This window comes from Anas acuta, chromosome 7 (genome assembly GCF_963932015.1).
Source record: "Anas acuta chromosome 7, bAnaAcu1.1, whole genome shotgun sequence".
Taxonomy (NCBI): Eukaryota; Metazoa; Chordata; class Aves; order Anseriformes; family Anatidae; genus Anas; species Anas acuta.
The window spans coordinates 24,810,072-25,631,393 of record NC_088985.1 but is presented as its reverse complement, the minus strand read 5'-3'; the positions used below and the strand labels follow the sequence as shown (position 1 = coordinate 25,631,393).

General features: G+C 48.8%; 31 protein-coding genes and 4 long non-coding RNA genes across 88 annotated transcripts; 18 read left to right on the top strand and 17 right to left on the bottom strand.

Moving 5' to 3' along the window:
• Window positions 1-2,253: 2,253 nt before the first annotated feature.
• NEURL1 (neuralized E3 ubiquitin protein ligase 1) lies at window positions 2,254-150,517 on the bottom strand. 8 transcript variants are annotated; one of them, XM_068688386.1, is made up of 6 exons: window positions 150,173-150,517; window positions 61,744-61,985; window positions 57,750-58,071; window positions 18,723-19,403; window positions 4,989-5,135; window positions 2,254-3,673 (listed from the first exon to the last, which is right to left on the bottom strand). In XM_068688386.1, exons 1-6 carry the CDS (start codon window positions 150,255-150,257, stop codon window positions 3,432-3,434), a joined length of 1,719 nt encoding a protein of 572 aa, XP_068544487.1. In that variant the 5' UTR covers window positions 150,258-150,517; the 3' UTR covers window positions 2,254-3,431. The 8 variants fall into 8 exon arrangements, with proteins under 8 accessions (XP_068544487.1, XP_068544492.1, XP_068544491.1 ...); XM_068688391.1 differs by lacking the exon at window positions 150,173-150,517 and adding an exon at window positions 127,917-127,977; XM_068688390.1 differs by lacking the exon at window positions 150,173-150,517 and adding an exon at window positions 127,804-127,944.
• Window positions 150,518-150,987: 470 nt separating this feature from the next.
• On the bottom strand, window positions 150,988-163,829 carry LOC137859666 (uncharacterized). Its single transcript, XR_011098443.1, has 4 exons — window positions 163,027-163,829; window positions 160,253-160,409; window positions 155,813-159,227; window positions 150,988-155,260 (listed from the first exon to the last, which is right to left on the bottom strand). It is a non-coding gene; the product is annotated as an uncharacterized lncRNA (long non-coding RNA).
• Window positions 163,830-167,119: 3,290 nt separating this feature from the next.
• CALHM3 (calcium homeostasis modulator 3) lies at window positions 167,120-169,863 on the top strand. Its single transcript, XM_068688958.1, has 3 exons — window positions 167,120-167,611; window positions 168,382-168,637; window positions 169,326-169,863. Exons 1-3 carry the CDS (start codon window positions 167,325-167,327, stop codon window positions 169,770-169,772), a joined length of 990 nt encoding a protein of 329 aa, XP_068545059.1. The 5' UTR covers window positions 167,120-167,324; the 3' UTR covers window positions 169,773-169,863.
• A 7,616-nt stretch (window positions 169,864-177,479) lies between these two features.
• On the top strand, window positions 177,480-180,319 carry CALHM1 (calcium homeostasis modulator 1). The gene is made up of 2 exons (XM_068689329.1): window positions 177,480-178,398; window positions 179,325-180,319. The coding sequence occupies exons 1-2, from the start codon at window positions 177,850-177,852 to the stop codon at window positions 179,802-179,804; spliced, it is 1,029 nt and encodes a 342-aa protein (XP_068545430.1). The 5' UTR covers window positions 177,480-177,849; the 3' UTR covers window positions 179,805-180,319.
• A 1,944-nt stretch (window positions 180,320-182,263) lies between these two features.
• On the top strand, window positions 182,264-188,063 carry CALHM2 (calcium homeostasis modulator family member 2). The gene is made up of 3 exons (XM_068688366.1): window positions 182,264-183,047; window positions 185,092-186,066; window positions 186,146-188,063. The coding sequence occupies exons 2-3, from the start codon at window positions 185,524-185,526 to the stop codon at window positions 186,560-186,562; spliced, it is 960 nt and encodes a 319-aa protein (XP_068544467.1). The 5' UTR covers window positions 182,264-183,047; window positions 185,092-185,523; the 3' UTR covers window positions 186,563-188,063.
• A 2,037-nt stretch (window positions 188,064-190,100) lies between these two features.
• Window positions 190,101-213,690, bottom strand: PDCD11 (programmed cell death 11). 2 transcript variants are annotated; one of them, XM_068688364.1, is made up of 36 exons: window positions 213,606-213,690; window positions 212,611-212,728; window positions 211,923-212,054; window positions 211,578-211,745; window positions 210,537-210,698; window positions 209,782-209,905; window positions 209,239-209,420; window positions 208,586-208,693; window positions 207,898-208,104; window positions 207,451-207,575; window positions 206,781-206,841; window positions 206,259-206,405; window positions 205,881-206,132; window positions 205,438-205,581; window positions 204,629-204,829; window positions 203,880-204,050; window positions 203,273-203,492; window positions 202,430-202,579; window positions 201,292-201,407; window positions 200,291-200,811; window positions 199,747-199,809; window positions 199,185-199,281; window positions 198,587-198,676; window positions 198,161-198,263; window positions 197,446-197,623; window positions 196,681-196,737; window positions 195,986-196,108; window positions 195,584-195,706; window positions 195,166-195,373; window positions 194,690-194,812; window positions 194,224-194,370; window positions 193,015-193,265; window positions 192,205-192,373; window positions 191,799-191,952; window positions 191,123-191,288; window positions 190,101-190,527 (listed from the first exon to the last, which is right to left on the bottom strand). In XM_068688364.1, exons 2-36 carry the CDS (start codon window positions 212,716-212,718, stop codon window positions 190,356-190,358), a joined length of 5,523 nt encoding a protein of 1,840 aa, XP_068544465.1. In that variant the 5' UTR covers window positions 212,719-212,728; window positions 213,606-213,690; the 3' UTR covers window positions 190,101-190,355. The 2 variants fall into 2 exon arrangements, with proteins under 2 accessions (XP_068544465.1, XP_068544464.1); XM_068688363.1 differs by having other exon boundaries at window positions 213,549-213,678.
• Window positions 213,619-216,256, top strand: ATP5MK (ATP synthase membrane subunit k). 3 transcript variants are annotated; one of them, XM_068688371.1, is made up of 5 exons: window positions 213,657-213,756; window positions 214,358-214,391; window positions 214,974-215,071; window positions 215,164-215,259; window positions 216,142-216,256. In XM_068688371.1, the coding sequence occupies exons 3-4, from the start codon at window positions 214,985-214,987 to the stop codon at window positions 215,254-215,256; spliced, it is 180 nt and encodes a 59-aa protein (XP_068544472.1). In that variant the 5' UTR covers window positions 213,657-213,756; window positions 214,358-214,391; window positions 214,974-214,984; the 3' UTR covers window positions 215,257-215,259; window positions 216,142-216,256. The 3 variants fall into 3 exon arrangements, with proteins under 3 accessions (XP_068544470.1, XP_068544472.1, XP_068544469.1); XM_068688368.1 differs by having other exon boundaries at window positions 213,660-213,756; window positions 214,358-214,395; XM_068688369.1 differs by lacking the exon at window positions 214,358-214,391 and having other exon boundaries at window positions 213,619-213,756.
• A 1,473-nt stretch (window positions 216,257-217,729) lies between these two features.
• TAF5 (TATA-box binding protein associated factor 5) lies at window positions 217,730-228,441 on the bottom strand. The gene is made up of 11 exons (XM_068688365.1): window positions 227,791-228,441; window positions 226,363-226,600; window positions 224,942-225,257; window positions 224,117-224,280; window positions 223,518-223,653; window positions 222,894-223,014; window positions 221,731-221,860; window positions 220,852-221,016; window positions 220,264-220,441; window positions 219,938-220,115; window positions 217,730-219,608 (listed from the first exon to the last, which is right to left on the bottom strand). Exons 1-11 carry the CDS (start codon window positions 228,329-228,331, stop codon window positions 219,391-219,393), a joined length of 2,385 nt encoding a protein of 794 aa, XP_068544466.1. The 5' UTR covers window positions 228,332-228,441; the 3' UTR covers window positions 217,730-219,390.
• Window positions 228,442-228,487: 46 nt separating this feature from the next.
• PCGF6 (polycomb group ring finger 6) lies at window positions 228,488-248,323 on the top strand. 2 transcript variants are annotated; one of them, XM_068688367.1, is made up of 10 exons: window positions 228,488-228,876; window positions 229,605-229,704; window positions 230,238-230,334; window positions 230,918-230,973; window positions 232,012-232,071; window positions 232,667-232,775; window positions 236,988-237,015; window positions 240,290-240,388; window positions 243,512-243,598; window positions 247,261-248,323. In XM_068688367.1, the coding sequence occupies exons 1-10, from the start codon at window positions 228,562-228,564 to the stop codon at window positions 247,315-247,317; spliced, it is 1,008 nt and encodes a 335-aa protein (XP_068544468.1). In that variant the 5' UTR covers window positions 228,488-228,561; the 3' UTR covers window positions 247,318-248,323. The 2 variants fall into 2 exon arrangements, 1 of the variants encoding a protein (XP_068544468.1); XR_011098247.1 differs by lacking the exon at window positions 236,988-237,015 and having other exon boundaries at window positions 228,497-228,876; window positions 247,261-247,312.
• A 6,681-nt stretch (window positions 248,324-255,004) lies between these two features.
• On the bottom strand, window positions 255,005-259,873 carry INA (internexin neuronal intermediate filament protein alpha). Its single transcript, XM_068688948.1, has 3 exons — window positions 258,923-259,873; window positions 256,843-256,967; window positions 255,005-256,290 (listed from the first exon to the last, which is right to left on the bottom strand). The coding sequence occupies exons 1-3, from the start codon at window positions 259,802-259,804 to the stop codon at window positions 256,017-256,019; spliced, it is 1,281 nt and encodes a 426-aa protein (XP_068545049.1). The 5' UTR covers window positions 259,805-259,873; the 3' UTR covers window positions 255,005-256,016.
• Window positions 259,874-263,747: 3,874 nt separating this feature from the next.
• On the top strand, window positions 263,748-320,805 carry NT5C2 (5'-nucleotidase, cytosolic II). 5 transcript variants are annotated; one of them, XM_068688358.1, is made up of 18 exons: window positions 263,748-263,857; window positions 282,089-282,211; window positions 292,899-292,972; window positions 307,430-307,547; window positions 308,903-308,998; window positions 310,290-310,381; window positions 310,558-310,615; window positions 312,015-312,108; window positions 313,083-313,136; window positions 314,300-314,383; window positions 315,008-315,049; window positions 315,985-316,092; window positions 316,383-316,449; window positions 317,089-317,259; window positions 317,900-317,951; window positions 318,203-318,263; window positions 318,798-318,974; window positions 319,158-320,805. In XM_068688358.1, exons 2-18 carry the CDS (start codon window positions 282,111-282,113, stop codon window positions 319,407-319,409), a joined length of 1,701 nt encoding a protein of 566 aa, XP_068544459.1. In that variant the 5' UTR covers window positions 263,748-263,857; window positions 282,089-282,110; the 3' UTR covers window positions 319,410-320,805. The 5 variants fall into 5 exon arrangements, with proteins under 5 accessions (XP_068544459.1, XP_068544460.1, XP_068544462.1 ...); XM_068688359.1 differs by lacking the exons at window positions 263,748-263,857; window positions 282,089-282,211 and adding an exon at window positions 290,610-290,707; XM_068688361.1 differs by lacking the exons at window positions 263,748-263,857; window positions 282,089-282,211 and adding an exon at window positions 291,362-291,534.
• Window positions 320,806-324,750: 3,945 nt separating this feature from the next.
• CNNM2 (cyclin and CBS domain divalent metal cation transport mediator 2) lies at window positions 324,751-435,997 on the bottom strand. Of its 7 annotated transcripts, none has more exons than XM_068688352.1 (8): window positions 434,115-435,992; window positions 347,665-347,808; window positions 342,376-342,513; window positions 340,114-340,283; window positions 336,757-336,850; window positions 334,215-334,280; window positions 330,336-330,520; window positions 324,751-328,783 (listed from the first exon to the last, which is right to left on the bottom strand). In XM_068688352.1, exons 1-8 carry the CDS (start codon window positions 435,772-435,774, stop codon window positions 328,574-328,576), a joined length of 2,667 nt encoding a protein of 888 aa, XP_068544453.1. In that variant the 5' UTR covers window positions 435,775-435,992; the 3' UTR covers window positions 324,751-328,573. The 7 variants fall into 7 exon arrangements, 6 of the variants coding, with proteins under 6 accessions (XP_068544453.1, XP_068544454.1, XP_068544455.1 ...); XM_068688354.1 differs by lacking the exon at window positions 324,751-328,783 and adding an exon at window positions 334,084-334,115 and having other exon boundaries at window positions 330,342-330,520; window positions 434,115-435,994; XM_068688353.1 differs by lacking the exon at window positions 334,215-334,280.
• A 2,234-nt stretch (window positions 435,998-438,231) lies between these two features.
• Window positions 438,232-441,999, bottom strand: AS3MT (arsenite methyltransferase). Its single transcript, XM_068688347.1, has 11 exons — window positions 441,933-441,999; window positions 441,511-441,596; window positions 440,900-441,027; window positions 440,663-440,813; window positions 440,440-440,576; window positions 440,146-440,215; window positions 439,984-440,065; window positions 439,766-439,897; window positions 439,524-439,666; window positions 439,030-439,164; window positions 438,232-438,452 (listed from the first exon to the last, which is right to left on the bottom strand). Coding segments are annotated over exons 1-11 (1,164 nt in total). The 5' UTR covers window positions 441,934-441,999; the 3' UTR covers window positions 438,232-438,353.
• A 1,078-nt stretch (window positions 442,000-443,077) lies between these two features.
• BORCS7 (BLOC-1 related complex subunit 7) lies at window positions 443,078-444,898 on the bottom strand. 2 transcript variants are annotated; one of them, XM_068688348.1, is made up of 5 exons: window positions 444,712-444,898; window positions 444,364-444,426; window positions 444,168-444,211; window positions 443,985-444,005; window positions 443,078-443,602 (listed from the first exon to the last, which is right to left on the bottom strand). In XM_068688348.1, exons 1-5 carry the CDS (start codon window positions 444,850-444,852, stop codon window positions 443,551-443,553), a joined length of 321 nt encoding a protein of 106 aa, XP_068544449.1. In that variant the 5' UTR covers window positions 444,853-444,898; the 3' UTR covers window positions 443,078-443,550. The 2 variants fall into 2 exon arrangements, with proteins under 2 accessions (XP_068544449.1, XP_068544451.1); XM_068688350.1 differs by having other exon boundaries at window positions 444,739-444,898.
• A 1,503-nt stretch (window positions 444,899-446,401) lies between these two features.
• CYP17A1 (cytochrome P450 family 17 subfamily A member 1) lies at window positions 446,402-448,988 on the top strand. The gene is made up of 8 exons (XM_068688340.1): window positions 446,402-446,746; window positions 446,844-446,982; window positions 447,162-447,391; window positions 447,497-447,583; window positions 447,661-447,870; window positions 448,063-448,232; window positions 448,303-448,406; window positions 448,603-448,988. Exons 1-8 carry the CDS (start codon window positions 446,417-446,419, stop codon window positions 448,869-448,871), a joined length of 1,539 nt encoding a protein of 512 aa, XP_068544441.1. The 5' UTR covers window positions 446,402-446,416; the 3' UTR covers window positions 448,872-448,988.
• Window positions 448,989-451,780: 2,792 nt separating this feature from the next.
• Window positions 451,781-505,485, bottom strand: WBP1L (WW domain binding protein 1 like). 6 transcript variants are annotated; one of them, XM_068688342.1, is made up of 4 exons: window positions 505,318-505,463; window positions 465,707-465,809; window positions 455,150-455,311; window positions 451,781-454,145 (listed from the first exon to the last, which is right to left on the bottom strand). In XM_068688342.1, the coding sequence occupies exons 1-4, from the start codon at window positions 505,402-505,404 to the stop codon at window positions 453,403-453,405; spliced, it is 1,095 nt and encodes a 364-aa protein (XP_068544443.1). In that variant the 5' UTR covers window positions 505,405-505,463; the 3' UTR covers window positions 451,781-453,402. The 6 variants fall into 6 exon arrangements, with proteins under 6 accessions (XP_068544443.1, XP_068544444.1, XP_068544445.1 ...); XM_068688343.1 differs by lacking the exon at window positions 505,318-505,463 and adding an exon at window positions 474,940-475,194; XM_068688344.1 differs by lacking the exon at window positions 465,707-465,809 and having other exon boundaries at window positions 505,318-505,485.
• A 2,164-nt stretch (window positions 505,486-507,649) lies between these two features.
• On the bottom strand, window positions 507,650-511,232 carry SFXN2 (sideroflexin 2). Of its 2 annotated transcripts, XM_068688335.1 has the most exons (11): window positions 510,535-511,229; window positions 510,238-510,408; window positions 510,043-510,141; window positions 509,813-509,888; window positions 509,579-509,664; window positions 509,203-509,263; window positions 509,045-509,111; window positions 508,859-508,908; window positions 508,738-508,787; window positions 508,531-508,578; window positions 507,650-508,394 (listed from the first exon to the last, which is right to left on the bottom strand). In XM_068688335.1, exons 1-11 carry the CDS (start codon window positions 510,702-510,704, stop codon window positions 508,295-508,297), a joined length of 978 nt encoding a protein of 325 aa, XP_068544436.1. In that variant the 5' UTR covers window positions 510,705-511,229; the 3' UTR covers window positions 507,650-508,294. The 2 variants fall into 2 exon arrangements, with proteins under 2 accessions (XP_068544436.1, XP_068544437.1); XM_068688336.1 differs by lacking the exon at window positions 509,579-509,664 and having other exon boundaries at window positions 510,535-511,232.
• Window positions 511,233-511,730: 498 nt separating this feature from the next.
• ARL3 (ARF like GTPase 3) lies at window positions 511,731-535,067 on the top strand. 2 transcript variants are annotated; one of them, XM_068688339.1, is made up of 6 exons: window positions 511,731-511,867; window positions 518,906-519,049; window positions 520,046-520,162; window positions 524,374-524,424; window positions 526,403-526,588; window positions 534,759-535,067. In XM_068688339.1, exons 1-6 carry the CDS (start codon window positions 511,865-511,867, stop codon window positions 534,804-534,806), a joined length of 549 nt encoding a protein of 182 aa, XP_068544440.1. In that variant the 5' UTR covers window positions 511,731-511,864; the 3' UTR covers window positions 534,807-535,067. The 2 variants fall into 2 exon arrangements, with proteins under 2 accessions (XP_068544440.1, XP_068544439.1); XM_068688338.1 differs by lacking the exon at window positions 534,759-535,067 and adding an exon at window positions 532,161-533,171.
• Window positions 517,016-532,163, bottom strand: LOC137859353 (uncharacterized). 2 transcript variants are annotated; one of them, XR_011098244.1, is made up of 4 exons: window positions 528,693-532,163; window positions 528,032-528,096; window positions 522,535-522,775; window positions 517,016-521,079 (listed from the first exon to the last, which is right to left on the bottom strand). It is a non-coding gene; the product is annotated as an uncharacterized lncRNA (long non-coding RNA). The 2 variants fall into 2 exon arrangements; XR_011098243.1 differs by having other exon boundaries at window positions 522,732-522,775.
• Window positions 535,068-544,195: 9,128 nt separating the features above from the next.
• On the bottom strand, window positions 544,196-566,698 carry TRIM8 (tripartite motif containing 8). The gene is made up of 7 exons (XM_068688334.1): window positions 565,393-566,698; window positions 564,390-565,040; window positions 547,777-547,872; window positions 547,331-547,564; window positions 546,904-546,935; window positions 546,508-546,623; window positions 544,196-545,799 (listed from the first exon to the last, which is right to left on the bottom strand). The coding sequence occupies exons 2-7, from the start codon at window positions 564,957-564,959 to the stop codon at window positions 545,192-545,194; spliced, it is 1,656 nt and encodes a 551-aa protein (XP_068544435.1). The 5' UTR covers window positions 564,960-565,040; window positions 565,393-566,698; the 3' UTR covers window positions 544,196-545,191.
• Window positions 566,699-574,488: 7,790 nt separating this feature from the next.
• On the bottom strand, window positions 574,489-657,002 carry SUFU (SUFU negative regulator of hedgehog signaling). Of its 3 annotated transcripts, none has more exons than XM_068688331.1 (12): window positions 656,684-657,000; window positions 654,350-654,484; window positions 637,062-637,198; window positions 617,508-617,650; window positions 614,908-614,993; window positions 612,885-612,957; window positions 608,250-608,406; window positions 606,626-606,737; window positions 595,577-595,711; window positions 593,958-594,096; window positions 581,436-581,504; window positions 574,489-578,832 (listed from the first exon to the last, which is right to left on the bottom strand). In XM_068688331.1, the coding sequence occupies exons 1-12, from the start codon at window positions 656,869-656,871 to the stop codon at window positions 578,743-578,745; spliced, it is 1,464 nt and encodes a 487-aa protein (XP_068544432.1). In that variant the 5' UTR covers window positions 656,872-657,000; the 3' UTR covers window positions 574,489-578,742. The 3 variants fall into 3 exon arrangements, with proteins under 3 accessions (XP_068544432.1, XP_068544433.1, XP_068544434.1); XM_068688332.1 differs by having other exon boundaries at window positions 608,250-608,403; window positions 656,684-656,999; XM_068688333.1 differs by lacking the exons at window positions 574,489-578,832; window positions 581,436-581,504; window positions 593,958-594,096; window positions 595,577-595,711 and adding an exon at window positions 597,706-597,925 and having other exon boundaries at window positions 656,684-657,002.
• Window positions 657,003-658,238: 1,236 nt separating this feature from the next.
• ACTR1A (actin related protein 1A) lies at window positions 658,239-672,371 on the top strand. Its single transcript, XM_068688329.1, has 11 exons — window positions 658,239-658,397; window positions 662,676-662,740; window positions 663,626-663,701; window positions 664,491-664,616; window positions 665,399-665,523; window positions 665,834-666,050; window positions 667,302-667,394; window positions 668,293-668,467; window positions 669,080-669,141; window positions 669,487-669,527; window positions 670,137-672,371. Exons 1-11 carry the CDS (start codon window positions 658,350-658,352, stop codon window positions 670,237-670,239), a joined length of 1,131 nt encoding a protein of 376 aa, XP_068544430.1. The 5' UTR covers window positions 658,239-658,349; the 3' UTR covers window positions 670,240-672,371.
• Window positions 672,372-672,929: 558 nt separating this feature from the next.
• On the bottom strand, window positions 672,930-681,874 carry MFSD13A (major facilitator superfamily domain containing 13A). Of its 4 annotated transcripts, none has more exons than XM_068688325.1 (9): window positions 681,322-681,874; window positions 679,127-679,395; window positions 678,673-678,752; window positions 677,440-677,889; window positions 677,172-677,307; window positions 676,456-676,573; window positions 674,707-674,878; window positions 674,210-674,425; window positions 672,930-674,070 (listed from the first exon to the last, which is right to left on the bottom strand). In XM_068688325.1, the coding sequence occupies exons 2-9, from the start codon at window positions 679,289-679,291 to the stop codon at window positions 673,833-673,835; spliced, it is 1,575 nt and encodes a 524-aa protein (XP_068544426.1). In that variant the 5' UTR covers window positions 679,292-679,395; window positions 681,322-681,874; the 3' UTR covers window positions 672,930-673,832. The 4 variants fall into 4 exon arrangements, with proteins under 4 accessions (XP_068544426.1, XP_068544427.1, XP_068544428.1 ...); XM_068688326.1 differs by having other exon boundaries at window positions 674,210-674,403; window positions 681,322-681,470; XM_068688327.1 differs by lacking the exon at window positions 677,172-677,307 and adding an exon at window positions 675,569-675,665 and having other exon boundaries at window positions 681,322-681,470.
• Window positions 681,875-684,112: 2,238 nt separating this feature from the next.
• On the top strand, window positions 684,113-688,048 carry C7H10orf95 (chromosome 7 C10orf95 homolog). The gene is made up of 2 exons (XM_068688330.1): window positions 684,113-684,136; window positions 686,174-688,048. Exon 2 carries the CDS (start codon window positions 686,236-686,238, stop codon window positions 686,890-686,892), a length of 657 nt encoding a protein of 218 aa, XP_068544431.1. The 5' UTR covers window positions 684,113-684,136; window positions 686,174-686,235; the 3' UTR covers window positions 686,893-688,048.
• A 13,832-nt stretch (window positions 688,049-701,880) lies between these two features.
• On the top strand, window positions 701,881-732,704 carry SLF2 (SMC5-SMC6 complex localization factor 2). 2 transcript variants are annotated; one of them, XM_068688309.1, is made up of 20 exons: window positions 701,881-702,094; window positions 707,326-707,369; window positions 707,863-708,566; window positions 709,571-709,628; window positions 710,618-711,768; window positions 714,072-714,154; window positions 715,080-715,190; window positions 715,461-715,628; window positions 717,203-717,305; window positions 718,671-718,746; window positions 720,517-720,658; window positions 721,082-721,190; window positions 722,284-722,460; window positions 723,050-723,147; window positions 723,855-723,942; window positions 724,426-724,545; window positions 725,018-725,095; window positions 727,250-727,336; window positions 728,731-728,799; window positions 729,934-732,704. In XM_068688309.1, exons 1-20 carry the CDS (start codon window positions 702,090-702,092, stop codon window positions 729,967-729,969), a joined length of 3,507 nt encoding a protein of 1,168 aa, XP_068544410.1. In that variant the 5' UTR covers window positions 701,881-702,089; the 3' UTR covers window positions 729,970-732,704. The 2 variants fall into 2 exon arrangements, with proteins under 2 accessions (XP_068544410.1, XP_068544408.1); XM_068688307.1 differs by lacking the exon at window positions 701,881-702,094 and adding an exon at window positions 703,620-703,832.
• Window positions 732,705-734,587: 1,883 nt separating this feature from the next.
• SEMA4G (semaphorin 4G) lies at window positions 734,588-752,398 on the top strand. 10 transcript variants are annotated; one of them, XR_011098240.1, is made up of 17 exons: window positions 742,126-745,079; window positions 746,505-746,709; window positions 746,884-747,032; window positions 747,149-747,211; window positions 747,296-747,394; window positions 748,030-748,123; window positions 748,237-748,350; window positions 748,523-748,689; window positions 748,822-748,991; window positions 749,077-749,221; window positions 749,320-749,542; window positions 749,621-749,736; window positions 749,824-749,975; window positions 750,060-750,121; window positions 750,223-751,549; window positions 751,651-751,735; window positions 751,815-752,398. XR_011098240.1 is itself a non-coding variant. In XM_068688313.1 (15 exons), exons 2-15 carry the CDS (start codon window positions 746,589-746,591, stop codon window positions 751,098-751,100), a joined length of 2,553 nt encoding a protein of 850 aa, XP_068544414.1. In that variant the 5' UTR covers window positions 734,588-734,725; window positions 746,505-746,588; the 3' UTR covers window positions 751,101-752,398. The 10 variants fall into 10 exon arrangements, 5 of the variants coding, with proteins under 5 accessions (XP_068544414.1, XP_068544412.1, XP_068544413.1 ...); XR_011098239.1 differs by having other exon boundaries at window positions 751,633-751,735; XR_011098238.1 differs by having other exon boundaries at window positions 751,651-752,398.
• A 1-nt stretch (window position 752,399) lies between these two features.
• Window positions 752,400-753,955, bottom strand: MRPL43 (mitochondrial ribosomal protein L43). Its single transcript, XM_068688324.1, has 3 exons — window positions 753,817-753,955; window positions 753,608-753,714; window positions 752,400-752,656 (listed from the first exon to the last, which is right to left on the bottom strand). The coding sequence occupies exons 1-3, from the start codon at window positions 753,945-753,947 to the stop codon at window positions 752,439-752,441; spliced, it is 456 nt and encodes a 151-aa protein (XP_068544425.1). The 5' UTR covers window positions 753,948-753,955; the 3' UTR covers window positions 752,400-752,438.
• On the top strand, window positions 753,946-757,189 carry TWNK (twinkle mtDNA helicase). Its single transcript, XM_068688317.1, has 5 exons — window positions 753,946-755,302; window positions 755,533-755,773; window positions 755,964-756,071; window positions 756,194-756,335; window positions 756,458-757,189. The coding sequence occupies exons 1-5, from the start codon at window positions 753,946-753,948 to the stop codon at window positions 756,710-756,712; spliced, it is 2,103 nt and encodes a 700-aa protein (XP_068544418.1). The 3' UTR covers window positions 756,713-757,189.
• On the top strand, window positions 756,919-762,962 carry LZTS2 (leucine zipper tumor suppressor 2). The gene is made up of 7 exons (XM_068688778.1): window positions 756,919-756,942; window positions 757,637-757,747; window positions 758,167-758,217; window positions 759,176-759,652; window positions 760,028-760,597; window positions 760,901-761,170; window positions 761,276-762,962. Exons 1-7 carry the CDS (start codon window positions 756,919-756,921, stop codon window positions 761,945-761,947), a joined length of 2,175 nt encoding a protein of 724 aa, XP_068544879.1. The 3' UTR covers window positions 761,948-762,962.
• Window positions 762,822-769,659, bottom strand: PDZD7 (PDZ domain containing 7). Of its 2 annotated transcripts, XM_068688315.1 has the most exons (17): window positions 769,304-769,659; window positions 768,433-768,806; window positions 768,200-768,340; window positions 767,827-768,001; window positions 767,379-767,555; window positions 767,093-767,240; window positions 766,828-766,888; window positions 765,944-766,369; window positions 765,647-765,850; window positions 765,458-765,499; window positions 765,061-765,218; window positions 764,876-764,967; window positions 764,689-764,780; window positions 764,535-764,606; window positions 763,824-764,288; window positions 763,447-763,547; window positions 762,822-763,338 (listed from the first exon to the last, which is right to left on the bottom strand). In XM_068688315.1, exons 2-17 carry the CDS (start codon window positions 768,617-768,619, stop codon window positions 763,189-763,191), a joined length of 2,691 nt encoding a protein of 896 aa, XP_068544416.1. In that variant the 5' UTR covers window positions 768,620-768,806; window positions 769,304-769,659; the 3' UTR covers window positions 762,822-763,188. The 2 variants fall into 2 exon arrangements, with proteins under 2 accessions (XP_068544416.1, XP_068544417.1); XM_068688316.1 differs by lacking the exon at window positions 765,458-765,499.
• Window positions 769,660-770,179: 520 nt separating this feature from the next.
• Window positions 770,180-777,158, top strand: SFXN3 (sideroflexin 3). Of its 2 annotated transcripts, XM_068688318.1 has the most exons (11): window positions 770,182-770,315; window positions 770,528-770,694; window positions 770,778-770,948; window positions 771,059-771,157; window positions 771,264-771,339; window positions 771,512-771,597; window positions 771,739-771,866; window positions 771,947-771,996; window positions 772,113-772,162; window positions 772,480-772,527; window positions 772,668-773,596. In XM_068688318.1, the coding sequence occupies exons 2-11, from the start codon at window positions 770,531-770,533 to the stop codon at window positions 772,762-772,764; spliced, it is 969 nt and encodes a 322-aa protein (XP_068544419.1). In that variant the 5' UTR covers window positions 770,182-770,315; window positions 770,528-770,530; the 3' UTR covers window positions 772,765-773,596. The 2 variants fall into 2 exon arrangements, with proteins under 2 accessions (XP_068544420.1, XP_068544419.1); XM_068688319.1 differs by lacking the exons at window positions 772,480-772,527; window positions 772,668-773,596 and adding an exon at window positions 777,021-777,158 and having other exon boundaries at window positions 770,180-770,315.
• KAZALD1 (Kazal type serine peptidase inhibitor domain 1) lies at window positions 777,041-782,071 on the top strand. Of its 3 annotated transcripts, none has more exons than XM_068688322.1 (5): window positions 777,041-777,181; window positions 778,826-779,426; window positions 780,215-780,375; window positions 781,011-781,158; window positions 781,287-782,071. In XM_068688322.1, exons 2-5 carry the CDS (start codon window positions 778,925-778,927, stop codon window positions 781,370-781,372), a joined length of 897 nt encoding a protein of 298 aa, XP_068544423.1. In that variant the 5' UTR covers window positions 777,041-777,181; window positions 778,826-778,924; the 3' UTR covers window positions 781,373-782,071. The 3 variants fall into 3 exon arrangements, with proteins under 3 accessions (XP_068544423.1, XP_068544422.1, XP_068544424.1); XM_068688321.1 differs by lacking the exon at window positions 777,041-777,181 and adding an exon at window positions 777,220-777,780; XM_068688323.1 differs by lacking the exon at window positions 777,041-777,181 and adding an exon at window positions 778,038-778,465.
• A 21,012-nt stretch (window positions 782,072-803,083) lies between these two features.
• TLX1 (T cell leukemia homeobox 1) lies at window positions 803,084-810,239 on the top strand. Of its 2 annotated transcripts, none has more exons than XM_068688533.1 (3): window positions 803,084-803,893; window positions 805,469-805,706; window positions 809,107-810,239. In XM_068688533.1, the coding sequence occupies exons 1-3, from the start codon at window positions 803,425-803,427 to the stop codon at window positions 809,327-809,329; spliced, it is 930 nt and encodes a 309-aa protein (XP_068544634.1). In that variant the 5' UTR covers window positions 803,084-803,424; the 3' UTR covers window positions 809,330-810,239. The 2 variants fall into 2 exon arrangements, with proteins under 2 accessions (XP_068544634.1, XP_068544635.1); XM_068688534.1 differs by having other exon boundaries at window positions 803,085-803,893; window positions 805,505-805,706.
• A 1,664-nt stretch (window positions 810,240-811,903) lies between these two features.
• On the bottom strand, window positions 811,904-813,063 carry LOC137859470 (uncharacterized). The gene is made up of 2 exons (XR_011098312.1): window positions 812,480-813,063; window positions 811,904-812,398 (listed from the first exon to the last, which is right to left on the bottom strand). It is a non-coding gene; the product is annotated as an uncharacterized lncRNA (long non-coding RNA).
• Window positions 812,565-819,789, top strand: LOC137859469 (uncharacterized). 4 transcript variants are annotated; one of them, XR_011098311.1, is made up of 4 exons: window positions 812,565-812,701; window positions 813,690-813,770; window positions 816,391-816,420; window positions 817,296-819,789. It is a non-coding gene; the product is annotated as an uncharacterized lncRNA (long non-coding RNA). The 4 variants fall into 4 exon arrangements; XR_011098308.1 differs by lacking the exon at window positions 812,565-812,701 and adding an exon at window positions 813,103-813,289; XR_011098310.1 differs by lacking the exon at window positions 812,565-812,701 and adding an exon at window positions 813,351-813,398.
• Window positions 819,790-821,322: the final 1,533 nt, after the last annotated feature.

The window sequence follows — 821,322 nt, the reverse complement described above, 5'->3', positions numbered from 1 at the left end:
TGGGCACCCCAGCTCTCTGAAGGCTGCAAGGAATTACCAGGGCAGCACCCAGTCCTGGGTGCATTAAGGTACAAACATATGCATGAGGAGCATGCCTGGACCCTGTGCCTTCTCTTGTGTGTGTGTAGGGTTGGAAGGGTTTTTCTAGGCCAATGCAACAAAGATATTACTCTAACATACACCCTTGTGTATTGTAACCCACTATTAATTTTTCCCTTCATTCCCCATTTTTCTCTGAGATCCACCATCAGAGCTATGCTGTACCCAGCCTAGTTCCTCTGATCCCACGCGTGTGTAGTTGTGAAAAGGAGCAAAACTTAGGGATATGGTTTAGTGGGTACTGTTAGTGTTAGGTTAGAGGTTGGACTCGATGATCTAGAGGTCTCTTCCAACCTAGAGATTCTGTGATTCTGTGTGATTCTGTGAAAATCAACCCTTTAAAAAATAAAGATTAAGTGCAGTGGTGGGCGCGGAACACCAGGTGGCGATGGTGCACCAGTTCTGCCACTCCTGGACCACTTTTGGGAGCATCCTCCCCCTCTTCCTCCTCCTTCCTCCTCCTCGTCCTCCTGGGCTCAGGCCCCACAAGCCGCCGGCCAGAGGAAGCCCTGGGGATGGATGGCCGCACCTGAAGCATGAGGAGGGCTGCAGGAGGTCACAAGGAAGCAGTTTTCATGCCACCATTGCTCTTGCCTCAGCCTCTTCTTGCCTGCCTATCGCATTTTGCCACGCTTGCTGAAGTGGCAAATACTCAGTCACTCATGCTGCTGCAGGATGCCTAAATCAACTTTATTCACAATCACAGTTATCCAATTTTTCACAATTAGTTATTCTTCTCTTTAAACAGAACACAAAACATTTTAAAGTAAAGCGATGAAATGCAAATGACACAAGAACACAGAGGTACGTGGGAACCTACACAATTCAAACAAAAACAAAAGGTTAGGACTGTTGTTCTTACTGTTACTGCTTTTGCTGTTTTTTCTCCCTGGAGAGAGCCTTGCTCTCCTACCTGCTCACAACTGGAGGCCAGCTGATGCTGGGAGCAGGACCGAACCCCAATTTTTGAGCTTGGATGCTGGGGGAGCTTTCAGCTTCTGCTAACTCCTAGAGTTTGGTCCACAGTAAAACAAACACAGTTATATATTAAAACACTCTGAATTCAGAAGGTGAAAAGGGAATTCACACCACTGCACTGATACCCATGGATGGAGTTTCTTGAAAAATAAAATGTACCCATTGGCTTGCCCTGCACAGGAGGGAACCGGTCCCAGTGATGTGGTAAAGGCTTGGGAGGCTGCTTATTGCACGTTTCCCTACATCCACTATTCCACGGACATGTTCCTACCCATCGGGTTTTCCCTCTCTGAAATTTTTGCACTGGTGTTTGTATAACTACTGAAACAGGCTCCCCATGCCCGCCAGTCACTGTGCTGTCCTGGAGGCTGGCTCCATGCCCACAAACTGGCTGTGCTCCTGCCATGGCATCGGTCACCCTTCACCCTTTCCTCCCACTCCTCACTGAGGGGTCCAAGCGCAGGAGCCAGGGTGCTCCAGGGCTTCTGACAGCCAGCCCAGAGCACAGGGCTGAGCCCCTGGGTTAGGGGTGGACATGAGAAGTGTGCAAAGAAATAACATAAATCCCTGTAACCAGGGTATCAGCGTTCAAGTCACGGACTGCCCACCAGGCGGGCAGGGGGTGGCTGCAGGTCCCTGCAGTAGGCTGCAGTGATGGCGGTGCCTTTAGAGAAAGGCTCTAAGATGCGCCCTCCAGCTCTCAGCATCTTCGTTGACTTCTTCAAGGGGACAGAGCAAGGCCATGTTTTCCAGGTGCTCTCAGGAGCAGCCCCCTGCGGGTAGGTGCTCCTTCACCCACTCCACTGCACTCAGGGCTGTGGGTAGCCATGCCAGGAGAAGGCTCAGCAGGACGGGCATAACCCCGTGCCCTTCCCCAGCCTGGCCTGGTGGGCAACCCCTCTCTGGGCCCAGGTGCCTCCTCTTCCTCCCACACAGCCCTGGAGGCGCCAAGATGGGGCCAGAGGGCAGACAGAGAGCACCAGCTACAGCAGAGCTGCCCTGGCTGGACCCAAGGCCCGGCAGCTCTAGGCCAGGCCAGCGGCCATGGTGGTGTGGTGGTTGTCATGGCAACCATGGGGGCCGCCATTACAGGCACCCACAGTGGGGTTCCCAGCTGGGGCAGGGGGGTTGTTTAAATAAACCAAAGCAAACTAAACCCCTCAAGCTATAATATTCTTTTTCCCCTTCTAACACCTAAGGACAGCCATGTCCTGCCGGCGGGCTGGCTGTTGAAGGGCTGGCTAAGTACCACCTGGCTGTTTTTGTCTTAAAGCACAGTGATAAAGTTACCAGTAAATGAGACCCGCAGACATGTGGTTTATACATTCGTCCCCAGTGGGGTTGTTTTTTTGTGTGTGTTTCTGGATTTGTTTGTTTTGTGTGTTGTTTTTTTTTTTCTTCTTTTTTTTTCTTTTTTCTTTTTTTTTTTTTCTCCCTTAGAAGTGTTGTCTGGATGGTAAAGGGAGGAAAGGCGAGGGAGGTGCATCTCCCTCTCCTGCAGGCCATGGGGCAGAGATGCTGCTGGATCCCTTGTGCTGCATGGCGACCATTTGGGACAAGCCAGCTCGGTGGTGATGGGGTGTGAGAGATGCTTGTCATGCAACAGGATGGTGACAGGAGGTGGCGGGATGCTGCTGGGAGGGAGGGTGGCCCATGTTGGCTGCCAAACCCACCGTGAACGCCTCCGCTGGGGAACAGCAGGACAGTGCTCAAGGTACTGCCATGGTACTGTTCTCCTCCCCGTGTCCATAGGGAGAGTTTTGCTTCAAAAGTTCCAGGTCTTTTTCTGCGCTGGCTCCAGGCCTTCCACTGCAAATGTGCTCACTGCATCTCCCTTGCTGGGTCAATATTTGCCTCACTCCACACTTTCTAATGGGCTTCCTATGGACAGGTTAGTTGTACACAGAACCACATCATTGCTTATTTCTTCTCTTCTGCCAAGGTGTCCTCTGCACACACTGTGTCTTCAGGAGGCGAGGTGCAGCACTGAACCTTTTACCACTTGCTCTTCCTGCTAAACATGGGAGATTCCCCTCCGCTGTGTATGGTGTAGAAAAGGGATGATTGCTCCAGCTGTTGTTTGTTTTGTTTTGTTGAGATAAAATTTAAAATCTGTAGGAGAGAGTAGTCCATTGTGATTTCTCTGATGCACTGGAGTTCAGTCCCAGGGCTTGCTTGGAGGGTAGAAGAGCAGCATCTAAGCTGGTGTCATCTGTTGTCCATGGAAGTGGGGATCAGGGTGGTGGTGGGTGATGGTTTTTGAATCTCCCAGGTGATGAATAGAGACCGAGACCTGTGTTATTTCACAGACTCCTCTCCACCTCCCTAGTCCCACCACAGCATCTGCTGCTGCTCTAAGCGCTGCGGTATGTTTTGATGATATCTTTGATGGCTCGTCTGCAAATGGGACAGCAAGCATTGGCCATCTTCTTGAGCTTCAGCCCACAGGAATAGCAGAGACACATGTGTCCACAGGAGTAAATGACCGTGTCTACCATGTTCTCATAGCAGATGGCGCATTCGTCTCCCCAGGGCCCTGAGATGGATGGGGAGATGGGTGACTCAGGCAAGCTGACAGGAGAGTTGGGAGCTGTGCCTGAAACACAAAGAACAGGGTCACTCATACTGCTTAAAAGGTTTTTTGACACCCTGAAGCCAGCTGCAGAGGGAGGAACCACAGCCTAGAAGAAATAGATGCTTGAGGTTCAGGGGTCCTTTCTGTGATCTGCTGGCCCAGTCGCTGAGACCTGGTTCACATGCCAAGGCTCAGGGCAGCAGAGAGGCAGCATCTGCTGGGATCTGCCACCCACATAAAACAAACCAGGAGACAGCAGTTTCCAAGCAGCAGGGACAAAGAGCAGTTTCACATTTTCAAACCTCTGTCTAAATATTAACAAAGGAGGAAAAATTAGAAGGGCTAGATCAAGCCATCTGCTTTGATGGTGGCACATGGTGGCAGCAGCTCCCAAGACAAGCAGTACTTCATCTTTAAGTCTGATATAGGGATCTGGGTTTACGGTGCCTGGCTACAAATCACCCCATCCACGTGGCAGATCCTCCGGCAGAGGGGTGAGGTAGTGCTTACATGGACTGCATTTAGCTCAGATAGGGCACACTGCTACAAGAGCTGCAAGAGGCTGCAGTAATTATGCTTATAGTACACACCTGTGAGAAAGCCTCCCCATGAAGCCTGATGAGGTAGCAAGATAATGAATTTTTTTTATATTCTCCCCCCAAAAAGACATTAAAAATATTAATATTTGCTGTCACAAGTTATTAGGCCTGACACTAAAAGTACCTTTGTGCCTTCAAAGAACAACAACCCTGGTTAGGACAATGGTGACAAGGATTTGGTAAATTATACAGCTGTGGGATCATGCAGGTCCCTGGGGCGTTAGAAATGCTGCAAAACATCCTATCATTTGTACCGCATGTATATTTTCTCTAAGTCCTACTGGAATTCATTGGTATGTTAGAAATATCTGCCTTTTTCTGAAAGGGATAATGTTGGTGTGTGGAGAGGGAAAGGGAGTAGGATTAGGCATTTTCAGAGCTCAAATCAAGTTAGCATGCAACGTGTCACTGCCACACAGCGCTCCGGGAGGAGCTGTGCGTCACAGGGCCGTGAACATAACAGAAACTTTGCTGCCTCCCCTGGGACTTTTCATGATGAAAAGGGTTGGAGAAATATTGCTGTCTGGGCATCTAAGCGGCTTTCACGTAAGAAGACTGAAAATAGACTTTGCAGAGGCTCTCCCTTCCTCCCCAAGGGAGCTGACAAGAGCCTCTGTTGATCACTGTGTTTTTAAAGCCCTTCTGGGAGACAAGACTGAGACCATGAAGGGAGGCAGAGCAGGAGTGGGCAGGGGGAGGCAGAGGAAAGGAGGACAGAGAAACCTTACCACACTTACCACTGATAGAGCTGCAGAGCGGGCCAGAGCCACATGTCGATAGTATGGGGTCAGAGACACCACTGCAGAGGATGGTTGGGGAATTGGGTGTTGACGTGGGTGAGCTTGGTGTGGATGGCCCCAGCCGCTCGGTTAGTATGGTGGAACCTGCACCATGAGAAAAGAAACCAACAATTACTTTTAAAGATCAGGTCTGTCAAGGCCTGAGGATGTGTGGCTGGGGATGAAGCTCTCAATGCTAATCAGGACTCACGTCTTATCAGCTTGAAATCTAGGGAAGAGATCAAGAAAAAAAAATATTTACACACCTTTTCAAATGCTAGCAGCTGGCCCAGAAATCCCACAGCCCCTGAAATTAGCTGCTGTTCCTTTAGCCACCATAACCCTTTGTTTCTGCCCTTTAATGTGTCTCAGATCATTAAGTGCAGTTATTTTCCTTATGGTCTCATGCTCATATGCGCCCTCAGCACTATATCCAGTGATGGGCTTGTAGCCAGTAGAGGACAAAGCCTGCAGCAGGGTGGGCTAGGCTCCAGCACGAGAACATATCACCTTGTCAAAGCACTTTACGCTAACCCAGAGTAAAATACATCCCCGGCTCTGATGAATTCATGCTAAGTCACCCAAGGACTTCCTAGACACAAACATGAGGGTTTACTGATCAGGAAAACGGATCTGTTAATTGCTCTGCCTCTTCTCTAGGGTGGCCTCTGTCAGAAGAGGGGATAGCAGGTGAGGGCAGAAATGTGGGTAGAAATGGCTGCAGGCCAGCCAAGAGACAAGCAACCCAAATGCATTTGAATCTTGGATGATCAAGGACATCCCCCTCAAATCAGCAATGTTTTATCCCTGTATGCCTGATTGTGACGGCTCAGGCTTGCAGAGATCCTTGACATCCTTCCTACATGTCCCCAGCTCTGCTGACTCCTGCTCTCAGTGCTCACCATCAGCTCTGGGTTACTGTGCTGTTTGCCAGAGAAGCCAACTCTGCCCCCCAGCCTGCTTTGCATCCTCCCTTCTCCTTCTGTTAGAATAACAAGCATCTTAAAACCCTTCCCAGAAGGAAGAAAAAAAAAAAAAAAAAAAAAAAAGGAATGCTTAAAATTCTGGCTGCTGCAAAGGTTTTTGTAGGAGATTCATTGTTAACGACACAGCCTGGGCTTCAATAACACAGTGGTGAGACAGCAGCACACACGTGCATGAACCGAGATATGGTTTCTTGGTGGCAAGAACGAGTTTTGTCTGCAGTTTTAAAGTTTCTCCCTGCCAGCTGAGAAGCTGGGGTAACTCCAAATCAGCGCTAAAACACCACGGCTTCTCCGTGTGGCCTTATAAGGAGCCCAGAGACACGGAGGGCTTGGAGCCGCAGTGTCCTTGATGGGTCGGGAGTTACTCCCCAGAGAAAAAGCAACAGTAGAAGGCCAGAAAAACCCTGTTTTTCCTCCTGTAGATCAGGCCTTTCTGTTCCTATCTGCAGGGAGACTAGCAAGCCAGTGAGGACCAAATCCAGGAAGTGGGGACTCCAAGTGTCAGCTCTGGATTGTGTAAAAAAGCAAAAGCACAGATGCTAGATCCTCCTGCCCTTTGCAGCACACCAAGACCAAGTAGTGCAGGTGTGGCACAGGGACCAGGAGGTCAGCAGTGAGCACGTTTGGGTTAAAATCTGTTCTGAGGTCTGCATGTGGGAGAATAAACAATGTGCTTCAGCCTTCAGTCCCTCAGTTTCGCCATTCTTCAAATCAGGAGCACTTTGCTCACAGGCACAATCTGCAGGAGAATTAACCTTTGTAAAAGGCTTTGGGACTCTCACACTTGAGATGCTGCAGAGCAGCACCTCCTTTTTTGCAGGGACGGGAGCTGAGGCTGAAGCTTGGCTCAGTAAATATGCAAAATGATGCAGCCTCTAATGACAGCCACTAGCAATGTCTCTTCTCCTCCAATCTGACAGATGACCGTAGCAGAAAACTTGCCCTGTGGGTAACACATGCTGTAAACAGGCCCAGCAGGGGCACGGATTTCAGCTCACTCACTGCACACAGAACAAACGCGAAGGCTGAGCAGCTGAACAAGTTTTCCAAGCCTTCCCTCTCCTCCCTGCAGCCCGGAGACATTTCTTCCATTCAGCTGACACACAGCATGTTGCATCTCCAACACCAACCTGGTCGTTTCATTAAATGCAAAATAAGGCCTATTAAGAGCACTTTTTCCTGGGCTGATTGGGGAATTTGGAGGCGCCCCAGGTTTCACGGATACGAACTGATGAAGCCTGCTGGCACCGGTGCAAACGGCCTTTCGGCAGTGCAAGGAGAGTTTGTCAGTGCAGGATCTGCAGTCTGCTCCTGCTGAGCGGCAGGGCTGCCTCCCAGCATGGCCCTGCCCAAGGCCCAAGGGCCAGCACACCCCTTCCCAGCTCCTTCTCCGAATGCAAGGCACAGTTTTTGACTTTTCTCCAGTGTAAGTATAGAGCTTTGTTTAGAACAATCTGAGTTCCCTACCAGACAAGACACGCTTCTCCCTTGGTGACAGGATAATCAACATAAGACAAGTTCCTCACGCTGCTAATATATTGCTGGATGGTGTGCAGACACCATGACAAGGAGCACGGAATGAGATCATGTGCGGGGTGGAATGAGTGTGGCCAGCCTGGCTTAACTAAAACCAGATACATGTGCTCAAGGCCAAACACGCTCACTGTGTGCACAGCTCCTACCAAAAGCTAGCTTTCAATCCATGATTTTTATAAAAACCTAAATAAATCTTGTTAGATACTGATTTTAAAACCTTCTACCTCTCTGTAAAGCCCCCAGCTAACTCGTCTCTGCTGCTAACTTGCCTCGTGCTTGATCTCAAACATGCTGAACACACCAGAATCACCTTTTTTCATTTTGAATCAATTCCATTTGGTGTTTTATCTTTGCAGCACTAACATTAGGAACATCCAATGCAGCTTGACTCTTTCTCTGCAATTCTGTGTCATCGCTGTGGGAGAGGTGTAAATAAGCGAACCTGTACGTCCACCCACAAAAGGAAAGAGAGTATTATATTTTCAGTAGAAGAGAGTATGAACATGGAGTGTGCAGACAGCCTCATGTGGGGAAAGGCTGCTAGTACGCTCGTGGTTTTTAACTCAAAATGGTCTTGCCAAACCAGAACTAGAGTCAGAAAGGAAAGGGAAGGTATTCAATAGGATGAAATGAGAACTGTAACACTTAAGCAGAGATAATCAGCCACCAAAATACAGGCCAGGGAATTGGACCATTCAATTGGAAATACAGCTGTCCTAAAAAAAAGGGTCTGGGGATTGCTGGAGGTCACCAGATAACCATAAAGCAACAATGCCATCCTGTTATGGAAAGGTGACACCAATCCAGGGTCATACAAGGGTGGTTAAGCTCTGGAGCTGGGGCCTGAAGGCACTGTGGTATCCCTGTCCCTGGAAACACTCAAAACTCAACTGGTCATGGTCTTGTGCTCACTTGGCACTTAGCCCTACTAATGAGCCCGAGGTTGGACTAGATAATTCCCAGGGGTCCCATGTGACCTAAAATGTTGTATGATTCTATGATTTCAAGATGATAACAGCTTTCGCAGGCTGCTAAAATGAGGGAAGAAACAATCTGTTCTCCGTGAAAGTTCTGCTGAAGACAAGAAATCCTGGCATTCCTAAAGCATAAGCTGAATGTTAAGGCACTTGGGTTGGACATTATATAGACAGTGAAAGCACTGTAAAGCAATCAGCCTTCCCAGAGAGATTACGGCACCTCCAGCATTGGAGTCCTTAAAGAAAAGTAAGGTGAGGTAGGTCAACTCTTGGGATACAATCCAGTATTGATGGTTTTTGTGAGAGTAGTTATCTGTATCCATAACTGCCCTTTTATAGAAGGTCTTAAAAGTGACTAAAATGCAGCAGCTGTGGCCCCCGGAGATGCTGTTGGCTGGCTTTGTCTATTGTGGTGAGCAGGGTGGTTTCCCAGAACATTGCATTCCGCTCTCTGGGGATACCCCCTGGGGCTGTCCCAGCTTTTAAAAATACATCTTTTTGCTCATCTCTTAATTGCAGCTGTCTAGGGAAAGCTGTGCCACCGAAGTTTTTAAGTTGGCAAACGGGACAGATACAATGGCAATATTCCCTAAAAATACACAAAATTTGCCAATTAACATTCCCCCCTGAACTCTCTCATTTATAAGGATATTATTTGTACATTTCTTTCTCATAACAAAGTTCTAAGAATAGCACTTATTACTGTGTAGGCCCCAAAGAGAATATCAGAAAACAACCACAACAGCAAAACCAGGTGGGCAGTAGCAATGTGCTGCCGGTATTCTCCTTCTGAACGTGCTCAGGGACATTTGCTACGCTGCAAGGAAATACCCAGGGCACTTCTGTGACCTGGAGCAGGGATTAGCTGCCTCGAATCTGTTCGGCAGCTCTCCCAACCCACTGCTCGCAAGCCGTACTTGCAGACTTCCAGGCTCCAACTGCAGCTGGGATGGTGAGAACAGATCAGTAATACCAGTAGGTTGCTTCCTTATTACTGCTGTCTTCGGAAGAATGACTGAGTGCCATTTCAAGGTGTTCATAACGCACGTCTTCATCTGGGATCTGTTCCTGAGAGAAGAGATAGAAGGGCAAGGCCCTTCATGGGACTCATATAATGACAACAGGCTGAGCGCCAGCCTATTATGAAAAACATCTATCAGTCAGCGAAAGGTGCCCAGGAGTTTTGGGGGATTTGAACGGAGTATTTCTCATGCTGTCTCAGATGGGGAGAAGTGTTCATGATCATAAGGAGACAAAAGTAAGACTACCCATTTTACTAAATCTCTGTCTTCCTCTCTTATTCCTTTCCCCCTCATAATTAAATTCGATGTTACATAGTCCCACGGCACTTTTTCAGATCTGAACCCAGAAGGTCTGCAAGCACAATGTTTCTTTTGGAGCACTGGGGCTGTACTCATGGAAGTCTTGCAGACACCAGGCTCCACAGGCTGAAAATCTCTGCTGCTTTGAAGTGGAAATGCAGTATTGCAGAGCCTGGAGACTTTGCTTTCAGGAAAGAAAGAAGCAAACCAACAGGACAAGCCCAGGGTTTGCTGGCTACCAACAGGAATGAACCGTGTGACTTCTGTCCCCAGAAGGGTTTCTGGCAACAGCAGATGCCTGTGGCAAGCACCATCTCGGGTGGTTTCATTCAGTTCCTGCTAATTGCATTACCTGTCCAGGCTGTTAATGACTATTTCACAAGTATTATAAAAATAATGTATACCCACTGCCTGCACTCCAAGGCTAGCCTTTGAACTCACCCAACTTAAACTTCGTTTTTCCTGGCTCACAGGGTGCTGCCGGTGAATGACCACTGCTGTCCAGCTTTAACGGGCCTTCCCCACCCATACCCATCACAAGGACTATGCCAGGATCTTAAGTAAATGTGCCTGAAGGAAAAAATAGGGGAGCATCCTGCCATGGTTTCTAAGAAAGATAAAGTCTTGTGCACCATACTTGCACATGTTGAGCCCCTTTCTGAACACATCTGTTGCATAAATACAACAGCTAATAAAGACCAGATAATTACCAATAGTAATCACAGACTTTCAATGTTGTGCCACACATCTGCAGGTTCCAGAGCTTCCAGCACACAGTGGAAATGACTAGATGAGAGGCTGAAATCTGGCTGCAGCTTTCAATTGGCACTTTTAAAGGGGCACAAGAGAGCCATGCACTCTTCATACATTTTACCCAGTGAGCACTGGGCACTTGACAGTCCCATTCATTTAGCTGCCTTACACAACTCCCAATTTGATTTCTATTTGTTGGGAACCAGATTTTTAAGCCTGTCAGCTAAAATAATTTCCCTATCTCAAAATCTGTGCAATATCTGTTCTCATGTTTAACACTCTGCGTGTATCAGGGCCATTGATTTTGTTATCTCGATGGGATCAAGGCTCTTTGAAAAATCTGGCACAAAAATCTGTGGGTACTGAGCTCACGTAAACAGCTGACTATGGAGATCTGTCCCATAAAACATGTGCTCCCACGCTGTTAGCGAGCTGCGAGGTTACAGAGACTGGATACTCAAGCAATGTAATCCTGTAAAGTGTCATGTCTTCACTTAATTTTACTTGCTACAGATCTTTGGCCTTATAGTGACCCCTAGTACGTGACCACCATTTGCAAGACTCTTGTAGGACCTCAGTTTCAGTCCTTACTATTTTTTAATGAGAAGTCTCATAGTTTTCTGCTCCTGGATGTAGCCTGTGTGGAACTTTCTCACTTCGTTTTTTTCCTCTGTTCATCTTTCCATTACAGAAAAAAAATGAGTAGATACATACCTGTATTTGTTAGAGAATGCAGACTTCGGTGGAATTACACAGCTGTTTTGCATATTACGAGAGCAAAAGCCAATACTGAAGATGCAGTCAGGAACCTGGAACTGTACACCAATGTGCCTTCCCTTGACCTTGCAATCTCGTGGCAGGACACAGAGTACTGAGATCTCCTGGGTTCCTTCCCCTGTCTTCTCTCAGGAAGAGAGACAAGGTTTCTCTTGATATTTGCCAGACAGATCTCTCACTTGTCCCCGATACCAGAAAACTTGGTATTCCTTCAGTGGTACATCCACAGAAAGGCGGGCCTTATAAAGACAAGCTTTGCAAGGGCGAAATCCTTCTACATTATATTTCAGTAACTGGCTTTCAACTAATGCAAATGCTCCATCAGCTGTAGAGAGAGCTGCAAATACCAACCACGGTTTTAGCGAGCTTGCCTCAGTGCTAAAATAACAGCTGTTCCCTCAGCACGCTCTCTGTTCCAAAGGACAGCCATGTAAATTTATGCATATTATCACATTTTCTTGCCTCCAGTCAAGGCTGCAGGAGAGCTATTCTGTCCCACGGGGCCACCCAGGTCTTGCACAAGAGGGCTTTTTGAATACGTCGTAGTAAAACAAAGGAACAAAGCACCTGTAGCTGCATGGGCACATGGTAGTTAAAGATCAACAATAATGCTAGGGAAGGATGTAATCATATCCATCACTTCTGAATGCTATAAAACACATGTATTTACACAGCCAGTTGTTATGTTCCCACGGTGATGGGAACAATACAGCATTGACCAGCAGCCAGAGCTTCCTTCCCCTTGGGCTCACTGTTTGTGGCCAACCATGCTCTCAGAGCCCGGGCTCTGTGCTGCAGTCCATCTCTACCTCTCAGGTGACTGACATCAGCTGGTGATCCATGGGGAGTTTTGCATTCAGTATTTCCTGGGCGATTTTAGTTCTGACCAGAACAATACTGCATTTCTGACCAGAACAATGCTACATTTTGTCCTTTGCAAGGCCGTGAAAACACGAGGAATTTTGCATTGTGCTACAGAAATGTCCAGAAAAAAAGGTCAAAAAGCAGCCTGGCAGATTCTGCATGCAAAACCACGAGGCTTGTGTTTGCAGATGGGTGTCAGACTTAACCACGGTTTGGGGAAGCACAAGTTAGATCCAAATCACACGTAGAACAGTTCAGACTTCCCTGTGGATCAGAAAAAGGAATGTGCTTTACAGCTTCACTAGAGTGTTGCTGTCTGCTGTGTCCAGAAGGGCAGCAGGGCACCAGCACAGCCATTATTTGCTGTGCAGTTAAGCAGGAGAAATGAAAGCTCCAGATGCTACAGCCCAGAATGCTGTCTGAAGCCAAAGAGCACATGGCAGACTGACAGGCCAGCTGGTGTCCCTCCTGACCCAAAGGGTGAAGTTCAGTGGTTTATCAGCACTTCATCCCGAAAAGTCCTGTGGGCATGGACACCGTGCGATGAGCATCTAGCTGAAGCGAAGTGAAAGAGCCTCGAAGAGGGCTCCATCTCACTTTCTAGACCAACAAAGCACCCAGACAGATGCTTGGACCAACAAGAGGTCAAAACTGAGCCTGGATTAAGTAGCTGAAATGTATGAAAAATGAGAATTGGAGCTTACATCTTGTTTAAGAAAATAAAAAGCCCTCTAAAAGAGCACAGGTATTAATTACTCGGACCAAAAAGGCTCCTGTTCATAAACGGTGTCTTTTCCAGCCTCATCTCAAAAAGGCCCTTGGGCTCAGGATAACTGGGAAACTACAGCAAAAGTGGTTCTGTGAGCACAAGGAAAACTGCTGCCTAACCCAGCTGCTCCGGCACTGTGCTCTGCCCGGAGGGACGTGTATAAATAGGGTGGCAGATACATACAGGAGACAAATACTTCCACTTTTCTTGGCCAGCACTGCTCCGAATTTCCATGGGACGCACTGCTGGATGAAAGGGGTTTGACAAAGAAGGAAAAGCAAGAGCTTAGTCTGCTATGTCACTCTCTCGGTAGCCAGAAAAACTAACACTTGTCAGTGCTGGCTCAAAAAATAGGCAGATTTTATCTCCTGACAGATGAGCTGTAATTCAGAGAGACCTGTACATGATCCCTTATCCTGTACATTCACTGTAGGCAGGCAAAGGCGTTATGAGATAAGGGATATCTGTACATCACTTTTTATGAACATCTCATTGCATGCAGGGATAGTTTATGATCCTAGTTGTGATAATCGCTTTTACTCTTACAGAGGGAAGTGTAGAGGGGCGAGACATTCGCATGCCCTGGGGCTGTCACTTGGAGGAGATCTGTTTGCTTTACCCAGCCTCTGCCCAGATGCTGCCTGATAGCTCAGCACACGGGCTAAAGCTCACTGCCTTACCCATGGCAGGAGTGGGTCCCTGTGTCACAAGTGACAAGATCTTTAGCTGGCACAAGCCCCAGGCAGGCACTAACTCTGACATTGCTGACACTGGCCCCAGGAGACAAGCATCTGACTGCATCCAACGCCCCAGGACCGTGCTGTTTTCCAAGAGACAAGTTGTAAGCACCCTGTCCACTCTCACAGTACAGTTTCCCTTTGTGCTAATTCTCCTTCAAAGCCTTAAATAGAAAACTGGACGTGAATGGAGAGATCTACACAGGGCTAGAATCGAGTTGTGGGCACTGTAATACTCCTGTGCAGCTCTTACAACTTAACATTAGCAATATATACTTCACTTGCAAAGACAAAAACAACAGGAAGGTTTGTAAAGAGGCATCTATTAATACAAGTGGACTTCTTCTGAAGAGGCACCGATTATTAACTCTCTTCCCCCATTTTTCATGTGCTTCTGCAGTGTCCTCCTGAAGCCCCTTATTTCCATTTTGCTGGCTGCTGCTGCAGGGAATCCCAAGGACCCAAGGATTCACAGTTGGTCTGTCCTGGTCAGCTCTTGCCCCCTGCCCCTTCCCTGCTCTGAGCCCACTGACAAAGTTCAGCAAAGTCTGAAAGGAGGATGGAAACCTCAGCAACAACTGATTTCTACATATCTTGCACTGGGTGGCCAAGCATGAGCTCCAACTCAATGTGCACTGTAAAGGAGGCAGGAGAGCTTAGCCCATGCACACTCTGCATTTACACAGCATGGATGTGAATACACGGACCCACACCTAATGCAGGCTCTTGGCCAGCATGAGGAGACATCCAGGGAGCTGTAAAATTGAGCAGCTGTTGCAGAGGGGCTGGAGTTATTGAAGTGTGTATGCAGACAGGACGCAGATAAGCTGGCAACTCAGCTTCATCAGTACAGCTGCTGATGGAACATATTATTTCACTGCTCAAAGGAAAACTTCAACATTACTGGAAAGGATGAGATTCACAAAGGAAACCACACACACAGACACACGCAAAAATATAAAGGAGAAGAAGGATGGTGTTTTACATTCTGGTGATTCACTCTGAGACACAAGAAAATGAAAGAATCTCCCCAACCATTTGGCTCCCCAAATACTAAATATATAAACTTGTTGCTGTGATAGCTCCTCCAGACATGAGTCATACATTTCAAACCCTTATGGGGTCGATCAATTTAACTTCATAAATGAATTACACCACCAAAACCAGACCAATGTATCCAGACTGGCTCGTTTCAGTCTTTCAAAGCTGTTGCTAAAACTGTGTGAGAGTCCAAACGCTTACCAGCAAGAGCTGAAAACAGTAAATCAACTTTAATAGGCTGTTTTTGTCTACTGTACAGGAACAATGCCTGAAAACAAAAAACAAAACAAAACAAAACAAAAAAAAACACCACCCAAACCAGAACTAACAGAATTCCTGAAGGATGTGCAAAATCTGTTTCATTTCTACATGCCTGATGATCTGGGTTTCAGTTTGGTTGTCCTACATATATAACCCACAGAATTTCTGAATCAAGACCAGCACTTTACATCTAAAATATTTAGAAATGCTTCCAATACTGACAAAAAGATCTATTGCCTCCCTCAATAGCTCATTCCTGTTGCTAATTACCCTCAGTTATGTCTAATTTAAATGCGTCCCTTCATTTGCCAGCAGCTTGATATTCTTATGCTAGTATCTGCTACATTAATGCACCCCCCCTTTCATTTATCTTCCCTCCATGTGGTAAAGTTGTCTTTTAACCTTTTCTTTGCAATAACATTGACATCCTCCTGCCTCCCTTTGAAGATGTCTGTGGTCTCTCACCATGCTATAGTGGTGCTTGGGTTTCATTTATTTTCCTTGTGGTAGGGAGGCAAAGAGAAAAAAAAAATATTTCCAACATCATCTTCATTTTCTGCTTTTTTATTTCTCCTGCAGCAAACACGCTGCCAGCATAAGATGGCAGGCTGATAAGATTGAAACAAAAGTCAGAATTCTTTACTATCAAACCAACTTCACACTGCCCTGCTCTCCTACAGAGTGCTGTAAGACCATCAGCCTGGGTAGAGGTGGTGTCCCCTGGTATTTAGATTAGGAAATGTTGTACCAATGCCATGGAACAGCTGCTGGTAGCAAACATCAGCTTCCACAGTAAAGACACTATCCAGGAGAGCCCTGAGCTTGGTCCTTCTCTGGATCAGGACCAAATAACTAATCTCAGGTTGTGAATTGTATTATCCAGTGAAATACCGTGAGCCTTCCTTGATTTTGTTCCCCAAATCAAAAATAAACCTTCTCTAGATTCAAGGGTGGTGGTGTTGCTTTCCACATTCTCCATCCTCCCAGAAAAGCAGAAAAGATGAAGAAGCAGAAAGAACAACTTTCATTTGCTGTGTTTTATGGTTCACTGTGTGTGTGATGTTCTTTTAATACTGCATAACAGTGCTTTGATTATTCCAATAATGGCATGCCCCCAGAAGAAGAATGACATCTGCTATGTAAGATAGGTTTGGTACAATTATGCTTCTTGCAGTATTTCTGTCTCATTTCTTTCAAGGACATGGAACTTCACGTTTTCCATTAAAGCTAGAAAAGATGACTATAAACATGTCTTTTCCTGTGATATAAAGCTCAAACTACAAAAGATAGATCACACAAAATTATTCCTGTTTGCATTCTGAAGACGGAGCTTGTCATTAAAAAGATGAACACTTTATATTCTTCTTACATTTTCTAATATTATAATGACAGATATTATGGCAAGTGCCATAATCTGTTCCACTGCTGTGCAAACATTGCACATCACCTCCCTAATAGCACTGCAAAAGCTAGAGATGGAAGTTCATTATTTTCTTTGCCTTCTATCAGGGTATTGATGATCTATATAATTACTGCAGGTGCAGAGATGCGCGGTGGTGAGACAGCACCAGCACAATTTTCCAGGCAGCAGCACTGTACTGATACTGGGAAAGTACTGCTTCCAGCATTATTATACTGGACAAAAATAGGTCTGAAAAGCTTGGTTTGTATTTTAGCACTTGTTAAAGATTACAGGCAAGCTCCTGTTTTATAGTTTTTAACTGGGAGACAGCAGCTTGCTGCCCAAGCTGACGTAGCTAAAGCTGTATGCCCTGCAAGGTCCTACCCTTACCTTGAGCAAGGCAAGGTCAGCAGGTTCAGTTCTCTTCATTTACATCTCATGTAAGAACAATAACCCATTTTCAGCTTCTCCTCCAGTGACAGAGGCCAGGAAGTCTGTTATGTGTATACAAATACAGTTAGTGTGGAGTTTTCCAGCTCAGCAGATTTCCACTCGAAAACATGGATTTATCTAAAACATCTACTGGGAGTGTACCAGTTTGGGCAGAACTCATGAGCAGGTAGGGAGGACACCCACGGGGACTGGGAGATAACTTGCTCAGCAGGAGGTTTGCCCAGGATGCAGGACACCCACTTGGGCACCACTCAAGTCAGTGCTCTGTTGAATTCTCTATGAGGGCATCTGATCTTCTGGTGAGACACATCCTCTCTGACCCATTTCATACAAACAAGCTATTCACTCTGTGCAAAAGCGCCAGAATTTGTGATCTCATATGAAAGGGAGTACTGGTCGATGACTTAGTTTTACCAGAAGCCCATTGACCTGAGGATGTTTTCCTTCTTACATATAAAGAAGCATTTAATCTTCCTGCTTGGACTGGGATCTGTTTGACTTCACCTACCATTATCAAAATTATGTGTTGGTGGACAGCAGAGCTAGCCATGGATTACATACAGTACCCTCCACAAATGTAATCAGGTTGAATTATCAGGGATTGAGTCCTGGGCTCCTGGAAATAAATCGTAGTATTACATTTGTCATCTGTGATCCTTTAATAGCCACAAAACACTGACAGCAAAGGCCTATGGTCAACTTTAAGCAAATTGTTTAGGGCACTTCGGACTGTGGTTAATGTGAACTGGACCCTGCAGACAGATATGTGTGTTCGTAACAATATATCTTCAAAGACTCTCCAAAAATCCTAAGAAAAGAGGTGTTGGTTGGGTTTTAGTTGGTTGGGTTTTTCTTATTGGGTAAAAAGGGTATTTTAATAGTGAGGATTTGAAGCAAAAAGGAACATATGTGTACTTAAATGTCTATAACAGTATAAACAAGAAAGGAGCTCTTTCAAATAATCTCCAGTTAGCATGGGGCCAGGAATTACATCATGTTCTCAGAAACCATCAATTACTTTCTGACAGCAGAACCATGATAAGGTCCAAATTCAAGGTCAACCACAACCTACACTTGTGGTCTTGTGAAGATGCTTGCCCAATATCCACACACAAAGTGGATCAGTCACTTTTATCTTTCTTTTTCTTTTTTCTTTTTTTTTTCTGAATCTCTCCCTCATCCCACAGGAGTTGGGGGGGGGGGAGCAAATGCCGTGTGGTGCTTGGCTGCCTGCTGGGTTAAACCACAACAAGAAGGAAACCTCTCTCCTGTTGTGCTGGTCAGTGCCACACTCTCTAAACCTTTGGCATTACAAAGTATGGGGTTTCCTTTCTGCCTTCCAGCCTGCCTCTCACGTATGAGCCTGGGGAAAGCAATGTGACTGCTTTTGGGGAATTAGACTTGCCAGAAAGCTAATGCACAGAAAAGGGAATCCGTTCTCATTTTTCTTGCTGGCTATGCCCTAGATTAGCTCGTCCCAAAGCACCTCTCCTCCCCCTTCTCCCAGGTCAATGGTGAGTCATTGGTACTCAGTGGAGGTTTCTGTGGCTTAATTCATTGTCAGAAAAAAAAGGTTTGAGACTGTCAGATGAAAGATACTACAGAAGTGGAAAGAGGTATGTCTTGTAACTCTGCAGCCATGCACTACGTACATTCCTTTATTTTATTTTCCCTTGAAAAAAAAAATAAAAAATTATACCTGATGCTAGAGTAGGGAGGGAGCTTTTTCATTCATTCCCACCACCCCTCCCCACAGCATGTCCCACCTTGCTGTTTGTGCACGAGGCTTTGGGAAAGGCAGGGGTCAGACATACCCAACAAACGGATCTGTATGACGGCACCGTGTAAACCAAAGAACATCCAGAGGGGCTGGGAAGAGTCCACGCAGACCTGCATGCCGGTGCTGGCACCGTTGTGACTCAGGTGCAGCTCGCCGTCCGAATTCACCATAAATCCCAAGATGTCTCCGCTCTGGAGGGGCACCAGGACCCGGCAGACAGCCCAGAACTCCTTCCGATCGACCAGGGACTCGGGGTTATAGGGGAGGTCGCTGGGGCGCAGGGTGCTGGGGTCGCAGGACGTCACCCCATAGGACAGCGTCCCCGTGCGTGCGGAGTTGGACTTGTTAATCTTGACGAAAATGGTCTCGTTGATCCGAAGGGGTCTGCTGGTGAAAACCAAAGTCCTCTCATCCCGGGCGTGTTCCAGGCGGGCCACGGTTTGGTCATCGAGGATTTTGACGTGGGCTCCCCGGAGGTGGTGGAAGCGGAGGTCGCTCTCGAGCTGGGAAGGGAGGAGGTGGGAGTGCTGGGAGTTGAGGGAGTTCTGTGGGATGGGGCACGTGGTGGCCGTCATGTGCAGGCTCTCCTCCTGCAGGTTGAGGTCGCACAGGCTGACCGAGAGGCGGGCGTCCTCCGTCTCCTGCCGCAGCGAGGGCCGGCGGATGGCGGTGAAGGAGCGGGGCCGCAGGCAGTCGGGAGGAATGATTTCGCTGTCTGCGGGGAAGGGCAGGAGAAAACAAAAGAGGTGTCACTGCAGAGAGAACGAAAAGGGCCCGGGAGTTTGCAAATCGGTTTGATTCAGATGTTTAAAAGGGAAAATCAGAGACCTGCTGCCATTAATACATTTTCCCCTTTAAAAAATGGGAGCGGAGTGCCATAAAAAGTATCTGCAATCGATTGCTGTTCTTGTGCTCTCCACACCAGCACCACCATTTTCAGCCTCTGAGTAGGCGGACTCAAAATCGATGGAAAGAATTGACCAGGGGACGATCTCCTTGGAGAGGGGAAGCGGAGTGTAAATATATGAAATACACCCCGAACGTGCCAATCAATACTCATGCAGGCTCTGAGTTTTTGTGCCCTGTTCATTGTCTACAGTAATTCTCATAGATCTAGGAAATGAATTTCTAACTAGATATTTTTTGCTTTGAAACAAATGCTATGTTCAGTTCTAATTTATTTATCATCATACAAAATTTAATTTGTATTCCTGCATATAATTAATCATTAGTGGTCTGGTCCTTACTGCAAACCAGTACAGATATGGATTTCACAGTGTAGAACTTGGGCATATGCTGCTTTCTATAAATAACACACAATCATTTATTATCTCCAAGACAAACAATTAAAAATCAAACCCATAGGCATATAACAAAGAAAGATGACGCTTACGTATTCGTACCCATCAGTGGAAACAGAATTGAACCTTATCCTCTTTGTTGGCCTCACCTGCTGTTTCAAGAGCTAATCATCAATTTATTCAATTCTTTTTCCAGGAAACATAATCACCTGCCTTTAATGCTTAAATTACTTTTATTTAACATATTCTTAGCTACACTGTTACCATAGAAATTTCAAAGAGCAATATACTGAGGAAAAAAAAAAAAGAAAAAGAAAAAAAAAAAAAAACATTACTTGAATAGATTATAAAAGTAAGCTGAGATAATGCAAAGATTTATACATATGCTTAACTTTCTGTGCTGCACGAAGCCTATCAGCATCAAGAGACTATTCTCTGTAAGAAAGCTGAGCATACGGAGAATTCTCTGCAAAAATTACAATAAGCTATGACCCATATCGACTATTTCCCCACAGGAGCTATGCCTGCCCCAAGCCTGAAGACTGTGTTGTAGCTTCAAGCCAGGCTCCAAATGACATGAGGTGGGAACACCCCATACAACGCAATCCCCTGACAGCGGCACAAAGCAACACTGCCTGATCCCAGCCCAGGATCTTGTGCAAACATGGCACAAGGTGGAACAACAAGAAGAGGAAGAGGAGCAGAGACTCAGTCCTATCCCACGGGTGAGACCCTTGCAGGGGACACCTCTTCCAGCCACGTCTCCTTGGGATTTTCTTTTATGATAACAAAAGAGCAGGAATCCAGGTTATTTCAGGATTTTCCCCATGGGGTGAGCCCTCTCCTGGTACACCAGAGTAGTGGTTCTGCCCTGGTGTGCCAAAACAAAATGCCAGTTTCTGAATAACCAACATCTCCCGCGATGGGTGAGGTCTGACTAACAGCCGTTCCTGCCCATCTCTTCTGGGAGCCCTGACAAGAGCACACCCACACACAATTTGGCTTCAGCAGAGATCTTTGCTTTGCTTAAACTGGATTATTCCAGGCTTCTCTTTAAATAATCTGCTATTACAAGGGAAGCACAGTCTCAAAATAAAAAAGGGCTTTGTTTCTCATATTTGATTTTCCCCAAACTGATATTTCAGCTTCTCTTCCCAAAAGTTAATTAAAGAAAAAAGAGGAATAAATAAAATCAAAAATTACCCCAAGTAATTTAGAAACAGGTTGCACTAATGCTTTGTAATATATGGGCTCGCATTTGCATTGCAAGTGCCCCTACTGGATAGAATTAGATTTATTTTGCCTTCTTTTGGCTGGAAATCCACAGAGGAGAACAAATTAATACTGGCAGCTGATGACGATCCTTTGGTGTAGGTGAATGGGTAGAGACCTTTCTGAATAGGAACAGAAGGTCCTTTCTATTTTATTCCCTGTAACTATGCATGTGCAGCCTGGCTGACAACTGTGATGTGTGGGTAGCTTGCAGCCAGGGTTTTGAAACAGCTTGTTTTCCACCAGGATGCTTGCATTTCCCTTTGGCTGCTGGACAAAATATCTCTTTCTATCTGAAAAGAGGTTAAGAGAGATGAAGTTCTTCCGCAGCCAAGACACATGGCAGTGATAGCAAACCAGGGTTACGCTTCCAACTGTTTTACTTAAACCCATCAGTAGCTCAGATGCCTAGCCACATAAGGGATAAGATGTCTCAAGCATATGGGATTGACTGTGAGACTTAGTTCATTAATGTTTGCAAATATCCATGGAAAAAAAGGATTGCAGTTTACTGGCATTTGAAGTAAGTTTGTGAAAATTTTGAGATGACTCTCAAGAGATGCTGGCCTGCTCCAGGGCTCTGTTTTTTTCACAAATCACAAGATAGCCAGCCAAAGAAGAAAAACAATCCCATCGCATATGAAGTAAAACGAAGCGGGATTCATCTTTTGGGGTGGCAGATAAGTTGGAAGAGATGTGGGATGCCACTTATCCAGAATGAGTGATAACAGCCAAGGGCTACGAAAGAGCAATCCTGGTGAAATGTGAAACAAATGGGGTGACTTTGAGCAGTTTCTTTCCCCAAAGGAACCCAGAAACAAGTTGTTTTCTTCCCCCAAAGCTTCATTTACCACTTTGCTAACACAGACCCAGCTGCTCAACTGACTTTTAATGCCTACAAAGGAGGGACTCTCCATCTAAGTGTGTTCAGGAACATTTCTATATGCAGAGACAAACCAAAAGCACAATCAAAAAGACAGAATGACTTTATGTGATGAGACTGTTCAATACGAAAAGGGTCCCAGGGCCACCACCACATGCAGCTTGGCACAGGCTGGCTGCCCAGAGAGGTTTTGTTGACTTCTGCATCAGTCCAGTTCTGATGCCGATGTTGTATTCATAGACTTAAATTTCCAGTAGTGATATAACCTTAGCCAAAGCAGAAAGGATTTCCACTAAATACAAATTTTCTGCTCCTCAGTTCAAGAACCTGAGGCACATTGAATTTTTGCAAAGGAGGCCTGACTTCACAAATTGCTTTGTATCTTCTTCTGGCTTTGTTTAAAAACAAAAAAAAAATGAGTAGGAGTAATTTATTTAGCAAAGTAGAGATGAAGGGCACTTAAGCAGTTCAGCAGTCTTCTGTTTTCTCCCCCTCTTTAGCGATGTATATCTACAAAATTTATATTCTCAGCAGCTGGTTCCTTGCATACTAAATTAACTTGAGGTATCTTCCTCAGATGAGAGGCTTCAAAGCTCTCCGTTTTCCTGTTCAGAGGGCACGGAGGAGCCTCCTGCTTTCTGCAGGCTCACAGTGACTGCAGCAACACTTTAAAACAGAGGTTACGAGGTGCTGGTGAACAGCCAGATGCAGCTGGAATCGCTGCAACCAGATCAGAAGTGTGTCACTACCGCCTTTTATTTGAACCGCTGCCAAGTGTTGACTTCTTAAGACCATCTATTTCCTTAAACATGTGTAATAAAAGTAATATATATTTATTACAGTTATCACATGCATGCGTGTTTACTGTATCGATGTGCACATTCAAACACAAATGCATTTCTAGTCACCAGCATGCACAAATCACCTCAGCCCTACACAAACCCAAAGGGGATGTACTGCCATCAGGCTGTCAAATCATTATTTCCTTCTTTTCCTTTTCAGTATTGTTTGTTACTGCCTGAAGAGTTGACTTTCCAAGGTCATGAGCAGCAGGGATTCACACACCTGTAGAGGATTTGAGAAGGCAGACTGAACTTGGCACCCACACACATGCTCGCACGTACTGGAAACTCCAGATTTAACTGCTAGCTCTAGGGAAGCTGACCTCCTCCTCTCCATGAGTTTTCTGAGACTGGAGCAAGCCTCCAGCCTCACATAAACTGAGTGGGCTGCAGCCACCCTCCAGAATGAGCTAGAGAAGACCTAACATAAATAAATCAAACTTGAGACTTATGACTAAAACAAAACACACACACACATACACACACACACACAAAAAAAAAAAAAAAAAAAAAAAAAAAAAAAAAAAAAAAAAAAAAAACAAGAAACCAACAACCAAAGCCTTAAGATTTTGGGAATCAGGCTGATAACCTGATAATGTAAGAACCCATCCCATTTCTCATGATCTTTCCTCCCAGGAGAGAGAGATGGATGCTGAGAACACAAATAACAACCTAAGGATTCCTTGTGTCTGGAGGAAATTTCTGTCCTCTGCTACTAAGTAGGATAAGAAACTGGTAAGGTCAGAACCTTGCTGGCATGTTCCTCTCCGTCCAATGTACATCCCCATGTCCTTTCCTTCCTTCTGTTCTTTGCTTTACTTCTTCACAAGTGCATTTCTCTTCTTTCGAGCCTTCATTTCACTGGGTAATATTATTTTTAATGTGTACTGGTGCTCACTATGTATTTTCCATGACCAAAGAACCTCACAGGTGCTAAGCTACACAAAGACAGCCTATAGTCAGTGGCACCTACAGGAATGGACTGTGTAAATGTACAACTGCAGGAGTTATACCGTAGCACTCCCACCATGCTGGAGCAGCTCCATTCCTACTCGGGAGCTCAAAGGAAGGCTGCTTTCCCCACTATCTGTGCTATCTGTCACACGGGGTTATGCAGGGAGGATAACGGGGCTTCCAGCACCATCTCCTCCATGGTCCACAGCAGACTTGTGCAGCCAACTGCACATCTGGCAACGCTTTGCCATTGAAGGGGATGTCTCTGAAATATGAGGCAGATGTATTGGGCTGTAAAATAATATCACCCTCAAATGCAATCGGGACACGAAGCAAACCTATGCTCCTGGAAACCCTTCACCACACACAGCCCCGTGTTCCCCATCGTGGGAGTGTGGGTATTAAACCTGACCGCAGTCCTTGCTGCCTTGCTGAGCCAGTCATTTCGAGCTGATGCATGCTGCTGGGAACCACCACGCTTCAGCCCAGAAGTAGCCAGAGGAATTTCTATACATCGTTTATGGCTCCATTTATTATGAGCTCTAAGGCAGCTGAGGACTGAAAACTCAGCAAAATGGAAACAAATTATATTCTCACGAATCCCGCAAAAATGAAGGATGAAGATCATTGTGACCTGGGGGCAAGGAGCAATACTGTCTCCCAAATCCTTTTGGCTGCCAGCTTCTCCAGCATGTGTACAGCACCCAGTCCACAGCACCACCTCGACTGGAAAGAAGAAGAGCAGCCCTGACTGGATCTTGGAAGAGGAGTGCTGCCGTGTGGCCCTGGGTTCAAATTTCACCCAAATTAAGGGGCAAATGGAAGCTGATCTGCTGCAGCCTGCTGCACTCTCAGTGTCTGAGATGTCCTCACTACCAGAGGATGCTCTTGCTCTAGGCTATCTCAGGCTCTGCCACGTGTATCATAACTGTTTTACTGCACCAGGACGAGCTAAGCAAACAGGAGAGTGAAAATCACCCTTACTTAAAATAAACATGGAGGAAAAACTGAGAAGTGAAGAAAGCCGAGGCCACGCTCATGGTCATTAAGAGACAAAGCTCCACTCACAGAGCACGTCCAAAGTGCTCTTGCCTGCTGGCAGCGTGTCAGAGCAGACACTTGTAAAACTATTTGTTTTTCTGCAAGTTTGTAGCTCCATGTGAGGTCTGGGGAGGAGGCTGGGCTCTGCTGCGCTCAGCGTAACGCTGCCGAGACCCGCACGCCCGAGTGGATGCTGCTGCTGGGATGCTGCACACAGGTCTCCCCCTCCCCTCCCTGCTTGTTACTGTTAAATCCTGAATTTATATGATCCGAGACCACTCCATTGTGTTTACTTCTCATAAACCATCAGGCGCCAGAATGCAGCTTCTCGGATCATGCAGTGAAGCCACTTTCAAGAATTATTGTAGCATGTGGGAGGCAAATGTTTAAAATCTCTCAAAGGAATGATTCAGACTAAAAACCTCCTTTGCCATATACTTAGGAATTCACTTCTACAAAGTACATTTCCCTTTATGAACAACCGAGAAATCAAACGACCCAAGTTATTGCCTCAGATCAACCATTCCTTCTCCTTGCAAAACACCCACATAGAATCAAGGACATCAGTTAAATAAACACCTACTTATACAATACCTGCACATGTGCCTGTCTATTTCGTTGATAGTATAAATAGCCCGTTTCAAATAAAGCTGCTTCCTTCTGCTCTCATTGCTTTGGCTCCTCTCTTTTTTTTGCATGATTACAGGAATATATGCAAAGCTACAGCCAACAGATGATTTCACTTGTAGCAGCTATACGTGTACGATGCCCAGGGTGCTCTTTAAGAGACAGCAAAATCTGCTCTGGGGCAAACAGCATCGAAGATCAGGACCCAGCTGCTGAGCTCTGCAGCAGAAGATGCTCCTCACCGCATGAACAGAGGAGAGATATAAACGGTGAGTGGGATGCAGAAAGAATGAATGTTCTTATTTTATAGACTGGAAACTGTGGGATGGGGACAGTCCAAGGGGACAGTCAATTTCTCCAGCAGAGTTCTTGATTGAAACCTCTTGGGGTTCAGCCCAAGGCACAACGAAACCACCCCATTTCCCACGTTGCACCCTCTCATTTCCCACCTCTTCACTCAATGCTTTATTCTCTACCTGCTTCTCCTCTGCTTCCATCTGCAGGTTCCTCCCGTCACCTCAAAACTCAACCTCCTTGGGGCCCCTCATCCATTACGGGATCCCAATGGTCAGTATGGAAGCTGCTGTCCAATAATTCCTTCTTCGTCAACACACCACCTTGACTTCACTGCATGGTCAGTGGAGAGCAAACGTGTTTTTTATGTGCGTTCCCATGGTTAATGTGGGAGTTAAGGGTTACATGCAAATTCTGGCTTCCTGCTTGTTGCAATTTGGAAGCCGAGCTAACTGATACAGCAGCCATTTTCATTGCAGGAAGGAGAGCTATGTAAATCAGCTGAGCCCATTTATTTGCCCACAACCAACACAATCCAAACTAGCTTTCTGAAAAGACAGGCAGTTTTCTTGCCAATACAGCTGAAAACATCAGAGAGAATTACTGCTGTAACCAAGGGGCAGACATCAAAGTCCACTCCAAGGGTTACAAAGAAACCAAAGCTGGAGTTCATCTGTGGGAGAAGTCGTTCATGATTATGCAAAAATTGTCACCAGATTTTAAAACTGGTCTGCAAAAGAAGCCAGACCACTGACCCTGTGAAGCCAACTGCAAGGCTATGAACATCTTCTGCTTTCACAGAAATTATTGGAAATCAACACTGCTTGATTAGCACCTCACTGGACTGGCCTTTGCTTTGTGTTCCTGTTTGTTTGGATCAAAATCAACATTTCTTTCCAGGCATTTTGGGAGAGATTGAGCACTAAAGCTGTTTGGTTTGCATGGTTCAGTTTTGGAGATGTGATAAAAATGGGATGGAAGAGAAAAACTTTGCCATTTCATTGTTACCAGCTCCTAGATATTTGATTAAATCCTTGTGCAAATCTGGTGATTCCTGTGGCTGTTAGCACCAAATCCTGCTTTTGAGGGAGTGGTGCCTTTGTACCATTAGGTACATCAGGTGTCCTGCCTAAGGACATGTGTCCTAAGGATACAAATAGCCTTCCTTCACTTACCAGGATTATCACAGATTTCTTGTCATGAATGGTCAGTGCTGTACTCAGAGTACAGATGAAATATCACAGCAAAACAAATCAGAAACAAACAAACAAAACAAACAAGCAAAGAAAGAAAGAGAAAAAAAAAAAAAAAAAACAACAAAAACAAACAAACAAACAACAAAAAAAAAAGAAAAAAAAAAAAAAACAAAAAAAAAAACAGTTTTTAAAAGAGGGAAAGGAATGTGTGCTTACGTACTGCAAGCCTCTGAGTTGGAATATCCAGAAAGAAAATAATACAAAACCCTGACTTTAAGAGAACTGCAGATGTTTTTAAGCCAGAGTGAACAACTGTGCCTTCCAGGCCAGCTTAGTAATTGAATTGATCATCTGCATATTTTTTAATAACGTCTAAGGAATGAAAGCATACAATTTTGTACATGGATAGACTATAGTTTAAGGTACAAAGGTTGAGTACTGACTTATAAATCATAGTTTTGGGACATGTGCTATGTAACAAAGTGCTCTGAACCAGTCTGGTTCATAACAAACATTCATGCAATTCTGCATAACATCTGTAAGCATGTCAAATTGATTTGAACATATGAAATGGCACAAAAAAACATAACTAGCCTCATAGAATTAAAATAAATTACTGTTTTCCTTAGCAAATATGAATGTTTTGAAAGAGCCTGACAGCAGATTATGAAGAACAAACTTCCATACGCGTGTTATGGCTGTGGATTTGTTTTCTTTTCCACAAAAGCTGATGCTCAGAGTCTGCAGGGTGCTGGCAGCCTCTGTGTTACAAACAACACATTTTGTTTTTTGTCCAGGAAGGCTTTTCACTATGGGTAAACTCATCTTCCCCAGCCAGCGGTCACGCAGACAGGCAGATGTCCTCAGGTTAAGGACGTGCTTAAGCGCTGCCACAGCCACCTCTGGATGTTGGCACCTCCTTGTCTGGTTCCCTTTAATGTGTTCATGGGTTTTCCATTTGATGTTTCCTAATTCCTCATGAAGTCATAGAGAGAAGGTTTCAACAGAAATCAAGTGACTTGGTTTTGTGGAGACCAGTTAATCCCCATCATTCCCTCCTTAATCTATCTCCCACTCACACGCTCTCTGAATTTTTCTCCCACCCCCAATGAAAGGATTTCTATCTCCATTCCCCCAGACCTGCTGGACTCCATGATCAGGTATTATTATTCCTGGTACAAACCACAGAAAAGCAATCAGCACTTCTAGGATCATAGCTGCACTATTTTTAATCTCAGTCCTGCCCCCCTCTGTACAGCGTCTCACCTTTTCTTTACATGTCCTCTTATTCTTTCTACCACTGGAAAATCTTTTACTACTTGTTTTAATTACCTGTGCAAGGCCTAATTCTCCATGGAGTCTGACAATTGTCGCTTCATCTGAAGCTTCCTGATCTTTGAATGTGAATTCCTCTTTAGAAAAGTTCTTTTTTTTTTTTTTTTCTTCTTCTTTATTTTCTTTCTCTGTTTTCTTTCTTTATTGCTTTCTCATTAAAGCAATAATTACAATTCCTGGTTGTCTAATAACTTTACAGGGCCCTCTTTTCACACCCAGTGGCTCCACCAGCACTATCATCCCTTTTACTCTCCTTGTCTCCTAAAAATGTTGACCCTCTTTTATCATACCTGTTGAAGTAAGACAGTAGCCCAGCATTACATGCAGAGCTAACCCCACAGCTTTACTTTTTACCATTTACTGTCTCAGATTGCTATGGGCCCTCCAACAACTCTATTTCTAATGCTCTTTGCATTACTGTGAGAATGTTTCCATAGCATCTCGGTGCTCACAGCCAATTTCCAAGCTACATCAGACACATCCCTTTACCCCCTGAATCATCTGACAGCAATTTTCTTCCAAACAAGTGCTTTCTCCCTCCTTCCCATCCATCATCCTCCCTCCTGTGGTATTTATGTACCCTGCATTTATCCTTTTTCACCTGCTTTCATTTCCCCCTGTGTTTTCCTGCCAGGAGTGGAGATGATGAGTACTTCCCGAACTCCTCACCACATGTCCCAGCGAGAGGCTCCTACCACTGCTGACAGCTTTACAGCCAGCCGAGCAGCCAATGCAGCAACAACCCCCTTGTCCCTGCCACAGCCTCCTCAAGGTCCAGCATCTCACTCAGCATCACTGCTCATTGACCTGAAATACACCACTAGGTCTTCCCCACTCCCTTAGGAATCAGAGAAATGCTGCTAGTGATCACCTGTGCCCATAAAGTGCCTCTTCTGGGGCTTGTTGCAGTCCCTTTTGGTCTGCTAAAGGCACTGATAAATGATGAATGGTCTGGGCATCAGAGGGATTTTGCCTCCTTGCAATTACCTAACGAACAGAACCTAAGAATACAACATTTTCTAGTGAAGACACAACCTGTGAAGGGCAGTGATAACACTTTATATTTCAGTCCAATGTCTGAAGAAAAATTAGATTGAAAAGATACAGCATTTCAGGATAACCTGAAACAAAGCACTCAGTTTATCTCACTTCCTTTTATCAAAGCAAATGACTATTGAACCAAGAGCTACTGCAGTTGATTTCTGGGGCTTATTTAGAAATTGCTCTGGCAATTCTCAAGATTAAAATGTTATTTCAAGGCTCAAAATGGAAATACATCATTTTGAAAATAATGAAAGAAAGCAGCTACAGTTTGCCAAAATTGTTTCAATTTTTTTAGCAATGACTAATTAAGTTTACAGAACATCTCTCCTCCTCCATGCTGGTTCCTCACCTAAAGATCCAACAATTACATTTCTGAAAGAATGCACATAATGCTATTTGTCCATAATATTTTCTTTGTCTTGATTCCCAATATCCACTTCTTGGAGAATTTCTACCCCAGAATCTCATATGAAGAAGCTCTCAAAAAATGTCTGACTTGTTTTACACATGTACAAAATGGCACTGCAGCTATTACACCTCATCTACTCCACTCCTATTCCAGAGCTTCTGTGGTCTGCAAGAACCATTCTCCTGGTGATGCACAGGAACAGTAAATCAAGGCTTTCTTTGATGAGCTTGGTCTAAAATAACACAACTATTGCAGTCAGCACCAGTTCAGAAAAGTTCAGCACCTGTTTAGGTCTATTCCATTTCACAACAGCACTTAATCTAAACAAATATTTATATCCCACTGAATACAACAGGACATACACACGAGTGCATTAGTAGTCTCAAATCAACATATTTTTCTGCACTAGGGCTACACAGGGAAAGATTTAAAAACTACGTTCCCTGACAAAAAAAAAAAAAAAAAGTTCTTATGGCAAACTCCAGTCTCCACCATTGTCCCATTGCATGCTGCTGGAGGAGTAAGCAGCAAAGGAGATTTCCTAAAATAGTAGCCCTGAATCAGTCATTTTAGCTGTCACAGATGGATGAAATTAGGAGGGAGAGTTGATGCTCAATTCTGCCAAGGTATGCAATTGGAAAGTTCATCTCTTCCATAAATTCTTTATGTATTCAGTCATGACAAATGCCCATTAGGCTTTTGATTTCTTTACAAATTATTTTGATGCCCTGAACTAAAGAAACTATGCATCTTGTTACCAGAGTCTCACCTAACTCCTGAAGCAGAGGTGAATTCTGCTCTCACTTACCCCAGGGAAAGCTTCAACACCTTGGCCTTGATTTAAATGCACAGATGATAGGACGTGGCCTCAAAAGGTTCAGACAGAACAACAGGAGGCTTTTCTGAAGCTGCAAGTTGAAAGTATAAATAAGACTAAGCCAGAGGGCTGCAGTCTGGCTGTCAATCAGGGCAGTGTGACCTTGCTGAAGCCAAGGGATTTGCATGAACAGAGTCCATCTGACGTGCACTGCCTGATGCTGAATTCAGCTGCAGCCCCAGCAGACAAACCCTCCTCAGCCCCCTGAGGAAGGGGGCCTGGCCTGAGGACTCGGGTGCCAGAAGTTTCTGCTCTTTCCACATCCCACCTTCCTACAGCACTGCTTTTCTTCCTCTTCCTCCTCCCTTCCTCACCTGGTGCTATAAGCTTAAAAAACTCTGGTCCTGCTGGGATCCTGGAGTTGGAGCCAGCCTGGAATGACTCCAACAGTCCTGTGCTGGACTGTCAGATTTGAGTCATGCACAGACGCAGGGGAAAAAACCCTCCTGGGGTCATTTCACAGCTTCCTCAGAAAAACACCGCACCAGCTATAAACATACCACCTTAGAGACACCTGACTTTACAACTGGTTTGTGCTATTACTGATCCGTGGGGCCTGTGAAGGAGGGGCCAGGGGTGGTGAAGACACAGGCACCTAAAAATGCCGTGATTTTTTTTTTTTTTGGCTCTCTTGCTTTTCTACAGGGTGATTTTCCTTTCCTTTTTGACCTCTTGTTAAATTACCATGGCAGGTACCTTCCTCTGTCATTTCTCAGCAGCTGCCTTTTGCCACATGATGCCCCATTGTGCTGTCAGTGCATTTTCACTAGGATTTAACATTTCAGCTGATGCCGAAGGTCACCCTCTCTGACTGACGTATGCTCTAAACCTCTTCCTTACCTGCTGCTAATGCATTGTTTTTGCAGCTATTTGCCTAGGACTGGGTACCCGTGTTCATTCACGCACTTTCAGGTTTCGAACTGTTAAACTCCTACATCTTTATTGTCATCCTTTGTTATTCCATGATGCTGTACTTCTCTAATTTGGGAAATTGTTGATCAACCCTCTATTTTTTGACAGTTTGTAAAGGGTGATATTTAGCTCCAGAATGTCATGAACAATCCTTGTTTTGGAGATTAGACTGAACTGAGTATAGTCAGCAATAGAAGAGTCAATACACCAATATCACAGGCAAGTACCCAGCTGAGATCTACATGGGCTAAAGAGATGGTAACCAGTACAGGGATGCAAGGATTTTTCACCCCATTAATAGACTAAATTTCTCTACAGCTTCTGCGGCAAACTTTAAAGCAGTATTTGGTGACAATGTTATTGTGAACTTCTCTGCATGTACTCTGAATTGTTGTAGGGAACTATCAAATCCTTGCTACATAATAATAAAAATTGCTGGGCTTGACTGAAATGTCTTCGCCAGCGCCAGTGATGTCTTGTTCAGTCTGAGGAATCTGGGATGGATCCCAGAGCCGCTTATCAGAGAAAAATGGTCCCTCTCACCACTCTGCTCAGTGCACTCCAACCATTCCGGGTGCTATAATAGCACTGACTTTTAAAATGTGTGCTTGTTTTTTCATTTTCAACAGAGAAAATGGTCTTTTTTACCACGCACTGACACAGCTCATCAGAGCAAAAGTCTGGATAATTCGCATTTGCATCCATTTTTGACTGCCAAAGGATGGCACAGGGAATGCACATCGCCAAAATCCGTACCTTTTGTAAAAGCTGGAAGAGAGGAAAAAGCAGATGATGTACTCAAATCTAGCATTACCATAACATCTAAATCAAAGAAAGAAGGATTACTACAGGCTGGATTTCTATTCTATGACTCTTTTTCATAACAAAACAAGAATTAAAAAAGAGGAGTGCCATGACTTTCTCCCAGAAGAAGGCCCAGGATGTGTGCAGGCTGGGCCCACCACGCCATGCGTGCTCTGCTCAGGCTGGAGCCGTGCTACCGGCCCCGCTTTGCTCTTTACAGGAGACACAAAACACACGGACAGCCGTTGCCATAGCTACCCCTTTACGTCCTCGTGTCAAGTTTCCCCGAGCACAGAAATATTATTTATAAGGTGGCTTAGGTGTGCTTTGCGCCTGGCAGTTAAAAATGGCAGGTCCCATCCCAGGGGAGCTCGCGGCCCGAATTAGACATAACACAGCGAGAGGGCACGATAAACACGGCACGGGGAGAAGAGGGTCGGGGAGGGACAGCGAGCTGCTGCGTGTGCACCCTGTCAGGCCTTTATTCTCCACATTAAGCCACGTTACAGCTCTGCATCCCTCTGCAGTTTTACTGCAGTGTCCTGGCGGCCAGCTGTGAATGCCCAGCCATGGCAGGGCCCGACCCGTGGCCTCCCCAGGCAAGGCCCCAGCCTCCATCCCGGAGCTGAGCTGAGTCCTCCCTGCGCTCCGCTAGGGCGCAGTGGTGCACAGGCACCGACCGACCTTGGTGCTGGCCTGGGGAGCAGGCTTAGAAACCTAAAACTTAGGTAGACTCCAAGTTACTGCAGCCTTCCCTTCCCTTCCCTTCCTCCCACATGCTGTAAATGCGTTACTAGGGGTGGGCCAGATTGCCAGCACCAGAGAACAGAAAGTGCCTCCACCTGCCGGCTTGTCAACAGCCACCATGGGGCATCCCAAGCCCTTCCATCTCACCTGGTGAGGCCAAGTTCACCCAGCTGTGGCTTGTGCTTGCTTCATGCTGTCTGCGTGTATGCTAACCTGGTGAGAAGATATCCAAAACCTGCAGATTAGAAGGCACCATCCTCCAGCTCTGTCTGGAGGAGGTCACCTCTACACCCACGCCTCCTGCTGACTGCCGGTCATGCCCCAGTGCCCAGGTTTGGAAGACGAGTCTCAGCTGCAGCAGGGTGTTGGCGTGGCCCTTCCCAGAGGCACCAGAGCTACAGCATGCTTCACAGTCCATTTGAAATCAGCCATCCCAAGTAACCTTCAGAGTCTATTTTCTCCACCTCTCAGCCCTCCGGGAAACCCTCTTCTCTCCAGAAATCTGACATTTCTTCATCCCAGCTTGTTTTCCAGGTCAGCAGCCTCATTCCCCAGCACTCCCAGTCATTCAGCATGGGTGTTTTCAATGCTGTCACTGTCTCTGTGCCTTTGCTATCCTGCTGAGTGCTCCTACTCCATGGGTGTCTGGAAGCAGAGCTCCTGGAGATGACTCCTTTGACAGCAGCTCCATGCTTGCTCAGAGGATGCTCCACCACTGCTGTCTGTACCTGCCATGCGTCCCAAAGCCATCCCAAGCACACATATTGCCAGCCTCAGAAATCAGCAGGATGGGAATGATTCAAGGGACAGATGGAAGTAAGCTGTGCAGTTAAATTCAAAGTTTGGGCAGTCTAGTGGCATTTTGAAAAGGATTGGGATGGCACCAGGCAAAAATGTTATTTGGCCCTAAATTAACTAGATGTAACACTGGATCCTGGGCAAACCTTGTTGTGTTGGGACATCTGACTCTGTCCTGCTGCAGACAAGTATTAAGAAAAGGGACACTTTTCCTCCATAATGAACAAAAACCCTATGAGTGCCTGCACCCAAGCACCTCCCAGTGCCAAAGCTGCATTTCAGCCCCAGACAGAAAGCCCAGTGCAGGCTGCTGGCTGAGGTGAGGATGGTTTCTGCCTTGCTGCAGCTCAGCAGCACCAGATTTCTCCTGTGCACGAGGAGGGACGGCACTCACAACTATTCGGCTGTTTCTGATATTTTACACTGAAAATATGTTGCTATGGAGAGCGCGGGGCAGGAATGTGCAGCCACTACAACGCATGCTGGCAGAAGCAGCCCACAGCTTCTGCTGATATTTGCAGGCCCTCTGCTGCCATCCCCATCAAGGCTGAAAATAGACCTAGCACTCAAATGAAGCATCCGTAATCCTTCATTTCTTCCCATTCCTCCCTGAGGCACAGAGACTTTTCACAAAAAAACATACCGAGCATCCCACGTGCACCCTGACATCACATCGCCGGTTTCTAATTCCTCACTGCGCACGTGCCTTGAAAAGGAAATTCCTCCAGCTCCATTTTAATTCCATGTCCTATTTGTGTCTGGAAAGCAGGTCCCCCTCCTGAGTCACCCCCTGCCAGTAATCACAGGTGCTGCTCAGTCCTCATCACCTTCAGCCACAACATAAAGCCCATTCCTTGTGCTTGCCCACCTTGTTGCCCTGCTAGCTCCACTGCATCTGATCTCCCTCATTTAAACCTGACCTTAGCAAAGGTCACTCAGCTGCAGGAAGCAATCTGCAAATACACATTTGGCACAGGAGAAACCTCTCTGCACTACTAAGTCTCAGCCTTTGCAGTTTCCAAAATGCTTGGGCCAGATCCTGAATGATGCTGAGCATTTCTGCTCTCCCTGACTTGATGAGATTTGAGAGAGCTCAGCAGAGGCAGCGCAGACCTGAGCCCCCAGCACCATGAATGAAGAACAACTTCGGGGTTTTTCTTTCCTGCGAATTTTTAAATATGTGATACCCTGTTTGTTTTCTTTCTCATATTCTGAGGGACTGATAAATCCTCAACCACACCATAAACGGCCAGCCATCAGCCCTTGATTTCTAAAAATGTATTTGTATTAAGCTAAGAATTTATTTACAGTGGCCATAAACATCCTCCCAACATCTGGCAGCTGGGAGAGAGACTTGGAACTCACAAATTTACTTACATTGTAAACCACTTTCTAATAAATAAATAAGCTCTTAATATCTCACCCACAAGAAGAGGCACATGGTGTACAGCACTATATTTGGGGTCCTTCAGAGGTGAAGGATTCAGCAGATGAATTTCTCTGAGGATCTTTCTTTAGACAGTGCATGCTTATGCCCAAATGAATCGTGAGCTGAAAATCTTTATTTTGACATCAGCTTCAAATTCTCACATTGGTTTGGATGCTGGGAAAGGGGCTGCTTGGTTCATGTTTTGCCTGAACCAGTGCCAAATTCTGCAAATTCTGATCAAAGGGGCAGGAGAGAGCACTTAAAAAAAAAAAAAAAAAAAAAAAGCCAAGTAAATGCGTGCTGATCCTTTAGTAGTCACCCTCATGGGATGGACTGCTGAGCTTATGAGCTGGCTGCTGGGGTGAGAATGCCATCAGCTGCCATGCCAGGGATGAGCTGTGGTCGCTAGGGCCCACGAGGGGTGGTGAGAGCATTTAAGGTGATGCAGATGCAGTTTTCGACTTCTGTAAAATCCAGCTCAGTGCCCATGAGGATAAGTGGCTGGCTCAAAGCAACCCTGGACTAAAACCAATGTTGCCAGATCAAGCCTGATCCAAAATTTATGCTTTGGAAAAAAATAACAATAGCCTTGTACAAAATCTGAGGCAAAGGTGGACTGTTTCCACATCCTTCACTTATATAAAAATAAAAAATAAACTCTCCCCTAATTTTAACCTTTGCTGGTTCACTGCAAAGTTTAACTAGCAAACAGGAAGAAAAATGCTCCACTCATCCTCCCTGCTGCAGACATAGAAGACAGGAAGGAATTAATCAATTATTAAAGTCAGTTTTGTTTTAATCGTGTGAAATTATACTCACGGACAGCTAGAGGCCTGAATGAAGAATTGTAAAATAGGAGCCCCAGTGTAACCAGGTGCTACTGTATCATAGGTGCTCTGTGGCCAAGCTTCCTATGAGGGTTTTCACAATTTGTCTACAATTAGAAATACCTTCGGAGATCTTTGACTAATTGCAGAGGAAATAAAATAATAATAATAATAATAATAAAACTCCCTCTCCTATCCCCTGAATTCCCCATCTGCCCCACTGGGAAAGATGAAACTGGACCCACATTCCCCCTTCACCGTTGAGTCCCCCACCACGGGCACTTGGCACCTTCTCTGTAGGTAGCATGGCCAAGCCCAAGCACAGACATGATTCTGTCTGAGGGGTTGGGGCAGAAGGAAGTGGGTGGTAAAGGTGCTGGTAGTGACCCCAGCTGGCAATAAAAACATAACCAGAAGCAAAATAGCCTCTCCAATGCCCCCGGTTCCTGTGTGTCGTCTCCCCCACGTGTCCCTTGTGTGGTCAGTGCAGAAGCTCTGCAGAAACATTTCTCAAACACAGTGAGCTACGTCCTGCTACATATTTTTGTATAGCTAGTATTTTCCATCCAGCAAGGGACTATTCCAGTAAAATTAGGCAGAATCTCTCTGTTTTCTTAAGTAAGATAAATGAAAGGCAAATACTCGCTGTTGTTCTTCAACAGAAAAGCATGTGATTTTGCATGTAGTTACCGAAATCCTTGAGGCAGCACAGACTGCTTGCTGTTGATCAGACAGATCTGGGGTGGGGTTGAATGAAAGAGCAGCTCTGTGCTTTCAGGAGTAATGGTCTAAATTCACCCCTGTTGTAACACTGCTCCACTCACCCCAAACACGAATTCAGCCCTACAGTTTTGAAAGCGTGCATGGACGGCATGAATAAATCTCATCACCGAGACTTTCCTACCACTCCTGCTGAATATCCATTCCTATTAGTCGATGTCAGGCCCTGGGCAACATGAAAAATTGCAGAAATCCATCCTGGCTGTCAGTGGAAATCAAAGGTCAGTCTCAAAAACCAAAAGGCTCCTTCGAGCTTTGGAAGGCATTCATATTTCCAGAGTACAAAGTGCAATTGTCAAAGCTCCGCACGTTCATGTGAAACAGGAAGGAAAAATCAGACCCCGACACCAGTACGGGACAATGGGACCCCGGGGAAGCACTGGAGGAATGGAGCTTTTCCTGGGAAGCTGTTTGTCAAAATGTTAAAATACGATCTATTTACACAATAGATTGGAAAGTGCTAACAGCCAACACCATGTTAGAGGACAGGATTTCAGATTAGAAACACTGGCCTAGTTAAATAGTGAGTGTGTCCTAAACTAATTTATGGATTCTCCAAACAGAGCGAAAATGCTATTCTCTGTCCTGACCTGTTTTGGTGGGGTTGCCACCTCTGTTTTCACCATTAAGATTCCCTCCCCTCCACACCCACGTCCATCTGCCTCCTCCTGGTCCCCTTCTCCCACCTCTTGTTCTTCGTGCTGCCAGCCCTGCCCAAAGCTTCCCCACCACCACTCTCCCAACACATCTGCAGCCCCCAGTGCAGCTATGAACAGGCCGTGCTGTGATAAGCTCGAGAACAAGACAGAAAGTCAGGCTCCCTTGCTTCTATTCCCATCCCGTCTGCTCCACAGAGGGATGCCATTTCATCCCCGTGACCCGTGACTCGAGTCCTCCTCTTGTGAGCAGCTCATGATGCTCTGAATGTCCCCAGCAGGTCTGTGGGGAGGGAGGTCCCAGGGCCTGCGATTACAGGTCCAGCGCTGCCTTGTTAAATGTTGAAACTTCTCAGGTGTTAAAAGGGAGAAAGGGCCCTTTTAAGTGTTTCTTTGGTGAGCAGATGGCCAGCAGCTGAACTTCTCGTGGAAATCTGTACAGTTTTAAGTGGGAAACACAGCCCAAGAGACTTTAAATAAATCTGTTGTATGCTGGTGTGAGAGAAGTATACAATCCATCCTGTCCTTGCTGTTACCACCACGTGGTTCAGCAGCCTTCTGTGTGGCTGAGCCTTCCCTGTCAGCTGCAGGAGGCTTTCTGCCGTGCTCCTAATCCTTGGAGGACACCTGGGATCAGGTCTCCCTTCCCAGCCCTCTGCTTTGGTCATATTTGTCACCTCCATCCAGTATCTAAGGAAAATCATCAGAGACTTCATGTCTGATGACTCAGTTTTTCAGACCTGAGTCTCTGCTTTTGGTCTGCACACACAGAGGTATCTCCTGAGAGAAGCACAAAGCACAGCTTGGCCAGAGCACTGGCTTAAATACATTTCAGATCAGTTAAGATGATGCTGACAGACAGAAAGGAGACGCTTGGGCTTCTGTTTACTCATCTGCTACCACAATCAGAGGAAGGAACTCTATCTTTGGTTTCATTATGTATCATGCCATAAGCTCCTTTCAGGCTTCACATGCAGTAAGATGGGGCAGTTTTTCCAAATTGCTGTGTCCATGCTTCAACCCACATAGAAAAATGCAGAAACATTTCAGGATACTTGGAGCATTGCTTTCAGAATACCTTAATAAAAGCATATCTGAGGAAATTGTCCTGGTAACAAGGGCAAAGAAGAAAGCTCTTTTGTATCTGTCAAGACTGTTAGTTTGGTTATGAGAGTCTCCTAAATTTAGCTTGAAATTCAGCTCTGCTCCATAAAGCAGTCAGCATCTCCTCTGTGCTGGAGACCGAGCATGGAGGAGCAAACCCTGAATAACTGTTGTGGGAACAAGCCAATACAAAGTAGCTCTGCATTCTGTAATTCCACTAAAATAACTGAACACATCAAGAAGTATTCTGGTTTTCAAGGGAATTGCCACACTTTCCCCTACACAGAAGCTGCATCCTGGGCTTGTTGTGCAATGCAGAGGAGCGCAGGGCCAGAGGAACACTCCCATGACAACAGAAACAACAACAAATTCACTCTTCTCCTTCACTCAGACCTGTCAAGTACTGTGAACACATAACCTGTAGGAGCTAAATACATTCCTTTGCAGTTTTCTCAACTTTCAGTACGCGTAACCCTTATTTTTCAGAAGGATGCCTCTGAGCAGCTGAGAGCTGCTTCAGGCTGCAGCCCTTCTTCCCAGATGCTGTGCCCAGGTGGACAGCTTGCTCTCACTGCTCCCCTACGCTTTTCAACAATTTCTCCCTGCTGTCTGCATGTGATCTGCGGTCCTAAGTGAATTTCCTTTTTCAGCGAGACACATTCTGTTATTTCAGTATAGCACTGTCTAGACAACTGAAAAAGTGCGAACAATTTAATGGATTACTCTCCCCCTGCTTTTCATGAAAACGTTGAAAGTCTGGAAGATTTCTGGTCCCTGTGCAGTCTGGTTTGTTTTCTGTCGTTTGGTTGTATGATTATTGGTGGGGGGGTGGGGAAAGGAGGGCGGGTTGTTGTTTTTTTATACCCAGAGCTGTAAACAGTTATAAAGAGAAGCTCAAAAAAAATGTTATTATTTCCATTTAGTGAGAAGGCTGTCCCACCATCAAGTTTTCTACAAGATTCAGTAATTTATCTTTATTCAGACAGTTCTGTGAATAAAATGGTTACTGTCCTAGCAGATAGAAAGCAGACACCATCCTGCCTCCCCTTGTAAAGCAACCGACACTCCTTGGGAACAAGCAACCACTGTTATTAAACACAAGAGAACAGTCCCCTTCACCCCTCTGAATTCCATCCAGCCTCATCATTTCCTAAAAACCAAGAAAAAAGATGACACTGCAAAATGTCTTACATAAATTTTCCTGTCCCAGGAGCCTCCACAGCCAATCCAAAGGGTCAAAGTACTTAAAGAAACCAGATTCTTTTGGGATTTCCAGCTCCCACTTCCAGATCTCAGTGATTAAACTGAAGGCAGCCAGCATCACCCTTGACCCGTTCCCACCTCTGCAGCAAGCCTGTTGGGGTGACTGACCCTTTCTCGGGAGCTCTCCAATGCTTTCTGGAGAACCGTGGATAGGGAAAAACCCATCAGCAGCAACAGCATGGCAGTAACTGTGATCTATTCCTTTTTTATTATTTTTTTCTCTTGTTTTTGAAGAACATAAATTTTCTAACTTTTTCCCAGTGCAAACTGGACAATGCAAGTAAAACTTCTCCATATCTGCATGAAGATGAGACAAGGGAGGAAACCCATGTGCATCACCAGGCCTTGAAGCCACTGGCAAACCAGTGTCTGAAACCTGGCTCAGTGCTGGCCAGGGACCTGGCCAGGGCCCTCCACCTCAGCAGGAGCCATCCCAAGAAACATTTATAGTGATCATTTACACAGAACTTCTCCCTGTTTCTACCAGAAATGAAGAGCTGCTGAAAAAAAAGATTTTTGGTGCCTCTGGACATTCCCAATTAAGCTCATTAGCTCCCACACTGCACTTAGCTTGTATGTTATCCAAACGCGTGCAGCAAGGCCTAATCCTGACGAATAGCCGGGCAGCTATTAAAATTGTTTGCCTTCAACAACAAAACGGAAATGTGAGGGCTTGACGCTTGAGCTAGCATTTAAAATGGGCCCAGGTAATCAAAACACCGGATCAGAGAGTGCTGGGGGCTGTGGAGGAGCTGAAACTCATTTCAACTGCACACTTCTAGTTTATTACAGCAAACAATTCCCACCAACAATAAATGAAACTAGCCCCAGCTCCTTGTGGAGACTGGGTGTACCTGATCACACAGGTCCACACCGGCTGCTTTAACTCTTTCTGGCCAGCAGTGCTTCTTGTGCAAGCCAATACCGTCTGTCAGACTTTCAGTCATGTCACCTTGGGATGCCTCTTGGGAAGGACCGAAGATACCTGAGATGCCAGCATCCTAGATACTGACTTCTCTCTGTCCAGGCAGCAAACACCCAGCACAAATTTAGAGCAACAAACAGCACAAAAACAACTCCGGTACCTGGAGAGGCCGTGGGTCCTGCCTGCTGCTCCCATCCCCAGCTGCTCTGGCACCTGGGCAGGTGGGGACAGGCCTATGATGATGATACCTGTGACCACACGAAGAATGAGGAGGGGTGGAGGGGAGGTGGCAGAGCTTTGTGGCTGCCCCACAGAGCTGCTCCCCGAGCACGCCGTGTGGGGCCGGCCGTGGGACGAGCAGCTTGGGCAAGCCAAGCGGGTGCCTGAGCCATGCGCCTCTGTGTGCTCCTGCCCAAAAACACCCTGCCAGGAAAAACAGGCCTAAGGCACGCCAGCTGATGAATGCCTCATGAGGAACGAAAACACAGCCCGGGCATTTCAAGTAAGTAAACTGGACGTTGGTGTGCATAGAGGCAGGCTTGCTGCATGAGGAAAGCTGAGCCCAACTGGGCTGGTTTCCTGAGCGGGCTGAGAGCAAGCTAAACCAGACTCCTTTCCAAGCCACATCCCTACAAGGAAGCCTGCATTAAAAAAAATGAAAAGGGAAGAAGAAACCGTATTCTGAGCTTAACCAATGCTGTGCACGCTTCACCAATTATACATAGTCTGAAAAATGCAGTAGTGGGCTAAACCAGGCCGCAGAGGCGGAAGATCAGCATTGCTCCTTTGTGGCAGCCCCAGGTAGCTGTGCAGGGGACACACATGGTAGCTGCCACCAAAACCGAATGGGGAAAACCTTGCTTCCATAATCACATCCATGTAAAATGATTTGGTAACAAGTCCAGCACGTGATAACAGTCCAGCTTTCACACGTTCAATAAAAAATAACAGCCATGTTAAATGCCCAGAACACCTACATTTCAGACAACCTGTTGTTGTGTGTGTGATACAAGGAAAGCAGCAGTGCTGCAGGGACCCAGACCACAGGTAATCCAGGTGTTAACTGAGAGCAAAGGGATAACTGCCTTATGCGGCCAAGCCACTGCAGGTAGAACTGTCAACACTTGCAGAGATCTGATATATTTTGGCTTATGGCATGTGAGCTGTGACTCAGATTTCACTTTGGAATGAAAGATGATGCAAAGATGCATTAAATACTTCTGTTTCACCTTATTTAACCTTCTCTGGCTGCATCAGGCCAGCTAAGGGTGCCCAAGAGAAACAAAAGCAGAGCACTGCGTGGGACTCTAAGGGATACATTAGGAAATCACAGAATCACAGAATTTCTAGGTTGGAAGAGACCTCAAGATCATCGAGTCCAACCTCTGACCTAACACTAACAGTCCCCACTAAACCATATCCCTAAGCTCTACATCTAAACGTCTTTTGAAGACTTCCAGGGATGGTGACTCCACCACCTCCCTGGGCAGCCCGTTCCAGTACCTAACAACCCTTTCAGTAAAGAAATTCTTCCTAACATCTAACCTAAAACTCCCCTGGCGTAACTTTAGCCCATTCCCCCTCGTCCTGTCACCAGGCACATGGGAGAACAGGCCAACCCCCACCTCGCTACAGCCTCCAAAAAATCTGAGGGCTCACAGCATAACCCATCAGGCTGCAGGGCATCAGTACATGTGGTTTGGTACCCTGTGCCACTTTTGGGGGTGAAGCTCCTCTCCTTCCAGCTATGGGTGGCATGCGACACACCACACCTTGGAGAGAGCCCCCAAAATCACAGACTCACCCTCAAAAGCCCCAGGCCAGATGTAAAGAGGAGAAGAGGACTTTTCCCTGCTCTGGTTTCCCACGGTGCAGCTGCAAGGATGCCTGCCCAAGGCAGCCCCACACCACAGCCCCTCATGGGCTGGGCACGCTGTAGTTGCTGGGAGCACGCAGCAGGAGCCAAGCGTGAGCTTCACATTCAATGAGACCTGACACATCCCACCAAGCTCTGCAGGCAAAGAAAGCGCCTTGGACCACCAAGCCAGAGACAGCCTCAGCTGTGCCCAGCCCCAGCACACTGGGGGCATGTGGGATTCAGTGTTTGGATCATCTCACAGCAGGCTGGCAGGGGCCCAGCAGCGCAAGCATCATCCCATTTGCACGAGCACGGCACTGGCTTGCCGTGCACTTTTACCCTTCGCATGGGGGCGGGCTGCGTGCACAGGGACATTCTTCACTTGTCACCCCCAGGCTTAGGCTGTTTCTGTCTTCGCCGTTACCCAAAGGTGAGGAGGAGTTGAAAAACATTACACTGACAGCGCTGGAGGAGTTGCGGATGTAGGGCTTTCCGCTACGCGCCAAGCAAGCCCACTGGAATGGTTTGGACGCGATAGGTAAACAGTGTCGGGCTCGCTCAGCGGGGAGACATTTGTATTTAGATGTTATAGATAAGTGGTGCATATTTGAGACATCTGAAAGTTATTATTCCAGGCAGTTTCTAAACAGAGAATCGCAGTTGCGTAGCCCCTTAACTCCGAGCTGACAGGCAGGATAATGATTTAAATTATTGTTAAACATAGGCTCTGTTTTAAGTGGATGGAATTCAACAGCATGGTAGGTTTGGGGGAAGAGGGGTGTATTGCAAAACACAACATTTCCAGTTGCTGCAATGCTTAGCCACGGGAGCTTCTCCGCCAACACCAAGCATCACTTTTCACACTAAGAAAATGGTGTGAAGATCCTCAAAAGGCAACACCATCCAGCTATCTTCTGGATCATTACTGCTCCCTCTAATTGCAACGACTTTGATTAAGCAAAATGCCATTTTCAAAGCAAAACATTAAAAAAAAAACTTTCACAGGCTGTGATACAGAGTTCAGCAGTGAACTGTAATCATTTTTTATAATGCTTTTGAATTACAAGCGATTTATGCTTCCTTGAGCTTAATAAGGCTCTGTTTATTATGCTATCACTTTTTTTTAATGAAGAGTATACTGATTTGCTCTTCATTAGAAGCACAATTACTGTATTATATTAAATCAGAGTATAACATTTGTTTCATCCATAAAGAGTTGTTTTCCAACATTTTAATGTATTGCTGATATCTCAGCCCCCCACTCCTCCCATACACCATCCAAGCTGTGAGCCAGCCCAGCAGACGCTGCAACCAGGGCAGGCTTTTTGCCCCCACCATGGGCTGCTTTCTGCCACACCAAAGGTTAAGTGTGACAGCACACACTGGCTCCGTATTGCAGCCCGTATGCCGGCAAAGGTCCAGCAAAAACAAACCGGTCTCTTATGTGGGAAGGAGAAAGAGAAGAAAGAATTAATTTCTTGCTTATTCAGCATCTGCTTGTCTCTCTGTCACAAGCGTGCTCCCAGGCAGTATCTCCAACCACTGCATTCTCATTTCCCAAGTGGGTAATTCACAATAATGCAGGCCAGAGGGTCTCATCTCTGCCTGTAGCCTAAAGACACAATTGGGCCTTAAAAAAGCAATCGCACCTTGTCACTTAAGGGAAATTATATGGATGATTAATAATAGATGAGCCTCAGAAAGGCCACCCTTTCTGCGCATACCACCATCTTATCCTAATTATCCTCATCAATAATGCCCAGAATTGTTTGGAAATTTTAGGGGAAATTGAGTTCGCTCGGCTAAGTGTTAATAACTGCTGTGCCTAGCAGGGTAGGAGCACCACAGCAGTGCCTGTGACACATGAGGGGACCAGTAATTCAGAGGAATGGAAACCCACAGTCCCCTGCAAGGAAGAAAAACATCATTGCCACTCTGCAGCAAGCAGACACATCCATAGTTTGTCCCAGGAAGGTTAGAAATCTGAACCTGAACTAGGAGCTGAATCCCTTACCACTAAAATTAAGGATGGATCTTTGTCCATTACTGTTAATATTAGTTATCATTCTGATATACTTACACCAGAGTGTAAAGGCTCAGGAATCTGTTGCTTAGTTGCTGAACAATTAAATCCTAAAACACATTCTTCCCTCACAAAAATAATGATCCTGACTTTGTGCATTTTTCTCACCTCGTTTAATGTGGGAAAACAAAACAAAACAGAACAATAACCAGAGCTTGGTAGGAAACAGGCAAAACACCCAACTGGGTATTAAAGCTACTACTACCCCATTTGAAGAACCCAAGAGAATCACAAAAGGGAACTGCAGCGATCAATGGAGAACGTGGAAACAATTCCTCAGTCCTCAAGAATTTGTGCCTTGACAAACCCACAGGGCGTGCTCAGGGCTTTCGCCTCCTGTGAGCAGGGAGAAGCAAGGCCTGTCCCTTCCTGCTGCCCTTTGGCTGCTGCTCAATGGCCAGCAAGCACCAGGAGAGCTACAAAGGCAAGTGGAAGCAGGATTTCCCTGTATTTGCCTCCAGAGGCAGAGGCTCTGTGTAGGGAAAGGGAAGTCTCACACCTCCAAACACCTCCTGGCCACAGCACAGCCCAACACGGAGTAAACGGACAGCAGCCCACACCACCAGTGGGCAGCCAACATGGTCCTGGACTCAAGGCTTAATATTTGAGAGGCACACATGCATTGGAGAGAATAAATTGTAAAAATTCCAACGATAAAGAGAGTATTTCCCACATATTTTCTGTTCTGGCCTACTTTTGGTAACTCCAGATAAGCTACTCATTTAAGGAGCTGAACCCAAAAGGATTCAAAACCAATCTGAGGAGTTTCAGCACAGCACATTTCAGCAGATGATCCCAGCATGATACAGCTGCTTTGAAAACCCATCATTACGAAATTTGCATGTCCTTGCAAGAGCTGATAAAGACATGCTTCCTTCCCAGTTGCGACCCAAGATTTCTAGGTCTCCAGAGACATAAATCCTACTAGTTTCTGTATTCATCATCATGCTGGAGAGCAAGCATAGACACAGCTACCTGATGGTGGGAAGCTGCAACACTAAAACTGGTCTGCGATATTTATTTTTCTTACCTTGTTTTCCACCTGTGACATTAAATAACAAAACAACAGGCAGATCTCAGAACAAAATTGCAGCACCCTCGATGGCTTGGCTCTGCAGGATTCAGAAAAAAGGATATTAAATATGGAGACAGGCTTGCAATCAGCCTTTCTGAGGAAATAATAACCTGGGAAATTCTGACTCATGCTGATTTGTGATCAAGGACTGTGACTGAGATACCAAAAAAAGGAATTGAATCAGATTTTCATGGCTGTGTCAGAATGAATTAATTCTCATCATATAACTGGAAAAGATTTAACATCGTTGAAGGATTTTTAGAATGACAGCAGGATATGGAGGCTGTGGCAAAGAAGAAAACATGATTACTGGGCTGGAGAGACTGACAGCGAGCAAAGATAAAAAGAAACTACATATACCATAAAATAATAGCTTGGTCAAGTAGCTGCTAACAGGAACATCCTCGGGAGGGGATGGTGGTTGTGATCATCTGGCACTGGTGGCTGCAAATATGTCTCAGACAATGCTTATACCTGAATAGTGGAAGTTTTCAGGGAGTGAAGAAGTTGTCTTCCTGGGACACTTTGAGAAGCTGCTGTCATTCACCACTGGTTTTCATCCTTCTGTTAAAGCCAGGCAGAGACTGCTGCCATGGTTGGTTCAATGGTGTCATTTACCCTCATGCCAGTTTCAAAGTTGGGCCAGGATTTTTCATCCTTGCTTCTGTGGTTGCCACAAAACTTTTAAAGTTAACCAAATATCAGCTAAGCTCACTCTGAATCTATGTCAAATCAGGCTATTTGAACTCTAAACACTTGCCTGTAGAAATGATGCAGGTAGGCATAACTAGTTCTTTCTAAAGCCATGCTTGTAATTGATTTGCATTAATTTTCCACTGTTCCCATTTGTAACTAAACCCTCTGCAGAAAAACACTGAACTCAGTACACATATCTTAAAGGTTTTTGTTGTTGTTTTCTCCTCGACTGATTGCTGTAGAGATGCTACTAAGTAGAAGATTAGATTAAAGTGCAGCTTGATAGACGGGAGTTCATCTGGCAGCAAATTCCACAGACAAAGCCTAAGGAGTGTGAAATCCCCACTGCAAACTATTGACCAACAAAAGATTCTACTCTCTCCTCACAGAGCCTACTCACCTTCATCTAAATCACCCCCTTGATAGATCTGTCAATGTTCACTAGCAGAAGACTTCTATAATAAATTAACTAGATGATAAAGAGGGTTTTTGCACAAAGAGGAATAGGTGCTATCAAGAGCAGAACAGAAAGCCACCAATCTAATTTGGGATGTAAGAGACATCTGACTCAGATATTTCCCCATGGGTTGTTTTAATCCTGTCTCTTAATGATTCCTTTTATAGGGAGTGTGTCAGTAGTATGTACTTGACTCGATAAAAGAGCTGACTTATCTGCAAGGAACATGCCGGGCATCCAAAGTGGCCCATGCAAAGTGGCTGAAACACTCCTAACACCCCAGAGCAAATAGCATCAAATATGCTGTCGAGGAAAAGGAGAAAAGAAGAAGAAGAAAAAAAAAAAAAAGCCTCTGGGTTATAATTGCCATCACAAAGTCAAAGCAAAACAGTGATTTACACATGTAACTTCACACTAGTAAGGAAACCAGGCAAGGCAGGGATGGTATCCTGGTCATGGAGCTGTTTTTCCCATCCCTGCCAATATATCCTGATCCTGCTTTGCCAAGCCTGCTCTTCCTTCCTTGCTTTCAGCCAGCAGTTCACCCGTTTCCATGCTTTTATCTTCTTGCCCTCCTCCTGCTTCTGGACCCTGTCTAAACCTCCCTGCACAGAAGCTATCCGTGTTTTCCAAGAACAGCAAGCACTGCTGGGAGGCAGCCTCTCCACCTCTTCTCAGGCTGCTGCAGTACGTCCCAGCCTCCCCCACTCACGCTCACCTCTCTCCTCCTGAAAGAGTCTTTACTTCTCAGGCCATAAAAACCATTAAGCACAGAGCCTGATCCCGGTATAACCATTGATTACTGATTAACCACAGATCACTGGTTTTAACCTAGCAAACCCTGCACAGAACCCAGTAACAAGCAGATGGCGAAGAAAAAGATCCAGCAGGGCTCTTAAGCACATAGCTATCTTTAGGAATGTGAATTAACAGACTTACTCAAGCATATACTTAATTTCTGGCACGCCGGACACAGACACATATGTGTAAAAGGTGGGGAAGTATTTAATGTTCCTGTTGAATTCAGGTCCTGCAGCCTGTGCAGTCTTCTGAGCAAATGAGAAGGGGTTGGGAACTGCACACATTTAAAACCTGCTATTTTACTTCCCTCTTGAATTTCTCCTCCATCAGCTTTCATCCATTAGCCTGCCAACACAGAGCACTCTGCCTCACCATTTGATTGTTATTTAGGCTCTTTGGAGCTCATCCGTTTCACATGGAGCGTTTATCCTTTCAGTCACACATTCAAAACCGAAGCACTAGAAATTATAATACGAATAGTCATAATAGTGATTGTGGCCTATGAACAAATTATTTATGTATTTCTCTTGAGTAAGCCAATTAGGCTGAGCTGAAAATGCCAGTCCCTGCAGCTCCACAGTGAAATTCTCCATCAGTTCAGTTTTCCTTCCAACTGTTTCTAGCACTGACCTTCAGCATGAGGCCAATTTCCTTCCACCTGGCCAAGCGGTGTTACAGTCAAGACCTACAGCCTCTACCGTGTTGGGAATGGAGCGATAAAAAAAAAGTGTTTTGACAAATGCAGCGCCAAGACTCATCTCAAGCAGGAGCACACTCCAGTGTACGTAGCCATTGAATAAGATCTAGTTAGAACCAACCAAGCTACAAATAGGAACAGAAAGCAACAGGACTGGTGTTCTCGTCAGAAAGATGCTTTCACTCAAACCATGCTGGGATAACAGAGCGGTCTGCCGATGCCTGCGGAAGGCTCAGGAGGATGATGGTTGCTGCCTACAAATGCTGAGGAGATCAAAGAAAAACAACCAGGTAAACGCCACTGCAGAATGAGGAGGAAATGTAAGAGTCTATAGGAATACATTGATCAAATCATCATTAGAATCCCAGATCAGGTCAGCTGAGATCATGGTACTGAGGGTATGCAGAGAAAGGCAGGATGCTCTGCATTAAAAATTTCAGGGGCTTCAGTTCTCTCCATGCAAGATGCACAGTGTTTATTGGCATGGTACCAGCATGGCAATAGGATTACTGGATTCTAAAGGCTTTTTCCCTAGAGCAGTCTTTATCCTCTTAAAAGAAGATAGAGCAATTAAACATTTTTTTTTTTCCCTGAAGAGAATTAATTGTCTGTGAAGGGTCACACCAGTGGCCAGATGCATCACAAGAGATTTTCATCTTCTTAAACTCACCAGCAACAGCCAGTGGTACAAGGCTTGATTCAGTGGCCAACAATCTGATTTATCAGACTTAGCTCTAGCTACAGACTAAAAAATTACCAGTTCCAAGTAAGTTTAATTTTAAATTCTAATAGGAGCAGATGGAATGGGAATTTCTTTTGAAATATTTCAGTAAAGCCCTTTAAGATCAAAGTGACATTGATGAACCAGAATCAAAACCTGTAAGTGACTAGATATACTGTTCTAGCCTATGTGTACGGAAATGCTTTTTATAAGTTATGCATCATTCTGCCAACACCCTGCTATAATACCCATGGCAGTACAAGGAAGCACTTACCTAGCACATCTTAGTATAAGAGATGTTATTTTCAACAAACGACACAACATACTGAAAAAATATAGTAGTGCCAGAAGAACATATTACGATAATGTAATAAAAATAGTGTGGTAGAAGACTGCAAGGTACAGATTACCCTAAATGTCTGAGCAGGACAAAGGAGCCCAGTGTCTCTCTGAGAACAGCACTTTGCAAGATCACCTGCAGCCTAGGCAGAACTAATGTAACCTCTGCATTGAAATTGGAAGTAAATTTAATGCAGGTAGAGAATCTTAGGCTCTGTCTGTTTGCACAGAGCAAAGGAGACTTGTGGTGAAGAACACACACGCTTGGGCCAGCACAGGGATCTGTTCTCCATGCACATTCCCAGACCTTCCAGCCCCAGAGCACTGGCACTGCCTACCCTGGAAGCTCCACTGAAAATTTCACTGTTAAGAAATTCTTTCATTTGACTCAACACATCCTTCATCTAGAAAACTCCAAAACTTGCACTGCATTGTTTGTACAGAGGCAGTCACATGAATTGCATTTCATACACATGAGGAAAGGGTCACATCCAGCTGCTGAACAGAGAGGCTGTTTTTAATTCATACCTATGAAATCCCAGCTAATTTCTTTGGAATAAGTAAACAAATGGGTCATTCTAGCCCATCTAGCCTTACTGGCATGATGATTTAATGTGAACTTGGTGTCTAAGGCCAGTTACTTGCAATGCGTATCGGGTACACTTAACAGATAACTTTTAGGGGGAAGAAAGCACCATAATTTAGCAATGGTTACTTTGAGAGAGTGGTTTACTGAGTTTAACGCTGTGGCACCAGGCACTGTGTACTCAGCTGGGCATTGCTGCATCAGCCCTTTGGTGCTGGAAGGGCAGCTTGCTGCTCAACGCTTCCTCCTGCCATCAGGGCACTTTGCCCTTGACATGAGGATGCAGAACCAAGTTGTTAATGAAAGAGCTGGGTCTCCACAAGCAGATGACACCCCTTGCACTTTTGCCATCATTCAGACACCTGTGAACAGTTACACTCGCACAGACCCCTGGAGGCTCTTTAGTCCTGACAAGGGTACTTGGAAGGAGAAGCCCTGGCTTGAATCAGCACAAGTTCCTCCAGTCCAAAACTCCTTTGTTTTCTTTGGGACAGGCCAGGCAAGGTCTGGAGGAGCTTCTGTTGCTTGGTGTTTGGCCAAAGAGAAGTGATGAGTAAGTAAAAACCAGAGGCGAGGTTCTGCTCACAGCGTAAAACCAGAGCAACTCTACAAAGTGGCTGCAATCTGGTAAGACTGGTCAAAATGGCTGGTAGCACAGAGCAGATCAGATTAAGGGTAAGGAGTTCCAGACTGAGCCCAACAACAGTTCTGCTTAAGCAGCCTGGGAAAACAAATGGAAGCTTTGGAGTATAATGCAAGCTCATTTTTAGCTCTGTTGCTGATACAGATGGAAAAGCAGATTTAATTTTATTAAAGGTGTCAAACTTTTTTTTAATAACTCAGACACCTAGAGGGATAATAAAATCACATCCTCTGTACGGTGAATTGCATGTTCAGCAGCTGTGATACCAATTAGATACTGAAATGATGAAGTACTTTCTCATGCCAGTGGAGACATACAGTACAGAGCCAGTGTTTAGTTTTATCATATAAGCAATGTTTAGCCATCATCTGTCATACAGACTTAGGGGAAAGGGCCTCCTCAGCTGGAACAGCTGGAATTGCAAGATTAGCTCAATAAATTGTTTTTCTTCTACCAGATCATCTATCAGTTTATATACATAACTCACCTCTAGCTTCAACTGCCTTCACTGGAGAAAACGCACACTTTCTGTCAAGCTCTAGCTTTATGAACAAAGAGGAGTTTGCCTTCAGCTTTCAAAGACAGGGGTTTGTGAGGTTTAAACTATTTTGCTGAGTATTTTTGAGGAAGGTATTCAGAAAGATGCAAAGATTAATTCCCTGTGCAAGTACGTTCTCTCTACCTTTCTTTTTAAAGACTCCTCTCACTTCCACAATTGCAATAGAAACCACATCAGACAAACTAAGGAAAATGCAATTATACGCCACGTAAGTAACAATCAGGAGAATGCATTTTCTTTTTTTTTTTTTTTTTTAAGTTATTTTAACCTAATGGTTTAAATCAAAATACTAAAACCTCTGCTAATGTAAGTAATTCTTTGAAATCTTTCCCAAGAGCACACACTGCTCCATTCGCAGCGTGTTCTTATTCTCTAAGGCCCTGCCTATTCTGGAAACTTCTACAACAAACAAGAGCTGTGTAATAAATTCTGCATATATTCAATTATTCCAGTAGTTTATACCTCTAGTGGACGTAAAATAAGGTCAAAGCACTTTTAATTGGAATCACTGTTTCCAGACTACAGCTTCCATACTTCTGCTAAAAAATAACAACACTTAGCAAAGCCGAGATGAACTTCTCATTGAAAACCAGAATATTTACCTCCTTAAAGCAACAGCCAAATCAATCATGAGAACAGATATTTAACATGAAGATATCTTTAAAAAAAAAAAAAAAGAAAGAAAAAAAAAAGAAAAGAAAAAGAAAAAAAACACTCAAGAGCTTATCTTTGCAGTGTCATTATCTGACTACAGCACCCACATACCCATGGTGTAAACACCACTTAAAATTGTCAGTTTTCCCTGAGCTTTTATGGGTACAATGGAAAATATTATTATATAGCCTTTCTTGCCTGTGTTAGGAACAATATTTCAGCTTAGCAGAACTAAAGGAACTTGACAAAGCACAGAATTTATTTTCCACTGATCCTGCTGTCTTGTTACAGTCTTCATTTTTCTCAGTCTGGACAGTAATAGCCAGGCTAATCCCTCTCCCGTTTATTTCTACCCCGGTTCAATTGCAGTTTCTCCTGACACCAATGTGAATACAATTTCTGGTGGAGTACATATCACCGATAGACTGTTATGTGCCAGATTTGGTCCTTTCTGTTCCCATTTATTAACGTTTCAGCTCCCTGAGCAGTCCCGCTAAGGAAGAGGCAGTTTGGGCCAAAGCAACAGGTACACCCTTGCGCAACAGCGATAAGACAGATGTAATTCACCACTTCATCGAGACCCAGGCAAGTCCAAAGCACTGACCCCTCGGAGGCCGTGTTTGCCTTGGCGCCTGGCTGTCCCAGCTTGCTCAGAGGTTGCCGTCCAAGCGCAGAGCCTGAGCTCCCCGGGGCTGCCAAGGCACGTGGCAGGAGCACGGCGCGCAGGGGCCATGTCACGCAGGACCCTGGGGAGATGCCAGCGCAGGCTGATGTGCCCAAATTCTCTGCTGTTTACCATCAAAAGAGAAGAGAAGGAAAAAAAAAAGTCGCTGCCATGATGAACTCGGGCTTGTTTGGAAGGGCTGTCCCCGGCAGCCTCATTGTCATAAGCAAGACAGACGGACCTGGAGGACAGAGAAACCTCCAAATACCTTTGGGTTAGCCGTAACTTTCAGTACCTATCGCATCTAGAAAAAATATATCCCTCCAGAGATGCCAAGGCAAAGCAGGGATTGATTAAAACGGCAAGAGATGAGTTATTTATTAAGCTGTTTTCACATTTTTAGCAATGTTAGAGAGCTTCCTGCAGCTGCCATAGAGACAACAGCTACAGACAATAAAACTTTATGAGCAATTTAAATTCTCTCTCCCCTTAGGAGATGCGGAAAAACAATGACAACTGACTGTTTGCAGGTTGCATATATCTTGCCTTCATTAAGTAGGACTCTGTTTAAACACATATTATTCTTTTCCATCAGATTGTCACAGACTTCCACAGAGAGGGTAAATAGTTTATAGCTTCCACTTTCAACAATGCACTGTAAAAATACACTGCAGTCAGATTTGATTATCCAATTTCATTTAGTGCGAGCCACTCTCAGCACATCAGCGTGCTTATTTGCATGTTTCAGAATAGCAACAGAAATGGATTACCATGGGCAATGGAAAATAAGTTTTTGCACATGGAAAATAAAATAGTAATAACCACATTGTAAAATTACAGATGCATGTGATAAATCAGTTTTAGCCTCAGTCTTATACCATTCACACCTGAAATTTGTGCATAAATCCACCTCATTTGAGACTTATTTAATGTTTTTTCTAAAGGTGCCCTGGAGCTCAAGATTCAATTTAGCTAAGAACTGACATGGGTAAAGAAAGAAAAACATGTTCCCTTCCTTCCCTACAAAATGTGCAATTTCCTTGTCAACTGTGCACTAGCTTGAGTCTCAAGATAGGTAAATTTCCATGCATGATTGGTTCACATTTTGACTTTTGTCACTTTGCAAGCACAAAGTGATAAAAAGCTAGGAAGGAAATATGGAGAAAGAAAAGATCTCTTAAATATCTAATGTAATATACAGCACTGTCAGTTAATTCTAACAGAATCTGTATATATATTTGTGATTGACATATATATTTATACTCTGTCTACTTCAGAAGAATTTAATATATGTACTTTTTAAATTTTCCTGGTTTGCAAGGTCTTGCTAGACTACCACTTATTTTATATTTACAAGAGGTGGTGAAGCTTTGCTTTCAACAGGTGCCTTTCAGTGTGCCAACCTAAACAAAATTACCTGTGATTTTCCAACTCGTAGCTAGTAAAGACCAAGAGGACTTTGAAATACTGCCTGAATGAAAATACAGATGGATGAGAGAAAAGAGTGAACAAAAAAATAAACAGGAAAGGTCCCTGCACTGAATCCATAGAAAGAACACATGAACATTTCTTAGCCTATGCCAAGCTTACTAGGCAAGTTCTGGGAAGAAGCAGGCTAACATGAGACAACACCATTTGGTTCCCATGAGCTGCCATCCTTCTTCCAAGGCTCTGAAGACCCCAGGAGTTAACAGCTGGCCCCTTCCTTGTCTTTTTTAATGCTTTATTTTAGCAGTGAGGCAGCAGACTGCTTATATCCCATTTTTCTCGGACTCTTTTTAAAGTGTGAATGAGCATGTGTGTATGTTGGAGTGATAACATAAGGCTAAGGCACATTTCTAGTAAATATTACTTTAAATTATCCTGGAATGTAAAAGTGCACTTGTGCAAAACTAGCTGCCCAAAAAGGGAAGCAAAGCTGTAAACCATCCTGCCTGCAAGCTGGGCATGTCGGCAGGAGAGTGTCACTGTATAAGGGTATGTTTACAGGTCACTTCAGCCTGCATCTATGCACCCTATAGCACTGAACCTCCATGCACTTGACTGCAACCACCTCTCCTATGTGGGCACTTACATTGTGGCAGGAAAGCAGCCAGGACCTTGTGGTTATAGGAGCACCAGCTTCCCGAATGAATTTAAGACATTTCTTCTGTAAAACGTGGGTAGAGGTGAGGAAAACAAGGAGTAGCCTCCCACATGACTGACCACATGGTGAACTTCATCACCAAAGCCACCTTCAAAGTAGATTTAAGCTGGTCTCACATTTAGACTTGTTCCAGCAGTGACAGCCAAGACATGGCCCAAACTCAGTTCCTTGATCTCCCTTTGGCTGAAATTCGGTGAACCATGCAAGCCATTTTTACCTGTTTCAGAACAAAATCAAGCAGGCAAAGAAGGCTCCAGCAAAGAGATTACCTCTCACAGCCTTTTATCCCCCTTTTTCCCAGGTTTGCCTGTATTAAATCTGTAATACAAGAGCAGTCTCACTGGACTTGGTCATTGCCACGCTTTACCGCATCCCTAATTTTGGCCGGGACTATTATTGTAATGCAGATAAGAAAAACAAAGTTTTGGAAGTTGACTTTTGGGGACGTAAATGAGTTTCCCTGCAGAGTGGGATCTTGCAGTGACTGCTACACATCTTTCTCTGGGACAAGTCTGATTTTGGAAGTGAGGTTACGTATTGGGAGTGGGGAGGGAATAATTCTGCAATAAACAGAAAGACAACCACCACAAATGGTAAAGCTTTTGGTCAGATTCCTGGGTGAAGCACACATAAAATCAAGTGGAGGCAGTGCAGAGGTGCAGTGTGACACTGCAACCCTACAGTCTTTAGGAAAACAAAGAGGCTCAAGAACAAGGAACACATCAAGGGGGACAGGAGGCAATAAATCATTGAACTGGAATCTGAAATGCTGGGCTGTTCTGTTCAACGTACCACTCCAGCATCTCCAGCCTCCATCACATGCCCTGCATGCCATAACGGTCTGAATTTGACCATATGTTTGTAGCTAAGCTATGAAATTCATTTGTCAAGTCCCAGGAGTTTTTGGCAAGTTGTCCCATACTATATGTGTGGTCTACTACACTAACACATGCATGCAAAGCTTTGCAGCGGGTATGTCTATATGATCCAGAGGCAATGGAGCTGATGAATTCAGTGCTCTGATTTTTAGTGCTCTGTAACAATGAATGGAGATAGAGAGGACTCAAGCCTAAGATGTTTCGGCACAGTTGCTAGGACTAAAGCCTGCTGAAGGCTGCTGGAACATGCTATAAATATGTATCTGAGCTCCACGCCAACTGTGTAAACTCAGAAGCTGCTTGCTTCATTCAGAGTTTATACCCACCAGAGCTGCAGCGAGAGTTCAGAGCCTGTTAAAATAGAGGCAAAACAGTGGCTGGCAAGAGTCACATTTTCCTTGTGAAAAGGGATGTGGAAGATGCTAGGACAATGCAGGGGTGGATGACAGATAGGAAATCATTTCTCGGGTGTTTTGAAAGGAAACACATAATCCAGAGTTATGGGCCCTCATTAATCAGGCAGAGGAGTCCTGAGGTGCCAAATATCGCAAGAGCAGCCCAGAGAACTTTGAGTCATTCGTAAGCTCTTCCTAACTGAATCCTTAATGTGACATTTGCCCAAATTCTAGATCCCAGCTCAAATATCACCTTCTTGGCCTAAGAATGGTTGCCTAGTGGCTCTGACACAAGCTGATTCACAACAGAAGATAAATCTTTCTACTCCTAAAAGAAAGCAAAAAGCTGTCGAGAAATCCCTACATTCCTCTGCCTTGTGCAATCTGGGGCCAATAGTTTTTGCAACAAGATGACAGTCCCATTTCTTCATGTCCTGAACCAACATGCCTCTTAGAGGCTGTGTAGGTTGCTATGGGCAGCCCTGCCACCATATTTCTTAGTACCAGTGCAGAAAGGATGCAGAACTGCCAAAATAAGGCTTCATTAAAGTCCATTATATATCATAAAGTTGAGAGGTTTTGTTGTTTAAGAAGTTAGCAGGCTGCATGAAAGAGAAACCAGAATCTCCCTCAACCTAGCAGGATCATCTAATTAAATTCAGCTCATGGTAGATAGCAGCTACCATCTAATATTTTTCTAAAGTCAAAACCACACCTGTGAAGCTGCTGTTACATGAGTGAAATGCTGTGATTTGCCTCCCAGCAACACCACAAAGCCAACTAGGAGACTGCATGCTGACACCTCTGGTCCCCATCAGCCTAGCAGACCATTAAGTTGGGTCCTTGGAGACTCTTTTCAGTTTAAGATGTATAAACTCAGATACCCCAAACCTTGCCAAGACTGCATGCCTGGGGTTACACTGAGTCCTCAGGATTGCCAACAACCTTTATTTCAGCTGAGGATGGCAGAATGCACAGATACTCAGCACTCCCCATCCTCCAACCCCAACTGCATTTCCAATCCTCTGGCTCCAGAGGATGAATGTAACTCCTCTATGAAAATAACCTCCTGGCAAAACCAGCCATGGTTTCTCCCAGGTAATCTGGATGATATCCATGTTTTAAATCTGTCCACTAACCCAGCCAGAAAACCGCAATAGCACCATCTAGGCAGGAATTACCCATAAAACAAAAAATGCTTTTCCCCACTTTGGCACAGGGAAAGCATGTCAGACAAAAAGAAAGTTTTGCAAGGTATGTGCCACACTCCAGAAGATGCTCGGATAGAGCGTAGTTGGCACAACATCTCTGAGCAGAAATCCACTTACTTACAGATGGCTGCCAGTGATGCACTGTTACCATCGTTTCCCCCCTCCCTGTGGTGAGGTATCTATGTGCTAAGCTTCAAACACCCACTGGGGTGGTGAGATGCTGGAGGGAGAATGAAGATGTCATCCCTGGGCACAAACCCAGCTCATGCAGTACTCACCTAGGAGCTGCACCCCGCGGGTCAGCCCGTAGACGTCGATCAAGGCCCAGAGGGGCTCTGCCGTCCTCACCCCACTGAAGAACAGCATCGCGGCAGAGTCGTTCACCCGATAGAAAACCCGTCCTTTCTTGTCCACCCAGAAGGCGATGATGTTCCCCTCGTTGGCAAACTCTTCAGGCAGAGCCTTGGCCCAGAAACCAGTTTGGGAAACCAAGTCAGGGCACGCGTACTTCGGCAGGGTGTCAGGGTTAATCCTTGATGGATCCTTAGAAGTAAACCCGATTCGAAGAGCCCCACTCCAGCAACACTGTTTTTTAGTGATCTGCAAAAAACAACAGCAGCAATAACAGCATTTGGCACTCAGACTTCTATTTACACGCTCCAGGCTCCATGCCATCAAATATCAAAGGCCACCGTGCAGATAAACCCACCAGATTTAGGAAACCTTTTACCCAAACATTGCTGCAGATATCTCATCTGCAAGTAGCAATACTGCACACTTAGGATATAATGCACATATTTTAAAAAAATTTGCATCAAATCTATGGGGAGAGATGAAATGTAATTACAGCTGCATGATGACTCACTTCTATTTCGAGGGTAATTCCTTTTGGCCTAAGAAATGTCCTCTTGCAAAATGTGCCAAAAAAATGGCCATAAGAGCTTTCATCTCAGCTGAGGCAGCACCTGCAGCAGCAGAGCTCTTCCCCCCTGGTTTTTGGATGATGGGGTTTCTCAGGACCTGAGGGAAAAGCACTGGCTCCAGAATCACAGTCACCACCATAGGGTTTTCTGGGTTTCCAGGCCAAGCTAAAGACAATCTCACCCCTCTTTAGCTTGTCAGATTGGATGAAATCACAGCTTTGCAGCAGAGAACTTGTGTGTGGAAAAGCACAATTTAAAGTATTTAACAATATTTAATAAACAGTTAGGGGACAATGATAGATGTTGTATTATAAGTGATGAAAACCTATTCATTTCAGCCACGAGCGGTGTTTTTCAAGATATGTGATGCTCACCTATACTCACCCTCCTGCTCCCCATCGTTGTGTGGTTACTTAATGTGTTTGAAAAGCACACTAGAAACATTGGCTAATAAATTTTGGGATGCTGCATGAGTCATACCCACCCTTCTGCACCTCAGAAAGAGCAGAGCAAAGGCTCAGAGATGCCTCCAGAGCCATCAACTGCTTCTGACCTGAACTGGGCTCTGGGCTGAATAGGACGGGCAGGGAATGGGCAGTGGGTCCTAAGCACATACAGCATACCAGGAACACCACTCAGGAACAAAATTGCCTTTTCCTTGCAGAAGGGGGTGATCTCCAGGGTGGCAGCAGGGCCCCACATGGACACCATGCTCGCAGAGATTTTTTTCTCTCATATGGTTGCTCATTATGACCTTGCTGGGAACTGCTCCTCTCAAAAGCACACAGCCCATCAGCATCCAGACTATGAAATGAAAACCTAAGAATGCTGAATCCAATCCTTCTGCAGGGCCAGGATAGTCACTGCCTGTCAGCTGATGCATAATTAGCGTGTTTATTTGTGCACTAAACCTGCAGCGCCCAGGCAGCCTCAAGCAGTTTCAGTATTTGCTGCAGGACAAGAGCAGAAACAGGAATAGGTACCACAGAGCAGATGTCTCACACAACTTGCTGCCTTACTGTAATTTCTCCTTGTGTCCAAGTGCTGATGGCTCGGGTGATTGGCAACGCCAGAGGCTAGGCTGCCCAGGACTGCTGGATTTTGTCCTCAAAAGCCTGGCAGCAGCTCCTCATATACCAGTGTGGGAGCCAGCAGTGCAGGATTTTCACCAAGGGATTCTCTGAGACATTTTCTTTGGATTTCTGAATACTTCTGTAATAACATTTGTAAATATTGCATTTTTTCTTTCGCATGTTCCTCTCCAAGGCAAATCTGGAACACGTGCCCTTGCGAGCACAACAATCTCACCACAAGGACATTGCTGAAAGCCTACAGATTTCTGCTTTATTAAAGTGTCAGAGAAAACACCTCAGGGCTTCAGGAAAAAAAAGTTACCAACCGACAGACAGTTTCTCACTTGAGTGAGTGCTGCTCTTTACCCCTCCTCAACCCAGCCAAGCACCTAAACTGTTTACACAAAACAGCATCAGACACTCAGAGCTGCCCTCTGGCCCGGGAATGACACTCCGGCTTGCAGGACAGGCACTGGGGTGGCACTAGAAAGGGCCGAAGCAGATTTGCTCTTTTATATCCCTGGTTGGGCTGGGATGGGATCACACGTGTTCCCAGGGGAAGGGGGGTGGATGGGGGCATGCATGTGCCAAAACAGGGAATATGCACGCACTCCAAGAAGCGGCCAGGATTATTTATTGTAGCAAATTTACTGCAAGCCCTAAAAGCTTTTGGGACTGAGATAAATATGGCCTCATTGTTATTCGTACAATTTACTCTTTCACAGTCTCTTGCCAATACTTTACAGCAATCACAGGCTGCATGAAGTAAATATTCATATGGTAATCTAGGCTGCACATGTTCCATGTATTAATCAGCACCTATAAACAGTTCTCAATACAGTCTGACCACAGGCAAACTAATATCCAAATTAAAATCTAGTATAAAGCCTGCCAAGAATTAGACACAGCTGGACAAAGGATACACAGTTTTGCTAAAAAAGGCAATGGTTAATGATGGACCAGATTCTCTCTTCAGCAGCCACTGCTAGTAGAAAGGCTTGGGAGGTCCCCTGGGTACCAGAAGGGGAGGAAAAGATGCACTCCATACCCAAACTGCTAAGCTATAGCTGCTTCTACAGACTCAGGCTCCCACTAAAGCGTTGGAAGGGACCCCCACTCCCTAGCAGTACCCTGAATTACATGGAAGAAACCAAACTGGGGCATGCATCTCAGAGGCAGAGAAAGAGGAAATCTTCCTGAACCCCATATGGTTCTGGCAGCTTGATGGGATTCCCAAAGCTGCAAAGAAATCTCAGAATAAACCTCAATAATCCGAATGAGGCCTCCTGACCTCTTTCCCCTAGTTTTCCGAAGGGAGTTTGGATTTTATAAGACCTGAACAACTAAGTTAGTGGCTGGTCTTTAGCTGGTAAGAAACACGAAATGTTTAAGATCCCGTATTCCACAGGCACACGTAACAATAAGGCTTATGGACTTATCAGAAAACAGAGGCATTTTCACATTTCTATCCATCCCTAGGGTACAAGTTCTGCTGAAGCCTGCTGATCACTCCCAGGAGGCCTTCCCAGTAGATTCAGCAGGAGCCCTGCTCATAAACCCCTCATGCAGAGATGAAACATTTGCATGCATATTCTTCACATATGTTATGCAAACTAAAATCCTAAAATATACAGTAATAAACAACTGAATTTCCTGAGATAGTTACATTGTTTCAGAATGAGAAAGAAATAATCCAGAACCTTTGCCTAAACCACTAAGCCCACTCAAACCTTTGATAGTGTTTTCAAAAAGGAAATGTTGCTTTCATCTCCTCCCAAATCATTTCTTGCAGTTGTTTGTCCAAACGGCTAGCCAACATGGAAGAAATCCCATTAGGCAATGTGAGGGAGTCCTGCTGTGTTTCCAGCCTGAATGGAACCAGTAAGAACTCCACAGGAGACGAAGCAAACCTAGAGGGGGGATTTTCTGCCTATGGGCCTGAGCCTGAAATTGCCCTACACTTTTAAAAGGAAGCATCTTCCTCCTTTCTTGCTCCTTTGCTGGCTCTAAGGGAAGAGGCAGGGAAGCCTAGCACGCTGCCATAGATCCCAGCACATTGGGATCTCTAGCAATTTTTTTCAGTTTCTATAGGGGTCTGTACTAATGGGTCTGAGAACGATGGTGACAAAAGCAGAAAGATTATAGATATTTAAGGCCAACATCTGACTACTGTGCTTTGTGTGGAGGGGTTAAATATCTGCTGTGAGCACCTGGTATACCCCAACAGTCATTCACAGTAGCTACCATGCCAATAAGGGAAGGTATCGACCACTCACCTTAAGCCTGACTTGTTCATAAATAATGATGGGCCTGTTGCTGAAGGTAATGGCATTGCAGAAGCTAGACTGGCGTTTCACTGCCTTCTGTGTCGTGTCCATGATGATCTGGGATCCCTTCGTGTGGGGGTGGAAAAGCAGAGGGCTGACGGTCAGAGTCCCACACTGTGGGATGGGAAGGCAGTGCTTCTGCTTGTGGTGGCATCGGTGGGAGGAAGCTGGAAAGGAGCCACCTATGGAATCTGAAAGCAGGATGAGGAAAAGTGAGGTTTAAAATCCACTGTAATAAGTAAAACAAAAAACTCTCAATGAAAAAATGGGGGGAGAAGGGGGAGAGAAGGTTGTAAAGCCAAATGAAAGTCAGTCAATCCTGTCTCTGTAAACTACTAGAGGTTTCTAGAGCACCTTGAACTACAAAAGACTATTAGGACATCAAAGGTCCCCATCCGGGCAACCTGATGGTACAGGGCATGACATGGAGAACGCAGCTCAGCTCCTGAAATCAGAGGCCATTTTGAGGCCATACATCAGAGCACAAGACAAGAATCAGCTCCAAAACTGGACCAAAGCATGTATGATGTTTGTGTATCAAAGCTGTCCCAGTCAGATGAAGTCTTCCCTTTCTGGAGGACTCCCACCCAACTTGACCATTTCTCCCACTCCTCCTTTGCAACAGCAGCTCCATCAATCCTTGTGCCCATTTGCCTTTGCGTGCTGTCCTATCCGCTCTCGCTAAGTGCCAGCTCAGACACATAAATTCCTAACTCATACCTGAGCACTACTCAGTGATAACCCACCTGGATTTCTCCACCCACCTACACTCCTCTCTCCTCCAGCGATGGGAGCCTCAGCTGAGATCCCACTCGTCATGAAGGCACTTAGCAGCACACCATGACATGGCAAGGAAAGTGGAGAGGGAGTGAAGGTGTAAAGCAGGGAGGAGATTACGTCTTTAACCAAGAGAGTCAGTGCACAACTGACATATTCACGACAGCAGCTTTGTTCATGAATGACAGGATTCATGAGTTTTTTTTTCAATAGGGAGCCTGAAGCAGTTCAAGCACAAAACAATCATTATACTGAACAAAAGTCGTCTGCTTCCTTTTCCTTGTGTGCACAAACAGAGTGCATTATGCACGTATGTTTGGGAAGAGATGCTCATAGATTTGGAAATAGAGTACCAACAGAGTAATGAATTATTCCATGATAGACTCAGGGATGCAATGAAAGCAATGTGACCTTAACGCTGTGTCACTTTGCTTGTGCATGACTAAACACCGGTTTAAAATTCTATTCCTCTAATGCACAAACTACATAAACTAATTATATACATTCTTCATGCAAATTCATTGCTGACACTTATGTCTTTATATAGCTACTATAAAATAATGCTTACACCTCTAATGTAATTCTTGGGAGGTAGAAATGTAGAGCCTGAACCTTATTCCTCCTAGCTTTTAGGGCAGCCTGTAACTATGTGACATTGCAATGGTTCATCATCACAGCAAGTCTAAATAAGTAACAGCAGAACTCAGAATGCTGATTTCTGATGAGAACATTTTAACGCAACTTCAACATCAGCCTCTTCAGCTTTCTGCTCTCATCCTCTTGCTGTTCTGCTTCTCAATGCTATCCCTCCAGAACAGAGCAAAGAGGCCAGACAAGTGGTTTTACCTTGAAAAATTCTCATCAATGCTGTAAGGGAGAGATGAACCAGCTGGAAGTGATTTGATGCTAAAAATTGTGTAGAATATAAGACATCTTCCTGTTTCTCACAAGAGAAGCAAACACCAAATATACATTCAATTCAAGCTAAACTTGCATCCAGACCTGAATTTTGTAGCTCCAACTTTTTGCTAGCAGCCACTTACCAAAACAAACTTGTGAAGCATAAAGGCACAGACATTTTAACTTGTTTGCATATCTCTGCTCTAATTTTACTGGATAATTTGGCTGTGATTATAACAACTGCTGCATCTCTCCCTAGGATGTGGCACCCTTTTAAAACATGGTAATGAAGTGACAAAAACTGCTCACAGCTTTCAAAACACGCTCTGATAACAACACTACATATGTCCAGAGCATCTGCTGGAGCTGTGTTACGGAGCCTTAGGGTCCTGTCTGCCCCCACGGGAAAGATGTTAGAGGAATGCTTATTTTTTGTGACAGTCTGGCACTGCTGAGTGAGAATGGGTCAAACTCACCCTAGGCCAGTGCCTGCAGGAGAAGTGCCCCTGTGCATACAGCTGAAACTCAGGGTGACTACATCCTATGGGAAGGAAAGAAATCACTCAGGGAAGGGCTTCCTCAGGTGGAAAATGCAAATGGGGAGAAGACCCACATGCTGTCACTCAGCAATGACTCTCACTTGAGGAACACAGTTGGATAAGGACAGGAAACTATCTTAATTTAAAAAAAAAAAAGTCTTTATTTAAAACCAAAAATATTTGGGTTTTACTTTCACCTAACAAACGTTTGGAGAAGTTACAAAGCAATGGGCCAAATAGGATAGATGCCTTTGCTCAGTTCTTCAGGACAGTATGCCCACTCCAAAAGGAGGATACACCATGCAAGTTCAGACAGGTGGTAACACAAACACCAAAGACTGGACTTAAGAAAGGAAAGGGACACTTCTGAAACACAATATGGTGATACATCACTGTCCTTGCTTGGCCAGCTAAAAATAAATCATCTGCTGAAAATTTTTTTCAAACTGAACTTGACCTGGACTCCAGTCTTCTCCCATTCACTTATTTAAATTACTACACATTTCAACATCCTTAGCTTTTGCTGCTAGGAATATTGGTACAACACATCTGAGGCCTTTGCAGTAGGTGTTTTTCTTCATCTTCATAGAAAAGAATTGAGTGAAGCTCACAAACCTGGAGTCTCAGCTGGCAAAACAGGCAAAAGTCCTTCTGGCATCAAGAAATCATGTGAGATTCCATTAGCTGGAAGCCTAATCCTCCTCCTCCACAGCCTGACTTATCAGTCACTTACAAAGGAGAAGCGAAGTAATAGCTTCTAATAAAGTTTGCAAACAAACAAGAAGGCTCGAATCCAAAAGCATGTTCAAGGGCACCACAGGTTTCCCATGCAACGACACAGCTGTAAAATAGCCAGGCAAAAAAACTTCCTCCTGACAAGCGGGAGTTGTAACAACGTGCCATGATCATGCAAACAACTGTTATCTTGTGACAACAGTCACAAGAGCCAAGGCATGCCTGAAAAAAGCCCCAGTGTCAAAGTGCTGCAAATCTAGAGAAGCCCCATGGGTCCCCATACAGGTTTCCAGGTTTCACGTTGTGGGTCACAGAGATCAGCATCTGCTCACTCTCATGGTTTTAAGGACCGGACAGGCTTTAATTTTCAATTCATGCTCAACAACAGATGCTGGTTGTGCCATTTCCTTCAGTACTGGAAACCACAACATGAAGCACTCCAAACTGTTCTGCCTTCAGATGCCTAAGTGCATCCTTTCTGGAGCCCAGGCTGTTTGAGAAAGCGGAATATTGGCCCACAAGTGGCACGCTTCTCCCTTCATGTGTGCTAGCTCCAGGATCTCAAGGCCTGAGCAAAATCCACAAGCCTTATAAAAGGCAGCACTGGGGCACTGGATGTTCTCAGATTAGAAAATGTGTCCCAAAGCCTGTTAGGGGTTTTCACTAGAAGCATTCATGCTCTGCAAAAATGAGACAGTCTTAAAGGCTTGGATTTCTTAAATGCTGAAAAAAAAAAAAAAAAAAAAAAAAAAAAAAAAAATGACTGGAGTTCATTTTTAACAAATACATCTTTTCCAGTTGAAAAAAAAATCTTGACAGGCACATATCAGAATATTGTCAAAACTCATTTCAGAGTGGAAACTAACTGCAAGGTGTTTAAGATTAACTTATTTAAGCGTGTAATATGATTGGCACTCAGAACTGAGTGAAAGAGAAAAGACAACTTGAAACCAGAGCCCTGGGACTGACATGAAATACAAGTGGGAATGACAAATCCCTATGTACCTGGGAAAGAGGAAAAGAGAGGCATAAGGGTTGGTGACAGAGGCATGCCTGTCTTGCAGTCCAGTGAGAGTGAGAAGAGTGGACAGGGCAAAACACCACACCAAGAATCATAGAATCCTTTAGGTTGGAAAAGACTTAAAGATCATCAAGTCCAATCATCAACCTCACCTACCAAGTCACATAGCTAAACCATGCCCATTAGGGCCACATCCACATCTCTCAAAAACCTTCAGGAATGGGGAAACCCCCACTTCCCTGGACAGCCCCCTCCAAGGCTTGACCATCTCCTCCATGAAAAAAAATTTTTAAAAAGAGAAAAGTGTTTCAATACTGTGACTTTAAAGGGAGATGACAAAGTTAGTTTTATTGCCAGGTGGCTGTACCATATCTGTATTTTACTGAATGAATTTTGTGCAGGAAGAAAAGGAAAAGGAAGAACCACTGTGGAGAATGCAAGGGACACAATTCCCTGGGGACATGAGCAAGGTGCAGCAGGAAAGCCCTAGCCCTGAAAGTATCTGCACAGTCTCTCCAAAGGCATATTAATAAAGATCAAAAGGAGAAAAACCACAATGAACTCCTTGTGCTAGGCTTTGCAAATGTATTCGTAAAAGCACTTTTCAAGATACGGTTTACTAAAAATAAACATTAGCTCAACACCATGGGAAACTGAAAGGGGTTGCAAACCTTGTTTTCCTCGCGTGCAGCCTGACCCTGTGCATGTGCACAGGAGAGAAGGAACTGTAAATAAGTGCAAATGAAGAAAGCTTTTTTTTCCATTGCCTTCTCTTGAAGGAATAAGTAATCACGCATCTCCAGGCTATAACCAACTCTCCCTATGCCTGTTATGATGATAATGGCCTTATTATATCACTGTCACCAGGTCAGCTACTGATCTTGGCATTACAAGATGACCAAGACAAACAACTTTGCTCTTCCACAAAGACCACAGCTTTGCAGGAGTTAAGGCATGCAATGATAAGAATGCAAAGGGTTAATTCTTTAAGAGGAGCATTAAAATGCTTAAAAGGGGAGCATTAAAGCCAGACAACCTGAACTTATACAGCATCTTCAGTTAAACTTCAGAGAATTAGGGACTTATCTACAAGGTGGATTTGAGCCAGCAGGTCAGATCTAGCACTCCCATCCAAGACTACAAAACTAGTCAAAGCCAAAACATAACTTATTTTCATCTGTGCTATTTTAGCAGTGATGAGATGTATCAAGAGAGTAGGTCCGCACATAGTGTAAGATTTTCCACTTAAACTGCAAACTGTGAGACAAGAGACAGGTGCGGACAGACAACATGTACATGAAAGGAAATAATACCAGCTAGGGTGGGGCTTGGAGATGTGCTATTTTTTAATTATTTTTTCTTTTAAGCAACCTCAGTGGAACCCATTGAACAACAACTGCATGGCTACAACCTGAATCTTGGATGCAAGACTTTATGAGGGCTTGCTTCAAGGTTATAAGTTTTAGCAAGAGTCAGGAGAGTGGCAATTTTTATGGAGATTAAAAAAAAAAAAAAAAGGTCAAAGAGCTTAGGAAAGATAAAAGTGCTCCGATTCAGTTCTATTAAGCCCATATTGTTTGGAATATTTTATTTAAAAAGCAAAAATAAAAATAAAATCCTAGTGCAAAAATTTAGGTTGGCCAGAGAAGACTTAGGTACTACAGAGGAGCAGTAAATCTGTTAATTGTCTGTAGGAAAGTTTCCAAACTAATGTTTGTGGTTGAAATTACCCAGAGAAAGATAAAGATGATGCTCCTGGGCAGAGCCTAGTGGAACCTCTCCTGGATGTGTAAAGGAAGGCGAGGACGACCCTTGAAATGCAGGAGAGACAGGCAGGGAGGAGGCAGGACGGAGCTGGGAAGCAACCTCAGGAGTAATAACCCAGTTGATGGCACCACAAGTGTTTAGCAAAGCCAAGTACCATGAGGATGGCTCATTATGCCCTTTTTTTTTTTTTGTGAAGAAAATATGAGAAGAGAGCTGCGAGAATACAGAAGTATTTCTATATGCATATAAGGCTGCTTAGAAGAAAACCCTTACCAGGAGAATTAATTTTTAAACTTGCCACCTTCAGTAATGCTACCGTGTAATCATTAACAATTTCTTGGCACCTAATAAGGCACTCTTTACTCAGCATCTCGCACAGTCACTTGGAACAATTCAGCCACCCCCATTACCACGAGCTCCAGCACCGTGCTGCTTTCTGTGGGTGCAGCTGCCTTTGCAGGCCCCCTTCTTGCCCTCTCCCCAAGCCCCCTCAGAGCAGAAATGCGCTGAGCACATAAGACCAGCAGGCACTAAGTCAGCAGCACGTGCTCCTGTTGGCTGTGTGAGGAGAAAGATGGGCTGAGCAGCCCCCTGGAAAGAAAGAAAAAGAGAAAGGAAAAGCAGAAAGAAAGAAAAAAGGGGAAAGGAGATGGAAAGGAGCCAGCGAGTGCAACGGTGCAAGTCCCTCCATCAGCAGCAACCACGCTATTTCCCAGAAGCTCCACTGATTCTTGCAAGCAGGAGCAACTTGGGTGTGTTATCTAATTATTTATTCTGGGGAGGAACTATGGACTTCTGACTTCATCCTCCTTGTCTCAAAGAAAAGTAGATACACTGTTGGCCATAAAATTATAAGATTACATATACTTAATAAAATAATCCCAGAGTTATCTTTGCTCCGCTGTTCCAATGCATTAATGAAGTAACTACTTGTCAAAGCTCCTTTTCCAAAAAACATTAACATCATGGGCCACCTTGGACAATCCAGTGTCATTTCCAATCTAACTTAATTCCATTTATTAATTTTCTTAGTATAGAGCAGAGCTATGCACGGAGCACTCTACACCTGTATTAACACTAGAGATCCTCCTAATTTATAATAATATAAACCAAGCCAAAGTAGATATTATACACATTTAACTAAGAATGGTGCTGCAAGATTAGGGCCACCAGCATCTCTGCCTGTCTCTCTAACCTCACAGGAGTGCACATCCTCTGATGGCAAGGACAAGTTCAGCTTCTGCTTTCATCCATGCTCTTCCACGGGACCGCCAGGAAGCAACACACTGGTTCCTTACGTGCTGTCCCCAGGCAGTACGTCTGCTCACTTGTGGGCTAGACAGGCTCCAGAGATGATTTCCCTGTTGTTCTGGTTGAGAAAACAACGTTTTGCCCTGCTGGCAGCAGCAGTGCCAGCTCCTTGGGGAGCACATGGGCAGCTACTTGCTCAGCTTTTCCCCCAGAAAAGCTCTGGGGTCAGGAGATTTTTGTGTCCCACCTGGAGGTGGCCAGCATGCTGCTGCCCAGGGAACTGCTAAATGCAGTCTCCTGGTATAACAAGTTTCAGCCGAGGTTCTAACCCACTGACTGGTTGTCTTAGATGTAGCTTCTAATGGTCCCAGACACATATCTGACCATCGCTGATATCCTGGCAGGCCCTGAGATCCTGTGCAAATTCCCTGGAGTCACGTTACCCTGCAGGCATAGCCAGAAGGCACTCATCCCAACAACAAACATCGCATCGGTTTTAAACCAAAACATCTTTCCCAGTCCAATATTTCCACCCTAGCATAAGGTGCTTTTTCCCTATCCCTCCTGCAATGCTGGGCACAGCTGTGATGAACGGCGAAGCTGCTGCCCAGAGGTAGCTGTGCTCCGCTGCACAGCCCACAGCACGGCCATGCCTGGAGGGTTAATGACAGTTCACGCTGGAAAGAAGTAGCTGCATAAAAGCAGAGCCCAACTGCAAATATTTTATGGCCATGTAGTATTTCCACGGACTACAAATCAATGTAAAAGATGTTTTCTTCAAGGGGCCTCATATAGACTGTGTTTTTAAAATGCATTCCCTCTGCTAAATATAAATCAGTAAGAGTTTTTGTTCTTCCAAAAGATTAACTAGCCTCAGTATTTTGGGATCTAATTCTGGAATACTTGTAGATGTGCCAGCATTCTCTTCCAATTTAAATAGTTTAATGGAAAGTCTATCCTGGGCACACTTTCCATGTACGGTGTAATAGCTTGGAAGCCCAAATATTGAGAGTTCACCACAAAATGAGGTGACCCGTAAAGGTTAAACTTAGATATTTCTCAGGACAAGAAAGAAGGTGAGGACAATAGAGATCAGGGAAAAAAAATAATAATAATAAAAAGCAAACCTGCAAACCTAAGAGTATTAGAGACAAGAAAATGGGTATGCAGAACCAAAATCCAAAAGAAAGTAGTGTAACCTCCCAAATAGTGCAAAGAAAATGCAAGTTGGAGAAGCTGTTATTCTAAACTCATCTCCTTGAATTAGCTTTGAATCATACCTGTATGAAATCGAGAATGTTCCTCTAGACTAAAGATGCTGAACTAGGCCCACAGCAGGCCACTCACACCCCATATTTACAATATAAGGAGCTGCATTAGGTTGATTTTCTTTAAACACTCCCTCTGTCACCAGTAAAAAGACACAGGGTCTCAAGTTGGTAATGAAGAGCATCTCTGAATTATCTTCTTGTCTGGATCATCAACTGGGGAGGATTCTCTCCCACTTCTCTACCTCATCCCAGCATATAAGACTACACATTAGGGATGCAGAAGGTGTTGGCCAGAAACCTCCTGCTGTTTCTGACCTCTCATCTCTTAAGCGTTCTGTTTAGAAAAGCTCCCTAATCACAGACCACTTTGCACTAAGACAAAAATCACAAACACCCTCCTACCTTGCGCTCTACAAAAATCATGGCTCTGCCGTGTGTCCCTGGAATAAAACAAGTGAACAATAAGACACTGGAATAGCACAGGCTCCCCAAAATAGGACAAAAATACAGGAATATTTCTGCAGACACAGCATTTGCAGGATGGTGGTATGGGTGCTGGGCATTTAAAGCTTGCATTCATAGCTGCAAGGCACAGAACAAAGGCTGCTGGAAGGATGGATGTCTCTAGAAAGAGCCTGGATAACACTTCAAGACATGGATAGCACCATTCACCTCAGAGCAAACTCTACACTTGCACTAATTGAAATATCCCCAAGGTTATAGAGATTTAAGCTTCAAATACCATCAGCTCCTCAAAGCCACGAAATGTTCAGACACCAACGGGCTAGATGAGCTTAGATCAGCAATCAGCAAAGAGCTCTTCCTCAAGAGCTGACAAGCTCAATCACATTGGGGATTCAGGATCTTAACGTACTTTGTGCCAACCCAAATACCCATCTCTGGGCACAGCAAGGGTATGCCCAGCACCAACCCGATGCACTTCTGCCTTACAGCAGCATATATGAGTAAAGCATAATATTTCTTTCAATCCAGAAACACTGACGACAACTTTGGACTGAAGTTGTGAAACCTCCAGTGGCTTTGTTGCCTCTTCCGTATTTTGCTGCTTGAATTTATTGCAAGTGTCACGTGTGAAGGCCCTCACTTTAATTTAGTATCTGGTTGGTCAGGATATATAATCCAGAGACTGTTTTTTACTTCTCTTCTTTCCCAGCTGGACAGCCTAGATTATGTTTATCATTCAGTACCACATACCATGAAGTTTTAAGCCGTAATGCCATTTCTAAAGAATCTCAGGAAGCAGTTTTTCTCTCATACATGACATTTACATTTGGAGCGTGCCTTCTTTCTCAATGTAAACCATCAATTTAGATCCACTTTGAGGTACCGTAAAGTTGGGTCATTTTGTGTTAGTCTTCTTTAAAAATGCAGCGCGCTGGGGTCATGCTTATTTCACATTCTTCCTCCTGAAGTTCGCTGCCGTAATTTGCAGGGTCCTTTGAGAGCATGCCTGCTGGAAGCAGCTCCTTACACCCTCCGTATTTAAAACTTAACAAGCACTTCTAAAATGCTGTGATTATTTTTCCAAGCCCAAGCAGTACTTCACACTAAGTACTTCCCTTCCGCTGCTTTCAGAGCACGTCTCCTTTGCTGGTGGCTGCCCACAAGCATGTGTGAAACAGCTCAGGTCCAAACCCAAGAGCCAGTGCTCCCCTTCCCATGGAGGGGACACCGCAAGGTGACAGCACAGCCAAAGGACAGTGCCCAGCTCCATGATGGAGATCTTCCACCCCTCAATGGAAACACCAGGAATTTCCTGACTGCCATCGTGTCTGTCCGAGGACAACAATGACTTGTTTTTATGACATGGAGCATTTGAATCTTTTGCAAAACCCTGCTGGTGGTGATGTTGTAATACTCAGACCATTGCTTTTTCCTTCCTGCAGTTTGGTACTGGTAGATGTGCTGTCACCCACTACATCTTCTGTCTTCTTTGGTATGTTTTTGTTCCTCTCTGATCAACTGAAAATTCACTTTTTCAGTGCAAGAAGATTACACTGCTTATTTTGCCATTTGTTGGTACAGTCTTAAAACTATTTACATCTACACCAGTTAACCGAATTGCAAGGATTTTCATCCAATATAAAGTGCAAAGCAATCCTACAGGGAAGCCCTATAAGTATATAATTACCAAGGGTCTTCTGGTTTCTTCATTCGCAAAGAAAAATTGCACTTACAAAGAAAAATTGCACTTGAATTTTTGTTTTTGACATGCTGTCTGGCTAATCCCAGAAGATATTGATCCCAATGACTTTATTCCTCATTACATTTGGCAGTACGTAAACCCTTAAAGTGTAGAGTTACTAAGAGCTAACGACTTAGCAGGTACGTGAAAATGTGACTTTACTATTTGGCCATGTTTAACAACCTCATAAATGTTTCAGGATTACAGGAACAATGTACTTCCTTGAATTCCTCCTCCACCATTTCTGTATTGAAATCCTCCCGCCTTCTCCTTCCCACCTCTCCCTCTCCGTCTGCCATTCCTCTGTGAGAACTCACAGACCAGATGACCTTCACCTCTGCTTTGCCATTCCTTCTCCAAAAGATCTTCCTCCTCCTCCTTTCTCATAAGTACTCAGCCACTTCCATCACTGACCTCAACTTACTCAGCACATTTCTGTCACACCTTTACTCTTTTTCAGCTCTTATGCTCTCCTGTCTTGTTCTCCTCTAACCAGACATGCTTCACTTCTCATTTAAAACAAAAACAACAACAAAAAAAACTACCCCTCTCCTAAAACAAAACAGATCTTAATGAGTAGCCAAGGCTCCTCGGCCCCAAAAAGTTAGAACCAGATTTTCTTATTTGGTGGCACCCACTATTTATCCCATAAGGTATTTCTGCAAAGTAACTTGCAGTGGGCAGTAAGTGAGGTTATGGAGTTTGTCATCAGCAGCGGATTTTTGATACAATTCACTTCAAGCGCACTGCTGTGATTAAAACACAGGAGCTCCAAGCCTGACTTCCACAGTCAAACTAAAAAACTTGCAGCCCACCCAGCAGAGTTGGAAGGAGAACACAGAAACAAAGGTGCCAGCCCATGGCAGGACTCTGGCAACCTCCTGCCTCACAAATAGATATTATTACCAAGAACATTTGCCCAGACCAGAAAGGTCTCCAGTAGCACTAGAAGTGCTAGCCACCACACACAATTAAAATATTATTTTTCCAGGCAAGTAATTTAAGTACTGCTGCAGCAAAAACAGAAGAAAGGGCAACATTTCTCCCTTTACACAAGAATTTGGCCATCCACTGGCACATTCCTTCGTTAATCTGCAAATTCTGTGCAGAATTATTGACTTTCCCGCTCTCATTTGGCTCTACAGAACATCACTTGCACCAGTTTAAACACCCTCTACCAGTAATTAACTCTGTTTTTTTTATTTTGTTTTGTGTTTTTTTTTTTTTTTTTCAAATCAGCATCTGAATCCAATCCTTTGAATTCAAACATGAACCTTCAACGGCCAGCCTAGGAATAAAGTTACCGTTTATTTTAACAAAAGACAAACAGCATCCCTGGCGCTGATTACAAAGAAAAAGCATGAATACTATTCCATCATCCTTCCTACCAATTCCCATGCCAGACCCATGAAGTTATTACTTAACGCTTTGCTATAAATAACTGCTGGAGTAGTCCATACAGGAACTTGGTTTCCTTAGTGTCTGCTGCAACAGGTCACCCGGTAAATGGCCAAGGGTCTTGCATTCATATAGCTTTCGGAAGAGCATGCAGAGATGCTTTATGTGATCCTACCTGCTATCCAACCCTTCTTGCTGAATATCACAAACTGAAAGAAGAGGTGGGTCTTGCCACACCCTGTTTACAGTCTGGACGTATGAAAAGAAGCCAGTAAATTGGAGTAAAAGAGCACAGAGTGTACCTTGGGGAAAAAGGAAAAAACTTTGTAATCTATCAGGATGAGTTCCGTTCAATACCCATGGCCAATGTGATTCCTCACACCAGAAGACAGCAGGGAGGTAATTCCACCCCTCTTCTGTCACCCTAACAGCAGAGGAAAGAGCTCCAGTTCTCTCTGATTTATGTAGGCAAAAGTATACTTCAGACTAGAAAATCAAGGCCTGCGTATTAAAAGCCCTCACAGAGTTTCCATAAATATTAATGACTATTTTCTTATGATTTGTGCAGCAGAGTCAACTTCTCAAGTTTTTTTGTAGAGGAGGTTACCCCAAAATTTCTTGTGAGAGGGTGCCAAGGAAGTTCTACCACTTCTAGCTTGAAGTTGTGTTAACATCAACACATGCAAACTATGCAGAAGACAACCTTTCAGCAATGCAATATTCAGCAATTTCATACTGCTGCAGGCTTGCTCACACGGTCACGTCTTATTCAGATGACCAGTCATCATCTACCAAAGTTGGGTACCTTACAGTAGGAGACTTGGGAGGAACATTATGAAGATGACTGCATTTCTAAATAGCTGAAGGAAGAGAAAAGTGAGTGTTGGAAAGGCAAGCCAGCTTGGGAAAAAAGAAGGTGTGTTTTTTTGGTTTTTTGTTTTTTTTAATTTGTGTAAAAGGGCATTTTTGCATACTGGGTTACAGGTAAGAATGGAAGGAGGAAGAAATGCAATGTCACGCAATTCAGTGCATTGTTCCTGATGTAGCCACGGTTGTGGCGTGACTGCCTTGAAGGTCTGCATGAACAAGAAACAAGCCTAGAGGACTCAAGGGGCTGTATTCTCTTGGTGGAAAGACACCTACACTATTTCAGAAGAGCAAGGAGCAATTAAGTGCAGAGGTAAATTCATTCATCCATTTTCCTTGCTCTTTGTAGCTTGAGAATTTGTGGAAAATTCTTTAAGTCCTCGTCCTGCTAAGGGGCATTTTTTTCTGACAACAAAGACCATTTAATTATTTTTTTTTCTAGTATATAATTGCTCCTGATTTTGTAAGCCACAGCCTTAAATTCTGATTTAATAAGGAGCACACTGCACCCCTGACAGATATCCCTTCCTGCTAGCATGCAGAGACTTGCAGAGCTGTTGAACTGGAGTCTACAAATCTGGACTCCTGGGCCATGAAGCATTTCTCTGCTGAGTTTCTCTGCACCCAAAAGCATATCTCAACACATACTGTAAGTACTGTATATAGAGTAAAACCACAATATTTGTCATCAAATTGAAGTTGCACAAATCTAAAACTGCTACCAACCTCTATTTTTTCCCCAGATTGTTCACTTCAAAATTACTTCTCTGGAGTGGTGAAGCTATTCAAGGTAACTTGCCTGTATTTACACTTTATTACAGCTTCCCACACGCTACTATACACCTCCCCCTGCAACAACTGAGCAGCAGAACCAGGCATGCATGTGTCACAGAAGTACTGCTTCTGGCATGCACAAAGGACCTAATGGACCTAACTTCAACAAGCACAGATTTCCCAAAGTGGAAAGGATTGGAAGATGGACATATAGCCAATGAAACACAAAAGATACCAGTTATATGCTAACTTCTCAAACTACTACAAGAAATTACCTGTACACTGTGTGCTGAGCGCAGCTTCAGACTTATGGATGAGGCATGACCTTTGGAGTCCCCAAAGAGCAGCTTTGCTGTATGAGGGTTCAGAGAGGGAAGGTCTCTGAAACTGTGGGATAGCTGATAAACGGGTAAAGAGAACACAGGTAGACACTTTACAGATAAAGGGATAGAAACATCTTCCAGGAAATGGCTGGGGTTACCTGACCTTTGGCGAAGAGCCTTTTAAAACTGCAGTCATCTCTTGCAGACATACTGAATGTTTTTTGCACCCTTTCAAATCCATTTGGAGAACATTCAGATATTTCTCTGCATTTTATCCTTTCTACCATGGGAACAGATAGCCTGAAAGCTTTATCCTTTGCCAATGCACATCTGCCTAGGAAGGATACAGGAAGCTGGAATCAACGCATCTCTATACCCTATTTCAGGGGACTTGGGATTGTCCTTAACATCAGTTTATATAGGTATAAATCCACCTTAAGCAGGGCCATGGGGATCTGCAATTACAGCTTGCAGATCTTTGTGTTCACCATCTTAATTCCTAAATTTAGTAGGAATTGCACCTTTATCAGTGTCAAGTGGGAAACTCATAAGAGCCTCTAACCCCCGTTTCACAGCAGGATCAGATCTTTTGCAAGCAGAAACACCCCAGGTGTAAGATATAGTAGTGGGGAATAAAAATGTCTGACCTCTGCTGCTCCAGCAGGTGGACCTGGTGAACTAAGAGGTGGTCTTTCTGCCTTCTTTCCCCAAAACAGAAGATTTCAGGAATTAATTTCTAAAATAGGACAAGATTTTCTACTGCATTCCAAAAACAGTCTTACCCACTTTCCCACCTAAGCCTGACTGCTATAAGCCATGCTCAAAGTAGCAGAGGTCAAGGAGAATTAGGTCATTTTCTAGTCAATAAACATGCAAATTACAAGGCATAAAATACTGACACATGATACCTAGATACTGAATCAACTACCCTTGCTCAAGCACTGGACAGGAAGGAGCCAGGTTGTCCAGAAATCTCATCACAGTCATGCCACTTGATCAAGGTCTCTTCAGGCAATTTTTCAAAGCCTCTGAGGGATTGAAAGTTGGACAGCAACTCCTACCATATTGCAGATCTTACAGTGTGAGATGGACCAGCACCCATCAGGGCTCCCGAACTTGTATGTCCTATAAATAAATAGCTTTACTCAGAACTGGAATACAAAAAAAAAAAAAAAAAAAAAAAAACACAGCCATAGTGATGGTCTCTTTCCCTTTGGAGATAAAAAAAAAAAAAATCTGAGGGCAGCATTGAAGTAATTTGTGATAAGCAGAAAATAAATTAAGCAATTTTCATTCCTTTTCCAAGTTATATGAAATTGACAGAATCAGTAATGCCTTTGTAAAAGTAATTAGATACTTAAGACTCTCTTTTATATTTGATAATCTGATTCTGTTTGGTGTGCAAAGACAGAAGTCATTTTGATCCCAGATGTTTCAGCACAATATGGGTGTCCCTAAATTTCCATCTTCCAGAGAGACTCTTTTTTTAATTTCAGTCTCTTTGTAAGCTGCTATTTTTAACCTTTGAAAATACCAGTTCTTAACAATCTTTATGTCTCCAGTCCTTCATCCAACAGGCCTAGAGAAAAGGTTTTATTTAAAGTACTTTTAGTTGAGTCAGTGAATATTAGATATAGACAGACCAAAGCTGAAGCTGTAGCTTCCAAAAATCTCCCTCTAAAAGCCTTTTCCCTTCTGTCTCTTACTCCACAAATGCCAAAGCCAAAAAACATTTGTCTGCCTGTCTTCTGACCAAAAGCATGATCTGTGCAGCAGAAACTGAAGTCCAGAATTTACTTCATTCCAAAACCGCATCTCCAATGCCCTTGCCTCCAAGGTGCCATTTGAATGGTTCTCTAACATTTAGCTTTTCCAAATAAGAAAAAATAAAATTATGAAGACATTCTCCTCAAGCAAAAGATGTTTACCAGAAGAAATCTTCTTTACTTTAAAGCAGCAACCAACCCACAGCGTGTACCACGTTTACACCAGAGCTGTGACAAATGCCTGTTGAGCTGCAGCACTTAAACCACTTGCATTTTAAACAGCAGTTTGTCAAGTGATGTTAATTATTTGGGAGGTCTATGCTCCTAGAAACATAAACATTTCTTTTTATACTGATCACATTTTTTTTTTCCATGAGGTGCTTCCAGCAGAGACTGAAATTAAAATGGCTTCTTTGTGAGCCACGGTGTGGTTTATGGCTCAATTCTCCCTCTGTGCTTGCAAGCAAAGGGTAGCATCACACTGAGGCTCTGCACAGTCCCCTCCTCATCCTTGCTTTGGTGTTGGCAACCTCTCAGCAGGTGGGGGAGCTCCTCCAACCCCACCCACTCTCCTCAAGGTTATGCAGTTTCCTCCTGGCTGGTAACACAGACCTGCAATAGCCTGAGGATCACTTGAACTTCGCAAGGCAGGCCAAGGGCTCAGTTGCTAGGAAGCACCGCAGAGAACAGAAGAGGAACAGGCTCTTGCAAGAGGCTGAGTCAAAGCAAACCTCCAGTCCTGGCAAGGTGCAACTCAATCACAAGCACCTGCTGCTCCCCAACCACCTGCTGGTTCAACCGGTGCTGCTTCCAAGGTTGCGGTCTCAGCTTGGCTTAAGCAGAGCTAAGACACTACAAGCCTCTCAGTTTCCTGAAAACCAAATTTTTAATCCTGCCCTGGTATCTCACAGCAGGTCCTGCTTTCACTGAGAAGCCTACCAGACAAAATGTTCCAATGCTGTACCCACACGGTGCCACTTGGCTGCACAGGCAAGGTGAATCACCAGGAAGATATGCAGCTGCTGTCCCTGCTTCTCAGATGGAAACCCCTTGGCTGAGAAGAGAGTTTGTTTGCTGAAGATGGCCTAGTGAAGTGCAGCCAAGCAGCCTGACTCCCAGGGCCAGGCTGGCCCATACACCCCATTGCCTGTGGCTCGTTCCTGAGACCAGCAGAGAAAAGGGAGCAGCAGCATCCTCTATGGATTCACAGAAACTGCTGCCTCCCAGCTGAAGTGAAAGCTGAACTCTGCTTCCCCAAACCCACACCAAGACTGACCTGTTTTGAGTGGCACCCACTGGCTATGTCAACCAGAGAAGACTTCATGCAATTGCAAGCAGCACACCAGAGCAAAACCTGCAGTGAGACTAAAAGTGGAGTTTTCAGAAGCCACAGTGAGCAATCTGCATGTTGGCTCTGGGCACTTTCTCTCTCAGGCCCCATGTGCTTTGATCCAGAAAAATTTCTCTTCAAAGGTAGTCAAAGATGGGAACAGCCATCTGCTACCTAGGCAAATTTTATAAAGAGGTCACCAAACATCTTTCCTGTTTGGTCAAGTGTTGGGTCCTTTTTTCTCCAGACTTCATCAACAAAGTCTGCTGTGAGCAACTTGAGTTCCCCAGGGGCTAAAGCAGTGTGCCCGTGTGGGTCCCCACACCTAGAGCAGCCTCTGGGCAGGACTGCTGTGTGAGGTACACCATAAGGTGGGACAACTCAGACCCAAGGGACTCTGTGGTACTTGACCCCCGATGCATCCCCTCCGTATGAGCATTCATTTACTATACCAGTGTAGGCAGAAAAGGCTGTAAACCAAACCATCAAAGAGGAACTGATTTTAATAGCAAGGGGCCTTGGTTTATCTCTAAGGCTTCTATTAATAGAGATTTTTATCTTGAGGAAAAGGACAAGAACTCCAGATTTCTGCCAACATGGGCTGTTGCAAGGGAGCCAAGCAGGAGTACACAATTTACATTCTATATCATGTTCATTAATGTATATAGCTTTTATTATGTCCCCTTTTTACTACTATCCCTTTTTCTTTAAAATAAAATTGCTATCAGCCTTTACAAAGGGAAAATGCATTCATGCATCTGATCAATTATTGTGGCTCTCTCAGCCCCCCACTTTCGCTGTGCTGTCAGACCCACCATAAGTCTCAGATAAACCAAAGGACTCAGCTCCCCAGCCCCATCAACTGCAGTCATCTTGAATGTTATTTTTAATGCCAATGAAGTACAGCATCCCTTCAAGAGAAAATCAAGGACAGAGTCAAGGAACAGAAATACCACTGAGACCAACTTGACAAGAGCTACAGAGTAGAAGGCTCTGACTCATCTCAGACCAGCTTCACTCAGATAAATACATCATCAAAGCAAAATGCTGTGATTTAGAGGGGGTATAGATGGGAAAGGAAAAAAAAAAAAAAAAAAGCAGACAGCAGCAACACTAATAGGGATCAGCCCTACAGCAAGATACCATCATACAGAGGGCTGCAGCATATGCTCTGATCATGGGCACAAGGACCACAAGGCTTGCAGCTGGCAGGCATGCTCCTCGTTTAGCCTCTGGGAGACAAGATCTCTCCTGACCTCCACCTCCACTCCCTGCTGTGCCTTCAGTAATCCCTGCTGATTCTCTAGGGCAATCCATCAGGATCAATTCTTTGCTTTCCCTTCACTTTTCAAGAAGCTTCCATTCCTCAATGATTAATCTTTTTTAGACTGATCTCAATTCCATCCTCAACATGTATGGACATCATTAATGTAACTTTTTTTAAAAAAAAAAAAAAAAAGTAAGTCTATCAATTTTGAGATTATATGACTAGAGACCACCTCTTCTTAATTCCTTCTTGATGTCAACAATGGTAATTGTGTTTGTTTCACAGATTTATTTTATACCATTAACAGTATGAATCGCCTGGCACTGGGAGTACTTGTTTTGATTAGGCATGCAGATGATTCCCTGGGACTTGTCAGGGGATCTGACAAACCTTCCTGAAGAGACACCTGCTACCTCTAGATTAATTGAATGATAGCTAAATATATCATCCATAATTCTCAACAAAAGAGAAATTAAGTGAGGAACAGGTGAAAACAGATCAGAGGTAAGAACGGTTCCCTGCAGGGAGGGAGAGGGCCTGTCAAAGAGGAGACAAATAAGACAACCGAATCTGAAAAATAACAAAACATGCAGTCCGTAGGTCCTACCACAGCAGAGCATCAAGAGGACATGGAGAAATGAACAGGGAAAATGCCAGGAAAGCAAAGGACGAAATTAGAACGGGGATGCTCTTTGCTCTCATCACTTATACCAAGACCCCTACAGTCAAATATAGCCACAACTAATGAAAAACTCATTTGCCTTTCACAACAAATAGCACTGTTTTGAAGCATAAGTGTGGTTGCCCATAAAATCTCTCTATATGGAGGTACTCCACACTTCATTTTCAAAAGCATTGTCAGCAGTCAATACTATCAGCCACCTAAGGACACTCGAAGGTGACCTGCAGGTCAGAGGCACAAACTGAAATAATCTCTGGGAGCCCCACTTTCAGCAAATGCCAGCACTGCTTTGGCACCCTGCCCAGGGTCTTCTGCACCAGTTAATCCAACCCTGAGCAGGATTAACTTCTCACACACACACACACACACTTGCTTTCAGAGCTATATAGCAATCTTGCTGAAAGCAGGGCGAGTTTAGAAAGAGCCTCTTCTCCTCAGTCCCGTTTTGGTTATCAACGAGTGACTGCCTGCAGGTTTTAGGAAACGTTAACCCCCTAGTGAGGGGAACCAGTTTTCAATCATTCCATCACATCTGGGAGCTTGATAAAATGCCCCCAAAATCCAGACAGTAATTTAAAGATAAGAATACAAAGTAACATTGGTATGCAAAGAAATCTCACTAAATTGGTGTTGTCAGGTCTTCATTTTTCATTCATTTCTTATTTCTTCTGGGACATTTGCAGTTTTAATTAGGTGAAAGCAGCTGGCAATTATTAAACTTGAAGGTGTGTACAATAGTATGCACTGGGGTACAATTCTGTTTAATGATATTAACTGCATGGGTGAAATGTGGTATTGGGTGAAATTGTGGTTGTTGCAGTATAGGCACTGAACAGAGTGGGAAACAAAGCATGGGGCTGGTTCCAGCACTTGCCTATGGATATACCATTCACTACACTACAAGGAATTAAGAGAAAAGCTAAAAATAGAGCTCTATTGTGCACAGAAAGAATAAATGAAGTTACATACAGTAGCTATTTTGTATTAGGGAAACAGCCTCCACCCTCTGCTGTTCCCCAAAGCCCTACAGCAGCTGCTCAGCCATGCTTGCTGGGGCTGGCAGCTTCCAGCAAACCCCAAATATCCTAAAACTCCTATTGAGGTGAGCAAGCAATACCCATGGATTGTTCTTCATGGGAACAAACTGCAGATGAAGGACAATACCAGTGCTTCACACCTATTTTGCACAGGAATAAATGAAATGCCTGGTGCAGGAAGGACCATGGCAAATAAGATCCCATTGAAATTTCCCACTGGGAAATGATTCCAGATAGTTACCCAAATGTCCTTATCACCATGCAGTGCGGATGGAGTGCTGTTACACCACAGCTCCCACTTCCTTCTCCTGCATGAAAAACACAGCACACAGCTGTGGCTGTATTGGACACTAACTAGCACCTATACACTGAAAAAGGTGAGGGGAAAATTTGGCCATACGTAATACTTACACCTGTGTATGCATCAGACAGAGACACACGAGCCATTATTTGTATTGCATCCACGAGTTACAGAGCATCATCCACTTAAGAAGCTTAAAAATTTACCTGTTCAAGCCAAAAATTACATCTGTCAGTCACTGCTCCTTCCCAGGCAAAAAGCTGATGCGTTCTCACCAGAGACTTTGTTGTAATTACGCTGATGCCATATAATTACAGTTTGGGAAATGCGACAAGATACTTTTTTTCCCTGCCCCGTGTAAAAATTATTCCACTGCAAAACACTGATGAATGCATGTGACATCTGAGTAATTAAAACAAAAATAAAACAAAGCCCTGCAATGAGGGACTTATTAGTGACAATGTCTTGTAGGAAGGGAGGTTATTGAGCAAATGTGCATGCATGCACAGACACACATCCTCGGCACATGAATTAATCCACTGTGTACCCTCTAGCTTGTCAAAAGCCTTCTGAAGGGATGCGTACGTGTTAATCGCTAACCCCTGCACGTATACACACACTGAATTCCTCTCCCAGTACAGTGCAGCAGCTTCCTTGGCTAAAGTGCAACTTTTTGTCAGTTTGGTTCTGAGTGAATGAGGAGGAAAAAAACAAAAAGCTCAGAGTGTTTTTTCCCAGACAAGATCTCCTGGATCTGGCCCCTTAAAATTAAGAATTGGGTCTTCAGGAAATAGCATCTCACTCATAAGGAGGAATTAAAAGCTGACGCAGCAGGTAACGGTTGAATCAAACGGATAACAAGAACATACTTATGAGTTATGCATCTATTGGAGATGCTTTATGCATGATTAGTTAGCAAGTACTGTTTAACATAAATATTTAGTTAAGTCTGCCTATGCTGTAGGAACACTATAGCACACAGTCATTCTTGAAGAAACTAGCCTCAGATGAACCACGAGCAATCATATTAACATTTCCTGTTTAAAATATTGCTAAAGTAAACACCACATGTATAGATGTTCTTTTTAACATACCCTGTAAACATCCTGTCCATCAAGACTGTGTTACCACTCAACTTCCTATTCTGACTTCTTGCATGGAGAGCACTGGAAATCCCCCCAGGGACTTCTGCACACAGGTTAGGAAGGGGCAGGAGGAGCAGGCACCATCACGATGCCAGTGAGAACATGGGCACGCAGACAGAAATTGCATGAGGATGCTTGAACAACGCACATCATTTCATGGAGAAGGAGGAGTGGCAGTTCCCAACACTTGAAGCCATTGGATGTCCCCTTTCAAAACTAACGGTGCTGCCTTTCAAGCATGCTGGGGTTGGTTTGTTCATGAGAAATGGAGTCAGAGGCAGGTTTCTCCTGGGAAAGCAGCTACTGCCCCTTGGTTAATTGGTTAAAGCTCATTTCCAGCCTCAGTCCATGTTGGAAACTTCCTTTGGGTGTGACTCAGGACATGTTCAGTGCCCAACTCTTATCAGGACACAGTAGCAGGGCTCTCCTCTGCTGACACTGTACCTGTGGGAGAGCAGCTCTGCCACCCAAAGCCCCCTGCAGCCAGGCAGGAGCTGCCTGCCCACACAAGTGTGCATGTACCCCCCCATCAGCTCAGACAGGACCACTCACAAAAGCCCCTCACAGAAGAGCAAATCCCAGGATATCCAGCATCACCTGCCACTGACCGCATGTCACACAGGTTTTAAACATCACCAGCCCGATTTGATGCTTTTTGAGAGGATGCCACCCTCACCAGCCAATATATCAGTTCACTTTTCCATCCCCACCATAGTCAGGGTGGGCAGCCCCAGGGCAGGCAGGGACCCTGTGCTCCAGCCCAGGAACGCTGCTCAGGAGCTGGCAGCTGCCCCACCAGTGGCAGAGCCCCACACAGCCCAGCAGCATGGTTTCACCCTGCCCAATCTGATTTACAGCGAGGTTGAGTTACTGAGGTGCTTGTGAAAATCCCAGCCCATCCTTGCAACACAGAGAGGTCACCAGAAATACCTGGAAGAGGTGAATTTGGACTTTACCAATGGTTTCTAAAAACAAGGGGTGTTAACCCCAAGGGCTGTCAATACAGCTCCCTTTTGGTATCGTTACATTCAGTTTCAATTATCTTTCAGATAAATGGATAAGGTTTTTGTTCTCTTTTCCAGCTATTTTGGGACACATCTGAAATAGAAATATTCAGCAGAAATAAGGAACTGGAGGAACAGTAGCCACAGACAAACCACAAGTCCAGATGCAATCTATTTTCATCAAATGTGATTTGCTGCATGACTTTTTATTATTATTTTAAAATACACTATGCATCCATTTTTTAAAAGCATCATTGTGCTTGACACCACAGTGTCTCACCTCTGATTGTAACAGCCTGTAGCCCCTCTGTGTGGAGAGGAAAATTTGACAGAGTTGATTACCCATGTCTCCTCATCACTTTCCATCTCCCAACAAAATAAAAGAGAACCACACTCGCTGGAGTAGCATCGCTGAAAGGCAGAAGTTGCAGGATTAGCGTGCAGTGGGCTGCTGGCTGCAGACAGGAGAAAGCCCCAGCAGGAATACCAGGTCCCTGGCACACACAGGGAACACATACAGCTATTATTCTTTCCCAGACAGGTTTTTCATTCCCATTCAAATAATGTTTCAAAGAGGAAAAGCAACCTATAAAGACGACAGCCAAAGATGTGCCTTTTTTTTTTTTCCTTAAATGTTGACCCAACAGTGCTCTTATTCTGTATGTAATGCTTGTGTTGTGACATTACAGGAGAAGTAAGAAGGTCAGACTACAGATGAAATTTCAGGACACAGATGATGAACAAATTAACATCTCTATAAGGATGTGCTTGCTAAATACCATTAGGGAAAAGTCATCTGCCCCTTAACTACGTCCATTTGCTCCTTAAACTGCAGAGTTTGGACTTGCTGGAAAATACAACAAGAACTAGGACCATAATATGAATAGTCACAGCCTCAGCATACACCTCCTGAACCTCATTTCAAAGAAAGCACGTGAGATAGTCCAAGCTTACATGATGCTTTCTATCTGTTTCCTATCTGTGTTTACTATAGCAATAAGGAAGTTTGCCTGCAAACACATCCAAACTGCACGGAACACGCAGCACATCTTTAAGCGGAACATTGCAGCGCGATCAGCACGTTCAAGCAGCACAACATTCCCACCGACACGCTTAGGGCATGAGATTTGTGCAGACACAGAGGCGGTTAGCATCACACACTGCCTGGAGATCCCAATTTTGCTGCAGCACCGGCCTGGGCAGGATACTCGGGTCCTTGTGCAGCCCTCCCGCACATCGCTTTGCATTACCCAGCCGACACCAAGCGGTGCTTGATAACCTCAGCTTAGCCCAAAAGCAGCCAGCTCAGCCCCGCGTCCATCCCAAACCCTACCGGCGTGACACCAGAGAGCGGAGAACCCGCTGCTAGGATGCAGCCACGGATGGAGAGGAGAAACGAGGTGACAGCTCCACCAGCCTCCCCCCGCCAGATGCGGCCACCCCACGCCCCCACTCCCCACCCGTGCCGCGACCCCTCGCCCTCCACCCTTGCCCCCCACCCGGCCTTTTCGGGCTCCTGTCCCCCCTTCCCCTTACCGTGAGGCGCCCCGCGGGTCACCTGGCCCCCCATATGGCCTCAGGCAGCAGCGGGGCAGGGGCTCATTGCACCCCCCCCCCAGCTCTGCTCCGCCAGCCCCCGGCCCGCCCGGCAGCCGCCTGCCCCTCGCCGCTTTCCTCCACCCGCTGCCGGCCCTAGGAGCCAGGAGCTGTCCTTTCTATTTACATAAGGAGGAGGAGACTTCGCGTCTTCCTGAAATAGCTGCCGACGCCGGGGAGATCGGGTGCGGCCCCCCCACCGCCCACGGCCCCCAGCATCCCCCCTCCGGGGCTCTCAGCATCCCATGGGGGCTCTCAGCATCCCCCGGCCGGGGGCTGTCAGCATCCCATGGGGGCTTCCAGCATCCCACGGGGGCTCTTCGCATCCCCGCCGGGGGGCTCTCAGCATCCCACAGGGGCTCTTCAGCACCCCCCCGCCCTGCTCCAGCCCCCTTTTCATCCAGCCGAGGGGGGGGAAGAAGGTGCGGGGCCGGCAGCCGCCGCGGTACCCGGCTCCCAGGCAACGCGCAGAACAAAGCCCGAGGCGCTGCCAACTTCGCTCACGACGTTAAGGACTTCATTTAGAAATATCAAACGGCTCCGGCCATTTGAAACTTGCTTTGGTATCCTAGGGAGGAAAGTGGAATGGCAAAAAAAAAAAAAAAAATAATAATAATAATCAAAAATCGAAATAAAAAAAAAAATAAGAGGAAAAGAATTATTACCAGACATCACTGCACCAGAGTCTTCAAACGGCCTCTGCTGGTTAATTATTAGTTATTTAAAAGCAAAGAAGAAGTGCTTGAAATGCAGACGGGTACGCCACGGACTGTAATAATAAAAACATTACCCCCCGTCAACTCTTTTGTGCGAGGCTTGCATGCTCCGTCCAGATACAGTGCTTGCTGCTCTCCAGCCCATTGCCTCTGCTGCCGGATAAGGGCCAGCAGCACTAAAAGCAGGGGGATGCCGAGGGTGGTCGGGGAGGTGCACGGGGAACCGCAGCCAGGCTTGGCCCCTCGCTTGCTCCCTTTACACCACGGTTCATGCAGGAGCCAGCTCCCTCCTGTCCATCTCCAGCACCGCATGCCCCTGCCCGCACGCATCTCTCTGCATCAGTCCTGTCCACGAGCCTAAGGGTAAATTAGCACAGCAGGCATCGTGCTGCCACAGCCGGCCGTGGTGTGTCCAAGCTGGCTTGTTGAAAAACTAGTTCATGCATCTTTATGGCATGCCGCAGTCGCTCTTCGCTCTGCAAAGGAGTGAGACCCAAAGTTATGCAGCCACAAGCACAGCTCTGCCTCCCAACTCTTACCATGGTGCTGGGCAAATCCTGCCATCCCACTGCCTCGACTCTCCCACCGGGAAACTGGGAAATAAGATTTCTCTCACCTATGTTGTAAGGTTATTGCTTAGGATGGCTGGGTGCTGAGGGACTCAGCACTTCTGAAAAGAGGAAGGGGGAAAAAAAAAAAAAGCAATGCAGAAAAGCTCAAGCCAAAGAAGCACAGTCAGGGTGTTTGCACTAACACTGCGTGCGTGAGGAAGGCTGTGCCCAGCGTTTCAAACCTGCCAGAGGAGCATCTCCAAGCCCCCGAGCAGCAGCCAGCACCACCGCCAGCACCCAGCTCCCTCCTGCCCCGCCGAGGAGACTCACGCCGGGACCCCAGAGCCAAGCAGCAGCTTTCCCCAGGATGAGCGGCGCACAGGCAGCGCTCAGCTCCTCCCTGCCCAAACTCACACTCTGCAGAGCTTACGGCAGCTTCTTGGCAGAAGACTTTTTTTCCTTTTAATTCCTCCCCTCCCGGACGATGCTGCATTTACAGCAGCAGCAAGAGCACCGCAGCGCGGCCCGCGCACCCCGAGCAATGCAGGGCATCTCTCGCATCGTGCCAACCCAGGGCACCCTGCTCTGCTCCCACACCACCAGGGACCTGCAGCCACCACAAGGACATCACTGGTTTTGTCCCTTGGCGGGCAGCCCTGACAGCAAAGGGACCTCTGGGTGTTGACACCACAACCAAGGCATTTCACCCCAAGGAATGAAGATTTACTCCAATAGCCAGCCCCAATTTTTCTCTCTTGCTCTCTCAGCTCTGCTTTCCATCCTTACCTTAATCTTCCTGCAGCTCTGTGAATAATTGACTTTTTGGTTCACTGCCTCAACCAAGAGATTGCTAGAAAAAAAAATATCATTTCGTGTTGGCCCAAAACTGAATGCTTTGTATGTCTTGCTGAACAAAATGTTTCTTTAACTCAAAACGAAGCATTTAATTTTGGAGTTATTTTTACCTCATTTTTTTCAAGTTACGGTCATTGAATCCAGCTCTGAAATGATGTCTTGAAGAAAACATTAAGCACTTTGTTCTGAGTATACCAAAAGGAAAAGTTTGAACTGTTATCTTTTCAGATTATTTTACTGTTTGCGACTTATTGGCTTTGTTTGTTTGTCTGAGGGAGAGGGCCGGGAGGGCAAGATGCCAGAATGAGTCATCCAGTTTGGCAGAAAATTGTAAACGGTTTCATTTGATTGAAAAATTGCCTTTTTTTTTTTTTTTTTTTTTTTGAAAAAACAGTACCCCTTTTCCCCAACTTCCCCCAGTGCTGTGGAACAGCTCCTGTGGGATGCAGCCCCCAGAGCCACAGCAGTGCAAGTCTGCCCCGTTCTAGCTCCTGAAGGATTACTTGCTATATGGCAAAGCTTTCCCACATGGCCACATCACGCTGGAACTTATCTTTGATTCGGGCTTATCAGCTCCAAATCCCTTTCAGATCTTGCCCTTTCCCAAATTTCTCTTCTGTCCTTCAGGCTTCTGTTTTTTCTCTGGACAAAGAAAACCTATCTACAACCCCATTCCCAATTACAATTCTCCATGCCGATACCCTCTAGGTGCCCTTGGGTTATTTCTCTGCCCTTGCCAATCCCTGCAAGGCCTCCCATTGTGGCATCAAGTATATAAAAAAAATAATCAATACCTCCATTTGTGCTCCCTTCTAAATTATTGACAAAGGTATTAAGGCTGGACCCAACAGAAACCCAGCCCCTAAATCCATTCCCGTTCATGAACTGCGTCCAGCAAACTGGGGCCAAACAGCACTGCTGCTATCCAAGCAGGGATCTGCTACAGGAGCACTTTGAGGCAGCATCCAAACTTGCTAAATATATTTATTAACCAGAAGATCAGAATGCTGAGGCTGCAGATGACTTCTGTAGACAGATACGCAGTCATCAGTCCCCCTTGTTAGACTAAAGCCTTGGATTTTTCTGAGCCAGCCTTAAGCAAGACAATAGGGCACCTCTCCCACAGCCCCAGGAAAAATACCCAGCCCTGGGCAGCAGCTTTGGGTAGAAAAGGCAACGGGTAATGAGCAGCTGCTTTGCTTCCCTGTGTCCTGGTCAGCAAGGCAGGAGCAGGCTGGCAGTCAGCAAGGAGAACACCAGGGACCCACCAAGGTCTGGGAAAGGACATCTCAAAATAGCTGTGGTGTCTGATGACCTTTTGTTGTGTGGACCAAAACCACCTCACTCTTCCTTTGTGCTCGCTGCATCGCTCAGCCTGCCCCTCTCCTGATGGGAGTTTTGCGCCCACTTTAATGGTGATGGCACCAAGATTTCTCCAAGAAATGGCCCAAAGAGTTTCCCTGAAAATCAGTATGGAGGAAAGCAGGCAACTGTGGAAATCAGTCTGATATTTGCCAGGGACAAGGAACCTTCTCTTAATGACTTCAGTGTTTGAGAAGTTAACATCAGTTTCTCTATTACCACTTGCACTCGGTGTTACGGTAACAAACTGATTGACTAAAAGTTGTCCTTTTTCACTCAATACAGTAGCTCTCTGCAACCACCTGGAGATGATGTAGGAAGATAAGAATTTAGGGTTCAGAAGAACGTTCTCAGGTCTTTTTTCTAGCATAAGCTCCTGACTGCTGTTACAGCAGGGACTTCACCTGTACAGAAAGCAGACTTCATTTGGGAACCTCTGACACTAACTCCAGAAGAAAAACTATGTTCTCAGCAGGAAAGCATCCAAGAGAAAGTGTCTCACTAGCATGTGCTAGCACACAAAAAACAGTGACCAGAACTGGGAAATCTTACATTCTAAGCCTCCTCTTAACATGAATTTATTGCCCATAATGGAGAGGGCTTAGACCAAAGATGCATATCTGCTTTCCATTCTTTATCTGTAATGCAAAATACACAGATCTTGACCTAGCAAAAGATTTGCTGACTAGCTGATGCTTATTTGAAAACATGATGAGTTGTGTAATTGAGTATTACCCTGGATTAAAGTCTAATCTCAATGTTTGTGTCACATGAAATTCAAAACCCAAGCCAAAATTCTCGAAAGTGAAACCAGGATTGACACCTACAACCTATGGCACAGTGACCATTAACCCAGGCACTCGGTTACCCCGGGACAATTCACTGCAGGCACAGAAGGATGGAGGATTTAGGGACAGGGAAGTCTTTAGGCTGAGCATTCACCTCACACTTGCACTCAGCGTAAAAGAGACATCAACGCCATTTGCTTTGGTGACAGGAACCACACAGGCACAGCAGTAAAGGCTGCTGCTCGGTAGGGCGATGAAGACATCAGCGAGGCATTTGAATGGATGTCCACAATGTGGGTTGGTTCAATGAAAGAGACACGGTGGCAGGAGAGCCCAGCCAACCCCTGCCTGCTCGGCATTTTCTCATAATCCCTGTGCCACCATCTGCAGGAGTGGTAGAAGGGAAAAGTACTAGAAAGAGGCATGAGGCTGAGCAGGGAAAAGGATTTCCAAGGCAAGGAATTGAGCAAACCCCAGGCTGGGTTGTGTAGTATCTCACCATCATGCAAATGCTCAAAAAGCCCCACTGGATGCAGCTTTTATCTTCAAAGCCAAAAGCATCTCCCTCCTCACATATTTTTGCACTTTCAACAGATAATGTAGTTTAGAAATCTGCACAGAATATTGTAAGTTAGCAAAATTTGGAAATGATAAAAATGATAAAATTAATGTAAGATGCACCTTGCATTAAAGCATTGCATTGGGCTCAACGGCACTTCTGAAAAGCAACTTTTAGATAATACAGAAAAGCTGTGCACACTCTGGGGCAATATCATCTGGAATTTGCCAGAAGTCTATTCCCTGAGGGAAACATGCTGTACATGACACCTACTGCATTTTTGAACGCTTCTAGTCCTCACATCTATTTATAAACCAAATTAATAAAATAGTCTCTCTCTCTCTCTCATTGCAGATTAGCTCTTCATCCACAACACTTCTTCAAAAAGAGTTTTAGACCTATCTAGGTGTAATGAAGTATGAAGATAAAAGCAATCACCTCACCAGAAGAAACATATTAATCTAAAAAAGACACAAAGAAAGATTGGTCTATACCTTTCACGCTAATGGCTTTTGCTTTGAGAGAAAGCGTATGAAACTTCAGTTTCCTTTCTAGGTCTACCATCAAGCAAAGATTTTTCTTAATTCCCCCTTGAACACCTTCATTTTGACTCCACCCATAGAGGCAGCATAATAGCAGCAAGACAGTACTGAGAAATCGCATTTCAGTCCCAGTCCTATGTCTATCAAATGTTTGGAAACTTAGAACAACGACGTTCCATATGATACGGCACTGCAATAAGCTTTTAGCAACAAAAGCAGAGCACTGCTCCACACAGATCTACAGGGAATACTTGTGCACTACACATACATTTACATCACATAAAGTAGCTCATTCGCACTTTATCACAGGCAATATCGAAACTCTACACTGAAAAACAGAATTACCTGCAGAAGTCATAGCATTTTTATGGTGCATGTTGAGCAAACACACCATTTGTTTTCACAACATTCCTGGAAGAAGTGCTGCCTCTGCCTGAGCTACAGAAGTGTATTCTGACTTTTGAGGGGAAAAAAAAGGGATACGGGGATCTGTAAGCAACAGGATAGTTTGCCCTGACCACCTTAATTCCATACCCTCTGCTTGGTGCCCTGGAAAGAGCACAGGCAGGAGCTCTGCGAAGTGCTCTGCAAAGCAAACAGCTCCAAGAGGTAAGTAAGGTAATCAGAAAGCACTGGCACCAGGGTGAAAGTGAAGGTTAGACAGACTGCTTCCATCGGGCACGTGCTCACTTTAGAGAGCTTGACTTTGTAACCTTGATAATGTTCCCTTGGCGTCAAAGTGTAATTTCCAAGATTTTTCTTAGCGAATACAGGTTACAGGATAGGACAACCTCGGTGCTTTGTGCCCCACCCTTTCTGAAAAACGCCTCTCACACACGCAGATGTTTGTGACCAAACCAAAGCACTTTATGTTTGTGATGTAAATATTAACCCAGCAGAGAAACACCTTTTTATTACCTGAACTCCCTACCCTGCTAAAAGTCCTTTGGAGAGGACAGGAAAGCACAGTGGAGTTCAAAACAAACTCTGGGATTACCAGAGAGGTGAGATGCCACATCTCCATGAGACCATGTCCCCACCACACACCCCCAGCACTAAGCTTCAGGCTGGGATTACAGTGGAAGGTCCCAGATCCCCTCCCAGGACTGGATCCCTTCTCACCAAAACCTCCCTGCCCCCTGCTGCAGGGCTGTCCTGTACGAAGCAGGATTTATTTGGATTTATTTTCGAACTTTGCCCTTACAGGGCTGCTTTTGCGAGTTCTTTTGCATTAGACTTCAAGGAGCCAAAGGAGATGAAGGTTAAATACTCTAAGGGCAAATTGAACAGCAAGGGTGAGTTCTTCAGCCCAAGCAAGATGAATCTTGTGGGTGTAAAAATGAAACAAGCCACGTAATGCCTTACATGCACATTGCCCCTTCCCTCTGTTCATCTCCTGCTTATCTCTTCTCTGGACTCTTCTCCCTTACCTGATGCCACTGACCTACACCCCTCCAACCCATTCTCATCGTAGCTTTTCAAGTTGTATTTGAAGTTTATCCTTCCTCCGTTATTGTACCTTTTTCATTTAAATAATAAGAGAAAGGAGTTAAATCATGTTTTGCACGTAACTCAAATCTCTCAAAAGCACCACAAATGACCATAAGCCAGATGCAGTGGGTAGCTACTATTGGAATTTAAGAAAAAAAAAAGCGTTGGTTCTTCATCTCAGGAAAAAATGATTCTATCAGGACAAAATCAGAGCTTTTCTTTTATCAAATGACATTTCTTTAGGGCCTAATTCAAAGCACACAGCGGATAAACAGAAATTGTAAGTACACTACTGAGTAGAGCAATGGTCATGTTCCCCTCCAGCCAACTCAATCCAACATCCCTATTTCCACCAGTAAGATGCAAGATTCATAAAATTACCAAACGCAGAAAAACATCTGTATGCTTCAGATCTAAAACATGCTAATATATTCATCACTACAGCATCTAGACTGAGTGTCTCTGACCTACCACAGCTTCTTCTGATCTGCTGCAAACTTTTGCAAACCAAAACAACTCTGACTGCCATTACTTTCTCTCCCTCCCATGCGCTATGCCTTCAGTCCAAAGGTCTTTTTCACTTCTTCCCTCCCTCCCTCCCCCATTCTTTGCCTCAGCATCCTCGTCTGTGCCGCCCACACACTTGGAGAGCAGAGAGCAGACCAATCTGGCAGGCTCAAATAACAAAAAAAAAAAAAAAAGGAAAGAAAAAATAATAGTAAGATGTTTTCTGGCCTACAAGTCTCCTTTTCTCTGTGTTTTTATCTGGAGGGAACAGTCAAATCTCTTTTCCTTTCACCAGGAACCAAGTGGAACAGCAATGGCTCCCAAGGTCTCATGTTCTTGCAAATCAGCCCAGAGAAAAACAAGGAGGAGGGGGGGGGGGAAGACTGGCATTTCTCCCCAACACACAGGCACCTTTGAACAATAACATTAAGCTTATTTTTAATCGTGTCTCCTTCCAGCACCAAGCACCAGTTAAAAATATCCATTTTTTTTACAACGTGGGGTTTGATTAGCCAATATTCTTGTCTGCTTTTCTTGAAAAGGCTGAGGACAAACTCTGCTGCCTGGAGGCTCGTTACCCAGCCAGGCATTTACTGGCACCGTGGGGACCGCTGAGCTGGCCGGGCACACACACGTGCCCACACACGTGGCACAAGGAGGGGTCCAGAAGGACACACACCTCCACGTAAAGCTCTGCAACCACATTGGCAGAACAGACCCAGTACAGCCCCAATCTTGCAATCTCATCAGCATATGCAAAAATCCACTCCGACATAAAGCATCTAATGACACTAATGGCACACAGCACGGCGATACAGTCCAGGCATGTGGAAATAATCACAGGCCCAGAACCCAGAATGACTGATTTTTTCCCATTCAACATATGTTTTACTTAGATGTCTGCATCTTCCCACCCTTCTCAGTCTCCCAAGCTTATTTGTTTTTGGTGGAACACAGGCAGATATCTTTAATACCAGAATGTTATGTTAAATCACACCTATCTGAGAAAGAAAAAATGGATAGCCTGGAATATAAACAAGAGATTTTATGAAATTCACACATTCCTAACAATAGCCAGAATCTGACCCCAGTACATTTGGTCACTGAACAGGCAAAATACATCTGAACTCTGTTCAGCCCAAGGCTCTAAAAATAATATTTGGGATTTCTACACAAAATTAGAACAGAAGAAGTTGAGTTTCAGTTGAGACATAAATAGTGTTTATTAGGACCACAGCGTACGTTCCACAAGATTCAAAGACTCTATAGCTATTCTGCGCAGTTATTAGTTTTCTTAAGGTGACCTGTGAGCCATACCCCAGGCTAGTAAAATCAGCAATGACCTCAGCATTTACCACATCACTCTAAACAAAGCATCTCTCCCATCCTATCAAGCCAACTTAACTGAGCTGTTTTTATGTCCCAGAGGTGTTTTATCTGGAAAAAAATAAATAATAATTTTACCTGCCTAGTTACATGTCAGCTATGGTGACTTTTGTTGCTTTAGCTTTTTGTAGCCGCAAAGACCAAATGTCCATTTTCAAAGTCTTTATCAACACAGTTAAAGCAACAGAGCCATCGTAATGCAGACAGAGTATTTCAGTAGCTAGACTGCTCTGTTGAAAGCAAATGTTCACAGGTCTCTTTGGAAGTGTAAAAACAGCCACTCTTTTTGCCATGTTTCTGACCTGTCAAGGCAGAAGTAGACGTTTTCATATGTTAGCTCCTGCCTTGTAGCTTCAAGAAGCAATATGAAAGCTTTACTGGAAATTGTACCCTTGCCCACAGGAGACTGTTGCTCCTTCCCAGGGAATCCCCACTTGACTCACACCCAACCTTTACCTTCAAGGAAGAAACAGGGAGGGTTGGTGCTCAGCACTCCCCTCCTTCCACCAGATCCTTATCAAATTACACCATGACTCATTGCTGATCCACAAATTTACTGGCATTTCCAAGACCTCATTTGAGGTCTGACAATGGTCTCACTCACGCTTTAGGACTATTCCCCCTGCAGCAGCAGTGACTTTGGAGGACAGGAGAGAGCATCTACTGTTACTATAGAGCATCTTAGAAATACAAATCTTTCTGTCCTAGATTAAGACAGGAACACTAGATGTGGGACATGAAAAGATTTAGTATCTCCTCGCATCCAGTGTTAACAGGACACATCTGTATTGTGAGGTTTATCATCTCCCCAGACAGAAGTCTTTGCTACAAGACAAACCCCGGTGCCACCTGTCAAGGCAGAAGACTATTTAACAGAATAGGTGTGAGATTTGGGCAACCCATACCACAGCAATTTCCCCATGAACCAGCTGCTCTTGAGAGGGTGGGTGTAAAGCAAACTAGCCCAGAGCAGAGGGGTTGAAACTAGATGATCTTTAAGGTCCTTTTCAACCCAGGCCATTCTATGATTCTACATGTCTGGCTGCTCAGACCACAGGGCCTACTTTCTAGTCACTTCTTTTGGATATTTTTCAACCAAAGATCAGTAACTTGTACTTCATTCCCCACAGCCCCTACTTCATATTCCTGCTTTGTAAATCTGTGAAACACCGGACAGTCTGGCCTCAAAACTCAGGCAACACAGGAAAGCATATTTATTCGATAGCTTGTTTGACCTTCTAGCAAACAGCAGCAGGGCCTACTGCAGCTGGGATGGGCCTTTCTCTGGGTAAGACCTAGTCTGAGCTAATGCTTGTCTGGATTTAGACAACTTGAGTGGAGGAAGGACACTTGGAAGACATTGCAATTTTAGTGGGAGAGTTGTGCAAAGACGCACAAAAATATTTAAAGGAGATGGGCACAATAAAGAGGAAAGACATTTTTGCTGGCTCATGAAAATGAAACATATGCAGGGCTTAATCTGCCACCAGTGAAATCAATGAGGATTTTGCCAGTGAAGCAAAACAAAAGCAGAAATGGAAACAACATCTGACAATTGCTATGTTAGACCCATACAAATTGCTACAGTTAATAGCCTATGAGCTGGATAAATAATGTACCATAGGCAGTGGATGATTTTAAACCTCCATTTTCCAGTACAAGAGTGTCATGATCTTGAGAATTTTGGAGCTTGTAAAGGCTGCTTATGCTGAGTCATATTTGGAAAGATTTTCCACTTGGATAATCATGCTAAGTCTATAGAGACAACAAACAAATAACATGTGAGAGGGAAAAAAAAAAAACAAACAAAAATACAACAGAGATTAAGGTTTAAGCTCAGGAGTAGAAAAGAATTTGGATAAAATTGTTTGTAAATAATTTATCGTTCAAGTAATCCCTAAACTTCTTTGTATGTAAAGGAAAGTATTTCTGCTAATCATTACTTTTTGGGAATTGATTATATAAACCTAGGTTGCCAATTCATTATCCAGTAATAAATAAAAAGCATCTGATTTCGTACCTTTAAGATTATAATGACACAGCTGCAGAGGGGTCAATATGGAGAGAATGGCATTGAGGAATTAATCTCTCTATGAGCACAAAACACGTAATGAAGATAAGGCAGAACAGAAAAACAGGACTTGGACCTCAACATCAAAACCCAGGGATTCTCAGTAGATTATTCATGCAGGCAGCAGAACCACACCGGGAGAGGGAAGAAGAATGGCAGGAGGAACCATGCAGAAAGAAACGATGCAGCAGCACAAAAGCAGGAAGGGAAACAAGAAATAAAAATAAAAGTCACGTGGGACACTTCAGAAAGCTCTCATCTCCCACCTAGCTAGCAAATAGGGGGTCATTTTTTCCAAAGCTCAGCAAGCTGAATACCAACCAGACCAGCAAACACCAAAAGCAGAAACTTGGAAACATGGCCCTGCATGTCCCACTCCAACCTCTCAAAAGCAAAGTTTCTGTCCAATGTGTTTTAGGCACACAGATTCTTACTGAGAAAAGGTCTGTGCGTTTCACATGAGTGTGAGCTAGCCTGCATCACACATGGGTCCTTCTGGCTTTTCACACCTCGTGGCTGGCAGTGACGGCTGTCTGTCTGTCCCATGCACAGACCCAGCTCTGGGACGCAGTGTCAGAGACCTCACTTTTAGGACTGCAGTTTTGTAGGTACAAAACCACCAGGAGTGCAGCTCCTCTCCCAGGCTCCTGCAGGAGGGAGGCAGCTGAGAACCCCTCTCTGCTGATAGCAGGGACAATAGCTGATGCAGAGATCGGCCAGTCAAGAGAAGGAAGATGAGCTATAAAACAGCAAATATTTTCCAATATTCCCATAGTAAACACATATTGAAGGAACCGAGTAATAGGAACAAGGTGCCATCTCCCCACCTCCCAGGGCACTTGCTCAGACACTGCCAGCGATGTGCCACCTGATGGCCTTTACCCACACGGCTGTTACATCACCACTCGCAGCTCCATCCCAGAGAAATCCCTCCAGAGTCAAAGACTGGATGGGCTGTGAAATCCCAATTATGCAATTACATTGCTAATTTCTCCACAACTGAACAATTTACACTCCCAACTCTTCGACAGGCCTGTACTGCCACTCACTCACTGTCCTAACATACAGGCTGAGGTCTTCAAGGCTTTGGGTTTTTCAGCTGGATCATTTTCCACTGACCCCAAACAATCAGCATTTGGGTAAGTAACAGAGCAGTATAAAGCCACTACAGCTAGATCCAATACTAGCAGTTCAGGGCAGTCAAATCCGGGTTTAGGTCCTTTTCTGGGAATCACGTGTCTTAGGGTTGTTCCCACAGTTTATAACCCTTGGGAAGCAACAGGCTCTAATACCATTGTTACCTAAATATTATCTGCATAGCAGATGTTGTGTGTGCACACTATCCCTCAAGCCTTTGCCATCTGTTTCTTACCTAATAAGTCAGGTGTTCAGTCTTTTTTATTACTATTATTTTATTCAAATGAATAAAATGTGGGGGTTTCTTCTTCAGTTGTTCTCTTCACTTACTTTCTCAGTAAGAAACAGAGTTAAAAGTTTCTGAAAACACTTCTGAAGCATTAAGTGTAATGATTTCCCTTTAGCCATGTATGAAAAAAGTCACACGGGGTATGTGTTTTTTCAAGAGGGTAAATTGGCAGCATGCATAATGCAGCCTGACACCACCTGGCTCCTTCTCCCTTTTTAAATAAGCACAAAGTAATATGAAGAGGCATCACAGAGGCAGAGAGCCCTGACACCAGGCAAGGTGTGTGGGAGGAACAGTAATGCTGGATGAATGCTAACATCTAAACAGGGCCAGCAAAAGCCAGGGACGTGACAGACAGGCTGGACCCTGAGTCCTTTGAGGACATCCGACTGCCATCCCCAGCCAGCTGTGGGTCAGAGCCCAGATGAGACAGGTACCAGTGCCAGACCCACAGAACCAGGACACCACGGTGCTGAAGAACTGCCCGCTGCTCTGCCCCTCTTCCTGCCAAGCAGCAGTTTAATGGACCATTGCTGGTAATGGACCAGCTCTGACATTTGGCAAGTTCCTCGTTACCAGCCCCAGAGAAATGGCAACCACTGCAAATCTTGTGCAGTTCAAGTTCAGCATGTTTTCTGACTTTTTTTTTTTGCGGACAGGAAGCTTCGCTGATGGAGCAAATTCTTTTTATATTTCTTCACATTCAGAGAGTATTTATAGGATTATTTTTTTTTTAATATCATTTTAAATCTACTTCAAAGCTAAAAGATGCAAAATCAAAGAGTGCTAATTCCTCTCCTCATTGCCCAAGCCTTACAATGTGGGAATATCACAGTTCTCCCTCAATTAGACCTCAGTAAATAGCCTTGGAGTGTTCTGACAAACACCAGTTGTAAATATAAACCCACCATATGTGGAAATAAGTTTTATTCACCACTGATAAATGCTCAGACAAGCAAGACTGCACTAATAGGAATGTTTAGAGAAAGTATATTATTCATCCCAAGACAGAGCTGCAATCACCCAACCAGTAAGCAGAAATACTACCATGAAGAGATGTCATGCTGGGGAGGCGAGCAATGAATGAACACTCTTGATTACTAAGTCAGAAGCAATTAATTGCTTAACCAAGAGCAGCCATCAAATTTCAGATAAACACACAAACATCTCAGATACACCTCGTGCAATTAAGGAACAGGACAACTCCACCTGTTGCCTGCACACAGGGCACCCAGCTGGAGCGGCCGCTGCAGCCCATGGGGACCCCACGTGGGTGACAATTCTGCGAGGCCATGACCGTGCTGGCCTTCACCCCGGTCAGTGAAATTGCAGTTTAATCAGTGAGTTATTACCTATGATGTGAAAGTGGAACCGGATCAAAAGCGAAAACAAAAGCAAAAGCTTTTGACCTTTTACACGGGTGACTCAGATGCCAACACACTACCTTCAGCATCCAGAAGGACCCTGCAGAATGACTCAACGCCAATAAAAGTATTATAAAAACAGCTGGAACCCTTTGTTAAGGGTTATAGGATTTGCGTTATTCCCAGTCCGCAGAAGATAATACATCTACCACAACACCAGTTCAAACAGCACCTCACTGATTTCACTGTTTGCACTATCATGTTGACAACATATGACTAATGCACTTCCTCGCCTGGAGGCTTCAAACAGAAGGTCTCTTAGAGGACACAGCCTGCTCTGGTGGTTGCCAGAGCCAGGCCAAGACTGTGGATGGAGGCCAAGACCTCACAGATCCTCCATCACTCCTCTCCCCACACGGGGCAGAATCCCCTCACATGCACACTTTCTCCTCCTATCCCCAAACCAGCCTCTGCTCACCTGCTGCGACTCTGAGGGTGGGACAGAGACGCACAAGATCATTCCTAGCACTGCCCTATCCAAATGGGAGCTGAAGAAAAGCCCTGGAGGCAAAGGCTTTGTCCTCCGAACGCAAGGACAGGTGGCAGTAGGGTGTCACACCCAGGAGCCCATGCCTGTCTGGGATGCCTGGGTGGATAAGTTTTCCTGGCTCAAAATGCACGTTACCCTGCTCAAATAATGAGCAAGTAGTTTCCTGTCTTTAAGCACAACAGCCTTGCAACACCCCACTGGACCCATTGCCAAATGATCTCCCAAGTGTCACAAAGCAGGCAGCCATCTACTTCTGAGGGGATAATCAGGGAAAAGAAAAAAAAAGTCTAAGGAGAAAACACGAGGCACATGGCTGCTCTGCACCCAGCTTGCAGACGTCACAGCTGCTACTTCTATAATCACCTGCAGATGAAAGGAACAGGTAATGGTGGTCATGACTACTCTACATCTCACTTCTGTCCCCCATCCCTAGAAAGTTTATAAAAAAAAATCTCAAGTTACATGATTTGTCACAGAGAAAAGAGTGGCCACAAAGACTGCTCACCAGTGGGAAATGGGGCATGGGATATGGAGAGCCCATAGAAAGGAAAGGAAAACGTTGTTCAGAAGTCCTCATAACCCTTATGTGAGGCCATGGACGCAGAGAGCTTCCAAAACAGAGGACAAAAAGGTGGGATCTTTGTGGGAGAAAGAGGGACATAGCCACTGTACATGCAATGCACTTGGTTTACAGAGGCAAAAATGTGCAAACCTAGTATGTAAACAAAGATCAAGAGGGTATTAGGTTTATTGACACCCTTCCTTTCACTGTTAACATTGCTGCAATCTGACCTCAGGCTTCTGGAAAGAGCCTGACAGAGCAAACTTCCACTGTGCAGCCTGCCAAGCAGAGGGTAGCATCCGCAAGCAGACTGCAGGAAGTATCCCATTGCCTAAGTGGAGGATGCAGAAAGGCCACCCTCAGCACTGCCCAGCCTAGCAAGATTTTCGTCTCTCAAACATCTCTCACATGGTCTAGTTCAGGTTTCCCAAATATACCCTAGCGTAAAACCACATGAGCAATTCTCATTTTGAGCAGCCCCTGGATGACACTGCAAGACAGCATAGCGAGCCTACTTGCAGATGCACAGGCTGTAGGGTGATGCCCTGTTGTGTCCAGGAGACCAGCCTTAAGCTCTAAATCCTGCAGATGCTGAATCCTACAGAGCTGGGCTCTTACATGAGATTTAAAAGCTCATGGGAGGAAAAAGAAAACCAGAGCAATAAAAAAGAACATTTCCACTTTGCTTTTGGAGTGAGTTTTGTGACTGATCTCTGGGATCTCGTTCCCTGTACCTCTGGGGGTGAGTACCTCCATCACAGATAGTCTCTAGCCCAGGAGCTTCATTTGGTAAAAGAGCAGTAAGTTAGAGAGGCAGAACAGGGAGATAGCACCTGTGGAAAACACCTGCCCTATTCCTACAACCAGAATAGAGCCAAGCCATCCTCTGAACTAAGAGTTATTTCACACACTTTCATAGAAAAGAGAACGTGTGCCAGAGAGAAACACAGTTGTGTGTTTTGTTAGATCCCACAGGTGCTAAATGTTTCACAGCTTAAGAGACCAAGGTACTCAGCACCTTACAAATATATATATGCACTTCTGGAGTTGGAAGTTAATCAGTACAAAAATCCATAGTTACAGCACTACACATAACTTTGTCCTAAATTTATTCACTATTGCTTACAGCATCCACCGTGAGAAGAGCAGGGCTGCAGAATTAATATCAGCCATAAATACATATAAGGGAATATCTGATCCAGCCCCAGCAGAACCCAAGGGAAGGGACTGTCAGTGCTGTTACTGCAGCCTTCGTCACCTTTCCCATCTGCCAAAAACCTCTGCTATATCTTGCATCTACATGACTTCTCCTATGTGATATCAGTCCTTCAAAGCTTCCAAGATCCCTGCACATCAGGTGAGCAGAGCCCTGCAGCAGGACACAGGCAATACACTTTTTCAAAAAGAGATGTTACTGGTAAATTGTAAAATACTCACTAAATGTGAGACAGTGAACATCACCCTTGATGATCCTAAAGGCTTTCTTTCAATCCTCTGGGTGACACAGAATGGTTTTGTTTGGTTTCCAGACAGTCTTTAAGCTTAAAGATATGAGTATGAAATCTGGTCATGGTTGGTTGCACTGCTGTAACAACCCTGGCAATCTTCAGGCCTGCTCATAATGAGGATAATCAAAGGGAATTTGAGCAATGTTTAACCCCTAAGGAAACATCTGAACCGCCCATTGGATTTCAGAGTTTAGTGGTTATTAATCAAAGAGTTTCAAAGCGTTTTGCTTTGAAATCCCTTCTCCCATCAGATCATCCAGATCTATTTTTGAATCTTACTGCCTCTTTTATCAGTGACTTTTCCTAAGTATGCAAAACTGAAAAAAAATAAAAAAAACTAACAGAACCTGAAAGACAGACTTTTAGGTTATGTGCCATAAAACAGAAAAGACTATCCCAACACAACAGGATGAGCAGCCTTTCTGCAAGCAGTCTCTAACACAAGCCTACTTGGGCATCTTGCAGCAAAACATAGCAGGCATTTCCACTTTGCATTAGGTTAGCTGACCTTTCAGGATTATTATTTTTTTTTTATCATTGCATTTCAGCAGCAGCTTTCCCAAATGGTCTTCAGCACTCATTTACTTCTCATTTCAGAATTAGAAAAAGACTTCCAGTGCTGCCACAGTCAAAAAGCAAGAGGTAGGCTCTCTCTCAGCTGCTTTTAGCAGTGCTGGATGCACCGGTCACTTGACATATGCTAATCCAGGGATTTCTAAAGTTGCCTGTGTCAATGTGACACAGAACTGTTTTCTTGTATTATTCCAAGAAACCAGAAAAGACCATCTCAAATCAGATCAGGGCACCTTCCATTTCAGAGGTGACTTGCCCATTTTAACAAAAGGATCACATTAAGTTGCTGTCCCTGAGCCTACCAGGCTACATGCTGGGGTGAATGTGGAGGGGGAGACGGGGAACGCTATGTCTTTGTGCCATTATATAAATGTCTGGTAACAACAATGGCTAAAAAAGGCTGAGAATTTAACTGACTTGGCATCTTAGTGAATTCACTGGAAATACTTTTAATATTTTTTTTTCCCTAATAGATAGCCTGAAGATATGCAGAGACTGGAAAGTGCATTCAAGATGCTGAATCTGATGTTGCTGTCTATTTATGTCAGTGCAATTTCCAAATCAAAATACTGAAGCAAATGGTCTTCCCCAGGGAACAGACGTTTGAATGCAGTGAGGGGGATCAATTTAAGAACATAGATAGAACTGAAACATTTTCACTATTTTGAGGCTTTGGCCACCTCTAGCAGAGATACATTGTGACTCACAGAGGGGAGATGACTTCATCAGAGACAAGGATAAAAAATTTCCCTTTTCTCCATCAGTGGACTTGTGGAATTTAGGAGACTGTCTTTCCCAGGGAGACACTGCCTTGCACAACAAGTCAGCAGCTGGTATTTTTAAAAGAAGCAGTAGTGTTCTCCAAGCCAGTTGCATACAGAGGACAAAGTCCCTCCAACTCTTCTGCTTCTTCAAAAAACTATTTGTCCTCTTGTATTTAGTTCCAATATAGGTTTGCATGTGCCTCCTTACTCCCTCCCCAGTGACACAGTTTGTATAAAAGACTTGAGAAAACAAGAAAACAGCATGTTCACTGGTTGCTGCAACATGAGTATTTCCTACTTGCTTCTTACAAGTTCACTGCCTTTGCACCTAAATATGTTATTTACCATTTACATTTCAGCAACATCTTGGAGATCAAAGTAGGACAAAGGCATCATCTTGCCAGGCTCTGTACAGTTACTGGTAGGCAATCCCCGTCCCTTGGGGCACATCACCATAACAAACACAACATTACAGGGTAATGCTGACCCAGAGCACACACTTGAATTCCTAAGCTATGTGGTGGTTTACTGCTACTGTGTGTAAAGCAATGTTTTAGTTTACACTGTACAAACAGCTTTTATTTACCCATGCAAGAGAATGACAAAGACTATGGCAGCCTAGCAACTTCAGCAGAAGATAGCTTCAGATGTAAATTAATAATTGTGGTTTTAAGAACAGTTTTCCTTTCCACCTTTGTGATCTAGCTCTTAGCAAGATTAGAAAATACAACTCAAAAGAGTTGAGCTTTATTTCCAGCTCTGGCAATGGTTTTCTGACCTTGAATGCCTGTTTCTAGTTGCTAAATTTACAAAATAGAGATGATAAATTTCCTCTACTTTGGATAGATTTGGAGATCTTCAAATGACAAGTGCTATATAAAAAGAGTATAAGTTTCTGCCAGCATACTACTTAATAGATGGCCTCTTAGACAGCAAAGCAGCACCCAGAGTAAGCAATGCCTGAGCAAGTCATAAGCCCTCTTCAACCAAGAACAAAGAACTTATCTTTTAGATGAGTCAAAGAGCCCAGGGCTCTTAGGGAAGGATTTCCTTATCTGCTCCATTTTTTATTTATTTTTTTTAACCCCAAAGTCTTGGGGAGTGGGGGTCCATCAGTAAATACTTCATTGAGAGATATTGATGGCTGCTTTTGTCACTGATGCTCTGGCTCAGCACAGCTCTCGTATTTTCTCCATTGTCATTTCTGAAATTAAGGCAGAGACCAGTTTGCCAGTAAGCTGTCTCTGTAACCAAGTCCTCACAGCTTTTCCAACAATACTGATTTAATTGCTGTGTCTACAGCAGAACAAAGTCTGTTCTTGTACAATAAATGAAAGCGGACTGTAAACTGAAACTGGACACAAGGCTTTAAATTACATGTAAATTCTCACTGAGGTTATAAAAGGGCCACTTGAATATGAAACAGATAGTGAACAAATCCTGGAATAAGCTTTTAAAGAGAAAGGAATCCAGGCCAAATGGAAACACACTAAGTATAATTTATAATGAGCAATGTGTAAAAAGCTATCCAAATCATGGACCTCAAAATGAGAATAAACAGTGATCTTCCAATAGGGACAAGTACAGATAAGCTAAGTATCTGCTAAAAGGCTGAACTTTGAGTAACCCTTGTAGGATCAGCTTGTAACACCCAAAGTCACCACCACGTTTCAGTACTGGCTGAAAAGGACTATAGCAAAAATAGTGCACACTTCTGTATGGCTAACGTGGAATTCAGTACCTGTCATCACATACAACAGAAAGCAACTACTGCAGTGCAATAAGTTATGTAAAAAAGACACACAAACCAATTGTCTTGTCCACAGCATGCACAGCTGATCTTGCAAGAACCAATCTGCCCCAAAAGATGGAATATTGCCTGCAGCCACTTAACTACTGCAATAAAGAATATAATGAACAAAAAAAACCTGATCCTCATGTTGAGCATGCATCATGTATTCATCGCCATCGTGATCTGCACAGGCAGAGAAGGTCAGCATGATCACTCTGAAATGTGGGATGCATCAGGTGTAAGTATCTTAGAGTACTACACAGAGCAGAAAACCAAAGAGAATGAATGCCTCTTACATGTTTCTATACACCTGAAAGTGCTTTCACAGTTGTTAAGGCTCTTCAACAGGTCTCTTCACCACTACCTGGTGGAAATCAAGAACAGTGCCAAACCATTCAAGTGGCACAACAAATACTGTAAGGAGACTCTCAGGACACTGACAGACACCAGTAAAGAAAGCAGTCTGAGTGACTGGAGAAATGCAGCCCCCAGGTGGAGCAGGGAGACCCCAGGTAAGGTGCGAGTTGTTCAACCATCATGGTTATTTTCAGACTGATGACAGCTGTTGCTGATGACAGTAGCTATTGCTTGGTCTCTGACTACAATTAGCTTAGGTGATGGGTTTAGTTCTTCAGTAGGATAGTCCCTTAAAATATAGCCATGAAGTGACAACTTTAACATGGAAACCTTCCTCTACAAAGCTCTGGGAACAATAACCATCATCCAGCATTTTATGCCTGCAATGAGGTGAGTCAAGCATTTCCCGAGCATCGGTGACAATGTCTGACCAGCAAGCAGTCATTATCCACACCCCAGGAATGAGGAAATGTACAAACTAGAAATTTGACCAAACATCATACTGGAATCAATCACCTCTCACCAAAGAGAATAGTCAGCACCACAGATAAACTATCTAAGGCAACAGTGCTCTTGCTGTGGTCCATCACTCCAAGCCACTTTTTTACTAGCTTTCTATCAGAAAACAAAAAGGTGAACCCTAGACAGCTGAAAAAACATGATGTCACATGATTGCCCATTACTACCACTAAGCTCAGCAGCAGAACTTGGCCAGCTCAACAAGTATCTTGCCAGGTACTTGAGTTTCCAACAGAGATGCTGCAGTTTCTTCCAAAAATGTTGCCTTCTTAAACAAAGTGGACAGATTGTTGTGGAGATTCTAAGAGAATGTCAATCTGCTAAATGTCAGAAAGATTTTGACTAAACTAGGAAGAAAAATAGTCAGGAATTGCAGCTACATAATTAGTAACAAATCTTTAATTCTGCATGTTTGGATAACAAGGCTGATTTAGAATCAATTGCTGAAGTGGGACAGCCAAGAGGACAGATTCAGATCTTCTTTACACCAGTAGAAATGCAGGGAAACACCACTGAAGCCAAAAAGTATGTAATGCTGCAGCAGTCCTGTGCCTTATAGTTTGTTAAAAGCTCATTCAATGCAAGCACTGCCTTATTATTTTTCCTTACTTATCTTTTTACCTATTCATGAAATGGACCCAAGCCCAGAAATGCTGGGGTTCCTCAAAGTCAGGGGCTGAGCCAGGAGCAGGTCCAAAGGTGGGCGAGCTTCCTAAGTCAAATGCTTGTTTCAATACCTGAAAGCTCAGACCGCAGACTTCTTTCCTTCATGCAATTTCTTTTCATAAAGACCAGTTACATTGGTGACAAATACCAGTCAGAGAAAAATACCCTCCGAGGGCACCTTGTTCTTGCTGGAATGACTGAATAACAGAGCCACACTTCCACGGCAGGCATTGGCCTTCCACCAGGTTGCTAGGACACAGTTTAGAAGAAGGCTTGTCCAAAACGCGTACAATTCTTCAAACTTACAAAAGAGCAAACTAATCACAACCTGTATCTGGAATTTGCTTTGTGAACTGACATCTTCCTTCTTACATGTCATTTGTATAAACTGTAGAAGTTGACTGATCCCACAGTGTCAAATGTCTTTCGAGCTAAAAATGCCTCCGGTGTCCCTGCTGCTTTATCAATTGAACCTTGAGTCACAAGGGCTGAGTGAGGGTGGTACACATCACTGCAGAAAAGCCACTGTTTAATTGGACTAAAAAAAAATTATTTTTCTTCCTGATGTTGTTACTACCAGCAACTTTAGAACCTGCTATCACCATCTCTTACAAAGGAAGCAAGGCCAGAAATTTTTGCCTCTTTTCTGACGTCAGGAAAGGTCTTTTACAACATATGAACCAAAATGGTGAAGTAGTTAAAAAATAAGCCAGAAAACAATGGAATAGAGCTAATATCAGCCATTTTAGACACACAAAAATGCGTTACAGAAACAGTTTCAAACCTTTTCATAATCTCCTTGTGAGGACTTCAACATGATAGTCTTGGATGAGTCAGTGGGATATTTGCCCAAGTAAAAACCTCAAGACTGTACCCTCCAAAATTATTTTCACCAAAATCCAGAGAACTTGGCAGCCTTGATGTACTCCCACAATGTATTTTGTGTCATTCCAAGGATGAATTTTGGCTTACCAAAATTCTTTGGCTAATTAAAACAAGGACAAAAATCCTGGTGTCTATCAAACTGAAAGGAAAACAACAATCTCAGAGCCATTTGTCCTCACAGTAATTTCACTGTTATGCTACAAAGATCAAGGTGCCATATGGCATTCAGACATGGCCTTCACCACTCCTCATAGCAGTTAATAAGATCGGTTTGGGAGGAATGTTCAAAAAACAGATTTTGGTGGTTGAATATGGTACAAGGAGATGGGGGAAGGAAGAGAGTGGCAGGCACTGGATAAGAAAAACAACGGAATGGAGCTTGGGTTTGGGGTACAGATTTGGGGTACTTTGAGCGTTCCAGCACAAAATATTTTTTCCAAGGTCACAAAGTTTATGGCAGGGGAGTGGTTGCAGGCATCTGACCACCATCCCAACCCCAGCCATTCTCCTTCATCACGCTATTTTCAATCCAGCCATGGGGAAATACTTAAGCTGTGCCGTCGCAAAGAAAAGTGAGAAGAGCAATTGTCCCTGGAAGAAGACAGAGGGAGCTGCAAAGTATTCCTTGTGCCAGGTCAGTTCACAACACATCCATCACTAGGCTTTTCCTGTACTATCTCACTCATTCCTTACCCCCATAGTGCCATCCCTTTTTATTTTTGCACGTTATTTCACAATCGTGTAATATATGTAAATGCTACAAACGGCACTCAACATCTCTACCACCCACAGTCTCCAAGGACCTGGAAGCAAAGAGAACCTCTTAGCTGTACTCAAAGATCTTGCTGTATGAGGCTTGTTGTCATCCCAGCCCTTATAGCACACCTGGCAGCTCGGCTGTTTTTATGGTGGCTTTTCACAGCAGCATTTTCTCAGAGCAAAGCAGCTCACAGAGCCAGTGACAGAAGCTGAGGCCACCTGGCCCAGAGCTGTGCCTAATGTCACAAAGGGGATTTTACTGAGGCTGTCCTTAAGAGGATTAGGGAATCATCTACTTGCAGAGAACAGTCGCATCTGCCGCTCCTGCACAAGTCGCTCTTATCTGCTCTCACAAAGCTCATTTCTGCCCAGTCCTGACTCGTTCCCATATTGCAACACAGCACAGATGCTCACAAAGAACAGGGGCTGGATACAGGTGGAGGGTGAGCAACAGATCAGGTGTATTCAGATAGTTCAGTAATTGGCTTCATCCATTGCACTACACTTTAAATAGCACCACTCAGTAAACAAACAAATAGGCCTAATTTTGGGGGGCTGGATATTCACAGCAGGCTGGATATCACTGAGTAGTCAAACTCCTGGGGCTTCAGAGGGGATTGAAGAGGACTGTGGAGTGTTCAAAACCTGTGAACATTTGTCTAATTATCTAGAAGCTTAAATGAGTTAAACAAACCTTAAAGCTCAGCTCTGAAGTGTTTTTCCTAATACACATCCTATCTCAGAGACAGAGAAATAATTATGTCACACAGAGGTATGAAATTGCACCAACCTGGTACATCTAAAATGAAGAGGAAAGGAAAACAAGTCCACTAAGACAGGACCTAAAACCTGATGAGCTACTCTCAGCTACTTGAACATGACAATATATGCAGCCGAGTCAACTTCATTTTTCCTCTTTTGTGTTAGCAAGAGGTAAGATCAACAAGGTGTCTATAAGTTGTTTTTATAACTTTTACAGATAGGGGCTTTTTCATTGTTTAGGCTTTATTGCTGGAGTTACAATTTAGACGTCAGCCTCTTGAAAGAAATCCAGGATTGCCCAGTTAGCCCCTACACAAACCAATCCTAATCTTGTAATACAATATTCCTCCACAGGATTGAACGCCCTTTCACCCCCACAGTGGTCCCACCAGGTCAGGATGAAGCCACCGTGCTCTTGCTTGTGCCACTGGCAGCATCACAGTGTACCTGATGCATGGATTAATGAGGGTTTCTGTCTGTCAGAACTCCATCTGTCCTCACCAGGAGGACCAACCTGGATGCCTAGAGCACAAGGAGCTGAGCCTGGTGGATGCTGTCTGACTTGTCACTAATACCTCCCTTAAAACAGGCTTCTCCTGCAGTAACAACTCCTAACACCTACCTATGCTAATCTCTGGAAGTTTCTCCCAAATATTTGACTAAAATGCTCCAACAGTGATTGCCCGTATCCTACTCGAGAAGGAGGGCAGGGGATAGCTTTGCTCTGCCGCAGCCTTCTCAAAGGCCTTCACCTCCCTTCACCTCCCCAAGGAAATGAAGCCACTTCCTTCAAATATTCTCATTGGAAACTGCTCCCACATCCTCATTGTTCTTGTTTATCTCCTCTGGGCTCTATTAAGTTTTTACATCTTCCCCAAAGCATGCAGGACAGAACCGGACACGCTGTCATAGCCTGTCCAACAAGGGGGTTTCCATCACTTCCCTTGGGAAAAAAACTTCCTTCTCCTGCAGCAGGACCACGCCGCTTCTTGCTGAGCTTGCCTCACAGATCCACATCACACTAACTTATCTGCACCCACAAATTCTTCTTTTCAAGAACAGCATCATTCTACTGTCTTTACTGAGCCACATCTGCCAGTTTATGATCAAGATCCTAGGGAGTAAAAGTGCTTCCAGATCTGCTCTACTGGTAAAACTTACTGCAGTCACCTGTCTGCAGATTTCACTCAAAAATTGCTTCCTTTAAATAACTACATGAACTTACCCTCCTTCGGATATCAAGCCACTACAAAACCACAACTAGGCATTTTTCAGATTATCTTCTTTTCAAATATAGCCATTGATACAGTTGTTAATTATCAGGTTTTTATGTGCACTCAAGAAATCAGTTTCCTGAAAATCATCTCTTCGATGTCTCTAGCAGTCACACCTTGTATCTTTGCTTTAGAGCTTATCTGTTCAGGGCAAGATCAATATCATAGGCAGAGGGCTGCTGCACGCACCTGATCGATTGAGAGATTTTTCTTTGGCCAGTTCATCGCTTTTAAAATGATTTATCGCACCTCAAATAAGAACAAATATTCCTTTAACGTCACTCTTGACACTAATTCTAAAGGCTGCTCTTAGTGGCTTTCTTAGATAGCCACTAATGAAAAGCAGCAGCTTCTTGAACTGGATGGAGTCCAGCTTCTGCACAAGGTTTCATAAAGGAATTAGGAATTGCTGTGCTAGGTTAGGTCGTTGATCCAGTTAAAGGTTTGAAGGCATGGGCACATAACCAGTTACTTAACTAATTACCCTTCCCTCCCCCCAGCAAGCAAGTCACACTAATTGGTAATGTCCAAGCTCTCAGCCTGCTGAAACGTGCAGTAAAACACTATAGCTTCCCTCATCACGGAGGTAAATCTATTCCTGGGGGAAGGTTTGTTAACAGCATCCATTTCTGAAGCATCACAGCACGAACAGCCTGCCTTAAGTGGCAACTTAATTATCACACAAAGGATAATCAATATAGAGAGATCAAGACAAGTAGGTTACTTCACCAAATAACTTGAGTATTTGAAGACTCTCCAGAACAAGAAGCAAAGCATAAGGAAAGTTATTCCTGACTAGCTATTTCAGAGCAAACCCAATGCTGTCAGATGCAGCACTGTTCTGTGCACTCCTGGTGCAGCAGTGAGGAAACACAAGCCACGTGCTTGGCTCCTCACATCTGCAGCGGGGATCACAGATGCTATCAGGTTGCAAAGTCATCTGGGGAGAGGGGAGAGCCAGTGCTGTTGCAGCAGAGTCCAGTAAGGACAAGGGAGATCCCCATGGGGGACAGATGCCTGGCTGGCAGCTGTTTTGGGAAGACAGGAGCTGCAGCAGTGAGCACCTGACCCTGCAGTGCCATCAGCAACAAGCTCCCACGCAACATTTTGTAAGGCTCAAATGTTCAACTGAAGCTAAGGCACAATTTGAACATTCTCCTTCTGAGATCTTCAGTAAGGGAAGAAATGCCACAGCAGATCTCATCTTCACATGGAATGAGGAGTTAAAGAGTAAAAATAGTAGCAGCCAGGTGCCCTCCTTCATCAACTTGATTGCATTCAGCATGTGAAACACAGTAAGTTCAAAACAGTAATTACAGGATAATACAGATGATAAAAGACCCAACTCCCCAAAATGAAAGCAATTACAAGCAAAATTAGCTGGGAAAGTATTATTGGAAAAGTATGACTGACGGAGATGTTTTGCCAGATGTCAGAAAAGTGACAATTAAAAAAAAAGACTGCTTTAAAAAGTCTTGATTCAGAAAATAAGTGAAATCAGTTAAAGTCCAAAGTTACATGAAAATGTGGCAAGATGAATTTGACAGAATTAAGTAATTCATAAGCCAGGAATCATCTTACAAACTGATTGAGAACAACAGACATCCATCAGTCAAGTCCATCAGCAGGTGGAAGCAGCTGAACCACCAGGAAGAAAGCAGCAGCAGCGAGGGCACAGTAATTAAATTCTACTGAGCAAACACCTCTATTTAGGAGAAAGCCCAGGTAGCCATATCATCTCTTGGTGGACAGGTGCTTAGCCAGGCATGTCACGCTAAAAGGGCCACAGCGCATTAAGTGAAATGGTAGAAGACACTAATTAGAAAATCTAATCAGGGGGAAGAATAAATAAGTAAGGAAGAGGTGCTGGCAGAACACAGCAGGAAAGCAGACTCCAAGGATACAAGCTTGGTACATCCTGAAGAAAAAAACCCTAATAAATAAATTTCATGGAGAAGAGAAACCTGCCCATTTGAAAAATACTGTTAAGTGATAATGAAAAGTAAATTTGATATGGTGTGAAAGAGGCAGTGTGAACAACCGAGTCATTGCAGAAGACTGGGATTATTACAGTCAGATTATGGGTGATACATGATGATTACTCCTGAAATGCTGTATGCTCAATACAGCAATTTCCAGACCATTTCAGTGGAAGATAATTATTTAATAGGTAGAATTGTTGCTGAAAGTCAACTGAGGCAGGCTGAACCTACACCATCCAGCTAACCATCTCCCACCCAAGATTAAGTCCTGACGGGTCACACATAGTATTTCAGATTCCACAGACCTGGGATTAAATACAGACATTTTTCAACACGGTGAACATTTTAGCTTTCCACTGGTCTTTCCTCTTGAAAATTAGAGTAACACTTGTTAGAGAACAGTATCGCTGCAGTTTGAGTTCACAAGCCATTAAACTGAAGCACCGTTCTCTGGCTGCACTCTAATTGCTACGCAGAAAACATTTCAGGATGCAGATTGAAATATTAAGAGACTTTTAAAGTGTGTTCAAACAATAAAAGCAAGCAATGATTTTAGCATGTGTTACACAACATTAAAAGACAATTCAGAGCCTGGTTGCAGAGGGAAACCCAGCTTTAGCTAGTAAGGAGCGATTTTGCCTTATGCCACAACTGCTATTCACAGAAATGCTCAAAATTCCTTCACCTTAAATACAGATAAACTCAAATATCCAAAAGCATCTTTTTCCACAATTTCTTATGACAATACAAGCTTCCCACTCTTCACCTATCCTGCATAACCCATACTTGATTGAAAGAGAAGATCTCTGGGACAAAACAGATAGCTTCTCTGCCCTTTAAACCAACTCCTGCTATCCTGAGCCTACAACATGAATTGAGGTCACTTGAGTAAATTCCAGAGATGCATCTACTAGGAAGTCACTAAGGACACAAACTCGATTCTCCACTTGGCTACAATGAAGTTTCGTGTTAAACTGTGACTGTATCTGAGCATCACCCATTATTCAGAAGAATGAGCAGCAAATGAGAACAAGTGACGATGGCTATTCGTATGTCTAATTTTCAGTGACAATGACAGCAATTACTGTATGTTAGCTCAAAAGGATAAAAATATCTGCAAGAATGGGAACAAACTGCAGATAGGTCATTGCCTGCTGCAGCCATCAGATAATCACAGAAGTAAGAAACAAGCAGAATATAAAAAATATAGCAAATCCATACACATCACTGAAGAGAGAGAAGTGCTGCAAGACACCTTAATTAGAGAAGAATCAACAAAAATAATTCCTGTTTGAGAAAGGCCCATACTTACATCAACATCACATTTTTGTAGGGAAGCAAGGACACGGGGCTTAAATCAGCAACACATGATTTAAGAAAAAGTTATCTTTCCCAAACAAAAATTAGCAGGGAAGAAACCAGAGGAGCTTATGTCCCAAATGTCCAATAACTACACAATCAAAAAATAAAGCCAGGCAGCACACACCCACATTACCTAGAAGTATCCAGAATTAATTAGAACAGAACCCATTTTCCTTGTTTTTAGTGGAATGCACAAATAAAACATTTGGTTGTGATTACAAAAATTAGTGATGTCTACTCAAATTCCTTCTTTCCTGCAAGAAAAGAACTTTACAGCTGAGCTCTGCCCTGGCTGAAAAGGTTGTTCTGTCTTCTTACCTTCTGCCCTTCCCATGCCTTCAGCCCAGAGGTCTTATGGCCAGATGTGATCCCAAAAAAACACTACAACAACTGCACTAGTGTGTATTAGCAGCACTGCAGAGCACGCACTGCCCAGGCTGCATCTCACCGCGCTGCTCCCCTGCCACATCTCAGGTTTGTCAGATAATTGTAAAACACAAGAGTACACAATTCTTCTGCTGCTTTATGAACACAAAACAGCTTAAATACAATCACAGTGACTCTGATTGCTCTTCTGTTTATACTGTGCTAGCCTGTCCCAGTGTAGGAATTAAACAATTAATGATAAAACAAATTAAGCCACTCCTAGCCAGGGGATACATACTTTCTGGGTGCCGGTCAAAAACACAGCATCTGTGCACCTAAAACACATTTCCCGACAGATCTGTGTGCTGGGGCTGTGCAGCTCCCATTCCTTTACAGCAGAAGACCAACAGATGGAAGTCATATCAGCAGTCACCCTCTTGGCTGCCCAGCTTCATTACCTACAACGTTTAAGGTTTCTGGACAGAGTGAACAATGTATTTTATTGCTATCTCAAAATCCAAGCTCTGTGGCCCAGTTTCAATCTTGTTTACACAAAAACGAATCAGGATTTCCTTCAGAGAAGTCAGTGGCGTTTTAGGCAGGCATCAGAATCAGGCACTAAGGGAGCGAATATGTTTCAATAAAGGGAGACAGCCACAAGAGGACAGGTACACGGGCACCTGAGGGATGTTCAAAGCAGAAGGCATAACTGCAGGGCAGGTGCTTGATAATTTCAGTATTGATAATACCGAGAAGTTTGTTGTGGGAAGCAAGTGGTTCGTTTTGTGAGGCTTCACCAGTCTCACAACAGTGAGAAAGTGATTCAGGAAACATTCTTCCTTTTGGCAGAGGAGATACAGAGCCAGAGATACTCCAGCAGGACAGGTCCTGTAAGAGAGCTGAAGACAATGCAGGAATCTGGGCAGCCTGCCCACCTGTGTGCAACTCACCCGGGGGATGCTGCGCACCCCTGCCCACGATGCTGCTGCTGCACTTTGCTCCAGAAGTGCTCCGCTTCTGAGCAACAAGGGGTGAAATACTTTTTGCCAAAGCGAAGTCTACTGAGATTTCTAATGAAGAAGGATCTGGTAAAAGTCTCTTAAAAATGATCAAAATGATGAAGTATTTAATAATGCCTTATTATCTTCTGCCAGAAATTATGGTTTGTTTCTTTACTGTGGAAGAAGAAAATCGATTGTGTTAGCACCGCCATAAGCAGCCTTACAGATAACACCACTGCACTCAAGAAGTCACCCAGCTGTAGGCTTTACAATGAAAACATGCCCTGAAGGGTAACAGCAATTGCTCTTGCTAAAATCATAAAATCTGCCAGCTAAAACATCAGATGATAAACTAGACTTGAAAGCATTATCGAGGCAATGCTGGGTGCAGTCACGGCACTGTGCATGCAGTGCTGCTTCCCCTTTGCTCGCCAGGAGGGCGACTGTCCAGCCAGAGCTCCTCTCCAAAACCTTTGTTCCTGATGTTCACAAGGCTCAGTTAGCCTGCTGGGGGCAGCTTTCTGGGCACACACAGCACCCCAGCTCATGAGCTGGGCAGAATCCAGCCCTCATGCTGATATATGATATCACAAGCATTTAATTCTTCCCACCACGAACTGAAGGCCGGTGCCACGGAAAGTATTCTCCACTGAGGACTGCCTACACACTCCTCATCCCAGCAATGCCATTTTAAATAGAGCTAATGAACATCCTCAAGGTGCTTAATATCTATCCAGTGACTAACCACCCTGCCTCTTCAGGGAGAGAGTAAATCATGGCCAGAGACACATCTGGCTCTCCTGGACTGGTCCTGGGTTGGGCCAAGCAGGGAACACACAACGCAGCCGTCAGACACGAAACCAGCCCTCTGCAGATGAGACCTTGCACACCAACGAGACTGAAATTACAGACAGCAACGTGCAAAGCCATGTCCCAACCCGAGCAGCTGCAGAGCACTATCTGATCCATTTCACGTTCGCCTCCTGACAGCCCCAGGGCTCCCAGCAGATAACATGTCTCACGCAAGGGCAGCACGCGAGAGCTCAGCTCCGCACGTCTGCGCTTCCAGCTCCCCGAACACCGTATGCATGGTAGATCTCACACTCGATATCATGCTCTGAGAATGTATCCTCTCTGCAGCGCTGGCTGTTTTCAAGTCAGAATTGCTTTTCTAAAGTCACTTTTACATACCAAAAACATTTTTTTGCGTATGATTCAGAAACATGCTATAGTAATAGAGGGGAGACAGGGAGTCTGCCCAGCTCTGCTCAGCTTTATCTCTACCAGCTGCTGCACAAAGCACAAGCAATTCAGGAATCATGGCAAAAACATTTTTCTAAACAGTCCTATGGTCTATGGAGAGGGACGGAAGTTTATTACCATCCATGACTCACTCCCTGTTGAAGCTTTTTCCTGGATGAACTGCGTTCTGCACTATTATGTTCCAGTAACAATAAATTAATAATAGGCAAGGGAATTCATAGTTCGCCTCACAAAAATGTAACCAAAGCAAGGAAAATATGGAATATGCTATAGAGATTAAGGGAAATATTTCATTCCTTCCCCCTCCAGTGTGTAAGAATTACAGCCCTTCATAACAAATTTCAGTCTTTGTCACAAGACTTGTACAGACACGAAGCATGGAAAATGAACCGTGTTTACACCAAATGTAAAACATTTTTTCCACCATCGGTTCATATAGTAAGCACAGAAAATTTGCTTTCCCCAGTACAGCCTAAAAGTCAAAAGAGATCTCAGGATATCGGGGTCAGCTCCTGATCCTACTAACCTTCCTCTGCGATCCCTGACCAATCACTTCACCTCCCTCTGCCTAGAATTTAGCAATAAACCTTCCACCTCAGCAGTGAGTGGTGAACATGTTCTCTCTTAATGATTTTAGATCCATGTTTGGATATAGGGAGAAGGGAGATGCCAGCTTAAACCCATTGACATTAACTAACCAGGTTCCTATTTCAAGCTGACTTCACATTTGCATTCAAAGCCAGGTTCATTCACCTGGCCCTCATGTCATTAGCTTTGAATTTCATGCTATACATTACAGCTTCCTCACCATTAGGCTATAAGCTTTTTGTTTTGTTTTAAACTATAAAGCAGGGTGGGAAACTCCACAGAGTAACTCCCACTTTGCAAAAATACAACCTATTTTTACCACCTGGCTCATACTGAGCTAATGTGGAAACTATAGAGTTTTCTACTGCACTAAGAAGGAACTTCTGTTCGCAGAAAAGGTTTTCAAATCCGGAAAAGATTCTTTAAGTTTCAACCCCTTCCATATCTGAGAACCAAAAACAAGGCTTCCCTCAAAACTGACTTGATTTTGTCTCTTCCGTCCACACCATTTATCCATTTTATCATCTGTTCCTACCAGGATCCTAACCGTACGTCAACATAGCCATGAGCATGTGCATGCCCTCCCACTCTTCTTGAAGGAGTCCTTACTTCACAGGTTCAGCCCCAGGAGCATCCGTCCTCCAGATTCTGCCAACCACGGAGTGACCCAGGAGAGCATCTCCCATTCAGTCTGTGCAGGCAGAGATACGTCTATTTACTGGCACTGAGGTATGACACACATGCAGCCTATTTACAGGAATGATCAAGATTCAATCAAAACTTCAAAATATGCCAGATGTCAGGCACTGTGTTTACAGAGAGAGCAAAGTGATTCAAAAGGCATCTGTAATTACTGTTCTCTCTGCAAGTGGGAGTTTTAAAGGGAAAGGTGGGTGTAAAGGGGGAATAAACTCATGGTTCTGACTGTCAATTAAGAGCCTTAGTACAGAAAGCTTAAAAAAGGAGCAAATTTACAAAAGCTCATCCCACACGTCTGAGTAAGCAGGCAGAAGTGAAGAGCTTGGCTGCTCCAAAATGGTGTGGGAGTGCGTATTCTGACCAGGACCAGGATGCTCCTGCTCCACCTGTAGCATCTTAATTCACGCAAGAAGAAATCTCAGTGGCAAAAGGGCCAAAATCCCAGACCAGCAGCTACAGCACTCACGGCAATGCTCAGAGGTACCCTAACTAACTCAAGAGAGAGGGAGCTGGTTCCTCTGGGCCTTATCCAGTTCCTGCCACGTGAACTTGGCCTAACTCTCTTGTAGTACGTGGAATTCAAATATGCACTTAAACACTTTGTTAAACAAGGATGGATTGATGAACCAGATCCAGAATTTATAAAGCACCTTGAACAGGAATACAAGTTATTACAGTGACTCCTTGGAAAAAAATGCTGCGTGAAAAGGAAATATTTCTTCATGGTTATACAGATTTCCATCATCTTAAAATCATCATTAGGACTTGAGAAGTATCTGTGAAAAAATTCAGATGGCATGAAAGTAATATAGACAGTACTTAACCCTCCATTTATGGAAATTTGGTTAGATGACTATGAAATGATAAATATCTACCTATAAAAGCAGATTTATGTTCCAACTTTACGAACAAATTCAATAGAGACAGCTGCATCAAAACCAAGCGCATTGATACTGCAAGCACTCTTGGGAGGACAGCACAGAATTTGGGATCTGGGCTCAGCAGTGCTTTTGCAAACTAAAAAAGAAAAAATATTGGCTCTTTCAGTGATGAACGCATATCCAAGTATCATCATGTCTTAAGCGTGCTTAGCATCTGTCATACCAAATATTAGCTTGCAATGCAGTTCCAGCAAACAGAACCAATAAAGGTGTTTTGGGGGTGGAAGATATTGGATAAAGAGCACTGCCTCCAGAAGCAACGGTGCAAAAAAGGCTCTCATACTAGGAGGGAAGGGAGTATGACAGTGTTGCAGGAGAGTGTAAAGAAATAGCTCAGGGACAATATTTAAAAGTTAGAAGTAGAAATGAAATACACATTTAATTTTCTTTCTGCTCTTGTCAAAGGTAAATAGTAATCAGCTCTCCAAAATCACATCAGTTGAACATGTCACCGTTCGAGCTGAGCTCACCAAAACCAAACTCCTAGCAGGAGCTAAAAAAAAAAAAAAAAAATCACTTCCCCTGTTTGCTGAGGACCAGGGAAGTCATTTCTGACCACAAAAAACTGTTGGTTTAAGAGGCTTACAAGTTTGCACCACCACCAAGCTACTGAAAATCTTACGCCAGTAGAGAAAGAGCATAAATTAAGAAAAATATAATACACAAACAGGTCATTTTGTGCCCCTTTCTGCAAGATTAAGACCACCACGTCCAGACAGAGCAGCATAGCAGTGAGGTGAGGATCCCACATCGTAGTTACCCCACATCAGAGGTGTGAAAAGGGACAAAAGCTCATCTAGGAAAGCACACACGGAGGATTTTTGCCCTGTAGAAGGAAAGCAAAAAATCACATCCATGGAAGTGACATGGAAAAGTTTGCCTCCACACAGATTTTACTTTCTTTTGCATGGCATCCTTGTACATCCTATGCACAGCCGACAGACAGTGCAGGATGGGACTCGTCCCACTGTCTGTGGCTGCTCCAGGTGCCCTGGGCCAGCCCCATGAGGAAGCCCAAGAGCAGCCCCTGCACCCTGAGGGTCCCCGGCAGCCCCGTGAATGCAATGCCTGCGAGTCCAAATAAGGGAACTTGTTGCAAACTCCCCTCGAGCTGCCTGGTTCTGGCTGGTTTATGTTAGGGAGACAAGACTAAACAGACCTTCATATTTGCAGAATTAACCACTAAAAATGAAAAATTGGTTGTTTGTTTCCAGAGTGCAGATGAAGGAGAGCCCTGCGGCCTCTTCTGGAAACCGCGCCGCGGCGAACCCAGCGCTGGGTTATCTCGTTTTTCTTAAGAGGCTTTGGGACAGTTTCAGCAAGGGATAACCACAAGCAAGTCCCAAGGAGGGACCAGCTCCAGTCCCACCTTGGTGTAACTGCACCAACTCACTTTTTAATTGGGCTAACATTTGGCCCCAAAGTTTCTATTTCCCCACTATTGTTGCAGTGCAGAAGTCAGATTTTTTTTTTTAATTAATTTATTAAATGTCAGATTAGGAGAAGTTTCAGTGCTTTGCAGCAAAACTTACACCACACTTCCTGTTTCTTTTAATTGCTGCTGTGAATTTAAATAGAAGCAGGCTACTTCCTTCCCGCATTGTTTAAATTGCCTTCCTATTTAGTGTAACAAAGCTTGAAGTGGGCAATTTTATGCCATCCCTCATGGGCAGATTCAGCCTTGCTCTGCGTTCCAAGCCACCTGGACGCTGTATGAGCTCAGCTTAAGGTTACCTGCCTCTCAGCAGAGCTTTATTTGCTCAGGTTCGGTGTAGACAAACTGAACCCCCTCAGCCCGCGTGCGGACATCTGCTCACATCCCAGCTGGCAGGATCTGGGTGCCACGTGGTTAACCCTCCTTTCACTTTCCCATCTCTAAAGAGCCACGACCTGTTTACTCAAACCTGGTAAACAAGATAAGCCTCGACGTGGCAAGAAATATGGAAAACAGAGACATGCTGCTAGGGCTGTGACATTTAGTTAGAAGCAGAATTTCCATACGGTGCTTGTGGTTAAACAAAAAGAGAGAGATAGGGGAGAAACAAGGAAAAGTCCACCAGTGCTAAACCCTGTTGTTCAGCAACACTCAGAGAAACTCCATCCCCAGCTGCTCCTGCATAAAATATGTCTAAATCCTATCAGTCCCATGAATGCTGTAATCCACAAAAATTAAGGTATTGAGAAGCCTAATGCTTCCCAAAATGCAGAGCAGGGGGCTGCCAGCTCCCCAGCCCCACACGGGGAACGCTGGGGGGCTGCACCAGGCAGAGGACCACCGTAACCAACAAGCAAGGACACAGCCAGGAGGCAGCCCAGCTAGGGACTGATTTCCCTGTTAGTGCTGTGCACTGCCAGCTCCCCGGAGATCCGTACAGAAACCACCACATCAGTATAAAGCAATTAAAAATAGACCGGATGAGCGCTGAGCAGCAGCAGGCAGCTGCAGGCGAGAGCGGCAGCAAGGAGCTTGGAAAGGCCCAAGCTGCTGCTCAGCCTCCTTCCAGGAGCCCAACTTAATGGTTTCAAAGCACACACCAGCACACCCCATTTCTGGTGGTGTTTAGCTGAACCGCACATCTAAGTGTCTCATTAGAGAAACAAATTGACTTTTTGACTGTAATGTGCCTATTTTGCATTGAAAAGCCTGTGGTACAAACACACAGTGACGTTAATGGTGCAGGCAGGGCTGTGAGCGCAGCTACTTACCTGGCTGTGAACCAGCCCCCTGCACTGCCAAATTAAAAGCAGAAATGGAGATGGGAAAGATGCCTTTTTCCCCACTAGTCACACATGCACCTTGCACAGACATTGTCTGATATGGGAGCACAGACACACCAAAAAAAAAATTTAAATGCAACCAACCTCTTCCCAGGAGGCTTCCCATGCAGCTCCCACTGCACACAGGCACAAGTTCCCACGAATTCTTCACCTTTATAATCAGTTCTGCTAATCTGGTCAGGAGCTGAGAAAACTATTGAAATCTATCAGTTTGCTGTTCTGCGTGCTTAGCTTCATGAGAGACAACTGACAAGAAAACATGGGTTTGAAAGGAGTCAAGTGAAAGTACACGAACAAAAAGCAGGGGCTGGGATCACCCATCTGTCTCTGCCAGGAGCTCGCTTTCTCCTCTGAATTACATCTGTATGAGACAGGATCTAATCTCAGTGCAGAAATTTGTCTAGATTTGTGCTTGCTTTTACTGTAATTTAATTTTAAAGGTCAAATGCTGGTCTTTGCTGCAAATCTGGAGCAGCACCACTGACGGATGGCATGACTTCCAGCTGCATCTGCATCTCACAGAAGAATCTGGTCCAATAGGTACAGGGACCTCACGTCCAATGTAAGGTGATGTGTAAAACATAGGGTGCAGGCAGTCTGCTGCATAATCTCCATGGAGTACATGAATAGTTAACGCAAGTAACACTATGACTCAGTCTATTCAAGTATCAGGTTCTCGGTTACCTGAATGCAAGCAAAACATGACGACAATATACGCGTATTGTCTCCCGAAACAAGGCAAATGCCAGGCTGATTTCAGCCTCCTCTCATCTCATGTTGATCAGTACTCACTGAATTTTGTGTTTGCCAGCTGAGGCAGTTAAAGTACAATTCCTCAAAGGGATGTGAACTGCTCCTACAGGTAGCTGCAGAGTATCACTTGGCGAGCACGCAGAGAACACCTCCAACTCTGAGCTGCTTCCCACCGGGCAGACAAAGCTCCAGCTCCTCCACTTTACAACCATATACAGTTCTCATGTATTCAACCACACCAGGAAAATTCACACAGAACACAAGGTAGAAGAAGCTGAGTGCGTATGTATAGAGATAGGTACATGAATACTTATCCACATGCATGCACAGCTTGATTTCAGTAGGAAACTTTCCCTCTACACACTGATGTGGTTTTCAAGTCTGCAGTATCACTTGGCTCTGATGTACCAGGCTCAGGGCTCACCTGGCCCTGCTCTGCAGGCAGCTGGGGCTCACTCTGCACACATTTGGGGCAAGGCCGGAGAAGGGGGACTGGAAGGGGGTTATCACCATGAGATACTGCCTGCCAGATCCTGCTGTGACCACTACTCCTGATTTACTGGCTACTTTTTTCCCCTCCATTTTACAAGCCATTGTTTAATCAGAAGTAATTTGAAGGAGCTTGAGTTCTGTAACGAGAAAAAAAAAACCTCTGAAATTGTTACACCCAAAAGAGGGAAACGTGTATGTGCTAAAATTCTTGTATTCCCCTACAGAACCTTTTAATAGGCAACAAAATTGTGGCCTCAGGAACACATTCTTAAGACTGCTAAATGCTCTGAGTGCGAACCAATCCTCCTTGGCTGTTTGGGGCAAAAATCATCTCAGGCATTTTGCAGCATCTCTCACGAGAGGCCCAGTTCATCCTGGGGCCAGCTGGGGGGATGTCAGTGCTGAAAGGACCAGCTGCAGATCCCAGCCAGACAAAATGCACCCGCTGCCCCCTGTGTGTGCGGCAACAGTGACAGCTGGCGGACACGGGGAGAAAGCCCCACGCATCAGCAGCCCACTGGTGCATGTCCTCCACCTCTGGTTAGTCTCAGCTGAACCCAAGAGCCTTGGAGTGAGGAGCCACAACAGACACCGTGTCCACAAGTTGCTGCTCCTTCAGTGGAAAGCACCCAGGACCAAGCCTTCCCTGCTGGCTCAGGCAGCCCTTTCGCCCTCGTGTATTAATCAGCAGGGCTGTACACCCTCCCTCTTATGAGACCTTGGACAGTTATCCTCTCCTTATGCAGCACAGAGCAGGAATTGGAAAGAGTTATTAGCACAATCAGTGTGTTATTCACTGCCTCTGTTTGCTTTCCACCCCTCCTGCTGCCTGCAAGACTTGCCTGCATTTGCACATTCTTTGTGGGCATGAATGGGATGCTTAAGGCACAAAGTCTGGCTTAGTAAACTTCAAGTTGCCAGCTCTGGACTCATATTATAGGGGAACATGTGCAAGGTGACGCCGAAGAAGTTACCAGCAGTGCTGGACACAAGTCCCTGAGGTACGGAAAAATCCAGAGGCAACAAGCACCTTTGGGAGCAGCCAGCTCCAGACCAGCAGGGCCATGGTCCGCAGGGGGGTGGCACTGGTTCACCCCAAGATGCTGAGGCAGAGCCTAAAACTTGCTTCTTATAGGGATAAGATTGCTTCTTGATGTTGTCCATTATTTTGTCTCACATCGAGTAGGGAACAGGCTGTACTTTTTGCTTCTGATTCACAAATACTATATCCCCTCTTCCCACTATTGGTGACTCAGAAAAGTGACTCATTCACCTCTAGATAGTTTTATTTTCCCCACATCTGATATGAAAAAAAAAAAAAAATCTCCTATGTTGGCCCCTTGTGGAGCAGAAATAGTCTTTTCTTCTATTCATCAGCCTTTGCTTACAATACAGAGATTAAAACAGATCATTTCCAACTCCAGACACCAACTCATGGCTCCGGCTGCAGTAAGGGAGGAGCCGTGCCCTGGCCTCAGCTGCGTTGATCTCCCCACTAGAGGCTGCTGAAGCAAAAGCAACAACGGTTCTGCTCCACGCAGGGTGGCCCTGAGCTTCCCAACACACCTGCAAGCAAAGGCAGAGCCCTAGAAATAAGCACAGAAAGATGGTGGGAAAGAAGGCATGTTATGTGGGGATGTCTTGTTTTAATTACAATTTAATTTACAAAGAGGCTTTGCAGTGAGTTGCAGATTCAGAGGAGCTGCAGCCCAGCCAGGCTGTTGGGTGAAGGAGGGTGGGAGAAGGCACCAACACCCTCGCATACATGCTGCCATCTGGGAGGAGAGGGGAAGAGGAAGATCATGCCATCCCTCAGGACATTTTCTGCTGCACAAAGCACATTCATTGTCCTATTGACAAGGACAGAGAAATGTGATTAATTTGAAAGCACTGGAAGCAAAGCAAGATGGCTGAGCAGGAATTCAGAGAGGAGAACAGCATTAAACCCTCGTGAAGAGCCCAACAGTATCAACATCCACTGGATTTCCTGGCTATTGCTCTGTGAAGATTGCAAGATCCACAGCTCCCCCCTGCTCTCAGATCAAGGACAAGGAAATCTACAGACTGAAGAGATCTCAGGAATAGAGGAGGTGGAGGGGGAGACCGCCAACCTACCCAGGAACATCCTTGCCCATAAAATAAGTCCACAGCACATTGTCAGCAAGGCCTAAACACAGATTTTCCATACTGCACCAAAGACCTTTGGAGCAGCCAGCAATAACTGCTCTGTACATCTTGAGCCACCCGTGTCAAGGAATGGAGGAGCAAGGTGTACCACAACCACTCCTCCTTTTTGCTGTAACTGCTGGCTATATCCCAGAACAGCAAAGAGACCAAATCTGAGCCTGGTCAATTCAGAAAAATTTTTGCCACTAAATCTATGGGAAGCGAGACCACATCCCGCAAATCCTTGGCCTGTTCATCAGCAGCAGCCCCTTGAATCACCAATGCTTTCTGGGTGCTAAAGAAAAGCACAAGCTGTTAGATGGACCTCAGAAGAAACTGGAGAAGAAAGAGGACAAAGGATGTTTGTAACCAAGTAACAGGGGGACACACCAAAGGCAGGGCAGTGCACAACCTCCTTGAATGACTGTACAGTGATTTTCTGCCACAGACCTCAGTTTTTCACCACATTAGCCAGGAAAACTCAAACCCCTGCAAGGTTAGCATTGGTCCCCCATCTTCACACCATCACTGAGACCTCAGTGTGGAGAAACCTTACTGTACCAGACAAGGACCAGGTTACAGGATCAGAGTAATTCCTTCATGCTCAAAACTATTAATTTTTCTACTAGACAAGGATTCTCCCTAGACTGAATTTATTACACAAAAGCTAAATCAATAAGTTGGTTGTTACAAGGCCTGTGACTTCTCTAGCAGTGATGTCTCAAGGTTTACCTGCTTTTACAAGCCTTCCCCTTTTATTTCATCCTTGCTACATCCCAGTGAACATGTTAAATGCCTTCCTGTCTTGTGCTTACACCCATCAGATACAATACAAGCATATCTACTTATTTAGTCTTTGCTTGGCAAAACTACTCAGATTCAGCTTTTTTAATCTTTGTTCTTACATCAATCTCCTCAGTCCCATTACTTGTTCTCCTTGGAATTTATCAATCTTTCTAGTAAGCAGGTGCCCAGAATTAACTGCAAGAGAGAAAGTGCAAGCAATTGAGAAAGAGCAGCAAATCATTGTACAATAAAAGCTGTAACAAGGACCTTAGCCATGTGCCACATGGCTGGAAGTGACAGGAAGCTGAAGTGGTTGTGGGATAATGAAAATGAGAAAGCAGGGTGCATGCACCTGCATTCATGACCTTGTCAAGTCACACCTCATACCTTCATCCTCCTCTCCACAGTCACACCCACAGCTCTCCTTATCAACAAATGCTTGTGCAAAGGGAGAAAAGGCTGTATTGTTTGATGTACAGCATACCCTCAGAGGATGCTTCTGTTGAACATTGTCATTTAAGATAAAAAATTGTTCAAAAAACAAACACACACCTATTACTCTGCCTTCAGCTGAGAGGTGGAGTAACTGTTTCCTGCAGGAGGAGACCAGTCTTCAGGAAATCAGAGCAATGCCTCACAGCAGAAGACAGATGTGAAGTCACCATTTCTGGATGCTCTTAGCAAAGCAATTCTTCAGAACACACACAGCTGAACATGAACAGTACCCACAGCCCCAGATGCAAAGCTGCAGAGCAATTTTTACTTTAAGGATCCCATTTTATTGCTAACTGAAAGAAACCAGTACCCTCAGGGTTAACATCACCATTCCTATTTCCCAAGGACAGGCTATACTGTGGATTTCATTATTCCAACCCCGTTTTAAGTTGTAGATCTCCCCTCAAGTCCAGCATCAGAATATTAAATATCAACAAGCTTGTGTTTACTAGTATTCTTTCATTGTGCTAAGTGTTGAATGGATAAGTCTTTATGCAAATAAAAAAAAAAAAAAAAAAAAGGAAAAAGAGGTACAAGAAATAGAGATTGTGTTTCCAGCAATGCACATCTGATTAGTTAACAACTCAGAGGAAAAATATATTTCCCCACTGAATAACAGCTACCACTTTCTTTGGTATCCTAAATTTAGAAACTGATTTTTATCACCCAAGACTGCAAGATTTATTAGCAGAGTCAGTACAGCTGGTACCCAACAGCAGGCCAGTTGGCACTCCGGGAAAACTCAGAGCGGGGTCCAAACTCGTAGGGGCTGAGCCTCGTCTCTGCTTGCAAACTTGGATGAAATCCCAGCCAAAGAGACAATACAGCAGCAGGCATCAGCGGAGAAGCTCCAAGCAAACTTAAACACAAGAATTGGCCATCAGAGAGACTCTGTGAGGTTCATCCTCTGTTATCATATGAGAACATAAACCCCATTCCAGGACTTGGGGAAAGAAGGAACAATATAACACTGAATAGTCATTAAAATTAAGCGTGCCCAGTGGCTTTGCTCTCCAGGAGACTGAGTCACAAGTCTGAAACTTCTGTGATTTCACATTTCATGAAGACATAAGTGTGTGATACAGAGTTCGTTGCTACCTTTTAACTTCCAGGCTCCAAAAGAGCTGCCAGAGAGCATTATTTTTAATGCACTCTCACACAGGGAATAATGTTTCCAAGAAAGCTGCCAAACATAGCAAAGGTTTGCCCTTTCCTTTTCCAACACTTTCTTAGAAAGCTGCAAATAACATTACCTTACTTAAGTTGCTATTCTAAATAATTTTCTTTTGTTTTAAAAGCGACAAAAGAAAGAACAAGCTTGAACTTCTGAGCACTTTAAGCTGTTGCTTTTGACAGAGAACTAAATAAAGCTTGATGGACAAGCCACAAAACGAGATAGAAGAATTTTTCAAGAAGGATGCACATTCACCAAGGCAGAGCTTGCGCTCCCCAAGCCCTCTTTACTGCACCAAACCACATAGGCCATAATCCTAAATGGGGCCTCTAGTTTACTGTAAGAACAACTCCAACAACGCTGGTTATTACCACTTGGAAAGCCAAAGCCTGGTCCTGTTCAAGGAAATGAGAGCAGAGGAGCCTTTATGCTCCCTTCTTTGTCCCAAGAAGCATTATTTGAGTAAAAATACAGCTGATCTGGGCTATACATCAGGACTGCACATTTGCAATTAAAAGCAGAGCTCCCAACATCTGCCTGTTGCTTGAGGCAGACCCCTCCTGAGCTACTCATACAAGAACACCAGTGTCTACCTGGGAAAGAACAATGCACGCTACCTTGGCTGCAGCCAGAAGAAGCAAATACAGAGCAAACACACAAGTGGAAGGCAGCATTTCCCACTGGTTGCTGCACGGTGAGGGCAGCCAGGTCTCACAGCTTCAGCTCTCACCTCTGGCTCCCAGATGCTGCCAGGGAATCTCCTCATCCTCCTGCTTTCAGACTGGGTGGGAAGGGATGAAGGGTGTGGGGTGGCATTAATATGCAGATGGGAGGAGATGACTCAGCAGCCCCTTCCAATCAATTCCAATGATTTCCACCCAAAGCAAATTAATTCCAAGTTTTTAATGCTGGAGAAGAGCAGGAAAGCACAGCAATGAAACCCCTGTTTCCTACCTGGGCAGATGCAAACCTTTTCATTCAGTACTCTGTGCTTAGCCAAGGTTATCACCTATCTCTGGCTTCTCTTGGTCATTAAGTAAGAAAAACACACAATCCATAATGTTGCCCAGGGCAGCAGAGGTCTCAACACTAGCAAATGCTATTAATGTAGCAAAGGAGAAACAGATTGCCTGGGTTGATATTCCAGACTTTCCTGATTGTTAGAGAGAAACAATCCCCACACTAAATGAGGGAAGGAGGCTGCTGTTTTCAAATTGAAAGGCATCAGGAACAAAGGTTTGGGATACAGAAACAGGGGATTTTAAGAAGGCTTAAAACATACCCGAAGGTGTGCAGATGGGTGCTGGTCTCTGGGACTGAATGTCACCCAATGACAGCCTCTGCAACCCTGACAAATGGCAGCAAGGAGCCTTCTCTGCTATTACATTTTTCTCTTCAAGACAGATACTATCACTACATTAGTCAAGCTAGGGCTGGACTGTCAGAGCTTTTTTATTATTATTTACCAGAATGGTTATCAGCCAGATTTGTACTATTAAATTCCTGCTTCATAGAATTACTTTAATACCCAGGAAGAGCACTATTAAGGAATGCTGTTGTTTGCCAGCTTGCCTTTGCTTATCTCTTTGACAAGGCTCCTTCTGCACTGGCTGCCCTGCAGGAGGCTACAGAAGTCAAGTTGTACCCTGGGTCTCATCCTGCAGGCTGCCACAGCCCTGCTCTCCTGAGCCAGGCTCTAGCTTTTTACACCACTTTTTTTTTTTTTTTTTTTTTTTAAACCTAAACAATTCAATGCAGAACATAAGTTTAAAAACAGAAAAGCTTAATTTTTCCAGCAACCGTTTTGTTCCCTACAATAGCTCACACGCAAGTCCTTTGAGCTGACTTCATGGAAGCACTTCAATTTTCTTTGCAGAATGCTAATATGGCCCTTGCAAGCAATCGATTGAAGCTTACAGAGGCGGCACAATCAGGCCTCTGTAGCGAGGCCCACAGATGACGAAGAAGCAAATGCGCTGAGCCTTGCAACCAGCCCATTCCTCCCCAAACTGAGCTGCCTTGCTCAGCTTCCATGCAAGGCAGGACACCCCGTCCTGTGATGCAGATATGTGGATGGAAGCGATATGGCAAGTCTGCCTCATTGAATTCATCTGCTGAATTCATGACAGACGGTCTCTTGGTTCAGAAAAATGTGAAAATCACAGCCCTGGGAGACCAGCCCTCAGGTGATTCTGTGATTCTGTGAACTTGCAAGGGACAGCACTGCAAATCAGTGCAGGTATGGTCATACCGGCTGGCATAGAGCTGCCACCGAGAGTGAAGGAGGTGTCAGCAGGAGGAGAATCTAAATTGCACAAGAACTCATCAGATCAAGCCGACAAGCTGGTCAAATGACAAACCACACACTGAGTTCAAAGACACCTCCAGTTTTCTGAACGATCCCTCCAGTGGAGTTAAATTTTCAGCAAAGGCACATGGATTGATCCTTCCAAAAGGAGGAAATTGGGAAGGGAGGAAACAGTGGCCTGCAGCAGGCCCCAGATTGATCAGCCCAACCTGCCTTGGATCTCACAGTGAGTCGCAAATTTGGGTCTAAGCGCTGGCAGCAGGAATCAGGAGCTGCCTGCTCTTTCCTGCCACTCAGTTCTGGTTCGAATTAGTCCCCAATAACAATAATACAACTCCACATCTCTGCTTCCTTTATCTCTCTACGTGGGCACCGTGAGGCACAGAGAGGTGAATGCCTCGGTGTCTGCGTGGGAGAGCTGGGAACATCAAGTAGAGGGATTTATCTCCAGTAAGCCCTGCTGTGACTAGCAGACCGTGCCGTCCTCCATTAACAAGCAGATTTCTGCAGTGCTCAAATTATATTTTCCTACAGAGACTGCTGCAAAGGAGACGATGGGGAGAGAAAGTGCCAGGTGCTCCTCAGAACTGCCCCAGCATCACAAACATCTCAGCCTGGTGTATGAAGCAGCGAACCACTTCCCACTCCCCCCACTTCACCTGCATGTGGTGTGTCTGGCTGCCCCCAAAAAACAGCAAGAAAACTGCCTGGGACCCCACGTTGCTGGCTGTAGAGGCACAGCCATTAGCCAAATACATTGCTTAATTTAATATTTGTTTCCAGCCACCAGGGATTTCCTGAGGTTAGATGCTGTTTAATGAAGCCAGAGGGCAGCCAGTCAGCACCTGCCCCACAAAGTTTAAAAGCCATCTTAAAGTAATTAATAATAATAACTGTAGCAAAGTAATACTGCAAACCATGTTTCCAACACACTTTCCCACATTCCTCTTTTTTTCCCTCATTTCTGGGATGTTACCACCTGTATGAACACCAAGACCAGCACACGACTGTGCTTCCCAGCCACACAGGGGCAGCCCTTTGCAGTAGCAATTCCAAATTTTTTTCCATAATCCAGTGAGTTTTTTAATCTAGAGGTCATTATTAGATAGACTGACATATCCACCCATCCCAAAGGCCCTCCATCCACTACAAGAAACATCATGAAGTGCATCCAGCAGAGCTTTGCTGTCATGTCTGCCCAGGGCAGTACAACACCCACCTGCACAGCAGAAAAGCTACGGGAAGCAATTTCTTAGGGTCCAGTTGGGCTTGCACAGGTCTTTTTACACTCAAGAGTATAGTGAGGAATAGCTTTGAGCCAGTAATTTGAATACACTGCTACAAATGTTATCCAAACTATATTTTCCTATTTACAGGCTTCCACCCATCTGTCAGCAGCCCACGCTAGCATTTTGGGGGACTGGTATTTAAAGCGTGCTAGTACTGGCAGCAACGCTTTTCTGGGTTCATGCGGGAGCTTTAGGCACCACGGGGACATGGGGATCATTCCCACTATTTCACTGCTTTCTGAATAATCCCTGGAAGCTGCCACCAGGCTGGGGAGAGACTCAGAGAGAGAACAGCTTCTGCTGGAAAATCAGCCCTGTTTTGCATGGTGCTTTGCAGTTTATTTCCTATGTATGTACCAGCCCACCCCAGCCCAGCAAGGAAGCCTAAATGCCACAGCACAAGCTCCCTGGCTGCAGATGCTTCTGATGTTGATTCAGAGTAACCCTGTGCGGGGAATGGCACAAGTCTAATGACCCACTGCAAGAGATTTTGATTTTTTAAGAGGATAATTCACTGTATCTGTTCAGCTAAACAGAGAGCCCTGTGTCATAATAAAGCTGTCATGATGTTCTGGAAATATGGTCTCACTGGAGAAACACATTGTAATTTTATATCCAGCTATTTAAGAAGACGATGCCAAGCCCTGAGTGACAGACACTTTGATGAAACAACACATGAATTAAACATAATTATACTAGAAAAACACTAAAACAACTAATCATCAAGACCCCCGTGCTGTGCTGCGAGTGGTGACATTTGCATTGGCACAGGGCATTCCCATCCAGAGAGCTCCGGATCCCCTGTGACTACCAGCAATTAAATTGTCCCCAGTGCAGTTGGAAGAGTCGGCATCCCACCGTGGCCCACAGGAACCCTGGCATCCGCCTTCATATGTGGGCAGAGGTCTTCTCCACCTCGTCTCCCCCTGCTAACGATGCTGCATGTGCCAGCCAGGTTCCTCCTGCAGGTCAGACCCCGGATCTGCAGTCACCATGCCAGCGGAAAAGACTCAGCCTATTTCCCCTCATAAAATTAAGAAGTAATTTTACGTAGGCCTGCCTGCTATAAACCTGTCTCCATATGTAATGGTTTCCCCATGTGTATTAAATCAAGAGAAGAGAATCCAACTGCATTTAGGAAACCTGTTTTTTTCTCGGTTTCCACACAAACTGGATCTCAGAACCATTCTTTATGTCAAACAGCAGGCAACTGTCTCATAGACTTCATCAGACAGGGCTGGTAACTAACTTAAAAATGGCAGATGGAAGCATTAAATATTTATTGGACAGGAGTGCATTGATTTTGGAAATTAACACTTTGCAAATTACTTCTGTGTAAACAGTAATTAAACAGTCGGGTTTTGGTCCAGTCCAGGTTCTGAGTAAGCTGCAACTCTTTTTGTAAAACATATGTATACATTAAAAAAACGCTAAAGTGAGATGAACCAACACTTCTTTACCACTTCCCATCTGCACGCACCACATTGCTCTGCAACCATGAATTAAAATTAATTAAAACTTTTGAATGATTTTCTGCTTAAAATTGGAACGGTGGGAGCCCTTGTGGCTGGTGTGCACGTTGAACTTGTGCTGAGCAAGGGTCAGTGATAAGTTGCTTTAAAAGACCAAGGGCTTTGGTTACCTTTGTTTACCTATTCCCAGTGCTACTAACACTGGGACTGAACTGGTGACAACAGTGGGACTGAGGTGGTGCTTGTAAAAGAAGGAAAACATTAAAAATAAAAAATAAAAATAAATAAATTGATGCAGACAGGTCCCTTGCAGGCTCCATGTTTCTCCACCTGTAAATGGCATAAAGCTGCAGTTTGCTGATAAAGTCTCCAGGTCTTCAGTTTCTCCAGTGGGAATAGGTTTGCTCAAGAGGTATTGCAGTTTTATTCCCTTATGCAGAATATTAATCTCCCACTTGTGCTATTGCGCTATCCGTAATGAGATTCACGCTGTCTTTTCTTTAATACAATTTTTTAAAAACAAAATATGTTTTAACTCTGCTTTAAGAGGAGCTGCACTTCCAGAACCACAGGTCTCCCTACCAGACACTGCCTGTTATCCTTTCCAGGACTCTTTCCACACTCCCTTGCACCTACACACTCAGGACCTCAGGAAGGCAAGCATTCCCTATTCATGAAAGCACTCCCAACACACATGTGCTTCAAAACCCTGCAGAAAGGAGCACCCCCTGCATGGGGACAGGGAGCATGTGGAACCCACAGCACCACCAAAACGAGGTGCTGGGAGAAGAGGAGACACCAGAGGCTCCTCCATCACCTCACAGCCTGGCAAGGACAGGGTGCTGCTGAGAGCACAGGAGAGGTTACCCAGGTGCAGGACAGCAGCGATGCTCTGTCAGGGGTCTGGATGGGACATGGATGTGCCGGCAGGGCTGTGCTCATTTTATTGCCTGCGCGTGCACACAGGCTTGTTCTGTTTGTTTTTCCCCCTCTTTCTGCCATTACAAGGCACAGATTGGATTCATGTCCCCAAGAGCTCCTATAGCTCATGAGTTTGCAGAAGAAGATGAAGAGAACAAGGCTGCCAGGGGACTTTAATGAGGACTGCTTCTGTTCTCATGGTGCAGTTAAGAGTCACATAATGAAACAGAGGCTGGTTTGTTTGTTTTTTAATGAGCTCTATTTATATTTGACTTTAACTATCCTCATTCATTTTCTCTGAATCAAACCTCTACTGCTGAAGTCTTGTGCATCAGGGTTAATAAAGGGCGGCTATAATCTGATTTACTGCATACTTCCAAACACTAACATACTCACAGGAGGTGCTGATAGTTTACAGCAGCAACGCTCAAAGCTGAAGAATTGATAGCAAAATTGAACATAACATCTCAGCTGTCTCACAGAAAGCTGAAATAATCCCACAGACTTGTCTGGAGGCATTTTTCTTCCATGTCTTTATAACACCAAGGCTGAGGCTGCTGCTAAAGCTAGCTTTGTGGTTTGCAAACTAGAAGCGGGTGAAAGGCAAGTGTCTTACCCTACAGACTTTGTCTGGCTGGTAGGGACACCTGAGTTTCAAGACATCAGAGAGAGAGGAAAACCACAGGAATCACACATGAACCAAGGGATGTGAGATCCTTAGGCTTTTTACCTTCAGCAGCTCAAAAGTGACTAAATCAATCAATCAGCCAAGGGGGTTTGTGCCTTTCTCCCTGTGTAGAGGATTAAAACAAAAACCAGCAGTACCATTCTCTCTACTTCTTCCCCTCCTTAAAACAGACAAAACACTGTTGACAAAATAGCTAGAAATCCAAAATTGAGGTTGCCTTCTCCAAGGAAGGAATTTAGCCCCTATCTCCATATTTAAGCTTTTAAACAAACACGGCCTCCTTCAAGAGGAGCAGCTGTGTAATTAAGCCAATTTTGGGATGAACAGTATGAATCAAGAGGCAAATACTATCCTAATTATATACATTAATATTCTGTTGAGAAGATGCTTGCCGAAGAGATAATTCCTGTTATTGCACGAGGAAGGCCACTAAAAATATAAAAATAACAGACAGGGGTGCCAGCGAGAGAAGAGACACTGCGGACGCCTGCACGGCCGTGAAAGCAGCTCCAGCTGCAGAGGAAGCACACAGCAAGTGCTAATAAACCCATCCGAGCAAGCAGAGAGTTGCCAAAAGTCATCTGTTGTCAGAGGTGAATGCTGAATGAGAGACTTCTGTGTCCATGCCAGGGTCACCCCGGGAGGGAGTTTTGGCTGCAATCGCTTCTGTTTGTTTTTCGGTGAAAAAGGGAGAAAGGAGCGTATTCACAGGAACAGAGGAGTCAGGGCTGGGGGTCAGGAGGGGGCTGGTAGAGAGGAGGCTTGTGTGCTGGATTGGGTGCCTTGATATATCCAGTTCCCATCCTAAGACCACCCCGACTGCCGGCAGGAGGATGAGGGGCAGCGTCCGACCCAGGGGCTGTGAGGGGGAGGGAGTGGTGCAGGACGGGAGACATCCATCAGGCCCCAGCAGGGACACAGGGGTGGAGCAGCCCCAGGAGTATCAAGAAAGAAAATAAAAAAATAAAATAAAATTGTTAGTTCGTTTTCCTATCCCAATTTGGTTTAAAAAATGATGCCTACATACAACAGGTGGCAGAAACACAGCAATGTGGCTGTCCTGGAGGGAAACACAGCTGTGCACACAGCAGCCGGAGGGACAGTTTGAGGGCTGAGCTCCCATTTAGCTGTCATTTGTCCAGGTCCCCTGTCCTACTAAGCCATGGGCCACAGTGGTGAGGAGAAGCTGCTCCTCTACTGCAGAACAACTTGCATGCAGAGCCAAACTTCACCTCCAAAGCAGTTCCAAACCTCACTGCAGGAAGGTTATCGTGCTGCACTTGGTATCCAAAAAAACTCACCAGTGCTGCTCTAACCTTTGAGAACATCACCTGCTTGGGTTTGACAGCATGAGGTAAAGACGTGTTTCAGACTTTGCTTCTTGTCACGCACAAGGCCAACAGCCCCAGCACCTTCCCCTCGGAGGTGGAGGAGACCTGAGGGCCCCCCTCTCACGAACAAACGTTTGATTGTTCATCATCGGAACAGCAGATTGCTAATCATCTGAACACGGAGGACCAAGGTCCCATTAATTAGCACTGACATTTAGAGTAGAGGCCACGAGATAAGAGCCATATGAAGATGGATGAATTCCAAGAGGATTTGGGAGGGAAAAAAAAAAAGGGCTGTGGGGGATGGTTGGTGTTTGGTTTTCTTTTTAAATTCTCCTTGTAAAGAGAGGCTATTGACATTTCAATTCCCTTTACATCAGAAGAGGAGAAATTGCAGTCAGCCTGTTGCCACGAATCTAAATCGCAAGGTGCTGTACACTGCTGAAATGAACCCCCTTGGCCTAACCAGTCCCTGGGACCTGTAATTGCATACAAACCTGATGGTCACTGTTCAGAAAGTGTTTGGCTGCAAGGGTCTGGCTTAGCTTTGGTTCCAAGGGTCTCCCCAAAAGTGCAGAAGTCCACCAGATGTCTACCTCTACTGAAGCAGGGTCAAGGTCATGATAAAATAAAACAATCTGCTCTCAGACTTTCATCCCAAACCTGAATAAACCTCTTTTGATGCCGTTGTAGACTTGGCTCCGTCCACCACTGTCCTTCACGTGCTGACATTACCAGGATTCCTTGGATAAGATCCTCAGACATCAACAAGTGGGATTAAAATAAAGATCAGTGTAAAACAAAAGCATTGGCAGAACTTTTGTCTGGTTTCTCAGTTTTGAGCCATCGGGTCATATTGGTTATGTACCTTTCAGCTTTTCTGTGTAAACGAGAAGTATACAGAAGGGAAGGATGGGGAAGGGAAGCATTGTCAAACGAAAGCTAGGATTCTTGTGCAATCCCTGCAGTTTCCCTCATGAAAAAATAAATAAATAATATATATATATATTTATATTACATGAGAACTAGAAAAGCTGACACCATTCACAACTCTTTCTATATAGAAAAGTTTCCTCTGCCAACATCAGAGCACTGTTTCTGAGTACTAAGTTACCCCACTTCTCATCTTCATCCCTACTGCACTGCTGCTTCCTAGGAAAAGGTCTTCAAAATTCAACAGAAAAAAAAAAAAAAATCTGGTTTTGGAGAGGCAATGCACTGACAGTGATAGTGGGGTAGGGGAAGTGACACGGCAGAAGGGGAGCAGCTCCTGTGCTTGGTCCCAGCCCAGAAGCAGATCCCCTACCACCACACTGAGTGAAGATATCAGGGTCACCCTCACACTAAGCGCTGGGGTCTCCTTCCCTCTCCCCTTTCTATCCTGTAGGTTCAAAACTCACCAAGACATGAGGATGCCATTAGGCATTAATACCTGCAACCTGCATCCCTTGGAGAGCAAGGAGAACAGTGTGTGCCTGTCCCTGAGAGGTGCCATCAGTGGCAGGGACAGCACCTTCCTTTTATTTAACACATTATTTAAAACAATTCAGATAACCCAGTCACCACCGGTGTGCTTTTCCAAAGAACAAAACGTAAAATGCTAACAAGAGCTCCTACCCTCCAAACTGCTTTCCTCTCCTCTTTTGCCTTCCTGCTAATCGTGGTGTCTGGGGCTATAAAAAGGCACAGGACAAGAGCAGGACTCTCATTCTGATCTGCTTCCGTGTTTGTAACCATCGCTTATCTAATGACACTTAGGAAGTGTTACCAAGGAGACTATTTGCATCCTGCATGATGTTGCTAAAGCAACACTGCTAAATTAGATGCAGAGCTCTTAGCCTTCACCTAATGTATTTGCATTGCTATGAAAATTAAATAGTCACAGGCTTAAACTATATTTGGGTTATTCACTCATCTGAGCACCTGAAAATAGTCCCACGGCAGCAGCTACGGAGTTCCCCCTTAAATCTAGCACATCTAGGTCTCCATCTCGTACATGTATTTCTAGCTCACGTGTCAATGTGACCTGCAGACAAAGCAAGACATCTTTTTTTTTTCATACTGTAACCTTCCTACACAGGACATGGTTTCCTTATATGTTTTTTGGCTTTTATTTGAATACTCCAGGATATTTTAGCTGTCATAAATTATTTCAGCATCGTATTATTTGGTGGAGCACAGTAAAAGGCAATTTGTAAGTAGCAGTTACTAATATTAATTTCTGAGGCACAAGATGGCCTCAGAGGCACTGGAAATGCAACAACTTCTGTGAAGTTTAAGGGTCACCTTGTTCAGCCTCACCCTGCATCTTGATTCAGCCATAAATTGTCACCATTCAGGGGCTTCAAGATGGCCTATGGGAAGTTGAAAAGGCTAAATAATGGCTAAAAAGGGTAAAATGCTCATTAAGGAGGTGATAAGATAATAAAATAATTAAAAAAAAAAAAAACTGTAAAGAATTATATACAAGCTATGAACAAAAATTAAAGGTCAGAGTCTATTTTAGGTGAAGTTACAGAATAAATCAAGCAAAACAACACTACTGGCAATACTACAGAATAAATTAAATGGAGAAAGACTACTGGTAGGAGGAGAGTGAGCAGAGAACCAGGAGGTGTCTTTGCAATGGTTTCCAAGGCAAGTAACAGCTTCTCTACAGTTTGGACATTTATCAACATGCTAAAAAAACATAATTAAGATAATCCCCTCTCCATGTTAATGTAGAAATATGGACAACTGGTAGGAGCTTTACAGCAAAAATTAAAATTGCATAGCACTATATTATATTCACTTGGGCTTATACAATAAATATAATTTAATCATATTCTTTATGATACCACATTAATGTCACAAAAAACATACTGGTTACTCAAGTATTCTGGTGTAAACCTAGAGCAGTGTATTACCCCTGCAGCTTTCTATTCTGATGCTCTGAGTAATATACCTTGGACAAGCATACATAAAAATAAAATACCACCCCACCAATACCTAGCTGGCCCTCTCCATCACTACTTAATATGTTTATTCCAAAAATAGCTCCTTCTTTTAACACTTTCTAATTTAACAGATAAAATCGGGCAAGGACATAAATCCTTGGCATCAAATTCAATCAGATCCCTGAATCAGAGCAAAAGCACCCTGCTCCAGCTCTGCTTCACCACATAATGTGGTTTGGGTGCCTCTTATTAATCAATCCTTACTTCAGCCCAGAAGCAGTACTAAAAAGCACACCTGGGAGCATTTTACTATATATATATATATATAAAACCTCTGTTCCAACAGCTGATTTGATCTGCCTGCAGAATCTAATTGCTAGGAAGGTAACTCTGCTCCCTGGTAAATAGGCTACAGTTCAAGAGTGCCTGCGCCCAGAAAGCATTGCAGATGCCACTGTTACTGATTGCTTATGCCTATGAATTTAGCTGAAATAGAATCTGGGGTGGGTGGAATAACCCAAAGAGTTTGCTAGCAATACTGGGCCTCAGTTCAGGCAGGTAGAGTCAGGGACATTCTTTGGCTTGTTTGCCTTTAGCAATATTTAAGGATGATTTTCAGATTTTCTGCAAGAGGCAGAAGTGCCCACCACAGGGAGTCAGCTGAAGACGACTGCCTTCTTGCAGAAGGATGCTGTGCTGACCAGGGAGTGGAGTGGGTGATGTAGGTACGTGGAGGTGAATGCCTGTTTGGCTGCATCAGTGGGCTGGGAGTACAGGTGGAAGCTCTCAAGTCCCAGCTCTTCCCTGGGAGACAAAACTGGATCCTGACCCTGGATTACAAGAGCTCTACAGGAACTGATGGATGTAGGACTGCTGTGTCCTACACAGCTGATTAACTGAGTCTTCCTGTCACTGAATTGTTGTGGAAAATAAAAACAAATCATGTTAACTCCCTAAAAATCAGCTTGGGAATCATCCCTTGTCCTATTTTTGGACAAGGGGACGGCACAAGATTTCTTTCCTCCTCCCAGCAACAGCTGCAGGGAGGCTCAATTCCTCAAGTTTCATCATTGCTTTTAGCTGCTTCATGAGAAGGCGTTGATAGAGGCATAGAAGAGGACTTCTGTAGTTGACCATGGCTGTGAAGCATGTGTGTGTCAACCACTATGCTCCACCACGCTGCCTGGATGTGCTCCATCGGCCCCAACCTGGTCCAGCTGGGTGCTGGAGGCTGAGAGCCTCCCTCAGGCTGTGTGGTGTGGAAGCACTGGGGTTTGAACAAGCATTCAAAGCCTTCATGCTCCCCTCATACAGCAAAAAGTGGATGATTTGAGTCTTTTTTAAAGATTTAAAACAGCCATACTCCCTCCCACCTCTTCATGGCTGCTATAAGGTTGTGTCACTTGATGTAAGCTGAGGAGGCAATCCAGAGTCTCCTGTGGAAAAGGATTATTTGTGTCCACACTCAAAGGCTACAGAAGGTTGTTTTCAGCTGCTCCTGCCCAGGAGAAGCATCCCAAGGACTCAGCTCTCCTTGCTGCCTACAGGTGCCCCACATGCGATGGGCTAGGGAGGGCTCCAAAGAAGGGTCAGAAATGGGCATTTGCATCCCCAGCAGGGCAGGGAAGTGGGAAGAAGGGAGCTATCATCCCTCCTCCAGCCACCTCTGTCTTCTCCCATGGGAAAAAAAAAAAGTTCAAAAGGAACAGGAGGTTTTCTCTGCACTAGCTATGCCCCTGTGAAATTTTCTAGCATCGTCCTGTTGGTTTTGGATCAGGTCCAAAACCTCTATGGACAGAGTCTGTGCTGTGTGAGTGTCTGGGTTATTCATTAGGGAAGGGTTCTCTCTGCAGCCCACCACGTGGAGCACCTTCTTATAAAATACTCACTCTGTGTTGAGCCAGTGGAGCTGGCAAGAAGTTCTCACCGCACCCTGAGAAATGCCGCCGGACTCCAAATTATTGCTTCCCTGGTCTCAGTTCCTACGTGGCCTTATCTAAACTATGTCATAAATCTTCAGGGTTTTATCTGAACTCTCCTCCTGCTTGTGACATGCTGTACTTGTGAATAATGTTGTCTCCATAAGAATTACAAGGGGCAGAGCAATAATGCTCCGGCAGAAGCAAGTGAAGCAGTGGGAAAATAGCTAAAAGCTACTCTGCACTGTTTCCCTATTTGTAATCTTCTGTCATATTCTGAGTTGGAAGATTAGATAACGAGACTATTTATAGTGGCATTGCTGGGTGTGTATCACAAAACCTTTATTGTAAGACCATGGCAAGAATGAAATTTTAATTTTGCCTGCCACTTCCCTGTGTCACAGCTTCATTTGCAGCAAAACATTAGGGTTGTGGTTTTTCTTTTCTTTCACAGCGGGGTTATTAATAATAGATGTCACATTAACATTTCCAAATTGGGAGTTTACCCTCAGTCTCTGTTCCCACCCATCACTCGGCAATTTTTCCTCCTGGGCTTCACATTGGGATGACAACTGGGGACTGACTCTATCTGCTCAGCCACCAAACACACGGAGCGTGGGCGAGAGCACCAGAGCTCACTCCATTCATCACGACATGTCCCACCTGCAGGAGCTCTCTGCTTGAAACCTCCAGCTGATTTTTAATCTGTCTGCTAAGTCCACCAGTGCATGACAATCCAGTCTGAGAACAACCACCCAAAGCAAATGCACCGTGTACCAGACCATCCGTAGAGGCTGTTAGGCATCCAGCTTAGGTGAGAACTTTCTGCTGCAACGAATGCAGGACAGATTGCAAGTGGAGGAGTAAAGCTCTTGATGCCTGTCCTCATTGCTTGGCATCTCTACTCTAAACAAAAGGTATTCGCAGATTTAAATAGTGAGCAGTTTTTGCATTTTTATTTTATTTTATGCCTATTAAGGGATCCAATCACTGAAGAGCTCTACTATTAAAACAAATACAATAAATGACACACCAAGATAGCAATGGGAATGTAGAAATCCAGAACATTACCCAGGCCCTTCATAATGTATTTGCAGAATATTTTATAAATAATTTAAATTACTTCTCCCATTTTTGTATTTCCTGAAATGCTGAAACATAACTGACTGGTGAGGCACAATTTTTCTTTTCCATTTTCTATCACATGCTCAGGTGACTCACTCACATAATACACAGATTCTGTTTGAACTCTTCCAGTTGCATCCCGTCTTCTAAAGGGAGTCAATATGTCTGTGGGAAACCATCTCTTCCCTTCCTACCTAGTAAATACTTGTTAAATACAAAGTAAACATTTATCATTGACAAAAATGATCCAGTGAGATATATATATTTTAAAATGCAGTTCCACCAATTGCTCAAATAAAAGAAATCATCCATAGTAATATCAATACAATTAAATGCTAAATTAAGCAGCTATCACGTAAGGAGGAGATTTGAACTGACCTTCTGATGAACAGTTGAAATCTGGATAGCAAATAAGCTCTGAATCTACTTCTGCTTAGCTTATCTGGCAAAAGCCTGTCCAGCAGCAAGTTAAGAGTCTAATACTAATCTTTACATTAGATGGTGTTGATGAGCAGCAGAGCACAAAACATAGTCACGGCTCCATCCAAGTAGCAGTTAAAGGGAAATCAAGCAGAGCTTATGCCTAACAGAGGATAAAAGATGATCAGTGGGGTTTTTAAATCATGTGTTGGCATATGGGAAGTCAACATAAATTAGAATGAATCAAGCATAACATGATTATATTTCTTCTAAACAAGGGTCAAGGTGTGAGCTCCAGCTTTCAAGTAGGGTGAAGCCAGAAAGATGTCCAGACAGACGCTGCTCACAAAGACTTTCATGCTCCCATTCCGCTCCATAAGTAACACCCCAAAAGTGCCCCTGATTAATTCCTCTGAGACAAAGGATCCCACATTTCCACCTCTGCACAGCATCCTGCAGACCCTTGTCTCTTCAAAAACCAGGCTCCTTCCTTCATACCCCATTAGGATGAAACTTCTTCTCAAAGCATAACCCAAAATGCCTGTGCTGGCACATTAGAAATTTCTGTTCCTACAGTGCTTTGATTTATTTGCCTTTTAGCAAATTCAAATACAATATTTTCAATGACTATAAATATGTTTTTCAGATAAGAATTCTTCTCACTTGCCTGAGAAAATGTTATAAAACTTAATGGATTTAAGCGCTGAGACCTTTCTTTCACAGAGAAACTCAATTTACCAAACCCAATTCCATTACTATTAAAAAATCACCCTTTCAGGAAAGGTGTGACTGTTGCTGAGAAGAAAGGCCCTTGTTGGCAGCACCCTTCTCTCAATTTTGGGAAATGGACCTACAACCCCTTCTGAATCCCCTATTTCAATATGAAAGGAAATGCTCAAAACCTGCCAAACCTGACCCATTTGTTGGTCCCATCTAAAAGACTTTCAAAGCATTTTGTTTGAAAGCAAATTCAACTTTTTCATTTACCCAAACTGAACAGTTTTTTAAAGACACTCCCAAGAGTAGAACCATTTCCACTGGGTCAGTGAAATTTTTCATCAACTTTCTTCCGCTTTGATTATACACACAACTGCTTCCCGGAATATTCTCCTAGCCTGGTTGGGAAAATAGGCAGCAGTGGTTTCTGGAGTCACACGGGAAGTTTTAATTACACATGATGGGTTGCTTCTTGTATTCCTCCATGAGACAAGCCAAAGGGAGCACAAAGGGGAAAGCATGAAGGCAAAGGCAGACTTCGGTTGGATAGCAGACACTTGCAGCCATAGCTCATGGCCAACCCACAGACCTCTGTTTCATCACGAGTAGTTGGCAATGGGCAGCTACAGAGCTCCCCAGCCATTGCTTTGCTGAAAAGGCTGTAATGCATTTAGAAAATAATGTGGGAGCTGCCAGTCTTCTCACGTCCTGGTGCTAAACAGTGTGTGTGTTCTGGCCATACCATAAAATGATGAGCTCAACAGTCAACAGGGAATCCCTGCATATGCCCGTGCACATGTGTAAGCCCACACATGCAGGAACATCTGGAAGTGTCAGTGTTACCAGCATGAAACCCAAATACTGAATATGAAGGAACAAAGAGAGGAGGGAGACTTTGCAAGCAATGCCAGTACTTTGGAATTTATTTTGGCTAAAATTTTAATATTAGTTTTCCAAAAGTATTTACACAATACACGAAGCACAATTAAAAAAATAAAATTAAATAAAAAATCTGCATGGTATTTTATCTTTCAGGCTGGCTGAGAACTATTAACATTTACTTTCTAGAATTTTGCATAAAAATAGCCCTGAGGTTTGACCTGATCATCTTCTGGGAGCCAAGAATCCTTCCCCATGCTTCAGCAAAGAGATGAACCGAGTGGGACGAACAGAATTGTATACATATAATACTACCATGGCATCCTCTGCTCTATAATTTTAGAATGCAACTCTATTTTAATCGTGTTACTGGAAGGTCAAATAACCAGTAATATAAACATGAACTAGAATCTTATATACAACTTGCTTTTACCAGCTAGAGATGCCCAAGAATAAGCGGAGATGAAAAGCTGCCCTGGCTTGGTTTTAGCGACATAGTTGCATCAACCTAAGACCTTCATATGGGGAATTATCCACATGCCTACCCTCCTCCCCAGCTGCACTGCTGGCAGTACCCTACCCAGTTAGGTTACAAGGCAGCTCAGGTTCATGTACACGTGTTTCAGTCACAGCAGAAGCTTTAACATTGCCAGGCTCTGTGTTTCTGTTAAAATTCAGCTCTTGTCTCCAAAACTACTTCGGGATTTGTCAATTTGTGGCACAGAACCAAGCACCTCTACAGCGCTGTGATTAAAGTCAGAAACAACTTGGGGATTTGTCAGTTTGCAACCCGGCACTGAGCACCTGCGTGGTGCAGTGATCCACGTTAATCGCAGATCAACCATGGATGGACACTGGAGGATGGAGACGCTACCGAAACACAGGTGTTGCAGACCCCACTCTTCAGGACAGTTCAGGAAAATTTCTAGAGAGCCTAAACCAGAGCATATGTGGATCCCCACCCTGAAATAAGTAGCCACTGTGAAGTTACACACCGTAAGTAAAATGACATGTACTTGTGTACTTGCCACGGGCAACAATTTGAGCGATGCAGAAGTAGCTGGTTCCTGCAATTATCCTAGCAGCAGTAGGTAAGAACAGCTGCCAAATCTGAAATCTTCCAAGCCTCTGCATTAGAACCTTCCCCAGATACAGGGATATCCACAAAAGCTGATATTTCAGTAGTCTAGGAAACAAAACAAAGCGGGGGCTGCTTATACTCTTTGTCACTCGGGGGGGGTCAAAGTAAGCAAAGAGAACCTGTTTTCTCTTACTCACAAAAGCCCTCAAATGCAAAAACACCTTTATTTGTCCAAACCCTGGGGTGCAGGAGACACAGTCTCATCCATGAAAGATGTGGTGGGAGTTTGCACAGGGACCTTGTCACAGTCCCTGCTGTCTCCCGGATAAAGCCTGGATGTTCTGTTCTGTGCACGACTCTGATGCTGCCGTGGTGATGAACCACTCTGTAAACACACAGGCAGGGATATTCACAAAAAAAAAACAGGATGGATCCAGTTAGAGACCAGCCAACATCAGAGAAGGTTGTCCCTGCAGCCATCAATACAATCGCTGAACATCCCAGCTCCATCTGTCACTGGTGTGGAGAAATGTTGAGCTCTCATCTCAGCATTATCATTATCAGCTGATTATGGGTAGCCTTAGGAAGACCCCCTTGGAAAGCCCACACGAGCAGGGTGAGTGTGTAGGCTTTGTATGCAGGAAACTTCAGAGGATTCCTCTTTCATGACCTCCTCCAATGTCATGTAAAATTGGACCCATTTTTGCACTCATAACATCCACTATTAATGAGCTCTGAGAGCTACCAGCCACTGCAGATGGCTACAGGCTCCATCTGCTCAAAGGGAACTACCAACTTCACCTGATGTCCTCCTAGTTCCTGTACTGGAAGAGACAGCAGAGTGTGGAGCTCTGCCCCTTCTCTGCATGCCAGCCAGGACTTTTAAATCTCTATCATTTACCACCCCAGCTGTCCCTTTTTCCAGAGGTAAGAGTCCCAGTTTATTCAATCATTCCTTACATTAAATTATTTCAGACCTTTGATCGTCACCCTTGTTGCCCTGCTCCGAACCTTTTCCAGATTTCTTGTACCTTTTTTAAGATGGTGGAAAGGGAAGAACCAGAACTACAGGCAACATCCAGATTTATACAATTATATAATCGTATCAATCTATTTTTTGTATAAATTGTATACATCTCTATTTTCTTCTCTTTGGGTTCCCTTATGATTTCTACTATTTCATTTGCTTTTTTAACTACTACTGAGCCTTTGACTAACATTTTCAGCTCAATCACCTCACTGCTGTTTTGCTTCCTACTGTTTTCAGACGCGGCCTTTCTTGCCCTTGTGAAATACAGAGAGTCCCTGTTGGCAAAGCACCACACCGTTTCCTGGGAAATTTCCAACTGCATTTCCAAGCTGCACCATTACCTGCTTCACCAACAGGCCTCTGTACCTTATGGAAGGGACAATTGGAAAGAAAAAGTAAAGTCAATAAATTGCTGTGTTTGGAGCATTGGGCGATTTTAGACAGCTTAAATTTCAATACATCAAAGTTCAGTAACTTGGGGAAAAAAATCCAGTGGTTGGGAGAAGGTCACATACACCTGGAAACCTCATGCAGGATGAGCTTTACACCTATGACCCAGACAGACTGACAGTTCAGAGGGAAATCAAACCCCAGGACAGAACAGAAGCAGAAAAGCAGGGAGCCAGAGGCAACTTTCAGAGCCTGTGATGGTGAAACTTCTGACTCCCTAAGGCTGGAAGAAAATGAAATGATAGTTCAAGGAACCAGTTATGACAGCAGTGGGAGCCGAGGCTATCCCACAGCACCATGGTTGGCATTCTCCCTGATGCCCTGCTTGCACCCCAATTTCTAATCCCCTCGTTCACCAGCTGCTGATGTTCTTTTCCTCCCCACTTAGTTTTATCCAGCAAGTACAAGAAATGGAGCTGGCAGCACAATATTCTTTCCTGTCAACAACATAAAATTATTGAAATGCCTCCACCATCCAGATTCCTATCTCCCGCATTCATTTCAGAGGCTCATAAAATACCAGTGAAAGGAGAAAAATGTCCGACACATTTATGAGTCAATGGGACATGTAAAATTTGGAATGGCAACTGCAAAAATGCCGGCAAAGACTACAGAATCATGTAAGATGTGTAGTGATGACTGGTATCCCCAGGGGCTAAGGAAGGAGGGAAGCTCCCATCTCCATGATGCTGTGCTGCACAGCAGTTGTGTGTTTGGAGGCTCACAGACAGAAGGGCAGGGTCCCAGCTTTCATCAAACCACTGCTGGCCCTGACTTCAGCTTTCCAAGCAAAAGAAGAGACTCAGAAGAACTGTCCTGCCAAGGTAACAGCCTGCTTCTCATGGTACTTTAGAGATATAAGCCCCTAATTGTCCCAGAGATCACACACACCCACAAGCAAGAGCTATCTGTCTGAACGAGCAGCAAGCACAGCACACCCTTTCAGCAGGGGCTGTAGAAACACCCAGTCCAGCATGACTCAGATCTCCACAGGAGCCTCCAGATGCCACTGCAACACAAACAATAACGAATAACCCATGAGTAATCACCCACTGCTGAGAAGAGGATCCCTGACTACCTCGGGCTGTCTCTAATGTAGTGCATGCATTCTTTTGCATAAATATCATAACCTGTCAGAAGAACGACGGGAAGAAATCCTGCTCGCTGTCACTCCCCATGGAAAACAGCCTTCCAAGGCAAGAGGAGGATCAAAAAAGAGCAGCAAACCTGCCTAGGATGCTCAAGGAAAGGGTTTAAGAGAGGAGACAGTATGACTTCTTAGCTTCTACAGCATAATATTGATCTGTGGTCCACATAAACTGCTAAGCCTTCTTGCAGCTGAGGACATGGAGATAAGCGAGGATAAAGAGCTGCTTGCCCACAGAGCCCAGGAGATGGAATTTGGGTCCACCTGTGGTCCACCACCAGGTTTACCTCTGGTCCAAGAGCCAGCAAAAAACACATTCCTAGCATCCAAGACCAGCAAATCTGGGAACAACACAGCAGGCCTGGTGGGGTACACAGCCCACAGATCACAGCAGGAAGAGTTAAACGGATCTAGCAAGGCTGAGCAATAGCTAAGGAAGCAGTGCAACAGCTACAGATGTGTGGAAGTGGTAACACTAGGCAAGGAGGGCAGTTTACAGCTACAGCAGGATTACAAAGGAGAATTAAGAGACACCTTGCTCGACAGCAGTCCCAAACCATATTTCAGAGAGGGTGGACAGCAAAAATTTCCTGGAGTTTATCTGGCTGCAACGTAAGGAGATTGTTCCCAGATAATCACAATCTTTTGCTCATTAGGAAAGTACACAATGGATCACCTTCTGTCACCCCAGGGAAACAGCCATGTCCGGATTATGGGAAGTGAAAAACTCTCAGGAATACTGAAAATAATCTCACCTCAACCTCCCCATCGTTATGCCATCGAATGACAAACTCCTTTCAGCCACTGGCCATGGCCTCAAGATTAACAGCCACATCAAGACTGTGGCATCTGAGCAGCTGAGGACTCAAATGTCTTCTGTTTTCGCTGACTTTAGTTTTCACCGTCTCCAAACTGGCCAAAGCCTTCAGGCACAACTGTGACACTAATATCAGGGGTGACACAGTGTTTTGGTGTAGGTAACACCAAAGTCCTGGCATCCAGCAGTTTCTAGTGAACAGAAACAGAGGTTTCTAAGGCTGGACAGATCAGATTTTAAAGTGTTGTCTAGCTCTGAAAGCAGCAATAAAATCATCTGCCTGGGGTTCCAGATTTACTCTCACCAGCACCTTCAGTGGAGACCTGCCTATTCCAGCTACCTGGTCTTAAAACTGAAGCTGAAATCCAAGAACCCAGCTGGGTGCTGTCCTTCTTACACACAGACACCAAAAGCACAGCAAGTACTCTGCCAGCCATGCCAGTCTTCAATGATATTTCTGTGCCTTCAATGTCACCCAAAGTATCTTAGGATCTTCTGAAGATGTGCTTAATTAATGATGAACATTTTTAGCAAGATTAGCAAGAAAGGAAAAGTATAAAAACTTTCAGTACATGTGGGAAGCAGATCTATGGAGGTTTTACTTCTTACACAGCAGGGATAAATTTGTAAGGTTCAGGGACTGGCTTCAGAGTCCCCAGACCACCAATAGCAGTCAGAGCTTCTTCTTGAGCAAAGATGAGTCTAAATCACCCCTGGCACCAGGCTAGGGGAGTACTCGATGGTGGCTGAATTATCAAAGCTCAGTGTCCCTCTCACCGAGCCAGGCACCAAGGGAAGAAGAACTGGGGACCTTCAATTAAAATACACTTTACAAAATGTTAAATGGCAGATTTGTAACAAAACTGTGTGACATTCATACTTTTACTGCGGTGCCTCCAGAGCATTTTACAGGAACCTGTCAGATCCAATCAGACTTGTTTATTCTGCATTTAAATGTAGGACCTGAGGCAGTTCGGTTTCAAAAAAGACAGAAAAGGCACATATTGTCCCTGGCAGTCGCTTGGTTTTTACAACAAAGACAATATCTTGTTAACTCTTTACTCCAAATCAAAATGATGTCAGTGCTACAGTCTGAGAACATTTCTACTTGCTGCCTTGGCACAGGTAGGAATTTCATTAAAATGGAAATTAAAGGAGGAACAAAACAAACAAAAGTGCCATCAGCCTCCCTCCCCCCAGATCAGGTGATTCATACCGAGCATCCTGGAAATCTCACGTAAGCCACTGGTAATGGATTAAGTGGCAGTGTCCCTTCTGGCTCCAGTTTATAAATTCTTATCTGCTTAAGGTTGCTCCAGAAAGATTTCTAGCTGACAGCATGATTCTCAGAGATAAATCCTCCCTGGCAGTTTACAGTCGCACACCAGCTACTACAGCATGTCATACACCTTCTTGTTTGCATTGACAGAGCTGATGGTTCACCATCTAGGGCTCAGCACCCTCCTTGCAAGTCTGATTTTAAGCACGGCCATTGTCTGGGCCGAGTTTCTGACTGACTTTGTCCATGACAGAGCAGCAAGCATCCGTAATGCCTCCTTGCATGGCCATTAACAGCCATGGTATGACCACCCTCAGTTCATGCAACTGTTCCAAATCATCCGAGCACAGAGGTGGAAGGGAAGTATAATGCAAGTATTAGAAAATCCTTCAGAAGAGCAACCAGTTGCCTAGCTCCTTATTAACCCTTTCCACTCCCCTATCCTATGGTTTAAAAGCTCAGTAAAAACCAGGGTGAATACCAACATCCCCATCTCCCATGCTGCTGGCTGCAAATCCTGCAACACGGATGAAGCTGCAACAAGTTTTGATCTCCTGAAACGGCTGCAGGGACAGCACCTGCCCTCGATCCCTGCTCACGGAGGGATGGCCGACATCCTCTGCTTAACAAAGAGGTACCCAGGTAGCAGCGAACACATACGGCGTGTGCTGCTGCCCAAGGAAATCCCTCTCCAGAATGACAGGTTATTTTCTGCTACCAGCCTCCCAGCCCAGAGGGGCAAAAAAGGGCAGGGGCAGAGGAGACTTTGGCAGTCGCTCCTGCTCGCCTTACAGAAGCCATCCCCATCTGGTTTGGTCCTGCCAGCGCCCAGGGATTTCAGAAAGGGGATTTCATCCTCACGAGGAGGAGAATAACCACGTAAGCTGCTCAGGGTGCCCCAAACACCCCCTGCCCTCCTCCAGACAGGGCTGTCAGCCCCACGCACACAGACACATGCCCGTGGCACCCAGAAAAGATGCCAAAGCGAAGCGTTCCCTGCCAGAGAAGCACCTGGGGGAGGCACTTTAGCTCTCCGACTCCTCCGACGGGCTGTCCCCTCGCTCCCCTGGGGTGCCAGCACGGGACCGTGCCACCCCACAGCACCCAGGGGACCCAACGCGTCCCAAAGAGGAGCCCGGGGTGCCCACCCCAGGTCGGGGCGCTCCGGGAGCCCTACCTTTCAGGTGATGGTGGCGGGCGCGGTGCAGCCGGCCCTGGCCGCCGCGGGGCAGCGCAGGGATGCTGGAGAAGCGGCTGCCCATGGCAGCATCCGAGCCCCGAGCCGAGCCGAGCCGGGCCGGGCCGGGAGGGCACCGCGCGGGGTCTCTCCCGGGGAGCAGCGGCGGCGGAGCGGGCTGGGATGGGATGAGGTCGGATGGGATGGGGTCGGATGGGAGGTTTTGGGGGGGGTTTAAGGGGGTGGCAGCTCACCGGCCGCCCTCCCAGCCCCGCTCCCAGCCGGCCCCATAGCCCCGCGCTGCCGCCGCCCTCCGCGGGGCCGCGCCGGCTCCGCTCGGCTCCGCGGCGGCTCGGTACGGCGGGGCGGGGCGGCGGCACCGAGACCCCCCCGCCGCGCCCCGTCGCTATGGAGACAGATGTTCTGCCCCCCCCCTTTCCTCTTGACCCCCCCCTTACGGCGGGCAGGGGGTGGGGGCGCCGCTGGAGCGACAGGTGGGGGGACGCGGGGACCCCCACGGCTCAGCTGCGGTGCAGGGAGTGGGGTGGCCGGGGTCTTGGCAGCGAGCCGGCATCTCCCCGTATCTCCCCAGTACCCCCTCAAATCTCCCAGGCATCCCCCAGTATCCCTTCACATCCCCCTAGCATCCTCCAGCATCCCTTGACATCCCCCAGACACCCCCTCAGCATCCCTTGACATCCCCCCAGCACTCATCCATCTCCCCAGCATCCCCCCCTTGCACCCAGCAGCACCAGTCTCCCCTTGGAGCACGACACTTGAGCTGATGTATGAGGCATGGACATCTCAGGGCCAGTGCCATTAATTCCTGCCCCAGCCCCCCAAAAAGCCACCTCGTGCAGCCATGCGCCACCACCTCCCTTGCACCTGCAAGGTGTGGAGATGCTCCACAAAAGCAGCTGGGACTGTATGGGGCAGTTCAGGAGGTATCACATTAAAATAAATCCCCACAGGATGCTGGTCTACTGTGTATTTGTATTAACTTTTCTTCAAGAGACTCCAGGTTCTGGAGATGCACACACCTGCAGGCTTCATCTGGGGTTTCAGCGAATGTTGAAGACTGAGAACAGCTTCAGTTCAGCTATGTCAGGGCTCCAAAATGTCATCTTCTTTCCTTCTGTTGAATGAAATGTCTAATGCTCAGCTTCTTTCTAAGAGGTGGTTTTGTCCATCTATCTATTTACCTCCCCTCTGCTTCTTCCTAGTAAATACAAGAAAAGCTCTTTCTGGTCAGGGACCACGCGTGAACATTTTTCACATTGAAAACAGCTATTGCCATGATTTCCCCACCCAAAAAGCCAAAGGATCCCCTGTTCTCTGAAAACACTTGAACTGCTGCTCAGACACAAGCTTGTCGATGGTGGGTGTTGCTGGTGTGTTGGGTCCTGCTCCAGCCCCGTGGTAAATCCACCAGCAGGCAGCTCATGAGCAGAGGTGGGACAGAGACTGTGAGACTGAGTCACATCTTTATTTATATCCTTTGTGAACACTACTTCAAGACAGCTCATCACAGCGAGCTCACAAAGAAGCACAAGACTGGAATGGGCATTAGACGGGCAACTCCAGCTCCTGCCCCCTCGCCACACAATGCCTTCCATCCTGCTGAATCAAACCGTCTGCAACCAACAACAAAAAAATCCCAATTCTTTCTCATTTCCTTTTTTTCTATTCTCCCTCTGTGCCTGTCCTTAGATTGTAAGAGGTCTTGAGTAAGGACTTACACTTTTCTGGAAATCATGTTCTATATGGTAGAAAGAAGCGTCATCGTAAGGCAAATTATAACAGAAAGGTGCTTCTTCTCCTTGGATAAAAGAGATCATGAAAAAATTATTTCTCTTTCCCCGAGTTCTTAACTGTAGGCATGGTGGGCATCCAAATAGCAGCACAGGGAACATCTCTGTGCATCCACCCATTAAACCACAGGCACTCACGCATGCATCATGCCCGCTAACTGCGCTGTGTGATACCTCGCTGCATGCTGGGCTCACTCCCAGAAGAACCAAGTGCCTTTCACTTCCACCAAATCCGAGTTGTAGGCATCAGGCACCAATTTAATCCTGGGACCATGGCAAGAATATTAAATTATACCACACATGGCTTGTAGATTACGTCCTCAGCCAGGTCCCTGCTGCCCCTGGGGAGCCGAGGTAAAACACAATTCCATCAGTGGAAGCAGGAAGCCGTATGGATCTGCCTTAGCAACGTGCTCAGCTTCTCTGAGGGATGGGCTTCGCCTCGCCTCACACCACAGGCTGTCATTAACACTGTGGGGAGGAATGCAAAACAGCACCAGGCTTTTGCTGTGATCGTATCTTGGTTCACTTTATCAAAGGGTATTTGGATTTGCTCATAGCTCTGCTTGGATAAGGAATAGGAAGGAGGGGCTGGTGCTGTCCTTGCCAACTTGTGTCAGCTCTTCCCGCAGAAAATGTTGAGCAGGGTGAGAAATATGCTCTGTGATCACAGGGGCCCTTGACAGACAAAACAGGATCATACTGATTCTGGGTTTTTGCTTTTTTTCTTGTGCTTCAGCAACAGGGAACATTGAAACAGCCTGCCAGAACTGCAGGACTTCCATGCCCGTGAGTCAGGATACCGATTGTTTCTTAGTACCAGTAATATTGACTGAACTGACTAATTAGGGACATATAATTTCTTTGTACTGGTCCTGTCAAGGAGTGGGGAGGGTCTGGTGGAGCAACAGCACTGTGTGATAGAGCAGGGTGAGCTCGCACTACGTTATAATTCCCTTCCACCTCCCGTACCTGTGCATAGGCAGCTGACCACTGATCTGCAATCCATGCCGAGAAGTCTGTCAGGACAATGAAATCAGTCCATGAACTTCACCTGAAGTGAGCATCAGCTCTGGGAGAGGTGCACACATCGTGATTATCATGGTGAAAGAACACGAGGGGAAAGCCACGGCGCAGTCACATCTGCGCATGAGACAGCCTCTGCTGCCTTAAGTCACGACAACACCCATGAGTTCTCTACCCAAAAGCCGAGTGCAAGGATGAGCTCCAGCTGTTCAGCTCGGGCATACGTCAAAGGGGAGAGAGGCTGGATGTGGAGGAGGATTAGTGAGACGGCTCGAGGGTAGCATCTACTGTCACATGCAAAGAGAGCTCGCTGGAGAAGGATGGCCAGGCTGTCAGATTTGGTACCCAGGCACAATTTCAGACTATGAAAAAGGCAAGATCAGATGAAAGCACTTGCATATAAGGACTCTGGGTGTTTTGAAGAGATTTCTAACTCCGGAGTGCTGTACAGCAATGAGGAAAATGTAGTTAAAAATTCCCTTTGCAAAGCCTGTGTTTGTGCCTTCTAGGCTCATCACCCCTCAAGGGACTGCACACAAAACCAGGCAACCACAAACAAGGAGTAATTATGAAGAATCACATGAGCAGGAGTGCACACGAAGCCATAGCCAGAAAACAACAGATTACACAGCAGCATCCTGCACTGTCTTGGAAGATATATTCAGAAATATTACCTTAAAGCGAAGGGGCTGATGGTGCAAATCTCCATCGGCATTTATAAAATGCTCAGTCTAAGACAGCAGTCAGCAAAAGGACATCATGACAGGTGATCTTCCAATTTGGCATTCCTTCCCTGAGACAGCTAAATCTGAGGTCACCTCTCTCACAAGAAAAGTAGATTATTTTTTTTTTTTTTATGAGTGAGATAGGGAAAAAGTTTCAATATTTCATGACACACTGGCTCTACAGTGTGTAGACTAGGAAAACATGTTTCGCACAGCCAGCTTAATGCTTCAGATTAGTTCTGTTTGTTTTCTGACCTTTACATTAGCAGCTCTCCCATTCGTCAGCACAGGACCTGCACAGGAGCAGAAGCTGCTGTCTGACCTTGAAGACAAGATGCAGAAACACAAGTAGTACTTAACACAATATGTTGGTGCCTCATGTATACACAGACATCCATCCTGGAAGCCACAGGAAAAATCATTCTCCTGGGCTGATGCTTATGTGGCCCTGCAGGATCTGCTTCCTAACAGCATCAGACTTCTGGAGTTGCTTTTCAGAGTCCCAGCTCCATCCTGCAGGACCACAGGCCTTAGTTAACCCTGACTGCCAGCATCCCCCAGCATGTCAGAGTGCCCCTTTTTCCATTTCTGTACAAATCAGCCCACTTGCAGCCTCTGGCCTATTTCCAGCCCTGCACTGTGCAGTTCTTCATGTCTCTTGCCCCACAGGCTCTGGCAAAGCCTGCCCTAACCCTGCTTGGCTCTCATCCCCATCTCATCCCCAAAGCCAAATGGTACCGCATGGTTGCCAGAAAGGGAGAACTTTCAGAAGACGTAAAGAAGCACAGGGAGACAGCATGAAATTTTCTTATTTACTTCTCTGTTCCCTTAGCCTTCCTACATTCCTCCCCTTCATGTCTCCTCTGCAGCTGCTAGGTTGAGATTAACCACCTAATAAATTTTCCGTCAAGCAGCTTCATGAAGTGTCTTCACAGCAGTGTCTATTTAGAAGGCATTTTCCATAAAAGTAAGCAAAGTTCTTTCATTTCCCATATTAAAAACAAAAAAAAGTAATGCAATCCCCTGTTGCAATGCCCTATAAACCTTCCCCAACAGTCAGTGTGTGTCTGTGTGGGGACCACTGCTGACCACAGTATCCGGCATCATCTTGCTCCAGTGTAACAGAGGGCATGAAACTCCATCCTGTGACTCCTGCGCTGGAGTGCACTAGATTTTCAAGATCTGTGCTCTGACCTGAAAGCACAGTGTGACAGCAGAGAACTCAGGCTCTAGAGAAGTTACTGCTACAACTGTTGGCCTCCCAATCAAAAACGTGTGCCTGCTTTCCAGCTCTAAGTCTGTTGACTTGAACTTTCATGCCTTGCCCCACCTAGTGTCTTCGTGTGACAGGTGAAGGAGCCCCATCCTCTCACAAATCTCCCCACGCAGGTTTTCATGGAACCAGATCAAGTCGGCTGCAGAGATGCCTTTATCTTATCTTTTCATTTTCCATTTCTTTCACTTGGTAATTTTATTCTCTCTGAAGCTGCTTGTGTGAAAAGCTTCATACAAACCCAATAACTGCACTACATGACAAAACAAGGAAAATAGCAGAAGAGAACTGCTTCCTTTGGACAATTGCTTCATTTGGGAAGTTTCATTTAATGAAGAAAGTCAGTTTGGTTATGGGATGGCAGTCATGGTAAGGGTCTGGTCCCTGTATTGACAAGCAGAACCCAAAGACTTTTGCATTTTTAAGCCATTTGCAAAAGCATTGCTTATGTTTGCTATGAACTAGGCTCAAAATTAATGTGCTGAAGATAATTATTGACCAAGTAGAATAAATAGGATGGTTAGAAAATATGTATTTCTCCCACACTTACTGCTTATACTTTTTGAGCTCTGGCATGCACGTCTCACCTATAGCCTTGTAAGACTTACCTAAGGAGATTTTAACTCACCTTTCATTCAGACTTCTTGTGCTCCCCACAATGGGGAGTTTGGCAGGGCCTGCTGAACCCCACATATGTATTAGAACAAGCCCAGGGCTGCTTCTTCCCACAGAGGAAAGCTCCCAGGAGCAGAGAATAACCATACTGCAACACATTTGTCCCATATCCCAGAAGCCCAGATTTTACCACTAAGCTGGGGCTTACATGAAAGCCCTGTGCTGAGCAGAAGTTATTTCCAGGGGAATCAGCTCCTCCCTCTTTAAAGGGTCCTTTGATCTACAAGAGAAATCTAACAGGATTTTAGCATAGTTAATAATCAGGTCTTTGATCTTCCCTTTGGAGTTTCACTGTCAGCCAGACCGAACCCCCACTTCCAGCAGCATGAAGTAGAGATCCCTCCTGGCACATTAAGGTGAATTTACCAGCTCCACAGATTTACCGGCATTGCAGGGTAGTGGTTGTTTGTTTTTTTTTTTTCCCCTCTCTCTCTCTCTTCTTTTTGTGCCCATTCACTTTACTTTTGGGTAACTTCTCCCTCAACATTTCTCTTTGATTAATAGACCTTCCCGTCAGTCTCTCTTTGATGTCCTGGTCTAGACGATGGATATTTCTGATGTGGCAAACAAGCTGTTGTGGAAGAACAGAGTTTGAGGGATATTTGCCTTTTAAAAGGAGATCCCTAATTCTTTGCAGATCTGAATGGTTTTTCTGTTAAAACAGGAACAAATCGAGACTTTGATGACAGATGCCAGTGCCAACCTCATACCTCCTTCCTATTTCTGCATCTAAATATTTGCTTTTAATTAGATTTACTGCCCAAATTAACAGTGGAGGTGCTCAGATTTCTAATTGGGTCATTTCTAGCCAACTTTACATCATGCTGAGAAGTCAGCCTCCTCAGGGAGTACTGGAAAAAAACAAACCTTTACTAAATATGGTCAGTTAGAAAAAGGGCAAGTGCCTTAAGGGTTACGTCTAAATGTGCTTGACATCCTCAATGCCTAAAAATGTGGTCTGGATTATCAAAGGAAGAACTCTGACATACTACTCAATACTCAGTTGCCAAGGTATTAAGGTCTTGACCCTACATGATGTTTTGCCTACAGGTGGAGTTATTTTATGGTAGTATTTCCTAGCCATATTGCACATGATGTTTTTACATCTTTTTGGTCCAGATCCTTCCCATCACAGCACATTCCTCACTGAATGGGCTGCCAACAGTCCCTGGCCCCACTCCTAGCATAGTGATGGACAATGGGCCAACCTAATCCTATTCTTATCCAGACCCCTCAGCCTTTCCCCATTGGGTTCTTGGACAGCAGTATAGTTTCACAGCCTCAGAGGGTTAAAAGTTCCAAATAAACTTCAAGCAATGTGAAAGATCTGGATTTTTACTTCCAATTCCTCTACAGTCTGCAGAGCCCCAGGCAGCGAACAGCTCCACAAAACCACCATGCACCATGTCAAAAGCTGTGCTGAACAGACAAACTAGACTCACCCTTAGACAGATCTTAGAAGCAGGATGCACCCAGTACTTCTCCTTCTGACCAGCTTCCATCCAAGCTGTCCAGCCCTTGTGTAGTTCCTGAAGCTGAGCACCACCTTCAGAGGTCCCCAGACAGGGCTGACCATGCTGCTTATTAATTCCCTAATGGCCTCTGTGGGGATTCCTCAGCCAACTTCACTGATTTTGGCTGGATCTGAAAAAGGTGACCTGGAAATAACAGCAGTTATTTTTTTCATCCCCATCTACAGAGGCTGTAGTGCTGGTGGCACTGGATGTGCAGCTTGCTGGTAGCATCTGAAGTCAGATTTTCTTCTTTGCTCTGACTCAAACGGTAGGAACCAGCCAGAAACTCAGAAATGTCAAGTTTAGTATCATATAGCCCCTTTGATACACAAAGACAATTTGTAGTGCATTCATGACGGAAGCACTTTTCACCAGGAAATTATTGGGGACTGCTGAATTCAGCAAAACGGGTGCAACTATTTTTTTTTTTTACAAGGGTACAACACTGTCCCAGCAGTGAAGGCTAACCCCACAGGCAAATGTCAGCCTTAATTTTGGCTTGACAGCCAGGAAGAGCTAGCATGCATTTCAAAACTAATCTCAAAATGCACATCTAAACCAAGGAAGAACAGAGGAGAAGCACAAGTCCCCAGCAGGGCTTATTTGAATAATCTTGCTGACAGATCTGTTCTTTTCTCAAAATTTCCAGTCTGCACAAAGGATCACAATATGAAATCAGATACTGTCACTGGGTTCTGATAAACGTGAACATAAGGACTAAACACTGCCTTCCTGTATGAATAAATACTTCATTTCTAACTGCACCACTCGCATTGTTCACGCTGTCACTAAAATCCTGCAGGCGGCATTATAGCCTTGTGACTGAGCATTATCCATCATTATTCACTTCACGAACAGATATAGATTTGCAGTTCTCACTTACTGATGAACATATTCCTGACATTATTATCTCTTCTAAAAGTCTCTGCATGAGTTATGCCTGCTAGATTCAAAAGGCAATTTTGCTTCTCTGCCTAAGAATTAGTGCCAAGATTTTCACTGTCTCAAACATATTTAGAAAACAAATCCCCTTTAATTTTAAAGTTGCAAGTGAAGGAGAAGCTGCCACACTATTAAACTAAATTTTACAATGTTTAAACGACTGTCTGTTAAAAACTTGCAACTCTCTTCCAATCTGAATTTGCTGAGTTGCAAGTTCTGTGCCAGTGGAGCTCATTAGATGTTCTTCAGTTTGATCCAGCAGCCAAAGAAGATACTTACAAATTATCGTTCCTTGATTCAACCTTCTTCTCCACAAACTGAACAGGTCAAGGTCCTAGTTACAGGCTTGCTAGCAGTTAAGGCAAACTGCCAAGATAAGGGCCTTGCTTCTATATAATTCTTACAGTTCTTACCTTTACTTTCTCCATCTTTGCAATAGTCAAATCCCTGTAGATTGGAATCTAGCCTCATTTTGGGAAGGAATTTTAGAGCAAGAGCTGGGGTTACAATGCTTCTATCTGCTTCCAGAGTGCACTTTTAGCTAACAGAGGAAGCAGGCAATGAAACGGTGATTATGCCAGATGCAGAGATTGAGAGTTTGATAATCTGAATAATCCAAAATACAGCCCCTGCCTTGCACTTATATGGCTAATCGTTCTGCTCTGCTGCTCAGGTCAGAAAGCCACGGCTCAGAGCCAGCAATCAGAGTGAAGTCAGCTCAGAGTGTTGCTTGTAACCCGCAGCAGCAACACCGGTTTATGGTTGTTTCATGGCCACCGTTTACTGGCTTGGTTCCCCAAAATCAGTTTAAACCACACAGTGATGACTTACTCACAATGAGCAAGGGTAGCTCTTGGCAACAAATGCAGGAGACCAGATGGGAGGAAGAAGCTGGAAAAGCGAAGGTAAATACCAGAAAGCGTGCGGGGGCACCGAACGGGCTGAGCTGAAGGTGCTGCTCCATGGCTGGAAAATCAGCTGCAAGAAAAGTGCTTGTCCATGAGCTGCTGAGGGACCCTGGCTGAGACCTCATGTATTTTCTGTGGTGTCACTACAGCATGGTATTCTGCAGAGCAGGGCTGCCATCAACTAAAGAAAAAGGCAAATATCATGAAGTTTAAAGACAAGAAGTGGCACAAAGGGACAAGTGGCACTACAGAGAAGGAAGGGGAAGAGGCAGGGGGTGTTTGCCCACACAAGGTCCTGATGAAGGGAGAAAGATACATTAACAACAACATATTTAACGCTGAATGTGGTACCAAAATCAAGACACTAAGCTCCTTGGGAGGTTTAACACTGGACAGTTCAGGGGTATTCAGAGCTCTTGGAAAAGGCCCATACTCAGAGCATTGTTACTGCAGATGGAGCCTGATGGAGCAGAGGGTGGCAATTAGGAAGCCACAGGATCCTATCATCCTTGACGGCATGATACTAGCTATTTGCTTCAAAAAGGCAGGAGTTGTTGGACAGAGATAGGAGGTTACCAAAGGGAGAGTGAGGAGATTATTACCCTCTGCAGAATACCAGGCACAGCATGTAATTATTGCCTGTGGAACCACAAGGATCTGGCTTGAGGCAGAGAATATGGGAAATTGCAGTGTGCCCTACAAGACCGTTACTCTGTTGAGTCCATGTCTATCAGTATTCAGTAGGGTTAGGAACTGCAGCCCATAGTTTTGTCTTCCAAAGGTATTTTGTACTCTGCACTGAGGATCAGGACTGAAGGGGGCAGAGTTTGTTTTGTGAAGAAGCAGCTGTCTCTGGGGATTGGGATGGTTGTTTGACTTTCCCCACCCACAGTTTCTGAAACTACCTGGTGCTTTGGATGAAGTTTGTTTTCTTGGGATTGCTTCTTCTAGAAACATGCGTGAATTATTCCTCACAATTGCATACACAGGGACAGTGAGCAGGGACATGCCAGAGGCCAGTCATGCAGCAGTGAACCCGCAGCAACCTGCAGCCACCTCTTCCTCCCATCTTCCCTCTGATAAGCTGTCAGAGCTTGAGCTCTGAAGCTTTTAAGCCCAAAAGTAGGGTCCAAAGTCAGAGCCTGACAGGGAGAAGAAAAAAAATGGGCAGAGAAAGAAATACTGTGCCTTTGAGCCTGAGCATACTTATCTCCCTAGGATTTGTTGGTTTCTTGTTTATCATGGCCAAGTGTAGATGAGATCTGCCCCGAGGATCATTCACAAGTCACTTGTCATCACAGACGATCTGCTGTTGGTGGAGGGGAGAGACCCCCCTGAGAAGTTAAGGCAGGCTGTTATTTTCCTGGGAGAAAGACAAAATTGCTATAATCAGATAACAGCACTTGTGTTCACCACATTCTGGAGACACCCAGCACTCTATAAATAACATAAATATACACAGAGAAGAAGATTAATGATGTGAGAAGGTGGCTTATGTACACAGAGAAAGTCAAGACAAGACAGCCTCGTGCAACAAGACTCTAATTTCGCCAGCAGATGAATTGCAGCTACTCAGAAGCAGCAGTTTTACATGCCCTGGGATGTGTATTTTAGCTCCAGTGCCCTAGCTCCTGCAGGTGAATGAAACAACATTTTTATATTGAAGTGAGGATTTTACTTAGGAACAGAAACCCACTACTACTCTGCAGAAGAACGGATGCCCAGACAACCTAACATGTGGGCTGTTACCTGAGCCCCAGATCCTTGGAAAAAGCTTTTTTTTTTTGAGCAGATAAGGAGATATGCTACGAGAGAAATTTCTGATATTTGCCTGGATGATTAAGATGTCCTCTTCACAGCTTCTAAACCATCCTACTCTTGCTAATCCTGAACAAAACGTCTGAAAAAATAGCTCTTCTCCAGCAGTCAGAGCTAGGCTGAGCCAAAGGAACCTGTAAGACAAGAGAGATTTCTTATCTGGAAGAAAAGGCTTTTAGAAACACAGCAGCAGCTCGGGGCAGAGGATGCCCGTGCCGGCAGCGCCCCGGCCCGGCTGTAAGCACTGCAGCCACTTGGTAAGGGCCAGAGTGGTTGGTGAAGGTTGGGACTAAGGGCTCCTGATGAGAAACAGCCGCTCCATCTCTGTAGAGAAATGCCGTAATGAGCTGAGCTTTCTGTTTGTGGCTCGCTCTGAGGCCAGGCTGGAGCTAGCACTGGAGCCTGAAGGAAATTTGAGGCAGAGAAAGAACCCAAACCCAGACCCCAAACAGACTACTACCCCTCTGTGTGATGGCTCATGCCTTAGCAAGGCACATATCATGCCTCACCACCTGCACAGCCTACTCTCGTAGAGGTGGGTTATTGTAACTATCACTGCAGGCAAGAGTGAGTAACTACACAGGGCACTGGAAAAGCACATCTCCCTGCTCACCCCACCACGAACCACGGACACAGGATGAACTTTTACCCCTGTGGAGAGGGATCAGATTTTCCTGCAGCAAGAAGCAGTCTGTAGTGTTTTGGTTCTGATGTCTCGATGCATATCCCATTTTTCTCAGGAAACTCCACCTCCTGTTCTGTGGTTCACAGCGCAGAGGAGTGGAGACCATCACCTTTAGCAGCACCCAGCCCTGCCAGCGGGATCGCTTCCCTCTCAGCTACCAGAACAACCTCTGCAGTTTATTCACAGCACATAAGAAGTATTTAACACTGCTGTACCACTATTTAAGCCCAGAAAAGATTTACAAATCTTTCAAGATTTTTAGCTTCGTAAATCTTTGTACTTGAGATACACATAAAATGAGCTCAAATGTACCTAGTGACTACCACGCTTATGCTTCAATCTCTAACACCATACTGATGGCACCAACGGTCAGGCAGTTGTGTCACTGAGTGACAACACAGCAGGGACAGCAATGCTGATGTTCCTGGCCCTGCTGATGAGTGTTGGCCCCATTCTGGGATGCTCAGTGCTCCCAAAACATCCCCCTCTTGCCTCGGAGTATGATCGGACAGACCGATGGATGGCCAAGAGGAGTGTAGGATCCCTGCTGCATGCTGAGCTCAGGCCACACAGCACTCACTCCTTTTCAACATGTTGGTACTGATGGGTACTGCCTGCCCCATAAACCCAGACATTGCTCCATGTTGAACAACAAAAAAAAAAGTTTCTACAGCTCTTAGAGCCTTTGCTCCAATCCCTTCCATCCTCCCTGCTCTTGTTCCTCTGGCTGCAAACAGGCACAGCTCCCCGTTTATAAAGCTCCTCCCTCAGAGCCCAAAGCCTGACTCAAAACCACAGTCAACTTTTTTTAAGGCCACAGTTAAGTATTTTTTCTTGTGAAAAAGAATTGTGAAATTTCCCAATGAAACTTTGTCTTTACAAATGTCTTCCATTCTTAACATGTGATAGAAATACTGTATCACTCCTAACAAAAGGTCTGTCACATTATTCAGTTCCTCATGAACTCGTACATCATTATTTGTGGATATTGGAGGTATCAGAATCAAGCCTGATCGCAGCCAGTACAGGTGGAGTCATGTTATAGCAACTTACCCATAGCCACAGTAGACTTTTAAGAAATCTGTGCTGTGGCTCACATCTTGTAAACACAAGGGGCTTATGTGGTCATACAGTTGGGTTGCCACCCAAGTCATTGGTAACTGATAACAGAAAGTGGTTCATATTTGATCTCTCATCTGCATTGCCAGCATGGAACGATTTGTATGGAATTAACCTCCAAATTTTGTTTTGGTATTTTATAAAACCATATTCTCCAGGGTTAAATCAGGCAAGATTTTATAATTTTATTGGCATTTTAATGTAACAGTCAGGAAAAGAATAAGAGCAAACCGGCATGGGATGTGAGCACTGGCAGCCAAAGCCCATACCTCAAGAGATCTCACATCCACCGACCAAGAGATCCTCCAGAGACTGGAAAGAAATACAGCTGCAGAATCAGCTTTTAGCCATGACTTACCAGAGGATCCTTGGTGAATTAACACTGTAGAGGCAGAGCTGCTGACTTAGAAGGCACAAATCCAGCTACTGAAGATCTTGCCTGAAGCAGTGACACCAGTCCAGGTTCACGTCAGCCCTTGAGAGCTGCCCAAGCTTGAGGTTACCACACTGAACTGGGCTCCCTCACCCGAGCCCCATTTCCTCCTGAACACCTCAGTGGTTTCTGTGACACCTCTGCGCACCGAAGACAAACTGCTTTATCAAGAAAAGTTTGTTATCAGTGGTTTTCAGCCTGCAAACTTCAGGCTCCCCAGGGCCAGAGCCTAATTTTAAGAGTCTGAGAAAAATAACAAGGAAAGCTAGTTAAATGTCAGCAGCCTTAAATCTGCTATCTGGAGTTTGCACCTCCCTTAGAAGATGTGCAAGTGTTATCAGATCAGAGAAGTCTGAAAATCACTGAGCCAGGATATTAAGCGATCAGCCTGATTCCCTAATTCTCTGCCTTATTCCCTAATTCACTCCCAAGACGAGAAGAGACTCCATCTAAAATGATCTCGCCGCAGCATCGGTTCGAAGCCAAGCAGATAAATGGACCTGCAAAACACTCTCTCAGTCAGAAACTGCGTGAATTAGGTCAAGGTTGGGATAATGCAGAGATCAGGAAACAGGGCTTTCACATAAGCCAGAGAGCTAAGCTTTAATGGCCAGGAGAGCAATATATAATGAGCTCTTAAGAAGAAAAGCACAAAACTAAGCCATGTATTTCCTCACTGGCACTCAGCTGCATGTTGGTGCTTTAACGAAGTTACGAGGCAGAGCACAGGAGCATCCAATCTCCAGAGAACGTTATTAGTGAAGACAAACTACATTTCACAATGCTGCCATTATTTTTCTAGCATCTCGTTAATCATTTAATGGTCATTACTCGTTATTTGCTTAACCTGGGGAGAGTACTCAGCTCTGCAGAAATACTCAGATGTGGATGCTCCCTGCCCCATGGAGCTAACAGTGCCCTAGTTTGTCTCTGCTGCCAGTGAGCTTGCACATTATTTGGAAGGAGAAAACACTGCCTATAGCCTTCTTCATGTGCAGCTGCAATGGAAGGTGGTTTCTTCCATGATAAATCCAAGATGCTGAAAGATTTCCAGGCAGTGAGGGGTAAAGTCCCCTGCCAGCTTTGCATTTATTCTGTTTGCCTGGAGGAAGAAGGCAGTGATGCAGCTCTGCTGTCCCCAGAGACAGGACCAGAGTCCTCCTGCAGCGACTGGGAGCACCCAGCTGCCCTTGCACCCCAGAGGTGCAGTAGGTTGCATGTGCACATGGGTGCAGAAACACAGGGAGGCCAAGGAGAGGAGCAGTCTCTGGATGCCTGCTGCTCCTGGCTGCACAGCACTTGCTGTAACACAGTGCTCACTGGAGGTGGCATCCCTGCCTGGCAAGTAATGAGCCAAGAAATTAGGAAGGAAGAGATGTTTGGAGCTAAATTGATTTCACAGCCATCTCCTGCAGACAGGTCCTTTGCTCCTGGTTTGTCCCAGGGTAACTACAGGGCTGGCAGCAGTAGCACAAAAAGGAGCAGGGGGATAATTTGGGCTCCTGGCACACTGGTGGGGAGGGACCCCTGCTCTTATTGGGAACAGTCACAACCATGCCCCCCAGATGGGTGACAGGTTTGCTGTACATTTTCAGATCAGTTGCACAACCCCCCTTTATTAACAGAGGAAAATAAGTCCCTTTTTTTTCCCCTTACATCAGCCCAGGAGCAGCTGACCATTCCATGCAGCAGTTTTCTAAAAATATTTTGCCTGAGGCAGACATTCAGGACAGAAAAAAATCAGTCCATGTAATTAAATAATTTGACAAAGTTATAAACAACTGCCAGTGGCTTCTAATGAGGTAACTCAGCACCTCCCACACCACAAGTGCTGGTGCCAAAGGCCTTTTTCCAGCAGAGCAAGCTTTGGGTGAAGTGTCTGCTCCCCATGTACCAGCTCAGTCCCAGAGCAGAACAGGGACCCCAAAGCATGCACAAATCCGACTGCATCATCCTGCTGAGTTTGTCCTACTTGAAATGAACAACATGAATTTTGGTGGTGAGATTATCCTCTTTCCTCAAACAAGAAGTCTGTGATGGAGTAAAAGAGCTTTCATCTATATGATGAGGATTTCCCATGCCTGTACCCCCCATCCTCTCTATCATCTCAGGTAAAAAGCCCAGGCCTGCTATTTTACAACCACAAAGGAATAGGGAAATGTGTCCTTGTCCCTTCCCCACTGCTCTGATGTGATATGCTGCTACGTCAAAACCCATATGTGCCCATAAAGGGTGCACCGAGCAACAGCAGCTCCCAGTGTGGTCTTGGAGATCAGCTGCCAAGGAGCAGCTGCCTAACTCAGAGGACGGTGCCCGAGTCAAATGAGCAAGAGGGATAGTCAAATGTGCTTGGGTTTGGAAATCAGTTCGTACATTTGTCCATGTTTAGCAACTTACTTACCTCCAGGGTTCTTTCTCTCTCACCCCAGGAAGCTCCTTTTGCAACAAGTGGAGGAATATTCCCTCCTATGATTCAGCAACCCCATGTCTCAGCTCAGAGTTACTGGCAAGACCCCAGATCACAGCAGTGCACAATAATTGCCATGAGGCATCCTGTATGGACCTCTGACATCCAGGCCAGGAGATCGTATTCTGGAGAAGTAAAAATTCCTTGTTACTTGTGGTGCCCAGAGAATGCTTCCTACTCTTATATCTTATTGTCCTGAGTTGTAGGGACCTATTTAGTCTTTCCTATGTTTTTGCCAGAAAAGCTATAAATCCAAAATAATTTCTTTAAAGTAATTGTTCTAGAGAAAGGGCACAGAACTTTCCCAACGCATCAGCACATAAATGTAAGCCATTAAATGAGAAATCCAACAAGCACTAAAGCATTTTGGAAACTGGACAGGCTGCTTCCTGGCTAAAAATCACCTGCAGAGTTCAGCGAGGGGTCCTGATGCCGTATGATGGCAAAAATGCAAACAGTGGCTGATTAGCCACGGGTTTTTACTGCTGATGGATGCACTTTAACAATCAATTCCATTCGCTAGTCAAGGACAACACAAATATGATGGCTGGTGCAACTGCATTTCATTACAGTAATTGTGCAAGTTGCTGTTTAGATTGGAGGAGACGACACGGTGACCCCATGAGTCAGCACACATTGCACAACACTCTGCGTGCCCACGAGCATCTACATTGAGGTACCAACCCTCCCTATAGGTGTGATCCCACTGAGGCAGCCTGCCCCACAACAGGAGCAGTGGGATAAGAGGGATAAATGAGCTCACTTGGAGCTTTCTCATGCTTTTTCCATGATAGCTGCTGTGATTGCACTGTGCTCTCTGACAGCAAGTGAGAAGGAGCCCCTCCACATACAACCTGCCCTGTGCAGCTCATGCTGGCTGCAGGATTTCCAGTGCACACTGAGCCAAAATGCACATCCAGTGCCAACGATGCCTTTTCACTGGCAGGCAGAGCCACACAACCCACAGCAGCACAAGCAGTGGCTTTAGAAGCAAACACATGAGTTCTCCCTCCATAAAACCCTCTCTTACACAAAATGGCATCTTTTGACATTCACCAGCTTCATGACAAGCATCTTATATGGGAAATATGAGCTGCCACAATGCAAGGGTCTCAAATGTGGAGGCAGGTGTGCTGCAAATGCACAAATGGTACAAAACCTTTGCCATGAGGTGACGTTCCAGGCTTGGAAAACTGTTAATCCTCACAGCCTCTACACTGCAAGGTTGGGCCTTTCAGCCTATTTTCATTTATGGAAATCTGAGCTGGAGATGATAGTGTGGGCTCAAAGCCAAGCGTGCACTCCCTGCCTGCTCAGGGCTGGGGATCTGCTTGGCCAAAAAGAGACAGGGAGGCAGAGGTTGCACAGATGAGCAAGTTGGACTCTCCTGGTTTCTACCAGATGATGAATTTCTTGATGGGGAAAGGACAGCTCCCAGTCACCTGCTGACAGCTCACCACTGTGAGTGAGCAGCCCTGGGAAAGGAGGGAGGGACCAGTGCTACTGGAGGCTGTCACTGGCTGACACGTGGGACAGCCATGAAAATGAGAAACAGGGCAGAAAAGACAACCCCCAGAGGCTGTATCCATCTGCTCACCTAGAAAAGCTACCAACAGGGCGAGAGACAGACCTGTGAAAGCTGCGTGCCCTCTTCCATCTTCATCATCCCCAGGCAGCAGAAAGGGGGAGGAAAGGAGACAGACTGTGCTGGGCAGCCCAGGGACTTCCCAGGAGGAGAATTAGCCAAAAGAGCACGATGGATCGCTTCCGGATGATCTTCCAGTACTTCCAGTCCAACTCGGAGTCTGTAATGAATGGAATCTGTGGGCTGTTAGCCCTGGCCAGTATAAAGATTTACACCTGCTTTGACTTCAGCTGCCCCTGCCTGCACCGGTACAACATGGCCTATGGCTTGGGGATCCTGTTCGTGCCCCCAGTTGCCTTCTTCCTCTGTGGCCTCATCCTCAACAGACAGTCCCTGGTGATGCTGGACGAGTGGAGGCGGCCGCAGGGGCGCAGGAGGAAGGACCCGGCTGTCATCAGGTGGGGTTTGCAGCAGGAGTGGTGTCCCCCCTCCCATTTATCCTGTCTCTCTCTGTATCTTTGATCCTCTCGGTCACTTGTTTTCCTCTGAACTCGGTTCCCAACACCATACCCCACAAGCCCAGGCTCTGGGGCACTGTCAGTGCTTCCCAGGTGGCCACAGCAGGGAGCTCCACAGCCCCATCCCCAGAAAAGAAGGGCAGGAACATCTCAAAACAAGCAGCTACATTTACGCTGCCACCCTGGGAAACTGCAGTGCTGCCTGACCCTTTTGTGCACACAGGGGTTTTCTCAACGGGCTTAAATGTGCAAAAAGATGAGGTGTTTGAATGTGCAGGAAGTGTGGCATTTCCATCACAGTTTTCTTTATCAACAGCACTGTGATTTCCCTCCCCTCAACTAAGTTATTACAGACTTGCACTGGTAAAAGGGGGAGGAGAATCAGCTTCACCCTGTGGCAGACAAACCTTTACCCAGAGCACAGGTTGGCACACAGCAGGGTGAGAAAGGTCTCTGAGAAAAGGATTTTCCAAGTAAAAAAAATAAATAAATAAAAGCCCTGTTGTGCACTGGACCAGACCTCACACTGGGGATCAGCCCCAGCAGAGAGACCCCAGAGCAGAAGAGATGCCAGCTGGAGTGGTGTGGGGGAAAGTCGTGCATCTGCTCTGGGAGGGCTGCAGAGCCCAGAGAGCCTGTGTCCATCAAGGCTCTGGGCAAGGAGAAGGCTCCCCACACACCTCCCCTCCCATGTCTCCCCCCTGCTCCAGGTACATGTGCTCCTCCATCATGCAGCGAGCCATGGTCGCCCCAGCCGTCTGGATCGTGGTCGCCCTCCTGGATGGCAAGTGCCTGATCTGTGCCTTCAGCAGCTCTGTGGATCCTGAGAAGTTCCCAGGCTTCACCAATTCCACCGCAGAGCAAGCGCAGGAGCTGCTTGCCAAGGTGCCCTGCAAGGAGGATGAGCTGGAGGAGAGCAGCACGTCCCGCAGGGCAGTGTCCAGGTACCTGCGCTGCTGGTCCCAGGTGGGTGGCTGCCAGCACAGCCCTGTGTCCTTGAGATGCTCAGCGCAGGCATTTGCTGATCCCATCCTTCTTTGATTTGGCATAGCCTCACCACGGTCCTGCTGGGAGCAAGACTGCTCTTTGCTGTCCTAATCCTAATTGGATTTTGCTTCTAGAAGAGCCAGCAACTTCTAAACCCAGATAGCAAGAAGCAGTTGTAAGGAGTATTGGGTTTGCTAAGGCCCTATCTGTTCAGGGTCAGAAGACCTTTCTAACCTTGCAGGCAGGACCTGCTGCTTCAAGGACAGTGAAAGCTGAGAGAGATGAAAGCTGTTTGCTCAGGAACAATGAGAGAATGAGACATCTGAAACTGGTGTAGGTGGCAGGTGAATGTCCTGGAGATTAGTATGTGCCCATCAGGGGAGCACCAAAGTCCCCTTCATACATGGTGCTCCCATGCTCAGAGCAAATGCTCCAGACCCACTTTGCAAAGAGTTATTCTGCTGAGCTGCTGATGCACAGATAAATATCATATCCACCTCCCCAGCACTCGCATCCTGAGTGCAGTTTGGGGTGCTGGATTGAAGGGACAGACTGGGGACAGCAGTCTAGATCTGCAGCCACACAGACTCCCTGTCTCAGTGTTACAGCCTGTGCTGCCTTCATGCTGTTGCTGATCCTGTTCCTCTGCTTGTTTCTAATCACACAGGCCCTCGGCTGGAGCATTTTGTTGATGCTCATCATAGCAGCTTTCCTTGCCCGCTGGCTCAGGCCTTGCTTCAACCAGGCTGCCCTCCTGCAGACCCGTCACTGGAGCAACTACATTGACATTGAGCAGAAGATTTTTGAGGAAACCTGCTGTGAGCACAGCCGGCTCTTTGCTCACAAATGCATCCTCCACTTCTTTGAAAGCATGCGGGAAGAGATCAGGCAGCACAGCTTTGACTTGCCTAAGGAGGAAGAGGAAGATCTTCTACGAGGTATCACACACCAGGATCAGGTGAACAAACTTCTGAAAGCATGGTACTATGAGAAACCTCCCTTGGATGTGAGCCAAGCAACCCAGAGACATCACCTGGGGAGAGAGAGATCCCCTCCACCCTGGACAGGCAGTCCCCATGCCCAGTCCAAATTCTCCCAACACACCAATGTGTAAAGGTTTTGGTCCCAAAGATAATAAAGCCTTATGTCTACCCAGAGCAGTGCCCAGAAGATGGATGACCGTGGTGCCTGTATCTTCCTCCAGAACCCCAACCCCAAAGGCTGGGCTCCGGGGCATCCACCAAGATTGCCCAGCTGAACTAGTGAGGCTCAGCTACGAGGATCCCAATATCCCAGACTCAGTCACCATTCTGGACATTTCTTATCCGAGGGCTCTGCATAGCACTTGTGTCATCTTTGAGTTTGCAGCTCCTTACAGCTGTGATAAAACCATTCTGCCTTGAGGAGGAATTTAACCAAGGCAACAAAATGTGGCTGCATATGCAAACTGGCTGGAGCACAAGTTCCAGGAGCAACAACAGATTTGTGTGTTCCTTGCACTAGCTGTTCCTTCACCTCCTCTTCACATACAAAGACAAACGTGTCTTTCTTTCACGCTCCTTCAGGAGTAAACAAGCCAGGATAGATTAAAGTCTCTTTCTTCAGGTCAATAAGATCCCTGCCTTTGGTTTCAGTGAGAATTCAGGTCCTAACAACTCAAGTGTCTTCCAGATGGTGTTTCTTCTGGGTAGGATAATTTCATTTCCCTTTTGAAGACTTACCAGCATGTAGTAACAAAAGCAAAAGGCAAAAAACGGTACCTGAGGCACAGGCTACTTTTCAGCCTGCAGCAGACTATAGGTATGATATCATCCTTTAATATCGTATCTATATATCATGATATCATATCAGGAAACATAGAAAACTGCCTGTTGCTTCTCAGGTTTAAAGTTTTCCTTTAAAAGGTGTATACAAAGGTGTAATCAGCTGTTTGAGTACAATTCTCACATATACATGAGCATTTTCCTCTCCCCTTCCCAACTTGGAGTGCAACACTTTTCATCATACTGTTATAAATTCCAAGTCAACTTAGCTTTATGAGATTTATGGGGTTAATAAAAGGCAAATAAAGAGCACTGGGTGCGCGGGGAGTCTGGGCTCCTCCAACATGCACACACATTACATCAGGTCGCTGCTTTTTATGCTCCTAGGCTAATACACATTCATTACTACTTCTAGAAAAGGCAGGGTTATTATAATTAGTTCCCAGATTCCAAACCCTCCCACTGATGCATGCGTATCAGTCCCCAGTGGTCCCTCTGGGGGTCTCTCGTGCTGAAGGCTTGTAGTCTTCCTCCCAGGCTTTGTCCTTGTCCTTCTCCTTTGTCCATCTCGGCCAGATATCAGGCATTGCCTCTAACTCTATCCAAGAAAGAGAGAGAAGCACACCTTTCTACTCTGTCAGCTACTGGCAGACCTAGAGAGAAAAAAAATAAGTTGTTAATTAAAAAGTAATGTTGTTTTAAGGCATTTCACAAAAAACGTAACATTTGGTAGAAACCAGACAACAAATGAAAGGGAAGAAGAAATAGTAGAAGGTACTTGCATGGCCTTAATTTACACTGCAATGGACAACAACGACAACCTGCAATGATTTACAAATGCCTTACACCATTCACCCTTGAGACAGAAAAAGGGGTTCCCATATGATATAAGGGGAGTGCAATCCCTCTCAAAATACGAGAGCCTGGGGGACGCTACTGAGTACTGAAGATGTTAAGGCTAGGCAGCACCAAACTCAGAGAAGGGAGGCTGAGTCTCTCTGGCTGTTCACGTAACAGACAAGAGCCTCAGCTTTTAGCCCTAAGCAACGACTCGTAGTGCCAGGTGGGGAACTAGTTCTTAAGACAGGGACCATTTCAGCATTTTAAAGCTACAGAAAGGCTTGAAGGCTCTGTGGAATCATGTTCCTGGCGCAAAAATCTGGGGACCAGGACTGGGCAAGTGGGGTGCAAGTGTGTTGGGGAGCAGGCTCTCTGGGCTGATTAACAGGGCTTTAAACTAGGTTTGATGGGGGAAAGGTGACAGAGAAGGGCTGGGGGAAGTGGTCATTACTGTCACCGTTGAAGACAGGGAAAGACTTCTGAGCTCTCCCATAGGATTGTCTGAGAGCTCCTCAGAGAAGGTAGCGTTCCCAATCCCCCGTCCAGTATCTTCTTCTTGCATCCCCCCAGGGGTAACCGTACCTGCTGCTTCCCTAAAGTGCCCGTACATCAATGCATGGAGAAAGGGAAATAAACAAGATGAGCTCGAGATCTGTGTTCAGTCGCAGGGCCACGATCTTGTTGCAATCACTGAGAGGTGGTGGGACAGCTCGCATGACTGGAACGCAATCATGGAGAGCTACGTCCTCTTTAGGAGAGACAGGCTGGGGAAGCGAGGGGGTGGGGTTGCCCTTATGTGAGGGAGCAATTAGAGTGTACCCAGCTCCAGCCGGGGGAGAGTAATGGACAGGTGGAGAGCTTGTGAGTAAAAAGGACTGGGGACCAGGACTTTATTCTTCTGTAAGATAAATATCTCCAGTCGAATTAATGGATCACAGTTTTGAAAAAGCAGATCGGTTAAATCATTGTTTATAAAATTTAGGTACCTCAAGGGACTGTTAGATGAAGGACATAGCATATGTATCATCTCTGATCCTGCTACTGTCAAGGCTTCAATGTTCATGTCTGCAAATATCCCGTACAGGTCGTTCTGTGAAAAGGACAGATCTGTGACTAAAATGTTCTTCAGTGTCAGTGCTTTCATGGAAGTACCCAAATATCTGAAGTTATATTTTCCAATGTCCGACAATTGCTTAAAACTGTTGATATTGAAATATTCAATGGATGATTGCCATACAGTCTGAAGAAGTTCAAGAAAAATAGTCCAGTCCACTGACACATTTGTCAGTGTCAGATTTTGTAGCCTGGAGCCTTTTCTGAAATCAGGCAACAAAATTATTAGTTTTTTTACATTGCTATTAGTGATTTGTGACAATGACAGGCTTTCTGTAGTGTTTTCTATTACAACCCAATTGTAATCAACTTTGGACCGCTGATGATGTTTATGCAACAGTGTGTGAGGAATGTTTCAACAATTCGTGTCCATAAAGAACAATTCTGTTTGAATCCTGTCTGCCTCTGGGCCCTGCACTGGCAATTTAATTCTTGAACCACAGATGCAGTGTGTCCCAGTCTCCCCCTCATTCTAGTCAATTTATCACGTCTTCAGAAAACACTCCTTAAATTTATGAACCTGTTTGCTTTTGTTATTCCGGACTTCTATTTCTAACAGTTACAGCCTTTTTTCCCGTCTTCTTCGAGATTAACTTAACACTGCTATAGATGTGTCCGTGAATGGCTGGGGAAGAATGTTTTAATTACTCGTGAAGCGTCAAATAAGAAAGCTGTTTGTGTTTGATGTCTGGGAGTTTCAGAACAACTGATAAAAACTAGTGACTGTTATGGGATACTATGTGGATCTTTGGTATCTGGCTAGGAGGCCAAGAGATTAAGAGAAAGGAAAAAGAAGCTGAAGGACGGCTGGGAGACAAGACCTGCAGAAAATGTTCTATAAACTTGGAATTGTGCTGAGTGAGTACAAAGGTGAGAGGAAGACTACGAGCCTTCAGCATGAAGGCTGCCCTAGAGACCCCCAGAGGAGACTGATGCGCATGCTGTGTCTTCAACGGCTGGTTTTACGCATCGGCTAGGCACCCAGATTGCACCTGTAGGGGAAGAAACACAAGCGTAACTGCGCCCCAGGTAGATCACTTCAGCAGGGCCTAGCCATTGCCCTGTTTTCATGTCTCTGTATAACACCTTCATGCATGGTGGCTTAGAAGTTTCTGCCCCGGCATGGTGACGTACTATAGTGGGCTCAGTGCTGTCCCCAAACACACATAAATGGTTAAGTACAAAGAGAGCCTTTCCTATTCTTTCTTTTACGTCTTCAATGTCTCTGAACTTTTCTAAGTATTGTTTCATTGTTCCATTTGCCCTTTCCACTATCGCCTGTCCTGTGGAGGAGTGTGGGATGCCAGTAACATGATTGATATTCCATAATTGCATAAATCGTTTCAGTGGCCCACTATTATAAGCTGGACCATTGTCAGTCTTGATAGTGCTAGGTACCCCAAACACAGCAAAACAACTAGTGAGGTGACGCCGCACATCCCAAGCCTTTTCCCCGGGTTGTTGCAGTAGCCCATATCATGTGGCTAGAGGTATCTATCGTTACATGCAAGTATTTTAACCGTCCCAAGGCTGTAACAGGAGTGACATCCATTTGCCACACTTCATTAGCTTTCAACCCTCTTGGGTTAACTCCACACCCGGGTCCCATTCCTAAATTATGATAACTACATATGGGACAAGCCTTCACAATTGCTTGAGCGTCAGCATTAGGCAAATTGTAGGCTCGAGCTAGTCCCTTCGCGTTCTGGTGAAATATGGAATGAGCTTCTCGAGCTCGGCAAAATGGTGATAGTGGAGCTTCAGTGACTGCAGCAGCAACTAATCAGTCGGCTCGGGCATTGCCTTCTCTGAGCCCTTGTTCCCATTGATGACTGCGAATATGAATCACTGCATACGGCTTACTTCTCTGTGCGATTGCAAGCTGCAAACTTGTCAATAGTTGAACCAGTCGTCCATTCTGCACTTCTCGCAAACTTGAGTCCTCAATGCAATTGGCTATGCCTACTACACAAAGAGAGTCAGATACAACACTCAACGGAACATCCTTCCATTTTACAAACACCCATACTACTGTGGACAGTTCTAGTGTCTGTAATGAATCCTCTTTCTGAGCTTGCAAAATCTGATGTTGCCAGCCATGCTCATCCTTCCATGTCACTGCAGCAGTTCTGGAGCACTTCCCGGCATCTGTAAAGACTGTTATTGCATCTGCAACTGGTTGGGGTGATCGCTTTGGTCTACTTATCCAGCCCTGGTTTTTCATCCAGGACAAGACAGGAGATTGTAATGGTTTTGCTATTAACATGGTTCCATCATGCAATAGAGCAGTTTGCAGTTCCTCAGAATTTTGTATATACCATTCCAGATCACTTGACTTCATGGGTAACCATATGGTGTTAGGAGGGGTCCCGTCTACTTGCAAGGTTCTACTTCGTCCCTTTTTAATTAATTCTGCTCATGTGGTGATTTTTTCTTGAATTGTTCGTCGTGGCCACAACGGAGGAGCTAGCCATTCTAATACCACCGTATCTCCCTGCTTCTCCCCCGTTTTTATTTTTTCCTGAGCGACTCTGCGCCCCAGCGACTCTGCGCCCCAGCGACTCTGCGCCCCAGCGACTCTGGGTCCCTTCCATCTCGGGATATTCTATGATTCTAGGATAATCCTTGCATCACCTATCTGGCCATTTCCATCCTCAGTTTCAACACCGTTTGAACGTAACCCCTGAGCTTCTAAGGCCAATCACTTCCTTATCTGCCTCTATCCAGAGTGTGTTGTAGATATTTAGTCTCAGCTGTGGAACATGTTTGGCTGATATTGTTGCTTGGGTGCACTAAACTTCTTACTGCAAACCCCGTGATATATTGCTCTCACTTCCCTCCACTCCATTCCCCATTTCTCAACCCCATCAAGACCTTTTCTTATTTTCACAACAAAACCAGCTCTGGCTGGACCCCTGAGCAGCCCTGGATGAGCTCAGAGAGAACAAAGCTCCACAAAATCTGTCTTCATCCCCACTCCTTGGTCTCTGTTCCAGGAGTGATCCTGGGTGCCTCCACAATGTCCTTTCCTGAATGAGTTCACTCACATCATCTTGTTGCAGGGTCCTTTTGTCCAGACCACCCCAGAAACACCCTAAGTTATGTGCGCAGCACCCACTGGGACAAGCACAAAGGTCTTCAAATGCTCTTTACCTCTAGGGAGGTGTTGCTTTTGTGTGTGTGTGTGTGCGCGCTTTCCTTCGAAATCAGCATCGCACTTTGAATTTTAACTCTGGTTTACTGTTGCCAGACATAACCCTACAAATCTCAGCCTGAGATTCGGTTTGGACTCACCACTCCACTCTAGTCAAATCAGCTATTTTCCTAACCCAGCTCGGACCAGAGGTCTGCAGCTCCTCTTTGCATGCTGCTTTCCATGTTCTCAGGTTTTAAATCACCCCAGAGTGGCTGCAAAATACAAAATGCAAAAAAGGGCGTGAGGAACAATTTGTTAACTATATCAGGAAGGAGAAAGGGAGAGGGTCATTCACAAGCTTCAGCAGCTCTTGATTTCTCAGGGCTGCCCTGATGCCCAGCACACAGATACATCTGTCAGGGTCCCTCACCTACCAGGAGCCCATGAAACAGCAGGGCTGTTGAAACAGCCATGAAACACAAGGACAACTTTCCCAGTCTTTCACGGACACTGTTTTGAATCCCACTGACTTGTTTGCTTCTATGAGGATTGCCATCATTGTACACCAGACAGCCTCAGACCCCTCATTCATCCTTAAAGAAAGGCAGAGTTTTCCTGGAGATCAAAAACCTCTCTGCTTTTTACAAGGTTGATTCATGCAGGCTTTGATGTGAACTGCCCTTCAAAAAGCCACTCGACAGGTGAACAGAGAAGCCAGCTTGAGTTCTTAGCTAGCAATACAATAAGCCTCATCTATTTTCATACAGCCAAATCTCTTTCTGTTTGATGAGATCATGCAATTAACCTCTTCACAGCAGGCAGAGCTAAGACCGACCAGGTGTTTTCAGCATGCTTTGTGCTCACCTCTGTGGTGGCCTCTCAGGGAGGATTTAGCATCATCTACCCTATCCCTGGCAAGGGGAGACATCAGAAACTGCACTGACTAATGGTCAAAACACCTGGACTGGCTTCCTACCTCTGCTACTGATGCCCTACAAAGCTGTGGGGAAATGCATGGCCTTTTTTCTAGAGTCCGAGTATTTCCCCATTTTTTGGCCATCTTGAGAGAACAGCCTAGTGCTTCAAGCTTCAAAGTGCTTTGTGAAATGGGAACAGAGTTGCAGGACAGCAGCAGCAACAAAATCCACTTCTTTTTGGGTTGTGCTGTGGGAGCTAAGCCCAACCCAACCACAGCTATCACATCTCATCAGTGCACTCAAGCCCTTCAGAAAAGTTCATTGAAAGTTAGTGTAAATAATAAATTTAATGGGGGAAAAAAAAATGAATTTCAGAGCTGTGCTAGGCAGGGAGCACTTCCTGAGAAATCAAGGGCACCCTGGGTTTGGATGTCTTCACAGGACCAACCTGTGGAGCAGGGAATATTCTCTGTGCCCTGTCCCTGCAGCTTTGTTTCTTTCTCTGACTGTTTTTCTGTAGCACCAGAGCCAGGAAACACACCGTGTGCCTCTGGATGACACCAGACCATGTGAGCCAAGGCTTGAAGGATACTTTAGCCAGCCCTGAGGGCAGAGGGTTGTGACAACCAAGGAGCTGCAAGTGTCAGCTTGCAAGTCTGGCTGAAATGTGCAGGTCTGCAGGAGGGAGGGGAGCTGCTAAGAGTCATTGACAGTACACACACTGCACCAAGAGCTTTATTCCTCCTTCCTCTGCCTTTTCTTTTCTCTTCCCTTCCCATTGCAGAGCAAAAAACAGACAAAAGCAATTTCCCAGTGAAGCAGTGCAGGCACAGAGCAGGGCCTGGCAGACACAAGACACTTGCATTAGATAACTCCTGGGGTGATGCAGGCGTGGAGGGGGGAAGCTGTGGAGCCCCATTTTCCGTATGTGCCAGCAGAGCAGAGGTGGGGCATCCTGCCTGCTGCAGGGAGGAGCACCCAGCTGCCCCGCTGCATTTGCAAACAGGATCACGGAGCCCTGCCAGCAACTCCCCTTCCTGCCAGGCCACAGATTGCTCAGGGCAGAGCACAGCTCTGGCAGCACCTGCATCCGACAGCCAAGGAGACCGGTGACCAGGAGACAGCAGAAATGAGGATGTGGAGAAACAGAGAGAGGTTTAGCAAACCAGAAACAATGCAGGCCTCATGGGAACAAAGAAGAGCAAGAGAAAGCAAGCCCTGAAGTTGGGCAAGCAGCAAAATGAGCAGGAAAAAAAACTGTTGAGCTTTCTGCTTTAAATATTGGGGATGTCAAAGCATGTAGGTGAATAACTGAGCTGCAAGGAGACTTGCTGGCACCAAGTCTTTGCAGAGGGGAACTGAAAGAATGAAGTAAAGCAAAGACGTGGCTTGGACCCCAGTGGGAGAAGAAATCACTTCAAGATGGACAAGTTTCGGATGATCTTCCAGTTCCTCCAGTCCAACCAGGAGTCCTTCATGAACGGCATCTGTGGGATCATGGCCCTCGCCAGCGCCCAGCTGTACTCAGCCTTCGATTTCAACTGCCCCTGCCTGCCGCGCTACAACCTGGCCTACGGGCTGGGCGTCCTCCTGGTGCCCCCCCTCATCCTGTTCCTGCTGGGCTTCGTGCTGAACAACAACGTGTCCATGCTGGCGGAGGAGTGGAGGCGGCCCCGGGGCCGGCGGGGGAAGGACGGGGCCGTGCTGCGCTACATGTTCTGCTCCATGGCGCAGCGAGCCATGATCGCCCCGGCCGTCTGGGTGTCGGTGACGCTGCTGGATGGGAAGTGCATCACGTGCGCCTTCTGCACCTCGCTGCCCGTGGGGGCCCTGGGCAACGCCAGCCACCCCGGGCTCTCCCTGGAGGAGATGAAGAGGGTCTTGGCCCGCATCCCCTGCAAGGAGATTTACGATGGGCAGGAGCTCATCGCCAATGAAGTGGCCGTCAGGTACCTGCGGTGCATCTCGCAGGTAAGAGGTGTTGGGACCATGCCCTGGCTGGTGGTTTAGGGTTAGGCACCGCCAGCCTTAGCTTTTCCCTCGAGGGAGTTGAAATAAAGCTGCAGGAGGAGGGACGGGCAGTTTTGCGGGGGTATGAGTTGTTCATACTCAGCCCCATTCACACTGATAATTCAGTCCCTCCTCTTCCACGTGTCATGCTTACGGGTGCTCACAGCAGCCAGAGCTGTTTAGGGCAAGTTCAGGGGTTGACGTGGTCGTTACTCCGTGGCTGTCACCCGCTCTCGTAACCCACCAGTCACCCGTGGCTGCTCTGGCTGCTTGTTATAACTTGTGGAAGCGATGGGCTGATAACCATCTATGCCGCTTGCTGCTTGCTGTGAAACAGCTGGCATGTGTTTATTAACCTCACCAGGCAGCAACAAATGAAGAAGTGCCACTAACTCCTTGTCCTGTGCTTAATTCTTCCCAAGCCCTGCCTCTGGCCACAGTTGGAGACAGGATGGTCCAACCCACTCTGACCACTCATCCTGCTTAAAAGCTCCTTTCCCTGCCCCCCTTAGGGAATATAGGAATAAATTATCCCCATTTTCAGAACAGAAATGGAGTCATAGGGTCTTCTCCCAGACACAGGAAGATTTCCCTGGGCAGACCCTAATTCCCAGCTGCCGGGAAGCTCTAGGAGCTGCATCACAGGGGGTGCTGCCTGGACAGACCCCAGCCAGGTAGATGTTCAGTGGGGTCACCTCATGAGCCATGAGCATAGATTGGGGCTGGCTCTGCCCTCTTCTGTCCCTCCCTGTCACATCCCACTATCAGGGCATCCCATTACCACTGATCCCAGTGAGCACAAATGTCACAGAAGTCCAACAGCTTGGGAAAAGGGGGTGTTTGTGGTCTGCCCATGATGGGTCCAGTCTCACCCCTCACCCCTGCAGGCCCTGGGCTGGTGCTTCATGCTGCTGATGACCACGCTGGCTTTCTTGGTCAGATCCCTCCGGCCCTGCTTCACCCAAGCTGCCTTCCTGAAGAGCAGGTACTGGTCCCACTACATCGACATCGAGCGCAAGCTGTTTGACGAGACCTGCACCGAGCACGCCAGGAGCTTTGCCAAGGTCTGCATCCAGCAGTTCTTCCAGGGCATGAGCACGGACATGGAGACTGCTCACTGCCACCTGCCCAAAAAAAAACCCACGGATGATGGGGAAGCTTCCGAGAAGCTCTTGGGCATCACTGACCAGGGTACCATGAACACGGCCCTGAAAAGCTGGCACAGGTGTAAGCCCCCGTTGCACCTCCACCCAGATGCCCCATCCCGTGGCAATGGCTGGGCTGGGGAAGGGCAGCCCCCCCTGCAGCCCCCCCCAGAGCCCCCAGCACCTCGGAAGGAAATGGCTGCCTACTACAGCCGCGTGTGAGCGGAGGCAGAGCCGCACTTTTGGGAGAGGGGCTGCAAGGGGATGTGCATCCAAAGGGCAGTGCTGGCACCCAGGTGATCCCATCTGCTCCCCAAATGCAGTTCTACATCCTGGGTAATGGAGGCAAGGAGCTTTGGGCTGCCCGAGGCTGTGATGGAGAAGTCCTTGGGCTGCCAGTGGGCATGACATTGTGTGTCCCATGCCACAGGTTTGTGTGGTGGCAGTTGCTGAGGTGGATGATGCCAGATGTGCAAAACTTCCCTTCTTTTACCACGTGCACCTACAAGCCTGTGATAGAGCTGGAGCAGGGACAGCTCCTTGCAATGCTGGGCAGCACTCTTGGATTCGGGCACTATTAAAAATTCCTCCATAGGGAATCAAGCTGGGATGGCCCTCTCACTCTGAGACATGAAACCCCAAAAGTCTCCCCATTACCATCTCTATTTTACTATCCCCTCCAGACACATACAGTTTCCATGCCGTGAGGAACTTTAAAATAAATTTGACCCAAAAAATGAACTAGTAAAGGGGTATCCCACACTGCATTACCCATGATAACAGTGCAGTCGGGTGTCATGGGTACAATTCAAGGAGGGGGCTGCCAAGACAAGGAGAGCAGCCATCGCTCAGCAGCACAGAGGGTAGGTGCCAGGCTGACCCCCTGCCATGGATTTTCTGCAGGACGATCAGCCCATCCTTGTAGCTTTACCTGGATTCCCCCCGGCACACAGCCCGGATGTTTGTTTAAGGAGCCAGCAACAAATAAATAATTCAGGCTTGCCGTTCCAGCTCTGCGCTTAGGCACGAGGAGTCATAAAGGCTGTTTACAAAAGCTGTTGGGTTTCTTTATTTGAATACAATGACAAGGACCTGAGGTGGCACGCGGAGGCTGGCAGCGAGCTGGCCGCGGCCTGTGGTGGAGCTGGGGTGGCCGCGTTGGCTGTGGGGAGGCAACACTGTCCCTGTGCAACACCGTGTGGGTGCTGATTTCCCTAAAACCTGGAGATCACGGGGCACAGGCCCTCAAGGTGACTATGGAAATCTCCACGTTCCCTGATGGCCCTGATTTCATTAGCAGCGTGCAGGAAAACCCCTTTTGCAAATACGAATTTCACCCCTGCCGCGTCCCTTTCTAAACGCTCATCCCCTTGAAATTTTTCCTACTGCGTTCTTGTTCAAACCGACCCATTATGGCTCACCGGTTACTGAGGTGACTGTCTTGCACATAAACCTTAATTACTGGTGTGCTACTCCACAGAGGCTGTGGGGAGAGGAGAACAAAGGACAAAAATGACAATGAAATTCTCCAAGCCGCTCTGCGGGAGCAAGAACGAGCCCATAGTCAAGGGCAGGCTGAATCTGGCTGACTCCCAGGAGAAAGGAGCATGACACAGATTTATCATTAATCTTCACACCCCAAACTTTAATTAAGGCACCTGCCCAGAAATTAATAGGCACAAAACCTGATTTACAAAGCAAAGGAGATTAAAAGATAAAGGTGGTTTCCACTCCTACTATTTGCAGCTCAGCGCTGTTAATGGCTCACTCCACATCCCACCACAGTGGTGATTAGAATATGGGGCTGGCAGGCTCCACAGCAGATCCATCAAGATACCAAGGCATTCGTGTGCATGTGCAAAGAGAAGCTTTTGGAGTTTTAATCTAGATTTTGAAATTATAGCCCTGCCCCACACAGTGACTGGCAGAGTACCCACAGCGCAGGCAGCGTGTCCTCTTTGTGTTGGCACTTTGTCCTGGCAGCTTCCCTGGATTTGGGGGATGTATTTCATTACTGTTGGGAGCAGACACCTCACTGGGGGACCCAGTACGGCCTCTGTGGTCTCAACTGGGCTGTGGTCCCAGAGTGCAGGGCCTGGTTGGCAGCAGGGCCCCAAGCAGAGATGTGGGACTGCCACAGGGTGCAGCACATCCCAACACCACCGAGCTGCAAAAAAAACCTCCTGGGGCTGGGCAAGCGTTGAGAGGTCAGGTCTGGAGCCAAACCCACATCTGGGGTAGGGAAGAGGACTCAGGGCAAAAATTGCAGCTGGACTGCAGACATCAGGCTTGGCTCGGGTTTGCTTTAGGCAGAGGGAACATGGGTGTTGCTGAAGGTTTTCTTGGGCTAAATACATCCTCTGGGGAGGGCTGAGCTTAACCCTGGGGACATGGTGACAAGGATGCTGCCAAAAGAGAATGGGAGAGCCTCTGGCCACCGAGACAGGCTGGAGCTGGAGGACAAACAGCAGAGAGGAGGGAGAGACGCTAGGAGAAAGTGTGGCGTCCTCCACTGCCTTCCAGGCATCAGACTGCAGAGGAAGTGGAAAGCGGAAAAGCAGAGGGGGCAGGAATGCGTTGTGCTTGCCAAATTGTGGGCTGCACCCAGCCCCCCCATCCCGTCCCGGCTTGCCCCAGACCCAAACCATGGCACTGCATGGCAGCCATCACTCCCCTCTGCTCGCCCCATGAGAGTGGGTCTGTCCCGAGCAGCAGGAAACGAAACCCGATGGAGCTCGTGATGCCGGTTTCCTGCTTCTCCCGAAAACCCAGCCAGACTGGCATCTTCCCCGCTGGCTCAGCCAGCTCTCGGGCACGAAAGCAGCAGTTCCTGTCCCTTCTCCTGGGACCAAGGGCTTCTTCTCCCGTGCTGCCCCTGCCTGCTTAGCTCAAATCCCACCCTCAGTACCAGTGGATCCATCCAGCATCCCCTGAGGAGCATGGGGGCTGCATCCAGCCTCCAGGCTGGGGGCTTCGGAGTTTCCCCTTCATGCTCCAGCAAGGCATCCATCACTCCTGTCCTCCAGGCAGACCCGGTTCCCTCCACAGCCAGCATCTGCACAGCTGTGTGGCAGATCTGGAAAAGGACGAAGTGATTTTTCCAGTGACTCATTCTCGGTCTTTCCTTTTTTTTTTTTTTTTCGTTTTAAAGGCACATCCTCAGCCTTGCACCCAGCAGAAGCCAAATGCCTGCTCATTGCCCCACCCAAGCACAGGGCCCGAGAACAACCCCCGCCCTCCTCCCAAAAGCTGACAGCCGAGGGCACGTTGCAGACTGAAAAAGGAAGCTGCCGAACTCCAACGCTGTTTTTACCCACTTTCACTTTGTCCATCAGCCTGGCCAAAGCTGGACCCCCCCTGCTGCACAACCTCCCTCGCTGCTGGGAAAGCCCCGCACCCGGAGCCCGCGCAAAAACCAGGCAAGTTGCTGAGAAAGCTCCAGAACTGATTTCAACAGCCTTCCAAGTAAGTGACTTCATTTTTTACTTGCTTTCATGGATGCTTCAGGGAAAGGCTAACACAGATTGCTAAACAACGATCTGCTGAAAACATCTCTTCCCTTCCAATCCTACCCCTCCCTCTCCTAGCCAGGCAGCTTAAGCCAAAATCAAAGGAAGGTAGCCCCCGCACCCCCCAGAAAAACAATTCTTTGCCAGCTCCTCTTAATTTTGCTTTGCCTGGTGCCAGACTCTGGCAGGGAGGTTGCAAGGCCTTGTTTATCAGTGGTAGTTGCTGCTCTCCCTAATAATAGGCCTTTGAACCCTACGTGCCAGTGCAAGTTTGTAGGTTCGGTGCCCTGCTGCAAAGGCTGCACACCATGAAGCATGGCAACCCGAGCTGCAGGCCTGATGTGCTGTCATGTGGCTGTAGTTTTGGGCTGGTCTGGCTCCTTTAATGCAGGAGTTTTGCATATGGAAAGCTGGGAAGATGCAGGAAGAAATTAAGTGCCTTGGCTGCTTATGCTTGAGCTGGGTGATAGCATGGCTTTAAGGGGATTGCCATGGGTTAGACAGAGCGGGGAAACAAGGCTAAATTTCTAGCTCAGTTTCCTTTTGCTTCCCTGTGGAGGAACCAAGCAAAACAGGCTTTGGGGGGGGGGGGGGGGGGGGGAAGTGGGGTGGTTGGGCAGAAGATGCACTAGAGCACAAGATGTAGTTAAAGCACAATGCCTGAGCAAGCATTGTAAAAGAGGCTGTGGGAAACATTTGTCTCATCTGCACCAATGCCCCCATAGCCTTTTCTCTGCAGGTGGGGCTGGCCCAGGGCCACCTTGCCCTGTGCATGCTGAGGGGGAGATGCAAGCATCAGGGTAGCTGTGTGGGGGTCAGGGCTGTCCAGGAGCTCTCTGCAAGGATGTGCACCGATGCTGGCACTGGAGGATGTTAGTCAGGCACCCAGGTCCCTCCTGCATCCAGCAAGCCACAGTGGCAGCAGTTCCCCTGAAGTCCAAGGGTTTCGTCACAGGGTGAGGGCTTTCCCAGCAAGCGAGGCAGTTGAGGCTTCCTGAGATAAAACCACACAAGTGTGCACCGTAGATACGAAGTAAACCAAGAAATTAAACACAGTTTGCACAGCTTGGTTACCACAGGAGAGGAGGAAGGGGCATCACTGCACAGCTCAGGTGCACTCCCCAATTATTACCCTGTCCTTCAAAAAAAATCAAATAAAAATCAGGATATGTACTTTCCCAGACTTGATCCTCACTCAGCACCAGTCCTACCCAGTATAACCAGTGTTGTACTGAGAGAAGTGCTGGAGGAAGACACACAGCACGGTGCATTGCTGGCACCGAGGTGTCAAGGGACAACTGTAGGCTGGTGGAAAGAGGCTGAGCCGGGCCTGTAGGCCAGAAGGGCACGTACAGTTATGTCAGCCAACTGTGGGAGAGAAAGATCACCCTACCACACCCAGTAGTAGCAACAACTCCTAGGTAATTGTAGGCCAAGCTGTATCTGCATGTGATGTTTGCATCTTGGATCATCATGATAAGATTTGCTTTCCCAGAAAGTAACGTCCTTAGCTGGCACCAGCAGTGCCCTCAGCACCTCCTTGCTCCGTTCCTGAGTCTCACACTAGGGGAATAGGGCTGCAGTATTTTGGGGCTGCCACTATGGGCAGGACAAGGGAAATCACATGCAGGGCAGCAGGACACCATCCTAAAGCAGGGTCTCAGTCCCAAGCTGCTTCCTTCCCACTCCCCCCCCCTTCTGCTGCCTCATCCTCCACACCCCATCTCCCTGCACCCAAACCTGCCAGACAAACTACCAGCACCCTGAGGCCCACCTCCTGCTGCCTCCCTGACGTACCTTAGGCTATTACTAACTACTAACTCATCACATTGTAGGGGAGGGGGGCAAATCCCACAGTGCTCACAAGGGAGCACAGCATTGGCATGCTGTGTGTGTGTGCCTGAGCTGAAGCGTGAGTCAGGAGCAATGCTGGGGCCACATCCCAGCCCCAGTGCTCCAGTCCAGTTTCCCCAGTAACACAGCATCCTCCTTCATTGCAGGCTTGGGAAATCGAGCATCCAGTGGTAACTCCACTGGTAAATCACTTCTGTGGGAGGTGACTAAAGCCAGAGAAAAGACAACGAACGTGTGAACAACAGGGGAAGAAACAACTGTCCCCTTGCTAATCTTTGCTGCAGAAATATTTTTGGAGAATTTAGTAGGAAACTGAAGAGTCTGAGTTTTCCCTTCTTGCTTAGGCTGAATCCCTCTTCAACCCATTTTGAAGCATCCCTAACATTAGCAGCCAAGGGCTTGGGGCACCAGCTGGATGGAACAGCAGTGAAGGTGGTGTGTTCCCAGAACAGCCCCGTGCATGTCAGCAGGCCCAACGCCACTTCACCCCGCATCGTTGTGCCCCTTGGTGCTGGGACAAGAGCCAGCACGACCCCCTGCTGCTCCAGGCACCTCTCAGGCCCCAGCCCTAGGACGAGATGGCCGCCCTCGTCGCCGAAAACTTCCGCTTCCTCTCCTTGTTCTTCAAGAGCAAAGATGTGATGATCTTCAACGGCCTGGTGGCCCTGGGCACAGTGGGTAGCGAGGAGCTCTTCTCCGTCGTTGCCTTCAACTGTCCCTGCTCCCCAGCCCGTAACTACATCTACGGGCTGGCTGCCATCGGTGTCCCAGCTCTGGCCCTCTTCCTCATCGGCGTCATCTGGAACAACCACACCTGGAACCTAGTGGCTGAGTGCCACAAGCGTGGCACCAAGAATTTCTCCACTGCCGCCACTTTCCTCCTCTTTGGCTCCATCATGGGCCGGGCGGCTGTGGCACCCGTCACCTGGTCGGTCATCTCGCTGCTGCGGGGGGAGGCTTACATCTGTGCCCTCAGCGAGTTTGTCAAGCCATCCTCCCTGGACAAGTTCCCGGCTGAGTACGGAGCTGAGATGCTGGCAAGGTTCCCCTGTAAAGACATACCATCGAACCTCACCAAGTTCAGGGATGAGGTGACACGGAGGCTGAGATACGAGTCCCAGGTAGGCATGCTGGGGAGAGAGCTGCATGGAGCGGGTAAGACTGCCTTGATACATCCTAACACAGCTTCTCTATTCTCAGCTCTTTGGCTGGCTGCTCATCGGGATCGTCGCAGTCCTGGTTTTCCTCACCAAGTGCCTGAAACACTGCTGTTCGCCACTGAGCTACCGGCAGGAGGCCTACTGGTCCCAGTACCGCGCCAACGAGGACAAGCTCTTTCGCCGCACAGCTGAGGTCCACTCCAGGATCCTGGCAGCCAACAACGTGAAGCATTTCTTTGGTTTTGTGGCGTTGGACAAGGAGGAGAAGGAGTTGGTGCAGGAGTTCCCGGTGGAAGGTGTCCAGCCAAGCCCCCAGTGGAACGCCATCACGGGTGTCTACATCTACCGGGAGAACAAGGGCTTCCCCCTCTACAGCCGGCTCCACAAATGGGCCAAAGGTGTGGAAGGGAATGGGCCAACGCCAGAGGGCCATGAAATGCTCTTTTTGGCTTCTTAACACAGACAGGCGCTGGGAGCAGTTCCCCAGACTGCCTGAGAGGCCTATCAGTATCGGTGTGCAGCTGATGGATTCACTGGGAATATTGCTCCCAGCAGGATTATTTTTCTCAGAAGGTAAAAAGGGATCAACAGCCTCAAGGTAGAGGCCGATAAGCAATACAGTGAACTCAGGAACCCCTCCTCTGGAGAAAACCATCTTGCCAATGATCCCAGAGATACAAGGTGAGCAAACAGCAGATGCACACCTTACCTCCAGGCTGGTGGTGAGCCCTGCCGCCTAATCACCAGCAGAAACCTCAGGGAGCAAGAGGTGGGACCATTTCTAACTGTGACTACTGCAGTCCCACCCATCTTACCCCCAACCCCAGCAGGGCTAGCCCTAGCCTTCCCACACACCCACCTTCTTACGCCATTCTGCAGTGCCTGTTATACAGAAAGGTCATGGAGTGCTTTACAGACTTCCCAGAGCAGGACAAGAGGGAAGCAGTGGGTAAATACCTGTGGCAGGAGGGATGCAGTAACAGCTGGGAAGGAGTGGGTCAGTAATACAGCAGCACACCAAATAATCAAGAGACTAAGGCAGGAGGAATCAGCAATGTTCCTGGTATTCAGAAAGACAGCGTAATTACAAAGCTGAAATTTGGGTAGGACACCAAACTCTTTGTCCTTATTGAAGTGCCTAGCAATCTCTAATGAGCCCAAAGGGTTGCAGCCATGAGTTTATAACTCTGAAGATGGCACCGTCAGCAGAATAGCTTTCAGGTAAGCTGGCTGGGTAGAAGAGCAGTACTCGCAGTGAATCACAGCACTGTCTGCAGCTCATCGCATTGCTCACCCATCACTGGATGAGAGTCCTGCTTGTTTGTGTTGATGAGTTGCAGCAAGACCCCGGCCAGAATTAGTTATATACATATAATTATATATACACACATACACGCACACTGAGTAATTATACTTAGCTGTACTAATGGAGCATCTTTCTTCCAAGGTAAAGGGGCAAGAAGCTTGCCTGCCAAAATACATTACATAAACTTACCTGCTGCATTGACACCGTAGCCCTACGGTGACAGGAGACAGTGGGAATGGGATAGGGGGGCACAGCCATCTCCCTACTCTTCCACCACTGAACTTCCTTAAAAACTCCTTTCACTACTTTAAATGGTCCCTGCAGCAGACTCTCTTTTAGGGATTTAACTGTACTGAGAGAGATGTACCAAAGAGGTATAATATTACTGCCATTGCTGTGATGTTGTGCTGACTTTGGCCTACAGGCTATTCTTATGGTACTGCCATCCCTTTTCACCCTGTACACCTAACGGTTAAGAATTGGCAGGAGTCTGGTTTTTCTACTTGGACTGTTCCATCATAGATGCAACTTCCATTTACATTGTGCCTTTTACTGAAAAGCCTTGAACTGTTCAAAAACACAACTCAAACCCACTGAACTCAGAGGGGCTTAAGCACAAAGAGATTTGAAATAAACTATTAAACTAGTTATTTTTCATTGCCTTCTGATTTTTTTTTCTCCTCAGAGGGGCACAAAAGGCATATTTTAGTATTCTCTTTGAACCTAAAAACTGGGTATTTTTTCTATTAAACATCCACATCTCTTCCAGTTTCTAGATAGAAACACCGCTTTTTAGTTTTTCCTGGATTAAGTATTGCAGATTTTGTACGTCAGAACACACGACTGCAGCAAGGAAAACATATTTAGATATCTCTTTGCAAATATGTCCCCTTGCAAGGAATAGCTGGGAGGTATTCCCTCACTGAAAGGGAGGGCTATGCCTCTTAATGGATGATTCGTCCCAGGACCCCTGCTCAGCTTCTCCACATGTTTGCCTTGCATTTGTGGGAAGACCCAGCTCCCAACTGCACCATCAACTAATCTGCAGGAACGATCATATGCAAGTTAAACAAAACTGCATTAATGTGAGATGAAAGAGTTAATTTGCATTTCTCCTCATTGGCCCTCAGGTACAAACATGCATACACGCATGCCACCCCCACACGCAGGTCAGGAGATGCGAGGTAACTTGCTGAAACAGTCGCATGTGTCTATTCCTCCTCATTTACTTCTCCCACCTCTCCTTTGTGATAGTCCTAGTTTTTCCTTTGAACCACCTCCACTGCCACTTCCTCCTCCTCCCCTTCTCTCCTTTGAAGGAGGGGGACAAGACATATAATGCTTGTGAAATAATTTGTTTATCCTAAGAACACAGCATAAGCACAGCACACCCTTCGCTCTGCTTGCTTTTCTCTCCTCACCATTAACTCCAGCTGTTTTCCATGTGTTGGGATGGGCCAGAGCCTTGTCCTCCCTCTTCTTGGAGAGGTTTATTTACTGGGATGCTGACAGTGAGGAGTAGAACAAGCCCCTGCAGTCAGAAATACTTGTTTGCAATTGGTAAGGATTTTTTCCTCCCTTCTTCTGCAACCCTGAGCAGTTCCTGATAACACAGTCCTGGGCTTCTGGCCCACCAGTACCCTCATGAATATTCCTCCCTGCTAAGGCAGTCACTCGTTCTCCTCCAGTGACAACGCTGAGGTGAGGTCAGCACAAGGAAGAAAGTATTGAAGGAGGAAAGGAGTCAGGGCAAGAGCTACCAATTTGTGGGAAAGGCTGGGAGCAAAGGAAGGGGTGGGGAGCACAGCCTTGATTAGCTTCCACAAAAAATATTCCAAGTAGGATATTAAACCTGCACAGCTTTTTACCCCAGTGCAAGCAACCAGAATACCAAGAGGGAAGTTGAGCTGCCTGTTTTCCTGGCATGCCATATCACACAACCTGTGAGCTCACACACTCTCTGCTTTTCTTGCACAGGCTGACAGCAATGCCTACAGGTTGTCAGCTAGGGCATACTTCCCAGCAGCAAGCTGTGCTTAAACTGGGCTCCTCTAGTGCACAGAATTACACACAGGTCTTTCATTTACCCTGCTGACAACTGTAGAGACAATAATAGCCCCAGTAATCATAAAGTAATAATACCTCAAAGGGATCTTGGTTTCTATTGCAATGCTTATTTACGTGTTCTATTATGTAACTAATCCAACCACACAAAAAAATAAATAAATACCAGTACTGCAGCTGTGCTGTTAATTTAAGAAAAGCAGCAGCTGCTAACTAGATGTTGCAAGAAAGCAGCCTCCTCCCCCAGAAGGGCACTGAGCATGAGAATATGTACAGTACCCTGCTCTCCCTGGAGGTAAGCAGTAAAATAACTTGTTTCTAGATCCCAGTGGATTTGGGAATGAATTAGGTGCATAATCATTCAGCCTTGCCAACAATGGGCATTCAGAGATGTAGAAGGGTTTGATCCTGGATAAGTCTGGTTTCGAGTTCAGAGTACCTACAATGAGTAAGTTTAGTCTTTTGAATTTGGCCACCCACTTACTAGCATTTGCATTGAATAATCACCTGCTTGCATCCCCTGCTTTTTCCCTCACCTTCAGTTCTCCATCTATAAAATATGTGGATGATCACATACCCATCTTACCAGAGAGTTACAAGAACAAGGACAAAGGCACCAACACTATTGGTTATAAAACAGTCTCTACTTAAAAAACTGTCTTCAAAGTCATCAAGAGACACAGATTTGTAACATCCAGACAAAGCTGCAAACATTCATCAGATCTTTTCCTTAGATTGATTGATCTTTCAGTTTGGTTTGGTCATAGATCAATACTGTCCAGAAATCCACTGTCCATGGACATCCACAATGGAACTCCACAACTCTCAGTTCCCACTTCGCATGGAGAGCCGAGCCTCTCTGCTTTTACTTGTACTGTATTTAGGCGTCAGCAAGGGAACTCTTTGCCTCTACATATTCTAGCGCAGCTGTTTTAACAGCCAAGATAGTTTCTTCTGTGCCATATTTCTTCTCATAATCCAGGTAGCGTTTAAAGAAGAATTTCATCTTCTTTGGTGCCAGGTTCAGGTGTATGACCTTCTCAAAGATGTCCCTGCAAAAAATCAAAGTGATTCAGGTCACTGTGTTGGTGACAGCACTCAACACAAGTCCTGCCCCTGCACTCAGGGGAGACATTCAATCAGCTGCTTGAAAGATTCATGAGAACTGGTGAAAACCTTAAGGTAGAAGCCTTCTGTTTGCTTGCAGAACTCTAACATTGCCGGTCAGCTTAAGCTATGGTCTTGTCATTGTATTTGACCCTACATTCATATAGTGGCCACAGCTGGATCTATAGTGTGGGAAATTGAACTTCCTTCTGTCAAATCTTGTCAAAAAGTGACCATTCTCCTCAGTTTTATGTTATAAAACATGGAAGGGATGAACGTCAGTGCAAGTCCTCCAGTTTTTGTCATGCACCCCTTACAAATCAACTATTGTCTGCCTTGTAGATCTCCTTGCAGTCACCCCAGTCCTGGGGAAGGCAAGCCTTTCCACACGCCCCAGTTTTCTTTCTCTAGGTGATACAAATCCACCTTTGCTCTGGGAGGCCCTCAACATCATCATGCTGCAAAGTACCTCTACTCTTTTCAAATATTGCTCTAAACACCACACTCTGCCCGTCCCCAGCCTGCTGTAGCACAACTCACCGCACTTCCTTCTGGCTGCCATGTTTGATCATGATGTCCATGTAGATAGACCAGATGTCTGTCCGCTTGGGGTAGCTGTTGAGGGTGCTATCGAAGAGGGCTTTGGCATGTTCTGTGTCCCCAAAACGGAACTCCAGTTGTGCAAACCTTGAAATAACATCCACATCTGGAAAAAGCAATGACATGTTAGAGGTTCACAGCAGCCCTCTTCCCTATGAAGAGGCACAAATGAGTTATAAATATGCAGAACAGGCAAGCACAGAGACAGCACCAATCTCTACCCAGAGATAAATGACTTGTTGTAAAGCAGTTCTGGTCCAAGGTGGAAGATCACAGTGGAGGAAGGGTCACGGTTCACTTCCCATTTCATCTCTCCATGGATGACAGAAGTTTATATGTATATTCAAAATTAATCTTGATGTCTGCAAGACTCAAAAGTTCTCTTGGTTTTGGTTGCTTTATATTATACATATACCCTTAATATCCAGGCTGACATTTCCCCTCCCCTTACAGTGAAGAGCACCATGTTGAGCACCCACTGGCTGCAGTTTTCACTTACTACACTATCACAGAGATATTGCAAAGCAGTATTGGAAATATTGCTCAGCAATATTGCAAAAATGGTGCAGATCCATCAATGCATAGTCTGAATTATGGATATGGAAGGGGTGCTTACGTTCTTTAGTGGGCAGAGCCTTGAGAGCACGCTCCAAAAGCCTGTGTGTAGCCTCAGTCTGGCCTTGCTTCAGGAGGAAAGAGGCGTATTTCAGCCACACTGATTTCTCCTGACGGAAACGCCTCAGCATTGTGTGGTACAATTCTTCTGCTTGCTGGAAGGACAAAGTTGGGTTAGATCACACAGATTCATAATAAAGCCCTGCAGCTCTAAACTCTTGCTCCCAACCCAGGCATCTCCAAACATCTGTGAGAGGCAAGTATCAGTAGTTCCTGTTCTGCCATCAACCATAACTGTTAATCCCAGTTAGGAACAGGACAGGCCTAATGCCTGGCAGCTGGAAGCTTACACAGCCAGGATTGGTAGCTTAATGGTGTGACTGAATGGGATGCTTGCACTATCTTACCTTGTACTTCTCAGAATTGGCATAGATGTCACACAAATGCTGGAAGACTTTCAGAGGCTCATTGTATTGAACAGCTCTCTCAAAGACCTTCATCAGTGTCTCCTCGGTACCATACATGTTCTCCAAGTTCAGCAGAGCAACCCAGACGTTCAGCTTCTCTTGTTCTTCCCTTGAAGCAGACAAACAAGAACATTTAGGCTTTTACCAGCCTTCATCAGCTTTTTGCAAACCACCTAAAGACTCGCTGACTTGTAGCCTGTTACTGAGACAAGGGAGGGGAGCATACCCCTTCACTGAAACAGCACTCCTGGAACAGAGCACAGCAGTTGACACTAGAACTTTTGATCACTGTTGTTTGTAATTAAAAACCACAAAGGTGATTCAGGAAAGCACAATATACTTAATCATGCTGTGGAGATGCTTTAATACCCAAGGGTGTAGCCCTATGAAAAGGGCAACAAGAGCTTCACAGTTTATTTCGTGTTTTCATTTAAGGACATTACTGACAGTGCTCGGCTCTTCCCAACCCTTCCAACTGCTCAGAGGTAAGCCCATGTGCTCAGTGATACCCTGGGGAGTTACTGTGACCACAAGCTGCAGCAAGCCAGCTGCAGGCCAAGTGTGGTGACTCAAGCCAGACCTTCAAAGGGGCAGCTCACGATTGCCACCATTTAATTATTTTGAGCTCACTTAAACAGACTTTTCCACTTCACATGCACACGCACCAACGGTGCTACCAAGATTCTTCTCCCATCACCATGAACCCACCATTACCCTGTGGGGCAAAGAAAGGCAGAACCCCATTCTTACCTGAAGCAAATTGTTTTAAGCGCTCTCTCTGCCACAGCTCTGGCCTTCTCAATCTCAGTAGCCTGGAGGTGGAAAGCCATGTACTGCAGCCAGAGGATGGAGCTGTCGGGACTGCTCAGCACCAGGCGGTCAAAATCATCTGCTGACTGGGGCTGACGACTAGGATCCATCAGAGCTGCCTCTAATTTGCAAAGCTCTTTCTCCTTTTTCTGCTTCTCCAGCTCTTTCTCCTTCTTTGTTTGTTTCTTCGGCTAAAAGAGCAAGAACAGAGGATTGGGGAATCACTTCATGTGACAACATGCAGAGTCTGCACATGTACAGTTCATACCTCCAAAAGGAAGAGCACAACAGGAAATCTGGTTTCATTACCGAAATACATTGAGAGTCAAAAGTACTTTGTTAGCCTTGCATCCCAACTGCAGTAACTGCAGTATTCACACTTCACAACCACCCATGCTTTTATTCTTCCATCTCAACCCTTTAGGCCAGTGTTCACCACCCCCTTACACTCTAGAGAACCACAATACATAGGGAGAAACTGTGCAAGACTAGGGCATGTTGCTGGATCTAGGGTGACTGATATCTAGACTGAGAATAGACAATGGTAGAGTTCTCTACACAAGGCAGCTATCCCCTGGGCAAAGTATTGGCCATACACAGCCTCTACAGAGTTGAGTTTTGAGGGAGAGGGGAAATCCTGAAAAGCAGACAGAGCATTTCGTGAGTTCATTTCCAGTTTTGCTGGATTGCTCACACTAGAACAATTTAAAAATAAAAAAATAAAAATCACAGTATAGAAGAATATTTTTGGTGCTTTTTCTAGGAAAACTGTAATTTGAAAATGTTTTTCTGAATATATTCCAAATTTAAAGGAGAGTAAAAACAGATGAAATAAAATACAAATATTTTAATTTCATGTAAGTGTTTGACCCTACGTACTTGTATTTATTTTGTAGTATGCCAACAGGAGAAACCCTGTTTTGATGCACCCATACTAAAATAAGGCCTTTTCTCTTCTGCTTCAAAGATTATCTGCTGCTAAACCCCAGGGTCAGAGTAGTTAAGGAAGCTCTGTATTAGCTGTCAGGGATAGTCCCTTGGGTTAAGAGGCTTTGCTATAGGGCACACAGACATGCAAATATCAAGACAACACTTTATGGCCACCATGTGGCGGCTTCTATGCAGGCAGTACTAGTACACGGACGGCACCTTCGACTGTGGATTCTCCTCCTCATCCTCGCTCTCCGAGCTTTCTTCCTTCTGATTCAGTACAGCCATATCCACCGCTTTCATGTCCTCATCCCAGGTGAAGCCTGTGGATACCTGCAGCCTGGGAGCTTCACTGCGTTTCCTTATCTGCTTGAAGGAAAGGTTTTAAATCTGATTATTATTTTTTATTTTTTTAAACAGAGACCAGACACAGATGCTGTTTGTTTGAGACTTCTCTTCAGACAGTATTATTGACTTCTCATGCTTGCAAACAGCCCATCAGAAAAACATTTAACTCTGGTCACCTCAAACCCCATCCACCTTGCACCATTCACAGCTGACAAACACCAGTCTGCATCGCTCCTATCTGGGAGGATGATGCTTACTGTCATCCCAGTCAGAACTGATACATCTCAATAGGGCTGCGAAGTCATGTCCAACTCATGCTCTCCTCCAAGCTTCTCACCTTAGATTTATTTTCAGCTGCCTCTTCCTCCTGGTCACCATCCTCCTCTTCCCGGTAATATACCTCAATTCCACTGTCATTTTCATCTGTTGGACAGACCTTCCTTTTTTTTGGCTTTGCCTCCTGCAACAAGAGGAAACAAGTCCAGAGTGAAGGGCAACAGCTGAAATAAGTATTTAAAACAATTCTGAATGCACACTATGCTCTCATACGATGGACACAACAGAATAAACACACTCTTACCTACATACGCTGGCAAGACCAACAGGACAGGTCACACAGGCAACACAGTCAGGCTGCTTATTCAGTTAATTCCAACCCAAAAGGATCAGTTCCTGAACTTGCTGATCTCCAATGTAATTTAATCTTTTTTCCTATTTGAATTCCCGTGCCTGATCCCAGGGGCTAGTTCCAGTCACTTACATTATTTAGACCAATCAAACCCTCCAGCAAATCCTGAGTAATCACACCTGTACCTGCTCAATTTCAGAACTCCTTCTCCTCCGTTTTGTCTTCAGTTTACGCTCTTCTTTTTTTTCCTTGTCTTCTTCTCTTTTCTGTTCTTCTCTTTTCTCTTCCTCTGCACTATAGCGTGGCAAGCCCAGGGATTCAGGCAAGACACTTGGCATCCCAGTGTCTTCAGGCAGGAGAGACAGCTCAACATGATTTTCTTTTTTATTTACACTTCAGTTCATTGCCAGGAAAAAGAGAACCAAAACAAATAAATAAGTAGATAGATAAATAAAAATAAAGAGCCTTTACAATGACTGCAAGTACATGAACTTGTTCCAAAAAATCTTCCTACCATTTACCATTATCCTCTTTCCATCCCCACCTCTCCCCTCATCTCCCTTCTGCTAACTGACTGCCCCTTTTTAAGAACCTTGGACTTACCCAAGGACCTTGGCAGTGAGAAACTTTCCTTCAGGCAGGTATTTCTCATATAAGGAGTGTTTCTGTACATAGTAAATGGAAACATTCTGGAACAGGATTCGGCCCTGAAGAGATGCAGACAAGCTGAAAAGAGGAAAAAAAAAATAAGTAGTCCATAGCAGAGGAAGAGAAAAAAGTCACAATGACTGTATCTGTGGCACCATCAGTTCTACAGAGCCACACAAGTTTTCCATACTTTAGTTTCCCAAGCTCAAGAAAGAAGCAATGACATTTTGATTCCCAGGATGAAATCTATTTTGCAACACAGAACTACACCAGACAGTCCCCTAAACAAAATCCCAGTCTTCTATATCCAAAGTTTGCCAGGATCCTTTACTTCCCGGTATAATTTTTGTTACTCACCCAAAGAATACACCTGATGGAGTGACTGATTTGACGTAGCCTCTTACTAGCTGGCCTTTTTTAACATCCTTAGTAGACATTATTTCAGGATCCTCCACTTTGCTGCTGTTCCTTGGGTTTAGCCTAAAGGAAAAGAGAGGTTAGAAAGTAAAGCACTCATTCACCAAGGGATACCACATTCTGCTCTGGATATGAAAAAAAATAAATCAGTATTAACAGCAGCCCCCATTTGTTTCTAAGATACTTCATTCCAACATGATTTATGCATTTTTGTTGTATAGAGCAGACAATACATGAGGCTGTTTTAAAGGACATTTAAGACAGTCTGCTTTTAACTCAAAACGGTCCAAATTCAGCTGAATACTGAAAATAAAGTGTTTGAATTGCAAACTCACTGCAGGAACTTTGTTTCTTCACAAACAACAACAACAAGAAATGCTGTCAAATCAAGTTGAGAAATGATGCCAAACAAAAATTCTATCTGAAAACTCTTGATCAGCTCTACATTAAGTGTCGGGCTTTCCAGACTTGTTGATGCACTAGAAAAATAATTCTTGTAGGAACAAGTCTTATCATTTACAGATAAAAAATAAAATCTAGTCCTTGTCTTTTGAACACTTCACAATGAACAGTGAAATCCAGTAGCGGTTGGACAATCTTTTCCATTGCTGACAGTCTGGAGGGAAGACACCTACCTGGATTGCCGAAGAGATAACTGGATTTTGCCATTCTCGTTGGCGAGGATGTAACACCTGCATAGCAAAGTAAGGGGGTTAAACAGAAAGCTTTTATACCTACTGAATAAAGCCACAAGTGGAAAACAGGTATTTTCACCAGCAGAACAAAGCTCTAGAGGAAACAAACCACACAAACCAGCTTGACAGAAAGGATCATGACACCAGGTGAAGGGCTTTTTGGAACAAGTCTACTTGTTGTACCTCTATTACCAGTACAAAAGAATTGGAGATTGCTACAGCCGAACCACTTGGTTTGTTGCACCCTCCAGCATTCCCATCAAGTCTGTGTAGTAGGGAAATGCAATTACACGTACATTACAAATGTAACGACAACTGACTTGCCAAATAGAACCACAGCAGAGATGGGATAACTGATGTCTCTCAGTCCCAACAGCACCTTAGCTAAGAGAGTATTTCCTCTCAAAAGGCAGCCCAAGAAGGCAGCCAAAATAAGCATTCATACATGGAAAGTACAAGGCTGTTTCAGCCAAATATTTAAAAAGCCTTCTTTTGCCTTCTCTTCTAGAGGCAAAACAACAGTATGCTTTAGCATTCATAAACCTCAGTTTCTTGAGATTGAAATACATTTGACCCAGAAAGTCAGTGTTACTTCATAGCCACAGGCAGAACCTTACAGGTCTGACATCAGTGAAAAGACTGCCACCAGAGAGGGATCTATTTCTAAGCCTTGCTACTTGAAGAAACAACAAGAAAGTTACTGACCTGACAACCTTGCCAACTTTGAAGTCACTCAGAGGATTCTCTGTGTACTTATCACTCAGGTGAAAGATACTGACTTTGCCAGTCTTCCCACCTGGAAGCGTGATGGTCAAACCAACGTGAGGAATCATCTTTGCTATCACACCTACAGTGATGGTACCCTGCTGCAGTGACGGAATTCCTGGAAAGAAGAAAAAAAAAAAAAAAAAAATCAAAGGAGGGAGAAGGCTTCATAACACCCCAAAAGCATGCAACCAAGGCAACAAAGATACTGAGCCAATGAAGCTGATTTTGATGATTTTAGTTACTTAGTCACATATCAAACCCACAAGCTTTTGGCAAGGTACAGTCTGTGTGTTGTTTACAGTAACATTTGCCTTGATAGCACAGAAGTTCCTTAATTGCACAGTTCTAAGATACAGGATAACTGATACATGTTCCACTTTATGTTTGAGATCAGAAGGTAATATATTCATAAAGGCTCAAAGGAAGACTTCAGTCTGAGACAGTAGGCAAGCAATTCTTTAGACTAAAGGTCTGAGCTCTATCACTTTACACACTGCTACATCTGGGTGAGTGTCCCAGGCATTAGTTCTGTCCTACAAGAGGTACAGCTTGGCTCTGGAGTGCAATAGCTTTCCTGGAGAGGTCAGTGCAGACTCTCCTCTAAGAAAAGGATCGTATGCAGGCAGCTCCTGCTGTTAGGGCTCCACTATACCTATGAGTGACAAGAAGAGGTTTGTCTCAGGGACACCCGTTCCAGTCACTGTAGCAGACAAGGCTTGTCCATTTTTGAAGTTCTTTTCTGGATGTTTTAAGACCTGAAAGGAAAAACAGACCTCAGCTTATTACTAGAAAAGGAGCATTGCACAATACTGACTGCTATACTCTCCCACAAAGCTTTACACTTTCTAAATGTATCTTAGATGTGTACCCTTGACAGATAGCTCAGCCTTCCTACAATGGCTCTGTTATCCTGGACTGAACTAGCTCGAGGCACAGTATTTGCTTATCAGTGAAGGGCACGATGCCTAGAGCAGAGCACTAGGCTTGAGTTCACATGGATGTCAGAAGTGTCTCTGGCCATTACTTGCAGCCACATGCATAGAAAAACGTGTGTAGTTTACCTATAATCACCTCTTACCTTGGTGCTCGGAGACAGCATCAGATGAGGGACTCTTCCTCGAATATCAGGGGAGACTTCTACCTCCAGCCAATTTTTGAGGACATTGTACTGAGAAGACACAAAACAGACAAAAAGAAAAACAGTGTAAGACCTTGTGGAAAAAACTCTTCCCCAGTGGGCTTACTAATTTTTAAGGCTAGAAATGATCACTACAGCCTCTGCTCTCACACCAGACAAAAACAGTGATTTCAGTTCTATTCTTGTACATATAATGCTTCCGTGATTCACAGGCAAGCACACAGAGGGGGTCATAGTGAGCATACTTGGTGCAGGTGGCATACATGATATCTCAAAGCCATTTTGCTAGAGCACAGGGTGGGAAGCCTGTTTGTTGACAGTAGATGTACATCTAAGAGTTTCCATCAGCTTGACCCTCTCAAGAATAGAAAATGTGCCTTTCCTCTATTCTCCCTATAAGAGGCTGCGCTTTGCATGGGCCACTCTCATGGTTAATGAAGAATTGGTAGTTTGTTTACAGGTTTAAGCTAAAGCCTGTGGGGTCACCTTCAATTGCTGTCTCCTCCTAGCACACATTTTAGGAATCCTCCGACCTCACCTTCTTCACAAAACAGGTGACTGTCTGTCCAACATTGTAGAGTTCAGGTTTCTTGTGGGTGCCATCTTTCAATGTTTCAGCTTTCCCTTCTATTTCACTGTTTGCAATAGAAAGAAAGAGGACATCAATAAGAATATTTGGTCCTAGCAATACAGACAGGAATTAGAAACCCAGGAGACTGCGATGAGTCAATGTTACTGTGACAATGTGTTTGGGATATACATCCCCATCCCCTCCCCTGCTGCATCCTTCCCCAGGGAATTAATCCTTCCCTGGGTTTAAGGAAGGAATCCTGCCAACATGAAGGGGCATTCCAGGGTCCAGACTGGCAGCACCTCAAGCCAAAAGAATGTTCAAAGGAAGTCATTCGCTAGGAGAGCACCGTGATCTATAGTAGTATTCAGATCCAAGTTAAGGTAAAAAAAGGAGCATGAGGCCTTGCTACACCTGCAACTCCTTACTTATGGTCAGCTCCTTCAAAAAAGGGAGGAACAAGGCAGAGAAGTTACATGAATACAAGGTCTGTGAAACATCTGCGAACAGCTCAGAGGCCAATGCTCACCTTGGTCGAATGCTGAGCTCCGGAATAGACCGTGTGAAGTGTGGATGGGTGATGGGCAGATACCTAAAGAACAGGAAGATGATCAAAGTTTCCCATGACCTCACCAGCCCCCAGCCACATGTAATCCCTCTGCATTGACAAAAAACAGTGAAAGTTCCCTAAAACTACCAAGCCTTCCTGTTTTAGCCCTTTCTAGCACTATTTCAGTGGCAATTTAGGTATCCAAAGTACTGCAGCCAATTTACTGTCTGGAGACAGATTCCGCTTGCATTTAAGGTTTCCACTGAACCATAAAAGATTGCAAGAAATATGTCTAATCTACACTCCAGATAAATACATTGACATAGGTAGAGAGAGTTAATTCACCGAAACATGGATTTGGAATACAACAAAGGAACAGATTTTCTCAAGGTCTCAACTACTCCAGCAATGGTAACTGCAACAGCATCTGGTGACAGACAGAACAGCCTAGATCATTTGAATTAAGTGACTGTGCAACTTCTCACATTTCCCAAAAAGCAGTATTATATGCTTATATTCCCACCTGTGAGTATTCACATCTCTGCCTCCAATGACCCGGGCAGTCACCTTCTGTCCAGCTTTCAGAGTGTGTGTTGGAAAAGAGTCTATGGGCACTTCATCCAGAATCCGGGATGCATGGATTGAACCTGTCAACTTGTCATCAATAGCAACTGTGACATGGGTTGGTTTGACGGATTTAACAGTACCAGTGACAATATCCCCCACAGAAAGAGAGTGTGTCACAGCAGCAGCAAGCATCTCTTCTAAGGTTGTCTCGGATTCTTTCCGGACCCTTACAAAAACATTCTTCTTTGCCGGGTCTTGTACTGCTAACACGACTCCATGGTCATTCACCTTCACCATTTTTAGGGTTGCATAGATTGTCTGTCCCACCTTCAGTTTTTCTGAGTCAAAGCGGAAGGTATCATTGAAGTGAGAGGCTATGGGGATAGCTGCCAGCTGGCCTGTTTCCAGAGACACAATGGCGAACTCTTCTGCTATGTGCTGCACAATGGCAGAGTGCTGGGAGTTCTCTTTGAGTTGCTAGACAGAAAAGAAGATAGTGACTTCCCTCAGGTGAGATTCTGATCCCCTTTGCTTTACCTCATAAAATCACAGAATGATTTGAATTTGGAGGGACTTTTAAAGAACATCTAGTTCACATCTAGGTTGCTCAGGGCCTCATCTAACCTGGTCTTGAACACCACCTCCACAGACAGGGCATCCACAACCTCTCTGGGCAACCTGCTCCAGTTTCTCACCACCCTCTGACTGAAGAATTTCCTCCTAATCTCTAATCTAAATCTCCCCTCTTCTAGTTTAAAAACATTCCTCCTTGCCCCATCATTATCTGATTTAGCAAAGAATGGCTCTCTAACCTTTTTGTAAGACAACTTTAAGTAGTGAGAGGCCATAATGAGGTCTAAAGCTCTAAAGGAAGAAACAGCCCGCCCCATCAAAATTCAACCCCCTGGACTTCGATACCTGAACAGAAACACACAAGTCTTAGAACTGAACACATACTTGCTTGGGTCTTTGCTTTAACAGTTCTTCTCGAAGAGAAACATAAACCTTGGATGTGAGGACATCCACATGAAGAACCAATCCCTTTGTCTTCTCACCAGGAGCAATACTTTTATCTACAAATGAGAACAAAGATTACATCATGATGACAGTGAAGAATTTTGAGCTACTGAGCTAGTGGCACATGACAGATAAATGGTTCAGGTTTAATTCTTAAGAACTGCAGTGGTAAAGAGACTGCTTAGTTGCTAATTTTAACTAAGTTACTTGAGCTAAGTTAGATGTATTATGTATCTGGTACTAAGTTAAGAAGAGAACAGATTCTTCCAACATTAATGGTAAGGAGGAAAAAAAAGGGTTTTTTATTTGGAAAAATGAGTCCGATACTTTTATGGAAGAACTAAATTGACTTTTACAAAAGATGCAGCTCTGAATAACATTGACAAGAGACGGACTAAACACAATTTCCAAGTAAGACAGGTTTTGCAAGAGATTACAACTTTTGCAGAAAAGTCTATTTGCTGATGATGAAGCAAAAACTCTTCTGAATGTAGAAATGCTGGGTTACCATTCCTGCTGAACTTGAGATTGGTTTAATTGATTTATTCATTATCTCTGCATGTGTTTGTTGGGTTCTGTGTAATAGGCCGTTTCACTGCTTTAATCACTGAATCACAAAATACTGAAATTGCAGCCCTATTTTAAATTTACATTGATTTAGAAGAAAAATTAACAGCAATTTCATATGGAGAATTGTCCAAAGAACGCACTGCCAGAGAAAGTAAAAAAAGACAGTAAGCTGGGGCTTGTATGAGTATTTATCTCTATACTTTTTCTATGTACATAGACAAAGACTTCAAAGCACTAACTAAACCTTACAAGATGCTTGAGATATGAGGCAGGATTAGGTATGTCTTACAAACTAGTTAACAGAGGCACAGGGAGGCTTAAGCAATGCATTCCAAATGATGCAAATGGATCAGCGAGACATCAGAAAACTGAACTACCTCTTTGAGCCTGTCCCTACTCTGAGCAGATTCCTCCCGTGTTGATTCCTCATCAGAATTCATTTCGTGATGGAGGTTTCACACTACAAGAGCAAAAGCCAAAGCACGTAGTCAAATAAAAGATGCCCTACCTCCCAAATGATAGCGAGTGGCTGTTACAGTCAAGCCTTTCACACAGCTGCCACTGAACAGTGCTGAGCCATCCTCCTTCACATCCTGCACAACCAGCTGCAGCTCCTTCCCGGGCATCAATTCACAAAGGCTTCGGGCTATGCCAGACTCTTTTAGAAAAAGGGAAGAGGTTTGACAAGTTAGTTTTACCCGTGCCATTTCTTAGCATAATAAAGTTTTCACATTTTCCCAAGAGAACATGAACAAGCATTTACATCCACATCTATCAAGGAAAACACAGTTTAGGCCCCTGAATCTGTAAAGATACAAAGAAGTAAGTTCTATGACTTAATCTAAGTAGAAACATTTGTGACTGGGCAACTGTTATACTGGAAAACATTCTCTCTAGGAAGAGGAGCACACAGCACTGAATATAGTAAAAGGTGAAAGCAAACAGGAATTAATACTAAAAAGTACAAAACAGATCCATCACTTCACGATCATAGGAAACAAAACATGAAACATTACTGCATATAGGGACCCTAAACAGGCAGTCAGAACTTGATTTTAAAAAAGTGAGATATCCAGTATTCCCAATAGTAATAAAACTCCATTTTAGAAAACATTTGCTGAAGGACTTCTTCAGCAAACCTGTAATACAAGTAGAAAAATCCATTTGCACAAACTCATATGAGTACTAGGTTTGGGCTGTCACAAAATTCGAGTGCCAGCATAGTTATCCTAGTGCTGAAGCTAGTTGAGGCACCACTATAGCTTCCAGTTGAGCAGATCCTAGCTAAGACTCAGAACAGTTTAAAAAACCTCTCCGTGAAAAAAATCAGGCATTCCATGCAATCTTTTACCTCTTCTTTTCAATAAGTTTCTGATTTCCTTCACCTCCTTGAAATATTGATTCAGTAGGGAAAAGCTCTCTGCAGCTGGATTGCCTGAGCTGCACTCTGACACCTTCAGATTAAGGAGCACACGCTGCTTCTCCTCATCAGTGCTCATCACCTTCGCGATCACAGTCTGTCCCACCACAAAGTGGTCCTTGGTGTCTGTCACAAACTTGTCACTCATGCTCTGTGCAGAGATAACAAAGAGGTAAGGATTATTGAGCACAGACGCTAATTATCAGCCACCTGCAGGGCTCTTGAGAAGGGTTTTCTTAAAAACACAAAAAATTAACCAAATTAAGAGAAAGCTGTCAATTAAAATGAATTACTGAAGTTGCATGAAATGTCACATGAAATCCCTGATTAAATGAAGTCCTTTTCTTCATTTTGTAAGTGAATAAAAACAAGATTAAAACACAAGATTAAAAGCAGTTTTTATCCCACTGAGGGAGTCTGTATAAATGCAGGACCCTCCCAAAACTACTGTTCCCTCCAACCTTGCTTAAAAAACATTTCAGCCTTTTTTGCTGATTATACATGCTGTTTTCCAAAGTCAAGTGAATGCATGACTTACCACTTTGGGTGCCAGTCCTGTCACACCAAAAGGGAACTCCACAAACACTCCAAAGTGCATAACATTCCTCACGTAACCAGTCAACAGCATCCCAGGCTGGATTTCAGAGAAATTTCTCACAACTTGCTCCTCCTGTACAGCAGAAATCACCGCAGACTTCCTGCACAAGATCTGAACAAACAGTTAGGAAAACTGGGAAAAGATGAATGAAAGGAGCCTGATACCAATCAAATCACTTGGTGATGCTAGCCATTGATCTACAGCACTTCTGGAAGCTTAGGCAGTAATCCTACAATATCAGTTACAATCTTGCTGCCCCTATAGTAAAATTTAGTGATAAATGCCTCTTAAGCTACTCAGCATTAAAGATGTATGTTTCACACCAGCTGAAGTGAAATTTTCTTAATATTTCAGTTCTGCCTTTCTGCTATAAGGGGAGCAATTTTTTTTTGCTATGGTTGTGATGTGATCAACACTGATGCCCAGAAGCTGGTTGGGAATCTCAGTGATTTCACAACCAAATGCTGGTCTTAGTGGAATGCTAAGCAGCAGCCGAGCTTCACTTAACACAAACTATAATGACTCTTTGAAACATAGATAACGTGACAGGCACTTACACTCCAACACATTAACTAGTTTGTTGCAGATACTCTGGATTCCTGACAAACACCACATACGTCTTTCCTTTCCCCCACCCCTTTCTTCTCTTCCACCTGCCACATTTGACTGCTGGAGATGACAAAGGATACAATACGGTCCCCCTTGTCACTTAGGCACATAACTCTGGGCAAGACATCTCCCTCTTGAAGACAATGCCACAGGAGCTTGCAGTTAGCAACAAAGTCAGAGAGGTACACTGTGGGAAGCGAGGCTATCACATTGCCTTCGTCTTCTAGGATAGAAACCTCTAGCCCATTCTCTTTCTTCTTCAAGACTTTCACATCAACCATCTGGAAAAACAAAAAGTAAGATGGTATAAAACCCGGGTTACCAAATGCTGTGCTCCAGGGGCTCTGACACAGCCTCCCAGCTATATAAGGAAAAATCTGACATCAACAGGGCTGAGCCTCAGAAGCACGCCAACACTGACAGTAAAATAAGAGTAATTCTCAGCTCCTAGAGAAGCCAAACGCTAGAAACATTCTTTTGGTTATTACTTTCAATTTGAAGGCTGAAGGGTGCAGGGTGTTGGAAACTGTTCATTCCAAAGACAAGAAGGAAGGAAAGGACATTTCAAAAACATTTCACTGAAGTTATTTTTCCAGAGAGGAGAAGCAGCTGCTTTTGGGGTTAACATCAATCAGCAGCATCCAGAAGAAAGAGGACTTCACCTTGGAATAGAAGCGTTAATTAGTACCTCCTATAAAACTGTCCTGGGACTCCTTTATCCTGACAACATAGATCTTGTTTTTGATCTGGCCACACAATAAGAAATGCACATTTAGAGCTAGTTCCTGACCTCCAATAGCTTTTCTTGAAGCAGAGATGCTCAAAGCAATACAAATTTTTTGGTAAAACAATTAGAGACAAAGACAGGAACAGTCATTTAATTCAATACCTCTCCTATTTGATATTTCACTTCCTGTTTCTTCTTTGGAGTATGTTCACTTTTGCCCTCAGGTGCAGACGTGCTTGACAACTTGAAGGACAGCAAGAGCCTTTCCTGCTCGGGCTCACACTTTAAAACCATTACTTTAACAACCTGAAACAAAAAAGATAAAACAAAAGTTTAAATAGGCCTCCTTGGTGTACTAACACCTACAAAATGAGATGGGAAAATGCACACACACAAAAAAAAAAAAAAACCACAGCTCTGAAATACTCAAAGAGCTGTCCCTTTCACATGCTCCATTTAAACAGATGAAACTATTACTTGAAGTGAAAGATGAGTATCTCTTGATGCAGTTGACTCCTCCAGAAAATATTCACATTACAGCTGACTCAACTACAGATTTCTCTTTTACATTCATTTACAAGGCATGGCATAGATACGTTAATTACCTGGCCTTCCTGGAAGACTTTATCAGGACAAGATATGGGCTCCGCACTCAACTCATTCTTTGGTACCAGACCTTTGACATCATTGTAGAACTTCACAATGCAGCCAAACTCCCTTGCGCACACCACAAAGCCATGTGTGATCAGACCTGGTTCTGCATCTTCATATTTGGAGAGGATTGGAAGTTTTGATTGAATAAGAGTTTTCTTTAGAGTAAGGAATAGCTTCTTTTCTGCAGGATTGCACTCTAGCACCTACAAGAGTAGAGTACAAAAGTGTTTAAAAAACGTATTTGCCATTGTCTAATCTATCCAGCTGCTATTTTCAGAACAAAATATGGCAATTTAAAGCAGCTGAAGACCCTTTCTGGCAGCTCTCACCCGACACTTGACTTCATCTCCTATGTTGTACTTCTTCTCAGGCTGCTTCAGGATTACATCAGCAAGATGCAAGGATGGCACAAGCCCTTTAATTCCATCAGTCACTTTCACCTGCATCCCAATAGGTTTCAGAGCCAACACTCTGCCCTAGAACCCAAAAGATAGAAAAGGATCAGTACATTCCACAAGAACAGCAGACTGCATAGACAGGAAACAGCCAAGACACTGTACCACATCCCATCATGAAATTTGACAGTGCTCCATAAAATCTCAGTGTAACCCACACTACACCCAATTAATCTGACCTATTAACCATTACATATTGTATAAGTTTATTTTACAACCTATCTTCCCTAAACGTAGGCTACTTCTGTAAATCCTACAAGGCAAGGTCTTCCTTCTCGCTTTCCTGTCACGAGTCTGAATCAGAAGTTGAATAAACATATCAAGCAGAAGAAATGCGTATTAGCTAGATCAGTTCTTTAATTACTGCATCATAGTGTCAGTCCCCCAAGAGCTCACCTGCACCACATCCCCTGTGTGAATATCCTGGTACTGCAGAAAACGAGCTCCAATAACTTGACTAGGAAAGAGACACAGTAAGAGACGACCAGTCAGTCAACTTGAAGAGAACCCAGGATAAGAGAAACAATCCCCTTTACACTGTGTCCCAAATACCCATTATCCCATGCATACCCAGCACTTTACAACACCAGAATTCTGTGTTTTACTGCCAGCAGCAATTCTGTGTTTTACTCCCAGCACAGCTCTCTGTACAAAATTTAGGGAGGTTTACCAGGTTCCAATCCAGGTAACAGCCACTACACATGGCTCCAAGAAAGGGGAACCCCACTGTCTTCACCACTTAAAGCCACAGATGGAAACACTAAGATAGAGGAGCAAAATGGACTGGGACTTGGAAGAACAAGGTTCAGTTTCCTTTTCAGTCAATCTTCTGACATGATCTCAGCAAAATTATTTTAGCCTCAGCCCACCAACCATATAGGTGGTGACCCTATGGCTAGGGTAGGATACATGAGATATCTAGACAACCTGACATGAGACAATACAGATAGAGGCCAAAAAACCCAAATGGCAAGTTCCAGTTCAGCAAAGCAATGTAGTATCTTCCACACTGACCAAACCCTTCTAATTCTTCAATCAGTTTCTTAGAAGAGTCTATGGCACTTACTACTTCAGAGATAAAATACACATCTCGTCCATCAGGCTGTAGTCAATGATACGACATTTATGTTTACATCCTGCCTTAAATGCTGCAGGTTTAAAGGATTTCCTGTTTTTCGACAGATGTTTCAACTAGAAAAAAAAAATAGCTATTTAGTGTCTGGAAAAGGAAGCACTTACAAATAAACTTAAGGAAGACCTTACACTGAAGTAGTAGCAGCTGACAAAATAACTTCTCTAACACACCCTTTGTGCAACAGGTTGCATCAGTCTTCAAACAACTCAGCTACGCTCCAACCCAAATAGGAGAGGCTAGATTTAGTCAACACCTTACAGATTTTGGTTTTTTAGTCTCACAAAGAACATTAAGGGGAGGAAGTAAAACCTTGTCCTAGCTTTCTTTCCCAAGAAGCTGGTATCTATGAAGGAGTTTCCTCCCTGCCCTGGTACTTACCCGTGCAAATGCATGAGTGCCATCATCAAGCTCAAAGATGGCACCAAACTGCTTGTAGAAAGCCTTCACCGTTGACTCCTCCACCACTGCCCCTATGCGATCATTGGAGAGTTGGTTTGGGGATCCTCCAGGATTGAGGAACGACTGCCGCAGAGTGAGCCGCACCACCTTGGAGGTGGGGTGAACAGAGAGGATACAGGCTTTCACCTAGGAGAAGGTAATATTTGTTAAATACCAGTTCACATACAAAACAGAAGAAAGTCATACAATTCATGGCTTTTTTAGACCTGCTTGATGCCTGAACTCTGCTCACAGGAACGCTTTCCCATATTGCTGCCACAACAATCATCTCAGTTTTTACAGCTTACAGATCAAGAGGTTTTTGCTTCCATCTGTTTATGGGCTAGTTCCCTCAATGCAATGAGGGAGACAACTGCACAAGTCATTTGCCACCATCCGCAAGTCTCTCATGCTTCCCAAACAAGTCTTCCATTACCCCTGGAATGGCTTTGCTTTTTACAGCTCTAAAGTAGCCATGATGGTAATTCAAATAAAGAACACAACTATCATCACTAAGATTTCAGAGATGATTCCACTGAAAAATATCCATTATCTTCTCCAGCAGTATTTTGGGGAAGGATGTTGTAAGCAACATACCAATTCTATTTGTGTTTCACTTTCTCCTTACCACTTGATTTGGAGAATAGTTCATGGATTTATCTGGGTCCACGTGCATGAAATCCACAATGCCAGTGAAGGAAGACAGAAAGGTCAGACTGATCCCCAGTGGATCTACCTAGAGAGGGGAAAGAAATTACACACAAAGATGTCAAGAAAAAAGAAAAATAAGTTGATTAGTTTTCATGTAGCTCAGAAAGTGAGTGCAGTTCACACACTTCACAAAAAGCCACCGTAAGTGCTAAACAACAAGCACATCAAAAGAGACAGGAAAACTCCTAACAACTTTGTTTTCTGTATTGATTTGTAGAAGTAATCCTTTAGTTTTTCGCTGCTATCACATTTATTCTGAAGACTACTGCTACAGTGTTGAATACTAGCCAAAGACCATAGAAGCATAAAATGGAATCTGTTCTATGCTAAGGTTCATCACCATCTCCAGGCTGAAGCCTTTACACTCATAGCATCAGAACCATAGCAAAGATCAGACCTTAGGTGGACCCAGCGGGAGTGCCTAGCTGAAAAAAGCGTTTGCCTTTCTCATGGAATTGAGCCGAAACTAAGTTTTCCAGGGTACAAAACCTCAATCTTCATTTTACCTGTATCCCTATCTTCAGGAAGGCTCAACAACTAAAGAGAAAACCAACAAAAAGAAGAGCTTACCTTCTGCACTTTAGCTTTCACCACCAGCCCTGGCAGTAAATTAGAGAGCGTCCAGTTCTGTTGCTCTGTTGCAAGGGATGCAGCAACCTCTGATCGGTCAACAGACAAACGGACAATTCTTCCCTCATTCTTTACTTGCTCGATGACACAGTTCAGGTTCTGACCTATTTTCAAGTCAGGCCCTACAAACACAAGCCACAGCATAAAAACCCCTCCAGGAACATTAAGGGATCGTCTTTTGCCTATAGTTTTCTCCAAAGCTTTTTCAGAGCTGCTTTTATTGTTAAGAAGTCTGAACTGCTTTCAGTCAAAGTCTATTGCCAGCAAAGATGGGTGGGCTTGGAGCAGAAACATGGTCTGGCAGAAAACAGGTTGAAACCTAACAGTTTGCTGCCCACCAGCCGAAAACCTGCTGTTTTCAACAACTCAGAGACTCCACCATGACACTGAGGTGCACTAACAGGACGCCTATAACCAGCTTTAATGTCTGGAATCCTCTACATCCATTTTAACCCCAGAAACTCCTCTTGTACTACTACTTACCTCTCTTGACTGCTTTGATGTAATTTTGGGCTTTCTGACGAGGCAGAAAAGCATGAGTCCCATTGACTCCGATATCAATGAGGTAGCCATGGTCTTCTGCACTAGACACAAAGCCAGAGAGCAGCTGTTGGGAGGAAAGCACTGCAGTTCAGTAATGTGAAGAAACAGCTGAGTCTGCACAGAATACACATATAGCAAGATATTTACCACCCGTGTACTCACTTGGTACAGAGATCAGAAGGAACACAACATTCCTTCCTACTTGCAAGCTCATCTGACAGCAAGGTCTCAACTGTACCCTTGTCTAGCTACGCATGTACAGAGTTAATAAACCCATTGGTTAAAAAAAAAAGTGGGATAAAAAATAACAGGCGCTCTAATTGCAGGCAGATGCCTGCAACCATAAAGCTGGAAACAAACAACAAAAGCACCTCTGCAAGACAGGTTGGTAAATACTACTCTCTGCATAAATAACTAAGAATCCTATGTAGAAAGAAGTAATTAAATAATTTTTCCAAATTCAAACAGTATCAGGTGAATAATCAGGTGAACGGATTTCATGCGTGACACCCTTCAGGCCAGTAGCCAAGAACCAATATTGCCCTCTCCTCCCAGGTCTATTCCACTGATAGCAGCAGCTCCGTGTTCTGCTCTGATACCATGCAAGGACAAACTGAAGCATTACCCCCCACCATGCACTGTTCAAGAGGCACCTCCAAAGCCTAGAGAGGCTGTGGCAGACCCAGAACACTTACCATGCCTGATGTTAGTGCTGAAGCATTCAGACCCCTATTGACATTTTTGGGGTTGATTGACAACTTGATGCTCCGACGTCCATCAGCACTTTTCTCAACACTGGTCACAATGCATCTGACCAGCATCCCTGGAGAATACATGTCCAAGAGAGAATGCAAGTCCTGCAAGATGATCATAACAGTAAGAATGCATACAAATCCAACAATATTACATAGTACAAGAAGGCCAGAATTTGTTACTGAAGTAGCTTTAGAAACCAAAATCCTATAGGAAAACACTTGCTCTCCACCAAGACTACAATAAAAGGCAGGAAATACCACAAACACGAAAATCTCAATATAGAGGCAGGGATGAACCCTCACATTAGCAAGTCTGGTAAGCTTTGCTTAAAAAAAGGAATCCTATGCAGGATGGAGTTAGAAGGTTGCAGCTCAGCACCAAGCCAGAAACCTTCACCTCACCACCCTCTTTAGCAAAGGAAAACATCACCACTGAAAGGCTAGCACCTTGCATGTCCCACATGCCACAAGCTCAGAGAATTTATGGAGTGCTGATAGCAGAGACATGGTAACATTTTACCCCATCCTCTTTCTTTTCAGCAATCAGCAATATCAGGAAATCGCAAAGGCTGTTTGGGAAAGCTGGGTCCACAGTCAGCCTATATTAGCATTATGCAGCAATACATTGTATGCAGAAACACAATGAAATTGTAAGGACCACACTATTCACCAAGTCCTTTGAAAGGGATTTGCATCCTCAGATCATCTTCTGAACACTTTGATTACTTCCTCCCTTAACCACATACAGCCAAGGGTCAGTATTTAGCTACAGCAGCAAAAAGTACAAATCTCTCCAACCTCAACGTGCTGTCTATGAACTTCACAAACTATTTAACCAAGACTAAGCGATCGTAGATAATCAAACTGAAGTCAGCCAGTGAGACACCAGGAAACAAGGTCCTAAGCAAGGTCTCAGTGTTGATTCTGGGGTATTATTAATACTTCCCGGACGCAAATCACAGCCCTGACCCAAAGTCTCACCTCCAGGACTTCCCCTTGGGCCACCTGCTTGCTCAGCATTTTGCTGTAGGCATCGCTGATCTGTGTGACTGGCACAAATCCTGTAAGTCCATTGGGCAAGCTGATGACGAGCTCAAAGTCACTGACCTCTTTGATACAACCAAGGAGCAGCATCCCCTCACAAAGGTGCTGGGAAAACAAAAATAGTACACAGTGGGTATCTTGGCAAGTCAGTGAATAGCAGTGCAGTAGACACATTTCTGTCCTGAACTGCTGTTGTATTTTACAGATTTAATGAGGGAGAGCATGTTTTTTAACAAGTCTAAGAGAGGAGAGACACACAGAATAGAACATTTATCCACAAACCTCAATTGTGAGTGGTTCAATATTCATAGTATTGTCTTTAACACCAGCTTTTCTGTCTGCCTTGAACTTTTTCCGCTTTCCGAGATCCTCCTGATTCCTTTTTCTTTTCTGGGATTGTTCTTCATGGCGAACCTAATTTAGATTATAAGCAGAGACGAAAACAACAAAAGTAGAGAAAATGAACACTGTGGTAAGGCAAGACTCCACTGCCAGGAATAATGTTAGAGGAAAATGCTAGATCAGAGAAAAGAGGAAATGAGCTTGCTGATACATCTAAATGCAAGTCCTCCAAAATATCTCCTTTTGGGCTGAGATTGTGAATTTTGGGAGCAGAAAGAAGTGGCAAAATTGAACTGCACCACACTTCACTGCACAGAGGGAGAAAGACCAAGCTTACTCTATATCTACTGTCTCTTCCAATCCAAACTATTACATGATTCTTAGTACCTCAGGATCAGATGCTTGTGGAATATTTAAAAGCTAAATTCTGAACAATAATTTTGATTGAACTTTTTGTCATACTATTCAACAAGTATCACACCTTTAGAATACTAGATGCAACAGGAATGCAGCAGTTATCTCTTTCTGGAAGTCCCTTTAGTCTACTATAGAAGCAAGGGATAAGAAGGATCACAAGTCATTTTCTGAGCTCTGAGGAGAGTTAATCAAGAACATGGAAACAACGTACGTCAAACAAGTTGTCCTGTTCTGTCGTTGGTTTGGGTGCTTTTCCCTTTTTCTCTGTGGGTTTTTTCTGGATGCCCCCTCGGGGGAAGTTTTCTTCTATGGATGCCATGCTTGCACTTCTGTAGGACAAAAGACAAAACAGAAGGTAAACACATAGCTCTTAAATTTGTTCCTCACAAACATGCTGAAGAGGCTTAAGCATGAATTACCCAGAAACTAAGCAAGAAAACAGATAGCTGCTTTTGAGTTAGTCACTGAGGGAAAAAAAAGCCACTCAGGTGAGAATGTATTTAACATCTGACTATCATAGAAACATAGAATATCCCACCTTGAGTACACCCCAAGTATTGCAAGGGGCCACCTGAACACGTGCATCCCAAACACTTCTTACTTACCTCCCAATTCTACAAAACTGAAGCATCAAGTGTTTAAGACACTTAGAAGAACTATTTTTAGAACAGTATTCTTAGAAGAATGGTTACAAGTATAAGAAAAAATGCTCTAACCGTGTGAGTTTCCTGAACAGATCTTTGCTGCAATCAGCAGACAAGATACAACTACCAGCACGAGTCATCACGTAGAAAGCTTGGATTTTAGCGATGAATAAGTTTGGATTTAAGCAGTAAATCTGGATTTAAGCGGGAAATTTAGATTACTTTTTTTTTTATACCATGCTTAACGGTTAATATAATTTTAAGCATCTTTAGGGTGAACTATAAGCTTACTTCTATACATATTTAATAAACGTACTTAACCTCACTGGATCTTAAGAAATAAAGATCGCTTTGCTTACTGTCTCGACTCACATTTTCTTACTTTGCCCAACACCACCCTCACAAAAAATCACCATTACAGCACCGAGTACCCAAACTTAAAGCACTCCGCGAGACACGCAAACCCCCTTTAACCTCAAAATCGCGGCGTAACACCACAACTCACCACAGCACGCTCCCTCCGAGCCCACACCGGGCGACCAGCACCGAGCCGTACCCGCACCTCTCCCTCACCTCCCGTCACCGGCGGCCGCCGCCATGCCCGGCCCCACCACACGCGTTCAGCCCCGCGACGGAAGCAGGCAGAGGGGCAGGAAGCCGCCGCCATTTTGTGGGAGGGCGCTGAGGAAGGGCAGAGCGCGGCGGCGGCCCAGGTAGCGGGGCGGCCGCGGGGTGAGGGGGGGCGGCTCGGTGAAGGGCGGCGGGCGGGGGTCGCTGTCTCTTTCTGCTGGCTTCGTGATGCTTGGAGGGATTGCGGCTGGGTGAGGTGCTCGGCCTCGGGTGGTTCGTGAGGTGCCCGCGACCTTCGGCCGCTGTGGTGGTGCCTTCCCGGTGCCGGGAGCGTTCCCCCGGTCAGCCGCGCTGCTCTGAGGCTGCCAAGCGGGGCCGGCTCCGTGAGGGGTCGGTGAGGGCCGGGCTGTCCCCGTCAAGGGCACCGGGCTCTTCCCAAAGGCCGGGCTGTGCTGTGGGGGCCGCGCTCTGAGCCGCCCTGGGAAGGGCACGGTGGTTTTTGCAGGGTTCCGAGTCGGTTTGGCTTAAAAAAATAGATGGTTTTGGCTTTCCGAGTCATCCACTGCGAATATTTCGAGATTAAGGGGCTGTTTCTGTGAGTTTTCTTTGCTGTTTTATAATTAACCGAGCTGCAGGCAAGCATACCTGATTACACAGCAGGGATGTTGGATCAGGTTGGCATAAGGAGCGTGTTAATGAACACAGAGCCGGCTGCAGCAGTTTTTTGTATCCCTCTTTTACCAGGGTACTGGTGGCGACAGCATCTCTGCATAATCAGGCAGGTAACCCTGTGGCATGTGTGCTTCCTTTGAGCTGAGTTAGAAAGTAAACAATAAACATTTGTCCTAATTATAAATCTTCCTCAAACATACAAAAAGCATACCATTAAAAAATCATTATCCTCTAAACATTGAAAAGAATTTATTTTTTTTTGTCATAAGGATGATCAAATACTGGAACAGATTCCCCAGAGTATTTGTGGAGGCTCTGTCTCTAGAGGTGCTCAAAACCTAACTGGGAAGTTCACAAGCAACCTGCTGTAGCTGCCCCTTTGAGCAGGTTGGGGTTGGGTTTTGGCATCTCCAGAGGTGCCAGCCTCAACCATTCACTGATTCTGCAAGTATGTCACTCTATGCACGCCAGGCTTGTGTGTTGATTGACTTCTTAAAGTAGGTCTGAAACTTTCATCTAGATGCAGACAAAATGCAAAGGCATGCCCTCACGTGCTTAGTGGTTTTACTGTACCTGTGAAAGTACTTCCGAGGTTTTGTAGTTGGCTCAATTGGCTTGCCAGTATTTTTTGTATTGATCTTGTCCAACTGACCGTAAAACTTGCTAACTTTCCTATATCGCTTATTAGGACGAGCAACCATGGCTGGCCATGACTCGGGATCTCAACACCAGTTCACTGGATTTCAGAAGTACTTCAATTCCTATACCATGGTGGGCAGGAGGAATGTACGTATTGCATAAATTAACTTTTGTGGGCTAGTCTAATGGTGTTTTCTGAGTTTTAGATTGAAAGTAACCATAACTATTATGTTTTTCAGTACGTTATAGCAACATACACAGGCGTTGCAATGCTCATCTTATATTTCAAGCTTAGATCTAAAAAGAAGACTCCTGCTGTGGCAGATAAGTAAATGGTAAGTGGCAGATGTTCATCCAGAGCCAAAATGATTCAATGCCAGCCCAGGAAGAAAGAGTGACAAAGAAGTTGGTAGTAACAAACATAATTAGAGGGGAAAAAAACAGGCATGTGAACTTTTGTACTTACAGTTTTAAATCTCAACTAAACTATGGCATCATTGTATTTTGGGGCATTCTAAACGAAGTAGGTTGTTATAGGGGTATACAGAAATTAAGGGTTATCAGTATTCTTTCTGTTCTAGCATGGCAAACAGGGTTAGGGACCTCAAGTAGGGAGGAAGGGTAAGCAAGGAAGGAGGAATGGATAGATGTTGCATCAGGTGTATCAGGGATTGCCTGCAAGTAAGTAGTAGGTTCCTCAGATCTATACATTTAGTGTAAAAATGGGGATAACTGATGCTTTGTTAGATATTAAAATAATAAAATAATACTTGTATTACAGAATTCCAGGAAGAGACCAATGCATTCTGTTAAAACCTCTCTTTGAACAGATTAAAGGAGCACTATACAGTGAAACTATATATGCCTTGCAAACCTGGATAGGCAAGGACAATATGAAAGTTTTTGAGCTTGTTCTTACATAGCAACAACCAAGTGTTTCAAAAGTCTGTAGTCTACTTTCAGATACATATCCACTGAAATGGCATTTGGGGAAAAAAAAACAATGAGTTGTCCTCATAGGCTGCAAACGGGGCAGAAAACAATAAGCTTCTGGTTATTCTCACTGCTCTATGTAAAAGGGGCATCAGCCGTTTCTTCGTGTTTGTGTTGAAATTTGCCTGCTCTTATGTAGAAGTGTTGGGGCTTGGGAAAGGGGTGATGCTCAGTTAGGAAGCCTTGCATAGCGGTGCTACGTCTGACCTCTCTTCTCTTGGCAGGTTGCTGGCACGTCTGAACCTTCGTTCTGTTTCAATGTAATGGAAGGTGATGTCCTATTCTGGCTAATAAAATATAAACAATTACTTTATTGAAAATATGAAATGGTAAAACGAAGCGGAAATGTACTTTTTTTTTTCCTCTATCAGAAATAGTTATTTGTAGTGGAGACGGAATACCTGATTCTTTTTGTGACTTTTAACTCTTTTGCTGTTATAACACATCCCAAAATGAGCACCTGGTAGTGTTAGTCTTACACTTGGTAGTCTTAGGAAAGATCTCAGCCGTCATGACCGTATCACCAAGCACAGAGCTTACAGATGAGCAGAGCATCTCTGTGCTTCCAAGTGTTATGGTAGGTGGAACACGTGGTCTGCAGATTCTTGCTTGTCCCGGTTGCTTCCATTTTTTGTGTTCCCACCTAGTGGCTTACATGAAAACCATTGTTTTTTCAATAATGTTAATACAGTGCAAAATAGAATGGCTTCTGCCTCTGTTGTCCATGATTTACCTAGAGCCTTTTTGAGTGAAAACCTTGAAACATAGACTGATCCAATCCTAGTATACATGTGTTGTTTTTTTTTTCCTTAAAGTGTATAAAAAGGACTTGATGGCATGGAGGTGTTACATCTCTTTAGATCATGAGATTGAATTTAGTGCAGTACTGGAACACTCGTTTGAGAGTATTTTGTCTTGTTCTTGTGAGCCATCTTAGTCAAGGAGTCAGGAAGGGGAGTGGGAGGAATTGGGGGACCAGAACAGTGAAGTACAGGGGTTGTTTACTAATTACAGTATTTGAGCTTTTTCTGTTACTGGCCTGTTTTAAAGAGGTAACTGCAGCATGAAAATAGCTTGCTTTTTGCTGATACCAAACTGTTACAACCCTAGGTGTTCACAATAGTAACTTAAGTAGTTCAGTACTATTTCTTGTCTGAACACAGTATCTCAATGAGATTTTCCTACCAGTTAGGTATGTACAGCCCTCTTATCCCATCTTTCTATCCCCCAATATTCAGTAAAATTCAGTTTAGTTTTCACACTAATGCTGACATGAATGTGATTATGCAGCACCATGCCACTTGGAAGGCTGCCAGCAGCGGGGGTTGAACCTAGGACTTTTGATTCTCAAGCATGCTGCAGATATAATTCATAAATGTAGGGCAACATGAGATAGGCACACTTGCTTGGAAAAAAAAGAGAACGTAATTCAGAGATATTGCACAAGGTTCTTGTGCTCTCCCACTCTCATTAGTGTATTCTTAAAGTCATTTATACGTGCTGGCCCACCCTTCTGAATAAAATCTAGTGTCCTAATAGGAATAAATCTGTCTTATGTTTACACCAACTGCCTCTGCTCTATACAGCTTTCCTGATTGGTGGTGGTAACTGTAATACACGTAATTAGCTAGAATGTATCATCTGCCACTTGAACTAAGTTTACATTGAACAGTTGGTCATCAACTACAGCACTTCTGAACTACTTTCTCTCAGGACAGTACTAACACGTATAAGCAGCCTTCTTGCTTCCACTGCAACCATCAGGGGAAGAAAATTATCTTCTCAGAACATACAGTCTACTGACACAAACTGTGTGGTTTTAGTATTTATTATACTATCAAAAGTATAAAACTGTACAAAATACAAAGGCAGAATGTGGCAGTGTTTTCTTTAAGCTGACAAATCTGTACATGCTTTCAGGTAACTTGCTTGATTCACCGTAATTAAATCCAACGGGTTGCATTGGGTGCTAGGAAATTTTGAGGTACCATCCCGCAAAAAAAAAAAAAAAAAAAAACCACCACACCTCAATAATTTAGCTTTAAAGAAAATACTTTGTCTTTTAAAGAAAACTTCCAGGTGAATTTCCTAATGAATTTTACACCCTTTATCTTGACGTTTAATGCCTCTAATGCACCTTTACTCCAAGGGTTAGAGTCAGAGAAAGGATGATAAGAGGTAGTTCTCCATTTATGTTACCTTAGAAATGTCAAATCTTGTTTTTCACATTTTCACTAGACTCAGCCATTATACAAGGGTCCATTCCCTTACTGTAAGTAAAAGGGAACACAAAACCTATTTCCTGGTATAGAGTTTGTAAGATTAACAACAAAAAAAGGAGGGGAAGGGCTTTCTTTTGGTAGTGATGTTCCTGTTCAAAGACCCAAAAAGTTCTATCCCCCAGTGCTTTGCATGTTTTGCTTTTCCTTAGAAACAAAGCTCTCAGCTTTACTGGTTGTCCAGCAAGGCTTACTGGGGTGGTTTTTTGGGTGGAAAGTAGCAGCAGCAGCAGCTGAGCTAGCCTTTCAGAGCTGATAATCACACTTAGAACTGGTTACGCTGCTTGTTCTGCAATGTTTCGATGCCTTGTCCACTAGTTTTACAGTTTGAAATAGTAAACCATATGGAGAAAGGATGCAGGTTTTTGAAGCTCTTTGAGATCTAGTATGACAGGAATGAATCATTGCCCTGTTGTTAAAAGCAGGCAAACCATTTCGGCTGTTAACAATCCCTTCTCCCCAACCCCTCTCTAATGTGTTCACACTGTATTTCTGGTTGCTCATCACAGCAGAAGCAAGCTACCTGTGAAAACAGAATAACAAGATCTGCATTTCTGATACCTCAGAAAAGCACACGAGTTTGAAATCTTTTCAGGACTTGGTACTTGGATGCATAAAATCCATATGTAACTTCTCCACAGTTCCCTACAAGCTTCTGCCTGTTGGGCCTATTTTTTTCAATGCCCTATTTGTTGCTGTGATACTCTCACTAAACCTGTTGCCCAGCCCAGGCTATAGTGAATTAAACTACATTCTTTTCTGAATAGTTTTTACCTGTGCTTGAGACTGATTAAACATTTGCCAACTGTAAGTTAAGTGCTTTAAAAAAAAATCATTTGAGAACACATACCAAGGCTGTTGACTTCCCAAAAGTTTCAGCAGAGCTCAATACCATCTCTGAGAGGAGACAGCCATTTTCATATACATACATATATTTTTTTTTTTTATCAAAAGCACCATGAAACAATTCCTTCCTTTAAAGCCACAATGATGTCCTGTCAATCTCCAGCATTTTCAAACTGTGGATAAATAAGAAAGCAGAACTCAGAAGACGCTGCTTGAGTTAGTTTACATAGTTTTGTTTTTCCTGCAACAGACGGGTGAGGTCCACCTGTATAAGACATTCCTCCTTGTCTCACATCCTGAGGTCGCTACTGCAACAACTTGGCACAGCCAGTCTTACAGCTTCTGCATTTACTGTGAACTGTAGGCTCCTGCAGCTAGTAGCAAGTTTCTGCGGGTAAAATGAAGGTGTACAACTGGGGTTGATTTGGTCATATATGTACCTAGTAATAAGTCCTGTGAGTTTTCAGGCAAGTTTATATGTCCAGTGGCAGTAGTGAAGTCGTCAGTTTCTAAATCTTCAAATGCTTTCACAGCATCCCACAGCCGAACTGTGTTATCCATTGAACCTTTAAAAAAAAAAAATTAAAGTCTTTTCTTTTATGTACATAAAAAAGTTAAAAGACAGCAAGTCAGTACAACAGGAAAACACGCAGCTCAAAAAGCAGGTTTACTCTAAACTGAATACTTAATGCCCTCAACCAAGGAAAACATGCTCTCATCCAAGGAAACAGTTGTAACAAGCCTTGATCATAGTGAATGCACGTTACAGTTCTCACAATTGCAGCCTTGGTCCAGCCACTTCTTGTCTGCCTTAGATTTATTTCTGACTCTAGTTTCCTCCCCCTGCACTACACACGGACCCAACCTTCACTCTCATCTAACTTGGTAATTTTACCTGATGCTAAGATTTCCCCATCTCTACTGAATCGAAGCGCATAGATAGTGTCAGTGTGCCCTTTCAATTCTCCAACCATCAAGCCATGTCCAATATCCCACAGCAAAACTCTGCCATCTGTTGCTCCAGTAGCCAGGAATCGTCCATTAGGAGAAAATGCCAACGAATGAATTGGTCCCTAAAACAGACATTAGGGGGGAGGAAAGCCAAATTAGTTAAGCCTCATCATTTTCAACCAGTCAAGCTGTATTCATTCCAAATGCTACTCTTCAGAATCCCACCACAGAAATAAAGTCACTTCCACACAACGAGTGATGGGCCTTTACCTTATGTCCAGTGAATATTCTTACACAATTCCCATTTAGAACATCCCAGAGCCGTACAGTCCTGTCTGCTGAGCCAGTGGCAATGTAGTTAGAATTGGGATGAAATCGGGTACATGTGACATCAGCAAGATGGCCAGCAAATATTCGTAAAGGCTGGTAGTGATCTGTTGCCCACAATCTGGAAAAGAAAAGCTTTATTAATATAGAGAGCCATAATAACATTTAGAATCTATTGCACAATGATGAACAAAAGGATGTAATTAAGCAGTGGTTTCTTACTGAGCAGTTTACTGAATTAGCAGGATCTGTTCTGGAGAAGTACACTTTTCAGAAGGGAGAAATAAAGCATATTCTGTCATGGTTAGTTAACCATGAGAGAATATTTGTAACAGCCAAATAAGAGGACATTATTTCTGACGTGTTGACTAGGAAAAAATAAATCAAAACATTTATTTAGCCTCTTAATTCACATGAAATAAATTTTATTTCTTTTTATAGGTTAAGCTGGAGTATATCAGCTAATCACTTTCAGGGTTAATTCACCACAAAACTGACCCTGACAAGTAAAGAACTCATCTAGTTTCTTACCTAGCCACTCTGTCATGTCCCCCTGACACAAAGTAATACCCATAAGGCGAGAACTGTGTATCCCATACTGGATAATTGTGTCCTTTATATCCCACCAAACATGTGAACGTTTGGAGACTCCACAATCTGACTGTGCCATCCTCGGAACAGGACAACAGATAGTTCCTGTAACAGAACAAAGTATAGAATGTTGCATGTGAAACTTACAGACTGTATAACCATTGCATGAACTCTGTAAGAACTCTACAATAAGAAAAGCTGGGCACTGGGCAGCTGCTCTTCAGCGTGTCACACATAAATGAGCATTTTGGTGAGGTAAACAACAGTAAACAAGAAGAATCCAGCCCTATACCCTTATGCCCAAAAGAGAGATATTTGAATGTTGATGACTAAGTCTGATGATATAGCAATAAAGGGAGGGGAAAGCTAGTCTTTGCTCAGGAACTCAATTTATGTAGAGAGAAAGAAAAAAAAAAGCAGTAAATTGTTACACTACGTTACTTTAAAAAAATCTTAATATAATTCATGATATAACTAAATGACAAGGTTCCCTGCAAGAAAATTCATACCATGTTCACCTTCTCAATTCATAACTACAGATTCTATATTCACATTCCACACAAAGTTTACTTCTCAACTCTGTTTTTGTGATGGCTGTCTCATGTAGCCACTTGCACAGGAGCTATATTTTGGACATTTAAACCTCCTCTATACTGTCCAGACTCTCATAATTACATAATGTTCTTTAATCTCTTATTTTAAAGAATATAAGAGAATTGCTTTAACCTGGAGAAAGCCGGATTAAGAAGCGTTTGCATCTCAGAGCATACAATTAAGACTCAAGCCAAGTAAGCTAGTTAGCTTGTAAACTTATTTTACCTATCAGGACTGAAGCTGGTGCCATAGACAGGTCCACTGTGACCATACAAAATCTTCAACTCACTGGCTGTTTTCTCATCCATGATCCTCTCCAGGACATCGTCTGATTCTTTGTCAATTAGACTGAGGTCTGCAATATTTCAAAGTTCTCATATAATAAATGCCAGAAGTTCAAAGACAAATGCCATGAAAACAAATAGTATTTTATCTAAGAGAGTCAAGTACATTGTGAACAGGACAAAGCACCTTGGATTTGCTAATTTTTAAATATACAATGCCATTTACAACACTTTTACTGTTGTAAAAGGTGAAAATAACGTTTTACACAAGTAATCACTCTCTCAAGTCTTCACTAAGAGATAAACTAATCCTAATGGGTGCTGTTTTTCATACATGCAGTGTTCAGCCTTGAGACACACTTCATAAGATGCCATATTTTTGTGTCTTTTCCCAGAAAATTAATATACTACAAACATGCTTTTCAAGCAGTTTTGACAGCTGCACACCACAAAAAACTTAAAACAACTTTCAATCTGTAGGCTACCTTTTGCTGAACATCACAAACACATTTCAGTTAAATACCAAGACTAAGAACCGTTCCCTTTGTATCTAGCTTCTAACACAACACACTGCAACATACAGAGCAGAATTAAAGCAGCCTGGTTTCACGAATTTGCCAAGGTGTTGCGGTACACGATATTTTCCTTCATCCTTCTCGAAGTCCCACCCTTTAACTTTCTTCAGGGTACCTCTATTTTCTTCCCTAGATCCCCTGAACCCAATTGTCTCGTATACCCTATAGTTACCAGCCAGTCAAGAGCAAGATGGCTATTTCCACACTATTTACTGCTAGTTCAAACTGTGCTGACTACCTAGCAGCAAGTGTACACACCCAGATTTCTCATACCTTTAAAAATATATACATTTCTAATGGCAATACATAATGGTAATACATAGATGCAATCTCATAATTCTCATAAGATGCAATTTCTAATGGTAATACATAAGATGCAATCACACATCTGTGCACATACTGTTTCTTCAAACTGACAACATCCAACTGCTGAAAACAACTCTCCTGACATAATGTCTTTCTCTGTTCACAGAAAACACAGGCATCACAAACAATACATGCTCATTTCAAGTGTTTTGGTTTTAATTACCTGCTGCAGCTTTCACACTACGTAGCTTTTTCGGAGTTACAGACCACACTCTTACTGTAGAGTCAGCAAAGCCTCCTACAATCATGCTAGAGTCATCTGTAATATCCACTGCAGTTAGACCCTATACACAAAATAGCCATTTATGTTGTTTGTATCCTTCAAAATGCATTTAAAATATTAATAAATCATAAATACTAATAAAAAATAACTCTAGTTAATTTCAAAAATAAGAAAAGAGATTACTCTGGGATAAACTGGACAAAAATATACGTGTATTTGAAATAAACAGATAAAAAATCTTGCACCATAAAGGCATATAAGCGAAGCACAATTAATGCTGACAAAGCTGTACTTCTTTCCAGTATTTTGGTGCAAAATATCTACTGTATTCTGTGGAATACACTTAGGACCACATAGGAAAAGTGGAAAAAGAACTATGGCAATATCAGAACAAATCCAAGGAATGTGGAAATGAAATAATTTATTAAACTACGTTACACTTTCCAATGCTTATTCCAAATATTCTGATAAGCCCTGTCAACTCTGTTAAATCTTCTTTCGTAATAAAGGTGTTTATCATTTTGATTCCCTCTTTCATTTTACCCAACGTCTTCTTTTACCAACCTGGTAAGCATTAAGGAATGTGTAGAAGCAGATGGAGGGCAGGCACTCTGGGCCAAGACGCACACGTCTGGCAGCTTCCTTCACATTCATTACTTTATCCAGTTTGTCAGAGTCTTTCAGTTCAGGCAGAGGAATTCTACAAGCACACATTTTTACGAACTAAAAGCACCTTCCAGATTGTCAGTTTAAACAGAGAAAGAAGAACCTTCCCATGCAACCCTATACTTCAATACTCAAATAGAAAAAAAAATAATTTGGAAAAATAAAAGACTATGTAAAAGATTATCTGATGAGAAAAAGAGGTAATAACTTTACGAATTCCAGACAGGCAGTGGAACAAGATAAGTAATGAGTATGACCTGAAAAGATTAGCAGGCAATCAAATAAAATTTTATCAAGGAAAATCTAGATCAACTTGAAGGGCCAAGGCAGAGGGTTTTATGCTAAGCTTTCCATAACCTCCCTTGGAAATCTTATGGCTAAAGCTGGCTACAGTTGAAATGGCCAAAGAGCTAAAAATGTCATGTAACCAGCGATGCAGACTTGGCATGACAAGACTGGATTTAAGAAGACTTCTCTACACATCATTCCCTTGGTACCTGTTTTGGGGAGGAGCATTAGGGTCTTGTTTTTTACTTTTTGATCCTACACTATCTTTTTTAGGTTTTTTCTTCTTTGGTTTTCCTTCCTCGTTTTCTCCTTCTTCATCTTCATCATCCAAAGGCACATCAAACTCTGGTTCTTTCAGTAAGCCAAAGAACACCTGCAAGCCAATAAGATAGGTATGATGCAAAACTGTAACTGCTGTTCTTACTGAAAACTGATTTTTGAAATGGAAACTCTTTAATGCTATAGTCAAACAGTAGAGCTGCCCCTTTAAAACTGGTACGTCTAATATTACTGCATACACTACTGTTAGCCTGGAACAAGTGTAGCGCATGTTCTCCTGTTTTACCCAACAACTGATCTGGAGAACTCTAAATTCTCCCCTTACCTCCCATAAAGCAAAGTCCCTACAGCTCATATATTTTGTCCAGTACTGTGACATTACACTATCAAGATCTACTTGAACAGTCCTTGCAGTAACAACTGGCGGTAAGAATTACTGCTGTTGTACAAGAGGAAGCCAAAGACACAGGTGTCCACGTTAAAACTACAGAGTGATTCAGGAGTTTAAGTCCAGGTCAGTGAACAGAATACAAAGTTGTCTCTCACAGGGATTCAGCAGTTTCTTCTACATGACACATTTTGATCTCTCTACTGGGGCCAACAGCTATTTGTACAGTTCTTTTCCTTTTTTCTGTTCATGTTGTCTTTTAAGATCTCAAGTGAGAATAGTCAGTCTAGACTAAGTAAGGTATCTTCCTGAAAAACTACTCCAGAATCGTTCTGATAATAAAAGCGCAACAATCCTTCCCTCCTACCTTTGCTTTATTTGCCTCTCGTTTTGCCTCCCCAGCCAAGCTTCCAACCATGGCATCTATCTGTTGTTTACTTCGAGGCATTCCATCAAATATATCAATGTAGAGATGTTCCTGAACAATGTTCCAGATCTGATTGTTCTGCTTTTCCTGCAGATGCCTCTTCAAGAGTTGGTAAGAGTCCCGGGAAATACGCAGCACAAACTTGCTCGTTCGGAAATCCAGCATGGTCTCGTTACCTTTCATATGTTCTTTTTTGGTTAAACTAGATAATACCCGGAGGTCATCCTGGTAATAACACTCCTGATCCCCATGAAATCTACAGAAAAAAAATAACACATGATAGGAGATGATGTTCTTGTAATAAGTCTTGCAAGTGCATATTTATTTACATCACTTTAACATGAAACATATATAAGTACCACTTGGAAGCTACTAACTATATATGGGATTATTTTTCTAATAAAATCAATTTAATCTGGGGGGGAATACATTAGTGACTTAACTGTAAACAGCAAAAGTATTCAACAGGAGAATCTCAGTGAAATGTAAATGCACGAAGGGTTGCCTGAAGTAAATAGTTACACTAACATGTTTATTTACGTAAATGAAACCCAAATTTTCGGTATAACAAAGTAAAAGGCATCTCTTATGTAAGACTACCTGGATGCACTTAAGAGTTGATTCGTTATATAAATATGTACATTTACCACTGCATATGTTTCTCACTCTCCACTCACGTTATCTAACAGCTGCTGTTTATCTAGAGAAAACAAGCTTTCCATTTTTATTCAAATCATGTTATAAAATACTCGCAGCAGGAAACAGCTATTTGCAGAACTCTTTTTGCTGACTGTACTTCGGGAAGAAAAAGTTACCCTTTTGAGTTGAAGTATTTCATAATCAGTCTGAACCCAGAAAGCAGACTGAACTTAAGTTTCTCCTCAAGCGATAAAGAAATGAAACACAGTAAAAGCACAGAAAACGGTAATTAGCTATAAATTAATTCTTTTAATCCTATTAGAAGAATTTCAATGTAGATACTATGACATCAGCAAACATAACACACATTGCTTTGTCATCTCAGTGCAATTTTACACTGCTAGAAAATGAGCCCACAATCTTTCCCTAAAGTAGCATCTTCTCCTCATTGATACGTTGAAACCAGGTGCCCACCAGATCACCATAAAGACTGCTCAAAATCTGCATGGGTAGAGTTCAAATGTAGTTTGCACAACTTTCTGACATGGGAGGTTGGGAAAGGATTAAGAACAATTACAGTAATCCACAGAATCATTAGGTCAGGTTTCAAATCCCTTCAGCATTACAGAATAATGCGTACATAAACACACACACCTTAAGCTCAGACTTAATAAAAGAAGCGAACACCAAATAACACACATAAACAAATGAAAATAAGTTACCTTTCAAAAAAAGACTTTGCCTCACTCTCGTGCTGGTTGTAGACCAACTCCAAGTACATGTGCACAAAGAGAGGATAGAACAGCTGAGACAATTCAGCTCGATGACAGTCCAGCGAGCACTCAATGAAGTTTTTTAATCCACTGTAGTACTCCTCGTACAGCGTGGGGTCCCCCTGCTGATTGTAGGCGGATAATACTGCGCTCACATCTGGCTGATCTTCCACAACACCTCCTCCAACTGCAAAAGCATTTAACAACACCTTGTAAGACCACCTGACAGAGCCAGCAAATATACAGAGGCTGACAACAGTTCTGCCAAGGTGGGGCACTTGAGCAAAACTGAACATTAAGTCTTGTGCTTGTTCAGCCATACATTGAAATGATACAATTGAGAGGACAGCAGTATGTTCACTACAGTCCATCAGCCTGTTCTCCAAGCACCCTTTGCTATTTTTTGTGTTTTCCCTGCCAACAGTTGCCTATAAGGTATTTAACGTAGTGCCTAATCCATCTAAGCTAAGTGGAAAGATGCCACCATCATCACCAGAATCAGCTACCTTTACAGCAAAGGCTAGAAACTGTCAAATGAGGAGCTGAACCTTTCCAAGCCTGTAAAATACATCCACTATAACTGTTTTGTTTCTAGTAACCAAACAAACAGAGTTTGTCAAGTGAACAAGAACACCACAGAACAGGGCGATGATTTTTTGTCACTTGCTAATGCTCCATAGCAGTCATTAAACATGTTCATTGTTTTGTATTAAAGAAAAAAATAAAGTTGACTTCATACTGTACACTTACTTGAACTCAGATATATAAGTTCCCAAAACATTTTCAATATTATACAAAGCTGCCCTACGAAACACCTTGACTAAAAGTACTTAGACTTAAATTATCTGCATGACATTTCAAACAGCTGTATATGAGAAACATTTAAAGCCTCCTCTATAATTATGTTATGGCTCTTTCTGTAAAATGCAGCCTGTACGTCAGGACTCTGGTCTTATCCCTGCAGCCACATCCTGGACCATCACCTCGAACTACAAAGGAAACGTTTATCCTCTTGCAATGCTGTTAGCTATCAGGACGCACAGACAACGGGAAGCATCCTTTCCTTTGACAGTGCTCCCTGTAAGCAAGAGATCCCCTACCCTTGGTCCCTTCCTCCAGGAGGAGCACCCTGAGAGATCCCAGTCTCTTCCCAAGTTGTGTGGGAGACTGATGGACCCAAGGGGAAACAGGGCTGCCCGCTGATGATGAAGCCTAACCCCCGGGGAGTGCCACCCTATGGGATGCACAGCCTGACCCCTCACCTTGCACCCTAGAATAAAGAGCCCCGGAGGCTGCAAGAGCCGAGGGCACCCCAAATCCCCAAGGGGCCCCTGCAGACTGGGGCAGCACCTCCCGCATCTCCCCCTCGGGCCTCACCTTTCCCCGGCGGCACGGTGGCCGCTGCCGCCACCCCGGGGCTGGCAGAGGCGACGGTGGCGACGCTGCCTCCTATGGAGATGGCGGCGGCGGCGGTGACCCGGTTGAGCAGCGCCTCGCTGCCGCCCGCATCCCCCTCGCCTCCGGCCGTTCCCAAAAGCCCGGCTCCGGCGGGGCTGAGGGCAGCGGCTCCCAGGTCGTCGCCGAGCAGGCGAGCTTCCCGGCGGAGGATCTCCTCGGACTCGCGCAGGTTGCTCCTCCGCAGGAACTGCAGCACGGCCACCAGCGTCTGCCGGTCCAGCGCCGCGGGGGAAGCGGCCGGGCCCGGTGCCGCAGCCTTAGCAGCAGCGGCGGCCGCCGCCTCCCCGCCGTTTCCCGCCGGCTCCCCCTCAGCCGCCGGAGCCGGAGGAGCGGCGGGGGTTGTGGCGGAGGAGGCGGCGGCGGCCGGGGGAGCGGCGGCGGGGGGCTGCGGCGGCGTCCCCGCCTCAGGGTCGGGCTTCCCCGCCGCCACCTCCGGCGGCTCCTCAGCTACCGCCGCCATCTTGCATCGCCCCCCATTCGCCGCCGGCAAAGCGCGGACGCTTTTGCGACAGTCCGGGCAAAGGGCCGGGCGCTCGCCGCTTCGCTTTGCGACGGCGCCGGAGGTGCTTTACGGCGGCGGCGAGGCGAAGCGCTGTGTGTGGGGGAGCCTGGAGGACTACAACTCCCAGCATCCCCCGCGCGCCGCCAGCCGCCGGCCCCGCGGTTGCCCCCCGGTGCCCGCCCCGAGCGATGGAGGCGGAGGCGGACGCCGGCTCCGTGCTCTCGGGCGGGGAGGGGGCGGCGGCGGCGGCAGCGGGGCCCGCCGAGGAGGAGCGGGAGATGGAGGGAGCCCCCAGCTGCTCGGGGTCGCGCCCCGTCCCCTTCGAGTTCGAGCGGAGCCGCTCCGAGTCCAGCGGCGACGACGAGGAGGAGGAGGAGGAGGACGACGAGGACGATGAGGAGGAGGAGGAGGAGGAGGAGATGGAGGAAGAGGAGCTCGAGGGGGAACCCGGGGCGCGCTTCGGGACGGACGACGGCGAGCTCGACTCGGACGACGACCGGGAGGTAGCGGGGGGGCGGCCGTGAGGCGCCCAACGGCTGTAACGGCCGCAACGGCCGCGTCGCGCGGCAGGGCCCGGCTCCCGGCGTGCCCCGCGCCGCTGGCGGGCGCGTGCGGCTCGAGGCGGGAGCGCTGAGGGGGGAGGGAGGGGAAGGGGGGGGGGAAGGTGCCTGGTGGCCTCAGGGACAGCTCCCGGGGCTAAACCAGCGCTGAAGCTGGGCTCTGGGGAGGTAACAGGCTTCTGGCAGGGAAATTCCTTACGTATAGTCCGCGTAAATGCACCTCGTAGCCAGAATTTGGAGCCCCAAAGCTCTCTTCCACGCGCTTTCCGAGTAACGGTTTTGTTTGCCACCAGTGTTCGCTTCGAGCTTGCTGATGGTGTGATGTTTGCTGACAGAGTTTATTCAGAATCGTTTTTCCCCCAAAAAAAGTTGGTTTGTGGTTTGCTTTTAAGCGGTTCGTTAAATAAATAGGATCGTTAAATAAATTGGATTCATAAAATAAACTGGATCACCATTCCCAAAAAAAAAAAAGATCGATTCTGAAAACTAGGCAAAAGTCTTCAGAAAACAGCTTTATACGACAAACGATTGATCTCTTAGGAAACCCATTTCTGTAATTTTTTCTGTAACTTTTTCATGGTTCAAGGAGGTGATATTTCAGAAGCTGCAAATGCGTGACTTCACATCTTAGCCTCTATATTTAAACTCTTATCAACTCTTTTTGCTTGTAGCGGATGATCAACCTGGCAGAGTTGACCCCTTACATCCTCTGTTCCATCTGCAAAGGTTACTTTATCGATGCTACAACTATTACAGAGTGTCTGCACACCTGTGAGTACCAGTGCTTCCATTCTAAGAATCTAGATGCAAATTCAGACAAGAATCAGGTGTTCAGGTGTTCTGGCTTCACAAAGGTAATTTGCTACTGATAGTGAGTGTTTGTTGTGTTTATTCTCGTTGTGTATTTCCATGAGGAAAATGCATTTGTGGATATGTCAAGCATCAGAAAATCATGAAGTCAGCTTAGTTACCCAAACTGAGAGGGAAGAAGGGAATATTGTATAGAGAATGAGGAAGTCCAAGTAAAACAAAAACAGAACAACTACATACCTTATGTTTTTAAGCAGGCTCTAATAATTTGCAACATGTATCAGACTTAATAATGAGGATTATAATCCACAAATACCCAGGAGTACAGTATGCCATATGGGCTGCTGTTTACTTAAGTTTGATAGAGTCATTGAAAGACTTTGTTTTGTCTCTGACAAACCTTGTTGACAAGTCTAAATGTAGTTGTTTCTCTTGCTTAAACAGTTAGCGTTGTATAATGGACACATGACTTAATGGATTTCTTTTCTTTACAGTCTGTAAAAGCTGCATAGTGAGACATTTCTACTATAGCAACAGATGTCCAAAATGCAATATAGTTGTACATCAGACACAGCCCCTTTATAATATCAGGTAATAAGTTGGTTCCTCTTTTGTAGGTGTAACTTCAGTCAAGTTTTGCTGTTTGCTTTTAAATGTTTCATTCTCGGTGCCTGTACAGTGCTTTCCTATGTCAAATGAAGGAAGAGTTACAAGAGAGATATTGTGTTCTTTGTTTATGTAAGCTTAATAGCAAATGTAAAATTATTCAGTTCCTTGTTTTTTGAAAATTCTTTCCCTTTCTAGGGTTTGTTTACCCTTCCACCCTGGCTATTTTTATATGTTTGCACGGTGTTACAGATCATTGAGGTTTTAGCTATTTGTTTTGATTGTCTTTTAGACAAAGCTTTTGTTGGCATGGTTTAGTTTTTAACTACGAAAATGGAGTTTTGGTTTCTTGAGCAATTCTTGAAGGTTTTTTTTTGTTTTTTTTTTTAACTTAATGGCTTCTTTAGAAGCTCTGTTGTCAGGACATGAATTAAAGCAGGTAGAGTTGCTGCTATGTTGCTTTTATGTATGTCATATTTCAACAATATGTTTGGTGGTTTTCTCCCAATTTGGGGTAATACAGAATGTTTTGCATTAAAGACACTCTTATTTTTATTCTCTTTGATAGGCTGGACCGGCAGCTACAAGACATAGTCTATAAATTAGTTGTCAATTTAGAGGAAAGTAAGTCCATTTCTTTATTGCCATCTAGAGTTTCAAAGCATGAGCAGAAAGAACAGTTGTTTGAAGTCTCATTTTTAACTCTTAGCTCCTTAAACTAATTCCATAACATTTGATTTTAAATCTAAATTATCTATGCAAACTTGCATCTTTCTGACCACAAACTACTGTTATGCATAGCCGTATATACCCCGGACAGGTGAATATGTGTAGAATGAAACATGGTATGCAACAGTGTTCTGGAAGGTTTATTTTTAATTACTACAATGAAAGAGCAGTGATGTTGCAGTTAGCTTTGTTAATAAATTCCTATTCCAGGTTTAGTTGTCTGCAAGATAATAGGCATTGTATTTTTAAAACAACAACTCTGGTTTTTGTGTTTTTCCCTGAAAAACACCAAAACAGGAAAAAGCATCCATTCTGATGATGGACCCAGCAGTCACTGTGCTGAAGATGTTTTGTTTTGCTCTCTAATGCAACACAGGTGTTATTGTGTACAAATACACATCCAGATGTTTTGTAGTCATGCTTTGTATTTTTGTATAAATAAAACAACATTCCATCTAATCAATACTTCATTTGTCTCAGCTGAGGAAAAAAGTTGCTGGGACTGACTGATTCTCTCAAATGCTTTTTTTTCTCCCCACTTCTTTTTTTTTTTCTGATTTATTAGGTGTGTTCACTGTCACATGTCCATTATGCTAGGGTGGACTGAATGAAATACACATGTTTAGTGGACTATATACACGGGCTATAGATATGAAAGTAAGAGTAATGACAGCCAGAAGGATACTTCTTTGTGCAGTTATTTCAGTATGGTTTTTGTCCAACTTAGCCATTTTTTTTTTTCCATTTTTTACTAACAAAATCTGAGTCCAGGTATTTCCAGTAGCCCAGCTTTGTATGGAATATTAGGGATAATGCAGGTCTGTAGGCACTTGAAAAGCATTTCAGCTCTGATGAATGGAAACTGTATGGATGTTCTCAGCATCTGAAATAGCATTCTAATCTTTTCCGTATTGTTTTGGCTTCTTTTCTCAGGAGAAAAAAAGCAAATGCATGACTTTTATAAAGAAAGAGGATTAGAAGTGCCCAAACCAGGTGAGCTTTAATCATTTAGAGGACACTGTTAAGGAAATATTTACTATCCCACTTATCTTAGCTTTCCTTCAAATATTAACTCACAACTAAAGAAAACAGGCAGTAATGAAAGTATGAGATTCTTGGTTTTCATAGTTCTCAAATTACACAAATAGAAGATGAAATGAGCAACGCTTAAACACAGATTGTGGTTGGGTATTTTTACGGAGTATATTTCACCTACACCCAGGAAAATATATTTAAAGTACCAGCAGTTTGTATTTTCTAGCCCTTAATAAACATTGGAAGTGAAGAAGGTGGAAAAATAAGAACTTGAACATCCATAGACAGATTATCTGAGGGATTATCTTAGTTATTTTTGTCTTACTGTCAAATAAACCTCTGTTTGGAGAGATGCTGAGCTGAAAGCTAATACAACGCTGGTTCAAATACCCAGGATGAAAAGTATAAACAGCTGATTTGGAAAAAAAAAAATTAGGATGAATTTCATGGGCGCTTTTTCCCCATGAGCTCATCGGTTTTGGTTGGCGCACATTAGTGTCTTATGCTGTTTTTATTTCAAGTTGTTTGCATTTTGGCTATTTGAATATTTTAGCTGTCCCACAGCCAGTTCCAGCGAGCAGAGGAAGACCTCGAAAAGTTCTGGGCTCTGTGTTCCGGATCCCACCAGAGCTTGACATCTCAATACTTCTGGAATTCATCGGGTGAGTTGGGGGCAAATGTAAGAGCAAGTGGCTGATACAAGAGCTTTTAGTTTTGAGTGTGTACTTCTTCTATCTTGAATGGCAAGTGGGGGGCTGGTTTTAGCTTACTGTGCAACAGTGACTGCCATCTACCAATACCTTAGATGAGGCAGGTAAGGTTAAATATTTAAGGTGCCTTCTTATGAAAATAGATATCTAAAAAGTGTAGAGCTTTAAAACTTAGATGTATTCCTTTTATTTTCAATAAAGTAGTGTAGTCTCAGTAAATTGAATAATACCTGTCTCTTGTGCTTCCTAAATCCCTGTAGGTGGCAGTATCGTTAATAATGACTATACTAGGACTTGCTCGTGCAACTAGGGGGCTGCAACCGTACATGATGACATGCTTTTATTAGCCATAAAAAACACGTATTCTGTTGACTCCACGCCAGAAAGGGTTGTAGCCCTTCTGAACTGGGGAAAAGGAAGCAAGGAGACATCTCTGAAATTGGCATAGTATTAATGTATTGGCATAGTATTAGTGTTTTGGGCACTACAGTACAGTTCCTTCAGGATACAACACACAGACACGAGTGACCAGACTACTCTACTCCTAGTTACAAAATATAGTGTCTGCCTGATGCTCTGTGTCTAGGAGAGTCTTTTTTTTTCTGCTTTGCTGAGCAATATAGGTCACTCATTGCAGTCAGGTTTTTACCGTAGCCATTGTGCTACTCCAGTAGAAACACATTCTTGATGTACTTATTAACTTCTAACATTTAGGGCTAAGGGACTTCTCTGACAAGGTGCTAGAAACTTGAGACCTACAAGGAGTTTGTCAAATGCAATTGATGGTTTGATAATTCATAAGCAGCAAGTTTTATCTGACCAAAACAAGCTAGGAAACCCAAGCAGCAAGAGCAGTAATTCCCTAAATGGTATAAATGGGACTAACAATGCTATTATTAAGTTTGCCTGACAGTTTCCAAGGCTTTATTGATTTATACTGAAGCTTCTGTATTGGGCATCGCCTTTTAGCCATAGCTTGGAGGGGCTGAGGGAGGGAATTCCAGCCCAAACATTTGAGCTGTTTTCAGGAACACGGTAAGCAGAAGTTGTATTGCTTTGCTCACATGCAGATTTACATGGCAGCGATTGAGAAATAACATAGATTAAAAGCTTTAACTGTGCAGAGGAAGTGGCTTGACTCTTGTGCAGCACATACCCCTCTATGCAGACTGCCTCTGTCTTTAGCCTGACTGCACAAAATGTTTGGAAAGCTCATTACATAATTATTGCAAGCTAATTTGCACAAGTGATGGAAAATGAAGGCCTCACAAACTGGGAAGCTATGAGCAAAGCACATCAGCTTGATTTGACTTCATGTCCTAGCTCTTTTGCATCTTATATCCAATTTTTCTGCTGCCTGGAGGTGGGGTGGCTTATTTTAGGTGTGGTTAACCGTTATGTGGCTTCCTTATTTCTTTAAATTGATAAGACAGGAGATTGTAGAAAGGGCTTACAGCTAAACATCTAGGGAAGAATTCCTGCCTGTGCCATGAAAAATGCTTGCGACTCCACATAATTGACTTCTGTGGTAGTTTCCTGTATGCCTGACTTGCAGGGGTGCTTCGTGCTCACAAATGCAGCTTAAAGCTGTGGGAGTCATGACTAGAACAGTAGTATGAAGTGTTCTGCAGTCAAATCCAGTTTTAGATGTCTCAAACTGAGCACGTGCCATCCTTGGTTACTTTTTGACACAGTCTGTCTCAGGTTCCTCTTTTTAAACAAGGTATTCTATTGCTCCTCTGCTGCGTAGGATGGTGTGGGAATACATTCAGACATTGGAATAAGTGAGACTAGGAGGAAATTAATGCTTTCACGTTACGAGCAGGATTGTAAGTAAAGCAAAGTCACGTATTGAACAAGGAGAGGAAAGCAAAGACACAGCTATTCAATGTGTATTGTCTAGAGAACATTAAAAGATCATTTTTAATTGTATTTATAACGGCTTTTCTTCTTCAATTAATGTTGCATGAGCCTCATCATATATTTAATGCAGGCTCTCAGTGGTCTTGGTGCTCAGGCATGATTTGTTACCTTGGTTAAAATGTGATGAGACGGATGTAGGCAGACATAACTTAAAATGTTTGGACTGAAATTTCAGTAGAAAATAACAAATCTAATGCCATTTACCCTACGCTTGTGTTGGGCCAGGAATATACATGTGGTTATTTTATTGCCTCAGCTGTGGCTGTACCTCAGGTTAGCATCTAGACAGGAGTAGGAGGGATGCTCATTCAGGGACCTGTGGCAGGTACTGCTGGGCTGGCCCACCAGGTGGCAGAAGGAGCATGCTTACACCAATATTGCTGTGTCTGAGTGATTCCTTGCCAGTTGCAATGTAAAAACGACTTTAATAACTGAAATTAGATTTTATTCCAAGTATGTCCCTTTCAGGTTGGAACACTGTTTCTTGATCGCTCTATAGAAAGCTTCCTTAGATTATCTTGACTGCAGGATTAGATACAGTTTGAATTCAGTGTGGCAAAGTACTTCGATTTAGATCTCTGCTGTGAAAGGCAACCACTTACTCCCCCTGTGGTCCTGGGTGATTCTCAGCAGGTACAGTTTTTTTTTGTTTTTTTGTTTTTTTTTCTTTCAGAGCAAGAGAAAGTAGCCAGACACTTTAGATCTCAAAACTAATTAAACATGTACGTGCCTGCGTGTGGAACAAGATGGCTTTTGAATCTGTGTTGTATTTATTTTTTTCCAGTAGTTTTATTTCAAGCTTCCATTCTAGTGCTAGCAGCAAAGCAATCATGAATGTGCAAATAACATCTGTAGCATGTGAGACTGTCCACTGTGTTTTCGTTATTTGTATGGAAGGAAGCACAGAAGGATTGGAACAAAAAAACGATGATGGCTTGACATCTGTGGCAATTTATTTTTGAAACATTTTTTAGCCTTTGATCTTATCTTATACCTTATCTTTAAGGGTTAATCTGTTTTCTTCAAAGGTCAAAATCAAGCAGTTTATCTTGGCAATGAGATGTTAAGAAAGCTCTTTGTATAAAGAAAACTCAGAATAGATTGGGCAATCCAGCAGAAATTCTTACTTTGAAAGTTGATGTTGTCTGTATTATGTCTTTAGAGTATAGTAAGTAGTCTCCTGTGGCAGTGGAACTATATCAAAGAAAATGACAGCAGGAGTGGAAAGGCTTGTATGTTTGCTTCATAGTAAATTTAAATTTCACTTCAGTGGCAGAAATTGGTGATAGTTTTTAAGTCTGTCTGATGGTTAGTATGTATTTAGAGGTGGAGTTATCTAATTACAGTAACTTGAAGTGCCATGCTTATGTGTGGTCCGCACAAGCATTACAAGTGCTTGCTATGCAAGCAAATGGTCAGTAGAAATATAGTTAATTTATAGTGCTATTTGATTTTTGCCTTTTCCAATGCAGTGAAATACTGCAATTTAACCTTGCTATGCACATACTTGCTAAAGTAATACAAGAGTAAGTCATGTGCTGTGCTTAATTCATTGAGAATTTGATATGCTGCCCTACAGGATGGGGGTGTGGAGCCTAGATAACAGTCACATGCTCAGGCTGTGTATATCAATGAACCTCTATTGAAGGCAGGTAGGAATTTGGTCATTTGCCACCCTGTGTGTGTTTTACCTTCCAGAGAAGCAACTGCTGCTTTTCTGAGTTCCTAGATTGCATTACCATTAATCCTGTGATTATAAATAGTCTGGAAGGCCAACCACTGGCCCAGAAAGCCTCTTTAGTGGTTGGGCATGTTCTGTCAGCAGCTTTTATGTACTGTCTGTTAAAGTTGCAAACATCAAGGATAATGAAGTGTGGATGTTTAAACAGTATCAATATTACAGCCTGTTCCCATGAAAACTAATGTTATTGTGTGTAAAAAGAGCTTTAGGATGGGTTGATTTATTTTCCATTTCATGTAGACAAACTTTAAAGTCATAAACAGCTGAATTCACAAAAAGAAATGGGGAACCAAATAAAGGCTTGGTGGGAAAGATACATATAACTTCAGTGTAATATTGTTTTATATACTAGTTTAATGAAAGGAAAAGTCTGATTCAAAAATAAGCTTGGTATGTCAGACTATTAAATCAGGAAGTCATTATTGTAAGAAAGCTTGAGGGTGTTACTAACTGTTAACCTTAGCAATATTGATTGTGTTTACTCTTCTCTTGTTTTTCAGAGCTAACGAAGGCACAGGGAATTTTAAGGTGCAGATGTGATTTGAATATTTCTCTTATGCCACTATTCTCTTACCGCTTATTTTCACTTCAGAAATACGTGTAACCTGAATGTATTTAATTTAGTTTCTTTGGTTTTCTTACATTGAGTGCAGCCTGAACTTTCACCAGCATAGCATAAATGAATAATCCTGCATTAGAGTGCACGTCAAGCCTATCAATGCTACAGAGTAGGAGAATGCTTCCAAGGCTAGGAAACAAAAATTTTGTTGGGAGAATGATGTTGATGAAACTTCCCCTGGATGATTCTAGGTTGTTATTTTTGCATCTCCTTCTAAAAGGTACATTAGTATGGCTTTTCTTAGAATCCTGAACAATGGTATAGTCATTCTCATACAAAACTGTTTTTGAAGAAGATTGCCTAATTGCAGTGAAAAGCTCACCTAGGTTATTCAGAGGCAGCATTACCCAAAGCACAAAAATGGTCTAATTTGTGATATGATTGAAATTTAAACAAGAAAAATGATGCAAGTTTTGTGGACAGTATGATGCACTTCCTTAGTCTGCAGCAAATTTATTCTTTTCTACATCCCTTCACTAACAAAATTAGTTGTCTGAATGGTGGTCATTCTGCTAAACAACAAATAGCATTCCCAGTCCTCGCTAAAGAATGTCTCTTCTTCCAGGATAGATCATATGACTGAGCTGAATTGGTGTTTAAAAAAAAAAAAAAGAAAAAGCTGTAGATTAACTGCACATTGTGTACTGCCATAATTATTTCATAGGCTGTAATTAGAGATGTGCACAGTATCTCATTCCACTGTTTTGGCTAAACATTTAGAAAAAGATTCTATTCAGGAGCAAGAAGGAGATATAATTAAAAATTATACAGTGTATGTTGCATTTTATCTTTCATTGTATCAATTGTAGGAATCAAAAGATAGAATAGCACAGAATATAAGAGCATTTTACTGGTATTGTTAGCAGCAAAACTCCAATTTTACTGTTGAAGAATTTGATCAAAAAGTGTGTTACTAATGGAAATATGGATTGTCCTCATTCCATTTTTTAATCAATTTCCTTTGTTTTCAGCTGAGTTGATCTTTAAATAAGGATATTCTCAGGCACAAATCTGAAATACTGGGTATGACTGCAGTTACTCCTGCTCTCTTTAATACTAATCACGTTTGTTATTATCAGAGCTTAGCAAGCAATTTCAAACTCTCAAAGAAATAATATTTAATATTCACAAAGAGTTTAAATGTAGGTTCAATTTCATAAATAGAAATTAATCTGTAGAAGGGGAACAATGTTCCTGAAAATGTACCTGGATAATTTTCTTCACCTGTTATACCCCTGCACCCATGCAGCATTTTGTTACTCTTTTTTTCTCATTACCTGTCATGCTACTGTTTGATGTTTTTGTATTTTTTAATCTTTTTACCCTTATATCACCTGCCATACTTCCTGGATCTTATTTGCCCTTCTCTCTGGTTTGTTTTTCATCCTGTTCATTTTGGACCCAACAAGAATAACTGTAGGGCAATTTAACCATTTTATTAACTTATGTTTTTTGATATTAATGCTTGTGTCAGATACTTATTTTGCTGGATAGTCTTAAGTGCATGCCATTCCTACAGGAATAGTTTTGCCTTTAAAAAAAATACTTGATCTAACATCATTAAGGAGTGTTTGTGACTCAGAAAAGTGATTTTGTGTCTTTCCCTTTTAAGCCATGGTGTACCTCCATTCACTTTAACTCCAGTGTTCTGAAGATGTAGAAGGAGAAAAGCTGCCCACCTTTACTCACAGTGAATAGCTCTATACTGCTTATAATTCTACTGTCCATAGACTGAAGTGCCATTCTGCCTTTGTGCATATTTAGATTCCTGTATGATTTTTAAGAAATACTGCATCTTCTAACTAATATTCATTCTGCAGTATTTTCAAATTCCTTATTGCATGTTAACTTCCTGCGTCAGTGTATTTCTTCCCTACATTTTGTCTGTATTTTCATGCCTTTTTTTGTATTTTATGGTCAAGAGGTTTACTCATCAGCCTTCCAAATCCCTCTTATGCATTTTCACAAAACATACCCTGATCCTTTTTTAGCGTTATTCTTTCCTTAATTATTTATCAGCCATATCTTTCTGAACTACACATTGAACTTCATATATGAAGGGTTTCCTTTTTGTCTTTTTTTTTTCTCCTGGGGGTGGGAGGAGAGAACAGGTTATAAGGCTTTTGGCTATAAACCATGATTTATATACGCAGCAAGCATAAATCCAGCATCATCAAGTTTGCGTTAGCTTAGGTCAGGTCTGACTGGCATTTCTAGCTCTTATACGTGAAAAAATTAAACTATTGTTCCAAAAACAAAGTTACCACATATCTTAATTTGTGATTGGATTCAAGGGTAGTCTTTGACCCCCTTCCCATCTACCTTTTTTTCAAATTAAAAGAATATGATGAACCTGGATAGTAAATCACAGCTGTTCAGAAGTTAACGTAAAAATCCAATTAATTGACACAAAAGGGAATCCATTTATTACTCTGAACTCAGTTATCTGCTCTGCCTTTGTGCCTGTTTGCTTAGCTGCCTGTATCAGTAGTCAGCTGTTTTAAAATTTTATCCACAGAGAAGAAACCCATTAAAATTGTGGAGGCTGACATAATAAATGTCATCTTGTTGCCGTCCTTGCTATGAAAGTATTTAGAAATTATGCAAAATGGTTTCAGACCAGTCTTGCCCTTGTGTTCAGCATAGTAGTTTATTTTAATTGATTCTAGAATGTCACGGACTGTTAAATCTATTCTAGCCCGAGTCATAATACTTCCAGCATGTCAAGGAACTTGAGATTCTTTGGTTACAAAATGATACAGTTTACCTATTTGAATTCATGTTTGATGCACAAGCCTGATTTGTGGAAAAGAAGCAAATTTTAGGAAGTCTCTTGTGCTTCTGAGTAATTGCTTTCTGGGACTGAAGGGGAGCAGAGTTCTTAAAAAGCTGCGTAATACCAATTTCTGTGCTGAATTTAAAGGAAATCTTATTCTCCACTACTTCAATAGTAAAATAGGACTGAAGTCAATAGGTGGTTATTTTTTGTTTAAAATAGCAGGAAGTTTGAACATGAAGTCTGTTAATACATATTTAGTGTCTTCTGTATGAGGTAATCTGGAAGTATATCAAAGAAAGGTCCAAAACTTAAGCTGTCTTCAGCAGTTACTGGGCCTTCAGTCAGGTTTGGAGTTTGCCAGGGATGATGGCTGAAAATGTACATCTTGCATTTATTCTTTACAGCCTTTGGAGAAGAAGTTTGTGCGTGTTTCAGGAGAGGCAACAATTGGACATGTGGAGAAGTTCCTCAGAAGAAAAATGGATCTGGACCCTGCTTGTCAGGTATGCCACTTGTAATGGCACGTATGAGTTTGCTGTGATCAATGTAATGCCTATGTTTCTGTTGCTCATTGGAGTGTAGAAGTAACATTAGGGTTTTTGAGTAAGTATTCTGTTGAAGTGTTGTGATCCTCAAGGAAGAGCTCTCCCACCTAATTTGCAACGTGTTTTAAGTTCTCATTATTATTTGCCAAGAGTTTCTAAAGTGCCATGTAAGATTTCAGCAGACAAAATTCAAAATCTTTCAAAATCAAGCTATACCTGTGTTCTGGATGTCTTTCAGATTTTGTGATCTTGAGATCGCCTACTAGAGGTAACTTGAGAATTTTTTTTTCCTGTTAGTTACTTTCTGCTTGGACTTCGCCACTTTGCAACTCACTGTTAGTGAGTAAATGTTACTGTGTCTTAGTTGATAATTTCATAGACTTCCTTTCAAAAAAATTATTTTTGAGTAATTTTTAGACCCTGAAACAGATGGTTTCTGGTACCTTTTGAAAAGAAAATCACAGCTAAGGGAAATGAAAAGCTTTGCTAGCTTTTGAATAACTAGCCCAGATACTCATGCTAACCTCCAGAATGTTTTCTTTGTCCTTCCCTGGATAATATGGGTTGGCATAGAAACTATTGATTTGAGATCTAGTGCTTTCTAGGCCAGACTTCCCCTTGGGATTAATCTTATGAGGAATGTCCCTTATATGACAGCTTTCCATTTTAACTTCAGCTTACTTGGTAAGCATTAACTTACAGTTGCCTGTTATCATGTTTGTTACATAAATAGCTCAGTAAATGTCCCTTCATGAAAATAATTGCCATAATGGAAAGGCTGCTTTATTTTAATACGAATTTTAAAAGCCGTGACCGAGTTATTAAGAGGATACACCTTCAATTTTCCTTTCAACAAAAGGTGAAGTTATATTTCCCACTGTCTCACTAGGAGTCAGTATTAGTTGGCTTCAAATTTACCAGCCAGTCAAGACTATAGTAGATCTATACCACTTTTGTTGCTGGTGCATCCTTCATAATAGAATATATTAATTCTTTTTAAGGCACAAGGATTGCTGTGAGACATACATTTTGCAACTGTTTTCCATGCTGAACTAGGATTTTTTTTTCATTGTATATTTTAATATTTTTGTCCTAGCAGAATGAACTCTAGCATAACAGTTACCTAGCAGAAATTCTGCCTTAGGTGCTAGAATTTGATGATTAGACATTTGGCATTCTGAGCACTATGAGGAGGTGAATGAGAGAAAATGCCAAATTTATTAGAAGGCACTGATGTTTAATGACTACTATTTGAAACTGGAGCAGCAGGAGGATGAGCAGTGGGATATTTTTGAAACAAGACTTCTCATTCTGTTTGGAAAGCTCATCAGCAGTTGCCCTTATGTCTGTTTATATTGTATATTGGAGTTGGGTAAATAGATTATTTGTTCTATTTTTATAGAAAATATAAAGTGTGCCTGTATGCACACTAAGTACCAGTGAGAACAAAATTGAATTTTCAGTACTTTACGGTACAAAAATTACATAAGTAGTCTTATGAAACAGAAGTAATTGAACTCATCACTGGAAAGCAAAGCAGATATGTCTGTCCTTCTAGAGTAATAAATCTAGAAGCTAGAATGCAAGGGAAACAGGAAAAATAACTTTAACCAGCTTTCAAAAACAAAAAGATAGGTTTCTTAAAAAGACAAAATGTTGATGTTAAATATATATACGTATATATGGATCAATATCTAATCAATTTTTAATGTTATATCGAGGATTTTTCTTGCTGCTTCCTCCTAGAATCTAAAAGGAGAAGTAATATGCAATTTACATCTTTTACATCTTCTGCACATTTTGGAACTATTATTTAAGATTAAGTCTAGCATGGCTGGAGTATTCTGCATTATTCTCACGCTATATAGATGAAGTAAATAAGCCTGTTCTGAGTCTCTAAGGATTAGAATTCTTGTGTTCCAGTTTCTGAGAATAATAACCTGCCAGCGTGAGCAGACCTAAATCTTTTCATGAAGAACAGGAGAAAGATAGTGGGTCAGAATGCAGAAGAGCATAAATACAGACAAATTGCAGTGAAGCACAAAATACATCCTATCGTGGAGGACTATGTAAGAGAAACCATGGAAGAGTACATGTAATGATACTGCAGTCTGCTTCCTGACTAGTGTAGTGGCAAAGCATAACCCTGCTCGTTGCTGAAAGCCGTGGAACAGCATGTTGTCAGTGCTCTTAATTCTGAGGTTTGGTCATTGTAATTCAGGTGACAGCCCTCTGGTTTCCACATCTAGGAATTGCTGATAAGGAGAATATAACCGAGCTGCAGTTGTGAGAGAGACAGTGCTGTGTTAGCTGCTCTAACAAGGAAGCTTATTTTTCATAATAGTCGAGGCATTCAGAATACCTCAGTCTAAATCTATTTTTTCCCAAAGTAACAGTCTTTGTGGGCCGGTCCTTACAGAAGTGCCACCTCCAGAATTGCAGTCATCACTGACATAGTTTAGCTGCAGTAGAGGACATTACTTAGAATTGCAGAGTACACCCTTCACTGGCATCACAGAAGTATTGATTGCATTTTGAAGGACTGTGTGAAAAGTATTTGCTGACAGAGGCATACAGTGACCTTATTCTTTTTTATTCAAACCCTTCCTCCAAGCAGTCTTGTTAAGCAGAGTTATTCATACATTTTCTCACTCACGGTAAGAGTGAGGGAAGCACTGGCTCATTTCTTGCCAGTAGCACTGACAACTTGCCCTTTTTTTGCAGCTGATGAATGACTGAGGATGTTTGTGGGATCATTTTAATATGTAATCTAAATTCCCATTGAATCCATCACAGCTATTCCTAAACAGTTTTTTAGTGGAAATGCCCAACTGGGGCTGAACCAAACCGTCTTCTCTGATCCAAAAGTGAGCCCCAATTTGGGGAGTGCATTTGGGCTGTGCATGCTAAACACATTTGAACAGCAAAGGTAAAGATGCCTATAGCATCAAAAACACTAGAATTCAACTCTTTCAAACAATGTTGGGTTTACTTTATGAAATATCAAATGTAAAGGGCTTAGATGCTATTTTGCTAGTCTAAGGGTAGATTGAACTTGACCGTTTCTGTGGGCTTTCACAGGTAGACATAATATGTGGTGATCACCTACTAGAACACTACCAGACGCTGAGGGAAATCCGGCAAGTCATAGGAGAGAGTGCTGTACAGGTACGTATGGCAGCTGGGGCTTTGTGCTAAGTTTTCTGTTTTAAATTAGAATATTTTTTAAACTATTAGGTAACACTAACTTGTCTGAAGAAATCACTTAGAAAATCTTTTCAGCTTATGCAAAATGTTCTTTATGTTTTGGTTTGGTTTTTGAGTACAGTCACTGTTAGAGGAGAAAATTACCTGTTTTGAGTTGCTTTTTTTTCCATTTGCAAGTTCATTCATGTCAGCAATTGCTCTTTTTGCTGAGGAAAAGTGGGTTCAGAAAAGCAGATAAGTTTCAGTTTGTCAAAGAATGCATGTTCAAATTTATGCCTTTGGCAGTATTTACATTGGAAGAGTTTCTCAGAATTCAGTGCAGCATAACATACGTTGTGATTTGTTTTTCTGGGCTGTGATCACTGTAATGTTTTAGGTGGTTTTAGTCCTAAATAGTTATTAAATGCTCATAGTGGTTTTGATTTTTGGGTTTGTCTTTTTTGCATACTAAGCAGCAATGTGTAATGCTGTCTCAGAGCATGACTGAACTAAAAGGTACAAGGTAGTGGGATTTACCTGGTCAGAATTATTATGTGCCTTCCTGACAAGTGTTGGAAGATTAAATGTTCAACCTTCTTCAAGGTTTTCTGATTTTTTCCCAGTTTTGGGACTACAGTTTGGTAAAATAAGTATTCCTAATACAGACCCCATAGTAACTTATTTGTATTGCTGTAATTGGAGTGAATAGGTAACTGTTCTTAGTGGTTGAATATAAATGACTAACATGATAATTTTTGAGTACTTGATAGAAGGCTTTAAAAAAAATCTTGTTTTACTTCACACGTCTGTTTTTAATCATGTTAAGTGCACTTATGTTCAGCAAGTACAGTTTTACAATAAATTTGTTATAGCCTCGTAGATTTAAAGATACTTTAAGGTTTATGAAACGGGGTTTGTTGGTTGAGCCTTTCTAATTAGCTTGAAATGTGATTTTTAACTCTAGTTAGGGAAGAAAAATACAAATGTTACTGCACAGAATTAATGTGAAAAGAAGTAACTGCTTAATTTTTAAAACTAAAGCTTCGGAAACTTACTGCAAGGAGTAAATTTCCTGCAAAGACTGACAGAAATTTCTGAAAGGCTCAATTTTGCTACCATGCGTTGAGATCTGCCTGTGATCAAGAGTTTCCTCAAGTAGCTGAGGAAGGAAGCTTGTAGTTAATTACGCAGGCATATAATTTCTTCCCTGCATTACCTTCGTCCCCTCTGCTGCACAAATGCAACATGAGCCAAGCTGCTGGTTATTTTCTTCTGTCTGAAATTGTCCTTTTCAAGGCTCTGCGTCACTGATGGATATAATGAGCTCACACATGGGAAAAGCTAAAGAGAGTAGCTTCTTTTATGTCCCTGGCCCTTGGCACAGAGGTCTTGCAGATTATACTGCTCTCTTTGTAACTCTCACCTTTTTGTAACCCAATCTCATTGTGTTTTTTTAGTGTCTCCTGAGCTAGGCAGTAAGAGCTGTGATCTGATTTAATTAGCTTGACCCTTTAGTGCGCATCTGGTATGAAAGTGCTTTACTCTTTGCTGTGGGGATATTGAATTTGGAAAGTGGGGTGCTTCTTGTCACTGCTGCTCTTAAAACATCAAAAAGTGCATATGCTATGATTTTTCTGTCATTCAGCTTATATTAGTTTATATTAGGGTTTAACAGGCAGGATTTTTTCAATTTTAGGACAGGTCTACAAGTTTCTGGGGGGTTGCTGTAAGAAGGGTTTGTACTTTTTTTTTTTTTTTTTTTTTACTTTGGGCACATATGAGTTATTCTGATTTGAGATCTGTAATAAGCCTCATTTTCAGATTGGATTTCCTTTTCGGAATAGTATCTAGAAAAAATAGCTGGACAGACATAAAAATGTATAATATCTAAAAAGAGGCCAATTACAGAGTAAGCCATAGCAGTACTGGGTTAAGTCTCAGCAATTAAGTAATTGCATTGGCTTGGCCTTTGGTTTAAGAAGGATATATCCTGTGTAAATAGCTAACTTCTTGAAATGTCCTATTGCCAAATACGTCCATTTGAAAGCTCATTGATCAAAGAATACGTTGTAGCATTTTTTCTTCAAAATCTTTATTTTCTTTAAGCAACTTTTTCATAGAGGAAAATTGTTTTGATCACAGTTCTCTGAAAGGAATTTTGAATGTGCTTTATTTTTTTTCTATGGAAATAGCCAGCAGGCACAATGAGTATAAATACGGCTTTGTGGAGGTATAGCAACATACTCTGTGCCAAGAGGTTGGTAAGTAACTTCAAAGGACTTGTTTCACCTAACAAGAAGTGAAGACAAGTATCTCCTATCAACACTTTGTAGTGTAGTCATCCCACTTTGTTAGGCATAGAGTAAATGTTGTTTTTGACACTTCATATAAAAGAATACTTTGACCCATTTTTCTGCATTTTAATCCCTTTGAATCATTGGACTCAACGATATCAGTCATATGATCAAGACTGGAGATCAGAACAAAGCGTTTGGATTTTATTTCCCTTGGATTTGACTTGCAGATGCCAAAGTTTATGGATTTGAAAGTGACTGAGCAAGTCACTATAAAGTTTGTGGGTTTTTTAAATGCAGCCCTTCACACAGAACTGTGTAACTTCTGCGGAACATATCTCAGGTCCTAATGCTAATGGATAAAACATCAAAACCGAAATACGGTAGAAATTCTAACGTGTCAGCTGTGATTAATGTATTTCTATCTTCAAAAGAAAACACTTACTAAAGCCTGTCCATATAAATAGGTCTAACGTGACAAGTCAGATTCCCAGGGGATCAGTAGCAGGAACAGGTTTCAGAGGTGAAAGCAGACTAACTGCTAGACCTTTCACCAGCTGTGCGTGTGAATTAAGTGATATGAGTAAGACATTAATGAGTCAGGAAGTATCCCGTCTCACAGGTGAAAGGTTCTTTTGTTAACTTCAGTAGAAGCATGGGGATTTAAGAAGTGTTTAGTTGTGCATCTAGAATTAGGAAGAAATGGGAAGCTGGCACCATAAGTTCTCTAACTATTTCTGCATAAGGAAAAAACTGACAATTATATTTAACGTGTTACTGACATGTTCAAGACTCTGGCTAACTTGCAGAGATGTAAACAGTGCTTTCTTATTTAAAAATAAAAAGTTTAACTTTTGATATGATCTGTTATATTGTCTTTCTATCTTAGTTATCCCAGTTGCTAAAGGTAATAGAGCTGCAAAAAGGTAGAGCCACCAGTGAATTTAATAAAATTAACATTAAAAGTTGGAATCTGAATTCCATTCTCAGGCAACTATGTGTTTCCTCCCTCTTTTCCTGCATTCTCTTTCTGTGTCTTTTTGACTTTCAGTGTCCTGAGTTAATGACCAGATTTTGGCAGCTCCTTCTAGAGCTATTTAAGTGATTTATTCTGCCTCATAGTATCATGTGGAAAGCAATATAAGTTGTAAAGGGAGCCTATTATATGAAAATGAGACAATTCCATTATAACACTTAAAAATTGCATTCCTCTTATGGAAGGGGAATGCTCTGAAATGAGTGAGGTTGAAGCTGCAGTTCTGCTATGCAAGTGTCATACCGGGCTGTGATGGAAATGCCTTGTGGAGAAGGTAAAGTGATATGATAACAGTTTATCTCTCTTCTCTCTAGGATGGCTTACTTGTACTGCACTATGGCCTCGTGGTGTCTCCGCTAAATGTAACCTAGATTGCTAATACATCAGAAGGTGAAAGAATGCAAAGTCCTCAAGCTTCTTCACTGCTGTTTCTAACCAAAGAAGGCCATCGTGTTTTCTGTGACAGGAAGCAAGTAAAAGGAACCACTGCTAACTGCTGTATGCTTGTAATTTAACATCGGACTTTATCACTGTTTTAAAAAAAAAAAAAAGCTTCTGTAGGTACAGCTGTGGATGTTGCTATGCTATGCTTTGTGTTAAAAATGACTGTCTTAAAATTTCACTCAGCTCAGGGACTTTAAACGCTCAGAGTTGCTGCATTTCTTTAAATACTTCCTAAAACCACAAGAACTCATGGGGTTAGCAGCCCTTTTCCTCTAAGCTATGGGATTTGCTTACTTTCTAAGTGTCTAGCTAGAATAGTGCTCTCAGGGATGATCTTCAGTGGGCAGTATAATGTATTCTGGGGAAGAGACAGTCATTTGGTAGAAAAAAAGTGAATGGTGATCATTTGTCTTCAGACGTGATTTAGGGAGAAGGGAACTCTTGGAATACAGACCAAAATAGGTAGAAAATAATGTATCACAAACATTTTTTCCAGAAGTAGCATTAAATTTACTTGTTTTTCTTGAAGAAAAACAATTTTGTTTGCACTGGAGATAAATTTGCTAGTAGCTTGACTTATACCAAATGGCGGATCGTGCATCTCCACTCTTAATGGAGATGAGCTGGCTGTAAGCTGTTTAAACTATGCATGGAAAAGAAAATGTAGCACCTCTTTCTACCTGCTTGCTGTATTTACAGTAATCACTGTCAGCTTGATTCTGCTGTCACGTAAAATCTGTCAAATGACTTGACTAGCAAAAACACAGGTTCTTTAATTTTAGCACCCATCTTTCTAGCAGCAGTGAAAAAATAGTAGCTTTTTCCACGCCTTCTAATGTGTATTAGTGCAGACCAGGTTTGAGTATGTTAAATAACATAATACGTGCCTATTACTACTACCAGATTCCCAGAAGACAATAGATCTTTTTTTTTTTTAAAAAAAAAAAAAAATGTAAAAATGCTAGGGTTTTGTGATAATTATATCTCAAGTTCTGTGTAAGATTTCCATTGTTTCTTGTGCAGCATTAAGGATCAGAGCTTTGTATGTTACAGTCTTGCTGTGCTCTCAGTCATAAACATGGGAGAGATCTGTGAAAGCTGCTGTTAGGTACCATGCTCCCTTGATGGTCAATGTAGTGAAGGGGGTGGAGATCCCTTTGTAAGGCATTTCAGAGTGCCTAAGCTAGCTCAAAAGCATTTGCTCCCTGTCATATTCACTGCTATGCTGTCAACCTAGGAATACTGGGATCTTTTGTCTAAAAAAAGCGTTCATGAATCCTTCCTCAGGTCTTTTCAATAAATGTTCAGTTTTGCCTGTGAAGATGACACCATAAGATAAAGTCTTAGTGGAAGTAATTCCCGTGATGCTTCTAAAAAAATTAACAAACATTTATAACTATGGTTTCCTATTTTACTTTCAAAGTTTGTACAAACTTAGTGTTTAAAATGCAGCAGAAAATGGGATTATTTTGTAAACACTTTGTGAGTTGTGTTGATAAGAGATTATATATTGTAACAGTAAAATAAAGTTTATTTTAGCCAATTTTAAATTGAGCTCTTGTATTTCCATTCCGTGCTACCTTTGTCAGCCTCAAAATTGTAGCAATTTAATATTGAAACTGCTGGATGTTCTCTGGGGTTGTTAGAATCACAAACTTCAGTTTAATGGTGAAAGGTGATTTAATACCAGAATCTCCAATTGATTTTTCAACACAGATACAAGGCCTATGTAGTTACAAGACTTTTTTGTGCTTAATACAGACATCTCTTTGCCAAAGCCACTAAATTATTTTTGTTCATGTTTCTGGTTGTTGTTAAGTCCCCTGTGAACCAGGCCTTTCTCTGCCATTCTGATCGTCCTGGCTTTATACAAGGTATCTGGCTTGACAATACTGTCTCTTCTTGTTTCATCACTACTTACGGTTTTGTTTATATATAGCTCTGTGCTTAAAAAAAATAGCAGTATAGTCACATTTTACATTGCAAATTCTCTCCTACTCCTGGCTTGAACTTCATGCCTACCGAAGGGCTTGTTTCCAGAGCTAACCAGCTGTATAAAAGCTGATAGGATTATTGTAGAAGGACATAAATTTGAATTAACTAACTTGTGCATAGCTTCAGGATGACAACATTGCCACTGCCTCTGAGGTGAATGTCAGTCTCTGTTTTAATAAATAAAAACTAATGGCTGATCAACTAGGTAAACTGTCTGCTAAATTGGTAGTTACTGTTTCTGAAATATCTTTGCTGTTTATCTGGGGGGTAAATCACATGCTAGTAAAAATGCAGATGATCAAGACTCCCTTTTGCACTCTTCCAGTGGCTTAATGAGAGGTCAACTGAAGCTTCGATGCAATTTTGTTACCCAGGATGTTTTGTTATGAGCCCTTAGTGACCTCTTTTATTTCACATTTATTCACTTCTTTTCTTCCTCAGTTGCCTTCAGAAAGCATATTCTTAGCTTAGCCTTCTGGCTGAACATCCTGCTTTCTTCTACCCTAGAGCATTCCCTAAAGGTGCTGATGCTCTATCTGCTCTCCAGCTCCTGCTGCACCCCCTGGGGCTCTGCTTGGCACATCAGCATGCAGCGGGGGTGACCTTTGGCAGTTGCCAAGGCTGAAATGTGGGCTGTGCAGTTTCCCGCATAAAGATAATCAGCCTGCTTGCTTTAAAATGTGCCAATCTTCTTTCAGCTCTCCTGCTGCTGTTTATTTCTGTTGGTCTCCTTTTAACCTTGGCTTTCCTCCAGTCACTTCTGGTTCTGATGATAGAAGAGCTGTAACAGCAGACCGTCTATGGGATGGCATCTCTGTCCTCATGGGAGATGAGCCAGCTTCACACTCAGGAAGCGAGAGGAAGGTGTGTTTGGACTTGTTAGTTTACAAACAGTATATCATTTCCTCACTTAATAACTCTGGTTTCATTTTCTGGTTACCTACTTATCAATGGCATGACTAAGACAGAACTTAATTAAATACTATTTGTACTGCAGCATAATTCTGAGTTGCCTTATAGATCTAACTCCCAAAAAGAGAAGAACATGAGCCCTAGTGTCGGGAGTTCTCAGAAATGCAGAATCAAGCTACCATCAAGTCATGAGTCATGTTGGTTATGTTCTGGGTTTTGTTTTATGTAGATTGAGTGTAACAAGATATGGTTCAAGAGACTAGTGAAATGTGCAGCAGAGCTGTCCTTAAAATGGAGGTGCACTGCGATGGCAATGTATAAAATAGTATTTTCTGAATGCTGCTATTGTACCCAGCCTTGATCTGTATTACCACCAGACAGAGGCACACAAGCCAGGAGAGCCCTTAACACTTACTTCCATAAATGTGAAACAACTGATGAGCTTCACTGAAAAATCCCTCAAGCTGTCTGATGCTATTCTGTTGAGTTTCTTTTCAAGGAATCATCCAGCTCTTATGTGCAGTGATTTATGTTAACGTGTGATATCAATTGCTAGCAAATCAAAATTATGCCCCAGGCTTTTTTCTGGCTTTTCTTCAGTGTGGTGTGCCACATTTTGCAATCTGTGCTCCATCCAGACACTGAGTGGGGATTCGCTCCTGCAGTTGAGAGAGGAACTATTTATTAACAGACGTAGGAGGTTTTTGTGTATTATCTTTTGTTTTAAAGGGAAGGTAAGTTGTCCACATGAATCTTCCAATGTGCTGCGTGTTTAATAGAGAGGGGACACCAGGGACCAGACTAAGTATTTAAGTACTTTAAAATATACTTGTTCTGCTGGGATAGATACTTGCTGGGAGATGGAGAGAATGTTGCAAACCACGTTCTCATCACTTTTGCTTCTATTTGTTTTTCTACCTCCTTTTATGTAACACTAACCAATTCAGCACAAAGAGAAGCAAGGTGATGGTAAGTTGAATTTTGCCCATGTTATTGTTGAATGAGCTAACAGATCCTTATGTTTGCTGAGGTTTCAGAAAATTGCCATAGATGCAAGTTTAATCACTGAACAGGTCAAATTTTGTTTTTGAGCCATGAATGGTAATCCTATCTGAGGTGAAATGTGATAGTGATTGGTTGCCCTGCAGCTGCAAAATTCTTGCTGAAACTGTATCACCATTTTTACTGGAGTTTGATGTAATATAATGATATATTTGTGTTAAAGCAACAGTGATCTGTTGGGAAAAAAAATGGAAAAAAGCTTATATTTTCTTTTCGCTTGATGAAATAATCTATTTCAAAATGAAATTGTAAGATGTCTGTTTTCTTCCAAGGGAAACAGTAACAGTAGAAAAGTGGGTGGTGGGGATTTGGCAGAGATTATGGAAGAAAATAGTGTGTTCCTGGGGGAGGTGCTTTGGAACCCTTCTCGCACGGTGCTGGGAGGCAACCAGTCATTCCAAGATGCCACGGTGTGCTCAGAGCTGGCTGCTTGCAGTGTGCTTTTCTGTAGGTGGTGATGACGGAAGGTGCTATGTTATATAAAGGACCGGTGTGTCCTTCCCTGTCTACAGCTGGGACCGAAAGGTAAGAATTCCCTGAGCTAGAAGCCTAATGACCTTGGCAAGAACCTGCAACCTACAACTTCCTCCGGGGACGTGAGAGAACATTTTGCCTGCTGCTGGCAGTAACAGATGCTTTATGTGCCATGACCTACAGACCAAAAATGGTGCTGGTTGAACCTGCATGAGGAAGCTTGTGAGGGGGTAAGCTGAGCTCTGGGACGCCAGCATTCTCTCTTCATTTCTCTCCCTGACTTGCTGTATGACCTTGAACAGAACTCCTCACTTCTCGGCTGTGTCCATCTAGTGCAATAACTTCTGTAAAGCACACAGAGCACTATGAATGGAAAAAAACCTCCATGCAACCACTGGGTATGGAAGGGTGGGTGATTAGCAGGGTACTACTGAGGGTCCCCTTCATTAATGTGAGTATAACAGGACTGGTAACAGTACCTGTTACTAAAACATGAGGACTGCTCCTTCTTGGTGTTATGGTGGACACAGCTGAGCTGTCAGTTCTGAGTTGTCTCTTTGTGGTGAATACTGCCTTAACAAGGATATAAATGTTTGCTGTAGAATTGCAGGGCCCCCTCTGTTTTAGCTGGGTGAATTGCAGGGTTTAGGATGAAGACCCCTGCGCAGGCTGGAGAATTGTCTTCCCTCCCGACCCCATAATTGCAGACCTTATATCTGCAAATGTTTTTTGTTCGTCTGGAGTCCCCTGGCATGAAATGGGATAAATAGGCATTAAAGCACCCATGTTGGAACACATCCCTGAAGTGCAGCGCACTACAGCATGCTCAGTTTTGGGACTGCCAGCTGTTCTGCTGTGGCAAGAGGGCATTTTCCACCTCTTTTCCCCTTCTACCCTAATCCTGCTTGGACTGGGACTCCAAGGGTCAGATTCTCTCACCACCCCAAGCAGTGCCCTGTCTGCTTGTTATGCTGTTTGCCAAGTGATCCTTATTCCCATATGCCTGCAAAGAGTCACATGAATGAGAAGGGTTGCATGAATGAGTTTGCAGTGCTCATACTATTTCAGTATAAACTTTAATGTGAAGTGTCAGTTTCCACTGATGTGTGGACATTTGATCGCTCAGGTGCATGTTTGACTGCTGGCATTAGGGCTGTACATGGGTTACTCGCTCGAGGATGAAGCTCTTCTTGGGGAGGTCTCTGCTAAGAGCTGGCAAGAAGACAACTGGACGGATCCAGCCTAAGGAGCAGGAAGAGGTTTTGCCCTGAATTGCCTATTGATTCCTTCTCCCTGAATAACAGGGTCCTTCCCAAGTCTGGAACTGGAGATGTTTTCCTTTGGCAGGAATGCAAACATTTGGGGGGTGTTTCTTTGGCTGCTTTTTCCTTGGCTTACTTCTTAATGAGTTCCAGCATCTGGACAAGTGTCAATAGCAAAACTGTGCAGTGACTCCCAGCCTTTAAGGAACTGTGTATCTCAGCACAGTTATTGGAGGAACCTCCGGGGGTGCCAAAGGACTATTGGGTCTGGGATCATGAAGGAAACCATCACGTCCATCACTGGAGCAGCAGGAACATGACCCAGGCTGCAAGGACTCATCCTCATGGCAACAAAATGAGCAGTCAGGCAGCCACAGAAGAGCACGGCTGCATGGGCCAGCACCTCCACACAGGAAAAAAAAAACAGAGGTAGCTCACACCCCTGGATGGGAGCTGGTTTTCTCCCCACTGTAAAGATGAAGGGAAGGCAGCGTGATGGAGGAATGGCCGCTCCCTGCTTCTTCCCGGGTTGGTGGTGCAGTGTCTGCAGCTGCCTTTTAGCTGGGAGGTCGCAGCTCTGCAGAGGTATAAATCTTTAAGCAGCTGAAGCGTGACTCTCTCCTTTCCTCTGGCAGCCTCAGTGTTTAACCCAGTAAGAAAGACGAGGCCGTGACAGAGGACACACTGCCCTGTCCAGCCTAGTGCAGCACCAAACCCTGCAGCCTTCCCCGAGCTCTGGAAATGCAGGAAATCTCTGGAGAGGTCCCTTACAAAGAGCTGTGTCTCATTCCAAAAAAACACATCCTCTGCCAGCTCCTTTGTTCTCCTGTGTGAATGCAGCCCCTCCAGATCATTATCACTGAAGTAAAATCCCAGCTTCGTTAGGAGCAACCAGCTGAGCAGGCAGGAAGCGTGACCAAGGCTTGCGCTGGGAATAAAGGACATGTCGGGCTGTTGTTACTCAAGGGACAGAAACAAAGCAGTGCTGGAGGGTATCTGAGGTTCGCAATGTATTACGTCAGCTGCACAGTCCCATCTGCCTGATCTTCCCCAAATGCCTGCTCTGAGAGAAACGCCGCAGGTTTGCCTCAGTCACGGGGAGCAGCCATGTTGTGGTGGGCCGCAGGCGGGCTGGTGACTGTCACACCATGTCCCCAGGATCCTAGGACAGGTTGTGGTGGGGTAGTAGGGAGAGGAAGACCATAGGACATCATTTTGGGGCAGGCCACCAGCACAGGGGATGCATGCCCTCCTGTGCTGCCAGCTACAGGGTTCTGCTGATGGCCCCATTGCTGCTCTCACAGGGACGTGCCACCACCATGTCACCTCACAACTTGTGGGGCATGCGGGGACTCCTCAGGCAGAGCGTGGGCATCTTCTGAGGATAAGCCAGCTCCACAGCCACTGCTGCCTGATGGAGTTACTCGGGAGGGAGGTGCCCCCAGGCATAGACCACTTCACCTTCACTGGGAGGTGCCAACACAGCCCCGTTTTAACCCCTGAGCATGTGGAGGAGGCACGGCAGCCATCTTGAGATGACCACCACAGCCTTGGAGTTCATTTTATGGACAAACGAGGACCACCTCAGCCACGCAAGGCCTTGCTGCCTGACTGGGCAGCCATGAGCTCTCCCACAAGGCAGGGGCATCGCCGTGGGCACCTGGGGGTGAGGCCCAAATGTGCCCCACTGCCCCCAGCAGGGCCAGCCCTGCCTGCAGCCCCAGGAGCAGTGTTGCAGCTGTCCCCAGTTCTCTGGGGTTTTTACCCTGCCAAAAAGTTTGTTCTTGTCTGCAGGCCCTCATAAAAGCCAGGCTGACCCAGTCCATGGGAATCATCATGGACAGGACGCAGGTGAAGATGGTGCAGGACACAGCGTGGAGTCGCAGGAAAAAAAGACAGAAGAGCTCGGTTTGGTTCACATGACTATTTCTTTCTTTTTAATTATTAACTTGTGCCTTACAATAGAAGAGGAAAGAGTGTGAGCAAACGATTTGCTGGTTCCAGGAACTACTCTGGCACCACCGAGAGGACAGTAAGGTCTCGTGATGGCAACCTCGCCAGGGCACCGACACACAGCACACGCGGTCTCCGGCTCTTGCAAAAGCGATCGCTGGCAATTTTTAAGGCATTGAAGGAAACCTACGGTTGTAAATCCTACATCAGATTTGGCACACGTCGGAAGGCTGGAGCGGAGGCGTGGATGTGATGTTTGGCAGAGCGAGCGGTGGGGCGGGCGCTGCCTCGCCAGAGCCACCGCGGTGCCAAGCTCTCCCTGCCGCTCGTGGGGCTTTTTGGGGCTGGCACCAGGGGCTCGGCAGCACCAGTGGTGTGCCCGACGTGCTGGCTCCTGACCAACAAACCCTGCACACGTGGCTGGACTAACACTACTGAGAAACAGACAGTCATCAGGACACACACACGAAAAAAATGTTCCTTATCATTTAAAATGTTAAGTGGCTCCAAGACCAGAAGCGAGGTGTGTTTATGGCTATTTCTGTGCTTCTGGGATTAAAAGTGGATGGCTACAGCTCAAGGAAGAGGAAACACTTTAGCTATACATGGATTTGGATAGTAAGTGAAGGTCTGTAGCCTTAACCCTAATTGTAGTTGAGTTTCATTGCCCTTGCCACCCCCTCCCCAAATTGCAGCTCGGGCAGCGGGATCCCCTCGCTCCCCACCATAAGTCCCCGTGCACAAAACCCACCAGCATGCACCCAGCGACCTGCAGAGCATGGCCGCACCTGATTTGAGAGGGAGAAATGTGCCAAGCTCGGCCTTCGCTTTGCAGGGAGTATAGGGGGCTGCTGAGCCCCATCCCCGTGGGGTGCAGGTCTTTGGCACAGCCTGGTTCTCCAGGAGCAATTAAAAGGCCGAGTGGAGACTGCTCCCCCTCAAATGCAAAAGGGACAGGGTCCCCACCATTACATTTTTGCATTTGCAACGATTCCTCCACGCAGGTTTAATCTCTCTGTTTTCTTGGCAGCGGTTGTGGTCCCGTCAAGCATTCCAGCCCGACCAGATGATATCTTGGAGGTCGCTTTAACAACCTCTCCTTGCTCCTCTTTCTTGAAGGATGGAGTGGAGGAACGAAAGCCTTGGGGCTGAAAGGAGTAAGTGGGGTTGGGGAAAGGGTTCAGTGCTGAAAGGCCCACACTTCCTGTGCTGAAGAGGGTCTCCTCTCCCTCCAGCAGCTTCCTGCAATCACAGCAGAAGGGAAGGGGTTAGGCTGGGGACACGTCACAAGAATGGTACTGGGATGGAGATGGTTTGGATGGAAACAGACCCAGGTCTGATTTCAACATGTGCCAGGCTTGGCTGGACCTGAAGCTTGGGCACGAAGCACCAGCCGCACCTGAGGATATGACAAGCCTGAGCACTTCCCACCATCACCCAAGCCTGTGGTGGAAACTGGCTCTGACCACGCTGTGAGCTACCTGTTTCTGCAGTACCAGGGAGGGGCAGGAAAAGGCCCCTTCTCCCAGTATTTGTCCCCTGGGTGCAGTACAGAGTTGAGCACTGTGGAGCTGGTTCAAAATAATATGCTTCTGCCAATCATTTTTGGAGCACTTGTGAGACCAGCTCCCTCCTCTCCCTTCAGAAACTCCAGGAGAATAAAACTCTGAAGGACAGAGGGATGCAGCCTTTTGCACTGAGCAGAATTTTGCAATGGGGACATGTACTGGTCCCATTAAACACCACTGCCTAGTGGAGCAGTGGTTTTGAGGATTGGGGCTGGAGCAACCCTACCTGTAGGCAGCTATCTCGATATCCAGGGCCATCTTGACGTTCAGCAGGTCTTGGTACTCCCTCAGGTGCCGGGCCATCTCGGTTTTGGTGTTGCGCAGGTCATCCTCCAGCTGCCCGATGGTGTCCTGCAGGGAGGCAAAGGCAAGGGTGCTTGGGGCTGAGTTTTGATGATTTTTTATTATTTTTTTTTCCTGTGGGTTTTCCACTCTGCACATCCCAACCAGCAGCTTATGATCACAAAATCTCACACTAACCAGGATGTAAAAGCAGGCAGAGCACCAGGTGTAGCTTGTGCGTGTGAGCAGTGGGGTGGCTTTAAACATCGATGGTTTTCTATATTTTCCTGTCTGTGAGATGGGGGGTCAGTGGGGGAGCCCAGTCTGGCAGGGACAAGGCAGGCACTGCAGAGGGATAGGATTTTGCAGGTTTAAACACCATCAAAGCAGGTATGGGTTTTTATGGGACCAAACAGGGTGCTGGGGATGCAAAGGGTGGCCTGGGGAAGGGCTGCAGTTGGTGCTCAGGGTTGGGACACTGGGATGGGGCGGTGTCCATGGGCCCCAGTCCCTGTTTTTTATTTCATTTTTTACCCCAGATACACTCAAATATCTAAGCCTAGGGGCTGCTGGCCTGAAAGCAGTAAAACCCCCTCCTACAGGGGATCCTCCCAGCCCAAATGGTTCCCTGTCACAGCCGCCAGGGCGTGGGCAATGAGTAAGCAGTTTGTAGCAGCCCTGCCTGCAAAGCCCTGCAGTGGCCACTGCGAACATCAGCTCCCCAGCGCCCACTCCCACAGCCAGCCCTTTCCCTTGCCTCCTGCTCTGCTGTTGCAGTGAACAAGCATCGTCCTGCCATGCCATCCCCACCCTGTCCCCATCCTTGTCCCTGCCTTCCCCCTCCTTGGTGTCCTGCTTCACCTCCCTCCTATCCTCTTTGAATAGCCTAAGAATACAATAAGGTGACACATCCCTGCTTAAATAGTTGATGAAAAAAAAAAAAAAAAGAAAGAAAAAAAAGATGAATTTTCACTTTTAAGATAGACTTCCATCCTTCTCCATCAGTTTCAAGGTAATTATTTAGCTCCCACTCAGGCACATTGTTCAGCAGACTGCCAAGTATTACCACACACAGCAGATCCTGAGAGTCACGTAGTGGGGAGCTGATGTTCTGCAGCTACATCAGTCTGGATTATGGTGCTGTTTAATCCAGCTGCATTATTTTTTTTTCCAATTGATCTGTTCCTGGAATCCCTCTTTTCACATGGCATCAAGGCTATTTAAGAAGATTATTATGTGTAATCCTGTCGTCCACTACAGGAAACATTGCCTGCTTCCACAATATTTGTTGAGGACCCCAACTACTCAGCAAGAGTGCAAGCAGCTTGGATCTACAGCCCTAGCTTCCTAGACAGCTTGGCAAAATCTGGCCTCCATGACAAGGCATTACTTGGCTGTGAAACAGCAGCGGCCTTTGGGTGTGACGTAAGGCAGTCGTTTCATTATTTAGAGGGAAATGGCTTGATTTAGAAAAGATCTCTTGGTATCCATATAAGAGAGCGCTCTCTGGATTTAGTTTATTTTAAATCAAGGATGCTCTCCCTGTTAGCAAGAAAATGTGGTAGTAGTGTTTTAATGGAGTAAGAGAGATGGAGCACGTGGTGTCTGCCGCACGTCTTTCCAAGGGCGTACGAGATGCTGGGATCTGGCTGCAAATTCAGCCTTCGTGTTTGCAGAGCTCCGATTTCTGCAGCGCTGGTGCCAAGGGCCAGGCCAGGAGGCGAGGGGCCAAGCCTGAGCAGACGGCTTCGAGGAATCACCCACGGCGCTGGGCAACGCGTGGGCAACTCCAGGGCTGATTTTAGGGACGGGGTGGGAAGGGGGCCATGCATCAAGCTGTGAGACCTGCGGGAAAGGGGTCGTGCAGGGGTGTCCCAGCCCTCTCTGTCCCCCTCCCAAGGGGCAAGGGGCTGTTCTCGGTCCTTAGGGTGGTGAATAAGGAAGGGGTGGATGAGGATGCTGGGGTGGGAGGGGGATGAAGGCTGCAGGATGCTGCCGGGGGAGGAGGGCGGCACCCATCTCACCTGCAGCCCGGCTGCCTCGGCGCTGTGGCGCTCCTCCAGCTCCTGCAGCTGCCTCTCCAGGGACTCGTGGGCTCCCCGCAGGCTCTCCATCTCCACGGCTCGGGCTTGCAGCTGCCGGCGGCACTCGCCCACCTCCCGGCGGCTGGCCCGGACGGCTTCCTGGCTGCGAGCCGCTCTCTCGTGGAGCCCCGCACAGCGAGCCCGGTACCAGTCCTCGGCCGCCTGCAGGTTGCGGGCCGGCAGCGCCTCGTACTGGGCTCGCAGCTCCCGCAGAGCCGCCGCCAGCTCGGGCCGGCCGGCAGCACCGGGAGCCGGGGGCTGGGGAGCGGCTGCCCGCAGCTCAGCCCCGAGCCGTGCCAGCTGCTCGCCGTGAGCCCTCCGCAGCTCCTCCAGCTCCTCCCGCAGAGCCTGGGCTCTCCTCTCCAGGTCGCAGCGAGCTCGGGCAGCCCCCTCGGCCGCCCGCTGCCGGGCTCGCAGCGCCTGCTCCGCCTCGGCGCGGCCCCGGGCTTCTTCCTCGCAGCGAGCCCGCAAGCGCTGCGTCTCCTCGGCCAGCCGGGCTCGCTCCAGAGCCGCCTGAGCCCTTTCTCCGTGAGCTTCCTCCAAACGGGCTCGCAAAGCCCGCAGCTCCCCGCCCAGAGCCTGCCCCAGCCGCCGGGGCTCCGGGGGTCGGCGGCGCAGCTCCGCCAGCTCGGCGGCCAGCGCCCGGTTGCGCTCCTCCAGCGCCCGCACACGCTCGATGTAGCCGGCGAAGCGCTCGTTGAGGTCCCGGAGCTGCTCCTTCTCGTTAGGGCGAGGCATCGCCACCGGCACCGGGGGCTGGGGGAGGAGGAGGCGGCGGGAGGAGGCGGCCGGGGCCGGGGGCTCGCTGCTGGCCGAGCTCATGGCACGGAGAGGAGGGAGCTGTCCGCTGTGCTGAACGAAAGGAGGAGGGAGAGAAGGAGGGAGGGAGGGAGGGGGAGAGAGGGAGAGGGAGGGAAAAGGGAGGGGCGAGGGAGGGCGCGGGGAGGGAGAGAAGGACGGAGGGAGGGGGGTGGGATGGAGGAAAGGGTGGAGGGATGGGGAAAAGGATGGAGGGAGGGGTGGGAGGATGGAGAATAGGATGGAGGGACAGATGGAGGGATGGAGAAAAGGGTGGAGGGATGGAGGGATGGGGAAAAGGATGAAGAAAAGGATGGAGGGACAGGTGGAGGGATAGAGAAAAGTACAGAGGGATAGAGGGATGGGGAAAAGGATGGGGAAAAGGATGAAGAAAAGGGTGGAGGGATGGGGAGGGGTGGAGGGATGGAGAAGAGGATGGAGGGAGGGAGGGAGGGAAGGATGGAGAATAGGATTTAGGGACAGATGGAGGAATGGAGAAAAGGATGGAGGGATGGGGGAGGGATACAGGTAGGGATGGAGAAAAGGATGGGGAAAAGGATGAAGAAAAGGATGGAGGGATGGGGGACAGATACAGGGAGAGATGGAGGGATGGAGAAGAGGACGGAGGAAGGGATAGAAGGACAGAGAAAAGGATGTAGGGATGGAGACAAGGATGGAGGGAGAGAGGGAAGGATAGAGTGTCCTTTAAGGTCCCTTCCAGACCAACCCATTCTGTAATCCTGTGATCCAAGCCTTCACGTCAAGGGTCTGCAGCCTTCCCAGTCCCTCAGCACCAGCCTGGCCCAGGCTGCCCGGCTCACACTGCTGCTGCAGAAATCCTCCCTGTGCTCTGGGTTGTTTCTTTTCAGATCTTTCACACACTTCTCACACGCAAAGTGTGTTTAACCACTTCCTCAACACCTGTTGCTTTGCATTACTATATCCTAAGCGAGGTTTCTGCTACCAGCAGTAACTGATCGAGGAACTGGGAAGTCACCAGCTCTGCTTAGTTATGTGGCATCGTTTTGATGGCTTTGCTGAGGTGATTAGTACTGATTATGAAAGTGGCTTTGGTTCCGTCTTGTCTTGGACTGGGATGCACAGAGTAAAGGCCATGAGGCTGGAACCCTTTCCCTCTGAATGGATGAGGTTTTCTGGAGCTGGAAGGAGCCAGACTGCTTGAAACAGGTGGGACCTGAGCCAGCTGCCAGCGTGACTGCTGGCTCAGGAGTGCTGACTGTGAAGCTGAATTTATTGACTCAAAGGAATTTGAGTCAATAAATGATAGTAACCACTACTCTTGTGCAGAAAAGGAGTGCAGCTGCAGCCCATTAGAGCACTGCTTCTTTCAGAGTAAAAGGGTGGCTGAGACTTTGGGATCCACCCCTGCATGAGCTGCCAGTTGAGCCTAAACCCATCCCAGGTGGTTGGCACCCAAACTGAACCCCTTTGTGAGCCCCTTTAGCACCTGGCACAGGTCTCAGGGGCTGTCTTGGCCAACAAACCTGGGAGCTGCACATCTTCGATGAGGGGGAGAGCAGCAGCGTGGCCATGTCTTTGAGAAGGAGCTGTGTCCTGGCAGACTGGGAGGATGTCCTTAGATGACACAGACCCAATCCCCAAAACTTGCTGAAAGAAAGAGGAAGGGAGAGGGGTATCATTGCAATGTTTTGTGTGGTTCTGTACATCACGTGTTGTTTAATGCACAGAGAAAGGCCTTGAGAATCCAATTCTTTGGCAAAAGGGGTGTGTATGCACTTTAGACTCCAGCAAGTGCAAGTGCAAACCTACGGCAAGCTGTAGGCAGCAGGAGGATATCTTAAAACTATGTGACTTTGCACAGCGCCCACCTGCTGATGGGGCTCATTGAACAATTTATCTCAGGAGCTGCATTTAGCCTGGGGTTGTGATTAAAAGGAAAGAGCTGTCCTTTCAGCTGTGCACACACAGCAAATGGGATACACATCTTCTGTCCAGTTTCCAGCACACTCCATTAAACTCATGCTCTGGGTACGTGTTTTACCACCTGGCTCCACGGCAGCAGTGGGCTGGGAGGAAAATGCTGCCCAGCTGCTGAACTGAGGGAAAGTGAGGGAAGCAGTCAGATCCAAAGTGTCTGTCGGGAGTCTGCTGCCAGACCTCCCAGCACAGGCAGCTCTGGCCCCTTTTGGGAGGGAGAAACAAAGATTTATTTACTGAATCATGCAGACACAAAACCACTAATGCAAATGTAAAAATAGCTGTACTGCCTCCCTCAGTAGGGAGCTGTACTGCCTCCCTGCCTACTCCAGTAACTCAGGAGTTTGTCTGGGGCAGTGGGAGATTTTTAGGGAAAGAGCAGAGAAGCAGCACAGATGTTTCCTTGGTGCAGCTTCTCCAGCTCTGTGGCTTTGGAGCTCCCCGAGCAGTGGTCACGTCCCTGTGTTTGCCATCCCTTATCTAATCAGCATAAGGTCATGTCCTGGATGCCACCATGCTTTGTAATCCGCAGTTGGATAATAGGCCTTGTGAAAAAACATCATCTTTGCACTTCAAAGTTGCTGCCAACTGATTTCATTTAATGCCCCTGGTTTTGAGACAGTGACACTGCTGCAAAAGTTTGTTCCTGCTGCCTCACCCACCCCATCTACGATTTTGCAGATCTCTGCCTTATCCTCCTTGGTCTCTTTTCTAGGCTGGAAGATTTTAATCTATTTAATTTCCCTTCATAAGAAAATAATTTAAAGATTTTATCAGTCTTGCTGGCTTCGGCACATCTCCAGTGGGTACGTGTTGGAAAGACACAGCCCCACACCCTGCAGGATGGCACAGCCACAAGGATGTGTGGAAATGAGCTCCCAAATCGAGCAGGACACATCTCCAGGTAAAGCCACTCACTTTAGTGCCCAGACGAGGCACCCCAAGATAAACCCAGGACACACAGAGGTGCGAGACTGTGGCTCAGTGTGCACAATGCCCACAGGCTGAGCTTCCCACCCGTGTGACACCCCCCTTGCTGTTGCTATGTGACAACTGAACTTTTGGCTTTAGTTAAAATTAATGGTGAATGTTCCAGGCTTGTGCCGTCAGGAGGATCCCTTCCAGCCCCATTTTGGACAGGATGATGGAGTCTGGAGGCCGTGTGAGGGCCATGAGGCCTGCATCCAACCCCGCAGCACGAGGGTGGCTCGATGCTGTAGTGCAGAGGGCAGGCCGAGGGGAAGTGTCCCTGGGGGGACAAGGGGAGCAGGGCTGGAAAAGAAATGGTGGAGGAGGGAGGTGTGTGGGAGCTGGATGTGGGAGGGGAGAGCGACATCAGTGTGGGCTGCTGAAACCTGTGGCCCCGCAGGGACACCCTGATGCCATTTTGGTGGCACCAAGGTGGCCAGGACCCTGCTGTGGCTCAAGGAGGACAGCTGGAAAGGAGGGCTGCTCTTCTTCTCCTTTCATTTTCCTCCTTTCTTTGAGATCTTTTCCAACCTGAATGATTCCGAGTCTATTTAGGGCCGTGGTTCAGTGTGTGACATTGGTGGCAGGGGGGCGGTTGGACCAGATGGTCTTGGAGGTCTCTTCCAACCTGGCAGCAACTTTGAAGCGCAAAGATGATGTTTTTTGTTTTTTTTTTCACAAGGCCTATTATCCAACTGCAGATTACACATCATGGTGGCATCCAGGACACGACCTTAACCACTTAGTCTGTGGCTCTGTGAAAACGGGGGGCTCGCGCTGCCTGCCAAACACCCCCTCACCTCCCCCCAACCCACTCCACAACCACGCTCAGCCCAAATTAGCCAATAACTCCTTTATTTCAACCAAAACCCGGGCTCCTTCAGCCAGATGAAGGAAAACACGGGCAGCGGGGGGGGGGGGGGGGGACGACAGAGGGATCCTCTTTGCGGCTGTGGCGCCGCTCGGCACTTTGCCGACGCTCCCTTGCGTCCCTCCAGCGGCCTCGCACTTTCTCCTCGCTCCCTAGCGCCGGCCGCGGGGAGGGAGGGGGAGGAGGGGCGGGGCTTGGGGCCGCGCCTGCGCAGTGCCGCCGGCGGGGCGCTGCGGCAGTTGGTGCGGGGCACTTCTGGCTGAGCGCGGCGCGGAGGGGAGGTGAGCGCGGGCCCGGGCGCGCGGGGGCAGTGCGCGCGCTCGCGGGGCGGGGGTTGCGCGCGTGCGCGCGCCGGGCGCGTGGCGGCAGCGACCGTTGGAGGGGACCGTTAGGGAAAGGGGGGGGTGGGGGGGAGTAAAGGGGGGGGGGCGCTCCCCTCAGCCGGGGCTTGGGGGGCTATGGCCGCGGCCCGGCGTGAGGAGAAATTGGCAGCGGGGGGCGTGTGGAGCTCCCGCTGCTCGCCCCCGGGCTTTCTCCGTCAGGCAGGGCAGGGGAGGACGCCGGTAGCCCCCCGATGTTGCCTCACGGTGCCCCTCACGGTCCCCCCCCCCCCCTCTTCCCTCCCAAGTTCCCTTCCCTGTCAGCGCTGTGGTGTTTCGGGTGCTCTCGGTCTGCCTGTGTCAGGCTGGGGGTGAAAGGCAGGAGCCAGGCACCAAATAACAGTTAAAAAAAAAAAATCGACACACAACGCCTTTCCTCTCGTTTGCTTATGCCTTTCTTTAAAAAAAAAATCCTCCCTTTTGGTGCCAAAAACGCTGTTGCAAAATACGTGACGGAAACAATCCTACACGGGTTTCTGATAGACTGCGTGACTGAGCAGGGCAGCGCAGTTTCTTGTAGCGCAGGCTGGTTTTAAACATTCCTGGAGCCAGCGAGATGATGAAATCCCCAAGTTTTACTCCAGCTCTAGCTCTCAGAAGGCTGCCAGGCTGGATGCTGAAGGTCCTCTCACTCATGGTTTTGGAAACCTTCCTCCCAAGGCACGATGATTACTTTTTAAAGAAGTTTCGTTATTTATTTATTTATAGCTCTGGAAGATTTACCGTTGAACCTCAAAGATCGCGATATGCTTTTTAAGTGACTACAGAAAAACATCTCCTCCTTACCTGTATCGGGTCAGTGTAACATCTCGCCACCAGCCAAAACGTGGTGTCGATCCGTACACCGCTTTGCTTTGGGAGGAAGGAAAATGTATAAAAATCAGTGAACGAATTGAAAATAGGAAGGGTTGCAGGTCTTTGCAGGTGCTGCGCGGCTTTACTGAAAACCAGAATCAAAACTCAGAAGTGCATTTCGACCTCCGGTTCGCGAGCTGAGTTTGTGGTTCCAGCAACGAGGAAAAAACGTAACGTTTCGCTTGCAAGCTCATCCGCTTAGCTGCGGAAGTCTGTCACAGCCCTTGTCAACCTAAACGTATTTGAGAGTGGAGCTGCTGTTTAAAATAATCTATTGCCATTAGTCCTGACTCCAAAAGATCATTCAGGAACTTGCTGGTTTGATTAACAGCAGTTGGAGTTTGTTCAAGCATGGACGTCGTTTCATTATATAGTACAATACAACCTTTACTCTGTATAGCTTCATTCAAGCAAATTGTATTGCAAAATGCACCGCCGAATTACATCTAAAACGCTCCATTGAATGAAGTACAATTGCAGAGATAAATGGGAGAAAAATTGTAAGAACGGGAGAAATGTTTTCAGCTGAGGTTTGAAATTTAGAGCCCATTAGTGTGTTTGCTTTGGTAGCGTTAGCGTTATATACACTGTTTCTAGGATATACGCTAGCAAAATTCAGATGCAAGCTGAAATTTTCCCAGGCAAATTTCGAGTTTATAGGCAATTTTTAATAACAAAAATACCTTTGGTTGTTACTCTTTGTCATGTTTGATTCCTGATATAGCTATGAAATGGAAGTTTATAAAACCTTTTTAAAACATGATTTATCCTAGGCTTTTCGTATTTAGCTTCAAGGGGAATGTTTATGAAAAAACAGAAAGCTTAGTTTGGTGTTTACTGGTAAGCACCGTGGTATTGTACTCATCAGGGAAACATGGAAAGGAATGTTGTATTTCTTCCAGAAAACTACAGGTATGTTATTTTTGCATCTAAAGTAGAAGGGAAGCAAGCTATTAAAATACGGGGTTTAACCGATGTTCATTGGAAAAGCAGATAGGTTTATATGCTCACCTCATACCCGGTATTTGCAGGTCAGCTCAATAAAATAATGCTTCACTTAAAAAATGACACGGTTAGTTTGCAGGGAGCTGTTATCTGGGGATGGCCCAGGGCTGGCCACGGTTCCTTGGGGCACATGGAGGCGATCCACAGCCTTTGAGTCCCATGTGCTCTACGGGCACTGAGAGCCCCTTCTGTTGTATAAATTTGAAATGGGGGAGCGCTGTGGGATCGGGGTGATCCAATACAGTGCAACCAGTCGCTCACCACTGCTGGTCAGTCCTACAGAGTCCCTAGGACCTGCGGCAGCATTGCCACGCTGAAGCTGCTTGGCCTGGGGAAGGTGCATTAATGGGCTCCAGCCAGGCTGCAGTGGAAAGTTGTCATAGGAACTGGCTTGCTGTTTGGCAGGGCCGTGCCTTGTCTTCACTCGTTTGAAAGCACACCTCTGTAACTAATCACCTCGGGATAAGAACCGCTCGTATGCTGTCCAGCACAAAGCCATGAAGAGGGCCAGGCACTTCGGCTCTGCCCCAAGGGAAGCTGAGGACAGCGCTGTGCGTCAACAGAGGACAGCCTGGGCGATGATGTACCTTGGGATGAGTTCCCCATGCCTGCTCTGCACCGTGCCCTTACATCGGGGTGGCTCGCAAACACTGGCTGTCCTGGTATAAACCAGCTGTGGCTTTTTTAGCAGTGAGAATAATAGGACAGAAAACCAAACAGAGCGTGCCCGGGAGTGGAAGCTTTGTCTCGCTCTTTGGGATGCGTTCGGGATGAGACACGTTACTAAGTCAGCGCATGGGAATTCTTCACTTACTGTCTGTATGGCATCTATTTTATAAATTGTATTTATTATGTCGGCAGCACAAACATCATTTGACAATGATACTTGATATGGCCGTGGTGTGAGTCTCTAAACGTTGGCTATTCCGTGCTCAAGCATATCTTATTGTTTGAGTATTTGCAAAGTGCACATTCATATAAATATTTCTTGCTGTAAAACGTCTGTTTTATGCTACTAAAGAAGTTATTATTATGTGTCATGGCTATGATGCATGTAGCAGTCATCTGTATTTTGCTTTTTTAATCACGACTCGTTAGCTGGAATGGTTCCTAAAACCTTGGACTGTGTACTCTGCATAGACAGCATGTATAACATGACTCTGCTTTCTTAACACAACCGCAGAGACAATCCAGTGTGCACAATAAATAGAACTTAATGTACAGTAAATAGATGTGAAGCAACATCTGGAAAATATTGCGCAGGTATTGAAGGTAGCCACTGTAAGCAATTGGCAATCCAAACCTGGCTGCGTAAGGGTAGTTATTAAGTCTCATTCACGTGTTTGCAGGGCTAAAAAGGTGCTTGGGAGGCCTGGCTGTGCAAAGCTACAGTAGGGAAAATCTTTTTTTTTTTTTTTATATGACAGCGTGAGATTGAGAAAGGAGCCTGAATGATTCAGCCTGAAAACCCACAGCAGTCTGTGTCTGCTGCTGACTGCTGCATCTGCCCGCTCCCTCGGTGTGTAACGGCAGCGTGTGCACCTTGCTGTAAGGTCAGGAGCACATTTGCCCCGACTTCCTGGACGCCTGGGTCCCCACGTGGAGGAGCAGTGAGTGGCTGTGTGCCAGCCCTCACAGGCCTGTCACTTTTTTTCAAGTCTGCTACGAGGCTAAGCTTGTTGCTCACTGGTGACCTTAGCTTAGCATCCTCCAGGCACGAATACCTGCTGCTGGATTTACCAGCACCTCCAGCCCTCTTTCGGTAGTTTCAACAGAGAGAGAGTTCAGACCGATCTGGGGAGGTTGGAAACCCTGCTGTGCTTATCTATAGGCTGCCTTCTGTTAACATGTAAGCAAAGGAAGCGAGCTGGTTCTTACCTTGTGCGTCTCACCGGGTAAAACTGCTTTACATTCTGCAAAGGTGTGAGCACATGAACTGTGGAGAGCAGGAGTCGCAGTGATGGTGGTACATGAGCGATCTGTTGGTTTCTTTTTGGAAGATAAAGGAGGTGTGGGCACAGCTTCTGTAGGTGGATGGAAGAAGAAGGGGAGGCCCAAGCAGAAGTGATTCTCCTGGGATTTGAAGGTGGCACTGAGGTGTGAAGTGAGTTAGTAGAGACAGATGTGTGGGGACTATGTGCCCTAACACTGCTTGTTTTGTACTCAAACTGTAAATATGAAGACTGTTTCGGTGTCCAAAATTCCCATTCTGTCTCATCCTACCACTTCTGATTTATTTAAAAACAGAGGTTCCTTGAAGTCATTACGCAGTCCAAACTCAGCTTAATTAAGTTAGAGAATATTCACCGCTCCCAGCTCTTTGCAAACAAAGGCGTACTGTTTTGCATATATGCTTACTACCAGATTATCGTGAAACCTTACTTGGCACAATTGGTTCAGCGGAAAGGAGAAAACAGAGACTTCCTGCACGGCTTTCTGCGGGAGGCTCCCAAGCAGAATGGTTTCCCACTGTTTATTTAAGAACAGCCCTTTGGATTAACTGGCTTTGACCCAGGCCTTGTACTTCTCCGTGTTATCATTGGCATAACACACGAAACACTTAAGATGCGTTATAGCTGGAGTTTCAGGAAGCAAATCCTCGCCGAACCCTCCGTGAAGGTACACTTCCAAAAAATACTTTCCAACCCGGGTGGTCCAGACCTGCAGTTGCGGAGGGCGGCTGTGGGTTGAGACACCTTCGGGGCGGTTGCCCCTTTTTTGGGGCAGATTGCCCCTATTTTGGGGCGAGCTGCTGCCTTTCCCCGGGCAGCAGCTGCTGCCGGCACTGCTGCAGTAGCCCCAGCTGCATCCCAGCTGTGTTTTGGAGCCGGGAGGGAGCGGGTCTGCTGCTCTAACGGGTATTCCTTAGTGCCTGGAGAACAGGAGCTGTGGGTGGCAGTCAGCTCGTACGTTACTGTTTGGACCGGGTGCCTCTTGGCTTTTGCATCAAGCATAGCACATCTGGCTGTGGAATTCGTCAAGAGAAACTTTCTAATCAGGTTCTAAAATAACCTAGAACAGCAGGTAAATTGGAAGGGGAGAAGACGGATGGGTTAGTACAAAGCATAGCAAAATCTCTAGACCAGCTGGATTCAGCTGGTGTTTGGGTCAGTTCAGTTGGTGATGAGTTGTACGTAGGCATGCACAGAAATAATTAGGAACATGGGGTCAGAGAAGAGCATGTGAATGTTCTGCCCTCAAGAAAGCCAAGGAAGCTCTGAGTGAGATGTATGCCAGTGCTTTGTAAACATAACATGGTGATTACCACTAATAACATCAAAGGGTAAGGGCTAGTAAGCTAAACTGCAGGTAATTTGGGAAGTTGGTAAGTGAAACCAGTTGCAATTAATAATAATAATAATAACATTTTTACATGTTGGTTTCCTTTCTTTTTTCCATCTCCCTCTGAGGTGGTTTTTATCCTTTTTTTTTTTCTTTTTCTCCAGTGGAAGATCTGTATGCATTGGCAAAGGTATTTCAAATGTTGCTTTCTGAAGTTTCCAGCTCACCTTTTTGGACATTGCAGAGCAATTCAGCTCAAGCCTATGCAAAGACAGGTGCCTATAGAAGTCACAGGAAATGTTTGCAAGAGTTGGTCCTGAGCGTTTTGGATAAATCCCGTCCTTTCTGACATCCCATGCAGTATTCACTGAGACCCTTTAGGAACAGATACCCATAGCAGCTGCATAATTGCTTCTTGTTCATTTCTTGTTCATTTCCACTTTTTTAACCTCATTCTCTGTATGTGCTTTTCGATCAGGATGAGCTCAGTCCGTGAAGAAATCTGATGAGATGAACGTGAATTCCAGGTGCTCTGAGCACCTGTTAGCTACAGGCTGACCCTGGAGACTGCTCCTCCGGGTCAGTTCTAGTAGCTGCCATCGTTGTAATCCAAGCAGCTGAGTGAAGCTGGAAGGAGGAATTTAACATAGAAGCAAGCCAGACTGGTAAATCACCCGTTCATTTTGCTGTCTGGAAACTGAGGCAGGAGTCAGATTTCACTTGCCACTTCACGTTGCAAGCATCAGTCAGTTGGTGTACCGGTGATCTGAATTTTGGGGAAAAAACGATAACAACGAGCATTTGCTAACTAAATCTGTAAGTGGTTCAAGTAAGTAGACATAAAATCCCTCTGCTCCATTCTTCAAAATGCCCTCTCTACTCGAGCAGTGACTGGCGTACCAGAAGATCTTCTGCTAAGTCCTTTTTAGTCAATAATGTGAATTTAACTTACCCGTACCATTAATCACTTGGTGACTGCAGGCATGCTGGGCAGAATGAGTGGCTCACGTGTTCTGGTGTTTCTTAATATCCTCTGCAGAGTAGTGTTGAAATGGAATGGTTTTACAGAGCGTGAGGATGTTAAAAAAATGCTAGGGCTGGAATCAGGAGCAGATGTGTGTGATGTTTTTGAGCAAATTGTATACAAATTGGCAAGAGCTTTCCTTGCTGTGATCTGAGCTGAAATATACATATGTAGCCTTCAAGAATTTGGGGATTTCTATTAGTTCTGATCCAGAGCAGTAACACTGTGGCCTTTCTAAGAGTTTATTAAAAGCATGTGATCTAACCATTCCTATGTTTTTTCACCTCGAATAATACATTAGGTAGGTTCTTAACTCTTCTTTTACACGTATTGTAACTTCTCTTGCAGAATTACACTTGGCAGTTTTACAAACCAAGGCCAAAAAAATCTGCTTGCTAGGCTTGAGCAATCAGGAGGGAAAGGATGATGAAAAACCAACAATGTTTTACTCATCTACCACTCGTTTTTCCTCACAGCCATGCAGCGGGTAGATATTAACAAAGACAGTAATAAAAAGCACTTTCAGGCCTCATAAATCGAAGTGTTCTGGTGGGGTCAAGAACAAATATTGGCAAGGTTAGGGCATGCAGAGAAGTGTCCTCCAAAAGACCCGTGTTGTGATGTTCAGGGCCAGGCTGAGGTTTTTCTAAGTGCTGTTAGGAAGGAGTTAGGAGGAGGCATTTCTGTGGCCACGCTGGAGGCTCGGTGCTGGCTGGGCACGTGGTCGGCTTGTTTTTAGCAACTACAGTAGGTGAGGTAACGTTCTCAGTGACTTGGGGTTGTCACGCTCCTCTGCCTGGGACTGAGTGCTTTAAAGGTGTCTCAGGATGCAGGGGATTCTGGCTGCTCGCTCATCTGCAGCAGGAGCACCCGGCTGTGCTGTTGAATGAGTCTTCAACTCCGCACTAACGAGACACTTCAGGTTCCCCGAAGAGAGAAGCCGTGGCCAAAGGCAAGGTTTGGTGTCGGGAGCTCTCGGTTCTGATCTCGGGATAACGAGGACCTGCTGACAGTGCTGTCTTAGTTCTTTTTTAATGCTCTCTCACCCTTCAGGCTGGAAGGCTGCTTCCAGGTCACAGCTGCAGCAGTGGATCTGTCATTTCATCTGTGTCCTCCCTCAGCACAGTCTGTGTTGGGACTAGCACAGGGAGAACATCTTGTGTGCCCTCCTCAGCTCCTGTCAGGGCACAACCTCCTGCGTCAGCAGGATTGATTTAAAATACTAAAAAGCAGTGAACTGAAGGGCCCATGGAAAGCTGACGGTTTTCCCCAAACAAGCTTCGTGCTTTGTGTTGTACTTGGAAAGGGTTGCAAAAAGTTTCTGAAGAAAAGAGGTCGATCTGTTGGAAACGGTATAATGTAGGCCTTTGGTATCAGTTGATAAAGCCGAGACAGTTAGGTTATCAAAGGGAAGCCAGAGTCAGCAAAAGCTCCAAGTCATCAGAGGTTGATGTTCTTAGTTTATTCAGTTCTTTTTCTGATGAATTGAGTCACGTAGGCTGCATAAGAAGTGCTGCAGGGATAAGCCGTCTTTTGGAAGAGCGTGGGGTGCTGCAGAGAAGGTGTTCGTCAAATTAATTTACTCAAAGAGTTTCCTGCAACGGTGCCTCAGTACTACACATCTGTCAAGATTAAATGAGATCTGGGGGCCGATAAGGTGTAGGTGGGGACACTATTGTGCCCTAAGGACAGGTTTGTAATTTCATTTGTAATCAGGCAGACTATAATTACTGTGTTTGCCTCTGATTAAAAAAACAGGTCAGGAAAGGAACGAGTCGATCTGTCTGTATGCAGAAGGGAAGTTCGCACAGCCCTGAGCGCTTTGAAACACCCACAGGCTTCACGGTACCTGGGTTTCATCCCCGTGCCCGCTCGGTCGGCACGTCTGTCTGCAGGGCTTTCTTCTCGTAGGCAGAAAGCTGCTGCGTGGGACTGCTCACCAAGAGCAGGGGCAGGAAAGACAGAGGGAGAAGGGTGGCTGCTAGCTGGGAGCAACATAGGGAAGGTGAGTGTTGCCCTTCTGGCCTGGGTGAACGTTTCAGGACGGTGTTAGGGCCAGCCCAGGGGTGACGTGGGTGAGCTGAGCCTGGGTGCACAAGGTTCTTGCCTTTCCTACCTGGATCAGCATCAAGGAAGGCTTTGTGGAAGAGAGGTGGGTAACCATTATTTAAGGGCAAAAGTAGGAACCCCATGAAATCTTTCATGCTTCTGGAGCACGATATGCTAGGAGAACTGAGAATCAAGACCTTCTTTACTAAATTATTTCTGTATTTATCTTCACAGTGCCCTTTGTAGCCAAGGAGTGTCATTATTTTGCACTCCGCATGTTTGTGGCCCGGTTTTATATCTGAACTCTGTGGCCATCCTGGGTATTAAGGCTTTCTCTCCTTTGCCCCCTTCAGTTCTGTGGTTCTCCACTCATCCTTCTTTTGGAAAAACAGGCTCATTTGTCAATGATGTGACTGCTCGGCCTGTTATTGATAGGTAAGACTCAAAAGGAAGAGAGACCAAGTAAATACATGCATATTTGGTAAGCTTTTCCTTAAAGAAGGTGGGGAGGCAGGGGATGATGCTGCAAAAGAAAACTCCTAGCAGGAAAAAAAAAAAAAGTTCTCACTGGTTTTGACTGAGCAGCTCTCAGAATTACCAGATCATCTTCAGCTGTTGATCTCAGTGTTTATTTTCAGCAGCTTTCTTAGGAAGGAGGAGTCCGTGTTCCCTCGTTAAAGTACGCTGGCTGCTTTACTCAGCAGCACGTCCCTTGGCTAGCGCTGCATCCAGATGCCCGTGGGACTGGTGTGGACTGGCCAGCTGGCTGCACCTGGGCTGAGCAGGGACAGCTTTCAGCAAGGGGAGGTAGGAACTGGCCCCTCCAACCTGCAGAGATGGCTCAGCTGCAGATTCTGCTGTCACATCTCTTTATGCAGCCTGCAAGCCTGGAGAGAGGTCCCATCCACCGTCGAATAGGTTTCAAGTGTCTTTTAAAAAATCATCCTTATTTTTCCTTTAACTTCCCTTTAACTTTTTAACTTTCAGGGACCACGATCTTCAGAGAAAATAATTTTTTTTTTTTTTTTTTTTAACCGGTAAGCACTGATGGTAAGGAAAGCCAATAAAATGTTGTCCTCCCTACCTTCCGTGTTCAGAAGATAAAGAGGGCTTTGGGTTGTTTGCGTTATCCAAGCTGACCCACTTGCATGCTTCCTGGATGACTGTGTGCCAGATCGGAGCTGCGCATCTCAAATACTTTGTCGCTTACCACCACGCTCCTGGAAGGGCCCGTTAAGTCTGCCTTTGCGTCCTGTAGCACAGCGGAATCCAATGAAAGGCGTCATTGTTGTGAAATACCGTGGATCCGCTGCCAAAGGAGCTACTGTTGTATAATCCCTAATAGCAGGTTAGAGTGGCAGCAGTTCCTTGGTTGGAAATCAGAATGCGGAGGGATGGCTTTCCAGTTTGCTCTCCGGGGATGACACGTTGCATCTTGTTCGCTCTCTGCAAGTTACAAACTCGTACAGAGGTGTTCAGCTGGTGGCACGTCCTTACGCAGCTCTGAACACCAAGGGTGTTACTTGGAGGTAAAAGCATTGCTAACAAATCCAAAGATTAACGCCTAAAGAGGTTTTAGTTTGTTCTGAAGCAAAGCAGCAGGGGTGGAATAGAAAAGTTTATGCTGGCTTTCCGTTCTGATTTGCAGAATTCGGTGTGTTCATTTCCATGCTGACATTTCTGCCTTTTGTGCTGTTCGTGTTAACCTGCAGCCCAGCCAGCACTGTTGTGCTTCGTCTTTGTAGCAATGGAATTAGTATCTGCAGATACCAAACATCACATTCCTATTCTAGTGGGCATTTGCATCAAAGCTTACCCCCTGGTTTGCAGCTAAAGCAAACACGTGTGAATTCTTAAATGTTTTCTTTAGAGTGGACTGTATCACAGCAGAGATCAAATTCACCCCTACTTTTTAATCTTTTAAGACCTTGTGTAAGTAGAGCAATTGCTTACGGGAAAAACAGGATGAGCAAAGTATTTGAAGTATCTTATGGGTTTCTTACTGGAATTTAACAGCTGGAAACAAGAAGCAGTGAGAACATTATGTTATTAGCCAGGTTCGTGCTTGCTTTTGGCAGGTGGTCAATTGGACAGCAGTTGGGGAATCCTGCAGCAGAGGTTGCTGCAGGCTGCGGTGCTCTTTTCCTGCAGAAAACCTTTCCTAAAGGAAGTGAGTTTCTTCCATTCTTCTCTCCAAGACTGTTTGTGCCTCAGCCTGTTATTCACTGGTATGTCATTTATAAGGTGAGGAAAAGTCACCCGAGGCACAATACTCTGCTTGACTGACCTACTGTGACTTTCTTTTTGGCATTATTTCTTGCCTCCGTGAAAAAAGGCTGATTTGAACGTCCTCTCCCCTTCATTTAGAGCCCAACAGTGACAGAAAAAACTACCTCAAAATTTTGTTTTGCTACTGATTATCCTCCCTGTTAATACTTCGTGTGGATTTATTTAATTTCCAGTCACAGGCTCATGTCCTGTCATCGCTGGACTGAAGAGCCCTTCCTGTGTTCAAACGCTTCCAGGCTATTTCAGATCACCTGCAGAGCAGCTCTCCGCAAACTGGCAAGCTTCCACTCCAGGCTTTACTCTCTCTCATAGCTTTATTCCTTCCTCAATATAATCAGTATTTCTCTTGAATGGGGACAGGTGACCGAAGAGAGTTCTCCAGCAGCATTCGGAGCAGCGGCAGACAGGCACATAGAGTCCTGCCTGGTGGCCTTGTACATGCAAGGATCAGATTTGACCTGCGGTCACAGCATTTCTGTGAGAGCTCATGTTTGCTGATTATTCTCTGTGGCATGGCTCTTGCTCTTCTGGATCGAGTCTCGCATTCCTTAAGGATGGTCTGCCTTCTTTTTTCTAGCGGTGGGACGGTGCTGGCCACGTTGGGCTTAGAGAAATGGGGTATCAGCACTCCCCCTGACAAACTGCTTGTGTAACAGGCAGCATTTTGGAAGTGACTTAACTAAAATGGCAGTTCTGCGGGAGATATTGAGAAGCACGAGCTCTGTAGAAGCTGGAAAACTTTCTCATTAGCTGACTGGAGAATTTGTGGTTTCTATTTTAAGGCAGTAAACTCAATTACAGATGATTGAGGAGAAGAGATGGTCTCTTGGTACTCAGAGAGGGTCAGATTTGAGGTTTGCTCCTTGCAGAGTTGCACCGTGGATTTCAGAGTGTTTTTCCAAACTCCTTTTTAACCATCCATGAAATTGATGATAATTAAGTCATATTTAATATTTTAAATAACTAGTGCTCCTTGGAGTTCCTACCTGAACAGAACTCCTTGGATAGAAATGGAGGATCACCCTAAAAAACTTCGAGTTCATCTGATCTGTGTTTTTTTAGGGCATCTAATGCATTTTCAGGTCCAGGATTACTGCTACATCTCTAGGCATCGTACAGCCACTCTGTGGATATGATTGTCGGTAGAAATGATAAAAATACCCATAAGCAGAGCTTTGTTAAATATATTTTATCTCTTTGTTGTTATATAACCATTTCTTTAACATCTGGCTTCATCACACAGATAAAATTCAGCCTGAAATTAAATCAAACCCTATCATAAGCCACTCGAGTAGCATTCTGCCTTCTTGTACCTTACCCATGCAGAAATAACCCAGGAGATACTGTCATCTCTCAGACTATCCTCAGATAAGTGTGTGTCTGGAAATACTTTACCAATTTGACTAAAAGCTCTCTCTTGGAAACGCAGCTTCGCTGAGGCCAGCTCTGTGGTGGGGCCCAAGGGAAGCAGATACCCCTGCCAGAGCCAGCGTCTGAAAGGGCAAGCTGGGGGTGGAAGGACCAGCACAATCCTCCGAGCAAGGACTGTGGTATGAGGCTAACATGATATAATATATCTTTGTATGAACCACAGGTGGGATCTGCTGTGAATTCACTACATGCATCTGTAGGTATCGTTAACAGGTCCTTAACAGCAGGTCTCTACCTCTTTAATATCCTGTCCTGGCCGTACAGAATTATCCTGCTTAAAGCCAACTTCAAGGATAATTATCTGGAGTTCAGATACACTTTGATGTTTCTTTTGGAAATAATTTAGTGTTCTGATAGGAGAGAATATTTTGTCCTCTCCTGCCATCATGGACCTAAAGTCACTACATCGAAGAGGTGGCCACCCAGAAGTGGAAGTTCTTCGAATGAAGAACTTACCTTTAGGCACAGAGAGGAAAAAAAGGGGAATTTTCTGGTTTAGATCATTTACAGACATCTCTACTTATATTTGGAAACCAGGGGCTTTCCAGTATTGCCAGACGTTTCAAGTTGAGGACATATTAATTTTCCAAAAGCATCACTAATTGAAAACACCTTTTGGAAGCAATTTGCCACTGGCTGCTAAGCAGCAGTGCTGGCAGTAGCACAGAGAGGTTTGAACTGTCGTCTGGGGCTAGGAGGGAGAGGAAGGAGCTGTGTGTGTGAGCTCCCAGCTCAGGCTGGTGCGTGGGGCTGCGGATCAGAGGCAGACCAGAGCATCATTTGGCATTCATGCCATCCCTGCAGCTTGGAGCACGTCAGAAGTCTGCTGCTTTGGGACCCTTGCTGTGTGCAGGTACACGTAATTCCCCAAAATTTGTAGATGTGAACTAGCTACATAGTGTTATCGATACCTCGACTGAGATCAATTTGTTTTTTATCTTCTAATTCTTTGTTAATTTAATCCACCATTGCCATTTTCACTGCGTTTCCCATTTCCAAGGTTTGGCATCAGGTAAAGCTGACGTAGCCTGAAATACATCCAGTTAATTATTTTAGGGTTCCTGGGGAGATTTTATCAGACTGGCTCGTTAAAAATGTTCATGTCTGTTGTGTATTGTTTAATACTCCCTTTGTTTGCAAAATGAATGGGAAGCACTTTGTCTCATTAAGGGTTTAATGCCGGCCTGGCATTATCATCCTTTTTATTAAATGCAAACTAGAAATATCTCATGAAGAATTCCACCCCTTCTGCAATATTCCTCCTCTCTTGCCTATAATGCTTCTGCTCTGCTGGTAGGATTTTTCTCATTCCTGGTACGCTTTTAAAAACCACCTTTACATTGTCCTTAGCTCTCCAAAAGCTCTCCACCAAATTTTGCAAATTGCTTTGTCACAAGCCTTTTTTTTCCCCTTTTTTTATGTTGTACTGGCAGGAGCCAAAGAAGCGGTTTATCCTATTGTCCAGAGCTTGGTTTGTCGGCTCTCCTGGACCCTGATCACCCTGACTTCTGTGCATCTGGGACCTGGTGGCTCTGGGTTATCGGAAACATTAAAGTACATGCTGGGGAGTCCTCCACCCATTTCTCTGTATTGTTCTTCCTAAGCAGAGCGTGAGTTGAGATTTTGGTACATGGCTCGCATGAATAGCTCCCCTGGGTTTCAGAACCGCCACCTACTGGATTGGTTTCTTCTCCTGAGCTGGCATTTTTAGTTCTAGAAGTTCTTTGTTACCTTGCCTCCTCGCAGCCCCGGGACGCCTTGGTAGTTTGCCACGTGCTGCAGTGTGTTTGTGATGCCCTGAGCTGGAGCTCGGGGAGCATTTGAGGTTGTTCCCTCCCCTGTGCTGCCGGCTGGGCCTCCGAATGCTCTGCACCTCCCTGGCTGCCCCAAATCTCTTGGAGGACATGCAGGAAGGACCCCTCAGGCAGGTGAGGTGCAGGGAAGAGTGCAATAAACCGATTCATCACCTCTGGGGAGAGCTCCCGCATGGCACACGCAGAGTGGAGAGACACAGCAAACACAATTCATTCACTCCCCCCTTGCTGGGACCCCCCAAGCCACCTGGGACAAAGCAATTTTGCAGCAAGGGTTAAGGAACAACTGAGAGCTTGGCAAGGGCATCAGGAGGTCTGGGCATCACTGCCTTGGCTGGACGCAAAGCCTTTAGGTACCAAACCTTAGGTGTGATTATTTCTGTCCCCATCCACTGTGCCCACGCACATGTACGTGTGTGGGTCGTGCTGGCAAGGATTCCCGAGGCAGAATGTGTGAGGAGAGGGCAGATCGGTGCCTTGGGACTGGTTATAGCCGTGGGTTTGGTTTCTGCTGTACGAGCTCTTGGACGGTATCCTGGAAAAAAGTGGGATTGTCACTGCTGTGTTGTTTATCCCTACGTTTTAGTGTACGCCTCTGATTTGGCATTGCATCATCAAAGTGTTAAAAACACACTCAGAAAAAAAATACTGGCAGCGCATTTTACCTGAACACGAGGTATTAGCAGATGCAGAAATTTCTAGCTGGCCAAGAAAAGATGAGAAAAATAACTAGTAAAACTCTTGAAGGGGAATGCTTCTGAGCACGTTATCTTACGTGTATGAGTGTCTGAAAAACATACACTAGGGTAAATACCTTATCCATATAATAAACAAGTGAATTCATTACAGAATGTATGTTAAAAATGTCATGTTCTTCTGGGCAGAAGCATGTGTGCTGCATTGTAGCTCGGAGTTTTGAAATACTTCTTCAAAATGAGCCCTGCGCCCTAAGTGCTATCAGATGTTTAATTAAGACGGCACTAGCGAGGCGCATGGTTGCAATAAATTACGGGGAGGTGTTCTGACATGCTTCATCCGTGTAAAGATTTCTATTTTTACGTGAAGCTATTTACAGATTATTGATCTCAAAAATAGATTTGTAACTAAAGAAAGATGCATCGGATTTCAGTTGCTCGGAGTTGAGAATCTTGCCTGGCTGGCTGCCTGCTCTCTTAGATGTTTATTCCAGTGGCTTACAAGTGGCCGTAGTGAATCAGCCCTTCTTATTTTTCTCTGTGTTTGGCACCGCGGCGAAGAGGAATATTTGCATTCAGGGATCAGGTCCCATGTCTCATGCCCGCTCAGGTAGGCTCCTTGTACCTCCGAAGCACCGGAAGAATTTCATTCAAGTCAGTGCAACTTGCGTGAGTAAGGTTTCTGGGTGGGGAAGAGGCCTCACAATACCTTTTGTGAGTTGTTAGTGTTTTATTTCGGAGCAGGAAGCTGTTGCTGGAGTGCCAGTGGAGCCTGCTAAGCCACGAGAGTGCCTTTGAGTTTACGTAACCCAAAACTTCAGCATTAGACTCTTTTATTTTAGGCTATGCGGACATTAAAACAACAGTTTTAATAAATAAATCCGCAAAGCTTGAAGGCAGAGGTAATATCTTTTAATAGAGCAACTGATAGAGTTTGGAAATTTAGACAAGCTCGTATGCCTAAGAGCTTGTCTATTTTTTCCAGCCATACCAGTTGGTCTAATAAAAGACATTGCCTCTGTCTACAAACCTTGTCCTCCCTTTGAACCCTCTTCATCACAGCGACAGCAAAATACTGCTGGAACACTAAAATAATTTGGGCCTTTCTTGCTTAGCTATGGAAACTCAGATTTTTGTGGTTTCCTCAAGGCTCCCATTTTTGATTCCAAGCACGCGCCGCACGCTGTCTGATATCTCCTGTGGTGGAAAAGGGTTTCTTCACACGAGGCCCAGACTGCTTCACCGACTCCTCATTTTAGAAAAGATGCTCTGAAAGGTAACCTGCTAAGGTTCTGGATTTTAGGATGCTTTGCAAGGTGCTGCTGGGGAACTATCGGATGTCTGGCACGGATGGACGTCAGGTGCAGTCCTGTCCCAGTGTCTGTGCACCAATCTCTGCCTAATGTGCTGTGATGGGAAGCAGACGAGGTGGGAAGCAGCTAGCATGACGGAGAGGCTCTGCCTTTGGCTGTGGGTGTAAATCTTCAAATTTTGAGATGTGTGGGACTGGGTAAGGCGCCTAGTGGAGCCCTGCTACGTGGTGTGGAGCTGTGCTCAGGCTTCTTTCAGCGAGTAGACTGAGATCCAGATCTCTGTAAGGGTCTCATGCCCAACCATGCTGCATTTTTTTCAGAGCTGTTTAGCTTTCCATGTAGAGGCCTCAAACGTGTGTGTCTTTTGGATGTGAATCCCCAGCTCAAAGTCAGTAGCTTTCCAACAGCTCCAGGTCAGACCAGGGTGCTGATGATCGGGACCATCCTGAAACACAGTTCACAGCTTAGCCCATTTTCCACCCCTGCCGACACAAACCCTTTCTGAGGCTGCACTCTTGGGGTCACGGCAGACCCCTGCTTTGCCTCATGCACTTCCCTGGAGCCTGTCCTCATGCACAACATCGCTTCCCAAATCCTCTCCTCCAGCAGGGCCACTGCAGCCCGTTGTGCCCCTGCTGGGCTGTGCCGCAGGCGCAGTGCCCGGCCTTTCAAGTGGAACAGGTTGGTGCTTGCAGCCTGCTTTCCACCTGCCTTTGGGCATGGCTTGCATAGCTGGTAATTACTGGGAAGCCCTTAGTGGCCTGCGCCCCGGCTATTTTAAAAGCTGCTTCTCCCTGCATGCCCTGTTGTGGAAGTTGCCCCACGGCCCTCCGGCTGCGGTGACCTCCTGTCCTGGGGTGCCGCAGGGAACCGGCCGTGGAGAGCTCTCAGCTGAGGAATTCAGCCCCTTGGGCTGCCTGCCAGGGCCTAAATTTGGTGACCTTTAGGATGTGGCATCAGATGCGTTTGTAAACGTTGGTTCTAGTAACTGGGAGACGAGCAGAGAATGCAGGGGGAGGGAGGAACATATTCTTTACAGCCAAGCTATTTGCCTTCTGTTTGATTTTTATGACCAACAAATAGTAGGCAAGTGCACTGACAGATGCTCTAGCAATCACAACTGTTGGTCTTTAATCAAATCTAAAACTAAAAACTGATAGAGATTTCCTCTAGGAGAGTGAGAGCGTGGTGACTACTGACAATAATTTGGACACACGCTGTGCTCTCATCTCCGCAGAAATCACCTTGTTCCCCTCTGTAGGACGAGGGCAGTCATCTTTTAAAGGTGTCTAGAAATGGTATCATTCCCAGTGTAGCCTGTGGGTGGTTTTGTTTCTTCTAAGGAAGAGCAAACAAGGCAAGCCCTGCGGTCTGGCAGTTGCGTGGGTTGCACAGGACCGCAGTTTTCATGCTGTACCTAATTTGGGATAACTTTGGGACTCATCTCCCACCCCGCTCTCTGCCCTGGCTCTGATGGTCTTGTGGACGGCTGAGTGGAGCTGACTGTTTGCTTTGCTTGTGTGGTGTTGGTGGCTGAGGATTTGGGCTGCTCGGTCTCACCGTGGGGCTGCTTAATCCCAAGACCCCATGGCAGGGGCACAGCAGGACATGTGTCGGGATGGATGGGAAGAGCAGGACTTCCCAGTGCACCAGTGGGAGAGGAACCCCACCGAGCAATGCCTCACTGCAGGGCCTTCCTGCAGCGAAACACTGCCTCCTGCTTTAGTTTTCACAACTGGTTCTCGTGAAGGGGTGCGGGCGTTGGTGAAGATCCGCTGGTGAATGCAGCGTTGCAGCAGGTTCTTGCTCTGCCTGAATGGGGCTGAGCTGCAGAGATAATCTACTTCCCTTCCGATTGCTCCTGCTCGTTTGGCATCAGTCCAAAGCATTGTCTTTGCCTAGAGATCAGAGAAACAAAGCCAGAGACAAGGCTCTTTGTTTTTACCGTGGTACATGTGGCAAGGTCGGTCACAGTGGGGTTTGTAGGGATTTCCTTGCCTGGTTTATCTCATGTGTAAAGGGTAGGCTGTCCATCAGCTCTCCCTCCTGGATATTAGCAACTCGAAGGTAAAGAAAATGCCTTTTCAGCAAGGAAAACAAGGGCCCTGTTTCAAAATGCATTTTCGCCATGATGGATAGGAATGTCGTAGCAGTTCCAGCCATGTGGAAAAGCCCTCCCTGCTCTGGGTTGACTCCCTCTCTCACCTCATATCTCAGGGGAAGGCATCTTGCTTGACCTGCAAACACAGCTCATCCCACTGGGCACTTTGCAAGACTTCCTGAGTAGCGTTGTGTCTCAGCACCAGGAAACAGATAACTTGCTGGTGAAACAGATCTTGAACTTGAGCAAGCTTTTCTCTTCTGACTCTTTCAGAAATAAATAAGTGTTTAAAGATGACAACCTCATGGAGCGACCGACTCCAGAATGCAGCAGATCTCCCTGCAAACATGGATGGGCATGCTCTGAAAAAGTACCGCCGGGAAGCCTATCACCGGTAAGTCTTGCGTGTAACTCCACAGCTAAACAGCTGAGAGAGAGGGAAATAAACTACACACAAAGAACACATTTCTTGTTGTTTCTTACTTGCTGGTACAAAACAGAAAGGTCATTCCTTGCAAAAGTGTTGGAAAATATTTTAAAAGATAGTACAGTATTTGCCTGCAGGAATGAAAAACAGGAGAGTCGAGGTACGTGTGCCAGAGCAAGTGAGGGTGTGCTTGCTTAATGCAGTTGAAAGCTTCTATCCCAAAATTTAACTTGAGATTAAACTTTGAAGTAAAGAAATACTAGGTGGCAGAAGCGTTATAGTAATTATTGCACTACAATCTGAGAGAGCATGAGCCTAGACACTGGAATGCACACCAAAAAATAAGAAGAAATTAAATGGGAGCAGCAATTAAGTGTTTGAGAGTTGTATCTATCATGGTTAATTGTGTGCACCACACTAGCACATAAGTAGCATGTAAGATCTCAGCCTCCTTTTCCCTGGTAGGTGTGCCTAAAACTACCTTTGCTGTGAAAAAATTTACAGTCTGAATAAACAAGATTGCAGAATAAAAGAAATGTTATCGCTGCCATTTTATCGTTTTGGAATCAAAGTACAGAGACGAGATTGTTTTCACAAGCTCATGTGTTTGGTTGAGCCAAGCATTCAGCCCACATCTCCCAAGGCCCATGGCCTCAAGCATAAGACGGCTGCCGTCTGCGTTCTCATCAGATGTCTGGGCCGTTGTGGCATTAGAAACAACGGGACCTAGTAATTGTCTGTGTTCTGTTTTTGGGAGGCGTATCTTCAAAGTTGGGCTTGTTTCATTTGAGAAGTCAGGCATTATGATAATCAGAGCATATTCATCAGGAGCTGGGGAGATGCAAGTCTGATACAGAAATAGAAAAAGTCAACTTTCCGAACCTCACGCTTAAATGCCGTGTTGCATTTGTGATTCATACACGGTGGTATTTCTGAGGAAGTGTTTTCGAAGTGTTAGATATCTCTGATTCTCCAAATGGGTTCTAATTAGAGAAAAACGCCTTAGCATCATATGATAGGCCAGGTTGTGCCAGTTGCACAGGCTAAGGCTAAGTAATGGATCCTGTGGTACATTTCTGAAGCTTTCCAGTTTCCAGTGAATAATGTTTGGGCGCATGTCTTAAGTGGTGACATTATTTGAGTCTCTCTGTGTCAGCTGGTTTGTCAAGATATGAAAACTCCTAATGAATGCAGCTATAAATAGCATGTAAAGGGAGATTATACCATTCCCTGGCAAAAATCTTAACCTTGTTGCAGTCATTGATAGGTTTCCCTTTGTGTCATAATTTTACCTAGGGATTTAGTAGCATTTCTCCTGATTTGGATTGATGTGAATTAAGTCAGAGTATGGCCTTTTTATTTATTTCCTAAATATTTTTATTCTAGTTAAGTGCTGACAGTCTGCTAAATGTAGTACAAAGTCCAAGGGAAGCAGTACTTGTCCTTAAGAGCTCACTCACACATTGAAGTCTTCATCAAGTCCTCATCCCTTACTCATGTAAGAAATCTTTACTTTCCCCATGGTAAATGACAATGCATTCATATAAAGGAGGGTTTCCCAAGAGGAGCTGAGATCTGATAGTCTGAAATCAGCCTCTTTCACAGTTTCAATATACTGTCATAGCACATAGAAATGTCTTATTCAAAACAGATTGAGCAGAAATGTTGCTCGCTCTTCAGATTCTAATGGAAAGCACAACATTCGAAATACATTAAGGGGAGGCACATTTTCATTTTGAAATCACTATCCTCTTTAAAAGAGGGAGGGGAGGGATCAAGAGAGAGAGAATGAGAGAACCTGATGCCAAGACTGTAGTATAAATCTGGGCTATTAATGGCTTTGGTGTACCAGTTTCATGGGAGTTATTTTGATAATCCAGTATTGTAAGAATCTGAAACAACCTCATTCCAGAGGCAGTGCTGTCAGATTTCTATTTCTGGTATTTTTTGTGATCTTAGTGTTAATAAATGTATTGTTACATAGATTCATAAAACGTTTTGTGTATGACTAGTAAATATTTCAGTTTTGTTGTCAGACCTGCATTAGTTTGTTAGATTTTGTAAAGTACCAGTGGCTGGAATCCTGTGAGTGTTTGAATCCTTCCTTTCTCTTCCTCTTTCTTTCTCTCTGTTTCTCTTTCAGTCTCTGTTTGTCTTTCTCTCTCCTTTTTCTTCTTATCCTAGCAGCTAAAAAAAAACAACCTTGAAAGCATGAATCCAAAATGACTTAGGAACACAAACAAACAAAAGAGATAATTGAATTTAAAGCTATTGAAGGTTAAAAAATAAATAAATTAAGCTGGTCTCAGTGATTTTGGAAGGCTGGAAGGGCTTCCAAATGTGGCAGTGCCACATTTACGGATAAGCATAACTGGGGCTAGCTTTTGATACCAGTGATGGAGGCCCACTTGGGCTCAAAGTCATTCATTGGGATTTTCTAGCTGCTGCTAGTAATGCTTGGTTTTCTGAAGTGTGAAATTGTAAAAAATTGTGTCGTTGTTTGTTTACTTCATGCTTACTTAAATACCAGTGGAGATACTTAAACCAAATCAATTTTGCTTTCAGGTTCTCATGAAGTAGAGCAGATTTGATATGCTTGAATTATAAGTGTTGAAGCAGCATAAAATACAGGGAAAAGTTTCCAGTGAAAGCAAAATAATTTACCTTATAGAAAATCCTCTCATAGGCATTGAACTTCTGAAAAACTTTTAAAAAATGAGCTCTGAAAATGCCGTTCTAGTTACCATATTTTATTGTGGTTGTTCAAACCGGGAATCTGTTTTTTTTTATGTGTTGCACTTCTTACTATATCATACCTGATGGATGGATGCTCAACACTGTTGGCACAAATCCCAGTTGAGACTGGTTCAGCTGGTGTAGTGACTCAGAGGATGGTGACTATTATCAGAATCACGTCTGAATGCCATAGGCATGAATGTTCAAAATCAATATTTAGAGCTGCCTTCCTCCCCAGGTTTATTCTCGGTGTTTGGATCAATTTGTATAGCTGCTTAAGAAATGAGAGTGTTGAGGTTCTTGAGGAGGTAAAGAGCTTGAGAACACGAATGTGAGTGCTGTGCTGTAGAGTTCAAGGACTACATAAGCAAAAAGAAGAATTAGAAGAATCTTTAGGGGAGGAGAAGCGGTGGTTTAGTCTTGCCAGGGTATTTCTGATCACTTAACTAAGACTTGAAGTTGGCCGGTGTTACTCTCATCCACAAACCTAGTTATACAACACTGCTGGCGCCTGCGGGAGGTGAGGTCTAAAGATGAATTAATATACAAGCTCCATGTTATTCATTCTCTAGAAGAGGTCATTGGTAAGAGGATACCACATCGCTGCACTATTGGCAACATACATTTTAATTGGGAAATAAAAGGGATGCGTGGCTGGTAGGTGGCTTTTCCTACGTGTGTGTGGCTGTGAGGCCACCTCCCTCGTGCAGGGCTTGTTGACTTTTCCGGGTAGAGGATAATCAGTAGGTCATTTGTTCTGGAGGAGTACTGTCATTTAACCTGATTGTAATTAGGCAAGAACTAGGTTGACTCCGAGCCACCAAATTGCCCTAGTGTCTATTTTTTAACTCGGAGTGAGCACTTCTAGGCACCCTCTGGATTATCTCACATAGCTCTTTAGGGTTTAAATAGCAACCACATCTAGTTAAAGCAAATAATGGAAAAAGTTGGTGTGCCATCCACTCTTGTTACTGACAGTTACCAAGATCCAGGAAACAGGTATTTGCATTTACTTTTATTCCGTGGTTTTGGCTTAACAGGGCAGCGAGGCTGTGATGGCCTTTTTGTTAAGCATGTAGACTTGGGGATGCTTTTGCCATTTTGCATCAAAGTAATTTGAGACTTCTCATCCCGAACGTGGGGTTTCTGCTGTTGTTTTAGTTTTGTTTTCTCGCAGTGATGTTTACTTGCTGGCTCAGGGGATGTGGCATCATCATTTCTAATCCTAATTCTGCTGCAGACTGCTCGTAGGCTCTCAGATATGTTGCTTCATATTTACATGCTTCAGTTTGCTTTTAAAGCATCTTCTGGTGGTAATATGAGTTAAGTGATTTAAGCTGTTAATGGACTCCGAGATCCTGGCTAAAAAACAGCGGTATATACTTTAGTAACAACAAAGCAAAAGGATTAGAAATTGGTTGGTTTGCTTTCTAGGCTTAAATATGTATTTAAGGTACATTTTAGTTTGTTGGAATTTGTAAACTCGGGGATATTCACTGCAGATCTTGTTTCTTCATTTTACTGATGCTGGATCATCAGTGATTGCAAACAGCTGGAAATGTTATCGAGACTAGGGTAAGAGGCTTGAAACTTTATCCATTTGGGTAGCTATATATAAAGTCTCTTCATAATACCAGTTGATTCAGGTGGCGAATGAGAAAAAATCGTGGTTACTGGTCTGAAAATGCTGCGTACCTCTCTGATCAGACGTTCTGGTAGGTGATGTATTTCCATCCGACTTCAAATGCCGCAGCTCTGTAGGCAATGCCGGCTGCGGTCTGTCCTCATATGTCTTGGTGCAGCCTCTGGGGGCTCGTGCAGGGCATGTGCGGAGCTGTGGGCAGCATGTGCCTCTATTTATTTTGCTGTAGTGCTTTGGACATCGGAGGGAGGAGGGAGAGGGGGTGTTAAGGCGGCAGAATGGGCGAGCTTATGAGAAAGCAGAACACTTGCCAAATTAATAATAAAGAAATTGCATTGAAAATGTCCCCTGATCCCCAGCTTTAATAGCTTCACGGAGCAGACGGGTGTTATTTTGGGATGGAATCCATATGTGAGCTTCTTGGCACTTTGCTGTTGCCTGGGAAGAAAACCCAAACAATGGAAATAGAAATGGCCAAGGCTATCTCCTTCCATCTGATTCCTGCTGAATTTCAGAGGGAAGCGGTCATAGTCGTGTTTCTGGATACGGCCTCATCAGACTCTTAAGCTGCAGTCGTAACCTGATTTTCCACTCTTATGTCAGTAAAATTGTGCAAGGACGGTTAGTTAGCGTTGAGAAATTGCCAGGCAGTATGTTGGAAATGTTACTAGAAGTGGCCATGAAACTTTGATGTCCTTTTTCTCTGTCCCTTATCTGATGCTGTTTCATCTGCCTAACTAAATCTCAGGCCCAAACACTGGTTCTTAATCCAATTACTGACTTGTCAGAATATTCTTCTTCGGTTTAAGGAGGAATAAAATAAAACTCTGAAGATCTAACATAAATAAAATAACCCCAAATGCTATGATAAATAATAATATATGGAACGGTCAGTACCTGCATAAAGAGGCAAGACTCAGCAAAAGAATGATTCCATCATTTTTAGTAGTTTAAAGCACTTTATTTTTTTATCCCGCTAAGACAGGCAACAAAAAACATTCAACAACCGAAGTTTTGATATGTCTTAGTGTCCTTCTCAAGGTAACTAACCAAGTTTGCTCCAGGTGGGTGAAGTCAGTGAGGGATTCATCCGAGTTGCCTGCTGCTGGTGGAGGACACGTGCGATCAGAACCACAGTGTCACGCAGTGGGACGTCTCCTCTAACCACACGTCTGGGGACTAACTGGTAACAGGGAACATCCAGTTGTCATAACAGTGGTGTGAGAATTTCTTATTTTTTTACATTATTAGCCTTTTTAAAGAGGCTGTGGAGAACTTGGTTATGGGAGGCTATTAAAAGCTAATCCATTTTAGTTCCCTCTTGTTTCTTTTTAACTCTTCTTGCTTATTAAAACACGGAAGTTGTCCATAAAGTGAAGATTAACCAAAGTGCCTAAACTTTGAGGAAGCAGGAATCGGAGCCTTCTGGCTAGTCCCCGTTTCATGGCTGGCTCGAGGCCAACTGTCCACCACGATCTTTTTTTTTTTTTTTTTAAGCACAAATGTAAATCAAGCGTAGCCAGCTCCCGTTGCATTTGCTCTTCCCCTCAGCACTGCTGCGAGTTTTCTTTTGTATTTATTTAATTTCCAGTGAAAAGCACTTCCCTGACAAAGAATGCTTTTTGCTGCGAGGTCTCTGGACACATTTCGAAAATCCCTGTGAAGTGCTCTGCTCCAGAAACCTTGCCTATGAGCCATGTGCCAAAGGTCCTCCATAGTTGTATAATTTTGGTGCATTTTGTTTATTTTGTTGCTCACGTTACCAGCCTACATGTATTATGCATGGAAATTGCATTTGGGGCACGGCAGGCGTTTGAGATTCTGCCCCAACAAAATAAAAACATTTCTCCCTCTCCGCATGTGCTCCTCTCCTGTGTTACTTGAGAAGGGCTGGGATTTAGGTTCCTGCCTCGGAATTGATTGACAAGAACAGTAACAAAACCGAGATCAGTTCGCTTGGAAAAATATAAAGGGCTGTGAATTGCAGCACTGAGGAGATCAGGGCTCTGTGACTCCCTTTATGCGAGCTCAGCAGTTCCTTCTTCTTTGCCGTACAACGCATTTTTCTCTTATTCAGCACAATTCTTAGAGCTTAAAAGAAAATAAATACTGTCATCACTGAGAGCCTTCTGCTATGGCCAAGCTGCAGAGTTTAATATTTGAGAAAGAGCTCGGGGAGCAAATTAGCCTCACGGTTTCCCTTAGATAGCTCCTGAAGTTGGTTTTTTCTAAAGGTGCAGGTCTGCCAGGTTCAAGCTTCTGTCTCCTGCCACATTAAAACTCACTTTTTAATTGGGAAAGGACAGGTGAAGGCAAGAGAAAAGCAGTGCCCTGGAGGAGGAGATGCTCTGCATGCCCAAAGGTGTGGAGCTGAGGAGCTGGGCCCACCAGGGGCTGCAGGAGGCGTTTCCATGCCGTGCCCCCGGCTGGTTTTGTCGTGTTGCCCGGTGCTGTTAAGTGGTCAGATCGGCTTAATTTTTAACTCCGCTGCTCCTAGTTAAAATGATTGCTTTCTGAATGGAAAAGAACAAAACCAAGGGAAGCGAAAGTGTGATTTCCGATGGTGACGAGTGGAAAAATGATTCCTTAAAACTTCCTTGCTGTGAATTTTAGTTTTCGTTCTTAGTTTTCTTCCTATTCTGACTCTTGCCCTAGACCTTTTATTAATATGCAGGCTTTAGGAGCTCCTGTCACTTCTCTCTATACCAGATTTCCTGTGGAAATGTGACATTTTTAGCCGATGGACACGTCAGAGCGGTGTTCCCAAAATCAGGCTGAGCCTCCCTTCGGGTGGGATCCAAGCCCAGCTCTGAAACAGAGGGGGCCAGGCTACAGCTTCTGAGAAGCACCTTTCCCTTCTCAGAAACTTTCTTGGTTTAATTTCAACTTTTATCTCTAGTTTCTAGGGTTCTGTAGATATTTACTACTTCGGGTAAGCCCCCAGAATTAAGCTAAGCCGGTCAGCTTCTGGGAGCAAATATTTGTAAGTATCTCCTCAGCCCCGTGTTTCTGGAGGGCTCCATGCACGGAAGATATCTTCCTTTATCAAGATTTAAAACTGAGGTCCTGAGCACCTACAGGTAACCAAATACCTGCCTGGGCCCACACCAGATAAGTGACATTGCTTCCAATTGCCGTGCCCCGGTTTAGCCTGCCATTTAATCTGCCTTTGCCAAGTTTAAATCGATTCAAGCGTTCTCATTTCCTGTCCTGAACACGTTGTGCAATAGCCCTGGTTATTTTTTTGTTGGTTTTTTTTTAAAATATTTGCTCAGTTTCACTCTAGCACTGGTGGGTGAAGTAATTGCCCTGTCAAATCACTCGCTGGATGCCTTGAAGTCTGCCAGGCCCCGCGGACTGCCGGGGCATGATGAGACCTTGCCACATACAGTTTCTAGGTCACAGGCAATATTTACAAGTTGATGGAGAAAGAGCAATCTTCCCCAGCTGTTACCAAGACGGGGCTGGTATAGTAATTTTCATCTTTTAGTCATAAGACCTGTCCTGGAATAAAAACATGCTAATGGATGTTGTTTGTTTCATCACCTTCAGGAAACTTTTCCAGATCTTCAGTATCAACATGTGCAGTTGTTTTTATTTTTATTTTTATTTTTATTTTCTTAACTCCCAGGGTTCAGCCTGCAAATAAGCTGAGAGTAAAGTGATGCAAAAATGTCCGATGCTCAGAGATCTTTCCGTGGTTTTGGTCAGTTTGGTGTCGTCATCATCTAAACATAGGCACGCTGGACTGGAAGCGATCTCTTGGGTCACAGCTCCCTTGTTTTCGCCTTTCCCAGGCACCGCCGTATTACCCTTTTTATAAGCGCATTCAGCTCCGTCTTAGCAGGGCTTGTTTTTTGTCCTCATTTGGGAAACCGTTCCCAAATGTTGCAATTCTGAGTCGCTCTCCAGGCTCCTGAGCTTCTTGAAATTGCCTTTCCTATTCCTGGCCCATTCAGAGGGGGGACAGGCAGCCTGGGCGTTTTGCTTTGACGGAAAACTATGCTCCAGGGGCTGAGCCTAAAGGAAAGAACAAAATTGGACTCCCCAGGTTGGACAAAAAATGTTGCTAGCATTTCCCAGAGGTAGGTTATTCCTTCTTCGATTTCTCTTTTTGAAACAAACTGCACAAGCAGTAGATCAGAAACAATGTGCTGGAATTAGATAATAAATAGTGCTTCCTGGCATCAGCAGCAAGAGAATGTAATCATCTTCATTAGACAAAGTACGGGACTGCGTTTAGTGCTAAATAAGATTTGGTGCTGGCTGCTTCTAAATCAGAGCAATCGAGACGTTAAGACAAACAATCACTGATTCAAACTGCAGATTCGGATAACTTGCTCCACCTACTCAAAAGCCAGCGATTTCAAGAGTGAATTTTAGTGATTTATGAGCTCATCTCTCATTTCCAAAAGGCTTTTCTTTACCGGTTTGCAGTTTGTTTGTTGTTTCCCCCCCCCCCCCCCCCCATAATTTAGTCTTGTTTAGGTAATCCATAAATCTATCAGAAAAGATAGTCATCGCTAACCTCCCTGGCCCCTCGGTGACAAGCCCCATTGTCGGAGGCAGGCAGCTTGCCAGGAAACTGTGACTCCCAGAGAGAGTGTGCAAGGTTAGGGGTAAAGCAGCCTATTGCCAGAGAAACTATTCCAAGTGGATTTGTGTGGAACAACAACGATATCCAGTGACTAGTTAAATTAGCCACAGATGTGTTTTCTATAGCACTGTCCAAGAAGATATACAGTGCTTTAAGGCTCGCTTCAGGCACGATGATCATCTGAAGTCAAATCAGATCCAAGCAAAACTGCATCTGTACTAGGCAAGCTTTTAAGGAATTGTGTAACATGATTCAGGCTGGTAGATGAATCAGACTGCTGCAAACTAAACAAGGAGCACATCGGTGAGAGATGAGGTAAGACGGCTCGCAGAGGAGCGTGAGAGTTAGATGGGAGCAGTTTGCTGCTAAAACCCGAGCTTCAGCAGCCTGGCACGGGCGGTGGAAGGGGCACGGCGTGCCGGCCACCTGCCCCCGAGCACGGCCGGGGCTTTCTGTGGGCTTTGCAGAATATCCGAGGACTTGGTTTTGCACTTACCGTCTCCATTGCTCGTGCCCCTCCGTGTCACTCCTCCTCCAAGGAAGCCTCGCTGATTTGGGTTTCTAATTACCCTGCCGAGAGCAATGGGGATACTCAATATTTGCAGAATTTCCACGTGCTGAAATCGGGGTACAGGTGGAGGCTCTGGGACTCCTGCCTTTTCTCACACAAGGGGATTTTTGCCTCGGCGTCACGGCTCGAGCAGGACGAGGGATTTCTGGCCGAGCTCAGCATTGAGAAGCTCAGCTCCTGTCCCGCAGCTGAGCTCGTGGCTGTGCCGTTGGGATTCGGATTCTCAGGGTTCAGATAGGACAGGCGGTGGGAGAAGCCCCCCAGAATTACAGACCTGCTGCAGGGTTTAAAGTTCGGAGGAAACATAAGCAGCTTAGTTCCTGCAGTAGTTGGAGCAGGCTTTTGTTGGATTCCCTGACCTATTTCTTTGCTGTGTTATTTACTTGGACTAAATTGAATATAGCGTATTAAAATGTTGTAATCAGAAAGGGCCTGGCAGCATGCAGCTTACATTCTCATTGCAATAAGCATTAACAATAAAAATGGAATTAACAGAATAGTATTTTATTTTTTTTGTGGGGGAGTTGCAGTTTTTAGTACAAAAAAATAGCATTTTTCATAATAGAAATAATTTGTTTCTATGGGTGAAAACGTCTTTGTTTTTCAGAGCTGTATTAAATGTTTATTAATGATATTGATGTAAATGTGGTAATGGGTCTTTCCTTGGAGTTTCTAGATATAATTCCAAAGAGTATTCAAATGCTGAGTTTATTCACAGAAATGTGTATTTTTTTCCTTTCCTTGGTATCTCTATGTAATATTTTGTTTTAATCAGGCGAATTGCATTGCTTTCCATCCTCTGCTTCCACTTGAACTCTGAATTCTGCTTCAGGAGCTTTTACACTTCTATTCTTAGGAATTTTTGCAGGTCACATGCAAAGCCATGTGTGTGCATGCATGCGTGGATGTCTTTAGACAGCATACCAATAATTAGAATAACCCTGCAAAAGTGATGGCTTTGCTTCAGGAGCACCCAGGGCAAAAACAGAAATTTTCCTCTGTTTTCAGGTATATTCTGATTTTAAGCTAAGAGGCAGAATACCTTTGTTCTAAAATATGATTATGTTAAAAATGCTCATACCTATTTCTGTTTCTTCTTCCCTGACAGGGTCTTTGTAAACAGAAGTTTAGCCATGGAAAAGATAAAGTGCTTTGGGTTTGATATGGATTATACGCTTGCCGGTGAGTATCTTCTTGATTTCTTTCTCACTGACTTAGTTTGGAATATTGCCTCTTGTTGAGAGAAAACCAGTAACTGGTTGGGCTACTCCAGTTAGCAGGTGCTTCCTCTGCTAGCAGATATGTTACTCGCTGTTCATTGCGCTTTCATGTCAGGTGTTTCTCTTTATTTTTGTTATCTGGAAGTTGTATTCGGTCATAAACCACACCGCTCTAGTACAGTTTCAAGGAAACTGAAGCTTAAAAAGTATGATTACTTCCTTAAATCCCACTGTGCTTTGATATTGCCCCTGACTAAAGCTTGGCTTTGAATAACAAGGTGATTTTTTTTTCCCTTTGTGCATATAAAGGGGCTACACCTTTAGCCAACAGGTCTTCTTGTGTCCTGGGAGGGTCAGTTTTGAATAGGTTTTCCTCTTCCCCACTCTTCACTTGGCCACATCAGTGACTCCTTTGTGAGAAGCAGCGAGGCAGGGGGAGCATTGTGAGTCAGCTGAACAAGTTATTCAGAAAGCTCTGCCCATTCTTCATGGCAGATAGTCTTTGGGAGGTTGCATAAGACCTTTTAGTTTCACAAAATTTTCTGCATGACTTCTCCATTTTTCAAATACTCGGCAAGCAAGTTCTCTGAGACTTTGGCTGGAGGAGGGGTAAAGTTACAGTTTTCTATGTAATCAAACTTACATGATGCTGTGTATTTTAAGGAAGGAAAAGATTAAAAGCCCACTTCCACTTTCTGAGGCTGTAGTGCCAGGCAGGCTGTAACTGAAGGTGTCACATACAATTCTACCTTCTTTTTCACTGCCACTTCCAAGGTTGTGGATAGAAAATTTCTATTGCTCTTGATATTTCCACTTAGAGTTGTGAATATAAACTAAGAAATGTGAAGTAGAGCACCAAGGTCACCTAATAATAGGTTAATGCAGTGTATCAAGTACGGTCATCTGTTCGTTGTGACCACTGAGAAGAAATGAGAGATGCTATGGACAGCCTGAGGGGTCAGTGGCTAAGCAAAGGTCAGGAAAGACTCCGCGTGCTCATGGTTCAACACAACTCTACAAAAAACAATGTTGGAGTTTGTGGCAGGTAATTGCAGTTTATATTTCCATCACTTTCTTCTTTTAAGTAGTTATGAATGAGGTGCCAGTTATCTATGTAAAAGGGTTGGTTATTCACCACCTTATTTACAAATCTGTTTCAAGTGCCTGCCACTTTTTAAGTCATAAAATGCATCGTAGTTAATCTGTGTTGGATCTGACTGCAGGCACATGCTTTATGTGTTGTTATTTCCCAGCTGTGACAGCCTTGTGGCTGGGCTCTTAGGGCTTTTAAGGAGTGCAAAACAGTTCAAGAACAAATGCTTAAAAAAAAAAAAAAAAAAAAAACAAAAAGTTGTGGGTTTCACTTTTGTAACAGAAGCACAACTTCCTTGCCTTTCACAACTGACGGCATTTCCAAGGACTCGGGTGATCCCAGAAAGGCTGGCATGGAACAAGAAGCGTGTTGCTAACTGACAGAAGGAGAATTTCAGCACTATCCTCACTCCTCCGACTGTTCATTTTACTCAAGTGTTGCATGTTCCTGTAAACACAGAGCGAATGTGTTGTTATCCACAAAATGACTCTTCGTTTGATGAGAGGGAAAATGTGAGTGTTTCAGGCAGGCTTACACAGTTCCCTGGGACGTGGAAATGTGGGGCTCCCAAGGCTGTAAGGTCGTGGTGATACCACTAAGCAGGCAAAGTTGGTGCATTCATGAGAATTGAGTGACAGGGTGTGGTGCAGGAAAAGAAATGAGATGGGGTCTGAGCAGAAGGCTGGGAATCTGGACTGCTCTTGGGTAAGCTGCTGGCCTATGACTTTTCCCGTGGTACAACAGGATAATAGTTGCAGATCATTTCACAGGGAGTTGTAAGAATGTAATTAGGCTGGAAAGCCTTTTGCAGATGGAAAGTGTTATGCCTGGTAAGTACTATTTCTGTTTTTTTTTGAATCATCTGGGAACTAACAATTACCTGTTCATCATCTTATTGTCTCACAGTCATCCTTTCTTCTCCATGGGGGTTTTTGTTATTTGACCATAATTTGCTATATGTAACTGTGGCACACAAGAAAAAAATATTTATTCATTGCAGATACTTTAAAGAACACAATGTTAAAGTATTGCTATAATTATTTGGGAAATGATAAGAAATAGGACAAGTGAGGTATTACATTAACATGTTGTAGTGTATTCGTAAGACCCTATCATGTTTTCTGTCTGGGCAAGTTATCCCTTGCACACTCTTTCACATGGACATTTCACAAATCTGGACATTTCTGTCCAGATTTGAAAAATTATCTGTCTGTCTGTCTATCTATCTATGTGATACGTATAGATATATGTGTCTATATCTGTATCTATATACATAGATAGATGTATAAAGATAGTTTATCTGCAGTTCAACATCTGGAAATGGTGTCTGCATACCAGATGATGCATGGTGAGCAGATGTCTTTTGGAGGCTGTTCAAGACTCGTGTAAATAGACCAAGGAGGAAGGATGGGAGCACCTCCAGTGTCATCAGTTCCTCATCTAGTTTTCTGCATTTGTACTTTCAGATGTCACTTTTCTGTGAAGTTGTTTGAAAGTATGCTACAATCTTCATGTTCAGTGGTTGAAGGCAGGCAGAGCCATTTGCCCTGCCCAAAATTGTGCCACATCCTTTCCCCACTCTCTGTCATGATCTTTCACATCATCTATAAATTGGTAACATTCATCTCATAGCTGACAGTCAAATGTTTTGACAGCTAAGGAGCAGGGTGATTTTTGTTTTAACACCCTGAATTGCCCATCTCATGAAGAGGAAGCGGTGGTGTCAGTAAGTACCGAGTCCCCTTGCTCTCGTTCTTCTTCCCAAATCTCTGGCCACAGGTAGCACCAAAGGACTTATTTAGGAGGCGGTTCAGTAACAGAGAAGTCACAATCACTTGACTCATCTTGAAGTGCAGAAGCTTGAGACAATTTTGTTCTTGTACTTTCTGATTTTAAGGGGACAAACCTGCTCACAATAGCACTGTTTTCTGTGTAGAATAATTTTGGCACATGGCATTTCCATTTGCAAGCGTATCGTAACACCTCCTTACACACATGCTGCAGTGACCATGCATTCCACTCCTTGCATGAGAATGTCAGCTTGCCAACTGACAGCAGGTTGGATATCATCGTGTTACATTGCCCATAAAATACGATTCCAGACGTTTGTTTTATAGGGTAGTATTTCTTAACCTTATTATTAAATTAAAGGACTACTTATCTTGAAAATGAACATTGCAAGGCTGCCTGCTACAGCACTGCCACAGTGATTTGGTTTGCTCCCAAGTCAAAAGTAGGCTAAGCTTTGGATTCTTCTTAATAACTTTTATATTCTCTCATTGTGTTTGTCTCTTTCCTTGCATAGGGTTGAGAAATACTGTTAATAGAGGCGGATTAGGCAAACAATCCTTTTTTCTTGAAGAAAAGAGCCCGAAGGTTTTAGCCTTCTCTTCTGAGAAATTATGGACATTAAATTGCTGATTTTTTACCCTCTGTGGTTACAGCTAGAATTAATTTGGCTGCTAAGAGCTCAAAATAAAATGAAGGCAAGTTGAGATGTCTCTTTCAGGTTTTAGAATCCTCCTTTTCCCTTCAAGGACTGCTGTTGTGTTCTCATGGAGTGAATGAGGTCTCCTACACGTCTGGAAACTTCCAAGACCCCCTGAGTCGTTGTGCTTTGTTGGACAAGGAGCTGTCTGTCACCCTCCTATTCAGTCTGCTTGTTTTGCTTGTGGTGGTGAATCACAACTGATACGTAATGTTTTAAGCTAGGTGTTACTGAGAGGGGAGTGGAAGGAACGAGAAGAACAGCAGGGTTTTCCTGGGACATGTGCATGTTGCCAAATAGCTGCTGCTTTGGATCTTGGAGGGCTTCAGTGAAGCCCTTCAATGTGAGGGTCCTTTTGTAGCACCTTTTTGTCTGTTAAACAGTAGTTTCTTTTATTATCTGAATGATTCACCTTTGCTTATTCATCCTGATGGACTCAAAGACCAGTAGCCAGTAACACTTCCCGTCTGCTTTCGTGTTTTGCTGGTACTGTCAAAATTACCCATGCTTTGGTAAATGACAGTGCTGCACGTACTCCAAAAGCTTCACAGCCCTCTCGTTTGTGTTTACTGAGAACTGAGGGGATAAAGATGAAGGTATGCCTCTGGAGTCCCTAACACAACACTCACCTAAGACTAGGGGTTGGTGTGGCCCTTTGGAAAAACAACTGAGAGGGTCAGCTTTCAGAGAGGGTTTTGTTTGGCTGCTTCCTTCTCAGGGTGAGCTACAATCGTAATTGTTAGGTCTGGCTCCAGTAATGCATGAGGCATTACCAGGACTTACATGGGACAGGTTGCACAATGAGGTTATGGGCAGAGAGATGTCCCTTGACAGGCACAGGACATCAGCAGCGAGGCTTTCAAATGGGCTGTAATTTCACACCAGGCCATGGGCAGATGGAGAGGGAGTTAGTAAGAATTGCAAGCTGGACTGTGCTTGGAAACATTCTTCTGTGAGCACCGTCCTTCTCCAAAAGTTACAGCCAGGCTGCAAGTTTTGACTTCCATCTCTGAGGTAGGTGAGGTCTGAAATCAGTAAGCAGGATGCTTGCCTTTGGAAGGCTTAAATCACTGCTGCGTCCATGTTCTCCAGCTACCAGTAATAAAATCATCACTAGCGGCTGCAAACTGTTTCAATAAAAACGAAGGGGAAATGAAGCTTGAAAAATACTGGCTTTATTGTGTGCAAATATGATTAATACAGCATAATCTGATTGGAATATAGCTTGTGTCCTAGAAACACTGCCAACGTAATGCCAAGATTTGGTGCACTGCAAACATTTTATGGCCAAATTGCTTTTGCTTTCAGCTGCAGCGTGTCCCTTCTGAGCACATGGGAAAAGACAAGGGAGAGACAGCTTCACTCAGAGTTTGTGGCTGCCTCTCCAACTCACTCCAAAACACAACGTGTATAAACAGGTTTGGCCCCTTCCTCAAGTAGGCGTTTGTGCCTAAGCCATCCATGCAGTTGGGGGGAGAGGGAAGCTTTATACACCCACGTGTTATTTCTGAAACATTTGTCTTTACCTGCTGGCTCGGGAAAAGATGTACTGAGACAGGCGGCAGCGCTGGCTTGTTGCTGCATGTGAGCTGGGAGACGAGGTGGCAGTGAGCTGAGAACTGGTTCTTCAGTGTATCTGCTGTGGGTACGTCAGTCAGGTTGTATCACTTCTCCGTGTTCTGGTTTCCAAAAGTGAGCAGTGGGATTAAAAAATTTGTACCGTGGATAAGATTTTCTGGATTACACGGATGAAAAGCAAAGCAGAAACGTGGGAGTTTTATACGTGAAAGGTTGAAGCGAGCACTCACCAAAGCTGCTGAGTTCGTAACGTAAGCAACTACAAAGACATGTTTGTCCTTCTGCTCAGATGTTGTTAGGGAATGTTTATTGGTAACTCAAACACAAATGTCCTAACGGGGCTCTTAGCTTAGGTTAAAGGTTTGTCTTCGGTTTCATCACAGTGTAAGGACTCCAAACTTTGAGGTTCTTTTGAGGTGACGCTGAGCAGTTCTGCTTTTATCCCGCGTCTCTGGATAATGCAGCTCCTTGTGCCGCGTGGAAGCAGCTCGGTGGCTGGAGAGAGGAACTGGTAGGTTTGACAACAGCAGCATTCAAGCTGTCCCAGCAGAACTTGAGAGATGCTTTGACTCGTGCACATCTGCTGTCTACATTTTCGCGTTTGCACGTTTCAAGTTGAACAGGTGCAGATTTTGCAAATTTCCGAGGCTGTTTTGGCCATTAACGTTTTCAAGCTGAAGGCAGATGGAGAAGCCGAGCTGTTCCTAGCATGCTTTGAGCTGGATGGTTTTTCACATACCAGCGCAGTGCTGGAGTGGCTGCTGTCCCTGCTCCATTTGGGTGGCTCAAACTCAGGGGTTCAGCCATTCCAAGCTGTGTGCTGCAGCAAACCAAAGGCTGGAGCTGTGGTTTTTCAGGGTGCTGGCAGTGGGGACGAGGAGAGGAAGAAGCACGTGTCGCTTGCTCCATCCCAGTAAATCACCAGCTGACAAACCATTAATCTGCTGCCCGGGAATTCTTGAAGAATTGGAGCGTTAAACAGAAGCTGTGGGAAGAACAAGTCCTCGCAGCGTCAGGAGGGTTTTAAAAGCTGCCACACTCTGCTCTCTGGCTGTCGGGAACACGGGAATAACGCTAGCTGGGTCAACAGTTCATGTCTTTGCCAGGCAGATGGAAATGTGGAGGTATTTTCAATCTAATAGATGCCCTTATCTAGTAATCTTAATGCCACAATACAAGTGCTATTAGGTTGCAAATGCCCCTGTGATGAAGCCGATAGCTTGCTCTGTAGGAGGAACCAAAGCAGAGAGGACAGAAGGATTTAACCCTGAGATCACATGTGCTGTTGCTTTGTGAATGCCTTCATTTAGTGGACTGCAGAAAAGCTCATGGACGTGGCTTATTAACAGGCATTCGGGCTGCAGATATGCCCAGGTGCACGCTGTTAAACAAATGAGATGTGTAGCTTTTGAGGACCCCTCTTTTAATAGTATATGATGAGACAATGAACCTGGCAGAGCTGGGGGAGAATGGAAGACTTCTGACTTCATCACTCCTCCGTCAACCAGAAGCTTTCTTCCCTTCTGCTTTAAAAATCGGAAGTCCAAAGGGGAGGTGACCGAGGTCATTAACAGAAACAATATGGAGAGAAATAACAAGCGAGATCTGTTTGGATGCTGATACACCCGAATAATGCCTTAGATTGAAAATATGAATGGCTGCTGTGCCTTTAAGTCGTTTTATTTCTAGATGCTACCAAATTACGTCTCAACGCGAAGCCCAGACAACTATTTCTTCCCCGTTCAGGAAGTCTTTATTGAAGAAGTAAGCCCGTATTTTGGCACGGTGGTTTGTTTCCATGGAAATGGAGGGCGATTTCCATTACGGGATTATGACTCCCAGCGGCTGCATCTGAGAGAGGTAAATTCTGAAGGGCACTTGTTAAGCACAAAAAAAGATCCTCTTGTGTCGGGGAAACCGTAAAACATCCCCATAAAAGAACAGGTGACTGTGTAGTCATCTTTAAAATATTATTCCAGAGCAAAGGAATGTTACGGCAACTATTAAAAGAGACAAACTGAACTTTCTTTGAAATGCAGAGTCCGTCTGAATTGCTTCTCTCAACATGCAGAATGTCACCTCAGTGCTGCTGTTGTTACCTCCAGCCATGCATTTTTATTCAGTAGAAGAAATCTTGCCAACGTTAAGCTCTGTTTTGCCAGCCTCTGAGGCATATCCAAACAGCCCAAATCTTTGTTACATCGAAGGCAAACAAAATGCAGCAGCAGGGAGCTAAAAATATCTGGCATTTACCAACGAGAGCACTAATAAGCCTGCTTTGAAAAGAGTTAAAGCTGATGATACTTGGCAACACTTTTTTTTTAATATTAAATAAGTAGAAAGGCAGCACTAAAAACAACCAGAAGTGAACACATCCAGCAGTCCAGAGCCAAGCTGAGTGTACAGTGCTGTGTCAGTCCTCGGAACAGCAACAAATCCAGCCTTTGCAGATGCTTTGGGCACGCAGAGTGGGAGCAGAGGAGCTGATACAGCTCCAGGTCCGAGGTTTTAGAGCCGAAAGCTGTGTGCACATGGGGATGTTTGCAGGAGCGTTAGAGGGAAGGAATTTTCCAGCACTCCTAGGCTGCAGAGTGGGTGCTCGGCTGCTTTTTTGGGCACTGCTGCAGCTGGGGACTGCAGTCTTTGTTCCTTATAGGTGTGTGCCGGTTCCCTCCCAGAAACCAGAACTGGGCACTGGCAGGGAAAGGTGCTGGGGAGCTGCTGAAGCTCAGATGCACCAAAAAATTTGGATTTTTTCAGCCTCCGATGATTAGTGATTCTTGCCTTGCTTCCTGTTATCGGATTCACTGTCAAAAACATCTGTGGCTGCAAGAGGCTCAGTGCAGAACTTGGCTGTTCATGCACAGCAGAGCAGCTCGTGTGTTAGGCGTATGAAAATACCCCAGGACACACCTGGAGGCTTTGTCCAGGCCTTGTTTGCTGATTGCCTCAAATACGGAATTTGCAGTGAAATAGGAAAAATTTAATTTTAAATTAAGTAGTGAAGTGTGCTTAAAGCTCAGCTTTGTCCTGCTGGCAGAACAGTTGTGCGCTTGAAAAGGTTTCTTTGGATAAATGAAAATTATTGATCGGTGAGGCAGCAATTTCCTCTCGGCTCAGATTGAAAAATTGACTGAACGCAAAGAAACAAAACATACCATTGCCACCCGTTTTGTTTGTTCGGTGCAATGAAAACCCAAACAGAGGCTGAAATACTACAATTTTGTTTTGCATATTACAGTGTGGTTTTATTTATGGTCTAGCAGTTAAAATCAAAAGTGAAGGTTGCAGAAGACTGGCTTCTATTCCTGGCTGTTTTTCAACTTGTTTTGACCTTAGACAGATCCCTTATGGTCACAGTTCAGCCAAGTCCATAAACAAAAGTGATTCACCATGTTCCTAACTTAAAACATCTGAGTAGTCCCGTGGGGTTTCTCGCTGTTACAACCAGGCACGTTTACTGCTTTGTCAGTCTGTTTGCAGGCTCCGAGCTCCCAGGTCAGCACAGCACAAACGTGAGCGACTCCACTGCTCCCAGCACAGCGAGACGCAGAGCAGGAACATCTTCACACGCTGTGCTGGGCAAAGGTGACTCGAGACCAGTGCTCTACACAGCCGAGGCTTTCTGCAGCAGTGTCTGTGCTTCTCTGCATTTGGTGAGGATGCTGAGGGGCGAAACGCCTGCATCTGCTGTGGCAGGAGCAATGCCGTGCGCTCAGACTTGGTGTTTCGGTGCCAACACCTGAGCACATCTACCCTGGGTAGAGGAGACCCCACCACACAGAAACTGATTAGCATAAATCCTGTTCTTTTCTAATTATGTATGAAAAATGGCATTACTCTGTGATGGATTATGAAGATAATAGATTCCCTGAAAGGGGTTTGGTGTATAAATTAAGATCATTACCTGGTTACTTCTGGGGAGCCTCAGACCTATGTCTGAGACAGGCTTTCCTCAAACCGTGGCAGTATGTAAAATGTCTGTCCAACACCCATTAATCCGTTTAATTGGGATTGTTGCTTCAGTGGGGTTTACTTTCTAATGAAATCCCCTGTCCCAAACACCCTTGGGGCTGGTTGCTCACTGTTCCCTCAGGATTCTTGATCAGAGCAGCAGGAGGTCTGGTGCTTTGGTGAAACAATCAGAGGTCTGGTGGTCGTGGAGGGGTGACTGTGCCACAGACATCCTGGTGGTAGCTGGCACCAAGTGCCCAGCTTCAGGGCTGCGTGCAGAGAAAACAGAAAAAGGTCACGGAGTGGAGAGCTGTGGGGATAGATCTGTCCCGGTCTGGACCACGGAAAAGTGCAGAAACCTGGCTACTGCTGCCCACCTGGCCGTGTAGGTCCTAACTGCCAGATTTGCATGCCTCGGTCCCTGGGGAATAAGCAGCAACTGAAACCACCTGTTTCTAGTTATTTCACTTTCAGTTCTTCAGGACTGCACACCAAGTAATTGGGCTGCATTTCCTGTGCTTCGGAGATGAGGCTAAACCCTTCACGTTATCTGTCCACCTTTTGGCTTATCTATCTTTGTGTGCTCTCCGGAGAACCCAGGTAATGGGTAAAATTCTTGAAGATTTGGCTGAAACAGCACAGAAGTGCATGGGTCTTGTACCTTTAGCGCCTGTTCTCTCCCATGATCCATGAGCAGCTTGTAAGAAGGGTTAACAAGCCCTGGAAGAAACCATGTTAAATCTTCAATGAGAAGCTGCCCTGCCTGAATTGGAAACTTGTGTGTGGGGAGGAGGAAGAAGGAAAGAAATGGGCAGCCCTTGAAGGCCTTCCTCCTCCCCACAGCTTGAACAGAGCCATCAAACCCACTACAACCTTCCCCAGCTATGCGTTTTAAAACAAATAGGCTTTAAATGCTTATTTTCAGAGAAGCCTTCCAGGAGGTCTGCATACTTCTGGGGGTCATTTTGTAACAACTCTCCAACTCACTCAGCTTGCGTTTAGCACAAATGTGATCTCAGAGGTATTTGCCATCACTCTGCATCCCTGCAAGTTGCAGAAAAGGTCTTCTTACTGTGTGTGCTTGCAGACAGGCTCTGTATTTGAGGCTCTCGCAGGAAGCACCTTCAGATGTAGGGCAAAATTCTCTTCTCAAGTTCCTGGAGTAGCTCCTGACTCGGTCTCCTGAGCCTCCTGCACTGACACGTGCAGGCGTTGCGTGCCACGAAACCAAGTGCAGGAGTAATCCGTCACCAACAGAGGGATGGACAATAACGGCAGAGCGCCAGGAGGAGCACCAGAGCCTTTCTTGAGTCTTGGTCTGTGCCCGAGAGAAATTGAAGGGTTTGTGTCACTTGGGCAATGCACGTGTAGCCTCTTCCTCCTAATTACCACTGAGCTAATTACCACTGAGCTAAGGCTGCTTTGTGGATACAGGGACAGAATTTTGCCTGCAGGACGCACGATTACCAACTGTGCCTCCTCTATAAATCAGCTGTAAGTATATTTGGAATCGCTGCCAGGCCGACTTCCGAGCTTACCAGAGGACAGAGCTCCAGCAGACACCGTCCCGCATGGCACAGAGCTGTTGCAGTTTTAAAATCAGTCTGATTTTTTTCTTTAACAGGGGAGCCCAGTGTAACTCCGTCAAGACTGGAGTGACACTCGGAATCTGCATCTGCCTCATGTGAGTTCAAACCCTGGCAGCAGCGTTTTGCATAAGCTGGAGCCTCTGCAGAGATTTTTTTTTTCCTCCTTTTCAGGAGGGCTATGAGATTGTGACTGTGTGTGTGTTGGCAGCACAGGTAAAAACAACCACAGAGGTGCATGAGAATTGCAAACCTTACCGCACACCCCCTGCTCCTTGCAGCTCGGCTCCCCACCTAGCACGTCCCGTGTCAGGGATGCCTGCACCCCTCACAGCCCAAAGGCTTGCGACGCTCACTCCCGGGTGCTGCTTTTTAACTTTCAGTAGTGTCATTCAAAGGCAAGTGACAGTGGTAAGGGGAAGCTGAAGTGCTGTCAGCTGGCTCCTGGTTTTTAAAGGCTCGGTTGTTTTCCTTGGAGCCTGGTTACGTAATCCACAAGCACAGGGTGCCGATTGCCCTGAGCTGCTGAAGCATCTGTCTGTGCTGAAACACAGATTATTAAAATAACTTCTCCTTTGGAGCCAGGGACTTGGCACGGTGGCAGAGACACGGCCATCAAGCAGTAAGACAGCAAAAAAAATCGGAGTGAGTTGCAACACACGCTTCGATTTCGGTCTCCTCCCGTGTGCGCTGGGCTGAGGGAAGAGGCGAGGGCACGGGGGTGGCTGTGGGCTCGTGGCTCTGCCTGGCCCTCTTGTCCCAGAGGTGGGGGAGCTCCAAGCTGGGCTCTTCTCTTCTTTTTCTCCAAGGATGCCTGCAAATGAGCACGATATTAAAATACACTTTTCATCCAGGATAAACCATCTATTAATACACACAGCTGGGGCATCTCCCCCGACTGTACCTCTGTCATTGCAGCGCTGTTAGCCTGTTCCTGCCTGGTCTCGGGGAGGTGGATCGTTTGTTTGCCTGGAAGCTCGTGTTACTGAAACAGGCGTTCGCGAGGCTTACGAGAAATGTCAGTGGGCTGTGGCTCGAAGCAGCTGGGGCAGCGTGTGCCGCAGGGTAGGTGCTGGCAAGGTGGGCTTGGTGAGCTCTCAGCCCGTTCCCAGCCACGTGTCTGATTAAAGGAAGGTTTGTCTTGGGCAGTGGGTATGGTGGTAACTGGAGAACGTTTATTGCCCCTTTCCAGTCTCCAGGAGCCAGCGTCTCTGTTTAGCTGGTGTGATGGGGAGAAAGCTTTCGTTTTCCAGGTATTGTGGTGTGTGATGGGAAAAAAAAGGAAGGGACCTGAGGTATGAATGAGCTAATGGCTTAGTGTTGTTCAAGGAGGAGTCAGGGAAATAAAATGTACAGCTTGAGAGGCAAAGGGGAGTAACTACCTCCCCCAGACAGAAAAAAATCAGAGTAACCATGTTGCAGTGCTGCTTCAACAGAGCTGGGGTGATGAGGGCTGAGACAAATACCCGCTCAGCCTTTTCCCTGCTGGTGTTTTGCCTTGTTTCTCTAGGCTCAGGAGAGTTGGAAAGAGGTTTGTAGTGGTAAATCTAAGACTGAGAGCGAAATACAGAAAGGAAAAAGTTGAGTGAGGGCATTCTGTGAGCATCCCCACATCCCCCATGGCTCTTCCTGGTGGAGCATCACCAAGGTGCCCAGGCTGGTGAGCAGAAAGCCCCGTGGTTTCCCTGGAAGGGTTCTGCTGGAGCTGTTCACAAACCACTTCTGGTTGTCCAGGGGAGGTGCCAGCAGTGCACCCGCAGGTTTTGTATGTCCGAGAGCATCACCGTGGCTGGTGAGTTGAGAAAGGGCAGGGTTTGGGGCAGAGATGCTGTGTTTGGGAGGGATATTTTACGCATAAATGGGTCAAAGTCCTAGGAAGCTGATGGGGAGTGCAGCAGCTGCACGGACAGGATGGAGAACCAGCTTCACATCTTGGGGAGCTCTGCAGTGCTCTGCCCCCCCAGAGAGCACACACGGGTGGATGTGTGCGTTGCTCTTCTCCCTGGGAAGTGCCATTGCTGCCCTGCATCAAAGGAACTCATTTTTCCAGATGATGCTCCGGTGTCACCCTCACAATGTTCATCACCTGACTGCCTTTTGCTCCCTCCAACTCCAGCTCACTCCCCAGGATTGCCTTGTCAGTCACTGCTTTCTTCGTTAGCTGTGGTTTTTGATTGCTTCTTCCTATCTGTAGCTCAATCAACCCTTCCTTTCCTGAAGGACAGACAGGGCTACGTGCGCTGAATGTGCTATCATGTTATCGATGTTTGCCACTGGTATAATAATGCCCGAAGACCTTCATAACTGCTCGATTGCTTTTAGTTATCAGCTCAAGAAGATTACAGGTTTGCTTTTTACATTTGGACGGCGTTTCATTTAATGGGAAAAATTAACTCCCAGAATTCTGGTGCTTTTTGGATCGTTAAAGATAGGAGAGCCCTCTCGCCTGGTTACCGTGAGCTGAGTCTTTTGCCTGTCCCATTTCTTCTACAGTCCTTCCCTTTTTAGTATTTTTGTAGTGTTTTACAGATCTGTTTTCTCCTCTCAGACTGAGCTTCTGTGTTCCGCAGTGTTTATCCAGCAGTGATTACCTGGGCAGTACAGACAGTGAGTGTTCATATGTATGTCGTGATGCCCCCAGATGTGCTAGCTATCTCAGGGAAAGCAGTCTGTCTTCTAAACAGCTTTCTTACACCTCTTTATATTTTACTCAGCTAAATTTGAAACACTCAAGTGTTGAGGCAGCCGGGCCCATTGAACCCCCAGCAACCTTCCCTGATGTCCAGGGCTGTATTTGACCTCGTTACATCTTAGGACCGAGTTCAGACAGCGACGTGCAGCAAATGTCAGCACACAGCCACAGAAACACACCCATTTCCTTCTAAATGTTCATGTAATGATCCAATTAAGTAGTGATATTTCCAGTGCACGGGAAGGCCGTTTGCAGGAAGAAGACGGCCCCGAAGGCAGGAGCGGTTTGTTCGAGCAAGTCCATTTGTTTTGCATTGTGTGTGGCACAGAGGAGCAGCTCCTCTGCAATGTGGCAGCAGTAAGGCTGCTTAAAAGAGTAGCATTTTGATGCACAAGGGTAATAGCTAACAGATTTTTACAGGACCATATGGTATTATTAACAAACAAATCGTATGTTAACTTGACAGCTCTACCTTCGAGCTAACTCGGTCTGCAGCAAACATAAATTCCCCCGAGATGAAATCTGGAGACAATACTAATCTTTGGGATCGTATCCAGAGCTGTAACAGTAGCACAGCAGCAATGAATTTCAGGCTTTCTCACCACGAATCCGTGCGCTCCCAGGATTTATTGGTTTCCTCGCCAGCGTTGAGAAAGCACAGCAAAACAAAACCCGAGCCGAGCAGGTGGAAGAGGGAGGGAGCCTTCATGCAGCTGCCTAACAGCACTGCAGGGAGAGGGGCTGCAGTCTGACATCACTTCTCCTGATGCAGAGAGCTGCCACAGGCCGATGGGGGCTTCACCTGCTGCTCTGTGGGGCTGGCACCCCGCTGTGGTCCCCGTCCTGGAGCAGAGCAAACGCCTCTGCAGCTCCGGCCCCGACCGAGGTGGCCGAGGGCAGGAGCACCGAAGGGAGAGCGTGATGTGGAGGAGGGAGGAGGGCGAACGGGGACATTACTTTTAACTGCCTTCTTGTTTAACCCCCTAGCTGTTTTCAAATTTTCTAACTGGAATCTCATCTTGGTACAGTGTATAAATCCCCTGAATACGAATCTCTTGGATTTGACCTGACCGTAGAAAGATTAGTTTCCATTGGATACCCTCATGAGCTGCTCAATTTTGTGTATGATCCTGCATTCCCTACCAGGTAAATGACTAACAGATACCAACCCAGCCTGCTCGAGGCCTTGAATATTTGTTCTGTAAAGTTCCTAGGTGACACGTGAGGCCAGGTTTTCCGAATTTTGCCTTTGGAGTCCTTGCTACGAAGGAGGCCGAGGGCAGGGAACGAGGCCTGCTGAAGTCATGGCCCAAAAATAACCTTTCAAAGCAAAAACAGCCGAGACACAATGGGACCGGGAGCTAAATCAAAGTCAAGGCCTGGGGAGAAAGAGCCACTAATGTCCACGAGGCCGCTAGAAAGTCTCAGAACATTTTTCTCTAATGCTTTTAATTAATATGGTTTCCTCTGGTGTCGTCAAACCAGACACACCAGAGTCCTGGTACACAAGACATCCTGAAAATTAAGCTGGCTGTAAGCAGCAATGAAAGCAGGGCCAATCCAGTTCACACGTCTAGATGAATCAAATGCCAAAAGCAAATTAATGGTGCAAAGTTTTTGAGTTCTTGCATTTTGCCTTTTCATAGCAGCAATAAAAAGCACATTGCTTGCTTTAAACACGGCTTTTGATCTAAGCCTGTACCTTTAAGTCTTTTCCACTTGTGCCTTTGCTGGATTTTGCTTTCTTGGCTCCTTTGGAGCTCCTTTACAAAAGACTGGACCAGAGGCTTTGTGCTCCACTTTGCAGTCTGGCAGCCTCCTTCCTTCCCTGCTCTCAGCCTCATTTACCCTGAGACTTGCTGTGTGCTCCCACGCCTGTAAGAACGTGGTTAGCCCTTCACAAACCTGGGATGAAGACACCGTTAAATCCACCCTCCTCATCCCAGGGAGGAGACAGAAGGGATGTCTCTGGGGGAAGGCCTCTTTCTCCAGGTGCAAACTATTAGATGAGCAAGACAGAGTTTTGCTGGACTTGAAAAAATACCTGAAGCATTTTGTGCAGTATTTACGTGCCCCATCTGGCTCCGTGTGTGACAGAGAGATGAAAAGGAGGGGAGAAATTCTCTTATCCCAGCTTTTTTGCAGGGCTTTCAGTGACCGCAAACACAGGTGTCAGATTCATGACCCTGCAGAAGAGGTCCCTGTCTTCCCTGGTAAATACACAGCTAAGCCACTGCTGGGTTAAACGTCTCCACTTTCAAGTCCACGGAGAGCAGATCAGCTCTACCTTTTAACCTGTCGGTGCAGGGCTGTGTTGTCCCGTACCTGCAGCAGGTAAAAGGTACAGCAAGCACCCCAGCTGCACAAAAACAGCAACTCTGGTCTGGTGCCCCATGCCAAGTAAGCAAGCTGCTCTAGAGCTGATTTGGGAAGAACTGCTATTGAAATGGTCACTGCTTAAAATGCTCGCTCCTTCATGTCTTTAATCACTTTCTTAACAGAGGCCTGGTGTTTGATACCCACTATGGAAACCTGCTGAAAGTTGATGCCTATGGAAACCTCCTGGTGTGTGCACATGGCTTTAATTTCCTCAGAGGGTGAGTGCTGCTCTTGGCTGTTCTTTTTGACTTCCTATGCTCTTTTGTGTCACTGGTCCTTGGGGAACCCATTGTGTAAGGAGTTGCGAAGACTTCGGATGCTGTGCTGGTGGTGTCTTACAGATCTGGGATTTACTGGGGTTGTATTGAGGGTCCCAGACACAACAACAGCCCAGGGTGTTGCTAGAGAACAGTTCTGGGCCAGCACAGGTACATCCGTAGAGTGCTGGGAAGGGAAGAAAATGTGCCAAGGGGAAATAGGGGGATTTTTATTCGTCCTGGCATGGTTTGACATCAGCAGCTTGTCAGTTAAGACAGCCCTTGAGCAAGGGTTTTGGGGAGCAGGTAGGACCTACACCAGGTGAGACCATTCAGCTCCACAGCCATGGCTAAGAAAGCTCGAGGGCCTGAACTTGTTTAAGGAAGGAACGAGCTCGCTCTACCCCTTTTTGTTTCTGACCTCAGAAACAGAATTGGTGCATTGCGTGCAATTTCCTGAAGCCTTCCCTGGCTGCCTGCATTCCTCCTGCCCCAGAGAAGGTGCTTTAGGAGGCGGAGGGGACCGCAGTGCTGCGTGCCTGATGTGTCCCAGCAAATCCCCTCCGCTCCCTGATGTGAGGGGGATGGATGCAAGGCTCAGGGGCCCCAAGGTGACAAGCCTTGTCATTGCAGCCCTGTGAGTCCCTGCAGCAGGAAGCCAAAATTTAGAAAAAAAGCCCTTACATACGCTCTCGAGTTCCTCCTTGAGTCACAGGAGATCTTCAGAAGCTCCAGAAATGGAGGAAACAAGAATAACTGAGCGACTTTAGTCATCGCCACCCTGCTGATTAATTGCAGAGGGCCCCAGGCAAGCCTCCCTCAGCGCAGCCCTGCGTTCCGCTGCATAGAGCTGCTGGGGGGGTGCTAAACAATGCATAGAAAGCGGGGGAAAGTTTAAGATAAGCAAACAATGAAAGTGCAGATGATGTAAGGCATACCCACAGCCGGCAGCACGGGGCTTAAGGTCGAGTCGTGGCCTCCCGACCACTCTGTTACCCTGTGAGGGCTCGGCTCATTTGCTGACTCAGCAGTGAGGGCTTTGTGCCTGGCTCTGCTGGAGCCAGCACAGTGAAGGCAACACACGGTGGGTGCAGCTTTGCTCTCACACCACTAAAAAACACATGGCAAAGCAGGGTGTTGATCAAAGCACAGCGGACTGCAGTTAATGGACCCTGCTGCACGCATATTGTGCAGGGCAGCATATCGTATCCTCTGTAGTTTTTTCATCCTTCCCCACTTTATCTGTTCTCAGGCCTGAAACACGGGAACAATACCCAAACAAATTTATCCAGAGGGATGACACGGACAGGTTTTACATTCTGAACACGTTGTTCAATCTACCAGGTGAGTCCCGTGTGACTGTTTCTGTATCCTTGAAGCCAGTAAAGCTTTGCTGATGTCTTACTCAACTGTTTGGATTTTTTTTTTCAATATTTTTTTTTCGTTCAGGCACAGTGCCCAGAGTTAGCTTGATACATGGTGTTATCCTTGTTTTAAAATCTTGCTTTGTTTCTTTGCAGAGACCTACCTTTTGGCTTGCCTAGTGGATTTCTTTACTAACTGTGACCGGTACACTAGGTATGTGTCCCCTCTGCTTAGATGAGCTGAACATACAGTAAGATTGTTGTTATAAAATGCAATACAGCACAATACAGATGCAACTGCTGTTAATATCAGTGGAGGCCTTTCAAGTGGTTTCAGTGGGGTTCAGGCCTCTTATTCTTTTGATATTAAGAGAATTTAGTGCCGATGAGATGCAGTGTGTACAACAGAGACTTGTTACAAGGCTCGCCTTCATAAGGCATACCCGTGTCACTCTACTTACTGCCTGACACCGGTTTTTGGGGTAGCTCCTAAGACCACGTATATATTAAAAGGGGATTACAGCCAGCAGACAGCTCATTTTCTACCTGTGTCCTTTGGATCCATGTTTGAACCGAAAGGCCAAATTTCCTCAGCCAGTTACCACAAGTTCCTCATGTCATAATCAAGGATTTAGTTCAATCAAAAGTGAAATATTCAGACACAGTGTAGTTTAGAAGTCTGTTGGTACAACACAAGTATTTTCCTAGCTTTCAAATAAGCATGAGCATAAACAAGCTGTGGTTTGAAGTGGCAAGTCTGAGTGCTGCTGTGCTTCTGACTCGTGGTAGGTGATCTCTGCATATTGTGTGCCTGGAAGGTAAAGGTTGAATGGGATTTTACCTGGGAGCAGAAGAATTGTTTATACCAGCAGTCCATCAGGTGATGCGTCCTATCTCAGGATAAGCATTGATTAGATGTATATATAGTATATTAATCATACAGTAGATGACTTCTCTCATAATAAATACAGCTCTGTTTAATCCTCCTTGATACCTTCTGATGGAAACTCTCAGCCTCCATGGTGTCTTGCAGAGGAAACTTCTCATGTTAACTCAGACTTTTTAACAAGCCAGCAGTTCCTCCAGTCAGCACTATTACATTTAGTTGACTTCTGTGGCACACTGTTTTTTGCTGTTACAAAGTGGGAGAAAAAGCAGCACTCTGCTTACTTTCTCTGTACCATTTTTCTTTTGTTAAACACTGCAAACTGCACACTCCCAGTCTTCCACTCTGTTAAAGTGAAAATGGTTCGTGCATTTAATTACACTTTTTTCTTCTTTCATTACTGTGAGGGAGAAATAAGAGTTGCAGTCGTAGAAAGCTGTAGTCCTGCTGTGAAGTCACAGGCCAGTAGTTAGAAGCTCACATCCTAAAATTTTAATAAAGCATTATTGAGTAGTATGCAGATCCTGTTAAAAAAACTCTGGTTGTACCCTCTTTCAAGCCTGAGCTGCAGTAAAGGAGTCGATAAGAAACCATTATGGTAAGATAAAAATGCAAGCTTCAAACAGCATTTTGAATCCTCTCTCTCCTTGGCATGTTCCTGGCTCCCACACCACTTGTTTCTCTCCTGCTCCAACTGTCCACTACAACCTCTCCTTTCTCCCCACAGCTGTGAAACAGGGTTTAAAGATGGAGACCTCTTCATGTCCTTCAGGAGCATGTTCCAAGATGTCAGAGATGCTGTTGACTGGGTTCATTACAAGGTGATTGCAAGAACTTGAGACATCTGTAGTCATAAATGAGTCAGAGGGACTGGTTTGTAACTCTTTAGTTAAAATGTTAATCCAATTTTGGGCAAGAGCCCTGCTTTGCCACCTAGTGAGCAAATAATAAATAGCAGTTTTATGTGAGTAAGTCGAGATCTCTGGCACTGGAGGGTATCTGTGCTGCCTTCCTATTCCTTTCATCGTGCCCAGATTCTGTTTCCTTACTGTAATTTGTGGGTTTTAGAACATGGTGCCACTTGAACTTACAGCCCACAACTTGAACGTTGTTGTAATTTTTCAAAATAACAATTTTTCTGTAACTAGATTATATCAGTATTATCGTATGTTGTCTGAAAGGCACCTGCATGAAACAGAATTCATCAGAGAGGAATTCACCTTTTCAGCACACTTGTGCAGAAATTTAGAATATAGATTTTGGGAGCACTAACACCTCATTAAAGACCCGATTTTGTTGTTCTTCCTCAACCAAGAGGTCTGTTGGGGTGGGATGGAGAGCTGTCACAGGAGAATTGTGCTCACAGTTGTACTTGTGGGGGTTGTTTTGAGTCATGCAGACGTCGGGAATCTATTCTTCTTTCCTTATGCAGTGTTGTGTGATACATGTTGGAGGTGGCCTTTGAGTAAAGCATTATGGTCAGTGGTGGAGACAGGTCGTTGACTGTCTTGTTTGGTATGGCAAATCTATTTTTTGTTTGTTTCTATTGTATTCCCTTCTGAAAGGGTTAAAATGCTGTTGAAGTGGATTATTTACCATGGTGAGGGAATCGATGGATCACAGAGTTTGTGATGGTCCCTGCTACTCAAAGCCTCTCATCTCTAGAGTCACTGGTTCAGATTCGCCCTGGTTTGTACTTTCACAGCATTTTGAAGTGTGAAAGTTGGCATTGCTTTGATGTCTCTTACATCATATGTTTCCGTCACCTCACTGGGCTCTGTTGTTTCTATTTCAGGGATCGCTCAAGGAAAAGACCCTTGAGAATCTGGAAAAGTACGTGGTGAAAGATGTAAGTGCGAAGTTCCTTTACTTGTGCTACGTGACACTCTGTACTGAGTGAGCAGGCAAGAAATAAATACGCTGATTTGCTTTACTAAGTCACAGAACAGATAACGCTGTGACTTCTATTGTAATAACCAACGACAAAGTGGAAAGTTCGGATGCAGCCTTTATTCTGAGCCAGTGATCCACGTGATTCCGTATTCACGCGCGCGTTTTTACGTAAAATATAACAGGCAGAGGAAACGTTAGCTGGGACACAGGTGAATATGCTGGCAAGGCTGCTGTTGTTTCTTTTGACGGTGAAAGCAGCTGTGTTCCCTGCCCGTGTTTTCTCTGCCTAGGCAATCCTCTGCTGCAGACCTCGTTTTAAAAAGTAACAGAGGAGCATCTTTTAGACAGAAGCACTCCTTAGCCATCCAGCAAAAGCGTCACACACGTTTTATAATGAAGCTTTGAGGGAAAGATCCTGAAAGTCTCAGCAGTACCCAGTCTCCTGAAACTCAAAAATGTGTGCTCAGCACATCTAGCTGAATGAGCTCCTGCGGTTCCCTTACTCTTGCCCTCTCTGCAGTGCTCAGGGCCCCTCTGGGCCCGTTATGTTATAATTATTCTTTAGTTTAAAAGATCTCTGTGGGCTCCTCCTGTGGTGGTAGCATATCACTTCCAAGCACTTAACCTTGTTCCCAGTTACATGCCTGCAAAATTCTTAGGAAACCGTCCTGTGAGGTAATCAGCCGCTCTGGAAACAGTCTGAGATTTATGATTCAATAAAAATAGCTCCAGGAATAAATTCTCCCTAGTTTGAGGTCAGAATTACAATATACTTCAACTTGTGGCTTGTGCGAGCTCAGATTTCACCTGCCTCTGGGCCTGTTTCAGGACGGGACTTGGAGCTGGAGGGGGGCTGCAGAGTGCTGGCAGCAGCACGGGGTGCCTGGCACTGGCATGGCAAAGGCAGCACAGCCCTGCTGAGCCATTTCCCTCCCCTGAGCCGTGCTCTGGAGGCATTACGTGGACCAGCAGCTTTCCCGGCTCTCTGGCCAGCGCAAAACCTGTGGGTTTCTGTGCTTGTTGATTTGATTTGCCTTGTTTCATCTGGTGGGATCGTAGCTGAGCAGTGTTTTGCCTCTGATGTATCTCTGTCTGACTCCTCTGCCCCCTGCCTTGCAGGGGAAGCTGCCACTGCTGCTCAGCCGCATGAATGAGGTCGGCAAGGTGTTCCTGGTCACAAACAGCGACTACAAGTACACAGATGTAAGTGCTGCTTGGATTGGGGTGTTGGGATGTAAGGGAATAACCTAAAGCCAGCTATTCATTGTGTGGGTTGTGGGAGGACATCTGGCAGGGAATCGGGTGCTTTCTGAGCTAGGATGGTCTGGTGGTGAATGCAGATTAGGTCTTGAGACTTGTCTTTTAGAGCCCTGCTTCCGTTGCTGACCTAGCATGGGCTTTAAAATGCAAGACTTCTTTTGCAAGTGAGACAGTTGTGAGTGCAGAGAGGTCACCTAACCCGTGATCCTGGAGAGCTCCAAGAGCCACTGAGGGAAGTGCTGTTGGCATCAAGGGTGTTCCCTAGACCCCTGGCAAATGTCAGGATGCTGCAGCGCTGGTAAACCAAAGAATTATGGCATTATAAAGCACTGCATCTGAAGCAATGTGCAGATTCCTGAGACAAATACATTCTTTGAGTATAAAAATGTCTGTTTTAACTCCCTTCACTGTAAGGTCCATCCGTTCATTTTGTCAATAAACCTTATGCTGACTTTCCTACAAATCCTGAAAACAAAATTCTGTAGCCTGAAAAGCTAAAAGCAGAGCTGTATGTTTTTATAAGCTGCATAAGACCACGTCTTTGAATGTTTTCTTTCTGTCTTTCAGAAAATTATGACTTACTTGTTTGACTTTCCGCATGGACCAAAGGTATGTGATTTCTGGACCGCAGTTCCAATAGGAATTGATGTGCCTAATTATCTGTGTAGCTGGAAAGCTTTTTAATCCTGCTTCATCAGCTGCATGGGATTAGTTGCTTTAATCTGGTTAAAATACGCTTGCTGTTTAGTGTCCTATCTGAATAGGATCAAAGCAAATACAATATAACAGAGAAAGGAGGCATCATCTGGTCTCAAACAATAATCTGCATTAATGATAACATTATTTCAGTGGTAACGCATTTTAACTGTGGCATTTTACAGCTGGATTTCTTACTGACCTTGCACAATATTTTAGATGTTGTAAAAAAAAAAAATAATGATGGAAAGGAGTTTTATAAAACAGCAGAAACATTTCAGGCCTGATTGTGCCTCAACTACGGTAGTTCCAAAAGTACGTTAAGCGTTTCCTGGTTTTCTGAGGTAATACTCAGCCCTGCAACTTTTGGAGAGAGGCTTATGAGCTGAAGTTCTACTGCTTTCTGAGCGTCTCATGGGGAGACCATCTCATACTCAAAAGAATTATTTCCACGCTGTGCTTTGAAGATAGAAGACTACGGGAAAAAAATTCAGAACATGGAAAATCACAACTGATAGCTGCAAAAACTCCTTGCTGTGGTCTTGATATCAGAAGGATATCAGTGGAAGCGTGGAGCAAAAAAGACTCATGAATGCCCAGTGTCGTTTCTCACACTGTGTCCTCAGTCTTCACTGCTAGCTGGGTTGGGCTGGGTTTGCCACAAAAGGGGGGTGCTTTAGGGGATGGCAACCCAATGGCTTGCCACAGAGGCAAGAACGGGGGGAATCAGAGCCTTTGATGGACCAGCAGTGTAATAGGATTGTGGCTGGGGGCAGTGACGCTCCAGTTAAATTCCCTGTGGTTGTTTGTGTTGTGCGTGATTCTGAGTTTTGTTTTTGCCTTTGCAGCCTGGGAGTGCCCATCGGCCATGGCAGTCCTACTTCGACCTGATCCTGGTGGATGCCCGAAAACCCCTCTTCTTTGGGGAGGGCACCGTGTTGCGGCAGGTGGACACGGTGAGCAGCACACGGAGGGTACCTCTGTGGCTGGAAGGGCTCGTGCGGGGTCTGTGAGTGGGAACGGGATGGACTTGCCCTAGAAATGTTGGGCTGGCTTCTCTGTGGTTCCCAAGCAACCTGCTTTCCCTAAGGTACTGCGGGTGTCAGTAGGGAACAAAGGTGGAAAACCACCACTAGGCTGCCTGGGAGCAAGAAAGAGAGGGAGAAACACAAAATAAAGAAGTGGTAGGACACAAAAGACCCAGAGCACCAGCTGTTCCTCACTAAGGCACTATCTCCTTCCCCAGGTGACCGGGAAGCTGAAGATTGGTACCTACACTGGCCCACTGCAGCATGGCATCGTGTACTCTGGAGGTGAGGCAAGAACACGTCCTGTGAAATGGCTCTGCCGTGCCCTAGTGGCCTTCATCCGCTCACGCTGGGTGCTGTGCCAGGCGTTAGGCGAGGCTGTTTCCCAAAACACACTGTGCTGTGTGCCTTTTGCATACTGCACCAGAAACTCTATCACCACTGCTCCACAGAGCAGAGAAGTGGACCCGTTCCTCTAGTGCCCTTTTCTTCCTTGCCAGGGAGGGTCTGGGAAATGCCTCTGCAGGGCTTGTAGTGGGGAAAGCTGCAGCTGGCCCAGCGCGGCGTGCCCAGCTGTCCTCACTGTGCTGCCATCACGCAGCTCCTGGCGCAGGAAGGGCAGCAGATGGATGCTCAGGGCTGTCCGTGATGCCCAGGGCTCCATCACTGTCACAAAGGGTGGGAGGCAGCACGGCCCCTCTGCTGCTGGATATCCCTGTAAGGGCAAAACTGCCCTGGGTGCACTCCCGTGTGGGTGGGCAGTGTGCCTGTGCTGCCAGGGCCCAGCAGGGTGTTACACTTACAGCACTGGAGGTTTCTGGAAGGAAAATGGACTGGCTGCAACCCTAACCCTGGCCCTCTGAAATGAGCCACGCATTTTTGTCTGGCTCCCTGATCTGAGTCACTCTGTTCTTCATCTCTCAGGCTCCTCAGACACAGTCTGCGACCTGCTGGGGGCCAAAGGGAAGGATATTTTGTACATCGGAGACCACATCTTTGGGGACATCCTCAAATCCAAGAAGCGCCAGGGCTGGAGGACCTTCCTGGTGATCCCCGAGCTGGCACAGGAGCTGCACGTCTGGACTGACAAAAGCGGTCAGCAGCCGGGCAGGGGAGCGCAGAGGAGAGAGAGATCACCCCAGCTCGCCGCCTCTCTCCCACACCCGTCTGTCCCCTCGGCCTTCTCCTGGGGGTGGGGTGGTGGTGGCAGGAGCTGGGCAGCTCCCAGTGAGCTGCCAATGGGGTCCCAGGCCTTTCCCATGCCTCTGGCCCATCAGCAGCCAAGCCTTGGCTGGGGGAGAAGCTGCTGCTGGGTGGGGTTGAGCTGTTCCTCATCCATAACCCGGCCCCCAGAACTCCTCTCCCTCTGCCCGTGCTGAGCGAGACACCCAGGTTATTGTCCCTGCAGTGCCTGAGCCCTAACAGCTCTCCCATCCGCAGGGAATCCCTGCTCAGCAGCTGTTTCCTTTTCCTTCCTCCCACTTTCTCTGCTGCCATAGCACCGCGTGCTTCCCATCCTCCAGCACCACCGCTTTTCTCCCGGGTTTGCCCTTCGATGTGCAGGTAGCTCTGGGGGTTGTGCAGGTTGCCCCGTGGCTAGTTGGAAGGTTTCTGTGCGGGCTGGGAATGTTCAACCTCAGAAACGAAAGCAGCAAGGGGCAGGATGGCGGGCGTGCTTGCAGCCCTTCAGCGATTTAAACTTACCTTTTTCCCCTTTCTTTTCCGGATTATCCAGCCCTTTTTGAAGAGCTGCAGAGCCTGGACATTTTCTTGGCCGAGCTATACAAGTGAGTGCTCAACCACTGACAACTTTTTCCTGCTGCCTCTCCCAGCCTAGCGACAGCTAAGGAGCGGCTGTGACAAACCCTTGGGGTTGGGTTGGCGGCGCTGCTGCCGGGGCTTTGGCTCAGGCCTGGGTTCTTCCCGTGAGACCAACCTCCCCCTCCAGACCAGCCTCCCTCCCCCGAGCCCCCATCCCACAACATCTGGTTCTGAAAGGCTTTTCACACCGTGTATTTACCTTCTCGCCTGTAACTAGGCATCTGGACAGTAGCAGCAATGAACGCCCTGACATCAGCTCCATCCAGAGACGCATTAAGGTACCAACCATAAAAATCCCTTTTCATCCTTTTGGATCCTAAAAGGGCTCGACAACCCGACCCACTGCTCAGCCCTGAAATGCTTTGCTCTGCCTTCGGGTGGGCACGGCAGGCTTGGCAAAGCCATTCCGTCTGTGGACGCAAACGGAGGAGCTCCCCAGCTCACTGGTGTCACTGGCACTCCTGAAAGGCAGCCTGGTCTGGAACGTGGTCTCCTTCCTCGTGTACGTAGCACCAGCTGACGGTGCTCAGTGCCGCAGAGCGGGGTGAAGAGAAAAACAGGCGTGGAGGGGCCGTAGCCTCTGGTCCAGCCAGCCCTGCCTACGGGGTCACAGCCTGGGGCAGGGGCTGGCTCTGATTCCGCGTCTCCCTCCCCTCTGGTAGCTGGGGCCGTGCTCTTGGGCCTCGGGATGCGAGCACGGGAAGCCTCGCAGGAGATCCTTGCCGATCTCACCTAGCCCCCAGCCCTCTGTGTTGCCGTGGGGCTGCGCTGCCGCGTGCCCGGCCGGGATCTAACCTGCCCTTTGCTCGTAGAAAGTGACCCACGACATGGACATGTGCTACGGGATGATGGGCAGCCTGTTCCGCAGCGGCTCCCGGCAGACGCTGTTTGCCAGCCAGGTGATGCGCTACGCCGACCTCTACGCGGCCTCCTTCATCAACCTCCTCTACTACCCCTTCAGCTACCTCTTCAGAGCCGCGCACGTCCTGGTGAGTGGCAGAATCAGGGGATCCCTGCAGCCTCTGCCTGGCTTCCACGAGCCAGGGGAAGGCACCTGGAGGGCCGGGTGGGCCCAGAAAGCAAGTTCTGCGGTTTGCTCTCTGGCTGTCTTCAGGGAGGTGCCCTAGGACAGGGCCTCCCCTCACCATCTCTTCTCTCTCCTCCGGGTGTAGATGCCACACGAGTCCACGGTCGAGCACACGCACGTTGACATCAACGAGAAGGAGTCACCGATGGCCACGCGCAATCGCACCTCAGTGGATTTTAAAGATTCCGACTACAAGCGGCACCAACTCACCCGCTCCATCAGCGAGATCAAACCGCCCAACCTCTTCCCCCAGGCACCTCAGGAAATCACACACTGCCACGATGAAGATGACGATGAGGAAGAGGAGGAGGAGGAAGAAGAGGAGGAAGAGGAATAAGAAGGAAAAAGCAAAGCATCTCTGAAGACAAACCGTGACTCTAGCAGTGATCAGGAGCAGATTCCTATGTGGGGGCCCTTGGGGTGATGGGTTTGGGGGGGTGTGATTCTTGCAAAAGGCACATTTTGAAAGTGTCCGGAAAACTTTTAACAAATTAACACTAATCAGGAGGAGACCCTTGTTTTCAGTTTTGCAGACGGTTCAAAAAGCCGAAGGATTCTGCCTGGGTGGTGCATTCAGATCGGACTGCCTGCCTGTGCTGTAATGCTGCTCCCGTTTCCTTTGGGGATGCTGCATGGTTTTTCCCTCTCCCACGATGTGTTCCATTTGATTTTCATTTGAACGGTGTCCTGTAAACGGTTTTTGCCATTTGTTACATTCACTGTGAAGGAGGAAGGGATGTGCTGGGCCCTGCAGGAGACAAAACGATCCAAATCCTCCTGCCCCTGGGGTTGCTGCCCTTACCTCTCTTCTTCTGTGTTACAACCACCACCCTCCTGCTGGCCGCGGCGCTGCCGTGGCTTCCAGCTCTGCGTTCACCCTCTGCTTGGTGTGAGTTTCTCCATGTAAGTGGTTCGATTCCTCCGTCCGTCACAGCGGTGGGATTCCAGCTCTCACTTGCACAGCTGCAGCTGTACACGTTCCGGCTTGTAGGCGCTTGTTATCCCCTCCCCGTGTTTCAGAGCTTTCTTTCATCGTTGGCATGTGATGCATGACTTCCAGCGCGTCCCTCCAGCAGCTGAGCCGCACACTGTCCTCAACTCCTTCTGTAGTTTCACCAGGAAATATTAACCCAGCAGCTCGCAGCTTTAGCCTTACCTTAGCTACGTTAGCTTGTTTTCCTCACTGCCTGTTACCGACCTTCCTGTCTGCTCAGCTTTAAGAAGGCGAAGCATCCCAAAGACAAAACCAGCCACCATCTGGAGCGAAAGGGCCTGTTTTTAGGGTGCTGCGGGCCTAAGCCAGGAGTGAGCACATGCCGCAGGGCCAGCCCCGCGGTGCGAGCCAGGACGCTCCTGTCCCGCAGGCTTTGCCTTTGAGCTGGCACGGAGCACGCAGGAGCTCAGCACAGGGAGCCCTGAGCCAGCCCGGGGACGCTGCGGGGACAGGGCAGCTCCCGGTGGCTTTCCTCTGTGTCCTGGGTGCCGCCTCCCTTGCTCCAGCCTGCGCCGTTCGCGTCTGAAGGGATTACAGCAGGGGCCCTCTTGTAACGAATTCGACTGTTGTTTCAGTACCATAAATGCATTTAATCTTTTTCTTTCTTTTCTTTTTTTTTTTTTTTCCATTTTAAAGTACCTTAGGAGAAAATAAACAAAGTACACACCACCATCTGAGCAGGAAATGCTGCTGCTGAAGTGGCAGTTTTCAAGTCAATAAATCTTGATGTTTCTAAGAAGCGTTGGGCGCTTTGTGGCGCGCCGAGGGCTGCGCGGGGGGTGGCAGGGAGAGCTGGGAGGGGGCTGCAGGGAGGGGAGGGGAAAAAAAAACACCACAAACCTCCCTGGGAAGTGGCAGCAAGCCTGGCTGTAGGAGTTGCTCTGGTTGAGCAGGAAGGAAGGGGGAAATAAGGTCGGTGTTACCCCCATCAGCTGTGCAGGGGTGGGTGGGAGGGCGTGCAGACCTGATTAAACACAGAGGAACCTGGGGACAATCAGTGCTGGCACAGCAGGGGCACCAGCTGGGCAGCAGCACACAGCCAAGGGCTGCTGCTACCCCCATGGGGACAGCACTGGGGCCGGCACGCTGCTGTCACCCAGGCGTCCCCAGCACTGGGGCCATGAGAGCCACCACCAAAGGGGATTTGGTACCCAGAGCCCAACCAGAAAAGCAGCGAAATGTGGCCACAGAGAGTGGCCAGAAGTTAAGAGCCCGTAACACTTCAGTGATTGCTCACAGCCCCAAACCCAGCACTGGATGCCCGGCCCCTTGCAGTGAGCAGCCTCAGCTGAGCCAACTCAGCCCCCTGGCCCAGCTGCAGGAGGGGTTTGCAGGAGCCGTTCCCCAGCCCTCTGGCCAAGGGCCATGCTGGGATTTGCTAAGTTTATCCGTCCTTTCGCCAAGTAGAGCCGCCCAAATTTTTCAAGCTCTAGCTCAGCAGCTGGGAGGCTGCGGGAAGGGCGGTGTGGGGGGCTCCGCGCATTCCTCCTGCCTCCACGGTCCCACAAATAGCTCGCTGCCCGGCTCCCGGCGAGGACTCGGCAGCAATGGAAAATATTTGCCCCTCGCTCACTGGTGGGAAAGCAGCAGGCAGAGCCCGGCGAGAACCAACCGTGCTGTATGGCGAGCAGGGTGTAAGGAAGGGCTGTGCATTAGTGGAAGAAGGAGGCCAGCGTCCTTGAGGGAGCACTTCAGGAAGGACATCAGCTGCTTGCCACTGCCACCACCTCCCCAGCTCCCGGCCACCACCAAGGGCCCCCTGACCGCACAAGTCACACCCACCAGCGCAAAGAGCAAGCCCTGGCTCTGCGGGGAACGGGGTCCGGCCTCGCCGTGGCTCTCGACAACTGCAGAGGAGGCAAAAGGTCTGCGGAGAGCTGGGTCCACGGTCAGCGGCATCAGCCCCACCACCCGCATGCCGAAAGCCGTCCCTTGGAAAGGAGGGGGGAGCGTGGAGGAGGGAAAAATGCATAAACTGGAATGTCCAACAGAAAAAAAAATCATTTATCTAAAAAGAATAGAAATAAACAAAATGCTTTTCAACAAAATCACAAAATATACAGATAAATCTGGTACAAAATAAATAGGAAAGATTGGAAATCTACAACAAAATTCGAATAATTATAAAATCCGTTCGTATGACAATCAGGATATGAAACGTACACGCTGCATTCACGAGCTCGCCTGTGCTTACTCGGGATTATGTACACAGAAGGAAATACTGCAGTCGGAACACTACAACGCGGGCACCCCGGCGTCATGTACAATATGATACAACGGGCAGGGACCGGGGTGGTGGGCGACAGACACAGGGCAGGGACCTCGGGTGGGCGGCTGAGGGGGGCCAGACGCAGCGCCGCGGGTGAGCGCGAAGCTGGGAGCAGAGAGGGACACAAAGGGTGAGTGGATGGAGCCAGGAGGAGCTGCACAGCCCGGGCACAGGTTTTTGGGAAGGCCCTGATGGAGGAGAAAGGTTTGGGTTCGGAGCCCACCGGTTGCAGAGACCCGCAGGGCTGTGCTCTCGAGTATCTGAGTTTTCAGCCTCAATGCGTTTGGCAGCCGGGTGTCTGCCCGGTGATTCGGTTTCTGAGCTTTGATCTCCAGCTGCATGTGCTGGAAAAAAACACGTGTGAGAGGCTCCGAGGCCCCCGGCAGGGCTGGTAACACACCCTGTGCTTGGGAGCTCTGTGAACACAGCCGGGTCACAGCGCTGCTGGTCCCGCTGGGTTTCCACTCTCCCAGTTCCAGGTTCTAGGTTCCAGGTTCTCCCAGTTCTAGGTTGGGGAACGCAGGCACGTGCCCACGCTGATCTTTGGAGAAAACCAGGTGGTTTCCTTCAGTATTGGCACTTCCAACTAAAGGCCTATGGTGCAGGCTACTCGTCTGACACCCAGAAGTTTCTCACTTGAATTTGGAAGGATTTGGTACAACGGAGCTCACCAGAGGTTAACGCCTTCCTTTCATAAAGCTCCGTGGCCTCCAGACAGCTGAAATGTGACGCTAGACTGTGCCGCCAAGCCCTAATGCTGGGACGAGCCTTTCCTCCCCAACAAACCCTGCTCCTCAGCCAACTCCTAACCTGCCTCCAGGAGGAGGAAAGACAAAAAAGCCGAGACACCTCTTGAGCATGGAGCCACCTGCAGCCTCTGCCCATCTCAGGCACTTTTTGGCTCCCAACAGCAAAACCTGAAGCCAGGCTCTACAACGGGCTCTGCACCTCTTGTTCAGATGCAGCCAGACCCTTCGTACCTGATCTTGGTGCAGAACCATTTTGGTCTGACCTGAGGCTAAGAAAAACGTCGTCACTTTGAGAGTTTGGTGCTACCGACCTGTGAAACCCCCTCTGCCACCTGTACCGTGCCACGGGATGGAGGCAGCTTGCCAGCATCCCTTTTCCTTCCCTTCTTTTCCCTTCCCTCAGCTCAGCGCTGGGACAACCTGGCAGCCCAGGCTTTCTCCTGGGGAATGCAGCAGCCTCCCCAGGTCAGCAGCCAGCCCCTAACAGAACAGCAAGAAGGCAAACCAGACCGAAACGCTGCACCGCACCGTTTGGCACCTGCATCAACAGCATCCCCTCGCTCGGACACCGCCTCGAGGACGTGGCTGTGAGGCTACAGGCAGAGGAACACACCCAGCACAAAGCCAGGCTCCGGGACTACAGCAAGACACTGAGCAGGACTGGGGGGCTCTGTGGGAAGCGTCCAACTCCCCCATGCCATGGAGCCACGGGAACGAGGCCGCAGGGACTGCAGCAACGAGACCTGCACCCCTCAGACCAGCTGTGAGAGGAGGGCAGGGGTGGGGGCAGCTTCCCAGCCCACAGTGCAGAGCTCGTCCCCGCTGCTGGCCAGGTCAGGATGAAGGCTGCTCTCTCCTCTGTGCCGTGAGAAGATGCCTGGTGGCAGTCACGCTCGTTCAGCTTCTCATTCCGTTGCTGGGACAGAACAACCCTCGGTATCCAGGGGCCGGGCGCTTCTTTGGGTCTGTTTAGAGCCCCGCTGTGAAGCCAGGGCAGCGGGACATGCAGCAAGCCCGTGCCCGTGGCACACCGAGCCTCTCAGCACCTGCTGGGTTCCTGCTCTGCGCGTGGCCGAGGCCGGTCAGACACCTTGCGGCATTGCTCCCCTCCCGCCAGCCCTGCTTTTCTCCTGGCAATCCAGACCCTGGGTAACTCGACAACTGGTACTGGTTTTAAAACCCCAGACGTGTGTATGAGCAGATAAACCACGTACATCTTTCACGTGGGAACCATTTCTAGCGATAGCCTCGTTCAGCACGAGGGCGATGCGTGTCCCAGCTGCTCCCGGAGGACGTGGCCGTGCTCCCCGCGGTGCAGGGTACTTACACGGGATGTTCGCGAGGAGACGGCGCTGCTCCTTGCCATCTGCACCCACAGCCCTGGGCTGGGCTCCACGGAGATCACAGGAAGCACCCCACTGCCCCTCGCACGCAGCTGCCTCTTTGGTTTTCTTCCCTCTGAGCTGAACTGAGCCAGAGCCCGACGCTGGCAGTGCCAAAACGGCGTCCCAGCCTGAGCTGGGCCCTGAAGGCTGAGGAGCAGCAAGGGGCGACGTCCGCAGGTCATCACGGGCGGCTCGCCCTGCTCCCCCCGGGCTGCCTCCAGGTCTGGGGTGAGCGCACAGGGCACGTCCTGAGACCCCTGCTCCTGCCAGCTCCACCTGCACAAAAAGGCACTTAAAGAAAAAGAAGAAAAAAATATACAATAATAACCCTGCGGTGAGGATGGAAGGAAAAAGGAACGGACCTGGAGCAGCTGACCCCTCTTCAAACGATCCCAAGACCTCGCCCCAGCCATGTCCCTAGGCACAGAGTTCCCAGCTCCTGCTGCCCCGTGCAGGTCCCGGTGTCAGACGGGGCCTGCAGCAGGACGTGTGTGTGTGTCGGGGGGCAAAAAGGGGGTGAAAGGAGCATGGCTACAGCTGGGAGCAGGAGAGGAAAGCACGGGGAAGACCCACACCACAGGGCGCAGCATGTCCTGCCCTGCTGGCACCCTGTCTCCTCTCCTCACCCCGCTGGGACGCCCCGTCCCGAGCTCCTGTGCTTTGAGGGAGGAGACGGAGGGGACGGACAGACAGCGCTCGGTCAGCTTCGGGGTCTGCAGAGGGGACGAGGCTGCTTTGCTAAGCCCACCCGAGCCCCTCTCCGCTCAGCTAGCGTGCTCCGTAGCATCTCCACGTCACCAGAGCCAGTCTCGTTTGGAGAAAGATTCTCATTGGAAAGCAAGAACATTCCTTCACTCTTTACAAAGATTTGGCAATACACAGAATTTAAAAAAAAATAATAATAATAATAAATCATAGTTACAACAGATTCGGGTTCATTTCATTTAAAGGAAATTCAACCAACAGGAGTGTAAAAGTTATAATTCACAGTTGTGCATTGAAGATACTAGTGTTTAAAACGTCACTTTCAAAGAACTCTTGTGCAAAATTGTATTGACAGTAGAAACCATGGCTAGGTGCCCTCCCCAGGCCGTCGGGCCGCCGGCCGCCCCCCTGCCCGCGCCGGGAGGCCGAGGGGGCCGGGGAAGGCGGCGGGCAGCGGGGGCCGACACGGGAAGATGCAGTATCCTTTCTACGAGTCAAAGCCTTGCCAAGGTCTGAGGTCAAGTCCAACGGCTCCCAAAGCCCCCCGCTGGTGCCCCGCGCCACCCTGATGCTGCGGGGACGTGGCACGGATCCGAGCCCACCTGAAAGCCAGCGGCGAGCCAGGGGAAGCGGCCCCCCCAGCACGGGCACGGCCTCAGAGCCCGGGGCGTTTCCACCTCTGCCTCTGCAAACACCGTCCGGAGCCTCAGCAGCCATCCTGAGCTGGGCGCGGGGCTCCTCTGTGTGTGCTGGCTCCCGGCACCAGGGCAGGGAGCCCCTGGCATCTGTTAAACAGTAAAACTGCAAATACCCTGAGAACAGGGAGACGGGACGCTTCCCCTCCGCGGAGAGGACCAAGCCTTGCTCTTCAAGCTAATTAATAGTAGCAGCTCCTAACCCCTCTGGGGCAGGTACGTGTTTTCCATCTGAAACACATCCATAAACAACTCTTTTTCTGGCAATCGTTTCGCTTCCCATTACTGGATCCATACGAATGAGGACAAACAGTCATGCACAAAATCGCCTGGAAATTTTGGAACAGTGCAGCACGGGCAGAAGCAGGAGGTATTTGCTTTGGGATCACATGGCTTTGGTTGGAAAAATTTGGCTTTTTTTTTTTTATTATTATTATTTAATGGAAACAGACACTAAAACAAATCCATCACCTGCCGTAAGAAGCAGAAGTCAGATCTAGCGAGCAGCCTCGTCCCCGAGGGGGAGCTGCCTTGGCTTGAGCCTTCCCTCCTGCAGCAGGTTTGACAACACAGATACTGCATCTCGCGTTCACCACCGCGTCAGACACTTCCGACAAACTTTTACATTCATCAGCGCTGGATGAACAGCGCTCAGACAGGGACAAACGCTGCGACATCTCCCCGCTTCGCCTTGGGAGAAAGGTGCAATACCCACGGCTCGCTGGGAAGGAGCCAGCCCTGAGCTCTGGGTGCAGGCAGAGCACGACTGGAGTCTAAGAAGATGTTTTTGGATGGGAAAAGTTAATAAAATTTAATGCAGGAGTCGAGTTTAGGGGCCCTGGTTTGTTCCCAAAGCTGCCGGCCCTGATCTCCCGCAGCGGGTATTGCACCTTTCCAGGCAGCAGGCAGCGAGCCAGACGGCGGGCACCGAGGGTGGGGACGTGTTAGGGTGCCTTCCCTGACCAGAGCGGGGCAGGCACGCAGGCACAGAGCTCTGGCAGTTGCTTTTGGGGCTGGGGGCTTCTCTGGGGGTCAGCTGAGGTGACCTGGGTGCACAGAAGGGAAGGGAAATGCTGCGTAACCCACGATGCCCGAGTCAGCGCTCTCTCCTTGTATCACATTTTGTTTGAGACGGCACTGGGAGGGGGGACAATTGGGAGGGGGGAGCATTTTTGTTGTTTGTTTTTTTTTTTTTCTTTTGAGGATTTAAAATCCATCTGTGGGAGCGGGGAATGTGTGATGCACAACTGCCACGGGGTGCCTCTCACATCCACCCCATCCGCACGCAGGTTTTTGGGGTGGAGGAATTGGTGTCTGCTGCCCAGCACGAGGCAGCTGGGCGGGAGGCTCTCTGCTCTGCTACCACGGTAATCCCTCAAATGGCTGTTAAAAGGGGCAAGAGAGAAGGAAATGCACTGAATCCGCTCAAAGGAAGGAATGTGGCTGGGAAGAGCCCGGAAACAAACCTCTCCGAATCCCTGAAGTGCAAAACACTCGCGTCTGGAAAGTTTGGTCAGTTCTTGGAGAGGGCAGGATGGTCCCAGCTCCTCGGCGGAGCCCATCCTTGCGCTGGCAGAGGTTTGCCGTCACCTGGAGGATGTACTTTGGGCATGACTGTAGCAGCATCTTTTGTGTTAATACTAGAGATCTCACGGGGGTGGGGGGAGAGGGGCCGTTCCGTGTTATTTAACAAAGACTGCACAGCTGCTCTGGGTAATGGTGCACAGACCACTACAGCATGCAAGTGCTTAAAAGCTCGTTGTTGTCAGGTGCACACAGGACTTCACAATGCAACCGTCAGGAACTCCAAGGAAAAACCACCCCCTTAGGTCAGCACGGAAAATGACACCTGCCTTTCATTTTCGCCAGACTTGCAGTTTTGCTAATTAACTCCTGCCCCCCAGAATCATCTTCAACACCCACAAAGGTTTTGGAGGTTACAAAACGGCAAGTGTTAACAATGCTTTTGTCCGTTTTACAAAGAAACCTTCAGAAATTTGAGGGATCGTTAAATACCAAAATAATCGCTCCTCCTTCCCTGAAACTTAACTGGGAGAATGTAATAATACTCATCCCTTGACCCTCCAGGTGGCTGAAACCAGAGTTTCCTTGAAGCTTACTCATTCTTAGGACACAAATACATACAAGTACCAGTTACTAACTTCTTCAACAGGGCAACAAAAAGGACCAGAGAGGGGTGAAAAGAGGCCTAAGGACTTTGGAGCCAATTCACAAAATCACAACAGAGCCTATCTGAGGCTGGGGAGGGACAGAAACAATTTAAAACTCTGCAAAATACTTTTTAAAAACATGATCTCTCTTGAAAAAATAACCGGAGCAGCTTTTAAACTTCTCCATATGTGTTTGAGGAGGAAAAAACCCAACAAGGATCAAAAATACAGATAAAAAATAAACATGATTCTGCTTTGCAGGAAGTATGTTCATTGTTCTCAAGGGTGGCTCACCATTCCCAAAGTACACTTGGGGCTTTAGTCTCTCTCTGTCTTGCTCTTTGCTCCTTTCTTCCCGTTTCTTCCTCTTCTGCTCCCAGAACGGACGCACAAGTCTTTGGTCTCAGAACACTGGATGCAGCACAGTGTCGCAAGCACATACTAACGGTGTTCACACTCGGGGAGGAGGCAGGAAGGAGCGAGGGCTGGTCCTGCTGAGGAGATGGGATGGGTGGGTTGTGGGAGGTCAGCTCCTAGATGGCTCCTTCACTGTGCATACTGTGGTTGGGCTTGTTGTGAGTCACACAGTTCTGTTCGTTCAGCAGGTTTGCTGTCTCGTCCGGCAAACCGTCATGCAGCTCCGTAAGAGTCAGTTCGATTTTAGTGTTTTCACTGTCCGAGGACTGAGGTGTTTTGTCCATCCGGGATGCCATCAGGGCATTTTGGTACTGCTGTCTGGAGATCTGCTCCGAGCACGGAAGGAAGGAACGAAAAGAGCCAGTCATATTTTGTGTCTCTGCTGGACATGGAAGGAAAATGAGGTACCTTGCACACTTCAACCCCGGTTTACCTGGCATCAACTCCACTGCTATAAAACATCCCTGTGCAGAGATTTTTTAAATCAGACCTCCATTTCCTTCTAACCATGCACAATTTTAGGGCCCAAACCAGAGTTCAGTCTTTTTCCCTGCTTCAGTGAGCTCTGGGAGAGGTTCTAAAAGTCCTCACAGAGCTAGAAGGCAAGAGCATTGCTGCCCTTGTCTAGGGCAGAAAATGCAGCAGGAGCTAGTTCCTTATTCTGATACATAAGGGCATTTGATTCTAGAAAAGACTGGGGTCTCCACAGAGTCTAGACCTAAATAGCAACCCATAAAGTTTTCCCCTTCCTGCACTTAGCAGGGCAGTCATGGCAGGAGCTGGCCTAGAGCACAGAGCATTTTGATGCTGCCTGTGGGGCACCAGGTGTGAGGATGTCATAGTCCCATACTGCTGGATATGGTGGTACGGGGGAGCAAGATTTGAGAAAATCAAGTTTTGGTAGCAACAGAGCAGAGGGACTGGAAATAGAGAGACTCAGAGGGGTCAAATCACTACTGAACCACTGCATTTGTCAAGTTTTCAATCAGAGACTGTACTTTCCTTTTAAAATTTGGTTACCTGTAGGTGTGGAACAATTGATTTAGCATTCTAGTATTTCCATTCCACAATTTCAATATTGAATTAACTTTGACAGGAGTTGAGTTCATAAATCATATGGGTTGCACACAAAGAAAATTTGAGTGTGCACTTAATTTAAGAAAAGCATCAAGGTCAATTTCTGGCCATGGGACGTCAGCTTCCCTCGACTCCCAGCTGGGCTGGAACTGCTGCCAGCATTTGCTGCTCCTCAGCTCAGCTACATTTCCTTATCCCACAGGACTTGCACACATTTCAGCGTGGGATGCACCATGCTGGGGGACAGAGCTGTATCCGTGCAGCCACTCACTGGTAGTGAGACATGAGCCTAACATCAAGTTAAGATAAAGATGAATGTCCAAGACATCTCTGAGCAGAAGGATGACAAGTTAGAAAGTAAGATCAAGAACCCCAAACTAAAACCAAAATCAAAAGTGAATGAATACTGCAATGAACACAAAATGTCTCGTCCTTTAGAAAAGGATGCTGTCAGATCTCCATTCGGATGGCTCCAAAGGCTTCACAAGCTACGTCTTTCAGGACTAAAAGCAGAGAGGGTATTTTCTACTATCTCTCCCCAGGGGACCTGAAATCCAGAAATTTGTGTGACCAATCTACTTACAGGCCTAAATAAGAGGAACACTGAAGACAAATCATCGGACAGCAGAGACTGAAAAAAAGTACTTTAAAATGATTTTCTAGTGGCTGTTTTCATAAACCTATTTACTCACAGAGCTACAAAGCAATCTAGAGGGACCTCCTTTCCCCAGGCTCTCCATCCCATCAGCCCAGCCCAGCCCCCCGCATTTTTTCCTGGGGCTTTATTATTTTTTTTCCTACCTTGACAAACTGAATGTCTGTGAGTGCTTTCACTGAGTAGTCCGGGACGTACACTTGGAGGAAAGACGCATTCAGCTGGTTGTTGCTGCTCCCTAACGTCGGTGTCACTGCGTCGATGCGATCACTTCGGTTTAAAGAGTCTGAGTGATTCAAGCCACAGGGCCGAGGTGGAGACTTGTTTTCGGCTGAGAAATGGGCAAGAGCAAAAGACATCTTAAATCAAGCAGAACACATTCGAAGCCACCAGTTTCAAAGGGACATCATTAATCGCAAAGTAACACAGAGCATCTGCAAATACTTAACCTACTCTTACGTAGACATGCAGCTAAACAACAAAATGACCCTGAAAAAGAGCATATTTTGAATCCAGAGCTGGTAGCCAACATCATGAGTAGGATTTAAACAAACCTGGTTTGGTTTGTGCTACGGTGGATGTGCCCTGTGCACACTTGGTCACAGTGCTCCTGCCAATGGAAGAGGCAAACTCCCAAGGCTCCATTCAGGAGCTCTTGATAGTCAGACCGTGCTTAAGAGATTTTTTTTTCTTAATGGTTTATAGTTGTAACTCCACACCAGACCTTTCATCCACAGTCAGTCCCTGCTAACCCTTAGCCCATTTTATTATATGTGGTACCTGCAAATACCGCCTTGTTTCCTGGGTTAGAACAGTCATTTTTAAAAATATCAGAGTGATAGAGTCTTCAGTGGACTGGAGGACAGTCCACGTGATGATTGCTTCAGCAATGTTCCCTCCTGTACCCCCTGATGCTTGAAGGGAGAAAGACTCCATGAAGGGGAGCAAGCTCCACATGGTGCACACCAGCCAGCAAAACAGGGAAAACAGTCCATGCTACACAGAAAAATCTGCGTCCAGGAGAGGCATGGACAGGAAAGGAGTAAACTAGAGACACTACTTCCCGTCACTGGCCTTTAAGCACTGTAGGGTTTCACTTGAAAATCTTGCAGCTACCCCTTAAGAATGCGATGGGTCACAGTTCCTCCCATGTAAACGTGCTTTCAGCAAGCCACAGGCATTTTGCACCCCTAGCTTCCACCCACACAGTGACTCAGATGACAGGAGGACATGCAGAAATGCATCCTAAAAGAGATCCCAAGCATGTCTGCAGATGGGCTTCTCCCTGGGTGCACGTACAAAGATCAAAGAACGCTTTGGGACTGGTGAATTTTTGGATCTTACTGAAGTTATATTTCATCCATCCAGACCAAACAGTAACTCCATGGCATCTGTGCTACTCCCCACACGATCTCCGTTCTCAGCTGAGGCATCATTTTCACATAATCTGAAGATACAAAGCCTCTGAGCAAATCAACAACATCCTTGTAAGTTTTTCAAATTTTATGATTTTTAAATATATAAAGTGGTCTAAAAAAAGCTCACTAAAATTCAATCCTACCTTTGCCATTTAATCACCATGAACATACCTCTCTTGCCAAAATGACATAGCCTGTTCCACATCTTTACATCTAGGCTTCCCTAAACCTAATGCTTTAGATGCTTCTAGATACATGACTGTGGATTACCAGCCCTATTTTTTTATTTCCCACTTGCAATGCCACTGACGTCTTCTTTCCTCCTATTTTAGAAAAGGGAATGGAAAAATACAGGTTCTGAGAGCTTGGCAAATTTTCTGCCACTTCTGCACTACGAGGAATTAGTGCAGGTCCCTATGGTAACACCAAGCAGAGGCTTAGAGGGAAGCACTCAGAGCCCTGCAAGGTTTTCCTCAGTACCCTCTTGCCATCTTGAAAGCCACAATGGGCTGCAGGAACTGCTGCCAGGAGCCAAACCTCTGTCTGCACATGGGGCTTGGTGCTCTAAGCCTTTCCGAAGAACAAGCATGAAGATTGAACGAATTTGTCCTGTCTTTCCCACCTGTGTACACAAAATCTGGCTGTATGTGACGGGAGCAGCATCACTGCTGTTTGGGATAAAGGTTTCCATCTGGAACAGCTTTCCACTGGCCTGACTCCGCTTTGCCCTCTGCTTTCACCAGGTGTCTCACAGTACGCTACTAATAAAAAGCTAAGGACAGAGAGCTTCGTGACAAAGCAGATTAAAATAAATGGACAAAAGGACAGAACAAAGAAATATGACTGCTAAAAATAAGAGGGAAAGGACGTTGCTTCTGGAGCCACGTACAAGTCGGTGGGGAGAAGTTACTGCAGAAGGGAGGACACGAAGGGCAGATGACAGAGGGAGCAGCAGGCAGGCCCGTGTTGGCAGAACAGCGCCCTGCCAGATTTTTTCTACCCCAGTTTTCCTCACCTTTATACACTTGTGATTAAGAGCGCAAACCACAAGACAAATATCAAGACAACCATATTACCCATTTAGGATTTAATAAGAGGTTCCTTTTTAGAAGGACCCAGCAGAAGGCCTGGGTTTCATCAGAACTGGCACGACATTGTCATAGTGACCAGGCTCTATCAGTTCCTTTCAAAGGAGATTCTTCCCATTTTTATTTTCCATTACTGATTTTTTTTTTTTGATTGGGACAAAAAGCTAGGAAAATATGCTTGGCATTTATATTGGGAACAATTTGCATGTGCAAGGTATACACTTATTTGGAAACAGAAAAAAGAAAAAAAAAAAAGAAGACCTGGCAAAACAAAAGAACCAAGCTAAAAAAGATAATCAAAGCCACAGAGCTTAAAAGAAAGCCATCAGGTACTTTAATTAAAGAAAGATTATATTTCTCCCCTTTCTTTTAAGTTTAGCAGCAGGAAACTTTAAAAGGGCAGGAAAAAATCCCCTGCAGGGCAACAACCTGTAGTTTGTTTGGAAAGTGCATGAGACTAATTTAAGGACTGATGGTGAAATACAATTTCAAAACTGAAAAAAAAAAGAAGACAGAAAAAATACAGGAAGCAGATGGTGAAAGTTTATGAATTGCATGATATGTACTGACGTTTAGATGTTTCACTTAAATATGCATATCATTATCTTGTTTGCTTTTAGGTCCAGGGAAAGACACATTTCATCTGAAAAAGAAAACTTCAAAGGGAAGAAACATGTTCAGGGTGGCCCAGATTATTTTAGGATTCTGCCGTTCCTACGCACTCTCCTGGTGGGTCTCCATCTTTCTCAACTGCTCTGTGCATGCAGTGTCTGCAAAGCTCGGTTCTTGACCTTTCCCAATTTCCAACTTCTCAGCCACATCTCAGAGCTCATTTTGGCCCAATTTGCTCTCTCCTTGGTCTCCACTCTCCAAAGGGATTTTGCTGTCAATCAACTTGTCATTCAGCGAGGAAAGGTCTTGAGCAAAATGGGAACCAAAACCCACAGGAGCTCCCTCAGCCTTACTGCACATTCCATTGCAAATCCATCCACTCAGTAAATCTCTGTACCAATTCACAGCATTAACCTCATTGAAAGAAAATGTAAAGCTTCTGAGCACTTGAAATGGCCAGACTGTATTCAAACCATAGAGCTAGCCCGTATGAGAATATCAGAATTCTCTCATTAAAGGACTTCTCCTTTTAAGGCAGTTTAAACATTCTCCTCTGCCAAATGCATTTTCTTCAGGAAATTTTTAAGTTCTTAAATCTCAGCTTGGGAGAGGATACCTTTTTTTAAAATCTTCCTTCTACCAGTTGACATACAAGAAACAAGAACAAGTGCACATTACCAAATACATTTTTCTTAAATGTGTTTTCAGCTCTTCCCATCTGGATGACTCCTTCACGTTGCTACCAGTTATCACAAATGACAGTTCAGGATACCTACCTGCGAGGCATAATTCTGTGCTGGACTTCTCCCTAACGAGCAAAGGGGTCAGATAAATACAGACTGCAGCTGACTTTTTATGGCATCAGGGCAGTCACAAGAATGGTGAAAATAGAAGCATGCGGATTTACCTGGAGAACCTGCTGCTAACAACTCTGTTCTGCTGACAACAAAGGTACGAGACAGGGACAAGGGAACTAGAAGAGGGAGAGAAAAAGGATGAGATCACGACCAGAAAGGCGGCAGCTATCCACACTCGACAGGGGAGGGAGCCAGTTCACACACTGAAGAACTAAAACCAAAAGTGCAAATCAACTGTGGAAAAGTAAAGGGTTAAAATAAACAACAACAACAACAACAACAAAACAAAAAAGACAATCAAACAGTTTTAGGAATGAACCAAAGAACAAGCCTGTGGAATTACAGTGAACAACTTTCACGTGATAGTTTGAATGGTCATCCAGTACGGAATGGTCCAACAAGGTACACTCATTTTTAAAATAGTTCAAAAGGAGCGGTGGTGCCCACTCCAGCCTGGAAGGCAAAGAGTTAAAACAACCAGAAAGCTTTCAAGGGTGCAGTTCCTCATTGGAATAAAATAAAAATAGAAATAAAACCAAAGGGCACTCCAAGTTTTCGGTAACAAGTCAAGCAAGTTTGTGATTCTCCAAGCTCATCCCTACCAGAATGGGTCAAGTACTGCTTGTCATGTCTGTAATCCCTCCCCAGCTGTAGTTAATGAAAGCTTCGCTGATTTGTTGTTCAATTTTTTGAAAACATGCCTTAATCTCCTCTAACTGGCTTCATATTCCAGGTGGGGAGAGCAGGCACATGACATCTCATCAGAAGATGGGGAAGAACGGTTTTCCCTTGTTCTCTAAGGGTTTATGCTCTAAATGAGCTTTCGTGTCTACTTAGAGCAACAAGAACTACTTTAATTTTACAAACTCATCCTAACAGAAGTCTCTTGATGCTTCAAGACATCATAAAGCAATTTCTCTCAAATCTGGGGAAAAAAAAGAAAAAAGAAAAAAAAAAAAACAGCAAAAGGATGGGTTTGCTACTGGTAAAAGCCAATCAACCACACATGAGCAAATCCAAGGTTGGCCAAGTTTAATTTAAAAAAAATGTACATGCTTTAGTTTGACAAAACCAATCCAAGATGGATTTCAGGGCAGAGGCATGAACGGGGAAGCCATTTGATCTCACAGGACTTGGGGCAACTGGCATGGTTGCAGGGAGGGTTAGCAACATGAGAAGGAAACACAAGAACATTCAAACTGAACAACGCCGGCAAAAAAAAAGAGATGCCACAAATGATTTCCGAGCTTAGGTCTGGGAGGAGAGAAGTGGTCGTGCCTAAGCCAGCTCTGTTTGGCCCATATTGTAAAACCTGAGCTTCGATGGCAAAGAAAGAGCAATGTGACCCGGAGGTACACACATACATGTTACATATGATTCATCGTGAAGACTGCTGCTACTGTACAGGTAAAATCCACCCAATGGTCTGCACGCTTCCAAATCTGTCAAGCCTCAGAAGATACAAGTGAGATTGATTAAAGCTCACGTAATTAAGGAAGAATTACTCTTTCTTTAGCTCCTAACAGAGAGCCAGTAGAGGATTGGTAAAATGGCAACACAGAGCTACCAGCTGCTCCTCAGACTTCCATGGGAACTGCTGATGTTTGTTGAGTTTAATATGGTTAAATTCATAACCTACAAAGCAAGTTTCATTCCAAAGCCCATTCCCTGGTGTGCATATACATAGGTACACATACAGAGAGTTCCCAAGCTGCCTCTCAAGTGGAACATGAATCTGCTGTGCCTCTACACAGAAGTGATTTCTGCATGAGAACTTCTCCTTGAGGTGACAGGGTGAGCAGATGGCCTATGCCAGCACTAAGGCCCCAGTTCTTCTACCAGGGCTGGGGATGCCAAACCAAGATCTCTGTGATCTAAAAGGTGATGCTGCTGGCACTGAAATGCATGACCAGGTATGGCAGCGAGTGCAAAGGGACAGCAGGATGACACCCACTGGAGCACTGAAGCATGCTCCTGGATGATTATAAGGCAGCTCCCTGATGTGTCTGTGAGATGCTGGGTTGTGCAGCTACTGTTTGTGCACTAGGAATTCACTCATGTCTCAGCCTCAGCTGCCAGCTCTCCCCATTGCTGATCTCCCAGTTACATCTCTGCACAAGCTACGGGAACAATCTCTTTTCCTTGTTCCACTGCCCTCGTTTCCCTCAAAAGGCCTTTAGAACCAACACTGGGTAAAGCAAACCATATTGAAACCAGCAGGTTGTTTGTATGCTACACCACTAGATGTCCCTCTGCTACTAATTATTTATTCTCATTAATTCAATCCCTGCTATGCTACAGTGAGAAGCAATACAAAGCTCCCAGCCAGGACCAAACACCTCCCTCGCTAACGCCGCTGTGTGCATCCTCTGGGAGCCTGAGGGCTCAGCTTTCAGAGTCAGCACGGCCACGACTGTCAGTGCCTCCTGGAGATGCTGTGCCAATAGTTTTGCTAGCAAGGAGCTTATCGTTTGCATTGGCCCCGCAGGACACCGTGGGGGATGCCCTGCGCAGCCCCCTCCTGCCACACACACGGCAGCAGGTAGGCTTGTGCACGAGTGCATTCCAGAAGCAGAAGGTAAGAGGACATACCTGGCGATGCTGTGAGGGCCATCACCCCATAGTAGGAAAAAGCACCAGCTTCAAACTTCATCCCCTCCTTCCCAGCCTCCACTTCCACCTTCCCCTGTTAAAGGAAAAGGAGAGAGAGCTGCAATTAAAAGGGTCTGGAGGCACAAGACCAGACTTGAGCCCCAACAGCTAGTTTGCCCTGACGTTACTAAGCCATGTCATGGTCCCTGCAGTTTGTAAGGATGCCTGAAAAGGGATAGACCCTGGGGGCAAAACACTTGTTCCCTGGGTGGTTCTGCAGAGGAGCAGGGCCCCCATGGCAGCTCAGGGTGTACTACTGACGTGCTTCAAGGGCTGCCAGGCTGCATGTCCCCAGTGCGAGTTAAAAAATACTCCCCCAATATCACAACAGGCTTACATGGGTGACCACAGTCATCTGGGGTCTTGAGACACCTACACATTTGGGGCCGTGGCTCACACTCACAGGAAGCCCCCTCTAACACAAACACAGGAAACGGAGACGGGAGACAACGCACGAGGAGGCCGTCTACTTTCACCACTGAGATTCCCACAGAAACAAAGCCCTTATTCCTGAAGCAGCACTCCTGGGGCTATTTTAGTTTTGTTGGTTTCTGGCCGTTCTACACATTCCAGTGCCCTTAAATTGCAATCCTGTTCTTTTGCAGAGTCTTGTCTAGAAGGACCCTCAGTGCTTCCCAAGCTATACACCACCATCCTACCAGGCTATGCACCCATTTCTGATGTGGTCTGCACCAAACATTTAACATCACGTGCTAGTATCACACAAAAGAGTCTAGAACAGAAGCTACACTATCAAATGTAGCTGTAAACATCACAATTATTTGGTATGTAACTAGGAAGAAATAATTGCCTTCTTAGTGGGACCTGGCTTTCACCTCCATCTTTACTGATACTGTACTGAGAGTTACAGTACAGAACTGCAGGAAGAAGAGATCTCAAGTACCTTTTCAGGCTGAACTACACCAAGGTTGGGTTTTCAGGCAAACAGCCTGCAATGCTTTCCCTCTGGTGAGGCTGGAAAGGGCAGACTTGATACTTGTACTAAGTGAATCGAGCATCAGATCTACACAATCAGATGAAAGTAAGTCCAAAAGATTTTATTTCTATGTGTTTATTGTCTTAAACGTTATTTAAACTATTTAAACATGCCTTTAATTTTACAGCACTGTACTGATGCAGAAAATCATGCAAATGAAATCAGCCTGCATAACACCTGATACTAAGTCAGTTTTCCCAACCATCCCAGATCAGAAAGAACATAAAATCGATCTAACAGGAAGAGAGAGCCTATCTCACAAATCCACTTTCCCCTGCTACCACAAATAACCTCTTCATATAATCCCTTTGAAAATCAATTTCACTCCACAACACCAATAGGTAGCTTATTTGTTCATTATAAGCTTTCCAGTAGGTACAACTTGGTCACCCAGGCCAAGACTGGTTTATAAACGGGGCTCCCAACCTACTTGTCGCTGCTAGTTATTTCCCAGCCAAGGCCAGGTCTTCAAAACACATACACAAGAAACGCACGTGGGCTTTGATCTTCACATACAGCCAGTCTGGGTTAGTAGCTAAACAAATACAAGCTAGTAGCTAGCAGCAAGAGTGTAGCTTCAGTTCCAGCACTGCTGCTCTGTCAGCACACACGGCACTTCCCAGAGGTGGCCGTAAGAAGGTAAGGCATGCCTGGCATAGTCACAGCAGCTGGAAAACTGAGAACTCCCCACATATGCAGTCTGATGTGAGCTGCCCTGTTTAAACACATGCATCCACGGTTTCTATTTCTCCCCTGCTTAATGCCCTGACATGAATTTTGAAAGAACAGAATGACAGAAACAAATCTCAAACTGCTACAGAAGAACTTCTCAGTAGCTAAAGAAAAACTCGCATAAGGTGACCTTCCAACTAAAACAGTAACTCTACAGAGATTAAGTTGGTGAATTTAATGCACAGAACATGTTTTTGTTCGTGTATGCTTTTACTGTGAAAGGTATTCTTGGTAGCTCCAGGCCAGAGAATCTGCCCAAAACCAGATATTTTAAGTAACAAAAGCAGAGTATTGATCCTCTTCATCCCTGCAGAACCAATGTTACCATTTTTATAGTGTGCATCTACCACAAAACTCACTTTTCCAAATGCATTATAGACTTAGCACACTGTTTTCACTAAATATTTATTGACTGGAGAGTAGCTCAGAAAGAACCAATTGTTCTTTTAGATTGCACATGTCCTCCACTCACAGCTTTGCAGCATTACCTCATCCAGAAGCATTATCTTGCCTCTGGAGTATTTTAGATTGCAACAACTCAGCACGTAAGAAAGAGCAGTTAAAGAGCTACCAGTGGCTCCTCAAACACTTAAAAAAGAAAAACAAAAAACAACCTAATTCTTTTCTAAAATAGAGGCATGTTGAATCCACAATACCATGTTCCAGTGCTTTCTTCATTGTTTATCACTAATGATGTTTGATCCCCCTGACACCCACTCCTTTTTTTTTTTTTTTTTAAAGGCAAAGGGGAGGGAGATTTCAAGCCCTGTGTTACAACTTCAGCTACAATGCCTATGTTTGTAAACCAAAACTCATTTCAGTTGTCCAGGATAGACACATAAGCACCTTTCCGGCAAAACGTTCCTGCTCAAACAGTGCTAGAATGTTCCTGCCAAGTAACAGACCCTAGGAGATAATCAGCACTGAAAGTGAACCTGTAGTGGACAGAAAGCAGTCCTTCCACACCCTCTAGGGCGGCAATCTAAAAATCACCCAAATGCAACTTTCTCGGGGTAGGGCAAGAGCTGAGGTGGCAGGGTGCCCAGGGAACTGCAGGGGCTGTGGCAGGAGGTGGCAGGGGTTCAGTAGATGGCGCAATGGCCCCACTAAAACCTGCATTTAGCACACCACCAAAGGTGCAGGCTTCAAAATTGCATGGAAAAACGCCATCTTTCCGAACTGTCAAACTCCCCATGCCTCCTTCTGCAAACCAAAGAATGCATTTGTGAAGCATCCTGGCCAAGCTCCTACTGACATGACATTTTTTGTACCCCTGTTTTCCAAGCAATGCTAGCTGTACACAGGGATTCTTTTGCACTGCTGATCCTAGTAATACCTAAAGCATAAATAACTTCAATCAGATGATGCAGTGGGAAGCACTGTCTGCCCATCACAGCAGAGTGAGCTCTTCAAGTTGTTAAGCTCATAAAGGAGACTGGAGCAGTTACCACAAACCATAGCTCCAAACCTATGGTTGGAAGAAGATAAAATTCAACAAGAGAGGTAGCAAAAGCAGTGTGTCAGGAGATGCATGATACTGCACATAGCAACATAATCACATGTCTGACCTGTAAAATGAGAATGAAGTAGTCGACAGGCTTGTTTCGCTGGTAGAGGTAGTGTTCTGGGGCTTTCTTGTTCTTCTCGTCGTATTTCAGCTCCTGGATGACGTTGGGATGTTTTAGCAGCCTGAGAAGGATCTTCTCTGACATCTGGGATGGACCAAAGGCTTCTACTTCTATAACAAAAGATACAACCTGGCATTACACTTCATATGCCTGGCAAGAAGTTAGCAATACTCGTTAATAAGCATTTGCCTATAAAAGACACACGGATGCAGAGAGATCCATTACGGAATTGCAGGCTTCCTGTCTTTTGAGACTGTTAGATTTGTAAGGGGGAAAAAACAGGAACGCCTCAACCTTCATTACTGCAGTATTTTTCAAAACAACCAAAAACCATGTCCATCTGAAATGGAAAAGAAAAAAGAAAGGCAGTCTTGCCCACTTGAGAGTGAAATCACAGTCGAATAGGCTCATTGGAGAGTTGTAAATGGGAAGAGCTTTACAACTGGGGCACAGAGAACCTTTGAATGCACTTTTTCTTTCCTCAGAAGGTATTAAGTTACTGCATTTTTTGCACTCTATAAAAAAAAATCAGAGTTTGGGGCCTAGAAAGTTGCTCTAGATAGATGCTCTACATAAATCAAAGACAATTTGAGCTGCCAGGGTTCACATGGGAAGAGTTACTCAAAGTGAGACACAGTGCAGGTCAGTTCAAACCACGTGGGATTAATACCTGACACACAGAACACATTCCCTATCCACTTGCTCTTCAGTCATCAGTGTTCCCAACAGCAGCTGCTTGAGGTGAAAAAGCTTATCCTTGTGTGAGAGAGTTAGGCCAGGGATGTCGAGATAGACACATGCAAATTGATAAGCTCTCCTAACACCTTTCAGAACAGGACCGTTAATGACCCAGCACCTTTCATCTGCTCCAGATACTATTCTCAAATTAGAACAGAGAAACCAAAATTGTAGCTTTCATCTTACTTAGCAGTGGCTTCACTGCCAGATATAAGCTACAAAATCCTTTCATCCACAAAACAAGCAGAGACGCAGCACTGTAAGACTATGTCTGTTGAGAAGGTGTTTAGGGAACTCCACCAAGTCTTGTACAACTAGGTGAACAACGCTTTGCTTGCTGTTAAATCCGCATCTTCCCGTTGAACTGTTTCCTTTCACCAAGGACATGCTCACATGCACATGAGCCGCAGGAGTCCAAGCCTTTTAAGGATTTACTGTCCCTCAGCTGAGGTGTGAAAACCGATCACGCACGTGTTTCTTTTAAGTCGCAGAGGCAAAATAAAGCACGAAGGCGGACTGGGAGCATCTAGGCAGGCAGTCACTGGGTCTTAGGAGGGGAAGTACTGCTTTCCAGCATGAGCTGGCCAGCTTGAGACAGAATGAATTTCAATCCATCAATATATGTCGAATATAGCAGTGAAAGACGCCCGTCTGAAAGGCCTGCACATGAGAAGTCTTTATATGTCAAAGAGAGACAACGTGAGCAATAGGAAGGTATGTTTTCCATAAGCTCTCCTGTTAACAGGTCTCATCTCTGAGGTGAAGGGACCACCTTTACGACGGAAGGCAATGTCAGCTGCAAGAAACCATTCAAGCCCCTGGCCTCTCTGCCAGACTGCCCACCCAAGGGCTAAAGCATCAAGGTGATCTGGGATGGAGACAACTGTCCTCTGAAACCTGGAGCCATCAACGGAGGTCACACAAGCCAGCAAGAAAATCCATTTTTAAAAGTACAGTTCGACTGCCTGTGCAGCCTGCATTAAATGTGTCGGGATTGTTTTTCACTTCGAGTCAAAAAGTCTCATGGAACAGGTTTACACCTTCCTGCAAAAAGTCCAGCATCTCTTTCTGGATGAAGTGCCAGAGTGCAATTACAGTCAGCTGGCCAGTGGTATCGAGTCGTCTGTGGTTTGTTCCCTGAGCTCTTCCTAATGGGGTGCACTTGCTAGTCGTTAATCTGACGGACTCTAGACATGCAGTGCGGCACTTGGCATTCATCCTTACCTTTCAGACCAATTTAAAGTTACTGGTCCACCCCTGGTAAATGTCTCAGAGGGTTCATGCCGACACTGAACACAGGAGAGGAGAGAATTTAAAAAGAAAAACACAACAGTGGCATTATTTGTCACCCCACCATCCAGCCTCCCTTCCCGCCTGCACTGTCCCACCCACCTCACCGGCCTTTGCTGACAAACTGCCTCCGAGGCTCTGGCATGATGGTGAAAACAGATAATCCACACTTGCCTGTTGCCAGGAAGCGGTGCATTGCCAGGAGGAGCTGCGGTGATATTTTAACCTTCATCTCGCTGTCTGTCTGCTTGAAGGCAGAGAAGTCCTGCTTCCTGTCCCGATGAGCTACTTTCTTTTTCGTCTTGTTATCAGCTGGGGAAGGGAGGGTGAGAGAAGAAAGGAAGGAAGCGATTTCTGTTAGAATGGGGTCCAACACGAACTGTGCTGGATGGAGTCAGCCAGGACAGCCACCCAGAGCAAACTGTGCAGACAGACCCCTCTGCAGTACCCGTGCAAAGCCCTGCTCATTGATACACCTTAAAAAAAAACAGAAATAATCGGTGACCTGTGCTGCGGGCTCAGATCCAGGAACCCACAATCTCTGTCACTTCACTGTGAGAGAAGTGTCTGCTTGCAAGCATCTAAATGCAGAGCAGCTCTGCATCTTGTGCACGGTGTGGGGGCAATTCTAGGTGGGCAGGAGGGGTCCCTCTCAGTGTTACTAACAATGGAAAAGTGGTGTTCAATAAGAGCAGCTGCGATAAATACCTTCTTTTTTTATTTTTATATACACTCCTTAGAAGAAAAGAATCTTTTACTTTTTTTCTGAAAAGCTCGGAGAATGCTATTTCTTGCAGTGCTGCACCTGAGATGCTGTCTCACAAGGAGCTGTGTCATTGCCCTCTTCAGTGACTTCACCAGAAGTACAGGCAGGGAAATGTCTCTTCAGCAGGGCACTATTCCTGTATTCCTTTATTTCTTCTGTCAGTGAGCCCTCCCACAGCAAGCTTCACGCTGCATTTCTGGTACCCAAATACAGCACCAGCATCACATCACGGGAGGATGCCTTAAACCTTTCTATCTTTCAGTCGCCAGGGTAAGAGACCCAGGCTCTTCATCAATTGATGGGGGATTTCAATTCCTCCCATGGTTTCCTTGGCAGCCTGTCCAAAAACCTTCTCCCAAGAAAAACGCTACACAGTGAGAGCAAAGGCACCAAGTCTGCATATTTTTGTGAGGAATAGTCTTAAATGTTCTTTGCTATTCAGATAATTTCCGAGCTTCTTGTAAGAAACAGAAACCCAGGACTAATTAAATCTGTAACCAGGTATTTCCTGTCCTTTCTACACCGAGATGGAGATGTGGGCACTTAAATTATCTTGGCAGACCTAAGCAATCTCTGCTTTTAAAGTGACGTGATGTTGTTTGGTTCTGCAACATGAACAACGTGCCATGTGAGGGATACCCTCAGCATAATCCTAGGTGAGATACCAACAAGTACTGTAGCTGTCTTCAGGAGGTTCTGGAAATATTTAGATTTGCCTGTAAATCCAAAGCAGCAAGGCTGACCGTGAGTTCCTGGGCTGTAGGGGAGAACTCAAGAAGAGGATAGGTCCAAATACAAGTAATGTTGTCATCCCTCTTGCCATATTCCTGATGCAGGACAACAATTGCATTTATTTTTTTGAAGGAGCCAGCCCAGTATGGAAGACAGCTACAGAACAGGGAGTTCTAACCTCAGATCACCCGTTCAGCTGACGGGCACTGCAAATGCACCTGGACAACTTGCAGGGAAGAGTTATTGCTGTCTTTGTGTGTTCCTTTTTGTCCTGTTCTCTTTAGGGTCTGTATTAATCAGCGTAGACACCTGCAGTGAGCTCCAGACAAGAGAATGAGGACAAAAATCTATCTTCAAATGGACGCATGGTTCTGTTGGCACATAAGGACTGTACAATAACCAAACAGCAAGGACAGGGACTAGCAACTTTGATATTTGCAGCTCTCTGATTCTCCAGGAACAATACAAATCCCAGAGGCCCAGACTCACTGACCGTGTGCCCACAGTAAGCAGCGGGATGCCCGGCCCAGGGCAGTGGGAGGTGGATGCCAGAGCCTTGCTCAGCACCCCCACATCCCCTTCTCCCTCCTCCCCCAGGTGATGCACACACCCAGGCTGACAGTCTGTGCCCCACACACTGCGCAGTTCTTTCTAAGCCTGTGGGTTTGTTTAATTTTAAAAGAAAGGCTTAGGAATTAATGAAGCTAGTTTTGCTAGTTCTTTTGGTCTCGAGCTGGGAAAATTAGGTTGCCCGGTGTCTCATGCGTGTTTTGGCAACCGTCAGAAACTCAGCATGACTAAACCTGAAGCTCTAAAACAACCTAAAATAGCTTCTTGTAAGGATGCTGCTCCTCCAGCCTACCAGCGCTAGACCACAGGTTAGCAAGTCCACAAGCCTTCTGGCCAACAGCATAAAAACACCTCTTTCTGGAAGGTGGTAACAGCCTGGGTGTGTCGAAAGATTAGATTCCAGCTGCAAAAAGCTCTGCTCTCCTGGCGCAGGACACTGCCAATATCTGCAGGTCCTGCCAGGCAAATCAGGGTTGCATAACCTTCTGTGTTGCTACGGTTTCACTGGATGACAGTGGAAATACTTATGAGGGCAAACAGTTTTTTAGTCCTGTAGCTCTGTGGTTTACACGGGAGAGAGATGCAGGGTTTACTAGCACATATATTTACCATACCTGTTTTGAGAGCTGTTTGGAAATGGGAATGTTAGGGTAAGATGTGGTCTTTCCCTCAGGGAAGTGACTAGCCAAGGCTAATTCATTTGTAGAAAAGCCCTGGGTTTTAGATTGTGTCCTCTCGGCCTCTGAGAAGCTTGGGGAATGCACCCCTACGAGAGCTGGGGCCAGAGGAGCACAGCACACGTTCCTGTAGTGCATCAAACGCTCCAACTTTCCAGTACCAAGAGCAAAACACTCTGACAGCTCTTCTCTGTGACACTGGCTGAGACATTTCCAGAGCCCACCTGTATCACAACTAAAACCCCTTGTCTGCACCCCATCAGCATTCCCACTACGGAGTCACACACCCTGAAGCACTCAGCCCATGCAGATGTTGATAGATCAAATATATTTAACACTGCCTCTTGCTCCCAACATCTCTGCAAGCCATAAGGCAGAGCAGAGCAGAGCAATGTGAAATAATGCCATGTGCCTACTGGGTGCACAGCCCTTGAGAAACTCAGCTGCAGAGCTTCAGCAGCTTTTAACAAAAACTGTAAATTTACAATTGCTTCTGCCCTGACACAGCTGAAATGCATTTTCACAGAAACAGCAGAAAGGCACAGCTCCAACACCAAGGTCAGCCATTTCATCAATCTCCAGTTTCCATCAAAGCACAACAAAACAGGTTTAAAGCTTCAGAACAAAGGCATAACAACACTGCCAAATTTTGTCATAAGGTCTGCTTTTAAGCAAACCTTACTTCTTAGCATAGAGCAAATCCTAAGGCTTTAAGTTCTGAGCAAGCTGGCCTTATAATGAACAGCACCAGAGACCTCAGATACTAGAGGGGGTTACTAGCACTGACACACTGATATCAAGATCAAAAAGAAGCTACCTTAACATATCATGGGCAATAAGCTACCTTCAGCAAGCCAAAAGCATGTTCCAATCACTACACCAATTGGAAGTGGTTACAGCATACCAATCTGCTTGAATCCAAAACCTATCACATTTTCTCCTAGCTTCTCTGCATTTCTGTTCTCTCCCTTACCATTCCAGTTTCCTTTGATCTAAACAGCGGAATGAATTCCAGTGCTTCATACTGGAATCAGAAGGTCATCTTAATGGTACGCAGCAGGAGCCACCCCTCAAAATTTCCTGCATCCTCCAGGAAGCCTAGGAAGTTAAGCTTCCCTCCTAATCTGAACTAGGGATTTTCTATACTAAAACCTTCCCAGGAAGGACAGTTTCCAATGCACCAGCTCTATTTTCTTCATCTAGGAAGTCTTCAGATAGTAAAATTAAATTATCATTTCCTTGCCCTCCAACATGCTTTTAATGGTCAATGCTTTTTTCTTTTCCCAGGGAACAACACAGCATGATCTATACAGTTCCTCTTAACAAACAAGAAAAAGAAACCACGCCACTTTTTAGATTACAAAAGAAAGTCTGAATTCACCCTGTAAAGGCATTATGTTGTAACTGATTAGCCCAGCAGTTAAGTTGTGGCAGTATGAAGAAGATCAATACTAACTGGACTTCTGTGATTTGCATAGTAATTAGACCATTTAGTGCAGTGTAAAACAAAACTGTGATTTACATGAACCTTTGGGCACATAAATTCTGGTAAAATACTGACCAGCTATGGAAAGTAGTTCAGGCAAAACCAATCTATTAGGAAAAGCAGAAGTAGGTCTATCCTACAGAGCAAAGTGCTCATTTGGCTTTTGGCTTGGAAGGAGGATAGAAGACTGCCTGCTTTGGCCTGAAAAAGATGCTGTAGAAACATTCAGATCCCTTTCAGGAGAAAAGAAAAAGAAAGCAAAGGTCAGCTAAACAGTGTGAAAGATATTTAAAATGACCATTCCTATTATTTCTGTCACAATAGAATCTAGAGACATCCTTCTGCTACACTTGAACACAAAGTAAAAAATAGCATCTGCCAGCAAGCGATCGAAGCACAGATAAGACAGATGAAGAATGACAGAAAGGAAGTTCCATGTACACAGGCCAGATTGTGCAGATGGGAGCAGGAGCAAAGACAGTTTAGGTAACTGGTCAAGGACCAGAAAAACTGAAGTGAGGGAAAAAAAAGTCCCAGGTAATGTTCAATCTGTACCATCATTTGCCTTAACTTATGTTAACACTAAGGAAGGAAGGAGCTGTACTGTGCAATAAAAATTAAAAAAAAAAAAAAAAAGAGTCATTTAGGACTTGCTGATTTTTAGCCCTGAAGAGGCTTTTCCATTCTTAGGATCTCTCTGAATGAAGTGACAGAGATTGACTCTAAAGAGTCTCCATTCCTGAGGTATTCATCCATTCCTGAGTCTCCAACCCTGAGGTATGGATATCTGCCTGGTTTCTTTCTAAAATGCAGTGAGTACATAGACTACAGGCCCTTGAGGTGGAGAGAGGCTAGGGGAAAGTGTGGGAGGTTATGAGTGCTGGAACAAAGAGCTTTAAACTAGGCCACTGTGGTGGAGAACAGCTAACCGGAGAGACCAGGATGTTGCACATCTAAGTCTTCTAGATGGAATGATCAAATAAAGAAAGCTGTCCTATTTCTAAATTAATACAGCTTAAAGGGGTGAGGTGCCCATGCTGTGAAAACAAAAATCACTTCGACTATCTGAGGGATTTGCAGGTTATTTGTCCACTGATATTTTAAACCAGCAACTTATGTCTCTACAACATTTTGTATCTCATCAACAGTTATAAGACACAGCTGCTGCTGGATTGAGTCTTCCCTCTCCTCTGGGAAAAAAAAAAAAAAAAAGTATAAATATTTCTACTCACTGTATAGGTCTGTTTCATCCAGAATCTCAGATTTGATGATCTCTTCAATCACATCTTCTAAAGTGACAATTCCCAGGACTTCATAAAAAGGATCCCCTTCTCCTTCATTGTTTACTCTTTGTACTATGGCCAGGTGAGATTTGCCTGCAAGGAGACAGATCAGCAATTTAGACATTTAGAAATTCCTGAAAGACCAGAAATTACAGCAGAATTATATACAACAGGTACAAATAAAAAGACAGAAAGGCTGGTGTCGCACCTCATAAAAAAGCTACAAAATTTAAGAGACACTTAATATCACGACTTGATTTCCCTCTAAGAAATATATTCCTGGATCACATAATTCCAACTAGCACACTAAAGAACAGTCAAAAATATCAGTGTTCTCCTTCTAATTTCTTTCCCCAGTGAAACCATTGCCCTGGCTTTGCATTCATTATACTGTTTTGTTGTTTGTTGATGGCTTTTTCACTTCTTGTGTCCTGCACTGGCAGAGGAAGGTCTGGCTGGAGTCCTCCTTTGCAGGGAGCTCCCATGGATGCTCCTGAAGCCTACAAACAGCAGCAACAATGGCCACATCACAGAAGCCTGTGAACAGGGTTAAGCTGGGGAGAGGAGCTCAAGCCATAAATTCATGTTTTCTTCCTTCCTCCTGCAAAAAAGAATTTATTTAGACATGCTCCAGGCAGAAGGGGACTTGTTTAGGAATGAATGGATTAATGAATGGATTAATTAAAATATCCAAAGCAGCAGTGTCTGATTAACAAAGAGAAAAGCTAAGCTAAGATATACTGGTGGCTCTAAAAATCCTTAAGCTGTGCATCATTCACCATGCATTTCCTAACTCCTAAAGTCCTTTCTGCACGGGAATAAGCAAGTACCCTTTGAATAATCAATCACCCTTTGAATTTGCTTTGACATCGGGGTTGCCAGCATCCCGAGCTGCCACCCAAAGTCGGTCCTTTGTAAAGGTGCCCAAAAAGACACCGAGATCTCTGCATTCAAAGGGTTCCCCAAATGCACACAGCATTTGGAAGCACAAACACAGATCTCAAGGTGCTTTGTGAGCTGTTGAGAGGTAAGCGGCACTGTCTCACGTTCTTCTTTGCTGATCTCAAAACTGATAGTTATCCCCATCTGGGGAAGACAACCAAAATAGTTCAACTTTGCTCAGACCCCTTTATAGGCAATAATGTCTGCATGTTTTAAGCTTCAGATTATTAGACTAACAAGCATTCGAACTATTCCAAGCCAGACTTACTCATGCTTGAAGAATGAAAATATCCTGAACAAATTAGACGAGGGAGGAAAACTTATCAACTACTGATATAAACATTGCATCAGGTCAAGTCAATTCACTTTGGTAAGTTTTTCACATCTGCTTTCCCAGGGACCAAACATAAGCAGTTAAAAACAAATTCTTGGTGAATGCTGTCTGTCGAAAGTTAAATTCTTTTGCTATTCCCAGCTTGTGATCATTTAAAAGGAATTTTCCAAAGCAGGGTCTAATATTAGACTCAAAATGAAGTTTCCATTCCACTTAGGCGATATTCTCACCAAAGTAACTACTGCATAATCTGATTGTCTTGGAGCTACTCGTTTAGATGCAGATGGACATACTTTAAATACCAACTCCACAGCACTGCTGAGTCTTATCTTGAAGAGACCTTATTCTACAGTGAATTAATAGAAAGATGATTTGTGATTTTAAAGGATCAACAATCGTATTGTACTGAAAGGCTTTCGCTGTGCCAGTTTTATTTCTTTGCATTCCTTGTAAGACTTCCAGCTCTTTTTACTGCTCAATGAACAGCATTAAATAAAAGTGACTTCATAAAAGGATGAAAGATTTACGTATTATTATCCTTGCTCTTCCCCTGTAATGTATTACTCCAATTATATCTGTTCAATCTCACAATGTTCAGGAAGTGTGGAACAGAAATGCCAACATGGACAAAACAGATTGTAATTTGTTTCCCAGTGCCTGCTCAGGTATCAGTACATTTGCTTTCAAGCCAAAAGACACAACTCCTTCCAGAATTATATCCATCACAGAGCAGAACAGCTCATTTGCACCCGCTCATTCAGGTGCTGTTCACCATTCTCCACCAGTGAGCACTAAGAGTGCTCAAATCCACTTGAGTGGATAAAATAAAAAAGAAGCCTTCCTCGAACAAAACAACGCTATTAACTCAGTGTTTCAGCTTTGATTGAAATCATCAAATTACAGCCTTTTCTTCCACTTCTGTACTTCCTGGGATAAAGCTGAATGTAGCTGGTAAAATTTTACATTTTGAAAAGAAGTCTTACTAATAGTGGAGTCCTGGAAAAATCCACAAGCAATGGGTCAAATCTACAGCAACAGGACAGGGAAGGAACTGAAATGAAAAAGGATAGGAATGTTTTTTTCTGGTTCTGCCATAATCTGTGATTTTTATGTTTCTGATTTATCACCCAAAGTATGCAACCTGGTCTAGTGGACGGTGTCCCTGCCCAAGGCAGGAGGGTCAGAATTAGAGGATCTTTAAGGTCCCTTCCAACCCAAACCATTCTGTGCTTCTATGACTGAAACTTTTAATAGTTTCAGACGTCAATGAAATCTTTGGTGTGCAGCATTGATCTTCAGCTTGATCCTCACTACTAAAATTACATGGTGCAGGGCTTATCTGTCAAAAATGCGTACCTTATCCAAATGCAGACTGATGCTAACCTTCTTTCCCTCCTGACTACCAAGTTTTCCTCTTCCTGACTTTCAAGAATTCATCACTTTGCAGGGGTCAGATGAATTTCAACCAATCTAACTGGGCTGCCTTTTGTTCTCAATCTCTCTCTGCATTTGCTTCAGTACCCCTGCAGTCACTTGATGAAGCAGGCCAAATCTGAAAACTACATTTCTTGGGTCTCTGTAAGTTAATTTTGATCCAGATATTTGCCAGAAATCATTAGAGAGCGGAATAAGCTGGTGCTGGTGACAGAGGTGGCAGGAAGATGAGTTCCCATACTGGCTGCTCAGTGTCAGGCTGGCTTCAGGCTGCTGTGTGGCTGCCTGCAAAATATCCTGCAAGTATGGGAACAATTGAGGTGGAAAAGGCTAAAGGAAAAGCCAAAGGAGAGCAAAGGCTTCTTTAAAAATCATTTTAAAAGCACAACTCAGCATGTGCCCAACTTTAAAAGTGGTCTGTAAGTAAAATAATTACTCCTCTGAGTATTTTAAATAGAAATTGGCTACAGCTTTATTCGAAGACTTTATTAGGCCACTGGTATTTGTCATACCATTTTATTCGATTGAAAAAGCAAGGTTTCAGCTCTGTTTTCCACTGCTAAGGACTTCTGATACATATCCAAAAAGGAGTTGAGCAAAGCATACACCCAGGTAAGGAAACCTGGACTGTTTGTATTATTAATAGGGCTTTACACACAGAACATATTAAACAGAGAGAGCAAGCGTGCATGGAAAATAAACAATTATTTTCTATACCTCACTGATTTTCTGGCCACTGTCTCTAATCACACTGTATCTGTGACATTAATCTTTCTTTAAGCACTCGTTTTAAGTGTTGATTCAGTGGGAGTCAGCAGGCAGGCAGCTGTGCAGCACTGCCAGCTCTGATGAAAAAGGCAGAACTGACCTGAGTGACGTGTACCAAGCAGCACGAGGAGGCAACTGCAGGAAATGCTCTGACCCAGAACTCCTCTGTGGCCACAGGCAGGCAGCATTTGCTTCAGCCTCAGCTTCCCCCACTTACTGTAGCAGCTGGTAATGTGAGCAACAGCCTATGGAGCTTGTACATGTGCACAGCACCAATTATAAATTGTGACAAATGCTCATCTCTCAGTCATCTCATCATCTCACCTAGCATGAGCTCAAGAGAGTCTATGTGATTGACTGGCCACACAGACCACCATGGGAAGAAATGCTTGAAAAAATGATCCTCTCACAATACCTTGACCATTCCTTGAAAGAGAAATGGAAAAAAAAAAAATAAAAAACAAACAACAACAACAACAACAACAACAAAAAAAAAAAAAAAAAAAAAAAAAAAAAAAAAAAACAAGATTCTGTGATGCTGAGGTACTTATATGTTTAGAGAAAGGACCTTAAGAATATTGTTCATGTTCTGGCAGATGAATAGAGCTGTACCACTTCCCCACGGACACCCAAGCTGAAGAAATGGGCTGACAGGAAACCTCTGAAGTTTAACACATGCAAATGCAAAGTCATGAGCCTGGGACAAAACAAGTGTTGAGTGGCACTGGAAACTGACTGGATGGGTCTGCAGAAAAGGACTCAGTGGTGTTGCAGACAAGCTACAGAAGTCAGAAGTGCACTTTTGTGCCAACCAAAGCCCAATGCATAATGCCTGTGTAAGCACACTTCTGGCTAGCAGGTCAAGGGAAGGGATTATTCCCTTCTATTTGGCATTTGTGAGACCATACCTGGATTACTGGATCCAGTCTGGGATTTTCCAGTACTGGAAAGACACTGGCAAATGGAAGCAATTCCAGTGGATGGACACTGAGGTGGTCAGGGGCTGGGGCACACAGTGCACAAGAAGGGCAAGGAGAGCTGCGCTGGTTTCATCTTGCAAAGAGACGGCTAAAAGGGAGATCTTAGAAGTCTTCACAGACTTCACGGTATGCTATAGAAAGGACAAAACTAGATTATTCTTGGAGCTTGATACCAATGGGACAAGAGATAATGGACATGTTGCCAAAATGCAAACTCTTGTTGTTCCCTACGAGGATGGTCAGAGGCCCAGAGGCACTGTGAGATCTCTGTCTTTAGAGGCATTCAAAACTCAGTGACCTGACCCAACTTCAAAAATGGCCTGCTCTGAACAGGAGATTGTACCCGATGACGTCCAGAAGACCTTTCCTAAATTATCCTGTGATCCTAAGAGACATTGAAGCTAGGCATAATTGAAATCTCAGCTCCATTCATTTCTGACTTTTAATTCCTGTATTTCGGCTTAGGAACCCAAATGATGCATAATTTTCCATGCGTAAGGGTGAGACGTAAAGACAGCGAGTATGCTTTACTGATCTGGAATGATACGATATGGTCTTGTTTGTGATACAAGAAATAACAAAACAATGCTGCTGGCCAGACTATGCTGCAGAAATGTAATACTGCTGCCACAGCTTTAAATTGAAAGAGTGATCTCTCCAACCCATGGTAGGTCTTTATAAAACAGAAGATCCCTGCAAGTCCTGTTGTATTAAAGCTAGAATCAGACTAGTAAATTTGTGTTAAAAGCAGTAATCTGAGTCCATTTGCTGTTGGCGAGTCCTCTGGAACGTTAAGCTGTAACCTGTGTAATACAGCTGCAATTACACGGAGAAAAAAAAATCCCAGGAGGTGTTTAGTTGCCCTTGAATTTGCTAACTAACAATCTGTGCTGCTAAAACACCTCACAGCTTATTCTCATGCGACTGTCTTGCTTTCAACTGATTTCAACAAAGGTAAACAATGTGGTCTGTCGGTGAGATTCACAGGTTCAACAACGCATTATGCAAAACAATCAATTTTAAAACGTGTTGTATAATTTAACCATTAAAAACAACTCCCTCTAGAATAGCACTGGCTTGCAAGCAATTATACCCAAATAACAAGTGTTCTCCTAAATCTCTTTTCTGCAGCACAGTTCAAGGGCATTAAATCTCTTTTCTATTAGCTGAAATTTGCATTCATGCTGTTTGCTTTTGCACTTTGATTATTTTCAATGGGGAAACGGGATTGCTGCTTTCCCCCCGTCCTCTGTTATGTCCCGGTGCATGTTGTCTTTAGGTTCACAATGCAGAATCAGGAGAAAAACAAAACTTCTGCACAAACATGATCTACATTTAAAATGGACTTTTTAGATCCAGCCTTTTTCAGCAACAAAACACATTTTTTTAATATACATTTGGGAAGGGAAGCCAGTAACTAACGTTCATTTAATGTAGCCGCATGAAACTCATCCAGACCCTCCAGGAAACGAGTGAAAGTACTAGCGGTACCACAGGGAATATGGTGATTCTTCGCCTTTAAACTGGAAAGCTTACAGTCTCACACAAACATTAACTAGAAACCGCAGAAGCCTTCACAGGAAAATCAAAAAGTAGCACTTTAAATGGATTCTTTGTGTTAAAAGCCTGAATGCCCGTTTTAGTGGGAGGACAGCAAAAAAAAAAAAAAAAGGAAAAATTAAGGAGAGTTTCAGAATGACTTCCTGACAGTGAATTGTATTTGTAAAGAATACTTTCCCAAGGGAAACGGCAGCAGCTCGGTTACTTGCAACTCTGAAAATGAGACTGGACAATGCTCCTAGAAAGGACTCGGTAATTCGCTGCCCCGTGGCAGATGGAAGAGGAGATGAGCTAACATTTTCCATCTCTAGCAGCCTATCACCCGGTATACGCTCTCTAACTCAAGGGCTGCTGCCTACCCTGCCATTTGTTTTGGTCAGCCCTCGGTGAGAAGTGCACTGCCCAACTTGATTTACTTGGCAGCTTTTACAGGAAAAGCACAGCTCTAGAAAGTTGTTACCTGTTGCAGCTTTAAATGCAACTCAAATGCACCAGGCAATAAACTTGGATTAGAAGCAGAGAAGTCACCTACTAAACACAGGTCCATGAGTAAAAGAAATCAGCAGGCAACCAGAAATAACTTGAGAGCAAGAAGAAAGGTCATTTAAACTCAGAGCTCTGCTATCGAAGTGGAAATCTTAGGGAAGAATCTAGAGAAGTGAGGACATTTAGGGGAAACTATTACCAGGTGCAGGCAGGCAGCAAGACTGAAACTAAAGAGTGAAGAGGAATAGGTTCAAGCCCCCTGAACATGAGCACTGATCCCCTGGTGTGCCAGTGCTTCCCAGTCATGCAGTCCTTATCCAGCAGGGAATTTAGGCTGAATATGGCTGGGATTGGCAGTAACACCTGATTTCAGTATGGTAAATGGACAAATACAAGTTGCTTCCTAACACTGGAGGCTAATGTCCTACAGAAGTATCTATTAGACGTTAAGTGGGAGAGGAAGAGATTGAAAACATCAGGGTTGAGAGAGGAAATTCTCTCAAAACAAAGCCTTTTTGACATCCTTCTGAGGTTCTTACCAGAGGCGGTGGTATCGGGACACAGGTGGGCTGAGAAGAGAACCAGGCTGGAAGTTTAAAAAACAAGTCAAGGGAGTGCAGCAAACAACGTTGAGAAAAGAGGCGGCAACACTGAGAAGGGAAAATATTGAGTCTGAAGACAGACCTATCTATCTCTATTTTGGCTAACACAGAAGAAAAAAATATGCAGATAAAACGTAAGGAAAGCAAATAGAACACTTGAGTCATCCTTGGTCATGGTTCAAGTCTTCCACAATAGATTCAGAAGATGCTGAAGTGTGACACACTGATGTGATTGCCCCTGTGCTTCCACTTCCCAAGGCAAGTAATGACCTTTTGGAAAGAAGCATAAGAAATGCATCTCTTTACTGACTGGCATCTTCACAGCATGGCGAACAAGGATTTTTCTTACTGTTCAAGGACCCATGGAAAAGATCCGTGCTAATTTTATTACTTCCCTGCTCGTTCAAGATTGTCCCCACCAATTTCAGCATTCCTTCAGGGCTGAAGAGCAGGCACCAGCCAGCAAAAATGCAGCCAGCAGAGGGAGCGCAAAACCTTGGGTTTGCTCCATGCAGAGCTGCGGGTCCTCCTGAGAACTGAGTCCAGCAGAGAGCAGGTGGAGAGGAGAGGTCCTGGACTCCAACAGCGGTGGGGCCAGGGTGCTGGTGTGCTGCTGGGTCTGGGCAGATCTTCTCTGGGAGATGGATACTTCAGGCTGGGACTCCACAGCAACGACTGGTATGTGCTATGGCCTGTTCAGTGTCTCCTTCTGGAGCTTTGTGTTGTGGCTACGAGCCCACTCTGCCTTCCCACCACTCCCTACTTGAGGGGGGACAACGTGTTGAGCCCCTAGGATCATCCTTGAGGAGGATTCAGGAGAGAAATTGTCACCTTGTTAGTGTCCTCCATCACTCCAACCTGTCCAACAGGCTGCTTCCGCTACCCAACCTTTAATCCATGGAAGAAAAACAAGAATGTCAAGAGATGTTTTATGTGCAACAAAAATAGAAGTTGGCCCAGAGCGGCGATGAACTCGAATGTTCAGGTAACCAAAACATGACACCAACAGAAACAATAGCCTGCTCTGTATCATCCCAGCCAAAAATCCTAGTACAAAAATCCTCCCTATAATCCTGCCTCCCTCGATTCCTAGAACAAACAGAGCTTAATTTGGGATTTTGGCATCTACACCATGGGATTTTAAATCCTGCAAAGGTAAAGTACTAGAAGGCACAACAGAAACATGCTTGGACATTAGGAGGAGGTTAGCTGAGGCCAGCGTGCTTACATAAGGACCCAAACAGTGCTGAGAGCAAAGCGTACGAGCTGAAAAGGAAGAGCAGCATCTTGGGACTGTGGGTCATCATAGGAACCGGAGGCTGGATATATTTATATATATTTATTACCATCATCAGCTTCTGTGGTTTACTTTTAGCTCACTATTTAGGACATAAATTAAAACAGGTTCTTGGGTTCCCAACAACTTAATCATTAATATTCCATTTTAATGACCTGTTTTACTTCAGGCCATTTATACCACATGCAGTTTGCAATTCCAGCAGCTTGAAACCCCAACCGGTCGATGGCACTGTCAGATTTTTCAAGCTCAGTGCACGGCTTTCTAATTTACATTGAGGCATCAGCCAGGGGAAGCTTAACGATAAGCCCCCCCGTTAACTTCCTGAATCGGTGACAGCATCTCCTGCCCAGTGGGATTCACACAACCTCAGAACCACGTCCGTGCCTGTGCTTTCAGGGGGAGCGAAGCTGCGGCATAAACGTGCCTGTAAACACAACCAGCATCAGTGACCTTGACTTCGCACGGGTGCAGAACCAGGGCCACGTGAGCTGCTGCTCTCTGACGCTGCACATTTATTTCTCTGAAATGTAATGCAGGATGCCCCGAGTCCATATACTGTGCTGTGGCAACTGCCATTAAAGAAAGACTTCAAATTGCTTCAGCAGAAAATGAGGGGTACGCCAGCAACCCAAAGACACAAGCTCCCACAAGCTTTCTGTTTGGGTCAGATCCAGGCTCAGATACCACGAGATGAAACGATGCAAGAAAGGCTGGGCAGAACAAGGTCTCACACTGTGAGATGGGTGGAATGTCTTCTGGCTGAAAAGTGGCTGTTGGGGCTTTTTAAAGACTTTACAAGACAGGCTCGGAGTCTCAGAGAACCTCAACTGAGAGAACATTTCCAACCCCAACCTCCTGAACTCACCAACAGCATCTTTATTTGGCTGCAGTGCAATTTTAACTAACAGCATGGAGCAGAGCACTGCTGCCTCCTGGATCCACACCTCTTTATTGGCAGCTTGTATAGATCCACAGTTACGGACACTGGGAAAAGAAATCACTGAAAGCACCCAAAGACATGCTGAAGCTGCCTGACACCACAGCAAACAGACAGAATAAGAGCACCTCTTCATTTCAGAGCTGGGCATTGACAAAGGGAGGGGAAACAGATTTTCAATTTTCCTAAGAATTAAATAGATTTTATCTTGCTGATGTGTTATTTCAAAAGTCTATCATGCAAAGTGGCCAAATGAAGTAGGATGTGTAGATCAACTGCTGACTCACTCTCTCCAGGAAAAGGAAAGATTCCAGCAAACCACCTTGTTTGAAAGAGTGACAACACTGATGGTACGTTTGAACGCATTATTAATATTTTTGAAGAACAGATGTAGAATAACTGGCTTTGTTCCTAGGTGGAGGATTTTCAAATGAACTAGTAATACACCATCTTTCCATCCAGATATGGCAATGGTATTTGTTTCAAAAATGGTATTACTGGGTCAGATTTTAGATACAGGGAAAGACAGACCTCAAAGATCAGTCTGTGGCAAGTACACTGAATACTTCTAATTACTGAATTTATAAAGCAATTTTTTAAAATTTGCATTTGTGAACAATGAAGTAATTAGTATTTTTGTAGGCCAGCCTGCACATCTCTTTGGTAAGTTGAGTTTTCCCAGAGCTCTTAAGTAGGAAGAAAACCTCACAGATAAGACAGCAAAGCCTTGCACCTTGAGCAACAGCCACTGGAGAGAACTGGAGATAAGGTGAAGAGGTAGCCTGTCCCTTGGGCAACAAGACGCTGGAGATAAATGAAGAGGAGAAGAAGAGTCCAGAGCAGCAGGTGGTGAACTTGTGAACCTGCCACAGCTTGTTTTGCTGTGATGAAGAGCTCCTTTATTCCAGAAAATTAAGGTTCAACAGGATGTATCTAAATAGTGAAGAAAATCAATTTGGAACAACGACTACGATCTATAATTAGCAACCAACAGTAGCTGTCTTTTGTACATTTACTTTACAACTCTTTTAAGCAACTCGTTGATATGTTCCAGGTGAATTTGTGTCCAAATTCTACTGAAATATTTTGCTACAATATTTATCACAGTTTTCCTAGCCTAATGACAGACAGTAAGCATGACATTTGAGAAAGCAAGAAGATGATAAAAAGAATTAGTGGAAAGGCTGCTCATTGTTTTATTTTGAAATTCAGGCCAAAACGACTTCAAAGATGGCACATAAATCAGGGTAGCTCAGCCACTTTCCAAATGCTGGGTGTGGATGACAGGGGATGACATGCAGTTCACACCTCCATTACAGCATCATTCAAGTTCTTCTTGGCTAATATTTACCATAAAGAGGAGAGATATGATGACCTATTTTGTTTTCTGTGTCAGGATGATGTTTTAGTGACGTAACAGGAATACTGCCAGGATGGTATTTCTTTCATGATCTGCCTGATGAGCCTAGAGAAGTGGCAGTGCAACTCATCCCATGTTTTCTTTGGTATTCTGCAGAGGTCTGTATCATTATTTTATTCTCATCCAAAATGAATCTGAACATACTTGGTCCCAAACAACCTAATCATTTGGCTTTAATATCTCTCATTTCTAGGACTTCATTTATTTTGACAATTTTACTCCAGAACAAGCTACAGCTAAGTCCATGATCCTAGGGTCTCAGCTGGGAAACATTGACCTGATGCACCCAGCTCCTTTTACAAATCTCTGATGAGAGCTACAGTAAAGCACAACTCCACGAGCTGGGGAAACAACCTCAATTACCACGGTTGAAGCCAGTTCTCTTGCTTTCTTGGGCAGAGGGGGGATTGAAACTCAAGCAGCCCATTCAGCTTTGCCCACACATCTGTGCCCATGCTACGAGCACCCAGGAGCGTACGATACCAGTATCCCCACATCCCTAAAATGTTGGGCCATGGAAAGGGCCTCAGAGCAACGGTGTCCCGTTGTCGTGACTTCTGCCTTGGATTTGTTTGTTTTCAGCTAGGATTAGGCTGAATTCTTCTACATCCCAATAAACACTGAAGTAAAGCAGCTCTAACTTCTGCTAGAGGAGATATGGGCAATTAGGTCACGCAACGTACATACGCACACTTCACTGCTATTTTCCATGACCGCTTGTAAATCCAAACATTCTGGGTATGCCCATACAAAAACATCAACATAAACCCCAACCAGAAAACCAGTCTACTATACTCCAAGGACTTGCCCTGAAATCTACAGTATAAACAACAGTATTTATCTAGCATATTAACAATAGCAGAACGGATGTGTGTTGCTCTATGTGCCTCACAGAAGACGAGCCAAGTACTGGGGCATGAGAGATGGAAAAGATGAAATTCAGAGCCTTTTTTTTTTGTTTTTAATTTTGAAACACATGGGTCTAACTTTTCAGATCCACACTGCAATACTCTTGCCTGTCCTCCTGCATCCCCTCCTTGGGCCTGCAGTATCCTGGCTCCTTCCTTCATCCTCTGCCTCGCCAGGCAGCTACAGGAGGGGTGACGCAGTCTTCATCATGGGCTGAGCTCTCCTCATCCTACCTCAAAGGGAGCAACGGGAGAAGTTTCCTCTCCTACCCCTACACCACATTTTTACGAAACTTATGGAAACACAGCATTTCCAACTTTTCAAAATCCATGCCTTCCAGAGTTACGGAAGGCTGGGACAGGTAAGGAGAAAAAATAAAGAACAAAATGACTGACACAGTGCAGTCACAAGGTTTGTTTCACGACATCTTAAAAATGAACCAAAACAAAAACGAACTTCAAAATATCGATATAATTTCCACCTACAGGAAAGAGATCACCATCCCTTCATGACCCATGGCGCTGCGGGTGCTGCCGAGGTTCCTCACAGGCCTCGTTGGAGTCCATGCGTGCCCGGCACGCTGCTGTCCCTACAAGGGTTAGGCAAACAGGCCAGCAGAGCCCGGCGCAAAGGAAATGCATCTGGAGTTCAGGGCACGGCTATCGCTTGGCTATTTCTGTAGCGCCAGCATCTAAAAAAAGACCCCGTTCACACAAGTAGCTATTTTACCTTACTGTCCCACAAGAACTAAATGCATTTTTTCCGATGACACTTTCCCACCATAAAATACACGGCAAAATGTGACAAATATTTTGAAATATTCCTATGAAAGCATGTTGCTTATATATAGAAACATGAGTATATATGGAAACATACAAAATGATGTGGTTATATATAGATGTCTCCTCACTGTATAACTAATATTAGTTCGTGGAATTGGAAGTCACACGCGACAAAAAAATGAATTAGAGTTCCAGTGAGCTTTGCCATAAAGCAGACAAAGCAGCAAAACCCACTTAGATTTATGATAATCTTAGTACAAATTGCTGAATGGTGAATTCCCTTGAGAACTTCTCTGACACAAGAAATACTCAAAAAATAAACAAAGCAGGAGACGAGTCCAAGAGGCTCGCTGAAGAGACATTTATTCCACATCTTTTTTGCTCCTCCACTACAGCAAAATCTCTGAGAGGAACCACAAGTCAGAGGCCCAGAGGTCTTCTTGGGCCCTAAAGCTTGTTTTGTGGTTAACAAAAGACCATCAGCTTCATAAGGTCCTTAGCAATTAAAACTGTTTTGGTGGAAACGTTTCAAGTATCTACTACCACTACTACCCTTGTGAGAGTATTCCACACTATAATGCCTCTTTTAATATAAAGAAATACACTTTGGTAGTCACACGAAGGTCCTAAAAGTTCTTCATAAGACTTATTTCCATGAGTCTGAAGGGTTTTAATTTTACTTCCTGATTTCTCCTCCACGGTTTGGTGTCCCAAACACCATGTTTTTGCATTAGACCAGAATATTAAGGTTAAATTGATTTATCTGTTTCAGTGTTTAAGCTGAGGGAAATAAAACAAGTGAAAATACATGACAGAATTTTGTTTCAAAGGACAAAATTTAAATATGTTTTCCATGCCCTCAGAGAATCAGTAAAATGGATAAGGAATACACTCCTTCCCCTACTTTTATTAAGCAAACAACTCTCCAATCCCATATCATCTCTTCTGTTCAAGCACTATTCTAAACCATGAGTCTCAATTCACAGTATCTATACTATAGTCCTTAAAACTGTCACAGAAGCCTATTTTAACATCTAGCCAAACAGCTCTGCTTGACTGCTTTCATCAATGAGTACAGAATCTTGATTTTGGTAAAATTTATTTTTCAGCAACAAAGGTCTGGTACCTTTGTAGCAGTTTCACAGTAAATGCCAACAAAAATAATCCTTGGATGATCTGGACAATAAATAACTTTTTTTTTTTTAAAAAACAATAAATCTACTGGAATAACAGCATTCCCAGCCCTGTGTCCCAGTGACACAACTTTGAGAAGCATAATGGAATCTACCAAAGAAAGCAACCAAAAATAACGTCCAGAAAGTGGTCTGAGTGAGGAAAAACACAGTGGCACTGTTCATAGAGCTTTAGTGGAGATCCTCACGTGATAGGGGTGTGTAGAAAAAGCGGCAGATAGTTCAAGAAATTAAGATGTACTATTATTCTCAGGAACGAAAATTTGCCTCCTCTCAATCTTCAAAGGCTGGATACATCTCACCTGCTTGCCTCCATGGCAACTGGATTCTCTTCTTATCAAAAAGCTCCTGATATTATGCTCTTGTCTTCTCTCCCTCACTGAACTGTGCTACTCTGGCTGCATCAAATATCCAGAAATTCAAACAGGACCAAGGATGAATAAATTCAATTGTACAACTGAAACAGTGAAATCTCAAAGACTTCTTATAAAAGCTTTACCCACTTCACAACCTTCTTGCTGGCTGAAAATTAACAACTCTTGAATAGGTTCAGTTGCATAATACAAGAGAAGTTTGCCACAATGTGATCTAGAACAGGACTAGATCTTGTTCTAGATCCTAGGACAAGGAACTCCAAACCCACCCAGCCTCAAAGAAACACCCAGTTCTTTCATGACAACAAGTGATCAGGAGCTCAGATCTATTATTCATGTAGATGATGACATGTCTGGCAGAACAACAGCTCTTGGCAGAACAGCAAAATATTTATTCAGTGTAATAACTCAAAGGAAATGATTTGCCAAATTGACTGCAACAATAGGCTTCAACCTTTTTCAATTTGTGGACTGCTAAAAATGCTCAGTGGGAATGCAGAGCTCTGCACAGACAAGCAGTCTACTGACAACAGACTTATTGTTTTTAGGATACCTTTTACTGAGATGTCAGAAATAGTCCTTGGACACAAGCTAAAAAAACGTCCAGACCATGCTATTTTCTGGAAGTGTTTCATCCAAATATTAAGCAATCTTCCTTACCGTATAAAATACCAAGACTTAAAAGCCTGAAATCAAACTGTTACAGCTCTCTGCAAAATGAAGATCTTCTTACCAGTGACATCAGCGAGAGCAATCTGTTTACTTGCCACATATGGAGACCAACCACCACATAGAGTGGTTAAATGGCAGAACTCAGCAGCACCACTAAGTCTTCTCTCAATCCCGGTGTGTCGCTGGGAGCACCTTTCCCACACAAACATCAGGGAGGCTGGAAGCCCCTAAATGCTGTTCTGAAAAAACACTGTGCATTAAAACAGGCTCCTGCAGAAACTGTTGTTTTGCCTACAGATTGATGGTCCAGTTAACGTGACAAGACAGCTGGTGAGAGCTCCATTCCCAGAGAGGCTCAGCGCATGTGCACCCAGCTACCCTACCATCAGCATAGCTGCTGATTCAAAGATCAAAAGTATTTGGGGTTGCTTTTGTTGCCACAGTCACATATTCCCTTGGCACAGGAGACCTCAAGCCTGGGACCACTCGTGACGGGTGTATTATGGAGCAGAGTGCCCAAGGGTTCCTCTGGGCAGAAAGCAAGAGTGGATGCAACCCTGGGATGGACCCCGAATGCCGAATCCCACACCGTTGTATTGCTAAGGAAGAGCTGAAGCTGCAATCAGTGGTTGGCGACAGTGGTTTTTTTAAAGGCAGCATTTAGAGACTTATCAACAGAAGCAAAATACAGGGAGGGGAGAAGAGAAGGAACGGGAGGAACTCTGGGAACTGCAAATGGGATTCATGTTATTTCCACTGTGGTAGCAGTTGAATCAGTGCTCAAACCACCAGCCTGCCCCAGCACATCAGACTACCCAGCAATTTGCCTGGTCCTTTAAGGTAATCCACAGTAAGAGCCACAGCAATGTGGGGCTGAGAGAGGCCTGTGAACCCCAGCCTCGCTAGGGGCAAGAGAGAGAGCACAGGTCCACGAGGGGAGCAGGAGGTGGGAGTGATGGCAGGATCTGGCCTGAAGCAGTAGGACTGCCTCAGGCACTGAAATGTCTCATCAGATTCGCTGTTTCAGTAAATAAAAACATCAGCAAGCTGGCCTGGTCTTCGGGCCCTTATGAAATGGCTGTCACAGCTGAGGTGAGCTGAGGGGAACGCTCTGCAGATAAAGCTAGGGGAGATTTCAAGTGCGAAAGGAGCAGCGTGACACAGCTCATGGCAGAAAGTGAGGCTGAGGTTGACATTGCTCTAGATGTGCAGGAATGGGGCATTTAAAAGCACACAAGAACAAAAAGGCAGCTCCTGCCCGCCCTGCCTCTCTCTGCATTGGTGAGAGCACAGTTTCTGCCCTCAGTATGGTGCCTTAACTTCCTTGCTGAATTTCAAAGCAGCATCACCCTCTGCCCTCACACCTCTTGCTTTAACGCCACGCTACGAAACACCCTTTCTAAAACCAAACCTGAGAACAGCTCCTCGTCCCCTTGGAAGCAGACAGGTTTTCCAACCACAAGGGCTACTGAAACTTAATGAGCAGAGGGGGACTGAGAGAAGATGGTGGTGTTTCTGGAGCTAGGTTGAAAATGGCAGAGGGAAGCACAAACAGTGGGAAAATAACTTAAGAAAGAGATTTCACTGATCTGACAGGAGAAAAAGGCATTTTAGAGCAGTCTACTGTTCTCAGAGGACATAGGCAATATCTTGAAACGTTTAAGGGCTGGTGACTGAATGAAAATGCTCAGACCTAAGGGAGAAAGAAGAGCAGAAAAACACAAGTACAAGTGAAATGATCAGAAGTGCTGACAGCAGTGTACGAGTTATACCAGAGGAGGAGCACAGCAAGTACCAAGGAGGAAGGCAAGAGCACGCTAAGACAAGAAGGTACAGCTGCTGAGAGGGGCGACTTCTGCTACCCCTCTGCTTGCCTCAAGAAGCAGACGAATTACTCCAGAAACAAGAGGGGGTTGTGTACAGAAATGTCATACAAGTGAGTTGCCCAGTGGGTTACACCAAGCAGTTCGTGAGAAAGTCTCCCGAACCCTGTGAACAATGAAAGCAGCCCTTTTTCCATCCATCTCTCCCAGAGTATTTAAAGATTTGAATTTTCCCATATCATTTTTGGTTCGTCTCTTCTCTATAAATAGAGGAGCAGCAGTGCATCCATCTCTTCTTCATCTTTTTTGGTGGTCTAGCGTTGCACACAGGCTGGAATGTTTTTCTAGTAAACGATAAGCGATGGGAAACAAGTTGAAGACAAAGGATGAGAGACCTTGAGCTCGGACAAATAGGAGAGACGGGAGCCTTCTTGTCTTTCCCAAGAGGCAGGTATCTTTTCTCTGGACCAAAGGGTTTTGTTTTGGAAACAAACGCATCTATTTCTGTCACTTCCTTTAGACATGCAGTCTTCATGGGGCTGATAGCAAGACTGACTACAGTGTCTGAGAATGACAGTTTGGCCCCCAAAAGAAAGCATTTCTAACCTAAATATGAAACCCGAAGGAAACACACCCCTGCTGCTAAGCGCACGTCTCAGTGGACTAACGCTGTGATCTATGCTCTGCTCCCAGAGCCTTTACTTTAGGCCAAAGTCTAATAATCGAGTTAGCACTTTGTGAGGAGAGCTAAAGCCCCTGGGGTTTGTGCTGAGCGGCCGGCCGGTGGAGAGGCTGAACTGGACATCAGCAGGTGGCCTGGCTGCCATGGGAAAAAACAAGAGTGCTTTGGGCAGTCGGGGAGCTGAGCGAGGAGCTGCAGGAACGCCTGCGCTCTCCCCCGACCCATGGGAGGTCAGCCACATCACTCGAGAAAAACAAAAACATGAGCAGAAGAGAAAGGGTGAGCTATGGCAGAGGGAGAAAATGCCAAGACCAGGCAGCATGGGCTTAGAAACCGCTTCACAAGTCAACGAGGGTTGAATGCAGCTCAGGTACCTCAAGCTGTGGCCCTGATGTACCACTGCAGCCGTGAACAGGACTAGCAACGGGACTGCACCAACACGGCGACATCTCCATTAATTGGGGACGAAGTCGGGTGAGCGGCAGGGAGGGGAAACTAATGAGTTCCAGAAGATCACGGTCCTCCATCTCTGCTTAAAAATAGGAACTGCGGTCAGGGGTTTTAGACAGAGAGAGTCAAACCTCAGCATTTGGATCCAGATTTTGAAACCACGAAAGGTCAGAGTTAATTGAGTGTTGGTCATTCAGAGGTCCTGGGACAACTTAAAAATCAACAGAGTGCTGTAAAGTCTTATTCAAGTCAGGCTCCTCTCTCGCATCCAAAAGAAGCAACGATATCCTTGAAAACAACAGCCCAGACCAGCTTTGTTCATGGCTTACCTACTCGATACTTCCCGTAGGGGACGGGAACAAAATGCCAACTAGCAGCAGGGTCACGCAGAGCCTGGGTGCAAGGGCCTCAAGAGAAACAGCTTTCAAAATAGGCCGCAGTGGGCAGGTTCTTGCAGAGCTGGCAGGGCCGCTGACTCTGGGATAGCCTAATCCACTAACAGGTAAATCCCCTCCACGAAACATTCCTTCCTGTCTGAAAAGACTTATTTGGCAACCAAAGCCCCCTGCTTTAGAGCGAGAGCTGGAGAGGAATGTGACCTGTGGCTCCCGATGGGAGAACGCCCCAGCACATGGAGTACCGAGACCGAAAGCCGCCCAAGCCTGAGCACGTGGACCTTTCCATTCAACTGTCCCGACTCCACATATGAGATCATGGCTTGGCAGGCAGGACGTCAGGCGCTGAAATTTGGGGCCTGAAGAGCTGTTTAGATGCATGAGGGACTATCTCTCCAGACAGCTGGATCCCCAGAGAGGAAGAACTCTGTCTGGTGGTTTTGGCAAACGTCATGCCAAGCGTAACGGTTCAGCCTGCTAACTCTGGTGAGGACAAAGCAGAAGGGAACTCAATGGCCTAAAACAAAAGGCAAGTGAGGGAATTCTGCTTTGGACCCTACTTCAGCATGCCCCTAGACACTGCTCATGCATGGAGCAAATGCCCATGCTGGGTCTTCAGGGAAAGAGAAGGCATCACAGCTGTGTTACTAGGAGCTGGCCTACCCTGAGATCTGAAGCCTCCTAGCTCATCAATCCCTTCTGTTCAGATTTTGCTCTACAAGCTGCAAGTCCTAGCTACCACCACTAGGATGGCAAATCAAACAGCTCGAATTGCACTAATTGAAATTGCTGAGCAAGAGGAACAGATCCTCTCTCTTCTTTCATGTCAGAGCAGCCAAAGTCTGGCACATATACTAAAAAAAAAACGTAAACTAGAAAATGCTAGAAAATCCCACAAGGGCAAGTCTTTTTTTGCCACAGTTTACCCCAGATAATGCACAGAGAAGCCTCATTTTACGTTTTTAACATTTCTTTCATTTCTCCTAACCGGGGAAGGTTTTGAATGCAAGCATAAGACACACTGCACTTTAGCCACACTGCTGTTCTTGTACAGAGATGCTTTACTCCCTGCCCAGATAAAGATTCACAGTGGTAAAGTGACCGTAGACTGGTGTGGCATGAGCTCTGCGTGGTCATTCATTCATCACCCCCACTCATACCAGAATGGCATCGACTCAAAAGGCAGCTGTGTACACATCCATCTCGCCAGAAGTGCTGGCCAGTCACCGTGGTTTTATTTACGTGGAGTGATGGAACAGCCTCTTACCAATGCAAATGCACAGCAAAAGTAGTCACTGGACCTGCTGCAGCTTCTCAAGTGTGCAGAGATAAGCTTCGTTATCAGTCAGTGTAAGAGCCAACTGTTTTCCTGAAAGAATCGTCAGTCACACAATTCCACATCTCATTTCTTAGTAGGTGGCAACGTGTTTCTCCCCACCCCAACAAACGACATTTCTCAAGTGCTGAAAAAGCCAAAGCATAGGAAGTTTTAGGTTCTGCATCATCTAGGAAAAAAGATCACTGCTTTGACCCACCATTAAAATAGGTATGGAAATGTTGGGGGAGGGAGAAGACATGACAAAAAAGGAATTTGATTTATGATTTATAAATCATAAAAATACGAGAAGGACCCATGGGTAGGAATACACACAAATACTTACAAACCAGCCATATTTCAAATTGATGACTTCTCTTTACACATACCAGAATTAGATGCTATTTTTGCATCACTGTTCCTCCAAAGAAGGACATGTGGTAAGCATGCAGTTAACCATTACCAATAATTTCCTGTATTATTTTAGTATCTGGGAGCACCAGACATGTAGCAGTACCCCAAGCTACCAGATGCTTGGGCACTACTCCAAAGAGTTTCTAATCTAACACTGGAGAGACATGATGCATTCAGATGCATAAAGAATTACCAAGGGACAACACTCAGCAAGGCAGGTGGGGGCTCAGCACAACTTCTGCAGTCCTGTGGCAAAGGCGAGATTTCAGAAAGAAGACGAAGGAAAGCAATGAAACACACTCATATACTGAAGGAACGATTAAAAGAGGGCAAAATGTCAAGAAGGTGAATGTTTCTGAAACATAAATGATGATGAAAACCGTCTCTGGGAAGCAATCCATTTTTCTTTTGCCCACAAAGTCCTTTCCTCACAATCTGAAGGGTGAAGAAGACACTACTCTCAACTGCTTGCAACTGCTGTGGTCACTTGCTGAACGAAAATGTGGTGCTCACCCATCCCTGCAGAAGGCACAGCATGCAGTAAAATGCAGTTTGTGGCCAGCAGAACGTGCAACTGCTCCTTCCACGGGAGGTTGGAATAACCAGACCCTGACAGGATAAATCACCAGTCCTTACGTCTGTACAAAAACAGAGGTGGCTGGAATTTGCTCTGCTCTTTGCAGGAAGATGTTCTCTCTGTCTTGTTCTCTCACAGGCAGAAGAAACAACTAGGGCACATTTAGGACTCTCTAGCTTATGGGTACCTACAGCCGTCAGAATTGGTGACTAGAGCAAGGTGATCAGAGGAAAGCCCAAGCTATTGAGACAGTTAGACCCCTTGGAGACTCAATTCAATCCACTGTCACTGGATTTGGTTTGGTTTTCCTGCTAAATTTTCAGGGGGAAGAAATCCACATTTTGGGCTGTAAGCACATTCAACGGCTAATGAGAAATCAGCTCACCGTGGTTCACTTGTTTCTAATAGGATTGCGCGTACCGCTCCTGTCTTTTCCTCCCCACTTTGGGGAGCTGGGGCCGCACAGGAATTTCCTCTTCTTATAATCCCTCTCTGGAAATGATCAGTACTGCTTGTCACAAGCCTATCATGTGGGGAAAAACAAGGCACAGAGGAGGTACAACACCACCACCCCCCCCACATACACGGCAAAAAAAAGCCATAACAGTACTCTTTGAAGAGGGGTGAAGGGAGATGGTGGTTAAGTGGGCTCTATTTGAAGGCTTGCAAGTTGTTTCTTTGCTTTTATTGTTGGCAATAGCCAGGCTAAATCCTAGATCTGTTCACGGTAAAGAACACATCTAAGTGACAAAAATAGCCACGCTGTACCAAAGGGAAAGAGGAAGAAAGAGAAATTTAACAAAGGAAAGAAACATCAAGCGAATAAAACCAGGAACTCATTCAGCTAGCTGCTCCACCAAAAATAAGGCATTACCTGTTAAAGTGAGATGGTGAAAGGAAGCTTCCCGTCTGTGTGAGACAGCACAATAGACTATCACAAACACACATTCCCTTTAGGAGAATTAGAGAGTAACAGAGATTTTTAAGCAAGAGTACGTGTGCGTGTAAATTTGCTTTCCAAATCCAATTTCCCTTCCAATCCTCTCATAGCTTCTCATCAGCAATTTTCTATTTCTACTATGAAGGGCTCTAGCGTAATTATGCTCAGTTACTGAAAGCCTCTTTACTCTAATCCTCTTCTTAGCCTCAAAGTAACAGCATCAACTGATACCTGTGAGCTTAGCTTCCACCATGGGACACACACCAGAGCTCACAGCACAGAAAAAAAACCTTCATGACGTACCCGCCTACTCCAGCTCCCTCTGTTCACCTTTCCAGTGCTAAGTACCAGACCTTGTCGCAGAGCCAGACAAAATTGTCAAGGTCAAAATTTGTAATTTTGGTATTTTAAAGTTCCAAGGAGAAAATGGATGCAAAACCACTACTTATCACGAGAACATGTACTGCTCAGGGGGGTTGTTTGTTTGTTTGCTTGGTTTGTTTGTTTTTTAAACTACTTTAAAAATTCAGAGGAAACGACTTGTCACAAGACTGGTGGGAAGGGGGTGCTGAAGAGGGGGCACTGTGCTCTTTGTTCATTTTGGCATGGACATTGAAACCAGGCCTTAATATGGATAATTACGGGGTAGAATGAACTCTTCCCCGATGAGTTTTCTTCAAGCATCAAGCTAAAAGCAAACTTGAAGTATAAATGATTCCGATTCAAGCAATGAAACAGAGGCCAGCAAAAGTTATAAGCTTCTTGGACCTCCTTTTGAGAGGTATTAGAGCTCCTGAATGAATGCAGTTTTCCCTTTAATTCAGAGCGCTGCAGGTTTTTCAGCCCAGCTGTTTAACCCCTGCAACGCACGGTGACCTTTTCATTTTCCATTGCTCTTGCAGTTTTCCAGCAGTTTGAGCTCATTTGGGCTAATCACCTCAACATGGAGCTGCAAATGGAAAATGTTGCCGGTAAGTTGTTCCATTCACAGCCATTTAGCCTTGCACTGCTTGCGTCAGGGTGTGCTACCTGTTTTCCCCGTCTCCTTAGGCGGCGAGGCTCCGGACCTCGGGGCCGTTCAGCTCCCAGCGGTCACACAGGCTCCCGAAAAGATGTGGGTGACCTTCCAGCAGAGGACTCCACCCTGTGCATGTGCCCCTTCACCTTGCAGCCTGTCCCATGCTGATCCCCCGGTGAGACACCCCGTGCCACAAGGCAGGGGAACGCACTCCCTGACCCACCGCGATCCTACACGCCTCGAATCCCATTAGGGAGAAACGGCGGTCGCTCCAGAGCGGCGACTGACACCGAGTTTCCACTGTAAACCCAAGCTGACCCTTTCCTGACCCTGCCTGCTAAAAAGCACTAATTTATAAAACATCCCATCAACAAGGAAATTGGTAGGTCTGATTTGGTGAAGGAGAAGAAAACGCACTTTCCCATGCAGATCCCAAGTCAACTTGAAAGCTGGCTTTAAAAAAAAACAGAATACATGCAATCAAGTATCTAATTGTGGGTTTGGCCCCAACTTTGAGAGATATGTCATGAAAAAACAGTATCACTGATGTCCTAAACTAGCATTTCTAAGCCCTTTATTTTAACTAAGGCAAAAAAAAACAAAGCCACCACAGCAAGGCTTGCCTACCCGTGACTGCTCAATACCAAGATTTCAGTAATGCAAAGTTTTGAGTTAACAGTATTACAGGAGCCTATGCCAGAGAAGTAATTTCTGGGTAATCTCAAGTATCAAGAGAGCAACTGAAAATTTTAGGTTTTTTCCCCTGGAAGTTTACAGTCTTCCTCTTTCCCCAGTGAAACCAAATCAAAGCATGAGTAGACTTCCATCGACAGAAAGAGCTCTCCATTCCTACTCAAAGAGCTCCCACCTACTGTCTGGTCACCTTTACTGAGGGACAACAACATCTCATGACAACAAAACGTGCCAGCTCAGTACAGGTCTGGTGGGCAAAGGGCAGGAATCAAGTGTGCCTCTGTATCAAAGCTCCATGTGCCCTGGTCAGGAGTTTGGAGGGCTTCCCTGAAAAGTACTTCTTGTTAATAGTAAATCTGCGCGATACAGGTACTATGAGATGTGTGTTTTTAGAACCTAATATGCAAAGACAATAAACTACAAAAGTTAAAAAATATGTGACACCTTGTCTGGGAAGTACTGTCTTAACCTTCCTTGATATTGTCAAAAGAGAAGCTCTGTACGTGGTTGCAAAGCAATTCTTCATTTCCTCTGCTGCAGATGATCTCAGCTTACATTCTTCTTTATTTAGCATCTTCTATATTTGTCCCAGCAGCACCAGGTGGAAACTTTCTTCCGTGGATTATTACAGACCTCAAATATTTCCCCACGGCCCTCAGATGCCCACTCAGCACAAACCTGCAAGGTGACTCCAAGCACTGAGCGGGCTGCGTTCAGGCTCAGCAACAGCAGCACTGCCACCGCCGGTACCACCAGCACAGCATGGCCACTTGGGGGACATTTGGTACATAACCCCATGTGCTAATCTGTGACTAGTGGATACAGAGGGGCTCCCAGAGGAGTTATTTTCCCTTGCTAGTTCTCACTGGCACCCAGGCAGCACAGCTATCTCTTTGCATATCATCCAGCGTATCATTTATATCATCCGTGCAAAGGATTTGTTAGCAAAATCCCAAGTGTTCAGAACATTCAGTCTCATTTATCAGCTCTTCAGCTCCTGGCCTCTTTTTGTTTTTAGCTCAGTTTGCTGTTGGACTTTTAAGTAAAGGGTATCCTGGGGTAATGAGTAACACCAAGCACTAGCTGCGGATATGAGTGGGGTTTATTCCCACTAAAACCCAAGCGTGGATGTGGTGTAATGGCTGAGTGGGGAGCAGTGGGACATACTCTGTACTATCCCATTACTATCCCATATACCTACACAGCCACTCCAGTTTATGCCTTTCTGTGCTCCTTTAACTAGTTCCCTACAGATGGCACTGTACCACCACCCAAAATACCCCTTCAGGAAAAAAACAAACTTAAAACAACTTAAAAGAGCTCATGCTGAGCCACCAAGAGGGGCCAGGTGATCGGCAATGTTCCTGCCTTCTCATCCAGATGGTTTCTTGGGTATAAAACAGGGAGAGAGCACAAGGTTTTGTACATCCAGCCTTCTCTACCACAGACCAGGATGGGAGCTACTGGGAAGATGGGTCCTAATATATACAAATCCTTGCTCTGCATTTTCCTGAAGCATTTGGTCTTTGTTAGTTCTGAAGATGGGACACAGATTGAACAGACCTTGGGTATGACCTTGTCTGGCAATTCCTATGGGAGGCAACTGAGAAACCTCTCAAGAAGCCAGCATGCGTCCAAAGATTTACACACGGGGCTGCGATGTCAGTAATTGGATGAGTGCAATAAAGTCTGCAGATTCCTTTTCCTCAGTCATGTGTGGTATTTCTATTACTTTCTCTGTGACTGTTTTACATCCAATAAAAACACACTGAACAGAAAATACAGTAGTAGAAGTTACCCTTTGCTCTTGGTAAGGAGAATAATTCATTGGTTTGGCACTTCCCAAGGCATGCGTGAAGGGAAAAAGCACTTGGCTCAAACAGGCTCATAATTATTAGCAGCAAATTCAATCTATGGTGCGTTTCACCAGCTGCTTCTTAATTTCATTGCTCTCAGATGCACAGATTTGTGATGAGCACTTCATCATAGCATCCCATGACTACTGAAATCTTTTTGCTCTTGATTGGTGAAACTTTGTCCTTAGATGCATGTACAGACTGTCCAAACAGAATAATTATGGCCAAGGCATTTGAAGTGTTGAGCTTAAGACCTTTAGAGAAAAATGAATTTCAGAAAGTAGTGGAGGAAAACCCTTTCAGACTTCTCTACCTAGTTAAATATCAAAGCATCACAGGCACTTAAGCACTCTTGAAAATCTCAGCTTACATCCTCCTATTAGTATTGCTCTCAATATTTGCATAAAAAGAAGCAGATTCCTGAACAGTGCCCGGCTAGGTTGTGCAACAGGTTATTATAGAGTAGAAATAGGAACGTTATCTACTGGAACTACAGAAGAAAATGAGGATCAAAATGAGATTAGCACGTGGTTAGGATTAACAGAAATGCCTAAAAATTACAATCAGGATTTCAGTTTCAATAGCAGGAAAGAATATCTCTATCAGCATTGTGCCTGCAACGTCAGCACTGGCTAAAGTTCTGATCCTGTACTCAGAGGAAAATGAGATAAAAAGTGCCCACTCTACCCCCACAGCTCTGAGATTATCCTTGCTCAGAAATAACCCTGCTCAGTTTTAAAGATCTAAAAACATCACAACCTAGTAAGGTATAAAACTAGATTTACATCCCCTGGTATTCTGGTAGTAACATTACAGCCTACCACTGCCTTCAAAAGGTTTCAGCAACACGAGTCAGGGTAGAAGGAAGTAAAAGCAGATGAATGACCCTGCCGGACTTAAGAGCTGATATTAATAAGATGGTAATTTCTGTGGTTTCATTCACCACAAAGAGCTATGCAACTACAGAGCTCAGCACAGCTTTCTCTGTATCACAAGCAGACAGTTTCAATCAGGTAGAATGTATTTTTTTTTCTTTTTAATTGAGAGAAATTAAAGAAACTCTTTCCTTTGAGCCACTGCACTTAAGCAAGCAATACTGTGCGTATAAAATACAAAAATCCATTTAATTTAAATTCCCCAAATATGTTGTAGTTGAATGTTTTGCAGCACCTAGATTCTCTGCCCAGCTCTGTCTTACCTCCTTTTGTTTGCCCCAATTTTATCCCAGTTTTTACAGATCAACAGAACTGGGATATTATGTGGTTTTATGCCTATGCTGTAATCTAAGTCCCCCCATTTAAAAACAAAACAAAAGTAGCAAAAACAAAACAAAATAACCCAATGCATTAATCTTAATGATAGACTCTTTGCACATAGAAGATTATACCTTTCTAACCCAAAGGAAATTTAGTCCATTTTCAGATTATTTAGCCATTTTTCAGAGTACTACATAGACATTACTATTTCCCTTTCTTCATATGATCCATTCCAGATCTGCCAGACCTAATGAAACATGACTCTGTGGAAAACCAGGCACGTTTCCATATAACACCTTCCCACACTTCTTGCCTCTGGTATTTTCTATTTCATTTCCCCTCCCGCTCCCTTACAGCGCTTTCCGATCTATATTCCCAATCAATATTCTCAGGTCATTCTTAAATCCTTCAGCAACGGGCAAGGAACAGCACATGCCGTGGCTGGCTCGGAAATGTGTGCACTGATCTGACAGCCGATAAGATGAGCTCCCAGGCCATGGAGCAAAACAAATTGATTGGATGCATAATGAAGTGGATGGTGCTGCCTTCACTCCAAGGGAACACTAAGTTTTTGTGTGCGGGTATTTTTTTTTTTTTTCCCGACGTACTCCTCGCCTCAAATTTCCCCAAACACGTATACAAATTTTACGTTTTGTAGCCCTTTTTCACCTGCCAATTTTGATAAAACAAAGTTTCACGAGTTATTGGACAGAAGCTGATAAAGGAGGGGAAAGGGATGAGATCAGCAGAGTGCCTTTCTGCAGGAAATTGGACTAAAAGCACTGATAAAGATATCAGGTGAACTCAAAGCCTATGAAAACAAAAAAGCAACACTTTATTCAGACAATCAGAATCATATCATGACACCCACTGCCACATACCTCTCTAAGAACAAAGATTTATTAAGAATCACAAGATAGGATGGATGCTCACGTGCCCAGGCAGAATGCCCAATGTTAGGCAGAGGCAATGCAAACAGTAATTCAAGAACCCCCTACTTCAGAGGTGTATTTATCACATATCTCTACCTCTTAAAAGGCTCTTGCACCTGTCTTAAAAGGGTTTTTAGGATTAATTACAGATGACAGTATACTCACCTAGGCAGGATGCTGGCTAAAAATGCAAGGTTGTTCCTACCTAGGAATTTATGGGCAGGTGATAAATCAGAAGTGAGAGTATTTCCCAGCTTCTCCTTGGTAGGAGCGGTAGGACCTTACCCTGTTCCTCCACTCTGCTCTTAACCACTGCTTGTGATCAGCTTTTCCTTCTCCAACGTATCCAAATTCAGTGTCGGTCAACAGCTGCTTTTCAACCCAAATCCGTAATGCCTGAACCAAATGCCCACCAGGGAACACTAAATGAGCCCTGTCTTCCTAAGCATTTAATCACAATTGTCACAAGCGAATAAGCAGCCGAGCATAGCGCTAATGATGTTGTGTTTGTCTGGGAGGTTTAACTGGGTATGCAGCTCACCCCTTAACTAAAAGGAATTAATTTCCACTCCCTGTTTTCTAAGGTAATAACATCGCTGTAAAGACTGATTTATTTACAGCTAATAACTTCTCACATAGCAGCAGGATTGCAAAAGCTATTCTGTGGCATTCACAGCAGACAAATTGTTTTACGATCCCTTTTATAAGCACCATCAAGCACCATCTTGCTGTGCTCTTGTTCCTGTGACTGGCTGGCGTGCCAGTCCAGACCTGACAGCTGTAATGGTGAAGAAACCTTCCTCCCACTTCCACTATAAATCCAGTCGTAGACAGTTCACCCCAACTTGTTCTAGTCCTGTCCTTCACCTTAGGTAGCTCTTCTCCCTTTCTCACGCTTAGCCTTCTTTACACAGAACAAATATATTGACTCTTAGCCTTTGTTTAGCTGGACTAAACAAGGCAAGTTGCAGGGTCTACACACTGACCGCAGCCTAAAGATGCACCCTCCCAGACAAAGCGCAGGTGGCACTGGGATTTGCCGAGCAGCAGCACCATCACAGGTTAAGCCTGAACTCTCCTCTGAAACTGGGCTGCTTCTAAGTATCTCTAAGTATGTACCATGCCAAAATCCTAATTCTCTACCATGCCTATCTTTCCAGTAACTCCAGAGTTCAACTCTCTCAGCTCCGATGTACCGCTGCACTGAGACCCACGTTTCTTTGGTTTCTGGCTGCTCTGCCATAGCCTGGTAAAATGGGAGCTGCACACTCTAGGGGACATCTCCACATTCCTGCATGGTTGGAGCCCAGCACCTCAGGATACTCTCGATCTTTCCTCAATTGATTTAATCTGACGGCTTGTAAGATACAACCACAAAGATCGGCACCTCTGTCAAGATTCTGTTTTTTCCTGCTCGCGATTAGAGATAAGGAAACTTCACTTACAACCTCCCTTCATTGAGAAAACTGATCGCTTAGTCTTTACCTCTGAATCTTACATAGCTGCATTAGGATTCCCTTTCATCCCACTGCAATTTGCTGCTTGTGAGCAACTCTGTGAAATCCCCCTGACACCACCCAGCAATGGGCCTAGCTAGTGCAGGCTGCCAGGGGCAGACCTCAGATGCAGCAAGAGGAGCCACGCTTAAAACCTTTTAATCTTCTGGTACCAAGGGAACTTTCAGTGAGCAATTACACATTTTTGTTAGTGGTTTGGATATTTTGGCTGTGAATCCCTATAAAATTCCTGAGTGAAAACCATAAGGTCCTGGCCATTTGGTACTGCTCACATTGTCCACTTGTTCTAGACCTTCATGAAGGAAAAATATGGTGTGACAACCTCCACTTTCTTTCAGAGAAACTCAAGATCTTATTGACACTTCCCCATGCCCCTATTATTTTCTCTGAATGTTCCTTTTATATATCCTAATCATCTACCAACCAAATCATACTTAGACTTGAGTTTCTCCACTGAGACACAGAATTTCCTTCACAGGGATGCCAGGTGCACACTTATGCATCAAGTCCTCAGCTCAGGAGCTGGACTTGATGAACCTTGTGGGTCCCTTCCAAGCCAGGATAGTCTATGATTTAATTCTGTGATTCTGTTATGTCCCCACAGTCACCTCATGTGAGTCTAATTTTTACTGAAGAAAAAGCACTTCAGCTTTAGGTGAAGTTATCTAAGGAAAAGGTGTGATAGGGAGCAGAAGTCAGTTCCAGAAATCTGGGCAAACAAACAACATATGTGCATGACCCATCACCATCTAATACACCAGCTCAGCTCTTCCAAGATGTTCAAGAGTGACATGTCCCACTGCTGAAGACACAGCATAACACGTACTGACACTTCGATTGTCTCCCACAGGGCTGTATCATTGCAGAAGCTGCAAGAGTTTGCGCCTATCTTTGATCCAACAGCCCTCATCCTTTAGCTCTGATGGCCAGGATTTGTGTTTTAAAATTCAGAAGGATCATGCAGTGACAGGTGTCGATGAAGGCAATGCCATTTAATGAGAAACAAGAATGCTGTGCGTTAGCTTTCCTGGCAAGAGGAGCTGAGACTGGCCGCAGGGACACTCCTCCACATGGCTTCCACCCACCCAGGCCCTTGCCACAGGCTCCTGCTGTACTGGCACTGAGGGCTGGCGGGCGACATTGGGAACTGCTCATGCTTATAAATAATCATTATAGAGGGAGATCTTTTTAACCTAGTTCTACTCACTGTACAGCTCCACAGAGGATAATATTGGCACAAAAGAGCACAACAAGTTAGTGGGGCAGGCTTCCTATGTCACTCATAGTCAAAAGAGGCATTCTGATGAAAGGTAGGAGCTCCAGCGTCCAAGTGTAAGACTTGGGTCATCATCTCCTACCCCAAAAATAGGTGAAGTAGATTCAAAACAGCATCTTTATTCCCTCAAAGGCTCTAGATAAAGGGATCGGGGTAGGGTGACACTTGCATGCCCTCTAGACCATTATTCAGGCACAGAATAATTAAGGTTGGTTATCTGCATGTTGACTACACAGCAGCCTCCAGCCCCCACCTTTTGTGCCAAAAGCTGACAGCACCATTACAGAATACATCCCTGCATGGATATTTGAAATGTACATCCTGAACCCATAATAAATCATACGGAAACTTTCAGCACACCTTCCCTGCGCCCCATAAATAGAAACCCATGCAATCCGTTTCATACCTTAGGAAGTAAAGCATTAGGTGGTTCAAAGGGAGCCTGAGGAACACAATGAACACGTTTCAGGAAGACAGCACTTTCTGGAATAATTTTAATTAACCTTGCATTACACTTTTCCCTTCCAGAACGCCTTAAAGATTCAAACAGCTCATGAAGTCCAATAATGCATTTGGCATTGATCTTCTTACTCAAAAGAGCTTTTACAGAATGCTTTCTGCTCTGCTAAAGCTGAGTTAAGACCTTAATTTTAGCAGTGAGGGCCCTACTGCAGCTCTGAAAGATATTTTTACTTCACTGAGGTTTCTTTAAAAAGAATTTATCTCTACTAACCTCGGGCTTTTTATTTCTTTGTAAGAACTCTTAATAATATTGAGAGGAGAAATAAATTAACAACATTGCCCACTAAAAGGATTTTCCAGGTGAGTACACTCTAACTCCAGTTGCAGGAGGTTTATGAAAATACATTTATGGAAGGATGCTTACATCTCATGATTTTTCTTTCTCCCTTTGATATCCTTCCAACTCCACCTAGAGAAAGAAACCGGACAATAGTCTAACAGTCCTTCCCAACTGACAGAGGCTTTGCTCGCAGAGCTGTCTCCTCGGATCCAAAGGGAACCTCGAAGTATAAAAGCTCTGCCCTTTACCCCCTTCCACCCCTAAAGGGGAAGGAGTTTCAAGCAGGGCCCATACAACAGGTGGGCAACAGAACAGCACCAAGCAGAACAAGAAAAGGCACCAGAGGTAAAGGTCCAGAGAAAAGGTCCAGAACATTTATCTTTACAGGCTGCCTTTTATAGACATAATTTGTTGAGCTGTCAGAAAAACAAGTGCTTTAGTGAAGCTTAACAACTTCAAATTCTGTCCCAGCAGGGCTGTCAAACCACGCATGTAGCCTGAAGATGTTACGATGACAAGTTCATGCAACTTTGCAGGAATTTCCTAATTACAGGACCCTGTTTTAAATTAACTTTAATCCCATTTTATTGGCTAATGTTTTCATACTGCTGACGGGATCTGTCATTTTCATACATCTGGGGAATATTACAGATTTTCTGGAAAGCTATGCTAGCAGTTGCCTTCTACTTCTCTCCCCATTTATATTACAAAAATAAGGAATTTCAATAGAATGGCAAGGGTTTGGAGTTGCAGATTTTTCAGTGAAATTGAAAAAGGAGTTTTCATCACTGAATTTGAGTTATTAGTTGTGCAACATTTCCAAAACACCTAAACAAGGATATCAGTGAGATTGTAATCCAATGTTACAATACAGGCTTTCAGCAGTAAGCATTCTTATCAGCGTGGTTTTCAGTGCCATCTTCAGTCATGAATGATGTTCCAAAATCTTTCAAGTCTTTGTTTCACTGAAAATAAGATATAAAGATGGGACCGTTTTTGCACATAAGCTACGCTGACTCACTACACAGGTATACATTTGAAAGAAATCAAGCACTCCCCGCAAGCCCATCAGTGTTTTGGATCCAGCCATCTCAATAGAAAAAAACAGGCATGGGATCAGTAAAATTCTCCTCAAGTTGGAATGGAGAGAAAGGCCTGACACTGTTTCAATAATATGAATGTCATTTTTTTTCCTGCTAATATAATATCCTTTGCCTAGTTAAATATATGCAACAGACCACAGGAATTGGTGCTTATTTGGCCATTTTGTTACATCAGTCTTCCATGTCAAAATCCCACTATGTACTTACTTGCAATGAGTTTAATTAGATGATTACAAAGGACCGCGCTACAGCGGTTAAAGAAGCTATGTTCCCAGCGCTGGAAGTCCCCGGCTCCTCAGCTGGGACACAGTAACTGACCCCTACGCATTCCTCCTCCGTTACAAAGCAGAGCAGAATGGGTCTGACAGCACACAGAAAAAGGAATAGGAGAAGAACTTGGGCCTGCAGGCGTGTTGCTTTGGGTCACACCAGGAAAGAAAAGAAAATAAGAGCACTGATGCTTTTGTCTCTGGGTACTTTAACTTCTTTTTCAGCATGTAAACTGAACAGTTTTGAATGGAGAGGCAGCAGATAAAGAGCAAAGAAAAGAGCTTACGGGTTTCTTAAAGGTGAGGAGAGAACTGCATATGTGACAGCAGAACTGCAGTCCTTATAGGCCTCCTACTGAACAGTGTCATTTATTCAATATCTAGCAAGGAAAAACGGGGTTCTGCTTAAACATCAACTTCTGTGGAATAACCAAGCCACCAGAGGCTGTTATAACACATTATTCTAACCCCAAGCACCCCAAATTTACAAGCTGAGACTCCAGAAGATAAAACAGGTTTGTTTTATCCAAAAGATAAAACAGGATAAAGAAGGGATGCCTAAGAACATCAGCATGGCTTTTTGCTTTGAGGTCATCTGGGTGTCATATTGTCAGTATCACATCTGGATGTCTACAGTTAAGAAGGCTAAAGTCTCTCATGGGCAAGATGTAAGCGTGCATTGAGCAAAAATATTCCTCAAAGTCCCACACATTACAATCACATGCTCTCCAATCACTCTCCAACATTCCTCTCTAGCTAGCTGAAAACCAAAACACGCAGAAAGCAGGCACAACAGTACGAAACAGCAGTTTCCATGTGCACCCTCCCACGGGAGCCCTTGGAACAGCAAAGGGGAAAAGTTAACAAAAGAGGTTGTCTAGAAAGGTCTCCTCAGAGAGCTAGGACAAATACTTAGAAAAGTAAATGAGCCTGAAAAGCATTTCCCTGAAGTTTTTCAGGTTGTGACAAAGAGAGAGACCTGAAAATAAGGACATCTTACAAAACATCTTGTTCCCCTTTTGCTCTCCAATTCAGGCAGAACTGGATTTTAGCAGACACCCCGTGAATTGTGACAATTTGAGATTAATACTTCATACTGTTTGAAAGCTGGGATTTCAGAACTTCTTTCAGAGACTATAAAGCAGGGGTTTCTGGCTTCCGCAGTTCACAAGGCATCAGCCTCTATAATCAGATTGGAGTTCAGATGGGGGAATGAAGATATGCAACTTAAAATTCCTGTTAAGAGCTCCAGGAATTGAAACTCCATCTTCCTCAAACTGAAGAAACACAGATAAAACTCTTCAATAGAAAACAAGTTGCTCTGCTACAGACACATATTTGCTTCTAGGCGGGGTGGCATAAAAACCCCTTGATCTTTAAAACTACTGGCAGCCCCTCCGGCTGTGGTTTCACATTTAGCAGCAGGGACAACCATGCTAAGCAGCCCTGCCCCATCCCAGTCTCCTGGGTTGGTTTCTTTCCTGACACCACCGTTTGGGCATGCTGGTTCAATGATAACACCATCTACATTTGTTTAAGGAATAAGCTAACCATATATTATTCCTCCCATTTTTTTCTTGTGTTATGAAACAGTAGTTTTTATTTAAACATACATACAATTTGTATCAAACTAGTTAGAGAGAAAGTGAACCCAAATTTACAAGCAAAAGATGACAGCATTTAAGGTTATTTTAATAATCTGTTTTAACTATATTGAATACAGTTTTTAAATGAGTAAATTCATCTGAACATGATTTGCATTTCAAAACAACTCAATCAAGAAGGAGGTATTGTCTGCAGTGAAGGAAGTGAACTTGTCTGAAGCATATGATAATCAGCTCTTAGAACTAGCTGATATCATCATCTCACTCCTGCTCTTTTATTCATGGATAGAGTTATCTTACTTTTTTTTACCCCGCTTTTTCAATTCACAATTTATTTCATTTGGCCATTAAAATTCAGAAACAGAGATACACAGCCTCTCCATATTCCTCTGCATACCCACTTATAACGTTATGGTCATCAGAAGTTACTTTACCACTTCAAAGAAATTCTGTTTTTGAGCAGAGAACCACTCACCTCTGCGAATTCAGTGGATGATTTAGATCTTCAGCAGGAGGTATAGAGACCTCACATCATTCAGCAGTCTAAGATAGCTACCGCTACTTGAACACGTGAATATGTATCACAAACACAAATCCTACTTAAGAACAACATCAAAGATATTTTTTTTTTTAAATATATTTACACAGCCTGCTCTGAAGGCAACACAAATATTCTTTAATGAAAAATTGCTTCATATAGAAAAGTCCATCAGAACAACACTACAGGCAGCCAGGCAGCTACAGACCTGGCATATATCTTGGCAGGGGTCAGCAACCCTGACACTACTGCGTGTTGGTAAAGCTCCTTAGTTTGATCCCTCTACTCTAGAAAATCTGCCAGGTTCTTGCATAATTCCCCCTTCTCTCCCAAGCAAGTTGCCCTCATTCTCACTTCCTTGGTTAATTTTACGTCAGCCTCTGGGAGAAACAATGGTGAAACACCAGTGGGCCACAGCTCACTGCCATCACTACTCCAAAGTGCCCGCCAATTAGCATTTGGCAAAAAGTTCAGACCTGGACCAAATCCTTTGATTAATGCAATCTTCTAAGGTACAAAGAAATAGTAAAGCTGTCCAGGATGCTCCTCTAAGGCTTGCAGAAAGAAATAAAAGTGCCTGTCTTCTACAGGTCTCTCACTGGAATTGAGAACTCCAAGTTCAAACACAACATACACTGTTCATATAGGAAGGGTCACTTCTGAACTTAGGATTTCAGCTGCAATGCCCTAATGTGTACTTTACCAGAAGCTTCTGCATCATGCTACCTCTACACAGAACATGTTAGTTATTACAGCAAGGAAATATATCAAAGAGTGATGCTTCTTCATCAGCCAAAAGAATAGTTGCACCATGCCATTCCTCAAGGCCTTGGTGCATTAGTCTGTAAGGTGGAAGAGAGTGGTAACTTACAATGAATTGATTTTTAGCATGCTAAATAAATCTTTAATTCTCCATGAAGACATAGTCAGTGTACATACAAGATCATGTACTCTGTGTACATACACACAAAAAGATGGATACAACTGCTGGGCAGACACAGTGCCTGATGCAATTCAGCGTCCATCTGGATTGAGATGAGGGAAAAAGCAGGCCCAACAATACGCTGCTGCAGAGGGCATAGGATGCACGGTACTCACAGACTTACAGACATCCATAGCCCACTTCCGAGAAAGAACAGAGGTAATGCATAATGGTGATGCAAAGAAGGTGGCAATGATTTACAACACTGCTGAAAACATCTACGTTTGAGAGAGAGATGAGAAGATAGCATTCAACACGTCTGGTCGCTCTTCAGCAGAGGTTTTGGGGAATGAGGCAGACATTTGTTTAACTCCTCAAAGGCTATGTTCCTGTGGGTGAAAAGGAAGGACAGAAAAGGTTCGGTTTCAACTCTGTCTACCTTGAAAGCATGCTTAATGCCTTTCTGCTAGTCTCTGCTCATAAAACTGAAATGAAGAGTCTTGGTAGGGCCAAAAGGTGGCAGAGCACTGCAGGAACATAGCAGAAATAGTGCAATACCTAGTACTGATATACAGTACTGACTCCTGGGAGATTTTCAGTTTTGTTTTGTTAAAAAAAAATGTATTTTTTTTTCCCTTGCATCAACAGAGATGGTCATACCTCACAGTTCAACTTTTCCATAATCCCAGAGAAGCTCTGACTCAAGGAATCGGCTTTCCCTGTTCCCAGAGGGCTGGGGACAAGCAGCACAGTGCTCCCCACAGCCAGGCGGATCGCAGGAAGCAGGACTCTGGCTACAAAGACTGGAATGTGCAATTCCATGAGGTTTTTGGGAAATGAAGTGGGGAGTGGACGTCAGTCATAGTTAAAATTCCCAAACAGATGAGCTCTGCAGGATTACAGTGACTCAAAGCTGGTTTCGTACTAGCAATCGTTGTAAAAAATGAAGAGGGACAGTCCGGCAATTAGATCAAAGGGCAGGAATCCAGGGATCTGAGCTCTGTTCCTGCTTTACAACTGGTTTATCATCATCCTGGGCAACTGTCTTCTACTCCAGACCCATGCTTTTCCTCCTGTTCCATGCAGTGATGCCAATTTATCTTAGCACAGACTGAGCAGCATTCACCAAGCTTTTGTGAGAAGTTCCAGGAAACACAAAAAGCTTTGGTGTATCTTCAGAGTACCTAAGTGATTGCAAGCTGATAGCCTATCCAAGTGACATTTGTACTTGGCCAATGAACGTTGTCACACCTAACATTAAGAAGCTGTCACCCCCACTGCCACTGCATTATTGACTGCTGGGACTCTCCTGAGATAAAGGGATGGGGCACAGAAACTAATCAGAAAAGTTATGCCTGAGGGTCATTAGTAATAGAATAGGAGAGTAAGCACAATCAGTGTTTCTTTTGCTACTTAAATATGTTAATCTTCTAGATGTATTGATTTCAGGAGAGCCAGCAAGCTCCCCCTCCATGACAAACACACACATTCCCTTTTTCACTTTATAAGGGTTTTAAACATACAAAACAGAACACAGGAACATATTCCAATTAACAAGGATATTACTAGAGGAAAGGAGGAAGATTAAATCCAAGCAGTATGCTGGACAAATACTATTATTAGCAATGCTCACACACCAAGTCCTTGAAAGCTTCAACTAAGTAAGACACAGAGCAAAGGAGAGAATCACTCAGCACCTCACAGGAGCATAGGGCAGCTTACAACATGGTGCCCACGAGGGCCTGCAAACAGGTTAGGGAAAGCTGTATCCCCACCGGAATCACCATTCCTTTTAATCAGCTGAGCGCTGTAATAAGATTAGAGATGATTGGGTTGAGTAGTAGGATTAAACCCATCCAGTAATCCCCAGAATTTACTATTCACAGCTCAAATGCATTAGCCCTTCAGAGCAGAAAGGGCTTCATCCTCCTCCTAAAAGATGCAGCAGTCAGAAGAGGTACGAGATATTTGGTAAAGGAAAGTGATCTCTAACACTGTTAAACGCACACCATTGATTCCTGCCTCCAGAGCATGTCTCAGCTTCACAGCCCAGCTGGGCTGTTTATTAGCAAGCAGCCCCATCCTACCAGGACTCTGCACAGAAAAACAGCGAGTTTCTGCCTCAGACCTATCAAAACTAACCAGAAGAGGCTGTTATTGAGAGGGGAAGCTGTCCATACAGGAAAGTAAGGCTATCACGAACAGGTCACATATTTATTGTGCAATTTTTTTGGCCCACACATGTTTAAAGATTCCTTAAAGGATGAGGGTAAAAAAACAGAAAAACAGGCTGAGCATACAGAAAAAAAAAACTAGCTGCAGTCTCTGAAAAGGGGTGATGAGGTACCATCTGATGTAGCAAGCTGTCCAAAATAATTCTGTGTTACAGCAGGGCGGTAGGTGGGCAAGACAAATACCAAAGCTTGGAGCAGCGGTAAGAAGCAACTGTGTAGATATGTAGAAATATTTTATAAATATGAAAACTTGTTTGTGAGCTGGGGAATAACTGAGTAGTTACATGGTCAGTGAACCAGCAAAATGTGATGAACCAAAACAGCTACCAAGAACACCTTCGGGCTTTTCTTCTAGCCCTTATAAAATCCCTTCCAGTTACTTCACTAGACTATTTATCCTGAATAGGAGAAGGTTGAGCATCTTTTTGGGATGCCGTCCAAGCAAATATTTCCTGCAGGCAATAACCTGCTCTCTATCCCCTCTCTTACCAGCCACTTATCAGACTGTGGACTCACTTCCACGGTAAACTGAATCTTCTTCAATCCTCCCATTACAAAAATTCACTGTATATTCAAAATATCAGAGAGCATCACGCTACCTGGAGCAGAAGAAATATGCAGGATCCCTCAAAATAGCTATTTTAGCTATTTTTATTTTTGTAACAAGATTGATTTTTTCTGCCAATTAAGGCTTAAGATGTACAATGCTGACTGAAAAATCCTACCCGTTTAATATGATCAAAAAGATACCCAGAGAGAGTTCCACGTACCAGCATTCAGCACTGCCAAATTTCCTTCATTTTCTCAGAATACCATGCTACGTTTTAGGCCTGAAGAGTCCTCAGAAGGCAGGTTACTACCAGAACAGTTTAAAGCACATTTCCAAGAAACCCGCCTGGTCTGCTCTTAGCCCTTTAATAACAGAGCCTTCCCTTAACGCAATCAGCTTTTATTTGGCTGGTGTATTGAGTGGGTGACCACTGACCTAAGGGTCTTTCTAAGGACATCAACGGAGTATGAAATTTCAGAAACTGGCAGCGCACTTTCCTCTGCTTGAGTCCCTGAGGCTGAACTGAGGCAGTCTGGGGCCATTTTGTGTTCTGAAGACGGAGAAAGCAGGGCCTCTAACGTAGTTATTGCTGAGGTATATCAGTAAATGCAATTAGTGTGCAGGCTTTTTCCCTTAAGTTAAGGGTTTGTCTAAGTGTTAAAGGTGCCTCCAACACTGCTCTTACTGAAAGATCAGACGAAGAGCCCAGAGCAGCAGGAGAATTGCTTCCTGGGCTGGGTCAGTGGGCAGGCTCAGCTCCATTCCAGCACCACTCACCGGCCTCAGGCACCCAGATCTATCAGCGTTCTTTTTAGAACTGCTTTACAAAAAGCACTTTGAGCCCTATGAAACACTCAGTGGAAATTCTGCTTCCATGTTTTCCCTTTCCTCTTGAAAGCTCAAGGATGAGCAACTTCCCCAAAGCCTCAGCAGGTGGGATCGCAACCCAAACAGCCTCCAGCTCGGACAAGTTTCTACCACACCAGTGCCTTAACTTCAGTCAGTAAGGTGCAGACCCAGGACCAAATGATTACATAGCCTTTTCACATTATGGTCATTGGGGCATAATTAGGGACATCTATAGAGAATGCAGACTGCCAGGCTGAAGAGTTCAGGTGTCTGCATCAGCACCTCCTCCTGGGGCACACGCTCCTACTCCCCTAACAGGGCAGTAGGCCCACGGTTGTGCTATTCCTCCAGAGGCCAGCCAAGTGCAGCCCTGGGCATAATCACAGAGCCCATCACATCCTGAGAAGGGCACAAAGGCGTTCAAACGTACATTCTTGCACAAAGCAAGCCCGAGCACCTCTAATGAGGGAGGAATTCAAAACATGACACGTTATCACACTGTACGGTTACAGAGACCGTCACAGGACGGCTACACAACACCACAGAGAAATGGAAACTGCTAACCCTGAAGTATAAGGTGCTGTTCCTATCAATTATGCATTCCAGGGAGGTTGACAATAGCAATTGCACACTCGGATATTCACCAGATCGAGCTTTAAACACAGTGCTCTCCTCTTGACATCCCACGCAGCTGCCATTATGTTGACGGCCCTCCAAGCCTTTTCAAGACAATTCTGAACTCCCATACCCAAATGAAGGTAAAACAGCAGCAGAACATGGCCTGGCCTGTCTTTCCAGGCTGTCTTTCCCTGCATGCATAATCTCAACCCCAGGGACCTGTCACTACAGAGAGCACAGCATCTCCCCTACCAGGGAAGGGGCCAAGCCGTGGCACCAGGCATACCTGAGCACTGGAGGATCACCATTCTGCCAGCCTGGATCTCACAGCTTCCGTAACCCCTCCTGATCCCTGCATCTGCACTCTGACCAGCAGCATTTGGTCAGATGCACTAAGACAACAAGGAGTGAGATTTAATAAATAAATAAATAAATAAATAAATAAATAAATAAAAGACTTTTCAAATTGCATCTCAGTAACATTTAGAAGTTTTCTTTCCACCTAGTCTAAGACCTTAATTATGTTGCTATCTGTGTTGTTTATCTTCTATATTTCATTCAGACTGAAGTGATTTGGTTTTTGCATGACAAAAACAAACGGCACCAGATAAAATAGAGGGCCTTTGACAGCAAGGATCATTTTTATTTGGCAGCTTGGAAACCGCAGCACAGAACCCATGCAACTAACTCCAATGCTAGGAAGCTTCAAGCAGAGGTTGGAATGGGCTCCTGACTCTCAGCTAACCACCATCACAATACATAGAAAGTAATTAGTTGGAAACTAAGGCACAGTAAATGTTAAAAAATAAATAAATAAATCAACACTCCTTTTCGATTCAGAGGCCCACCTGTAGGCAGGGCACCCTCACCACAGGCTTCAGGCTGGCTCCAGCAGGGAAGCCAGGTGGGTGCTGCACCCTCTGGGACACTGCAGAGCTCCCAAAACAAGGCACCAGTCACCCTGGAAAGAAACTGGCTGCTGGCTCGTCTTCTGCTCCCCTCCAGAGGGACTCAGCAGATGCAGAACATTCATCTTCGGAGGCTTACAGGACCAGGCCACAAACCTTAAGGCAACAGGAAGCTGAGGAATTTCTTTCCACCCTTTTCCCTCTGTAACAGTGTTTTTATTTCTCGTTGAGCTCTCCCTCCCTGAAAGCTGCAAGCTATTCAAACTGAGAAGGGGCTGTGGCTGCAAGCCACGACTTACAGCTGATTAATACAGGAGCAAGGGAAAACATTTTGGCCACCAGGTCTTTGTCAGCACGTCTGATGGCAAACTGCAAACTGTCACCAACGGAGCGGGGAAGAAAAGCAAGCAGCCTTCCAAGACAGCACTGCTGTTCTCTGCATTGCTGAAGAGAAGACCATCTGTAGGGAGGATGGGGGAGATGTGGAGTGTTCTTCTTCCCAGCAAAATCCAACAAGGGCTGCTGCAGCTCCTGCACACAGGTTTCTACTTAAGAGTTTACTTATCCTGAGCTTACTCAGCAGAAGGGATGCAGAGCCACAACCCCAGAACAGTTCTAGACAGTAAAGCAAAACTGAATTTCCTCCAGAGGGCCACTACATTTGCTGGAGAGATTTTTTTCCAAGATGAGCTAGCAGTGAGGTCAGATCCTCCCCCCAGAAAGTTAACAAGCTCCAGCAATCCCATGGCCTCCCCCTCAAACAGAGTTCCTCTCTGCAGAGGAGGGGAAGAACTGGACAAGGGACACATTCATCCCAGCCTACTTCTAACCTACTTCTCCAGGAAATGGAATGACCAGAATGAGGAGTTTGGTCACAATCCAATCTATATATATTTTCATAAGGCTAGTCACTGAAACCAATCTGCTTCAGACATCTTTGGAGCTTGGTATTCTCACTAAAACATCCTGCGTGCAGGACTTCAGGCACGGCGAGGTCACATTCAGAGGTTAGCTTGGTTATAGGCGTATGACCCTGCACACAAAATGAGGAGAGCACAGATGCATGCCGATACTGAAAGGTAAGCTGTGGTGAGCTGTGAACTGCCTGAAAAATGGTCCCATGGTCCAACGCTGACTCAGGAACAGCCCAAGAGATAACAGAACTTATCAGGTCCAAAGCAAGTTTTCCCACCGAAACACGACCTAGCTTGTGCAGAGGCCAAGCATCTTCTTTCATTTACATGCATCTGAGACCTCAGTTTTGCTTTCAGTGCCCATGTTCCTCTGACACTAGGAGAAGCTTACATAATGCTTGGAGGCGCTGCCAGAGGATGAAATAACATCCTGGCTGCAGAATTACTATAAAGAACACATTCAAAATCCAAAGGTAAGGCAAAATCTGCTCAACAGAGGTCAAAGCACCCTGAGATCATCCATACAACTCAGTGACAATGTTAGAGAAGGTAAGCAATAATGGCACAAAGAGCACAGCACACAAGAATTACCTTGTGCACAGACATCTAGACGGAAATAGGGTACTGTTTCTTCAGAATACCCAGATAAAACATTCAGTGTCAACTTTCACAAGAACAGTGTTTCCAGATAGAAGAGGAGACGCAATTTGGGCTGCCCTGGCTATACTTACCCCTGGGAAAAGAATACACAGCAGAAGAGAACAGCAAGAGCTTTCTTGGTTTTAAAGCTACCAGCCATCACCCTGGAAATACACAGATGGTGCCAAGAGACAAATACACCTGGTAACACCCACAAGATGGGTCACTCCCTCAAGATGGGAAGCAGAAGATGATCCTTTTGAGACCCAAACCAACAGCTGAACATTAAACTTGACAGAATGTAACCCTCACTTTGAAGTGCATCCAAAACCAATGTAAAAACACCGAATCTTGAGGAAAAGAGGCAGTAAGATCTAAGACAAGGGGAAAATCACAGAAGCATAGAATGGCTCAGACAGGGATATCACCCACCCTGGTTGCCCAGGGCCTTGTCCATGCTGGAATCACTAGCATTCCCTGCCTGCAGCTAAGAGACAATCCCTATAATGCTATTTCAGTCATCAATCTGATATGCTGCAAGAAAAATCAATTGGGTGCATTCGAAGAGCATGTCTAAAGCAGAACACAGGCTGCAGCACAGAGACAACGCAATGTAGGACAGATCTACAAGACCCTGCAGCTTATTCGCCCAAGTACAGGAGTAGAATAACACAAGAAGATTGGATGCGCTAGCTTCAGGCCCAAGGCAGTCATGAAAATATCTGCACTGGGCTCGCCTACATTTTGGGGTTTTAAGATTAGCCCAAGGAAAGTCAGCTCAGCTCTGTCTGTAACTGCTGGTATAAAAATAGCCCATCTTCTGTCAAACAATGCACAGCTAAACCTTGTTGTGTTTGACTGCCCCCAACTATTGCGTTACGTCCATGGCTTCTGTGCTTTAAGGCACAGTAAGTACTGAAGTCCTCCAGGAAGACATTGAAAAGAAATCATGGCTTATCAGGATGAAGATTTTTTAACTTAAGGCATACGATTAACTAACACTAACTTTATTAAAAAATCTGGAAAAAAAAAATAAAAAAGGAGGGAGAAGAAGAAGGAAACAAGCAAGTCCACATTCAAAGGTAATAAAATAGATTAACAAGGCAGTCCAAGCTGTCCAGTACAGAAGTGTACAACAGCAGATACTATGTAAGCTGCAGGCTAAGACAGCTCTGTCACTTTGTATTACATCTGAATCCTGCCTTCCTAAATGCTTTCCTAAAGTAGCCCTTTTTTTCTGGTGTTTTTTAAACAAACTGTTTTGTAATTATGGCTATAGAAACAGTTGCAATGCAGAGAATTAAGCTGATCTCACCAGAGCATCATCAGGTAAACTGTGCTCTTGCTCTTTAAACAATATAACAGCCTTCCTACACTCTGAGTTTAGTCTCAGAGACAAAATAAACAGCGTTTGTTAAACATCTTAAAGACTCATCATTTTCAGGGGAAATTCCTCACAGGGGGAAAATATGCATCACTAGCAAATAGAAGGGACTAGTTTATTATAAAAATAATCAACAACAACAAAAACCACCCCTTTAATGCCTGCCCCTACCTGAGGTCAGCAATGACAAAGAGAAAATGATTTAAGTAGGCAAATACAATTTCAATCTTCTCTCTGAACTCATCCTTTGAGCATCCTCACCTCCCAGTGCTGTCCAAAATTTCCCTAATCAACTTATTTGATTGCTCTACCATCACTTTTTCCTAATACACAGCTTGAATGTTCGTGAGTGGCATTTTAAGCCTTTTACTGCTTGCCTAAGGAAGATAAATATAGGGACACCCCGTTCCTCTGGCACAGCTATTTCAAGGTGCAGTCTGCCATTTAGAGCTTCCTCTGCTGCTTCAGGCTTCCATTATACGCTGTTCCTTATTCTGTCCTGGACAGAGTGCCACTGTTCTGCACTGTCAAACAACCTTCACGGTACAGCCTATATCAGTGAGAACAAAAAAAGAAAGAAAGAAGGATTCAAACGTGGTAAGAACAAGGAACAGGAAACTGACACAAACAGCCTTTTCCTATGGTCAGCCGGTGACTCGGTTTTGCTGGTTCAGTTTCTCCCCGATCATGTTCTTTGCTTGCACTGTACCATCAGGATGAGCAGTTCAAATGAATAACCACCTCCAGACTCATTATGGCTTCTGCAGGTCTGTAAAAGTCAGTGACGTGGAAAAAGTAACAAAGAAAGCATTGCTCAGGCTCTTTTCCAGCAGAAAAGGTAAGGAACATGAACTGGTAGCAAGGTCAAAAGCATCAAGGTGGGAAATAACCTTGTGCACTCATGGTGTGGATGAGACTGTCTTGGCATAGCATTTACCTTTATCACTCAGTATAAAACTTAAAAGAGAAGAGGAGGGATTCAAGGAAATCAACTGAAGGCTACTAACTACAAGGAAGCTGCTTCTGTTTCAGAAAGGCCCAGAGCCACGGGTACCTGGAGGCAGAAAGGGTGCAATGGGGATGTACACACCCCTGCACATGTGTACAGGACTTCAGCATATCCTTATGGAGAAAAACAGAAATGCAGAGAAACAATCTGAACCATGAAAACCTTTAAACATGAATAGGATATAAACCTATCTGCTGATAGAAGGCAAATGTAGACTTCCACCTTAAAAATAACTGTTTTTAAACAAAAATAATCACGGTTGCAACAGAACAGTTGTATCTTAGAGAGGTTACACACTTAAAGCCATTGGAAACTCAAGGCAAACAAGCAGCAGGAGCAGTTTCACACCAGCAGAGGGTTTTTATCTCGTTCACAGCAAGACATCTCTTGGTGCTCCAAGCCCATCGGATGCAAACCAGCAGCTCCTGATGCAGGGTGCAGCCATCCCTATTAAAGCAACAACAGCAAAGGTACTTCTGCCCAAGCCACCAGGTTTTCTGCATTTAATTAACAAGTTGAAAGTGTCTGAAGGCAGCTTTTATTTTCAATGGCAGATGAAGATGAGGAGAGAGAAGAGGAGGAGATATCAATGATCAAAGAACACAGCCAGAAGCCTGGCATCAATAATTATAACCAGCATGGGACACGTCACATCAGGGTGCTCCCACATCATGCAGAGCACAGTGTAAAGAGCAAAAACAGGTCCCCTGAGAGACCATACCCAGCTCAGCTTCGGAATTAGAAGCTGTGGCAGCTTCCTCTTGTACAGCAGGTGTGACAGCACACATGCTGCCACAATGGTTTGAAGCCCCCAGTAGTAAGGCACACCAAGAACAGCATTAGCAGCTGCAGATGTGCAACATTTGGCTGGAGCAAAGCTTGAGAAAACAGCTAACAAAACACTGTGCAGGGTTTGAGGAGGCTGATAGGGAAATAGAGCTGTACTAGAGACTGCATCCTGCTTCTGGGATCTGTGGCTTTCTCTCCAACCTCATTTCCCATGCAGTGTTTATGATGAAAAGGTGTCAAGCTATTACAAAAGCTAAAATCACAGAGGTCTTTCATGATCAAATACCAAGCAAGCTGGCCAGCAGAATTAAGAGCGAATTCTTCCGTTGCAGTACCGGGACCTCTGCAGGGATGCCGGGAACTTGCAGGGAGTCTGGCAGCAGTTCAGACTTGATATAAGCTACATAAAACAATGCTAGTAAGACTATTAAAAAGGCTAACATACACATTGACAGAACGGCTGTGGGCTGTTGCACACAATAGCAGCACAGCACTGGCTTTTCCCATGCCTAGATACTTGACACTATGTCACTAGCACCCATCCTTAAGTTGCCCTCACACCCTGGCTCTTCTCCAGCCCCTCTCCCAGCTCAGGACAGTAGATTTGCAGAAAGTTAACCCTGAAGAGAAAGTGAATAGCTCACTTTAGGTTTAATATCTCAGACTTAGTCATGCAGGGACCACCTGCATGGAAGAGAAAGTGGGACCCTGCATGGGAAGGATGGGGCTCTGGTAGGACCATCTCACCTTGCCTTACAACTTTGATTTGGTGGGAAACCACGGCCCAAGTCACGGGTTTGGCCTGGCACTGCTCTAGGAGCTCTCAGATGGAACAGCCACACAAGGTCAAAGCAAGAAGCCCAGCATGCTCTTTGCAGCAACGGTTAAGAGCAAACAGCCTGGGAAGGTCTTACCTCTAACTGACACCCCCCAGAACCTATCTGCAATTTAGGCACTTTCCAAGGAAAAGGTGACATCCTGGCAAAGTGGGTACCATGCAGGACTTCTGCACCTTCAAGAAGCCTGGCTAGAGCTCTCCTGTGATTCCTTTTCTTGCCGCAGGGCTTCTTTGTGGCAGCCCTTAGCCAGCTGGTTCTCCCCTCCCTCACCACAGCTTCCCCACCCCGGCGGCGTAGTACACTTGGAACAGCATTCCCTGAGGCAGTGGGCCTGAACCTTTCACAAAACACTTTGTACGTTTGGTCACCACCTTGAACACTATGTGCAGATTGAAGTATTTTATAGGAGCGTTAACACTCACTGCCTTTTAATACTGAGCAGAGTAGGCTACGCATACAAAGCGAGCAGAACTAGTAAATCAAATCTGCCTGCGAGTTTAAAGATTGAGTAAACAGAGCCATATATTTCCACTCACCATTACAGACCCCAGGTTGACCCGCTCTGCCTGGACTACTTGCAGCCCTAGCACAGGATCGCAAACACAATTTTTGGATAACTTGATCCAAAAGGAACATGTGCTGCTTGTTTTAATTTTAAGCAAATAGATTTTGAAAGAACTGAAGTCACTTGCCTTGGTCCTACACAAAACAAGAGTTTCTTGGCAGAAGAATAGGAATGGGCACAAGTTCTGCTGGAAGAGACCCTGCTGGAATTTGAAGGTGCCACAGACCAACAGGCAGGTACTGCCATGGGAACTCTGCACCCGGAGGAGTTTTCCACAGCTTTCTGAGAAAGGAGGAAGAAAAATGTCATAGGAAAGTTACCCTATAATGGAACAAGAAACATGCTGCTGCTTAGAATGGTTGTGAATCGTATATAAATCTGATGCCAAAGTGGAGCTTATTATGCTAGCCAGTATATCAAAATGTCTTTAATTTTAATTATCCAGCTATCCTTACTGAGACTTTTCCACTCTGCTTTTCATAATCTGCCCTTGATGTCCGGGCCAGTACATGTGTAAGTATGCAACAGATTTTTAAGCATCTCACTTGCCCTGGGATTCTGATTAGTTTTGCAAAACAGACTTCCCTGCTGTGCAAGAAAAGCCTAAAGTCTGTGCTAAGTAATGTGGTCCCCAATTCAAAGTTATTGAGTTCAGATGAGGGTTGCTGTAATGCAGACATAAAAATCCAAGTCACCTACATTAGAGACTACTCAAACTGGTAGTTTAATGGAGTACTCGCATCATTATTCACATCATGCATGTGGATTGCTTCAGAACAAGCTCATTTTAAGCACCAGAAAAAAAAAAAAAAAAAAACACAAAAAAAACCATCTAAAATATGCAAAAAGGGAAACTGTGTTTAAATGCATTTAGTATTTTGGTTTTTGTAACAAGCAATAACAAAAAGCTACAGCACGACTTATTGGTTGAACAAGTTTCTTCTGTTAGGAAGGAATAATCAAGAGCATCCTAGTTAACAGCATCCTAAACAGCAGTCCACACCCATGCATCCTACATCTCTCTCTTATTTGGAAAGATAATTTTGCACTAGCATAACAGATAAAGGCCTCTCTCTAAATATTAGAGAGAATAAAAAGTTGCACAACAAAAACATAACAAGAGCCCAAACTCCTGCCCACTGCGGGTTTTCAAACATGTTAAGACTGACTGTAGTACTGTAAAAAAAGTTTTGTGCAAAGATGCATTCTGACTTGTACTGATATTAATGGCAATTACAACACAGCATCTAACATAGAAAACAGATCTTGGCAATTCACACCCTAGGATTCTTTAGTCTTCCACAAAAGACAACAGAATCGGTGTTCGATAAATCAAACTAAAAAAAATTTTTGAAGTATTTTGCTAATTAAAAAAGACAATGCTTTTCTGCATTCAAACAGGCAGTCGGATGCCTTCAGCAGGTGAATACTGAGCCATGTCAGATTTAGGCAACTGTAATAATTGCTTCAGAGGGGACAGAGTTTAAAGCTTAAATTACTCTGAATTCACTTAAGGAAAACTGAGTTCCATACATCTGCATGCTATTTTCAGTTCTTAAAGCAATGGGTATGTTCTGTTTAATGATGTATGAGCAGCAGGCTCCAGGAGTCCTGCAATTCACCGAACTGCACTCTAGGTTTCACATAAAAAGAGTTTTTAGTTTTCAGCTCAAGAATATTGTGACTGGGAAAGAAAACTCAATGTTCATTAGTTTAATGACATTCTGGAGCCAAATATACTGTCAGCTGTTATGTAATCTTCCCTTTTGATTTCCCAAGGCAAGATGACATGTGCAGCCTGCCAAAGACAAACTTTCATATTACTTAACAGCTGGAATAATGCGTGTGACATGGATTGAAGGCAAAAGAGTAAATTAGCTTTTAAATGAAAAATAATAATGGAATAAAAGTTAACAATGGTCTCTGCCCGGCAGGGAAGTGTTGAGTTCTCCATGCTGAGTCACCACAGAAAAGGTCAACAAGCAGAGCCCCCTCTCAACCAACTGAGCACCAAGGCATTCTTGCCTTAATTACATGTGAACCGAATCAAGTTGAACAAATCTTTATGAGACCTCAACTCTTCTACAGAAAAAGGAAACTGTGAACTTGGTGCAAAACCAGCCTCTAGCGATTTAACATTATGCGTCTTCATCTAGAAACATCCAAGGCTGTTGGGGCATGTTTGTGGCGTTCACTCACAGTGATGTCTGGTTGCACGTATGGGGACCTTCAAATCCCTGGCAGATCAGTGTGATACTTTGAAAGCCCTCTTGTCTAGCTCTGCAGACTGTTCCTGCATGCTGTTTTGCTGGGGGACGTGTCCTATGACACATTCACACTGAAAAACATTAACATCGCCTAAAGACATCAGATCGAGTATGTGCCTCAAGACATCAAATCAAGTATATCCGAGTTTATTGCAAAACAGATTAGAGAATGACAGGATGCAAAACTCTGTCAGCACATAAAAATTTAACTTTTGAAATCAATTAGAAGCTGTCAGGCTCACTTGGCCAAGCCAGACAATACTATGGAAGATGATGAAAGTTGACAAGAGGTACATTTCCAGGGATTTCAGTTTTTAAACTTTTAAATATCTTGCTGTTCTTAACAAAGTCATCCTCATAAAGTTGCAGACCTCCAAAGAACGATGGAGAAGGACCTGTGCACTTACCATGGCACTGATGTACCGAACACTTCTGTGGGTTTCTCAGGTTGCTCTGTCATTACTGAATTTGGGTACCACTATTAACAGGAAACATTGTGCAAATTGGTCTCCCAGGTTGTTGGTGACTTCAGATTAAAGTGAATAAACCCACTTAATTCGGGATGTAATTTTTTTCAGAACACTGGAGACTCATTAACCAGTAGTGCAGTAATGAACATTTGTGCCGTAACTTGTCGCCTAGGCAACAAGGGACCGTATTTATCAAGCGTGAAATTAGCATTAGAAAGTAGCTCCTATGGAAATTAAGCAGAAGCTATTGTAGCACTGTAGCTTCTCAACAAAACTTGAACTGTTGTGAGCCCTCCCTCCCCCGAAAAAGGCAATTACTGGGGTGAAGAGGGGAAAAATCTTTCCTCCATTGCAGAGGTGAGTCAGCAGTAGTTCCTATTGAAGTCCCTACAGTCAGTCACGTAAATTCAGCAGGAGAAATTCATTACTAATTCTGTAAGAACTCACCAGAATTTAAACAGTAAGTGTAGGTCAAACTGAAGACCTAGAGTAGAAGGCCAGGAAGGGACTCAGCTTTTGCATATTAGGACAATATTTTATTTGTTTTATCTTCTTAATTTTTCTCAGAACCTATTCCTACCTGAAGTTCAACATCTACCTTGCTTGAAGGTTTATCTGCAGCTATTCTAACAAGAGGATTAAGCGTTGCAGCTAGTGAGATGGCAACTCTTAGCTCTTTTCCAATGCCAAAGCCCTGCACGCAACAGCCATTTCTCCATTAAAACACAAGAAATAGATGACAAATTTGCCCTGCTGACAAATTTCGTGGTCTATCTGTAGCCCAAGAGCCTCAACAAAAGCCTAAAACCACATCACCTGCAAAGTGACAGGCCCCACGTTGTCTCAACTTCATTCCATCTCGTTCTTCATCCCATTATTTTCATTGTCCCTTCAAAGTCAATGCCATAGATGAAGAGCTCCAGCTCCCTGTGAGCACTGCAGAGTGCCCCAGCCTCTAACTCTTCCCCCATTTTGCCCCTTCAACCTTTCCTAAGCATGCTTGGTTTCAATACTCAGTGCCTTCCATGATCCTGGATGACTCTGGGTCATGTCCAAATGGCTGAACTACTTGTCTGTTTGCATTTGTACTGCTGCCTGCCCAATGTGTGAAGCAGGCTTCAGAAAATGGAATGGGGTTACTTAAAAGTTAAAATTAAAAAAAAAAAAGTCAGTAGCATCTAAACCCAATTGGCAGAAGAGTTAATTTTGCTAAGCCAGAGCTGCTAATTAGGCCTGATGAGATTAAAGAGCAAGATTCATCAGAATATAGCAGCCCCAGTGGGAAAGCTATGCCCCATAAGCATCTTCTCATTTTTAACCTGCTTGAAAAAAAAAAAAAAAGAAAAAAAAAATGAAAAGCCCCATACACCCAAAGATACAAAACCCCCAAGAAGACAGCACAAAGGAACAGTCTACAGAGCTATACAAGATGTCTTTCAAAGCATCACACTGATCTGCCAGGGGTTTGAAAGTCCCCATACTTGCAACCAGACATCACTGTGAATGAATGCTGCGCACCCCAACAGTCCTAGATAAGGACACCTAACGTTAAATTGTACCCCCTCTTCTCCTTTCTTAGGAAAGATATTGTGGCTGTCCCTCTCTGTACAGGTAGAAGCCAGAATGATATGAATTTGGTAGGAGTAAGAATCTCACTTTTCTCTACCAGGTCTGACTTGCAGTAGCAGATAAACATCTGGATTAAATGTCTTTAGGAATGTTATTTCAGGTTTCAGGAAGACTTAGTATCATCAGGTGAACAAAACAAAATGCAACCTACAACAGTGCTGAAGTTCAGGTAAAAGGGCCTTCTTGTTTTACAAACAGCCAAGAAGTCTCTAAGAGAGAGACTCCCTGTATATAGCCCAAAAGTAAGACTGGCTTTAAGTCACATCAAACATTTGTAGAATCAGAGAATGGGTTGGGTTGGAAGAGACCTTAAAGGTCATCTAGCTCCAACCCCCCTGCCACAGGTAGGTTTGTTTTTTTTTCAAGAAACAAAGTATGATCACATAGATAGCCACGCAAATGAAATACTGTCACAGATGTGGCCCCAAGGGTCACAGAGGTGAGAAAATTATGATGCATGTCATGCACAAAGATTTATGGTATCCTCAGGAACGGCGACATGAGCAATAAGCTACAAGCAAGGTAGGTGCACGTTCATAGCTCATTAACTATGCCGCGGTAGCTGCCTGCATGGAAACTCTTACCTAGTAGCACACGAGGCAGCCAGCTCCAGTTGTACCGAAGGGTCAAGCCCTGCTGCAATGAGCGTGTTATTTATGGACGGCGTTAGCTGCCTGTGTAGGCCTGCCACGTAGAAACAAAAGCCAACATTGCTTTTAGTGAAGCAGCTCCGGGTAGCAAACATCGTAACGTAAGCAAGATCAAAGTTTTCATCCAGTTCCGCAACCATTTGGCATCAGTGAGAGATGTGCCAGATATTCCTTTTCAAAGGAGGCAGCAGCAAAATGAGCACTTTTCCTACAGACTTTCTTGTTTAAGGAAATGCCAAGAGATGGAGCAGTCGCAGGCAAGATAATTGTCCACAGATGGCAAGCACAGAGGAGGACACAAGAAACAACATGACAGACTGCAGTCAGAAAGGAGACTGATGATTAGGGCAGGTTAAAGATGCATCTGAGAGGACAGAAGTAGCTTTTACTCCTCCAACCAGTGGTAAGAGCAAACGCAGGTTCAAATGCGTGTGGTAGGCTAGTCACTGGCTTGAGGATGAAACCAAGGTTTTGACTTCAAGACCTACAGGGCTTTAAACCATCATCCTGGAGATATTTCTATTGGGATACTGCTCATTTCCACCTTGCTGTTAGGGAACAAGCTGAGCTGAAACCTGCCAATGAACTCACCCTTCAGCACCATCATTTTCATCTCTGGTCTGTAGCCATCAGAAGTCTTGCTGCCTGTCACAGCCTTAACGCTGAATTTATGTCAGACATGAAATATTTTCCAAGTAAAGCAATCCCTTATACCCACATTCCACCATCATGTATGCAATACAGCAATCAGAGCTATTCACAGCAAAGTTTGACCTCATTCACATTGTGGAGGGAGAAAAATGATTTAAAACACTTTGAAATTCTAATTGTCCCTTCCAGTAAGTACTGAAGGCATGAGTACAACCTCCCTGACAGCTAACTGGAGGAGGATCAGCCTTACAACCAACACAGCAGTGGCACAGACACACCATGTAACAGCCAATTTACAAGCCAAGAAAGTAAGGACAGGGTGCGTGGGACTAGGTGGTCTCTTCAGCACAATGCTCATCAGTTCTAGACACCCAGGTCTGAGTTTGCTTGCTTCTAATACTGATGACAAAGACCTTTCCCATCTTTTGATAACCAAGACTAATATCTTGTCAGCAGCCCAAGGAAATAAAAATATGCAAAGCAGGACACTGCTGCTTTTTACGAGACTAAGAGATCTTGCTCAAGAACTGGACAACTGATGCTATACATAAACTTCACAATACAAAGTCAAGGTCACCCATGTGGGTATTGCTGTTTCATCTCACTGAGCAAATTCTCTATCTGAAAAAAAAAAAAAATTAGTCCAGATGGATACCAGAGGGGCAAACAGGCAGCCAACAGAGAAATAAGTTGTCTCTTTTTGTTGTAATATTGCGAGCTCTAATTCACAATCCCTTCTTTAAATACAACATTGAGAGCTTGGTTTAACCAGACATACGTACATACTTTTTTGCAAGTTCATAGATCAAATACTTTTTGGATAGGTACTGTATGCTTTTGTCCAGAAGGCTATTGGAGAGGCAGCCACCGGCCAACACAAGTCAGACATCACCTCCATACAGATGGCAATGGTTGAATGAGGTTACAGAACTTCAGAAAAATAAAATAGAAGTGAAGCTTATAATTTCATTCAGTTACAGCAACAACCATGCCCACGAGGACCACCAAGAACAAGAACAAATGAAGACAAGGAGCACTCCAAGAACATTCTGCCAAGATTTGCTCCATGGGGCTGACATCTTAATTTTTCTTTCTTTCTAATGGCAGTAGTGTTTTATGACCTATTTTCACATGACCCAACCAGAGTAGCTATACACAAGCTTCACAGCAGAAATAATTCTTAGCTACTGTACTGAAAAGGCTTAATTTGATTCTGAGATCTAAACCAGAACTTCATTAACTGACAAAAAGACACCAGTAAAACCCAACAAGTATTAAAATAGGTTTCAATTTTGATGCATTTCTTCCTCTTCAATAGTGTCACACTGAAATCAATACACTCATTAGAGAAAACAATAAAAATCAGCCTGGGCTCCATCACACTGTGAAGAACCATTAATCTAACCGCCTGCGATCAAGAATGGCAGCAGTAAGCTTATCTTTATTTTCAGGAAACATTAACTTAATTATGAAACATATCTCGGCTTAATTTATAATCCTAGTTGGCTATCTATACCTAGATTAGATAGGGCAGATACCTTTCATCATCAACAACTCTCCATCAGTTTCCTTCCGGGTCCATGCACCCCGTCACACTGTTTATAAAAAATCAGCCCCATTTCAAACAGCCACCTCGTAATCAGACATTCAAAAAAAAAAAAATGCACGTTCTTCATTTATGAGGTATCTAAAGCAGCAACGCTGCTGAGAAGAGTGTGCTGAGGGCCAGGAGGCAGTGCTAGAAGCAGAGCCACGTTCCCAATACCAGGTAATCGCTCTCCTCATTTAGGTCAGGGGAATCATCTCAGCCACATATTGTCAGCTTGCTATTTTTGTCTAGACGAGCTTTCACACTGAGCAAAGAGACTATGCTTCTGTGCTTCCTGGTTATTTGTTATTTACTTATCCAAATAATCTTTACAAAGACAATGCCAATTCCAACACTTAAAACCTTACACTGGTCGGACCATCTGTTTCTTGACTTGGAAGGGGAGGAGAGAAGACTATGAATAAAAGCACCTTCCCCCATCCTTTTATATGAATCCAAAGCAGACAAAAATGCTGAGGCCTTAACCTTGCAATGAAAAAAATTGTATTTTGCTGCATTTATCATACAGCTTCTGTTTCCTCCTACGTGCTGCTATAAAGCACATTTAAAGCAAGAAAATTAGCGATAATGAAAATATCTCAAGAATTTGCCCAAGAAAATTACTTTTCAAAAGCCAACTTATTACTTCTACGGAATTTATTTGTCATTTTTGTTTGTTTTGTAGTTAAACAGGTTCTGGAAAAGCTCTAAGTAAAAACCAGGAGAAGAGCAAGTGGAAGAGAAGAAGGAACCTGCAGGGAAAAACAAGCAAGCCTAACAACAGGGAAAGGTTTGGAGGAGCACAAGACAATTGCTGTCTGGCACAAACCAAGTTTCTGATGGCCTGCACACAAAGCAGGGTCTAAGAGGAAGATGTCCCTCTTCTCATGAAAGGACAGCCCGTGACCAGAGAATTACGAAGTTACCTGTTTCAGGCTGGGGCTCCACCTTCTCCTTCTTGTTGATAAATCCAGCAGTCAGGAGCTATCCATCCCACAGGGTCAGAGCACATTTCTGCAGCAGAAATCCAGACTTCCCACCATTTCCAGCAGACCTCCAACCTGGGGCCATATTATCCACCCCGCTGAATTTCAAAGCCACAAGAGGCTGTTAGGAGCCTCCCAAAATTGCTGGTAATATTGAGGATCCTGTTTCTTTGAGTGATCAACAAGCTCTTCCCACACAGAAGAGTGAAAACTAAGCTCAGCTGAGTTAAAAGGAAGATTTGCTATCAACTACGATAGAAAGAGAATTTCATTTTGTTTCTCAGTCTGGTACTGCTGCTTTCGAAAAAGAAATATAATCAGGAAAAACTGTTCTCTCTAAGCTGCCTCTCCCCATCCCTGAAAACAGGAATCAAATAAATTCAAAGCATGTTTATTAGAAGATCTTAAAAGGACGGCCTTTTGCAAATTGGGCTCTGAGGCCTTGCTTCCACCTGTTCAAACCACCCTATTTAAAGCCGACCGCTTACAAAGCGAACGACTGGACCCGTTTTCCCCCAGTTTCACAGACTGCAATGCAGGAGCTCAATAGCATCTAGGAGGTTAAAAACATGTTTTCCATACACTTCTCTGCAACAACAATGAGGGCAGTGCAGAGCTAACCCAGGGCTGAACAGCAAAACAGTCATATCTGCAAACGTGCACATTCTTGGCTACAGCTGTTTACAGGTTTGTGATTCATAATTAATACCCCCAGTGAAAACAACTACTCGTGTCTGAAAGCCCTAAAGCCACACCGAGCTAATTACTAATAAAAGCCCCACAGTCTCCCTTAAGCTGTGGGAATGTAACCGGGCACAGCAAATAGTGCCACAGCGAGTAAAGTTTCAACACTCTGGGAGCTCTTTGATAAAAACCATCTAGTTTCCCTCTTCCCCTTTCCTTCCTCCACAAAAACAAAACACCTGGTTCCCTAACACAACACGTGAGAACGAATATGAAGAGACAGCCCAAGCAGGAATAACAAAAACTAAAAACACCCAGCCAAAAATTCAAGGCAGAACTAGAGAGCTTCAGTGCAATCACAACCTGTACTCAGGCTCAGGAAGAAAGGATGACGGACTGTGTGCAGTTGAAGTCTGTTTTTTTGGTAGCAAAGAGGCCGTCCTGGTAGCAAAGAAGCATAACGCAGACCTCCAGACATGCTTTTCCTCAGCTTCTCTTCTACTTATAACTGAAAATGCAGTTTGGTTTCTAAGGATCGGTATGGATAAGAGTTTCAACTCACTGTTTGCAGAGAATAATATCTTTGCAATACCTCTGACTAGAGGTACTTGTTGTGAAACTGGGAATAACGGTGCCAGGACAATGCTCTGTTACCATCAGATCTTGAAGATCATCTTCATTTTCCTGCTGGCTTATGTGTAACCACTGCCAAGCAGTGAATGCTACGCTGGGAAGCAGCACTGCTCCTGAGGGCTCGGAGGGGATCCAGTACCACCACACAGAGTTTCTTGGGTGGGTGAAGAAAAGGAGGAAGCAGCAGCCTTAATTCCTTGAAAAAAAATAAAATTAAAAAAAAAATAAAGTGATTCACAAGACTGAGTGTTTGGACATGCAACAGGAAGAACAGACCAGATGTGATTAATGAGTATTCACGGAGCTGTTTCCGTTTAAACAACAGGTCCTGTTGTTAAGTAGGTTGAGTGACTTTCAGAAATCCTCTTATTTATAGAAAAATACCTTATTTTTGACATTTAAGAAGCTAATCTTGTCCACTGTAGCATTAGGACTTTTTGATTTTCTTTTAATCAGGAAGTGTTTTGTGAACTGGGTTGTCAAAACTGCTACGCTTAAGACAAATCACGGCCACTGCAGTTCTGACTGAAAGGTATCCTAGTGTAATAACCCTATGTCTGAGACCAGATCTGACCCTCTACAGAAGGAAGAGCTCATGGGAATGTAGAACAAAGAGAAGGTAGGACTCTCTTGTCTAGGACGTCTTGTTGCTACATTCTCTCCTGCTTAACATTTAAGTATCCACACAAGCCTGTTGCTCATTAACCAATGAAAAACAGAAAAGAAAGGGTTGCTCATTTCCCAAGAATGAAAGAATATCCAGCTTCGCAAGTGTAAAGTCAATGACCCCTCTTCAGCAAACAAGGATGCCCGCAGCAGAAGGCAACAAAGCATTTTGACGCAGCTCCCACACCGACTGCATTTAGACGCCACGTGTGGGAAGTCATACATCCAAAATCATCAGGGTGGAGATTCATCACCTCCTTTCTCTTGTGCACAATCTTACAATAAGATCAGTATTGACTTTGCTTTCAAGTCAGACAAAAATTCAGACCATCTCCGGGCTCCTAAGCAACCGTGGCCACAACAGCCAGTCTCCTAGCTGCCGGGAACACAGGCCACTCCTGTGCACAGGCTTTTGTCACAGCAGCTCTTCAGCCTGGCTGGAAAAGAAGGTGAGGAGTTCTTGCTGTACTTCAGGGGCCAGAAAGGCAGCTAAAAAAGTGTCTTTTGTGATGTGGGATATCAAAGCAGGATTAATTTGCAAGTTACCACAGCAGAATATGATCCAGCTCACAACCCCAGCCCACTCCAAAACACATGCACAACTGGCAAACTCTCTCCAAGAGGTTTGAAAGAGCTGAAGTCTGGAACCAGTGAGAATCTTCCAAAATCCCTGCTCCAGAGTGCTGCAAATAGATCGAGTCTTAACACATTCCTCAGCACTGACCTTCCCACTGAAGCCTCACAGCAATTCTCTGCTGCAGAGAAGCTGTGAAATCACCCAGAGAGCATCCTACTGAGAGAAGCATACCAGGTTTCACCCTCCCTCACCTCCCTACCCAAAACGAGTTTGCAGGCAGTGCTTCCCTGTGCAGCAGTGAGGCCACAAAGAAACCTTATAGGGTAAAGAAAAGGAATAAATAGTTAAAGAGGGTCAGTTTCCCCTACTCATCCCTTATCAATAGTCAAGCTGTAAGTTAAGGAGAGGCATCCTTAACCTGCGGGGTTAACTGCTAGGCCTCCTCCATCCTGAACTCTAGTAATTATCACGTGAACTCATTCTTTCACATCCCAGACACCAAGCAGCAGTCACCGCTCAAATTAAGGCTGCTTTGCTTTTCATGGCCAAATCATCACCTTGCTCTGCTTGAGGGATTTCACCTGAAGGAGGTGAACAAGTCTGACAAACTGGTGACACTGCTACAGACAAAACACAGAGGAACACAAATCAACAAAAAATCCTTATTATCCTTAAGTACGTTCAGCTATAGTTAGACTATTTTTCCTCAGATTAACTTCACTACTTAGCATATTTTATAATAGGAATAATTATTGGTTGATGAGGACCTTGAAGGCTATCTATCAAGTTCAATGTATTTGGCAGAAAAAAAAAATGTGGACTCTACTTAAGAAGCCTGATTTTTCAGCAGCACCCACCAAAAATTAAGGCATACGTTGCGTGCTGTACTTTATTCCCAGACTGAAGAACAGAAGTGGGAGTCACGTCACATTATTTTGGGGATGAAGTTTGCAGAGCAAGAGCATCTTCTTCACTCCTTACAGGAGGTCTGAGTGGCTGTGCAAGCGTGGGGGCAGAAGCTAGCCCTGTCAGATCCATGGGTAGGCTGGCTGTTTGCACATACAATTCCATGAAAATCCTTCAGCATGAGTGGCCCCCTCCTACCACACCCCAAATTCAGTGCCAATAACCGAATTCATGCAAGCTGTTTTACAGCACAGGAACTGTACATTCTCCATCCTTTCCTGCCTTCAATAAGCAGGTGTCTTCCAAGTAATTCCCCAGCTCCTGCAACCTGCATTTTCACTCACTGTTCCATCCTTTATTAAGGATTAAAGGTGAATTCAAAACCTGCAATATTTATTAACACTTCCAATTAGGCCTATCTTGGAGTTTTGCCAGTGTCCTAGGTAAGCAACCTGACTCAAACTCTGAATTCCTCTGTTTTAAGCAGAATCTTTTTTATTTATAGCCACTATATCAATTTTATCTGATGATTTACAGAAATCACGTCTGAGTCATCTCTGTGGAACTCAAACTCAGCATCTATGTTATCAGCTTTGATGTTGCAAAATAAGGAGGGTTGAATTAGTAGGGTCAGCACTAGCAAAGGAGACTACAAAGATGCTTTCTAGCATGGGAACAATTTCATAGGTGCATTTATGCCTAACAAAGTATAAAGTTGCATCATTTTATAGCCACTGAAGAATTTCTAGCAACGATGAGTCAAAGAACGATTGCCCTGAAGGAACAGGATTCCAAGTATTTGCCATTACAGAAGAACAAGCACTTTATTCCTCATCAGCAGCCTTTCACTCAAGTTCAGGTAGTTTCTCAACTTTTCTCACATGCATTAACAGCTGTGAAAAAGGCAAGTTGTTTTTTAAGCTTTCACATTGCCACACAGTTAAGTCATACAGAAACTACTTGCACTGTGCAGGACGCAAACATGCAAAATGCACTTCATCCTCACTCAGAGCTCTGTAGGGTCTAAGGAAACAGCGTTAACTTGCATCGTTATCACTAATTATACACTGAATCCAATAACCTGGAACACTGGTGGTTGGATTTTTTCCAGGAGAGCTTTGCAAATAGGAAAAAAACAGAAGTAGTGTCCCCTCACAGCAACAGATGGTACAGTACCACAACCATTTCAATGGGCAGCTGCAAGTTTAAACAAAGCATCCTTGTCTTGACACCAGTATTTTGTCATCCAGGACAACCCAACCTTGAGGTGCATCATTCATGCTGCCTGTATCTGAGCCCAAAGGCCTTTCCCAGCAGCATCTCTGCACAGCTCTGATTACTACACAACGTAGTAGTAACTAACAACTTCCATCTTCTCTGCACAGAGATCTCTCTTGATCTGTTTCCAAGTGAGGCACATTCCACCACAAAACAGGGGACACATGCTCCGCCGGGCAATTTCAGCTGGGGATCCCTAGATGGCCAGCTAGCCCCAGTTAACCAAGAAACACTTCAAAAGCTGCTTTTGTGTTAGATCTAACAGAGTTTAATGAATTTTAGAGCACACCTATTCAAAGTAGAGAAGGAGCCGTTTGTTGGGAGGTCTAGGTCATGCACATCTTTTAATTTCAGGTATGACCAAGTGATTGCAAAGGCATCGGCAGTCTCAGCCTGCGTGGACCACCGCAGAGGAGAACGAAGCCATGCAAGGCCAGGGCTGCTTAGATCTCTCCAGCAGAAGAAAGGTGTGTCAACAAAACTCCACAGCCACAGGGACAGCTGACAAGGACAAGAAGTGCAAGAATGGACACCAGATCTCCACGGACTGTCAGGAGAAGATAGTCAGATCTAGACAAACAGCCTCCAGACTACACCCAGGTCAGCGCTACCCAGCAGGAGCCAAGGAAGGTTGAGACACTGAGATAATCTCACCCCTGCCTTAAAAGGAATGGAATTAATGACCACCAGCATGAAGACCATAGCTTTGTGAGAGGTCAGACATGATTCCTGCCAAGCAAAGGACCCTGTCCTCTAAGAGACATCAACATCATCACATGAAGCTTCCCAACCATCTCTCTGCTGTAAAAAGCCCCAGTTCCCACGGGGTTCTCAACTCAAATAAAAGTCATACATGGAATGACATCTCCAGTCTCCTCTGGAAGGTCAGCTGAACTGGCCACCAACATGAAGAAAGAAGAGGACACTATCCTCAGTGTCACTGCTTGGCCCAGCAACCCTAGAAGGACCTAGCTCCTTCTCAGCAACGCAAGAAGGAAACATTTCTCTAACCCCCAAAATAGTCTTCATGCTGAGACCACACAGACAGCAGCGCAGACTAAAATAAAGGACAGGAAAATGCAGCTTCTCATTTCACCTTAAATCACGTTGTTCTAAAAAAAAAAAAAAAAAAAAAAAAACTTATTTGGATTTTGCATGTAGTTTTCCAGCTATGTAATTATCTGAACTCACAGCAGCTGCTGCTGAACCTGCAGGCTTGAGAGCTGAGAACGCACCCACCTGAAGGACATCCTTGACTTCCAGGGCTGTTTGCCACCGTACTGTGCCCTTTGCAGCATGACTTATGACGCTTACTGGATATGTGCCTATTCAGAAAAAGGTTTTGCTTACCCAACAAAGCACCTTTATAAAAATAACCTGAAGGGCAACAAACGAGTTGGATTCCTTTGAACCAGCAGATGCTGGTTCTGCACGCAGTGCGTGATCCCTACAGATCTCCATGCTAAGAGCAACAGCAGAGAGCACACGCTATATTTTTCATAGACAAGAAGAACTTAAAGTCAAAAATTACTATTAATTGTTATTACGTACCAGAACTGGATGAAGCACTAGGTTGAGAATCTCTGAAGAAACTACAATAGAACCAATACATAACCCAACCATCAAGTCTAGTTATTTATCTTTAAAACCCACATTTTCAGTAGCTGCATGTATTCCCTAGCCTGTAAAAACCGACAAGTTCCTCAGGATAACAGGTTCTGTCTATTTTAGATAAAGGTTTATCAAACTAGATCGTGTCTGCGTCCTCATAGGATATCTCCTGACCTCTCCCAATCTACCTTCTCCAGAACTTTGACACCCTAAGTAAAAAGCATGCTTCGCGTCTGGTTGAATTTAGAAGTCCAGAGGTCCTACCCTGGCAAGTATCTGAAGAAAAATGCCTCTTCAGACCAGAGAGACTGCAGGGAAGGAAAACAGTTCCCAAGCTCAGTGGTAGTGATGGGATGCAGAGGTTAATTCCACCCTGAGTCTTTCTGTCAGCTAAATTCAGACTGCAAAAACGACACGTAGTGAGAGAAGTCAGGGCTGAAAGGAGACATAACACAGAGGAAAACTCTAGAAGTAGATGGTCTTCAAGGTCCCTTCCTACCCAAACCATTTTATGATACTATGATTCGTCCCCCACTGTCAGGATTCAAGATGATTTTGATGTAGGAAGTGCCTTTTGTTACAAGTTGCGGAAGTCACCTAGAAATCCCCAAGGCTCTAACTACACAATTGCAATACAAGCCATTTGGAGGATTAAGGCAGGCAAATATACAAAGGGATTTTTAGAGCTCATACTGTAAGAGCCTCCTTTTGCAAGCATCCAGAAGCACAGCACCTAAATAACTCGTATAAAGCCTCCATCACTGTGTGAACAAACCCAGCTTATCTTAGTTTCAGCCACGAGCTCTACTTGGCTATGAATTCCCATGCTTCAGTATGCAGACTGCCTAAATTAAAAAAGAACCAAAGTCTGTTTCTTTCGTCAGTTTCTAATTAATGACTACAGATAAAACAGATGGAGAGCAGGTTTTATCTTCATGCTGTGTTGGCCCCCCTCTGGTGAAGGCAACACAAGAAAATTCCTTTGACAAGCTAACCAAACAGACAGGGTTACCAGGAGTTGCACTAGGATCTCTTTCCACTGGGGTATCTTCAACTGGAAGAGAAGGACCAAGCACCACCGAAGCTGGCCAGAACACCAGCCCAACGCACACCGTGGTCTTCTGCTCACGGACTGATGAGCCCACATCCCATTTCAGCAACTGTGCTGGCTTTCAAATGCCTCAGAACAGACATCTGCTAAGAATCTGGCAAAGTGGAAGCTCTTTTAATTAGACTTCATGTTGAGCAAAGTCACTTCGCTGATGTCTCCGTTTTCAATTTAGTGGAGGTAGCAGACCTTGGGCTTGCTGCACTGCTGGCTATTGCTCTTCTGGCAGTGAAGGGATCACTAAATAGATGTCAGTCTTTAACACCTTTCTGCCTCACTGTAGGCATGTATTCATTTTCACCTGAGAAAAAAAAAATCTATACAAAAACTGGTGCCAAAAATAAATAAAAAATAAAAAAAAAATCACCAACAGGTAAGGCCTACCACCTCAACCCCACCCCAAGTGCTTTATAAAAATCTATAGATTGTCCCTTTCCAGACAGGAAAAGAGAGCCCCACTATCCAACTGGAATTAATAACGTAGTGTGGCACCGAACAAGGCAGCTTGCTCCAGGATGAAGTATTTTGTAGGTTGCAGAAGTTCTGTCAATAGAAGACATCCTTAACTCAGTAGGCTTAACAGATCACTGATGGATGAAGCCTTTGCACGTCATTTCTTCTAAAACATTTTCAGCTTAATAAATTATCCCCTGTGCTGTGCAAAACATCTTTTTGAGAAACCCAGTGCAGTGCATCAACTTTAAGGTACCAACATTTTTATGACTCAGCTGTAGTTTCAGTATTACAAATTAGACACCTGCAGGCATAAACAGCAGCGTTCTTGCCATCTACAGAAGTTACTGCTAATTAGGAGTTTTTATGAGTAGTTATTCAAGGCAGTTACTCCAACTGTCTGCGTTTAGCTCCTACTTTCTTGTAACCCAAGGTTTTATGTAGTAATATTCTAGATTGTGCCTTTCTTTGAGACCTTCAGGATGTTTCAGTCATTTCATGATGCAACTGCACTATTGTCCACCATAAGAAAAGCAAGAAGTTGTTTGTGAAGAGCATTTTCTCCTTCTTAAATAGCAGTAGCAGAGCTTTCCCTGAAAATGTGGTGCCTTTATTGGCATACCAGACTACCAGAGACAACCAAAAAACTCACTTGTTGAAACCCTGGTCTTACACATCCACCACACTAAGTTTCTTTCCTAAACGTGCACGGATTGCTTCCATGCTGTTTAAAATTCCATACTGCTTCCATTATCCCTATTTAAAATTCATTGCAAGTCTTCTTAGATTGCATTACTCTTTCTACAACACAACATTTGATAGATTAAAATGATTGCTATCTCATTTCCCTCTCCTCGAGGGATGGTGCATATGCCAGTTTCACACAACAGTTTTAATAATTCATCTAACCGTACAATGTTGTACTTTTCATGTTAGAAAACACGAGAAAACACTTGTGTTGATAGAGGAAAAAAGCACTTTTCCAGAAGAGATTCTCTGTAAACAGAACACACATCGCTGAGCCAAATCTTCTTCGCAAGCACCTTAAAGCCTAAGACAGCTACATCGCTCGTCTGCCTGCAGAATTCTAAAAAGCAGAGACCAGAAGAGTAAAAAGCAACTAGAAATCTTTTAGTGAAGCAATAAACTCACAACATACTCTTAGGACATCTGAATTCCTGTGCTAGGACTTCCAAAGGCAGAATTATTTAAGCCATTAGTGTGGGGGGTGAAAAAGAACTAACCTCACTGTGCCATTTGTCTAATCCTGAACCTTCGGAGTACAGGGTACTGACTGTTTTGGCATGTTATCTCCCAAGAGGAAAAGCAAAGGGAGGAAAATTGATTTGCTCTGTCATGCACAATGAAGCAACTGCTCATCTCAGGCAGTCGCATTCTATTATGCTCTTGCTATCGAAGTGTAATGCTGCATTTGCAGGACAAAGACAACCCTCGTGCACTACTTTAAGGAGCTCAGAGACTCAGAGTCTTTGGTCGTATGTTTAAGTGTCCAATTTAAGCCATGAAAAGACAATACAGAAGGCAATTAAAGCATTTTGGAAATCGAAAAGCATCTCCTCTCTAATCAAAGGCAGATTAAAGTGATGTTTCAGGGCCAGACTACAACGTCTAAAAGTTTGCCTTTGAAGAGGACAAAGTAAGGACAATCCAGAGCTCAGGAGGAATGCAGGGGTCAGACTACACCGTTCCAGCCTGACATCTGCATCTTCAGCAGCCACCACTGACTCAAGATGACTTTGGGAGGTGCAAAAGGTTTTGCCAAACACATTCACTGGTGATTCAGCCCATGGCTTTCCTGACCCTTCTGGGACATGACTGCCATCCACCCCAGCGATGCATGCCCCTGAAGCTGCAGGGACAGGGCCCAAGCTCCTCAGCAGCAAAGGCTTTAGGACACACAGATGACCTTCACAAGCCACACATGAACCTAGCAGTTGCAGCACACGGATTGCCAGATCAGATCGGTTTGTTTCTAGCACAGCCACACACACTGCTTCCAACCAGCCTCCGACCAGGCAAGTAACATTTCTCTTAATTTTAAGCAAAGTGATATAAAATATTTGCAATGACTTCAAGTCCTCCCATCATCTATCTGCAAGGAAAAACCCTAATGAATTTGCCACGTTGCTGTCATGAAGAGGAAAGCTGGGGCAAGGAGTGCTCTGCCATGCTCACCTGGCTTTAGCACTTTGCTTAAAATTAAGGCCTCTGCTCTGCCTAGCCCTTGACCTACAAGCCCTTAATTCCCTAAATTGGGACAGCCAGCCTGGAGTTAACAATGCCTTTGGCCAGCACAGAGACAGCTTTGGCTGTTACATCTCCCCATTCTAAAATATTTCCATGACATTACTCAGTTATTTCTGCTCCTAGCCATGAAAATAAATACGAGGCTGATCTCATTAAAATCTCCCCAAGCCTTTGATGTAATTTTAATATATTACCACACTGCTGTTCCTACAGCTCTCTTGGGCTGAAGTGACACAGTTTTCCGACTGCTCTACCCAAAGCAGGCTGTAACGCAGGTTGACGTGACTCAGCTTCTCCCTCCGCGCAGCTTGGCTGGGAGGGGAAACAAAGCAGGGAGATTTTTTGGGGGATGTTTTAATTCCCGATGCAGGCAGCCTTCCCTGCTTAACATTCACTACTACATCGTCTCCTGGGGAATAAGAGCTGCAGGTGCCTTCCTGAAGAGGTGCGAGCTGGTGATGCAAGAGCTGAAGCCCTGCTGCTGAGCTGCTCTTTGCCAGCTTTGCACAGTGCCCTCCTGCTGCCAGCCCTCTCACACCCCCTGCAGTTCTCAAAAGCATCACAGTCACCCTCTTCCCTCAGAGGAGAGGCATGGGACCACAGCAAGGTATGAATAGCAATGCTATTTGCCATTTAAAGGTAACACAGTTGGAACTAACCATCCCCTCTTGCTTCAGCTGAAGGCAAATATGATGCTGAATGAACACTGTGGCTCTCAGCCTCTCCAATTCAGTCAGTTTTTGCTTTCTGCTTTGCATGCTCTGAAACACAGCATGTCCACAGTTGATTTTTCAGAAAACTTCCAACATAAGAAAACAATTAAAAACTCTGCTGGGATTTAACTGCTCCGAAGTTGCAGTTCTCACCTGTCTCTTGCAAAACATCTATCTTAAAATTACCATCTCTCTTCAAAATGAAGGCATGCTACCGACAATGCCTAGGCCACCCTATATCCCATCAGGAAGTTCAGGTGAAAACCATGCTAGAGCACAAAATACAGTTATGGGATGGCAAAGAATAATAAAAATCATAGGAAAATACCAGTGGTGAAGCAACAACTTTCAGAGATGGAAAAAAGGTCAGAAAAAGCTGACTAGCATGCAAGCTTACAAAGTCACACATTGCAGTGCCACCCAGAAAGTGTGAGTTTTGGCAAAAAAGTACATTTACAGAACTGGTCTGACAGACTAAACAGCATCACAATGCACATTTTTCTTCTCCAGATACAAGTGAGAAATGCTGTGTCTGTTCAGTTCACTTGATGTCCCATCTTGCCAGGCAGTCCAGTGGTTGTCACCACGGGACACTGCATCCCTCTAATTCTACCTACCCTGTGGCCTGTTCTTCAGCTAAGCTGCCTCAGTTTCTTTTTCTTCAAGGAAAATGATTAATATTGCATGACCATAATTCCTGGCTCCCCGTCTTGCAGCTTTGTACAGTCAATCTTTGCAGCAGTTCAATATCGATGCTGTTTCTGATCACCAGTCCGTGTGAAGGGCAGCTTAGTTGGTTATCTGTCCCACATTTTTCAAAGAATTTGGGATTATTTCCTTAGGCTTCTGTTCTGTGATTGGAAGCAGTAAAGCCTCCGAATCATCAAGATAGAAAAAGATTCTAGCCCTGAGAAGCGGTAACCACATTCCTTTATTCCTTTTGGTTTCTGTGAATAAGTAGTCAGCAGAAAGTTGAGTTTAGGTAGAAGAGCTTTATACAATGCCTTCGACACACAGCCCAGTAATGCAAATTTTAGCCCTGATATGAGATCTCAGAAAGGTTTTGTTTAGACACAGGCCTCTTCAAGCGGTGGTCACATCATCTGAAGGAAATTATGAGCCAGTAGAGGGTCTTCAGACTCAAGACACCGTTCACCCTCACTTCTGAACCAAGTACTCTAGACAAATACCCAGGCCCTTACGAATGTATTTTCCTACTTAGAATTGTGGCAGTGATCCCCTCATAATATTTTTTTCTTAAATAAAAAAAAAATACAGAAAATAACTTTGTACAAACAGCATGAATCAGAACAAAGTACCCACTTACACTTCTCAGCCTTTTCAGTCTGCTCAAAAGCATTCAGCAGGCTTTCTCTGGACCACACTCCCAACGCTTTCTCAGGCTTTAGCCTCTTGTTATTTCTCCTGCCATGCCCTCCACCTTACTCCTCTCCCCTGCTTTTCTGCTCCAACTGAGAGACAAATACTCACAAAAATAACCAATGAAATCTATATTCTGCATGTTGTAAGCAGAGACGTGATATTGTGGAGAGGAATCTGTTTGCCATTTCTCTTGGATTCAGAAAAATGTCCTTCCTTTCATCACTCCACCCCAGCCCCCTAAATGATCCTACAAGGCTGGTCAAGAAGAACTGTACAGAAAATTTTGCAGGCAAGAAGGTTCATCCAGCAGCACCGAGGTGAAAAAGCTGCAAATGAGTCACATTTTGCAAACCTAGGCTCTCTGCTCCTGGTAGGCAGAGGAGCATCTTCCACACAGCAGTGAAACTGGAAACCTAAAGCAAGGAGAAACAGCCGAGCAGCGGCCCTAGGACAGGAGGGCAAGAGCTCATTAACATCTCTGATAACGACCCTCTGAGGTGCAGGATGGGAACAAGTCGTTACTCCCTACCTGCCCTATTCCACATCTCCCCACCCAAGGAGCTGATTAACCCTCCCTTGGAAAGGCAGAAATCCCCGCAAGGCAGGGAACGAGCTGGGGGAGGGACAAGTGAGGAAAAACCAGGTGGGTAGAGCCAAGCGGCCTACACGCGACTGAGCTGAAGGTACAAGTTTTAATTTTGCTTCCACGGATTTTAACAGCAGCGAGAGCCAGGGCTTACTCAATTGGGATTCCTAAAAATAGCACTTGCCTAAGTAACCACACAGGACCACATGGGGCTCTATTTTCCTTAACTAGCTTTTGATCTAATGGAATTCTTCAGTTAAGTAAAAGAAGAAACAGGGTCTTTGTGGTGAAAGCACATGACCAGGCGTTAGGAGAACTTGCTGCTGCTCTAAACTGCTACAGATCTGGCATTTAGTTTTCCACGCAGCACAATGTAGCTCCAATTATGCTTCCACCTGAGTCCAAAACCTGTGACTACACATCAAAGCGGATGCGCCCATGCCAGCTTCGCTCCTTCCAGCGAGCGAGCCAGCTGCAGCTTGCATGGAGCTCTGGCTAAATAATACCTATCCACAAGGCAGACAGGCACCCAAACAATTATCCTGGTCGCACTCCGCACTGCCATAGCTATGCTGGTTGCAGCAGAGCTGATGTACAAGCCTTGTGTGCATCTGAGCATATTGCATTTATCCTTCTACAACCTCTTGTAGTGCTGAGCTTCGTACTTGCCTCAAAGTGCGTATCAGCTTCCTTACAGAGGTACAGCACAGGTCACGAAGTACGGGTAAGATGTTCCTCCATCCTCTAAAGGTGTTATTTCGCTGCAGTATTTGAGCAAAGTTATTGCACTCAGCATGAGAAAGCAGAGCAGCCGCTCGGTGAGGTTGGAAAGTGCAAGAGCGGAGCGGAAGCGACACGCTGGTATTTCAAACAGTCAACAAACAAGTAACCTGGTAAGACCTCTGAGACCTTGACCAGGATAGACAGGCTCTGCCCTGCCCGAACCGGCTGCTCTCCCGGGTTTGCAGAACCCCACCACTTTCCCACAGCAGGGAGAGGCTGAGCCTCTTCCTTCCACCCTGCGACCTGCTGGCTGAGCCTGGGGTGCTCCCCAAAAGCTGCCACAGCCCTGCAGCAGGGGCTGGGAGTCTCCACCAGAGCAGTTTAAGCAGAAGAGACCGGACAGCAAGGCAGGAGCTGGAGGAGACCGCAGCACCAAGTTAACCCCATCTGTGGCTGACGGGAAAGCGAGCCAAGGCTAGCACAAAAGCAGGAGACACTTCAGCAGCCACGCTGCAAAGACGGGGCATGACACACCTGACAATACACTTAAACAATGCAAAACATCCTTTCCAACGCCTGCAGCAAATCAGCTCATATCCTAAAGATCTAACACACACGGGCCCACAAGCGCTTGCCAAGTTGTCAACATGGCCTTTGATATCGAAAAGCTTTGAAAGCCCTGCCTTAAAGGCCAACACTTGTTTCTCCACCCATATTTGAAATGCAAGATGCCTGAAAGCTATAGAACTATTTTAACATTGAACATGCAGGAGTCCACACCGCAGAGCAGACACGTTCACTGGGAACTGCAGTTGGAAAACTAACAAGTCCCCTACTGCTACAATAACCCTAGCTGCGTAACGCAAGGCTTGCCAGCGATCGCAGGAAACTCAAGTGTTTCTAGCGCTTTCTGTGATCTCCGTTAAGTGACCAGCCCAAGGAGCACCTTATTTACGCTTGCATTAAGTGCTAGAATATCGAGGGATGCAGGGCAGGAAGGATAAATTACTTTTTTTTTTTTTAAATAAGAAGAAACTTCACTCAAGTTGTACACCAAATTGAGGCCTTGTAAGTTTGTTTTCTTCAGATGGACAGGGGGAAAAAAAGTCAGTAGAAAGTTATTTCCCTGTATGTCAACCAAAAACCCGAGCATCCCACCTTGCAGCTCATGCGTGACAGCTAGCAGACGGGCACTTCATGCATTTTTTTTTTTAATCTAGATATAATCCACTCTCTGTTATACCCTGAAGAAGAAATATAAGGGAAATGTCATAATAGTCATTTTCCAAAGTCAGAGGACACCATCTTTAACCCCACGCTTTTCATGCTCCCAGCTGGCCGTGCTGTGTCCTGGCTCCTCCCGGGAGGACCCCACAACGTGCCACAAGCCACTGGCTCCTACCAGGATGAGGCCCTGGGCTGCCATCCCTCAAATTTACAGCCCCAGAGCAGAGCCATGATTTCACTCCATTCACCAACTGCTCAGAACTCCCTTCTCCACCGACACGCACAAAACAGTCCCAGTACATGTGCCAGTAGGAGCCCAGGCTTCCCCCTTCGGCACAGCAATCTGGGAGCTGTAAGACATGCATTAAGGCTGGTCTGATCCAGACTTTTACAAGCTTTACATTTCACACTGATGTTATCAGCTAGTAAATCACACGCACTGCAGGCAGAAGAATTTTTTTATACACTTTCCTTATATGAGCTCCTCAGAACTGAGCGTTGTGTGTACCTTAATCGTTTCCTGTCAGTCATCTTTCCAATTAAGATCTGCTCCTTCCTTCCTCCCTAATTTTTCCAGTATGTTACACAAAATTTAGCTGCTGACATGTTCCAACAGGGACAAGAGGAATGATCAGGAGAGATTAGAGCATGCCATGCATCAGCCAACTCCTCAAACAACCGACAAAAGCAACGCCGAGCATCTTCAAAAGGAAAGGATTACAGAGATGGCAGCTCTCTTACGATGGTTGGTCCCACTTGTCAGTTGTCAGAAGTGTTTTAGGATTGCATTTAAAAGAAAAGGCAATGAAATCCCCAAGCACAAGAGAACCGCCCCTAGATAACACTTCCATTTATTTTTTTTTTGTTAATTCAAATCTAATCAAGGCTTCTTGTAGGGTCATCTTTAAAGCCTATCAAATGGAACTACGTGAGCTCTATTTCTGGTTAAGCAGGGCCAGGATCACGAACAAAGCTAACACAAAGACAAAGCAAACAGTGCCCTATGGATTACTTTTGTAGGAATATTCATTACCATTAGCATCCCAGCTGTTTTTGCAGTCCTTGGGCACAGGAGTTTGTCAAAGGCTTCAGATCAAGAGCCTGTCATACGTATCTCTACATTGAGTGTGCTATTTTAGGAGAGCAGCACCTACCAACCAACTCCAGATGAACAGCAAATGAACCATCCACTTGAACCACAAACAGAGTAGCTAGTGGTAGGTTTTGTTTTGAAAGAAAGATGCTACTGATTAGACATCAGCAAGAAGTCAAGTCGCAAGGCATTAACTAGTATGCTCTCCTCTCGTTTTCCCACCAGCAACAGGATTCACAGATCCAAGTTTTATTGCTCAATAGCCACAGTTTCTGCCAAAAATCACAAGGGAGCCAGGGGGAGGGGATGGCAAATATGAAATGGGACAACAGCTGTCAAGGTAATTTGATAGCAGTGATGGCTTCTTGAACCAGTGGACACTCTTGAGAATGTGAGCCAAGGCCTCCAGGCATCCACAGAAAAGCCAAGTAAGATAAAGAGCTCGGTGAGAGAGCTGATACAGATGTCTGAGACGGAAGAAAGAACAAAGAAAGCCAAGGCCATCTAACTTCTAAGAACTTCAGTTTTCCAAACAACAACAACAAAAAATCAGTGCGAGCGTCCAAATCAGCCCTTCCAGCCATGAAGACAAACCATCTTTTGTTTGAAAAATGTTTGCAAGTTTTCCCAGTGCCCTTTCCAAAAACACCCCCAAGCTAATAACATCCAAACAGAAAACAGGAGTGACAAATGAACTGACAGATTAAGGGATCAATTTAATATTCTTCTGTAGCTTCAAGTCTAGCTGGGCTTCTACTACCAGCTTCTACTACCTGCACTGAGGCTCACACAAATTAAACTTATATCCTGCAAATCAGTTCCTAAAAGACCAGTGTCCACGCTCAGAATTTTCCTTGCTGCATGCATAACACAAGAAACATCCAAAGGAAATAGTTATCGCTGGAAAGCCTGACAAGTTCCACACTTTTAGTTTAGCCGCTCTGCTAAATGAACCATCACTTCGGCAATGAGTCACATCCTTCGCTGGAACAGCAAGGAGAAAGCTGATTTGCCCGTGTCTGTGGCACCTGTTTTATTGACATTAAATGGATCACTGAGATACACCAAAAGCACAAACAGCAAACCAGGGGCATGTTAGCTGTGGCAAGAGCAAGAGCAAGATCAGATACTTCAGTCCTTATTCGAATCAGTAGGTTTTATTTGTTTTCCCTGATTTTCTATCAGAGCTTTTATTTTCTGTATTTATGCTTTAACCTTCTCCCATGCATTGAACAACTGCAGTTCTCTCACTTTCCCTCCCTCTGGATTTCCCCTACCTTACCCCCATGCTCAGCCTTGTCTCAGTCTCGTAGGGAGTTACAATAGCTGGAAAAGAAAATAGATGCAAACAGAAGTGTTCATTGCTTTGTTCAGTATTACTATCAGCAGTCACTTGCTAAAGATGTCCAAGACACCGAGACATTATCACTGTCAAGACACATCCATGTGTCCACAATGCAGATAGACCCTTCACAATGTACTCAGCATTTGTACGGACATGAATGCAGTCAGCTACCTATGTTAAAAACAGTTTATTCTGATGGAGAAATGCTGCACATGGCTATTGGCTTCAAGAATTGCAAAGCTTTTTTAAACTAAAACACAAAAAAACAAACAGCAGTAATCTTAGGTTTCTAGTTTTAAATCAAACTAGAAACCTAATTTAATGTTCAATTTCTCCCCTAATAAGATCTTCAAACATCATTCCCAAGCATTGCAGCGTCCTTAGCTGACCCTGGAGGGACATCTACCACTATTTTTGTGAGCAGTCACTAAACTCAACCAACTTCACCACCCCAGGAGCTTCTGCCTTAAGTGCTGGTCCTGCAGAGGGGACGTCAGACGTGGGAACAAGCGGGTGGCTTCTGCAGGCTCCTGACCCTCACCCGTGCAGATGAGCAGACGAAGGGAATGCCCAGAATGACTGACTTGAAGCCAAACAGGTTCAACAGCCCTTCCCCACCTGAGGCAGCAGGTGATTTGCTTGGTATGTCACAGGTAAAAATGTGCCTGAGTGGGGGCAAGGGCAATGACCGAGTGCCACTTCAACAGGTTAGCAGCTCCGGGGTTGCGACACTCCCATCTCGACCTCGGGCGTCCTTCAGAGGCCGTTCGACCTACCCCACTTCACGCCCTTCATCTCCCTCTTCCAACACAGGGTTAGGAATTCAGATTCTCAGCTCCTCCATCCCATTCCTACCTTCCACATCAAAGGAAACCCAGACGCAGGATGGAGCTAGACAGAGCAACACGATCCCAGCCACGGCAAGGCTTCTTGCTAGCACAACACAATGGTGCCCTTGATTACGAGTCCAACACTGAGCTTCTGTTCTAACAGACACTTTAATCAGGCATGGAAGTCATTAACGGAAGCACGGAGAGACACAGCGATAAGGATATCAACAGGACACAGACTCCTTTAGCTGTGTCATGTACACGAGGCCAGCCTCGACCTTGAGGTATGCGTGGGCCCAGCACAACCACCCCAGAAGTGGCAGAACCTAGTCTCTGTAACGTACCCAAAAAAAGCAGGAGGGTGCCATGCACAGTGTTAACATGGACAACCCTAGAGCACGGCTGCACTATCAAGAGATCTCAACTACCCCTAACAGCTGACAAACAGCAGGCTGGGGGGCTGCTGTTTCCCTATGTCACAACAGCATACACAGAATGAGGGGAAAAGCCCTGTTCAGCCACCCCTTTCATCCCAAATTTCACCAGCAGCGAGGCCAGACTTGGATCTATGTCACAGCACCCCTCTTACCCAGACCGCTCAGGACTCCTTCAAAAGGATGGCAATTAAGAGCACTAATTGCCACAAGAGCAACCAACCTGCCCATGGTACAAAACCATCTTTTCAGCTGGAACAGGCAAAGCTGAGACTTTCTTTCTCCTGGGAGAGCCAAGGTTTTTAGTTTTACTTTGGTTACAACCTTGTCACTTCTAAGAAGGGAGAACTACTTGCACAGCCCTCAAGAGTGGAAATGTAAGCAATAACAACAGGCTTGACACTTAAACACTTGCCCACTAAGGTTTTCAGCCCAGCAAAACAGAAAAACATTTAGCGCACAATCCATCATAAACTGGATGTTACTTTAAAGCTGTCTGAAAACAAAAGCCAAGACACACGGGATAAAAGGGATAAATGGTGCCTCTGACACAGCAAGAAAACAAACAGACTAAAAACTTCTGGGTCAGTAAGGGGTTAGAAATCACTCAACAATGAACTTTACAGCAGTAATTTTAGTACCCATAAAGCTACACAGAATAAACCATTAACTACTAGGACATTCACCTTAACTCCTTGTCTAGTGGATGGCCTCATGTCACCTGTAGAGTCTCCTTGGCTCTCCCTGATTCTCTCCACCTTGTGCCATGCAGTGCCAGGAGTTCTGAGCACTGATTTTCAGAAAGGAGAAAGAAAATACTGAAGATATTGACAGACAAAGACCTCAGGGCGAGAGAAACAAAAATCTGGGTCATTACAGGGACTGTGTCTACAGAAAGTTGCAATCATCACAAAAGAAAGCTATTACATGAAGATTAAACCCAATTCCTATTATGTATCTAAAATTACAGGGGAAAAGCAGAAACAGACTGGCTCCCATTAAACCATTCAGAAGATACAATGAAAGGGAACAAAAATTAGTCCTCGCTCTAGAGCAAAATAACTGAGGCACAAAGGGAAGGCAGCACAGTCTGTATGCACTGCTCATCTCCTGAATTTCCTTGTGCTGTCCAAACACTTCCCCTTCAAGGGCAAGGCGCTCTTGGCTGCACTCCTCTAACACGCTACCAAAGAGGGTAACATGAATGTGAAACACATGCTGATGGCAAACACCATGAACCTTGGCAAAATGGAGAGGTCTGCTTCTCATCCCAGGTGAAGGCAGCACAAATTCTTGCTCTGTAAGAAGACTCTTCCCCATCAGCCCCACCACCCGCTCCCTCGAGCAAACACCATCCCAAAAGTTTGTTTAGCCATTATGCACTCATGTAGCTTATGGACTCACGGTCTCTCCACACGATCCCTGCCAACTCTCTGTCAATTCGCTCGGAGCATAGTTATGCCCTTGATTTCCTTGAGTCATCTTCTGCTTTGGAGGAAACAGGAATAGGAAAAACAAAAGCTAATGCATGCATTAGCTGAAGTCGTTATGAGGTTAAAAAAAAAAAATGTTTCTATCTGTAAAAACTCTTGCAGGTAAATGTATCTTTAGGTTTTTTGTGTCCTGACCACCCCCAAGCCCACAGAAAACACAGAGATGAGAATTTCTCTCATTAGACTTGCTCATGAGCATTACGACAGAAAGAGCTCTCCCTGCTCCAAGAACTCCACGCTGCCTCTAGCTGCGGCAACACTTGTTTAAGCACAGTACACGCTCACTCCTCGCTCCAAGTGCTAGCTGCAGTGCTGGAGAGCACGGTTAAGATTGACCACATTTGTTAAAGGAATCTCTTCAGTTTAGAGCGTTTATTTCCCTCCTGAAAGAATGCTCACATTGAGGCTTCCTCCACAAGCTGGCCGGACACTTGTTTTAGTACTGCTTAGAGGTAATACACGGTGGCCCATGTTCAGTATAAATGCCACCCATGTGCCCAGGCCCAGCAGCTGCCTCACACTGGCCCTGGGCTCAATATCCTCCACCTGAAGCACTTCTCTGAGCACCCAGCTCTTCCCACTAGGCAGGAGGCAGATGCAAGTAGAAGGCGGGGTTCCTGGACGCAGCCTCCAATACCTCTAAGTGATTTTTCAGGATTATTTTGACAGAGGAAAAAGAAGGAGTAAACTGACTGCAGAGCACTGTCAATATAAACTTGGAAAATAAAAGATTTTGTTCATTTCTCTGTTCTAACTTCAGATTAAGATATTCAGAAACAGTTATTAGTTCCAGGATGGCTGCATATCTATCTTTAAATATATATATATATATATATATATATACATACATACACACACATATATGTATACTGACTGATCTGTCTTCAAAGCTCCATAGTCTTCACTGCAAAATGGTCAGGAATACAGCTAGACAAGTTCCCCCTTTCTGAATATTTTCCTTGGAACTTTTGGGTTGGAGCCTGCGCATTGCGTGGGGCTGCGAGGGCTATTACTCTTGGAAGCTATTCTCCCAAATTCTTTCCTTTACTGGAAGATGTGAGGTTGATGATTTACAAAGAAGAAACATATTAAGGCCTCTTACCACTGGACCACGTTCAAACAGCATGCAAGTAACAAATCCAAACCCAGCTTTCAGGCCAGGAGTCAGAAAAGCGCCTTCAACGCTCAAATGTATGTGCATCTTCCCCCCTCCCCACCCCCTTGCCCAGCCTCTCTCTCACACACATAAAAGAGAAAGCTTGTTCAAAGTTTACAGCAAAAACTGGAAAATTCAAAACAGCTGTTCTGGAAAGCAAGAAAAACATTAAGAGAATAGAGCCGCTGACATCAGAGCTCTCCTGGTAGCCATCTCATCCTATACACAGCAGGTGTGCTCCTGCAGAGAGGAGGAGAAGAGATCGGGATTCCCATCTGTGATGCATCACAGAGCACAGGGAATCCTTCAGCCCCACCTTTAACCCCAGGGGCATTGGGGAAAGCAGGAAAAAAGCTACTGTGTTCGCTCCACATTGGCTGCGCACCCAACTGCACTGACAGGTTCAACCCTATGATTGGCATGAAGCAACAGATTGCTGTAGATCTTGGAGGCTGCATCCATTAGGAAGGTAATTAAGGCTTTTCACTGCCCCAGCTGCCTTCCTCAAACTCTAACCTCGGGGGATTCCCACGTTGGGAAGCCTCAGCCTGCCTTCACCCCCCAGCAGGGCTGCCCACGGGGCAAGCTGTGCAACTCCTTGGGTTCCAGGTTCTCCTTGGAGCCTGCTGGCAGTACAACACGAGATGGATTAAACCAGTAAGCTACTGGGAAAGCGTTTCCACATTGGTGATCGTAAGCTCCCACACACACCCCTTGGTCCTTCGTAAAATGAACGGAAAGACCTACAAAACTGTCAGTCGTAAATTATGACAGAGAAGACGACTTTATCTCTCGATCATATGGAAAAGGAATAAAACTTGGGATCTTGTGATCCATGTAATGGTCACATGAAAACATATGATACAAGAAAGCTTTTAACCTTGTCATTGCTCCTGCAAATCAGCACTCAAACGTCTAGTAGCTGATGGAGGGTCTAAAGTACTGCACAGGATTTTCAGTAAGAGAAACAAAGATATTGACAGGGATCTTGATTTCTCTGGGAGAAACCCCATCCATGTAGTTTTGGAGGAATGCTTTCACTAAGAAGGAAAAACACTCCCAGCAGACTGAAGTCCTAGAATTCAGCCGTGCAGTTATAGTGTTTTCAACCCTAACCACCCCGAAAGGCTCTTGGCAAACTAGAATACCAAGAAGAAGATAAAAGTTATTTTCCAGGACGGCAGGGAACCAACATGCAGCAGCGGTCAACTCACGCCTGTAGAGCAGCATAAATCCCATACAGCTACAGCAGTGCAGCCCATACTGCGAGCTACTCACACAACCTCTACCCTGGCCCCTGGTGAGGGATTTATTCCTTATTCCTCCCCTCTGCTGGAGGAAAGCAAGACCTTGTCAGAAAGTCTTCATAAACCTGCTCTCTTCAGAGAGGCTTCTCCACCCACCCTCTGCCCATCACGCTATGTCAACACGAACACACCCAATTAAAAGCCAAAAGCCGAAGTTTTACCTGCACACATACCTCACTTACAGGGGGAAAACAAAACAACAAATTCACCCAGCAAAACGTATCGGACTAATTTACCCATCTGAGAGCAAAAACAACTTCGTGACGTCCCTTAGAGCTCAAGTCAGAGCTACTGAACAGCTCACAACTCAGGCCTATTCAACTAGCACAGATTTAACCAAAGGCTCTTACTGGATGCCCTAGTACTAAATTAAGGCCCGTCTGCACTTGCTGTGCACAGGAATTGTAGCTAAGTGCTGTACTTGCTTCAAACGGAAAGATGTCCCAGGCTAGATAGGAAGAACTAAGCCTGCAGCTTGCCTAAACCCCACAGCCACACCTACTCTCGGTGCCAGATTATAAATTTTTATCAAGAACAAGTTCACACCGGCAGAAGATTTTCTTCCCTTTTTTTTTTTTTTTTGTAGGAGACTGGAAATCGCTGACAAGCGATTCACAAGCAATAAAAGGGGGCAACCCGCTCATCCCTGTCCTCACGTAACCGCTGCATGGGAAGGGGGCTGCAGGTTTTCAGGGCTGCACTTTGAACACCCCCCCCCCCGAGCAAAGGGCAGGCAGGAGGTGGAGTACTGGACGGAAACCAGACATGGCAAGATCATTCTTAAAACTGTTTGCTGGCAGCAGAGTATCCAGCTGAGCGGCAGAGTCAGCATTTCATTGCTCTGATGACCCACGGACGAGTAGGGGAAAAAAAAAAAAAAAAAAAGCTTTGTTCACCTCCATAAAGATCAACTGTCGTGGATGGCTCCGTCATATCACTGCAAGAGATTATACCGCCATAAAAGCTCACTATAAAAGAACAACTTTCATTCACGCCTCTTGGGGATGAGAACCTCAAGCAAGGAATTGCCCAGCCTTGATGAGACGGCTCACCCTGCAGAGAGCAGTGTTACGACACCGCTCTCGTTTGAAGAGCGGATCCCTTCAGGACTGCCAGCGAGAAGAGTGGTGCAATCCCAACGGAAAGCATCACAGAACAAAACTACACCGATCTTTTGTATTAAATGTATGTGCTCATCTTCTGGCCCCAGCTCCTCTGGCTGGAGCAAAGCTCCCGCTTGGTTAATCAGTAACGGCAGGAGAAGCAGGTTAGCTTACAGCTCCAGGCCTCGGTAATCGCCAGGTTTCAGCTCCCAGGTTGACAGGCATCACACTCTTCCCTTCAAAAGACAATTCCTCCATGAGAAGGGCTGCTGTTTCAAATTTAAACTCTGAAATTCCTCCACCCAACCATGTTTACAAGCAAAATGCTTCAACACAAAGGGACAACAAAGTCCCATTCACACAAGCTTTCCTAGCTCTGAGGTTTCTGCTCAATCTAGGCCTTGGGTATTTGAAGACAGCTCCGTTACAAGACAAGTTGCTTCTCTTGAATACATTTACTAGACCTCTCAAGCTGATATCATCACTGGTAGGTAGAGAGCAAGATTGACTCATGTCTTTAAACCACAAAGATAACCACAAACGCCCATGTAAGAATCCTAATTTCCAACACGCCAGCCAAGCCAACCAAAGAAACCTCTCTTGCTTTTACAGGTTGTGTGCTGACACACAGTCACCAAAGGCAGACAATCCTTATGACGTCCCACAGACAACGCAGAAGTGTGGAAAATCCTGAAAAATCACTCTTCTGTTCAGTGGAAATTGGCTGCCTACCAGAAGTCTGCAAGGCTCCCAGGCAGCTTTAAGACAAAACATGAGAACAATGGCTTGAAGGTCTCCAAGGGCCCCTACTCATGACTCTCCAAGAACAGAAAGCTAGCACAGACAGGATCATAAATAGGAGAGAGTACTTCTGAGTAGAGAAGGACAAAAAAATAAAAAAAATAAAGTGGGAGAGCTTGTAGAGGCAAGCTTGGAAAGAATCGAAGCCTCAACATTACTGGGGGCCAGGAATGGAAAGATGAGCTGCCCAAGCCATTGTGTTAATGCAGCTCTGCTGGCAAGATGAAGCACCAGCCAGATCCTCTCCAAGCACAACAGCCTTTGGTCTGAGAGAGGGATCTCTACCTTCTCTGCTGTCCTCTTGCAACCTTGTGTTCCCAGCTGGACTGCTTAATGGGGACCTGATTCCTCCAAGTTCACTTTGTGAAAGATGCTGTATGGTTAAGAGCCCTTGAGTCATCACACTGCTGATTTTCTTTCAGGTGCTATAGGAAATCTTTCAGTTTCTCTGTCTAAACATATGCTTTTAATTTCTAAATTTTAATTTCTAATTTCTAAATTTTTAATTTTTAAATTTTTAATTTTTAAATTCTAAATAATACGCTTTGAGGATTCAGATCTTCATTACTCCATGTTGTACAAGATTTAGAACCCAAAGGAACTTCTCAACTTACCTGTCCCAAGCCATCTATTTCTCTTCCCTACACCCACCTCTCAATAAGAAGACCTATACTAAGGTGACCAGGCCAACTCTACCCCTTCGAGTTCCTTAACAGCTTCCCTTCATGCCCTTCTCACAGCTGTCTTGTATGCCACCACACTCGGCCCTAGTTTATTCTCAGAATGGCTTCTTCTGCCAGCAGCTACTGGGCCATGCTGATTCCTAGGCCAAGAGAAAAGGCAGATTCCACCTGAGGAAAGCTACTGACAGATTTATACATCTCACTTCAACGATAGGTAATCACGGAAAAAGTAAAACAAAAAGCATCACTAGATGGTCCCGAAATGACTCAGTGCCCGTGGCAGGAGCCAGGCTGGATCCACTGGCTGATCTGAGATTTTTTGCCATGTGCTGTTCACTATAGCTCATTAGCACCAAGTATTTGCACTCCTGTTTGTAGCTGGTAAGCTGTATTTGAGGATCTGGTCAAATTAACAGGAGTACCAGGTCACGCTCACCAGGGTACGGTTCAGAGTACTGCAGTACCTTGTGTTGAGGGTTAGTTTTCCAAGCTCCATCAGTGAAACTGGGAGAGACTCAACATTAGAAGTGCAATTGGTAGAGGCACGTGAGCGAATGAAAAAGAGTTCTTCTTAAATATTAACAGAAAAAGCAATGTAGGATGAGATACAGACTCATTCAACACACTGCTCAGCCTCTCCGTTCATTCTAGACCCATTTTATAGTGCCTAGGCAGCTGTAAAACTGACTTACAACTCTTAATATTAAGCATACTTTGTGAAGTGTTTGGAAGAGGTGAGGTGACTAACTCCCTCCTTTACTCTATTGCCAGCTAGAGCGATACTACAGCCTGCAAAATAAACCTGTTGTTGAGTTGCTTTGCTGCTGAGCTCTCCTGCAATCACACATGCTAATGGCTCAATATTTAGGCATCAGAACAGATTTGAAACATGAAATAAAAAAGAACAATGGGCCTAATACATGAGGTTAACAAAAGGATGATTTTGTCCCAAATATTTGCTTTGGCACGGGGCACTGAAGAGGCTGATAAGAGTATCTCAAGCTCACTTATTCAATTACATCGCTATCCAGAGGTCTTGAACAGGCAGTCTGCGATCACATAATTAGAAACTGCATAATAATGCTCCCATACTAGTGTCAAATAATGGTTGTGCAGACAGCTTCCGCTGTAATATTTACTAGCTTTGGCTGAACAGCAAAATAGCAATAGCGTTTCCACAGTTCCCAGCATTTTCCAGAGATGACGATCAGAACCGCAACCTTTAGATCCATCTCCTTCTGCCACTCACATTACAAAGCAACTGATGGGAGATACCACGCTATTGCTGCTCGCCCACACACAAGAGCTGACAAAGGTTCAGTGTTGATTAGACACGCTCACAGAAAGAAACAAACACCTAAGACGACTTATTAAAGACAATATCTTTAGTTTCAGAAGCTCTTGAATTGCAGCTTGATGAGATCACCAAGCTTCCAGGGGGAACAAAACACATTTCCTCTTTTCTAGCACTCTTTGTCACTGGTTTTACACCCTTGTAGTTGACTGATGTACGCAGAGCGTTCTGCTCCTCAGTACCTCACGTTGGCAGAGAAATACTGAAAAAATCAAAAAAATCTCAGCCCTGGAAGAAAACTGCACTGGTTACACTACCTGATCACTTCACTGTACTACTGAATTTGCTCAGAAGTCAACATTTTGCCTCTTCTCTCCATATTCGGCTTCAAAACTGGCCAGGAAATGCTGCTGACAGCACAGACTGACCTGAAATTTGTAGCTGTGCCTATCACAGAGAGCCTTTATAGACAGAAAGCAGATAGGAACCTGGCTCGCTTGCGGAATTCACCCCGGTGGGTGCAGGAGTTTGCTAACTTGGAGAACACTGGGGGAAATGGCAACAGCTTGTCTTTGTTGACTAATGAGACTCTAATCATGAGCTAAAAAGCAATCAAAGAATGATGCCAAGCACACGTGTCAAATTCAGACCTGTACTGCTCTGAACACTTAGGGCACTGAATTTGCTTACTCCTCTCCGTGATCCACATCTCATTCTGCCCTTAGCAGCAGAACAGAGCCTCCAGCTGGGCTCCTCACCAAGGCCAGGCTGACACAGCACTGCTGCTCTCCAGCACCATCTCTCCTTCTCCTAGGCCCACAAAAGCATCGCAGCAGTGAGCCCCAGGAGAGCCGGAGCTGCCCTTGAACGCATCCCCCAGGAACAAACCTACAGGCACATTGTGCTATGCCTTCTGTATCTTGGTGGCAAATTCCCTAATAATTGCCCTATTCTCTTCACACAAGAAGTCTCCGTGTGGGACCTCAACACCTTTATCTTTACGTGAATTCTCCTAAAAGGATCCGAAGAGATGCCTTTTTTTAGCCAAGCGGCCTTGAAAGCAATATTGTTTTCCAAGAAGGAGTTTTACATGCCTTTGATAATTCCAGAAGGGATTTATGTAGTTTCTTCCAGTTCCTTGTAATGCTGCAGTCACAGCCTAAACAGAAAAACAGCTTCAGAGACAAACAACCTGTTAGACGAACCAGAAAACAAGCATTCAGATGCGTTAAATGAAGTTTACTTATTGGAAGCTTGGACTCAGATTCAGCAGGATGGGAACCTATAAAACCTGAAAGAGACCAGGAAAGAAGTGAGCTGCAAGTCTGGGTTGGAGTTGCAGCAGAAAGGTAAGCGACCTAATAGCAGAAAGAGAGCTCAGCCCAGAATAACAGCAGTGCAGAGCTTTGGATTTGTGGGCTACCAGTCACTCGCTGTCCCTCCCCTCAGAAGTAAGAGTTTCAGGTTCCTGGGCCATGGTTTTCCTGGGAGTGGGAGGAAGAACTAGAAAAGAAATAAGACCCTGAGAAAAAAAATTGGTCTATGTCCTTACTAAACAAATACATTCTTAAAGACAGACAACAAAAATCAACAGAGCATGCAGAAAAGATCCTCAAGTTAAATCTGACAAGGTTTTAGGGAAGAAAAATCTTTTAAGGTTCAGTCGGCAATAATTTTAATAAGGAATCCAGGAATTGTCTCAAGGCTGCCATGTGATTCAGAAAATAAGAGCTCAGGACCGCTGCACACAGTTTCCATGACTTCTCTGTACTAGGTTATTAACTCTGATCTTTACTATAACGTAATACTAGAGACAGATACAAATAAGATCAAAACATACAAGTCAAAGATCTCCTAGTACGGATAAGGAAGACTCTGACTGAGAAACTGCCTCACTACAAGGCTGTCCAGGCCACCAGGAAAGCAGCCGTATGATGACTGGTAAAAAGAGGGCCAATCTTAGAATATTAGTATTAGAAATCAACGCTTTGCAAGCTGGATTCTTCTAACTCTGGCATTCGGAGAGCTTCAAATAGAAAATTTTGGATTTAGGATAACACATGCAGAGGTCCAGCACTGAAAAACACTCCAAACAAGTGCCAAAGACCTAGGAAAACTGTCAAGATAACAACAGCAACAACACAACACTTACCAGCAAGGGAAAAGATACCAGATGAGACAGCCCATAGCTTCTTTCCAAAAAATGACTTTGATGCTCATTCACTCCCTGCTGCACCTTAGGAGCCAGGACAGTAATTGATCCTGGAAGAGCTGTCGCCTTGCTCCCCTTCACAGCAACAGCCAGCAAGAGGTTATTTCAAACAAGACACATCTTTGCAAAGTCGGGCAGGTCATTTCCCTGACTTGTGGAACGGGTACCCTGTACTTCCCTGCATTAAACTGGGGTTGAACAGATTGGATTCAAGTAAGCTGAATGCCCAGTCTGCACAGCTAGCTGGCAAATGGAGTTGAGGTCTGTTGACAGAAATAGAAAGCTACTCCACTTTCAGAAGTTTTTATTTATTTTAAAATAAACAAGGCTTTTTAGGAGAGAAGCTTTTTAGCAGGCTGCTTCAGAAGTCATGTTTATTCATACTTCAAGAGATTAGAGCAACACGGGAACGGGAATGTGCTGCAGCTCTCTTAAAATTAAGTTTCTTGCCTGGCAGCATAGAGGTGAAGCATATATTCATTTTGCAACTGTGGGCAAAGAACATTAATAATAAAGCTCACCACCAAATCCTCCAGCTGCCCAGCCTAAGCAAGTACAAAACTACCAGTTTCATCTGCCACAGCACCAGAAGGACGCGTATCCTGCCATGCTTGGCTTTTCATCTCTTCCCTGGTAGGCTCCAATTTATGTTAACTCCTAAACTTCTTAAAAAATAATAATAAAAAAAAAAAGCCTCTTTCCTTGAACAGATTAAAGCCTTTAACTGACAGCAGCACTATCACACGAGCTGCTCGCTGCAACGAACAGGGTTGTAGCCACCTGGGTGGGAGAAAGGCAGGAGAGAGTTTTGGAGCAAGCCTACCGTGGTGGAAGGTCAATGTGGTGGGAAAGGGGCGATTAAAAACCCTAAGCTTATTTATTTTCAGCACTTTACCAGAGAACAACATGCAATTTGATTCTCACCCTTAATTTGTACATTCTCACGGGAATTTGGCAAGGTTGCCGTGCAGAAAGGAGTTTGAAGAACTCTTGCAAAAGACAGCGCGCTATGCCAGATCAAGCAAGCTATCAGTTATTTACATTCATTTCAAAGGACAAAGGAAGCTATTTATTTCCACCCTATCTGCATGTTTAAAGAAAAACCAGTTAAGACGGAACTAGTCCTAACACCAGGGCTTGTCAATGCACAGCAACCAGCACGGCCGTCCTGGAGTAAATATGAGGCACGATCAAACTATCCCAAATTAATCCACTACTACAGGGACTGCTCCAGAACGCAGTGGTTGCAGCAGGGCACACGTTCCCATTAGGAAGTCATCCTAAACTTGTGCTGCTGGGAATTTACCTGGTGCAGGCAAGAGAAGTCCTCTGGCTATCAGCAAAAGCTACCTCTGGTGTGTACCTTCCAAGCAACCCCAAAGAATTAAGGAGCCTATTTTAGGCATGAATTTCAGAAAGTGCAAAGAGGCCTATTTGGCTTTGCCACACTTGCAGGATTAAAATGCCTGATTCTCCCAGCTATTAAATAAAAGGGCTCCTATTTTTAAACACACAGGAGTGTTTCACCTCCCTTCAGACACATTGCTACACACAAAGCTAGAAAAAAAAAAAAAAACCAGAGGTCCAGCTGCAGGTTAAGAACCCTGCCACGCTACCTGGAGTCAGAGTAACAGAGGGAAAAGAACTCCAGGCCTGCACACCCAGCAGAACCCACCTTAACCAGCCAGCAGTTAAGTGACATAATTGAGTTTCCCAGATCCGAGCTGCAGATTTTGCAGCACAGAAACCACAGGCAAGGCTCTCCCACATCTCCTGTTCAACAGCTCTGAACCAGAGTAAGATTTCCCCATCACCACACTGAGGCAGAAAGAACTAAACAGAGCAGCTGCTGCTCTGGTCAGCAAAAAGCAGAGTGTGTTCACCTTCCATCTGTGAAAGAAAAGTGAGAATACCAACGGAATAGCCCTCTGAATCCCCTAAACTGAGTTAAGCAGGCGGAAACAGATCAAATGCCATGCTGCCAAAGCTCAGTGTGGGGACCAACCAGTACCTGGAAATCTAAATGGAAAATTAAATGTTACCTAGAAAAAACGTTCACCAATTTACAAAGTTATCTTCAAGAGAATTCTGCATTTGATAAAAGGCTAACTTAACTTTTCCTCGTTAGCCTACCTGTGGTACCAATGCAGCTATGAACATCTCTTTCAGTCAGATCATCTCTCAGAGACAGAACCGCCTGACAGCACGTTGCTCTGAGCTCCCATGGTTATGATCAGTCTGTGGCGCTCACTTTACCTTCAGTTAAGCAGCATGATGGTCTGCAAGTACCTAATTGATTTGGAATTTCACTTACTATTTCCTTTAAAGCACTTTTTTGCACAGAGCATACTGCCTGCATCATTATTTGGCTCGCAGAGAGGAATAGATTCAAAAAGGGAAAAAAAAGTTGTGTTGTTTTTTCCTCATAAGCAAAGGATTATAATGAGAATTAACGCATATCTGTCAGAACACCTCCCACAATTCAGATGGAAAGCCCCCATCCAGTTCTGAAGCAATGAATACACACTAGAGCAGAGATGTAGATGGGCTCACGTGTTTGCACAGCTGAGCCTGTGGTCCTTGGGGCAGAGGAAAGCCTAGGTAAAAAGGCCCGTAACCCCAACGTGCCACCCAGACAGGTGCATTCAAACACATTTTAAGACCTTGGAACTATTTCTGGGTTCCCAGATCAAAGCATCAATCAGGATAACTGTAACACGAGCACAGGGCTGAAGTCAGCCAGCCAAGCGGATGAATGGAGTGTGAACGCCGTGTTTATCTCAGCACGTGTGTGCGCACTAAGCCGGAAAGATAGGAGTGACCTACACCAGCAGCCCACCCGCTCCTCTCCTCGCTGTCAGGCCAGCTGAAAAAGCACAGGGAGGACTGAGCCAAGTAACGGGCGCGTATTCATGTCAGCAGTTCCCACTATAATGTGCAGATGAGTGGAAAAAAGAAAAAAACAAAAAGCAGCCTTGCTTGGCACGATGCCCACACACACAGCCCGGTAGTGGGGAAAAGAGGCAGGGGGCACAGACCATCACCCAGCCACGGGTCAGCTTTCTGGGTCAAGGAGCTGGAGGATGCCTAAATTCAGGCTCCTCTGTTCCGAGTGCACCTTCCCAAAGCCTCTGTGAGGGGAAACAGCGAGGGATCCCCTCAGAGCCCCCTCACCAGGGGTGCTCCCCACCACCCCCCGGGCCCTGCCATCATCCCACCTTTCTTGAACTCCTCCAGCATGGCGTCGAGCTTGGTGTCGTTGAAGACAAAGTGCAGCGGGTGGTTGTAGAACCGGGTGATGGTCTTGAGGGGCGTGCAGTCGTCAGGGTCCACAAAAGCCAGGTCCTTAACGAAGAGCAGGTCCACGATGTTGGAGCGGTCACCCTCGAAAACGGGGATGCGGGTGTAGCCGCTCTCCATGATCTCGGACATGGTGTTGAAGTCGAGCACGGCCTCGGCAGCGATCATGAAGCAGTCCCGGAGCGGAGTCATCACGTCCTCCACCGTCTTGGTGCGCAGCTCCAGGGCTCCTTGGATGATGTTGAGCTCCTCCTTGACCAGATCGTTGTACGGGTCGGTGACCCGCAGCATCTCCAACAGCTTCTCCCGGTTATAGACGGTGCCGATCTCCTGGCCCAGGACGCAGTCCAGCAGTTTGCTGACAGGGTAGGAGGCCGGGAAGGTCATCATCATGAAAAACTTGGTGAGGAAGATGGTGTTGGCGCCCACGGCCAGGCCGTGCCGGGAGCAGATGGCCTGCGGCACGATCTCGCCGAAAATAACGATGCCGATGGTGGAGACCACCACGGCCACCAGCCCGGAGCCGGCAATGTCGTCCAGCAGGATGGTCAGCGTGGTGTTGACCAGGACGTTGCCCAGCAGGAGGGAGCACAGCAGGTAGTTGCCCTGACGGCGCACGGGCTCGATGCGCTTGGCGTAGTTCTTCTCCTTGTCCGTGCCGCAGTTCTGCACGATGCGCAGCTCCATGGGGTCCAGCGCCATGAGGCCCAGGTTGAGGCCGCTGAACATGCCCGAGAGGCAGAGCAGGAGCGAGATGAAGATCACCTGCAGCCAGAAGGGCAGCAGGAACTTCTTCTCCTCCCCGACGATCATCTTGGTGTCCTCTCCGTCGTGGTAGATCCAGGTGGTCTCCCCCCAGGGCGGGGGGCCGGCGGGTCCCTCGGCACCCACCAACCCACCGGCGGCCCCGGGCCCTAGGGCGGCGGCAGCAGGGGCCGAGACGGAGGTGCAGAGATAATAGGACTTGCTCTTCTCCGTCTTACGCAGGGGCTTGATCTCGATCTCGATGATGCCCGACGTGCGCCGGTTGAGCACGATGTGCGGCAGGATGATGATGTCCGACGTGCGGATGCCGCAGCGCTGCGGGGCTCCACCGCCTCCTCCTCCTCCTCCAACACCACCACCACCTCCACCTCCTCCTCCAGCCGAGGAGCCCATTCCTCCTCCTCCTCCTCTCCCCACCACCGCCGCCGCTCCCCCGCCGTCTCCAGCCAGCGTCGCCCGGCCTCCTCCCCGCCGCCTCTCGTGCTCGGTGAAGGCGATGCGCGACCAGGTCTCGTTGTTGATGTTCTGCCCGTACACCCGCAGCTTCACCCGCGTCCTCTCGCTCACCCGCAGCGCTCCCCCCTCCATGAAGGAGACGTCGTCCGTGTCCTCCAGCCGCAGCCCGATGATCACCGTCTCCTCCGCCGAGGAGGATGAGGATGATGAGGAGGAAGAGGCAGGCGGAGCAGCGGCGGAGGCGGCGGGCGGGCGGCCCATGCGGCAGCAGCAGCCCAGCAGCAGCAGCAGCAGCAGCGGCGCTCCCCGCGCCCCCCGGCCGCCCCCCGCCATGTTCCCCCCGGGCAGCGCGGCCATCTTTAGTCAGGGCTCGGCGGCGGGGCCGCCGCCGCCCCTCATCGCCCGCGGCCGTGCCCCGCTTGGCACCGGTGGCGGTGCTGGCGGCGGTGCTGGCGGCAGGCGGGGCGCGGCTGCCCGCGGGACCCGACGGGCGGCGACTGCCGGAGCCGGGCCGAGCCGAGCGCCGCCTTGGTGGAGCCGCGCGGCGCTCCCCGCCCCGCTCCGCCCCGCTCCGCCTCACCCGGGCGGGGCCGCGACTAACGGCCGCCAACGGCCGGCCGGTAACCGTTGAGGGGGCGGGGCCGCCCGCGCGCCCCTCCGCCAATCGCCGCCCGCCGCCGGCCCCCCCCCGCGGCGCGTGACTGAGGGGCGGGGCCGGCCCCGGGGTGAGGGCCAATAGGGGAGGGGGTGGGGGGAGAGGGGGCGGGGCTAAGAGGGGGCGCGACCAATGGCGGGGCGGGGATGGGAGAGGGGATGGGGGGGGGGGGGGGGCTGGAGCGGGATGGGGACGGGGATGGGGAACGGGACCGGGACCGGCTCCGTGTCCCCCCCCCGGTCACAGCCCCGGGCCCGTGAGCGGTGTCGCAGCGCCCCCTGGCGGCCGTGTGGGGCACACACAGGGCAAAGGGCCGGCCCCGGGAGCAGGGGGAGTGTGAAGGGGGAAGCAACAAAATCTGAAAAAATAAAATAAAATAAAATAAAATAAAATAAAATAAAATAAAATAAAATAAAATAAAATAAAATAAAATAAAACAAAACATAAATTTATATAAATTATATAATATTTTATATAAAAATTATATAAACTAATTTTATTTTATTATAAATAAAATAAATTTTATTAATTAAATTTATTAATTTATTAAATATATTAATTTAATTAAATTATTCATTAAATGATAAATAATAATTAATAATTAATTAATTAAAATTTAAAATGAAAAATAATTGATAAATAATTAATTTATTAAAGATATTAATTTATTAAATATTTTATTTAAAATAAAATAAAGTTACGAAATGAAATGAAACGAAATGAAATACAATAATAAAAATAAATAAATAAAATGTTAAAATAAAATAAAGTAATAAAATAAAACAAAAATAATAAATAATAAGAAATACAAAATTTTAAAAAGAAAAAATAATTGCAAATAAAAAGAAACAAAATAATAAAGTAAAACACAAACAGCGTTGTGTGGTTTTTCTAGTCCAAAAAGACAAAAATAAATGAAATGAAAATAATATAGTATTAAAATAAAGTAGTAATTCGATATAAAGTAATAAAGTAAAACCAAGAATAATTTTAAAAGAAACAAAATAATAAAATAAAACACAAACGACATTGTATTTTTTTTTCTAGTCAAAAAAGTCAAAAATAAATAAAATGAAAGAAAAAAAATAAATACAAAATGTAAAAAAATAAAATAAAATAAAATAAAATAAAATAAAATAAAATAAAATAAAAAGAAAAAATAATATTTTTTTTTAATAAACAAAATAAAATAATAAAATAGCACACACACGAGGAGTTACAGTTTTCCAAGCACGCCGCTCTGCGGCCCTAAACCCAGCCACTTGCAAGTTCCTTGCACTGCATCCTGCAGGTTCCTGGTCCCATCTGAACCCAAACGGCAGGCTGGCGAGGTGACTTTCCAGGAAACCACATTTATGGGCATTATTTATGGGTTCAAGCCCCAGACTGGGGATTCATCGCTCCCCTATTTCGCTCCTGGCAGAGATCAGGGCGAGCAGTGCGGGGCACTTAGGAAATCCCTTCTGTGACTGGGAACTGCCCTTACAGGCCTCTAAACTTGTAAAAACCCCAAGGATCTCCCTTGATGGGGATCTTCCTTGACGGCCTGATGGGGACAAGATGATGTTCAGCTGGCAGGGAGGGGATTTTGGTCCCTCCTGGACGATCAGGGCAGGAGGAGGGATGGAAATGTTCCCTCATTTCCCAGCTCATCCAGGACGGGGACATGGTGTTGGGGCAGGTGGGACGTGGGACACGTGTGGGGTGTGGGACCCTGCAGCCACAGTGTGGGATTTCCAAAACCGCCGCATTTCCCTGCAAAACCCTGCAGGTGCAAGGCCTGCACAGCACGCAGGGCTTCCCACTAGATGGAGTCCGGGGGAAAAATAAACCTCAGCAGCGCTGCATGGGGAAAGGGGGAAGAAATCCCAATCCCGGGGACAGGCTGTGGGGCCGCCCTGGGCATGAGGGGCGGTTTCGGGAAAAGCTACGGGATGGGGTGTGCGTGCAGGGGGTTTCGGGGGGCTCAGAGCAGAGCTGGACTGGTGCATGGGGTACACACTGCAGGGTGCTGAGAAATCCCATATGAGGGGCCCCACAGCTCCCATCCCACAGCTCCCATCCCTGTCCGTGTGTCCCACAGGGAGCGAGGGGACCCCCAGGGTGCTCCCCATCCCCACCGTGCTCATACCGAGCCCTAAAAGCACAGCACCCCGCAGTCTCCAACCCCACAGGGTTTCATCTCGGCCTTTTATTTCTATGTTTTCCTCTGGTGATAACCCCACATGATGTGGGCCGCAGCCCCCTGCCCCGCTGGCACCCGGCGGGATGGGGACATCGCTCAGCAGCATCCCCGGGGCCCGCAGGTGGCAGCGGGACCGCAGGCAGGAGCCGGGGCCGCCAGCTTCTCCAGCAGCTGGAAGGGGTCGCAGATCTTCTCCTGTAGGGCAGAGGAGAAGCCGATTTAGGATCAGGCCGCAGGGAAACACGAGGCCCGCCGTGGAAGCAGCGTTTCCCCACCACTCGCTCCCTGCCGCCATCGGGATCAGCCTGGTGGCTTTTCCCTGCCCTAAGGAGGGTGCTGAGAGCTTCTGGGGGGGGTTTCACTCTGCTTTTTTATCTGAGAAATGCCTTCTGCTTGGACGGGGACCCAAAAACCCAGCGCAAGGCTGTGCTCCAGGGACGCGCAGCTGCAGGGCTTTATCTCCCTGGCCTACTGATGACCCCTGCTGGCCCGTGTGGAAGGATGGCCGTGAGGATGAGGAGGGAGGCTGCCAGCAGAGAGATAAAAGTGTTTCGGGCTGTGGGGTCAGGGCCCAAAGCTCACAGCAGCAGCGAGGAGCAGCTGGGGTGGTCGCTGCGCCCCAAAGCAGGGAGGAGCTGTCCCCATGCAGACCCCAGGGCTGCCCAGCCACCAGCTCCAACACCCCAACTGGGCACGTACAGGGGTAAAGGGACCTAGCAAGGGACAGCAGCGTCCCCAGCCCCAAATCCAGCACGGGGCTGCTGCTACCAACCTTCACCCTCCTGCCACAGCAGCCCTGGGGTGTGGCGGCATCGGCCCCGGCGGCTCGGATGAGGAATTCCTCCGCAAACCTGGAGCTGCGCAGCACCGCGGCCGTCTCGGCATCCACATCCACCGCCTCGCCTTCCTGGGGACACGGTGACAGGCACAGGGCTGGGACACACGGACCAGGGTCCCCCAGCTGCCCGGTCAGATATGTGGGGGCTGAAAGCAGGGCCAAAGCCCAAAGCCTGGAGGAACACCCACAGGGAGCAAGCAGCGGGCTCCAAACCACCTGGTGAAGCCACCAGGGATGTCCCACTCCCATCTCCACAACGCACAGCTCTGGTTCCCTCTCCCTGCCCTATTTGCAGCTCTTCTGGCTTATATGGCCCCCATCCACCACCTCATCCCCTAAACCACACTGCATCAGTGCTGCCCCATCCCCAGTCCTTCAGGCCGGGTCTGCTCACCACCCCCAGAAGCCCAAAATGCACCTCCCCGTACCTTGAAGGTGAAGTTGGCATCAAACACCAGCTCTCGCTCGTGCCCCACGATCCCACCGTTGTAGATGACCTGGCCCGGCCCGGCACGGCTGCTCCCCGGCACCTTGAAGAGCCGAAATGTGGCGGAGACGAAGCGGCAGTCCCCTAAAAAAAGAGAGCCCAGCGGGCCAGGCGCTGAGCACAGGGTCCCAGCACCTCTCCCTGAGACCAAATGGAGCCACTGCTCCCTGTCAGGACCCTCACCGACAACACCCTCCAGCTCCTTGTCCCCGATGGTGATGGGGCTGGCGGTGACCAGGCGCGGGGGGCTGAAGCCCACCTCCTCGGCGATGCTGTAGAGGTCTCCCCAAAACAGGGCTCCCGCCAGGCACTCCCCTGCCACGACAGCACGCACACGGGTGACACAAGGCAACAAGGTGCTCCCCGTCCCGTGTCACCCTATATCCAGGAGCCCTACGCACCCCACAGCACCCTGTGCTTCCTCACGGCCTCGCTCAGGCGCTGGCTGGCGTAGACGTCGCTGAAGTACATCTCTCCGCCGGGCTGGAAGGCAGTGGGGCAAAATGGGCTGGGAAATGGAGCAACGGCCCCCAAAGTGGCCCCAACCCCGCTCTGCTTCCCACCTTCAGCACGCGATAGGCCTCCCGCAGCACGGCCCTCTTGTCGGGGGCGAGGTTGATCACGCAGTTGGAGCTGGAGAGGAGAAGACCAAGGCTCATTTGCACCATCACCTCCTACACTCAGCACCGCCGGCTGCTGCACAGCCTGAACTTAGTGCAGGGTTCAACCACAAAAAGGGCAGTCCCCACACTCCCAGGTCCCAGCCCAGATCCTTCTTGGGTTTTTCCCTTTCCTCACACGTGGCTGAAGCAAGAAACCTGGTGGGATGTGGGTGCAGACCCCCGCAGGGTACCTACATGACAATATCGTAGCTCTCATCAGCCAGCCCGGCATCACCCAGCTTCTCCATGTAGCCCTGGAGGAAGTCCACGTTGGGCTTTTGGTAGCCAAACTTCTCCATGTGATACGCGATGTGCTTCCTCGCCACCTCCACCTGGGAGGAGGAAAGGAACGAACATGGGGGGGGGGGGGACACGGAGAGGGGACAAAGCAAGCCCAGGGGTTGTCCCCACACCCTACCTGGCCCTGGGTCATGTCGATGCCGGTGACGTGGCCCCGCTCCCCGACCAGCTGGCTCAGCAGGTAGCAGTCCCTGCCGCTGCCGCTGCCCAGGTCCAGGACCCGGCATGCCGCCAGGCACTCAGGGACAACCAAACCGCAGCCATAGTACCTTTTTTTTGGGGGGGGGGGTTACCACGCTGGCTCCTCTGCAGCCCACGGGGAGGTGGCAGCAGGAGGAACTCGCCCGGAGCTCACCTGGCCACCACCTCCTCGTGGACGCGTTCCAGAGCATCTCTGATGGCCTTGGGGACCGGCCTGGCCGAGGTGACGCACGCGTTGGTTTTCAGGTCCTCCGACTTCTGCAGCTCTTTGCCGTAGTAATCCTGAGGTGGGAAGGACACGGGGCACCCAACTGCAGCGAGCTGGGCCACGGTGACTCCATGGGGTCACAAAACACGGGATCACACCCGTGCTCACCTTATACACACCCCCAGTGCCCTCTGGCACCGCACCCAGCTAAAAATCAGGCTAAATACCCACCCTGCTTGGCTTCCCCTGCTCGTATACACACACATCTTTGCACAGGAGGGGATTTAATTGCTGTTTGCAATATTTTTTCAGGCCATGGATGCTGTTTCCCTGACTGACGGGGGTGCATGCAGAGAAACACAGGCTCGCTCCGCTCCCTCCCCATCCCCACAGGGAAATGAGCAAAGCGCCTGCTCCGAAACCCCGCTGGCAGCAGCCAAATGCCCTTAGCACCCTCACCCCGGTCCCCAAATGAGCTTTGTCCCCTGACTGGCGGGTGTCCTGGCACTGCCTGGGCTCGGCGCTCCCTCCCCGGCCGCCCCGCTCGCCCCCCTCACCTGCACCTCGCGGTGGATCTGGTCCTGGGGGATCTGTTCGCGGGGGATCTGTTTGTGGGGGATCTGCTCCCCACACGGCGCGGCCACTGCAGCAACGGGGGCACAGGGTTGGTGCCGACGCCATCACCATGGGCACCACGCCAAACCCTTCCCCAAGGCCCTCACCCCCCTCCCCAAAATACAGGAACGCTTTTAGTCCCTCTAGCAACCCCCGAGGAGACCCCAACCCAAACCCTAATGGGAAAAGCACCCCGTGCCAACATCCCCCCCACCAAAACACCCTGACCCTGCCTGTCCTGGAGGGACTACCCCCAAGGACGTCCCTGTAGGGTGAATCCCAACCCTCTTCGGGGTCCCATGGGGTCCCCCCACAGGGCCCTGGCACCCTAGAGCCGGAGCCCCGGGGTGCCTGGGTGCCTTACTGCCTCCGGCTACGGCTCGGCCACGCTCCGCCCCGGCGCCCTGCGCCGCCCCAGGCCTGGCTTCCGCCCGACACCAGCTCCTGCCAGGCCTGAGATTTGGGTAAAAAACCCGGGTGCACGGCCACGCTTGCTACCAGAACCCACGGGGTCACCTCACACCCACAGCCTCAGCCTTTGGGTACCCCCACCCTGCTGCGTCCCGTCCCCCCGTCCCACCTCCTGCTCGCCCCAAACGCAGGGAGACCCCCGTGGGATGCCCCAGCCCCTGCAGAGGACGGGAGCTCGCAGGGGAAAAAGCTGCCTCCTTCTCCAGAAGCTGGGGGAAAAGCTTCTCTCCCCAAACACAGCTGTGAGGCCACGGATTAGGAACCCCCCCCAGGGCACAAACGGACCCCGGTGCCCCATCCTTTAGGCATCACAGCCCCTGCTATCAAGGTAAGCAGGCACGGGAGGTGAAAAGATTAGACTTAGAAGCTGAAACCCAAGCCTTAATAACAAAGCAAATCATTTCAGCTCTTTATGCACACAAGCAAGTGCTTCCAGCGTGCTCCAAGTGCTCTGGGTACGTGACTGATGAAAAACAAGACACAATATTTATAGCCCGGACCCCATCTCACTGCCCAGGAAGCAAACGGGAGCCCAGTCACCAAGTCATCGCCACGGAGCCGTGCAGAGCTGACTACACCGGCTCCTGATTTTCTTTTGCATCTCCCTGCCTGCTTCCCAGCTGTGTCTCTGGACACCTTCCCAACCAGATACAGCCACCCAGCACTTCCAAGGCTGCTTAATCAAAAGCTGGAGCAGCAACCCAGCACAGGAATGTGGTTGAAGGCCGAAGGCAGTACAGATGGGTTGGCAAAGGGATGGCGTTCCAAGCTCTGGCTTAGTGGAAAATAAGATAACCTCAGAGCGGGATGCTCGCCAAGGCATGTCCAGCTGGAGCAGGGACAGAGGTGTCTGTGCAGAATCACGCTTCCCAAAATTCAGGTCTTGGACGGGCACCTCAGCCCACTCTGAAGCACCTCACCCACCCAGCCACTCACAGCTCCCACTGATTAACGTGCCCTAAATAAATGGCAGCGACCATCTGTGCCTAAATAAGGACCCGTGTCAAACTTCAGGCACCTGTATTTAAAACCCACATCTCTAGTTTGTACGTTTATTGGGAGGGGGGGAGCTGTTTTGTATGAAAACTCCGGCTGTGTGATTGCTGGTTGTTGGCAGGCACCAGCAGCATTATTCCATCACCTTACAGGAGACGGATGCTGAGCAGAGCTTAGACGGGAAATAAAATCATCCCGCTCCGGCTGTGAGAAACATTGGACAGCCGAACATCTCACGTGAAACACGGGAAGTAAGCGAACACAGGGATCATTGGGGGAAGGGAACTTTCTGCTAAGATGGTTTCAGTCACACGTGGGGAAGCAGGAGAGCGTTCTGGAGATAGAGACGTGGATGGGATCGTGTGAGAGGGGCCCACACGCTCAGAAATGTGTGCTCTGCACGTATCCCAGCGGGCATCCAGCACCATCCAGACACAGTCCTGAGCCCCGGAGGGGACAGGATGCCTGGCTGCCCTCCGTGCCAGTCGAGAAGTCCTCGTGCCTTCAGCTTCGCTTCATTTCAGCAAGTGACTCAGCTGGTCCCGCAGGTTCGATGACTGCTCGACACTGGGGACAAAACAAGAAGAGGCTGACAGTGAGATCTGATCCCCAGGGAGCACCCAAGGGACGGGAAGAGAAATCCCGGGGTTCCCCACCCCACCTCCCCGTGCCCACAAGGCAAACCGCACTTCGTGTACTCGTGCACATTAAGGAAAGAACCAGAAGTTTTCAATAAAATCATCCCTTCACCCAAGATCTCATCTCTTTGCAGTACTGACCTTCAGAGCAGTGGAACGCTATCTTGCTGGGCCAGCATGTTTCAAAAGCAGCTGCAAAAACCTTCCAGCTGCTTCTCTCCCCCACACACCCCATTACTCTTTCCTTTCCCCATCAATCTCTACGTGCTGTTTCCCACGTCCTCTTGGCATTCCCTCCGCTAGGTACTCACTTCTTCTGGATTGCTTCCTGCCTAGATGAGAAAAGGAGAGGAAAGAGCGTTAGAAAAGCACAAATTGCAGCAACACCACTCGATGGTGATGAAAAGGGACTCAAACAAGGGCTCAGGAGCCCAAAACCCTCACGTGTGTCTGGATTAAGCACCCCGCAGAGCAGGCGGTGCCCCCCTACTTACTGGTACTGCAGGTGCGTGGTTATTATGGCCATTTTCCTCAGGCTCTGTGGAAAACAAGAACAAGAACGAACGTTTGGCTCGGCAGCAGCTCTGCTCCCCCCGCCACGCGCAGATCTCTCATTTTGGGGCTCCGGGAGCGCGTCCGGCCCCCGTCCCCAAAACCCTTTCCCCTATTTCCCAGCAGATTTGTGCTTACGTCCTCCGAGTGCAGGATGGCGTCCTCCTGCAGCACCATGTTCCTCGCAGCCTGCCCCAGGAGCTACAAGACAAGAACAGCGTTACCAGACCCAACCCCAAACCCCAACCCCAAATCCAACCCCAAACCCCCCCCAAAGGGCCAGGAGCTGCCCTCGGGACTACAACTCCCAGCATGCCCCGCGCCCCGCACGCACCTCTCAGCACGCCCCCCCTGCTGCCTACAACTCCCATCATGCCCCGCGCCCCGCACCGCCGCACCACCCGCAGCCCCTCCGCCTTTCCCCGGGGGCCCCGCGGCCGCGTTGCATGCTGGGACTTGTAGTCCGCCTGCCCGCCCGCCGCTCACCTCGGCGCTGCGGGAGCCCTTCAGCACCTGCTTGGTGAGGGCGATGACGTCAGTGCCGCAGCTCGTCACCTTCTCGGTCAGCAGCCCCTTCACCGAGTGCCCGAACCGCGCCTGCGCCTCCGCCGCGCCGCCCGCCGCCATCTTGCCCGCCGCACGCCCCGCCTGCGCCGCGCCGCTACGGGCAGCGCTGAGGGACAAAAGAGGCGGGAAGGCGAAGGGCGGGGGGTGCCCAGTGCTGCCCAGTACTGCCTGGGGCTGACCAGTACTGACCAGTACTGACCAGTTCTAACCAGTCCTACATCATATTGCACAGTGCTGCCCAGTATTGCCCAGTGCTGCCCAGTACTAACCAGTTCAAGCCAGTCCTACACCACATTTCATATTACCCAGTACTGCCCAGTATTAACCAGTTTAAACCACCCCTGCACCATATTACCCAGTACTGCCCAGTACGAACCAGTACTCACCAGTTTTGCACCATATTACCCAGTGCTGCCCAGTTCAAACCACCTCTGAACCATATTACTCAGTAGTGCCCAGTACTAACCAGTTCAAGCCAGTCCTGCACCACATTTCATATTACCCAGTACTGCCCAGTATTAACCAGTTTAAACCACCCCTGCACCATATTACCCAGTACTAACCAGTACTAACCAGTACTAGCCAGTTCTGCACCACATTGCACAGTGCTGCCCAGTATTGCTCAGTGCTGCCCAGTATTAACCAGTTCAAACCAGTCCTGAACCATATTACCCAGTGCTCCCCAGTACTAACCAGTTCTAACCAGTCCTACACCATATTGCCCAGTGCTGCCCAGTATTGCCCAGTGCTGCCCAGTACTAACCAATTCAAACCAGTCCTGCACCACATTTCATATTACCCAGTAGTGCCCAGTATTAACCAGTTTAAACCACCCCTGCACCAGTGCTCCCCAGTACTAACCAGTTCTAACCAGTCCTACACCATATTGCCCAGTGCTGCCCAGTACTAACCAGTTCAAGCCAGTCCTGCACCATATTTCATATTTCCCAGTACTGCCCAGCATTAACCAGTTCAAACCACCCCTACACCATATTACCCAGTACTGCCCAGTACTAACCAGTACTCACCAGTTTTGCACCATATTACCCAGTGCTGCCCAGTTCAAACCACCTCTGAACCATATTACTCAGTAGTGCCCAGTACGAACCAGTTCTAACCAGTCCTACACCACATTACCCAGTGCTGCCCAGTACTAACCAGTTCAAGCCAGTCCTGCAACATATTTCATATTACCCAGTACTGCCCAGTATTAACCAGTTAAAACCACCCCTGAACCATATTACCCAGTACTAACCAGTACTCACCAGTCCTGCACCATATTGGCCAGTGCTGCCCAGTACTAACCAGTTCAAACCACTCCTTCACCACATTGCCCAATTCTTCCCAGTGCTGCCCAGTGCTGCCCAGTGCCCCAGCCCCTCAGACACCAGGAGGGTCTCACAGCCCCCAGCCCACCCCAGTCCCTGCACCCAGAGGAGCCCCCAGGGCCTCCCCCCATCCTCCCAGCCCCTCCGCCCTGTCCCCAGCTGCGGAGCTGGCCCGCTGCCCGTCACGGCCGGCCGCCATCCCCCCGATAAGCAGCCGAGCCCGTCCCAGGGTCAAGGGGACTCTGCTGGGCGGGTATAAATTTTCGGGGGCCGCACAGCCTCACAGCTGCCCCACCATGCTGCCGCTGGCCGCCCTGCTGCTGTGCCTGGCCCTGCTGTGCGCCTGGGGGCTGGCACGCCGCCGGGGTCCCATGGGGACGGGGACGGGGATGGGGACGGGGACGGGGCGGCTGCGGAGCCTGCCAGCCCTGCCACTGGTGGGGAGCCTGCTGCAGCTGGCCGGGCACCCCCAGCTCCACCTGCGGCTCTGGAGCCTGCAGGGCCGCTACGGCAGCCTCTACGGGCTCTGGATGGGCTCCCACTACGTGGTGGTGGTCAACAGCTACCAGCACGCCCGCGAGGTGCTGCTGAAGAAGGGGAAGGCTTTCGCCGGACGGCCCCGCACCGTGAGTCTGAAGGGGATGGGTTTGGGGGACCCCCCTGCTGCAGGGTGAGGATGCTGCGGGGCTGCCTGCCTGACCCTAAAGCTGTGTACCCTGTAAGGTGACCACGGACCTGCTGTCCCGGGGGGGCAAGGACATCGCCTTCGCCAGCTACAGCCCCCTCTGGAAGTTCCAGCGCAAGCTGGTGCACGCCGCCCTCTCCATGTTCGGGGAAGGCTCGGTCGCCCTCGAGAAGATCAGTGAGTGTCCCCCGCCACCCCGCTATCATATATGTGTGTGTTTTCTGTCCTTATTGCCTCTCTGCTCCATCCCTGCTGCCTAAACCCCTGCTGGAGGTGCCTCCTGACACCCCCTTGGCCACCCCCGGGGCTCACTGTCCCCTCTCCTGCCTCTCCTTCCCCCCCCAAAAAAAAAATAGTCTGCCAGGAGGCTGCGTCCCTGTGTGAGACGCTCAGCGCCGCGCAGGACGCAGCCCTGGACATGGCCCCGGAGCTCACGAGGGCCGTCACCAACGTGGTCTGCTCCCTCTGCTTCAACTCCTCCTACCGCCGCGGGGACCCCGAGTTCGAGGCCATGCTGGAGTACAGCCAGGGCATCGTGGACACCGTGGCCAAGGAGAGCTTGGTGGATATCTTCCCCTGGCTGCAGGTGAGCGGGGACACGGGAGCTGCGTGGTCTTCTCCTGAGGGAGGAGAGGAAGGAGCTGGAGGTTGAGCTGGAGCTCTGTGCTGTAACGGGGCTTTTCTCCCCCAGATCTTCCCCAACAAGGACTTGGCCCTGCTGAAGAAATGCCTCAAGGTCAGGGATGAGCTGCTCCAGCAGAAGTTCACCGAACACAAGGTGCCCAAGTGGCTGGGACAGGGGGCTGCGGGGTGCTGGAGCTGAGCTGGGGGGGGCTCAGCTGTGTCCCCTGGCAGGAAACCTTCTGTGGGGACACCGTGAGGGACCTCATGGATGCCCTCCTGCAAGTGAGGCTCAGCGCCGAGAACAACAGCCCGCCGGCAGCAGGGCTGGAGCTGACGGACGACCACCTCCTCATGACGGTGGGGGACATCTTCGGGGCTGGCGTGGAGACCACCACGACCGTGCTCAAATGGACCGTGCTCTACCTGCTCCACTACCCTGAGGTGAGGTCCGTGCCCCGCGGGTCTCCCTCCTGCACCAGGGGCATCGCAGGGGGCTTTGGGGAAGGATAATGCCAAGAGAGATGTCAGGCTCTTGGAGTTAGGGGTATCAAGCTGTGAGGAGCACTTTGCTTCTGCCCCCATCACCTGCTGGTGGTGCTGGGTGCTCACACCCAGCCCTTGCTCCCCTCCCAGGTCCAGAGGAAGATCCAGGAGGAGATGGACCAGAAAATCGGCCTGGCCCGTCACCCCCACCTCAGCGACCGCCCGCTGCTGCCCTACCTGGAGGCCACCATCAGCGAAGTGCTGCGCATCCGGCCCGTGTCCCCCCTGCTCATCCCTCACGTGTCCCTCACCGACACCAGGTGAGACCACCGGGGTGTGGGCGGTGGCGGCAGGCAGGAGCGGCCCCCTCACGCCGTGTTCTCCCCGCAGCATCGGGGAGTACGCCATCCCCAAGGGCGCCAGGGTCATCATCAACCTCTGGTCCGTGCACCACGACGAGAAGGAGTGGGACAAGCCCGAGGAGTTCAACCCCGGTGGGTTTTGTGCCCTGTGGTGTGGGGACAAAGAAGGAAAGGGGCCAGGAGGTCGGGTCCTGCTTCTCCCCAGATGGGGAGCTCGCACCCGCCTTGTCCTGCTGCTGGTGGGAGAGACACGTAGGGGCTGAATTTGGGCAAGTGTCAGGCAGAAAGGGACCGATCCCTTTAGAGGATCCCATTATTCCCCTTGCAGGACGCTTCCTGGACGAGCAGGGCCAGCACATCCACTCGCCCTCACCCAGCTACCTGCCCTTCGGGGCCGGGATCCGCGTGTGCCTGGGCGAAGTCCTGGCCAAGATGGAGCTGTTCCTCTTCCTGGCCTGGGTGCTGCAGAGGTTCACGCTCGAGTGCCCCCCGGACCAGCCCCTGCCCTCGCTGGAGGGCAAGTTCGGCGTCGTGCTGCAGGTGCAGAAGTTTCGGGTGAAGGCCAGGCTGCGGGAGGCCTGGAGGGCGGCCTCGTGACGGGGACACCCGTGTGATGGTGGGGTGGGATGGGGTGGGGTGGGTGGATGCCACAGAGCCTCCACCCTGCTTGTCTCGTGGATGCCAGGCTGCCTGAATAAAGCTGTTCCCAACCCAGCACGGCTCCAGCTGCTTTTTGGGCAGGTGACAGAGGGCACAAGCAGGTGGGAAGGTGCCCGAGATGTGTGGCAGCCCCAAAACCTCTTATGTGTGCTGGGCTGAGATGCCACAGCCCCTCTGCGTGGCTGCTGGGGGGTGAAGGTCTCCCCAGCTCCATCCCTGAGCCGGGGACAGCGTGCTCCCTCTGGCTGGGACCTGCTTCATGCAGGGAAAAGAAGGAAACAGCTTAAATATTCCTGCTGCTTTAGCTCCTGCCTGGCTCCCTCTGTGCACACATACAGGAGCGTGTGCCCATGTCTGCACACCCCTGTACTCACCAGCGTGTGCAGGCACACGAAAGCACAGGGATGTGTTTAATGCCCCCCACACATGTTTTTATGTCCATACACACACGGATGTGCACGCACAGCCCCTCCCAGCTGGGACGTCAGCTGCCATAAAACGCCCCGCCAGGGAGGGCAGTGTGCAATTAGGTTTCTGCTCCTCGCTTGCCTGACCCTTTTTAATATTTAACCAGGCGGCAACACGGCTGCGCGACCCCTCCCCAGCCCTGCACACCTCCACGCTCCCTCCCTCTCCGTTTCCCCCCGAGATTTAACTCTGAATCATGGGGCTGGTGTTCACAGCCGGACAGCTGCACGGGGCTGCTGTGTTTGAACACACGGGTCCAAGCCCCCAGACCCCACCAGGCAGCTTCAGTTCAGCTGGTGGCAGCCGAATTCTCCTGCCACGAGAAATGGGGGGTCCTGAAACCCAAAACGTGCCAATCCTTGGTGCCTCGGTGCCCAGGACGAGCCCTCTGGTTTCATTCAGATTGGGATCCAGTGACCCCAAACCGGGGGCTGGCTGTGGGAGGGCCGGGGGTGACCTCGGCAGCAGCCGCTGCTTTCCCTGCCAAAATAACCCTGCTGATGTAACCACCCGGGTCGCATTGCGTCTCTGCCCTCCGTCTGGGGCTGCCTGGGACGTTTGCATGGGGGAAAAACAGGCTGGGAGTGCGCTCTGCATCCATGGGGCTCGGGAGGCAGCTACGTGGGGCTACGGGGAAGCAGCGTGTCCCGTCTCCTCCTGCTCCTTACAGCCTGCGAGGGAGGAATCGATGGCAGGAATTGATGGCAGGAAGGCGGCTTTCCCACAGCTTGCCCTGAGCACCATGAGGAGGTGGCTGTCCCTGGCCAAAAACAAACTGAGAAATGAAAACAAACCGAGAAGCAACCCCGCAGCCCCCCCGGCACGCAGCGCATGGCTCAGGCAGCCCCGCTGCGGGGCACGATTCCCATCTGATAACAGAGCCGGGCTGTGAGGGAGGTGGGAAACAGCTCTGAGGAAGAAAAGGGAACGGTCATGGCCTTCCCGGGATGTCCCAGCCGGGACGTGAGGAGGAGGAGGAGGATGGGATCCTTCAGGGGCCGGGAGGCAGGAAGCTCCACAGGCCAGGCGCCGGCCTCTGACGCACATCCCGGGGCAGAGCCCGGCGCAGGCCGTGGCTGGCGTCACCGGCAGCCGCTTGGCGGAGGCCATACGTGCTCCTTCTGCCTCCGAGGAGGCTCGTCCCGGCCTCCTGCCCTGTGGCCATGGGCAAGGCAGAGGCTCGGCTGCACCACGGCTTTCCCGGCCCCGTTCTGGGCAGGTGAGCCTGCCCTCCTCTTCTGGTCGTAGGGTTACACAAACACAGGCATTTCCCACCTCTGGCTAGGAAGACATAATGTACATAAACAGAAGGAAAAATACAAAGCCTCATACTCGTTGAGGGGACCTCAGATTTTTGCTTTCTTCCACCTGTCCTGTCCCCATGCCACCTGCCTGACACCTGGGTCTGAAAACCTGAAGCACTGAGAGCACCACGCTCACAGTCCTGCACACGCCAGCTTTCTGCCACAAGAGCAACAGAGGTGTAGGAAAAAAATAAATAAAACAGACATGGCCTGTGGGCTGTTTGCTTCTTTCTGGTCTTTAAAAGCCTGAAGAAAATGGAGACGTCCCAGAACGGGCACACCACTGCTTGTTCCTGATTAGAAACACCCACTGGCACTCACCTCGGTGTCCAGAGGACTGCGGCTTCTCCTGCCCTTAGCGAGAAGGCAGGAAGGCAAACACGGCGATTTTTGTCTTCTGGTAACAGGAACATTGGCAGAAGTTCTCCCACCGGCTCAGGGCCATTCCCAGGATTTATAGCAGGAAAATCCCATACTGTAAGGACTGATGTGTTTTTTTTTTTTTCCAGCTTCCTCCATGATGCGAGGAACAAACCTCAGTGCCAATACGTGGAGAATTTCTAGGGGTGGCAGCGAGGATCTTTAATTTTAATTCTCTTCTCAAAAGTGTGAGCAGAGCTGCAAGCAGCCAGTCCCTACCTGGCTTTATGGTGAGCCAGCCCACCCCAGGGGTACGCTCCAGCTCTGTTATCCTCACAGGAGGCATCCAGAAACAAAGTTCCCTGAATCCAGACCAGAGTCTTTAATTCTTATGACCACCCTAATACATGTACACCTACTGAAGTGCTGTTTTGATGGAAGAGAAAAGCTACAAGGGGCAGAAGAGGAAAGTTCTCCTACAAGTTGCCCTTTTTTTAAAGTCAGAAGTGTTTTTTTTTTGTTGTTTGTTTGTTTTTTAAGTTAGAAGTGTGAGTTTTACCTTCAAGCATGTAAAACACTGAAATAAGCACCACTTATCTTGCTCCATCATCTGTATTCAGGTCAGTTCTACGTACCTCCAGTTAAAAAAAGCATCCACCAACTAAAGAAATCTTTTTCTTAACTCAAAAAATGATACACATACACGCAGGCAAGTTATCAGAAAAGACATTATATTTTGGTTTCCACCTCATTTGAAACTGATTTTGGTTTTCAATCAATCAAATCTGAGTATGACTGAGTTCAGTTTTCAATTTTTTTTTTCCCCATAACAGTAATGATCTGGACGACCATAATTATAAAAGGGACGGGGAGAAAACCCAAGAACAAGATACACAGTCTGAATTGTGCTCTCTTCCACACGAGCACTCCAGGGAATGTTAGTTTCAGCTCTTACTTTTTTTTTTTTCCCTTCGGGTTGTTACTAACAAAATCTCTACCGTTTATTAAAGCAAAGCTACAGTAAATTTTCTTGCAGTCTTACAGCAGGTTTTCATATTACCAGTAGGACTCGCATGCATGGATTGCAGTCACACACACACGCTCACAGACATTATACAGTAGCCAGTTGCCACCATAAAAAGAAAAAAAAAAAAAAAAGAAAAAGAAAACAGACATTCATTTCCTGTAAGTGGTCAACATCAGAATCGCACCAAACTTTTGGATTTAAAAAAAAAAAAAAAAATACTGCACAGGTCTTCCACATCTACATGGTAAAGTCATCCCTTCGCAATGGACGGAGCTCTCGTCTCCATTTGTTCAACATGCATCGCTGAAGCTTGAAGGCACGCTGGCCAAAGAGAGCCCTGTTCTTTTTTTTTTTTTTTTTTTTTTGTCATCTTAACTCAAGTGTGCTGCTCTCGGGGTGCAAAATAAGGAAAAAATAAAGCCAAGCCCTTTTGCAGCACACCAGGAAAAGGTCATTCGGAGACCACAGTACTTGGCAGGCAGCCCAGCTGCCCTGATTCTACTTCTAACTGTGCTCTTGGAGGCATTGAACAAATACACTTGTCTTTGAAAATGACATATAAAGGCAAATTTCTGCAAACCCTTTCTTTTCAGACTGCTCGTGGTAGACTAACACTCCTGGAAGAAACTGGTCCTTCAGTTACCAGCTTCAAGTGGGAAATTTCCTACCTGCTGTCTTAAACACTGAAGCACCAGAGATTATAGGGCTGATGTGTCGAGGCGTTCATCAGCTTTGGGAAAGTTTAACACACACACACACACGAAAAAAAAAAAAAAAGTTAAAATGAAAAGAAATCCACAATGCCTCAAGAGCACTATATCAAACCAGAACTCTTGGGCTACTGACTGCCGGCACTGTCAGAAGCTGCTGGCTTCTGGGAAGACACCTGGAGGTTGAAGCCTTATGGTGATTTCGTATCCTCCCAGGGTGAGATTTGCTGAGCTTTACTGATTGCGAGACAAAGCAGTGTTCTGGAAAACTAAAACCAACAAACTCATAATAACCATCACCAAAATCACCATTGGGAAAGTTCAATTTGTTAGAAGGTCTCATTGAGAAACGTCACCCCCTGCCTCACAGAGCAGGATGGACATGATTAACAAAACCCAGAGCAACCCGTCCCCCACAAGCTGGGCCTTCGGGACTAGTCCCCGAATTACACCGGAGGGGAGGAAAACTAAAAAAAAAACGGTTGTATATCACCTTTTCCTCCTCTTAAAGTTTTAATCTGCTTATTTCACTTTTATTTCTTTGTGTTGTTGTTTGTTTTTTATTTTTTACCCCCGATTCTCCCTTCCACTCTGCCACCTTAGCTGGGGGAGTTATTGGTACGAGAGTTTGGAGAGTCCTGCTCATTTATTGTGTTCAAGAGTACACACACCGGCTGCCGGGGCAGGTGGTGGTGGCTGTGTTCACGGTGCTGCTCTTCCGCGGCATTAAAAAGCCCTTCCTCCTCGTCCCCGTGCGGGCGGCCGCTGCAGCTGTCGCAGAAGTCCAGGGGCCCATCCAGAGCATCGTCGATGAGCCCGTCGAACTCCTTGAGGTCGTCGTCGTGGTGGCCCCGGTTGCATACGCAGACCTCGATGCCCGAGTCGCCCGTGAAGCGGCGCTGCCTGCCCGGCGTCTTGTCCTTGGCGTCGGGGATGGCGCTGCTCTGCTCTAAGCTCTCAGAGCTGTAGCCTTTTAGCAGTTCCTCCTTGCACTCTGTATCCTTTTCGGGACTGGCCCTCTCCACTAGCTCAGCTCCCGTGCTGGTGCCACCACCGGGCTCCACGCTCTGCATTTTGGCAACTGCTCGCTCGACCAGCGCGGCGGTGGAAGGCTCGGGGTCCCCGAGGCCGGGGGACCCGGTGTTGTCAGTACTGCTGTTATTGCCGCCGGGTGCTGCCGAGCTGCTCTGTGCTGGCTGCAGGGTTCTTGGCGTGTCTGGGATTGTGCTACTGCTGCCTGCTGGGACGCACTGCTGGTGTAAGGCACTGTATGGCGGTGGCGGGGTTGGCGGTCGGTTCACCACTTCCTCGTAGGGAGGTAGTAAATAATTTGGCAGAAACCCTGAAAGCGGGAGGCAAGGAGAAGTTATTTCGCGAGCAGCTTATCTCGGGAAACTCGTTATTAACCTAGGTCGGTGGGTTGGTTGTCATCTAGCAGCACCTCGCCACCAAACAGCTCAATGGGCTTCACAAAATTAAGCCAAAAATTAAACCAAAAGAGATGTTCTGTGCTTTACAGAAGCAGCGATTGCAGCACAGGAGGGCACAGTTACAGGAGGAGATGGACACAGCTGGGAACAGCAGCCAGACCTTATGGCTCTCAGGTCTACCAGGCAAACCTAACCGTACCCCAAATGGCCCCACAAACCACACCAAGGCGTGGCCTGTGTTGGCTGGAGGGAAGAGCCTAGGAGATAACCTGCCAGCCCTCTCCAACACTGGCTTCTCAGCTGAGTTTCCACTCTCAAGAGCAAAGATTTCATCTCACAAAGATTTGTGTGAATATGAAGAGACACAACTGGTTACAAGAAACTCAGCATCGGGGCTCATGGTTGTTGTTTCAGTGGTGGATTCAGTTTTTCTGGTCTGGTCAGAATAAACTGTCAGTACCAGCAAGAGAAGTGAGTTTGTTGTACTTACAGACCCTCAGATCTAAGAAAGATTTTATTTATTTCATAACAGGCAACAAAACAGCCTATATAGACAGAACGGACTTAAATAATGGAAACCTTCAGAGATAGCACTGTAGTTTTCCATGCGTAATTGTGTATCCCTGGGGCTGGGGAGGAAAAAGCTGCTGGGGCAAGAGTTGAATGAGAAAAGCACGTCTGCACATGCAATTTGACAACCTGTATAGGAAACTCAGCTGTGGCACCTCCAGTCAAAGGCTGAGGCTCCCCACTGCAGCACAGCACAGCAGGGCACTACGGTCACGAATCGATGGTGCTTTCCCATCACCTCCATCCTCCACAAGCCCCGGTGAGGCAGCAGAGCTGTCCCCCACCTCCCGCTGAGCCCAAGCACTGCTCCCCACGGCCTCTAGGATAAGCGATGCGAGGTACGTACGTAAATAGAAGGGCAGGGCTGAGTAGTTGTGGGCTTCCCGGTAAGCGATCAGGTTGATCTCATGTTGCCGCTGCTGCGCCTGCAGCCGGTGCTTGGTGCGTCGGTGGTGGCAAACACAACAGCAGCTGAGAATGATGATGATGGTCCACACCAGCCAAAACCCTGCAGGGGGGGAGAGCGAGACATTAGCCAGGGCGCAAGAGCCACGTCCAACCCTGAAAAACATATAAACGTGATGGGGAAGATCCCTAGGAAGCGTAGATCTGAACCCTGTGCCGCTCTACAGGCAGAAATACACGGATTGGGAGGTTCTGCACGTGCACACCTGCATAAGGGACTGCTGCTCTGGGAGCCTGCGCTGATTTGGGTGATTTTGTGCATGTTTTGGTGCAACATGGAGCACGCTTGCTAGTCACAGCTCTGGAGGAGAACAAAATAACGGAGCTGTGGCTCCCCCGCCCCCAAAACCCATCCAATCCCACCCCTTGGAAATCACTTCTTTTGGCAAGAAACATAAACAGATCTGTGAATAGCATTGAATTTGACTCCCACAGCCACTTCGGTTTGAAAATAATAATCAAGACACAAAAGACACTCTGCAGATTGACCACAGAAGAAGAGAAAAACCCCAAGCACTACGTTGGGCTTTTGTTTGCGCTGCCCTTTAATTTCTAGCCCAAACCCTTCATTGTTATGTTTAACAAAAACATGCTCTTTTTACATCGACGTCTCAAAATATTTTTAAAACTTATTTTTGCATTCAATGCCTTAAATTACCCGAAATTAAATTAATCCAGCCCCCCCACACCGAATCCTCAAGAAACCCAACTTCTGCTCTGTTTGTGGCCGCGGCGGGTTTCTGCGCGCTGCCACAGGACACGCAGTGCTCTTTAAAAGGGAATTTAACATGAGCGCTGCCTGAATTTCCTCCAGTCCTGCTACAATGCCAAGTAACTCTCCCCCCCCATGCTCTTTAAAGCTCCCTTCCCGCTCGCATGCATTAGAAACATGGCTCAGAGAGATATCAAAGAGCTGCACCGCTTACGCCAGGTTAGGGTTTTGCCTCCCGCAACTGCAGCCCGCAGCCCTCGCTGGCTCAGAGGCATCTGTAACCTTTATCATTTTTGAGCTTGATTTTCGCAGCTAAAAATACCAGGAGAGTTCCTCCTTTATAAACACGAGGCCTGGCAAGCGCTCCTCAGCAGAGATCGCAACACAATTTTTTCTCTTGGTGAGACTTCTGCCGTTCCTTATTAATCCCAAACACACAAAATCAGTGCAAAAAAAAAAACAAACAAAAAAACATTTTCAAGGGGGTCATTGTGCCCTGTGGTATCAACCTGCTTTTTTCTCCCCAATAAAAACCTCTGGCCTGGCTTCCCACCACCTTGTTTTCAGCATCCCCTTCGGAGTCAGAATTGTTTTCTCTGCTCAGAGCTGGGTGGGGAAAGGTGAACAGTTTAGGAATCTCAGGAATGAGAGGAACACGGCTCTGTCTCAGGACAAAGTGCAATCGAGCCGTATCGCTGCTCTCGGAGCCGTGTGCAGGTGAGCTGGATGTGCTGCGCCGTGCCTTGCAGCGTTTTGAGCAGGGACTCGCACCTCCCTGTGTCGTAATCCAAATTCTCCCTGCATTTTGGCAGAGCAAATCGAAATCTCGCTCTCGCCTTGCACAACCTGTTTCTCTAACAAGCTAGACTCTATCTTGTACCCAAATTTATCAAAACTCGCTATCAAATAAAGGTCTTGCATGCTCCTTTTTTATTTGTCTACTGCCCTCCAGGCACCCTCTTGTTCCTAAAAAAGTCTTTTTATACGAGTTACAGGGATCCTTCAAAGCCAGGCGTTCGCAGTCACCGTCTCGCAGTTTGAAAACTCCAATACATTTTATTTTTTTGGGGAGGGAAGAAGGTTCCTTGGCCCGTGCTTGCTGAGGAAGCAAGAACAACTCCTCAAAACCAGGTCACTCGCACAGCACGCCGCCGTGCGCCGAGGCAGGCCCGCAGCTCATCTTCCAGTGCTCCCTATTTTCGGAGAGCGATCCGTGATCGTCCGCTCAACAACAATGGAAAATTACGCCCGGCTATCCAGGGATTTTAGCTAGTTATGAAAACAGATGCTTTTTAACACGTTTTTTCATGTCCTTTCCCAAGGACTCTGGAGGCCGTGGTAGCGGGCAGCACTTAGTTAGTTAAGCTGTCCTGGAGAAGCGCCACTGTTAAGCAATCTCAGCTGTAGCCGCCGAATTTTTCTGCAGGGAATAACTGCTCCCACCCAAGCCTGCATCCAGTGGATTAAAAAACTATTTCTTTAGAAATCTCCTCGACCCAGTCCAAAGAAATCCCGAAGTGCTTTGCAGACAAACTGACGGACAAGCTCAGGGTAGGGGTCAAAGCAAGCTCAGCCATCGCCGAGAAGACAGGCAGCAGCTCTGTAAACAACGGGCAGGAACAGCACACAGCACTTTGGGCTAATAAATTAATGCTGGATCCTACTGAAACCGCAGGTGGCATTTTTAAGTAAACAGCCCATAATTTTATCATAATTTACTGGGTTGCAGTCTGGTCATGGGGCCAGGAGCAACACCTCCATGCTGGTGCCAAGGGTCTCCGGGCATGCTCGCGACCACAAACGGACGGGACCTGGTGTTTTTCATGTGAATTTCCAGAAAAAGAACCCACTAATACCACGCTATTGCCTGGTTTCATTAACCACGGATGCTTCCTGGAGCTTCTAGGAATTACTCAACTCCTGACTCAGCACGAGCCCCGGGCTTTGCCTGGGGGATCGCAGGGGACCGGTGCTGCGTGCCCACCACAGCCGCTTGCTCCACCTGGCTCCTGGCTTCTTCTCCAAGGGCTTTGTCCCCGCCTTGCCACGCAGCAGCACTGGGAAGCTGCTCACCTGCTCGAGTCTGGTTGTAGGTCTGGGTGCAAGCCCAGCGTGGTGCCGGGAGCCCGCAGAAGGCCCCATAACGTGCCCTCGCCAGGAGGCTGGGCACAGCTGCGGAACCCAAAACCTGCAGAAGCCCAGCAAATAGACAGTCCAGTCATTTATTTGAACTCCAGCTGCACATAAAGGCCCAGTGTAAATATTATGTCTGAAAGTATGGAGGGAACAGCGAAGATGTCCAGGGCCGAGCTGTGCATTCGCACACCTGGTGCTGCTCGCCTTCCAACTGAGCAGCAGGGAGGGAAGCGGAGCAGAGCGCTGGCCCACGCAGCTCATTTGGCAAGAGGGGAAGGAGGGGAACTGCAAATCCATCCAAAGACAACACGACATGAGCAGGGAACGTGGAGGCTGAGCGCTGTAACGGTACACGCTAACACCTGGCCCGTGGCAAAAGCAGGCACCGGCTCTGCTCCGTGCCGAAAACGGGTGAGATGTGCAGAGGCAGCAGAAGTCTGGCATCAAAAGGTCTCCAAAAGCCAACTAAAACTGGGCTTCCAGTTGCTTTCGTTGTCCCAAAAAGCTTTCCCTGTGCTCTTCAGCACGCGTCTCCTGCCCATATGGACAGGAGCTGGGTTCAGCTGCACCGTGCTGAGCTGTCGCTGCGGCCACTGGAAGAGGAGGAAATGTTGGGAGGCAGAACCAGGTCTGGCAGTAATTGTCCCATTCGAGAGAGAAGCTCCAGGGGGCATTTCCCACTGCCAATCTGTTTGCGACCACAGGAATCAAAAGCTCACTGAGATCAGAGGGGGAGACTGACAGGCAGAGAGAAAAAAGGGTCTTTGGGGAAAGAACTGCTGCTGGTGGACACCATGGACAGAAGCGATGTTTGGAGCTGAACACTCCAGGATTGTGAGATTTCAAGGCAATTTCAGGCTCGCCCTTGGTTTATGGAAGAGTCAGAGGCTGAAATGCTCTGCAGTCCAAAAAAGGCTGAGAAGTGCTGAGTTCTGAGAAGCGCTGCTGTATTTTCTGTCAAATTCACTGGTGATGCCAATGGGTTGGTAATGATGCAAGCAAAGAGGGACTCAGACACAGCCAAGGAGTTGACTTTTGCCAAGAGATTTCCCTGCCAGAGCATCAAAAGCTTTCATAAAAATAAAACAGAAGAACCAAGCTCTTACCAGCATCACACAGGCTCGGGGAAAAGCTGCAAGCTCTACGTGAGCACCAAGCTCCGAGGATCCAAACAGGAGCTGCAGGAGGACCTGCAAAGATAATTGCCTCCCAGGGAAGTCCTCTCTCACATCTCTCCCATCAGAGGTCACGCACTGGAGATGTTTTCTACCAGCCATGACAGAATGTGCCAGCCTTAGAGCTTCAAGAAAACCTGAGGCACTGATCAGTTTTGCCCAAATTTAAGAATAATTAAGAATAAACCACCTCGAGGGTAAGAAACAGAGCGATCTCTCCCTGTGAAAAGTGGGGAGCAGTGTTCAGCCCGATGCCGAGGAGGACATGTACTGTGCTTGCTGCCTGGGATGCTGCCATCAGCAGTCCCGTCGAGGGAAGCTCCTTTTATCCTGTGCAAAATGGAAAACATGTTTTCTGGAGCGTTCCAAGGGTAGGAACAGAGAAATCTGCCCTCAAGTTCACGGTAAACTTGGGCAAATGCCATTGCTCTATTGGCAGGAAGTCCCCTCAAAGGGAGCCAAAATATACTGCAAAGTGTTTTTGTGTCTGCCTGACAAGCATCTGGGTAATAGCTTTGGCTTCACGAGAGCTGGTTCTAAACAGCAGAAGAAGTGGGACAGTTTCATTGACTAAAATGCGATCTCCCAAATAGCGGCCTCACAGTTGGCCATGCCTGGAAAAAGAAATCGTCTCTCCCAGGGCCAACGCTATCATCAAAACCAGGAGAGAGATTTAATTGGTACCACAACGCGGATGCACTTGGGTTTTATAGTGTCCTTGGCACGGACACCGTGTCGTCTCCTGCCTCTTCAACACGAGCCCGCGTGAGTCAACGCTGCTGCTCAGGAATGCGAGACGAGGATCCAGGCCATGGGCCTAGGAACATTTTAAAGAAAAAGAAGGCTGCTGAACGACCAGGTCCCTCCAAGCCTGTCTCTTCCATACCTCCTGCCAGCACGAAGTCGCCTGCAACTGTGCTTTGAGGTGGTTTTCAGGGAGCCAGCGCAGGTTGAAACTCATCTGGCCCAACCAAATAGCAGCGAGAGAACGACCGTGACTGTCAGTGACAGCTTTGTGTCAATTTAAGTCAGCAGAACTGCAGCCCCAGCCCGATCACACTGCGGGAAAGAGTTATTGAACTGCAGTGGTAAAAGGAAAAAGCTGAAGGCGACATCTCCAGCTCCTGCTCACTGGCTCCCGGACTGGTGACTCGTGACAGAAGGTGACGGACATCAACTGCAGCTGGTTTCTAGCTTTCTGAAGAGTGGCCAGTGTACACAGTACATCCACTGCTGTGAGATAAGATGGAAAAAAATGTGTTTCAGAAAAATCCTCTGCAATGAGAGTCAAAGCAGTAAATCCACAGACTGTTGATATGCTTCTTCTCCTGGGGAAGAGTGCCTTTGAAGAACAATTGTTCCTGGGCTCCAGAAGACTTTTTTTTTTTTTAACCAATCAATTCTGCTGTAAGAGATGTACCCCATCAAGACCTTTATGTTGGTAAAATGCACGTTAAATATTGGTCTAACATATACCAGAGAGAAACATCCAGTTGAGGCCGTGTCCAGTTAACCTGGGACCAAGATGTGGAATAAGTGATGGATCTGGGGATTTAGTGAGGAGCTGAGCTGCAGGTGCAGAAGACGGGGTGAAAGAGCAGGGGTTGGCTGTCTTGCCTTTTCTTGCTTTTTAGCAGGTAGATGTAGCCCACATGGGGTGCAGGTCAGGATCTACACAGTGAGACTGTGCAAGAGAGATTGCCTTCTTTGTGTAGGAGAACATCACCACCCCAAAACCAGCCTAAGTTGATTTTGCTGTGCGAATGAGGCTACAGAAGTACAAGAAAACAACTCCCCACTAACCCCAATTTATCATCAGTTTCCACATAGTTGTGACATTTGTTTTGTTTGCCAGGCTTCGTAACAGCAGGGTCATCGCTGAAGCACCAGCTGAGGAGTAACAGCAGCCAGAGGTGAAGTTTTGTACACCTGAGAAAGAGAAAGCAAGCACAACCATGCAGGAGGCTGCGAGAAAGGTAAGGAACTGGGCAAATCCCCCTCCAAAAAAAAAAGAGGACTCGGTTAAAGCGAAGGATAAGATAACACGGGGTGAGAAAGAAAACATGGGACCGACGTGTTATTTGACTGAGGGCTTTGGAGACTGCAGCAAAGTCTTTGGAAATGAATTCCTGTTATAAAGCTGACCTGGAACATGTACGTGTTACAGCAGTTGCTAGAGCTTTAGCAACTAACCGGATTCCTGCCAAAATTTTCTGGCAGCACGTTTTTTGGGGAAAAGAACTGTCTAGAGATTCCAAGGGGAAGCGTGCAGAGATGAGCAAAACGTTCAAAATCAGCAAAAACATCAACTGTGCTGCCTGCAAACAGATTTTTTCCCGTACAACCCTTCCACTAAGGCCCAAATAGCCAAGACAGTTTTTGTCTTTCAGAAACAGAGGGGCTCAGTGTCACCGCTGAAGCAGCCAAAATGAAGCAGGATCTGGTACATCTGACATCTGAATCCCCACGCTGGTTTGTTGTGCAGTACTTTAATGCTCTGACTTTGAGGGGCTGCAGCTGAGACCGTCTGCGTGCTGTGACCAGCTGCCTGTCTCCATGCTCTGCGATTCCTGAAGCCCCGCATGCTATCCTTCCAACCGCAGCATATAAAATACTTTCTGCAGCTTCGCTCGCTGTGTTGAGTGCCTCAGGAGCTGTCTAATTTCACACTGCTCCTCATCAGGGCAAGGGGGAGACAAGGATGGATGTCAGGAGATCTGGACTGGGTTCTCAAAACACATTACAGGCTTAAACTTTGGAAAATCCAGAACTCCTGAGCCTTAATTCCTAACCGACAAAACGCAGGTAACTGCCTGCCTTCGTTATTTTCTTTCTTCTAGTTTGAAAAGTGGCATTTGGGAACATTTAAGCAATAAAACACCCATCACGCCTGCACCAAGGTCAACATCAGAAAACTCCAGCAAATCACAAGCACATCATAACAGACCTGAATAAAAAACTGTTGGCGAGCAAAACCCAGGGGCTGCTGCTATTCTCTCACAACCTCCCCCTTGAGCACTGTGACCTCTCTGGGGAGCCCAAGGAGATTGTTAGACTTAAACATGGAACCAGCTCAGCCACCATCCATCCAGACAGCTTCCCCTACGTGGGGAGATGCAGCAGTGAAGCTTCTCCTCCCCTTCTGCTTTTCAAAACCCTACTCCATAAAAATTAAGAGACATACTGCAATATCCTGCCCTCTCCCCCCATGTTAACAGCTAGCCACCTTCAGCTAAGAACTAATCGAACCTTTATATAGCTATGAGACCTATATATAAAAACCTGGATATAGTTTTATTATTTGGCAACATGGCACTGTATTTTTATATTTTTTTTTAATAAGAGATGGGTGGGGAATCTGAACCAAGCTGTTATCTAATTTTAAACACAGGCTGTCCACCTGCTTGGCATATCATGTTCTCCATTCCTCCACTCCACCCCTTAACAAAATAATACCTTGATTTTGCATCCCATTCCATTACCCTCAAGGACTGGTTTATAATTACTGTAACCTTACTTGCTGTCTAGAAATGTTGAGGTCAGCCGTTTTCAAAGACAAAACTTCCCTCAAATTCTTAAATGGGGGAAAACGATCCTTTTTATGGGAAATCCTCCAAGTGGCCACAAGACAGGATCACGTTTCAAAAGGCATACCCAACAAAGACAGACCAGCTTTCTTTTCCATTTCAAATGCCACCCTCCTCTGCTTCTTGTCCCCACTAAGCTGTGGTGGTAAAAAAATAAAAATAAAAAATCAGGATTGAATTCAACAGGACAAGGAAGAAGGCCAGTTTTCAGGCACACAGTAGTCCTGGTGGTCAGAGAAGTTTCTGGGAGGAGTAGAAACTTCTGAAAAGTTACTCCAGTACATGCATACGTTGGTTAAAGTCAAATCCTAAGAGAAGCATGAAGCCATACTGAAAAGTTCCAATTTAACTGTTCATTAACCAAAATTTATTATTAACCTTTAAAAAGCTAATCTATTCCCTAGCGTGTAAAGCTGTTGCTCGCCACACCATCAGTTCACTACTGTTAGTGAGTCTATTTACATAAATTATCGCCTCTGTTCACCTCAAAGGTCTCAGGGGTGCCTCAGCACACATACATACCCGAGATACTCAACAATCCCTGGAGCAGCAGAGCAGTTCTGCAGCTGTGGTCGCACGCTCTAGAACATGAGTTTTCATTTAAAAGGACACACTCCCGCCCGCACCTCCACCCCCCACCCCAGAAACCTCCTCCTAGCACACATAATGGCAAGGCAAGCTTTGAAAACATTAACCAACTGTAAATCAATGCTAGGCATTTGCCCAAATTTGCAGCAAGCCTGCAAGAATAGGTCTCGAGTTTGCACCGTTCCCTTCATCTCAGTGCGGTGTATGATGCTCTTCACTACGCGGGAGGAATGTGAATCTCAGTGCAGAAACCCACCTCCCCGGAGGAGCCGTTCGTCAGTGTGTGCCATTAATATGTTTACTCCACGCTCTCAAAGCAACTCGTGTGCTTGCCCTAGAGAGCAGCCCGAAACGCTCTCCCCTCCCTGTAATAAAATCTGTTTTTATCTTCCAAAACCTTCCATGATGCAGCCAGGCACTGCCAAATCTAGAAGTCCGTGCCATGCAGTTACAGCGAAAAGCAAAATCGTTTCATTAGAAAGGCAGGGGGCTATTGTTCTGCCTCTATTGTTTGCATGCAATTCAATTACGCCTCGTTCAAGGCGTCCATGGGAGAAACATGGTGACTGCAGCAAGCATCAGTGTGCAGCTGTACTCCACGCTGTTGCTCAATTTAGATCCTGTTTGCCACAGAGCCTATAAGCCCCTGGATACATGCCTCCTTCCTCTGCATTCCCACCCACACAACTCCAAAGCAGGGCCTGACCTTCCCCGCTCTGCTTTCTCCATGCAGCCCCATTTGGTCCGAACAAATTCCAGCCATCCGCCCTGAGCCCCATGCTCCGAGGAGGCCGCACGTTCGGGCCTGTGCCTCGGCCTAGGGTCCCCGGAGCTCCACACCCCATCCTGAATCGTTTCTGCTGCTGTGTGGAGACTTCTGAACATAAACCTGCTGTTTGGAGACTTCTGAACATAAACCTGCTAAAAAAGGCCCACAGTGTGTTCAGCTCTTACCACTTGCACTGCCACAGCCAGGCACTACTGGCCTGACTCCTAACACCTTCTCAAGAAGTCCCTTAGAGCCCTGTTTAATTTACAACCATGTCCTCCATGCTTCGCTGGTTATACTCTGGAAAGTAAAAGTGTATTTCCAGACTAAAGGATGGAGCATCAGCTATTCCTGTCCTTGGATCCAGGTAAAGTGACACTCTTCGTGTGTATAATACATTTCCACACAGACGTTTCTTTGAGAAAGTGAAACTGTCGGCACCACAGAGGGATTAAGTAGATAGCACAGTTACGTAAAGCTACGAGATACCGTGGGGTGTGGTAGGAAAATGTCACCAGTCTCTAATGTGAGGGTGCAATGTTCAGAGTTCCACATTTCCAAATTTCTGGAGCACAGATGCCGCCTTAGGTTTGGTTCCTGGCAGTACCACAGCATGTCAAGATCAATGTTCAACCCTTTATGGTTCCTACTTGGGAAAGGAAGACACTGTCCACCCAGGCACAACTCAAAGTCCACCTTTGAACTTCAGCATTTCTTATTTTCCTATCCCTTCGGCTGCTTTATCACAGTTTTGCTGACCTGCTTTGACCTGCCTGCTGCCCTCTGAAGAAACTTGGAAGGTACAGTCACTTAACCATTCACTAGAAACATGGGTAGTTTTAAATGCCAGATTTCACAAAAATGCCCAGGAGATAAGAAAGGCAATGGGGCAGTGAATGCTCCTCACAGCCCACAGTACTCAGCTCCTGGCAGCCCCCAAATTTGCCCAAGACCCCCTCTACCCAAGGAGCTGGCTGCCAACACAGTGCTTCCTTAAGAGAATAGACATCCCAGCCCCGCTCCTCGAGAGGACAGCTTTAAAAAGATAAATCAGATGTAAACTGTCATTCTAGCAAAGAACTAAAACAATAAGATGAAAGACACTGAATTAATTCCGTTTGAGTGTGTCAAACTCAAGAGTTGTGCTTGTTGGCATTGTCCCTCAAGTGTGGTTTCTCACTCGCATACAATGCTATTTTGAGTACCCTCAGTACTGTCCAAACCAGAAACAAGACCAAACAACAAATTTCCAGTCATGAATGTGGTAAGACAGCCCATTACTCCTCAAAAAGCAGGCAGTGCCCATTGTAACAACAATATTTCCCTCGCTGTATCAGGTCAACGCCGGTTTGCGTTGCTGCTAAATGCATGACAAGGGCTGAACACAACACCCCACCAGACACAAGCCAGACCTGTAGTACGACAGCCATGCAGATCAGGAAGGGAAGCCATACAAAACAGAAGGACTTACACCAGAGTTCATAGTAGTAGTTGCAACACTGGGATTGTCCACAACAGTGGCCCGTTTCACATATGTAACTTTGATTGTTGACACCCATGCAGGTTTCCTTGTCCTAAAATTAAACAGACACACTTTTAAGATGTTTTGTCAGTATCTTCTGTAAATGTAGTCTTTTTTTTTTACCCGACAATCTGCAAGCAATTTAAGATTCACAAGTTACGGTCCTGGGAAATTTTAAAATACATAAAGAGATTAAAATACAACTAGGGACCACCAAAGAATATATTCCATAAATGACAGTTTTGAAGAAAACCCCATATCTCCAAACTCATGAGTTACATTGCTTTAGCACCTAGGCAGCGCTGCTTTCTTATCATCCCTTTCCTTTTCCATTAAAAGTTATCATGTTTTGGGAGCCAGGCATTCTCTTAAAGACAAGATATCATTTGTTTCACATTTTACACAATATCGCTGCATTACTGGGGCTTCACGCCAAGTGAAAAAAATGCATTCATAAACAGAACATTATAACTTGAGAAAAGACTGCTTGGATTCATTTAGATCTCAGTGATAATTACAGTATGTTCCTGCAAGATTCCAATCTAAAATGATTCCTTCATAATTAGCCATGTGCTTTATATAAGATCAGCATTCCTGTAAAACTTCTTCCTGGAACAGTGAAGTAGTCCAGGAGCAGAGCCAAATCAGCTGTACTGTATCACCCAGCAGGTCCTCAGGACACTTAAGATGGAAAAGGCGGCTGGTGTGAAGTCTCAGTCCCCCCCAGGAGTCCAGGGTTTCCTGCTAGTCTGAAAACATGGGTGGGACAACGTACAGAACATGAGAAAACAGAAGTCTTTTACAGGCTGTGGTGTGTACGTCTCTAAGAGGCGTTGGGGCAACCTGGAAGTCAGAAGACTGTACACCACCTCTTGGAAAACAAACAGACCTTAATAAAATACACTGATGATGCATGCAAACCTGTAACAAAATCTAAAATTATCACTTTTTTTTCCACTTAAAATGTCTTACGAATAATGCAAAGAAAGCATGGGGAAGTTGATGCTAACGATGTGTTGACATAATTCATTTTGTAAGTACCATCTTTCAAATAAAGATCAATAAATAAATAAGTACAGCCCAACAAAACCCAACCAGCTAGGATGAGCAGCAAACCCAAGGAGAGCAGGCTCTAGGACTGCACATCTGTGGGTCCCAACGCTTGCTGAACTGCACTGTTTCTGCGTTGCATGTGAGTGCAACACAGCCCCACTTCGCATAAACCTCTACATAGTCACCACGTGTGCAGAACAAAGTCTCTTTCAAACTATGGATCAGACAACTGAGCAAGGGATGAAAGGCAGAAGTTTCGATGCAGAAGAGTCCCACACTAAGTTCAGGCAAAATTAACCTACAAAGATGAGCCCGAAGTGCAGGTTGAGTCTCAAACCAGAATTTGTTCACATTTCATAACCAAAACAACTACAGCTTCCTGACCTCTGTGACAAAATAACTTTTGGAAGGGCTTTGATATCGTGTGGACACAGTTTAGCAAACATAATTCTGCTTAAGATAAACCACTTCCCCTTCCACTACAGGCACCATGAGGTTCCCAAAAGCCTCTAAAAATCATTAGTGGGCTATCCTACACCTCACCGCAGACACAGCAAGGTGGTACCTGCTTCCCATTTCCAAGAGAACACCACTTTGCTGGACAAAACAGCCAGATTGCTTTGCTGCACGTAGCTAAAGTAAACATTTCACATTCTCATCTTAAAACACTGCACATCAACAGAAGAAACAACATTTTCCTATAGACTAAGGAGCAGTTTTCCATCTCTAATTACAGTGTCTGATAGCAACTTTTAGCAGACGCTGCTGAGCTAGCGCAGCATTTTCTGCTTCAGGAACACTGCTCATTCCAAAAACTGTAATTTGAAGCAGGAAAAGAACTAGGAGCAGGACACATCTCTTCTCTCATATGTTCTTATTAGTTTATTTACACTTTTCCTCACTTTTATTGGCTTTGCAGAGTTAAAGCGACTGATGAACGGGATAGATTTTGGCTCTCACATCAACAGAATTGAGAAATTAAGATCCCATTGCAAAATTGCCATCCTGTTGATAATGCACAAGCCAAAAACCCACCAGCTGAGGTCTGCGGTTGTGACATAAGAAGATCAATGTGACATGTTGAACTAGCAAATGAGTCACGTGGAGCTGGAGAGAGAACAGAGTCCCACAGTGCCATTTCAGGATCTCCTCCGCATCACAACACTGAGCTGTCCTTGACCACCTGTGTTTATTCCCCCCAAAAAAATTTGTTCCATTCAGCGTTGCCTGCTCCAAAAGGATAGCAATAAGGAACACATTGGTCTTTTGGCAGCAGCAACCTACATCAGCTTCAACATTGCTATAATCTTCCTGCTTCAGAACTTGCAGCATTCCTGGTTTCAGAGGCTCTCCTGCTTTTGGAGATCCAGTCTCAAGCAACATCCTGCTTTCCCATCCAAATTAAAATTCAAGACTGTGGTGTAAACTTACTGCCTGGAGCTTCTCTAATGCGCAAGCACCTGTACCTTTGAACAGGCTCGCAGTTTGCTCTTAGCACCATGCAGTTCAAAAAGCCCAAGCTGTCAAAGCTCCTGTGGTGCAGGGCCACCAGCTTTGCTCCTCAAAGCCCAGGTAGAATGCGGGACTGGATGCCCTGTGCCAGGCATAGCAGGAGGGATGGGAATTCCCATAAGGATGGGAAGCTCCTCTTCGTGTAGCCCTCTGCCAGCCCAGCCACCGACAGGTTCTGGGAACGTGGAGCCGTCAGACCCCGTTCCACGTGTCAGACCCAGAGCTGTCACCCTTGTTTCCAAATAGTTTCACAGAATCAAGGAATAATTTAGTTTGGAAAAAATCCCAGCAGATCAGGTGGTCCAAGCCCTGGCTCAGAGCACAGCTGCCTCCGATGTTAGGTTACTCAACTCAGCATGGGGAAAAAGATAAAAGGTAAAAGGCACCCAATCTTCAGGAAGAACAAAAATTCCAACACAAGGAGAGCACTGCTCTGGGTTGCATTACAGGTGTCTCCCTTCCTCTTCCTCTCTGAGGTCAAGAACCATTTCTGCAAAATCTGAGCCACTGTACGTTTTTGTCCACTGTTTCACAAGCCAAGGAAGAGGTAATGCTCTGCTATCAGGCCATGATACAGGATGCACCATTTTTTGTTAGGAAGCTCCTACTTTCTGCCGAGCACTTGGATTAGGGTTCAATTTCTAATTAAATCCTACCCCGCATACTTCTTATCATCAGTGTAACATTATTTTTACTTCCTTCTCCCATTCATTCCTTGTATCATATGCTTCCAATCTAACTACTTAAGACATATCAGCAATGCACTTATCTCCAGTCTAAATGTCTCCTGGAAACAATATCACAAAGGTTTGTGCTTCCTCTTTCACACCAACAGCCACAGACAAGGCACAGGATTGAAACAGTAGAATTATAGATAACAAATATATATATGGGAAAGAAAACTAGAAGCAAAGTTGGAGCATTCGCAGTTTATTGACCTGCCTTCATCTCTAGTTCCCATTGAACAGCACTTTTAATGATCATTTTAAATCTCTCTTAGCAGCATGGAGTTTGTATTGAAGTACCACAAAGAGGTTTCGTTGTTTTTTTTAGGGTAGTCTTAGGAAAACAACAGAGGGGGAGGGTTTCTTCCCGAAAGTGTTTTCCTCCCCAATAGCCAGTGGCTATTGCATTCCGAGGCAGGCTTCCCTGCTGAAGGACAGCCTTGTTTTCTGGCTGTCCAGGCAAGCACATCCCTCCCCGCCAGCCTTTGTTGGGCTAACTGCAGACGCCTCCAGACAGGATTACTAAGCAGCTCTACCCGGCTCTGTTCTCAGTGTTCGGCTCCATTAGAGCAGAGTTTTCCTGTTTCACAACGAAGAGGCCCGAACACGCCATCCGTTATCTCCCTCCTGCAAAGCCTTGGAGATTTCCAGCTCATTTCAAGGAGCTGGCTTTGTCCTGTGAAGCAGCACGTAGCCTGGGCTCTGTGTACATCGCTGCCTCCTTGGCATTATCGCCAAGCTGACACAGATCTGGGAAACTGGACTCGCTGGATCCCCGATGCACACTCAAAGGCAAGAGCTTTCACAAGATGGCTCTGCAGTCCCAGAGGCTGTTTCATCCCCCTCTCCAATCTAACAGAGGCCACTTGTTAAATCTCGAGCAGGCTCACTCTAAAGAAGCTCATTGAGATGTGAAGACCTCATCTTGCTGTGCTTGGAGAGTCTCTTAGTACTCTAGACATGTTTTCCCTATTCTGGATTAGTTTTCCCTTGTCATACACAAATTTTGTAAAGCAGCTTCCTTTGAATGCAAAAAAAAAAGAGTTTTTACTTATTTTTTGTTGTTGATAAATTGGCATTTGTGATAAACCCACAACCATGCTGGCAACTCTGCCAGCAGCACGCTTTTGCTGTCAAGTGCTTTTACAAATAATCCTTAAAATATCCAGCAGTGGTGGGTATAAGAGAACTCAAGGCAGTGGCATATGTTGTCAAGCCCAAAGCTACAGCAAACGTCAGTGCCAGGGATAAAAGCCAGTTACTTTCTCCACCTTCCAGTTTCGTGTTGGACCTCTGCTGGAAGTCTACGTGACAAACTAAAGGTCAAAACCTGGGGCACCATCATGACAGGAGGCATTCGTGGAAGCCTGTACGTTGGCTGAACTGCCCCTCAACGCAAGGAAGGACGTCATCAGACCTCCTTAGCCTACTTTTGGACAGGTTTTCAGACCTAAGTGGTTGGGTTTAATGGCCATAGCTGTTAGGATTTCTTGCCTCTGAAGCCAATATAGGAAATGGAGAGAAAGAAGAACTGATTGACAATGGAGGATTATTACAATAAAAGGATCGAGAGACTTCAAAATGGACTTTCCTACTTTTAAAAGCCAGCAGCTAACCTGGTAACGCTGTTGCTATGTCAAAAAGGAGAAAGATGAAGATGAGCAGATTCCAGACCACTGTGGCTATTTTCCAAGCTGAAAATTAATACGTGCAACCGCAGCAACAAACACCGCAGCCCACGCTCACAAGTGCATAGTTGGCAGTGAACCACCTACAAAAGATGACTCCTCAGCTGGCACTAACCAGGTAACTCAAACCAGCAGTGGCTGATACCGCTGAGATCTAATAACCTTTTTAGCTTTTTGCTCTGTCTCTTCTTTCCAGAGAAATCCAGCCCCCGTTACCTTAAATATGAGCACCTTGCATGTGCGTGGCCTGTGTGTGTCACTCATCCATCCATCCCAGCCTTGGTGACATCCAGACACCCTGGAAAATACTTGGAAATGCGACTTGCATTTGCTGGCAGCGGGCTGCATGCTATTGCTCCCTTCAATAGGGCAGCCAGATTTTTAGACCTACTCTAATACCCTGCCCTCTCCAAGCTTCAATACAGCGTTTGTGCAGCACTACACAGCAAATTACTGTTTGGACTGAAAAAGGTGAGGATTAGTAATGGAGTGCCAGGGGTGAGTAAAGAATGGAGTAGCAGGCCCAGGAACAGAGGGACATGGTGAAAAGACCAGCAGTGGGAAGGAGACCGCCAGGCTGGCATCTGCCCGAGGGCAAGGTGCTGCTGGATTTAACAGGATTCGGGCTCAACCTCTGACCGCTCTGGTTTCACGGCTCCCACAGGGGACTTTGGTAGTAAGCATCTATTTAAAAACAAAGTCCTGACCTAGTTATGTCACTAATCTCACTACACACAGGCAGCAGACCCTTGCTTTCAGTACCTAGCTGCACCCACAACCACCAAGCAGGAGGGATTCAAACATGTGATGCGATCCTCAGAATAGCATGTAAAACCTAGGTATTTTTTTAGTAACTCACAATCACTATTTGAACCATATAAATTCTTTAAGCACGCAGTTACAAAATGGAAGTGACTACCAGTATCTTAAATATACGTGTTAGAAACAGCAGGAAAAACAATTTGATACTGCTGAGGTGCCACTTGGCTTTTTACTCAAGCTCACGTATCAGACTTCCACTAGTGTTTGTTAGCCAGGCCCATCGGGGACAGCTCACAAGAAACACAAAGCTACTTGAGACGATGAGCATCTCTGTCAGATAAGAGACAGCAGGGGTAAGGTTAAAGCCGCTGCTGGAAATATTAGGCCAGAATGCCAAATCTTGTCATAGGGTTTACCATAATTCGTGGCCAACAGTTACTAACCCGTATTTATCTTGGGGAAAATAAAATAAAATAAATCTCCAGGTGCTCTCAGGGAAGTACAGCAGGCAGGATGGCAGCAAGGAGTGGTAAGGCCCCAATCAAGGCCACACCAGCAGCCCCCCAGCCTCCTCCCTGGCTCCGTGGTCATCACACAGCATCCAAACCCCCTACATTTGGTGGTCCCTTGGAATATAAATCAGCAGCTATCTAGGCAAGCGCTGTGCCTTAGATGGGACAAATTGAACAAAAGCACACGAAGAGGATGAAATTGGCTTCAATCACCACACATTACAGGAACCTGGGGGCTCAGCCCCCCAGCACCACAGCGGATAAATTCCTGCCAGCCTGCCTTACGGCAGACAACTGGGGCCAGGAAATAAACGAAGCCAGGACATTTCTTCCTAAGACACCCTACTCAAATTTTGTTTTCCTGAAGTTAAAAAGAAACGTGTTAAATACAAACATCCAAATACCCCAAGTAAAATAAAAGGGAGAGCAGTTATGCCTCTGAGCTGTCCCGGGCACAATAAAGATCTCCAAAACGGGAATTCTAATCCACAGCACTTATTACTTCGCTAATGCTAGCGTCAGGGGAATTATATTTAAATCGCCGTGATTAATCAGCCACAGCAGGCCCATCTTCACCCACAGAGGATGCAGAACCTCTGAGGTTTTATTAACCCTTACCTAAGGAACAAATCGGTTATCTGCATCCATTTATCTCGGAGAAATCACCAGCCATCTTCAAAGGAGCACGGCTTCCCTATATATTACAGCCACACCGGGGTACTTCAAAAAAGAGCCGGTTTCATTTTTGTTTGTAGCAAGTTTCACTTTCGGACGGCACCAAGGGCCTTATTTGCGCTGTATGGGCCACGTGAAAGTGTTTACTTCCTCGGCACCTTGCTAGAAGCTTCCCAGCGGCAGCCCTGGCCCTGTGGTGTGCAGGACCCGCTTCCAGGAAATGACGGCTGCGGGGAGGCCGCACTGCGCTCGGTTGTTTTAAAACCCAAACAGCTGGCAGCACCCGAAACCTCCAGCACTAAGAATTGAGAAATCAGAAGCGGAAGAGTTAAAGAGTCAAACACTTCAGCCTTCCTTCCCTTGCTCTTTAATGTTTCTGCCACCAAGCACAGATGGACGCGGCCAAGCTTCCACCTGCGACCCTCAGAGCTCCAAAATGAGGGGACGCACGTGGATGGGTGTCGGGGAGCAGCACCCCTAGTGCTGAGCAGGGAAAGGGGAAGAAAGGCAGCCCGGACACCCGAGTGTTTACAGTCCGAGGGCAAACACCAGAGACAATAGAGGCGGATGCGTGACGAGATGTTCCTGAATTCCTCCCACGCTTTTAATTAAATAGCGCTGCTCGCTAACTACTCTTTTGTTCCCCCCTTTTACAAGTGGGAAATTTCTTAATACTATCCGCACGCAGGACACCATCCCAAATACCTGCTTTTTGAAGTCTAAAAATGATTAAAGCTAACATTCAAGCGGCTTGTTTCCACCCTATCCTCCATCAGCGGATAAAAATAGTCGAGAGCTTTGCTCAACTGCTCTTGAGGCAACACCTTTTTTTCTGCTTCCTGTAAATGCCTCTGTATCTGTGCTGAAAAGTCACAAGCAGAGAAAAAAAGCACCGTCCAGCCCACCGAGATAAACAGACGGTCTCGGTCTGAGCAAGTGAAACAGAAGCACACCTCACTGCCAGCTTTACACCTTACGCAGCCCCTCAGTTGTGCCAAACCCCTCTCTAAAACAAAAAGACCCGTTCAGAGAAAGAAACTTTAGAGGAAAACATGCCCGTGCAACTCGAACATAAAGCCAGCTGTGCCTCAGTGCGAGTTGAGAGTTACCTGAAGTTGTTTAGCTTTTGTGCCCGAACCTCCCTCCTCGGTTCCTCCTGGGTTTTTAGGGAAAGTCTCTGTGCCCTGAGTGCTAACAAGCGAACTATTATTACAGCTACTGCGTTCAATTACAGAAGGTCATTGTGCTAGAGGTAGTTTCTTATGTAAAAGTGTTTTCAAATCAGCAGGGTGGGGGGAGCTGCATTTCACCAAAACCTGAACTGATAAGGACAGAGACAGAACTGTTTACTCAGCACTGTTAAGTCATTTTCCCTGCATTTCTACATGACACCGAGTAGGTAGTTTAAACATGCCACAGCCAGATCTTGAGAGTTTAACGCCACGTTAGAAACTGCAGGCAGCACTCTGATATCATGCAGTATCTATTTACTGTGGATTACAGATCCCAGCAGCACCGGAGAGAGTTTACAGTTAAGATTCCCCTACGGACGTGCCTCCCAGACCAAAAAAAGGTTTTGCTCTCCCCGAGCCTAAGAACAAATAGTTGGCACTCTCCTCCAGCAGGGAGCAGCTGGGCAGTTGCTACCGTTTCTCACTCCACTCCCCACGGCCAGCCATTACATTACCCCAAGTTTCTTGCTCGAGCTGAAATCCCCCGGAAAAATTAAAAAGTCACCAAACTGGGGGGCATGGCAAGTTGCCGTTTTCTGTTTGGTGACCTTTGTAGGAGAAAGAGAGAGAAAGAGAGGAAAAAATACATGCCTATTTTTTTGTTTGTTTGTTTAATGCTCAAAATACTGGTTCAATAAAATGGTTCAAAGTTTGATGTGAGTTTTTAGACATGGTATATACATAATTCAATTCTAAGGAATGTGGAAAGTACCCCTAAAGACTAACCAAACAAAACCAGCACAGGAGCACAACACAAAGAGAAACCCTGCCGGCAGTCCTACCCCACCACGACCAAAACAAGAGTTTCTTTCCCCAAACGGCAGCTTCGCTCCTTCCTTGCTAACCAGAGCGCAGCCCTCACACAACCGCACTCCCCAGTCAAATGCCACGGCTGGGGAAGTGCCGTGTGTAGGGTTCTGCTCTGGGACAACTGGAAATCGTTTCCTTATGCGAGGGGGGGGATAAAATAAAAGCGAGTCACGTCCTCAAGCAAGCAGCGCCCACCGCACCGAAGCCGGTTACCTGTCTGAGACCCAAGAGGAAAGGCATTCTGCAGGCTCATCCTCTGCACCCGCGCATGGGAACGCAGGAATTTAAAGCCCCACAGCAAGCATTTCCTCATCTGCTGCGGGAGCCCGCGCCTCCGATCCTATTTAAACCAGGGCTTCCTCGGCTGGGAATGCTATGTAAACAGGGTCCTGGGACACGGCACGCACTCTGGCTCCCCCTCCTCCTCCTCCCACTCCCCGTGACATATCTCAGACGCAGCCGAGCCGGGGTGTTTGCAAGAGGGAAATGACATCAGGTCGGGCGCTTCTGAAAAAAAAAAAATAGCAGAAATAAAAAAAAAAAATAAAAAAGAAACCTTAAGGCAGCTGCCGGTTACCAGCAGGCAGCTCGCTGCGCACAGAAGCGGCGCTGCCGGTGTGGGACGCTGGCAGCGAGCCGTGGCCAAGCAGGGGCTGCTGCTCCCCGCTAGCTGGATGCTTCGAGCAGAGGAGAAGCTATTAAAATCGTCTGTGAGAGCCAACAGGTCCTCAGTGATTATTAAATCTCGCCAAGCAAAAAAATAGCTTTCTCCTCAAAAACAGATTAAACACCCCAATTTGCTGCTGCGTGCTGCACGGCAAGGCGAGCAGGCAGCGGGTTTTGTCTGAGCATCTCCAGATACCAGGGACCTGGATGGACGGACCCAAAGCACTGCACAAAGGCTGCTAAAAGCGAGGGCAGCAGTTCCCTTGCTTTTGGCAGGGCCGGGATCGGGCCCCTACAGTGTGAGACAGGTGACGGGAAGACATCTTAATCCCCCTCTCCCCAGGGAAAACACGACCGGCCCCGACGGCCGGTTTCTAATTCTACTCGAGCTCATTTCACATTTTCGTGCCAAGGGGCAATTAAGCCTTATAAACAAATTCATCATCTGGTGCACAGGATGGCATTTCTTGTTTGTCCTCTCCCAAGCAAGGAGTACAGCAAGTTCCACGCCGGGGTAGGGGATGACACTGCAGAAGGTAATCTAAATTTAACTCCTTTTCCTACCTACACTCTGAAAGTTCAGCAACCTCTTTTTTTTTCGTGCTTCTCTTTAATCAGCAGCTGTTCTCGTCTGTCCTGCAGGGACCGGGGCACCGCCACCATTCCCATGTGCCGCAGCAGCAACGCCGTGGATGTTTAGCAAGGGGGGAAACTCCCCTTGCTTTTGGCTGCTTCAGCTTTTGGAGCTCAATACATTAAAATATTTGACAAGGGCAAGGAGTGTGTTTTTTGTTTTTTTCATAGAGAGTTCATTGAATCCCTTTTTTAGTAGAAGTTTTAACAATAACTTCAGAGAGAGAGCAAGACAGCAAGAGGCACAAACCGCATACAATTCTTACAAATGCTAATTTGCAACAGCAAAAAAAAGAGGAAAAAACAGAACAGAAAATCCCCAAACAACCAGTTTGCAGCAGCGTCAGAGACTGCACCCATTTTCCACACCAAAACTCAGTGACCACTGCCACCACCACCACCTCCCAGCCAGGCCCTGGGTTGTTTCCTAAATGAGGACCCCATGGTGGGGGACCCCTACACAACCAGGCTGCAAGGCTGGAATAATTATTCCCTATTTTCACACCACTTTAAAGCTACCATATAAACTTGCTGTCGAAGGTGAGCACGTCTCTGTTTTTCCTAAGAGAAAATAGGCACGTAAGTAATTTCCTGAAGGACACAAAACATCAGCATTAACTATCACCAGGCAATGGGATTTTCCAGCTTTTGTGCCTCTGGATCAAACAAACTCTCAACCTTTGCTTTTCCAATTCTATGGACAAACACCAATGATATAAAAGGGCAGCTTTCTGTTTTAGTAATCTGTTCTGTGGCCTCACACTGTCCTTTGAAATATCCGATTTTGGCTGCTGCTATACAGAGCCCTGGACTAGACAGATCTGAGGGCTGAGCCAGTGCAGCAATTTGTGAATCCCTACTGTCAGAAGGGATCTAACTTTAACAACCTGCCTCTCCTCCAGCACGTACTCAAAAAGCAAAGCTTCATTCCAGACTGAAGACAGGTCGTGAGGGACTATCAAAGGCAGTAACTCGGTGGAAAAGCCAAAACATCCTGATTTGTGTGAATTCAGTGATTCTGAAAAAAAAAAATGACACAAAAAATGCGGCTTGCAAATAGGCATTTCCACATCTGACTGCAGCAGCCACCCTCTCTCGAAGTCCCTGATTGACAGCAGCCAGCGATGTGCTCCACAAAATCTGCGGTAGGTGACTATGGAAAAAGCCCTGGAGAGAAATAAAAAGCAAAACAAAACCAAACCTCCCCAGCCCCAGCAGTTGCACAAGTTAGCTCATACCCTTTTGATATCCTAATCAACCCAGTCTTTTCAAAACACTCAGGTTCTTCTCATCTTTGCAATTGTTTTGGATATTTCAAATGGTATCATTTTAACCCCCACCTTTTTTCTACTTTTTTTTTTTTTTTTTTAATCCATAAGTCCTAGCTCCAATGGCAATGAGTTTCACAGACAGTGGTTATAAACAAATAATTCCTTTCATCAGTAGTGAATTCACCACCTTCTAATTTGACTTTCATGTTATTACCAGGTGGGAACAGAAGTCCCCATCCATCTCCTCACCCATTCATTAGTCTGTACGTGTTAGCTATCTTCTTGTAAGAGATATCCATCTTCCTAGTCCTCTTAGTGTAAAATCTTTTCCCAAAGCCTTCAGCTGCTCATTGCCTGTTTCCAAAACCCTTCTAATTTTCTATTGCCCTCTGCTTGGGAGCGAGCAGAGCTGAAATAATTGTTCTTTTAATGAGAGCAGCAGCAGCTTTAAATCAGGCTCAGCATGGGTTTCACTTCCTTTACGTGAACCTGGAGTTTAACATCTGCAGGGCCGTGCCTATGATGTCTTGTGTAACTATCCAAGATGTGAGAAACAGAGCAAACAAGTTCTTCTCTGTGAATAAATCACTTGAGAGCTCTGAAAAATCAGGGCTAAAGTCAGGACAGATTACAGGATCAACATTATTTTGAATATCTGCTTGTTTAGGCAGCCACCAACCATCCTTGTTCAGCACATCAGCGTGGATCCCACTGCAGGTTATAGGTGAGCAAGTTCTTGGTTTAATTTTTTTTGAAGCAGATGCAATAAAGACCCCTTGCTTTATCTGACACTAGTTCTGCTCTCCTGAATATGCCACCTGCACCAGACACAACGTGCAAAAGACACTGCTCGACTTGTGATCTCAGATACTAGCATGCTACTGAAGCAGACGATGGAATTTGTTTGGCCCATTTTACAGCTGCTCTGATGTTTGATGGGACAGGCTCACGAGTGGGTTCAGTAACCCAGCAAGATCCGTTCCCCATTTTGATACCCCCGAGGAGACAGCTTGACCTTTAGATGATCCAGATATGACAACATGATTGGAACAAAAATGAAGCCACGCAGCTCAAATCTGTCAGGCCTGAAGCACAACGCTAGTCCCAGTGGCTCCGTTATTGGAGTCCTAGGCAGGAACAGGTTTTGAGCACTAAATATGGGTGGTCTGTAATACCCCATAAACTGCAATACCATTGTTCTGGAAAAAAAATGAATACTGCAGCTATATATATATATATGTAGGTTAACCCTGAAGTCAGAACAACTGTTATCTAAAAAGTCCTCCATTTACCCCAGGATGCTGTTATTTTCACGTTGGTAACAGGAGCATCCCTTGAGCATCAGCTATCCATTTTCATTAGTCAGCCCGTAGCCTTGGGTGCTAGAACCGAGACTACACAAATCTGTCAGGCACAAACAAAATGTGAAAGGAGCAACCTGAACGGGGGTGACTTTATCTTTGTCTGTCCTGAAGATGGCTTTGCAAGTAAAGAAAAAAGGGAGAGAAAAATATAGGAAGGCATAAAAGCAGATCCCTGCTTCTCTTATGGTAAGACAACATCCAGGAATAACCAAGCTCAATCTGCCCTGGCAGAATTTGCTCTAATGGGGTTTGTTTGCTAGCAGAAGTGGCATAAGATGTTTGGAAATCGTCTGTGCTGGATCAGCAGCGCAATGCTAGACCACTAGTGCAACTTCTGGTAGACCACTTGCCTACTTGTTACCGCCTCCTGAAAAGCAAAGGACCCCTTACCATCCTGACAGTATCCATACAAAAACACAACTTTCCGGCACCAGGAACAGATGCACTGGGTTCCTGTAACTCGCAGCATTGGTGCTGCCTACACACATCATCATCAAGAAATTCCAGAGGAACAGGCCAGTCTGATACTTCCCCAGCACCTAGAGGATCTTCTCTATTGCTCAAGGAATACAAATAAACCTTTCAGACCCTTTGGGTCTAGTACCACTGAACTACTTCAGAGGTGGTTAAAGCAGGTCCCCCTATTAATATGCAGCCAACTACAAAACAAGGATGCAGAAGTCACTCGTGTTTAATGTTTCTCAGACCAAAACGCCTTCCTCGTTGCTAGAGAGAACAAAGAGTAACTCCAGCAAAAGGCATTTTACATGTGGAAACTGACTTGTGAGCCAGTGCCACAGCTGGATCAATGAATTTCAATGTGCAATGAAGCTCAAGGGCTTGCAGTGGTCCCAGCCTGTCCTTGGGCAGGTCCTCCTTCCCTGCAGCCTGCTGCTGCTGCTGTCAGCTCCATGGTTTTGAAGCACAAGATGCTTTTGCAGGCAACTCAGTCTAGATAAGCAAATGGGGACGGTGTTTCAACCTCACTGCTGTCACCTGTGCTTTGTCTCCAAGTAACTGGTTAACCAGGGAGGTAGGGACCAAGCACTTCAAAACATGCTCAGTGCTGCGGGGAGCCCCAGTGTCTATAATTCATGCTCGATTCTGGTTGAATCTTGCACAGCAATTGTCAGACGAGCAGATAATTGCAAATACACACCACGTCCTCCACCTGAAAGCCAGGAGTGAGCCCTGAACCAAAGGAGGAGGCACTGCATAGGAAACCACCACCCACAGGCACCTGGTATTTTTGCTTGTCCTCCTCTTCAATTTTTGTACGTGGGTGAAGAAATACCAACAGTAAAGCACCTTCCTTTGCATTTTTGTAAAGCATGCAATCGCTCCTCTGAGGCTGCTTTCAGCATTAAGCTATCATGAGGAAGACAGCCAGGAAAGGGCAAGAGGAGCCCCCTCCAACACCCATCTGACAGAAGACAAAAGCAGGCCGCATCCAGGCTGCTCCAGACTCTCCTACCAGCTCTGCTGTTCCACTGATCACAGAATTATAAAGTCATTAAGGCTGGAAAGGACCTCCAAGATCACCTGGTCCAACCATCCCCTTACCACCAATGTCACTCACTAACCCACGTCCCCAGACACCACGTCCAACCTTTCCTTGAACACCCCCAAGGACGGTGACTCCACCACCTCCCTGGGCAACCCGTCCCAACGCCTGGCTGCTCTTGCTGAGAAGAAATTTCTCATTTCCAACCTGAACCTCCCCTGGTGCAACTTGAGGCCATTCCCTGCAGTCCCATCACTAGTTATCTGCGAGAAGAGGCCAACCCCCACCCACCTTTTATTTTCTATTTTCATCAACTTCTTCTAAATTACACTGAATAATTTGGCATTTTGGAAACGACACACCGTACTCTGTAATGTCACATCATTTCAAGGTATCATATCTAGTGGTAACATCACTACTGAAAACAGTTATATAAAAAACCCCAAGCCCCTTCTCCAAGACCAAAATGAGTTTTGTTAACCATAGCTTGACGTTTTCAGCACTCGGTGTTGTTGTTTCCCACTGCTTTTTGCTCAAGGAGGAGAAAATGGCAGCCACAGGTCCGGCACGCTTTTCTGCACAGCAGCAGAGCTGCGACCATGCAGTGGCTTTTGTAATACAAAAGGCTGTTTGTGTGATCTTGTGCTACCCCTGTTTCAACACCCAGGCCTGCCATGCAAGCCCAGAGGCCTTAAAAAGCTTTAAAGGCCTCAGCCCCTGAGGCAGGGGGGACAGAAGAGCTGGAATGGCCCCGTTCAGAGACGACACCACCTGCAGTCAGCGGAGACAGGGCCAGTTCGGCCCCTTCGGCCTGCCCAGCTTTCGGGCACCGATGCCAGGCTTCGGTTTTAGTCTGGAGCGGGTAGTGAAGTCAGGGGAAAGCCGCCTCTCCTTTCTCAGAGAGGGGTGGGGGGAGATCAGCTGTTAAAACATTTGACGAGACTGTCTCAGCAGGGCCAGCGTGCCCGGGGTGGCGCAGGGACACTCGCCAGGCTCCTTGCTTGTTGGCAGCATGGCTCTTATTTTCCTTCTGCCCGTGTGTGCAAACAGGGCCTTTGGTGGCGGATCAAGGGGAGATGATCCGCTCCAGACGGGGCCGAAGGCAACGTGTGCAGACGGTAACAGGATCCCCCAAATGTGGGATCAAGGCGTCTGTTCTCGTTTTAGAGCCTTGTACCATGCGGGTACCAAAAATACAGCCCGCGTGTGGCCTTTGGTCACATCCTCACAGCAGACAGCATTGTCCCGAAGCTGTCAATGCGCTTGCTTACCAGCACAACCTTGGAGATGGAGATCTGAAGATGCCCTGCTCTTAGAAGAGCTATTAGTTTGTTTTTTTTTTCCTCCAAATGACAGCAACTTGCTATTTTTAGTGCTCATCTCATATGCCTGCTTGGCATTTCCCTTGGGCCTTACCCTCGTTTCACACCGTTGATGCCAGCTCCCACGAAGCATGGTTTTGGTGCCAGAGGGGCTGGTGCCAAGTCTGCCTGTCTTGATGCCAAAATGGCAGCTGGCTTTATTGTTGAGATAGGATTTGCCAAAACTAACGGCGCTAGTGCTAGGGTGACTGGCATTGATTTCAAGGTTATTTTCTTCTTTGCTCTTCTCTTGCCTCTAGACTTCATTGGGATAATACTGCTCCAAATGACCCTCTGGGGTCCTAGGAGATGAATTTTTCATCAGGGTCTAAGGCAATTATGCCAGCAGACAGTCTTAATGCATGAGTCTTCAATAAGGAGGATACATACATGCACAGAGCAATTATCTGGGATGCAGCGCTGCCACTGCTGGGTCCAGTTACAACAGACACAAGCCCCCTTTCTCCACCTGCAAACACGTTTAAAATAACCTATCACAAAAACTGATGATAAGGAGGGTTACGTGGCATTTCACCGCCACAATACACCTCAGACAGAAGTCTGGAGCAGGAGAAGAGAGGCAGGGATCAGCCAAATTGTATTATATCCGCATGGGCACGAAGACAAAACCCACAAAAGGTCATGGCCTTCTGCCCCTCCTGCCTCTCACAAGTGCCACTCTGCAAAACGCTCAGATAAAATCCAGGCTTACATGAGGGATAGGTGCATTGACATGGGAAACACCCACACGAATGCAACTACTTAATTACATGCTGCCTCTATTATAAGTGCACAGACGCATGTAATTTGACGTGATGGCATCCCTTCAAATTAGGAAGTATTTGCATGTTAATCTACGCTATTTTTCTTATTAATCTAAAAAAAAAATATTCATAAATGTTGGTGTCAAATGGGCACCTGGTTGCATAAAGATGCTCAGGTATTCCTTCAGGCATGATGCATTTAGTTAGCCTGACAAGAAGCACGTAAGTGGTTAAATGGCTTTGTCATGCAAGACTTTGCTGGGATATCTGACATTTCATCCAGCCTGGTCAGATCTTTCTGAAGTTCACTGGTCTTTTCTGAGCTCAAGTTTGCATCTTGAACAAATTTAAAAAAGCCCCCCAAATCCCAGCAGTCTTGTTTTCCTCAGCTGGTTTTACAAGAAAGAGGTTCTTTTATTGAGTTCTGAGAATTAAGTTTCTGTTTCCAGCAGAGCACCATTGCTACATGGCTTGTGTCCTTCTGTGAAAGGAATGGATTTTCTGGGAAATCCTTTAGGAAAAAGAGACATCAGCAGCTGCCTCGTTCCCAGCACCCTGCTGGATATTACGGTTCAATAATGTTACGCTGCAGAGCAATATTGCATAGGTTACGCTGAGGCAAGGAAATGTCCTCAAACTGCCCTACATATGTGCAGCTGGAGCATTTTTCCACTGTTATCCCTGGACTTTACCCCCCAAACTGTGCCGTGGCACCTACATCCCCATCGATCGGTGGGTTCTGGGTCACACACAAGGCTGGTTTTGTGGTATGCAGCACTTGGCTAAACCTGTTGTTTGGGGCTTCTTCCTCTTAGAAAATACATGTAGATCCTAATAGAGTACCCCTGATTAGGAGCCTGCCAATTAATCCAGTGGGTTATGCAGTTTTACATGCTTTCTGTTAGCTAGTAGAAAACTAAATTCATCTGAACTGCCTCGTGCCAGCAGAGGCTCGGAGCTTTTGGTTAAACCCCGGTACAAAAGCAAGAGAAGTCTTTCCACCTGGCATGGCCTGACTAGCAAAAAGACAGGAGGGCTAGGTCTGCTCTTCCAAAAACAAAGAGCACTAAAGATTGTGTACATGCATCTTCGTACAACCAAAGCAAAGAATGGAAGGAAACCACAAGTTTAACTATTAAGAAAGCTCAATACCACAAGCATCTGAAAGATCACAGCACAACAGCGTTAAAGGCACCGCTTTTAAATCACTAGACAAAACACGGAGAGTGCTATCAGATCTTAACCTCTTCTGTTAGAAACTTTTAAATGTACAACTTCAGGGAAAAACCACTTCAGAAAGCCTCATCTTAAATACAAGCTCATCTCCTCCAGCTTGAATTCCTGTATTGTTAGGAGCTCTCTGAGTGCCTGGAAGAGAAACATGAATTCTCATCTTTTCTAAAAGGAGGAATAAACAAAAATTGAGGAATAAATAAACCAACACAGTATATATTTAAGTACAGATTCCAGCTGTCAGTGAAACAGCAGGAAACATCAACACCTTTGAGCCTAATCTCTCCCCTGCTGTAGTACCGATTCTGCTTTGGCTCACATCGTTACAAGGAAGAGAACGAAAAGCTCCCCAAAAGCCCACATGCTTTGTTGCTCTGCCAAGCGTAGCAGAGAGATTTGGGGATCCCCTCACACAGGAAAGCCTTCAGAAAGCATGATCTACACAAAGCAGTGAGCTCACGGATGTAGGTTTCCAGGTACAAGCTTGGTTCATTCAAACACACAAGGAGAAAAAAAAAAAAAAATCAATGCCTCCCATCACCAGCTCCTCACTCAGCCATTTTCCTGGCTGCATAACGGGGAGAGTGCCAGAAAGTTGAGATTACAACAACAGGACTCTAAGCACAGCTAATTGTTGTGCTTTGTGTGCCTAGCAGTACCGCACCACCGGTTACCCAAATGTTTCCTGCAGCCGGCCCGGGACAGCCCCCGTTATGCAAGGGGCAGCGGCTCGGAGGAAGCGATGCCCGCGTGTCGCGTTTCAGCATGGGCCGCGGCATTACGCAGTTTGCACTTCGCTCAAGCATTAAAAGCACCGGTGGCACCCAGAACCGCTGCCAGTTTCTAAATTCCAGCGACATACCTGCAAGCCAGGCAGCTCTCCCATTCCAAGGGCAGATACCTCGCTGTCTTGCTCCCCACCTTCACGGTCTCTGCAGCATTTCTCCTTCGGTATATGGACAACGCGCGTTCCCCTTGCATGCATAAGCATGCTTTATTTAATAAAGCTCAATGCCCAATAATTACAAACTCATTTCGGCCTTATCTCAGGAAGAAACGCCGATCAGCATAACCTGCCTTTATGGGTATTATCTTATCCCAATTGCTGTAATTTCCATTAGTGGTTGTTATTCCGCTGGCAGATAAGGCGAGCGCTCCCCCGGCTGCAGCGGAGCCGGAGGAGGACAGGGTGACCCACGCTGCCCTACCTCGTTCACACATTTCCCTGCAGCAAGGTTGCAGGCTGGGGGAAAAGCAACGGGCGAGTGGATTTGCCTCGCTGAAGTCTGGCTGCCAGGCACACATTTGCTCTAGATCAAAATACCAGCGGCCTCTTGCTCTTGCAACCATTGTTTTCTTTCGAGTTCTCACATAGCGCAAACTAAACAGCCCAGATGTATCCGTGTTAAAAAAAAAAAAACAAAAAACAAAACAAAACAGCGCAAAACCCAGCCAAACAAACAAACAAAAAAAAATAATGGGGATTTTTCTTTTGTAGAAGAACTACAATTGCTAATTGGTACTAATTAGCAGGAGTAGAACAACACAGAAAATCTTGAAACAAAAACAACATAAGTGTCAGAAGACAGCTAATTTCTTCTCCAAAGGTATGTGTCACCCTCATCACCCAGAAAGCTCAAAGACCTGTGGGTGACTGTAGAGCTAAGAAACTGTAAGGTGAGGGAATCTTTTCAGTTTTTAGAATTATTCACTCCCAGCACAGTATCCCTACATCAGTATTTATTTTTCCCCTGGAGCAGGTAATGTGGGCAGCAGGAATTCTGAACATCTCTTTTGGAAAATCAGGACCAACCTTCCTTTCCTGGAAGCGAACGAGAAAGTTCTCCAACCTATTTCACTGCAAACAGACCCACAGTGTGTAAAATCATCCCATCACTGAACGAAACATCTTCCAGGCAACAATACATCCCAAAGAGGCATAAAAACAGCTCAGGGAGGGACAGCAACATTTGTGAGCAGGATTTAATTACAATCCGGCCATCAAACTGTCCTCCTTTCAGCACTTGTTCCTTAACACAGGCGTCACACGTCAGGGCTGTTCAGAAAGAAAAGATGCAATCCCAGAGGCATTGGGCTGGAAAGGCTTCTCAGTAAGTCACCCAGTCAATCAAACCACTCTGGGAAGGGCTCACTGCACCTAAACCGCCAGCATTTGCTAACCCACAACTCAGGAGGCTGCAGTCAGCTGGGGTGCTACTGCCTCGAGAGGCAATGCCATCTCGTGCTGCACACTCTTTAGAAGTTAGGATGTTCTCCCCATTAACATTTATCCAGGCCTTTGTGCAAGATAAGGCAGCAGATCTCTGCTAAGGCAATTCCTTCTTCTCCACTAAGAAGTGGACACCTGATTGCGGTCATCTTCTTAAAACCTACCTCACCTGGAAAATTGCTCCAATCCCCTCTAAGCTGCTTTCAGAAGACAAAAGCAGCCTTTTTTCAAAGGCCACGGGGATTAAATCTTTGTTTCACCCTTTTCAGTCTCCGACTTAACCACTTCTCAAAATGTGGGATCCAAAACTGCATACGTCACTTATTTGTACAGAATACTACAACAGCCCTACGTAGGACAATTCTATTACTACATCATAATATATATATATATATATTTTTAATTATTATTATTTTTTTTGCATTAGCTTTGCTCTATTTCTGATTCATTTTCTCTCTACTTGCCTTTCTCTGCACGTTTCCTTACTGCTTTTGGTGCCAGGCTTCACATCATTACTCCAAGTTCTTCTCCCACCATCATAAAGGCATGCAAGCCTCCAGCTTCATCTCAAGCACTTTGTGTCCCAAACTGTTGGCACAGAGATGGAACAGACCTCTCCAGGACCTGTCACCTTTACAGACTATTTGTTAGCATGTAATGAACCCACTGTATGTAATTTAACCTCAAAGACAGATCTCTACACAGCACCCCATAAGCCACACAGTCCCTCAGTCAGGTTGGGCTGTGAAACATCCACTGAATCAAACAAATTACAGATTTATTTTTTCCCCCCATGAGGTTGTTCCTGATAAAGCCCCACTGCTTATTTCCTGTTGCCTTACAGATGCTTATAAAATCTTCACCAATTTATTCTACTACTTCCTGTAGCCTGGAAGAAAGCTACTGAGTTCAGAACTGGCTATGTCTACATCTGTAAGTGCTCAACAGTAAATTTCACGAGGCCCCAATGATTTCACATTTTTCTAGCTTTTTCTTCTATATTCTCTTCCTTTGCTTTTGGCCCCTTTATACTTCATAATTTTAATCTGTGTAGGATTACAGCTAGGAGCTTGTGTGTTTTCTGGATTTCCCCCCACACCCAAAGGACCAAAAGAGCAAAACCTCTCAGTCTCTACACCAGTTACTGAGTTACTGTTTCAGTTACTGTTTATCCACCTTCCTCATTAAACTCTAGATTAATACTTTCCTTTTTTTTTTTTTCACCTTCAGCTTTTAACACCAGATTTGCAGAACATTTTCTTAAGCCTTTGGGTGCTCCTTGCTAGCTGCAATATAATTGTTAGACCAAAATTGAGCTATATGAACAGCAAAGTCTTCATCGTTTTGGGAGACTGATTTTAGTAAATTGCTCTCACATCAGCAAAAAATAATGCCTCCAACAATAAATATCAAGATCCCTTTGAAAAATCGGATGTTAAGACTACTTAAAATGTATACCTCATTCGTGCAATTAATTCAGCATAAACCAAGAGCACGACTACCTTTTAAAGTGTCAGCAGCCAGCAGGCTATTTCCTGAAGCCTGACCTCATGCTGAGTTGAAGTCACCATGAGGAAAAATAAGCGACCGTCAAAAAACATCCCCAAATTGTGAGGAAATTCGAGCAAAGTTCCACTCAAAAAAAAAATATATATAAAGCAATGTTTTGGAAATGCAGAAGCTCATTAGTGAAATGGGACTTGTATCTGCCAAAGTGAGCCAGCAGCACCAGTGGTTCGGTGCGTCTACCAAGCACCAGAAGAGGCCCTTACAGATGCTTAAATGGACTCAGTTTGGAACCCAGATCAATAGCAGAGGTGAATCAAGCAGCTTTGCTATCGATCAAGCCCGCTGGACCGGGTTCAGCTCCCTACACGCAGTTACTGCACAGCTGAAGCGTGCACTCGGAGGCTTTGGGCTATTATTGTGTCTCACAGGCACACAGCTCTGAACGCTCAGCCCCTCTGCACTTCTTCTTTCAAGGCAGGCTGGAGGAAGTGCAACCCTGCTGCTTCCTCATTAGTGCAAAGCACTGCTGCCAAATTGTCTGCAACGACACTTTAAGTGTCGTTGTGTCGGGATAACTCTGGCAGAGTTATCCCACTTTAAGTGGGATAACTCTGCCAGAGCCATCCTGCCAGCTCCATAAATCCCGGTATTCTGCAAATTAACAGGGCAATCTGAAATAAGATTCCTTTCTGAAGGACAAGCTGGTGGTTTATAGGTTTTGTTTTATTTCAGGGCATGCCCTAGATGGATTAACAGCACAAGCACATAAACTGTTGATGGGCCACTGCAGATGCCAAGCATTCAGTGAAGGCAGGAGATGCTAATGCCAGCTAATGACAGGACCATTTTCACAAGACAGTCCCTGCAGTCCTAGTTTTTATATAGATTGTGCCTGGCACAAATCAGCCACTTTTTCACAGAAGATTTATTCTCAGGAAAAAAAAAATTACACAAAAAAAAATTTACATCTCTCTTAGAGACGCTAGTCTCTTCAAGACGGGTCAATATTTATTACACCCCTCCTTAAAAGAAGTCTTACCAGGAAACAGAAACGAAAGGACACCTTTCAGTGGCACAGGTTCAGACATTCTGTCAAGATCTGAATGCTTTTGCCATGTTTTTCATCAACGCAGCACAAGACTCAAAAGCATTACTGAAAATGAAGATGCGTGTAAATGTACCAAATTGGAGTCAGAAAGATTTTCTGAACCTTAATCGACTTTTATAGCTAGCAAGATATGGAAATCTGACAATTAAAGAGGCAATGTATTTCCCCAATACCCAATGTATTTCCCCCCCACACACACACTTATACGCTGAGAACTGCATCAAAACTTGTTTTTGTAAGAATTTCTTCCCGAGACAGTTGGGCTTTAGTGATCTAGGAAGTGGTGGATAAGCCTCTTGAACTGAAAATGTTTTTGGTGTGCTTCTCATTTCTCCCCAGGGAATCTTAAGCTTCAGAGGAATATTACCATGCGGCATTTAAAATATTTTGTGGACTGTTTATAACCTAATGACTCCAAAATGTGGCCTCAAATGCCGTCCTACCACGAGTTAGCTGCGTTCAGCAATTCGAGCAGAGCAGCAGAGCCTCTCCGGCAGCCCACTGCCACCACTCTCCCATTTGTTTTGCTCAAGCAGTTTCACACAACGCAGTTATCTCACACCGGTATCAGTAAAACGCTGCCCAGAATCAAGCCAATATAAAACCCAAGGTTGTATTTTTAACTCGTAGAGTTATTTCCAAGGACTAGTATTTGGAAACGTTTGTTCACAGGTACAGCCAAAGCTGAAAAAAAAAATTCAGCTTCAGGTCTTACTTAAAAGTTCCTTAACCATTAAACCCAGCATTTACCTGGGAAACAAATTTGGAAAGAAACACTTTAATCCTTCACAAAAAAAATACAAAAGCAAAATTCATATGGCTCCCACTGGGTACACTTATAAATCAAGGCACCTTTCTGGAAGCTCCATATTTATAAGCTGAAGGAAAATAAACCATCTCTTACGGCTTCACAATTGGAATTTAAAAAGCAAGGAGCTGCAGGAGTTAAGGTTTTCATCCCAATGTTAGTTTAGCCAGTTATACATCCCGACAGCTTAAAAAATATATATTTAAGAAGGAAAGTGTTACAATCTGTGAAGTCAATACTTGTGTTAAAAATACTCATGGAAAAATCAAGCTGTTTGCTTTCCAGAAGCCGCTATTTGGTCTTTTCTACTCTTTCAAATTAGAAGAGGCCTTTGCAGAATTATAAATAAAGCACAAAGTGCCACGTGACTTTCCCATATGTAGTTTTTCAACAGCCAAGTGATTTCCCTTCTCCCATCCCCACTGTTTGCATACCACGGCGGGGTTTGCCAAGTCTCAACTTGAGAATTTTGTAGCCAAATTTGTAAAACCAAGGAAATAAAGATTTTGCTAATATCCTTTGATCAGAGAGTAAGAAAGGTTAAACCATGGAGAGAAGCAAGACAAAAAAAGAAAAGTCTTATGTTTTGCCATCAATTTACAAGGGATGTCACTGGATCAGTACAGAAGATGTGGGAAATGGTGAGAATGCCAATATTAGCTTCTCTGAGCTTTTAAGGGTGGTATATTTAGCCTTCCCACTTCTCCGCATGTTCAGAGACACAAAATGCTCTTCACCCACTGAACAAACAAGCAGACCTAAGCCAAAAAAGTGGAAAAGCTGGGTTAAGAGAGCATCTCAGTTTTATCCCACTAGGTCTGCTGGCAGACACAGTGTACAGAAGGGATTTTCCAGTCTGCTGCCTTTCTGGTTGCCTTCATTCCCACCACAACGTCTGAATATTTGAAAGCCCAATTTCCAAACGGCTCCCATGCCGTGCATCACATCCAGGAAACTCGTGGAGGTGACCTGAAACCGAGCCTCCAGCTTTCTGAGGGGTGAAACCTCCGGCCACATCTACAAGGAGCGACGTGGCAGGGAATTCCGAGCTGGGAGGAGGCAGCAGGCAAGGCTGAAGAGCACAAAGTGGGGCAACAAAAAGGATCACGGCCCAGAGGAACGAGCAGGGGACAAAGCACAGAACTGGCCTTCACCTGAACAAGTAGGGCAGTCTAACAAGGAAGACAAGAAAGTCACCAGCTACATAACATTAAGACTACCATGTTAGACAATGCCCCAAAGCAGGACTTAGAGACACATTCTTCCCAGGACACCAAAGTATCTCTTTTCCAGTCTGAGCTGCAGCACAACATTCATTCCTACTGACCTCACTTTTCCCCTTGGATGAGAAACACACCCAGGAGGCTATCTTGATCAATGCAATCTCCAAAAGTCCTTCACCTCATGGACGAGAGCAAATCTCACAGCGTGACAGAAACCGACTCAGGGTCGGTGTGACATTCTCATGTTTTATTTAACCTATTTCAAGTTTTACCAATATCTAAATATTCCTTTGATACCAGGAGTGAAAAAGCCTTGGTGGTGGGCTGGTGACCCCCAGCCTGCGTCGTGAGAGCCTAGCACCACGACGTGTATTAAGACACTGCACTCACACCAAAGGGGGTTGAAAATGCTGCTCAACCCTAACGAGAGAAGGTGTTTTCTGGTCCTACATACGGCCTGAGAAGCGAGAGGAAAGAGGTTCTTTGTTCTCTGCAGCCTCCTTCAGTTGTGTTGACGCCTGCATGCCTCCTAAGTCACGGTCACTTCCTGTTGACAGAAACGTCCTTCTGCAAGCTATTTCATCTGTTTTCAAAAAGACAGACAGCATTTTTTAACATTAGCCATTTCTTCCTGTAAGACAAATGATGGCCTTCATGTAACACACGATCAGGACTCCAAACGACTTGTGGTCCATCTCCAAATTACTCTGAACTTTGCGTTTGGCAAAGTCTCGCTATTTTCTGTTCCTTTTGTTTTCCATCGGCAGAATAAGAATAGCATTTATCATATCAGACACAGAGGCAGAGTCATTAACATTTGAAGATAGTATCTATTATTTTACGCTGTGCAAACGACCGGACATGTTTTTTCATGTTAGTTCAGTGTCTGCATACGTATTAAAAAGCACCAGGATTCATACCTAAGTAAAAGATCACAGGTTTCAGAATTGGACACTGCAAGACTTAATGATTGGTCCATAGTGAGGGAAAACAGATAAAGTCATCATCCCATTTGTGAAAACTAGTAATTGTAGATGACAACTGTATTTTCAGGGCCAATCTTCAGGCAATTAGCAGAGAAAACTGGGCAACTTCCTTTAATTTATCCCCATTCTAGGCCAAGGATCAGAAAAAAATCATAATAATAGTTAAAAAAAATAAAAATCAAGATAACTTTTTTTTTTTTTACTCCACAACAGCAAGGAGACTGGAAGCATAACTCACCCTAATAACTTTCTGTAAAGGGAGGATTTCATTGTTAACTATGGTAAACACCAGATTTATATTTTCCCTTGCAACCTGCCAATCTTGCCATGACTCAGAAAAAGTTTCCTTTGTACTTCAGCAGCTCTCCATTTTCAGTCTCCAGCAAAAAAAAGACGGATAATAATTTAGGAAGATTTCTAGCTGTGCACTGTTTTGGGTTGCAATCACAGCTACAGGCCAAAAAATAGACTTAAAATATAGACAGGAGTTGTTTAGTGGTATTCCTTTGCTAAGCCAGAACCTTAACACTGCATTTATTAAGCAAATCAGCATTTAAAAGAGGCAGAAAGCTCAAGGCTTCTCAGATACTTGATGGGAACAGAACATTTTAAGTGGGAAATAATAAATATAATCCCACTTGTCTCCAAAATAGCCAGGGAGATGGTAGCAATAAGTGGCATCAGGAGTGAAAATAAATGACCTCGTAATGTCTCCCAAATTTCCAGGCACTCAGAACTCCGTGTGAACAAAGACTGACATCTCCCTCCCCACCCCTTGCAGAGTACACAGATATAAAAATATATTTAAAAGGCAGCACAGAAATCTCAGTCAAAAAATGCCACAGTGATAACTCAGGTGGTATTTTTTTATTATTGTTTTTTTTTTTTTTCCTCCTGTCTCCATGCCTCATAAATACTTTTTGTACCTCCAAGCACTGAGGAAAGTCACCAGGGATTTCCCACGGCAGCAGATGCACGGGAAGCCAACTCGGATCCCAATTTCTCAACTTAGGAGGACAAAGAAAGAGAGCGCTTGTACCGGCTTTAACATCTGTTTTCTTCGCATCTTCAAGTCTCTGCTAACAGATTCTAACAACCAGGGCACCAGAAGTCATACTTCAGCATCTTCAACTTCTTTCCTGAAGGACTCCAGCTACTGACTGCAAAGCTGTGAGGGTCCACACAACTGAACTGTCTCAGGCCCTGCAGTCGGGAGAATGTACAGTCCAGTGAGTTATAAGCATTAAATTTCACCCGAAACTGAAGCCTGCATCCCCCTGACTAGAAACCAGACGTTAAAGGCAAGGTTTAAATATGAAATTTCACACAAGGATTTTGATGTGAATTCTGGAAGAAACAAGGAAAAACCCAAGCAACCAACCAACCTTTTTTTTTTTTTTTTTTGGTGAAGAGCAGCTGCCCTGAAGAATTTGAAAAGCCCTTTGTCCAGAACTATTTGTTACCATCCCAAATGCTCTCCCTGCATTTCAACATCAAATCATCTCTCTCTCCAAGATCTGTTTCTTCCTGTTTTCTTCAAAGGCTGTCGCAATTCAGAAGTCATAGGAAAGCACACCAACAATACCAGACTTGACTAATGCATACTTTTTTCTACCAAATGAGGTCTCTTTTCTGCTTTGCACCCTATGCACTGAGCCACACACTCCTCTGGGAAGATGCTGCTTTTATTTCTGCTAAAGCACTGGGAACCACATGCAGGTTTATGCAAGCCACATACAACCATATATAAAAGCCCAACAGGAACTTTTGCTATAGAAAAATCTGCTTCTAGTCTTCACTTTCCACTCGAACCCTTAATTCTGAGTAGCAAACGTTGTTTTTAGTTTAAGCAACTACGCATAAGTCTTGATGAAAGGTGTCAGGGGTATAAAAATATCCATTACCACTCTGGACTAGATTTGAACCGGTGACCTAATGATGTGACACTCGATAGTTCTTTAACAGTCCTGTGATCACAGAGATTTGCATCAGCAAATACTTAAATCCCAGGAGATGATACTTCCTGGGGATAAAAATGCTAGATAAATGAGATCTTCAGAAATACGAGCTTCTAGATTTGTGCAACTCCAAAAAGCAACAAAACGCAAAGAACGGTCACCAGATTCCCATGAGTTTCTGGAAGATCCTCGTACTGCGTGGATACAAGCACACAACTTTGTGCCAGAAGTCACAACTCACAAAGCTCAGCTTTCATTACTAGACAGAGGTAGACAGAAAGAAGTCCAAGAAAGGCATCCCTCTTGTCTTTAGCAACACACCAAAAAAATCAAGGCACGTTTTGGATCAAAATGCACAAACAACCCCACTTGGAGTCAACGATTAAAAACTAATATTGGCACCATCTGTCCATCAACTGCATCGTACCAGATACCCAGAGCTTGGCATCTAGCATCAACCCCTCCAGAACCACTCAGGCTCTTTTATTTATTTATTTTTTAACCCAGGAACCTGGCACCAGCACCCTGGGGCTGTGCCAGCAGAGGTGGGTGCAGCTCCCGGCGAGGCACACACGTGTTTCTCACCTGGTTTCGCAGAGGCACTGGCTGAAAGCAGCCATCAAGTTTCCTCTCGAGGTGAAGCATCCTGTGGTATTTTATTAGGCTGCAAGAAAATTTCGCCGTGGTGCATCTGCTGGAGAGGCAGACCGCCCGAAAGCGCAATCAACGCTTCCCATCAGAGGGAAGGAACATCCTGCTCAACATTTTTAAAGTGCTGCACGTGCACAGGTGCTCCATTTCATTGGAGAGCCTCCACACAAATAAATTTCCCGATCAATAGCGGTATCTTCAATCTCCCTGATGAAAAATAATACTCCCCTGAATAGCCACCCACCCCCCTCCCCGCACACGTGAGTAAACTCAGCCACGAGTGCGACCATTACTACAAAAAGCCTCTCGAGAAAAAGCACCCGCACGGCTCTCTGCCTGCCTGGGGGATGCGAGTCCTTTGCTAGCTTTGTTTATAAGCTACAGATGTACTTCAGATGCCCTACACTCGCCCGTTCAGCCACCCCAGACACACCAGCCAAAAGCCCTTGGCCATCCATGTGAAGACGGTCACGTTCTCGGTTTGTACCCAAGAGGCACGCAATTTGGGGTTTGCCCAGAAAAGCTGCTTATCATTGTTAATTTTAACAACACCATACGTATAATTAAAAGTTTTTTTTAAAAAAGAAAGAAAAACGCAACATAAATTACAAAGACAGAAGCCATAAATCTTCCAAAAGCATCAAAAAAAGATCACAGCGAAGCCTTTAAGGGTAAGGAACCTGGTTTCATAAACACACTCCCGATTAACCCTTCCGAACAGATAGGATCTCTGCTGTTGCTGAGCACGTCTGCCAGAGCTTGCCAAGGAAAGCATGAGCAAGCAGCTTCAAAGGCAGAATGACGTACCTATGGCAGTAAACCCTAATCCTGGCTGTGGAAACCACGCAATTGAAGTTAGTCATAGAAAATGGGATTAGAAACTCTAAAACAAAACAAGGGGCTGGAGGAACCAGCAGCCGTCCCAAGATCCTGCTGAAAACCTTGAACAAGTTTTAAACAACTGTTCTCAGGGATGGTGAAGAGAATAAGACTAAGGATCTCTCACAGGAAACCTTCAGAGGATGAGGGTAAGGACCAGGTCAGGCTAAAACCTTACACATCAGCCCTGCACGGATGCTTGGCAAGGAGAGAGGCTGCCAGCAAACAACCCTACTGCCTCCTCCAGGAATTCAAGGGCATGGACCCCTAGCAAAAAGCCTGTGTGACCTGCGGTGGCACACACACCACGTGCAGGGACAGAGGGTGAGTTTTGGAAGCTATCTGGGAAGTACAGCAATCCTCTTTCCACAGGTGATAATGTCATACAGACACATGCACCCAAAAATGCTGCAGCTGCTCAAGTGACCACCTTTGCTGGCACCCTATAAAGCAAGAGCAGTAATGCAGAAGTTGGGATTTCTGAGGAATCCTCCAAGGAGACACAGGCACCGTGACTTTCAGAAGCTCCCCATGTTTCTCGCACACTAACATCCTGGACAACAACGCTGGATATTTCCCGAAGACCAGACCTAACACAAATTACAAGTTTACACAGCCTGCATGAAATTCACGTTTCAAAGAATATGTTTTTATTTTAGGATGAGCTGATTTCCTAGCTCAAGACAATCTTTAAAAAATAAACCATGTCTGCACATAGGGTCAGGATGAGATCCTAAAACATGAGATCCTAAAACAATCATTTGTTTGAAGGAGCTTCCCTGGCCCTCTCACTGCCACAGAAGCTTCATCTGCAAGTACCAAGTACTCAATTCCTGATTATTTCATAAGTCAAAATCAAGAGAACACAGACTTGCATCAGGAAAAGGAAGGCAGGGGAAGGAACAAAGACAAGCAAGGAGAGAAAATAATGCCGTGAGAAAACAAAAAAAAAAAAAAAGGAAAAAAATAAAAGGCAGACTGTCATGATCTAAGTGTTGATGAAATCTGCTCCTGGTCGATATGCAACGTGGCCATAAGGTACTCAGTCTGATGACAGAGGGCATTTTCTCCCTTTGATCATTCTCCAGTGTCACTGGAAACCCACCGGGGCTTGAGGAGGTATCAGGTCTTTGAGAGATGGGTATCTAACCTAGCACACAGACCACGAATGGAAGCAGAAGTGCCTCCTCCCCTCCTCCCAGGACTATCACTTGCATTTAATGGAGCCGGAGTGGTCGGATTTCAGCAAGCTCCCCCACTTTCTGCCCAGACATCAGGCTCCTTTTTCCTTTAGAAAGGCCTCGGTGAGATCCCTCTCACCAAAAGGGGAAGGAAACAGGGAAATATCCTCGGTGCCACAGCTCACACGCAGGTCCTCACGCTGCTCAAATTCATGGTGAGAGCAGGATGGCCGCGTTATCTCCCATTTATCACTGACATTTCCATGCAAGTCTTTTCTCCTTCGCAGCCTGGCAGATTCCAGCCAAGCCCCACAGAAGGGTGACCTTGCAGCAACGAGAAACCATACAATAATACCAGGTAGTTCCCAAAATCCAAGGTCGTAGCAGTTTCAAGCAAGGCGTATGAGTGGAAAAGACTGGGAGCACTTGAGGACCACCCTAAAAAAAAACTCAAAGGTAAGCAGACCTGCACATGGACCCAGAGAAACTACAGGAATTCTGTCTCCACCAGCTGCAGGATCCTGATATCAAAGGGCAGAGACTCTTCCCTATACTTGGTCAAAAAAAATTGAAAGAAAAGGAAGTTAGGGCATTTCACACTCAGTCTCCTGAAAGATGAAAGCAAAAAGGGGATTTTTTTTGTGTAAGTTCTTGCTTAGAAGTTCAAAAAAAAAAGTCCTCTTAGCTTTCTTTTTGTTTAGGCAGAGACTTTTGTATTTCCAGTGTTGCGAAACAGAAGACAGAAGAAAACAAATCTACTTTGCCTACACAGCAGTGCCAACCAGGAAAAAAAAAAGCCACAAAAGCTTGTATAAATACGTGCATGTCCCTAAAACAGATGCACCTATCAAAGCACTGTTTAAAGTTGTTTCAAGTTGAGAGCCTACCTGAACTTTGTGTTTGCTGTCGAGAACAATTTTACTCAGAGTAATAACCCGAGCTGAAACCAAGTAAGAAATAATCAACTCGGTTTTAATTGGTTTCAAGAAAGGCGATTTGCAAACGCTCCCCATAGCCAGCTATTGAATCCCCGAGTTGACAGAGCCCAGAAGGCACTGTGATGAGTGACTTAAGTGGAGGCACCCTACACCCACCAGCATTCCTGCTGAATGAATGTGAAATCGGCAAGAATTGCTTTTATTTATCTTACTAGAAGCGTTTCTTGGAAGGTCTGGAAAAATTTATTTCAGCTGGATTTTTCAGCTGAGAACAAAGTTGCATTTATTATAATTACGCACTCCCCGACGCGGCCGGCCTCGCTGAGAAAGAACATTAAATTCAGCTGCACACGAACTCACGGAAGTGACCTTTTGAATGAAAATGCTGCAACAAGAGACTTGTAGAGCATTCTCACCAAATAATACCCTACTGTCTGCAGCTTGCAGATTAGTGCTCAGACCACTGATTTCAGCTGCTACTTACACAGGCACAAGTCCACACGAGGTCAATCAGCTGAGAATAAATCATGTTTGCTGTCGACTACAACATGGAGAGCTGTACTTGGGAAACTTGCTCAGTCTCTGGTCCAATTTGCTTTTCTGAACTTTTTTTTTTAAGCATCATGCAGCAGCATAACCTTGCAAGGCACTTGAAAGAGGTCTCTTCTGCAGGACACCCACTACCTAATTTAAATAAGAGGATCAAAGGTGTTATTGACACACGCAGCACCACCTCTCACTTTGATGAGAGCAATGAATGCAAGGAGGAACACCCACCACCAGGCAGCATTGCCCTGCTCGCTCTCTTCAGAAGGACAGGAGGGTGATCCAAAAGCCCAAGCAGGTGAGGATGGAGGCACGTTAGCCCTAAAGAGCTAGGAAATCAACCCAGGAGGTTCGTTTCATCACCTAAGTGAAAGCAGCAATGTGAAATGGCAAGCAGTGCTTGTTTGGACACGGAGAACTTTCTTTCTGGTGTGCAAATATGAAGCATCCTCCTCAAGTGCAGCAGATCGTCTTACTCTTCAAAGAAAGGTTGGGCATTATGAAACGCAACCCATCCTCTGCAGAACGTGGAGCAGATGCCTGAGCCTTCCCAGCAGCCGGCTTGCTGGGCAGTCAAATTCCCTGCTGCCAAAGAAAGCAAGGCAAGCCCACGTGCTGACGTCCACATCTCAGGGGCATTTGGAAGCCGCTCTGCCTGCCTGCTTCGTGGTTCACGGGGCTAGAAAAGAAACCGCCCTGTTCCGAGCATCCGAGGATTTTTCGAGCCGAAATTCACCATTAAACAGTCTGTGTCAGTCCTGCAGCAAGCACGTGCCATTGGTGAGGTGTACAAAAGCTTGACCCTCGTTGTGTCTTCGCACGTTGATTATTTACAGTAATGCCTCCCAGACAAATGGAAGAACAGGCCCCACTCAGGCAGGGCAGAAGCCAAGAACCATAAAACCGTGTCTGAACAATTAGGTAAAGTTTGACCACACTACTCGAGGCTATTGAAAACCTCTAGACCAAAACCTTGCAGGAGAAAACCAGGAGTTTCTTGGTTACCAATTAATAATTTAAACCTGAAGACTCCCCATCTAGGCCTCCAGCTGAAGAGGAAAACTGTGCACTATTTATACACCAGGTAACACACAATTTCCTCGTGTTTTGACACACACAAAAAAACCCCGCAGCTCATAGTACATTCACCATCTAAAATGATAGCATTAAGATGAAAAATATGAACTTGTTTGCTTAATATCAAATGATACGCCAGGGTCAGAGTTGAAGAGTTCTTGCAAAAAGCAGCAGGGTACCAAAGAAAGGACACAGAGGCACACCGTGGCTTTTAAAAATCGTTATTTTTGATAATATTTTAAAATTCACCATCAAAAAAACCCTGCCAGCAACTAAACCCAAGGCATTTCCTTAAAAAAATAATAATAAATCTATTTTTCCCCTCATCTTCCCCCTTTCCACTAAACCATCAATACACTTTATTGTCAAGAGCTCTCCCCACCAGCCAACATGCAAAATGCCTGCTGTTGGGGCAGGAAAAAGGTAACAAACAGTGTAGGACCCATAAGTGAACGAGTTAATGGGTTGAACTGGGGAAAAGTGGTATTATTAATGCCTATTTCTTTCATTGAAGATGTTGGTTAGAAGTATAAACAAGCTTTACCTTGCACCCTGTCCTGCAGGAAAGGGAAGTGCCGTGAGAAGAACTGTTGGCAGGCAGTGCCTGTGCGAGAGAAGAGCTAGAGATAAGAGCTCTCACAAACAAAATTTAGGGTCATTCATTTAAGAGTCTGTCCCAACTTGTAAAATGCCGCGAGAGCTTACGGTTTCCTACGAAGAGCAATGAAACTATGAGGAGCAAAATCACTCCAGACTTTCCTGAAGTCATCTTTTAATGCAAGGACGGTCTTCAGACTTCGCAGTAAAGGGACACAAGGGCACAAAACAGGTCGGAGGAGAAGAAAACTCCCCACTTATTTCCACAGCCTAACCATTCTCCGGTGGTTTAATACAATCACATACTCTGGAAAGACCTGGGAAGGACAGAGGTACAAGGACAGGGCACGACAGCCAGAAAATCTGTAAAATAACAAGCCACAAACATGAGAGGTTTAATAATCAAGCAGATGAGATGTAAAAGATTCCTACCGGATCCTACAAAAGAGGAACAGAACAATGAGACACACACACAAAAAAAAGACAATACAGCCAAAAAAAGGGAGAAATGAATTAGGAGATAACTCTTGTTTTTGACACTGCAATTTAAGACAGGCTTTGTCTGAGTCCAAGTGCTAAGTGTCAGTAAACGCAGACAATCAGCAGTGACAGATGTCTGCAAGCCTGTTTTATCGGAGCTTCAGATCACAGGAGACTGGAGAGTCAAATGAAAGCTGTTTGGGAAGTTTGCTTCAGCTACAAAGACAGAAGTCAAAATGACAAGGTAATTTGAAGACAACACAATGCACACGCAACCCTCCTCCTCCTCCTCTTCATCCTTCGCTGTTTGCAAAGCCATCCGCGACCCAACTGAGGAGACAACGGGTGACAAAAGGACCAATTCATCACACAGAGAGCCAGACATGAGTCATAACCTTCACACGCAGCCAGGTAGCTGTATTAAACGCTTCCCAAGCACAGAGCAAAGGTCCTTCTGACTGTATCTGAAGAAAAGACTTCCCTCCCCGCAAGAAGGGGGGGGGCACTTTTGGTAGCTTTCCCCATGCGATCACAGCGATTGATCCACAGGAAGGGATGAAAGCAGCTCAATGCCATGGCCTTGAAGATGCTGCAGTCTTAAAAGTTTTGCCCAGTCTCTACAATATCCCCGTATAATGCCCACCACCCCTTCCAGCCCTTCCCCTGGGGATGACCCCAGCCAGTGTTCAACCCTCTCATTCCACACTGGTCGCTCCCAATTCCTATTTCAGCCAGCTGGGACTGATTTGCTGCCCCCAGACAGTGCAAATACTGTCCCCAAGACCCTTTTATGCAAGATAACAGCCTGAATTTCTGCTGGAGGCAGAAGACGTGCAGCTCCTGTGGCCGCCTGTTGGCCATCACTGGCCACCTGGGATTTAAAGAGGATCCCACATAGGGAAAAAGTTGATTTTTCATTCAACTACCAGCGTGGCATTAACAAATAAGAGCTTACTACAAAGAGTCAGGACACAGGTGAAAAGCACAAATCAGTTCTGCTTATTAAAAAGCCTCTGAAACATCTGCTGGCATGGCATTAATGTCTGAGTTTCCTCCTGCTTCCAACAGGCAACGCTCGACACCTCTCACACAGGGAAAGCTCAAGACGGCTGGCGAGATTCCTGGCAAAACACGCTCTTCATAACTGTCTCTACGGCTTATCATCCTCTTCCCCCTTCAATTTGCTGTTCAGCCAGCAGGAGACAAAAAAAGGAAAAATTAAAGCAGTTCTGTAACCACTGGAGCTCCATAAAGCCGACCTCCCGTCAGGTTGTTCCGCAAGGCTGATTGACTTTGCAGCCCAGCCAACTGTGAGCGCTGACTGAAGCTTTTCCAGAAGCTAGAGCATGTATCAAGCCAGTCAATCACCAGTTCCCAAATTTCCTAGTGCTTAATAAGCTGGCAAGGGTAGCTTGTCACTCAGCAATGACTCCCTGTTTTCTTAAGACTTCTTCAAGTCTACCTGTTTTCAGAAGTTGTCTTGAAATCTTGGGCTTCTTTGAGGTCTCTGTCAAATTCAGTTGAAGTTGGACAATGGCTTCAAAATTAATTAATAGGGAGGCAGGTACATGACCTCCTTCTGTGGACTTGTCTTTGCATCAGAATCCACAGTTTTTGTGGGTAAAGTCACTCGCCACACCACAACAGGACATTGGCATTGCAAAACAAGAGGAGGATGGAAGGATCTGTGACCTCTCCATGAAGTCGTCCAGAGGCACCATCCAACGCCCCGTGCTGAATTCCTTCCAGCTCAGAAGCAAGGACCAAAGCCTTGCCATCAGGACATCTGCAGCGAGCGTCTCTGCCCTGCCGTGACTGATGGTCCTGCTGAGATTGTCTGTCACCAGCCCTGACTCAAAGACTGCTTTTGGGATGTCTCCAACACGTTGTGTCCTTTCTCCTGTGCTGCAAAACCAGGGCCACAACCCCGTCAGGACCAGTTTGCCCAGGCATTTTGGATTAGCAAACCCACCGAGACAAAGGCAGGACGGGAACGTGTCCAGCCATAAGGTCACCAGCTAAATGCATTAAAAAATTGAGGAGATTCTCATGCAGCTAAGCAGAAAGGGCAAATTCTTACCTCGTGCCCTGCAAAACAGTGCAGTGCAGGTTAGAGGAACTCCGGGATGCGCTCGGCAAGGACAGCTTTGCACAGGCACAGCCACGACCAAAGGGCACAGCACAGACACAGAGAGACAAAAGTCAGCTTCAACATCACGATGGTTTAGTAGAGAAGAGCAGCACCACTGAGGACAGCATCCCTGGGAGCCCGGGGGATGCCATCTGCTGGACGCTGCCGCTATCCAGGCGGGGTGACCCGGTCCGACCCTGCCTCGCCGGGAGGCTGGAAAAATCCCCTGGCAGACAAAACTTTCCGAGTTCCCCCACAGCTCAGCACAGCTCCACAGAAGCTGCCCGGGTTTATTCTGTAGGGGTTGTTTGGTTTTTGTTAATTGGAGGGCGGCGAGGAAACTCTCGGAGTGGCGATTACAGGGCCCAGGCACAGAGTCACTTCAACCACCCCGATGAAAATTGCCACACTCGTACCCAGGAGGCACCCGACACTTCAGACCGGGCTTTTTTTCCATCTGCTGCACAGCTGCAAGGAGAAATCCTTACAGAGCTGTGTGCCATTGTGAGGGCCATTCACCAGGGGAAGAATTTGAATCAGTGGGAAAGTGTGCTCTGCAGATGGGACACTGGAGTTCGTGGTGGTACGAGCAGTCCTGAATCCCATCCGCACAGTTATCCCGAGGTTCTGCTCCGAATGAGTACAGGACGTACTTTGATCTCTGCTGCCTCCTGCCAAAACTGTGGAAATTGGCAAGCCAAAACCCAAGAATCCCAAAGATACCACGGCAGACCATATACATGCCTACGGCCGTACGAGCAGCTCTCCTCCTGGAGGACCCACGGCGTTTCAGGAAGCGTGGAAGTGCAGCTGCAACTAATTACCTATACCTTCATCAAAAAAAAAAAAGGTTTATATTTAGAGATGAATCCAAGTTGTGGGTGATTGCACCTCCACTGCTCACAAACTACCTGAAGTGATGCTCCCAAGGGCAGCCATGCTCTTGGACGAAGCACGACAACCCCGTGTCGGTGCCATCGGAGGTGTGGTGACAGCAAGAGCACAGCCCTGAGGGACACTGCGACGGCCACGCCAAGTCCTTCCTCAAAGCTCGGACCCGTCCCCTCCGTCACCAGCAATGAATCATCCCTTGAGCCGCAGCACTGGGAGCAAACTCTTTAATTTGGGGTGAAGTGGGCCTTTAAGAGCTTGCTTCCATCAGATTTTTGGCTCCAAACCACCTTATTAGAGACAGCCGGATTCCTCGGACTTGTCACATAGTTAACATGCACTTAAATCTCTTGTTTTTAGAGAAAACAACAGTAGAGAAAACTATGTGATAATTAAGCTGCTTGCAGTGGGAAGCAGGCAGACAGTCAAGGCAGTCAAATAACCTTTAGTCTGCCCTGCAGGGACATACTACAATAGAATAATGATTAATGTTAAAAGTTTTTCATTACAAAAATCGATCTGGCTTGTTTTTATAAGATACTCAGTTCTTCTTGTCCCTCTCCCTCAAGCTGAGGGGACAGCACACAGCCCAGGTGTGCAGTTAAGGCCACACAAGCAGAGTCACAAATGAACACGGAGAGGTTCCTTCTTCCTGCGACACTTCCCCCGACTTTATTTTTGTTATACGATTGCAAAATATCTTCCTTCATCTCCATAGAGGTGCTTCGACGTCTGTTAACAGAGTTCTGTGCTCTCATTACAAATGCAATTGCACTGAACACTCACAGACACAGTTACAGCTTCAGCTTGGACTCGGGATGGTGCTGAGCTAATTATTTTCCCTCTCCTCCACCCGAAACAAGCCTGAATGCAAAGAAAGGTCTTTCAAGATCCGAGGCAGCCTGGACTTATTTTAACCTGCAAAATCAGACCCTCTCGCACAGTACAGCATGTTCTCGGGAATGTTTGTTCAGTGCGGCTAGGCGGCACAGCTCCACCTCCCGAATTATTTAGAGGACACATTTCCTGCAGCACCTCCCAGCCTTAGCCCACCAGGTCTGCAGGGCAGGATTTGGAGGCGAGGCACAGACCCCAAAACAACACGCCCTGCCCAGAAGAAGCAAGCAGGGCATGGCGAGGGGCTGAAACGTGTGTGGAAGCAGAGGGCAAGAGCCAAACCCTGCCAGGGGTTCAGCTAAAAACCCAGGAATTGGCGCAGAGAAGCCCAGCACTGCCCCATCTCCACCAGCCCATCAGCTCCAAGGAAATCACACTCCGAGGCAACACCAAAGCAGACCAAGTTTTCCTTCGTGCTCATTTCCAAGCTCCCACATTACCGCTGTCTTTTTTTTTTTTTTTTGAGTGGGTTGCTGTCAATCTGTAGCACGCTGCGAGATAATATCAGCCTTTTGACAGACAGAGTCTACAGCGAGGGCTAAAATAAACCGCGTGAGTTTTATATAGGCAAACTACGAAAAGAAAAGGAGGAAAAGGCGCATCCACGTCGAAGTGCTCTCCAGCAAACACAGGCTGCCAAAGCTCTTCTCCCCCCCCACCATGCACTGTACCACCCAAGGCTGGCTATTTTAGGATTATTTCCCGGTGCACTGATTGGAGAGGGGGCCTACAAGTCATACATGCAACTAGTCCACAAGCAAGCTCACTATGTGAACGCTTCCCGTTCCCCCTGCTTTTTCTCATCCTCCTTTTCTACCTCCTATTCCTTGCCTCCACCTGGCCCCTTGACTAAGCTGTACGGGGCAGGGAGCTCCTTTCATTCAGTCTTCAAAGCAGGTCCAGTATTTTTATTAGCATGTGTAGGGGCGAAGACTTTCACACCTTTTCTGCAGGCAACTGGGATGCCATAATACCATGTGCTTATATTCATTTAATTTCTGGACCTTGGCTTGATGATGAAACGAAGCAAGCACTAAGGCTTCCATCAGTTTGGGGCAGTGGAGACCAACATGGGAAATACGGTCTTGCACCTGGCTCCCTAGGGCAGCAATGGCCAAATCACAGCCTCAGTGCAACCCAAGGGAATTGGGGACAACTGGGGACAATTGGGGATGGCACTGCCACCACCACCCAGATGTTAAAGCCCATCTGTTGCTTCCAGCACCCTAAAATTTAGAAGGAGGCTCGCAGGGGTGGTGACATCCATGGCCATCACCCAGCTCCTCACCTCCACCTGCCGCAGAAGCATCAGGAAGTTTCTGCGGGGGCTCCTTGCAGGAGGGATGCTCCCTCCCTGCATCCCCGCGACATTAAACACCCAAAAACCCACAGCCCCTGGGACCCCCCAGGGACCAGCACCCCACTGCTCAGACCCTCCGCGAGCACCAAACACCGCTCACAGCCCCTTAACACACCACCACGACACACCAGAGCCCACCACACTCAACCTATACCCTACAGGGGGTACCAAAAAGCCCCAGCCCCCTGCCCCAGGACCCCCCCCAGCACCCCCGGGCGCTGCCCCCCGCTGCTCCCGAGCCCCCCTCTGTGTGCTCCCAGCCCCCTGCCCCTCACCGGGAGGCACCGTGCGGGGCACAGCAGCCCCCAGCCCGCCCCCCCCGGTCACGCCGTGTCCCCCCCTTACCTGTGCGGGCTCCACGCTGGCCGGCAGCCCCCGGGGCAGGGCCTGGAAGAGCAGCAGGGCCATGGCGGCGCGGAGCCTCCCCGCCATCCCCCCCCACCATCCCCCCCCACCCCCCGCCGCCCCCCGCCCGACTGCGGCCCGGGACGGCAGCGCAGGGGGTACCCCCCCCGTCCCCGCTCCCGGCCCCGGCCCCGCCCCGCCCAAGCCGCTCGCTGATTGGGTGGGAGGAGAGAGGCGCGGGAGGGGATTGGTGAAGGGAGGTGTCAATCAGAGGAAGGGGCATGAGGGGAGGGGGCTGAGCGCTGGGAGCTGCCATCTTGAGTGTGGCGCGCAGGGGAGGGAATGGGAGGGGGGTGCGGTGGGCGCCATGTTGGGAGTGGCGGAACTGGAGGGAGAAGGGTGTGGGGGCTGCGCCCCGGCCCTGCGCCCCAGTGTGGCACCCTGAGGTGCTCCCTGGCACCCCGGGGCGCTCGTCCCCATCCAGTGACCCTGTCCTTGTCTGTCCTCCTCCACGTAACACACACACACAGCCCCAAAGCCCAGCAGCCCCATTAGAGCCTGGGTTTCAGCAGGCGATGCGTGTGGGGAGGGGGCTAACATGGCCCCAGCAGCACTGGGGTGGAGGCGAAGCACCCCAAAAACAGGGCATGTGCTGCTACAGCCCACAGGCAGCAGCAAACAAACCTTGGGTCGGGGCCTGAGGATGTGGCAGTGAAGCACAAGGCAGTTTTTGCACCTCAGTGGGGCGGCCACAGCCGCCCCCCCAGCCCTACAAGCCTCCTTCCAGCAGTGCCCAAGCGTCCTGTGTGGGGCTGAGCCAGCCAGGGCTGGGCAGAAATCCCTTATCCCCCAAAATCCAGCAGCAGGGGTGAGGGCTGTTGGCAATTATTGACCCCTGGAGGAGCCACCTTGGGAGAAGAGAAGCATGAGGAGGAGATGTCCTACACAGTCCTGTCCCAGCACAGCCCCGAGTCCCCCAGGGGCAGCCGGGGAGATGGGGGTGTCTCTTTTTGGGGATCACAGCTCTTGGGCAGCGATGGAGGCTTCCTACACCACCACTCCCTGCGTGCCAGGCAGCCGCCACAGGGGATTGGCACGATTGATGTTTATCAGATGCTCAGATAACACGCTCAGAAAAACCAGGGGGAAAAAAAAAAAAATAAAAATCAATTTAGCAGCTTATCTCCTACCCCTGGGATCTTTCAATCAGGGCGATACTCGGGGCACACCTAACCCTGCTCACCCGGCTGGCGTGGGCTGGCAGGAGCTAACCCAGCGCACACGCACCCTGTTTGCTCCTCTCCTCCACCAGCTTTTGGGACCGATGGCTCATCGAGGCAGACCCCAGGCTCTCACGACTCCCCAGACATCTTTGGTCTGGCTGTTCATCGAAGCTGAAGCACTGACGTTTTGGCCACGTACAGTTCTTAAGGGAGCTTGATTCCCGTTCCCATCCAGCCCTGAAATTACAGGCAGGGAGAAGGAGGCGAGCACGGGGAGCATGGGACAAGCCCGGGTTGGGTGTGACTCATTGCTGGAGCCTAATTAACGCCCGCAGCTCTTCACAAACAAGGATGAACCTAGCCCTGACTCCTGGCAGTGAGGTTTCTTTCCTGTTGCAGCAGGGGAACACGGAGGCAGAGCTGGCCAGAGCCTCAGCAGGCAGCAGCAGCTCTTCAGAGGGTGCCTGCTGCTCTACAAGCACCGCTGTGTCCCTCAGCGTGCCAGAGGCACCTCGAACCCAAATCCATCCCAAGCTGCTGCACGTGCCTTTCCAAAAGTGCCCACAGACATTTGGGGTGTAGGGCAAGAGCAACCTGAATTAAGGAGCCCAGCAGAGACGTCTCCCCGTGGCTTCTTCCCTCTCCAAACAGGAGTGACATCTGTTTTGTTTCACGTGCTTATCTATTTTTTTTTTTAATTGTGCAATAACAAGAGATCTAATAATGACCGGGCAACAGATAAACAAATGTGAACACATCTCCCCGCCTCTTGCTGCCCTATTATTTTAGAGCTTTTGTGCAGTCATCTAGCTGTTGCTCTATGTGTTGATGTTATCCTCCCCTGCAGACTGAGCAGCATCAAACCTGCTTTGGATAGGGCTTGGCCCTTCCAGAAGTGTATTTTGGGTTCTGCTGCTTTCTCTGCAGGAGCAGAGTGGCTAATGCCAGATCCTGTGTCCCTTTGGGGATGTGAATCCCTCAGCTGGAGGGATTGGGGCAGACCATCCACTGGGCCCACACCTTTCCCCCTTGAGACAAGCACAACCCACGTACCAGCCCCATTCATGGACCCACGAACCCAAAGACCACCCAGAATGAGAGCCAGCAGCTGTTTTAAAAATCACCGTGTTTTATTTGCCAACCCTCCCCTCTGTCAGTTGCAGCGTTGCCTGTTCAGAGCCTGAGCTCACACCATGATGGCTTCGTGACCCCTGTGTCTCCTTCCCCCTGCGCAAGGGGGAACCAGAATCGAGTGTCCCCCAGGTCCTTGGTCCCACCGTGGGGACAGGGAGACACAGGACAACAGCCAGCTTTTGCGCTCAGAGGAACGGGTAATTACAAAAAATTAGAGCTTAAAAAGAATCAGCAATTTCTCTTTGGGATCGTGACAATCGCAAAGTGAATAAAATCGGAACCTGAGAGTGAGGAAGGCAAGGTCCAAGCACTGGTCCTGGGACTTGGTCCGCTCCCCGTGCAGAGGGGACAGGTCCCTGACAGCCTGCTGAGGGGGGATCCAGCTCTTGGGAAGAGGCCCCCGCAGTGGTTTAAGGCAGCAATGCGGTTTTGGGGGGGGGAGAAGGGATGTCCCCAATGGGGAAACAGCTGGCAGCAGATGGGGGGAGGCTCTGGACCAGCCGACCCCAGCTCCATCCCCCAGGCTGGGCTGACGGGGTCAGATCATGCCTCCGAGCCCTGCTCAGGGGATGTGGGGCTGGGGTCCAGAGGGACGTGGTGGCTCCCGAAGCAGCCTCCGTTCACAGCCCCTTGTTGAAGTAGACGTATGGCACTTTGTCCCCGTGCTTGGCCACAATGCTGTCCCGCAGCTCTGTCTCCAGGCTAGCCAGCGCGAGGGAGCTGCGAGGGAAGGGGGCAGAGAGTGAAACCCGCCATCCTGCCCCCATACCCATCACAGCCCTCTCGGGATGGGGAGAGGAGAGCGAGGGGAGGAGGAAGGCTCCCGAGCTGACGGGGAAAGCAGTGGGACAGGTACCATCTCTGCGGGAACAGGGCACAGGCAGCCGGCACCATGAACACGAGGCTGCGGAAAGAGATGAGGGTGTCAGTGCTGGGGGCTGCAACCCCACAGCCGGGGTCTCAGCCCAGGAAGGGCTGCTCACACCCCATTATTCCCAATAACGGGAGAAAACATTGGGAAGTCTTTTTCCGGGGTGACTTTGTGGGTTTTTGGGATACTCACAACCCCCCGCAGAGCAGCACCTGCAGCGGCGCGTGGAGAACCCGAATGCGCTGCAAGGGAAGAGCGGGGTCAGGGCCCTGCCGGCCGCTGTGGCCCCGACCCCGGAGCAGCACGGGCTCACCTGCATGAAGGGAAACTTCTCCAGCCGCTCCATGATGATGGGCAGGATAACTAGGTGCCGAGACAAGAGGGGAGGGGAAGAGCTGAGGGACCCCGGCCACCCCGCAGAGCCCCAGCAGCACCGGTTGTGCTGGGGGCAGCAGGGTTTGGGGTCACAGCGTGGATCTGGCCCCCATCCCGCACTCACTCATGCCCGGAGCTGCCATGGTGATCCTGGAGACCACGACCTGCACGATGCCCTTCACCGCCGCCCTCTGCAAGCGAGAGCGGCCAGCTCAGCCCCACCACAGTGCCTGCGCCCCCAAAACCTGCCCCATCCACCCCGCACAGCCCCACAGCGCTCACCCTGGAGCGTCCCAGCTCGTTGTTGTCCTCGTCCGTCACCGTGACCCCGTTGATGATCTCCCTGAGGGGACAGGGAGCGGGGTGGCCCTGGGGCTCTGCCACCCCTGGCCGATGCTGCCACCTTCAGGGCACGGCCTGGCTGTCACCGGGACCCCACACCCTCAGGAAGCACCCCCCAAAATCCCACACAACACCAGGACACCGCAGACCCACAGTCACCTGCAGAAGGGCTTTGGGTCCGGGACATCTCCCAGCAGAGCCCCAAAGGGCCACCCTCACCCCCAGACCTCCCTCCTGCTTCGGTCACAGCCGAGCCACCCCCTCGGGGTGCTGAATATGGGGATGGGGGCGACCCACTGGGGTCGGACACACTCACTGCTGCCTCATCATCGGGATGTTCACGCAGTTGGCGGCGGCCACGGCTGCGAACGGGACCCAGCGGGCGAGCAAAGGGGGGGCTCGCTGCGGGAGAGGGGATGGCGTCAGCACGGGGGGCAGGATGACACCAAACCTCTTGGGGCTGGGGGCGAGGGAAATCGCCCAGTGCTGGGGATGGGGGTCTCATTGGGAAGGGGGCTTGGAGGAGGGTCCCTTCCCTGTTCCCACGTACCTTGGTGTAGAGGTTGAGCCCCACCGCGGTGGCCAGGGCCGTACCCGTGGCCGTGACGTAGGCCACTCCGATTTGCCTGGGTGGAGGTTTGCAAAGAAAGGAGAGAAAATAAAAATAAAAATAAATAAGCCACCAACTTTGACACCTTGACCCTGCTCCTTCGGTCCCCAAGGGTCATTTTTTTTTTTGGGGGGGGGGGCATCCCATGGGTATGGGGGGGGCACGCTTACGCCAGCGAGATGGGGGAGGCGGCGTTGCGGTTGGTGTAGTTGACGATGGCGTTGAAGGATTGGTTCACCCACTGCCAGAAAACCACGGCCGGCACCGTCCTGCGGGGGAAAAGAGGCCGGGAGGAAACCGAGGCACCGCAACCCGACCCAGGATGGGGACGGGAGGGTCCCTAACCGGGGCAGGAGGGGTCTCACCGGTAGAACTGGAGCATGCAGCCGGTGAGGGCCATGCCCCCCGGCACCTGGAAGGACATCCTGCCGATGAGGTTCATCTTCTCGCCGCTGTCGGGGTGGAAGGCCGAGTCGTAGAGCTTCTTGGCGTACAGCAGCTGCTCCCGGCTGCTGCCCGGCGGCACCACCCCGGCCCTGCCAAACCCACAGCTCGGCAAGGGGCTCCCCAAAACCCCGAGCATCCCCGATGGGATGCCCGCAGCGTCCCTATGGGGTGTTTTTTTTTTTTTTGGGGGGTCTGGCAAAGGAGGGGGTGTCCACCTGCAGCTCGCCACCACCTCCCGTGCCCGGTCCAGCTCCCGTTCGGGCACCAAAGCCGTGCGCGGGTCAGTGATGGTGAGGAAGTGCCGGAGGCGCCCCATAAACGTGCTCTGGTCCCATCGTGGGGCGTCGATGTCGAAGCCAAGGGGGACGGCGGGCGTTTCGGCCATTTCGGCGCCGAGCTGGGGACGGGGTCAGGCAGCTGGGGAAGGTGGCACCGTGACACCGCGCCGGGTTTATGTTTAACAATAGGGATGGACTTTCAGCGGCCCCGAGCCCCGGTGGTGCCCTCCCGCAGCGCTGCGGCCGTGCCACCGCCATGGCCCCCATGCGGGGGTCCCCTTCACTTATGGGATCACCCCGCAAATACGCGGTTCCCTCCCTAATCATTGGGTCCCTCCCCAATCATGGGGTGCCCCCCTTCAATTATAGGGTCCCTCCCAAATCATGGGGTCCCCCCCAGTCATGGGGGTCCCCCCAATCATGGGCTCCTCCTTAATTATGTCCCTCCCCAAATTATGGGTCCCCCCCAGTTACAGGGTCCTCTCCCTTATCATTGGGTCCCTCCCCAGTTGTGGGGTGTCCCCCTCAATTATAGGGTCCCTCCCAAATCATGGGGTCTCCCCAAATCATGGGGGTCCTCCCTAATCATGGCTCCCCCCAAATTATGGGGTCCCCCCCAATTATGGGGTCTCCCCCAATTCATGGGATCTCCCCCCAATTCCTGGGGTCTCCCCCCAATTCCTGGGGTCCCCCCCAAACCATGAGCTCCCCCTCCTTGTCACCACCCCCCAGCAGAGCTCCCCGACCCCAAAACCTCCCAACCACCCCCCGCTGTGCCTTTCCCCCCTCCAACACCCCCCAAAACCCCCCAAAACGCCCCAAAACGCTTCCAGCCCCCCCTCTACACCCCCCCATCCTCCCGGGAGCGCGCTGCGCGCCCCCGCACTCCCCCTTTCCCTCTGCACATCCCCCCCCCAGGGGGTCTCCGGCCCCCTAAGCCCCCCTTTTATTGGTGCGCGCCCCCGCGGTGCGCGCCCCCGCGCCTCCCCCCCCCCCTCCCCACGTGACCTTTACCTGCGCGGCCCCCAGCCCCCTTGGCGCGCGCCGCGCCGCGTGGCCGCCCTCAGCCAATCAGGAGCGGGCCCAGCGGCCGCGCCCCCCCCGCGGCGATTTGGGGGCGTGGCCTGTTGGGGGGCGTGGCTAAACGAAGCCCCGCCCACTCCTCCTCTCCCGCCCCTCCCAGGCGGGAAGGCGGTGACGTCATGACGCACGGCGGCGGCGTGTGCGTGACGCAGTTGCCCATGGTAACGCCGGAGCCGCGCGGAGGATGGTGAGCGGCGCCTCACGGCCCGGCCCCGGCAGGAGGCCCGGGGGGGGAGGCCCCGGCCTCACCGGGAGCTCCTCGGGGGTTCTGGGGGCCGGCCCCGGGGAGATCGGGGCTGGGGGGGGTGGGTTTGTGTGGGGTTGGGGGCGGTGGTGGGGCCTAAGGGGGGGTGGGGCCTGAGGCGGGGGAGTGGGGCCTGAGGGGGGGAGTGGGGCCTGAGGGGGTTAATGGGGCCTATGGGGGGAGTTGATGGGGCCTGAAGGAGTTAGTGGGGTCTGGGGGGGGTTAATGGGGCCTTGGGGGGTAAATGGGGTCTGGGGGGGGGGTTGGTGGGGCCTGAGGGAATTAGTGGGGTCTGGGGGGGGTTTAATGGGGCTGGGGGGGGGTAATGGGGTCTTGGGGGGGTTGTTGGGGCCTAAGGGGTTTAATGGGGCCTGTGGGGGGTGGGGGGCGTCCTGTCAGCGCTGCCGCCGCAAGGGGGATGGGTTTGGTGCCGTGAGGTGTCTGACAGGAGCTGGGGGGGGTGAAGGGAGGGCTGGGGGGCCTGGGTGCTGCCTAGGGTTTGTTAAGGGCAGTAATCGACGCTGGGGGTAGGTGGGGGGTGAGGGGCGGTGTGGTTTGAGTCGAGGTGGGGTGGTGGGGTGGTGGTAATGGTCTGGGTTGGGGTGTCAGAGAGGGACAGGGGGTGCTGGAGGAGTCTGGGGGTGCCGGGTGGGTGGGTGAGGACCAGCAGCAGGGCTGTGGTGGTGGGGAGCTGCTGCACGTGCAGAGAGCACAGGCAGAAGGAAACGGCAGCAGGGATGGAGCTGCCCCGAGGACAAAGCAGCGTGCTAGTCCAGGAGCCCGCTGGGTGCGTGCGCAGGAGGAGGCGTGAGTGAGAGCGGCAGAGGCAGCTCCATGTCCTCACGGGGTTAATTCTGGCTGCGTCCCCACCTGCTGGGCCGCAGAGAGAGAGAGGGAGATAAGGTCTGCGGGATCTGCTCTATTTTAGATCAGTTGATGATGGAGCGTGTCCCGCCAGGCACCAAAGCTGTCACAGGATGGACATCTGCTGTGGAGATGAAGGCAGCTGCCTCCAGCAGCGCCGTGCTTTGTGGGACACATTTGGCCCGCAGCTGCTGCTAGCCAAATCTGCTCTTCTGCCGTGTGATGTCCCGATAAACTGGTGTCGGCTGGGATCTGGCTGCTCTTATCTGAGGGCTTTGTGTGTGGAGAGGGTGGGCTGGGTGTTTTCCAGCGCCTGTGTTATTTGATGCGGCGTTTTAATGCCTCTTTGTCTGTTTTCCAGTTCTGGGAGTTGTTTGTCGGATTGCAGCCTCACAGACGGGGTGGGTGGCACTTTGGGGTGCCCGATGGACTGGCTGTGCTGGGCAGAGGACCGGGGAGCTCTGTGCTGGCTCTCTGGTGCCTCAATTTTCCCTAAAACTGAACGACCATTAGTGGTAGAAACCCTCTGAAACACCAGAAAATAGAACTGGAGCAGCCCGGGGCTGTGGGTCAGCAGTCAGAACTGATGCAGCCAGCTTGGTGTAACAACTTGCTGCTTGTCATCCGAGCGTGCAGCTGCCCCGAGCGTCTTTCTGGCCTGTTGTCGTTGCACTGGTAGGCGCTGAACCCCCCCCCCTCGATGGCTGCGTGCTCTGACTCCAGTGACAAGGGGGTTAACGCCAAGTTTTGCATGAGTTCGGTGCTCATCCAAGTGAGCAGATACAGAGGGGAAGCGTCTTGTTGTGCAGAGCACATCGGTAGCTCTCACAGCCATGGGGCAGCAGTGGCAGGAGGTCACAGGTGGAGCGCAGAGGGCAGGACGTGCCGGGGGCCGACCTGTGTTCTTCTCAAACTGTTGGCCGAAGCTGGCGTCGTTGTGTCAAAACCGGGGCTGTCAAAGCACGGCCCTGCTGTACCGCTGAGTCGTGAGGTGTCTAGAGAACGCCAGGCAGGTCTCGTGGAGAGGCTGAGGTAGATGAGGAGTCAGGCACCTTCCTCGTGGCCCTGAGCTCCTGTTTCTAGCACAAGTGGCGTTGCAGGGACTGGATGAGGCTGTCAAGTGCTGAAAGCACCAGAGCAGAGGCGAAGGGTGGTGGCATCGTCTGGTGGTGGGCATTAGCTCCTTGCAACCTGCTCAGAGCGTTTGATTTTAATTACGGGAGGCGAATTCCTGCTGCTCCTGGTTAATACACCAAAACAGAGTGCACGGAGAACTATGTTAGTGGGTTGGAGCTGGAAGAGCTCCGTAGGTGACCTGCCTCCACCGAGCGTGAGATTTCGGAGGAGAAAAGGAAGTCTGCGCTGAATGACACCATATGGTGGAGACATGCAGCAAGCAAATGGCTCGGTTGGGAGTTCTGCCAGAGGAAGAAGGATTGAATCAACCGCGCTCAATAGATTAATTTACTCCGGTTGTATTTTGAGAAAGGCTGGGTGATTTTATGACCATTAGTGACATTCGCAGCGCCGCAGCCGAAGATAAAGGTAATCAGACGTCATTCTTCAAGGCCCCAGCTAATCAGCGCCGTTGTCAGAGCGGGCTCTTCTCCTCCAGTTCCCTGCGCTCAGAGGCGCATGCGGGACACCAAATGTAGCCTCAAATATCCCCGGGTATCGGGCTCGGGCGCGTGGCTGCTGCGTGAGTGCCTGAAGGCAGCGCTTGCTTGTCTTTTATCTCGCTGTTTAAACTCAGGGAGCTGCCGCCACAGAGCTGGTGGCGGGCCGGGGCTGTGCTGTGCACGCAGGGCGAGATGTGTCCCCGCTCCACGGAGATACGGGTGAGGGGAGAGATAACAGGAATACGAGGAGGAGAACGCCAGGCAGGTTGGAACTTGGCCCGTTCGCTGCCTGAACCTCCTCGAGGGCTGTAGGTGTGGCAGAGGAGACTCAAGAGGTGGTTTTAGGGCTGTTTTGTGAAGTTTCTCCCACGGGCTGAGGCGGTGCTGTCAGCTGGAGGGGGACAGCAGGACGCGGGGACTGCGGGGTGAGACGTGTCCATGGGGCAGGCCGAGCAGCAGGGCTTTGCAGCCGCACCGCCTCTCGGGGAGTTGATTTGATTCCGGCTAAATATCCCCGTCTGCTAGATAAGCAGCCGCTGGTGACTGAGGGCGGTTTTGTTTTAAATTCATTATCTGAGCTTTGTGGCTAATAAAGTCGAGCAGAACGCAGTTACTTCCCTCTCCTAATAGGAATCAACTGTGCTGGGCCGTGGCTTGCGGGCCGTGCTTTCTCCGTGCCCTGCGTATCCAGCCCTCGGTACAAGGGGAAATTGTTCTTTCCATTCCGGCCGCGTACTGCCGATCTGATACAATATTTAACCAGATTATCTCAATGCTCTGTTTGTCCCAAACCAATTTTTGTGTTGGCCTATAAAGTGAATCTTCCTTTCAGCGGCTTCTGTGGTGCAGGATGTAGTTACATGCATCAACTAGTTCAAAAGGCCCATCCACAGCCTGGATTTAAAGCTGAATAAACCCACAAAACCCTTAGCTAGGCCTATAAATGTCACCGTATCTTTATATATGCCTGTACTTTTTTCTTTTTTTCCGAGAGAACGGGATTACTGCGTGCAGCTATAACTGGAAGCCCTTTGATAATTCAGTGGGTATTTTAAACCTAGCAATGATACGCTTTCATAAAACCGCACATCGCTGTTTTCTGAGGGATGCTAATAAGATGGTTAGCCTTTCTTTCATGTTCAACGTGTTTATGAGTGCACTTACCCATTTAGCTGCATCTCCGAATTTAATGCCCCGCTCTGATTTCACAGTAATTGGCAGGAGCCTTTTTTTTTTTTCCTTTTTTCCTTTCTGTGTGTCCCCGCTCGCTGTCTGGAAAATGCGCTCTCCTCCTCTCTGACCCCATCAGTCTGTCTCCTGGTGGTGCCATAAAGCAAACCCTCTCCACCGCGGATAATGATGTTTATAAACAAGCCGATCTGATAGCAAACACGCAGTTTGCTTAACCCCGAGGGGACCGAGTGGCGGCTGCCGGCCGCCTGTGCCCGGCCTTGGGTTCCTCCGCGCGCCTGCCCCTCTCCAAAGGCTGCACGCGCTGCCACGCTGTGCCGCTCGTTATCTCAGCAGCATCTGCAGTTCCCTCCTCTCTTACAGATGCCGCAGTCTGCTTAGTTTTGGGCAAGTGATGCTGCCCGTAGCCTCCTGCCAGCCGGCTCTACAGCGACCAGCAGGAGACACATCCCGCTCCTCACCCTGCTCCTCACCCTCCAGACCATCCTCCCTGCTCGCTTCAGGCTCCATCCCAGCACCCAGCCGTGTGTCTGCTAGCTGTGCTGCCTCAAAGGCCTCGATCCAACTTAGTTTTGGCGTTGTGTTTGCAAGCAGAGGAGCTAATCCATCAGCGTGTGTGCAGGGAGGGTTGCTTGTCCCACACAGCGGCTGCGTGCAGCGGGGAACTCAGCTGGGTTATTTGTTTCCACTCTGCCGAGCTGTCAGGAAATGCTTTCTGTCTTCCTAGCTAGCATGCTCGTAAGACCAATTAAAAAAATAATAACAAATACGTTAGAAACTGGTCTGTGAGCAGCTTTCCTTAATCTTAAATTTTCACTAGAGGGAGAAGGCAGGGTAGGAGTTTTCGGTTATATTTACCGAATAGTAACGAGCGTAGTGCCAAGGCAGTTATTTGGCTGGTGATTTAAATTGTGTATACAAAGCATGTAACCTACGCTGGCAGCTACTGAAATGCAGTCCACTTCTATATTGGCTTGCTTGTCTTCCAGCCTTTTAAATCAGCTTACTTTATACCTTAGAGAATACTTTTATTTCTATATATATCCTCGCGCCGATTGGCTACCCCAGATAATCCTGTGATCAGCCGTGCAGCGGTGTCACTCGAGTCGAATGTGGAGCGATGCTGATCGTTTTCTCGTAGGCTGTCATACTGGCCCAGAAATAGCATCCGTCTACAATGGGAGAAGCTCGATTAACATTTGCAGCAGTTCCTCTTCCCGGCCCCTGAGAATTGCTCCCTGGTAGATAGGCGACGCTTCCGAATGCGTTTCTCTGCGCTCGCTATTTTGGAGTTGGATCCCGAAACGTACCGGCTCCTAATCCTGCTCTGCTCTGGGATGCGCTCCTCTGCTCTTAGCAAGTGGTGCTGCGGAGAGGATTAGCATTTCAACAACTGCTTTTTTTAACAGCGAGCAATAAACTAAAATAATAGGGCCTGATTCAGGGCCCTCCGCAGTTGGCAGCGGTGCTCGAGCTGGTATGTGCTGGCTTTGGGTCAGCCCTGTAAGAATGGGGACTTCACAGCCTTTCAAGGAGGGGGAACGTGTGAATTTTAGAGTTCCTGCTCTCGTGGGGTCTGTCCACACCGAGCCGCGCTCCGTGGGTTTACGAGCCAACAAACACAGCCGTAAATTTGCCAGCAGGTGAAAAAGCAAATGCGCGTTGCTTGCCAGGCAGTTAAAACTTGTGTTTTTTAATGGTGTCAAGGGCATTTAGGACACGCACGGTAACAGGCAGGCGTTAGGGGCGTTCCTGTCTCGGCCTTTCCCCTGCCCTCAGCCCCGTGGAGCTCAGCCCGGCGGCAGGAGCCAGGCGCTGTGGCCGCGGGAAGGAGCTGCAGGGCTGCGAGGAGCTGCGGCAGCTGGCTGTGCCCGACACGGTGCTTCAAATCCATCAGCCACGGGCCCGGCGGCGGGAGCCAGCTGTGAGCACCCTCGGGCTCTTCGACTAACGGTGATTTGGGGGTTTACTGTGCCCAAACCCCGTGGGCATGGGGTCTCTGCCAAGCAGGGCCTGTTCCTAATTAACGCCTCTGGAGCTGGGCCTGCCTTCCCAGGTTTTTACCAGCCTGCTTCTGATAGAGGGGATGCAGGCTGAGGGTAAGATTTCAGTTTTGTTGTTATGATTCCCTGCGTGAGCTCGGAATTTCTGACCCTCAGCTCGACACGGGGTGTTTTAAAAGCGCAGGCACGATGGCAGTCACGCAGCTCTCTGCAAATACCCTTCAAATCCAATTTTAATAAGTTCCTCCTCTTCTCCTTCTTTCACATCATGCGTTTGGAGCTGTGTCTGGTCGTTAAATGGATAGCCAGTAAATTACTCCCCAATCAGAAATGCTTAGATGCCAGAATTAAACCTAGTTTGCATTTGAATCTCAGCATATCCTTGCTCTGCACTATCAAAAGCTGTGGCATCGTGATCCATCAGGCTGTGTCCTTTCCAAAATGCTCCGTGCCACCTTTGCACTGAGCAGGCTCCAACAGTCCTTGGCTCCCAGTCGGAGCATTTAGAGTTGTGACAGCGTCCGTGCACCGCAGATTCGGGTGGAATTGGGGTGATTTGTGCCTCTTGGCTGCACGCTGGGATCCTGAGCGCTCCCCCGGCCGTCGCAGGGAGGTCTCGGAGCGGCGGCACCGACAAAAGCTCGGGTGCGCTGCCGTAACGTGCCCGGCTGTAAATGAGCTGACCTGCATATTCCGTTTCCTAATCCTGAGTGCTACTGGCAGCTCCGAGAGCTGAGCCTGGCTAATGACTGCAATCCACTGTGCTTTTCTTAGCGAGGACGTGTGGTGATCTGAGATAGTTGTGAAGTGCTACATCCTGAGAAGCAGAACTGCACGTGCCCCATGGGTCTGGCGTGTTTTAGGCAGATAAACGGGGGTTGAGATGATCAGGGAGTTACTATGAAAAGAACCCATGTCAGGTACGCAGTAACCTACAGCTAACTAGGAGAGAGATTAAATTAATGGGGTTTTCCCTCTGATAAAGATAACGCAGAGCTTGCAAGGACTTGGTTTGCAGCTTCTACACACGATATCCTCGGGCGCTGTCTTCCTGGCACGGGCAGTGCCAAGCAGCTGCGTGACGTGAGCGGTGCAGCCCAGGGTGCACCCCACTGGGTGACATTTGTGCTGGCTGAGACCTTGCTGCTGGTCCTTGGGATGAAGGAAAATTGGGAAGAGGAAAGGGTTCAAGCTGTCCTGGAATCCACCGCCATACAGAACCTGTTTTGAGGGAAGGGGGACACGACGTGGTGGGAGGAGAGAGTCAGAGGGAAAATAACAGCTGGTCTCTCTTGCTGGTTTAGGGTTTACTCTCAATCCTGCGTAAACTGAAAAGCACCCCAGAACAGGAGGTACGGCTCCTCCTCTTGGGACTGGATAATGCAGGCAAGACCACACTCCTGAAACAGCTGGCATCGGAGGACATCAGCCACATCACACCAACGCAGGTGAGGAAGGCCTTTCCCTGCCCAAGGCAGTTTTTACGGTCCCACTTGCTTCCCAAAACTATACAAACCGGAGTCTGGCGCCCCATTAAGTTTCTGAGTTGTCTAAGAGTAGGCTCCACACCAACCAGGACCACGTTTGTCCACACCAAACCCCGGCCGTGTGCAGGGGATGCTGTAACGTTGGGCGTGTCCCCATCTCCCTGCATCTTTCCCCCATCCAGCTCCAAGCAGCCTGCCTATTCCATCGCTCCCTCTCTGATGCCTTTGGCCCCCTTTCTTTGAGCTCGGGGCTGAGGAGAGGGCCGGCACCCATCAGAAGAGCTGCAGCACTGCTCCTGTGTCGACCAGAGGAGGTTGCTAGAGAGCTGTGGGAGATGCTTCCCCCACCCCATAGCTGCCTCGCAAAGCTCCCGGCTCCAACACCCCGCTTCCAAGCCCCAGTCCCCTGGGTGGTGTGGCAGCACGTTGCCAGCCCACGCCACATCCTGTTTTTCTACTTGAATGCCCTTTCAATCGGTGCTGTAATTGATGAAATGGACCCTTCAGACATGCAGCTGTTGCTCCTTTAAGCCTGGCATTCGCTGCGTCGTGTCGAATTGAGCTGAGACCTCTGGCTTCGTGTTAGCCAGGGCTCTACTCAGCTTTCACAGGCTCGGTCCTGCTTCTCACAGCGCCCTTGTTTTTCTCCTTATCTGCAGCTCTCCCACCTCTTCCTGCACCCACCCTGCTGAGCCTTCCCGGGGCACTAACTGCATCCTATGTTTCCGTAGCCATGACAGCATCAACCCTTGACCCAGGAGCACAGGCGAGCTGATGGCTTGGCGTCTGCCTTCGCTTTTCGGTGCCTCTCCTGCAGCCGATCCATCTTTGGGGCTGCCTGGCCCACCTCGCTGCACGTTGCAGGCCCGGGATATATAAGGTGTTAACATCTGCCTGTGAACGTGATCCAGCCATTCAGGTTTATGCTCTATGTGGCTTTGTTTCTGCTCTTTCCAGGGCTTCAACATCAAAAGCGTACAGTCCCAGGGCTTCAAGCTGAACGTATGGGACATAGGCGGACAGAGGAGGATCAGGCCGTACTGGAGGAACTATTTTGAAAACACTGATATCCTTGTGAGTATTGGCTGCGCTTGAATGCTGTGTTCATGCAATGGCTTTCCAAGATCTCGGCCAGAAATTCAGGAACAAGCACTGTAATGTCCCAGGCCTCAGCAACACCATTGCCATTGTAACAGGAGTTATTCTGAGGAAAATGGCAAGATTGGTTGGGTGCAGTAAGAAAAATACAGTGATGTTTGGAGAAATCATTCAGTTGTATGTTTTTGCTTTCACAGGATGGGGCTGGTCAGAGCTAGCCCGTTCCTTTCCTCTCATCTCAGGCTCTTTCACGTGAAGGAACATTAATAACTTGTAGCGTGCCCATCTATAGCTCCTTTCACTGGAGGCTCCCAAGGCTTGTCATGGGTATTAGTGACACAGCTGGAGAAACTGAGGCACGGAGGAATTCAGTGTCACGTCTGGCATCAGATAGGAAGGCTTCTGGTTGAGGGGCATAGAGAGACCCTTTGTCTTTTCCTTCGGTCCTTTAATCACTAGACTGTCCTTTAATGTTTTTGATGACTTAGCTGCAATTACTTTACAATTTGCTGCAGTTTACTACAATTGTAATTACACCACAGGTCTGTGCCAGAGCCCTGGGACCCTCCGAGTGAGTTCTGACTAGTTTCAAAGAGCACCTCTAAAACTCAGCCACACATGCAGCGGGCTGGGGGCTCCAGGCCCACCCTCCTGCTGAGCAGCATTGCCAGTGGGAGCAGAGAAAAGGCTGCTCTGAGCAAGGCCTGCAGGCTCCCATGGGAAAGCAGGAAGCTCTCTCTGAAAGACGCCCTTCCTCCCTTCTGTCACACACACTCACCAACGTGCTGGGAGCTTCAGTGCGCTTCCACGGAAGGATCAGTGCTGCTAGGAACTAGGAACAGGACCCTTTGCTCCAAGGCTCGTGTCTGGAAGGGCCGGGCAGTACCTGCAGGCTTAGAAAACATTGTCCAAACAAAGCTGTTATTTAATTGGGACTAAAAAGTCCCCAGCAGCCTCTCTGCAGATTCCCCTTTTTCAGCGTTAATTTCTAATCTGATGTCTGAGGTCAACCACCGTGGCATAAACCCAGGCAGTTGCTTTTGCAAAGAGCCATGGTGCGATCTTCCCAGGGGGAAGCTCTGTGTCTGAAAAACCAGCAGGACAAACGTCCCGTACCCCTCTGTGGCCGTCAGGAAGGGGAGCACGGCATGGCTGTGAGGCGATCAGGCCCACTGAGTCCAGGCTCTGCAGCTGCGTGCGGTGGGGAGGCCGTAGGTTTGCAAATCAAAGTCAACACCGCAAAGCAGCAGCTAGGGGATCTTTGTCTCTGCTACAGCAGTTGCTCAGGCTGCAGAGACTGCGCAACTGCAAAACACTATCTGGGAGTCTGCTGGCAAAAAACAATGAGCTGGGCTGTGGGCTTCCCCTCTTCCCAAGGTGCGCTGCATGGGAGAAATAAATATAAATTTTAGGGCTGGAGGAGATGAAAGCAGTTGTGTTCCCAACCTCCTCCCTTCCCAGCTAAAGCAATGCACAGAGAAAACCTTTCTTTTCATACAAGTAAGAAAATAGGTAGAAGCCAAGTCAGTTTGGGGGAAGGAGCAGAGTGAATTCAGAGAGGGAATGAGTGGTGTGCGTGTGGACCTGAGCTCTCCCGCCTGCATTCCCTGATGGCCAGCTAGCAGCTAGTCCCAGGCTGGGAGCTGTCTGCATGTTAGTGCAGTGCTTTGCCACGTCCATACACATCAAAACCGGGATAGCAGCTAAAAGGATGGGACTGAGCTCTCCTGCCAGCCCTCACACCCCTTACAACTGGTAATTTATCCCCTCTGTCAAACCTGGTGCAGGTCACACCTCTGTAAATTGAGCTACCTTATCCCTCATAGTATTTCCTCATCCAGCCCCGCTGCTTGCAATTTCTCCTCAGCCCACTTGCTCCGGGTTTTGTTTTGGCCTGTCGCTCAAAGGAGGCACCCAACATTACAGGAATTTATTTCTCAAGCTCCAGTACAATGTACTCAAGGGCTGTTCAAACTGGTGAACCGTGCTACAAAACACTACAGCCAGAAACAGGATCTTGTGTGGGCCAGGCTGTAGAAGGAAGATAGAAATAAGATACGCCACAGTTCCCAGGACCCCCTGCTTCTGTCTTCTCCTAAACTATATCGCACAAAGCAGAAGGGACCCTCTAAAGGGTATTAAAAAGCAGGAAGTGATTGCAAATTCAAATCCATGCAGGTGCCTTTGAATGAGAGCTCGGTCTTGCATCACACACCTGTGATATTTGGAAGCTTAACCCAGGCAAATAAGGTGTGGATATCTGGCTGATTGCATATTCAGACAGGCACCTGCAGCTATTTGGCACAGTGCTCTCTGGTTTGGAAGTAGGCACTCCGCACATACTTCACCTTCTCCATGCTGTGCTTCTGTGGCTTTCGCCCTGAGCGCTGTTGTCTCCAATTCTTATCTCGCGAGATAGCTCCCTCGCAAGGAACGGAGAGAAAGCCTGCCTGGGACTCGGGGCTCTTCCTTGCCAGTGAGAGAAGCACCGTAACAGGGGAGGTGCCACCTCCCAGACGAGAAGCAGCGCGCTGTGAACACTCACGTGAGCAGCCCATCCGTGTGTCGCTGAGCTTCCCCCGAGACGTCCTGCAGGAGGAAAGATGACAGTCAAGTTTCACAACCGCCAGCCTGCAGCTTCTCCCTTTCTTTTGGCTTGTGCTTCCTGCCCCGAACGGGATGCCCGGGGAGGACGGGTGCAGCTGATGCAGTATTGCTGAACGTATTTGGGATCAGGCTGCGGGGAGAGGCTGTCACACATGCCCGTGGGCCTTTTCCCCTCACGTGGCACGTGCGCTGCTGTCACATCCCCGTGCAGCTGCGTCCAGCCCCGCCGCGTATCCCCCAGCCTCTGTCAGCACGCATCAGCCTGCCCTTGGGAGGACAACAGACCCCGAGCAATCAGCAGAGGACCGCGAGGCTGCTGGTTGTCCTCCTCCTCGAGCCTGGCATGCAGATTCTCCCGATGTGCGTTCGGTCCTGTTCTAAACAAGCCCAGCACTGCTCATTAAGGGAGTGACTGCAGTTTGCTGCTAGAGGTCTTCCCTTCCCCCAACTATTTGGTCAAAAATATCCTGGAAGCGTGGAGTCTTAACGCTGAGACTGCCTGCGAGGATGCCATTTATCTTGATGGCGGGGTGCTGTGCTCATCTATTCCCTCAAAACCAGGCTGACACTTGCTCCCTGTAAGCCACCAGAGCATGCATATGACATGCTAACGTCTTCAGTCAGCGCTGATGGAGAATGGCAGGGACTGGAAGCAAAAGGCTCAGTGTTTGTCACCAGTCCTGGCCCTGTCTGCTGCCCCAGCATCCTTCTCCTTCAAAAACCTTCCCAAATAATAAAAAAGGGGTGCCAGGTGGTTCTTGCTTGGGTGTTATATTGAGGTTCCCCAATTTCTTTAAATGTGCATGCTGATCTGCAGTAATATTGCTGCAGGAAGGGAGGGAGGATGGCCAGACTTACTAATTACTCGTCTAGGAGGACCTTCAAGGAGCTTTTTAGCCTGTGCAGACTGAGAGCTGCCTCTGCTGGGAAGCTCTTTGCATTTACAGAAGGAACTCAGCACATGGAATGCCGCTCGGAGGCGGTGGAGACCCCCTGCCAAGGCAGGGAGCCCGCAGGCTGGAGAACCACCCTTCTGCCCACCCTTCTGTCTGGCTGGGACCTCCTCGTGGGCTGTGCGATGTGGTGCCCAGCTCCGAGGGGGTGGTAGGACTATGTGGTCACACTTGGTGAGCCAGCTGCTCCCTGTCTCCTCCACCACCCCAGCAAACAAGCTGGCAGCTGAAGACGGAGTCTTGCAAGCAGGATCCAGCCATCATCCCTGCCCACCTGTTCCAGGAGGTTGCAGGAGGAGAGAAACTCACTGTCCCCAATATATTCCTGCTTCCTCTGTCCCCTGAGTGCCATTAATAGATACCAGGGAGGCAGCAAGAGCATTCCCAGTACTGCCACCAGCTCCTTTCTGATCCCAACCACGTGGCTGTCCGCTCCCCCTGGCTTTTCAAAAGGTGGTTCCTCTCCTCTCCGAACGTCACCAAGTTTTGTCAACATTTGCTATGTAAATAATATCAAGCATCTTTATGCCCCGAAGCATAATTATTAGGTTCAACTCATTTAAGCACACGCTAGTGTGGAAGAACACCATCTGGGAAAAGTAACTTTTCCCCTCCTTTCTTTTTCAGATCTATGTCATCGACAGCGCGGATAGGAAGAGGTTTGAAGAAACGGGTCAGGTGAGCTTCTTATGCCCAGCTTCCTTTGAAGTAACGGAGCGCTTCTGAGTGCCCCTTGCTCACAAAAGTTAGGAGGATGATTTTGTTGTTTATGAGGGAAATTTGCATTTCAAGAGAGACTTGCCTTTCAACATCAATGCAGATCATTTTGGTAGATGGGAAGCAAGGAACATAGGTAGCCTAATTCTGTTTAAATAGAACGGTTTTCATTAAAGTTATACAATAATAGCAAATGGAGCCCAATACTGAAAGCAAAAACTTCTCTAAGTCCTTTAAACCTTGCCAAACCAAGACCCTGAGGAATCTTATTTTCTTATTTACAAAGTTGAAATGGAAATCATATTGACTTGATTGTCTCTTGGATGTAATTGAAAAAAAAAGAAAAACAGGAACTTTGTAACTAGAACTGGCTAGAAAATCTGATTTCCGTTTTGCAAAGTTTTGATGTTTTATAACACTTTGTGTTTTAGGATGGAACAAAAATAGGACTTTTGTAAAATTCAGAAAGTGACAGCGTCCCGAAATAGCTTGCAACAGATTCACCCCCTTGAAACGGGAAAGTCAGAAATGAGAGATTTAGGTTAAAGCCCTCTGTTTGCCCGATTTGAAGGAGGCACTTGATCTTTTGTCTCTCAATTCTCAAGGGCACACCCTAACAGCAGGACTGTTGGTTACTCTAGGGGTGGGGGGAACTCTCCCTCCTGTTGGTGCTGTTTCATTTTATATCAGCAATTAAATATTCATTAGGCAGACGAGAGGAAGCAGAAGCTTAGAGCACTTGCCTGAGTCAGGCGGATTCAGCCTGGACCCCTCACATTTCCACAAACAGTTTGGTTTCAATAAATCAGACGTGTCAGATGAAAGACCTATTTTGTTGAAAAATTCCCAGCCAACTCTGTTTATAACTCCATTCTCTTGTCCTGTTTTCCAAACCAAACATTGCTTTTGGGGGGGGATGGAGTCAGATTACCACTGCAGTTCAGCATCTCCCCGGCTGCACTCATTTAATTCAAAAGTTTCTAGTCAGGGGGATGAAAGACGTGAGGACAGTATCTGAAAGTGAGACCCTTCCAGCTAAATAAGGAGCCCACAGAAATCTCATCTACTCATCTGTCTGCAACGCCAGCAGTCCCTCCAGGTTCAAGTTCTGCTGGGCTTGCCATATGTTCACATGGGGAAGTGACTTGAGACTGTGCTCGTTTCGCATGAGGCCATTGCACAACCCTAGACATGAAGTATTTCAGCCATCGTTGATCTACTGCAGATTCAGATTTGAGTTATTAAAAGACTCTCTTTAAGTCACCCACTTTTAAATGAACAAACCCATTTCTCAGGATGCCACCCAATGTGTGCTGCACATATGGAGCCAAACTCCAGCAAATAAAGCTGATCTAGCTTGTCTCCAGCTAGCCAATGCTTTCAAAAGCATTGCCACTTTCTTGTGGGATTTCCATTTCTGGGAGAGGAAGAAAAAAAAAAAAAAGAAAAAGAAAAAGTCCTCTGCCACTCAAATTGCAGCTTATGGTACTTGGAACAAAACCCCGAAACTCATTATTAGCGAAGATATCAGGGCTTGTGTCAGCGGCTGCTCAGGTACAAATGCCAGTCAGGCAGTAACTTAAAACAAATTCCTCATACTGCCAATTTACATGTTTTTTGCTGTTTCATCAGTTTTGGTCTCTGAGGAGCAGAGCCTGGTAAAACACAGAGTTGTAGCCTTTAAGGCAACTGCTAATTTCAGACTAAGATGAAGATTTTTGTAACCTGTAATTGGAAGAAATAGCTTTTGAACCTTGGGCACAGATGATTGTATACATTTTTGCTCTCTTATAATAAGATCTAAGTTTCACTGGAACACGCTCTTCCAACATTTGCCCTAAATATATTTCTAATTAGAGACAACCACTGGTGGTTGAAGGTTTTCTTCCCTTCCCTCTCTCTGTCTTCCCCCCACCCTACTCCCTTGTAAATGATATAGGAGCTGGCTGAGCTTTTGGATGAAGAAAAGCTTAGTGGAGTCCCCGTGCTCATATTCGCTAACAAGCAGGATTTGCTGACGGCTGCCCCTGCTTCAGAGATTGCCGAGGGACTGAACCTACACACAATCCGTGACAGAGTCTGGCAGATCCAGTCTTGTTCGGCTCTTTCTGGAGAGGGAGTACAGGTGAGGCTCTGGAGAAGGCTTGCTGTGCCAGCAGGCCATCTGCAAGAGAGAGAGCTCCTTGTCTGTTGATCTGCAGGGTGGGGCTGGACCGGCTGCATCGCGAAAGAGGGTCAGAGCAGCCAAACCCGTGCTGTGCACAGCACAGGGGGCACATCTCTCCTCGGGGGGCGCATATCTCATCGCCCGTGCGAAGGGGAGGGGGAGCTACGGGCCCTTGGGATCTCTCCATCCCTAGGAAAGGGGAGCCAGCGCCTCCCCACCACCCAGGACCCCTTGGCCGGGCCAAATGAAGACATTGATTTATTGGAAAGAGACTGCTGTCAGGTTAATCATTTTCACAAAACAAATCGCCTTTTACTATTAACCCCTTTGACTGTTACAAGTGTGCACTTTAGAAATCTGATTTACCTCCACGGCTAATGTCATTTGGCGTTTTGCTCAACCCAGGCGCCAGAGAGAAAGCGATCAATTTTTCTGGCCCAGAGAAACACAAGAGCTGCACATGGGGCAAAGACCGCTTCTGTCTAATGGCAGCGTGTGGGGCAGCAAAAACCTGCACTGGGGGCTGAGCTGTGTTCCTGTGCCACGCTGTAATAGCTGAGTCTTGTGCTGCTGTGCTGTAGCCAGTTCCTGCAGTATAGTAGCTCTTTGTAATGTAAATGGGACCTGGGTTTGTTTATTTCACTCTTAGGCTTTCCTGAATTAATGAAATATTTGCAGTGCTCCCAATCCGAGCAGGCAGGATTACTCCCTTCACTGATACTTAAAGAAACAGAATCGTCAAGATATTTATCTTCATTGCAAATTCAGTAAAACCCTATTTGCAGATGCTACAGAGATATTCAGGATAGTCAGATCTCAAGCTGAGTAGGAAAAGTCGCAGAAGAAGCCCACAACGCTGAGTGGGCAGTAAAACGGCAGATGAAATTCAGTGTTGACAAGTGCAAAATGATGCACAAGAGGAACAACAACCCTAACTATACACTTACAGTGATGGACTCTAAATTAGCTGCCATTACTCAGAGAGCAGATCATTGGGAACAGCGGCTTAGTGCTCATCAAAGGCCAAAAAGGAAAATCAAATGCTAGGGAATTACCAGAAACCAAACGAGAAACTTTCCAGAAAACATCTCTTATGTAGCAGAATAAAAGCATAGTGGCCTCAGCCTTGAACGTGACATTCCTTTCTGCCTCTGTTCCCATCTAAAAAGACTTTTGTAGTAGTAGAATCCGAGTCAAAGAAGAAGTTGGGTTAAAGGGTCTTCAGGACATCTTCAAACCAACCTCCTCCTTAAAGCAGGGATACCTACAAGTGTAGGGGAGGTTGCTGAAGGCCTTGTCCAACCAGGAAATAAATATCTCCAAGCAGGGAGATTCCCCAGCCTCTCTACGTAACCTCGCCCAATACTTAACTACCCTCATCAGGAAAAATTGTCCACATACCTGCTCAGAAGTACGAGAGATTTGAGGATCTTCTTTTGAGGATGATCAGCAGTACCGAGTGGCGTCTGTAAACAGGGAGAATAAAAGGATTAGGACTTGCAGCTTGGAAGGGAGAGGACAGGGTGGGAATGTCTTCAGAATTTGTAAATAAGGCTTAAAAATGGCAGGTAGGCTGTACGCTATTTTTCACATTGCTAGAGAAAGGGTGTCTGATGAACTAATCAGACAACCTTTTAATAGGAGTAAAAACTGCTTCTTTGCTTGCTGCATAATTGAATTGTGGATCTCATCGGCACTGAACATTGAGGAGACCAAAGGTGTCAGTTGGTTCAGAAAAATACTAAGCAATTTCTAAAGAAGTTATCTGAGAAACATCTGCAGATAGCTGCTGTTCACCAAGATCTGGAGATAGCTTTTTAATGAGAAACAGCTTGGGCCCTGGACTGGGAGGGAAGAACAGAGCAAGGGAGACCTTGTTCCTACACGTCCTTTCCCTTGGCATCCCAAAAGGCCATGCCGGCCTGGAGGGACCCCTGGCCTGACCCACTGCAGCAGCTCTGCTTTGAAATTCTTAACCCAGCATTTAGACCTAAACGCAGCAGATGGCGTCCTTCAAAGAGCCTCTGTTCAGTTAGCTGAGGTACAAATTGTTGTCACCAACCTTGTGGAAAGCTCCAGCTCTGTAATCTTGATTTTGAAGTGGTGGTCTTCAAGGGAAATACATTCCTCAGTGGCAGCATATGTTCAAGTCCAAAGAAATGTGATCAAGATCAAGAAAGCGAGGCTGCAGTTCAAAGGGCTGCAGACGAGTGCAGGTTACCTCCTTCCTTCCTCCAGACCCTCCCCTACTTTATGTAAGCCCAAGCCAGCTCCCCAGCTGTAGGGAGGCAGTAGAATGAAAATTCAGGGAGGTGGAGGAACTAACTGATAGGTAACAGCATTTCCTGATGATGAGCTTTGACAACAGCCTCCTTCCCAAAGCGATCCGCGGGCTCTCTGAAGTGCCCTGCCACTTATTTGTTGTTGGGTCCTTCTTTCTGTGCCCTGTCCTTGAAGTGCAGTCTCTCTCTACACACTCAGCTGAGTAAAATACACAGCCCAATGCCCTCCACAAGAAAAATTATATCCATTTCTGTTCTTACTTCCAGAAAACAGAAGGCAAGAGCTAAATAAAAGCATTTGCAGCCATATATACTTTGCTTATCATGCCTATCTAGACAAATTAATTTAGATGCAGGCTAGATAACATCCTGTTTCGCTGTCCCCAGTCTCCCTGCCCTAAATACTGCAGCTTATTCCATAAATGATTGTTGCAGAAAGGTCAGGTAAGTTACAAACTCTCTGCAGATTATAGAAAAAACAGCCCTTACATTTCTCTTCTGCTGGAACTCCAGCCCTGTCAAATCAGGCAGCGAGGCTGCCAAGCTCTCCCTCTGCTCGCAGAGTCATTGAACAAAATGTTCTGTGGGATGGCTTTTAAACTAAAGGATTTTAGGTGCAACTGGATCAGCCCAGGAAGAAACAACATCTTCATCCCTTGAACTCTCAGGAGAGGTTAACACACTCAAAATTTAGGGCAATCAAAGAAAAAAAAGTGTTTAAAGAGTGAGATTAAGAAAGAAGGCTTTGAGGATCGCGGCACACGATAGCAGTGGCTCAGAAAGGGAGCTCTCTGTGTAGTTAAATCTCAGGTCACTGCTTTAAGGACTTGTTTGGGAAATGACAATGAGTGGCAGAAAAGGCAACGAAAATGGGGAAGCATCAGGTATTCAGAACGAAAGCCGAGCAGCGAGCTCACTAACCAGGGCTGCTGACGGAATACGTGAGCTAGAGCAAAATCGGAGACATCACTGAAGGATTTTGCAAGTAAGAGTAGTGGCATATCTAGTACCGAGCACACGCACGAACAGAGTTCAGAGGGGAAGATTTTTTGTGATAGCTTGAAGGAAGAGCAATGAGGAAAGATAAATAACGCCAACAGATGAAGGAGAAATAGTTTGAAGGTCATTTAATTAGTTTAGCTGCTAGCACCATGGTGTATAGAATTGGGTAGTTAAGACTGGGGATTTCAAGGTTAATGAGATTAGATTATGGTTAATAGAATGATATAAATTTAGAGAATTTAACTATTGTTTGAAATAGGTTATTTAATAAAACTGTTAATTAAGGAGGGAACCCATATTGTCATTTTCTCTTCTAAAACCAACCGTTGGGGACTAGGGGAAAAGGGCCCAGCAACATCCTGGGCAGGCTCAGAAGAGAGGTGACTGGGTTAACTGGAAATCCTGCGCAGAGCTTTCCCCCGTAGAAGCCAGCTGCTGTCCCCCACTATGCCAGCTGAAGACTTCATTACCTCCTGACTGAAACCACAGGCAGCACTTTTCTTCTTAATCAGACTTCAGAGCTAGTTAGGAGAGCAGGAAAGCAGCATCCCGTTCCCACTTACACTGAGACCCTTGCAAACAAGCGAGAGAGGCGATTGCTGATGCTAGCAGAGAGACACAAGAGAGCTCTTGCCTCACAGCAGCTCTCCGCTGCCACGTAGGCTCTCTTGGGGTTGTGCTCTCCGACCAGATCTCCAGTTGTAGTCCTTGGCGTGCAAAAGCTCAGCACGTTCCACCCCGGCCAGCCAGGGTGGGGTGAAAGCAGAAAGGACTCTGCTTCGCTGCCTGCCCTCTTGCTGGAGGTGCTACTTAGGGGCCAGGGCGTGGATTAAACATGAGTCAAGCCTTTGGAGCGCTCCGCAGCTCGTTTCTTGTTTGAAGCCAGCCCCCGATCAAGGCAGCAGGAGCTCGGCCTGCCCTGAGGAATCATCCTCCAGAACGATGCTGCAGCATATTGTGTCCAGAGTCTCCCAAGCATAATGGCCCCCCGGAGACCATTAAAAGCCAGTGGAGATGAGAGTAGCCACTAAACTTCTCTAATTTATGCCAGAGCTGCTCTGGCCCAAAGGACTGTAGGAAAGGCTGAGCCGCTTTCTCCTCCCTTCCTCTTTCAACCTAGACAAGAAGGGAGCCCGAGCCCTGCGTCGTGCTGGGGCTGCCATTCGGTGCTTTCACAGGGACGAGATCGAGCACAGGGCTCCCAACCATCATCTGTGTTGTATCCTCTGAGCTCAGGTTTGTCTTAAAGATGTCTTAGCCACAGCAGGCTAGCCAGAGTTCCTCCACATCTTAACAAGGTTCCGGGGCTACTTGTAAATGTGATTTAAAACCAATTTTGACGACTGCAGCTCTCCTGGGGCAGGCAGAGCCAGTTGATGAGGAGGAAAAGCAGCGATATTTCCAGATTACAGGGCAGAGTCTTGTGATTTTTAAGCAGGGTAAGAAGAGAGTCTACAAAGCTGCATCGGGGATACAAGGTCTCAGAGGACAAAAGAAAAGCTTGCACCCAGGCAAAAAAAACAATGGCTGATGTACTTGTGGGAGCCTGTAAAAGCCTGCCTGTGCGATGACTGGAGGTACAAAGAAATGACAGATAATGAAGGCACAGTCCTAGCTGTGCAGAGAGAGAAGAAAGTGACAGTTAAAATAACATACACCAAAAATGCTAGAGATGGAGAATTTTGCACTCGCCTGACCCAATTTATTATGGCAGACGGAGGATTACATGAAAGGATTAAGCTTTGCTGTCCTTAAGGTCACGTTCGGGGTCACAAGTCTGTGGCCTTGCCTGATCCCTGGCTTACAGGGGAGCAGAAATCGGGAGGCTTTTTCCGGGGTGGAAGGGACTGGTTCCCGGTGTTTGAAGTCAGATTACTTCACTCCCACAGCCGCAGAGCTGATAATGCAGAGAATAAGCAAGCAGCGGGCTAATCCCGAGCAGGACTTGGTATTTCTCCCGGGGGAGGCTCTACCAGCTCTCTCCCGAAGGGTGCACGGTACAACTCCCCTGGCGCGGGAGCAGATGCGACTGCAGCGAGGCGGGGTTGTGCCAGGCAGCGTTTCTCTGCGAGGAGCATTATCTCCTTCCCTGGAGTTCTCTCTCTTTGCTTTGGTAAAGTTTACTAGCTGCTTGTTAAGGAGCTAAGAGAGCTGAAGCTGAAAGATCTGAAATCTTTCCCTGGCTAAGTTTTCCCATGGTTGACTTGAGGCTGGAATACTAATACCGTATCCGTCTCCATCCTCAGAATACCTGCCAACATTTCTGTGTCTCAACAAAGCAGCCCAAGGACATCTATCAAGATCTAAATGTTACTGTAGGGATTGTACTTTCTGCACAGAGCCATCTTTTAAGCATGCAGATATAGGGACAGAACGGATAGGGACAAAGGATGACAGCAGTTGACTCCTTGTGGGTTTGACTCTTTCAAGCATCGTTTCCTCCTTCCTGTGTGCTTCCCCCACAGCAGCTCTTTGTGTTTATAGCAGCTCCTCTGGATTTCTCTGCCTTACCAGCCCCCTGTCCAGCCTCACACCTTAGGTAGAAAAACTGCAGACATACCTTCTGGTTTCTTTTGCCTTCCACCGCATTCGCTGTTCTCCAAAGCATTTGGGGACGCTGCAGAGGACGTGCACCCCGACAAAGGTGCACCAGGAGCCACAGAGGCAGCTGCAGCGTGGCTGAGGACGAGCAGAGCATCTCACACACACCCCTCTGATACATCACACTTAGAGCTGGACACATTTTTCTCTTTATCACTGCCAGGCAGGGAGATATTTACAATTAAATGCGATTTTTCCTGCCAATTAACTCATGTCAGAAGAGAGTTTTAACATCGATTCCTGCTTTAAAAGTTCGGTGACCTACTTACGTATTTCAAGCCCGTTTGGAGTTCACCTTTCCTCGTGCGTTTTGCTATGTCATTCTTTTGCCCTCGTTACATGCTTGATGCAGCCAGGCTCCCAGCCATGGTAAATCCCATCATAAACTCTGCTTTATGACCCTCACCGCACTGGTGCTAAAACGCTCTGCCTTTCCCCTTCCCCAGCTCCCTAATGGCAGCGGGCAGAGTTTTAATCACCGTGAATTCAGGTTGTGGTCAGATTAGGTAGGAGATAGGATGCGTGTTTGTTGTTTCGCAGTGATGTATTGTTTCTGGGATTACTGTGCTGAATAGCAGAGGGTGTCAGCTGATATTTATTACTTTAAGCTGTCTCAGCTGTTCTGGTTCAGCAAATAAACCTACATTCAAAATGAATGAGGAGCTCTGCTTGCCTTGTATGCCATGATGTGTGCAAATGTGATTATTGCTTCCGAGGCAGGGGAAGCTGGAATCATTGTGGGAGCATTTTCGGTTATTTATTTATTTTTACTCTTTGCAGGCAATCATGCAGATTTCTAAAGCACACAATCAAGCCAAAGGCTTGACACCTCTCCTCCTCGCCCCATTGTTAAGCCCTGGCATTCCACACGCTGGGAACCGCTCGCTCCCTCTCCCTCTAAAGTGATAAGCTTTAAACCGCGCTATTGATTGCTTAAGGCATTACATGTTTTACACCTAGGTTATCAGTGTTATTGAAAGGGGAAGACACAAAGCTACTGGGCCTTAAAATGAATCTACCTCTCTTCTTTTCCCATTTGCTCTGAGGATTTCAGACAATTTGTTTTACACCGATCTCTGCCGCGGAGATAAATAAATGAAACTGGAGACATCAGCCCTCCCCAAGGTTAGAGTTAGAAGTGTTATTAGTCCTGGGCCTCCTGTGCACCCCAGCACAAACTGGGCTCGCTGATTCTTTATTTAACGCAGCAACGAGGGCTAATTTCAAAAGTTGCTGCTCCCCTTCAGATAAGAAGTGTCACATAGCACAACAATCAAGGCAAATTGGTATTTGCAAGCGAGAACCTGCTTCTGATTAAGCCCTGGGGACTCCCTCCCTCCCTCTCTCTCTCTCTCTCATTACTTTTCAGCTCCCCTCTGACGTGGCCACCCCCTTTCTGGCTGAGTGGGGGCAATGTGGAGGCACGGTGGCGGGGCTGGGCTCACCCAAAATGATCCCAAACTGACCGCTGAGCATAACACAGTCATCTCACAGCAGCTAGTGACAAGAGCAGGCAAAATGTGGCTTTGCCCTTCAGTAGCACATCCCCTTGTGGGACCTCAGCAAAAACTCACGCTCGGTTCTTCACAGCAGAAGGGCTGCCCTACAGCTTGCAGCGCTCAGAGAGGCTGCACACATTTTTACAGAAGCACCCTAACGAGTGTATCAACATCCCCAAACTTGACCACCTCTATTCGCACTGAAACCCGGTGGGATCCCCCAGCGCCTGTTTTCCGTGAGGGCCCCGCGGCACAGGGAGCAGAGCCCACATCCAGTTATTTCGGGGGCTTTTCGCCCATCCGAGTGGATGTGATTTGACCAGGGGCGTGCAGGAAGCTTGCAGCTGAGCAGAGATCAGAGCCCTGTTAGAGCTGGCCGTGTAACCAACAGCCTGGAGTGCCCGCTCTCCGAGATAAGGTGACGTGCCCAAGGTTACACAAATCATCCGAACCTGGAAGCGAGCCTCGGTCTGCTGCTGACATACCTTAACTGCAAAGTGATCCTTCCTTGGAGGGACGCAGGGACATGATGAGGCGGTGATGCTTTTTATGGGCAGAAGAAGGATTTAATGAGCCCTCTGTGCGACACCCAGCGAGCGCCGAAGCGCTCGGCTTTCCCCCGCCGCGTTTTTGGGGCGCAGAGGGCAGGCGTGGGGTAGCTGAGGAGGCAGAGCACGGAGTCGGGTGGGACTGGGGGATTCCTGTTCCCTTCGCTCGACTAACACTGCCTTTCTCTGTCTAAAGGACGGCATGAATTGGGCGTGCAAAAATGTCAATGCTAAGAAGAAATAAAGCGGTCTGAGCTGCATGGAAATGGAGGAGCGGTGGGAGCAGAATTCTAGCCCGAAAACACTAATTTGCTGCTTTCTGACCAAATGTTTTTCCATCTGTGCACAGCTACAGCTGTTAAAAGAAAAAAAAAAAAAAAAAAAAAAGAGGAAAGGAAAAAAAAAGGGAACAACATTGGTTAAAACCTACTGCTGGATTTGGAACTTGACCTGCTCTTTAGTACCATTTTTTACCCCAATAAAGGAATGATATATTTCCTCCCTATGCATAAATAGTATTAAATGTCTGCTTAGCAAGCCAGTTTGTAAGCAGAGGCAAGGCTGTGATTCAGTGCGAGGCCGAGGGAGCGGCGAGTTGCTGTAGCTGCTTAAACGCATCCGACCTGCCCTGTGCGTGCAGCCTTGCGGTCGCTGAGGACACGCTCAGGTGGCAGTCACAGCTTTTCCTCGGCGACAGATAAAACGCGGTTTTGTTACCGATTGTGGGTAGTTTCTTTAAAAAAAAAAAGGAAAAAAAAAAAGCTGCTCAGAAGTCATTTGTGTAATGAGGGTAGAAGACTTCCACATATTCCTAGAGCCATAAAAGAGGAGTTTGATCCTAACGAGACGCTGTTGCATTGCGACGCTGCCGTGGAAGGAGGAGGAAGGTTATGTGTGTATAATTGAAGCTCTTTACAATTGGAATAATGCGGGATGAGCGTGCCTAGGGCTTTTCTCACAGCTGAAGGAGAATTTAGCCCAGCGTTTCACCTTGAGCCAGCAAAAAACGTGGTTCCTGCGTTCAGTAAGCTCCATATGTGAGATTAGTCTCGATGCCGAACAATCCCTGTTGATTTTCCTTTGATGTTAAGGCAACTCCGCAGCAAAATGCAATTAAGGCCGTGATTACTTTCTCGAATGAGATACCGGGTCCCAGGCTTCCTTTCTGAAAATGTGCAAAATATCTTCTCCTACCCCTCCCCTGCCTCGGCAGGCCCCGCTGAGCCCTCCGGGGAGCAGGCAGGGGACTGCCCCTGCGCGGGGGCTGCCGGCCCAGCCCGCTGCCAGCTGCACATCATCCTGCTGCAGGGCCACGAGCCTGGGAACGGCAGATGGGAAGCGCTCTTTGAAACGAGGATTCATTCTTCCCTCAACTGCCTTTCCGCCCAAAGGATGCAGTTGCCGAGATGGGAAAGCGAACGCTATTTTTTTTTTTATTTTTTATTTTTTCCCACCTCCTCGTCCTCCCCGGCCCCAGCTGACAGCGGGCAGGGAGTCATCGGCGCGCCAAAGCAGCCGTGTCCTGCGTGGAGCGAGCCCGGCGACTCCTGGGCCGCTTTCGAAGGCACAGATGGTGAAATAATCCCGCTGCCCTGCTTGCCAGCTTTGTTTGCTGCCTGCCTGCGAAAGGCCAGAGAGCGGCTGGGGGCTGCCTTACCCCTGCCACCCCGCGCAGCCGGGGCGAGCCGTGTGGAGGGCAGCATGTGGCTTCACCACGCGCCAGCGGCTTGCCTCATGGCTCCAGGCTGACACCCCTGGAGCTCCCAGCTCTTTGCTCCTCCCTTCCCTTGGCCATCTCCAGCTCAGAAACATCTGCACCGTGCTCCTGGCCGCCTCCGTGGTAGGGCCCTGCAGCTTCAAATCACCCCGGGCTGCCTCCAGGTCCCCCCCCGTGTGGCAGGGTGCGTGCAGAGGCGGTTCAGGGGTTGAGCTGCGTGGAGTTCAGCTGTCTTTGCCGTGGCTGGGGGCAGAGGGACAGCTGGGACAGCAACTGCTTTAGCAATCCGAGTTTAATCTGCCTGCGTCCGTGAGTCAGCACCCTGGGAGTGCATCTGGCTCCAGCGCCGAGGCAGGACGTGCATACGGAGTGAGGCAGCCGGGCTGCAAAAAAAAAGAAAAAAAAAAAAAAAAAGATGACTGGGAGGGGGAAAAGAGCAGGCTCGAGCTGTTGGGCAATAGCCCGTGACACAGAGAAGTGACACACTTCCAGCTTTGCGTGGCTGGAGTGAGGAGTCATGGGGAAAGATGCTCATTTAAACACAGCAACTGTGTTGGCTTACGGGGAAGCCCAGGAATCCGAGCCCCGCGTGTTCCCGGAGCTGCTCGGCCAAAGGAGGAGAAATGCATCCTAGGGTGCATACAAAAGGTCGCCTTCCCCCCCTATGAACGCATTTCCCTGGTGCAAGCGCTGTAAAGAAGTGCAGCCCTTTCTCCAAGGCATGATTTGCGCTGGCAGAGTGACAGCGCAGTGTGGCAGATCCTCCCCAGCTCCGGATTTGCCCTCCCTGCGTGCGAGGTGCTCAGTGAAATGCTCCGGCATCTGTCCCCCAGCCCCGTCAGGGCAAAGCAAGCTCCCCCCAGGGAAGGAGAGGCTCCTTTTATCCCCCAAGGGAGCTCAGGTGGGTGCTCCCCAGCTCTCTCCTTCCCTAAGCAGTGACAAACCGACCCCGTGACACCCAGCCCGTGCCACGGTTATCCTCCTGGAGCCAAAATGCAAAACATTTTTCTTTTTAGGCTCCCATCAGTTGAGCTTAGAAACGCGTGTAAAAAAAAAAATACATTTGTAGAGCAAATTTCTTCTTGCTCCAGTTTGGAAGGAAAAACTCTCCTTACTGAACTCAGGACCCAGAAGTGTTTGCTGGCTCATGCGCTGTGCTCGCATGGGGCTGCACGGGGCGGTTCCTCGCCTCTGTGCCACATTTGTCTGCCCAGGAGGGCGAAAATGCCCCCGGCTTCAATAAATCCCCCTGCAGCAGTGCTCTTTGTGCTGTCCCCTCGCTCTGTGCATCCAGCTGGTGAAAATGTAAAGGGGTTTGAGATTCCCTTCCCCTGCTCCTTGCCTGGACGCTGCCCGCTGTGCCCCGTGCAGGGCTCCCGTCCCGCAGCACGGAGAGCAATCCCTGCCCCTCGGCCAGCCCTCCGCATCCCCTTGGGTCGGTGCTAATCGCCCGAGGAGGCTTTGTCCTTCCAACTCGGTCTCCTTCGCCCTCTTTTAAGGAAGATTGGAGGGAAGCAAAGCATCTCATTGGTATGGGGGGGGAGCCCCGCCACGCATGGCATCGATTCATGGGTTTTTAAAGCCAGAAGGGACCATTACGCTCCTCTCTCCTGACCTCCCGCATAACACAGCCCATTAAATTCCACCCGGCGAGGCTCACGGCGAGCTCGGTGCCTCGCGCTTGAATTAGAGCAGCTCCGCGAGCGGGACGCCTGGCCGTGATTTAAAGGCTCCGAGTGACAGCCCAAACCCAACCCCGGGCCTTGAGGAGTTTGTCGCACGGGGTGAATTCCCTTCCCCACGGGGAGGTTGTCTCGCTTCACTTTCACATCATTAAATCTGGAGGTACCTTTGTGATGGATTAAAGGCGCCTCTCCTGCCCGCTCCTGTCCTCGGGAGGGGAAAGAGGATGGAGAAGGGAAATTTTCCAAGGGCACGTGAGGAAATAGGGGGTCACCTCCCTGCTCCAGCAGCCCTGACTCTGCCCCAAGTCAGGTTTGCTGGAGAATTTCTCCCCTTGCCCTTGGAGAAGGTTGCCCAAAGCCTCATGCACCATCTCCCCAAACCCCGATACCGCTTCTTGCGCGTTCAAGGCTATTTCCCTGCCAAAAACACAACAAATCAGAGACTTTTTTTAAATTACTGAGTGTGCTGTGATGAGCCCAGCCCCGGCAGCCTCGTTCCCTGCCCCACGGGGCACCAGCGGGCTCTGCTGCAAAAGCCAAAGCTCGCCGCTGTCTCCTCCCGGCGCATTCTCTGCTCCGGCCGGGCCCACGCAAGCTCTTTCTTTTATGTTCCCTTTTTTTTGACTTTCACCAAAAAGGGGTGTTTGCAATATCTGGTCATGTCGGTACTCTGTGTACGGTTTAGCTGTCTTTGTCAAACAAAAAAATAAAGATATTAAAATTTAGTAGAAAGACGAGCGGTGTCTCGGGGTGCTCCTTTCCCGTCGCCTGGCCCCTTGTCCCAGCGGCGCTTCTCCCCCTGCCTCCTCCTCCCGGACAAGTTTTGGAGCAGGGCCCTTTTCCCCCGGCTTTCCACTTGTCCCAAAGCACCGCGAAAGCTTCAAGAGGAGCTTGCCGGCTCCAAAATCGTTTTGTAGGTTAAAAAAAAAGCGTGTCATGAACGCCATTCCCTGCTGATCAGGCAGGGAAATTAAAGGGGGGAAAAAGAAAAGCGGAGAACGATTTGGTTTTGCTGCAACGTCGCTGAGGTGGAGGCAGTTCTGAGGGGGAAGCGGATTCTGGTTTTGTTTCTTTCCAACTAATTTGACTCATTACTGTTCCTGCAAAGCCAGCGAGAAGCTTTTAGAGCCCTGTGAAACATCAGCTCCTTCCCTGCATGGCCAGGATGCTTGCAAGGCCATCGGAGCGATTGGAAAAAATAAAAAAACATTATAGATGGTCACACTTAATTTCTTTTCTCTCTTTTTTTTTTTTTTTAATTTTTAATTTTTTTTTAAGGCATGCTTTATACCGATTCCCGCTATATATATTTTTTATTATTTTTTTTTTTTTCCAAGCAAAGTAGGAAACACTTTTTCATCTCGTTTGCCTAACGGATTGGATGCGAAAAATATTTCCCTGGCAAGCGAACACCCCGAGAGTTGTTGGGCTTGTCAGGCTGTTATGGATCGGCCCCCGCGGCCCCCTGCCCCCGGAGCCGCCGCGTTTCCCCTCTCCTGTTGCTGCTCCCGGTGGCCCAGGCCGTGATTTATGGCGCGGCTGCGTGCGGCTGTGACCTTGCATGCGGCTGCTGGAGCGAGCCGCCGCTCCATCCCCGCACCAGCCCCGCTTTCACGTGGCCGGGATGAATTTAGGGCTCCCGAAAGGACGCGGAGCCGAGTGGGTTGGATGCGGGGAGAGGAGAGGGGGGGCATGATGATGATGATGATAATAATAATAATCCGCTGCCCGAAGGAGAGGCAAACGGGGATTTTTGTTCCTCTCTGGCCGCTGTTGCCCGCTTGTTTAGGGCCTCGTGCACCCAGCAGGAGCGCCTCTGGGATGCGGGGCTGGAGGTCTCATCGTCCTCCCGGCCCCTCCGCCAGCACCCTGGGGCAGCCACCCTCAATTAAGGGGAATTTTTTTTTTTAAATTATTTTATTCTAAGTGGAAACAAGCTCAGACCGGAGCTTCGCGATTGGCTCCTGGCTAAATTGCAGCTCCGGGCTCAGTTGGCTGAACTGGGGCTTGTTGGATTTTTTTTTTATTATTTTTATTTTTTATTGCAATCTGTTCGCTTATTTCCCTTTCCAGGGGTGATTGGAAGTAAAAACTCCCGTAAATCTGCAGCCGGGCTGGGGGGCGGCTTTGTGGGACCTCCCCACGCCGTTCCCATGTAGCTGGTTGAACGAGGTGAGCATCTCCATCCCTTTTAATGGGGGAAAAATATAAAAAAAAAGACAATTCCCGTCTGAGGAGGACAGGCTGGAAGGAGAGCTCGTCCGCGCCGTGCCGTGCCCTCCCCACGGGACAGCGCCGTGCAGCCCCGAATAAATAATCCTAAAAGGCAGGGGAGCTGTCAGGTGGGTTAGGCCCCGAGCCTGATCTGCATGAGGAGCTGGCAGGAACGCCCTGCAGATAAATCATCCGGATGAGAGGTATTTTTAAATACAACTTGTCCTTGCTGCTCAGCTCCGCAACCTTTATTTTTGTGCTGCTGGCGGAGCCGAGCCCCTGCCTCCTCGGGGTGCCGAGGGGGATGGATTTGGGGTCTGCAGCTGGGCCCAAACCCCCAATTTTGGCTGTCACCCTGTGGGGCCAGGCGGCTCGGGGTGGCTGAGGCAGCTGTCCCGGCCTGGCTCCTTCCCCCCCTGTGCCAGACACGAGGATTTAGACGAGTTTTGATCCCGTTTTTACAGCCGGCACCTGTGGGACCAGCACCAGGCCGGGATGTCCGGGGGGGGTCCCAAACCACAGCTGGGCAAACTGAGGCACGGGGGGACAGCTGGGGACCGGGCACCCTGCGAGGGACAGGGGCCCTTTGGGTCCCCGGGGAGGGCAGGCTGGGTCTCCCGTGCACGGATCACCCCGAATTCGGGCCCTCAGAGCTGCTGAATCAGGCGCAGGGAGCGCGGCACAGCTGGTGCGGGCGGGGGGGCCGGGGGGGCCGCAGTTGCTCCTGACACTTTTGCCTCTGAATGTGATGCTAAAACTCCCTTTCCCGATTAGCGCTGATCCCTCTGCCTCCAAAACAGTTGGCCCTAATGAACATACGGCCCAACAGCTGTAAGCGGTTATACATATGCATGGATATATATATTTATCCCCCCCCCCTTCCCCTCCCCGCAGCCCCTCCATATATACTGGAGATCACAGCTGTTGCCATTCTTCCTCGCCATGCAGATCAGACGCTCTCTCTCTTTGGAGTCTTACTTGACCTATTTTGCAGGCGCAAGATTTTTTGTGATGATGATTTCCCCAGTTGGTGCTTTTGATTCCGCCTGAAACATCTTGATTGAAGGCAAACAATGGCAGCTCCGGCAGCCGGCAGCGCCCCGCACCCCACGCGCCGCCCGGCAGCCGCCACGCGACGGCTCCGGGGACGCTCCCCCGGGGGTGGCCGCTGCCTCCCATCCCGTCCCTTCCCCGTTGCCCACCGAGCCCCCGTCCCCTGCCACCTCCGGGACATCCCCTGCTCGGGCCCAAAATCTCAATAAATGAGGGGATTTCCCTGTAGGGACGTTCTCAGGGGGGATGTGGGTGCCCCAGCTGGGGGCTGCGATGCTCTGAGCACCCCATGGGTGATGGGGACCTTCCCGTCCCCTTCCCCACGGGGTCCCTGTCTCTGCTCACTGCTCATTGTAGGGTTTTGGGACCAGCAGGAGCTCCCCAGCCGAGGAGGAAAGGAGAAGGGAGCTAGAAATAAGTTTTTAGGGACAGAAGGCCGCGCTGGATGGCCCCATCCTGGGCACGGGGAGGCTGCGGGGTCACTGCAGCTGGGGCAGGGCTCTGAGCCCGTCCCCGTCCCTCCGGCACCAGATGTGATGTGGGCAGCGGGGGCCAAATTTTGGGAGCAGAAAACTTCATCCATCGGGACCTGCCGCGAAATGGGGCACCAAAAGCAGCACGGGGCCCTCACATGGCTCGAGGAGCACCCCTCTGCCCGGTCCCAACCCTACAGCAGCCCCTCCGTGATGTGAGGGGGAGAGAGCGACCTCCAAAATTCACTTTCCTTAAAAAAAAAAATCCCAAACCAGCGACGAGCCGACGGTGCTTCATCTTATGCAGCGAGTCTCTTCATTTATTCATTACGAGATAATACCCAAATCTGGCTAATTAATATTCCTGCATCTTTTCCAAGGGCTGATGAGGTATCTTAAACATCTCGCCGAGATGGGCTTTCATATTTATAAGGTTGATGCGCAAACCTAAATTGACGGCAGCTAAATATACTCCTCATGTTTAAGCATGGGGCTGCGATCCTGGGGAGGGGGGGTCCTGGGGAGCGCACCCCGGCCCCAAACGGGACCCCAAAGTGGGGGTTGCCAGCCCAAAAAGGCTCCTCAGGGATGGGGTGTGACACTGGGATGTTTTTCTGCGGGAGATTTCCCGGTCTAATGGCAGTGGAGCCGGTGGAGATTTGGGGTCTGAGCTCCCCGCCCCGGGGGTGGTGCAGGTGCCGGAGCGAGGAGCGCGGGGTCGCGCTGAAATCCTTCTGCGGGGTTAAAAATAGGACCTGGTGGCGAAGCGGGAGCCTGGTTTGCATCTCCCTCATTATGCTGATTGCTTATTTACCTCTATGCAAATGGTGCAAGGAGCAGCGGCTCCTCCACCTGGGGACCCTTTGGCTCAGAGGAGCCCCAGCCCCGCCGGGTAAGTCCCTAAAACGCCGGAGGAGCAGGACCCCAACCCTATTACTTCCTGGGACTGCCACCCCGTCTGTGGGATCATGCTGAGGATGAAGCATCCACCCCGTGATGCGCTTGGTGCCCAAGCACACTGATGGCACCGGCATCGCCCCGTGCCGCCAGCTGTGCGTGTCCGGCCCCAGCTGTTCCCCATCAGCCTGCCCCCACCCGCCCGCGCCGCCGGGCCCCGAGATCCTTTTTCCACGCGGCCCCATGTCCTTCATCAGGCACCAATTTGGTCCGGCCCAGCTGCTCGTTTTTCTTTCCGCCCCGTGACATGTTTTCACCCGGCTCCTAATCCGTCTCCTTCCATTCACAGCTCGAGCTGTTTATGGATGGGCCCCCGCTCGCCCCCTCCTCCTCCTCTCCCCCTTCGGACCGAGCCATCCATCAACAAAACCCCAAAAACCTTCGGGTTTCCCCTCCTGACAGCCCTACAACTCCTCAGCCCACCCCAGCGAGGCCATCGTGTCCCTGCGTGCCACCGGAGCGATGCTGTGGGACCGGGTGCTCGTGTCCCCCTCGGGGCCGGGGGACAGCACCGGGGCCCCAAAACGGGCACCTGTGGTTGTGGGGTGCTCCCCATGACGAGGCACGGGCCAGGTGGGGACGTGTCCGATGGAAATGGGGTCGGTACCACAGGGGACAGCTCTCATCTCTCTCGGCCCCGCTTCTCCTCTGTTTTTGGCTCTCCTGTGGCCACCTCCCCAGTCGCCACTGAGCGGTGAGGGGGAAGCAGCACGGAGGGGATCCAAACCAGAGCGAAAAGGAGGACATTTGGCAACCGAAAACCCAAAAACCAAACAAGCCCAAACCTGAAGAGAATGACGGAAAACCCCTACCGGCTCCCCAAAGCTGCTCTTTGACCATTTTTCCCCAGATTAGGAGCTCGCCCCTTGCGGTCCCAGCCAAAGGCTTCCTCCTCGCCCTTCCCCGCCCCGGCCTGGGGCGCTGCCAGCGGGGACAAGGCCTCGGGGACCAGGTTGGGCACCGTCCCCGTCCCCATCCCACAATGGGGATTGTTCTGGAGGCCGTGGGCAGGATGCGGCCCGGCCGGCCCCACGCCTGACTCACATCCTCGCGGGCTGGGAGGGAGCCCATGGAGTCACCTCTCCGGCATCCCCCAGGGGACACCAACCCCACAAGGGCTGGGACGCGGCACCGGCGCTGCTGGCAGCCACCCCGAGACTCTTTGGGGTCCCCAAAACCGCAGATGCTGCCGGCGGCCCCGTCCAGCCTCCCACACGTCCCCCAGAGCCGGCCAAACCCGAGGCCTCCTCCGAGCTCGGTGGAAAGGTTTGGGCAGGAAGGAGCCTGGCGTCGCCGAGCCCGCGGCGTAAATCACCGCCTCCATGTCCCGACGGGGCCGTGTGCCCCCACGCTGCCTTCGGGGCTCCTCCGCGGAGGGTTTCAGCCCCAAATAAGAGCAGGGGAGGCCGCCAGCTCTGCGTCACGATATCTCTGTCCCCCCTTGGCCACCCCGTCCCCAAAGTGCCCCCCAGGCTTGGGGGGCAGCCTCCTGCCAGAGCTCCCGTTCGCGGGGAAGAGCCGCAGCCGAGCGAGGCGTTTGCACTAAGTGATCACATTTATTTGAATATTTTTTTTCTTTTTTTTTTCTTTTTTTTTTTTTTTTTTCTGTGTGTGTTCTAAAATTGGTTACAGAATAAATACCTGTGCCTTATAGCAGGAAGTCCACTTTTTTTTTTATACAAAGTGCTTGTTACAGGAAGTTGCATCAGCGATACGTTGGGGGGGGGGTTGCATTTCGGCAACGCTTCCCCTCCTGAAAACTAGAACAGATTTTTTTTATTTATTTATTCGTTTTTTTTTTTTAAAGTTTCTTTTCCCTTTTCTTTTTTTTTTTTTTTTTTTTTTTGTGCATTAAATTTCCTGCCATTGTGTATTTACAAATCTCTGAAAGAAGGAAAAAAAAAATGCCAATATGCATGAGAAGTGGCCTTTTAACACAAAAAAATCAGCCTTTAAAAAAAAAAAAAAAGTAACAAACCCAAAATCTACACGTATCATTTCATACTGAATCAATGATAGATTTTTTTTTTTTTCTTTTTAAAAAGGGGAAGAGAGGGGCTGGGGAAAGGGGGAAAACTGAACCAAACCAAAAAAATGAACTCAGAGGAGTTGAAACGGAGAAGGTGCAATTGTCCCTTCTGAAGTTTTCCGAAGCCAGAGAGTAGCAAGTAGGAGCGTGACGCACAGAACCAGACGCCCGACTGAAATCCCCATCGATTTCTTCCGTGTAATTTCTCCCTCGTCTTTTCCCAGCGAGGGACAGGAAGGACTTTCCAAAATTAAATTAAAAAAAAAATTAAAAGGAAAAAAAAAAAAAAAAACATTATTATTTTGTTTTAAAGCGGAAAGGGAAAAAAAAAAAAAAAGAGATGAGAAGAGAACAACCCTCCCCAAAATCCTGGAGAGGCACGAGGCGGGAAGGAAACCGGGTTTGATTGGAAAGAAAAGAAAACAAAACAAAGCCCAAACAAAGCAGACTCCTCTCTCTCCGAGCGCGCCATCAACCAGGCCTCTCCGGAGAGTGTGGCTGTTAACTGGTGACGTAGTGTTTGGCCGACGGCTGGCCGTAGACCCGATAGAAATCCTGCCGCCCGTGCTGCTGGGACGCGTCAATCCATTCCCGCACCGCAAGTCCCGGCAGCGACTGGGGCACGGCGGGCGCGGGCGGCAGCGGGTGCGAGTACTCCTGCGAGGAGACCGTCCAGGGGAAGTGCCCCGAGCGCGGGTAGGGCTGGTGCCCGCCGTGGTTGGACACCGAGGAACAGTAACAGTTGTCCACCGAGCAGACGAGGATTTTGCGCCCGCCGTACTGGGAGAGCACGGACTGCTGAGATGAGGTGGTGTTGGGGTAGTGAGATGGGTTGAAGACGGAGCCCGAGTGCACCGGCTGCGGGCCGCTGGGAAGTCCAACAATGTGCTGCGTGGAGCTACAAGGCACCATGGCTTGTGCGGACTGCCCCTCGCCGGCCGAAGCGCCCTGGCTCATGTACTGGCTCGCCACAGTCCCGGACGATGGCTCGAGGAAGCTGCCCTCGGGGAAGGCGGTGGAGTGCTTGCGCTTCTCCGCGCCGGAGTTGCTGACGGTGCAGGGGTACATGGGGATGCTCTGCAGGAAGGGGACGGGGGTGCTCAGGGGACCTGCGGGGGGAACAGGAGAGCAGGAGCACGTCAGGTTTCGTCCCGATGGCCCCAGGGACGATCTGCTGCGTGTCCCAGCCCTGTGCACCGTGGCACAGCTCCTTGCCAGGCGTGGGGCGGACATGGGGTGTCCCAGCCACCAGCCCGAAGCTGCACTGAAGCCCCAAGACCCGTGTCCTGGCCCTGCACGAGCTGAAAGTCCCCAGGCTGCCCTGCTGCTGGTGAACAGGGCGCTCACCCACATGCAGGTGAATTTGGGGACCTCGCCAGCAGGTTCAGGCTGGCCCCAGGTGCCACTCTCTAAGCACGTGCACAGGCTGAGCCCCACGCACAGCTCGGTCCCAGTCCCAGGATGAGCAGAACCCCAAATCCCCTGAGAACAGAGGACCACGAAGCCTCCACGGGATGTGATCAGCTCCCAGGCACGGGATGGGGGCTGTGGGACCACATCGGTCCCTGTTTGTCCCTGCCCGTGGTGTGACCCTGGTGTCCTCCTACAAATCTTTCTGCCCGTGGCCAGCTTTTGCTGTGTCACCCCCAAAAACATCCACTTCACAGCATCTCCCTGTCCTAAACCTGGCTGCAGAGGGGCTCCAGGGGGTCCCTGCACCCCGACGGCCCTCCCCACCCCCTCGCACTGGGACCCACGCAGGAGGCAGCGAGGGCCTGTCCCCTGTCCCCCCCCCGCACCCCCTTGGCTTCACCCACCTTCCAGCAGCTTCCTGAGCTGCTTCTCCTTCTTGGCGATCTCGTTCAGGAAGAGCTTGGAGTTGAGGTGCCCGATTTTGGGCGGAGGCAGGCTGCCACCTGTACAGTTCTGGGTCCTGTTGGGGACCGGGGGCGGAGAGGAGAGGTGAGGGACAGAACGCACGCAGGGGAGGGTTTGGATCCCCCCCGGGCTCCTTCCCACACACCCTCCAAGGCCAAATCCCTTCCCCAGGGAGGCAGCAGGGACCTGCCCCCATCCACCACCACCCGCACCCTTCCCCAGCAGCTCAGGGCAGCCCCGCAGCCCCCCGGCAGCTCCAGCATCCCCAGCCCTGCTCCACCTCCACCCCGCAACATTCCCCTTCCCCCCCAAACACGCTCGCCCTCTGTGCTTACCTGTCCATTAAGATTTTCACAGACTTGGTGTTCTAGGAGGGGAAGGAGAAGCCTTGGTCAGTGAGGACAGGCCCTGCCCCGGCACCAACCTCCCCTTCTGGGTCCCCCCCACAGCACCCAGGGCTGTGCCTGCCTCCAAACCCCGCAGTGCCAGGATGGGGCAGCCCCCCAAAAGCTGCCCCAGACCACCCCACTCTCCCTGTCTCATGCCTCCTGCTGCCCTCCCTGTCCTAAATGAGCCCCAAATCCAGCAGGACACTGAACCCCAAACCCCTCTGTCCCCACAGCCCAGGCTGCTCCATCCCATTGTGTCCTCGTCCACCCCTCCTCGCCCTGACCCCTCAGGAGCCGAGGTGGTGCTGTCCCCTGCTCCTCGCCGTGCCCCACGCCGTCCCCAAACCCTCGTGGATGCGTCGGCAGGGCTCACCTTCATGAAGTTGATGTCCTCGGTTTTGTCGAACATGACCTGGACGGAGCTGAGGAGCTTCTTGGCCTCCTGCATGCGCTCGTTGAGGTGCAGGACCTGGGCGGCGTTCTCGTTGCAGAACTTGGCCTGGGCCTTGTCCAGGATCTCCATGGTCTTCCGCAAGTCCTCGTCCAAGATCTGGTGCATCTTCTCGTACTGCAGGCGCACCTCGTCCTTCAGCTGGCTCACCTTCTCCTGGGGGGCAGGAGCAGGCTCAGCCCCTTGGCACCTCCGTGGTGCCCCTGGGTCCTTCCCCAGCTGCCACAAGCTGCAGAAACCCTCCCTGTCCCCATCCCATCCCCACCCCGGAGCCACCCAAGCCCCACAACCGGCTCCTCCACGCCAAGCAGCTCCAGCCCCGCTGCCCACCCCAAAACCCCAACCCCGCCAGGGTGAGCTCCCCTCACCTCCACCAGCCGCTTGTCCGACTCCAGCTTGTAGAGCTGCTCCTCGATGTCCTGCTCCCGCTCCTCCAGGCGGTCCTGCTGCTTCATCAGCATCTTCTGCAGGGCACGGAGAGGGCGGCACGTCAGAGGCGAACCCAGTGGCCCCACGCAGCCCTGGGCACCTCGGGGGACGCGTGGAGGGGCTCTCACCTCCTGCCACGGGTCCCTTCTCCTGTCCCTGCCGGCGTCACCGCCATGGGGAGGGACGGAGAGAGGTGGCACCGAGCCCGTGTTTCCCCCCCCAGGCCTGAGAGGCTCTCGACGGCGGGGGCGAGCCGGGAAGGAACAGGCAGCGCGGATGAATTTCGAGGGGATTATTGCTATTATAAACCGCCGCTCAGGGATTTATAATCAAGTAATTAATTCCTGGACTAGGCGGGAGGGGGAGGGGGGGTGCAGAGGCACTGCTGGGATTAATTGCAGCGCAGGGAAAGGCTGTCACCTCCGACTCCGCTCGGGAGCAGGAATTTGAAGCCTTCTCCCTCCTGTTGTTTTGCTTCAGGTCTCAGGCACCTCCAGCCCCGGCGCTGCTGCTGCGCTCGGCAGCTGGGTCAGCCCCACACAGAGCAATCGCCCTAAAAGCAGCTCCCAGCACTAATAATAACGAGGAGCTAAAAAAAAAACACACAACACCATCTTCCCACTCACAGCCGCGCTCCACATGTGTGCACGGTGCCCACACACGCACGGAGGACACGCGGACAGAGCACACACCCCCCCAAAACGGGGCCCGGGAGACGTGCTTGTCCAAAAAAAAAATAAAATAGGGCTGAAAACATGGCACAGGAGCTCCAGCAGGAGCTGTGGGTGGCGGGTCCTTGATTTTGGTGGCCAACACATCCTCTGTGGGCACCATCCTCTGCACCGAGCCGTCCTCTACGCCTCCCTCCCTGCTCCGAGAGCCTCGCCGTCTCCACACCCACAGCCAGCACCACCCTACAACACCCCCTGGACACGAGATCACAAATCTATACACAACTTCATAGCTCAAGTTCACTCAGTAGCCTCCCACAGCTGGAAAAAGTGACCGAAATCCAACCTAAAGCCGTAGAAACCTAAGAGGTTTCCAACAGAGGACATGCAGCGTGTTGTGTTTTTTTTTTTCCTATCTCACACTTGAATCACTCTCTTGATTTTAGGGTGATTTAAAACCATACGTGCCTGAGATTGCCGCGGGATGGGAGGGCTTCTCACCCACGGCAACTGAAACCTTAACAAGACACTCGGGTACGAGCTGCCCCTGCTGGCTCCGAGGAGCGAAATCTCATTGTCTCTGCAGCACAGGCTGAATTCCTTAGGTATTTTGAAAAGGAAAATATATCCCTTTCCCTTCCATCCCCTCCCAAATCTGGTATTTCTGAAGTCATGAACTCCTCCTCCTCCTCCAGGATCAGGATTTCTCAGGGTAATTTCTCATATTTCATGCATGACCTTGGTGCTGGGAGAGCTGCGGCTCTCTCCGCGCACGCTCTTCGCGCGAGCCCTTCCCAGGCTCCGTGATCGCAGTTTGTCTCCTGAGGTGCTGGGACTGCACCAAAGGGGCCCCCAAACGCCCTATATCGAGCAGCAGGAGCAAAGCTGCAGGAGATGCGAGCACGGGAGGGTGGTCGGAGGCCTTCCAGCTGCGGGGTTTGGAGGGGAACCTCAGCCCCCAGAAGGATCAGCCCCAAAACCCCAGAAGGATCCAGCCCCAAATCCGCAGCTATCTCCCACCACAGTTGTAGATGGGGTCCCCCAGCACAGGGGAGCGTTGTATGGCAATGTCAGCAGAGTGGATGCCAGCTAATCTGACAAATCATTAATAAATTAATCTGCGGCCGGGGTAATTGGCTCTTCTGCCCCAGTCCCAGAGAGATGGCGCTAATTGCTGGACACCGGCTTACCCTGCTGGAATTAAACATAAGGAAATAGAGAGGAAACGGGGGATGATCCTCCTCCACCCATCCTCTCCTTATGACCCCATCCCGGTGCTGGCAGTGGGAAAAAGTGGGAAAGCAAAACCCCACAGCCCTCGTGCCCTAAAGAAACCTGGACGAAGTTTATCCAGGATGGCATAAAGGCCATGCTGCCGCCCGCCAGCCCTCCCTGACCCCCCAGATCCATTGGGGCTTTCACAAACTCCCTCAAAAAGCCCCACAATGTGGAGGGGAAGCCCGGCTGGCCCGAGGCAGCCCCTGCAGCTGGGGAGCTGGGTGCTGGGCTCCCCACATCCCTCCTTCTTCCCCCGGCCGTGGTGAATGGGGACATTGTCTGCGGCGGCCGGAAAGCCAGGACGGAGGGAGCTGGGAGGCTGGGGAGGAAGGGCGAGGAGGAGGAAGGTGGGCCAGGCAGCGGAGGAGCCCTGAAGGGCAGATGCCTTTCTCGGGAACGGCTCCAGACACCTGCAGCTGGGCCCAGGGCCCCGCATCAAGGGCGCTCATTGAGGCCGGCGTCCCGGCGCGGAGCCGGGGGGCTGCAGCCGGGCCCCAGGTCACAGCCGCTGAATGCTAATGCGGCCAGCGGCCCCGGGGTGGGGATGCCAGAGCCAATTTTCGCCTCCCCTGGCTGATTTGCTGCTCCTCGGCCCTGCTCTGCCGGCAGTCTGCCCACAGACCCCACACACCCCCGGCACCACCACCCCGTACGGCTCCCGCTGCCAGGCCCGGGCAGGAGCAGCTCTCGACCCCCCCCTTGCTCTGCTTGCAGGAGGCCGATCGGCTTGCAGAGACAGGAAGGAAACGTTTGCTGCTCGGGGTTTCATCTTGCACGCCTTTACAGTAACCACCAGGCCGGGGGGGGGGGCTCAGGACGGAGCTTGAGGCCTTCCCCCCAGGCAGAAACCAGGCTGCGGCAGGCCCCATTGCTCCCAGAACAGCCCCAAAAGGGGTGCTGGGGCTGAGCAGCTGCTTGCCCGGGGTGGCCTGGCCCTTCCCAGCCCTTCCTAAACCATCACAGGTGGTGAGAGCCATTTTTTGGACCCCCACGAAGCCAGCCCATGCCACGGGGCCTCCCCTCCATGCCAGCAGCACCTCAGCACCAGGAAAGCTCAGGGCGCTGAGGTATCCTACAAAGTTTTGGGGCTTGGATCTGGATCCCAGCGCTCTCAACAAGTGTTTCCAGCCCTCTGAGACCTCGGACTGACACCAACACCTGGAGGACATCTGGGCCCTGCTGACAAACATGGCCATCGGGCCCTCGTGTGCTTCCTCCCCGCCAAAAATAAAAGCTGGGCCTTGCAGCCAGGCTGCCGGCCTCAAAACCCCAAGTTGAGGTGCTCCAGAGCACCGGGACCCTGCGGTCTGTGGGGGGAGAGATGGGTTTGTACCCCTGGGAGGGGCTGGGGGAAGGTGTCCTGCCCCAGGCAAAGCCCTTCCTCCAGCCCTCAGCCCCGGGGAGGGCTGTGGGGACGGGGAGGACCCCGATCACCGGGCTTCACAGTTTTTCAGAGCCTAAGGAACCGCATAAAAAGTCCTGCCCCTTCCGCGTGCTGTGCTTGCAGCTCCTTGAAAGCTGCTCTCAATTTCCGTGTGAGCTACAGGAGCCCTCCTTAACCTTCTTTTCTCCTTCCTCAGTCCCCGGTCTCGTCGAGCTGCTCCTTCCTCGTCGTGAATCCAGTTGAAAAATTAACTCGGGGAGAAAAGCAGCCTGCTTGCAGCCTTCACCTCCCCAAACCCAGTCTCACCATGCTCCTGAGTCCGGGCACGGAGGGGCGTTGGGTCAGCACCATACCTCGGACACATCACAACGCCCTGCTCCTCGCACGAGCCCTCTTCCACCACCCCTGAGTCGTTCCTTCCATAATCCCCATGCAAAAATAAACAGCCTTTGGCAGCACCCCCAGTCCTGCCTTGATCCGCCGGCGTCCCAGCTGCTGGATCCCAAAAATCTCCCAAACCTGCTGCGTTTGGTCCCAGCCAGCGGTCCCCAGGCTGTGGCAGGGAGGACACCTCACCTCCCAGAGCAGCCATCCCCTAAAAACCTACTCCCATCGCCCGGCGGCCAACCTGCCCCCATCTGCAGCCCCTGTGTGGTTGAGAAAGCCTCGCTCCCTCTTCCAAATAAACATCTTGGATTCGAGCTCCAGCTGGCCTGCGTGATCTCAGAGCCTTCTCCCCGCAGGGGTGAAACGCAGCCAGGCTCTCCCACCCTCTCGCCGAAGGCTGAGCCGCCTCTCCCCTGCCCAAAGACCTCTCTGCTCGGGGCTCAGCCCCGCCACGGCGAGACCCCAGCCCCCAGCGGCAGCCCCCTGCCCTTCCTCACGTCCCACCAGCTCAGCGGGGTGGGCAGGGGCTGATTTCTGCTCCCCGGGAGCCAGCCCGAGGACACAGACCCTCGAGAAGGTGATCGAGGGCACCCCGATGCCAGCTACGTGCAGAGGTGACAAGAAGAACTCCCCGCTTTGATTTAAAGGCAGCAATTTTTTTTTTCCCCCCCTCCCATCCAATCTAGTTAAACTTCCAACTGCTCAAGGCTATTTTAATTTGTACTGGGAAGTTAAATCAACACAAACAAGGGCAGAACGGGTTTACACGCACCTCTATTACCGGCTAGCACAGCTCCATTTCTCTAGGCAGCTTTTTTTTTTTCCTACTAAAGATAAGGGGGGGCCTTGCTGGTGCACCTCCGACTGACAAATGGAGCCTGAAAGTGACTCGGGAGTCAACGCCTCCCCGCAAGTCAAGGTGACTTCTGCGCCAATCGGCTGGATTCAAAGAGCTTTGCAAAAATGCAGATCAACTAACAAGATTTATAAAACCTGTTAGGGGCTTAGAGGCCGCTTAATTCTCCGAGGTGCCGAGGAAAAGTGCCTGACTTGCACGGGAATGGGTAGGGCTTGCGGAGGTGGCTCCCTCAACCTTTGGGTTGCTTCAAGGAAAGGGATTCAGTTTCTCCTGGGAAGCAGGGTTTAACAGGAGACTCAAAGCCCTGGCTCCTCCATCACTCACCCTACAGAGAAAAAAACAAAGTCCTGCTGCTGCCTGCAGCCCCCACCAACATTTACCCCAAAGCCGCAGCAGAAATCTGCTGCTCCAGCTAAGTGGCGACAGAAACCACCCCGAAAAACACGAGACTTGGAGATTCGGGGCAAAAACCGTGGGGAAAAAAAAGGAGAGAAAGCAAACTAAAAGCCCCTCATGGTTTAGGACCGAGGATGCTCGAGGAGCAGGGCACCACCGAGCTTCGTGGGGAGCCGGCACCGCGACCGCGCCGCCGCCTGCTCGCAGGGAAGCCGCTGGGTTTTCTCCCTCGCCCATTTCATTTTTTTTTTAATTTATTTATTTATTTTTATTTTTTTTTTCCCCTTTGCGAGGCGGCTGTTGAGAATCTGAAAGCCCGGATTATAATCTTTATGAATCCCATAGTTAGAGCGTGCTGAACAGCAGCCCAGCAACACCAGATGTTCAAACAAAGCTGCCAACCGACAGCTGTCTGCAGCTTGCAGCGTGTTTTTACTTTAAAATGCAAAATGATACCAATCTATATTAAAAGAGAGACGTTCGGAGCCGTGCGATAGCAGCTGAAGCCGCGGATATTGCTCTTTCTTGCAGGGTGTGGCAACAGAAGGAAAGAGCTCAGAAACTTACTGCTTAAGCTGCCCTCCCAGCCCCCCCCCCCCCCCAAAAAAAAAAAAATCCTGGCCCCTTTCCTAATGGGAACGAGCCTCACGTTACTGCTTGAGTGCCGTGAATGTACCAGTGCGTGTCCAAACAAGCCAGGAAAAAGAAAAATGCAGCATGAACAAACACCGTCTGACGGAGGGTGCCAGAACGAATCTGGGCGCTGCAGAGCCCGCACCTGGCCCCGAGCGGCGCAAAGGGGACGCAGGGAGCTCCTGCCTCGGCCACCAGCCCTGCCCAGCACGTGTTGGGGGGACAAACGCGGAGCCTGGCCGGCTTCTGGAGCAGGAGCAGCTCCGAGGAGCAGGCACGAGGTGTTACACCCTGCGACAGAGCCACAGCCAGGGGTTTGGCCTTGCTGTCGCAACCTCAGCCCTTTGGGAGCCACCAAATTTTGGAGGTGGGGAGTGCTGAGCGGGCTGGGCACGGCACGGTGCTCGCTGCTCAAAGAAATGGAGCAGAGGGCCCTGGCTCAGCCAAACGTGCCGTCCCGCATCCCCCACCAGCCGCGCTCACAGGAAATCCTTGGGATCGGTCCCAGCGCCGCCTCATTGTGCCGCGAGCGGCCGCAGCATGAATGAATCACGGCGCCTCGCCGTGACACCCAGCTCCCAGCAACGGCCTCGCCACCAAAATATTTACGTTGCAAATGAGTTCAGAATGGGACCGAATCCCCTCCCCGGCTCGGTGACACAAAAAGGCCAGTCTGCCTTTGCACCAAGCAAGCCGCTGGCTGGAGGATGAGGGCGCAGGGGGCCAGGACCCGGTGCTTTGGGGGCGCCGGACCCGAACCCAGCTCTGTAACAGCAAAACCCAGGTGGGAACTACGAGTCCCACAGCTCCCTGCTCCTGCCGGAGCCCAGGAGCCACGAGGGAGCATGCTGGGACCTGTAGTTTGCCGCCAGCCGCGCGCCGTAAACACGTCTGGAATCAAACAGCCGCCAGGCCCCCAGCTCGTGGCGCGACGCCAGCAGCGGCTCCTCGCCGGCAGGCGCTCGGCGCGTTCCCAGGCGCTGCACGAGCCCCTTCCCGAGGGGAGCAGGGCACCCAAAAACCTGCAATCCCCTCGCAGATGGTGCCGGGGGAGCCCCGGGAGAGGCGAGCCCCTCTGCTCGCGCTCCCAGGGCTTCGTTTCGCTCCTGGTGCTCGCCGGCAGCAGGCATTACTTCACACCACGGCCGGGCTTCCTGGCGGGGAGGAAAGGGAAGAGGAGCCCGGGGCAAAGGCAGCCGGCACCTCCAGCTCCCGGGGCAGCTCCAGGAGGAGGGCACGGCCCCTTCTCTCATCGCCCTCGCGCTCGGGAAGGAAACCTCCCATTTCCTAGCCCGCCCCGCCGAGCCGCAACGGAGCGCGTACCCCTCGCGGGATGCACAGGAAAAGAAAAAAAAAAAAAAAAAAAAAAAGGGGGCTGGAGTTTGTTTTAATTCGCTCTTGCAAATAAATCAATTCCACCTTCTCCATCTGTGGTTGTGGCTGCTGCTCGCCGTGGGAAGGTGCCCGGCTCTGGCTCCCACGGGAATGGCCCCAACGCCAGCGCCCGAAAACCGGCGCGACCGCGCGCCCCGGCTGCCCATCGCCTGCCCACGGGTGGCGACAGGCTTGTGGTACCAGTTTAATAGATAAAAACAGGTAAAACAATGCATTCGAGGAGTCATTCAATAACGCCGAGCTTCCCAAATGGCTCTCTCCAATCCCCTCCTCAAAACCAGGCGGTACCCACAGCACCAGAGCAGCCTCCTGCTTCGCCACGGCCGCTGCGGCCCCAAATCCAAATCCAGCCCCAAAAGCCTGGCTGGCTTTATTTTTGTCCACCCCGCATCCCCAGCGGCGTGGGGAAGGTGACGGGGCAGTGTGGGAGACCTGAGGACCTGCTCCACATCAGGGGGACATCACCGATGGTGTGGGGTTCGGCTGCAACCCCTGCCGTGGTCCTTTAATGTGCTGACTGGTGCTCCTCAGAGGACGCCTGTCATTGGTTTTTAATCTCGCCTGATTACGGGCCAGCCTTTGACATTATTGATCCCTGGCCCCCGAGGTGTCATTTATCTTCCAGCTCTGCTGGCACACGGGAGCCCGGCAGCTCGGAACCCGGCCGGCTCCATCCTTCCAGGGGGCGAGCACCCGCTCAGCTCCTCGGTGCTGCCGATCTGTCTGAGCCACGTTTAAAGCCCCGTTTCCATCCCTGAACGCGATGAATTTTGCTGGCTGCCCTTCTCTCCACGTCAAATGCTGCAGAATGGGGTGCAGCGGGCAGCCAGGGCCCAGCAGAGCCCAGCAGAGCGGGGCTCAGCGCACAGCACAGCTTTCCTCGGGGAAATCTGAGGGCAGCGGGACCTGGCATTTGATCTCCCGACTCAAACCTCCAGCTCCTCGGGTCTCCGGCAGCTCAGCAGCGTTTTATCAGGCTTGGCAGCCCGAGGTGCCTCCAGCGCCCGCCGCTTCCCTCTTTCGCTTCCATTATCCTCTTTCAGAGGGGGACATGGCGCGGCACAAAGGTTAAGGACGTGCCGAGGGCCACGCGGGACGGGGCAGCGCCGGGGACGGGGGAGCCATTTCCAGCCGTGACCACGCTGCCATTTTCTACAGCAGCAGGACCAGCTCCTTGTCCCCACGGAGAAATCAGCAGCCTCCTGGGCTCCCTGGGGGCTTCTCCTCACCTTCCTGCACCCCTCACACCCCCGGCTTCCTCCATCACCCGCCCGGGCTGGCAGGAGGCCCCAGCCTCCACCTTTCAGCAAAAAACACAACATTTCCCTCAAATTTCTGCCACGTTACCGGGGGCAGCACCAAGGCTGTCTCCTCGGATGCTTCTCGCCTGTCTCTCCAGCAGAGCCGGGCCTTGCCTTTTGGGAAGAAGGAACATTTCCCGAGGAAGGCGCAGACAAGGGCTTTGCTTGCGCTTGTCGCCTCGGTGTTATTTATTAGATTACTGCAAAAGCACCTTGATGGATGGAGCTCAGCGCCGTGCGCACTGACAGAGAGCGGTAGCCACGAGCCAACCTTGGGGAGGACCAAGGGCAGAAGCGTTTGGGTGGGGGCAGCTCGCCGGGGATGCTGCACCACCCCCAGCAGGGCCAGCCGTCAGCAAAACCAGCCTGAGCTTCTGCTGCTGGCCCCCAGGAGAGCCCCCAGCTCAGTTTCTCTCCCTCAGGTGGCACCCCTGTCCCTCTGCCCAGACGCTGGGTTGCTGCAGAGATCGCGCTGACCTTTTCCTCCCCCGGCGTTAAATAAAATGCCACGAAGCCCCAGGCTGGAGGGCGAGCCGTGGCTGCGCCTGCCGGGCTCACATCCTCGGTGGGTGATGGGTTTGGAGAGGAGCGGTCCCTGCAGGACACACACACAGCATTGTTTCCAGCCCCCTGCCCCAAAAATAACCCCAAAAGGCGCCCCGATTGCCCTGCTGGGGCAGATCCTGCCCCCCAACCCTCCAACAAACCCAGCTCCGCCACAAGCAGGGCTCGCTGACCCCCAGCCACACCGCACAGGGGAGCTGCAGGAATTCCCTCCCGGATCCAGCCACCCCCCTCACCAAGAGGGATCTGCCACGACCCCCGAGGGCAGGCGGGGAAGGGGGGGAGGCACTTTGTCACTTTGTCCTCCCCCCAAAAAGGGACCGCGCTGGGGACGGAGACCTCGCGGCGCATTTATTCCGCTCCATCCACCCGCCAGCCGCGCGTCGAGGGGCTTTTGCCGGCGGAGCCTGGTGCACCAGGACCCGAGAACAAAGGGAGGCACCCGCACCCCCATCCCTTTGTCTGAGCGCTGAGGAGTTTCACCTGCAGGGAAAGCCAGCTCCCACCCCAAAGAGCCGGCGGGGAGAGGGACGCGGCCCCCTGCCCGCGGGAGGACCAGCAGCCACCTCCCTCTGCTTCCCAAAGGCGTCACCGCCGGGTCCAGGAGCCCAAAACATTGCCATTAGGCTACGGGGGGATTTTCTGCCCCTTTTCCCCAAGCTCCAGCTCTGGGATGGAGCTTCGAGGTCACCCAGGGAGGCGAGCAGGAGCCAGGGGGACACCAAGCGAGCAGGGGACGCTGCGCGCAGGGGTGGGTGGAGGGAGGAGAGGGCAGCTCAGCCCTCCCCGAGCCCCGCGTCCCCCCGTCGGCCGGCCTGACAGCGTTTGCTCATATTTCAGAGAGACACAGCCATCCGGAACGGCACTCCCTGCCAGCTGCCTCATCTGGAGCCATCCCCAGCTCCCTTCCAACCCGCGCCGCAGACGGGCCCCCCCAGAACAGCCGCAGAGCGAGGAACCGAGATGGGAAAGGTAAGGGGAGAGAAACAAAAAACACTGAAAAGGGGGGAAAAGGCTGAGAAATTAAATCATTTTGTGATTTTTTTTTTTTGTTATCCTCTAGGCCTGGTGCACCAGCTCGCTCTGTGAGCATGGTGGGCAGAAGCCACCGCCGCCGAGCGCTGCCCCGAGCAGCGTTGCTCGTGTTACCATCACAAGCAAATCACAAGGAGCACGATCCCCTGGCGAGAAGGGGCCGAAGCCGTCCTTATCAGGAAGGATCCGGCACCGGGAAGCGCTTCCCGGAGTTCATCTGGAGGACAGATGTACAGCCTCTCGCGTGCGTCCCGCGTCTCGTGCTCGCGCATCACCACCCAGCCCCGCCGATCTGGGACCAGGCTTCTCCTCCGGCTCCCAACCTCGCTGCCTTCAGCCCTGCTGGGAGAATTAGGGCCGGCTGGCCCCGCTCTTCCTCTTGTGGAGGAAAGGGAAGAGGAGGACACCCTGCACCAGCCCTGCCTCCACGGAGCCATCATCCCCCAACTCCGACCTGCTGCGAAACGCCCCGAGCTGACCAAGTCACCCGAGACTCGGGCAGAGCCACAGCATTTTATCTTCTTAAAAGACCAAAAAAAAAAAAAAAAAAAAAAAGCGAGGCCAGACCAGATTCCGCCCCAGAGCCTGCGTGGCAAAGCAGAATCTTGCTCCAAGTGTTTATTTATAAAGCTGTACGTACATGTACGTTTGAATCCTGACAGAATTAATTCTGGCATCCAGCTAATTCAAAGCATTCCTCCCCCATCACACTACTGTTGCAGGCCAGCCCAGCACAGAAGCTGATTATAAAATGCTGCACTAGCCAGGCATTTCTGCAAAGGCTTGTGCTATTGAGCATTCAGTCTTTCCTTGCTTGGCTATTTCATTGTTTCGGTGTCGCTCCCTCCTCTCTTGCCCTGTGTTTCCTGGTTACTTTTGTCCCTGCTCTGGAAGCACTGCTGCTCTCAGCCCCATTTCAGTGTCAGGTTTAAAAAAATAAAAAAAAATTACGTGAAATTAAAGAGCAGGCGAGAAAAAATTACCCCCGCGTGGCAGGATTTCCAGCAAACAGACAGGTAATAAGCAAAAATAGGGCAGCTGCAGAGCTGCGGGCGGACCTGGGGGCAGAAAACCCACCGCCTGCCTCCGGAGCACGGCTCAGAAATCCCTGTGTGGTCAGAGGCTGTCCTCCCGAACAGAGCGCAGAGAGGTCAGGGCAGGCAGCAATGTAAGAGCCTCTTTATTCTTGGGCAGTTGCACGAAGCTGATCGCTTGTGCCCTTTGTGAGCCATGGAAATGTGCCTCCTCCGCCCGCCCCTCCGCCACCCCGCAGCTCTGCCCTGCTCGCAAAGGGGGCAGAGGCCCAGCGGCGGCGGCTCCGGGGGAGCCACGGGAGGGGAGGAGATGGGAAGAAGGTCCTGAGGCTCAAATCTTCCTCCTAGGACTCACCCGGGGCTAAGGAGTAGGGTGGGGGTGTCACACTGAGGTCTTTTCACCTTCTCCATCTCCACCACACCGGTGGGCGCGAGGAGAGCGGCGCGCCCCACACCTGCAGCCCCATGGCACTGACACGAATATCACGGGTTAGATTTAGGCTAAATCAGGGTCTGGGCTGAGCAGGAGGCTCACCGCCAGCCAAAGCTGGGTCTGAACCTCCTGGCTGGGAGACCAGAGCCAAGCCACCGGGCTGCCCGCGTCCTCCAGCTCCGCTCTCACTTCTCCGCGCAGGTCTAGAGCAACCTGATGGGGCTAAGGGGAAGGGAAACGCACAAGCCCAGCAGGAAAGCAGCAGGGAAAAGCCTTTAATCCAGACCCTGGGGAAGGAGGCAGCTGTTCCAGCTCAGCCGAAGAGCTGGGACCATGAGGACCCCACCGCTGATGGGCCAGATGGGTTCCCACCACGGCGGCTGGGCACCCCGCGGGCTCCGGAGCAGCACAGGTTGCTGTCGGCTGGACTTAAATTCCCTGCTGCCCCCACAGCAAAGCACGAAGAAGCTTGAGAGATGAACGGCACGCTGCTAGGAAGCCGGCTAGGTGGGTGCTGGGAACGCCAGCAGTGCCCAAGGCCCGAGAAGTCACTGCTCATCAGGGCAGCTTGACCAAGCGACGGAGTCCCAGGGCGCAACCATCAGTCCCGTTTAGGAGCCTGGCGCTGGGACGAGGCCCCTGGGCAGGAGCTGGGGACACGGGGAGGGAGAGACGGGGGCTGAGCTGACAGGGGAGGAGGCTGGGGGGGCAGGTTTGGCCCTGGGGGGGCTGCAGAGGCTCAGGTGGAGGGCGCAGGGAGGGTCTGTGCTGCTCCAGCGTCTCAGGACCTCCCACCAAAGCAGTGCAGGGAGCAGGGACACCCCAAGAGCTTGGCGGGGAACGCCTGCCAGGCACCAGCCCACACCATCGACAAGTCACGAGAGCGAAATTAACGCCTGAGAACTCGGGCACCCGCGCTCACAAGGCCTCCAGCGCGCTGCGTGCCGCGCTCCCCATAAACAAGTCATCTGGAAAATAAGGAAGCCTGTAAAAATCCAGCCCGTCGCGAGCCACCAAACCTGTTTCGGAGTAAAACAACCCCCAGCAGCTCGAGCCAGCAGCCTGCCAGTGGGGACGACCCCGGTGCCGGGGTTCCCCAGGTCCCAGCTTCGCAGCTCTGGCACGGAGAGCAGCATGGGGATGGGGATGGGGCACCCTCCTCAAACGGGAAGGGGTCTCTGGTGTCTGAGCCATCCACCAAGGGAAAGCCGGTGGTGTTTTGGGGAACACCAAGTGCTCACCACCCTGTTCTTCATAAAACACCTAAGCAGAGCTTATCCAGGGGCTAAGGAAGGGAACCCCGACCCGCTGAGCACCCAGGAGCCCGGTCCCTGTCCCCAGGACTTGTGCAGGGCCAGCTCTGCTGCCACCCGCCTGCAGGAGGCTCCCGAAGGTCTTCCCGCAGGTTGCGGCACCCCAGCGCTCTCCCCCTCTTCATTCAGAAATGCTGGGGGATTTTCAGAAGGCAGAGGAATTTTCTCATGACTTCCACACGGTGCTGTAAGCGAGGTCGGAGAGAAAGCCGCCCCTGTTCCCTGCAACAAAACCCACGCAGGGGCAGAGCCTCTAACTTAACCCCTTTTCCACTGGTAGCACCTTCAGCTCAAATTGTTCTCCTGGGACATCCTCGAGCAAGCTCTGATGTCCCCAGCCTCAATCAACCACGTCCCATACACAGCTGGGGCAAACGTGGCAATACCCAGCAAAGGTTTGGGCGAGCCCCCTTCTCCCATCGCTCCTTGGCTGCTGCCTTCTCACCTCTGCTTCAGCCCCAGGCACGCGTTTTTTTCCCCATTCTGGGGTGAACGAACAAAAATTAGGCAACGCAACTACTTCAGCCTGCATGAACTTTCGGTTTGAACCCTGGAAGTGGGTTTCCCCGTGCATGGGAAGAGCAGGTGGGAGGCACCCGGCTCTGACAGCAGAGGCAGAGACGGAAGGAGAAAATGTCTCGTTTTGAGACCTTGACACAAAACAAAACGTCAAGAAGCAAAAAAAAAAAAAAAAAAAAAAAAAAAGAGGGTGGGTTGTTGGCTTTTTTTTTTTTTTCCTCTCTTCTTTAAGCGCTACAAAAACAGGAAACAAAGGAGAAAACATCTCACAGGGGGGAAGGGGAGGTAAGCGTTTTATACGCCCACGAAAGAAAGATTAACCACATATTTTATTTACTGTTTGTATTATGGTTGCACCTTCGGGTTCACCCAGCTGTGAGCCAGGGCTCTGCGGGTTTGCGCGGAGAACCCGGTGCTGAGAGGTCCCTCTCCCCCAAAAACGACCCCAGCAGCAGCCCCTGGAGCAGGGAGCCGAAGCAGGGCCAGCCTCCTCCTCCCTCCCACGCCGCCCCGCTCTCCGGCTTTCACCCAGCAACTGCTCAGTGGCCCAAATCACCAGCTGAGAAAGCAGCGGTTCTGCCCCCGGAGGGTTTGGGGCCTCTTTTCCCCTGCCACGACACCCTCCCAGGTGGGCTGGAGGAACACGGGGAAGAGGAGGGCAGTTTATTTGGGGAGCTCTCGCGGGCTCCTGCCTTTCGGGGCCGCCTCCGCCACTGGGTCCGTCTCACGCCCCAGACAGCGGGCGGAGGACGAGGCTCCGAGCCTCCCAACTTTTGACTCATTTCTCAATTAAAACCTTCCCGGAGGAGAGCCACAGAGGCACACGCACGGAACAAATCGCTCACGGCCGCCCGGTCCCAGGGCCTCCCCCCGGATCTTTCCAGCCCTGCCTCTCTCGGATGCTCGGAGAGCGCATCCGCCGGCGGCGTGGGGCGAGCCAGCAGCTGGGAATCCCGTGCCCGACCCCAGCATGTGGGAAGCCGTCAGCGGCCGAGCGCACGCAGGATGGGACACGCAAGTGGCCTAATTCGGGAGCCGACGCAGCCGCATTCCTGGCCGGGACCGGCTCACGTGGCTCGCTGAGGATTTCCATCAGGGACCTGCCCAGGGCCACACAGCGAGCACGGGGCAGAGCCAGGAGCTCGCCAGCTCTTCATCCAGGGGCTCTGCACGGTTTGTGGGGATGCTGCTTGACCTGCAGGCCCCTTTGGTTGCCCCGTTGCCCAGCTCCGGGCTGCCCCAGCCTCTGAGCACCCAACGGCACGCCCGGAGAGACAAGATTATCAAGGCAGGGACGGGAAATTAAGATAACAGGGCGATGGAGGTACTACGGGATTTTGCCAAGGTCACACAAGAAGCCTGCGGCCCTGCCACATGGGCACCTTCAGCGCCTGGCCATCCATCCTAAAATCTCACAGCGGGGCCAAAACTCAGCCTGGCCGGCGGCAGCGTTGCGCCAGGTCGTTAGGAGCATGAATCTGCAAGGAGCAGCGAGCATCCAGCCGTAACTACAGCCACAACAACAACAGGGAAAAAAAAAAAAGAGAAAAAAACGCAGAGAGAGTGGGAATAGATGAGATCAAAGCGTCCTGGAAAAGGACCTGGAAAAACACTCTGGGTCCCTGCCTAAAGCTCCCGGGAAACACACGCACCAGCAGCCCCGGCCCGGCCCCGCGCAGTCCTCCCGGGGTGGCTCCTCCACCCTGGCAGGGGGAGGCAAAAAATGACTTCCTATAAATAGCAGCAGCAAAGCGCTTCTCAAAAAGCCTGCCTCGGGTCTTCCCCCTTCCCAGCGCGTTGTGGCGGAGCTGCTGGCACCTCCGCGGAGGTCTCTCTGGTTTTCCCCCAAAAAACCTGGAGAGGAAAATAACCTTCCTGTTAGCTCACGCTGGCTGCTCTCCGCGCACAGCCGCCTCCCCCCCTCGCAGGCCTGGCCATCCAATTGGAAAGTAATTATCCTGCAATTTTTATTTATGACTCTCTCTCTCTTTTTTTTTTTTTTTTTTTATTGCTAAATGGTGACTCATTTTGGCAACATTAAAATACACAGGAAATCGTCCCCATTTTACAGTAATCACCATTCAATTCATTGTTAAATATTTATTCGGCAGACGAGCGCCGGGGCCTCTCTGGAAGGGTCGAGGCAGCGGGTGGGCAGCGCGGCGGGGAGGCACCGGGGGGGGGTGGCACCGGGGTTGTCCCCGGGGCCTTGTGGTGCCCACCGGCAACGCCGGGGTCCGGAGGCAGGGTGAAAGCTGCTGCCAGATGGCGAGGCAGCCTCACTTTCCCCCAAATCCAGCGCTGCTGGAGGGACGGGGGCCGGCGAAAACGCAGCGTTTGGCCCAAACCCAGCCCCGAACCCCGACAGGAGCAAGGAGCCCCGAATCTCCCCGATCTGCCCCAAATCGCCGGCATGAAGCTCTCCTGGCTCCGGCCTTACGGAGAGGGAGGGGAAGGCCGACATGGCCTCAGGGGGAGACGAGGAGGACGGTGGGAAGAGCCGGGCTTTGACATTCACCAGCCTTACAAAGCACAGGGCCTGCGTCCCCGCCGCGCGGCGGCTTTGTCACCCCCCGAGCCGACAACCCCAACCCCATTTCAGGGCGCCTCAGATTCGGGACGGAGCCCACCTCGCCCCCAACTCCCCCGGCACCGCCACACGGCTCCATCCACCGCCGGATTTTAACGGGTTTCACCACACGGCCGCCAGCTGACCCTGAAGCGCAGCGGGGCCAAAACGGGGAGATTCCACCCCAAAACGCCCTCTCCTCAGCACCGGGACCTCCACCCTGCCCCATACACCGAGGGGACCCCCACGGATGGCCCAGTCCCCGTCCTGTCCCCTCCCCGCCGCGCCCCGGCGTCGCCGCAATCTAACATGTCTGCTCCTGCCGACTTCCTCCTGCCTGCCCCAGCGCCGCCGAGGGCACCACGTCAAAGGGCCGGGGAAGGAGGACGGGGTTTGGGTAGGCCCTACACAAACACGGGCCTGTCGGGAAACAAATAGGGCACGGCACAGAGCAGCGGGTCCAGGAGGAGGAGGAGGAGGAGGAGGAGGAGGAGGAGAGGCAGGCTGCTGCTGCGGGGCGCATCCTCAGCAGGGGTCTGCTGGAGGCTCCTTTCCTCGGTGGTGGCAGGGACCATCCTTGCCCCATCCCAAGCGGGTCTCATGGTGGGACACGCTCGGGAGAAGGACGGTGACACCAGCCAGCCCTCGAAGGCGGCGTCCAACACCCCGCCACGTGCATCCCACCCCCCCGCAGCATCTCCGCGCGGATGACGATGGCCAACCTCCATCCCAAAAGTGGATGGAGGGCAAGGGTCCACGATCAAGGAGGGACCTGACCTACCCGGATCTCATTGCGGCGGATCTCCACGTCGCAGACCGAGTGTCCCTGGTGGGCCCCGCTGTAGTAGCAGCAGAACTGGCAGACGGCCACCTGCTCGGCTTCGCAGTGGTACAGGCGGTAGGCGTTGTGCTGGGGGCAGCTCCAGGCCCGAACGTCGTCCGCCTCCACCAGGAGGTGCCCACGGGCCGTGGAGGGCTGCTGCAGGTGGGTTTGGACGTGGGACTGGCAGCACGGAGCCTCGCACCTCAAGCAGATCTTCTGGGCGGGCAGCGGAGGGCCCCGGCGGCAGAAGACGCAGTGCAAGACGGAGGGGGGCTTCTCCAGGTTGAGGGAGTTGAACTTCTCCACGATGTTGGTGAGCTTCAGGTTCTTCTCCAGGTTGGGTTTCTGGTTGTACGCCTGGTTGCACTCCGGACACCGCACCAAGCCCGACTCCTTGGCCCACGCCTCCCCGATGCAGCCCCGGCAGAAGTTGTGCTTGCAGGGCAGCTGGACGGGCTCCACGAAGACGTGCAGGCAGATGGGGCAGATGAGCTCCTCTTCGAAACAGTTCTTCCAGTTCTCGGCCATCTCTGCCGGCGGATTTTGGCCACTCTCCCCCCGCTGAAGCTCTCAGTTTGGTCTACAGATGGACGCCGGGGTCTCTCCTCCCTGCAACAGGAAGTCTCGGGGTGAATCGCCGGGCTCCCCCCCTCCTCTTCCCCAGCACGCACAATAAATAAAATAAAATAATTAAAAAAAAAACCTCAACGGATGGCGAAAATCGGGGAATAAAAAACGAGAGCCACGGGGCAGCACTCTAGGAATCTCAAGCACGAAAAGACGGTATCTGTGTCATTTCATTAAAAAAATAAAAAAAAAGCACGGCAAACGGTTAAAAAAAAAAAAAAGGAGAAAAAAAAAAAAAACAAGGCGTGATACTGTAGGATTTACAACCCCAAGTCTTAACAACCCCCAACAGCAATTTGTCTCTTTTTATCCCCGAGGGCGAATCGAAACTTACCGAAGGTTGAAAAAAATCCATACAAAATCCAGCAGCAGGGTCCAAGTGCCATATAAACCTCCTAAATTTAGCGCTCCGGATTTGATTTTTCTTTTCTTAGGCTTGCAACCGACATTCAATATTTTAAAGGGACTTTTGTCCCCCACCAACCTGGCTAGCAGCTGAGAGCCCAGACTCGCTCTGATTTTTTTTTTCCTGTATTTCTCCTCCCTCTCTCCCTGATGGGAGTTGAGAATCGGAGTCTTTTAAAGGAAACAGATCAAAGGGTTAAGCTCCAAAAGGGGAAAAGGAGGAAGATTAAAAATAATTGTTGAAAAAAAATATAAAATAATAATAATAATAACAACAACAGCGGCGATGACGACGGTGAAAAAAGGAACGAAATCTCTCCGCGGCCCCAGAGGTTTGCTTCTCACCCGGCAGAGCGGCGAAAAAATAAAAAAAAGGAAGAGGAAAAAAAAAAAAGACAAGAAAAAAAAGAAAAAAAAAAGAGAAAAAAAAAAAAAACCCTCTCGCCTGCTTCAAAATTGTGAGGTCTTGAATGGGAGAGCTGAGAGGGAAGCCAGGCCAATCATTCAGACGAGATTCCAGCCCCGAGCCCAAAGCAACCCTCCCAGCCTCTGCCTCCGTTCATAAATAGGAATGAGAAAAGAAAATGGGTTTCGCAAAGGGAGGGGAGGGGAGGGAGGGGAAGGGAAAAGAGGGAGGGAGGGAGGGAGGGAGGGAGGGGGGGGGGGGGGGGAGAGCCCCAGCGCCGCCAACCCCAAATCAACCTGCTCCGGGTTCTCACCGGGGGCTGGGGGAGGAAAAATGTTAAAAAAAATAAAAAATAATTTAAAAAAAAAAAAGGAGGGGGGGGCTCCAGCCTAGCCCGCTCTCATCGCAGCCCCCCCAGCTCCGGAGCCGCCCCCGGAGGGAGCCAACAAAGGGGCCTGGAGGGGGGGGGGGGGGGGAGGTTGCGGCTGCCCAGGCTCTACCGGGGGGGTGGGTGGGGGGGAGAAAATAATTAAAAAAAAAAAAAAAAGGATTAAAAAATAATAATAATAAAAAAAAGCCCCAAGCGCAGACCCACCCGCGGCAGCACTCCGCCTCCTCCTCTTGTAGCCGAGCGGGGGGGGCTCAGCCCCGCTGCACCCCCCCCCCCCCTCCCCAAAAAAAAACCTCCTCCTCCCTCTCTCCCCGGTGTCCCCCCGATGCCGCTCCCGGTGCCCGGTGCCCGGGGGGGGCCGCTCAGAGCCCCCCGCCCCCGCCGCCTCCGGCCATCTTGGGCTGGCCCCGGGCCTCCCTCCGCCCACGCCCGGCCTCCCAACGCCCTGAGCCCCCCCCCCGGGGCCGGGAGCCGGGGCTGGGGGCTCGGGGGTCGGGGCTGGGGGCTCCGGGAGTGGGGGGGGGGGGAAGAGAGACGCGGCGCGGAGCTCAGCCCCGCAGGGGGGGGGCGGCCATGGGGGGGGGGGGCGATGCGGGAGTGGGGCCGGAGTGGGGTTGGGGTGGATCCGGAGTGGATCCGGAGTGGATCCGGAGTCGCCCCCCCCCTCCCCGCCCCGCTTCCCCGGTAGGCGTCAGGCGGCTCCGCCCCGCTGCCGGGACGCGGCTCCGAGCGGCCACCGGGGGGGGGGGGGGAGGGGGTGGGATTGGGGTGGGGATTTGGGGTGGGATGGGGGTGGGATTGGGGATGGGGATGGGGATGGGGTGGGATTGGGGTGGGGGGGATATGGGGTGGGGGAGATATGGGGTGGCGTGGGATTGGGATGGGATGGGGATGGGGATGGGGATGGGGGGGGAATTGGGATGGGGATGGGGTGAGGATGGGGGGGAAATGGGGATGGGATGGGGATAGGATGGGGATGGGGTGGGATTGGGTGGGGATGAGGATAGGAGTGCAATGGGGACAGGGATGGGGATGGGGATACAGATGGGGATACAGATGGGATGGGGTAGGGTGGGATGGGGATGGGATGGGGATATGGGTAGGATGGGGATTGGGGTAGGATGGGGATACAGATGGGGTGGGGATGGGGATATGGGATAGGGTGGGATGGGATGGGGATGGGGGTAGGGATGGGGATTGGGATACAGATGGGGATAAAGATGGGATGGGGAAGGGTGGGATGGGGATACGGGTAGGGTGGGGATGGGATTGGGGTAGGATGGGGATACAGATGGGGTGGGATGGGGATGGGATGCAGAGAGAAATGGGGATTGGGATGGGGATGGGATGGGGATAGGATACAGGAGGGATGGGGTGGGATGGGGATAGGGTGGGATAGGGTGAGATGGGGATGGGGATACAGGTGGGATGGGAACGGGGATGGAGATACAGATGGGGTAGGGTGGGGTGGGGATGGGATGGAGACAGGAATGGAGATGGGGATGGGGGAGCAGATGGGGTGAGGGCAGGGATGCAGCTGGGATGGGGAGGGAGATCCTGATGGGATGGGGATACTGATGGGATGGGGATGGGGATGGGATGGGGATGGGGACACAGCCGTGGGCAGCAGCTGACCCAAGGGAGGAAAGCTCCTCAGGGCCTGGCCTTGTGCTTGTGAGGTGGAGGCCACCACTGAGCTGCACGCCCCCAGCTCCACGCTCACCCCACAGACACTGCTGGTAACCTGTGGGACATCCTCACCTGACTGCGGCCCCACAGGCCATCACTGCCCCCATCTCTGGGATTCTCAGGGCGCCAGAGAGGGAAAGCAGCTCACACCTGGGCCACCTCTGGGTGCCAAAAGTGCCCTCCTGGCTCCCCCGAGACCTGCTGTAATTTCCCATGGGACCAGGCACGTTCACTCCCAGTGTCCGTTTGTCCTGTAGGGCCGTCCCAAAACCAGCTGCCCCAGCCCCTCCCGGGGGGCTCGGCGCCCCTCGGCCAGGCACAGAGGTGTCTGTGTTAGCAGCTCGGCCACCAAATGTTCCCGCAGCTGTTTCGCGGGACGCTGCGGAGCCAGCCCCTGCCAAATGTGCTGGGGGGGGGAAAGCAGGCCGCTGGGGTAAATCCGCTTCGCACCAAGGAGGGGGGCACAAATGGCCCCAAAACGGAGAGTCTGCACCAAAAGCTGCCCAAAAGCTGCGTCCGCAATGGGGCAACGAGGGGGTAAAGGCTCAGAGAGCAGCTTCAGCATTCAGGATTTGTAGGAATGGGGCTGGAAATGGGGTGGGCTGGAAATGGGGTGGGCTGGAAATGGGGTGCGCTGGAAATGGGGTGGCTTCCCCAGGGCTGGGATCAGAGGGGAGCCGGATGGCTGCTGGGGACAGGGTGTGGGGATGTCCTCGTCCCCCCTAGGGGGAAAAATCCTCCCCCAAATCCTCCCTGCTCGATGGATGGGGGCTCAGAGCACGGAGCCTCACCCTGGGGCAAATTCAGGGCAAAATGGCCAACTCCGGCTGGAACAACCAAACCTGAGGGGCGACCCCTTGCTTGCCCAGCCCAGCCATCGGTGTCACCGCCACCACCCTGATGGCAGTGCCAGGGCGATGCTGGTCCAGCCTCGGGTGCCCTGGGGGGGCTTTGGGGAGCAGGGGGGGGGCCGGTGCTGCTCCCCTGCCCGGTGGGGTTTCTTTCTATGCAAATGCCTGCGAGCAGCTGCCCTGCCGAGTGACTCATTTCCTGCTCTTGTGTCACATTCTGGTCAGGCCAGTTTGGCAAAAGCCTTTTTTTTTTTTTTTCTTTTTCTTTTTTTTCTTTTTTTTTTTTTTTTTCTCCTTCTCTTCCCCCCCACCGCAGAGGGCCGGGATGTGCATTCGCTCAGCCCCTGGCAGGATGAGGCAGGATTTTCAGGAAACTGCGTCAAAGCCACAAACCTCCAAAAAAAAAAAAAAAGAAAAAAAAAAAAAAGCCAAACAACAACAACAAAAAAAAAGAAAAACAGGACGATTTTCTTTTTCTTTTTTTCTTTTTTTTTTTTTTTTCTTCCTTCTTTGAGAGCGAGGGAGTCTGGCAGCCACACGGGCTCCTCCTCGCTTCCCCGGGACGGGGACGGGACAGAAAGCTGCAGAAATCCACTGGGGGGCAGAGGGAAAATGAGGGAAAATCCTGCCCAAATTTTACCCCTTGCTGCAAGCGGGACAGGTGCTGCCACAGCCGGGCTGCCGGTGTCTGGATGCGTCTCTTGGGATGCTTTGGGGTCGACCCCACAAACGCAGGGATTTTTGGAGAGCGCTGGCTCGGTCCCCTAGGGACTGTGACCTGCCCTACGTGGGGACACAGCTCTGGGGCCTGGAGGTGGCCACAGGAGGAGGATGGCAGGAGCGGGGTGGGATGGCTCCTGCCCGGCTCGAGGCGAACCCTTCGCAGTCTTTGCCCCGGAGCGCTTCCCAGCCTTCCTCTTCCTTTTCTGCATGCTCCGTGCAGCGAAAGCAGGCTGCAGCCAAGTGCCCCAGCACCACATGCATGCTAAAAAGCCCCCCGCCGGGCAGCTGCCGAGCTCGCTTTGAACCGAGAAGTCTTCCTAGGGCTGGGACCTGCTGCTGGAAAACCCACAGCCCCTGCTCGGCACAGCCGGGGAAACTGAGGCAGGGAACGGGGACGGCCCCAGACCCCAAAGCCGAAGGGGTTTTGCTTGCCATGGGACGGGCACCGCGGCATCAGCGGCGTAAATTTAGGTCAGGAAGCATTGCTAATAAAATGTCAATCCCGGTTGTGTAATGGCAGCAATTACGGGGTTAGGTCTCGTTAGGACAGCAGGAAGGAAAAACAGGGTCCGTCCGAGGGTAGTAGGAGTGCGAGGGCAAACAAAAAGGAGGGTCCTGTTGACAGAGGGATGGAGCTGCCGCGGCGTCGGAGGCGTTTCCTTCCCGGCCCCGTGCATCGGAGGCCCGGGGCTCGCTTCCAGTCCCGCTCTCCCCTCGCTCTGCTCCTTCCCCCGGGGCTCAGATCAGGGGTTTGGCCCCCCCAGGTCCCCCTCCAGCTCCCACCTGCTCCCAACGGGGCACGGGAAATTCGGGAGGCTCCCGGTGTGCCAGGGGTTTGGGGCGCCCCGCGGCCACGGTTAGCTTTTAACCACGAGCAGGGGGAAAGGGAAGTCTTGAGGCACCCACGAACATAAAAAGGAGTCGGACGTTCCGTTGGGTTCCACTGACGGCTTATAAATGATTACTGCATGTTTTAATAAATGGTTAATCAAGTGTTAGAGTCCAAACAAGTTGATGGGTTGCTTATTACCACGGTTTATAACCTTTTATGAATGCCTGCTGTCGATGTGCTTATAAACATCCACGCCACGTACTTCTCGTGTCTTGACATGTTGGTCACATCTGTTGGGAGGTGGTTAACTCTCGAGCTGCTCGCTGATGGCAGCCCAACGGGGGTGCTGGTGGCCACCGAGAGCCACACGAGTGCCCAAATCCCCCCTCATCCCCATCACATTGTGCCAAAAAAAGGGGCAGCGGGGACGGTGGTGGGGATGGCCCCCCCGGTTCGGAGCGAGCCAGACACATCCGAATCCTAAATAAGTCAGCAGTGTTTTGTTGTTTTTTTTTTTTTTTTTGTATTTTTTTTTCTCCCCTCGTGTGTGCGTTTTTTGCCGCGAGGACGAACAATTAAGGGAAGTAAGTGGTGGATTCTTCATCGCTTCAAGTCCCCAAATGAAGACAGGATGTCTTGCTGGAACGCGTGCTCGAATCAAAAACACAAGTTATTGGGCTCCATGCGAGAGTAATTGGGTGAAATTCTCTGGCCTGCGAATGCAGGAGGTCAAACGGGATGATTTAATGGTCTCTTCTGGCCTGAAAATCCGCAGAAACATCCTTGGCCGTAGCTGCTAATTCTGCGGGTAGCGCATCTAAAGCCCCCCTCACGTCACAGCGCCAGGAACGAAAGAAAGCCCTCAATAAGCTGAATAACAAGGAAACAATTTCAAATAAAAGCGTCCCCGAAATCTCCTTTTAAGGCAATGACTGGGATTCCCACCGCTGATCGTGCTCCTGACGCCTCGCAGCATTGTCGGGCCGCCACCACCGCCGCGGGCAGGCTGCCACGCCGCCCCACAGCCCCCGGGGATGAGCCCCCGCGGCGCTCCACGTCCCCCATGCCCGCGAGACCCTCTTTTATTTTTTATTTTTTTAAATTTTCCCTGCTGGTTCCCCTTTTGCTGGACGCTTCGGATCATTTTGGGGTTAACCCCAGCCCTCCCTCACCTGCTCCAGGGGTGTGTGCAGCTCAGCGTTCGCTCCGGTGTTTTTTTAGCAGCCGGATTCGGGCGTTTGACTGATGGGGAACATCCCACCCGGCACCGGGAGCTGCGCTTCCCTCCTCGGGTTGACCTCAGAGCTGGTTTTTTAATACCCTCTTTGTGCGTTTTCCTCCAGGATGGGTGGTCAGGAGCACGCGTGGATTTCCAGGGGCGCACCGAGCTCGCTGGGTGCCTGCCCAGTCCCTCTGGAGAGCTCCCCCGGTGCCGCCGTGCACCTGCCTCACCCGTGCACCCAAAACCAGCCGCCTGTGGGCCCACGGGGAACCTGTGGTGAGCGGCGTGCCCGGCTCGTCTCCAACCCATCGCTGTTTGCAAACAGAGCTAACCAAAGCACGCGTCCCAGCCTCGCGGCTCTGGGGCTTCCACCAGGCTTCCCCTGCTCGCTCTTCAGGTCTCGGGCACGCAGGTGAGGCTGAGGAATCGCCCTCACTCGAGCCTTTCCCATCTGGGGAGCTCTCCTTGCTGGGATCCCGAATATCTGCCCCTGCTTTTGCTCCCCTGTGGCCACCAGCGGCACCTCCAGCAGCGTCCCCGTGGTGCTGCCTGCCCCCAGCGGGTCATTTGTGGCCGGTGTGGAAAGTCTGAGGACATGGGGATGATGGGAAAGTGCATTAAAAATACTTTTCCCCTCGGATGAAAAACCAAAACCTCGCCACGGTGTTTTGGGAAGCTGCTGCAGCCAGAAGCGGTGGCTGCTGCCTGGAAGGTGCCCGCCGGGACGGCCTCTCCGCGCGTGGCAACCTCCTTTTTGGGGTGCCAGAGCTTTGGGGCCACCACCGAGCTCCTGATGCCTCCTCCCAGGGCAAGGAGCATCCCCGAAATGCTCTCGGCACAGGGGCAGTGCCCACGCTGAGGCTTCGAGCAGGGGCTGCTGCTGAGCTCTGCCTCCCACGTGGTGATTCCCAGGGATGTGCTCCAGCATCTCTCCAAGGAAACCCCCCTGAAGTCACCGGCTGTGGGACCGCACCAGCCGTCCCCATCCCCTCGGGACCCTCTCAGTCAAGGTCCCCAGGTGCTGCTGATCACTTTTTGGATGGGAAATGAGCCCCGGCCCTCCCTCCGCACCGTAAAAAAAAAAAAAAGAAGAGTGAGAGAGAAATAAACAAACAAATCCCTTCCCTCTCCTGGCTTGGCATCTGCTCGCAGCCCTTCCATTATTAATTAGAGGAGCTGCCGGCGTTATTAGCAACAAACCGCTCCTAATGAAGTTCAGAGCCGCAGATCCAGGAGGGGCTCCCAGACACCGCTTTTCAGAAACCTTAATTAAATTCACCGCCCCAAGGTGCGTTCGGCTGGGGCGGAGGCAGCGCGGCGAGGCCAGCTCCAGGCACGGGGCTGGGTGTAGGGGTGCCGGCCGGGGTCCCCCTGCGGATTTGGGGCTGTGCTGGGCCTCTGCCGGCTCTCCCTGTCCCCGGATTTATGTCCTGGGTCTGCCCTCGCGGCCGCTTATCTCCCCGCGCAGCCTTGATGTGTTTGAATGATTAACCGGGCGCCGGCAGCACTGCCCGGCCCCGCTGTCCTTGCTGGGATGTCCCAGAGGGGCTGCGGACGCTTCGAGGCCTGGGAAGCCGATGGCATGCGGGGTTTGGGGCGAGGGAACCTGCTGCAGGCTGCTCCTCGCTCCCCTAACCCTGAATCCAGGCTGCCCCTTCGATGTAGGAAGGCTGAGACAACATCCCCGAACGCACACCCCTTCCCTCCACCCCCTGACATTCCCCCCATCCCCTCTCTGCCCTTAAAGGGATTTATTGAGGAGCACAAAAAGGCTGCGGGACCGTCCCTCGGGCACCGACCCCGCAGAGAAGGACACGGACAAGTATGCAAATACCTTTAATGCACTTCGGATACACGGGAGGAAAAAAAAAAAAGGTTTAGTGATTCACAAAAATATTACAAAAGTCACGTGCAGGCGAAACACACCCAGCACCGCAATAACAATGTAGGAATTTACATTAGAAACTAATATAAAATATTTAAAAACCTCTGCTAGTTTAGCTTTCCATTTGTTTTTTTGTCTTTTATATATATAAAAAAAAAAAAGGGGGTGGGGGGACAATCGCACACGCACACCAGGAGCTGCGGGGAGCTTCGCCGCCGGGCTGGGGGCTGCCCCGGATCCCCCCGGCCAGTTTGCCTTTGCAAAATTCTGCAGGAACCCCCCCAAAAACGCAACCCAACCCATGAGCAGCACAACCCGCATCCCGCATGGATGTAGGGAAGAGCCTGGGCTGGAAGGAGAAGGGATTTGAAGGGCTAAAAACCCTGCACTCGCTTTGGAGCCCCGGAGTGGCCACGAGGGGAGGGCAAAAGGGGGCACCGAGCCCCAGCTGCGCCCCAGGAACCCGCGCGGAGCTCCCGCAGCCTCGTGTTTCTGTAGGACCTACCGCCCCTGTACCCTGTGTGGGGTTTCTGTAGGACCTCCAGCGGGGTCCCTCCCACCCGCTCCACGCGTGCGGCGCGGTGTTTCCGGAGCCGCTCTGCTCCTCGCAGTTGGGCCCCGGGGACAGGAACAAAGGAGCCATTTTCAGCTCCAGCCTCGCCGGGAGAGGAGGGGAGAGGGCGAGAGAGAAACAGGGCAGTGTTTGCAGGACACAACGAGCGGCAGGAAATCTCCCTCCAGCTCTCGGAGGTCCCCCTCTGCCCCGCTCCTCTCCTCTCGCTTCTTCCCCTCCTGCGAAGAGGGGAGACGGCAGCGCGGGGAGCAGCGCAGAGGAGCCATGCCCACGGAGCGCCGTGCTGGGGTTTTAGGGCCCGGCAGCAGTTTTAGGGGAACTGCAGAGGTGGCGAGGCACGGCACGAGGCAGGGCGCCTGCCCGCGAGGCGCGGGGCCGAGCTTGAGACACGTTTGCAACCCTTTGGCTTACCCTCCGCTTGAAATTTTGGACTCGTGTCGAACACAAGGCTATTCCTTTCTTTCTTTCTTTCTTTTTTTTTTTAAGGGAAAGAGAACAAGCAGGCACTGCACAACAGAGAAAAAAAAAATGTTACAAAAATAGTAGGTCGCTACAGAGCTCGTTAAAAACCACAACGGTCCCAGAGACCTAAATTCAGCTTTAAAATCTCGGGACGTGAACCCCCCCCATCCCTCCCCAGAGCTTGTTTGGGATTTGGGCTGGCTCTGGGGCAAGCCTGCTTCGATCCATGGGGACAGACACACGGAAAGGGGCTCCCGGCTGCCCGACAGCTCCTCTGCCCTTGCAGCGTCGCTCACGGGGAGAATTAAGGCACAATATACACTCGTTTGGGGGCAGCCGCGAAAAGGATGAAGCCTCCGGGGTGCGGAAGGGCTGTCGGTGCTGGCACGGGGCCCCCACCTCGTTTGGGGTCCCTGATTTCATCCAGCATGCCCTGGCTAGGGGAAAATGGGATGTGGAAGGGCGGCTTCCAGCCTGAAGGGCTTCTCCCCACCTGATGTGGTGCTGCCTTGCCATGGCCAAACACCCGAGCAGCCAAGCCCCCGAGCAGCCCCGTCCTCCAAACAGCAGCCCTACAAAGCACACAACCAGCCAAAAACTTTGTGGTGAAGCACCCTGCACCCCCCTCAGCTCCTCTCACAGCCTCGAGACCCCGCAAGGGCCCTGAACGAGCCCTGGCTGTGGGTTTAGGGGGGGGGCTGTGGGTTCTGGGGGGGCTGCCAGCCTGATCCCAGCACAAAACCTCTCTTTAATCACGAGCCGAGAAGGAAAGTAGTCCTGGCTTTTGGGATTTCTCTCGTTTCAGGGCTGCGGTCACACGTTGGACTTTTCAAGGCATCGCGGGGCTGCCATAAGGCTCCTGCTGGTTGGAAATGCCCCTGCCTACCTGCACCGCGAGGCTTCTCCAGGAGAGAGAAAACCTGGAGCCACTGATTTCAAGCCCAGATCGCTATCTCTAGACAACAGACGCCTCGCAGGTTTGGGGTTTCTATAATCCTGCACAATCTAGAGCAAAATCAGCACCAAGCAGACCTGCACGAGATCTCAGCAGGTTTGGGCTAGAAAATACCGCGGCGTTTATTAGCGCTGCTGCGTTTCCCTTGTCAAAACTATTCCGCTCACTAAAGCACAGCTTTCCTTGCCATTTCCTTCACACGCAGACACGTCCTCCTGCCCCGAGATGAAAACATCCAGCCTCGAGATCTCTTTTACTTGCCAACGAGTGAGGCTCCGGCAGGGTCGCAGACCTGAAGCCGATCAGGGGAGGGATGTCCTGTGGGTGTGCAGCTCTTCCAACACCGAGCACCACGCCACTTTCTGATTCCCGATGAGTGCTGAGAGGCAGCAGCGTGACCTTGGAGCTTCAGGGTTGACTTTCACCGGTTTCTCTCCTAGAGTTGGCCTCACGGTAAGACAGAGACTTCTATTTTAGCAGTTATTTGTCTGAGAGTTTTCCCCTTAGCTAAGTAGGAGGATTTCCACTTCCTTCCCCTCCAACCTTCCCCTCAATTGTTATCTGGCTACCGGCACAGATCTGCGAGAAAGCGTCACAGAAACGGGGATTTCTGGCACGCCACCTGCTCCTAACTCAAATACCCAGAGCTATCCAGAAATACGTGGCACGGAACAGAAACACACAGACACGAGGATACCGGGTGGGTTTTCGAACGCGTTCTTGGTGTGCTCCCTCTGAAGTCAATGAGAACCCAACCCGGAGAGCAAATACGACGAGGGAAACATGACCATAAGCCAGGCAGAACTGGAGCACGAGGCAGCCCGAAGGAGCAGCAGCGATTGACCTTCCGAACGTCCCTTCTGCGCTACGACGTGGATTGGAGGCTCCTTTTAACGAGGGCCAGCATCTGGAAACGAGGAGGAGCAGCCAGCAGCGTGGCAGCGAGCCAGCTCTGCTGCAGGCACCCCCAGCAAACCCCGTCCCGGCGCAGTCCGCGGGCTACTGCTGCCGGATGGCTTTGGGACAACGCTGTAGCCGCTGCCCTTGCTCCGTTCCTGATGAACAATCGTCTGTTTGTTCATTATCTGGCGACGGGACACTCGGGTGCATTGCTCTGGAGGCTGGACCGGCCAATTTTCATGCTGCTCCCGAGCCCACGGTGTCCCCTGGATACGCATCGAGTGCAGGATCGGCTCTGTGCGGGGCAGGAGAAGGAAAACTGGCCAGGAGATCCCGGGGATGAACGCAGGCTGCCACGGCACACGCAGCGCTCTGGCTGGCACACGCAGCTCTCCGAAAGTTTGTTCTTTCGCAGCAGGATTTGAGGATGATCCGCTGAGTTCAGACTAAATGACAACCTCATTTACATGTAAATTGCTTTCGTAGCTTTGCAGAAGGGAAGGTTCTGCCGAGCAGTGTTGGCCCCTGCATTTGGCCTGCCTTAAATTATAATATAACAACAATTATAATAATACAAACACTACTTTGTACACAAAGCACGCCCTCCCCTGCAAACCCTGGCATGCTTCGGTAGGTCCTGCAGCCCTCTAGTCAATAATCACCCTCTCTGCACAGAGAGACACCGAGTGACTTGCCTGAGGCCACAGAGGAATTCTGCAGCAAGTCCGAGGAAAGCTTTGCGGCTCCTAGCTCTGCTTCTTGACCAGCCTCAAATATATGCAAAAAGACATCAAAGCTGACTGTGCCAGGAAGAAATTAACTCCGAAAACAAACAGAAAACCAACCCTGGGGTACCGGGAGGCCTCCTGGACTTTGCTGTTTGATCAGGGGAGGTAAAGTGTTAAAAGCTTTTGTTCTACTTGCACTGAGATCACACGACAGTTGCGCATACAGCGGGAAGAAGGAACGGCCAAGTCAGCTTGTCGGCAGAAAGGGGTGGAAGAGAAAGCTGCACCTCCCCTGCCGAGGAGTGAAGAGTTGCCACCGAAAGACAACGGGCAGGGAAGGGCCGGGGGAATACGTCAGGGACAACCTGCAGCAGCAGCGGGGGGTAAAGCCGCAGTGCTTCGCTTCAGCACATCCACAGCGGCCGGCCTTGCAATGAGGAGGAGACGCAACGTGATGGTGCAAAGACTGCATCCTCTGCACAACACCTTGTGCTCCGAGGGGGAGGCCACGGGGAGCTAGAGGACAAGGTCTTTTCAAACCGATCCCGATGCTCTACAGTCCAAATCCACGCAACAGGAGGGACACCAGCCGCAACAAGAGCAGCTGCAGCAAGGCTGAAGGGGAAAATGGAGCTGTGCTAGAGCCCAATCCTGCTGGAACGAGAATAGTTGGATTTAGTGAGGCTGAGTCTGCCTTTGCTATGCCAGGGCAGCGGAGATCTCCGTTTCATATGCTTTCAAGCAGCCCTCTGGATCCTGCAGAGCTGCCTAAGTTACCCCTGTGAACAAACGGTCCTTTCTAGCTTCTCAAATTCTGTACAATAGCAAGGAAAAAGTACTTGACAGTATCTCTTTAAAGATAAACACACTGTAAACAGGAGATCTCCCCCGCCCCGGTAGCTTTCTTCCTCCTGCCTGTGCAAAACCAGAGGTTGCGACCTTCCCTGGGGTTCAGGCACAAGGACAGGATGCGCGAGAATAAAGTTGCCTCTGTTTGCAGCGATACCATAGCTAATAGCACCAAGACCAACACTTAAAACATGCCTAATTTGAGGGCAGGGAGGATCTGGGTTTGTTTTTCTTGACTGAACTAGAAAGTTCATCTTTAAATCTGTTCAGCTTCAAGCATGTGAGCTTTTGGCCTCCTTTAAACAGGGGAAATACCATTCCGTTTCTGAAAAGAAAAAAAAAAAATAGCACATGGAAGAACAGTTCTGCAGTCAGTAAAAGTTTGGCTAACAAAAGGACTCCAGAGTCACGTAAAGAACATTTAATCCATGGATTATAGGCTCGCACCTGGCAGAATGCATGTGTAAATACAGGCGTGCAGAGCGTCTACACCCTGGGCTAAGGCAGAGGGGAGTTCTGTAGCTAGGAGAGAGAGAAAGGGTTCTTACTACTAATTTTCATAGTTAAATATTTCTCACTCGCACTCACACATACGCAGGCTGTTCCCAGAGAGCTCAGCCTTGGGAAGGATAAAGGAAAGGGCTCAGTTCGGTCTGGGCTGGTGCTGAGGAGCTCCTCTTCTGTTTGCAGTGGTTGTGCAGCAAACTCTTTTATTTGCAGGCAGAGTTTTTACTGCATTAATTATCCTGTGAGTCACTGGGTAATGGACAGTAACTTGGCTCTCCCAGTCGTTAGGAGGGTGTAATTCAGCTCTAATGCAGCGGGTTGTCGAACACAGCATCTGGCAAGATGGAGACTTTCAGTTTCTTTTCGGGCCAGCTGTACTCCTTTGGAAGTTTAAACTGTTAAGACAACACAGAGAGCCGGTTAACATATATCCCTGCAACCTCATCCCCAGGAAAAAAAAACAAGCTCGTTACAAAGGCAGGCAGCCCCACGTTACTATTATTATTTAAAACAAGAGGCCACTAGGAAAACATTTCCCCATCAGTATGTTTTGGACAGCAGTGGACATTAGATAATGTGGCCTGTGCCTCGGCTGCCAAAGTAAAGTCAGGAGATTTCAGCCCCAGCATTGTTTGTTTCATCGGATGGATTCCGGAGGCTTTCTGCTCCCCTCCCCATCTCCCCTCCCTGATCGCACCGAAAAATCCCAAATCTCTCCCTTCCCACCTGACTGTGTCCCTTTCCCTCCAGGACCAAGGAGACCCTGTCGCAACCACGTGCATTCACACAGAGCTCTCCAAAACAGCGAGGGGGTGTGGGAGGGAGGGAGGTGGACCTGAACCATCACAGGGGCCATCCCCAGGCATTAACATCCCCACAAGGGTTAACGTGGTCCGGGGTTGACAAGTGCTGTCCCGGAGCAAGACAAGCTCCCCCTCGGTGTCACTTCAAATTTTGTTCTGGCTGCTGAGCCGGCAAAGACACGCCTGAGAGTGCAAGCAGGCCAAAAAAATGCAAACGGGATAGATGTGGAGCTAGGAAAGGCTTCAAACCCTTACGTGGCAGCAGGGCAGCTGGTTATCTGCTGTTCTTTTTGAGGCTTTTGCAGGCTACAGATCTGCCCTGGCCATGGCTGGCTGACAACCACTCCTGGGCCAGCATTTCAGGCAACCCCACTGCTTGGATTGATGGTCCTGAGCACATCGGGGATACTCCTAGGGCTCTCCCAGGGAGGAATCTCGCTGGGATCCCACACCACCAGCAACAAACAGACCTGGAGGCAGCTGCTTCAGGACCACACAGCGATCCTCTCCTGTGTGAGCCCTTCTGATGGGGCTCCGTACATCCCAGAGCTGGTGCAAGAGAAAAAAGACCTGCAAACGGTCCGCCTTTGTCCCATTAGTTGTCTTTTTTCCCATAAAAGCCCCACTCTGAAGGACATTAGCCCGCTCAGGGGCTTGGCAGGATCATTCAGGACAACGGCTACCACAAACTCCTACTTTGTCTCCTCTAGGGAGCATAAATACACGTCCCACACAGCCCAGGGGATCCTTCTGAGTTCAAGGGCTAGGGTACACACAAAATAAGCCGAAGCTACCCAAACAGCTAATTTCACTTAACACGGGCAGCTCGTGATGCAGCGGAGGAAAGACTTTCCTCACAGCGCCGACGGGGCTTCATTCAACCACACGAATCTCAGCAGGAACCAGCCAGGGCTGCTGAGGAATGCGTGAAGTTGGCCCAAAGTGGGATCCTGCAACTTACAAATCCTTGGAGGGACCTAGATGCTGAAAGATCACATTTCATCCCCAGCATTTTTATTTTTATTTTTTTTTTCCTTTTTGTAAACAGCGGCGGTTCCAGAGTGCTCCTCTCGGAGAAGCCATCCTTTGCCTTTGTTTGTTTTTCGTTTTTTAATTTAGCAAAGTCCCAGCAGCTTGGAGGCGAGCGGCCGGCTGCCCTGCCAGGAGCTGCCATGCCCAGCGCCTTCGCCTCTCAGCGGAGCCGTGCGGAGCCTTAACTGCAGACCAAGAGCTCCCGGGCTTCCATGTCACCGGCAAAAATGAGCTTTGGATTAGCTTTAACTGGATAAAAGCTGGCCTGAAAGTCCCTGCCCGGCCAGCAGCGTGCTCCCCTCGCTCACGCAGCGAAGAACACCCTGGCATTAAATCAGCTCCGGATTAAATAATTAGAGCCCTGAGATTTTTTCCTTAGGGGGAGGGGAGCGGGGCGAGGGATGGGAGGGCTGCTCTGCAAGCCAAGGAAAGTTTCTTTAGAGTCTGCAGGGAGCTGTAAAAAATGGGATTAAAAATATTACATGTCATTTCTGCCACCGCTCTTTGAAGTCAGGCAGAATATTTATATGGCATGCATGGGAGACAGGGTGTTAAATGTTCCCCAGGAAGAGATCACATGGCAAGGGGAAGTTTAGCACCGCACAGCAAAGCTTTCTAAAGCTCCCTGGGCTGCTGCTGCAACGCTTCCAGGCTGGTGATGGTCTTTTGCACATTGTGCACCGGCTTACAGGGGCGGCAGGTGAAGGCCAAGCAGCAGACGTGAAAAACTCCCCCGTCTGCTCCCCAGAGTGGAAAAAGGAGGCCCCTAGGACAGATTGTTCGGCAGAAAATGTGCTGCCACCGCTTCCAGCCTTCCTGAGAGGGGGAGAGGAGGTGTGTTGGGGGCTGCTGATGAGGATGTTGTTATCCACAGCACGGAGACAAACCCTGAGACCCAGCCCTGGGGCTGCACCGCCTCGATTTGGGGTGCTCAGATACCGAGCTGGGAACGGTGCTGGTGGAAAGGATGCTCAGCACCTCCCTGAACACCCACAGCTGCCCTGCACTTCTTGCAATCCCTTCTCGCAGTGCCTTCCTTAGCCCAGGGCAGATGTGAAGGTCTAGCAAAGCCTCGAGCCTCCAGGGCAGGGCTGGATCAAAGCGAGCTGCGGCGCTGCTCTCTGGGGCAGTGCACGGGGGATGCAGGAACGAGGCAGCCTTACCTCCTCCGGAGAATTCAGATCTTCTAAATCTTCCAGCATTCTCTCTACAAACTCTTCTGTCAATAGGATCTGCAAAGGAAAAGACAGCACTTTATGCCTTTGTACGCCTGGTTTTAGCTAATTGCCCAGCAGCAGAGCAACTTTTACACTTGAGCAGACCGGACCAGCTGACTCCTTCCCCACGTCCTTCGTTCCTGCAACACAAAGGTTTGAGGGCAGGAGCTCCTAACTTTGCCTCTTGCCTCAACCGCTGCAAAAAAAAATGTTAAAATTATAAGGCAATCTTTTTTGACCCTCAATTATCTTCCTAAGTCTAAAATTAGAGGCTCAGCTTTAGACAGACGGAGTGGGGAAGGAGGAAAAGGGGTCAAGATAACAACTGCTGGAGAGGCAGTGGGAGACAGAGCTGCTTTCATCTGATTCCTTGAAGTGCAGCTCACAGCTGAATTAGCAAACAGCAGTGCAGTGAGAGCCCGAAACCTGTGCAGAGCCAGAGCTCTGGGCAGGCGGAGGGCTCTGTCTGGCACACCGTGTTTAGACAAACCAAGAGCCTGTGGTGGGAGCTGATGTCCCAGGACCCCGGCTGTGGCTCCTGGGGACCCTTCCCACTCCTTGCCAGGACAGCAAACACGAAGCAGCCCGTGAGAGGGGCTGCTGACAGGCCAAAATCCCCAGCTGAGGGCTCCACGAAGCCCCCAAGTCACACAGAGCGGAGGCACCAGGGGGAACCAGCCCCAGGAGTTCAAGGGGAGAGACCACCACCCTCTTTAAAAAAAAGCACGCATGAGCCAAAAGCAAACACGTTCGGCCTCTCTGAGCAACAGCCTCGAAGGCCGGAGCTGCAGGCACCCAGCGGGTTTGGAATGGGAGCCGGGACGAGGCCAAGGTCCCCACGAGGCCCAGGTTGCAGCAGTTCCTGGTGGATTATCCCCAGTCCAGCCTACAGGTCTGGTTCTTCCCCACCGCTCCTCCTTTCCTTCCTTCGCTCCACCCTTTCCTCTGTCCCTGCCGCCGCTTTCCATCCCGAACTGAGCACCGTCCCCAGGCCCCTTCCTCACCCTCCCCTGGCCCTGGGGAACTGCAAATCCTAAATCCAGATCTGAGAGCTACGATGTTTCTGCACTTCTCTCCCCTTCTGCCTCGCCACCACCGCACACTGATTTCCCTGGGGGTGAGGGAGCTCCAGCCTCCCCTCTCCATCACGTTTCCCTCCTTGCTTAGCAGGCTTCGGGCCAGGTTTTACAACCGAGCCGCTCAGCGTGGATGCAGGCAGCTCCACCAGGCCCCTCCGCTCATACCTCAAACCTGGAAAATAAATAAAAAAAAACAACCCTGCTGCAGCCAGCAGCCAGGATCTCGCTGCTTTGGACATGAGTCTGCAACCTGGCAGCGCTCCGCAGCCTGGCGAGCTGAGAAACGTCGCGCTGAAACACGCGGTGCCACCGCAAACTGCTGCAGTCTCCTTGCAGGAGGCTGGGACCGCTCTGCCTGTTGGACTGGAGGCACTCGTTTGTTGGCTGCCTGCACGACGAGGAAGGCGGCTGGCCCTGCTGGAGGCAGGAGGGCGACCCGAGAGCTCGGCCCCGGAGGAAGAGCTGGGTGGGGAGCCGGGGCCGCGGCGCGGAGCGGATCGCTTTCTGCGGAGGTGCAGCCCGCAACGGGGCGAGGGAATGAGAACGATTTGGCAGGCATCGAAACGCACGGAGCAGCCGGAAAAAGGAGGAGGAATTGGTATTCACAGCAATCAGGCAAGGAGGAAATGAATATTCAGCCCGCCACGGATGAGCAAAAATGCCAGAGGCTGGGATGGGTGAGAGAGCAGGAATGAGGAGCCGCGGCTTTGGCAGGGGAACCAGGCGAGGAGCAGAGCAGGAAGACCCCTGGGCGCTCCCAAGGTGCCAGAGGCAGGGGAGAAATGGGAACCACGTGTGCGAGGCAGCCAGCTGCAAATAGGCTGGTGGAAAACAAGGCAGGGTGCGCAGGGGTGAGCAGCAAAGGGTAGAGAGAGCGAAGGGGGGACAGGTCAGCTCTTGTGCCTAGCACCGACCTGGCGAGCGATCCCCGGAGATGGCCGAGCCCCTCCGCAGCTCGCTGCCACCCTCTCGGCAGGATTTGTTAATTTAGCTGAACAAAACCCAAATTCCGCTGCTTTAGCGAGCCGAACTGGCTCCCTGAAGGGCCTGACAAGTGGATTGGGGCAGCCGTCTGTGGCTCAGCTGTCTCAGGGACCGTGTCGGTGGGATCTCGGCGACGACAGCCTACGCTGTGCAGCGCCACGGAGCAGGCGGAGGGAAGATCACAGCGCCGTTCTGCCAGCCCTGCACAGACACTTCACTTTGGTGGAGGGCAAGCGGCTACGGCTGCAGTGACAAACCGCTGCAGTGACATTCCCGCAGCGCGTCACTCGGAGCCCGTCCTAAAGAGCCAGCTGCAGCCCGAGTCAGAAAAAAAAAATACCCCAAAAACCTGACTGCCCTGCGCAGCTGGGGGAGCCTGCCCTAATTCCTGGAGCAGAAGGGAGTCTCTGAAATATGGGTGCACGTGAGCTGGTCCCTCGGCAGCACTCCTGAACTCTGCTGAGGATGCAGGGGAAGGCAGGCGCTCCCTGCACAGAGAAAGCTTTGAAGCAAGAAGTACAGTGATCCTGGATTCGCATCCAGACGAGACTTCTCCTCTGAGAAGCAGCCCCATTTAAACAGCCCGAGAGCATTAAGGCCTGGCCATAGATCAGGCTGACACCCACACCTGCCATCAGCAAAACCAGCTCCGTGCTGGTGAGCCAGTCCTTGCTCCTCTGGAGGAGGATGGGAATAAATCCGATCCCATCTCAGCTTCCCTCGCTCCCAATATTTCAGGTTTCCAGTTCTTGCAGCATGCCTGCTCCTGCACAGTATGATACCCCATTACATTAACACACACACGTTATATGTGCATGATATTAAAGGTGACATTCCCAGCAAATAAACATGACAGACTGCCATTGCTCTAGGCACCTAATTTAATTTCCTTTGGGATTTAAACCTTAGAAGCTCAAATTAAACAAATAGGCCCTGTTCACTTTGTATTTCAGACCTGAATCTAGAGTTTTCCTCTGATGCTGTTAGCCGATCTTATCAACAGGACACTGCACAGAGATCATAATGATGAAGCAGCTTTTTCTCTCCGCAAAGGAAAACGGAGCTGCAGCTAGGGGAAAACTCTGCGAGCTGGAAGGCAAATGAAACTGTCCCTAAATGCAGAGAAAGCCTTGTCCCCCCGAAATCCCTTGGCCGTTGCTGAAGTGACAGAGCTCTCCCGAGCAGCAGCGGGTGTCCCCCAGCGCTGCAGCAGCTTGGTGCTCGCAGCTCGGTGTTTTCACAGCTCTGTGCAAACATTCTTGCCCGCCCGGCCTGCTGAAGCTGGTTGCAGGGTGTAGCTCAGCCTTTGTGATGCCTGTTTGCAGTATGCACAAGGGAAGGGACGTTCCCTGTGGTGCTGTGCAGTTCTGCTTGCATCAGGATCTCGGTGAGCTGACCCGGAGAGGCCCAGGCAGATGCCATCCCGTTGCTAGCAGATCCGTGCTCCATTCCCCGTGCGCTCTGCATCTCCATGAATGCTGCTAACGCTGCAGGTGCTTGGAAGAGGATGATTCCCCTAAAGATACGTCCCTATTTTCTATCACAGGGACCTTCCACGCAGCCAAGGCCAAAAATTTTGGTTCTGGTAGCCGTGTGTGTCCAGGCGCGTTACGAAACACCTTGCCAGGCAGCCTGGTTCAGGTGGAGGCGTTTGGGGAAGGCGCTGGCTGCGAGCAGGATGTCTCCCTCTCGTGGCAAGTCCCACCTGAGCCTGCTGAAACCTGCTTCTTACCTACGGGACTCTGCTACAGGTCAAGTGAAGGAGACGGCGTGGAAGCTTTCATTGTTGAAGCCTCCATGCCCGCAGATAGTTGAGAAACATGCGTCGTGACTCCCTCCAGGTAGGCAGCTGCAGATGCGGGGAAACAGGTGAGATCTGAAGATGTACACAAGGTCACGGGGCTCTGGAACAGTTCATCTGACTTTGAAAGCAACCCTGTGCTTAGTAAAACATTAAAGACTTTACAGTCAGCTTATAGGTGCCATACACACCTAGCACCCCACCTCTCGCTGCAGGGTTCAACCCCACCACCAGGACCTGACATTCTGTGATGGGTCACGCCGATGCTGATAGCCCGGCACATCTGGCAAGTTTCTGGTCAAAGATAACCCTCAGAAGCTGAGTGTAACCGAGCTGCAGCTCTGTCCAGCTTCAGGGAACACGCTCTGTCCAAGGCAAGAAGAGACTGACCCGGGGACGATTACGCAGAGATGCTTTAGCTGATAATACCCATTTTTCCTGCCTACCTCGAAACAAAACCGAACGATCCCACACTTTGCCCTAGTGCTTTGTTTGCATTAAACATTGCCACCAGCTTTTCTAACAGGTTTGTCAAAGAAAAGAAAACGTGTTTTATTAGATCTGGACTTAGTACAGAGCAGGCTCGCACGGCTCAGCCAGAGAAGGTGGGGACACGTCGCAATAAACCCCTGTGCAAATCCCAACCCTCCTCAGACACTGCCCATCCGTACAGATGCTGTGCCTGGAATGGGTGGAGCAGCTGTACCCTAAGCCGCGTGTCATCTGTTACCTCTGCAAATACCCAGCAGCTTTTAGGAGCCCTTTGCCCTAAAATCGTTTCAGACTAATTCCTGTCGACAGCCCAACACAAAACGCAGCTAAGGCGTGTCAGCCTTTCCCCCTGAACTTAAACGCTACCCACAAAACCCCTCACGAATCCTGCTTTGTGCCACAAGCACCCCCCAGCCCATCTCTCCGCTGTCCCCTTGGCTTGGCCCTATTAGTGCTGCCTTTCAAGTGGCTCAGGGCCTTGTCACCACGTCTTTCTATGCCGTGCCCAGCCCTGGCAGTGTCTCCAGAGCTACCAGTACTGCAACAAACACCTTCGATGGGAAATTCCATTCTTGCTCTTCCAGGAGATTCGTAACCCTCTGTGTCAAGGAAAAACATCCACTCGCAGATGCCTACGGGACCCTATTGCTTCACATGGCGATGTTACAATCCCAGAAGAGGAAGTATAGGATGACGCTGGAAGATTTTGACCTTGTGGGATCTCTCCATGACGTTCACAGCTTCAAGGCTCGTCCCAGGGGCTCCTTGTAGCCCAGCCCGACAAGACCCATCTTGCAGACAGGGCTGCACGCAGTGAGCACACAAAGTTGGGTTCAGCTGGAGAAGGCTGGCAAGGGAGCCAAGAGGACAGGCAATACCCATTCTTTCAGAGTGAAAATTGGCCAGAAGAATGGGCATTTCAGGGAATGTTCCGGGCAGATGAGAGAAGAGCTACGAACAGTAGCCAAAATGTACTTTGAGTAGCAAGGGAGAGGCATTAGGCTGTCGGAGAGTCAGCCAGCTTAAGAAGGATGGAAGAACTTGACTCATCTACAACTAGCCTGGACAAAGCATGAGGGAACACGCTGCAAAGGGTTGATATGGGAAGGATCGTGATGACCTAACGGGACGTTTTAACTTCTAATGCAAGCTTTTCCTGGCATCTCACGAATTCAGACAGTGAGAAAGAAGAACAAAAAAGGGATATAAAGCTAGGAGGTTTTGTGAAGTGTTGGGGGGAAGATGATAAACTTACTGGAAAGCATTAGCTTAGATTGTCCTAGGCCTGGCCAAGAATTTGGGGAAAGCCACCTAAAAGATTTAGAAAACGTTTTTCTTGGGACAGATACATAAAACTGTTTTGGGGAAGAGCAGGTTGTAGTTGGACGTGACTGAAGCCAGTCTGTGGGCATTGTCCTTAAACTCACCAGGCTAGGAACAGCACATCTAGTTTTGGGCACAGCACATCAATTCAAGCTGGGGAGACCAAAACCCGTCCCCTACCACTTCAAAAGAGGACTTGGCCCATAGCTGCCACTTACAGGCGAGCATCTCAAGTACCAGAGCAGCTCTTCCAAAAGTTCCTTTGAACCTCTGCTGCTGCCATTATGCCAATGTGCATAAATGATTTAACATGTGGTATAGCAGAGAGAAGAACCAGATGTGCTCATTTCCAGGGGAATGTCCTAACGCTACCGGAACAGAGTCATTCTCTTGTGCTGTCTCTGTGACTAATTCAGTGTTTTATATGATGTGGAACGACTCCAATTGGATGAGCTGAGGAAGAACCAAAATACCCTATAGCTGTGGTGCCCATAAAGCTAAGAAGTAGAAATAGGGGTTGAAATAAAAGCAAGGGGATGGAACATGAGTTTCTCATATCCTGGGCGAGCGTTTTATCCCCCAAACACTGATTAGAGAAGGCAAAACTTCTAACAACTCCAGTTCCATTCTGCAAAACTAGATTTTGTTGGGGCTGTTTTTATTGAAGAAAACCTTCTATTTCTGGTTTCATTCAACACAAAGGGATTTTTTTTTTTTCTCCTTTTGGTTTCTTTAAGGCTTTTGTTTCAGCAAGAAAAACTGAAAAATATTTAAAGATTGAGCTCGGTCTGATCTTCTTTCCCAGATTTTTCACTTAGGTTGCCAAACCAAAAGAATGGATCATCCCCTCTGACCCTGCTCACTGCAATCTCCCCCCACCCTACAAGTGCCAGCACAGATAGCACATGTTGATAGCTCCCGAATGCTGGGTGCTTCCCACAGGTTCCAGGTACCTATCCTGCCTACAAACATGCTTGTTTAACATTTTCTATGAGAAATTTGACCTTGCTGTCCTAAACCTCAACTTATTTTTCCATGCTGGATGTCTTTTTATTTTTTTTTAAGGGTTTTTAGGGCAAAAGGAATCAAGTTATCTCAGAGAGGTGTTTTGGAAAACCTATCTTTTGGCAGTGCTAACAAATGCAGATCATCAGTTTGTTGCAAACAACTGGAACTACCCCTCAGGAGGAGGGCTACGAAGATTAGCAAAATATGCTCTGGAGGTCAAAGGAGTCCTTCTCTCCATCATGAGAACGCTTTGCCAAGACAGAAGCCTCTGGAAGTGAGTGTTTGCCCACAGTCTTTCAGAGAAGGGCAGAATAATGAACCGAAGAGCCCTTCTTCACTGAGCATGTCCTTGCCCAAGACAGCTCTCCCCCAAACGCAGGGCAGAGGCAGCTAAATAGGACTTTCCCTTCCGATCATTCCTCCGAGCGATGAGGAATTGCTATGGCACCACGCACATCAGGACGAAAGGCAGGGAAACTCTCCAGCGCTCTCAGCATTTCGGCTGGAAGTCAGGCAATGTGGAGGAGGAGAAGGAATTTGCCAACTTGAATGAAGGGGAGGAGAGAAAAGCAGAGCCGGGCCAGGATGAGGGGAAGACAAAGACACAGAAAAACAGGATGGAGGGCAGACCAGAGGCCAAAGCCGGAGGCGACACAAAGGGTAGGGAGACGGGAGCAGGACCCCGTTTCCACAGCCTCAGCATCCACACAGCGACTGCTGGACGCTGCAAAGCCACTGGCACAGGAGGCGAGCAAAGCGTCCCCCGGCAGGGGCTGGTGCCAGAGGATAACACCCCACCGCAGCTCGGCTCACGTGGAGGCAGACCTTGCGCTGAGAACTGGAGGGCGCCAACTGCCAATGAACCATAGCCTCCATCTGCCTAACAGCATTTGTTTTGAAACGGAGTAAATTACCTGGAAAAAAATTATAAAAAAAAAAAAATCTCTACATTCAGAGAGCAGCAATATGAGGCACAGAAAACTTTGGAAATGGCTGAATAGAGATTGCCTGCGCAATGCTCATTTGGCCCCAGCGTACGTCTGCATCACGAAACAAATCTGTAATCACACGATCGCCTGCAGTTTTTCTCCCACAAGACCTCTGCCCTGCTCAGTCCTCAGGATGGTTCTGCTCACTGAATGCAGCATTAGTCATCATTTCTTTTCATTATCATTCAAGTTGTTTGCCCGTTCCCTCCTACTCTCTTCCCCTTTATTTAGTATGCTCCATCCGACTACTGCCAGCATGGATTACACTGGAAGCACCTAATCTTACCGTCCTTACTGCTTGCACAGTCTCTGACGTGCTCAGCCTCACATTTCTGCGAGGCAGGGAGCGCTCCTCTCCGTGCAGCAGATGGGGGAGGGAGCTAAAAGAAGCTGAGACCTGACAAAGTCTCCAAGAAAACCTGTAAGAGCAGGGGGCTGAACATGAGTCGTCGGCTCCCAGGCTGAACCCTACACCCCACAGAGTTCCCTTTCTCTCTCCTGACCTGTAAGAATGAATTTTAATATCTTCCTGAAATTGCTTCTGGTGTTCATCTGTGGTGCTGGAATGCTTGGCAAGCACTGAATTAATCTTCACAGGATGACTGGAAGGTTTTCCTTAACAGACAGGGGAAAACAAGCGAAGAGGAAATTGAGTCTGAATGTCCACTTCTCGCAGGTGCCTGCCTCAAGACTCGCAGCTCCCCGTTTTCCAGCCCACTCAGCACTGTGGGGCACAGGGGATGTGCAGCAGAAATCCTCCTGGCCTCGGGTGCTGCTGGCAACACGGATCAGACCTCAGGCCTCAAGCTGGCTATCCAGAAAATAAGGAACGCAAACTCAGTTGCCACCTGTGAATATTTTAGCTTAAGAATCTAGAATAACATTGAGAAAGAGCAGAGTAATAGAGGCAGGGCCAGGATCCAGTTCTCCAGGGTAACATTTAACAGGCTTCACCATGGGACTATTGTGATTTTTTGCAATTACCTGCCTCATTCACTACACACCTTCTAATTCTGACAAACAAACGAAGTGGAAGTCCTATAGGCGAGAGGCTACCTTGCTCCATACTCCTGATTCATTCCCAAAACACGCTGTACGAGGCAGGCATACCTCGTAGAAAAAAATAAATCTAATCATTCAATTAGATATGGCACTGAAACAGGCATACGTAACAGGGGCAAGACTGTTGTTCAAATACTTCTGAAATTCGGTATGCTTGATTTTGCAGTTAACGAGGACTCGTTAACTACAGGTTTGTTTTTACTGCACCGTATTGGCTTGTATGCCGGAGTTTGCAGCAATATCTGATGCGTAACATGCACGTTGCACATGATCAAAGACTCGACTGTCATCTTCTTCCCTAGAACAATGACTGCCTAGAGCAGCAGGAGCAGAAATTATCTGAAGGTAGTGTTAAACAACCCTCCTTCTCCCCTCTGGGGAGAGTAAGCAGTCCAGGTGAGCAAGGTAGGAGGGGAGAACAGTCTGCTTTGTGCTCGACGGGCAGAGAGCTCCACATAAAAGCAGGGGAGCTTTGCAGAAGCATGTCCTGACTCCCATCACTGGAGACTTAATGATGGTAATTCCCAAAGGATGATGCATGCTGACAGGCTTTGACACAAACTACCCCAGGATAATATTAATATGTATTAAAGGCTCAGGCAACTTTATTGGGTCGGGCTTGATCAGTAACACATTTCAACAGAGCGTCTCTATCATCTGCCTGAGCATAAGTAAGGGAGGGAAGGAGAACACACGCACGACCTCACCTTGCTTCGGGTAGGTTTACAGACAAACAAGGCTGATCTGTGATGGACTGCATGCTTGGCACAGCTCACACCAAGGACCTGGGACACCCTACCACGAATACAAATGTCTCTGTGGGGCAGTTACTGTCAGTCTGTGGGCATGATCAACATCCTTAACCCCCTGACATTGGGCCAGGCAGCTCCTGCACAGCCTTTCGCCGTGCATCTGGGACATCCACCCCTCGGGAAGGAGAGGAGAGGAGGCTGGGGGTGCTGAGGAGGCAGTGTGGGGACACCGCTGCCACAGCACTGGGGGAAGGGGGAATGGAAGAAAGAAGGGCGGAAGCCTTTGATCATGTGTGATGTTAATGCAAGTGTTACACATCAGAGACTCTGCCACAGTAACTAGCATATAAACAGGAGTCTAGTGTTAACAAGGAGGGCTTCTTGAATATGTTTGTATGTTCCTGAGTCAAAGCAATTTCCCTATTCAACAATACATGACACGGTGGAAGAAGTTCAGAAATAAACCAGCCTGACATGCTTAGACCTTTAATAGAATTTAGCTTCTTAGAACTAATTAAATGTTACTTAAATGAAAAAAAAAAAATTCCAAGTACTTGGGAAAGGTGCCAATTTGACAGCTCTGGAGAATGAAATAATCTAATCATCCCCAGAGCATGGGCAGCAGCAGGACAGGCTTCCCCTAGTAACATACCTCGAACGTGACCTGGAAAGGCTGTTGATAGAAACGGGGGCGTACAATCATCGTGCTCTAATGACTTTTCTGCTGAGGCTGCTAAAAACGCTCCTGCCGAGCGCCAGCTGCCCGCTAGGAACGGCGCCGGGACCTGCCAAACCCCTGTCACCCGCTCACCGTCCATCAGGCGACCCTGATCAGCCCGGGCTGATCGACTGACCCACCTCGGACACTCTCCATACGAGCCCAGGAGATGTGAACAGGATTTGCTGTGTTTAATCTGCACTTTTGGGCTCCCACTCAGGCCTGAGAGGAGCCAGCCTGCTGCTGCATGGGATGGAGGCCGGGATTTTTGCTGCCTCCTTTCCAGGAGGAGAGAGGCCTGCTGTCTCTCTTCCTCCCCACGGTCCCTCGGTTGCCGTGCCTTTGCAGCAAGCCTCTGCATTGCAGTGCTGCGTTTCAGGCGCCAGCTCTCCTTGGAGCTCATCGCCGTGCCTGGGGTCCCGAGCAAGGGAGGAGGCAGAGCCCCTCCGGGCCTCGCTGTGAAAGCTTCGTGGGGCCTGCCAACTCGGCCAGCCCAAGCTGCGAGGGGCTGAACCCAACGCAGCTCGCCTCCTCGGAAATTCTGCGCACCACAATTTCTTTTGCCTTCTGAAGCAAAGCCACACGAACCTCCCTCCTCCGCTCCCAACACCACAAGGGACTGCAGCTGAAGCCTCCCGTTGCATATTAAGCCAAGAGCCTCAGACACTCCCACATGTATCTCACACAGCCGGGTGCTCCTCCTCTTGTCCCAGGCTGCTTCTGGCCTCCCTTCCTCCCCCACCCGGGCTGTCCTCCTTCATTCCCATCACAGGATGGGGCAAGAGCCAGCACAAAGGCAGTCACGTCAGAAGAGAAGATCCGATGCACTGACCTTGTGTAGGAGACAAGCGAGGGAACTTGCTTCTCCCTTCCCTGCAGGAGCCAGAAAGTCTCCACCTTTCCCTCCCACCTACTCCAAAAAAATACCTAATTTTCGGTGCCCCAGTGACAGCAACCAGGTTCCTAAGGGTTAACATTAGCTGCTTGTCTGAATGGTGACCTAATTATTGCCATTCTTCACTCTTAGAGGTTACCTGACTACTCCACACATCAATACATTTCAAGATGTGATGTAAATGCAAACAAACACTCTTATGTTTGGAGTTAACACAGTCACAAGATCCCGTGTATCATGTGTTGGCAAGCACAGGAACCAACAGCAAATGACCCACCCTTAAACCTGACCGTTTGCTGTTAATCATTACAGGAGCGTTGCACTTTCCAGCCAGTACAATCAAAGCACGCAAGTTCTTTGAAAATCCCTACACGAGATGATTTCAGCCAAGATCAGCTCCTTTACAAGCCGTACAGGCTTCAAGGTATGATGTCCTCCAGACATACGAACAGAGGCAGTGGAATGCCTTGAAAACAAGTCAGGGGAAGGTTAAATGCAACACTGCAATGCTAAAACAAACCTCTGCCTTAAAAGCAGAAGGGGAGGCAGGAATGCCACAGTAACAATGAAGGCAGAGAGGCACTGCATGTATACAATCCCTCAGAAATAGGCTTTTCTGCACAAACACATTCCCTAAAGCTTTTTTTTTTTATTATTATTATAATTATTTTTTGCAATATGTTTATAACCGTGAAGAAATTCAAGGTTAGAACAGCGCTGTGCCACCATATCGTTAGTGCATCACTGGCTCCGTAGGGCTGACCCTCAACACCAAGCAGATGGGGAACTTCCAAGGGAAATATGGTGCAGAAAATGTGTGGGTGCTTCAAGCAACCACAGACTCTCATCAAAGAATCAATAGGAAAGAGGTATAACTGAAAGAGGCTGCACTATCTGTGCTGCTCTCCTGTAAAGGACGATGTAAAACTGAGGTCCTGGCTCTGTAGGATCAAAGTCCCACAGCTTTCTCTTGAGATCAGCTTGCTACTCTTCTGCCCTGGCTCCATTCTTGTTTAGGTCATTCCACTCTGCCTCCCCAAATTCCTTTCTGGAAGAAATCGTGAGTAAATACAGCCTGCAAAGTGTTTGCTGACTCCAGGAAATGGATACTACTGTATTCACAGATGATTTTAGAACTTTCCAGCCACTGCATATCAATTTGAGCTCCGTTAACATAAATTGTAACATCTCACCATTATTTTTTGAGTCCATAGTCACTGAAAATATTACCCCAGAACTATAAGAAATGTTGCAGCAAGAATGAACAGGTTTGTTACACTTTTAAGCCACGTAAGCCCTTAGCAGGATCATTTTTAGGACACTGTAAAGGAGGAAGGGAGAGAAAAAGGAAGAAGGCTCTCTCACTTGTAACCAAGGTCCATGTGCTGCATAGGGGTGCTCTTCTGTTGCAAATGCTCCTTCTACTCCCGTTGATACAAACGTGATTGCTGTGTCCCCTGTAATACTTTTATACGTAAAGTGCCGTCCATGTAAGAGCCTCCCCCTGGGGAATAAAACATGCGTGTGAATTAAAAGGCTGCGAGCAGCATTCAACAGACTGATGAAGATATATCACTGTGATACAGCACTACAGCTTCTGCCATCAGCATGGAAGCCATTTGAAGCCAGAAACTATTCATTTTTTTTTAGGAATATATGACTGATTTGCTTCACAAAGCCCGTCACAAGTCTCTTTCTGACGCAGGAAGCTCTCCCTTACCTCCCCCCTCAAACTCAGGGCCTTGTTTTAGAGCTCTATCAGTTCACCTTGGTCCCCGTGCATGCCTATCCCCATGATGAGGCACTGATACATGCACGGACAGAGCACTGCCAGCCTTTCAGAGAGCTGAGAGCTGCAGGAGAGAACCCAGACTCCGCATCACGTGGCAGGGTCTAAGCAGGCTCATCAGTGGGACCAAACTTACCGACGGTGACAATGCCCAGAAATCCCCTGGGACTTGACAAATGCAACCTGCGTTACTTATGCATTTCAATAAAATGTCTAGAAGATACACACATGTGATCATCTATAGCATCAATTCCCATTTTTTCACTCAGTGCTTTCTGTGGGGACAACCATGCCTCTGGTATTTACGCTCAGAGACTCTGCATTACAAGCATGCCTCCAACATGCAACAGGGAAACCTTCAGGTAAGATATATGGCACCTACCAACAGTCACAGCTGCCTGATGAGTTGCTGCTGGTCAGCTGAGCTGCGGTAAGTGATCAGGACAGACTGTTCACACATTTGTAATGTAAAATAAAATATGTTTGTGTTAACTGTCCCACTGGTTTCTCAACAGGCACAGGCAACCGTGCACCTGCTGCTGATAACTCTGATACCACAGGCACGTAACTCATTAAGCCAAAGTAACTCAATCACCTGGAACCGTTTGTCTTATGCTAACGACTACATTTGCCACAGGTATTTTTTAAAAATAGCACTGATTGAAACTGTGGACATCTAGAAAAGTCACTTCCAGTGGTATGCAAAGCCTGAACCTTTGAAAGATAAGGCATAGGGCGTACACACCATGTTCTGTCCCTTCATTCACCTAAGTGCCAGAATTTGACTAAAAACACACTTGCATGCATAAACTGACTGCAAACAGGCTTTGTACAAATACTTGTGTCTGAGTCCATAAGCCATAGTTAACAACTCAAGGGATTTCTTTGACAGAATATGATAAGACATCTCTTCTTTATCGTAGTTGCCAGCATTAGACTAATAATAATAAAAGCATACTAATCCTGTCCTGTTTCAGCACTCAAAATACACTGGAGGACTAAAAAAGAATGAGAAACAGTCTTACCACGACGAACACACATGCAAAGAACCATCTGTTTTTAATGTGTTTTGGCAAAATTATCTCAACTCTGGCCTTTAAAGACCCATTGCATGCATGCCTGTATGGCGAAACAATGCCACAAGGCAAAAGCTGCATGTTAGTTACAAGCTGAGGAGGAGGACGGCCTCTCTCACCTTAGACAGAGGGGAATCAGCGCTCCGGACTCCTGGTTGAACTTCAGGTGTACACTCTCCAGCTGTCTCGTGCGGATTAGCTCGTGAGGAATGATAGCTGCTGAGCTCTCGCTTTCTAAACTGTCCTTCCGGCTTCTAGGAGGAGAGAGAAAACACACATATTTAGGGTCCCAGCGCTGTGTGCCATTGCTGCCATGATTCAGATCGATTGTGCGAATGCTGAAGGACACAGGAGCAAACTGTTAGGAAGACGCATCTGTGTTTTCATCACCCTACAGAGACGCAGCCTCTCGCAGACTACCAGCCCCAGCATGCAGCTCTTTGCCTTCATTAGACAACCTAGGATGTGAATTGGAGCCTCATCCCTTCCTAGAATACAAGAAAAAAATAATAATCTGGGATAATCTGGGAAAAACTGGGGCAAAACTACACTCTCCAAAGCCCAAACCAGTATAAAATAGCTTGGAAGAATTAGCAGGTATGCCCTCCCTCCCCCTTTTGCTCTGTCTTCAGGTTATTTTAGGCAGTGGCCTGTGGGAAAGGGTCAAAAAGTCTCTTGTGCCCTTGCTGAGTATCTTTAAGGTCTGAGGCACGCCTACAATTCTCTCCAAATTATTTCTTTCCACAGTTCAACCGAAAGATTTTGAGAACTCTGTTTCCACCAGCATCAAGACAGCCACAAGATGGATTCTGCACGTGACGAGTAGGACATCTGCAGACTGCCTTCCCTTTGAAGCGGGACTGCTTTAAGACAACGCAGCTTTGCTTCCTATTTATTCATTTCTGCAAGGCCAGCAGCATGTCATGGAGCTACGACTAAAGGTTATGTTGTTATGTGATTAGGAGCTTCGCCAGACAGAACCCTCCAGATAATCAAGCAGGTGTATCTCAAAATACTTGACCATAAACACTTTATATGTTCAAAGAGCAGTTACTTGATAGCCCGGAACGAAGAAGGCAGAACACAGGATTTACAGTTTTTGAGGATAACACGTATTGATGCAATGGGCCCAAAAGTGACTTATATTTTTGTGACCCAATGTTCCATGTTCACTTAAAAGAAGTAAGACTTTGTGAAGATCATTTCTATACAAGAGAATCACCAGAGGATCGGAACAGGGAAGGCAGGAGAGAGCTGAAAGATGCCACATAGCAGTGTGGTTTTATCTTGCCAGACAGACCAAGAACCAAATGAGGCTACCAGGCTGCATTTGGGAACACTGCTAAAACATGCCCAGATCCTTCCTCCACCCAAGCTGAGCCATCTTGAACATACATCTGGAAAAAATTGTAAAGAAACAGCTTGAACTTCGTGAGATCACACCTCTACTTGACTTTACATTTGGGCGTTGTCCCAAAATTACTCCCATCCACCACACACATAGTAATGCAGTTCAGAATGGCTTCCAAAGCAGATCAACCTCCAGCCCCTGCCCAGTCACCTAGTCCCAGGTGAGCCTTCCTCTAAAATGGGGTACGAGCTCAGCTCTTCTATCTCACCATGCCTTCCTGCAAAGAAACAGAAACGTGCAGAAAAAAAAACAAAAACAAAACAGAACCAGGGCAGCTCAGCTCATCTCCCTGCTAAATAAAAACTGTGAAACGTGTCCTGTGTTCTGCCTTTGCCACACACAAAGTGTAATGGCCTCGGCAAGGACACAGTAGGTCAGGACACAGCTTATGCACGGGGTGGGCTCTGGGCTGTCAGTCAGCCAAGTGTCAGGCTGGTGGGTTAACCCCGAGGCAGAGACACAACATGCTTTGTAGTCTATAGGTGGCACTTAAAGCTGTGTTTAATCTACTTCAGCAAACATTTTACAGCTCTTTGTAGGTGGGGTCTTCAAAGAGCGGAGTGGGCCAGCATTTCGCAGGCTGATTACCTGAGAAGTGCACGGTTGATTAATGATCAGTTGACCTTAAGCTAAGCTTTGCCTGAACTTCCTTATCAGATCTTATATACACAGCGAGCTGTGGGAAAGTCAGCCTGTGGTCTACCGCTTCCAATCATTCATTTATCAATCCCTACTAAAAGGGTCAGCCATTAGCAATGCATAGTTTTCAAGCCATAAGCTCGCACTGAAACGCAGTTGCGGAGTTTATGCACCCTGGAGCAGATCAGGAGTTACACAGAGACGGTGCCCTCCTCACCTGGATTGCCTAAGTGCTCTGGGCACGTCTCCTACCACAGCGTCCCAGGCAGTCGGTGCCGTAGGTTCGTGCTGGAGCAGGACAGACTGCCGGGGGACGGTTCCCCAAAACCCCGGGCTCCAAACTCCTGGAGCCGAAGGTGGGTTTTTCGGTTTCCACCACGCGAGCCAGTGCAGCTGCGAGCACAATGGGGCTGCAGTCCTGAGGGGAAACAGCCTCCGGTTGTTAATGCAATAATAGGAATGACGACAATATTCTGCAGGCAAGGGGCAAAGCTTTCTAAATCTTATTAAAACCAGCAAACGCTGTTTGTCATTACACACTCAAGAGAAGATGTTGACTAATGTATAACTCTCAAACGGAACTGTCATGACTTTAAGGCTGTCAATAATTATGACTTCACATTAATAAGTAACCAGCCCTTCTGTCAAAAAGGTGAAGGAGTGAAGCAAAATGGTAGTTAATTCTTTGAATGACGTGAAATTATTAATCCTTTCCACAAAACTTTTCCAAAATAGTCACGGTCTCTGTGTTTCTTTTTTTCACTTTAGTGGAGCTCACACGATCTCAGCTATTCAGAGTTAGGGGTGAAACTACGGGAGCAGAAAGCAAACCACCTCCTAGCTAAGCTATCCGTTTCTAAAAGGAGTTTGTGGGTGTGTTGGGGAAGAAGCACAACACATCGAGAGGTGACGGTACACCCCATGGGCTTGTGGCACCTAATTTTCACCTCAGCAGGAATCGCCACCTCGGGGCCTAGAGGTGGCCAGTCCCACTGCCCCAGCGAGGGACCCCAAAGCTCGCTGACCCAGCTGAGGCCCTGCTGTGCTTTCATGAGCATCCTAAAAACACCCCAAAAAGGTGGTGAGGGGGGCACGGACACCCCATGGCCTACATCCAGCCTGAGGACCAGTGGTCAGCCCCACGTGGTGGCTGAGGCGAGGCACTAGGCCCGTACGACCCACCGCTGCCTCCGCTGTTGTTGTACCCCAGGATATGCAGCTTCATGAAAAGAAAACAGACAAAAGCAAGATCTGAAGGGTATCTACAGGCTTCAGCTTGTAAAACGGAGATGATCAAGTGAAAGAAAGGTGCTTGAGGAAGGCCACAACCGGAGCTTTCAGGCTCTGAGCATGTGCAGGGACTCTGCAGGACGCATTAAAATTCCCCCCTGGGAACGGAAATCCTTGTGCTGACTCTTCCAAAGGGTGATAGCCCAGATGGAGGGTCAGCAGGACTTGTAGGGCGTTATTAATAAGATTAGAGGTCACGTTGTAACACGCACTGCCATCCACAGCTTGTACTTTTCAGCTGTAGACAAAAATTTAGAAAAAGTTTGCTTTCTAACACTAACATCCCTGGTTTTACGACTGTCAGTTACCCGTAAGCCTTTGCTTCCTCCACCCCGTCACCAAATAAATCAGCAGCAGAATTTGATGGAGTTTTATTTGTTATGACTAAGATCTAGCTGACTATCACGTAAAACGTTGCAAACTTGGTCTATTCCAGATTTAATACTTCATCCAACCCACACACAAAAAATTCATGTTTCTCAGTGTCCAGAAAAAACAAGTCTGCAAAAGCCAGGGCTGCTGCATTAGGGAAAGCAGGAGATTTAAATGGAAGCAGCATGCCGGAAATGCCCCAGTTTAAGGACTGCACATCTAGTGTTTTGTGAAACTGGAGGGGAGGTGGAGGAGATTAAAGCGCATTTCCCACTGATTGGGAGCTTGTGGGAGGTGTAAACGTGGGCAGTTGTCAGATTAATTCTTTAGATGATTACATTCTTTTTGTTTCTTTAAAGCTGTTTGTAGTTGGGTTTGATGTCTCCTGTTCTGGGCAAGTGTATTGCTGCAGTTACCAAGGTGACTTTAGCTGACTTTCAACTATTTTTTCCAGCTTCGGTTTCTACCAGTAGTCTGCTTCTGGGCGGAGGAGAGAGAGAGAGAGAGAGAGGAAATTATGTTTGTTTTTGTTTTGTTTTTTAATTTTGTGAATGCTGATTAGCACTCTGTGAACTTAACCAAAGTCATACTTGATTTTTAAAGCAAAGTTTTAGGGAGAAGGGTGGTCAAGCTGTTGCAATAGGGTCCAATGTGGACCGCAGCCTCCCCAGACCTCTGCCCACAGGGAAAAAGGGCCCGAGGAGACTACAGGTCCCAGCGTGCTGCGCTCCTCCATGGGAGCAGCCACACGCTGCAACCTGCAGCCTCCTGGGGGCCCTCTCCTCGTATTAAAGACGAGGGTGGCTGCAATCTGCTTAATTTTCTGCCAATTAGCAGCAGCCCTTGGGGATCCTGGAGAATGGCCAATGCAATCAGCGGGTTGCGCAAAGTTTGGATGTCCCCTCCTTATAAGTCATGTTTACGGCAGGCTCCTCTCAAGCAGTCCCCATGGCAGTTATTTTATGGGATTCAAGAATAACCAGATCGGATTAAGAAAGGTTTATTTATTCTTGCATTTGCATTCCGCTTGATGATCAGAGCGTTTGATCTCAGGGATCTGTCACTGAAGGAGGTCTCAATTCCCTTCCAAGCTCTGTCACTGACACGGAGCGTAATTCCTCGGCGCTTCCAAGTCACCACCCTGGGCACTGAGCTCACCAAGGCCAGGATTTTGGAAGCTGTCCACAGCAGTGACTCTGTAAGACTGAGTGCCCACCGCATCGCTAACCCGACCTGCAGCCACTTCTCCTCGCTTCCTAGGTACAAACCCCAGCACCACGAGGCAGCAGACACAGAGCGAGCTTACAGCAGCTGGGAAAGAAAGTCTGGCTGGCTTTTTTTTTCTTCTTTTTTCCCTTCCCAACTGGGGCTATTTCAAACTTCCTCGCTCCCTAATGAAGATATGGTCAAAGATCACTTAAGCGTCGGCAACCTTCCAGTGTCTTTCCCACAGTTTCCCCTGAAGGGCAAACCGGCAGTTGTGGGAAAGAGCCCCGAGCATCTTGGCACATGGCGTTAGGGACACGTCACGGAGGCACGGAGGCAAGTGCAGAAGTGGGGGGGACGCTGCTGCACAGCTCCTGCTGTGGTCGCACGGAGCCAAGGCTCAGATCTGGGTGCTCACCCTCCTGGTTCAACCGGCCGGTGAAGATGCGCTGTGTGAGTTCCCTGGCGCAGAAGGGCTCCAAGGACAACGCCAGCAGCAACAATCTTCTTGCCGCTCACATATCCCTTTGGAAAGCTGCATAATAACTGCTGTCAGTGCTTGCAGGGGCCGGGCTGTTCCAGACCTACAGCTGAACTAGGGCTGAGAGATTCAGGCTGTGCCACCGGCACCCTGCAGGCTCAAACAACTCTTGTGTGCATCAGGTTCCCTGTGCCTATAAAACCGAGACATTTTTCCATGCAGGGGTGTTGCAAGGATTAAGTCAATGTTTGCAGAGCACTTTTGGATTCTCAGATGGGGAAAACTATGCAGAAGTGCAAATTACTAGCATGGTGACCATTCTGCACTTCTCCTGACACCGGTTTTCCAGCCATTCGCTTTTCTAGTTCGCAGGCTTGTCACCCAGCACTCAGGCTCATGCTGAGAGACACTCCCTAAAGCACACTGCCTCCCCCCTTCAGCATTCCTTACTCAAGCAAGACACCACTGAATGGTGTCTCGATGAGAGAGCATGCCTAAATAAGCAGGACTGGCTTGGAAACTTGCTGCTTAGTGGTTGCAGAATCGCAGAGTCTAGCCAGAACTAGACAGTTTCAGAGAATGCTGAAATGCTCCCCTTTATGCAAAACGTTGCCTCCAAGAACTGAAGACAGGAAACCAGCTACACAGACAACAGCTCCCCTCCGCCCAAGGAAAGCAGCAAGCAAAACCTCGTGCGACTGGAAGACGCACAGCGCAGACGTGCCTCAAAGCAAATTCTACATCTTGATATCACCTTACGAGCTTCCTCAGAAACGCTGCTCAGATGGGGCTCGTTAATTTGCATCAACCCAAGGCTACGCACAGCGTTTACTGAAAGGAGGCATCAGCACGCCCTGCTTCCCGAGTCAAAGGGGCTACACGGAGAGCAGCCCCGGTCTCGCAAGCGGTTGCACTCTTATTCACTTGTTCCACACCTGGCACTGCATCACACCGTGATCTCGGAGGACTTCTGGAGCGACACAGCTCCTCCCTCTTCCCACAAGGGAAGGGCACCAACCTGAGATGCTCAGGGTGCCCTGTGCCAGGAGGTCACGGCCAGGACGGTGCCGCCAGCCCCACCTGCCAGAGGCTCGCTCCCTGCTCTGTTTGCCAGGGACCTGCCTTCATTTCCCTCCACAGCTGGAAAGTGTTCAGGGCTGGATGGAATTAGCACACTGGCACACAGCTACCATATGTTAAGGGATCCCTAGACTCAGCCTGTTTTTCTGCCGGGAAATTGAACGCAGATGGGATTGGAGGTCTTTGGGGCATCTGCTGTGGGCTCCCGGACAAATGACCACTGTGCACGAGTGGCCTGGGGGGGACCAGAGTGTGTTGCTGCCTGGGAAATCCCAGACAGAAATATGGGAACCATGCGTGAGCAGGCTGTTGAACCACACTGCTTTATCCTCCTCGACAAGAGAAGGATAAACTCTTGTCGAGTGATAAACTGTAAGGAGATGCTGGATAAACCTTGTGTTTTGTCATATTGACGCACCTTGGGAGACCTTTTTCCACTACCCAAACCTCACCTTGAGACACCGGGGATGTGTGTGGGCACTACCTGAATCCTGGAACAATGAAGTGTAGCAATTACTGATAATTTTAGCCTCAGCTTATGCAGTGATGCAGCTTGCTAGCTCTAGGTTTCTACTCCATGCCTCTGCTGACAGGAGCAGTAGAACTGAGTCAGCCAAGGGGCAGAAAAACATCACTTTCAGCAATGCTGCGTGATAAAGGGGACCCTTGAGGGGTGGAAAAGGTCAAGAACTCCCCTGTCCCAGCCCTGGCTCTCACCACAACTGTGGCAAATTAACTCCTCTGTCCCCACGTGTAACGCGGGGATACTACTCCCCTGCCTCACAGGACAGCACAGAACCAGTTGCCAGGAGCAATTACAGCCTCAGCCCTGGAATCTCCTACATCGAGAAATTAAACAGCGAAGGGAGCGAGTGTCACTGATCTCTGACATCTGGAGCCTCCAGCCCACCGAGGTCTGAGCAGCACCAGTGTTTAGTCTGACATCTGAACGCTCCCTGTTGGGAACAGCTTGCAGCATCCAGCGACAGCGAATCTGCAGACCGAGAGCCTGGGAGCATCGCCTTGTTGCATCTTGACAGCACCTACCAAGCGGAGGGGTCCTAAGAAATAAATAACGCGCCGCTGGGAAGTACATTTGGATTCATACACGCCTCATTTTTCCAAGGTGTAATCAAGAGTATTGTGTTACCTATGGTCAAAATGGTTAGTCATGTTTCCAAAGATTAATTTATTTTTTTTTTTAAATGCACGCAAACTGATTTAATGGCTGCTTATGAACTGAGCTAGCAGTCATTTGGAGAAACAGATGTCCAATGCAGTTTTAAGCATTAAGAGTGCCTTTATTCATATCCTTAGGAGAAAAAATGGCTACACAGTCTACAGTAATAACACTAATGAATCAAAGTGCTACAGCTGCCCAACAGGGTTTTGACAGAAACCAGCTTTTTTCTCAAAGGAACTTTTTTTTTTAGGATTCTGGGACAGTGAACAACTGCTAATATGAATGCTTAACGTGTAAGTATGTGCCTTGCTGAATCAAGCCCTATCTGGAACCAAACAATGTGAGGATTTTGCATAAGCACCAAGAACTGTAACGACACAAAGATGGGGAAATTCACATGGAATCTGGATCTCCAAAATTTTATACAAATAAATATTCAAAAGTTTGAGTGTTTCTGACGCTGTTTAGTGACACTGAATGCAGAACAGGTTGTCTGCTTTAAACCCTGACAGATTATTGCGTGTGGGTGGTAGGGTTAGGATAAAAGAAAGGGAAGAAAGCCACTATGAAAGCAGCCAGTGGCTGCAGATCTATGATAAATAAACAGCACATTCCTCTTCTGCACGAAGCCATTAGAGTCTATGTCAGCCTTTAACATCCTAATGTCAGCTGGGTGCAAATTTGACAGCCACGGGGTTCTGCGGTGCTCCCTATGGAAAAGAGATTTGGAACAATTTGCCATGCCCCACCAGAGTGCTTCTGTCAGGTTCCTGAGGAGCCCCGAGTGCACCAGTTATTCACAGGACCCTTGCAACGAACCATGGGTTTGGTATTTTATGGTCTGGTGTGTACAGTGCAGGATATGATTACACTCAAGCCTGGTTCCCATCAGCCAGCACCTCGTAATCGTTAACATATTTATCCTTGTGGTGCCTCAAGAAGATGACATTGTTATTAGTCCCGTTTTATAGATTTAGAACTGAAGCTCAATAGCTGGACGACTTGCCTTTCGTTACACAAGATTCACAGGGAAGGCCAGAACTGAGAACCAGCTCTACCAGGCCCGAGCAGGATCGCACCAGAAGGATGGGATCCATGTGCAGAGCTGTCCTTCTCAGGTGCCTCTAAGTCCTGGGACGTTACTGTATCTGCACTGGGTTTTGTCTTGCAGGTCTCAGCCTTTGCAGCAGTGTTGTGGTTTAACCCCAGCAAGTACCCAAAAGGAATGTGGATGGAGATATATTACTACATGCAAAAACTGAACTCCTGAGCTACATCCCCCTGCAGCAGTGGGAGACAAGAGACTCCAGACCATGCACATGTAGTTAAGAGCAGGTTGTCCAACCTTGCTCAAATACTGATGCAGAGACAGTACATTGAGAAAGGCCAAGTGCTGGTAAGATCTTCCTCTGCTGCTTCACCTGTACCATAGTGTGCTGGAAAAAACGTTGACTGGTAAGTTTTCACTAAAGGGTAATCATCAGGTCTGATTTAACTACAGGTTAGTTAGAAGTTATGAGTAAAGACTGCTTGACACTACAAATCACCCATCTCAGGGAGGACAACGCATCAAACAAGTCCCACTGCATCTGTTACACAAACTAGAGAAGAAAAACCACTGCACAAGTCGAAAAAGACCTTTCCCAAACTCCTCTAAAAGTAGTCAGAGAGGAGATAGGAAGGAGGTATTAGGGCACACCACTGTTTAAGCTGAGGAGATCAGATGTTAACCAGAGTGACCACCAGTAAGACACAGAGCAGCCTGATAGCTCTCTTTCCCTAACAGCAATGCTATTACGGAGAACCAGGCTGGCTATCAGCTTCCACAGCAGCAACCACAGACCTCAGAGCAAGGTATTGATCTTCCAGGAGACAAACACTGGGAACCAGCCATTCCGACCAGCCGTGCTTCAGGGAGGATGGGTGTGCAGCTGCTACAGGTAAGAGCTTTGCTACAAAGGGTGCTATCGTGGATGTGAAGCTCTGAATTTGACCTGCCTTCCTCTCTGTCTCAGAACAGCTAAAAAGTCAGGTAAATATTGGTGTGCTCCATCACAGACCTCTACGAACATTTCAGCACTCTGTCTTGAGCACACCTCTGTTTATCACACCCTGAACAGCATACAGCTTTCTTATCTAAGCAACAACTGCCTCCCAGCATTGTGGCTTCCCCATCGCCTGCCTCCCTGTCCTGATGAGCACCCAAAATGTTTCTGGTCTCTCCCAGCTGCTGCAGAGAGCTTTTACTGCCATGCAGATTTATGCAGGAGCCTGGCATCAGTGAGAAATCCTGCTCAGTACTTCTAAGGCTGGCAGTGATTGATTCTTGCAAATGAGATGATATCATCTGATTTTTTCAGTGGGGCCAACGGGACCAACCTTCAGGCAGAGAAGTACTACTCAGAATCAGAGTCAGGTAAGAATCTGGCTCCATATAATTACTACATATCAAAAATAACATTACTAAAACAATACTAAACCCACCTGATATATATTTTTTTAATTTTATAAGCACTAATATCTCATCTTACTTAGTACACAATATCAGCAATTGATATAATACTTTCCCAAAGTACCCAGAATTATTTATAGGCAAATTAAATCAGAGGTCACCCAGAAAATGGAACAAGAAAGGACACCAGAGCCCTAATTAAGTATGAGCAGTATTTTTTCTGTGAAATGCTTGATCAAGAACGAAACTGGAATTGAAACAGAGCAAGGTGCTGCTCCTGCCCGGCACTACAGGAAAGAGCTGATTTCATGATGATCTTTACTCTTAAAGCAAGAAAGCACAAATGATCACGGGAGACTAGGAAATACCAAGACAAAAAGGGTACAGCAAAGATACATGCCTTTCTGCATCACTTCGATGAGAACATTATGATTGATGGAAGAGATTAAACTAGTATAGTAACCAGCCTAAAATGGAAGAAACACAAAAAGACTGAAGACACTGCAGATGGCTTGAAACCACAGGTAATTTCCTACAGATTTACTGCAGCCAAAATTCACAAATGAGGAGAGATCTCCAGGCCCACTTTACTCACCTGTTAGTGTACAGACCATTAGATGTGAGGGCGATAATTGGCAGGTGATTACTGACAGTACCTGCCTGCTTAGGCAAGACCAAAGTCCCCTTAAAAATATTAATGTTTTAATCAAAAGGTCTCTAATTGTGAGCTTGGAAACAAAATGTGCAGGCAAAAATATCAGCAAATGCTCACCTATGCCACCTAGCTCTTTGGATACCTCAAGACTTTTTGACAGTACATTTTACAGGGCTCAGTCCAGCCAACGGCAGGGGGCTGGAATTAGATGGTCTGTAAGGTCCCTTCCAACCCAAACCATTCTGTGATTCTTCCTCTGTCTTTGCCTTTTGCAAGTGTTTGCTATCAGCTTTCTTCTCTGCCTGCCAAGCCTTTTCCCACCCAGCTTTAACTGAGTTTTCCAGTCTGAGCTCTTAGCATTCCTCCTCCCACCACCTGAGAATGCATGACGAAACTTACGGTGCTCGGTCATGGTTCAACCCATTCTGTCTTTGTGCATTTATTGGAGGTAGAACAGGTTTGCTGTTAATCTCAAGCCCTCTCCGCAAAGTCTCCCTGATTTGTTCTGTATCTGCAAAGAGAATTTTTTTAGTGTGACTCAGAGTCCCCAGAAACATCACAAAACACAAGGAAACACCAGCTTTTCTTAAAAGGCCTGTCTCTGTGGTGTATTTCAGCTAAACTCTTCCCCTTCAGAACAAAATAAAGAAATACTATGGGTGAATTCTTAATGGCCCTTCCTGCACCTCAGCAGTTACTTCACTTTATAAAGTCAGCTTGAATTCTCATGTTTTGGGTTGCAACGTTATGTCAAGCAAAGAGAACTGGAAGCTTTTTCCAATGAGAAAATTCTGGGTAGTTTTGTATCTGTTCATAAAGGAGGTGTTTGCTGTACCTGAAGCTCTTGCAGAACCTCCTGACACAGCCAGCCTTTGTGCTGGAAGTTGCTTTTCTCATTAGGCATAAAGGGAGTTTGCTCCTTCACCAAACGAGGGCAAGGAGATCCTGCAGCTTTTGCAAATGGCTTTGTAAATCTGATGATTCATTTACAATCAGATTCGCAAGAAGAAAGTCATTTTATGCAGGGTAAACTTCAGCCTCAAGCTCACGTGTGAAAATAAAATGCAAATTATGCAGCTCAGATGCAGCGTTCTTGCTTTTTCGTTTTCCTGTGATGTTGATTGGCCAAATACTTTAACAGGATGCTTTCTTAACTCGCTTAGAAGTTTCCCGATCTTTTTTGATAATCAGGAAAAAATATCCAAATGATTTCAAAATCTTTTGAAGGATACGACATACAAATATCATCTATGCCTGTCCCAGGCTCTGCATTTGCACGGCTGAGGAAGAATACTGCCTAGTCCTTTTAGATCCAATGCCATTCAAAATATATGCACAGAAGCCAGACAGATCCATATATCCGTACAGGGTTGGTTGGTTGTTTTAAACCATGGATTTAAAAACTGGCTATCATGGACTTAAGATACCATTCTTAAGGAAAACATCATTAAGTCCAAGAAATCTCAAACCCTCAAATTTTATGTTACTTTGCCTGTTTGAAAGATAGCAATTTCAGGCATGCTTAATGGCCACAACATCTGTACCCTGACGCAGCATCTCACTGCAAAGGGGAACTCCACCGTATTTATTTTTTTCTTTCCAGAGTTCTGTATTTGCAAGATTCACTTGAGTTCAGCTACAGCAACATGCAGCGTCAGTCCATTGTGCCACCCAAGAAGTGACAAAGTTAAAAAGGAAACACAGCCTGGGAAAATGCAGTTGTGTCAACCTGCAGGTGCTAACAGCCCCGGTTTCACCCAGTTCTCAGCTTAACTTTGCAGATTTAGATTACAAATAGCCTAAAACCTGAAAGACGCATTTAAAGAAAACAATGCAAAGATCTCCTTACCACCTGTCTTCCTCAAAGAGGCCACACCAAAATTCATTTTGTTCCTGAGACATACTGAGCCTTCCAGCATGAGTGCTGATTTTTTTTTTTTTAAATGAACCCCACAATGCTGCCCAAACCAGTCAGAAAACAGGGCAAAAGGCCATGACAGCGACTCAGCCCAGGTCCTCTTACCTTTCCCGGAGAGCCGCCGCGGCTGGGTCCCAATGCAAATGCTCCTGCTGTCTTCATCATCCTCGGGGGGCCGGCTGAGATCATCCCAGGCACATTTGGCACTCACTCCGCTCAGGTTTGAGCCATCTGTCTCAATCCCTTTGTCGACTCTCTCCTGCTTGAAAAGATCCAAAACCCCACGACTTTTTTGGGTGTGACTTGACCCTGAGCTGGAACCCACCCTGGCTCTGTGCAGCATGAGCACGGCTGCCGTCAGCAGCTCCTACATCTCCCCCTCTGCTGCCAGCCTCTGCTCTCCAGCCCCTGGGCTTTGATATAGCAGCTAAGGATGACCAGACACTGAGCCAAATCTTGCAGCTGATGTGGACTGGAACAACCTTCATGGCAGGCTGAGCTGCACCCCGAGCCTTTCCTCCCTGCTTCCCTCTGGGGTGCTCAAGGGCATAAATCAGGGAAAGACAGAGGTGAAAATGAAAGTTCTGGGGGATACCAGGTTGCTTCTACGTTAACACCTACTCAAAGGTGAGTTACATACTCCTATACGAAGCAAAACTTCTCAGTCTACCTGTTACATACCACTGATAACAACCCCACCAATAACTAAGACCCCTTTCCAAGCTTACCAAAGAGTCCCACAACAAAAAGCTCACACGGAGACCCACGGTTCCCAAGAGTTCACCGTTTGCAAACTGCCCATACAATGACTGCTTTTTGCTGTGCTGGCCTGTTCAGTTGAGGACAGATGTGCAAGGAGACATTGGTCCATATGCAAGTGTCAAAATCAAAACATACAAGCTCCCTCCCTTGCAAGTTGGACTTTCCAAGCACATAAAGCACCGTTTGGTGTCACACACCACCACCGAGCAGCTGGATGCTCTCAGACACCACGCATTTTTTCAAAGACACCTGGATCTGCTGCCAGCAAGACTGGCCCCTAAGCTGCACCCAAAACCTCCAGCAGACACCTACCTAATGGGAACTGTCGTTCCTCTGAATTTCCACCCATTTCCCACAAGGGGGTAATGTTGAGCTGAACAGACTTAGGGCTGGGTTGCACCGAGGAAGGGCTGCTCTTACACTGGCACCTCTCTCCTGGCACTGAATAAATCCAGCTCGTTTTCCTCTGTTCTGTAGGGGTGTCACTTCTCATACCAGTGATCCCCATCTCGCTACATCCAGCTGGGTCACCTCAAAATACGCGGTAAGTCCCACTGCTCGCAGGACAGAAACTTTGCAGATTTGAGGGAAGAGCAGAGCTGTGTCCCACACGACAGGAGCAGACCTTGCTGCTCATTATTACGGGTTTGACCTTGCCACTGGAGTCAAGAGACCGTGGGAGCATTTGGTGCTTTGCAAGATGTTCCCCAAGAAGCAGTTTCCAAGCTAAAACCTCAAACACTCCTCCCCCTGCCCAGCTGTAGCCACTGTACCCTATAAAGAGCATTGCTTGCTCTTGTGACCATCCAAGAGGGGATTTGAGCAGCTCAGAGATAAGCACGAGCACTCGGGGTGTGGTTGCACAGCATTTGAAGCTGATGTAATTCACAGCGGCTGCAGTCCCACCCTCCTCCATGTGCTCCTACCCCTTCCCCTGAGCCAACTGACTTTTTTTTTTTTTTTGCAGCTTTTTCACCTTCCTGAACTGGCTTCTCTGGCCCAAGAAGGGAGGCAGAGGGGGGTAAGACCACAGCAGTCCTGGCTTAAGTATTCAAGAGACTGCCTTCCTTCCGTCTCTCTCCCTGGAAGAAGGCTACTCGCTGGGCTCTTCCTCTGGCGTCAGGGGAAAACTGGCTTCTATGAAAAAGGAATGGGAAAATCTGAGAAATAATACAGCGGCTGGAATTTTCTTTTGTTACATGCTAAACACAGAATTAGTTGTTTAGCCCAGAAATAGAAGTTGTGAAAAAAAAAACAAGCCCTGCATCTGATTCTACATATGCTGGTGATGCTCTGAGCGAGATTTACCACGTGGCCCTTCGGGGAGCCCTCCCCGGCGCTCTGCGAGGCTCCAAATCAGCTGGGGATTTTGTCAGCGTGGTTGGTTTTTTATTCCAGAGATCGGGAAGTGAAGGAGGGCCACCAGACTTGCCCTTGAGCAGGGAGATGAAGGGCCCTGAGGACTCCAGCTGGACGTCTCTGGGATGTGCCGCTCCATCCCCGCAGCCAGAGGCCCCGCTCGCAGCATGACGCCTCGGGGAGAGGGAGAGGGATGTTCTGCAGCCCCCGCCTGCATCTCAGCTGCTCTGCAGAGCACTTCCTCGAGGGGAAGAAGCGCTGCTCTGCTGGCATCCCTTGGAGATCAAGGGGAGCTGATGGGAACGAGCTGGCCTCAGGCTGCCTGTGTTTGTAAGCATCGATGTCGAAGGGGGAGAAAATAAGATGAAATAACCAACGCAGGCTCTCGGTTTGGGGAAAAGCAGTGCTTTTTCCCCCATTCCCAGCCAGCGAAGATGTGCCTGGGCTGAGGGGCTCTTCTTCCTCCCTTTCAGGGCAGCCTGAGCAGGAGGTTGGAGGAGCCCAGGGCAAAGGAGGTTCAGCTTTTCCCTTCCTCAAAGAAAGGATGTTTCTGTCCCATTTTCCTCTCAGCATGTGGGAGGGATGCTCCGAGGCTCTTCTAAGCCACTGATCCCTTTCTAAACGAGCCAGAGCACTGCAGCGTGACCCGCAGAGCAGCAACCACAACTCAGGAAATTCAAATCAGCTTTATTCTCTTCTGAGATATCTGCTAAGACAGAGAATCAGCACAGAGCTGGGGACCAACAGGGACTGCTTGACAGCGCTGCCAGGGAAATCTGAACGGCCTACAGGGAAGCCTGGCTGCACAGAAAGCAGCCAGCGCTGCCACAGCGTTAATTGCTGACATCCTGGGATGACATCTTAGTTGGGATCCATTCGCAGCGACTTCGAACAGAAAGTACAGCTGCTGCTGCCAGGGCTGGGTTTAGGCCTCAACCCATTCCCACCAGAGACAAAGCAGCCTCACAACGAGCTCTACCCGCGCCCTGGGAAGTCATTTTCTCTCCCCCCTCGCCTCCACCTATCCGCTGGCTGTGCCTTTCAGCTCCCACATGCCGTGTAACACCACTAAAAATGCCAGGGGAATGACACTTCATCCTTCGCCCACTAATTGTGGGCAGGAGGGCTGGCCCAGCCCTGCCCACGGTCAGGTTTTGGGCTTTTTTCAGGACTTGTCCCTGCAGATTTTGCTCCGTGTCTCCCCGCAGTCTGTAGGAGCGTGGCAGGAAGGAGCAGCGCACACCTGCGCATACTCATTGTTGAAAGAGCAAGAGAGAACAGAAACAGGAATGTTTTAATGTGAGGAAGTCCGGAAAGACCACAGACGGAGCAGCCGTCAGTGGCAGGACACGCTGGTGAGGCAGAAGTACTCTTTATTTGCCTTAACTTGCCTTGGCTGACTCAGATTCCAGTAAGCCCAGCCACTTCTCATTTACAGTAAATTGAAGAAAACCCTGTTATCGTGAGGAATCACCGCTGCTGCAGAGAGCAGACAACACCCTCCAGGAGGGGAGAGGGCACACAGGCGAAATTCTGAAGAGCCTGAAAACTCTTGCTTGAAAAACTTTCAGTCATATTCGCTCCCACACTGTGGGACGTTGGCGGAGCATTTTTTTTTCTCTCTCAGGCTGGGGTTGTTATTTTGGATGAGCAAACTCTTCAGAACAGTAAAAGTAGAATTTGGTTTCCTTCCTGAGCTTTCAAATTAAAAGATGCTGTGAGGCAACTGGGGGTAATCAGATACAGACACACAGACCATAAGTGAACGCAAGAGCTTGTACAAAACGTGCACATATGCACGTGCCTTACCAGGCTACGCCATAAGTTCTCTGTTAAAGGGAAATACTCCGTGAGTCACCAAAACGAGGTCAGCACCACGCTGGATTTGCCTTGGACCCCTGCTCTCCAGTCCCACAGCTCTGCTGAAGGGGCACAGAACTGCTTCCCAAGCACATGAATCGGTGGTAGGTTGTGGGATGGAGGTAATCCCTCCATAGAACTCCTGATCTTATCTTTAAACTTGGGAAATGCACAACTTCAGCCCTGAAGCAGAAGGTTTAGCATACCTTCCTGCACGTATTATTAATAACATCATGAGAGACTTTTGGCTCGCCATAGCTTTCCAGATCGTGTTAACTACTTGGCTTCAAGTGACATCCTACAGGAATGAGCTACGCTGTCTCATTTGCTAAGAAATAAAAACTACTTGTTCTGATTTTTGTGTCTTATTTCTCCTTATGCTTCCATATAAAACAAATGAGGAAGTTCCTGCTCTACCATCTCTAAAGTGGATACTGTTCTATACTCTTCATCGTCTGTTTTCCTCCTTTCTTAACGATGCCACAAATCTTACTAATTGGTCTCATACACGAGATCGTGTTTTCTTGGCCTAGCTTCTCTTCATTTCCTCCTAAAGCCACCATCCACTGGGGGCAGAATATGAGCACTCTTGAACCATTTCTGAGCCAGCAAACAGTCTCTAAGACTGTTCTAAGATTACTGCAAAAATTGAGAAGATCTCAGCACCTTTACAGAAAATAATAAAACTGGTTTATGCCATTAAACCAGTTCTCCCTGGCTACCACAAAAGACGTGATGTTTTATTAACTAAAGACATACTTGCAGATGTGGGTCGATTTCAAATATCGTTTCTCCTCTTCGCATATCTGTTATCAGCCAGGGTCCTCCAGCTCTACAAAGAAAGAAAGGCAATGAACCAAACAAGGCTTTAGCTAGTAATGAAAGCCCTCCGTGACCTGTTACTTGCCTGGTGTCTGGCACCACAAAGTCCTACAGGGCAGTCTAGATTGATGCAGGCTATCCCATGTGTGGACCCACTTCCTCGTACAAGACTGAAGTGAGTTTTATAAGTGAGAAGTTTTATAAGTGAGAAGTCCAACATAACCTGGTATATGAGATATAGGTACATGAGAGATCAGCAAGGCATGGGTCAAGATTTACACCTCTCCTAAGTATCTGAAGATGCAGCTGGGTCCCAATGGGACTTCCCTTTTTGCTGAGATCAGCAGTCATGTTCAGCACCATAAAAAGCTCATTGCTCTGATGAATATCCTCACAATAGACATTCTGCCCAGATGGTACTTAATGGCTGAGTACTCAGATGGTTCAGCAAAATCCTTGTTTTCGCTAGCAATGAAAGCTGGAAGGGTCAAGATGTACCCCAACAGAGGCGATAGAAAGATTACTGTGAAGATGAACTACTTGGGGACTTTACTTTGGGTCACAGTGCACCCAGGCTGGAGAAATCAGCCTCAAAACAAGCTTTTCAATTGAAATAAAAACTAAAGTCTTGTGAAATCACCAGAGTTGTTTTTCTTTTTTTTTTTTTTTTTCCATGAGATACTTTGTTATTGCAGTCAAAAGCCCCCTCCTCTGGCCCTGTCTGTGTTAAACTCCTAAAGCACTTGCAGCCAGACCAATAAAGGTTAATATTTTATAGGTTTTCGGATGCATCGGTAGCTACTTTTATTCACATCACTTTGGAAGCTGTTAATTTGTAACTGCAGAAGTGCCACCTGCTTCAGTTCCTCACTGGGACGCAAGAGCCTTTTACCCTAGCTCTGTATCAGCAGCTCAGCAGTTTGCAGCTTTGCCTTTGAATCAGACGCATTTCTGGATTTCATTTTATCCTTGGAAAGGTGCTTGTGCCACAGCACAAAAGCCAAAAACCAACATGAAAACAGACTGGGGAGAGGGGTGCTACATCTGCATTGGTTTAGAGGAGTCAAGGGAGCTGCAGACAGCATTTATTGTCTTGGGGTCCCAGAAACAAAGCTTGCAGATGGACAAATTCCCTCTTCTCCAGGGCAATCACATGAATTATTTGCACTTGTGCCTAAATGGGAAAAGTTCAAGTTTAAGAAATTCAGCAGCAAAGGCTGGACTCTTCCAAATAATCAATCAATTAAAGCCCACTGTGGCATTACAGACTGCACTATTGTGCCCTGGAGCACATATTCAAAACCACTTTGTTTAAAATGTTTTGAGCTACTACCACACTGCAATAATCGGAAAATATAAGAGAAAAACATTTAAAGCAAATGCCTGCAAGTCAAAAAAGTTTGGTTGCAACCTGGCAGCAAATAAAGCATCAACAGATTATGTAATATTTAAAATCTGTCTCCTCCTTGACCCAACAATATCTTTGTTTTGTCAAGGGAGAAATAACAGGATGAACTTCACTCCTGTGAATGCTCTTTCTACTGCAAATTGGCCCTTCAGGACAGAGTGATTTTCTCACTTTCAGACAGTACCCAAGCTTTTGCTTGGCACTATAAGTCAGACCCTCACTTCCCTTTCTTTGGAACTACTCAGAGAGGTCAGCAGTAACAGTTATTTTGGCTCCTTCAGGAAGAACCAATGGGAAAATGCTGCAGGTGCAAAAGACAGGAAATTTAGCTTGTAAAAGCTCATTGTGTCGCACCCTGAACACATGGACTTCCACATGCATTAATCTGCCATCTGAGCATCTGTGTGCGAGCAGATTTGCAATGAATTCCCATCTTTAGCTACAGCATAGGACTAAATAAGTTCCGTCAACCAGTTAAAGATTGTTGATAAAAAGAAACTGAATTGTTCTCTGTCAGTACGCCCCTCTGTACAGGGCTACAGGAACACTTACACTGGCACAGTCCGAAGCAGCTCCAGGATCCCTTGCCCGTTCCATTGTTGAGCTGCGTGCAGTTCCTCAGTGCAAACCCCAACAATCTGGAAGAAATAAAAACAGAGATGGGAACTGTGTGAAAACTGTGAAGAACACGTGCCACATGGTGCTGGATCAAACTGTAGTGATACAGAGAAGCACCATGCCTTTGAACTAACGAGACAAGCGAGGACAAGAGGAGCCTGAGACAACAAAGAGATTCTGCAGTTCCTTCTGCCCTCCCAATATCATGTGAAGTGCCCTGGCATGTATGATTTAACGTTGCATGGAGTGTGTGAATTAAGTAAGAGGAAGGCCTGGTGAAACATCAGGGCTTACTGGTCTGTTGTCACACTTCAATCGAGTCCACACAAGAGAATCCAAGCCAGGACAGGTTAGGGTCTGAGTACACACAGAACACCGTGCTGTTGGCCAATTGCTAGGAGCACAAGTAATAACAAACCATCAATTTCTATCAGGCAGGAAACTAACTGCCACCAAGGAACGCTTTGGTGCTCATGGATCCTTGACCGACTTTGTTTGCTGACTGGTTAAATCTCACCTACCACGACAAAGTAGAGCTGCTAACATAATGCATAATCCACTCCTCACTGCAGGCAACTGCAGACTTCTGCCTTCCTGCATAAGGCAGGATGTGTTTGCTCTTCAGGATGAGATCTACCACACTGAACAATACCAGACATCCTTCTCACAGCAGCTGAGATCAGACGCTTCAGATGAAGGGGTGAAATATTCTTCAGCTGATAGAGAATGGCAGTTGTTTTTGTTTTTTCTTTGATCCATCAAGCACTGGCTTGTGCTTTGGAACACAATGATTCACCCCCTGGGATGAGAAAGATTTTAGCCACGGACTTCTGCTTTGTCTCTCAAGACTTCTTTCCCAATGACATTGGATTCTTGGTCAGAATCTGTTCAAGTGGTGCTTTATCAGAGAACAGGAAAATTGAAAACTTAAGTCCTGTAGAGCAGTAAGCAGGAGTACATGATGTGCCTTCACCACAAGCAAGTATTTACACTGACCAAGACCTGCACGGAAACCTGTCAGCATGTACCCACTTCTGCATCCTACCTCCTCTGCCCCTCGCAGAGCTCACTTTCTCAGGACCCAGCCCTTGGGAACTCACTTCACCCCCACCCACCTCCCAGGCTTCCTCCGTGAGCAGCCTGAATCACCCTCACTCCAGCACACCCCTCCCTGTGCCTTTACTCACTAATTACATGCAAACAGCAAGACTCTAAACAGGAAATTATTTTGTGTTCATTCTTGCCTTTTTGCAATCATTTATCCTCGTGGGTCAAACTGAATCCATAACAACGAGCATCAAACAAACAAAGGGGAAAAACAAGTCAACCCAACGTGCTGCAGAAGATTGGAGGCCAACAGCCTCAGGATGCAACAAGCTGACTGTCCTTTGATCCTGACCAGCTGGGCACTAGAGAAGGGATGCAGACTAATGCAACACTAACTGGGGAGTCAGTCAGGAATCACCCTGCTTCGCTTGAGTCTCTACTTCTGCTTCCAGACCCTACAATTCACCTTGTACTGATTAACCCCACATCCATCTCTTTCTTTTGGATACAACACAGACTTTTGGGCAAATTGGAAGGTTCAAGAAAGCCTTTGCCCTTGCTCAGCAGTTGCCTTGTGCAGGTCTGTGATAATGGAGCTTCCCTTTATGCGCTGCAACTACAGCTGAGCACTAATGGAACCAAACAGAAGCTTAAACTGTAAAATACAGACACTTGCATTCTCCCACATGGCTGAAGCTTCTTCAAAGAGCAGGGAAAAATCAGCAGTTGGCGTCAACTCTGCTATGTCAACTCTTTTGCTAACGTTAGTAAGTCCACATGTAATTTTTAAAAGTTCAAAGCAGCCCTTGTCCAAGAGAAGCTTGGACACCACTGAGAAAATGGAACCTGGGACAGCCAGCAAACCTGTTTGGCCAAGGAAGCTCCCCTCACTGAGCAGTAGTGTTAATACACAAGGGTTGTTTCATTTGCAAAGCAAACCTGAACCTTTCTTAAACCGATCAGTACAGGCAAACCCACGTAGCCTCTAAAGAATCCTTCTTGCTATGTGTCAGGCTACAGTTCGGCCATTAAATAACTACAATAATTTGCCAGTCCTACTAAAAACATCTCTTCTAGAACTGAAACCAATGGATCATCCACTGGTACTGCCATAACATTAACGTGAATTTAGCCCTGTATTATTTTTTTTTTTTTAAAGTGTTTCTCTCAGCTTTTTTCTCCCCATGTGTGTTTGAAATTTCAGAGCAGTAAGGTAATACTCAACTCCAGGTGTGTTTCAGGGTGTAAACCTTTTCTTCATAAGATAGGCCTCTATCCTGAGAACTGAGTGTGCCATTACTCAATCCCAGTAAAATCCTTACTGAACACCTCCAGGGTAACACCTCAAAGGTGAGATTCATAGTAATCAAACACGGAAGCAAGGTGGAAGTGAATAAGCATCTGACTTATCAAAGCTAAATAAAATGCAGTGTTAGCTGCATTCCACACCCAGGAAGTGATGGAGCCAGCACTGCTGGGTGTCATACCTGCAGGAAAGTAACGACCCCAAAAGGAGTCTGCACTGGCTGCATCTGAGGGTCTTCTGTCAGTAACATGTGCTGGATTCTGGATTCACTGTTGTCCAAAGGGCTGTGCCACGACACATGGTCACCGCTGCAGAAGGTGTTTTCTGCGAGGAAGAGAAACAAGGAATGTTTAGTCCCTAAATTCTGCTGGAATATTCCTCCTGAGGAGCAGGACAATCCCTGGCTGCTGTTCACAGTGACTGCCTCCAGCCGGCTCTGCTGCATCCCCAAGTCAGCTGAAGCACCTGAACCAGGAAAGGGATCTCCCTGAGCCACCTGGCTTCAAGCACTGATTTTAAAATGGCCCAATCCTGAGTTAATCCTACGGGAAAAAAAAAAAAAAAAAAAAAAAAAAAAAAAAAAGAGGTTATAAATTAAGTTTATATATTAAATGCCACCAAATAAAATTAGTCTCTATCTAATTTATTGTTTGTCTCATTTTGTGAGCGGGTACAGACAGTCCGAGGGCCATACAGGATGCGATTCTTACTTGGTTTGCAACTCCGATTTGCCACAGAGAACAGATTCTGAAATGTGAATTAGACACAAATAATGCCCTGCTACACCTAATAAAGCACAGTCTGCTGCCCGACTTGTGACAGTCCAAGTCAAAGACACTTTCTCTTCTAATTGTCTGGCAGCTCTGGTGCAGCATTATAATTAATATGTTCCTTCTTTCCCAAACAATGAGAAAACCAGTAGGCTGTAAATTTCACTCCATGTCAGAAGAGTCTGCATCAAAACAAAGGGCCAGAAATTATTTTCCCCTCTTCACAACTGTAAGAATTCCTTTCTCTTCCTCCTCTCCTCCTCAGAAATATAAAAGCCAGATAATCCCATGTCCTACAGCTGGTTCAAGCCAAAGGCACAGCAGAACCCCTGTGTATGTTGCTGCCTCAGACGAGGAGAGGCTAATGCCTGCTCTCTGGAGGAACTAGGAGTAAAACCACCAGCCACGACCATTTTCCCTGCAGTTAAAGCATGGTGCAGCTGCACACAGTTGGAGAAGTGCATGTGCAAGCGTGCTGCCCAGCTGACTGCCTCAAACGGGGGTCTTGCAGCGTCCCCCTGGATAGTTTTTTCACTGTACAGAGAAATCAGCAGCTTGGAAGCCATATTATGCCCTCTCACATAGGTGTAGCACCCCAGGGTTGATCCGAGTATCGCCTGCGTGTTTCTAAAACCATCTGCAAGCTCATGCTTCCTCCTTACATGAGCCCATTTATGAAGCCAGGCTGGCCTCTCCCAGCTGTGCCAGGGGTAAAGGCAAGGCTTTTCCCTCTGAAGGACAACCAGGACTTCTGCTGTGGGCTGGAAAACATCAGCAATTCCTCGCATTGCTGTCCGAAGACACTGGAGTACCTCCTGTGATGTGGAGCAGGTCCAGTTCAGGAGTGCTGCCTGCTGCAGATCCTCCCCTGCCTTGCAGCGGTGCAGGATGCTGCAGGTGAGCAGAGGAGAGGCATCTTGCAGCTGCTGTGCCCCAAAACACCCCAGCAGGGAGCAAACTCACGCTTCCACAGCCAGGGGGTTAATTCAGGGTGTTGCAGGCAACTCCCAGCTCCTCCACCAGGTGTCCCCATTGGCGTTTATTTGGGCTTTTCGTGCTCTCTGGCTTTGCAGACGGATTTCTGGGACAGCTCAACAGATTAAGAGTTAACATAAACTTTAAAAATAAAATAAAACACCACGAGGAACTCGGCCTGAAAAACGAGGCACGGGACAGAAGTGTTGAGATAAGTAAGGGAGTGCTTTGCTTAGCTAAGAAAGGAAGAAAACAGCAAACGCGAGCCGCTTGAAAGAAAGAAAGGAGTTTATCTTTCTGTACGATAAATTACACGCTTTCAGCTCTGCGGCTGAAAGGAGTGGCTCGGAGCATTACTTCACGTTTAAAGTTGGGACGTGTAAGCAGACAGAAATGAGAAATATGATTGCAAAGTTTTTCTTATATCAAAATGGGATTAAACAAACAGACAAAACCGGCGCAGTTGCAAAGGATCTCGCTGATGTTTTCCAGGTTAGGCAAAACGTGGCTGAGTAATTTTATTTTTTAAATGATAAAAGCCTCTCAGTCACAGTTTTCAGGAATGAAACAAAACCACAAAGAACGTATTCTTGGGCCCTGTCTCTATACCACAACATTTTGCCCATCAAATGCTCACACAATTCTATGCTGATCGATCGCTGCGTTTCACTGCTGCTGCTGCTTCTCCTGGGAAATCCCAGCCCGTTTAGAGCAGGTTTTCAAATGCAAATGTCTCTGCTGGAAATCCACCTGTTTATGTCCATGCGAACACTGAACACTTAGAAAATCTCCCTCTCTCTCTCACATGCGGCCGAACAGCAAAAAATTCACACTGACTACTCAATTCAATCAAAAAAAAACACCACAAAACCACATTGCCAATAACCCGAAGCCCAATTAAAAGTTGTAAGAGTGCAAAAAGTTCAGAATTACAGCCCGAAACTCAGCTCTGCGCTTGCTGTATTGTAAGCCATGAAGAATGTAAGATCAGCTCCTGTACAGAGACCACTGGAGGACGGAGGAGAGCCTGAACTGCAGGACCTGGAGGCACAGAAAGCGAGGAGCTACAGGAACAAAGCAGGAGCTAACCACTTGCACTCGCCTCCTGCTGGAAACGGGGATGTGCACCCTCCCTTCCCACCTCTTGCACCCAATTTGTAAAATAAGACCATCGAAATCTTTAAGCTCCAAACAATGTTTTAACCAAAAGATGCTGAAGTTTTTGTAAATTTGGATTTACATCTCAGCTGTGGTTTTTGTGAATGTTGAATTGGAGCGTGGATCAGCCAGATAGATCCTCGCACACATCACAGCACAGATGGACAGGAAAAACCTCCTGTGGTTTTTGTCCCTTCCTATTATTTGCAGTGCTGTCAGCAATGCAAACTTCCCTTCATCCGCACACGTACAATGTGCTAATTTTTCCTGCACACAGATATTTATTTCCATAAAAACAAGAGATGAGTTGGCACAGGAGGCGTGGGCTCATCTCAGGTACAGCAGAAGCACAAACACCTTATGAGGAGCAACTCACTTGATGCAGGTGTGGTGGTTCTCCAAAAAGCATCCCCATTTCTGCCATACCATGCAGAAATAACCGGAGAAGCAGCCTGCCATCTCCCAGCTCGTTTCTGTGTGCTGCTGTGAATCAGGACCTACAGTGACACCAATATGGGTTTACAGCCATACCTTCTGCACGTGTTTTGAAGTCTACTGCATTTATTGAATGAGAAACCTCCAGTCACGACTGGAAACGACTTCTAGCTGAAATACTGAAAATACAGATGTGAAAACAGGCATTAATGCACACATGAAATAAATGTTTCATGTAAAAACAAAACACGTCCTAGTGCTAGGACAAAACCCGCCTCTCCTTCCTAATAAACGCAGAAAGCTCCTTTGCAAATTGTCTTGGTTTAGGAAGCCTGCAGGTTTACAGCCACAGCAGCAAAGCTGCTTCTGCAGTGATCCCATCACACCCCCGATGCTCTCCCATGCCCTGGGAGATTTGGGAACAGGCTCGGCTTTATCCAAGCCCGCTCCCAGCATCCACTGACCCAACTTTTTCCACTCCCACCAAGCCCTGCTCCGACAGCTCTTTTGATCTGCTGAAACGCTGTGCAGATGACTGTGCTGGGGCAGTTTCTTATCAGTTCCGAGGAGGGATTCAAGTTTTTCTGTACAAAGAGCGAGCACAACAGATAGGACACAAGGCTTCGTGCTGTATTAATGAGACAAAATGCATTTGGGCCCAGAATCCAGGAAAGGGTAAGAGAGCTTTCAGTGAGAGCTGTGAAAAACCATGGGAAAGCATCTCCTCTACCATTCAACGAGGGCAATGATCGGCCTGTGGGCAACAAACACCAGGACTATGATGGCATTTGCTTCTGCCACGTTGAATTTCCAGTACTTACACCCAGCACAGCAGCACGATCTGTTCTCACGAAGCCCAGACTTTGTTTTTTTTCCTGCAAGCGTGCGTTTTAACAAAACCTCCTGAACTATTCTGCGCTGTTAGGGAACGCTGATTCCACAGAACTGAAATGCTTCATAGGGAGGTATCGATTTCCTAAGAACTGAACAAGGAAATCGTTACAGCATTTCATTGCAAACTTATTATTTCATTTCATAATTTATAACAGCAAATCTGAAGCTCCCTCTAGCTCCACAGCACTGAGAAGTCTCTAAATTTCCCCGAGACCGGCTCTTGCATCGCTCCATTATGCAAAAGCAGCATCCATAACACAGCTACACCAGACTTCTCTGTTAAGCCTCCCATATTTTGAAGTCTTTAAAATGTCATTATCCATTTTCTTTTACAGCCCGCATAAAGCAGGTGAGGCTCCTTCGTGCAGCAATGGTCATAATTCAGCTGTGCAATCTCTCCTAACTTTACTATCCAACTGCTCAATAAGGAGAGCTGGGGAAATAACTCAGAGGCAACCGTTCCACCGTGGACTAGTAAATTTTCTTTGTGTAACGTTGCTCATGTATTTTCTTGGAGCGCATTCCCCTCGCCTTTAATTTGACTAAATATAGCTAATGCCTAGAGAAATAAATTCAAGTCATATTCTTGGCCTCAAAATGTTTTATAAACAGTGTGGCGCATGCAATCCATGCTCGAGAGGTGTTAGCGAGCTCTAGAGAGAGACACAACCCGTTTCCCACTGCATTTTCCATTTCTTTTTTAAACCTGCCATTTTTACATCTACGGAATAATCCTGCCAGGAGCCCTAACTCCCTCGAATAACCACGGGGAGCAAGGAGAAGAGGACAACAAACGGAGCCAAGAGGTGGGAGCTGAGAGCTCCATCCAAAGGCTGGCCCCAGGAAGGTTTCCCCAGGAGCGGGTAAATCCCTGTCTGAGCACCTGCGAGTCAAATATCTTCTCTTGCATGTGTATAGGGGACAGTACGGGGGAAAAAGCAGCGCTGATGCTGTTCCACCAGCAAGGAGACAACTCGAAGCATCCCTCCTGCCCATGCATGGCCTGGCACAGTCTCCAAGTTAAGATCACACCAGCCTGATTCCAGCAAAGGCCAGAAAACTTCTCCTTCAGGTCACGCCAACACTTCTTTAGATAGATTTTCAATTCAGGGAAATCGGTTTGTAACCTGACTGCTCTTCTGTGCCACTTCTGAGACACCTCCTCCTTCACGCCAGCTAAAACCTTCAGAGGCATTACATTTTCCCCTCTAAACCAATGAGTTTGATAAATCCGTGGTGGTTCTGAGCTGACACCGAGCAGAGGGGGAGAAGCCCCAAGTACATTAACTACTAAACATGCTCACTTTGGGGAAAATATCTGCTCTGCTGCGCTCATACCCTTCAAAAGCAAGTTTCTGTGTTCCTCCTGTCTCTGCAGAAAGCCAGCCCATCGTTACACGGTCACTTTATTCCGAGATGAATGCGATGCTGCTGCAAGAAACCACCCTGCGTGCCCCCCTGTGACAGCAGGGGCTACCTGGATCCCGACCCTGCGAGCTTGGGCTGAAAAAACCCATCTGAAATTTGGGACAGCGCATGGCAGCGGGGATGCTGGCAGGCGAAGGCGATGACCGCATCCCTTTGGCGAGCCAGCCCTACGTTATCTGCGGCGCTCGGCGGCTGGAAAACTTGCTGCTGCGAAGGGCAGGAGCTCGGAGGCTGGGTCCGACCGCCAGATCTGGGCTAAAATGGAAGCAGGGAGAAACAGGAGTGAGCCAGCAGAACTCGGAGGAATTCTGCATCTGACAGCGAGGCAGGGAAGGATTTCGAGCCCCAGACTTACGGGTGCAGGAATGTTTAAGAGGCCCCCTGCGAGCTCCTGAGCAGCACGACAGCGATGCAGCCAGACGCTTAAATTGAAGGCAGCCTGTCCGATGGTTGCAGGAATCGTGTAATTTATTGCGCCGTTATTACCACATGCGCAGTCTGCAGAATTTATTGTAGAAGTGCATTTTCCCCAACACATTTTTAATATTCAGTCTGGCTTTGTTTTATAAAAAAAAAAAAGGTAGTCTGGCAATCTGTCACGAGTAAGCTTTGGTGCTGTGTTTCAGTACCATTTTGCAGACTGAACAGCCAGAATTAATTAAGAGAAACGAGGGGCAGACGCAGAGCCCAACGCTGAAATCTATTAGCTCTACTTCTCACCAGAGCCACTTAATACATTTCTAATCAGCTTACTAACGTCTATGACCACGCATGCAAGGATGCAGCTATAATAAACCAACGCAAAAACTAAATACGAAGGTTATCTGAAGATCTCAAAGCAATACTGTTATGGCAACTCATCATCCAGACGGAAATTTAAACGAAAAAAAAAAAAAAGAAAAAGAAAACAGGCTATAAAGAAAAAGACTTTATTCTGACTCATTTGCCAGACACATGAAATTAAGATAATCTAGGGATAATCAAATTAATGCTAAATTCAGTCTGTCTGCTTCCTTTCCCAACCTACAAAGGACTACACAAACGGACTGGTGAAGGAGGAAAACAACGGTGATGTAAGCGGTGGGGCCTGCTGGCAGCGTCAGCTCCTAACTTCGTTTTTAGCTCAAGCTGAACCTTTTAAGAACATGGGAGGAAAGAGGAGAATCCGAGCCATGATGCATTTTTATTTTTTATTTTTTTAAAGCTTTTTCCTCATGGTTTTCTTAAGCAGATTTGCTGTCCTGTATCTCCCATCGGGGAAATGAGAACTGTCCCAGGAGCAGACTCGCAGCACGGACAAGATGCCCGAGGAAGAATTAAATCCCCGGAGTACAATTAAACAATGGCCCCGCCGCAGGGATTCAAATTGGGCTTTTACAAACAAGGGGCCTAGGCAAAAGGTTCTTTAAAAAATATAATAAAATAGCGTGGAGAAAAAACAGATTATCAGCACTGTAAGGACTCCTTGACCTCTGAGGTTTGAGGTTTAGAAAACACGAGAGCGATGCAGATCTTTTTAAAAAATTGATCAGCACGTTGAAAATAAAAACTTTGTGTTAACTTTGGAAAATTAACGATCCTCTCCAAGGAATCCCATCAGTTTATGCAAGTGTACGTAAACTTATTTGATCTTTTAAGTCCCCTGGGGTGCAAGCCCGAGGAAGGGGCCAGAAATGGGATGTTCCCTGCCAACCCCCCCGAGGAACAAAGAGGGCTCCTTGCTTGCCATGCAGCGCTCCCAGCTGCCTGCCTTCCAGCCCTGCTGCCACGGGGCTGGGGGAAAACGCCTCTTGTTGTATTTCAGCTCCACTGATGGAGTTACAAACACCGGGTTTCGTATCAGGACGCAGGCACCTGGATGCCTTCTGTGACGCTGCGTTAGCTCAAGTGCCATCGTGCAACAGGCGGCATGGCTGTGTCTCCTTTGCCCCCCGTGTTTCCCAGGATGTTTCTTCCCAGCCCTTGCCCATGTGCGTGCCTGGCTCGCTCCCTCTCCCTGCCCACCTCTGTGCAGTTTCCATTACTGCAGCCTCGGGGAATTTCTCACGCAGGCTCCCAGCGAGTGACTCCCGTGCCCAGGGCACGCTCCCACCCTCCGGGAGCCGTGGGCCCCCTGTCCTCTCCCTGACTCCTTCCAGCCTCCTCCACCAGCCACCTCCTTCCCCTGCTTCCTTTCCTCCAGCTCCGTGCTGCCCCTGCTCCTTCCAGCCCCCGTGGCAGCGGAGGCAGGAGCTGGCACCCCCAGCACCTGCTCTGCAGAGGGCAGGATGCCTCTCCTAAGAGACTAAGAGACTATCCTCCTCTGAAAGGACTCGGGGATGTCGAACACAGCTTTAATGCTCAGCCTTCGCAGAGCACAAGTCCCAAATCTGAGAGGCAGACTGAGAGACTGCGCTGGGATCTCTCTAAGCAAAAAGTTACTCAGCAGAAAGGGCAGCTGGACTGGGACAAAGCATCTCTGGATGTATCACACCGTAATCTCTTAAGAAAAATTATCTAGTTACCCTGCCACTAGTTCTGGGGCTCATAATGGAAAGGGACGGGAGGTGTTAGAGAAACCATAGCGTATTTCTCAGTGGTTATTTTAAGTTTTCAGGAATTTAAAGCTCGCGTGGGCCAAACTTTAGTTTTACTTCTGGCAAAAGCAGGAAGCTGAAGGGCAGCAAACAGAGGAACTTTGTCTTCAAAATGTATTTGTGTAAAATATTAGCTGAGCTCTATCAGCTCCTTACAGTGGTGCAAGGGAAACGCCAAGTTTGCCCAAGAGCTATATTCATGGATCAAACACAAATCGATCAGTCTGTTCGTGGGGTACCTTTTGAAACTCCATCCCAAGCCTGCTGACTCCTTTAAGGCTCTGGCTCTAAAAGCGAGCAGGAGAGTCGGCTTTCCACAGGCTCTGGGCTGTCTGCAGCCTCCAAGTGCACTCTCCCAGTCTCTCTTCCCCACCAAGAACAAAACGCTTCCCCTGCTGTGCCCATTTGCTGCCTCCTGGCTGAGCAGGCGGCTGCGAAGGATCTTTGTGCGTAGGGCTGTCAGAAGAGGGCCTGTAATGAGCTCAGCCTACTGCCGTACTCGCAAGCAGAGGGGGTTACAGTCAGAAAGCACAGTCTGAGCACTCCTTGCTGCACAGATCTTCAATGGGAAGAGTAAGAAGGTGGATGTGTAACCACAAACCCAACTTCCAGCTCAGTCTGCTCTGAGATTTCATCTAACGCAGGCTGGCAGCTCTCAAGGGAGAAGCCAGTCCTTTTTACAAGGCTACTCAGCACGTGTGCAACCTTCACTCTCTCTTCTGAGCATCCCAAACAATCATGGGCAGGCAGAAGGAGAGGGCTCTGCTGTGCCTGCAGAACAAGTCTGGTTTTGTGGCTTTCAGCTCCTGGATGGGAGGAGGCAGCACTGTTTTGTGCCGAAGCCTTTCGCTGTGAGAGCGGCTGCTTCCGCTTCCCAGAAAAGGCCGGGAGGGACAAAGCCTCACAAACAAGAGGCCAGAGGACCTCACACCAGCAGGAGGGGGAGTTTCTGCCTTCCCCTGAGCTCCTTCCTTTGTCTTGCATTCCTCCCGCGGCACAGGGCACGGAGCCTTTGTCCGGGCTGGGCTGACCATGTGCAGCCTCTGCCCGCTTCCCTACCCCAGCAGCCAGAGATGCTCCTCGGGTCTCCTCCTGCAGCGGGGATGCTCTGGGGAGGATGGAGAAAATGCTTGGGGCAGAAAGCAAGCCAGATCCATCCTGATAACCGATCTATTCCATGATAAACACCTGCCAGGAACCAGCAACCCAGCACCCCAGGGCACGGAGCCCGCTGGCTGTCCCTGCATCGCTCTGGCTCTTGCAGCAGCCTGGCATGGAGACGTGTCGCTGCTTTTTCCGTGTCTCCACGCCTGTTTGCTTCCTCCTTCTTCCAGGGGGAGCCCCCCTGCAGCAGGCAGGCTGCGATGACTGTGCATTTATAAATGCAACACACGTCAGACTTACACGTGCTGCTGCTCTGTCCGTCCACGGCATCTGAGAGCAGCGTAAGGGCGCGCGGGCTGATGCAGAGCACAAACAGAAAACAGACCATCATTTTTTTTTTAAATAAACCAGCTGAAAGAACCGTATTGAAGAGCTGAAAAGCAACGAGCCAAGTTCAGCTCCCATGCAGGGACAGGACACGGGCTGACAGAATTAAAAGGGACAGCACCAGCTGAAACCCAGCCAACCCAAACCGCACCTGAACCTGCTTTATCGAAATCGTGGCTACAAACAAGCTGCTTCTTTCAGGCAGCACTGAGACCCCTCGCTCACCGCCTAGAAATAGTACGCAGCCAGCAAAGCAGCCCAGGGAAGACAGCTTCCCTTCTATTTCAGCCAGGTCTTTTCTAAGGAACAAAGACTTTCTGTGCTTCTGCTCCTGGCACAAAGTCTCTCCGTGCGTTAGTGTCCACCTAGCCTTTGGGGTCAGGTCTGTTCTCAGCAGAGGGCTGGAAGTCCAGAGACAATAGGAACTTCCATGACAAGGCACAGGAACTGCCCAGCCTGCTCCGTGAGCCCAGACAGACCGCGGGAGAGAATAAAGCCTAAACTCCATCAAGGTTAGGGAGGGAGAGATGGAAAGGCTTTAATTTATGTTACACAGCTTGCTCCCTGACAACATAAGCCATGGACTTTTCCGCCCCTGAGCCAAAGGAGAGTACAGGTGTCCTTAGAAAGTTGTAGGTTCCTCGTCATGCTTTCCAACCAGCTCAGGAGGAAGCTGGGCGAGCCTCCTGCCCTCTCCAGGCTCACGTCACCACTGCTGCCAAAGCCAAAGGCAGTGTCACACAGGTGCTGGTCCCCTCCTTTCAACTTCTCAACACAGAGCCCAGCGTTTTTCCACCTTGGCTGAAGTGTTGCTGGGGCTTTTCCGTCAGCGCAGCAAAAGTAATTTGGTGGAGAAGAGATCCTAGTAGCTCTCGAGCAAAGGACAGGGAGATGCTACCCACCAGGTGCTACATCAGCCACGGAGCCTGGTGCTGGGGCGCCTACAGCACTGTGGGGGGCAGCACCCTGCCTGCTCTGAACAGAAAGAGAGGCCGAATAAATTTCATCAGCCAAAAATCTAAGGTCAGGGAATTGCATTTATGCTGCCAGGATGAACAAGGACAGGGGCAGGACGAGCGCACCACCTGCCTGGGGACACACTCAGCAGCATCCACACCTGGGGCTCTGCTTTACAGCTCCCTGCCCTCAGCCAGTTTTCTACGGAGATCTGAAAGCACCTCTCCTGCCTAGACAGAGGAAGGACAGACCGCCAGCTGCGTGCTAGTGCACAGCCTGGGGAGCCTCAGCCACAGCCTCGACCACCACGCAGCTTTTCTCTGACGACTGGCAAGCCTCCGACCTCCCTCTGTGCCTCGGCACCCAGCTGCAAGCAGGGCTGGGAGCGTTTCCTTGAATGAAAGCACCAAAGGTCCTTCAAAGGTCCCTGAAATTACAGATGTACAAAAAGACAAACAACTTTAAGCTCTGAAAGTGTGCAGAGAAGGAGTTGCATTAAGTTTGCCTAGAGAAGGTAGCAGCACTGATGCACGGTGCTGGGGTCTGTCCTCTCGTTCCTCTCCAAGGGTTCTCCAAGGATGCTGTGTGCCACGGACAGTACTGCTACACTCCTCTGGAGTCTGCTAGAAGGCAAAACCACCTTGATGTTAAAAGAAAATAAAGAGGAAAAGGTACTAGAAGCTTACAAGGGAAAAGAAGAGCTGTACTAAGGGTTTTCAATGGGCCCTGCTGCATCAAACACCCAGAACCGTCATGTAAAATTAAAACCAAAGCAGATTAGAGGAAAAAAAAGTCCAATGCCAAAGACTTAAAAGCGAGAAGGCTTCTCAAGACTTGTTGAAGAACTGCTGTGTCAGGAAAGCAGATGGGCATCCAGCTGCCCCATACCTCACATGCACTCAAAGACAAAATGCCATGACTCTCACTTTGCTCCTCCAGGAGCTCGGACACAAACCCAAGCTTTCGTGGCTTACCAGCACAGGCTGAGGCCAGAAGGCTGCCAAAGGAAGGGCTCAGTGCAAGCAGCAAAGCGAGCAGACCTGGAGGTCGGATGGTTTGACTACTGGCAGGGCAGGGCCACCAGCCAGGGTTCAGCCCTTGAGCATCCCAAGCTCCTAGAGCAACAGGAAGGAAAGAACAAACACCAACTCCGGACTGCTGCTTCTTACTTGTGTTTAGAAGGGAAAAGAGCCGGGTCCATGCGTGACCCATGCTTTGCCACCATCCCCACCAGGAGGGAGGCAATTTACACAAGTGCTGCTTGGCAGTTCCCTCCCAGCAGGTTCTCCGGGAGCTGGGCAGCCAGCACTGCACCGAGCACGGCCCCAGCACGAGCTCAGCAGCTGCCTGCCATGCCCAGCACGTCCGCTGACCGCCCCGCGCACGAGGAGCTGGCTGGTTGGGACCAGCCCCGGCACGTAGATCCCAGCTGGAAGCTGGGGGGACGTGACACGGCCGCCTGAGGAGATGGGGCAATGAGAAATATCGGGGAGGTGAGCTCACGAGCAGGGACAGGCGGATTTATTGCAGCGGGGCTGGGACGCGAGGACGTAAAGGACCGGGCTCGGTGTGTGCTGGTGCTCGCGCAACAGCTTGTTTTATGGGAAACGGCGAAGAGGAATTAGGCTAAAACCCAACCGATTTCTCATGGACCACTGAATAACTATCAGATGATGAGAGCTCTTGGCCACGACAAGCTCGGGTTAAATTGGAAGCAGTGACTTCATGTTTCCATACCCCTTTCACAGGCTCGAGGCACGCAGCCCGCGCGCTCGGATCCCACTCACCTACGGCACAGGACGGGCCCAGCACTGCTGTAGGAACTGCACCGAGCCACACTTCCAGCATTTGCACAGGGTTCACTACACCACAGGTTCTGTTGAAATTAGATTTGATTTATACTTCTTTGCGGAGCTCAAAAACACAGTTAATCCCCCCCCATTTTTAATCTAAAATCCTGGGATACTAGAGAGGAGCCAGGGCAGCTCTGTACTGGAAACTGGTCAATATTACAAACAGATGATAGAAAAATATATATTTTACAGAGCCATAGCAACCAGAAGAGAACAATAAATCAGGCTGGGATTAAAAAAAATAAAAATAAAGCCACAGTCAGGGGAAAAAGAAACCTCTATGAAATACTGGAAGATTTTATTTGGCTTTAGTCATCCTATTAGGGAGAAATAAACACAGTTTTACCAACAAGCTGGCCAAGCCTCATTTGTATTCAAGGAAGCTGGGCGTTTGTTTTGTTTTCTTTTCTTTTTACACACAGAAATTGGCCAGTGTCAAGAGTGTTTGAAAACATGTCAGCAAGGAAAGAGTCATTGAGGCTACCACATTGAGGCTTTCTAAACTCCAGAGGATCCGAAGATGAGGTCTAGTGGTTAAGCAAGGGCAACAGGTGTCAAAGCGCTCGCTAGCTTAATGGCCTCAGGTCTGCAACCTCAGCCAAATCACTTAATCCCACTGAGTCTCATTTTCAGTGCAGAAGTTATACTGCCTGTCAACTGCACCGTGCCTCTGCGGCTCGGATTAAACTAACTTGAATCAGATGAAAATTGCTGGATAAGAAGAAAGCATCTTCTTCATCTGCAGTCCTCATGACTCTTAGCATCTTCACTTACCGGAGGAGAAACTGAGGCACGCAGAGCTGCTGTAACTCTCTCAAACTGATAGATTTTGCAGAAATAGAGGATGAGACATTTCATATCCAATCCTTTGGAAAGGGAACCCCTCACTGTGAGGGTGCAAAGGGGCTAGACATGCCCACGGAGGTGACTGTGGGGAAAAAAAATAATATATATTGCTAATTTGGTGCTGTGTTGACACAGTGCTATCAACACGTATCACTCATCGTGTACCTGCTGGAATCAGTTCTGTCCAATGCACTTTTCCAAGGTGTAAGACGTTTTGCTAGGGAATAATTAAGTCAAGGTTATCCAAGATCTGAAAATTGTCTCTGCTGCATATAAGCAACTTTCTCCTGAAGCAATCACCTGAAAGCCACACTAAAGCACCACCCAAAAACTGCATCTCCCATGCTCACTTTCTTTGCTTGTAGTTTCTGTTGCTACTGCTCTGCAGTCTCCAAAACATAAGCAACTTCCTACTACTGACTTGTCAAAGGTTAAATCTTCGCATTTGACTTTTAAATTGGCTGAGACTCCAGAACTTCGATTTAAATCTTTTAGTGCATTAGTAATCAGGAAACTAAGAAAAAAGGTATAGTATGTGTTTAGGGAACAAGAAGATCACATATGAAAGACTCGAAGAGGACATCTAATTGTTAAGACACTGATTATGAAGGGGACTCAACAGGTTCCCCCCTCTGCCCCCATCAAAACGAAGAATCAACTCTTCCTGACAAATACACGTGAAGAATAGTTCAACCTACTCTCAAAGGCATGGAGCAACGTGGAATTGACAATTACGTCAGTGCTTCACTGCACTTGTTATTAGAAAGTTTTACCTAACGACAAACTCTAGGCTTACCTTACAGAAATTTAAGTAATAATGGGCCTCTCAATTTACTTTATCCCCTGCAGCAACCTTTTGCTTATTTGAAGACTGTTCTCACATCTTCCCTTCATCTTCTCCTCCCTAGACTAAACAAACCTAATTCTTTCGATCATTCCTCCACAGGTCATATTTTCGGGACCTTTGGGTCATTCTTACTGCTCTCCTCCAGAATTTTTCCAACTGACTTGAAGTCCTTTGCCCAAAACCAGACAAAAAACTTCTCTCTTTCCCCTCAAGTTATAGCCAGCAGTGTAGGACTGCACCACATACAACACGTAGAACAGTTCCATATATATATACACATGTACACACACCCCAGAACAATTCTGCTTCCCTCTCAGAGCTAAGAGTGTTAGTTTAGGTTTAGCTATTGGTGAAACCAACTCCGAATCTTTTTCTTCTCCTTTCAGGACTGCTGCCTCTGCCTGTCTTTCTCCAGCCAGTGACTGTGCATTGATTACTCCTGAATAAGCACAGGAACTTGCTCTTCTTGCACCTTACTGACCCTTCCTGCACACACAGGCATTCCAGACCATCTCCGCAACTTGCAAAAGGCTGTTCTGAACTCCAGCCCTGTGTGCCATAGTGCTTGCTGAGCCTGCAAGTTTTGTCAGGATACTCTGCATTTCGTCATCCCAGTCAATCCCAAATTGCATCAGCCCTAGGACAGATTTCAGAGGAATCTCAGTTCTACCCATCTTCTGTGGCTGATGACAACACATTGACAACTATTCAAGTCGAGATACCCAATCAGTATTGCAGCCCTTTCTTCAGTTTTTATCAAGATCACATTTCCTCAGCTCGCTCACATACCTGTTATATTAGACAATGTCCAAAGTCTCACTAGCTTCAAGATAACTAACAGTCACTGCTTCCTATAGTGCCTATTACTTGGTCATAGAATTAAACTAGTTTGTTCTGCTTTACTCTTGATAAATCCATGCTGGAACTTCCATTATTCCCTGGACGCCTTCTAGATGGTTTGCTGGTTTACTAATAGTTGCTTAGGTGCCAAACATCGACTGATTTTAAACCTTGTGCCTTTTTTTAAAATAAAAAAAGGACAATGTGAAGGACAGCATTTACCATTTTCCAGCCTCCTGGGGAGCTGTGTCCCCTGTAACTGCAGAGGCTCAGACTGCACACACTGATGTATTCTGGGGTAAATGTTATCAAGCTCAGCCAAACTGCAATCCTTGAACAAATTCATGGAGGGCTATCTCAGTATTTTTGAAGTTTGCTGGTTTCACTAGCTAGTTCCCTACTACAGGCATCTGTTGTGGAGAATACAACCATAATATATGTTATATTGTTATCGCAAGGCACTATGCATGAAAAGTTTTTCTGACAATTTCTCCAGGTCTGTACCTTACCACTGGAGGTTTCTCTTTCAGGCCAAGCAACACGGAAGCAGCAAGAACGATGCATTTATTTCCACCTACATCAATATACTGCCCTCATGAAGAAAATCAGGTAGGCCCCTGAAAACAACCTAACTTCACTGTAGAGAGAGAAAAAAAGCAGTTTTTAATGTCAGGAAATCACGACCCACAGCCACTCTGTACTAACCAAGCAGAGTAATACTGCCATACGTAAAGAGTTAATCGTAACAAGTCCTGAATAAACTTTCCATAGGAAGAGCATTTCTTCCTCTGTTTGAATTCAAGTGTACATTTGTTCTACCACCAGATATTCCCAGTATACTCATGAACCATGACAAGTTAAGGTCACTGAATTGTGCAGTTTCATTTTCAAGGTTAGGGGGGTTGGTGTTCTGTTTTTTTTTTTTTTTTTTTTTTTTTTTCCTCCAAACTAAAAATAACAGAGTTGGAATTTGTGGTCATGGTCAAACAGTGATAAAATTAAGAACAGATAAAGCCACAAATACAGCTTTTTAAGGCTTGTAAACCCAGTTTTCTTGAAGGAGGGGAAATAGTGCCATTTAATCAAAAGCACAAAGCATCAAGTGTTTGTTACAGTGAACAGGGATGCCAAGGCTCAAAGAGGTCTGAAATTCAATGTGGAAGACAGCTTTTCTAAACTACAGCCACAGCGCAGGAGAGACGGAAACAACCGAACAACGTCCATTTGCCTAAAAGCGTTTGTTACAAAAATACATCACCTGCAACAAGACGTGTTTTGAAATTCCAATACACAGAAATAACATTTAGGGCCGCGGTAGCTGCTGGATGACTCTTCAACTCAATCACCACCCTCTGAAAATGCTCAGGCTCAGCAGGAGCACAACTACATCTCACTCTCCCAGCAGCTCCAACTGGACCCAGCAAAGCACATCTATGATAACCACGAAGTTGGCTTGTTGCTCAAGAGATAAGAATTTAGCTCTTAGCATAGCTTTCAAAGTAAACAATCCTTTGACATGCCAAAGTGCCTGGAGCCTACCCAGAAAGTTTCTGCCAGTTTTATTTTTTTTTCCCCTTGCTTCTTGTTTGGAGTGGATTAAGAAGCATTACTCAAGTTGTCTTGGTTCATCAGATGTTTTTAAAGCTATTTTGAAGAATCAGAGAGACACCACAGATTTTTAAACAACTGAGCAAGGCAACAATAAGGTATTGTTGCATCTGACAAATGCTCCAAATTGCACAGTCAGAAGAACTTGAGCAAAAAGGAACCTTTCAGCACATAAAACAATGCCGGAGGTGCCACACCCTGCCCAACGCCGAATGGATTTCGGAAGGAACATGAATAGTCTGCTGCATCCCAGGTCTTGCTTTTAAATTCATCATCTTGCCAGGATTAACCTGACATCTATGACTAGCTAGAAGATTTAAGCCTAAGTGAGAAAGTCCTTATTCAAAAGAGGAAAACAGTGAACAAATTTGTACTAAAATAAAACTAGAGCCTGATCACTTGCCTCAACAACATACAATTTCCCTTTACACAGGGGAAGGAATAGCTGGTAATGCTTGGCGAGAGCACACAGCTGCTTGCTGAAGGGCATGAAGCTGTAGGAAAAAAGTCAGAGAAGAGTTGGATTAAGGGACCTCTGGAGGCCTCTCACCAAGCCTCGTCTTGAAGTGGAGGTATCGTAGAACTTCCCACGCTATGACACAGAGCTGGAGCCTCATCGTTATATTATCTAGGGCTTGACCCCTCAATCTTCTAACTACCCCTCCATCAACTCCTTTTAGATCGCCTTTCACCTTCTCCACATAGACAACACAACCCTTCTCCCTCCACCTCTCCTCCTAGTTCACGTGCTCTTTTTGCCCCTCGATTGCCTTGGGCCTACTGGACCTTCTCTGGTTTCTCAGCCCCTAAAGCTGTGAGGCCCAAAGCCAGACACAGCTTTTTAAGTGAGCCTTTCCCAGTGCCAAGTAGAAGAGGCAATAACTTCCCTCAATCTGCTGGTCATGCTCTTCTTAATGTAACCCAGTATGTGGTTTGCCTGTTGTATGCTCTTGGCTCATGTTCAATTTCATATTCAAAGAAGTCAATTTATGATTCATCCACTGGATTTTTTAATAATGTAAATTGAGAACTAAACACCCAGAGGCTAGAATCCATTAAAGCATATTTGAGCAGTGCCTTTAAAGAGTCATGGTAGATAGAAAGTCAAAAACCAGCACGGATAAGCAGTAGATAATACTGAAGGCCCTCAGAAGTTCACATCAGAGACTGATATGCATGGGCACAACTGCTCTTTCCAGTCTAAAAACAGTTTGTTTGCTTTGAGGTCAGACAGACGAGACTGCATTACTGCAGGAAACTTGAGAAATCTTCCAGCAGAACAATCCTTTAGTTAGCAAAACTCTTCTAAGGAGCTCATTGATGCTTGCACGCCATCAATGGCTCGGTAATATTACGAAACAAAAAGTGCCAGGAAGACCCATTCGTGGGCTGCTGTATGAGCAAGGGCAGTCTCTGCCCTCGGTACCAGCTGAGTCTGAGAATTCTGTCCTAAATTTTGTCCTACTAAATCCCATTTCACTCCGCACTCATCCCCTCACTCATGGAAAGGGTCAGACAAGCAACTGCTGCAGTAGAAGTTGCTTAACATGCAAGGCACTGAAATTACTGTTGCAAAGAGACTACAGCAGACTGGAAAACGTGAAAGGCTACAAAAAGGGTCTTCAATGTAACATAATTTAACAGATAACATGTTGTATGTTATACCTAAGTGGGAGACATTAGAACCAGATGCTTTTCTGCATATCCTGCAATAGATAGAAATATGTGAGTATGAATTCACCACTGCATAGTTAGTACTAAAGAGTTGCTGAACTGTACAATTCAAGCAGGATGGGAACCTCACACAGTTACAAAAGCTATGAAAGTCATGTGGATTCAGATGCTTAAGAGTAGCAAAGAATCAAGATAGAAAGATTATAGTTGAACCCAAATGTGGATGGCAACTGGGGCAGATAGCTGCACAGCAAAGGTGACAAAAGCATTTTTGTAATTTCAAACTGCAACCAGATACACTTCCAATATGAAGACAAGCAGTGATCTATGCTGACATTGGTCTCTGTCAGTCAATACTTTGGAAAAATACTCTGAGTTACCACTGCCTCAATGATTTGTGACAAATTACCAGAGCAATCCTATTTTCACATGGACCTTTCCCTTTTGACAGTCAGCCAAGCTGACTGAAAACCAGCAGTAGAATCAGAAGTTACTGAGCAATTTATTAACTAGCAGAGCAAGTACCAAATGTTACAAATTCAGTAATCATTGATTTGGAAGGTACTTCACCTGTAGAGGATCCCAAGCTAGTTTAAAAAAAAAAAAGTTCTTCAATTACTTTCATTCAGATCTTGTGATGGTAGAGGGTGCTTTTCAAATATGCAATGCACTCAGTCACTCCACAGATCTTCACGTGCTCACAACACAAGCTAATATTCAATCTACCAGTACAATGAAATCCAGGAAGAGTAATGCAAAAAAAAGTTGGATGGTTCTCAACTTTCTGGTAAGTCTCCACAAGCACTGATGATTCCCAACTGTCAATTCTTTAGCCCTCCCAGCCTTGGCATCTCTTACAACTTATGTCTTTTTCATCTGTTTGTTTACACACACTGCTGCTGCTGAATTACACAGAGGACTGGAAGAGATTTACTTGCAAGGGAACTGCAACCGTTTTGGATGTTACAGCCCTTCTGCTGAGAAGCGAGGCCTTATCAGACGCGTGCTCCTCAGCCATTTCAGGAGAAGCAAACGAGATTCTTACATCTCATCACCTCCTCTCACCCAGAGAGAGCTGAAACCAATGTGAGAAAGCAACAAATAGGCACTGGCAGGCTTCCGATAGTTACTGACCGTTCTGTACCTCCAGCTTCTCCATACTCCTGATTTGGAGTTATGTAAACAGCAGCTGGGGTTTGTCCCCAGCAAGCGGGGTTGATGGATGATATCCACTTTTTTGGTCAAATGTTCTCACTCAGAGATTCTTAAGATCTCTGAGATCTTAAGATTTGATTGAGCACCTATGACCCAAGTGCAGCACCATGTAAGAGATGTGGAATGAAAGCAGCAAAAAACGAGGTAATGCATCTAACCCTGCAGTACCTGACTGGAAGACGTATCTGGCTAAGCCTTGCATTAACTCCGCTGGCCAGGTAGGTGGTGCCGACTCTCCCGTTTCCCTCTTTAGTCGAAATGTCAACTCAAAGCCGAAACCACTTGGTCCATCTGTTCCCGTAAACCTGGAGGGAATGAAAAAAGAAAAGTCACAACGTGCTTCTTGCAAAGAGAAAAGGCTTCAGCGTCAGCGCTACAGAGAAAAGCAGAGAGTTCTCACGGAAAAGATAAGTTCAGAAATTCCTTGCTTTGGTCTACACCAGCTCAAATGGCATAACATCGTTAGGTTAACTGATGTAATACAATTTCAAAGATAGCCATCATAGTACAGTTCTCAGTCAGAATAATGCAGTCTTGGAATTACAACTTCTTCTGGAGCACCACTGTGATTTTCAGCAGCCTGAGTTTGTTTTTAAAATAAACCTGAAAATTCTGCTGCCCTGATTATATTCGCTTAAATGGAAACACCAAAGAAAGTACCCAACAGGAAATGTTATTCAACCCTCGTGGACTCAAATTTCTACACGTTCAGAAGTGGAATATAACCTTAAGTACTGTGTAGTAGGCTTCTGAGCTGAAACACTCACTTGTTTTGATGTATGGCACAGAGTTTCTGTGCTGTTAATGGACAACAGGGAAGGAATCGAGAGGATGCAGGCAGAAATTTAATCACCTTTCACACAACACAGTAATTCTTATTTTGCACCAATATATATGGTGGGACAAAAAAAAAAGTATGTATGTACAAAGTAAGGCTTTGTATGTAACGTACACAATGTATGAATGTACAAAGCACAGCTTTGAATTTATGAGGCTGTCCTCATACACACAGGGGAAGAACACTGAGTATGACAACTACAGCTCATGAATCGGGATGTTTGACCATTTCCCCAGTTTGACAGAGATAAGTGTTATTTTATTTGGTTTGGTCTAATAAGGTCTACGTAGGAGAATAAAGTCATATTAGAAGCATCACAGATATTACAAGGAGAAGCAAATAAAGGGTGCCCCATAATACTCCAACAAAACTAGTCCATAGGAATCCTGCATTTTACACATCCCCATACAGGGAAGTTCCTGTTCCAAGTCCACAGCAGCTAAAAAACTGTCACATTTAATCCCTGAAAAACCTCATGAACAAATATGTAGGCTCACAAACTCAAAAGCAAGTTGGGGACACCAGTTTCCTTTCCACCACTGCCATCACATCCCTCACTCATTTGTTGTAGCTGTTGCAAGAAGGGAAAAACGTAAGAAAAAAAAAGGATTTATACTGAGCCTAAAGACACTTAGATTGTGGTTTATGAAAGTTTCCATGATTCTGCAAACGCAAATCTCCTCCTCCAGCCATTGGCAAATTCTCTGGAGAAACTTTGTGCATGTTTTGGATGCTGGTACCCTGCTGACACACGTGAAAGATATAATGCACAAAGTGTTAACGTTGAGCTTCTACTAAAAAGAGCCAAACGGAGCTGTCAGAAAAGTGATGAGAGCACTTTCCATTTGCAAAACACAGATCGCTAGCAGTGCCGTGACCAGTTCCAAGTGCTGGGTGGACTGTTCCAACAGTAAGGAGCTTGTTTGAAGCAGACATGCTTTTCAGCAACCCTGACTAACGTAAAGAGCTAAAATTGATCAAATTTAAGCATCAGGGCAACTCCTTCAAGATTCAACGCAACTTTTATTTGAGGATTCCTCAAGGAAAGTTTCTGATGGACTTGCAGATAACATAAGGAAAAAAGTTAAGAATTGAGCCCAAGGACAAAACCAAACTACAAACAGCTCTGACCGAAAACAAGAGGTCAGGTAGTGAAAATCAGACATCTGCAATAGAAAGGTGAGCAAACAATAGAGGAAATAAGAAAATATTTATTTAAAAATAACCACACAGCCAGTGATTGCGGAGTGAGTTTGGATGTGCAGTGGAACCTGTATTCTGCGATCGTGCATGCAGGTCGACCAAAAGGATTGGGACAGGATGGTGGTAGCCTCATCAATTCAATCAAAGCTGCACTTTGGACATTCAGCACCCCTGTGGTGTTTTACTAGTTTCACATATCAGTTAGCGAAGGAAAAACAGAAGTATTTCTTAGAGGGAGAAACAAAAAATGCTTCAAACTGGGTAGTTTTCAAGGACTGATTCCAGGAAAAAGCATTCACCAGAAACTGAGACGCATTACGAACGGGTCAACTTCAGAAAGGATCAAAGTTAACAAGAAGCCTTCAAGCTGAGCTTACACAGTTACAATTTTTGGAAAATAAGATGGCTCCCTATTGAATTTCCTCCTTTCAAGGCAGGTCCTGAAGCAACACTTATTTTTAACATGCATCAAGCTAGAGTTTGGGTTGTGGGTTTTATTTATTATTTTTTTTTAAACTGAACCTCACAGACCTCCGTGCTTCAGAGGATAAACAGGAATAACTGTTTAACAGAAGACCACACGTGCTTGCTGTTGCTCCGTAAGCAGGTTACCGAGTAACAGAAGTGTTCAGGTGGGTTTCCAACAAATTTAAAGCAAGATGCGAAGTTAAGAGAACAACGCTGGCCTGCAACATGCCAGTGGTTGCAAAGAGGAAAAAAGCTGACAGGCAATGCAACTCACCTTATTTTTTGTATGGTAATAAAGGAGCTACTCAGAGAATTGCTAGAAAATATATAGAGTAAAAGGTACGTACAGGAGCAGGAAGTTATTTCCCTTTTAAGATGCTAAAAAAAAAATCTCAAGAGTATCAAAAGATGCATAACCATCAAAAAACCACTCAAAAATACAATAGCGTGCAATGCTTCTAATGCTCAGCTTTTTAAGGCAGCAGTGAATTGTCAGAAAAATCCTATTTTGTAAGAGGTTTGTATTTAAAGATTATATTTAAAATGTCTTAGAATAATTAATGGACACAGATTGCTGAAAAGACTGTTTTGTGGGAGTAAAACTTTCAATACATGCAATTCACCTGTACTGTACAGCTGTTCAAAGGTTTCGGTTGATAAAGTCTTTGATCTGAGCTCACTTAATTTTAGATTGGTTGGTTGTTTTTGAAGAAATTGTGCCACGTGACTTTAAAAGCTTGATGGACTACCAAAACTTTTGTTTAATTCAGATAGATCTCCCATAGAAAGAAAGAATTATTAATCTTCAGAATGCAATTAGGATAGTCATTTTCGGTTAACATTTTTGCCAAAGCTTTTGCTTTTATTCTTCCAAGAAAGTCTTGTGTTTGAAAACAAGTCAAAATAGTTTCAACAGCTGCCATAAAATTTCTCTCAATGAACAACCGCCCATAAATCCTTCAATCCCAGGATCCAGCTACACGATGTATGAAGTGAATTTTATTCTCAACCACTGACTCCCAGGTTGCTTTTCCTAACAGGCGCTCATTTCAATCAGCAAGTAGCCAGGAATAAATCCTGAAATCCCTAGAAGTTGAGACAAGACTATGGCAGGAATTCAGAATCGTGGATTTTCTACCAGCCTCAGGTCTCAGTTTGTCCTGTAAGGAGCTCAAGACAGCTAGACATATCAACTGCTCCTTCACATAGGAGTGGAGGACCAAGGAAATGGCTGTGATCCCACACAGAGGTTTTCATTTTGGCTCAACAAGACAAAAAATGCACCTATCCCAGGGAAGCAGCCACCCACAATTGGGGAATTAATCATGAGTGACTTCTCAAAAATGAGCTAACAACCCAACCATTGGAGCATCCTCAAGCTGGCCTCCATCAACCAACAAGCTAAAAAAAAAAATGTTCTGAAAGGTGCAGACTTGAAAAAGCCTCGTATCCACAGAAAATGGTGTAGGGAACAGCGAGGACAGCCCAAAAAGTGATTCTACCTCCTCCTACCTGATGGGCGGCGTGGTGACTTTGAACATACAATCCTGCAAATCAAGCACTCTCCAGAAGTTCTGGTACAGCACACATGAGGAAGCTGTGGGGAGCTGTGTTCAGGGCTCTTCCTACTCATTGCTGAAGCTCCGTGCTGCCTGCACCCATACAAGCTCACTGCAAAGCACCTTTGCTGCTCGTGGGGTGGCCTGACCCTGGCTCCTGTGTAAACTGTCAAAGTAATACCTTTATTACATGCTTTTTGTTCCACAGAGGCAAGATTTCAGCTCTTTGGTGCTGGTTTCTTTGTTTGCATGGTTTTTCCTTTTTTATTTTATTTTTAAGTTATTGTTCAACCCAGTTACAAGAGTCCAGGAGTGCCTCAGCTCTACAGGAAGACAACAGTGCCAACCCAACCAACGTGCTGACAGCACGTGTGCGAGAAGGAGCCCTCAAAACGCACGTTTTGTATCCATGCATAGCCCCAGGTACATAAACTGAAAATTGCAACACAGCATTAAGTTTCTGTACTAACAGATCCGAATACTTCACATAGTTTGGGCTATGCCCGATTTCTGCTGAACTCTGCACTTTTGATTGAACGGTTTTTCTTTGAACACCCCCAAAACACTACAGAAAAAAAAAAATCCTCATTTTGCCTAAACACTCGAGATACTAACTACAAAGAGGCAGCACGGATGGTGTTGTGCCTGCCAATTCTTTGCCCCCTCCAACAAGAGAGGGCACCACCTCTGCAGCCAACCCCATTCTGAAGCAGCCGGGTAAGTTTTCACAAAAACAAACATCGATGGAGAAATTCTTGGCTTGCTGCATGCCCACTGGCACACATCAGATAGTTTTATATTATGGCTACAGCACTAATGGCAGGCTCTGGTATCTGCCAAGTCAAATCCACCCCTATATTTAATATCAAAACCTTATTTTGTCGCATGAACAAAAACAAACCATTTGAAAGCCAAGGTCATATATTACACACCGTTCTTCGGTTTAAAACTCTTTATCTGCTAGCAAATCAGCTCAGCAGAACAGACCACATTGCAGCGCTGCACACGGGCTGAAGACGTCTGGCTTGTTCCTTTAATGAGGTAAGAGTTTCACTGATCATGATATTTAGTTCCAGCAAAAGAATCCAAAGAAATAAGAGGCCCCTTTATTTACAGAGCCGTGCAGGCAGCCTCCTCGAGCCCCCCACCACCCTGTGCGCTGCCAGCCCTCTCCTGAAGCCACACACAGAGAGCTGAAAGGCTGCTCCCCTCTGCAGCGGAGTACCAAGGGCGTTTTTCACATCAAATAACCCAGCTTAAGAGGATCAAAAGCCAAACTAGCCTTTTGCTTTAAAAGCAGCTCTAAAAACCAGAGGCTTTTCAGTTTAAATCAAAGCAATTTGCCAAAGCATTTTCTTTCCCACTTTTGCAAGGAAGAAGAAAAGATTTGCTTTGTTGCCGTGCAAAATGGCAGCATTTCTGAATGTCTGCTGTTAAAAGCTCCGCAGCACCGGACAAGGAGCAGAGTGTACTGGGTGTTTATTTTTTGAGAGTTGAAGAGTATGTGTATATAAATATATTAGATGTACCAGTCCCCGAAAATGGGAGTTTACGTAGGGAAATGCTGGCCCTTCATTCACTACATTTATTTCAGCCAGGGAACAACAAGAACGCTCTTTCAGGGTACTGGAGGATAGTTAGGAGTGCGTTTTCAGGAGTTACAGCTCCACTACCAGCAACCACAGTGAGATGAAGTGGGTTTCTTCTGGAAGCAAAGCGAGGGCAGGCTCGCAGGGCACCACGCTGACTTACCCCAGCTCCAGCTTTCAGCTGCGTCCCTGCTACTTTTGTGAAATTGCTTCTGCTGCCTTTTGCATCGACTCCTTAATTGCATTTCTTCGTGTCTTCCACAAAGACAAAGCTTCCTGCTCTGCTGTTTGCGAGCCGCTCTGATGTTGTTTTGAAGGCTGCAGAAATAAGCATCGCTGCATTTCCAGCTCTGGCAGCAGCAGGAGCTGCTGTTATTTCCATCATAAGGCAGTCTTAATTCTGCCTCAAAGAAAGAAGCGCCAGTAATTGTTAATCCATAGCTTCCAGCAGCAGTACCGGGACACCTGATTAGTTCAAGAAGTCAATTAAAGCCGAGCTGACAGACAAGGCCTCAACTCTGCTTGGTGAGACCAAAGTCCTGCAAGGCCGAGGTTTTGCTCCGGTTTGAGGACTGCACAGCTATTAACCATCCCAGGGGGCTATCAGCTAGCAAGGATACTGCTATTAGCAACAGGGAGGGCTGCTGTAACAAGAAGCATCAGCGCACTGTCTGACCTGACAGACTTCACCAGTCCTCCCTGAGAAAAATCAAGATGTGCACCATTCCCTCTCCCTGCTCCCATCTGGTTGCAAACAAGTCACACAAAGGGTGGTCTCCTGGCTAAAAACCAAGGCAAAGCCCTGAGCAGGCTGGCAGGGCCGTCTGAGTTCAACACCTCCCCGTCTTCATCTCCAGGGCAGGATGTTGGGCAAGAGCTGATGTGCCCCGAAAAAAGTTTACTCCGAGCCAGCCTTCTGCCTTCAGACTCCAGGCGCCTCACACAATGTCCTACCCCCACGAGCAAATCGTTGGCAGATTCCAGAAGTTAATGGGAAAAATAAAATTAAAGTGACCCTACCTCGTACGTCCAGCATCTTGCCCAACAGGAAATGGTTGTTTTTAGTGCAGCTGTCAAACAACGCAGAAGGCTCGTTTGAGAGCCCCGACGGCACGCTGAGGCGCTCCACTCAAGAAATTTCGTATGAAAGTGCAGCAGCCCCCCTACACCAAAGGTTTAAAAGCTCTCCAGAAAAGTTGTTTCAGCTAAAACGCACCTGCTTAGTCGCGTAATCTCCTGGATTGTCTCTCGGCCTTGAGAAAAGCATCAATTTTGAGGAAAAACGTAAAACCATCTGAGAGAGCAGGGAGCGGTTATCTGGCCGTCAGATGGTTATCTCTTCAGAGTGCTCGGCAGGAAATTCCATGAGCTCTCACTGCCCCGAACCCGCACACACAAAGTCTTACTGGACTCACTTCTACCCTGGTTTATTTAAAAAAAATGCTTCACAAACAAGCAGGGAAAATGACGGATGCAAACAGAACACATGCCCAAAGATTTCTGAGGTAAAATCGGGGTGACGGTGACACGCAGCCTACGGCTAGGCCCGAAGCTGTTGCTGAGAGCTCGCTCTTTCAGCATGTCGCATCAAATGTGTTTGCCATCAAGCAAATGGAAAACCTTTCTAGAAACAGCAACAGAAATTGTTTTGAGAGAATTAGTCCAACATCTAAATCCAAACAGATGCAGAGGCGCTCCCTCCGCAGCTCGGTGGAGGCAGGTTTCTCAGCTCGCTGAAACGCTCATGTAGGATCCCCTCAGAAAAATCCAATTCAGACAGACCAGAGCGAAATTTGTCAATTTGTGCTACTGGCCAGTATGAAAACAGAGCTCTGCCTCACTGACCTCCCATTCAGTAATGATACTATGGAGAAGAAGGGAAAGAAAATACTTCAGTCGAAGTTTCACTCACACATCCACAACACTGATTCCACACATTTTACCATTCAACTTATTCAAACCTCAGCTGGTAACAATCTTGTCCCTGAAGGCTGAAGATTTTTTTTTTTTTAAACCAGTTTCTGCAAACCGTGAATACTGATACACCAGAATTCCAGATTTTTCCTCTAACCCTCCAGACCACAGCGTCAAGTCCACACTACACCTAACCCTGCAGCCAGACTGCCTCACGTGGCAGTGGCACTTGCATCACACGATAAGAGGACAGTTTTCCAGTGGCTTTAGATACCTACAGCACAGAAATTGTGTGTACCTTGCCGAACTGACAGACAGGCCTGTTTGGAGACCCCTCAATCATAATCATTCAGGCATGAGAGAAGCACCAGGAGCACAAATGACATTAAAATGGAGTGCGGACAGCGCCAGGCCCTTCTGAGAATCGCAGCAAAATAACAAAAGTCAATGGAAATTTGTATTGTATACATCAGGAAGTTGCTTGGTTTTCCTTCTCCCCTCCTACCATAGCTGTCAGACCCAGGCACAGGATCCAGAGAGGCTGGGGAAGCCGCCCTCTGATCTGGCATTAACTGGAGACTACCAGAGGTTTCTTCCAACCCAAGCGACCCTACAGAGCATTATGGCCAAGAGCACAGGTATGGACTTTTACTGCCGGTGCCCACAGCCAAGCTGACAGGACTCGCAGCTGATAATTCACAAACACACAAGTTAAACTCACTCTGAGAGAAGTGGTTCCTGTGCTCGGCTCCTGCCCACCCACGTGTGAACCAGCTCCAGAACCACGCTGCCTCCAGCCCTGCGTGTCAAAGTAAACCACCAGCAGCTTTCAGGGCACTTTAATGGGCTAAATTGCCAAATTAAGGCAATTTAGGGGTTGCTGCTTTGAGGTTCAGCTGTCCGTGCCATTAAAGTAGTGGAAGTAGTATCTGGAAGAAGGATAGGATCCTGCTTAGCTGCTGGGGGTTAATCCCTTCGAGCTCGAGAGGCTTGGAAGCTTTATCCTCCCGTTCTGCAGAGTGCCAGAGCGTTTTATGTTGTACGTGTATGAATGTGTGCTTGGAGATTAAGGGCAAACGGCCCTGTCTGTGCCAAAGTTATCTGCTTCATTACTGACACTACATCAAGAAGCTGCAGAATAAATACCCTCATGGTTGTAAAACAGCATCCGGGTGATCTAGGTTTGAGTCCCCTGCCTACTGCCAACATCCTGCCATCCTCGACGAGTTACTCAGGAATTTGATGCTCAGATGGAAAGCAACGCTGCTTCCCCACTTCAGATGGTAATGTGACACACATCATATAGCAAATGCCTGTATATTCCGGCTGTAAAGGTCACAGTAAAGCTGGGAAATTAACTCCACATTCTGCACAGCATGGACAAATGCCGAAAGTGGGAAATGAGTAAGGCACCAAAATATGAAACAGGAGGCTGCACGGAATACGTCACCCTTTACCCCAGCAAAAAAAGACGTCCGCATGAGGGCAGTTTTCGTTTTATTGCACAAAGATGTAGCTGCACCAGTTGGCGACGGTTTGATCTCCTGCTACGGTCATGATCAAATTGACAAGACCAAATCGTTTCATCCTTACATTTCCCAAAACACATATTCAAAAAAAATAAAAATAAAGTCTATATGAAATCAAGCAACTAGAGGCCTGGCCATGCTTTTTAGCTCGAGGGCTCCCTGTGGAGCCACCCAGGCCTCCCACCTCCCAGCCAGAAGAGCTTCACAATAAATAAATAAAAAAAAAAAAAGCTTCAAACATCTCAAACTTCACCTAAGGGCTCGGCTGCAACCCTGCCAGCCAAAAGGACGTAAGCAAAGGGCCAGCGTGGCTGGAAGGGCAGCGTTGCTGTGCTTGGTGAGCAGCTGGGGAAAGGGCACCGACTTTCCTCGCGCTGTCTGCTGGCTCCTTCCTAGCTCCTACTGCGGAAAGTTCTGCAGCTGCTGGGAGGAATCCATTCGCATAACAAAAGCAGCTTTCAAAAGCAGGATGGGAGAGTGGAAAGAATAAGAGAAAAACCCAAAGTTAGAAGCTCCGCTGACAGCTACAGCTAGTTGTTTGCAGCATTGCCTAAAAGTTTGGGGCTCTAACAGGTTATGTGGAACATGAACATGGTTTATAATGGTGTCTCCCGTTACCTTCCTGCTGGCTAAAGAGCATAGGTAAGAAGAAAAAGGCAGGAAAGAAGTTCAGCAGACCCTTTACCACATTTTTAGGACACTGGCACAATTAAGTTCTCAGCTGCATGATAAATCAGCTCAAGGCACAATAGGTATTCAGGAGCTGTGAGGAGCCTGAGCTCCAGATTTCAACCCGAGTTTGGACACCTGTGTGTCCTGCTGGATCTGGGATGCAATCCCTGAGCTTTCACTTCATTAGCTGCAGAAATCAAGACAATGCCTCTCTACTTGCCAAGCTGTTATCTAGTGTTTTTTCATTGCAAAGGGTGCATTCAAAAACACACTGATGAGCACCGCAAGAAGTCTTCACGCACTCAACAGGTAGGGAAAGACCCTTGGGGGCTGAGCTGTAATTTCAGGGAAAATAAAACTCCCGTTCACTCTGAGAAATAACCTACTCGGTAAAAGGGTTCAGCATATAACTCCTCACAGCCATTGTTACCGAAAATCCCCCATCCATCTTCGAACATCGACTTCTCTGCTTTTCTGCTCAGTGCTACTCTTCTGGGTAAAAAGGAATTCAAGGCCCAGAGACGCATTATTTCTGCGTAATAAGGTTATACATATGGATTCAACTTAGCTAGGAAATGTCAACTTAAGGCTTGTCTTCATGAGGAAATTTACTGTAACTAGTCTACCAGTATAATTATATTGCTGTACTTCTACTGGTAAAATTCCCCTGTTGAGCCTTATTCATAACAACAGCAGCCTTTATGGTTTATTTTTGTCGACCATGCCAAAAAAGGCCCCCAGAAAGCTCCAGAAAGGCCACAACAATCCCCAGGGGAGGCGGGGGAAGGAGCTGCACCGGTAGAAAGAATAACAGTATAGAATTTGCCGCGTGGTTCTCCGGGCTAATGAGCCATGGGCTACAAAAAAAATAAATAAAAAATAAATACTATAAGAAACGTGGGTTGTACATCAGGTATCTTTGCAGGCTGGGTACGTGCCAGGTTTATGCCACGTTTCAGCCCTTGGTACAGCTCTCCAGGGTGGATGCTGCTTTCCATCAGCCCCTGTGTGCATCCCTTCCCCGTGTGCATCCTCCTCCCCCGCTGCTGCATCCCTTTCCCCGTTCCCCTATGGGTGATGCCTCGCTGCCCCACGAGCACCCCGTGCCCTGACCCTCCGAAACACAGGGGTGGCAAAGCCCAGCCCCTCTGGTTTACAGTTTGCATCTTCGATAGCTGAAAAGCAAACAGCTCCCCTTGCAAAAAGGGATTTTAAAACAATCGCCCTTCGCTTGGGCAGTGCAAGAATGCCGAGCTAGACAAAACAATGAGCCATCTGTGCACCCTTCCCTCCCTCCTTCCCTTGTTTCTACCCTCTGGGCTTAAATCAGAGCTCCCCAAGAATGGCCGAGTCCCTCTTCACCTCCTCCCACCCTGGTTACATCCTGCAAAAAACACTTTTCTGGGCTTTTTTTCCCCTCTCCTTTTTTGTTCTCAAGAGCCCCAGCAGAATCTCTCTTTAAACCTCAGGCCTCTTTGTCAGGTGGCATCCCAGCTACCCGAATCAGCTTTGTCAACTGATCACAAATGCCTCCCCCAAGCCATCCATCCCTTGTTTACCACCCCTTGGAGGCAGCGTGGCACCCGGAGCCCTCGCCACCCCTTTGTCCAGGGGAGGGAATACCATGTGAATGGGAGACCACCAAAGATTTACAGCCCTCCTTTGTTCGCCTGGTGTCACTGCCTACTGGGCCTCGATTCAAAATTGAGGTGACAGTAGAAAGGCAGACGAGTTTAGTAATCACCGTGGGGTTTGCAGCTTGGGGGAGAGGGGGGGGGAATGCTGATAGCTCAAATTTTAAAATAAATCTGCTAATTGGCAACCACCGTCCCACCACGATGCACACACACTACCCTAGCACCGCACCAGCTAGCAAGGCACGCTCCCAGCATTGAGGAGGAAAAGGGATTAGGTCCGAGTAACAGCATTCAGATGCATCTCTTTAAACGTTAATTTTGCTAGTGTCGTTATTCCAGCAAGCAAAAGGATAAAAAAAAAAAAAAGTCAGCTTTCCTTTGATCTCACAGCTGGAGCGGCCACACAGACGAAGAAATGCTTTTACCTTCGTGTCCCACCAAGACAAAAACCAACCCTATCTTTTAATTACTGCTTTTTAGAACATCCTAAGCCGATCTTTATCAAACTGAGCAATCTCGCAGAGGAAGACCCAGGTTTGATCTCCCATCGCTCCTCCTCCCGGCAGGCTGAACCCGCTGGGAAAGCGGAGCGCGCGAGCTCGCCCTGCGCCAGCCCAGCCAGATGACAGCAAGGGAGCCCTGGCTGGGGCCAACTCCCCCCCAAACGCCGAGCTCGCAGATGCATTTCTGCTGACAGAACAGAAATCGCCTGCTTTGAACGCCGTGCCCCAGCCCTGCGTGGCAGCAGAGGCTCCTCTTACCAGGATGCACGCGCAGATGCGCTACCGAGCAGGAAGCCGGCCTTGCTTTCGGGAACGCTCAGCTGTAAACCTACATCCAATCTCTTCCTTTTTTATTGAAAACAGGCCTTTCTTGTAAACTCAACCACTTTACAGCAAACATTAAACGAATTTCCTTCAATGCTTCACAAAAAAATAATTCCAAACCTAGCACAGCTCAGGCGTGCTCTGGTCCCCCGAGCTCCGCAGGCACACGGAGCAGCCCTCTCCGTAGGTGGCCTCCATCCTCCACGTCATTAACGGTGCTAACTACCTCCAGCAAATGATATTTGGAAGCCAAGTGCACTCTCTGCATGGGAGGAGGGGAAAAAAAAGGTTTCCCCGTGGTGCCCATAGCTTCAAGGGAGGTCTGTCCCCAGCAGAGGAACGCAAGCCCTGCCCCAGCCATCGGGGGACACCACCAACAGGGTGTGGAAGTGGGCACGATGCTTGGTTGAGATGGTTTCTGCTGGGGAAACGTGGAATTGAATGTTACATCACACTTGTGGGTCTTTAAAACATCCCCATTTTTGAACCCGTTGCTCAAATTCAAAGCTCTGCAAAGGACGAGGGTCCCCAGACCAAGCAGGCAGAAGAGATGGACCCACAAGTGCTTCCAGCAGGCATCGTGGAAGCACAACTGCATCTCTAGACACCAGAGAACACATGTGGGAGAGAGCTGCCACAACATTTCCTCTCCCCTCTGCCTCAGAAAGAAGGCTGATCAGAAAAATAAGCACCACATTTGGGTCAGCCTCTGCTGGATGAACAGAACGAGTAAGAAAAGGAGGGTTGAGCACTCATCTTGAACTCTTCCCTCCTCCAGACTTAGCTCTGGCACCTCCTTCCTAAATTCAGGCTTACCGATGTCCGTGCCCATGTAATTCCCTCTAGCAGGGGCTCTATTCTCCAGCAACAGTTCCCAGAAGGCCCTCAACTTGAAGATCTGTCCCCAAACTCAACCTCGCTTCCCTATCCACACCCCGAAGTGGTACCAAGGAGTCGGTGTCACCTGGCTTCAGAGCTAGCAGCCGAGTGCGGCAAGGTGAGGATGAGGAGGGGCTGGCACCTCTCTGATGGTATTTCAAAGTGTCCTGAGGGTCTCCTGCATCAAGCATGCTTCAATCCCACGCTGGCAAGAAACTGGACACCACAAAAGATGGAAGAAAACTTCGGGGTTTTAGTAATTTTCCTGGAATTTCATGCTCGGCTCCCAGACTGGTTCGATCTTTCATTTCTCCACTTGCATCCTGTTTTCTATCAGCGCTGTTTCAGAATCTCCTCTGAAATATTGATCCGTAACAACCACCGCCATCCACCTCTAATTTACTGTCTCCTCAGAGGCTCTTTGTTTTACTGCATTTTGGTGAAGACAAAGGAGGGCAGAGTCGTCCCCGGCTTTTAGAAAGAGCTCCCTGTCACCTTGGAGTTCGGTGTAGTATTTCAGCGCTGCTTCAGGCTTGTGGCTTAGAAAGCACTTAGGGACCCATTAAATACCAAAATTTAAGGCTAAAGGCTGGCAAGCGGAGGGCAGCAAGCTTTTAAATTTATGAAAGGCTGCAGAACTAAGAGGCCACTAAAGTGACAGCTGTCAGCACCACTCCATCCTACATTCATGCGGGCTCAAAAGAGAAGCCAGCGTGCACTCGAAAGAAAGAGAGCGCTCGTTCCAACTTTCAGCCTATTTTCTAAATACTCTTTTCAGCCTCCTTTCAGCCTTGGAAAAAGCCTTCCAGAAAACATCCACCCCTCCGCAAGCCTCGCGTTTGTTACCTGATCCAGTTTGGCGCTCCTTTTTTTCTTCCTCCCGGCTCTAACAAGCATCCTTGCCCTTTTACAAGCCCGGGTCATTCAGAGGAGCTACACAAGGCAGTGGAGCACAAGCTGGACGGGGAGATGGTGAAGGGCTCACGCTTACCCTCACCTTTCACGGGGAGGCACCACCCACGGAGCCACCCCGTTATCCCGGTGCTGCACTCAGCCCCCTGGCAGGCTGCCACGAAAAAGAAGAGAGGAAAAAAACCAAGCCCTCGTCGACGTGAAGTTTGTGTAGGTTGGGAAACCCAATTATTGGCATTTACATAAAAGGCTAAACATCAAAACGCGGTTGGTGTGTTTCTTCTTGGGATGTGGGCAGGCCCTGCGTACAAACCTTATCTCGTAACCCAGCTGTAATTGAAGTTTTGCTTCCTGCTGTGGCTCTGAGTGACAGCTTAGCAATTTGAATACACGCAAGGCTCTTCCAGGTTCTCAGGAATCGCATCACAAGCTTCATTTCCCAGGCACTTGTGAACCTAACAAAAAGGGTGAGCGTTTGGGGAGCTACAGGAGCAACTTCTCTGCATGGGGATGTGTCCCCTGCAGGATGGAAGAGGGAGTGGGAACCATCCCATGGCCACACGTTCACACCCTGTGCACTCATTCATTGCTGCAGTGAGTGACTCTTCTCTTTCAGAAAGCAAAAGCAGTCAGAAAAAGAAGCACAAGGCTGTACTCTAACCCTGCTCGCTAAGTTCAAGCACTTACCCATCCGTTTTGATTTTAAAGTAGACAGAAAAAGTTGGAAATGGCAATTAACTTGCTAAAACATCCCAGAAGGTCTTCTGCTGCCACTCGAGTGGTGCAGCACGCTCCACTGGAGGGACTTACTGCCAGGCGAGGGACTTGGCAATCCCCCTGCAAGGCCTGCGGCTCCCTAACGCCGCCCTGACGTCAGGATTTCGGATTTCGAGCACCATCAGCCCCGCACAGCTGTCGTGGTTGCCATTATGCCGTGCAGCACTGAGCGTTTTTAAATGAAAAAGGGTTTCCCCTGTTTGAAATTCTGAGATCTCTTCCCCGTTATTCTGCGTGCACGGAGCTGGTATTGAAGCAGAGCAGGAAACGGTGCTGTTTTAGCTGAAAATAAATCTGTCAACGAGGAGGCACAGGGAGAGCTCCACTTCAGGCTTTTCAGGTTCTTATTAAAAAATATAAATTCAAGTCAACATTTTCATGTTACGCGCTACATCTGGTTGCTATCCCATTATAAATAAAAATATAGGGGCCTTCAGCTCGGCCCTGCATCACTCAAAAAATCATCAAAAAGCCCTTCTCATTTGGTACTGCAGTGTAATTGGTTCAGATTGTCCCCTATCACCAGAAGAGGTCCACGAGAAATAAGCCAGTTGTTACCCAAAGTCAAGTGGGGAGATTGAAACGGTCCTTGGCAGTGATATTTGTCCTCCAAAGGATGAAAGGCAGCGAGGTCAGGGACACGCGACTCTATCGCCGCAACCTCGCTGTCGCGGGCAGGTCCAGCTCTGTGCTCCTTGCAGGAAGAGTCGGAAAACAAACCAAAAGCCACAGACCAGCAGCTGTCTCTGCTGGCCAGTGAGTGGAGCTCAGTGCCACGCCAGCTTTACAGGAAATCTTCCCAGGATTTAAACAGCCCTGTCGTCCCGCTCTCCTGCCAGCTGTCCCACAGGATGCTTTGGGACAGCAGAATTTCCAAGTGCTTTGAGCAGCAGAGACCATAAATAGGGGCTTTCTCACTCCCTCCCGGATAATGAGAGCTTCTTGAGCACACAAAGTGCCAGTCCGGAGCCGTGCAGTCCACGTGGCAGTCGTGTTTTGGGAGCAGGGAACAGAACTGCTGGTGGGGCTGAGCTCCTTCCCTCTGCCCGTTCCCAGTGCTCACCTACCTGCTGATCACTTCATGCTCAGTGTTTGAGAGATCCCGAGGTTTTTGTCCTTACACAATTTGCTTCTTCACTCATACAAGCACATTAAAGCCATTCCTCTCCCTTCGTGTCTTCAGCTGGGACCCCCACGTCCTCCCGCTGCTCTCTCCCAAACCCACCAGGCGTGAGTGTGGTCGAGGAGAACATTCTCACCATGAGAAAGCCTCGGGCTGGCAGGCCACCAAAAAGAAGCAGCCAGCGCAGCACTTACTCCCTCCAAAATTAACTTCCAGCAGAAGGAGGCTGGAAAACACAGGTTGCCTAATCTTGGCAACCCCATTTTTTCAGCGGCAAAGATGAAATCTCGTGATTTGAGAACAAAGGCATCGTGTGAAGGCCTGCGTGTCCATGGCTGGGTCTCTTGTGAAAGCAAGGGAAGGAAACCTTTAAATTTCTTTTCATTTCTTTCGCCTTTTATTTGCCCTACCCTGTCTCTGCCCCAGCACCTCATGAATGGGGTTTGCTGCCAAACGTGTTGGTCAAAATGCCCCAGGCAGGTCTGGGTGACACTGGGTTTCTGTGTAAACTCCACTCTGAAAAGAGACTTCTGAAAACCAGCTCTGTCTCCACAAACAGAAGGAACCGCCTTGAGGACGTGGGTAAGGTTAAAGAAACTGCTCAACTGCCGCTGTTGCAAGAGAAGCACCTGGGTGAAACAAAACCCATAAAGATGCTGGCTGAAACTCAACCAAGACAAACAGAGGAGGAAAAGCTGGGATGAACAAATCAGGGCTTCTGCTGCGCCATTCATCAGGGATATGTAGCCCGCGACGATGAAACAGCACAAGAGTTTCACTGAACAGCAGCAGCAGCAACCTGACCTTTTTTTCTTTTTTTTTTCTGGTTAAAAACAATCTGTGTTCAGAGCCCCAGGACTGTGAAAGCTGGGTGACTGCTGATTTTACCTGCAGTTAAGGAGCAAAGTCGATGAAAGCAAGACAATACCGAGATTAGATCATGCTACTTGCCCCATCTAACACGAACCACCTCCTAAAGCCTGTCCGCACCAACAACCCAAGGTAATCATTACTGCAGAAAGAAAGCCAGCCAACTGTTTTATACTTCTGTTAGGACAGATTCACACTTCACGCAGCAGGCACTTGGGTGGCAGTCCCCTTGCTGACAGTAACGCTGCCGTGCCAGCAACAGGAAAAAATGCCCTGACAGCAGTTTTCCAGAGGAAGGCATTTAACATGCACAGGGAGGAGCCGGGATGGAAGCGTTTGAGCACAGCAGACTATCAAGAGGGAAAAACACGGGACATTCAGCTAAAAAAAGTTTCCCTGGGAGTTAAAAAAAAAAAAACAAACAAAAACCAAAACCACAAATCGCTCAACTTACACCACTAACAAGGACATATATCGCACGCAGAGCTTGAAGAGGGGAACACAGAAATTCTTCTGCATCAAGAATTTCTGTGGCCCACGTCACCCCCCAGAAAAACAGCTGTTCAAATAACACAGACAGCAGCACGGGGTTCTACTTCCACTCCCCCCGATGTGACACAGAACACAACGCAGAGCAAGAGGACGCGGGTGATGCTTACTCGTGCACTCGGTTGTCCCCGTACAAGTCACTCAGGCCGAAGCTGACGTAGTGCCAGTGCTCAGGGACGTTCAGCGCCGGGTTGCCCACGTTTCTGTACATGCTAACGTAGTCCAGAGGATCAGGTCCCCCCAGCCTGCATTAAAAACAAAAAGGTTCTCAGGTAAATCAGGTTATTCAAGGCAAGTGGGAAGTCTCCACAGGTTCTATAAGGGGAGATGGACCTGCCCCAAATCACAGCTAGAGATAAGTTTAGCATGGTCCAGTTACCTCTAAAAAAATGAAGAGGAAGGTTGGGTTAAGTCCAGGAAGCATCGAGCACGGGAAGGCAAAGTGCACGTGTGCAAAAATACTACAGTGTTTTTACCATTACAGCATGAAGCCCTCTGGAAAACCGTATTGAAACTTCTGCAAAGAACACCAGAAAGCTCTCCGAGTAAAGGAGCAGGAGCTGTATCTGCGCTGCAAGCTCCTAACGCGGGCCAGAGGCACGTACCCCACTGAAAAGAGCATCGCTGCTTTTTTCTGACTCACGTGGGAGCACAGGTGCTTTGACAAAAGGACAAACCCTTAAGCATCTCACCCTCTGCCCTACGTGCAAACCCTCGAAGCCCCCACAAGCTCAGGAGCAGCCAGCACCATCCCCGAGCCTGGAGGAACACACACGGGACAGAATTGCTCCTCCAGGGCTGCTGACACAGGCGCTGGCCCAGTTTTGGGGCCAACTCTCGCACATGCTCCCGCCCCCAGCCTCGGTTCGACCTCGCACCGCAATCTCCCTATCAGCGCGGGTTCACGCCAGGAGCTGGCGGCGTCGGAGGAGTTTATTAGGAAGAGCCCAACTTCAAAGCTGCAGGTACAAATGCGTCGCGTTCTCTATTCATGGAGCTCATTCAGGAGCAAGAAGCGCGGCCTCGGGGGGGAAAAATGGGGTTTGCATCTGGGCGGCACCTTCCCCTGGCTGGTGCTCAGGGTGTGCTGAAATCTCTGCCCAAGGAACCCAACGTGGGCAGAGGGGAAACAGCTCCATGGAGAGAAAAGCAATCACAAATTCTCCCAAGCCACACAAATTGCGTTGAAAATATAAAAAAAAGACTGGTTTCATGAAAAATGCCACGCAACCCTGGCCAGGTTTCTCCCCAAACGAGGCTTTCCCTTGATTTATGGGGGCACCAAGCCCAGTGCGTGCTGCGAGGCTGGCACAATCCCATTAATCTCAGACATGCCCGAGCCCCAAACTCTGGGTCAGAAGGCAGAGCCCGAGCCTCCTGGCCAGGAGGAGAAGCTGCAGCCCCAAGGAACTGACCCAGTGAGGGAAATACACTCCCTTCCCCATGCCCTGCCCTCACCAGCCCCATCTCTCGCTGTGGGTCACCCCAAAAACACATCCCCCTGGAGCTGCCTCTATGCCCACACCTCCCTGACACCCAGCACGCTGCCCTGTGGCATCCCCAAACCTTCCTGGGCATCTCCCTGGGCCTCAGCCTGCAGCCCCTGCACCTCTCCCTGCACCCCCAAACCCCTCAAAGCTCTCCCTGCTCCCCCAAACCCCTGCAGCCCCGCTGCTCCCCCATCCCAGCCCCACTTCTTTCCTCAACACCCCTCTCACCCCACAACTCCTCCCACGACCCCACAGTTCCCCCCCAAGCCCCCACAGCTCCCTCCAGCCCCTCTACTCCCCCAATACCCCGATATTCCTCCCCCAGACCCCAATGTCCCTCTCAGACCCCACTACTCCCCCCCAGTCCCGTGTTCCCTAATGTCCCCCCCCAGACCCCAGTATTCCACCCCTAGCTGCACTACTCCCCCCTCAGACCCCAATATGCCCCCCAGAGCCCCAAAATCCCCCCTCAGACACCACTACTCCCCCCTCAGACCCCAATATCCCCCAATTCCCCCCCTCAGACCCCAATGTCCCCCCTCAGACCCCACTACTCCCCCCCCAGACCCCAATATCCCCCCATATCCCCCCCAGACCCCAATATCCCCCAATTCCTCCCCTCAGACCCCAATGTCCCCCTCAGACCCCAATGTTCCCCCATATCCCCCCTCAGACCCCACTACTCCCCCCAAGACCCCAGTATCCCCCCCAGACCCCAGTATCCCCCCCCCTTAGCCCCCACTACTTCCCCCTGAGACCCCATTACACCCCCCCAGACCCCAAATACCCCCTCATATCCCCCCCAGACCCCAATATCCCCCTCAGACCCCACTACTCCCCCCACGACCCCAATATCCCCCTCCCAGCCCCCAATACCCCCCCTTAACCCCCCTACACCCCCCAAACCCCCCAAATCCCCCCCACACCCCCCAACCCCCCCCCCCCAGCACTGACCAGTACTTGAGGATGGCGGTGACCTGCAGCGGGTTGGGCTGCTCGGGGTAGAGGCGGCGGCACTCCCCATAGATCCCGTGCAGCCCCGGCGGGAAGAGCGATGGAAACGAGCCCGAACCCGACCCGGAGCCCGCACCAGAGCCCGGCCCCGCCGCGGGGGCACCCCCAGCAGGCCGCACGCCCTCCATGGCGGCGCCTCAGCTGCTCCGGAGCCGCTCCGGAGTCGCTCCGGTTCCGCTCCGCTTCCCCCGGCCCGGCCCGGCCCAAGCGGCGCTGCGCGGCGCGGCGCTGAGGGAGGAGGGGGGGGAAGGGGGCGGGCCCCGCGGTTGCCATGGAGACGGTGATTGACAGGTGGGAGCAGCCAATGGCAGCGCGAGGCGCTGAGGGGAGGCCCCGCCTCGCCCCGCCCCCTCCTCGCCGCCCTCACGGCTCCGGGGCCGCGCGCTGAGAGCGCGACCCCTGGTGGGGGGGGGGAGATAGGGGGGCTGTGGGGGGAGCTGGGGGGCTGTGAGGAGAAATATGGGGTCTGTGAGGGGAAATATGGGGTCTATGGGGCTGTGAGGGGAGATAGGGGGGCTGTGGGGGGAGCTGGGGGTCTGTGAGGGGAGCTGCGGGGGCTGTGAGGGGAGATAGGGGGTCTGTGAGGGGAAATATGGGGTCTATGGGGCTGTGAGGAGAGATAGGGGGTCTGTGGAGGGAGCTGGGGGTCTGTGAGGGGAGCTGCGGGGGCTGTGAGGGGAGATAGGGGGTCTGTGAGGGGAAATATGGGGTCTATGGGGCTGTGAGGGGAGATGGGGGGGCTGTGAGGGGAAATATGGGGTCTGTGGGGGGAGCTGAGGGGCTGTGAGGGAGTTTGGGGGGCTGTGAGGGGATATAAGGGATCTGGAGGGGCTGTGAGGGGAGCTACAGGGTCTGTGGGGGGAAGCTGGGGGGCTGTGAGGGGAGCTGTGGGGGAAGTTGGGGGGCTGTGAGGGGAAATACGGGGTCTGGGGGGAGATGTGAGGGGAGATACGGGTCCGGGGAGGGAGCTTGGGGGCTGTGAGGGGAGCTACAGGGTCTGGGGCTGCTGTGAGGGGAGCTGGGAGGGTTTGGGGGGGCTGTGAGGGGAGCTGGGGGTGCTGTGAGGGGAAATATGGGGTCTGTGGGGGGAGATAGGGGGCTGTGAGGGGAGATAGGGGGGTGTGAAAGGAAATATGGGGTCTGGGGAGCTGTGAGGGAAGATAGAGGGTCTGGGGGGTCTGTGAGGGGAGCTGCGGGGTCTGGAGGGGGCCGTACACCCTCAGCCACACACTCAGGCCTCCGCTAATTTTCCCTAAAGAACTGAGGCTGCAAACTGCATCTCAGCATTTATTGAAACATTTGAGAACTTACTCTCCGTGTGCCTTTTATTGCAAAAAAAGGGAGAAAAAAGAAAAAAAGCCCCCCGTGTCTCTGCGCCCCCCCATTCACACCCTCCCCGCACTACAACTCCCAGCATGCCCCGCGCCCTCCCGCCGCACCCCTCCCACAGCGCGGGGCGGGGAGGGGGCCAGGACTACATCTCCCATCACCCCCCGCGGCCGAGGGGGAATACATCACCCAGCCGGCCGCGCGCCGCCCTTCCGCGCATGCGCCGCCGCCGGCTGGGCTGTTGCTCCCTGACGGGTGGCTGCGGCGGCTGCTCGCCATGGAGTCCTACGACGTGATAGCGAACCAGCCCGTCGTCATAGACAACGTGAGTGCGGCCGGCGCCGAGCCCCGGGGCCGGGGGGGGAGCGGGGAGGGCCCGGCGGCGGCGATGCCTTTGTCATGGGGGCGCCCCCACCCCCCCCCCTCACCCCACACCCGGCCTGGTAGGGCGGGGCTACAGCGGCTCGGCGGCTCCTGATTGGCTGAGCCGGCTGTCAGTCACCCGCCCGAGGGGCGCCGCCCTTCGCCTGTGAGGAGCGGCCCCCCCGCCGCTGAGGGGTGGGGTGGGGTGGGTGGGCGGGGCGGCGCGCTCCTATTGGTTGGGATGACTTCTTGCCCCGCCCCCTGCGCGGAGCGGGCGCTCTCATTGGCCGGCGCGGCTGTCCGTCAGGCGGGGCCGCGGCCCCGCTTTGTGCCTAGGGGGACAATGGGGCCGCGCTCCCGGCGTGCTCCGCGCCCAGGCCTCGGCCGCGCTCCCGGCATGCACCGGGCGCCGCCCCTCACAGCGGGACCCCCCCCACGGCGGCGGCTCTGGGGCGCGGCGGGCCGGGACCCCCCCGGCTCCCAAATTCCCGTTACAAATTCCCCGCTCAGCCCCTCAGGGCTCCGCCCGGCCTGGGCCACGTCGGCGGGGGCCGCATTTGGGGTGTGGCGGCTGTTATGGGCCGGTCGGGCCGGCGGTGGGGCCTGGCCGTCACCCACAGTGTGTCTGGGGGCGCTGGGGAGGCCTGAGGGGAAGGGAGAGGCTGGGGGGGGGGGATGGGGGCTGGGAGGAGGGGGGGGGGGGCTGGGGGGAGCCTCCTCGGCTGAGTCACGCGTTGCCGCCCCTCCCTTCTGGCTGCTGCTGTCAGCGAGCCTGTTTTTGCTGTTTCAGAGGGGCAGTGCTGCCTTCTCTGCGCGTCACCTGAGCTTCCCCTGAATCTTTTCACCATATGACGTGATGTACTAGCCTAGCACACCTCAACGCACTCCTTTTTTACAATCTGAATGGTTTATAGATCTCAAATCGAGTCAGTCCTTCCAACCTTTCCTTTATTATCCATCCCACTTGTCTCTCTACAACTGGAGCTCCCCGAGACACGTTGTTGTTGTTGTTTCTTCCCCTGGAATCACAGCGGGGAGATTACTGGGGGCTTAAGGGCAGGGCTTAGGTCAATTGTTCTTAGCGGTGACTGGAGTAACGTTGATCCTGCCGTGTTGCAGCGTGTAGCTAGCCGTTAGCTCTTCCCAGGCACTCAGTGAGGAAGAATTTGTTATGATACAGTCATGTAATACCAGCCTAACGGCAGCCTTTTTGTTACTTAGCTCAATGATTGCTTGTTCCTGCTTCAGACCTAAAGAAAGGTTCACGTGCTGCCAGAAACCACCTCTCTTTTTTTTGTCGTTTTAACAGCTGGTCTTAAAAGCTAATTCTTTTGCCTTTCTGCTAAATGAGTTCCCTCTTTCCCCTCCCAGTGCGAGCTGTGGAATGAAGCAGTTGTTGTGAGATCTGCCTTCAGCGCTCGCAGGCTGTCAGCCGATGAGCCCTGTGGTGACGTTGCATTTTTGGTGCTCTCGGGAGCTCAGGCAGGATGGGAAACGGGGCTGCACGGAGAGGTGGTGCCGCTCCTGCTGCCTCACAGAGCTGCCGACAGCTTTCCAAGGCTGAACACTGCCCTGTCCCATGGACGTACACCTGTGGGAGGGTGGGGAGGATGAGCTGAGGTTCTGAGCTGGTAAACAAGCCAGACCCTCCCTGTTTCAGCCTGCCCCAGTATCCCAGCGTGTTCCAAAAGGACACTCAGGTATGTGGCCACAAAAAAACATGACTTATTTTTTGTACCAAACAGTGTGCTCAGCTCCCCGATTCCAGCAGGGAGTTTTATAGTGTACAGCGAGAGGCTGCAGCTGTACCCCTGCACAGTCTGATGCTCCTCCCTGTCCAGTAAGTCACTTCTAAAACACGCGTGACCCCCTCTTGCACTCCAGCAAGCTCTCTCTGGAGAAAACATCCTGGGAGCCCTGGTGGTTCAGATGTGGCCTAGGCAAGTGCAAGCTCCTTGACCTCCATAGAATTGTCTCCTCTTCCATGTAAAGAGGACAAAATTTGGCTTTGTTGTCAAAGTGGGGGCATTTTAAACATCAGAGCTGTCAGTAAGAGCTGCTGTGGCTTTGATCTTATAAAATGTGCATCTAATAAGATAGGTTTAGAATATGAGATGTGCATTCTGCGTAAAAAGTATTACATGGCAGGTCGGCTCTCTTGGATTGCCATTGAAATTTGAGTCTGAGATACATCGAGGTGGGTGAATCAATAACTGACTTTGGCCACAGACCTGGCAGGAGAGATACGTTCAGATGCTTTAAGATGCTTGTGATAATTTTCCATGAGATTATGTCAGATATGAAGGTCAAGGAAGATCTAGTTTCTTTCTTTATTTTCTCAGATAAAGAAAAAAGAAACCAGCAAGGAGGAGGAAAGCCCAGCCAGGATAGCTACCGGTGGAAGGATGTTAATTTTGAAATTCTTTTAAATTTTAATAAACCTGAGCTTACAGCAGAAGGAGGATTTGTTTCGTTTTTCTCGTTTTGCCTCTTTTTGTTTCCTTGAGACAGAGGAAAAACCCGCTCTTTATTTTAAACGTTTTTAATTGCCCAGTGCTTAAACCTTTTCCTCTAATTGCGTAGGAATCTGAAAACGGGGTATGATAACTAGATCTGCTCAGTACACACACACACCTTCAAAGAATCAAAAAGTTCTGAAGACAATTTGAATGGCCAGAAGGTGCTGTCAGGTCCTGGTGGCATGGAGACAGCAAACTCGCTTTGCTCCCAGGCGCTGGGAAGCACAACTCTGCTCCAGTCCCATCTCGCTGCCACGTTCAAAGCAAACCTTTGTCTTCAGCTCCAGCAGAGATTGCTGAGCTGCCGCCACATTCAGCTGACTTTGAGCTTGGATATGTAAATCTCAAAATGCATAACTCACTGGGAAGCTCACCAGGACGTGCGGGGTAGTTCCTGGCCTGGCATAAGTTTGTTAGTTTCTTTCCCCTGTGTTAAAATAGGGGCATCATTGTTCTGAAACCATTTCCCAGCAGCAGAGAGTCCTGGCAGCGAGATCAGTCATTGGTTAGAATAAAATATTCATTAAGAGCGATATTCTGATGGGGTCACCTCACTGCATTTCATGCAGGGATTTTTGTTTGTTGGTTTATTAGTGTGGGTTTGGTTTTTTTTTGCTGCAGGGCTTGACAAAGGCTGGTAGTATTTCCCAGGTACAGAGTTTAAAAGCTCGATAAGGAAAATCAAAACAGTGTTTGTTTTATGCCTGGCTCTGCTTTGAAGCAAGGGGCCGGAGGAGTGGCTGTCCAAAGGGACGTCTACTTAATGCTTCACAGGCTGCCTCATCCCACCTGTGCCTGTGTGTGCAGAGGCTGGGAGACCTGCCAGGAGGCAGGGGGTGCAGGATGTGGCCCTGCTCCTGATGCAGAGCTCGCAAAGTGCGCCCTGCAAAGCCTGACACCTTGTCCGAAACAGCTGGCAAAGGGAGCTGGGGAAGGAGGAGCTGGGATGGGAGCTAATCTCTTCCCTTGTCCCTTTTAAACAAGGCCCATCCTGTCAGCTGCTTTCCTGCCTCCAGCCCTTCCTCTTGCAGGCTGACTGGCACCTTTGTTGTGTCCAGAGCCCGGTCCCATTTAGTTCCCAGTGTCTTTTCTGATGGGATTTCTGTGACCTGCCTCCTTAGCACCAGCCAGCCTATCCCCCTCCTGAATTTCTTTTCCCTAGTCTCCACTCCAACTCGTTTCACACTGCCTACTCCCTTCCCTGACTTCATCCACTCTCCCTTCATCTTCTCCCGGTCTTCTACCTCTGTGAGGCTTACAACCTTAATCCTACACATTTTAGCAGTGCTCCCCACAGCTGGCAGGGGTTGGTTGCTGTTGCACGACTTTCCAAAGAGTTCTCCTCCACCAAGGGAGCATTTAAGATCGCCAGAAAACTGCAGAGCCTGGGTTTAGCCTCACACACCTCTCTCACACTGTAAAAGCAATGGCACAGGGTAGAAAAATTACTGCACGGGGTGGCGTTTGGGTGTGTACCCGGAGCCACAGCGGGATGCTCCTGGAAGTTGTGCCCTGCATGATGCCTCTGCCAGGAGGGTGCTGGTTACTCCCCTCTAGCGGCTGAGCTGGTCTGCTGGCACCTTCCAGTCCCTGCCCTGCCTGCAGGATCCACAGGGAGCTCTATTCTGAGGGAAAAGGAGGGGTTCTGGCAGTGCTGCTGTATTTTGCTGCTCTTTTAAAAGTTGGGAAGGTGACTGAGTATCTGTCTGTTCCTCCCACAGGGCTCGGGTGTGATTAAAGCAGGCTTTGCAGGCGATCAAATACCGAAATACTGCTTCCCAAACTAGTAAGTACTCCCGATCAGTTCTCGGTACCATGAACCAATTCTTTGATATGTGGAGGGGAAGAGTGGTCCCATTGTGTTACTGGATAAATGGGTTAAGTTTTTTTTTTTTTCCTGCTGTACAGAAGTGTCTGAGAGAGAAGATCTCTGCTGTTAAGCACTTGTAGGTTTGGGGGACACATGGGACATGAAGGATGATCTGTCACTTCCTCAGGCTCAGCCCCCAAACCACTACAGCTTTGTAGGATTCTTTAGTCTGGAGACATTAGGTCAGCACCAAAAAGACAAGGTTGGGGCTGGAGGTGTGAATCCCTGCGTATGCCTTTGGTGTGTGGGCTGAAGTCTTCATTCCTGCCAAGCTTCCTTGCAGGTTTTCTGACAGCTTTACTGGAAGAATGACTGCTGGATCAGGAGCAGGCCCTGGCTGTTATTTTGGATAGGGTGGTTTTTTAACGAGTGTATTTGTTCTGACCGATGCAGACTCATCTGTGTGGTGAAATGGGGCAAGGGACTCTAAATCTCTAATCTGAGGAGCCTGCCTGAGGTCAAGCAGTATCGTGGGGGTCTGTCAGCTCAGGCTGCTGCTCAGTCTAGCCACGTTTACCCCAGGCACTGCTGGAATCCTGAATCATCAGGGAAAGCGTGGCCAGACTCAACTGGCTCACGTCCTGTTACTTCAGCAGTGCCCACAGTCTGCTCCCTTCCCTTCTGATTCTGGGATGAGCTCACACAGAGCAAACCTGGGGCTGTCTGCACCTGGGAGTGCGCTCAGACTCTGTCATGGCTCTTAGAGAGCACTGCTTGGGGCTGAGAGGAGCAAAAGGTAGTAAATTGTTGGGCACACCTGAGCTGTCTCCTGAAGCATTTATACTTTTGCCTCTGTTGCAGTGTGGGGAGACCAAAGCACGTTCGTGTTATGGCTGGTGCTTTAGAAGGGGACATCTTCATTGGTCCGAAGGCAGAGGTAAGAAAACCTCTTACTGCAGTTCTCCGTGCACCTTGCTATGCTGCTCTAAGAGCTGCAGCAGTCACCCTTGAAAGAGCTGGGGTTCCTCGAGAGCAGGGTACGCCTGAAGAGCAGAACAAATTGTCACTTTTAAGCATGTCCAAGCTGAAGTGGGAAGCTTCATGAAATTTTTGTGCCAACCTGCTGTCCACAAACCATTTTCCTCGGTCCCAATTTATTTTCATACAAGTCCTTCTGTAGCTCTCCTTTTTTCTAGGCTGCTTTGCAGTCTGTATGGTTACATCCCTGTCTCTGTGACTGAGAACTTTAGAAATGGACCCTGCTTGGTTGCCTTTTATCTCTGGGGTGTGGGCAAGAGGCTCACTTTCCACAGCTGTGCCTTTGTCAGCAGGCATTCATTCTGGTCTCACATTTCCCCTGAGCACTGAACTGCATTCCCCAGTATCACCCTGTTATATTTTATATCATGGCCAAGCTGGTAGAACAAAGATACCATTTGAGAGGTGTCTGTATGTTGGCTTGAAAACAGTTAGGATGGAATGTGCTCTGCAGACACCCTTTGTTCCAAATCTGTGTAAAACAGCTTGTTTAGTCTTTGTAAATGCTTCTCTGGAAGAGATGTTTGTGATTAGTGTTCAGTCTTTGCCCTGTACACTAGAGATATGATGTTTTTCAGTGGAGTTGATAATAAGCAACTCTCTCGGATGAATTTGTAGTCGTAATGCTCAGAATTGAATTGTTTCAGTCGCTGACAGGTAAGCTGGATTGTCCTTTCTGTTTGCTCAGGAGCACAGAGGTCTCCTCTCGATCCGATACCCGATGGAACACGGCATAGTAAAGGACTGGAACGACATGGAGCGCATCTGGCAGTACGTGTATTCAAAAGACCAGCTTCAGACGTTCTCAGAGGAGGTGAGATGCTTCATTACGTGACGGCACCAGAGTCTGTCCTTGCTGTGCATAACACCGGGAGTCTTTGAACTTTGGGAAGAACTTGGAACTCCTCCTTTGTTCTTTCTAAACTTAGCTGTTGTTAAATTAAGCTCTTTCCCCTCTCAGAAGATACAAGAAATGTCCAAGATGAATTCCTCCCATATCTCATGTTCTGGCCTGACTGAAAATCTGACTTTCAATGTTTGTTACTCACACACTCTCTAATATATTCTGCTCTGTGCCAAGTGCTCCTTACTTTTCCTGTTTTGCCTGTGCATCAGGCATACCCACTCAGCAGTGACATAATTTGAAGTGAGGAAGGAGAAAACCACAGTCATGTGGTTTGGAAGGAGCTGACCAAAAATTATTACATGACTGAGAGTGAGAGGCTGTGTAAGTGGAGGAGGAATATTTCTGCTTACACATGCCACAACCGTGTGCCTTTGCCCTTTCTTAGGGGCTGTGTTTTTTAGGCAGTCTGGCTGACTTTTGGTACAAAGGGTCACCTTGTTCATCCTTAATGAAAAAGGGTCACTCACAGGGCAGATTTCCTAAGATTTCTTCATAACTAGACCAGAGCCCTACTGGTCCCCCAACCTACCAGCGATTATTCACCGTCTAGCAAGTTACTTGGAGTTACTCCCTTCCACGTGTCTTGTTCTACTCTTGGTTCCAGAGGTGGAACAACAAGCAGAATTTTGGGGGGAGCACACATCTAGCTGTGTCCTGGTTATTACAACACAGCTCCTTTTCTTTACCAGCATCCTGTGCTGCTGACAGAAGCACCCCTAAACCCACGCAAGAACAGAGAACGTGCTGCTGAGGTGTTTTTCGAGACCTTCAACGTGCCAGCACTGTTCATTTCCATGCAAGCTGTGCTCAGCCTGTAAGTACCTCTCATCTTTGATTTGTTGTGAAATGTTTCTTGAAATCTATTTTTTGTTCCCCAAAACCAAACAGAGCAGGGAAGACCACACAAATGTCTGACTTACCTCCTGTTTCAAGCACAAACTGAACTTAAATTTCAGTTTCTGTAATAGAGTTTATAGGAATTTGATGAGAACTGGCTGTGGGGATCTTTTTTTATAGCCTGTTTGTGTGAAATCTCTGCTCCTAGAGTTGGGTCTGGTTGTGCTGCATGCTTGGGGCTCACCTTTAATGGCTCTTTTTGGCTTGATGGTTTGTCCCTTCACCAGGTATGCTACTGGGAGGACCACGGGGGTGGTGCTGGACTCGGGGGATGGCGTTACCCACGCGGTTCCCATTTATGAAGGCTTTGCCATGCCTCACTCCATCATGCGGATTGACATCGCTGGCCGCGATGTGTCCCGCTTCCTGCGCCTCTATCTGCGGAAGGAAGGCTACGACTTCCACACAACCTCAGAGTTTGAGATTGTCAAGACCATCAAGGAGGTGATGTACTGTCTGCTCCTGTGGTTATCCAGGGAGGGATTTCTGCCCCAGGGAAGTTGTTGACTCTCCAAAATATATTGGGAAGTGCCAGCCTACCTAGCTCTGAACCTCATTTCTTTTTCTGCCTGAGGGAGAGCAGAGCCTCTAAGATGATTAAGGGACTGGAGCAACCCTCATGTGAGGAAATACTGAGAGGGCTGGGGTTATCGAGCCTGGGCAAGAGACAGCTGGGAGGGTTTTGTCAATGTGTATAAATATCTGAAGGGAGGGAGCCGAGAAGACAGAGCCAGACTCATTTCAGTGATGTTCAGTGACAGAATAGAAAGCACAAACTGAAACAAAGGAGGCTTCATCTGAACGTAAAGGGATTTTTAGTATATATATATTTTTTTTTTAATGTGAGAGTGACACATTAAAAACAAGATGACCTCCTGAGGTCCCTTACGACCTCAGCCATCGTGTGATCTGAGATTTATAGTCCAGATTGTGTCGAATCCCTACCGAGGGGCTGTACGCATTGAGGACTGGATGATCTCAAGAGGTCTCTTCCAACCTCAACTGTTCTGTGATTCTGTTTAGATGTTTGTTTTTTAATCTGCAAATGATAACAACATAGAAAAGCAAAGCTTAACTATGGAAGAAAAAATAAGGCTGCTGGAGCAGTTTGAAGAGTCAAAATATTTTGTTTCCTTTAACTTAGAATGTAGGTGGTCAATGGGCAGCAAGCCACATAGACCATGTTGAGTCAGAAATTTTGCTATCAGCTATTAGTTATTTCCTCTGAAATGTAATAATACATTTTGTTCATGCTCCTAATCTGTTGCCAAGTTACCTAAAGCCACCTTTGTATATGGTTAATGTCACTGAAGGTGTTCCAGGTGCCTGTTTTGCTTTGCAGTACAGTAGTTTGGAAGTGCTCTCACGATAATTATCCCATCTGCAGCAGATGGAGATAATTTCTTAAGCAGTAAGAGAGGGATGAAAACAAAAGGTGAGCAGCAGCTAGAGCAATTGTGAGCAGCCTGAACGTCTCTTATTACATGGAGCCGAAGCATGAAGAACAGATAAGGTATTTTTCCTGATGAGAACCCAAAAGGTCTTTTCCCCAATACAAAATAGTGTTGAAATTGGTCTCCCCAGAGGGATGGATTTTGATGGTTAAGGAACTTACTTTTTGTAGTCAGAAACGTGTTTATGAGAGGTATTTGCATTTACCCTTATCTTCTTCTCCCTGACTCTGCTTCCTCCCAGCGTGCCTGCTACCTGTCAATAAACCCCCAGAAGGATGAGACTCTGGAGACCGAGAAGGCTCAGTACTACCTGCCAGATGGGAGCACGATTGAGGTTTGTGAGGACTGCTGTCAAAAGATTCCTCCTGTGATGCACTGGGTTTCCAGAATAGCCTTCTACCTCCTGATGGGAAACTTAATGCAATGTTGGGTGGGAGAGGGTAATTTAAAAAGAGCAGAACTCATCCCAGGCTGCTGGCTGGGGCACTGGAGTTCTTAGGGGAAGAAAACGTTATTAGAAACCTCACTGATTCTACTGGGAGTCCTGGGTAAGGACAAAGCATGGCCAGCGAGACTGAGAGCTGCTTGAGTGCAGGCTCTGATCTAGCAAATCTTTATGTGGATCAGGTATGAAGTGTGGGTTGGTACCTGCTTGCTGTAAATCCCACTGGGGTTTTGTACATGGTTTTTGTTCTGCCTGGAGGTGCAGAAACAGTTGGTTTGAAGAGTGTTTTGGGAATACTCCTCAAAAGATTGAGCCTTGAATGAGAAGAAATACAGGTCTTACCTCCAGCACCAGGGGTGGATCTGCTCCCTTGTCCACCATTGACCTGCTGAATGAAGCTGAGCGAGTGTTGTGAATTAATTTGTGCAGAGCTTTGATTTAGCAGCAATATAGGATTTATTGATACTTTTATGGCAAATCACTAGATTGGATTGTGTGCTGCCTAACAGCACTTACTCATGAGCCAATTCAGCAGAATTTACTACAATTGAAACAGCAACTTAAAGATTTGTACCAGCAGGTTTCTTTATCTCTTTCATCTGCAAAATGGAAATGGCCTTTGCCAGGAGTAGTAGGTCAATCTGGCGGTTGCTTGGGAGCTGATGATGCAGCACAAGTGTCCAAGAAACTTTCTCTGAAGTTTTGCCTAAGAGAGAAAGGCCCAAACTTGAGACAGTGAACTGGGCCGCACTGCTCTCTCACTCTGTGCTACCTTCTCCTCTTGCAGATCGGCCCTGCCCGTTTTCGAGCCCCGGAGCTCTTGTTCCGGCCAGACCTGATAGGGGAGGAATGTGAAGGACTCCATGAGGTGCTCGTTTTTGCCATTCAAAAATCAGATATGGACCTGAGGCGAACGCTGTTCTCCAACATTGTGCTGTCTGGAGGCTCCACGCTTTTCAAAGGTTCCTGCTTCTCTTTCAGTGGGCTGTGCTTTTCCTTTTCCTTCTCATGTGAAACGGAAGATAACTCAGATCACCCAGCTTGTCCTGTGGGATGAGGGTTGTGGGAACTCTGTTCTCTTTGGGGAGTTACAGTGAGAAGCAGAACATTGATTCTCACTAATTTTCTGAGTCATAGGCAGAACCAGGGTGCATCTGACCCCTATTGATTTATAGATATCCTCTGCCAGAACTTGTCCACCCTTTATCCACAGGTGGATATCTCCAGATCCCCGTTCAAACCCTGTTCTGCCCTACAAAAGGGGCTGGATACAGGAGGAAGGCCAAGGGGAGAGGGAGGGAACTGGCACATTTGTGATCCTAGTTAGGAATCTTGGTTGCTTGTCTCAAGTTGCTGCTGCGGGACGCGGTCTGTTGTGGTAGTGTTTGAGGTCTGACTGAGACAAAATCCGGGTACTTCTCTGGCTGTGTTCTGTGCTCCTTCAACGTGGTTTCTTTGTGAGATCAAGAGTGGGATATTTGAACAGGACTGTGTAGGATCTGGCCACATTGTTAGTAGATGGAACTTGGAATTTTGCTGAGGGATTCAAACTACTTTGTTTTTGTCTTGTGCAGGCTTTGGTGATAGGCTCTTGAGCGAAGTGAAGAAACTAGCTCCGAAGGACGTCAAAATAAGGGTAGGAGCATTCTCTTGGGTGTTTGTCACATGCTCTGTGTGTCTTCTTGAGAGAACTGTGCTAAAAATGCTGCTGCCATGTGGTTCAAGCCAGCTGTCTCTTTCCTGGAGACAGCCCAACAATATCTGCTGTTGTGATGAAAACCTGTGTGGTTTCATCAGAGAAAGTAGCTCCTCTGGCAGCATACCTGTCTAGGATCCTGGGGGTGGTTCTGTGGGGGATCTGCTGGGTGCCTTTATGGTGGGAGAGGTCATCCCTGTGTTTGTCAGCTGTAGGAGGGGCAGTGTGCCAGGAGGAGCAGGCTGGAGCTTGGAAAAGTACTGACTGACTCTCTGCTTCTCCTAGATATCAGCTCCTCAGGAGAGATTGTATTCCACGTGGATCGGGTACGTACTGCACGATGCTGGGTCGCTCTGTGGGATGAGGGCGGGGGAATCGCTGTCTGCTGGCTCTCAGAGCCCTGTCCCTCCTGCTGCTGTGTCACTGCTCAGCCACGTGATGCTCAGCCTGGTTCCTGAGCCTGTCTCCATGCTGCCAGCCCCTTACCCTTCGCATCTTTAAGGCTCCTGCAAGTCCTGTTAATTCTCCTTGTTGTCCTAACCAGTCCAGTTCAAAGTAGAACAAGCTTGTTGGTAGGAACTACCCTAGGGCAGAGGCTCTAGGTGCATTTTCCCTCAATGATCAGGGGAACTAAACTCAGCTCCACAATCCTAAGCAGTGAGACCAGACCCCACGTGAAGAGGGCTGGTGTTTGCAGCAGTGTCAGCACATTGTTTGGGAGGTGCCTGGTGCCAGGCTCTGTGGTGCCAGCGCATTTGAGGCTAACGGGAGAGGAGGTGACCGTTCAGAGAGCATTTCTGTTGTAGGAAACAAGGAGCCTTGGCACCTTGCTCAAGCATGGAAGCATTGTGCAGTAGAAACAGCTCCTCTCTGCGGAGAGGCAGTGGGAGTGCCCCCGTTTGCCTGTAATACATAACATGTCTGTCTCTCCCCAGTGGCTCTATTCTGGCCTCACTGGACACCTTTAAGAAAATGTGGGTTTCGAAAAAGGAATATGAAGAAGACGGAGCTCGTGCCATCCACCGAAAAACCTTCTAGCCCTGGGACCTGTCCTCAGTCTCCTCCGAAGACTCACTTCAGTTCTAAACTCGCTTTTCTGAGTCCGAGTGTCTGAGAGCTGCCTGTATGTGTGTGTGTGCGCCAGCATGCCCCGATGTCACTGAGCAAAGACGACAGCAGCAGGAGGGTTGTATTCATACTAACTTCATATTTTTTTATTTTTTGATGTTTTTTTTTTTTTTTTTTAATGGAAAGGAGAAACCCCCAGTCTGAATTTCTCCAGAATGGCCCATTCCTTTTTCATTTCAGTCCCTTAGTTTCTGTGTTACGATCACATTTGCCACTGTAAAACGAGCAAGCGAAAACAAAAGGGAACAGCTTAGAATCTGCCTAGCAAGCCAGAAGGGAGCCAACCACTGCAAACCCCTCACGCAGGCTTTAGTCGGCCTGGCTGCAATGCCTGGGTTGTCTGGAAATACACAGCGGAGGCCCCGTAGCTACTTTCCTTAGTCTGCAGCGTCTTCGACATCAGTAGGTTTTGGAAGTTGTTTTTAATATATTTTTTTTAATTAAGAGGAAGCACATTCTCAACAGTTCAGCCCGTTTGCCCCCACTGTTTTTGGTGTGTGTGTGTGGGTGTGTGTGAGTGTGGCGGGGTGGAACTTCTCAGACTGATGTGTGGGTCGGTGCCGCAGCCGGAGAAGTCGGTGATAGGACTTAGTTCATATTGCATGGAGTAGAACAAAGCAATCTCTAATCAGCTTTCATTATGCTAGACGGTTACTCTCTCATTCCTTGTTTTAAATAACTTTTCTCCTCTGGAAGCAAGTGCCCCGGAGTGGGGGTGAAGGCACTTGTGTGTTCCCCCTCAACCTGCCAAGAGTCACAGTACTGAGCTCTCACCTTCTTGCTCTGTAAGAGCTGAGGCTGTTTGCCTCCTCCTCGCCACGTCAGGGTGAAGGGAGCATGCGTTTTCAGCCAGGCATAACTCGTGTACTATATCCACTCGGGGGCTAAGTACTAGTTGGAAAGGTGCGTCGTAATGTAAGAATTGTTTTATTTATTGAAATGTCTGCGTATTATCTCCAATACTGACCGCAGCACCTGGGAATTTTGCTTCGGGTCTTCCTTGAACGCCTGCACCCCAGTTGTCTGTTGTTTGATGTTAACACTGTTTACAGCACACACACGCTTCGCAAAATAACCGGCCAGCCCTGCATCGCCGCTCGGTAACCGTTCTGTAGGGAGCCTCGCTGTTCTCTGGGAATACACTAAAGGAGAGGACAAGAAATCACCTCAACACGGTGGTGGGAGCAGCAAGCTGGCGCAGGGGCTGCGTTCTGCTGTCCTCTCGTGCTGCTTAGGCCTTTCTGCTCAGCTGCTGGCTGTTCTCTAGAACATCCTCATCCCTCCTGCAGCTCGCGTGGAGGTGTGGCACTGTTCCCCTTGCTTCTGTTGGTGCTCTTCATTTCCTTCACCACTGATTTTTCTGTATTACCCGGCATTCGCAGTGGGCCTGGAGTTGTTCGGTGGCAGTTCCTCCCTGTTCCCTTCCTTTCTGTTCGTTTCCACCCATCACCTTGGGGTCACTCCCTCGCCAGAGCTGAGAAGGGGCAGGAGCTGGAGGGTTGCAGCAGCCCCGCTGCGGAGGCTCGGCGGGAGCTGGCGTGAATGTAAGCAAGCAGCACGCTGCCCTAGCACAAAGGGGGTTCTCCGGGATCCGAGAGGCTGCAGGTAGGCAGGTTGGGTGCTCTGCTCCCAGCTGAGGCCGTGTTGCTTGTTCTCCTACCCCTACCAGAACAGATCATGGTTTTTAAGCAAGAACCCGTCAGGTAGGGACGAGCTCTCACTGCTCAGCCTCCTCCTGCCAGAAAATAAGTTGTGTTCTTGCTGATTTGTTGTTAACGTGCGGAGGGGAAGAAGCAAACCCCTCTGCTCGCCTACCACGTGCCCCAGGCAGTGCCAGTGCTCTCTTCCTCCCCTTCCCAGCCCCTCTGCTGGCCTCGCAGAAGCAGCAGTGCTCCATTTTGTAAACTGCAGTGACCGGACAGAAAGGTGCCGTCTCCAATCTAGCATTTGTTTGATCTGCCTGACTGTTCCCTCGCACACTGTCCAAACCATGTTGCCTGGTGGTGCCCAGCATACTTAAATAAAGTCATTCATATACAAACCTCGACCTTCCTGGCCTCCTCTTCCCACGCTTGCATTTCTCAGGAGGTAACTTGTGTTCTTCTCTTGCCTGTACAGAACTTGTTGGCTAATCGCTGCCTGGAGACAGCACCGGTGGTCCAGGACTGCCTTCAGAGCAGGCCTTTGTGCTGAGGTAGGGTGTTGAGGATTGCTCTCCTCGACAGTCGTTGCCCCCAGAGATGCTGAGAAGCTGTAAGAGGGAGTGAGGAGGAGGTTGCACGGGTGAGAGGGGTGATGCTGCTGGCATGGGGGGAGCTGGTGCCAGCCCAGGGGCTTGCTGAGAACCAGCAGGCAAGCTTCCCTCCCAGGGGAGTGTGGGGGAACGTGGTTCACCCCTGGGACTTTTCATTAATGGTCCCTTTCTGAGCCTCTACCAGCTCTAAGTGGGGCAAGCAGCATTCCAAAACACCCTCATTGCAGCTCAAGCTCCTGCTTCTTGCCCACCTCATCAAGGGAAGCAGCACCTGGCGCCTCACAGGGTTAGGTGAGCCCGTGCAGGGCCAGCTGGGTGGCAAATAATTCAAACGGGATCGCAGCCATACAGAAAAGATCTTTAATTTATGAAATGAAGAATCAAACTTGGTTAAAATCTGCACAAATAAGTTATGATTGAACTATTGAGAACGACAGAAGCCCCATGGCAGAAACATCTTGGTCCGAGACAGGAGGCAGCTGTGTCCTGAGGCAAAATGGCAGAGCTGTGGGCTGCAACCCCAGGAGGAGCCTGGTGCTGAGGCTGGGGAGGCAGCTAAGTGACGAACAGCACGAATGTGAGTGAGCACACCTCCTCCTGCGGGAGGGCACAGGGCAGAGCACTGCTGGCCCCCACCCAGCCTGCTTTGGCACCATGCTCACCCGAGGGGACTTCTGGTGAGCACCTGCCCTGTCCTTCCCCCCCTTGGATCCGTGGCTGGACAATCAACCCCTGGGGCGCTGTTTCAAGCAGAGAGGAGCTGTGGTGTCTGTCCTGCACAGAGGTAAAATCCTACCCCTGTGACTACACAGCATCGTGTCAAACGGGCTCCCAAGTGGAATTGAAGGCACAAAAGCAAGAGCTGTGCGCTCTTCCCCCCTGCAAGAAGGGAAGGTGCCAGGGTCAGCCCCGTGAGAGGGGCACATCAATCCCCTGGGTTTGGAAAAGGAGCAAGGAAAGGCTGTGTGTGTGCTCCCTGCCCTGCTCTGCCCACCAGGGATGTGTACACCTGCAGCACGTGTTGCACCCCAGCTCCTCCTGCCCTGGGATTAGCGAGGTTAAAATGCTCTTGCTCCTGTGTCAAGGCTTCTCTGCCTTCCCCAGCAGCCCCTCCTGGAATAAGCAAGCATCGGCCTTACAGCATTTCACAGTCGAATCATAAATGCAGGGTTTCCTCGCTCAGCAGTCCCCTCGTTTTGCCCCAGGCTGGAACCAGGAGGGGCTCAGGCACCCCTAAATCATTTTCACTTCAGGCGCTTCCCCCTGCGTCAGGCCTTGGCGCTGAGCCTTCACCATCTGCAGGCGCTTCCCGTGCAGGCTGAACTGCGACCAGGTGAGGAGCTGCAGCAGCGCGCAGGCGATGGGCACGAAGACCAGGAGGTAAAAGCAGCCCTGGCGGAGGGTCGGCTCCAAGGCGGCGGCGGACTCCAGCTTCGGCGGGGCGCTCACCACGTTGCCCAAGGGGGTGCGCTGGAAAATGTCGTAGCCTGGGGGCGAGAAGAGGTGGTGAGACACAGCAGGGATGCAGAGAGCAGTGACAGCTTTTTGTGGAAGAGCTCTCTGCATCCACATGCTGTGGAGGGATGGAAGTTCACCCTCTGCAACCCTGCTGCTGTTTGGACTTACCTGTGTAGGCGCAGAGCAGCCAGGTGCCGATGAGAGGGGCGAACGTTTGCCCTGGCTTGGTGACCAGCGCGACCATCCCAAAAAGCAGCGCCGAGGCCGCCTGCTTCCTGCGGTTCAGGACCAGGTCCTCGTCCACCAGGTCGGTGACCACCAGGTTGAGCAGCTTGCAGGTCCCTTCCGTGAACACGCGGTTGCTGCAGGGCAACAGGCAAAGCACTGGGTAGGGGCACCAAGAAGCGATGGGAATGGGTGAGAGGTCAGAGAAAATGCAGAGAGAGATGAGAGGGGTTCCCTGATGCTTAAAAAAAAAGAATTTCAGAAGCCCTGGCTACTGGGGGGGAACCAGTCATTGCTGCCAGGGGATTCTGCGGTGACCTGCCCCAAGCTGGGTGCTGTCAGAGCTGGGAGCCACCTGGCTTCTCTTCTCTGGTGGAAACAGGGACAAGTCATTTTTCTTCCCAGCTGGCACAGAGCAGGGGATGTGAGTGTTTGCGTACCTGGCTATGAAGATGCAGAGCAGATAGACCTGGTTGGGTCCTGCCAGCAGCATGACGATGCTGAGAGCCAGCTTCAGGAAGAAGAGTCCTCGGACCACAGCGTAAACCCCACAGCGGCGGCAGAGGGAGAGGAAGTAGAGGTTGTTGAGGTGGGGGGCAATATAGGAAACACCTGAGCAGAGAAAGAATCACAAATAATTCTCTCGAGTTTTAGTATCCACCATCCACCCCAGTACCAATACCAAGAGGGAGGACGAGGAGGGTAGGGTAGGAGATTCGAACAGCCCCTAAACGCATACAGGGATGGGTGGCTGCAGCAGATGTACTCAGTGGGTTTGTGACTGCACACACTCTTCCTCCAGAGGGCAGAGCGTGTGCTCTACTTCATCAGCCTGGTGGGCAGGAAGGAAGAAAAGACTTGCCCCTTGTTCCACAGGGGCTGGGACTCAGCCCTGGAGCAGGAGGGAAAGAGACTGGGCAGCACGAGCAGACCTGGCCCAGGCAGAATTCTCTCAGAGTGACTCTAGCCCTACGGGACTAATGCCCACAGAGGGAATAAATTCAGAGCTGTGCTCCCTGCTGCATCCTAGAGCCATATCCACAGACACAGATGTTATCCTCAGCAATACCTGGGTGGAGCCATGGAGTCAGAGTCCAGCACTCGGTGCTTTTAACTTCTAGAAAAGGCTCCAAGTTACTCCTCCTGTGCCCAGAAAGGAGGCTCCAGGGAAGGATGTGTGAATCTTACAGCCCAGAGCCCTGTGTGTGAGCACCTCTCCCCAGCTGGGGTTTGTGAAAGCAGAACACAGACTCAGGCCAGGCCCTGCCCCAGCTGCTCCCTTTGGTCCCATCTGCCACTCACCGAGGAGGAAGGATCCGGTAGAGACAGAGATCTGGTCTGCCAGCAGGTGCTCCAGGAACAGGGGGAAGAAGTTGCTGTTAAAGTGGCAGTGAAAAACCTGTGAAAGCAGCATGCAGACAAGCCGGTCAGCAGGAACAGCAGGAAGAGGGAAGAGAAAAAGCTAACAGCCCCCTGGACTCCTGTCTGAGGAGTCCCGTGCCGAGGGATCGTGCAGGATGGGCCTCCAGCACCTTAGCGCAGCAAGAGCTTGGCTGTGGAGCTTGCAACCCTAGAGGCTTTGAGACTGCAAAGCTGCAATGCCACCTGCCTGCCTGCTGCATGCCTGGGGCCAGCACTGTGTGCCAGCTGCCAAAGCATTCCTCACTGGTGAGCTCACAGCAGGGCAGGGCAGGGCAAGGAGTCCACAGCCATGGCCACAAGGATTTGAAGGAGGAAACAGTGGCACAGCAGGTGGGAGGAAGCAGCTGCCAGGATGACAGCAACAAAAAGAAGGCAGCAAGGCTCAAACACGAGGATTCAGGCATTAAAAGCCTGCCTGAGGGGACCCGAGGGACCCCAGGGGAGGCAGAGCTGGGACGGCAGCACACCACGCTCAGGGAAGTTGGGCACGCTGCTGCCATTTCGTAATAATTGAAGGGGATGAAAAACAGAAATGGCAAAAACCAGCTGGGAGGTGGATCCAGCTGGACAGTGAGAGCAGTGACATGAGGCTCAGGAAAGGAGGAGGAGATGGCGCTGACAGCTGAGCCAGCAAACTGCACTCCTGAATGAATCCTTCCCACCACAAACCAGGCCTGGTGCTTCTGCACCCCAGATGGATGTTGGCAGCCAGCCCCTGTAATCCAGCCTGCGCCCCGCAGATGCTCAGGAAGTCGCTGTGCACCTACCTGGACCAGGTTCATGCAGACAAACCAGAGGAAGTTGCGATGCCGCTTGAGCTGCTGGAGGTATTCTGCCAGGGTGATCCTCTTCTCCTGGGGGACGGAATGTTTCTCGATGTACAGCCTAAAGGGAGAGGAGGAAGGACAAACAAAAAACAAAACAACTGTGATTCCTTCACAAGCAGGGCAGGGTCCCGTGCAGATGCAGAGCTGTCTCTCCTCAGCTCCCATTCCAACCTTCCTTCTCTCTAGAGACCAAACCAAAAAGAGCAGAGTCTTCAACAACCTTTACAAGGACAAAAGGCTGCAGGTCTCACGAAGAACATTTATTTCCTGAGCCCACAGTTCGGATTCCTGTCCAGAAAAGCATTCTCCTATCAGCCATTACACTCCATATACGCCCCCAGTCCAGATTAGCTCACCTGGCAGATCTCATCAGGACCTGCCGTGTTAGTACAGCATAAAGCTGGCAGCTTGGAACAAGAGACAAGTGAGTGTAACAAAAGTGAGGCAGCCCAAGGAAAAGCAAGGGAGCTGAGTGGGGTAACCAGCTGCATCGTGGCCCACGCAGCCCAGTCACCATCAGGCAGCTAAAGCGAGCAAAAACGTGAGGGATTCGCTTGTCCTGCTCCACGGGGAAGGGGCAGCAAGGTGGTCTCATGCTCAAGCAGCTTCTGGCATTTCGCCACTCACAGGCCTCAGTGGGTGCTCTAGATACTAACTCGTGTCTCGTTCCAAACACTGGGAAGGTCAGGGCTCTGCCTCCAGTATGGGCCTGGGCTTTCACGAGATAGTTTTGTCCTATTTTCAGAGGGCCTTAGCAGCCAGTGTGACCTCAGGCAGAGGTGATTCTGAGAACTGTATCAACAGACAAGAACCACAGGTGATTAACAAAAGTTTTCCTTGTCCTGGATCTTCTCACGGTGGTACGTAACAGGACCCTACAGATCTATGCCAAGCTGTCCCTGCTGCGGAATGGGCGACACTTACTGTTTTAGGGTTGATTCCTGGTCCCATTTTGCTTTCCCATCAGCCTCAAATCGCTGGCGGAGCAGCTGTGTGGACAGGGTAAAACCGACGATGGAGCAGAGGGCCAGCACGACGCAAAATATGCGAAAGGAAAAGAAATCTTCCTTGTTCCACACTGTGTAGGACATGAAGACAGAGAGCGAGCCTATGGCACTGAAGAGAGAGCAGTAGAAGTTGAGGCTCGTCCTGTCTCTTGCCGAAACAGCCAGGTCTGCGAGCAAGGCGTTGTGATGGAGGTCGACCATGGTGAGAAAGCTGTCGTACATGCAAAGGCAGAGAAGGAACTGCACGCCAGGATGAGCCCAGGCGACCCAGAAAGCCAGGAAAGAGATGGCAAAGAGAGGGCCATTGTGGCTCAGTGCTCTGAGCCTCTTCAGAACTACTTCTGGGGAGGAAATCTCTGCTCCTGGCCTGCAACAGAAGATAAAAGTTTTAGAGACTTGGACAAAATCCTGCATGACCACGTATTGCTGCTTTCCAAGGAAGTTGTGTAAGTGGCCCAGACGACAATGCAGCTTTTACTCACGTAACAAACACCCACATACAATAAATTCTCATCTAATGTATGAATCCACAGAAAACACAAGTTTAAGGCTGAAAAGCACGAAGGGATCCTTTTGCTCCTGAGCAAGGGGCTCCCTGATAGCGCTGCACTGTCTGCTTCGCATAATGTAAGTTACTTCAAACAACACTTAAGAAGTTTCCACGAGGTGCAGGAAGCCACACTGTGCTTTTCATTAGAAACTTGAAGCAAATAACACAAGAAATGCTAATGACCATCTGTGGTCTGTGATTCAACAATTTTAGGAACAACTGGTTTGATGTATTGCAGGAGGAAAAAGATTGTCCTTTCCCCCAAGTGCCCCAGACTACACACAGACACTTCCCAACACCCCAGTAAAGGGCTTGGGATTTTAGATTATTTTTAGATATTTTAGGTTCTGTACCACTTGTGAATGTTAAGAGTTAGGGTCACATCTACTTGGTACATATATGACCCCTTCTACACAGCCAGGTACTGAAACAAGGTGCAAAGAGCTCTGAACTTCTAAGACAGCAGGAAAAGGAGGTGTTTAAAGTTTCATTCTCCAGTAACCATTCCCGTGCCACAGTTTTAAAGCTCCCACTTTCACATCACCTCCCCCAGAGACTCAGCAACTTCCCAGCCTCTGCTGGAAGCAGAACTTTACTTACTGCTGCGTGCTCAGGAACACCCGGTCGCTCAGCCAGCCAAACAGAGGGTCATTGAGGCTGTTCCAGATCAGGAACACTGTCTGGAAAAGAAAACAGGATGGTGAAACAAACCACAGCAGGAACCCCCAGCGTGCCCTCCCTGCACCACCACCACAGGGCAGTTCCCCTGTCTGGGGAAACTGGCACAAATGCAGTGAGGCCAGTGGTTTCCAGGCTTGTGAAATGCCCCCACATCCCCAGAGAAAAGCCTGTCTTAGGAACAAAGTCTCTGGGTTTTCTATTTCATCTCCTTTTCTGTTTGTATAAGGGAAAAAAAAGCTAAAAAACCCAAACTAGCACTCAGAAGGCTCCTTTCCCAAAGGAGAATACAGCTAATGCCCCGTACACCTTTAGCAAGGACCAGTCTCAAAATTTCATTTTTCCAAGGGCAAAAAAATCCACGGCAAAGACTAACCTCTCCTATCCAAAAGGATAGTTTATCGATCTTGTAAACAGAGACAAAGGTGTCCACGTAGTAGAGGAGAAACACGTTGTGCAAAATGGAAACGAACAGCGACAAGGACCCGTAGATCACTGCGGTGGGCAGTCGGAAGAGACAAGCCAACAGTCGCAACCCCATGTCGGTGCGGGCGGCGCTCAGCTCCCCGCATCACCTCCATTTCAGGTGGGATGTCTTCCCCCAGCACCTGCTGGGTCTCTCTTGGGGCCAATCCATGGCTGCTCCTGCAGGAGGGAAAAAAAAAAAAAGTCAGTTTCTTAAATGAACAAAAATTTAATCTAATTAATTGATAAATCTTTGCCAGCCAAGATCAAAATTAGTACTGCTTTGAGGAGCTGTTCAGAAGAGGGTTGGATGGGGTTTAGGCCAGAAGCTGCCTGCTGTACTGAAGCCACTTCATTAAGGGGAGGCCAGGGGTGAGCTCAGGGGTGCAGCTGCCCCATCCTTTGTACCTTGATGGTTTTTGTCAGCCAGCTGATTAGCTCCTTCCACCTCTTACAGCAAGGTGAGAGGAGGAATCCAGCAAGGTAGCTGCAAACAGCAAAGCAGCCCTCAGGAAACAGCCCCAGTCACTGACATTTTTAGGTGCCGATGTTAATTTTCAGCCAAATAAAAGTGACAACAGCCCTGATGTCATCTCTCACAGGCTGCTTTCCCCAGGCAGTCGCAGCTGGCTGCACCTGGGCTCTCTCAGGCAGCAGTTATTTACGGCGAGCGGTGCTGCTGCTGCTTTGTGGCATGAAGAGACACGACCAGAGCGCGACGGCGTGCAGCAGACACGGTGCCATCACGCCACAAAGGCTCCCAAAAGCCACCTCACAGCTGGACTGCAATAAAGATGCTTTAGCTGGGCAGCAGTATATAGGGAAACTAAACAAAGGGAAAGAGCAGCTTCCACCTGGAGCGACCCAGGAGGAAGCCGTCAGTCTGACCACTTCTGGGCAATATCAGAGAAGCAAAAAATAACTGTCTGCTCTGCCCAGCCCGAGGAATTTCTCGCAATGAGCTCAGCAGGAGCACGCAGCGTTTGTTCCCAGCACTTACGTCTCCGGGCTGAAGCTGCACATCGGCCCCGCTCCCGGCCAAAGCGCCAGACCTCGCTTCACATCCAGCTGCTGAGCCAAAACCCACGGGCAGATAAAAGGGTGGCAGCGCTCCTCGGGGAGCTCTGCCAGACAACGAGCGTTTGTAGGTGTAACTAAAGGCAGGCACGCTGACAAGCCTCAAAGAGAAATGGCATTTTGTAGGGTTATGCCCTGAAAAGGAGGCAGGAATTGGTGGTGTGTGGAGATGAAGGTTGAGGAGCACCAAGCTGAGCCGGCACAGCTCTGTGCCTCTCACCAGAGGAGCAGCTCGAGGGCACGTCGGGCTTTTGGGGCACTTTTTGGGGCACCCTCGTGAACAGGATGCACACAGGCACCCCTTCTGCTTGGGCTCTGTGAGGATTATTCAGCTCCTGGGTTATTCCTGCAGAGGGACAGGGCTAAGAGGTGGCTGACAAACACATTAAAAAGCCTCCAGGTAGTTGGACACCAGACACATCCCCAGCTGACATTTCAGACTGATCTCGCCCTTTGCTGCCACAGCTGCCTCTATTTTTTTAATCTCCCTCATCTGCGAGCATGCAGATGAAAAGAAGCAAGTTATAGCTGCCCATAAAAAGCGGATTTCGCTCCTGCATCCAGCGTGCTGGCCACGGCGGTATTTTCATAACCTCCTCCTTGGGACAGACAGAGCGTTAGTCACGGGTTTGTCAAAAACGAGGCTTTAAAAAATAGGGGGAAAAGGAGCTGTGAGAGGGAACGGCTGGCGTTTATTCACACTGAACTTAAAACACACGCTCCTAAAGAAAAGATCTCGTAGATTAGCCTTTATTTCACACCATTTCCACATCTGGCAGTGCTGCTCGCAGCCCCCTTTCCCGGTTAAAGCCCCCCCAGCAGCACCAGTGCCCATGGCGCCCATCGCCCCCCCACAGCCCGCTCCCTCACGGCCCCCTCAGCCCCTTCAGGAGGGCGCTACCAGGGGGTATCCCATGGGGGGGGAACCCCCCCGCCGCTCCGCGTGGGAGCGCCCGGGGGAGCGGGGGCAGGTGGGCGGCCGGGCGCTACCACTGTGCTCGGGGGGGGGGGGGGGGGGGCGCCTCCTACCTGCGTCCGGTGCCGGCGCTGCCCCGCCGCTCCGCTGCCCAACCGGCGTCTGCGCATGCGCGTCTAAAGGCCTCCCTCTCCGACCCCACCCCGCAGCCATTTTGCGTCCTGGCGGGTGAAGCCGCCCCTCACGCCGCCATCTTGTTTGAGGGCAGCTCGCCGGGACGCGCCCCCTCCGGTTGCCATGGAAACGGTGACGGCCGCGAGGCCTGGCCTAGGCCTAGGCTTGGGCCTACACCGGGCCCGGCTCCCGGGGCCCCGGGGCTGAACGGCCGAGCCCCGTCAGGGCGCCCCGAAAGGGCCGGGCTGCTCAGCAGAAGGGTGCCGAGACCCCGAGCGTGGCTCTCAGAGGGTGCTCGGCTTTGACAACAGTCTGTAAAACACACGGCTTGCCTCTGGTCCCCGTCACTCGCAGTCATCTCCCAAGATCCGTTTGATGTTAAGTTGTCCAAAATAATAAAAAAATAGCGACTGTGGTTGGTTGTCCGTTGGTTCGATGCTTTCTCCTGAAGGAGGATCTGCACATCGCCTCCCACCTCTTGCTGCAGCAATTGCGCTGATCCCACACATCTCACCTGGGGAAACAAAGTCCTTGTTGTTATATTTATTAAAAAGCACAATTTAGCCATTTCAGCAATCCCTTCAGCTTACAATGCTACATATTTTGTGTTTCATACTCCTCCTTTCAATTGCACCCTGTTATAGAACTGACAGCAGTGCCCTAAACAAGGCGTATTTATAAACTCAGGGAGCTGGGCAGTTAACAACAGCTGTGCAATTACAGGCTGTGCAATTAGCAAGGGGAAAGTGTTGGCCCACCCCACACTGACCCTGCTGCAGCCCTAAAGGCTTGTGGCAGCACAGGTGCTGGCGGTGAGCCCACTGAAGGAGCGGGGGTACAAATACGAGCTCAATCACTGTCTATACCAAGTGCTTGTGTTCTCTTTTTTTCTCTTTGAGGTGTTTCCCTTGCTTAAAACATGCACTTTGTGCAGGGTTTAGCAGCCCTACCTACAGTCAGGTAAGTTTTCTCAGGCTCTCCACCTGAGTGTGCAGCTCTGCAGGAGGGCAGGCACTGTAGCCCTGGCTACCAGCAGCGTGCTTCTGCGAGGTGTGGCACTGCACCCGTATGTGTTGCTCCTGGTGTCCTGTCAGGGTGTGCTGGTGAGAGGCGGCTGCAGGAAGAAAGCTGCCTTTGCGAGGTTGGGTTATCCCGCTGCTCCCGATCCAAGCAAAGGCACCGTCTTGGCTGGTTTTCCTCAGGAAGTGAGTACAAGCACACCAGACGACTGTCTGATCGTGACTAAAGACTTGTGTTGCAATACTTTAAAAGCTGCGATGGCAAAATGATACTGCTGCTAGCTTAAATACTTGCAGTATGAGCACGTAAGTGAGGGTTTCTAACTTTTGTTTGGCTTGAATCCCCCGGAGGCAATGCCTCGCTCACCCCTGCACATCCTCTGGTAGAGCCATGTGCAGTAGCCCAGCTGGGTCAGGGCAGAGATTCATGCGACTGCTCCAGCTGGTGACTTTCCTAACATCTCCTGATTGTGAAAGATAATGTAAATTGTTATTGTTGTGTGGTGCTAGGCTTTGAGCACTTTGGTTTTAGAAAAATGACATTTCTCTGAACGATTGTGTTCGTGGAAACACAGGGTTGCATTTTCAATCCCTTTTTTTTTTTTTTTTTTTTTAAAAAAAAAAAAAAAAAAAAACAATAAAGTTGCTTCTAAGCTATGCTCTGTGCTGTTGCAAGGCCATAACAGAAAGTAGCTGGAAGGGGGGGAAGCCCGTGATATAGAGCCCTAGATCAGCAGAAGCTGTGGCTGTTTTCCTTAGGGGTGCAATAAAAGCAGTATTCCCAGGGCTATTTTTAGCTCAGAAGCTTGAGCTTAAACTAGAAACACAGTGTGGGTGTTCAAAAATGTGGTGGTGGTGTAACAGAAGCTAGTTTTATACACTGAAGGCATGATATGTAATACAAGCCCAAACTCTGGGTAATCTGTCTGCTGCTCTATCTGGCTGTTGGTCCCATGGAGGATCCAGTGCAAACGAGCTGTGCTTTCCTTGCTTTTTAACAACGTGTCCTCAGTGTAGGGTGCATATTCTCTGGTATTTTTAAGACACGTAACTCAAGTGCAAATGTCTTGTTGTGATATTAGTCACCAGTGTATGACAACAGTTGGAGGAGACCGTCTGTGAGCATGAAATCCCTCTGGAGGACCAGGCTGTGTCACCAGCTCAGGCCTTTGCAGGAAGGCAGGAGGTTCTCCCAAGAAGTCTTCAAGGGCACAAGGCTTGTAATCAAGCAGTTGAGGGAGCAGGATGGTGCAAAAGCATGAAAACAGCGTGCAAAACGTGCTGTTCTGCTGTGCAAACTGTCTGTTTGATAAGGAGGTGCTGGTAGGTAACCGGAGCTAGGCGGGGGAACCAAGGCTGCACAGAAAGGTTTGTTTTGGAGGGTGTAAAGTCAACAGCGTTTAACCAGATAATGGCAGGGGAGGCTGAAGCAGCTCTCGCAGGGCAGAACCGTGCAAGGCTGCCCGGACCCTATCAGTAATGCCATGGAAGGCTGAGATCGCCTAGGGAACGGTATCAGAAGTGCCGGACTTGGTTGTGGATGTAGCAAAACTGAGACCAATGAGGAAGAAGTAGTTAAGGGTGGGATGATTACTTGGGAGGAGACCGGCCAGAGGAAGGCAGGCATCCACATGGCAAAAAAGTGGGTATTGAAATGAATGAAGTAAAAAGGGAGGTATTAAATGGGATGGAAGAACAAAGGAAGGTGGGACTGCAGGAGTGCAGACACCTACAGGTGGTAGCTGAACCTGAGGACCTGAACCTGTGGGGCTGCTGGACTCCATCAGGCTGGAAATATTTGGTGTGGGGGGGTCAGACCAGCACCCTCGCACTGGGTGCTGCGGGAGGGAAGGGAGGCATCCATAATGTACTGACAGTGCTGTGTGGGTCAGAAAGCTCGATTAGGAGCTTTATGGTTGTGTGCAGACTGATGTAAATAACATGAGTTACGAGCGGTGTGTTAATGAGGTTATCGATTCTCCAGGTGAGTTATTGGTGTGATTAATCTGTAGTGGTTGGTCTCTTCTGTCAGGTGTCCCCAGGCTGCAATCTGGAGTACAGAGAGGGGCTCATCCAGGGTCTCCCAGCTGGGAAGCCTGAGCAGCTGATAGTGAGATCTGTTTGAAGAAGAGGAGTGTGTGGATGGAGGAGGTGGATATCAGATGAACTTCTGGGGGTGGATGGGGTGCAGGCTGTGCTGGAACACGGAGGGGATCTTTGGGCCTGTGGATGTTATGGCGTGCCAAGAAAAATGTACCCTGGGGGAAGGAGGATATGCCACGGAAGGAGAAAAGTGGGGTGTTTATTGCTGTCCTGGCCCCGCTGTGTTACCCAGCAGCAGGAGGAGTGTGTCAGACAGCCTCACCCCTCCTCTGAGGAGTGCAGGCTGGGTTCTCCTGACTCGCCAGGCTTTCTGTCCAGAAATATCAAACGACAATCAGCATCGGGAGGCACTGGCGTGTACTGGCTGCCTGCAGGAAGCTGATTGCTGCCGCATGCACCGTGGCTTTGCAGGAAACTGATTGCTTGCAGGATGAGGCAAGTGTGGGAATCCGTGCCCCTGGATAAAAATGAAGGCCTGGAAGAGCCCAGCTTGCGGCTGTGTAAGGAGCTGCTGTGCTTTCCTCACATCCCTGCATGCTGCCAGGCACCTCTGGCTGAGCGACAGCATCCCCTCCAGGCAGGCAGCCAGGAGCCCGTGCCTGAAATCCCTCCCGGTGGCGAGGGAGCAGAGGCTGGTGCTGTGCTGGGTGCTTTCTGTGCCCCTTCCCCTCCTCTCCCCCTGCTCCTTCCCAAAAGAAGCCCTTGGGAGGCCTCTCCTGGGTGAGGATTTATTTTTTTTCTCTTCCAGAGACCTTGACTAGAGCAAAATCTGATGTTGTCACTAGGGGGGAAGGAAACGACAAGAAAGTTTTTGCTGCAATCCTCTCCCACGCACAGTTTCCAGCTATGGGGTTGCTGGATAAGCTTGTGGGACTGGCTGTGGAGGGCAGACCTTAGCCCGATGTGCTGGCACCGTGACGTGAAGGAGTAGCTTTGGTCATAACGCCTCCCTTCCAGAGAAACCCTTGAAGCTTTTCTCGCTCTGTGCTGTTTTCCAAGGGAGGCCTTTGCCAAAGCGTTGCCAGATGGCAGCGGTTCTGCAGAGTCTGCTCAAAAATGTGGGGATTAACTGGAAATAGCCCGTGACTTCATCCCTCCTGGTTCAGGGAAAACGCTGCTCGCATCCCTGTACCCTTGGGGATTGCTACGGAGAAATCGCAACAGATCTGTGGGTTTGGGTTTTTTGTTGTGTTTTAGTTTTCTTTGTGGGGTGGGGAGAACAAGGCATGAAGAAGGCCAGGTAGGAGTCTGCAGTAACCTGCTTGATGTGCCAGCTGGGCTCAAGAACTCGGCTAATTTTGCTGTGTGGGGTGGACAAAAAGACTTGGTGCCCACACAGGTTTTTTGGCACCCTAGCTCAGCCCTGTGCAGTCTAGCAGGGCTCTGCTCTGGCTGCGGTCTCCCAAAACCAGCCTCTGGGAATGGGAGCAGGCTGAGGGTCCCCAGGAACCATGGACACCATCCCAGGGATGGATCACTCGCCCTGAAACACAAAGGATCCATGGAAATGAGGGATCCTGGTGGTTTTGTTGAACTGGAGCAAAAGATGCACTGAAAATCCTAAGGAAAGACAATTTATTCTGTTTATCTGCCTCATGCTGCCACTTATTCAGCCTGCTTCTGGAGCACATAATGGTGTAAATAATTTCTCTTCCTCCTGTCCTCACAGCTATTGACACTCAGCAGCTGCTCCAGACGGATGTCCCCGCTGTGAGGCCCAGCTCCTGCACCATGTACCAGTCTCCCTTCGTGCCACGGGAGCTCTGCCCACCCGTCATCCCACCGCCCCCCTACACCTACCTGCCCCTACGGACGGGGAGAGAGGAGGCTGCGAGCTCCGTAATGATCCCTGCCGTCCACATGCACAACTTCTACAGCCGCCCCGTCACCTTCGTGGTGGATAGGAGCAGCTACCCTGACTATGCAGGAGGCCAGGTGGAGTTTCATCACCTCTACGGTGCCTCCCACCCCTATTTCCCCCCCTACTACGCCTGGCAGTTCCCCGCTGTGCTCCCCGTCCCTCTGTACAGCCCCTACCCCGGCTACAATCCCTATCAGAGGGGGGATCCGTATCGAGAGACGTGGCCGGAGGGCTTCACCATGAGAGGGGAGCTCCAGTGGGGGAAGCTGGCGAAGGTGTTTGGGCCGAGGAAAGAGCTGCCGGACTTCGTGAAGGATGATCTCCGGAGGGTTTACGGCACCTACCCGCGGACCAGCATCTCCATAACCTACCGCAAAGGGGAGTTCCTGGTCAAGGGAGACCCTAAGGTAGGAGAGCAGGAATATACGGTGGAAAAAAGGGTCGTCCAGAGGGCTGTGACCACCAGCGAGGCAGATGACAGCGGCGAGGACCAGGGTCGGAAGAAGAAAAAGAAACTGAGACGCTGATGTGACCTCTCAGCACAGGGACAGATGCTCTGGAGCCCCCCAGGAGCCAGCTGGCAGCAGCTGGGAAGCACCACGAGCAATGGGTGCCCCCACTGGCTCCCGACTGCTCCCCTCCTCCACGAGCTTGTGGCAGCTTCACCCCGTCTGGCACACGATGCCCGTCCTGTGAAAAAACCACCCGGCACTTGACTCCCTGTTGGGCCAGCTCTTCGGTCCCATTTTTGGTATGAATTCGCTTCCCACTGCTTTGGGTGAGTGGTCACGGTCTGCTGAGGGGATTCCCAGGCAGCAGCCCTTGCCTAGAAGCTGGGCCTCTTCCCACCCTGTCCCGGGGAGGTTCCTGGAAGCCGGGTCCCTTCCTGGCACTCATCTGAGGAGATGGGATCTGGATTTCCTCCCAGATAGAGGCAGTGTGGGTTTGGAGAGGAGAGAGCAGCTCTTAGGCACTGTGAAAAGCAATCTGCACATCTCATCACCGGTTTATGGCCACGCCACTGTGCCTATGGTGTGACACTTCCCTACACGCTGGCAGAAGATCTGGGTGTCCCTATCCCATTACACTTGGTGACCTGCTGCTCGTGTCTCCTGGCCCTGCGTCCTTGCTGAAATTGCTGGTGAGGCTCCCGGAGCTGCAGCACCTCCACGGATGGGTCCCCTGGGAGGGGGCCTGAGCTGTGCTGGAAACCCCGAGGGGTGTGAGGGGCTGGGGCAGAGTCTGACCTCCTTGTGAACTCCTGTACCTTTTAGATGATTATAAATAAACAATTAAAAAAATGCAAATAGTTAAATTTCTGCTTTTTAACAACCTGCAGCCTGTCCTGGCACCTTTCGAGCTCCTGACTTCACAGACCCCTGCAGCTCATCCCTTCAGCTGGCTCCAAATTTTGCTGGCTTATAACTGAGCCCCCATCCCCAGTGGGATGCCATGGAAATGTAGCCCCCAACTCATCCATCCTCACAACTTAATTGCTGTGTTTGATGTGCTGTCCAGGCTGCTCTGAGATTCGGCTTTTCCTCCCCATCAGCATGGCAAAGGAGGGAGCCTGGGGGACCCTCGGTGGCTCTGAGCTGCTGCAAGGGGAAAGCAAGCGGGTGCCTTTGTGTAATGCACCAGCTCTGCTTGCTGAAGCAACTGCCAGAGCAGCTCAGCAGCTATCTGGATTTCCCCTTCCCCAATCGGTTTCTTCGAAATGGGTGAGCTCTGCTGCTAGATAAAGCAGTGAGAGGCCTGAACCAGAAAAAAAAGTGCTGCAGAAACCTCAGACTGAGCTGCTGCTGCCTGGCTGGGCTCTGCTCAGTGACTGGCAGCAGGTCAGGCCTGCCCTGATTGCAAGAGTAGGAAAAGAGCAATTCTTAGCTCTTTGCTCTCCCTTGAGCATCCCCAGAGCATCCTTTACATGCAGACGGAGCGATGGTGGTGGGATGTCTGCTGTCCCTCCACCTGCAGCTCCTAGGGGCAAAGTTTGTGTTAGATCCTTGTGGGTGATGCAGCACTCGGGTGGATTTTCTCCCATATGTGGATTTTTTTTTCCCATATCCCCTGTAGCTGGTGCAGGTAAGGGTGATAAAGGAGAACGTGGGGTTTGCTTTCTGGTGGTGATCAGATGCTGCATAAATTGCCAGGACCCGTGTAATTCATCCTAAACGTCACTATTCCAGGCATGCCTGGTACCAGTTTTGCACCCTGTTGTAATGAAAAACATCCCTGAAAGTTGGTGTGGGCAGCCAAAATCTCTCAGAGGCATATGAGGGATGGGTGGGAAGAGCCAGTTATCCCCACAAAGCTTTCCCTGAAATAACTCTGCCGGGTTCCCCAGGTGCCTGCCAGCAGCCCTGCCTGCCCCAGCTCCCCCAGCCTGTCCTGTCCTGCTGGGGACACCTCTGGGGCTGGCTGGGAGGGAGCAGGCACAGCCCGAGGCTTTACCCAGCCCCTTCTGTTTATCTTCTCCCGAGTCATGTTTGGTTTTGCTGCCCGGACTCTGTACAGGAGATTGCCGGGCACACCCAGGCCCTTGTTCTGACAACCAAGGGGTATTTTTAGCATGGGTTTATGATCATCAGGAGGCAGCGATGTATTTTCTAAAGGGCCATTCTGCTCCCAGATGGAAGAAATGCTTTGTGGTTGGGCTCTTTTTGCCTTTGGGGGAAGCACCCACCATGTAAATCATGCCCATGGTTTTCCCCAGGTGGCCGTAACTCACCTCCATCCCTACTCGGATCCCCACGTAGGAGCAAAAACTCGCCCGTTCCCTGCAGGCACAGCCCTCGGCTGCTCTCTTCTTGGAGATTCGAGGCTTATGTGCTGCCCAGCTGCAGAACTGAATCCATAGGGCATTTGGGGTGCTCTAACGCCTATGGAATTCAGTTCTCAGAGCCAAGCAGCCAGCGCGCGCTGCCTTCCCGTCGGCCCGCCCGGCTGCGTCTCCATCTGCGGGGAGGAAAAAATAGCAAAAAGCTCACAGTGGTGGTGGTGGTGATGATGACACAGAGCAGGCAGCGAGCTGACACACATTTTGCAGCTGGGAGAGCGAGGAGAGGGCTCTGGCACCTCCTGCTCTGCCCCAGATGCAGCGCACGCAGCTGTGGCTTTATTTGGAAGCGCTGCTCAAGCTGCCTGCTGGATTATTTTTTTTTTTTTCCCAACGCTTCCACGTGTCACCCTGTCACTTGGAGCTGCTGCGGAGTTTCGTGCCGGCCCTGAGCTCTGTAACCTGCTGGAGCTGGGAGAGAAAGGCTGCTTCTTCCAGCTGTGGTGGTTATTTGCAGGTGCCTGAGGAGTCCCGCCTGCATTGTGCACGGGTGGTAATGCAGCGCATCCTCGGTGTAAGCTGCTCTTCCTCTGCTTGCCCCTCTCTCAAAAGGCACAGCAGGGCAGGGGCAGCACTGTGGGGACTGCTCAGTGCTCTCGTCCCCAAACCAGTGCTTGCTGAACCCCCTTGAGCTGGGATGCACGGGCTGCTGGATGGAGACGTGTTGTGCCCGCCTGGGGCTGCGAGAGCCCCCAGGGCAACTCTGCAGCTGGAAATGAAGCAGTGAAAGGCATTTTCCAGGCAGCCAGGTGCCTTCCAGCCAGCTCAGATGCAGCAGATGGGAAGGGTTGGGGCTGGGCTGGGACATCCTGGTGCACCCAGCAGCTACGCGTGCGCCCTTTGCTCCCTGCCAGCCCCACGCCTGCTTTGGGAGCAAAGGGGAAAAGCGTGGGGCAGGTGGGGACCCCTGTGAGCTGCTCATTTTCAACCAAACCAGGAGGCTGGGCTGGCAGCTGACAGGCACAGAGAGGAGTTTTTTTGGCTCAGAAGTGCTTTGCCAGGGCTGTGACGGCAGCAGCAGCGCAGGGTGACCGGGGAGGGAGCGCAGCTGGCAGGGGGCTGCGCGCTGGAGACGAGCCCCCAGCTCTGGAGGATCAACAGAGAGCCGGGAAATGACAGGCGCGCTTTGGAGCCCCGACAAAGATTTTGGTGGGGGAAATACCCAGCAAATGTCTGCGCCGGGAGCCAGCTCCACGGTTGCTCAACAGCCAGCCTGGGGCTTTATTTTTGTCTGTCCACGGGGAGCCGGGTTCAGCCGGGGCAGCGCGAACCCACTGAGCCTCCCCTGCTCCCACTGAGCTCACCATGCTGCGGAGGGAGAGGTGGGCTCGGGGACCCTGCTGTGCTATTTTTCAGGCTGCTGCGGCTTGGTGGAGAGGTTTTGATAGCCCTGAGACCCCCCCCAAGCTGAGAAAAGTGGGGTGATTTCCCCCCTTCTCTCCCCCGGGGATGCTACGGCTGCAGCAGGCTGTTGGGGTCCGGCTGCGGGGTGCTGGTATTCAGCCCCAGGTAAAGACTGGGGGCTTTGGGGTGTGTCCAGGGGCTCCTCGGCCACCTTCTGGCTGTTTAAATATGTTGAAATCCTTTCTGCTTTCATTCCCATGCTGTAAAACTCCTCTCCGATGTGTTTCCCCCAAAGGGCTGCAGGATGCTGCTCCCCAAAGTGCCGGCCACCCGCCCTCAGCCCTTGGCCGCCCCAAGCAGCTCAGCTTCCAGGAACCAAAAGGAAAAGCCTTCCCCAGCCTTCCTCCACATCCTGCTCTTCTCAGAAAGGGGAAGAGCCTCAAGCAGAGGGGTTAACCCCAATGCCCCCGTGGTGCCCGGAGCGGTGTCCCCTTCCCTTGCTGCGTGGCCCCGGGGAGGTGACGGGTGCAGGGGCCGTGCGGGACAGCGCAGGGGCAGCCTGGCACGTGCCCTGCTGTGCCCTGTCCCCCTGCACGCCCAGATGGAGCAGGGCCAGCTCCAGGAAAGCTCTTTTTGGGGACCTGCCCCTGGGTGCCCATCTCCCGAAGGTCCTGGGTCAGTCTGACCTGGGCGAAATGGGAAGCCTGCAGGGGCTGAGGTGCAAACTCCAGGCTCCGGCTGTTTCCCCTCGCTTGCAAGGTTTATTGCTCTGTGGGGGTTAAGGAAGAAGCAACGCCCCGGTTTTGGCACTGCCAGCTAATTAGCACGGGAGCTACTGATTAGACAGGACGTGCCCAGGGCCGGGCAGCGGTGTCGCGTGGGCGTTCATCCAGCCTGCCTGGCTTTGTCTTCCCAGGAAGCCTGCAGAAATAGTTACACACAGCCCCCATCCCGAATGAAAATATCAGCGGGACGGGTCCGGTTTCACAGAAGACCCAAAAAACACCAATAAAACCGAGGCTGGGCTGGAGATGCTCGCACCCGTGGGGCTGTGCCCGGGGGTGAAACCTCAGCACATCCATGCTGTGGCTCCCTGGGGAACCCCCCCTCACCCGGCCACACCGGCACCCCCCACCCCCTGGCCCCGGCAGGGACCCCGCACTCACCCTCAGCTCCTGCCCCGGCTCCGTCTGTGCCGCCTGCGAGCGGAGGCACTCTAAATATCGCCGCCGACTTACTCACTTCTCTTCCTGGACGGCAGCGTGCAGGGTTTCCACCCACTTCTTTCACCTTTGGTTTCCAGGCTTTCTGAGAAAAGGGGAAGCCGTGGGAGGGAGCGACCGGCATCCCCGTGCCAGGGACGCAGCCTCCGGGAGCTCGCGCCCCCCCCTGGGAAAGGGGTCCTGGGATGGGGGCCCCCAGGAGCCTCCAGGAGCTTGCTGCATGGTGCTGGGGCTGATATCCACATCACCCACAACTGTGATGAGCGGTGTCCGTCCTCAGCCTGCGGATCCCTGCGCTTTTAACCCCGCAGCATCCCCTCAACACCTCTCCAGGACGCATCCAGCACCGCGGCCGGGCAGGTGCCCAGGCAGGGCGAGCGCATGGGCCTGGTGGGGTGGCTTTTCCACCCGGTCACGTTGCCCGGCGTCCTGTTCCTGTCCTGTCCCCCTCTGGCCACCCCGTGCCCGAGCATTGTTCTGCTCAGAACTGACGTCAGGTCCCCCGGGGCTCCTCTCCACCCGCGGGTTGGAAAGGAGAGGCTGGGGGGCATGAGGGGCATGCCCCGCTGCTCCCCGCGGAGCCACACGGGTGTTTAGCTAATATTTGCCCGGTGTTTTCATCTTCTGGGGGCTGTCGGGTGGTTTTGGGGGGCAGGAAGCGCCCGGAAGGCTGCGGGGATGAGATTACCGAGGTGGTTGATCTGCGCCCCGAGCGCGTGATGAGCACTTGGGCTGCAGCCCACGGGTTTATCGTGCGGTGCCCAAAGCGGCCAGCAGCAATGATTTGGGGACCCAATGTGGTCTCCAAGCCCTGGCTCTGCGTGGTCTCAGCCCCACGCCTCCTTCACAGCGGGGATAAGGCTGGATGGGAACTTTGTGAACCTCAATTCCTCCCATTTTCCGAGCAAAGGCAACCTGCAGCAGGTCGAGGCGGGCATTGTGCATGGGGACAAGACCCAAGACCCGCTCCCTCCTCCTGAGGCCAGCCAAAACCCCTGGTGGGATGGCAGCTCAGCCCCAAAGCAGACACCAGAGAATCCCACGGAGGGGAAAACATCTTTCATCCTGCCCTTTGGGGTGAGGGATGCAGTGAGCCAGGGGCAGTTTGGACTCAGCAGGTGCCTGATTTGCAGCCCGCTGCTCACAGCCCGCTGCCTGGCGAGCTGTTTTTGCCCCGTGACAGATTTCCCCATCCTTTGGGACCTTTTTCTCCTCGGCCACACGGATAAAAGCTGGGTGACGTTTCCTGAACCCCCAGGAATGGGGAGAAACGGAGACAAACAGGGGACACAGAGGGGACTTTGGAGCCATGGAGCCGTCCCCGCACGCCTGCAGCAGCGGAGGAAGCAGGGCAGGGCGGGGGGAAGGGAGTTTCTCGGGTTGTTTTTCCCCTCAAGGTTCCTGTTTCCCCTCCAGCCCCGCTCCACACATACCGGCAGCCCTCCCCGTGCCCCTTGCAGCGGGGAGGAAAAGGAAAAAAAAAGGAACAATTGGGGATGAACTGGGGGAAAACCGCAGGGCTGAGTCACTCCTCAGAGAGCTCCGTGTCCGGGCAAGGTCCCCCCGAGCCCTCCCCGGGGACGGTCACGCTCAGCATCGTCTGCCAGCATCCCTGGCGGGTGTCCATCGCACGGCAGGAAGGTTTCCTGGTGGCCAAAGAAGCAGAAGCGAGAGCGAAGGCGTGCGGAGAGTGGGGGGAAGGCGCTGCTTGGAGAGGAAACGGCACCAAGGGGGGGACCCAGGAACCCCAGGGGGATGCGCCCCAAAAGGAGCCTCCCGGCCCAGGGGTGGCTTGGGGTTAATGATAGGACTTGGGGTGGCTGCCTGCGAGGTGGGCTCGCCCCCAGAAATGTCTTGGGGTGAGCTTGGTGAACCCCCACCTCCAGCCCCCTTGCTGCGGCCCCCAAAAAGCCCGGCTGGTGCTGGGAAGGATTGCGCCATCGTGCTGCTGCTTCCCCACGCTCTGCGCCCAGGGCTGGTGTTTCCCCGAAATGTAAACCCCCCGATGGTCAAAGCCGTGCTCCTGCCAGCCTCGTGTGCGTGGCCGGAGCAGGATGGGGCCTGGGATGGGTCCAGATGTGGGACTCGCCCCATGCAGCAGCTCCAAGCTCCTGCACCCCCCTCTAGCGGCAAATCCTAGAGGGTTTTGCCTCTGGGACAGGGGGCACAAGGGGATCCCTCACCCCAATCACCCCCACTTTTGGCCCCCAGTTGGGTTTGGGACCACGTTACACGTGCCAGGAGGCTTCTGCCAAGTGTAGGGTGGGCAGCGGGCGTTCCTACACTGGGGAGCACAGCATCGCACCCACACCCTGCCACCCGAATCGGGGCTCGCAGGGGGCTCGTCGCCCTCCGTACCCCTGTCAGCATCGTGCAGGGGTGCAGGGACTGCATCGTGCAGGTGCTGCGAGGTGCAGGGCTGCAAATCCCCAGGCCGGGAATCGGCGCGGCGTCGCTCCCGGAAATCCAGCCGGGGTCCACCCACTGTTTGGAGAGGAAAGTGAGCTGAATCACCCCTGTGGGGAAGGAAAATGCTCCGAGCGTGGGCCTCCACAGCTCCCCGGGCAGGTCTGCTGCAGGAGGGGGCACGGGGGGAGCAGCCCATGGGGTGGCCGAGCCCATCCCAGCCAGCAGCAGTGCTCTGGGGCAGCCCCATGGCATCAGGGATGGGGTCTGGGCTCTTTAGGATCTGGCAGTGATGTGAGGGGCACGTTGCAGGCACCCACTGCCAGCAGATAAAGGACACTGCAGGCAGCCCCCTGCACCACCCTGCTGCTTCCCTCCCCGTGCCGTGCCCTGGGCCCTTCAGAAACCTTCAGAAACCCTCCAGGAGCAGCAGGATGGGACAGAAGGGAGGATATAGGGGACGTGGAGCAGTGGTGGCTCTGTGGGGACACGAGAAGCGTGGCTGGGAGCAGGCACTAGAGGGCTGCATGCTCCTGCTCTTGCTGTCAGACTCCAACCAAGCAGCTGGGGATGCTGATGGCTCTGCCAGGGGCTGGGTTACCTGGAGAGAGCTGGGAACTTTGCAGAATTAGCATTTACCCTCTGTGTGACCAATATTTTATTTTTTTTATCAGTTTAATTAATTTTTTCCCAAGCTCTGCTGCTGCCTGAGCAAATTTGCACAGCAGAAAGAGGCAAATCGGGGCTGTGCCCTGTTCCCTGAGCCCTCGGGGGCTGCAGTGGCACAGCACTTGCCCCAGGAAGGCTGCTGAGAAATGGGCATCCCTTTCACTGTAGGACCAGCCGTGGTTCTCCTTCCACCCCTCTAAAGTCTGAGCACGCTGAGACACATCTCCAGATCCCACATACGAGCCCGTATTCGCAAGCTTGAGCTTGATTCATCCTGAGTGTGTTTTTGGGGCGGCCCGGTGCCCCACCAGGCGCTGTCCCAGGCCGTGGATGTTTGGCATTTCCATTTTCCTTCCCGTACCTCGAGGTGTGTGGGGTGTTTGAGTCATCTCCCTGCCCTGCCCTGCTGACAGCAGGGGATGGAAACGCTCCCCGGGGAGCCTGCCCCTGCCCTCAGCGCTGGGACAAGCACCTGGTGTGCACTGGGTGTGGGGAAAACGGCGTGAACTCGTTAGGATAAGAGATATTGTGCAGGTATTGCTTGGCGTGCTGATAAAGCAAAGGCAAGGGAAGGTAAAGGCAGCTCGGGAGGCTGCGCTCCCGCAGCAGGAGGGGCCCTTCAGCTTCACTGCTCCGTCAGCACCGGCTCGTGGAGGAGTTCAGAAGGAACCCGAAATCTGATTTGCTTTATATCAGATCAGGCGGGATAATCATATTTATTTCCCTCGGAAAAACGAAGCTTTCAATTTCAGCCCAGATTAAGAAGTTGTCCTCTGATCTACGTTGCAGGAGACTGTAATTGGGAACAGGAGGTCAGGCGCTTCCCAGGCTGCTGCTTGCACGCCGAACCCTCAGGATTAGCATCTCTGCGTCTCGTGGCATGGAAATAAATCCCGAGAGCTGCTACCTTTGCAAAGACACTCTGGAGTTGAATTGCTTTCTCTTAGCAGTGTTAAACTCCCATCCCTTTTCTGGAGGGGAAACCCAATCAATACCTGGTCGTGTTGGGTCACTGCAGGTAAATTTGGGACAAGGAAGATGAAAACCAAGTTGTGCCTTTTGAAAGCCTCCTTTTTGGGATCCCTTCTCCTGCCTTCGAGCACATCTACAACTGGCTGTTGGCCTGCACCCACTACAGCAGCGTGCACGCAGATGCAAAATAAAGCCCTATTTCTCGTCCTGGAGTTCACTTCTACAGGCAGAGACCCTTGGATTGCGCAGGCTGACCTCCCAGCTCTCACAAGCCATGCATTTTCTTCATGTTTCTCTTGAAATTAACCATGATTTATGCTCGAGAACGTATTTTCAACAAGACAGATCCGAAGACATCAGGAAATGAGCAACATTTTTCCAGATAGTTTGTTTTATCAGTTAACCACTGGCACTGCTTTTTACCCTTTTTTTTTCTTTTTTTTTTTTTTTTTGTTTGTTTCTTATTTGTCTGGCTGAAATCCTAAACATCAGTTCCTGTTATGGATATCAGGAGGAATTAAAATGCCCTCTGGTATAGTACAAGTTTTCTTTTCAGGATGTGGGGTACGGTAATTAATTATTTCAGATTTTTTTTTCTCCTGAAAAAGTTGGGATTTGGTGCTTTTGCTGCTGGGAAAAAAGCCATTCCTGCAGATTTCAGCCCTTTTCCAGCAGCGTTTTTTTGCCTTCCCTCTCCAGCACATGTTCCTGCAGCCCTGTAGCGCGGCAGGTCAGGGACCTGACCCTGTTGAAAGTTTTTGCAGCCTCTGGGTTACTTCCAGCTTGCAGTCCGCTTGCTGTAGGGCTGTGTGGTTTGATGCAGATCCTAGCATGGCTAGGGCCGGGGCTATTGGCAGGGAAACGCAGGGAGATCTTTGCTTCTGCACTCACCCTCGCTTCACTTCAAGCAACCTGGGTTAGCAAAGTGTCAGCAGCGAGCTGTGTGAGCCCACTTCGATGGAATTGGGTGAGGGTGCAGCTGGTGCTGGGCCAGGAGAGGCGAGGCAGCAGCAGAGGGCAGTGACCTGTCTGCACCACCGGGGCTGATTGCAGCCTTATCTTTATGAGCTACTCCTCACAGTGAGAAGGAATTAAAGGGAAGTCGTTTGGCCCAGCTGAGCCGAGTGTGAGAATAATATAAAAGAACCATTTCTTACCCTTTGTGGGCCATTTAATGGGGCCGAATGTCATGCGTTGTATGACTCAACCCCAATATTTTCTGTTTTAACACGGGAAATGCTTTCCGGGTGAGTTCACGCAGTGTCATTCCTCACCTAATAAAAAAAAATAAAATAAATTATTCAAACCTGTTAAGTGAAGATAAATTTTTTGAGTAAAATCCTCTGACTTAATTCTCTTGTTACGGAAGAGCTACGTTAATAATTAAACAAGATAATTGTAAACTGGGGCTATCACCTGATGCCTCGCTGAGTTCCAAACAGTTTCATGACCGAAGACCCTCCGATAACCAAACTCAACTGGTCTGCTGGGAATACCAACCTTGTAGCTAGAGATGGAGCTTCTAAAGATTCAAATGTCAACGCAGGGTTACAGAGGGTCACACAAACCCTTCCCAAGGTTTATTTTGTGTTACACCAGCTCGCCTCAGCTCAGGGCTTGATGTGCTGTGCTGCATGTAGCTGCCTGATTGCCAAGAGGTCTTCATATTTACACACACTGGTCTTCATATTTACACATAACTTCCACTGAATGAGACTCCAGCTAGCACGTGTGCCTCAAACCACTTTCAAAGTTCAGCAATCAACACAATATAACCCTACAGAATGGATAGAGACATAACACAAGGAAGGTGAGTGTGCTGCACTTGCTGCCCTGTGCCTGTAAGAAATCCATGGAACAATATAATCTTAATCTTTAGGAAGGGTATGATGGGATGTTGGCTGTCAAATCCTTGCTGCTGCTGCTTTTGGGTCCCTCTTGATCAGCCTACGCCTGGCTTTTGATCAGATTTGAACCAGTTTTTGGACAGGTCTAATATTTCCTGCAGTGATTTTTATTTATTTATTTATTTTAATCCTACTAAGAATCTTGCTGCTTTCTCCATCAGTCACAGACAAGCTTGCCCATTTTTTTTTTTGTCTCACTTTCAGTATCCTCGTGGCCACAGCTGTCTGTCCCCCCGGGGCAGCAAGAAGAGCACGGGCACATACAGGATGACACAACCTTGTTACTGTCCCGCTGTTATCAGAGCACAGCCCTATCGATGATTTGTTCATGCTGTGGCCTTATCAGAGCACAGGCTTCATGCTGTAAACACCTCCCCTATCGAGGTTTCACCTTGTTTCGGTTATGTTCTTGGCTGCTCTTCTAGCCCTTGCTCCATTAATGCTGGTATTCCCCTGCATAACACCTCCAGCGTTTTTTGCTCCGCATTGCTATCTGAGCACCAGCCTTCCTGGGACAGGCAGATGGATGAGGTGTGTCCTGATCCATGGCTTTTTGTAGGTGTGAGGGGGCTCAGGGCCTCTGTGGGAGGAAGCAGCCCCTTCACAGCCTGTTCCACAAACCTTGTTGGCACGTTGGTATCAGTGACAAAGCTGAGAGCCTGCAGATTAATACAAAAGCAAGCCGTGAGTACAAGCAGAATTTTGGCTTTGCCTGCTTACTGAATCATTCCACCAGAACAATCATGTTTATTTTCCGAAAGCCAGCTGGTATTCCAGGTGTATTTCTGCATATCAGCCTGCCGTTTCTCAATTCAGACACGGGGAGCTCATGAAAATAGCGGTGAGGCGGGCTGAGGGGTTTTACTGCCTGGTTGCACGTCTTGTTTCTGAAATATGCTCAAGTGTCATTAATTTTAACTGGACATCAAATGCCTTTTCTCAGCTTACTTCTGATGGAGGCTGTGATTCTTTTTCTCCTTTCCCAGCAAGCACTTTCTAATTATTATTATTTAATTTTTTTTCAGGGGATGAGCAGCCCCAACTTCATTAGATCTCTCATGGCAAAAGACAAATAACACTAGAAGCCGATGCAGGGCTCTTCCTCAACCTCTACAAAACACTTCTAAGAGGTTAGGGGCAGCATAATGTGCGAGTTGAAGAAAGGAATGAGGCCTGGCAACTCTGATGAGCTAACTGAATCATCTGAATAATTTCTCTTGCATGTTATGCTGAAAGCACTGTGGAAAAAAAAAACACTAAGCTGCTGAAGGAGACCCCCCTTCTCCTTGCCTGCTAGCAGTGCATTGCCACTCATCACTATTTCTGGCATCATTTGAACTTTGTGTCAAGAATGATTAATTTTTTTCACAGAAAACAGCAGCAGCAGGTAGGATGTTTACCAAGAACATAGCATGGCTTTTCTTTGAGAACCTCCGTGGAAAGGTGCCTGCAAGGACAGGAACTGTCTTTGGCAAATGTTACCATGATAGATGTCTGCTGGAGAAGCTGCGGGTGAAATTGCTTTCCATTTTTACCTTAATTTGCTTAAGCTGTGAACCAGGCTATTTCTAGTGCTCATGACAAGGGAATTTAGTGTAGGTAGTTATATGGCTCTGACCTATGGAGCGCAAGTCCTGATACTGATAACTGTCCTGGCGCAGGACACTGGTAATTAGAAGTTAGGGTACTGGAGAAGCAAAATAGGTGAAACTTTAACTTTTCCCTGGGTGAAATAGGCTGTAAAAGACGAGTCAATACTTAACAATGTGAAGACAGTTTAATCAGTGGGGAATTTTCCTATTATTGAAACTGTGGTACCGTAAATGTTCTCTCCAGATGGTCACTATAATTAAAATGCAGTCTTCTGGCCAGAGAGCTCCGTGTCAGGGTAAGCGTCTGTTTGGTAAAGCAGGTGTAAGCTGCTTCCTGGAATCAGATTCTGAGATTTTGTGGGAAGGGGAGAGGTCCTCCAGAAAGATGGAAGAAAAGGAAACTGGGAATGCCAGTCTGAACACGAGGAGAATCTTCTAAACACTTCCTGCCTCTCTATCCATTCCTCGCCATACACACATTCAAATCTGTCACCTCTTTTTTGTTACTTCCCAGTTTTCCTCATGTGTGCCACGTGATGTATAAAGGGATGCTGAGATGGAGCTGAACATTGACCCAGAAGCCACTGGTAATTCGGTACGACCCACTATATCTGAGAGAACCCCTGTGGTCAGCTTTCCTCTGGATAAAAATGAGTGACTACATGTGTGAACCATTAAAAATATATATAATTTACTGTCTGAGTAGTTACCTATTATTAATTTATTATAGCAGCTTAATAAAAGGTATGCTAACAGATATTGATCGATCTGCTTCTCCATAGGCTTGATTGTAAATTGCCTTTTCCCTGATACACAGCACTTAATCTCTAAGGGGAAAGGCTTCTGAAGGTGCCTGCCTTTGCCATTGCCCATCACTCTGTGTAATTGCTCAGGGAAGTCTTTTGCAGCCTCACCGCTCGTGTTCTTTGCTGCTGCCTGCCTCTGTTCTGGTACGTAATGTTCTAGGAGAATTTCATGGTCCTCTGCTGCTTCAGGAAAACTTCTCACTCCGATTCCCTTGAGGTAGCACACGGCGATTATAAATGAGTTACCCTTTGCTGTGCCTTTGGTGAGGTCAGGTGTGCTAAAGCAAGGTAGGAATGAACAGACTCGTTAATGGGACAGAAGGTCCCCGGAATGTCAGACAGCGTGATCAGGATAAATGCCACCTGTTCCCGTGCAGCTTTGAAATAGTAATGTTGTAAAGGAGGTGCAGACTCAAGGCCAGAACCTGCAATTGTTGGGAGTGCTGGTGGTTGTGTTGTCCAATAAAAGTTGTCCAATGAAAGGTTTGGGTTTGTTACCTGCTGTGCAATAAGCCAGCCCATGCACTACATCAAGATATTGTTTATTTCAGATCCGCTCAAGTCTGGGTACCAGGTGGTTTCCCACTAAGCTGGCACGCCTAAAGATTTTCAACACCCAACTTTATACAGTCTCTTAGCAGTACATTTGCATGTTAGCACAACCTCCTAACTTCTAATTGGTGATATTTTAGCATCCTGCTGACGTGACAAGATTGCTTTGTGCATTCTCAGAGGGGATGGGTCTCTTGCTGGGCTGGGATCTCTCAACCTAGGGGCATGATTTTTAATATTATAATGAGGATAGTTTGTGGATAGTTCATGTTACAACACTCATCATTGGTTTTCAGCCAATTTTGGGGAACAATGTAATTATTAACAAACTCAAGGGCATGTGTGCTGCATTTTTCCTTACAAAATGGTCCTCTCGATGAAATAGTTTCTTAGTTATTTATCCTTCAAGGCCTGGGTCATCTGTGCCCTTGCCTTGAAGTACATATTTTACATCTTTTCACATGAAGCCAAGTTAACAAAACAAAATGAACCAGCTACTGGCATCCGCTGGAGTGCACGTCTGAAGGAGGTCTCTCCTGCCCCTCCATCACAGAAAGCCACAGTGGATCTGCAAGGAGAAAGGAAAAATGTTCTTTTTCTACAAAATAACTATGAGCCATAAACTATCTCTGTGGCTTCTGAAATCAAAATGCAGGCTGAAACTCTTCAGGAAATGGAGAATTTTTACAGGATGGTTTCAGCTACCATTGCAAGACTTCAGAAATATTTGGTGTTCCGTGTGTTAAAGTGCTATAAGTTTGCAGTGATTGATGACTTTCTAGAAGGTTTGACACAGGAGAAATATACTGATATATTTAAATGAACATTAACCAATTATGAAGTTCAGCTATGCTTTCTGGAGTCTAAATGTAATTATTGTTCACGGACTAGAAATGCTGCTTTGATTATTTCCTCTTTTTTATCTCTTAGACAAAAGCAGATGTGCCCTTTTGGGTTCAGGGCTTTTAACTCTATTTAGAGAGTCTGCCTCAAAATATTATAATAAAGATCACATGGGTGAGTGATACGTTTCAGATGTTGATGGCCCGGGGCCAGCTCAGTGTTGATGGTGGTTGTGTAGCCACTCCATGGGCAAGCCATTTCCCTGCTGGGAACGCAGCGTTCTGCGATAGATACTTCCTGGTTTTGCTTAAGAAAAGGCATGAGTCATGCTGGAAGGCAATTAAAAAAGAGATGAAACGAAACTGATAGCAAAGGCTGACTTACGCAATGCTCTGGTTCCAAATCCGCTCGTAAAAGTTGGCCAACTTTTTCGGATTTGTAGCTTTTCAAAGTTTCTGCTGATCTACGTTTGTGGGTATTCAGACTGTGTTATGGGAAGGACTAATAGAAATGAGCATCAGTAGAAGGAATGGACATGAGGCAAATTCATTTCCAATTCATTTGAAGCAAGGCTATGAGGTAAGTTTCTAACTTTCGCTTAATTTGGCAAAGGGAACTGTTAGCAGTGAGGTGCTCACAAACTGTCAGGGAGGTAAATTTAAAAAGTAGTTTATTATGATTCCTTTCCTGTACCTATGCTTCTGTGCATAAAAAGTGCTGTTGCCTATTTATTTGAAGTTAAGGCCTGCTGAAGGGCATGTATTATCTTAAAAAGTGTGTGTGTGTGTGCAAGTTTCCCACTGGGGGGATGTCGAACTGAAACCACTACAGCTGTTGCACCTTTATTCTTATTTCCCCTACTGTCCTCAGTGCCATCATATCCTGCCTTCCGCAGTCACTGCATTTCAGGTAGTTGCCCTAAACAAGTTAATAGAAGCGATGTTATTATTTAATGCTGTTCCTTGTGTCTTTGTTGTGGGTGGCTGATGAGAAACAGCTTCACCTTGATATCACTAGTGCTGGAAGTGGTCTTTCTGTAGAAGCTGCTCAGCGTCTCTGGTTCCTGTAAACTCATAAATACATTCCACGTCTGACTTTTTGGTTGTCTTTTGGGACTGTCTCCAGGTCAGTAACAAATTGCAAGGTTAAAGTATTAAACTGAAAGCTAAAGAAAACGGTTAATTTGTGCTTCCTCACTGTGACATGAAAAAATATTTCTGGAATTCTTTGTCGGTAGCACTGGGCATGAAATTTTGCTTTGGCACTTTATTAGACAGTAATTCAAATATGTACAGTAGTATTTTCAAGAAACGATGTGACTGCAAACCCAATTGTTCTCCATTTGTTGTGCAGGGCAGGCAAAGCATGGAGACAGCAGCGCTCATTATGCAATGGCAGGAAGCTTTTGTTTTCCTCTTCTGAGGTTAGGTTGAAGACGTGATGGATGAGATGACTGAAATCTCTCGGAAAACGGAGGGGCAATGAGTGATGGGGTGGGATGAGAGGAGCTGGAGCACTCAGCAGACACTGAGGCACTTGAGATGCTCCCGCAGCTGTTTCCTATTTCCACTTGTTTTGACTTGTTTTGCTGCTGTGCCTCGTGTTTTGCAGACCTGCCTGAAGGGTGCAGGGACATTTCCCTTCAAGTGGAGCTAGCCAGAGGCTGTGGTCACCTGCACTCTGGGACAAAACACTACAAAACCCGACCACTTTCACCCAAAACTGCCCCAAACCAGCCTTCAGGGCACCGGGACAGCCACAGCCCTGGTTATTACCCATTATTTCAAAGGGCGGGAGCTAGGTGGTATCTGTGTGGTGCTTGCTTTAACCGTTACAGCTACTGCTGTGGGGATGTTTTGGAACTACAGCTAATTTTCACGGCTAATTACGAGGTTAATTTAATGGCTGCGCGTGGAGCTGAGCGAGGGCGTCCCCTCACAGCCGCCCCCCCTCCTCCCTCCTGGCCCTGAGGCGGGAACGCCTCGCGCCGGGTGCTGCGCGCCCTCCAATGAGCGAGCGTGGAGCCGCACATAGTCCCGCCCCCGGAGGCTGAGAACCAATGAGAGCCGCGATCCCTTCACACACTCAGCCAATCAGCGACCGAGTTTACACCCTCTCCGTGAGGGCCGCCTGAGGCGCGGGGCCTGTGAGGGCGGCGGCGGCGGCCCCGGGGCTGCGCTGGGCCGGGCCGGGCCCCCCCCGCCATGACCCGGCCGCTGGGCCTGGCGCCGCCATCACCGAGCCCGCCCGCCGCCAACAGGGCCCGGCGCCATTTTAGGCTGGCGGCGGCGGGCAGGGAGGCGGCCCGGGACTGCAGGTAGGGCTGGGGGTGGGTGGGGGGGGGGGGAAGCAGCGAGGCCTGGTGGGGCCGCAGGGGGTGGGGGGGGGCTGAGGGGGGGCTGCTGAGGCGCTGCTGAGGCGCTGGGAGCTGAGGCAGGGGGTGCTGGGGTGTCAGGGGCAGGCTGTGGGTGTCAGGGCGCTGGGACAGCCCCCCTAGGGCAGTGGGTGTGGTGTTGTGCTCAGGGAGTGTTTGGGGGATGCTCAGGGTGTGGGTTTTGGGTGGGTCTGTGTGGAGGAGGTGGGTTCGGTGGGTCTTAATTTGGGCTCTTTCCAAATTTTGGGGTGTTGTGTGAGGCGGCTTTGCTGTGAGGGGGAGTGAGGGCTTGAGCAGGTTGCTCCCTGGGGTCTCCCTCCTTTGGGAACATCAGGTGTGAGTGGGGTTTTGGGCTATAGGTGACCTCCTTTGCTCCCTCCCAGCCTCAGCCGTGCTGCAGGCAGGTGGCCTGGCGCTGTGAGCAGACACTGAAGGCTTCTTGGTGTGTTCTGACCGGCATCTTCAGCTCATTGTTCAAAACACACGCGTGCTCCCACACGTACCTGTTTCTGTACCCATCCTGCTTCTCACTGTGCATTGACAAGCCTGGCTGTGGGCTTCAGTGGTTTGGCTGTAAAGAAAGGACTTTGGTTGTCACTGATACAATTCCCCTGCCCGTTCTGCTTGTGAGATGTCCCTTTGGAGAGGTACCGTTAGCGGCATTGTAGCTTGGAATGCTGCAGAGTTCCAGAGAATGCAGTGGTGAGCAGGGAGAGTTTTGAGACGTGATGAACCTGTCCATCTACTAGAAACCCTCATTCTGCCATAGACCTGGAAAGGTTTTTCACAGGCTGCCGAATTAAATATGTTTTGCTCCTTTCCTATAAGGCAAGTCATAATTTTCTTATGCCATTAGCAGCACTTTATCGTGTTTCTGCTGAGCCTCTTTTTTTGGTAGCCGTGACCTCTGGAGGAAGTAAAAGTTCTGTTGTTGTCTGTGCTGGTATTTGCCTGTGAAAGTGAAACTACTGCATGAGTTGTGGTTTTGCTGCTCATGAATATTTCAAAATGTTTTTTCTCTGAGGAAAAAAAAATGCAGTCTGTTATATTTCAGTTGTCCTAAGAAAGAAAGAAACGGAAAGAAAAATTGGGAGGTTTTGTGTGTAACTCTCCTGTTCGTTTTTTTCATTCTGTCACCTCTAGTACTTCTCAAGATGCTTCATTTAAAAAAAAATTACTAGACCTATTAAAACGATAGCGGAAATCCTCCTGTTATGGTCCTGCTCGTGTAGGAAGTCACGTGCTCTTTTCATGTTTTATAGATATGAAACGCAGGTTGGAAGGCCCGATGCTTTCTCATGATCCTCCCTGTGCTGTAGCATGTGCTTGCTTGCCCTCCCAGCCCTGTGGTGTTTAAGTTCCCAGTGCGCTTCCTTGTCTGCGGTACCACAGAGGGGCACTTGAGGAAATTATTGTTGTGGTTTAGCTGGGCAGTCCCCATCCCTTGTGCTTTGAAAATGCCAAATGGAAAGTAGAAAATGTTGAGAGGTGAACGCTTAAAAAAGGGTGGTCTAAGGCAAATCACTCTACTCTACTCAAACTTTTAACACCTCCCTCCTTTTGTTTATTCAAAGTTGCCTCTGTTTTCAGCGATGTTATGCAAAGCTCTGTGTAACTGGTACAAATACAGTCGTTGTTACAAGGTTCCTTTGTTTTCAGTGAAGGACAGCTGAAAGGACACAGCTGAGATAGGGACTGCGGCAGGGTAAAGGATGGAGAGGATACAGGAGGGCTTGGGCTTGGTTTTGGGTTGTTTTCTCATGGAGGGAAGGAATCTGGGCTGTATCTGAAGGTTTCCTTTGAACAAGTGAGCAGCAGGTTCTTCTGGCTCCAACTTCAGAAACAGTTACCAAGTCTGTGGAAGCACAGAAGCGTAGGGATGCCTGGAAACATGAGTCTGGAATAAATGTTTTCATCCTCTGTAGTCACTGTTAGACAGCAGGATGGCTTTGAGTGTTTAGGAAGGCACAGCAAGCTTATAAAATATAGAAGAACATCCTAAACGGACAGGTATTTTGCATGTTTTCTCGCACCAGTGCCTCTTGTTTGGAACTCAGAGCAAGGTCCAAAGCAGAGATACGTGTAGCCTTAAATCGTAAGTTTCCATGCTATGTGGAAGAAGGAAGAGACAGCAAGTTTGTAGTTCTTGCGTGCAGGCCAGTATTTTAATACTCAAACTGCACGTTACTCAGACAAGCTGGTCACCTTTAGAAGTGAACATTCTCTCACGGGAAATGCCTGCTTGCTTTCAAGTCCCACATATTTTTGCAAGGAAAAAATGCCTCTGATACAAAGCTGTTACTTACCTTGTTGTGCATATGTGCAAATAAGACGGCTGTAGGTGGCTGTTTCTGTTGGAAGCCAGAGGATGCCCTTAATGCGTGCTGGATGCAAGGAGTTTGCAGCCCAGCCTGGCACCAGATGGGTGAGAAAAGCACCAAGCATGGTGCGTTTTGGACAAGAAAAAAAGTTATGGAGCTCGTTGAATTGAACAACTTGCAGATAGGACTGTGCAGTTCTTGATTGCAATTAATAATGCATTGATGGGGTTTGCTGTTGAGCAGGCCATCCGTCTAATGCTCTAACATCCTCTCCTCAGTCATCTGTAGCTTTATGCTGCTTGTAAAGTTGCTTTTCATGCCAGAGGCTGTCTCAGGCTGAAATTTGAGTACAATTTTTATGAAAATCATGTAGCTTTATGCTGCTTCTTAGGATTTTTGTGTGCAATGGAGTGAGAGCTTGATCTTAAATGGGTGATTTTGCCTGTGCCATGTTATTTCATGGAAACTACTTCTGCTTGATCCTCGTAAGGCTGTTGAGGAAAAAGTCTCTCAGTTGATAATTCTGCTTTCTGTAGGCTTACTAGAAATCAGTAGCGTAGGTGGTTATAGACAGTTTACACTACACATGCGTGTTGTCTGGTACATAAAAGGTTGTGGCTGTGTTAAGGGGTCTGCGACTGGATTCAGAAGCTATGGAAAGCTGATCCGCTAGGTTGCGGGTGCTGAAAGAGGAGAATCCTGTTCTGTCCGCCTTCCTGCTCACCTTTCATTGTGTTGGCTCTGGCCTCTTCCTGAACAACTTCAATGCCTTGATCTAACAGAAGGTGACATTTCTAGGGGATACCAAGTTGAATAGCTCTTAGTTTAAGCTGGTGGGTAGGTGAGACTTACAGGGTTGGTGAAAGAAGTGGTGTCTGAGAGGGCACTGGCAAGTTGGCTTTGGTAGCCGAGCAGAATAAAGGCTTGAAGGCAATGATGGTGGTGCTTGCTGTGATCTGTCAGAAAGCTGAACTCCAGATTGAAATAACATCTGCTGGCTTTAAAAAAAGTAAAAGATCTATAAATAAATCACAGCATTCTAATTTTATTGCTGTTTACTGTGTGGGCATTTAGATATTGTTCTTCTTAAAAAGTAATATTTGTTTTCTTTTCAGAAACCAGTCTATTAAAGAATTCTTCAAACCAGTTTTAAAACAAGGTAATTATAATATCTCCTATTTTAAAAAAAAAAGTGTGCAGAAGTATAGTCTACTCTTATTCCAAACTGGAGCAGTGATATAATGGCTACAGCTTACCGTGCATGTCAAAATGAGCATGTTTATTTTTTTCTAACATAATTGAAAAATTAAATATATAAATTAGTATCTCTAAGTAGTGGTGTAATTATGGGTTAGTTATTCTCTCATGCTTCAGCTAAATTGTTTATAGCAACTGCAGCCATGCCATAAATCATGCAGTTCTTATTTGATATGAAATAAATTGCGTGGTGCTAGCAAATACTAAATGATTAAGTAAATTAATTTTGGATTGTGTGTGACCAAGGTAAAATACCAAGCAATATAATCAAAAAGATTTTTTCTCCAATATTGTGGTTGTGGATGATTTGTATTAAGGTTGGATCAGATGATCTTAAAGGTCTTTTCCAACCTAAATGATTTTGTGATATGATGATGTTTTCTTTGCTCTTTTAGACCTTAGCCATAAGGACAGAAGTGTGTTGTGCTCCTCAGACGTGACATATCTAAAAGATGCAGGAAATGGACTGCCGGTTTTAAGTGCTGAACGTTTTGAGAAGAAAATATCTTCTGCAAAGAAGGTTAAACGAAAAAAGATGCCAGACCAAACGCCAAACACGAGTCCTGTGTTAGATGCCTTTCGGAGAGGAATTAAGGAGAAAAGAGGCAACATGGACATGCTGGAGAACAACGGAGCGTGCAAGTCACTGGGTTCTGTATACCCAAGAGTTGTGGTTCGAAAACTCCTTGTTAACTCAGGTTCTCCCAAATGTCTCTTGGCCAAAAATGATAAAGCTATCAAGACAGACCAGGGAAAAAATGAGAAGTATCTGGGTGTAACAAGAACACCATTGTCTTGCGGAAATTGTTGGGAACAGGAAACTGATTTTATGGATCTAGAAGAGACCAGTTCAGACTCTAACAACTGGATTTCGTTGCCACAAGCTGATGCTCAGAAAGCCTGTGCTCAAAATAATGACAACACGTTATTGTGTCAGAACTTGGGGCTTCCCACGAACTTGCCTTGCACTTCACCTGACTCCACATTGAGGTTAGCACTGGGAACTCTGCACAGAGAAAGAAAGCGTAAGAAACATAGAGTCAAACGATCTAAGGCACAGCCTGTAATGCTGATCTCAGGAACAAGTGTGTCACATCAGGTGTGTTTAAAAACATTGTTAAGGCTTGACAGCAGTGACCATTGTGCATGCCTTCTTTGTCTGTCTTTCTTTTTTTTAACGTCGAGTGAAATTCTGGGCACTGCCTCTTTGAGTTGTAACAAAATCCATGCTCTTTTGCTGTTCTTTAAAAGTGTGCTCATGCTTGGGTAAGCTGTTTCACAACTATTTTTCAATAAATGAGAAATTCACTGGCTGAAGAGCAAGGGAGATGGGCTGGTTTAGATGCAAGCATGAAGATGCAATGCAATTTAAACGGTAATTATTTTGTAGAAAAAATGTCTTACTAAAAATGATCTTTCCTTTTTCACTACAGTGTAGTGTAGGGAACAGATGGGCAATTATCTACTAGTTAGAAGTTGCAGTGAGTAGCCATTCAGATTTATGCACTTAAGCCACAGTACTTGGGTAGAGGTGGGAGTGATCCTGTTAAGTATGTGATATTTCATTACACGTTTAATTATTTTTTTTCTTTTACCAATCAAGATAGCCCTTTAGAGGGTAGGTAATTACTTGAAAGGATGATCATTGTGTGCCTCCATAATATGTTATGAATTAATAAAAGAAATTATTAAGCTTGTTTCCTTTTTCTCATTAGCACTCCTCCTGTATTTGCTTGTCAGTGCTTACTATTGCTTTGTTATTAAAGTTCCTAATGGATTGTTTTGGGGAAGGCTAGCTAGCCTGTTACCAAATAGCCCAGGGAGGCAAGTGGCTAATGGCACTCATTATTACTGAAAGTGGGGAGATACAGAAAGAGAAGCCAGTCTGAATAAAAAGCCCTAAAATTAGGGTTTGGGGGAGGAGTCCTCTTGTCAAGATCTTTGCAGCAGTGTTTTAAGTTTGTCTGGAAATGAAGTATATTCTCATATTTCTGAGGGTGTGTGGAACTGAGCCTGTGCTGGACTTGATGCTTGGCTCAGGACATCAACATCCTATTTTTAAAAGTATGCAATTAACTTTTTATCTTCTCTTTTTGTTTTTAGGAAAATGGATATCAGTTAAGAAACATAACACTTTCTGGTTCAGGGGAGGCTGCCTCAGGTAGTGCTGATAATATTTAATTATAATTGAGCAATCAAGTCCATCACTTAATGTCTTTTTAAAGTGCTTTTTAAAGTTATGTTTATTTTACATGTATGTAGTTAAAACATATTCTGCAGCTTTTGATAGGTATTCTGATAGTTAAGTGCAAGGAATATGAAGGTGAAGGTTACTTCATAAAGAGGATTATTTTGGTAGTGTGATTCAGGTGACTAGGACAGTTCTTGTACAATTTCGTAGGTTTGAACAGTAGTGACAGTGGTTAGAAGTGGTTTGTAACTAGATAAAGGAAGCAGATTTAAGATACTTTTCAGAAGTGTTGTGAGTTTGCTATAAGGAGTAAATCTACTTAAATTTTCCTGTCAAAAATTACTACTGCTATATAGTCAAGGTTATTTCTAATACATGGCAAGCTTGATGAGTAATTTGGGACTTAGGATCATTTAGTGAAAAACAGATTGTTAATCACTTAATTAAAAGTGATCTCTTTTTGTCTTAATCCCTGAAATTTTTTTTATAGTATATCTTGCATTTTGGAACATCTATCTTCACTGTGGTGACTAACAAAATTTGAAATTCAGATTAAATAACAGTAACAAAAAAATCCAACCACAACATTATTCTTATTGAACAGAACGGTAAAATTCAGGCAGTATTGTTGTTTTCTTTGCCCTTTTTAACCATATAATTTTCTCTATGATAAGTAGAACTACTGTAGTGTTCTACTGTAGGTGCTGAGCTGCTTTTAAAATAAAAGGACTTAATTTCATTTTCAAGTTAATAAAGGTGACAATCTAAGAGTACAGTGTAGAGTGAATCTTAACTGTGGTCTTCAGTGTTCAAGCAGAATTGAAATGTTTTTCCTGGTCAGTAATTTCAGACATAGCACAGTTTAAAAATGTAAGTTACTTGTTTTTAAAGGGTAGACTGTTACAATTTTGACTGTTTTTTAGAACGGTGGTTTACTTTTTCTTAAACGTTTTTCGTAGATGACCCAACCCAACCGAAGCAGTTTCAAACACATGATACTCTCAGTGAATTTGGAGACGATACCTCATCCAAGAAAGCTGCCAGTACGTGGGAAAGCCAGTCTGTTCCATCAGCCTGCCTTCAATCTAAGCCGTCTTCTGGGCCATCCAAACAAATCGGCTGTCCTGGGAAAAGAAAACATTCTGTGATGAGTGTGGATGCAAACGGTTCTGAAGTAACAGGTTTGAGCGACCCTGCTTTCAGTTGGTCACCTCAAAAAAGCAAAAGTAGGAAGTCTGCTTTTGTTAAAAACGTTGGCTTAAAGTCTCTTTCTAGTGGTGTTCTGCAGCTAACGGAGGTTACTGCTCTACCTGGACCTCATTCTGCTTATTCAGAGGAATACCCAGAGGATGTCTCAAGGAATGAAAATGAGAAAAATAATTGCTCCTCGGTAGATTTGTCATCATTTTCTGCACAGAGTCCTAATGAAAATAACCAAGTTTCTCTTGTGGATACCAAAGAGAATCAATTGCAGGTGGCCAACTCTCACTTTTTCTTGGAAAAGACCCTTCCTTCTCAGGAGAAAAGTACTGTGTTGCCTTCCCTACACCACATAGCACAAAGAGAAGCTGTTTTCACAAAAGCCGTGAAGCCTCAATGCCACATGGCTGGCTTACCTTGGGTGTTAGACGCTAAGATGGAGCAAGATGGGAAAAGACCGGAAAGACTCAATAGAGCTGATGATGTAGAACCCAGAAACGTTTTTTCAAAACGAGAAGAAAATAGTTCAGAAAATGCTTCCGATTTTTGTTTGGTGGAAGATTCAGGGAAACGTTCAGGCTCAGAAGAGACTGACGAAGGATTTCCCTGTTTGTTGCCTTTTCAAGAAGAGTCCGAGGACAGCAACCATGCGTCTTCACAACTCTCACAAGAGTTAAAAGTTGAAAGCACCTGTTCAGAGATGTTCAAGGTGAACGGAAAATCAAAAATCAGCTTTGATAGTGAAGATGAGAGTTTGGGATGCGCTCTAGATGATGATGATGATGAAGAACCATTCGTGACACTGCAAGAAATCTTGTCTGCAACTCCCAAGCCACAGACAGAAGCTTCGGAAGGAGACTGTTCAGACAGTTTTTCTCAGGACACTGTGGCTCCATTGCTGAAACTTCATGTAAGTGGCTGAAACAAGCAAACAAAGAACCATTGTATCAGGTTACATTGCCCGTTTTGGTACGACTCTTTTCCTTTAACTGAGTTTTCATGCATTAAGAATATTTGCCTGTGAAACTGGTGGCTGAGCTTACTTGAGGGTCCTATGCTGCAACGGTGGAATTTTGTCAGTTAGAGGGTGCTTTTTATTCTTCTTGCCATTGGCATGGCTGAAAGATGGTTCGTGCAGCTGGATTGTGTGAGCTGGATTGCCATCAGCGTTTTTTCAGGAGTTCTGGCTTTGTATTTTTCCCCTAAAGAAAAAGGGGAGAGGTTACACTTAGAAGATGTGTGGGGTCTAATGTTTTCAACTTTCTGATGGGGCAAGGTACTTATGAGTTGAAGTTAAGGAGAGGAAATTGATCTGTCCATTGAGAGATCTGTGCTAGACTGCAACAATTTATCCTTGTCACAGTTTGTGATTTGTCAGGAATCTGTGTGTAAGTTCTTGGTCTGTGTGAGGTATTTTCCTTGAGGTTGAATTTCATGGAAATTGGAAGTACTTTTAGAAAGGATTTCAGAAAGCTGGATGACTTCCCCTCATAGGGGATGGATGAAGAAGTATTTAACTACCAGTTTACGGGATATTATGGCGATGAATTGATTTATTTTTAAAAGTTAACCTATTCGGTCAATTACAGCATGTCAGAAGTTGTTGGTTTTGCAGGTTTATTGTAAAAGAATAGTTTAGTTAGGAAAGTCCTATTCTAGGACTTAGCGTAGCGTTCCTTACAAAGCAGATACGGGTTGGAAATGGCTGTACTTAAGTGGACCTGGTGGAGATGGAGTTAATTTTTTGCAGAGCAGCCTGTGTTTTGGTGCTTTGTATTTGTGGCTAAAACAGTGTTGATAAGATGCTAGGTTTTGGCTACTGCTAAACAGTGCTTACACAGCTGACCGGAGGGATATTTCCAGTGCTGCATCGTGTCATGTTCAGCAATAAACCAAAAGGTGGCGGGGAGCTTCTGGCAGGTAGCCACGAAGCCACTGCTTGGAGACGAGCCGGGTATCAGTCTGCTTGGGGGAGGTGGTGAGCGAGTGCCATTTGCGTCAATTTTGTTTTCTTCCCTCTCTTTTCACTTACTAAACTGTCATTATCCAGCTCCATGATTTTCTTGCTTTTATTCTTTCTGTTTTCTCCCTGGTACCACTGGGAGGGAGGAATGAGCAGGCTGTGTGGTGCTGAGCTGCTGGCTGGGATCAGCCCACCAGTTTCCTGCAACAGCAAACAAACCTGTTAGCAGAATGCCCGTATAAATACAGCTCCTTGTCCCCTTCTCCCATTTATAAATCTCTGAAGTGGTTTATTTTGCTGACTGAATTTCTTTTAAAAAGTATTTCCATAGGCAAGTGTTGAACAGCCACAATTATTTTATCTGCCCTTACCATTAATTATGCAAGCACGTTATAGATCAGGCTTTTGTGGTTACATACATATCCAGTCTTAACCAACAGGGCTGTGTAATTAATGGTTAAGAATGATAAACAGATGCAGTCTAGATCAACTTTTTGTGGAACATGTACGACCACAGCATTTGGCTTATCCTGTTTGTACTAATTCATGACCAACAGGCACAAAACAATTGAACTGTCCCAAAAATTCCACGAGCATGGTTTTTGCATGTACTAGCATTCTTATTCTCTTTTGTAAGAAGGGGCATATGTAAAACTGGATGCAATCTTTAACACGCCCCGACCAAACAACTAAGGAATAAACAGATATAAAATAAGGTAAGAGGGCTTCAACCTACCCACAGAATTTCCCCACAAAGATATTCTGATTGTTACATTTGAAAGATATCTCTAGGCAAGGGTGAGAGTGACAAAGATGTGCTGAATCATTTCAGGAGTTTGTCTCATGCACAAGAAAGGGGATTCCCAGCGTCTCGGTGGATAGTGATAAGCTGTGAAGCACCAGGCTTCTGGTGCTAATGCTGTTCATGAAGGTTAGCTGGAGGTTGGCCCTAGGGAGAGAAGAAGACTTGCTTTGCTGTTCAGATCCATTGTGAAGCATAATTATTTCTAAATTAATCACAGAGAGATTTAGCAATTAATGGAAAACTATCGAGGAATTGAGAAACCCAGTTAGTTGTCCTGCTTTACAGGATCTCCTTTTGATTTTCATTTTTTAATTATTATTTTTTACCTTCAGCTAAAATATACTAAAATATGAAGAGATTCATATTTTGACCATATTCGTTGTCTAATAGTGAATCAATTGATAGCTTGTGCTATTTCATAAATATGTTGTTACTTCATTTACAGCTTTCTAAGACTCCTGTTGTTAGCCAGGTGTCGTATGTGAACAGCTTGGAACATCTCTTGAAGGAGAGAGAAGAATCTAAAAGGTTTGTTTCTTAAAGCTGCCTTAAAAATTTGGTATGAAGTTGTGGATGCTTAGATTTACCTTGTCTCCCCAAAGTGATGGGGTTTGGGTAGCAGCACGCTAAGCTTTGCCTGCTGGTACCACTAACATACATCTGATGGAACCTACCAGCGTGGCTTAGCTCTGAAAGCTGAGTGACAGGCTCCTTGCAAGCAGTAATGAGTGGTTTGTGATTAATCTGTCTACCCCACAAGAGCTGGACTAAATTTACTAATGCTGTTGTTGCAGGTCACTGAGCCAGCTAACAGCTGCTAGTCAGGCATGAAATCAGAGTATTTCTGTAGACTGATTATGCTAGTTCCTTCAAAATCATTCGTAGCTCAGTTTTGGTTTCCAAAGTTGTGTAGACTGACAGTATCCAAGTAGTTACACAATTCAGAACTAATACATGCTCTTGGAAGAGATCTTTAAGGTAAAAAGGAATGTGGTATGTGTACTAATGGCAATCAGCAGTGAGTATATTCTTTTTTTGTAAAGAATCTGACCTTAGTTAACAGTGAACTGACTAGCAACATAGTGGCTGCTTCTATAACTGACACTATTTAACGAATAATATGCTAGCATTAAGCTTTAAAAAATAAAAAACCAGGAGATACAAAGTTTTTTGCAGTTGCAAAAAAAAAAAAAATGTCAGCAGCTGGTTTGAGTGTCCTGTTTCTCACAAACTACTGACTGTATGCAGTTGGAAATTCATTAGGCATTGGGAAACATGAACTTTGTATCTTGGCCTAGCAATACGCTTGTTCTGTTACACAGATACAATGTCTTGTATGCTTTTGCCCTGCTTAGTGAGCTACTGGCCTCTGGGTTTGGGAGCTTGATTCTTGTTTCCTTCTGTTGTTGATACTACATGGTGATGATATGTTTTGCTGTTATTGTTATTTCAGATTAGATGAACTAGAAAAATTGTTACAAGAAAACATACAAGAAAAGGAAACTGATTCTTCAGATAGAGAAGATGAGAATGTCACAGATGAAGACCTATCAGAAGAACACAGGTCCTTCCTATTCCAAAACCAATTAAACCTAGTTCTTCACTTTGTTTTCCTAGCCTTCCTAATCTCTCTCTCATTCCATCAGATTCTGCTAGTGTGTCTAGTTTGAACCGATTTATCTGTTAGGGTTGTGTGGATTTTCTTAGATGTTACTGTATTATAATCTAACTCTACCTTCATATGCAGGTGATGTGTTTGTCATCTTAAAATGACTCTCAAACAGCATATGGCCTCTCCTTGAAATTCATAAAAGTATCTTTTCTAATTTTGTAGGGCGTTTATAAAGAGATTTTCATTAACAGCTCGTGCCATACCTGACTACCACCCTGGAGAAGACATATTTGATTTAACGGTCTCTGGGAAAATCTTCAGTCAACATGACCTTGACTTGAGGAATTTTTATTTCATCCCTCAAAATCCTATAGAAAAACTCCTCCTTAGGTAAGAATATCCTCTTCATTCTGTTGTGTTTACTTGTAGGATTTTCATAAGTGCTAAAAGTTTTTAAGATCAAATAGTATCTTTGCATACAAATGAATTCATTCTTACGAAGTAGGCAAGACTGACTCTTTTCCTGTAATTCTGCTTTCCAGATTAGCTTCATAGAACAGTGAATAGTTACTTGAACCTTCTTTCTTTACTCCTCAAATTTTTGAAAAAACATTAATTGAGGCATCAGGGGAAGGGGGGAGGAAAAAAGTGTCCTGACCTCTTCCATATTTTTGCTGCGTTGGGCTATCGCTGGTAATATGACAGATTTGTGGAAGATGAGTGCAGAACTGAAATATTAGGATGAACAAAAGCTTAAATATCCCAGATGGATGGTCACAAAGGTCCTCTTTCTAATGTTGTGTTATGTCTGCTGAAAACCTTCTGTGTTGAATGACCCTGGGACTTAAGATTCCACATAATCGGGATTGCAGGAAGTTACAGTTTACGGCATCTGTTAGATTCAGTCAGCGAGCTAAGTGTTTATATACGCACAGATACAACTGTTATATAACTGGTGGAGATTTGTGGTCCATTTTATGAGGCTGTCAGACTACAGATAGATGGACAATTTTTCTAATCCACAAGTGCAAATCCTAAAAGTAATTCCACTGATTTCAGTTGGTATTTTACTCTGAACTTGCATCAGTGAAACTGAGGGAGCTGTAAACATTTGTATGTTTTGTTGTGGCTGTAAGGAGGGGGGTGGTTTCTCCTTGTCTCCTGAGGAAGTCGGGCTTGTGATAAACTCCTCTGGCTTCAGGCCTCTTTATTAATATGTGAAGGTCACAGGGATGCAAGCTCTAAGAAATATCTTGTAAATCAGTGACTGGAGGAATGAGAATTAAATGAATTGTCCCTTGCAAAATGCAGTTATGATTTAATTGCTTTGGTGTTCTGAAACCATCCAGCTGGCACATACTGGCTGCCCAGCTGACACATGGATGTCTTCCTAGCTGCTTCGTTGGTCAGGCGGGTAGATGGATGGGATATGGAGAAGCGAGGAGGCAGGTCTACAGAGCTACCTGTTCTAGTAGATACTGAGAACAGAGGAGCCTAAACAGGGGTACATGGTAAATTGGGTATCTAATTCAGCTGCTTATGGCACATACTACTTGCTAAGGAAGATTTCAACTAAAAGAACTTACTACTAAATCATACCGATTTCTGCACCTCACAGATTTGCCTAGCAAGATGAGATCATTTGATTTTATTTGCTTCATTTAACCTCTAGATTATTTGAAAGATTCTTCAAAAAATGAGAATTCAAGAAATTTGAAATGTTTTTTTCTCTTTTCCTGTAAAAGAGTTTGTAAAGGTCATTGTCAGTAATAAAATAAAATAAAATAAAAATTTGGTATCTTATTTGCTAATCTGACAGAGCTCATCTGTGTAGACAGGAATAATGATTCATAATACAATAGTGTAAATCCATGTTTGTTTGAAGCCATTTTAATTGTGAAACTGGTGATTCAACCAATAATGGATTTTTCTCCTTTTTCTCCCACCCCATCTTTGTCTTACAGTTCTGATGTAACACAGCAGCTTTTTCTAGCTCTTCATGGTTTTCTAAGTTCTGCTTACAGCTGTAGCTTGTGTCCTGCACCAATTCTGAAGTGGCTTTTCCGGGTAAGACCACACTGTTCTGCAGTTACACTCTGTCAGGTAGAATATTCTTCCTAGAAGCCAGCTGTTGCGGAAGTAATCAACACAAGTTTGTGAATCTGTTGCATTTTTTGATCAAAAAACCTTCCTTTTTGGGTTCTGGTTTGTTCTCCAGACTACCTTGACTGTCACTAGTGATAAAAGGCTTTTTCCATGCTTTTCTCCACACTTAGAGTGGCTCTAAAGCTTCCTGTCCATCTTTATGTGTGGTATTTCATCTGAAAAAAGATCAGCACATGCTAGGTGAGAGGATATTTTGGGATGCTCATAATGTGGGCCACATCAGAAGCAAATATGTATCTGTTTCCTTCCCCACACACAAAAAAAAAGTACATGCTGTAGTATGTACCTTATAAATCTAAATACGTGCATTATCAGAATTTTTATTCTGAAACAGTCAATGTGCATTATGGCTCAGGAAAAAAAAAGTAGAGATGCTGTCAAAGGAAATATTGTGGCTGTCTTCTTTCTAGATGCCTGTGCTGGTACCCAAGTCCCCAGGGAATGTGCATTGTTCTGTTACTCACAAAATGCCCATTTCCTATCTTCACTCCCTTATTACTTACCGCTTTCTGACTGTGCCTGAAATGAATAATAAAGCTGGACTGCCTGCAAAATTGCAGCCTGGGTCTGACGACTCCCTTTCTGCTTTTGCCAAAAGGAAAACATTTTTGTTTTCCATCTCTTTCTCTCCCGCTAGGAAAGTACTGCCTTCCTCTCTTACGTGAGCTCTGGCGTTCTTCTGATAAGGTGGAAGGGTGAGCCACTTCGGTTTGCCCACAGAGCACAAAACTGTCCAGCACTTGGGGGAGAAGAGGAGGAGGTTTTGCTGGCCTGGTGAAATGTCAGGGAGTGTGACGTGTATTTCATCATATTCTTGTAGTTAATAATTAATCGTTTTGGTGTAGTCTTGCCCGTGTTCTACTTACCTGCAACTGAAAAAGGTTGAGTTCAACGCTCAGTTGCCCTCACTTCTGATGACGGAGTTCAGTTTGATCACGGATACAACAGGTTCCAAAAGGACAGCTAATAATTCATTCCTCTAATCCTCAGTACCTTCTTAAGAACAGACTTTCAACACAGGGTTGCAGTTTTTCTGATACTGTGAATAATTACTGTAAAAGCATTCACAGAATGTGTGTACTGCTTGAAATACTGCTGGAAATCATAATAGTCCGTTCTCTCTGATGTACTATGCATTAGAGAGTTCGGTATTTCTGTTTTTTTTTTTTTTAATTTTAATGAACAGTTGTTTGTTTTTTTTTAAAGAAAAATGTTATCTGGCAACTTGATGTTTGACTCATAGCTTTTTTTTTTTTCCCTCCACAGATGATGTCTGTTCATCCTGGCTATTGTGTTTCCTTGCAGATTTTAAACAGTTTGATGGAAATAACAGTAAAAAATGGTGAGTATTTGAGGGATGGAAGACTGACCATCTAAACAAAGGTATTTCCCTTCCATGAAGTAAAGGAAGGTGTTGGGAAGGAAGGAAAAAGCACAGGCTCTGACTTGTGATTCTGGCATGAATTTAAGTTCTTCTAGCCTTTGTGCATTATGTAAGTAACAGGAATTGGTCTTCACTGAGTTTGTGCAAGCTGCTCACAGGGAGTGGTCCTGGCATATATTTGCAGATGTGTGCATCCAGTACAGAACCTTTTAAATACGCTTCTATTCTTTCACAAATAGAACTGATCTAAGGAGGAGCCCGGTCTGCTTGTTTACTCTCCTTCCCATCTTTCTCTTCAGAAGATGCAGCCATTCATTTCATAAATTAAGAACTACAAGGTGGTTTTCACATAGTCATACTCAGTACGTAGCGCTGCGTGGTTTACTTTCCAAATAAATGGCAAAAGTGAGAGAAGCTATACCCTTGCATGTAAACATTTACAAGGGTCTGGTTCAACCTACACTGTTGCTTGTTTCCTGTGCATTTTGCCTTCCTTCATCTGTACTCTGAGCTGCTTCAGTACCAGTTGCTTTATGTGTTCTCAGTGTCTTCATTCAGATCCATCAGTCACTCTTTAAATTAACAGTTAACATCATTAAAGTAATCAAGATCATTTGACATTTTTGGGCAGTTCTATTGAAATTGGTCTGCTTATTCTGAATCTTGTTTGAAACAGGACTGTGAGCTGATATAAGAGGAAATGTAGCCTCCTTTATTTTTTGCTTTGTTGACATTAAGCTCGTTTCAGAATGAACAATTCAAGCTGATCAGTGAGCATTCAAAGAATTAAGACTAGGAGAGATCTTAGCCCATCTCTGACTTATGTATCTACCTTAAGCAGGATCAAGTAGGCTACAGTTGCTCCTGAAAAGTTTGTCTAACTACAAAATTGCAAACTGTGGAGTCTCCAAACTGTTCTGACATGTTCTGTTCTGGTGCTTAACTAAGGATGCTTTATTAAAAAAAAAAAAGGGAAAAAAAGAAACATCAATAAAACAAACAAAACACCAAAAGAAAATGAGGAACACTTGAATTGAACGTTGAGATCTGAACTTGCAGTGTCTTGAGTGATACTGTTTTATTATATTTGCCTTTTTTGTTCTTAAAGAATTAACTCTAAGAGAGGATTGACCCAATTCAAAATTCTAGTGACTTCTGTCATTGTTTGGAAAACACTGCATCGAGTTTGTCACCTTGCTAGTTTGTATCCTATACAGAATCCTGTGTACAGTTTGCAGCTGTTCAGATGTGAGTCGTGATACAGATCAGCTTTTTGCAATGAGCATTTTTGCTTACCTCAATCAGTGAATTCCTTGTATTTTGTACTTCTGTTCTGAAAACCTTCCCTGTCTTGAAAGTGGAGATAAGATTTTAGTCCCATTATAACACCCTCTTACCTCTACCTACACAGAACAGTAATATATCTGTTCTCTTAAAAGTAAAATCTTGCCTTCTTGCTTATTCTACTGTATGTGATGAGAGACAGCTGTGAGAGAAAATGGGTGGAATCTTAAAGTAATTTACCTGTTACATAGGAAAGATGTTTCTTAAGTGTAAAATACTGCGTAAGACTACCCCTCACACTATAGTTCTGAAAATAACAGCAATTTTTCTGAGATTAGAGCTGGTAGAATTGATGCAAGCAGCTGAATGTATTTGCTTCCCCAAAAAGGAGCTAACATCAATAACTAAATTTAAACTAATCCATTCCATATCTTTTACTCGTAGCTTCCATCAGTGATGAACAGTCTAAACCCTGGATACCTTCACTAGCTGATGTGTCAACTGTTTTTGTCAACATGGGTGTTACATTTGCGTCTCTCTTTCCATTGGAGCATCTGCAGCCCAACTTTAATGAGTGTGATATTTTGTAAGTGTTTTCATTTTGACACCTATTGCTTAGATCCTGTGAAAGCAGGTCTTGTGGACAGAATGTAGAAACAGAAGGTTTTTCTTTATTTTCCCCTATTCCGTCTCCTTACATTCTAAACTTAGGTATTCATAGAGTAAATAAGCCAGAGTTTAAAACAGTTCCTGCCAGGTAAGGATTCAGCAAATCAGAGTATTGTTCTTTGTCCTACAACTGTCTAACGGGTATTAACTTGAATTGTTGCCTAAACAGCTGGGCAGAATTGTAACTAATTGGTTATAAGTTTAAGACGTGCTCTGTAGCTGGGGATAGTTCTGATTTGAAGGTGTTTAAACCATGCTGGTTTCTCCTTCGGTTTGATGCAAATAAGCCTTTGTGGGCTTTTAAATTGTTGATTGCTCAGATTAGCATCTCTTTCATTAGGAGTCAGATGCAAGGAACAGTGAACAAACAACAACCAAGAGAATCTCTCTCCTCTGCCAGTCCAGCCTTCACCAGTCTACCAGAAAACAATCTAATGAATGTAATCAAGGTGAGAAAACTCCAGTTACTATGCAAGAGTTTTTTTGTTTATTTTTTTGAGGGGAAAAAAAGGAACCTTAATCTAGCTCTGGGCTTGTTTTTTGAGTAGGTGTTGTGCTGGCGTTTCAGCTCCACATTCAGCAGAGATTGCTGCAGGCTTGTTGCAAGCTTCAGTTTCCTTTCTCCCTGACTTCCATTGGCTTCTCTCAATTCCTGGTGCCTCCCTTTTCCAGTGTGGCTCTCTGTCAGGCTTCTTTGCTCCGTCATATAAAAGAAAAGTGTCAGGGTGTTCCAGTGGGACTGGCAGCTGGTATTGGCTGTTGTATTTTATGCTGCCTCTGTGTTAGTGCAGCTCACAGAGGCACATGGTCAGTCCCTGTGCAGCAGAAGGTGAATGAGGTGGGAGCTCACGGAGGGCAGGTGGAGCTGAGACTGCCTCTTTTATGGAAGTGAGCTGTGAATCCGTGCTGTGTCCTGTGAAACCGTGGGCTGGTCACACTTCCCAGGCTTGTTCTGTGATTAAACATTCCATGAAAATCCTGCCTCTATAACTGGTTTACAAGTTCCTTGTGGAAGTATTTGAACCCTCCTGACAATGCTGCTTTAGAGATTTGCAGTGATCATGTAAATGATCACCTCCTTTAGAGACAGACTTACATATCTCAATTCATTTCTTTCCTTTAAATACACATCCCATACTGTAAGTAATCCATCTGATGATAATTGGGTGGGGAAAAATCTCTTGATTGTTTTCAGTGTTGCTTGTATAGCTAGAAAGTCTGTCAGTCTTCTGTTTAGTTAGAATAGGATAAACGGTGCAGTGTGGAAAGATCTTTTGTACTCTAATGTCCAGGGATTATTGTCATTGTTCAAAAGTATTTCTTTAAATGTTTATAAGATGAGCCTCCAGCAGGTGTTTTTTTAATAACAATAAAAAATGCAGACACTTACTAGGGGAGCTAGTATTGTTCTTGCAATAAGAACAGGAAAACTTTGTTACTCAAAGTGCATTTTAAAGTGAGGGTGGAAAACTTAAGTTCTCATCACGCTTTAATAGAAGCTAAACCAATTTCAGATTTTAATGCTTTTTATTTCTTTTAAAGTTTCTAGATTTCTGTACAACGGTAGTCAAAGGTGGATATACAGACCAAGAAATATTGCTGCTGCTTCTATTACTATTTAAAATAAGCTTGGAGAAACAGCTAAAGCAAGTTCCCTTGACAGATTTTCAGTGCCTTTTCATAAAGCTTCTGATAAGTATAAAAGACTGGGATACAAAGGTAACTTCATAATTCATTTTCTAGTGCTAGATTTATGAAACTGCAGGTTAATTTTCAAGAAATTTATTTTGAAGTTTTATTTTTTCCTTTACATAGCAGAAAAATACTGCTTGTAAATGTAATATTGAACAGATTGGGAACTTTGTGTCTTTGAGATTTAGGAGGGGGCTGGGTGTACTGAGAGACTGTCTGCCTAAAAACATGCTTGCCTGTCCCCTTCTGCAAGGGGACTGTTGTATTGAACTTGCAGTGATTTTGTTAATTATAGATTGTTTAAAAGGGCTATTTGAAAGAATAAATGAAATGATTGCACTAAGCTGATGAAATGTCAGGAAAGGCAACCTGATCTCAGCTACCCTACTGTAAAATAGTATTTAGGAGACATAGCCACAGCTGCAGTGCGGAAATATCTTCATGCACATCATCTTTTACTAGCCCGATTCCTTTTAATATCTATGCTGTGGATATGTTTCTTGGTAGCAGATGTGTATTCCTTTGCAAATAAAACAAATGTCCAATGTCCCCATTGCTTAGTAAATCGGGTGATTTTAAAAAACAAACAAACAAACATGTTTTTATTCTTTTAAAGATGCCTGAGCTCTGTCTGGCAGTGAGTGAACTCTCCAGTCAGCACCATAATCTTCTGTGGCTGGTTCAGCTGGTCCCTAGCTGGATAATACGTGGACGGTAATGACACTGTAACAGCTAATTTATTAGTATAAGCCCAGAGCCTGACAAATGCAATAGGTGTAACATTGCTTTTGTATTTTCTTTTGTGTTTTGTTTTTTTCTGGGGGGGAGGAGGGAGATACTTTAACAAACCACCACAAATAGTTAGGTTTTATCATATGTTACAGATGTATGTGCATGTCATTGTGCATACATAGTTTCTTAATCACCTCTGTGGTGGGAAAGGGTCATTTTACATTTTATTTGTAGTTTTCTGGGCTATACACTTTCTGGTACCCTATAGTAAATAAAGGCATAACTTCCAACATCCATCACCTACTCTAATCTTTGGCTGAATGATCAAAAATTAAATGTCCTTTGGGTGATTAATGTCTGATTTTATGTCAATCTGTCAAGAGTTCTGCATCTTTGAAATAAATTTAAAAATGTATCTGAGAGAGAGGAGAACGATTTTGGCCTTTGATTTCAGGCTTGGAGGCAAGCTTCTAGCAATGTTTGCTTGTCCACAAGAAAAGCTGTAATGAGACAAGGATATTTGCACCTTACTAGCCTCTGGTTTAACAGCACCTATCTTCAGTAAATCCAATTTAATAGCTGTGGGCAACTCTGTGTCGGGAAGCCATGCACTGCCTCACTCAGCATTGTTGAAACTGTGGATTTGAGACTTTCTCTGGGAAAGAAATAAAAAAACTTCTTTTTTTCAGGGAAGTAAGACGACGCCTTAGCCTGGTGATAATAGCAAAGCTTCTTAATCAGAAGCATATAAGAATACCTGATGACAGCGACAAGCAGGTACTGCATGTTTTGTGTGTGTATAATTTTAAAAAGTCTAGAAAACTTAGGTGTTTCTTTTTGTACTTTGGTCATTCTTTAACATGAAATATAGGCTTACGGTATTAAAAATAATCACGTTTTTTTTATTTTAGTGTTAGAAGTATATTTGTACACATGTGTAACCTGTAGCTTGTAAGTGCAATAATATTGCTTAAGTGCCTAAACATTAATTTTGGTCATTGGAAAGAAGTTTATGCCTCTCTGCCTTCTTTTTATATTTATGTAGAATCACTATGAAAACAAGGGGTTAATGAGGCAACATACAAATGATTTAGTTTGTAAATAGTCAAGAATTACCCAAAGCATGAAATAATCAATTTTAATTAAGAGCCACATTTATAGAAGTTCTTGTGTTAATGGTCATGTGATATGGTAGTGGCACTGTTTCAAATTGTCCGTTGCCAGTGAACCAGTCCAATCTGTTAATGCATCTGTCTGTAGATGTCTCTTCTGCATCAGTATCTGGTGTACATGAAACCGTCTAATCTACTAGAGAAGATGAGAACTGATGAGCAGCAGAATGTCAGTGAAGACCACCTTCATATAGAACTAGAACAGGAGGTATATAGCTGATAGGATTTTTTTTGTTTGTCTTTTTGTGTCTTCTGCACTTTTGAAAACTAATCTTCTATTGTAAACAAGTTCTAGAAAAACTTGCACTCATCTGAGAATTCAATATTGGTTTGGTTATATGAGTCTACCATGAAATCTCTTAGCAAGTATTTTGATCTGGGTGTAGATAATGGGAAAACAAAGTCAACTGCTGAGTTTAATTTTCAGTAATTGAAACCACAGAAAGCTTTGTGGGTCACTTGGGTAACTTAAAACAGCGTAGTACTGTTTTAAAATGATTCTAATATATGAATGTATTGTTTCATATTATTTATTTAGGCAAATGTGTAGACGTACCTATTCATTTATTAGGCTGTCGGAGGATGCCAGTGAAGTCATAATACTGAACCATTAAAGCAAAGATAATGCTGTAGCTAAAGATTGTGCTTTGACTGCTGAAGCTCTGTTGGTTTCTCTCCAGGTGTACTACCTAGTCTACATCCTCCTTCATCTAGTCAGTGAAGCTAGCTGCTTTGACACTGTAAATTCCAATCAGAGGGTAAGTAACTACAGTGGCTAGATCTTTAGATTTTAAATGGCTAACTATTATGCACTTCTGGTCTGTTGTGGTAAGGTGATAGAAGATCACCAGAGGATAACAGCACTGGAAGAAACTTGTTCTGAGACAAAGTAAATGCAGAAGAGCTCTTCCCTGCAATTACTGCAGAGAAAGAAACCTCTCCTGCATTTTTGCAGGTGGAATTGTGTCAAAACACAAGTCTGTCGATCAGCAGACATTATCTTTCACAGAGTAACTGGAAATTAACTCAACACAGATCCTCAGAACTCTGATGCTATGAACTTCTTAAGGAAAGCTGAAACTTTAATCTAGAAGAAAACCATTTTGAAAATATCCAGTAAAATATGCTCAAACACATTGTGTTTTTCTGTGCTGGAGTGCAGCCATCAGCAAGTGAAGGCTAGGACTGTATCTCTTCTGTTCTCCATAGCCATAGTTCGCTCGTGCTGCGAGATGTGAACATCTGTTAAGTAATACCTTCTGTTTGGCCTCCTGGTAATCTTATTGAGATTCCTGTGAACATTTGCTGTGAGTTGCTTGCTGCAAGATGTTTGTGTAAATCTGTTCTATAAAACCACTCCTGGCTTTTAAGAAATGTGTTATGTGAAGCCTTGGAGAGGGAGGTAAAGCAGTAATACTTGCTTCTGTTTCACAGAATCACAGAATGGTTTAGGCTGGAAGGGACCTCGGGAGGTTCAAACAGGGCCACTCAGGGCAGGTTTCCCAGCACCATGTCCAGACAGCTTTTTGGGTATCGATGAGGGAAACTCTACAGCCTCTCTGACCACCATGTTTGAGCACTCAGTCACCTTTGCAGTAAAGAAGTGTTTTCCTGCTGTTCAGATGAAACCTCTAGAATACTAACCAGTGTTCTCAGGCCCCTCTTCCTTCCAAAGCCTTATCCTGTGGGACTTTTCCAAGCAGATCCTTGAAGAGGCCAAAGTCTGTAACAGACCCGCACTACAATGTTGTCTTTAGGGGTCTTCTATTTAATTCTAACCCCATAAGCTGTCAGTGGGCTCCTCATCCATCCCCAGGCAGAGCTCCGTGCACTCAGGCTGGTTTCTCACATACAGGGCAACACACCCTCGTCATCTTCCCAGCCTATCCTTCCTAAAAAGCCTGGGGCTTAAGAGTCTCAGTTGCCTACTCAATTGCAAAAAGATTATCACAGACTGCAAAGTGAAGCAAAAACATCTTTGGTTAAAAAAAAAAAAAAAGAAAATAGTTATATTGCAATGATCTCTTTGAGATGTCTTTTACAACTGCTTTCCGAAGACGTATGGGGAATTTGATTAAAAAACAAACCCACATACAACACGGTCTCTGAATTTCTTGATGAAGAAGAGCCTAATATTCACTGACCTGGTAGGAAAAGAGGTGGCACTGTATATAAATCTTGTGCAGGCTCGATTGGGTAGAAAATCAGTATTATTATTTCAGTTCTAGTCATCTTCCAGTTGGATGGGGGTGAATTGCCATGGTCTTGAGACACCAGCAAATGTTTATAAGTAGAATTTCAGCATGTTTCACCTACAGAGTGGAGCTGTTTTGCAGCAGGTTAGTGGGGGATTAAGTATGAGAATTTTATCATGAGATTCACAGAATATCAAAGATCTTGGGAGCTGTTATTAGGAGATTATGAAGCTGCAAAAAAGACCATGAGAAGGTTAGAGATCAGTGCGTGTACACTGCGTATGTTTTACCTGTTCAGCCAATTCCTGCAGACTGCAAAAGGAAATTACCTGAGTTATTACTGAAAAGGTTATTTTTAGCTGTTTAAGCTGCAGAACTTTTTTCGTTGGTGAAAGACCTGAGTGGCACTGTTCTTACTACTTTGGGAACGGAAAGGACTTACAAATTAGCTAGTAGGAACTTTAAAATTTTTGATATATAGGTGTGCTCTGATTAAAATCTTGGAACTCTTTTTCTCTTGTCTCATGAGGCGCATGTCAACAGCTGATACAGGATCTCATGATCTTGTTTGTTTTTGTTTTTCTTTTTCCCATTCCTTACTTTATATGCTTCAATCTGAAGTTTTCTCCAAAATATAATTGTTACACTGAAATAGTACTTGAAGCAAGTTTTTAGTTTCAACGTTTAAAATAGCTGTTCATTTTTGTCTTTATTTAGCAACACTTACTGAAGCTCTGTGGTGCCTTAGATAAGCACATAAAATGTGATATTAGGGAAGATGCAAGGCTGTTCTATCGAACTAAGGTAAGACAAAGTGGTTTAGTTTTTTTTTGTTTGTTTGGTTTGAGTTCTGTGTTTGTTTTTGTGTGCTGTTCCCTCATACAAACCCTGGAATTTCTAAGTTTTTCTCGTGGATCTCTTTTTCCTGGTTTCTCTGTCTGAATCACATCTGTACTCATACATAAATACACATTTGTTTTAATGCACTGGAAACACTCTTTTTGCTAACTACGGGACAAAGAACTCTTAAGATGTGAGCTTGTCATCTTTTAGCTAGTTATCTCAACTTTCAGACCCATGGAGTTGCTCCTTTGCTTCCTGTCAATTAACAAGGACTGCCATGAAAAAGATATCATCTGCTTTTAAGCAGTCTTCCACTTTTAAAAGCGGAGGCTATGTGCAGTGCAGGACACAGTACGGAAAAACTAGCCTGACCATCTTGCACGTCTCTTATTTTCAAAATAATGACTTAGTTAAAATTAGTTGTTTAAAAACGTTGTGGGTTTAAGTCAACACTATATGTGATGTAGCACCAAGCCTGGATAATTGCCTTTCATTTGCTTTGTGGTACGTAGCTTGCTATAGTTAGTCCTAATTCTGGGACTTTCATGGTCTGCCTCCTGTCATAGCAAGCCAACTGGGATCACCTCAACTTTGAAAAGCCTTGGCTTTGCCAGCCTTAAATCAAACACTTTTGCCTGTGTACTTTCTTAACTCTCGAGAAGACTTTTTTTTTATTCAGCAGGATCAGTACAACATGGATCCTTTTAATAAGTTACAGAATCTTGGCTTGAATTTTTGAATATCAGACCCCTGTCTTTTTTGTTTCTACTGCACTTGCACTGGGAGATGAAAATCCTACTTGCTTTTTCCCTTTCACTACTACTTCTGTTGTGATACTGCAGTAACTGCAGAAGGCACCACTGTGATGATTTTACACAGTATATGAAGCAAATTTCAACTCTGAATACCTTGTATTTAACACCTGCTTGTGATTGGTTATGAAAAAAAATACAAGGAATACAAATTCAGACAGTGCTGCATAGTTGGCTTTCATGATTGCCATGGCAGGCACTTTTTTCTCCTTACAAGCAATCAGACTTGTGTAACAAAGCTAAGTTACCCAAAGGCTGAGATGGGTATTTGGAGGCCAGAGGCTTGCATGTTGATGCCAAACACTTAACATTTTTAAATCGTCTTCCTGTAATGAGCTTCTGTGGAGTAGATAATTTTGGATTCAAAATCCCAGATTACAGGGATCTTGCTGGAGTTGAGGTGGTGATGTTCTGTATGCCTGTTGTGAAACTGTTTCCTCCCAATAACCCTTGGGTGTTGGGTTTTTGTTTTGTGGGGTGGTGGTAGTTTTGATTTTTGGCTTTTTTTTTAATGCAAGTGGCTAATCTAACCTGAATTTGCAGGTAAAAGACTTGGTTGCTAGGATATACAGCAAATGGCAAGATATGATACAAACCACTCGGCTTTCTCAGGTATTGTAATGAAAACTTTTTTTTAATTTCTTTTCATATTGCAGGGTGCATTAAACTCATTCTTTACCATTTGAAAATAGCATATGGATTTTTAAAAGATTTTTTTTTTCCTTAAATTGCTTGGCTGTTGATTATGCTTAGGTGTCTTAGGATAGTCTTTAGTTAAAACCCTTGTTTTGCTGGCCTTGGTAAAACCAAGATTCCATCTTTACCCTTAAAAGTGCTGTTCTCATAAATGGCTTACGCAATAACCTGAAATGCTAATACTGAGTCAGGTCGCAGGGCTTGTCTCTGATTACAGTCATTAGTGGATGCTTTGGAAAGGACTGAGTGGGGCAGGAATGCCGTGATGCACTTCCTGCTATTGTCTGGCACTCTGTCACTTGGAGGTTACTTGAATCCAAGGCTCTATGCACATGTGTTTAACAGCTCTTGATTAACAGCCCCCCACCGCCCCCTGCCTCGAAAGTGTCTAATTTCATGCAATGATGAGGAAAACCCTCTCGTGCTCTGTGAATGTGTGCAGTAGCAAGAAATTTTACGATCAGCCCTTCATTAATACTTGCCTTGGCTGACATTGGTGGAATAGGTGGATGACTTCTAATATCCAGAGCTCAGCTCTGTTCCTGTGTTTCTTAATGTGCTGAGGTCCTCTCTTGGAATATAAAGTTACGTTCAAAAATAAATACAAAAATTGTTCAGCTTTCCAGTAATCTACTGCATTTCTTACAGGAAGTTTAAATTACACATAAGCTTAGTATTGATTTCAGTTTAAAAATGTGTAATCAAACATTTGTCTGTAAAGAATAATAATGACTCAAAGCAATTCATGAAAAAGACATCATTTGTAGTGTCTCAGGTTTCCTGTTACAGGGAGGGAAGGGAATTAGAGGGTAGACATGGTCACAGAGGTACTTAGCAGATGATGAAAGTTATTAAAGATGCTGCTCTTCCAGAGTTGTTTCTTTCAGAGGCAGTTGGGTTTGATTCACATGTGGGGAAACTGGAAAGTGTTTCCAAATTAAAATAAACAAATAAAGAAGAGAGTAGGCAACTGCTTAGCTTAAGGTCACCACGTTGGATTGTGAGTCCTTACAAATTTGAGTTGTTTTCTATTTTGTTCTTACTTTTTAGGGAAAACTGCATGACTTCTGGGAGCCAGATTCGTGAGAGCTTGTCTAGTTCAGGGAAATAACAGAAAAAAATGAAACCAAGGAAGATGCAGAATGAATGGAGCTTCAACTTGGTTGGAACACAAGGAATCAATCCTCTGAATTAGAACTTGGGCTTGATTCAGGCCAACATTAAAAACACAATGATTCAATATGATGATCGTTGTTTTTACAAATACGGTACTTCAGAAAAAAATGAAGTGGGTAAACTGCAAAAGTAGCTATTTCTATAGCCCTGTCTGATTTTCCAGGCGTATTTTATCATACTGAAAACTGAGTGAAGTTTCTCATTTCCATTGCTAATCACAAGATGTTTTCGAAAACAGTATGCATCAGTTTTCTTGCCAGCACACACCTGTAAGCGTTGCTTTAGGGTGTCTAGGAAAGAACTGTCCCGTGATGTGGAATGTGAGTTGAGAAACAGTATTAGACCTCCCCTGTTGTGGGCAGGTGAGGAAGCTCAGTTTCACTACGAGCCAAATAACAGAGTCACCTGCACGTGTTAATCTGCAAAGCAAGATTTGGTAAGACCAGCTGGTTTCTCTAAATAACACAAATACAGCAGTCACGTGTGAACAAGTGACCATCTCCTTCGCTTGAGGGTGGAGACAGCTGAAGAGGGGCTGTACCCGAACAACTTGTGGACACTTTTTTGCTCTGCGGTTGTCTTTTATCAAATAAGAGAATCAAATTTGTTATTACAGTGATGCGTTCATTTTAACGTCCTCAGGCATCGATTTATGTATGCAGTGTATGTGACTGCACAGAAAGTGATTCTCTAAGACCATATTGTAAATGAGATCTTTAATACTCAAGTAGTATTGTTGTATTCCTCTTTAAAAAACAAACTTTTATTTGTTATCTGGCTTCAGCGCTTTATCTAAACAGAGAGAATAACTATTTCTGAAATGTCAAGTCAGTGGAAATTTGAGGAGATGAGCTTTTGGCCCATGCAAGTAGAAATAACTGTGAGAGCTGTATGAGGTCTGAATTCCTTTGTGCAAAGTCTTGCAGCGTACACAGCGTGTGTTCAGAGCTCCCCAAACTTTGTGAAATAGTCAGCCCAAGAGGTAATCTCCTTTTGTACTTTGTGTAAATGCCATCATTTCAATCTTACGCTGTTGTGTTTGGGGGGGCGGGGGGGGGGGAAATGTGTATATGAACAGAAATTTAATGTATTGGGTAAAAGCACTGAGTGGGAGTCTCTTAACTGTAATTTTTAATAACTACGTGTACATTTTATAATACTGTTTCCTTTTCAATTTTTATAGATTACCCTGTCTTGTATGATAGACTTGCTACGACTTCACAAAAATGTAAAAAAAGGATCAAATTCAAACAAAAAAAAAAAGAAATTTATGTATGTTACATGTTAAAGAACTGCTCTAGATTGGACTCAACTCAGAGGGAAGGTATTTTATTTGCAAATCATATTCAGTGTTTTGTCTTTCAAATGTTAGCGAGTTAGCCTGAGTCTGTGCAGCTGTACCCTTTACAGAATAATCAACTTACCTTAACAGCAAGAGTTACGTGTATGACATTATTCAGGGGAGAAGAAAAATTCCTTTTTTAATCTCACCGTGTTGTTAAAGAATTGGATGAGTCTACCTCAAAGGGTATCCTTGACCATGGAACTGTTACAGGCTTAAAGAAATGGTGTGGTGGTATACAGCTATGGCAGTGCCACCCTTTGCTCTGCTCGTCTTTCGTGGTGTCAGCCTTCCCTCTGGTAGCATTTGCTTACTAGGCTGAATATATTGTATGTGATTTTATTAACGTTTATATTTTTTTCTCTCTAATGTTGTATAAAGTTTTAAAAAGTACAGAATATGTTTCCTGTATGTAACGTGTATATATTTTCTTACCATGTAAAGTTGACTTTGCAGTCCTGTATATTTTGAAGAAGGAAAGGGTTGGGGTCTAGATCGACACCTCTTTTGTATTGCAGTTCAGAACACATTGAAACTGCTGTGCTTTTTTTTTTTCCCCATACAAAGTAACCACTTTGATACATATTTCTATTTAATAGACCCGTGGAAAATAAAACCAGACGTGGTTTTCTAATTAAACGTCTCTGCACAGAATGTGTATGCATCAACTGTTTCACAAAAAAATGGCTGCAGGTCCTATTTTGGTCTTGCTGCAGACACTGTAGTTCAGAGGTTTGCAGCTGATGAGCTTACTATAAATGGAGAAAGTCCTGAAGTAGTTCTCAGCTCAGCCAGTTCTGTGTTTTCATGCTTAATGTCTGTGTATACAATCTGGCATTTCTCCTCTCTCCCCCCATCCCCCTTTTGTCTGGACTTGCTTCCATCTGTTTTGTAGCTGAGTAATAATCCCCCAGTTGCTGAAGTCTAGACGTTGGCTGAGTTGGAGCTCACCGGTGTCCCTACAGAGACGATCCCAAAGCATCGCTGCGGAGTCTTAAAAGGGACTGCCGAGCTGAGTACTGCTTCAGGACCGGCAGTGAAATAGCAAACCTGCTGCTGTTTTGTGTTTTTGCTGACTCATTTACTGGCCCCCAGCCAGAAGCTACACGCATTGAAAAAGGCTGTTTGCACAGTAAATGTCTTAACTGCTTTGGTTGTCTTCAGATAAGCGTTTTTGCACTGAGGTTTATCTTGATATTACGTTGGTTGTACTAAGAACCATGTTATCTCATTTCACGGACAATTAGATGCACTTTATTGCAGTAATCACAGACAAAAAATTAAAGGCTGCCTATAAAATATACATTTGTGGCTTTTCTTTTTTATTTTTTCCTTCTGACAAGCCTCTGCGTGGCTTAAAGTTTGCTTCTAAGTTGAAGAAACCGGCCAGCACATTTCACGTTGTCACCGTTGTGTTGTGGAACTCGGTAATGGATGGGGATTTCACAAGTGATTAATGACTCGCAGGCAGGTCTGGCTGAAGGTCAGTAGCACGCGGCTGCTTCATTGATGCAGTGGCTGCAGGAACTCTCTGAAGTCCCCAAAGCCGAGGACAGCTTTGGGAAAAGCAGCTGCCTGTGGAACAAGCGCGCTGCTCTTCCTGGCAGAGCAGCTGGAGGGACTGCTACCTGGTAGGGTTACAGAGGTGGCGTTTTAATGTGGATTTATTTATTTTTAATAATAAGGGATGGATGCTGTGGTGTTAGAGCTTGGCTGTGCTCAGGAAGCTGTCTTCATCAAAGGTGCCTGTGCTTTGAGGGGCTGGCAGGGACGTACGCTGCCCTTGTTGAACACGTTGGGGATAAGGAGCTGCCTGGAGAGGTCAGGCTGATGGATTTAGCCCGCTCCTGGTGGTTTACATTATCTGCGTGCTCTTAATGACGTTCCTAATGACGTTCACGTTGTGATTTTTTTTTTTCCCCCCCCAGGCTGTGAAATACCTTGGTGTTTTGCCTTGTGGATGTTTTGCCAGCTTAACTGATGGGGGCCCCTCCTTATCTCGTGTTGAAAAGGCCTTTCAGTGCTGGGGAGCGGCGTGGGCTGCTGATGGGAAGGCTCCTAGAGAAAGTCGATTCCTCGAAGGGCTTGTCCTCACCGAGGTGCTTTTAGTTTTGTCTGCCTGCTGCTTTCAGCCAGCATTTCTTCATCCCGGCAGCAAGGAAGTTGAAAGGGAACGCGTTATCGGGTATCGAAAGTAGCGCCGGGTGGTGAGAGAGGAAAAACATTCCCATCTTCCTGCCTTGATATTTTGGTCTGGGTGCTGAAAGCCAGTCCCCATGCTTGCTGGGTGGAAGTGCTGCCTGCGGAGATGCGTTTTCACGTGGCTTTTAAGCAGCTTTTGGATGCCTTGTAGTTCTTTGTCTCCCCTCTCTCAGCCTGCTGAATAACATTTTGTCTCCTCCAACATCCCTGCCTCCCCCGGTTCCATGTGGGGCGGTAACGGGGAGGGAAATGGAACAACTGGAAGTGTTCCCTTACCTGACATCGAGGTGTCTCAGGCTTTGCCACCAGCCCAGGGGGAGCCCTGGAGATGTTGAAAGGTCACTGCCCTTCCCCAGGGTGGCAAGTGCTGGGAATTGGGGCTTGGCTCAGAGGCTCTGGGGCTTGGCTACCTGTCTCTGGCTCTCCTTTCTCAAAGCCTGCTTGGAGATGAAAGTCCTGGCTCTTGCAGCTCGGGCAGTAGCAGGAGGTCCATTTCTTCCGCAGGCTGACCACCAGGCTGCTGTTGGAATAAAAATTAGAGCTGAAAGCTGTCAGGCTCGGCGCTGGGGAGAGGAGGATGGCTAGGCATTATGTTCTGTGCTTTATTCACCCTGCAGGCTTTCAGAGAGGCGATGTAAATCACACAGGGCAGCTGTGGGCTCTTCAGACAGCACCAGTCAGGCTCGTAGACACTGAAACTGAATCTGTGTCCCCTGCCCTAACCCTGGCTGCGGGGACAGGCCTGGCAGGTGAGACCACATAGGAGCTGCGCTGCGTATCAGTTCCCTTCCACATTTATGGAGCACTGCCTCCTCCCTCCCCCGTGTGCTAACCTATTTCTCCAGCATCTGGGCTCCAGCACCGTCACGGCGAAGTTTGTGCAGCACAGCGCGTTTTTCATTCCGGCTGATTTTCTCTTCTTATTAGCCCTTTTTTTTTTCCCTTGCCCTCATTCTGTATTTTTCTTTTCGCAGCTGCTGTTCGCCGAGGAGCTGTGTCAGCCTGGCAGGAGCAGCCGTGCTGGAGATGCCACTCGTGGTTCGGAGCCGGCGGTGAGCTCCTCGGGGATGTGGGGCTGTGCCCAGCGGGGCCGTGCCACAGGAGGACTGTGAGGAGCCTGCAGTGAGTACCTTGGGCGCGTCTCTGCTGGCTGTGGGATCTCGGAGAGTGGCTCCAGCCCTCGCCGGGGTGTATCAGCCTCTGGGCTTAGCCCTTCGGGAGGGAGCCTGCGTACGTGTGTGCTCCTAGGGTGGGAATAAAGCAAGGCACCGTGCTCTAAGTAGGCTGCGTCTGCTCAGCTCGGCGGTGGGTAATAGTCGTGCTGCTGGAAGGTGAGATGGGAGCTCTACAATCACATGGCCTAAAAAAAAGGGCAGAGAGAGGAGTTATTCAACGCCGCTCTGTAATTTGGCTTCAGCCTCTGTAGTGCTTTTATTAGCGTGAAGGCTCAAAGTAAAGTGAAGGAAGCAGAGCTGGGGACCTTCTTGCCTCAGGATGCTGGGGATGCTGAAAGCTAAGATGTTCAAAAAGTGTTTTGTGGCAGAAAAACCCATCAGGGGCTACAGAATGAAAGCAGCCATCCCTGGCTGAGAAAGCTTCAAGCTGCAGATCCCTGGAGGGAGTGAGATGGTGCCAGGAGGCATCCCCACGTGTCTGTCCTCTTCCTGCACCCCCAAGGCCCTGAGGCTCTGGTCCGACGTGCTGGGCCTTTGTTTTTTTTTTTATGTTAGGGGTGAAGCGAGGGGTTTTGTGTCACGCCGTCTCAGTTCCCAAAGTGTCACGTTCCCGATTGTCTCTCTCCTGCTTCTGAGAGAAGTCGCTGTCAGAGCTGTCACACGCCAGCCCTCGGGAGGTCTGTGTGACCAGTTCTCACGTGGCTGAGGAAAACCCAGTGTCCTTTTTTTTTGTTTTGTTTTGTTTGGGTCCTTAATGACATTGCAAGAAAGACTTGAAGAAACATCGTATGGTTCAGGATCTCCAGCAGGACGTGGTAAAGCCAAGCAGCCACCCACCAAAAGCCACCTCCTCCCCTCCCACCCCATCCAGTAGATGTTGGCAGCTCATGGAGCAGGAAGAATAAGGGCAAGGCGCTATCTTTGGGGCAGAACTCGGTGTTTTTCCCTCTGTGCTTGCTGTGTCGGATTTGCCTCTTGGGGGCAACCTCGCCCTGCTCCAGCCCAGAGCGTGGCTTTTGTGCTTGCAAAGACAAAAGGGAGCTCAGCGGGCCTGGGAGAGGAGGGCTCGCTGTCCCTCCCTGCCATTGCGTTATCAGACAACTTTTGGCAGTCGCTGCTGTTATTTGCTGAAAGGATTTAAGGAAGGCCGCCAAGGCTGGGCTGTTCGCTGCTTTCCAGAAATGAGCCGCTTGGCTCCTGAAGGGCCCTTCCCAGCCTTGGAGCCCTTGGAAATCCTTCCTGCCCCTCTGTGGCAGGAGAGGGACGGCTCCTCTGCGGCTCTCGGCTAGCGGGCAGCACGTAAATGCACACGTGTAGGATTTACAGCGATCTCCCCGCTGTTCTGCCCGGGATCCCTTGGGCAATCCCTAATCCTATCAGCGCTGCGGTGAGCACACTCACTGCTCCAGCCCCGTTGTAGGGCCGTGCTCCCCAGCAGATGTGTCATCCGTGCCCAGTCCGTGAATAACCATTTACCTTTATTTAAAGGGCGTTGAGGTGTGTGCTGGAAGAAAGGGAGCATTATTCACGCGTCGTGCTGTGGTTCCTAATGGGGCTTTACGCCCCGATGTGACCTCCAAAGCCGCTCGTTCCGTGCCCGCAGCGCCCCGATCTGCTTCTTACCCTGCGGGTCAGAAACGAGGGGAATAAACGGCGGTGACGGGCGCCTCGCGTGGCAGTGTCCTTGCAGGGGAGGCGCTGGGGACATTGCGGGCAGGGGGGGCACATGAATCAGCTTTGGCTTGCGATGCAGAATCGATGCTTTCCTGTTTTGTGCCTTCCTATTTCGTGCCTTCCCTGAAGCGTGGCCATAGCCAGGTAGGAGGGGGACCCCACACGCTCCTCGCACACCAGTGGGGATGGTGGTACCGGGGGCTGGAGCCCCACAGCGTCCAGTTTGGGGCTGGTGGCAGCAGCCAGGGCTGCGGGGTGCCTGTGGGGACAGCGTCAGCCCTGCTGGGACAGCGGCGCTGGCTCCAGACAGCCGGGGAGGGAACGTGGAGTTCATTAAGCCGGCCCTCCGGCGTGCGCCCTGCTGGCTTTGCCACCGTCCTGCTTAATAGCTCCCTCCTCTTCTCTTCTCTGCCTTTTTGTTTTGTTTATAAAGGTAAATGAGCTGTGCGGATACGCAGGAACATGAATCAAAGGAATTCAGCTGACTCCTGCGCGCCCCGTTTGCCCCGTCACGTAATAGGAGATGCGCCGTGAGTGCTGCCCGCTCTGAAAACACCCCGGGACAAAAAACTGTTTGTGAGGCGTCTCAGTGCAACTTCCCAAAATCTGGTTACGTAAGGGGAAAAAAAAAAAAAAATCCAGCTTTGGAATACATTAGCTTGGTTGGACAGTCCTGGGCGGAGGTACCAGTGAGAAACAAATCAATTAGTGAGGGCTGCAGAGAAATTTCACTGGTTTTGAGCTGCAGAGCCAGGCTGGGGAGTTGCATGTTCCACCTCCAACATTTAACACCGGGCATTGGAAACATCACCCGTGTCTAAAGAGCCCACGAGGTGACGTGAGAGGAGCCTCGGGCCCATGCTGTGCTTTTGATGGGTTAACCCCCAACTTTAAAAATAAAACGAAAACAGGGGGAGGGTGAGGCTGCAGCGTTCCTCGGCTGGAAGCAAAAATCAGCACGGAATGAAAGCCGGGCTGCTTTTGGGACGCGTGCTGATGGCTGTGTTGTTAGGAGGGAGATGTTTCCATGGCAAAACCATCGCCCTCGGCGCTGCTGCACGGCGCAGGGATGCGGCGGTGGCCCTGGGGAGCGTCCTGGTGCGCTCAGCATCTCTCCAACGCAGGGTGGGAGCTCGGGGCCGTGCCGGGAAGGCTGCCTGCTCAGCATTTATTTGCCAGCCCTCCCGACTTTAAAGGAAAACTAAAAGCAAAGGCGAGACCGAAATAGCTCATTTTTGTCTCAGCAGAGAAATTCTTGCTTTGAGCATCGTTGTCACTCAGCCTAAATTGGTTTTAAATGCTTTTTGGGATGGGCCAGCGTTTTTCAGCCGCTCATTCCCTGGCACCCCGCTGGGGCAGAGTCTGGCCGTGAAGGCCAAGGACTCAGACGTCGCCGTGCTTCTTCCTGACATCCCCTCGGCTTTATCATTGGATTTCTGAGAGAAAATCCAAAATCCTCTCTGTGCCTGGCCAAGCCATCCCCACGGGGACACCGTTTGCCACGCAGCCACGTGGGTCTCCCAAATCCCTCCTGCAGAGGCAGGCATGGCGCTGCTCGGGGCTGTATTTTTAAACCCCAGCAGATAAATTTTGGAGGTTCCTCGCCTTCCCCTGCCCCCTCGCCCCTCTCAAAGTGTCAGAGACAAAGGGAAGCTGTGAGAGTAATGGACGAGCTCGGCTTCGGCTGCCGGTGCTGCTGGCGGGTTATTTACTGTGCCACCCTTCCCTCGCAGTGCGGATGGGGTTAGCTGGGCTCGGGGGAGAGAAAAGTCCCGGCCCTACAAGAAACCCAGCCCTGAGCTGGCGCTGAGGCAGCAGGGGCCGTGCCGCTGCCTCCTGGCACGTCGCAACTTTCTCAGACAAATCCCTCAGCAATTGTAATTTTCCTCGCTGGCTCCCAGCCCGCAGAAGGAAGAGGGGTTGGGAAAGTTTGCTCAGCGGCTTCAAGGGAAAAGGATCCCCGTGCCCTCTGCCCCCTGGGGCATTTACCCCAGGGCCCATGCGGGGCATTTGGCAGGGATTACCCACGGTTTTCTGTAGAAAAGCCAGGCTGGGAAGTCCCGAGTGCTGCTGGAAGGATGGGGGCAAAGAGGGAGAGGAAACCCCAAAATCAAGGGGCCGGGAGGCAGCAGGCACGGGGCGTGCTGGCGTGGTTGGAGCGCGGGGCTTTGCGGGTTTCATAAATCCCCGAGCGAGGAGGTTTTGTAACTCGCGGCGGCAGCCAGCCAAATCCCCGGGCTGGGGGTTGTGTCTTCTGCTCCCGCTCGGGGCGAGGGCGAGGCGGGTTTGGGGCCAAAGGAGGCGAATTTGGGGCTCCATGCGTGTGATGGGGAGAGCCCAGCTTCAAGGCATCGAGGTGCTGGGGCTGTCTTAGAGGTACCGGTCACCTAGGGGGGGATGTGGGGGCGGAATTTGGGGTTCACTGCTGCTGGCTGGGCATCGGAGGGGTGAAGCAGGCTGTGGGCAGGCACGGTGGGAACCAGCCCGGTTTTGGGAACGAGAGCAAAGCCCTATTAACGAGCAGCCGGGCTGGGCAGGGCACCACGGCGGCTCCTCTGCTGCCCCACGGGGCCGGGTTGGCTTCGGCTCCCGGCTGCTGGGACCCCGCCGAGGCCCCCGGGAAGCCGTGAGAAGAAGGCAAGGGCGCCAGCGGGGCCCTAAATTCCTTCGGAGGATCTCACGGGGGCAGCAGAGCGAGCGGAGGGCTCTGGAAATAGATCTCCTTCCAGCTGCCGATGAGTCGCGTTAATTAATTAAAGCCTCGCAAGCTCGGGCCTGTAACTACGCAGCGCCGAGCGCGCCGGGCTCAGCTCGCGCCTTGCTCATGCACTAATTACCCCGCTGCGAGGCCGGGAGCTAGCGCAACCCCAAATTGGGCTTGTAGCCACGTGGGTGGGCAAGGAGCCGGGCTGCAGGACGGGACGGGATGGGATGGGACGGGACGGGACGGGCCAGACCTGCCTGCCCTCTCCCAGGACAGCAGGCACGCAGGCAGCGTCCCCTCTGTGCCTTTTTTTGGGGTGCCTTTTTTGGGGGAAAGCCTCCGGTGTCCACCCTGCTGAGAGCCCTAGAAAGCAGGGCCCTGCTCGCTTCCCACGGGAGGTCGGGGAGAGCACAGCCCACGGATTTCTGTGGGGTGGGAGGCGAGGCGTGGAGCCGCTCGGGTTTTGCTCAGGGACAGGAGGAAATGGCAATTAGCTGCCGGAGCGTGCAGGCGTGGCGGGAGGGAGGCCAACAGCACAGGAGGAGGTGATTAGGGTCTCCCCTCTGCTTGTAGGGCCCCAGGAGTGCAGGTTGAGAGTTTGTGCTGGAAAAAAGGGCGATGGGGGCAGGCACCGTGCCCGCAGGAGCCCCTGGAGGTTTTATTTTGGCTCTGCCCCCCCCCCAAATTTCCCACGTCCAGGTGGTGAGGAGCAGTTTCCATGCGGGCTGACCCTCATCCCCGAGCCATCCTCCAAAAATCGCTCTCCAGCACCTCCCACCTGGCACCCAGCCCGGCTGTGGGGCGCAGGGCTAAGGGGGGGGGGGACACACACACGGACTCTTTACCCCCTTTCCTATGGGGTTGGCGTGGAGAGGAGGGGCCGAGCGGTGCCCGCTGGCAGCGTGCCGGCACCAGGTGCTGTACGGCTTGGCAAACACGGCACAGCCACGGGAGGAGCTGCAGAAGCCACCCAGGACACCAAGGCTCCGTGTGGGGCCTCCTTGGGGTTACCCAGCCCCAAAAAAAAGCTCCTGTTGGGTGAACACAGGCTGTAGGGGGGGGCACAGTGTGACACGGTGGGGCACGGTGGCACGGCACGAGGTGGCACTGTGCCACGCACCCACAACACCAGGACACCCCAAGGGGCTCAGCACCCCTCCGGCGAACCCCCCAGCCCCCAAAACCCCACCCCAAGCCCACCGGGGGGGCACCCCCATCCCCAAACCCCCCTCGCCACCGCCCCCAAGGCCACGTCCCCCCCTGGGCGCACGCTTTGGGAGACTTTGCCCCTCTCCGCGCCACGCCGGGCGCGCTGCCCAGATACGGCAACCTCGAGGGGGGGGTGACACGAAGCAGCGACGGTCCCGGGGCCTCTCGTTTAGGGTTTTTGGAGGGGGGCAGAGCCCCCGGTGCCGCTCCCACCCCACACACACCCGGCCCGGTACCGGCGGGGCTGCGCGCAACCGGCAGAGGGCGGCGCGGGGCGGCTCGGCACGGCCCACGGCGGGGCTGCGCGCAGCGACCTGCGCCGGGCGGCTCGCCCCGAGCCGAAAGGAGCCGAGAGGAGCCGTGCCGAGCCGCAGGCGAGTGAAAAGGGGGCAAGGTCGGGTTGGCCCGCATGTGGGGAGTGTGGGGGAAGAAGGATTTTGGGGGGGCTGGGGGCGCGGCCGGCAGCGGGAGGGCTGGGGGTTGCGCCCGTGGGTAGGGTGCTGGGGGAGGAGGAGGGGGCTGGGAGCTGTTTGGGGGAGGGAGGGGAGGGTTTGGGGGGATGTGGGGCGCCCCATAGAGCGGGTGGGGGTTTGGGGGAGCCGGAGCAGAGCCATGGGGAGAGGGGAGAAGGGGGGGGGGGCGCTGGTGCAGGTGGGGGTTTGGGGAGACGAGGGCTGAAAGGGGGGAGGGATGTGTGGGGGTGGTGTAGGCGCTGGTGCCCGGCTTTGGGGACAATTTGGGGGACCTGGGTAGGGACAACAAGGGGTGAGGTGATGCAGGTCGGGGCTGCAGCAGGCAGGGCACAGCTGGGGGGGGTTGGTGCAGCCCCCCACGGCAGCAAGCTTGGGGTCACGGCTGTTCTGGGGGGGCCCGGAGCTATCGGGGGCCCCAGTGGAGCCGTGCAACCCTCCCGTGGGCTGCAGGGGGCTGTGGGGTCGGGGCTGTGCAGACCTGGGGGCAGGAGGGACCCGCCGTGCAGCCGGGATTGGGGTCTGGGCTCTGTCTGGCGGCGCACACACGGCCTTGACATCGCGGGGCTCGATTTGGGAAGGGGAGGGGGGACACCGTGAGAGGGCTCTGGTGGTGCCAAAAAAAATCCTCCGGGAAGACAAAGAGGCTGCCCAAAATGGATGAGGAGCGCAGCTTCCCCCCAGAGGCTGGGAAATTATTAATAATAGCGCTGCCGGGGTTTGTGCTACTTGTGCTGCCGCCGTGGGCTCCTGCTGCTTCTCCCCTCTCCGGCTGGGTAGGATCTGGCCGTGCTCCCCGTGCTCAGCCCCTACCCGGACCCCGTCCCCCTTTTGGTCCCCCAGGACGTGGCCTTGGCCGGGCCGGAGGTGCCCGGAGGGCTGCGGGGCGGAGAGCTGCCCCCCGCTGCCCTGATCTCTATCTTGGCTTTGGGTTTGTGTTGCAACCCGAGGGGGAAAAAAAAAAAAAAAAGCAACAAGGAAAATGAAACCCAACAAACCCGACGCAACCCTTTCGGTTCCTGCAAGCCAGGGCTTTGTGGCGTCAGGCTTTTTCTTCCCCCCCCCCCCCCCTTTTTTCCCAACCAACATCCACGTGAACCTTTCCCTGCTTTCCCCGCCAGGAATGCCGGAGCCGGGAGGTTTTTGGGCAAAGCTGGCAGCGAATTCGGGCTGAGAGCAGCCAGGTGTGCTCGGCGGGGCTGCCCACGGCAGCGTGCACGGCCGGCACCCGGGGGGCTGGGGATTTCCAACCCCCCCCGGGCTCGGCACGGCGTCGTGACGGGGCTTGCTGGGGAGCTGGGGGGGGGTGAGAGGCTGCGGGGCTCTGCTGGGGGGTCCCCAGGGGTCCTGGTGCCTTGGGATGTTTCCTGGATGGGTTGAACCAGCTGGGGGGCAGCAGGAGGAAGGTTTTGGGGTCTTAAAGGCTGATGCTTGGAGAACGAGGCTGTCCCAAATCTTTCTGGGACTGGGAGTCTCTCCCCTCTTCCTGCTGCCGAGCCCATGCAAATCCCTGCCGGGGCTGGCTGCACGCAAACCACTCCGGGAAAGGCCGAGGGAAAAAGCTCAGAGCTCCAAGTGTGGGCTTTGGACCCGGAGTTAAAAAGGTCCTCGGCTCCGCTCTGACCCCGAAGCTGAAGCTTCCTCGGAGGGCAACCCAAGCAAACAAGATGAGGTCGGGTTAAGCCGGGACCGAGAAAAACGCTGCTGTCATCTGGTTTTGCTGGACGTTCGGGAAGAGGAGAAGAGAAAAACAGTTTATCTTTGGGATAAATAAAACGGGAGAGGGCCGGGCTTGCGGTCAGAAGCCTTGAACTGGGGCGAGGCCGGCTTGGTCGGGCTCCAGCTGCCCCCGCAGCCTCTGATGTGCCCCAAAACCCCGCGGGCCGGGAGCCCCCTCGCCGTGCCGGGCACCTCCGTGGGAACGGCGCCGTCGGCAGCACGCGGCTCTGAAACCCGAGAAGAAAGTGGAAGGCAAAGCAGCTCTGAGCAAACACCCGCGTGAATTCACTGCCCTGCATTGTACGAGCCCAGCCAGACGAAACAAAGCGTCCACGGGGATGAAAACGGCCCTAAATTCACCCCAAAGCCCCCAAAACACGAGCGAGGCTACGCCGACAGCAGCGGGCTCTGCAGCGTCCCTTTAAATTTAAGGCTGGGGCTTTGGGTTTGTTTTCTTTCATTTTTTATTTTTTTTTTAATTGTTCCTGGGAGTCGAATTCTGAAATGATCCCGCTCGTTCTGCCGTGGCAGCAGCGCGCCTCGGCCGCAGAGCCTTGTAAGGCTGAGCTGCAGCTCGCAGCCAGCCAGCCCCTTGCGACGAGCTGCGGCGTGTGAGCCAGGCGCCGCACGCCCCCTCGCTGGGAACCTCTGCCGTGGCACGGGGGGCCGTCCATCCATCCGTCTGTCCGTCCAGCCGTGCCGTCCCGGCCTGCCACAGTGAGGAAAAAAAAAAGAAACGCAGAAAAAAACCCAAACTGTTGATTTTTGGTGGCGACGTTCCCAGCGCTGCGTCCGCCTCTTCCTCCCAGCGCTTCCCCGTGGTGGTGCGGGGCAATGCTGAGGGTGCCGGAGGTGGGATCGGGGCTGGCTTCGTTCACCCCACGGCTGCTTTTCCCCCTCGTTCCCTGCAGAGCATCTCTGCAGCATCCCCCGAGCCCCGTGCCGAGGCTCCACACCCCACATCCCCGTCCCGTACAGGGCAGGGCTGGCAGCAGGGGGAAGTCAGCGCCCGGCCGCGGCGTCCCGGCGGTGTCTCGGCTCCCTTCAGGTTTTGTTTCACTTCTCTGTCCCCTCGGCTCCTGCGGTGTCTCTGTGCAGACACCATGGGGATGTGGGGTGACGTGCTGGCTGGGGGGCTCGCTGAGTTCGCTCTCCTTCCCCTCTGCAGCGCCCGCATCCCTAATTTGGGGGAAGGAGCACCAGCTCGCGAGCCACCAGCACCCAAACGCATCACAGAGCCCATTTTCCCGGAGGACTTTTGGCAAGTTGGCATTTTGCTTGCTGCTGTTGACAAAACCCCGGCCGCTTGGGAAATTTCTGTCCTGCAGCTCCCCTCCGGCCCTGGGACGCAGCCGCTGGGGCTGACGTTTGGGGATGGTGCCAGGAGGAGCCGGTGCTGGACCCCGCGGCTGCTTTCCAGCCTGCAAGTTGGGAAAAAGCCGAATTAAAGTTGCCTGGCAACCCTCATCCCAGCTGCCCTCGCCGGGCACCGCGGGATCTCGCAGGATTTCGCAGCCTCTCTCAAACCGGGGACGCGCTCGCGGCTCCTCGCTTCTGCCGGGCTCCCCTCGCCCGTCCCCATGCCCGCAGCTGCAGGGCTCTGAGGCGTTTGCTGCCCTGCAGAGCGTGGATTTGGGATGTTGGGGGAGGCCTCGGGTGTGCTCCCTGCCTCGTCCTGCTCCTCGGGCAGCCCCCAAAGCTCCCCACGTGCCCGTGTTGCTGCTCGATGTGGGCATTTTAAGGAGCCGAGGACCGGGCCGGCTCGTCTGGGTGTGCTGCGCAGAGCGGAGGCTGCCCCAGCCACGCTCCAGTTGTGACCCAGTAAACCCAGTCCGACCTGACCGGGGCTGGCTGCCGGTGACACCCTGCTCTTCCTCCAGCACCGCCCGGCAGCTGGGGGCGTTTTTGGGGTCCCCCTGCCTGCGTTGTCCCCATGCCAGGCACAGGGAGCGCAGCTGATGCCCGACCTCCAGCACCGGAGCATCCTAAAGGTGCCGGGTGGTTTTCCCCTCAAATCCCAGGTTTCAGCAGAGCTGCTGCTGCCTCCTCTCTCCTTTTTGTCTCCCTCCCGTGGAGAAATCTCTCCGTGGCGTTTCTCCTTCTGCCTCTTCCCCTTTTCTGATGGGAAAGCCGCGTGCGTCCTGTGGCCCTGAGCTCTCTGCCCCTGGCACGGAGCCTGAGCTTGGGATTTGCTTTTTGGGGAGCAGCGGGGCTGGGGCAGCCTGGTGTGGTGATCCGAGGAGAACCAGGGATGCTCTCAGCTCTTTCCTCCTCCTTCCCCCATCCCCAGGTGTTAAAAAAAAAAACTCGCACACTAAAATAAATAAAAAAAGAACACCTCGAAACAGCCCTACCCTGGGAGTAAAACATTAACCAGCCCTTGGAGCGCAGCGATTCGTTTCCTTCGGGACAAAGTTAACAGCGGAGCGGGGCCGAAGGAGCCTTTGCACATGGGCGCAGCCGCTGGGCTGGAACAGCCTCGTGCGCCCCGGCCCTGCCTCGAGCCCTGGCGGCGCTGGCGCGGGGTAAAGTCCACGGGCACTGCGTGAGGGGGGGCAGGACGCCGGGGAGGGGGCACCCGGCAAAGGTCAGGGCTCGTTTGGGGGCAGGAGACGTGGTCTGGTCTGTATGGCCGTGCTGCTTTTATTCGCGGTGTAGGGCTGAAGCCCCCCGGCCAGCTCTGGGGTGACACCGAGGGGTCGGAGCCACCCCTAGAAGGATTTGGGGCCGGGACCGTGCTGGCTGGAAAAAGGGCAGCCTCTCGCATCTCCTCCCGGGCCCTTCTGGTTCCTGCCTTGTTTTGCTTTGCCCTCCCCTCTGTCTGAAGCCCGGCCGGCGAGGTATTTGCTTTAGGGAAACCGTCTGCAGCCGAGCGTGTTTGAACAGCTTTGCTAGAGGGCCAGGTATTTTTGGTGTGTGTAGAAGGAAACCCTAAGCAAACAGATTAGTGCCGGCTGCTTTGCGGGGAGGTCTCCCCATCGGAGACACCCCACGGGCTCTGTCCTCCTCGGCACCCCCGAAGCCACCAGGCAGCTGTGGGGTGCCGGGGGTCCCTTTTAGGAAACGGGGTGCCCCTTTCTCCGGGCTCGCTTCCCAGCCAGGAGGACGGAGGTGCTGCGCCCTGATGGCTGTTTTATGGGATCCCCAGCCCCGTGCTCCCTCCCCACGTCTCCCCATCCTCCTGCCCGGCCCCACTCCAGCCCACTTGCAGTTTTGTTTCCCCGAGGACGTGCCGCCCGCCTCGCTATCTCCCCGCTCTGGTTTCACACCTCCCGCCCGGGGCCGGCTGAGGTGGGGTTTGGGGGAGCGGCAGCCTTTTTGGCCGGGTTTTTTTTTTTTTTGCTTTTTGCTTCCTGGCTGGGAGCGGAGGCAGATGCTGAGCTTCAAGGCAGCTTTTGATGAAAGGGAAGCTGAAATGTAGTGGAAAAACACTGGGGGGGAAAACAACCTCCTCGTTTGGAAAGACCTGGTGGAGGAGCCAAATGGCTCCGGATCACTTCTCCCCTACCCTGCGCTGCACATGCCTCGAGCATCCTTCCCCAACCCTTTGTCCTTAGAAATTTCGGGCCAACTTTCTGTGTTTTTGGGGTTTTCTTTCCTTCCTGCCAGCTCCTCTCTCCTGCGGGGACCCCGGGGCTCATGGATCTGGGGAAGGGGCAGAGCCCTTTGGCTTTTGGGGCGCACCAGCTGCCTGGGGACAGCTTGGGGACGGTCCCCACGTGGTGGCTGCCGGCGAGGTGCTGCTGGGGGCCTGTGGGGCACTTCTGCTTCTGCACCTGCTGCGGAGAGACGTGCGGTCTCGTGACGCGCTTGCCTCCCCTGCCACGGGACCGTGGCATCCTCCACCACTCCCCCTCACTGCGCCTTCACCCCTCGTGCACGCCTTTGGGGCTGAGAGTCCCCAAATCCCCATGGCTGGCAGCACCCCTGACCCCCTCTCTGCATTTCAGGAGGGTCCCGGGGAGCCCGTCCCCAGCAGTGGCTCTGCCGGGCCCCCCCAGCCCGGGGGCCAGCCTCGCCGGGGACCGGGGAAGATGCTCGGGGGCACGCTGAGGGTCCTGGCTGCCCTCCTGGTGGCCGCGGTCATGGGCTACCCGTCCCGGCGCTCCGCCACCGACCTGGATGCCACCCCCAGGACCACGGTCACCTTTGAGGGTAAGGGGGGCGCAGGGTGGGTGCCGGGAGGGAAAACGGGAAGGAAGCTCAGCCTGCTTTCGAGTGCTTTGCGGCGAAAACCGCTTCGAGACTTTCCCCCGTGAAGCCGGATCCCAAAACCCGGGGTGGTGGCCGTGTGCCCCCCGCCCCCAGCGCCCCCATTTTCTCTCGCAGAGCTCTCCGGGGTGCGGCGGTTCAGCGGGCACAGCCTGAATTACACCACGCTGTTGCTGGAGGACGAGCGGGGCATCCTCTACGTGGGGGCCCGCGGGGCCATCTTCGCCCTCAACGCCAGCAACGTGGCCGACGGCTCGCACCGCACGGTGAGCACGGCCCCGTGGCCCCGGCCCCTCGTCCCCGAGCGGCCTCCAAACGGGGAGAGAGGCTCCCCCGTGCCACAGGGTGGGTTGTGAGGTGATGTCTGCTTTTCCCCGTGCAGATCCATTGGGAAGCATCCCCGGAGAAGCAGCTGGACTGCCTGCAGAAGGGCAGAAACAACAAGGTAGGGCCAGCACCGGGCGGCGAGGGGGGACACGGTGGCGGTGTCACCGGTTGGTGACCGGGGTCCTCCTGCTCCTCTCCGCAGACCGAGTGCTTCAACCACGTGCGGTTCCTGCAGAGGCTCAACAGCACGCACCTCTACACCTGCGGCACTTACGCCTTCCACCCGCTCTGCGCTGCCATCGTGAGTCCTCCCGACCCCGTTCCCGGCCCCTTTTGGGGCGCAGAGCCCCCGTGTCCAGGCGGGTGGCTTTGGGGTGGCAGCGCCGCGGTGTGGTCAATGTCACGCAGACGCCACCAGTCCCCACCCCGGCGCTGGGGCTGGACTCTGATCCCACAGCGGGGTGGTGCTGGGGACGTGTGGGGACACAGGGGGGACAAACGGGTGGGATGTGCTGGTGTTTGGGGTCTCAGAGCCGCGCTGTGCATCCCTGGGGGTGTCCCTCCCGCAGCCCGGGGGGGACGGAGGGGCCACGGTGCACGTCCCCACGTCCCCAGCTGCCCGTGGCACTGCGAGGCTGTTCCCACGGCCCTGCTGCCCGTCTGGTTTGTCCCCAGCCGCTGACGGAGCCGCCACGCCGCTTGGCCCCGTCATTATTTGAAGGGCTTTGAACTGCAAAACCCCAAAGAAAATAACTCCTGCGGTGACACAGCGACGTCACCACGGCCCCGGGGGGGACCCAGCCCGGCTGGGCAGCGGCCACTTGGCCAGGCTGAGGCTTGCTGGGGTGCAGAAACCCCACAGGCGCTCGTGTGGGGTTTTTTTGGGGGGAGACTCATCCCACCCGGGCATTGCTGACGCTGCCCCCGGTCCCACAGGACGCCGACAGGTTCACGCTGCCCGCCCGCTTGGAGGAAGGCAAGGAGAAGTGCCCCTACGACCCCTCCCGCGGCTACACCGGCCTCATCGTGGGTAAGCGGCCCCGTAGCCACACGGGACACTCCTCCACGTGGACGTGGGGGGTTTTTGGGGCTGTCCCCGCTGTGCGGTGGTGGCCGTGCTGACGGGTGCCCGCCCCAACGCAGATGGTGGCTTGTACACGGCCACACGCTACGAATTTCGGAGCCTTCCCGACATCCGCAGGAACCTGCACCAGCGGCCGCTGAAGATGGAGGAGTCCCCGCTGCACTGGCTGAACGGTAGGGCTGTCCCCGTCCCTGTCCCTGTCCCCGTCCCCATCCCTGTCCCCTCGGACTGGTGGCACTGGTGCGTGGGGATTGCCCCAGGAGCGCTTTGCTGCAAGGGGAAACCGAGGCAGGGAGGGACCCTGGAGAGCCCCCGGGTGCCACCTTCCCACCCTGCGCCCCCCAGACGCTGACTTTGTGGCCTCTGTGCTGGTCCGGGAGAGCAAGGACAGCCCCGTGGGGGACGATGACAAAATCTACTACTTCTTCACGGAGCGGGCAGGCGAGGAGACCACCTCCTTCTTCGACAAGAGCCAGGTGGCCCGCGTGGCCCGGGTGGCCCGCGTCTGCAAGGTGAGGGTGGCCCTGGGGAGCGGGGTGCTGCTCCTCCTGCTGCAGGGCCTCCGAGTTTAACCCCCCAGGGGGGAAACTGAGGCACGGGCAGAGCAGAATAACACCCTGCAACATCCCCCGCTTGCCTTTCAGAGCGACGTGGGGGGGAAGAAGATCCTGCAGCGCAAGTGGACGTCCTTCATGAAGGCCCGCCTGGTGTGCTACATCCCCTACTACGAGGTGCTGCGCAGCGTCTGCAGCCTGGACGGGGGCGGCTGGGCCAGCACCGTCTTCTACGCCGCCTTCACCCTCTCGGCGCAGTGGTGAGCGGGGCCGGGTGGGCACAGGGATGGAAAAAAAAAAAAGGGAAAGGCTGGAAACCTGGGTTGACTTGAGCTGTGCACCCAGGAGGACGATGGAGGCGTCGGCCGTGTGCCGCTACAACATCTCCGAGGTGCAGCGCGCCTTCGAGGGCCCCTACATGGAGTACCAGGACTCCTCTCGCAAGTGGTCCCGCTACGACGGCGCCGTGCCCGAGCCCCGGCCCGGCTCCGTGAGTGCTGGGGGAGAGTTTGTGGGTTTTTTGTTGGGGTGCAAGCGGGTGAGCCACCCGCTGATGGTTCTCTGTGTCCCCCTATGTTCCCCGGGCAGTGCATCACGGACAGCTCCCGCAGGAAGGGCTTCAACTCGTCGCAGGACCTGCCCAACAGCGTGCTGGACTTCGTCAAGCTGCACCCGCTGATGTTCGAGGAGGTGCAGCCGGCGGGCGGCGAGCCGCTGCTGGTCAAGAGGAGCGTGGCCTACAGCCGCCTGGCCGTGGACCGCGTGCGGGCCCTCGACGGGCGCCACTACGACGTGCTCTTTATGGGGACGGGTGAGTGCGGGACGTGGGATGGGTCCCCAAGGAGCGCCGGGGATGGGGTTGGTGTCCCCTGAGCTCCCGGCTCCGCAGGGGACGGCTGGCTGCACAAGGCCGTGGTGCTGGACTCCGGCGTGCACATCATCGAGGAGGTGCAGCTGTTCGGGGAGCCGCAGCCCGTGGAGACCCTGGTGGTCTCCCGCAAGCAGGTGAGGGGGTGGAAATGGGGCTGGGGGGCTCGCAGGGGGTGCCCCCTGCGTGGGGCGACACTGCGAGCTTGGCTCTTTTCACCCCAGAGGAGCCTGTACGTGGGGGCAGCCAGCGGGGTCCTGCAGGTGCCCCTGGCCTCCTGCGCCAGGTACACCTCCTGCTACGACTGCATCCTCGCCCGGGACCCCTACTGCGCCTGGGACGGCCGGGCTTGCCGTGACACGGCCAACAGGGACAGGTAGGGACAGCCCTGGGGGTGCCCATCGCCCTGATAATTTTGGGGCTGTGCAAGCTGCAGAGTGCTGACCCCTCTGTCCCGCAGCACGGGGCTGGTGCAGGACGTGCAGGGCGGCAACGCGGGATGCCGGAGCGGCTCCGGGCGCAGTGAGTCCACGCACATAGGGGTGGGGGCTTCACGGGGTGCCGGCTGGCTCGGGGTGGGGGGGATCCACGACACCGTAACAACGCGGTGTGCGCCCCCGTAGGCTCCCTGCCGTGGAAGAACCGGACGGTGCTGCGTGGGGACGACGTGCTGCTGCCCTGCGACCAGCGCTCCAACCTGGCGCGGGCCGTGTGGCTGCTGAACGGCAGCGAGGTGCCGGGCGCGGGGCAGGAGCGGCTGCGCGTGGGGGTGGACGGGCTGCTGGTGACCGACACGCTGCCCGAGCACGGCGGCGAGTACCGCTGCTACGGCGAGGAGCGAGGTCTGCGGACGCTGCTGGCCGCTTACAGCCTCAGCGTGCTGCCCGAGCTGCCCCGCGCCGCCGCCACCGCCGCCAGCACCGAGCCGCACGCCGCCTCCCGGCTGGCCGGCGACGCCAAGGTGGCTTACGTCTCCACCATCGTGGTGCTGGTGGTGCTGTGCGCCGTGCTGGCCATCGTCCTGCTCTACGTGTCCTGCCTGGAGAAGCGCAAGGGCAAGTACGTCCTGGGCGAGCCGCGGGCTGCCAACGCCGAGCTGCAGACGGTGTCGGCCAGCTGCCTGCGCAAGGGCCGCAAGGAAGAGGAGGAGGAGGAGGAGGATGAAGAGCGGCTCGCTTACCCCGACGGCTGCCTGCGCATCATCCCCGGCGAGGCGCCCACGGCCGCCACCTCGCCGGTCAAGGAGCTGCCGGCGGTGGTGCCGCCGCCGCCGCTACCGCCGCCGCCGCCGCTGCTGCTGCCCTCGGAGCTGACCAACGGGGTGGGCGCCCTGCCCAGCGTCCTGCGCAAGATGAACGGCAACAGCTACATGCTGCTGCAGCAGGACGAGCCCCTGGCGTCGCCGCTCTGCAGCGCCTCCTTCACCGAGGAGCTCAGCAAGATCCTGGAGAAGAGGAAACACACGCAGCTGGTGGAGAAGCTGGACGAGAGCTCCGTGTAGGGGCCGGAGGGGAGTCACCCCCCCCCGGCCCCTTTTCCCACCCCCCTTGCCAGCAGTGTTACGAGACTCAGGTGGAAACTACCTCCGGGACCGCCAGCGTTGGGCCGGGCCCAGCCTCGTCGGTTCCTTCGGCTTTTCATTCACTTTTAAAGACTTGGGATGTCCAAAAACTAGAAAAAAAAATGGAAAAGGAGAGAAAAAAAAAAAAAAGCCCAGAGAAGAATCTATTTAAATTTGAAACCTTTATTTAAGTACAAAAAAAACCCACTGACGGCGGTCACAAGCTGGAGGCAGGAGCTGGCGCCTGGCTGAAGGTGGACACGGGGCCGGGAGGGGAGGGAGCCTTTCTGTCCGTCCGTCTGTCCGTCTGTCTGTCCAGGCCGGAGACCCTGTCCCAGACGTGAGGACGCCCCCTCGGGCAGCCCTGGCCCCGGATGCCCGGCAGCCAGGTGGGTGCTGAGCGGGAATGGGGGCGCAGGGGGGGGGCTGTGGGGCCGCCAGCCCCTGCCCGCTGCCACGTCTGCTCCCCCAGGGCTCACTCTCCTGGCAGGACGCTCGGCGAGGAAGAGGAGGAGGAGGAGGAAGAGGAGGAGAGCTACCCCGTGCCCACCCCGAGGAGGGATCAGTAGCGCCGGGTGAGTTGTGGGATGGGTGCCATGGGGTGGCCCTACAGCTGGGGGTTAACCCTGATGGCACTCTGCTCCCTCCCCGCAGGGCGCTGCTGGCAGCACAGAGGGGACACGGTGGCGGGCAGCAGGATGCTGGCAGTGAGGTTCTGTCCCCAAGGGTTGTCCCTGTCCTCGCCCTGCAGTGTGGGAAGGGACCAGCACCGCTCCTGTGTCCTCACACAGCCCGGAGATGGCACATTTCAGCCCTCCCCCGTGGCACGATGGATATTTGGGGGGTGTCAGGCACTGCCCTGTCCCTCGTGGCACAAAGATGTCCCCTCGGCGGTCCCTTGTGCACTAAGGAGGATCTCTGCACCAGGGCCTGCCTCCTGTAGGGCCAATTCATGGCGCTACCAGGGGCAGCCACCAGCCTTGAATCCCCAAATCCCACCCCAACTCTCTCCATGTCCCAGTGACAGGGAGGAGGTGACACTGGAGGACAAACCTGGGCTGGGGAATTCCTTTTCCATACCCCCAAACATTGCCCAGAGATCAGCCCCCTCCTGCCTCTTCCCTCTGAAGAGTTGGGGGGGGGGGCAAAATCTACCCCGTACGCCCCTAAGGGGGCATCACCCTCCCTGCCTGCTCCCCCCTGGCACGGCCCCGGGGCAATAAACGTGATGGTCAGTCCGGAGGTGTCTCTGTGGGGACAGGGGCCGAGGTTTTTTTTTTATTGGGGGGGTGCCAGGCGGGGGCCCCGCACGAGGAGGGCGGGGGGCTTGTTGGTGAGGGGGTGCCACTGGCCCTGGATGCTGGGGTTGTCGGTGTGGAAGGGTTTGCGGATGCGCACCACGTCCAGGCCGGACTGGTTGGCCAGTTTGGTGGCGAGCTGGGCGATCTCCTCGCTGGTCTTGTTGGCGATGAGTTCCTCCCGCACCGTCCCGTTCACTGCGGCACAAAGGGGGTGAGGCTGGGGGGGTCCCCAGTGCCCCCCCTTGTTACTTGGCATCTGTGTGTGTGTCCCTTCCTTCTGTATCCCCCTCCCACTGGTGCCCCCCCCAGTCCCCCATCTCCTCAGTGCCCCCTCCCATCCCAGTGCCCCCCCCAGTCCCTCCTCTCCTCCCAGTTCCCCACTCCCCATACACTTCTCCTCCCAGTGCCCCCTGCCCAGACCCCCCCAGTTCCCCCTACCCAGTCCGCCCTCTTAACCCAGTGCCCTTCCCAGTTCCCCCCTCCCAGTATTCCCCCTCCAGCGTCCCCTCTCCTCCCAGTTCCCCCCCAGTCCCACCTCTCCCTTCCAGTGCCCCCCTCCCAGTACCCCTCCAGCCCCCCCTCTCCTCCCAGTTCCCTCCTAGTTCCCCCCCAGTCCCCTCCTCTCCCCTTCCAGTGCCCCCCTCCCAGTTCCCCCCCAGTCCCTCCCCTCCCTCCCAGTGCCCCATACCCAGTACCCCCCCTCCAGTACCCCTCTCTTCTCCCAGTTACCCCCCAGTCCCCCCTCTCCCTCCCAGTGCCCCATACCCAGTATCCCCCCTCCAGTGTCCCCTCTCCTCCCAATACCCCCCAGTCCCCCCTCCCCTCCCAGTTACCCCCAGTTCTCACTCTCCCCTCCCAGTATCCCCCCTCCCCATACCCTTCTCCTCCCAGTTCCCCCCCAGTCCCTCCTCCCCTCCCAATTCTCCTCCAGTCCCCCCTCAGTCCTCCCTCTCCCTCCCAGTTCTCTCCCAGTCCCCTCTCCCCTTCCAGTGCCTCCCTCCCAGTACCCCCCCTCCAGTCTCCCTCCCAGTATCCCCCCTCAGTCCCCCCTCTCCCTCCCAGTTCCCCCCCAGTCAGTCCCCTCTCCCCTCCCACTATCCCCTCTCCCTCCCAGTCCCTCCCAGTTCCCCCAGTCCCCCCACTCACAGTACTCTGCCCGCAGCACTGGGGCCGCCCCCCCCTCGTTCCGCACGTACAGCACCACCTCAGGGTGCCCGCGGGCAAACTCCGCCGCCCGCTCCTCCACGAACTGCCTGCGGGGCGGCACAGAACCCCCAAAAAACAACACCCTCAGCGCTCAAACACCACCATCAACCCCAAATAAACCCAAAACACCCCGATTATCCCCACAATACCTGGCCCCGCGGGCGTCGGGCGCGATGGGGCTGAAGAGGAGCTGCAGGCGCTGCAGCTGCCTCACGTAGCGCCCCAACCCGCAGCACAGGGCGGCCCCCAAAAACCTGCTGGGAGCCCCCCGGGCCGTCATGGCCGCTCCTGCTGCCCCGGAAGAGGAGGAGGAGGAGAAACAAGAGGAGGAGGAGGAGGAACGAGGGAGGCGGGCCGCGAAATGGCGGCGCCCGCCGGGCTCCACGCGAGGGCGGGAAGCTGAGGCGAGGGGGGGGGAGGAGATGGCGGCGGGGCCGCTGCGCCCCTACAGAGCCGGGTTGTCGGCAATTTGGAGCCGCGGGGGGGTGATGATGATGATGATGGGGATGGAGAAGGCTGTGGGGAGGCTGAGGCAGCGCCGCTTCAAGAGGGCCGTGCTGCCCGAGCCCGCTGCCTCTGTCCCCGCCGTGTCCGTCACCGAGATCCGCAGGTACCTCCGTGAGCAGGGGCTGCCCTTCCATGATGGCCACAGCTGCCTGCACGCCCCCAGCCTCTTCACCCCCGGCCCCGCCGCGCCACCCTTCACGCTCTTCATCGACAAGACGACCGGCGGCTTCCTCTGCACCGCCACACTGGCCGAGGGCACCTGGCAGGACCTGCAGGCTGCCGTGGAGCTGCGCCACCGTGGGCTGCCCCCTCCAAGCCCTCGTGAGGATGATGAGGAGGAGGAAGATGAAGGCAGGAGGGCGAGGGAGGCCGCCCGGCGCATCTGGGAGCGGGCGCTGCCGCTCTGGGAGCTGCTGGATGAAGAAGAAAGCCGGGCCACCAAGGCGGCGTTCGGCATCGCCCAGCTGGCCGACGCCACCCTGAAGCGTTTCGGGGTGCGCTACCTGCGTGCCGCCAGGGCGCTGGTCTTCCCTTGGTTCGCCCCCCGTGATGGCGCCCTGCGGGGGCTGAAGCTGGTGGGCGCCACGGAGGAGACGTTCCCCCGCTCCGACGCCTACCACAACCTCTTCGGCTTGCCTTTAGTGGGGCGCCGCGACACCGAGGTGGTGCTGACGGGGCGGGAGCTCGACGCCCTGGCCCTACACCAAGCCACCGGGGTGCCCAGCCTGGCGCTGCCGCGGGGGGCTGCCTGCTTGCCCCCGGCGCTGCTGCCCTACCTGGAGCAGTTCAAGCGCGTCACGCTATGGCTGGGCGACGACCTGCGCTCCTGGGAGGCCGCCAAGCTCTTCGCCCGCAAGCTGAGCGTCAAACGCTGCTCCCTGGTGCGCCCCGGGGACCTCCAGCCCCGGCCCTTGGAGGCGTTGAACCGGGGGCTGAACCTCACCAAAATCCTGCGCGCCGCCCTGCCCGCCGGCCACAAGTCCATCGTCTCCTTCAGGCAGCTGCGCGAGGAGGTTTTCGGGGAGCTGGCCAACAGCGAGCAGGTGGCCGGCGTCAAGTGGGCGCGCTTCCCCGAGCTCAACAAGCTCCTCAAGGGGCACCGCAAAGGCGAGCTCACCGTCTTCACAGGTGAGGGGCACGCAGGGTGCAGCCAGACCCCAAATCCCAGCTGGGAGATGCATGGGGCAATGGGGTGATGGGCGAGCACTCGGGCATGGGGTGCTGCCTGTTCCTGGTGGAAACGCCGGGTTTGGGTTGCTCTTGGCTGTACCCGGGTGTTTTTTCCTTCAAATACCCTCCCGAGCAATCAGCACGGGTTACATCTTCTCCCCCAGCTCATTTCTCCCTCTTTCCCCCAGGCCCCACGGGCAGCGGGAAGACGACGTTCATCAGCGAGTACGCGCTGGACCTGTGCACGCAGGGGGTGTGCACGCTGTGGGGCAGCTTCGAGATCAACAACATCCGCCTGGCCAAAATCATGCTGACCCAGTTCGCCGCGCGGCGCCTGGAGGACCAGTTGGAGCTGTACGACGAGTGGGCCGACCGCTTCGAGGAGCTGCCGCTCTACTTCATGACCTTCCACGGCCAGCAGAACATCAAGTACGGCCCCGGCCCTTTTTTCTCCCCAAAATCTCGCCCTCTGTGTGCTGGCGGGGTGAGGGGACACGTGGGGCAAGGCGTGCTGTGGCGGTGTCCCTGCTGTCACCAGCGCTGTCCTGGCTTTCTTCTGCGTCTCCCCGTGCCTGGCTCGGTGTCTGTGTCCCCAATAATTTTGGTGTCCCCCGTGCAGGACGGTTCTCGACACCATGAAGCATGCTGTCTACATGTACGACATCACCCACGTGGTCGTGGACAACTTGCAGTTCATGATGGGGCACGAGCAGCTCTCGGCAGACAGGTGAGACCCTCTCTGGGAGTTATAACCCCAAATTGGTGTCCCGTTGAGGTCCTATCCAACACGACAGCCCCGTTTTGGGGTGGTGGCTGCCCCCGACGTGCCCTCGCTGTCCTCCCCCGCAGGCTCGCAGCCCAGGATTTCATCATCGGTGCCTTCCGCAAGTTCGCCACGGACAACACGTGCCACATCACGCTGATCATCCACCCCCGCAAGGAGGACGACGAGAAGGAGCTGCAGACCGCCTCCATCTTCGGCTCCGCCAAGGTGCCTCCTCCTGGCCCCTCGGGGCTGTCCCCACAACAGCTCACCGGGACGGGGTTGGGTATCGTGGGGCGCCCCTTTCCCCGTGCGGCACCCCCTGGAGATGTTTTTTTTTCTCCCCGCAGGCCAGCCAGGAGGCCGACAACGTCCTCATCCTGCAGGACCGCAAGCTGACGACGGGGCCAGGGAAGCGGTACCTGCAGGTGGCCAAAAACCGCTTCGACGGCGACGTGGGCGTCTTCCCCCTGGAGTTCAGCAAGGCCTCGCTCACCTTCTCCTCCAGCAAGAGCAAGGCCAAGCTGAAGAAGGTGAAGGAGGAGAAGGCGCCTGCGGCCAAGAAGGATCCGGACGGAGGTGCCGGAGGCTCCAGCAAGCCCTGAGCGCGGCGATTCCCACCAGGAGGGATGGAGCACCGCGGTTTTGGGGTGCAGCGGGAGCAGTAGGGCCGTGTGCCCGTGTTCTGTCCTCCTGTGTGAAGCAGCCCCATCGTCCTGCGGGATGTGAGGGGAGCAGGAGAGAAGGCACCTGGAATTTGGGGTCTCCAGACCCGGGGCAGGTCCTTAAATTGCTGCGAAAGCGGGGCCAAATGCCTGGGGGGGTCACGGTCCAGGTTTGCTGCGTGCCGCGGGGCTCCTGCAGCTCTGCGGGGTCTGGCCCCTGCTTGGGGTCACCCCAAACCCCCCCGTTCCCGTGGGGCATCACCAGCATCACACCCTCAGGGAGCAGCCCCCGGGGGACCTGGGAGCGTTTTATGGCAAAATACTGTGATGTGGCCCGGCCCCGCTGCGGCGGGGAGCCCGCGGTGGGCTCTGGGTCCGACCTTTGGGGTTTTATTAAAGCAGAAACGTTGAGTGCTGTGCCTGTGCCCTGTCCTCTGCTACCTGGGACCGGGGAGGGGGGTGTCCCTATGCTGTAACCCATCCCAAATCCCCCACATCCAGGCTGTGGAGCCCCGTTTCTCCCCATGGGTGTGGGTTGGGCACGTGCCCTGCATTTAGGGTCTGGGGTCTGCGTTCCCGTGCTATGCGAGGATGGTGCTATGGGGCCACGCTGCCCCACATACCCCATCCCCATGCGCCTCCCAACCCCACAGCACCCCCAACCTCAAGGAACCGACCCCACAACGGGCAAAACCAGCTGCGCCCCATAGGGGATAGAGCCCCGGGGGGTGACCCTATCCCCCCTAAACACCCCCCTAACCCCACAACCGAGCCCAGGACCACCTCCCCCGGCGGGGGGCAGCCTCCCAACCCCTTTCCCTTTTCGGCTCCGCTGCCGGTCGCTGCCGGGCGCCCCGGCCGTAGGGCTCCCCCCTGCCGCCTCCCGCTCCGCTGCGGGGCCGGGGGCCGGGGGCGGCGGGGGCGGGCGGGGCCTGGCGGGGCCCGGGCCGGCGGGGAGCGGCGGCGGAGCCTGGGGTGAGCGGGGCAGGGACCGGGGGAGCCCCCCCCGGAGGGGGACCCCAAAGCTTGGCGGTGGGTGAGGAGGGGGTGGGAGGAAGGGGAAGGGGTCGGGGAACGGGGCGCTGGCGGATCGAGGGGGTCGGGAGCCGGCTGGGGCTGCGGGAGCCCCCCCCTGGTGCTCGCACCGGGAAATGGGGCGCATGGGGGGCGCGGCGCCGTCCCCCTTTTTCCCTCGTTACCCCACAGAGGGAAAGAGGGGGGGGGGGAAGGAGGAGAAGATGGAGGCGCCGCCGCCCGCCCCCGGCACGGCTCCCCCCCCGCCGGACGCCTCCCCCCAGCCGGTCCCGGGGGGGGGGGGCTCCGGGGGTCCCGGTGCGCCCTGACCCCATCCCTTGCCCCCTTTTCCCCCCTCCTCCGGCTCTTTCCCGTTGCAGGAACCGAGCCGGGAGCCGGGCACACCGCCCGGATGGGCCTCGGCTGGCGAGGTGAGCACCGGGGGGGTCCCCAAAACACCGGGGGGGGGCACCCCGAGGGGACCCCCGGTGCCTGGGGGCAGCGCCCCGACCCCACAGCGCGCTCCCGTTCCCATGGGGCTGGGACCTCCGCTACCTATAGGCTAAGGGGAGCACCCCCCAGCCCATCCTTATTTTTATTTTTTGGGGTGGGGGGCGCACAGGGTGGTTCGGGGGGGGGTCCCCCGCTGGTGGGACCCGGGGGGGCGGCCCCGGGGGCGGCCCGGAGGGGACCGGGGCGGTGCCAACCCGGCGGGCGGAGCGAGGCGGCCCGAGCGCATCATGGGGCGCCCCGGCCCAGGTGGGTGTAGGGCCGGCCCTGGGGGGGGTCCCCGATTATCCCCCCCCCCATTATCCCCCGTAGCCCCCCGGTAGCCCCGGAGCTCGGGGGGATCCTTTAGGGGCCGCCCGTCGGGGCGCCGGGGGGCGCGGGGTGGTGGGGGGGGTATGGGGGGGGTAATGGGGGTGTGGGGTTGTGGTTATGGGGCTGGGGGGGCTGGGGGCTGTGGGGAGGTGGGTGGGGGGTGTGGGGGGAGTGTGGGGCACGTAGGGGTGTGGAGAGGGGGGAGGGGGGGAGTGGGGAAGAGTTTGGGGGTGCTGGGGGGGTGTTGGAGCTGTAGGGTGGTGTTGTGGGGTGGGGGTGCTTTGGGGAAGGATGTTTGGGGTGCTGGGTGCTATGGGGGTGTTTGGGGCAGGGAGCTGGGGCATGGCAGCGTGCCGATGCTTGGGGGGCAGGGTTTGGGGCAGCAGGACAGCCCCCCCATACCCTTTGCCCCCCCCCCCCAGTTAATCCCAGCTTTATTCCGCTTCGCTCGGTGCCACCCCTCGCTCCTGCCCCCCGGCACCCCATTATCGGGGATGTTTGGGGTGGGTGCAGACGGGTTTTTCCCTTATGCCCGGTGTCCCCACACCGTGCTTCTCCTCCCCACAGGCTGCCCGCGCCCCCCAGCCCGCCGGGGGCCCCCCCGCCATGGCCATCGTGCAGACGCTGCCCGTCTCCATCGAGGCCGCCCCTGAGGGGGCCGCCCAGCTCCGCGCTGCCGCCCGCTCCCCCAAATCCTCTCGGGGCGCCATGGGCAGCGTGGGCAGCCTCATCGCCGGCCGGCCCTGCCACGACCGCTCCTGCCAGCCCCCCGCCACCAGCTCCTTCCTCCTGCACGACGGGCTGCTGCGGGCCAGCCCCCCGGACCCCTTGCTCCACGCGCTGCCCCCCAAAAAACCCTGCTCTGCCGCTCCCGGCGTCGCCCACGCCTACGCCAACGAAGGTTTCCACGGGGAGTGGTTGGAGGCCGCCTCTCCGGTCAGCCCCTGCAGCGATTCGGATGAAGCCCGGGATGAACGAGCCCCCGGTGGCAGCATTCGGGGGCCGCCCCCCAAGCTTGTCCCCGTGTCCGGGAAGCTGGAGGAGGTAGGGGGGGAGAGGTGCTGGGGTCTCTGCTCGGCGCCCGGTGCTGTGCCGGGGGTGGGGGTCTCGGGGAGGTGTGTGGGTAGGGGCTGTGTGGTGGCGTTGTCCCTGTCCCTGGGGGTAGAGGTGGTCTCTGCGCTCCTGATGTCCCCTACATCATGACAGGGGTGGCACTGTGAATGTGGGAACCCTTCCGACCCCATCAGAGAGCGTTTGGTGCTTGTCCCCTTCAACACGTGGAAGTTTTTGGGTTGGGGACACCTCCAAGTGTTGCATGGGGACAGGATCCGAGGGTTACCAAGCCCACCCATGGTGTGGGGCCACCCTCTGGAGGCTGCCAGCTCCCGGAGCCGCGCTCTCCCCTCTTTCCCTCCCCAGAACGTGGAGAAGACCCTGATCCGCCCCATGGCCTTCAAACCGGTGATACCCAAAATCAGGACTGCTCCGGGGCCGGCCAGCTTGGGGGTGCGCCCGGCGGCCCCGGCGCTTTCGGAGAGCCAGGTGAGCCTCACCCACCTGCTGGGGGCCGCCGGGGCTGACAAACCCGGCTCGCTGAGCTGCCGCGCCAGCAGCCACTCGGGCACGCTCTCGGATTCGGGGCGCAACTCCCTGTCCAGCCTGCCCACCTACAGCACGGGCTGCAGCCAGCACGCCGAGGCGGGCGCGCTCCCGGCCACCCCACACGGCCACCCCGAGCCCCCGGGTGGCTACCGCCCGCCCGCCGGCCCCTCCAACTCGGACAGCGGGCGCTCGTCCTCCAGCAAGAGCACGGGCTCGCTGAGCGGCCGGGGGAGACCCTCCTCCGAAAGTGGCTCCTGTGGGCGCTCGCCCCTGCCCGGAGAGGAGGCCCTGCTGGTGCGGGAGCTGGAGGACAAGCTGCGGGAGAGGGAGGCCGAGCTGCAGCAGCTGCGGGATAGCCTGGACGAGAACGAGGTGGCCATCTGCCAGGTGGGTGCCCATGGGGTCTGGGAATTGGGGTGGGGGGCTCCTCGGTGGTGGTGGTGGCAGTGGGGTGGGCATGGGGGTGCTGTTGGGGCAGGGCTTAGGAATGGGGTGCCCTCCATGGTGTGGGGTTGGAGACTCCGCATGCGCATTTTGGGGTCTGGCACGGGGGTGGCAGCACTCCGTCCCCTTCTGGGAAGCGCAGACCTCCAGGAGCCCCCCTCCAACCGTGAGGACGTGGGGGTGGCGGTATTTGGGATCCCATCCTGGGGTTGCCGTGCCGCTTATCCAGCACGTTCCCGCGCCCAGGTGTACGAGGAGAAGCAGCGGCGCTGCGAGCAGGAGCTGGAGGGTTTGCGGCAGCGCTGCGCGGCCCAGGTGCGGCAGGCGGCGCAGCAGGCGCAGCGCGGGCAGCAGGTCCTGCAGCTCCAGGTGCTGCAGCTGCAGCAGGAGAAGAAGCAGCTGCAGGAGGACTTTGCCCAGCTGCTGCAGGAGCGCGAGCTGCTGGAACGGCGCTGCGCCTCCTTCCAGAGGGAGCACACCGAGCTGGGACCCCGCCTGGAGGAGACCAAGTGGGAGGTGAGCCACGGCACGGTGACCCCCCTTCCCCGCGGGGTGACCGCGGTGTCCCCGTCCCCGAGAGGTTGGGATGGGGACGGGACCTGAGTCAGCGCTGCCCTACAGGTGTGCCAGAAATCGGGGGAGATCTCCCTGCTGAAGCAGCAGCTGAAGGAGTCGCAGGCGGAGCTGGCGCAGCGGGGCACGGAGCTGCTGGTGCTGCGGGCGCAGCTGCGGGAGGCGCGGGCCGAGCTGCAGGCGGGCGAGCAGCAGGCGCGGGGGCTGCAGGAGGCCGCCCGGCTCAAGGCGCTGGAGCTGGAGGTGTGCGCCAACGAACTGCAGCGCCGCAAGAGCGAGGCCGACCTCTTCCGTGCCAAAGCTGGCCGGCTGGAGCAGGAGGTGGCGGGGCTGCGGGAAGCCGCCCGCGGGCGCTGCCCCTGCCCCGAACCCGGCGAGGGTTGCCCGGAGCTCGGAGAGGAGGCGCGGGGCACGGCGGGGCTGCGGAGGCAGCTGGAGAGGCTGCGAGCGGAGGTGGCCCTGGAGAGGAGACGCGGGCAGGAGCAGCGGGAAGCCTTCGAGCAGGAGCGGAGCACGTGGCAGGGCGAGAAGGAGCGGGTGATCCGCTACCAGAAGCAGCTGCAGTACAACTACATCCAGATGTACCGCCGCAACCGGCGCCTCGAGCAGCGCCTCCAGCACCTCCGGCTGCAGGGCGAGGACCCCCCGGCCTCCTCCGAGCCCTGCGAGCCCCCCGGCACGGACCCAGCCTTCGAGGAGATCACGGCCACCGAGATCTGAGACGCTGCCTGCGCCCCGGCCCCCTGCTCGGACAGCTTGGGGGCTCCAGCCCCATGGATTTTGGGGGGTCCCCGCTCTGCTCCCCGCTACGCAGAGACCGCCGGCGCCGGGAGGGGGCAGAGGGGACCTCGGGAGCTGCCCCCTCCCTGGCGTCGTGGTGTCAGGGTGAGGTTGTGGTGGCCCCCCCGCTGTGGCAGGGGGGTGCCCCGGAGCTGTGGGGTCGGGGGGTGCTGCGTCACGGCCCCGGGGCCGCCTGGGGCTGGTTTGCTGCTGATCCTCTTAGCGCCCGGGGATTAGCAGCGCTGCCTTCAGCCGGGGTCACCTTGGGCACGGGGAGGGGGGGGGGTGGCTCGTCCCCTCCCTCCCGTCCCTCCCAGCACTGTCACCCAGCCGCTGTCCCCTGGGGGAGCGCGCCCTGTCCCTGCCTTCCTTCCACCCCCCTACCCTGCGTGTTTGTCAGGGGATTTGTTTCTGTGCCATTTTAAAGAACTCTATTTTTATAGGACCTACCAAAAAAAAAAAAAACAACCAGCGCCCGCTCCGTGCTCACGCCCTGCCTGGCTGCGGACCCCCCCCCTCACCCCCGCCACCGGGCGCGTTGCCCTCAGTGCCTTCCCCGTGCCCTTGCCCCCAGCATCCCTGTGTGCGACCCCCCCAAAAAAAAAACCCAAAAGCCCAGCCCGTGCCCCTGTGATGCCCAGCCTGCTCGGGCTGGGGGAGAGGGGCTCGGTGCGGGGCAGCCAGCTGGCCACCAGTGGGGGACACCTCGGGGACACCGGGGTTTTGGGGGTCAGGCTCTGTGCCCGCGGGGTCAAACCAAAGGAAAAGCCTGGCCGTGCCCAGCTCTGGCTTGCTCGCCCCCGAGCTGTTTTGGGGGGAGATGGGTGGGGGAGAGAGAGTTGGAATTGTATTTTTGTACTTTTATTTCGGTTGTGTCCCATTTCCAGAGCCCGGCTCGCCCTTGTACCACCTGGAAACGCTGATTAAAAGCAAGCCCCCGGCTGTGTTTTTTTCAGGGCAGCGTCCGCGTGGCCGGAGCCACTTGTTTCAGGGTCAGCTCCGCTTCTTTCCCCCCTCCCCACCTTCTTTTTCGTGCCCCCACCTGGGTCCCTCTTTGGGCACCTCTTGGGTCCCCCTGTCCCTGCTGGCTGAGGCCGGCCACAGCTCGGCGCAGGAATGAGCCGGCTCCGTGGGGTCCAAGGAAGGATTCTCGGCTCCAGGAGGGGGAAATATTTTCGGTATCACTCCGGGGGGGGTCCGGGCACCCTCACCACCAGCTCCATGGGCTCCTTGGCTTTGTTGCGGTAGGCCTGGCGGATGATGTCCACGGCGCGCTGGTGCGTCACGTTCTGCAGGCTCTCCCCGTCCACCGACACCAGCTCGTGGCCCGCCTGGCCCCAAGGGGATGGGGGGGGAAGGCAGCGGGGTGAAACGCAGCCCCAAGAGGGGCTGGGGGGCAAGGGGAAGGGTCCCTGTCCCCAAAAAAGGCAGGTGGGTACCTTGAGGACGCCGCTGAGGAAGGCGGCTCCCCCGGGGAAGATCTTCTCGATCTTCACCACCGGCTGCGCCCGCGACTCGATGCCTCCCGAGATGCTGATCCCTAAAAGGGAGCCCCGATGCCTTTGGGTGCAGGTAGATGGGGTGTTGTGCCCCCCCCCCAAACCCCTATGGGGCTGTATGGCCTCTCTCCATCCCCTACACGAGGGTATGGGGCTGGAGGAACGGGGACTGGCACTGCTCAGGGCTTCACCCACATCCCTGTCCCCATAAAGAGCCCAAGGGGATCCCACCCACCCCAAAGGTTCAGAGGGGGGGGTCCCCATCCCACCCCAACCCTGTGTCACCCCCTAAAACCCTCCCAGCAAGACCCACGCACCCAGCGAGTGCTTCAGCTTGGAGAGGGTGACGGTCAGCAGCCGCTCTTCCTCCTCCTCCTCCTCCTCCTCCTTGGGGCCATTGGCGGCCGGCGCAGCCCCCACCTCCCCTCCTGGCCCCCCAAAAAGGGGCGCGAGGGGGGCCCGCGCCCTCCGGGGCTTCCCCAGCCCCTCGCCCACCCAGGGGGGCTCCGTGCGCCGGGTGGGCTGGGGGCTGCGCCTGCGCCCCTCCCGGGGGGGCTCGGCCAGCAGCCAGCTGGGGGGGGGGCCCGGTCCTGGGGTGGCCGGGGGGCCGCTGGCGCTGTTGTAGGAGTCCACTGGCACGTCGGGGAGCGGGGTGTAGGAGCGGGGGTGAAGCCGGTGGGGGCTGGGGGATGCCCGTGGCCGGGCTGGGCTCGGTGGCAGCCCCCCGACATCCTCCGGGTCCGGGGCCCCCGCTGGCTTCAGCAGGAATCCGCCGCGGTAGTCTGCAAAGAGAGGGGTCAGGGGGGCAAAGAGAGGGGTCAGCGGGGGCACGAGGTGTCCACGGCCCCCTTGGCACCACGGTTCCCTGGTCATCCTCCTCCAGGAACCCCCCCAGAGCCCCCTCTCTCCATAGGGACCCCAAAATGCCCAGCATCCGGTGCCCCCCTCGGAGCCGAGCTCCCCGTTTCCCACCCCCCCTGCGCTGTCCCCAAATCCCTGCCCCTTCCTGGCACCCCGCTGGCACCCACCAGGCACTGGCGTGATGAGGTGTCTCTTGGGGGGGACGTCGTGGTGGGCCGGGCGGAGGGCAGGCGACCTCACTGTGGGGGGGGAGAGCAGCGGGGGTCACCCCTGCGCCCCCTCCCCAAACCCTCCCCATGGTTTTTTGGGGTCAGGCTCTACCCGAGCGGCTCTTGAGGGCGTCGAAGGCTTCCAGCTCCAGGGGCATCACCATGCTGTCGAAGCGACCCAGGTCCGTGGGGGCCACCACGCTCCTGCAGGGGGGGGGGGGGACAAAACGGGGCCGGGCTGCGGGTGCTGACCGGGACACGAGGTTTTGGGGTCACCCCGGGGTGCACCCAGCCCCCACCTCACGTCCCGAAGCAGCAGCACCTTCTCGGGCCGGTCCAGGATGGCGAGCAGCGGCCTCACCAGATCCTCCACGCCGCCCTCATGCAGGTACTGAGGACACAGGGTGGGGGTCAGCAGCAGGTCCCCAAACCCTATAACCCCGATGGGGTCACGGAGCTGCCCGGTGTCCCCGCGGTGCCGTACCCGGGTGCAGTGGCGGAGCACGGCCGTCACCTCGTCGGGGCTGAGCAGCCTCGCCGCCGTGTCCTGGATGAGCGGGAGCCGTGCCTCGGGGTCGCTGCCGTTGGGTTGTGGGGCCGTGGGGCCAGCCAGGGCCAGGATGCTGGCACGGCGGCTTTTCTCTGCGGGGAGGCAGAGCACGGGGTGGCCAGCGGGGTAGGGACACCCCGTGCCCACCGCCAGCCCCAAACCCACGCACCCCACCGGTGCCACTGCTCTTAACCCATGCCAAAATCACACAGGCATGCAAACACACGCAGCCCCGGATTTGGGGACCCCCCCCCCACCCCGGTGCCACACCGTGCGGGGACAGGCGCATGCAGGAGCTGCCCCGCAGCCCCCCCGGGGGCACCCCCATTACCCCGCTTCAGGCTCCGGATGACAAACTTCTGCACAGCGCCTACTGCAAGGGAGATGGAGAGGGGTGAGCACGCAGGGGGGGGACCAAAATGTGCACACGGGGACCCCCCCTTTCCACGCTCCCCCTCTTTGTGGTGCCCCATAAGGGGGGAGCTGTGCCAGGCTGCTTCCCCGTCCCCCCTCCCGGTACCTCTGTCCCCATCGGGGCGCCCCGGGGACTTGGCGCGCGCCCGGCGCTCGGAGCCGGGGGGGTCCTGGCTCGGGGGGGCCCAGCTCTGGCTGGTGGCACGGCCGCCCTTGAAGAAGAGGTTGACGAGGGTCTTGGAGCGGTGCAAACCGGGGGGGGCCCCCCGAGCCCCCTGGCCCTCCGGCTTCTCCTTCTTCCGCTTCTCCTCTGCGGGTAGAGAGGGGCGAATCGAGGGGGTCAGGGGGGGGCACCGAGTGGAGGAGAGCCCCATGGGGGGGGGTGCAGCACCCCAGTGCCTACCGGCCACGGTGAGGTCGCTCTGGGAGCGCGTGATGGGCTGCCGAGGCCGGCTGAGGGCCAGCAGCAGCGCCGTTTTGGGCGAGTGGCCGAAGGTGCGGCGCGGGTGGGTGCCGGGGGGCTCGCGGGCGCCCTGGCCCCGGATGGCCGTGTCCCGCAGCAGCTCGGGGGGCCTCATGGTGCGCCGCGTCTCCGCCAGCCCCTCGGTGGCCGGCTCGGTTTGCATGGCCCTCTCGGCACGCTCCCGGGCCCAGCCCCTCCGTGGCCCGTCCTCGGTGGAGATGGCCACGTCCACGGTGCGGGCGGGTGGCCCCGGGGTCGCCGTCCCCAGCCCGTTCACCGCCGGTGGTGGGGGTCCCGAGGAGTAGGAGGAGATGGAGGAGCTGGTCTCTGATGTCTGTGATAGCTGCTGCAGCTGCCCGTTGGTCACTGTAAAAGGGGACACACCATGGGGACACACCGTGGGGACAGGGGGACTTGGGATCCAGCCTGAGGGTGGGGGATGTGGGGACTATAGGGCCGTGGCACGGGGAATATAGGGCCGTGGGTACTGCAGGGCCATAGCAAAGGGATGGGGATGTGTGGGGCCGTGAGATCATAGAGCATGGGGCTGTAGGCCACAGCACAGGGATCTTTGTGTCCCCTCCACAGATGGGGACATGGGGGACCCTGCAAGGCCGTGGGCACTTTGGTGATGCCGATGGTGGCACGGGGAGCTTTATGCCCCCTCCCAGGACAGAGGGCACGCGGGGACCCCATGGCGCACGGACCTTCTCCCTCCCCACTTGGGCAAACGCATTGGGGCCCCTGTGCCCTCCAGATATCCCTTCCAGGGGGGGTCCCAGCCCCTCCACGTGCCCCCGGTACCCGGCTGGCCGTGTCCTTACAGCGGCTGAGCCAGCAGTACTCGGCCACCAGCTCCTTGTAGGCAGGGAACCGCCCGGTCTCCTAGGCGCAGAGGGAGAAGACGCGGGGGTCAGCGCGTGCCGGCCGAACCCGATCCGGGTGCCAGCCATGAATAATGCATCCCCCTCCCACCTGCCTGAAACCCAACCAGCCCGCGGCCGTGCCGGCACCCCCCCGGCACCGGGATCGGCTGGGGGAGAGCCACAGTGGGGGCACGCAGACCCCTGTGGGGTTGGGCGCGGGTACCTTGATGGTCAGCATGATGTGGGTCTGCCCCTTGAGCACCTCCACCGCCTTGCTATGGCTTATGTCTTCGAACTTGACTCCGTTGGCTGCAAGGACTTGGTCGCCCACCCGAATGCCGTTCTGCTCCGCCAGCCCCCCGGGGTCCACCCTACGGGCAGCAGAGCGGGGGCGGGATGGGGACGGAGCCCCGCGCCTCTCCCCGGGCAGCTCCGTGCCCCGGCACCCAAGGGTGCTGAGCCCCAGCGTGTCCCCCTCGTGCCCTCCCGGGGTTCTGGCCAGGCCGTACTTGGAGACGTAGATGCCGAGGCCGAACTCGCGGCCGCCGCGGATGTTGAAGCCCAGGCAGTAGTCGTCGGAGGTGGTGTAGAGGTGGACGATGCGCCGCAGCCCGTCCTCGGAGCCGCTCTCCGACGGCGTCGAGCCGCTCTTCTCCACCACCAGCCGCCTGTTCACCACGTCCACCCTGGGGCACGGTGTTGCGGGGGGGGCTCAGGGGTCCAGCTCGTGTCCCCCAGCGTCTCCCGGTGAAGGGCGGTGATTCGGGTGGTGAGGATGGGGCTCGCACCCACCCTGCCTGCTCCACACCTTCCCATCCCCTCCTGCACCCTCCCACCTTTTTGGGGACCCCCAGTGCAGCCCACCCCGAAGCTCCCCCCACCTCTGCGTCCTCCCTACCCCACAGCATCCCCCCCGAGCCCTCCACGGGGGTTTTGGGGTGCGGGTGCCCCGCTCACCAAGCAGTTTTCTCCTTGGAGAACTTGATGCCCGGCACGCGGCCCATGCGCCGCACCACCATGCGCAGGCGGTTGTTGCCGGTGAGGACCTTGACGGCGCTGCTCATGGTGATGTTCTCCAGGCTGACGCTGTTCACCTCCGTGATCTTGTCACCCACGCACAGCCCAGCCTGCTCTGCGAGGGGCGAGTGGCTCGGACGGGCACCCAAAATTGTGCCGTTCCCCTTGCAGGGTGCTCCGTCCCCAAGCGGGACCAGCTCAGCCCGACCCAGAGGGTGCAGGAGGTGCCACCACCACTGCGGCACCACATCCCTGGTGGCTCCCCGGAGCATTTTGGTGGCCCGTGTCCCATCCCCATCAGTGTCCCACTTACCGGCAGCGCTGCCCTCCTCCACCTTGCTCACGAAGATGCCCAGTCCGTGCTCGGAGCCGCCGCGGACGCTGAAGCCCAGCTTGCCATCCGCGCTCTTCTCCACCGTGATGGCGTTGATAACGTCACTCTCATTGCTGCTGGCTGCGGGGACAGCCGTGTCACCAGGGGATGGCACCCAAAAGCCCCTTCCCATGGGCCGGGTTGGGGGGGGGTCCATCCGGGCTCCCACGCACCTTCGATGGGCGAGTTGATGAGGATGACGCGCCCCATGGGGGAGGTGGCGCGGGCACCCCGCACGGTCCCGTTGAGCAGGCGGCTCTGCTTGCTCAGCAGGCAGCGGGGCGCCAGGCTGGCCTCGCTGCTCGAGCTCCGGGACCTCCCGGGCACCGTCATCTCCGCGTCCTCCCAGCCCTGGGCCATGGCGGTGGCCGAGCAGCCGGGCTGGGACTCGCCGGGTGCTCACGGGGCCGGGGCTGCCCGCCGGCGGGGGGGAGCCGTGGCACCCTCCAGCAGCACATGCCCGGGCTGGGGCGAGCTCCTCAGCAGCGCAGCGCCGGGGCCGGCTGGGGGCTGGCTGCACGAGGGGTCCCGGGCACGGTGGCACGACCTGCGGGGACAAGAAGTGGCGTGGGGGGGCCCCCTTCAATCCCCCTTCAATCCCCGCACCCCGTCCCTTTGCGCCCCGCCTGTGGGGCCCCCCGGGTGGCACCGTGGGGACCTGGTGGCCGGGAAGGATCTGTCCCCGTGGGGATTTGCACCCGGATGGGGCAGCCCCCACCCTCCCCGTGCCCTTCCACGCCCCCCCCCCCACGCTCGCCCCGTTCCCGCGGGGGGGATTTTCCCAGCGTGGGCGCACCGCCCCCCGCTCGCCCCGGCCTGACCCCCATAAATAAGTGATGTCGCCGTGCCTGCGGCGACAGCGAGGGGGACACGGCGGTGTCCCCGCCACCCGGCAGCACCCCCCCACGGCCCCATTTCCTCCCCCCCAATATCCCCAAGCCCCCCTCTCCGGCAGCCCCCAGCGGTGCCCCCTCCCCGACGGGGCGCACGGCTCCGGGGGCCCCCTGCAGCCTCCGGGCTGCCCCCCCCCCGTGCCCTCCTCACCTGTCCCCATGGTGCCACCTGCGAAAGAGACACCGGCAGCAAGGGGGGGATGGAGAGGACGCGGGGGGGGGACACAGCGCCGCCTCCCCCCGCCGCTGCCCGCGGGGATTGGCCGTCCCGTGGCTGTGCCGGCCGGGGGAGCTGTCGCTCAAGCGGCGGGGCTGGCCCTGAGCGAGGGGGGGGAGCCCCGTGTCCCCCCCCCCAACCCCAGGACACCGTGGGGGGGGGCGCAGGGGACGAGGCTCCCCGCGGGGGGGCTGCGTGGAGCTTTGCGCACACGGGGAGCGAGGCGCGGGGTGGGTCCTCAGGTGTTTTTTTGTGCGTGGGGGGGTGCGTGTGCCCCCCCCGCGATGCAAGCCGCTGCCCCCCCTTCCCCACGGCATATTTCACCCCCCCAGACCCCCCCCCCGCGATCCACGGCGGCGCCGGCGCCGCGAACCCGACACCGCGGCGGTTTCAGGTGATGCGCGGCGGCGCAGAGCGGCCGAGGAGGGGGGGTTCAAAGGGGGGTGGCAGCCCCCGCAGCGCCGCGAACACGCGTGTGCCCCCCACACACACACAGCACAGCCGATGGGACACGCGTGGACGCGTGCGCATCCGTGTCCCGAGCCCGCTTTGCGCAGGGCTCGTCCCCTGGTGCCACCCCGTGGCGCGCGTAAAACACGCGCGGGCGCACACGGACACGCGTGGAAATGACACCAACACCCACGGCGGGGGGGGGAGGAGGAACGGGCGTACATAAACACGCCTGGACGCCACCCCCCCAAGATAAAAACACGCGTGGGGATCGCGCAGAGCCGTGCCGCGCAGCACGTAGGGGCCGCCCGGCGCAGATGGCCCGGGCCCGGCTTAGCTTCCCCCCCCTCCGCTGGCCCCCTCCCGGTCCCCGGTGCCCCCCCCCGTGTTGGGGCGGCTCCGTGACGGTCCCGGACGTCAGCGGGGCGGGGCGGCGGCGGCGCCGAGCGGAGCGGAGCGGAGCAGAGCGGAGCGCAGCGGGAGCTGCACCGGAGCCGTGAGTGCGCGCGGGTCGGGGGGGTCCCCAAAAAGGGGATGGGGATTGGGGCTCAGTGCCCACCCCAGAACAGGGAGGGGGGGTGCTGGGGCATGCGGGAGGGGGAGATTTTCCGTGGGGGGTGCGGGGATGGAGAGGGGTGCGTGGGGTGGGTGTCACCGTGTCACCATGTCGCCCCGTGTCGCTGTGTCGTGGGTCCCCCCCCCCTCCAGAGGATGCCCCCCCCGCTGCCCGCCTCCATCGATATCCGGGAGCCCCGCTGGGACCAGAGCACGTTCCAGGGCCGTGCCAAGCACTTCTTCACCGTCACCGACCCCCGCAACCTGCTGCTCTCGGGGGCCCAGCTGGAGGAGGCTCGCCGCCTGGTGCACGACTACCGGTAGGGTACGGGCTGGGTGCGGCCCCCCCTGCACCCATAGGGTGAGCTTTTGGGGTGCCAGCAGCTCCGTGCCCCCCTGGCAGGGCTGGCATCGTGCCCCCGGGGCTGACCGAGGAGCAGCTGTGGCGGGCCAAGTACATCTACGACTCGGCCTTCCACCCCGACACGGGCGAGAAGATGCTGCTCATCGGGCGCATGGCAGCCCAGGTGCCCATGAACATGACCATCACCGGCTGCATGCTGACCTTCTACAGGTAGCAGAGCCCCCCCGAGCCCCTCCCTGGGCACCCACGGGTGCTCGCCCTCGACCCCCAGCCCCTTGGGGTCCGTCCCCATGCTGCGGGGTGATGCTGGTGCCCGGCAGGACCACGCCGGCCGTGGTTTTCTGGCAGTGGGTGAACCAATCCTTCAACGCCATCGTCAACTACACCAACCGCAGTGGGGACGCCCCCATCACCCCCAGGTGAGCAGCCCCTCCGCCATGGGGACCCGGCGCACGGCTGGCCAGGGACGGGGCGCGTCACAGGGAGGTGGCCCTGGCTCATCGGTGTCACCTCCCATCCTTGCAGCCAGCTGGGGACAGCCTACGTGAGTGCCACCACCGGGGCGGTGGTCACGGCGTTGGGGCTCAAGGCTCTCACCAAGGTACGGGGACCCTCGGTGACCCCGCTACCCCCCGGGGACCCCATTGTCTCCCCGCTGCACCCTGCAGCTTTCAGCAGCAGGGAGGTTTGGGTTTTCCTTAGTGGCCGACCTGGGGACAGCTGGCTCTGTCCCCAAAACCTCTCCGTGACCCGCTCCTTGCTGTCCCCCCCAGCACCTGCCAGCCATCATCGGGCGCTTCGTGCCTTTCGCAGCCGTGGCCGCTGCCAACTGCATCAACATCCCGCTGATGAGGCAGAGGTGGGTGCCTGAGGGGGGGGGGACACCCGGGCTGTCCCGCTGAGCCCCCCCCAAAATATCACACAGCCCACGGATGGGGAACACGGAGAGGCACCAGCCTCCCCCCGAGCTGTCCCTGTCTCATCCCCGCTGTCCCCGCAGGGAGCTGAAGCTGGGCATCCCCGTCACGGACGAGAACGGGAACCGCCTGGGCGAGTCGGTGGCGGCGGCGCAGAAGGCCATCCTCCAGGTGGTGGTGTCCCGAATTGGCATGGCAGCCCCGGCCATGGGTGAGTGCCCGGCCCCCACCCTACACCTGGGTGCCCTTCGTGGGGTCCCGCGGAGCTCATTTCCTTCTCCTCTGCCCCAGCTATCCCCCCCGTGATCATGAACGCCCTGGAGAAGAGAGCCTTCCTGAAGGTACTGCTGGCTGCTAGCAGGGCAGGGTGGGCTTGGGGGGCACCCTGCTGGCCCCCAGCGGGGAAATGGGCGCCCTCCTGCCTGCTGACACCAAATCTCCCCCCGTCCCCCGGCAGCGGTACCCGTACCTCAACGCCCCCCTGCAGGTCGGCCTGGTGGGACTCTGGTAAGTGACCCCCTGGGGCCACACGGGGACACCCTGCTGCTGCTGCTGCTGCTCCCCAGGCAGATAGGGTGGGGGGCAGGAAACGTGTCACGAGCTTTTTTTTGCTCTTGGGAGGACATCTGAAGCCTCCAGCAGGTTCCTCAGCATCCCCGTGCGCCCCGTGTCAGAAAAAGCAGGGTTTGGGATTTGGAGAGGCCCCAAAACCCTGGCACTGCCCGGCACGGTGCTGGGCTGCCTCCCGGCTGCCCCAGGGACCGGCTGTGGGTGGGAGCAGGCTGCACAGCCCCGCTTCTCCTCTCCTTGTCCTCCCCGTGCAGCTTGGTGTTCGCCACCCCGCTGTGCTGTGCGCTCTTCCCGCAGAAGAGGTAAGGCCGGGCGCACCGCGCCCCGCGGGCGGGCTCCTCATGCCCTCTGACCCCCCAGAGGTGCTTTCGCTCAGCTGAGCGGTCAGAGGCTTGGAGATGCGCGTCCCCCTTTCCATCCCCTGCACCCCGTGTCCCCGCAGCTCCATGCAGGTGAGCCGCCTGGAGCCCCAACTCCAAGCTGGGATCCGGGAGAGGGACCCGCAGCTGCAGACCGTCTACTTCAACAAGGGGCTGTGAGCTGTGAGCAGGGCTCCCTGTGGGGCTGCTGCGTCGCTGAGCTTTACCCTCAGAGCCCCCCGGGGACACCACTGCTGCCCCTTGGCTGTCCCCTGTCCTTTTGTCCTCGTGCTCGCCCCCCCGGGGCGTAGCTGAGCCCCCGAACAAACCCAGAGGGACACCTCCCACCCCGGCACCTCCCCGGCGCTGTCTCCCTGAGCTGGTTTGCTCCTATCCCTGCTGCTGTGGGGCTGTCCCCAAGGCCAGCAGCCACAGCGTCACTGTCCCCAGTGCCAGGAGGAGGGGAATAATTCCCTGGTGACGTGTGGCTGGCAGGCAGAGGTGCCAGGGGCTGGGGGAGAGGCTGCAGCGGCGCTGGGCGCTGGCACGGCGCGGGGCACGGCACGGTCACGCCGTCCTTTCCAAGGACAGGGCCGGGGGGGCCCCGTGTGCCACTGCGGGCACCCACGGAGCAGAAATGTCCCCGTTCCCTGCGTGTCACCGTGTGGAAGCCCCATCCTGGGTGGGGGGAGGCAAATGTCCCCGTCCCCGTCCCCATCCGTGGTGCCAGCGCCAAGAAACTTTGTGCGCACCGGGGCGGGGGCACCCCCGGGGGTGCTGCAGGGCTGGAAGCTGGCACGCAGCATGAGTTAATCTCGGCAGAGCCCCTGTTTTATTCTCTTTTTAATGCCCTCTGTGCTCCCCCAAGGGGTTACCCTACATCCTCCTTCCCGGCGGACCTCCTCCAGTGGCTTTAAGCACCCCACAGTTTCCTCCGGTTGTTTTTTTACACACAGACTCTGTACCTACACCCACCAAATAATAAAGGCAGGCTGTTTATACAAAACCAAAAGCGAAGAGAAGCGTGGCGCCGATTCCTCCCTGGTGGAAAGGGGCTGGGGGCTGCCCTCTTCTCCCCGGGGGGCTGTCTGCAAAGAGGGCGAGGATGGGAATAGGGTGCCCCGGGGCCGGCCGCGCTCCCATTTCGTGCTGTGCCAGCCGTGCCGGGTGCTGCAGCGGGTGCTGGAGCCTGCTGCCCAGCTGTCAGGGCGGCTTTTTTTAGCACAAGCAGCTTAGCACCTCGCCCAGGGCTCTGCAAACCCGTGCCTGGGATGCTGCACGCTTGGAGAGGCCACCACGTTGTGCCCAAACCCACGGGGTTGGATAGCCCAAACCCATCGCCACGGTGCCAGCACCCACCCGGGACGGGCGGCAGGAGCGGGGTGGGCACGGGGGCGGCTCCAGCCCCCTCCTCCTGGCAGCCCCAGCATATTGTAAAGATCTCCCCTGAGCCAGCCATCGGCGGCTTATAAATAATGCAGCCCCTCGCCGCGCAATAAGGGCTTGTCAATTGCTATTCTGCTCTCATAAATTAAAGATGAAAAGGTACAAGGCTCTTGCCAGAAAAATGAAGACAAATTTTTAATAGCTTGCCAAGACGCGGGGAGATGGAGCGCTCGGGAAAAATGAATTAGGTTTTTATTATGTGTTTTATTGTGCTGTAATTGAACGGGATTAGCCGAGAACACAATATATTTCCAGGGCGGTGCGAGGAAAACAAAAATAATGATGACACCTCTCCCCCCACACCTGTGCGGGGACAGCTCCGGCGTCCAGGGGCTCAGATAGGGCTGGGGGGGGCACTTATAGGGCCGGGCTCACCCCAATTCCCATCCCAGGCTGTGGGGCAGGGTGGCACAGAGCCCTGCACAGGGCGCCGGGCATCTCACATCCGTCCCCATGTCCCCACCGCTGCCACCCCGGGGGACACTGGGGGCACTTTCCAAGCTGTCCAACCCCAAAAGTGGCAGGCCAGTCCCTGAGAAGGTGACAGCCACATGGCCCTGGGACTCTGGGGGTGTCTGGGGGGGGGACATCGATTGGTGCCTGGCATTTTTAATGAGCCGCCCGACCACAGGCTTTAACCTTGCCCATAATGAGGGCGAGCGGCAGCAATCCCTCCTGCCCCAGCCGGCTCCCCCAGCCTTAATGAGCTAATCAATACTTGTTCTCAGCTTAATTTCCAGCTAATTGCTCTTTAATGACGCCTGGAAATGGGCAGCCTGCTCCTGGGCCTCCCCCTTCCTTGCTCAGGGTCCCCAGGGTGGGGGTATCGGGGTCCCGGCCGGGTGCGGGTCACCTTCGTCCCAGCCCCACTGGCGCTGGGGGTCCCGGCACACGGAGCCACCTGGGCGACCCCTTAGCGTGTCCCATGGGTGGGGGGGTCCCCAAGGCACTTGGGGGAGGGCAGGGGGACAAGGGGGACAGGGCACGCTGTCACAGTGAGGGTCACACATCCTGGGCAGGTCCCCAAACCCCTACAGGGTCCCCAAACCCCTCTTGGAGAGGGGCGCGAAGTTGCCTTGGGGTCCCCAGGGTGGTTTTGGGGAAGGGGTGCTTGGGGTTGGGGGGGACCTGCAGGGACAGGGCTCGGGTGTAGGGACAGGGTGGCGTGGCAAGGGGATGGGGACGAGGCCAGCAGCGCCCTGGAGGTGGCAGCAGAGACCCCAGAGCCTGTCCCCTGCCACCCCCCCAGGGCAGTGTCACCCCCCCAGGACCCGCAGGGGGGGCGTTTAGGGGCTGAGCGCAGGGTCACATCTCTGGGCCACCAAACCCCAAATGGGGACCCCAAATCTCAGATGAAGGGTGTAGGGGATGGGGCACCCCATAGCCATTTAGGGGCAGGGCTCCCAGTTCGGGTGCCCACACTGCAGCCAGAAATGGTCCCGGTGCCAGGGGGGGGACACACAGAGGTGACAGGGGGGCCATCAGCACCACGCTTTGGGGGCAGAACCGTGGGTGATGCCACTTGTATGGGAGTGGGGTGGCGAGGAATGCCCCCCCCTATCCAAAATACCCTGCCATGGGGCTGCCCCCCAAAAAAATCCCAGAGCCTGGCCCCATTCCTGGGGGCACGGGTGCAGGGGGGACCTTGGCACTGCCCCAGCCCCACGGTGTGGGGCCCTGTGGGGATGCCATACAGAAAGGGGGAGTCCCCACAGCCCCCCAAAAGAAGCTGGGTGCCCCCAAAAACCCCCACGGAGGTGATGGAGACCGCTGGGTGCCCGGGGACCGGAGTGTCCCTCGCCACCTGGCCACCGCTCCCGGTCCCCCCCCCCCGTGAAGCCCCCGTCCCTCCCGCGCACAGCTGCAACCGCTTCCCCAAGAATTTGCTGACGGGCTCGTTCCGGGGAGGAATTTGCTCCGGAGAAGCCCCAGGAAACCTGAACCCGGCTGATTTATGGCACGGGACCCGCCTGGCACATGGGGCAGGGGGACCTGCCCGCGCCTCGTCCCCATTGGGGACCCACAGGACGCGGTTGGGACCCTTCGGGAGCCCTGCGTGGCTCTGGGGTGGATCAACCTGGATCCACCACAACCCTGACTCATTTGGCCCACGGCTTCGTTTCCAGGGTGGGATTTTCGTCAGCTTTTGGCCCCCCCTGGGATCTCCTGGGCCAGCAGCCCAGCGCCGGGGCAGGACCGGGGCACCCCGGGACAGGCAGCGAGCAGGATGGGGCCACGTCCCCATGGCAGAGCCAGGAGGGGTGCCACAACCAGGGGGACGTCTGCAGATATTTGGGACAATCATTTGGGGAAATATTGGGGCCGGGAGCCCTGGGGTGCGCCGTGCCGGGGGCACGCTGATTGGAGCGGGGTGTGATGGGGTACAGCTCCTCCTGAAGCACAGGTTAGCTCTTCCACCCCTAATTTGGAGCTGCTGCTATTTATTAGCACGTTCAACAGCCTCGTTAAGCAGGAGGTTTAATTATCTGCCGGGCTGTAGCTCCATCTTGGTTTTAGGGCTGAGCCCAGCAGGTTTTAGGGGCAGCGCTTGGCACAGGGGTGCCTGAGGATGTGGGTGATGCTTCCCCAAAGGGCTGTGGCTCTGGGGGGGCCTAAAAGGGTCCCTCAGCTCTCCCCTCCTCCCCAAGTGGTCTCAGGGACCCCCGAAATCCCCAGCAGCTGGGGTTGCCAAAAAAACCTGCAGCACGGCTGGGCCGGGCCAGAGGAGCTGGGGGGGGGCTCGGCCCCGAGCCACGGGGCTGGGGGCCGCTAAGGGGGAGCAGAGAGGGGCTGAAGGCAGAGCCAGCAGGACCCCCCCTCCGTGACAGGCTGCTGGAGGGGGATTTTGGCCAGGAAGAGTGGGTTTTTGGGGCTGCAGCCCCGTGGATTTTCCATCATTAGCCACGGCCGGGTTTGCAACGCGCCGGAGCCCGGAACGGATTTGCAGCGGGGGTTTTGGAAAGCAAAAGCAGATTTTTTTTTTTTTGCAGAGCAGTGAAGGAAACCAGATCCTGCGAGGGCTCCCGGGACGGCTTTGCCTCGGCTGAGATTCGCCGTGGAAGCAAATCCCACAAATTCCTCGCTTGGAAAAGGGGAGGGGGCTGCGGCCCCCCCCGGCACGGTGGCGGGGCAGGGCGCGAGCGCGCAGCGGGTTTGTGCTCAGCCCCGTGTCCCCCTGCTCGGGAAGGGGCTGGGGTGTCCCCCCCAAATTCAGAACAGGGGAAACTGAGGCAGAGGGGACCCTACAGCCCTGTGGGGGGGTTGGCAGTGCACCGCTGGGGCTCGGGGGGGGACCCAACCAAGGCAATGCCACCACTTGTGTCCCCTCTGTGCCCGCTCCCTGGGTGGGTGGGGGGTGTCACGGGCATCCCGTGGGAATCACCCCCCTGTTTAATTACAGCAGCTGCCCAAATTCCACCCCGTGGGGTGCTCCTGCTCCCCGCCCCGGCTGTGCCAATCCGATTTCGCTCACATCTCCCCACGGATCCCCCAAAAGCCCCCCCTGGGGATGGCATCCCACAGCAGGGGGGTCCCGCCTGTGGCACAGGGGGGTGACCCCGATAACCGGGGGTCCTGCCGCAGCCCGGTGGGTCCCGGCAGGGAAGGGGTGGCCGCCAGCTCGGGGCCTGTCCGGGGTTGGGACGGGGCCCGTCGGGGGGCGTGGGGACTGGCGTGGCGCTGACATCACGGCCGGTGGCAGCGGGGCTGTCGGGGCTGGGCGCACCGAGACATTGCGCACCGGAGCCTCCGGTAAGTGGCGGCTTGGGGTCGGGAAAGGAGGGGGTCCCAGGGGGATTTGGGGAGCAGGGGGGGTGGGTTTGTATGTTGGCTGCTTCCCCCCTTTTCCTGGCCCCAGCTGCTGTGGCTGCTCGGGGTTGGGGCTTTTCGCTGTGCAGGAGGAGGGTTGGGGGCTCCGGTGAGTGTTTTGGGGAGTGCTGTGGGATGGGGTTTGTTGTCCCTTTTGTAATCTGGGGGGGGTTAATGGGGGCAAACGGGGGGCTGGGGAGGGGGCTGCAGTCCTTGTTTTTGGGGAGACCTGGGGGGATAGCTCGCAGAAGATGTGGGAAGCCTGGGAGTCCCCCTGCTCGGGGACAGGGACCCCACGGTGCTGGTGCAGGCTGCCCACTTGTGCACCGAGTTCCCCCGTGCTCAGCCAGCAGTGTGACAGCTGGGAGGGGGTTCACAGAGCTTTTTGGGGGGGCTGAGCCCCTGCTCGGGTGAGATATGGGGTTGGAAGTGAGGGCAGAGAGAGGTCATGGCAAGGAGAGGGGGGGGAAAAAAGCCAGGAGTGAGCGGGAGCATCCTCCTGGCCGGGCTCCTCTCGGCTGGCTGCCTCCAGCACGGAAAGAGCCCCTCGTCTGCTGGCTCAGCCGCTCCACTGCGCTCCTCCGGGCGGTGACGGAGGGGAAAAAAGCCTCGTGACTCCTGCGGAGAGGTGGGGAAAGGAAAGGGGCGCCCGGCTCCACAGCAGCTTCCCGAGAGGAGCCGGGCACGAGGCCGCCGGGGCGGCACGGAGCAGCCTCTCGGGTGCCTGGGGCCCAGTGGGGTGGGAGCAGGCTGGGCTCTATCTGCCAGGGGAATAGGGTGAAGCTGGGTCTGGGGTCAGCAGCCCCGTTTGGGGAGAAAGAAGGGACTGTGTGATGTCATGTTTTGGGGTGGTGTCACGTTTTGGGGAGCCTGGTAGGAGGTGGGGAGCTGGAGGGTGGGAAGAGCCCCCCCTGCATGTCCTGCTGTGCTGCCCAGGGGGCTGGGGCGCCCTCTCCATGCCCCTAAAACACGTTCTCCCTCCTGGCAGGCCACGATGGCAGCTCAGCTCTAACCCGGGAGGCCGGAGCGGTGCCGGAGGTCCCCGTCCAAGTGATGGTGGCACCGAGCTCGGGGAGCCGCCGCGAGGATGCCTGAGGCCAAGCCCCTGAGCTCCTCCTGCCTGCTGCTCTCCTTGCTCTCCGCGCACTGGGCTTGGCTCCAGCTGGGCCAGGCTTTCCCCAGCACCTCCGAGTACCTGCAGCGGGGCTGGCAGCGGCTGCTGGAGGAAGGGGAAGGCTGCGCCCAGTGCCGGCCGGACGAGTGCCCGGAGCCGCGCGGGTGCCTGGCCGGCACAGTGCGGGACGCCTGCGACTGCTGCTGGGAGTGCGCCAACCTGGAGGGGCAAATCTGCGACCTGGACAACACCAACCACTTCTACGGCAAGTGCGGGGAGCACCTGGAGTGCCGGCTGGACGCCGGCGACCTGCGGCACGGCGAGGTGCCCGAGCCCCAGTGCGCCTGCCTCTCACACCGAGCCCTCTGCGGCTCCGACGGCAGGACCTACCCGCAGCTCTGCCGCTTCCTCGAGGCCGCCCGTGCCCGCCCCGATGCCAACCTCACCGTGGCCCACGAGGGGCCCTGCGAGGCAGGTAGCGCCCGGGGGGAGCGGTGGGGTGAGGGGTTTGGGTGAGATCTTCCACCCGGGGGCCCTTCTGCTGCGGGCACGGCGCACGGAGAGCTTTGGGAGAGGCTTTGCCAAGTCCGTGCGGGATTTACGGGAGGCTGAGCGCTGCTGAGGCTGCTGGGGGAGATCCAGGGCGTCGTTAGCGAGCTCTTGGCCGCGGCACCGTGCGGCTGGAGCGGGGCTGGTGCCAAGAAACTCCCCAGAAACGCGGCTCCTTCGCCCTGGCCGCCGCTTGCGTGCGGAAAGCTGGCCGGGGTCGGTTTGCTGTGTGATTTCCATCTACGTACGGAAACCCAGAGTGTGGCTAAGGGGTGGGGGGCAACCCGTGGGCAACCCTGTGGCACCGGTTGCCACAGCCCAAGGGGGTGTCAGAGTTGGTTTTATTTTCTGCAGCTCGTCTTGTCCCTGAGTTTTTCCTCCAGGAGCGCGCTCTTGGGCACCTGTAAGAGCCGGGCCGTTTCTGGGACAGGTGGGGGGATTGTGGCCAGGACAGGGGACCTGAAGGGGGCAGGGGATCATGAAAGCTGTGTCCTGGGGGGGCTCCGAGGTGCAGGAGGGGCTGCAACAACCCTGGGTTTGTGGGGAGCTGGGGGTGACCCCCGGTCCTGGCCGGGAGGAGGGGCAGCACCCTGGGGGCACGGCGATGCTCTGCGAGGGTGGGCTTGGAGAGGGGTCACGGGGAGGGTCCCGGCATCGCTCCCCCGAGCCAAATTCTCCCGGCTCGGCTCTCCTGGCCCCTCTGTGTCCCCCCAGAGCCCCAGATCACCTCCCCTCCCTACGACGCCTGGAACGTCACCGGCCAGGACGTCGTCTTCGGCTGCGAGGTCTTCGCCTACCCCATGGCGTCCATCGAGTGGAGGAAGGACGGCACCGAGATGCTGCTGCCGGGGGACGACCCCCACATCTCCGTCCAGGTGGGCACCCTCCCCTCTCCCCCAAACACCTCCGGTAGCTTCTGATCCCCTGCTCCTCGTGGAAGCAGCACAAAGGGAGCTCCCTTTTGGCTCGCCCTGCCTGCTGCCTTCGTGCCGTGCCTGCTGGATGAGGGGACCAGCCCCTGGACACCCTGCCAGCTTCCTGACCCCAAATATAGCACGGAGCGAGCCCCGTGGCACCCAGCCAGGCTGTACCCTGCCATTATAGGGTGTGGGCAGCAGCACGGGGCCGTGCAGCCCAGCTGGGCACCGGTGAGGGGGGGATCGTGGTGGGGAGCACCCAGCGCTGCTGTAGGGTGACGTGCTGGTCCCCTGCGCCTTTCTGACCCCAATGCCCCGCTGTAGGGTCTGGCTGAGGACCCTGCCTGGCCAAGGGAGCCTCAGCTCTCCGCCCTCAGACACTACACGGCAAGAGCAGCCTGCAAACAGCTGCAGCCCAGCTGGGGCCGGAGAAGGTTGTTTGGTGCTGGGGACAAACAAACAAAAAAAAAATAGCCCAGCTGGCGCCAGGGAGCTCGGGGCCCCTCTGAGCCACCCCTGTGGGGTTTGCAGAGCTGCCTCTCCCATCCAGGGGGCTGTGCCCACCCCCAAAAAACCTAATTCCCTCCTGGCAGTTCAGGGGAGGTCCCCAGAGGTACGAGGTGACGGGGTGGCTGCAGATCCAGGGCGTGCGGGTGACCGACGAGGGCACCTACCGCTGCTTCGCCAGGAACAAGGTCGGGGAGGTGGTGGCGTTCGCCAGCCTGACCGTCTTCACGCCGGGTGAGCACCCATCCCCTGTCCCCAGGAGGTCCTGTGGGGTGTGGGAGGGGACATTTGGGATATAGGGCACAGCCACGGCGTGGTTTGGAGGGGGGCGATGTCACCCTGTCCCTGTGCTGCTGTTCCAGACCAGCTCAACCTGACGGGCTCGTCCCTGCCCAAGCCCCGCGTGGTGCCCGAGGACTACGGGGACAGCGAGGAGGACTACTACTAGCCCGGCTCCCTGCTGTGCTCGCCCCACGGGGCCCGTCCCTGGGGAGCAAACACCCCCAAAGCTGTCCGCATCCCCTGGGGAGGGACAGCCAGGCTTCGCCCCAGGAGCTTGCTGCAGGAACGCCCTCCCTTCCCGTTTCATTTTTAAGCAGAAAAGTAGTGATTTGAGGAAACCAGACACTTGTGGTTTTCACCACTATCTTCCCCTCCCTGGACAATGCCGGCCTGAACGTTGACGTGGCCAGAAACACTTTTTGGCCTTTTTTTTAGACTGTTTTGTCCCTTCCAAGCAGCTCTGCAGCGGGGACGTTTCGGCGAGTGCTGGTGCGCACGTGCCCGGATCAAAGCTGACGCAGGGCAGCGAGCGTCCTGCACCCCCACGGCTCATCCCGGGGGGGTCCCCTGCGTGCTGGGGATCCTGCTGGCTCTCTGCACCCCCAGCTCCTCGCCTCCCATCCCTGCCACCACCCGGCCCCGGCCCCTTCCCTCCTCCCAGCTGCGGGGAGGTCCGGAGCCGAGGCCAGGAGCTGGCGGGTCCCCAGGCAGGATGCGCCCAGCCTTGGCTGCTCCGGGGTTGCACGCTGCTCTCCTTCCCCTTTCTTCTTTTTCTTTCCCTTTCCTCTTTCTCTCGAGAGCTGGCTCGGACGATGCAATTACAGCATCAAAACCTGAACAAGCAAATAAAAGGGATTTGTCTGGAGTTGGCAGCAGCCCCAAATTCCTGCAGCCGGTGAGGCTGGGCCAGCCCCGTGCCGCAGCCAGCAGCGCTGCTGAGCCTCCCCGGCCCCTCTGGCGGCAGCTCCTGTCCCTATCCCTGTCCCCACCAGGTCCCCACACCTCTGCGGTGGCCCTGGGGCCCTTTTTGTGATGGGGAACCCCATAAAACTGGGAGAAAGGACGTGCTCCTTGCCCCTGGGCTGCTTTTGCTCCCCAGGCAGCGTGATTTTTCCATCCTTGCTCTTTACTTTTGCCTGTTTTAGGTGCAAAACCTGCTTTTTTTTTGGAGAAACTGGGCCACTTCCATCACTCCTCACCCCCCTCCCTCCCCGTTTGTGTGTTTGGTGGAACGGGGCCATGCTGGGGCTGCGGCTGCCGCGGGGAAACCCGAGAGCATCCCATGGCTCCGAGCCCCTCGCTGGGCTCCCTGCCTGGCCCCGGGCTGGCCCCCGGCCAGGCTCCCGTGCCAATCCTACCCCTGCCAGCTCTGCCCGGTGCCACACGGGTCTGGGACACACCGGGCTGGCCGGGGGCTGGATGGGCTGGATCCCTTCCAAGGGTCAGGATGGAGCTGGGGCTCCGCTCCCTGCAAGGCGAGGGGGTTGGGGTCCCCCGTGCCCACTCCCAGCCCCTTAAAAAATTCAAGGAGCCAATATCGCTGCCTGGCTGGAATCGGTCACTGCCACCGAGCCTAATTGAGGTTATTTGTTGCCTCGGGAAGCGTTCGGTCAGCTCTGACACGGGCTGTGTGAGTGCCTCCCCCAGGGTCTGCGTGGGGACGGTGCTCGGCTCCGGGCACCTGGAGGGGGGCCTGGGGACGTGCATGGGGACAGGGCTGGCTGCCCTGCTTTTTGGGGTGGTTTGTCTCCGCTATGAGCTTGTCCTAGAGCCCATGTGGGGACACATCCAGGTCCCCAGGGTTGGCCAGGAGGCAGTGGAGGTGCTCAGGGGCTGTCCTTGGATGCCACCTGGGTGCTCCTTGGATGGCACCGGGGTGTCCCCCTCCCCAGCGCACGGCCTGACCCCAAAGCCCTTGCCAAAAACTCACATCCCCGAGCCACCCGCAGCTGGTGCCGGCCCTGGTCGCCTCCATGTCACCGAACAGTGCCACCTCCTGGCAAAGCCACCGCCAAGCCACCACGCTCCCCCAGTGCTCCGGCACCGCTTGGGAATGGGGAAACTGAGGCACGAAGCCACCGAGCCCCGAGGGGCTCAGCGGGGGCTGCCACCTGCACCCCGACCCCTGTCCCCAGCCTGTCCCCATCCCCGGGGACCCCTCGTGCCCTCTGCGTGGCACCTCTCCACGCTGGCTTGGAGAGAGAGAGAAAGGAGCAGGACCCGCAGCACTTACGCCGTCGGATAAATAAAATGGAAATAAATCCTCCCGCGTTTGCAGCAAAGAGGTCTCCGCGGGGGGTTGCTTTCAATAATTCAAATGCCGCCGCAGAGCGGAGCCCCCGCCACTGGGTTTTAATAAACAGCGCCGTAATGTGACATGCAATTTATTATTAAGCTTAAAACAGGAAGCCAGGAGTTTAATAAAAGCGCCGGGTCCACGGTTCAGGCACGGCGAGCAGGGGGTGCTGGCTGGGGGGGGGGGGCTCCGAAATGGGATTGTGGTGACACCGGGCAGGGGTAAGGCACAAAATACTGCCTGTTCCTAACGCAGCTCCACCTGGGCAGCCCTGCACCACGCCATCGGGGTGGTTTAAAAGCAGAGTGGGATGCGAGCCCGCTGGGGCCGTGGGGCTGTGCGTAATGGGGGCTGCGGGGAGCATCGGGGGATTGGTGCCTGCTCCTGCGGCGGCCAGAAGAGGTGGTGCAGAGGCTGCCTGTGCTCTTCCCCAAAGAAATGGGGTTTGGAGAGGCTAATCCCTGTGTGCCAGCTCGTTTCCTGCTGTATTTTGCTCCCTGAAGGCTGTGGGGTTTGTCCCAGCGCAGAGCCACGGAGCGGGGCACCTGCGGCTCCCCGAGCCCAGCGAGCAGCCCCCATCTCATGGGGGGTTTCCAGCCAGATAAATCCCAGCTGGCAGCCTCCTTCCCCAGGCTTATCTGAAGGGTTGGCAGGGCTGTGTGTGGGGCAGCACCTGGGTGAGCTGGACCTTGGTGCAGGGCAGGGCCGTGGTGTCCCACCGTCCCCTCCAGGTGCGCGTCCGCGTGCCACCAGCCCGAGGACGGGGGGGGCTCCTCCTTTCGGGGTTATCTCGGCAGCGAGGAGGTGCTCAGCAGGGACCTGCCTTATCGGGGAGCTGGTTGCTGTCTCTCCTCGCGGGCTTTTTCTGCCCCGGGGCTGCTCTCTGTCACTTCTCTGCTCCGTAACAGCTGGAGGCAGGAGGAAATGGGAGCCTCCGTGCCTGGTCCCTGCCGGAGAGCGCGCGGATTCGGATGTGGGGGGGGGGGGGGATCTGGCTTGCAATTACCGTGCCTCTGGCTTGGCAGGCCTCAAAGTGTGAGTGATGGGGCTCCTGCAGAGCAGCCCCCCAGCCCACGCAGGCTGGAGAAGCGCTCGCACCCCTCAGCAGCCTCCCGGGCTGCGGCATCCACCTCCTGCCTGGGCTCGGCTGGTTTGGGGGTGTGGGATGCCAGAGGGGGCACGGCACAGCCCCATGGGGAGCTGCAACGCCTGGGAACTGGAGAACACCCCAAAATATTCACATCCCATGACCTGGGGTGTCCTGGGAGCGCAGGGGATGGATTGGAGCCCTGTGTCCCTATACAACACGCCGCTGATGGGTTTGGCAGGATGGGAGCAGCAGCTCACAAACATTTTGGGAAGGAGGATGAGCAGCTCCATGCTTGCTGCTGGAGGATGGAGGAGCCGGAATCAAACAGATCCCAGCCCAGCAGGGCTCATTTCAAACACGGGAAGAGGACCCAAAGCGCCAAGCACATGAGGACGGTGTCCCCCGGCCTCAAGAGGCACCCCAAGCTCCATCTCTCTGCCACCACCCCCTTACCCTGGCGGTGGGGATGGAAGAGTTAAAGCCCAGGTCCCGGCAAAGCAAGTGCTCACCGAAACAGCCAGCAGCTGCCCGGGGCTCCCCTCTGCCCCCTGCCCTTATCCATCTCCCTTATCCCCGGGCAGCAGCGGGGCAGGAGCTTCCCCTCTGCCTCCTGACGAGGAGCAGAGCTGGCGGAAGCCGGGCTGGGGTCCCCATCCCTGGGCAGAGGCGGGGGGGGATGCTCAGGGCATGGGTTGAGGGTTTTGGGGGGGGTCAGGCAGGGGCGTTTTGCCCCTCCTCGGAGCATCTCCAGCAGCACGGAGCTGGAGCGGCGGCGGGCAGGCTGGGCCGGGGCTGTTTAATTAAATGTGAAGGGCTCCCGAGCTCCAGCCCTCGCTGCAGCCTGAGCGACTTCGGGAAAGAGGCCTTTTATTAAAAGAGAGAGAGGCTCGGGCTCTGCCAGGCAGCCATCAAACGGCACATTTAATTGTCTCGCCTCGTTTAGCCGCTGTGTGGGGAAGGGGACGCGCTCCAAGCCCTCCCCAAAAGGTCCCCGGGGTGGCGAAGGGGCTCGGGCACGGGTTCAGCTGCGGGTGCCAAAGCGGGGCTGGGTCCTGGGGACGTGATGGGACCCCCCAGGGGACAGCCACAGCCGGAGCAGCCAGGGCCAGGGCTCCCCGTTTGGGGAGGAAAAGGAAGATCTGGAGGGGGAGGAAATGCGGGCTTTTATCAAAACCTCCGACTTCAAAGTTGTCCGGCTGAAGTGCTCCCCTCTGGTTTAATTTGAAGTGATGTTTCCTTCAGCGGCTGCGGCTAAATGGCATCAAACGAGGCTGAAACGGCCGGAAAGCCTGGGAAGGAGGCACAACGTTTGGGAACGGCAGCGCTCCGGCCTTCCCAAAGCCTCTCCCCAGAGGTGGAAACCTTCTGGGGAGGGGGAAGCCTTTTGATCTGTCCCCCTAGGTGATTTTGGGGGCTTTGTGCTGGCCCCGAGGCTCATGGCCAAGGGGGAGGTGATGGGTTTTGGTCCAGCCCTGCGCACGGAGGGGGGGTGCTGAGAGCCGGGTGCTGTCCCGCTGCTGGGGCTGCTCACAAACAGCTCCCCAAATCCAAACAGGGTTTGGGATTGCTCTCAAAAATGGGGTTCCAGTGACCCGAAAGGGCTTTTTTTTGTTCCAAATGTCAGGGGGGAGATGCTCGCAGCCATGGGACCTCCGTGGAGCAGCAGGCTCCTGCCCACGTGCCCAATTTTTCGTGCTCAACCTCAGCCCTCGATGCTTGGTTAACTCCCTCCACCAACCCCACATCAATGCACCAACCTCCCACCCTTTAGAGGCAAGAAAGGGAAAAAAAAACCCACCCTCTCCCATAAGAGAGGGCTGAGTGGAGCTGCGATTCCCCCGCTCCCAGCCCAACATCTCCGCTCCGGCGCTGGCAGGGCTGCGGCTGCTTCCCCTCGCCCCCTCCTCTGCCTCCCCCAGCCCCGCTCCCAGCTGCTGCGGGGTGCTGAGTTCATGGGAGCCGTACCTGTGCTTTGTCTTCATCTGTCACCCCTCCTGACAGTCAGATCCATCTTCAACTGGGAGCGCGAGGGGAAGAGAGGGAAGCAATAATTAACCTCTGCGCGGGCCGCTCCCGAAATGCTGCGGTCTGCTGATGCGCCAGGAGACGGCCCTGACACTTTTATTGCTGCTCCAGCGCCGGGCAGCGCGTGGAGGAGGCGACGTGGCCGGGCTGGGACACCTGAGGCTGTCACTGAGCTGGAGGAGCCGCCACCACACGGCTCATTTGGGGGCTATGTGGGGTGCCCGGGGTGGGGTCTCATGGCACAACCTTTGCCAGGGGGGATTTGGGGGCGCACGAGAGAAAATCAACGCCAAAAGCCCTTGGCAGCCAAATTTTGGGTCGTGCCCATCCCAAGGGGCTCGGCATGGCCAGGGAGCACCAAGCCCATCCCGGTGAGCCCCCGCATTGAAGCAGCGGCTGCTCGTGCCAGTGGGAGATGGGGAAACTGAGGCATAAAGGATGAGATAGATTTTTCCAAGCTGAGGCAAGGAGCAAAAGTGTCTCCAAGCCTCGTGCAGCTTCCCTCCTGTAGCTACAAGAGCATCCTTTGCAACGGGTCAGCCAGCTGAGGAACCCCAGTGCCTGAAAATACGAGCTCCAAACTTTCCATTTCAGCTTTTTTTGGGGTGTTTTACGAGAGGGACAGGGGGGAATAACGCCCCCAGACACCTGACGTGCCCACAGAGTGCTGCCAGCTCCCTGGCTCCCTCGCGGCGGCGGGGCTCGCTCCCTGCACAGATGGGGGTTTAATCAGCCCCGCTCTAAGCACACGGGTGTTCGGCGCTAATTGAGTTTCCCTCCGTTCATTAGGCTGGTTATTCATCACTCGGGAATGACGAAAGGCTGCGAGGCTGCCGGGTGCTGGGAGCCGTGGTGCCGCTCCATGCCGGCGCGCAGCCGAGCATCCTTCCCTCGCCGTGGGATTATTTGGGGTGGGGACGGTCCCTCGGCCCTATAGTGGCACCGATGGGTCATTGCCATGGGGGCTTGGAGCAGGGATCTAACGGGGTTCTGCAGGGAACCGAGTGATCTCCATGTCCCGAAGACCTTGCCTGGGGTCAGCTCTCCCCTATGGCATCCTCTGAGCCCCCCGAGCCCCTCTCGCCCCCTCCCCAGCACCCTCCTCCCCGTGCCCGGCCGCGTGGAGCAGCGCCAGCGCCGGCACCCCTCTACCTTCGGAGAGGGGCTGGTGCTGGGCTTTGATGGGAGCAATCCATCTCCATCACTGTAATGACCGTTCCCATTAATCGGCCATAAACTAATAAAGTAAGCACTTTCCCCTCCATCCCCGCCACCCCCCCGAAACTTCATTAAGTCTTTAGTACATTAATATGTCTTACTTAGTGTCTGCTTTGGCCTCCGTTGTTTTTTTTTCTATTTTTTCTATTTTTTCCCTTTTTTTTTGCTGCGGGTAGCAGGGGTTTACCTGCTGATGCTATTCCCCACAGCCCCCAGGATGCTTTGACAGCCCGGGTCACCCCCACGGTGGCCGGAGCCTCGCGCCCGTGCGCGCTGGCGAGCGGAGAAAAAAGGGAAAAGGATGGGGAAAAAGGGGGGGGGACACGGGACGCACGACGGAGGGAGGCGCGAATAAAAAGATCCCGGACACCTCCAAATTAAATTTGTGATGCCTGGCATCAGATGGGCCCGCAGCCAGAGATTAATTCGACTGATCAAGTTATAAAGAGCGCTGCGGCGGGTAATCAATCTTGGAGCTGTCAGGCGGATAGGCAGCGGTATTAACCTGGCAGGACTCGCGCACACACACACACACACACAGGCGCACAGAAGCCTTTTTAATTCCTCTCCCACTGGCTGTTATTTCCCAGGCCTGGTTATTTCGGAAGGGCTGGGGGGCAGCTCTCAAGTCCTGCAGCCCAGGCGGAGCATCCTTCTCCTCCTCGTGCGCTCGCCACCCCAAAATGTGAAGGGACGGCGCTTGGATGTGGAGCTGGGAGTTTTTAGGGTCAGTTTTCCAAGGGACAACACTGGATTTTCTGCTGGATGCTATGAAAACTCAGACTGGGCTTCCTCCTCTTCCCATTTTGGTTTTCTGTGTTTTTTTTTTTTTGGAGAGGATTCTGCACAACCCCTGCTGGGGTGCACACGAAGCCACCCAGACATGGTGAGAGCCGGGCAGCTCCTTGCTCTGAGCAGCCCCCAGGTCCCAGAGCAGGGCTCAGCCTGCGTGGGTTGGAGACCCCCGTGCTGGGGGTGCCGGCAGAGACCCCTCCTGGGTCAGCCTCAGGTGGAAGGGGAAATCCTATGGGCTCAGCCTTTGGAGCCCAAACACCCTCAGATCGACCCTGCAGAGAGGAGGAAACTCATGGGCAAGAGCAAACTCATGGCACTTGGGAAAAGTGACCGAAAAGCAGAGTTTTGGGGGCCACCCCGACCCCATCCAGGTCCGAGTGCTTGGTTAACAAGGTTTTGGGTGCTCCCCTGGCTTGAGTCCTCCCCGTGCCGTGGTCTTGAGGTTGTCCCATGGGGCTGTGAGCCCACGTGGAGCCCTTTGGCCCAGAGCCGTGCTGCCCCGTGACCAGGGCAGGCTGGATTTTTGTGGTGGCCCCGGTGACCCCTCCCGTGCCAAAGCTGCGAGCCGTCAGCGTGACACGGGGCTCGGGCTGCTGGGAACGCCGTGGCCTTTTCTGGATGCTCAAGTGGCTCCTTCCAGGCTGGAACAAACCCCGTGGGCGGCGGTGGGATGCGCTGAGAAACGCGTTGGGGTGGGAGCTGGCCCCTCTCTGAGAGGAGACGCTTTCCGAGCCAGGTCCCCTGGTCAAACATCCCCAAATCCTTTCGCTCCCACGGTTTCCCCGAACGTCCCCTTTAGGGTCTGTCCATCAGCCCGTGCAGCCAGCACAGCCACAGCTGGCAGCCAGCAGCCCGCTCTGAGCCTGTGTACAAGGAATAGGGGGGGGCACCTGCTTTTGGGGTGCTGGGGTTGGGTCCCCAAAGGGGATGGAGGTTGGAGATGGATTTGGGGTGATGCGCTCAGCGCCAGCACCCGGTCTCTGCGTCCCCGATCCAAAGGGATGTGGGGCTCCTGGTGGCAGCTGGCACGTGCCCTGGGGGTGTCCCCATCCTTTTTGTGCCCCCAACCAAGCGGAGCAGCAGGGGTGCTGTGACCACCCACCCCCTGTGCCGGGCAGGGTCCTCTCGGAGCACATAACCATGGCTGCTGGGGGGCACCAGCACCCCGTGCCCCCTTTCTTCCAGCCCCCAGCCCTGCCTGATGCCGCAGCCCCTTCCTAAAAGCCCCCCATCAAACACCTGTATCCTCGGCTGGCTGCGCCCACCCCGCCAGCTCGCGGGGCTCCAGGGCTGCCTCCCGCTGCCAAGCCGCTCCCGCTCAGCTCGTGCTGGCGGATTTCGGAGCCGTTCGGTGCCAAAGCCTCCTCCAATTAATCTTCCCCCTTCCCCGGCTCCCTCCCCTCCTCGCTGGGCCGCATCCTGGGGAGGATCCATCGATCTCGGCAGTGTCCAAACGCAGCAGCTGGAGCTGGGTGTTTGCCGGCACCTTCTCCAGGTTGCTGGGCACCGGCGCGGATGCTGTCTTCATATTTGATGGGATTATTAGCATGGGGAGAGGAGGAGGGGGGGGGGGAAAGCGAGCACTAATTGATCTGGTAATAAAGTTAATAGAAGCTCTTATGAGCTTGCCCATTAAGAATAATTAAGGAAGGGCGAGGGAGGGGAGGAGAGCGAAGGGAAGCCCCCCAGGGCTGGGGCGCGCCGGCTGCCTGGGGTCCCTTTGCCCCCAGCCCCACTCCTGTCCCCGCTCCCGAGGTCCCACAGGTCCTCAGGATCCTGTTCCAGAGACCTCCCAGGAAAAGGGAAGAGCAGGTTTCCTGGGCTGCTCAGGGATGTTGGGGCTCAGGGACAACCTGGGGACAGCGGGGAGCTGGAGCCAGCCTGGCTGAGCCGCGGCACGGGGCCGAGGCGAGGTAAACAGGGCTGGTGAAAGAAGAAAAGAGCAGCCCGGCGGGGTCAGGGGTTAACACGGATGGGGCTGGGACTACACAGGGCTGGGAAAACAGGTGGAGTTTTGGTGGCTGATGGCAGGAGGCACTGGGGATGTGTGGGGACCACGCTGAGCCCTGCCCGGTGCTCCTGGGATGGTCGCAGTGCCGTGGAGAGGACCAGACCATGCACAAGCCGGGCACTTGTGGGATTCCCCCTGCTTTGCCCTCGGTGGCTGGCAGAGGGACCCGCACGGAGGTCGGTGACATCTTAAAAGCTGCTGCAACACGAGCTGGTGGCTTGGGAACACCCATATGCTCCTCCAGACCCCGGGGAGGGCGGCCGGGACCGGCAGGCTCCAAATATTGATCATGGCTGGGATGCTCACCGAGCCTCCTCCACTCTGAGCCCTGGCCAGATGTCCTTGCTTTATCCCCACGGGTGGGAACTGGCATGGGTAAAGCAGAGGGTGCTCACCCCAAATCCCCCCCCCCCATGATCCAGGGGTGGCCGCAGCAAGCTGGGGACATCACCCGTGGCACCGTGGGGCCATGGAGCGAAGGGTGCCCCCTTCTCCCCAGTGAACCCAGGCTAAGTAATGGGGCTTGGGATGCTGCGTGGTAATCCTGAGCAATGATTTACATTTAATTAGGCAAATGAATATGAAAATAGACTCTGCCCAAGAGCCTACTAATAACTTGGTGTGTTAATGGCTTGGGCTAATATAACTCCGAGCTGGCAGATCGCGGTGCGGCGGGGAGCGAGCGCCCGGCCAGGCTGCGGGTAGCGGGCAGGCACAGCCTCCCCCTTCAGCTCAACACATCCTGGTCCTAAATGTGGTGTTGTGTTGGGTAGCCACCTCTGGGCCTGAAAAACAGGCTGGGGCCACCATGGGAGAAGAAGGATTTGGGTATAAGTGCAGCGGAGAGGGCAAAAGGCAAAAAATCTGTCGCTTCGAGGAGCGTGCTCCCTCTTTGGCCCTACAGCAGATGCAGGATCCCTGTAAGGCTGCGGGGCATCACGGATAAATCATTTGGTACCTTTTGGGGCATGGAGGGATCCTGCCCTGGAAAAGCAGGGCTCCCAGCCTGGCTTGGAAACACGTACATCACAGGGCTGTGCCCCGGACCGGGCGAAAGAGGGCACTTAGAGCCAGCTGTTACCAAGGAACTAAAGTATCTCAGTTTGTTAATTAATCAATGTTAATGAATTGTTAATTAATTAATGTTAACCGAGCCAACATGTAGCATTTTTTTACATCTAGAACAGCCTCTGCACCCCGGGCTGGGCTGGTTTGCTGCTGGGCACTGGCACAGAGCTGCGGGATGGATGCCACCGCTTTGCCCGGGATCACACGCGCAGGGGGATTTCACACCATGCCATATTTTCACCTGAATTTGTTTTCCTAACCTGCCTGAACCCCATTAAACCTTTGCGAGGTTGAAATTGGTACAGGTCCACCTGAAGTCCCTTACAGAGGCCAGGGTCCCCCCATCGGTGCGCTCTGCGCCGTTCCTGCTGCCCCCCAGCACCTGTAATTTGGGGCCGGGGCTCCCACCCAGGGCAGCGGCGGTGCATTCATCACTGCAACCCGGCGGGGCCAGGCCGATAGATCTTCCTAGCACGTAAAATAACTCATGTTCATCATCCCCAGCAATTTATCCTCTTCTCTGTCTCGTACATGAATTATTCAGGGTGGTGCTGGAGGAGGCCAGGGCAGGGAAAACCACCAGAAAGTCCCATGGCTGACACTGGCGGCCCCGCTGCCCCTACTGGGAGGGCAGTGGGGTGCCGTGGGGCTGCCCTACCCCATGGGGACCCCAAACACAGACACCCCATGTCCCCCTCCTGCCCTTTGTTTTTGAGTGGGGCTGGCATCGGGCTGCGGGGGGCTGCTCCCATCTCCCCCCTCCAGTCCTAGGCGCATGCACGCTGCAGGAGGTTTTTGGAGAGGGCATTTTGCTGGAAATTAATTGTGTGGTTTGACAGTCAAGCGTTGAAGTGCCCGAACATCTCTACCTGGGCTGCTTGGGACAGGCTCCCCTCTCATCCGTCTTCGTGCTGGCTGCAGGGCCGCGTCCGTCATTGGCGCCGCGTTTGTTTTGCTGCGGGTATTTTTTTCTTCGGCCCCAATTACGCTCGGGCTTCCACCAAAACAAACAAGCCCTGGGACTCGGAGGTACCTGCCTGGCTCAGACAGGCTGGTGCCACGGCCGGGCCCCGGGGCTGATAAAGGACCCGCGGTGTCGCTGCCACGGAGCCTGGGCTTGCACAGCGTGACGCGTTTTCTCCCGACAATTAATCACTGGGGAGCGGGCAGCATCAATTAATGGGTAATTGGCCTCATTTTCGGGCAGGTTTTCCGGGCAGGGCTCCTCTGATTGCTGGGCATCCCCATGGTGATGTCCGGCACGGTTCTGGGGAGCCGAGAGCCCCAAAAACAGTGGGATGGGAGAGAAACCTGATGCTGCGGGGTCCGGGAGGGATCCCGACAGAAATACCCATCTGACACGCTCCTTGAGATAAAGCAGGGGAGCCGGCTTTACTTTAGCTTATCGGGCACATTTCCTCCAGAGAGATCTCCATCAGCTCGGGGAGGAAACTACTGGATTTCTGTCTTTCGGTGGCTTTTTTTCCTTTTGAAATTTTTTCAAGAGGAACAAAGGTCTCAGACACCGTTGGGGGGAAAAAAAATAAATGTTTTGCTTGGTGCGTATTTTGTTAGCGAGGAAAGGTTTGAAGTGGAAAGATTTTGTCTCTGTTTTCTTCCAGTACCAAAAATAGAACATTTGGGTATTTTTATTTTTTTTTTCCATAGCTGAGAAGAAGTCAAAAAACACTGCCTGGAGAATGAGGTGGAAGAGAAATTTTTAAGTTGAGAAAGAGCAAACGGCACGCTTGGAAAGCTGCATTTTTCATAATCGTCCAATGGAGACAAAGTGAAGCGCGGGCACGGCGTGGGAATTTTCCCTTCCACTTCAAAGCTGATTTAATGAAATCCCATTTTTCAGTGAAAGACGCAGCTCGTGGCAAAGTGTTTCCAGCACCCCCCCCCCTCTCCCCAGGAACCCACTCAGCTCCTGTTTGCCAACTGGGGAGGTGTGAAAAGAGAAGGAGCTGCTCTGGGGACACTGGGGGGGTTTCCAGCCATCAGGGGGCATTTCCCCACGGCCACGGGACTCGGGACGGTGGCAGGAGCAGAGGTTCCCGCAGGCAGTGGTGACCCTAAATGCCCCAGAAGCCCTGGGTGCGTGGCCAGGGTGGGCAGCGTGGTGGGGAGCTGGTTGGGGTGGTGATGGATGGGCGAGGTGCTCGGGGCTCATTAATTTCCCAGCAGGGATCAGGCTGTCACATCCCATAATGTGATCAGAGCGGGAGCGTCTCAGGGACACGGTGAGCACTAGAGAGGGAGGCAGGGCACAAAACCCTTCCCCTGATAATAAAAATAGCAATAACAAACAAATGTCCCAAACCCACCCAAACAGAGCTTCGGGCAGCTGGGGGGATTTAATCCGGGTAGATGCTGAACACCTGGGGCACAGCTCCGCCTCGGCCATATAGTCCTTGGCAGGGGGTTGCCCTCTTTTAGCTGATTTCTCCAAGGTGCTTAGGGATCAGGGGCTTTGTGGGGGATGTCAGCACTCAGTGCTGTCCTTCCTTGAAGCCCTGTTGACTTTGGGGTGCAGTTTTCCTGGGGAACCCCTGCTCTCCAGCTTGAGGTCTGGTTGGGGAGGTTGGATGTGGAGCATGAGGACAGGGTTGTGCTCACCCTCCCTTCCCCCTGACCTTGGCTGCGGCAGGATTTGGCCTTGCCTGGATCGCTGGAGCCAAAAAGGGGATGTTTTGCTGGGACTGAGGAGGATCTGCATCGTGCTGCTGGGCTGGGAGGCGATGGACAACGTGCAGGTGATGTTTGGCTTTCTGCCACGCTAAGCCAATGCTGGGGCTCCAAAGCAAAGGGAGAGCATGAAAACAAGTGTGTTTTTTTTGTTTGTTTTGTTTTCATTTATTTTTGTGTATTTTTTTAAAGCCCTTGTGGTGACAAACATGAGCGGCATGGCTCTGAGGATGGATGTGGGGGGGACCTCGTGCAGCCCCTCTGGCGGGTGTTTTTCCTCCTGTAGCATCGTTCTGCAGCACCAGGGGGCTGCAGGACAAGCTGTCCCAGCTGGGATACCCAGGCAAAGGGCACGTTTCCCTGCTGGAGCTGTAAGAAAGCCCCTTTGTGTCTTCTGCTGACCCTCAGAGCTACCCCTGCTTCTGCAGCTTTTGAATTTAATTCCCCCCTGCCATTTGCAATAGTTTCTCTCCAAGCAGTCATCCCTGGGTTTGCTGTTTGATCAGCCACCCCCTGCCCAGCCTGCCTGGCTGTGCTGCACCACCCCCCTGGAGCACACGATGCTCTTCTCCGTCCTTCTGCCTGGTGCAGGAGTGGGAGGAAAAGCCTCGTGGCCAGGGAGCAGGTCAGCAGCTCACTTGGTGTCTGTTATCCAAGGCACTGAAAGGGCCGTGGATGAACTAAGTGAGGGGCTAAGTAAATAAAGGATTGACCTTCCACCCTGGGGGCCAGAGGGCAGCTACAAACTAGTGTTAATGCGAAATGGAGAAGCAAACTTTGCAGGCTCTGGAGGAATTTGCCCTGGAAGCATCAAAGAAGGCAAGGGATTTGTGTCACGCTGCTTGCACCGGCACGGGACGGTGGCCATGCCACCCAGACAACCGGGTTTTGGAAAGGATGCTGCGCTGAGGGGCTGGAGCAGGTCTGTGGGAAATGAGCGGAGGGGAAATCGCTGACCTGGGGGCCTGGGGATGCCTCTTGCTTTCAGCCTGGTGCCCCAGGGGTGGCTCAGCATGAGCCAGATGCCATTTCTCAGCATCTTGTGAAGTTACATTTGGGTTGCTGTGTGCCAGGCAAGAGGATGGAGCTGGTGCTTGTGTGCCAACCCTGGGGGTGCTCGAGCCAGCAGGGCTGGGGCTGTGCAGCACAGCATCTTGCAGGGACTCCGAAAAAGAGGCCAGGTCTGAAAATCTCGGGCTGGGCAGCCAAAAAGCCCCATTACTTTTGGCCACAAGTGTCCCTGTGGCCGACAGCCATACGATTGAAGCAGAGGACCACAAGGGATGGACGGGTCAATAGGAGGTGGCAGATGGACACGGTCACCGCAGAGAGGGAGAGATGGGTGGGTAAAGGTCATAGCTGGGAGAGCCCAAAGGGTATTTTCTGCTGCTGTTCCTCTTGGACCCCCCTTGCTTTCCAGGTAGATGCATTTTAGCATCTCCCCCAGCCTCACACTGGGGGTTTCTGTCCCGCACACGCGCTGTCCTGTGTGCCAAAAGTGGCACAGCTCATCCTCCCGTGTGACTGATGCTGTGGTACTGCACAAACCTTCCCCACGGTGCCAAAAGTCCCCCGAAGCCCCCTGTTATGAACTTCCGCAGCTCATTGAGCTGTTATTAATAGGGGGGCTGTCGAGTGTCACCGCACAGGCGTAAAATACATTAACATTATCGCGTAATCTTATTTAGCAAACGTTTGTGCCGCTTTGCCCTTGGTAATTGCATTTGGGAGATGCAATATTTATGAAAGGGGAGAAGGAAACGTCTTGGCTCATCTCCTCTGAGCAGTAAAAGTCCTGGGGAAAATAAAATAAAGTAAAAAAAACACGGAGGGGGGGTATGGGAGGAGCCCAGGAAGAGGGGACTCAGAGCTGCTGCTTTGCCCACAGTGGGACTGATGGGACTGAGCTTTGCTGCTGAGCTGTTCCTAGAACCGAGAGGGATTGGGAACACGGATCTGAGTTTTTTGAGGGGTTTTCTGCTGCTCCTGGCTGTGTCAGACCCCAGCGCTGCCCTGGCATCTCTGCAAACATCGCTGCGAGCTCACTCGCTGCCTGAAGTTAGCTCTTAGCTCTAATTGCACCTGCAAGGCACTCTGCTGAGGCTGCTCTCAGCGCTGTGCTAAGCACGGTGATGGATTTCCTGGGCTGAAATCCACCTCCCCAGCCCTATAGGATCCTGCAGGGTCTGTTTTTCAGGGCTGTACCTGAGCCCAGCCACAGCAGTGATACGAAGAGAGATGACTTGGGGGGTTATTTCAGTGCCTGGGATCTCTCCATCCCTTCGGTGCCTTCAAATATTTGTCCCCAGAAATTAAATCTCACTTCCCCACCCCTGTCCCTGCGTGCCAGGTCCCCAGAGGTGACCCGCCCGGGCAGCCCCGATGTCCCCCAAGCTCCAAGTCCTCCAAGAGGGGAGCAGCGACAAGAAACAGCGATTTTTGGCCCCAAATCCGTCCCTGCGCTGCGCCCCCGGCCGTGTGCGCGCACCGTGCGCGGCTCCTTGGCGCTCTGTCGCGATCCCAGTCGCCTGTCGGCGAGCCGCGGGGCCGCGAGGCTAGGAAGCACAGCTCAACTTCGGGGGGAAAAAGCGGTTAAGGCGACGGTCAGCAACGCAATCGAGCAGTTTAATTTATTAGGGTGGGGAATGCCGGCTGCAGAAATGCTCCACCGCCTTTAAACCCCGGCTTTTGCTGGGCGGTCCAGGGGGGGGGGAGCAGGGCTGGGAGCCCTCAGTATTTCCTGAATATTTATTCAGAAAAAGATCTCCCTATTTTTCCTGTTTATTTCGATATCGATTTATTTATCTAAATTCTAATTTATTTCTATTTTTGACGCGGTTAATCCCAAACACCCCCCCGCATCTGCGCTGCAAACGACGCGCAGCCGGTGCCGCGGCAGAGCCCGGCTTTCTTTTTGCCAGTACGGGAAGAAAGAAGGCGTGCAGCCCTCCGCCCCCCGGTTTTGGGGACCGAGGGGACCCCCGGGCAGGACGAGGACTTGTCCCCGCAGCCGGTGGCGGAGTGACCCGGCCTCGCTGCGCCCACCTGTACGGCAGCTGTGCCTCCCTCTGGGGGGGGGCTGCCCGGCCCTCCTCTCCTCTCCGAGGGCTAATGCAAACAGCAGCAAATTAGATTTAAGTTTACCCATCGGCTCTGCCATAATTTGTATTTTTTTTTCCTTTATTTTTTAGTTTTTTGGCGTGCTAATTAACCTCAGGGAGGGGAAAGGGGAAAGAAAGAAAGAACCAAACTGCTGGGCTTTAGCGAGGAGAGGGGTTTTTTTTGTTTTTTTTTTTTTGTTTTTTTTGGAGGTTTTACGGCTAAGCCCCGACCGATGTTTGCAATAATTAAGCCCATTATTAGTGGATCTTCTCGTTCATTAGTGAAAGCTACTTTGGTAGCGGGGACGGCAGGGCGTGCCGCCGCCCCGCCTGCGGAGCTGCCTGCGCCCCTGCCCCCGGGGGCTGCTTTTAAAAGCTGGGAGGGGGGGAAAAAAGACAAAAATCTGTTGGCAAAACAGGACTTTGTCTGCTCGGGAAAAGGCCCGGGGGCTGGAGCAGGCAGCAGACAAAAGCAGCCGCCGCTCCCCCGGCAAGCAAACAAACAAGGCAGCTGCCGGCAGCCCCGGCGGGCGAGGGGGAGCCGCAGGATCGGGGCCCGGCGGAGGGCCGATAGCACGACAGCCTCCCTTTCTGTCGCGACAGGCCTGGCTGTCGCAGGGCCCGGCGTTTCGCGGAGCGGGGGGCGCGGGTCCCCCCAACCTACCCATGTTCCTTTACCCCATTGCCCAGCGCGGAGCCGAAATTAACTGGGGGGTGGGGAGGGGGGGGGATGCGGTGTAATTAAGCCGGGAGTTAATAACGGGGCAGAGCCCCCGGTGTCCCTCGGTGCCCCCGGGGGGGTGGTGGCGACCAGCCGCCGTTCATTAGCGGGGCTGGTGGCCAAGGGGAAGGGGGCTAATGGGATTACACGCGGTGCTGCACGGGGGGGGGGGAAACAGAGGGGCTGGGGCTGCAGGACCAATAACTTCCCGGCAGATGCTCCCCCTGCGAGAGGGGGTGTTGCATATTCATGGGGTGAATATTTTTTCACCCCCCACTTCGTCCCTTCCCACGGGGACCCCGTCCGGGGGGGCTCTGTCCTGTTGCGCGGAGCTGTCCCCGCGCAGGGATGGGGACGGGGGGGGGGGGTCACGGCGCCGAGCAGCTCCCCCCCCGGCCCCACCGCCTTAACCCGCAGCCGTTTTGGGGTCGTTTGTAACCATAAAGCGGGAGAAATATGGTTGCGGGTGAAGTTTGCGCGGTGCCGCGTCTCCGGGCACTTTATACTCATTAAGTGCAGCGGCGCTAAGTCATTACCGTAATAAGGAGCTATCCTGGATGCAAGGGGGGGTTGGGGGGGGGCCACGCTTCCAAAAGCCATAAATTACAACTGTCAGCGCGCCCGTTCGAGGGATCACCGGAGCTGGGAGTAATTATTTACAGCGTGCTTTATCGAGCAATTAAAAATTCCCCAAATGGTGTTAATTGCTGCTGGTGCCCTGCCCGCGGACGGCGGCGAGGCGCAGAAACGCCGCTGCTGGCCCCGACGGGGGGGTGGGTATATGTGGGGGGGGTGTTTTTCGATGGGAAAATGCGGGAAACGAGATTTAGAGCCCCAAAATCCGCACGGCTTCGGCTGCTGCGGCTCTGGGGGCAGAGGGCCCGCCGCTCGGCATCGGCACCGGCCGCTGTCGCGACACGCCGGGGGTGTCGCGATGGGCAGCGTCCCCGCACGGGTTTGGGTTTCTCCCTCGGAATCGGTTTCGCAGGGGATGGGGAGGGAGGGAAAGAACTTCAGAAAGTGACGGAGAGCCCCCAGCAGAAGGGAATAAATGGAAATAAAAAGAAACGAGGGAGGGAAGGAGCCGGGCAGCGCCCTGCTGGCACCGCGGGGGGGGGGCTTTTTGCCCTCCTTTTAGGAAATGGGGAGGGTTTTGCAAGTTTGCCTCAAAGCTCTGCTCCAAACGCAGGCTTTGGAGCAAGAGCAGCGCGTTTTGCTGGGCCCCTGCCAAGGTGTCAGGCGTGCCACTTTTGTCCCTGCTCCCCGCAGGAGGGTTTTGGGGACAGCCCCCCCCCTCCATGGCCAGCAGCTGCCTGGGGTGGGGGCAGCTCCGCACCGCGGTGCTCAGCCCGTTGGGGGCTCTTCTCCGAGGAGATCGGTGGCTGAAAGCCCTCAGAATTGAGCAAAGTGGAAGAAAATGGGAGAAAATTGGGAGAAAATGGGAGCAGAGGGTGGAGGTCAGGCCCCGGCTGGGCTGTCCCCCTCCCCGCTGCAGGAGGCAGATGCACCGGATCAATGAGAAAACCTGAGAAAGGGTCCCAAGCCTTTGTGGGGAGGGGAGAGGGGGGGGCTCTCATCTCCGCTGCCATCTCCTAGCGTGGATAAACCCAGTCCTGAACCCCAAATTGGGGCAGGATTGAACCATTGCTTTAGAAACGAGCAGGTCCCACTGGGGTTCACCTTCCCCATTGGGGACAGGTGAACGGGGAGAGAAGTTTCAAGGCTGTCAGGAGCGTGGCAGCGTCCCTGGGTGCTGGGAGGGGGTGAGATGTTCTGGAGAAGCAGAGAGGGAGGGCACGAGGCTCCTCCGCGCACTGATTTTGCAGGAATTTCGTGCCTGAGTCAGCGGGAGCTTTGGAGGCTTCCTCTGCCTCCGAAGAGGGCTGATCCAGCTTGTTGCTGCTGCCTGCAGAAAATGATTCCTCTGGCCAGAAGAGACCCCCCCCGCCCTACTTAGATCTTTGGGCAAACATCTGAGAATGCCTTTCTCCCGGGCTCTGCTTGGAGAGGGATCTCTGAATTATTTTCTGCCAGCCAGAGGCAGACAAACCCAGCCCTCGGCAGGTGGGGGTCTGCCTCCGAGCAGCGGGCAGGCGGTCCTGGGGTGCCTCTGCCACCGGGCCACCCGTTTGTAGGCTCACTGGGTGCACCTCAAAGCGGGTGCTGATCCTCCTAAACTCTCCTGTGGGGATGTGAAGATGAAAGCACCGAGACCGGCCCTGACTTGTCCGGCTGTGGGAACTCGTAGAGCTGTGTGCGAGCCCCCCCTCGGCCCCCAAATTTGTGACTTGGATGCAGGGGCTGTGAAAGAGCTGGCAGCTTTCATAGGGTCAGCCCATGGGGAAACTGAGGCCAGGAGCATTTTTAGCTGGAGCACCTGAACCGGGTGTTGCCCCGGGGCTGAGATGAGCAGTGCCCAAACTTCCAAATGCCAGGAGCCGTGTGGCTTTGCCAGGGCTGCGGGGGAGATCTGTGGGGCCGTGCATCATCCTATAACCCACTGATAATTCCTATCCACTTCCAGGGGTCTCAGCTCCCAGCTGGGATCCAGCTCTGCCTCCCTGACCCTGTCCTCCCCAAACCCTGCCTTACCCTGGTCCCTCTCCTGGTTTTATCACCCCAAAGCCCCAACTTGGGGCCCAGCAGCTGGGGGTTGTGGCACTCGGCAGCCAGCCTGGCTCACTGGTGCTGACCTTGTGATTTCTCGGGGCCGGTCCCCAGGGCACCCAGCATCTGCTCAGGCTGGGGGATCGTGCAGGGACGCCCAGAGGCTTTGTCCAGCATCGACTGGGGCTTTCGGGATGCACCAGCAGCATGTGAGGGCTGTGTTATTTGCTGGAGAGAGGGCACCCCCCAGGACCTGCCAGCAGAGCAGGGTCCCCCTGGGTGTCAGGGTTCACCAGCAGGGACCCCGTGTCCCTATTGGGGCTGCCCCACGTTCCTTGCACAGAAAGGGGCTGGAGAAGAGGCCCAGGCTGGTCTCTGCAGAAGGACGAATGCAGCTGCGGCCTGGGGGGGGGACACAAGAAAGCCCCTGCCTGGGGGCAGCCCACCAGGACCTCGCTCCCTCCCTCCCCTCCCAGCTCCTCCTAACCACAAGGACTTTGGTTGATGGAGCTGGCGCCAGCGAGTTCCCTGAAGAGTTCAGAAGTCAAGAACTGAGGCAGGTATGGGGAGGGGGGAAACCTGACCCCAGCAGGAGGGGGGGGGGACTGGCTGGCCAGGCACCGGGCACCGGGCTGGGCATGGGGCTGAGGGGTGGCTGTGAGCTGCTGCTGCCCCTGCGGTGTCCCTGTGGTGTCCCTGCTGTAGGGTCACGGTGATGGGAGGGTCCCCAGTGGGGGTCTGGGGGTGTCACAGCAGGGCTGTGTGTCTGAGAGTGGGGTGTTTGGGGGAATGAATGTGCAAAGATGCAGGTGTGCATGCGAGATATTGTGTAGGTGTGGGATTATTGTGGGGCAGCGTGGGTGCTGGTGAGTGTGCAAGGGGGTTGTGAGCACCTTGGGGAGATGGAGCAGGGGTGTTTGTGAGGGTGCACACAGGAAGATACCCATGCTAGTGAGCAAGGAGGTGAATGAGAGAGCACAGCAGAATATCTTAGAGTCTGTGTGCTGTTGTGTTCGTGCTATGTGGGACGTGTCCACCCAGTCCCCGTGGGGGCACTAAGCCCCCAGCGCACTGCAGACCCAGAGAGTTGGGATCAGCTGTACGGAGTGGGCGCACTGAGAACAGAGTCAAAACAAGTTTTGCAGCAAAATCCCAGCAGCAGCTTTCACTTTTTAATCTTAATTAATTATTATTATTATTTTTTTCCTTAGAAATGCTCATCTCCCTGTGGGCAGGCCACAGCTGGGGGCAGCGGGTGCCCGTTCAGCCCCCATCCCACAGGGAGCAGCGGGGCCAACCTGCACCCTGGGGGTGATGAGACCCCACAAGAACCCCACAGCAGTTCTCGGGGTGGGAATTTTGCCCGTGTCCCCTTCCATGGAGCAACTCCCTCCAGGCCTGGGCACCCCTGGGTGCCCTCCCGCCCAGCCCCAAGCCTCCACTCAGGGGTCTGGAGCTGGGGGCACCCCCCCCTCCTCCTCCTCAGCCTTTTGGGAGGCGCAGCCTGTTGAACTTGACAAAACCCATCTGGGGAACCGGGGCACGGTGGGGGCGAGCCGAGGCCCTGCACTGAAGCTGTTGCTCGCTTCCCCTTGGCTGGGCCCATCCACCCCCAGCTCGGGGACCAAATGCCCCCCTCCTGCCCCCGGAGCGGGTCCCACGGGTGCCAGCAGCTTGGGGACAGCAGGGACACAGGCTGCTCGCCTCTCCCTTGCCCACCCCAAAATCCAAGCCCTGCCCTGCGCGCACCCGGCGCAGCCGCTCTGCCTTCCTAAAGCCGAGCCGGGCGGTGGATTTTTTTTTTTTTAATTTATTTTTTTATTTTTAATTTATTATTATTTTTCGAGGCGGGGGGAGGCCGGGGAAGAAGCAACTCCTTTTCTCGTGTGCTCCTCTCCGCTGTCATTCACTCGGCTCCTTTCAGCATCCAGCCAATGGAGAGTGAGGGCCTGGGAGCAGCAGGCCTGGGGTAGCGTGATTGATGGGCAAACAGGACGGCGGGGCGCTCGCACTCGCACTCCGCAGCGCTCCGCTCCGCACCGCACCGCGGGGCTCCGGCTCAGCACCGCCACCGACGGCCGAAGGGCCCCGGGCCGGCCGGGCGCGCCGTCGGGTGGCCGCGTCCCCACGGGTGCCCGGGGTGACCCCGGCTCGGGGTGGCGGCGGTGGGCTTGGGGTGGCGAGGGGGCAGCACTGTGGCCGGGGGGAGCTTGTAGGGCCGGGGGGGAGCTTGTAGGGCCGGGGGGAGCTTGTAGGGCCGGGGGGATTTTGGGGTTGGGGGCGTTGTGGGGTTGGGGACCCCGCTGAGCTCGCCACGATCGTGGCTCGGGGCTGAGCGAGGCGGCCGGGAGCGGCGTGGGGGTGCGCAGCACGCGTGTCCCCACCTCGCATGGCTCTGTCGCGCGTGGTTCTGTCGCGAGTGGTGGCTCTGTCGCGGTGTCCCGGGGCGCGCGGCTGCGGCGCGATGGGCTTGAGAGCCTAAAGGCGTGAGCGCGCCTCGGTCACGCGTGGCTCCGCCGCGTGTCGGTGCCGTGGGCGCGGAGCCGAGCCCGGTGCTGAGCCCACGGCGGCCGTGGCCGGGCTGCGGGGGGGGCCGGCATGGAGCACTTAGGGGCTCACCACCTGCACCAAGGGCAAGCCGAGCCCATCAGTTTCGGCATCGACCAGATCCTCAACACGTCGGAGCCGGGCAGCTGCATGGTTTCGCACCCGCGGCTGCAGGACTCGGCGGATTACGGCCTGGGCTGCATCGTGGGCAGCGCCTACAACACGGTCACCGGGGGCTACGGGACCGGCGGCGGCTCGGCCGGAGCTTACACCGGCACCTCGTGCAGTATGGGGGCCCTGCCCGGTTCCTATAACGTGAACATGGCGGTGAGCATGAACGGCAACGCCTTGAGCTCGGCCGGGGGGGTGATCCGCGTCCCGGCCCACCGGCCCGTTACCGGCGGCGTGCACCAGCCCCTCTCCGCCGCCGTGCCGCCGGTGAACGGCGTCAACAGCCTCACCGGGCTCACCTTCCCCTGGATGGAGAGCAACAGGCGGTACACAAAAGACAGGTTCACAGGTGAGTCGGGACGCCGGGAACCCCCCTCTCCTCCCCGCTCCCGTTCCCCCAAAATCGCCGCTGCTCGCCGGGGAAAATCGGAGCCGGTCCCGGGCGGGGAGCGCGCCCCGCACCGCCATGGGGCGGAGGGTCCCGGAGCAGGCCAGGAGCAAGAAAGGGTGGAAAATCGGGCGATTTCGGGCACCCCTAAATACCTTATTATTACTATTACTATAATAATTATTATTATTTTTTTTACAATTTCCCGGGAAAGGCGGAAAACTCCGCAAACCCCGGGTACGGCCACCCTCTCCCCGCGTCCCCGCCACCCGGGCGCAGCAAGTTTCCCCTAAAAAAAACACTGGGGCTGCAGAGGAGGCACGGCACGGCCCGTGAGGAGCCCGGCGGCCCCGGCCTTGTCCCTCCCGGGCAGGCAGCCCCATGTCGGTCTGTCCCGTGTGTCCCCTTGTCCCGCTGCGGCTCTGCCTTGTCCCCAACCACAGCGGATTTTTGGCAACCCCAAACCGAGCCGGGCTCTGCTCGGAGCCGCTTTCCGAAGCCGCCGCCGCCGCCTTTTCCAGGTGGACCCGCGCTCGGCTTTCGGTGCTAACAAAGCCAAAGCTCCCATAACGAAAATGGAGAGAAAAAAAAAAAAAAAAAAAAAAAGCAAAACAACGAAATCGTAACGGGGAAAGCGCCTTCCCTGCTCCCGCCGCGCCCGGCCCGGCTCCTTTATCTCGGGACCGACCCGGGCCTCGTTTTTGCAAGTTCCCGTTTCATTTCGATCCGTTCCGACTTGGCTCCGCCGGGGACGGACAGACGGACATTGTCCCCGGATTGTCCCCGGGAGCCGCCGGGTTTATTTTCCTCCAGCCCTTCCCGGCCCGGCAGCGCTCGCAACCACCGCGGGTTTTATCGAATGATAATTATAATTCTTATACTTTTTATTTTTTATTTTTTTTTCGTGGGATAAAAAGAAAAGCAAACCCAAACGAAACGCGAGTCCCGGTTCCAGCCCGGGAAGTTATTTCCCGGCTACGAAACGATCGGGCCGAGGGAGGCGGCGGTGCCCGCCTCGCCGAAACGAATTTCCCCCGGTTCCCGTTCACACGGGGCGCGGAACCAGGGCGCCGGGAGGCACCGGGCCGGCCCCCGCTGCGCCGTGCCCCCCTCCCCGCCAAGCCCCCCCGCTCTGCAGCTCTTGGTCCCCGCTTTTTCGTTTCTTTCCTGAAGCGCCCCCCCCTCCCTTTCCTTTTTTTGCTTGGGGTTTTTCGGATTTCTCCACGCTTTAGGGCTGCGGGTTTGTCCCGTCCCCCCCTCCTCAAGCCCCGACCCTTTTTCCTGGGACAAAGCCGAGCAAGGAGCCGCCTCCCCCGCCGTGCCCGGTGGGTGCCCGCAGCCCAGCTCCGGGCTCTCCGGCCCCGGGGAAGGCCCGGGATGGCGGCACGGGCGGTGCTCGGTACCGGGACCGCGATCCGTGCAGCAGGGGGGGGTCCCCAACCCCCCCAGCCCAGCGCCCGGGAGCCGGATCCCCTCTGCTGATGTGTCGCTGCTTGCTTCTTTACCTCTCATCCCCTCCTCCCGTGTCCCCCCCAGTGGCCCTCTCACCCTTCACTGTAACACGCCGTATAGGTCACCCCTACCAGAACCGCACGCCCCCCAAGAAGAAGAAGCCGCGCACGTCCTTCACCCGCCTGCAGATCTGCGAGCTGGAGAAGCGCTTCCACCGCCAGAAATACCTGGCCTCGGCCGAACGCGCTGCCCTGGCCAAGGCCCTGAAGATGACGGACGCGCAGGTGAAGACCTGGTTCCAGAACCGGCGCACCAAGTGGAGGTGAGGGGTCGGGGGCCTGGCCGTGTCCTGTGGGGTCCTGGTGCGCGCACGGGTGTGGAAATCCCCCTGTGCACGCACCGTGTGTGTGCACGCGGTGCCCGCGGGTACGGATGCGTGCTTGGTGTGCAGGTTTTGTGAGCGTGTTTGTGTGTAGGCCGTGGGTCCGTGGGTGTGCGCACGTGCAGGGTGCGCGTGTGCCTCCGTGTGACCGTGCATGTGGGTGCGTGTGCGAGCCGGGTGTGTGCACGCCGAACGCGGTGTGCATTCGGAGTGTGTGCGCTCAGGGTGTGCGTGCAAAGGGGTGTGTGTGTGTGGAAGTGTGTGCATGCACGTGGGAGATATTACGGGCAGCAGGCACGCCGTGAGTGTGCACTGGGTGCGTGCACGGCGGGGGGGACGTGCAGTGTCCCCCAGGGTGCTGTGTGTGGGACCCCAGCCTGGTGGGGAGCCCTCGGGGGGCTGCTGGGGAGCGGTGGCTGCAGCTTTAGGGCAGGTATGCGGCTGCACTGGGACCCTTTAGGACCCTCCTGTGTTGGATGGGACTGGGGCAGAGCCGGCCTGAGCTGGATCCTGCACCTCAGCTTACCAGGATATTGTGTAAAAGCTGCGTAAAGCTCAAATTTTGATCCTTGTGGAGCTTTCTGCACCTCTTTGTGCTTTTTTTCCTCCTGGATGTGGCAGTAAACACGGGCAGGAGAGGAGGAGGAGGCCGGGCTCTGGCGGAGGCTCCCAGCCTCTGTCCCGCGTTGCAGCTCCCCTGGGGTGTCCCCGGAGAGGCACCCGGAGCACCCCTTGTCCTGTCCCAGGTGGGGACAGGCAGGCTGCAAGGCTGGGGAGGAGCAGCTGCTCCCCGGCAGGTCGTGGGGTGCTGTTGTGCTGGGTGTTGGGACGCAGGCAGGCGGTGGTGGAGGCACCTTTTGCTTTTCCTCTGTGTGAGCTGCTGGGATGAGGTGCACACAGCCAAAGCAGGGGGATCCAGGTGGGGAAGGGGGGCCCAGCAGCGTGGCCGTGCACCCCCATTTCTCATCCGGATGCTCTGCGCACAAAGAGTTGAATCCCTCGGAGGGAAATCCAAGCCAAGCTTGGGTATTTTGCAAGTTCAGGCTTCAATCCTGGCCGTCCCTACAATTTCTCCAATGTGGGGGGCAAACGGGATTCCCCAGGGGCTGCGTGGGGCAGTGATGAGGAAACTGAAACCCAGGGTGTGGGTGAGCCCCCCTGCAGCGGGTCCTTCCCTAAAGAGCCCAGGGAGCCGCGGAGCTCCCCGAGAGCCAGGAAGTGTCGGGCTGGAGGGATTTCTGCGAGCCAGGAGCAAAGTCCTGGAGGAGGAGGAGGAACAATCCTGCCGCGGCCTGCACAGCAGGGTCAGCCGTGTCTTCTAACCTGGTTTCCTAAGGAAGTGAGGCAAATGCGGCTTGGCTGCCTCTCCTTCTGTCTGTCAATACTCCTTGCGTCTGTTGGCTAAGTTCGGCCCCCTTTGGCAGAGGAGCAGAGGATACAAACCTATTCATGCGCCTGACACACACACACACAAAAAAAAAAAAAATAGCTGGGTGAAGAGAAATAAACGACTGGTTGTGTCTAAGGGAAAATCTGCAGCCTGACCTCAGCCGTAGCAGGAGCCATGGGAGAATCCCCACCGGCCCCGAGGGACGGAGGTGTGGAAGCTCTGCTCCTTGGTGCCTGTGGACATGGGGTGTTGCAGCAGAGGGTGTGGGTGTGTGGCCTTCAGCACACCCCCTGCAGCCCCCCGGGGCTGGGTGAGCTCTGGGTGCTGGCAGGAGCGAGCAGGGGGCGCGGGCAGCCAGGAATATTTAAGAAAATAGAGTTGCTTTAAGCCTTTTGAAGGATTGAAGTGCTTAAAAAAATGTGGGCTGGGGGGAGAGTCGTGCTTCTGCATGGAGACCCTTCGCCGGGTGCATCCATGGGATTGGGGTGGCTGCGTTGTCCCCTCCCTGGGTTTTGGGGGCTCGCTTGAGAGGCATCGAGGTTTAATTCCTCCCTCTGACCGAGCAGATTCAAACTGCAAACCCCAGCCTGAGGCGAAAACCACGAGCACCCCGGCCAGGTGCTGGCAGCCCCCTGGACGTGGGGCTCTCCCCCTCGCTCCTCCCGGGAGCATCTCTTCATTGTGTGGGGAGCCATGAAATATTCATGGTGGCAGGGACTGAGCCGCTGCAGTGAGCCCCCTCTCCCCGGGATGTGTGACACGGTGAGATGCTGACACCGTGATGAGAGCAGGGACCGACCCCGAGCTGCCTGCTCCCAGCGCACGCCTGGCGTCTGCAGCCCCGGCCCCACGCAGCCCTCGCCGGGACCCCAGCCCCGCTCCCGCGTGTCGCACGGAGATGCTGCTAAAAATCCCTGTGGAGAAAGAAAACGAGATGTCTCTTGTCCCCCACGGGCTGCTAAATTAAAAAATTGCCTTTTCCCTCATCATTGATCTGCTGGAATTGCCAGGGGAGCGTGGGCTGGGGGTGCTCAGGGTGCCAGGGATGCTCCCGGTCAGAGCCAAGGTGACCACGAGCTGCAGCCTCCGAGCCGACCCGCCGTGGAGGAGAGGGGAGGTGGGATTTTCGTTGTGGATTTAAGCACATTCAGGCCATTCCTCTCCCATCCCCTCCTCCCAGGCAATCCGGGGCTTGGACCCTGGCGGAGGTGGCTGGGACCTCCGCCGGCCCCTAATCCTCCCCCCGGCGGGTTGGGCTCTGCCTCTGTCATTCCAGACAGACGCGTGTCCAACCTGTTCTGAAAAATTTCCTCCTCCGCCCTGCCCAGACGGCGTATTCTGGCCCTTTGATTGTTCTCGCCGCTGAAAACGCGTTTCCCTAAGTGTTGATCCTGCATTTTACCACTCGCACCGTGTGTGAGTTTTGCCCTGCCCGCCACGGGTGTCTCGTTGCCTTCATCTCCTGCCAGCTGGCCGGGGTCCAGAGGAGGAGAGGGCTGCGTGGGGCATGGGGAAGGGGCTGGCACGGCCCCAGGGGGATGCTACTTGCCTCTGGCCACCTGGCACTGCCACTTGGCCACGTTTTGCCCGACCCCATCCCCATGGCCCCACTCCCTGCCCCGTGGTTCTCTCCGGGGCATCCTACCCGGCTGCTGCCTTGCAGGGAATCACAACCTTTGCAGCCCCATCTTGATCCTTTTTGGGTGTTTGGGGCAAAAAAAGGAGGGGAGCAGGGGAGGGGAGCAGGGGCTGTGACCCTGGGCTCGGTGCCTTTGCCTGCTGAGCTGGGAGCAATTTTCCTCGGGGACACCAATACGGCCTCAACCCCTAGTGCATGGGGGACACCAGCAATACTTGTAGGGGCCATGGGACTGGTTTGTGGCCGTGTCCCCAGCCCTGACCCAATTTTTTCCCTCCCCCCGGCCCCCCTGATGGCTGCCTCTCTCCTAGGAGGCAGACGGCGGAGGAGCGGGAGGCCGAGCGGCAGCAAGCGAACCGCATCCTGATGCAGCTGCAGCAGGAGGCCTTCCAAAAAACCATCAACCAGCCCATCCAAGCCGACCCCATCTGCGTCCACAACTCCTCTCTCTTCGCCCTGCAGAACCTCCAGCCCTGGTCCGACGACTCCACCAAGATCACCAGCGTCACCACCGTCGCCTCCGCCTGCGAGTAAAGGCTCGGCACCTTCGGCGTCCCCCTTTTTGTCGCCGCCGCCTCCGGCCACACGTGTGTCCCACGGAGCAAAGGGCGAGGACTGACGGGAGGGGAAAACCACCCCAAAAACTCTCCCCGCCCGTGGGGCTGCCGGAGCAGCGGTGTCGTCTCGCCTCCCCCCCAACCCTTTTGTTCTTCCCAAAGTCTCCGGTGCCGACCACGAACTTCCTGACGCGCCGCCAGACAAAAGCTGAGCCCTGACAGACACGGCCGCGGGCGAGCGCCCAGCTTGGGGGGGAAACTTCCTCTGGGTTCTGCAGGGCTCGGGGCACCCCTATAGGTCCCTATGTGTATATATAAATCCCATATATATATACACACAGACACCCTTCGGACTGATGGAGACAAAAGGACGAGGCTCCCTGGGAAGCGTGTTCCTGCAGCCAGGCGTTGTGCCGGGCTGTTGGCGCTGGAGACGTTTGGGGATGCAACAAATGGAGGAAACAACCCGGCTTTTTGATTTGATTTTTATTTTTATTATTATTTTATTTTTCTCCTCCCGGCAGCAATTTCTGCTGGCGACAGATGCGAACCCTTCGGATCTCACCTAGCCGTGTCTCCTCCCCTTTTTCATTAATTTTTTCGTGCGAGGGGGGAATAAGCCGAGGAACTGACAGACTCCTGAGGACGGTAAATGTGATAGCTCAATCGCAGGAAGAGCCCAAACTGTCCCCGGCTGCCACGGACTCGGCGCCGATCAAGCCTGCGTTTTAATAACGAGAAGACCTCGGTGGCAGTTGGCAGGGGTAACGCGGTTTCTTTCGATGGGTTTTATTTCCATATCATTTGCAAAATGCTGTCCGGTGTTTTCGTTTTCCCTGTTTTCCTTGATGAGGCAGTTCGCGAGGGCAAAAAGCGATCCGATTTCACTCCCGACTTCGTTGTTTCTTTAACCGAGGGAATGAGACACAATTAAACAAAGCACTTCCTATAGCAAAGGCCAGGAATATATAGATATATATATATACAGTATATATTTTTTGGTTACTTATAATCTAAATCAGCACTGCCAATTTAAACAGCTAGCACAAACGAGCGATCAGAAATCCTATTTTCAGCGAGATTTTAAAAGGCATTCGTTTGTTTGTTCGTTTGTTTTTTAAGTTATGCACTTCTACGGTGTTTTACGTGTATTCATTTTATAAAGTGCTTGTGTAATTTATGTGGAAACGAAAAGGAAAATAAAAAAAAATAATAATAATCTCCAGGGTACTGAATAAATCATTTCATGCCTTGCTCTTCCCTGCCTATTAGCTCCCCGAGAGGAGCCAGCAGATCGGAGCGAGCGCTGCAGCCTCCTCTATTTGTTTAGGATGAAAATAGCATTAGCATTTCCTTCTGACTTTGCTCAAGTCCCCTCGGCTCGGGAAGCTCTGGAGGTAACAGGGGGTATTTTAATCCCTCGTCCTGGAGCCGTTTTCAGGCTCCGAGCAGCACCTGGTTTGATCCCATCCCTGGGTGCGCCTCCTGCACGCGTGGGGGAAATTCCCTGAGCGGGACCCACGGCGCTCGCCTCGGTGTTGGTGTCCAGGATTTTGTGCAGAAGTAGGGCTGAGGATAAAGGAATCTCCAACATTTTAGACACAGCCTGGCAGGGGATTATTTTGGGGACTATTTTTTTGTCTGTGCTCAGCTTTATTCTGGGGCACCGTCCCTAGCCAGGCAGAGGAAAACTCCACCGGGGGAAAAATTCTCTCTGGTTTCCTCAGGGGATGCTCCTAGGCTCATGGCCAGGGACGTGGCCTTGCCTTCAGCCTGGCATTTCCTTCGGTGCTGGGAACTGCCGGGCAGAGGATGTGCGAGGAGGGGGCTGCAAACTCAGCCAGCCCCCAGCTCTTGCCCTTGGTCTTGTGGGGTGCACAATAAAACAGCCCCAGCTGCTTCAGGACCCAAACTCAGTCCTTGGGGAAAGCTCCTCTGGAGATTGTTGGGAGAGTGTAGGTATAAGCTATTTTTTATTATTATTTTTTTTTTTTTCAAAATCAATTATTGTGGAGTTGGGTTCCAAATTTATGGCGCTTCAGGATTTTCCTACCCATCCTTCTGTCCAACACGCAAGTGAAGGCAGAGAAACATCTGCAGAGGTGGAGAGACAAGAAGCCAAAAACAAACAAAAAAAAAACAAGAGAAAACGTGGGAAAATAAGTAAAATACACAGACCACAAATTTCTGGGGATGTGTTTAAAAAGATACCTGCTTACAAAAAAAAAAAAAAAAAGATAAATAACATAGCTTGTATTTTTTTTTTTCCAAGATAACTTTGACAGAGGTCTTTTGTTTGAATTCTGTTTCGTACCACAGACAGATTTTTAAGAGCTGATTAAGCTACTTATTTAATATGTGCCCAACTTTGGCTGCAAAGAGAATGCCGTGCTTAGTGCTTAATCCTTGCGGAGGCATCGCCGTGTGCAGGGCTGGGATGGCTCACAGCGTGGGGCTCTGCTCGCTTGCCTTTCCAAGGTTTTTGTGCAGGAAAAAAAAAAAAAAACACCAACCACAAAATAAATAAAGAAGGGATCATGGTGCTCACCGCTGATATTAAAAGTGTTTTCTATTTTATTATTATGACACATCAATATCTTACAATTTAATTCCGAGACAACCATTTTATAATATCCACATTATTCATTTCATATTCCAAAATGTTTCCCGGCAAAGTCGAACGTATGATAATGCACACCCGAGGGCATGCGTTTAAATACAATCTTTAGCTACACCTTGTTCTAAAAACTGTTGACTTCCTCCTTTTCTTATCAATCTTTCCTGTTTAAAAAAAAAAAGACCAAAAAAAGAAAAAAAGAAGTCTTGATATGCAACGACAATATATGTAGTGTTGGAACCAGAAAAATTCTCGTCCGGTCTTTCTTGTTCTTGGAACAATTGCTGCTGGAAGGGGTTTCTGTTCAAATATTTCTCCTGGATTCGTTTTTAGAATCGGTTTAGTCGCAGGAGGGTTTTTTTTTTTGCTATCTGCATACATGCTTCCAGTTATTAACATGATGAACTGTACCCAGACAATGAAAGTTGCCTGAAATATGATGGAATTAAATCAATAAGCAATGACACGAAACGGTGACATATAATTATACGTTTTGTAGACTGACATCACCTCAGACATATCCTGGGGCCATCCATACCACACTGAAGGCTGATTTCACTTCTCGTATTGTGCCTGCTTGGGAACAGGACCACAAACGCACTGCGAAGCATTGAAAGGCATTTCCCACCTCCGCCTATCTCAAAACGTAGCAAAGCCCAAACGTGAAAGCGGAGGTGGTGCAAGAGGTTTTTCCAGCGTTCGCCTGCCTGTCTCGAGGAGGTGCAAAGCCAGGTAGGGACAACTTTTGTTGGAGGGAAAAGCTGGGGTGCAACACGGAGCACCCAGAGACATCGCCGGGTGGCCGCGGGTGACTGAGAGCAATGGGTTGTGTGGGCTCAGCTGTGGAGGTGCTGAGCTTCCTAAGGCAAAATTTGGGGATGGGGGGGGGGATGCTAGCCGTGCAGGAGCAAGAGGAATACCGAACATCTGTGCGGAGCTGGAGGAGATGAAGCCCAGCTGGACGTGCTGCGGTCGTCTGGGCTTGGTCCCAGCTCTGTGGGCATGAGGGAGGAGAGGTCTGGCCCCCATCGAACCAATTAGCTAAGCAGGCGAGTCATCCAAACGAGGATCAGCTGTCTCATATCTGCCAGAAACTGGCCATGGGTGAGGGTTAGGGGGGGTTTTGTCCAGGGCTGTGCCCCCAGGCACGCGGCGGTGAGTGCGCCCCTGTGCTAGCACCAACATGGGCACAGCACGAGGGGGTGTGCAGCCTCCCTGGGGCTCCCCTGGCCTGTCTGTGGGTTTTTCTTGTTGGTCTGAAGCTGTCTGGCAATGACTACGAGGGTCACCTGTACCTGGCAGCTGTGGCAGGAAGAGCAGGCAAGTGTGCGTCATCTCTGATATAACTCGCTGTGATTAAGAGTAAAGAGAAACTCTGCTCCTGCCATGTGTGAGATCGTTTTCTCGACCTCGTTGGGACTGTGAATAGGTATTTTTGTAACACCCCTCATCAGCAACCTGATCTTGCTTCTGCTATCAATTCGGATGTGCTCGTAATTAGCTCGTGCCCCGTGGGGCTTAAAATCAGTGCTTGGAGCTCAGTGGGACGGCTATAGGAGCTCACGGTAGGGTGCATGGTCCCATAGGGAAATCAAGTTCACTGGCAAAACCCAGAACTGTTTTTGTGGAACGTTGTTTGGGTTACATGAAAAAGCCAATCCTGTCTGGTGCACTGGGACAGCTGGAACTCCTTAAATTAATCTTTTTTGCTTTCTGCCAGAAAAATGCCAGTGGAGCGACGCCGATTTCTTTGTGCGATGCCGAGCTTCCACCAGCGCCTGTTTGAGAAAACTCTTGTGAAGTAAGACTTGAAAGTATCGGAATATCCCGGTTTGAGATTTTATAAATGAAAGGATCTTGATTTGGGGATGAAAGCTAGATTTTTTGAAAATATTTTTAGTGGATAGTAAGCAAAGAAAAAAGTACATAAAGCAACAGATTATCACAACAAGCTTCTGCTGGAATCGGATCTTCCAGATTGTCTCCGTTTCTGCAGAACTTTTATTTGTGAAACTAGCTGGGACTTCGGTTTTATTATAATTATTGTTACTTCTGCTATTATTGTTTGTTATTTTTGGCCTTAGTTACATTAGGAAACTTTTAGTTTGATATAACAGTGCTCACCCAAGATTAGGACGTAGTTTCTTTGCCCCTGCTCGTGTCCATTGCTCAGAAACTTTTTCTTACGTTGGTAATTTTAAAATCAGCCTGTACATAAATTTAAGTCCAACTCAAAACTATATTCAGAGATTAATTTTTTTTTCCCAAAGGCACAAAAAAAAATCTACATTTTCCCAGTCTGAAAACTGATTTCTGGCTGTGGTAACTGGAGGAAGGTGGGGGGCACCAGCCGAATTTCTATCCAAACCCGCGGGCCCTTGGCTCGGTGGGGCTTCATGCCGAGAGGAAGAGATCTGTCTGTCGGGGCTGGGAGTTTGTGCTTTTGGAGTAAAAACAAACTGTTGAGAGTGAGACGGGGTGTCCCCGAGCTAGATTTTTGAGCAGGAACAAGCGAGGCTTGAGAAAACTGATTTTCTCCTTTTCTCCAAAGAATGCGAACGCGCTCGTCATGGGGAAGCTGCGGTTAGCTGTCTGTCTCTTAGACAGCAGTAGCCTAAAAATAACAAACCAGTGATTACAAAAAATCAATCAATATCTACTTTTTTTTAAACTTCAGTTGGAAAGGAGCGGGATAGGGGAAAACACGGAGAGCAGCTCCATTTCCCAGGGACTTTCACTGCCAGCAAGAGACAGCGGCGTTGCTGGGCGGCCGATACCTGCTGACCCAGGCTGATGCTGGTGTGCAGCCCTAGGGCTGCCCTGACTCTTCCTCTTTAGGATTTTAGGTAAAGGACAATTGTTTTGTGATGCTGATGGTCAGGGCTGGGCACTCAGGTCTGCTGGATGTGAATCGTGTTATGGGGCACTGTCAGTGAGTGATCTGTGCTCTGAGCTGTGGTGTCAGGCAAAGCATCCCTGACCCGGGGATGTGATCCCACCCAGGTGAGGGGGCTCCCCACTGCCTCCCATCCTCCTGGAGGTGCCTGCAGAGCCCCAGTTTGCCTTTCAGAAAGCAAATGTTGAGACCTTATCGGCTGTCTTGGTGGGTCTGAACCAAGCTGTGGCTGAGAACCCCTATCCTGAAACAGGTGATGTGCATCACCTGGGACACTTCTGTGAACCCATGGCTGTCCCCACCCAGCCCAAACCCCTGGACACCACAGGACACACGGCCCCCAGAGCAGAGTTGTGCTGTGCACCGTGCCAAGCTTTGGTATTTAAGCCACGAGCACAGCAGGGGAATGCCAGAGAGGCAGAGCCACACCTGCAACCTTATCCACAGGAAAGTGAATCCTGAGAGCTCGCATGGCTGCAGACACTGCCAAAAATTAGGGTGCTGAACAGGTAGTCAGCTCCTCTCTCCTCACCAGCAGCACCACAGGAGGTAGGTCTTGGCTCCAGCCCTTGCTCCCCTTCTCAGAAAAATCCCTAAAAGTACCCAAATAGTGGGATGGGGGGAGCAGAGCTCCCCTCCCTACAAGTGGTGGGGTGGCAGGGATGGGGGCTATCACCTGGCAGTGCTGCAGGTGCTGCCTTGCACGGCTCTGAGCCCAGCATCCTTCCTCCCTTGTGCCCCAATATTTAATCCCAGCGAGCCCCCCACCATTCCCCTTTATTTTAAGGACCCCAAACAGGAGCCAAACGCGGGGGCCGGGCTCCCTCTAGGGGCTGCAGGGAGCTCGGCTGCTGCTTGGGGGGGGGGCACTGCACCCAGCAGCTCCTTCCTTCCATTAGGGAGAAATAGAAACCCGAGAGATAAATAAAAATAATTTAAAAAGGAACTCGTCCCTTCCTTGTTTATTTATTTTTTTTATTCTTATTCGCGGCGCAGGAAGTCAATAAGGCTGGAGGAAATCACCTGGGTTTTATTATCACCTATTTATATGTTTAGTGCTGTTAAAATAAGAGCCTGGGCTTTGAGCTGCAGGGAATCAAAGCATTTAATGGTGCAGATGCGAGCCCCCTCTCTCCTCCCTCCCCAAAGGTGATTGGGACCGGTTTAAACAAATGCGCCTTCGTCTCTTAAAATAATTATGTGATTTAGAGGTGGTTTTCCCTGGCTCGTATCAAATGACTTTAATGGGGTCTGCTTGTGTGCGAGTATCTGTTTAACCAGTTATTGCTTTTTTAAAGCCGCATTTATTCCCCAGAATTCGCCAGAAAAGTAATTCTCTCTGAGAAGGGATTATTTGTGCTCCGCCATCGCTTGGTATTTATTCCACGGTGCATTTAGTAGTGAAATGGTGCCCAGAGGGCAGAGGCCAAAATGTGAGCTAAAACGATGTGCTGAAATTTGGGAACAACATCCCCTGGATGCTCTACCAGCTGTGAAGTTTCTCTTCTTTGTTTCCTCTTCTCAGCCTGGTTTCCAGAAAAGCAAGGCTTTTGAGGTGAGTCTGTGTATGTGTCTGTCATCCTCACCTAATATTTTTTTTGTCTCCTTTGGCCCAGTTTTGTCCAAATTCAGCTGCCTTGTAGACAGCAGGTGATTGTACATTGATAGCTGGGGCTTGCAGGACCTGCTACCATGTCCCCCACAGGTAGCCCTGCCAGTGTTGCCCCACAAAGCCCCTTCCTCAATTTTGGGATGAAAAGGGCCATTTCAGGGGCCAGGTGAGCATGCAGGGGCAGTGGGAGCCAGTTGGGCCAGCTGAGGGGTGGCTTCTACAGACACTCAGGGTAATATTAGCAGTGCAGGCATGGGGAACCTGTTGCTCCATCCCAGCCCTACAAGGCTTCTGCCATGTTAATTACTGCAACTTCAGCCCCAGATTTTGTCTCACTGAACCTTTTGTCCTTTCAAGGTTCAAGAAGCAGTTTCCACTGGAACTATTTTTTCCCACGTAGCTTAAATCTTTTCTGGAGGAAGGGACCGGATCAATTCGTGCATCCTTTCTGCCTGCAATAGCTGCCATCGCAAATAGCTGCAGTCCCTGCCCTGACACCGTGCTGCAGAGCTCTTACTCTCCTTTAACCTTCCATCTCTCTGCAGAACCAGAGCAAACCACAACGGATCCTTTTAAGTGCTCTCTCCTGCTTCCTGCACCACTGGGTGCTCCGGTCAGGCTCTGTCCTTGCGTGGTGCTGGGTGGGTGCTTGCGTGGGTCCTGTGAATGAGGCACCAGGAAGCGCACTGGTACAGACTGGTGGTTGTTGCAGAGCCTGCTGGCCTCAGTCCATCACGTCCTTTTCCTTCTCCTCCTTGTAATCACATTCTTTGGGAGCTTGTTCACTCACCTATTTCACAATTTATGATTAATTACAGGCTCTGCCTTGGACTTCTCTCTAAGGGACAGCGATGATTCACCTGGCCGTGCCCTCAGCACCCACGGACGTAAATGCCCTTTCCGTGAAAGCGCTGAGCTGACGCCAGGATGGAAATGATTCACTTGCCCAGCCTGAGCTGAGGTGGGTGAGCCTGCCAGCCCCGCATGGACACCAGCACCTGCGTACCTTGGAGCATCGCAGAGAGCTGGGCATGACATGAATTTGCCCTCCACTTTCCCCTGGAGATGGGCGTTTGGTCATTCCCGCATCCTGCTCGGGGGATGGCCCCGAGGACCTTCTGAAATCTCTGGTGCCCCTTTGCTCATCTCCTGGCTGGAGGGAGAAATGGGACTGATGGGGGAGAAGAGGCACCTGCTCCTCCCCATCCTCATACTGTGCCTCCCCTCTTCTGCCTCAAAAGCCCAGGGTGGGGGGGGCTCGGTGCCATCTCTTTGTTTTGCAGACAGCAGCACACAGGGATAAGGTAACTAATTTGGGAAATGACTCCGGCCATCAATTTCCTGAATGATTTGGTGGGAAAGGCTTGGCTTTGAATGATAAGCTGAATCTCACGCACGCTCCCTGCTGTCCGCTTGGTCTTGAATTACCCTTTTATTTTACTTCCTCCTTGTTCTCATTGCCACACCACTCAAACTAAAATTATTCGCCTACAACTGCAAACGCGGGGATATATCACCCGGAGTGCTGTAGGGCTGTCGCCATATATAATGCTCTGAGCTCAATATTTATAGAGCTACATACAGCACAAATCATATCCAGAGAGCCCGTCGAGCTGGAGAGCTAGGTATAAACTCCAGAAATATCGCAAGCCATCGCTCACAAGAGACTGCCCGGCAGAGCCGCTGGCCGTACATCACGCTGTAATGCCATCCGAGTCCACGCTCAGAGCTGGAGCGGAGCAGAGGTCACTGCCAAGCTTTCCTTCCATAAATCCTAGGCGCTGGCTCTGAGCAAGGTTAGGGGCTGAGAGAGCCCTGCTCCCTGTGCTGCTTCCTCCTGGCCCCGAACTGTCCCAGCACCGAGGGTGGGTGTTTATCTTTGGGATCTTGTCCTTCCTTCTCCCTCTGCTGTAGGAACTGGTGGGGGAATGCTGGATGGACGTTATGGCTGTCGTGGCTCAAATCTGCAAGTTATGGGGAGCCAATGGCTTGTCTGAAATGGGCTTTTGATGGTTTTGGGGGGGGGATGTGAGCCCCTCTTCTTCTCACCCTGCTGGGTCACATTCTCCCTTATCTCCCTGCTCTGTGCAGCAATGTGATTTTTCTCCCAATGCCCTAGCCAAGCCCCTAGGCTTATGGGCATCCAGTAGCCTGCAAAGGCATGGACATGCATCCCAAGGAAGGCCATGTCCCTCTGCCCCTACCTTTTCTCTTCCTTCCTCTCTCAAATTTTCTCTTTGGCCTGGTAGAGCTGGGCACAGCTCCTGACCAGGGAAGATCCTGGTGCTCCCCGAGGTGTTTGTTGGCATTTCTGCTGCTGGCAACCATCAGCAAACATCTCAGCCTGTGTCCCCACTGTGAGCCCAGGGCTCTCCCCAGGAGGAATTTCCCCCCAGCAGCCCTCTCCTCGAGGCCGTGCTGCTGCAGAGGGAGAAGATCCAGGCCGAGCTGGTGATGAGACCCGATACAGGAGGTGGTAAAGCCTTCCCGGAACAGGGGGGCAGTGATGTGGTGAGAAAAAGTGCTCAAATTTTGCCTAAGCCATGGCCAGCCCGACAGCCACTTGCATTTCTAAGCCGATCGTGATGGACTCGAGCTAACCAGTCTGTGGCTCCCTCCTCTCCCCCAGCAGTGTGGCAGGCAGACTCTGACATTAAGCAAAATAAAATCCAACCCTTAGCATTAAGTAAAACTCCCAGCGTGATGGGTTTGTGGCTTGCAGCAACAACTCAGCAGGGGCGTGTTAAAGCCGGTCTCCAGCGAGTGGAAGAATGAAGCTCTGCAAAACCCTGACGAGGCAAAGCTCCTAAAATAACAATTGAATTAAACTTAATTCATTTTCACTTAATACCCTAATAGTGCCTTTAGCAAATGAGGCTATTATTATTTTGAGGAGGAAAATGGGGAGGTGCAGTCTGGATGCAGCTCACATCTCCTTAGTGAAAGAAAGAAAACTTTGGTGGAAAAAAAAAAAAAAAAAAAAGGAAAGAAAAAGGGAAGAAATGCAGACAATTTGGAGTTGCCCTTTGGGATGAAGCACCCCCAAACCCAGCCTTACTCATGCTCAAAATGTGTCCTAGACCCCAAAGTGTGCAAAACTGGCTCATTTTTGCCAGACCCTGGGGAATTTGTTGAGTTTGGGTCACATCCAGCACCCACGGCTGGCTGGGAGGTTCTTGCTTCCCTCGTCACGAAGCTTTTTGTGCGTCTCCGAGCTGTGTGAGCCCCAAACCCTTCTCTCCCTCATGGAGGCCGGCCTGCAGGGCTCTCAGTGCTGTGCTCAGCCCTGTTTCTGCATGTGAGGTGCTGGTGTGAGACCCTCCCCAGGGAAAACCAAGTGGGCCCCATGCCACCAGGCCCTGACACTGGGCACGTGAGCACCGAGCACCTGGGCCTGGTCCCTGTTTCCAGCCATGCCCCCACCCTCATTTCACTGGTGGGGGCACAAAACCGATACGTTTAAATAATGCACTCAGCAAAGGGGCTTGAACCATCCCAATTTTGTCCCCCAAACTTCCCAGGCCTCCCTGAAACGGCCTTGCAGGCGCCGAACTACACTTCCCAGTAGGCCGCAGAGCAAGGGCCGCGCTCCCACCATGAGCAGGAGGAGAAGGAGCCCCATGGCTTGCTTGTGCTCAGAGGGGGCTCAGGGGGAACCAGGGGGTCTCCAAGCGGCCGGGGGGGCTCAGGGCCTGAGGTGGTGGCTGGGGGGGGCAGCATCGCTGTGTGAGCAGCAGCAGGCGTCAGGGCAAACTGAATTTCCTCTCCTAACGCAGCTCTGCAATCTTCCTCTAGAAAATAGCCCAGACAGGCTTTGCAAGGTCGGCCTCGCCCGCTGTCTTGCTCGGAGGCAGGCTCTGCTCCAGCTAATCCTCTCCTGACAGACTTTTTTTGTCTCCTGTTCTTAGAAACCTTTCTCCACCTGCCCCGGTTAGGGCAGGCAGCTTCTTAGCTTTAAGGAAAAGGAGAAAGGAGATTTGCGTTAAGACGGTTTTTCAAAACTTTCTGCTCTTCCTCTCAACTGGAACCGGCTGATTTTAGGGTTAATCCACCAAAACCAAACAGGAAGATCCCTGGGGCAGCAAGCATCCATCCTTCCCCGTCACAGCCCCTCTGCTGCTTCTCTCTCGCTGCCAAACAGGCAGAAGTGATGTGCAGAGCCTGTACCTGCAGCAGCAGTGAAAGGCAGCCGAGAAGCAGCTCCTGCCTTTCCTAATAACTTCCCTGGGAAGCAATAACTTCCCCAGGACATCTTCCTGCAACCCGAGGAGCCAGCACCCACCCGCCCAGCACCGCTCCGCACTGCTCTGCTGCCACCACCCCACTCCTCCCTGGCAGACTTCACGGCTGTTCCAACTAAAATCCAGCTCTGCTCTTGAAAGCGAGGACTAATGGGAAAACAGTTAGCAGACCTGTGGAGTACTCCATCTAAATCAGACCGTCAGATATATATATATATTTAATTAATTGCAGATGGGGAAGGATGGCAGGTGTAGGGGGTGAGCTCCACCACCTCCTGGGCTGCTGTCTGCTACTCGCTTTTAGGGTCTCTGTCTAAGAAATGGACATTTTGAGTGTTGTTCCTCTGAAGGGAGACTCCTGCCTTGGGTGCCAGCCAAGGCTTGAGGAAACGAGGACCTGGGTATCCCTTAGTGCTGACTAACCTTGACATGAAATGGATCATCGAAATAAAATGTTCACGGAGCAAACAGGGTGAATTCCCTCCCCCCTTGGCCATGGTTTCTGCACACTGGGATGGGCAGGGCATGAGGAATGAAGGCAGAAGCTGTTTTGTAACCTTGCTCGTGGGTGTTGCAGCTGATTTCTCCTGCAGGGCAAAGAAAA

Bases quoted from the DNA above. Each gene is read 5' to 3' on its own strand.
- NEURL1 (XM_068688385.1), bottom strand. From the start codon at position 86,797: ATGCGTGCGGGCAGGGGCATGCGGTGCTGGAGATGGACAGGAGGGAGC. The intron at 61,986-86,541 runs GTAATGTTTTTA...TCCTGCTTTCAG, and splicing joins CACAAAAGAGTTGACGGGGG to ATTCCATAGGTGGCTCCTTT. The intron at 19,404-57,749 runs GTGAGTACTGCA...CCTTCCCCGCAG, and splicing joins CCGCGGGGTGCAGCTCCTAG to ACAGCGAAATCATTCCTCCC.
- CALHM3 (XM_068688958.1), top strand. From the start codon at position 167,325: ATGGATCGCTTCCGGATGATCTTCCAGTACTTCCAGTCCAACTCGGAG. The intron at 167,612-168,381 runs GTGGGGTTTGCA...CCCCTGCTCCAG, and splicing joins AAGGACCCGGCTGTCATCAG to GTACATGTGCTCCTCCATCA. The intron at 168,638-169,325 runs GTGGGTGGCTGC...CTAATCACACAG, and splicing joins ACCTGCGCTGCTGGTCCCAG to GCCCTCGGCTGGAGCATTTT.
- CALHM1 (XM_068689329.1), top strand. From the start codon at position 177,850: ATGGACAAGTTTCGGATGATCTTCCAGTTCCTCCAGTCCAACCAGGAG. The intron at 178,399-179,324 runs GTAAGAGGTGTT...TCACCCCTGCAG, and splicing joins ACCTGCGGTGCATCTCGCAG to GCCCTGGGCTGGTGCTTCAT.
- CALHM2 (XM_068688366.1), top strand. From the start codon at position 185,524: ATGGCCGCCCTCGTCGCCGAAAACTTCCGCTTCCTCTCCTTGTTCTTC. The intron at 186,067-186,145 runs GTAGGCATGCTG...CTCTATTCTCAG, and splicing joins GGCTGAGATACGAGTCCCAG to CTCTTTGGCTGGCTGCTCAT.
- PDCD11 (XM_068688364.1), bottom strand. From the start codon at position 212,718: ATGGCATCCATAGAAGAAAACTTCCCCCGAGGGGGCATCCAGAAAAAA. The intron at 208,105-208,585 runs GTAAGGAGAAAG...ACCTTCTCCTAG, and splicing joins ACTATTCTCCAAATCAAGTG to GTGAAAGCCTGTATCCTCTC. The intron at 197,624-198,160 runs GTATAGTGGAGC...TCTTCTTTCCAG, and splicing joins CCTCTTCTTGTCACTCATAG to GAATTCCGTCACTGCAGCAG.
- ATP5MK (XM_068688369.1), top strand. From the start codon at position 214,985: ATGGCTGGCCATGACTCGGGATCTCAACACCAGTTCACTGGATTTCAG. The intron at 215,072-215,163 runs GTACGTATTGCA...TATGTTTTTCAG, and splicing joins CCATGGTGGGCAGGAGGAAT to TACGTTATAGCAACATACAC.
- TAF5 (XM_068688365.1), bottom strand. From the start codon at position 228,331: ATGGCGGCGGTAGCTGAGGAGCCGCCGGAGGTGGCGGCGGGGAAGCCC. The intron at 221,017-221,730 runs GTAAAATAAGTT...GTTCTGTTACAG, and splicing joins ACCAGCTTCAGTCCTGATAG to GAACTATCTGTTGTCCTGTT. The intron at 220,442-220,851 runs GTAAGAAACTAG...TTTCTTTTCCAG, and splicing joins GGACATGACAGAGTGGCTAG to ATTGTGGGCAACAGATCACT.
- PCGF6 (XM_068688367.1), top strand. From the start codon at position 228,562: ATGGAGGCGGAGGCGGACGCCGGCTCCGTGCTCTCGGGCGGGGAGGGG. The intron at 228,877-229,604 runs GTAGCGGGGGGG...TTTTGCTTGTAG, and splicing joins ACTCGGACGACGACCGGGAG to CGGATGATCAACCTGGCAGA. The intron at 230,974-232,011 runs GTAAGTCCATTT...TTCTTTTCTCAG, and splicing joins AGTTGTCAATTTAGAGGAAA to GAGAAAAAAAGCAAATGCAT.
- INA (XM_068688948.1), bottom strand. From the start codon at position 259,804: ATGAGCTCGGCCAGCAGCGAGCCCCCGGCCCCGGCCGCCTCCTCCCGC. The intron at 256,968-258,922 runs GTGAGATGGGTG...GCCTCCCTGCAG, and splicing joins CCGAGGCAGCCGGGCTGCAG to GACACCATCGGGCAGCTGGA. The intron at 256,291-256,842 runs GTAGGGTTGCTC...CTGTGATTGCAG, and splicing joins ATCGAGATAGCTGCCTACAG to GAAGCTGCTGGAGGGAGAGG.
- NT5C2 (XM_068688358.1), top strand. From the start codon at position 282,111: ATGACAACCTCATGGAGCGACCGACTCCAGAATGCAGCAGATCTCCCT. The intron at 308,999-310,289 runs GTGAGTGCTGCT...ATCTGTTCTCAG, and splicing joins GGCTTTAATTTCCTCAGAGG to GCCTGAAACACGGGAACAAT. The intron at 315,050-315,984 runs GTATGTGATTTC...TTGCCTTTGCAG, and splicing joins ACTTTCCGCATGGACCAAAG to CCTGGGAGTGCCCATCGGCC.
- CNNM2 (XM_068688352.1), bottom strand. From the start codon at position 435,774: ATGGCCGCGCTGCCCGGGGGGAACATGGCGGGGGGCGGCCGGGGGGCG. The intron at 340,284-342,375 runs GCAAGTGTGGAT...CTTTTGTTATAG, and splicing joins GCACCGCTTCCTGGCAACAG to AAGTAGAAGCCTTTGGTCCA. The intron at 336,851-340,113 runs GTCAGACATGTG...TTCCTTTAACAG, and splicing joins ACTTCATTCTCATTTTACAG to GGGAAGGTGGAAGTGGAGGC.
- AS3MT (XM_068688347.1), bottom strand. The intron at 440,216-440,439 runs GTAGGTACCCTG...TCTCCTCTCCAG, and splicing joins GAGAGCTACGATATTGTCAT to CTCCAACTGCGTGATCAACC. The intron at 438,453-439,029 runs GTTGGTAGCAGC...TCTGCCCTACAG, and splicing joins GCTGTGGCAGGAGGGTGAAG to GAGAAGATCTGCGACCCCTT.
- BORCS7 (XM_068688348.1), bottom strand. From the start codon at position 444,852: ATGGCGGCGGGCGGCGCGGCGGAGGCGCAGGCGCGGTTCGGGCACTCG. The intron at 444,427-444,711 runs GTGAGCGGCGGG...CTTGTCTTGTAG, and splicing joins AGGGCTCCCGCAGCGCCGAG to CTCCTGGGGCAGGCTGCGAG. The intron at 444,212-444,363 runs GTAAGCACAAAT...TGTTTTCCACAG, and splicing joins CCATCCTGCACTCGGAGGAC to AGCCTGAGGAAAATGGCCAT.
- CYP17A1 (XM_068688340.1), top strand. From the start codon at position 446,417: ATGCTGCCGCTGGCCGCCCTGCTGCTGTGCCTGGCCCTGCTGTGCGCC. The intron at 446,747-446,843 runs GTGAGTCTGAAG...GTACCCTGTAAG, and splicing joins TCGCCGGACGGCCCCGCACC to GTGACCACGGACCTGCTGTC. The intron at 447,392-447,496 runs GTGAGCGGGGAC...TTTCTCCCCCAG, and splicing joins ATATCTTCCCCTGGCTGCAG to ATCTTCCCCAACAAGGACTT.
- WBP1L (XM_068688342.1), bottom strand. From the start codon at position 505,404: ATGGCGGGGAGGCTCCGCGCCGCCATGGCCCTGCTGCTCTTCCAGGCC. The intron at 455,312-465,706 runs GTAAGTCCTTCT...CCCCCCCTGCAG, and splicing joins CTACTACTATGAACTCTGGT to GGTTTTGGCTGGTGTGGACC. The intron at 454,146-455,149 runs GTACGTACCTCG...TCCCGCTTTCAG, and splicing joins AGCCCTGCCCTTCTATTTAC to GGTTTCTGCCAAATTATTTA.
- SFXN2 (XM_068688335.1), bottom strand. From the start codon at position 510,704: ATGGCCGAAACGCCCGCCGTCCCCCTTGGCTTCGACATCGACGCCCCA. The intron at 508,579-508,737 runs GTGAGTATCCCA...CTCTTTCCGCAG, and splicing joins GTGCTGCTCTGCGGGGGGTT to CCTCGTGTTCATGGTGCCGG. The intron at 508,395-508,530 runs GTACCTGTCCCA...CTTCCCTCGCAG, and splicing joins GCCCTGTTCCCGCAGAGATG to CTCCCTCGCGCTGGCTAGCC.
- ARL3 (XM_068688338.1), top strand. The intron at 520,163-524,373 runs GTGAGTATTGGC...TTTCTTTTTCAG, and splicing joins TTGAAAACACTGATATCCTT to ATCTATGTCATCGACAGCGC. The intron at 524,425-526,402 runs GTGAGCTTCTTA...TAAATGATATAG, and splicing joins GGTTTGAAGAAACGGGTCAG to GAGCTGGCTGAGCTTTTGGA.
- TRIM8 (XM_068688334.1), bottom strand. From the start codon at position 564,959: ATGGCCGAGAACTGGAAGAACTGTTTCGAAGAGGAGCTCATCTGCCCC. The intron at 547,565-547,776 runs GTGAGGGGAGCT...CCTGCCCCCCAG, and splicing joins CGGACAAGCGGCTGGTGGAG to GAGAAGGTGAGCCAGCTGAA. The intron at 545,800-546,507 runs GTGGGTGAAGCC...TTCCCCCCGCAG, and splicing joins GCTCAGGAAGCTGCTGGAAG to GTCCCCTGAGCACCCCCGTC.
- SUFU (XM_068688331.1), bottom strand. From the start codon at position 656,871: ATGGAGGGCGTGCGGCCTGCTGGGGGTGCCCCCGCGGCGGGGCCGGGC. The intron at 617,651-637,061 runs GTACTGCAGGGT...TCTTCCTCGCAG, and splicing joins CAGATACGTCTTCCAGTCAG to AAAACACCTTCTGCAGCGGT. The intron at 608,407-612,884 runs GTATGTCTTTAG...GATCTTTTCAAG, and splicing joins AAATCGACCCACATCTGCAA to CAGGAGAGAGTCGACAAAGG.
- ACTR1A (XM_068688329.1), top strand. From the start codon at position 658,350: ATGGAGTCCTACGACGTGATAGCGAACCAGCCCGTCGTCATAGACAAC. The intron at 662,741-663,625 runs GTAAGTACTCCC...CCTCTGTTGCAG, and splicing joins AAATACTGCTTCCCAAACTA to TGTGGGGAGACCAAAGCACG. The intron at 669,528-670,136 runs GTACGTACTGCA...GTCTCTCCCCAG, and splicing joins TTGTATTCCACGTGGATCGG to TGGCTCTATTCTGGCCTCAC.
- MFSD13A (XM_068688325.1), bottom strand. From the start codon at position 679,291: ATGGGGTTGCGACTGTTGGCTTGTCTCTTCCGACTGCCCACCGCAGTG. The intron at 677,890-678,672 runs GTAAGTAAAGTT...CTTCTGTTGCAG, and splicing joins GTGTTCCTGAGCACGCAGCA to GCCAGGAGCAGAGATTTCCT. The intron at 674,879-676,455 runs GTAGGTGCACAG...TTCTCTGCTCAG, and splicing joins TCTGCATGAACCTGGTCCAG to GTGTTTCCTATATTGCCCCC.
- C7H10orf95 (XM_068688330.1), top strand. From the start codon at position 686,236: ATGTACCAGTCTCCCTTCGTGCCACGGGAGCTCTGCCCACCCGTCATC.
- SLF2 (XM_068688307.1), top strand. From the start codon at position 703,720: ATGACCCGGCCGCTGGGCCTGGCGCCGCCATCACCGAGCCCGCCCGCC. The intron at 724,546-725,017 runs GTATATAGCTGA...GTTTCTCTCCAG, and splicing joins ATATAGAACTAGAACAGGAG to GTGTACTACCTAGTCTACAT. The intron at 728,800-729,933 runs GTATTGTAATGA...CTTACTTTTTAG, and splicing joins AAACCACTCGGCTTTCTCAG to GGAAAACTGCATGACTTCTG.
- SEMA4G (XM_068688310.1), top strand. From the start codon at position 745,005: ATGGGCGCAGCCGCTGGGCTGGAACAGCCTCGTGCGCCCCGGCCCTGC. The intron at 747,033-747,148 runs GTGAGCACGGCC...TTCCCCGTGCAG, and splicing joins CCGACGGCTCGCACCGCACG to ATCCATTGGGAAGCATCCCC. The intron at 750,122-750,222 runs GTGAGTCCACGC...GCGCCCCCGTAG, and splicing joins CCGGAGCGGCTCCGGGCGCA to GCTCCCTGCCGTGGAAGAAC.
- TWNK (XM_068688317.1), top strand. From the start codon at position 753,946: ATGGCCGCTCCTGCTGCCCCGGAAGAGGAGGAGGAGGAGAAACAAGAG. The intron at 755,774-755,963 runs GTACGGCCCCGG...TCCCCCGTGCAG, and splicing joins CACGGCCAGCAGAACATCAA to GACGGTTCTCGACACCATGA. The intron at 756,072-756,193 runs GTGAGACCCTCT...CCTCCCCCGCAG, and splicing joins GAGCAGCTCTCGGCAGACAG to GCTCGCAGCCCAGGATTTCA.
- MRPL43 (XM_068688324.1), bottom strand. From the start codon at position 753,947: ATGACGGCCCGGGGGGCTCCCAGCAGGTTTTTGGGGGCCGCCCTGTGC. The intron at 753,715-753,816 runs GTATTGTGGGGA...GCCGCCCCGCAG, and splicing joins CCCGACGCCCGCGGGGCCAG to GCAGTTCGTGGAGGAGCGGG. The intron at 752,657-753,607 runs GTGAGTGGGGGG...TTTGTGCCGCAG, and splicing joins AGTGCTGCGGGCAGAGTACT to TGAACGGGACGGTGCGGGAG.
- LZTS2 (XM_068688778.1), top strand. From the start codon at position 756,919: ATGCCTGGGGGGGTCACGGTCCAG. The intron at 757,748-758,166 runs GTGAGCGGGGCA...TTCCCGTTGCAG, and splicing joins GAGCGGCGGCGGAGCCTGGG to GAACCGAGCCGGGAGCCGGG. The intron at 761,171-761,275 runs GTGAGCCACGGC...GCTGCCCTACAG, and splicing joins TGGAGGAGACCAAGTGGGAG to GTGTGCCAGAAATCGGGGGA.
- PDZD7 (XM_068688315.1), bottom strand. From the start codon at position 768,619: ATGGCCCAGGGCTGGGAGGACGCGGAGATGACGGTGCCCGGGAGGTCC. The intron at 767,556-767,826 runs GTGAGCGGGGCA...ACCGTGCCCCAG, and splicing joins TCCAAGGAGAAAACTGCTTG to GGTGGACGTGGTGAACAGGC. The intron at 764,781-764,875 runs GTGGGGGCTGGG...CCCCCCCTGCAG, and splicing joins CTGCTGCTTCGGGACGTGAG to GAGCGTGGTGGCCCCCACGG.
- SFXN3 (XM_068688318.1), top strand. From the start codon at position 770,531: ATGCCCCCCCCGCTGCCCGCCTCCATCGATATCCGGGAGCCCCGCTGG. The intron at 771,598-771,738 runs GTGGGTGCCTGA...CTGTCCCCGCAG, and splicing joins ATCCCGCTGATGAGGCAGAG to GGAGCTGAAGCTGGGCATCC. The intron at 772,528-772,667 runs GTAAGGCCGGGC...GTGTCCCCGCAG, and splicing joins GCGCTCTTCCCGCAGAAGAG to CTCCATGCAGGTGAGCCGCC.
- KAZALD1 (XM_068688322.1), top strand. From the start codon at position 778,925: ATGCCTGAGGCCAAGCCCCTGAGCTCCTCCTGCCTGCTGCTCTCCTTG. The intron at 779,427-780,214 runs GTAGCGCCCGGG...GTGTCCCCCCAG, and splicing joins CGAGGGGCCCTGCGAGGCAG to AGCCCCAGATCACCTCCCCT. The intron at 780,376-781,010 runs GTGGGCACCCTC...CCCTCCTGGCAG, and splicing joins ACCCCCACATCTCCGTCCAG to TTCAGGGGAGGTCCCCAGAG.
- TLX1 (XM_068688533.1), top strand. From the start codon at position 803,425: ATGGAGCACTTAGGGGCTCACCACCTGCACCAAGGGCAAGCCGAGCCC. The intron at 803,894-805,468 runs GTGAGTCGGGAC...TGTCCCCCCCAG, and splicing joins CACAAAAGACAGGTTCACAG to TGGCCCTCTCACCCTTCACT. The intron at 805,707-809,106 runs GTGAGGGGTCGG...CCTCTCTCCTAG, and splicing joins AACCGGCGCACCAAGTGGAG to GAGGCAGACGGCGGAGGAGC.